At 34.2% G+C, this 1,085,361-nt stretch overlaps 32 protein-coding genes and 1 non-coding gene across 43 annotated transcripts; 18 read left to right on the forward strand and 15 right to left on the reverse strand.

Annotated features, from left to right (window-relative positions):
* Positions 1-20,013: 20,013 nt before the first annotated feature.
* Positions 20,014-20,086, reverse strand: TRNAV-UAC (transfer RNA valine (anticodon UAC)). Its single transcript has one exon. It is a non-coding gene; the product is annotated as a tRNA-Val (tRNA).
* A 4,712-nt stretch (positions 20,087-24,798) lies between these two features.
* LOC142973201 (uncharacterized) lies at positions 24,799-212,167 on the forward strand. 2 transcript variants are annotated; one of them, XM_076114822.1, is made up of 7 exons: positions 24,799-24,969; positions 140,273-140,509; positions 144,284-144,420; positions 205,335-205,410; positions 205,742-205,913; positions 208,771-209,115; positions 209,773-212,167. In XM_076114822.1, the coding sequence occupies exons 2-7, from the start codon at positions 140,437-140,439 to the stop codon at positions 210,101-210,103; spliced, it is 1,134 nt and encodes a 377-aa protein (XP_075970937.1). In that variant the 5' UTR covers positions 24,799-24,969; positions 140,273-140,436; the 3' UTR covers positions 210,104-212,167. The 2 variants fall into 2 exon arrangements, with proteins under 2 accessions (XP_075970937.1, XP_075970939.1); XM_076114824.1 differs by lacking the exon at positions 24,799-24,969 and adding an exon at positions 133,095-133,278.
* A 9,478-nt stretch (positions 212,168-221,645) lies between these two features.
* LOC142973393 (uncharacterized) lies at positions 221,646-233,786 on the forward strand. The gene is made up of 8 exons (XM_076115061.1): positions 221,646-221,707; positions 227,897-228,022; positions 228,449-228,604; positions 229,018-229,176; positions 230,069-230,221; positions 230,638-230,961; positions 231,690-232,805; positions 233,629-233,786. Exons 1-8 carry the CDS (start codon positions 221,689-221,691, stop codon positions 233,739-233,741), a joined length of 2,166 nt encoding a protein of 721 aa, XP_075971176.1. The 5' UTR covers positions 221,646-221,688; the 3' UTR covers positions 233,742-233,786.
* Positions 233,787-233,952: 166 nt separating this feature from the next.
* On the reverse strand, positions 233,953-239,743 carry LOC142973394 (eukaryotic translation initiation factor 4E1-like). Its single transcript, XM_076115063.1, has 5 exons — positions 239,714-239,743; positions 238,515-238,664; positions 237,543-237,717; positions 235,005-235,089; positions 233,953-234,912 (listed from the first exon to the last, which is right to left on the reverse strand). The coding sequence occupies exons 2-5, from the start codon at positions 238,649-238,651 to the stop codon at positions 234,779-234,781; spliced, it is 531 nt and encodes a 176-aa protein (XP_075971178.1). The 5' UTR covers positions 238,652-238,664; positions 239,714-239,743; the 3' UTR covers positions 233,953-234,778.
* Positions 239,744-240,258: 515 nt separating this feature from the next.
* On the reverse strand, positions 240,259-244,005 carry LOC142973202 (eukaryotic translation initiation factor 4E-like). The gene is made up of 5 exons (XM_076114825.1): positions 243,859-244,005; positions 243,386-243,564; positions 242,420-242,597; positions 241,762-241,849; positions 240,259-241,527 (listed from the first exon to the last, which is right to left on the reverse strand). The coding sequence occupies exons 1-5, from the start codon at positions 243,886-243,888 to the stop codon at positions 241,370-241,372; spliced, it is 633 nt and encodes a 210-aa protein (XP_075970940.1). The 5' UTR covers positions 243,889-244,005; the 3' UTR covers positions 240,259-241,369.
* Positions 244,006-244,477: 472 nt separating this feature from the next.
* Sms (spermine synthase) lies at positions 244,478-256,312 on the forward strand. The gene is made up of 7 exons (XM_076114826.1): positions 244,478-244,884; positions 246,250-246,358; positions 247,439-247,561; positions 248,434-248,520; positions 252,590-252,747; positions 254,214-254,405; positions 255,422-256,312. The coding sequence occupies exons 1-7, from the start codon at positions 244,603-244,605 to the stop codon at positions 255,587-255,589; spliced, it is 1,119 nt and encodes a 372-aa protein (XP_075970941.1). The 5' UTR covers positions 244,478-244,602; the 3' UTR covers positions 255,590-256,312.
* A 315-nt stretch (positions 256,313-256,627) lies between these two features.
* Chmp1 (charged multivesicular body protein 1) lies at positions 256,628-260,063 on the reverse strand. The gene is made up of 4 exons (XM_076114827.1): positions 259,835-260,063; positions 258,734-258,978; positions 258,045-258,265; positions 256,628-257,465 (listed from the first exon to the last, which is right to left on the reverse strand). The coding sequence occupies exons 1-4, from the start codon at positions 259,854-259,856 to the stop codon at positions 257,342-257,344; spliced, it is 612 nt and encodes a 203-aa protein (XP_075970942.1). The 5' UTR covers positions 259,857-260,063; the 3' UTR covers positions 256,628-257,341.
* A 256-nt stretch (positions 260,064-260,319) lies between these two features.
* Positions 260,320-266,228, forward strand: LOC142973205 (akirin-like). Its single transcript, XM_076114828.1, has 5 exons — positions 260,320-260,788; positions 262,667-262,851; positions 263,569-263,694; positions 264,611-264,695; positions 264,989-266,228. Exons 1-5 carry the CDS (start codon positions 260,608-260,610, stop codon positions 264,997-264,999), a joined length of 588 nt encoding a protein of 195 aa, XP_075970943.1. The 5' UTR covers positions 260,320-260,607; the 3' UTR covers positions 265,000-266,228.
* A 645-nt stretch (positions 266,229-266,873) lies between these two features.
* Positions 266,874-271,608, forward strand: Hou (GID complex subunit 8 homolog protein Houki). 2 transcript variants are annotated; one of them, XM_076114830.1, is made up of 5 exons: positions 266,875-267,117; positions 267,957-268,153; positions 268,620-268,817; positions 269,803-269,975; positions 271,135-271,608. In XM_076114830.1, exons 1-5 carry the CDS (start codon positions 266,985-266,987, stop codon positions 271,151-271,153), a joined length of 720 nt encoding a protein of 239 aa, XP_075970945.1. In that variant the 5' UTR covers positions 266,875-266,984; the 3' UTR covers positions 271,154-271,608. The 2 variants fall into 2 exon arrangements, with proteins under 2 accessions (XP_075970947.1, XP_075970945.1); XM_076114832.1 differs by lacking the exon at positions 271,135-271,608 and having other exon boundaries at positions 266,874-267,117; positions 269,803-269,979.
* Positions 271,544-274,440, reverse strand: Nup35 (nucleoporin 35). Its single transcript, XM_076114829.1, has 4 exons — positions 274,107-274,440; positions 273,417-273,869; positions 272,679-272,859; positions 271,544-272,264 (listed from the first exon to the last, which is right to left on the reverse strand). Exons 1-4 carry the CDS (start codon positions 274,258-274,260, stop codon positions 272,156-272,158), a joined length of 897 nt encoding a protein of 298 aa, XP_075970944.1. The 5' UTR covers positions 274,261-274,440; the 3' UTR covers positions 271,544-272,155.
* A 159-nt stretch (positions 274,441-274,599) lies between these two features.
* LOC142973208 (uncharacterized) lies at positions 274,600-287,902 on the forward strand. The gene is made up of 10 exons (XM_076114833.1): positions 274,600-274,734; positions 276,425-276,639; positions 277,565-277,714; positions 279,687-279,775; positions 279,853-280,959; positions 281,974-282,260; positions 282,489-282,602; positions 282,948-283,035; positions 283,170-283,265; positions 283,378-287,902. Exons 1-10 carry the CDS (start codon positions 274,600-274,602, stop codon positions 283,488-283,490), a joined length of 2,394 nt encoding a protein of 797 aa, XP_075970948.1. The 3' UTR covers positions 283,491-287,902.
* Positions 287,895-289,158, reverse strand: LOC142973209 (ubiquitin-like protein 4A). The gene is made up of 2 exons (XM_076114834.1): positions 288,857-289,158; positions 287,895-288,777 (listed from the first exon to the last, which is right to left on the reverse strand). Exons 1-2 carry the CDS (start codon positions 288,902-288,904, stop codon positions 288,373-288,375), a joined length of 453 nt encoding a protein of 150 aa, XP_075970949.1. The 5' UTR covers positions 288,905-289,158; the 3' UTR covers positions 287,895-288,372.
* Positions 289,159-291,374: 2,216 nt separating this feature from the next.
* Positions 291,375-319,230, forward strand: Rfx (regulatory transcription factor Rfx). 2 transcript variants are annotated; one of them, XM_076114835.1, is made up of 16 exons: positions 291,375-291,570; positions 293,502-293,590; positions 293,954-294,055; positions 294,588-294,690; positions 295,266-295,331; positions 302,963-303,047; positions 303,561-303,687; positions 305,014-305,134; positions 306,039-306,322; positions 308,806-308,969; positions 309,171-309,411; positions 309,635-309,826; positions 310,546-310,656; positions 310,924-311,096; positions 311,387-311,516; positions 313,146-319,230. In XM_076114835.1, exons 1-16 carry the CDS (start codon positions 291,564-291,566, stop codon positions 313,278-313,280), a joined length of 2,130 nt encoding a protein of 709 aa, XP_075970950.1. In that variant the 5' UTR covers positions 291,375-291,563; the 3' UTR covers positions 313,281-319,230. The 2 variants fall into 2 exon arrangements, with proteins under 2 accessions (XP_075970950.1, XP_075970951.1); XM_076114836.1 differs by lacking the exon at positions 295,266-295,331.
* An 88-nt stretch (positions 319,231-319,318) lies between these two features.
* On the reverse strand, positions 319,319-574,875 carry Ifrd1 (Interferon-related developmental regulator 1). 3 transcript variants are annotated; one of them, XM_076114838.1, is made up of 11 exons: positions 574,699-574,875; positions 444,591-444,652; positions 385,038-385,095; positions 329,738-329,857; positions 322,988-323,235; positions 322,570-322,668; positions 322,236-322,343; positions 321,749-321,931; positions 321,169-321,375; positions 320,787-321,005; positions 319,319-320,315 (listed from the first exon to the last, which is right to left on the reverse strand). In XM_076114838.1, the coding sequence occupies exons 2-11, from the start codon at positions 444,594-444,596 to the stop codon at positions 320,229-320,231; spliced, it is 1,335 nt and encodes a 444-aa protein (XP_075970953.1). In that variant the 5' UTR covers positions 444,597-444,652; positions 574,699-574,875; the 3' UTR covers positions 319,319-320,228. The 3 variants fall into 3 exon arrangements, with proteins under 3 accessions (XP_075970953.1, XP_075970952.1, XP_075970954.1); XM_076114837.1 differs by lacking the exon at positions 574,699-574,875 and adding an exon at positions 495,346-495,397; XM_076114839.1 differs by lacking the exons at positions 385,038-385,095; positions 444,591-444,652; positions 574,699-574,875 and adding an exon at positions 336,800-337,073.
* LOC142973395 (uncharacterized) lies at positions 340,572-341,786 on the reverse strand. The gene has a single exon (XM_076115064.1). The coding sequence runs from the start codon at positions 341,695-341,697 to the stop codon at positions 340,918-340,920; it is 780 nt and encodes a 259-aa protein (XP_075971179.1). The 5' UTR covers positions 341,698-341,786; the 3' UTR covers positions 340,572-340,917.
* On the reverse strand, positions 403,000-404,336 carry Amnionless (amnion associated transmembrane protein). Its single transcript, XM_076115065.1, has one exon. It carries the CDS (start codon positions 404,328-404,330, stop codon positions 403,047-403,049), a length of 1,284 nt encoding a protein of 427 aa, XP_075971180.1. The 5' UTR covers positions 404,331-404,336; the 3' UTR covers positions 403,000-403,046.
* Positions 473,542-474,673, forward strand: LOC142973397 (uncharacterized). The gene is made up of 2 exons (XM_076115066.1): positions 473,542-473,879; positions 474,307-474,673. Exons 1-2 carry the CDS (start codon positions 473,623-473,625, stop codon positions 474,560-474,562), a joined length of 513 nt encoding a protein of 170 aa, XP_075971181.1. The 5' UTR covers positions 473,542-473,622; the 3' UTR covers positions 474,563-474,673.
* A 6,063-nt stretch (positions 574,876-580,938) lies between the features above and the next one.
* LOC142973212 (netrin receptor UNC5C-like) lies at positions 580,939-727,336 on the reverse strand. Of its 5 annotated transcripts, XM_076114842.1 has the most exons (14): positions 727,188-727,336; positions 685,042-685,105; positions 652,547-652,629; positions 635,439-636,011; positions 625,689-625,888; positions 619,733-619,811; positions 608,729-608,902; positions 608,001-608,051; positions 601,029-601,184; positions 588,466-588,603; positions 586,988-587,138; positions 585,039-585,160; positions 584,174-584,407; positions 580,939-583,771 (listed from the first exon to the last, which is right to left on the reverse strand). In XM_076114842.1, exons 3-14 carry the CDS (start codon positions 652,605-652,607, stop codon positions 582,591-582,593), a joined length of 3,120 nt encoding a protein of 1,039 aa, XP_075970957.1. In that variant the 5' UTR covers positions 652,608-652,629; positions 685,042-685,105; positions 727,188-727,336; the 3' UTR covers positions 580,939-582,590. The 5 variants fall into 5 exon arrangements, with proteins under 5 accessions (XP_075970957.1, XP_075970958.1, XP_075970956.1 ...); XM_076114843.1 differs by lacking the exons at positions 685,042-685,105; positions 727,188-727,336 and adding an exon at positions 662,975-663,235 and having other exon boundaries at positions 586,988-587,135; XM_076114841.1 differs by lacking the exons at positions 685,042-685,105; positions 727,188-727,336 and adding an exon at positions 662,975-663,235.
* A 47,290-nt stretch (positions 727,337-774,626) lies between these two features.
* On the forward strand, positions 774,627-782,009 carry LOC142973213 (peroxidase-like). Its single transcript, XM_076114846.1, has 12 exons — positions 774,627-774,774; positions 775,014-775,156; positions 775,887-776,051; positions 776,412-776,596; positions 777,373-777,565; positions 777,903-778,091; positions 778,700-778,844; positions 779,259-779,415; positions 779,851-780,024; positions 780,629-780,827; positions 781,312-781,417; positions 781,818-782,009. Exons 1-12 carry the CDS (start codon positions 774,644-774,646, stop codon positions 781,894-781,896), a joined length of 1,866 nt encoding a protein of 621 aa, XP_075970961.1. The 5' UTR covers positions 774,627-774,643; the 3' UTR covers positions 781,897-782,009.
* Positions 782,010-788,838: 6,829 nt separating this feature from the next.
* Positions 788,839-795,922, forward strand: LOC142973398 (peroxidase-like). The gene is made up of 12 exons (XM_076115067.1): positions 788,839-788,982; positions 789,478-789,620; positions 789,900-790,064; positions 790,450-790,634; positions 791,060-791,252; positions 791,734-791,922; positions 792,187-792,331; positions 792,895-793,048; positions 793,744-793,917; positions 794,427-794,625; positions 795,288-795,393; positions 795,721-795,922. Exons 1-12 carry the CDS (start codon positions 788,840-788,842, stop codon positions 795,803-795,805), a joined length of 1,881 nt encoding a protein of 626 aa, XP_075971182.1. The 5' UTR covers position 788,839; the 3' UTR covers positions 795,806-795,922.
* Positions 795,923-798,130: 2,208 nt separating this feature from the next.
* Positions 798,131-804,529, forward strand: LOC142973399 (peroxidase-like). Its single transcript, XM_076115068.1, has 12 exons — positions 798,131-798,276; positions 798,713-798,855; positions 799,182-799,346; positions 799,669-799,853; positions 800,376-800,568; positions 800,932-801,120; positions 801,545-801,689; positions 801,980-802,136; positions 802,377-802,550; positions 802,949-803,147; positions 803,752-803,857; positions 804,134-804,529. The coding sequence occupies exons 1-12, from the start codon at positions 798,131-798,133 to the stop codon at positions 804,216-804,218; spliced, it is 1,887 nt and encodes a 628-aa protein (XP_075971183.1). The 3' UTR covers positions 804,219-804,529.
* Positions 804,530-867,799: 63,270 nt separating this feature from the next.
* On the forward strand, positions 867,800-878,883 carry LOC142973215 (peroxidase-like). Its single transcript, XM_076114848.1, has 12 exons — positions 867,800-867,968; positions 868,473-868,612; positions 869,686-869,850; positions 870,400-870,587; positions 871,760-871,964; positions 872,381-872,578; positions 872,989-873,133; positions 876,121-876,277; positions 876,651-876,818; positions 877,246-877,444; positions 878,061-878,166; positions 878,618-878,883. The coding sequence occupies exons 1-12, from the start codon at positions 867,844-867,846 to the stop codon at positions 878,721-878,723; spliced, it is 1,902 nt and encodes a 633-aa protein (XP_075970963.1). The 5' UTR covers positions 867,800-867,843; the 3' UTR covers positions 878,724-878,883.
* A 791-nt stretch (positions 878,884-879,674) lies between these two features.
* LOC142973214 (peroxidase-like) lies at positions 879,675-888,505 on the forward strand. Its single transcript, XM_076114847.1, has 12 exons — positions 879,675-879,874; positions 880,278-880,417; positions 880,769-880,933; positions 881,293-881,480; positions 882,046-882,253; positions 883,700-883,897; positions 884,926-885,070; positions 885,905-886,061; positions 886,633-886,800; positions 887,250-887,448; positions 887,754-887,859; positions 888,255-888,505. The coding sequence occupies exons 1-12, from the start codon at positions 879,747-879,749 to the stop codon at positions 888,361-888,363; spliced, it is 1,911 nt and encodes a 636-aa protein (XP_075970962.1). The 5' UTR covers positions 879,675-879,746; the 3' UTR covers positions 888,364-888,505.
* Positions 888,506-889,732: 1,227 nt separating this feature from the next.
* Positions 889,733-895,960, reverse strand: LOC142973400 (peroxidase-like). Its single transcript, XM_076115069.1, has 12 exons — positions 895,802-895,960; positions 895,184-895,323; positions 894,632-894,796; positions 894,116-894,300; positions 893,640-893,829; positions 893,215-893,403; positions 891,996-892,140; positions 891,505-891,661; positions 891,016-891,183; positions 890,558-890,756; positions 890,167-890,272; positions 889,733-889,907 (listed from the first exon to the last, which is right to left on the reverse strand). The coding sequence occupies exons 1-12, from the start codon at positions 895,936-895,938 to the stop codon at positions 889,814-889,816; spliced, it is 1,875 nt and encodes a 624-aa protein (XP_075971184.1). The 5' UTR covers positions 895,939-895,960; the 3' UTR covers positions 889,733-889,813.
* A 1,445-nt stretch (positions 895,961-897,405) lies between these two features.
* Positions 897,406-904,987, reverse strand: LOC142973217 (peroxidase-like). The gene is made up of 12 exons (XM_076114849.1): positions 904,702-904,987; positions 904,168-904,316; positions 903,629-903,793; positions 902,708-902,895; positions 901,498-901,690; positions 901,005-901,202; positions 900,650-900,800; positions 900,201-900,360; positions 899,677-899,844; positions 899,118-899,316; positions 898,580-898,685; positions 897,406-898,139 (listed from the first exon to the last, which is right to left on the reverse strand). The coding sequence occupies exons 1-12, from the start codon at positions 904,827-904,829 to the stop codon at positions 898,052-898,054; spliced, it is 1,893 nt and encodes a 630-aa protein (XP_075970964.1). The 5' UTR covers positions 904,830-904,987; the 3' UTR covers positions 897,406-898,051.
* A 9,927-nt stretch (positions 904,988-914,914) lies between these two features.
* LOC142973293 (uncharacterized) lies at positions 914,915-916,460 on the forward strand. The gene is made up of 2 exons (XM_076114933.1): positions 914,915-914,929; positions 915,819-916,460. Exons 1-2 carry the CDS (start codon positions 914,915-914,917, stop codon positions 916,458-916,460), a joined length of 657 nt encoding a protein of 218 aa, XP_075971048.1.
* A 27,121-nt stretch (positions 916,461-943,581) lies between these two features.
* Positions 943,582-950,399, reverse strand: LOC142973294 (peroxidase-like). The gene is made up of 12 exons (XM_076114934.1): positions 950,246-950,399; positions 949,430-949,569; positions 948,959-949,123; positions 948,217-948,407; positions 947,465-947,687; positions 946,818-947,006; positions 946,313-946,457; positions 945,560-945,719; positions 944,869-945,036; positions 944,407-944,605; positions 943,953-944,055; positions 943,582-943,678 (listed from the first exon to the last, which is right to left on the reverse strand). Exons 1-12 carry the CDS (start codon positions 950,368-950,370, stop codon positions 943,582-943,584), a joined length of 1,905 nt encoding a protein of 634 aa, XP_075971049.1. The 5' UTR covers positions 950,371-950,399.
* Positions 950,400-954,978: 4,579 nt separating this feature from the next.
* On the reverse strand, positions 954,979-964,175 carry LOC142973402 (salivary peroxidase/catechol oxidase-like). Its single transcript, XM_076115070.1, has 12 exons — positions 964,014-964,175; positions 963,430-963,569; positions 960,710-960,874; positions 959,947-960,137; positions 959,194-959,401; positions 958,690-958,878; positions 957,920-958,061; positions 957,456-957,612; positions 956,891-957,058; positions 956,191-956,389; positions 955,485-955,590; positions 954,979-955,194 (listed from the first exon to the last, which is right to left on the reverse strand). The coding sequence occupies exons 1-12, from the start codon at positions 964,136-964,138 to the stop codon at positions 955,098-955,100; spliced, it is 1,887 nt and encodes a 628-aa protein (XP_075971185.1). The 5' UTR covers positions 964,139-964,175; the 3' UTR covers positions 954,979-955,097.
* A 593-nt stretch (positions 964,176-964,768) lies between these two features.
* LOC142973403 (peroxidase-like) lies at positions 964,769-971,967 on the forward strand. The gene is made up of 12 exons (XM_076115071.1): positions 964,769-964,942; positions 965,283-965,422; positions 965,697-965,861; positions 966,475-966,665; positions 967,062-967,272; positions 967,943-968,131; positions 968,353-968,494; positions 969,884-970,040; positions 970,466-970,633; positions 971,031-971,229; positions 971,572-971,677; positions 971,790-971,967. The coding sequence occupies exons 1-12, from the start codon at positions 964,815-964,817 to the stop codon at positions 971,878-971,880; spliced, it is 1,887 nt and encodes a 628-aa protein (XP_075971186.1). The 5' UTR covers positions 964,769-964,814; the 3' UTR covers positions 971,881-971,967.
* An 894-nt stretch (positions 971,968-972,861) lies between these two features.
* LOC142973404 (salivary peroxidase/catechol oxidase-like) lies at positions 972,862-983,514 on the forward strand. The gene is made up of 12 exons (XM_076115072.1): positions 972,862-973,048; positions 973,835-973,974; positions 975,126-975,290; positions 975,904-976,094; positions 976,619-976,829; positions 977,342-977,530; positions 977,858-977,999; positions 978,558-978,714; positions 979,085-979,252; positions 981,828-982,026; positions 982,512-982,620; positions 983,172-983,514. The coding sequence occupies exons 1-12, from the start codon at positions 972,924-972,926 to the stop codon at positions 983,257-983,259; spliced, it is 1,884 nt and encodes a 627-aa protein (XP_075971187.1). The 5' UTR covers positions 972,862-972,923; the 3' UTR covers positions 983,260-983,514.
* Positions 983,515-984,910: 1,396 nt separating this feature from the next.
* On the forward strand, positions 984,911-991,563 carry LOC142973405 (peroxidase-like). Its single transcript, XM_076115074.1, has 12 exons — positions 984,911-985,048; positions 985,422-985,561; positions 985,988-986,152; positions 986,630-986,811; positions 987,257-987,443; positions 988,038-988,226; positions 988,527-988,671; positions 989,044-989,200; positions 989,430-989,597; positions 989,890-990,088; positions 990,564-990,669; positions 990,924-991,563. Exons 1-12 carry the CDS (start codon positions 984,918-984,920, stop codon positions 991,015-991,017), a joined length of 1,863 nt encoding a protein of 620 aa, XP_075971189.1. The 5' UTR covers positions 984,911-984,917; the 3' UTR covers positions 991,018-991,563.
* A 20,738-nt stretch (positions 991,564-1,012,301) lies between these two features.
* Positions 1,012,302-1,028,429, reverse strand: LOC142973406 (netrin receptor UNC5C-like). 2 transcript variants are annotated; one of them, XM_076115076.1, is made up of 10 exons: positions 1,028,263-1,028,429; positions 1,021,763-1,022,212; positions 1,017,087-1,017,265; positions 1,016,578-1,016,656; positions 1,015,954-1,016,121; positions 1,015,391-1,015,534; positions 1,014,940-1,015,071; positions 1,014,550-1,014,652; positions 1,014,079-1,014,194; positions 1,012,302-1,013,592 (listed from the first exon to the last, which is right to left on the reverse strand). In XM_076115076.1, the coding sequence occupies exons 1-10, from the start codon at positions 1,028,330-1,028,332 to the stop codon at positions 1,013,432-1,013,434; spliced, it is 1,602 nt and encodes a 533-aa protein (XP_075971191.1). In that variant the 5' UTR covers positions 1,028,333-1,028,429; the 3' UTR covers positions 1,012,302-1,013,431. The 2 variants fall into 2 exon arrangements, with proteins under 2 accessions (XP_075971191.1, XP_075971190.1); XM_076115075.1 differs by having other exon boundaries at positions 1,014,550-1,014,673.
* A 27,645-nt stretch (positions 1,028,430-1,056,074) lies between these two features.
* On the forward strand, positions 1,056,075-1,057,881 carry LOC142973407 (uncharacterized). The gene has a single exon (XM_076115077.1). It carries the CDS (start codon positions 1,056,149-1,056,151, stop codon positions 1,057,613-1,057,615), a length of 1,467 nt encoding a protein of 488 aa, XP_075971192.1. The 5' UTR covers positions 1,056,075-1,056,148; the 3' UTR covers positions 1,057,616-1,057,881.
* The last annotated feature ends 27,480 nt before the right edge of the window (positions 1,057,882-1,085,361 follow it).

Below are 1,085,361 nucleotides of genomic sequence, written 5' to 3' on the forward strand. Positions count from 1 at the left end.
TTTTTGTTAAATGTTTATTAACACTTTTTTCTTAATTACTGAATGCTGATTGATTGCTTGAGTGATTATGTGTGAGATCTTGATTGTTGGGACTCGAACCTGTTGCTCATTTGTATTGTCGATTAAACAATTAATATTGTTTCTTGATTAATGCAGGTATAGTGATATTTTTTTCTTTTTACTGCTACTATTTTCGTATCTTCGTTACGTGTTGCTTTTGGAAGAAGACGTATTACTCTAAATTTCCAAAACTTTGCAACAAAAAATCTGTCACATGACTACTTTACTACGACTAATTAAAATAAAAATTTAATAGGTACTTTGTACTTTGTCCACTATGATAAATAGCTAATAAGATTATTTTGTCCATTCTCTTAATAGCACAGCAAAATTTTTAACTCAATTATGCTCTATAATTGGTGATAAAATTAATATTTAAAAGAATAGCAGAAAGTTTAACGAACGCGTTTTATTGAAAGATAATACCAAAAACAAAAACAAAAGCTTATGGAACACCATAATAATAATGTAACACATTGAATAGTGTTGTGCCAGTCACATCATGTCAAAGAAGGATTTAATTTAATATTACAACAATTGGGTTAAATAATTTGCTATAACCATAACTAAATAGTGATGCCTGTAAATCCATATACATATATAAGTAGTCTAGTCTTAAAAATGCAGCCACTACACACAAAAAACGTCAACAAAAACCAAGTTAAGTACACAAATAAAGACGAATAGCGTGAAACTTTGCTCGGACGTCGCCACTCGCCGGAGCTCAAACTTACCCGGTTCTTTAAACTAAGTTATACACATAACATAGTGTAGTTTTCATAATGTACTTAACATTTTTACTATATCTTACAGGCAATGTGCACTGCGAAAACAAATTTTGAGAGCTAATATTTTTTACAGATATAACGCCACGAATACAATAATTAAATAAATAAATTCAATATGTCGTTAATACAGACAAAATGAAATAGCGCGTAGGAGGTCATAAGAGAAGTCATAAGCACTTGACGTTTTTATGAAAAGGAAAACGAACCAATAATATAGCAATCGTTAATGTATAGGTTATAGGCCTAGTCATATTAATCGTAGGTAAATCTGCAAACAATGCCTCAACACATGCATGCATGGAAAATATTCAAAAGCGTCTAACAATGCATAATTTTAGGATTTAGTAGGTTGGGGCTCTTTCTCTCACTTTTGGAGAATATTCAAAACCTTGTAATAATTTCAAGGCCTAAATTAACAGTATTTATAAATATTGATCATATATGTCTTAAACTAGAACATAATCTAATAAACAACTTGATATCTAGTTCACTAATCACCACAACATCGTAAAGATATCTATAATATACAAATAACGGTATTTCATAGATCACAGTGATTAAAACTTTACGATCAGTGTACCACTGACATTCATAATTCAACCTCGATCAATTTGATGATCAGTTGAAAAACGACTTATGACCCGAGCGATGCACAAAACGCTTTGAAAATTCACTCAAAACGCTTTAAAAAAAAGCTATTGCACATTTTAGTTTCAATGGACTATAAATAATCTCTTTTTCTTTTTTCTACAATATGTGCGAAATTTGTTTGGCATTTGTGACAAGAAGAGCATAAGATAATAATAAACTAAAGCCCCTTAAGCTCTTTTGAGGCTGATAGCCTCGTTCAGTAAAGTAAATTTTCATAAATACTAAGGGAAAAAAGTCTTTAGTTAAAAATGCAGTATGCTCTACTGGAATAAGGGTATTAAAGCTGAAATTTAAATAAACAGATAAGCCTCTTTGGACCTGATTTCAATACTACACAGATTAAACTAGTCACCTTATAAATATCTTGATTGGCATTTCTTAAATTACAGCTGAATGCTAATCTTAACACCAAATAAGGTTTGATATGCAAAAATAACATGTTTCAAATGTAGGTTGATGTTGCGATAATCATGATTAATTGGTTTCGCTGTTCAGTTATTATTTATGTTGCTTAGTCATAGAGCGCACCTAGCGACTGAATAAAGAACTATTTAAACGGCTGTCATTTAAATGTCAAATTCTACTTTTCTATCGAAGGTCTCTTAATTTCTGAACCATACTTTATACTATATCTCTCCCGACTCAGTTGGTGCGGGAAGGTTTCAAACTATGCGTGAATCTGAGTTATAAACAATCTGAGTTAATTTTTCAACATAATCCTTTCAGTCGCTTTGACTTGCATGACTTGACTTGACATGACATGCATCTATAGATACAAAATTCTCTAAGAATAGAAGTACCAAAGTATAAAGGAACTAGCAATTTTTTTGGATACTAAGCGCTTTTATATCGTCTATCAAAATTGACAAAAAATCATAATTGACTCATTTTGATCATAATTTCGTAAGTTAAGTTGATATTTAAACCAACCTTGCATCTTAAAAAGGCTAATGCTAAAGGCTGCTATTTACGATCTAAGAGAGGATGGCCTGTTGAGAACATTCAAATATAAATTATTATCCATTGTATCAATTACATCAATAGCACTGCTCGAGCCGGAATCAAACCTAAGACCTCGTGGTCGGAGAGTTAACTTATCAAACGTCTACGTAATTTTGACCATACACTTCGAGTGAAGGTTGACAAAGCATTTTTTGGTTCAACTTCGCGTGACATTACCGTACTCCTATATGCAGAACATCGCAACAACTCCAGACAATGTTGCCAGCAAAAACATCTACTTAGAATTAGCTAGCAAGTGGTCAGTGATTGAATACAACGTGTTATGCCGTTATGTTGACCGTCGTAGCGTCGGAGCGTAAACATCATAAACATGCTCTGGTTTTTGTACCCGTCTGCCGGACTATAGTCTAACAAATTAGTAGAGAGCCTTGTATAAAGAATTCGCGGCTGTCGGAAATATGCCATATACAAAATTTAGTACATCCGTGACCTGAACACTTATGCATCTGACTATAGCCCGTTTGACACAGGTACTTAATTTTATAAATTCATAGAATTATTATTTTTCTTCTTCTCAGCATATATGTGTCCACTGTTGGACGTATGCCTCTTGCATATCCTTCCAATGAGGTCTATTTGTGGTCTGGATGAGAGTCGCCGCATAGAATTGGTAATTAATCATTCAGATAAATCGTGCGTGCAGAGGCTCGCTACTAAGTTGTCGGACTAGAAGTGGTTTTTGTGAAGTAGCTTTACTGTTTCAACTGTTGTTTGTAAATTATATGTGTGGAGATTTATCTTTGATGCGAGGTACGCTTTTGACCACAGCCACAGTCAGTGTATCTTGGCCGAAAACTGAAGCAAACTAAACTAAGTAGGTTATGTGCTGCTGTATTTGTTGTATGGTATATTATTAAATGTCAAATGCAGGCGATTATAAGGTTCTTAAGGTCGAATTCTAGTTTCTAGTAAACGAAACGTTAGTTGGGAAGATTGACATGTGTCGTATTGTTTTGGTAGATATTTTAGATTCGCTAATTAATATGTAGGTATTGTAAGGGACTTTTATTTGAAGAAATCAAATTAAATACGCAGATTATGTGACAATCGTACTCATAATACTTAGAACCATGACACTACTGTGATAAGAATTTAAATCGTTAGAATAAAGTGCTCGTCACGTGTCCAATTATGCGCAAAATAAGGACAGATTTGAAAGAATTTAAAATAAGCACTAAAAACCTAACGAATATACTGCAATAGCTAAGAGACAGGAAGTAATGCAGACAGTGGAAAGTCTATATCCTGCTATTTTCACGGAGAATTGCATTGTTCCTAGGAGAGGAAATATGTAGAGCCAACTAACAACCTACTTTTAAATAGGTTGCTAAAATTAGCTTTTCTAAAAGGTTATATATTCTTAGCGTTTGGGCGCGACTACTTATATTTTTTTAGTAAGATATGTATAATTTTAAAGTAAGTAATGTATGATATAATAAGTAATAATTAAAATTTAAATTAAAATATTTATAGTTCTTATGTGTTTACACTATTATAATCACTATGTGATCGCGTAAAATAACTGGACAGTTTTGTAGGTGCAAGAATGTCCCCTTACTTCTGATACTGATCTCCATTATTTTCGATCTTTCTCTATATTTTACATAACATTGAATTATGAAGTACATTAAAATGAAATCATTTTTACGAAAATCGAAAGTACTTAGTTCATAAAAACGAACATACATTGGAAATCAATCACTCATTTTAATCCTACAATAAGTTATCAAGAACTACTTTTTCGAAGACATCCTGTCTAGAAACCATTCATTAACATCACATTAAAATACTCCAACACATACCAGTATCTTGTTAAACAAGATTACTTACTAGGGCTGCCAAATGACCGGCAAATATTGCATTATCCCGGAATTCTACGTCTTGTCCCGTCCTGGATAAAAAATCCTTTTTTATCCTTCTTTGTTTGTTTTCTTAGAACTAAATTCTCTATCTATGCACGAAATAGACTAGCATAATATGCCCTTGGGATTGAGTTCACTATTGTGCAACTTTGTATATTATTATAAAGTTTAAGTAAATAAATAGGCGTATGTTTTTAGTAAAAAAGAATATGAAACACGGCTTGCCCTTCGGGAAAGCGACACGTGAAACCAGAACAAGTTAGTGAGTCTGCCAATGTATTTTGTTGTTGTCTTGGAAATCAGAAGTATGTACGAAGCAACCCTGTTACCATAGAGGTCTAGGGACCCACACAACCCGGACACATAAAAACAACGCCCATCTTGAGTTTATAGTCGGGTAAAAAGCACGCCATTGCGCAAAACGGAACGACGCATGCTAAACTAGTATTTTACTGCGGTTCGTCTGGACAAGTAGATCTTTAAGAGGTATCCTTTTAATTATTTTATTATTTGAATGTACGTAGAATACTAAAAATAATTTGAAACAGCCACTCTCTGCGCATACATCTATACTATTACGAATTATATTTCTTGAAAATAGTTAAAACCCATTTGGACTAAAACTTAGTGTGATATAGAAAATAACTAGAAAGTAATCGCTTCTCCATGACATAAGTGAACCCAAACAAATAAACGAACAGACTGACAAGTACTAATTTATCAAGACGTATATTAATCAGAGTACTAAAATCTGTTTAATTTTATCTACAAAAGGAAACATTTACGAGTAATTATCATAAGTTTGGGAGCAGGTGTAAGGCTGCACGTTTTGAAATTGGTTGCCAAATAGCCTGTTTATATTATGTTTACAGCTGATTAGCCTTTTTAAGATGCAAGGTTGGTTTAAATATCAACTTAACTTACGAAATTATGATCAAAATGAGTCAATTATGATTTTTTGACAATTTTGATAGACGATATAAAAGTGCTTAGTATCCAAAAAAATTGCTAGTTCCTTTATACTTTGGTACTTCTATTCTTAGAGAATTTTGTATCTATAGATGCATGTCATGTCAAGTCAAGTCATGCAAGTCAAAGCGACTGAAAGGATTATGTTGAAAAATTAACTCAGATTGTTTATAACTCAGATTCACGCATAGTTTGAAACCTTCCCGCACCAACTGAGTCGGGAGAGATATAGTATAAAGTATGGTTTAGGAAATAAGAGACCTTCAATATAAAAGTAGACTTTGACATTTAAATGACAGCTGTTTGAATAGTTCTTAATTTAGTCGCTACAGGCGCTCTATGACTAAGCAACATAAATAATAACTGAACAGCGAAACCAATTAATCATGATTATCGCAACATCAACCTACATTTGAAACATGTTATTTTTGCATATCAAACCTTATTTGGTGTTAAGATTAGCATTCAGCTGTAATTTAAGAAATGCCAATCAAGATATTTATAAGGTGACTAGTTTAATCTGTGTAGTATTGAAATCAGGTCCAAAAAGGCTTATCTGTTTATGTATATATTTCAGCTTTTATATCCACTAAAATATATGTACATAATTTGGACTTAATTCTTATTTCCAGTATTAGGTAAATACGACGTTATTTCAGTGTTCAAGTGTATATTAAGTTAGAAAAGAGCGTTATAGTCGCTCTTAAGTTAAGTTAAGTAAAACAGAATTTGAACATAAAAATGATTATATAGTTATTTAACACTTCACCCTAAAATTATCGTTTCTTTAAAAATATTGCGCACCCATTGATTTTACCAACGATGCTCGTTGGTTGCTAAGTACTTAAAACGCTAATTATTGGTAACCCGCGGCCATCTAACTGTCGTGTCTCGAGGGGTTAAAATAAATAAAAAACGGAAGCTAGAATGAGCTTTTTAATTTTTTGTGGCGAGGCGAGGCGGGTGGACAAAAAATTCGGACCACGGGCGAATATTGAGGTACATTTTGCAGTTGTTTTTACCTGTAGTGAACAATCATGTTTTGATGTAAGTCCGTAGGATTTGATACGTCTTGTTAGTGCCTTTTTATAAAACTGAAATGGGTACTAAGTTTTTGCGTCAAGCCGGTTGAAAATAATTAACTTTCTGGATTCTTAAAAACTTCAACAATTTACAGAATTTTGTAAAAACAGAATTTTGAATATAAACGGACTTAAACAAATATGGGAATCCATTACCACCGTTGTAACGACAAACTTCGTTTATCGAATACTTTGAACGGTTATTAGCGGTTACAAAATGACTTGCCATTGCTTTTTGATGATGTTGCCATATTTTGAGGCCGTTTGGCCGCCACTGACCCAGGAACTTCGTTGTATTTACATTAAAATGAAATTACCTCGATTGCCCAAAAATGTTTTTTTTTATTATAACGACGAATAACATCGTGCCAGTTATATCCGAAGGTGTAGGCAAAGGCTTTTTAAACCGCCTCGCCTCGCCACAAAAAATTAAAAAGCTCATTCTAGCTTCCGTTTTTTATTTATTTTAACCCCTCGAGACACGACAGTTAGATGGCCGCGGGTTACCAATCGAATTAAACATTTTAACAAATTTATGCCCTTGTTTATCTGTGGTTTGGCAAATTAAAACCGGCCGCCATTTTTACGCGGCAAAATAATTAATTTTTGGCGCAGCGAGTCGACGGTCCGTGTCATGCAATGTGACACATTTATTTGCTGTGACATGGAGGCCTTTGAGCTACATGATGTTTTAAAATTGTTATTTATAATACGTATATTTTTCACCACAATTTGATGCGTTGATTAATACCGCATTGCGCTCAGTTAGTTGATTGGATTAAAGTGTTACTTTTGTAAATGGCATTTTATGTGGTTATTTTATTGCCTTTTAGCATACTTGTGTAATGAATTTGGAGTGCAGAAATACAAGCCTAAAGCTAATTAATTAGCGTTTTAAGTACTTAAAACTCTAAATGTTCTACTGTTATTTTTGGAATGATTTCAACAATTCTGAAATCAATATCAATTCTAGTAACATACGTAATGATTGGTACCAATTCTAAGTATTTAAATTTTTTTCCAATAAGTAACCAGTAAAATTTGTGTTATCCAACCAAGGTATACAAATAACCAACTAGCGTATATAAAGTAATATAGATAAATCGCGCTTTTCCATAGGTAGAGACCAAAGAACGCCACTTGGTACGATACTTACAAACTTCCCTAGCCTCATTCACATCCATACATCGTGTCGTACACTGAGTATTCACTACATATAAGACTACAGTTCATACAAACATCATATTCAAATAGGTCATCATTAGCATTGTCACTTGAAGTCAAATTCCGCGGCAAGGTCGATTCCCTTCTAACTGCGACTGCGGAGTCAATACACTTGTGGTATTTTAGTTTTAATGTAACATCTCGCTTGTTATTACTTATGACTCTAGCAGAGTTACAATAATTCTATTTTTACCAGTTGACCAGTGTACGCAACTGCTATTTTAAAAGACTTGGATTAGATGCCTATGTCAAATAAAACGTTAGTAAATAGGAGATATGAAAAAAGCGATCTACACGTCTCTAACTTTGCCTCTTGTTTATATCTAATTAACGGATCTAATGATTAAAAAATATCTGAATAATTGTTTCATAAATTACAAAATTGACTATGACTTTATCCGTATTGTAATGTCTATAATATTCCATAGGAAAGGAAGATGTAAGAGCAATGTTTCTCAACGTGCTGGATTCTAACCTGAGACTTGACAGTCCACTGCCATATTCTTACTCATTTCAGCAAACGTATGTGTTATGACTAAACGTACACATCGAAGTATGAACTCATCGCACAGTTTTTGTTTATAACTTCGGTCCCCGCAAATTGACGGCAAATTGGTTATTATTAGAGTAACCAGGGATTTTTCCTTGTTCAGGATTTAGTTTATAAGTTTCGATTGAGAAGAATTTGAATGTATGAAAACCTAGTTTATTAAGTTTCGATTGTTTTTACAAATTTGAATATAGACAATATATTATTGAGAAAATATTGTTTATTGAGTTTTTGACTATATTAGCTTTTGCCACGAGAGAACTAGTGTGGAACATTTTGTGACGGTTTTATATACTATGTGATTGTAATACTATTGTCCTGTATTGTGCGCACTTATTTTGTTTAATTTTTACTGTCTAGGGGCGGCCAAATTTATTGTTTGATTCACTAGTTTAACAGGCCAATGTTCTTTTGGCGTTTACAATATAACATTAATAAAATTATTTTAAAATACTTTCTGCCGTTTGCCGTAAAACAACGGGATAAAACACTCTCGTTCCATTTCTCATCCGACCGATTGCTATTTTAAGTAAAAAAATAATTAAAAACCGTTTTAAACATTGTATGGTCACAGTAGTTGTTACACCAAATTGTCGGGTGAGTTTGGGTGAATTGCTATATTTATAGCGCGTTTTTAGCGGTATATTAGAACAATTGCATGAATTTGTTTTCTAGTATCTTCGCATAAATTCATAAATGTAGGATGTTCTATTTTATTACTAAATTCTGACATCATTCTATGTTATTTTGAGCGGAATTCATATCTTTATTGGAATCCATTAATTGAATCATACCTTTAGTTAAAATAGGTACCATAGTCATGTATTAATAATTAATTGTTTTCAGAAATGTTACATATGTGTGCTGTTGTTAAACTAAATAAATGAATAAGAGAAATAGCTTTAAATTAGATTGATTCTCGAAAATTACAAATTTTAATGTTTGCAATTTTATAATCAACAAAGAGTTTTTTACCACGGTAATGAAATGGAATATTTATTTTTATTAACTACCTCGTTGATCGCCCAACATGTTGTCGGACTTGACCAAAAATTATAGCAATTTTCATAAGTAGAGCTACACTTGCAAATGGAGTTCAAACTTTTATATAATTATAACTATGGGTGAAAGTTGAATGTGTTTTTCATTAATTAGGTAATCCATTAAGCTAATAGTCTAGACTTTTTAATGACCCAAGTGCCATGCTGAACATATAAATGCTTGATAGTCTTTTACGAAAAATTGTACGAAATTAATATTGATGACAATTTATACAAGTGTGGTTTGTTACTTGACTTAACACAAGATGTTTTAACCCAGGAAATGTTTTAGCGGGAGCTAACAGAATACATTTCGTTTTGAATTGTTCAGCTTTCTTTCATGTGAAAACTGTTTAACCATTTTGGAAGACTTTCGGCTAAGCAGATAGAGTTTATCCTAGCTAAATACATGCGCTACTTTTGTCAAGAAATAATAAGATAAATAAACAATATATAAGTAACTTAGCCCCAATTTCACCACTTAAAATTAAGTTTCAATTAACTTATCACGTAAGCAGATGTTATAACGTTTAAACTGTCTGATACGCTATCAAGCACTTATCCGGAAATCGCAAAATAGTCCTTAATAATGCAATTTAAAGTCATACTTCATCAACAATGCACATGTAAATAACACAAGCCCTATGTCCTGCATACTTATGAAGTAAAGTCGCTGCTCGCGGCGGGAGGGGGGGGGGGGGGAGTAGGGAGGTCGTTCGTTCACCCGTGTAGGCGGCACAGCCTTCGATGTGATGTTCTATGCCTGCGTGAGTAAGCTTAGTGCAGTAGGAACTTGGTTCATAATGTCGTATTCTGATTTAAATTTAGCAGCTAGTTTTGAGCTATAGATGTTTTTTTAAGTGCTTGAATAGCTAATTAATATTAGCTTTTAAACTCTCGAATTGCATGTTTAATGTATAATAGAATACGGGAATTAACGCGAATTTTACCTTAAAATGCCTAACGTTTCGGCGCAGGTTGTACTCGCCGTGGTCGCAGGCTGACTGGAGCAGCGATGACATGACTTCGTGTATGTGAGGCGGAGGTAAAATGCGTGTTCGCGTTGATTCCCGTATTATATTATACATTAGATATTAATTTGAATATTATTTTTTTCTTCAACTACGGAATCTAAGCTTTATAATTTCGTTACAACAAACTAGCGGTAATGTATTGTATGCTATACATGCTGAGTAGTACTCGGCATTTAATGCGCGGTACGGGTTGTGCTATGTTTTGTTTGTACATTAAGTTGTGTACAATTATTAAATAAGAACTGATGACTGCCTCTGTGGCGCAGTGGTTTAGGTCGCCACGCCGATACCACTGCAACGGGAGGTCGTGGGTTCGATTCCCACACGGGACAATTATTTGTGCGATCCACAAATAATTGTTTCGGGTCTGGTTGTACTTTGTGTCCGTTGTTTGTATGTTTGTAAAAGTCCCCGCGACACAAGAGCAATTCTTAGTGCGGGAGTTGTCTTTAAAAAAAAAAAAAAAAGAAGAATAAAAAAAAATATCATAACAAAACCAATTAATGAACTACTCAAGTTAGCTTATAAAACATATCTATATACATGATGGTTCGCAAGTTAATTAGCTCAGACAGACTAATGACTACGTACACTAAGGCTTTATTCTGCTTAGAACCACAGGCGGCTACAGGATAATTAGCTATGTGGGCGATATTTCTAAGAATCTCTATACAAAAACTTTGACTGATTAACTGACAGATTACCGCCCAAACTCATAACCACAAGATGTTTTGAACTTTGAATAATTACACTAGTCTCTTAGACGAAGAAAGTCGTAAGATGATCGTAAGGTGATTCTACTTAAGACGTTTTGGATTGTTGAGATAATAGTGGGGGAATATTGTTAGTTCCACCTACGATAGGTACTTGTTACGTTTTGTAAAATATATGTATTATTAAGACTACACTTTCCTAGTTGCTAGTGTATTACACCCACAAGATTTAATTTGGACGGCAAAAGCTGACTTGAGTATGCAATTTTTTTTTATATTGCATGCTCAGGTTTATATTAACAATTCTTACCTGATTGGTTCCCCTCTTGTTACAATCTTTTGTAAAAGATGTGGATCTTCATTCATTGTAAGATCGTTACATAGGATAGTGAGGACGGTAAAGCATTTCTGTTACTTCTATTTTACGAAATGATGACCTCCTCTATTACGAAAATTTTTTGTAAATATTTTTCCATCACGAGGAAATCGAACTCGCTACCACCGTCTTAAAAAAATACTTGCAGACGTTTATTCTCACTTTGCATTACATGTATTATTGAAAACGCACAAAATTTTGCTTAGTTTGATACTATGCGAAATTTACTTTAACCACCATACAAATTCAAAAAATAGGTGCACGGTGTGAAATAGCGTGATTTCCAATGCGCTGTGCATAAACCTTTGAAACATAATTCCTATCAATCTGTGTTGTTAGAACGTCACAAGTAACGAGTTTGCATCGTTATGTACGAGCACATGTTTCATACTGTTTGAGCTATTTGAAACCAATGTGTTAGCATTTTTGTAATCATATTTATTAGATAACTGTGTAATTTATTTACGTTCCTAGATAAAGTTCTAATTTTGATTGATAAAATTACCAAAAAAACGAATCATGTAGAAATACTTATGATAATGTAAACCAATGTCGAATGTTTCAAACTTAGCGAATTTTTAAAGTTTATAATTCTTATAACAATTATACGTACGTTTGGTAAATAAAGTTGAAATGAATATCATAAGTATACAAAAAAAGTTAATATTGTCAAAGTTCCAGTTTACAGTTATGCAAAATATAATGCCATCTGTCGAGCAATAGTAGTATTATCCGAACAGCGCCATCTATAATCGAGTAGTAACAGCTTTGGTATATCAAGACTCTATTAGATGTCGCTACCAATGTTTATTAAAATATTAAATGTTTTAATAATATGTAACAATAATTTCTCTGAGTTTAATTTATGATAATGTATAATAGAAAAAAAAACAGACAAATTATGTAAATAACAAATTCCTATCCAGAAAATATGGCATATCACAGGGAATTAACAATATGGAAGTTCCCTTCAATAATTCTTCGAAATCAACAAATTTTACCAATCTGAATTTCCAGTAAATAAATTTTGCGGAAATTGCCACCAAATTTTCATAAAATATTTCACATTATCTTGTCTGAACACTCATCAATGCTATCCTGATAACGTTATCACTATGCACACAAAACGTAGTCTACTGACTGATATCATCTTAAAGCATAACCACACAAAAATGCACATAACCTTGAAAACTATCGACACTTATATCACCCTTATTGTCCTACAAATAAGGTTCATATTCGTAGTTTACTATTGAGTGACTTAAGACAAATGCACTATGGATTAAAATAAGTTATGAAGCAGTGTATTGGTATTTATGACCTAGGTTTAACTAAAATCTAGGTCTTATTTTGTATACTAGTCACGTGTGTTCTTAAATATTTAGGAATATCTAATTATATTTTGCCAGTAATGCTTGTATGTAGTTATTTTCTAATATAGTACCTTGTGTCATTTCAGGAATTAGAATTAATTGAATAGCGCTATGACTATAGCAAGCATAAAAAAAATTTTCAACTAGGCATGAAAAACTATTTGGTTAACGACAAAAATGTTTGAACCATTAGAAAATCGGACATATATGGCGCCTGGACTGACCATGTGATCCTAAACCATTGTACCATTGCACCGAACGAACTAGTAATTTTAACTATAGTATTCCTTATCAAAGATAAATTATTGAACATGGTTATTACCACCAACACTACAATAATCATTATTGTAGTGTTGCCTTGAACAGAACTTTAAACTTTAATAAACTCGACGATCAACACTTCCATTTAGGTCATATTTATTTACAATTCAAACAAAACGATTTATCAACACCATAACAGTGAAACTCCATACAAATAAGTATTATAAATATTATAAATATCAACAAAATACTTGGACGTCTACTTGAGCCCTTCGTACTTGAGAGATTGAAGATCAAATCTTATGATGACGTCACGATGCTGCGGATGTTTGAGTTGCATTTCATAATACCACGGCTTATTGTTGGTGATAAGATTAGCTATATTTATATTAAGGAAATACAAACATATTGCATACTAGCTGACCCGTGCGACGCCGCTCGCGTGAATTTCGTACTGTTGTGCTTATTCGTTTGATCACGCAAATTTCAAAGCGCTTGATACACCTACACATAAATTTGCTAACAACTCTATTGTCACCTAATAGTTACTTACGAAAGCGACCCGATGGGCACACGATATGACACAGGCTCACCCCCGGTTTCTGAGGTACATTTAGCGGCAGTTTATCTATTCAATAGCGTTAAAACTCATAGAAAAAAACGCTATTGAATAGATAACCTACCGCTAAATGTACTCAGAGACCGGGGGTCAGGCAGGCTTGATTTCCTGTGGATACCTCCTTTTGCGCTAGTGCTTGGTAACCGAATAACAACGCTTATATTCGTCTTCTTTAACTAAGAATTAAGTTTCATAGTTTATGTATAAGTGTAAGAAAACCCACTCGTTAAATAAAGTGGTACCGAATGTATAAAAACCATGCATGCCGAGGTTGTTCTGTGGATGGGTGACCATCTTATACATATCAAGTTCCTCCGTGTTTCGGAAGGCAAGTGATATTGTGGGTCCCGGCTATCACTTTCAAAGATCTTTGACAGTCGTTAACGGTAGTCTGAAGCTTGAAAGTCTGATAGGTTTTTTTTTTTTTTTTTTTTTTATTTTTTTTTTATTATTATTATTATTTTTTTTTTTTTTACTGAAGGGTATCGTGTTATAACCTAGGTAACTGGGTTGTGGAGGTCAGACAGGCACTCGCTCCGTGTAAAACACTGGTATTCAGCTGTATACGGTGAGACTGGGAGCCGACTCCAACATAGGTTGGAAAAAAAGCTATGCCGAGAGTGGGAAATCGTGTCTTCTTGTTATTATTGAAGAGATTTACAAACATACAAACAACGGAGATAATGCACGTAAAATAGTTCTACAGAACGAAATATATGTGTCCACCACTGCCTCAAAGGTGACTACACTAAAAACCCAATCATTCGATGAACATTCGTTTTCATTCGTCCACCTTTTTCCCGACTCAGCAGTTTCGGACCTAACGTCTCACAAACAAACAGACAAAGTGACGAGTAACAAGCTAGGCGGTTAACAATGTAACTTTCTCTCCGCTTTCAATCAGCACACGTCAGATAGGACGCGTGTGGTCACCGCGGCACATCAAAGTAACGAATAAATTTTATTTTAATACGGAACGTAACGAATTGTGTCGCGTGGATGATGACACTGTGTTTTGTGGAGATGATAGGACAAGTCTGCGAGTTAACTTTCGTAAAATAAAGGCACATTAGTAGATTTTATTATTACTTGCCAACAAATTTTGAGTGATTAAAATTTTCGTTCTCGTTATAGGAGAAGGACTAATGCTAGTAGAGAATAGTTACTCTTATAGCTGGTTAGTTATCTTTTAATTATTTTTGTGAATATTTTTAATCTTCTTGATCGTTAACTTAGTTGAAGCTATAAGAACTACATTTTTTTTTACTTCAGTTTTATTATGACAGAGGCCGAATATTGGGATATCTTTAGCTCCTATTTTATTTAGGGCATCTAAACTAAGCTTACTTTATTGTACTGTAGATTTTTAACTGAATATGAGTGAAGAATATACCCGAGACAATAACATTATTCCTTCAGTAAAGATTTTAAAAAATCGGAACCAAATCTATTATTTTCCATTTTAAATTTAATTCAAAGTCGGGACATTCCGAATAGTTCTCAACTCACAGCCACACTACAGAGTTACTCAATATCGTAAACGAAAACGCATTGTTACATCAACGTTATGATTGAACTGAAATAGTCTCACGTTATAAATATGCACCACACTCTGACTCACGCGACCTTGTGTGCACTTCTTTAAAATAACCTCATTCTGTGAATCATTTCTTTGAAAGACTTTACACCATATTGCTAGGTAAAACATATTACATATTAGGTATTTGTACACTCTTTCTTAACTCACTTTCCTTCCTCTTTTAAACACCTTCGTAATTATCTCTGCGTCACCCTAAGGTAGACTGGCAGAAAATTCCCCTGGCATTAAGTCCGCCTTTATACAAAGTTGTATAATAAGTTTAAAATAAATAAAACATATCTAGTATTTTAACTTGCTGTTGCCCGCAACTACGTCCGCCTGGTTATGAAGATATGCATTGTCATTCAAACAACCTTTTAGGGATTACATTTCGGAATTTCAGTAACTCGATTCTCTACCACTATCGACATCCGTTAACCGACTAGCTATCGAGAAGTTTTGCACGAAAATCGGATAAGCACCTCTAGCGGGCTCCGAAAAACTCTCGATACTTGAAAGTACCGACTGTTGAGAACTACGTTGCAGAACGGGACGTTGCTCGTGGTCATCACACAAATATTTGTCCCCCCTTGAGCCAATAAGCAACGCGTGTGGTGGGTTCGAATCCTACGTGGACAAGTGTTTGTGTGATGAGTACGACTATCTGTTCTGAGCCTGAGTGTAAAACATTAAAATCTTTATCAGTATTGATCTTTATCAGTGAACATATGGGAAAACATATGTACATTTAAACCATAGACTAGTCTTGTAATTCATGTTATGTCGGTATCTCATCACAAAGTTTCCATTCCTGTAATACCTATTTTAAGAGATGCATTCATCGGTTACTCCAGAAATAATTATACAACTAACAATACGTATGTACAGTGAAAAGCAAAAATATAAACATATTGACCTTCACACTTTAATAGCATTGATAAAAATGCTCAAAGAAAACGTTTCAGTGTCTCATTTTAAAAGGTTATTTTTTCTACGAAAATATCAATTGAATTATTGCTATTGGTCAACAACAAAACGTAGTGATTATAGTATTACTTTGTAGTTAATATACATTAGTATATTCAATAATATTGAATAAAATGCTTCCTAGTCTGACAACTTACAGAAAAAGAGCCTTGGCGTGCACAATTTATCTTAAACTATGTATTTTTAAAATAAAGTAGGAGTAATATGACAGTGTATATGTTACTGTAAAAGCCCGAACGGTGGTAAATCCTAAGATTTTCCGGTATAACCTAAGATTTACCAACTCGCAATGGTAAAAGTCCGAACAATTCTTTTATTTCGAACTTTTACCTATATTCACTTGATGATGTCGAGATGTCGCCGGAGCCCCGCTTCGCGGGGCTACTCCTTCTGGGTGGTTAAAAAAAAATAACCACGAAGGCTAAGGTGGGAGCTTCGCTTCGCTCGCTCCCACCTTAGCCTTCTAACCTAACCTACCCATGTCGCTATGCCCAAAACTCCTTCTTTATAACTATGTCACAGTATATAATTACACCGTGAAATAGTTTTAAACATAGTTATGAAGGAGGATTTTTTTATATATCGTAACATAGTTTTTAAACTCTGGCTTGTTCGGACTTTTACCAATGAGAGTTGGTAAATCTTAGGTTTTACCGGAAAATCTTAGGATTTACCACAGTTCGGGCTTTTACAGTAACATATACATATTTTTACTCGCGACTCTACTTATGCAGTTTCTACGTAATTTTCATTAAACATAGTTACTCACCGATGCAGTGTCACGCATACAAATAGATCATTATTATGAAGGACATATTTGTTTAGAAGTATTTATATAGCAATAGATTCATAGGTAATTTAGATTTCTAGGAATAATGATTCTTCTTAGTCATTAGCGTGAACATATTTATAAAGAACTAGATGACCCGGCAAACATTGTTTTGCCATGTAAATAAAAAAAAAATGTCACGTAGGGGTATGAAAAATAGATGTTGGCCGATTCTCATACCTACTCAATATACTCACAAAATTTCATGAGAATCGGTCAAGCCGTTTCGGAGGAGTATGGCAACGAAAACTATGACGCGAGAATTTTATATAATATATCACTACATAGTATAAAACAAAGTCGCCCATTTTGTCTGTAGTCCCTTCGTATGCATAAAACTTTAAAACTACGCAACGGATTTTGATGCGGTTTTCACTAATAGAAAGAGTATTTTCTCCGACAGGTTTTTATATATAATTGAAATACATTGAAACTATATTAGCTGAGTTATAGCGATTTATGTCCAAGAAGTCAGAAAAAAAATCTAATTGAAGATTGCATTTGTGCGTGCGCCGCTTATACCGTTGGATACAAGTAAGAACAATGTATAGCAAAAACATTGGTCTTTATTAGTTCTACAAAAAAGTCCGCGATGACATATATCCAGCTTTTTTATTTAAGTCACAAAAACTACTTTTCTGTATTAAAAAAACATTTAATTCGTTGGGTGATGTTTAACTGGTGATATAACCAATAATACATATATCCTTATCAAAATAAGTAAGTTCATCATCACGAGCATTTAATTTAGATTATTTTTGCAGTTTACAGTGTGTTATTTAGACATATAGTTTAGGAGATATCACGATATTAGTATTGCGGCACGGTACGGGCCGGCCGCGGCGGCGGGGGCAGCGTCCCTATAAATAGCGCGTCGGCGGCAGCGGCTCCCCATTAGCACTTTGAAATTGGAAGCGATCGGACACGTTTATTTATCGCAGCTCTTTGAGAAAAATAAGACGTGCTTTTCAGCGCGACAACAACTGCCGTCGTAAATGTAAACACAGTAACTTAAGTTACTGTGTTTATAGTTTGTTTAGTTCTTTGGAATCAGGAGACCGCGGGCTATTTGAGAAAGTTTTCGGTTTGTTTGTACGATAGATAGTTACCGAAATACATTAAATAAAAACACAGTATTTTTACAAAAAAAACATTTTTTTTAATAAAAAATACAGTATCTGTGTTATTTTAAATTAAATAACAGTATCTCACTACTAACTGTGTTTTTTTAACGTGAATAGATTTTAATTTTTCTTTTTTTGCTTGATTATAACACGGCTTCTTCAGTTACTGTGATTGCGTATAAAATATTGTTCAAAGATAAACAACAAATACTTGAATAAATCACAGTATCTCATTTACTGTATTACTGATTTTATACGTATTTCTAAGAAACATAGTTATAACACAGTATGTACATACTTACTGTGTCGTAATTCCCCTAATGTTAATATCTTTACAAAGTTACAACACAGTAATAGGTAAAACTTGGTTACAACACAGTAACCGTTGAGTTACCGTGTTGTAACTTAAAAAAGAAAAAAATATTATATTATTACCCTAGCTTAAAACACATTATCTAATTTTATTATTTATACAATAATAATATACTAGATATATATATACAGAATCAAAGATTTAACTATATACTAACATTAAAAGTTGCATGAAATAATATACAATAATTAGTATCTTCATGAGAGCAAAAATTAACCATTAAACTTCAACCGCGTTTTTCTCAAAACGCATATTTTGAAGTTACTGTGTTTAGATTTACGACGGCAGATTATAATTGTATGATAATAGTAGGTATTGTATTCTAAGGTTAGTATTAAATCGCACTTATTAGTAAGATTAGTTTTTTAAAATATAAAACCGTAATTTATGGATTGATATTTTCCATTAAGATTTTGGTTAAAATTTAAAGTTAGGTCAATTTAATATTAGGGGAAGATAAGTTCAGAAAAAAAATGATAAAGTTAAAATGAAAATGTATGTATACCTTATATTATATTTCAAAAAATGTAGACAAAGTTAATCTTCTAAAAATAAATGTACTTAAATAAAAAATAAGTAAAAGTAATAAAATGTAGAATGTAAATAATTTAAAAAGTAAACAAGAAAATAATAGTTAGATGTATATAACAAAAGTAGGTAAGTACATAAAAAAAAAACAAAAAATATAAAAAAACGGTACATAAAAAATAAATAATATTAAAAAGTAGGTACTACGACTTTGATCTATACATATAAGACAAAAAAAAATCTGTACATTACTTAAATATTTTTTCCAAAAACTGATAGGGGGGGGCGATCAAAGAAGAGTCACAGAAACCAAAAAACATTTTAATATTTTAAACGCGGTTAAGGGAAAGAGAAGTTATTGTGAATTGAAAATTAGTATCCAATATGTGTTGGTGCGTTGACTGTATTTGTCGAAGTAGCGGGATACACGCAAACGAAGTTGCGCGGGTCAGCTAGTTGGATATAACTTCTTAATAATCTTCATTTGCCTTGTTGAAAATGTAGCCAAATGTTCCCGGATATACTTATATTACATTCAAAATTTTTATTTAAATAGAAAAAGCTGTTTTTGCGTATAAGGTTATAGTAAAAGAAAATATTGGAAGGGAACATCACATGCCTAAAAAGTTCAAAAGATAAATAAGGAATTATAGATCCGCACTGAAATAGAATAATGGGACACAATTATTTTCGAGATATAGTAATTCTTCACGCCTTATAAGGTTAGTTTATTGCTATAAGCAGGCGGAAACGTGATAAGATTGTGCGAGAATCCGATGTGCTTGATAAAAGTAATGCGATTACTACTAAATATGAAATTTATCTCATTGTTATGGCTATTATGTTAAGAACTTTGACAAAACACAATGTATTTAAAAAACAAGAAGCAATATTCACTTAAGTTACACGTTAATTGGTTGTTTATAATTAATTCTTTCATCTCTACAATTTACTCGAACAAAAAGATATGATTCCGGCCAGGATCGAACTGGCGGCCTTCTGCGTGTAAAGCAGATGTGATAACCACTACACCACGGAACCAGATATCTAGCACGCAAAATGTTATCACCACATGAATTTTGCACAATCTCTCGCACTTGCAATTTTGATAGAGTATTTGTTATGCGTGCCGTATGAGAAATATACTTAATACCACTTATCAATCAACATTACAGTGTCTGTTTGATCCGTTTTCACGAATAAACTGCTAGATCAAAATGGTTGAAATTTAACTAGAGATTTAAGATCAGAAATGAACATTACATTCAGATGATACGATAAACTGAACATCTAAATATGTATAACTCAAAGGTGGTGACTGACATATGCCCGGTTTTTTAGCGGTAGTTTATCTATTCAATAGCGTTTTTTTATATGAGTTTAAACGTTATTGAATAGATAAACTACCGCCAAATGTACCTCAGAAACCGGGGGTTAGTGATCTATCAAGCTACGCACAGCCCAAACCACGTGACGGATCGAGCTGAAATTTGGCATGCAGGTAGACATTGGCGCAGTGGTTTAAGCGGTCACCTCGCCGCAACAACCGTAGCGCCACGTGTGGTGGGTTCGAATCCCACCCGGGACAAATCTTTGTGTGATGAGCACGAGTATTTGTTCTGAGCCTGGATGTTAATGTATCTATATAAGTATGTATTTAGAAGTATATAAGTATGTTTATCAGTTATTTGGTTACCATAGTACAAGCTCTGCTTAGTTTGGAATCAAAATGACCGTGTGTGTGTGTATTTCTACCAAGGGAATAAAAGGAGATGAAAGTTTGTTGAAAATTCTGTCCTTAGTCACACGCGGACGAAGTCACGGGCAAAAGCTAGTATTGAAAATCAAAGCTTATCTATAACCAGAAAAGAATGCAATCGTTTAGACATACGAAATGCGTGCACGTGCATGCGTACATACGAAAGATTTATCAAAACTACCGAAATTTTCCGATTGTTTCCAACACATTGCATCTGTTTATATTATTTACAGATAGTTTATGATATTGCTGCAAATAAAACATATGTTTGTAGAATAAGAATAGATTATTACTGGTTGCTAAGGAGTATTTTAAATTATCTTACAAGATAAGAATGAATATAAGTTTTGCCAAATAAAAAAGGAAAAAAACTGTTTCAAAGAACTTTTAAACATCTCAATTTAAGCGCTTATTGATGGTAAATTGTTTAAGAACTTTTGCGCCGAAATTGTAACTATAATGGGCCATTACAAAATTACGAACTACGTCATAATTAAAACAACTATAGTAATGTTAAGTACGAGTGGGAGATTACGATAAAATTACATGACGAAGTTCGCACGTTTGTAAAGTCCCGAGTCTAACTTTATGCAATTTTGTATACAATTCAGATGAGGCACCGAAAAAATCATAAGCCAGCCTTTAAAAAAACATGTTTTCCTTTATACTTTTTGTAATTTTGCAACATTATCTCATGTGTGGTCTTATACATCTCCGGACCATCGCATTAAGTCTGTAGGCGTGAATAATGGCTTCCACCACTAAGCTGTTTATTAAATAATTCCTGTGATCGGTAATAACCGTGCAATTTGTACGTTAAATATTGATAAATCTATATTAAGAGAGGATAATGAGGATGTAGGGAGTGAATGTATGAAAGTCGTTTCGTTTCTTTTTAGTTTTATAATGAGCGAGGTCTTAAGTACTGTAGTTATATGACTAAAGTCCGTTTGAAACTTAATCTTCGGAACTGTCAGTGGGTCTTGTGTATATTGTGGTGGTATGTTCGGTTCGATTTCCATTTACAATTAACACTTTGCAAGATTTAATTATGTATAAGGTTTCAAGTTCGTAATATGCTAATTACGAAAGGGTTTTGAAAATAAGACTATATTAGGTGATTTAGGGCTGTGAGAGACCATTTGTGAATGCAAGTTTAAAATAAAAGTGTGAGCATTATTGTAAAGTTATGATAAACCTGATATTTTATTTCACTCAAGCACACTGATTTCTAGGCTATATTTTGTATTTGATAGAATAGATATTTACGTAAAATAATTACTTAAAATTTTTCTCAAAATCATTTTTTAAGATCTCGTGTCAAATTCTTTGAAACATATTTTATACTAGCCGACCCGCGCAACTTCGTTTGCGTCACATAAGAGAGAATGGGTCAGAATTTTTCACGTTTTTATAACACTTTTAACTGTTACTCTGCTCCTATTGGTCGTAGCGTGATGATATAAATTATGCCTTTTTTCCGAAAAATATATCAAAATTATTTAAATATCTCCTAATATAACGAAGTCGCGCTAAGGCTTATCCGCCATTAAAACAGTTGCCATGACAACGGAATTTTGTTAATTTAATGTCATTAGAATATTGATTATTCCCGACTTAATTCGCCACCTGAATTTTCCCGGGAAATGCGTCATTTTCCCGGGGTAAAAAGTAGCCTATGTCCTTTCTCGGGTATCAAAGTATCTCCATACCAAATTTCACGCAAATTGGTTCAGTAGTTTAGGCGTGATTGAGTAGCAGACAGACAGACAGACAGACAGACAGACAGACAGAGTTACTTTCGCATTTATAATATTAGTATGGATTTAAACCACACCCTTATGAAATCATGCTTTAAAAATTGACTCATTCAACACTAACAGTGAGTGTAACCCAATTTTCACGCAAGTATGTGGGTCATATCCATCCATCGTTTCTTGAAATTGTCTTCAGATGACATAAGCGACATCACGGTGATGTATGCGACATCGTATTTTATTATGTTTGTATGTTTGTGAGTCAAAGAGAGATGTGTTTATCTTTTCTGAATCATAGGATCTAAAAATGAATAGAAAACCTCCGTAATTTTGAAGGCGGTTAAAATGGACTTTTACCATTGCGAGTTGGTAAATCTTAGGTTATACCGGAAAATCTTAGGATTTACCACCGTTCGGGCTTTTACAGTAACATATACATGCACAAAACTGCTTTTTTATTTTAATATGGATTGACTCATTCCCCTGTCTCGACCAGTTAAAAAAAGACCGATAAATTCATTCACCTGCCACTCAGTACCCTGTGATCATTGATCAGGCCCCTGCCGGCGCGTTTGGTCCTCAAAAATTTGCGTGTCGGAATAAAAATGCGAATTAATTAATATTTTAATCAATCTCAACAAGATAAGATACGGTGAGTTATTTCAGTCTTTTGAAGTTGAGTTGTTCGGCAATTAATTAAATGGGTAGGTAGCATTTAACTTAAAAGTAAGTACATTAGTACTTTTGAGTTAAATGTTTTTTCAGAGAACTTGATAATATGTTTATTTGTTGAAATTACCTGAAAATTCAAGGGAGAGGCGTTTACTCAGAAGTGGGACACACAATCAGGCTTGTTAAAAAAATATTACCGCTTTTCTAATGTCAGGATAATTGTACGACATTTTCGTATAATTTTATCCTAATACAAATACTATTAATGCGATTGAATTTGTTAAAAAAATTCCATTGATTTCTGGTTCTCTAATATGCAAATTGAAAAATCATCATCAGAATCGTTCAAAGGTTAAAAGGTTAAACTTTAAACGTATTAAGTTTTGCATTTCAAATTCTAAATATTGTCAGGTTCAGTTTCATCTCTTTTCATTAAAAACACCAGCTATCTCTTTATCAAAATGTTATCAAATAAGTGGTTTCTTATCGTGTTTTGTATAGTAATTTTCGAGTAGTCTTATAAGATAATCGTAATAACTATACTACACAGCTAGACTATTGATATTGAACAATTTAAAATATTTTTAGACATAACCAGACATGAATTTCCAGACCTTGACATTGGTCAAAATTTTTATTTATTTTAATTACTTAATTATGGCATAATATACTGGTAGGGTTCATTAAAATATATTTAAAACTACGCTCTTTACTCAAAGAAGAAAGACACTTAGCCTGACCTGTGGTATTAGACCCAGTGTACATACTAGCTTTCCACCCGCGGCTATGCCCGTGTAGCGTCATACTCTCTTCGTAATGAAATTTTCAGGAGTCCGCTCGTGTTGCCAAATTTCAGGTTCTTATGTTTATTAGTTTCAGCTGTGCATTATCTGTCATTCTGTCAGTCACATATTAGATTTGTTAAGCCCTTTAATAATATATTTAGTATAAATTTAAAAATAATATAATTGTTAATAAATAAAATATAAGATGAACTTGCCCTTTTTGTTTTATTAACTTCGTTGACCCAAGATAAGAAAAATAGATAATTAAATCAATTTATTTCATGAACTTTACGTTTACTTAATTAGATTATATCTAATTAAGTTTATTTCTAATTATTATTTATTTCTAATTATTATTATTGTTAAATACGTGAGTGAGGAATTTTATTTATAAATTATGGGCTCACTGGAGAAAGGTTTAATTTCTTTACAAATACTTTTTCTAACTTACATGTCAAAGTAAAAAAGTAATGATAAATTAATGCAAATAGATGAAAGTATAAAAAATAATAATTTCTCAATCTATTAATTAAACTATATCTAACACCAAAGAATAAATAAAATACGACTATAATATTCATCCACGCATTAAAAATCCAGTATATTGATACTTATCAAAATCTATGAACTATATATTATAATATATTATATGAACCATTGATGCACAACAGTCAAATAGATCATAATTATATTCATAGAATCGTCCCAACAGTTTTCATTCAGTACAAAATCAGCAAAGTACTGAAACGATGTGAAAAATGTCTGAGTAAGTTTGCAGGCAGAGCGGCACCTCAGTTGATCGTACACCGTCGAAGCGACCGCACGCACGGCTCAGCCGAATACTCGCGAACATACCCGAACGAATAACGAACACAGTTTAGAGTTTACCAACTGAAATTTTGTGTTGTAGTGTAACGTGCTTTGTGGTTTTTGACTACGACAATTTTTAAGGTAAATAAAATATATTTTTTACTATTTTTGTAATTTTTCGGGTTAGTAACTAGTTAGTCTTGTAACTGAAAACATTAGTCAAAAAGAATAAGTAATAAGGTATGTTGTCACCTGTCTCTTAGACTATTTTTTTGTTTTAACAAAATAGGTTTTCAGTTATAAATTCTATGAATAGGTAAAGATCACGACACCAACAAGTGTAAATTAATTTGAGATTTTATGAATGCGCTTGATGGCTGTTACGCCAAAGATCATAAATTTTAAATCACACTTCAAAGACATAAAATTGCGAACATATGATTTTCTTCTGTCAGGTCTGTAAGTATTTCAAAATTTTGCAAAGAAACTCATTGTTTGTATTTTGTTCTAGTAACGAAAAAGATTGGTACAATTGCAAAAAAACATTTTCGTTTCCCAGATTTGGCTGTTTAAATTAATGTTTTTCATAGGATATCATAATTTTGTAATATCCCGGTGGCTGTTCATACGATTTCTCTTACATACGAAACCTATAGCCTTAAAAAACCCATAACTAGAGGTATATATGGTATTCATCCCCGGTCTTTATGTCATTTCTAAGCAAGGTTTCATCAAAATCGATTCAGAGATTGAACCGTGAAAATGAAACTGACAGTCCAGCAGACTTACCTCATTATTAACCAATAAAAAGTAAGCCTAGTTTCTGATAAAAATAAATAGAAATTTATTCCTAAACTGGCACAGGTCGTTAAAACCTAATGCGATAACAATGTGTGTGAAATATATCGACACGCATTAGTGTGAACGCTAACACAACGCTTATGATACAGAACACCTGTAACTTATGAAACGATACATGAAAGAGAATTATGAATAAGCGATATTTGAAGTGAAACATACTTTTTGTAGCCACTATTTCTTTTGATGGCAAGTTTTTTCTTGAAATCTTATTTTTTTGGAACATTTTTAAAAACATACTTACTTTTTATGTATAACCGTTTTCTTTGATAGAACTTTGATAGAATTTCTTGACTTACAGTCACATTGCATTGAGAATTTTTGGTCATAGTTGTGATTTCCTAGATTACTCTTTTTGTCGTTGTTTAATGGAGGGTTTGGAGTCGCAGTTGAAAGGAAAAATGAATTTAATTCGTGTGAAAAACAATAGTTTTTTATGCAGATACTTTAAAATAACGTAATAATTGAAAAGAGTATGTAATAAATCTGACATATGAAGATCACGATTTGGTCCTGGCACTTGGGACCTACTTTAATGAAAAAAATAGGAATACCCTATGTCAGCTAGTCATCTAGTTTTCCTGTGAGAGATTCAGAAGGCTCAGACGCTTGGGGGTTCGAAGTCAGAATTTCTTTATCATGTATAAAGAGATCGAGATACAGTAAGTGTAACATATTGTTTTGACAACTTCATTTAAAGTGTGAAAAAATACGAGATAGGCAGTAATAAACTCGTAATTAAAAAATATCTTATCAGCAGTTATCACAGTTATCATGTAAGATGTAATACACAAATAAGAGAAATGAGTCCTTGCACAGATTACGATTACGTTTCAAAAGAATTTACTCTGACCTGAATTCTCACGAATGTAGCTCTGCAATTACTTTTTTACCAACTCTTTTTACAACTTTAACTTTGAAATATTTTTTAGAACTATAAATTTCGACGTTAAGTTTCTAAAGCATTCTCACAAGATTGCACAAAAATACGGTTATACAAAGACTTTAAAATAATGAAGTTCTCAATTAAACTGTTAATTTTCCAGAACATCCTTAAATTTTACAAAATCTGAAATACATAAATATTCTTGGTCCATGTTTAACTTAATCATCGTTAAAGTTTCTTACATATTGTTTTCAGTTTCAGTTTCATGTTTATTTGAATATATTCAAGGACACTAATAACATTTGCTTCTGAACTGGGTCTGGGTTGACTGAACGTGCTCTCAGAGGCACTTCGTAGACTTATTATAATGTAAATATCAGTTATATTTTTAGGTAACTGCTAAATGTATGTTTATACATTTTCAAAACTTGTAATAATGTTCACAACCAATGTGCTCACTTAATGAAAATGTTTCTTACAATAATTAAGTTTTCTAATTGATATTTCGAACGTATTAACGTATGAGTACCTAGTTTGATTTCCGGTCTAAAAAAAATCATGAGTGTAGTAGTTAAATAAGTATATGAATAATAATAATAACTCAACGAATCCTACTAATATTATGAACGAGAAAGTTTGTGAGTATGTATGGATGTTTGTTACTCTTTCACGCAAATATTTCTGAACCGATTACGATGAAATTTGGTATATAGATAGCTGAAGACCCAGAATAACACTTTATAATATCCCGGAGTTCCCGAGGAATCGGGATTTGCACGGGAAGGGTTTTCACGCGGACGAAGTCGCGGGCGGCCTCAAGAAATTTATAAACATGTAATTTATTATAAAAAACTTAAAAAAAAAAAATTGCGTGCTGAATTAAATGTGGTTAAACATAATAAGTCCAGTGTTTTGCTGTATTATACTTATTAAAATACCTATTTGTGTTTCTATTTCTATTCATAATTAAACTATAACGATAAGAGTTCACGATGTTATCTCGAAGTAGATTTTTTTCTAATACCTAGTTTGTTCATTGAGTACTTGTTGTTATTTTTGTTAGATGATTACGTCATAATAATATGTGTAATTAAAAAGTGATATTAGATAAATATTTTATAGCCTTAAAATTGTTGTCAACTGATTTTATGAAGATGTCAAATTAGGCTAGTAAACTGTAATACTTTTACTAAGCTAGGTACTTTTTATAAGATTTCAAATTAAATACAATTTAATCTTAGTATAAATTTAACCCATTTATGTTTCACTGCTGAGCAAGGTTCTCCTGGAATGAGGGAGGGGTTAGAACTTGAGTCCACCACGCTGCCCGTGCGGGTTGGGGACTTTTCGTACCTTCTAAAACTTTCAGGCATGCAGGGTCGCATCACGAAGGCTCTCTTCACCGTTAGAACAAGTGATAATACACATATTACTTCGGAAAGTCATTGGTGTATTGCCTCGGATACGAACCCTTTACTTGCGTGGGAGGCGTAACTTAAACCACTCGGCTGTCATTGCTCTTCTACTACACTTATACTAATATTGCAATTGTTAATTTCCTTCAGTCCTGCAATGGGTGGTATACGAACCCACGACCTCTCGCAAAGTGTAACCAGACAAGAATCAATTACTTAGTTTCTTGTACTAAATTAGTCTCGAACCCAGTGCCCATTATAAGTGCATAAAACACAAATGCCATTTTTCAGTTCTCATATTAATATGGTTTTGCCGCGTTAAACAGATGGGAAAGGCTTTATACATAAAGCAAATAAACAGTGCAAAAGAAAAAATGCATGAAATTTAAACGTCAGAATTATTACAAACTTTAAACATATTTTCCCGTTAAAATGACTATATTAAACGTTATAAGTCGACCAAAAATTGTGCTACTTTTTAAGCAGCACGCTTTTTTGCAAAACTGTATAACTGCTACTTTATTAAGATTCTTAGTATCAATTATTTTATTTTTAGCTTTGAATACTTTTCTGCGTATCTCAGTTCAGTTTCAGGAAATTGTTTTATTAAAAATATATTAAGTATATACTTATAATATACAAAAATGTTAGATTTTTTAGACCATGTTTGCACAATTGAAGCATTGAGTAAATCATGACTTTCTTTATTACGCTGTTGGATACAAATTTAATTTGAGGTTGTTAGCTATAGAAATTATATCAAATTATGCACTTCTTATAGCTATGATTAGAATAAATTGATGGCCTCGGAATTTAGCAAAAATTGAGAAGAGGGCTATGAAAATAGGGATTTTCATTAATTGAAAAGCGGGCCAGTATAGAAAAAGATATTCTTGAGTTTTACGAAAATAATTAGCAGGAGTCTTCCTCGCCGAACGAGAAGCGGCGGCGAAGTAGACCCTGTAAAAGATTGAGAGGCGAGCTCGACTCCTCCAACCCCATAATGGATACAGACCGCCGGGGATCGTTTGCTGTGGAAAGCCATGGGGAAGCCCAGCAGTGGAACGATTTAGGTTCATAATAATGAAGATATAGAATAAGATAAAGAATGAACTAAGACAAACATCATTAGACAGCCATTGCATGGTCCTTAAAACGCTGTCTCTCACTCTAAAATCAAGTTTGTTCTAAACAGATTGAGTTATAAACAGACTGAAACCGTCTGAAATACAGCCTTCTATACAGTTTCATACAATGTGCATGATGTCACCCGTTACGCGTTGTATGGAAATGTTAATACGTATCATTGTGTAAACATAGCTTATCTCCACCTGAACCACGACGCTTGTGTGAATAAGCCTTTAGTTTTAAACGTCTTAGACTCCATTTATAATAGATATAGTTTTGAGAGTCAAATATATCAGTCTAGCCTTTCTTCTAACTACATATGTTGGAGACGGCTTCCAGTCTCACCGGGTGTAGCTGAGTACCAGTATTTTACATGGAGCGACTGCCTATTGGATATCCACAACCCAATTATATGGAGAACACGATACCCCTCGGTAAGACTGGTTGTAAGAAAAGTCAAATTTGGGTATTTTAAATATTATTTTCATTGGTAAAGTTAAAGATGTTTCGGGAATTAACGCGAGCACGAGTTTTGACCTTAGTCTGCCTGATGTTACGGCGCAGTACATTTCAGGTACATTTATGAGGCAATTAGTACCCTAACTCAAAAAATCTGTGCCTTATTTACCCAGACAGAAATTAAAAACGTTCATTACATTTTAATTAACCCAGCTTTAAATTTTCACATGAACTAAACCTAAGTTCTTGTAATAACATTACCTTAAATTTATGAGTTATTTAATTCACGTTTTAAGGTCAAACAGGGCACATCCTTTCTAAGAAACGAACTAAGTATAATAATTTATGATATTTTAACTAAGTACAGTACAACCTATTGTTTGAATTCCAAGGAGCGTTCTTAGAATTTGATCGTTTGTTTGTAAAGGATCAAATAGGGCCGGTCGATGTATAGCTATTAGTTATCATGGGTTCACTATTGCTTGTATTAAGTATTCATGGAACAGATGGTCGCTGTATAATATAATTTGATACTTTGTCAGATTTGATGAAGCAGTTTTAACTTGAATTGTAAGATTGCTTATTTTCTAAGAGTATGGTCTTGTTAATTTATGTTAATCTTGGCTAATAAGACATTTATATGAATAACAAAGAATTATTTTAAATACTTTTTTAATTAGTTATAAGTTGGCCAAATACAAAAAATAATTGCGAATCAAATGCAGTGGTAGAACCATTGATAAGAAGTCACTCTACTGCATTAATATAATAGTCTAATTTATTATCAACATGACAGACAATAAAATTCTATCAACAGTTCAAATGAATCAAATCCTAAAAATATCAATGACGAAAAATTTTCGCGACACTGAATAAAGACAGTAGAATATTGTGACATTTGTTAAGATAAATCACGCGTTGGCAATCACACAAGAATTTAGTGCATTGCATCATAACACATAACTAATAGCAGAGTATATTGGCGTGACTGTGCCCGAGTGTATTGACTTGTCGAACGCGACTGCTTCAGTGAAATTAGTGATATTTGATCGCAGGTGTTAAACTGACACGAGATAGAACGACGTTGTTTTGCATGATACAAAGTGGCATAAAACTAAGGGAACGCATAGAAGACCAAAATGTAGCCCAAAGATCGAAACTTCAGTAACAATTGCAGTACCTAACTAGTTAATTTGATAAAAATTTTATAATCACTGAAAATGAAATTACGTAATGTTGTGATGTGGACTCAGGGCATAACCCATCCCCCCTACAGTGGGACAGTAATGGGTAAAAAAATATGTGTTAAGAACTTTGGTAGTATTTAAAGAACTTTTCGACTCAAATATTACTTAACCCCACTGCCTACAACTTTGGGTCTAACAGGCGTGATGTTATAACTAGAAGGTTAATGAATTGTGATCCATTTAACTCACTATAATTAAAAGTAGTCTGTGTATTACCGTGTTAAGTAACCCATGTGTCTTCGTGTTAACAACCGAATTATACTTTACACGCACAATTGAACATACAAGTGATTGATGTTGATCATCATTACGCATAACGAAACCGTTTACACTCATAAATAAATACACAGTTTCACAGAATTTGACATTTTAGCAAACTGTGTAATTCTCAGTATAGCTATTTTTGAAATTGAGCTATATTTCGTAGAACTTTAAATTTTCGCCAAAATTATTTCATCGACCTATTTTGTTCGAATAGCCTTCGTAGAACCCATTTTTGGGAGATTTAGAGAGATTTATTAGCAAGTTTACGATTGACTGAAAATTGCTTGATTGCTTATTCAATAAATAAACCGATGAGAAATCCATTAAACCACTAAGATATTAATATAACTTATTTGGATAAATAAGATAAAAAACCAGGAATCTTTTTGAGAATATTTTTAAGATCGTAACGGTTTCACAGAAATTTCGTAGAATCACAGAATATTCATTTATGAATATCTTCTCAGAACCTTTTATATCAACATAATTTTCGACGAATCCTATATTTTGTTACGATACAACCCTTTCGTATTAAGCACGAGTGGTTTCTGCGAACAATAAAGATAGAGAGAAGATATTCGCGTGGATCAAAGGCGTGTGAAATCGTTAATTTAGTTTATTTAGTCACGGTGTTCTGTACCGAACCGTGACAAAGTTACATTGAAATAATGGCGCACGCGCCGGTTGTAGGGGTCTAAGCGTTGATCCTTGGGGGAGCTCTCATTCAAAACTCAATGGGATGAGATGACAATTCACATTTTGTTGATTTAATGGTTTTTATTGTGAGAACCCTGGATCTATTTTCGTTTCGGGTACATAAGCATGGTAAATAAGAAATACGTTTCTTGTAGCTCAAAGACTTACTTGATAAAATGCTTTAAACAAATTTATCAGTCTACACATTGCACAAAATCATAAAGCAATGCATCAATAATTGCTCCAATATCATTAACCTATACATAATATCGTAGTATTCATATTAACTATATCATGCGACGATTGAAGCTTCAGAAACGATATTACATTGAAAGACTTTCTCGCACGAAACTCCTAGATCAAGATTAGCAAAAGAGTGTTCAATTTCACAAACTTTACAAAAACAAGTCAAAAACAGCTTTCTATTATACCTAATCAGCATTAACTAAAGACACCGTGTTAAAAGTAAACGTGATACACAGCGTGAACTTTGTGGAAGATGTAAATCGATTTCACGCGGTCTTGACGTGACTTTAACCACGAATAGAGAGTTTTGTGAGAGTCTGAAACAATGTAGGTAGTTCGAAGAAAAGTTTGTTTGTTTTGTTTGCGAAGCTTGTCGATCGACACGACTGCTAATCGTGAGGGCTCGATTTCTGATTCAGGGCTTTGTGAGCTTCAGAAGAAGTCCTCAATCTGTTAGAAATCTGATATTACTGCATTTGGTACAGCCTTTTATTGAAAAAAATAGAAATTACTTCAATTTATAAACTTTTTAAACTTGAATTTTAAGAAGAATTGCGAGTCAAGTACCTATCAAACTTAATAAAAAAAATTACCTTGGATTTCAATAATAAAACATTTCAGAAAAAAACGCAGTCGTGCTAACATGTCAGTGAAACAGAGAACTTGACTTTTATAAAGTCGTCAAATAATTCAGATAGCAAAATTTAATTACTTTAACTTTTATCTATCTTGTCTTATATTTCAGTAATCTGGGGTTAGTTGAACCATATGAAAGTGAATAAACTCATAAATATAATATCACTTAACAGTATTCATTCAATATCAATAGTGAATGAAGTACTGTTAACGATATTATGTCAGAAATGCTTATCTTGACAGCTGATCTCTCGTATCAGTTAAGGTTAAAACCAGTAAGCCGTACCTCGATTCTGTACCACTATCGACTACCGACAACCGGCTAGCTATCGAAATTTGACATTTAGAATGTACTGCCAAAATGTTTCCTACGACACCCGTCAGAGGCGCTGATCAGATTTTCATACAAAATTTCTCGATGACAGGTCGGTTGTCGGTAGTCGATAGTAGTAGAGAATTGAGCTACAGGTTATTGACAATTTGAAATACTAACCGATGCCGCTACTCCCACTGACAAGAATGACGATATCTTAGTTTTTATGCTATGAATATTTATGAAACATATAACGTCTTATAGCTAAGAATATAAAGTTTAAGACGAAAGTTTCATGCAAATCTGTTCAGTGGTTTCTGAGTTATGTTGAGACGATGTTATAGATAAACTGAACTTTACGCCTTGATGCTAATTCATTCTTTATGAAGTAGTAGATTTAATTATTTCTTAATGAATGAAGGTATAGTCTCTTCCCCTAAAATGATAAAATGGGATATCTTGTCATGGAAACTGCTAGAAGTTGGTTAGGTATAATTTTTCAATATTACGGGCAATTTATGAGTACAAAGTCCTGCTCTGAATGTGGTTGTTAAAGAAATTCTTTATGTTATCAATTGCATTGAATCATGAATGAACTGTCCATGAATGAGGTTTACTTAACACGAGGTTAAGGTCAAAGTTTTTATGAATGAAACGAAATCTTAATGGATTTTGATAATATTTTTGAAATTTCGTTATTATTTTTCTTTTTATGATTATGACAATTTAGTAACAGTAATTTATCAACAACTGTTTGATGTTTTCTTTTATTTTTTTTTTTTATTTTATTGCATTACGTTGTTTCTTCTGTTTTTTGATTATATCAATTTAGTAGCAGTAGTTTAATCATTTAACAGTTTGATATCTTGTTGTATTTTATTTGTATAAATTTCTGCCTTTCATTTGTATTGTATTTTTATTATTATTGTCGTTGACTAGAGTTGGCACTTCGTTCGTGCTACTGGAAGCATGACGAGGATTAGCACTATTACCATTTTGTTCTGAATAATATCTTATCTATACTAATATTATAAAGCTGAAGAGTTTGTTTGTTTGTTTGTTTGTTTGTTTGTTTGAACGCGCTAATCTCAGGAACTACTGGTCCGATTTGAAAAATTCTTTCAGTGTTTGATAGCCCATTTATCGAGGAAGGCTATAGGCTATATATCATCACGCTACGACCATTAGGAGCGGAGTAGTAACGAAAAATGTAACAAAAACGGGGAAAATTTTGACCCATCCTCTCTTAAGTGACGCAAGCGAAGTTGCGCGGGTCAGCTAGTATTGTATATTTATTGTTCTCTGTGGAACAATGTATGAGTTGAACAAGTAATAATGCAATCTAGGTGGCAGTTTAGAGGAGTTTTTCTAGTGAGTGCCTTTATATTTATGAATTGTATATCCAGGTGGATATTTCAATTGCAATATAAATATTCGATGCCTTATTCAAAGCTTTCAAGCAATTTAACAATTTTGATAACACGTACAAATGATCAAAATAATATTGACACTAGGTAGCTTATAGATGCACTTAACAATTTTGACATTAGGCAGATTTCAGGCGAGCTAAATAATTGAGACACGAGGTAGCTTGCAAGCGAACTAAACAATTTTGATACCAGATTGACTTCAGGCGAGCTAAATAATCTTGACACTAGGTAGACTACGCCAACTAAACAATTTTGACACAAAGCAGATTTCAGGCAAGCTAATTTATTTTGATACTATGTAGCTTGCTAGCGAACAAACAATGTTTACACTTGGTAAACTACGAACCATATAAAAGAACGGAAAGATCATCAATGTTACACGAAAGGAAAAGTTGTAGATTTGACTCACATCCAAATAATCTTTCTAAACCGTCAGTGAATCAAAGTAGCGTTGATATAATCACCAAATATTTGTCGTACAGTGATTGTAACACAAGTATTTATTCAGACAATAGTTTGTATCAAGTTTGTGCAACTCACCGGAGCGTAAAGGCGTAGGTGACCGGTCCGATCGACCGTGAACTTTTCGTTCCATTGACTATTATGTGCTGGTTTGAATGTAATGTTTCAAACTGTGGTTTTTGGACATACGTACATATTGGGACAGTCGGGACATGAATATGTGTATCAAATTTGAAAATGTGATATTATTAATATTTATTTCTGTCTGCTTGATCATTTCAATATTCAGATTTGGACTTTGATTTAATACTAAATCTAGATCTTCTAACATATCTTTGCGCTTTCGTTAAGACGAGACGAAGAGGTCTCTTAAAATGATATTAAATACGTTATGTCTCGGCTACTTGAACACGATTTACAAAACTTGATAAAGATGCTGGTTCTTCAAATGTAATTCATGTTGAACGTAGGTACAACAAAATTGCATAAAGTTCTAGATTTGACAACGTTTCTATAGCAGTCTTCTTTGTTAATACAAAGAAAACTCGTACTCGTCGTATGCTAGAATCCTGTAATAATCATCGAAAGGATGCCCAATATCCACACCAAAGACACCGCACTTGCATATGCACACTCACCAAAAAATAGAGGATATCGCATCATTCTAATCCGGTAATACAATATCTATGAATCATTCCTCCCATATAAGACTTACAGTTACATATTACTTCCCAAAATAGTCCTATTGTGCTCAATGACGTCACAGTTATGACGTCACAGGTCCAAAATCATGGCACCGTTAGCTGTGACAGGGCTTAATTGATTTATGTGTGCTTGCGCATTGAGGAGACGCAACTCATTGATGAGTGGAAGGTTTGTTATTTTGTTTATTATTCCTTATGATTGTGCTCTAGAATTTGACGTGGTGTAACATCCCGCTTTATAATGTAGGCGGAGAGAAATTTACCAAAAACCATACTCGTGTTAATTAATGTAAAAGTCTTTGAATATCTTAAGTTTTCATAGCCACTATATGCTACATGCAAACATATGCACCATATACTAAATGCTTAATCAACCCAAATTTGATCCAGTATGTTGTATAATGGAAGAATAGGTATAGCATAGATAACTTTCTTTTTCAAAATTAATCTTAAGCGACTTAAATAAAGCATGATTGATATTTCATTGATTTTTATAATATTAAAATAATAGTAGACAATATATGGGTGATGCATACCTTTCTAATTAACCAAATATTTTTTTTTTCTGAATATATGGACTCGAACTAGGAATTTGTTTTTCCTTACTGAACTAGTCCATATTAACACAATGTACTTAATGTAAAATATTCATACAACTAACATCCCAACTCTAAGTCTTAGATTAAACCGCAGTTTAAGCCTGTGTGAAATTGCGGTATTAAGTTTAAAACCGCGTCTAAAACTTGGTTCTAAGTTATGTAATTAAACTGTGCGTAAAACGGTTAACAGTTAAGTCAATTTAAACTTGTCTACGTAATTACGCTACATTCTGAACCGAATGACTTTACTTTATGTGAAGATAATATTAAAAGGTACAGTTAATGTGAATTTGAAGGAATATGTTAAAGAGTTTTGAATCAAATAATATAATACTTACGGTAAATTCAATGAATCTGTATTTTGACAAGGTAGTTTTTGGAGCCGCGTTTTCAACTATCTCTGTTTTATATTTTATCAAAATTCATCCATTAGTTTAGCCATAAAACTACTACGTTAATAAAATGTTATATCGGTTTTAAATGCGATTTGCGATGCGACAATATGATTACATACAATAGCAACTGGTAAAGGTGTGTAAACATTTGATACTTTTTCTCGCAAACCCTGCTAAATGTATTTTGATGAAATTTTGGCTGTTAGTTTATAACCTAGTGAAATGTACGATTCTTTTTAACCGTAAAAGCCTTCTACGTCAAAGTCACGGTTGTAAGCATTTGATGAAAAATAAATTTGTATTAATTTCAAGAAGCTACATAAAATAGATTACAGTGTTGATAAAATAACGATGATTAATTCGTATCACACAGTATTACAGCAAGGTCTACGTGCACTTGATTCAATTGAGTTTCTCACTAACAATTGTATAAGTTTAGTTCATTCGGTTCATTTAGTTTGAATCAATTGACGCGCTCTCAGGGCGACTACTTTGTAATTATGATTTATTGCTACGATTTCGAGATATTGGTGGGTCTTTTTGTTAAGTGTTGGTATATACAAATCCACTTTTATTTGACGACAAGGCAAATGAGAAAAGTGCTGAAATGTTAAGCAAATCAAGGTAACTACTCATAATATATTATCGCGGTAAATAGGTAGTTCCTATTAATATTAGATAATCAAGATGTAAGGTTAGCTTTTTTATGTTTTAAGACAGTTCGGTTTTAAATTTGCCATACGAGTGGAGGGGTCGTATTTTCTCTTAGGTTTACACTTATTGTACAACGAGTTTCTGCAATAGACCATTTAAAAGCTTACAAAATGTATTCTTTTATAAAACACGATATTAATAAAAACAAAACCATATTTATATGCATCTTCCTAAACAACATTTCGCTTAATTATATCAGTAATCTGCACAAATTAAGCAAAAAAGCAACATATTTATTTAGCCCGACACTCGTACACAATGAGCAATATATCATATTTTAAAACAAACAACAAACACTACCTTAGCGAACAAAACATAACAAACGGTGAACATTTTCAAAATGAATTATCACCCTGTAGAGCAATGCACGTAACACTACACCTTACCGTGAGCGTAACAAAGACTTTATACAAATCTATACTTATATTATATACAAATAATAATATTGTTAATATGAATGTCTGTCTGTACGCTTTTAAACTTGCAAGATTACTTCTGTGAACTAACTTTAATAATATTGTGTTTTTGTTTATTTTAATGTCAATGACGGTGAAACTTTGCCGAATGTCAGTATGGGTTTTTTTAACCCTGAATATTGTTCCCACTGCTGGACAAAGTGAGGGACGGAATAGACGATAATTAAAAACAAAGTTTAAAATATTAAGTGTCATGTTAACTTTGGCGCTGGTTACTCTAGTCCGTTGTTGCAAAATGACTTTATATAGAGACTATATAAAAAAATCGAACTTATTTCGTATTAGTCAAACTTTTATACCCTTTTTCTCCCAGTTAGAATTATAATTTAGGAATTGAATTTTGTACACGAGTGAAACTGCGTGCTTTAACTAGTGAACAAATAAATGTGCCCCACATTCAACCCCACTGGTTACTGTACAGTAATATAACACCCTTAGTGTAATATTTATACTCAATGCGTTTAATGTTAACATCCGGACCGACAGATGTCCCTTTCTAGAATAGTGGTACATTAGTGCGATGTGATTTGCGATATTTGAGCTTATGTGAGTGGAAGGTTCCCTGTATACGTGTTTTTTGTACGTCATTTTGGAAATTATTATGTTTTATAGACTATCTGTGGGCTAAATGTCATTCTATTTTTTCTGTTAACGTACAATTGAGTAAAAGAAATGCATACTTACAGTTTCTATATAGGTCCTTACTTCAGGATTTTGAAAACTAGGTTGACAGCTTATTCATAACCGTCAGATAAATCTACGGAAACAACTGCCAAAATTGTATTTGATAAGATAACTGATACTTATTTAGAAATGTCAAGAGATAAATCAGTCTGACAATAATTTCAAAGCTTTAAAAAAGTGGCAATGCAATAACAATCTTATAAGGTCGTAACAGTCTGCTGCAAAATACCTAAGTACCTACCTAATTTAAGGTACATTAAATTATACGCTTCACTGACAAACACCATTGTCCAGTCAAATTCCGTCTGATAGCGCAAATTATCGTGTCAAAATTAAAATGTGACGCGAAAATTATTACTTAGATCATAACGCATTAAGATAATACCTAGATATGATTTATACCTCTTTGTTAGTTATTTTATTTACAGCTAACACGTTGAAAATTGCAGAAATATTCTACTGCATTATTTTTTCTTTTCACCAGTCTCTATCTGTAGACGGCAAGAGCTTCCAGAATTAAAATGTCTGTGTTACTTGTCTCATAGGACATTGGCACGACGATTGATGCCATTGCGGAACGATCATAAAATCACATTTCGCCATGAAACAAAACAATTTCGACAATCGAACTAATTTTGGATTTATTCTACTCAATACGCGTCAGTCATTTGACAATACGCACTCGTATAACAAAGATCATCAATAAACCAATAAAGTTCTATAATAAATCCCTATTCTGTCAAATAAAGCCACCCTCCGTTAAATTAACCACGAATCGCATTTATGTCAATGAATTGCAAGACTTGCTATTTGTCGGTGTTTGTCGCCAAATGTCGCCAACTGTCGCCAATAACAGATGTTCCACTAACTTAACAGACATAAATTAAATTTAATTTATGTCTTACTATTAAGAGATTTGACACCTTTTTTGTAAATGTATTTGGGTGCAAAAAGTAGGAAGTGCAGTTTTTGTGTTGAAAGTTGATACTTAAATTGAGTGATTATGGTTTGACATGCGATAATTTATTTGCCGCATATACTAGTGTGAATTTATTGCTTTAGACAAAATTTGCTAAATATTGGGCCACTCGTCCTTCAAACACATAAAATACATTTTGTTGCGATTTAGGAACTGGTAATTTTAGGTTTTTTCATTTAAAAACTCTAGCTTGAGTGAAAAACCTAAAAGTTTTTTGTAAATAAGCTTAATCGCAGAACACTGCCAATTTTATTATAACAAATAAATTAATTAGTAGAACATTTAACATCTCAGACCATTCCAATAAAATCAAATCTTTTGACATTAGATCGATAGAAACTCGACACAACATAAACTCGATACGATACTATCGAGCATTAGTTACAGCGAGCAGGTGTTTCGCTTGCAGTTAATAGTGAATCACTCAAGCCGAGTGCAAATCCCTACGGATTATCCCTCGGTTATTTCACACAACACGCATCTGTTTCGGTTTACTGTTAGCCGACCAAAGCTGGCTTGAGTGGGAACTAAGCTTTATAATTTATGGACGTATAACTAGTCGATTTTTTATTTTTGTTAATATGTTCAATGAGCATTATTTTAGTAAGTATATGTGTAAGGTCAAGACTTGTTTATCTTTATTTTTGGTTCCTATAAGAATTAAAATTAATGATAAGTTAAATCTTACTTATGCAATATTCATGTATGATGCAGGACCATTTTGTTAGTGTATTATAATATAAAATATTAATAGAAAAGAGGGGAGACCTCTATCCAGATTATTGTATTAGATGTATGTAAACGAGTATTATGTGTATTAAGTATAAAACAATATGTGTCTTATTTACAAACATATGCCAATTAGTCGACATAATAACAAATTTCAGTGAATAAAGATATCTTCAAAATTTAAAGTAATTTTCCCTCAACGGCCCATATTTTTCCATCCGGTATACTACTACTACTAATGCAAGCAAAATCTTTTTCATAACTAAGTTATCAAGCGAAGTGCTCAGCATATGGACCGCGGTCCCGTTTATATGGTCTAAGTATATCAACGTTATAATATAATATATGCACAAGTTATGAATAATCACAAGCATTCATTGAAGCACATTGCGCACGAAACTGCACACTTGTAACTTGATCTCAAGTTGGTTTAAACCTGAGATTATGAAGCTATTAGTTTCTTCTGGTTGAATGAAATCAGTTATGTCTTTATTCTGACACTTGAAATACGATACAAACATTGTTATTGGTATTGTTTGATAGACAACACAAGTTCGACCATTGGAAGTTCTTTTGTGCTCAAATCATTTCAGATTTCTTTTTTTTTTATATTTTTAAAACATTCTTATCTCAGCAAGTATTGAGTATGAGTCCGTAGATAAGAAAGTGGTTGGATTCGCACCACTAAAAAGTATTTTTTGGAACCAATGAGTCCCGTTATGGACATTTCGGATGCGTAAAGTTTTCACACTAGACATACATAATAATATCATTATAAACCTGTATCGACCCACTGCTGGGCAAAGGCCTCCCTCATAATTTCCTACTATAGCCTATCTCTGGCGGTCTGTCTGCCTATACACTTTTTTAATAAAAAATACGATTTTAGCAAGTAACAGGAACAGAAAGAATAAACGATCGTAATTTTTAACGCCAGAAAAAATGCAGTAAATCAATTGAACTCATTTCAGAGTCAATTTGCTTCTTACGAACCGTTCGGCTTCTTTCGGCACACTTCGGCAAAATTCGGTCGTCGTGGCCTAAATGCGGCAGGTGCATCGTCAATATTTTTTTGCATTTCTTTTTAAAACCGGTTAGTAAGAAGTAACATGATATTTATGTATGTATGTTTGTAAAAAGACAACACGCTACGTATTATATTATTCAATATTAAGGGTCGAAAATGTAAAGTCAAATTAAAAGTCACACAAACCATTTTTTAATTTAGTTCATGATTACTATAAATTCGAAAGGCGAGTCAATGAGAATAGACGGTAACAAATCCTTGGCCGCTGTTTTTAATCGCCATTTCTTTTTTTCATTACTTAAATTACTATTGGAGGTGTAAAAGCTGAAACCAATTATGGCTTACAACCGAGTACGACTGTTATATCAAAACAATTACTGTCAAAATACTGTCGATAAATTAACCAACAGTTATCGGAAAGTGGTCAAACTTGTTGGAAATGTGAAACTTTTACTGAATTAAGACTAATTTATTATACGTGCAATGATTTTCAATATACTAAGGTACTTGAATTTAGCTGTGGTCACAATCTTTGGAATGGGGTAAAGTATTTTTGCAAGCAATTTTACTGGTTATGGACTAAAATTGCATAGGCAATTTAACCTGTCTTTCTTTACTTTAATGTTACGTTAGTTGAAGCATTTTACAGTTTATTTAACATATTTTTAATGTATAGTTAAAAGTCGATAAGTTAAATAAATAATTTGTTAAGATCCAATTTTTAAGTAGCACCTTCGAAATTTCGTGGGATGTATGGATGTTTGATATGCTCCCAAACATTAGTTTCTGATCTGCTAGTTTACGATTTCGATATTCTTTAAAACTTATTACTGCCCCGTGATGCTCAATGGTCTTCTCTCGAATTGAGGAAGGGGTCAGGCCTTAAGTCTACCACACTGCCCAAGAACGAATTGTGGACTTTTTATACCCTCAAGAAATGTTTAACAAAATTAACACAAAGAATACTTTAACCTCGAGAAAGCCTTTAACGCGGACAAAATCGCGTGCAGAACTTATGTGTATAACTAAACGAGTATTGAGGTAGGAAGATGGCACTTTCAGGGAAAGTGGAATGAAATGCCGGCGAGGCTTAAATGTCACTGTGTTAATTACTTAACCTTTACATAGTGTGATTGTTTAGTCAGGTAATATGGCTATGTATCTTAGTGTTTGATGACCATATATGAGTACATAAACCCCAATATGATCGTTTTTAGTCGAAAATTCCGCCCAACGAACTTACCATAGTTTATAAAAAACTACAAAACTACTAGAAAAAACTTGTTGTTAGTGTGTCATATAGGTTTTTATAGATAGAAAAGAAAAACCTCCGTGCCACGGAGAGAACGGAAAGCCGTCGGTCCTGCGCCTGACCTCTAACTAGTCAAGTCGGTAATCCGTCTCACTGGGTTATGAAAATAAAGGTGTACCAGTGCATTGTTTGGACACTTGGACACTATCACACTATCTATTTCAATGAAATTGGCTGTCTACCAAGTGGTCGGATTACAGTTCGAAAATAACTAAGTAAAGTTAATTATTAACTAACAAATTACATCCATATTAGTACGTCTAGTTTATGCTCGTGTTTAACTAAATGAAGACATTTATTGAAGAATTATAATTGCTTGCTTTATACGCACATAGTTATAGTTGATTGAATCTAATTACTGTGATTAGTGTACCTACTTATACTGTGTGCATTACGTAATTTATTGGTCTTGTATACGATTTACAATATGTTTAGGTATTTAGGTTAGTTTCTCGATATTTTAGTAAAATAATGCCTTTGTGGAGTGATCGGCAGAGTATTTCGGGGGTCCTGGGTTTAATTTCTGGGTCAGGCCAAGTGCTATTTTTTTTACCCATTACTGTCCCACTGCAGGCCAAGGGTCTCCTTCCAAACGAAGGGGAGGGGTTAGGCCTTGAGTCCTATTACGTATGTTAGTTTCTACATTACATATTTTTGCCAACAATGTAATTTTACTGTTCATATAAACTATTCATTTAATTGCACTGTTTAACACAAGTTATAATAAGGTAACTGACATTTACGACCTATGCATATAATTTCAATGCAAATTTTAAATACATTACATTTTCAATTGTTTAAAATAATATGTATTACTTAGTTAGGTATTTCTCTCTGAAAAAGTATTTACGTAAACATATCTGATTAAATTTAGTAAAACATCATCCGTTATAGACCCGAAATTTGAAATTGCCTGTTTATCACGCACATTATATTTATTTCTTGAGAAAACTAACTTCATTAAAGATAGACACCACACTTAGAATTAAATTAATCCTGTAATTCTATAAATTTACATTTACTTTTTCTGTTTGGAAATCGAACCCACGTCACGTCGCAACAGCAGCGATGCACCGGTGTAGTGACCACTTTAACCACTATACCGCGGACGCCGTCAAAATAAATTAACGATGTCGGTCTCTCAAAAAACACAAAACTTTCATAATCAAACAATAACAGATGTCGCTAGTGTCTACCACACAACTTCCTCCATTTTATATTGCGTACAACGACCAATAAGATTAATTAGTTCCGGCCGATATAAAGAATACCACAATACACCTTTTCACAAAGAATTTCACGCACAGAAATTACAAAGGAAACCTACACGACCACAACACCATTCGTATTTTTTTTCCACCACATTTTGACCACCATTCATTCGAACGTTGGAACTTGTAAGCATAAAACCTTTGTGGTAGTTTGGCGCGAAATCCTTTTAAAGTTTTTTACCTCTGTGGTCGAATACAAGTTTGGCGCCAAAAATAGCTATTTTTAGTCTGTGGGCAGGCAAAGGCCATAATGCCGTATGCCAGGTTCGGTCACGATCCCATTGTTTCCTTCACCAATAAAACATCAAAGGGATAGGGTTTCTGTTGTGCACCACTTTGGACTTTTTGATTGCTTCCTGTGTTCGATTTATGGATTATATTTTTTATTTGTTGTTATTTTTTGGTTGAGGTGTTTGTAAAATTGAGCATACATCATGTTTTAAAATGCTTGTGAATAAGGTTTAGATTCATACACTGTAAATGGTTTATTCAGGACTTGTGAATGTTTGATATTCTAATGATTGCAAATATTATTTTGATTTATTTCAATAAATGTAGGTCATATACATATTTACAAATCTTTAGTCTCTGTTTGGCTAAAAGTCAATGAAACAAAGTTAAAACTTTTATATTTGACTATACACTGGGTTACTTTATACACCAAAATGTATGACAATAGTTTTATTTGTATGTACATTATGTTTACGCCGAGATACTACTAATCTTACGCTGACGTACTTCCGTGACACTACATATTCAAACGCCTTGAGCAAACATTTATCTCATGACTTTGAACTGATTTGACAGGAAATAACCGTTTACTTCAACTGGCTATAATTTATTACGAGTAGCATGATTATTCGAAATTTTATTAAAATTAATAGATGTTGTTATCAGATTGGGTTAGGTAAGATTGTATGAGAGCCATTTTGATACATCTGTCATAATTTATGTTAGTAATAATATAAATGAAAAATGTGTCTCTTTGTCAAAATTTCAAATCAAAATATATATTTCGCGAATTGAGTAGTTTATAAATTAGAATATGAATGGCCAGCTGTACTTTATAAAGTTACAAAAGGAACACACTCAGTTGATGAGACTGTCACTCATTTATTTTCAGAAACGCGAATGTTCCAATTATAAAATTTAAATTAAATAGCGAACTGGCTGAATGGGAATGAATGACTCAGAGTCGTTCTTCATTCATACTCTCGAGTTATTTGTGCGAATGGAATTGTGTCAGTAGATCGTCTTTGATATTCGAATATTATAACAAAGATGTTTTTCAAGAACTGTCATTGACGACGAGAATTCTTATTTTGAAATCTTATATTTTATTCGTTGATTTGCGAGTTTGTTTTTTTTCTTTTGTTGCTGTTGTCATAATAGTCAAGCTTGTCTTCATAAATTCGTCTAAGAACCGTTTAGTATAATTTATTTTTCCTTTAACAATTAATTGTCATTTAATTTTCGTGTGTCGTGTATTTATGATAACGAAATTAAACTATTCCTTATTAATTTATTCATAATGAAATAATTTTACAGAATATATGTATATAGATAGATTATTAAGCATTTTTAGTTTTATATGGAGCGACTGCCTATCGGATGTCCACAACCCAGTTCCCTGGGTTATAAGTATATATCACGATACCCTTCGTTGAGACTGCTTGTCAAACTTCCAAGCTTCTGCTACTGCTAACGACTGTCAAAGATTTTCGAAAATGATAGCCGGGACCCACAATTTACCTGTGACTTCCGAATACTCGATATGTATAAGATGATCGCCCATCCACAGAACAACCTCGGCAAGCGAGGCTTAACCTCAGAGATCCATTCGCGCGGCTGTTGTTAACTAAGACACGAGCTCCTCCTCCACCATCGTTCTCATATAATGTTTTGTATTTAACTACAACTAGTGACACGTATCTATTGTGATCGGACATATTGTTGTAACGCACCATTCTAACCAATAACAATTATCACTGAGCATTGGTGCCGGATGAATGGTATTTAGTTCATCCTTTGAAATATTGCAACTGGACATCACTAGTTGACATGTAAAGCGTAAACAATTTATGAAGGAAAGTAAATATTACTTACACCTATATACATAGGTGCGGTTATTTAAAATATGGTACATCTTTATATATATATGTAATATGTAATTCTTCTATAAGTGTGTATGTCACTGAACTTCTCTTAAACGACTGGACCGATTTTATTGAAATTTTTTGTGTGTGTTCAAGGGGATCTGAGAATGGTTTAGATTCACAATTTTGTCCGCTGGACAATGCTTTTTAATTATTTTTTTTGGGAAAACAACGTTTGCCGGGTCAGCTAGTAACTTTATATATCCTCAAACTAAATAAATTAATAAATATTATTGGACAACTCACATACGATTATTTGATTCCAAAACTAAGCAGAGCTTGTACTATGGTAACCAAATAACTGATAAACATACTTCTATACTTCTAAATACATACTTATATAGATAAATTGACAAACAGGCTCAGAACAAATACAGCTGAAGTGGTTAACTAATCTAATTCAAAGAATACGCGGTGGGATTTTATACGTTTTCGTAACATATTTTTTGAAACAAACTATGGTCTAAGATTGTACTATGTTCATCCGATTCATCGTGCTCCGTTAATTGGTATAAACGTCAATTAAACTATTAGATCATTTTGTAGTGAAAAATATCATATGTTTCGGAAAATCGTTAATTTCATGAAGTATTCATTCTTCGGTTGTATATCTAGAAAAGGTTTCTTCTATGCGAAAAAAGACTAAAATAAATAAAGTATGTGTTTTCAAAATTACCAATTAAAAATAGAGGCGAGCGTATTTTCCAAGTATTTTCGTAGCGGCGAACATCAAAGAGGATTGTTGAAAAAACATGTCAAATGTCAGCCATATTTGATAAGAAAACAAAATGAGATTATGATCGATAGTCTTTTGCTTTCGTTTACGATGATGATATAAAATGTAGGTTACACTCACTAAAGCAGATTTCCCTTTACGTTTGAAAAATCTATTTTACAAATGCGTTGTTTTCTATCACGTGCGATCGAAGTGTCTCTGTATTACTAATTACTAAAACTATTAATGATAATATTCTTAACTATACGATATTAATGATAATATTCTTTTGTTTTCAGGTAAATTGGAATCCGGTACATTAGTTCATCCGTTACACTACAAATCAGGTTCATAAACACAATAATCTTGTATGACGGGAATGAGATATTATTTTACTTGAACTTCTCACTCAAAACTCCAATCCAATCTTCTGTACCTCGATTCTCTACCACTATCGACTACCGGCAACCGGCTAGTTATCGAAATTTTGAGATTTAGAATGTACTGCCAAAATGTTTCCTACGACACCCGTCACAGGCGCTGATCAGATTTTCATACAAAATTTCTCGATACTGGTCAGCTGTAATAATACTGGCCACTACGACTGGTCGTCTATTAAACTGTAAGTTTATAATAAAGCTAATTATAACTCATTTCTAGCCATATTTGTTCTCAATGTTGTACATTTTATTGCCCACTTGGAGTTTAATAGTGTCTGTTGTACGTTTGTTTACATATTAACTTTAGATTGAAACATTATCTTACTTTACTTGTGTTGCTTATTTAAATTATGTTTGGGTTTGAATATTTCTGATATAGATTTTCTTATGCCTGAAATCGTATTTCTGATACACCTCATTTGGGATATAATTCTAGGTCACAGAGATTTAAAATTAAATGCGATCTGGAAAATATAATTTAATTTCGTTAGTAGAAATATTATTTTTATTAAGTATAAAAAATGAATAGAATACGCTAAATAGCCTAGGTTATACGATGTCTTATTTTCGTTTCATTTTTTATAGACGTGGACATAACTAGATAGATTCTTCGGATCATATTTTATAATATGATATTACAGCTTAATGTCATTTCCTAATAGGTCTATAGAATTCGTCGCAGGCGGTCCCATAACAGTACAGTCGTGATGCACCCACGAAGGTCAGACTCATTGTTCACGACAAAATGGCGGCTTTTATTGCTGCAATAAAATAAAATGCAACCCCAAGGCTAGGTGAGATCATCTCGCGAAATTTAATTGTGAAAGTTTTGTACGGTTTAAATAGGAGCGATGGCGATTTCTAGAACAAATAATGTTCACTAGCTTAAAACTCCACCCGTGGTGATTATTTTGGGCTGCCTTGCCTTTGGTTCAGCAGGTTGGGCATAAAATTGTAATAGATTAATTTTCGCACTTTAATTATTAATCAGGATTTACCTTACTATTATTAAAGACAGGGTTCAAAAACAGCTATCGGAAAAAATTTGGAACTAATCAGAAATATAAAATTCTGTTAAGAAGTAGAAACCCGCGATGACAGAAATAAATTTTCCCTACTAACACGATATAGTATTTGTATAAAGAAAAATGCATACTTAATGTAGATTTTTCGTAAAAGTGTTCTGCGATTGAATAAGAAGATAAAAATCATGCAAAGATTTAAGTAGGAATTCTGTATCGCACTGAAAGTCAATTTACCAGTAATACAAAGAAATTGGTTCATAATTTTAATTTTAAATTACTTTGATAAAACGTTTCTAATTTTCCAATAAAGTCACGCAAACTTCTTTCCCAATTTGAAACATGGTAATCAGTTAACAATAAGTGAAATTTTCTTAGTTAGATGTCTTTTGACAAACTTTAATTGGACATGAGAAAAATAAAAATCAATTTATAAAAACAACATTTCATTATCCATGCGAATATAAGAAAGTAACAATTTTTCTATACATACATTCAATACGCCTGATATGCCCGGAGGTTTAATCAAAGGTATATAAAAACATCCGCGTTTCGCTATTAACAATTTAAGTCCCATATAATAGGGGGCACGCCCATTTCTTTTGCTTATTTTTTTCTATATAAGTACATAATACAATTGTACGTCTGAACTAATTAAAGGATGAATAAAGCCGGGGTAGTTCAAAATATGATATAAAAAAATACTTTTCTTTCAGACGAAGAAATCTAGTACAAATAAAATTTAATAATTATTATTTATTTATTTAAGAAAACTATTGAGGAACTTACAAAAATATATTTTAAATGTGCCTTAATTCTATCAAAATGGTACCAAATCGCTACAGTCGTATGACTTGCACCAATAACGGTCACGTATGTCCCAAATACTGTCACAGCCGGTAGATTTACGAGTGTAAACCATGCTCTCATTCTGTGTACTGTAGTGACATGTTCGCGCCGTCTGTTGTTCATACACCAAGGTTAAAACTGGAATATTACTGAAAATTGTTTGAAATAACTGTTTTTGCCTTTGACACATTTGTGAGACGAAATTTTCAGAAAATCTTGACCGTTTGGGAATATTATGCTTTTGAGTCTAAAGTAAAAGCCGGTTCTTTACATCTTCCGGTTTCTTACATCTTATACAGGTGTTGAAATAATACTTTGTCATAGAAATCAAAAAGCGGGATTGATTTCTGCTTAACCTCCCTCTCTTTATCGCAGCAACTGGGCATGCATCAAAACGAATTTAATAGTAATCCTAATTTATTTTCTTCCTCTAAGATCACATTGATAATGATTTCATCATCCTCAATCCTCACAGCACTGAATTCATTTGTCATGAAAATACATTTTCTAAATGTATGGCAGTATAAGTTATGTACACTAATTTGGCTTTATCATCTACAGAAGGTTAACAGATGCCAAAATCCAAACGCTGTTAAAATCTATTTCTCACTTGTAATGCTAAAATATATAAGAAATAGTTATTAAAATTTATTCAAATATAAAGAAGCTTATAGCTTATAATTTCGTCCTAGTAATTTATGAATATTAATCACTGTACATGAAAAGGGTGTGCGTTGTCCAGTTAACGATCCAATAGCGGTCTAGTGTCCATAATTGGTATCGTTGGATGTTCTTAATCAGTTTTATAGGAAGAAAGCTGGCCGCTTTAGGGTACATTTAACACGTTTAGCGATGGGATGAAAGTAATGTAGAAAATTATAGTTCAGGGCTATATTATCGGGTAAACTTATCAGAGTAATATTGTAAACTGGTCTAGGTGTTTTTGATACTCGCGTTTTCTGTGATTGAATTTGATTTATTATTTTTGACGAACAGAATCAATACATAAATTTTAAAGGAGTTCTTTAACATAGTTTAGGTTAATATGTTATATGTTAGGTTATCAACCAAGGATTTATATGTAAAATGGGAGTAAAAATACAGCATTATAAAAGATACGATACCCCACATTAAACTGGTAGATTTAGTGCACTATTGTTGAGGACATTCAAGCAATAATGATTTGTTGTAGACTTTGACAGGTATAAATCTAATGTGCGTAAGTAACATACTTAGGCACATTACATATCATTACAAAAGTAGCCGTGCAATGATAAAATCCCTTATTTCTTTTTAAATTACTCGCTAAGTCTTCTAACATAGACCACCCAAAAAAAACTTGACAAATACAACGAAATACCAAATTGTGAACGGTAAACCCTAATGAATATTAAAATAGTATGAGCGTGACATTTTTATTTAACTTTTACATTGACAATAGGAAACATTTGTGTCAACAATTCTGCGTTGTTCCTTTAAGACGACGCGTGAACATAAGGACAAAGGTGGGCTATGTAAATAACTAGGAGAAAAGAAATGCAAACTGACATCGGCATTGACAGGTTGAGTGTGCGACACTAGCGCCACAGTGGTGGAAAGTGGAACTATAAATGACAGTAAATGACTGAGACCCGGTTTCACCATTCAAATATCTATCAGATAACTTATTAGATGGAAGTTTACCAGTTATTTTTTGATACATTTGCTGTCACATCACTAAATTTATTTAGCAAATAGGTTATGCAACATTTATATAATATCAAACTACTCTAAAATAGTTCTTGAAAAGTTACTAAAAGTTTAGGTTTTACTGTAAAGTTTCTTGCTTTCTCTTCATTCACGTTGTAGACTGAACGACTTAGCTCATTCTCGATAAAATTTAAAAAAAAGACTTAATTTACTTCAAATTTCTTTGCAAAAATATTGCCAAATTTAATATCATTTTGTAAAATTCTTTATTGGACATAATAGTTGCCATCCGCGTATTCTAATCAGTTATCCAAAATGAATGCTAAAGAAACACACCTTACTCAATTAACTTTGTCAATAACATATCCAAGGTTTAATAAAATAGCTTACACGTATAATAAACACATATAGTTTCTAACCCACGGTTTACAATCAAAAAAATAATTGATGCCTAAATATAAAAGTCCTACGCATCTCCTTTTAAATGCAAACAAAATTACGCACATCGTACGAAATTACTACTTGACACCTTTCAAGGAACTTGATGAAATAAAATACCAACAAAACTGTTCATATGAAAAAAGACGTTTGGAACGAATTTCAACCTTATTACAATCGAAATAAAATCTACTGAAAAGGTAATTGGGCGCAAAATGTTCTATGTAAGGGTTAACCCGTTGGATGCGAATAGGCATGTCAAAGTCATTCCTTTCGTAACCGATGAGTCACATGTCAAATTCGTCATATTGACATTATGTCATATAAAGTATTATAATTCTTATAAAGTTTACGTCATTTGATTGTGATGATTTAATTTGCATATAGTTGCCATTTAACGTACAATAGTATTCAGTGAATATTTATAGAGTAGATCTCACGGTCTGATGGTGAAGTAACCTTTTAAAATAAACTTGAGACTCACTTTTATATAAATATAAATATATAGAGTGGTTTCATAAACTAAAATGTCACTAATAACATGTGTAGAAAATATAACTATTCTAAAAGTGATGCAGATTCATCAATCGTAATTTTTTCAGGTTTTTACGGCACAGTCCTTTTTGTCTTGTCGTAAATCCTTAAAAACGTAATAGAAAAAGAGTATGTAAAAAACTGTTACTCTGCAGGATCGGAATTTATGTACTTATATAAAAAATATTGTCAGCCTGCGACCACGGCCAGTGTAACCTGCGCCGAAACGTCAGGCATTCTTCGATAAAATGCGTGTTCGCTATAATTCCCGTATTCTATTATAATAAGTAAGAAGTTTCTATAATATATAATACAGTATAAGTATAGTAACTTGAAAGACGTTATTGTTATTGAGTAGGTATAAGTTAAGAAACGTTAGTATTAAACTAATAAAATAAACTGATTATTAATTATGAGACAATAAATTAATAATTGTTGTTTTAAACAATAACAATAAAATATAAATAATACCAATGACAATAGTGCTATAAAACAAATGTCAACATTTGCAACCAATAAAAATATCAACCAAATGACTCATTCGAAGAGAATCATATTATAAATTAATTACTGTACCTTATAATTAAAACTAAAAAACACAAATAAAAAACATCATTCACGAGGAAAAAACTTTATTTATGTAAATCGTAAGAATATCGCTTAATTAATTACACAGGACGATAGTAATTAAGTAATCTCTGTATAATTATGAGAAGATAATAAAGAATATTCAGTTTTACTTGTTCACACACACCGTATTATTACGATTTACGAAAAATACTGAGATTTTAGAAATAGTATGTCTATTTAAAACGAAATCTTAAAGCAAAAGTTACTTATAATCTTAAGTAGCACTTGTGCATTAAAATATTTCCATATTTTAAAAATAGATTTACTAGAACACGTGATATTTATGTATTCTCTCTCCATAAACGGCCAATATTTTCCCTTGTTTATTAACAAAAGATGTGTGTCAGGCCATTGTCCTTAAGTCAACATGCTTCCAGTATACTAATTAGTCCCGAGGTGATGAACTGACATCTGTCAAGTGAAAGTGACAGCTTGCGTCACTGTCAAAAAATATGCCTCTGATGTTTTACACCAACTATTAATATTTTTAGATCAACATTTTACGACGCCGCATTTTAGGGCTATCTGGTTTAATTTATTGATGCAATTTGCTATAAAATACTGCAATAAATTCGCCATCTTGTTTTTCTTTTTTAATTGGTGGCTGAACGCTAACTGTCCCGGATGACAGTTTCATGTTAAAATTGAATGATTTTACTGATAAACGTCAGAAAATTGCTTAACATACAATTTATGGTATTCTCGAGATATGAATCAAAGAAGTATTTGAAACTATTCGAAAGAGAACGTTCGTAGAAGTATCGTTACAATAAAACCGACATTATCTTTAAAGACACTGCAGCACTAAGAATTGCTCTTTTCTCCCGGGGACTTTTACAAACATACAAACAACGGACACAAATTACCGGACACAAAACACAATTGTTTCGGGTCTGGAAGACCCCAAAACAATTAACTGTGGATCACACAAATGTGGGAAAATGTTGGAATCGAAACCACAACATCCCGACGCAATGGTAGCGGCATAGTGACCTTAACCGCTGCGCCACGGAGACTTTGAAACATCACTATATGTGTATTTATTACACGATATTATATTATAATACATTTTATTCGCCAGTTTTGAACCCTGTGAAACATCTTAGACATCGTACAGTATCATAAATATCTCGGTGTTAACAAGGTTAAAAATAATTTGAGATTTCTGCTGATTTTAATAACGGCCATCTTAGTATGAATCAAAATATTTCCAAGCGAATTATTAAATGACCGTGAAATACCCACTAATCCTTTGCCGACATAATCCATATTATTATATAATAAATTTATCCATATTCAATAATGTGATTGATTTATTAATTGTGGTCGTATCCGACGCAGCTGCCTACATTGGTCCGTGACCCATATGATGACGTCATGAAGGCTCGTCCAACCACTGGGACACACAGATCTATAGATTGACGAACATTATGCACCTACTTTTTGCTTACACTAAAGGAAATTTTAGAAAACTAGGCGATACATTTTTTTTTTCAAACTCCAGGCCCAATCTCTCTTTTATTTAGGAAAGAGATTTTAGTTTGACAAAAATGAGGTATATTTGATGTTTCAGGCGTACCTAACACCCGGTAGTCGCGTAGGTATGCTTAATTTAATAAATGTATTTATACCATAGAGTTAAATTCCTTCAATGACAATATTTTTAACTTTAATTCAAGACGTAAATGGAGGCGGGATTCTGCTTATATCCAACAGTGGGTTGTAAAATACTGCGAAAGATGATAAGACACCGTCACAAATAAAACCGACTTCTAAGTACATTAAATGTTGACTTTGCAAGGCTTAACTCAATATTTATCGTGTGAAACACTTAGCCCGTGCAGAAATAGATTGCAATAAAAATTATTAGAGTAGACTCATTCCCAGGAACATTAAAAGACATTTATATTTGCACTTTACGTCTGTTCCAAATCATACGCGCGGCATTCTTTGCAACTGCTGTTCACGTGGCCAGTTCCATTCCCGAGTCAGACAAAATATTAAAGGATTTAGGGCCTTGGATACAGCACAACCTACATTACAATCGGCTAAAATGTTGTGAATTTTCTTTACTTTTTCGTACGTTTTAAGGGATAGCACGAATAAGAAAGCTTATATTCACTCCCGGGATATAACTAATCACTCGCGCAAAAGCCAATGCCAGCTGTTTTACCGTTTAATCGAAACTGACGTACTGCCTTACCGTCCCTACAATGTTTTCTTGAAAGAAACAAACATATCAAAATATTCAATATACGTTTTTCATTCACCTCCCAAGTTGTTTCACCAATCCCGGTCCCAAAAAACGGTACAAAATAAATAAAACATATTGTCGAACGATACATTTTTGCGCAGAATGAAGACACCTGTCCCATTCTCATTAATCTCCGCGATTTCGACGGGAACCGGTACTTCGAGTTTTTATTTTAGTTCGAGTCTCTTTTCTTTTAATTAAAATACCGATTTGTTTGCTTTTTTTTAACGAGATATTGAATTGAGATGTTATTTTTTGTGAAGATTATTCTTCTTGATCGCCTTCACCTAGATATCTAGGTATAGCACGTGCTGAATAAATTCTTGTACCTGAATCGAGTAATCAATAAAAAACCCGATGGAATTGAAAACACCCTCCTTTTTTTTAAAAGTCAGTTAAAAACGAGCCAGATTTGTACAACTACCGTCATTTTACATTACTCATCACTTGAACTTAGCTCAACGCTGCAAGGTACCAAGTGAATGGACATACCACACCTGTTCTCTCAAGTGCCAGAGAATGCACCTGTCAGAGCAATAAGCTTCATATCTTAGTGTCTTCTTCGACGTATATGGTGATGCCCTGTTGTGATAAATTATGCGTTATTTATTGAAATGTTCTTGTTTTTGTTCCTTATTTGGGTATGATGGGTTATTGCTTGCTTCATAGTAAGTGCAAATAATTGTAAAGTGTCATCAAAGTGGAGGACTGGAGTATTTATATGAAACTACGAGTAGCTCATACCCTTGGCTCGGCTCGCATCAATGTTTAATTTCCTTTCTCGACCAGGCAGCGAAAAGACTGAAAGACTGACTTTGGTATTGATAATATCATAGCTCTATTAGATTCTCAGCCTCTTTTGGGCTTTACTCTAACATTTTTCAGATTAAAAAACATCCATCTTATGGCTTTTATTAATGTGTCATGTATTCCATATAAACAAACTTTTTAAAATTTGTCTAAATATATTTCATTTTACGGATTTAACCACACCTAAATTATACCTTTCTTCATTGCCAGCACTTCATTAGGTTCATGATATTTCTAGACACTCTAGACAGGTTATAAGCTGTCTAGAAATCTCATCAATGGTATGGGTACCAAATACCAAATACATTTTACTTATTATAAAAAAAACACTGACAACAAAGCATTCTAATCTTTCTAACTTACGACCAGCAACCAGCTGGTGACATAAACCAGCCGTATGTGATAGATAATCCAGGCTAAACCACTAGATATATCTGAAACGTATTTATCGCACAATTTGTGTTACAAAATAGCGTATAACTCACAATAGGTCGCCTCAGGCCGGCTATGTCTGTCGTGACGAGAATAGATTATGTACTCTCACAGAATTGCAGTAGTACGAATTTGTTTGATACGTCTAGTTAAATGTTTTGAGGTCCTGTCTATTTGTTATTAAGTATGTTCTCAGTGGTTATTAACATATTATTATGGTCATGTGGTCTAATAAAAATTTGGAAAGATCGGATCCGCGGTTTGCTGTGAAATCGTAACAGACAGTTAGTAGTATTTATAATATCACTCACATTCGTAATATTGCTTTATCGTCGAATGTTTCGTTAATTATATCGGAACTTAATAATAACGAATAATAAAACTAATATAAAATACTAGCGGACCCGACAGACGTTGTCCTGTATACACGTCTTTAATTTGAAAATTTTAAACTTTTTTTAATAATCTAAACCATTCTCAGATCCCCTTGAACACACACAAAAAATTTCATCAAAATCGGTCCAGTCGTTTAAGAGAAGTTCAGTGACATACACACTTACAGAAGAATTATATACATATTTAAAATATAAAGATGTAGGTACTTTTTCTTTAAAGTAGTAATAATAATCATTTATTGCCCCTAATAACATCAAAACAATATTAACTCTTTCCCTTTTACTCAAACACAAAGCTTGATGAATTTATAGCTCGAGCCTGCGATCATATTTTAGCACTTGCTGAAAACGTCCAGAAACTAGTCCATCGTTCTAAATCATTGTTTAAATTATAATTTTATTCATCCTATTATTTCTGAACGACATGCTTTATACAGGCCAAGAGCATGTTCCGTTTTCGAATTAACATTATAATATGATGCAACTAGCGAGTAACTTTGCAGGAGTGGCCAGACATTATTGTAATGTCAGAAGAGATTCTTATAATATATTTTCTTGCAATTTAAATAGCCTATGCCTATATCAATCAGTAATAATTTAGCATAAAATTGGTGAAATAATTTTAAAAAGCGCTCTAGTACTTTTTGAGCCAAACAAACCTTTCTTTATATTAAGAAATCGAAAACGGAATAAGACATCCTAAGCCTCTGCAATTTGAAATGTTCGATTTTCAAAAACACGTATGCATTTTTTTTTCAAGTCGAAAATCAAAATATGTCATTGTAGTCACGTGCCAGCAATTGCTAAAAAAAATGGCGGATTTTTTTCTGTTATTATGTCAAAATTCTCATTTTGTAACCATATCGCGTAACAGATGCTTGTTAAGTGACAAAAGATTGTATTTATTGGCAATGGACGTGCTTCTTAGAATCTATTTACTGCACAAATTATTAGGCCATTAAAGTTAGTTCGAGAGAAAGTTACATTTTAATTTTGAATGGGAATGAATGTTTTTATTACATTTTTTATCTAAATGTTGAAGGAGAGATAGCTTTTTTTAAATAGCTTTAGTTATGTCGTTACGGTACTTAATAATATTATTCTGTATACAATTAATGTTTCTTAAACAAAGTGAATAATTTAATCCATTTATGCTCATTACTTTACTTTAGCAGTGATAGCCGAGTGGTATAAGTTGACACCTCCTACGCAAGTGGTCGCAGGTTCGAACCCAAGGCAACACACCAATGACTTTTCGAAGTTATGTGTGTATTAGAAATAATTGTCACGTGCTCCAACGGTGAAGGAAAACATCGTGAGGAAACCTTGCATGCCTAAAATTTGTTTAATACATTTATTGAGGGCATGCAAAGTCCCCAACCCGCACTTGGCCAGCGTGGTGGACTCAAGGCCTAACCCCTCCCTCATTACGGGAGGAGACCCTTGCCCAGCAGTGGGACAGTAATGGGTTAAATTTATTTTATTTTATTACTTTCTGTGTTACCGTTTAAAAGAACTTGACCGACTATAATTATGACGTCACTTTCTAAACAGCTTGATTATAAGCCTTACTAAGTCTAGAATTACTTAGAACACTTAATTTACAACTAAGTGTGATTAAGAGATTATTTTAAAACCTTTGGTAATACCGCCTTATAGTTATAAATTTTACTGTAAGATCGCATACAGATACCCAGCTAGCTAGCTATTAAAGTACCAACAAAAGGTTCATTAGATCAAAATCAATATCAAATTAAATTTTATTAGAATTACATCAACTCAAAGAGGTATGTTCTTATTATAACCTGTCGTTTGATATACTCGTAATAAAAGGTACAGGTATACGAAAATAAAATTACTTTAGCTTTTAATACTGGGATGTCCCTTGCCCAGTATACTGGTATTCAGCTGCAGGAAGACAGGCTAGACTGATAATGGTCCCTAGCGGAGTAAACGGTAGCTAGTAGAAGATTTGGAATCAAACACGGCATATTTTGTACAGAAATCAATCCAATAGTGGTCAAATTGGGGATGAAACTCTGTACGCCGCCGGTAAACCAAAGAAAATAATGCTTCTGTAAATACATTTCATAAAACAATATTGATTTATACAGTAATAGTTAATGTTTCGGAGAAATGCGTAAAAATGTAGTTTATTTTTCCCGATAGATAAAATTGGCTAATATTTGCAATGTATTATTGTATTATACCTTCGGCGATACACGAGGTTTCTCTTGTTAATGATGTAATGTCTTTTTATCTAAATATATTACGTTATAGACGTAATATCCTTTATATTTAATATGTGTATGTATATTCTTTTGTTTTTTACTTACTGCTATAGATAAAAAGTGAATGTAATATTTCATATTAATATATAATACTAACATTATAATATGAAAGTCACTCTGTGACGCAATTGTGGCTTAACCGCAGGACCGAATTTCATAAAGTTTTACATTAAGGCAGTTAAAGCCCCGGCACCAAGATATTTTCGTAGTAATCCCCTAAAAACGAGCACAGTATGGACTCGCGAGCTGAGCCGCGAAAGACAGACTTTGACTTTTAATGAATTTCCAATAATTACCGACTTTAAAACACCCACTTGGCCAGCGTGGTGGACTAAAAGCCTGAACTCTCTCGCATTATTATGGGAGAAGACCCTTTCCCAGCAGTGAGACATCAATGTCATCAATGGGTTAAATTTATTTATTTATATTACCGACTTATATTGAAGAAGGGAGAAGAACGAGGAGAACTATGTTCGAAATTATAGTTTCGATATTTTATTCGTCAACTGGACGCAGTTAATAAATATTCATAAACTGTAATTACTTCATTTTATGGCAACAAGATGTCCTGGATGATACAATAACGGTCACAAGGTCAGTACCCAGATTGTGAAACTATCTGAGTACATTCGATTTTTCAGGGCCTACTATTTTTGAAACCGATTTGCATATAAGAAAAACATTATGCAAAGCACAGCATTGAAAGAAAAGGAGGTCAGTTAAATGTATTTTAACTTTACGTAAAATACCCAATACTCATGAAATTTAAAAATACTATGATATTACTATACTTATGAAATCAAATCTACTCGAAAAAGGAATACTTTAAACGTTTTTTTTATTAAAAACAAAAATGTTTTTAATAAAAAAAACGATTTTAAATGTGAGGTTAAGGAATACACTTTAATGCCACAATTTGTCAGTGAGTGTAAACTTTGGATCGTACTTTAATAAGTTAGGCAAAAGAAATCTAACATTGAGTCAGGTAATATTTATTGTTTCGAATGTTCATGGGACACGTCCATTGTCATTACCTAGGTACCTACATTTATTAAGTTAAGGTTTTAGTTAAGTGCACAGTGCTATATTATGCCTAAATCTATAAATAAAAATATAAGTGGACATAAATATTTTGTGGTAAACGGGCTGAAATCTAGGTTACGACTGTATTTTTGGTAGAAAATTCTAGCAATATTATGACACACCAAAGAAAATAAATCCCAGGACCTTATAGCCAAGAAACAGTAGTAAACCCAGACAGTTACATAAAACCACGCCATCATTATAAAGATAAAATCAAGAATTAGCATATAAAATGTTTTTGCTCAACCCAGGAACGGAACCTTGACCGTGTGCTCAAAACGTGCTCGTATCTCCGTCTGCGCACGCGCATGCACTCGCATATCGTTTAAATGTCAAGTAGCGAGACCGAATGTCTGCGACAAGTTTGTACCATTCAGTGATATCTTGTTAAACAAAATGACTACATGCCCTTCACCATAATATATTCTGAATAAGTATAGATTAACGTAGCTGGTGGAATTTTGACGGTGGCTTTTTTCGTTTGCTGACAATTAAGCTAACGGGTAGTTTATCCGGCACTTATCTATTAGCCGTGAAATTCTATTATAATAACTATTGTTTTTCTGTTAGGCAAATGCCAACTGTTGAATGACGTACGTGTGAAATATAGAGTCCACGACGCTGGCAATGTGCAGGTTGGGGACTTTACATGTCTTCAACAACAGTTTCAAAGAACTCTGGTATGCTACAAGGGTTTTATCACAATGTTTACCACTAATCTACAACCAACAAAAGGTTTTTACCTATACACAGAGTTATTCTTGAAGAAATTTAAAATGCATATCGTTTAAATAGCAAGTGATTACAAATATAATGATCAAAAATCTATAGCGCTGTAATTGGGGAACGATTTAAGGCAGAACAACATTTACCGAGTCCACTAATGTTACAATATTTTCAAGTTCATATTTGAGGATATTTGCGTGAATAGTGCTAATCGCGCAGTCACCTTTGACACAGCTTATCGATATAGGAAACGGAAATAGTCCCGTAAATATTAATTATATAGCTTACAAATATAATTCTAACTTTCGCGTGAATGACGTAAGTTAAGACGTTTATACGTCATGGGTTCAACTCCCGCAGGAAACAATTCTTTCTGAGGTTTCGGAGAGAAACATGATAAGTAGGTACTAAAAATGTAGTGATATCAGAATTTAACAAATACAATTCTACCGCTATACAAATCAGAGTTAACTGGGTTAGACCAAAGTAAAATTTGGACAATTTTTATGTTATAGGTAGTACTTAACTTAAATTCGACCGAATTGTAGTTATGATGTTTGTCCCCGAAAACACAGATTTTATTATTCAGTTTTGAACATGTCTTGTGCCTTGTATCTATGTGTAGTTTGTATATTTGTAAAGTTCTTTGGGAACATAAAAACATAACAAGGACTTGGATTAATAATGGTCTTTTTTTTATTTTCGGTTCAGATATTCTTAACACTAGCCTGACGATTGGTGATGGACTTGATACATATGTATATATCGTACTTACGGTGCAACACTGTCACTTATGCAAAAATGTAGTTTTTCAGGAGAAGCATTTTAAACTTTGACACCTCCCAGAACAATAACTTTATGTGATATTGATAAGATGAATACATCAGCGAATACTTTTAACTTTACTTTTGCTTATATAATGATAATAGTAATACAGTAGTAGTGCTTTAAATCAATTACTACATAAGTAACTCATTTTTGCATTTTTTTACAAAAGTGACATTATTGCACCGGGGGTGCGATATATGCATTTAGTTGGCGCCATATTTTTTTTTTGTTTTATAAATTACATTAATATAACAAGCGATTCGCTTTAGCCGGAAAGAGTAATAAGCACTCAGTTGTTAATTAAGCTGTATATATTAGTATGCAGTACAGATTACTCAATAAAGTTTCCAAATCCAATTCTGAGTAAATCCTAGAATAAAGACAAGTCTTACATCTCACCGGCAAATAACAATGAATCGTTAAGTCGTCACTTAAACCACAATTACGTGATAGACATTTTGTGTAGCTTAGCCCCGGCACTCACTCTGGGGATGTCTGGTCTGACTGTCACGTAAGTCTAGAAGTCTAGACACACCTTAGTAGACCTCGGAAGTTTTTGGCAGCGAAATGCATTAAGAACACTCAAATATACTTCAAAAGTACCTCTCTTACAACATTGCCTCTTTTTCAGTTTAAGGCACCACAGCTGGTTTACTACAGACATAATATAAATAAATTCGAGTCAGATATAGCCTATTGTAAAATTGTTCTTCTAAATTCCGAAATAGCTCAAACAACGGACACAAAGCACAACCAGACCCGAAGCAATTATTTGTGGATCGCACAAATAATTGCTCCGTGTGGGAATCGAACCCACGACCTCCCGTTGCAGTGGTATCGGCGTGGCGACCTAAACCACTGCGCCATGGAGGCAGTCATAATCATAATCAGTTGTGCGCTAGTTTGAAATTTAACATCATGATTTGACATGAATTCGTTTCTGTCATCTAGAAAATTAATTTAGGTGCAGGCTGTAACGTTGGCATTTTTAAGCATATCCTGTAGGCTGACGGATACTTTGCCACGTCGATAGTGAGGCCCAGGCTTAACGTCTTTTCCTTTACACACGGCCTTGCCTTTTCCTAGAACTTATTCAGAAACAACGGCATTACGATCTCCTAATGGCTACGCTACAGAATCTTAAACACTAACTTAAATAACAATCACGTATATCATTTAAATTTATCGTTTATTTGGAATCGAAAGAAAACTAGAAAACCTAAGTTTGTTGTTATTCAGTACACGGTTGATGTCGTCAATATGGCTAATAGTAGGTAATGGTGTATATTGATCATTATGAGTAAGCAATGACATCAATAACTGTATAAATAAATCCTCTTACTGATGTGGTTGCAGTTTTTACATCATCAGTGATTATATTATTATTAGAAATTAACTTCAGCCCGCGACTTAGTCTGCGTGAAAAGATTTCCCTAAAAATATAAAATAAATATAAGATAAATCGTATTCTATATCCGGGTTATTAGCTGTCAGTGAACCAAATAACATCAAAATCCGTCCCGCAGTTTCTTCGTGAAAGAGTAACAAACATAGATTCATACATCCGTACTAAAATAATCGCATTTGTAATAAAAGTAGTGCAGGATATTGAAAATAATTACTAAGTGTTTTTTTTTACATGGCCAAGAAATTCCTGTCAAATCTTCGTTGTCACTAATTGCCGAAATGGCAGTGTATTTAGTAGTTTAATACCGCATACCTGCATAGTTGCTGTTCCCAGGAAATTTTCGGATTTCCGAATGTAGTAGAGAGATAGTATATACCTCGTACCTGTAGAAAATTGTGCAACTGGTAATTCCCTCTTGGTTAGTATGTGAGACTTACTCATAGTTCTGCTGACTCATCACGCAATATGTCGCAGATTACAACAGCTAATTATAATTCTGCACGCAAATCTGTATTAACAGTGTATGCGACTTGAATTAAAAAGAGATCATATTTCTGTGAGTCACGATCTTTGCGAAATTTCTCTTGTGAATCATTTGAGCATGTCCTTAATATGTACATGAAAGAAAGTACCTATGATTCTACCGAAAGACTACTACTATTTCTTTCGATTTAATTATTTTTGAAATGGTTTTTGTTGTTAAAGTAAGCTGGATGGTTCGTTAAGTTGCAAAAAAAAATAATGCCTATTTTAAAACCCGACGTTTTGGCCTACTCGTGCCCGGTAAATGTGGATTGCCGATAATTATGTGATTCAAAATAAACTAAATTTTGCATACAAAGTCATGATGAGCTGGTTCAGGCCCAATTAAAAGCAACCTCGGAACCTAATTTATTTGAAATATCTAACCTTTTCAGCCTATCGATCTGAATAAAGCTATTCCACCGATAATAATGTAAGTCAATACGATACCCTGCAGCTTCATCATAAAACAAATTAATATCTCATATTAAGCAACCACAGGTCCGAGGGTTTAAACCCGAATTCCTGGCCACAATACCCACAGATTTGTACCCACATTACCCTAAAAGGCTACCCTTATATATTACACATTCCTTTATCAACAGGAATTTCTGACTGATTACTTTGTTTATTCATCTAGTGAAGGGTTAAATAATCATCGTTTAAATTAATATCCTGAGGGTATAAGGACGTAAGAGAATATTTTAGTTTGATGTCGTGTATTTTTTTAGGATTCGTTTTTACTCTCGTAATATTATGAGTACCTAATTCAAGAACATCTAGGTTAAATACTGGAAAAATTCAATACGTCATAGATTGTGTTCGACACTCCGTTAAAAAAAGACTTTTAGACCAAAAGGTCACTCTGTGATCTCCCTATGTATGACCCAATTTGATTCCTAGTTCAGACAGAAAACCTCCTAAAGGAATATTGTGAGACATGAATTGAAAGAAACACATATTATTATTTGCTTTATGTTCCGACAACCATGTTAACGCAATATAGCATCGCGAAAAAGTAAACGTTGGGCACAAAAAAATACATATATATTACCAGAAATATTTGCCAACATCCACTTTTGACCCCAGTTAGTACATATACACAGTTTAACTCCAGCATTCACGTTAAACACTAGTCATACCCACGATTTGATCTTTACCCCTTAATTACTACCGTCTATGTATTGTCGGCTTTCTTTAACGATATCTCTTTTAGATCTACACGAGCGTGTGTGGAATATTCACGGACGCATTTGTGTTTGCAATTGTTGTGTAGATGCAGATAGAGTGCGGGTGGCATAGTAAACTGTTGAGTGGACTATTAGAGTAGTGTAGTGAATTAAATTGCAAATGGATTGCACTTTGAAATACAAAAACGAACGTTTATATTGATTGCCACCAAAGCACTACTCAACTCTAAAATATTCGATTTAAATTACTAACAGAACTCTTCTCTTGAAATTCTTTTTGAATACGAACATTGAATAGTATTAAATACCTAAAAGAACATTTTGAATACTTTTGAATGAAATTAAACATTAAATTACTGAAAGCTCCATACAGTTTATATACGTATTTTTAGACATTTTATTTCATTTACTTGTACAAAACGAATTATTCGAACTTTTCGTATAGCATAGTAAGAATACCACAAAATTTAAATCATGTCTTTAACTGTCAAAGAATGCAAAACATTGTAAAAACACACTTCTCATTACACTCATCTTAAAAAGGCAAGACGAAATCAAAACATCAAACCGATATAACATCAATCAAAATCGTCAGTCTGTATATATATAGTTTGCTTGGAGTGTTTTATAAATAATTACCGACCCATATGCGTTGTATGGCTGCATTATTGTATGATGCAACTGCATTCCTTCCTAGTTACATGATACCGCAAACACCTTGTGTATCTCTTTGATCTGGAATGTCGTTCCGTACAGCTGGACTGATAATTGCGGGGTTTAGTTTCGTGTTAATTAATGAAATTGTCACTGTGAGCTTTAGAAAGCTTTCAATGAAGAGAAAGGATTCAATGCATCTGAAAGTAGCAAAGAAATTTTACATAATGAACTTTTTTAAGACATGATTTTTCATTGTATTAGTATTCATTGTTGAAAATTAGCACTTTTGTTGTACTACTATCAATAGATTCAGTAGTGTTGAAATGATATGCAAATAATCTTTCATTTAAATACACGCCTTCTATTGGAACATCAAGTTTGTATTGGCGTGGTGTACAAGAGTGTGTTGCTGAATGATATAATAAAAAAGAAACTGGCAGTTCAGTTCAAATCTCATAACCTGCGTTTAATTATAAGTAGTGTCTAAATTATGATGGCGAAAATATTTTTTTAAGGAATAGAATACCAGAATAGTATACATTATACTTTTGCAGATAAGATACATAACAATACATCGTACTGCTTTCACAAACTAAGTTACAAACGACCCACACTCCAATCTAATCAACACCAAAACGGCCGATTACCCAATGCATCTAACTACAGTTAACACCTGCATCTAATTTCGGTAGTAATTCCGTCTAACCGTACCGAAAGACCCTCGTCAAGGGCGGGGTCACGTAAGCTAGGTGTCACGCAAACGTCTATCATAGTAACAGCTGTATCAGCTTGTTACTGTAGACACGCGATGTGGTTGATCGTGGTTATTATACGAAAATTAATTTTACATTATTTGTATTTTATTTAGGGTAAAATGAAGGGAAAATTAAAAAAAGGAAATTATTTCCAACTATTATAACCAATTGATTTGGTTAGCATTTGTTGCCTTAATTTTAATGGAATCTTCTCCGTATTTCATATCTGAAACCGTTTGTTAACTTTTGGAATTTCGAAAAAAAATATGTGATTTTTTTTCTTTATTACTTTACAATATTGATTCTATGTTATTAAAAACTGGACTATGTTACTGTTCAAACTAAAATATTCGTTTAATGTACAAAACGCCGTAACAAACTACATATTTAACCGTGCGAATTTGGAATAAAAGTACTAGAATATAAAATAGTTTCACGGTATAATGTTACAATGAACGTCATCAAACTACTTAAAGATTGTAACAACACATTAAACACTCATCAACTAATCCACACCATAATCTAAACCGACAGCTAACCGCAGTTTAACCCGCCATCAATCAAACGTCAGTTAACGTGACGTAATGGTGTCACTGTCAAATGAGCTCATTCACTCATTCTCCATTCATTAATTCATCACTTTGAAGTGCCGATGATTTAATTAATTTAAATATGATAAGGTCAATTTTTATGTGGTTAGGGTTAATTTGATATTTAGATTTAGTTGTAAAAGGGTTATTGTGATGGAATAATTTTATTATTATTAGTATACGGGTTCCCAAACAAATGTTATCTTAATATTTATATAAACTGATTATCTATGATTGTCTAAAATATGGGTTTTAGTATGTAATACTGAGCTTGATTTCAACAGAGGGAGTTTTTAACTATTACTTTCATAATAAAAATTACTTGGATTATTTAAACTCGTTATTGATATACATAAATGTTCATTATAATGTTTACTTTACATAAACCTTACGTATAAGAATTGCTTTTGTGTCGTATCTTTTACAAACATGCAAACAATGGACACAAAGTACAATAAAATAATGCTAAATAGAAACTTTAATAACACGGAAAGAAATTACATAACCCATATCGTTTTAAAAGAAGGACCCTTAACCCAGAATCAAAGAACCCTTTTTAGCAAATAGCAAAATTACTCTTTAAGATAAAATTCATATCGCATATTTTTTATATATTTACATGAGTCGGACCCTAAAACAACATAGTAAAATATAACATCCTTTATCATTTCCGAAAAGGTAATACAGGAATTTGGATCTTTCAAATATAATATTTCGATATTTTTCCTTTGATCAGAAAATATTTTTTCATCCCTTCACGTTCTCGAATATCAAGGGAGGGTTTAAAATGTTCTTTTTATATGCTTTTTATAAATGCCGGTATATTTTTTATATATGTTTCCTATTATATGTAACGAGTATCATCGCTAACGTTAAGATGATTGATGTATTAAAAAATATCAATACATCAAAGCTACTTTTGAATACATATCTAAGTGTTTTTTTCAATCAGAATCATTAGAAATGGCTGAAATCAACAGTCAGGAAAAGTATTGCAATCATAAACATCAGAATCTTAATATGCAATTTTTCTTTGTTCTTTCAACGTTTTTGTTTTTTTTTTATTCAGATTAATCATTTATGTTGGATTGAACAAAAAGATTGTCTGAAATGAAACCATGTGATAAATTTTCCGTCGTGAAATTATCAGTTGCGGGCCAGAAAGGCCTATACAGACTTGACACCTATTCTACAAGCTAACGTAAATTATTATAGTAACACACGTGTATTTTTAAAATACCTTTATCAAAAAAACAAGCTGACCCGCGCAACTTCGCTTGCGTCACAGAGAATCATAATTTTCCTCGTTTTTGTAACATTTTTCACTGGTACTCTGCTCCTATTGGCCGTAGCGTGATGATATATAGCCTATAGCCTTCCTCGATAAATGGACTATCTAACACTGAAAGAATTATTCAAATCGGACCAGTAGTTTCCGAGATTAGCGCGTTCAAACAAACAAACAAAATCTTCAGCTTTATAATATTAGTATAGATATATTCGCTCTGAAATCATGTAAAAATAAGTCCCAAGCCTTTTAAAAAAGAACCAATTGCAAAAATAGTCAAGTACAACTCGTTTTGGCATAATTACCATTGATACAGTTAACGATACCTTTCTCTCGCCTTCACATAACTTCACCACTACATGCTTTATTATTGGAAAACGCAATTAACTCTACCCTTTAGGCTTATCGGTTTAACCCGATTTATTTTGAAAGCTTGACATTGTTATACAGCATGGATCTTAATTTATGTCCTTTGGTATAAAGTACAAAATGAACAGGAAAAATCTGTTTACAATTTAAATATCTCGGAAATTGCCTCAATTTAAACATAGGCTTATTATACTATAACTTGAAATAACAATTTCACTGCTACATAAAATATAATGCACTAAAAAGACATTAAATAAACCAACAATATCAAGGTACTTTGGCGTTGTTTGTCAGTGATTATATTAACTTTTTGCTTTAGTTTTACATAAAACTTAACTCTAACGGGAGTTAGAATATTGCGACGACTCCGTATCTAGCCAGTGTTAAAAGCAATATTCCTTGTTATACATCCATTCTTTTTCACCCTTTTAAAACCACCCTGTAAACTGTATATCTCAGTTAAAACGTGTTGAATTCTTACGACATTTAAAGATCTGATTGTCGATTACTTTCACCAGGCCTGTACAGGGGAATTAAGCCTGTAATTCTATATGCGAATAAGTGAAGCGGTCGAATTGGCATAAAGCATATTTAAATTGGATTTAAACCGTGCAAGAAATACGATGATTAAAATCCTGTTTTATTCGTAACTTGATGGTGACTGTATCGTAAGGTAGAATAAAGATTTAACTTCAGGATCCATTTTGTCTGTATCCGTTTTGGAGATGAGCAACAGAAAGCTTAGTTTAAACGATTACATACCTACTTAAAGCCTCATCCAATGTAGAGCAAATTAATTAAAACACGATTTTCAGACTGTTACATGGATTGTCAATTTTTACCAATATCAAAAAATTTACAAACACAAATAATAGTATTAGATCTTTTTATTTTTTCTAATTTGAATCGCGATTATAACACCATGGCAGCAACGCGGCGTAAAACCTTGAACATAAACAACTATTAAACCATGCATTTTCTTACACAAATCCTTATTTTGCATATTTTTCATACAAACTCGAGTCTTTAATACCAAACACGTCTCCATCGAATACAAAAGGCGCATTATCAGGTAACCATTTAACTCAATCTGCATTGTTTACAGCATCGTGACGTCATCAGCTGGCACGATTCCACATTATACGAACATATTACGTCACAACACTTAGGATTCCTACATTATTGCTAAAGGGCTAAAATTAGGTATTATTCAGCTTTTGTGTAATGGATTAATGTCCTCCTGACCGATATTCGAGCCCGTAGCCAACTTGCAAGTGTTTATTTATTGTGACCATGTAATATAACCGTTCTCTCTTACACGACTGCCGTAGCCCGCTGGGTTAATAAATAATCGAACGACTTGTAAGAAATCAGGCGCAGTCTTTGGCCTATAACAGCATAGAGGTCTATATACTATGTGTAGAACTACTATATCAAATCAACAATCAAGTAGCTATCTTCTTTCTCTTAATTTTCATTCTAAAAATTTATCGGTAGCGCAATTCTCTATAGTGGGTACTGTCGAGTATCGAGAGTATGACCTTTAAAGTGTACTACCAAAATAGTTATTTTTGTGTAAATTTTCTCGATAGGTAGCCAGTTGTCGGTAGTAGTAGTCTTTAGTTGTAAAGAATTGAGCCACGGCACCTTAACATTATCAAGTAATTCTAAATGTCAAACGCGATTAACTAGCCGAGTGTTATCGCATTACAAAACTGCCGCGCCACGGAGTCTATCAAGAACCAACCGTCTCACTAAGAGTCTCGATAAAAATATACTTCTCAACACGCTCAATATATCACAATATAGCTTAGTTTTTTCAGTGAGTTTTTTTAAACACATAATTGTGATTGCCATTTCAAGGTTACAACAAGATGGTTTAGTAGTAAATTGCTAAACGATTACGAATCGTAAAAGGAAGTTAATTTTGATTGAATGGTTGTCAAGCTGTTTTTATATTGAAATATTTGTAGCGATCGATATAAAGTTTATTAATAGACTAAAATATATTATAATTGGAGATTTAGATATTATCAATTTTATGCGTTCGTCACTTTTTTTTAAAGTGCTAGCTTATTAACACCTGATTTTGCTTGCGTACCAAGTTTAATTCCCTATTACAGCCCATTTTCTTTTAAAGACCTATAGATTCTAATAATATATCCCAGTTTCCACCTATCCCCGTGTTAATTTTTATAAAACTCAGTTCATTGGATTAGCAGGTAGATATAGAAACTTTGGCATTTATAAAAATAGTATAGCTATATAATATTTTATATGATATAAAGAAGGTTGCCAGTCTTTACAAATATATATCGACGGTCCCTACGTACAATAACCTAATTGCAAAACGCAAATTTTACAGGAGAGCGGTTTGAAGTTTCAATTTACATTGGAAGTGTTGTAGTTCTGGGGTTTGTCGAGTGTTGATTTAGGGTAGAATTAAAGCATTTTTACTATTTTTTTTTTAATCAATCGAAAGTATATGACAACCGGAAGGTCACGGAAACAAAAAAGACAAATCCCCTAAGTACCACTTGAGGGAATGTACGTAGGGACCGTCGATATAATATGTACAATTACATACAATAATGTAGAAAGGACCTCTTATCACCAGAGAAGCCTCTCTTCCTTTACCACACAAATCCCAAACACTATCACAAGCCCAGCTCGATACACGCGATACAGTTATATTACGGCACAGACCGTACTCCTTAGACTATAATTACAATGATTAGCATACATGAATGTGGATGTAGCAGTGAAACAATCGATTTTGATACAGCTAGCTAGAAGATGTATCAATGAGGAAGAAGGAAACCTTGGAGGAATCGTAACTAGTGGCGTTCTTTAGTCTTTACCTATCCCTACGGAAATGTTATGTGATAGCCGAGTGGTTTAAGCTATAGTCTACCATAGTCTTGAACCCGAGGCAACGTGCCAATAACTTCGAAATAAGTGAGAGGAAATAATGATGACTTCTATAATTATGAAGAAAAATAAAATGAATTATTGCATAAGTTGCATGTAGAGGTATTTTAAACAGTGCTTAAAAGAATGCGAAGTCTCCAAATGAGACAAAGCCTGGTGGACTCGAAGGCCCGTTCCCGTAGCTCTAGCCTCGTTCCAAAACCATTACCCAATAGTAGGAAAATCTCTCTCTTTTTCCTGCCATCCATCCCATATAGTAATGGGAATCAGCCTTTCCCCTCTACTTCACTCTATTATGGACATCATCTTCGTAAACCTCAAAATATACTTAATGTGTACATCTGTCTACAGTATAGCAATTAAAGGCTATACACATTATAATTTATAAGACTCGTGTCCAACAGTGGGGCAGTAATGAGTTAATTATAAGTAATTATGTCGTGACAAGTTCTCGTTAATGTTAACATGTTAACTGTTCCATATCCAAAACGGTGTCTTGCATCTATACCGACTGTAGTGTCTATGTAAAATTAGACTGCTTCTCTTCTTAGAGCTACTGCATATCTGACTGCGGATCACAACGCTTCAGGTTTGAGTGCTAGCTAGGAAACAGTGTTTTAACAATCAATAGTAGCCTATAGTTTGCACTGTGAATAATGTTGTCTTTTTTAAATTAACGAACACAAAAAACATCAGGAAGGCAAATATTTGTACCGTTGCAGAATCTAACCTAGAACTTGTCGCATATTGATAAAAATTTAATAACGTCAATTATCAGTGCGCTAGTAAAATCATCGCAATTTTACTCTGCGAAACTGAACCACATAATCAGAAGAAAATTCTTTGAGTCCAAGATCTTCCCAAAAACTCACAATAAATGCTCATTTTACCTCCACGAAACAAAGATAATAAAACACAATTTGATTGATAACGCAGTACCTGTTTTATCGAGTACCGGTGCTCAGCTAAAGTTCATTGTACAGTTAAATGGGTGTATGGATGAATGGTATATTTACATGTCTGTGTTATTTATGCTAATAGGATTCATTTCAATAGCACTTCAGGATGTATGTATCAACTATTGTGAAGTCTCACAAACATTGGATGATGTAATAACTAAGATAACTGCAGTCAAGATAAGAATTTGTAATTGGATTATTCTAAAACTATCTGATCTGCGTTTTGCATGAGTTCGAATTTGCATGACCCCAATAGAGCTAAGCCTCCTCTTTCTATCCCATGTGGGTCGTTTTCGCGAACGGTCTTGGACTATCCGTGAGCCAAATTTCAATTAAATCAGTTCAGCAGCTTAGAGTGAAAGCCCAAGATATGCAGACAGAGACAAATATTCGCAGATATAACATTACATACCTATCTCAAATAGAATCTAAATCTCAAATAGAGTCTCGGGGACTTTTTACGGCTTAGGCCATTTTTCTTAGTGCGTATTATCAAAACCCTTGAAAAGAAATGATAGCAGTATAATTAGTTTAACCACAGCGCCACAGTCGTCCTAAAAGTCCTCTGACCACCGGAAAACAAAAAAAGCAAATCATTCAAAATGAATGAAGTTGACCTCCAGAATGTATTGAATGAATGCATTTTGAAATTCAACTGAAAGGTTTATGTTAATATCATATCCTGTGAAACAAATGTCCCTGAAATCAATATGCACTGACGTCAAGGGAAATCCATTTTCAGTTTTATTTACGATACATGATTTATGAATCGATTTGTTTGCGGGAAAGGTTATATTTAGATTAGTCTCAGTGCATTTCATTCATTTTAAGGTTATAGAAACCACTGTGAAACACAGTAATCATCGGACTTGCAGCTGAAAGGTAGTAAGTTTGAATGCCACAGACGATCATCGACTTTTTTGACCATTCGACCTGAGCTCTTAAAGGTTAGAAAGTTCGATATCCTGAGTGGTATAAAAAAATCGATAATACTGTGTTACCCACAATGCATGAATTTTTTTTGTAATATTACTCATCTATATTAGAATTTCTTCCTTTGCTGATGCAATTGACTAGTTAAAGATAAGACCTTATTGGTGTCTTTTTACGTCTATGTTTCATAATGTAGTTTACATTATGTATTCCCACAAACAAACACCCTTGATTGTGGTGTTTATACACCGCTTATCTTCCCAACAAAACAATAACAAACACACAACGATATAGAAAGTGTGTCAAACTATTTTGGCATCAGAAAGTTTTACAATTAACTTCACATATAAGGGCTCGATAAGTAAACTGCTGCTTATATGTTGGCACTCAGACCAAGATAGATAAACTCACTTCACTATATGTTTGGATTGGTTCTTATGACCAAAATTTTTAACTTATGAAATGAGGTGTTATATGTTTCATGTGATTGTGTGTTTGTGGCATTGTAGCTCCTGAACGAATTAACCTATATTATGATTGCGATGTAGTAGTGATAAAATATTAAAAGAAGAGACCGATAGCAAAGTATCTATATAATAGGTTTTCCGTTTTTACTTTTTGAGTACGGAACTCAGAAAACAACTGAAGAATGAGAATCAGTAAGTTTTGTTTTATATTTTTCATTTGTTATTTTTTAATTAGTAAAAATCCGAAACCTAGGTTTAATTTCAAAATTTCTTGTTCAGAAAAAGTAGCCTTTTCTCTCTTAAAATAACACTTGTTACATATACATTCACTAGTCATAAATAAGTCCCGCTAACTGGGAGGTCGCAATCGGAACATTTAATGCGAAAATTACGAATGCACATCACGCAGTGGGTTTTGTCATTGATAAAATGTGTATACATCCTGGTTCTCAATTATAGTGCGGCGCCAAAGAGGTCATTGAACATATTACTGTAACTGTAACTCAGGTTCGAAGATTAAGGTGCGTGTATAGTTGAACATGTTGCAAAACATAGTCGGCCTAAAGAGACGAGAAAGAAAACCAATTCGCTCCAAATTGACACAATGAGCATTTGGCCGAATCGGTTACCATTTTGTCAGAAGAACGCATTGCCGGAGAAGTGCAATGATAAAGTTAATCTTCACGGAATTAAGCGTCATTTGTTGGTCAAGCTTAATATTTATTTAATTTCTTATTATTTTAATAATTATGTATGTAGGGTTTTTATTCTAATTTGGAACATTTTGTTACAAATGTTGATTATGTGTATTCAAATGTGTAATGTATCCTTTGTTGGAGATTTATAACAATAAATAAATAAATAAATTATGCCTTACATCAATATTTCGTAGCACCAAGAACTGGGTGCAGAAATAACAAAAAATACACAGATCCACGAGCGTTTCGAAAAAATATACCATCGAGCGTTCGTAAGTAATTTGCCTACAACCAACGTTCAGATGTAGCTATACCTTAAAAGTAAAAAAACAAGTCGTCCTGTTGAATTTAAAGTCTGTTTTTTGGCCTAAGTCCCTCGAGGCTAGACAAGTTGGTATGAACAAAAAATAAGCTTATTAGCACGTGCGAGTGATCTTGATTGATAGCTTGTATCTAGTTTATGTCTTAATATAGAAGTTACAACTGTATTTTCAAATTGGTATTTTGGTTCTATTTTTGGTACACTTTAGGTATGCTGTAGATGACTTGCAAATTTTTGGAGATATTCATAATTGTTTTTTTTTCAATTCAATTCAATTCATTTATTAAGCAAAAAACAAAATTACAGTGGAATCACCAAATCGTTTGCATGCATACTTTTATACAAATTACTTATTCTCATAAAGTTTTTCACAAGATTAAATATTGAAATAAGATAGTGAACATAACAATAACAATAATTTTTTGTATTTTTGGCAATGCATTGCTTTGCTCGAGATTGTGTCCGATTATTTTATTGTGTGTAATATGCGGTATAGATGCGACATAAAGTGATCACGAAGTACTGATTACCAAGAAGGAAACTATAATTGGAGTATAATTCATTAGAGTATGTCTATTGCTTTCTTATTGAACTATAAGTTAATCCAATCAATCATATTAGTGTTAATTATTCCCATTCTAATATTTACTTTTAATTATAATGTCGGTCTACTTAATTTAGATTACCAAAATAATTCACGTGTACGACTCCTCTCCTATTAAAATTATCATCACATCACGTAAAATTACTATTATCAAAATTCTTGAACATTATTTTCGCCTGAAATTACTTTCGGTATCGAGATTCGCTAAATACCATGGCACAGTAATAGTTATTAACGTTGATATCTGAGATGGGAGGACTGAGGCGGGTTTGACCCCGGAACCGTTGGGATTGCACGCAGATTACACAGCTCTTGAGTGTATTGAGTAGTGTGTAAGAGGGATAATAATATGGTTGTATACATATTTCTTAACGGCTTAACTTGTATCAAAATTGACAAATTAATAATTATACCTTTTAGGGCTGAAAAATTCAAATGAGTCCGAAATTTTTATGTTCTTCAAATCCTCTGCTATAATACGTAGGTACTTAAATAATTCACGTTTTAAGCCCAAACGAAAATAATTGGTTACAAACATTCGTCTAAACTTGAATTATTTGCAATAGATGGACTTAGGTCAATGATGAATACACCATTTACATACATAAAACCACGCCTTTTAACTTCCCTTGCCGTATACATAAATCTTGACATACAGGATCGCTGGTTACGGGTACACCATTAGCATTAAATGCTAATCATATGACATTTAATTATTTTCAAATATTTCAGTTATAAAAATCTTAGTGCTAGTTTATTTCACTTTAATTACTCGTCTAAAGTTCAAATTCCAGATTCGATATAAAATACCTAGACGCTAATAATTTAATTTATTCATAGTTTACACTAAGAGATTCATTAACTATGATCATCAAAAGTAAAAAATATATCAATAGACCCAACGTGGGGGGCTTCATAACTTAAATAAAAATAAAACTAACCATTATTCTTAATTCTACAATGTTTCTGATTCCAATTAAGATAACATACATCTGCACTAATTTAAAACGATTTAAAGGTTAGATCTTAAAACAACAGATTACAATTCTTTAGCGATGCAAATATATGCACATCTATTTTGAGAATTTAAACCAAACCGACGGGCGGACAACGTGCAGCGTCTCAAAGATATCTACTTAAATACTTTTAGAACAAGAAAATAAAGAAGTAAGAAGGAAGTAAAATACTTATCCCAGATTTAACATCTAACATATATACATAATATCACGCCTGTTATACCTGAAGGTGTTGGCAGTATAACCCGCGATTCGCCATTTACAATGTTAGTCTCATATAATAGGGGATGAGCATATTGCCATATATCGTTCGAGTTACAAACCTTTACAATTTGGAAATATTCTAAATTAAATTAGAAAAGACCGATGGCACTTGTCCGTTCTACCAATGTGATATAGAAAAAACCTTTCCCTGGAATCAAATCCGGGACCTCTTTAGCAGTCTGTTATATTACCGACCGCGCCATTAAGGCGATTTAAATCTAAATACCTTTAGAACATGAAAATAAACGACTTAAATAGTTTCCACATCTAACGCATACATCAAACGGTCAGACCAAACAATTCCATTGTGTGTTGAGAATTCTGCATACACCAAAATGTCATCTAGATAACACAAAAATCTAGTTTTAAGTCTACTCCCAAAAACGTATGCAGCAAAAAACAGATTCGTGAATGCAAAATGCGAGTTCAAGATACCGGTTTTAGACAAAATTATTTGAACAAAAAATTGTATAATGTAATAATTTTAATTGTTCTTCTCTTGACCGTGTGAGGTTGAAGGCTAAATGTTTTACAAAAATCTTTATTTTGTAAGTTATAATGAAGATAGGCTACGGTCAAGGAAAATATGAATTGTTTGATTACATCACGCTGTAGGTAACAGCATGTTTCATAAATGCATGTTAATATTATAATGCAAAAGTCTTCCCGTCGGTTTGGTACGCTTTCCTATAAGATAGTTCAAGACTCGAGTCACTTTAAGCCACTTATGTTTTCAAAATTCATCCCTTAATAGACACAAGGGAAACATACAAGTCAACTAGTCCTACTAATATTCCTAAAATTATAAATGCGATAGTTTGTAAGTATGGATAGATGTACGTATCTATCGGTGTTTGTTACTTTCTCAGGGAAAAACTACACAACAGATTTAAATGAAACTTGTTACATTTATAGTTTATAACCTGAATTAACACATAGAGTTTTACCCCGGTATTTTTTTTCATGCGGTCAAAGTCACGGGCTGAACTTACCCTATAATTCGGAAAAAAATATACTATAACTAATTACTTTTAGGAGGTACTCATACATTATATACATAAATGATGTCACTTGTTTCATGTACTATCCCAAGAATCTTATTATGCACACCGGACGTTCCTTAAATAGAAAAGCAATTGACGAGATAGTCATTAGACATGGCTCATGTTGTTTGATTTGCAATTCTTGCACATTCATTTAGTTGTACGATTTACGATAACTGCCTAAGAGAGTGTTACATCTCCTATTACAATTTTCCTAAGTCCCTTTTAATCAGCATAGATTTATGACTTATGAATCGATTATCAATCGTTGTCACTTATTTTGAAAATGCCATGCTCTCTCTATATTTCTGTTACGTTTTGCGTCTAAATTGCCGAGCCGATTTTGATTTTCTTCAACATAAAGACAGTGAAACACCCAGGATTAATCTTGAGCGTCAGTTTTACTATATAAACGGCTGAAATAGGGAACGCGTGCGAAGCCTGTTTATTAAAAAAATCATAAATACACTAAACAAAGCAGTCAATCCTTTTCGAGCATAAAAAGTATCACCCACATCATTGTTTACAATCACACAATGACATCAAAAAACAACACTTAGATCTATTTGATAAGTCAATTTAAAACTCCGAAAACAAATAAGACTCCCCTTACAAAATCAGAATGACGAACCATAAAATTTCTCACTGCCCTCGTCTCATATATTGATACTAATGATATAAAAAATGTGTATGACTGTTACGCTTTCATAGCTAAATGCAAATTGTATGGAGATGGATAAAGATTGAGGGTCAAAAATATATCATAATTTTTCACAAAAATTTACCCCTTAATTGTTGCGACATACCTGTCGTACCTTTGACGCCAAGCATTTGATGACATAAGGTACAGCGGTACGCTGGACACGGCGCAACTTCGCCTTATGTGACTTAAATAACACAGTGAGCATATTGAACAACACGTTCGCCGCCGAAAGTAGCGCAGGTGTGGGACTATTGTAAATGTCTAGTATATAGGAAGTTTGTACACGAGTGGAGCCGCATATTCAACTAGTTAAGTTTAACCAGTAAGTTAAATTCGTCGCGTGACTACAATAATGAACGGACTAGAACATAGGGGACACCACAATTATCCCAACCGCTGCTTAACTGATGTTATCTTAGTTGTCCCTTAATTTTATGTGACGGCTACTTAATGGGATTTTTAACATCTCAAATTAGAGTTTAGTTGTGAGATAATTTATTTTATGTGAGAACAACTGTTGTTATGTGTCTTCCGCTTTGTTGAGCAGATTGTTATTAATCCGAAAATCCGTTGTTAACGACTAGGATTGAATCGAGATTTTACTGACAACAATATTTTGTATTGGAGTTAAATCCTTGATGAAGAAAGACTTGACATAAATATTTTTTTTAATTTCATCCGTCCCAGACAGACACGTTACACAGAGTTCAATTTTTGTTTCACGTAGCCGATTTACGTAAGGTGTATTGCCGTCTAATAGAGGAAAGATAGAGGCGAACTTAAACTTACCAAATTTCTCGACCGTCCCCAAATTTACAATTATGTTCAGTACTATTGTACAATTATAAACGTTAACTAGCAGTAATATTGTACTATGTTTCAATATTACACATCGTCTAGAAACGTAGAAGTAAAAATACAATTTTTAATCCGCCATGGTATAACACACACACCCAAACTACAGTAACTTGATATTATGATATCAAAAGTTGTTGATCGCTTCTGAAATGTGGAGTAGGTGTTCAAACAGTGTGGTCTGAGCCCGTAGGCGTCATATATGGCGGCCGGCGGCTGATAGAATGCATCGGAAGACCCGCCGGGGAACAGATAACATCGACCACCTACAATTATATCACATTTCTATTCTAATAACTTATTTTGGAAACCGGTTGCAGTGTTCGCGAGTAGTGATTATTAAGACAGAACAATATTTAAAAGGTTTTTTAAAACGATTAGGTCGGACTTTGTACACATCGAAACGAGTAAGAGTAAACCTTTGCTCACTCCCAGAAGGTGTGATTTATATTATGTGTTTTGCTGTATGTTAAAAGATCATTTCGTTATCTCTACCGGTCTGCCCGCTGTAAGATTAAGTATTTGTATTTTCTTTTGTATTATGCATACTTGGGTACTGATACTCTATAAATAATCTCCTGCGCTTGCTAGTTTTTCGAAACTAGCTAATGTAACTATATATTATATTCTTTTACAGTATTAGACGCCATTTTATTACAATTCTAGTTACATATATAGTACATTACTTTTGCCCTTATTTTTGCCTTTAAAGAGCGTAATTCCATAGCCTTTGCATTGCCCATTTCTGCAGCACATACGAAAATAGTGAGTGCATTTATCTGATGGCTTTTGAAAGCCAATGAATAAACGATGCTATCAATGTAAAAGCTTTTACACAGTTCCAGTAGAACGGAAGTTTTCAATCACTATGAATGCTGCACGTACGGATCCTAGTTATAGCAGGAGTTAGTCATTTATTAACTCGTTTGCCGGTATCTATTCATTTACAGGGTTTTCTCAGTAGCTGTTAAATTTAAAAATATCGTGATTTATGTTTATATTAATTGTTTTGGTTTGGTAAGTCATCTATGTGGATATTTATTAATGATTTTATAGTCCTGCAATAAGAAAAATCGCTTAGAAAATGTACATTTCTTGCTTTCATAGATGAAAAAATACCCAACATTGAAAATAGCCTGTTTTTACCAGTCTCGCTTCTTTCGAAAGGAGCCAAAATGGCACATATACATGATGGCATATCATGGACAGTATTGGAACTAATTTCGATGTTGAGCTACGAGGAATATAGTACTTAGACCTAACAATAATGCTGTTGATAAAAATTTCGATTTGAATACTTACTGTTTGGTAAAAGTCTCACCTTTCTTTTCCCAATCTATCTTACCTGTGCTATATCCTGCCACGATGGGCCAGCAAAGAAGCCGCTAAATCAAGATCTCAATAGATTATTAAATGACAGATTAACCACCAAGCACTTGTAATTAGACACTGTTAGATTATATTAATTAGTCATCGTTGTATCGCCGTCCACTTAGTACTGCGAATGATCGTAACTAATTCGTTTTGGCACGGAGCGTGTACACTACAGGTTAATATTGCGAGCAGGAAGTACATGTATGAAGGATTTCATCTTAAATTCGTTTGAACGTCTTGTTTTATACTAAGATAGATTTCTCAAGCCTTTTGAGCTGCTTTTGTACTCGCTGTTTTAGCTGTGCCCTTGTTACAGCCGGATAAGAGTTGATTGTTCAAAAAAGTAGTAATAAGATTGATCCCAGATCTTTCTCATGCAAAATTCATATGATTTTTAAATGTTTAAAAATGATATCTATGATGAGGATATACGGACACACAGATATTATGTTCTTTTATAATTAATTGTAAGTTAAGAATAAGGGATGACTTTTTGTTCTTTATAACCTCATATACATATTATATTTAAAGTACACCAGCGGTATATTAAAGAACCACATTATAAATGATTGGGAAAAACGATCTGAATCATAATTTTATTTTCGTAGTCGGTAAATCTGTTTTGTATAATTAGCATTGCATGCATATGATATGCCAGACAGTCTGTCTTCATTATGTACGGCTCATACTAATCAGATGTCTGTGTTTTAATTTAGTACTTATGTCAAAATAATGTGGAGAGTGACAGCTTTGCTTAGTAATTAAAAATGCTGTGATATTATCTTAATATTGTCATTGTTCTGTCCTCGAAAATATGAAATAGTTACGAAGTTTTTTTTTACTTTTTAGGAAGAAATTACTTAACAGATAATCCTATTTAGTGGGAAAATGTGATTTCGCTGAACGATTTTGATTTAATTGCAAGCAATTAAACGTATACCGAAGCACTAAGATCGATAGCAAACGCTAGACTATAATTCAGTGGTCATCTCAATTAAGAAAAATGTATTAACCTTGTTCTTTAGTCGTTAGTTTAGACATAGATCTTAAAGTTACCATTTATTAAAAAATCCGATCACAATCGTCAAATATAAAAGATAATCTAGTTATAAACCAAAAAGCGCACTGTCTTGCACAAAAACACATTATAGAAGCATGTTAACTCATAAGTAATGAGTTGAAAAACAATTCACATTCAACTCACGTACACAGACAGACATCTTGTTTAGTAATTCGTTCAAATTTAAATAAATAATGTCCTCTCCGCTGATATACGGCCACGGTCAGTTTTACAAAAACTATAAATTTAACCCATTACTGTCCCACTGCTGGGCAAGGGTCTCTCCTCTCGTAGTGATGGAGGTGTTCTTCCTTCAGTCCACCACGCTGGCCAAGTGCGGGTTGCGGGCTTTGCATCAATAAATGTATTAAACCAATTTTAGGCATGCAAGGTTTCCTCACGATGTTTTCCTTCACCGTTGGAACATGTGATAATTATTTCTAATGCACACATAACTTCGAAAAGTCATTGGTTTGTGTCTCGGGTTCGAGGTGTCAACTTATACCACTCGGCTATCACTGCTCTGAAACTAGTCAAGTTTTTTTAAAGACTACTCTCAGACTCACTGTCTCAGTGTGGCGTGGTACATAATATGTAGTGAGGTGGTCGCCACGCCACATGTGTCGAGTTAACTTAGTTGGTTCGGTTCCTACGCGAAAAAATATTTGTGCGATTGATCGAGTCATCGTTTCGGGTCTATTTGTGCTTTGTGTAGTTAGTTTGTATGTTTGCAAAAGTGTTTGGGACACAAGGGTAATTTTGATTGTTTTATTGCTTTTCCAAACAAGATAAACTTTAAAACTTTTTTAAGAGCGATTTTTTCTTGGAAGATGTTTGTATCCATATACCTCACAGTTCCTTTAAAGCAGTGTGACATTTGTTTTCTTTGGCAATATAAAGAAAAACGCCGCATTTGAACGTGTGGTGACACTCACGACACCTATGATGTGTTTCCGTGTTACTATGTTATTTTTGTACATGTGAAATATAGGCCATACCTGTCAAGAAGCTTAACACCTCATATTTGGGAACTCTATATTAGATTGTAACATGTATAGCACATATGTTTTGATTTACGTTATTAATGTGTAGATACTGTGTGAGAGGAGCTTGTGGCTTAGTTAACAACTGCCGCGCGGATCGATCTCTGAGGTTAAGCTACGCTTGCCGAGGTTGTTCTGTGGATGGGTGACCATCTTATAGATATCGAGTTCCTCCGTGTTTCGGAAGGCACGTTAAATGGGTCCCGGCTGTCAATTTCGAAGATCTTTGACAGTCGTTAACTGTAGTCAGAAGCTTGTTAGTCTGACAACCAGTCTTACCGAAGGGTATCGTGTTATAATCCAGGTAATTGGGTTGTGGAGGTCAGATAGGCAGTCGCTCCATGTAAAACACTGGTACTCAGCTGCGTCCGGTGAGACTGGAAGCCGACTCCAACATAGTTTGGAAAAAGGCTAAGCCATGATGAATGTGTAGATACTGTGTTATTGGCGAAATTCATCTTAAAGCCAGGATCGCCACCAAGCTAAACAAAAACCATCTATATTATTCTTTTACTTTTAATATGCATTTTACGTTTTAATAAAAAAACGATTTTAAAGAGTAGATAGTTATAATTTTCTATAATAGATTACAATCTATATCTTTTTTAAAAACACCGTGACACTAACTTTTGCATGGAACAAGTGGAATTTTCGATAAAATGTTATTCAATACTCGGTCGGATACTAAAAAACCCTATCTTATCGTATTTATGCAATATCTAAGATAAATAAATAGCATTGTAACGTGTGCATAACAAACAAATGCGCAGTATTAAAGGATTAGGAAGTGATATTTACACCCACACGTTTTAGGTAATACTGTTGCATTTACCCTTTACGAAAAAGGAGGTTTTCTCATTAGTTCTTATTAATCACTATTCTAGTTTTGTGATAAAAAATTCTGCTGTAGTAATGTTTATGGAAAGACTAGCTGACCCGCGCATTTTTGCTTGCGTCACAAAGTCAATATTTTCCCCGTTTTTGTAACATTTTTAACTGGTACTCTGCTCCTATTGTTCGTAGCGTGATGATTTATAGCCTATAGCCTACCTCGATAAATGGACTATGTAACACAGAATTTTTAAAATCGGAACAGTAGTTCCTGAGATCAGCGCGTTCAAACAAACAAACAAACTCTTCAACTTTATAATATTAGTAAGTATAGATTGTATATCTTTAAATTACTTCAAAAAATGAAGAGGATTTTTAGGAGTGTAATCCTAATGACATTTTCCTTCGCCATAAATTAAAAGACAATTATTATTGCTTACAAATGAAAATGTATGTCCAAGTAAATCTCGTGACTCAGTTAATTAACGTTCAGCTACATCGTATTGGTATTTTCACTCATCCTCATAACAATGTTCGCGTGTTCTCATTATTATCATGACATAACAGTAATGATGTGTTTTCTTTCATTTTCAGGTAAATATCAGCTCTTTGGGTGAATAAACGATGTTTTTACTGAGATCATTATTTGATGTAAGGTAAGACACGTAAAATTTTCAGACTGAGTCAGGAGTCAGGATTTGTGTGCGATGCTGGTCAAGTGCAGATTAAGAACTTTGCGTTTTCTAATAAAAAAGTGCAATTTAGGTAGTGTTAATTTTTGCATTTTCTGATAACCTTTTCTGAAGAACTATTCTAATACTTTTGTCAGACTCAGACCTCATACTATCTGCCGAAAATAATTCTTAAAATTAATTGACGAAAGAAAAATCTATCCTTAGTCGCAAAAAAAGCCATCGTCCTAATGTGTTACCCCTATAACTGGTCTACAGTAATTAAAACGCACAAAAGAGAGCGAAACACAACCTTCTATTTAACACAAACAAAAGAGAGACAGCTCCGGAAAACATAAAATTATACAAATCATCAACAATGTTTCTAATATGGAAATGGGCAGTGGTACCGGAAAAACAACGTCAAATAATTATAATGGCGATTAGTTTATTACTGCCTTTTACAAAGGTTTGTGGGCGTAGAGCGGTATAACTGTATTGTGCAAGCCCTATTCGGTACTTCATTATACCTTAGTGTTTAAGCCGAAAGCGCGAAGTCTCTTTTGAGTAGTCGAAAGTTCTGTGTTAGGAAGATAACGGACTTGCGATTTGTCGCTGTCTTAAGGCTCTCTATAAGATAGATTTGCGATTATAGCTGGTGAAGGTGTGATTCCCCAGGCAACTGCAGACTGTAGAATTCAGCAGCAGAAATCCGCTGCTCTGAAAGCCTTCTTGTCACTTTAATTTAATATTTTATAAATAGAATAAAATACACGATACAACGTACAAAAGTATCGCCAATCGCCATGTATTCATGTTCCAGGGATTTTTGTGAAATTTATTTCTGTGCTTTAGCGTTAAGCTTTTAGTTTCATACAGATTTTTACCACTACCCATCGCAGTACATATCAAATTTGGTTTGTTGTTGTCTACAGCAATCTTACTTTTAAAACGTTTGTTTCAATTGCTGGCTTCCGCAGTAGCATAATAATATCTATACTAATATTATAAAGCTGAAGAGTTTGTTTGTTTGATTGTTTGTTTGTTTGTTTGAACGCGCTAATCTCAGTAACTACTGGTCCGATTTGAAAAAATCTTTCAGTGTTAGATAGCCCATTTATCGAGGAAGGCTAGAGGCTATATATCATCACGCTACGACCGATAGGAGCAGAGCACCAGTGAAAAATGTTACAAAAACGAGAAAAGTCATGGCTCTCATAAGTGACGCAAGCGAAATTGCACGGGTCAGCTAGTAGTATATAATATTACAATAATTATGCAAACGTGTTATGTAATTGACTGATAACGATAATTATATTTTTGCTCGTTTAAAGGATAAGATCAATCGCTAAACTTGCATTTTTGTATCATCAAGTTACTACGTGCGGTTGTTCTATCAGAGATCGATAATATTATCTATTCAGTGTCCTCTGATTAGACGGCTAATATTTAATCTTCATATATCAATGGCGATAGGATTATTTGATAACTAGGAAACACCTGTGATTAATATGATTTAGTAAAAATATTGCCAAAAAAAATTGGCAAGTAACACTTTAGCAATAGCAGTATTGGCTCTATTATATTTGTCGTAGAGTCATCTATAGCCCGACAACTTAGTAGAGAGCCATGGCACGCACGATTATTTTATTAATAATTTTGAGTATTTTCGAAATAAAGTAGATAAACACTTTGGCGGCTAAATACGCCTATAAGTAATTGGGATCTAAATTATGAATTTAAAATGCACCCAAGTCTTTCTAATAAGTGTTTAGACCATTATATTAATCGGGAATTACCAGTACTAGTAACCCCTGCTGGAAATCAAGCATTATTAGACAATTTCATGAAACACAGATATTAATGCAGGCTAGATCCCTTAGAACGTCGCATTTAACGCTTACAAATCGGTAATATAATATCTCTAAAAGGATTCCGTAAGCCAATAAACTAACGTTAGTACAGTGTTGCAATATACCTTTTTTTTTTTTTTTTTTTTTTTTTTTTTTTTTTTTTTTTTTTTTTTTTTAACGTGGCTAATGTTTTATGCATACACCTGCACTCTGGGTCGAGTGCAGGGTTATGTGGGGCTCTCCCGCCAGAAGGGCGGGCATACCCACTAAACCGCCACGTGTATCCTCACGGCCGCTTGTGGCGGCGTGCGGCGGGATAACTGCCGAAGCATGTACCGCAAGCCGCACGCCACGCGGATACCCCAATTTAGGGGTCCCTCACAGAGGCTGCCCAAAGCACCCTTTTTCCACATGCCGATAGGCCGGACACAACAGCCCATCAGCAACCCTCGAGAGGACCTATTAACTGGACGGCGGTGTCCCCGTAACCGCCGCCCAAAGGTCCTCACTAAGGGGGAATGCGCCGATCGTGCGCCAGCCGCCGACGACCTACCCGGCGGCGACGCATCTGGGCGGCGAGGGGATCAACCTCGCGCGCCCTCTCGGCCTCCTCCTTCCGCGACATCACTTCCTGACTGAAGGTGATCATCGCCCTCCATGCCGAGGCGTCGCAAACCATGGCCCTGACGACGGCCGGCAGCGATAAATCGGCGCCCACCACCGCAACGAGGCGCGCCCTCGGTTCAGTCCACGCCGCACACTCCGAAAGCGTGTGCGCTGCCGTGTCTTCCACTGCGCCGCAATGATGGCACTCTGCCGTCGGCTCCCTCCGTGCCACCTTCCACAGGTATCGGCCGAAGCAGCCGTGACCGCTAAGGACCTGTGTAAGGCAATAGGTGATGACACCGTGCCCTCTACTCGTCCACTCGACAAGGACCGGCCGAATGGCGCCGATGGTTAACACCCCGGCGCTCGGTTCCTCCAGCCGCTCAGTCCAGGTCCGGAGGACATCACGGCTAGACTCTTGTCTCCACCGTGCAATGGCCTCCGGCTCCGGACCGGTCCCCCGGGATCTAGCCTCCACTGTCTGGCGATAAACATTCGCCAAGACTTTGGCTTCCAGATCCCACGGAGGAGTCCCCGCGAAGACGCATGCCGCTTCAAAAGACACAGTTGCGTAGCCCCTTACGGCCCTGATGGCGAGGACGCGCTGTGGCCTCCGCAAGATCGCAACATTTTCGCGGCGCAGCGCATCAGCCCAAATGGGAGCGCCGTAAAGGGCCATTGATTTTACTACACCTGTGTAGAGCCGACGACAGGCGCCACCTGGCCCCCCGATATTCGGGAGTAGACGCCCCAAGGCTCCTGCAGCGCCGATCAACCGAGGCGCTAAGCGCCGAAAGTGCTCTTTGAAGCTCCACCGGCTGTCCAGGACGATGCCGAGATACCGCATCGCCCCGCTAATGCCGATGATAACTCCACCAACAACTATGTGCGCCCCGGCTGGCGGCGCATTTCGAGGCCCATGGAAGGCTATGGCCTCGGATTTTTCTAAGGCGACTTTAAGGCCGAGGGCTCTGATTCTTCCGACTATTGTCGCAACGCCCGACGTGACCAGTAGGGACGCTTCACGATAAGTGGCGCCGTGGGCTGTAACTAGGGTATCGTCAGCATAACACGTCACACCGACCCCTGTCTCGAGCTGAGCCCGCAGCGCCCAGTCGTAGCCAATGTTCCACAGCGTCGGCCCCAAAACCGAACCCTGTGGAACACCGCACGTGACCGCCGTCCGACACCATCGATCGCGCGTAGGGTAAACTATATACCTGTCGGAGAGGTAAGACGACAGCACTCTCCGCAGGTTCCCCGGCACGCGGTGGAATTTCAAGGCCTCTTCAATGCAGCTCCAAGGTAGTGTGTTGAAGGCGTTGGCAATGTCCAAAGACACCGCCACCACCACACCTCGCCCCTCTACCGCCTCCTTGGTCAGAGCGCGCACTCGCGAGACTGCGTCAATGGTCGATCGACCCCGGCGAAACCCAAACTGGTGGTCGTTCAGGTCCGGTCCATGCTCCTCCAAATGTTCTGTGAGGCGGGCTGCCAAGAGGCGCTCAAAGAGCTTGCCCACCTCGTCGAGTAGAACGATGGGCCGGTATGCCGAGGGTGAATCTCGCGGGCGTCCCTCCTTTGAAATAAGGACCAATCTCCCCGTCTTCCACCGACGGGGGAAGCAGCCCCGTTCCAGGCACGCGGAAAACAGCCGCAGTACCCTTACTTCAAGCGCATCAGGCAAGGCCAATGCCCAGACCCGACCCGGAATGCCATCAGGCCCAGGGGCAGTGTTGCGTCCTTTGAATTTCTTCAGTGCCAAACGCAACTCGGCCTGGTTGAGTTCTGGCGCAGCTGCCTCCTCATCCAGAACTGCTTCCCCCGCCAACATGGTCGGGGGAGAATGTCTTCCACGATCCGGGAACAATGCAGACACCACTTGTTGGAGGAGTTCTGGCTGGAGACTCTCCGTCACAGGCGGAGCCCAGGGACGTAATTGTGACCGCACCAGCCTGTAAGGCCTCCCCCATGGATCGAGCTCCAGCGTTTGCACAAACTCCTCCCAAGCCATCCGCTTGGCGTCCCTTATAGCCGCTGTAAGGTTTCTGCGGCACTCTACGTACGCGGCGTATAGTTCCGCCTCACGGGCTTCATTGCGGCGGCGGCGTCTACTGCGGGCGTATCGACGACGTGCCGATACGCAGGCTGCGCGCAACTGTGCAAGCTCCGGTGACCACCAATACGCCCGACGTCTCGGTGGGCTTTGGCGAGAGCGCGGCATGGCCGCATCACAGACGTGCGTCATTGCGGAGATAATATCGTCGACCTCGGACTCTATATCAACAGGACCCTCCGACGGACTGCTCCACGCCTGCACTAATGCGGCCTCAACCAAACGCTCCCGGTCAAGCAGGCCCAACACCCATCTAGGACCAGCACCACGCAGGGCTCGACGCGGGACATTCGATGTTGTTGGAGAGGGAAGAACTTCAAACCGGATATACCGGTGATCCGATAAAGTCTCCTCCCCCTCCAGCACCTCCCATCCCTGGACACGCCGTGCGAGGGCAGCGCTGACAATCGTCAGATCAACGATCGAACCGCCATTATGTCGCACACAAGTGTTGACCGAGCCCCGATTCACGAAGACCAGCCCGGAAGCCGTAGCCCACTCTTCGAGGGCTTTGCCCCGCACAGATGTCGCCGGAGAACCCCAGACCGCCGATTTAGCGTTAAAGTCCCCGGCAAGTATCACCTGAGCTGGTTGGCCCCACCTCACCAGCCTGCTGACTTCTCCGAGGAACTCCTCGAAGTCGGACAGGCGGCAGTTTGGCGTGCAATAGCACGCGACGACAACCAGTGTCCCTACAGACGCTGCCACGCATCCCCTGCCTTTCGCTACCTTTTCGAAGGGAGGGGAGCCAGCGATGGACTGTCTATAGAGGGCCACCAAGCCGTCCCTATCCCCGACCCAGTCATCGCGGGGAGGAATGCGGTACGGCTCGGCGACTACTCCAACATGTAATTGCCACTGCACCATGCTTTGGACAAACAGGTCCTGAGCAGCGGCGCAGTGGTTCAAGTTCGCCTGAAGGAAGCGCAATGTGGTCATAGTTATGCTACAACCATTGCGACTTCCTCCAGGCAAGACGACTCATCACGGCCTTTTACATTTGTTTTAGAATGGGGCTTCTTCCCCCTCGATTTGAGTCTGGGGTTAGAACACGCCGGACCACCAAGCTTATGCCCCGCCGACTTCTTGGCAGCAGCGCAAATAACACAATTTGGCTCCGCGGAGCACGTGGCTGCCTTATGGCCGGACTGACCGCAGCGGAAACAAACTTCGCTGCGGTCAACCTCAGAGTCGCACTTGGCCCGTATGTGACCTATGCATAGGCATTTAAAACACCTGATGGGCTTGGGCTCGGCTATTTTAACTTGAGCCGACACCCAGCCTACCAACAATCTGCCGGCTTCGGCAACCTTATTGGCGACCGCGACCGGGCATCTGACCCAGGCCGTACCCTGGCCTCTCGGGTTCCGTCGAACCTCCCCACACGAGACTGCCTCCACGCTACAGCCTCCGACGCGTGCAATAGCCGCCGAAACCTCCTCGGGGGAAACTGAGTCATCCAGACCCAGTACTCGCATCTCTGCGGACTTAACTGGCCTGGATACCCTAGCGACGTCCCCAAGGAGTGCTCCCAAAGCCGAGGCCAAGGAGTCAGCCTTCACACCTTCCGGATCCTCCGCTATCTCCAAAATGCGTGCGCCGGTAGCGGTCTCGCGTATCTGGCAGCCTCTTTCAATGCCGTGTTCGGCTAGGACAATGACCGATTTGGCCCGGTCCAAGATGGCCCTATAAGTGACCCCGTTTGCCAGAGCCTCCGGGGTCAGGGTCAATACAATAGCCGAAGTCGACGGTGGTCTAAGTACAGCTACCGGCTTCGGTTTCCCCTTTGAGAGAAGCGCTTTATTGGAAGCCGCAGTAGGAGCAGTAGCTGCGACCGCCTTTTGCTTCTTATTGCCGCCTTTGCGGCGCACTACTGTGCTCCAACTGTCCTGTGAGGCAGCCGGGGCGTCGATAGAAATTGACGCAGTAGTACTGGGATCGGAAACCTGACCATCCCTCCTTTTCTTTCCCTTTCCTTTACCCTTCTTCGCGGGGTGGGACGAAGGGGCAGGGGTAGGTTCAGAAGTCGGAGTTACAACAGGCGCAACGGGCGCCGCCTCTTTCTTTTTGTCCGCCGCAAGCGGAGGTCGCATTCGGGGCTCCGAAGGCAGCCGCGCCTCAATTGCCCCAAACCTGGCGTCGACCATCAACCGAAAGTCGTTGATGGCACGCTCCATGGCTGAATCCACTGCTGCCGGTTGGGACACCCGTCCCTGGAGTGTGTTACGAGCCTCAATTTGCGGAGCTGAAATCGTTGCAACGTACTGTCGCAGTGCCTCCATCTCCTGGCGCAAACTGTCCATCTCCGCCTGAAGGCGTTGGTTCTCAAATTTTAATAAAAGTGTCTCCTCGTTCACTGACCTCCTCGAGAGTTTGGAGGTGAGGGTTTTGATGGCTTTCGAAGCGTCTTTCAATCGCTTTTTAGACGCTCCCTTCAAATTGAGAGAATGTTCTGTGACAATTAACATCTCATCTAAATTGTCATAAATCTTGACGGCTATGTCAGCAGCCGTCAGATCTTCTGTTGACAACATCGACCGTGCTACAGGCGCTCGATCTCCTCCTCCCGTTGAACAGGCTGAGTCACTCATAAGTGACTCAGCATCGCCTCTGGAGGCCTCTAAAGGTAGCTCGGTAGCCGCATTCATTGCGGGTTCATTCTTTTTTGACTTCCGCACCTTCCTAGTTTTGGAAGGAGCCTCTTGCTCCCTTCCGGGCTCCGACGGTACAAGGAAGTCATCGCGAACGACAATCGGCCTCTTCCGTAGGTATCGCTTCTTAGGGTCTTCCAGAGGGCCCGAAACCACCTCGCTCCTTTCCGAACCGGAGTCGGCAATGCTGAGGTCGCTAACCGACTCACTTCGCCAATTCTTGCCCGAAGGCCCCGACGATTGGCTACGTCCGCGACTTGTCGATACAAATCTACCGCGTCCACTCCGACCCGGTAGATTACTAGTCGCCTTTCCTCTCTCCTCCTCCACAACAACGTTTTCATTTAATAAATTTGGTTCCATTCAGTTCCCACGAGTATGAGAGCAACATTATGTCCACCGGGGCAGTGGCCTCATACCCCGGTAACCCTTATACCGCTGGGGGGCGGGAGGTACCCCAGGGTTGGCCGCTAGTGGCTGATATTACCCTCCAGCCACTCGCAGAGCGAGTGAACCCCGACCACGCAAGGCCCCAAACGGGGGCGCCACTGCCGGAGTTTCTAGGGGATTTTTTATAGAGGTTTACTCCTCGCGGCACGGCCGGTCAAGGCAAGGCCCTCGGTCCCGTTCGTAAACATGACACGAACGGGATTACGATTTTTGACGGTTGACAGGGGCGGCGACGGCCAGCCCCCTGTCCGCTCGGGGCAGTGTTAGTGCACACCGAGCCCGTCCTCCACAAGAACCCTGCGCAACAACTGCTACACAGGACCCGTCCCCCTGTATCCTCTGCCAGAGCAGAGAACCGTAATTTTTTATAGAGGTTTTCTTCCTCGCAACCGCTGTCTCCCCAATCTCCGAGAAGCAGTCCCCGATCCTAACCCAGCGAACTGAGCTAGGCTTGCGGTTTGAATCCACCGAGAACAGTTCCCAGTGGACACTCCCATCCCGGGCAGGACACAAAAGTCCTCCTCCGGAGTTTGTAGAGAGGTTTGTAACATCCCTACCTCCTCATCTATAACTCGAATTTTCCAACAAAGCACCCGCGACCCCAAAATCCTCAATGCAGCTAAAAGCTGAACGCATTGAAAACCTGGCAACTACAAATACTCAATTAGAAAATCCGAGCTACACCAGTGCCACGTTAGCCACGCCAGAAATTTCTCTATCGTGTGTCCGCCCCCCACGTGATCAGATGGTCGATCCGGACGTGTGGTTGGTTTTTAGGGGGCGTTGCAATATACCTAACTAAGATAGTACTATAGTTAGAGTAAGTTTATCTCAAGTTAAGTGGGCCATTGGGACTGCACCGCGGCTGTAGTTAATTGTGATCATTTGTGATTCATTCCGCTTTATAATGTTCTAAGATAAGGAGTTTATAGCTGTGATAATACTGCGCTATGTAAGGATATTTTGAATGCATGTTTTTCGTAAAATAACCTAGAGATTTTGTTCTTTTGTTGCTGTATAAACTTGCATAGCAAAAAATGATTTTACTACTTTCATAAAATATACAAACTTTATTTTGTGTGTCTGTCTGTTTTAAATTTTCACTAAAAACAACGGAACAATTATGCTGAAATTTGGGATAGTGATTTATATTTGTCTTATTAATTGCGCAATATACTAAACTAACATGTATTATGATTTAGGCACTACAAATTATTAGGTACCAAACAAGTAAACATATAAAAAAATGGAAATCCCAAAACGAAATTTCTAAAGAAATGTCAAAACGCATAAGATATTCAATATACTTAAATAATTCCATAACAAAACTGAATTCCAATTGTCGACACTTTGTCTGCATTCATACCTGCTATCACTGGCATAATTCAAAGTATTAACTGATAAAACATAATCACACTTTTACAACCTTATTACATAGCAATAAGGTTTAAAATCCCACAAAAATTAATCTCTTAGAATGCGGAAAGATAAAATTCAGTTCAGTATTGATTTACATGTCCGTTTGAAAGATGAATAAAATAGGTTATTTTTAATTCCGTACTATATTTTTGTAGGTTAGTGTACTGAATAAATAGTTGGAAGTCGGATTATATTTATTCGGTAGTTTCTGTGCGGATAGATATTGATTAGATGTGAACTATTTTTGTGTGAAGTTTCTATCGATTGCGGATATCGTAGGAATTTTAGTACTAGGTATTAAAATTGCGAAGTAACTGTTGTTTCTACCAACAAACTAAGTGTCTTGACTGGCGAGACTATTATATTAGGCGAGATATAAAATATTTGAAAATAAAGTAAGTCTGTATTGATGATTTTGATACTAATATTTCATAAAAATCGTTTCAGCAGTTTCGTCGTGAAGGTGTAAAAGATAAACAGACAGAATTTCGCAATTATAATATTTTTTGGATTAAATATCAGCTACGCAAATTTTACTTGATATTTCAAACAGAAATGCAGAGCCTTTATGTTGTATTGACATAAATATTCAACTTTCGAATGCAAAACCTTTAGCTCAACCCATGTCGTGTACTTTTAATCGATAAAAATGTCAAAAACAATATTTACGCGAATTTTTATATGTCATATCTGATTTCACTGTCATGAATGCAAAAGTCACGCACAAAGAAGTACATTATTTATTGATAAGTGTTACTTGTTTTATTACTATATACATTTATTTATTGATAAATATTACGTGTTTTACTAAAGCATTTTAACATGATCAACAGTGACAAGGCAAATAAAATTGTACGAGAATTCCGAATTTTTGATACAATTAGTATTGGTTGCACCATTTCGAATCCCATAGTAACCTATTTATATATGGGTAAGCTTAGAATGTGAGACTTGGTCAGCTGTTAAATAGAGTAAAATAATTGTATGGATGATTTAATGCTTTTCACCTTGTAATGATTTAGGTTTCGGCACAGGTTACGCTGACCGTGGTCACAAGTTAACTGTTAACTTAACTTAACTTTTAATAATTTGTCAGACAGGAAAGTCTGTCACATCGCCACAGTTTAGAATCTTCGAGCCATAGAAAAACTTATAAATCGTATACTTATCTTATAGAAAGATCAAACAACTTAATGCTTACAATACAAAACACTTTTTAACATGATTCATCGAAAACGTAGGCGAAAATACTGACGATAATCAGAAAAAATGTCTTCATCAGAATGTGTGTCAAAATTTAAATATTACGTGACGATTCCCACACAGTTTTCATAATGAGTGTGCGGTCAAAACACTCGAGATAACACTTATCAACGAGGCGATATCTATGTTAATCCTTTGTGCTTCGTGAATGTTGCTACATTGTATTAGATAGAGGGAGAATTGTATTGATTAGAGAAACTAATTATGCTTAGCAGTCCTATTTTTGTAAAGAGTATAAGTAGAAGCGCTGGCGTGACGATCTAGATGCCTCCAATATTAATTGGACACGCATAGCAGGAGATAGAGGGGACTGGAAGAAAATGGGGGAGGCCTTTGCCTAGCAGTGGGACAACATGGGCTAACAAAAAAAAATTGTGGAACTGATTTGCTAAGCAAGTGCTCACATCCAGATGCTCTCTTCCTATAGGTACAAGATTTGCGGGTTTACCAACCTTTACCACGTTTCATTAACTGGTGACCCTTCAAATGTGTTTGAGCTGAGGGCTCGTTAAAAGTCTTGTCGATAGACTTCATATTTACCATCATTCTCATACTTCATTTTCATTTTATTCTATGTAAAAATCAAAAAACACGACCTCTCAAAACAACGGTAGCGGCTTGGCCACCATTTTTACTACAACGCCAGAGGCCATAGATTGACAATAGATACAGTTGTCATATTTTTTAATTCCTTGCTGTCCCAGCAGGTTAAGATATGTTTCCGAACGAGGGAAGGATCAGGCCTTGAGTCCTTTGCCATACAAACATAAAAAATATGTTTCATAAAGCAAAAAATGACTTATTTTCCCTAGCACCTTGAGTTGGTACATTTGCAAGTGTAACTAGGTGACTAGGTGGACCAACAAGATAACATTATCAGCACTTAATAGATAACTGATTACGTCGTATCGTTACACAATCTCTAAGAATTTCGTGTGCCGGGGACTTAATGTGTAATTAGACGAGCTTCCGCGTATGACACATATTTTTATTTCATTTGTATAAATGATTATGCGTTTTAGTTACAGATATGTTTCAGTTTTTCTCCCAAAATCTATTGATGCACTAGTTAGTGTTGTAAGAGTATTAAATATCGAAAAAAATGATGCAGATGATTCAACTGCACATTTGGCGCAGTGGTTTAAGCGGTTACCTCGCCGCAACAACCATAGCGTCGCGTGTGGCGGGTTCGAATCCCACCGGGACATATCTTTGTGTGATGAGCACGAGTATAATATGTTCTGAGCGTGGTTGTTAATTTAACTATAAGTATGTATTTAGAAGTATATAAGTTACTTGGTTACCATAGTACAAGCTCTGCTTAGTTTGGAATCAAATAACCGTGTGTGAGTTGGCCCACGATATTTATTTATTTAGTTTTTATGTCGCCCGCGACGACATTACTATTCCGCTATGCTTTTAAGTAGACTTCAGAAAAGTTGCGAGGAACATTATAGTCGGTTTCTGGTGTAGAAAATTGCGCTACCGATGTTGTAAATTGTACAAGAAAAATCAGAATACGGGTTCTAAATTAAACTTATAAATGAGTGATTAATGAAATACAATAGCATGAAGTGTAAATAGTTATTGTTAAAAAACGTTTAAATCCGTATCGAGTTCACCTTATAGTTCAAATAGTTAAATTAATTTGTTTACATAACAACGTGTAAACATTGTAAACAAACAAACTTTCGTTTTCTATCGATATGATAATAGACATCGCCTTATCGGACTGCTTACAAATCGACTTGATTTCTTTTACATATTTATGGTCAATAAAATAACACTTTGAAATAATGAATTGCCTTTCTAGAGAAATGAAGATAAATGTATTTTATTTGTAGCGCCGCTAGTTTAATGGAGTTTGAATGTCATTAATCTTTCGAAAAAAGTAGTACTTGTTTTATTAACCGACTTCAAAAAAAGGAGGAGGTTGAGAACCTTCACCTTATTCGTCGCGATATTTTTTTTTGTTGATCAGTTTTACTTTTCTTAAAATTTGCCTTAAAAATGGGTTTATGCTTAAATACTCATATAGCCGACATTTAAATCGTGGTTGGTAGTGTATTCGACTGCGGACCACGAGGTCACGAGTTCGATTCCCAGGCTGGACAAAATCGTTTTCTATTTATACACCTGTGGGTATAACAGGTGTGATATTATGGATGTATGTATGAAACACAGTTTTCTTATGAATATTTTTGTAATTAAATGTTTAATTTAAAAAAAATCCCATAAAATTATTTTTACAAGATCTGGTAGTAATTTTAACATTATTTAGGGATCGCAAAAGTATTAATATTAATTATATTGCTGGTCAATGACCTTAGATACAACTATGAAATTTAATAAACGATAATATTTAGTTCTAATGATAAAATATGAATTCTACAATAATAACTATACCCATTATTTTCATACTTAAAATCTCTTACGGTACTTTTAAACCGTAATTCTTTAAAAAAATTCTATAACGAATAATTTTATAATACTATAAAATAAAATCAAATGTTATACGTTTTTCAGAAAATCATCAGTAATCCAAATACCCATGTATCTCCGACGTCACGGCTAATAAACCATAGAGAAACACCCATGTTACTCATAGACATATTACATAATTCCCAATAATTATGCAAATTGATCAAAACTACACTAAAATGCTCTTAGTCACACCACCTACGATATATTAAATAAAAGATAATCGATAGAACTATCAACCGATTTGGTCGATGTTCGGTTGTAATGTGATTTCGGTTGATATTTACATTTTAATCGTTTGTTTGTTGAACTGTGTTAAATAACCAATGATTTTATTTATTGGGTTAATCTGGGGGCACGGAAGTGCCCCCGCAAGTCGAGCAAAAAAAAGCGGCACGGCCGTAACATCCTTTTCTCGAAGCAATTCGGGCTATTTTTGACACCCCTATAATTTCGTTGTGGATAAAACAAGAAGCCTGGATTTTCAGCAACTAATCAGTCATTGTATAAATACGGTATATTTAAAATTTCAGTCAATTTGAACCAGTAGTTTAAGAATAACAACTTGTTAAAATTTTGAATTTTGTCACTCACTGATTCACTGACTCACTGACTCACTGACTCACCGATCATCAAAAGTCTAAGGTACTTCTAGCAGACTTAGAACCTTAAAATTTAGAATACAAATAGGGTTTAGTGTCTTAATCATGGGAAAAATCTAATATTTTCTAATTTCGGTCCAGTTTTCTAAATACACCAACTGCAACAATAACTTTGTAATCCCATATAAATGTATAAGATTACAAGGTTACATTTGCAGTTAATGAATTATTATTACCGTAGAAAATAAAATAAATAGGTGTAAATAGGTACATACTATATGAGGCATAACGGGAGGGGTATAGGGTGGGTAAGGGTGTTTAGCCCATGAAACTGAACAACATTCCCATAGGAAAATATGTTGAATTATGTAAAAATAACGTCTTTCCATACAAATTGGACTTATGTTCGCTCTACAAAAAGAAGTGAGATGCCATCAAAAACATTCTGTAAAAACCTCAAGTCTCGCCGTAAAAAGTTGTGAGATCTGTATAATACCAAGTCGATTAATCTATTTAGTCTCTACTTAAAGGACCTTCTGTTTTAAGTTATTACGTATGTTATTATCATGCCAATTTAAAAAAAAATACCTTTAAAACAAGTAGATCGACTTGGTCATCGCAAGAAAACACAAATTCGCCATTATCATTTCAGGAGCATTAACTTCTCGTCGTGCTGTGGTGTAGTGTGATACATACTAATAATCAAATCATGCGATGGCCAGGTCGGTCTATTTGTTTTAAAGGTATTTTTTTTTAATTGGCATGATAATAACATACGTAATAACTTAAGACAGAAGGTCCTTTAAGTAGAGACTAAATAGATTAATCGACTTGGTATTATACAGATCTCACAACTTTTTACGGCGAGACTTGAGGTTTTTACAGAATGTTTTTGATGGCATTTATTATATTATTTGTGTCTTGATAGGTATATGTGTGATATGTGTCAGTTTTAAATTGCATAATAACACAAACATTGATTTAGTAGTTAAACTTTGACAGCCATAAAGGTAAGGTTAAAAAAATAAATCAACCAATATTATTTTGATGCAAAAACTTATTGATATCAACATGTTTTTTTTTTGTAGTTGATAAAATTATTCTGCTTGCAAAATTGTATCAAAATGTATATTATTTTAAAGTATGAGTATAAATGAATAGTTTAACTAAAATCTATTTTAGCCTGTAAGTTGAAAACTTATCACATATAGCAATTTCTACTACGCGAACTCTGTTTGTTTTATCATTTATACTATTAAATACTTCCTTTTAAATTATTTCTATCATAACATATACGATGACAAACAAAATTTTGATAGTTTCAAAGTAAAACAAGATAAACCACTTCAATAAACAAGACTTAATCTAAAACGTTTCATCCATATTTGGACGTACAATGATATCTATTAAAACTTATGAGCTTATTTACTACACGGTGAATGAAGTTAGCGTGGGTGTGTAAGGCTGTTCTTCTATCAAAGATGAGCGAGAAATGAGGCAGTGCGGGAAGGAACCTCCCACTAATAGAAAACAAATCATACATTTGGGTATAATACTGACACGTATGATTATCAAATGTACAGTAATTGAATTTAGTACCAGTTGGAGAGTTCGAGCCAATGAGGAGAGCTGACAAGTAACTCTTACCCTCTTATCTGAAATAACCTACTTATTCGTTTGTTCCAATTTTTGTATTACACAAATTAATGATGGTGTAACAAGCTGTAACCAATAACTAATTAACACTAGGATATTCAGTTCATAAAATAAATAATAATAAATATAGTAAAGTGACATTAGTAGACAAATTAAGAGTATCTTCTTAGATATTATTAAACAGAAATAAATGTTTATATCTTTTTATAGTCATTCAAAAATCATAAGATAGGATAACTTTAGTGCATAGTGATTATTGCAAGAATACTAGTGGAGCTTTACCTCGCTCAAACTCGCACATCTTTGATGGAAATACAGCCTTAGAGTACCTTGTTTTGCTCATTACCGTTATCTTATCAATTCATCTGTCCGTCTATCATGGCTTTTGTGCCCTAGACCACAGGATCTTGATATGGTCTTAGATTTAGAAGATGAGGTACGCAATATATTGAAGCCTTTGTAGTTTGAATGAGTACAATTTTGTTCAAGATTGTAGGTAGTTGAGATGTTTTGTTAAATTAAATTTAATGTGAAACTAGCTTAGTAATTAGTACGTACTTAGCGGCAAGTAGAGCCTTTTTATTAAACGACTCGTTACTAGCAAATTATTACTAAATAACCGAGTCCATAAAAAATTATAAAATGACACACATGCAGAGCTACAGGCACTAATTAGATTCATCCAAATAGGTTCAGCCCTTTAGCTGTGATAGCGTGGCAGCTAAATCTACTACTTTATCAATATTTCTCTTCTCTATAATAAAAGTCGTGAGTCTCTTTGGTTGGACTCCATGTCAATCAATTGTATTTACATATATTTGAAGCATACCCTGTAGTACAAATAATTCAAAAGTACGAATTTCCCATTCTAACTTATATTCCAAAAACATCATGAAATGCAGCCACTAACAGAAATAAGTCAACTCACAATAGACGAAACAACGCCACGTAGACTTTACAGTATCATTCCTTGAATCAAATTCCACTCTGGACCTAGAAATCCGTAGACTACAAAACCCCAAGCAAAAGAAAAACACACCTTATTCTAAAGTCATAAAGTTTAGAATAGAACGAATAGTTCAAGTCTAGGTCATGTTAGATGTCCTGATTACAGTGGGCTATTAAAACAATACCTGACAGGAATTTTGCATACCAGTTTAACCTTTTATGGACAATTCACAGAATTGCACATAAAAGGCTACTACAAAACTAAACATTCTAACATATATTTTAAATTTTATGTCTTTATATACTAAAGACATAAAGACATATTATATACACGTCTTATTCATAAAAATATATGAAGTTATGAAAGGGTTATAAAGTGTTTTGTTTCTTTCACTCCTCAGCGAAATGAAAAAGAGAAAACATATTATAGTAGTTGTTTAACTAAAATAGGTTTATAGTGCGTTTATAAATAAGAGGGATAAAGTATAATAGTTTCAAGTCTAGGTCATGTTAGATGTCCTGATTACAGTGAGCTATTAAAACAATTCCTGATACGAATTTTGCATACCAGTTTAGCCTTTTAAATGCAATTCTGTGAATTCTAAACCAGAATTAAACGTGACTTATGTACTTGATAAATATACATATTATCTGAGACAGTTTAAAAATAAACTAGACTGTAAAGGTCATATAGACATCAGGCAAATTACATCAAAATTACGGAATCATAACTGTGTTTATTTTTTGATATTTTTGGATATGAGATATAAGCTAGTTTTTAGATTTGCTCGTGAAAAAAGGAATCATTTTCACGTGCTCAAAAATCGTCCAAAAATAAATAACCTTTTAAAGTGGTTCAATTTGTATTGACAAAACTTTGATTGACATTTAATTCCGCAAGAATATTGAGCTAGTCAAGTACATTCCAGTAATAAATATAAATAATAAAAGGCATGTTAAAAATCGTGGCGAGATTTAAATACATTACGTAATTACATTAAATGTAAAGAAAGGAATGTGCGTGCGAAAAATCGATTAGCTTATCAAAGTAACGCTACGGGCAGTCGCCCTATAAATAACTCTGTGTAATGTTTACTGCGTGTAGTGTGCGTATTTGATAACTTACCTACCTGGAATATGTTCATACGAAATGCATTGAAATTTCATACAACAGTAGATCTTGACTGTCGGTTAAGCCGTTGACCTGAGCCAATAAAATTGCTCAGGGGTGACTACGATAAATACCGATAAAAAATGTTTTTTTATATAAAATTGCAAATTGGCAATTACTTCTGCAAATTATAACTTTTTAATTTACAATAAGTTACGTTCTTTTTAGTATCAAACACGAAATGCTTGGATGTTAAAATTACTTCTAAACGGACACCAATCTAACGCTGCTTACTTCACACCAGTGCATCTTAAAAAGTAACAAAAACCCACAACAATACATCGTAACTCCACAATCTCATCGAAATCCGAACGTTTCATTCATTCCATCTATCATTCGTTCACGTCAACAGCTGTCATTGTTGACAGGAGAGCATAGAGCACACGGTTTATTTTTTCTCTGACGTTGACAAGTCTCGTTAGTTTGTTTGATGAGGCGCTACGAGTAAATATAAACTTCAAATGCTATTGGGAATTTGTTAATTAAGACTTACTGTCGGATGTTTGACCTTCTTTTGCCCTAAATATTTAAACTATCATTACATACTAAGACGAGCTCGTGGCTTAAGTAACAACAACTGCATCGCTCTCTCAGGTTAAGCTACGCTTTCCGAGGTTAGTCAATGGACGGGTGACCATACTATGCATACGAAGTTAATCCGTGTCTCGGAAAGTACCTACGTCAAATGTTGGCTACTATACATTAGACAGTTTTGCAGTTTAAGTTTTGTTGAGTCGGGCAACAATCATTTAAATATTAAAAGTCCCATGAACTAACACGTACTTTTTATGGCATACGAATAAATACATGCACAGTTAGAATTCCATAATTCCATAGGATATTAGATACATTGTCCTACATTTCAATCCCATTCATAAATATGTTACATACATTACAACACAATATAACAACATACAAACAAATTATTAAAAAAACGGATGTGTATTGAAGTTCAACTAAGCGTATGAACAAAACTATTTACTGCATAATTTATGTTTATCTTCAAAGCTTTGAACAATCTATAATTATGTGTAGTTTATTTGAAACTAGCTAATTCTAGCGGCTCCACACGCGATTTATTTCATGTCTGAGGTTCTGATTCAAAAATATTTTTTTTTTACTGTAACTGATCAATTCAATTTTCCTCAAGTTAAAAATACCATAGTTTTTTTATTAATTATTCACAGTTCTCATCTGTCAATTTAGCCATGTCTACATATAATCTCACATCTCTCAAATAAATAAAATATAACTGAAAGAACTCCAGTGCCTCGATTCTCTACTACTATCGACTACCGACAACCGAACTGTCATCGAGAAATTTTGTATGAAAATCTGATCAGCGCCTCTGACGGGTGTCGTAGGAAACATTTTGGCAACAACATGAACACAACACAAACAAAATTCGATAGCTAGCCGGTTGTCGGTAGTCGATAGTGGTAGAGAATCGAGGTACAGTTATTTTGTACTAACAGTGCCATAACTAGATCAATTTTATACGATACCAGCTAAATGTGGTTTTAACTGAAATGCACTGCAAGTCCATTTGAAATGTCATAAACTGTCACAAGTCGTTATACGCTATTGAGCATCGTTTGAAATACATAAAACTGTATGACTTTAAACTAACAATTAAGATGAAACGTGTACTAGATATGAACGAAATAAAATATTCACTAATTTGAAATCCTCGCTCTATATGTAGGTAATAAGCGCATAAAATTCCCTTCAGCAGATTTCGAGATTAATGCGAACAGACAGACGCAATGAGAAGACTTTGTGTTATAACATGTAACATTAAAAAAGTAACTTAAAGATACTAGAAAGGAAGAAGTTCTTTTTGTAGACTGACATATTATATTGCAGTGTACAGCAACAATCTGCTCTATCTTCAGACCTCCTTGCTTGTGACCACGGCAGATGTGTTCTATTCGTATATAAGATCAGTTCTAGATGTCTAAACACCTATGTTTCATATGAATCTAAAGCACTTACAAAACCAAGAAAAGAGGAAGGTCACTGCGAAATGAGACGACCTTCATAAAGTCTTCAAACGATGCAATAAAAAGTATACCAAGTACACAATTCTTTGAACTGATATGTGAAATAATAAAAATATTTAAATCTGTCAATTCCCAACAGAAACTTATCTTCTCAAGGATTACACTCTTTCCTAGAATTTGCAATTGTTTATTATTTTATCACGACCTTAGCAAATACGATAAATAGAAATTCTAAGAAAACTGACTTTGATAATATTTATCAATGTTCTTGCAATGCAACTACTTGAAACTGATAAGACAAGAGAAAATACTTTAAATGCGATATTATTTTTATTACTTAGTAACAGGTGCTCAAAATACTATGGTTTGTTACCGGGTGTCACCCGATAAGGGAGCTGGTCAGACTTTCATACAAAATTAATTCTTAGCTAGTCAGTTGTCGATACTTGATAATAATAGGAAATCACCCCTTTGAAGGAATTTTTGTGAATTACTGTGTCAGATTCTATTTTACGGCAGTTCTTTCGATTCTGCCGTCACAATGGTTTTGAAACTGTGAATTACGCTGTACAATCCGTTAAAATCTATGTATATTTTAACTCGCCCATGAGTAAAACTATCGCGCTATCCGTATGTGAGTATCCAGTGCAGTGAGAATAAAGTTCACTACATTGGCTTCATAAAAATATGTAGTACAATTTTGGAAGGGCTCCAGACTTAACCCCTCTCTCATTCTAAAATCTACCCATTTAAAGGATAATAATGGGTTGTTACCAGTTAAATTTGCGTGTGTTTACTTTCTGCACATTTTACCTTTAAAGAAGTGACTCAAGTGACTTATCATAAATAATATGATTGACCCCATATCTCAGAGATACGGTACTAAAGCTTGCACCTCATAACTCTCGATGGGAAACAAAGGCTTTCTTGCAGCGAAGCCTGGCTATCACCGCATCTGACATCGTCCTATATAACCAGCCTTTCACCAGTACTGGTTTACTTTATGACACTAGTTGATGTCTGTGGTTGCGCTTGCTTTAATATTGAATACGAAGCTTGGAAGTCTTTGCTAGATAATGAAATTTATTCCGTTCCGTATTCTGTCGTTATTTGATTTCTATCGGTATTTTGAAAGCTCACCGTTAAACGGACTGGAGATACTAGGTACAAAACAAAAATTTTAAGGCTCGTAATTTGCCTTAAAATCTCTTGATCATACACTTATGTCTACTGCCGAATTAAAGAGTTAATGAGAGATGTATATACTTTTGTTTCTGTGTTATATGATGCAAAGATTTTGTCATCTTTTTAAATCTGATAAAATGAATTGGGATCTGAACTAAGTTAAATATACAAAAGGAACTTTAAGAATCCAGGAATTGATTTTTTTATTAATTCTTGAAGATGAATATGCATGCATTGCTGCATTTGCTTATGGCCCAATTGACATTTAAAAACTGATAAGACGATGGTAATCAAATACATAATAATGTTTCGGTGAATTTCAAACGATTTTCGCAAATACTCATGTAGTCGTTCTAATAATATTAAAGTCTTATCAAATCATGTGATAAAATCTATAGATATTGTTTTGATACTGTTTTAAGTGCAAACATTTCTGTCTGATTTAAAAGTGATTGTTGCTATTTATATTTATAGATTTGGTATCTGATGTTTGGTTTTAGATATAAGTTTATCACTCGTTTCCTTGGCTACATCCTTATTTGTTATATGGTAAATGCCTTCAGAATATATAAGGCTGAATATTTGCAAAATTGATAAACAGGAATCATCATCAAAAATCGTAATCTATTTAAAAGTGGTTTGATTTGATTATTCTTTGACTGATTTTCAAATAATATTAGATTCCAAAAACCAATGTGGATGTCTCAAACACCAGTTTATTCATACTTTAACGCTTAACAGAGTACAGTGATCTTTTTCTATAACCCTTTTATGTAACATGTAATAACTAGAGTTTATTTACTTTTAACAAAGACTTAGCAATACATTTAGCATTTTTAACACAGGAAATGTGCAAGCGAGGGAAAACTAAGTGTCGTATATATAATTTTGTAACTAGGTAAGCGTGGGTGTACAGATCGTGCGGTGCTGAAGCGTTGCGTGGGCGCAGCGCTTTGTCAACGCCGATGATACAGTCACTAGCTAAAATATAAAATATATTCACAACAAGCTGACGGAGATAAAACTTTGAACGAATGCGCGTCGTTCTGAACTTCATTTCTCATTCCAATCACTTTAGGAGTTCGTTTCTGAGTTCTTCAAACATTTCCATGCTGATTTTAATCAAAATGTGGTAGGTGGTTTAGCTTTGTAAAGATAGGAGACAGATGGACAGGTTTTCGTATTTATAATCTTATACGTGGATAATATTTTGGTCTTAATACAACTTATAATAAACTTTGACAACACAGTAAGTTGTCATAAGATAATTAAATAGTAAGGCAATGGCAGCAAATAACAATTGCTATACAATTTCACTCCGTATAACAGTTTAAACTTATGTTTGCTCTTGACTGTACAACTATACGTATGTGTCATATAGCGACGCTATTTGTCTAAGATACGCATCTTGGGAATAAAGGGCACATTTAATAGGAAATTTGCTTCTTTGAGATCAGATTGAAGTAAGCCCACGTAGCAATAGTATAATGCCGCGTCCAGACTAAGCGAGCAGCCTCGCGAGGCAATATCTCGGTCTCGCTCGTTTCGATTTTAAAGAAAAGAGACCGAGATATTGCCTCGCGAGGCTGCTCGCTTAGTCTGTACGCGGCTTTACGTGATACTTCAACATTTCTCTAGTTTTTTGTAAAAGCGGTATTTTTTGTTTGTTATGTCTAACACCAACGCGACTATGAAATGCGTCTGCCAACGCAAGTGTGATTACGTAAAGGAACTGTTGTGATGGATAAGGTAAACTGCAGTTTGGATTGTAGATAGTGGATAAGGAAAAAGTCTTTTTTTGGAATTTGGTTCAAACATAGTTTACTAATGCTTCCTCTCTTTCTACAAAATTATATGCAGAATTTTAAAACAATTAAAGATTTGAAATTGGTAAACATTTCAATCGTTGTCGTCTATAGTTCAGTCGTTCAGGTGGTAACCATATCATTCATATGTCGCGGTGATATCGTCGGTTCGTGGATATTTTCATACGAAACATTGAATGTATAATTATGATATGAATCTCTATTGCTCAGCAAAGGTGTCTTCCCGAACGAGAGAGGGTTGAGGCCTTGAATCAATCACGCTCGTCAAACGCAGGATGGGGACTTTGTCTGCCATTATAATATTCTTACCCCCGGTTTCTGAGGTACATTTAGCGGTAGTTTATCTACTCAATAGCGTAAAAAGTCATATAAAAGAAACGCTTTCAAATAAATAAACTACCGCTAAGTGTGCTCAGAAACCGGGGGTAAAAATATTATAATGGCAGACAAAGTCCCCATCCTGTGTTTAGTGATTTAAGCTTTGAATAGTTTTTTCATGTTACGTCATAACACTGTACCTTCTTTCTGAAGGATACGTTTATCAGTCCAATGTCTCGAGCTGACCTGAATACATCATGCTGAAGTGCATTCAAGGAATGCATTTATCATTCGTTATCACTGTCCAAAATACATTACTGTTATCACTACATCACTTATCAGTGGGGTGTCGTGCATTTCCTAATGCAATGATAACGTAAGTAGGATGAATTGATAACGAGTGTTTTGATTTTTTTTTAATTAAATCTTAGCGCTGAATCTTATTAAATCGTTAACATTTTAGCAAATTAGGATTTGTAAAGTACGTATTATGTTTAAAAACAATTCCACAATTTTTTGGAACTATTTATTTATCTGCTAGATTAAATACCTAAAAAGCGAGCCTTTACTCTATATCGGTCATGCATCGGACTACCATTAAAGAAGTAATAGTTAGTAGTCATTAAATAATTCGTCAAAAAAAGAAAAGCCCAGTATCAATTTTTCCCGACCGGAAAATAAAACCGACACTTCGTCATTAGCAATCATAATCATTAGTATAATCTACCACAGACCAAAAAGCCAGGCAAAAATAGAACCTACTAGTCAAACTGAAATATGATACACAGATATTTTTTTACTTCCTACATAAATCAAACCAGTAGGAAACACCGGCTTTCTAACTATCAACGATTAAACAAAAACATTACCAACATAATAGAATGTGTAAAAAAAAGGCTGGCAACATTTTCTAGAGATGATCTTGTGAAAACGCGTTACGAATAGAAAAATAAACTCGTATGTTTTCACTTTCACTTGAAGATGTAATGTGACGATGACACATATATTTTATTAGTACTTATTTTTTGTTGCAGGTAAGAGCGAGACGAAAAACATTGCTGTTTCATTTCTTGTAAGTTAAGAGTTTTCTTTTCAAATTCAAATTCAAATTCAAAATATCCTTTATTTTGTAAACTTTTTACAAAGTATTTGAAATAGTCACGTATTTGTATTTCTTTTGTCCGTTTCGGAAAAGCTGGTTGCTCGTGAGAAGAAACGGCAAAAAAACTCACGGCTTGCTCTTTTAAAATGTCAATTTGCTTGATACAAGATGATTTGATGATTTACTGTGTACACTCAAAAAAAAGCTGTAAATAAATCTAATTTAAAATTTAAGCTAATAAAAATTGTAATAATCTTCAAAAGGAAACTTATTGGTAGGACACAGTAAAACATTGTACACTAAAACATTAGTACATTATTTGAAACAGACTTTGTAGAAGCAGCACAGTCCCAAGCTTTATTATCGTCCAAATAATCTTTAACAGTATAATAGCCTTTTAAACATAAGTTGCGTTTAATAACTAATTTAAATTTATTGAAGCTTAAATTTTTGATTTCACTAGGGATTTTATTGCAGAATCGCACACATTGACCTCTGAAGGATTTGTTTATTTTTTGGAGCCTACTGGCTGGAATAACAAGTTTATTTTTGTTTCGTGTATTAATGCTATGTATATCGCTCTTTTTCTTGAAATGTGTTATATTTTTGTGTACATAAATTAGGTTTTCATATATATATTGACCTGCCACCGTCAATATATTTATCTCCTTAAATTTTTCCCTTAGTGAATGTCTACTGCCTAAGTTATAAATTGCACGAATAGCCCTCTTCTGCAGCACAAAGATGGTTTGGATGTCGGCAGCATTACCCCAGAGCAAAATTCCATAAGACATGACACTATGGAAGTAACTGAAGTATACTAACCTAGCTGTTTCAATGTCAGTGAGTTGGCGAATTTTTCTGACCGCAAAGGCTGCAGAACTAAGTCTATTCGACAATTGTGATATATGTGGACCCCACTGTAACTTCGAATCTATTGTAATGCCTAGAAATTTGGCTGTGTCCACAAGGTCCAGCTCATCTTCCTTAATCTTTATCAAAGTTTTCACTGGTTTGACATTAGGTGTTACAAATTTTATGCATTTAGTTTTTTGCTCGTTTAATAGCAGATTGTTAACATCAAACCAATGTACCACTTTAGAGATAGCATTATTCACATCGTCAAGATTAGTTTGATGTCGTTTAAGTTTAAATAAAAGTGATGTATCATCAGCGAATAATACTATCTCGTGACTATTTTTAACAAGATGAGGTAGGTCATTAATGTAGATTAAAAATAAAAAAGGGCCAAGTATTGAACCTTGTGGCACACCCATTTTAACCACCGACCCAGCAGATCGTACACCGTTTACGTCGACTTTCTGAATCCTATTATTCAAATAGGAGATAAGAAGATTCAGAGCCGCATTTTGTACACCGTAGTGATGTAGCTTCCTGATTAATGTTTCATGCGGGACGCAGTCAAACGCCTTGGATAAATCACAGAAGATGCCAAGAGCATCGTGTGAGTCCTCCCAGGCATCAAAAATATGGTTTACAAGCTCAACACCAGCATCGATAGTGGAGCGACCCCTTGTAAAACCAAATTGTTTGCTATGTAGTAATTTATTTTTACTAAAAAAACTAAGTAACTGATCTAATATTAATTTTTCAAACATTTTACTGAATGTTGGCAGTACAGAAATAGGTCTAAAGTTAGTGGGGTCAGATGTACTGCCTGATTTGAAGAGTGGTATTACTTTACTATCTTTCATTCGATCAGGAAACACACCACCACTTACACATTCGTTAAATATTACAGCTAATTGGGGTGCAACTAAGTCAATAATAGTTTTTGTAATAACTACTGAATTACCCCAAATGTCTACAGTATTTTTCACATTTATAGTATTAAAAGCTTTTATAATGTCTACATGCGAGACATAGTCAAACCTAAAATTTGCATTACAGATATTAACATTTTCTTTCAGAATTGATTCAGCAACAGTAGGTGACGAGTTCAAAGATTCGGTGATTTTATATGAGTTTTCGATAAGTTTCGTATGAACGAGTAGTGTTGCATGACTTTATTTCTTTAAACAACTGATCTTTAGTTTATTAAGCACTTAGGTTTTTGTAAAACCTAAAAATAATCGTATCTTGCAGAAAAACTACACGACGTCCCCTGTCATTCATATCATGGAAATTATTTTATTAAATTATCAACCCATTTTAATTAGAAAATATAGATCTTGAATAAAAATATCGTTAATATAAACTATATATTTGGAATGCAGTATGCGTCTGCCTGATGTCATAATATAAAAGAGTTAACTGTTCAATTTAAATAAATATAACATTATCCATTCTCACAATCGAAATGTTTATTCAAATTCGTTAATAGATTTCCAAAATTAAATATCAATATCCGCTATGTTGCCAACGTCAATATTTTTCCCGCAATATCGATTACGTAATCCTCACGAACTATTTAAAACGATGTTTAATATTATTGCAACTTTGTAGGTGAAAATGTTTTAAGTGGGTAGCAACACTCACGGCCTTGACTCAATATTATATCAATGTTATGATTAGCTAACAACGAAATCTTTATTTGTGTAAAAAATAAATCAACAAAAAAGGTTTTGTGACTCATATCTTTATTGCTACCGTTTCTTTTTTTCACTGGCAATGATTCACAAAAAAAGTATAGTAAGTTCTTTATTCAAAATTAATTTAGACTGCTATTATGTTTAATTTGCTTTTTATGTAGTGTATGTACTATGGCGCCGCAGTTTTATAGTTAATCAAAAGTGTGTTAAATACAGTCACGTTTTGGTAGTACATTAATATCCTGTTTCACCACACATTAAACTATTGGACTACTTATCCGATTGATAGTTTCGTTGAAATCGCCTAATTGTGTTAACTGACACGTAGTTACTAATCTGAAATGGGTTGTTAGAGTTTTAAGTCATATTAAAGGAAGCTAGATTCAATATACACATAATTGTCTCGCCTAACCCAGGACTCCAACTATCTTCATGCTGAATTTCATCCAAATCAATCAAACGGTTTAGCTGTGAAAGTACCATAGGCATACAGACAGGCAGACAGACGGATTGATTTTCGGTTTTAGATCGGTTGGAATAAATCACGTCTTATATACGAGTATAATGAATATACGCCGAAAATATGTGGCAGAAAGCGAGAATTGACCCAAAACCATGTGATGTTACCGCAGACGAACATATAAACCGCAAAGGCAGTTTTCTACAATACCTAAACCAAAAAGATCACTCACCTAGTTTCAAATTAAGGCCTATTGTTAACAAAGTTGCCAAAGTTACCTTGAGTGCATTTAGCATACTACTGCAATGTATGCAGTCTAAGTGATGTTTTCAACTAAATATAGTACGGAAAAGCAACAGTGAATCACCTGCTCGAGTGTTTGACGAAAATGCAAGCGTTGCCAATCGCAACCACCCGATACTATTAATACACGAACAATCATGACTTTGTAAACATAAACTTCAACGTTTTCTAAAACAAGGCTTGCTGTTTATAGGTTTGGAAACATCGTAACTTCTATGCAATATGGAAATGGAAGTGAGACTGATTGATGGAGATAACATTGGTTATATCAGATTTCGATATGAAGTTGTTATAATTTGTTACCAACATGGAGTTCAGTAGCCCTTTCTACAGTTTAAGTACATAAACGTGAAACTCTTTTTGTAGTAGATGTGCGAGAGCAATTATCGCTGTAATATGTTTATGATAAACTCAGAATCTATTAAACAGATTTTTCTTGTGATTTACTAATTCATAGAGCTATTCCCGAGGAAGGTTTAAGTATCTACATTGTTAAATGTTAAGGGTTTTGTGTAAAAGTAACTTTTTAAGCCGCACGAATCCGCGGCAGGTCGCAGGTTACGCTATAATTCCTAAAATTACGTGTCTTAGAAAAGAAATACTCACCAATTTTTTCTCACGGAATCTGAAACATACAAAATCAAATTTAAATCTAAAATCACGCAATCAATTCTTTATTCAAATCATAAACGTCAAAATTATTGCCAAAGTAAAAATTAAAATTCGGCACCCGCCCTTCGCAGTTAGAACTTAACTATATTTAACCGACGTTAGGAATATCAATGTTAATTCTAAGAAAACTAACTACAACCGCTTTACGTGTGAACATGGACAGTTTACGCAAACAGTGAGATTTTCCACTACTATAATTATATAGCCTGACAACTTAGTAAAAAGCCGTGCACGCAAGGTATGCAGCTGACAGAAATTTAGAAAATCTAGGAGTTAGAACATCAGTGCCTTGAAGGCTTATGCAGCTGGTGGTAGCTTGTCTGATATATCTACTTAATTTTGGAAGTACACATCAGTATTATCTGTTCAAAAATCCAAGCTCAAGGTCTGCCAAACCATAGAGAGCAGGATTTTAGGTATTAAACTAGCAGGCCGAATTCTTAATAACGAATTTCTCAAAAACGGGAGTTGCTGATCTGGGCTCTAAGGCTGCAAGGCTAAAGTGGGCTTAGGCAGGACACATCATTAGGATGCATCCGGATAGGTGAGCAAAAGTCGTGACCGAATGGACGCGAAGATAAAACAGGTTAATAAAAAAACATAAATATTCATTATTATTACAATATTGATCAATCGTCAATGGCTCTGTACTAAGTTGTCGGACAATACTGTTTAAAATGCGTGGTGTTGCAAGAATGTTAATTTATTCAGCCAACATTACCTACTGGTTATAAAACTGCTCATGTAGGATAATCATATTATCGGTGATTGCGGAGCTGCTTTAAAGACTGTTTCAACACCTTTTTGTACGCAGTCAGTTAAGTAGTAAGATCACCTGTGTGGTGCGATCTTACTACTAAACTGACTGCTGACGACGCGGTCCCATGTTCAATTCCCGGGTCAAATAATGCGCTACTAGTTTCTTTTTCTAATTTATATTAATTTACTGTACATAGTAAGTGCGGAGATTGTGTCATAGTTAAATGAGACTAACATTGTAAATGCCTGTATAACAGGAGTGATATTATGCGTGTCGTAAATTTTGTAGTACTTTACTTGCAGAAATTGGAATGTTATTCAACATTCAGTGTTAAATACAGATAGACGACATTTGGAGCAAAGTGCCTAATACGGTCAGCACACCGTTAGCATTGCGTCTATGAATCGCGGGTTCTATTCCCTTTTCCAGGTCTTGTTGAAATTTGTGTCTGTTATTCCTTTAAATCGAACTGTTATCTATACTAATCTAAATAAATCTAATGTAAATCTATACTAATATTATAAAGCTGAAGAGTTTGTTTGTTTGTTTGAACGCGCTAATTTCGGTAACTACTGGTCCGATTGGAAAAATTCTTTCAGTGTTAGATAGCTCATTTATCAAGGAAGGCTGTAGGCTATATATATCATCACGCTACGACCAATAGGAGCAGAGTACCAGTGAAAAATGTTACAAAAACGGGGAAAATTATGATTCTCTTATGTGACGCAAGCGAAATTGCACGGGTCAAATAATATGAAAAACAATGCCAATTTCTTAAACTTTCTTCTGCATCAAGACTTCAAAACATAATCAAATCTAATTCCGTAATCTGAGCCATTTTATCGCATACCTGTTGAACAAACAGCGATTAGCCCACACAGAACTCATTCAACATTATTATAGGAATGCGTAAACTAACCTCACATACCTAGGTTAAATAAAAATTGTTTTACTGTTTGTGTTTTAACTACCACGCAATTGCTGCTAAGAAATGTTTATGAGAACACGTACTGTTTTTTGAGCTTTTAAACTTACAATAATTTATATGTAGTCTGATACGACTGTATTGTTAAATCTATACTAATATTACAAAACTGAAAAGTTTGTTTGTTTGTTTGAATGTTTGGTTGTTTGAACGCGCTAATCTTAGGAATGACAGGCCCAATTTGAAAAATTATTTCAGTGTTAGATAGCCCATTTATCGAGCAAGGCTATAGGCTATATATCATCACGCTACGACCAATAGGAGCAGAGTACCAGTAAAAAATGTTACAAAAACGGGGAAAATTATGACTCTCTTATGTGACGCAAGCCAAATTAAGCGGATCAGCTAGTATAAGATAGAAGGGGATCAGTTGCACTGATTTATTTTATTGGTATCCGAAGGTTTGGAATGAATTATGTTTACGATACATTATAGTAAGGATTTTTTCAAATACACTAACTACTAAAAGTCCAAAGTACAACCAGACTCGACATTGCTGCTACTGGCTCACTAAAATTATTTAATTAAATGAGATAGTTTTCTTAAAATCGAATCTACGATCCCCACGCACAGACATGGAACATATCAGTAAAATAACAACTTAAAATTCAGTTTGCTTATACTTTACCAAAAACACACACAACTGCTCCCGTAGTATGTATTTATGTGTAGTGCAGATATGATTTTGTGTGTGTACGAAAGCCAGTACAGAATGCACTTATGTAATTCGATAGTCAACAAGCCGACTCGTAATGCACTGTTAGATCAATTTACACTACCTCGGACTGTGCAATCCTTTAATCTAATTTTAGGCAACGGATCCTATTTCGTCTGCCAATGTTCAATGAAACTGTAAATAAATGTTACGAAATATTATGTAGACGACTTTGATATTTTTGCTGAATTATAGAAATTTTTTATTGCTTTTGGTGTTTAAAGTACAGGATTTTACTGAGGCGTTATTTTTCTAATATTTTTGTTGTGTTTTGCACTAAACATTATTTCGGCTTTATTTTTTGGTGAATCACCTAAATTTGATTTACGGTATTGCCGGACTGACAAGCTTTTACTATCAGTAATGCCATAAAAATATGGTTTTGTTTTGATTTTAACATTAATTTTTGGTTCATACCAAAGCATCTCGCATGTTCAATATTTGGGAAATAATATTGTCAAAGCAATGTCTTTAAAAATAAAAAAAGAACTTCCGCAAAATTTCTTTACTAATGAAAATACTATAATCCAATAAAATATTTACGACTAATAATGACTGTACAATAAAGATTATCTATAAAAAGATACCTATCCGTTACAGCAGATTAACGGCAAAACAAAAGATTTAATGTAACTATCAGATAATAATAAACAAACGTCTTCAAATCAAATCAAATCATCCATCTTGTCTGATAACATATGACTTATCAAACCATCACGAGATGTTGCATGATCTAGACCCAATTATTGTTTATTCATCGGAAAATCCGTGACACAGATTTCAGACAGAAATAAAAGAAGACGTAGATTTTTCAGCAAGTATAAAAATTGCAAATGAAAATAGAAGGTTTCATCCAGCATGAGTAGAAACACAAATAGTAATAGTAGTAATAGTAGTAATATATTATAAGTTGAACTTAGGAATTTATCCGGTAAAGGTAAAGGTTTAATTTAATTTATTCATAGGTTTGCTAAATTAGTCATAACAATAAAAAATATTATATTTTACGTCAAGCAATTGGAAAAAGTAAGAATTTTGTTACGTAACAGCAAAAATGAGAAACGAAACATACGTAACAGTATTAATCTTAGACATTCCAACATAACAATGATTCAAGGGAACCTAAAAATAAATCTTATTAAGAAAATATGGGCCAGAGCTCGACCTTCACGAGTCAAAACATTTTATTTTCGCACCGACTTTATTTATCGTACCAAAAAGATACCCGCAAACTATCAGTTTTTGTACACATCCATCAAGAACCGCTAATCCACTTTTTGTGAGAATTTTCTTTTAGTTTACTCTTTTTCGTAATTTATATTATGTTTTCGGCGAATTCTGTGCTTCTACTTTATGATAGTAGCGTATTATCGCGTGTTTTTTGCTTTAATATCGTATGAAATTGTGATGATATAATTTTATTTTTGTGTGCGTGTGGTCTCGTTAGATACAGACGTGACGTTTTTGCGTGGGTGTTCAGTAATTGATGAAATACTTTTCTGATAATGTTATCAGTCAACGCTTTTACATAGTGACAATGAGTCATGGGAAATTTTTAAAAGCCTCATAAGTCTGCTGTAAATTGAGAGAGGTTTTATCAAAGAATTCTGCTCAACTTTTAGCGAACATGCATAATTTTGGGTTGATTTTAAAATTGAATATTTACTAAAATAATAAATCAATCATAAAATACAAGCTATTTTTCTTCTAAAAGTCACGCCTGTTAATTTCAACTTAGCGACATAAATATTATGCGTATTTGTTTGTATAAATAATGGCAAACTTAATCTGATATCGTTTATGGTATGATTTGAATCGAACATAGTAATGCCGTATGGCGAGAGACCTTAATCCGGCGCCAACATCTGAAGAAAGTGGTCCTGCAACTGTTTGCTTATAATCTTCTTAGACTAAAAGTATCGACATATTAGCACTAGTAACTTTGAAGTCCTTTTTTGTTGTAACATATTTTAATACTAGCTTTTGCCTGCGACTTCGTCAGCCACCTTAATTTTCCCATTATGCGTCATTTTTCCGGGGTGAAAAGTAGCCTATGTCCTTTCTTGGGTATCAAAATATCTCCATACCAAATTTTATGCAAATTGGTTCAGTAGTTTAGGCGTGATTGAGTTACAGACACACAGACAGAGTTACTTTCGCATTTATAATATTAGTTTGGGTTTTGGCAATATGTCTATCGCAACAGTAGCCGTCCGGATTAAACTCTGAGGTAAAGCTACGCTGGCTGAAGTTTTTTGTGGATGGGTGATGTTATACATACCGAGTTCCTCCGTGTTTTGGAAGGCACGTTAAATTGTGGGGAGCAACTTGTGGCTGGAATTTTCTAAGATCTTTGACAGTCCTTACCAGTAGTCAGAAGCTTCGTCTGACAGTCCTACCAAGGGGTATCCTGCTATTACTCAGGTTGAATAGATCCGATGGGCAGTCGCTCCATGTAAAATACTGGTATTCAGCTGGAGACTGGAAGCCGACTTCAACAAAGTTGGAAGAAGGGCTAGACTGATGATGCATATGCAATCGTTGCCAAAAAATAGGCCCCGAGCCTATCTCAGATACAATTACATACGTGTTTTAAAACATAGTCTGCTATGTTTTAAACCTAACCCCTCCCTCATTACGGGAGAAGACCCTTGCCCAGCAGTGGGACATGAATGGGTTATTATTATTTTATTATTTACTACTATGTATGTTGTTTTTCGGTTACTAAATGTTAAAGCAATTACTTTTAGTTCATTCACATATTGTGTTAAGCATGCGAAGGTTAGAGATACTGTCCACATTTTTCATAGTTTATGATCCCTAGTTCCTTTGCTTCAATTAAAACATTTCCATTACGCCATAGTCACTGACCATGATAGAAATACAACATGAGGTCATTTCCTAAAAAAAAATTATTTAATAACTTTGTAATATACGAGTCGATTATCAATATTAATATGAATTAAAATAACATAAACTATATTTTATGATATTTTTTCATTATTATGTAATTTTACTATTTTGATGTTAATCAATATCGTGATTTCGATCGATAATAAATTATTGAAAATAGATACATTTATTTGTAAATTTTAAATAAACATCTATCTTGGTAGTAGTATGCATATTATGTGTTTATACCAACCAAAATATAAAAGAATGTGATGTTAGCAAGTTAACCTTTACATTGGCTGACTGACTTACCGTCTAAGTCGCCGACTGTTTGACTGACTCTTTTGCCCAAAATTTCAGCTGAAACCTAATTAGCAACAAGCAATTTTGGATTTTTTAACTATACATGCTCAAGCCCGAAAAGCCAGTTGGTGTACAAAAAACCCTTTTGTGTACCTACCACAAATCATAGGCCAAAATTGACAAAAATAGTCCTAACAATACTTTAAATATCTCTTAGACAGTAATATGCAGGCAACGTATAAATTATTCGCTAATAAATTATTATTCAGGAATGCAAAATATAAGGTATACGAATGGCAATAAAACGGCCAGTCTATCAGTAATCCTTGAACGCAGATTAGTGGTGATCGAGCATCATATTAGGATGACACGAGGCCCCATTCACAGGCAAAACCAGCTAATTAGTTTTACGATTCCTATCCGATTCTCGCGTGCATCGTAAAATTCACACAATATCGAGATCATCAAACAAATATACCAACTGTACGAATTAATTTACGACCACAAATGAAAACAATGATTTTTAAGACATTCTATTAAAAGTTTTAACAGGAAACCGATGACCTAGATTCGAGCAGAATGATCACATCGATTCATTGATGAAGTCGATTTTATATCGATTATCGATAAGGTAAATAAATCGTATCGTAACAATCGATTCGGTTGTCGAGAATCGGCTTTATTTCGGTGTATTACGTCATGTGGCCCAGAAATGCGACCTTTGCTGTGTAATTTATGCGTGCATAAATATAAATTGACATAATGATCAGTACTCACCTTATCGCTGTCCATTCATTTACGTGTGGCACCGCAGATAATAGCTTTCGGGCTAGCCTTTAATGACCGAAAATTAAACGTTTCAGCTTCATAATATACGTGAGAATGATTAAACTTTATGAAGTCTCTTCAGTAATCATTTGTAATCAATTTTAATTAGCCATTAATAAGATCGGGACGAAAGGCATATCGTATTATGTGATATCTGGCTGTCGTAAAGGTTGTCTATTTCAGTTTTTTGTAAAAAAAAAAACATTTTTGTTTATGTTTTAAATTGTAGCTATGTAACTGGCTATATACTAGACTAAGACAACACACATGGTCGCCGTCTAGTATGCCAATTATGTCAAAGGAAATCAAATTTTCCGATAAACCGCACGTGTACTCTAATTACTAATGTTCTGACCTGAGTACTTAACAAACATTGAATAATTCATCCACCTGACATTTATAACTTTCACAGTGTGATAAGAAAATGATAAACGACATATTTCATATTTAGAACAGACGCGTCATAACAAAATCAACACGATTTTACAACCTTATAAAATTAACCCAGAATATAATCTACTCGAATAAAAGCAAATCAGGTTATTCGATTAACTTATTCGTGATTAAGAATCGATGTTTAATCGTTAATAAGATCTCACGATTGATTGAATGCATCGCATAAATAAGGTACTAATTTCCCTTCGCCGTTAAAAAGATATGAGTTTTTTTCATTAGTCTAGTGAACCACTTTCTCGGATTACAATAGTGTTGACGAAACAACTTATCGATTCGGACTCGATATGTAATTAATTGCTTCAGATCGATTAGTGTTAATATCGATAACTGGTATAACCAGTAGCGGTTGTCCAAACGTGTGAATTAATTTATTGATGAGAACAAAATGTTTTTGCGTAAGAAAAACAATCTTGTTTTTAAAACTAGTATAATCGTTACCGAGATTAGGGGCTAGTCGTGGTCAGAGGTCAATCTACATCCCAACCAGACCACTTAATATCGTTCACAGCAAAATTTGTTTCAAAATCTACTAATCTAATTAAAATATAAAATACGGATAATATTTATTTTTATGCAGAACTAATTCAGAACCAGTTCATCCTGTTGTCAATCAGACAGACATTGATCCATCTAGCGCAGCATGCATCAGCGCTTCGCATAAATAAATAAATCGAAGCATCAGGAAGCGAAGCATAGAAGAAAAAAAACTAGATTGAATCGATACATTCCTTCAATGTTCTTCCCAGGTGGCCGCTATATAGCAATTTGTAGATGATTCTCTTCAAGGTCGCATACGCAACTATTTCCGTACTAATTGAAATAAATACACAAGTGCTTGTGTGGGGTGGCCATGTGTTTGAGCCGAGTCCCGGTAATTAGACGGATCGTGAGGTATGCCTATAAAATTTATTGATGTTGGTCTATTTGTGGCGTGTTCTTGATTAAATTGTTATTGGTGATTGTATTTATTGCAGTCTCGTTGCTATAGAAACTAATGTGCCGGTGGAGTTCTAAATACCACTAATTATTGTCGACAATTTAGCAAAATATAGCATAAATGTTTTTAATACAGATTTTACCTTTTAGTCGCTATCAAACTGAGCCTACTAATACCTCGCATTTCGCGTAGTTTCTGTTTTTCTCTTTTATTATGATCTATTATGATCTTTACACTCATCTTTAAATAACAAAACTTACTTCATCAAAGTCTTTCAACAGCCAACGAAGGTTCAGGTTTTTTTTGGGTCTGTAATCGTCACACTATATAAATGCTATAGACGTGACATAACTACCTATATCGGAAATAAACAGTAACATTAAATTCACGCACAATGACGACATCATTTGAGAAAATATCTGTCACACGTCAAAAATTACATCATCCAATCCGTCAAATATGACGTCATCACTAAAACCATGAAATACCTGTCACCCATAATGCTTACATCATCACATTAGTAGGTACACAATCAAATGATGTTTGTCTTAGTATAAAACAATCGTACATTAACATGAGGTGTATAAAATCACACGATTGTGACAAGAGTTGGTCAATTAAGTGCTAAGTTCAGTTGCGTGAGCAAACAGGAAACAAGGTTGTTTGTAATGTCAAAGTTGTTTAGGCTTTATCTTAAGTAACAGTGCTAAAAATACGGTCGAAAATAAACTATTTTTAAGGTTTGTTTTGTCGTTGTGAAGTAAAAACTTATTTAGTAAAATTTTTCGTCATTTTCTCATGTACGAAAATCTAAAGAACCTTTTTTTGTGAATATCAAGAGAAAATCTTTGAACACTGCTTTTATTTATAACGACAATAAACCCAATTAATGTATTTGCCTAGTAATTTTCTTTCAACATAAGAATCACGGGTTTCATAATATAAAAAAAAACATTGAAAACAAAAACGTCGTGTTTTCACAACACATGCAAATCGAAATCAAATAATCTTGCACTACACTATACTTGTATACATCGTACTAAGATTGACCGGACGTTAGTCGCTGACCTTAGGGATGTAATGTGCCGTGTGCGCATTAGTGCAATCATGTTCACCGCCCCGGGGACCTGCCACAATGCAGCTGTTGTCTAAACCTGTCTGTGAAGCTGTCTTGAGGTGTAGGATGTACGGAAAATATTTGCTTGTTGTTGTTATAATGTTTATTCATGGTACCTTTTGGTTTAGCACTACTGTAGAAAATAAATCGATACGTTAAACTGAAAAGCGTGAAATTAGTTTGCTTAAAGTTTTAGTGTCATGACTAGTGCACTAGTAAAATTCCGAATGAAGTCTGTTATCTAAGACTTTACAACGCAACGAAAATTAGTCTGTTCGAAGAATCAAGTAAAGTACATATGCAAATAATGCGAATAGTAGCTTTCAAACGGTAGCCCGATTCTCTAATACTATCGAGTATCGACAACCAGTTATCAAAAAATGTTGTATGAAAATCTTCAAAACTTTTTCTAGCGGGCGTCGCAGAAACGATTTTTGCAGTACATTTTAAATGTCAACTCTCGATACTCGATGGTTCCGATTGTAGAGAATGGCGCTACTGACATACGATTTACGCTATTGTAAAATGTCACATTCTAAGCATACATTTTACATGTTTAATGTCAAGGATATTGCTGTCCCGACACAAAGCAAGAGCTGGTTATCACACAAGTCTGCAGCAATGGAGCAGGCGCCGGCGATTTGGCGGTATTTATTAGAGGAATTAAAATTCACGTGACGGTCACTTATATCAAGTACATAGTACAAGCGATACGTTGTTACATACGGGTGGTCTGGCTATTAGCAATATATATGTCGTTTAACGGTTTCGTGGAGCAATTTACGTGGTTCGATCGTTTTTCGCATGTTTTGTAGTTGTAAATTGGACTTTGCACTTACACAATATTTAAAACATTTGCACAATATTTTGTAGTAAAACTAATAACATAAAGTTTCGCTGTAAAATATTGTATACTAGCTGACTCGCGCAACTTCGCTAGCGTCACAAGAGAGAATGTTTTTGTAACATTTTTTACTGGTACTTAGCGTGATGATATATAGCCTGTAACTTTCCACGATAAATGGACTATCTAACACTGAAATAAATGTTCAAATCGGACCAGTAGTTCCTGAGATTAGCGCGTTCAAACAAACAAACAAACAAACTCTTCAGCTTTATAATATAAGTATAGATAGAAACTTTTAAAACGGTAAAATTACCTTTTATTTGTGATTAGTTGATTTCTATATGGAATATCTATTAAACATAGCCTTTAATGTCAGTCAAAGGAACTGTTCACCGTAAATTCGATCTTCGAAATCCTCAACGACCGTGCACTGAACCACATTAATCTTTATACCTAACTTGGAAAAATAATTTCACTAATCCGTTGAACGTAGGCCAAGCTCTTAGCGGTAATAAAACGTGAGTATTAACCTCATCTTTCATAACAAATAACCATACAATTTGTACACTATAGGCGTACAATGATTTGTCTCCTTTCAACCTCATAGCCATCCTGACCAAATAAGGCGAGAACTCCGTGACCCCTCTACAGGTCACTGACACAACTTTGACAAGTAAAAATGTACATATTTTATGTTCGGCATAAACTATTTCTTGTACCATAAATCTACTGACATAGTTCTATTTATAAGTGTGATAAATACAGTGTATAAATAATGTTTTATATAGTAGAAACAGATTAATTTTGATGTCAAGTCGACCCGATTTCCGCTGTAACGCACAAGCCCTGCCAATGTCCACGTACCACTATTTACATTACAATTTTACTGCTCAAACATCGACCGAGCTTTTGGCCAAAACGTTACCAGTTTTATGATCCAGAAAAATAAACTTTTCCCACTAAAACAGCAACAAATCATAATTTAATATGTTTGTACAGGTTTTCTGTATTATTAGGACGGGATTGCTCGTTTCAAGGGTACGCTGATAGCCAATCAGACAGTTTAAGCAAACACATTACGCTAATATGTTTCATATTTCAACGGGAAAATAAATAGGATTTGAAAAATTTTACAGCCCTAATAAATCATCGTAATCGTTTGTTTTTTCGTGAATTTGTTAGGAATAATATGCTATTCTGTCATCGAGTACATATCGCCAATCGTATGAAAACAACAGCGCCTCTAGCGTGTATCAAAGGAACTATAGACATCAAAATGTCAAATACTTGTCAAGGTTTGACATTTGAGCGATGAATGTTCGATAGGCTTATATCAAAAGTTCGTAAATGCGCAACTGGTTGTAAATAGGGCTGTTTCATACTTATTTCATAGGCACTAAAAAGAGTGAAGGTAAGTAAAAACAATACGGCCTTGATATTCTGTGGGAACTAAATAGGAATTCGATGAGGAATAGTACATTCAAATTGAACCATTCATTAACAGCAGTCTAGACAAATTGGCATTAGGAACACAATAGAGAATGCTTTAACATGTCTGCCAATAGTCTCAAATAACATCGTTTACATAACTGTGCACTTAATGGAGATGCCTGTACCAAGGATTCGACAACCATGCACAACAAATTCTCACAAAACGGAATGTTACTAAATTTACCAATAGTAACCTTTTTCAGAGTGACTGTAACGTAGTAGCTAAGGTTGCTACTAATAAAAGGCTCTAGTTTTGATTCTCACGTAAAACAAATACTTATGTAATTAATTTACAGCCATTTTGCATATTTATAGTTTACGTTAGTTGACAACTAGTGTTGTCAATTTGATAGCCACTATGCAGTACATTGCGGCATTGACTTAACATTATTTACGCTCATTATAGAAAAGAAAAAATAAGTAGAACAATGGCTATCAAACGATTGTCAACTAAGATACAAGACAAACAACAAGAGCTTCCCTGATTTGTGAAAAACTTAGTTTTCTTTTGTCCGTTGACGTGTCTGTTTTGCTGTGTTATAGTAACATGTAATATAGGTGTCCCTAAACTTTCCAACCGATATAATTAAATTTCTTGAGCTTTATTGCCGAATTTTATTCGTTACAACTATAATAATATCATAAAAGAATAGAATAACCATTATACTTGGTAATCAGCTGTAGACATAAAAATATTGTCAATCTTACGCCATTTGGGTTTAGTGCCCACATAGACCATAAATATATTTTTAGTGTAGACCCACTTACAGAAAACAAACTTTACATTACCGTTGAAAAACTTCCTCTAACCACATCTGTAGTTCTTATTGCTAAAGTATTAGAGGTGATTTTCGCTTGTAGAAATTTTCCGCAACAGTAAAATAGTCTTTTAGTGCTACTCACACAATAGAACGAAAGCTAGACAAGTACTTTGAACTAAAAGCAATTCTCTTTAAAGTTTTAATGTCCTGACTTTTAAACAAGCTCATTTGTCTTTTCTTACGTTTTTTTGCGGTAATTTATAGTTAGAAGTTAAAACTTTGTTCAAGAAACACGTTCTGTATCTTTGGATTTTTCTTAGAAGTCTAGATTAGATGAAATTTCAAGACCTAAACGTTTATCATGAAGAAAATATTTTTCTGAAGTCTGACGGTTATTTAGGCTTCATGGGAATAATGTCTCGCTTCTACTTACTGTTTTGAATTACAAAAGTTTCGTGAACGTTAAGAATTTTTAAATCCCTTGTCGGTTTCAGTCGGAAGACTCGCATCAAAGTGTTCAAGATACCTTAAGTTTAAGTTCCATCTAAAAGAATAGGAAACGACTTCATGTACTTGAACAATAACGAGAGAGAGACGAAACTTAAGACATTTATTACTTCCTAAAGACTTTACATGTACTGTCCGTAACTGTACGGAAACCAGACTAATTGTAATGTTGACAAATATGTCAACATTACAATGGTCGCGTATAAGACCCGTTGCATTATAATAATAATGCAACGGGTCTTATATGCGATTGAAAATTAAAGGTAAGGATACCTTATTTGTAACCCGAAGTTTCAATCGAGTTGCATAGATCGAGAAATTATGTATACAAGTCGCGAGGGTTTCAAATCATCAATTGTTGACATCATAAAAATGAAAAGAAAAACAAAAGCAAACCAAAATTATCAAGAGCAATCACTCTCTTATAGTAATTTACTTAGCACTCAATCTTAACATTCGTAACGCAGAGAAAGTCACCATCATGTCCAGAGCAGCACCGTAATGACACCGTCATTACGAACCATGGAACTAATTCTATGATGGCGGAACCCGTGGAACTGTCACCGTGACATTTGCGACAGGTGTGCGACGGTTCGAAGAATGTTCTCACACTTACTAGGAAATTATTAGAGGACTTGACTGTGTTTTTTTTTAAGTAAACTTCGGACAGAACACTAAGCTAGATTTAACTCTACCACGTGCTTTTTTTGTACAAATCCCGTCAAAAGCTATATTCCGCTGTTTTTATACAACTAGAATGATATATTTATAGGCATTTTTAGGATTATCTTGCGTATGCTGTAGCTAGTAACATCGTTTTTGAGAAAAAAAGGAGTCTTTATTAAGTATTTTATTATGTTTTGAATATGACTGGATTGCCACTGCAAATTATAACAGTTATTTGGACTAATAAATTCTTTGCTTGTTTCAGGTAATTAAAAAGCACACATCACGACCATAGACACCAAGGTAAAACTAAAAAGTCCTACACGACCAACCACAAATAGACACCAACAATACGAAAAAAATTACAGCAAAAACACAATTTTTACATTATCTCGACACTTTCGCATGTTACCGTTAACGCTAAAAAACTCACGGTAATAAATAATATGAGTGTACAGGTCCTAATTCCGTCGCTAATGGCCGCTCTGAATTATGTGGTCAACCCTGTAATTATGTGTAAACATGTCAACAACATAAATTTATTATAATTATTAGGGCTGCCTGTTACGCATTTTTATTGGGATTTAAATATTTTGCGTTGGAGTATTTTTGAGTCGAAAAATATAGTGCGAAAAGATTGATTGAGTTGATTTTTCTAATGGGTTACGGCATGACACTAATTTTATAAAATCAGAATTTCAATTAATCTGAACGAGTGAATGGAACTCCTACATTTTAAACAAATTGTCGCTGAGCTTATATGACGTAAATGATTTTGACTAATATTGTATTCATCGAATTGTAAAACATTTGGTGATTGGTAAGACCGGCCGTAAGTTTGTTGTTAGCTCTTTTCTTAAGGGTTCTCTCCATTTCTAAACTAGAAGCAGATTTAGTAATCGTAACGACTATCTTATGTATCAAAATTTGTCCCAAATGAATCTAATTAGAACAATTTTCAAATAAATTTTGATATAGAGACATTTTTGACTGCCTCCGTGGTGCAATAGTTTAGGTCGCCACATCGATTTCGATCCGATGCCGATCCATCGGGTTCGATTCCCACCCGAAGCAATTATTTGTGCGTTCCACAAATAATTGTTTCGGGTCTGGTTGTGCTTTGTGACCGTTGTTTGTATGTTTTTTTAAAGTCCCCGCGACACGAGAAACATTCTTAGTGCGGAAGTTGTCTTATTAGATTTTTAACTAGTTAAGCTTGTAATACTATGAACAGCAGCCCTAACTTTAAGGATATTCCAAACAAATTATGCTTAACCTTTGTCTGAAGACCACAGTCCGTTGGAATGTAAAGGAACCGTTCGAATACTCAATACGAAAGCGTGATGGACTGTCATAACACTAGAAACATGAATATGAAAACACATGAAACCAAAACAAGTCAATTTCACCTTTATGATACTAAACATAAGACTCAATTTTGCTATAGAATATGATGAGATGGTCCCGTGCTCTGATTTAATTTTGCTGTGCTAATTTTAATCGTATATGCTGTCAAATAGAGTATTGTTTTGATTGTTGCAACTACATCCGTTTGAGGTAGCCCTGAATGTAAGGCAAGCTAAATGCTCATTGCTCGTAGGCATAATACTTTTAAGCATTGTTTTGGACACAAAAGTTTGGTCATAATTTATTTTATGAGGCACTTGTTGCGTTCATTGATCGGTAAACGATTAGTGGGTTAAGCAACCTCGGCGCGGACAGTTTTCAGATGGGTGTCATATGAACTGAGCGTTTTTTGTGATTCGGAGGACAAGTAAAAAGTCAGTTCCCGTTGTTGTCAATTAAGATAGCAAGCAGTCTTTAACAGACATGTCTTGTCAAAGGCTTTCGGTCGACTTGAACAACTTTGACACTAGTTTGACGATACGATGAATGTATGATTGAGTTTGTTTTAATTAGTCTTTGTAGTAATTAGCCTCAGTAGTCCAAGTAGTAAATACGATAAATGATCGTGAGGTCATGGGTTCTTCCCGGTTCAGTGGGTTTTTTTGTCGGGGAATTCTTAATTAAGGCATGGAATTTAGACACGTATAACCCAAATATTTATTTGTGCCAACTAGCTCGTTCTCTTTGTTTTTTTACGATCTACCGATTTTCCATAGATTATTACAGTCTTTATTATACAAAATAACGCAGAAATACAATAAAATATTCAGTTATTTGTGAGACTGGACTTCAGAAAAAAAAACATATTTTTACTAAAACATTTAAAGGTCTTTTTGATCTTCTTTTACTTATAATATTATTCTTTTACTTGAAAACGGCTGAAACGATTGATATTTAGATAAAACTTTGGAAAGAAAGAAATTATGTCATAAAAAATCTAAGATTTTTTACTAGTACTTGTATAATGGATATTATATTCAAGTGAGCAAAATTAACTGCTAGCAATTAATTTATCTACACATAGATAGTTGGTAGATTTCACAAGGAGTGCTCTATTTTATCTTTGGCAGATAACACTGCACATTAGTGCACATTGATGCAGATTAGCTAATTGCAATCAGCATTACAGAGCACAGACATTGTAAATAATGATACGATATATACACATACATATTATTCTCAACTGTAGCATTTGATACACGCACTCAGCATCTTCGCTCACAGACGGTTGCGCTCACCGGTGAGTAAACGAACAGAGGGTTAAGCAACTCTTCGGGTCATTCTAAAGATGGGTGACCACGTAATGGTATTTGCATTGAACATATCCGTGCTTCTGAAGGCACGTAAAAAATCGGTCCCGTTTGTTGTAAAATACAGTTTCAAACAGCACTCTTTATTAAACAGTAAGCCGTAAAGATCCGTTGTATTAAACCACGATGAACTGCTCTGTGGTTAAAAAATATTATGTTCGGCTGAGATAAAGTACCGCAAAATAAATTTTAACACTCCAAATTCTTACAACCTAAATAATATTAAGTATTTTTAGTGTTTAAAAACTTAATACTAATACACTACCATGAGTAAGTTTCTTCAGTGTTTTACTCAGATATTCACACTGATAAGTATGTTACTATTTTACTAAACTATCTTTTCATCACTTCTTTCAGACTTTTCAGTTACATATTCATATCCTTCAATCTTTCTATAACTGGAATTTAATAATAACGATATTTTACTTTCATTCAAACCCATCAAAAGATATTTCATTAACCAAACCGCGAATAAACAAATCTCCTTTCCACTAAAAGAAAACCAGTATCGCTTTCAGAAAGTATTCAATTCGCAACTTATTCAAACACCAATTACTTGGTTCTCATAAGTGGATGTAAATTATACTGTAACGAGGATCTGTTTGTTATTTATTTTAACTACACTAAAAAGCTCATTACTTCAAGAAAAAGTAAGTAAAAATCGTTTATTGTATATTGGTAATAATAACCTGCTGGAGGGGCTATCACGGATCTCAGTTGACAACTAAGTATTTGAAAGCCACTATTCTGTACATTGCTTTCTCCCTTAGATTACAGTGATTAACACGTTACATCAAAGCAGCAATGTACTGAATAGTGACTGTCAATTTGACGTACACTAATTGTCAACAGTCTGTGTCGGTCTGTGATTTTGTGTTTAAAGGGTCAAATGCGACCGTTGACAAAGAGGTCTCGGTATCGATTTCCTAAGCGGTTAAACTGACATGATCTCTTCTAATTTATATTAAACTAGCTGACCCACGCATCTTCGCTTGCACATAAGAGAAAATGAGTCAGAATTTTCCCCGTTTTTGAAACATTTTTACTGGTACTCTGCTCCTATTGGTCGTAGCGTAATAATACTATAGCCTTTCTGGCCACGCTAAATGGGCTAGCTAACACTGAAAGAATTTTTCAAATCGGACCAGTAGTTACTGAGATTAACGCTTTCAAATAAACAAACTCTTCCATACACTTCTGCCTTTACCTGCGCAAATAACAGTTATGTATGTATGATTTACAGTAGAAAGTTAATTACTTCAAGTAAAAGTAAAGTCTGTAAGTAGCAGTTATTTTGTAAAACGGTTATTGTGTAGAAGTTATTGGTAGTTAAACTATTCGAACGCTTAGACATTCATCATCTAAGAATACTTATGAGGTTTATTATTATGTACACTCCACGACAATTCCCCGCTTTCGATGTGCTTTCACTTAAACTACCCCTATTTCGTTAAACAAAACATTGCTAAATGACTGAGATATCCGAAATTATCCACGAATAATATGTCTCGACTAGGCGAAGGCCTTTACGTTCGATTTCTCTAAAAATGTACTACGCCTGTGAGCTTTCAACAACCATGTACCATTGACTGCCTCAGTGGCGCAGTGGTTTAGGTCACCACGTCGATTCCATTGCATCGGGTCGTGGGTTTGATTTCCACACGGAACAATTATTTGTGCGATCCACAAATAATTGTTTTGGGATTGATTGTGCTTTGTGTCCGTTGTTTGTATGTTTGTAAAAGTCCCCGCGACACAAGAGCAATTCTTAGTGCGGGAGTTGTACTTTTAAAAAAGAACCTCCCAAAGGATGAACTAGGCCTGAAAATTAGTCAGTATCTGACATTCCTTAGTATAAAAAGCTTTTGGTATCGACTGAAATAAAAAGCAGAAAGTAAGAAAGATATAAAAATATTTACCTGAAACCTTTCATTATTTTCTAGACCTATGTACCAAAGATATATTGCCAATATCCAGGCACAAAACATTTTCTAATATATTGGTAAACTGATAATAGAAAGTGAATTTTCTCATATAAATCGAGCAGGTGATCCATCAATCAGCGAGAGACGTTTCATTACTTTCAACATGTACTACAGCGCACAGCTGTGTTGCTCTGTTACAAAAGCGATTTCAAATAGGATTACTTATTATTTAGGACCTTTTCACTGGCTGTAAATTTGGATCCAAAGGGAAAAGTTACCCGTACTGAATAATGTATGCAAAAGTCTATTTGTCTATAAAACTTTTTTAACTAAATGTTAGCAGGGTTTTCCAGGAAGTTTAACAATGAACCAACCATAGGTTACTTTTATCATTAATTGGTCACTAAGCCCTTGAAATCCGAAATAGAGCTTTATATTCTAAAATATAATTATTAAAATCGGCTAAATGATAAACTTTGGCAAACAATAATTATTGTATCAAAGACTTTAAAAATACTACGTTTATTGCTATAAAAATATATTATCTAACAAGTTGCAATGCTGCCTAGAGCGCTAGTTCGATACTAAACAAACAAATTATAATTACAACCTTAGTTTTTATCATCAGAAAATAATAAATCACTATTAATTTTTAATTCTATAGCATTTCGTGGTCAACTGGTTAACAATTTGCAGTACAATCTTACCATATAAATCAAGTTTTATTTAAATTTTGGCATTAATTGAAGGTTGTACAACTTGACAACTTTATGGTCAAAAGATTTAAAATCTGATAAATATATTTTACTTGGGTTTTAAGAAGTTTACTGCCTTATTATGCCTTGTTTGAAAAATACTTAAAATGCCAATTTCGTGTCGAAACGGTACAATTAGCCTTATTAAGGCTTCCATTTCTCCTACGCTGAATTGACCGCGTCCGTTGGTCGAACGCACCGTCAGTTGTATGTCACCACAGATTTTTGCACCAAAACTTTATTTAACTATCTCAAATATACTTGTTTCTTTGACATTTTCACGTGTACTCAAAATTGATAGTTCATTTTAGACGAATAGAGACACTTATTATAGTCAAAAATACAGATAGTGAATTTACCGCCAATACGGAAGATAAAAAACTATTAAACTGACATATTTCTATATTTGGACGTTCTCATATCATTATAATTGATTGCAAATTTCATTAAGACAAGAGTTTATTCACAAGAAACTTTGAGTTAACCGACAAATAGATTAGTTATACTAGAGGGTGCAAAAAGCTGACTTTAGTTCCGAAAGAAAAGCTTCAATGAACAATGAATAGAAAACAGGGGGGACTAAGTAAAGGGAAAGTTTTTTCACGTTATTTATTAGTAAACTTAATCCATTTACTAACTTAAGCTGGGGGTGTCTTTTTGACCAAATACTTCTTTAGGCATTTCGCGAAATAAAATGAATATTAAATAAAGATAATACGAAATCTTTAGCAGTATTTATATTATGAGAAACTTAACGTAGAGTACATGTACAGCCTAAATCTGCTAAAAAGCCCGGTCTAAAAAAAAACTAAAAAAAATATATACTACAGTGGTTCCCGTATCTTCTACTTATCTTCCATTACATTCGGTAACACCTAAGTACTATGTGAAAGATTGTATGTTTGTAAAAAATAAGTTACAATTAATGCGGGAGATACGCTACGAAAGCTTATAATTTTAAAACAAACTAAATTACTATTATCCTCCCTGAGTAAATAACTTCTTATATTTTTTCGCTGTACTAAAAATACTGATGTAATATTTTAGTCAGCTTCCCTTAAAATAATACGTTAGAATAAAATAAAGTATGTTAATATAGAAGCGAGGTTTCCTGAATATTTCCATATTCTCTTTGACTAAAATATACGATGAATCAACTGAGTAAAGAGAAAAATGTAAGCTTGTAACTGATTCACTTATATTATTCGAGAGGAATAAAAATATTAGAATATTTTGCCTTGCGTTTTCTTAAATCTCATCACACTGTAAAGTAAAAAAAAAAACAAAAATACAGTACTTCCAAAACCTGACTTACACCTGGATAAAATACCGCTAAATTTACTCAGAAACCCTTAAATAATAAAATAATATAAAATTCCCCATTGCATCGCGCCGCGTTGTCTATCTGTCTTTTTGCGATAGGTATACTAGAAAACGGCTAAACGAATTTCAAGCATTTTTATCCATAGTGTAAAATAATTCATAATAAATGTATGACGATAGCCAACCAATTTTACGTGTGATTCAAAATCCGTGTCAACAAAATTTCAGCCAATACTCGTAATAACTACATCGTCATGCAAGTAACCTTACACCACGTACATATAAAGTTATTTACATAAACGTTGAACAGTGACGTCATACTTAGTACATGGCTAATGACGTCATAAGACAGTTTACGACAAGCCCTGTAATGCTGTAATTTTGTACATGACGCCCTTGTGCGGATGTGCCGTCGTCAATGTTGTGTTAATTAAATAATAGGTCTGGTTTATTTTGAGATATTAACGACTACTGGTTACTGATGTACTATGACGTCATAGTCTAAGTAATAGCTTCGCAAAAATTGGAAAAATCTGAAATCTGAAAGAAAGTCTCAGATATATTGAAAAATAGACATTTAATTTTGCATATTTTAAGCGGTACGAAGTTCGCCGGGTCAGCTAGTTTTAAATATAATTTTAAACTCAAATTAATATAAGCCCCAAAACAATAAATTGATGAATAACCAAACAAACACGGCAAATCCATCAAAAGAAAAATGCAAAAATACCCAATACATTTCGTAATTAAAAACATTCACGTACATTTTTACGGAGTAATTAGTGCGGAATGCTCTCGAACGGGTTTAATTCAGAAGTATCGGCTCAGAGGAATCAGGTCAAGTATTAAAAACTGAAGCAAATAAGACATCTCTTTATGAAATTATTAATAATATTAAAGGCCAAATTATAATGGTGATGTTGTGAGAGCTTGTTAGGCCGTAGTACCTTCCTTTTGAATTCAATGTCATAGGAACTGCCCTTGGGACTTTCCGAATGTATCGTCTTTCCGGCTTATGTTTGGTCACAGCCTGTTTCTAGAAAGTGCCCTATTGCGTTAGAGTGTGTATATACTCGTAAGTATAGAGTCAAGGATACAACATAAACACCTTACAAATGTACACCCCCTTTCTACTCTATGTTTACAGAAATTTTAGTAAAAATCTTCTGAATCATACTAAAATTTTAACCCAAATCCTCTGAGAACCGTATTAACTATCGATGTAATTATACCAGTGACAGTCTCGTCCATCTATGTTATAGCTATAGCGACGAATGTAATTCATCTTTCATTATCAATGTCATTAGATACGTTTCTCGATCAAATTAATATTTGTCCTAAAATACATTGATGACTCAAATGACCTATATTTGATTGAAGTGCTAAATTTAACATAAAAATCATCTTACAGTATACGATTTCAAATGAACGAACGAAAAATTATCAACACCCAAAAATTCAAAGATAAGCGTGGGAGAAATCTTGGAATGCCAGTCTAACAAAGCGCGCCATATTCTAAATAAAAAAAAGAACTATTATCGCGTTTTGTTTATCCAAAAAAATCTGACAGATGGGACCTAGATAATATCTTTGAAGTTGGTTTTATTTGGCTGCCTCCGTGGCGCAGTGGTTTAGGTCGCCACGCCGCTACGATTGCATCGGAAAACCTTGGGTTTGATACCCACACGGGACAATTATTTGTGCGATCAACAAATAAATGTTTTGGGTCTGGTTGTACTTTGTGTCCGTTGTTTATATGTTTGTAAAAGTCCCCGCAACACGAGAGTAATTCTTAGTGCGGGAGTTGTCTTTTTAAAAGAAAACAGAAACACTGTAGATATAACAAAACGCAGCTTGCTTTAAAGGATACGCAGTCGTTGGCACAAGTGTATAACGAACACACCTATCGACCGGAGTGCTCTCGTAATCTCAAGTGCGTTTGACTTGAAACAGAAATTCGAAATTCTAACTCTGAAGTGGTTGAAATATTCTGTGCGTGCGTGTTATTTTTTTTTATTGGTTGTGTTGTTTTAAATTTTTGTTTTGGTTTATGGTATGTATTTTTTTTATAACGCTATAACAGTTCGGAAAAATAGCAAGCATACAATTTATAATTTAAAATAAAACTATTTTTTTTTATTTAATAAACTAAAGCATTTAAGATAATTAATTGCCTTATTATTCTTGTCTTTTAAATATAATATTACGAAGTAATATCGTTTTTTTTTTGCTGAAACGATTACCTGCATTGGAATTTAGAGCATTGCACCCTAACTTTTGGAATTTATTCTTGTCGACTAAACAATTTGTGACATTTTTGACTACGACAATAATAGTTATTTTTTAGTGAATAGTAATCTAAATAATCCTTAACCATATTCAAGTTTAATCAATAAATTAATTATTAATAAGCCAAAACGAAACGGAAACGACAGCATTAGCACAATTAATGATTTTATCAATGCTATCATGAATCGGTGATAATAGAGTGGTCAAGGAAACCGCAAATTATAATTAATTATATCTTTTATAATGATCACATATTATAAAAAAAACAATGGAGATGCGCATAGATTATTGATACCGTTTAAAATAGGAACACAAAAAACTCATCATAAAAAGTAATATAAACTTTTTTTGCAGCCAGCCTTTTGGCCAATGTTACCGCCTCTTTAGTATTTAAAAAATTATACCTATTAGTTTTGACATAACAGCGTTATGGTGGTCTTTCCTTGCGTGGGTGTATTCAAATTATTGATAATACACATGTATAATTTAGAACCGTTTTACAATGTATTTTAATAAATAAATAATACATTGTGTTCGTGTCATTAGTTGTAATGGCGATGGTAAAAAATATGACAAATTGTATTTTAAACATGCCAATATTAATGACCACCCATGTTGTGAATTATTGATTCGAAGGCTTTTTGAGCTTTTGACATTGATGCGTGACATTGATGTGGTATAAAATAATTTTCACCTATGTATAAGTGTGTACGTATAGTATTATAGGTTCCCCATGGGTTACCATGTGAATTCCGTAAAATATTGGTTATTTTGCTAGATTTGCCCAAATACTTTTACAGGATTGTTTTCACATTTTTTTAAAGAAATGGTAGCTTTTATAATTTTGTATTTTAATGCCAGCTGAGTCAGAATGTTGTTATAATGAATTTTTAAATTACTCTCTCTTTATCGGAGTGAGTGCCTTGACGCCAGTTAAGCGAGTTTTCTATATATATTTATATTTTTTGTACATAAAACTCTTTCTTTGTTAATTGTTAAGTGTGTGTTCGAAAGTAAGATAAACAACAAAATAATCGCCCCGTTTAAAAAATATATTGTAAGCCTACAGACTTTAAGCCTAAAGAAAAGTTGCAACACCTCAAAAAAGACTGCGATAAATTCCGTTCAACCAGCTCAACATGACACGCCATAATCTAGATAATATGCAGAAATAGAAATTGCGCAAAATTGAAAGTCGTATCGTTGTTCCCTAATGATGCAAGTAAGCCCACTAAGCCGCCGACGCCGACGGCTTGAAACGTATTATAATCAAGTGAAACAGACACGTGGACTAAGGATTATGTATTGCATATTATGTTAGTCTGTCTGCATCTCTGTTACGCTTTAACTGGTAAACTGGTGAGTCGTTTTGGATGAAATTTTGCATTGAAGTAGCTGCAGTAAAAATTCTGCAAAATAATAGAAAATGCTTAAAGGATGCTTATAATACAAGATAACTATTATGTTATGAATAATGAGTTACATATTTTAAAACTTAAAAGACAGAAGTTAGATAGAATATTATTATTACTATTTGTACCAGCTTTGGCCTGTGACTCCGTCTGCATTTTGATTGCCTATATGTTACTGGTACATAATCTTCGAATTTCATCAAAATCCGTTGCAAATTTTTATAGAGCGTTATACGTCCATCCAAACTTTCGCATCTATAATATTGCAACGGTACAGTATAGAAGTACCAACTTTTTATAGAAATTTCATATTATTTACCAAAACACTTAAATAAATAAATTTAACCCATTACAGTCCCACTGCTGGGCAAGGGTCTCCTCCCGGAATGAGGGAGGGGTTACACTTCCTTATATAAAATACAACCACAAGTAAATCCATCTATTTTAAAAACTCTATTCTAATTTTATCCTTACACCTGCGGTTAGCAAGCAGTGTAGTGTTACTCGAAGGACGAGGTAGTGGGTTCGAGTCCCGTCAGCGAATTAACCACCTGTGACTTGTTGTAACTGATAGCCTTTCTTACGTGTTAGGTTTAGTTACATTTTGTTCTATTATTAGAATGAGATTATATAGTTTATTTATAGATTATAGCTCACGATGAAACATGAGAAATACTTTTTTCTAATGATTAAACACTAATCTGTTTATTAAATTTAAATTATTTATCCATTAGAAAAACAATATTTATACTTTTACTGAAATATTGTAAACATAGGAAGCCTATTATATCCTATTTACTTAAAGGTATATAGCCAATTATATAACAGGTACAGTATTTTTTTTATCGCAGCAATTCTATTAAATTTCATAAAAATAAGATATTTTTACTCATAAACAGACCCATTAATATCTATGAAAATCGTAATAATATAGTATTTTATCTTTGGACAGAATAGCAGCGTTTTCCATATTCAATCATGTTACTTTCCACCCTGTATCAGATATATCATATGAATACTGTGTCGACGCGTTATGTGCGCGTGCGCAGAGCTTTCACACAACGCTTCACGATTGGCAGTCACGAAATCATATACAACCTTAGGGCTGACAAAGATTAAATACTATATTTCCTAAGTTGTACTTTTAATAAGAATTTCAAGAATTTTTTTTTGTTATTTTTACGTTTGTCTATAAAAAGGCAACATTTTATTATACTTACATAAATACATATATAGATCTGAAGCATAGAAGTACAGTACAGTATATTGTACCATTAATATTATTGATATTAAGGAAAGCACACAAGTTGACTATTAAACCGATTCTAAAAAGGAAACGACCCAGTTATCTTACGTAGAAGCCCTATATTCGATTTATAGCGCACTTGACAGTAAAATACCTCAATACATCACACGATCTGATATTCGCGAGGTATTAGAGCATTTCTCTTAGAAAGTTCCTTGCACATGCATAAAGTGCGGACGGCGGAACAAAAGGCGACTTTTCCAAGCTTTGTCTGAGACAATTGAGATTTATATCTCATTTCTGTCGCGTTGAAGACAAGCTGTCTGGTTTATAATGTGACTATTAAGGCGTTATAATGGTGGAAACATACGCTTTAGGAATGAATGCGCTAGTTTAAATTTACAGTTTAGAAATAAATGGATTCGTTTTGAGAGAGCTTATATTTTGCACTGAATGCAACGTTACAAGACAGATCATTTAAAAGCTTCTATTAAATTTGATAATTTAACATAGTTGGGAACATTTGTATAAATTTTATGCCTACTTTTTAATTAAAACGAATTTCGTGTCATAAACCCATCGGTCCTTTGTCTGACTTCTCACAGCGTTGATCAACTATCCCATATTATAAGAGCATAAATATTGTGCACTCAAATTACCACCACAAACTCCTGACCGATTTCAATGAAACTGGCCATGGCCGAATTTAAGTCAAGAAGACATTGTAATCATTTCGCCAGTTTAGTCTAAGTTACAATTGTAGTTACTAAGACAACGCTCTAAGTAAACATCTTTGCACGAGTTAAACAACTTTAACACAAGGACAACCACTACATGAAATGTATATTTTCCAAGTTTTACTTAAAACAATTCGTGATCTCATTATCTGTTATCATTAACATAAAGTTAGATTGATAGCTTGTTATTTAAGTTGAAATTATAGTAACGAAAATAGAATTGAAAGCAGAATTTTACGATACGAGTTTACTAACGCAAATAATAAAAACTCGCAAATGCTAACAAGACTAAGTTAAAATATGCTAAGAATCTAAATAATATAATAATATATGCGACAGCCAACCGCAAGGTCTCAGGGTCGATTCTATTTTCTGTACTCAAAATGTTCTTTCAAAGACTAAACTCAAAGTAAAGGCATTGAAAGTCTAGCAGAATGTTCGAATTTTATAAATCCTAGTATAAAGCAATTATCTCACCCATAATATCAAAAATATGTAATTCAAGCACTGTTGTACTTGAACTCCTGCGCGGCAGGCCAGTTCCAATAAAACTGGCCACATTGACATATTATTGGCCAGGCGAACATTATGACGATACGAAGTAAATATTTCCATTTTCCATTTATATTATCAATTTCAGGTAAATATATTTATCATTTTATGTTCAATATTGGCGCCGTGTCGGGGACTTCAAAGCATTATTTCATGTCTAAATTATGATAATGTTCCTTCAGTACATTACACGTTAAATCTAATAACTGTTGAATAATGCATGAGATACAATTAATTTTAATGTTATCATTCACTTAGGTTATGCAAATTTTTGATCATGTTTATTAGATAAACATTTTGTTTAGTGTTAATATTTGAGTGAGGTTTGAGTATTATGCAGTCCATTATCTGTTACTTGCCATGCATTGCTTGATTCACGTTAGGTAATATACAGAAAAAATATTGCAAGGAAATTAACATATCACATTAACAACAATAATAATATGGAGCCCATCGCTGGGCCTTGGTCTCCTACAGGAGTGAGGGGACCAGAAGACCTCAAGTCCATCGCGCTGGACCGGTTAATGACCTTAATACTTTTTTTTTATTTTTACATAAATGGTCTCAGCAAGCAGACATGTCTAGACGCTTCCATCCAAAATAAAGTGACACCTACATAAAACAAAAAACCGTTGCATCAAAAATCGATTAGTGTTTAAGACTAGGATGGAAACTAACGGCTCGATAGCAGTACTTACAAACAGACAATTAGTCGGCGTCTACAAAGCACTGGCTAGGGCTCCGTTACATAGGAAATGCTTCACGTGCAAGGAAATTGAAGGAATTTAGGAGAATGCTGGGATTTGTTGGGTGAGACAGAGCTTGTAGAAGTTCTTAGAGGTTGTTTTACACGTTATAATACGTAAAATTGGCCTGACTATGAAATTTTATCCAAATACAAACAAAAGCTTCCGTTTTGCCTGAAATCAGCTACACACAATAACTTAATCGATTGCTAGTTAATATACTATTCATCAGACTTTTATAAAACATCTTATTCGACGAGGAGTTCATCAGATTATAGTACTAAAAGGATTATTATAAATCATCTCAAATAGATCCAATGACAGAGAATCTGTTTACGATCTTCGATAATTTACTTTCCATATTGGAAAAGCAATCATACTAGCAGATACCACATATTAAATCATGCTTAAGTCTATAATACAAAACCAGTTTACAAAACAAGATCGATCCAGCCAAATTCACCCAATTTAAACCCAAAAACTAGTCTTTAAATAAAATCTAGATTAACGTAATAAAACTTCAAATGCGGGCGTAAACGGGTCAATTAAGAACCGTTACACAGGAGTAATTGTTTAATAAAACTAGACTTTTTTATACGACCTAGATCTTACCTCTCTGAAGTTAAACTATATTTCCCAGAAGAAATCTAGACTGAAAAATCTTTTGTCTAGATCAGGCTAATTAAGGTAGGTACTAACATTTAGCGCATTAACAAGGCTTATAGGATTACCAAGTCTCTCGTGGTCAATTACCGCGTTTCGTTGAGTAAGCTCTTCAAACCGTTTTCAAATTAATGGTCGTGTCGTTTCATATTTTATATAAAATCTGGTGTTTACTGGACGCTGATCAACAAAGCTCATAATCCAATTACACAATTGTTACATCTGGATTGTGGATGGTTTTTGAAATACTAAGCGGGTTGAGTAAAATGGGCTCATTGGGACAAACCTCTTAATTTGTGCCGTGTTAATAATTTAAAGCGTGTTAAAAATATCGTCTATTTAATATGTTACACATAATTATACAATTTTAGGTTCGTACCATTTAGATCGGAAGCATAGTATAAATAACTTTGATGAATCCTGCTTGTCACAGACGAAGAATTGAGGTTGCATGTGGCGATAGTTACATATGATGTGCATATAAAATATTTTGCTAAATATAAAAACATGCCAACTACCTAGCACTCAGTGAATTAACACGCAAAGGAACCGAAATTTCTGAATGAAAATTCAATCAATCGTAATGTAATGGTATTGTGACCACAAATTTTTCAAACCGTAATAATTAATGGATTGTAAAGTCAAATTGCGCTCAATGAAAACAAAAATGCAGATCACAAAAATAGCTAATCACAAAAATATCTGATTACAAATATACCTACTTACCTGCGGAAATATCAATCAGCAGATTCGCGTAAACCATCTTGACCGTGAAATAAGCTGATCTAGAGATCGATTACACGAGGCGAAGGTCAATAACCTAATGACTGGCAAATATGTACGCACGTGCGAATACTACATAATATGTACAAGTTTTTTGCTAAGTATACCATTACGACATAGTGTAACTTGATCGATATGTGATATATGAAAGGTGAAATTGAATAACATTAAGTGGAGTACAGTTATACGATTACAGTGTTTATTAATCGAGTTAAACATACATATGTATATGTTTTTATTTTGTGGTATTACAAAAACTGTATTATTTTTTCGCTTCTACCACATATTGATCGCTAAATCTCGGATTCGATTCCGGAATCGTGTAGTGTCAATGAGTTTTCTTCCCGCTGTTTAAGGTGCTCTTGAAATATTCCCAATAATAAGTGTGTAGACTGTAGAGTACTATATAGGAACAAACGAATGCTAGTTAACTCGATTTATTCTGCCCGCGAATTTGTCTCCTTGGAAAGATTTCCTACCTATCTTGTGTGCCTAATATTAGCGAAAAACATTCAGTAGTTTTTTCCGTGAAATAGAAACAAAATACAGACATCCCTACAAACTTTCGCAATTATTTTCTTTAACCTATATACTAATACAGTATTTTTCTTTGTTACAGAATCTCTCCCACCGGAACACCGAGTAATATCAAAGATTTTACCAAAAAATATGTTCTAATAGTCTTTATAAATAGTGTCGTTGTTTAATAATGGATTCATTCAGAACAGTTGAGTGTTAGTGTTCGGTCGTGTGTGTGTGTTGAACTTGTGTGTGTGCAACAACATGGAGGCTTTGGAACGGAGAGGAAAGGTTCTGGCGGTGGCCGGAATCCTGTTCATCGTGTTTTGGTCGCAATGTAAGTAAATAACAATGTTTTATAGTAATTTTGTTAGTATTCATAGATATATTTTTATATAATTTTTAATTCAAATATTAACTTAGTAGTATGGTTTCTTCTTCTTCGCTACACTCTTTGTAGAGTGTTCGTGGTCATAGTATGACTGCTAGTTTAAATTAAATATAAATATCTAATTTAAACAAAATATTCAATTTAAATGAATACTGAATTTAAAGGTTAAATAATTCTCCGGTCGTTCTATAATTTGAAAGTATCATAAGTATAGGAGATTGGCTTCTGTCTATGACTTTTAGTTTATTATTAAATGACAAAATAATCTTTAGTATATCTAAAAGAACAGGCTCCCGTGCTTTCACGAAAATACCTTTATAATTAAAGGATAGTTTAGTTAATTTTAAAGATATCTACCGCACTCCAACTTACATACTTTAACCTAATTGCAATAAAAAGCTAATATCCCTATAATGTCTACCTAAGTAAAGAACATTAGTATAAATTACAGTAGTTAGTATTGGAAATATTAGTTTATACATAAAAGCAATCACTACAATACCGTTTCACTTCAATAAATTCTACATTACTTCTGTCAAACAAGCCATTTTAGATTCGCAATCTAGGTAACCTGTTTCCTATTTCCTACCCAGCGTTAATAGCCCACCGGCTTGACTTAATAGTCCATTTCTAACCCGTTTTAAGTCAGTTAAGCCGATCTATTTTGACCGAAACGGACTAAATTTTAGTTCGCTGTGCCACTTTTGGGTTAGTTTGGGCTAACCTCAATTTGATAAGTGACCTAAATTGGCAATGTTATAACTTAATTCTATTCTCAAAATATTCGCTTCGTTGACTGTTAAGTTTATATTCGGAATATGCATTTGGGATATTCCGAAGTTTCGTGTGTTTTGTATTAGAAAATAATTTTGTTGTATGTAGCTTGATATATACCTAATTACTTCAACTACTTCAAAATTGCTCTGCCTTGGTGGTCTAGGCTGTAGTGTAGACTGCTGATCAAAAAGATCGCGAGTTCGATTTCCAAGTTGGGCAGAGTGCTATAGACCTTTTAAAATTCATATGAAAATATTTCCCAGTTGAAGCAAATTTTTGAGATCCAATTATTTTATGTACGAAATAATACAAAACCGAATTTTAATTTCAGTTTTAAACTCAAAAGAAAATATACTACAATATTTTTAGCATTCTGTTATTTCCCTAATGGACTGTTGGAACACAGGAATTAATTACCTTACAAGAGCAGTCTAGCGAATCTAAAATGGCGGGTTTACGAGACAATTAAATATCCATTAGCCGTGTATTCCAGTTAAAACATCCAGACGTTCCTTGTACCCATAAAATTCTACAGAACAATACCTAAGATTACTTTTATAGTGTTTGTTAATTAAAATATAATGCAATAATATTTTATACGCATGAGACGCAAGTAAGGTCCCCAACCCGCATTTGGCCAGCATAGAGGATTACCCTTAATTCGGGAGAAGACCTTTGCCCACCAGAGTGGGACAGTTACATGTTAAAAAAATTCTAATAAAAATTAGTTATTTTAGAAATAACTATCACCTATTTTAACGATAAATGAAAACATCGCAATGATACCTTTGTATGCCTACACGCACATTAAAACAGTTCTTGAAGGCATGAAAAGTTCTTAACCAGCACTTAAGTCCTGGCTCCTCCCTCATTCTGGGAAGAGACGAAGAGCAAGAGCAGTGGAACAGTAATAGGTTCAATTTATTACTACAATATTTATAATTAAGACTCACTGTAAGAGTAGCTTGGAGCCTTTTAAGTGATTAATAGTAAAGTATGAGTAATCCCTAGAGCAGCTGAGAAAATGTTAAGTAAAATATGAAGAAATGTAGGTTAATCAATAAGTCTTCTAGCTAGTCAAGTTATAGAAATATCTGCCAAAATTTTTTTTTTCTTTTAGTAAAAATAAACTACATACATATTTCAATGTTTAAACATCAAGTCAATTAAAAAATCATGGAATTTAGGTTGCAGTCGTAAACGTTTAAATCTATACAGAACAGCGAAAATAGATGAAATATAATATGATGTTCATAGTAATAAACAGTTAATCAATAGTCCGACAACTGGGTAGAAAGTCTTAGCATGCACGATGTATGAAGACATTAAATAAGCATAAGCCTGCGGATTACAAAAGTCTAAATTCTAAGTGTTGTATACCTCCCATAGCCGCGAACCTTGCAAATAAAGCTCTGTACTAAGTGTACATCGCACATAGATCTGAAATCGATAAAAATGCTTGCATGCATTTTTATTTAAGGTCCCTTGATTCAAATTAAATGTTTATTAGATCTAGTGTCTTGCGTTATTTTGATGCTTTAGCTTGTACTAGATACAGCTGTCACATTAAATAATTATTCATAATTCTAACGAGATGTATATTATTACTAGTGATGAGATAAGCGTGATAAAATCGTTTATAACTAGTGATGTCCACCGAGTTATTAGCGATCATGTGAGCCGTAACGATTAAATGACACGATTCGCGACTTGCGTAATTGTACTAAAATAAATGTTTTTATAGCGCACTCGTTTATTTAGAATGCAAGAAATTGTGACTCACGACATTACAAAAAAAAGAATGAGGCATGCAACTCAATCCAAGTTATTCTGAACGTAGTACGCGTTTTAATATCCGATATATTGAAGCAGCCTTTGTGATAACAAGATTGCATAATTTTTGAATAAAAAGTTCCAAAAACTATTAAAAAAAAACTTCGAATGCGTCTAAAAAATAAACAAATGACAGTCGCGAAATCGATTCTATTCAACAAAACCTTTTTATTCCATTCCATATTCAAATATCGTCCATTCTCTGTTGTAAAATTTAAAAACTAAAATCTAAATCCATTGTTATATTTAGATTTTTATTTTAGCGAATTCTTGAAGTTTTTATCATAAAAAGCAGTCTGACCTTGAAAGAGAACTTGTTCGCGAATATGTTTGACACGCCCACGTTAAAAGCTACTAGTTTTTGATGGTTGATAACAATAACAATAGGACATATGATAAAAGCGACATTATTCTATTTAATGGTAGTTTTATGAAGCATGACCGAAGCTTTATGATTCCCATAATAGGTTGAGAAGTAATGTCGATGATGTAATACAATATTTGCGATTAGTATTATTGAATCATTTAATTTTAATATAAGGATATCGTTTATTACGCCTTCATACAAAAGTATTAATAAAAAAATTGAGATAAGACCACAATTTTCTACTAAAAGTGATGTTTTATTTCTATTTATAGTATAATTGCTAGTAATTGTTACTGAACCCCAAGGAACGCCTAGCAGTATCTAATGAAATATGATCGACGATTCGATTTGATAATATTATACGTGAATTTCCCTGTAGGCTGATATAACTAGGCTGTATGAATAAATTTCTAAATTCGTATTAGATTACAGGTATATCAAGTACCTTATTACATTCAGCAGAATTTCACCCACTTAGGACCCCCGGTATTTTACAATTATTTACTTAACATTGTTACCATAATATATGCTTTCGTCTTATAAACACCTATAGAGAGATATATAGACATACATAATATCATGCTTTTTTCCCAAAGGGGTAGGCAGAGGCCAAAGAAGAGAGATATTGTTTATTCAAAAATACTTGAAACTGTATAAATATATCATCAAACCGCGTATTATAAAAACCGCTTCTTGGAGCTAAATCTGATCATATTTAGTAATACTATCATTTAATTCATCAGGTCGAGGAGTGGAAGGTCAGAGGAACAGCACGAAGATGTCATACATCTGTCCGCCTGACTTCATGCGGCTGGGCCACAGTTGCTACTTCTTCAGCGAACAGAACGCCACGTGGCAGGCCGCTATCAACGCTTGTTCGGTAAGTTACTAAGTATCTCTAACCAAGATCTTTACTTAGTATAAGATAGTCTACGAGACTCGCGGAAAAAACACAGTTGATTTTTGAAAAATCTTCTTTATTGGATCCCGGCACCTCAACTATCTCTATAGTCAATCGCATTAAAATAAGTTGAATGTTTTAGCCATGAAATATTAAACACAGTAATTGTATTATTATAATTATAATAATTATCTTCTTCTTCAGTAGTTCCTATGCTTTTTTTAGTATGAAAACATAAATTAATTTATACCGACATGAATTAAAAATATGTATTACATACTCGTAAATTGCTCGGACTATATTTCGTAGTATTAACTTTTTTAAAGAGCAATCGTAAATTCTATTCTATAGGTAGCTTAAACGAATGGATATAAAAATTGTACCGTTTTAACACTATACATCTTTTATCTCTCAAGAGAATTTGAACCTAAGACCTCGCGCTAACAAATTGTAGATGTTATAATAGTTTTATGACATATAACAGTTTTAAATAGCTCCATATATTAAATAACCCAATATATATGTTTATTGCTTTACTAAACGGTAACTGGACTACATGCAAACGTGAAATTCGACACAGTTTTAAAAATTAGGACTTTGAAATACTGCTTTTGTGTAAACCAATCTTTATGGGCAGGCCAGAACCAAAATAATGTACATTCCCTCAACATATACGAGATATGCGTGTACTAGATATAAGTCTTTCACGTTAAAACGGCTAGATTGATTCGAGTAAAATTTGGCAGGGTTATGTAGTCCGGCCAATCAGCAGCTGGGAGCCCTACTATGTTGTAAACGCGTATAGACGGTTGTTTAAAGACGTTGTTTAAAGTTTTTATTGAAATTTACATATTTTTGCCCAAAAATATAACATTTGTTTCATACTATTTCAAGCCTATTTGTCTCCAAAGAAAAAATCTGAAGAAAGGCTTCGGCAAAAGTTAAGTATACCATTCTTTTCTAAGTCGTACGATTTTGAACAATCTTTACTTAAAAAACAAAAGATAATGTATTCATAGATTTTTATCTATGACAGGTGAGGCCTACTGGCAATTCTAAAAACATGTTTTGCTTTCCATAATACCTGCTACCCATTCATTAATGAAATTAAATGGACAAAAACGCTTTATTTATTATTGTTTTTACTAACTAGTGGCAATGTCCTGTCCTTCTAGTAAAGCCACACTAATTTTGCCACATTTTTTTGTAGTATCGGATATTTCAAGTTTAAGTATGTAGACATAACATTAGTATAAGTGATAGTTTTACTAGACATTGGATTTTAATAAACATTGGCACATTGGCAGTTTGCACCCAACATTAAAATATGGGATATTTTTTTTTCTCACACAGAATAAGAAGCTAAATTTAAATAATTTTATTTATTAAGCCAATGATAGTGTATATTGCAATATGGAACCTATTTAATTGAATGACATAATGACAATATAAATTATCGTCTATAAAGTGTCTACTTTTTATTGTCTGTACTGTCACACCATAATAATTGAAATTGTCTACATTACTTCCACGAAACGAAACAAATTAATAGTACAATAACCTCAATGCATTTAAAACACGAACCATCTGCGAATTACATAAGTACTCATTAATAGCAGTTCAAAGATCCCTATGACCATAAATTATAATTTTTTCACCACGGCCATTGTACGACTTCCATCTTGCGTAAATGAAAAAAAACACAACCCAGTTTTTCATCCAAGTATGTTGGAGTCGGCTTGCCGTATCTCTGCATGCAGCTGATACTAGTATTTTTCATGGAGCAACAGTCTATCGGACCTCCACCACACAGTTACCTGGGTTATAACACGATACCCCCCGGGAAGACTGGTTGTCAGATTTTCAAGCTTCGGACTGTCAAAGATCTTTGAAAATGACAGCCAGAACCCTCAATAAACGTGCCTTCCGAAACACGGAGAAACTCGCTATGTATGATATGGTGACCCATCCACAGAACAACCTTGGTAAGCGTAGCTTAACCTTACAAATCGATCCCGGCTGTTGTTACTTAGCCACGAGGTCCTTACGTAAGACATCCATAATTGTAATGTGCTAAAGCAATCAATTTATTCAACAATTACACTAATTCTGTACGAGTCAGTTGTCAACTGGTTAATATGAATTTACTGCGTGCACATCGAAACTAAAGTGGTATGGCCTTAAGGCAGATTCACACGGAACCAGTTGCTAACGACGGTGACCAGTCGACCGTGTTGTTTATTATTATATCATTGTAATTTGGTATTTTGAGGCATGATTTCAACACATCCGAATAAGTCTTAGATACCTTATCAGATTGAATATTGACAGTTTTTTTCGTATATTTGCCGTCACTATAGCAGATAGAGTATATCTGCTTTGAAACTGACCCATAGGATCGTCCTCTGTAGAAGATATGGCCATTTGAAAGTGTAAATGTCATTAGCGTATCGTATGGAAATGTTGCGAGAAATACTGCAATTTAAATTTTATTTTTTTGTGTACATTACTAACTTTGATCAAAAAATCTATCATGACTAAACCCTGGAAACATTTAGATGAAATTAGCATGGTAATAGTTAAAGACCCAAGGTCAAATATATTATAAACTATTCATACGAATTTAAATTTTCAGCTTTAGAATTTAAATCAACTAAAAAAAACTCTATAGTCTAACAACTTAGTAGAGAGGCTTGTATGTAAGGTTCGCAGCTGGATAAGGTGTGATTGGCCGGTTTGACACGGCTACTTTTTTCTGGAAACCTTCCAAAACATAGAAGATCTCGGTATTGGTAACATGGTCACCCATGCTCAGAGCCTCAGCAAGCGTAGCTTGACCTAGAGATACCCACTCCTGTTGTTACCACTGAACATACGAAAAATGCCATCTATACTATAATATGATAAAGCTGAAGAGTTTATTTGTTTGTTTGAACGCGATAATCTCAGGAACTATTGATCCGATTTGGAAAATTCTTTCAGTGTTAGATAGCCCATTTATCGAGGGAGGCTACAGGTTATATAACATCACGCTACGACCAAAAGGAGCAGAGTACCAGTAAAAAATGTTACAAAAACGGGGAAAACTGTGACAAATTCTCTCTTATGTGACGCAATCGAAGTTGTGCGGGTCAGCTAGTCTTCATATAAACTGTCTATAGCTGTATATCGTTGGCAAGTGTATCGTCTCGGGCGCATGCGTCCAAGACCTTGGCATTTCATAATATAGTGCTTTTTACTTCAAGGCCAAACGATCTTTATGCGTGAATTTAAAATAGTTACAACTTTTTTCGATTTTATTACCCGTTTTTAAGTATTCGTGTCAAGTTGATTTTAATTACAGATTTTTATGTAAGATGTTGTTGCTATTTTTATTGAGTGTTGGTCATCGATGTTCTGAATTTATATGATGACTGACTACAAGATTCCAAGTTCGATTATCGTGTCGAGTAAATTATCAGTGAATATGAAGGAGTAGCTCAGATTTTTATCAGTTCTTTGAGAATTTAGAAGACAACTAAATTTATAGCAATATACCCATATTCTGTAATTCTGTATCGTACTCGTAGTCTGGAGCCCTTAAAATACAGTTAAAAAACGAAGATTTTCCGAAATATATTCCAGTCAATATATACTCATCGTCAAGTACACAATTTCTAATACTTTTTTAGAAAATTTGATGTGGGTAGCAAGCTTCCCAATAGAATCCCATTTAATTCGTAAGAGAACTTGACCCACATTCACATTAAACTAGTTAGATCCCATAAGTTTACATCAAATACAATGTATTGACCGTATCTGTGGCAGTGTGGCACAAATGTCAGTGGGTTAACCGCAATAGTCCAGTTAAGTCAGTTCGAACCCGTTTGTATGCGGGTCTCACTTGTGATATTGTTTAGTCTATTATACTATAGGTTAAAGTGTCAAAAAAATTACTAAACTAATACTAATACTATACTATAGGTTAAAGTGTTGTAAAGTGTATAAACGTTTATTTGGATTAAAGAAGCTGGTTGGTGTGAAACTTTCCATAGAAGAAGTTGAGATTTCAAAACCTTGGCAAAGTAGGAAACCTAGACTGGCGTAGCTGTACCTTTCAAGTTATCTGCGTGCTGTAATAATTTTACTGCGAAATAATATAATAGCAACTGTTTAAAAATTCCGTATTATAAAATTATTACGAATAATATAAAATTATTATTCAAAAATGTTCAGTGTGGTGGACTCGAGGCCTCTTTCTCGTTATAAGAGGAGATTTTTACACTCATTATTTTTTTTTTTTGATCTTCATAACTGCTTACTTTTAAGAACATTTATCAGAATTAAAAACAAGTCAAGTGACATGCAACGAGTAAGAAAATTTTATGACAGTTAATAAGTAAAAGTGATTTCATGCTTAATTAAAGTAACACATTCGTAACCCATTGACATTAAATACTAATTATACACTTAACACTTTAGTTTTAAGCCGTTGAAACTGAACAAATATCCCACAATGCCTTCTAAGAATACCGGTGTTGTTTATTGACAGTCTGTCAATAAAATAATAGAGAACAAATATTGGCCAAGTATTTGAAGTACATTATGTGTTTGTTTTACTAAATCACCTGTGGCCGAAAAAATAATAGGCCGTTTGACTAGTTCTTGTTCTGGTTATTGTCGAATATTTAACGAGAAATTTATTTATAAATGGAGAATTTCATATTTTTATTCGATATAAGGTACTCAGTGTAATTCTGTACTCACAGAAAAACATTAACATTTTAGATCGAGACGTACGGCCAGTTCACCATTTCTAAATGAATATCCGTTATCTATTGGAGTTTCTATTTATTCATTTGCTGTCACTTTATCTAGCAGATAAGTTACCGGACATTACCCATAAGCTGTAAAATCTGCTGCCCCTTGATCAAATAACTAGAAACCTTACACACCAAATGGCTTTATTAATATAAAAAAACTAGCTGACCCGCGCAACTTCGCTTGCGTCCTATAAGGGAGAATGGGTGAAATTTTTCCCCGTTTTTGTAACATTAATTACTGGTACTCTGCTCCTTTTGGTCGTAGCGTGATGATATATAGCCTATGTCCTTTCTCGGGTATCAAAATATCTCCATACCAAATTTCATGCAAATTGGTTCGGTAGTTAAGGCGTGATTGAGTAGCAGACAGACAGACAGAGTTACTTTTGCATTTATAATATTAGTATGGAGTATGGAGGATTTATGTACTTCCAGTCAACACGGTTTTATAATAATTTTATATAAACAAAGCCATTCAACGTTTTGATTTTGTAATAACAAACCCTTGCTGATTAATAAGGGTTGTGAAATCCCATGGAAGGGTTGAAATACGGGGTTTTTTAGAAATGTTTTTTAATCAATTTATTTAGCGGGTTTTTTGTGGTTTTGCTTTTTTTTGAAAGTGATAAAACACAATGTTTGTACCTAGTAATATTATCAAAATTCAAATTCAAATTCAAATTCAAAATTATTTATTGCAACAAACATGGTTCAGAGTTCTTATTTATAATACAGTTTCACATATTTGGCCGTTATAGGGACGCTGCCCCCGACGCCGCGGCCGGCCCGTACCGTGCCGCAATACTAATATCGTGATATCTCCTAAACTATATGTCTAAATAACACACTGTAAACTGCAAAAATAATCTAAATTAAATGCTCGTGATGATGAACTTACTTATTTTGATAAGGATGTATGTATTATTGGTTATATCACCAGTTAAACATCACCCAACGAATTAAATGTTTTTTTAATACAGAAAAGTAGTTTTTGTGACTTAAATAAAAAAGCTGGATATATGTCATCGCGGACTTTTTTGTAGAACTAATAAAGACCAATGTTTTTGCTATACATTGTTCTTACTTGTATCCAACGGTAAAAGCGGCGCACGCACAAATGCAATCTTCAATTAGATTTTTTTTCTGACTTCTTGGACATAAATCGCTATAACTCAGCTAATATAGTTTCAATGTATTTCAATTATATATAAAAACCTGTCGGAGAAAATACTCTTTCTATTAGTGAAAACCGCATCAAAATCCGTTGCGTAGTTTTAAAGTTTTATGCATACGAAGGGACTACAGACAAAATGGGCGACTTTGTTTTATACTATGTAGTGATATCTTCGCAAAAAATGCACTATATCCTAGATCTCTCAATATCGTAGGCCAGTTGTACACGATTTTAACCCTCTTCTGCTCAGCCCACCCACCACCGGGACTGTTGCTAAAAATCCCCATTATATTAAGACGAATAACTACAGTTTTATTGCTCTACAAATAATCTTAAAGTCTGATGATAAATGAGCCATGAAATTTATGAACATTCACACGTGGCAAGTTCCCGGTCTGTTTTATTTATTTAATGATGAATATTATAATATATGGTTATTAGTATTATGGGCAACATTATTTGGAATAAATAGTAAACAATAAGAATTTTCTGCATATATCCCAACAAAAATCACGTCTTTTTCCTAAGCTAGCCTCTTGGCACTACAGGCATAGACCATAAAAACGCCATAAACCCTTAAAGCTACTATTTCTTACTTTTCTCGAGCCTTTAATGCAGGTCACAAATTATTAGTTAGCTTTATTCCATCAAAATCAGTTCGGCAGTTTTTATATGAAAGACTTACAAACATATGTAACAAACTTTCGCATTTATATTAACAGTATTTATGAAACAGAAGATTCTTACATTAATGTCAGTATATAAAACTAGAGGAGTTTTTATAGCATTTTCACACTTGGGAATAAGAAAATGAATGATGTTTTCGTTTATTGAAAGTCGCGTTTGTGTAATATTTGACTATTATAGCTCGTATCCGTAAAGTAATTGATAAAAAACCATAAGTTAAAACCCTCGGCCCTAAGTTACCACTAGGCAAGTGCAGGTTGGTTAATTGTAATTTGTCAGCCTTTAAGAACGTTTTAAAATGTAAACATTCAAGACGGTGTTTTTCTTCTTAGAATAAATGCATGGGTGTTTCAGCACGGGCTTGTGTTCTATCCTCGATCATTTGACTAAGAATTAAATGCCTTAAATATACCTGTTAACATTGTTCAATCTTTTAAGTCAATGACATACACGTGTTTTGTCAAATAGGCGCCACTATCTAATAAATATGCCTACAATTCATTAGAACATCAAAGCAAATAATTCAATAACATTACAATTAACGCCTCTCACTTTCAATTTACTTATTTACACCTAGTAAAGTATCTTAAAAAGGCCAAATAGGTGATAATAAACGCTCGTACACTGAAAACGGAACTAACTTTGACAATGCTAAGAAAATATGGTTTTTTCATACCTACATAGTACAGCTAATAGTTTAACGGCCAGTTTTAGTGTTTACAAGTGCCAGATAAGCTATCCGATGGTTTAATTACATACACATACGTTTAGTTTCTTAGTCCAGTCTGATTAGCAGTCGAAATAGTCGCAGTTGCATTGCCGAAATCGATCGGAAAAAATATTAGTATCAATATTTAAGTTTATCTATGGCAGTGAATATATAAAAACTATCAACATACCTGATAACTATCCGATTTTATTCAGAAGTGGTGAAAATAGTTGTAGTAGTTTTGTCAAGCGAACATTCTGATGGTTTTTAGACCTAAAAGCTACCTGTCACACAAATCCATATAAAAGATGCACTTAAGAATCTGTAAATCTATACCAAACTGAGCTCAAAACAGTCACGCTACCTTCACCCACAAAATTCCTCTATAGTCCTAAAATCCAGTTCACCCAGTACACAAGTACTGACACGTACAAGAACATTACATTACCATACGAATGACAAGAAATAGAGCGGTCACCGCTTGACACTCGCGCCAATATCATGCTAATATACAGTATTCGTGGAAGTGATCACCCGTTAACTGATACAATAATGTATTTGTGTTTCTATTGTAAGTTTTATAGTCTTGTGTGGTATACAAAGATATATTATAGCATCATAATAACATAATTATTAGTATGTTATAATATTACGTGTGTATCCTACCACAAGCTGTTAAGCTGGACAAATGACAATGGTTAAACAAATGAGTTGTACTTATTTGTAATTTCCTAGGTATTCTTAACCATGCCTGAAGGTTTTCACATTAACCGTTACTACATCATATTATCGTTATTCTTTTCGTTTAGTTTTCTTACCGTAAAGAAAGAATGTGCATTATAAATAGGAAAGTCACAATTCCGAATCTGAAGATTTTTGACGTCGTAGTGACATTTATCCTAACTCATATTTACTGAATAACTTTATGTTAACGTTCTTCAAAACCATACTACTCGAAAAGATTTGTCAAAATCTTGAAATCTCCAAAAGTTTTTTCCTATTATGACTTAAAACAAACTTTTCTGAGAATAAGAATTAGATAAGAATTCTTATCTAAATATTGCAAAACGAATTTCGAAAATGTCGAGACATTCTGTTGCAAATTAATTAGTGAGTAATAAAATAATAAATAGTTGGTAACATTTAATTAATGTTTTTGAAAGTAGTCTTCAAGTAAAGTGTCTAGTTCACCTTATGACTTAGATCACGATCACATTAATAATGTGACATTTTACTGATTTACTAAATCATACTGATTTATCTTCTGACTGTTTGATCCTTGATCTACAGTTTGTGTATAGTATTATTAGTTTATTATCACAAGTTTTACGGGAATTTAGCTAAGTATTCCTAGTTTATTATAAAAAAAAATACGGGAGTTTACCCGAACGTACTAAAACCTAGAAGTGCTAGACGTGCCAGCGAAAGCCACACTGGCTGTCGTCGCAGACTGTTTTAATTTCTAGTGGTTCGAATAACCATCTAAACAATATATGACAGACTTTGTTTTGACGAATCAATCCTTGTGTCTACTAGTAATTTTCTGAGGCTCGGAATTCATTTTAAGTAGTCTCTAAAAATCTGTATTAAAAGCCTTTCAAAGCTAAATATTCCACCTAAACTGACCTTTGCCGCACACAACATTATTTGTTACAAACCTAAAACAACTTCGATCTAAGTTAACTGGTGATAACAAAATCTGCATATTGCAAATTATAACAAATAATCCCAAGATTAGCTCAGCTGATTCACAGTTTACAAACAGGCTGTATCTCATCATACTAAAGACCTACATAACAGTACCTAAGGCGCGGCGGTTCTCTGAACAGTGACGTCATCAGTTGATACACTGTCACTGCACTGGAATTCACTTGTCACATACCTGTTCTCGGTAAGGTTACAATTATCACGTTCTTTTCCAACGAAGGGAAGGTATAACACCTATAAAATTACATCAACATCTTTGCAGTATTCCCGTCTTTTGCTTATAATCTTTTTTATGTAGGTACTTTACAATTGGATACCTGCGGTCAATCGTATTTGCGTACATAAAATGTATGAGTTCCTCCAAAAATCCTTTATTACGTGTCAAATAAATTAAACATTATTTATACAAAACTGAGGAAAGAAGGTCTATAGATTCGGTGCGAGCTATTTCATTAAGAAAACAACTTTAAGATACAGCTAACATTTGAAACGTCTTATAAATAACACTGCGTTAATTTGATCCGATTATGATAACGCAGGTTCTAAGCCTAACTTAAAGTTTTAAAATCTAGATATAACAGATTCATTCCAAAAAATCATCACCACGCGGAACTACGCCAAAAAGAATTATAGACATTAAAAGCAGAAAACAATTAATTACAATAAGTAATAAACAATTACATACCAGTTTATTTTCATTTCATTTATCAACATTCCGACCACGCTTCCGTAATGACAAGTCTTTAAAGATGTCTACTATGGAAAGTAACGAGGGGTAAAAACTGGTCACTAGCACGAGTTGATGCTGTTGATGTTTCCGGACATACGCTTTTGGAAATCATTGTCAAGTTTTTTGGCTAATTGTTTATTAAACAAAAATACAAGTGAAAAGTAAATTTAACTGTTCGTCTTTAAAATAATCTTCATTGATAAGATATTATTTCTATCTTTTCTTTTCAAGTAACTGGTAGCAAGATATTATTAATGTGTTTTCTTTTTGTTTCAGGTAAGTACACAAGAAGCCAAAACGTATTATGATTATTGTCAGCTCTTCATAACGAATATCGGTGAGTCCAAGAGTTCATCGAAACTATATTCTACCGTCGGTTTTACTATAGCTCTGATATAACATGTCAACCACTGCCGCTGTATAGTAACTTCGCTAAATTGAGAAGCGTATTTTATAGGAATTAGCACATATTATCTTCTTAGCAACAATAAACCAGTAGGTATGAACATTTTACCAATTGTATAGTTTTAGCTTTAAAAAATAAACAAACCTATGAACATAAAATCACACCTTGTTCCAATAGAAATAAGCAGTTATAAAGGAACACCACCTGTTACGTCCCATAAATCATAATCTCATACAAAATTCCTTGCAAAAACCCTTCGCAATCCCATCAATTTTCGCACCCACGTGTAACATATCATACAAAAATACATACAATCCGCATTCCTACATACACTTATGATATACAATGTACACAGTACAGTATGTATTGATAGTGGTGTTTTCAACAAGTGCCGACGTTTGACCGAGTTCCACAGCTGTCTGTTTGTTCGGACGTTATGCTATTAACGTGTTTCTATTAATATTGTAATATGTTGTACAGTTTAAGGTAAATAGAACTTCAGCCTTAACTGCCAGCCTTAGTAACAGTTAGCTGCCTGCTTTATGAGGCTATAGACTCAACTCCTAGCACCTAGCAATCTTAGACTAAGCAAAATTTTAAAGTTTCTATAATTATTTTTAGTAGTAACACCAAAAAGTCATTAAAACTGACGAGTCTCAACTTAAATATTACTATCGGCAAGGGCATTAAGCAGTTCACTTTCGTACCGGAACGCAACTAAGACTAGTTGGATCAATACATCGCACTATCCTGTATTCATTGAAAGACCAAAGTCTTGCAAAGGGAGAATGCGCGTTCATTTGTATAGATTTGAAAATTGAAATTAACAATATAATTCTTTATTCTACTCAAGGGATCCTCTCTCGTATGGGAGAAGACCCTTGCCCAAACGTAGGACAGTCACGGGGTTAGAGAAAAAAATAAAATTCTAAAAATTTTCAATCGTAACTAAAGTTAATTAAACAGGCTTTCAATCATAACTAAAGTCAAAGATGCAACATCAATATCAAACAGCAAACAACATCTTATGAAAACTGACGACATCAATAGATATATCCCGACTTATTTCCACTCTATTGCTCCTGATAGAAGTACAAACAATTCTATTAGTTTTATGAACGAACTAATCAACTGTCCCTACGGCTGACATCACGCACTATAATGGTTGATCGTAAAGCAACGTAATAACTCATCTGTAACCTTCTCGTAAATTATATTAAACTATATTTGATGATGTTCTATTTAGGGTGTCGGAGTAATAAGAAGATACGTCTTTGGTTTGGATGATGAACTAATAATCAAATTAAGTTTGTTTAGCAATACAATAGCATTGGTCGACACAATAAGCTTTTAAGCTTTGAAGATGTTACACCAATGTACGTATAATAATTCCAATTAAATGTTTTCATATTTATCTTCTAAGTTTAGACCCGCTGCCGTCCCCAACAAATAGTAGGTAGACTGGCAAAACTGCATTAAGCCGCCTTTATTCGGCTTTGTACAATAAGTTTTAAAAAATAAATAAATAGTACCAGCGTTAACTAACCATTTGACTTACATCTACCAGGCCTTATGTTGCATAAGTTAATTATCAAGCGATATTACTATCTTAAAGAAGAAGACAATGGTAATGTAGTCTTTGTTAAATATGGTCTATTTGTTTCAAATGTAACATCTTGTTTGATCATAAACTTGGACAGAACATGATAATAGTAAAAAACAAACCCACAATTCTTAATTAACGGACATTCAACAAATGCCTAAAGAAAAATATGATCACGGAATTTAAAACGAGAAAATTCCACACTCTTTATTTAAAAACATTAGTTTTTTTAAATAGACCACCCGTTGTGTGGCCAAGGTGCGCTGTTTACATTCTCCAACGAAATTATTTCAGGATGGGCTCATGTTTGTATCGATTTGTTTGTGATACATTGCTTTATGGTTAGGACTTGTAAACTATGGTAGCCTTGAACGCGTCAATGAACGAGTGAGATGTCAATAAAGCTATTTTGGACTTCTAAGGCGTCCTGTTTAGCTTAGTTTACCTTATTTTATACATATAAATTGGTTGATGGTATGATATTTTCAGTAATAATGAACATTGAACGCATCAAAGGTACTCATGTCACATTCAAGCGCAATAGTATTTTACCCGACCCGAGAACCAAACCCAAGACCCGCTCATCGAGAGTCAAATTACCGCAAGCAGACAGTAAGATAATTAATAACTCGAAATCAACTAAGTGATACCCACTGAATATTTAAAGCCTAAACTTGTGCTTCAAAACCAACATGGCCGGCGAAACTTCCCGGTTGTTTGTTATTTTGACATGAACTACAGACTTAGGTCTACAGAGTTACCAACAATAGACTCCAACTTTAAGTAAATATAACAGACACCGAGAGCTCTATGTTATTAGTTTTGATATAATAAAGGCGCGGTCAAAGGAAAATATATTTTATAGCTCGAGCAATGTAAAACTGCAATATTTTAACGTTTCTTAACTATTGCATTCTAAAACGAGTGTCCCTACTCACGGTACCTCAAAGGAAGCGATCGTTTAGCATTTAAATTTCAGTTGAAACGAGACTTTCGGAATTGATTCACTGATCACTGATTAATTTTTGCAAAACAAATTTCTCGATAGGTAAAGAACACGATTGTCGATAGTTGATAGTGGTTGGAAATAACTCTATTTTACAAAAGAAACGTCACAATCATAGGCCATATCGATACACTTAGAATCCCTAATCTTTCCGCAATCAAATCCGACATAGCTCAGTCGAAACATCGGGAAATAAAAAGGTGCGATCTTTATATTTTCTATGGCATTTAAGAACCATTTCCATTGTAAAGCATGCATAAATCGCGAAAGTTTAACAATATCTTCTAGTCTAAACCCGGCCTTTTTAAAAGAAGTTATTTTAAAAGTTCTTCTTGTATTGTTAACTACGGATGTTCTTTATTGACACGTAACAGACTCAAGTTAAAACGAGTTAAGTTTAACTTGAGTTTATTCCGTGCTGCAAGTTTTACTTACAAACTTGTTTACAATATTCTCTACACTTTACTTTTAGTTCTACTTCAGATAAATATATGTAGCTGGTTTAAACTAGTATAGAAAAAGATTTTCATGAACTTTAAAACGAAGGATGGATATTATGTACCAAGTTACTATACATGATTATTATGTTTTACTTTGAGTTATGGTTCCGTTGTGAAATAAATATGTGACTTAATAAAAATATATTGATACTAAATAAACACAATAACTGTTCCACTACTGTAGCGCGATTCTCGACAGCCTGTTTACTGCCGAAAATCGAGAAATTTACATTTAAAATGCTCTGGAACAATGGTTCATGCGGCGCAGCGGCGCCCGCTTCAGGCGCTGGCCGGAATTTCATACAAAAAAAATGACAAAAGATAGCCGGTTGTCATTTATCGATAATAGTAGGACATCGCTCCTCTGGATAGCAGTCTCAAAAATCTATCGAGCTTTAATCATTTATCAATTAATAACTACAGCTGCTTGTCAAAAAGTCTGTCAAATAACAAATAACAGTAGTAGGCCAGTAGCGTTATAATAAAATAATAAATGTACCGTGGGCGTGCGCGTACGTCTGATGATGGAGAGATCTTGTATGGCATGACGTCACCAAATTCCATCATTTATTTCTGTCTAGTTATATACACGGCTGATTTGAAACAGCCTGTTTGCTGAAATCGTTTTGTTACAAGGTCGTAATATTGATATGGAAATATTACACCCGTTGAGATATGAATAGATTGAATAGTTTAGGCTCGGTTTCATTGTAAAGAGATCTGTGATCGAATTTGATCCTAAACTCGTTCTAGAAATCTTGCAATTGATATGATACCTAACAGTATAATTTAAAGAAAATCGCAAAATTAATTTTGGAAGATACATGCTGATTCAAAGTATGTAATTGTATACTTATGTGTAAACTTAGGTCAACATCAAAATATCGCAGGAAACAGGAGGGCAAGATTTATATATTACGGGACGGTAAAACCATCCTCTAACGACCCATTTTCCATAGTCACGATCTGGTAAAGAAAATGTATAAAGGATCTCCATTTAATATTTTAATATTATTGATTTCCATTGAATGCTTGCATCATCGTTAGAAAATACCTAAGGATTAGCATTAGCATATAGTCATTAGCTATCTACATAAAAAGGTCTGAAGGTTACCAGATAACTATCAGTATTAATGTAAACCACTCATTGTACTAATCCCGGTTTCTTTATCAGCCACACAATGAAAACCATTATACTCGGTAATCTATTAATCTACCATTGTGCTGAAATATATTAGATCACCTTAGGATTTCAATCCTTTGTTGTTTTCTAAAGCTAAAATACTGTTTGACTTGGTTATTTAATTTAGGGTAAATAATTTGAATTAAAAACCACACGTATAGGCCACTATATATAACTAACTAAGCCAATGGTTCTATCTAGGTCCATGCAAAGTTACATCCTCTACTAAAATAAGACCAATGTTTGATCTCGGATCTTGAACTGTCTATGCGTAATTATATCAAAATTTGTTCATGAGTTTGGTCGAGTAAGAGTTAAATAGATCGATTTTCGCATTTATTGCATTAGTAGCAGAATTGCTTGAACATCTAAACATATTTGCGATAAATATCAAACTAGGCTTTAAACACAAAACGAATTCGTGCATAACAAATTTGTAACACAAAAATGCGGTAAGAATTGCTAAGATTCGATTTCGTACGTCAATACTTATCTTATTTTCGTAAAAGTAAACTATGCGTCTTCATTGATAAGCTTTCGCTGACGATGCGACGGTGCCTTGCAGATTTTGTGTGTATACCCTCAGAAAAAGTCAGGAGCTTAATTCTAGAAACCGGTGGCAGGCAATGGTTATGATATGTCATTGATCAAGAAACTAAAAAGGCACACACAACATACTAATGTTGTAGAGTACGCTATTGCAACGGCATTTAGCGTTATTTGATCTCTGTGTTACCTTGGGAACATGGCGTTTTTTTATGCACGCATTCAATTAGTTCTTCATAAAGACCGAACGTATAAAACCGAATACTAACACTTAGAAATCCATCAACTTCGTCCGCAAACACGTAAAAGTTTCTCGTCCTAATTACACTGATCTCGTTTCCCTAACAAACAACAGGAAGAATCGTTAAAGTTTTATCGATGTGCCGTGCCAACACTGGCCCTTGTTCCAGGTAATACGTATGACCGAGCCAATTGCGTCAGCTGCCTTAAATGACGGCGATATTCAGATTCTGCGATATCCAGTTACAGATATGAATTGTCAACTGCTGTATAAAATAACTTATTGAAGGAATAAGAGAAAAGCAGGATAACCGAGTATCTGCTGACCTTAGTATTAATTATTCAGTAAATAAATATTATTATGTCACAACCATCCAAATGAAAACTAGCCATTCTACTTCAATCAGCCAACTAATTAGAGATTCATACAAATCCAGACCAGTTCAGCCAGAGTCAAGTCTATCTTCTCGTCTGTCTTTTTGTCTGCCTGTTTTTTGTCTGCTTGTCTGTCTGCTTGTCTATCTGTTTGTCTGCTTGTCTGACAACAAAAAAGATGAGGAAGTAGTAAGTAAAGGAACACGTTAAACATAGGCTTTAAACTACAAAATTTTCACCTGAAAGTAGTTGAAAACCCAAGATTAATCGTATGCAACACACGATCGGAGTCGTCAGTATAAAATAAAAATCATAAAGGCATGTGTAGGGTCTTCATCCAATGATGACATGTACCTGGAGGTAAACAATTCTATGCAAAGTAAATGACAATATAAAAGCAATTATTCTTACATTTGACGAACAGATCAAGATAAACCTACGATTAGCTCCCGTGTTCAATGTTAATAACTAAATGGAATAAACTGATAATACGTTTTTTATAACAGCTACTGTGGCTGCTGTCAATGTTATGTACAGTCACCTGCATGAATGTAATGTCCAAATAAACGTCACTTAATGAAACTAATATTAAAAAGGTCTACAAATTTTAAAAAGTCTTTAATTTTTTTCATAGCTGATGTGCAAACGTTATTTAGGTTGATTTTCCTAGCAATTGACCGGCTTACACAGGCCATAGATGGTATGAAATTGATGCTATGAAGCTTTGAACATTAAAATCAAGTAGTTATATAGTATATTCAATATACTATATTGTTACTATAATGTAATACGTTTTGAGGCACAAATTCAGTTTAATTTTACAACCAACATTTTGTTCGATGGAATTTCTTACAAAATGGCGGGATTTACCCATACTTATGACACTGACAGTACAGCAACTTACAAAACTATTATACAACTATGAATAGCATGACGTAACCAAAGGTTTTAAATTAATGGACGATGGCAATCTGAAGAGAATTAGCATTAGAATCAATAGCTCACTCTGCAGATAAACTCCAAGGTATCTGAAAGGATTATCCTATAAGATTAACATCAAACAAACATATCGTTGACAATGCATTGACTATAAAAAGTCTATTGTATTTTACTGCTGATGGTATGACGGCGCATTAGTCACTGAGGTCGAATAGAATGAAAATATTTTGCGCTCCAAAGAATAACATAACTCGCTATATTTTTTCAATCGACTTAAAAGTTATAAAGAAGAATAGATTTATGTAACTTAACGTGTTACATTGAGAAATAATTGCACAATTAGTGCCAATCGTATTAAATTCTGTATTCTATTAGAAAATAAATAGTCCTGTTTTATCTTTGATACTTCTGTTTTGTATAAAAGTATCGATAAAAATCGATATTAATAAGTATAACAAGTATACTAGCCTAGTGCTGGATAAACTATATGTAAACAACTGACAACAAATCTTCACCTCATAAGCTAGCCGATACTAGCGGAGGAACAGAGTCTTACATGTTACGGAATAATCTATCCAAAACTGAAGATACTACCATACCATACTTAAGAGTAGAGCAATAACTTTCCCTCTTTTAGAAAATGAAAATTTTACGTTTCGACGTTTACTATTTCCAAACACGCTCTCAATTTTTGACAGAACTCTCACTAGCTCAAACACTCGACACGGCCGGAACTATCGAGTTACAACATTCGTCTTTCACACAGTCTCGTTTATGAGTCCGACATAAAACGATACATGATGCAAAACTCATGTTTGTTTGTAAAAGCGCCCACGGCTAGCGTCACTTGATACTATTTTCACGGACATTAGTCATAGACCTTCGAGAATCTAATTGAAATAGATAAAATTATGCCGTTTGATGCTGTGGTGTAAAGAATAAGACGTAGCGTTTATTGAAGAATTATTCTAATATAATTTGAATGAAGCGAAGGAAGTTTGTAAAAAGCGTCATTTTGGGCATGTATGTATTTTCAAATAATTATATTTTATCGCTACTGTTGCAACTCTCTCTAAAATTAATCTTAAAAATAGATCATTTGCACCTAAGGTCACTAAACTCCATAAAACGATGGCAAACTTCCCATCAGATAGAATTTTGTTCTCCTCTGCATTAAGTGTTACTGCGTTTGAAAACAATATATTTACTCATATACACATTAGAACTGCAATATATATAATAATTGATCGATTTAGGCTAAATTGAGCCCTAAAGAAGGGAATATAGTATATACCGCATAAAGCTTCAGTATTGCTCCCCATTATATATCATGCAAACTTGAAAACTGTTTTTTTGGTATGTGAACTGATCCAGAGGCGCCAACAAAAATGAATCAATTATCATGTCAATTGTCAGTGACTAACATGTTTCACAGTTTTCATTGATTGTCTTCATTGTAAGCGTTTTTTGGTCTACCAATCGAGTGCAGACGTCTGTATTATTTAAAGTGTCGTCTGGGTCTCAATCACAGTATTTCATCATTCAATATTGTAATATATCACAATCATGTCCCGGTAGCCTGATCATCGTATAATGAACCCAATTGCCGAGTACATTACAATTGCCGAAACTAATAGGCCAGACGTACAATGATGGCAATTCGCCCATCAAAACAGGTATGTTACAGTCTATTGCCATCTGTTATCTGGATAGGAATATTGCCAATTTATTTGCGATAATAACTGTCGTTCCAGTTAATGTTTAATGCTTAGGAATAATGTATGGGGCGTTTATAGAATCTGTCAGCTGTGTAATGATCCGCGAAATTGCAAGCGAGGTTCGCTTTCGGATGTTATGTATCAAATTCCGCTGTACTGAGAAATTATTCAGTCTGCGGACATGTTTTAGCTACTGCACATGTAGACTTTAAGTCAAGATGTAAGATGCCAAAGCATGAAAGTATCCTCCATCCTGACAAAAACAATTACGTTATGAAGCGCAATTATCTACCACTATCGACCATCGGGTAGTTAACATTTTTTATATGAAATCCCAATCACCGCCCCAAAGAAATTAAATTTTACGGCCATTCAAAAAGCCTAACTCTCGATATTACCGACAGTAGACAATGGCTGTAAAGTCGGTAACCTCGTCCCTAGCGTAATTCACAAGAACAATTTTTACAGCCCCTAGTGTAATTCAAAAGAACTATTTTCTTCGTGTAGTTTTAGATGTCAAGCTGTACTAAACCAATGAACCACGACACTGCGTGTGCAGTCTGACCCCAGTTTCCGACAGCTAAATTGTCTTCATAGGAAGCTATCAGCGTTTCTAACAAAACAATCAATGCTGCATCAATAAGTCATTTGTTAGCCATTAGTCTGTCACTTATAAATGTTCATACACTTCATGTGACGTGGCACCGTGGCACATTCTTGTCTCATTGAGATCAATTCGTGTTGACATCATTGCCTAACACCTCCGAGCAGATGGGTTTCCAATTGCTGAGGTCGAAATATAAATGTTAATTGCTTTTGATGGTAATTGGTGAGTCTGTTGCTAATTTGAAAGATGGCCTTCGTGTTGCAATGTGTGTTGATTTACCCTTAAGGCATGGTGGACTTTCCTCACTACTTACTGATTTGTTTGCTTATATGTTTTATAGCATGTACTGCTGTATGTTTTTTGTGATGCTTAACTCGCGAAGGCCAATTGAAAGACTGGTGACAAATGATCGAAAGATGTCATTTTTTAAAATTAATTCTTATTTTTTACGTCTGACATTATTACTATAAATTACTTGCTTGCTTTGCTTGCTTGATTACTAACCATACTACAAGCAAGCCAGCAACCATAAATTGCAATACAGAGGCGGTTTCCTGAGAAGAAATGTGTCTGACTATGATATAGAAAAAATCGTTTTGGATCTTTCGAAAATTCTCAAAGGACGCCCGGAGTTTGATAGGCAAATCGTGGGTGTATTTCATATACATCTGTCTACACCTTCGGGTAAGTCATCATGTTATGTATGTAGACATAGTAACGTACATTGGAACTTAAATACAAGATGCATCATACCATTATCAAACTATAAATAATTGTACAATGAACATCCACTATTTAAGTATTGAAGTCATTCAGGTTAACATGGTGTAAAGTTTTGACTCACACGTTACGCAAACGACAGCTGTACCAATAATAAACTAAATTATTATTAACATCTAAATAAACAACTACAACAGGTTTTAAATAATAAGTAGCGAGGATAATGTTACAGACCATAACTAATGTGTTTTGTTCAAAAGATGTTCGAAAATATATGTATGTATTTTGGTAGTACACAAATTGACTAACGAAGAGACTTTTTAGATGATACTCGTTTATCGATGCGAGTCCACTCGCGTATATTTGGAGAACGTAGGCTATGTTATAACTTCAAGTTTTTACTATATAAATGCAAAATTTGATGCAAATCGGTTCAACAGTTTAAGCCCAATATTTGCATTAATATAATTATTAAGTATGTGGTTCTGTATCAATTCTTTTCCCTGTACTTATGCTCAATATCTTAAGTTCTTCATGTTTACATTAATAACACGTAGAATTAGGTTCGTTCACATGTCGTCAATTCTGACCCCTAATATAAACACAAGTCTCATCTTTACTTAACAAAAAACCTACACAATATTCTAGTGGTTGGGAATCACAGCGAGAAATATCAACAGCCTTATGTATTTTCCTTCAATATACAATTTTAATATGCAAAGTATGGCATAGCGATGACGTCACGCGCGGTTCTGATTGCACAGATGCGTGTGCGCACATCGACCCACATTCTCGACATTGAACGATTGTGTGTGCTGCGCCGATTATGTTCCTGTTGACAGCCGCTAGAGGTCGCTGTGTGTCTTTTGTAATTAGGTTTATTTATAGATGAAAATGCTTCTGTGGTGTGTAATGTAATATTAATGCATGTTTTGTAAACCTTGCTTTAATTTGATTGTAACTTTGTGCCAATACGAAGGGACAAACTAAATTCTGAAATTATGAAGCCTTATTTTTTATATATGTACAAGAGTCTGTCTTTCTGACTGTCGTTTATATAAAATTATAAAATTTATCTTTAGGTTGTTGTATGTCATGTTTTTTTGCCTAATTCGCTGAAACGATTTTGATTATAGAATGGAGATAGTTTATGAACCACAATCTATACTTAAACCAAAGATGTACTAGTTACTGTAATTAAAAACTCAGTCTTGCCCGCTTTCTGGGAAAGATTTCAGAGAAACTTAACAACCCTTAAAAATACTTTACGTAGTCAGTATGTGACAGGTAATAACGCGTTGATTCTATTTTATTTCTATGTTTCTTAATGTCAAAGTTTACTAAACTCACTGCGTGGGTGGTTATTTTTCTGCATATCTTAATAAATATGATATCGAAATGTCAAATAGGTAAACATGTAATTATTGGAAATATCGAATTATAGCAGTCAAAATATGTTTTAAATAATTTATTGTATAAATTGATGATCAACAGATTCGCATGGTTACTCAGAAACTTCAAAGCTTCAATAAACAGATACAAAAAAGGCTTCCCGTTTGCTCAAAGTAGAAAAAACAGGGTTATTAGAATGTTCAATTAATTATATTATTACGGAAGTTCCATTTCCCATCTAATATAGCACTTTTCATAATATCTTTGTTTATTTAGTCATAAAAATAAGAATCAAATATTCGGTCGACGCCCTCAGCATTCCTTAAACACATAACTATTATCTCATAAACCTGTTACCATTCAAAATAGATATCAAAATCACGCATTTATTATCGTCTCTCTCGTTCTCTCTGGTTATTGTTTGTATGTCTGTCTCGCTCTGTGTGGTATAAATATGATAGTTTATTGATACAATATTGAGTCGTGACGGTTAAATCGTTAAGCGGCTATAAAATTGATTGGTGATTATTTTAGGATGTTCGACTCTATTATTGTTTTAAGTATGGACATTCTGTTTGGCTTTCTGCTTCATTTGTGTTATTTCTAGTAATTTCCATACAGTAAATAAGTATTTTAAAACATTTACGTGGTTATAAGTATGATTCGTGTATGTATTAATTTTGCATGCCAGTTGTCTTTCCGTATTTTCCCTAAATTGTTTAAAGAAACCTCAATGAACTATATTGTTCTAAATTAACTATTTCGCAACCAAAAAGAAGTAAATTTCATTATCTTTGCCACTGTTGAGCACGAATATCCTCTTTAGTAATGAAAATACTGGCTTGGCCTTATGTAATGTGCAATAAAATTGAAAAACTGTCATTCTAATTAACGTATCCAATAATAATCTATCTTACATTCAAGTAAACTTAAACCTTCATGCATCTATCAAAGTTAAATCTCATAACTTAAACATCATCGTATAGACGTATATCACACGCACTCTTTATCCCTGAAAACCGCCTAAGGCTAGTCAGTCGGTCACTTTGATACCGTATTTACAGACTTCTTTCACTACGCATTCGTAAGCTTAAAGTTTTAGCTTTGAAGTATTCACTGAGTGTTCCAAGGTACAGTTTTATAACATTTTTTCTTACTTTTAATGATGTGTAAACTTTGTTGTATAAAGCTTGGATTTACACGATAATGTAGATACTGAGATAGCAATTGATAATGATATTGAAATCACGTTGTATAGAACGTCTGGAAAACCGTTAAATAGCTATACAATTTCAACAGTCTTCTAATATAATTCGGCCAGGACTGCGGCATACGCCGACAGCCTTAGCTCGATTCTCTACTACTATCGACTACCGACTAACGGCTTGTCATCGAGAAATTTTGTATGAAAATCTGATCAGCGCCTCTGACGGGCGTCGTAGCAACTATTTCGGCAGTACATTCTACATGTCAAACTTTCGATACTCGACAGTACCGACTGTATAGAATCACGCTACCTGACGTTGAATATAACAATATTAACTGTTTCCACGTTGAATTATGTAAATACACCCTAATATGTCTGGCCCTTAGAGACTAAAATAAAAATAGCAACATACTTCAAGAATGTATGACAATAATTACTGATTAATAAAAACAACTTGACCCAATTTAAATGTCAACTAGAAGCGCCGTTACAATGATTAATTCGGAAAATCCAACACTCATGAAACTGGATGATCTTGATGCTTTAAATTGTTAGTGGGATACCCCCAATTATTGTTTAAGAAATTAACCAATTTGTATTAATAATGTAAGTAATTCAAGCATGAACTACGCGCAATTAAACGGTTTCGGGATGAGCATGATGTTGGGTTTTTCTAGTAGGAGATTCTTAACCCGTGAGAAGGCGCGCTATGAGCATTTTGCTCACACAAAATATCATTGCAATTATTTTCTACGTTAGAAACACTCCAACACTGCGAGTTTCTCAGTACCTTTCTAACATTTCACCCCCCTTCCCTTGATGCAATTTACGCGCCACTCAGGGCCGCTGCGACCGCGCAGTAAGGTGTTTGTGTGCATCGCGTCGTGCAGCGCGGCATTTTGCTCATCACGCGCCTATCTACGTAAGTATTTTTTGTAAGGAATAAAACTCATTTTAGCGTGTAATTTTATTATTTTATTTATTTATTATATTATATATATTTATTATTTTGTGTTTTTATATAATTTACCTCTGTGTAAGTATTGTTAATATATTCGGTCAATAATTTTTAGTACAAACGCCAAGATGGATGGCCAAAGGGACGCTCAAATTCGTAGTTGGCTAGAAGACCCGGAATCGGAGGAAGAAGAACCATTAGACTTTGAAGACATAGACGTGGATCGTGCTGATGATGTTGAAAGCGACGGTCCTGTTATAGAAAGCCTTCACAACGACGATACTGAACAGAGGAACAGAGGAACTAGAGAATGATGAGTTGCAAAACGCTCTAAAAAAGCATGTACTTTGTGCAAAAAATTACTCTGCGCTGAACATGTGATGTATATGTGCCATACGTGTTACGATAGTAATATTAATCAAAATAATACGGAAGAATAAAAAATCCTATCTTTTTTTTTACTTTGCTTTTTTTTAGTTTATTTTTGTTAATTAGCCCAAAGTTAAGGCCAAAGTTGATTCGTTATTTTTGTTTAAGCATAAGACTGCATTTTTTGTTAATTAGTGATAATTAAACTTAATATATAGTAAAATACATGTAATTTATTTCTTTTGATGCTATTAAATGTGTATCATTTACCAATAATTGATTGAAAAACCTTATTTGAAATTATGTGAGCATTTTGCTCGCGCGCGCCTCCTCGTGTATTTTTTTAAGGCGCGCCTTCTCACGGGTTAATAGCATATCGTAACTTAGACATGTGCGTGCTTTGGGACATTGTGACTTTTACATGAGTGCAAGGTTTTATCGCGTTAAAATTGTTCTTGCATTTTGCCGACTCTTTCAGTAGGTATTCTGTTGATGCATTTGGTAAACAAATGGTACGAAAACAGGTACACTTACAACTACACTGGTTAAAGAAAGATCTCTTTTTTCCTTTGGAGATTGAAGGTTGTAGAATACCATTTTGATAAACTTATCTTTATGTCCTCGCTGCACTAATTCATAAAACGAAGTTTTAATATTATTTACCTCGATTAATTCTAGACACGCTAGTCTAGGCTGACCGTGGCCTGTGGTCATAATGTGACCTGAATCACTTTACTTATATTTATGCATTCAATATTTTATTTGAGGTGTATATTTATCTGTTGCTATAGGATCAGTGGGTTAAGCAACTATCACAGCCAATATTTCATAGATGGATGGCCGCGAAGTGGATTTGAACTGATCATCTCCGAGCTTCGGGAGACACATGTTGGTCCCGGTTGTAGTTAATTAGAATAACAGTCGTTAAGCTATATCAAAGGCTTTCATCAGCTGAAACCACTTTGACACAAGATTGACCTCTAACCAATTTTCCAATATTAAATAATAAAATAAAACAAAGTGACATCACCTTAATCCGAGAGATTCCCAGACAGTGGTTTTATATTAAACTGTTTAAAGTATCAAAATAAATAAGCGAATTGGCTAAACGAATATTGACATTTTATTGCTTGTACAGACGTCTGAAATGAAAACGACCTCGATGTCCGAAGCTTAAACTAACTAAATAAAAGTATTATATGGGCCAACTTAAATTGACAATTGCAAGAAATCCAATTGTTTGACACCAAGGTCTAAGAACCATTACGCATTGTCGATTTGTCACCAATCAACAGTGAGTTTACGTTAGAAAAAAAATCTAATTTTTAGACGTATTTCTTCCTAAAGATATTACTGCTAAACCACACATGCGAAAGAATTCTTAACTCCTGCTCAAAAGAAAGCACAGTCTCTCACCCGCACTACACCAGCGTGGTTGACTTAATGCCTTATCTCTTCCTTTTTCTGGTAGAAACCCAGCAATGACACAATTGAGTTACATTTATAATACCTCATAATATATCCATTTACTATAATTATTATAGTATTATCCATATGGATAGTGGCAGTTGAGGCAGCGTATAGACGCGCGACGATTTAAGTCGTATCTTAGTGATTGTCTACAGTGCATAAATTCTCTTACCAATGAAGGTCGACAGTCCAGTCATGAGTCATATTTCATGAATGATGTACATAAATATTAATTGTTTCATTCATATTACTATCAAGGGATATACGACACTGTTGATAGTTAGTTTATAAGGGTAATGTGGTTCAAGGATGACTATCAACTGCTGTTAAGGGTATTTAAGCATTAACGAGATAAATATTGATGTGATGTCATTTTTTATAACGTCGTGAAGGCTGTAGTGAGAGAAATACAGCCACATTTTTTGTTCAGTTCGATGACGATCCTGGCTTTAAGTTGAATTCCGTTAATGACACAGTAATTACAAAATAATTTTAAAAGTAGTAAATCGAACCGGTTGCCAATTACAAGACTTTAGCAAACTCCATACTGTTATAGATAAAAATCTTACAAAGATTGGAAAAATGGAACCAAATTTGACTTGACCGAGGAATTGACCCTGAGGCTTCAATACATGGTGACGATTTTCCTGCAATCTCTTTTCATAGGGCTTACATGGTTGCATTATTTTCAGAACTTGTACTGACAATCATAAGTGCCAAAATGATTTACTTAAATGTTTTTTTTTGTCTGCCAAGACCACAGGAACAGTTTGGCACTAAACACACAAACAAAACCAAATCAAAAAGCGTTTCAGTTCAAACAAATAGTTCTTAGAACCGTCACTAGTGTCGCACTCCTCACATTCTTATTAGAATCTAATTAAAGAGTGCTAATTAAACAAGTGCGAACAAAACGAGTGAAAACTTCGTATGTAGAGCACTGAGATTAGTCATGAACTAAGTTGGTTAAAGAGAATAGTTAGCGAGTTAGACGTGTTGATCTAATGACGTGTGGTGATAATTATAGGCACACTGGAAAGGGTTAGAATTGTATGTCTTTAATGTACTTTATTAGCTTTTGTTTGCATAGAATGCTCCTGTACAGTATATGTGTTAATCCAGATTGTACTTGTTACAATCTGGATTAACAAAGTTGTAGGCAGAGTTGGATGAAATACAGCCACTTCGCTGTTTACGATGTTAGTCCCATGTATTCAGGGGCCATTACCACGGACCCATTTACTAGGCATGTTATCGCCGGATTACTATTGATAAATAAAAATTATTAGAAAAGACCAATAGTACCCGACCCTAAGATATGCAGTCGAATACAATACCGACCGCGTCAAAGGTAGTCATGAACTAAGTTGGTTAAAGAGAATAGTTAGCGAGTTAGACGTGTCGATTTAATGACGCGTGGTGATAATTATAGGATGACTGCAAAGGATTGAAATAGTTGCATGCCTTTTACTTTTACTGCACATGTGCATTTCCTTTCATTTTTGTGTCCTTAACTCCCGCTCTCATGCGATTTTGTTTCACATTATTCTAACAAAGGCAGTGATATACCTCAATCAGACTAGCCTTTCATCCAACTATGTTGGAATCGCCTTCAGTCTCGCCTAGTGTTTTACACGGAGCAACTGCCTATCGGACCTCCCCACTCCAGTTACATAGGTTATTACACGATACCCATCGAAAAGACTGGTTGTCCGTCTTTCCGATAGGTATGAAGGAGCCTCGGTAAAGGGAAAACGTGAGCATTTATTGTTCTTTTTTATTTTAAAATGTAGTTACATTGTTTGATAAAGTCCTATTGTTAATAAGTCATTATTATTTATACTATATGACTAGACCTGCACAAGCATTCATACACAGCGACATACATTTCAAACATATTAGTACATACAAGAAATGACTGTTAACTAATTTAATGTTTGAAAAGTAAGATTTGTGATACGAGTTCTAGTGAACGCGAACTAATAACGTTTATTATGTTTATTGTGGTGTAAATCAAATATATTGTGTTAGTTTCTCAATAACTAATGACTACTAGACATATAGGCTGAACTATCGACACTAGGCTGGTCTAAGTTACAAGATAAATACGATGAATATATAAATAAAATTATCTTTCCGAAAAAGGGTTTTTGTAATATTTTTTATGTCAATGTAAGTTTACAGATTTCTTTGGTGTTGTTGAGTGAAGTAATTTTTAAACTTCCAGCAGTCAAATGGATGGAAATAGATAAAAATGAGGTTTATGTACATATAACACACCAAAACATCGAAACTTAATAAAATAGGTATACAATAATTGAATAATGCGACGGAATAATAAATAATTTATCGAAGATTTTTGGCATCTAGCAAAATCATCAAAGCAAAAGAAAAGCCTAGTGCAGTATTGCAGTGCTTTAAATTAACTAACTATCTGTCTATGTTATCAACATCAAGTGATAAGTACTGATCTCAAAAGTTACTGTAGCTCGATTCTCTACAACTACCGACTACCGACAACCGTGTAGCGCCTCTACCGGGCTCCGTAGGAACTATTTTGACAGCACATTTTAAATGTCAAACTCTCGATACTCGACAGTGTTGAGTGTAGAGAATTGTGCTACAGATCAAAGGAAATTATCACAGTGGGCACAAGATCCACGCTGTCCGCTAGCCTTTTAGTATTGTAGCTACAGGTTCCTAGAAACATGCCGCGTTTGCCAGCACATGACCGATAGCGTTGGCACGGCATCTTAAACGGCCGAATGTTTTGATACCGACAGTAATAAGTGGCATAAGTGGCATTCACAACTGTACACACGGTTAATTCATTATTTATTGTCGAATTTATATATTACTAGCTGACCCGCGCAACTTCGCTTGCGTCACATAAGGAGAATGGGTTAAAATTTTCCCCGTTTTTGTAACATTTTTCACTGGTACTCTGCTCCTATGAGTAGTAGCGTGATGATATATAGCCTATAACCTTCCTCGATAAATGGACTATCTAACACTTAAAGAATTTTTCAAATCGGACCAGTAGTTCCTGAGATTAGCGCGTTCAAACAAACAAACAAACAAACAAACAAACAAAGTCTTCAGCTTTATAATATTAGTATAGATAGTATAGATGTATAAGTTGTAGGTGTGAACAATGAAACTGTTTCGAAGAAATTATTATTTTGAGATGATGTGTCTTAGTCATGTTGTTACTAGATTATGCCTGCTCTACCTGTAAAAGTATATATGTCTCTTTATGTTGGTTCAGCTGTTTACACCATTATGTGAGTACAAACTAACTAACAAACTCTTTTTCATGTTTGTGGCAATACCAATTACTTATTTGTGCAGCTATTTGGACAACTTTACACTATTGCATTAGAGTAAAACCTAAAAAGTCGCAATGTACAATTATTTACTATCCATAGTTAATAACTTCAACAAATTAATCATCTTATAATACCCCCAATACGTCATCACTATACTTAAACAGTAAACTTAAACTAAAATTAAATAAAAAAACTACCATATATTTAATAAACTACCGGGAAACAAAATCCTAAACATAGAGTAGAAAATAATTACAAAGTAGTATGTGTACATTAATCATCTGATACAGAAGCGTTATGAAGTTATTAATTGTGCCTAAATATAGCTTTAAAAATGATTTATTTGTATAGAGCGTTCACCTATGTCTTTATGTTTGTGGCTCTAAATAGATGTAATTTTTATGAGCGCGTCTATTTTTGTCGGTTAGTCCCGCTATGGTATGGTCCCGGTATGGCACCCTCTTAAAATACCTATCAAAAAGTCCCGCTATGGTACCCATCTTTTAGATCTACGTTAGACAATAGAAGGTACAACTGAAAAGAAAAGTGTATCTATAAATAAATACTTTTAGGAGTGCATCAATAAAACGTCTGTTTGCGATATTAAATCAGTCTTTTATTAATTCAAAATATTTATAAAAAAATATCAAACAGTAAAACGAAATAAGTATTAATTGTAATGTAATTTTTAAAATAATCAACAATATTAATTACCAATAATCAACAATAAAAAAAATATGAAAAATCCACATCTCAGAAAAGTATTACTGTAAATATTATAAACTACAAATAAAAACAACATCCAGACATAAATATTAGTTACAAATAATCAACATTGAGAAAAGGCAGTAATTGTAAATTTATATAAACTACAAAAATAATCAACAACCAACTAGACAAATATATTAATTACAAATAATCAAGATGGAGAAAAAGGCGCAAATTGTAAACATAAACTACAAAAAATAATCAACATCGAGAAAAAGTATTAAACATTTTAATAGGCTAAAAACAAAATTAAAATAAACTATTTTTTTAAATGTTCTGATCGAAATGTTGACTTTGATATGTTAATCAGAAAATCACCAATGGAGATAGCTCTATTTTCGTAACTTTTTGTTAGCTTTTGAATCTGGCGGTCGATTTCTATACTTGTTCTTTTTCTTGAATTTATAGGTGATCTTTTTAGTCGAAAGCTATAACAAAAATCATCAGTTATTTAAGTTAAGCTATATTTTTTTCAGTAACCGTCTGTAATAGAAGGCGACAACCAATAATATCTACCAAAATAAATAAAATCAAATCCATTTTCAAATTCTTCTATGTACTCGTATGGTTGGTCAGGTAACTACCTGAAGTGAAACGACAATTACCGAGCGTGATTTGTTTAAAAAATAGTATTAATAAATATTATCTTGCTTAACTATAATAGTTTAAGAAAAGATATTTTTTATTAATACTATTTTTTTCTTAACGCATTGTATAACTTTTCTTTACAACAGTACCAAAAACTGAAGGGTACCATAGCGGGACTTTTTGATAGGTATTTTAAGAGGGTGCCATACCGGGACCATACCATAGCGGGACTAACCCATTTTTGTGAAGGTGCATCGAACTGATTGATTATGGACTAGTTGGTGTTTTTAAACAATAAGCTTTGGTGAAATTAAGCATTACATTTTTGAGTATTAAGTACAGAAAGTATAATTGTTATTTATATTTTTAAGCCAGTGAGTAATTATAATAAAAAATTGTTAAGTCTTGCCAGAGGTCTTTGGTCTGCTTGGTCGAGTTTGAAACTAGGTTGTCTAGACTGTATTAATGGTCCATAAAGTGTGTTTTATTAATTGTTTTATACTTTATGCTTATTTTATACGCGCTTGAAACAAATATTAAAAAGCTCAAACCAAAAAATAAACTCCAAAAAACATAATCGTAACAAGCAAAACGTTTGATTTAGAAAACAAATATAATTAAACTACAAACACGTTTACTGTAAAACTTTCTTCATTAAAATCAGATTTATCATTGAAACAACTTACTTATCAAGCTAATATACTCTTCAATTCACTATTAATCATAGCACAATGATCAATCATAATATTCACACGATGTAATGTGAGTTAGTTGAGTTAACACATCAACTGAGATGACATTACACTCTCACTCTATTTAGCTTTTGTTACTGAGTGTTTGCTTGATATACGAATACTGCAGTTTAATCATTGTCTAATTTTAAATGGTAGATTGAATTAACTTATTTTATTCAAATTATTTGCTCAATGCTTTAATCATTTTACATATTATACATATTATTATGTATTCAATAATCACCAAACTCATTGACTCTGCAATTTGAATAGTAGGTATGGTATGCGAGGGTTTCAGCGACTAGGATCGCAATTAACTACGGTCCTAGTAGCCGGATTGTTGTTTTTTTTAATTTTGGCCTCGGTTACTGGTACCACTGAGACCAGTTAATTACGGTATAAGAAAATATGGTCTCAGTTTGACTCCCGGGAAGAGCAAAATTCTACTGAGGATTTCTTATTTTCGTGGAATGATGCAATACTGATATTTTCAATCAGTGGTATTGTTGTATCCTAGCAGTTTTGACGATATAAATCATCACTTATATCGTTTTGGAAAGTAAAAAATAGTACCTACTTATGGCGTAATATGTCGTCATCACAAACATGTCAAGAGCGAGAATCCGATGAGATTAACTCAAGATGGGAAGTAAGCATCACTTTTATCTCTAATCTTATGACGCGTAACAGTACTTTGTCGGTGAAGTAGAAAATATCTACGTAATATTACGTGTTTTATAACAACCAGCTGATGTGCCTAGAACAGACTGACGTTGCTGTTTTATTCTTTTTGATATATTTTTCATACGTGTTTACGCAAAGCAAAAAGACACGTAACTAAATCTACATGAGACGAAATTGACGACATAACAAGTATGACAAAGATGTATGAAACAATAGAAGTTCGTAGCGATCAACGTTCTTTGGTCTCTGCCTGTTGACAGACTATGTTATGCAAAAAGGACATTTTCTATGCACAACATGCAATAAATCTATAATTATATAGATTTCCGATGCCAAGGCGGGATTACGAGTTGGTTTTTAAAAGTAATTGAAGAATATCGCTAGTAATGTTTAATAAAATGAAAAGACATGTCTTATCAATAAGTAACACACTAATACAATAAAATTACGCCTCAACACAAGGGATTTACAGCATAACTTTAGTTTTTATATTAATACATCTCATGCGTCATCCTATGGGAAAATACAGGCATTACATATTTTATTCGACAGCCAATACGAATATAATTTATAAACGATTGGAATACTCATGCGAGCAAGAAAATATTCATCGTAAATACATCAATTGGTAAGAACGTAGAAATAAGAGCGAATGGAATGAGTTCCAGATATCGATTTTGTTTCCATGCGAACGATTATATCTACAAGTTATAGGAAAACAGCGATATATTGCCTCCTTACTATTGAATAATAACGTTTATTGGCCGTATGTGGAATGTTATACAATATGAGGATATCAAAAAGGAAGGTATGCGGCGATGCAGAGAAGGTGACATCGTGACAACAAAAATATCAATAACTACAAAAAAAGTCACATAAATATTATTTTAGGCAATCCTAAACAGGCAACTGTAGTTTTACTCATCCATCTATACTAATATTATAAAGCTGAAGAGTTTGTTTGTTTGATTGATTGATTGTTTGTTTGTTTGTTTATTTGAACGCGCTAATCTCAGAAACTACTGGTGCGATTTGAAAAATTATTTCAGTTTTAGATAGCCCATTTGTTGAGGAAGGCTATATATAGGCTATATATCATCACGCTTCGACCATATATAAACGCGTATTAATCCACCACTCTTTTTGCTGAAAAAAGTTATTTTATTAATTTTGTACATCATACAATAGTATAGTACACCAAAATTAGTGCATATAATGATTCCAAAACATGCAACGGAATGACACCTACATTAAACTAAAAAAAAAACATTCTTAAAAAGTTAACAGTTTCCCGCCATTATCTATAAACTCGCGCCAACAATCATTATGCAATTACACTCGATAGTTCCGACCGTGATCTTGATCTGTTTCGACTCGATTACATTGTCAATGGCGATCACATGTCCGATGCGATCAATCGACTCTTATTGCTTATTTATCGATACATTGTCTGCGTGCCATTGTTTAATGTTCGACGATGGTTTTATCGATGTTTTGAAATCGTGGCTCTCGATTCTTGGTTGTATGTAGAGTGTTTCTAATTCGAGTTTGGATTTAAATTTCAGCCAAAATAATTTAAAAATGTTATGACGTTTTCTATTTAGGCGAAAGTATTAAGATAGACAGTCATGAATGTGGTTTTTTTTTTAGAAATTTCTGCGCTCCCTGATTATTTTCTTTCGATCTAAAATGATGTAATTCTTAATAATTTTATTATATTTCGAAACTTGCTATAGTCCAATTTCAATAACATTATGCACGTTCTATCTATTCTCAATTAATTATTCTGTGAATTTTAAAAATAACGTAGCTGTATCAAACAGGCCACCGTCAGCTGCATTAGGCTGTGAGTCGCCGATGTTCTAAATTCTTAATATTGTATGCCTTCGTCAGGGTTCTGTAGGGCTTCGTCAGGGTTGCTGGAATATAGTAACTTCTTTTCTGTTTATCTCATACATAAACTTTTTCAATGATACAGTAAGGCTTGCTACACACATAAACGGTTCGGCACGTTCGGTTCGGCAATATTTATCGAACAACAAAACCGACTCGAGTCATTTGTTCGGCTTGTGCCGATCGGGTTCATTTACACATATTCGGTTTTACCGCCCGGCTAGACAGATTTATGCCGAACCGAACATGTGTATAGTAAACCTCATTTCCTATAGGCATATAACACTTCAGTTAAACTTAATTATAATACCAAATAAGAAGTAACACATCACTGTTTTGCAAGTCAATATTTATCAACCTTGGTACTAAGGTACTGACACTGAACCTTGAAAGACCTAAAAATACATAAAATATGATTTAAATTTACATTCATTATAATGACAAGATATTAAGTCCACAACCCGCACTTGCACGTGGTAGACTTAAAGTCTAATCCCTCCCTCATCACGAGAGGAGATCCGTGCCCAGCAGCAGTGGGACATTAATAGGTCAAAGTTTTAGTTTAATTTACTTCTATTATTTTTTTTTCACTGTTCATAGTAATTTTAAGGTCAAAATGGATATGAAATTCAGGTAGAAAGCCTGTAACCGCGTGTGTAATCTAAAACCCAATTATTAGGAATACCGGATCTAAGGTTCAACCAATATCCGATATACGCATGCTTTCAACATAAGCGAAATTACCATGAATATGGAATACATTATGTAAATACACTAAAAGGCAAATTAATTATAAAATAAATTTAACATTATTTCAGTCACATACATAGGAGTTGATATTAATGAATCACTAAATGGCGAAGCATGGGTGTATGTGAACTTCTTCTTACACCTTCGGGTATAAGAGGCGTAACATTAAGACAAGTATAGGTATTTAAAAATGCCTTCTTTCGATGACGGTTATTCAACTATCTCCTTGCAAAACTTCACCAAAATCGGTTCATCTGTTTAGTTGTTAACGCGTAATAGACTCACAGATATTCGCAGTTACTTGCATTCTTAGTATGGATATATCAAGTGATTTCAATATTTAATCCTTAATAATCCATCTTATCCCAAACGCAACAACCAAAGAACTTTCCAGAATCACAATCAAATAAGCCTAACACCGTCATTGCACGTACATCATAAATATTCATACATTAATACCGTACATTTCTTAAACTGACAACCACGGCTGTCTATCAACCACTATCACAATAGCTGCCATACTTGATAATACAGACCGATGTCATTCCCGAACACCATGTGTAATGTCAAATCTCCAACCAAATTTTTAATACCGTTGACAAGATCAAACACATTCAAAATTGAACCTTATTTTGATGACATTAAGGGTGTTGGGTGTGAATGTTAACGGCAAATGTTTTTGGTATTTTAGTATTAAGATTGTAATTTGATGAACGGAATATTTGATATTTTTATTGGTGATGTTCAGGGAGCTATTGTGGACTTGCATGTGGGATTTGTATTGAATGGCTATCTTGCTGGTGATATGGAAATAAATTGATCAGTTGTCGAGTGCCGTTGTAGAAGAAAATGGAAGGTTCTCACAATTATGAAGTAACGGTCGTTAATTTAGCATTATTATCAAATCTTTTTGAACTCTTGTTAATTAAAAGTAAATTGTTAACTAACTACTGTGTTAACTAACTTCATATTGTAATTGTAGAACTGCGAGAACGGTATATCCATAAAATAACAGATTTCGAATATGCCACTAATATGTAACTAAAATATTCGAAGTTTTCTTGTAAAAATGAATCTATTTTAGAAAACTATGTTAGCAATTAATATGGGACCCTTAATGGCATATCAATACATACCTAATCGAAAGAAATCTACCGAAATGTGGAGAATTATACCATTGATAAGTACGAAAATTAAATAAGTTACTTTTATTTAATGTCTAAGTTGACTGTAAAATAACCACCTTATAATTATGAAACCAAAAAATGTTGAGTTCTATTTATTGGTCGTATACTCATGGTCAACTCAATAAAAACTTCAAACACACTTGAAAAATAACTCTTATGCTAAATCTTTTCACGGAAATCAATCAGTAAGTAGCTCGTTGAAATTCACTCATTCTGTACCTCAGCCTCTTAACACTTAGCCCACACTAACCTACATAGCCCTACCAACCCAGAGGCGCCGGTTGACGCCATCGTTCCAACTAACAAATGGGTCACACACCATATACCAATTGAGGTGATCTTATGGAAAATACACAACCAATTGAATCTGCCTCAAGTGCGATCCCCTTAATTATCAACTACTTGATTTAAACGAAGGGTCGTGAGATTGATTGTACAGTCATGAACAGAAATACGAATCAATTGTACTTACTATTGAGTACTTTAAAATTAGGCGTTACCCCTGAGTCTGTGCTAATGTTATCTAGGTGTCTTTTACGCTACTTAAGAATACTAACACTTTTGTTACAAGTTATAATAACTTTTATGTAAGAAAATTGGACAATATAGGGGATTAAGGTCATTTTAAAAACGATAGAATGCAGTACCTAATATTTCAGTTTCATGGCGAAAGATCAATAAAAGTTTAACCGTTTCTCTATCCATTGTGCTTACAAAGCCAGTCCGATTTTGATCGAAAATAACATTGGATAATACCTATTACTTTAAAAATAAATGCCAAACTGGTAAAATTTATTTGATGAAGCTGTATAAGCGAGCGGAGCAGCAAGTCAGCCATATTTTATCTCTTGACGTTACCCAACGAACTAATTTATCGACCGATGAAGGCGTGAGACATCTGATCATGAGATCAATTGGTTCAGGGTTTAGTCAAAACAAAATGACGCATGTTTTAAATTGAACCAGAATCAACACAGTTCAATCCTTGTCATGGGCTCTGTCATAAATCATGGAGGTCTTCAAACAGTACATTGTTGCTAATTAGAATATGAGAAGTTTAACTGATTGGTTCTTTAAATAACTTGTATGGTGGGTGGTCTGCTCAAAAAATCAATAAATTATTTTGTAGGAAATATTTGAAATCGTCATAGTATCTAATTTACAGTGGCCGTGAGTTTCTTGCTAGCTCTTCTCATAAAGCTCTACCCCCTTTCTGAGCTAATGGTAGATTCAGACATTGTAACGACTATTACAAGTGTCCATAGTTGACCTAAATGAATAAATGATTTGATTTTCAATACTTTCAAGATGTTCATGAGATGAACCAACAAGAAATTAGTAACATAAACCCAAGTTTCCAAGGTATCTAGCTAGCGTTATGTATTTATTATCTTTGTTCTATTCTAGCGCACACTATATTTTAACATCAACAGTACGCTATAGCTTAAATTATATGGACACTACGAATCATATCTACTACATATACAGTCCAGACTACGTACAGTCTTGTTATGCAGCTACATTCGAGCTAGTGGCAGATTCAGAAACAGACCTGGCTTAAAAAATTACGTACTTATTTACTTAACTAGACCAAATAGATTTAATGCTGTTTTATTCATTTTCTACTCATAAATAAAACTGATACAAGATTAATATGACAAACATTCCCAAAGCATCTGTAATCTCTCTAATTAGAGGATAAAAAGTATGCACCATTAATGATTTGTTTAAAGCACAACACAATTAAGATAGCAATCTACCAATTAGTACAATACAAACGTCTACATCTCGATTAAACCGTGAAATAACCTCTAGATTTATTCGTAGACCACACGCGATAGACGTGCATGTCATGATTACACGCACTTTTCAGTGTTAATCGTTTTAATTCAAGTGTAAGACTGAGCGCAGATCTTAGTCAACAGTAATTTGGGACAGACTGTTGCTTGACATGGTAATAAACACTTCAAATAAAACATCTCATTGCCAAAACTGTCTAAAATTTGGCAATTTTTTTTTAAACAGTCAACAGTGCAGGACTTCACGTGCTCTACAAAATGGTCTACAACTTCATTTTCGTAGCTCGCGGCAGGCAATGAAAATTCCGTAACATAATCTCAAGAATAACATTTTGGCCCTTGGATTTAAACCCGAGACTTTTGCAAGACCTTAGAGATTTAAAAACCCATAAGAAGAGAAACTTGAATTTATGAGATAGTTCGGTTTTAAGTCAGTCTTGTTCTCAGCCTAAAGATTACATGTTTATCTTAGAGTTGATCTAGCATGCATGTTGCATGAAAGCAAATGCACATTTTACGCGTGAAAAAAATTATAATGAACTGAATCTTATTACCCATACTAAAAAACGAAATACAACCAATTGAAAAAATGTTCATCAATATTTACTTAGTACACCGTTTAGTCGGTTTGTGCATAATAATAGTACAATGCATTGTGTAAGTTTTTGTAGCCTATTTCTATCTAAACCAAGATATCGGATTTCCCCATTGATTATATCAAGAAATCTACGTATCTATTCATTCACATATCTACCAAACTCGATAACTTCAAACTCGATACAATAAACTAACGTAAATACAGACCAGTGTTGATATTTATAGTCCATATAAGTGAGATCAAAGCAAGAGTGTCGGCATCGCGGTACATCAAAGAGACAAATGTCTGTCTGTCTGTTACTATGTGTATTAGATGTATAGCAGACAGGTGGTGAAAGTAATTCAGGAATTACTTTAGCAGTAGAGAGTTCGATAACATCGAGTGTTATCGTTTAAATGTCATGTACAAAATATAATGCGATACAATTCATAAACTGTATACCTACAATGTATCGATTTATTTAAACCTTTTATACCACGCCGTAAAAGCGGACTTTGTGTCAGAGGCAGTTTAAAATGTTTTATTTCACAATTTTCTTATAATATATAAAATGCATATAACGGCACTTACATACTTTGAGAATTTTAACCAATTGCAAAAAAAAAAATGTTTCACTTTTCAATTTTTGCAAACAAATTCATAGAATTTGTACAATGATGATCAATAGATTTTTTATGTATTGGCATTTTACGAAGATTCCTAATGTATATAATTACATATTTTGCGAAGATATGAATACTACCTATATCTTCAGATTTACAGAGTAAAATACGACCACCTGTGCAATACTAGCCAAGAAATAGTAGTCCCTTAGTGATCACAAACCTATCACATCCTTTAAAGCAAACATCGTTTTGACAGCAAATATAATTTATACCTCGTACCTGTACACGAAGCTAGGTAGTACTTCAACACACTATGTACAATCAGCTACAAATATCGATGAACAAACAAATATTTACAAATTAATTTTACTGTATAATGATTATCTGCCACTATCTACTATTTACAGCCGGCTAGCTATCGAGAAATGTTATATGAAAATTTGATAAACACCTCTTACGGGCGCCGCTGGAATCATTTTGCAGTACATTTAAAATGTCAACCTCTCTATACTCGATGGTACCGATTGTAAAAAATTGTGCTACAATTTTAGTACTATTATAAAAGCAGTTAGAATTTGTTGCAATTGTCAAAGTTTAAAAAACTAAAGAAATATGCTTGCCTTAACAATAATCGTTTTAAAACGTTGAGATTATTCAGAGTTTTCGGAAGCTGCTAACTGCTTTTTGTTTTAATTTTTATAACATGACGCTTGTTAGAGCAAAGAAGCAGTTGCAGCAGACAGTACTAGACGCACTAGCAGACTTAAACATTAATAAGTAACACTCATTTCACTCGGCTCAACGAATAACAATCAAACATAAATAAAAGTTATCACAAACTCAAAGAACTTTAATCTCTAGCACGCTAACATAAAGTCGATATTAATTCAGCAAATCAGATGTAACCCTATAAAATTGAAAAGGAAGTAACCGTCTAAGTACGATCGTAAAGTGAGGAACGCATCGTAAAATGGCGGCTTAAATACTGAATTTTCTATAGGAGATAGGCTTTTAATTGCATTTCCTGTGCTTCAGGTTAGTAAGACTAATATACGAAGTTATTGACGATGGAGTGTACTTATGATATTCCCATGGTTAGTCCTTATACAGGGTGGTGTTTAAAATTTGAACACGTAAATGTTTATATTTAACAACTTTGCAAAACATTTTTGGTAAAAAAAGAACTGAATCTTGGCATTCCATACGTTTTAGGGATATAGGAATTCTTCCCAACAAAGCAATGGCTTTTTAGGTTTTCATCTTTGAAATATGTGCCTTTAAAAGTATTTGAAAACCTTAAAAGTAGCAATACTTTAGTCATACTTTACAAAATGGTGCGAAAGAAGAAAGATATATCATTAATTCTTTATTCATGGTTTCAATAGGTAAATTTTTAAAAAAGGACTTTATTTAGTATGGGTCTTGTGAATTCTGTTTTGCTGAGAAAACATAGCAGACAGAAAGACTTCCTCCAGTAACATTAAAGTACGTATCATATAAAAAATATTAAAAATAAAATCTTACGAAAAACCTTCAGCCTGTATAACCCAGTATCGCGAACGTCGATAACCACTTTACTACTTCCGATGAGGATCGTTAAATATGACTTAGCAATATATCGAACTGAATGAAACGACTAACACTAGTTCACACTGAACACGACTAACACAGGATAAATCTATCTTGTAATCTTGCAATATTATTTAGTAGTGTAAAAGTATAAATCTTACAACTGCAGGTGTTCAATAAAAAAACCACTTATTAATAAGTTTCCGATTTGATTTGATCTTGCGGTACGATACATTTTTTTCTTTAAAAAATACAACTCTCGCACTAAGAGTTATTCTAGTGTCCCGGGGGCTTTTAGAATCATACAAACAATGAAAACAAAATGCAACCAGACCCGATACAATTAATTGTAGGTCGTACAAATAATTGTTCCGTGTGGGAATCGAACCCACGACCTCCCGACGCAATGATAGCGGCGTGGGGACCGTAACCACTGCACCAATAAAGCAGTCATACTTTTATGAAATAAATAGAAAACTCATTTACTCATGGGTAAAACTAGCTACTACTTATAGCAAAAGTTTTATCAAATGAAATCGAGCTAATCAGTTACTATTAGTGATATAATATCCGTGCACTTAATTATATCTCTTCAAGCTAACTTTATTTCTTTAATTTCCGCTCTATTGCACTTAGATTTATATACACATGACGTCTGCCTGCAACTTCGCGCGAGTCTAACTATTTCCCAAGCTAAAAAATATGTACGGGTTTTAATCACGCCAGTTTTGATCGAAGATGTAGGCAGAGATGTACGACATACCTGCTCGTTTCACCGTTAAAACTATCGTGTACCAAATATCATCAAAAACTGTTCAGCATTTTAGCGTGAAAGAGTCACAAACATGCATACATCGCGGCATCGTTGGAAACTGTCGCATTAAAATATGTATAAGTAGGACTACAAGTACAGAATATAAAAATATTAGAACGCAATAAGTAATCATAATAAATTGAGTAAAACATTTTCTTGGCCATTTTTCACCTGAACTCATTACAATAATTCACTAAGATACTCAAGGTTGTACAGAAAATAACGACTGCCGCTAAATAGCCAAGATCATACGAAACCAAAACATCTTACTTAAAAATTACCCAAACAAAATATAAGGAAGCAGTCCTATTTAACAAACACTTTCTTCTTATAAATATTGGTGTACCTGTCAGGTGGTTTTTTGACAGTTGTTTTAACACATTTGATGTCATTTTAACCTTCGTATAGGTTATCTGACACATGAGCTTGTAAAACTTGCACTAAAATTAAATTCGCAATTTTCAATTCGACTAAAGGCGCAAAAATTGTGATTTTGCCTTTAGAAGCTCTTTGATGAAAACTAATTTGTTCTCTAAACGTGGTTCTAAACTACTTACCTTGGTTTTCTTTCCTGATTTATTCGGCTTGAAACTACAGCTGGTGTAGCCAGGCTGAAACGACAAGCAATAAATCATAAACTTGGTTTCTCAGCGTAAATCATTATTCAGATTTAGTGATAGACATCAATCACTCTACGAGAAAGTTTGAAAGTTAGATACAGACAAACATATATGTACGTACATAATATCACGCCTGTTATACCCGAAGTTTTAGGCAGAGATGTATGAAATACACTCATGTTTTGCCATTAATTATGTTAGTCTATATGCAATAGGGGCAATGCATAATCTATTGTCATTTACCGGGCACTTTGCCAAACTCCGGACTACTACGGCAAGATTAAAAGTTATAATCAATATACCAACTCTGGTTGAAGACAGCGAACAATAAGCCACAAACTATCAGCTCCATACATAGAATCTACACGAATATTTCTGTGCTATAATAATAAACAGTCGTTACAAAAATCAGCTAACATCACGCTGCAAGCGAGCGCAAGTAACCCAGTTGGCAAAGTTCGCAGTGTCACGGTATATAAAATAGACCGATATATTATCGTTTCCCACGCTAGTGCGATACTGTAAACATTGGAGCTGCGTCTGCGCAGGTATTATGCAATAATATAGTCATGAGCAAAAATAAGGTTCTTCCGGAAAAACGTTTGTATTTGAGTTTCTCGTAAAATTAGTCTGCACTGTCACATTTTTTTAAGTTGTGGTTGTAGATGAATGAAGTCTGCTATTCAAATTTATTAAAACAATAAATAATAAATTTAACCCATTTATGTCCCACTGCAAGGGTCTCTTCCCGTAATGTGGGAGGGGTTAGGCCTTGAGTCCACCACGCTGGCCTATTGCGGGTTGGGAACAATAGAAACAAAATAATAATTAGTAATATCTGAAGTCAACAAACTTCAGTAATCTGACTATTCCATAGATAATAAAATAAAAATGAATAAATTTAACTCAATAAAGTCCCACTGCTGAGCAAGGGTCTCCTCCCGAGATGGGGGAGAAGTGGACAATACGATATTGAAAATATAAGTGTCCATAATTTATTCTCAAAAAATCACGGCTTCTTCCCATAGGCGAAAAAAAAGACCAAAATATTTAAAAAAGGAAAATGTGACACTTCATAGTACTTCATACCTACTTATTTTTCTCAGCACTGTACACAAACTTTTCAAAAACATAACGTTTTTCCGGAAAAGCTCTGTGCATAATCACTTTAGTTTCGTCAAGGTGAGTAGTATTTATTGCACTTCTACTCAGTATAAAACGTTTAGTGCCAAGGTTTAGTCTGTCTAGTGTGTCCTATATTCTTTTTAGACTTTTTTTAAGAATATTCGCATCTGTTTTTTCTTATCTTTTGTGTTTTTTTCTGTTTTGTGTCCACCTGTCCGCTAGTTAGTTTGATACTAAACAATTCCGAAATGGGTTAAGCTATTATACATAAAAATCTATAAATTTCTAAGAATTACCAACAAATAATAATAGGTATGATAGCATTTTGTAAATAAATCTACTATAATTTCTTCCATGGCATTATAGTTGGGACAGTCAGTTCACACAGGATTTGATTCCTATTAACGACTTTTAAATCAGGTCATACTTTCACTGATTTTAGGTTGCCAAAACACGAGATTGGTCTTCCTTAGCAAAGGAATTAGTATTGAAAAACTATACTACTAAAGTAGAAAAAATCACATATTTTTATTTATTATCGATTGATAATAAATAAACCTCACCAATTACAGAAATGTCATCATCAAAATAGTATGAAAATCATCACGTTTTAACATTTCACACGATCTCTCAGTTGGAAGCCGCTGGCCTCCCGCCAACGAACTGAACTTGGCTTCGGCTTATTTATATTAATTAATAGTTGGTACGTGATGGAATCTGACCGTCACCTACGAGAATGTGCGAACTGACCAATTTGTTGTGGCCAATGTACTAGAGTTCACGTTTAAAAATAGATGATGATTTCAAATGTGGACTACGAAAATACAACGGTAAACAATATATAACATTTAAAATACGAACCCTTATAATTATTCAGAATTTAAAGGTGTAGATGTGTGTTCCGTATTTACGCCAAAAGGGCTGATTCAATTTCCATAAATTAATCAGTTAATATCCGGGGAAAGCTACTTCAAAAGCCATAAGCTGGTCATATACTACTCTGGTATTATTATTGAGCCAGTTGACTGTTCAGGTCCACACGCTACCCTACCAACATGTCTAGATTATACATACATAAGCAAAAACGTAAATGATTTTAGGATTTACAGAAATCAACACAATATAAATGTATTTCATCGTATTCTGACCAATAGCTTTCCATACTTTTCCACTATTTATCATTCGATTCTTTCTCGTATTAAAATATTCTTATAACCCACCTGTATAGCAACAAAAACATATTTTCAGAACTAAAACATTTTTATCAAATAAACAACGGCTACTTTTAATACAATCTGTTCAAACTCCAATCAGAATAAATAATATTAGCGCTTGCCATCTATTTCGATACGAATGAACAAAAAACTTAGAAAGAATCTTCGCTCGTTGCTTGAGTGATAGTGAATCATGATTACACGCTCAGACTAAATACAAAGCACTCAGACTAGGTCTAGATCTATTTAAACTATCTAAAGACGCTAATACACTTGGTCATCTGAATTTGAACTCGGGAAAACCACCGAGCGTAACCAACCAGCTCGATCCGGATAATTTTGTCCAGACTCTATTTTGATACCAATTAATTATATTATTTACTCAACTTAATAACATAAGTATATGAAATTTCAAACCGATTGACGTCAAGCAAAACTTTGATAGCGTACGTTCCCGAAGAATAAGACATAGGTAACATCAAAACGTTCTTATCATTCATGGTAAGGTTAGTGATCAACCTAATGTCAAAGGTGTTCAAGTCCTTTGACATAAAAATTAAAAAAAAAACTTTACACGGACCCGTAACCGTAAAACCGTATTCAGCTTGCACTAAATTGCGACAAACTATCGAAAAAACTACTACTACAATCAACTGCTCAACTCGCATATTATTGCCTATTGCAATAACATGCATCGGTAGCCTAATTTTAAATCTACCGTAACGACCCAGTGTAATCTCCCTATAATTCTATCTAGCTATCTAAACCACGTCATACTGTCTAGACATCTGCAGTTGTGAGCTGTCGGAATGAACGTGAGCCGTGGCGTTAGGCCGGCTATACGTGTGAGACTTTGTGTAAGCCGATTATAGCTTTTGTTTAAGTAGTAAGCCGGTGTGACAGCGCGTTTGTAAGTTGGGATAATGATTGAGGTATTTTGTATGTGGTGTTAAGAAGATCTGTAATTGATTAAAACTCTTATAAAATATTGGATGTAGTTATATTTTTAGAATCCTGTGACCCGATTATGAACTTTCCATACAATTTAATGACAAATGTCAATTAGGCTTTATACTTAAGTATAAAATAACTTAAATAAGTTGTTATTTTGAAATGTGCTTTTTACTCCATTTTTCATAATATATCAATAGCAAATCAACAACAGGATTTGGAGGGCTTAATGACGAAATAAATATTAGTCACTAATACCCAAATGTAATCCCAGAACATCTTAATTAACAATTTCAATGTAACGTGATTATAACCTTCATCCTATAAACCACAGATGTAACAACAAACACTACTAATTATCACGCAAACTCCACAATTTTAAATAAACAAGTAACGAAAAATACATCGTAAATGTGATATTATGACTCATTTACAAATACATGAAAATAAATTGATATGTTTGACTTTGCCCTACTGAAATTAATTTGTGAACTACTAAAAGGTTGGCATTCTAAATGTGTGGCAGTATTAATAACACGATAATTTTGACTTGCTTTTTTTGTCTATGAGCATTTTCTTACGCAAACAAATTAGTTTTTTCTTTAGATCTTAGTAACCTAAAACGTGCTCCGGTCAGTTTTGTAGGACAAACTTAAGGAAAATCTTAGCGTTATATGCTTAGTTAACCTCACGTTTTTCTATGTATCAGAAATAATAGGGTTAAAATCATAAAATTTGCTAAAAAATATCAAAATTATAAACAAAACTTGACCGAAAAATTACGCGAAGAAATCCAAAAACCTACTTTACATCTCCAAAACTACGATTATAATAAGTTAACCTACAAATCAAGTAAAATGTGTAGTAAGCCTACGTTCCTTAGAAATAATCTCACAAAACACAAGCTAGCAGGAATTGACCTGTCAAACAAGTAACGTAACCATGACGAGTAATTCGCCTGCACACACGACAAGTCAATAATTTTACTCGAAATAAATGTTAAGCGCCCATAGCTATTCGCACTCACCGGTCGCTTAACCTTCTGGGTTAAGCAAACCTCGGCGCGATCACTCCACAGATGGGTGACCGCATAGTGGTATTTGAATTTGACGTCTCCGTGCTTCGGAGGGCACGAAAAAGTCGGTCCCGGTTGTTGTCAATTAAGATAACAGTCATTAAGCCACGTCATAGGCATTTTGGCAGCTTGAACAACTTTGACACTAGGTTGAACACTAACTATACGATAAGAAAAAGACTCGAAATAAATCGTATAAACTTCCCTTAAACGCTGTTTCCGACGTTAATGCGCATTTTATCTTAGTAATCGTATTCGCACGTTGAAAATATAAATATTTCTTTTATTTTTATAGCCTCGTATTCCTGATGCGGGGAATAAAGATGTGGTAATGTCTTTGAATGTTTGGACGTTTTCACAGCTGTTGTAAACCAATTTTCTGTCAATCTGTGATCTTAATTTCTTTACGGAAAAGAAGAAGTAGGTATTTTTATATAACTAATTTAAGTTTACGAATTATCTTATATATATATAGAATGAAGAATTTTAAACATGATTAAGTACTTACATTATACTTATAATTACTAACGATTTTTTTTTTCGTTTCAGGTATGTATCAACATTTAGCAGAATTATTCAATCACCGCAAAACTCCAGTAAAGTGAAGTACCTAGCAATAAGTGGTCTTAAGATAACCAAAACATATTCTAGGGATCGCACAAATAATTGTCCCGTGTGGGAATCGAACCCACGACCTCCCGACACAGTGGTATCGGCGTGGTGACCTAAACCACCGCGCCACAGAGGCAGTCACTATCTATAACACGAAAAAAACAATACCTATCAAGAACTACAGGAACTGCACTTTCAAGCGATAGAATCTCATAAAAATGGTATAGCACATACAAATCAAATAGCGCTATCTCTGTCTTACAGTAGAACTTGAATCTTATTACCAGTAATTGGTACAAATACGATCGAAAGTGATCGTAAAGCATACATGTATTAGTTTGTATTGATGTTTTCGTTTAAGGGTTATTGCTAGCAATCGAGTTATAGTGAAGTTTCTTGAAAAGCAATAAAGATATATTAGAGTAGTAAGTAAGTAAGTGATCCATCTTATAGAAAAGAGTGAAAGTTAGGGCATTTCATTAAAAAAATATATCAATGATTTAATAGTTAAAAATTTCTTCGTTCTCGTCTAAGATTACAGATTTTTTTCATTAAACATTTTATTTGTATCAAAAATGTAACTAAAAACTCTTATGCTTTTGGGTATAGAAAAATAATCCTAAAGTATTCATATGCCACTGCTGGGTAAGGGTTTTCCATCAGAATGAAGAGTCACTGGGTCTAATCAGTCATAAATATATTAATGTTTTTCTCCCTCATATATACTAAAGAATCATTGAACATAGCAACGCCAAAAATATTCTAGTAAATTATTTTCCGAAGCTTCATTTATCCATATCACATTATTTCTATCAACCATACGAAACACATTCGTAAACTCAAAACTTTCCGATGCAATCATATCTTTCAAACAGACTTTTCTAGAATATTTTCAAACACATAATAAATACTAGCACAGTAATATTTCTCTTCAATATCCAAGAACAATTGTTACAATATTTAAAGCCTACATCTATCCATAGATTGAATTTTTTTTTCACCGATTAAGAACTCACAAAATTCATGCTTTCTATATTATAATATAGCCCAGATTTGACTACTGCAATAGAGTTTTAAAAACACTTTCGGGCACTTGCGTGCATAAATATTTTTAGAAAAATAATGTCTGCATTTTGTCTGACTGAAAGTCTACCTTGAGACTTTGTAATTTTTGGAAGCTCTCGACGGAAATCGTTAATGTTTTTGAGTGCATTTTTTGTTTATAATAAACGACCTTTAGATTTCTAGAGCACTGAATTTACTATTAGAATAATAGCAGTCTAGATAGTCTTGTTTGTCAACTATAATGTAAACATAGAATATACATATGAAAATGTAGTGATTTCAAATTGGATATTTAGCACATAATTGTATGAATTATTGCATACTGTCAGATTACACATTCAAAAAAGTTGGAAGTAATTTAAAATTGGCTATTCAGTACACATAAATTATTGCATAATGAATAAACTTTTGTTCATTATCAGAAAGCATGAAGACTTTATTAAAATACAAAGCACTTGTAACTTATAAGTACTTGGGTCATGAATACAAGTAATATGCGCTCTTTGGCGTTAAACACTACTTAGTAATAAAACGTTTTTCGTATAAATAACAATAAATATTTTAATAGCGATATATCAAAGTAAAACGTATAAAATAAAAGTTGTATAACAACCCAGAAACATAATATTATGTCACCAATAGCTGTTATATTTCTGTCAATTGCCTATAAAAACCTTTCGGCGATACTATAAGTATTAAATAAATAATATTACGATTGAAACAACAAAAACTGTCGATACGCCAGTTATCACTTGCAATAAATATTTTAGGAATAATAAATATAATAGGTCTATTAAAGGTATGGCCAGAGTCGTCCTCTACATTGTAACATTGTTACGAATGCTCGACTATTCTATAAGTTCCGCGATTTCTAGCGAGTCTACACGCACATAATGGTTAAGGTTGATGTCATAATAAAACGCGAAAAAATTATAAAATATTTTATGTTATCTGCACAAGAATATTTACAATTGATAAAATATATTTTGCTAAACTTTTATAAAATTTGAACTTACAGTAAGTATATAATATGGAACTAGAAATATACAAAGCGAATTAAACTAGTTTAAAAATTCAATATTTCATTTACTTATGCCATAACCTAGCTATCGTAATAAATGATGAATTTCATCAATAAATTGTGCTCGTTAGACTTGAACGGGCTACAAACGAATGCTCTACATTCGCCTACAAAGAGTCTTGTTTCCATACCTTTACACGATAGACCGACGGATTTAGATCTTTATAACGTGTTGGAAAAACTGAGTTTATGCGCGTGCGCGGATATAACATATTATTATATGTGGGCGCGCGTTGACATTATTACCGCTGCTTTTATTAGTTTTATTAGCTAATAAATCGCTGCAATTTTTCATTGTTTGAAAAATATTTGATTGCAAAATTATTTTTAACGCAAGTTGTTTATTTAAAATAGATTTACCGACTTACATAACAAGAAAAAAATATATAATGGTTAATCTATCCGATAGATAACGTGAGACAGTAGATGCGTGTAACTACTAGATATCCGATAGATATTTAAAAATAGTGAAACCAGAGCTAACTACAATATTTATATAACTTCACAAATATTCAGTTTTGAGCTTGGTTAAAGCTCGTTAAAACATCGTCGAGTGACAAGAATCTTTTTCAGCTTAAAAAAATCAGTAACGTTATTTCTTAATATAAGTATCTCTACCCAAATATTTGAAACAGAATATCTTTATACAACACAAAAGTACAATAGATCAAATATATCTTAAACTCCTAAAGTTCTCATATAATCATGTTTTATAGCCCAAGCCCGCGGGCGGCATAAAGTCTAGAATTCTAGATGATACGACTAAAACGTACCCTAGGGCTAGACCGATAGGCTGAATACTCAATACTTTTGCCTGGGAACCAATACTTTTGCTTTATCTACTTTGACCTACTTTTTGAAGTAACTCTGAGAAACCCTTTTAGGAATATATTAGATTTTGTAGAAAAAAAGAGTTTCTTTTTACTTGATAACAATTTGTCGGGTTTAGTTTGAAGTAAGAGGAATAAATATATTTTATTTATACAAAGAGAGAGGGATATAGAATTAATTTATTTTATAACACAGTCAGATTAGTATTAATAAAAAAAACGCTTTTTTTAAGTAAAATATTATTATTATTCAACCCACATACGAGTTCCAAGACAAGAGTTTTATAAGTCTTTTACCGGAATGATAGTAGAGTTCAGACCTCGATACAACTAAGCTAGTCGTTAACTTTTATCCTAGAGTAGCTGGATTTTATAATACGGAAATAAATCTCAGGAAATCTTTCCCTATTGCAAATACATCACTAAAATCAAGTTCAACCCGAACTTTACCTAGCATAACCTTCAAACATAATTCCTAATTAAAACTTTAGTAACACGAGACATCATTATCAAACACACACACATACACACATACATACATACATACACACACACATACATACATACAAACACAATTCTCTCTGTAATACAGGGTGCTCTTAATGTTATGTATCTACAAAGTTTCACTAGTGTATACTATTACTAAGTAATCAGAATGTATGTTCAATTTCGGCTGTATATTGTAGAGTGTAGTTGGTTTGTAATTAGTGTGTTCTATGTAAAGTAGCTACTCGTTGTAAGGTAGATGTGAATTAGTTGCTGTGTAATCTTAGTTTCTGATTGTTTATTATTTTGTACATACGTGTACAAGATGAATTTTAGCAGTATATCACTACATAGTATAAAACAAAGTCGCCCATTTTGTCTGTAGTCCCTTCGTATGCATAAAACTTTAAAACTACGCAACGGATTTTGATGCGGTTTTCACTAATAGAAAGAGTATTTTCTCCGACAGGTTTTTATATATAATTGAAATACATTGAAACTATATTAGCTGAGTTATAGCGATTTATGTCCAAGAAGTCAGAAAAAAAATCTAATTGAAGATTGCATTTGTGCGTGCGCCGCTTATACCGTTGGATACAAGTAAGAACAATGTATAGCAAAAACATTGGTCTTTATTAGTTCTACAAAAAAGTCCGCGATGACATATATCCAGCTTTTTTATTTAAGTCACAAAAACTACTTTTCTGTATTAAAAAAACATTTAATTCGTTGGGTGATGTTTAACTGGTGATATAACCAATAATACATATATCCTTATCAAAATAAGTAAGTTCATCATCACGAGCATTTAATTTAGATTATTTTTGCAGTTTACAGTGTGTTATTTAGACATATAGTTTAGGAGATATCACGATATTAGTATTGCGGCACGGTACGGGCCGGCCGCGGCGGCGGGGGCAGCGTCCCTATAAAAAAACGGTACATAAAAAATAAATAATATTAAAAAGTAGGTACTACGACTTTGATCTATACATATAAGACAAAAAAAAATCTGTACATTACTTAAATATTTTTTCCAAAAACTGATAGGGGGGGCGATCAAAGAAGAGTCACAGAAACCAAAAAACATTTTAATATTTTAAACGCGATTAAGGGAAAGAGAAGTTATTGTGAATTGAAAATTAGTATCCAATATGTGTTGGTGCGTTGACTGTATTTGTCGAAGTAGCGGGATACACGCAAACGAAGTTGCGCGGGTCAGCTAGTGATGAATAAATGAATCAGAAGATTGTAGGGTTCTATGGTGTCTGCCTAAGCTATTCAATTTTATTTTCGAAAATAAATGTTTATTTACCAAACAAATATTCTAAATAACATTATGCCAAACTAATTTCGTACATTTTCTATTCATCTCTATGTGACACGTGACGAAAGAGTAAGATTGAAATCTTAAGTAATTAAAATCAAACACTTTTCTTAATTAAAGCTTCCAAACATTAGTCCGTGTACAGAGTGTACAAAGCTTAATGTATCCATCTACACAGCAACTAAATTATACCTAAGAAAAAATCCCAGTCATATCTTGTCAGCCACAGTTATCGTTTGGCAGCAATAGCAAGTCTACACCACTTGTCATCGCACCTAATCCAAGCTTAAGAATAACCACCACAAAAATAATCCACCTCATCAATCAGTTCAAATAAAATCCCTGTACTAATACTAGCAGTAAGGATTTAATTCCAATAGGTAATAAATCACAGTTCTGGCAGTCTCTCTCGTAATGTGGAACAAGAACAATGATGGAATATGTCGCTTACATCCTTATCGAGTCGATGTGAGTGACGAACGCGCACATTTGTCTCTACAAGTGACGTATGGTACTTCCCACCCGCTTGTACGATAACCAAGGCTTTAAGAAAGGAGTTAAGGATAAAAATTAAAGGAAAATTATTTTTGAACTGTTGAAATGAATAACTTAAAATTTTCTTAAAGCTTCAAGTTAAAGCTGAAGTTCCAATAATATTAATGTAAACCTTTCACCCCCATAGAAAGCCGTAAGCTTTTAGCAAACTTTGTAGGATAAGTGTGGTGCTAAGAAATCATATGGAACAGAGACGTTCGGAAAAACGAGAGTAAGTCTTTTGCTTAGCAGTCGAACACTTTTTATTTTTTCTTTTTTAAAAAGACAACTCCCGCACTAAGAATTGCTCTTGTGTCGCGGGGACTTTTACAAACATACAAACAACGGACACAAAGCACAACCAGACCCGAAACAATTATTTGTGGATCGCACAAATAATTGCTCCGTGTGGGAATCGAACCCACGACCGATGCAGTGGTATCGGCGTGGTGACCTAAACCACTGCGCCACGGAGGCAGTCAAAACTAGACACATAAAGTGCTATAAATAAGATAAAATATACATTTTCGTCTTTTCATTTCAAATACTGCTTGTAATTGTTAAATTAAAACAAAACAGTTGTAATAACGCTTCAGAAAATCTTTGAGATCAAACGATTGACATTTCCTGAGAGCATCTCTCATCGCAATATCTTTTACACATTTTGTAAAGTTAAACAATCTAATTTTGCCTTTTTGATCGTTCTACTGAAAACAAATTAAATGTCTGCTTCGTATACTTTAACAAAACGGTACGAGCACATTTTTGATGCTCGAAATATATGTAAATTATTTTTTAGAAACGAAACATAAAAATTCTGTTGGAAATAGAGATAGACGCAAAAATATTTTTTCCCACTTTACCTCCATACAATAACTAGGCTAATTTATGCCAAAATATTGTAATTAATTCGAAATTCATCATTGAGATTATTGAAAAACTGAAGTTAAATACAGTTTATTCTAAAATTACACGCGAGATAACGAAAGTCAAAGATAAAGTCCTTTAAATAGAAACCTAACAGGAACATCTTCAATGATGTACAAAAAAACTTTTTTTGAGAAAACCGGGATAATCCCAATATTATTCGCAACACAGTAATCCTACTCCAACGCAATTCGTTCGGTATAAATCGTTAGGAACCGTGAAAATGGTTTATGCCGGTGTCGCCAGATGTGAATTTACGGCAATATTTTTTTCTGTTGGAACATGTGAGCTGTATACTGTATGCCTTTGCCTAAAACATATACGAGTATTCTTCGATAAATCTATCCGCCTTTGGTAATGTATTTTTTGTGAACAGAATATTTATGAGATTCGTCAACCATCTTGATATGTTTTATAGCTGTTTGCGGTATCAATGTTAGTAAATTATAATTTACTTGAAGCTTTAAAAGTGGGAAACGTAATTTGGTTAAATCTATTTAGTAGTCAAAACAAAGGAGTAATAAAACTTTATAAAACTAATGGTTCTTGCATGTTTATTATATCTTGAAGATTTTCGTTCTGCTAATAAGCGATTTTTCAATATATGTTTTATGGTCTACCCATCAACTAAACTAGTAGTTAAATCGTAATTGTTCAAACATTTCGTAGTCATAAATTAAAACAAAAAAAACAAACAGTATTTTCTATTGAGAAAGCCAAAAGAACAATAGCTAACAAAAACCATAACTTTTTCACGTACAAAAACAAGTATGTTCTCAACCGCGAAACTACATATCGGTAGTAAAAACTCTTTTCGAAACATAAAATTCCCGCCAGTGGCCGCACTAAACGGAGTGGAGAACAGACAATATATCTGCGGTCGTGTACTAAAAGCTAAGCAGTTAAATAAATGTGTTTTTAAGAACATCGTAAACAGAATGGAACTAAGATCTTAAGTATTTAGCTAAGTAAAACATTAGTAGTTTCGTAAAAGCTAGATACAAAGGATACTACTTTACTTTATGTGGTTGAAGCTCAGCTAATCAGAACACTGATAGCGATTTTCACATACAACTTTGTCATGCTATACTTAAACTCGAAATGCGAACTCGTGAATGTTCATACGATGACAGTTTTTCGATACCATAGTATCGAACTCCTGTCATCCGAATGACAGATACTCGATAGAGCCACATATTTAGAATCTTTTGGTTTTTCACTGGTTTTATTTCCTCTAACGAGAGAGTTGCTGGTCTCTTATAATTGTTATAATGTTGGTATTCATATTGTATGGCAACAGAAAAGCAATGTACCCGCTGACGTCACAATTAATGGCAATATGATTATATTAAAGATATGTGCGTAAATAGTTCATCAATTGACCTGGCTGACAATGTCGTCGAAGTCAATTGCTCTAATAGTTTAGCATATTTTGACGCCTTTTTTGCAACAAGTTTCTGATTGTCTGATTGATGGAGTTCGTTTACCCTGCTACACTTAATAATATTTCACAAAAGGAAAAGTTGAACATAGGAAAAAATATAATTTTTTTTTTCGCATAGTTCTTTGCCTAACGGTGTTTGGTATCTACCAAAGAACACCACTTGCTACGACTACTGCAAACTTCTTTTGCTTCATTCGTATCCATGTTAGCTTTTCATAAAACCGTCGATAACGGGTTACTCACTTGACCTTATTTAAAGGACATAACCGACATGATCCTCGCATGGCTTTCTAGAGGCTCACATTCAGAGATTTTTCTCTGATTGTGAGAAATTTGAAACCATCAAAAACTAGTCACTCATAAATAAAGTCATTAACCACAAAACACCCAAAAAAGGAATCCTTCATTAGACAATCTCATCTCCATAAAACTTTCAACGAAAAACTCCCTCATTCTAAACTAACACTAGACTTGGAACTCATCCAAAAAGGTCAAGGATTAACCACTCTTCCCTTTGTTGTGGCTAAAATAACATAACATATGGTTAGCTTTAAATTATTGGTGCTTAGTTTTCTTTTATTTCTGTTGCTATGCAGATAAATGGTCTTTGTTACCAAGCGCAGTGGGTTTCGAGGATAAAAGCTGTGTGAAAAAAGATTGATAGAACTTTGGTTGCTGCCTTAGTTTTGTATAATAGCTGAAGCTTTAAATGGAGTGTACTGTGAGTTTTGAAACTATGTATGTTGTGTCGTTACCATTAATCATCATTTGATTTTTAAGATTTCATAACATTAGTTAATTGATGGTTTTGTTAGTAAAAATTGTACATAATCGCTTGAAACTCCTAATTAAAAGCAGTCACTCAATGTAACTTCCCATTTAAGAAAAGAAAATAAAGAAAATTGTTAAAGTGTCAATTATTTGGATTAACAATATTGCGTGCGGTCAGAAAACAATGTGTTTAACTTTATAATACTACAGGAGACAGGCATCTCTATGTTCGTCTTTATTTTACTAAAATATGGTATCCCTAATCCCAACCTTGGCTTTGCAGATAGACTGGTAACAAACGACGTTCGCCGCCATGTTTTACGATGCTTCTCAGTAAAGCTCTGTGCATTCGCTTGTACGCTACAAACAGCTGGCCACTTGCACTAACTGTCAGATTATTTGTGCAATTACTTGTAGTTTATCTATGATGCGCGAGATGAAAAATTGTTGGAAAATATCATAAATATATTATGAGTTATTCTATTTATTGATGTTTTAGTACTTTAGAAAATATATGTTGCTATTAATTTCTATTGGTGTGCAGATAAATGGAAATATACGTAAAAAATAATCTTAAATTAATCGTAAAAATCTTAAATGATCTCGGCATAAAACGAAAACCAATTGTAAGTTACGGATCTAAAAATATACCATTCGTTGTTGAAATAATAATATATTCAACATTAATGTCAGTACCTAAATAATACCGAGATTTTACAATGTGTTATACAGTAAATGAATAAATAATACTGGCCTGTTTTACTCCAGTTATTGGTCGTTTGAAAAAAGAATCCATAGAAAAATAAATAAAACTTCAAACTGTTTGAATAACGAATCGTAAATCAACTATTGTATTTTTTGTTTGTACAAAATATTATTTGGCATAGCAACACGATGAATTTTATTTATAACAAAAGTAAATAATTCACCGCTAAGTGATATGAAACTTATAATTAATTATAATACACGCAACTTAGATATTATTATCTAAAGTAGTAGTTAGTTTTCAGATTTATGTACTAATTCACTTATATATTTTATGGTAAAAAATTCAGGTAAAATGAAGGTTTTAAAAAAGTCGTAAACGCGATAATAGAAGTCGGCAATCTTTGAACAACTGTCTAAAGAGCTTTTTTTTCTGTCTTCATAATGTTTGCAAACCGTAAATTACTAATTAATCTAATAGGTAATAAAAATATTTAACAATTTGAAACTCGTGCAAAATTTAAAAGCCCATAAAAATGATAAAGAACATTGAACCGGGTTTAGCATTTATATTCAAATTTCATAACGGCACCTCATTTAATTGGCTATAAAATGGCAGCCGTTACCCCTGGTCAAATTCATTCAAATTATCGTTTCATGATATTATGATTTATTGGCAATTCAGCGGAGTGTTATAATATGTGTATTTAGATTTTATATTCCATGAAATGAGATCTATCTGACCTCTGCCCGACAGTGAACTCAAGGGCTAAACACTCCCTCGTTCGGAAGGAAAACTTTGCCTGACAGTGAGACAACAACGGTTCAAAAATTAAACTTAACTTAGCTCATTTCTATATGTGCGCAAAATCTTGTCAATATTCAGTCAATCGTTTTTCAGTCAATATTTGTTTGTTTAATGCCAAGTCTCCAACTACCTTCATGTCAGATTTCATCAAAATCGGTTCTTTATACATGAAAGTGTAACAGACACATTCAAAAATACTTTCGCATTGTTATTAGTAGAGTTAAGCATGTAAAATTACTGGTATTCAGCTGCATCCGGTAAGACTGGAAGCCGACTACAACATAGTTGGATGAAAGGCTAGACTGACATAAGAGGTATGAATAGATTGTCAACTCTATCTACTATTTCATATGACTAATATGATAATATTAGTCATATGAATCAGTTCAATGTCCTCAATTCTGTTCAACCTACTGTTAGCGTACCTAATCAAAATTAATTAGACCTACGTCTTGACACTTTACCAAGTATCATCTATGAATCATCGTAACGTATATATATGAATTTTTTCGTATTCTATACTTCTAGGTCCGTGTTTTGATCTTTGCTCAGTAGTAATATCTAGTCAAAAGTCAATATCTCACTACTTAGAACTAGGGCTAAAATCGCCATTTCCTTGGCATTATCTCTCGCTAATAAGAAGGCACAGATAATGTTATTTCACTCTCCTTCCTCCAAATGGGATTTCATAGATTTTTAAACATTATACAAGCATTATGTTTGTGCGAATGTCATTTACCAAAGCTAGTCTAATCGAAGACTAATAGATATTTACGTTTGCAATTTCAATGTTAATTCTCAATATTATTATACTACTTGTAACTACGTACTAAGAAAACAAAATGAAAAAGAACAATATTATAAAAATACATGAATAAAACTAGCATCAAATAATATTAACTTTGATAACATTGCCCTACTTTTTCAAGCTTTTTATCTCCGAAAACTTTACGTAACAAAATCCCGAATCTTTTTCAACAGAGCTTATGTTAACCTTCAGTAAAACCTTGTACTACTTCGCTTATAAATGCGTGTATTTTCCAAGTAATCTAGCTTATAATAATAAATAGCACTGCATTATAACTAGGACTATTAAACGGCTATCAATACTGATTACATCATGAAATATGTTGTAAATATATCTCTATAGGTATTGCTTATGGGTTTATGATTTAAATAATATCATAAAACTATTATATGAAGGCGGTATAATTATGTTATAAAAAGGTGTATTTCTATAAGACATGCCAAGGATAGACTAAATTAGTTATGATACTAAACTTGAAACTCTAAATAGGAAATCGAATCAAGCAAAAAAAGTAGCTCAAATTTTCAATATTTTTTCACTTTATCTATTGAATAGGCAATTCGTAACTGAAGAAACGTAGTTTTTTTATTAAGACAATAATTACTGCCCTTAAACTGTCCTAGAGTACCTATTTAAAATCTTATCTTACTAATATTAAAAGTTATTTAGATACCGAAGTTTTGAGATTTAGATACATGTTTGTCACTCAATTACGCCCAAATCTAACTAAAAAAAAACTAAAACTCATCACATTTCTATAAAATTTGCTACACAAATAGTTTAAAGTCTCAATTAATACATAAAATACTTCTAAACTGGGAAAATCTTCTCAAACGGACAGAATCTCGTGTAAAAACTAACTATTATGTTCATATATTCTTAGTAATTCTAACGCACACTCAATCACTCAATCTGTCTTAAAAACTGTAATCATATGTACATAACACATAGTAACTAGAATATCAAGCTAGGTTGGCCGCGGCGCCTTAGATAAACAGTCTAGCTGTGATCTAGGCTAATTGTCAATAAACACTGGCCGGTGACTTCATGCCTACGACACGTGCCGCTAATGGAGTTTGGGGAATACGGTAATAATTAACTTCGGTTAGACAGTTTCTATAAATAATATAATGTTTTGGAGTCTACATCTTCCATGTAATATTGAATTTTATCTTGAAGTTTCTCATCTTATCGGTGGCTAGTGTAGAAGAAATAAACTTGGCCGATGATGTCCGAATGTTCTTGTAAGTAGAAGAGTGACTCAAATCAAATTAAGTGCTACTCTCGCTCTAACTCTGAAAGCTCCGAAATTTCATCTTCTATCGAAATGAGAGAGGGGCTATACCTTGAGTGCAAGCCCAAGCTGGCCAAGTCCAAATAGGAGGAACTCTCAGGTATGCAAGGTTGCATCACGATGTTTTCCTTCACCGTTGGAACAAGTGATTATTGTTTCTAATACACTAAAAACTTCGAAAAACACCAATATAGCTACATATTATAAATATACAAACAGCTATTGGTTAAACGTATCAAATATCAGTAACAAAGTAATAAAATCGATTTCACGCTATTTTGTATCGCGAATTATATTACTCATATCCCTTCAATAAAACCTTGCGGGTAGTCCAACATAAACAGAAACCGTTATTATAACAATAAATCAATTTTCAATACCGGACGGAGGACTGCTAAACAAATAAACAGTTCCTAAAATCGTAAAAGAAACATATTAAACTAACTATAAATATTTTAAAACAATACAGATACAAACTAGAACAGTGATAACCGAGTAAACTAAGCATGCGCGTTTCTCAAACGGTCTTCGGTTCGAACCCGAGGCAACACACCAATAATATATCGAAGACACATGTGTATTAAAAGGAATTAATACGTTTCAACGGTGAAGGAAAGCATGATGATGAAACCGTGTATGATTAAAAATTGTTTAACGTATTTCTAGAGAGCATGCTAAGTCAGGCCAGCGTGGTGGAATCAAGGCCTAAGTCCTCCCTCAATTCGGGACGAGATCCTTGCCGAGTATATGGACAGTAATGTTAAACAATAAAGAAAAGGAAACTCGTGTTATAACTAGTTAATTTTGTGTGTGTGAATGTTCAAAAAATCGCCAGAATTTGGGTTAAATGTTACGATCAGTCATCCATGATCAAACATGTTGACATCTCAAGGCACTCGAGATCGTTACCATCGTTCAACAAACACTTATTGTGAAATAAAAACGTCTACTTTGTACATATTTTGCAATGTGATTTATACAGATAATCTACTTATAGTGCTATTATTTCTAGATACGACTTTGTTATACAACGTGCCGCTGCAATGGTTTATTTTCTTCAACGTATGGGCAGGGTTAGGGGTTAATAATCATGTAAAAAACAATAAAATAACATTGTAAGCTTATTGAAAAAAAATTAATGTCACACATACTAAATATTAAAATAATGTAATCAAAACTGTAACACTCTGTATCTACAATCAAAGCACATCAAACGGTGCGGCAACGTCGCGTGCGCCGCCCGTCCAATAGCAGGACGCTAGGAAAGAGAGGCTTTATTGTAGTAGCAACCAACCTCAACCACTTCTGCTGTGTACCTAGTGCCAAAGTTGTCAAGCTTGCGGGCCGTTGTACATCAAATTGATAGCCACTATGCAATAGATTGCTGCTTTTGCATAACATGTTAATCAGTATAATTACGTAGAGAAAACAAGGTATAGCATAGTGACTTTCAAATTGTTATCAATTGAGATACGTGATAACCCCACAGAAGGTTATTGTCAGGGCTTAACAGCAGTTAACTTAATTGACAAGCACAGGGACTTTTTACGTGTCGAAAGCACGGAGACACCCAGTTCAAATACCACCGTGCCATCTATAGAATGATTAGACTCAAAATATTTATTTTTCAACACATTTTCCAAAGGCTGTTTTCTTAGAAAAGCGTAGTAACTTGTAAAGGCAATTTCGTGAGTCGTTTGGCACCGTGCCCAATCTAACGGGATCTACCTTGCCTCGTTGTCATTTCGCACAAGTGTCGCTAATATAATTAATTCTTACCCACAAGCTCCTAGTAATTTCGCAAGCCCTCATAATGAATACAAATTCAACAACATTTGGGAATCCCTACGACAGGGGTGGTAAACCTTTTGGTACACGTGTTTCATTAGATCTTTGGATAATGTTGTGAGTATAATAAGGTCCCAGTAGATCTTAGAAATATACCTTTTTAGTTATGAATATGTACCTTCATTACAAATTATCTTTCACGGACACATTTGACGCTGCTAATTGAATCATCTACTAAAGTGTATAGGAAAATATTTCTTAAAAGCAAAATATCCCTATTACCCTACTCTACAAATAAGCATTAATTGGAAGTGTAAGTATATCTCATAAGAACTAATAGCCAAACTTAAGCATTTGACTCATAATTCATAGCAATAATTGTTTGGCTTTACAATTTACTCTAGATATATGCATTTTAATTAATACTGATGAAAAAAATTTAACCCGTCCTGGAAATCGAATCCGAGGCCTCCGCATGGCAGACAAATAAATGGTAATTTACACATGTATGACAAACCTTGAAAAAGGTTTGTCCTCCCTGCTCTTCACAGCCCATCGCATAAATCAGATCATAAAAATTGTTCCTAGACAGCTCACTTAATATGTACACAGCAAGACTTGTAACACTACACCTTTACAGAATATCAAACACGTTAGCATATAAATGACTTTAAGTCATTACGAGGTGACGAATCAAGTACCTACTGACTAGCGAGTATGATGTCATGACCCTTCCTGCCGCGCCTTGGCCAAATTCTGAATAAATTTACGCAACACCACTTCTTACCTCAATCAGCCTAGCCTTTCTTCCAACTATGTTGGAGTCGACTTCTAGTCTCAACGGATGCGGCTGGATACTAGTATTTTACATGGAGCGACTACCTATCAGATTTCCACAGTTATAACACGATATCCCCAGGTTAGACATGTTATCAGACTTTCAAGCTTCTGTCTACTGGTAACGACTGCTTGAACAGACACCCGGGACCCAAAATAATGTGCCTTCTAAAAGCGGAGGAACTCGGTATGTACAATTGACTCATAAAACTGTTATTGTTTCAGGATCGAGGCAGTAACCTCACGGTACCAGCGCGATGGGAGGACAGGAATCTGCGAAACCACCTCACCAAAGCAGGAGGTACACATAATTTTACTAGTAGACACGCGTGACTCCGCTCGCGTATAAGTTAGGAAAAATAAAAGTTGTCTTTCGTTCCCTATTTTATTCACTTATTATGTTTATTTATTTCAAACGAAAATCGCAAATATGAAGTTTCATGCTTCTAGCTCCTAGCTAGAATTCTAGCTTCTAGATGAACGAAACATTGCCAACAATTTATCACGGAAGTGTAAAATAGTCGAGTGATTGTCAGAAAGCTTTTCATCAGGCCAATTACCGTAGGTTATTTTTTTTGTTAAATATGACCAAAGACAGAATAATAACTTTATTTTCTTTTTAACATGAACAGAGAAATCGCCTCGTTGGATCGGAGGCGTGTACGACTACCTGGCGCAGTCGTGGCGTTGGGGCGGTGACCTGATGAGGACCATGCACTACCAGTCCTTCTCCAAGATGCCCAAGAAATCTCCCGACGAGCTCAAGTGGCATTGCATCGCTATGAAGCCTGATCTGCTTTTTAGGTTAGTATACAATTAATCATTACAGCGTTACGTCGGTTTAATGCTGGAGTGTACCGACTATCTAAGTGTCTAATACACTGTGTCGTTCGTTAGTGCAGTGTAAGAATGTTTCTCTATGTGAAAAAATGATCAGTGCTCCTAATGTGTTCCGTGGGAATTAACTTTTGGATTAAGTTTTAACTTAATATTCTCGTCAAGCCACTCTAGTTGCGGTTTTTCCGGCGAGCTTAAACGGTACTACGATAAGATAATATTTGTTTTACAGATATCTATGAGCACAGTTACAATTTTACAATATAGATGTAATTAGAACCTATAGTCCTATTTTTTCAAAAATTCAAAACATTTAGAAGATCTGATACTACGACCTATTTATATTCCTCCTCCTATTTATACTAGACCTACTTATATTCCAAAGGCATTACTTTTAGAGAACAAAATACTCAATTACATCATAGAATCTACCGGGAAATACCAGCCTTAGGTATTTTAATACGTTCGACAAAGAAACGTAAGGAAACAATACGCTATTGAACTAATATATATTTATTAGGTATCGGGTGTTTCAAGAAACAATATTGGTTTCGTGACAAACATAAGAGTGCTTTGTTCAAGGGCGAGGATTTCGGCTTAGAGCCCGCAACCTCTGGAATTCAATTTAAATCACAAAAAGCCGTTTGTGAGCTGTACAAGTTATAAGCGACTGGCGATGTTATTGCTTAGCGACATAAATAATTATGCAGAAAATTGTACGATGAATAGAATTTTCAACATTTTATGTCCAAGCTTATCTGACTTGATTTGCGTTATTTGTTTCAATACGCGTGTAATGTAATAATAAGAAATTTAATACTAAATTTAGAATGAAAAGCAAAAACTTACTACTTTGGACTTTGTACTTTTTAATTCATTGTCTATCTCGAAATCGCTTACCTCTATTCTCATAGGGAATCATTGTCAAAGGATGATTATTGTAAAAATTTTAACAAACAACATTTAACATTTTAGCGAGCATTGAAAATAATCTTGTGTAACTAATAGTAACTATTACTATGATACTATATCCTGTTCGTAATTAGAGGAACAGGCTATCAATACCATAAAGTCGCTATTTTAAATCGAAATAAGCTTGTAACTTGTACCATGGTCCCAAAACCGATTATAGCTTAACGAAGTGCGATCCTGCGAAAAGCAATAAGTTTTACGATCCTCCGTCTGTTTGGCTATTGTCTCTTATTTCTGAAATATGACGTCAACGCAATATATACGATATTTAGGGCTCCGTTGTTTAAACGATTGTAAATAATAATTCGCGTATAGTAGATGTTTTTGTTTTATAAACTAGCTTCTTCGTCTACGTAAAAACATTTCCCGGGATGGACTGTCTGTGAGACAAGTTTCATTCAAATCCGTTCAGGATTGAGTTACTAATATCCATACAAGCATCCGATATCGCATTGTATTTTCGCATTTGTTTATAATATATTTGATATTGTTGATATACGTTGCTGATTTTCAAAACTGCCACATGTATAAACAAACACATTATTTTATTACACTGTATCCCTTCATATTTATATAAAGTTCGCACGCCGAGATACCATGGTTTAATTAATGGCGCCCATGTGCGAAATATAAATAATTAACTACTAAGTAACATGTAATGGGAGGTCTAATTATGTAATATATTATACATGTGATGTAATTATCTATGGTGTAGGTACTTCTTGGTGGTCTAACTAATAACGGTATTTACGATAGATATTTCACAAAAGATGTATATTTTAAGTAATCCAGACGTAGCACGTTCATTAAACGAGACTTAAATATCAGAATACTATGTCTGCTATTTAATTACTAACTGCTTTGGAAGAAATTTCATCAAAATCGGTGTAGCAGCTTAGCTTAGCGCAGCAAACGGACTTTCGTATTTAAAATTGAGTACATATATCCCTACTTTCACAATAATAATACGGTTTACAAACATACAAATACCACTTAACTACAGGAAACATTAAGTTTTCGGTATCTATTGGACTTAGTTTATCATGTTTGCTTTTGGAAATGCAATCTGTGACAATACCGCATATAATTCTATCTTAGCTATCAATTCGGGACAGAATCAGTCATTCTTTCTACATAATTCTAAAAGATATAAAACAAATCCGACATTTTATCCGTGCACAATAAAAGTAATTTGTCTTGCACTAAGGAATGAATGAATCAACCCCCTGCCGATTTGAAACAAAACGCAAAGGATCGTCTTACTAAAATACAACAGAACAAAACAAAGTAGCGAAGAATTCTCGCACAAAACAAACAAACATTCTCCACGAATACTGATCCCATGACACATATGTTTTAAAATACTCATCTCTTAATACTAGATTCTTTTTAGGCTTTTTTTATACTACTAACATCTCCTGTAGCTCAGATTTCTACGGCCGATGACTAGCGGATTATTATAGCCTGTAGGACACCAATTTAATAAGTGCGAAAGTTTGTGACAATGGATGAATGTATGTATGTGTGTATGTTTGTTACTCTCCCAAACAAATCTAGTGGTTGGATTTTCATAAAAAAATTACACGGATAGTTTATTACCTGAATTTACATGTAGGATGTATAACCAAGAGTAAGCCCTCTACAAATTCCTTTCGCTTTTACTAGAATTACACGTATCGTAATTTTGACATGTATTTGGTAACAACAAGTTCCATGAAAACGCAGGAAGGAAAGGAGTCACTATAGCAAAGTAGAACCATGGTAGCGAGCTGTGTAATCGTATCATATATTATTAGATTCGCAAAGCTACAACACTAGTAACAATTCAAAAATAGCAATCTTTTATTTCCAGATGGTCGCCCGAAAGCTGTTACAATGAATATCGCTACATCTGTCAAAGGAAACTGCAGAAGGTGCCAAAGACCAGATTGAAGGAGATCAAGCGCTGGCAAAGAAGGGGCGAGCTCAACGAGATCACTGTACCTAGCAATAGTCGGGAAGTGAATGACCCTATGATGGTGAATGACGTCACAGCTAGCCCTGTGCCCAACCCGAAGTCGTACGACCTCCGTCCCTACGCGAGGAAGACCCCAAAGATCTATGGTGGTAGGGCTACTTACGATCTGAGACCTAACTCGCTGAAGAAGAGATCGAGGCCCAATATTCGCAGCAGACGGCTTAAGAGACCATTCCCAGGGTGAGTTGTAATACTTCTTGTACCATTTTACATGCCGATAAATTAGCTATTTCTGGATCTATAAGTCGTGGTAATAAATGGAGATGCTACAAAAAAATTGGGTCCGAATTCTCCAAGCCAGTTCAAAAAGTAATTTGAGAAATTTACAGTGACTGTTCGATATACTAGATTACATTTTGAGACTACTGTGTGTAGTAGTCGTGTCGTATTTACCTTTTTTATTCTAAGTAAAGGTCCAACTAGAGCCTCTAACAGATAATATATAAATACGTGCCATTCCGATCACAACATTGGGGTAACTTTAGCCATTTAGCGATCAATTGTTAGCTGCGATACTTGTGAACAAATACACATTATAGCACATTTATACGGCCGTACGTCAAATTAACTGCGATGTTATCTGCTCGTAATGTTATTTATATCGTTTTATTATTATGAGCCTATATTTTTGTTATTATAACGACATCGCTTGAGGAATATTTTTGCCTTCAAAATTTAAAAGAAGATTTAAAAGAATTTCTTCAATTCCAAAACAGAAGGCTTATCTGAAAGCAAATCTATTGAAATAAAAAGGACACTCCTGCGACAAGGTATTTGCCCTCTAATAAGTCTTCAAATACAGCCAAACTTAACATAAATATCATTTCTAACTTCCAGTTACACATGGAACCGCCGCGACCCCGAAGGTTCCTACCTCCGCAACGCCGAACTGCTTCGCTCTGGACGCACCGGCCTCACTCCCCAGCAAGTGAACGCACACCTCGCAAGACTACAACACCTGCGCGACAAACAAATCGCAAGACGCAAGCGCATCCGTGACGACGACTGGCTCGTCAACGAACCGAGGAAAGTCCTCGCACAAGCTCACGCAAGAACATACACAGTAGACAACAACATCAGCGCTCTACACCCCAAAACAATCGTTGAAGAATTCGACATGTTCCCTAACCTCAAACCCGTCGCAGTAGCACGCGCAAGACGCGGGTAATCGATTCATATAATCGTTAACAATCGACTATTCCAGAATCGATTTATTCCTCGATATTGCATAAGTTCCTTGCGATTTTTCTCGAACTTTTACCCCCACGATTTCGCTTTTGATGACGCTGTTGCGATTCTGCTGACTGTTCTCGCTCGTTAATATCAATTGAATGAGAATTAGTTGGCCGTTAGGGAAATAACTCCAATGGATAAAGTTATTGACGTGCATTTAGACGGATAATGAAGAAATGTTGCCATATCGAAATATTTTAACTAATTGTTTCTATATCGCTAGTCCTGTAATTAATACGATGACGTCATAACTCTGTGTCCGTGCTCGCTTCAGCGTCATTCCCCTGTTCTTCTCCTCTTCCTTCTAGAGTAGTCAGAACTTCCGACTTCTTCGTCTACTCGATTTTACAATTGACAATTTTATTACTTTATTATAACTGCAAACCAGTGTGAGTCTTGTCAGTGTAGTTATAGTTACCACATCTTTGTAGATTTCCTTTTTCCATGTCGTAGAATCGCACTCGCGGTTAATCGTTGGTGTGTAGCTGACCTTATTCAATTAAACTTTTATATACTTGAATTAAATTTTTACTCTTTATGAACGAAGTATTAGAACATTATTATTATACAACGTAAATATGTAGTTTAAAATGTTGATAGATCTAACTATGTAAGTCACAGTGAGTTTCACCTTAATGTGTTGGTTGTCAATACATGTATTTTTTTATTTCTTTTAATTTGTTCATATTCCACGAGTTTTTAATATTATTATGTCTTAATGCTGTGCTTTAATGTTAAGTACGTTGACGTAATCTGTTTTTTTTTTATTTATAATGTACTAGTCAGTAAGTTTTATGAGAAAATATAATTCTAGAACTAAAATGTTTAATCTTACTTCTAACATATTTCGAAATGTTGATTAAAATAATAAAAAAAATAATGTACACACTGACACCATTAGTTGTTGGATGTAGATCACGATTTAGACAGGGGGCGCTATGGCACATTTCTAATATTCCTTTTCATAGCAAAATGATGTATGTTTACAAAATACAGAAGTAAAAAAATAAATTAAAAGTACTAGTGGCGCCACCTGGTGTATAAAATATGTATTACATTTTACATACAACAACTTTTTTTTTAATAAAAATATATTAACATTTTCTCATCGATACTAAGCGTATTTATTAAAAATAATGAAATTAACAAAGTGTCGTACGTCAATATTGGCATTTCATGTTTAATTAGTTAATCTTAAGTCTACGTTCCAATCTGTTTGTTATTTTTAGTTAAAACTTTCTAATAAATTAACATATTTTTTACTAAACTGCCAGTTATTATAGTCCTCGCATTTATGAAATTAAATCACATTTTATGTAAGTGTTTGTTAAATAAGCAGTCATTTCAAACCTATTTTGTATAAACGTGCGACCAAATGTATTTTAAATTTGTCTTTAGCTTAGTTGTTAAACACATTTTACAAGATTTCTTCAGATATAAGTAAAATAAGCAGACTTAATAATGCATACAAATTATTATATAAACATTAAGAAAACACGCTTCGAATAAAATTTTGAACTTAGAATACATTTTACATTTGACAAGTAAGATTAAAAAAAATGTCAACTTTGAAACTAAGCTAATAAAGAATTCCTACTTTGGTATTCCTTTGTTTGTTATAATTAAATTTAAATAATAAAGGTAGCACACAAAATATTCATGTTGTTTCATAGCTGTAGTAACTTATGTTCTTAGATCGAAACCTAGTCTTTATAGTACTGCTAATTCTAGTATTACTCTCATACCTCAAAACAACATTATTTCCTTCATATTATTAAAATTATTTAACATCTCTAATATTTTTGTAGCCTACTAAAACATACAATTTTATATTTTTATCTGTAAATACTACTTAATTATAAATTTAGTAGTAGCAACACCGAGGTACTGTGAATTCTTTTTAAGAAAAGCGAAGAACTTATTTATAGGAACAAATAACTTCTTATTGTATCTTAAGAATTAATATTTACTTACTTTAAGGAATAAAGAATCATCAGAATATTATGGTTTAATTTTCCACCCCAGACTAGTAAATGGTCAAAAATAACTAATTCAAATTGGACAACTATTTACTTAAATAGTTAGTTGGTTATGGCTGAGGATAGAGATCGGTAGAGGAGCTTGGGAGTGACATTTACCTAACGTCGGGACAGTATATCTTCATGTAAAAAAGCATAATAATATATTATTACATAGTACAGCAAATACTAACGTGCCACATACTTTGACGCTAGTGCTGCCATCTAGTAGCGAATAGCCGTACTACGTTCTACTCGGTGTAGCACATGATCCTAACTCCAAAAGTCCGACTATACTATTTAAAGGTTCTATGAATAGGTTAATAACAAGCTTCTATTTTAACCCTCTGTGTTAAGGGTTGAAGAAGGTTGTACCTCTTGTTCCAAATAGTTCCTATACGAGACTAAGGGTGGCGCTACTTGTTACACTATAGTAATATTTCATACATGCTTATCTGCGAGGCGTGTTTCATAGGTTCTTGGACCGCAATGGTTAAAAAGCAATGGATGTGGGATGATTCCTCCTCCTATTTCGAACAGATGAAGTCAATTTATTTCCTAACTAACATATTACGTCAGAGTTGTGCGTCTTTAAGGATTCATTTGTGAAAACCAATGCAATTGATATAATTGTAATTTATTTTTATCTCAAGTCTAATCCCAGCACCAATACAAAACAAAAGTAAAGTAAAAAGTATTAAAAGATCAAGTACCTAATAAGATATTTTCAAAAAATAATAGTATAGTGATAGGTAGTTTCAGTACACCCTTCAATTAACCCACAATCTTATTACCAAAAAGGGCCAAGAAACTCCGAACTTCCTTCATAGCACACCATACAATTATGCGGCTGTAACATTTATATAGTAAAGTACTAAAAACCTGTGTAAATCTATCCGGATCAACGACCCATTGACCGAATCCATGTTATTTCCAGAGATGTCGCGATACAGTTGCCATGGCAACCGATCACAAACAAACTATAAGCCATGATACATACATATACCACGACATAGTTAAGAAACAAAATTTTTTACAAATACGAAATGTACAGTATACATTACTGATTTTATTTAGAACTGTTGTTTTAACATCAGTGGAAAACCGGCAATGGATGTGTAAAAGAAAATTCGATTGATATATTTTCTATACGTGGTAGGTGTTGGAACATCATAACACGCAAAAATGTGTTCTGAACCTTTGTGTTAAGGGTTACGATATAATCAATATAAAATTGCAGACAGTTATGTTTGTTTTAAATGTACTCAATTGATATGGCGCCTGTTTCATAGGCATACGTTATCACTTAATTTATGATAGTTAGTTCCTTTTACAATAAATATTCGCATAGTTCAGATAACAGTCTATTATTTCGTGCATAAATTGAATGTATGTCGTAGCTTCTGTGCTACGATACCGTAGCTCGTAGCCCTAGCTACAAAGTTGATAAAAATCGTAGACAAATAAAAATTATGACTCAAACCTGTAATAGGTGCTACGGGCATACAAAGTATATCTCAACCTTAATGATTCGTACCTTTGTTTATTCAGACAAAAAATATATAAGCTCTAAGCTAGTGAGTACATAATAATATATGCTTATTTACCAGCGGAAAATCTCCGTCAAAACATTTGGTATGATCCTTACAAACTTCCCTTGATTCATTCACATCCATACATCCTGTCATACAGAACCGGTTACGAGTACTTCGCACCTGACCTTATTGCAATACATCACCGATATGATCTAAAAATAACGGTAAAATCAAACACATCGTGGTAACTGTTATTCATCATCATACATTACGATAATTCGCGAGGTAAACCCACAAGTGACACATATTCAGTTGGCAGTTTGATTCAAGTGCGTCCTTGACACGAAGCCTCAGTGTCCATGATAAGCGGTGACGACTCTATTTCTGTGCTACTCTACATAACACAATCTATAGTGTTTATTTCTCACAGTTACTAGACGCTGCACCACTTTGAAATTCGACGCCGTACGTTTCGATTTTTGAGTTTTATTAGAATGTTATTTAGGGAAAGTAACGTCTGAAAATTTCTAGAAATTGGTAAATAAATACAATTGCTACAAACATGACCACAGGGTGCAGAATTAACCAGAATGTCAGTCTTGAAACCCTTTTTACTCGAATCTTCAAGAAGGATAATACATCGCCATAGAAAAGGGACACGGTAAGTGTGACGTTAGTTGAAGAAATTAAAATATGAAGGTGTGAACATTCCTCCGCCTCAATAGACGGAGTCCTGTCATCACTGATTTGATTTGAATTTTCGACCACAGCCAGTGCAACCTGCGCCGAAACGTCAAGCACTTGGAGGTAAAATGTATGTTGGCTATAGTTCCCGTATTCTATTGCATATATGATAAAATTAAAGAAAGTTAATAATATTCCCAAAGTTCTACATTTTATAAAGTGTCACTCTAAAAGCTCTGCTCATATCACATGAAACTGGTCATACGTCAGTTGGCAATGACGATGCACATAATACCTTGTTAGTCATGCTTATAAAATTATTAGAGGAATATGCGGTAAATACAGTTATAATCAATTCATTGAACGTTTCTAACTAAATATAAATATTTCATAGACTTTTACGCTTGTTTGCTGTTTTTTCATAGAAAACAGGTCTAAATTGTATATTTGTTGAAAAGATTCTTGGGTTATAAAATGAGTGTCTGTCGAATAGAGACATTGTTTAAGATTGAATCTGGTTAAATGGGAAACTCTGATAGAAAATCGAACTTACCCGTTGCTGCTCTATTACTGATAGGACTTCCATCTGGAATGCGAAAAAAAATGTTTTGAGTTAATGATAAACATTATTTTTACCAAACATAAACAACACTAAAACGTATTTGGTATAAACTATCTGCGTCCTAAAATTCCTCAAAATCTGTTCAGTAGGATTAGCGTGACTAGCCTCTGGTTTCTGAGGTACATTTAGTGTTAGTTTATCTATTCAATAGCGTTTGAACTCATATAAAAAAAAAGATAAACTACCGCCAAACGTACCTCAGAAACACGGACAAGTAATAAACATCCAAGCTTTAATATTATTACTATTACTTTTCACTTTCTAAACATCCATCCAAAATCTCAATTTTATAATATTAGTACTCAAAAAATCTTATACAATCTTATAGACATAGAACATATTCTCACAAGCACTTTCTTCCCATACCCTCTGTAATTACGAGGTAAACATGACCTTATACCGACGCGTTAAAGTGGGTTAGTTCGCGCAATTACCTGCCGATTACCCTTAACACTAGCCGTGATGGTACACATGTGTGACCCGAATACTAGTAACTGCGTAGTACGACTTGATTGCTGTTTCAAAGTTATTTGCAATAAAGCTTAGGTAATAGCATAATCTGAAGAGCTTACTCATTTTATAGTAAAAAATGGACGCTTTTAGAATAAGTTTTGTATTTATTTGTAATAGTGACTATGGTACCACAAATCTCTGATAGTAATCTATGTTTGTAGATTTAATTGTCAATATAATTTAAGTTAGGTTTCTTTCAGAGATTATACGTTCTTTTGAAGAGATTTAGCCGAGTAGTGACAAAATGCTGATGTTGTGTTTATTTTAAACCTTAAGAAGGTTTTAAGAGACGTTTAAGTTTTCAAACTTTATACTATAAAAATCACATTTCTTAGTCTTCGAAGAGCTACAACATCCTTAATTTAAATTGTTATAAAGACAATCAGTTACGCAATTTCCTATACACGATATTATCGAGTATCTCCATAGACAGCTTGTAATATAAAATTTACATAAAACAGCTTCTACGGAACACGGCAGAGCACGCTAATTAGTTTTTCATGCAAAATTTCTCATACGTGATACTAGATAGTCGATAGTGAAATTAAATTACCCTCTCATCGTATCCGAGCTAATTTCCCTCTTATTTGAAGAAGCGGCAGTACCTCATATCTGTTGTATGGAGCCCCCTTAACGATTTACTTCCTTAGATTTTTTGGGATTTGTTGTTATAGCAGCAACAGAAATATGTAACTACATCATTTACGAAAATTTAACTATCTCCTATCACAGTTTTTGAGATTACACCCTGATGACAGATGAACTAACAGCGAAGTTTCAGAAATGCGGTCCTGTTGTACCCTTGGACGGAACCCTAAAAAGACCATATCTAACAATAGAAATTTGGTTAACTATAACACTAAACAGAAAGAAACCTTAACGCCATTAAACGCATGAAAACCACCATTCGTTTCCACCTTGAAAGGCCTGTGTCCGCGAACCTGAATGTCAGAAGTTAATGTAATGTAAATTACACATTACTGGACACACTAACAGTGTATTTTGCATATAACTGAAGCGTATTTTATTCAATTACTTGCGATAACATCTCGCGTGTTGAATTCTGTACTGACTTCTCTGATAAGTGATGATTCAGGGCTCCAGGAATAGGCTCTAGGTGAAATGTTAGCTGATTGGACACGCATTTTTTTCTTTGAAATAGTTAGCTTATTTTTGATTTAGCAGATAGATAACAAATGGACGCAAAGAAAAGCTATGCTTTGCTACTAAAGAAGACTTTCCTAAGTAGTTCAGACAAAGAAAACTTCTTAGCAGGTAAACTAAGGAAATTTTCAAAGTATAGGAAACCACCGTGCTTCGGAAAGCCCATAAACTCATTTGTCCTACGCTTAAATTTTTGCTGATCACGTCGGTCTAAGAGAGAGACGATAAACCCTCACACAATTGATTCGTTTAGAAAACCCACTTGTCACAACTAAAGGCCAAAAAATATCTTTCAAATTACATGAAACCTTAACTTTGCTCACTAAATGAGTAACACAACGATACTTATCAACGCAATCAACAATAGCCAATTCGTAGAACCTAACACTAACAATTAATACGTCACTCCACTGAGTCATTGGGGTCTAGGTACCAGGCGAGCAGGAAAGTGCGGGAGTATGATTGATAGGCAGGCAGTAACCACTAATCTGATGTTGGCTATAAGTTTGTGATGTCAGCGGCGACCGTGGGCGGTGATTGGCCCTGAACTTGAAGTAAACTAGCTATTTGCATAATACGTCTTAGATTATTTTTTTACTTAAAAGATTACTTACTAACAATTAACTGTGCGTCAAGTATTTTACTTACACGCAATGGACAAAAATTACACCGAGAGCTGATATATTTTTTTAACTTACGATGCCAATATTGTCAGTAGCATAGAAAACAGAAGATATATGTGTAGCAGTGTCATATATTAACAACCTTATTACTTTAACTACTACGCTGTGGACGTCTGAATGTAATTGACAAAGGGCAAAAATATATGGCTTGAATACTCGCAAACACAAATCTTAGAATACTTTAACAAGACTTCATAATCTTATCTTATAGTAAAATCATTACAGGAAACCATTTGTTTATAGCAAAAAGACCAAAAGCCTTTTTACGACTACTAAGATTATATTCAAATGTATCAATGATACAAATCTCTAGACTACAAGCTTCGCATGACCAGATTGACCGATACTAAGCTATTAGCTTTTCTCATGGCCAATAGCTATTTGTTACAATCTTCATACAATTTACCTATCGACGCAAATTCAGTTCAATGACATTTGAGTGTTTCACGCAACACTGTTTAAGTATGCATAGGGGTTTCTTAGCTATCGATGTTTCGAACAAACGATTGTTTAATGTTGAATTATGAAGGAGCGGAGCGTTTAGCGGGGCGGCAAGCGATAGAATTTTAGTCTCCAGCACAGTTTCTAGAATTATCAGGGTTTTTGTAAGCAAATTTTCATGAAATACACCGTTTTGGACGTTACACTCTCCCTCCGCCACTGGAAAAGTGTGACTGCTCGAATGATTCCCTATGTTTTATATATTATATTACAATTCTATTTATAAATCGAAAGCCTTTTTATACGCAAATTCATGGTTATCACCGTAAATTTTACTACAATAGTTAGGTCTTAAACCCAAGTACCTATAGCAAAAGTTAGGTTACAAAAACATTTAACAACAATTACAGGAATAGTTCTTAGATCAAAGTGACTTACTTATTTTGTTTTTACTTGTTAATGAGTATTTAAAATATAGCAATTTCTATAGACTAAATCGCTCCGCTAAACGCCTGAAATAAACTATTTCTTTCAAGTTAACGTGGAGTGGTAATGAACTTGCGAAGGTGCCTGAACTCAGATATAAGTGCTGATAGCGTATAAAGGCGATCGAAAATGTATAATTAGTCGGCCGGCTCACAACTACACGAAAATGCAAATTGAATAAATTATACCTAAGTTTTACTTGACAAGTTAATTTGTAGGCATTTGTTCTGAAAATAAAATGCTTGTAACTTGTAAATACTTGTAATTATGAAATGTACGTGAAATAAAACTGCCTTGTGCCGAAGTCGGCAGTGTATCTGACTGCTGATTGCAAGATCTCCTGGCCCTTTCCCGAATCGGGAAAAGTTCTATTGGTATTTTCTAATATATTAGAATATTTCTCAATAACAGCACGGAGTTTGGTAACGGCCCGCTATTACATGGGTGTTTAGAAACCTCGGCCTATATTTTCGGGTATAATATGTCTATAAATGTAATTAAATATTTTACCTGAAGGCTGCCTGCAGCCAAGATCCTTATTGTTGTATATAATTAGACACTGGTTTTCTGATTGACGAGACACTTAAGATTTTTCTTAATAACAGTCCAAAGTACAAAACTGCCTATTTCTTACATTTTTATATTATATTAACACAGATGGTATGGAATTAAACACAGTTTTCGTATTTTATCGTGTACACTTCAATTCAATTCACTGACTTGGATTTTTTAAATTTAGAATTAAGTTTTAAGTTTATATATTACATTACTAAAATAACTGTAATTTTTATCTATATTCAAATTAAAGTTTCGTTTTTACACCGGAAACCACGAAAGTTTATCACAAGAAAACAGATAATAAATACCTTTATATTGCACTATTATTTTAAACTATTCTTTAACCAGATTTATACCGACGCGACATCACGAACTTTTCACAAAGCCCGTAGTCGCAGGTAGGTTTTGACGGTTCGAATTTTGAAAAGTGACAGTTGTTAGGACAAATTAAAAAAACTTTTTTTCTTTTATTTTCAATAGAATAGCTAAAGCTTACGAAACAATTGGATTGAAATTTGCAAACTAGGGGACGGTAGAAAATAATATTATACAGTTTTAGTGGTACGTTTAACCTCAAACACTAAATGAGTAGTTGCATTGACAACGGGCCTTCATAATGCCCTTGGTTATATTCCAACAAAGCATACAAATATGATTATAATCACGATAATTAATTTTACCGGAATACTATTTATGTTACTTTTATTATATTAAATTATTTTTTATTCGTTTAAATAAATAACAACCGACAATTTCAGGACCTGCAAATCCCTCTATAGCACGCCTAAAATCGTCCCTATATCATAAAAATCGATAAAAATAATATAATTTTGGTAAAACATAACCTTAAATCAATCTATATTATTTTGTAGAACTAAACGAAATAATCATCATTACCAACACATAAATAATTTAAAAATAAAACATTCTATTTTTAAAAGTCATTTGACATGTAAACTTCATTAGTCTATGTTTACATGTAAAGTTTGCAAGCTTTGCAGCCAGGTGTAATCAAAGAAAGGTAATGACATAATCGATGTGAGGTCAAGGCGATGCGATTGTACAAAACGATTAACGATTATACTCTTTAATGGCTGTAATAAATAGACTTAGGTTATAATTAGTAGCGAACGAAAGATGAATTTAAAAAATATTAAATAGAAATTTTAGTAAACACATATATTACACATAACAACTTTTTTTTAATCCAAATTTGGCGAGATTGCAACAATGTGCCAGTGTTTTTTAATTTAAATTTTTCTATAGGTACATTTTGGAAATAGAAATATTTTGATTATTTTAAACCTCATTTATAGCATCGTTTATTTCCTTTGCTATCATACTTTTTAATCGTAAGTTAATACTGCTCTTAAATGCATGCACTCTAATATTTTTTAAATACGACCAACTAAGCACTATAAAATATACAGCGACTAACAGCAGACTTTATAGTGCATTAAAGTAATTGGCGTAAGTATACTTTCATAATAATATTGAAAAGTCGAGCGTTAATAAAGTACTCCAATCAAGACGACAATTTTACGAACCTAAAATAAAAAAGACGATCAGTTAAATTACCATCGCATACCCATCTAAAGGCAGACCGCAGCAATGTTTACTTACTTCACTAATTGCATGCATTTGACCAGTTAATGCAACTTGGAATAAGTGCAATGAACTTAACTGTATGGGCCACGTTTGCATGCAGTTCCATAAAAATAACTGCAATAATATTATGTATTTTAACTGCGTCTATGGTCTGCCCCTGTGAAAAAGATGTAGTGTGATGGTAGTGTGTGACTACTAATGAAGAGGTACCGGGTTCGATTTGCAGTTTGGGAAAATTTTTATTGGTCTTTTGTAATAAACAATGACCAGTATATGATTGGGTACGGTCGATAACGGCCCAAAATTTGGTAATATGGCTCTTATATGGCAATAGGCAGTAGGCTTGCCCCTGTACCTTGAGACCAACATTGTAAACGGTGACACACGTGTGTAATTCATACACCTCTGCCTGCACCTTCTGGTGTAACAAACGTGATACTACATACATTTTAACGACCCGGAAATATAGTTTTTCGCTCGATTAACAACGGAAACAAAAAGACACCATAAAGAAAACCCTTAAACGACTAAGAAGCGATTGCACGTAAACAATTACATTGTAAACAAACCCATAGCTGATATTTATTACGACGGACCAAAAAAACCTATTTCTATGTACTCCCGACCATTTTACTTTGACCCTTAGAAAGTGAGCATTGTCCTTCTACTAGGGGGCTATTCGAAGAGTTCCGCGGGGGGAGGAAGGTCTGGTTGCTTTGGTCTATAGAGTGGTCTGCACGACAATAACATTGGTTATGGATATAGTTTTTATCGAATTGGTCATTTGTGTGATTTTCTTCGTTTCTTACTTAGGTTTACTTCCTATGGCCTGTATATGAATTGCCTAGTCGGGCTTCAGAACGTACTCTTTTTTTTAAAACTCCTGAAAACTTTCTGATTTTAAACTAGTGTGTACTCTTTTCTATACATTTAGTTTCACTTTATTTAATATCAACCAGCCATTTACAACTAAACAAAAAAAATCGTCCTTTGAACAACGGCTAGTTGCTATATTCAGACTCGATTTTAAAGGCGCGTATTATATCGTAGGAAAATTACTTCATAACAAATCTATAACTAGTCGTATCCAGTGAGGGAGCATCGACGTCAAACAGTGGTGGTTTAGGGGTGGCACGTGCGACCAGCGGTCAGTATTCGCGCCGCGGCCGCCCACCGACACAGTGTACCATGGACTTGCGCTAACCACCATGACAGACGACATACCAGGTGAATTACATATCCAAATTTCAAAATTATCACTTTGACATCCACCTGTCACTTTGACAGCTCATCTTTTTAAACATTAAAATGCTATTCGGTTTATTAATGGCCAGTGTTAAGTGTGAGTGCTAGATAGTTATGTACGTTTAGTCTGTATTCAGAGTAGGTTGGTTTTAAAAGCATAATGTGGTTCGTTCCTAGTATTCTGTCGTTTCATATCATGTTCTATAGTAGGTACAGCCAACAGTTATCAAAAGAGTATGTATGTTTTAAACTTTTCATCGATTGGTCTGTAGTTTTATGTCCCCTTCCTTCATTATAATTTGTAAGGGAGACCTGTCCCTACGAATACCACTAAGCATATTTTGATATACCTATTTTACGAATAATGCTTTGAAGCGGTTTTTCTTACATATCGTAAATGGAGAACCAAACTTGTAAACTCATATGTGATCGTACATTTGTCTTAATTTGTGTAAGAATAACTTGAACAAAACAAAGTCAAGGTTTTTCCGGGGAAAACACTCTTAAACTTCACGTAAACATGCTTCAGGAAACCGCTTATTTATCTCTAACATTTCTCTATATTTTTGTAACTGTTTTTACGCCATTTTCTTTTGAATGTAAACAACAATGCAGAACATTGTTTTTGTACTTCTCTTATTGTCTATAAGGTCTTTTTAGTCCTCCAATGTGGACTTTTCCAATATAGTAAAGCTTTGACAACTTAATGCTTTTATTATTCATATTAGTTTATTTATTTGGAATTGTCATTTCTTTTTTTCATTTTTTGTGTCCCAGCGCTGAACAAGGGCCTTTTCTTTGGTCGATTTCCAGATATATCTGTCGCAGCCTCTGAATTACAGAGCAGTAAAAAAATAGTAATGTCAAATTTCCCTCCATTTTTCAAAATCGTCGCCATGTTTTTTACCAAACGGATTAAAACCTCATCTATGGTTTCGTTGATCGGGTAACAAAGTAAATTGGGGCAGTCATGAAAAGCACGCCGTACTGTATAATTACGGAATATTTTCTAATAGTTTGACACTTAGTTATTCGACTACATATGTATTTATATCGATTATAGTATTTAGTAGGTTATCAATTTGTAGTATTTGAATTCCTAGCCTTAGTTATTGGGTTGTTTGACCTCTTTGTAAACATTCCAAAGAGGGTGAAGTTCTAGATTTTGTATTTTTCGTTGGTTAATTTTAGTTGTGATTAGTTCGTGTATTAAAACCGTCGTGTGTGTGTTGATACAAGAGTTGAAAATCACTGGGAACCAAATATTAACTTGGAATATAAGAATGCGTACTATTGTTCGTCTTCCCCCGCTCGAGATACCGTCTTCTGTGAAAAGTGATTAACTTACTTAATATTTAAATGTATCAAATATTTATGTGCTGTATTACCCAGTACTTTATTATGTATGTTGAATAATAATATGTTATTACACTTTTTTTTTAAATAATTTATAGTCCCCAACCCGCACTTCGCCAACGTGGTGGACTCAAAGCCAACCCTTCCCTCATTCTGGGAGGAGGTCCTTGCCCAGTACCTACATTAATGGGTCAAATTGATTGTTTTTTTATTTAATTTCTAGTACATTTTTTTTAAATTAGATAGCATCTTTAGGTTAAAAATATAAAATAACGTGATTCAAGTCTGTTTTTCAAAACTGTTAAACGTCTGCCTGTTGTTTTGTATTACTATTTAAAATAAAAATAACAATATCATAGTAGCATAGACTACAAAAAGGAACGGTGTGATATGGCATGCATTCAGCCTAATTACCATAAAATAATAAAACCGGTGCATTCCGTTGCACGCTACCTTTGTTTAGCATACAGCGCGTAACTGGCACACTACACTGTGCTAATGCACTTATGCATAAAATATTCGTCATGCAAAACATAATAACTATAATGAAAACACTCATAAATTATTTAAATAGTAGAATTAAATGTATAGTAAAATGTTGGTAAATTGTTTTTAATTAATGGCTGTTAGTACACACGGTTTTCTAGCAAAATTTTCGGCTGTGCATGACGCAATTATTGTGCTGGACGTATCAACACAAACTTTTAAGCGAGTGCTGTAGATTTAAAAGCTTTAGACTCAAGTATGATTCACTAAGTCTCTCGATATCGATTCTTCAGTATCTCCTAATAAGGTGTTCCTAATAAGACAAGGCCCTCCTTTCTGTCATCAAATGTACCCAATGTTTTACAATTGCCATTTATGTTCGTCCTAAGAAGTTAAAATATTGGAATATTAAAAAAAAATGTATACAAGACACGATAATACCCTCATAAACAATCTCGACTAATGGTAAACCTATTGGGATCAATGTACCTATGTACATCTTATAGATCTTTGGCTTTTTATTACTGACTAGAATTATATGAGTACCGGTTTTTAAACCATCATTCCTGTTATATCTAAAGGTTTAAGCAGGAGGTGTAAGACATACACTCACAGTTCACCATTTACAGTGTAAGTTAGGACTTACACTGTAAATGGTGAACTGTGAGGGAACTAACACAATGAAGGGTACTTACAGGCAAAGAAACCACTCTAAAATAGGGTTAAAAGGCAACGTGTAATAAATAACATTAATGTACGTTTTTCGTGTACCCAATTTGCAAGTAAAGCTTCTGTAGGTTACAGTCAAATGCCTACTATTGCTTACTATCGCTTGCTGCGAATCTGATAAAGTTAATTACTTAGACCGAGCTGACAGGTAAATGTTTTAGGCCGAAATTTACATAGTTATTGGCTATTCTTGGACTTTGGAGATTGATTTAGTCACGATTCTGGTGGAATGTCTAGACCTTAGTAGAGGTCAACTATAGTGACACTATAGCACTATAGGTGTATGATTATCTTTCGTGGGTTTAAATTTATAAATCAAAGGAAACGCATTTGAAGAACTCAATTTTTTTTTAATCGGACAAGAAAGATCGTCCTACGTTAACCTACTTAATTACACCGCCCACTGTACCGTGTATCCAAAAGCAACTGGACGGGTATCAATAAGCTATCTTCAGTAAGAGATAACCTTATCTCAGATCAGTTAATTAGCAATCTCCACCTTGTTAATTTACCTTAATTTTTCGACGATTTTCTTTCGAAACTCGAACTATTTTTACAGCTACATAATAATATAGAATATACATAAATATGTACTTCCTAATAACGTTGTCAGGTCAATAACTACATCAGTGAACATGACGTCTGACATATTATTGTACTGAATTATTCATTTGTTGACATTTGAATAATTACCGCCACTTAACAGTTACTGCTGTTTTCCGACCACTAACTTACAACCCTTGAACTGACTGAAATTTTCCACTTTGAATATGTTATTAGATATAGTCATTTTTTATAAACCTAAGCAGATGTTGTATATACTGAGTGCAGAATCTATACTATTCTACCAGTTATGATAAAAAAAGTCTGTCCCACTGCTTAATATGCTTCTACTTCGGGACCAGTGAAGCAATCTTCATGACATTTATTTATTTAGAAAACAATAAACTGACGCTAGTAGTCGTAACTGAAATTTTTTAATTCGTTCATACTATAATACCTATAATACCTAATGATCGAGATAATACATATTATTATGGAGTAAATGGAAACTCCAGGAAAGGAAGTTACAATAAGATATTAATGAAAAGTAAAACTGTTAGTTCAAAAACAAATCTATAAGGAAATCCCTCAAGAAGCTCATTAACCTCCCTTAATATATGTATAAAAAAGACCCCAATAAAAGAACTAATAGCTCAAATAAAATCCTTCTAAATATAGCAACACTACACAGTCTGAACTTGTACCACGTCATTAGGGTACAATACTCCTAATCTGTGTAAATCAAATCTAAAGCCCTCGAAGGTGGCAAGGTCCACGGAAGTTACGTGCGACTACTAATGGTCCTTTTATATTTTTACTTTCTAACTAGTATAGGGTGTATAATTTGACCATACTGACGTCATAACGTGGTGAATATTAATATTGTTGAACGTTGTTCTTTTAATTAAAGGGTTTTTTTGGTAATGCGAATTTTACTGTATTGTGATTGAGACTGTATTGTATTATTTAATATAATTTAGATGTAGGTTCATCACACGCCGCGTCGGTTTGCCTTGAACGTTGGGCATCCACAGTCTGTCTCAATATTAACTCAAAAGTTGGTCTCACAATTTAATTAAGTCACACACATATTTGGACAACTTACCGCGATCTGTTCCTTTAACCACAGAACCTCCTAATTTGTCCGTTTCGACATAAAGAACAATTTATTAATTTAAATACTAGCAAGAACCTGTAATTGGCTGAATGTTACGTATACACGAGTACTAACATAATTTAGCGCTATTGGTCTTTCAAATAAATCAACTACATATTTCAACATGCGGATATTTTTTCTGATGAGATAGAATTTATAACTGCTACGTACTTACGTAGCTTTTCGTAGCTCCAGTGTAGCAACATAGAAACCAAGGATTTCTCTATATAATCATAGCATATAATCGTAGCAATGTAACAATGATTTATGTTAAGCAATGTGAAATAATAACACATTACTCCCTGCCACAGTTGAAACTTGTCGTGTAAGTATGTAATTAATGTACTTTTATTATGAAAGTGAAGTTAAGTATGTGGCAAAAATAAAGTGCTTGACTAACGACTATGATTTAGTAGTGAAGTAAAGTAACTTTTGTGTAACTTGGAACTACTTAGTTCCATACTTATGGATGTTATAAAATCTCGATTTAAGAACAAATGCAACCATTACATGCATAAATGAACTGATACTGGGAGTGCTAAAGTCTTTTACTCTTTCGTTGCTGTAATGCTGAGCCGATTTCCATGAAATTTAGCAAAAAAATACTTAGTTGTAAATGAGGATTCAAAGTACGACTACTTTATTCTCAAAAATCGCTTTTATGATAGCTGAACCATGCATCAACAATTAAATACAAATATATGTATTTATTTAATCTGGGATTTGAACCCACAAATCCTGACACAATCGTAAACCTAGGATAGCGTGCGATAGCAACCGGAGGAATGTGAAAATTAATAGCAAAGGGGAGGTGTCAAAATATTTTACGAGGTTGTTGACCTATTATTCGTTTTGATTTGATTTTACGCGTTTTAAGTTTGACTTGATGTGATTCAAAATTAAGGTGAATTCACACGTTGACCGTTAAATATTCATTTAGGTACTGTACTATATTCCATCTTAAAAATATCCCTAAGCCGGATAAAATGTAAAACATATTATAGTTTTTTAATGCCCAGTTCAATTTGTTTTATTTTTAATCTACCTAAACTAAAATGTCTACTATAGACCAAAACTTTGACTTTTTGTTTGTTTGCCTTTAATAAACACCGAAACTGTGACTAATTGGAAAAATAACTACAAGTATAACCAATATTTATTAAAATACACTTCACCATAAAGCAGTATTGATCGGAAATCTTTTCCTTTTAAATCTTTTATAAAGTTGCAATTCATCAAGCGAACTGCTAAGTGGTTTCTCCTTGAAGTCAACAAGTCAGCTGCATTATCACACAATTATCTATCGAAAACTACTCTAACAGTAGAGCTAGCTAATTTACAGTCAAGTAATAACAAGCGGTTAGACGGGGAAACGATGTGTTGGAAAAAACTTGTATTAACTACGTTATAATGTTATTTTCCTTTATTTTTTATGAAAAATTAGGCTGTCTTCGAAGTTACATATGTATGAAATTCATTGATTAAGTTTTAATCGTAGAAGAAAACATCCTAAACCGGCAGTAAACATGTTAAACGTCAGAAAACAGAACGTCAAACGTGCAGAAAAATAATGTAGCAATTAAACATAAATCAACTAATACCCAAGTTTGTTTGACCCATTTTGTCTATTTTGTGTGACAGTCCTTAAATTTAAAATCTTTATGACTAAGGTTCTAAAATAAATAATTATTTAGGCTACACACATATTCGGTCGGCAATATTTATCGAAAAACACAACCGACTCGTTTTGCTTGTTCGGCTTGTGCCGATCGAGTTCCACTGCACATATGTGGTTCAGTCGCCCGGCTACGGAGATTAATGCCGAACCGGATGTGTATAGCAATCCTTAAGCGGTACATATATTATAAAATATATCCTAAATGAAGTGTTTTGCTTTTCAGAAACAGGTGCGGTGTTCACATTCGGCAAGTCTCACTTCGCGGACAATGAGCCGAGCCACTTCTTCATCAAGAACGACCCCATCGTCGCCATCTCTTGCGGGGACGAGCACAGCGCTGTTATATGTCGTGAGTACATACATACATAATATCATGCCTGTTGACCTGGTAGACAAAAGTGTATACCATTATCGGGTTATTCCCCAGGGGGCCAATTTATTTTTAAAATAGTTTGTTAAGATTATAATAAATCGGGGTCCTCCGGGACGGGGGCCTCAGGAAATAATCCCCATTATCAATGTTAGTCCGTGCTATTATTGAGAAATACACTAAAATAAATTAGAAAAGACAATAGTACTTTGCAACTTGGGAATCGAACCTGAGATCTCATAATCAGCAATCCGTTACGCTACTGATTACGCCACAGAGACAGACAAAAACAATTTTAGTGTTAAAATACACATTTCTGCTACTGACCGCTAGGTGTCGCCAAAAGTACTCTATTAGCTTCCACTTTTTCCCATTGTACACTAAACCTATCTTACATTGTTACAGAAAATGGTCGTGTATTCGTTTTCGGCGGCAACGCGTGGGGCCAGCTCGGCCTGGGCCATAAGGATGAAGTGACCAGGCCCAGCTGCGTCAAGTGGCTTAAACCTCACAGGGCACTGTTCGTCGCATGTGGGAGAGCACACACTGTGTTTGTTACAGGTAAACATACACATAAAACTGTTGAGTAAAGTTATTGAATAAAGTACTACGAAAGAATTCCCATAGATCGAATACAGAATTTTGTGAATTTAATATAAGCATCATGATATAATCATAGTCGAAGGGCTCGCAACGCTCGTGTAAAACTGTGATTTTGCATCTTTATTAGTAGTCTCTTATCTAGGCTAGCTTGTGTACTTAAATTGCCTATCCGTATTTCATTAGAATGAATTGATAATCTCTAGCTCAAGTCAAGTAGTGTGACTAGGACCTCAGCATTATTTATAATGTTTTTGAAAGCATTTAAAACTACTATCTTTGTTTTCTAAGAAACTCTTTTCGTCAACTTCAAGATGACTTAATGGTTATCTAAATTGAAATTGATTCTTTACAATGTTTTGTTTTTGCGACAGATACGAACGCCATCTACACGGTAGGCTGCAACGATGAGGGTCAGCTCGGTACTGGTGACATGGAACACCACACGGTCCCACAGTTTGTGGAGCTAGATGGAGAGAGTGGACCCATCAGACAAGTGTCTGCTGGCAGTAATCATACAGCCATACTTACAGGTATTCAATTATATACCCGTTTTTAAAGTACGAGTATTTAAGAAAGCTCAATACTGAGAACTTATTAGGTCGGGGAAAAAGTCTTTTCGCATTATAGTATGTATGAACTTGTAATAAAATCTTTTCTCTACTCAAAAAAACTCGATATTTGGGTACCTCACGAGCTCACTGAAAGATATCTAATGAACCGTGTACTCATTTGTGGTTCTTGAAGCCAAAGAGATTTTATTACAAATTCATACATACTATAATGCGAAAAGACTTTTTCCCCGACCTAATAATTTTGGAGATACCACGTTCCACTAGCATACGTGGATATTTGATTAATTATTAAAGGAAACGTACTGCAGGAATATAGGTTAAAGCTACAGAAGATATTTATAAAACTGGTTTTAGTTTAAATAAAGAGCGGACTATTTTTAATAAGCATTTTAACGTACTTAATTCTGACAGATTGACTATTCGTCGTCTTTAAAGGGCTGAATACTCAGACGACACTTAAATATAATTTGGCGAGTAATATTGCGATAGCTATTATAACTTTGGATATCACTTAAACTTGAGTGTCGTTTGAGTACTTGTATGCTTCACTTTAAGGCCCTTCATACACAAGGTAATGCAAATCTTCGATACCCAACTATTTTAGTTTTCAAGCAAAGACCGCGAAAACTAAAAACGTTAAGTGTCGGAGATTTGCGTAGCCTTGTGTACGAATGGCTTACCCCCGGTTTCTGAGTACATTTAGCGGTAGTTTATCTATTCAATAGCGTAAAAACTCATACAAAAAAAAACGCTACTACCGTTAAATATACCTCAGAAACCGCGGGGTTAATCATTTTCTAAAACGTACAGTCCGTAACATAATATGCATCAAACTATCATCTTTGTCCAGACAACGGTCGTGTGTTCGTATGCGGCTCCAACACAGAAGGTCAGCTAGGCCTGGGAGAAGACACGCGCTCCTGTGTCAAGTTCACTGAGCTCAAGTTCATGGAGAAGATCAACTTTGTCGAGTGTGGATACTACCATACCGTATTTATCACTGGTTAGTATGCAACATGATAGAGAAAACTTTACTAGTCGCAAGTAAAAAGCGTTCATAGCAATATCGTATGGTCGTAAGCCCATCAACAGGACAGCGAATCAACGAAATACGAAATAGAGGTTACTGTATCATCATCACCATCAGTACCATAATAAAGAAATAAAACAAAATAATATGAAAGGATTGTTTAAAAACAAAATGAGGTATTATAGAACACACCTATCTGCATTTACTTCTTCTTTATTGATTTAATAACACTTAGAAAGAACTTATTGTACGAAACATCGACGATTTTTTAAAAAATAATATTGTATTCATCAGTATCTACTAATCTCTGTTTCATTTCCAAGGAAATTAACCAGTTTTTAATAACATTCCACTTTAGCATCGTCTTCAATTTTACTATTTTCTAACAGCAAAAGGCGCAGTCTTCGTAACAGGCGACAATGAAAACCAAAAACTAGGTATACAGGACAAACCCACGACTATCTACGTGCCTGAAGTCTTGCCCATCACAATACCGATCAAGAGTGCGTGTTGTGGAGCCGCACATACCTTCCTGCTCTCCATGGACGAGAGTAAGATCTTGGCTTTCGGCTCCAATGAGAAGGGACAGCTAGGCTTGCCTAAGACAGTGGAACATGTGACTGAACCTACGGAGATTGATATGGAGAAGATGTTTGATGGGTACCAGTTGAAGCTGGTTGCGTGCGGCGCGATGCATACTGCTTTTGTTACCGGTAGGTGTGGGTTTAACTATGTGTTACTGATAAATGTGTTTTAAGTAATTATTTATTTTAGTTTAAAGCAGGTAAGTGTTTTAAGTGGTGTGTGTAAATAATAGGTAATAAAATGTAATAAAAAAAGGTTTTTTAACCGTACATGGCGTATAAAAGTAAAAACTCAAACTCAAACGAATGGACCCTTTTTTTTATTTCGAGAATCACGTTCGTTGTTGCTAAAAACAGCGTTAATTTCAGTGTGTTCTTTGATTTTCTATTTTATAAATAGCTGGGGAGTTCGCAATTATTCAATTTTTCAAATAAAAATTACTTAACATAACACACACATTTACATAAGAATCGAATCTAGGACGTCGTCCGCAATACAACACTATTAAACAATTTAATTCTGTACACCTATATACCCAAGTACATAATTTACTCGTAACTCATAACATATAATACAATATAATACACACACCGCCATAACTAGAATTATAAGGAAATGACACACATTTATTAGAAAGCTCTATTTCAGTAGATATCGAAGGACGACGGGTGACAGTTATTGCCCACACAAACACGATACCTACCTAATGTAATTGACTAATTTCCAACGTCACGTCAACATAAATACTGACCAAATTAGCTGCGGGGTGCGGACCACTCAGTGCTCCCTTGTATGATCAGTATAGCATTAACGTTTGTCACCAGCGGACGCACGTTCACCTGTGTTTACATTTCAGACAACGGCCTACTGTACAGCTGCGGCGAGTCCCGCCACAATAAACTCTGTTTGGAAGAAATCGACGATGCCGACAACGCTAACGAAGCAGTGCCCAATCAATACACACCTAAGCGGGTCACAGCAATGAATGGGCACGTAGTCGACAATGTGGCGTGCGGTGGCTGCCACACGCTACTGACGGCCACTAAGGGCTCGAACGCGGACTTCACTAACAACGACTTCAACGTTATCGACGAGCAGACGAGGCACATCTCGCTCACGGAACTACCGCCGCTGCAGAAAGTACCCATCATGAACAAGACGGAGGAACACGCGCACGCCATCGACGACATCACCAACTCCAACGTCCAAGTGCACAACACAGATAATGTGAATGGAAATGTGAACTCAGAGTCCGGATCGATAGATTCATTAGAGGCGAACGTCAGCGGCTCCCATATAGTAAACATAAACGACCTTGAAAACGAAAATGGTATCACGCATGACGTGGCTGATATAAACAAAATGGATCCGTCTTCCTTGATTGAAACGAAAGTTGCGGAGGTGGTCGACAGCATGGACACTATGGCGGACAAGGCCGAGAGCAAAGTGGAGGAAGTGGTGACGACCGTGACGGACAAAGTGAATGAAAATGTGGAAGTTGTTGAAGAGTTTGTTAAAAAAGCCGCAGTGATATCGCCTTCGGTGCATGACGAGGCGAAAAAGGTTTTGGACATTCCGGATAAAATGGTTGAGATCGCAAATTCTCCTCCGCCGAAGACGCCTATATTGCCTGAGTTGTTGCATGTTCCTGATCTAACTCAGATAAGTCCTGGGCTCAGTAAACACAGTGATGAGAAGAGCGAGACTGGACAGTCGGAGAATGAGACGATTCCTTGTGGTTCAGACAAGTCTAGTCCTCAAGCTGGTAAAACGAAGACACAGGCGGTCATGCCTATTGTTAGGAGTGAAGACCACATCGACGGTCCTGAGGATGGAGAGCATAATGAAGAAGCTGATGTTGTTGTCCCGAAATCGCCGGAGAAAGGTCGTTTTGCGCGGATTTTCCAAACGATTAGAGACAAGGAGAACTCTTGCATGGGTAAAGGGAAGGTTATAGAAGAAAAAGTTGTTGGTGAGTAATTTAATTTATCATTGTATCTATAGGAGGGGATTACCCTGTTTGTGTATATTTAATCTATTCTTCGTTATCATACCTATAAATAGGGTTCTCATATACCTAAATAATGTTTTAGTAACAAAGGTAACTTGATCTTTACCCTTTTGTTTCTAATTCCGTGTTCTTAAAATAAATTTTGTTATAGGGGTAGTTTTTAGGGCAGCCATTGACCTTCTAGTAAAACTTGTAATTTGTGGAATTTTTCGTGTGATTAATGCCTAGGTTCGTAATAAGGCTAGGTGAAATACTTAGACTGATCGCATACCGACCGCATTATTTTGGCCACTGTTTAGAAATGGCGTTTAAGACCTTTTTATAAACTTACTTAGTCCCTTTTACAGAAAATGTTCATTTCTTTAGAGTGTTTGAATCCTTTGTTTTCTAGATTATTGGTACTCAACACGACGTACCTATAGTTTCTTGTATTATTGTGTTTATCTAATCAACTCCTTAAATGATAGTCTACCTCGTATTACTCTACTAATATTATTATTATTAAGTTTACTCTCTGTTACGTTTTGACGACTAAACCTCAGACCTAAGATAGTTGCAACTCCGGGGTCAATCATTATAGTTCTTTATGTTAGTTTTCTTTTTTACTTAAGTAATTGAGTTCCACATCGATGACTGTTGGCAGCTCCTCACATGATCAATCATTGTAAATCATTTCACAATTGAAAAGAATAGCCGTGAGTTTCTTGCTAGTTCTTCTCATTAGGCTCTACCCTATTTACACGAGCAGCGATTATAAGTTAATATAAATATATATTTGTTGTAGAAAATGTCCACAAAGGTATCGACGGCGCAGAGGAAGGCATCCACAAGGTGGAAGAGACAGTTGAAACAGAGATCAGAAACCAAACAAACTCTAGAACTTGCACGATATTATAAATGTTTTCGTCTTCAATGTTTAGCTTACCAATAAAGTTTTTATTATTGCTATTATTTATTTTATAAACTGGACCGTTATTAAGACATATTTATTTATTTATTAACTGACATTTACCCTTAGTCAATAAAAAATTCTAATTACTAAATTTGGCCCAAACAAACAAATAAACTGGCCAAGCTAAATAAAACCGTTTAATAAAAAAGACATTCATCTTGAAAAATATAAGTACTATATTAAAACCAACACACAATTATTTTAAATCACAGAAAAAAAATAATTAAAATAATTAGTAAACCACATTTTGTTTATGTTACTTCCGGTATAAATACCATATTATCATTAGGCCCTACAGTTAGATATGCCGAAACATCACGACCGGCTTTTAAAGCGTTACTATAAAATTCTCCATTCTCGCAAAACCTCCACACATTTTGCACTTAAAATACAATACAGATATAAAAATACATTTTGCATTAAATACTACGTTATACAATAAAGATAATATTTGTATTCTACTTTTTATCAAACTACTATACAATACCTACTTGTATAACTAGTCATGTCATGACAAAGTTGTACAGTCTAAAGTCTTAACAGAAATCGTTCACACATATAAACGTATACGCTTTTACTAACTAGAAGTGTTATTTGTACGGTAATGTTTTAACTTCGAATCCGAATATTATGAAGCTACTGTTTGTCAATTTGATGATCGCTTGATAGCCACTATTGTGTACATTGTTTCTTTTCTAAAATGATGGTGAGTATTATGTTACACCCAAGCCGCAATGTACTACGTAGTGTCTATCATATTGACGTACTAGTTGTCAACTGAGATACACAATAAGCATGCTGAACTATCAGTCTCCTCAAACTCAATTTAATCAAATTGAAAACCATCACCAATTCCTTCTATAACCCGAAATTATCCGAAGATAATCTACAGTCGTAACACGCCTAATACTAACCGTACATACATAATATCACGCCCTTTTTCACATAGGGGTAGTATCAGACTTCTATAGTTTAAATTATGTTACATTATGTACAATGAATTTGATGTGGTATGTAAATAGTAGCGAAGTTTGTTCGGCACGTTCAGATGCTTTCTCAGCTTCCTACCAATATCCATAACAGCTTTAGAATCGTTGCCTCTGTCCGTCCATATCGCTGAAACAATAAATACTTTAATAAGCTTTGTTCTTGTTGAAAATGGCTCATAAATATTGCCAATAAGTCAGGAAAAGTGTCTGATTACTTACATATTTTACTCTTTTGTCTGACATTTACGACGACGCCGCAAATCAGGTCCGAATTTAGGAAATTCTCACCAATTGCTAACAATACCTGTAATATAAATAGGAGATATTAGTTTTAGATAACGAAATCCAGAACTTTATGTGACTGAAGAGTTATCCCATCGCTATTAGTGGGCGTATAGAGTAGGTTCGAGACCCAAACGGAAGAAATATTATTAGAAGGAATTTTGTTACTCAATCACGCTAAAACTGCTGAACAGATTTTGATAAAACTTGGCAGTAAGCTTAAGTAGTTACCACAAAACACATAGTTTATAAAAATACTAATGCCATCAAAAACATTCTGTAAAAACCTCAAGTCTCGCCGTAAAAAGTTGTGAGATCTATATAATACCAAGTCGACTAATCTATTTAGTCTCTACTTAAAGGACCTTCTGTCTTAAGTTATTACGGATGTTATTATCATGCCAATTAAAAAACAAATGCCTTTAAAACAAATAGACCGACCTGGCCATCGCATGATTTGATTATTAGTATGTATCACACTACACAGCACGACGAGAAGTTAATGCTCCTGAAATGTTAATGGCGAATTTGTGTTTTCTTGCGATGACCAAGTCGATCTATTTGTTTTAAATGTATTTTTTTTTAAATCGGCATGATAATAACATACGTAATAACTTAAGACAGAAGGTCCTTTAAGTAGAGACTAAATAGATTAGTCGACTTGGTATTATATAGATCTCACAACTTTTTACGGCGAGACTTGAGGTTTTTACAGAATGTTTTTGATGGCATCTCACTTCTTTTTGTAGAGCGAACATAAGTCCAATTTGTATGGAAAGAAGTTTTTTTTTCATAATTCAACATATTTTCCTATGGGAATGTTGTTCAGTTTCATGGGCTAAACACCCTTACCCACCCTATACTCTCTCCCGTTATGCCTCATATAGTAGGTACCTATTTACACCTATTTATTTTATTTTCTACAGTAATAATAATTCATTAACTGCAAATGTAACCTTGTAATCTTATACATTTATATGGGATTACAAAGTTATTGTTGCAGTTGGTGTATTTAGAAAACTGGACCGAAATTAGAAAATATTAAATTTTTCCCATGATTAAGACACTAAACCCTATTTGTATTCTAAATTTGAAGCTTCTAAGTCTGCTAGAAGTACCTTAGACTTTTGATGATCGGTGAGTCAGTGAGTCAGTGAATCAGTGAGTGACAAAATTCAGAAACTTTAACAAGTTGTCATTCTTAAACTACTGGTTCAAATTGACTGAAATTTTAAATATACCGTGTTTATACAATGACTGATTAGTTGCTGAAAATCTAGGCTTCTTGTTTTATCCACAACGAAATTATAGGGGTGTCAAAAATAGCCCGAATTGCTTCGAGAAAAGGATGTTACGGCCGTGCCGCTTTTTTTTGCTCGACTTGCGGGGGCACTTCCGTGCCCCCAGATTTATGAAAGGTTTTGCACATAACTATTGCTCACGCATACGAAGTCGCTTTCAAGAGCTAGTCATGAAATATAAATATTATGAAATGATGTGTAAGAAATACTAGAAATATATGAGTAATAATAATAGTAAGTATTCGATACGTGACTCATCCTGAAACGTGACGTCACTTAACTGAAAAGATAAGCATTGATAACGAAATACATGTCCACTGTAATTAATCGCAATTATAGACACAATCGATGTTTAAATTGTACGTGTTTGTATCTAACGATTAAACTCATGGTTAAAACTTAACCTGTAATTTATTGCCAGTCATGTTTACGATGATACAGGATTATTTACAGAAGGTTTTTTTGAAGGAATTTTATTAGGATCAATACTTTGGTATGTTAGACACTGGGTAAAAATTATTTAAAAACGCGTTTATTTATTTTTTATTCTGAAATGATCATAATGAATCATCTCATGACCACTCTGTCCTATGTTTTTACTAAGAAAAATTCAAAGCTCGGATTTTGTTATAAGAAAGGACAATAGATGCTCGATTCGCAGTTCGCTACACTCCGCTCCGCCGTGATCGGCTTGCGTAAAAACGCGCTCAAATTGTTTGACTATAGTGGTCAAAATTGATCATTTGACGGCTGAAACTTGACATAATGAACGATTTTAAGGTCCGTTTGAAAATAAATGCAGGGCGCGTCGACGAGGGCGATCGCTCAATTGGTATAACAGTCAACAGAGTGTCCTCTCATCTCTGGCCTAGGTCTACGGTCTAATAACTGTCCCAATGCTGGGCAAGGGTCTCCTCTCGTAATGAGGGAGCGGTTAGGCCTTGAGTCCACCACGCTGGCTAAGTGCGGGTTGGGGACTTTGCATGCCTTCAATAAAGGTATTAAACAAATTTTAGGCGTGCAAGGTTTCCTCACGATGTTTTCCTTCACCGTTTGAGCGTGATATAATTCTTTCTAATACACACATAACTTCGTAAAGTTAGCTTTCTACACCTACTTATGCATGTTCCAGGCATTCGCGATATTTCTCATTTAAAAATAATGTGTAACTTACAGTGTCCAGCCACACATTATCCAGGGTTTTAAACTTCAATTCGTTGAACATGATCTGCCATCGGCCGCCTCTCTTGTTGCGCTCGTGTTCCCACATGGGTGTAATGCCTTTCTTGAATATCGCGTAGTCTTGTCCCATTGACAACTCTGATGGCAGCTTCATGTGGTGATACAAACTATAACAACCATACGAAAGGTTAATTTAAGGATATGTCATTTTTACTGAAATGATCAACGCAAAGGACGATTTTGTGTTTAACAGCCTGTGTTGTGTAAGTATATTACTTTGTGTACTCTAGAAATGCGTGAGGCGATTTTGGTTATTGTACTTATTTCTAAAATACTATTAAAATCAAAGTAAGTACTGACTACTAAGTAAATATTTCATTACTCAGGAGTTATAACAATATGTTTGTTTACCCCTAGTGTCCAATTACATCAGATCTATTTCACTAAAATTAAAATGTATTGTTTAAAATTGCCTACGATACGTAATACTACAAAAAAATATATTATTCCTACAAACATACCATGCATTTGTTCTAGTAGTATCGGTCACCTTTAAATTACAGTAATTCTGAGGTAGTTTTGCTACATAGGTCATCATTACCCCTGCGACGTTGATTAATGACATAATTGACATACACTTAAACCAGGGACACATTTTATTGTGTCTTGCGACACGTGTCTTCAGCGACATCGAGTGACACTACGCTCGAAAACATAATTTTTGTCGTAAGTCACGCTATGTAGCCAGGGATACCTACAGACTACCTAAAGTCAAGTCATGCGAAATTGTATGTGTTCCTGGCTTAAGTACAGTCACGGACAAAATGTGGATTAAATAAGAGAAGTAAGAATAAGTTTACTTTGTGCCTGTTTATAAAAGTCACTGGTAGTCACAACAATTCGACATTAAGCCCCGTCTATTGTAGGTATAGTGTGAGGGTTTTGCCTATAAAATAAAACTTACCACCAATAATCTTCGACTGTGTTAAAACTGGTCAATTCCACTAGATTTTCATCCCATACTTTCTTAGTATTTGTAAACAACCAGAAACTCCACTCATTTAGCAAAGGGTGCTTCAAATTCTCTGCTGGGATCAACATTTTAATTGTTTTCCTGGGAAAAATAAGAGAATAAGCGTAAGATTTTCTTTAAATACGTAATGGTCGTATTTAAGTATGTAGTACATACGTGTATTATCATCACACCTCTTAAGTATACCCTAAAGTGTATGTCGAGGTGTATAAAATACATCTGCGATTTGCCTATAGCAAATTTGGCCCCTGCCATGGCTTTGGTAATAAATAATCTACGGTCTTCTATTGAGGAATATTCTAATAAGTACTAGCTAAAAACCTGTAGCACTTAACCCGGCCCAGGAATCGAACCTTGTGATGAGCCGCTTACTTTACCACGTCTACCACTCAGACAACACAGGCAGTCTCAAGTATAGAATAATTTCTCATAAGTCCCTTGGTAGGTACTTACACTAGGACAATGACGAGAGCACTCACATTATCGCATAGTTATAAATAAATATAAACCGGTAATTTGTTGTTGAGATAAGCCCAATAAGTGGAACGATTGTTAACACTGCTATTAAACAAAAGATCGTAGTTACCTAACAAATGCTATATTGTGCTGAAATGCTGAATTAACTAATTGTATACCTAGTTACTTTGTAGTTTGTATACAAAATAATAGGTTCCTATGAATTTCTATTTAATTTTAATTTGAAGGAGTAGACAGATGTGTATAAAATACTCCAGCGATTCACTATTTACAATGTTACCTAGTCCTAAGTAAAAGACACCAATTACCAGATTTATTTTGAGAATATTGTCATATAAATCAGAAAACACTTGAAGCCCGGCCCGGAATTCGAACTCGAGTAAGCTTCGTGCAGTCGCCTACACTGCCGCTCAATCCATAGACAATAACTAAAGAATTAAAGATTCATAATGAAAAAATATCTATAACTTATTCTGCTAACATCAAATATACACAATTAAAGGATAACCCGGTAACTTAACTAATTGGTAAAGTTAAGCAAATATATGAAAACAGCTACACTCATTCAAAAGTGGTGAAACAAACCGTTAGATTCGCTGAAATCTGTCGTATTATGATGAAATAATTTATTAAATAGATAAGTTATTACATACCTCACACGTCCTCTCTGTAGCACCACACTGAATAAATGATATTTTGAAGTACCTAATACACTCATATAAATAGTATCACGTAGTTTTATATATGAATCACATTGCACTTTATATTTAGGAAGTCCCGTGCACTACGGCATAATGTTGCCAGTATTAAAATTGCTAAGGTATAAACAATATTTTTACTTATTCACTTGAATCATTTTTCATTTCATTAAGTTTAATTAAGAAGTTTACCATTTATACAAGGAGGAAATATAACTCTGTCTTGCTATTCTTGGTTTAATGGGAACAAAGTTGTCATTGTACTACTTAGGCTCAAAAATACTCAAAATAGACTAGATCACAAGTTCGGCTACATTTGCGCCAACATGGTGTCTTTGGACGCGAAACCGCGTACGGTCTGATATGAATATAATAGAATATCGTAAGGTATATAAGATTGTTTGCTGAGTAGTTGAAATATCTGCTTGTTGTTATTTACCTAGTTTTTAATGTCGCTGTATCTGAAAATATAATAAGGGATTTGCCAAAATAAAAACACATTTTAAGGTTTTTCTATAAAATGGTATTTAATGTTTATGGTATCATTGCATCGCTGAAATGATGTTACAAAATGACTGACAGACAGAAGTGTTAACGTAAATCAAGCCAAGTGTTTACATAATATGTTAAGTGCTAGTGTAAAAATATTGTTACTTCCATTATAATACTAATAATTTATATCCTGCAACCAACTAGCTAGACAGTACACATTTGAAAATAGCTTACGACACAGTGCTAGTTTTAGTCGCCACTTTACAGCGCGCTATGGAATATTCAACTGTCGGTGCGTAAACAATGTATAATTAGCACCTGATTGAAATATTTCATATAAATGTAGGAAAAATGATTTCACCTTAAGCCTAACTAGCGCCATCTACATTGAGTTTTAATAAATGCTCGCTATCATCAGCCACTACCGCCCGCGACAGTAACTTAAACACTCAATACAGAATAGCGACTTGATACAAAGCACGACTAAAAGTAACAATGTATAAAAGCTAACATTACAACTAATGCACACTTTAGTACAAAAGTCAGACTTAAAATTTAACAGTTACCACAGACTCGTAACATGCACGTTATAATAAGATAAATTATGTGAGACAACTCCTTAACATCAACCTAAAATCATACCTCTGGAGCTATTCAATGGTTACAAACACAACAGCGGGTATGAGATAGCCTATATATTGATAAATCAATCAATCTTTACTCACAAACATTGTTTTTCAAATTACTCACCTTTTCTCGAATTTAGAAAACCTAACTCTTACTGAATATATAATTATTTTATCTGTGTACTTAATTCTACAGCTTACTGAGTTTAGTAAACCAATAACCATGAAAATGTTTGTCTATTCACAAAAAAGTAAATAGACGAAACTTTCGAATTTGCTTGATAGTTAAAGAAATCACCAAATTTACTGAAAAGGAGAGTAATTTCGAGCGCCTATCTGAAAAACCTACTAAAATGTTGACACTTGAACATTTAGTAGAATTTTCTTTTGCGTACTTATGTACTATTGAACTCGGCTTACAAAACAACATTCATTGGACATTTCACATGGCTACCTCACACTCGCGTTACATTTAGTGAACGAGCAGTATCAACTACACAGTGTAAAGATTCTTAGTGGCTGAACTATGTTTCACCATGGTGTCCCGGTGAACTTGGAAGCCTATTTTCCCGTGGATACCGAGTTGCTCTTTGATTTTTCTGCCGATTTCGATGTTGGCATGCTGCTTTGAAGTGTCGGCTGTCCAGACTCCTGAAACACCAGTGATTGAAAATTAGTAGCTTGAAAAAATTGATAACGTAACAATGAAGTACCCTCGCCAATTCTATCTGCTCCTGATACATTCAAATAATATGAATAGAATGGATTTTCATATGGTTTTCACCAACAGATGGTGATCCTGCACAAAATGGTTCAGGTTACCATGTGCCCTTATAAAAATTAGTCTAAACCAAATATTTTTGTGTAATTGAAAAGAATACATACCAATTTTATCAAGTTTTGCTCTAACATTGACAACAGCGCCGCAAATTTCCTCAGAATGATCGAAATTTTCGCCAATGAGTAGGAGTACCTGAAACAAACAAAATCAATGCTTTAAGTCATGCATTCCATTCAAGGTGAGACAGTTATTAACTTTAATTAGCACAGTTTAACCCCCAAAATCATATTTTTAGAATACTAGCAATATTTGCAGTTTGGAATATCTTTTTATTGTTCTTTGGTCAATATGTAAGGTACAAAAGCCAAGAAGCTATTCACAATATCATCACATAGTTAGGTCACAAGTGAACACAATAACCATTTTGTGATCCACAAAAAGTAGGCTAGGTAATTTAAAGCCTGATGTTATTGTTTGCCAATATAGTCCATAGTGCATGAGTAATGAAATTGTTTACAAAAGTGCAGTGTTTCTTAACCTGTGGCTGTGGACTTAACAGGAGGGGCCATGGCCTTATTTTGGAAAATCTCCATTTTTATTATATTAATAATAAAAATTAACTATGCCAGCAAGTTAACAATAACTTCAGCTAGAAGATCTCTTTTTGGTTATTCAGTGGGTGTTTTGAAATTGTGCTTGATTTCCTTTGACTGCAAGGACTGGAAAAGTTTAAGAAATGCTGTTATCGTGTATTGCACTTACCACATCTAACCAGAAGCGATCGAGATCAGAGTTACGTTGCTTCTTCTCAAGACTGATGAGCCACCGGCCGCCCATCTTGTTGGCGTCGTCTTCCCACATGGGCCGGATGCCTTGCTTGAACACCGCATAGTCGTGACCTTGACGCAGCTCTGAAGGTAGCTTGATATGGTGGTACAGTCTGAAAGAAACATTTTAAAGTTATAGTCAATAAATATTAAAGGAAAAAAAATATGAATAAAATGGATAGCCCGCTACGTTATCTCTAATGTTTTTTTTTTTATATATGAAGGTACACTTTTATTAGGTACTTAAGAATGCTGTCAATTTTACTTAAAATATTTTCAACTTAATTTTATTCTGGTTGTGGGTACTGCACTTATTAAAATCACTTCATTTAAACCCTAAGGTACACTTTGAATATGATGAGCCTATTTTCATATACTAACTTAGAGAACACAGCAACAGTAGTTAGCTGCAAAGTATTTTTAAGAATGGTAGGTTCTTATAATTGTATGAGAATTAATGTATGTATAAAAACCAATAACTAGACTGAACACTATCACTGAATGACCTTCAAGAGATTGATTATATTAAAGTCACAAGTAAAAAACTTGTTCTTAGCAAGATGTTACACATTTGTAAAATAAAACTTCAGAAATATGAGATAATGTACAAATAAATGTGTTTTTGTTTACACAAACTACAGTTCTTGGTAATCACTGGCTTATGCCCAAATACTCCCCCATGCCTACTGAGAATTGTTGATGATTATTACTGACAAAAATGTTGAAATGTTGCAGTAATTATTAGAAATATACTGATCATACAATACTTTAGACAGCGTGTGCATCCAGCTGTTTCTAGTTTTGTAAATATAATCAATGTTTTAGAATATTTTTAGCCCAGGACAGCAAAAATATAGAAAAGACCCATAGACCATTCGTTAAAATAATTCTATGAACTTACCTCCAGAAATCTTCCACCGTGTCGAAGGTAGTTAATTCAATTAGGTTCTCCTCCCATGTCTTGTTCCTGTCGTTGTCATAGAACCACAGGCTCCAGGTGTTCTGCAGGGGGTGCTTGATGAGGAACTCCGGCGGGACCTCGGCATTAGTACTGCCCTTGGTCTCTGTAGTCGCGGACCCCTTGAATACACAAGTCATTTTTACTTTAATCCTAACCTAAAAAAACTTATCAGGATACCTACTGATTACTTAAAATATTATATTTTAAGTATTTCTTAACTACTACAATAACTTTCTAGTTATGTAAAACCGAAATTGAAGGAGGAAACACTTCATACGAGAAACAAATGCAACAGTGAAAGTTAGTGCAGCCACATCAGCATATCCCGCAAAAAGTAAAGGAAGTACGATATAATTATTAGTAAATACGGGTGGACCTATTAATTTGCACCACAAATAATTATAACTACCCACCTCTACTTCTTCAGTATTATTTCCAGCCATGTCACAACTCACAAGAATCTCACGATGCAATTTTTTTTACAAAAAAGAAAGACAGACGGATGTAATGTTGCAAGACTTGAAGTCGTGTTTCTTTTTATTTTCATTATAATTGACAGATTAACTTTCCTAACGGCCAGGTACAGCAGCATATTTTCAGTTTAAATTATTTTAGTGTAAGTATTAAAACTGAGTCCAGAAAAAATATTTCATATTAATTCTTGTTTTATTATTATAGCGATGTTTACCTAAAATATCAGTAGGTACTCTGTTTTTTCATAGTAGCAACCAATTTATTTTCTGTCAAGCTACCAAGTAAAAGTAGGGATGTCGAAAAATAATCCAGTAATAGTCGGTTTCAGTCAGTTTTCAAATAACGGGACAAATTAATTACGTGATGTTTTTTATTTGCAACGCTCGAAGTAATGATATTTATTTGATTTTACCATATTAAGAGAAAGGAAAGTTCAGTAAAATAAATAAACTTATGTAGGTACCTACCTAGGAAGTCATTAGATTGATGATCGATAGCAGCTATTTAATAAATTTACATTGGCAACACCCGATCTATCAAAATAGATCCTTCAATTTCAATTTTCAATTTCCTTCAATTACCAACCAAGAGAGCGGCATCGTTCATTTGCAGCGCTTGGATTTACCGGCCCCGTCCATCTAGATATTTCATAAAACAGTGCAATTACCGTTGAAATCTTGAAGATGTCTGTCCAAACATTACTATTAGACTTCTCCATCGACCCCGCCCGTCTAGGAGACGATAACGGGCAGAAAAGTGTATTTGGGCAATTGGAAACCGTACTGAAGGAGTATATTCCGAATCTTATTTTAGCCGCTGAGTTAAAACTAGAAGGAGGTTCGTTGAAGCTGTTGACCGGCAAGAAAGGCACTACGGTGTCTGTAAGACTGTTTGATCGTGGCCTTGTCACTGTAAACATTGAATATTATAAGGAAGAAAACGAGGAACCATTAATTAACCTCAAGGTAAGCGCGCTATTCGCTCTATTCAATTTGCCTGTGAATTATTTGATAGTACGCCACTTAAAATGATAGATTGTTGAGTTTACACTACTAAAGTCGATTTAAACGCTGAGCGACAATTGATTAGGTTAAATAAATACATTGTACATCTAGGTTATTCCTTTTAGAGAATAGAGAATGAATTATTTCCATACTTTTAATTTAGTAGAATTAAAAATACATGCCTAATGATGCTAATTTATAAACTGATTGATATTTTAGTTAGATTGAAATAATATTCATTCACATACACAACTAAATTAATATAGTTAGTTGATAACTGATATTCATAAATAATTTTTAGAAATTAGATTCCCATGGTTTTTGTAGCTCATAAAATATAATACTCATTAAATAAAATTTTAACTATTCTCTTGAAAATTATGCAGATATAGTTGTTCTACCAATTCAAATAACTGTACAATATTAATTGTACTTATTTTTTAATATTACAAATAATAGGCAATTTGTTGAAAGTCTAAAAATAATAATTGCTATACATGTAATAGAAGTTGTTGGAAGGTTGAGCGTATAATAAATTTATTTTCTAGTGCTCTAAACTACTGGAAAGTTCGGTAAGAATGTCATTGGACTGCGACCGAGTTAAATTGTTTCCAACAATCAAACGCGGTTACAAATTTGACGTTTATCTAACTAGTTCAGGTTAGAAATATATGTTCAATGCTTTTTAATTACCCTTTTACACCTTAGTTTGGTGACCTTTATTATATTTATTTCTAAATATTATTATTTACTATTATTCATTAGACTTCAATTTTATCGTAAATATACAATATTATTTTTTGAATTGGATATTTCTTATCACATTTGTTACTTGTTGAATTATTTACACTGTAATTGAAATCTATGTATTCACGAATGCACCATATTTCGCTCACTTATCATAAATTGATTTAATAATCCATCACTGATAAAACTAGTAAAATGTACAGACTCTGATTTATCTTTAAAGATTTCCAACACTTACATCAGTGCTTTAGCTAACTTATCATGCACTGCCAATTACGTAATTAAAGTACTAAAGCAACAAATCTTATTGGAATAAGTAAAGTATTGTAACAACCCACTTTAAAACTAACTCTCAGATCACTTACACATCACAAGATCACGCTTATTAATATGTATCTATATCTAAACTGCATGTTTGTCCTAATGTGTACATAGATTGAAGTTTCCATGTAGTAACCAACTAACGAATCTTCCAGTAGTCCGACGCTCAACCTTTTATTAGCCAACTAAGTCTGCATGTTAGTGTACCCATTCATTTTTTTGTTTGTTTTCCTTCTTTATGAGTTTTATTTTTAATAGTCGGCGAGAGTATTGGAAAGTCAACTGAAAAAATACATCAGTATTATAAAGTCACAAGCTTACGTGCCGCTAAAGCGATGCCTGTTCGGAAGGTATTATCCCAGCTCAGGTAAGTGGAATATTTTATTATTCTCATTATTTTTTATTGACTGTAACTAAGGTTTGTCAAGAATTGGGTTGGTCATACAAGGTAGAACCCAAACAAGGGCAATTCCAAGTCACCTAGTTCCAATCTTGTATTGCAACAAGTGCTTTGCTAACTATCTATATCAGTCAATAGGTTCATGTTAAAATTGTGCTTTATATTTGGAACAATATTATAATTTTAGTACATACTTAGAGTTAAGAGGAAGATTGATACACAATCTTTTACAGTTGCCCACCCAATTCTTAGACAGATAGTTCACTTTAGTTCACAATGCTTACCAGAGTCCTCCTTGAGAATGTACATATTTTAGAAAAGCCTGAACAATTAATGTACATGTTTATGTTGTACTGTGTTATTGTCCTATTATTTCTGTCTCCTGTCAACCAACCACATACTAAATACTTCAAATCACACAAACCGAGTGTATTACACGAGTATCTATTTTCAGCGAGACCGAAGCTCGCGTTTTATTGCGTGTACATGTGTGTACGTGCACGTACACGTACGTTAACGCATGTTTATGTAACTACCCTCTTATGCGTATACATTTTATTTACTAAAAATCTTAACATAAACTACGCAAATCATAAATACTAAAAGTTGTATATTACGTTTACAAAACTATGAACGAATGACCGGTTCATAGTTTACCCACGAACACGATGCGAGAAGCAAAAATACTTAGCTACTTACTCATGAAAATATGTGGTAATATTTAATTTGCCGAGGTAACGGGGGACAGAATGAAATCCGAAACACATTGAACTGCTGTAAAACACATCAATTTTATAATAATTATAACACGTATGGAGTATTCCCTGTTCCGACTTTAGTTTTCCAACCAAAAGACCCAAGAAAACCACACAATCTGCAAAACAGAGAACACAAAACCTACTGAGGGCTAATAGAGAAAAAACACAAAATAATATTCATTGAATTAAATCCTGTAAGATCACTGTCCATTGTGTTTCTGACTTCTATTAGGCGTGTCTGTGTATTCCCTTCATAATAGACCCGATACTTTAAAACAACCGTTTGCAGACGAACGTCTTCTGGAATACGACATCGATGCGGTGATATTCGACGAACAGTCTCCATTCCAGAGAGTACAAATCGTTCATTCGAAAACTCTTGGCAATATGTTGGTGCTAGATGATTTACAAAGTAAGTATGTTTGCAACTTTAAACAAATGTTGGCTCCAATTTAGGGAAATGTTGGTGACTATAAAAAACTAATTCCAACTGTAAGTTCCTGACATTTTTTACGGCCTTTTTGAAAACCTTATCTATTGACTGTGTTTTTAGTAAGAATATTAAAACATATATTATCTGTCATTGTACTCTTACTTAGCTTAGTTATGGATAGCAATACCCACGGGCAATACCTACCCGATGTTAACGTATTAATCTAAGATAGCAAACTATCTGTATTCTTTGATAGAATATTGAAAATGGCCCTTTGCTAAACGTTAAAACGCTTTTTAAAGATAATTGAAGACATTCCATTAGCTATGTATAAAGTTGTATAAGTGTTCGTTAATACCCGTCTCGTTTTACTTAAATATTTGCACTGCAGTTAGCTTGGCAAACATTATAACAGAGATAACATGTTACATCGACTGTAAAACAATTGTGACTGATGTTAGATTTGCGTAATTTAACGATCTTTTCAACTAGGATACTTCTCTAAATTCTAATAGCTTTTTTGACAAATTATATTTTTGAAACCATGTAGCTATAATATAATGGTCTCGATATTAGATTCAAAATTAAATAAATTTAACTCATTGTTATCCCACTGCTGGGCAAGGGGGGACCCCTGGAACCTCGGGCCTACCACCCTGATCAAGTGCTGGTTCGGGACATTACATTGATAGTAACATTTAATTAGACAGTACATATTGTGATTGTTTCCTAGGCTACAATAAATTGATACCCGTGAATGAACACTGACCGTAGAACAACAGCTTAACTGCCTTAGTCTTTTACCAGGTTTCAACCTGCAATTGTCTTAAACGTTATATTTCTCTTCGTAGATATATCGGAGGCTGATCTCGTATACACTGAGACTCTGATGCAGAGAGGCAAGGAGAATTATGAAGGCAAAGAAATTGTCATCTTGGGTAAGTTGTAATATTCTCTCTTTTTAAAACTGTATTCCGTGCAAGCATCCTAAAGACCAGTCCGATTAGTGGTCTTGGGATTATCATCTTGTAGGACCTAGGTATTTTTTCCGTATGAACTTATGTAGGTCCCCTGGTAACCTATAGTCCAATAACTTAGTCTTAAGTGCATGCTGGTGTAGTATACGAAATTCAGTTATTTAGAGCTAAAGGGACCCACAGGCTTATGCACAGGCTAAACTGACTCTAGGCGTACCTTTCAAAGCACTATTCACCATTCAATGGCCCAACGCAACCTACCGAAGGCACGGCGACGATACTCAGAATAAATAAATGTAAAATAAACTTTTAATAAGGTTTGTGGTGGGATTTTAAAGAAACCGCGCATACGTTTTCGAAAATCAGTGGTCATATTTTGTCAACTGCGATGTGTAGCTGGTTATCAGGGCCTCATTACATAATATATAGGTACATACAAGTAAAAAACGCTATCGATTTTTTGGCTACCGACTCATGGGATCATGGTCACGGCGATTATAAGCCAAGGTCATTTTACAACTGTAACAAGTTTACCATTGTTTTTACATGACTGAGTATATATTATGTACAAATATTAGGTGTTTATATTTAGTAATGGCTTCTCAGACCATAGCATAACCTTCTATTATGATTTTACTATTTCTTGGCATTCTATGCTACAGAAAAGGGGTGATGATGGTCTAATTTCTATAGCTGTAATAGTGGCGTGTCGTAACTAGCCAAAAATAGCATAGATCTTTCCAGTATTTCTTTCCCTTTAACAGGTTTTCTACTATTAACCCACGCCCACGTCATCCCGCTTCTGGGCTAAGGCCTCTTGCCATGATCTCCGTTCGTCTCGATCTATGCCCACCTAAGTCCAATCTGTTCTAACCCTGTCTAGTTCATACCGCCATCGCTTTCGCAGTATGACGCAAGGTGTCCTTTTCGAACGAGGGTTTAATTTTCTACTTTGATAATTTTTCATGTATTCGACTTGCGTGTTCACCAAACTTTTATATAGTGCGTGATAATGGACATTAAAGTGTTACTAGGAAAAGGTTTTTTATACAGAGTGTTATAAATCAGATAAACATTTTTTGTTATTATAATTAACCGAAATAATATTAATTAGTTTTAGTCCAAACTCTGTGCTGATGAAATACGCTATTTCGAAATAATCGTAATGAAATTGCATTGATCATATATTTCCTGGTCTGATTATAAACCCTAAATCGGACTTTGTTAGGTATTGTATTTTCCTGTTAGGAATTAGGCTTGACCTAGAATTAATGATAAAATGAACATAACATTGAAATACACTCAGCGGCAGAAAAAGTGGCCCAAAGCAAAACTACGATAAAACTTTTTAGAATATCAATATATGGTTACTATTTTGGCTATAACTATTAGTTAAACAGTTTATACACAAGTTTAGTTACAATTTACACTAAATAGTCGTAATTTTTAATCAAAAATGGGAAAAATTAAAAAATACAGCTTTTGTCGAAATCGCTTACTGAAAGTTTTTGCAAAAACCTAATTCTGCACCAAAGAAAAAATCTAGTTTATACCGCGTGTTAACTCCTCTAGCATTTATGGTGACCTGCATGCATTCTGGCATGCTTTGGAGGATGTTTTAATTACTTCTTGAAGAACTTTATCCCACACTCTGACTAGAGCGGTTCTTCGCTCACCAAGTGATTCTGGTGGGTTGGGCAGTGCGCATACACTGTTTTTTAGCATGTGCCAGACATGTTCTATGGGGTTGATGTCTGGACTGTGAGCAGGCTAAGCCAGTTTTTGAATCCCGATATCAGCAAGGTGCGATTCCACAACGCGGGCGCTATGAGCGCGCGCATTAAACTGCATTAGAGTTAATCCTCCCGACCAATGAAATCCATAAGTGGTACAACATGGTCTTGGAAGATTTCTTCAATGTACCCGGCTGCTGTTAGGCGCTGATCTACGATGACAAGCTCCGTACGTGCCTCCAAACATACACCTCTCCATACCATAACAGACCTACCTTTGTAACTGACCGTCTGACGTGTTGTGTTGGGAAAAAACCGTCCTTAATGGCGTCTTTACACTCTCTCACGACCATTTGGTGCTCTTAATGCTACTCAGCACTCATCGGTTAACAAGAACTTGCTCCATTGGTCGATAGCCAATTCACATGTTTACGAGCAAATCGTAATCGCGCAACTCGATGGTGTCTCTCGAGTTCTGGTACTCGGGTTGGTCTTCCTGCCTGTAAATTACGTTTTTTTATCCTTCGCCTCATGTTCCGTTCACTAAGAATGCTTCCGCGTGCCGCTTGAAGCCTCTAGTGAATCTCAAACGCTGTCAGAAAGCGGTTTCTCAGCACCTCGAGGTTAACAAATCGGTCATCTCTTGCGGATGTACATCGTGTTCGTCCACTTCCTGGTCGCCGCGTGTAGAGACCAGTCTCACGATACCTCCTAATCGCAGACCTTAAAGTGGTACGCGATACATTGAAAAATGCAGCCACCTCTCAATGGTAATGGCCCTGATCGGACAATAAGACCACCTAAGCCACTTGTTCAGCAGTAAGTGGCATCTTCAAATCTTTTCTAAAATCTAAATAGACCAATAATCAATAAAAATCATAAAGAAAATCGTTTCCGTGCAGCAATATTTCAAAATACAGAATTCAACTGACCTCTCGAATCAACACTGAATTCAGTTCTAACACACATTGTTAGAAAAAGTCATCCGTCACTTAAATTAATCTGAAATTCAACACTTCATAACACTAAACAGATCACTTCGCAACTACTTACAACAATATATCTTTCATATATTACTTAATTTGTTTACAAATTCACGATAAGCGCTTGGGCCACTTTTTCTGCCGCTGAGTGTATAATAATATGATAATGTTTATGTCGCATTTACTTTGAATACCCTGTATCCAGAAGTAACCAGAATAACAGGCTTTATATTAATACACTAGCTGACCCGCGCAACTTCGCTTGCGTCACATAAGAGACAATGGGTCAAATTTTTCCCCGTTTTTGTAACATTTTTTACTGCTACTCTGCTCCTTCTGGTCGTAGCGTGATGATATAATAATATAGCCTATAACCTTCCTTGGTAAATGGGCTATCTAACACTGAAATAATTTTTCAAATCGGACCAGTGGTTCCTGAGATTAGTGCGTTCAAACAAACAAACAAACTCTTCAGCTTTATAATATTAGTATAGATATAGAAAATATTAGCTTCTGCCGATTTTATGTATGAATGTTCATCAAGCTACGTTTAGTTAGTAGTACAATATACAGATACACGGTACACTCTCTATTCCGTCACTCTCATAGTCCGATGGGACGGATAACCGATACAACCGATGAGTGGTCATGCGCAGGACCGATGGCTTTACGTACTCTCCAAAACAAACCTGGTCTACAGACTTCAACAATTTCTAAAGCTTTCAATTCATAAATAATTACACGCCTGTTATATTCGAAGGTGCAGGCAAAAGCATATGAGATACACCTGTATTTGGCCATTAACAATGTTAGTCCCGTGAAATAGGGGAGAACCTATCAATATATGTATATAAAACTCTTCCGTTACTGAGTGACTGACGGACTGATGAACAACGCACAGCCAACAGAAACTACTGAGCATAGAAAGTTGATATTTGGTATGTTGAGTCTTTAGGAAGAGTAGAGGGAGGAGCATTATGAGCTATTCGACGCGGGCAAAGCCGCGAGCGGAAAGCTAGTTGTCTTCTTCTTCTTTCTTCTTCTTGTCGTATGGTTAGTGGTCAACCTAGTGTCAAAGTTGTTCAAGCCGCCCGAAGGCGTTAGACTTGGCTTAACGACTGTTATCTTAATTGACAACAGCCGAGACCGACTTTTTACGTGCCCTCCGAAGCATGGATACGCCCAGTTCAAATACCACTATGCGCTCACCCATCTATGGAATGACCGCGCCAAGGCTTAACCCACAGATCGTTTACCGACGGGTGAGCGCAACTGGCTATGGGCGCCTATCTAATACTTAAATTATATTTATAGGTGGAGGCGACGGTGCTCTCCTCTACGAGCTGTTGAAGGAGAAGCCCAAGTTTGTGTGGATGTTGGAGATAGACGAGGTGGTGATGTCAGCGTGCAACAAGTACCTGCGCTCCATCTGCGGAGATGTCCTCGAGAGGAGAAGTGGACCTAACTATGAAGTAAGTTAACATTTCAACTGCGTATGTTGGAAAATATGTCTCTCGTTAACATTAACCAATAACCACAGCCGTTTTTTTAAATATGTGATAGCCAAGAACCGTAATTTGTGTGGGTACGCCAATCTGAATAGCTATCGTAAATCGTTTGTACGTCCGTGGGGTTGTGGTTAAAGTGGTTAACACGCCGATACCACTGCGCGCGGGTGTCGCGTATACGTTTCCCGCACGAAATAAAAATGGAATCAATGATAGATTACAGTTTTTGGTCTGGTTTGTTTCTTTCTTTTTTATGTACTTAATTTCAGTCTGTCTACCTGCTTCTGTGGCATACCGGTAGTGTAGGCGACAGCCGCATAAAGGTCTGGGGTTCGAACACCCAGTTGGGCAAAAAGTTATCCTATTTCTGACAATAAATTCACGCGACAACAGCTTTCTAGTATTATCTGTTTGAAATGTTTAACGACCCACATATAAAGTCAACTGTTTTGTAACTAAATCGAATGTATGGTTATGTTCTCAAAAAAAATATTCAACATAACAATAATAAATAATGCAACTACATATTTCTTTATACAATAAAACTCACAACAAAATAAAAACTTATCGTAAAGAATGCGTTATTCCACCAAATTCGTAGTGAAATAAATCTAACATTTTCATTTGATATTAGTTTCTAAATAAAGATAATGAGTCAGTTTACTTGGAGTGTCGGCCAAAAACCTGTCGCGTATTGCGTAATTACCAACGTCTGTAGTTTGTACACACTCTGTATAATTTGTGTACGATGCGTTTTACACGCAATGTCAACTCTATCTATTTTAGTTTTACATACTATTCGGAACTTTTAATTTATTTATATGAATACCCCGGAACTAACAGATACTGAGTCAATGAAAGCGACGCAACCATGTTGAAGGTTTCTAAACAATGTTTTATACAAATAAATACATCTTAATTTGAATTCGAGATTCTGAATTAGGCCTGAGTTTTCTGTAAACAAATTCTCGGTAATTGCCCGGAGTACCTACAGAAGTTAAGGTCGTAGAAAACCGCAAGCAATGTTTAATTTACTAAACTTTTCAATCAGACAGAAAGATATTCTGAAAAGAAAAATCAATTAAATGGATCGCTTTTGTCATAGATCGAAAAAAAACATTTTACATACACGCCAATCCTCCCACCTCCCATTTCAAAACAAAGTTTAAGCATACGAATAAATATAGCTTTCAGTAATCCCAAATACATTTCTGATTTATTTTATACTTGCTTTACCCGCGACTTCGTCCGCCACCTTAATTTTCCGGGGTAAAAAGTAGCCTATGTCCTTTCTCTGGTATCAAAATATCTCCATACCAAATTTCATGCAAATTGGTTCAGTAGTTTAGGCGTGATGAGTAACAGACAGACAGTTACTTTCGCATTTATAATATTAGTTTGGACTCTTAGCACATTTTTTATTTCCTCAGGTGATAGTAGAAGACTGCATGTTAACTGTGAACAAGTTCATAGCGGAGGGCAAGAAGGTGGACTACATATTCGGCGACCTCACCGACATACCCATCTCGGAGTCGGCGTGCGGCGAGCTGTGGGAGTTCATGATCACCATACTCAACTCCTCCTTCAAAATATTGAAGCCTACTGGCAAGTTCATGACCCATGTAAGTATATTTTACCAATCTTAATATACTGCCTATGTGGCTCAGTTGGTAGTGTATGCGACTACTATGCAAGAGGTCTCGAGTTCGAATCCTGGGTCGGGTCAAAAAGTCTTTTTCGAGTTTTCTGTTAAGAATTTTTCCTTTCTGAAATTGCCTGGAGTTAGGAAGTTCAGGTCGCAGTTCAGGTGCCTATGACCTACGGCCTTTTTTAGTTAATGGAATTACCATGCCACTCCTAATTCGTGCTGTGGTTGTTGTCACTTCCTATTCATAACATGGAACAACAACAAGGAAATATAAACGCATCGTTTTGTTTAAATTCTTTGACTAATGAAATGAAATGTATCAATGCTTAATAAGACTGAAATCTTTAAATTTAGGCCTCAATAAACCTAACTTCACTGAAAATCACTAACATTGTAGTATCATTTGTTCAATCATTGTCTACAAATCAGTGTCAATTACATGAAATCACTTTAATAATGAGCTGAATTGAAGACAATGTATTATTCTCACTCAGTGTTGATTGATTGAGAATAACTTGTCAATGTGCAACATTGTCCATATACAATATTCTGTGGAATATCGAAACTTAACAAACAACTGCAATAGTAATTAAGCTTGCTTTTCTCCTAAAAAAGTTGGCTATCTTTATAAATTCTTAACTCCAGTTGTACAATAATGTATTGTATTTTTTTTCTCTTATTAAATTCGCGTATTCACTAATGACCAGTACTTAAGCTGCCAGTTACGAGTACCACTTAATTTTTTTTTTGTGTATACTAGATCGGGCTCACCCGCTCTCCCTCGGGCGGCCCAAGCATTCACATTTCATCACTTCCCAATAGAAATAAATCCTGGATTCGCCACCGTGGCCTCACCCATTCTTCCCACTAAAGAAGCAGACAGCTATAATATTAATACATACATAAAATCACGCTTTATTCCCACATGGGTACGCAGAGATCAAAGTATTATAGGATAAACTGTTAATCATTAACATTTTATTTTCCCAGGGCAACGGTGCTACCTCACCCGAATCTCTGGAACTGTACGAGCAAGAGCTGGCTAAGCTGAAGCCGCCAGTGAAATACACTAAGAGCAAAGCGTTCGTGCCGTCGTTCCTTGAAGACTGGTTCTTCTATCATATAGCATTCGACTCCACGGACAATGGGGATGCTTAACACACCAAAGATGTACCAAAACTAAGTCATAATGCCATATTCCTAGATTTAACCACACACACTATGCTATGTTGTCGAATACTGGAAGATTTGTTCAGGTGATTGTATGCACAGGGTCATTTTAGACTAAAAATCTTGATTATTGCCCTGTCTGTAGTGATTATTTACTACTTTGTACACAAATTCGGATTACCAAGGCTTAGGTTCGAATCCTGGCCTGACTATGAACAGTACTGATAGATGTTTATGTTAGGAAATGTTTTATTACTAAACAAATAGCAGCTTGAAGATTGATTAATGTGTTAATGTGTGTAAGAGTGGCATATTCTGCTAATTACACATTAGAAGTATAAGGTGTGATAAAAGAAAAGCTATTGAAAACCTTACTGCACTCTGAAATGTCCTAGATTTTAGTCTAAAATGATCCTGTACCTAAAAATATCCTCCAGTATTATTCAACTTTATATTAAGGTAACTATCAAAGATGTTATTTAGTTAAACACTTCCTAAGTTATAGATGTGATACAGCTTGTTTGTGATACTTACATCACGACGCACGGCGGTACAGTGCGGTGCGGTAGTCTCTGTAGCTCGTAGGACGCATAGAATAAGTTATATTGTAGTCTCACTACGTTTCGAAGTATTAGTTCAAGTTACTGTTATTTGTATTCATATGTGCTTGTTTCTTTTGTTTTACGGATAATAAAAGTATTTTAACAATTATTTTGTGTTTTATTTGTCAATTGATTAACTAATAAGTGCGATGTATACTCAAAAACTTACATATCTGAAGTCTTATAAATTTTATGGCTCAACTGGGGAACAAACCCGACTTCCGACATAAGTCACCATTTCTATAGCGACAGTGACAACTTTTTAATATGATCCTGAAATATTTATGCAAAAAGTCAGTCTTGATAGGTATAAAATAGTTGTGACCTACCAATTAATCATTTGACTGAGAAATTAACAAGTTCAGACTTATTACTTAATATTAATTATCTAGAACCTAACAAACACTAATAGAGACAACAAAAATGAAAAAAAAAATTCTTTTATTGATAACTTTATAAAGATAATTTACAAAAAATTACAAGACGTTCATATTTTATCTTACTTAAGTATATATTATAATGCTTGCTTTAGAAACATTTGTGATCACAGTAATATACCAGTGTGTTGAAATTAATGGAATTTGAGAGAAAACAATACATTTTTTAAATATTTCGGGGCTATTTTGACAAATACTTTTTATTGTGGACCTGGATAAGCTAACTTTGCTAACACTTTTACAACAGAAACCATAATATTATTGTCAAAGCTAACTTTGATGCAATTCAATGACAGACAAATCGCAAAGGGATTTAAACATTTTTACTATCATAAGTAGAAAAATAAAGTAAGAAAGGGAATCTTAAAGTTATAATAAAAAAAAATATTTGGACGTAATTAGTGATTTGTTTTTGCTAAACATAATCAGACCTAATGTAATATCGATATACACAATAAAACCTAGCAATACCTATTTTAACATAGTATTATAATTTCTAGACATAATTCATAAGACCGAAGTAACTATAAAGATATTATTTTCATTTAAACACGTAACCAAAATTCCCACACAATGACGTCATAATTGAGTAAACAACAAAATGACGTCACGAATTTGTCTGTCAAAGAAGCACATAGGTCTTGAAAGCTTTTATCGCATGTGAAGTAATTATAGGTATATATAATATATTTTGTACATTGTTATTCCGCTTGTCGTAATCTGGCGAGTCGTTGTGTTAGCTCGTCTTGTTCCTGAGAGACGACGGTCGCGGTGCCGATCGATGTGCTCGGTATACCTGAAGGCAGCTCCATATTGAGTTCCAGACTGTAAAGTAAGAAGAAAGTGTTAGTAAACAATAAAAAATTATATATTGTGAAGCTTTCAGCTTCCTTTAAACTTATATGGTGTAGTTTTGGTTTAATAACTGTATATATAGTAATACAGAGAAAGAATTCTAGTAGCATTTCTGCTGTACCTAGCTGCTCGTTTTTGCTGTCTCAATCTTTAATGTATAATCTAACTACTTAGTAGAGAGCCTTGGCATGCACAATTTATTTAGATTATAATAAATAATTTTATCTATTTCCAAAATAAAGTAGCTGTATCAAACAGGCCACAGTCAGTTGCATACGCCTGTGGGCACCGACGTTTATCTAAATGTTATATATTTCCGACAGTTGCGAAACTTACATACAAGGCTCTGTACTAAGTTGTTAGACTATATAAGAAGTGGCAGTCTTTATAACCCATCTCAAACAAAAGTGTGACAAGTACTTATCCCAAAAATATTGCTCCGAAACTCAGACACACTACATACGGCGTAACCCGCCTAGCATCAATAGTAGCTCAATATAAAAGGTCTCTTCAGGCTTTCTCACAAACTTTAACAAACTAAACACATACCCAGCTTCATCAGCGACTTGTTGCAGCAGATTGTCGACGTCTCCCTGCGGCACAGTAGTTGTGGTGGTCTGTGACATCGCGTTCTCCATGTACGAGGACTGCACGTCAAGGTCTTCGAACTGACTCTCGAACTTGTCCATCAGTGTGGATATCTTCTCCAAGTTCATTGACTTCATAGCCGCGTCCATCGCTTTTACTACGCCCGCCATGGAATTTGTGACCTGGAAAAAAGGTTAGACAAACAGTCAAAATCAGTTGATATCTCTTTACTTTCTAACTAATATGTAGCAGATTTTTAAAAAGGGAGACCTTTGCCTATCAAAGGGGCAATACACTATACAGATTAAAAAATATATAAAAAGCCTTTGGATGACCCTAAAATGTGTGGTTCAAATAGTTCACTATGAAAATATTTCATGAATTATTCATTGATAAAAACATTCTCATAGATTTTCAGCACTATATTTTGGCTGTCAAATTAAATCTTTATTACACTTTGTTTACTTTTATTCACCAGACTGATAAGGTTATCAGTACTTTAATCAATTAAGACAAAAGATTGTTTTATACACATATTACGGCAGTAAAAAGAGTACAGTTATAAATACCACCTTAGTTTAGGAAAACAAAAATATGATTTCAAGAACTATGTAATAATAAGAAATGTAAAAATTCAGGGTGACTCTCACCTTTCTAGTTGTGAGTGCTGTCTGTACTCTACTTGACACAGCATCAACTCGTGCTGACATTCTTAAATAATTGAGTGCTTGATTCTTCTGTCTTATAGCATTCTCTGCGTGAATCCGAGCTCCCTCCATATTACCCTTCTGTATTGCTTTCTTTGCTTTTTCTTTCTCTATTTTTTCTTCTTTTTCACATTTTTTAGAGTTTCTCTCTAACTCTTTTACAGCAAATTTTAAATTAAATAGGTGCTCTGGATTGGGGTTAAGGAAATGAGATAATTAATTATCTGAAATTGTAAGCTCATACAAAAAATTATAAAACCTGTTTTCAGTGAGTTATCCGAGATTATCAAACCAAATCAAGTTTTTTTTTGTTTTATTTTCTTCTAAAAGATGGGTACCTACATTATTCTTGAATTTTTCCTTAGATAACAGGAATCTATTCTGCCACAGATTTAAGTAAATCTTAAGAAATGCTACGAAAACTAAGTACAAGTAACTTTACACCCAAAAAAGTTTTATAGCAAATGATATTAAAATCAAGGCAACACACAATAACAAGGCTGATTCAATGTACTAGCTAAATAAACTACTTAAGTATGAGTCACAATTCTGTTATAGATCTAATGGGTGTGATTTAAAGACATTTCTGTATACTTTACTAATCAGCTGAAACTAAAAATTCAAGGTCATTAAAAGTAAACCAGGGTGATATTACTGGCTAACATAAGATGATGTTCATTTACAGCATTCTTAACTTTTAAAGTTCTAATGTCAAAACATATGATTGCAAAACTATTTCTATGAAATGTCTATAGAATACAATTCTTCATATTTCAAATATGATGATAATACAAATTGTGTGAATACTATGAATCAATCCCAAACATATAGATAGGGTTGGTGTAAGTTCATTAGTTGAACTAATAGTTGGATTATAATTATGATGAAATTACCAAAGGCTTCCATTGTTTTGTATAAAATTTAATTGACATATAATAGGATTTACATGCTGAAAATACACTTAAAACTTTTGTCACTGAAAACACATCCCGATCTATCAAAAAATGATTACCAAAACGTCTGTCGAACTTGTAAAAAGGATACTTTCCATAGCGGACGAAGACATTTCGTTCCCCAGTTTGACGGCTTTAAAAAAACTTTTTAACACAAAAACACTATAGGCTCGAGGACCTATAAATTTGCAGCTCAGCACAAGGCACAAGGTAGCACAACTTTAAAGATATTTGCCACAAAAAGTTGCAAATAATTTATTTGTTCAGTGCTGTTGAGTGAGATGACTCAGACGTCAAAACAATTTCCTTATCTCTTGCTGTCAAAGTGATTAGAGGTGTACCAAAAAGAACAACGATGTCGCTCACATTACAATTTTATGGCTGATATAGATATTTACATATTATCATATTTTGACTACCTTCAGCAAGTTTCTTTTAAATATGACAAGAGATATTCAATTATTTTTATAATATAATTCTTCAGTAATAATGATAAAACCGACGATATTCTCAACTAGCTCATAGAGAAAAACGCATGATCACTATAGTCTATGCCTCATTTTATGCTGTATGTTGGCGCCCCTGATTACAACAACAAAATGTCAAAATAAAATTGAATTGAGTGAAAAGTGTTCGCTGCCGGATTTTATTTGGAAGTGAGAGAATCGGAGAGCGTCAAATAATCTTAAATATTTATAGAAATCCTTTAAGAAAATAATTTAGAAATAATTGTATTTAAATTGTAGTGCTTGTTATATTTAGGTTTTAATATTATTTTCGGTTTTTGCTGTGTTTGTGACAAAAGCAGAAATCCTAAACATAGTATCGGATAGGTAGAGGACATTCGCTGGGCGTAAAAAGAAAATGGCGTGTGCTACTCTCAAAAGAAATTTGGACTGGGAGTCCATGGCGCAGATGCCTGCTAAAAGGCGAAGATGTTCACCATTTGCAGCCAGCTCAAGCACAAGTCCTGGAATCAAAGTGTCTGAAAGTAGACCTTCGTCATTCGGAGAGTCCGTTACCGCACCTGCAAAACTGACCCCAGGTTTGTTTATTTTTTATCATGGCTTCCGAAACGCAGTAAAGTGATACGATATATTTAGTTTCTATAAATAATTAGGTGTGGGTTGATTTGTATTATTAATCAGCTGTATTATCTAACGCCATTGTTTCCACTGCATCATGAATATTTTTATCGCGTTAGAGCGAGATGTCTTATCCAAAGAGCTGTTCCATGACCGTTGCGTGGATTTTTTTCATGTCCTTTTGTTGGTTTTTGTAATGAATTCCCAACTCGGGAGTCTTTGTAGTAGTATGCCATGGGTGGGTTTTTACAGTAACCTGATTTTTTGTTCGTGGCCGACAGTTTCGTGACTCAAATAATGCATACGATGCCGAAATATGGACAATACAGCAGCGTAGTACTTACGCGATTTGTCAGTTTCAGCGAATTATCAAATAATTATTGTACTAATTAATTGAATGACTAGACATATTTGAACAAAGTAGTTTTATGCTTATGTGAGCTGATTTATTTATTAGTTGACAGTATTTATGGATATGTATTAGATGAATGCATTATGTGGGCACTTTGCTGCACACTTGAATGATCACTTATCTTTCAACAATGTTATTGTGAAGGTTGGAATTAAGGTAAAAGGTGCTTTTAAAATACTGTATGCAAATTTGAAGCATAAAAAGTAAACAATTGGCTCAATGTTTTTCATTAATTAACTTGAGTAATTCATGGCTGCAAGTATAATTAAGTATTTGCTGTATTCTTAGATACTGAACAAAGCCCTTTATTCCTTCACAATTCTTCAGAAACAATTAAACTACAGTTGCAAGTATTCTACAATATTGTAAACAAAGGTTTAAAAAGTGCAACAAGGTCAAATATCAGGCATAATTTTCAATGATAAAATACTTAGCTTCATGCAATCTATGGCCATAGTTAAAATCATGATCTGAGGTCATTTATTTTTTATTATCTGATGATACAATCACTTTGGTTAAACTTAACACCTTGTTAATCATTCTTTGCATGTTTTATTTTATATTTGTATAATTTAACCTCCTTTTGTTATTGACTTTGCATGCTTGCAAGTGATTGCAACAAAAATGGTTGCTAAGTAATCATAAGTAAACAAAAAAGGTTTTTTTCTGGGGCTCTGATGTCTATGGGTAGTCAACCTTTTTTTTTTCAATGACAGTGTATTGAATGCCTCTACCTGGCCTTTTATACTTCACAGCTGGCTGGGTTATATTTGTTGAAGTAATAATAATAGCTTTCTTTTCCACTATTTCAAATGTTCTGTAATTATGGTATTGAAATGTCTGATGAGTAATATTTATGTACCTGTAAATTTTAGATTATCTATACACAGCTTGTAGTCTAGTTTGTACTTGAATATTTATATTGCCACATATTATTCAACTAATTGCATGTTCATTAAATTTCCTCCACATGAATTGTAGATTTCATATCTCTTAATTATTTTCCCTAAAATATGGAATTTGTAAGTGATAAGAATTACTCCCTATCAGGTTCATTATTTAAAATTACCACATTTGTCTTTATCCTTGTAAATTCTACATAATAACTTTATGTTTTTGTGAGTATTTCTAGAGGTCAATGAACTTGCAGTGCAAGCACCTTAACAAATATACAACCCTTACTTAAATTTTAAATTTTCATACAACATTGAATTGATTGCAACTCAGACCTAATTTAAATAAATTGGGAGTGTTCACAATCAATTTATAAGAATCATTTCTTTTTGTGCACACTTGTTGCACATTCACAGTATATTTTAAAACATTATGCAAAGAACTAATTAGTAATTAAGTTCTATATACTTTTTGACAAGTCCTTCTCCTTCGTTCAAATTGCTTATCAATCAATTTGCCAATGGTGTTCCAGAGCGTATGGCACAAGAGATCTGCGACGAGATCAAACGTCTGCAGCGTCGCCGACAGCTGCGGCTGACCAACGCCGCGGCGTCGTGCTCCTCGTCCAGTGGATCCGAAGGCGACTGCTCGCCCCCGCACCGCTCCACACACAACACACAGAAAGTGCACCACCGTGCTCTCTTCACCTTCAAACAGGTAAGGAAGCTACTCAACAGTACTTGATATAGTTTGTTCTTTTTGGTAACAGTGCCAGCTTGGTATATGACCATCTTCAGTAGCCTTTCTGTCTTAAAGATATAAAAACTGCAGTTGGTAACTTCTAGTAACTCATCACTTCATTTAGAGAAAGGATTTAATTAGTGAGCATCATGTTCTATAGACTTATTTATTTATTCAAGTTATGGATTGGTAACAACAACTGAAATATAGCTTGTGTATTTCTTGATAATTATTGTTTCACAATATTGTTTTGATGCTAGGTTTACTACTAATTACATGAAAGATGTAAGCTTGCAATAGGCATAAAATAATGTAAGTGCAGCACGTTTATAGACTATACTCAAACCTTTTACGCTTCATAAAGTATGTGTGAGGAAACATACGCAAAAAGTTCGTCAAGTTAGTAAAACGACGCTTAATATCGCACTTTGACGTTTGATATCGTACTATTGACGATAATAATTCTATCTAAATAAGACAGGAAGTTTGATAAACATGCAATCTCAACCTAGAATAACTTCTATCTTAGCTTCTTTTCTGCACTATGAATAAATTTAACCAGTCATAAAATACTTCCTAAAAATTGCATTTTAGCAAAGTCATAATTATATTGTCGTACAGATTGGCAAGAGGCCAAAAAGTTCCTTTATTACTAAACCTTTCTAATGTATTCTAAAACGTTTTGTGGTGTAGGTGCGCATGATCTGCGAGAGAATGCTCCGCGACCAGGAGGTGGCGCTGCGAGCGGAATACGAGTCTGCGCTCAGCAGTAAACTAGCTGAACAATATGAGGCGTTTGTGCGCTTCAACTTGGATCAGGTAAGCTATAAGCTTTGTATTTAACGACATAATTATTCGCTAAATAAATTATAGTATTTAATAATCGGTCGCAATAAAAAGTTTGGTATTTCGTTATCAGTAAAAGGTTTTTGTCACAAAAGTCGTCTTTAAATCGCAGGAAACTGAAAAATATTTTCCCATCTGCAAAATTACTAATGTTTTTAAAACAGTTAATGACAGTGCTCTTTAAAACTTTACACCACATTAATCACACATACTTGTGCATAAACAAATATTTGTCCACATACTATTGCACTGTTTTGTGTACTTTTAAAAATAGTTATATTTCTAACGTCGCGATAAAAACTTGTGTGCACACGCTCGACCGCGCGCACCGCGGGGCCCTAATCAATTAACTGATACCATTCGTGCCTTGCAGCAAGTGTTAGCGTGACTGTGGCTTTATGCGTTCATGCGTACACATTTATTACACCATTCGCATTTTATATAATTAGGGTTTGCTGCAGAATATTTCTTTCTTTGTTTTTAATAACAGATGGACAGCTACCCTTCTCATATCCGACGATTTTAATCAGCTTAGGTGTTGAATTGCGATTAGCTTTTTACGAAGATAGGTTGCATTATATGGTATTATACGTTTTTTCTTTAATAATCGACGTTCCGCTTCGTCACTATCATTAATACTCAATTTACATTATTTAAAAGCGACTATTTTAAGATCGTGTCTTTCCTGTTAGCCATTTTACATGAATAACATAAAAACTAGGGACACACTAAGGAACAAATGACGACGTCGCGCGCCTTATGTCTGTAGCGACGAGCGAAGCTCCACCCGACATTTGTCACCTAGAGTGTATCCCTTTCTAAAACCATCCTAGAAATAAATGCTACTATCTAATACAAAAAGTATGTAACATGAACATTTGTGTGACAGGTGCAACGCCGGCCCCCTCCGGCGACGTGCATGCCGCTCGGTATGGACGCCGAACACCACATGCATCAGGACCTTGTCCCCAGCTGTGAGTTGATCACTACACTTTTTTAATTACACATATTGACGAGAGTCTTTGACACTTTGACGTTATTGAAAAACTTATCTATTAATATATTCAGTACCCCAGCTGTGAGTTAATTAGTTTTGTTTCCTGAATGACTAGAATTCTAGATGCTAAATATTTAGTTATGCAGTCAACTATAAATATCCTATGAGCTGATACCCCAGCTGTGAGGTGATGAGATTTTAAAATAGAACCTCTGACTCATTAGGCAGTGTTGGTGTGATTATTCTTTAACTTATTATTTCTTATTTCAGATCTGTCCTAATAAGAAGGAGTCGGCCTTGCGGTATAATACTGCAAATATATCAAGACAAACATATTTTGGTATATGTGAATATTATATGCGGGAGTAAAGTATCCTACTGAATCAAGACATTGTGATTGCTAGTGGAATTTCACTCAGGCCAATATTGCAAATGCAATACTATACATGGTACAGTATTATTGGTACATATTCAAATGCAGTTATTCCCACCACAGTTTTTATGTTTCTTTTCAGTTAAAGTTTTGATTATATTATTATTATATGTTAGTAATATTGCCCGCGTGAGATTCCACGGTTTAGTTCATGCCACATACACATAATTAGCTTTTAATGCTTTAGGTAAGGTACGCTGGATAATTGTGTTCATAGACTGAGGATCGATGGAACAGATGCGAACGGCCTGGCCCCGGGACTCGCCGTTATGTGCCCGCCACTCCTGCTAGGCCCTCGTACTAATAAACGGGTTTGTTACACAAACATGTCTAAACACATACGAAACCAAGTGACTACTTGTATTTTGTATATTTTCTAAAATAACTTTACAGAACCTGTAGTAACGTGTAATCTAACACAAATAATAAAATCACGCAGAGTGCCTCATAATCATTGTCCTCGAAGTGCGAATTAGTTAGCCATAATTATTTTTGATTGATAATTATTTTTACTGTACTTTTCTTTATAGTGTTATCGAATTATAGTTGTAGTTCGTAAATTATATATTTAATTTGATTGTCGTAGGAGGCGGGGCGCGGCTCGCCCGCCCCGCTTCACATGGGAGACGGCCTCTTGTATCAGACAGTTCGGGATATCTTTAGTACTCTATAATGTATTCTTATCTATAACGGCTGCTCCTGGCCACATATTATATACTACTTACTTCCTCGAAATTAACTCACTGATACGTGGCTTACTAGAAAATGATTAATTAGCTTTATTTAAATTTTTAAGTTATTTTTTTTCTCAATAATGTACTGTAGGTATACTGCGTCAGTGTTGACGACTACTTTAACGCAGAAATGCATCGGACGCAACGTTATTGGGTCTTGTTTTATATAATAATTGTTTAGTTAGTAATTTTTTTATTGAATACAAAAAACGATATTTGTTACCAAGCATTATTCAATAAAAAAAAAAAACATAGGATAGGACTTTTTTTAAATTGTATTATCAGCTCTTTATTGTAGGTTATTGGCGATTAAGAACTGAAAATAAATTAGCTAAACACCCATTATTTGATTTTTATTGAACTTTAATCCTGAACCTCCATCCTCACAAAAACAATCAAAATAATAAAGGATATTATAAGTTTCCTCAATGACTCGAGCAAATTTTCTTAGTGTTTATAAATAAACAACAAAAACAGATGTTAAGTTGAAAGAACTTTGGTAAAAAAAATGTAATCTAGTGAAACTGGTTTGTCATGGTTAGCGTGGGCGGTGTCTTTTAACATGTTGCTACTTGCGCAATATTATTGACCTCAAAATGGGCCAAAGATTTCTATACTGCGAAGTTTAGTTTTTTGTAACAGATTAAAATTTTACACCAATAAAATTATAATACTATGAGGTAGAAATTCTGCGATGGGGTTCATTTTCTTGATTGTTCCGAGGGCCGTTGAGTTTTACTGGAATTAATCTTTTTACTAGCTTTGCTTCTCAGAGAACCTACGGACTTCAGTAATAAATTTATGTAAAGATAACAACTATAAGCTATGTAATCACGAAATTGTAAGATGTTTGGTGACTCAAAACTTATAGATATGTTAAAATACGATGTTATTTTGCCATTCGATAGTTTGATAGAAATGTTGCTACTTGAAAAACTATCGGTATGCTTTTCCATTCATTTTATTTTCATTCAATTTACCAATCACTCATTCATTCATCGACTTATTTTGTCATTGTCATTTGTAATCTAAAAGTGTTATTGAAAATATTCTAATTTTTATCCCTTTTTGTGCTGAATACTTGTGAAATCGGGGCAAAATGAGCTTCGATACGGCGACAAACAATGGCAATGAGAAGGAGGAACGAAAATATTACGATCGCAACAAATCTGACGACTTGCAAATCTCCAGGACTGATATGAATATGTTGATAATGAATTATTTGGTAACAGGTAAAGAAATCGACGTATCTAATTGATTTTTTATGTGTGTTTGTGTAACAAAGTAAAGGCACAATGTAAAATATCGTTTACATGTGTATAAAATTAAAATCAAGGTGGATTTCGCAACAAAGAAAAAAATACCACGACGCGTCGTAGGTACACGTTCGTTTTGTAAATAAACCTCAATACGTGATTAAATCTTGATTAGTTTTAATGACCATTGATATTTTATTGTTTCCACTACATAATATGACTTGAACAGTACACCTCATTATCAAGGGTAGCTTGCAGTTGCGATTTTTAGTGGTATTAAAAAACAAAACATGAACTCCATTGCAATCTGACAAGACGCATGTTGAATTTGCTTATTATTTATTATTGCGCCACTTTCCTCTTTGATTATGTTCAAAGAGGAAAGTAGTAGAAAAGTGGTGGAATAATTGTTTCTGAAATAATTAAATTGAAGTTAATATAAGAATATAATTTTAAACTGATGAATAATCCTATTATATTTCTTATTTACATAAATATTTATAAAATATTTTACATTTTGATAAAAACCTTAATTACTACAATTTATATGTATAGACAAAATGAAACAAAGAAACTAATTATACTTTCAAAGATACTCTCAGACCTAAATAAGCTGAATTAAGAACCTATATAGGTGTCTATTGCTGACAAATCAGTCTCTCTGTTCTTTATAAATTAAAACATCTAAAGATTACAAACTGAATTTGATTACACAGACAACTCGCTCCTGATTAAATCTAATTAGAAAATACAAAACTTCTGAAATATCAATACAACACTTTAAAAAATGCCTACTTCATCACTAAATATTCCAGAGGGCTTCAAAGAAGCTGCACTAAAGTTCCAACAAGAAGCTGGCCTGCAGGAGCCAGCACTTTGCAGCTCTTTAGATGAAAGGATTATGATCCGTGAGGCTGTACAGACTGGGAGGATCCCTGATGCCATCGCTATGGTCAATGCCCTGCACCCAGAACTACTTGACAATGATAGATACCTGTACTTTCATTTACAGGTATGAAAAGAAGCTACTGCTTAGTTACACATGTTTTTATTCAATACACAACAGATACAGACATTTATAGATTTATATTTACAGATTAGACTAAGTGATAATTACCATCACTTGGTGAATTCTAGAATCTAGATTTATGAAATATGAAGTTTGATGACTATGACTCAACCTAACAAACTACAACTTTATTATTTCCTAATAATTACAACTATTATTGCACCTACAATAATTTTCAACATTTGTAGAATTCCTTTCACTGGATAGGCATTTATTGATTGTAATTATTATGAGTTGTTAATATACAATCAAATAAAGATTCATTAACATATTGTCAGATAAAACTTGTTCAATTAGAAAGCAATAATAATTTCTTAGCCAAATAGGTGTCAGGTCACAACAAAGGGCATATAAATAAGTATTTGAAATACAATGCTTCAACTTGACCTGCTAATACACATTTCCTCAGCAACTGCAACTGCTAGAGCTGATCCGCGGCGGGCGGGCGGAGGAAGCGCTTGCGTTCGCCAGCGCCACACTCGCTGAGGCCGGGGCCAATGACCCCAACGCCCTGACAGAGTTGGAGCGCTCGCTGGCTCTACTCGCCTTCCCTGATCCACACACATCGCCCTTCGCAGATTTGCTGCTACCTTCACATAGTCAAAAGGTAACAAGTCTTTACTTTTGTTTACTTTTAGTTAGAACAGTGTTGTCACAAAATGTTCGCTTTCTATCTATTATATTTTATACTAGCTGACCCGCGCAACTTCGTTTGCGTCCAATAAGAGAGAATGGGTGAAATTTTTCCCCGTTTTTGTAACATTCATTACTGGTACTCTGCTCCTTTTGGTCGTAGCGTGATGATATTATATAGCCTATGTCCTTTCTCGGGTATCAAAATATCTCCATACCAAATTTCATGCAAATTGGTTCAGTAGTTTAGGCGTGATTGAGTAGCAGACAGACAGAGTTACTTTCGCATTTATAATATTAGTATGGATAAGTTTGATGTTCTTTTGATGATTGTAGTTAGATGAATTTTGTGTGTTAATTTTAAACATGGGTTTATATTTAGTGTTAATTTTAATTTCGTAATATTGAAACAATGATTGCAGATGATAAGTAAAAGGTCATCGAGGTTGACTTCTTGGGTTAAGATAACAAAATAACGGCTAATTGTATTATCGATTTTGTGACCTTGTGTTTCGGTCAAACATTTGAATATCGGAAAAAAAACGGTCACTGCTGCAAACTATACGCATGCAACATCATGGTTAAAGTTATCGTGGATGTTCCTAAACTGTCTGTGAAAATGCTCATAAACGAACACACTATTTCGATCACGCAGTTTTAAAAATAACAAATAGGTACCTCCATTACTCTATACAAATTTACTTTTTTGCACTAGGAGTAAAAACAAACAGGTGGCAGTCACAAGCGAGACAGAAGCAGGAGACCGAGACATGACACCACGACCGAGGACTGCACCATTATTTACCATTTGTTTGTCTCATGTCTCAGTCTCGCTTGCGAACTGTTTCATATATATAATCTAAAGCCAAGTACCAGTAGCAGAGTCCTGTCGCTGTCTCACGTCTCTGTCGTGGCGAGAATCGCCACCTTATAAGTAAGAAATGGTAAATTGTCCTCAGATCGCAAGCGAACTAAACGCAGCTATCCTAAAGATGGAGAACCAAGAGTACACAAACCCGAAGCTCTGCAGCCTCCTGCGCATGATCCTGTGGTCGCAGAGCGAGCTGGACAAGCACAACATCAAGTACCCCAAGATGACAGACCTCGCTAACGCCACTATAGAAAAGCCAAAGTAATGTGCTTTTGTAACTTTATTATATCGTTATTGCCCCTCGCTTGTGTGTCTTTCAATCCATTTCTTCATAGTATAAAACTAAGTCGCTTTCCGCTGTCTGTATGTACGCTTAGATCTTTAAAATTACGCAACGCATTTTGATGCGGTTCTTTTTAATAGATAGTGATTCAAGAGGAAGGTTGACGTGTACAAATTGTAAAGGTTAGGAATAAATCTTTTGTCTAGGTTTTATAAAGTACAAGAAGTAATTTTGTCTATAGATTATACTAATATATTGTAGGTAGGATTTGAGTTGGAACTATAACACCTTTGCATACTTAGGTTATATTTTGTTTTGACATAACACTTTTATGTTTATGAAAAGTTAGGTACTTATTTCATGTGCCATGATACTTATTAGGCAGTTCCAAATAGCAGATGCTATAGTTTGCTGAAAAATGATTTTGCTTGCTGATTGAATCAAGCAATATGTAAATAAACACATAAGATTATTGTTATGTTTATTATTAAGTTTATGTATTATTTTATGTACTGATACTTGTATTCATATTGATAGAAATGAATAAATCTAACCATTAATGTCCCACTGCTGGGCAAGGGTCTTAGTATTCATATTAATGTTAATGTTTAGATCTTATACCTTCTTTGATATTAGATAATCGTCTTTTTTTGACATGTTTTATAGGAATGTGTTGTTAATTGTAGGTACCTTGTATAATATATCTAGTCAGTTGCAACTATGCTAAAGAGGTCAGGAGAGCATTTGCTAATGTATCCTGCTAGTCAGAAACTCAGAATGTAGGCAAGGAATGGATTTTAAGACACAAAACAACTCTCTTTTTATAAACGTTTAAAATACTGTGATTTAACAAATTAAACACTTGGTTCTTTTTGAGACAAATGGTTAGAGACCTGTCTCATACCTTATAGTTAAGTATCAGGGCAGCTAACCAACAGATAAAGTGATAGATAATATATGAGTAAATCTGTCAAAAGCAAATTAATTAGCTAATTCTGTAGGGTGATAAATAAAGCATTATTTTTAAAGATTTATAAGTGAGAGGGTTGCTCTGTACAAAGTATGTAAGATGAACGACAATTAGATGTAAAGACTATCCGGAAAAATTAATGTATTGTAGACATTGGACAATTCTAGGCATGGGCGGAGACTGTGATGTGCGGCGTCGACCTCAGATGACGACCACGATGGAATAAAACAGGACGATCACAACCATACGGGAACCACTAGCGTTTTCTTTTACCAATCGTAATTCTATGGACTCCATGTTTAACGGGTCGGACGATAAATAAATACTAATATTTATAGAATAGACGTAAAATTGTATTACGCTCTTATAGTGAAGAGTTTAGATTAATATAGTGTTTTATGTTCTCTGTGTATATCCGAACTAATTGATAAACATCACGGCGCAAGGATTCTTCAAACTGTTGTCAATCTTAGAACATGTTTCTTCTATAGTTCTGGTTACCTCCACTTTCCAATTTTCTAGTGTTAAACTTTATAAATTCGGACAGTAAATTTTAATAAATAAAGTAAAAATCTCTGTAATTTAAGTATTTTATATGTAATATTTAGAAATAAAGATATCGATTATTTAAGACATTACAAGTTATTTTATTTTTTTGATAAAACAACTAGTTTTCTATGAATTGCTTCTTTCATTACATTATTACACTGTTCATACATTGTTAGAAATACATAATTTTGTCTACTTTGTACAGTCAAGAATGAGATAGATTAATAACATTTATATAAATTACAATTGAAGACTTGGTCATTTTTAAAAAGATACTACTAAAATTTTGTCCTACTTGTCATATTTATCTAAGATTAAGTTACGACCATTGATAACTCCCAGTCACAGACATGGTACGAGCTACGTCTAAAACACAACAACTGTGTCATTCTATAGCTTAAAATAGTGCTTTGAACAAACTATAGTCCTGTCCAGCAATAATTAAGAAATATTTCAGATGATAAAATTTGTTCCTTTCATTTCTAATTATATTACAACTATAGTACAGAGTAAATACATCTCCATGATTACTTTCCATTTCCAATCGTACCTTGACTATACAAAGAAACTCATCAGTCTACATTTCATTGCGTTCACGAGCTTCAGGCCTGTACATTATTCTAAATCGTTAAGGAACTGTCACCAGCCGAGTACATAGTCTAGCGCCTTTGAGATCAGACCTGTGGAGCGCTGTGGCACGGGCGCTGAGGGAATCGGCGTTGGGCAGAGTGAACGGGCGCCTGCTAACCTGCAATATGGCAAAAAGATATGGAATAAATGATTGAACATTTCTGCAGATTGAGGCTGAATGAAAATAATATTCTGATTGTATAATAGTGCTTAACTACTTATTAAATATGTATCAGTAGCATGATGAAATTGTAATAAAATATTGTAATTTGTTGTCAATCTTTGTAGTTGTACACATAATGTGTGTTTTGTTCAGATTCATACAAATTAAAGTAAAAATTAAGATGTTGTTTTTTTTTTATTACTATAGCAATATTCTAATCAAGGGCAAAAGTTGTATATTTTTTCATTTCTGTGTTTTTGGTGTTGAATGTCAAATCTGCTGCAAAAGGACACAAAGCAAGCCAACAAATACTTGGCTGCATCATACATAGATCTTGTATTGATGAACCCTGATCTTATATGTGTTTACCTCTCAGGGGAAGTGATCCCAGGACTAGTGACAGTGATCCTTGGTGGTTCCTTGCATTCCACCACTCCCACCATCACACCAGGCAGTACTTGTCTACCACTCAATGCTAAGGCTCTCTCTTTCTCAGCCCTTGTTGCGTATCTGATGTGTGCCCAGTTGCCCTGAGTTGGATACTGCTTGTCTGAAAAATAAGTATGATTTCTAGTCTCAACTTTTTATCTATACTAATATTATAAAGCTGAAGAGTTTGTTTGTTTGTTTGTTTGAACACGCTAATCTCAGGAACTACTGGTCCGATTTGAAAAATTCTTTCAGTGTTGGATAGTCCATTTATCGAGGAAGGCTATAGGTTATATATCATCACGCTACGACTATTAGGAGCAGAGTAGTAACGAAAAATGTTACAAAAACGGGGAAAATTATGACCCATTCTCTCTTACGTGACGCAAGCGAAGTTGCGCGGGCCAGCTAGTTATTGATAAAAATCATGCAGTGATGTTCTAGGAAATAAAAATTTAAATTGATGTTACCCATAAGATAGAGACATTTTTAACAACCCCAATTGGATGTGAACATGGTAAGTTAAAAGTACTTTTTTATAACCCATAGCTGTCCCACTGGGTAAGGGTCTGCTCCCAAATTAAGAGTGGGGTAGGTTATTAAAGTAGTCTTCTCTGTACATGGCTTATTTGGTAGCAATCAAAATATAATTAAGTTTGAATAACAGTTCCTTCTTACCTAAAATAGCACCACAATTGCTGAACCTAGCCAACACGGTATTTGCAGCATTAGGTGGAAAGCCAAACACAGTAACCCAGTACTCATCTTGCTCTTGACACCCATCCTGCCATGGTGTTGCCAAGGACTGATTATTCATTGACCCATTCATATTCCCATAGCCATTTTGAACCATAGAATTATTGTTGTAAAAGCTATCTTGGAATAAGGACTTGTTTATGGAAGGTTCATTGCTCTTTATAGTGTCAAATAAGTCTTCTATAGGAGGACCGTTGGGTTTGCTTGAGTATGACATGTTCGGTGAAGCCGGTATGTTGTTGAACATGTTCGGGGAGGCTGGAATGTTTGGGTACATGTTCTGCTGGTTGTATAGAGCCTGCTGGTGCATCGACATGTTCTGACGGTACATTTTCTGGTCCGGTGTTGATGTCTGAGTAGGACTTGTTGGAGAACCTATGAACAAATATGCCATTGTAAATTAAAAGTTAAATGTTTCTGACTCCGAGGACTGTCTAGAGCTTTCAGCAACTGTGGGAAAGTAAAGTATTATAGTAGAAATAGTATTAACCTGCTAAATAGAACTAGCATAGCGCTTTATGATTTTGAAAAGAGTATCTGTTTAATTTTTATAACCAATTCCAAATGGAATGGATAACGGATTATATGGTTCTTATTTTTGGGTACACTTACCAAAAGCAAGACTTCGTCCTTTTGTAGGAGATAAACTGTTGGTGCGAGGAGTCGTTGGAGGGTTTATTTCTCCCAACAGGAAAGGCGGCAAGTATCCCACATTAGGGCTGTTGGAAGGAGAGTGAGTCGGGCTACCCAAAGTCATTGGCTCCATTTTATTATTTTAGTATGCTGTTGTGATATCACACTACACTAAGTTTAAAGTAATTGTCGTTATTTAATTTTATTTATCACTTTTTTTAAACGGCTGACACGCTTTGCCGTTGACAGCAAAAAACAAAATTGACATTTGTTTAAATGTCAAAAAAAGAGATGTCCTCGATTCGATTGATCTCGCATTGATCAAATCTTGAATAGTCATGACATTCTCGCTTGAATACAATCATTTTCACAGCTGTCAAAAGATAAGATGAACGAATCATTCAATATCTTTTTGCGTAATTGGCAACATTGATTTGAGATTTGTCAAAATAATTCAGTCAAACAAACGAACATGGATTCTCTGGCTGCTAAGCCTGAGAAATTTAATGAGTTTACTAGAAATGAATACGAAACAACCAATTCAAATACTCCTAGAAACATGTCAGTCGACAGTAGTAATATTGTTCATAAGTTATTTAATAGAGAGGTAAGTTAAGACTTTAAAATAACACAAAGTTCAAAAGCTTGATCCTGGACCTGTGGTTTTATTTTTTTATCCTATGTTCTAGTTTATTTTATGAACATGGCTATAGAAGCGTGATATCTCTCAGGAGATGACTTGTGATCTTCATTACTAAGATTGAGATGTTTGATTTGTTGATTGTTTGGTAATTATAATATAAAAACAAATGTGTATGATTTCTCTAATTATTTAATGACTCTCGTGAAATGATTGGTCAGGATTAAGATAATTTGATTCGATTGTTTGATAACCATGTTACTAGTTGGTAAACAGTAGGTACACAAACTGAAAAATTGAGAAAAACTGATGATAATTGGTCAATTATCATTAAAAAGTTGACAAGAAAGGTGTTGATATTCTCAGAAAAACAATTTGTTTATACGAATCTCTAAATAATAAAAAGTAAAATAAATTCAACATTATAATATCCACTGTTGAAATAAATATCCACTATATATTTGCCTGTCTCAAGTCTTATGAAGGGACATTTTGATATTTAAATATAGAATGAGGCATGGACAATGAAGGCCATAGTAAAGGCTGTATTATTCATAGATAATTGAGTCCCATCCTTGACTAAGTTAACTAAAAATTCTATTGATTGCAGTACTTTTACATTTATGATTAGGATATCACTATTATCCTAATGTGTATCCTATTATAGACTATGGGGGAATGTTAAAATAAAGCACCTTTTTCTATTAACCATTCAAAAAGCCTGTATTTATGCAGATGCCTGCATGGTGATCATAGTGTTTAGGTCAAAATTATAGCTTATATTCAGACAAACAAAATTGGAAATACATGAAACAGTATTAAGGCTTTGATTATATGTATTGTAAAATACACAGATCCTCTGCCTTCTTCATACAGATGATTTCTATTTCCTTATAATAAAATTGGCTGCCTTGCACTATATAATCATAATAACCACTCTCGTAATGTTGTAAGCCAATGAGTAAAAATTTAAGTAACTGCATCAGGAGCAAAATATTGCTAAAAATAAACATATAGTAAGGTCTTCTTTTAATAAAGTTTGAAATTATAAGCCAAAGATTAAAATCTAGGCACACTCTTTATACATAATTCATTCATTTGATATTATCAATACAAATAAACTAACAAAATTTTGCATGCTGCATGGCTATGCTGATAGTTGCGCTTTGCCTATATTATAACATGAATTTAATTTTTACTTATCTCTTGTAATCATTTTAATCAAACCTTATTCAATACTGATGTAGATATAAATTATATCGTATTTGTTTGAAACAATATCTCTGCCTAACAGCAAAATAATCTATTCATTGCAAATCAATTCCATTTGTTTATTCTCTGAGACTCGGTTACACTCTACAAGCATAAAGCTTCTCTTATATAATTAATCTAAACCTTGATCATCTTAAAGTCCTAAAAAGATACTAATAAATAAATTATTAATTGGTTGCTGGGCAAGGTGCTCCTTGTTTAATGAGAGAAGAATTAGGTTTTAATTCCACCACATTGAGCAAGTGAAGGCCAATTCTAATACAAAATGAGAATTTAATTATGAAAGTCATTAAGAAATAAGTGCAGTAAGAGGAATACTTTCAAACTGGGGAGAAACAAACTACAGAAGCATGTACTTGTTAACAATTTTATTATTCTTTTTTAGACATTTGGGTGTACATCACGAAGATCAAATGACAGAAGTCGTAAAGTGTTCGAGCGCATCCCGCCGCGGTTGCGGTTCTGCCTCATGGACATCGTGCCCATGTCGTACCTGCGGGAACACGTGTTCATGGGGTTCTCACAGTGCGGACAGTTCCTCCTCAGTTTCACGTACAGCTGTAACACACAGGTGTACTTCAGAGAGAGCTCCAAGTTCACGTAAGTAAGCTTTATGTGCTTGTGATTTACCATAAAACGATGCTAGGAATAGATAGACTTAAGGTCAATTGTACATATACCACTGGTACCCCCCTTTATTCTGTTTGCAGTGTAAGATATAAGGTAAAAATGCAAATGACTTCTATTACTATGAGTAATAGTATTGTAATGTGTAACCTTCTGAATCTCATTTTAAATAAAAAGCTCTCTGAAATTGTTTCCAAAATTAATGCCTACCTATAATACCCCAGCGTTGTTGACTGTCAATCTGTCTCTCTGACTCAGCATTTGATCAGTAATCGGTCAAAGAAATACCCATAAAGCTTATTCACTGACACTACTGTATTAGGCATTGAATCATTGGCCAATGATCACCTTTGCCCTATCATTCAGCCTTATGCAGGCACATGCATTCATAACTTTTATAGCATTTACGTAGGAACTTATTTATGATTTAGAAATCGACATTCACATTAATGTTGTATGACCTGAATATTGTTTATACGACTGTCCGTTATTACTCTGCGATATTACAATATTGTTGCAATATTCTAAAGGATAGCTTCTATGCTTCTTGTTGTATGTGACTAAAGATCGTGGGTTCAGAACCCGGATAATGCCGGCGAAATATTAAAAGGTCTCGAGCAACTCATATTTAGCCGCAGACTAGTGCAGACCACCAAATCTTCTACACAAGGTTTATTAAATCCATCGACGTTTCGCCATTAATATTGTCGGTCTATGGCAATACGGAGGGATCTTTATGCTAAATATCGTATCTCTCAATAGTAATTTGGTCGACCCAGGGAATGAACCTGCGACTTCATGATTAGCGGTCGCATACACTACCAACCTGGCCACAGAGGCAATCGCCCATACTACTTAAATGCATACCCAGAATATTAACAGATATATTTTCTTTCAGTCTACACTTCTTGTCATGGGTGCCGGGTCGCATAGTGCGTCCAGTGCATAGCGTTCCACTGTTCGGCGACGACTGCGTCGACAGTAAAGTCACCATATCCATGGCGCAATGGAAACATAACCCCGGCGTGCTAGTCGTCTATGGTATTGCGTAAGTAGCTTTTTTTAGTAAAATACACTCATAAATAGCCTTTGGAATCAGCTGGTCAATGTGATCATCGCGCTTCTCTTACTGCGTGTGTATGTCGGTTTGAATCCCATAGGGAACGTTTTCTATGTCCATAAATATTTGGGCATTTTTAGTGCTGTATTTTTGTAAAGTCCACCGGGAGTGGTTACGCCCCATTGTGTTCGATGATGTGCTTGAAGATTCGACTGCAAGCAGTTTCGTCTCACTGAAAAAGTAAACTACATACGGCTAACGGATAAAGTACAATATCGTTATAACACTTTCAATAGTCAGCTAATTCTCGAAATAAACACTTCATATAATCTGCGGGAGGGGATACGTCATCTATGCATATAATAATAAAAAATAAAAGTACTAACAAACACACCTTAAATTATTCATGCCTTAACAGGAAGATCCTTCGCAAACAACATTGACAAGGCACACCCGCATTACAAATCAATATGAAAATATAACCCATAATCTCAATAATGCGAACACTATAAGACTGATAACTTAGTAAAGAGCCTTGTATGCAAGGTTCGCGGTATACAGAATTTTGTACTTAACTGGGAACGAAAAATGATTAAACTTACCTTTTACGAGAAAAGGCCCCAGGATCGCCAAGGATTTGAGATGAACTCAAATCCTTGGGCGATGTTTGGTTGGTTGCAATGAAACTGATCACCGAAATATCGGCCTAGGGCACATTATTATAGCAACTAATTTTGGAACAGTACGTAATTGTTTTTAGCTGACCCGGAGAACAACCTACCACCTTAAAGTCGATTCTTGATATTTTGCTTATAAATAATAAATTCAACCCATTATTATAATGTCCCACTGCTGGGCAAGGGTCTCCTCCCGTAATGAGGGAGGGGTTAGGCCTTGAGTCCACCACGCTGGCCAAGTGCGGGTTGGGGACTTTGCATGCCCTCAATAAATGTATTAAACTAATATTAGGCATACAAAGTTTCCTCACGATGTTTTCCTTCACCGATTCGATATTTTGCTTGCATTTTTTTAAATTTCTCTCTGTAAGAACCATCCTCGTACTTTATAGGGAAAAAAGAATTACCGAGATCGGTTTAGCTGCTCTCGAGACTTGCGCTTTGCAACACTTTTAGCGATTCATCTACTTATACTTATATATAATATTATTATTATAAAGCTGAATAGTTTATTTGTTTGAACGCGTAATCGCGCTACGACCAAAAGGAGCAGAGTACCAATAAAAAAATGTTACAAAAACAGGGAAAATTATGACCCATTCTCTCTTATGTGACGCAAGCGAAGTTGCGCAGGTCAGCTAGTTGTTTATATTATAGAAGATAATCTAAATAAATTGAGCATGCCAAAGCTCTCTACTAAGTTGTCAGACTTTATGTTGTCATAAATATTCCACGTCTATTGTTATTCATCGAATGAGATGAAAATATGATAGTCGCGATTTGCGTAACAGATGCATTAAGAATTACGGTGATAAGATACCGTTGCAATTTGAAAGAGGATGTGCGTCACGTGGGATGGACGAAATACTTACATAGATAAACTGATAAATAAAAATTGTCTTTTCGGCTTAATCTAGCGGCTTAAAAATGTGCCTAATGGAAAAACAAATTTTTAATAGATTTGCTTGCTTCTGAGTAATTTTTAAAACTTAGAATTTACCTCTTGTAAATTCGTTAGCTTACTGGGTGAATTTTGACCATTTATCCGTATGCTGTGAAACATTACTTTAGCCTAGCCGAGACCCACTCTTTTCCTTGGCTTGTGTCTAGTTTAAATATACTGAATTACCTTTACATAATAATTATGGCTGCGGAAAAAAAAATAGAGGTACTAGGTATATAATTATTAATTGTATTTCCTTTTGGTTTTAGCGGTAATCTTCTTACCCGACTAATGCAGGAGGGAAGGTAATGTTTTAATACGTTGTTATTTGTTTGAACAGAGATTCCTGCTCTGAACGATCCTACCTCAGTGTTATCGGAGTACCTCGATTAGGATGTAAGAAATGCGCAGCTTTCTCTAGAGAAGAAGGTATGTACCATACAGCATCACTAACATACAAAACTATTTTTATATACTAGAGTATTTCATGTAACTTTTCTTTTCAGACGAAATTGAATTAAATTGGGGCAAAAGGTGCCTTGAACACAACTTCGCAATCCACACAAAATTCTTCTGTACCTCAGATTCAAGCATGTATGAGCCCGTCGTACAACTAGCGTACTCAAATCAAATCATAATATACACGGACTTTATACACATACTGGAAATAGACTTCGTCAAACCAGACCCTGAACGTACAGACATCGCAGAAGAAAACAAATACTCTTTAGATAGGGAGGAAACTAATTCTATGGACACGAATCCTAGCACGCCCATGTCAGACGTGTCAGCACCTTTCCAATCCCCGAAATACCAAAACAACGTAGTACAGAACATTCTAGCAGATTTCTCTGACTTAGAAATGGAGCCGTATCAAATGTCCAAGCCGGTACGACTGCCTGACGTCATGGGACAGGAACTGTGCATCCAAGCGTCATCTATCTCACACAATCTAGTCGAAGAGTGGGAAGGCCCCTCCCCATCCATCAGAACGTTAATAAGCCCACCTCTAAGATCTCCACGACGGCGGCCTGCTGAAAGCATGTCGCGGTTCAACGAAACCCATCGAATAATAGCGGAAAAAGCGTACGAATTCGTAGAAGAAACAGAGACTAAATGCGAGAAACTTAGTATGTTCAGGAAACGGCGGCTCGCTGACAAAAAGTACGAGTTTTCAGAAGACAATAACGAGAATATTGTACCGTTTAGAGTGTTGAGGAGTAATAGGAAATACTTCATTGGATCGACGAGTAAAAGTCAGTTGCGGCGTCCGAAGTCTCCCCCGGTTGAGAGCGTGGTGTTGCGAGCACATAACCAGATCAGTAGACCGCCTTCGCCGACGACTAGTAGTGATTTGAAGAGTAATGGACTTTCAGCTTTAGAATCGGACCATAATAGTGAGTCGGAGTACCGAGTGATGGAGATGTTGGACGATGGTTCTCTGAAAACAGTGGCTGTGCACGACAACACGTCTAAGACGTTGTCAGACTGTCCTGTGAATGCTCAAGACCCTTATTTGGTGCATTCGGAAAATTCTAAGTGCAGTAAATTCTTCACGCGGTATTTTGTCGAAAGTGATGATGAGATTACGTCGATTATTACGGATTCGGAGGGTGAGTACTTGTAACTACTTGATTTCCTAGCATTCAAAAGTATAAAAACCGTTTGAAATTATCAAAGTTATACTTTTGGTCTTATTTACAGTAAATTTAACTTTTTGTAAATTTTGATGTCCATGGTAACTTACGTGTGTAACTTTAATTGTCCTTAAAAGTATAAACAAATCCAATGATTTAGATCAGGTTTAACCACCATGTCACCTCATAAAATAATAAATATAATAAATTTAACCCGTTACTGACCCACTGCTGGGCAAGGGTCTCCTCCCGTTATGAGGGAGAGGTTAGGCCTTAAGTCCACCACGCTGGCCCAGTGTGGGTTGGGGACTTTGCATGCCCTCAATAAATGTATCATAAAATAATCGTAAAAAATCTAGACTTTACTAAATAAATACACCTTAAAGAATGTTCTAGAAACACTTTTATAAAACAGCACAAACATAATTCTAGTAACGAATATTTAAATTGAACATTATCTGGTGGTATGTGCCGTTGATAACAATCGTTTATTTATATCTGTCGTGGCCCGTTTACATCGGCTTACGACTCTCGTATTATCGGCCCCTTGTTAGTAAACATTCATTGTACTACGAATCGTTTGCGATATCGGTGGGATTTGTTAGAGTATTTTAATAAATCTCGATGATTTAGTTATTGTAAGCATTTGGGTCAATATATAGTTTGTTTTTGATTGAGCTATTATAATATTATATATTAAAGTCTTAGTAGGTTTTACCCAGAAATCTTAGCCTTTATACATTTACTATTAACTGTGTAAATGCCAAAGTTTTGATACAATATATCTGATGACCAAAGAGAAAAATAAAAACTGCTCTATTGATTAAAGTTTCAGCAAAAGGGATTATTAAATTCAAGTTTTATAAATGTTAAGGAATTTGAATTTGCCAGCATTCCAATATAGTTTTCCTAATCACTACTTACTTATTCGATGCTATTACTCAAGAAAAAAAACATATAATGGCATTTCAACTTGAATTTTATCTCCAGACGACTGCATCTCTGGCTACCACGTGGCGCTGCCACTATCCGCACACGGCGCGGGCTACGCGGGGCTGCAGGGCGTGGGCGCGGGCGCGTGGGAGCGCCTGTGCGGCGCCGCGCCGCCCCTCCCCCCGCTCACGCTGCGCGCCCACCAGCGCTCGCTGGACACGGAGCTGCTGTGCAACGAGGTGTGCGGCCGACTGTGCAAGATCAACGGCAAGAAGTTCATCTACTGCTTCGACTGGGGCTGCCATGTCATCGACGTGTGCCAGTCCAGTGGCTGCCTGTCCGGGGTGAGTATTAGTATAGAGCTTTTGAGCAAAATTCTTTTGTTATCTCAATTTTATTGGCACTGGTTTTATCTCAAATCCGAGATAGAATAATATGTCTAACTTAACGCTGCGTTTTTTTATCTCAATATATGTTATAACAAATGTTATTTTCCAGCGTTTTCATCAGCAAATGTTATTTCAAAACTTAGCTTCACTTTTTCATAATAATGTTATATTTTATGTTCCCAGCTATGTGCAATGTGGATGTGGGCTAGCGAAGAGTCAGGTGCGACATCGGAATGCGAGGCGTGTAAGGGTGTCAGTGCCGGCTGTCTGCTACATCGACAACAATATGCCGCTGAGGTAACACACTATAACAACTAGTTAAATAATTATAATATTAAACTTATTTTAGCTTCTAAAGATCTAGTGCTAGCAAAATATGTCTGGATGTATTTTCTATAGAAAAATATTTTTTTACAAACGTGTAATATAAGTGTATACGTGCACGTGCACTTGGCTAAATATACGCTCAACACGTACTGTACTAACAGAATAGATTAACGATAGTATGAAAACGAGAACCGGTTCAGTGTAAAAACACCCTTGATAGTTGTTTCTGTGCCTTTCCTTAATAAAATTATGTGGATAAATAAGTCAAAGGACGTATGTCGTATATTCACCATACATTTGTATTTTTCATTTCAGTGTTTGTTCGTGTGGGATCTTGTGAGCGGCGTATATAGGACTGAAAGAGTATCCATGACAGAAGACTCCAGCCAGGAAGGCAGTCGAGGTAACGATTTACTTCGCCTAAAGCTTATGTATTTGATAAAATATTGGATATTGTTTCAAGTCGTATTGCATAATTAAACCAATAATATAGGTAGGTATATCTAAAGACTCCTTATCATATGATTTTTTTTGCAGTGTCAGGAGCAGACAGGGCGCGGGAGCTCGCCAAAAAATTGGGACCCATCAACATGCCACCCGGCAATGAGAACCGATTGCTCACTACACTCACAGGTGAGCCTTATCAACACTTCTCTTCATTCTTGCATTGATTCATTATAAAATGCTGCCTTTGGTGTGTATTAAAGGTTAATTAAATTTTAATAATATTGTTTTCTTTCTTCAGGGCGATCGCTAAAAAGACTGACAGATGTGGACAACTGCATCGAGATCACAAAGAACCACCCCGACAGCTCTGAATCCGAATCATCTTCAGAAGATGACAGTGATTATGACTGATTGTTCTCCTACTAGGTGCGCGCCGCGTACCGAACCTCCGCGGTTACAAACCTCTAAGGTAAAACAACCATAGACAAGGAGATGCTCTACATTGTCTGTTATAACAACGAAAGAGTTTCTAAACTTAAGTATGAATGACAGGTCTTAGATTTAAACGATTTATTTCCTCAATACTTTTGGCAATACTTACATAAATGTTTGAGTCTTCCAGTACTCTTTCTATGGAATTTCTGAAACTTTGGAATGATTTACACGTTTAAAATGTATATTAACGTTACAGTAAGTCTGAATTGATTATTCAATTTCAAAAAGGGCACATGTCCTATGATTTTCTGACGTAAGATGTGCCTTTTTCGAAACTGTTGTAGTAAGTTCAGTAGTTGGTTTCTATCGCCTTGTAAATACGCAATATTGACGTTAGTATTTCAATGAATCGAATAAACTAAACAGACATTTAAAATCGATCATTTCATAATAACATGTTAGATTCTATCAACATTGTTCAAATTCTAATAAGATGTAATGAAAATTTATTAGTACTTTACTCTATGATATTAACCTGTCGGTCTGCGTGTAAATTAAATGAAACATGTAATTGAACGCTTCAATTGATTTGTGAAATGTAGGAAGCATTAATGAATATGGACTACTTTTGAAGATAGATATGGATCTGGTAATAAATGCTCATGTTTATGTATTTATGGTCAAACTGCGGTTGTCAGATAAACCTTGGCTAAATATGCGGTTTATTTTGTACCTGGCTAATGCTTATGAAACAAACAGTACTTAGACGATGTACTTTTCGGGAATAAAATCTATCACCCGGCCAAATACCTAAACTATGTGTTAGGTACGTGTATATTATTGTTGAAGATGTATCCTTAATTTTATTTATCGTGCCTATCTTATAGAAGACGTAGCCAAAAAGAGGGGCAAATTTTTATTCTGAAATAAGGCCACTTTTCTTTTGTCCCTGCCTAACTCCATGGGGAAAAGGCTTGATTTTATGTACAGCATTTTTATATAAGCTACTGTATACATAAGTTTATACTGTACTTAAGTTTTTTTTGTCTGACAGCCCGGTTGTCCAACAGTAATATATGAGCGATTTAAATTAATCTATGATCCATAAATAAGTCTTAAACGATCAAATCGCAAAGTATTTCTCTGTATAGGTTACGAGTATGTTGTATGGACCATATGTAAGAGGTCTACTCTGAAAAATTAGTTATTAAAGTATTGTGAAGAGGCAACTATTAGCCCTCTTACACACTAGCGGTTAACCGCTTTTACGGTTTATTATGCAACCGCCATGAATTTTAAGATAGTTGAATATTAAACTGAAATCGCGGTTAATCGCTATTGCGTAAGGGGGCTTACAGGTCGCTATTTGTATTCACTTGTAGATAATTGATGGTTGTGTGAAATAATCTTTTGAAGTTCTATGTCGTAGAAGTGTATGAGCTACGGCGTAGCACATGAACAAGTATCGTAATATTTATGTATGCTACGTGCAGATTTTGAGATGTTTTGTGCCCAATAAATACCTCTTAGCGGGTTTCTGATATTCAAACAGAAACATTTTTTATTTTACTTAAGAATGAAAACACAAAACTGTGATGTGATTTCGTTTCTCAAGTCAATCTTTCCTCGATTGTCCGAGTTCTAAAAGGAAACTACATGATATTTGTAGGAATGCTCCTATACGCCTAACTCATTGGTTCTGGTGATGCGCCAAGCAAGTTATATTTCTTTGGTACCTACGAAACATTACAGTTTTGTGTGTTGACTGTATAATTACATCAACCTGAATATAAAACTTAATATTTATTCGCCTAACAATATTCTTATTTATATAACATTAATATAGAAACGTGGTCGACCATCTTACAATTTAGCGATTTTAAAGTATTAAAACGTCGCCGTATTTCTCATATACTCATAATAAGTGGCCAATATGACTGCCTCTGATATTTCAATATAATTGTACATATAGTTTATAATATTGAATGCATGATGTTATTTATCGCACGTGATTCCGTTTGTAGTTATTCTGAGCCGTATGTTCTTAAGAATGATGTGACCAAAATGGAGTAGGATCTTTTAATATATTTGTGTCGTCGATGGAATAAAAATAATAAATTTGTTAGGTTTTGAAACGAGAAAGATTTTTTAGTTTCATCTTTGTACATGCTTCTGTCATGTTATATTTATTTTTTATCTTTGCAATGTTCAGGTGCGAAGTTATTGTGTTCTTATAAATTAAATTTTATATGATTTTTTTGTAAATCTTTAACGGGAATTGAATGAAATTTAATAAGATCTCTTATTATTGTAAATATTTTGTGACTAACCTTCGATATTGTATAATTTGTGAACTCAAAAACGCACTTTGAAATTCTAATTATTTGATCAATCATTTTGTTTTCAATTTTGATAGGCAAAAGGAGGGGAGTTTTGTGTACCATTTCAATTACTTGTTTCAAAACCTAATGTTTGTATCACAAATATGTCTTAATGTCTATAAATAGTATTCTCTAATAATTCTTTCAACTGCATTTATAAATGTAAAAATAGACTCAAATTATCAATAATCAATGATATTAATGTGAATGTTTCAACGACTAAACACGATTTATTCTTAATTCTAGCACATTTGAACCATAGATGACTGTGAAAAAAAATGGAATATTTTTAATTTTGTTTTTTTACTGTCATATGTGCGAGAATTGAATCGTATGAGAATAGGCTCATAATAAGGTTGTGATCGTTTGAACGTAGGTTTGTTAAGAGAAGTGCCTCTGTGATTCGAAGTTTACCCTCCAAACATATTATTTCATACGCTTAAATTATTATTTATTTTTCAATATTTATATTATATGACTTTACAATGTGATAAAAATTTAAGGGGTTATTGGTTTTCGGTCACTGACCATTGTCTCGAAACATAGGATTGTGAAAAAGTTATCGTAACCTTTAAATTCATCGCATTTAAGGCCCGCAAATGTACGAGTTTTACATCGTTTATTTAGCTCTTTAATATGAAACTTGTTCTATTAAGAATTTAAGATATTTTTCTATGGGAAGAGCTCATTCTAATTTGGGTCAGTCTATCAGTAAAGTTTTGTATAAAATTCGTCTCTATTCAAATATATTTTTGTATGATTTCTTCGGAGGGTACATACGTAATTTGGAGCAGGATGTAGGCAGCATGCACTAGTGTATAACCGTTTGTCTATAGAAGACGTAACCAACATGTCTGACGGTTGGTTCGTATCTTTGCCACAATGTAACTCACGTGGTTTTGTGTACTGATATTATAAATGTCTAGTATGTTAAGAGTTGTTTTGTATAATAATATCCCAGTTTTTTTGCAAAGACGGTTAATATTCGATTCGGTATTTCGCTCTTGAATTTCCGAGAAAATGTATTGTGATTCAGAATTTGATACTACAGTAAAAATATAAATTGCATATTCTATGAGTATCTGAATTGAAATCTATGCATTTAAGCATTTTTGTTTATGGAATTTTCTACTTGAATGGGGGAGAGTTCAATGACCCCTCCCCAATGGAATGAATTTCAGTAATAAATACGAGAAAATCTCATATTCAAGTTAACCTGTTCCTGCCTTTATCTGATTATAAAAAAGGGATATTATTAAACAAAATATAAATGTAAATATTGTCATAACGACGTTAATCAGTTGTGAGATCTAGTCTTAAGTTGGCACTAGAACGGCTCCTGCAGAGGCATTTTCAACAGTTAGCAATACAATGGTTGTTCTGCAAAACATTTACATGCCTTATCTCAAATTATCTCAAGTAAGTTTGATTCATTGTTCTGCCAGTGCCTCTGTACAATATTTCCTTACTGATTTTTTGTATGTGGCAAGTAATATATAAAAAACATTCTTCAACTGCAATTTCTTGTAGTTCCTGATTGTGATAGTTCAACTTGATAGCCATAGTTAAAATAATGGTGAAAGGCTAAAAGATTAGAAAGTTGCTCCAATTTTCGAACACTAAAGATCTATCAACATTCTATGTTATAGCTGTGTTTTGGTATTTATTATGTATCTTATACAGTTTGTGGATTGTGTTTTCAGCCTTTACTCTCTTCATCTAGTTTGATTTGAAATACAGATGTAAGACTTTGAGCAGAACTATGTGAACTTTAATTTTAAACTTGTCCCATTCATACAAATGTATTATTAGTACTCAGTAAGGAAAGTATTGTATGTTTTATGGCACTGGCCATTAATTGGCTTACATTAGTTGGTAAGTTGATGCATTTAATTTTTTACCTGTCGACAAAGGCACTGTCCAAGTGTGTTACTTGCCATCATATTGTATTATACTATAGATTGGTATGAAACAATGCATGACGTAATAATAACATGAATAATGAAACACTTGTTTTATTCATGACCTCATTAGAATTTCAGTTTTGTCCAAAAAGAAAGAAATTAAATATACAAAAGAGTTCTCATTGATTTCTCATTCTCCTGCCACTAAAACAATATACAGTTCAATCCAACCATTTCAACAGTATTATTATAGATAGCAAAAATATTAAATAGAACATTAGTAATCTATATTACTAATAAATACATAATATTTACATCTAAGCCTTTTTCATATAAATATGATAAAAACTCGAACAATAATTGCAACTTGTATGAAATAAACTATACTAAAAATCCAATTGTTATATTTAAAATCAATAACTCTTACACAATATACATACAGCAACACTAACACTAGACCTCTTAAAAATACTTTTATCAATCTGCTAGCTGCTAAACAACTTATTGAATCTGAGTTTAAATTAGTAATTTTAAAATACAGAAAACATTATAAATATTTATTAATGTCTCAGGTCACAAACTGTACATATCGTCACAATCTCCGTCGGCGTCGATGGGCGCGCGCGGTTGGCCGGTCTCGTCTAACAAGCAGTCTAGTGATAGCCTATCAATATCGTCCCATGATAGTCTATTGAATTTATCTTGCACAATTTTTATAAGTCGATTAGCTGCACATAATGCCTCTCCATCTGTCATGCCCATCTTTTTGAAATGCTTTACAGAGGCCTCATGGAGACCCTCAGGTTTTTTAACCACTAAGTTTAATTTAGTTCCATCTTTTATGGTGGGGTATGCTTGAATTGTTTGTTCATCAACTAATGTTCGGCCAAGGAACAACAATTTCTGTTCTTCGACTGGTATATGTAACTTCTCTTCAACTTGTCGTTTAATTTCGAAAATATGTGTAGTTGGAAGCACCTAAAACAAAAGTAAAGATGAGTTACTTGATACCAAACCATAAAAATTTACATTCTAAATGTTCGGTCACCGATCGCACCTCCAAAATACATTCGCCACCTTGCAACTTCTTTACTATGACTTTCATTTTGAATAGTCTCAATATTGCTTGATTTTCACAAAACACTGCGTGTAAATTACAAAAATATTAATTTATCAGCATGATACCAATGACAGACAAAAACAACTGTTTGAGGTGACGTTTTGTACGAGAAACATTGTACTACTTTTGCTGCTTCTTTCAATCGTATGTAATTTGCCTTTAATCTTTCTCTTTCTTACGATAAAAATGTAAAAATTGTAACCACAAAAATCGGAACACAGCCAGCGTCACTCATGTCAGCGTTTGACATTACGTTTTCAGTGCTGCCATAAAAAACCGTAATATTATTTATTTTTATATAAAATCTCAATATTTATAGCTACATATTATTATATCATGTGTCGCCGAACAACTTAAACAATTTCGTTACAGCGTAATGAAGCAATTTTAAGTCCGCTTGGAAAGAATTGCCTGGCGCGACAGCGAGAGCTATTGAATATCGATCCCCGATGTGTCGCACAGTCGACCAACGGTATTCTGCTCTGGGCTGGTTCTACGTTCGATTTGCTTACTTTAAAATCTTCTTTAAAATAAGAGGTTTGGCGACACCTATACCTTGAAATTCTATAGGAATATCTATAGTTGCACCACTTTAGTATTTACGGATAGAATCAGATGCAGCAAATGTAGGAAAAAGTCGTTCGAGATTCCACTTCTCAATTTATTCCTATTAATACTTATGATCTTAATATATTTAATTCTTCTGTAAGTTTGTATGTCACTGAACATCTCTTAAACGACTGGACCGATTTTGATGATTTTTTTTGTGTGTGTTTAAGGGGATCTGAGAATGGTTTAGATTCCCAAAAAAAAAAAATATATGAAATATAAAATATTCGCGTCACAGTTTTCGTTGCCATACTCATCCAAAACGGCTTGACCGATTCTCATGAAATTTTGTGAGCATATTGAGTAGGTCTGAGAATCGGCCAACATCTATTTTGCATACCCCTAAGTGACAATATATTTTTTTTATTTACAATGCAAAACAACGTTTGCCGGGTCAGCTAGTAAAATATAAAATCACTCCGTTCTCATTTTAGTAAGTTAATTTAAAAAATGTTTTGTTTGTCCTTATTTCACGCCGAACCTGTGTAATAGATTTATATGATTGGTTTTTAGTCCAGACAGACCACTTTTTAATGCTACGAATTTTCTGATTTCCACGGAAAATCTATATTAATACAACGCCATATTGCTATTATGTACCTACTTCATTCCCCTTCCAGACAACAAGAGGCGCGGACGAAGTCGGGGGTTAAAGCGGTTCCTACATATTTATAAAGCAAAACTATTGATTGAAAAGCTATGAAAACAAATAGGTACCTACTTGATGTTTTTTGTTGTAGACACTCTCTTCGAGTTAAAGATGATTACCTATTTATAGTTTTGGAGAAAGAAAAGGCTACCTATTCTTTTTAAAAGTGTCTCTGAAAGAGTAAATTCGGTCCCTCTTGGAATAATGTTATGGCCGATACAATATGAAGCCTTAACATTTTTAAACCTCCTTGAACTATAGAAAAAAGGTTTAAAACTCAAAAAATGCCTTCTAGATTTTGCTGGCAGTTTGACCGACCATTAAGAGATAAAAATAAATTGATTGCAAATGTCATTTTCTCAATCTTCAAGTTTCGTAAGTAAATAAATAATTACCAAGGTGATAAAAATACTTTGGAGTATTTCTACCTCTCGAGGCAAAGTACTTGAAGTTTGTATAAATAAATCTTGATGAACAAAATGAGTAGTTCAAAGCCAATAGAATGTACTGAAGATGATTCGAATAACTCTGTATTAATTTTTGAGGTCAACTATTTCGAAGGTAATGAAATAATTTAATTAATTCCATTTTAATTAAATTAACAAGAATAGGTGTTAACGAATCTGTGTCCGTTACAGTCAATACAAAAAAGATTTCTGGAACATTTAAAAGTTTTTCTTTAGACAAAGGTTACTTGAAAAAAATAAATAAAACTAATTCAACGGATCTCGAATGCAGGCATGGTTACATTATGGGAGCTAAAACATAACCCTTCATTGTTATTATTTTATCGTCGGCCGACGTCCTGTCGGGTAGAAACTAATAGTTAATTCTTTATGTAAATTCTTTTACGTGACTGTGACTAGTTTAATTTAAAGGTGTGTGGTAAAAGATATTAATAAATATAAATGCTAAAAAAAAAAAAATTAATAAATCCTGGATGAACATACTTATTATTTACAAATTTATGACATAAGAACTTAATTTAACAGAAGCAGTAAGATGTTATACTATCGCAAGTTTTATTAATTAATTAAGCATTATAATACTTTGGATGTTAAGGACTTTATTGCAACAATTTGGCTAAAGTTCCTAAATAGTTTGTAGTTTATTAATACTAGTGATGTTTGACTAGTAGTTACTAAAAAAAAAACTAAACAGGAACTGCACACATCACTAGCTTGAAATTTGGCCGGGGTGTCCGTAGCCTAGGAAACGGGTGTAGCTACAAGACAACAACATTGATAAGTCATTTCTTATCGTGTTACATAAAAATTGCCAAAACTATTGCTAGTTACATGTAAAAACAGCATAGTAAAACATTTAATACTCGTGATCTAATTATTCACGAAGGAACAATAATGATTTTGACAGTTCGAGGTATGGATGGCAGGTAGGTTTAATAAATTCTTGCTGTAATAATTCACCAATAACCTGAAATATTGCACTGATAATGTTCAATAAAGTTAATAGAATGATTTGTTAATAATACGCGTCCTTCCCTGAGCGGGAAGCGTCCGAAATGAGCTCCCCCTACGATCCCGGGCGCGTATCAATTTTATCATAGTTATCGGAGCAGGAGGGATACGGCGGCGGCGCCTGGCACGGCACACGTCCCGCCGGCCTTACTCACCTGCGGAATTAACTTTCCAGATATTTATATACTTCCCCTTACATAAGGGGGCCGGTAAATGCGCAGGTAAAATCCAATAACAAGTACCTTTCACGAAGCTGCGAATATCAGGAGCAATATTTGTTAAAAACACTCTAAATTTAAGTATTTAGCGAATAAATATCATATTCTTCTATTTCTGAAACGAACTCAAAATAAACCTAAATAATAAACTTAAAAAAATATCAATAATCAAATTCTAAGAAAATTAATAATTTGGCAAGTTATCTTCATTTCACATATTATGACAATTACACATTATTGATTGCATAATTACCTATGGTATAAAAAAATAAAATGGCAGTTAAACATTATTACAACACAACAATTAAATATACAATACAAAATATCCAGTCATGCATCACCAATGGTGGCACATGGCAGGTGGTGTCACTCAACCGAAACAAAGCACCTGCAAGCACCCCACTCTGACCCTATGACAAAATTACACACACACTACCTCCGTGAGCCCACACCACAATACATTAAAAACAGAAGTCACAGATACACTAGGCAACATGTCTGCCAAGCTAGCTACCACATAGATACCATTGTTTGATCAATACTTGATGTCATACAAATCAGTGTATAGTCACAATAATGTGGAACTGTTGTGTTCAAGTGATATTTTCCAGTTAAAATCATTTTTGTATCCAAAATGTCTGAGATGGGGTTTGAGAATGTGTTTTATTTAGAAAGTGAGTGTTATTGTATAGATGTTTATTGAGAGTGAAGGTGCGGAGGGATGGATAAGGTGTTGCCAGGTTACGCTGTGCGGATACTCTCCGCCCCTGCTCCCGGCAGATCAATAACATCTCTATCACCTGGGACAGTGTTATGCAATAACTCAGATGAATCATTTTGTTTTTATATTGTGTTTTAATTATATATTTGATTTATTGCTTATTTGTGGTCTCTGCAACTTAATATTAATTTTCATATGAAATTTTCCTTATGTGACTAGTTTTTCTTCTAGAATAAAATTCACATACAAACTCATAAAACCTATTAATAAATGTAAAATAAATTTAAATACATAGTTACATCTTTAAATTAAAACATTATAATTCCAGTCAAGCTTTGACTAAAAATTTAACTTACATAATATTTCTTTGCAACTTATTTCATGCTGTTAAAATAAATGTGTTCAAATAATCCCTCTTATAGTTTATAATCCATCATGTAACAGTGATCTCTTAGTGCTATATTTAATTGCAAAACATGCACAAGGGGAGAGCCACCCCACATTGAAATGTCTCTAATTAGTTGGCAGGTATTGCTTTCAATATAATTGCAATATTGAGTTACTTTCACAAACAGGTAACAAGCATTTTTTGATGATTGTGTTTTATAAGAGAATATTTTTTTACCAGATTACCTATCTGGTAAAAAAATATCTGTAAGTTAGTTGTTTTATGAAATATTTCCTATGCTTCTTATTAAATTGTTGTAATTTTAAATTATCTAGTCATATAGTTAACTGATCTAGTCTTCCGATTTCAAATTATTTCGTTAGGCTCATTTCAATAGGTAAGATGATGAGATGTAGATTTCAGTAAAATGCTCCTGAACTTTACTGCTTTAAAAAAAAAAAATACATCTATATTTTATTAAGATATTTCTATTTACATATAAAACATGGTTGTCTTCAGATTTTGAGTGTGCTGGCGACGAAGTACTAGTGGAATCGTCGCCGCCTGCCTCGCCGGACATGGCCGCCAGGCTAGCGACTCCTACACAGGTAAAATTTTAATACATAACAGCCATCTTATATGCTCCAAGATGTAAATTAAACTATACTCGGCCAATTCCAAACGTTCGAACTAAGTCATGTCATATTATCGGAGTCTCTCGCTCACACTTATACATTGTCACATTCGTATGATTCTCTTGATTATGACGTTGTTAGCACGTTTGTAACGGCCTAAGTATAGTTTCTAGGTCCTATATGTACTGCGTAATATAACACAAGAAGACTACTTTCCCACAGAAGACAATACATAATTTTCAAGCCATCAAAACTAAAATTCACATTTGTAAAGAAATAGAATTGCTGATTTTATGTCTGTTTCACTTAAACATGTAAATGTAATTACGTGTATAGGGCGGAACCGCAGCCGGGGGTGGATCACCGACTGCAGTCCGCGAGCTGATCGTCATACCGGAATTACCTAACTCTATACATTTGCAACACGCTATGCAACAGGTAATATGCTTTACGTACACTTACAAATAATTACTTATAGTTTTTCTTATCAATGGTGTTAGGGAGGTATCTTTGAAATTTCGATTTGGGATTGAAGGAGCTGATCGACGCTTTTCTGTGCCGTTGGTAAATTATTAGACAGCAGATGGAACTACCTCACGATTTTAACCATCTGTCAGCGATTGCAAAACTAAGTCACTCCGAAAATGGTTATCCATGGTTTCTATGGTTATAATAATGGTTAACCTAAGTAACATTTCAGTTTCGTAACAACAGTTTTGTAAATTTTCTTTTCGACAACAACAGTTGCGTAAAACGGTTTATTCCCATCTGCTTTACTTGGATTGGCTACTGGGCCGCCTATTTTTTAAGGTGGTCGATGTCTTAGAAACTGGATCTCTTCGACACACCTTTTAAGTAGCACCATAAGTATCAGAAACTAAGACATTATTTGCGAATTAAGAGTCCAGCAAGGCTGATGATGGTCTGTCTGCTACTTCCCTGGCTCATGAACATCACAACGTGTCCTCAGGTGTCGAGCACCGTGGTAGAGGTGAACGGCGACAGCTCGGGTCACTCCAGCCCCACTACCGACGGACAACACACCTACATCACCGTTGCAAGCGATTCACTTGGTAAATATCCGAAATACTAGTATTTATTTCCATGTTATTTGCAGTACTTTTGCACCTAGATGTATTTTTGTATAGTTTCTTTTGTTATACACGTTTTATGTTCAACATTATAGTTACGAAGATCTTATCTAGCAGAAAACCACCTTAGTTCGTTTCATATTTATACTACATTTGGCTGCAACTACATTCTCAACAGTTAATGTTAAGCTGTAGGTTTTTTAAAATTCTGTATTAGAAATAGATTGAAAAACAGAAAAAGCCCCATTATTTTACATTTCAAGTACCGATTTTTTCACACATAAAAGAAACACATTACCAAATGACAAAGTTAATGGTCGAATAAAGATATCTAATAAAAGAAAAGTCAGGTCATTGTTCATCACAAGAAAACTACAGCCTAAGTAGCGACACCTAGCGTATTTTTACCCCAAAATGATTTTATGTTACTTGATTTTTTTTTGAATGTTGTAGCTAGTACCCACAGTAGAGCAAATAGTTGTCGTATGTGAGCATGTGATGCACCATTTTGTTGGCACATTTATTTATGTTATGTATGTATGTGGTGTGCCGTGAAGTGCAAGAGTCTTGGAGCGAAGCAGCCATTCCACTGGTCAAGGTTGAAGAGCTCAGTGATCAAGAAAGCAAGTCTTTTATTTTTTATTTTCGCTTCAAATGTGCATGGCTTTAACTGCATGGGTTTTTGCAACTGGTAAAGGGTTTTAGATAATACTAGCTGACCCGCGCAACTTCGCTTGCGTCACATAAGAGAGAATGGGTCAAAATTGTCCCCGTTTTTGTAACATTTTTCACCCGTACTCTGCTCTTATTGGTAGTAGCGTGATGATATATAGCCTATAACCTTCCTCGATAAATGGACTATCTAACACTGAAAGAATTTTTCAAATCGGACCAGTAGTTCCTGAGATTAGCGCGTTCAAACAAACAAACAAACAAACAAACTCTTCAGCTTTATAATATTAAGTATAGATATAGTATAGATTTCAGTTTTCGGCATATTCAGGGTTTAAAAGATAAATGTACAGTGATAAACCGAATGCACTACAATTGTACATTTCTGTTTTAAAAGCGAATTGTACACAATCACTACATATACGCTATTTATAGGGACGCTGCCCCCGCCGCCGCGGCCGGCCCGTACCGTGCCGCAATACTAATATCGTGATATCTCCTAAACTATATGTCTAAATAACACACTGTAAACCGCAAAAATAATCTAAATTAAATGCTCGTGATGATGAACTTACTTATTTTGATAAGGATATATGTATTATTGGTTATATCACCAGTTAAACATCACCCAACGAATTAAATGTTTTTTTAATACAGAAAAGTAGTTTTTGTGACTTAAATAAAAAAGCTGGATATATGTCATCGCGGACTTTTTTGTAGAACTAATAAAGACCAATGTTTTTGCTATACATTGTTCTTACTTGTATCCAACGGTATAAGCGGCGCACGCACAAATGCAATCTTCAATTAGATTATTTTTCTGACTTCTTGGACATAAATCGCTATAACTCAGCTAATATAGTTTCAATGTATTTCAATTATATATAAAAACCTGTCGGAGAAAATACTCTTTCTATTAGTGAAAACCGCATCAAAATCCGTTGCGTAGTTTTAAAGTTTTATGCATACGAAGGGACTACAGACAAAATGGGCGACTTTGTTTTATACTATGTAGTGAAGACTAATAATATTTTTCAACTATTTAGCCAACTAAGGAACTTTCATACTAAAGTTTGAAGCTTTACAATACTATCTGTGATTCAAAATTACTTCTCATTTCCATTAGTCTGTTCATTCAGTCTACGCGTGGGGAAGAGTTCTAGGATCTTCTCGTCCGATCGTGTGCCAGTCTCTTCCATTACTGTATAAGGATGACGTCATCTAACTACATACTAACCTGGGGTTTTCGTTGCGTTATTCGTTCATTCCATGCTCCACTTTCGTTCAACATATATTTTTTTCTCGATCTTCGGGCCTAACCAATTGTCCATTTCAATGCCATTTTAAATTCGTGATACACATTACCTTTAAGCTTCTTCAATTGTCTTTTTCGGGTCTTTGTTGAAGTCATCATGGTCCCCTTACCTTTTCGCATAATCATTTTCAATTCATAGTACATACATACATGTTTGTTTATATTTACTATCTAATATGGAATAATTAACGAGATGAGGAAAACTAATAAGATAACATCCGCAATCAAATCCAGATATAGGAAAAACAATCTTATTAGTGGATCATTTCCTCATTACACATACCTATAAGTTTAGAAGTGATGTAATTCATTAGTAGTTCACTTACTTTGGTATTCTTTTATTCAGCCTTATTCTTACTTTTTTAGCAGTTCATAATAACAAAGATAGCTTTGTTAGGTCTTTTGGGAAGCCTAGTCTTGTTGACAGAACCTACTTTCTGTTGAGCTTTAAGTAGGTATATTAAATTATTGGTCTCTTTTTCTGCAATTTAAATGCTTTACAATAACTATCGCAAACTTTCTGTATAAACATAGAATAGCTCTCTGCACTACAAAACCCTGCAATTTTTGAATAATGTCCACGATAATCGAATGAATTTTAGATTACGATAAACCTCTGCCTTTTCTACATGGTGTGTGCGTCATTATTGCAATAAAATTAGGTTTATAACTTAGAAATAAGTACGAAGGTCTTGTGAGTAGTGATTATAGACTAACATTGTGTTATTACTGACTCATTTGCTACTGCGATCAATAGTGAATAGTGATAGCATCAGTCCACCGAGTCGATTACTACATTGTTTCTATGAAATACATTTGTAAGAATAAAAGCCTATATTCTGGACATTTGAGAATGCCATTAGACTTGACCACTGTCCTTATATCGCTTATTATTGGATAAAGGCCTAACCCCTTTCTTGTTCGAAAGGAAACCTTTGCCCAGCAGTGGGTTAGTTTCGGGTTGACCAAACCCTAGTTATTAATTCACGTAGTAATACGTTTCTGAATTTTGAAAACTATTTGATTTATATTATGATGCCTTATAAAGGCTTTTCATTGTGTCGCTGGAAACTCGACATGAAGCACTAAAATTTCATCAGCAATTTTTGTTGTTTAACTTAAATCTTATCACATTGGGAACAGTACCACCTGAACATGAAAACTATTGTCCTTTTCATACATAACGTAATAATATCAAAAGAAAAAATCTCTGCCTTTGACCATGAGTCACCATTCATCTCTGAAATAAATCCGCAATGATCCCTTCGTTTCCACTCGACTTGATACACTATAGAAACCTTTGATGGACTGCAAACAAAGTGATTATCTATCACCCTTACATCTGATTATCTCTACCTGTCGGCATTGTGCTTTATTAAATGCACCCTATTTTTATGCCAAATTATTGTCCAAAATTCAACCTTATCACGTGTACATAAAAACGTCGATTTTAATAAAAGTATATGCAATTTCAAAAGGCCTTATCTCTTATTATAAATACTTAAAACATGTGCCCTTTTAGAAATTGCATACTCAAATAAAGGTAGTTTTATATTTTTAAATTGTTTATTTAAATGAAACCTTACTGCTTTGAGATAAGGTCGTGTTTATTATAAGGGTGGTCTATCAATTTGAAAAGCACAAAGGGGTGATGCGAGTGCGCAAGGTTTTAAAGTATTTTGTTTGGCTTCTTGTTTTACAAGTCAATAAATGATTGTGTAATGAGTTTGGTAGACAGTTGTAAGATACAGGGGCCGAAACAGGTCAGTAAAGTCAGTAAAAGTCAGTATTTTTGGACCTGGTCAGTAAAAGTCAGTATTTTCGAAAATCGGTCAGTATTGTCAGTATTTTTCCAAATTCAATATATTTTTTTGGTTTTCCTCTGCTGTTGGCCAATCTTACATTCTCGATTTGTCATGTGATGATATCTGAGGGCTGCTTTGGATACTCTGTGTATGTGGATGATCTACTACGTACACATATATTGAAGCATCACATGACCTCAAAAAATAGCATCTAAACTTGTCACGAAAATTAAGGGATATAAAAAAAAAACAAATTTTTGGGTGATTTTCAACAAGCTGTAACTCAGAGGAAAATGGTCGTACAGAAAAAATAAAAAAACAAATATTGTAGCTCCAAGTGTCTAGTTTTTAGATATGACGATGAAAAATTTTTGTCATGGCCAGGTCTGGAGAAATCCTACGAAAACTACCGAAAAAAAAAATTCCAAATTTTTTACCGCCTAAAAATAGGTCCACGGGCTTCAAAAAAATGTTTTTGATTCTTTCGTTCAAAAGTTCTTTTAGAAAATTTAATTCTCTTTAATTTGCCGTATTCAAAAAGCCTGTACGACGGTTTGCCGCGGAGTTATCGTCAATCAAAGCAAAAAAGTTATTTTTGACTTTGATATTCAATAACTCCGGAAATAATGATCGTACAGGAAATCAAAGGAGGGTTTTGAAAACTGCACAATATTCTCTATAAGAAAATGTAAACATGGTTAAGAAAAAAAAAAATTTGAAATGAAAACTCGGACTGAAAAAAAGACAAAAATTCGCAAAATTAAGGATATTTGGATAACTTGGTATAACTTTGGATAAAATGGATGAACGAAGGATATCGTCAGTAATTTTTCAACGTCAAAGTGTCCCCTAAAATTCCTCAAAAATTCAAAGCGCCGCGATTTTTTTTTCGTTGTGCCCCGAAGCTTCAAATTCTTTGTTTTTGCTAAAATCAATTTTGCAATTTAGTGATTTTTATTCATTTTTTTAATAAATTTTTCTTTTTTCTCTCTAAAATCTTTATTTTTTCGATTAAAAAGCAAATCGCGTGCCTATGCTCACTCCACGACATCGTCGAGCCCGATTGGCTTATGCGCATGACCACATCACGATTGGGGTCGTAGACAGTGGACCAGTGTCTTATGGCAGCGATAGACGATCTCTCGTTTTGCGATTTGCTTTTTTATCCAAATATCCTTAATTTTGCGAAATTTTGTCTTTTTTTCAGTCCGAGTTTTCAATTAAAAAAATTTTTTTTTTCTTAAAGATGTTTACATTTTCTTATAGAGAATATTGTGCAGTTTTCAAAACCCTCCTTTGATTTCCTGTACGATCATTATTTCCGGAGTTATTGAATATCAAAGTCAAAAAGAACTTTTTTGCTTTGATTGACGATAACTCCGCGGCAAATCGTCGGACAGGCTTTTTGAATACGGCAAATTAAAGAGGATTAAAATTTCTAAAAGAACTTTTGAACGAAAGAATCAAAAAATATTTTTTTAAGCCCGTGGACCATTTTTTGGACGGGAAAAAATTTTTTCGGTAGTTTTCGTAGTATTTCTCCAGACCTGGCCATGACAAAAAATTTTCATCGTCATATCTAAAAACAAGACACTTGGAGCTACAATTATTTTTTTTATTTTTTCTGTACGACCATTTTCCTCGGAGTTACAGCTTGTTGAAAATCACCCAAAAATGTTGATTTTTTTTATATCCCTTAATTTTTGTGACTAGTGTATTTGAAATCAATATTTTTGGAGTGAAAGCTTGTTTAGCGGCGTTGCGCACGTTTTTGGAATGGGTTAAAACTTCTCAACTCGTAAAAAATTCTTAAGACCTCATCGAAAATTCGTTAGACCTGATCGAAAATTCGTTAGACCTGATTGAAAATTCGTTAGACCTGATTGAAAATTCGTTAGACCTGATTGAAAATTCGTTAGACCTGATCGAAAATTCGTTAGACTTGATTGAAAATTCGTTAGACCTGATTGAAAATTCGTTAGACCTGATTGAAAATTCGTTAGACCTGATTGAAAATTCGTTAGACCTGATTGAAAATTCGTTAGACCTGATCGAAAATTCGTTAGACCTGATTGAAAATTCGTTAGACCTGATTGAAAATTCGTTAGACCTGATTGAAAATTCGTTAGACCTGATCGAAAATTCGTAAGACCTGATCGAATATTCGTAAGACGGGAAGTTTTTTAGAGTTTTTGGTGTTTATTGGAGTTTAATGGAGTTTATTAGAATTTTTGGAGTTTATTGGCGTTTTTAGGGTTTATTTGTGTTTTTTGGAGTCTATTGAACATTAAGACAATAAAAAGGCGGTGCTGGTTGTCTATGGGGATGGTGGAGGCCAATAACTGAAAATAAGCTTTATATTTCACACCATTCACCCAAAAAAAGGTTTGGAAATGGTCAGTATTTGGTCAGTATTTTTGAATTTTTGGTCAGTAAAATCAGTATTTTTGATCATGGAACTTGTTTCGGCCCCTGAAGATAGGTAAATTGTATTGATAACATACATTTGTTAGATAAGCATAGATTAAGGTTAGTCTTGGATAAGAGTATGAAGATAAATTATCTTGATTATTTTGAAAAGATAATACAAAGTATTACAAGAGTTTTTCATGTTGCAGGAGTATTTGATATAATTATAATAATATATTAGAAGCATTTGATTTTTTAATATCTTTACTACTTTATTAGATAGTTACCAGGCTCTTTAATGAATGAACAGTACAGAAATTATTGATAATTTAATATCAGTAAATTATATAGATATCACTAAAAATATTCCTTGCCTATCTTATTGGAAGAAATTATAGTTTTTAAGCATGCTCTTATTCGTGCCTCAGCCATCATATTGGAAACTTCAGTATATTTTTCACTTTAAAAAATATTTTTATTTAAGTGAAGAATAAAGCTACATCTCCCCATCGCACATCAACATTACCAAACAACCAGCACCGTAATTGCGTTCCCAATTAATACGCGCATCGCCCTAACAAGTAATAATGCATAATTGCGCCCACCCCATCGGATTATCTACCTGACTGACGACACACAATACATGCACATGCAGTATAAAAGATAATCACGGTGCTTGGTTACCTTTGATATGACGCGTGTCGTCGCGACGCCGTACAAACGTAGCTATATTAATACATAACATTTCTATATACATGTCTAGTCGGTTATATACAAGGGCTCATACGCATTATTGTATTTTATTGCTTCTTATTGCCATATATTTTGTAGGTCTTTTTTTCAAATTGTCCTCTCGTACGGAAGATTTGTATGGTACGAAAATTGCCTGCTTTTGTCAAGTTTCGCAATTTTATTTGCAGATATTAGATGTTGAGGGCTTTTGTATATGTCTTTCCTATGTGATATTGTATTTTTCATATCGTTTTCTACTTTTATTGAAATTGTTTACTTATATTCTGTTATCAGTCACAATTTTGGTAACAGCATTAAAAGTAAGGATGATTTGAATTTTGTCTTTGTTACACTACTACAAAAATGTATTTCGCTCTTCTTTTAATCCCAATTTCTTTGTCTATTTGTGTCGTGATTGATCAGGATTTGTTACATAGAGGCTATAATTAGACCTACTCATAAACAAAAGCTGTGTTGTTTGTGTGTATTTCATAATTAACTCTTATACATTCAGTGTTGTTAAAACCATATATGAGATAGTTGTAAAGCCTATTTTCTTGTTAACTTAAACGTTCTTAATACATCATAAGCTGAGCGTATTACATTTATTTAAAAAACACTTTCTATAATGATAATATCTTTGAACCAAACGAACAAAGGAAATCCTAAAATATCCGCTCAGACACCCCTCATATTCCAACTGGAATCTTACTAGACAGAACAATAACAAGTCAAGGCTCACCCTGACACCGTTGCTACGTACACCACCTTCCCGATTGTTTATTAACAACAAAATACTATGTACCCAATCAAACAAAGAACAAACTTCACAATTATATCGCTTACGTATATATTACATTGACTAAAACGGGGTGGGAGCGAGCGAGACAGATGTATATGTTAGAGGGAGATGGTGAGTGATGGTGATGTTGTTCTGAGAAGTGAAGGTCCAGAGGCGAGTTGCCTGGGAGATCTCTAGCGGCATGGAGGTGCCTCGATACCGGTCCTATTACCCTTGTGAGTGTTGTACCTTCTTTGTGTGACTGAGTTCGAACGAGGAGGTCCTTTCATTCGCTTGCAAACACAACTAACACTGTGATAATTCATTTATAATTACTCCATTGAAGGGATTGTATTGTGTTGAAATTTTCTAATTGGGACTTATATTTTATCTTGCCTTGTAAATACTTAACTTAACAATTTTAGTGATAACGACAAAAAATACTATTTCTTTTTTCATTAACTAAAGCTTAATTTTCTTGGGGTTTAGGTGTTATTTTTAATTGTTTGTGTGTGTAATGGTATCGTGTTTGTTCTTCAGGCGAGGGTGGTAACGCCGTCAACTATCATGTGCAGTATGTCACTGAACCACAGGAGATTTATACACAAGGACATCAAACTCATATGTAAGTATCTCGAAGATATTTTCCCTCTAAATGAACCTTTTTAAAGTTGAAAAAAAAAAAGAGTTTTATACCTGATTAAAACTAAGTTCTTTGTTTGGTAAAACACATATATAAATATCAATAATATTCTAAGTGTTATATTTATTTTAACTGTAATGCAATTTACTGTTAGAGAAGTCCTCTGATTACCAAAGCGTAGATTGCATCTCGTTTCTTAAATTATTGTTGGACTAACATCACGGTGTACTTACTTAAGACAAGATTTCTTTTTCCTACATTATTGATGGGTTGAGCTTAAAAGTTATATATTTTAAAAAAGTTGATATCTTAAGAAATTCGGAGCATTGTTTTCCTTAGAAATACATTACTACGAATTTCAGTTACATTTCCAAGAATTTTCCAAAAAAATCAAATTAAAATCATTTATTGCGTGCCCAGTAACATATACAAAAAGATCTTATACTATAAAAGATATTAATGTTGTATTGTTGTAACGTGTACGTGTCCGTCCAGGGAGACGTTGCGCTCGTACCCGGTGTACGGCGTGACGACGGTGGGCGCGGGCGGCGCGGAGGGCACGTCGGCCGACAGCGGCTGGGGCGGCGCCTCCTCCGCCGAGTACACCGCCTATGGCGTCGTTGTGAGTACTGGAGACTCCTTTGTGTTACTTTCTTATGTTTTAAGATGATTACAGGATTAACTGCAGGAAATATAAGTGGATCTAGAAGTCATTTTGGTTGGGATATAGGAAAGAGGGAAGGTTTTGTATTTCCCGAGGAGGAAAATCCATCAGCTAAATCTCTTTACAGTGTTTTTTAGAACGAACACAATGACATGCTGAGCTGACTCTTCTGAACGTGGGATAGGAACATGGACAAGAGGAACCTCTCTGCTTATTGTATGAGGGCCGCTTTGTGTTACTTTCTTCAGTTCTAGTTTGTTTTAGGTATAAATGCAGGAAATATTAGGGCGTATGTAGAATTAATTTAATTGGCCAAAGACCAAGTCACAGAGTAAATATTTTTACACAATACAAGTAGGTACTTTTAAACAAAGGAAAATAGTTTGAACCTACTCGAAATGTAATTACTGTTGTTATTTTTCAGTGTGCTATGCGAAGCAAATGTTTATACAGAATTTTATCTCATTTAGTCTCATACTAAAAAGATCTTGTCGTACAATTTCCAGTTTATTCGTTATCATCCGAGTAGCTTCTGTGATTTCTTTGTTTAGCGCCGGTCGATTGTCGAAGAAACTACTTAAAAGTAAATAATAACGTACTTATTTCAAAAGATCTTGGCATTTTACAATGGTTCTTCAGACAGTGCAAGAAAAAAATATTTTCTACGTATTTTCTACGTATTGGTAATTTTCTTTTTCAGTGTTGTTATATTTACGTTTTTCAATTAAAATTTCTGTAAAATTTTCTAATAAGTTCACTCAAAAGATAAAATTTATATCTCTATATAGTTTACCAATAGATTCAGCGTGCTAGCCAGGTAAAACAATGCTACGTTGCTATGCCGACGGCCGGCGGGCGTTACCGCGTCCCGGCCGACGGCGTCGTCTGCAACAACAATGCAATTACCTAACCTATGCCTTCTATCTTAATATATTCAGTTTTCTTTTAAGCGCTCTTTATATTTAAAGATAAGGGTTTTGGTATTCTTTAGAACCTACGGATACCTACGTATTGTGGGTAATTTTTATCAGCGGACTGCAGATGGAATTGGTATAATACGATTTCGTAATTTAAGGCTTCCTGATCATTGACGTAGAGCGAGACTGCGGTGCGGATGAACGGAAGAATATTAACTAATAGGAGTGCACAAAGCTCCTCTTCAGTGGTTTCCGCACCGCGCTTTTGTTCGGTGTCAAAGGATAGACAGCCATAGGGCTCTGTAACCTATCGTCGTGATTACTGTTGTAAGTTAGTGTCAGTGGTATAGTAAAGTCCATGGTGCAGGTGGCCGGCGACGAGGCGGAGGCGCCCGCGTCGCCCGCCACGCCGGCGGGCGGCCCCGCGGCGCCGCGCATGCCGCCCGCCACCGTGCAGTGGCTGCTCGACCACTACGAGACCGCCGAAGGTGACGTATCCTGTAACTATACACACTTTACTATCTCTTACTATTACTTACTAAATATTAACTTTATAAAAGTAGTAAGACTTTTAGTTTTGTGTTATTTTGTATTAAGTGCGGATTCAATGCGACGCGGTTGATACTCTCGAGGATAGTAAAATATTTGTATCGCGCGTTCAGTGTTAGACTAAGTACATCTGTATACCATAGCTAAGTCATTCCGCGCGTCACGCTACGACCAACGCGCTAGTTCTTGAACCGCGCGGTTTCTCGGTTCTGTTACCGCGCGGTGATGTAGCTGTTTACTTCGATCTTGTACCGCGCGGTCGAAAGTTCCGCGCGGCTCCGCGCGGTCATATGAACTTAGCCTTATACTTTCCACGCTTACCATCCGTTGCGGACATCTGTGCAACATTTCCGCATCGTACTGAATCGCGCCTGAGCGTCCCTATAGTTTAAAACGTCTAAAAGACTTTAATATCGCTATAATTCCCAACAATATATCTGGGCTTTTATTATATTACGCATTTTATTATAGTACGTTCAGTTTGCATGTTTGCAGCTATCAATATATAAAGTGCCACCGTTACTTATCCGACGGGTATATGACCATGGGCTCTATTTCTTACTGTATTATTTTATGCCGAGTTTCAGCGCTTTTACAAGAAAATATGACGATTAGATAACACATCACGTTTTAGTACTCTCAATTTCAGAAAAAGATATTACAATCATATTTAGTTTATCAACTTTATCAATCAATAATTGGGCTACGTCGTACAACTTTATATTGGTCTATGTACATCAATTACTTAGATTTTCTTGGTCCTTTAAGCCTAAGAAATATATAACAGTTAAATCGAGTTTAGATTCTGGGTAGTCTAAGTAACAACATCCCTTTCGACAACAGGCGTATCTCTTCCTCGTTCAACTCTATACGCCCATTACCTTCGTCACTGCGCCACTCATCGCTTGGAACCAGTCAACGCGGCCTCCTTCGGCAAGCTCATTCGTTCCGTCTTCGTGGGCCTTCGGACCCGACGGCTCGGCACCCGAGGAAACTCCAAGTACCATTACTATGGGATCCGAGCTAAGCCGGGAATAGACCAGGAAGACCACGGCGATGACATCAGGGAAGAGGGACAGGAACAGCATGATACTGTTGATGATAAGACCGATGTTCTAGACCAGCAGGTAAGTGGGAGGTGGAAGGAATTAAATTGATACTTTTACCACCGACTTTTGATGACTAACGGCCAGTTCTGGCTCCGTCAAAAGTAACAGCCAAGGTAAAAATGACATTTTTGTCGAACAAATTTGACTGTAATTTTTTCTTTACCTCTATACTTTGGCTGTTAATTTTGATGAAAAAATTGGCCGTTAGTCGCTGCGCGTACCAAATTTCCTGTGTCTTTTACATACTTTACAGGGAATCCAAGAACAGTTTCTTCTTTTCAGAAAATAGCTAGTCTGCAAAATATGGGTGTTAGGCAGACGGTTATATTCTAAACGATATGACCATTGAGCACATTGGCACATTGGTACCATTCAACTTAATTTAGAAAAACTTAAAAACCCGTTATAGAATATAGAGTTCTTCTACTTTCCAAGTGCTTAAATCCTTTGAACAACCGTGTGCCTACCACCCTGTATAAAAATAAGAACTTTTTCATTGAATTAACCACATAATTGTTTAACCATAAATGGTGCGTATAGCGAAACATAGCGGAAAACATGTATGTGATCGATTTCAAGGAACTGAAACGCTGAAGCGGCCAGCTTCTGAAAATCTACTTACTCATAGATCGTTTGAAAACTCATACGAAGTAACGGATTTGGCGTCGGGTTTCAAATTTTTCTTGTGTTATTATTTCCTTTCTAGGATGACTTTCTACAGTTACCAATATGGAATTATTCTATTTCATTACAAATTGAAAATACCGTGTAATTTGTCTTAATAAGTAAATGGATCCCGGATCATATTTAATGCTAATTAATTGCAGCGCTAAAATAACAACATTTATATTGTAATTTATTTCAATGCCATTAATATTTCACATACAAATACAAAACTACTTCTTTATTCCTAACTTCAAAAGTGCATTAATACTTTATACCTAAAAAGCTTTACAGAACTCGTATACACAAACACACAAAGATAATCTCATACGTGGATATAATACGTCTAGTACACAGATCAACCATCATACGCATTATAAACGTGCAAGTATACCTAGAACCATTCCGTCTGGAGCATGTACTACATAATGTACGCGACTGTCTGCAATAGCACACGGTACATTGAGGCTTTTGTACCTGTATCTATACACGTAGGCAGTCTAACACAGCCTTACTCAGTTCATTCGCAGACTCCGAACTGCACGGTCGGCATTCGTTCGGACGTCACGTTCTATCTCTTTCGCTCTTGTAGTGTTTTGTGTGTGCTATCTCGCTCGCACTTGTGTCTCCCGTTGCCCGGGTTTCAGCGTTGGGCGTTGCTAGGCGAATCGACGCCGCGTCCCCAGATTGAAAATTTGTACTCCCGTTGCCATGTTTTATTTGCGTATTATTTTTGTTTCTGTATTGATCTTGTAATGGACATTGGACAGTTGAATAATAAGGAAAAGAAACCTTTAACGTTTGTAATATAGCTTATAATGAAATGAGGAGTTATGGCGACATAGAGTCAATTAATTAGATCAGTCGAGGTTATCTCAAAGTTGTAAATATTTTTTGGAGCATATTGTTCCTGCTTTCATATTTTGAGAAATTTATAGCTGTTTGAGACTTCAAGATGATTAACATTTTCTCCGGGGTCTATCGACTTTTTCATTGGATGTCGAATATGTCTATCAAACATGAGGCACGTATCGAAGCAATTAGTCTATTATTTTAATATTAATACTTTAATATTAATAGGTCTCTAATAAACAATATCTGAAAAAAAAAATGTTGTAAGAGAGTTTTTTGTATGGATGGCCGCGTCTCCTACGCGCCTTGCGAAGCAAATTGGTCTTTTAATAATATAAAGGAAAGTAACATATTTTAAAAAATGTATCTAATTGAGATGCAGATTTGTCATGTATTATATTTTGTTGTGAGTTAAACGAATCAGGCTCATGACTAAATAGGGTAGTTGATTATTATCAGTCAAATCAGCTACTCTTTATTAAGTGTCATATCACATTTTAGTATAGAACGGTCTAGTGACATCACAGTTTCGTATTTTCGTTGGTAAAAAATAAGTGTCTGATAAAATGTTTTAGTCTGTAATAATTAAAATTTCACGATTATTTACGATAAAAATTACATAGAATTAGCATTTTAGATTAACCTTTTACTAGTACAAGTTTGATAATTTTCGTTAATCCAGTCAAGTTACTTGAGCATTTTTTCGTCACGGGAATTTCTACCCGCGTTTTACAATAAAAACAGTATTAGCGATAGAGGAACGCGTCTCTTTCGGTTTTACGCGCTCATGCTAATTGAACTTAGTTCGTCGAGCATATGAATTAGGTACAGGCTAACAGGCGAGAAATAGGCAAAATGTGTATAAAATCATAAGTTACTTATGTAGACTGCCTTCACCGTAGACCGGTTCGGTAAATGTAAAGAAATTTGCTTGAAAAAGACGGACTGTTACATTTCAAAAATCTCACAACGGCCATTTTTATTAGGAGGGTAGACCGCGCGAGCGTCAGCGCGCGACCTCCCCCACAGCGAACCAACACCGCCAGTACTTGGGCGCGGTGGCGCCGCCCGAGCCGCCGCCGCTGAGCATCATCGACCTGCCTGAAGATGTGCCGCACGATGCGCTCGATGCACTCCGGAGACATCATAGGTACGTACATAATGAAAATAGGATTTAATTATGATGACGTACTTTGTGTTCCCCAGCTTACTAGATTTATGGTTATATGGATTTACCAAAGTTTTCTGTACTATGTGTCCGGTCAGCCGCAAATTTGTAGCTCTCCTGTCTGTGATTTGAGATTAAAAGCGATTTGTGAATGGACTTTAATGTGTCCGTTTTGTTGCATAGAGAGCATGGCATAGAATTCCTGGAAGCAGTCGCAGCTCTAGACATAGGCGCAGTGGAGCGAGCTCGGCGCGCCTTCTGGCGGCGGCCGCCCACGTCGCTGTGCCGGCGCGTGCTGTGCAAGCTGACGTCCCGGCGCGACGTGGCCGCGTGGCTGCGCCTCGCCGAGCTGCAGCTGTACCAGCGCGCCGTGGAGCTGCTGCTGCCCGACGTGCTGCGGCCCATCCCGCCGCAGCTCACGCAGGTACATACTGTCGGCTTGTGACGTCATACTGCAGCTAGCACAACTCCCAGTGTCAAGAAAAAATAGATTTTACTTAAATTTGCCTCCCGCTTTGAATGATCCTGACTATCACTTACATTTTAAGTCTCAAATGCAAATACTAAGCAGCAACATCCTCTTCTATGATCCTCTCCTCACCTATGAGTCTCCTATGATCCACGCTTATACAAGTTTTCCATTGCAGTCTATCCGTAACTTCGCGAAGAGCCTGGAGGGTGCACTAGCGGCAGGTGCTGGGGGTGCTCCGGCCGTGGCGGCCAGGGCGCAGGCGGCGGCGGCGGCGGCGCTGGCGGCGGCGCTGCGGCGCTACACGTCGCTCAACCACCTGGCGCAGGCCGCGCGCGCCGTGCTCACCAACCACCACCAGATACATCAGGTAACTAAAGTAAACTATAACTAGAGTAACTCATGGACGCTATGGTCCATACGAGTGTGTGTCGCCTTGAAATTTACAGATGACAAATGAAACATTATTTTTTGTGTGTAAATGTACTGCCACCAAAGAATAGCGTTCAAGTCGCCTTGTTTGTTTAAATTAATAAAGGCGAACGGCAGGTTTATATGAAGAATTCGTACAGCTTATAAAATGTCATGTTTAGGTTTACTTTTTGTTTTAATTGGTAGCTAATATGATAGACAAGCTTATTTTAAAATTCTTATATTTTTAAAAGTTGGGAGGTAAAAGTTATGTCCATTTTTAGAAGCCCCGATAGTTTGCTAAATTGCTCAGATGCTGTCAAAACCACAATTCAAAACAACAGCAAATTGGCGGATGCGTAGACGTCAGACGAAAAGTGACGTCTCATGAGATTTTTTTTCTTTAGTTGTCAACAAATATAAGAAATGGACCAAAAATTATTATTTAAATAAACAAATACTTTCTAATTAATCCGGACTTCTAAAAATAATACTCCCAAATAAAAATAAGTGACTTAGTCCCCTTAATAAGTGGTACAAATTCTGTTACGAAACAACACAAACTTTAAGCTGTACGAAATCTGCCGATCTCCTTTTTGGAACGTTATGTATTGACTATCTGTTCTTAGTGCGGGAGTTGTCTTTTTTTATAACTTATAAAATAACTTGTATATTTAGATGTTAGCGGACTTGAACCGCGTGGACTTCCGCGTGGTCCGCGAGCAGGCAGCGTGGGCGTGCTCATGTGGTAGTGCCGCTACTGCACACAAACTTGAAGCTGATTTCAAGGTATGTATTGATCCTCATTTACACTAAAATACGTTTAACTTCGTGGTAAAGATTTTTGCTCATATTGACACTAATTTCGAAAATGTTGGTCTATTGCAGTTTCGATCCGATTGCTTTATTTTTACACATTTGATTATAACAACTGTTTAACATAAACTCAGAAAGAGTTAGTTGGAATTAAATTGGTTCATACAAGCATCGACAGCATCTTACTGTAGATTTCAGGAGATGTATTGATGGGTAAGTAATGTATTTTTTACACCACAGGCCACGCTGGGTCGCGGCGCGTCCCTGGAGCAGTGGGCGGGCTGGCTGGAGAGCTGCGTGCGCAGCGCGCTGGCGCCGCACGAGCGCCGCGCCGACTACACGGCGCGCGCGCGCCGCCTGCTGCTGGACTGGTCCTTCTACTCCTCGCTTGTCATACGGGAGCTCACGCTCCGGTAACGTATACATGAACGTACATGTTTATACGTATACGTACACGCGTCCGTACACGCAAGACAGACGTGTCCGAGGCGACTGTGCACGTGCTGCGTGCCATATATGTTGACACTCCACACACTATCCATTCGAACTTGAATTGTGAATTTTTGACCCAGTATGGCCTCCATGTGGGCTATTCAGATGTTTATATATGTGATACAGGTGCTGGAGAGGAGTCTTTGAACCAACAGGCAATAAGACATTAACATGTAATCATGGCAGTAATGTTTACTACGTGTCCGTGCAGGTCTGCAGCGTCGTTCGGCTCGTTCCACCTGATCCGGCTGCTGTACGACGAGTACGTGTCGTACCTCATCGAGCGCCGCGTGGCCGCGCACCACAGCGTGCCCTGCATCGCCGTCATGCAGCGGGTGCTGGTGAGACACATGCACTTAGTTCACATTATAAAGTACGTGTCGTACCTCATCGAGCGCCGCGTGGCCGCGCACCACAGCGTGCCCTGCATCGCCGTCATGCAGCGGGTGCTGGTGAGACACATGCACTTAGTTCACATTATAAAGTACGTGTCGTACCTCATCGAGCGCCGCGTGGCCGCGCACCACAGCGTGCCCTGCATCGCCGTCATGCAGCGGGTGCTGGTGAGACACATGCACTTAGTTCACATTATAAAGTACGTGTCGTACCTCATCGAGCGCCGCGTGGCCGCGCACCACAGCGTGCCCTGCATCGCCGTCATGCAGCGGGTGCTGGTGAGACACATGCACTTAGTTCACATTATAAAGTACGTGTCGTACCTCATCGAGCGCCGCGTGGCCGCGCACCACAGCGTGCCCTGCATCGCCGTCATGCAGCGGGTGCTGGTGAGACACATGCACTTAGTTCACATTATAAAGTACGTGTCGTACCTCATCGAGCGCCGCGTGGCCGCGCACCACAGCGTGCCCTGCATCGCCGTCATGCAGCGGGTGCTGGTGAGACACATGCACTTAGTTCACATTATAAAGTACGTGTCGTACCTCATCGAGCGCCGCGTGGCCGCGCACCACAGCGTGCCCTGCATCGCCGTCATGCAGCGGGTGCTGGTGAGACACATGCACTTAGTTCACATTATAAAGTACGTGTCGTACCTCATCGAGCGCCGCGTGGCCGCGCACCACAGCGTGCCCTGCATCGCCGTCATGCAGCGGGTGCTGGTGAGACACATGCACTTAGTTCACATTATAAAGTACGTGTCGTACCTCATCGAGCGCCGCGTGGCCGCGCACCACAGCGTGCCCTGCATCGCCGTCATGCAGCGGGTGCTGGTGAGACACATGCACTTAGTTCACATTATAAAGTACGTGTCGTACCTCATCGAGCGCCGCGTGGCCGCGCACCACAGCGTGCCCTGCATCGCCGTCATGCAGCGGGTGCTGGTGAGACACATGCACTTAGTTCACATTATAAAGTACGTGTCGTACCTCATCGAGCGCCGCGTGGCCGCGCACCACAGCGTGCCCTGCATCGCCGTCATGCAGCGGGTGCTGGTGAGACACATGCACTTAGTTCACATTATAAAGTATATTCTTCCGTGTACATTTCCCACACACTTTATCGCACATAAAACAACAATCTGCGTGAACGAGCGCACATGCAAGGGGAAAGGAAAGACCAAGCGCTGCGCTCGTCTGTCAAACCCGCGAAGAAAATCGCGAGCGCATAGCGCGCTGCTTTCCCGCGCGTAATCCTGTGTGTGTGAGTGTAAAGGTGGCTAATGTATTCATCATTTCCGACTGCTATCTTCTGTTCTAAGTATGCGGGCAACCCGAACCACACCACTCACGCATTGAAAACACATGCGTTGTCAGTGTGATTGTTAAGTTAATTTTTAATCGCGCCTTAATATTGTCTTTTACTTTGTAGATAGCACAGATGGCTGAAATAAAACAAATGATTTTCATATAAAATGAAACCATGTAACCGTATACGTTTTACATTAAATGATTACGTGCACCTGCACGTTACATGTAGAAACAACATCTTATTCCTAATCTTCTATTATCTAGGAACAAGAAGAAGAAGACATCCCAGAAGAGCCTCTCCGCCTTGAACCTGATGAGGACGACCAGGACTGGGAGTGGGATGACGACGAGGAGGAAGATGAAGAGCCCGAGTGCAAGAAACCTAGGATTGCAGAGTAATAACAACACGAAATTGAACAGTATATTGAGGTATTAGGTCGGAGAAAAAGTCTTTTCGCTTTATAGTATGTATGAACTGATAATAAAATCTCTTTGGCTTCAAGATTGTGATTCTTGACGTACACGGTTCATCAGGTTTCTTTCAGTGAGCTCGTGAGGTACACAAATATCGAGTTTTATTGTGAAGAGAAAAGATTTTATTACAAGTTACTATAATGTGAAGACTTTTTCCGCGACCTAATATTACTCTCTCTCATTAATGGAGTCTACACAATAAAGTCGCCCCTGGACAATTATGTCCAAGACTTGTAGTCGTGGACAGTTTCAGACTTAAGTGTGTAGACTCTATAATACCTTGGGTGTAAGATAATGTGTAGTTGAGAACGATAGAGTAGATGCAAAATTATTGGGATATAACGGTTATAATTAACCAAACTTTTCTAATGACAGTTGTTCTACGAAAGCTATGAACATAACAAGAATTGAACAAGAGACGTTATTATTTGCCTTCCCACAGTGTTGAGTCAGTCTTTACGACAACTATTCAATGCATTTGCGTTTGTCGAGTTGTATACCTATCTCTTCTATATTATTTCTTATTCCTCAAGGTATATAAAATTCATACTGTTATTTGAATTTGAACCTTATTCTTATGCGGCAAATGTTCGTATTTCCATAATTGTAGTGGATTTTTCGGTGTCGGTGTTGAATACATTGAGACGAATTATGATACTTTTGGCAGCATACATTTCGTAAAATAGGGCCGTCGCCTTCAGTGTAAGCAAAGCATAATGTAACTCAAGATCTTCTTATGACCTTTTTCTATCGAAGATACAACATTATCCATCATTAAAAGTGGATCGGGAGAAAAAAAGCTTATGTCGTATTGCATAATTTGATGCTATGACTTTCTTGCATTGAAGGTGTAACTTCAAGATTTTTCCTTTCTACATTTTCGGTATTATATTTCATCGATTCTGTAGGATAACATACTGTTAGTTTAGGTTAAAACCATTAGGGTTTACGATAATCCTGGGTCATGAGTTTATGGCGTATCTCAATGAAAGTCGACCAACATTTAACAAAATAAAGTAAAAGATTTGGATAATTAGTCATTACGGACATTTTGCATTAAAATCGAATTAACGTCCTCACTTATATTTATTCATCAATGTATAATAATCTCGTATTAAGGTGTATAACGTGTACGATAATTTTATCGTGACGGGCTATTATTTTGACGTTCACGTGAAGAAAACCTCTCAACCAATCAAGTTTAAGCCAATTTTCTTACTGCGACGTGATTGGTAGGTAGGCGTGGTTTGAACACTTTTCTTAACTTCAATAAACTATCACGACTATTTGTTTTGATATTGTCGTGACGTATCGTTATAAATAATTCTCGTGACGTATAAAAATCGTGACGTTATAATAATCATACTGTCTTACTAATAAACGGCGTGAAAGCTCTGGTTAGTTATAGTGTTTTATCTATTTCACTTTTATACAGTTTATCAGAGCTTAAACAACGTTTATTATACGGGTCGCTACAATCGTGCGAGCTACGTAGCAATCAAAAGAATCATAGGACTGTGTATGTGCGAGCGAGAGAGTGCGATGAAATGATATGACGTAGTCTGCACGTTTGTAATGCCCCGAGTATAGTGAGGCGGTTAGTATATAAGACGTATATATGTTTATATTATATTGATCTCCGAATGAAGGTTTTGTACAACAGTTATATACTGTTCGAGAATGTATATTTGGAATGGATATAGACAGGCTCTGAACTTAGCATTATTTTAGTGTATACAATTATGTATGTATCTTTATATATAAGAGTTCCAGGGCCTTGCCCGATAGATGTCTATACTTATTGGACTAAAACTTCTTATTTAAGATAACGTAGGGTATATTTTCACCGCATTCAATAGATATATACATATAGAAGTACGTTTACAGTAATTTTATATATTTCCACAGTGACTGGCCTTAAAGTCTTAATATAACGATAATATATAGATTTAAAGATACCAAACGATAGCAAAAGTAATAGTATAACATCACTTTAATCGAAACAAGGAAATCTTATTTTTCCGTATATAGGCTACCAACTTCAAGATAAGTTTACAACCATCATATCGTTTGACTTAAAAGTCACTTATTTACAGCACAAAAAACTTCTTAATTGCACATTTCAGATTGTATGTATGTATTTAGTAAATAATTATTTATTCCATGGTCTTCCTGTCAATGGAACCTACAAGTATTACTTTAAGCAGTAATACACATGATGATAAAAGAACTTATATGCATTATTATTTAAATGTATACTTTTTCATATATGTAAATTTTTTGGCAGGAGATCTCATATTATTTTAACATAATCACTAACTATATTTCATCAATTTAAGATTCTTCATTCATCTTAAATAAATAAGTTCACATCTACAATGGTTGTCTAATCATATAATAATAAATTATTATATACTGTAAATATTATATACAAGTCATAATAATATAAGCATTTTTAAATAAGATTTTTGGTAACACCACCAAAGTTAAAACATTGCCAGCTTGAAATATTCATATTTTTATTTCAGCAGTTAAATTATTTAAATGTATTTATTTAGACATATGCCAAAGAACGTTATTTTTCCTGTTTTCTTATAGTTTAGTAGATTATGTATATTTTATTTTGTATATTAGAAGTAGAGGTAATATTGTATTTATGCATGTATGTTTAGTAAGGGATAATGTTAGCATTATTTATTTTCTTCTGCTCTTAATATTGGTATTTACTTGAAGCGTCTTTATATTTTTATTTTACGTCCTTTTAGCAATGAGAACATTTCTGCAACCTAAAATATCTAGTCGATGATTTAACTTGCTATAGTCTTCTACGAAATAACTATAGCATTCAGATCGCAGATAAAAGTGTATGAAAATGCCACTTTTGATGACTTTAGTAATTAAATATCCTTTAAACATTTTATCCTACTTCCATCAAAACAATCGTTTCCACAAATGTATATTTTTCCATTTTATAATCCTAAGATATTATTCGTCTACATTTAATATATTCATGTAATCAAAATCTTATAGTTATAACTACCCTGTAATGGCCTAAGTCAGTAAGTCTATGTTAGGTGTTAAATAAGTGTAGTTAAGTAGTATATTGTCACTGTACTGTATTACCAAAGTGCGTTGCAATTTCTATAGACATGTGTTGTTTGAACAGTGATAGTTGGTGAGCTGGCTGGTTAATGATATCTTAAGCTTCCATTCCTTTTAGGCTCACGGCGGTCGAGCGTATTGTCAAGTTGCTTATACAATACGTATTGTCGTATCGTGTTGAGATTACGCAAAGCATTGCATTTTTTCTGAAATACGCGTTCGTCTTCAGCTTAAAAGGAAAGTAAGCTAAAACAGTTTGCGATTACGACTGTCGTTTATCGTTAGTTCTTTACAACGGTGTCGATAATGACGCGAGCAGCGATTTTCGTGGTACAAGTTCGTTCGAACAATTTTATAAAAGTTGTCCAACGACAATTTTGGTTTGTTTTGATGCTGACCAACTATCCCTGTATAAACTTTAGGTCACCTATATTTTATTTACAATTACAATAGATTTTTATTTTATGTAGACGTTTCCTAATAGTAATAGTTATCTGTTCGTGAACTCAAACGAGATGAGACTTTATATGGGTAGTTCTGGCGTTCTTTTAGAACGTAGTATGCTTGTTTTAACATACATTTTATGACAGCGTATAACAGTTCCCCCATTTGCAGTATAGATGGCAGTAGAGTAGTTTGAGTTCGCGAACACGACCCGTCTGGCCGAACAGTGCAATAAGGCCTGTCTAGTATATAATAGAGGACAATATAATCATTATTTCAAGCTTCATCAGCTTTATGTACATTTTACTTGTATTTTATAACAATTTTATAATTATATCAATAATGCAGATCTACTGCCTTCTGAAGTTGCCTTACGATTGCTACGTTATTTGGTATACGCTCTGATCGGTTGTGTTGCACAGCAAATAAAGTATAACATGATGTTGTGATTCGTTTCAATAACGTAAGTTATTTATGTCCAGTCGAGATCGTGTAGCGGAGAGGATTATATTTTAAACGATTGAGTGACAATAGTACTGTGCCGTCTGGGAGAATTGTGTACATGTAACACCCAGACACGGCTTGCCAGTGCCTCGAAAAAAAAAGAAATAGTTTATTTAAAGAATATAAAGATAGGTTCATACAACCATCATGCCTTCATCGTTTAGGAGACACACAAAGTCTAGTTATTTTAGTCGTTTACTATCTAAAAGTGTTAATTTATATTTTTGCAAGTATATCGTGGAATTGCACTATAGTTATTATGTGTCGCTGTGAATGTCACTCGAGACGACGGCCGTCACTCTCGAGTTTCGTTCACAAATAAATGTTTGTACTTATTGGAGACCATGAGTAAATGTAGCCGTTTAGATGTTAAGATATTTGTATTGAGTGTCTTGATGATATACAGGCGGACTGTAGCTAAAATACTCCACTCCACTTCATATCTATAACACTTACTATGTATGAAAGGTTCAGTCAAATAGCCCGCGTATTGGAATCTGAATAGATTTTAACTTGAGAGTAAAATGATACATGAATAGGAATGTGTAGACTGTCAGTATGGGATAAAAACTATTACTTGGCTAAGGTGATTTTTCATCTATTTTTCAATGCTGTCGAATACGAATTTGGCGAAGCAACAAGCAAAGTTTCGCGAACAAATCGTCTAAAGAATCCTTTGGACTAATGGTCCTGAGAAGCTCGTAGTTCGTATTCGAGAGCGAAAGTGCGTATACGTATACATACGTATCTGTAAAACACGTATAAACACGTGCTCGAGTAGTACATTTGCTTGATAAAACGTGAACGACAACAATGTTTAGCTACAGTAGTCCGACACATGAGCTTAAACATTTTGTACCAAGTTTAGATAAGGTCTATCCACTTGTTCTATTATCAAATGTTTAAAATTGAGCAACGAATACTTTGGGCTGCATTCCTGTATACATCTTGGATGGAGAATGTCGTAAAACTTTGTGTATTCGAATCTTCTAGAATACGTCTAAAGACAATTATTAAATCTTATAAGTGTCTAGTTATTATTACGTGTAATGATCGAATGTAACTGAAACTATACTAAGATCAATACCTATTTTTATATTTCCACCTTTTGTCATTGGTTTACTTGATCCTTTAATAGTAAAACTGTAATTTTGATGTCTATTTAATATTCGTGTAAATTTTTTACTTAGCCACAAGAAATAATTATACATCTTGAATTGATTGATAATATAATTCGAATGACACATTATATGCTATATTTATCCAGCGTGCTAAGATCTACAAAGTAATTGTCTGGGGATTATAATTATATTATTCCAATGGTAAACACCACTATATTGTTTCGGCAATTAATCAATGGCAACTTAATAAATTATTCAGTGAATTATTCTTGTGGTTAAGTCCTGGTTTATTTATCACTAGGGAATATTTGTAACACCACGATATTGACACTGTAATAATACTAAATCGTGTGTCCTTTTCTAAAGACTGTCTTACATCATGTAATGTCTATGAAAATAAGACAACTCTTGTGAAAATTGCTGGGTCAAAAAAAAACCGAGTCTGTATTTTGAAAGATAAATAGAATTTGACATTGATTAGTAAATATTCCCTAGCTATAAAATACCATGGTATATGTATATTATCAAAAGTAAATTGTCGTTTCAACATAATGTATGTCTAGTCATCATTGCGCAGGAGTGCAACCCACCGGGGGCCGACTGTGACTGTAGCGTACATGTATTTATTGTTGTATGACCAACGATGTAACCTTTGTATGAGACAGGACGATTATGTGTCTGAAATAAAACTAGTCATGTGTTTACATTCGAGTTTTATTTTTATTTCCCACTTGTTCAAGATTTTGTGAATTAAAATCAACAGGAATAGGATGGAGGTATTGAAACACAACATTGGTTCTCATAATAAATATTATTTCAACAATCCGTATAGCCTAATAATGTACAAGTCGTGTCGACAACAGCAACGAATACAAATCAAAATAATATTTACAGAGAAGCTTTATATATATATAGACGTATGATTTGCACTGTCATTATACGTGCTCCAACGTGCACGCACCTGCCTCGTACCTATCTACGAGATAATATGACCAGTACAAGTCATAGGAAACATTAAATTTATCAACCATTAAAAATAAAACGCCCTTACTCCACAACTTGATTTACAATACGTAATCTTTATGTAAAACTAATGTTGCAGCGACGTATTATATCTAATAATAATCTATCAACACACGAAAACTGTCAATTTAAATACAAAAAAAATATCAATAATATAACATAAGTATAATTATAGTAAAATATTTTCACTAAAAATCATAACAGTAAGTACCGGCTGTATATGAATACATTCGGAATGAGGCGCGAACCCAAATCACCAAGACATGGAGTAAGTGTAACTTGTATAATACAAAATGATATGATAACATCAATCGCAATCATATAAAACATACATCGCGAGGGAATGACGAATTCGACGTACAATTTACGTAACAGCGTCGAACGAGATGCTTAACTAGACGGTTCCAACGTTTTATCCAAAATAATACGAATTTCTTTGGTTTTAACAACTAGCCTATGTTAACCTAACACTAACTTCACACGAGACCAAAATATAAAACCGAAAAACATAACTAAGTAATTTAGGCAGTGATACTACGACAACATTAACTCGAGGTTTCGTCATCGATGTTATATTTTGGAGGGTCGGATAAGGCGTGGAGTGGCTACGCTAGCGTTAAACTATGCCGTACAATGAGCGTGTTTTAGTGTTGGACCGTGTGCTGCTGCTGTGAGGGGCTCAGATGGCCAGCGCCGCCGAGCGCTTGTCGCGGTTCTTGTTGCGGGCCACCGTGCGGGCCTTGCATGCTGCGTTGTTTTGGAGGTGCTGCAATATAACAAAACACTGCTATTAGTATTATGCTTAAAGTTGTATGTAATGATAAATGATTAAAACGTTTCTAATTTTATGGAAATACTAAATATTAATCAGATGTAATAAGTGTTACCTCAGTAATATTGCTTTTAGTCAAAGTTTGTAAGTACAATTTGTATTTCGTGGAATAGGATAGGAAGTGATGAGTTATCATTATTAGTAGTTTGTGTGGGTGTGTCTGCTTCGTCATGAACCCGCATCGTCGTAAGAGTTGGCGAGATGCCATTACAAGTATTTCAAATATCGTTAACCTTGCTTTTTATTGTTACTGGGTTGCTAGGTAATCAGGTTAGTTGTTTGACGAGAATAATATTTTAGTTAGGTTATTATGAAATCGTCGCAAAATAGCTAATTTTCAGCAATATGAGATAGGTATCGTTAGATAGTAGGTATGGCGTGTGAGTTGACAGTGTGTGCACGTACCCGCTGCAGCTTGTTGAGCTTGAGCGCGGGCTTGTTGCCGAGCGGCGGCAGGTCGGGCAGCTGCAGCGCGGCACGCAGGCGCGGGCTGCGCGTGGCCAGCGTCTGCAGCGCGCCGCCCAGCGCCGCCGCCAGCAGCGCGTATGAGGCGCAGCCGCTCCATGACGACCAGGACGCCGTCTCGATGCCCACGCGCACTGACATGCATGGTACTTCACCCTCCTGGGAAACAATATATTCGTATATTACAAAACTGATGACCACCTTTAAGACGCTTAGGTATTGAATGTCAAAGTTCAAAAATATGAATAAAAGAATACTATGCAGCTCTACTCTTTCAAGAAATGAAGACACCATTTGTTGCACAATTGTTCAGTGTACTAACCTCAAAATACTTGAGAATATCTCTGAAGGTCGCTCGTTGGATCTTGCGGTCTCTCTTGGCGCGATACTTGTGTGAGTCTTTCGCCAGCTCGCTCAGTCGCGGCAGGATTGCTTCCACTTGCGCTGTAAGTTCAGTCTCTGCACCTGTGTCGCCGTCTGTTACTGTCTCGTATGCTACGGCTAAAGCACCGCCGGCTGCCATACGAACCTGGTGATAAAAATAATTTGTTAGTATATAAGTTAAAAGTCTAACTATAAAAAACAAAATCAGAATCATTTTTGCAATCGATGAAATTTAACGATCTTTTGAAGTAGACAACGTAGTAAACCGAGAGGAAATTGATGTAATGATTTGTGATTGGTATGAAGTAAGAAGTGGCCTAAGATTGAGACTGACGAGTTTGTAAAAAAAGTGGACAACACAGCTAAAGACAAATAAATTTATAGATAGTGTAAGTATGTAATTTTAAGAAAAATATGATGCTCGACTTGCGGGGGCACTTCCGTGCTCCCAGATTTTTTATTAAGTCACTTAACCATATGAATTTTAGAAGTAAAGAACTATTTAATTGGACATCTACCTCGAGCGAGCACGCTTCAAGTAAGTCGGCGAGCTTGGCGAAGCTGGGCGGCGCGGAGCTGAGCAGCTGCAGCGCGTGCGCCGGCGCCAGCAGCGGCAGCAGCACGGCCCACGCGTCCAGCGCGGCCGCGTGCACGCCGCCCTCCTCCACCGCCGCGCCCGACACCTTCACGCTGCCGTCACCCTGGACACGATCATATACCATCATATATATACTGACTTCTAATTATTCAATCTATGAAAATCGTGGAACTATACTGCAATTTAAAGACAATCAAATAAAATATTTTAAAAATAGTTGATAGAAAAATAAAATCAAAACACAGACAATATTTAAGCATAAATGATGATTATTTAATAAAGGAAAGATATGCTATCTAAGTCCATTGAATAACCAAGTAAAATAGTTTTAATTTTTATAGAGACTAAGGATGATTATGACATTTTGTAGTATTTAATGTAGATAGAGTATTCGGTAAGTCTATTACCTTGAGGTAGCTGCCACTGAAGATGGTCTCATACACGCGCATAACCTCCAAGATTTCAGTGAGATCGTCCTCCATCAAGTAGCACAGCACAGCCAATGATGAGCAGCACTGTAAAAACAATACACTTTTAAATATGTGGAAAATATAACCTGTAACCAAGTTTTGTAAGGAAAATAAAACAGCATGTATCGGAACGATTGACGTTTGATCGATAGGAAATCGATAATGTCGTATCGAGAATCTGTCATTCTGCAAAAAATACGTATCGTGTATGATTAAGGAAATATGGTGGGATTTTATAGTAGTATGGTAGTATTAAATTAATTGTATTTACCTCAGATCGTGTTTCAAGCGAGGCAGTCTTGTCTGTAGCGGTAGCTGTGAGCGCGGGCCGGACTTCGGCCACGAATTCCTCTGTGCCTTCTTCGCCAATCTATTAACAAAACAATAACAAATGTAATAAATTTTATCAAGTCCGGTTGTAATTAATATAAACGGGTTTATTTTTGTTTTAGGTTAAATTCATATCGGAAGGGCCTACTAATGTTGAAGGAAGAGGCTCAAACGTATTTCTTGAGGGCCATAAAAAAATTACAAGCACGAATAGAATACTACGACATCTCTGTCAAATCGGAACGTAGATGTACGCGAGGCAATACGACTTCTACTCCCTGGTATCTGAACAACACACAACTAGTTAATACAACCAGTACAATCACATATATTAATGGTGGTGTAGAATAAAAGTGTACCTGTAACGCCAGTAGCGGTGCAACAGCAGCTGCTGCCTTCCTCTCGCCATCCTTCCCTCTCCTCAGCGCCCTGGACACGTGGTCGGCGAGCGTGGCTCTGTGCGCACTCAGCACGGTATCAAACGGCCGTCGTTGTAACGCCGCACGTAACTGAAGGAACGCAGTCGCACGGGCTGCGTTTGAACGTGCGTTTAGCGCTTCCACGATCTCTAGCACTTTCTCTTCTAGCTTTTCTTGAATCTCGTTCTCTGTGAATTGATAATATTTAATTAAATATGTGTGAATAATTTGTATCGCCTAATGATATACAAACATAAATGAATCTAAAGGTACAAAAACATGTAAGTTGAAGACTTCTGTCATCTGGGTTATGGATATAGGGGTATTTTTGAGTCTCTTGAAAAGATCTTTCTAATACTGGATCCGGTGAAACCAGACGAAGAAAAACAACGACGTAATGGCTAATTTGTAGTAATAATAGACTTGAAGCGATAAAGACAGATTGTTGTAGCTGTTTTTTCTTAGCTCTATTATATTCATATCGAATGTCGTCTTTTCGAGGGCAAGGTTGACACTCACTAATCGAGATCTTGACCGCAACAACGCATTATCTTGACTATATTATCTACCAACTTCGCATACACGTGGACCTATTCTTTACAATTATTTAATATCAATACTATTCCACAAAACACATGGAAACGACACTAGGAAAACGTAAAATGAATCAGCATACAACATTGATTTAAAAGTCATCCAACGATTTATTAAGTCAGGCATCCGTAACATGGCAATAAAGTTATAACGACCGGCCACTTATTATGGCACGCATAATAAAAACGATCTCGCTAAATATTCCACACGACATAAACGCTAACAGACGTGTACGTAATCGTTGAATGTCTATAAACCCGTCCAAGGTTAGACCAGACTTATCGTTAGTCGATAACCTTGAAAACGCCCAATCTTGCCGCTAAAGTTCACTATACATAGACTAGTATCAAACTAAAAATAAATTAAAATTATTGAATAAGACGTAATATACTTCGAAAGTCCAATTCCTGAAGCTATTGAAGGATAAAAAACGCTGAAAATATAGGATAAGACTGTAAGCAACGATATAAAATTTTAATTAGTTCTAGTTTTTTGCACAATAGCAGTTGCTAAGGCTACTTATAAATCTAGATTTTAACACGACCTTCAAGCTTAAACAAGGAGAACAGGCAGAAATATAGCTTCAGAAAGCAGAACAGTAGCTAAAACGATAAGCCAATCGCTTAAACGACATCAGCAAATGTCCGACTACCCTAAATTATCAAATTGGCAGCCACGTGATACAATGTTGATAAATAAATAAATGTTAATGGTTTACAGTGAGCGATACCGGGGATAAGCACGTGAATCGTCGCCACATCACGTGTGGATAACGAATTCTATTTATAATTGTAAATACTAGGTTTGGCAGCGGTCGAAAAGATGTTATCATTGAACGCATTTCCACGAAACGTGGTCTTTGTTTAAACTTTTATATACACGTGTTTGCATTATTTATTTTCGAAACGCTCATTGGCGTGGGATGGAATCGGTATTAGATTTGTATTTGCAATCGAGAAGACTGAAATCATGTTTAACTAAACTTTGTTTGTTTACAGACTGGTCATTTCCGAAACTATTGAACGTTGGCTAGTTAAGAACTTTATTTTACGAGGAAATCATCCGGGAAAATAGTCAGAAAAATAAATATAAACGTGCCACGCATAGTCGCAAGTAGAAATTATTCTCCACTACTCCGCCTCTGCATTTCAGTTCAATAGTTTTACTAACAAAATTGTACGTAATAATAAAAGCCAACGCAATCATTCCGGATGAGAAGGCTTTGCAAAAACAAAATATCAATCAAGATTACACCACGGCCCATTTCGCAAGGGACGTAGGCGACGAAAATAACTGTAGCACGCATCTCCCCTCTGACGTCACGGGCACTGACGTCACAGTACAGAGGACGTCACAATGGAAACATAACTGTGTAACATGGTGCAAGTATGACGTAAGCAACGTTACAATAGCATCATATTATGGTGGAGAGATAAAACAACTCCGTCACGAATTGGCACGTGTATGTTGCAGTTATGTTTTAGTTGTTTCGTAGTTTTACATAAAGTACTAACAATATAATAGTGCTGTAACTCTAAATACAATTTCTTTCAGAATCGACGACTAATTTGTTTATTATTCCCTATTATGGGAACAAATAAAAATGCTCTTTGTGTTTTAAAAATGAAATAGAAGATATTATTTTGTTACTAATACTTAAATAAATAAATACGGTATGGTTATAGTCTTAAGTCTAGTTGTAGTTGTGTCGATGTATTTCGAGTTAGTACTACTCTATCATATTGTTTGTGCGATTTTACATGAAGAAACAAACACGCCTTTCAATGTACGCTAAAATAGATTATAATAATTGGTAAACTTTTCCTGTTTCTGCAACAGATATAACGCTTATTACGTGGGAGAGAATATCAAAACAAGTAAAATGTGGTTTGATGCGGTAAAGGAGAGTATTTAGATCAAAATAGAATATAATTAATGGTAAAATTTTCCTCTTTCTGCTAAAGATATTTCTACGTGGAGACGGGAACAAAAGGATTTCCTTAGCTTGTCTGAGTGTCCCACTGCTGGGAAAAGGCTTCACTGATGACCAAAAGGATTTACTTTTTTTAAAGTTAAAACAGTATCATAGATAAGTAAAGAAAAACCTTCGTGGATAATATTAACGTTTTCTAACCGACATAAAGTGTGATGTAACAGCAAACACCAAGAACTGGTTTACTCAATTAAGCAAGATTGCTCCGGTATTTATTCAGAATGTAAATTATTGATTATAAACTATCATTAGCAGTTATTTGCAATTTAAACAGCACCTTTACATGAAAAACGCGGTCAGTAAATGTAGCATAATTTACTTCTATCAGTCGGCTTGCGATCACAACGATTGTAACCTGCGCCGAAACGTCCAGCAATCGGAGATAAAATGCCTGTTGTATTATTCCCGTATAATATTATAAGTAAAAATTATTACTGCTATATTTGTGGGAGCCATGTATGAAAATAGAATAAGGAATGAACGAGAGGCGCCAATGCGTAAGATAAGACCAAAATGACAATGGACAGTTCTAATTTTATCTAGCGACGACATTCCTGTAGCCATATTGTCTTGTTGATAAACAACTTGGAATATAATTTGATCAAGACGGTATTAAGAAATGAACGGATTCCAAAATGAATTATGAATATGAGGAAGACCATTTCAGGCTGTCATGAATATTTGACATTATTAATATTAATATTTGCGTCTAAAATGGAACATATTTACAAGTGCCTATTCATGAATCAACTGCTACAAGTATCTGAGGATTTAGTATAATTTATTTGCTTTAAAAAGAACAACGAAATGCAAAACTGGCTTAAAAGTTCTAAGCTCCAAACTAAGATAACAGCATAAAATATAAACCTGAATTTCAACAAGGAAACAAAAACTTGCTTTTTGTGGCCAATATTGGCTATAGCTGGCCAAACATATTCGCAAGTGTCACCCAAACATTTGGCTCCATGTATCCAACACAAACTTTTGTCCCATGCGGTCGTCGAGGCCTTGAACTTCTACAGATCAAGGTTTCGCCAATGCGCATTTTAAATCAAGTAGTCTCGAGCCTTGAAAACTTGAACCGAAGACTCCACTTAAAATATGGGCTTTGAACCCGCAATCGTTACCTCTCTTTCATTTTTATATGAATAGAAAAGAACAAAGAATGTTTGCAGCAATTTTTTCGTTATAAACGACCAATCAATATGTAATTCCAGATCAATTTGCTACCTACAGATTATAAAGCGATTGCAGAAATCGATAAATTCAATGTGTGATTTGTGCCGTGATTCAAACGTCCTTTGCGGCCGGTCAACGGCTTTGATTCAGCACTTGTGCAAATAAAAGGCGGAAAAACAATCTAATTGAATTATGTATTGATTCTTTTAGAAGGTAAAGTTATTTATAAATTGAATGCAGTCTCGACTGTTGAATAGAAATTGTTTTTTACTAACAAATTAGGCGAAAGAATAGCCACTTTCGAAACTTTGTCATGTTAAAGGTAATAAATAAAAACGATATGCAGTGACAATCTTATCAGAAAATTACGACATCAATACAGATAGTTCGAATAATATGGAATTTGTATTAAAGGATAATGAGATAAAGCAGTCATCAGTTCCAATGTATATGGGTTTCGATTAGATTACAGCTTCATAATACGTTTTGATTGGGTAAGTTTGTACATAAGCAAGTACCGACGCATCGGGTTAAATTTCTCTTTAGTCAGGTTACAAAAATGTACCCATTGGTGGTTTACTTGCCATAGTCTACCACCAGAATAAAATTGGTGTAAACCTTGAGGCTATGTCTATATCAATGAAGAATAGGTATAGTAGGTTTCTATACGCGAGTTTCGTAGAGACAAACAAAACAAAATGTCCTTATCGCTTCAGTACAGAATTACTCAAATTCGATCTATATCTTAAACAAGACGATGATTAATTCTTCTAAGAAAACGCATAAAGGTAAACAACCTATGTCCATACGGTGACATTGAATCAGTGAGAGTCAGGACTCGTGCCAATGTTTACTGCAATACATTATTACCTTCATTTTATTATGCCAATTGATTTTCTTCGTAATTTCATTGGAATATTCCGCTGTTTCAGATTCAATTAGCGTATTTTTGGTGTGAAGACTTTGTGATTAGTACTTTGGTGACGTAATACGAAACTTTGTCATTGATAGTCCTGTGGTTACAATGGAATATTTCTTACAAACTTAGTCATGGCCTTTCCAGGATATATTACATTGTACAATACGTCATTCATAACAGCTTCAGAATATTATTTACTTTATAATGTAACGATTTATCTACATTTCAACTCCTAACACTAGTAATAAGGAATTAGATAGATTTGTCTGTATAAATCGCGAAACAATTCACTTTTCAACTTAAAAACCTCGTCATTAATAAGATTTTAATACGTCTCTTTTCATAGTCTTCCACAATGGATATCAATTTCATTTTAATTAGAAATACGCAAACTCATTAGATGTGATGAATACCGCCATTAAGGTCGGCGCACAGGAAACACTCGCGCACCGCACAGGAATTTCTCTAGCGCATGTGTCGACTATATTTTATACTTTCGCAACTACACGTGGACGCAGTAAAGACTATTTACGACTCAGTTTTATTTACTTTATTTGGTTTAATTGACATATACGCTATTTCAACTGCAAATCCGAGTCTTTACTGAAATAGGTCTAGTCGGAACCGTTTTAATAATTAAAAGTCGTGATATAACATGATCAATTTAAGCGATATTCAAAGCGTACTTTTAAAAGATGCAAGAAAAATAGTAGAAAATACACTCAGTTTTATTTCAGAAGATTTTTTTGATATAAAACAAATGTTTTACTACTATTTAAGCTTGGGCATCCCATTTGCTGACACATTTAGTCAATCGCATCTTAATAATATAAGGGATTAACAGACTAAACCTTACAAGGGACTTCAGAAACTTGTTTCATTACTTATCTTGGCACCCCATCCCTATTTAAAATGTATTTTCAACTAACATGTTCCAACAAATGCATTAAAAATATTGAATGTATCGCGTTCTATACCGCAGTGAGTACTGTATGCGGCATGCGGTTATGAAACGTGGAGTTATCGAGACCACAAACAGAGAGGTACTAGAGTTCCGCTGCGGATGTAGTGTCCACTCACCACTGTGGCACTGTGGCCAGTGGGACAAACTCATTACATTCTTTATACGTTAATGGTAAAGAGATATCGACATGACCTTTATTAGAAGACAGTTTATTACTATTTTGAAAAAAGTACAGATTTTCCACACTGAGTCATTATTATGTGAGTTTCAAAACACAGTATTTTTTTTTATTTTCGGGACTATTTTTGGGGAAAAAAATTAGTCTATATTTATTTAGGATAGTATAGCTGTCTGTTAGTGAAATTATTACGAAAATCGGTTTATTAATTCTTGAGATTTTCTTACACAAACAAACGTTTATTTCCTAGTAAAATAATGTCAGGTGATTAATTATGACAAAGTATCTTTTGTTCAGTGTCAAACTGTCAACAACTTTATATTGATGTTAAAAGTAATACAATTAGTATAATTTATCACTTGCTTGTTAATTTCTGAAAATGTATTGTCACTACAGTTTAGGACAATAACGCTAATATGAACGGAGAATGACTAAATTACTTTATCTTTCATGTTACAGATTCTAGAATTCGCGTGCTGTAAGTCATGAAAACGCTATTAAATGCGCGTAAGATGTTCATCAACTACGTAATACTGTTCGATGATAGTAGCCTTATAAACTTGTTGAAATGTTTAACTCATTACAGGATGCATACAGTTATGTTTATAAAATCTATTCTCAATTTATTGAAGTAACCCGATTCTGATCCGTCGGCTAAGTAGGGATTGTAAACTTGACACCTGTTCAAAAAATTTTAATTACCAACAATAAGTTCTAGCACAATTGACGATTTTAAACTGTCGCGACTTTTACACATAATATTAAAAGATTTAGCAGTTTTGAAACGGAGTACTTAATGTTTTACGCCAAATAGTTGCTTTAGTATCTGGAACTTTGTGTATGACGTGATGTGCGACATTTACCTGCGTCATCATGGTTGCTCTTGAGGTCCGACTGCGCCGATGTCTCCGAGCAGTTGTCGATCGTCATGTCGATGCCGGCATCTTCGTCTGAAGAATAAGGCTGCTCTGTTCTTCTGTGCTCTGTAAAGAGAACGAAACTATTAATATTTTATGGAAAAAGAAACCACCAGGTTACGTAGGTTCTTACATATCATCGGTACCTATTAAGTTGGGAATGACAAGAAAATTGCACTACTTAATTTCAAAGATCGCATTGCACTGGCAAGAATAGGTACTAGTATTTAATTTAAAGACAAGAGATATGTGTTCCATAGCAGCGGTATTTGGTTACAGTGGCTTTAAAAATTTTGCTATTTACGTTCAAAGATCACATTGCACTTCTAAAAGGACTAGATGGCAGAAAAGTCTCAGCTATTCTGGAGTAAGGAAAGCACGTGCCTGAAGACAACAGATTCTGGAACATAATGTTAACCATAGAGGGAATACTGCTTGAGAATATACCTAGACATAGAGCTTCAGCAAGCTCGTGCGAAAAGATCTTTGAAAAGACGCAACTGCGAAAGCATACACAATACGTATTATTCTGGTAAAAGATAAATAAAAACAGAAATAGGGTCGGATGGTCAATGGTCAACAAAATAACAGCTTCTCTTTATGGAATTCATTGAAAAGACACCTGGTTATTTATAGCATTGCCAAGTAAATTCTTAAGATGATTTATGTTGAAGGCACGAGACACATTTAATACCAGTTTCTTGTTATTGAATTGCAAGCAGGATTAGTTCCGAGTTACCTGAGACCTTGAATAGGAATAAAGGACACCGGTTGCCCGCATTTCTGTTATATTTCTATTTCTTCGTACAACGAGGTAATCATTCTGTAATTTGTTCTACAATAGTTTTCTTTTTTTTTTTTTTTCTGCATCAATTTATTTTATTTATTTATTTATTGGAACTTTTACTGTCAGGCATTTCTAGCGAAGACAATATTTTATTCATATTTTATGCTGGTTGCAACAAATGGATCACTAAAATTTTAAACGGCAAATGAAACTAGCTTGTTAAAACACCAATAGACAGCGGCGCTTTCAGCAAAATGAGGATTGATTTCTGCTATAGAACAGTGTACCTACTAATTGATTTACTTTTCCGTTTCGTTCGTTTTGAAGCTAATAAATCTTGGTAGTTTTCATTTAATAACCCATTATAGATGTATTGAAGAGATTGTTAGGTAATTGTGTTATAAAACTATTGGAAAACTATTGTGGTGGCGCTTATTTTAACTAAACATTTATCCCCAGTTTCAGATGGAATTTTGATACATCGTTTTTGCACATTTGCTATAGTTTATCTATTACTTATCCATAAGTCATTAATTTTGGCCTTTAGAACTACAATTTACAGTTAGATACAGAAGTAACCGGTAACTTATCTGAATGTTTTCCACCATTAGATACGTGACGTAGGCGGTAGAAAATAAAGTCCGTGTTAGATAAATATCGCGATATCGCGTGCAGACGTATCAACTGCACTTTAGTGCAAGGTCTTAAGGCGTAGAGCCGTTGACATGTTGCAGTCTGACTACCGTTTACCGGTAGTGACATTATTATACAGCCTTGGCCAGAAGTATTAGGCACCCCCAATAAAGTTACTACACACTTGTGCTATTTGAATAATGAATAAATATTCTATTGAAAATTGATCTTGGTGTCCTAAATCACTATTAAAAACAATGAGTGGCAAATTTTTGTGGTCGATTAACAACTTGTGCAACAATGACCAAATATCATAATTTCTTACAACTTTGTTTTTGATGTTTTGTCAGTCTGCATTTGAAAGTCTAAGCTTAAAGCTAGAATATTTGTGGTTTTGTGATTAAAGCAAGAAGAAATCTATTTGAAAATGCCAAAAACAAACGAAATTAGTTTTAAAAATCGTGTTAATTTCGAACTTTTCCATGAGCAAGGTAAGAATAAGAAAGATATCGCGCAGTTCGTGAAATGTTCGTGGTGTTCAGTGCAATCAGCTATTAAACAATTCGCTGAGACTAGCATTCACACGAATAAACCTAGAACAGGCAGAAAACGAGTGCCTACTAGCCGTCAGAATAGGAAACTTATCTATGGGTGTGTAAAATACAGAAAAAAAACTTCTTTGAAGCTCGCTGCCGCTTTAACTGAAGAGATTGGAAACCCGATAAGCACTCGAACTGCAAGACAGAGGCTGGTAGAAGAAGGCTTAAAAGGTTGCAAAGCCAGGACGCAGCCGTGGCTTTCAGGGGGCGACAAAAGAAAACGACTTGAGTGGTCTCTGAGACACCAACATTTCAAGGAGGAGGATTGGTCTAATGTGCTGTGGTGTGATGAATTCCAACTTGAGGTTAGTTTTACTAATTCAGTCTATAACACAATAACAACGATCAATGTAATGCTAGTCTGCAATCTTAAATGTTATAAGGGTTTGTAATGTGTGATTTTTTTTCTAATTTACAGGTATTTTAAACACCAGGTGTGGCGTTCGTGAGGCGACGCAGAGGTGAAGATTATCACCTAGATTGCGTAATCCCACGCATAAAACACGGCGCAGACAGTGTAATGATTTGGGGTTGAATGGCTGTTGATGGAGTCGGCCAAATGTTCAATTGCAAAACTCGCATAAAAAGTGAAAAGTACATTAATGTGCTGGAAACTGCTCTCGTACCTTCGTTTTCGTGTTTTTTATGTGACACTAACCTAAATGGTGAAATTCCATCAAGGCAATGCTTTGTGTCACAAGTCAGCCACCACGTTGCGCTGGTTTACTGATAATTGTATTGATCCGTTGGATTGGCTTGTCCAGTCCCTAGATCTAAGCCCTATTAAGCATTTGTGATGTATTTTAAGAAGAAAAAATAACAGAACACTCGAAAACATCAAAAACTGCTTCAAAAAACGAGTTAGTGCAAAAATGAGATGCATTTTCAACAGAGGATTGTACGAAACTTGTACGTAGTATGACCACACAGATGCTGCTGTCATAAAATCAAAGGGTGACTCAACAAAGTATTGGTGTTTTTATAATGTTCTAATGGAAATAAAGTACTTTAATCATTACAATTAGTTTTATTTCTCTGTAATCTTGAAATATGCAGTAATTTATAGGGTGCCTAATACTTTTGGCCAAGGCTGTATACTTCGTCACATTGTATGACTTCATCAGCACGTTATTATGATACTTGAAGGTGCAGTGCAAAGCAGAGGTCTATTTAGAGAGCTTTATTTTTTATTACTTTTTCAATTAATAGCAGGCCAACCAACTTGCTTTTTGCTTGTGTTTAGTTCGACTAGCTTTTACTGTCAGGCATTTTCTCTCCCTCCCCTGGGAATCTCGACTGTAAGTGGCCCCATGTAGGAATTAAACCACATTAGATTATTTTGAAAATAGTGCGGTAATTTAATTGCGTAAACTTTGATTATTTCTTGATAATAACCTAATTAGTTGAGTATTTATAGCTATTATGAGATGTTTTGGGTAAACCCTCAATCAAATTACTCAGAAATAGTTTAGATTATGTAGTGTAGGGGTATGTAAGTAGCAAAACTTTTTCATAACTAACGTCAACACAGTCATAGTCGTAATTAAGACATCGATCGTTAAGCCAAGTCGAAGGTCTCGGCTTGAATACATTTGCTAATGGTTGTCCACTGGCCACATAAAAGATGGATGGATTAAATAGGTTTATACATACATAGAATTGTATGTAGATATGTATGAAGATGTAATGACTTAATGGAGGTATGTAGGAGGTGGGTAAAGGCTACAAGTGTAAATAACTAACTGATGTAGAGAAGCCAAACAAAGAGCTACATTTTTTTTGGTGTTAAAAATCTGTTGCTGAAGCACTTGATAGTTGAATTTATAGCACTATTTATAAACATAGATCAAGCTGGGACTACTAAATCCATGTTTTGTCACTTTTAATCGAGTTTAAAACTATCTGTCAGTTGTCAGACGGATTAACTACTCTAAGCTAACGCCACGTTTAATAATAAAACACTTAAATAAATGGTCGTAAAACTATAACATTGTACTATTATAGTAAACGCGGTTCCCGGAAATAGTAAGTAGAGTAACACATAACTATAGAAGTATCTGTATAGTTCGCGTCATATCAGGTCGCGAGTGAAAGGGGCTATGCATATCTCCGTAGTAAATTATACACATACACTTGCCTTCAATGCCAAATAGAGTTATTTCTGAATATATTGATTTTACACGTGTAGAACCGTATTTTTTGCGTTGACGATCTTTGACGTTGTATAATGACTTTGTCTAGACGTTTTTACGGTATGGTTTGAAGTCATTAGCCAATAGAGAGATCACTCATGTTCTATATTGAGATTATATGCAAACTAAGAGGTTTAAAACTTAAGTTTTGTGTACAATGAAAGGTGGGACCAGTGTCTTATTATAGGGGTATATCTGTAGCTTGATTTAATAACGTTAATATCTTCTTTTAGTCTTAAAGAAGATAATAATAGTAGTCTATTTAAGAGGTTACAACATGAAAGAGGAGGTGTAAAATCTATTAACAGAACTATAAGTACAATATACATTATATCTAGGAACTTTTCAATGCTAGACATAAGAAGAAGGCTAAAACTAACAGCAATTTTGTATAGCTCTATTACAAAATCGAACAAAACATAATTAAAGATGCTTGTACAGTATTCTCTTCATAGTAAACAGTGTTAGTAAGTCAGTGGGGCACCGTTGAATTTCATCAGCTATCATTTGTGATGTAACAGACCTCTAGTATCTTGATTAAATTCAATGTTGCTAAATATTCACTGCACATTCTAACTTTCTGTTCACAAGACATACACCTACTTATAGAATTGTTATTTACTAGGTAGGTACTATAAATAAGTTATTAATGTTATCTTATGTTAAAAATATGGCAAGCTAAGTGAAAGTTTGAGACCATGGCTGTTATAACCTGACAAAAGTTCAGATAATTGACTTGATTGAGGTAAAATGCACTTTTTTACATTGATTTCAGATATTAGATAAATAGGTACATGCCACTGAAAAGTTTTAAAAACAGCTAGTGTTTCTTTCAAGAGTTAAGTAGTAGTTTAGTTCACAGTAGTAGTGTAGTTTACATACATACATGACATGAGTTACTATGTCTATGAATGTCTTTACAAATATTATTAAAACTACATTATAATATTTATGTTATGTCTTCTTTCTATTTGATTATTATAAGGAACTCTTCACAGTCAGTACTCTATTAACTGGGAAACATACTATATGATGTTTTAAAAATAATACCAATACAAAAAAACCCAGTTTAAACAATATGTTAAGGAAAAAAGGATTTAACATATATACCTACTAATGTACAAAATAATGAACTCAGTGTGAAAGAGATATTTTTGGTTCATCTAAGTTTATACAAGTAGGGATAACTCCACTGGGAAACTCATTAAATTAACTAATTACTTATTAAATAATGGTAATTGGTAGTGCTTTAGTAATTATGTATCTATTTATGTTTTCTAGGTATGGATTTATAGAAGTATGAAACAAAGCAAATGTAGGTAACTATTGATCGGTTACAAAAAAAAATGAAAGACATTTTTTTTTTATGTGTGTTAACTAAGAATATTTGAAAAATTCTCCTGAATGGTCAGAATTCGTGCAAAACTATTTTAATTTATATCAATTCTAATGTTTCATACTAATAATATCAAACTTAATATAAAATTACACAATATTCTTGTTATCAGACAAGTTTCATGCGACATTGAGATTATTTAAACCTGTTTACATAATATTGGGCTGATAAAGAAAAGATATTGAGTATGTATATGTGGCCAACATTTTTTTAATGCAACTTTGTACCAAGAAGTTTTACAGCATTGCAACAGATTATTTTTAGAATTAACTATTGCATAATGCAGTGTGTAGCAAATATTTATCAGTAATTTTTATGCTGTTGCCAAGAGACTATTGTGTGCATTTTTTCTATACTATAATGTGAGTTTTCATTTGAAGATATTTGTCAGGAGAGTGACATGTGCAAGTTAATGATTTCTTTCCTTTGGAGGCAATCAAAGTTTTGAAGTTTTAAAATACACATAGAATGGTAAATACTGACTATTCAAGACATAAAGCATTGAAAAAAATTTGACCATAAAGATGTATATTATATTAATTAAATGTAGGTAAACAATGTTGTGTGAACAAATATTCCATCAAGTGCAATTTTTATTGCCAAAATAAACACAGTAAGTTTTCACATATGAGTAAATACTGTACATCAGTTTAAAGAGTTTCAGTTATCTAAACAGACATGTTACCAAGTAATTGCTTCGGTTCATGAGCAAAAACAAAAGAATTGGCCTCATTGCTCTGCCTGTATTCTAGAACATTCAAGTTCCTTGAACTTTACTTTTTAGTGAAATAAATGTTAGGTACTTATATAACAGTTTGTTGTAACAAAAAACAAGTGAGTTGTTGTTGTTTAGAAACTTGTTTTTTTTATATGATGAGTGAGCAAAACTATATTGTTTGTGTACAAGGAAGTAATGTTATGTAAAATTACATAATGTACTATCTAAATACTTGTCACAAGGCCAAACAATATCGCAAAGATAAACAGACCAAGTGTCAGGTCAAAGCACATTGTACTTGTCAGTGCCTAGAACACTTTGTTTAGAACTCGCAGATAAAGCGTGACCACATTGAAATGTCACATGTGGGAACCTCGCAACGTTATGAAACCGTGAAAGTAAAGGTTGCACCGAGACACGAGTCGGGAACTTACGAAACCTTACTTGCAATTCAAGGTTATCACTACTTTCAACCAAACATATGGTTTCCAATACCCTCCAGGGTATTGGCATCAAGAATAACGACCGTGAGCAAATATAAGTAAACGTCATACACACGTCCCGCGGAAAGTCCGCCACCACAAGGTCGCCGCGTGATCTCATTCTTGACGGACTCCGCGCTGTTTCACGCACCACATAACCAAACAAAATGCACTTTCCACACAAAATTTATCAAAACTTACCGTATTTTCCTTTTTTCTTTCCTTTCGGCATGGTGATTGTTTCTTTTTCTAACGAAGCTAACTTACAATAAACGATAAAATATGTATTCACTATTTATTTAAACTAAGTATGTCACTTAATCAAGACGGAGAAAAGTTCAATATATCAGTTCTTGTGGAACGATTTGGGCACCGAATGTAACATAAAACTAAAATTTCAGAAAAACTTTTTAACATGTTTAACCGTGTAACATGCACACTTGACTTCGCTTTGCGCAATGCGCTGTCACTTTTGTATTTAAAGAGCAGAGGAGGGGGCTTTCAATGACGCCATATTAATTTCCAATGTTGCCAGTGTTATAAGAATAAAATTCCTGCAATGGATACGTTTTGTTAACTCTTTTTGCCTGGAATTACACCATTAGACTTTATTCATCACGCTAAAGATAAGAAAACTGTTCAAAATATAATATGTCAATTTATACTTAGTTTAATCCTAAATTATAATGAATTCCTGATAAGGTAAATAATGTTTAAATTAGTAGCATCAACCCTCTTTACTAAACATATTTTGTTTGATGGCAACTTTTTTCGCGCGATATTCAACTCTTTTACACAGATGACTAATTTTGTAAGAGCAAAACAAAAAACATTGTGTAATAATTCGAAAAAGTATTTCTTATGTTGTGTAAATTATAAACAACATCAGAATTTACACAAGTATTTCTTTTCTTTGACTTTGAGTAAGTCTCTGCCATAAATGTACATTAAAAATTTGAGAGTTTGTGCCTTTAATAAGTTTATTACGCCTTATTTGTTATTATTGTGCTCACAGTACTATGGGCTTTTGCGGTGTTTTTAGGTGTGTAGATCTTCTTGATAATTTTTTTTCTAAGCTTTGTAGAATGAGCTGTGCAGCACCCAAGTAAGTGGAATTGTTAAGTTTCCAAACAGTTTTGTTCTAGGTAAGTATGTAAAAGTTATCCATCGATCATATTTATTAATAGGCTAGTTGTGCAATTTCTAGTATAATAATTTATTTATATTTAATAAATGTTTGATTGCTTGACTATGAGTGTTTTCATTTTCTTAGTTTTCCGTACACGGAAAACTTAGAAATAAGGACTCTAGAAGGGAATTCCAGTTCTATATTCCTTATTTGTTGCAAATTTTTGCATTATGACTAATCATAAAGCCTATGTTAGATGCAGTATTAAGTTATAGAAGCACCATTATTATTACCATTTTATGTACTAACTTTAAATACCTAACTTAGAAAATTGTTTTTGTTTTGTATTTCGCCTCTGATACGCTATCTATTAGTGAATTCCTGAACTTTTAGTGTGATAATATGTATGTTTTTCTCCTGTGTAACTTTAGAACATGTAATACGACTGTAAGATATAACTATTTTTGGTGTTTTCCGTAAAATAGATGAGATATTTGAAATAGGTACTGAAATATTGCAAACCGTTGACATTTAAATAAATTATAGTTCACGAATCTGCCAGTAGGGGGCTCTTTTGACACGTGCCATCGTGCATTGTTTAATTCTTGGATTGCTTGGGACTTTACCCCGGTTTATCAGAAAGTGATTTTATTGACTTATTAGGAATGAAGGGTAAAAATGTAGGCAATATGATATAAAAGAACTGAATTAATATTGCTCAATTGGTAAATGTCCTGGCTGTAAAACATTTTTGCACTGGGTAACGAAATTGTTGTGTAATTAAAAAGTAATACATTGCTATCAAATCATTTATTTTAGCACAGACACACCACCAGTAATAATATTGTGCAATGCTGTATCGATTCAGTTCATCGTACACTCGACTTTCGCGTAGGCTTAGCGCTTGTAGTCTGCGTCACCAGGTCACTACCATTACCTAGTAAAAATCTACGTCATACTTACCTCATTTTTTTCAGTGTTATCTTGTTTTATAATCTGTAAATATTATGTTGTAGTTAGCTTGTTGTCAGTTTCAATCAGTTTTTATTTCTTGACTGCACTAGACTAACAATTCAACAAAATATGGATGTGGATTTCTAATTCGAATTCAGAAAAAAATTGAGTTGTGCAAACACTCGTCACTATTGTGTAGTGCAAGCTAATGGTAATCCAAGCTGTTTTTACTGTGCGTCAGGGTTATAGGTTTGATTTTTATACGGATATTGATTAATATTTTTTGTAAAAGATCTACACATAGTTCTGTAAGTTTTTAATGAAAGACTCCGCAAAGTAAGAGTCGTCTTTTTAAAATCAAAAACATTAACGAACTCTGAAACGATTATAATAATAGATTAATGCCTTTTTATTTTCCGTTAAGGCCAAACTGCATTCTTCCTCAATATAGCCCAAACATTATTGTGCAATAATAGATATCTAATATTACTTTCAATTCCGAGACTCATAGGCGCCCCAGCTCGCTATAATATTGCGCAATTTGCTATTGACTTAGATCCAATGCAGTGTTTTATTTTCCTCAGTTCAATTGCAACTGGGTAATTTCTAGGATTATCAAAACAACAATTACGTCTAAATACATTAATTTTAATTACTTGGTTGCAGACAAACATTGTATGGTATATCCCTATTGCATTTTTACTTGACCTCATACAAATCATACATAATGTCACGCCCGTTTTACCTAAAGGTAGGCAGCAATGTTTGAAATATTAGGTCGGGGAAAAAGTCTTTTCGCATTATAGTATGTTGGTATGTACTTGTAATAAGATCTTTTCTCTACACAAAAAAGCTCGATATTTGGGTACCTCACGATTTTATTACAAGTTCGTACATACTCGTACTATAATGCGAAAAGACTTTTTCCTCGACTTAATATTATCACGTCCACTATACCTGAGGGTGAAGGAAGATGTGTGTGAAATACATCTACGTTTCGTCATTAACGATGTTAGTCCCGTGAATGGTCCCGTGCATGAGAGAGCGAGCTCAATATTGCCATATACCAATTTTTCAGATTAGTTAAATGTTGATTGTTGAATTATTTTCAGACTGCCTCTGGGGTGCATTAAAATTTGATGGGGTACCCGGCTGGTGGCTGCTGATCATGAGGTCTTGGGTTCGATTACTGGGTCGGGCAAGGAGCTACCTACTCTCAGGTCTTGTCAAGAATATTTCTTAATATCTAGTCACACGGAGTAAGGTATCGTGTCAAAAGACAATAGGCTCGCTCCCCATTACATAGGGCTTAGATTGGTAACAGTAAAACGTAGGAGTATTTAGGCCCTTCTGCCTATACCTTTGGGTGTAACAGGCGTGATATTATGGACGTTTTGCAATGTGCATGTCTAAGTACTAATTGAGCAGTTCTTGTATCTTGTACAGAACTAGGTATGTTAATCAGACATCGCTAAACTACCCTTAACTCGTTTCTCAAGGCAACTAATTTAAAAGACGTTGCCTTAGCTTTATGAAGACACGATTCGAATACTAAACTATTAAGTGATGCAAAGTTGCGATCGGTTAAAGGTAGATATTCTTGAGTATCGACTAGTAATTCTGCTATAATTTAATAATCTTAATTTTTGGACAGATTAATACGATGAAGATTTGTAATAATATAATTTTCTACATGTTTGTTTACATACTGTCATGATGTCGTGTCATCGTGTAATGTAATAAAGATATTATGTCAACGTTAGTTCAAAGGGCTTGACCTCCTACATATTAAAATTAGACAATTTAAGTGAAATTTATTTATATACTTAATCATTAGAGAAGTAGACCAACACCAATAAAACCGGGGAAGAAAAATAAAATATGTTTAATATCATCTTAATTTATTTAATAATAATCTTTAAATATCTACATTTAGTTTGGCATTTTACATTCTTTGGCATATTCAGATCAATTCGTTTTGATAGCTGCACTAAACTGGGGACGATTTGTACAATTCAAGTTACACATAAGAAGGAACATTAACATATTATTTATATTTCGTTATCTGTTGAATAGCTACCATTTGTAAACCTTTGAAAAATCACGTGAGAACAAAAATATGACTCGGAAATTCGCAGCGATGCGGCTGCGCCGTTTAAATGAAATCCTTCGGTACAAGATATATTTCAACACTTTTCCAATCAGGACACAGATTCACATCAATACACACTAAAGTTTAATAACTCAATAAATATAAAACTACGCTTATTACACTTAATCGTCCTAAAATAACACAAGCCCCGCTTTTCGCTACTTTCCTATCATCTTTACGAATATGGCCGACTTCATTCCACCGAGCCTTCACTTCTTTAGAACCGTATATTTTGCCGTATCGGAACTCCGCACACTGCACTGTCACCATCGGAGGTAAACCCAGGAATATAAACCGCGTGCTCTTCCTCTTCAATGTTGTTGAACCCCTCATATCCTCGATCTCCCGACCGTTGATGTACCAACGAAGTTCAGAATCCGGTGCTCCACGACAGTAAGCTTGTATCATGTCTCCTTCCTCGTATTCTTCAGCTAAGCCTTCCAGCAGTGGTCTCCTATGCTCATGTCCGTGTACTTCCATATGAGCTGTTCTTGTTGCGAATTTATACGGCGGCATATCTCTTTCTATGTCACATCTGTACAATCCTGTGGCTTCTTCAGTCAACGCTCCTAGACGTAATCTGCAGGCTGTTGGCCCGCATGCTAGCAGCTCTACAGTTCCAACTCCAAGTATAGGGAAAGAGCGGGTGCTAGGTGCTGACCCGGGCCGGTACCGGAAGAATTCGTTAGGGCCTTTAAACCAGCTGAGGAGTGTGAAGTTGGCGTCGTATCGGCACTCGATGTCGACGTCCTGTTGTCCAGGTGGAACGACTTCAGGGATGATGAGGTCTGTTATGTTGAAGGGTCGCGCGTGAGTCGTGGCCGCGCACGCGCACGCAGCGAGGAACAAGGCGAGCGTCAGCATGGTGCCGCGACGCGCGCGCAGCTCGCACTGTGCCGGCGCGCGCCCTAACCTCACTCACGCCGCTAACGCTCTCTTAATTAAACAGTTTAATAAACTCCAACACTTAACCGTCGGACAGATAAACGGATCCCTGACATTTTTTTCTCCAAATTCAATTGATAGACAAATTCGTTTCGCTAGGGGTGGCTGAATTATCGCCCGCACTAATTAGTGGAATGGCCGCCTACTTCCTATTAATTAAAATTGGGGAGGTACACACAATGAGGCTGATTGAATTTGAATGAAATATTGTTATTACCAAAATGTGTTACTCAGTCCTAAATAATAGCTATCTAATGAAAATTGTGACGTTCGATATACATGTGTAGGTCATTCTTATCATCCACTTACATTATACATAATGAATCATCCAAAGAAATTTTAATGTTATGCAATTTAGATACTGCATATTTGTCATTCTGTTTAAACACTAAAAGAAAGATTTATCAAGCAATAGCACTAGAGGGTTAAAGGCACTCCCTGACTGTCACGAATTACGCACGATATGTGTCATCCAATTTTACCAAACGAGACTTATGAGCAAATAAAATAGGAGATATCCGTTGTACAGAGATTTTCTTAGAAGCGTGAAGATACAGAATTAGACGATCATGACCTTGTATTAAGTAGGGGTACAGAAAAAGAAATGTATTTACTGTATTTACGGCCAGTTTCACTACTCCTGAATAACTATGGAAATTATGTGGTGGAATTTTGACAGTTGTTTTTATACATTTGCTGTCAAATTATCTATTGAATAGGTTAAATGACACTTATCCCTTAAGCCTTAAACTGGCGGTTAGAGTAAGTAATTAATGATTTGTACTTATTACTAGATATATGTATGTTTATAATGTGGTTCTACAATAATCTATGTTGAGAGAACGTGCAAAGAATAATAATTATGTGATATATGTTTTGTTATATCTCGATTTGCATATAAATATGCGTACGTAGATTGTAATTCTCATATTGTACTATCACTTTATTCCATCAATAATTGTTATGTTTACAGCTATCGATGGATGACTCTGCTTCTCGGAGTAAGTTCTAAGAATTTTCATGAGGAAATTAACAGTCTCCATAGTCCATAATAGAAGTTTTACTACTATATATAAGTAGGTATACAAACTGTGTCTTTTTGATTTAGAGACTTATCTGCATTATCAATGTAAGCCCGTAGTGTCAGTTCAAAACAATTAAAAAACATTATTGTTACTTGTAAGTTCACGTTCCTTCACTGGGACATGAAAATGTTGACAGGAGAATTTCAAAATAACGTAAGTATGTATTTTTGTTTAACATAAAAACAGAAGCTTTAATGACTAATTAAAAGTAGTTAAAGCAATGTCATATTATTAGTAACAGCTTTCAAGACATTAACCCACTGATGTAACAATTAGCGAAGTCAACTTGAGTTCAATTTGTCTTAAACACTGTTCCAGAAATTACACTTCGTTTTAGCAGCTAATTGATTCTTTATCAGTTTTACTTTGTGTGAGAGAGAGGAAGAGAGAGAGAGAGGGGGAGGAGATAAAAGGGGGTAAAGAAAATATCTGCTATAAAAAACACCGTATTTAGACTTTAGGTTCGTCAAATTTGCAGGTTCATAATGTTATGATTAGGCTAGTAATAATAAACATAACATATAACGTGGGATAAAGCAAACGGAAGCTTGATGTAAAAATATTAAATAAAACGCATTTATAAGAATGTCGGAAATGCATAGGAAAAGGCGTACTTTACGAAGAAAAAACATCATCATGAATCAACTTTTGGAGTTTGCCATTAATAACTCTGACGAATCTCAAATCATAAAAAGATTGATCTCTATCAATATGCATCTTGTCGACCCATAATTGTTTATAATACATACAGTTTTGTGTCTACAAAATTACAAAAGCCTAAATTATTACACGAACTAGTTAAAATCAACAAGCCAACCTTACTAAAGCAGCCTCAATAACATTGACTCAAAGCATAATTGAGAGATGACAATCGGTGGAAACATTTACCCATCTAATAAACTAAGTAATAAACTAGATAAGATTTAGCTAGCATATCCTCTTTATTTTCCATTGCCTGGATGACTTAGGACCATGAACCGTGTGCCAGTTTGGTAGGAAGCAGTACATCTTGACCTGCCATGTGATAAGTGATTGCAATGATTCAGTCAAATTCGTCTTCAAACGAATTCTTGGCATCAGTAACTACTGACTACTTATATGACGCAGTATTTAGGGTTGTTTTTATACTATTATCATCACCAATTTCAGGGCTCAAGATCCGATAAGAGAAGCACCTAAATTATGATTTTTTTTACCCAGTCGTAGACTGGTAGATAATGCCTTAACGTATTAAGGCCGCCTAAGTACCTACCGCTATTGTACATACAGCTTAAATAAAAAATTATATCTATTTTTAAATAATATTAGATAACACTAACACATTATTTACAACATAGTAAATTATATGAACTTCCGGTCATATGTGATGAGCAAGAGTATTTGTTCACAGTCTGGTTTTTAGTTTATCTCCTGTATTTTCTGTTTGTTTACCAATCAGCACCATTTTTCTGTATTTTTGTTGTTGTTTTGTTTAATTATTTACGTTCTTACTTCTCAGCTGTCCATTTTTATTACATTCCATTCTTTAGTCTGGATCTTTTACCTATTACGGGACTAAAACCATCAGATTTTGGTGGCATTTCCGTCGTTTTTAGAGTGTTCTAAGTAGTATCTTCACTGATTTAAAGCTATTCATAATAAATATGCACGTTTATCCACTTGGAAGTCAAAAACTTTCCCTGGTGGGGTCAGTCGTCGTGCCCACGCGCTCGTCTCGGAAGCAAGACATTACAATTTTATTACCAGTAATCATCTTAAGTGTTATCAGCCTAATTGAATAATGCATCGGCATAGTGCCCGCTGCTGGCTCTGTTTTGCTAAACAACGCTTATCTGGATTGTTTTGGCTGTAATTTTTGTGTTTAGTTGACACCGGTCCTGAGAAGTTACTTTGTAAACTACTGAAGAAACCAGTCTTAAAGAAGGTCGTTTTTTTTTTCAGAAAGCTTTCGAGCAATATCTGTTGCATTTGCAAAAAAAAATAACGCGATGAATTGAGAACCTTCTTTTTTAAATCGTACAAAAAGGCATAGGTGTGAATTCTAGACACAAAATTATGTCGAAAAGCGTAGGTCAAACGGTTTATGTATGTTGTAATGACAATAGAACTGAGGGAAGCTCTTTAGAAACTTTTAACAACGAAAGATTCTGCACTGAGAATTGGTTTCCATCGTGATGTGTCTGTATCGTGCACTTAAATATGAATGATGTTTCTAGGTGCGTCTACACCGGCTCACAATCACTTCCTGTTAGTTTCGTTACTAGCGATTTAGGCATGACTCAGCTGTTTGTGACTCATGCTAGACCATAGAGTATGGCAAATTAGGACAACCATTGTTATTTGTTACAAGAAAGATTTGATTTACAAAAATCTCATTTTGATTGCTAGCAGATCTCAAATAAAATTCAATTTTTATCAAGCTATAAAAACAAACGTCCGAATTGAGAGGTCCTCTCCTGTTGAAGTCGTTTAAAATACCTGCCTAGCATTCTTTTGATTTATTGTGCGAGTCGGTAAAGTGTAAAGAGTAGAGGACTGAAGGAGTGATGGTCGCCAATCTTAAGTGTAGCTTAGTCGCTTGTAAGAGCCCTAATGTAAATTAGACTAGCTAGTGCCTAATACTAGAGTTAGATGGAGATCTTTTTTTTAACACGGTCCTAGCAGCAGTTATAACTTCTTGAGATTTTAAGGTATTCTAGGCCTTGTGTTGGACAACGACCGTTTCTTCCTTCCCTAGGCTTTAAACCATCAACCACTTACATTGGAGTTAAAAGCTTATATCACTTGGATACCACTCACTTTCTCTCTACCAATATCTTTAAGAAACCTTTTCAAATATCAAATAAGTAGTCTAGGTAAGTACTAAAGTAAACACACGGACAATCCTCTCTAGAGTGATATTAGCTTCGTATCACCGGATGCGCTCAAGTAAGTGAGTTGAAGACGCCCCTCTGAACAAATTGTTTATAACGATACATTTTAATAACAATATCGCTTCGTATACACTCTCAAGAGGTTAACTAGAGGATAATCGATCGTATTGAATCGTACCTATAGAAGTGATTACGCAATCTATATTTTATTCCCTATTTTTTTGTTTTAAAATAATGTTGCCAGAACAAATTTGAAATTAGGATAAAGTTGTAAACATAAATAGAAAAAAAGGTTATTGTCAACTTAACTGACCCCCCGTTTCTGAGGTCCATTTAGCGGTAGTTTATCTACCTATTCAATAGCGGATAAAATAATATAAAAAAAGTTATTGAATGGACAAACTGCCGCTAAATGTACTCAGAAACCGGGCATAAGTCTATGCCGGTGACAAACTATCTATATCATCTGGCGCAACGCAATCTTTTGAGAAGAATAGCCTTACTGTATAGTAAGCTACGCGATTTTCATTATCAAAACTCGCGAAAACGCGAAATAAATCTTGCATTCCTTGCCCACCTTCAATTTGTAAGTTAAGAAAGATTTCAATTGACATTGGTCAGTACGTAATGAGATTATAAGGAATGTCATGCTAATTTTAGGATTTTAATCACGTCCAATAAGTCATCTCATGATCTCAAATGTCGTCTCCTGATGATTTCATTGTGTGATTCAGATTTTTACAGCCAGTGTTCTTACTCAGTTACAAAGTTGTTAAATCTGTCTATACTCACCGGGGCTTAAATATTTCCGTTATTCATGATAATACTGGTTATAAAAAAAGAATATCTGTACGTCGGCTGGTAAAAAGCTTTCACGGCTACCTACTATTATTTCGCTTTAAATTAAATTTGATTAAATTATTAAATTTTGTACGAAGATAGTTGGAGACTTTGGCAATTTCAATTTCAGCAATTTGGATATTTTTTGAAACAGAAAGATAACTTATTTGCGTTAGACACGCAAATAAGTAGTACCTAATGTGAGGTCAGTTTTATGAAAAATTTGGCAATTTCAATTTCAGCAATTTGGATATTTTAATCCCTAACCATAAACTCAATTTCTCATAACTCAAATCAAAGCTAAAGCTTACTCGGTGCCAATCTCAAAACTTTATAGAAGTTCTAAATAAGTGAACCAGCTTTGGGAGTCCGTGATCCCATCTACTTGGTAGACGTGCCTTAGATTGCTTACCACAACTTCTGTGAATTATTCCTGATCAGACTAATGAGGGCAACTGGTTTTGAGCGCTGTTTTTTCATTTCATCTCCGTTTCAAATACCTTGATGGGATCATCCTGTCAACGGCCATATATCACTCGAAATGTAAGGGGACAACTAATGCGTATATTTAATCAAGTAATTATCTCTTACACTATGCGGGAGTCGGTAATTATCGACCACTGTTCATTTTATATGATTTGTCACGCTTTCCAGACTATAATTTCGTAATATTAATTGATTAAGTACTTTATGCAATAAAGCATTTTGTAAGTAGGTTTATTGCACAATTATTATGAGGAGTGGGGCATACCATTTATTTGATTTATAATTATAATGATAATTAAAAAGTACATAACTGGATTGATTTAAAACAAAATAACAATGTCGTAAATCGTAAAATTATACTTCTAAGAAATAATTCGTATGAAAGCGCCATCTATTTATCACTGGCTTTAACGCTTGAACGCTATATCGCATTTATTTTACATCACGTTCACTCTCATTCAAGAGTTGTTACTAGTTTTGCTTACAAAATACAGATGGCGCATGACTTAAAACGAAGCTGTGTGTAGATTTTCAGGTACACTTATTATCCGACTTCACAACAAGGAAGGCGTTCTCAATTATATGGTAACTTTTTCAATAACCCAGTAAATAACATTTCCCTATGATTAGAGAAAGATTCCGTTATTCTTTTTTAATATGAAATTAAGTACAAGGCAGTTACCAGTTGTGTCGACTTCAATTAATATATTATTGAAGTGCAAAAAATGTTCACCTTAAATAAAAATCTCCAGGTAATAAAAACTATAGGGTGGCTTTTAGACATAAAATATTGATAACTAGCGATAATAACCTATCCAGGTGTATGTAGTAGCAGTCTTCTTTTTCTGTCTACTAAATCTGACAATTCCAGTCATAAATCACAAGTCTGTCAAGTTTTCAAACACCTAAAGATACAAAACGAAGAAAACACCAACAACAAAAGCGGACAATACATAAAATACTTGTTCTCTCCATCTATTATCCTAAAATAAATTTAAAGTAGTTTGAAAACTTGGCTGGGGTTCCGCGTTACACGGTCGTTAGTAAGGACTTGTCAATTTGTGGCGATTTATGCGGCTGCCGGTTGTACAACGCCATCTCTCGGGTAAACTTGGCACTATACTTGTTATTTTCGCGCCAATGCACTGGCTGTATTGCTATTGTTTCGATAATGTATTCTTTGGTTTATGTCTTAGTTTTACAGATAGGAGTTAAGTTTTAGTGGCTTGTTTTGAAGAGGAAACTTGTTTAGTAGTCATTGCTGTGTTGTCAAAAATACATTACTTAGATGTCATAATAATATAGGTGCTAGGTACCTTAGTAAAATAATGTAGACATCAGTTCATTTCCAAACATACTATACTTATATAAATATATGTATAACCTACTCTTTATTCTTTTTTTAACTAAGGCACACTACTGTGATATTTTTCATACATACATGGCAAAAAATTGCCCTGCCTCCTCCCGCACTGACAACCGCAGTTAGCCTTATTGAAACTTACACTAATCTCCTCAAGGGCTACCTTGTAATAGGTGTTTATTATTTCCCATCAAAATAAATAAACCCTTTTCAATCCTATCACAAAACACCCTTTCCTTAATACCCTATTATTAGCGAATAAAAATATTAAGGCGTTCTGCATCATATTACTTTCGATTCTTCCTTTTAACGGGAAGTAAGACACAGGAATCGCCGTGTCTTGCGTGGAGTCCTTTAGTAGTGAAAGATTGGACACAGTGTGACACTGTGATCGTTGTTGGAAAACGTGATTATGGATAAGACACGCTACATAGCGTGTTGCACGCAAAGAATCTTTGGAATAGAGACAGTGTTCACGTTTCATTGGTGGTGATAAACTGAGTAGTCGTAAGGAATGATCGCGTTTCGCACCGCCCATTGATACGGCGCTAAAACTGTATAAATTTGCTGTTGAAAGCAATTTGTAACCCTTTAATGATCGAGTAATACATCAACTTGAAGCCACTGAGCCACTCTGTCCACTTTTGTTCTGCATTCATTTGTTATGTGGGTCTGGTTTGTTTCTTTTAGTTGTTGAGGAAATTAGTTTTTACTTGTTTAATTGAGGAAGTATGTTTGTAGGGTGCTGATTTTGAATATACAGCAGGATTTTTTTACGATAGGATTGTATTCAAACTGCTCTTCAATGAGTATGATTGGATACTAAAAGAAATGATCATATCGAAAAACTTCGCAGTCTTGAAACTTTATATCCTGTCTCAAATTAAACGTCTTCCATAAAAATAGAAACAGTATAAATTTTAACTTTTAAAAAGTGAACCTCGTTTGTAAGTCTTTCATGTACCGTCAGGTACATAAAAGAAAGAATATAAGTGACTCTTTCGAAGCTGAATCTTTCAAAAGCTTGAGATTTAAATTGAAATCACAAAACTTTACAAGGCAACTAAAGAACAACGGTAAACTACATTCTTTGAGATTTTTATTAAAGCACAGTTTACGGAGCGGTCTACCGGTAAACAAGGTTTTACCGACATTATGTAAATACACTTCTCAATGCTTATAATCTATGTATTAACAAGTTTCCTTATAAGTTATCCAGCCAAGTTCTTCCATATAAATGGTAATGAGGGTGAAGGAATCCCGCTTTTTATGGCGTGTTTTTCAATTTACCCATACTTTTATACCGTTTTATAAAAGTTTTACTTAGTGAAATAATGTCTAACGATTTTGTTTGGTTACTTGAAAGTTTTGTTCAGTAGCTGCTTAGATTTTAGGAACTCGGAAGATTATCCGTATGAATTTTCTATTTCTATTGAAATGACGCGGACCAACATGCGTCTACCAAATATTAATGGTTACTTATTAAGATAGTTGCTTGCTTTTACATTGTCTTGAATGTACGCGTTTTCAATAAAATCTATAGTCTGTATAGCTCATACTAACTGCGCTTACAACTAAACTGATTCAGCAAAGGTAATTCTTTGAATGTGTTTAACCGACGTTTCGATCGAATTTATAAACTTATTATAAACCTTTAATTTTCAATCGCGTTTAAGATCTGTTACATTATAACATTATGTGTACAAGTCGCGAGAGTTTAAAATCCGTAATAGCAAACCGCTGCAAGCACCTTTACGATGTTTGTTTTATGATATTTTAACGAGTACTGTTCATAATTAACATGACATTTGTACATAGATTGCGTTCACTTGTTCTGAATGTCGATGTAGGTGCGGTAAATAGAAATCTATAATGATAAAGTAAAGATAACATAGGTGTGCGCGTTTTACATAATAATAATATTCTTGAAAGTAAATAATTTATGTTACGTTGCACAATAAAAATAACTAAGACATACTCGTAATACGTACTTTTTCCTTTAGATCTCTGACAGTCGTTACCAGCTATGTCTGGCGACCAGTATTACCAAAGGTATCGTGTTTTAACCCAGGTAACTGGGTTCTGGAGGTCCGATAGGCAGTCGCTTAATCCATACTAATATTATGAAGCTGAAGAGTTTGTTTCTTTGTTTGAAAGCGCTAATCTCAGGAACTATTGGTCCGATTTGAAAAATTATTTCAGTGTTAGATAGCCCATTTATCGAGGAAGGTTAAAGGCTATATATCATCACGCTACGACAAATAGGAGCAGAGTACCAGTAAAAAATGTTACAAAAACGGGGAAATTTTTTACCCATTCTCTCTTATGTGACGCAAGCGAAGTTGCGCGGGTCAGCTAGTGTAAAATACAGGTATCAAGCTGTATCTCTGGTAAGACTGGAAGCCGACTCCAGTGTAGTTAGAAGAAAGGCTAGTTAGATGATGATGTAAAAATAAAATAAATAAAAATAAAATAAAAATCTTTAATTACCAATCACAGAGTTTTTACAAGTTTGTTTATCTTAAGCCTAGTTAACATAAATTCAGATCCTTGAATACTAGTGAGGCCCAAACTAAGCGTATGCTTGTATCTTGGGCCTCGTGAGTACAGTTTATTTCTATGTATACGTATACTACACTTAACAAAATTTGAAGTTAAAGTTATTTATGAGTGAAATAAAATTTAAAGTTATTTTAATAGAGAATGATGCAGTACTTATGTGTGTTTGTGTGTGTGTGTGTGTGTGTGTGTTAGTATGTGTGTGTGTGTGTGTGTGTGTTGTATGTGTGTGTGTGTGTGTGTGTGTATGTGCGTTTGTGTGTGTGTATTTGTGTGTGTGTAGTGACTAGATCAGGTTTTCAGTGTCATCATAGGAAAGCTCAAGTAACCATGATTTTGTTGCTTTTATACATTGTAAGTGAGAATGGTTCTTTAGTGATTTTAACTTATTAACCTTGTTATAAGTGTTTAATAAAGAATAAGCGGGGCTTCGTCTGGCCAGTTGTGAATAGGTGGAAGGAAGGGGGATAATATACGTCCGTTTGGATAATAGATTAGAATAATCAGGGCGCAATTTTACTATTCTATGAGATTTAATCACTGCGTTAAGAACAAAAAGTTGTCGAACGCGGAGAACCTTAAACTCTTTATAAAGTTCATCAGTAGGGAACCGGCGTGGTTTCTTAAGTGCAACTTTTATTAAGGCTCGCTGTGCTCTTTCTATTTGAAGGAAGCATGTCTTACCCGCACTGCCCCATACCGATATACAATATTGTATTACAGATTGACAGAGAGAGATATAAATTGTTCTAAGAGTATCCTTAGGTGCGCAATCGCGTAGTCTTTTCATTACGTAAATCAATTTCCGTATTCTTGCAGATATAGTTAAAATCTGCTCTTTGTAATTAAGATTGTGGTCTAAAATAACACCTAAGTATTTAATTGTATCTGATTTTTTGATATCACTACAAGTACAATTTACAGCTCTGTGGAAATTATGAGAGGGTGAACAAGAATGGAGAGTGAGGCTAAAGGATGAGTCTGGGCCATTGGACTTTGTTTTTGTAAATGCTAAGAATTTAGTTTTACTAATATTAAGTGTAAGTAGATTTTTATTAAGCGCTTCACCTACTATTGATAGCCCTTCTTCTGCATGGGCTCTTGCCTGCACCCAGTCTTTTCCGTAAAACAATATTGCTGTATCATCCGCGTATGCTATTACGTTTGAGTTCCGGAGTTTAAGTTTCAAAACGTCATTAACGTAAAGTAAAAACAAGGTAGGTCCTAAAACACTACCCTGCGGGACACCAAATTCTATAGGAAGCTCTGTACTCAAGTGGGTATTGCCGATTTTAGTTCGTTGTCTCCGGTTAGTGAGATAGCTCCTGAACCATTCGAGTGTTATCCCTCTTACTCCGTTTGACTCCAATTTCTTCAAAAGCAATCCGGTCGAGACAGTATCAAACGCCTTAGCTAGGTCTAAAAACACTCCTAAACAACATTCACCGTTCTCTACATGAGCAGACACTAAATTGGTTAGAAGCGACACGGCGTCCTCTGTCGACTTGCCCCGTTGAAACCCAAATTGCGACTCGGATATGAGGTTATTCTGGTCTATAAATGATACTAAGCGCCTGTTCACAATTTTTTCTAGAGCTTTACTTAAAATATTTAAAAGGGAAATGGGTCTATAATTATCAGGAGTGGATTTTTGGCCACCTTTATAAATTGGGGATACTATTGCTACTTTCCAACAGCTCGGGAATACTCCCGTTTCTAAACTTCTATTAAATATATATGTTAGAGGTACAATTAAACTTGGTAGGGCTTCTTTTAATAAGGGGACTGTGAGAGAATCAACTCCAGGTGAGCTATCGTTTTTAAAACTATGTATAATGCTATGTATTTCTTGCGAGTCTGTAGGTGTTAGAAAAAATGAGTGCGGTAAGTAGTTAGAAGGTCTGTAGGATTGAATTAAGGCCTCATGGGTACAACCCAGATGATCGAAAATCTTGCTCGCTAAAGTTTTTCCTATTGTGGCAAAGTGTGAGTTACAATGATTAAGAGAGCTTTCTATATCATTTTTAGATTTCAATAAATCCACAGGGGTACTATTTTGTTTGGATGTTTGGGTTATATTTTTAATAGTTTTCCATAGATTCTTACAGTTATTTTTATTGTCATTAATTAAAGCAGTATTATATTCATTTTTACGTTTACGGAGAAGTGCGGCAAGAAAGTTTCTGTATCGAGTGAAAATTTTACGACGGGTTTCATCACTGGGGTATGACCTACAATCTAAATGAAGTTTATCACGGTGTCTCATGCATCTGATCAACCCAGGGGTGATCCAAGGTTTCAGATTTTGTATTTTGCGACCGATCTTCACTGAAACAGTGTGTTTTTGCAGTGTGTTAGTCAGAATATCGTTAAATTTTTGTGCTGCTTTGTTAACGTCAGTGTCATTAACTATGTGTGCCCAGTCACGCGAAGTAAGATCGGTTACAACAGCCTCAATATCTATTTTACAACGAGTACGAGATTGGTTATGGTTGGGTTTATTTACTGAAGGTATTCCAGCTAATACAATATTGTGGTCGGTGATAGAGGATTGGCAGACGGCTCCATAAGGTTTTATTATTGATTTAATAAAAATATGGTCTAAACATGCATTTTCTCGCGTAGGCTTGGTAATCGCCGGAAGGAACCCGTGTGAGGCCATAACACAAAGGTAATCAGACGATTGATTATATAACGGTTTGCAGAGGTCAATATTTAAGTCACCAGCAGTTATTACTATTGGTTTGTTCTTTAACGTGCTTAATAACGAGTCCAGGGTACCGAGAAATGAGTCGATGCAAGTAATAGAGGGAGTCCGATACAAAGCTAAAATTGCTGCGTCGCTATTGACAGAAACTAAAAAGCTGTCAGCGTCATTTATAGTACATTCTTGGCAAACCGCGACATGCGAATCTTTAATATACATAACAATTCCACCATTTTTATTGATTTGTTTTAGAGACCGAAACATATTATAGCCAGGTATAGAATCAATTATTATGTCATCTGTTAGCCAACATTCTGTTAAAATTATAATATCGATGCAATTTTTAATTGAACTTAATGTTAGTATAAAATCATCAAGATTGCGCTGTATGCTTCGTATGTTCAGTGATAATATTGTGTATCCGTATTTATTTAACCTGAAGAAACCTTTACAATCCTCAATATTTTTATACATGTGGCAGTCAATAACAACCGTTTCGTCTACTTCGCTCGCTACGTCAAATACAGACATTATTTAAGTAGAAAGAAAAACAAATCAATGAAATACGTCGGCCAAAACGCCACGTTTGTATTTGCATCATATGTATGAGTAGTGGACTGCATTTGTGCTTATTTAGATTTTGACACTTGTTTCTATGGTTTATTTGTGTGTACAGAAGTGATTTGCGTGTATAAGTGTATATAAGTGATGTGTGTATATGAGGGTATCTTGAATGATTATATGTGCGTGTGAAGTGAGTGTGTTTTTGAAAATGTATTGCATCATATCTTACAATTGAGATAGTAAAAAATAAGAAACAAAAAATAATTAAGAAAAAATATTCAAAAAGTAAAACCAAAGATATTGAAATCCCGTCAAAACCGAACATAGTATTACGGTATGGGTGGTGATTTAATTTTAGATTGCAAATCTTCCAGTGTTTTAATAGCAATTCCCGGGTGACCTTCTTGCTTCCGGACATAAATTGTGCCATTTTTAACCCAGCAATATTTGTAGGCACACTCTTTTGACCGCTGACGTGCCGAACGAAATAACTGTCTATTTTCCTGAGTTAAACGTTCATTAAAGTATATGGTGTAGTCTTTTTGTCCGGCAGTGTACAGTCCCATATCCGCGCAGCTGAGGTTGTGTTGTTTCATTTTGCCGGCTTTCAAAAATTCGTCACGTTTGTTGCGCCTTATAAATCGGATAATCAGCGGACGCGGTGGTGGCAAAGTTGTACTCCCTTGGCTGTTCTGGGTACTTCGGCGGCGCGGTCCAACACGTGAAGCAAAGTCAATGTCAGTCTCATTAATTGATATCCCAATTTTTTGTCCAATAAGGCAAGCTACATGTGACGAGTTTTCAGATGGCCCCTCAGTAATGCCCGCGATCTCAATCTCATTACGAAGATGGGCTTGGGCACGTGAGTTAAGCTGGTCCTTTAGTTGGCTAATAGTACATTCCATCTCCATGATATCCAAGGCTTTCTTTTCTAGGTCGCGTAGTCTCTCATCGTGCAATGATAGTTTGTTATTGTATTCATCCAGTCGTAAATTGCATTTAGTAACATGCTCAGTGAGGGATATCATCTGCGATTTTATTTCGCCAACATGCTCACGTATCAGTCTCATTTCGTGGGTGAGAGCGCTCATAGACTCAATAGCTCCAGCCGAGGCAGGACTCGCAGTTGCCGGCGTAGGTTTGCGCGTTGATTCACGAAAAGTAATATTTTCGCTGTCGCTAGAATACGCGGCGGGCGCGGCCGGGCGCATCGGTGTAATCGAGTTGCCCTTTCTCGAGGATTTTGACTGGCATTGAGGACAAACCCAGTTTAATTTATTCTCTTCACTTATCTTCTTGAGATCAGCAATATTTACGCATAGTGAATGATAAATGCACGCGCATTTCACGCATTTAATTTGTTGATTTAGTTTAGTAATCTTGTTACAAACGGTGCAGTTGTTTACCATTTTTGTTGCGAGCAGATTCCGATAATACAACACACAAGCACAAGTGTTACGCCGTGCCCTTGAGTCTCCGAGTAAGACAGAGATGAATTATTTTTATTAAGGTGACCTCTCTTTCCCGCGAGGTGGAGTGCGGGGCGGTACGTACCTCAGTGTCTAGCGGTCGCTGCTTCCGAGTGTCGATTATTTCCGTAAACTTTAAAACACTATTCAAACTATTTTAGGGCTTATTGTTATTATCACGTTGGGGTTATTGTTAAGTGTATACTTTTGCAAAAATCAGGAGCACAGTGAACGCGACCTTCCGCTAACAAGTCTATGATGTGTTTAAACTTTTATCGTAGTAATTGGTAGTGGATCGGTTTGGGGGATCAGACCGGAATAACTCGTTTACAACTATCAAACCTCATATAAACTTTCAAAACACAAACACAACACTCTTAACATATTGAACACCACTTCATTCCTACAAACTTTATAAAACATAAGCAAAAAAACTTGCAAAACAGTTCTAAATGCAGTTTCGTTTTGCTTCACATTTGTACAGAGCTTGAACTATGTGGGAAGAGTGCAATTATTATGAATATGAATAAAATTCACACACGAGCCATTATTTGCTCATCTTCCGTTCTTCTAGCACGACAAACTTTGCCAAATGCGAAGAGCTATGCTGTGCTTTGTACAGTGATGTGTTGCTGCTGGAAGTGGTGAGGAATTTTTAAACTAACGTTTGTGAATGGATTAGATGTCTAGCGTCTGACGAACTGTTTAATATGTTAAATAAAAAATCTGTGTTTAGGTTACTTTTGAAACTTCGACCTGGCGACGTGCGTGGCGAGCACCTTAACCACTAAGCCATAGAGATTATCCTTTGTTATTCAAACAACAATTTAAGTTTAATATTAACATTATGGCGGAGACAAAATTTCGCAATTTTATTGCCTTGTCTACATACTTTAAGTACCACTAAACAAACCACATTGTATTATTTGTTTTTGGATTAAAGGATTTTGTAATTGTGTAGACACCAAAAACTAACGTGGTATTAGATTAACATTTAATAAATCCCTGCCATCTATCTCATCTAGTGAAACCTAACTCCTATTTCAAACAGGGATGAGTTTTCTAAAACTTGCCCGACTGTTTGTAATTTCAAAGTAGAGAGTTACACGTACGGTTTTATGAGTTTTGTTGCTCTCTGTTGCTCTGTTGCTGTGTTGCTAGCTGTTGGCAGTTGTTGCTGAATGCAGGATCATTACCAAGCAGTCGTTAGCGACGATTGACGATGCCACTTCTAGTACTACTTTATATTTGTGGTATAATGTCTTTTTAGTTCGTGAAGGCTTTTTTATTGTGTTTTTTGAAATTATTGTTTCAGATATTAGTGGTAAGTGAAGAGTAAAACGGAAGTATTGTAAGATGCTGTGATTATTTATATTGGATTAAGAGATTTTTTTGGAGGATTTTCGATTAAGTAGTCGATTTAAAAATATAGCACAAAATTATTTATTAAGTCTTGTTATTTAAACGTAGTTTTAATGATTATTATATTCGCAAAGTAAGTTTTAATAGATTTGTATAGAACCGGATACTTGCGGAATCATGAACATAAGATAAAAAATATATATTTTTAAAATGACCATTAGAAACTAAACGTAGGAATATTAGTGTAAAAGCATACAGTACATAATAAATAAATAATTAAGTGCAGAAAATACAGAGTCACATATTTGTAATTCAATTTAAATAGTTGTCGCGAAACACCTACATTACCGCCAAGCTATTACCCAGATTTATGACGTAGCCAATTAGCTACGACGCTACGGTAACGCTACGGCGCTACGCAATCCGCTGCGCTTCGGAATGCGTAGTACGTAGCATAGTCGAGGAGTAAGTGCACTACGTAGCTTAAAATAAGTAATGTAAAATATGTATAATATTAACGGGGTTTTAATTAAAATAAAACTTAGGTCATGAGATTTAATACATTATTTACCAGCTAAAAAAAAGTGACTGTTTGTGAGGATGTGCATAATTGTCTCTTTCACAAACTATTGAACAGATTTTAACGAAATTTTGCACCATTCATAACCTAAATTAAATCAAAGGGTTTTTATCTCGGGACTTTGTTCAACGCTTACAAAGACACGACCGTAAGCTAAAACGTACTTTAATATTTAGTTTCATAAATACAAATTCTATAGCTAAATTCAGAACGAAATCCACCTGCATCATTTAACTTTCATCCTACATGGGGTTCAAACCCACGACACGCACATCACTTAACCACTACACCATACGTACAATCTTAACTCTCTAACATAGCATATTATAGTGCATATCCATTTATACGCGTATCATAGTCAAGGAGCCTACTGCGGTTAGTTTAAGATTTAAGTGAATGTGGCGTGTTAGTTATGTGTGCTATTATGTTAAATATGTCGTGTACAATATTTGCTTTATGTATATGGTGAAGGTGTTTTTGTTGGTGATATTATAAGGTGTTTTTCTAGGTTACGTATGTGTTTTTATGTCAGTACTTTTTATGGTGTGTTACTTTGATTGAGTTACTAGTTGTCTCCTATTAGTTAAAATAAATTATATGATATACGGGCAATAACGGACAAGTCAGACGCTCTGCTCAATACGTTTGATAATAGGAGTGAATAAAAATGTAACAAATATTGAAAATGTTTGATTCTACGATTATAGATTTACAGCGGACTATTAGGATAAACATTGCACTGCATTAGTAGTAATTACAGTTTTTCATTTTTCATATTTTGTTCTACAGAACAACTGCTCGTTTATTATTACCGTTAATTCAAAAACAACCTTAAAACCCTTCATTACTGTATAATTAACACGACGAAAATTCACAAAACAATCAAAAATTAATCAGACATCATACATTCATACATTCATACTCACATAACTTCACACAAAGAGATCATATCTACAATTTGAAAGCTGAACGCAGTACGCACACATTCTTGCTGTATCCTCGCAAACAGCCCGCCGCGTCAGCCGGACATCCGGTCTACGTCCCCCCCTCCTCAACTTCCGGCGTCCCAGCCCCCCCTCCACTTCCGCCGCTGACGTCACAATTAATCTTGGGACCATCTTCCGGTGTGGAGTGTTTTTCTGCTTTATGCGTGAGTTAGAGCGTTTATGTTAAGATTGGAGAATTAACTGTTAATAAAGAGTTTTTGATACCTTTTTAGGTAATTGAATAGTAACGAATGACTTGTGTACTGTATGCGCGTTACTGTGTGTACTGTTATATCGTCTGGTTAAACTGGCTAGTGGGTAAGTAATAAAGGGATATTGCCATTGGTAAAAATGCTTATGTCCAGCATTAGATGGGATTGGGTTGGTGATGACTTGGTGAAGATATCCTCCTGCGCCTGACCTCTCTCTGGTCGTGTAGGTTTAGCCGTCCCACCAGAAAATGAGAGTAAAGGAAGAGAGAGAGTGTACTTGTTTATTATGCACACACTTGGCTACCATAAACAAAGTCCTGCACAGTTGGCTGGTTTCAATTAAACTGGCCGCCGTGGCCGAAATTGGCCGGGAGGACATCGATTATTATATCAATATTACAAAAACTTAATAAATCTCAGTATCTTGATGCAAATATATGTATTTAAATGAACGTTTAACCCAACATTGACCGTACATTTAGCGCATCGTATTGCAGTACAGCGTACAGGTTGAATACTGCAGTAACCAGCAACAGATTCCATGAAACTGTTGGCTCACATCCAATTACAAATGTAGCTACATTCTGAAGAGTTTTTCTTAAAATAATAGTTCCGAGTATATAATCTTGGGTTAGGGTTGTTATAACACGTGTCATAGAAATTTGTATGCCTGAATATAGCCACAAGTGATGAAGAAGTAACAATTTAAACATGAGAGTCGTAGTGTGTAATGAAGAAGACGTTGGACTTGTTTGTACGTGATGGAGACGTGCCGAAGGCGTTCATTCGTTGAGTCACCGGTACAGCACTCATATTCTTAGAAAAAAAAAGAGATTTTACTCCTTGTTTTCCGTAGCTAGTTTTTAATGCTATTGTGACCTGGTATTTGGAATTCCGGATTCCAGACACCCTTTTTCAGTTTTCTTGGCTAACTTGGGGGCTCAAGTGGGTTGAGGACGAGCCGACGACCTGGGACGAGAAATAGGTAAGTCTTTGTTCAGCAACCCTACTTTAGATTTAAAACGACTGGTAAAAGGATTACTTGGAGTTTGTGAAGGACAGTTTCTATATTAATGTTATAAATAATGAATTCAATTCTGCATTTAGTTTCTTTGAAAGAGTGTATGTGATATGAACCTCCCTTAAGCGGGGTTCTTTACACTGAAATAAGTAGCTAGTTCGGAAAAATACAATATAAAAGTTCTAGGAAATTCTATTTTATATTAAAAGTTGTAATAATATTCTTTAATAGTTCTAGGTATTTAAAGTTTTCTTAGTAGTCGGAATAGTTCTGCTTACTACATTTGCATAAGAATATTTTTCCATATTACTAATTGCTATTACATACTTGTTAACTTACTGCGATTTTCTATTTTACATCTGTGAATATTTTTGTGTGTAAATTAATTTGGTTTCAACATCAATAGACAGCGCTGCGTTAGTCTATTTTGTTTTTATTTATTACTCATTGACGAAAATGAAAATAATTTCAACAGTTTTTCAACTAAATTACATTCAGTTAATACCCTTCGCCAACCATTCTTATCACTAAACTCCCACACAATCACCATCCATAAAGAAAAAAAAAAGCAATAATAACTATAAATTGTGTCTGAAATAAATGAATGTCATCCTGGCTGATTGGGCACAATCAATCGCGGGCAGAGCACGGTAGGGCAAAAAATTAATGATGGGAAATCGGGGAAGATACGGCAAAGTGATCAAGAGGGGAGAGTGGGGTAATATTGATACTAAATTCAACGGATAAGAGAGACTTTGAACGGAATGCCTTTAATGGAAAACTTCTTTCTTTTTTGGTTTAATGAGGTCTCTTTGTGGAGTGATTTTTTTGAATAGTTGTGTAGGTATTTATGCGACTTTTTGGTATACTTATCATAAAAATGTATATGTATGCTTGTGTTATTCTGAAAATTTTGTTCAGCGGGCCAATCACATATAGTACGTCAAATTGATGGTCACTATAATTAATTACATAGCTGCTTTGAAGTAACGTGTTAATCAATATATTTTAAGGGAGAAACAATGTACAGCGTAGTGACTTTCAAATAGTTATTGTAAACTGAGATAAGTGATAATCCTCCTGATGAGGTTGAAGACACACGAAAAGTTTTTAATCTTGTCAGCGACTAAGATGACTTTTTGTCAATAGCATATTGAAAATATTGACAAAGTCGTTCCTTGAAACTGTTTTGGAGAGATTTTTGTATTAAACTTTGTCAGGTCAGCCCGTTAAAGAAATACCTAAACTGCGTACATAGTGCTATGGTAATTAGGCTTGCAGTAACAATGTTCGCACGTTGGAGTAACTAGGTGATAATACAATGAACACATCAAAAGGCTTTGTAGAATTAATGGCGAAGGCTAACGCCAGATCCTTGACATATGTATGTCTTGTCATGCTGATCTATGTGTGCTAGGGTTACTAGCGCGTATTGGTGATATACTGTTATAATACACTAGTTTAAGACCACTAGTTTTGTGTGTATGTAGAATGACTTTATGTGTTTGTACAGTTTATAAACTACGTATATGTGGAATTTTATCAAAATAAGTATAATGGTTTTTATAGTGTGATTAGATTTTACAAACACCCTAATCGAACAACCACAGGTGGAGTGTAATTTAACTTTTGATGATGCCACGCTTTTATTGAGGGATTTACTATTGAGATTGCGTAAAAATAGTGCTCTTGAGAGAGAGCAGGGGTAACAACTAATTATCCTAAATATAATTTATCTATGAGATTCTTAGCGATGGAAACAAGTAAATATAATCCAATTGCTTCCTCTTACTATAAAAAATAACATATTATACTGGCTACCATAATCACCGTCATCATCATATCTAACATCATCAGTCTTTAATTAAAATTACAGAAAATTTACATAATTAATCCACATTTCACTAAAAAATACTTACAAACAAAGTAATACACGAACTAACAAAGTTGTTTCACATAGAATGCACAAACAAATGCAAATAGGAGTAGCTTTTAAGTTGCAAAGCCAGTGCAGTGCAGTTTGGAGACGATTTAAACGTTATTAAGTGTAAACAGACGGTCCCCGGTGTAAGGACGTTTATTATGACATTACTTGCTCACTGCTGAAGGATTTACTGCGATTTGTACAAGAAATATATTGTATTTAATAATATTTTGAATGCATATTGTACATATTTTAAAAGGGAAATTTCCTATCGGTAAGAATCCGTCGGTTGAGCAATCTTTTCCACAGACATTGACACAGACAGAGCTGAGCGTTTCCGTGCTTCGATGGGAACGTCCAAAGTTAATGCCAGACTGTAGTCAATTATAAAAAATCGTTAAGTTACGTCGACATCAAACATCATCGACGAACATATATAATCTCTTTTCAGGTAGCCCAATGTGATATAACCATTAAATAATTTGTTAAGCTTTGTAAAGGGCTTAAACAACTTAGAAACTCGGTTATCTGTTGACCGCTAAATACTATTACTTACTAATAACATTGGGTAAATAACTCTGTTACATTATATCAATAAAACTGCTGAACCGGTTAAAAGAGTGTAAAAGATATGCTGTTAAAAAATAATTATTCTTTTACTAAACTTTTTCGTAAAAGTTTAAATAAACTGTTCATTTCCCATAAACGGCGCCGCCATAACATAACAAAAGTGAACACCCTTTACTCAGTTGACAGTTTGCCAATATAACGGCTTTTATATATCCGGCACATATCAGCGGGATACCGCCTTCCAGACATATAAATATCGGGACTGTCCAGCCAAAAGCGTTTGTTAGGAATTAATAAATTCTCCACAGAATGTGCTGGAATTATCGCCAAGACTGAAAAGCCTTTTGGAGCGAAATAAGAAAATAAAAGCCGTTTCGTTTAAGTATACAAATGTACGTCTTGATGGAATTTTAAATGTTAGAGTTTGTAACGAAATGTGTAAAAAGAGTAGGTGTATCTAGTTGGTTTTATACATAATTAATTTCTCTTTAACACTACGTATGCTTTTTAGAGTTCTTTACTGAAAGGGCAAAACGTGACTCTACGGAATTTCGCTGTCTGTTTGTCTGTCTGTCTTTCTGGCCGTCACTAGACAATAAACTGTGACAGACAGTTGAAATTTACACAGATGATGCATTTAATGTATCATCTGTGAAAAAATATCAAAAACTTTTCTAAAATCGACATAACTTTTGCCTATTTATAAACAGTAGTATATCTTAATTAGCAATAATTTTGGCACCAAAAGAATACTGTGGTATTATTTTGTCGTCAAAATTCTAATTTCCATTTGTAACTACACTCGTATTATAAAAGCAGTAATTAAACCAAACACCTCCATTTAACTGTAACTTAACTCTATCTTATAAATTACAAGACCATTAATAAAACTAGTACCTAATGTCACGGACAAGAAGTGCTGAAGTGCTAAGGATTGCAATTTTCTCGCTGCATGCACAAAAACTCGAAAGTTCTGGTCTCACTGACAGACCACTTGGTACAGAAGACTTTTTATTTCGAGGAAACATTGATGAACTAGCTTATGACCGCAGTTTACCCGCGTCGTTTTTCTCTTGAAAATAACAAAGAATTCTCCAGGTCATTTTCATGTATGGAAAATTCATTGAAATTTGGTTTAGTGGTTTAGCCGTGAACAGAAAGAAACGTTTTTTTAACTTTCGATTATGAATTTTGAATTATTGAATTAATTATGAACGAATAAAATGATAACTTCAGGATAAGGCATATGAGAGTGACGTTTCAATGACGTTAATAATTAGTCAAAGTATTTTGTTATCTCTACAAGATTAACTTTTTACTAGGAATTTCGTCATACTATATTATGTAAGCGAGGAAAACCAATATCGGATTCCTCCGATATATTCCGATTTCTGTAGTAATATTACTGGGACGTCATTGTTCTCAATTGAAATCATTACTCCTCTATTTATCTGGTAATCGGATAAAACGGCAATACGTTCCAATCAACGGATTCATTTGATTTGCAACCGTTTAACGGTTTAAACCGGCAGCTGCGTTTAAAAAATACTAGCGGCTCTCGAATACTCTCGATCTATTTGAGGACGCATTTCCAATCATTTAGACACGATTGTGTTTGTAATTGCGTTTGCAAGTGTGTTGTCTACATCCACATGTTTGGCTGGACGTAAAAAGAAGGGTTCCGTAGACCACTGCTAGTTTTAGTAGGTAGAGTTTCGGCAGAGTTTGTTCAAAGAATTGATTATGGTCATTTAGAATCACGTATTTAAAATTTTTTCAAGAGTCTGCTTGCGATGATGACCTGTAGACCTAGTACACAAAATAAAATGTATGTTTGCATTATTTTTTATAATGTAAGACAATAATTGTGTCGACAGAATTACAAAGCTATGAATTGGAACGTTTTGTGACACGATGATTTCAGTTAGTTATTGCCTGATAGGTAAATTATTATTATTTATAGTTGCTGCAGTTTGCCGACGTCTACGGAATCCTACTTTAACGTAGGTACTTTATGTGAAGCAAAAAGTATAAAACTATGCTTGTCAACCGAACTGGGAGGACTCTACCTTCGTGGGATTTGGATCCGAATGGATCAGTGACGAGTAAATGTTTTGCAAGAATTGCTTGTTGTTTGGTTATTTAAGATTATAAAAATCTGTTCTTAACCTTTTATTAACACCACAATTCAATTATTAAATTATAGAACCGTTAACGGACTTTATGAATGCCTTGATGAATGAGTCATTTTTTTTTTTGTTAGAATAGACGTAATGAGTTAATAACTCTATTTCAAAAAGACTTTCTTTGGGTACTCTCGGATAACTTCGAGAAGTAACGCATAGAGTTTCATAGTTTAATATAACACGTATCACTAAAATATTAGGATATATTGAAACCTTAATATAAACATCGTAGAAATAGCTAAACACGTTAAAGCGGAAAAGAAGCTTGTCAAAGTTGACGTTGGAAACGCGCCGCAGTCTACCACACATACGAACAAACAGAGCAGCAAGCAAGAGTGTTTTAAATAAATAAAATGGAACTTAGCATGTTATTATTTTTTTATGAAACATTGTCATTTGTTATGTATTCTGTCTTTATTAAATAGGGCGATGATATTAATAGCATAGGATCGACTACTAAAGAATTGCCAAAGAAAATACATCTAGACTGCCTCCGTGACGCAGTGGATATGGTCTCGATTTCCACACGGAATAATTGTTTGTGCGATCGACAAATTGCTGTTTCGGATCTGGTTGTACTTTGTGTCCGTTATTTGTATCCTCCAAGTGCATAGTGCGAATTGGTTGTCCAAGTTTCTAATCCATAGTGCGGGAATAAAATAAAATAAGAAAGTCTGTTTTAACTACGTATTGCCCATATTTAACTGCATTCGATGTAAAATTCCTAAGAAATATACTCAAGGTATCCCAACAAGCTCTGCTTCCCGTATAACCCGCACCGAGCAGCATCACGTAGCATGCACGTGACAGCTTCCCGTGACGTCAGAGCCGATATTTTTCTAAAACTACCCGCCGTCCGCCGCCGGCTCCTACACCTGCCTAACTGACGGCGGCTGATATCTACCTCGTATGCTATACACTAAGTCTAGCCGAGACTGTTAACTTTAGCTTCGGAAATAAATAATAAATATACATTTTATTGTTGATCGAGATTGAGCCAAATGATTAGTCTTATAACAATTTATTACACATCCACAATTGGCCATAGTTAAACGGAAACGATCCAACCCACACAGACGTAGTTTCGAGATATTTAACTTTTAAGTTCACATCACTAACTTTGGGGACTAACTCAGGACTATAACTTCATGGTGGGTTTGAATTTTACTTGGATTGTTTTCGTGATATTAAAATTTTAACTTCAAGGAGTGTTTTGGTATACATAACTCATTTTACCCATAGTGTGGGTTGGATCCTTTCCGTTTAACTATGGCCAATTCTGTTTTTCAAATTAGTACATTATTTTTCGCGTAGTGTAGGCGCACCTGACATCTCTAACATAGTATAACTACCGTTTAGTATAACGTATCCTGGACAAACAAAAGATATACGACATTTTATTTTGTCCAGTACAGATACAGTTGTCTTATAGTTCCCACATAACATTCCTTTCATATGGTTAATAATCAAGCCAGTGTCAAGGTTACAACCAAAGACCTTTAACGTGACTAAACGCTAGTTATCATGCAAAAGAACGACTATCAATGTGTCACCTATACAGGAAAACTCAACAGTAAAACTATGTGACCATTTATTAACCTTTGGTATGACAGCGCTAAGGTCTTTATTTTTGTTCTGAATAAATTTGTTCGATTCTGTTGATGCCGATTGATGAACACAATTTCCAGAATATGGTATAGCAATTCCTTATTCCTAGAAAATCAGTTTACCTGCAAAGCGTCACATTAACGACAATATTTCCAATAAATCGAGGTGCATTGCTCCTGGCCGTCTGTTTCTGATTAATGAACGAAATACATCTGGCAATATTGCATCCGAAACCTCAATAAGGCTGTCGCCGTTAAAAATAAATAATAGTCTCCGTGAAAATATTGCGTGGAACGAAATTCTCTGCAGCAAAAAGTTATGTCGGAAAATTGAAGTGTCAAATTTTAATTGAGTCAGTTTTAACAAAGTTTTTTTGATGAAATAAAAATGTAGTAGATGTGGACGTATTTTCAGAAATATATTTTTGTGGTTAGAAAATTCGTTACATAAAATTCAAATTTTTATTTTTTTTGGTAGTGGTCAACATAGAAATGAAGTTACATGTTTGTACAGTAGTTGATGATTCTATTTTCAAAAACATTTGAGACTATAATAAATTAGGAAAATTATTAGAAGATTATTCGTGATTATGAAAAAAATGCTTATAAACTGCCTTATATTATACTTGGAACTAATAATTTAGAGCAATTTGAAGAGTTCAATGTAGCCTCTACATAGAGTCGTGTGACAAGAACAAGTATTAAACACGTAACTCTCGTGATACGTGGTCACGTCTCTACTAAGAATTTATTAACAGAACTCTACTTACTCTACATACTTGACAAATGAAGATCGAAGAATTGGTGCAAAGAGTTACTTTTGTGGAAGTAGAACAATATCTATTGCACAAAATCTTATCTGCTGAAGCGCGATTTCTTTTGATGTTGGTATATTGCATTCGTATCAAATGCATTCAAATTAGTTCATAGATAGATTTTTAAACATGCTCTAAATGAATATTCATACATAACGAAGAGTGATTAGCAAGATCCTAAAAATTGTAATCAATAATTTCCTTTTATTTACTAAAGAATACTAGTCTATTTACATAAAATCACCGATGTCGTAGATGCTACATATATCTACAATATCGGCTATTTTATGGGAATTACGAAAAAAACACAGGTATATCTTATTTATTCGGGGGAAATAAGACTCTAACTCCTACAAATACAAAATACCTAAGTTTCTTAACTCAATCATAGGCTAAAATAAACACGATCAAGCATAATAATCACAAGACTTTGTTAAACATATCATTGCAGTTTACACAAGTAGTTGCTATCTCACAACTCACAACGCAAAATTAAGTTAAACACAGTCATTATAAAAACCATTCTTCACACACCAAAACAAACTGAAATTGCAATCGTATGCATCTGTGAAGTAAACAAGTCAGAGGTTGCCCGCGGCTCGCGTGCCGGTTAGCTACCACTACCCGCACTACCAGAGGTAGCTGGTGACAGCCGGTCTCAATATTTATAGATAGTGGTTAATACGCGCCTCGGGCTGCAAGGAGACGCATTGTCCAGGTGCAACTAGAAAGTTTACGAGGCTATGGAAATTGCTTGTGAGTTTGTTGTAAATAACATTGGTTCTGTAAAGACATTTAAATAATATTTTCGAAATTAAATGTCGTAACTTTATTTTGGCCTTATGAGTTTTAGTTTGGCTTATTTATACTATCATGATTATTGCAATATTTCGAAATGCAATGTCATTGCCAGGAAACCAAATATTTGATGCTTTTCTTTTTTTAAGAGAAACTCCTGTACTAAGATTTTGTCTTAGTAAAAGTCACGGGGACTTTTACAAACATACAAACAACGGACACAAAGTACAACCAGACCCGAAACAATTATTTCTGGATGCGGCAGTCAGATGCTTGATACTACAGCAGTACCGCCGCGCCGTTGACCAAACAAATATTTATTTATCGTATATAAAAGAATCCACGTTTCATTCACTCTGGTCTACAAGGTCTATTCTTGTATTCTGTGTCGATCTACCTATGCCTACGACTTAAAACGAAATAAAGAAAAAATACCCTTAAGTATAATGATATCTTCGGCCGAAGGTTGAGTACCTCTGGCATAGAAAGTGTCCACTGTATATGATGTAAACAACATCTGTTCGCTACTCCTGCCAGTGTTTGTAGGTGGTGAATGATAGGACTACTGTTAAATTGTACTCGTTACTGGCAACTAACTGTACACATAATTGCTTACTCTTGTACTAATTAATTGCTTTTGGTTTCAACTGGTTTGGGAAGTGAAGAAATACGTTTACGTATAAATAAACCAGTGTTAAACATAAAATAATTTTTTGAATAAATTTTAAGAGTCTATTGTCATCGTCAAGACGGTTTAAGCACCCAGTCTTTATTTTACTAAATCGAAACGAAGTTCTTTTGAACCATGTTGGGAAACATTAAGCACGTTGCAATTTCGATCAATATAGAAATTAATAATTTAATATTAAAGAACTATTACAAATCATGTAACTGTTAAAAAAGCAAACCATAAACAAGAAATGATATATATTATCCAAACATCAATCAAATTTTAACACACACTCAACAAATCTTCAAAATATCGATCTACCCGTACCTCCGAACTGTCAAAAAAAATTCTTTCCCAACTCAAAGCAAACTTTCTTTAGAAAAAGTTGTGTAATACGGGCGCAATATAAATTGGTTGAGAGAGGGTAGTCTTGAGGCAGGGTTGTTTAAACAGAGGGAGAACTCTCTTGTATATCACACAGTTGACATGTGATGTGCAAACGTATTGGTACTGAGAGGTACTTGCGAGTTGGTATTCGAAAAGGTATACATACATACATATATACATCATTGGACAATTTACACACGGTCATTTGATTCCAAACTAAGCAGAGCTTGTACTATGGTAACCAAATAACTGATAAACATACTTATATACTTCTAAATACATACTTATATAGATAAATTGACATCCGGGCTCAGAACAAATACTCGTGCTCATCACACAAAGATTTGTCCCGGGTGGGATTCGAACCCACCACACGCGGCGCTACGGTTGTTGCGGCGAGGTGACCGCTTAAACCACTGCGCCAAACGTGGTTTATAGATACTGGCGTTATTTATCCACTAGTTCCTACCTGCAACTTTGCTTGCATGTCTTATTTACCGGGATAAAAAGTGGGATACAATTCCTATGTGTCACTGTAGGTTATAAACTAGCTGTGTACCGTATTCAACGAAATCGTTTTGAAACAACAGACATCCACAAAACACCCAACATCCAATCTTGCGTATTGATAATATGGACAAAAGAGGGGTTTGTAGTAAGAATGTAATAAAGTTAGTTTAAATAAATGTCAGTCATAAATGTATTTTTACAAATACAGGTAAAAAATCCTCTGACTTTTGATTTCCGGTGTTGAGTTCAATATGCAATCACGAAATTGAGTAACATATTCAGTTTCATTCACATTTTTACCCATTTTTATATCCACACAAGCTCCTAGAACAAGTAATTTCATCACTGAAATTACTCCTCAAAATTACAGGTGACAGAAACACACAATTTTTTCGAAAAATATATCATAACTATTAAAATTGAAACAAGTTTTACCAGTAAATGTTTACACAAAGGAATGTACAGAGTAATTATTGGAACAGAGAGAGCTGCAGTATTCCTAACACCTTTGTAAAGGTTAATAATGCAAGCCTTTGTCACTACAGTGGACAGACGGATAGGACTATTTTCTCGAAATACTGCCACTAGTGGGAATGTTTTTGCTTCGGTACAGTCCATTTTGGTAATAGGTTGTCGATACTTGGATGAACCGAGTGAAACAATGGAAGAGATTTTCATTTGATTAATGTGTTTGTTTACCAAAGTAACTACTAATAAATGTCGTGTTAGTTCTAATTTGTAGAACGTTGAAAAACACAAAATACTGTATATCTAATTAGAGCTCATACAAAGTTTATTAGTAAGACAGTTTAGTGAGTTAGTTAACATTTTATTATCATTTTTGTATAATTATTTTAACCATTTGTGTAAAATTTCATGAATATAGTTTTAACGGTTTAGCTATGAAAGTGGAACAGGCAGACAACAATATAGAATTTCAACATTACGACTATTTGACTTCATCTTCTTGCAAGAAAGTTGGTATTTTTTAAACTACTTAAATAATAAAATATATCCGTTTTAGATTATCCTTATTTCTTTATTTATAGCTAAAAAAACTTTTCCCTTACGTGTCTCTTGTAAAACAAATATAATATTTAATTTAAAACACACATGCCACCTTCAAACATCTAAAGCATAAAGTTTCAAAGTTGAAGGGCTCCTCTGCATATAATTTGTCTAAAGTATAAGAAATACCGAAATCCGTTTACATAAACAACTTGTGAAAAGTACTGAAAAGTTGTGAACTCAAACACGCCGCGGATTGGAGGCGTTCAACTTTGAAACAGAACACCTTGATATGAAACAGATAGGTGTATTGAAGCTGCAGGCTGTAGGCACGTGGAAAATTAATATTTGGGTATTTTTATTTGTAAATAGGCTCTTGCTAAAATGAATTAAATGTTTACGTGCAAATGACCACTATCCCGAATGAATAAAAGAAAAAAATACATGTAAATCGGATCAGAAATCTCAACAATTATTTGATCATAATGAATGGAGGAAGCCTCTAATATCAAATTTTTTAAATTGCGAGATCACTTTGTTAAGTCAATTCCTCCCATTGCGGGAAAAGACGTGATTTTATGCCAATCGTAATCGACCGAAGAGATCTTGATAACATTTTTTAAAGTTTTTGTATAATTTTAATTTGTCCTACGTGACGCTGAAACGCTAAGGATTCAGTCTCAAATGATGGCTACTATATGATGCCTTTATACACCCTTTACTTTGTCATAACATAACATACCTATATCTTACAAGTTTCTTACATTATCACAATTAATCGACGGATCCGGTGTGTGATTGATAACACAGAGTTTTCCTCGTATCAACTATCATGATTAATGATCGCACACAAATTGATACTTTCCCATCAGATGAAAGTAGTAATGTGTGGGTTAAAGGTTTCATCGATTGGGTCAATGACCTGGAGTAGAGATAATATTTCGTAGATAATCTATCCGTCTATTGAGTGTCTGGAAGCACCCTTTACCAGGTTTAAATATGTTAAGCAGCTTTTGCTAAGGATATTCTAAAACTTGGTCAAGTGTTAAAGCTGAAAATGAATACTCTGGAAAGTACGCTAAAAGTAGGTCCCATTTTTAACAACAAAGAGAGAACGACTTCATGAACAACAACAAAACTTATTAAAGACTTTCAGGTGCTCGAACTACGTTGACAATTAGTAGGTAGGCTACTAAGGCTACAAATGTATTAAAATATTGGATTCCTCTCTCTATTGGGTGATAAACAATAAATGCTAATATAACTAGACATAATAAAGAACGAATATACGGCTAACTGAATTAAAAACTCTACAAATCCCATATCAAGTTAGGTTTCGGCAAACTTCATCAAAATCCACGATTTTTATTTTTAAATTATTTTCATTCGCAAACTTCCTTTGGAGGGGTGTTCACAAAAGCCCTCGTGAAGCCTTAGAACCTTCTATAAAGTAGTCCCATGTACACAGGGCGCGTTTTTGTGGTGGCCAGACGCATTTTAATCTCCGCTACGTTCAAAAGGGTAGAATGTATTAGATAATAATACACTACGCGGCTAACGGTAAGGGAAAGTTAAAGTTACGTTGTACGTCAATTTCATGTTTTAGATAATATTTTGGAGACCTAGCCTTGAAACGCTTGTTTCCTTTTATTGTGTTATTATGATGATATCAAATGAAACTTTTCAGTACTTAATTTTTTTTAAAGTATACATACATTCATTTAACTAATTAATGTAACAGTCTTAATCTCACGATGAACAAAATCCTTTTATCTTAAATTACAAAAAAAATGAGCGTTTTTTCTTTTTTTTCAGAATACCGTGAGATGTGGCAGTGTTAACTATTCTAATATTGATTAAATTAACAAATCAAACCTTATTAATCTTACTTTTTCTTAAGGGCTTGCGGGTCTCATCACAAGAGTCCGTAACCCAAAGGCGTAATGTGGTGTCACAGCTGCTAGGTGACGCTAATGCGCGCGTATTATATCCAATCTATATCCACCCTAAACCGTGTTCAAACAAAATTTTGAGACATAAAGGGAATGGGACAAAAATCCCCCTGTTTACACAGCTAATTGAATTCATTGTAGATCAAATGATGTTTAAAACGACAAGCTTGCGCGCATTCATTACTAACAATTATCTTTTTAAGAGATTACGTGATTGGATTAGAATTTGTAATGGAGATTGTTTCTTTAAGGATTTCAAGGATGTTTTAATATTTATGACGTCATTGCCTTTTAAGATTGCCGTTTTCTGCTGCCTGTCGTTTTTTTTAAAGACTACGCATAGATAGTGATTTGTCTTCGGAGGGATCTTATGATCATTTATGTTGAAAATAACTTATCTGACGGACACGGGTCAATGATGTATGTAAAACATTAAGTAAAAGAAAATAGAAATCGCTTTTTGAATCACAGAAATACTTACCAATTTGCATGAGCATTGAATCTAAATCATTTGCACTGGCCTTGTGTTTAAAGATGAAAAATATCACCTTAGTAGGTGCCGCAAAAAAAAGTTCTACAAGTTATTTATTAAAAACTTTTCTAATTGAAGTACAAGAGAAAAAACAACGGAGTTGTATAGAGTTTTCTGATTCTATAAATAAAACAGGCATCTAAAGGACCGATAGTATAAATAAATAGACTCAAGTTAAGTAACAAACACAATAACAAGTGAAGTTCGTCCGATCGCCCGCATTTCACCTATATTTGTGTTACGGATTAAACAATAAAAATAAAAGTTTTTATGTTTTCTACTTCCGATACGGTTTGCCGTTTAGTTTTATTCGGACTTATTTGTATTTGGGGACAGTAAATATTCTTAGTCTTACTATTTTTACTATTCTTACAGTATACTTACAAAACAAGTTGTATTTTTACAAATGAAAAAACAAATGGTTTAAATGGCTTACCCCGGTTTCTCGGTACAATAATATTTTTTTTTCTTTCTTATATCGAAAACTAAAGAAGTGTGTGCGTTTCTTTTGATTGAGAAGTCAATAAGTTATGCAGGAAAAATAAAATTATCCTAACCTAACCTAACACAAAGAAATAGTTTTTGTCTTTAAATCATTTTCTGACGATTATCTTTTAAAATAAGTTCTTAAGACATTCGCAAGTGAATCACTCCGTCTATCCCCTGTCAACAAATAAATTCCACCACACGGAATACCACGTCTAACCATCCCTCATACATATTCAAGATGAAGACGTCCTCCGACCCCTAATACCCCAAAATGTATATTTGATGATGTCCTCAACACATCTAGAAACCAACTCGACTCATTTAAGACGGTTTGTATTCACTGCAAGCGTGGACCAACGCTATGTGTTTTTAAATCGGTCGGGTTATCTATATTTATAGGTTTGTTTAGATAAGATGCCTTCTTTTATTTGCTTTGAAGGGTTTATTTTTCGGTCGAATCGTTTGTTGGAGAAGTAATTTACAGATTATACCAGGATTGCACCATTAGTGATTAATGGGGAATGCATTTTTAAATACGAAGATATGAATATTCTTTTGATTTAAATATCTTCTTATTTTTGGTTCATGAATAAAGAAAGAAAGCGCTAAATGAAAAAAAAGATTTGCTTTTCTTAAATATAAAGTCGAAAATCCTACATGTGCCCATGGTGCAATGGTTAAGGTGGTCATCATATCGCTACTAGTACATGCGGGGGTTGTGAGTTCAATTAACAAACTATATTAGTAAACGTCTGTACTGTCAGTTCCTTAAAAATGGACATTTGTGTTAGACATCTAGTACTTCTCTACACTTTAAATTCAGCAAGACCACACAAAGCCTAACACCACCTTATTAAACTAAAAATCTCATACCTTATCCTGAGAAAGCAAGCCTTCAAGTGCATCGCATTGTGCCCTCGTCAACGCTAAGTGGGCATGACGCATGACGGCATGACGGCGTGACGTCATGACGCGTCAGGCTCGAACTGACGCGTGAATGTGCCATCACTTACCAAGTTACTGGGCAGCCATTGTGTGAAAGATCTTTGATAAAGCTATTAAGGATCTGCGAGTTCTTTGAAAAAGTTTACTTTTAAATAAAATTGGACGTTTGAAAGGCGCTGATGGTATAGAAACGTAAAGATGCAAAGGTGTTAAAGATTATTTTTGTTTAGTTGTTTTGTAACTACATAGTGACGTTGTTTTCTAGATTTTTACTTAGATATGTATGAATGTGAATGAAGCAAAGGAAGTGTGTAAGCATCGTACCAAGTGTTTCGTACGATCTCTGGACTGTGCTTACCCCTATGGGAAGAAGACGTCATTTTATGCATTTAACTTTAGTTGCTATTAGCCATTAGGTTTAGGTTTTCATTTTAGGCTCACATAAATATTAGGTTGACATGTTTATTCTCTCTTCGTCAAATAATTCCTACTTTAGGTTTTTGTTTAGAAACATAAACTAAGGCCTTAAAACGGTCCCTGATACTTCACTTGTCTAGGCACGAATTCTTTGTTCATTAATCAAACTTGCAGGTGACAGGTATAACTCTGTTCAAAAGGTAGGAGTTTTTTGTAACAATCAAATAAACTATATAATAACTGTCTTCAATCTTTAACCTTAACGCGATAAGAATCGCTAAACTCATCTAAATCGATTCGATCTCTTATCCGGCTGCACAATACCGAAATCAATACATAAAATGCTCAGTATCTCCTTGATTTAGTTGTTTAATCTCTCGTAACGGCACCCAGGGCAGTGATGTAGTGTGCCAGTACTGTGCCAAAAGCTGTCCATATAATTTTTCGTTCGTTAAAAGAGAGAAGTGACGTGACGACTTGGATGTTTTCCAATACTGTAAGTATATCTATTTGACGATAGATATTAAAGAAGTTTGGTAGGGTTTTGGGAATTAATAACAATTGATTTTGATACTGAAATGTTTTGTTTTTACACTTACATTAGTGTTACTAATGACAGCGTTTTGTATAATGTCGAAAACTTATTCTGAATGTGTTTTCTTCGAAAGTTCCTTACGGACCTAACGCGACTGTACTTTTTAATGTTATTTCTATTACTGTTTCCGCGCTAGCCGTGGTCACAAATTGCTTCAAGCTAAAACTAATGACAGTCAAGTTATTCATCATTTTAGTGATCATCATTCTGTTGCGTATTTGCCTACAATATACGATGTTGCATACATCGTAACGTAATAACAAACAAAAACTATAATTCTTGCACTGCCAAATTGAATTTGAATTTGAATATTTACGAATGAATGGCTAGCATTCATTTTTTAATATTTTTTGCCAAAGTATCACACATTTTACAGACTAATGCAAGACTTCTCGGTAGTTAGTGTTTGATCATTGAATCGCAATGAGCATTAATACTAATTAATAGTTAATACGCGTCTGAGAGAGGTCAAGCGGTCTGTAAACAGTGGATCATTACATAATTACTATATATGAGATGTCATTAATTAATGCAATACCGTTCATTGTTATTGATCATTGAGATTTCGGCTATATAATAAGTGGTGAGTATTGAATGGGATGTTAAAATAGCGATATATCTCTATGTAATCACTTTTAAAACAGTATAACAAAACAATTTTAGTTTTACTATATGGAACATAAGTTTTTCAACGGGTTTATGCTTCAAATTTTGAACGGTTTTCAAAAACCGAGAGAAATTATAGTGTGTTTTTAAGCGAATAATGGAAAATATAATAGTTCTCGCATTTATTAGCTGCCTACATAATAGGTGAACACATATAAGGGCCTAAGGTATACAAATTATGTATTTCCCCCAAAAAACTAGTTCTTTTATTCTATAGCAGTAGTTTTCATACAATTCTAATAGAACCGTAACGATTGAAAAAGCATTCCATATAAATTATGTACAAAAATATGAAAAATCAATATAATCGCAGACACACTTCAATTTCATTGGCTGTAGACTAAATGGTATGCAGTTATCGTAGAAATTTCGAGAAGCGTCCCCTAAGTCCTAAGTATTGACGTTCAGAAAGTTTACTCATTCGCCCCTATCTCCATTGAAACCGATTGCATCTAATTTATACTACTGGTGAACGTTTAAAATGTAGTTTCAGTTAAAAGTGCCGTTAAATTAACTGATTGCGATCGGTTTGTTAGTAAATCAGGTGATAAGGTAATGTGAATCTTTTAAGGTTTTTTTGAGCCTCTTTCTAATGAAATATTTATATTTTTATGTTATGCTTTATATTTTTTGTTAGATGTGCAATCACTTTAATTTATGTTTATTAAATGTTTTGATATTTCTAAGTAAATATATTGATAAGTTTGTTTTAAATTACGATTAGCGTTGTCAAAAATGTACTTTGATTTTTAATAAATATAAATCGCCTGAATTACGAAAACAAACAAAAAGCTTGAAAAACAAAAAAGAAGCGCTATTTTGAAATAAAAACGACGTTCCATTTATAAAAAATCACTGTCTCCAAAGGTCCCCTGTGAAAAATTATAACGCGACGCGTACATTTTGTTGCCAGAGGAAAAAAATATGTTTTCCCTTTGTGTTTGAGACGTAATATTTCAGGCAAGCCTGTCGGGCGTCATACCGCTGTGAAATATTCGTTGGTTTAACCTAAAATACATTATTATTAAAATGTTATAAAAATTGCATTGCATAATTTGACAGTGACGGTTGTGAACGAGAATGGCGGGAATTTTGTACAAGGCTGAATGATGTGTTTCCTTGGTTATGAAAAAGGAATAATGGTTTATGTTGAGTGAATGAGTTATTGTGGAAACGACACTGTGCGGTTTTTTGTGGCATTTATTTAGTAGTTTATCGTAGTTGTCATAAGTTGTATAGCTAAAATTGTTTAACTATTGTTGTGGGTTTCATAATTTTCTTAGTTTTTCGTGTGCTTGCCTGTATTGTTACTTATTTCGGGCAAATTACGTCGGCTTGTTTTTTTAAGACATAATTATTTTTAATTCGTTCTATTTATTTTCCTTTGCTCAATTTATGTGTGTTTTTACTCCTGATTAAAGACACCCATAGCATTTTATATTTAAAACAGTTCATCACTGAATAATTCCGAGTCTTCATTTCCCACTAATTACCTTAAACCGCCTCGAACGGTCAAAACATTATTTTCCCCAAAAACTGTCAAATACCCGCAAAAGCTGGTAAATCTTTAAAAATCACTGCCATTTTTCCATGACGTTGACTTTTAAAACAAATTATATTCGCTACAAATCAAATAAGCGTGACGTTGGAGTCACAATGGAGTCATTAATGAAATTAACCGGCCTAATTATTCTTTTGACGAGAATAAAAGGAAAAGTGCCGGAGACATTCGGACGACATTTTGCGACTCACTAAATATCTTAAGATGGCTTATTTCTTGGTTTTGTTATGAATGAAGCTGTCTTTTGTAATTGTTGAAGTATTGTATAGGGTTCTGAGTGCGTTTTGATTACGCATTTCTGAATACGGGAGACATATTATATTATGTATACTATACTTATTTTCAAATATGAATAATTGAACTCTTTTGAAATCTTCTCTACCAGTCTTGTGACATAGTCTCACATAGTACGAAGTATAATAATATAGACCATAATCTTACATCTACGTTACAGTCTAGTTATTGCTTTAGTATAACAAAGAATTATAAAGTAAAGTAAGTTGTAACCAGCTACAAGAAAATGTAAAATTAGTTACAGGACGGCTCTGATTGGGACCCGATTCGAAGGAAATCGAGGATTATGATCCAAATAATTTGATCCAAATGATGATCTTACTCTAAAGCTGACAGTAACAAAATCAATACAACTAAACGAGGCATATACTTCAAACACGCTTAGCACAAGCAACAATTACACCGAACACATACGTCCAATCCGCCATATAATGGTTTTGATTTATCGGGAATATCGCTCAGCGGTGCACAGTGGTCCACAGTGGCGTTCAGTGGCTCACAAAGGGCTCGGATTCATTGTCCTCGCCCGTCTGCCTGTGACAAACGCACCACTGTGCCCAATGCGCCCAATGTGCCCAATGTGCCCAGTGTGCCCACTAGCGACCGCATTTCACGGTATTTGGGAGGACTCGGTCTTATTTGACGAGAGGGAATACGATTGTTTTGGATTGATTAATTTGTTTGTTGAATGGCAAATTATAGATTTACTTTCGTTGGTAAAATTATGATTTGATGGTTTAAATTATTGCGATTTTCATTTCTTTCTCTAAAGTTAGTAAAAGTAAATCAGCCGAAAATAATCTTATTTGCGAAAAGAATGATCGATTTGATATACTGACATTCAATTTGTATTAACATGTGTTTTTTTTATGGTTATGCATAAATTAACGACTATAGCTTATCGGTCATGATTTAGTTTTGTTCTAAGCTTTTTTTTTTCATTAAAATTTTACAGTAAAATTATTAACGTATTTTATTTTCCTACGTCAGATTTTCGACGACACTCATTCAACTTCTTCAACGACATTATACAAACCAAAAAACATTGTAATAACCAATTTAATAAACATTTTATTACGGTCAATAATATTTTCATTTCAAATAAAATCCTTTATGAACATAACATAGGTCGAATATAAAACGTGATATTAAAACATAACACGTGGTGACCCTACAATAAACTGTGTCTACATATTATTAAACGGTCTAATCTGACAGTTTACTCCATTGACGGAGTTCGTGTATTACCGTACAGGGATGTACAGTTACGAGCACAATTATGTATATAATTTTACACTTTGGAACTTATTGACATGTGTGAATACAGATGTGTAATTTATATGATTCTAGCTGGTATTTTACTTATTTTATCTCTTTTTTTTGGCTATTTAGGGATTTATTTTTGACAACGAGCGAGCACAAGTTATGTTTATTATTTGGACTTATTGGCATGTGTGAATACAGATGCATAAATAATATGATTCTAGCTGGTATTTTACTTATTTTATCTCTTTTTTTAGCTATTCAGGGATTGATTTTTGACAAGTTAAATACTCTATTTTTACTCTGGGTTTTCCTCTATCTTAATGCTAAATATCATCAGAATTAGTTCAGAGGCCAGTCGTGAAAAAACATATTTTTAAAATATTAATTATATTAGAATAAAAACTTAAATGTGACGACTTAGTTTGTAACGTAATGTTTTAAAGTCAAAGTGATTTTTGAGTGTCAATGATAAAAATGTGAGATTGTAACATATTTCTGCTTATGATTGTACTCCGGGATTAGGGTTGTCTCACACGTTATTAATTTATTCACCTTGTCTTGTCCCTTTTGTCTTAGTAAATAATTTATACGCAGGGATCTCCTTAAGCTTGAGATTATTAGTTTATTAGGTGGGAACACCGCACTGAAATCCATTTTGGTTTACATGGTATAGAACTTACGGTCGATGTAAATACTTATAACTATAGTAAGTTATAAATCTATCTTTACTGCTCATATCTATAGTAAGTTATAAGCCACTTAATCGGCGTACAAAATCTCCCTAATGATATAGAGACTATCTCACTTCAATCTCGAAAAAGACACTAAAATGTTGTCAACTTTCACATTTAACATTTCTGTGATGAAAATTGGTAGGATTGACTTTCTTCTATACAAGATTTATATTTACATGTTACAACAAGTTTTTAAACTATTTATTGTGGGTCACACAATACTAACAATCCGATTTACCCCTCCAGTCCAGTAAAGCTTAAGGGTTCACTGAGAAGTCACTATATGGGCAATTTAACACCATTAGGCATCTCTGCGTTGTTTTTACGATATGGAAATTATATCGACATAAGTTTGTTTGCATGTATGCAATGAAACAAAAGTTTGTAGGATAGAAGTTAGTGGCATACTATGGTATCTGACGCCATAGAAAAGATTTTTCGTTCATATTTATGTGCATTAGTTAGTAATATTACTGCATTTCAATGACTATTTATAGGTTTATAATCGTATTCATTGGAAATTCCAATAGTATAGATCTTACGGTTATTGTAGCTTAGGTACGTTCAAAGCGGTCATAATTGTCGGTCGTCAGTGCAGCGGTATGCGACTGCGTTTCAATATGCAAATGAATTGAAGTCGTCTAAGGTGCATTCTATTCTAGATCGAGGTGTCATTTCGTCGTTTAAGTTTTAACGCCACGTAAGTAATTTTTTGGCAGTTTTGATGTCATTGGCTAGAGAATCGATACGAAATAGATTTTTTTTCTCTTCTGAAAAGTTGCTAAAAATGACTTACGCGGTGATAGAACTTTAACGACGATTTGTAAGCGTAAATTTGTCTATCTACATTAACTAGTATCTATTGGAGTACTTTAAGGAGGAAATATACATATACATATATAATATGCCCTTTTCTTGGATTTTTGTTTCTGGGTCTATATCTTTTTTTGATATAAGTTGTTAGGGTGCCATAGTTTGCTTAACTCATTTCAGTGGTTAAGAATTATGGTAACGTTTTAAAAGAGTTTCTTTCGATTTTTTTATTAGTATGTATTGTCATAGAAAGTTACGATCTTAATGTGGGAAAATACATAATGTATATTATTTTATCAAGCATATTTTTTGCAACATAATTACCAATATTTTAACAAAATCCAAAATACGAGCACATAAAATACAAATTAAACTGATAAATTACGACGAAATAATTGAAAATAAACAGTATTTAATGCTTGAAAATAATATTACTGAAACCATAACATAAATCAATTAAACAACAATTTTAACAGTAATGTAATGTAAAACAGAATCCACAAAAGAGTGTTGTTCCACCCGAACAATCCCGGAATGTGTCCCTCGACAATACCGGGATACACAAACGTCATATTATTTCAGTCTGGGACGTTGCGGTCCGTAAATGATTTGAGTAATGTCCCATCCCTAGAGGTCAGAGACAAATGAAATGAAATTTTAATAGTTTTTGCATTTGACGTGTTATTAATGGTGGGAGTTATTTATTTGAGGTTGAATTTGTAAGGTTAGTAATAATTTGTTATAATTTGATTGGCGATTAAGTTCTTCTGTCGATCCCATAGACAAATAATCTATACTAGTATTATAAAGCTGAAGAGTTTGTTTGTTTGTTTGTTTGTTTGAACGCGCTAATCTCAGGAACTACTGGTCCGATTTGAAAAATTCTTTCAGTGTTAGATAGCCCATTTATCGAGGAAGGTTATAGGCTATATATCATCACGCTACGACCCATAGGAGCAGAGTACCATTGAAAAATGTTACAAAAACGGGTAAAATATTGACCTATTCTCTCTTATGTGACGCAAGCGAAGTTGCGCGGGTCAGCTAGTAATATCTATTCCCACTAATAGCAAAACGTAGCAATAGTATTTGTACGCATTAATATTAAGTAGAATTGTAGCAAATATCAAGAGCTTGTAACTAGACATTACTAACATAATTACGAAGTAACCATAACATCTGAAAAAGCATGGTTTTTCTAGTCAGACATAAATTGGCAGTTTCATAAACAAAACAATTTACTGCTAGGCATTAAGCTGGCTAGAAATATATTAACGCTGGCTTAACTGTGAAAAATCTATAACATTAAAAAGTTATTTCGACTCCTTTGTCCAAAGGTAACCTCACTTCCAAGAAGTCATGTATTAACACTTGATATCAAAGAGAAACTCCTTGGTCCCTCAAAAGCGTACATAGCTCGTTACAAAGGACCGGAGAGATTCGTCCGGTGAGTGGACAATCGTTGAGGAAGCGTTCTCGAGTGGCGACCACCGACTGGAAAATTGATAGACAACCTCAAAGTAGAGGTACTGTGTCAATGTACTAGGTTTGAGAGTAAGGCAATTACGTTAGTTCCTTAGTGCTTTAGTTGAATGTATGTGGAGAATTAAATTGTATTTTTTTAAACCTATTATTGTTCCAATAAGAAATCGCAGCTAGGAGGAGTTAGGCCATAAGTTCACCATGCAGGGCAGGTTGGAGACCTTGTACGCCCTCAAGAAATGAGTTAAACAACTTTTAAAATAAACTACAAAAAATACCACCACAAAAAGGCATTATTGTAAAAAAAAAACAATAAAATGTATTACCTGTCGTTAAACGTTATCTCGATGAATAATATCGATGTTTTCACAGAACATGTAAAAATTTTCCCGGAATTAATACTTAACTATATTCGTTTAGTTTTTATCCAGTATCTGTAAAATAATTTTGAAAAGAAATAGCTCAATTTCTTTTGAAATACGTAAGTCGATTAATTTTAACGTAAAAGTTTAGAGCTACTCATTTGTACGGTTTCTTATAACGAGTTCAATCTTTTTATATTCCTCGAAAGTAAAAAAAAACCGCTTCAATATAAACTAAAGACAAACCAATTTCATGTAATGAAATGCAAACGCACAAACACATAAACTGTTTCTAGTTCCAAGTACCGAAACATAACAAATCTAACAATTATTTGTACTCGTGCCAAACAATCTACATGAGTTTGTGAAACAAACACACTCATAATAATGTTATTCAGATAGCGATGTTTTTCTGAAATTCTTAGTATCTATTTACTGACTCCTGGTTATATAGGTAGTAATGAAAGACCAATAAAGAAGACTGAATGACTTAAAGTGTATCACGCACTATTCAACTAAAGCCTGGTTTCCAAAGAGACATGATTGCGTCTATACAATCATTCCATATTAGCTTTAAGATTTTGTTGATAATATAGCCTAGCCTTCCTCGATAAATTGGCTATCTAACACTGAAAGATTTGTTAAATCGGACCAGTAGTTCCTAATTAGCGCGGTCAAACAAACAAACAAGCAAACTCTTTAGCTTTATAATATTAGTATAGATAAACTACTTTTGATTAAAGTGAGTTAATTGATTTTTGTTAAGTACATTTAAAGCTATATTCCTCATAAAAAAAGCCAGAGAAATCAATAATTACCACACAGTCTTTAGATTAGGCGAAAACTGATTAATATAACAGTGTTTGAATATCACTGGAAGGCTATTTTTGCCTATCACATCGTCGAATACTAAGCAACTTATTAAGAAAACAATTAAGAACAATTTTGATTAATTTCTCTTAAAGCCTGTATTTTAAAAAACGAATGAATCACATCGTCTATCTATAGAACAGTGCAAAACAACATCTATTCGACATTTTATTGTGTCTACGAAAAGATAGGGATCTTGAGTAAAAGTTGTGTGATCGTTGAAAGTTGTGAGCAATTCGTTAGCGTTATGATCAAGTTGTGATTAACTCCGGCGAATGAGCCCGGCTTATCGCTTTGTGAATAGTTCTCTGATAGTTCGCCTTCGAAGCGCTTGTGATGTATTGGAGTAAGGAGGGCCTTTGTTTTTGTATGGACATGTAATGCACATTAACATCATGGAACTTCTCTTTAACTTACATTTGATAGAATTGCCTATTAATAATTGACTGTTAAGTAACAAAAAATAACACTTTTTAAAACTTATTTTGAAGTTTATTTTTGTTTTGTAAGCAATTTTTAGTAGTTAAATCTGGTATGGCGGTAATATTTTGCTCAATTTTTACAACCTTGCAAACCACAAAACCTTAATGACTAGAGATCACAAAAATATCTCTTGAGAGAAAGATGTGTACGAGGGTACCTTTGTATCGTAATAGACTTAAGTATTTACAAGTATGCATCACATAACTACAATATTTATATTTCAACAAGTATTATTACAAAAGCCGGTACAAGTAAAAAGTGTATTCATGAATTGGCAGTACAAGAGTACAAGCCACGTTGGTTTGTTAACACGATCGACTCGTGTTCAAAATTCGGGGGAAGTTTGTAGCCGCCGCCGGCTATCGTTGGCTTCTTGCTTGTCTCACTGATAGCTGTGTAGTACTTTCATATTTACTTTGTTTTATAGCTATTTTATTGTATGACTAATTACAATATTTAAAAAAATATTGAGATTAAAAATACGGTTTGTTTTTTTTATGTGGATTAATCATTTTAGGCCAACTCTAGCTTGCTACTAAAATACACGTCTATGGTTGATGACTCGTCTTGACCATTTTGACTATGGTCTAAACTCAGTCCAAGGATGAAATCAGGCATATAATATTTCTTCAATGGGCCGACCCCACATTGCCAGAAGTTAGTAAACTAAATACATTACAATTTTAAGGAATATCAATATCATTCCTAAAAACCGAATAAGTTCGTTGCTTTCTTAATTTGTCGCAAATGAGCTTTGCAACTTAAAAATGCTTGCCAATCACGTTCATCTGAGACCAAACCGACATCTCCCCTATACATCTCGAAGACATCTTGCAATGCATACATACAATTGACTGAATTGCCGCGTATAGCCGCCGGCTACCGTCCACCCTTTATACACGCACCTCAAGGGCTACAACTTGAACAATTTGAACATCTTGTTACCACTGTGTACGTGTTTTATCATTCTTACTACTCTTTGCCTGTAGGCGGATTGAATTAAATTTGTATGTTTTTTTTGTTAAGTAAGTGCGGTTTCCTGTCGATTTGTCTGTTTTAAATATGTACCTACCATTTCAATATAGAATTATCTTACCTAAAGTTAAATTTATGTTGTAATATCTCGTAAGCATGCTAGTAAATATTTTCGATAAGACTAAGGATAAGAATAAGAGCTAAACTTAAAAAAAAATGTTATATTGAAATGTGCTCTTACCGGTTTTCGGGACAGGAGTGTTGAAGTATTCAATAGTTTCATGTGTAAGCTGCAAACCCTGTAAAGAAAAGGTAGTGTTACTTTTCAATAAACAGAACCTCAGTCGAAAACAATTTGAAAGCCTTGCCAGCTATTGTTTTCTCTCTCAGATCATAGTGTTACGTCAAAGCAGCAATGTACTGAACAGTGATCATCAATATGACGTACACTAGTTGTCAACTGAGATACGTGATAAGCCTACTGGAGAGTAGAGAGGATCATAAAGTGTGACCACCCTTATTCTAAAATGGAGAAATCAGACTATATGGTCACTTCATTAATTATTTATTAATCTAGTTGAATATTTTAATCTTGCTATAAGTAGATGAATCACTCACGCTCAAAATCTAAAATTCTAAAAAACTCTACACTCTAAAACCACACCAAACCCCATTTATACCGTACAACAATAAATCATCTCGCTCAATACGGTTGAAAACTAAAACAATTAAAGGCACAGACACCGCGGTAACGGGCTAACATTTCGAATCAAACTTACGTTATTATACTGCTATTGTTTTTATAACAAACCTCTCTCGCGGTACAGTTTAGATTGATTTTGTTGAATGAGATTTGATGGAATGTATTTTAGTGTTTTGTAATGCTGAGTATAATGGAAGATAATTTTTGTTCCTTTTTCTATTATTTATACACCATAATTTTGTAAAGACGAAAGATTTGGTAAGTTTGTTTTGTTACTGTTTTATGCAAAAACTATTACTTAAAAGGATTTTCATGAAATTTGGTACACATATAGCCTTAATTAACACATAGAATATTTATTGCCTAGGTTTCCAATAACCTAAAAGTCGACTTTCGCGCTGAATATTAGTCTTGTAATGCAGGGATTTTGAAACACAACCGATGCGAAATACAGGAAATGTACCACCGCTTTTGGCGTTAGATTTTTTTTTTTTAAAGGCTTTAACGCCGATGGCAGGGCTTTCTCGTTCCTAGAATGATGGCCAAAGTCATAAAGCGGCCTAGGTGTCTGGTAGTCTTTTAGAGAAGGCCTGGTTCAAAGTATCAAACACTAGACACTACTTGTCAGTAACAATTGTCGGAAATCGTGCTACAGGTAAAGTAACGATGATCGCTTATCTTACTACCTAAACGATTACGCAAGCCTCTATGACATAACGATCTCAAATACCGTCAATATCATAATATCTTTGATTCATTTAACCCCATAACTTGGCTATAAATACACCACGCCCACGAGACCACCGTGCCCGTCGCGTGATGATCATCAGCGCGATAAACTGTCGATCGTCTTACTTAATTGGACCCCGGTACGTTGTCAACTCATTGTTCCACGATTTTTATCTATCGTTAATTTATCGCTCGGTTCTTGCTTGTTAGTGTTAGAAGGGTTTGTTGTTGAAATTGTTGTGATATTGTATCTATTGTTTTTGAAAGTATACTACTATGGCTTGTTTGAAAATGCTGGTGTTATTTCCCTCTGAAGTGTTGAGAGTGAAACAATAGATACAGACGGTTATACTTACATCGTGCATAACTCAGATATTAAGTAGCCATAAAATCGTATAAAAAGGTCAACGTCGCATAAAAAGATACGCAGTCTAAGAATGCAATTCTCAATGTACAATTACCTAAAATATTGCTTAAATTGTTTAATACTTTTCAGTGTAAAACAAACGATAATCGTTTTTAATGCATCTAAACAAAAAACTTTTAATTAATCTTTAAAAAGTATACACAACGAGTGTAATAGAACTTACACATACAATACAATTTCCAAAGACAACACGATACGTCATTGGCGTACGATAAAGACGTCCGTCACGGCGCAGTGACGTGCCGTCATTAGTCACCGTGCTTCCTTCGCAAGTAATCATTCAACCGTGACCCCCAGAGGGATCTTATAAAGGTCATCCGTATCTCGTGTTGTTTTTTCAGTCTAATAGATTTTCGCGATAGGTATTAATGGAGCGGTTTTGATGAAGAAAAATGATGTAATAATGTATGTAAAATAAGAAAATGTGGTAAACTAGCTTAGGCCACAACTTGTTCTCCGAGAAAAGGTTTTCGACGGTGAAATATCATGTGTTAATCTAGCTTGTGTTATCAACTGCAATATGATAAACACTTGTTTAGTAAGGAAAATTATAACTCATCACCGAAATTACGAAAATACAAAAAAAGTAGTTTTAAGTTTTGTCTTACTTATTCTTGCACTAAGAATAACTATTGTATTGTAGGAACTTTACAAACACTCTTAATATGGATTGAAAGTACAAAAATACCTGATGCAAATAAATATATTTTTTTTGTTTCGTGCTAGAATCAAACCAGTAATCTTTTTGGTCAGCGGAATCTTAACCACTGCGCTACGGAGTTCTGCAAGTTATGTTTAAGTGTAATTTATTGTAATTGCAGAACGATTACTACAAAGTAAGCCCTAATAGACCGGAATATAAGCTAGAAAATGCTAGAAATATAGATGAAAGTTTGCAACAAGTGCAAGAAAGTGTTGTATTAAGTAGTGCCCAGTTCTAGTACTGAGTTGCATACGAAACTAACTAGCCAGTGACTGGCAAACTTTGTTCTGACTTGAAGGATATTTTTTTCAAAGTTATTATAATATATGTGTTGTATCTCTTGATGAAAGATAGTGTTTACGCGAGACTGCCGATATAGAAGAGGCAAATTCGATTTACAAGAAATAAATGTAGTATTTTTGGAATGTGTTCAGTGATAGACTAGGCTAATAAGACTCGATCATTTACTCGGTATAAGCGAAAAGATAATTAATTAAGAAATAAATTTTGTGGTGATATTTATAGTTCTGAACAATCTATCCACACTTTTAATGATATTGTGTTAAGAAGAAAACGATTATTAAATAACCAAACAACTGTGCAAATAATGATACAATTTCTTTCTTAAATGTTGGGTACACCTGCATACAAAATGGTAGCAACAATGTTTGGAGTTCGTAATTATATTTTGGGCGGTGTTCGCCAGTTTCCTTACAAATAGAGGTGTTTAATAAAGTCTTAAGAGAGTGCAGGTTTATTACCCCTCCCCCGGCTGTACCCGGCTGTGCACGAATGAACGAGCTCCACTAATGGAGAAACTGTTTAGTACCCATGCTTATTATTGTGTGCCTTTTGTTTATAAGGAAAAAAACTTTGGAGGGTCTTTTTAATCTCCCGGCTTTGTATTACATACTTTGTGATTAAAGTTCTGGTATAATTTTCAGTTTTTAACAGTAGACAATAAATTACTAACAGACTAGAATATAACTCCATCTTCACACTTACGACACACTGCAATTCAAATTATAATTTTATCAAAAATCTTTGCGCTAAAAACATCATTCAAATGCTTAAGTGTTTGCGCTAAACCAAATTACATGACACTCTCGTACGACCTAGTATTTGTATTTCTTTTCTTAAAAAATACGCTCTATACCCAAAATAAGGAAAATTAACAGCTCCACAGCTTCTAATCACCATATCCTAGACTACTTTTTCAGTCTAGTCAAGTATATACTATGGGGAGTGTTTGAGCATCAGTAGAGAGCGCAGTCGACAACAGACGTGGATGGAGCGCGGGTATTAGTCTAATGTTAGCACTCTCGCCCAAGTGCCGCGACACCGGCGAGTTCACGGGCTCTAGAGATGGGAACAATCGAAATAATTGTTCGGGAAACAAGTTTTACTTCCTATCTTAAGTTATACAGTTTTGTTTATTTACTAATACTTTTTTTTCCAGTCACCGATGAGTGTTCCAGATTGAGTGGATATTTTTAAATATGAGCAAGGATGTGTTGCACAGGAATCTAAGAATCATTTCCTAGAATCCTTTACTACACATCCTTGCTGATATCATACGTGATACATAACCATGAAAAAGTGCATAAAAGGTTATATATAACACAATGCCCACAAATCAATAGATTACATCAGAAACGACATTCGAATATCAAAACGTTTGACAATCGAATGTGAAAGTCACCACCCTGTAATGGTGTTTTATTTTTATTTTCTGTGTGCAATTAATTATTATAGGTATAACTTTACAAAGTACGAGAGGTATTGTTATTCGAACCTTATTCCTGTCCCCTCCCTAGAGCAGCAGTGTCCGAGACATCGACTGGCGATTATGAGCGCTTTACTCTACACACACGGCTCGACGATTTATAACGTTTAATGACGTCATCAGTTACGTCACAACGGTTTATAATTAGTGCCAGTTGCGGCTAGTTGAAGGTTGATAAATTGACTTTACGAGTTTAGGGGTTAGGTGTCTGCGGTGTGGGTTTGAAAGCTGTTATTTGTGGCTCTCAGTTTATTGAATGTTGGAACTATAGTTTATGTTTGAGGTTAGGTACAGAACATAATGTAATAACGATGTCGGTAAATATATTTAGTTGAAATATAAGAATTATAATTATCGAATTCATGAATTTGACAATATTATTTAAGCCTTAGAAGTAGATGTGATTGCAATTCACCATATTATCATCATTCATGTTTGTAAAAACCTTACGCATCTTAATTATAAACCTCCTAACGACTAATACCGGTGAAATAGAGTTCAAAAATAGTTCGCATGCCATAGGAAAGAAACCCGTCTTCAATAAAATATTGTGCCACTTCTTTTAAAAGAAAAGTAACTATTTAGATAAATATATCGTGCAACGACAAAGTAAAAAACTAGTGTGACTACTTTACAGCAAACAATTTACAAGACCTTAATCTATTATACCTGCTTAATGAGAGTATTACAACTACACTTAAGCGAGCTACATGCAAAAACTCATTCCATACAATATGTAACTAATGCCATCAATTTTCACGACCGACTTACTTCACAAGGAAAATATAACTTTATGTTTTAAGTATAAGGTGGAATTTCGCGTGTCAGGTAGTCTAAGAAAGAGGTATTGATAGGAAAATATGGGTGTTTCGCGTGTAGCGTGGGCAGGTGCGAAGTGAGATAGGGCCAGGAAATGAGCCGGAGGTGTGATGACGGTACCGAGCACTGAAGATACTGACAAACGTGGGTAGTCCCGCTGTATGTGTGCGTGGAAGATTTTCTTTATGCCCGTGTGGGCTGCGAATTGTGTCAGCGGTTGTATCCTAGTGTTATTGTGAGGTAAGGTTTATGTCATCGCTGTCTTATGTAATCTGATTTAGGTTTATGATTTTTTTACGGATTCAATTTGAGTCCTTTATAGCCTTACCTCTTTTCGGTAGTTGATGTGACGTTTGATTCTGTGGGTTAGATTTAATTTTCAGGTCTGGAAATTCTTAGTCAGTGTTTAGTTATAAGTCTAATTCACAACAGCTGTTCAAGAATACATAAAAGTGGAACACCAAGTGTATAGTTTGGTAAATATAAAGTGGTTAGTTTTATGATCTACATAATATTACTAGGCGGAATATGCCAGAACGCTCTATCAATATATATTTTATTTCCATAGAATATACACGACTTAAACTTCCGTATGGTACATAGTAACATAAGTACTTCGACTAAACCATATACCGCTGACAAGACAATGGGCCGCGATCCGCTTAAGTGATCAAATCAGCTTTAAATATCGCTGAGCAATCACGGGCTTAGCCGGATCTCGGCCGGTCGAAATAAAACGCACGCTGCCACCCCTAATATGAATTGCTTTTACGTTATTCTTTTAGGCCTGTTTTGTATGATACTTATGTTGGGATTTGATAAGTTCTTTTGTAAGAACAGAATTGTTTGTATAATTTCACGGCTGGTATTCTCGAAGATAGGTAGGTAAGTCTAATGTTATACATACGTACATGTCGGAGATTCCGTAGGTTCCATGGTGATACGAATGAAATATCTTCAGTCCAAATCAAGTCATTTATTAATTACTGAATCTACCACTAGCTCGGAAAGGGGTAGAGCCTTATGAGAAGAGCTAGCGAGAAACTCACGGCCACTCCTTTTAATAACTTAATTAAATCTATCTTTTACGTGACAGCACTCTCTCTCGTGTCGGGTCTAGGTGGAAGTGAACGACATATCGGTTCCCGTCGATGGACGCCACCGCCAAAACCAATTACAACTTCTTATATGACAAATAATTAAATAACAGTTATATAATTCAAAATAGATAGCTTAATATTCAACTATAATATTTCTATGAATTTAACATAGCTTAAAGTTATTTAAATCAGACAAATAACATTAATTCAATCAATATAAAATCAACTTTATTCTTACATCATCCGTCCAAGATGGCGCCACTGGCGGCGAATAAAGGAAATGAAGTATTGCTAAATACTTATAGTATTTAGCAATATGATTTAGAATGGTAACATAAATTAGTCATAATTCTAGTTGTAATTATTAAAGATTATTTAACTTCATATTAACAATGTAATATCAAGTGTCTCCAAAACATTACAATATTCAATACAATATCTATTAACTGTCGTAGTTTGATAATTAACTCTCATATTTATAATTAACAATTACATATCAGTCTTATGTATTTTACATACGATATTTATTATTATATTATCAATTGGAATACCAATATAAAATCAATTAAAATGAGTAGTTCACAATGACTGCCGACAGATGGCACTAACGCGCCCATATACACATATATACCCTTTTTTTTGATTGATCGATTTTGATTAGATTTGATTTTTTTTTATTTGATCGACAGCTTTAACATGCTTTCCAAAGGACTAAGGTCAGCAACCTCAACTTTTTACGTCCGGGCGATAACAAAATCATGCAAATTGCGAACAGTCTCCTTTCTTCAAAGTCAGTTAAAAACTCAAAAATAACATTTTGGCCCGAACCGGGATTGAATCGTAGACTTAAAAGTACACTACCTAAGTTCTACAGAGGCTTTTAAGACCATGTGATGAGCAAAAGCCGTAAATCATTCAACTGTCAGCAAGCTACGCTACAAACATGTATCATTATAAGCACTAACTTCGTAAGATTTCCTCACAAATACCAGTTCCTTGGCGACATTCACGAACAATGGGTAACGGTGAAGTAAAGTGAACATATGGTGTTAGAAGTAACGCCATAATACGGTATAGTACCGGTAAGTGACAAAGATTGTTGTTGTAAGAGCATTTTTTTATTTATTTTGAACAGAGAGAAGGTATATAATTCATCTCTGGAACACCCTAGACTTTAACAACGATTTAACGGAAGAAAATGAAATTTCCAAAAGGTACAATTTATTTTACGTGCGATTTCCTGTATTTCGTATTGAAATGCTCGGTTATCGACAGGTAATAATTATTATTATATTACTTTGTTCTGTGTCGTTATTAAATTTTCGACACCCACTGCAATTTGCAATAACAATTGCAGCGTTAGCATATTTTTTATTTTTCAAAATTATTTCAAGCCTATAGTGGTACCTTCAATAACCCGTGTAGTGGCCTATGTACATACTTTCTGCTGTAAACTGCCAAATTGTAGCGGATACAAAAATCTTTAATAAACATTTCACAACGTTTTAAAATAAATACCCTTAAAGCTTAAAACTCTGCCAAAATATTCGTATCGTATCACTAAAAGAAAAACAGGCAGCAGTTATTTTTAATTTTCACTTTATATCCGCTCGGAAAATCTCATAACCGGCTGGCTAAAGCTTAAATACAATATTTTCTCTTTGGAGTGAGGGAGTTGTCAAGCACCGAGCATCATGTTCCATTTAGCCTAGTAAGCGGGTATTTATGCTAATAATTCGCATAGCCTCCGCCGCAGGGAACAATTGTGTCAATTTATGACCTCCCGAATTCAGCGGGGTTACACTGATTTAACATAGACGTTGCGAACTCCTCGAGGGACGAACGCTGCAGGTAAATGGCTTAAAACGTTATTGTGACTATCGATCCAGTTTTCCTGCTTAGATTTTCTAAGTAGACGCTTTTTGGGGGATTTGGAAGGTAATGGAAACTCTGATTTCGTGATTCGGTTGATGAAATGACTTTTTCCTTTGTGGGGTTACGAATTTCACAAATATTAGATGGGAAAGGTTAAGAGAGGTATTTGTTTCGATACAAAATATAAAATCATTTTAGTTTATTCCTATAAAAAGGAAAGGAAAGTTGGAACATATTTTATTAGAAAATTATAAAATAGTATCTCGAATTTTAGAAATTTACTGCGTTTCGACGGTTCACGGAATGGAATGTCGACTTATAAGTCTGTAGTAAAACAAACAGTAACCAAGAAATTGTCCACAATCCTCAACAGAATCCCATTAAAAATCACAACAGTTCCACTTGAAATACGTGACGTTTTTACAGAGGATCCCATTCAGTAGACAGTCAACCATCTAACTTTTTGTACCGTCTACATGGAAATGGAAATTGGTGTGAATTGTTTCCCGTTTCGTACAGCGCCACACTCTATCGTTTATTGGCCATCAATTCTTCCCCTAATTGGTTCGCTTCGAAAGTAGCTTCGAGGATTTAGAGTGCACTGGATAAGGTGTTTTTAAATTTCGTATGGTTTAGTCGATCTAGTGTCGAAACTGTTCACGATGGTTGTAAAAAAAAATGACACCAGGTAATTTTTTCGTACAAGTGGTTCATATCCGACCCATTACACTACTGACATAAGATTGAGCCTATCTAGAAGGATTGATTTGAAATATAAATACTTAATGAGAAAAGACTCTGGACAAAATCATACATACAATCAAAGTATTGTTGAATGTTCACGAGATAGATTGCAACAAAGTAGAGAAATCCAAAACTCTAGGGACGTGTATGTATATAACATCTTTGGATGGGTTTATCAAATAATATCATTGTCATCAACACACCAAGCTTTACCTAACGCACCATAAAGTTACTGGCACGAATGTTGTCCTATCTGTGGTTAGCTTAACCTATCTTAGATTGTTTACCTCAGCGAAAATGTCTCTTGAAAAGTAGAAAAGTGTCTTATAATCTTTTATCCGAAACATTAACAAACCTTATTAACCAATTGGACTATTTTATAAATTAGAAACAACTGTCTATTCTATTCATTCCAACTACTACAAAAAATTTAAAATTTTCAAATTGAACTGTACTTTTCAAACATAAGGTTCAATTTTGCATGAAAGTCTAGTATAGTTTTATCGGTTACAGCGTAATTGGAAAATCGCCGTGATACGCCTAATTCAAGTTATACACTTAACGTAGATTGATAAAGCTTTTTTAATTATGATTTGACTTCTGTTCACTTAGCAAATGCGATTACACAATAGAGGACTTTGTTTGAAGTTGCGGTTTCTTTTGCGCCTTTTCCTAAGGCTGATTACCATCGATTAGCGTTTGACATTTAAAATTACTTGAAAAGTAGTTTTTGCGGGGTACGCTAGGGGCGCTGAAAAGATTTTCATACAAAATTTCTCGATAGCTAATCGATTTGTTATGGTCGATAATTTTTTTAGAAAAAAGTGATATGTGAGATTATTTTTGAAGAATTTTTAAGAGCGACTTCTATCAATGTAATAGTAATTAATCTGTCAAAACTTTATCAAAGACTTTGTTTTCAAGGTCATTCTATCGATTTTGCCACAAGTTAGGATACCTACTTCTAAAAGATAAGAGACACAACTTTGTTAATGGCCTCCAAAGTTTTGTTATTTCACATCTCTAGGGCTTTTGAATTGGTTTGTTAGATCTGGAGACACTTTGATGTTGGTTAGTTACCGCCACATTTTTTTATATTACTTAGTACTTTATATATGGGATGGATATCATGTATTCCAGTTGAGAACTTTCTGAATGACACTATGCTGTACATTGTTTTCTTTCTGAGATTATAGTAATTAACAAGTTACGTCAAAACAGCAATGTACTGAATAGTGGCTATCAACTTGACATACACTAGTTGTCAACTGAGATACGCGATAATTCCGCAGATTATTTTATCAAAGCGTATTGGTACACAAAAGGTTTCAAAGCTTGTCAATTTTTGCAAAAAACAAACAACGGAATTAAAACCTAACAATTTATGGTATTTTTATCGAATTTTCCCTTTGTCATTAAAAGCTTTGACGATAACAATAGATTCGCGATCCTGTATGAGGGGCGTTCGGCTATTGTCGGCCGTTGTCGGAAACTGTCGGCACCTGTCCGACAGGGCCTTTCAAAATAAATTACGTAAACAACGAACAAAGCCCACTTCAACGCATTTAACAGATTGCGAACATGAAAAATCTTAGCACTTTCGGCTCAAAACATAATGTTGTCAACCATCCATCATAACTTGATCTATGAAATTCTACAATTTGCTCGAGACTATGGATCTTCTTATGCCGGTTTTTCTACGTTCTTGAGGTTCATTATTCTAATTGCTTTTTCGTACGGAACTCGAAGTCTCTTCACTTTCTCGAGTGGCACTCGCCTTTGCGAGTGAAAACGTGGTAATTAAATTATTTTTCCCTCGTTAGGGATGTTTGGTGAGATTACTGCGGGTAATGGACGCGTTTATTCGTTTTGTTTTGATAATTGTGGCTCTAGGTTTTACGGTGTTATTGCTTTGTGCTGTCAGATGCAGGGATTTGGTGATATCTTACCGGCTTATGTTTGAAAAAGGTGTTTAATTTCCAAGCATTTTTGAGCGTAAATGAACTATTTGGCTTAGCCCCTGGCATTCTGAGATATATTTACCGGTAGTTTGTCTATTGAATAGTGCTTAAGCTCATATAAACATGACAGTTTGAATAGATAAACTACTGCTAAATGTACCCTAGAAACCGGACATAAGAAAACGTACTGAATTGACTAATTAATGCACGGAAAGCGTGAACTGTAAAAAATTTGAAGTGCAGAAATTCCTGTGTTACGACAGTAATCGTTGGGAAAATGCGGGTTAGTGAAGATTACTTCAGAGTTCTAATTTAAATTACAACTGCAAATGATGAAATCCCAAAGACGAATATCAAGAAACAAAAACTGTGATTGACTGAACTAACTTCTTCAATTTCTTATAACGCGACTTTGAGAGACAGGGTTTTGTATAATTTATGAAGATTCTTCTAATTCTTTCATAATATACCTAGTTTAAGGTCTTATTTAAGGAAAATAGTAAGTATATTTGGTGAAAAACTTAGACGTCATGATTTTTTATGTTTATCGAAAAAGTCATTTGATCATTGAAACATTGCTCTTTGCCAAATAGGGTCCTTATCTCCACCAAGTACATATTCTATCAAACCTTAATAAATAGTAATATAGCAAAACAAGTGATAAATAAGCGCACATATGTATGAGCATAAGGTACGTGAACTCATATCGTAAAGCATGGAGCAAACAGGTTGCAATCCTCTAATACTAACACCATTAACTTATGGGATCGGACACGGAATTTAGGAGTTTGGACCAGGTAGCCGTTTGAGTTAGGACTCTTTGCAGTTAGATAGCTATCTGATAGTATTTATTACTTTAGTTATGGTATTTTATACTTGTCGAAATTTAGAGTGGTTTTTTGAATTTGTACACTTTTTGAAAGAAATCTCCACATCACAAAACAATTACGGAGGTACTAAACTACCAATTTCTTTTCTTTATTTTATTAACCTGCACTGTCCTATTGTTGGGCAAAGGTCTCCCCCAAAATCTTCTACCAGTTTCTGTCATTGGCTATCTCACGCCAATCCTCCAGATAGGTGTCCAAGTCATCGCACCAACGTTTACGTGGCCTACACCGACGTCGTCGGCCTTCATGTGTCCATTAGACTACCAATATCTTCGTATTTTTGTTGATGACAAATAAATGTGTGATAAAATGTTTCAGTCTGTAATAATTTCAATTTTAACATAATTTATGAAAAAAATTACATAGCTTGAGCATTTTAGATGAACCTTTTTAGAGTACAAATTTAACCCGGTCAACTATGCAATGACAATGGCGGATTTTTCCTGATTCAAGTTTTCTTTGTGTGATATTGACGTATTTTATGTTATTGTGCTGTCTTACTGACAGCACAGTAACTTATTTAACATAAAGCTTTATTTGTAAGTAAAGTTTTTACTTCTTAGCAAGTGTAGAGGAGCACTAAGATATGAATTTTGGAAATTTCCCCCTCAATTGATTAAATTCCACGCGGGCGAAGCATATGGCGAGAAGCTAGTTTCCAAATAAAATTACACCATCAGCATTTACACGAATTGCTTGCTTCAACTTACGACTTGAGACACCCCGTCAACAAATCAGTGCACAATGACGTCACGTGGGGTTGTTTGTTCGTCTATTAAATTATAGTTGTCACCCCACGCGGCGCGCAATTTAAGCGCAGCGAGAACGATACATCAACGGTTGCGGTGCACTTCTACAGAATTGGTAAGGGTTTGTACAGAATACGAGAAGTTCTTTTGACGATGTTTGAGAACTAAGTTAAGGACTTAAAAACCAAAGAGTAGAGGGTAGCAAGAACGTTACTAACCCCCGGTTTCTGAAGTACATTTAGCGGTAGTTTATCTATTCAGTAGCGTTTAAGCTCATATAAACATGACAGTTTAAATAGGTAAACCGAAATAAATACCGCTAAATGTGCCCCAGAAACCTCAAATTATCTGTACCATGCTTAAATTCTGGATATCTGGTGAATAAAAAGTGGATTTCTTAAATAATGTTTGTTCATGAAAGTTCAACTTTGTTGTTAGAGATTTTTGGAGTAACTAGGAACGGTAAAAAAAACAACATCACTAGTTTAAAGAATGATGGTTTTAAAAGCTGTTCTTAATCTGCACTCCGACACAGTGTTCTCTTTTTGTTGCTAAAGCTTTACAATATATTAAAGTCAAACTCGTCATATCGGAACATTTTGTTTGTTTTTCATCGCCATTGTACTCGAGCCTTAAGTAACAACTTGATGATTTGTTATGATCGCCTCGGCTGCGCTCAGCGGGCGGCCAAAAACTGCATTAACATCCAACAAAACTCGTTCCAACTAAATTCAACTTTAATAACCAAACTTTACGATATAAATTCGTGTGACCACGCCCCCGCACCAAATCGCAAAACAAACGAAACTAAACGTTGTTGCTGTTACAATTAAGGAGACGATAATGAATACATTACGATATAATATTTTATACTTTATTGCTGACATCATAAAGTCTCATTTTGTTTGTATTGTTTTATGCTGAATTAAATGCAGCCAGTAACATCTCTGTTCGTGTAATAATTTTTCGATGGTAAGACAAGGGTTAATAATTTATTCTATTTTAATCTTCAGTTGTTTGTTTGTTGACGTCGTGTCGGTCCCGTGATGTTCCCGTCGCGGTGTCGTGGCGGCCCCGTGCCTCTGTAGATAATATGCGAGCTGATTTATTATGCCTTGTTACTTTGTGATGTTTTAATGGAAATAATGCGATTATGCTAGAGAGGGTTTTTGACATGATTGTAACCATTTGTTTGCGTTTTTCTTTATGTGAAAAGTATGTTTGAATTATTGAATATTACGTTTATGGTATAATTTTCCCGATATTTTCCGTTTTTAGTAAAAAATCGGGCTTTCCGTGACAGTTTTTTTTTTACAAAATATCTGACGTATTTGATTCTGTTATAAGGACTTATTCAAATGTATCTCTTAATCACTTGTCGCTCTCAAAGCACACGTTATTCTACTTACTTTTTCAAAGCACGCTTAAAGCATTTTCTATTAAGCATAAACTGGTGAATGACTCTTTCTTTAAAGTTTTTACTCGTTAGTAGAATAATAATTGAAGTATTTTAAAATATACCCTCAATCCTCTTACATATACGCAGATTCCCTCAAGAAAGTTTGCAAAACGTCACTATTCTATTTTTATATGATTTAGAAGTTACAGCGTAAAGTTGGGACAGTCCCGGCCAGGATTTGACCGGGTGTGTTAAACTTTATCCGGGAATGTTCGATTTTTGGCCAAACTTTTTAGTTTCGGACACTTTGCTATGTTTGTTGTGTCTCCAAGGCTTGTGACTGTTTAACTTGGGAAAGAGGTTTAAGTTACGAATATACTTAGTGAAGCTAAGTTTTGACTGAATGTTACCTATATTTTAAGAAAAATCATGCTGGAAGCTTTGATTAGTAATTATTATGGTTATGAATCTTTACCCAAGCTTTTGGCCTAGGAATTTTCATAGATAAGAGGTAGAATTGCTCAAAATCCTGTTTATCGATGCCTATGTCATAACATCTACCTGCATGCCAAATTTTAGTCCGATCCGTACAGTGGTTCGGGCTGTGCGTTGATAGACCACTATGTCAGTCAGTCACCTTTGAGTTACATATATTTAGATAGTATCTCAAAATACACATCGTGTTTCTGGCAAATCAACAAACAGTTAAACTACACGAACAAGCTACTTGACCTTTATTAATCCACTGCATCTACAGAGTGTTCTCTAAATATAATCCCAAGTGGAATTCGCTTAAACGTTGCACCAAAATACAGCATATGTACCGCTTGTACCAAGATGAATGTAGCCAGGATTGTCTAATATTTTGTACCGGAGGGTGAATTTATTGCGAGCTCGGTATTTGCTGAGCGGTTCGGGAGCCACAATTCAAAACCTATTTGTGGCTAATTGTTTTGGTTGTGTTGTTATAGAAGGATGAGATATGGGGTATGAGGTATAGCTATGTTTGCTTGTGTTGAACTGTTGTGTGACTTTTTGGTGTAATGATTTAGTTTTCTTGTCGTTATGACATGAAATTAGCCACGTGAAAAGCAGGTCTACTGTGTAGTCGGAGTCGTCATTATTAGAAATAAAATTAAGTTTATGGTATAAAAGGTGCATGAACTTAATCAGAATACATATGTGGTCGCGTCAGGAAAAAGTAATAACTATAATGACCATATAGTGGTCTACTTGGTAACGTAACCTTTTTTGGTTATAGCACTGGACTTCAATTCTTAGTTATGCTTAAAATAAGATTAAGCTTATTTACTTTAAATATTTAATTTTATATTTTTAATAACGAGAATTACTTTTCAGCTACGCACATTACCGATATTATGTAACCAAACAATAAGTATTGTACAATAAAGATGAACTTTTTAATTCCCCTTAAGGTGAAGGGTCTATCGATCGGCACCTGTCCCTCCGGGGGTCTGCTGACCTTACCGCGGCTTGTCGTGATAAATTGATTCCTTTGTCCAACAGTTCGTTGACTCTATGCGGTTCAGAATGTATGAGAGTGATTAATACGTATGGATTATTGGATGTTTTTGTTGCTATTTGTAATTTTAGTATTATAGTTTTAATTAGTTGTGCGATTCATAAATTGTTGTTTCGGGTATGATTGTACTCTGTGCCCGTAGTGCGGGAGTTGTAAAAAGAAACAGATATTGTTGCTGCAAAATTACTCTGACAATCTTGTCGGGTAATTCGTCTGTCGCCAATCACTATATTTTGTATCTACCGCGGCAGCCATTTTTTTAGTTTTGGTAGTAAATATCATAAAAAGTATAAAGTAGTAGAAGATGATTATTGATTATGCATATTATGTCTTAGTTATTCTAAATCGACACAGATAAAATACATGATTCGATCAGTCTCCAAGCATATTGATACACAATTAGTCGAAATAAATTATAATATTATATTATACTATCATATTATAATAAACTTTCTACAACTAAAACAAGAAATTTCTTTTATTCCACACTTTTATTGATACCTCAGCCTAGCAATAACATAGCAGCCACAATAGTCGAAATAACGGTCGGGCAATAAAATCAAAATACGTCATATGTCAATAGCGGCAATAATAATAAACTAAATACACAGTTAATAGCCAATTATGTCATAAACTTACCAACAAAACTATAGAGATTATTTTTATTACTTAAGTTCTGGGACACAGCAGGCGTAATTTAAGCTTTACATAATCATATCTTTTCAAATAGGTACCTATGACGTAATTTTACTATTGATTCTTTGTTTAAGCAGCAAGAAAGATATAGTAATGCATGTAATGTGTGTTTTATTTTCTATTAAACGAGACATTTAAGTACTTTTGAGTTGAAGTCATGTAGTTTTTTTTTATATAAGGCTTTTTCTCTGTTTTTCAGCATAGATAGAAGAAAAGGTACTTAAATTGACTCTACTGTTCAGTTTCGTAATGCGCGAAGACGTAATTAACAAAACTGTTTCATAAATACATTGGAGTAATTATACAGTTTACAAAATTCTGGCTTTAATCGGTATATTACAGTCTTACATTCAGCCAGCAAAAAATCTACCACAAATTACACGCTCGACACGACAGCAGCCTAACTATCAAAACAGACCTTTTAGCAGAGGAATAAATTTTATAGCGCCTATTGAACTGCGAGTGGAATACATCGAGATACGAAAGTTTTACAACCCGAGAGATGACTGACGGCTAATTGATGCTGGAGGCTACTTCAACGTTGTTTCTTAAGAATATCGTGCCCTTAGTTAACGGGTCTGTGTCTATAAAATATAGTGACTGAGAATATTATTGTGATTACACTAGGTTTACTAGGTTTTGCAAGTATTTGAAACGCAAGAAGGTTTTTCTTGTTAAAGTTTTTGTTGTCTTTTTTTGTTTCTAGCAGGTAAATAAAAGATATGGATATCTATTGGAGTAGAAATAGTATTAACTTCGCCTTTTGTTAGCTTAGAAGGGAATCGAGCTTTAACCCTTCACTCAGGATTAATAGATAAGTGATAAGCTAACCATTTATATAATTCACAATAATGTTCATTGTATTATATATTGTATATTAATCAAATCTTTAAGTATCAAATCTCTTTATCAAACAAATACTCATTTTGTCGGCACTCTGTGACTCACTTGTAGTTGTCATTTCAATTAATCATTATTATGATTAACTGTTGCAGGCCATTTGTTGTCGACTAAAAATAACTTCAAACATATTGTATTAGGCTATTCCTCTATTAAACTATCATTAGATCATTAACTAGCATGGTTAGGCCGTAAATAGAATATTTACGTATTTTACGTAATCCGTTACCTACTGTCCTGTTGCTAGGTTTTCTCACGAAATTAGACATATTTTTATACTGTCATTTGTAGTGTAATGCTTCAAAAGCTAAAAAAATCTTTCACGTATGCAAAGTTTTGTCATCTCGTTTAATTATGTAATAATTAAACCTGAATAAAACAAGCCTTGTTTTTATGATAATACAATAACAATGCCGTACTAATACGTTTATTAAACATTGTTATATTAAAAACTTAATTTGAGCTTCTTATTTTCCATTTTACAATAATGATACTTCCTCGTCAGAAGTGTGAATATGTGTTTTAACAATTCAAACCATTTTTATCCAGAACGCTATTCAAATAAGGGTGAATTTACCATCAAAGAGTTAAGTATATTTTGTAAAGGGCTGTTATAGTTCTCAGGGGTACTATTATTTCAATTTAAATCGTATTTTGTTGAAGGGGGACTTAGAAACAAATTACAAATGAGTAAAGTAATAATAAGAATGTTAGTTTAATTTGAATCGATAAATTTTGATGTACCTCTATGTAACGGAGGGGCTGGAGGCGTTTAAAATAATGTCATAAGAATGTATTTAATAAGGGGGTTAGGCTTATTCCACTTTTCCCCGTTGGATAGGGAATATTGAACGTTTTGTTCACTATTCCCCGTTGACCCAAATTTTTTATTTAACGGGGATAAATGGAGGTAGATGATATTTTCGTAATCAAATGTTTTAATATACTTCATTAAAAATAACAAGGAAAAATAAAAATATTATTTTATCGGATTTGAATTCTGTAATTTTGTTTACTTAAACAAATAGTTGTAGTCTAAAAGTCAATAACATCAGGCCTATTGGTGTGTATGAAATTCGTAAAAAATATTATTGCGTATGTACTCGATATTTGAAATCCAAACCAATATTTACTTTCCAATAGATATGCGAAATAAAACAACAACAATTTGGCCTAAAATATATAATTTCATTACTCATAATAAAAATCATCGATATCAAATATTATCAATCTTCAACAACAGTCTCTTCGACCTGTACCCGCCCCCTTTTAGAGTCATACAAGGGATTTCTAAACGCAGTCGGGCCTCTAGCCGTACTGACCACAGAATCCCTTCTGGTCAAACTGACTATACTGTCAGATCTGTTCTGGAACCTAGAGAACATACTTCCACCGACAACCCTGGACATACCTGGAATCCTTACTTCAGGGACCTTGTAATAATACACGTATAAAGCAATCAAAGATAATGCTACTGCGAAGAACATTGATACAAAGATTTTGACACCCAAACCAGCTCTGGAGATAGGACTGCCACTGATAGACGCAAGCTTCGGACCTTTGTACCAATGATCAAGCATATTATAGTTGATAGAATTAATGATCTCCGCGCTAGAACCGTCATATTCACTTTTATCGACAACCACTAGTTGGATTCTTCTAATTGGTATTTCTGCAGCAAACCCTATGTGAAACTGAGCACTGTCTTTAGTATACTTAGCAACAAATTCACTGAACGACAACATATCGAAGCCTTTATCAGCATCAAATAGTATAGAGCCTCCGCATATTTCACAGCAAAAACCCAAAGGTTTGATTGGATCGACGCAGGTGGGTTTAGGGCAAAACTTCGAAGAACAATCAATCTTCATCGGCACTACTTGACATGGGCATCCGAAATCCGTACAAGTCATATGTTTCCCGATTTCCAGTCCTGTTGTTGAAAACTCGTTGAGCACGAACTGTTGTCTTTGCTCTGATTGCTGTAATATACGTTGTCTGAACTGCTCTGTAGTAAAACTTTCATCTCCAATATAGAGAGATTTCACGTACTGAGTCTCCTTTGGTAAAGTCACAGTGATCCTCGCATCCGAAGGGAATTTCACGATATCGTTGAAACAAGGAACCCTGTCAGAATCAGGTGTAGCTTCACTAAAACTTGGAGAGTACCAGACACCTGCTTGATTCCAGGATGAGGACGTTTTGTCGATGTAGTAAGCGTTTCCATCTGTGCAATTCTTCTCAGCAGGGTCTGCGCCTAGGGTCAGTATATCATCCAGTATCAATTCACCTTCCTCCGGCAAGATCATCTCGGTAAGTTCCGTGTCAGCAATACTTATAGAACCGACCACTAGTTCTGGAAACACTAGAGTTTGTTTCGAACAAGGAAGTTTCCCGTCTTTGTAATTCTCCGGTAACTTGAAGCTTGAGTTCGGAAGCCAAGTGACTGTGGCCGCGGAGGTACACACTATTATAGTTGCAATACATTGTAGGAGTATAATAGACGACATGTTGAAACAAACGTGTGGTAATGAATGGCAATATTGTTCGGTAATACGATATTAAATGATGTCTGGCTGTTTGTTATCGGGCTCTGTTTGATGTCCATAACTGTCCATGACACACGCAATCACATGTCAATGATTTGAACAGATTTAACAATTTCAAATGAATATTGAATGTTGTTTGCTTTCCAATATATTTATTAGCATGACGATATTGCAGACTTGATTGTTGTTAAAATAAACCATTTGCTGTTTTGATACATTTATTGGATAATAATTTTAATTTCAATTTAATGGAGATCCATTAGTTTGACATAATCATTGATATTACAAAATTAATTAGTGTCGGTTTGTGTTATAAATATTACTAGTATTTTATCCTATTAGTCTTATCAACACGCACAAAAAAAAGGAAATTATGGACCACAATCCATATTCTCAAAAAAACAAACAAAAACAAACGAAAATTACAAAGAATACACGTCGACGAATTAGTGCCATTAATAACACAATATTTCCTGAGAAAAAGTATACGTATAAACAAAAGATTAGCCTTAATCCGGAGTTGCGCGGATCTTGAGATCGTGGGATTACGGGCTTCTTGAGAGAGCAATAAAAGTCATAGCCAGCCACGCACGGTATTACACGGTACCTTATGATTTATGACAAGATAACACGGTTAGGTGGTTAAATACAAACCATTAATGACTTTTCGAGGGGTTGGAAATTTAATAAGACGATGCTACGGTGCCAAGGAGCGTAGTTATGCAAATTTTATTGCAGGGAAAGCATCAGGTGGAATGTACGGAGCGGTGAACATGACGGCTCTGTTGCGGTTAGTTCGCAAGATTTTGCTGAGAAATATACAGAATGTTACGCGGTTTAATTGCATGTTTTGGTGCTAAATATCAGGATGGTAAATTATGCTATACCTTTTTGACATGTTAGGTTGTAAGGCAATTTATTCTTGGTAGATGATAAATGAATATCAAGCTGCGTGTACCAATAATTTCAACAATTGGAGCCATTTCTGATATCGGTGTAAAGCGAAGTTTTGTACTTAATGAAATATCGATTTTGTTTTAAACTATAATTACTATTTATTTAGGCAATTAGGATATCTGACAGTCATAAAATTATTTCGATTCTTAAATTCTAAACCACATCACCTCAGTAAGATAAAGGTGACTACATAAATTTCATTTTCGTGATCAAACAGTACCGTCCAAAATATAAGTCCGTGGATCCCTGCAGATCGTAACAAGCCGCCGAAACGCACAATATGGTAGATGGGTAGATAACAGCCGCCTCTAAGTGTTTGGGCTTTACGGTTTCACTCCTATAAAATTGCTACCGGCATCCAGAGCGTTTACCAAGGGTTTCGTATAACGATATAAAATCTTATTGTGGACGTGTTCCGTTTTCATATTTGGATCATAAAGTTTTTTGAGGTATACCTCTTGATGGAAGTTCAAGGTTGTAATCAGGTATGGATAATGTTTATGTAAAGGTTTGTGGGCTGAAATTGCGATGTAAATTAGATTTGTAAGGGTATGTATGGTTTGTATTAGGAAATGATTCGGGAAGGTATTTTGTTGCTTATGCGTGTGTTTTAGATAGGTTAAGGGCGGCTGTAAAAAGCATTTTCAGATATTATATACATATGTTTTGGAAAAATGGTTTTGTTTATCAGGAACCTTTTAGAAGCGAATTTTAGGAAATTGATCGCTCTGAAGAATATACATATTATGACATCTTCCTGATTTAGTTATGATGACTTTATTGACTAAACAATATTCAATAACGAGCTTGTCCGGTCTTGTCATATTACAATTTACAAATTATATAAAAAAGATAGCCAACTTCAGACCGAATTCTTGATAATTCTGATACTTATAAAAATGTGGTAATAATACTTCACCTACCTAAACCTCCTGGCAGCTACAGAAACTGCAAGGATCGGCGACTCGGGTGCGGAAGTCATCAATTCTATCGACTACCTCGCGCGATCAATGGGTCAAAGGACCGAAGGTTGAGCAGATAAGCCACCCTTTGTACCAGACTTCGGGTACTGTGTACCTATATATGCATAGATATTTTTTCTTTAGTGACTTTTTTAGTAGGCAAGGTTAACCCAGCACTGAAAAAAGGAATATTTTTTGTAAGAAAAGAAATAACGTATGACTTCTCTGATCTGAAGAACTTATGAGACCTGGAATCTATCTTTCTTCGGGGATGATTACACAAGGAAGCTCTCTAACTTTTAATTCTTAATAATGCCTACTTTCTTAAAATGACTTAATTCGCGGTTTACGTCATCAACTGCTCATTTGAAAATTGCAGCTGGAACCCACAATAGGGCGTGTCTTCCGATATACGGAGGGGCTTATGTGTCACCCATCTGTTGCCTATCCTTGGCAAGCACAACTTAACCTGAGAGATTGACCCGCGGGCTGTCGTTACTAAGCCACGGGCTTCTCCAACATCCTCATAATTATAACGGTAAAATATCAATTACAATTCACGGAATTTTCCCTCCATTAGTGATTCCTAGATTTAACGAGATCGTTTACAGTTTATGTGCATTATAAAATATTAACTACCATAATACGTAAAGTAATGGCTGCAAAGTTATCGCTGCTTACAACTGTTCGTTATGTTTCACATAAATGTTATAAAATAAGGAGTCTTATAAATCTGCTTGTTGCAAATAAGTATGAACCAATTTAACGAGCTAGTGTTCAACTACATAGGCATAGGTATTTCTATAATATTTTACATGTTTCTGTCCTGGGTGGCTATCACATATCTCAGTTGACAACTATTTGAAAGCCACTATGCTGTACATTCTTTTCACCCTTAGATTTTAGTGACTGACACGCTACGTCAAATCAGCGATGTACTGAATAGCGAACATCAATTTGACGTACACTAGTTGTCAACTGAGATGTGTAGTACGCATACTGGGCTAGCATCCGCCAGTATTTCCTTGAGTCAAGTTCGTCTTGCCATCTTCACCTTTGTTTTAACGCTTTGAAAACTGTTCTTAAAACGACTTTCTGTAAATGGGAGCTCAGAACTGTCCTTTAAAGATGATACTTTCCTTAACCTACTTTTTCATAATAATATAGTAAAAATGATGTAATAATAATAGGTATATAAAAGTAACGAGAACGTTCTAATTACATGGTAGTACAGCGTGGTAAATGACGAAGTAAAGACCGCCCAGGCAGCGCCGCGGGGCGTCGCACTGTCGAATAAATCACATATCGTCTAGCTTAATATGTTATAGAGATTTATAGATTATTGATATAGATGTGGCTTTTTTGCTTTGACGATTTAGTAACACTAGGTAATGCCCGCGATTGCTCTCTTTTTTGTGCTTATCCTATGTTCCGTCGGGTCAGTACAAAATGTTTTCTCTAAAAAGCATGCCGTAAAGGGGATTAGGCTGATGTTTTCACAACTAGCCGCCTGCCTGTCTTCAAACCTTCTTAGAAATCCTATGTTTAGCTGGAAATACGACGCAAGACCGACGGCATTACGTGCTCTCCGAGGCACGGAGGATTACAAACTTCCTGACTCCGGCCAATCTTGGAGAATTTTTTAACAAAAAACTCATAAAATACTTTGGCTCGTCCCAGGGTTCGAACCCGGCAGTCGCATACACTACCGACCGCCTCACAGAGGCAGTGTATCTCTCTTTTTCTGGCTATTCGTCACATGTGGTGGTGGTGGCGGCTCCACTCTCTCTCCACACACAGAAGGCAGTGTATATAGAATGTATAGACGTATACTATATAGCAAAGATAAAGCAAGACAAAAGAAACAATAGTGTTCTGTAGCAAAGGGTTATGATAGCGAGTGTCTTTGTGCTCAATCAATAGTATCAAGTTGTTTCTGAAGTATAGTCGAGAGGACCGCCGCCTCGTTAATCATTTCCTTTCCGGTGCTTCTGTTTGAGGTGAATATATTTATGTGGTTTTTGTTGAAGGGAGGTTTTTTGGTTTGAATGTAGATTTTCGAAGTGTGATCTTGTGTTTGGCAAAAACGGAATCAGCATGGATGACATTATAGAAATTAAATACAACGGTCTGCAATGTACTGATATAGAAATTTCTTTTTAAAGTGCATCAAATAAATACATGACCATGAGACAAGCAAAAATATTGAAGCTCCTAGGTTTATTTTGATGTATAGACAGACAACAGAATAATTATATTACAAAAACCAGTCTTCTAGAAATGTGAAAGCAACGCCAAATAAAATAAAATAGATACTTGTGAAACTCATAAATATCTTACTATTGCATATACATAGGTCTAACAACATCTCGTTCAGCTAACATATGAAAATTATAGTTTTTTGCTATCAGTAAGTTACTATCAAGACCCATTAACTACTATTTCTTTCAGAGAGTTACAACCAAGCTAACTGCCGGCTTGCCCTATGATTCCCTTTACTTCAAAAACTCACACATTCCCTCCCACAACCCATACCAATTGTCCTCACCACTATCTCGTGTGACATGTCATCGACATCACGTGACGAACGACAGACGACACCGACACTATCGTCGCTATGGTTTGTGTCCAAGTGTCGTGGTAGGGGATTGACGCGGTAGATTAAAGGGGGCTTTTTGTTTGTTCGTGTAGGGGGTGTTGGTGCGGTTTGTTTTAATATTGAGAAATTATGTTTATGTTGAGAGTGTACGCAAAAGAATAAGACTAAAGAAAATTAAATATGATATAGCAAGCGTATAAGAAAATATAGGCGAATTTTTCCTTTTCTTGAGCTAACTGATAGGTACTCATGCTTAGGTTATCAATTCGGTTGTAAGATACGTTATTGCTCGGGTGTTTAGCATTATCTGTAGTATTGTCTAAAGCATACTAATGTGTATGCAAAAATTGGTGGAAAGACTTTGGGATAGAAAGTATTCCAGTTTCAGTTATTATCCTATCAACTATGGTTAACGTACTTCAACTATGCCTTGTTTCTATAACTAATCCGCTGGAAGAATTTGTGCTGAAAGAGGAATACTTCAAGAAAACTGAAGATACCGTTGTGCATCTAGTTTTTTACAGGCATGAAAGTCGTAATTTCGTAAAACCGAGTCGCGGTTAAAGCTAGTTAATTTAAATACTAATTAATCGAATTGTGGTTACAGCATGTGGTGCGGTGGTTGAGGTGGTTGCCTCACCACTAACATTTTATGGAGAATCATTATGACATTTCAAATAAAACACATATTATGGTATTTATTTTGTAAAATCGGATTTATTTCTATTTGCAACACAAACATGTTATGTCAATCAAAGTTGTTTAAAATACACCGACGATTCTGTATTTACAATATTAGTCCCGTGTAAAAAGGGCCAAATCTATCACCGTAATATATACCGGGCACGTTCCCAAACTTCGAGTAAGTATATACATAAATACACAATATCACGCTTTTTTTTCATTGGGACATTCAGAGACCAAAGAACGCCTCATTCACATCTATACATCTTGTCATACAGGACCGCTGGTTATGAGTACTACGCACTTATTTTACAAGACATCGCCGTTCTTATCTGCGTATGTCTTAATACTTCGATTTAAGAACAAGAATATTCTAATAGTTATTAAAAAAACCCGACAACTTTACCCGACCCGGGAACTCGAGTCCTTGCACAGTTCATTACAGTTCGGATCGCAAAGGCACTTCGTTTTATGTAACTGGGGAAATACTCGTATATATTGCTCTTTCTACAATATAAAATCTTTTTGTTTGAATGACAGTGAAAGAAATATGAGTATAACTTCCCAGCTCATATTTCAAGTGAGTACGAGATGTCCAGAGCGATGCAATATATTACTGTTCTGAGTGAGATGTGAGTTGCGGGTTCGATTAAGACACACACATTTGAATAAACCTTCATTTTGCTGTAATGTACAGGTGTATGTAAAAACAGTTCGATAAAATATTAATGCCATCAAAAACATTCTGTAAAAACCCTCAAGTCTCGCCGTAAAAAGTTGTGAGATCAATATAATACCAAGTCGATTAATCTATTTAGTCTCTACTTAAAGGACCTTCTGTCTTAAGTTATTACGTATGTTATTATCATGCCAATTAAAAAAAAAATACCTCTAAAACAAATAGACCGACCTGGTCATCGCATGATTTGATTAGTTAATGCTTCTGAAATGTTAATGGCGAATTTGTGTTTTCTTGCGATGACCAAGTCGATCTATTTGTTTTAAAGGTATTTTTTTTTAATTGGCATGATAATAACATACGTAATAACTTAAGACAGAAGGTCCTTTAAGTAGAGACTAAATAGATTAATCGACTTGGTATTATATTGATCTCACAACTTTTTACGGCGAGACTTGAGGGTTTTTACAGAATGTTTTTGATGGCATCTCACTTCTTTTTGTAGAGCGAACATAAGTCCAATTTGTATGGAAAGACGTTTTTTTTTCATAATTCAACAAATTTTCCTTTGGGAATGTTGTTCAGTTTCATGGGCTGAACACCCTTACCCACCCTATACCCCCTCCCGTTATGCCTCATATAGTAGGTACCTATTTACACCTATTTATTTTATTTTCTACAGTAATAATAATTCATTCATTCATCAGCACTTGACTTAAATGAATAAATGATTTGATTTTGATTTTGATTTCATCAACTGCAAATGTAACCTTGTAAGTTTATACATTTATATGAGATTACAAAGTTATTGTTGCAGTTGGTGTATTTAGAAAACTAGACCGAAATTAGAAAATATTGAATTTTTCCCATGATTAAAACACTAAACTCTATTTGTATTCTAAATTTTAAGCTTCTAAGTCTGCTAGAAGTACCTTAGACTTTTGATGATCGGTGAGTCAGTGAGTCAGTGAATCAGTGAGTGACAAAATTCAAAATTTTAACAAGTTGTCATTCCTAAACTACAGGTTCAAATTGACTGAAATTTTAAATATACCGTGTTTATACAATGACTGATTATTTGCTGAAAATTCAGGCTTCTTGTTTTATCCACAACGAAATTATAGGGGTGTCAAAAATAGCCCGAATTGCTTCGAGAAAAGGATGTTACGGCCGTGCCGCTTTTTTTTTGCTCGACTTGCGGGGGCACTTCCGTGCCCCCAGATTTGTGGAAATGAAAGTTGCGTTTTCATAATGAAAAGGTACCAGGAAACGACGGTAAATTGATAAATTTTCAGCTGAAATACTGTAATCATATCAATTGTTAAATAATATAAGCCAACTGGTTACCGATAGGAGCAAATATAATTTTGGAACAGTTTAAGTAATATTCAAGTTGTTAAGATGTCACTAACATTGTACTTGAAAGAAACAGTAGTTCAAAATCTTCATCATAAGGAGTAAAATTAACACTGTTTCTAAGAACCCATGCTCTTACACCATGCATTGTCGTAAACGTCACTTAAAACCTATAAAATAAATAAAGCGTGCACTAAAACTATTTCTGAGTAGCAACCCTAGCACATATATCAAAACGGACCGAGCGCAGGGTTGTGCCTGAACGTTATAAATCAGGGCTGCGCGATAACTCACGCGAAATCAATTGGTATTTTCGTTTCGTCGCCGAAAAACTTTTTTGTTAGGTTCGGTATATAAGAGTAATCTGTTAATACTTAGGTGATTAAGGTGTTTGTGTTATGAGTTACTGTTATAGTATTGTTTGTCAGATATGGAGTAAGGTATGTTAGTACTGTTTCATTTGGATATTTTTTAATGAAAGTTTGCTGTAAAAAATAAAGCGGAGATTTTGAAACTACTTGTTAATATTGTCTTTGTAAAACTAAAGGACACTAAGCCAGTTTCAAATTAATTCGTTCATATGTATTATTGGTGTCTACAGATTGCCATAAAATTATTATTTTTTTCAACCAAAAATTCACCCACACCTCACGCAGAGTTTTACAAAAAACGTCAGTAAAATATGATCGCATTTTCACATGCACTTTTTCCCACATATTTCTACCTAATGAATGCCTTGAAAACAATAAAAGTTGGCATTTTAAATTTCCCGTGAATGCAAGCGACAGCCCTTTCATAAATCTAGTGGCATGCTGTCATGTGGACGCTGTAAAGCGCTGCCGTGCTTTTCAGGGGTGGCACATCGCACTTTTACGATACACTATAAAGCCCTGAAAGCGATGCGAGGGCATTTGCGATTTTTTCGTGCGCTTTTCAGTATGCAGATGAGGGCGGGAGATAAATGAAGTTAAAAAGAACAAATATTTTTCAAAAAGTTTCGTTAAATAAAATATGCTTTTAATTTTTTATGACGATTTTTTGAGTTGTAGATGTAATTTTAACCCTTTATTGTCCTATTGTATGTTATATTGTAGGGCGTGGGATTTTGTTATGAGAGAGGGGCTAAACTCAGGCCCTCTTTCATCATGGGTACTTTGTTCACGTAAGCGAAATGGTATCAAGCACTTTTTTTAATAAATCTCGGAGAGGCAAGGTTCGATCACGTTTTCCTTCAAACTTTAAATAATGTTAGTTTATTTACAACACTCTAATACATTTGGTTAGCTTTGCTAAATATGTATAAAAAGATTTCGAACATCCACATAGTATAACAGAGGCATTAATAGGAACTCAGCAATATCTACTGCTGGTGTCGCCAATTTGGCAAGGCGAAATGCATATAATTATAATATTCAATTCTGATGTGATTACCTTGTTGTATGATGTAAAAGTAATGTTTGCACAAACATTTATCAATAAGAGATTGATGTCTCATTTCAAAACTAGTTTATGCCCACGACTTTGACAGCCGCAGAAAGATTTGCCAGGGTACCGGGTACGTACCTATGTGTTAATCCAGGTTAGACACTGTGTGTCAGAACCCATAAATAAATTCAGTAGCTTCTTGCGCGAAACTTAACTAAGGACGTTTTATACATTGTTTTCTTTATATTAATAGTTAACTAAATAATTGAAAGCAAATTCATTTAAAAGCGCAATCCGTTGTCATGTATCTTTCAAAATCTGATTATATCTTGATAGGATTTTAAAAGAAAATAAAAATATCAGCACCACGAAAGCGCTACTGCAAACTTAACCTTAACTTCAAATACTAAGGTCTAAAATACTTTGAAAGGAAACTTTTCAAAGAAGACACATCAATTTTCAATCTAGCTTTTGTGCATTGTGGCAACACGAAACTATTCGGTAAGGGGAGCGTAATTCGATTAGAGTTCGTCTCATTTGCCGCTAGATGTCGTGATGCCGACATAATACGAGATGCACGCGATTCGCGAGGGATGAAAGTGGATTAAGATGTGTTTGTGCTTTTGTTTATTTGTTATTTGTTGTGGTTATTGAAATATTGAAGAGTGTCCTTAAAATCGCCGGGTTGGGAGAATCGTTTCTTCTAATAAAAGACATAATTAAGAGTGAAAAATAAGATTGGTCGGCTTATTAGTTGTCGTAGGTCCACATTTAAGTTTTAATCATTAATTTAAAGTTTGAGTTCTCTTTATATCTAAGCTTTTTTATTTCCTTTTGAGCAAAGTCGAAAAGTAATTATTCTATTAAATTTATATTTACTTGTAATTATAGATAATCTTAGTGCTTCAAGACTCCGTGCACATTTGTTGCAACCTTTATTTTGGCGTAACCACTTATGTCTCGCGTATCAAATTAGATGATTTCGAATGAACCGACCATCTTTTGTATATTTTTGTACATACATTAGACGTCCATTGTGCTCCGTTTAATAAGGCAAGTGCGCTTTCCACTCGCCTTATACGGAACCGTCGCACAAACGAGGTTAATTCACACGATCTCTGGAGAGGATCGTAGAAGTACTGGACACGGTATTTAAAGTAATTTTGTATGGATATTTAAAGGTAAGGTGTTATGTTAAGCTTTATAACACGTAAGTGGACATGAAAACTGATCAGTGTAGTAACTAAGCTGCTAATTTATCAGTTCTTGATAAATATACACAATTTAACATAAAACAAGAATACTGTGATAAAAATATATTATAGATGCTGCTGAAATCCCATAATTATTGCTAAAACTTATTCCAAAATCTTGTAATATAAACTCAATGATATAGTTTAAAACTTGTGTTCGCATTAAAATGTTTAAACCCAATATTTAATACGAGAACCTTTACATGACATGCACTTAAAGAAACCTTCGTTCATGTTTACGAGCGTTTGCAGGGCCTAAATAAAATGTTTGCAGTTGCAAACGAAAGTTATCAAAATGCACATTGAGCGTGCTTTTAATTGAACAAGCCACCTCCGCAGTTTACTAGATCTGTGTAAAACCAACGTGTGTATTTTGAACGTGTTTCGTTTTGTTTGTCCGTATGACTGTACTGTCTGTGACTTCCGCTCCAGTATGGCGAGTACTCGACACATAGGCGCCGGAGTGTGTAAACAGAGCATGAGTAATCACTTCATTTTAGGTATGATGTTGTTTTGAATATTCATTTTACTAGTCATTATTAAGGGATTCGTTGTTTTTTTATGTTTATATACGAGAGTTTCATAGTTTAGAGATTCTTAACACGGTTCTTGAAGCAAGAAAAGTTGCCAACCTGCACTCGGCTCGAGCATTGAACTCAAACTCTAGCCCTGGGAGACCTTCGTCCTGCAGTAGGACAGTAATGAGTTAGAATTATTTAATAATTATTATATTCTAGTTTGAGAAAAACTCGTTATTCTATAATTCAAGTCGCTACTAGGATACTATAGTGAAATACTTAAGTTTTACCTGACACAACAACCCTTTCCTATCGAACATTGTCAATATAGACTCGAGTCGGGAAATCTCATTTAATTTTTGAACCTCAATTATAAACAGTCGAGAACGATTGCAAATGGACAATGAAAATATATTCCTGTGTCAGTTTATTAAAATAGTAAAAAACTATTGTTACGAACTACACATTAAAGACACTACACACTACAAGCACCAGATTAAAACACTCAACACAAAAACAAAACACAAAAACAATCAACATTCTCAAGTACAACATTGCAACTTAAAACCGTTTCTTGAGAACAATACGAAGTATTTCATCCTACCGTTTAAACTAAGCCCGTACGACAGATGTTCAAGTGCTCTCGTGTGAAGCGCCCTTACGCGGTCGAGTCGACAATGCGTGCTGATTACACGTGCGTGTGAATGCGCCTTTACCATTCTGAAGAGGTTTTAACTTTTTTTCGCTACTGTTTGGTATTGACGGAGCTTTTCGGAAAATTGTGGTTATATGTATGCAATTTGTATGTAATTTTCTTTTTTATATACAAAATTTTTATCTCGACATTATTTTTGGGAGTGCTGTTTGGGAGAAAAAGAGGAATGTTTTTTTAATGTTATTATTAAGCTCCGAGATGCTTATTACAAAATGAGCATCTCGGACAGCTTATAAACCAGTATGTGTGTGTACATAATATTATTAAAATAGTATTTACTTGTTAATTTCATGAACACAATCAGTCCTTCATATACATTTACCCTCTCTTAATCGAAAGGTCTATGTCGTAAAAAGTCAAATACAGTCTACAACTCCTTTTAAATCTAAAATATCACCGAAATTCTCCACAAACACTTTCGAAATACTCCAAATAGCTTTAAAACACGAATAAGCTCGAAGCTCAATTAGAAATAATACGACAAGTATGTAATTACTTAAAGAGGTACATTAGCACATGATTATGTGACATAAATGTAACCATTAGAGTCCGGTTGTCAGCGTAATAATCCACAATGAGTTTAGGAAATGTTCGTATAAGACTGACTGGATACAGTATGCGGCAGATTTTTGCAAAGCTAATAATTGCGGATTTATAATTTTGTGTAAACCATTTTCAGACTTTGTATGATTAGACTATTAGGTACAATTATATGTGAAATAGCTGTATTGTTGGAGTTCGTAAGTTCAATTGCTATTAGTGTTAAATAAAAATATTTAAGACAATTTTCAGTGACAGCTCGGAGTTTGGAAAAGTGATAGGCTTACGTAAAAATATACATAGATGTGGCGTGATAATATAATAACTAATTAAATCATATTAATTAGTTCACATAAATATGTTGGCCCAGATTGCCACAAACTATACGCCTAGCGAGACTTTTACCTAAAGTCTCAGTGTGACAATTACAACCATACAATGAACATTTAATTTTTGGAAGAGTACGAGACTACACGCGTGTTCTATAAAGTGCGTACAAGATTCGTTTCAAAAGCACTTTACATTTTACATTAACTACCTTATTAAACATGACTTAAGCTTGGCTTAGTTAATCCGTGTCCTGTCTCTCTCATTCAAGTGTAATTTCACACATAATAGAAAGAGATAAAGCATGTTTTAACTAGTCCAAGCTTATTCCACGTTTCGTGATAAGGCGGCTAAAATTTTACATTAAGTATTACGTGCCTTTAGTAGAATAAGATCATAAGCGACCTTATGGTATTTGGATGTTACGTCATTCTTGTTCTGAAGGTGTAATGTTTGAATGTTCTGTGGTTATAATGTCGGTTACATTTACATTGTTAGTTCAAGTTTAATTGGTATCCCTTACTTCAGTTATTGTTACCTTATGATGTTAGGAATAATTATCTAGTTCTGTGGATACTGTATGTATAGTTAAGACAATGTTTGTAATAGTTTATTGACTTATACTATCATGTCTATAGTTTGATCTGAAGACCATTTCTTGTGGTGAAAAGTATCTTAGTTGAATTGGAATACTACTATTTACTAAAGCTAACTTTAGTTAAAATATAATAGGTTTGGTTATTTCAGAGATAAGCAAGAAAGTTGTATATCATTTTATAAAGGTATGCAGGTTTGGTAGGCCGTAGCCTTTACTAGGCGCACAAGAATAACTTATTATACGCTTAAGGAGAGACATCCAGAATAATATTTTTCTATTCATCATAGCAACCTTATAATCACTACATAGTATAAAACAAAGTCGCCCATTTTGTCTGTAGTCCCTTCGTATGCATAAAACTTTAAAACTACGCAACGGATTTTGATGCGGTTTTCACTAATAGAAAGAGTATTTTCTCCGACAGGTTTTTATATATAATTGAAATACATTGAAACTATATTAGCTGAGTTATAGCGATTTATGTCCAAGAAGTCAGAAAAAAAATCTAATTGAAGATTGCATTTGTGCGTGCGCCGCTTATACCGTTGGATACAAGTAAGAACGATGTATAGCAAAAACATTGGTCTTTATTAGTTCTACAAAAAAGTCCGCGATGACATATATCCAGCTTTTTTATTTAAGTCACAAAAACTACTTTTCTGTATTAAAAAAACATTTAATTCGTTGGGTGATGTTTAACTGGTGATATAACCAATAATACATATATCCTTATCAAAATAAGTAAGTTCATCATCACGAGCATTTAATTTAGATTATTTTTGCAGTTTACAGTGTGTTATTTAGACATATAGTTTAGGAGATATCACGATATTAGTATTGCGGCACGGTACGGGCCGGCCGCGGCGGCGGGGGCAGCGTCCCTATAAATAGCGCGTCGGCGGCAGCGGAATAAATAATATTAAAAAGTAGGTACTACGACTTTGATCTATACATATAAGACAAAAAAAAATCTGTACATTACTTAAATATTTTTTCCAAAAACTGATAGGGGGGGCGATCAAAGAAGAGTCACAGAAACCAAAAAACATTTTAATATTTTAAACGCGGTTAAGGGAAAGAGAAGTTATTGTGAATTGAAAATTAGTATCCAATATGTGTTGGTGCGTTGACTGTATTTGTCGAAGTAGCGGGATACACGCAAACGAAGTTGCGCGGGTCAGCTAGTTATACATAAATACAATTATAACATTTCCCCTTAGAGGTAACCAACCAAAACTAACATAATAATAACCTAAAGAAAATGATTGATAAAATTTTACGAACGATTGCGAATAAAACCAACTTTTATTTTTACAACTCCTATCCTACTAATTTCAAACAAACATAAACTATAAATACTTTTATCCAATCACAGCAAATATAAAACCGAAACAAAAGAAAACCAATCAATTACTTCCCGAAACTAACTCTACTCAAAACACATACAAGCTCGGTGGAAAAAGGGCATAAAACCTTAGAAAAATTCCAGTACTTACGTCTTTCTAACACTGTAGGAGTGTAGCCTCTATCCATTGCACTTGGTTATTTATACCTGAGGTTGCGGCCGTCAGAATAAATCTCACGGGTAGGTTTAGTGGTAATAAACACATGCTTCTAACAATAAAAATAAATTAGGCCGTGTAAGTGGCTGCGCTAATGAAATGCTCGTGAAAAACTGTAAGTTTTTGGCTAGGGTGAATGGAGTACTGTTTAGGGTGCCTTTGAATGGACCGAGTGATAGCCGAGCGATAGTAACGCGTCTGTAAGATTGGTGTATTTTTTTGGTTTTTAATAACAATATACTTGATAGTAAACGTGACTGTGTCTTCTTTACACAGGCTTTATTGTATGGCTGTAGGAGAACAGCGCTCTACCCAAATATTGTAGAAGTATTACCCTAGCTATGTAAGATCCTTTATTTTTTGTAAACTGTATGCAATAAATTTCCTGAAATAAATAAATTAATTAAATGTTTTTAAGTTTGGTCAGACAATCCCGCAAAAAATGCTTAATGAAAATAGATAGACTGATGTCTACCTTTTATTATAGGACAGCTTCCTATTCGGATGAATTCGAGTAACGAATGCCGTACTCGTATTTCCGACCTTACTTCTTGCTTACGTTTTTTATATTCACTTTTTGCATATGCAGTGTATTGTTGTTATATGCAAACTTAGCTAGCGCAAACTATACTCAGACTATTCTCTCAATTATCAATTTATCAAGTAAAAACCATCACATTTGGCTCGGTATCATTGCTTAACCAAACCCATTGTACAATTACGGTAGAGAGAGTAAAGACTCTTCATATTAGAATAGGCCCACTAGTATTACCAAAGGGCAGTCCATATTTTTTGTCCCGTAGAGAGTATTGATTGGATTGACCATCAGAAGTTAAGGTATTCGTTTGTATGTATTATGTGAGCATGAATCAATGGTGGGACACCAAATTAGGAGTACCTTATATCGATGTTTGGGTTGCCGGTAGACTTTGAATTTGGGATGGTGAAGATTTGCCTCTGTTACTTGCAGTTTTTTCGTTAAATGGTAGAGTTACGTATTTTTATATTTAGATACAGCATGCTACTGGATGTAGGGGAAAAAATAAGTTGGTATGTTGAAGATAGATGGGGTCCTGTAATTCTTTTTGCGTTTAATGCATATTTTTACTGTCTGAATGACTTTTAAACAGAGGACAAAAAAATATGACATAAATAGATAAATATTTGTAAAACACAATTTGCGTGGAAATCGAGCCTTTGATCTTTATACAAATTAAAATTAAGTAGCTCATCGTTGTTATGTAGTGAGAATCAAAGTCACAACGCTATATCATCAAATGATAAAAAAAATCATTACTACACCTATACGATCAGTCAAACACTCAATTATAAAACTTCAACTTCCTCTCAATAAACACTACATCAATAAATTAGAAATAATTACACACGTCCATATTCCATTAGTTCCCGTAACACGGAGAAAGTTCCCTCCTTATACGGTGTAAGGCTTTCACAAGTATAATTTTGCCCTATAATGGTAGAGGACATGATTATAGAGCTTGATTGTACCTATTGTAATTTACTACTGAACATGTTTTTATACCTGTTTTCGATGTGTTATGGTCTATTAGGGATGTAATTTGAAAACTAATAATGTGATTTGTTGGTTTTATAGGAAACTTTTTTCTTTTTAAAAAAGACAACTCCCGCACTAAGAATTGCTTTTGTGTCGCGGGGACTTTTACAAACATACAAACAACGGACACAAAGCACAACCAGACCGAATCGTGGGAATCGAAGCCACGACCTCCTGACATAGTGGTATCGGCGTGGCGACCTAAACCACTGCGCTACGGAGGTAAACGGATGGGATGGAATAGTGTATTAATATGCATACTCCAAGCCTAACTCAGACTGACGCCAAGCAGACACTGTAATTAACTTCCTACAATCCTTTTTACCTCGAGAATAATTGATGATTCTACATAATAATATATGTGTCAAAAAAGTAGTCGTAGCAAATATGCAAAATATGTCCGATTCATAAGTCAGCTACGTTTTGAATTCATGCGGGTATACCTTCGCCAATCCTTCTAAAAACCTTGTATTATAAGATCTTTACTATCTCGTTTGTTCGGTTATGTTTTGCACCAGGTCATCTAAAGCCGGTTGATTTTATTTCACGTATCTGGCGACAAAGCGCGGCTCATGACCGTAGCGGCAAGCGAAGCATTGTATTTAAAGCGAAGTCTGGCGACGCTCTAAATCAGATCAAAATTTTACACAATATATTATATCTTAAATTCCTTTTCCTGAGGGCATGCAAAGTTTTCACGTACACTTGGCTAGCGTGGTGGACTCAAAGCCCAATCCATCCGTCGTTCGGGTGGAGACCTTTGCCCCTGAATAAAAAAGCATAAATAAGATGGCTCCTAAAAGCGAGTTTATCGCTTACGAAATAAACCTTTTTATCGCACTCTTTTATTATAAACTGACAAAACAAGTGAGAATAAAATCTCGTTACCGGCTCACCTCGAAAAACAAAGTCTATTAACTGACACGCGAAACACGGGCTAACACCATAACGTAAGAATAAAGAGTAAAGCTACAGTAACGGTACAAAAAGCAATCAGGAACATTATTATCGTGCGGGACTTGTACAAGAATGTTCTCGAACCTCGAAGATCTAAATTCAACAAATGCCTCCCAAAGCACCTTATTACATCGGAAGAATTTTAACGAGATGCTAACTTGTTTATAAATTGAATTTTCTACGCAACAGCTTGTTGCCTTGTATAGATTAAGTTTAGCCAAAAGTTCCATGATTTTGTAGGAAAATTGTTGTCGAAATTACGTAATTTTGTTAAGAGAGGGACGTTTAAGTTGTTATACAATTTGCGGTATTTTGTTTTTGTTAATAGCTGTACAATCTGTACACGGCTCGATACCTCGTGGGTGAGTTTTTGAGTTAATTTGCCGCTAATGTCTGTGTATTGAGTTATAACTTTTAACTGTATAAGAAGAATTTACTTGAAGGAATGTGGTTTAAACATTATTCGATGTAGATGCGAATAAGATGACAAGACTCAATCGGTTTTGACTTTTTTGTTACTTTTCATGTTACTTGCTGTGAATTTGTTGCTGCGTTCTCATTAGCAACTTCATATCATATATGACTATTTATCAAAAATACGTTTACAGGAGAAATTACCTATCTTAAACTAATCGTAATTACAATAATATGTGAACTTTAACACTACGCATTAGTATTAAGTACAACAAATCATACTTATGTAGATTGAGCATAAGTAATAGATGATTTACATAATTTTGTGTCCGGCCAATTACATTGAGTAACGGCCGGTGCCGCGTCGCCTCCGTGATTTACACGAATTATATTATCATTTGTTTGACTAGCCTTGTACCGTGGGTTTCCTTGTATTTACAAACAATTTTGATGTAGGATTTGATAATTTAAGGTTTTGGTAAAAAAAAAAATAGGCTGTAGAATGTAAGGTGTAATTAATTTAACCAAGGGAATTTAATTATGAAGTTCATAAAAAAATGTGGCATATTTTTACGAGTGGTATTTAAAATTGTTTCAAATTAATAATAAGAATACTATTCTTACTGAGAACTTAGACTGCATAAAATAAATTTCGAAATATAATATTTATTTTATTATTTATACTTTTTTTAGCATTTACGTTTTTAATATTTCATACACCTCTGCCTACACCTTCAGTTAAAATATGCGTGATATTATGTATGACATGTATGTTATTTATAGTAGATATTTGTAGCTTGAATATTGACAATCATAGCCTTGCAGATCAGAGATGAAAATAGTTAATTTTTGAGCAATTATTTCCAAAAAAGGATAACAAAGTTCCCAAACAAACAAACATACAGACATGCAATCTTTTCTCATGATACTACAGATTTAATATTAGTATATGATTTACCGGTAATGCCGCAGTACATTTAAGTTAATTAGTTATTGAATTGATGACGACAATACGAGTTAGTGGAGTAATGATTAATGTGTGAACGTGAGAGGTGAGTAATTGAATGTGCCATTGAACTTTATATGGAAGCTTCGATTCTTGTATGACACACATATTTGTATGATATACATGCTGGGTTATTGTAGGTATAATTTTTTTTAGGTTTACAGGTTTATGTGAACTCAAGACCCAACTCCTCTTTCTTTTGAGGAAGTGCACTTAGTGCATTGAGAGAGTAATGGGTAAAAAATATGGTTTTATTTTATTCTTAAGCTGTTTTACATTCAAAATTTAATTATGTATTCAAGCTGTAGTCAGCACATATTAATAATGATTTTTTAACGATGTTATTTACTAGTATTAAGAAAAACCATAATGCTACTTGAATTAGGTTTTGAGTCTACCGTTCCAGGCCAGGGGCAGATTGGACACGTTTTACTTTTAATTTTACCAAAAGCTCTTGACAAAAAGGTACTGATTTGGTATACAAGATTTTTCACAGATAAAATAAATAAAATAAATAAATAAATATTTTGGAACAACTCACACACGGTCATTTGATTCCAAACTAAGCAGAGCTTGTACTATGGTAACCAAATAACTGATAAACATACTTATATACTTCTAAATACATACTTATATAGATAAATTAACATCCAGGCTCAGAACAAATACTCGTGCTCATCACACAAAGATTTGTCCCGGGTGGGATTCGAACCCACCACACGCGGCGCTACGGTTGTTGCGGCGAGGTGACCGCTTAAACCACTGCGCCAAACGTGCAGTTAATGTTTTTGGATGCATGTTTTCTTTCCTCTTTTGGTAACCAAAAAAAAAGAGAATTTAGAAATTGCTATGCCTAAAAAAGTACAAACTAAGCACATCGTATTCAAAGCTTCTTTTCTTAAAAAGTCATCACAATTTCCTTAACTCAGATTGACATCAGACTCAAAACACTTCGCTCAATAAAAAAAGACGGTTGAATTTGCATACGTCATCTAGGGGATGGTTTAGGGGGTGGTTTATAATCAAGGAAACGCAGTGAGTAAGCCGATTGATACACCACACCCCTAAGTGGGGGAGGTTTTTTCTAACCCTTAATCGGCAGGGCAGTTCACTTTATGTCTGTAAGAAATGTAGGGGAGATATCGTGAATCATTTTATGTAGAAGTTAATTATCCTTTGAAAGTAAGTTTTTGTATAGAATTTATAAAAAAGTTGTAAAAAAAAGTTATGCAGATACCATTAATTGCAAGATTGTATTATAATGGTAGTAAACTAATTATATTATGTAGGTATGTAAAAGTTATATGAAATCATCATAAAACTAAACTTAAACGTAAAATAATACTTCCAAAAGCCACTGTTAACCCTTAAGTTAATGTTCGGAGTTCAAGGCAAGATAAACCTATTAGTCCCGATTTTACTATTTATTTATTTATTTACTCACTTAATTACTCAAAAATAATCTAGTAAACATTATTAATAGAGAGCATTACAATTCCTAACTAACTTTCATGATACATTGAATAAATAACAAGAAACCTTTCTACTCAGCAGAATCACGGACCTGATTCCATTTCCACACTAGAACTATAAGTTGGTATTAAGTATAACCATAAGTTAGTTTCACCCGTTAAAGTTAAATTTACTAAGGTTCACAAGAAACATCATTTTAATGCGACGACATAAAAACCTAGCAGGTGAGGTCAAAGTGATTTCACCCTAACATTACCATTGAGTGCCATAGTTAAGACCACAGAGAAGATGAAGACTATAGAGTGGTCATCGCGCCTTGTCATTCAACATTATATAAGCAATCAATGTGCTTTGCTACAATTAACTTTTAAGACTCAGTGCCCATTTACCTGTACGGCATGTTAGGTAAAGACTGTTTTGGTCAAACAAAACAGTCTTTACCTAACCACCTTAGGGACTTTTGGACGTCTTAGGGCTCCTGCCCTATGACGTCCCAAAAGTCGCCTGTGCCCGTGTACCTTTGAAGTCTTTGGCAGCGTAAGGCATATCTTAGTATGCGTTGATATATCTCTCTTTATTACGTTACCATTGTTCATAATCTAGGGAAGAACCAGGCTGTTGCGATAGCTGAGCATGTATTTTTACATCTGAGGCTGTGGTTAGTGCTTGTAAGTAAGCCTAAAAACTAGCTGTCTTGCGCCGATAGTGGCCATTGGGCCTTGCGGTGGCCGAGAAAACTGGTATTTTAAAGGCTGACGAGAAAAGGTTAAATTATATCTTCAAAGCGACTCTAGTACTTTATATCTGCTCTGTGGTCTAGTACCAGACTAACACTAACACCTAGTAGTAAAAGTGTAAAGATAAATGATGTTCGCGATAAAACTCCGCCGTCTTAATCACACTGCACTTGTACGTAGATGGATGATGGTTTGATTTATTGTGCAAAGTACATGTAAAGATGAGGATACATTAGAGGAACTGCTCGTTAAAGAATAGCAAGTTGGTTCGAAACATAATTACTATACGCAAACTGAAATATGAGATTTGATTGCAAATCATTTTTTTTTCTTAAACTTGTTATATTATTTTGCAACTTTGAGAGTAGAGCTTTATCGCATCTTGTTTGTACTTTATAGATAAAATCAAATGAAAGAATATTGACGTCAACACTAAAGTACTAAATAATATTAGCAATATTTGGTACTGAGTATACTCAATATGTGTTACATGCTGAGTTACTATTTCTAGAGTCTCTAGAATATTCCTCACAAAATTGGCCATAGCGACTCAAAGCTAGGCCATTAATTTCTCTGCACTTATTGAAAGTAATATTTACATATTAATATTTTTTTAACAGTTAATGTTTTCTTATTAAATAAATACCGCAACACCGCGGTACTATTAAAACAGATCCGCGCATTCCTCTCAACCTTTCTCAACGTTTCTAGTGATTGCTCTAATGTATACGCCACCTTAACAGTACCGGGTTAATGGGGTGAATCCGTCAGATAAAGATGCAACCGCTGTGGTGGCGTAATGAACATGTTACACTTTGTTACATGTTATTTATTGTGCTTGCAACATGATGAGAATAACACGGAGTTATTAAACATGTGCATGGTAATAACAATGTGTATGGGACTTTACTAGCTGTGTTTGAAGTCATATCACATATTATTATTATAAAATCGCGATAGTTTTTGAGAGTGTATGTTTTAGGACTTAAAATGAATAAGTAAAATTTTAATTATAATAAGCGTATCTGAATATTTTTTTCTTAATACAATACACGTTAGAGAAGTTTCAAGGAGTTATTTCAAGAGTGAATTTTCAATATTCATTTGTATTGAGAACATACAAATGAATATCGAAAATTCACTCTTCAGTTCAATTACGTTCTTTTGTTCAATTATCCGGTCAATGTTTGTTCTAATCAAAACTCAGAAATAAATTTTTGGTCAGTCCCATTATTCGTACCCGATACCTCAGCGCGGCAGTCGCAAACACTTCCGACTCCGTTCGCGCTACAAAGGCAGTAAAACTTTCAATAGTCATTAGATACATGGAAAATATTCAAAAGTTGCAACAAAATATTACCTACCACTTACTCAATGAAATCAGCAAACAGAAAGTCAAAGTACCTAAGTAATAAAACCTTCCACGTAAAACATTGAAACGACATTTTCAGTTATTCAGCGCTAGTTTTATGTGTTTAGCGCATGGTACATTTTATTCCTTTGACGGTAGTTTCACGAGTTCACTCAATGCATTCGATTCTGAGTGCTGGACAAATAACTCTTTTCTACTATAAATGGACTTTATATGTCTTTACAATTCTTTGCAATTATTTCTCTCGGTAATGTTGATTTTAAAGCGTAGTTTTATGGTCTCTGTTCGGAAATATCTTTTTAAAGTTTTTTAGAATAATTGGTGTCGAACTTGCTGTGTCCAGGCTTAAGCGTTATATTAGCTTTAATGACAAAAGAGCAAGTATTATTTAAGATAAAGATATGCTTAGCTAGTTAAGTTACTAATAATCTGCATCATGGCTAATTGTACTGTTGTAATTAAGGTACCAAGCCTTATCAAATTCTAAAAAAGTAGTTAATTAATATCCCACTGCCGGGCAAGGGTCTTCTCCTGGAATGAGGAAGGGGCTAGGCCTTGAGTCCACTACGCTGGTCAAGTGCGCGTTCTTATGTAAAATTCTTATGTGAAGTCGTTTTGGTTACTACTGTGAAAAATCTAAAAATTTAGTTTCAAAGATTGGGAACTATATTTTTCTAGCCGCGGTGTGACAGACGAACGTATCGTAAAATTTCAAATGGTTTCTTGTTTAAACACGGAACCCTAAAAAAGATTTGAAGATATTCCAATATTCGTTCGATGGACACTTTTTCTAAAAATATTTAGGATTGCACGACCAAACTTTGCGTACGTATCCTGTATCGAAAACTGGATGTACGCAATCCCAAATCCAAATCCATCGCAGTTTTGTAGTAACGTTTTAAAAGTATGAGTTGAAAATGTACTGAAGTTTGATTTGGGCTATTGTATGTAACGAATATTTCAGGAGTTCGATTCGACTATCGTAACCGGCTAGCTTTCGAATATTTTCGAATAAAAATCTGATCAGTGCCTCTAGCGGGTACCGCAGGAACTACACTAAAGTAAGTAACACAAAATCATAGCATCAACTACTTACCAGTATATGTCCCACTAAAATAGTCCACAGATTTCAGAGATAAGACGGTACCAATAGGCAGATTGGCAAACATTTTAGTGACTGTTATTTGTTTCAGATATAAGCTTACTCTATAATTAGAGATATAAATGCAAAAAAATAAAGAGAGAAGCGCCTTCAAAAAAATAAAACATTTAGAGAAAATACATTGCATAAAATTATTAACGTACTTACATAAGGCACATATACATATTTTACATATACCTGTGTACGCTGTCGCGAGTGATATTTATATGAATTTTCCAAACACCGGCGCGTCATGCTCGCGGTCTTGAATGCCGGGGCGTAGTGACGCGACACGGTATGCGGGATATTCCGCACTTTAATACCAATATTTTGTATATATTCTTTAGTGGTGATATTATTTTTGAAGATTTTACTGTGTAAAAGGGTTGGGTTGTGATTATTAGTATGTAATTGTGATAACCTATCATTTATCAAATCATGTTTTAAAGTTCTTGAAATTTTTGGGAACTTTACATTTTTTGAGTTGCGCTACCCGTTTTTTTTACGTTTTATATTTTTAACTAAAGGAACAAGATTAGTACAAAAAAGGAATCCATTATACTGGACGCTGAATAAATTTTCATTTTATTTCAATATGAAGTTAGATAGGTGTAGATTGAGACACGTTAAGCAACCAATCAATTAAAATACAATTAATTGAAATCTTTTCAACCCTTTACTATAATCATATTGACGTTTTTATAATCCCGGTAATAATAAAACAGTACAACACTACGTACATTTATATCCAACCATGTAGGTTGATGTATATGAATATTTTCCTCGCGTCATGTTGTTTTTGTGTGAAAAAACTTAGAAATTTCGCGAATTACCGCGCGCCGAGCCATCAAGCCTTTGTTACGTTACTCGTTTGATAAAATATCACTCTCGCAAATTCTTTGGTGACAAAGTGTTTTTAAATAGGTCACATCCATACTAAATTGGTAAATTCTGACTGAATGCGACGATTTTACAGCTAAATTGCTGTGTAAGATTTTCGTGAAATTTATCTTGGAGATAGTTTAAGACTTGGGGTCAAACATAAGCTACAGCTTGAAGCATTGAACATAAAAGTTTTATCGAAATTGGATTTTCATTTTCCGTCAACATAAAAATAAAAATTACGAAAATGATATTCATGAAATCTTAGGTAATAGATAATTATTTTTTGAAATTGACGTTTAGCGTGCAAATATTACTTTTTCGTAATAAAATTATCATATAACACCTAGTTCCATTATATCTTACATCCTAACCCCTTTTAAGACCACAATCACAAAACCATTAGCCTATAACGACATTTTAAAATCTAAAATCGGCCCGATCTTTTTCTCCCTCAGTCCATCATTAAGCGTCTCTTAAAGACATCGCAGCACTCATAGCCCGTGTCATTAACTACAAACAAACAAAATTAAAAACCATAATTTATCTTTATTACCGTTTTCCCACAGACTTGCACCGAAAAAAAGGGAAAAAAAGAAAAATAAAACACGCTTCTCTGATCTCGTTTTAATTGCCGAAAAGGGAAGCGGTCTGACCAAAGTACGGGGTTTAATTTAATTCTGCAAATCGCTTATGTACAAGTACCCTTTTTTCGTGGAATTCTTAAGGGATAAAGCCACATAAGGGTGGGAGTGGGTTAGTGGTGTGGGACTTTGTGCTCTTGGAGTTTAATGTTAGGCTGAAGATGGAAATTTTGTTTTAGGTTTTTACACGTATTTTTTCAATAGGCTTTTTGAAATTGGTGTTTACTTGAATGTTTATCATTAATAAATGAACATACAACTGATTTTGAGTTGCTTCAGTTTAGACGTTTCAGTCAGATTGCAACCACGGCTGGATATGGTTATCCAGCCGCAGAACATTTGGTGACAATCTCCATTTCATCTGCGGATTACTAAGGTAGACAGATATAACTAACTCGACTTCATAATTCCAAAATCGATATCTCAACTAAAATTCAGTCATAATCCACCGCAAGTTCTTACAGTTAAACTCATCGAAATATCACTGAAAGTTCGTCCACTAACTACTTAGATACTGAATGTTCTCAACTACGGTAATACCGCAACTTTGCCAATACCTGTCAATGTCTTTGGTATTCCAAGCTGTTATTACGATGGACTTTGCAACTAAATGAGAAATAAATTGAGATGCTTACAGCCAGTTGCAATCGTGGGGCAGTGAACGATTAATGGGTTAAGCAACCTTTTGCGTGGACATTACATAGATGGGTGGCTGTAGTATTAATTATATTTGAGTTAAGCATCTTCGTGGTCTCACGTTAAAAGTTGGTACTGGTAGTTCATTATGATAAATTTGGCATTGATGACAATACAAGTGATGAAACGAAAATATAAATTGATGCTTCAACTTGGCTCTTTTTCGAATTAACCAGATTGTCCAGGTATTTGAGAATTATTCGATTTTGATCTTAATATTCTGCTGAAATTCGGATTCGAAATAGCAGTTGCCTGTTGCAATAAACTAAGGGGTACATAGCACCCAAATATGAATATTTATTATTGAAATCTCGCAAAATCGGTAGAATTTTGCGGTATTCAATGACGTAAATTTCATGTCTTAGTTGAAACGCATGTGCATTCCCGGAAATGCTTCTACTTCCGGAAATTCCACAAGCATGTTTGATTATTCGTTCTTGTAAACATTTCATAATGTGAATCTATTTTAACTGATCTAAGAATACTCAAATGAATGTTTGCTTTGAATTATGTTTATAAAGTTCATCTATTTTAAGACTTGTCTGAGAATCATTAAATAGCTTTTAGTTAAGTATATTGATTGGTCTATTTTGGTGACTTTGAAAAGTTAGTTTTAAAATACATAGATGTCGCTGAATATTGAAATGTTTGAAGCCTGATATCGTCCTAACGATATATTTATGCGTTGCTTATTGGAGCTTTCAGAAAATTACTTATGTAAAAATATTTAAATCTAAGTACATATACGAATATACTAAAAAATAGTCACTTAACAAAATATTGTAAAATAAATTAATAATACACTTTTTAGCATTTCAAAACAAGACTTAACTGCCAGCACATGCACAAGTATTATTTTTTACCTACTTAGTTATATTATCAATCAAAATGTAAGACTTTCTATAAATTTGCATCTATCGAGCATGTATTTAGATCAATCTAACTTCACACAATATTAACCAAAGTCTAAGTTTGTAAGACTAAAACGAATTATCTTGTACTTAGTCAAAACAAAGTCACGAACTTATAATCCTTGATATAAATCATATGACACACTTAAACATACATTGTCATGTTGTTTGATATCATTTGCGACAGTTTTACACCCATATGTTCATGAGACAGGCACTTGTGGTGTCTCTGTACAAACTTCATTCGTCATTCACTACTGTTGCCCGAAACAATATGTGTGGTGCAAGGAATAGTGGGTAGCGAGAGGTCAGGTACAGTTACGGCTTTATGCCTACTTATAGTGGTTCCTTTTGATAATAGCTTTCTAGGTTTTACAATTTTTTTTTGATAATGCCTAGCACATCGTACACCAGAGTTATAGTCTTTTGTTGCATATATGTATTATAAAATATTGTAATGATTAGTTACTAAGTTCTGTCTTTATGTATTGTGTCTTTTTAATGTGTAAAAATATATGTTTAAATGGTAATATTTGTTCAACTCACATCTTTGACGTGATATAACTTAAGTAGTCAGCTAAGACATCCAACTTTCAGCGTTTTAGTAATCGAATGCGATCACCAGTAATATCTGAAACTCTCCTCCTGTTAAGGAAATCTTGCGCTAACTATGGCTCAGTAGTAAGAATCGTCACTGTGCAGCTTTCGGAGGTTATGTGTTTTGTAGACCTTTGCAATCATAAAACTAATACTATTTATATTCCTTAACTTTATAGCACGTCCCGAAATTCTAATTCGAGGTCGGTTCTAAAGTTATCTACTCTATAGGATGTAGTCTCAATAAGTTATGTTATTTCCACTGGCCAAACGAAAAGCGTGGCTTTGTCTGTGTATACACAGTTAAGTTACTGAAAGTTACTTTAAAATCTGCCGAGAGACTACCATAAATTTACCCATTCTTTCTTTCATTATTTTGCATTGTAAGTAAGGATTATTGACATCTACAGTTTATAACTCACACCATCACAAGAGATGAAAACCTATAAACTCATGTCGCGTAAAAAGTCAGCGCGAATATCCTTACGGTTCGTAAATTTTATAGCATTTTATGTCCCATATATACCCCCATACATAAATATAATCTTACTAGCTTTTACCCTGGTCTTGGCCTGCCATGATTTCGGATGAAAATTACGATTTATTCCAGAAATTTTCTCTATATTGATTGAAGCTGTTTCTTAAGATTTTATTTTCGTATCATGTTTAAAGTTTGTTTTATTGTTTGATCAATTAATTTAACAAACTGCGCCTGAAAACTAACTTCTGATTAAAACTGATTCACTTGTAAGTACACCATAAAAGTCTAGTTGAAACTTGATACTGTAGGCTACTATCAATGCATTTGTAATGCTGTCTTTCGACTATAAAGACCCAAACTTCTTTCATGTAGAATTTAATAGAATGTACTTCCTCAGATAAGACAATTGTTACAAACAAACAAATCAACTTTCGCATACACTACTAATATAACCTCTATATAGTGTAAAATTGACATCAAGACGTTATCGGCACCCGGCCATGTTTTATTGTCATGTTGACATTTACACCATGAGATATGACTGTGGGGTGCAAATAGATATTAACGATTCATAAAACTCATGTGTCATTCGTACTTTGATAGTTACTAGATTTTCAAAGAGGCTTTATAATTTTGTGTTTTGTGATTCTGTAAATTTTAAATGCCATCCTCTTGATACTCGATGGTTCCCATTGTTGAGAATCGCGTTACAGTATTGCTGATGCCTGATTAAATCCCCGTAACATTGTTGCTGTTGCTCGCGACTCCGTCCACTTGGACTTTAGTTATTATAGCTAAGCTTATGTCACGGACAAATTCACAGACAAAACATAATAATTATTTATTTATTTATTCCTATGGATTAATTTAGTACATATGCTAAAAAGGTGCCGAGTTTCATCAAAATCTTTTCAGTAGTTTAGGCGTGATTGAGTTATAAACATTCATTCAAACTAACTGAAGATATTTCCTGCAGACTTTTGAGCTTTCAGATCCGGTTTGATTTTTTGAGGTTGTGGCAATACATTACCAGTCATTTTGGGAGGAGACTAGTGCTGAAGATAAACAGAAATTTAAAAACTTAACTCTTGTTTATTTCAAACAAATAAATTCAGAAAGAAGCTGGACTGATTGTTATAATTATATTCGTGTGTTTATAAAATGTATTGTGAAAAGATTGGATCTTAGCCCGAGCCAAAATTCACCACTCAACCGGCAATTAATTTTACAAACAGTGTAGCTTCATGCATCATTATACCGATATTACACTTCATGCGAATAAGAGGCACCCAGCAATTATCCTTTCAACAGCGAATTATTACAAGCTTTGTAATAACAAAGTTAATTACCCATCAGCTTGTTATTAACGAAATATTTTTACATAAAATTGCAATTTTGTAATTATAGTTTGTTGTTGTTTTTAATCAATATCGTTGGTAAACATGGCTGTTGCCATAATATGCCATAGTGTGTATGTATAGTGCTGCCATCTACAGACTAAGCAGTGTAAACTGGTTTACAAATTACTTTCCTTTTTTTTAATGAAAGTTTATTGATTTTTTTGTACGTTTGTTTCATCGACCATTCTCGGGAATCGTGACGTCATTGTGTTACATTACCGGTGACGATAAATATTATGTATACTTTAGCTGGTAACAATTACGAGTATAATCTGTTGAGGATATTGATTTAATTTACAAGGGTTTTCCTGCGGATTTGACGGGGTATTGCACATTAGTAACTTCCGACAGATTTATTAATTGTTATTTTACTTTAATATTCTAATTGTATCCTTGGTCGTGAGTGGAAGGCCAATATAAGATGGAGCCGAAACGTCAGGTAACTAATAAAGTATACCTTCAATGTTTTTGATTTACCCACTACTTTTCAAACTAGAATTTACGACGACAAGAGGAAAACATATATTTTGGCCGAAAAATAAGCGTCAATATCTTTTACAATGGGACGCATACATTCAAATCCCTTCAATATAACAAGCGTTAAGCGACAAACGAGTAAAATAAAAATGGCGGGCCGAATAAGCGTTACCATAAAAAAGGTTTTCAGTGAATCATAATTTATGAATTCCGGCGTCCGGAGTCCGGCCGGAGAGCTGCCGGGAGAGGCACGGGAGAGCGCCGGGAGAGGCACGAGACGGAACCGGAGGAGATTTACGCAGGGTCATTGTGTCGACGCCTACGATACACATCGCGAGGGAATACCTATAGACTAGAATACTGCTAGATGATAACAAGAAGAAAAAGTTTAATGTTATGATGACAGTTGTTGCGAAGTTTGAAGTTCTTAAGTCTTGTCCGATGTCTTTTCAGCGCTTTATAACAGTAAATTATATTATTCCAGACTTCTGGGCTAAAGGGGGAATGCAGAGTGCACAGAAATACGGATTTTTGGACATTGTAAACTGTCTGAAAAAGTTAAATGTCATTTGTTTTAATTGCAGATTTGACTAAAACATGCATAAAAATAGATTATTTGAAATTAGTTTTCTTGTGTACCTAACTTAAATTTAGTAAAAAAATATTTTACGCCAAAAGTCTAAGGCAGTGAATAACCTAGAGTTATGAAATAATAATAAAAATCACTGCAGCAACTTTTCTAAGCATTGCCAGTTCTATGTTTCCTAGTCGTTAATGAAACATAAGGGGTGTAACATCCCCCTTACATCCCTACACAGCTCATCCAGTGGGGGTTAGCGAGTGCAGATACACCTTACTAATCGTTACGCTAAGCCTACACCTAAACACACAACCAAAAACAACCTTTATCCCGTTTCAATAAGGGACACTTTGCTCTAAACAAAATTAATCTCTTAATTAATATTTTATGGAACAAAAATACTTAATAATGGGAATAAATTACTCATAATTGCGATTTTTATGGTCGTTTGTTTGTTCGACGTATAAACGCTTTGGATTAACGAAAGCTATGAAATTCTAGCGACCTAGTTTATTAATGGGGTATTCAAATCTGCAGTGTTTCACTTAAACGTTGATTGTACCTACTGTTGAAAAATAAGGACAATAATATATTAAAAACAGCTAAAAATGTAGATAAAATTGGTCACGCAAATCTGGCGATACGAATAGTGGAAAAAAATGGGCAGGACTTTGCCCAGCATTGGGACAGTATAGTCTAACAACATAGTAGATTTCAGAATGAAAAGAGATGTACCTTCGTTGTGAATGAAAAACTGTTTAAGGTTATGAAAAATAATCTCTGACAAAATATTTTTTACTTTACTGCTATAGCAAAGTATTTTTTGAGGATAACTGGACTTCCGATCGCTACGTATATCGCTCCTTGAATACAAAAGGGTCACAAATCGAAAACTATAAATTTTACAGGAGAGCCAAAACAAATTTTTGAAACTGTTTTTTTATAATATTTTATATATTTATTAATTAAATATAAGATATTAATATATCATTAGATGCGTATTTTTTAGCTTTATCTATCTACGATATAAACTTTGTAATAGCTGTTACCTATTAAGAAAAAAAAACATATAAGTCCGTTTTGCATTCAAAATTTGAACCAATATCATGAGAAATATGTCAAAAATTAAACACAGTTTTGCAAATAAAAATGGTTTATTGTACATTTTTTGGTAAAAAACCGTATCAAAAAGTAAAATCTTATTAGTAAATAAAACCATAAGTGAATAGACACCAGGAAAACATTGTATTAAACAATCTAAATTAAAAATCTTTACTTATTATTAAATAAGTAATATAATAGAGATCAACTTTGTGCGTAACTTTCATTATTCAGTAAAATTAAACATCAATCATCATCATCAATCAATGGGTAACGTGACGGGCAGACTGAGTGCAGCAGGAGTATTAAAGAAATAAGATAATAGAAAAGTTTTATGACTTTAATAAACCTTTATATTTAGCATTCGTGGATTATTCCAAAGCTTTTGGCAGCATCAGTCATTCCGCCACAGAATCATCACTCCATAACCAAGACCTTAAGAAGATACTATGTAGAATCGAAGCTACATACATCAAACTCATCAAAGCAATATACAACAATCTCTCTAAATCCAAAGAAGCGTGAAACAGGAAGACCTGCTATCTCCCAAATTACTTACCAGCACCCTCGAAAAATTTTTCAGGAGCCTGGCGGCAATCAAAAGGCATTGTTGTTAGTGGCAAACAGTTAACAAACCTTCGTTTTGCAGACGACATTGTTCTCTTCTCTTCCTTTGCATTGGAACTCGAATCAATGCTCAAAGATCTGAGCACGGCAAGCCTTCAGATTGGACTAAGTAAGAACCGGACAAAAACCCAGGTTATGACAAACAACACAAAACGTAGGGTCGAGGTAGGCGGGCACGTCATACACTATGTCGACGAGTACACTTACTTGAGCCAGATAACCTCTTTTAACAACCGACGGGACAAAGAGTTGGACAAACGTGTCACAAGTGCCTGGAAGAGCTCCTGGTCCATGAAAGAGCTAATGAAAGGTAACCTTCTACTGTCACTAAAGCGGAAGCTCGTCAAAATGTTTATACTACCCGTCCTAACCTACGGTGCCCAAGCATGGTCCCTTACGGAAAGTAGAAACCGAAGGTTAGCCAGAGAGCGATGGAGCGTAGTATATCAGATGTAAGAAGAACAGATCACGTCCAAAATTCTATACTGCGCTCCCAAACTCGCATAGCCGATTTAGGGAAGAAGACCGCCAGGTTGAAATGGAACTGGGCCGGCCACATTATCCGCATGTATCCGGAAACGTGGGCCCGCATATTTACCTACTAAATGCCAGAGGATGGTCATCGCAGACGCGGGAGACCTAAACGGAGATGGCGGGATGACCTAGACGCATTTGAAAAGGTCTAGTCGGATCTTGCCGCTAAAAGGGCGATTTGAAAGGGCAGGGTCGCTCCTTGCCTTTCCCTGCATCAAAATGTTAAATTTTGTTTTGAAAATTTTAACGAAAACTTAAATTATTATCATGCCAAACGGCCATATTTATGGCCTTCCCATTCTAGCATGCTAAAAATAATTATTTATTCCACAATAATTTAATGCAAAAGGGACGTATTTCAAAATATGCTACTGTTATATTACAAAATATAATAACAAATACTAGTGTTTGAATGCAAAACGGTAGTTTTCAGAAAAATGGCACTTTTGTATTACAAAATATGGTAACAAATACTATAGTTAGAATGCAAAAAGGACGTTTTCCAAAATATGGCAGTTTTGTATTGTAAAATATAATCACATTAATTTGAAATTTGGCACCCAACACAGACGTATTTTGGATTGTGGCTTTTTTTCACGCAACTGACGAGCATTTGCGTTGAATCTCCGGGCGCAACTCACAAAGTGGCTGTTTTGCACTGACATTACCTGTCAAAGTGAGCTAATGCAAAAAGGGCAGTAAGTCAGTGCAGCCATAATATAAGCTAAAATGATGGGTGTTTTTTTTTACTATAAAATATAGCCGGTTCAGGTGTCATTTTTGCAATAAAACGATTTTCATTTTTTTTTTAGTTGTGGCCCTTTTGCATTGAAGGAGCGATATGGCGAATAAGTTTAAATCTTAAATAACGAGTAGAATACTTTCTTACATGTTCACGCTAGACAAAACATGAAAACACAAACCACAACATAAAGAAAACGCTACAACTACTTACACAACATACTTTCCCATAAAATACATACATTATCAAACCACAACAGCAAAAAAGCAAATCCATTACACAATATAGAAAACAAGAGCACTTGAGCAGATATTTTTTAAATACAGAGTGATATTACACACTACGCGGTACAATGGGTTGTCTGAAATGACAGGCCATTTCGTCGTGTGACATGCCCTAGACGTTTCCTTTGCGTGATCGTACAGGTTACGTGTGTTTGTAATATTTGATGGAATTTTGAAGTGGTTTAGTTGGTTTAGTTTAAGGTTAGAAACGTAAAAAAAATGTATTCGGATTTAGTTTAGTTCTTTCAAAGTTATGCGCATACAGCACCCCTAGATGAAAACTCCACTAAATAAAAAAAAAATCATTTTTTCATATCCAAAATCCGTTTTTATAAGTTTCTGGAAAAAAAACTTTTATTTGATTAAGTGGAGTTTTCATCTAGGGGTGCGATATGTACATTTTGGTGATTCATTTTTTAATTAAATAGATTTTGTGCAATAATAAGCTTGAGAAATATATTTATCGAATGTCTTTAATACAAAATTAAACGAGACACTCATAATTTGTAGCTTAGATAATACAGACTTTAATTATGTACATTAAAGATTATGTTTGCAAAAGACAGAGTGTCGAATTCGGCTTATGACATGGCGTGAAAAATACGAATAAAACTACGTAAAGAATATCCATGGGCTAGCTGCGTCAACGTTCTTTATCGTACTGCAGCGTCAGCTTCTAATTAAATCAATGGTTATTTCACAATGTGGAGTACATCATGATTTTTATAAACCATCAAACTAATATCACTGGCATCTCAACAAACTAACTGTTAAATTCTACAAATATGTAATTCCTTCACATTAAACTTTTATATTAAAAATATTACTTCACACATTTGTAAAGAAAAGCTCTCTATATATGAACGGTGCTTTCCTTCATAGGTAAAAGCACTTGTCGCGCGTCGGCGACAATGGATGGGGCCACAAAAGAAGTGGCCTCCACACCGATACAACGACACCTACCTACATATATGTTGTACAGTTTTTTTCATTTTTTATACTATATGGTTTTTAAGGTATTTATTTCGAAGATCTTTGACAGTTGTTAACAGTAGTCAGAAGTTTGAAAGTCTGATTGATATTCAGTAATGCTTTGACGTAACATGTTAATCATAATAATCTAAGAGGGAAAGCAATGTACAGCATAGTGGCTTTCAAATAGTCGTCAACTGACATACATGACAGCTCTCTAGATTGTTGTATTTCTGTTCTTCTGTCATGTTAGCCTTTAATAGCCGTTTTCTAATACAAACGTTACCTAAGAGATGAGAACTTGCCAACAGAATAACAATTCCATCTGCCTGCAGTCTGACTTAGTTTTGACACCATTTGTATGCAGCCGAGTTCATTCGATCTCTAGGATCTAAATGAACTAGCTAAGCGGATGAAAATCAGACGTGATGCCGTATAACCACCTGACACCCGATGATTAGAATATTTTGCAAGATTGTAATATCTGCTATTTCTTTGAAAAACTGTGGTGACTTGAACTTTTTGGAAGAATTAACTGCTTCACTGATTTTGTGACAAAAATTCTATAAAATCACTTTTTTGGAAATAGAAACCTTTTCCGTGAGCTTGTCTTCTTTTTCGTGACAAAATTCTAGGTAAGTTAAGAATAATGTCTCTTTCTAGTGGCGATTTTTTCATATAATTTATTGGTCGTTAATAATGCCGTATAAATTATACCACATTTTTAATTATGGATGTAACACCATATGAAAAAGCAATCATTACTTTTAACTCATGTGCTTAAACTGTTGTTACTATATTTGCAATTTTACAAAAATAAAATAAAAAAATTAACCACAAAGCAAGAAATTTTTGCAAACTATTGTGGCTTGTTTACATATGCGCAGCATAAAACCCAGTTGTGCATAATGTACATATTAGTATTATAAAAATCAAGTATTTGTCATTAACATTGATTTATGTATCTACCGTCAACACTACACAAGTTTGCATCGCTTCATTATCATTAAACAAACTTCTCACAAGTTTTCCGAACTAAGAGTACTAGTTAGATACTAGAGCAATATTAGGAGCAGAGTACAATAGAGCTCGTAAGCCGTAAGCCAAGACTGTAGGGAGTTAAGTGAGGATCGTTATCTGAACACGTGGCTAATGAACGGTCACTTTAGCTGGAATTAAGACCGGCTTAGTTATACAGCTTAGGTTATTGGGAGTGTTGACATGACGGAGACAATGAACTAGTAATTCTCTTTTCTTCATATTTGATAGTGGGATTGGTTTTCTGTATAGTGATGCTGATCTACTAGGGACTCAAGGCCTAACCCCTCCCACATTACGGGAGGAGACCCTTGTCCCAGCAGTGGGACATAATGGGTTAAATTGTTGTTTGTGATGCTGATCTCAAAGTTGTATGCAATGTATTGCAACCATTTTTTGTTTAGCCTGCGTCGCTGTCCCATTGTTTGGCAAAAGCCACTGGCACAGCAGACATGGTAAGTTGGGCTTATGTTATTTTAAACGGGAAATGTGTTAAATTTTGAATTCCTTGATTGACATCGTTTAGTAATACTCATTAAATGGAAAACAGTACAGTAAATTAGTTTTACCACTGTAGTACTTAGTTTCCTTTCTTTTTCCAGAAATTTGCTTGCCAATTTGTGATAATTAGTACACAATTTTTAATTAAAATCACATAAAGTTAAAATGATTATTCATCCATCACGAATATCACCACACGCAAATACCGAAAACTCTAATTCTGCCAAATCAAATTTTGGTAATGGGCCTTCCACATAATACGTAAGCGTGTGTAGCAATAAACGTTTTGAAATGACTATGTGCCCCTACAGGGCCCCTTCAGTGGCCATACTGTGCCCCTACCGTGCCCCTTTCCTCGTAATGATATATATCAGTTTTTATCGCACATTGTAACTGTGAATCATACCGTAAAAAGTCCTTTTAATTACCCCACGAGCATTTCGAGGGGATCCACTTTGAATTATATGAATTTGAATATATTTTATGAAATTTTCGCCGCGCTGGCTTTTTTTCAGAATGGAGGATTTTATGTGGATTTTAATTGCTGGATTATAAATATAATAAAACGATTTTTATGTTTCCCACTCATTTAACGGCCTACGGTTAAAATGAATTTAAAACCAATGCTATAGATGCTAATAAAATTGTTAAATCCGTCATATTTTTCTTTGCTATTGAATCCACAATTTCTTTGTCCTATATACAGCATACTACTATACAGCAATATACAAAGTAGCCTTTGAAAACATACTCAATTTGTGTTTGAAATCACACAGATCAGAGTAGTATTTTTTCGATAAAGACTAAAATTATAATAAATAATAAAGAATTGTTATAACGTTTTGCGGCGTCAGTCAATAGCTAAGTAAACAAACAAAGAATTTAACGTTAACTAGAAATCTTGTACATAAACACATTGTTTACATTCACTTTGTAGTAAATCGAGTGGAATAAATCCTTGGTATAATTTTGTTGAAGGATCGCGGGCTCCATTTTGGTCGGAAACGAGCGGTAAACTTCGTTAGTGGCAATAATAGTGTTCAAAGAAAAGTGCCAGAATGCCATTCTTGACCGAAAGTGCCGTGAATATTTGAGGATTTCGAAAACAAATGTACTGAGTTGAAATTGAAGCGGTAACGCTACTTAATAAGAAAGTATAAGTAGTTACAGTTTCTTCCTTAAGTATTGTTAAAATGTTTTTATTTTATTAAAATGTACTTTTCACTTGCTTATGATTTTATCAGACCATTTCTGGTTTGGGCATAAAAAAAGCAATAATTTCAATATTTACGGTTCCAGTTTTAGTTTCTAAAAATCGTTTTTTTTACGAAATTGTTTTACCTGTTATTACGAAATAGTAAAAAGAGTATAACATGAAAGCAAGTAATAATCATATTCGAGCTTCACTCTTATCCAAAAAAAAAAATACAAAACGTCCCAAAATCCTAACTCTCCACACACAAAAACTCAAAGCAATCCTTTCAAAAGTCAACAGGTCGGCAACCACATGAAAAAAGCAAAACTTTTCCGCGCAACAGTTCCGCACACGGCACAAAAACCGCACCGTATGTTTCCGTTCCGCCACAACCGCGCCCCAGGCTGGAATCCGTTTGTCACCGTCCTTTGACGAAACGTATTTAGGACAAAAAACCCTTTGCCAAGGAACCCTCAGTCCTATCTTCATCTTGTTTTGTGTTTACTCCGGCTTCGCAAATAGACTGAACTGAATTTTTTATTGCGCCTTATCGAAATTATTTTTGAGATTGTCGGATATCTTTCTGACCTTATTGCGTATATCGTCTATGATAAGAATGAATATTGTAGCTAGTTTTATTTTCTTTTTTCTGCTTAGCTACCCTCTTTAACCTAGATAGATTTTCTAGTAAATGTCTTGTTCAACGGCGTGTATTTTGTTAAGAAAAGATCAGTATAATATTATTTTCCATAGCTTGATATAAGTACAATATGATTCAGAAATAAATACGGATTGTTCACTTTAATTCCCGTATCCTATTACATTTAAAACATGGAAACATGCCCGCGAGAGTTTAAAAGTTATGATTTTCATCACTTCTTTTTAAAAAAATAAATTAATATATACAAAAGTGAGATAACTCACGAATATCTTTTGGGGTCATACAGCTCGTTATTTAATATCGATATAAAAATCATTCATATGTAGTAGTTATATTCTGGTAAGTACATTCATTATAATTTACCCTAGTGGTAAATGTTTGGGAGGTACAGCCAAAACGGGGGGCAATAAACTCAAATTCCCATTAGTCCATTGAAATGTTACAATTTGAGGGCCGAATATTGCATTTCTTAGAGGACGCAATTTTATTTTTGGAACTTGTTGGGGGGTCAATAGAAGCTTGACTTGAAGTTTGTGGGGTCGCCACCCTTGTCCCCCGACCGCCATCTTGGAAAAGGGGGTAGAAACACTTTTTTCACTATATCTCGGAAACTATGCGTCTTACAATAAAATTGTAAAAGCATAATTTGTAACAAATTATTTTGCCTACAAATATGTCTAATAACTTTTTGTCCTAAATTAACAATTAAAGAAGTTATAAGCAAAATAGTGAAAAAAAATTTACAAACATTTTCTTTCCGTATCCGGTCTATTTCGGAGCGCTGTTACTGAGTTTCTAATAAATGATATTAAAAAAAAATATAGGGCAAAATTTTCCTCGAAAAATACTCTACAAGATTGGTCTAACTTATTTTTATTTAATTTATTCATATCAGCTTAGCCTTTTTTCCAAACTATGTTGGAGTCGGCTTCCAGTCTCACCAGATGCAGCTGAATACTAGTGTTTTACATGGAGCGACTGCCTATTTGACCTCCACAACCCATTACCCTGGGATTGAAAACGATACCGCTCGTTAAGACTGGTTGTCAGACTTTCAAGCTTCTGAGTACTGTTAACGACTGTCAAATATCTTCGAAAATGACAGCCGGTACCCACAATTTAACGTGCCTTCCGAAACAGGGAGGAACTCGATATGTGTAAGATGGTCACCCATCCACAAAACAACCTCGGCAAGCGTGACTTAACCTCAGAGATCCATCCGCGCGACTGTCGCTAAAAAAAGTTATAGAGCAATAAAGAAAATAATTATAAAAAAAATTGCACTTTTTTGCTTGTAAATTCTTTAATTGTTAATTTAGGGCAAAAAGTTATTAAACATATTTGTAGACAAAATAATTTGCTACAAATTATGCTTTTACAATTTTATTTTAAGGCGCATAGTTTCCGAGATAAAGCGAAAAAAGTGTTTCCACCCCCTTTTCCAAGATGGCGGCCGGGGGACAAGGGTGGCGACCCCACAAACTTCAAGTTAAGCTTCTATTGACCCCCCCTACATGATCCAAAAATAAAATTGCGTCCTCTAAGAAATGTAAATCTCATGTAACATTTCAATGGACTACATATGATGTCACCACAGTAGTAAAAAACATCACAGTAGGTACATGTTTCCATACGTTGTCACCGCATATACCATCATAGTTCATTTCCAACTGTCGAATGACACAGCAACTAACTGCAACAAGACGACAAGACTTTTATCTAAAGGTGAAACTATTCTCATTTAAAACTTAAGCTCTTAAACGTTTCGAGTTAGCTACTTCCACACGGTTTGATTCTAAGCGCCTTTTATCTGTTGTAAGGCAGTTGGCAAGTGCGGGTACTGTACTTGTTCGGACAAGTTCTCTTCAAGTCGCTAACGTGTTGTAAAGGTAACTTCAGTTCGATGTTGCGGAGTTCGGGAAATGGTTGGAGTAATGATTTGCGATTATCGTATCGACTTCAAAGTTAAATATTACTATTTTAGTAAGTACCACAAAAAAACATGATCATATATTATTATCGTCTAAATTTTGAATTTTTATGGATATTTCAAATCTAAATCAATTTAACTTGGACTACATGGAAAGCAGCACCATTAAAAAATCAATCATCAAGTTCCCAAAAATAAGACATGAGACACCAAACATAATACGGACAAATTGAGAACCTCCTCCTTTTTTAACTTGGTTAAATAAAATGATCAATACGGTTTGATACTAAGCATCTTTTATCAGTTGTAAGGCAGTTGGCAACTGCGCTAGTTCTGACAAGTTCTCCTCAAGTTGGTCGCTAACGTGTTGTATAGGTAACTTGGGGCCGATGCGCACGGTATTGTTATTGGGTTGGCGAAGTTCGTGGAACGGTTTTGGATGTTTGGTGGTATGATTTGCGATCGTGGTGTCAATAGGTTTCAGTGTATGATTATAAGTATTCTAAAATATGACATTATTCCAATTAAAGCTGAAGATAATTAAATCAGATTCCAAAATAATTTCTTTTGCTCCAACTACCTTTGGTAAACATTAGTATCAAGTGGATTCAAGGCATTCCAAAAAGGCTTTGATCTAATATTAGACTCTAGACACGTCACACGTAAACATGTCAAGACCAACATATTTTCATTGTTGTTGGTTGGGTTGGCTTGAACAACTCTAACTTTAGGTTGATCATTAACCATACTATAAATAAATACCCACCTATCAATGCACTGACCTCATCAACATTGCCTGCCCATACAGTTTCTTCAAAATAGTATAAGCAATGGCAACTAAGAGACATTTCCATATCACTTAAGTGAAACGTTCTCCCAGATTTATCCGTGTGGTAATAACATGTTCTAGAGTCTCACAACTTGTTAGATTACAACTAAGTTTAGCACTTGGTGTTGCTTACAGTTAGTTCTACGAGAGCGGGTAGCGGTGTTTATGTATAAGTACTTAAAGTTTGTTGAGTAATGCTTAAATGAATTAGTGTAGGTTCAAAGTAGACATAACTTTTAAACACTTGCATAATAAAAATAAACGAAAGAAACACTTGAAAGAACTTACCTTCATGTTGTATGACTTTATGCTCCAGTCGGACTGGCCAGCTTGAAATATCGGGATCGAACCTGCAACAAGATAGAATTAGATGGTCATCTCGCATTATTGCTGGTGTGCCATTTTAATCTTGGCCATAGCTAAGTGCGGACGAAGGATTTCATGTAGGTCAACCTAGTAGCCGCCGGAAACACCTTTGACATGGCTTAATTGACAACATCCGGGGCTTTACGTACGTAGACGCTCAGTATAAATACCACTAAGCGGTCACTCATCTATCGGATAACCGCGTCAAGCATTGCTTTGCTTAACCCACAGATCTTTTACTGAGCGCAACCGACTAGCGCTTTCTCCCGTTTATGAAGGAAGTGTTAAGTTGATAAAAACAGCGAAGCAATCTGCCATTGGTACCGTAAACGGTACATTACATGGTCGACTATTTCGACCATGTAATGTAATTAAATAAATAATCTGCGATCCGTAGAGTAAAGTCCGTAAATCTATCTATTATCAAATAATTCGTATACACAGCAATGTATCTCTAACCCACTAACGAACCTATATCTAAATCCGAACTCCTCACGGTGACAACAATGCAAGTAGTTCTGATTGCGTTGCTACTTGTAACTTGTACCCGTTAGTTACTGCTATACTGTGCACTGTTCAGTATCGGTAGCGTGCAGTTTAGAATAGTAGAGTAGGATTGGTATATGTGTTACTGTAAAAGCCCGAACGATGGTAAATCCTAAGATTTTCCGATATAACCTAAGATTTACCAACTCGCAATGGTAAAAGTCCGAACAATTCTTTTATTTTGAACTTTTACCTATATTCACTTGATGATGTCGAGATGTCGCCGGGCTCCTCCTTCTGGGTGGTTAAAAAAAGATAACCACGAAGGCTAAGGTGGGAGCTTCTCTTCGCTCGCTCCCACCTTAGCTTTCTAACCTAACCTACCCATGTCGCTTTGCCCAAAACTCCTTCTTTATAACTATGTCACAGTATATAATTATACCGTGAAATAGTTATAAACATAGTTATGAAGGAGGTTTTTTTTATATATCGTAACATAGTTTTTAAACTCTGGCTTGTTCGGACTTTTACCATTGAGAGTTGGTAAATCTTAGGTTTTACCGGAAAATCTTAGGATTTACCACAGTTCGGGCTTTTACAGTAACATATGTATACAATTGTTTGGTTAGCCAAAGGCTGTGGATCAATCTTGTAACTAAAGATTTATTGTCAAGGAGGCTGTTAAACGGGGCATTTGTGTGAGCAGTATCAAATCTTTTTGAAAAAACGAGGAGTTAAGTTAAAATTACTATTAACCTTGTCTTTTTTCCAACTATTTTAAAGTCGGCTTCCAGTCTCATTGGACGCAGCTAGATACCAGTATCTTACATGAAGCGACTGCCCATCGGACCTCCACAACCCAGTTATCTGTTAACAGGAGTCTGGGCCGATAATTCTCTTTATCATCAGAAAAATAGCTTAGAAACAAACCAGTTTCCCTTATATAGTTGTTGCTTATGAAGATGAATGAGTGTTTATACCTCTTTCAAACATAGACTAGTGACTGGAATATGTTAAAATTTTGCACGAAGATAGATAATAATATGACGACAGATCGAACATAAGAATTCTATAGTTTCCGAAATAGGGGACAAAAGTATCAACTCTAGTTGTACGGTTCAGCTAGTCTTACCTCTTGTAATATCATTTCGAGATATGATTGATAGCTAAAGAACCGATATATTCAAGAAACCAATCTCAGAGTCCTTGTTCAACAAATATTCGATTAACAATAAACTATACAATACTATGCTTTTGTTTACCTTTCAACTGTTATAATAAATAGTGTAGAAATAAAATATAGCTAGTTGGTTTATCAAGACATCGTATTTTACAATCAGAGGCATATAAAATGATTGGTGACAGTCCCACCTGTTTAGTACCGTGTCTATATTTATATAGAAAATGAGGATATATATGTTAGATCTATACTAATATTATAAAGCTGAAGAGTTTGTTTGTTTGTTTGTTTGTTTGTTTGAACGCGCTAATCTCAGGAACTACTGATCCGATTTGAAAAATTCTTTCAGTGTTAGATAGCCCATTTATCGAGGAAGGTTATAGGCTACATATCACCACGCTACGACCAAAAGGAGCAGAGTACGAGTAAAAAATGTTACAAAAACGGGGAAAATTTTCACCATTCTCTCTTATGTGACGCAAGCGAAGTTGCGCGGGTCAGCTAGTCTAATATAAAGTTGATAGTGTTGTTTGTTTGTGGTCATTTCATTTAAATGTCGTACAGATATGAACATCGCTCCGTTGTATATGACACGTGGTTCGCGTTTGATTACCACGTTGGTCAATATTATATTTATCCATTAAATTATGTGTAATTGATCACACGTTACACATGACAATCAAGACCCAACCCCAACGTCACTTGGGCAGAAAACCCTTGCCCAGTAGTAAGACAGATTTGGATTACAAAAAATACATCTGATATGCAGAAATTGTTTCTGTTATGCGAAAAGTTGACACATAAAATCTAATTTAGTTAGAACCATGACAAGTCAACTTACGTTTTCTTTAAAAACACAAGTGAATCCGCGGGATAAAGTTAAATAAATTGTTTCACATATTTCATAGTTCTAATGAAGCTGTGATTGGACTCATAAATACAAGTAAATTGTAAATGGCTGCAGGCTAAAACGCTACTGCGTTGATTGCTCGCTAAATCATTTTACGTAATACACCGCCATAGAACAAAAATATTACACAGAAAATCTAAGATGATGTAATGAATAAATAAAAGGTATAGGTTTGTAAGAAAACTTATAATTTATGTCTTTTACAAGAAATAGAGATAACTAGTCTAGCATATGACATCGACCGCGTGGATCAATTTACTGTAGAAGATGTTTGATATTTTTTTCGTGATAGAATAATAAATTTTGTTTATATTATAATTCTATATTCTTCCGATTCTTTACAGCTTTCTGTCTTTCTGTACTTACTATGTTTGTCATTTTTACCGACTTTAATTTTCATCTTGTTGAATATAAGGAATACATATATGTGTAATACGTTGTGCATTTAGTGGTACACAATAAATTTTGTATACTTGATACAAAATTGATTCAACCCGTAGCTTCGATATTATAATGATAAAACATAAAAAAAATAAAAGGAAACTATACTTAATATATAAAATATTAAAGGTTATATTTAAAAAGCACTCAATCCCATCTAAACATCCCAGAATAAACTCTAAAACCCAATCAAAAAGGCCAATACCATATAAAGTACCAATAAACTAAAAGCAGCCACTAAAATCATTGAACAAAACCACATTCCGAGACAATAGTAAGAACTTTCTAGAACAATTTTAAACTGAAAATCGATGTGTACTGAACCCGACGTCTTAACTTGTTACGACTTGGACAAAAGAGAATACTCTTTGTATCGGAAAAATAGCTTTTGCTTGCGGTACGAATTTTAAGTAAAAATATAGTTTCTGCTGAGTTTGTACGGTCGTTGACCTATATTATTTTGAAATGGAGTATTCTATTAAGGTAAACCTTGGAGTTTTTTGGTTTCATGATGGAACCTTGTATGGAATTTTATGTTATTTTTAAATAGTTTAATACGTCATAATTAACTACAAATCTTAATGAATTATGTATATGTAGGTTCCTATTTTCTAGGATCTATGAGTGAACAACGGATGAAGATCTGTACAATAGTTTTTAATTAGTTACGAACGTTAGGTGTGGATAATAAATAAATTTGCTTGGAGTTTTGATAACTGTAAGAAATAGACAAAGGCCTTAGTCGTGGTCTATTATTTTTAAATAGAAAATAACTCCTCATCAAAAGTTTCACAATGTAAACAATTTTAGCTATCTTTTCCATACAAGACAACAAACTTCCAATTTCTTAAAGTATTAGAACCACAAGCTTCCAGTGAATTTGTTCAAGTATTGGCACTTTTTATTCTAGTCTAAAAGCCACAGGTACTCTCCCAGATTAAGTTCTGGCATTTCGTGTTGCGTGACTTGTTCTTTGTTTCCAAATCGTTTTAGTTCTCTGATGTCTACTGGTTTTAAAGTTTGGAGTCGATACCCTTACGACTCCGCAAGTGCCTGTTATATGCGCAAAGTTTTGCAAATGGTGTAGAATTTGCTACTTTTGATTGTGCCATTTCGAGTCTACAATTCAGTACAACATATTGTTATAGCCTTTAGTGTATTTTAATATGTTTGGAAAGGTGTTAGTTAATAATATAGTTTGCTATCATTAATATTCAACCCAATAACATAAAATAAAAATGGTAAAATTGGGTGATGTGGGTATTTTTTAACCTTAATCTTTAATCTTCAAATCTTTGACCGTGCTCGCTGAAGCTAGCTTAAGCTACGCTCAGCTGTCATAAAATGTTAATCAAATGAATGAGTGCATCATGCTTAGAGCATTTCGGAAGTAACGAGTTCTATTACTTACTGTCGTTTTTAATCATTTCTAAGTTATGACTCTGCACAAGAATTTTGCGTCTGTCCACTTAACCTATCTTACTTAAATTAGAAGGCCCATAACATGTATAGAAAACAACTGTGTATGATGAAGCTGATAAGGAGTTCCATCGCCAACGTATATTTTATTATGATTCTGAAGCTGATTATGAACTTTACACTCAAACACAAACATCAACACAAGATTCAGCGTTTTGTTCGTGCCCTACTTCGTTTACTTTCCGTCCCAATTCCAGTACAAATAATCCTTCATACTCCACTAATTAGCAGAAAGGTGGCTTAATTAATGTTAACGAACTCATTTGACGAACTCTCTAATTGTTCGGTCCTAAATCACACGTCGAGTAATTGACGTGAATAAATATTGGTGCTCCATTATTGTGTTTGTATGTTTGTATGCTTGCTGTAGTGCTTTAAGTATGTGTGTGTTTAGGAATTTGATGCATTGTTATTTGATAGTGATGTGTGAACTACAACATGATTGAGAGCCTTTCTGTGAATTTCGAAATCAGATGTATAGAGTTTTGAATATGGGTAATTGAGAATTATCTCATATCATTATTATAGAGGAAAATTTATTCAACTTACATTTATTACAAACTTATGCTTAGAAAAGTTTTATGTACGAAATCTAGTTTCAATAATAAAATTTATCGTTCATTAATCCATATACTATTGTCGTTTTCAAGACCACGCTAGCTTATCCTTTAATCCAAAAAGAAAAAGACTTATTGAACACTGGTCAATGTGCAACTAAACAATAACACACAAAGGAAGGAAGAAAGTAATGTTTTTTGAATAAAAACTAACACACACATACAAAGATATAATTATGGGAATATAGTAAAACTAGAAAAACATGTAAATCAATAAAATAATCAAATTTTAAGAAAATCTGCCCGCGAATAAAACTGTCTTTAACAAGAAATCGTTAAATGCCAACTAGCGGATCAAATGCCAAAAGTTTTTACCCTAAGAAATGTTCTACAATAAAGAGTAAGGGAGGGTGCTGCGACGCACTAATAGTCCGTGACGTCATAAATTGCGCGGGATGAGCAGGGTATGCGCCACGATGTGATTTACTTGTTGTTCTGTTTTGTTATTCGTGAGATGGTTGGTTGATGTTGGTGATAAATTGTTGTAGAATAAGTTGAAGAAAAGTGCAGGGATTGGATAGAAGAGAAAAAGAAAATGGGAAATTAGGTACTAGGTAGATTTTCTTTTAAAAATCGTGAAAGTCCCGTGTTAGGCTACGAATTTCTATCACGGGGATTTTAGAAACAATTAAGTATGCAATTGTTTGTTGTCGGTGTGGTAGGTGGGTATCCAACCCAGGACATTCTAATGGAGAATCGTACCATAAATTTTTGGTACTTAAGTAAAATCAACCTGTAATTACGATTTCAAGATATATTTTTTTAAGAGTGTACAAACGTAAGCTGTATGTAACAACTGAAAAATCGTGTCATTGTTAAAGAAATACGTTCCTATTCTCAAAAACTAAACTCAAAATACTTCAAAATTTCATCTGCATGGGTGGTCCGCACGTCAGTCGCACTTTGCATCATGCAATTTATGACGTCACGGGCTATTAGTGCAGCCCCTGCACTGTGACCGAGCAACTAGTGACGTAATCGCATTTGTTACTGCGATTTCCTTTAGGGAGTGGAAACTTCAGTTTGTGGATGAAAAATGTATTGGGATTGTCGTTAGAATGTTATGCTGCCTTTTATTGTTATTTTTTTATAGCCTGTGATGTGAAATGTGCAGTTTTATTCGTGTTTATGGTGATTATCTTTTCTTTTTGAAAGTTGTAGCGTGATCCTTGATAGCCTGTCCACAAGTAAATGTTATTTCGAATTTCACTCGCTTTTTCCAGAGATTCGTATAGGACAGAGAAATTTCTTTTATGTATAATATTGATTGCTATTGCCTAATTTATATGCTACATTGCTAATAGACAATTTAGCTTTGCTGATTAAGATAGACAAAAGACGCGTAAAAATTGGGTTTAATTCCAGACATCAAAAAAACATTTATAAATCTTATAAATTACACGATCACAAGCGAACACTGAGCGGTGTGTATATTTTCACAAACTGATTAAATTTGTACGAGTGCTAAATTCTATCTGACACATGATAGAAACAAAAAGATACCCGCCCTCTATCACAAATCACCTTCAAATAACGAAAGCTGGACATATCTGCAGGTCATAAACATATTTGTGTCGTAGGGGAGACGGGACGCGCTGCGTGCAATAATGGATGGCCACGCAATTGTACCAATTAAGGTTTTCACCCATTCATTACATACAGAACTAATGGTTGTACCGTTGTGCGAAAATTTTAGGATGCAATTACTTGTACAAAATTTGGTGTGATCTATCCATACTACCATAGTAGACAAATATTCTAATAATGCAATATAGGAAAAAGCACTAAAATATTGAAGATATTCTATTTAACTCAATTACAAAATTTCTTTTAAAGAAACAATAAAGATTTTATTACGATTTCTAGTATTATACAATAGCATTCTCTACAGTTGGAACCATCGAGAATCGACTGTTTGACATTTAAAATGTACTGCCAAAATAGTCTCTACGACATCCGCTAGGGGCGCTGAACCGATCTTCATACATAATTTTTCGACAGCTAGCCGGTTGCCGGTAGTCGATAGTGGTAGAGAATCGAGCTACTGGTCACATTGTTAAACAAAGATCCCCAAAGCGTCTACTTAACTTCAAATATTTTTCGGCAATCTTTCAAATATTATGTCAATTAAATCTTGATTTTACTAACATAGGCAAGGATTCATAGTAGTAATTACGCCACGTCAGCGTAAAGCGTAATATTTGACACACGCTGACGCGACTGACACCGTGACGAGAGGAGCTCGACTTGCGTTGATTTGATGACGTGTCTGCACTGTCAGTTACATGTACTTGAGCTCAGCATAGAGCTGGGAGTCTGACTACTGCTAAATTGTATACATGTACCGTATCATTCGAAATACCGGTATAATATATGTATATAATAAGGCGGTATTGAAAGATTTGATAAGACTGAAAAAAGTACATTTGTCCTTTTGGACACATAAAAAATCTCCGATTCAAGACGATTTTTATCGTCGTCAGGCGACATCGGCAGCACAAGATCATATTTGTTCGCAACAAGGCACTTTACAACAAAAATTGGCGGATATTGTATATCATTTATTAAAACGAGTGGTCAGTTTCATGCCAGCTTTCCAAATTTTCCTACTTTCCGAACTGGTGATCAATTCACTTTCTGTATCATCGACTATCATAATTGCCAGCAATAGACCTAAATAAATAAATAATTTGATTTTAAAATCATTGTATACGGATCAGCAATCATATACACCACCACGTCCACCACCTAGATAGAGGCATCAGGCTCTACATAAGAAAAGAACCAAACAAAAACAATCTGATGCTGCTTAAATTTCGCGTACTTAAAATACGCTAAATCACATTCCCAAACGAGCGTTCAAGTGTAAATTACTTAGGAACATTACCTTCAGTCACGGCTGTCATCTATACTCGAATAGACAACGCTAAAGTTGCACCCCTGCGCGGGGTACTTCCCCTGCGAAAGAATGCACCACTCAACGAGGATATTAAACTCAAATCATTCGAGGGTGGGGAAGTGGTCGGCCCTGCAACTAGTCTAAGAGATGATGGCTATGTTTTGTGTTGTGAAATTTTGGCGGAGTAATGGCGGATTTTTCCATTGCCAGAGAATAAAAGAAAAATGATATTGATTATGTATGCAGTCTCATTATATTGCGACTATAAGAGTACACAGTGCTAGAAGAGTACATAGTAAATAATTGATAAAAATGTGGTCCAATAAAATAACCTCTAAAAAGATCATTGATCTCCAAAAATTAATTTCAAAAAGAAAAAGTCACGACAAAGACGTGGAACTTGCATAAAACAAAAAAGACTTGAAATTAGATGCTGGATTAAACTTTTTGTTGTTTTATACAAAAAAGTAAAGAAAGTTTGGTGTAGCAATTTTGGTTGTATCATTATCATTACTCTATTATCGGTCTCACTGTCACCTGCCAAAGGATTGAAACATAGAACCATAGAAAGCAGATATTATGTCAAAAATCAGCAACTGAAAATAAGGAGTCACAAAAACACTATACAGACACAATAAGATACGATCTCAAGAGATTGTTAGAAGTACATTGTAGACAAAAGCTCCTCACGTCTGCAATAATTTGTAAAGCGTCAGACATTTTATAAAAACATTCAGTCAACATCCGATCCATTTATCTTATTTTTGCAGCGAACAAAACCATTTTTCTCAAAACTGAAAAGATTTTTAAACTGTCTTAACACAGCTCTTGTACGTGACTTCTTTGAAATAAATTCTTTAGAATTATATACTACGTTGAACAGTTTCGTTAAAACAATTGTTATTTTTAATTTTCTTGAGACTTTTATCGGCCTCAGTTTAATTAAAGACTGCTAGACTTACGAGGCTTGGGTTTAAAGTGATTTTATTTATGTAGATCTTTATCTTAAATTAAAGTTCGCTAGTTGATTGGTGAATATTGTTTTCGTTGTATTGTATAAACATTATCAAAATACACATTTCTTGAGGGCAAAAAGTCGCTAACACGCACTTGGCCGGCATTGTAGACAGAAGGCCAAACCTCTTTCTCGTACGGAACGAGATCCTTGCTCAGCAGTAGGACAAAAAATAATATAATTTAACGGGTTTTAAAATATCAAAATAAGGCGAACATATTCTAATTTATCTTTCTTGCTACATATTAGTATTGATTGATTTTATTGGGAAGGTAATTTTCAAGGAGGTTGCTAAAACGAAAATTCATTTTTCAATTCGTGCATATGCGGCTTTTCTTTTTTCTTTCCCTTTGTTGAACTGAAAAACATTTAGTGTATGGTAAAAACATCCGAATAACAACAAGTAGCCTAGCTCTTAAACTAAATCTTGCAACAAACTTACCGTGTCCATCGATGAGTGAATGTAGCTAATGACCGTCAGGGGTCATCCCCCTGTCAGCGCGTTTAGGGGCTCATATTGAATACCGCTAATGCTAGCGACTGTACCTAGTACGAGCCTTTGACGTCATCAATGCTTTGTTTTTATTCGCGTTTTATGGCTTTCGTGAAGTTTACGGAAATTGTTGGGGGTTGCTTAAGTGTTGAGTCAGTTTTGTGTGTTTCTTTGATACAATTTACGGTGTTCATACAATGGCTAAAAGTTGCAGGGATAGAAATTGGGAAATTCTTGAAAATGAAAGTGTTTGCATCCAGACATAATTTTATTTTTTCACAGTGAATTGTTATAGTAAACACTAAGGAAATAGCAACACTTACTGAATTAATGTAATAGTCTTTCAAATTAGTTTATTAGTATAGTATTAGTATTAACGTTTATCAAAAAAGTATTTAGGGTAAATCTGTAGCTTTGTTTATTTTTCTATAACATTTAGATTTACTTTTACCTGCACCACTACTACACGATAGCAATAATCAAACACGACACTCAATCTTTTAATAAGGCAGTTGACTAACTAAATTACTCATTTGAGCTAGCACTGAAGAAAAATCGAACAAATATTTAGAAAAATTCTTGCTTATTTCAAAGAAAACATAATTCCGCTATAACATATTATTACGTATAACTTTTTCTATGAACATTTTATGTATATTTTGGGTACAGGTGACAAAAGATATATGAACAAAGAAATGTGATGGTTTATGTCGTTGTTACTCTACCAACCATGTTTTATGTGAAGGATGGGCATAAAAATGGGCTTATTACACCGGCTTTATGCCGCCATGATGCCATGATGCCTGCTTAGTATGTTATAGGGCTAATAACTGGTTTAGCGGGAGAAAATTTGAAAAAAGGGTTTTTAGAAATATGTTTTATAATGTGAAACTGCTTTTTATAAGGATTATTGTAATCAATATCCCTGTTAAGAACATTTTGGGATGAATATTTTGCTATAGCTCGGCATTTTTAGTACATAACCAAACTCAGGTGTAGATAGGAATTTAAGGTAAAAGGATTTGATTAACAATATTGAAAGTATCTTCCTTACTCTATTGATATTTAGACTGTAGCACACTTTTTCGAGACATTTACCACCTATTGAATTACATATTTCTAAGTTTTTTTTTTAATTTATGATAAAATCAATTTGTGGAGATCGTGTTTTTTAGTATCACTTTCTTGACCTATATTCTCGGGAAAGGTATGATTCAGGTATGGACGATAAAATCATAATATTGAATATGATTACCAGCATGCCTTGACCTAACGTTAACCTTTCGAAAAATCAAAACACTAAACGCAACTCATAACTCCAGTTTCATATTTCACGAGTATCCAAGTCGGCATAAATCTTATTGGAATTTAATATACAGGCCTGCGAGCCATAAATCGAGCCCTTAACTTATTTATAAGTCGAAACCCCGCGGTTCTATGGCGGTACATCATGGATGAAAAGCCTTTTGAAACCTTACAGGTATTATGGGATAGATGAAGGATTTAATTTGACGTAGGGTGTGAAGTTGTGGTCGGTTTCATTAGTAAGTCGCGAAGAAAGAGATCCAAGAAAAGTTTTTTTAGGTAATTTCATGTAAGTGTAGTCATCTTGAAGATTTGTTCAACTTTTCATGTGTTTCGCACTAATAGTTGATTTAATTTAATGTGTTTATGAAATAAAACCGTGGGTCTGAACTTTCGAGTACACATACTCCATACAATATTGGTCATTCGTTACCGAAAATAGCACAGACTAAATTTGTATGTGACTTGATGACAATTTTTTTTTCTAACTTGCTACCACAAGACCTAAATCAACAAAAAAGAAAAATACAGTTATCTTTTTTTGCATCAATCCCTGCCAAAAGTACCCAAAATCACACTACAAGAGGTGACTGACCTCTAATGCTACATTTTTAGCGTACATAGCTGCAATAAGATAGTTAGTAAGTGGGTCATAACAAGGTAGGTCGGCGCATCGTGACGTTGCATCAAATTGCACCGCACCTCAAATACCTGCACTGAATACGTAACGACTGTGATGTAGAACTGAAACACTGAAAGTGACCATGCTTAACTTGCTTGAAAGACATTTGCTTATATAAGATAGAGCAGACTGTTAATTATAGTAGAGATAATATCCAGGTACTGATAATTTGAGATACATACCATTCGATTTTTTAATGCATTATTCAATTTTCAAAACCTGACTGAGTACTTTTTTTCTTTCGTATGTGGTATATGGTATTCATAGATGAAGTTGTTGAGGTTTTTTTTATGTCTGCTTGAGTTTAAAATTCATTTAGTTATTAAAATGATATTTTGCTGTTGATATTGACCGCTTTTACTTCTACTGTTTGAACGCAACAGCCGCGAAGTACACTTTAAATATGAATAATTTTATTGAAACACGACATAGGCACAAACTTTGTGATGATCGTTTAACAAACTAATATCACTTCAGAGAAATCCCTACTATATATCAATCACCTACTTGATAATGCTATTAACCTTCTACATGAGTAAATATTGTGTCAGTAGAATTCCCATTTACCCCTCAACGAGTACCAGGGCACCATAGTTTGAATAGAGTTAACTCGGTGCAGCAGTGTTGGCGCATCAAACAGCATAGTCGACAGGTAGCCTACATTCACTACAGCGATGTACAGACGCTGAAACTGACGGAATTAGATGAAAGACTTCAAAAGGATTTGGAGTAAGTTATACGTTTTTTGATTTGGTTCTTATATTGACGTTTAGTAGCGCTGGCGTGAGAGCGCTTCTTGAGCGTTTTAGGTAATCTATTTTAAGTAAAGACTGTCGTTGTATTGACTGGTGTGAGTGTAAATTACAAGCAAATTATAGTTTTGTGTACATTCAGAAACCAGACAAAATATTAGGTAAAAATGGATCCTTGACTCAGTCGGTTTTAGAAAACAACTAAACTAACATTATAGCAGTCTTCTGTAGGCTCTACAAACCGTTAGAAAGATTTCGACCTCGTGTCTCAAAAACTACGCATTAAGAAAATCCTAAGTAAAAAAAAAATACGTTCAATGGTCAAAGTTTCGCTTCTAGCATTACTTTATATCTGGATACATACACTAACCTATACTAAATGTTGTGCAACCCTTCCTACCTGACCCAGATTTTTTATTTCACTACGGAGAGAATGAAATTGCACGTAGTAGGCTTTTTATTTATACTCGGAAACACTTTGTTTTTTCATATAACTGCGAATAGCGACATTGCGAGTAATAATGAAACGCTAGTGTTGTTCTCAATGGTACTCGCTTTTGCGATTTTATAGACGATGTTTTTTGTTTGAAGGGGTATTAAGTGTGATGAATTTTTCTGTTGGGTTGGATGAAATGGAAGTACTTAATTGATTAAGGGTTTATTGAAGAGTAAGTGGTAGGCCTAAGTAGCACGCACAAGATGTTTGTAAACTGAGAGTTAAGAAACGATTGAAGAAGGGATACATGTAGCCGGTAGTTAAATCCTATACATTGCGTAAGTTAACCACATTGTGTTACAGTCTATCAAAACTAGCAAAAATAATTTCTACAGTTGATCAACGCGTATATTATTTCGTATCTTAACAGAGCTACTTTTCAAACAATCCAGTAAGTTTCACGTTAAATACAAATAAAATAGCATGCGAAATTATATAACACAGGCAGCTTTTAGTGTCAGGACAAAGCAAAAAATTCATTATTAAAGCTCTCAATTACTGCCCAGTAAATCTTCTAACATCCTCTAACACTTTCGTAACCTCCTAATTCTTTTCCCATCAGGTCTTCAATCTAGCTCGAGAGACAGACTATTGTTAGATACCACAAGAATCGCGCTATCGATTGAAGCCAAAGAGCCAGCTAGCGATCTATCAATGTGTCACTTAGTGGCTCGAAATAGACTGCAGTTTTGATATTTTGCTGGAAAATTGGATTATCATTTTGTTTCAGGGTTATACTTGACTTTTGTGTTTGTTTGTAATAGATGAGTTAAAAAAGACAATAATGTGTGCGGATTTTGTTTTGTATGTGGCAAGGTCAAGTTGTATGTATTTTTAGTTACAAATGGGTACATATACGGGCTGAGTATATAGAAGGGGTGTTATGAATAATTTTGGAAGTCAATTCAAATTAAAAGTTTCTTTCGATTTCGTAAACTTTGTACATAGTATTTGAAATAGTCAAGTATTATGTGTATTTTCAACGTTTTGGGAAGGGTAAGAAACTCACGGCTTGCTTTTCTAAAGTGTCAATTTATTTCTTACAATTTTATATTGATAATAATTTGTGTCAAATTTAAAAAAATAGGTAGGAATATTAATCGTAGTATAGTAAGAAATAAATTATAAATAAATAATAATTTATTGTGCCAGACCACATAATTTTCTGTATGCGGCTGTAATAAACATTATGACATCTAGTATGCTACTATTTCTTACCCTTCTCGATTTCTAACTCAATAGCTTCTCCTACATAGAACCGTGTAGTCATGTAATCATAAAGCCTACAAATAGCGCACGACATCAAAATCATATTAGTCCTGAGATTACAGGGGATGGATTGAAGAGACAAAGCGCTCGATATTGCCTTAACTCCTGTTAGGGTTTAGATTGATTAGGCGTACTGTCTGTAGCAGACTGGAAAAATAAGCCGCTGAAAATAATAATTTTATAGTAAAGCAAGGATCATAACTTTTTAATTGGGTCTATTTCATTCAAAACCTATGATTTTGAGCATACATCTAAGAATTTGTTATTCTTATCACATAAAAAATGCTTTGACAAATCCGTTTCTGATTATTAAGACCGCAAAATTGGTTATGAATCGTGTTATAATATGTAATAATAATACTTCTGTCTTTGATTGTAAAATCCCAGTCATTATTCATACCTTTAAATACAGATTGTAAGCGACTTACTCTCAGCCTACTCCGTCTTCACCTTACAGAAGGCCAGTCGTCTTTGTGCAGCGTCCATCAATCGTAGTGTTTACGTACTGAGTGATACTTGCATTGTAGCCAGTAGCCACGTTGTACTGTCACGTCAACCGTGAACACGCTTCAGACTGCAGTTTGTGTACGTATTATGGGAATTTAGTCATTGGCCGGTTATCTTGTAACGATATGTTGTTGTTGTGACGTTGTCACATTAAAAATAACCTTTAAACCCAGGACGATTTGACGAAAGTAATAACTATACCGACTTTTGTTAGTGGTTGTATGTATACAAATATATTTGATTTATGTGTCCATCAAAACCATAACACTATCAAATTTAGTAGAGTAGCGATCAGCTATGTGTACCATATAAAGCTTTCTTATGTTCAAACGTTTCTTAAAAACTATCATCGCTATTAATCATTATATTGCCAGCATTTTTAGCATAAATAAAGACATGACTTATTGAATTATTGTATATTAATTTCTTCAACCCATTAATAAGAATTGAATTAATTAAAAAGTTCTAGTTCCACAATCAAACTCTTCTTAGGGGCTTCTTTAGGAATCCTTCTTTGGTTTGCCTATTAGATTTCACTATCAAATCTGTGATGTGCAGTCGAAAACTAATTTCACATTATCCAAACCACAGACGCAGTTATAATTTGCAACAAATACCAACCTAATCCTAACTACATAATCAATTCCCCACAATAACAGCCCCTATCGTATACCTATCGTATACCGACTGAGGAGCTCAGATAATATCGCCTGTCCACTGGGCCGTATCATCCGCTACCAATTTTGATGCACCATGCACACCGATGCGCCCTACGGAAGTTACACATGGACTTGTGTGTGTGTGTTCGAAAAGGGATTTGGGATTGCGATTATGTAATTTGGTTTATTATATAACTGTTTATGTAGTTGCAAATATCATGTGAAACCTGTTTGTCTGAGATATTATCATTAAATTACCTAATCGTTTGTGTTGAATTCTGGCTAGGAGATAGGTTACGTTTGTTATTACCCGAGAAAAGGATTATTGTTTTTATTTTTTATGTAAAAAGGAATAAGTAAAGTGAAATTACTTAAATACAGATTATTTTCAGTTTTGTAGAAATACTACGATACAGTAACCATATTCTTCAATCTTTCTCTTAACGGAATATACCGCCGCAAAGAAGCGGAAAACTAACTTGAAATACAGGAAAATCTTATTAAATGCACACACTGTAAAGAAATACGAGTAGACGCAACACAATATAATATTCCCCTCTATGAAATATCAAACAATTCCCACTAAAGTTACGTCACTTATATTCCAGCTTCGTATTTTCCCGGAATAAGTTGCGTCGTCCGCAGTCCCGGCGGGATTCCGGGAATTCCCGCGACGTCCCAACCCTTTAAATATATCGCGAAGCAAGGAAACCTCTTCAAATTTTCCTATTTACGGGAAATATACGAGTATTTACTGTGATGTGGGAACTAACGCGTCTTGTTGTAAAACAATATTTACTTTGACAAGTTTTCATGAATGTGTGTGGTTTGCTTCGCTGAAATTCAGGCTTGAAATACATTTACATTTTGTAAAGGTTTTTCTAAGGCTTTTTCTACGGATGACATCTGTGTTGTAGAAGAATAGAATCCACTTCTAGGAATACGTATGAAATGTTGCAAATAAATTAAATCTGTGGAGCATTTCTATTTATATGCATAATCATGAAAACAGACATTTGAAGTTACGTATATAGTATGCAGTCCAACCCATCCCATGCAACTTATTAATAATAGTAGCATAAACATAGTGTTTACTCCATATTTTGTCTCTATCATTGTCGGATAGTCTCGCACCTGATCAAAAGAGACAAAACATAGATAAATTAGTCCTAACTATCTTCTGTGTCGTATGCTTCATTACTGACGAGTGTCTTGAGAGTTTATATAAGGTGGTACAAATGAAAGACCTGGATTTCTAAAAGGGTCTAATATTTGCAGCCTATTTACTGCTAGACTTAAGTAAAGTGTGAGGTAGCCGGTATGGAAAGTTGCCAACGTAGATAAAAATTGTTTGCACGAGTAGCCACTTAGTTTGTTCCTTACATTTTTAAATCCGCTTAGAATTTATGGTTTAGATATAAAGGCTGTTTTGGGAAAGAAAAACGAATATCACTGGTACTCTAAATAATACACGGAGTTTTAATTTAAAATAAATATTTACAGCAGCAAATAACTGTAATGTGTGTATGAAATAAATAAGTATATGTTATGTATGAAATTATGCATGTCCGAACATATAAAATATCGTCACAGATCTTTACGGAGAATGAGAGGGAAAAGAGAGGGACTTGAGACTTGCACACCTGATATTTTTTAAAAACATCAGTGATATTAAATAAGCATTAAAGTAGTATCTTGACGTTAAATTGGCTAAAAAAAGAATGTACCTCTTTAAATTGAATGAAGCTTAAACCCACGATACACAAAACGCAAATCAATTTGCGTAACCTACTCCAAAATGTAAAAAACACCGCAGCACGTAATGTCAATTGAAAACGAGGTCTCCGAACAACTGACCCAAATTACGAAGATATCAGGAAAGAAAAAGAAATAAAAGAGAAAAAAATATTGAAGGAAAATCGATGCGATCATTAACCTATACAACTCAATCCTGAGGTAACCTACTTTTAAGGAATAAGTCAAAATTAAAAACGCGTTTCCCGTCAATTAATTAAACAAGGAAAGGGCTGGACTAAATAATATAAAGGTCGTTAGGGACGAGTGCAGCCGAAGCATCATTATCTACAGAATGGTGGATGGTCGCAGTGAAAGCGGGCATCGTAGTCACAAAATTGTAATTTTCTTTGAATTTTATGTTCAGATGGACGGTAATGATTATACTAATGAGTAATTAGTTGTGTGTACACTCAATCATAATTATGATTTTTAATGCAACGTACTAGCCTATATTTTTTTGATATTTGATATTTCACAAAACCAACAAATATATTTTTTTCACCTCTGGTTATTCGCAATATGAAGACCATCTTATCTGTCATCAGTTTACTCAAAATTGGAAAGTATTTTGAGTACTTTATTTAACACCCTTAATTTTACATCGATTTATAACCTAAGCTAAAAAATATCTCAAAACGCAAAATATGAGTATTTACTGACACAGTTAATAAGTTTTTTTGAAATGCTAACATGTATGTATTTTACGTCCGAAATAAATTATTTGAATAGAATTGAATAGTAACACAATCTACAAGTAGAACTTTGTCGCTTATAACACTCCGCTAATAATGAGGCTCTACTGTTTAGTAAGAACGGATATTCCTTTTATTTTTTAGACGAAGCAATTAAAACCGGGAGCTCTTCAAAGAGTTAAAGGGGTCCAAATAAAAATTAAAAGACTGATTATTGGTATAAGGAATTAATTAAAAGAACTTTTTAACTTTAATCTGTTATTTTTTTGCAAGTGCTAATTATTGTCTCGTTGTAGTATCTCTCCTTTGTAGAAAACTAAATATTTAAAAGGGTTTTTTGTGAAAGCAATTGAAATGAGAATAAAATAATTGTAATTGTTTTTTCCAATGAACCTGTCCCTACGATGACATTTGTAGTTCTTGAAAATTCGAAGAAAATTTGAGCATACCTTTCTAGTTGACTGCAACTTTATATCAAGTGCAGTTCTTCCTCAATAGCTGAATATGCAATGATGGAAAGAAGTAAGACAAAGATCTTTACTTGAACTGACACTGACTGACTTGAAGTGACACATCGTACAAAACTCATAAGTAGATAATAGAAACCTTTCGTTAGGCCTTAGAAAATTGATTAATTCGTAATAAATCAAAAGAAAACATAAACAAACCAGTCTAATATAAAAGCAACATATTACAAAGTGAAGCATCCTCAAGTGAAGTAGCTCATAATCCGGCAGTGTATTACAGTACGATGACGTCACGATCCGGCGACACTGGCAATTTGTCAGGCGGCCGCGCAACGAGCACTCAATAAGAAGCCAGCCAGGTGCGATATTAAACGCAACAAGTTCTCACGTCATAACTGCAATACAACACTTTTTGAATTTTCTGTGTGTGTGTGTGTGTAGAGTATTTGTTTATTCTCATGAAAGTTTGTATGTGTGTGTGTGTGTGTGTGTGTGTGTGTATGTGTGTGTTTGTTTTTTTGGTTGGGCTTAGAAGCGTTGAATTGGAAATTGGGGAGTGTTGGAAAATGTTTCTTTTTTTTTGGTGAAAAAAAACCTAGGGTAAAAACTTTGTTAAATAAACTAGTAAAGCTAGTTAAAATTTGTCAAAAAAAATACGGTTGACACTTATAACTAAGCATCTGTCGTGATGGTGGATACGGTAAATACTAATTATTATCTGCCTCGATAGTCACGGAAAAGTGTGGCAGAATCCTTGTACTGTTAGTACCTCTGTCAATTTTGGATGTACAAATAGAAGAATACATTGAGTTTCTCGAAATTTCTAAATAATTCCCGTTCTTCATCCAAATAATAAACCTTACGAATTTCATTTTCACTTCAAAACACCTTTCAGTAGTCTTATCAATCAGGTAATTCACCCTTAAAACGAAACTTTCTTCAAGCGATTCGTATCTTCGTGCAAAATTCTCAAACATTATATCAAAAGGCATCATCTATAGACGCTTTAAGTGTAAAGTTTCCCCTCAGTACTTAGGCGAAGTTTGAACAAAATCCGTTGATTCGGAAACGCTTAAGTAACTCCCAACACTTGCTTAAGTACGCTGTTTGTAAACCTATTAACATATTGAACACTTCCAATGAGATTCTTTGTATTTTTGTAACGTTTTTAATCCTGAAACTTTATTTTTGTAGTATATAAAGTACCTGAAAGCTGAATTTTGGCGAATTTTGCTGATTTTCAAATTAACTGTGCAAGAATTGAATAAGGTGCATTAACCATTTATATTTAAGAGAGGAACAACTTAAGTATATTCAATTAGTATAAGAAAGGCTTTTCGATATTTGAAAATGTAGACGTAGCAAAATTAAAATTGAGTAATTTACTCATTATGATCAAATTGTCACCTACGATGGTCAAACCCAGTGGTAGATTTGACTATCATAATAAGAACAGCTAACAAGAAACTTACAGCCTCTCTTTTCAATCAAAAGTACCAACAATGAGAACGACTACTCGTAGGAAATAATAGTAAATAAATAAACGAGTTGTCTATCATTTTAAAAACAAAACCTTCTAATAAAACAAAAAATACTACATTAACTTAATTAGAATAAAAAACACGTTTCTATAAACACAACATCAAAACATGACTGAAACAGGAAAATTATAAGACAAATATTAATATAAATACAATTTGTTAATTTTAGGGGTTCAGCACCCAAGGGGTAAAAGCGGAACCCTATTACTAATACTAAGCCTCCGATGTCTGTCCGTCTGTCACCAGGCTGTATCTCATAAACCGTAACCGTCAGGAAGCTGAAATTTTCACAAATTATGTATTTCCGTTGCCGGTATAACAACAAATACTATAAATAAAAATAAAAACATTTTAGGCGGGTCTTATACAGCCTCTATACAATAAACGTGTTTTTTTCGTATTTTTTTGGTACGGAACCCTTCATGAGCCAGTCCGACTCGAACTTGGCCGGTTTTTTATTCTTTCGTCCTGAGCAGAAGGAGGCATTGTTTTCCTTGACAACACGATGTTAATAAACATACCCCGGATATTTGGTTATGTGGATGATTTCAATATCGCTGTGTGTCTTGTGAATTGTCAACACTTTATATTAACGTTTATTTTTGTTTTTTGTTTGATGGGAGTCTAAGAAATATTGTTGTGCCTTAATTTATGTTTGTTTATACATCATAAACAAATGTAAATTTTGCTTGCTTTAATGTCTAATTTAAGGTGCCACTGAAAATGAATAAAAAAAATTAGAAAAAAATTAGAAAATTCAGTTGCAAGATTAAAGGCAAAATAATACGCATAACAGTTTTTTAAATAATTGCCAAGCGATTCACCAAGCGAAAATGACCGATAAAGAAATTAGCATAGATTTCACAGATCATCAAAATACATTTCTGTCTGAAATCATCGTTTTCTGAACTCCTTATAAATCCCGGGATTTAGTTTATTACAATAAGATACCATTTAATGACTTGCAATACTACTATGAAACTTCACGATAAATCCACGCTTAACAAAAAGCCACAGATGAAAAATCACATCCCACACGTAAGCATACATTTTTATTCTTGCAATTCACTTAGTGACTTCCAGAAAGTTCCACCACCCATAGGCTCCTGAGGAAGATCTCAATACAATCGATTATCCCTCTTTTCATATAAACTCACTTAACTACAATTACTTTAAACCTTACGCATACTACATAAGGCTCAAAGTCTACTTCACCAACTGCAAATGTAACTTTGTTCTACGCTCACATCATAAGTCGATCGTTCAAATAATTTGAATCTTATGTGGTTGTGTTAAGGTTGATTTCAAGTATAGCAATATGTACTGTTAAGTTAGTTCTTAGGTTGTGCATGTCAGTGACATGTGACGTCGTCCGCGATTCTCTTTTGTTCGTCGATAATGTACTGTGACAGCACTGTAGGGGACCAAAACATTCTTCTTAGGGTGTATTTCTAATTTCCTATAATGGAACCTTTAGTTTATGCGAAGATATTTTTTGAAGATGCGAAGTGTGATGGGGGATATATTGTAAACAGGATGTTTATGTAAATTACCTCCGAGTCTTGTATTTTTTACGTTTTTTTATATATTTTCATGTTGTTTGGACAAACATACAATTCAAGGTAAAAATATAAAATCTGAAAACGGTATCTGTAGAACCAACAAGCAGTTTTTTTTTGTGTCAGAACCAAAACCGTACTTCCAATTTTGTTTTGTAGGGTTTTCGTGGCGTGCATGTCAGACAAGGTCTTAGAACCTTCACTGTTTTTGAATTTAAGGATCACAGACAGATTTTCTACTACGTATCGTCATCGTCATCCTCATCTTAAAACTGGTCAATGTTCAATTGAAAATCAATCCTTTGTTTTCGTAACGGAGTCAGTTAGGTAATGGCGGGTATACCTCGCCAATTTTTTTGGCAATACATTTTAATTCCCAACAAAAATATTTGGTTAATTACAAGAACTTTGAAAGTTTCAATGAATGAGAAGGCAGTTGATCAGGGAGTTTTATATTCATCCATTAATAACTTAACGCGGTATACTGAGTGCTTTCTTGTGTCTTTAACGCGAGGAGGAGCATTTTTCTTCCGCATCAAGGAATGAGTGTGGTGTGAGGAGTGGAAGAGAAGCGGGTGAGATGGACAAAGGGGTTTAACAGTTGTTTACAGAGCTAGTACTCTTAAAAGTCTTAAAGGAACTGGCTGTATAATTAATGGAAAATGTTTTTTTTTTTAAAAGTCTTTGAACTATTTGTGATTTTTGGGATCCTAATTATAATGAAAATAATAATTCACTCTTATGTAGCTAGCCTAGTTTAGCATTAAATTTACAGCTAACTTTCACCTTTAGTGGGACGTATGGAGAAGAGTGTTGGATCATTTGTCAAATAAAGCACGATATATATCTAACCCATTTTAAGACCTCATAATCAACTGCTATGTAAATAAATTGTCTGTGACGTAACAAGAGGGTTATTTCTTAAATACATCCCTCAATTCCTACCAAGTAATCGCTAATTTCTTCCAACTTAACCCACCGTTCATAAGTAGGGGAGACGAATGGCGGGAATCAATTAGTTTTTGTGAAACTTTTTGTCCGTCGGTCCATTATCACCGCTGAATAGCCATGATGAAGATCTTATGAATATTTTATATCAATCATTTTCATTCCCTTAGTTTTCATGTCTTTAACATCCGATGGACATGAAGAGGGCAATTTGTGTTAGAAGCGCTTTAGATAAACTATTAGGTTAGGGAGATAGCATAGAGAAAAACGTAAAATACCTGAAACTAACTTTATTACCAGTAGAATGGTTACACATATGTAGCTTGTTCGCTTTCAAATCTAAAATTGCAATTCAAAAATAACCTTATAATTTCTAGTCTTCTTGAAGACACACACAGACCACAAGGCCCTTATTTATTAAGTACTACTCATATTGTATATACGTCAGCCATTTTTCATATTGTAGAGTTCAGTTGCATCATTCATTCAATCCGTTACGACTGAAAATGAGTCATGGAACACATAAAGTCAACTTACTCACTTCGTAACTTATCTACACTACATTAAAACCTCCTTTACCCCAAAACTGCGCACTAAAAAAGTAGTAAACACTCGAATTAAAAGGAGGCCAGATATTGTAATAAAAATAAATTTTTTAATTTCTTTTTTATTTCAATCGCCCTTCGCGGTATGCGTTAAATGTTCTATGAACGATGTAAAATTAAATTTGGAATTTAATTTTGTGATTCGTATGCTTCGTGACTTTTTTATCTGCGATATTAGATTTGTGAATTTTCGAGAACGTTTCTTTTTTATATTATTAAAATATTGTGGAAATGTTATTTCAAGTGTTTAAATTATTGTTTTCGATTTTTTACAGTTAATTATCAGTAATATTATGAGTTTATTGGTAAACATTGTTTTTATATGGAATTGAAATTCCATTTCTCAATAAAATATTTTACGATAGTTTCATCACTCGCATAAAAGTTTATTGCGCGGAAGTGCAATGTAAATATTGCACTATCGGAACGAACTTCATTCCATCCAATACAACCAGTCAACCTTTGTCAAAATCTAAAAGTAAAAAGAATCGTCCAAAAATTCCAAAGTACCAATTTTAATTCCGTTGCGCTATTCGAACGCGAAATCACTGGCCGCAGACAACGGCCGCTTAACAGTCGAAAAATGAAAAACAATTCCAATTTGGAACGTCAACCGTTTGAATTTGGAAGCGAGGCGACGAGGCGTGCGTCTGCATTGCGCGACGGAATGCACTCGGCATGCGGGAGTCATAGAGCTGAAAATATTATTGGATGTGGCACAGACGTGCTATGTGCAATAATTATTCCATGTCATAGATTTTGCTAAAGTTGGTCACTGGTAACGCAGGTCCCAGATACAGCAGTAAGGAGTTTGATTACTTTTGTTATGTGATACTTAATCATATTCTATATTCGTAAAATTAACGACAGCATAAATATAGTTAAGCATTTTCAATGCGTTATGGAAAAGAGAAAGATTTTTCACGGTTGATGTATTCTGACCTGAAATCGTGGTACAAAGCCGGAGTTCATCACTTATCGTGAAACTACATACCTATGCACTAATAAAGAAAAATGTTATATCCTTAAGATAGTCTGAATGATACTTAAATTAGTGTTGTGATTCCTGGCATACTTAGGTCTTCAAATGCCGTATCTGATATTTAGTGCCTGCACAACATCCCCGTCGTCACCGCTCCGAAGCGGCTGTCGACGTGTCGCGCGTCGCTCCGCCGATCGCAACTATGAAATTATACGTCGCTCAAGACATAGCACGTGTTACGTTCAGCCTTCAGCCTCATGGATTGTGTGCCTTTGCCTACAATGCTATATACAAATTCTTACTTAAAAAAGGTTGTTTTTTTATATACAAGTAAGAATAAATATTTATTTATTTATTTCAAACTTTATATAAAGGCGGACTTAATGCTAGGGGCATTTTCTGCCGATCTACCTTAGAGTGATGCAGAGATTGTTGTGAAGGTGTTTAAAAGAGAGGGAAATATTGTGTCGCGAAATGAATTTATAGAACATGCAGATATTGTTTTCGTATGAGACTCGAATTACCGACCGCGCAGTGGTAGTGCTTCCTAAATTATGTTTACTTTACACCACAGATGTAATCAGCCGACATTATAATGTCGTCTTGGCTGATATTCGGCTACGGCGGCCAGCTTCATTGAAACCAGCCAACTGTGCAGGACTATGTTTATAGTGTCCAAGTGTGTGCACAATACACAGGTACATTCTCTTTTCCTTTACTCTCATAGCCCGGTGAGACGGCTGAACCGGCACGACCAGTAAGAGGTCAGGCGCAATCTCTTTCAATATGTTTAAATTAGTAATTTTTCTAAAAACTTTCCTTAATTCATGTTTAACAGCTTTATTCATATCGCTTCTATAGCTCACCGTCATTTTGCATAATTTTTAATGTATTATTATTATCATAATCAATCAGTCAAACAAATACTACCACTAACTAGTTCAAGAAACAATCCCAAATTAAAATCATTCACCAAAATATTCCAATTAGATCTCATTATCAGTTACTAATTACATCAACATCTCACAGGACTTTCACCTCTAAAATGTAAGTAATAAGTGTCAAAATGGCTTGTAGTATATTATCAATTTGCGTTGTACGTCGGTGGGTGTAGACACATGTTGGGATGTCGCCGACAATCGGACTCACTCATTAACTTTTATTAGCACTAGTCGGCGACAAGCATTGACGGGCTGTGTGCGTGTCCGTTGTATGTACGTCTGTGGTTTAATAATTATATGTGTGGTCATTAATAAAGGCCATATTGTATTAAGTAACCAATTATGCTTGTAACCTAACGTTTGGTTTCCAGAGATTATAACACTTCACTTCTGGAACGTACTTTTGGGTAAGTCGATGATACATTCGACTTACGACGCGATGCTTCAAATATAATTGCTTCATTATTAATTCTTACGTCAAGCTATCGCTAAAAATACTTTTGATACTGAAAGGTCATCAAAGATAGTTACTGTGTACTAACGCCGAAACTCGCCAACACGCATAATACGGTGTGATTGCAATCGCAAATTTTCTAACATTATAGTACCGCAATTTCTTCAAGTAGTTATGCCATGGCTATATAAATAATAGTAAGTGTCGTAGAGAAACTTCAAAATGTCATGTTAAGAGAATCCATTATTTATAAAAACTGCATAAACAATACGTTTGTTTTTAAGATTTATTGTTAAAGTGTCAACCTCATCACCTCGTATAAGTATTACGGTTCATAAGATGCAACTTGATGACAGACAGCGAAGTAATAGGGTCCCATTTGTACCCTTAGGGTACAAAACCACCAAAAAAGGTATTTTAACAAACACCAACTAAAAAAACCACCAACGCGACTAGCGACTAACGTGATCAAAACTATCGTACCGTATGTAAACGGGCACAGTACATTAGCACACTATCAAATAACGCGGTGCATGTTACGTAGAACGCATAACGTTTTATTGCTATAGCTGAATCAAATTCCACGCGTCCTCCGCTCCTGATGTATTTACAACCAAATTAAGGCTTTTATTGTTGAATTAGAAAATTTAGGCGACCAGTTTTATGGTTGGAGTGAATTTGTGTTGTATAATGACGGATGTGCTTTGTATATTTATTATTAAGGGATGTTATAATTTAATAGGATTAGCCAGGTTTTTAAATCAATTTTAAAGTTATGTACAGGATTTAATTATAAAGTTTGGACGACTTTGGTTGTTTGTTGTCCCGCAATTCTTTGTGAGCCTTTTCAAATTATGTCAAAATCTGAAACTGACTATCATAATTATTTGAACAAATTTTTCGCAATGATTGCATTGCTATTAATTTATTTGGTGTGATTTATGCTTATCTGAATGAAACAAAAAAGTTTGTAAGGACTGTACCAACTTACACCTTTGCGAAGAAGTCGTGATTTTTTGTATGTATGTCTGTATTAATGCATAGATGTCCTCAAGAAGCATGTAAACTATTATTATTATGCAACAGTCTACCTTTCTACCAAAAATAAATCTCTACCAAAGGTCCTTGCTACTATCTAACTAATTTCAACATTTTACAAATACATTTTCCTACTGAAACCTCTTAAAGAATTCCTCACAGTATACTGTAACTATACAATGTATAAGGTATTTCGTATAACGAGTATTAGTTGTAATAAAAACTGCTGGATTGTTTATCCTTGAGGCAGTGAGGCTATATCCGGGTGATTACATACATTGTTACTGTTTGAAAAGCTGGACTTTACATTGTAGTTCTATGTGAATGTAGGTTATTTGTGTTTAAGGGAGATCATTGGTTCGTAATGGTAGAAATGGTAGTTTTAGAATAAATGACTGTTGTGATCTAGATTAATTCATCTTTGACGAAAAAAAAAAATTAATAAAATGAGGTTTAACTTGTTAGAAATCCTTTTTCTCTGAGATCTTTTATCAGAGATCCATTGTGGAGAGTAGACTAGATTTTGGATATTTTCACATATCACAAGGCTTTCGTAGTGTAACCTTTAGATAAACTTTTACATTTACTCGTTGTAGTGCATAAGTTCATAAAAGTTTGCGTTAGTTATTCAAGTTTCGTTGGGACATGTTTTAGGATGGTTGGCCTTTTATTCGCAATCAAACGCTTCTTTACAATATTTTAAAGCCACTATGTAAGTCAATAAAACGGTATTGAAAACGTAGAATTGGTACAGTTACCTTCTTCCAGGTTTTCTCACCATGATTTTACAATTTAATCAAAATACTTACTCACAACCACTGCCTACCTAAACTAAACAAGAAAACAATAGACCTATTAATAAAGACAAACAAACAGAAATCAGTTGGGTATAACGTTGTTATTAATAATGCAGGTCTCAGTGAGGCGGGCACTGTTAATAATTGAAGACACGCCATGGATTATGTGGACTATCGATCAGACTTGCTTCACCATGGAATCCTATACTAGGGTGAAATGTCACAAATGTCTTACTGACTACAAGAAATACGACACAGAGACATGTCACATGTTCCGTTGAGATATATTGAGTACAAATAAGTACATGAACTATTTTTGAGTAAGTACAAGTTTTTAACAATTTTTCGTAAAGCCATTTAACTACCCTATTGTAACATATATAAGGCAGTAAGACTTCTATGTTTTCGATCGCATTACAACGACCGTGGTCACGAGCTGACTGTCACAGTCAGCTCGTGACCACGGTCGTTGTAATGCGATCGAAACGTCGGGCAGCAAATAAGGTATCCTAACCTTTAAATTTTCAATCGCGTATAAGACCCGTTGCATTATAATATATTATGTGTACTAGTCGCGAGAGTTTAAAAACATTAAGTTCAGGTCCCTCCTGAACTGGAAACAAATTCATTAATCATTGAAAAAATCTATTATTATACTACTTAATTTCGAATAGCAAGTCACAGGAAGTATTTTATTAAGCATTAATTGTTCCAAATCGATATCTACAACAATATCTATTACTATTAGTGTGATTGCGTGTAATTGTGTACCGGTCTCACGGGATACGCTCCCGATATTAAAGGGTTTCATAATTGACCCGATACGGGACGACTTACATATTGCTGTGTGGGTGGAATTCTTTTAGGCCAGGGTTTCTATGTAATTGTATCTGAAAGTAATTAGTTCCTTATTAATAGATCATATTTTCATGTTATTTGCATTGAGTAGGTTATTGGTAGATGGTAGTTCTTATTTTTAGTATCAGTTTTAAACAAACATGTGCAAATTTGGTTCTAATACGATTTTTCTTGAACCTTTACTATATGTGCATTTGTGTATCTATTGCAATGTAAAAATAAATACCAATCATTACGACATTCATACTGATAGACTAATTTTCAATCGTCTTTAAGACCTGTTTCATTATAATATTATGTAAACATTATTTCACCTATCTTCTAATTTAAGCTGTACTTATGGTATTGTAGTATTATCATTAGTAATTTATGTCATTCATACAAATCTATTTACAGTTTCCTTTCTTCTAACTACTGGTATATTAAAATCTCCTATAACTGAAGTATCTATTTACGATAAGTGTATTACATAGCCATGACGGAGTCTCTCAGGCACTAAATTAATAGTATTATGCTCCGTCAACTGATCCATCCAATTACTGATCATCTTATACCGATATGTGGTATATAACTTACTGTTAATTGACCTAATAATTACAATTTAATAATTAGTCTTACAATTGGAGTAAACAGAATTGAAAACAACTGTACAATTTCTCAAAGAAAATATTTTTGAATTGCCTGATAGACAGACACCACGCCTGAACTACCTAAAGGTATAGGCAGAATAGTATTATATTATGAGGCAGAATTTAATTGAATTTATTCAGAGTGAAAAAATATAAACGAAGATGTTTAAAAAATGCGGGACTGGTAACAATCTTTAATACATCAAATGGTATGATAATACCATTTGACAAAACATTTTAGACAAAACGTTTTTGATAAAAAACGTTTTGTAATGTGAATTAAGAACTTCCATCTTACGGTTACCCAATACAACAATACTCATTTAAGAAAGTCAACACATTTCGCTTTAGCCATAACAACAGTTAAATTATAAATCAATCAACTGTGACCTTACACAGTAAAACTCATAATCTTAATACAAAAGAAACCAGACAAAGACCACTATGTAGGCAACAATGATAGGAAAAATAATACTAATATTAATATTCTCGAAATTATCAAACCAGGAAAAGAATAAACAATTTCTATTAAAACTAACGCCGGAACAAGTGATGCAAACATTTGACGGAGTGATGTCTGATGATTATATAAAGATTTTAGCTAAAGATTTCGCTGCGAAAGCGGCTGCACATTTCATGAATGAAATTAGGAATCAGAAGAAAGCTATGGTGGAGAAGTTGAATAGTGAACGGGCTAGTGAAAGATATAAAAGGTATGTATTTTATATGACAACTGATTATACCTACTTATATCACTATGCATAAACAAAAGTCGATCATGGTCATCAGTTATTGCAATAGTTAAACTATCTCGAATAACTTCAGTCATGAATATGATAATCTAATTCCATGTCTCTTTCGATGTACATTTATGTATGTAAATGTACATTTTAATTTGGTTCCAAAATTGACAATCTAAACTCCATTTCATTAACATCATTCATCTAACAAAAAATATATTTTTTAGTTTCATAAAATAAGTTTTTACATTTTATGTATACCTAATATCCAGACAAAAATTACATCTCTCAAAAATGCTTCCTTTATTAATTTATTAACTCAAATGTTATTTTTTTTATAGGTAGTCAAAGTTGCAATGAGAAAGACAATTTAATATATGTACATTACCTATGTTTTTAGTCTGCCAGAGGAGACTCAAGACAAAGTAGCTCAGCTAGTAGCAGCAGCTAACCAAGCAGCCAATGAAGCAGTGAACGAGGCAGCTAAATCTGAACTAGATGAGGGTGAAGCTCTCAGACTGTTACAAGCACCTTCCCCTGACGGAGACCATTTGGACTCCTCGGGAGAATTCTCTGATGAGAAGAAGAAGATACCAGTTATACAGCTTACGAAGATCAATGGAATTTATTATAGGAGATTGTTGGGAATGATTTAATTATAAAAAAATATATTTTTTACTTCTTGTTTATTATAACCAAAGGTAGAAAATATACCCACTATGGTTATGGAAACATTTACTGCTTTGTCAATAAAGAATATTATAGCATTTTAGAAGTTCCTGGTAAAGCGAATGCCTTAGATTTTTATGCCAAACTATCGACAAGAGATTAGGTTACAAATTGTTTATCTATCCAAGTATTAGTTAAGTAGTATGAAAATTATTTCCTACTAATTCCAACCCAATTTTCCTCTAGCACACTTTCCAAACACTTCCATGGCACACTGACCGGCTTCGTACATCAGCACCCCAACAAATTCAATGTATATTTAATTTCCTAATCAACAAAGGCCTACTTGATGTCGTTCAGTACAATGCCCTTCGAAAAAAGACACAAAAAGGCAAACGTATCAACGATCACTTATTCACTCCCGAATTTCTTTTCACCTTTATTATAAATGTATAGAAAGCCGTGTATCTATTAAATATTTACTGATACCTTGAAGGTGTTATCCCCAGTCCAAGAGGATTAAGCCGCGGGCCACTAATATAACGTGTGAAAAGGGTCTCACTATGAGTAACGGTTTGTATAAAAGGTTGTCTTGGCTTGTTTTGGATTTCAAAAACTTCCAAAATGACAATGGAAACGGAACTTATTCCTAAATTACAATTTAATTTCGTTAATGCAAAATTTTCTTTTCTTTAGTAATGAAGGACGACGTTTTAGCTGCTTTATTTTTCGCAGCAAGATTCGTTTTTTCATTTTGTACAAATTCCGCAATACCTATGCAGAATGTTTAAGCATTCTTATTGTATTCTCCATTCTCAAGTATGAAGAGTCATTTGAAAGCAACAGTATTTCGCACGCAATGGAGCCGAGACGAAGGATCTGGAACGAAAGCGAGAGGAAATCCTTCGAGATCGTCGCAACCATAATTCACATTGCACCATGAATTATTGATGGCAAGCTCAGCCTGGGCGCCATTGGGCGGACTCGGATTAGATTATAAATAAATACCGCACGGATGCTTTTAAAAATGTTTGGGTCAGATGAAATAAAGCTGATTTTGATAAATAAATGGACGATGCTAAATCATTGTAGAAACACAAAACGAAATTGTAATGTTTAGCAATTTAGTGAGTTGTACGGTGTTTTTTTCTTTCATTCTGTTTATCGTATAAGTACCGGTGCAGTGGTGGCGACTTTAGTAATTTGTGAGTAATATGTTAAGGAAAATTAAGTAGCTATGTGTTTTTATGGCCATGCTAGACGTTTTGGCATAGTTTCATTATCTTTGCATGTTAACAGAAAAAGTTGCTGAGAAATTAAAGTACATCAAGTTAAAATCATATGGCCCCCTTAATTTTATTATGACAACTTAAAATATAGATCCTTTACCTTCAATTTGAACAATATGACAGTTTGTGTTGCTGCTCCATCAACACAATACCAAATAGACTAGCGTCAGCAGAACCATATAGTAATCGTGATGGTTAGCTTTGATCAAATCTATGTGCATTAGTACTAATACCAGTTGAAGTAGCATTATGTTGCGAGCCCGTTACAATGGTTTGTGGTTAAACTATTTATATATCATTTAGTGTATACGTTATACGTGAGTATTCTGCGTATTCATGGATTCGAATTGTATTCAGTTCTTGGAAATAAAAATGTATTACTTACATTTTATAAATATAATATTATGTCTTTGAGTGTGTTCTCGGTGGTAAGGGGTGGATAGTTTGAGGCCATCGCAAAGCGCTGACAATATTTTTAAATGATGTGTATGATATTTTTGAATAAGTAAGTTCTTGTTGTCGCCGTCAAGAGTTCTTTATAGCAGTTCTTGATAATGCAATGTCCTGCAGTTAGTTAACGCGGTGTAATCTAGGCAAAGTTCGTTCTTCATTCCGTGAGAAGACCTTTTAGCAGCAGTATACTTACCTATATTGAATGCTGGGAAAGGATGTTGTTGCAATGGTTTTTAGTTGAAAATAAATAACACATCCTTTTATTAGGGGCAAGCGAAAATTATGTACTCAAAATATAATAATTATTTCGTAGAAATACTTCAATAAACGTTTTCCATAACGGTCATATCAAATAGCTTTACAAATATTCAGATTGATTGTCATGATTTGACGTGCCGCATGGGAGAACCGTATCCATTACATTCAATACTATCTATACTATCTCCATTTGCTAATTATCTGTCCGTCATTGTTCCCGTCATATATAGAGGCGGTCCATTCAATAATTCACCATGAGTGTACTCTGTAAACCGTGTGGTTTTACGGATTTCCGATACTGTAGCTATTGTGCGATGAATGTTTAAAAGATTTCGATCTGTTATTTTGGGTATTGGTTGTGATTGTACTGTTTGTTTTTTGTTTGGTAGGTTATTTATAATGAACTAGCTGACCCGCGCAACTTCGCTTGCGTCCAATAAGAGAGATTGGGTGAAATTTTTCCCCGCTTTTGTAACATTAATTACTAGTACTCTGCTCCTTTTGGTCGTAGCGTGATGATATATAGCCTATGTCTTTTCTCGGATATCAAAATATCGCCATACCAAATTTCATGCAAATTGGTTCAGTAGTTTAGGCGTGATTGAGTAGCAGACAGACAGACAGACAGAGTTACTTTCGCATTTATAATATTAATATTATTATGGGTATCGCCTGCCTTTGATTTGCTTTTGGAGTAGATAGGTATTAGTTATAAGTTATTAGGATTATTACCGCATATATCAAGCGTTCTGTCATATCCCGGGACATTACCGAAATGTGCATTTTGACAAAGTACCTAATTCTAGATCACAATTTTGTAGCTGCAATACAGTAGCGTAATTTTGTAGAGCCCGGTAGAGACGCTTAACAGATTTTACTGTATTTTTTTTCTATAGCTAGTCGGTTGTCGGTATGCAACAGTGGTAGAGTAAACTAGAGAATCGTGGTACTGAATTAATTGTTATAGGCGTTTGTCATAGAGGCAATTCAATAATATATCACAATTTTGTAACTGCGATACAAACGATACAGTAGCTTAATTTACTAACAAAAAACAAAATCACGGATTAACTAAATTAAGAAGACAAAATGTTAAGCAGTCATATTTAATTCACTGTCAACTCATCCTACATTTCAAATCTTCACTTCTAACGTAACTATTACACAACAGTGTACTGTGACGTCACAGTCTTATAATCCGCGTCACTCATGCTTACTGCCGAAGATGGTCTAAGTAGATTATGTAGCATTACCGTCGGATCAATAAGGTCCCCGGTTCGATTCCCGCTATACCAACAACCGGTTCTTTTGAAATTAGGATTTACTTATCTACTAGTTTCTTGTAAAATTGACATGTTTATTTTGAGATTAGGGAGAGGGTTATTTTTGTAGAAATCGTGCCCTATATTACAGTTTTAGGGATTTGGAGTTTCGGTTGTAGTATAATATGTAGGTTGTAACATAATATTTGTGATTATATTGATTTGTGTGAAATAAAAATAGGAGGTTATTATGTTTTTCAACAGATATTTTCTAAGGAACATTGTATCAGATTTCGACCACCCAGAGACTATTTGAAGTCAAAAACTACGCAACATTTTCACACTGATAAAGAAAACCTTCTTGTTTGTGTAAAGTGCCTCGTTTGACTGCTTTTAGGTTGAAATTTTACAGATTTTAGCAGGCAAAAACACTTACATACATACATTATATCACATACAATGCTTACAAACTTCCTTTGCCTAACTCACATCCATACATCTTATCATATAGCTAAATAATGTTACAGATAAAAGAAAAATACTCACAATAAATCGAATTTTCATCGAGATTACTGCTATTACTACTTATGTTAAAAATCAGAAAAACATAACAACCACATCAAACATTCTCGAGCAATTCAAAAACAATTCCCATACAAGTTCAATCGCAACACGTTCGACAAAGAATCCGCGATTATCTAAAGAAACAAGATGACTTAACGACAACTTCATTAAAATCACGACACAAGAAATAAAGCAATGTAAAAAAGCAAAATACTTGGCGATATCTGAGACAGATAAGCGGAATGGAAACGTGAGAGTGCGAATGGAAGGAGGCGGCAAACTTTGTGAAATAAGTGCTGTATTTTGTTGGTACGTTTTTTTTAGGTTTGCCGATTTGTCGTTTGGACGATTGTTTTTTTTTTGTTCGTTTATAAAAGCCTTATTATCTCTGGAGCGCCAGTTATTTGCTATCAGCTATAGATGTATGCCTGTATAACTTATTTACACGGACATAGTGTCAGCTAGTAACACATGACTGAATTATACAGGAAGAATAATGTGTGGATTGATGTCGAATCACACCAAATGTCATTGATTATTTCTAAATTTTACGCTTTCAAAGCTAAACTACGAGTACATACAGCTACACCGATTTAAATAAAATTCAAAGGAGGAATCAATTACTACATCGAAAACATAAGATTATCTTTAAAACCGAAAGTATATAGATAACTTTCTCTAACTATTGTTTAGTTCTATACAGAGCTTGGTATGCACGCAAATTGTTAATGCTCTAAACACTTCCTATTATGCAATCTAACCTTTTATCCAAAAATATTGGCACTGCAGGAGACCAAACTGAAATAGGAGACGAAGCAATTTCTCTTTCCTCCATACTTAACAGTGTTTATGCTCAGCTCTCGTATTTCCAATGCGATGTTTGCGTTACCGAGTTCTCTACTTTGAAGCTTCTAGAATGATCTGTGAAGCAATTTTAAATCTCGTGGATTTACTTTTCCGTTCGCTGTAAAGTTACAAAGTAATAGCTACTTTGTCGCTAGATTGTTTATCGTTGGGAGAATGTTTTATTTACCTGGTGTTTACTATGTTTTGAAAAATGGGTTGGAAGGTAAAAGGTGATTTGCTCCGCAAGGATGTATAAAAGCAAAGGTTTAGTGTGTTAAGAGCTGTGCCTGAAATGGCGTCTTCAAAATAGACATTAGGTGGATTGACAGATAATTGCTTTGAAATCAAATTCATATAAACATTTTGCTAGATATTTGAATTGAATCTGTTGTTCTGATTAGAGATCTCTATACAAAATTTACAAATGAAAATTAAAGTACGTTTCTTTAAATGAGAAACGATAATTCACACACCACTCTTAAAATTCGGAACGGAAAAGTTAACTTTCATAGGACAGTAACAAATAATACTATGTGATTGGTTTAAAAAGATTCATTTAGCAAAAGTGCTATTGAGATTATACCTACAATCGTCAACTTATTTGTAATACAATCTTAATCACAGTACTACATCGAAATAGTCCTGTATAATGTCTAAGAGCTCTCACAGATATTAAACAAGGACGGATAAAAGCGAAAACAAAACAACATCAAATAACAATAACCTTAAATCGCGACCCCAATTATCTTTTTATCAACTAGATTACGATCTTAAAGGCAAACGGTGCGAGGCAGAAACCAATTCTACTTTGTTCCATGAAATTCAGTGTAGCAATGGCCTAATTTCTATTCAAAGTCTGGACCGAAGGTAGTACGTGATACGAATGGTTCGAGCAATTGCCCTTTATTATGTTACAGCCGGTTTGGACCGGTTCGCCCCGGTTGGAACTGGATCAGGCCGGTAGCGAAATGCGGTTTACACCGGATTTGGTGTTTGTTAGTTTTTTCTATTGGTGCGTTATTGGTTGCGTTTCTTTTATGTGTTGGATGCGGATTTTGAATGTTCGGTATGTGGATTTTTTTACGAAAACGATAGCATTCAAAAAATCGTCACGATATTTATAGAAAAAAAATATTTATATTACTTAGTTATTCATACAACACAATACAGAACATAAAGAAAGAATATTATCAAACGAAATATAATGAAGATTACTTAGAACTTTTGCCAAAATATATTTTCAGTATTCAATCCAATATTCTGAGTTATTACATCGAGCACAAAGATTACATTAGAAACCCAACTAATTTGAGTGAACATCTCATTTATGAATCGCACAATAGATGTAGCTCAAATGTAGAGAAACCTAAAGACCTGTAGAACATCTTATAAAGCAGTCTTTATATCTCAAAGGAGCGCGTCTGCTACTTGCTACTCGGTAATTAATCTTTCAACTCTCACGTCTTTACTTTAAGGAAGAATGTTTGTTATAAGCGATAGCGAATAGAGATTTTTCGTATAATTATCAAGTATTATTTAAGGAATATCATAGTTCAGAATCATAGTTGATAATCCTTCGTAGGATCAGCGTGGAAGATTGCAGCAGATAGGATTATATATTTACAAAAAAAATGGTTTCTTCAGTTACAAAATACAGTTTAGGTATAATAACAAAGGTTTTCACGCGGCTTGAATTACTTTGTCTCAATTAATTTCTAACTTCACAGAAACACAAATTCACGCCTTTTTCCTATAAGGGTAGGCAGAGACCAAAAAACATCACGATCTTTACAAGCTTCCCTTTCTTCATTCACATCCATACATCTTGCCATACAGGACCGCCGGTTACGAGTACTACGCTCTAACACATTAATTACTAATACAATAAAATAAACAAAAATCACAATTACATATCGCGATTCTCCACAACATACCCACAGGCTTATTCTGTAACTACATATAATATTACAGTGAGACTCAAAGTTCGCGATACGAATATAACGAGTTTGATATCTGAACGAGGAGTTTCCAAGTACTGGCGTTTCTGGGTTAAGAATAGACCCGAGAGAAATGACTTATGACTTCAAATGGAATATGACTTCTACTGTAACTGTAGGAGTTTGACGTGACTTGAGTTTAAAAGAATTGTCAGTAGAAGGTTTTTGTGGCGTGGATAGTGTTCATGTCCCTTTGTTTTACTATAGGGAGTAAGTAAAGTTTTAGAGATTTATTCATTAAAGGTAACTAACTAAGATTTTAGTAGAAGTCTTTGAAATCCTGATTTTCAGTTTGTTGCCATGTTTTGTGGCGTAGGTTTTTTCTCATGGATGCGATATTTTAGGGTGAATATTGAATAGATAATCGTTTTGGATCTGCTTTCGTGATTCTCGTCTAGTCTGTGTCTCTAGATATTAAAAAATAATATTAGACCTGACTGCAAAATACCGGTTATTTTTCAGATCTATGCACAAATGTAAAAGTAAAGAAAATCCTTTATCTATCTAAATGTAAACGTAAATACAAAATTTTTCTCACCCAACCATAATCCAAGCCATTACTAATTACTCTATCTAATTAAGCATTTTACAGTCGGATAGCGCAATCAAGATTCGACCTCATTGCGGACGCAAGGCGGTCCTCTCCTTTGTCTTAAAACACATCTTTTTACAGGATTCCTTTTGTTTTTGTACGTTTAATTTAATCCCTTTGTTAGTTCAGTTGGTACAAAGAAATGTCACTATGCTACGTGGGAATATCGTTGTATAAAGAATCTTGGTACCGACGTAATGCCTTTAATTTTATTTCGCAAGAGATTTTTCTTTTTGAGGTTCTTTTCGGTCTTGTTTTAATGGATTAGGCGTTGTTATCGTCTGGAATAGAAAAGCATTTTTTAGTAGTACAGAAGCGTATTTTTAATAAAATAGTTTTATAAGTTTTTCGGATAAACTTTAAGTTTCTTATTAAAACAAAAATAAGTAGACTAGTTCATTACGTCAGTAGGTAGTTTTCGTACTAAAAATTATATTCCATCCTAGTGTCAACTCTCATTCAATCCCAAAAAAGAAATCCTTATCTCATTAGAACATTGACTTGTTTTGAGTACGCCTTAATCAAACTGCAAGTCAGTCAGCGTGAGCTATAATTTTCAGTAACAATAGGTAATTAGTATATTGGAATCTTAGTATTTATTTATTAATTTACCCGGTATACTGCATTACAGTTTGTTAATTTTCCACTGTTGCAACGTATTTTCCTACTAAATATCGCTTTAAACTAGTTTAGTTTACAAGACTTACGAGTTGAGCAACCACCATGGAATGAAGTTCGACAGAAGCATTCTCTGCGTTACAGAGCACAGGGGGTAATTGTTAGTAAACATTTAACTCATATACAGTTTAATAGGTATTATATACACCTTAAGATACACTATACCTACTAGATTCCGACCGCCACTCCGTATGAAAAGATTTCCATTGGTAAAAGTATCCTATGAATTCCTATGTTTTAATCTAGGTCATAAACAACCTGTTTATCAAATTTTATTAATATACGTTCGGAATGTTTTCGCGAAAACGCAATCTAATATGTAAAATTCTCGCGTCACAGTTTTCGTTACCGTACTCCTCCGAAACGGCTTGACCGATTCTCATGAAACTTTGTGAGCATATTGAATAGGTCTGAGAATCGGCCAACATCTATTTTTCATGCCCCTAAGTGACACTTTTTTTTTATGGCAAAACAACGTTTGCCGGGTCAGCTAGTAAACATATACTATTTACATATATCCATCTTCACTACATCACACAACGCTGCAATAAGTCAAAGATTTATAAGCAGTGCTTTATAAGACTTAATTCAGTTTTATTGAAATTATTCGTTTTGTGATTCTAATAAAGATAGTTCAGTGCCCTGAATTTAGACACTTTTTACACGAAGGAAGAAGTCCATATTTCGTCGTCCATGATTTATATTATATTTTAACTACAGAGTATTATAAGGTAAGCAATTGAAATGCAACAAAAATATTCTCTAGAACATTATTCTCATATCAAAAGTAGAAAACGCGTACATATATTGTGTTGGTACTGTGTACTTTAACTGTATGTCATACAAATATTTGTATCGCGAGGAAATTGAACCCCTTAACAGAAGAGGATACGTTACTTCCTTGTGTGTTCTGTGCAGCACTGTAAAAATGGATTGTTGAGTATTTTTAGGTAATGGAGTATATTTGTTGATAATAATTATCGTTGTTAAATGTGTTTTTGAGTATTTTCAATGCAAAAATCACGAAATTTGCAAAAAAATACTGCAAGTACGTCAGTAAAGATGAACTAAAAAAAAATCCACTAGTAGAAGTCAAAAATGTTCCACGGGTATCCGTCCCCGGGACGGAAATCAGTATATAGTATCCTGTGTTTTATTACAGAACATATGATTCCATATGTGTGCTAAATTTCTATGTGCGTATATTACAAACCATGTAATATTTCAATACTCTCTTTAATAAAGCAATAAATTTTATTCAATCAACCCTAAATTAAGAGCTCAACCTTTAAACAGAACAAAAGTCAATAAAATGTCTCAAGCGTTATGATAATTAGTATAATGATATGTTCACACTAGCGGTCCGCATTAACATAGTAATGTCTGCTCCACCCCTTGATATGAATCACGACTGTTCTATACGCACCTTAGTGTTGACTCGTGGGTTACGGGATTTCCCGGGAAAGTATACCGTCATAATTGTACCTGTATAGTCAGTACTGTCGAGTATCGAGAGTTTGACATTTAAAATGTATATGATGTAAATGATTTTTGTGTAAAATTTCTCGATAGTTCGCCGGTTGTCGGTAGCCGACAATAGTCGAAAGTCGAGCTACAGTACCGCGATTCTGTACAACTATCGAGTATCGACTACCGAGTAGCTATCGAAAAATTTTGTATGAAAAATTGATCAGCGCCCCTAGCGGATTTTCGCAACAACTATGTTCTTCAATGGCGCCATTTTCCACCAAACCTTAAAATAAAATAAAATTAAATAAATTATTTTTTTTAGCTGAGCGCACTTAAGGGCAATTCGAAATTCGAATTTCAAAATAAAATGTTCTTTCCATTTTTAATTTTAATAAATTATTTAAATATCCTTTATTAGATAATTTTAGGAAGACGAGGCCAACGAGGCTGAAAAGGTATTGTCTAATAAATGCCTGCTTCAACGTAGAAAAAAAAAAGACGCTGATTCTTTTTTTGTGTTGATAATGTTTCGTTGAACAACATTAATTATGATATTTATGTTATTGATTTATTTTTACTAATACCGTTTAAAGTAGACTAAAATTATTATTTATGAGAATAATACCTTTTATGATTATTTTTTATCCACTATATAATATATTTAAAATTAGTTTATACACAATTATTACCCATAAAATTTTATTTAAAGAACAAATTTTCAGAACGAATCTTTTTCTCACTTTAAATGTCAAGTTTTCGATACTCGATAGGTCCCGATTCTCTGCCGGATTGCTGCCGTTCCTAACGAGTAGCTCGATAGTAATGTATGGTTTTCGATAGCGTGACGTTAGTATCGAATGTACAGAATCGAGGTACAGATTATCATTATTATTTTTGTTTTTACGAGACTTGTGCACATTTGAAAACTATCTAAACAAGCAATATGTGACGGATGTAAATAGCAAAACGGGTTTGTTTCATAAACTTTTGCATACACCTTCGAATGTAACAGGCAGATTTTCCAGTTTTTAGACATTAGAGCAGCATTCCCTCCAAATTAAGTTCCCTTTCTTATCTATAATACAAATATCAAGTTTCATATTAACTAAACCTAGACATCTAATGTGATAAATCTCGCTACACTTATACAGTACGATCAGTTTCCATTATGCAAGCAAAACACGTGCTCTCAGAGAACACTGTCCGCTCTGAAGCACAACTTCGGACGTTCAAACTTACTCCTGCTTTGATTTGCGCTGCTTCGTTTTGCTTTTCTTACTGTATAAAGAATTTTCAACTAAAATGTATTTAAAGTTTAAAGCTGAAAATTATTTTTTTGCATACTTAAGTCGACTAGTAGTTTAAAATATGGAAGTGACGAATTTACGTTGTACCTGGCGCGGTCGGCCGATGGATGGGTGATCACATTGAACATTGCTTGTTGTGGCTGAAATCAATAAATCGTGCCTTTAGAAGAACTTCCTTTGATAAGTAAAGTTAGGAGTAAGCAACCATTATAGCCTCATATAAAAATAGTTAATAAAAAAACGAATTATAATTAGAACAGTTACATATTTGACCAATTATGCAATGTCCATGGAAATGTTCAAAAAGATACGCTATTTACAGGTATAATGGATTTTAAACCTTAATTACAGTCTAAAACTCTTCTCTCTCTGTTCATATTTCATCTAGTAACTTACGTCATTTATCTACTAAGTTCAAATCTTTTGTTTACAATATGTCGTTACGGCCCGCGGCATCGTCTGCGTCAAGTTTGGTCTGTCATACGGGAACCCGGTCCCTCCGGAAATTGAGAATTCTTCCGGTCTAAGGACTACCCTATGTATATTTTGAGCCCATAGAACACCTTCCGGAGATATTGTATACATTTTGACGTCGATATGTGACAAAGAAGATATAATAAGAATGTGGTTGGAAGGTATAATGTTAATGTTGTGCAGATTTTGCTTTGTTAGGTCATAAGAATGAGTGAAATTACTAGTTTTTAATTTCTTTGAAAACGAGTTAATTGGCAAGGCATTCCTATAGAATTTGAACCTTTATTTCCCCTGTAAATAGTTTAATAGACCACCAGTTATATTTAGATAGCTTGGAAAATGTCTCATAGGAATTTACCCATACACGACACACACCAGACCTCACGAAAATCACACGCAGAAATACCTTTAAAATATTTCATATTTCTTTTAAACCGGTGACAAGGTTTGACACTTGCATCATATAAGCAAGTTTAAGGGAAATAATTAAGTTCCATACTAGGATCCCGTAATGAAACAACACTAGCGCATAGTCGACAGTCAGTTAATACGTAGTGGGTGTTATTTACACTCCGGTGCGACCAGTCGGAGCTAGAGCCTCTAGCGGACTTCCTGGAAACTATTTTTACAGTACATTTTAAATGTCAAGAAAATCGTACTGATTACGAAAATTTAAAGTTTCATACTACAATCCCTTAGTGAAACAACACTAGCACATCGTCGACAGTCAGTTAATACGTAGTGGGTGTTATTTACACTCCGGTGCGACCAGTCGCAGGGAATGAAGTTGTTATACGCCTCTGATGTATTGCGTACTATTGTATAGGAGGTCCTGATTTGTTGATAGAATATCTGATCGAGATTTTATCGTCTTCATAAATTACTGAGATGTCATCAGTACCGCGATTCTTTACCACTATCGACTACCGACAACCACCTAGCTATCGAAAAACTTTGTATGACAATCTTATCAGCGCCTCTAGCGGGCGTCATGGAAACTATTTTTACAGTACATTTTAAATGTCAAGAGAATCGTGCCACTGATTATGAAAAATTAAGTTCCGTACTACAATCCCGTAGTGAAACTACACTAGCACATAGTCGACAGTCAGTTAATACGTAGTGGGTGTTATTTACACTCCGGTGCGACCAGTCGCAGGGAATGAAGTCGTTATACGCCTCTGATGTATTGCGTACTATTGTATAGGAGGTCCTGATTTGTTGATAGAATATCTGATCGAGATTTTATCGTCTTCATAAATTACTGAGATGTCATCAGTACCGCGATTCTTTACCACTATCGACTACCGACAACCACCTAGCTATCGAAAAACTTTGTATGACAATCTTATCAGCGCCTCTAGCGGGCGTCATGGAAACTATTTTTACAGTACATTTTAAATGTCAAGAGAATCGTGCCACTGATTATGAAAAATTAAGTTCCGTACTACAATCCCGTAGTGAAACTACACTAGCACATAGTCGACAGTCAGTTAATACGTAGTGGGTGTTATTTACACTCCGGTGCGACCAGACAGGGAATGAAGTCGTTATACGCCTCTGATGTATTGCGTACTATTGTATAGGAGGTCTTGATTTGTTGATAGAATATCTGAACGAGATTTAAGAGTTCGAAATGTGAGGTTTTTTATTGTCTTCAAACATTACCGAAATATAAACCGATTTTGTCAAGTCGTATAAAAAAAAAACAAGTGTGACAGCAATCACTATTTTCTTGCTTATGTGCTCTTAAAGAAATGCAAGTCATAGTTTGCAGTTAATTATAGTAGTAGACGTGAAGCTTAGCCCTTATCATCACTATCGGTGGAAATTATTCTGCACAATATTAGTTAAATTATTCATATGGTATCATGTGCCAAACATTTTCATAAAACTAGACCGCACAGTCTTTTATCCTCAAAACACAAAAGCGAAAAACCACAGCGCAATTTGAAAACGCATCCGGCTTATTCACCGTTACATCGAACAGTCAAAAAGTAATGCACACACGAATCCAACTAAACGAAAACGTTACGTGCAAACAAACATACACATAAAAAAACAAAAACACAAAATGTTCCAGCGTCATCGAACTGACGATTCGATCGCGACCGAAATGTATTTTTTTACTATTTTTTAGTTCCGATCACAACTTTAAATTACTATTGCAAACTAGTAACGTCCTATGCAAGTTTAATAGCTTCCAACAACATCGATACTTCCACTGATGCATCACTAGTCATTTTGAATGTAACGGTCATATTGTGATTGGATGTCATACATCGCGCGTTGAGTATCGGAAGTTAATTGAACGCCTGGGCAAAGTCGTCAATGTAAATGTTGCTGTGTGACGTGTTGAAGTTGATTGCGTTTCTTGGTAGGGTGTCGTGTATATTTGTTTTACGCGGTTCATTCAATCAACCGCCCCAGTGAATGCTGATTGGTAAATAAGGTGCCCGTTCCCATATATTTTTTGCAATCGGGCCCGTATCACGCAGCTTAACAATCTGTCAACAGCAATACAGAATTTTGTTTAAAAATATTGTTTTGTTCCCGATAATTGTTCGCGTTGACGAGAATTTGCGATGAAGAATGAAGTCATTGTGAATATTGTAATTGAATAGAATGTTAACAACATTTTTAAAGGATGATTGAATTTAGAATAATTCTGAAATATTTGGGGTTAAAACAAGAAACAAGCTTACACCAAACTTTACTAAACTTGTAGTCAAAACTTTAGTATACATTTAAGTCTAAATAAACATAAAACGATCGCTCTTAAATTCACATCCAAGACACCTAATTTAAAAACAATAAAAGCACCACAATATAACAAGCAGAATATCAAAGAAAACAAACCAATAACCGAGTCAAGAACCTTCAAACAAGCAACAAGAACATTTCAGCCGAATATAGGAACATCGCGACGAAATATACGCCGTTATGGAAAATCCACAAAGGACGGGGATCGTTTGAAGTTCAAATAGAGAGATTTTCAATTTACATCGTATTCGTTGAAAGGTCTCTACGACACTATTACGCCACGATGACGTCAAACGATATGGCGATATCTTCGAAATAAATTTTAAGATGGCGTTTGACCATTTTGAAGTGCTTGCTCGGATTTTTCGTTTGAGGATGTGTAGTTGAATTTTGAAGGTGGATGTGTTGAATAGGAATCTAGATTTGTAGTTAAGGAATAAATATACATAACAATTTCGGTTGCAGAGAAAAGTGGCTTATGACAAAAACATGTCATTTATTTTTTGCTAAATTTTGGATCTGCGAGGATCACGGGGATTTGATCAAGGAGTAGTAATATTATGTATGTTTGTATCCATAACCTAATTTTACTCCTACTAAAAGGAGATTTGTGTCCACCATTTACGCAAATGAACATTCTTTGTGGGTGGTCGATAGTTACACCAAAGCTGACATTTTTATTTTTCGTGCCGAAATTTTTTTATAGAGGCTGAAGTTTTCTTAAATAAATTGTATACCTTATATTCAATTTGTGTTGTCATCCCTCAAGTTGTTATGAAATTTTATTAATATGATTAGTTTTACGATGTGTTGAGGACACACGTTTTGTTGCATGCAATAAAATTTCTGTAATCAAAAGCAATGAAATGTTATCTTCTAGCATTTCATGCTAGAAGATAACATTTCATTTCAATAATAATTGTAGGTATTTTTAGTCAAACCTTTTCACATTGACCATATTAAAGTAGGTTTGCTGAAAAGCCTATCTCCTACGCCTTACTTCCTTCAGTTTCAACTTCTCAACTCATAATAATATGATCGGCAATTCCGAAAACGCTAAGTACTAGTATCTCTCTATTCAACTGATTTTGGCCATGGCGACCACTTCAACTCTTAGGTATAACGAGCTGTCAATCATACAGTCTTTGATCATCATTAATCACTGATCCAGTCTGCCTCCTACCTTCTTCTAGCAGTAGTCTTAGTCCATCTTCTATCCTTTTCTAGTACCTACTTTTAGCTACCTTTCTTCTCATCATATCTTCTTCATAGCAAAATACAATTCTCGAAATAATTTCAGTCTACAGTCGACATTAAACCGGCGTCTAGTGACTTCCTCTCGTTCAAGATCCACGTACCATTCATAAGTTGTGAATAGCGATCGTACGAGACTGCATTGTATTGAACAAGTAACAGTTATATTCGGGAGGGTAGTATATTGATAGCGGTTGGAAAGTTATTTCATTTTAAACTGTTTAAGAATATAGCAATAAAGACTTAGTTTGCCTATCGCTATGAGAAAAACTTATAGTAAGTTTTTTTAAGCTTGTAACCTTAGATGTTTTCTGTTTTTATTCAAATTATGTTGCCATTTTTGTTTAAAGACTGAGTTTTAATGAAAGCATGTTGTTGTTTTTACTAATTTGTTTAAAGGAGATCATCCATTTTGGGCCTTTTTTTAAGTGCCTGCGTACAAGACAGTTTGGAGTTAACTTCAATCTTAAAATGAGACAATTAAAACAGATAAAAAATAAAAATATCATTCGCGTGTAAAAATTATTAATAATAATTATTGTAGTTTTGGTTAATTGTGACTAAATTACTATGCGTTAACCGGAAAACTGGGAAAATTCTTGGAAAATTCTCAACTTGTACAAAGTGTAATATCACAATACCACTCAGTCTGTTAATCATCCAAAGTTGCGACGCATTTGCATGTCCTAACTTCACCCTCCATTGCCGCCTCAGTACAAGTTAGTTGAGCTTGCGTGATTTGTCACCCAGCAATGCACGATGTTTGCTCAACTAGCGTCCAACTTGCTATCGAGTTAATGTTGTGTTCGTAATATTGTGCTGTTTGGTTATCGCTTTAGAATTATGTCGGTTCTTAGTATAGTGTTTGTGCGGTTCAGATTGTATGCGATTATTTTAATGATTTGTTTTTATGCGAGGTCTAAAATTCTATAACAGTAAAGCGGACAACAATAGTTAATAATGGAATAATAAAATTAAGAATGTGTATTTCTATATGGAGATTTTTATGGAATGCATGTTTATGTGTTTGTCGCAATAGCCACCTGGCTGCAATCTGGTTATAAAAATATTTTGTAATATGCAAAAAACAAATATTGTACTTTTACTCGTCAGTTTTAAATTATAAGATTGTTTAAGACCATTTAAATACACAAAAATAACCTAAGTTACAGACAATGTAGTTCTAATCGTTGATAAATAAATCATTCACAAGTTCTATATCCCAACTTCTAATGACAATCTTTTCCTATAGAAACCTTTAAAAATCAACAACAAACCACCGTTGACTTTAAAAATATCCGCGTCAACTTTATACTCATTCAAATAGGTAATAAAAATTTCCTTAGCACGGTCACAAACTTGGCATTTCATGAAGCCATTACACGTTTATGAGAAAAATGATAAGTTGTTCTGAAACATCGTAAAGAAAGAATCTAGTAGTAAAAATGTTTTGTAGACGTGTTTTTATGGTCGTTTGATCACCTGTCATGGTCGCTTGTTTTATTATTAAGTAGCTCGCATAAATAACTCTGTGGTTAATGGTAACGAAGTTATGAAAACACGGCTTCATAAGTTTTGAGTGATGAAAAGTTGTTGGTTGATGTGAGAATAACTCTAAAGTGAATATTTTTGTCTCTTTTATTGACTGTAGCAGTGCATGATCTGCCATTGCAGGTGATTAAGTATGATCAATGATTATTGATCATGCACATTATTTAGTTCGATTTACATAAAGTTTCAGGTCTGGTCGTTGTGAGAAGGTGTGGACTTTAGTGTGATTGGAGTTGTGCCCAATTGGTGTTATTTAATTTCTATGAAACATTATGGTTTATATATTGTCAATGATAAAAAGCCGAAAAACCATATATTATCTATACTTACAAAATAACGCCGTCTTCCCATAGCGGTCGGCAGAGATGAGGACGCCACTTGGTACGATCCTTACAAACTTCCTTTGCTTCATTCGCATCCATACATCTTGTCATACAGGACCGCCGGTTACAAATACTACGCACCTGACCTTTTTGCAAAACATCACCGACAGTCTTCTAATATCAATAAAGAAATAAATCTTTCAGGCAAGCAGGTTATTCTTCAATCTTATGAATTCAATTAACTCTCCCTTGTCTTGCATAGTTCAGTACCGTTTGTCTCCCCCATTTCATACAAACTGCAGCCATTATCAAACTTCTAATACCTCATTCATTCCTAATGACAATAACAATACCAAATTCCATTCAGATTTACTACCACACAACATTCCTTATCTCTTTCCCTCATACACTAAACCTATATCCTTATCTCAAGTGCTCATTACATACTAACAAAGCGATTAGGATTAATCGCTTCCGAAGCAATACATCAGAAAATCAATAGCTATCGAGGCGTAGGAGATTTCAGTGGCTGTCATTAGCTTGGTAACAATAGTGGTATAGAAAGCGTGGAATGTCAATATCTGAGCCATTGTGTACAGCCCTACGGATGTGGGGAGACAATCAGCCTATGTATATAGTTGTGGAATGTCTCATACATTGTGTGATCAAAGGGTGTTCTTTTTTGGGGAACGTTTGATGAATATAATGAGAATAATGTACATGTATGTATTTAAGTATGACGGTTAAGATTTTCTTTTGCTGTGTTTTGAAGCTGAAGACTGTTTAATCGCTGCATGTTGCTCTATGCCTTTTTTGGTTTACCAAGAAATACTCATACTTATAGTACCCGGTACAATCATGTTTAGTTGTAAAATACCCAGTTAAACTCAATCGTTTATGTTACGCGTGGCCTCTCATAGACTGAACTAGGCAGAATTCGAAGCTCCAAAATGAACTCGTATGTTTTATCCAAATAAATATGCTTACATCTTTGTATAGGTACCTACTATACAATAGAATATGGAATTGACGCGAACACGCATTTTACCTTGGAATTCCTAACGTTTAGGGACAGATTATGTAAACGTTATTATTACTCTTTTGTACAGTGTACAGTTGTACACACATTATTTATTTTCAATTCAGCTGAATTTCTACCCAAATTAATATCACTTACTGTACACTATCAACCACTAAATGTTATTGAAACAAATTACACATTTTTTACGAAACCCTCCACAACAGCTTGATTCGATTAGCGATATTAATAAAAAACTCGTCTGTCCGTACGTCAAATGATGATCTAATAGAAATATCATTAATCTATGTCTTACTGACTGTTTCTATTGAATTGATAGAATTAGATATCATTAGTGTAGATAAGAAAAATATATTTATAAGAATTGATGATAATCACATTTAGTTTCGTGATACAAAATATTACTTCCGCATTATAGAATAGATTGGTAATATAAAGTAATTTTTGAGTACAAAAAGTATCTATAAGTACCTACAACATGTATTTATAACTTTTCAATAAATAATTGGTTCAAACACACATTAGATAATTATGAAAATCGCCAAGAATATTTTGACTTCCTTATTTTTTAATAATGGGCAGAATGTAAAACCACAATTTATAAATAGCTTTTTCTAACATAGCAATGCTTTTATTACTCGTAGTAAACATACCGGGAACGCATAACACCTTTGTAAAAACTTACTGAATAGAAAAGAAAATTCACAAGTTAACATGTCTCATAGAATCACTTAAGACTTCTTTGTTGGGCATTACAACAGCAAATATATACATATACCCTTCGATTCTTTGTAACTAGAAACATTATCATACCTAGAACTGCAAAAATCTTTACAAAGTGCTCTTTTATAACAAACTCTAAAGTTGGAAACTGAATCTATAGTGAATTCAGTACTAGGATACAAAGAGCTGCATCTCAAACGTGGCTGGAACGTGCACCCGTGCATAATGCGATACGCCACCAAACTATCCACATTTGTTCAAATCACTTCCAGTTGTAAAGTTACTGGTGGTTCTGTATGGAATATATTGAACGATTTATCGATAGTGGTGATGATTGAATCGATTAGATATGGAATTTTCTAATTTAGGATTTGATGTTAATGATAGCGTACTTTAAAAGTATAATAACGTGTTATCATGTAATTGGTAGAATAAATAGTTAACTAACTTTATCACTGCACAAGCTTGCCCAATAAATAAAGTCCAAGTTTTATTTGCACTGCACTTTTTTAGAAAATGTAAGTGCTCTATAATCCAGGTTAAGGCTAAATATTAGCGAACAACTTGCCTTGCCAACAGCCAATGAAACCTTAAAGACTCTCTTTAAGGTTTCATTGGCTGCAAATTAATAATGAAAAATACTGTGTTGATAAATTCTCATAAGAGAGCTGAACTAATTAAAGGTTGATAGGGTGATAACTAAATAACATTTTTTTTATAGATTTTTGTGGTCTTTTGTACCCTTTCATTTAACATGTAAATAAATTTACTGGTTTTATGGCAACTCGGCTGCTTCTTCACCGTTTAACTGTAACAGGGGTCGTCAATTCTCAAATATTTTTTTCATCAAAGAGGCTCTTTAAAAGAGAATTATTTTGAAGACATTCAAAGAAATTTCACCCTCTATCCGAATAATACCATTACCTTGATACATTATTAAAACGGAACAGTTCTATACTTCTTTCCTTGCAAGTAAAAACTGTAGGGGTGCATAAAATAACAATGTTGCAACTTAGTACGTAGTTAGATTGCCTTTAAGATGTTTGAAAGGAGACTGCGACAATATTTATTTAGAAAACTTTATGGTTTCATGAATGAAAAGCGACTTTGTAATGGCGGGTTATGGGAATATAAAGTTTAATTGAAATTATATTTTTGTAAGCAACGCTTGGCTGTGAGTAGTGGCTCGCTTCTGGCTATAGACGTTTTCGAATTTCTAAGTCTTTTTCTGTCGTTATTACGTAAACAATTATTAAACTAAGTAAAGTTGACGACGATCATGCTTTAAAGAGAAAAATTCGAATTTAATTTATTGTAAATTTATGTACATTTATAACAAAACTTTATAAGCTCAGCTGCGACATATTTCGCTAAATATAGGTTTCTCAAAACGTTTGAAAAACATTCACGGTTACATCTTCTTAAAACTGTTTTGGTTTACAAGACAGTTTTTAGATGATTTAACCGCTTTGGTAATAAAAATGATAAATATAATTAATCACAATGTAAACCTCTGTCCATTTCTAAAGCGAAATATAAGCGTGATATTACTGTTATCTGTAATGTTGGATATTTCCCAGTCTCATGAACTAACACCCCTCTCCTAAAAGACATACGCCACATGGCTTGTAATAATAAGTACAAAGTTTGGATATATTCCTTATTACCTCATGCTCCCCTGGTATTTTGGTATATGAAAGAACTATTACAGCGCGATTCTATAGTCGGTACTATCCAGCGACCGAGAGTTCTTCATTTAAAGTGTACTGCAAAAATAGTTTCTACGTTACCCGCTAGAGGCGCTGATCAGATTTTGAAAAAAAAATAGCTAACCAGTTGTTGATAATATCGATAGCATTGCGATACAGGATGTATTTAGAATAAAGTCAAAATAAAAATATATTTAATTGCCAAAAAAATCACTTACCAAAGATTTGCAGTTGTATCATAGAATATCCTGTCATAGCTCGCTGTATTAACATTTGTTAAAAATATTAAATTGTTAAGTACCTGAAACAAAACAAATCAAAGCTTATTATAGTTTACAATATCAAAAAGCCGTATTTATAATATTTGTTCCTCTAAAAGAAAATTGATGAAAATATTCAAAAACCGCAACTGTCAAAATGTTCAATGAGCTTACAAAAATAATTCACAAAAGGCTGTTGACTAAAATGTATTTCAATTTATTCCTTTACCTTTCTTATCTATATAAATAAAAATAAATCAACGAAATGTAGTTTCAAAAAGTTAAAGTTAAAGTTGTGCGTGTACACGCACATCTTTAGAACAACTTAGCTAAATGTTTGAAGCTGTAGTGGCTTAGTTATCACGCCGCGCGGATCGATCTTTAAGGTTAAGCTACGCTTGCCGACGTTGTTTTGTGGATGGGTGACCATCTTAAACATATTGAGTTCTTCCGTGATTCGGAAGGCACGTTAAATTGTGGGTCCCGGTTCTCATTTTCAAAGATCTTTGACCAACCAGTCTTATTGAAGAGTAACGTGAAAAAATTGTACCATACCCGGACGAAGTCGGGCCAGTCCGCTAGTATTTGAATATTTTCCATTACATCAGTAAATACGAAACAAAGGATGTGTTTGTACTATGATGTGGTTTTGTTCATTGAGTTTGTGGTTACCTTTACGTGGATAGTGATCGTACCCGCCATATTGGGCCATTCTTTGTTTGAAAGAGCAAAGGTTTGAGGTTTCGATGGAAATAGAATACGTTTGAGGGAATTTTCAGATTATTTTTAATGACTTGTTGATGTTCATAGAAAGAATATGGCAACGTGTTTTAAAAAGTTCTAGTATTATGTTGCGTAAAAGTATTTTTTTTAAAGTCTTATATTATTTCGGCTGCTTGGTCTAATTTGCGATAATAGTCGAATTGATCTTTCTCTGAGATATTATCTAACTATCAAACAAATTTTACCTGAACCAGATCTGCCATTTTCACCTAAAAAGTAGGACACAAAAACAAATAATGTATGTTACAACAAAATGACACTCAGAATACAAATTGACAACATACATTCCCAATACTAACAAGATGATATTCTTTACCGAGATATTTTCAAACCGAGATAGGAAACATGTTTCAATTTGTAAAGTACTGGTAATAAGTAGCCGTCAGTGCAGGTCAGCTTGTATGTAATATCCTAATGGATCGCTCTGTGAGAAAATTGCTAAATAAAATTGCAGTTTTCTATCCCGTGTTGAGTTTTATATGTATTTTTACTATTTTGGGAATGACCGAGTTATTATTATCAGTGTTTGTTGATAGAAAAGTATGTCAACAAATAAATATCTTAACATAATTTTGACATGGTCACCGGTAGCGCGGTTCTTTTTAGTCGGTGCTATTGAGTACCTATTAAGAGTTAGACATTAAAAATGTACTGCAAAAATAGTTCTCACGGCGCCCGCTAGCGGCGCTGATAAAAAATTTCATACGAAATTTCTCATATTTTGTTTTGGTTGACGATAGTCGATAATGGTAAAGGATCGCTACTGTTTTGACACACACACAAGCAATGTATATTGTGCTAGATTACTAATGTTTTATATTTTAAGGGTCAAATATTTATTGATAAATAAAATACATTAAACTGCGCGTCGTTTCTCTGGGGTAAGTAGAAGAGACCGTAATAATATACACCTTTTACTACAATCCTTACAATATTTCTCGTGTTCTGAATCTAATATACCTAGAATGATCTAAGTAGTTCTTAGATCTACTATAATATCCCACACAAATTCCTCGCTATGGGGGACCTATGCAGATAGCTCAACTGATAGTACTATCTCCCATATAAATAGCTAAGTGTGTATGTAGCAGACAAGGAGGGAAAATAGTATTATGAACTTTAACAGTAATACTAACATTACATAACAATGTTTGAAGCACTTTTATTGAAGGCTTTAAGAAAATATTGTATATTAATAAGTTCCATTGCTAGTCACGAGGTTTTTCTCAAAATTATTAAATTTATCGTAGGTTCTTCAATCTGCACTATGACATGCTTATGTGGCAGACTCAAAGCCTGCACTAAAAAAGTTTGAATTGATTATTTTCGCTTTAAAGAATTTGGATTTTTAAACATTACAAGTCTTCATTTAAAAAAAATCATACAGCAAGTTTAGTGGGATCATTATTAAATGTATTTCTAGTCATTTTCATGTTAGACAGTTTTCCATTACTGCCTGTAACATGGACAGATGCAGTTCGCATCAAAGGGGTATCGATTTGATATTAGGTCCATCGTCCAGATTTGATGCCCACTCCCGTCTTGTAGTATTGATACTGAGATGTACGTACAAGATGATTGATTGAGTTCCGAGAAATGGTATAATGTATTGTTAAAATATATTTGTTGGTCATCTGCTTAGGATTATAGAAAATAGAGGTCATATAATATTATGGTGATTGAAATAACGTGAAAATGTCAAAGGAAGTATCGTTATATTAATTGTTTTATTTATTTATTTATTTTATTTTAAACTTCATATACATGTGTATATAGGCGGACTTAATGCCAAAGGCATTATCTACCAGTCTACCTTAGGGTGATGCAGAGATTGAAAGAAGTAGGTGTTTAAAAAAATAAAAATAAAGGACGTTAAGAACCAGGTTTACCAATAAATAAAAATAAAGTCATGTATGTACGTGTACTTAAATATAGATAGGTTTATACATACATAATGATTAACAAATAAGAAATATTAAATACATATATATATACCCATATACATAAATAAATAATAAAATAAGCTATATACTGAATTATACAATATATATATTATGAATAATAAATATACATAAATAAAAACTAAGACGAGTGTGACGATTCTGCTACTTGTTTTAACAAGAGATTCCGCACTTTGCTCTTAAACGTATTTATGTGATTAGCTGTGTTTGTGGCTCTCTCAAGAGGAGTTCTTAAAATTGACGATTGACTCTATATTTACAATATATTATAATTGTTATGATAAAGTTTAGAAATTACCTATTAGTTCAGCTGTGCACTAGTTAATTTTGATTGTCTGTATTAATCCTATGATGCCACGCTATTGCTGGTACTGAACTCCTTTTCCATAGCTTAGTTTTAACACTTCATGGATACTAAAACATAGGCTTATTCTATCCTGTTTTGAAAACCAGTCTAAATAAAAATCGCCTAAATTATTCATACATTCGCGACACTCAGACTAAAATCACTCAATCCTGAAAACACATACCGTAGCATTTGAACAAGCTTTCGACCCTGAAACCTTCGTATTGGTGCTGTCCATTAACCAAATGGATGAACGGACAGATTTACATTGCAAATGTCTGCGTCAAAGGCTGCCAGGAATTTTTCATTTGACGGCAAAACTTTTGAAAGTGAAGGGTTAGATATGAAGGAGTTGCGTATTGTGCTTTTTTATATTGCGTACGTGAGTCTTATCCTATGTTGTCGGATTTTGTATAGGTTTTTGTGGTTTAATGCTTCTATGTGTGATGAAGTCTGTTCTTTTGTATGTCAGGAAGATGGGATAGTATGGGATTATTATAATGCGTAGGTATGTATTAGTTTGGTATAAAAAAGCAGAGAGTATGTATTTTATTTGTACATTTTAGGTTTATTTTGTGACTTTTTAATACGTTCAACTCACATTACAATACACGTAAAAAAAACTTCTCTCATCACTTTTCACCATATACAAAGTTAAAGCAAAAACATATTTTAACATTATTTCTCAGTGACTGTGCGATTGAACTAGCCTATCTCTACACATTGTTAAAAATGGCCATTTCATTAACTGTCTATTTCCATACAAAATCAAAGAACTTTACCAGACACAACACAGTAACATAATACCTACCTCGCAATAGACGTGATACCAATGAAAACTTCCACAACTTCGTGATTCCCAAATGAGGGGTTGAAGAAAGTTGTTCTGTAATAACGCAGACGAGCCCTGAAGCCAATAAAAAGATGACAAGCAATATAAAGATTAGGTTCCCAAGACATCTTAGATCAGATCCATCTCTGTCGATTTGCGTTCGTTTCCAGCCCTTCGGGAAATTCGATGCATTATCGATTTTTTTGCTAGTGTTGTAGTTGTGTCGATATCGATAGATTTTCTTTTAATATTGCTGTTATTTGGATTTAAAATAGATATGTTTTATTTAACACAAATTCGTTTATGAGTCTCAAGAGTTTGGTATTTCAGAATGACTATTAAGTTGGTCTTGGTTGTTGACGTTAATCAATTCAAAATCTTCTCTGCAGCTTTTGCAGCAGTGCATTTTCATTAGAAAGTGTCGACACGGAAATTTAAAAGGGTAAACATACATTGTATTATTAAAAGACTAAGGCGTACTTATTGAAGTCACATTTATTAAGTAAGAAAACGATCATCATTGTGGAAAAGTACTTAATAAATTCTAAATATTATCGGTCGGGGAAAAAGTCTTTTCGCACGCATACGCATCGTGGCAACATTAGGTAGACTATCGACAAATCAAATCGTCGACTGTTGCCCATCTCTTTCATCCAAGTATAGGATTACAGTACGTCGGTGTACCTGAGGATATTGGGGGGATTCCGCAGCACCACTCCATATGCCAACTACTCGGATTACTGACTATTTCAGATTATACTGCAAACGGAAAATACTCTGTAATGTGTGCTGGAAAACTGAATGGTTTTGTTCTGCTATTATTATATTGGTATCTACTTCTGAGTTGAAAAAAACAGACTCTATTATTGGAGTATTTACTTAAATGATAGCATTTTCATCTAATGATCTCAAAAGATGAAGATGAAGATTCATTCCTATGGCTGTCAAAAACTGGGCTGAAAGTTTTTCACAAATGGTATTGATAGACCTTTGATTATTTGGTAATTTGTATTCAGTAGTGGACTTGAGATGACTTTTACACCACTGCATAAGTAACCCCACTTATAACAAGTGCATTGTGCCTTTATGTATACATACACCCAGAAAAACAATACGAATAACTAGTTTATTAAGCTCGGGCTACTCACTAAACTAAACTACGCAAAACAACTGAGAAAACTGCGACCACTCACGCGAAAATGTTTTCCCATCATAATCATATATTTACGTTAACCTGTTTACCCACATCGGGAAATCTTTCCCCAACTCCTCGCATCTTCGTAATAAGCAGCCATTACCGAAATTAAAGCATCAATCTCAACACCACGTCGATGCCTTACGCGCTCCTCTTAAATATTCTATGTAGAGTAAGATGTAGAAGTGATTCTATTAGGTCGTCGTACCTACAAGCAAGCCACATAATATTTTGATAGTATTAGATAGGAACTGGTTGTATAATTTGCGTTAACATAATGATCCTGTTTCGATCAAATATGTATAATACTTGTCTCTGAAAACTGTTATCATCGTTAACCGTTAATTTATCATCGCTAAGCCAATTTATTTTCCAAAGCTTCATTGATTTTAATTGTACTTTGCAGGACGATTGTTATTTTTTTTTCTATTTTACAATTTCCGTGTTTTGTTTTTTATGAGGAATTTAAGAAATTGTGGTAAATTATTGTCTGGAAAATAGTGACCACGGTTTCTTTGTGAAAAAGTTACAATTACAACCAATAACGACTCATGATAAAGTATTTTCATAAAGTCGTAATGTGGAGAGTTTCACCCAAGTCATTGACCTCATAGGTACAATACAATTAAAGTATCCTATCTATACATTATTCTAGTCTACATCACAGGTGAAAGTTGGTTGTGGTCGCGACATAAATTACCGTTTAAGGCAATAAACGCTTATTGCGCGTTGCGGGACTCGGCTCAGGATTGTGCGCAAGCTATACACAATTAGGGGATATGATTAATTTTGTTTAGAAGTGCCGCGTCTGAATGGACGATTAGTCTTGGTAAAATCCGTAATAGGTATTTGTATCACATTAGTAGAAAGCTAAGTATGCGGTTTCCTATACCACTTAAACATCTATAATTATATTTGAGTAGTTTTGCGAATGTAACAGGTGAGGTTTTGTCGAGTATAAGTCAATAAAAAGCCATTTTTAATACTATATCTCTGAAGACTGTGAAAATATTAACTATGCTAGTCCTGTAGGTTAACTTAAAATAACTGTATTTTAAAAGTTCTTCAACCAAGGTCAATTGTGTTAGTTCTTACTTCTAACGATCCAAACCCATAATCGAAACTGAAAACTTCAGTTTCATTCAATACTCAATGGTTTAGGCAGCACAGTATGTCACACCACTTGAAGTGTTTTACTCTGCTATAAAACACCCGTCAATCGCGGTAACTATACTGTATATGAGTATTCCCCAATGAGAGGCCGTTGTAGTGCTTGCGGTAAAACAATACACGAATATTTTGGCGGGCATTTTTTTCATATTGGACGGAAAAAAAATTAATTGCAAAAGATTGACCAAACCATAAATGGCTAATAGAAAAATCATCAAAATCGGTTTAGTGTCATTGAGGCACAAACATTGTTACCTACTTCCGCATAAATATATAATGCTAGTAAGAAATAAGATGTATGTATGTAAAGTTATTGTAATTAGTAAATTAAATACACCAAAGTACCGTTAACTCTAAAAAATGACCCAGCTAATTGAAAAACCCATACAAAATATTAACAATATTAAATACAAAAGATTTTCAATCAAAGTGTCTGAGCCGCGGAAGCGCGGGTATTTGCCGTCGTCTACCATCCATTGTCTACGGCTGGCTACGATGATTGACATTATCTACGAGCCCGGCATTCATCGCCCGTCGGGAACTGACGCCCGAACAATTGCACAGTACAGATTACGAAATGTAAGCAAAATTAAATTTCGGTGAGCGAGTGTCGGAAATTAAGTGTTTAGAATTGGGTGATGATGTTTGACCTGAAATTATTTTAATTACAGCTTTGATAAAAAAATTAAAACAGTCCAAAAATAATATTTAGATCGAAATACTAGGTTATATTTGAATCCAAATATTCTAGAAAATTCTCTCTCATTCTTTATTCAAAATATTATACAAAAGAGTAATCTGTGGTGGTCGATACAGGAGACACTCGGTTTGACGAATACCGTTATTCATGTAACTAAAACCATATTTGTAGAAATGAGGTAATATTTTTAGAATTCGACGCTATCGGCAAACTTTAATAGGAACGAATGTATAAAATTACAAATCCTATGTTTACCCATATTAGTTACCCTACAAAATAACTATTACACATTCAACCAAAATTTTTACACGCCAACAATCACTAAACCCTATACCAAACAAAAAGCTTTTAATTTCCGAATATTAAACATTGGAAATTAATCGCACAGTGGGCACTTACCCAGAAATGTGGATGAGACAATCGTTCCGAACCTTTTGTCTGGATATGTATTGTTTATACACAAATAAATCAGTTCGTGCACAGTGGTCCGGCGACGGACCGCTGGTTTTCAAACAATAATACATAATAAATGCTGTTGATATCATTGTCATGTAAATACAGAAATGAGATATTTAATTTTAATACACAGAATACCGAATGAATGTGTGAATTATTGATTGTGAGTTCTAATTTTGGTTTTTGTTGTGTTCTAAAATGTGGGTAGTTGTTCTTAGGTTTGTGTATGATATAATTTATAATACCATTACTGTATTGTTGGCGGTAATTTTATACTTGTTAGCATGTCTTGTCATCACGCGATGCCTAAACAGTCAATAAGTATGTGTTGCTTCAAAAGCTTATTTTAAGTAAGTAAGTGTTTTACTAATTTTATGATGCATATACTCGTACATATCAATGCAATAATTTTATAATATTTCAATATTTAAAATACATAAAATATTTTTAGTGATCCATTTCTGCGTGAATGGCATTTTATAGTGCTTCAAAATATTTGTACAATGGTACATACGCATTGCAAAAATATTTAGAAAAAATCCACACAAAAAGTTGAAGTGGAATGTGGAACACTCCTAACAAAATGAACCTATTCACACCGGCGCACTGTGGATCGAAAATCGGCTGTAGAAGACATAGGATCTCGATGTCGCGAATGTTATTTTTTTTTATGGAAATGTATTCTGCTGATCATTACTGTTCTATAAAATGTCATATGACGTAATTGTGTGCACAAATGGAAGAGTTATAATTTTTTTAAGAAAATTTTGTATGGAGCTGACATGAAAAATGAGAATATCTCTGGAATCGCAAGGTTGGCCGTTATATCCTTGCACACTGATATAGTACTATTTATGTGTGAATTTTTGACATACTTTATATCGCGGCATCACTTGCGATTTTTTTTCTAAAAATCGTCAAATTTTTAAAAAAAAAATTTTGTTTATAATACATTTTAATGCTTAAGTATGACAATAACAAGTGTAATTTACAATATTTTTTATGCTTAGACCAAAACGTTCTAAGAAATCACAAAATCGTAATACTTCTCCTCGAATGGTGTTCTCTGAACCTCGTATAATCTTTTTTTCGGGCCTCTGAAGCTTCTTCCGAAAGACTTCCAATTAGTACAAAAGCATTTACTGCAATTATATCCCCTCCGTGAATAAACAATTTGTGGACAGTTGATGATGTGCAGTAGGTACCCATCATACAGTTCCACGTATTTTCAGCGGTTGTTCTAGCGTATTCTTTAAATTTCGGCACGTCTACAAACTCTCGATGTGATAGCTCTCAGAATCACAGCAAATCTGCATATTAGGTCTTCATCGAATCCAATGATCGCTGCAGTTTTACAAGGAAACTCTAAAAATCGCCTTGCTGTGTTCCCATCGTTAGTTGTGTCTAATCCTCGCTTAATGATGTCGATCAAATGGTTGAGATCATCTCTGAATCGTTCTTGGATGAGTTTTTTTCGTGAATGCAGTGTCTCTTGATGGCCTTCTCCTCTTGCAGACCACTTTTTGAAGTCTAGACGATACGCTATGTGTAAAAGACATTCCGTTTATGCGGGCATGAAGTGATGATAATCCGAACTCATACACGCCAGAAGAAACGGTTTTTGACGCAATGGCATCTAACTTATTCATTTATGTGGGCTTAGCCGAATACAGGTAGAGCAGGCCGCATTTCACTTCGCTACAGCCAGATATGTAAAAATTTTGCCATCAATCATCGTCACCATTAATTGGTCACTAATTTCAGTACTTGACATTTTGAGGGTACGAGAGATTTAATTTGGTTATCCATTGCAGTTTTTTCATTTATGACGTCTTCTTTGGATTCTTTCGCAAAAGTAAACTGGACTGGATGGCAATACATAGGTGAGCAGGGTTTTAGATTCACCCATACGGTATCACCGTCAGCTATCAACTTTAATGGAACCAAAGAGGTCATAAATGAGCTGGAATCATCTTCAAACCCCCTATCACCGTCAAATCCCCACCTTGGTGTTAATATCATTTGTTTATCCTGCCGTTACAAGTTCAGAATTTGGATAAGACGAAGACCTAATATGCAGATTTGCTGTGATTCTGCAAGTTATCACATCTGCAAAGTTTGTAGACGTGCCGAAATTTAAAGAATACGCTAGAACAACCGCTGAAAATACGTGGAACTGTATGATGGGTACCTACTGCACATCATCAACTGTCCACAAATTGTTTATTCACGGAGGGGACATAATTGCAGTAAATGCTTTTGTACTAATTGGAAGTCTTTCGGAAGAAGCTTCAGAGGCCCGAAACAAAGATTATACGAGGTTCAGAGAACACCATTCGAGGAGAAGTAGTACGATTTTGTGATTTCTTAGAACGTTTTGGTCTAAGCATAAAAAATATTGTAAATTACACTTGTTATTGTCATACTTAAGCATTAAAATGTATTATAAACAAAATATATTTTTTTTAAATTTTGACGATTTTTAGAAAAAAAATCGCAAGTGATGCCGCGATATAAAGTATGTCAAAAATTCACAAATAAATAGTACTATATCAGTGTGCAAGGATATAACGGCCAACCTTGCGATTCCAGAGATATTCTCATTTTTCATGTCAGCTCCATACAAAATTTTCTTAAAAAAATTATAACTCTTCCATTTGTGCACACAATTACGTCATATGACATTTTATAGAACAGTAATGATCAGCAGAATACATTTCCATCAAAAAAAATAACATTCGCGACATCGAGATCCTATGTCTTCTACAGCCGATTTTCGATCCACCGTGCGGCGGCCGTTTCTAAAAAAAAAAGCTTTAATTCCCCACCACGCAATACCATAATGAATTAACAAGTGTACACCCAATTATTCGGGCACGCAGTGTAATGTAAGCAAAAACAATTTGTTGTCCGTAACTAAAGTTTACCGAAAACAGGCGACGTTATGCAGTGTACACGTCAGTGCAAATAAAAGTGTACAGTGCGGGCGGCTAGTTAAAATTTCACGAGTCAGTCTAACGGTTGGACGCACTGTTATTCCGAGTTCGAATTTCGTTTCGTTTCGAACGCTATTTTTTAAATATTTCAGTTGGTTCTGTTCAATGTTCGTTTGTTTTTGATGGTTTTTGTTTAGTAGTTTCGGTTAATAAATATATTATGAATGTGATTTTGTACCTGTAGCAGTTCTACTGTCGGTACTAACAAGTATGTAGAGTTTGATGTTTTATTTGTGACTTGGTAAATAACTTCCTTCAGCTGAATTTGAACGTGGTTTTATGTTTCTCATTTCAAGCAGAGTCTACGGTGAAGTTAGATGCTTATGAGTTTAGGAGTTACAGTCTTGAAGCTAGCCGAGAATATGATCTACAGTTACACAATGTACAGATCATGGCAATGATACATTAGACCACGTAGCATCTTTGTAGCAATATCAAGCAAGCAGAGGTATATGAGATGCACGTACTATTGAGTATAGTATTCAACATTTTACTTTGAGGGTCTAAATCAGAGGTTCCCAAACTATTTTCATCTAACGCCCACTTTCAAAATCAGTTATTTTGTAGCTCCCCCATTTATTCTTCACCTTATAAACCTCAATAACGTATGTATTAGTTTCGCCTGGAGATTAATTAAACCTATCTTCTAAACGAGACTTTTTTTACCAGAGAGATAGATTAGGTACCTATGTACATTAATAATCGTGCGTTCGGTTTGTGTCTTCGGAGGTGGGGACCTCACTTGCGACACTTGAAGATACGAATATTCTTCAGTGTTTGATACATAACTAAATATCTTAATTAAGATATAAATAGCGTTGTGAACGTTTATATTCATACAACAAAATAGGATAAAAATTGATATTGTGTACTTGTGTAGTAGGAGAATTTTAATTTCAATTAATTTTAAAATAAGAAGTAACTGAAGTTTCATATCGCCCCGTAAATCACTTCAGCGCCACCCCTATTTTCTTTTTTGAGCCCCTCACCGCCCCCCTCTAGATCTCCATCGCCCACAAGGGGGCGTTATCGCCCACTTTGGGAAAGACTGGTCTAAATTATACCTCAGTATTAGCCAGTGATGCAATGACGTCTTTGGTTTTGCACCCGCATACTGCTCATACATATGTCTTTTGATTTTATTTTCATCTTTAATATAACGGCTTATTACTACATTAAGATACAGAAAGTTAATTAAGGCGTAAATATACACAATACATTAGAAATAACAATTGATTTTCGATTACTTTATTATGAGTACCACAATCAGATACTCTACGGCAGGTTCAAATGTCCACATCAAATAAATATAGGTTTATCTCCAATACCACTCTGTTTGTACAAAGTTTGTTTAGTTATTTGAGTACGTGATTAGTATGTTTAAGTGTACAGAGGATCCTTGTGTTACTTTGTGCGTTCAGTTTTATTTAGTTAGTGGTAAGTATCCTTGAGAGTGGTCTTGACATACTGTAGTTTTCTCGACTCTGGAGCTAAGTACATGATGGTAGTTCAGAGTCACAATCAGTCGCAATTCCGTACAATTGAAATAGGTTTCAATAATATAATAATTTATTACGGTTAAGTTATTACAAAACACAACTTGTACTTCGGATTTTAGATTAAGGATTTTTTTTTGTCGGATTTTAAACCCAACCTATCTGGTGATTTCTTTATTTTGAAGCACTTTTACCAAAATTACATATTATATCTGGTAAATCATTCCTATATTATAGTAATTTGCAACATGCTGGCAAATTTCTTACGCCTCTGCTGCTACTACTGTAAAAAAACTACAAGGGTAATCGCAATATAACATGATAAATTTTGAACTCAATATTTCCTTAAAACGTATATTTTACACAAGCTAAAGACTTAAGTGAAGAACTATCCAACTAAACATTCAATTTCAAAGTTAAATCATCATTCAATTTAAATTTCACAGATAGATTCATTACGTCGTATAAAAATAGTGTAATAAGCAGTAAGAACGTCGAGTTGATGCAGTTCAACGATATCGCAGCTCCATTCATCGACTAAGAAAATTTAATCCAACGACTCTCAGTGACTTCAGTCACAACTTGCATTTAAGAAGAGATGAAAACGTTATCGTTCACGTTTTTGTTCGTGTTTTGTTTGTTTGTAGAATAGGGACTGGTTTTTGAATAAAATAATGTTTATTTTAATAAGCTTTGTGTTCTTGTTTATTTTATAGGCAGTGTAATATTATGTATAATAGGGTAATTAGCGCGAACATTAATCTATAGTTTCAGGTTTTTTGACGTTTCGGCGTAGGTCACAATGCCCGTGATCGCAAGTTAAATAAAAAATCTAAAAATTAAAGACTATGCCTAGTATGTTTTTTACAAATTTTGATGAATTATACGTACAATGTGTAACACAATTTTTACCAAAATATAAAAAAAAATATCTGCATATTTATTTTAACTGTTGATAAATTCGGTGGCTGCAAACTACAAAAATCATTTGTCAATATTGAACATAAATATTTGACTTTTGTTTTTCCCGGATGTAAGCTTTTATTTATGTGGAAAAACTGACATGAAATCTATAACTTTATTTTGATTCGGTACAACGATTCAGTATAATGTTTTTCAGACATGACTTAAATGACTTAGGCCTTGTGTAATACACAGATAGGAACATTATTGCTTTACTTTCATAAACCGATTAGTCTGACACAACTAGTAAAGTCCTGCACACTTCTGGTTTCCTCCCGAAGCAAAGAACTCTTGTTGAATTTGACATAAAAATAGTCAAAAACATTTTTTGAAAATAAATCGTCAGAAGTCAATCGTACTTTAACCACATTATGGAAATGAAAAAAATAAGTACACCGTATTTCAAAAGCCCTTGAAAAACTCACAAAATAAGAATACCGCCTCCAAATCTTTTCTCTCCATCACATCTCGAAAGGCTAAATCTAGTAAATTAGTTTCATTATCACTCTGTCCCAGGTGCTTCACAAAGCGCTTGTTTTTGGCTCCCCTCCCTTCCCCCTCACCCTTCAGTCGCCCCCCTCGTTCTTAACCAGCTTTATTAAGTACTCTTTGCAATTGTTGGAGCTGTTCTGAATAGGGCATGGAATTCTTTAGGTCTTTGAATTGATAGTTTGAGTTCAATTATGATTGAGTTTCGAAGGGTTATCGTCGAAGAAAAATTTGATAGGCTTTTTAAATAGACACATCATTTTTGGCTTATCATATTTTAATAGACATACTTATTATCTTTAAGCAGCTCTAAGCATTCGATACAAGAATCCTACCAAATTAAGAACCAAACCCTTTTTTTTTTCATTCAATTTTCATTCATTAGAGAACAGCCTGAAACCTTGTAGTACTTTAATGTAACATGATCTAAAAACCTGCGCATTAATAATGTATTGAATATAAAAGTACCATCAATTTAAAAATCCTATTGCCAGGAAATAAGCCTTCGGCCTCAACACCACTATCTGTATGATGCATCTTACCACCAAAAATATTATTATCTTCTCACCTACAATTAAAAGTAATGACTGTAAATTCTATATTAAAAAGTAGCATTCCAGGATTTCTACTGTCATGGGAACAAAGCATAACATTAACTATTTAAATAATTATTTCCCGGTTATTCCCAATTAATACACGAACTCGTCTACAACAACAAATTATTGTTCCGCGCTGTTGAATGGCGGAAACGCTGCCGCGTAAATATCAGCTATTAACTAAATTAAATTATATTATCAATTAAATTATCGGCATTATCCGTGAATCCTGACAGAACATCGGAAATGAGAGGTATTAAATTATGACAAATTATACCGAAATGGTTTTAAAAGATTATAATTCGATTGTTATTTATGATACTGCATTATCACGTACTAAATGATTATGCATTTTAGGAAAATTTGACGTTATTGTTATTATAATTTGCAGCAAAACATTCCTAATTAAAGTATCTGATTTTCAGCTTTTCAATTAACTTCTTTTTAGGCTATCATGATTTAAAAAAGCTTCATAAAGTCCTATGATTGTGGTCAGCATAGTTGAGTCGATCAGGTCTAGTCATACAGTTTAACACATCCATGTCTGCTTATAATATCCATATGTTTCAAACATTCTTGGCATCTAAAGCATGATTCTCAAAAATAAAACCTAGCAATCAAACAAGACAACTTTAAATTACTATATCATATACCACATCTTCATACACGCTTCATATAAAATATACACCCAACTTAAACCTTTAATAAATCCGTCATGATTATTAATCTTGAGCGTTCATAAAAGGTCCTTGTCCATGTTTTAATTAAACGACAATAACAGGGTATATTTAAAATTAATTTGGTCGAAAAGCCGGCATTATCGCAAGCAAGGTGAGAGGAACGAATTTATCAGGCCACACTCCACTGCTCTCGTGTTAAATTAAATGACATTTCATGTTTGGGATAAGTTGGGAACTTTTTGTGCTGTGATTTGGTTGACGGGTGTTAATTGTGTGAAAGCAAGAAGTAATGTTATATTATAAAATATTGTTTGTAAAATGCGAAATTCAGATTGAATTTTATTAAGCTCAGGCTAAACGATTTTGATGACTATTAATCGCATTGTTTCATCCCAGTTGTTAAATTTGCTGGTTTGAGTCTTGGGCTTCATTAGATTTTTTTTTATTTTAGTTTTTAGACAGAGCTCACTTTATGTACACACATATCCACTTTAACATCTAAATGCCTTTTTAAAACAAAATCCGAAAGTAATAAAAAATCAAGGCTTTAACAAAAAAAATATAATGAATAAATTTTCCTTCAGAAAAGTCTACTTAAAATATCACTTTCTTCCCTTCCCTACTTCCCGCTATTTCTCAAAACTTACACCTACCCGCATTCCCAGTACAAACAAAATTTAATGCAGCGTTGAAATTCGACAATGCTTATATAATTAGATGTCATAATTTACTGGCTCTTATCATTTTTACCTGAGGAGAGAACTCAAAGGGCTTTTGTTGCAAACATTTATAAAGGTTTTACATTTAGTTTTGTAATGTGGGTGATGATATCGTTGTACGGGATTATGTGTTTTGTATTTGATAAAATGTTGCATGAGATGTTTTAATTAATTTAGACGTGGATATGGTTTTGCTGTTCATGGTTTGAGTTAGATAAAATTGGAGGGGTTTAAAGCTTGGCGATAGGTTTCACCGGCTTACAATGCGTTTTTAATCGATATATATACGTAAATAAAATCACGTGTTTTTCCCACAGTGGCTGGCAGAGAACACCACTTGGTACAATCCTTACAAACTCATTGCATTTAATCCATATCTGTTTACCAATATATTTTTAATTGTTCAATAAACGTAATTGGGAGGAGGAGAAAATCGAGATTTTATGTGGCTTTCATCATCATTCAAACTTTTACCTAATAAAACACGTCTTAATAATGCTTAGTCTTTTCTATTCGATCTCCCGATACATGTCTAATAAATAGCGCTACAAAGTCATCGTAACGCCAATTTTGGTATTGCTCATTATTTTCCATTTTACGTCATTAGCCATAGAAACTTTAAAACAAGAAGCTTAAGTTAAATTGTCCGTTTTCATTTTTTCACTTTTAAATCACCATTACTCATGCAACCATACATTTATACGTACAGACCTACATAAGTACATACATAAAATCACACCTTTTTCATAAAGTTGCGTCCACGCCTCTCGGGACATTTCTTACATACTTCCCTTGTCTCATTGACTATCTATATGACATCCTATCATACCGGAAACAAGTACTCTTCACCAGACCTTTTTTTCATATCACCACAATTGAACAGACATTTCCACCAATAATTCTCGACAATCCATCACAATTCATACATTCACAATAAACAGTGGCACTATGAATATTTGAAACACAAACTGTACGTGTTTTTTTCATCGCGCCGAAGCTTTGCACCGCAACCAACTAATACTCGATAAAAACAATGGACTCAGTAATACAATTTTTATTACAAACGAACTTTTAAATTTTATTTTAAACGACAGTGATTGGTTTTCTGTTTGTTTTACGAATGTTCTTTTTGCGGCTTACATTTGTAGCTTTTGTGGCGGTTTGGAAGTCAGACGCGGCTTTTATTTTTTGCTGTTACGACATGTCCTGAGGACATCAAAGGTAATCGAAAGATATTTTTTGAAATACACTAAAATCCGCACTTAGCCAGGGTGGTAGACTTAAAGCCTAAACCTTCCCTTATTCGGGAGGAGACCCTTGCACAACAAGAGGATAGGCAGGGTTGAAAAAAACAAGTAAATCTTTCGTTAATAATGTATCAAGAGGCTTGAATTAAGTAATTTTTACTACATGGCCTGAGATATCCATATTAAAAATGTCTCAAACTGAAAAGCATAACAACCCCTTAAGCAATATACAAATATATACAATGCTATGTATACGGCCACGAATAAGTAAATTGTCGTAACAATAGTAAACATCGTCTTTTAATTACTATATGCGATTTTGGTCTTAAATACATTCTTAAAGATAGTGAAGAGCTTTCATATAATAGCGTTTAACACTAATTAAAACACAACAGAACTGTACTTTACTTAAAGAACTCTATCACTATTTATACAAAAAATAGAGTAAGCAGTTCTTTGCATTCACTAGACGTATTCCCATCGTCTCTACAGTTCAGAGACTCTCAACCTTTTCGTATGATCCCATTTCATAGTATAAACTATGAAACCTCTACGCATCAATGTGCACTAAACTACTACTACTATCACATATCTCAGGATTTCTTAAAAAAAAAATCAGTTTCATCTGATTGAGACTTACAAAACAGTATATTATTAATTTGTATAATCTAGATCCAAAACAAATCAATAAAACCACAGGTAGCTTATGGAGTGGTAACCGTATGTCAATCACATAAACCACATTACGTCACACATAACCTTGACCACTGCACCACAAACTGCCATATTACCACCATAGCCACAAAGGTTGACAGCCACTGGCACAGTCTTCTCTGTCACCGTTTGTTCAACGTCTCATTTACACTGTCGCTACAATTATAGAGACAGGAGCTCTGTTTAATATGCAAATTAAAATTGTAGAGCTTATGACGACGGAAATTCTCTTACATAATATGCTTTGGGGCTTGTTTTAACTCTACTTACTGGGAATAAGATAGTTGGTGAATGAAACGTTCTTTGAAAATAAAAGATTCTGTTCAAGGCTTTGTTACGACTGCAAAGGCGTTTTCATTCTCTTTGCTTCTTATAAGGCGCTTATAGCTAGTTGCTACAGTCGGTAATTGATAAATGTGCTAAGCAAGCCTTGGCACGGACACAATATGGATGGGTGGCCACGTGCTGATAAGTAAAATTAAATATCTACAGCTAGTGGTGCTCACCGTTTAACAATTAGTGGGTTAAGCAATCTTTGGCGTAGATGGGTTGCCGTTTATCCGTAAAATAAGCATGGCATGGGCACTACGAGCAATGTAAAACTTGAACCCGCTTAGTATTATTGAAATTAAAGAAAATAAAGTGAGTGAGCTTGTTAAAGAAAAAGAAAGCCTGCAGACAAAAAATACAATATTGCAAACACCTTTTCGAAAATGAAGATATCAATATTTCATCCCAATACAGGAAATCTACACACGTGAATTCTTGAGCAAAAAATCTATGCAAGATTCAGTACAATTCAATATCATATTTCTAACAAAATTGGGACCTTTTGCACACCTGATCTCGCAGACACGACTGCAATAAGGAAATTCATATGGCGTTGTCACCCTAAATATCAGTGTCAGGCTGGCTCCACATGTTGGTCCCAACGTTCGTACCAACGTTGGACTGCAAACTCGGTGAGGCGTACACACGTTGGCTAATAAACTAGTTCTGTAGCTCGATTCACTACTACTATCGACTACCGACAACCGAACTGTCATCGAGAAATTTTGTATGAAAATCTGATCAGCGCCTCTGACGGGTGTCGTAGGAAACATTTTGGCAGTACATTCGAAATGTCAAATGTCGATAGCTAGCCGGTTTTCGGTAGTCGATAGTGGTAGAGAATCGAGGTACAGTATCGTCAGATAGCGAGCGGTGCGCAGATTCCTTTGATGAAACCTACACGAGCCATCAACTACCAACGCTCGACCAATGCCATTTTCTAGATCCACTCGTTGGACGAATAGCGTTGGGTATATTGGGGCCAACGTGTGGAGCCGGGGTAAATATCAGTGTCAAATGTAAGGAAACCGCTGACGTGTATGTACACACTGTCGTAAGGAAGATAGACAAGTCTTGTTTTAATTGTGGGATATTTGAAATGTTTGGGAGTATGTGTGTGTGTGTCAGGTAATGAAATAGGTTATTGTGTCGTGCGATTCTTGTTAGGTTTGCAATATTGGTGAAAGGTTTTGATGTACGTCACTCTTTGTATAATTGACTGTCATAAGTCATAAATGTCTAATAAATGATTTAATTTTGATTTTTGCCAATTTTGTGGATAACTGTTTTTTGGGCGGAGTATTGAGTGTGTTACGATTTTGGGCTGTCATTTGACTACTCAAAAGGAGATAACAATTTACTGGTTTTCTTATATTATTTTTATGCTACTTACTTGTTTTTTTTTTGGATTTCTCTAATGCCACAATGCCACAAAGTGGTCATCCACCTTAAGGCTAGCCGCAACAAAACTGCTTTCCTTATTACCTTAAATCAATACGTTACTCATTGAAAACTATGAGATCTTTTAAATCAAGTACACCTTTTTCTTATTATGCGTCTTTTCTTTTCGTTAACATATATTTTCCGTATCTTTTGCTTCATTCCTAAAACTATCAGTCAACATTACACCAGCAAGACGGACGTAGGAACAAAAACATAGTATCGTAACTCTTGTAAACTGTAACGTATGTATATTGCAGGCCAGAAGGTTAGTTTACTCATACATTATCCGAAGGCTTGCCTTAAGCCATGCTCATAAAGCCAAATTAGACGTGTCTTCCACTTATTGTTGGGTAGGATGGACAGCTTGCTGGAAAATGTGTTGGAGGTTCTTTTCGGATAGGGAGCAGTAAATTTTATTATTTTATCACACAAAAGTTCGATTTCAAATAAAATTGTCCAGGTCTTAAAAGTTGGCCAATAAGCATTGCTTACGTCATCATTATTTTAAATTCCAATTTTAGGACTAATTTTTAAGCATTACATGTTGAACACTCCGGAGATTGTTCAAGATTCGTGTTATTTAAAACTTACGCAAATCTTATCAAAATCTGTCCAGACAGCAAAGATAAGATAGACAATAAGTATTGGAGAGTATGTTTAGTGTTGGATTCTGAAAACACAATATATCGTGAGATCAAAGACAACATACATACATATAGATCTTATAGCTTCGTATATACAAAACAGCTCTCCCAAACTCCAATCCCGTATGTCACGACCACAAGTCTTGCCTGAAACGCATCACATACAAAATACGTTTCACCTCATCTTTAACCATTGCAAATTCACCCTTATCTGCTTCACATAAGGGCTATAGATACATTTTTTCAACTACCCGTCTTATGTTTGTCCAATGTACCTGAACACGTGTAATACTCAAGTTTTAATGTTGTTGGGGCTTATTTCTTTGTTACGTGATCGCCGTGCAAGGGTTCTCATTACATATTACCGGTAACTATGGTGTTTTGAGACAAGTAAATAAGAAACAAAGTTCTAAGGTGTTTGGATTACGGCAACTCGTAACAGCAACCTGGGAGAGTCGATGATTAAGAAGAACTCTGTTTTGGGGTTTTGTGTCTGTAGAATTTACTTGACTTATTAGTATTTTTCTGCTGCTATATAAAATGGATTCGAGTAGACTCTCACACAGCAGTTGTACGGTAGTGGGTAAAAAAAAGAAAAACATTTAAGTAAATATCTTCGAAAACATGTAATTTCAGTGTTACTAATGTGCGACTTTACAACGCGCTTCAGTAGGTGGTCAAAGGTTAAAATGCCGGCTGATGCCCGTGTTTTTTTACAAAAATATACCTACGTTTTTGTAAAAAAACGCGTGCGTCACTGGCTCACCGTTATGGTGATTGAAAGCGTCCTCGAACGCCTGACGGTAACACGTAGTTTTTGAAGAAATGTACAGGTCTTAACACATGGGGTGTGGTGCACCTGTAGTCAAAAACTGCACCTTTTCTGTTATTGCGTTTATCCAGTAGTAGTAAAATTAAAGCTTAAACTTGTTACAAATCAATGTGAAATATTTGTTACAAAATAATTTCTCTTTCAAGCGTCCAATCGAACAAAATAAAGTCCAACCCTCATAAAATTTCACATCCATTCTAACGTCAGTTATCCGTTTTTAAAATACGCTCCAAAATACAATGTACGAGAAACATTTACGCCGCAATTAATTCAGAATCCAGATTAAAACTCATATCTGTACATATAAAAGGGAAAAATCACCAAATACCACGTTTATCGAGTGAAATTTTATGTATTCGTATTGTTATGCGAAGGATTCTACCGTCATGCGAAAATCTACGGTCCTCATCAAACGTTTATTAAGCCGAATTAAAGGGTTAAGCTTTGTACACAACGGTACCCTTTATTTTGGAGTATTTTAAAAGGGTTTTGCTCATGAAATTGTAATATTTATAATGGTAAATTCATGGTTTTTGGTGCATTTATGTGCATGCAATACGGGCTTATGAAATTTGTGTACACAATGGACTGTGTAAAGATTAATAATTTCAAGAAAATTCATCAGGAAATGAGAATAAATTACGCTAGAATTTAACATAAAATTCACGAACGATCACAAACAAAAAGTGAGAAATCAAACGAGCAGAAATTATAACTCAACTTATAATCTTACCGCAAACCAATAAATCTAAGAGAAAAAAGCCAGCTGTTTCCGCACCCAAGACCGCATGGAAAAATACATGATTTATGTGTACAAAGCCTAATCCAAATTAAAGGCAAGGGCCGCCCTTTCCGATTCCGGAGTCGTAGGACGAAACTCATCTACCTAAAATTGCTCTCAATTTATTAGGATTCTCAGAATAATTTCATTTTATTCGTGGACAAATTCTAACAGGAGTGTTTGGACATGGTAAATGTGGCGGCATTTTTTATGTTTGTACGATTGGAGGTGTTAAATGTATTAAAATGTTCTTATGGAATAATTAATTTAGTCGATAGATTTGTTCTTATTTCTAATATGTTCGTTTACTGTAAAAAATATTTAAGTGTTCCGAAAATACACCGATATGCCTGTAGACACAGACCATTTAGGCAGTTGTGTCATCAAAAGTATTTAATATGTAGTGTTCATTACAATTGTCATGTATAAAGAAATAGTTTTCTGCCTTCCGGTAGAAAGCTTTTATATAAAAATATTGCTGGTAAGTAAACGAACACATTCTGTATACACAAACTTGGTCACTAACTACCCAAACATAAATCCCAATCCCAACAGACCTGAAACTTAACATCCATACTTCTAAAACTTTCGCATCTACATTATTAACTACACTTACATATTCTTGTAAACTGCAAGAATTTCTTAGCCATTTTACTAGTAAAAACAGTTTGAAACTACCATTAAAACAGGTTATATTTGACCCACTTTCAAACAAGACTAACTGAAAAATACACACGTAAAACTTAGACTTGGTTTCGCAAAGTTTTTTTCACGTCAAAGAAAAAGTTCAGAACATTTTCACATTTCATGAGCGCGGCGTGAAAATAGTGCCTTATGAAATTTGTGGGTAGTTCTTTTGGGTTTTAGTTTGTGGTGTACGTGTTAAAATGTTGTACTCGTTTGACAGGCAACGTGGTTTTGCCACGATTTCCTAAAGGGATTTTGTTTTATATTTTGGTCGAAAAACACATTTTACAAGGAAAGTTGCATCCTTTTAACTTTTTCAGTAATCGTTAAAGACAGGTCTCGTATCAAGCCAATCATTATTAGGAAAGCGTTTAGTTTTAGTCTAAATCTTTACATACTAAGAAGAGACTTGCGCTCAGAATAAAAGTACGTATAGGAATACGATTAATATGTATTATTTACGTCTATATTCTCTTAAGAGTATTTTCAAGAAATATATAAACTTAACTATTTCCCCGTTAGTTGATTTCTATTAACAAGCAAACTTTCTTATTGCCTCACACACAACCTACCGCTTACAGACTGCTTTTAAGAATTCTAGGAACCAAACTATACTAATAAACGGCAACATTTAGTTTTCAAATTTCTCGCTACTCATCAACATTGTGAACTTACATGAGACTACAACTCGTACAAGTTGAAACTTGTTGCTCTGTAGGACAATACTTTGTAATTACCCACTTGGTGATGTTTGCTAACTACTTACACTTCACACGAGTGGTACTTGTCTTGTGTGGTCTTTAGAAGACTACTGTTTAAGAGAACTGTAGCGAGTATTTGACATTTAAATTAGTTTACTTATAAAATGCTTATAAAATAGTTCTTGCAGAATATGACAGGGGCTGGTCGCTGATCAGTTATTCTCACAATTTCCCTTAAAAGAAAAGAAGATAATATTGATGTTGGAACAGTTTTGTGGAGTACACACACTACCATTATGATAGTCGGTTGGCGACGATTTGATGATTCTTTTAAAATAAAAAGTAACAATATACCAGAAACTTCGCATATGTTCTAAATTATAAATGTGGAAAACTTTTAAAATAACCAATTATAACCAGTATATTCCCACAAGCTCCTTATTCCTCTGTAATTAACTAAAACTGAAGCTGTCTATTGGAAACTTCAATCGGTAGTTGTGAACGTTTAAGCCGTGCTACGAGTTTCCGACATCAAATAAAAATATGTAATAAACCCTTTTTATTTCACCGTAAATGAGTTCCGGAGCTCGACCGCTCGCTGACGGGGGATTAAGAGTCGATTACTATTGACTCTCGCATGATACTCGATCAGAGATTTTAGGATCGAGTTTCGTCATTACCACTTAAAAGAGATGTTGCAGGGGCTGTATGGGACTTTCGGGTATAGACTTTCAGGAAAAGTGTGTGAGTAAAGTATCAAAAGAAATCAATGGTGAGAAAAAAATACTCATAAAAACGTGAATTACTTAACTACCCATTAACAAATGTCGCGTCTTTCCTTAAACACAACGGGTAATTTTGAAGAAAAAAATGTTCAACATTTTCATTTTAGTTTTCATTTCATGTCACCTGTTGGGTTCCTAGTAATACTATCTTTTCTGTATAATACGCAACACGTCATTTTAAATAGCACTTCAAAATCGTTAAACCGAAATCAAATCGAGAACCACTAGTAACTCACCATAAAAACTGCAACGTTGCTTGATGGGCCGAATCTTTTTGCTTCCATCGTAAAGGTGATTTAGCAGAGAAATTAATAAGAAACCGCCTTTGAGATTGATTAGGAGTGAAAATTACTTGTTCTTGTGTAAACTGTTTTTGTATGTATGTAATGTATACATGTTGTCATTATTTTGTATGTTTTGTTCAGTGTAAAATAGTTAACGATATTTTGGTAAAAACGATTGTAAGAAATGGTTGCTTTAGTATAATGCTTATGAGTTGGTGAGTGACACCAATCGTAACGTTTGACAATTTTGTGAGTTGAGCAGTGTTTTCTTTATCCTTCTTGTGAAGATGGATTGATTAGTGGTCTACACGTCACTGTACTAGCTGATAATGATAAGGTTTTGTTTCCCAAGTGAAATATATTTTCTTGCTTTTTAACCGTAGGAATATATAGATAATCAGTCAAAGACTAATTATTCTCCTAGTATAGTTTTCTGTCGATACAAAAGTTCAAAATTTACAAAAAAAATACTAAATTTAATCATAATTAACGTTTAAACAAAGACTTGAAACCAATTTCCAAGCAAAATACCCTTAAAATTGTTAAAAAAGTAAAAGAGCACCGATACGGGAAAGTGTGAAGTAATAAATAGTGTATAATTCAGTTTTATTGCTGGAAGTCGGAACGCCTTTGATACGGTTTCGGTCTGTGCTTTTATAATGTTCATTGTTTCACGCTTTCCTACTCTGTGGTTTTATACGATACATTTTTTTATTAATTGAATTATTTTGGTTGAATTTTGGAAATTTTCTGATACCCGTGAAAACTTGCAGTGAAGTTTTGACAACTTTCTAGTTAGTTTATATTTTAAGACGTAATGTATCCATTAAAATTTGTTAGTGATATGATGTTATAATCTTTCCCATTTTCTTTTAGTTGTATATTAGAACCATTATTCCTCAATCTTTTTATATCTTTTCTCTCTCTTTCTCTTTGACTGTTCGTCACATATAATGGTGAAGTCAGCCTTTCCTAAACCTCCTGTGTATCTCTATTTGTTTCCCAATACCAGTAATTGAAAGTGATTTTACATAATTTTAGAACTCTCATTTCAAAGCATGCAATAATCTTTTTTACTGAATATTAAGTAGTGAGTGAGAGCTTAAATACAAAACCTTAATTCTTTACGTCACTGAATCACATAAAGAGAAGAAAGCTTTAGGATATTTTTTTTTGTCTTACTTTCGCTTGTATCATTATTATTAAATGTTAAAAAACTTGCTTTATAATTGACTGCTATTCTTGATAAATCGTAAAGTTTCAGGTTTTTTTTTAATAAAATGACAGTATATAAAAATGTAGCCAATATTTTAAAAAATATGTCCCACAATAGTATTGTGAGCACGTAACATTTGAAACGCGAGTGTAGTTGCCAAATTATTGTGCTGAACTAAGCGATTTCTCGTGAACTTCCATCCCGGTTGTCGCTACATGAGGTGCACACACTAAAAGCAAAGATGTAATAAAAATTGTAAACATACTACTGTCTATTAAGAGCGTACCCGCCGATTTTGAGAAATATAAGAAATAAGAAAATAAAAATAAGAAAGAAGTAGGTTTCGTTAAATTGTGGTCTGCATAGCCTGCTTTCATTAAATTCTTATCTTAAAGTTATTTAGTTTGTCTTGTTAATTTCATGTATTGAGCTACGTTAAGTTAAACTTCGTAAAGCCAAGCCTGTCGTTAAAATAGATGCAGAAAGTAAGAGAGCAAACTTTTGTATCAACTCATTGAAGAATCAGAGCCAACCTAACTGATAAGATTTTTTTAGACAATATTTTTCTCACAAAATCATATTGTATTGCGATTTATCTAAAAAAAAATCAAAGCAATACTCAATTTATTAAAATTATATGTGTACAATTGTACATACATAAAATCATGCCATTTTCCCACATTACACTCTGTAATTCACATTACTATGTCTATGATTACTATAAACAGTTCCTTTCACAATATTCTCCCCTATAACCCTACCACAGTTGGCGCCCAACTTATTGGAGTGTTTTCCTTTAAATTTAGGGCACCGTACGTGACCTAAAGGGGACGCTCGTAGACGAAATACGAGCTAAGTTTACTTGAATATACTCGGTGGGGTCCCGTCTAATGTGACGTATACGCTCAAAACTTTGGACCCGTGATTTGGGAACAGATTTTGAATTGGTCGTTTGTATTAGTTTGATATTTTGATTATTTAGTGGTGTTTTAAGTTTCCTGATACTATTTGAAACTAATTTAGATATCGATATTAAAAAGCGTCTAGTAATAAGATCAAATTATAATATGGGTGTTGGATATATCTTGTATTTGTACAGTAGAATGGTATTTTCTACTCAAGGTAACTTTAGTATTTTTGTAACAGATTATCACTCCATGTTTGTTATAATATAGCAGTATACGGATTATTTATCATTGCGTTTATAATTCAATTATTTTTCGTATTCAAATGTTGAAGTTGACAGTTGTTAAAGTTGGTAGGTTTCTTCCTTGCCTTGTCTGTCTACTTGCAAAAAAACTCCTCTACAGACCTGCAAAATGCTGATTTCAAGAGACTCATCAATCACAAGAATTTACGTTCACTAGTTCTAGAACTGTCTTCAATTCTAGGATTTATATACATTTCCCGAACTTCAATGTTTATAGTTTTGCTGAGCTCGAAGTGTCAAACTTTAGGGACTTATGACGAATATGTAGTAATGTTATAAACTTAGTATTACTGTAGTTGTTTGTGATATATAGACATTGTGCGCTAGGGACTCAGTGTTGAGGTTTAGGGTTTCAAATATGTTTCTGGTTTGTAAGAGGTTTTTGATTATGGTGTTATAGTTGAAAGGACTTGAAGCCTAAACAACTTCTTGTTCTACGAGTAGATTTATACCCATATTGTATGGCGAAAGACAAAAGTTAGTTAGAATCCTTGACTGTGGTTAATAAGTAAAAGTACGTCGTATAAGGCTCTCTGTAAGAAGTCGATATAAGCTAGGTATATCTTATACGAATGCTTACTTTTTGCAATTTTGTTTTTGGTTAAGCGTGAGTAAAGTGATTTGATTGAAAAGCATCTACGACGATAGTACATAGTAATGCAAAGAATTCAAGGCGACAATATCGAGATAAAAAATCCACTACTATACATTTAACTCTACAGGGTAAATTATTTGCATCCAAAAAACAAAATTCCCATTTCCAAATAACTTCTTATTGAACGAACAATAAGAAAATCCTTCAAAGGAGTCTATCAATCATGTTCGAGTTGCAAACTTGGTCGAGTAACAAGTATCGATGGTTCTCCTACCCGTTTATGTTCAAGCCCCTTAACGCGATAATTGAGGACTTCAAACTTTAGGGTCTGATAAACGTATTGGAGTAATTAGTTACTTTATTGAATGGTTTCTTAGAAATGTCTCAAGGAATTTATCGTTCAGCATTCCTTTGTAAGGTGTTATAAATTAATTTTGATTATGGAGTTTGGAACGGTTCGATGGCTACAATTTTGTTATTGTCATTACCTGTGTGGCTTTGTTCCTATTTTATGGGTAAAATATACCTTTTTAAAAGCGTATGTTTCATGATCTATGTATTGCTAACTCCCGCACGCTTCACGAAAATCGATTCAGCTGTTAAGTTGATTTTCATATTTATATTGTAAATGGATTTTTGATTGTTTTCTGGAATTGTGAAAGAAGGAATCCTTTCTATAAGTGATTCAAACACAAAAGTAAGAAAGTTACAAGAAAAAAATTCTTAAACTGACACCAAACACACTGGTAGTTTTTAAGTTTACCTTTAAGACAGCCTTTTAAACAGCTAACACGTACAGGCAGTAAACAGACTATTTGAATGTTCAGCTTACCTACTCAACATGCGAAACACCCTGTAAATCCGTTCAAGATGCAAACACCATGTATCTCGGCAGACATTCGTATGAGTAACGGCATCCCGCAGCCACCTCGTGACGTATTTAATGTACCGTGAATAATATATTAACAGTTACGTTTATCTAAATGTGCCTATTTCCTTGCCAACTAGGGGTGTAGTTTTAAAGTCAACTCATTTAGGAATGTTTTAAGGTGAATTATGAAGTTTGGTAGCCAAGTTATGAATCTTAAATTGCAACCTTTATTCATTTCCGGTTATCGATATATTTTAGATCATGGATTCATATTCGTTAGTGTGATTTTGGTTTAACTTTTTCTTACATCATTTTTTGCATTAGAATAAATATAATTAGTTTTGATATAGTCCATTTTTGAAATATACCAGGTGTTTTTTTAAACCATGACTGTTAACTACTAAATGACACCTCTGTCCTGATGTGAAAGTATCCTTTATGAAATCCTTAATGTAGCCATTGTGGGAGATAAAATAAGTATAAGTATATAGTAAATATGCCTAAAAGAAAAGACTCTGGTACTCATTACCATAGCATAAATAATTTTAAGACCTGAGCTTACACATGTATACATTGAAACCTACATTTTCAAAACTAAGCCACTAAAAGCCCAACCAAAAGCGAACCACAAGAGCAAACACCAAAGCCTTAAATACCTAAAGCGATACAAAACATTTTGGTAAAGTTACATGTTGTTCTAATGTTCACGTAATCTCGGTGTATTGTGTAACTATGTGAATATGCAATGTTAGTCATCCCTGCATTCTTAGTAAACTGCCAGTATGCTAACAAGCGTGCAAAGATGCGTGCTGTCTGGGCGTATAATTTGCCGCGAATAGTTTGCTTATTTACAGACACTCACTCATTTTTAGTACAAGGCGAGAAGTGAGCAAGCGTTTTAGATATGCTTCGTATTGCTATAAAACTTGCTAAGAATGCTACCCTTATCATTTAGGATTGAGTAAAAAAATCTTGGTGATATCACAAGTGACAAAAAACTTGTAGATAAATATAGAAAATTAATATTTAATGTTATAGGTACTCAGAAAAGTGTTCCATCATTAAAAAAAATATTCGAGCAAGAGTTTTACAAAATCTCGATAAGTTCAATAAGTTGTGAGAATGTAAACGATATTTTACTTAGCAAACTATTAGCCACTAATTGTTTGCTAAATAGAAAGCAAACTTTAGATTATTAACTAAAAGCAAAACAGTGTTGCACCGCGGGTGCTTCGTGCATAAAGTGTGAAGAAATTTGACTCGATCGATGAAAGTTCGCGCTCGCGTTGTCTTATATTTTGGTTTAAAAGATTTAGAAGTTTACTTCCTTAGACTTGCAGAAAAGAAAAAGCTTGCTCCGTTATTAGAATGTAAGGATAAGGAAAAGTCTGTGTGCCCTAATAATATTAGGGCGCACGGGATTTAGTATAGTATAATTTCAGAATGAAATAAGTAATATATCACACATATCGTATAACTCAACCTTATTATAAATGGCGTAAATAAGAGTAAACGTTAGCTTAAATCAGTAAAAATTGCGGAAACCTATTGTCATCTTTAGTTACTTTGTTTAAGTAGTTTACTAAATACGTAATAGACAACTCAATTCTGTACGATAAAAATTTAACCCTGTGATCAGATACCAACCACAAGATATCGCTTAAAGACATCAACTTTTTTATTTTTCCTTACTAAAATAAGATTTATTTACACCAATACGTCAGTTACAAACCCCACTTCACTCTAAACACAAAAACACCATCATTAAACCACAATTTTCTCTACAATACCTTCCAAAAAATCCTTCCACCAGCGGTATATCATCCGAATGGCGTTTCCTTACACTTGGGGACAACAAAATGGTATACATGCACGTAATGGCGCCACTAGTCGCTATAACGGCACCCAAGTGTACCACTGCTTAGATTTTCTACACATAGTTTTATTGGCCTTTATGAAAGGATGTTAAATTATGTTTTGTTTTTCGTTGCCTGCTCTTGAATAAAGGTTATTGCGTTAGGATTTTGCTGTGAAACTTAACATGGAATATATTGGTATTAATGGTTTTAGTTTATTAGAATAAAAAGGGATTTTTGTTTCCGAAATCTGGAGTCTCTTGCAAAAAGATTTGGAATGAGAAATTATTTGCTTTTCGGCTGCTTTGAAAAGCAAAAGACAAAAGACTGAATTTTCTCCTATAGTAAAAATTGAAAAATCGTTAGCGCTTCTGCTGCTTTCAAAAACGTAAGACAGTTTAAGATTCTACAATTCTACTAAGCTCAAAATTAAATGGCCATTCATTCGCTTATGCCTACTCCTTCGGGTATAACATATGTCATATTGTATGTGTTTTAAATTTTACTTATAGTAAAACTAGCTGACCCGCTTGCGTCACGTTAGAGAGAATGGGTGAAAATTTTCCCCGTTATTGTAACTTTTTTTTACTGGTACTCTGCTCCTATTGGTCGTAGCGTGATGATATATAGCCTATAGCCTTCCTCGATAAATATGCTATCTAAAACCGATTTTTTTCAAATCGGACCAGTAGTTCCTGAGATTAGCGCTAAAACACAAACTCTTCAGCTTTATTATCCATACTAATATTATAAATGCGAAAGTAACTCTGTCTGTCTGTCTGTCCGTCTGTCTGTCTGTCTGTCTGTCTGTCTGCTACTCAATCACGCCTAAACTACTGAACCAATTTGCATGAAATTTGGTATGAAGATATTTTGATACCCCAGAAAGGACATAGGCTACTTTTTACCCCGGGAAAATGACGCATTTCCCGGGAAAATGGTGGCGAACGAAGTCTCGAATAATCAATATTATAATGACATTGAATTAACAAAATCCCGTTGTCATGGCAACTATTTTAATGGCGGATATGCCTTAGCGCGACTTCGTTATATTAAGAGATCTAAATAATTTTGAGAATATTTTTAGAAAAAAAAGCATATTTTGTATCATCACGCTAAGACCAGTAGGAGCAGAGTTAACAGTAAAAAGTGTTAATAAAACGTGGAAAATTCTGACCCATTCTCTCTTATGTGACGCAAGCGAAGTTGCGCATGTCAGCTTGTATTAGTATAAATATAGATAACTGTCAAATAATTAACAAAGGTTGCCATAGTGCAGAGTGTAAAAAGCTCACTACACTTTTTCCACAAAATATTTCTCCACCCACTAGTGGTAGGAAACTGCGGTTGTATATGTAATTGTCGTATATTTAATACGCCCGTGATATATTGTCGGTCCAACCGAGCAGACAAGCGGCTTACGTTCATACTCGTCCGATACGCTAATTTGATTGGGACCTGCATGATTTTCCGATGAAATAAACCACTCGTTCCGTATCGGATTTATTGCGTTTTATTGTTCGGTTAATGCTTTAATATTGTTAATGTGGATAGCGTATTATACTTAATACGAGTAATGTGACTGGATTTAAAATATCGGGTAATTAACACAGTACCTACAGTATTTGTTTAATTGTATAATCTATTCATAAACAAGAACCATTTTTGTTTCAAAAAATATTATGTTATTTTCAGCTAATATTTGAAAATAAGTTTTCTTTACTGTTAATGCAGATAAGTTAAATTATGTATTCTGTTTTTGTAAACTTGGTTTCATAATATCAAATGATTCGATTGAAGTGCAGTAAAGTGATTAATTCAATGAATAACCAAAAACTGAATAATTTGAAATACAGCCCAGTCGTTCTAACAAATAACATGCCGTTTTAACTTTATTTTATTACAGCCAACTTACATCGCAATTAAACCAAATCAAAGTTTACTCACACCGTAGTCTTTCACTAGAATGTCTTTAAAACTACTGACCTTCAAACGTCCTCCTTCTCTCAATACATAAAACAGCTCGTCTGTCAGGTGGTGCGCCATGAATACGAGATGAACGCCAAAACTGATAGTCCAGTCATTATAGTAAGTTCACCTCGGAATTCGAGATACCCAGCTGTAAGTCTGTAAATACTTGTATATTGACACCCTAAAAGTTGTCTCAAAACCTACATATGGTAGGGTGTACGCAACTATAAAATTTCAAGGTCCAAAGTCCCAAAAACCGGTTTTTTGAGCTTTTTTTGTAAATATCTCATTTCCTATGGAATTTTTGCATTCGTATTCATTACCAATATTGTACAGTATAAAATTCTCTACAAATTTTGTTTGAATTTTTTTTTTTACGGTGAACCGTTTTCAAGATAGAGGGCGGAGAGCGCGCGGTCACAGGATCATTTCAAGTCAACCGGTGCCTCCGGTCGAAAATGCGCCATATATAGTTGATGAACTATCGATAAATCAATGATTATAATAATAAATAAATTTAACCCATTACTGTCCCACTGCTGAGCAAGGGTCTTCTCCCGTAATGAGGGAAGGGTTAGGCCTTGAGTCCACCACGCTGGCCAAGTGCGGGTTGGGGACTTTGCATGCCCTCAATAAATGTATTTAACAAATTTTATTCATGCAAAGTTTCCTCACGATGTTTTCCTTCACCGTTGGAGCATGTGACAATTATTTCTAATACACACATAACTTCGAAAAGTCATTGGTGTCATCATTTTCTTCATAATTATATTAAATCTATATCTTTTCAATAATACTGATTTATTTGTTTTTTTTCATCATGTAAGAAGTTATTAATATTAATTAGGTTAAAATTCAAATATAGTGCCTATATTTTCCTGAAAAATTCTGCAATTACATGGGCAGGTAAGTGTTGATAAGTTAATGAATACTGAATAAAAAGTGGATAGGTTATGAAAAAAATGATAAAAAATAATGTAATAGTTAATAGAAATTGACAAATATTTATTAATCATTGATTTATCGATAGTTCATCAACTATAATATATATGGCGCATCTTCGACCGGAGGCACCGGTTGACTTGAAATGATCCTGTGACCGCGCGCTTTCCCCCTCTATCTCGAAAACGGTTCACCGAAAAAAAAAATCAAACAAAATTTGTAGAGAATTTTATACTGTACAATATTGGTAATGAATACGAATGCAAAAATTCCATAGGAAATGAGATATTTACAAAAAAAGCTCAAAAAACCGGTTTTTGGGACTTTGGACCTTGAAATTTTATAGTTGCGTACACCCTACCATATGTAGGTTTTGAGACAACTTTTAGGGTGTCAATATACAAGTATTTACAGACTTACAGCTGGGTATCTCGAATTCCGAGATTCTTACCTAATTTAAGCTTAATTGACTGCACTATGAGCCAACTAGGACTCTAACAAGAGCATTTAATTAATTTTTAATTGATTTGCAAAGTTCGTGTCGAAGCGTAATGCGCTGTGGGGTTATTGCGAGGATTGATATTGAAACGATCTATGTTATAATATGTTATATGTTTGATGTAGTCTGTGGCATAGTGGTTAATTTTTGTTAACGTGTCATGGCTAGCTCGTTGTTGTGGGTTCGATTCTCGTAAAACGTAAAACAAATATTTGTGTTATCCACCCGCGTTGTTTGTTTGATGTATAATTGTTTTAGTAATTAAGTTTTATTATAAATTGATCGATAAATACAATGTCTTAATATTATTGCTAGATTCAAACATGTGATCGTTCAGTCGCCTTTATATTTGGACTACAAAGGCACTTAAACTTATGTGATAATTTATAGCCAAAACATTTATTCACTCTTGAGAAATATGTAACAATAACTAAAAGAACTCAGGTAAGTTCTCAAGCTATATCTACAGGTGTCAATAACCATGTGACAAGCTATCTATAACTTATTGAGTTACATGATATTCATAAACATCGATTAATTCATGAGATGTAAATATCGTTGATATATTCATTGGTTTTATTAACGTTCTAAACCCTTCGTATAAATAAATAAAATCGTAAAATTGATTTTATTACAAATATTGATGTTTAAAAATATCGATTTTCAATGCATTTCGATTTTATTGGTAACAAAAATTATTTATAATTCTAAAATGTGATTTTTAAAACATTTTATGAATATGTTGACCAAGAAATTTCATAATTCAGTCACATAAATACGTATATTATTGCTATTGACGACAGTTTTGACAGATTACACGTTAGCATACATTTAAAATGAAACATTAAACTAAATATCAGCCTCTAGTGACGTGATACAAATATACAAATTTATGAAACAGATGACAAAGTACGATCATCCCCAAAACAACTACCAAGCAATGTGTTATTGGTTCTGTCTGACTTTTAAACGACGACCAGGTACTCATAATAATAGTCTAGCAACTACCTTAATCCATATTCCACACGTACTATCACTCGCTGTCCAATAAAAAGTCTCTCTATCTAAGCAACAAAGCAATGTTTTTGAAACAACAAAATACGAAGATCATGCACAACGTTTGTCACTTATATACGAAAATGGGACACTACTGCGAAATAACTAATATCTCTCACTTATTCTAATCTACCACTTATCATTAGTAATACCGAGTTCAAACCGTTTTACCAATAAAATAGCAGTACTGAGGATGTAACTTGAATTACAAGCCGTCCGGGAAACGTGAGTACTAACTACCGGACGACAACGTTTTAATGCCGTTCTCGTGATTACCGCCTCGCACGGTACTTTGGCAGTTTTCCAACTAGGCAACTGTGTGTATTGTAAGTACTAGTGTTAAGTGAAATATCGACACGGTGTGACACTGTGTTCAGAATGTGAATGCTTAGCGCGTCTTCGTTTCTAAGATGGTTTGATGTATGCCTATTAAGTGCAGTTTAGAAATTTGAAGATGTAGGTGATGGTGGTAATAGATGATATTAGAAGTTACTTGAATACTTTTCTCTGCTCTAGATTTATTAGGTTAAAATACATTTTCAATAATTATTTCTTGGTTACGATGGCAATTTCATATTTATCTCTAAAAATAACAAATACTTACAATATCTTTTTAAATCTTTTTTGTTGTTGTTTTGAGGGCAATTCTTAGATCCCGTTAAATTAGACAATTTATTTTACCAAATAAAATCATTTTTACTTCAGTATCTAAAAATATCTGCAATTTTTTTTCAGTGATTTCCTTCCATGACTACCATTTTTCCACTGTAGATTCAACACAAAAAATCTCAAGCCAAACCAACCAAACATCAAACTTGCGACTAACAAAGCACTATAGAACTAAAACTCACACCTCCGAGTATGTCGACGTCTAATAATTAAAACTTACCCCACAGTAGGTGTCTTAATTAAAAAGTTAACGGGATCCGAATAAAATCCCCCAGATTTTGTTTGATACAACTTTCACTGGAAGTGCTTTAATTAACGTGAGAAACTCATTATTTCTTATTATTTAACTTTTCTACACTCCGCGTTTTAAGATTTTTTAGATAGATACGTTTTTTTATTTTTAGAGCATCTTTTTAAGATGAGCTTCAATGGTTTATTGGAAAATGTAGGCAAAGATGAAGTTAAGTATAGACTGTAGGATATTTTTTGTGAAATGATAAAGATAATTCTGGTTAGTTTTCAATTATGGTAAGAAGTTTTAAAAAGATCTCTTAGCTGATAGATTATTTCAACCACATCTGCTTGATTGTATTTTAGTAGAAAATCCAAAATGATTATTTTATAGCTGCTAAAATTTCGATAAACTTTTGTAATTTTGTGGTAATTTACTGAAAGAAACTTGATGAGTTTCTTAAACTTAACGATATCTTTATAAATATTTACTACGTCTTAAGTGATATTTCAAGTGTTAAGCCTGAAAATTACGAAAGTTTCAGCAACTGCTATTTTCAGTTAAGTTTAATTAAATAACCATATTTAATTTGGTAGCGGTTCTCTAATCAGGGACTAGACTGTGGATAGTTTAAAATCACACGCACCATAACCCACTCAACAGATTTTCTTAGTCAAAAAAAGGAAAAATAGGAAATTTTCCACTCAAATTGTAACATTTGATTCTTAACCTTCCTTCGACGTTACAATCTACACATATCTCAAGTCCAACGTAAAAATTCTTGAGACGTAGTGAAGTAGTACAATTCGCATAGCTTGTAACATGTCCGTGTTGGCAGTAAATCATGACGGAGGTATCCGCTGGTATCCGCTGGTATCCGCCAGTATCCGCCGGTATCCGCGCCGGTGGCGGTCAAATTATATGTGTTCCGACTTTACACTGGACCTGATGCATTCCGTGCATTTTTCCTGACTGGTTTAAGTCATAAGCAGAGCGGAACCATTGTGTAGAATATTGTAGGAAAACACGAGATGAAACAAATATTTATATTAAAACACCATACAACAGTAAAAACACTGGGTGGTTTTTCTTGCCAGAATAAGAAAATCTCAATAATATGGATGAACATAATTAATTAAAACCGAAGTTTAATTCCGCAGTCTAGGGTCACTTAGAGTCCCACTATAGTAACATCTGCAGTAATAATTAGACTAGACTAATAAGCCTCTAACAGAATCTTACATTTTGGACGGGAAACGTGACTTTTGAACACCGTGCTTAAATAATATCCTAATAATGACTAATTAATAATTAAATCACGCTTATAACTTAGCCCATAATTTTAAAGTGGAACTTTTCCAATAAATGTTAGGCGTACGAGGGACGAATGTCGCTGCGGTCGCTCCGTGCATTGTTGCGCGCGTCATTGATTTAGACCCGGAGCTGACCGCTTTTACAACGACCGTGCACACTGAATACTGAACATCCGGTTGTAACTGGAAATTACTGGGAAAGAAGACATTATGAAAAACAACCGTAGTATGATACAAACCTAGTATATAGATGTACGGATGTGAATTAAGCGAAGAAAATTTTGTGAGGATCGTACCAAGTGGTCTTACCTAGTCTGTATTTACCCTTATAGAAAGAAATTGTGAATTTATGTAATGTTATGTAAGAAATGGTCTCACCTGACCTAGATTGCACAATTTTTTGACTATTCATTGTGATAGTTATTAATTTTGACTAAATTTGATTGACGTTTAAGCGCACATGGTTGGCAATTAAGAGCAGAATATAAAAAACCGAGTCGCTATATAAGAACTGGCGAAAAGTTCCTTTTTCATTGAAACTAAGTAAGTAGCAGATTTATGGTATTCTTAGTAACTGAGGATGTATTTTAAAATTATAGACTATTTACTATAAGCTTACAATTTGACAGCTACACTATTCACTGACGAACTATTTCCAAAACCGGATCAAAACCAGTGTGCAATCACCATAACCCTCTTAACCGCCTATAACCGGCCACAACCAGTTTTAAGCGGTTTTAACTGCTTTTAACCAGTTTTAATCTTTTAACCCATTGTTTGTAATTGGAATTGGTTCAGTTGGGTCAGGTGGGGTACTTTTATACCTCTTTGCGAAAACTTTTATTGTTTTATTGGACGTGTGGAGGGTTACGTGGGGTATGTTTGTTTGTTTGTGTGTCTTTTGTATAATGCATTTGGTTAGTAAAAGGGTTGATGGAAGAGGGGTGATAGATATACAGATGGTATAATAAATTTAAGTCTACACTGCCTTATTGCAGGACACTTGTCCGGGATTGAGAGAGAGCTTGAATTTACAGAAGTGTTAGAGTATTATTTTCTGAAGCAATAATAATTGAAGCCATATAGAAGTTTTACTACTGCTGTATTTTTTTTTAACTATTATTGTGTTGTGGTTATATTTTTCTCAATTGCATCCGTGCAAAATATTGTCGGAGTTCTTCGAGTCGCATAAACAGGCTTTAACTACGAATTTTGTACAACCTTACAAGTTACCTAGTAAACAAACACATAAGTCTCATAAGAAGTTTTTTGCTAATCCAAATTATTGATAATTAATCCTTCCGTATTTGTTTTCAACAAAAAATTGAGACGCCATTGTAATTCAGTGGAAGTCATCAAACACCTGACACCGTGGACCAACTGTTCATAGAACTTATTCTGTTGCGGTACAAGTGACAGGTTGATAGCGATAAGAACCGATACACTTCTTTATAAAGCAAAATAAAGTATAGGTAGTTTTAGAATTAGAGTCTAAGTTTTGTAATCAGAAGATAGACAAAATTTAGATTGCCTAATCAGGCGAATTGTCTTTAAGTTGTCTTTTCTTGTAAGGTAAGTTATTACATACGCCTCTTTTAAATCAAATACTATGGTGATTTGGTTATATCATATTTCCCAAACACTCGCGTCATCTAACCCCAAACAGCTTTCGCATAAATGCATCTTATAGATAACTTAAAACATGATGTACAAAACCTATAGCAAACCGCACACAACAGGAGTGTCAAACCAGTCACAAACTTTTTGCAACCCAAAACGCTTACAATATTATCAAAACTCGCTTATAACTTACACCACAAACCACAAAACAGTACGCAACCCATATACATTACAGATGATATTTTTTTCTAATTCCCGCCACACGACACCACTGGCCAGTGTCAAATATAATTTTCCTCGTTAACTGGTCGCAACTCGATACGTATAATCGAGTCGAGTATCGTTAACGGAAACCTTAGAAAGTTTGAAAGAAGACGTTAAATTTTTACGCGTTTCGTGACAGCTGTTTTATTCCGCTTATTAGGGTGTTTGTTTAGTAGGCGTAGTGTTTGTAGCAGAGTGAAGTAATGTGCTAAATTGCTGCTTGATATGAATTATAAAGATGTATTTTTATTTTACTTTGTAATCATTACATATGATTAAAATAACTTTGAGTAACTCGTATTTATCTGAACCGAATCCATTAGATACAGGAGTTACTGCCATCGCCGTAGCTATTTTGATTGTTATATTATTTCAATTTTGCTTCTTTATATTTTTATTGCCATTCCTTTCTTCTTATTTTGCTAATTCTCTTAATTACTGATAGGTAACCTTAGGCAATTACTAAATCAGCTATCAACCAGGCAGACTAAGGTGAATTATAAGTCAGTTTCGTGTATAACGTTGAATAATGTTTAGGTTACAATTTGCCACAAACACTACGCTCAAAAGCATCACGCCCTTACACTCCGTTTATTACAAGAGATTAGCTGGCATGTTTATTTTTTCTTAATAAACCATTTTGAATATTTAAACACCATAAAATATGCGATTATCTAAATTATTCCAAAATTGAGTGGTTATAAATTAGATATTTTGTTTGTATTACTTATTATGCGTATGGCATTTGGGATAAATATTTATATGGGACTATATTTTCTAGTTAATATGATGACAGCTTGTGTAAAGTATGATAAAAACTTATTTTCGTATACCAACTGAGATTATATTGCATTTTAAAGAGTTCAGTGTGTTCAGTTCAGATATGGATAAGTAAGATTTTAAGTAATTTTCCATAAACGACAACAAAAGATAGATTTTTGAAAGGTATGTAGCCTAGTTTCATTTTCCAATACTTTTGTTACTATCTAATAGTAGTTGACTACTAGTCAAATTAGCTACTCTTAATAAAACGTCAAAAACACATTTTAGTATAGAAATACGATATATGGACGCCACGATTTCGTTTTTCCTTTAGGGTCATACGTGTGCCTAATATAACATTTTAGTCTGTAATAATTTTAATTTCATCATTATTATCCGAAAACAATAACTTAGCATGAGCATTTCGAATGAACCTTGGACGAACATAAAGCGACTTCGACATCGGTTCACAAAAACGACTATTTTAAATACAATTCAACACGATTTTTATCTCTTACAAATAAGTAAGAGATAAAAAATCGTGTGAATACATTTTATGAAGTGTTCAGAATGAATGAACTGATTTTGTTTATCTTAACTGTCTTTCTATAGAACGGCTGTATCTATGTCGCTCCTCAATTTTAATTTTAATTTAATTATTAATAAGTGTTTATTTTTAAGAATTAGTACATAGTATAGTAAATTAGTGATACCAGATGTGGTGTACAAAGTTTTAGCTGCGAATAATAACTGTAACCGGCAAACGGAGAATATTCAAGTCGAGTGTGAAGTGACAACGAAGTTCAACGAACTAAATTCAAACAGCTGATCACCAAACTCAAGGGAGTATCGTTCCTTTTTGTATTTTTCTCTTATAAGATTAACAATAATATACTGCTTGATATCAAAATACGTCGTATATTAACAGCATATTATTATGTCTGATTAAAACTGTACATTGACATTGATAGGTATAAAACGCTCAAAAAATCTTCTTTTAAAGACTAGGAGCCATAATAAACTAAAGAAATACTCAAAAGTCTGTAGGTTGATTAGGAAAATTAAATTTAATCTCAGTAGGTACAACAATAAAATCAAATCATTGATCAATAACAACAATGAATTGACAAATGAACGTAGGGATTTAATATTAGAGTTAGACACCTGTAGCGAACAACTTATTTCAAGTAAAGTGTTGTATGATAAACACACTCAGGACTTGAAGACATCAATCACCACCTTACAGGATAGGTTATCTCAAATGACACGAGACTATGAACAGGAGACTAGAGACTATATACTCAAATATGATGAGATTGCAAAGGTTGGCAAGGAAAACTTAGAACGTGTCTTGTCATTGTATAATAGTTCTCGCTGTTCACAATGTTCTCAGGCCACTTCACTTACTAGTGATTTAGAGTCACAGCCCTGTACTAAGCAGTCCCAACATATGACTAGTGGTGCAACACTAAAAGATACGTTGAGTTTTAGGTCAAACCAGAATAGTTTTAAGTCTAGCAGAGCATTAATGTTCTCAGATAGGATAGGTATTGGTTTTGGATCACTTTTGAATAACAATATTAACTATAAAGTGACCAACCACTGCTACCAAAACCTTAAGTTAGGCAGAATAGTGGAAAAAATCCAAAGTATGAATTTAGATGAAGACACTCCAATCATTCTAATGATTGGCAATAGTTTAGGTTTAAGAAAAGCGGACATTATACATAGTATTAGTAGCTTATTAGAAATTAATTCAGGAAAAATAATAATATGTGCATTCCCCTACTCTGACTCACTATCTGAGAATGAGAACCGACAAATTCACAAGTTGAATGCTATCTTACATTTGATAACAAGTCATCATAGTGATAGACTATTATTTTTTGATACTAATAAATTTATTAGTAATTTTTATTTATCTAAAGAAAGAATGTTTCTTTCTAGTAAAAATCGACATATAATTGCTAGTTTGTTAGCATATAATATTAACTTAGTTATAGGCAATATAACACAACCTAGGTTTAAGGACGAAACAGTATTGTCTAGTCGCTTTACTAACAATACTGTGATTAGTATTATTGATAATTTAGTTTGTAAGGACACTGTTACGCATAATGTAACAAAGAACAACAATAATTTAAACGCTTAAACAAGACAACGGATAAACAGGCAGGTTTTCTGAACGTAGTACACCAAAATATACAAGGTTTATCCGGCAAAGAATTAGAGATAGAATTATTTTTGAAAAAACATGACACACACGTATTTTGTGTCACCGAACATTGGTTGTTGTCGCACCAATTAATATTTAATAATCAATATTATTCCATGATAAGTGCATTCAGTAGGAAGAAGGCAATACATGGAGGGTCAATGATCTTAGTTAGCAACGACATAAAATGCAAAGAACGTAAGGATATAGTTAGCTTGTCAGTGGAACGCACTGCCGAAGTATCTTGTGTAGAACTCGAGCAGCATGTTATAGTATGCATATACCGTCCACCAATGAGTGACTTCAGTTTGTTTGAAACTATAGTGGAAGATATATTAAAGCGTTTGAGTGTTAGTAACAAGTATGTGGTTGTCTGTGGTGATTTTAATGTTAACATATTGGAGCAGTCCATCACTACCACCAGACTGATTACACTTTTCAAATCATTTGATCTTAAACATCTTTTTAATAATCCAACTAGAATTACCGAACATTCGGCCACATGCTTGGATAATATGTTTAGCAACTGCGTTTGTCTAGACAGGGTCATAGTTAACGATTTAACGTCAGACCACTGTGGGCTGAACGCCGTCTTCTCTAGGAAGAACGTTATTAAATCTAACACGATAACTTTTAGACCTATTACACACAACCGCTTGACATTGTTTAATCATGAGGTAGCCGCCAAGATTTCCAACATTGATATTACTCAGAATGACCCAGATGATCTCTATAAATCTTTGTTTAGCGTTATTGAATCTCAGTTTAATACGATTTTTAAAGAAAAAACGATCGCTAAGGAAAATACAAAACTGAAATTTTGCGATTGGGCGACTGTAGGAATTTACAAAAGTAGAGCTAGGATGTATGAGCTGTATGCCATGAAACAATACAATTTCAATCCAGGTTTTCTTGAATATGTTAGGAATTATTCAAAAATCTTTAAAAAATCTTGTGCCGCTGCTAAGTCTTTGTATTTAAGCAACAAGATTAAAAATTCCAACAACACAATAAAAACAACTTGGAATATTATCAATAATGAAACAGGACGATCAACACCACCCGATCACGACTTCGAGTTAAATGTTAACAATCGGGTTATTACAGATAGCCTAGGCGTAGCTCAAACATTTAATAATTATTTTTCTGACATACCAGTCATTACGACTAGTTCCTTAAATTCCTCTACCGCTAAAGCAGGATCATTACTTAGGAGCAATGTGAGTCAGTGCAATGTCTCATTTTATTTTAAGTATATAAACCCCTCTGACGTAATCAGAGTATTCAAGTCGCTTAATTCCAAAAATACTGCGGACTTGTGGGGTATTTCTGTAAAGTTACTTGAGAGTATTATCGCTGAAATAGCACCTCATTTAGCTGCAACTTTTAATCGATGTGTAGATGTAGGTGTGTTTCCTAATTTAATGAAGCACAGTAAGATAATTCCTCTGTTTAAAAACGGATGTAAAACTGAGCCCAGTAACTTTAGGCCAATATCCATCTTGCCTGCTATTAGCAAAATATTTGAAAGGGCTATATTAGAGCAACTAGAAAGCCATTTCAGTTTGTATAATTTACTCCACAGCAAACAGTTTGTCTTATGATTTCATTACTCTATGTGGGTAGATGCTCCCATCATGCTTCCAATACTATTTATATCTTGTTTTTAGCACCTTAATATATTGATTTAATTTAATTTATGACCAAAGTGTGTTCGGTAGTGTTGGTAGGTAGCAGCTACTTACATCATCAATGTTTTATACCAGCATAAATATTGTTAAAATCATTTGGCGATTAAAAAGAGTGGCCAGGAGTTTCTTGCCAGCTCTTCTCATTGGCCCTACCTTCCGAACTGGCGGTAAATTCACTCTCTGTATCATTGACTATCATAAGTGTCAGCACTTGACCTAAATGAATAAATGATTTGATTTTGATTTTATGAGATGACAAATATTGTGTTGAAAGCACTCTCTAACAGATAACTTAATGTGAAACACTCTGTGACATATAGATTTTTGTATTTGAGTGTTGGAAAGTGTTCTTTATTGGATGTCACTATGAATGTCAACCAAAATGCTTCAAAACAATTTTGAGAATATTGGTCTTAAAATGTTATGTTTGATTATAAAAAAAATTACTTATTGTTTGATTTGCAAGCGAAGATTTAAGGAAAAATTTGGTTTCAGTTTGATATTTTTTTTAATTATACACTGATGTCACATTTCTTTCATACATAAATAATTAAATACTCTACTTAAAGAATTGTCCAAGTAAAGTATAAATAACTCTAGGCAAAAACTAAAAAATAAATTAAACCTGTAGTCATATTATTATGGTTAAGAAAGCTAAATTTAGTAATAAAATTCATTCTGAAATGATTTAATAAAGAGATGCAAACGAAACCTCGTCGAATCAGAGGTTCATTCGGATTACGAATAACCATTCCTCCCAAAATTTGCAAAAGAGATGAGGCGAAACTTTCCGCTAAATCTGCAAACGCCCTTATTTACATACCAACTAACATATTTAACGTAGATTATTCAAGAATTCGCATTAAAACCGAGGGTTTTCTTAACGACTATTAGTTTTAGGAATAATTTTACACCTATTGTTATTGTTAAGTTATTCATTATCGGTAACATTACATTACGGTTTGCGGTCACAAGTATTGGGTATCGTTTCGCAGAACAATCGCGGAAGTGGTTAAACTTATGCCTGGCTTATTAACTACTGTGTGTACGGAGTTGGTAAATGTTTTGGTTCTCTATTTTGTTCTATGGTATGGCCTGTATATTGTATTGACTTTATTGTGATGTCAAACTTAGTTGTTGTAAATTGCTGAAAATAGGACATTTTATTACTGTATTTTATTATTATTATTTCATTATTGTAATTTTCTGTATAAATATGCTTCCCGATGAAAACTATGAACAAGTCATGATTAATGTTAAATTCCTGCAATTTTTTTCTTTATACTTTTAAATGGCATAGGCATAGCATCACAATTCCGTGATAAAAACTCGCCTAAGGCATCAAGAAATTTTATAGAATAAGTCGCAAATGCAGTTAAGAATAAACTAATAAAAAAAGCTATACATTGTAGGAAATTCAGCTTAAAATTACGACCACTAACACAGTCCTAGATAGCTTAAGTTCAAAGTAACTGCACACAAACTTATATTACTAACTGTGACGAATCTCTCATTTGAATTTAACATCGCACTCGATCGTTACCTCAATGTTAGCACAAAGAGTTATTGTTCAAATCAACGCATTTGTTTAATGAGAAACCGTTTCTGTAAGCTGTTGAGGAAGCTATAAAGTTGACACGCTTTCTTTAGCTAAAGGACTTTGGTTATGCGTGTGGTCGGGACTGTATGCGAGTTTAAGAGGCCTTCTGATCTATGATTGTTGGTGGTCGGTATTATAAAACTACTAAATGACTAGTGTGGCTTATCTAACTTGTACCTTGGGAATAATAATTCTTCCTTAATTGACGTTTAGTCTACCGCTGATTGTTGGCAGCTCCTCGCATGATCAATGTATCAACCACATTGTAAATCTTTTGGCGATTGAAAAGAGTAACCGTCAGTTTCTAGCTAGCTCTTCTCATAAGGCTCTACCCCCTTTCCTAGTGGTAGATTCAGTAATTGTAACGACTGTCCAAGTTTCAATATTTTACCTAAATGAGTAAATGATTTGATTTTGAATAAATATTTTTAGGGACTGATTTGGGACTGTAATATAAAAAAAGATTATGTTAGATCCCAAGTTTTTGTCTAATTTCAGTAGTTTAGGTACAAACACATGAAGTATAATTTTCGCATAAATAATAAAAGTATGGATACCACTCAGTACCGATAGTATCGTAAATGTCCTAATAATATTTAAGTTTTGCTATTCCGCGATGACTAAGAATGCATGAAGCTATTTTACATTATTTTTTCTTCCAATATTCCATTCAATCAAATCAAAAAAATCAAGATACGTCATTTTACATGTTCATCTATTTTTACACGACTTGTAAACACACTTGTAGAAATAAAAACAACTAAATTAAAGTAACAATATTTTTTTATAAGTACAAATCGTAAAGAAATCTAAAAAGATAATTCAAATATATATTGTATCGGTACTGAGCGCTAACGTATCTACCAAGTAATGCCCAGTAAAGTCCGTATTATTGAGTTATAGCGGGAACCAGATTACTGGTAATACAACTGGATAGGAGAAGTTTTTTGTTCTCTCTAGTAAAAGAACTGTGTTTGAAGGTTTTTGTACCAGTAGTTTATTTTCCTAGCCTTTTACTGAAGTTATATTTTGCTATTTTTATATTAAACGCTACTTAATGAATAGTTAAGAACGACAAAGCATTAATTTATAAGCTTATTAATTTATAATTAATAAGCTTTTTTTTTCTTATTTTGTTAGATGTTTCTTTTTTGGTGCAGGTCATATACCTCTACTATACAATTCCTTGCATCTGTTTTAATCTTAATTAAAAGTGTTTAGTCGAAATTCGTGCTGTGCGTTGCCTGTTTATCGTATAGAATACGGGAAAAAACGCGAACACGCATTTTACTTTACAATGCCTGACTTTTAAATAAATAAGAGTAGTAAGTAATAGTATACAATAAGTTAAGTTAATATAGTGTTATGTTTATTTGAATTATTTGCCTATATGTATATTCGAAATAGGCTCACAAACTACTTGATATATTAGTTGTTACAATATGCACATAGTGTGTGTAAGTTATATGAAAAACTTTCTACATTGTTTTATGTTTGTGGATAGCAGAATTAAAGAACAACAGCGCACAGCAGCCTTTGAACCTCTCCAAAGCATAAGAGGTAGCGACCTACATATAATTTTAATAACTGTATTAAGCATTCGTATCCCACATAACACTTTGGAAAAAGTATACCAAAGTATGTAACACATTGCAAGGTTTATTTAAAAAGATAAAACCTCCTAAATGAGATATACGTAACTGCTTTACCAATGTTGCCATCGTTAGTGTATAGTTCAGACGTTCGCAAGATAAAAGCTTGAAGAACATTAGGATAGTCCCACAAACTTGCTATTTAAAGTGTGATTAGCTAGACCTGGTCTCTTACTAAGCTAAGAAATGACACTAAAAGCACGTATAAAGAATTGACTGCCTCCGTGGCGCAGTGGTTTAAGTCACCACGCCAACACCACTGCGTCGGGAGGTCGTGGGTTCGATTCCCACACGATACAATTATTTGTGCGATCCACAAATAATTGTTTCGGGTCTGGTTGTGCTTTGTGTCCGTTGTTTGTATGTTTGTAAAAGTCCCCGCGACACAAGAGCAAATCTTAGTGCGGGAGTTGTCAAAAATTTAAAAAAAAAACTCAAATATAATTAAATATGACTGGTCATTTTAAATTGCTATTCATTTCTTTTTATATCTCAGTGTGCGTTAATTGTCATCGGCTGAGATTGGAGACAGCGATCTCTAATTAGTATGACATGCCCTTTTCTCTCGTGTCAGTTGTTCCGTGTTGTCTCATGACTTGAACCACAGTCAAAATTTGATATGTGGAAGCAAACTATCTAGTAACGATAACAGTACGTAGCAATGCGTTATTTACTGACCGCTCAGCGTCGCTCGCTCGCGATCTATAGTGACAGTGCTGATACAGTAGCTGGCTGACTCATAAGATGTAGGGTAACGGTGTGGTGTAGCTTGTTTGTGTGTTTGTATGTTTGTAATTGTATTGATTAGTTTTGTAGATGTAAGCTGTGAGTTATGTTGGGAGATTTCATAATATATATAATATGTTTTGTTATGCTGTTATTGTATTATATTATGTAGCATGGATGCGCTGTCTTAAACTATTTCAGTTATAGACAAATTGCTCCGAATTGAGAACGTCATATATTTTTTGAAGTCGGCTTAAAAAATATGCAGTTGATATTGGTAGATGATAGAGATGATATAGGTTAGTGGTATAGAGGTTTCGTAAAAACAGTTTTAATCTGATATATGCAGAGAAGTAAAGAGGTACACTGTTGCTGAAATATTTTATAACGTTGAACTTGAAACTTACATGAAGCCCATTCGGCAGGTTTTGACTGAATTTGAATTTAGTAAATCTATATTAAATGCAACTTTGTCATTGCGTTCAAAGCTAGTCGATGACAAAGTTGCAATTGATTTATTGCCGCAACTAAATACTGAAATTTGCAAGTCAACTATTATATATCAGACTAATGACACACAAAACATATTTTGCAAATATAATAATATCTATTTACGTGAAAATCATATTCTACACAACAGTTTCACCGCAAATTCCGGATTCGTTCACAATGGCCGTCACTGCTTTTGCCGGACATTTTCGACAATGCCCGCTACATTGTAAGGCTGGGCCTATTGTGTGGATGGCAGGCAGACATTTTGGATATTTTCTTGGCAAGTATTATGAGTTATAAGTTATGTATTAAAGTGTTGGGGAGAGAATTTGTATGAATTGGAACTTGTGTGATGGTGATTTCAATGTAAAACTCTGGGTATTTAGATGATGTGCTGTTGTAGGCATTCGACGGTAACTGCTTAGGCCACTGTGCTTATTTGACACCACAGTGGTGCTTTATGGTTAGTACCTATCACTGCTATTTACATGTTTTTTTCACTTCATATTTTTTTTCATTTCCAAATAATGTGTAATTTTATATTGTAAAAGTTATAATTTAGTAGTTTATTATTGAATGATTTTTCTGTCATCGGATGGTTTTATGAAAAAAAGCAAAAAAAAAATACTAGGTATGTTACAAAAAATTGCAAATAAGTAAAATAACCGTGTTTTATAAAATTTGGTTAAATAGCACACATATATAAAGTAAAGGCTAGAACAAATGTTATTCATACATGCTTACGACCGGAAAACAAAAAATATATCTTCATTGATTTTGACTCTACATTACAACAAAGCTCTATCTACTCTACCACGTTAATACAAAAGCATATTGTCTAAACAACGTGCGGGCGTTAATCCAAAACTCTATTAGTTTTATCGCGGCTCTATCAGCGGTTAACGGATCAGTGGTCGCGTCATGTCAATACCTTTGCTCTACGTAAGCTAAAGTAGAGTCCTGGGGGAGATAGAGCTGTTAATTAATGAATTGACATTGTTTAGTTTGGAAAAACTGGTGATAAGGAACATAACAATACGACGGAAATACTGGAGGCCGATTCTTTTAACAAATGTAGACTAACATTCTGCTTTGTAAAAAAAAATATATCATGTCATGTACTTAAATAATTTTAGAAGATATTAACAACGAAACAGTTATGTCCATGTTTACATGATATGCTTCTGAAGGTCAGTTCTGTTTACCATAACATGATCCAATCTAAGATGACAAAGCCTACAAAACTTTGAAACTGAGTCAATTAACAAACACATCAAAGCATAATAGAGACATAGTTCGATAGAAAATTATTCTACAAAGGAAAAAAAATAATATAATGCTAATAATTATAATCAGTTATGGTATACTGAGTTACAGCTTTTAAATTAAGATGAGACGTTCTATAGAATTATTCTAGACTAAACCTTTGACTTCAAATATATTACTACTTTTATTTTTTGTCAGAAAATAGTAATGTCGTTTATTTAGTTTTGGACAGGGTCCATTAAGCGATGTCGTTTGTAATGGACGAAACGTGTTGCCGTTACCGGATTAATGAATCGGGTTATAGGCGAAATATCGACATGTTTATCTTAGACTTGCCTTTTTTAAGAACGCCAGGCTGTGTAGGATATTTTTGGACTTTTAAAGGCAGCAAAAATATTTTATATTATAGGGAAAATAATGTGAACGACATGTGAAAGTTTAAAATAATATGTTGAAATACACCAAAATTGGCTTGTGATCGTTGGGCCTCTTTGGTCACTGAAGTATATAAATTATAAAGTACCTCTCGATTTGCGAATTGTTACTGATACTTTGATACACAGTTTTTGAGTTCTGAAATAATTCTTAGAAATGTTTCTTGAATCAGCTAGGATATAAGACGAAAGTATTTTGCAATTCATATAAAACATTACTTTGCAATTAATGGACGTATTGTTTTTCCTAGAGCAATCGAAACCAATATATATATTCGAAATCAACACATCACTTCGAAATACCAAACACCAAGAAAGATTTATTTCGATTTCAAAGCCTAAATATTCATTGTAATTGTATCCAATAATCCTTTACCCAGAATTCTACCTCGTTTCCTATCGCCTTACTCACACTCACAAGTAAAAAAGAAATCCCTTTACTCAGTGTAATCTGTACAAAATCACATCTGACCGGTTGGAACACAAGCTCGGTAGTGCCGTAGCTACTAGTGCCCAGCTGCTCTACGAAGCGATATAATTTTCCGTATTATTGACTCGGACGGCTCGCAATGCTAGTGTTGACATGGTTGGATGTACGGAGGCTTAGTTGGACCAACTTGTTGGGTTGGAGAGAGAATATAGGTTTTTGTTTACACCAACATGGCTCACAGGTAAGCGAAAGAAATAAATATTAACATCATGAACGAAGAAAATTTCGATAATAATTATGCGATTTTTCAGTCATGTTACTAGTTAATGTGGATTATGTTGGTATATAGCGACATTTTAAAAGTAATATTTTATTGTTACTTCTACAACTTAAAACAAAAGCAAAAAGAAAACGAAAATAAAAAAAAAGCTAATTCTATTCGAATTACCTAAATATTGGCCAAAAAGTAATACCTCACTATACTACTAAGGTCTTTCGCAAGGCGTACTTCTCTATTCTACACCAGAAAACTATACACTAAACTATATCCTCCCACTAATAAGTATTAGAGCCAACTTATTCTGTTCGTCGAAATCCGTACGGTTTCCGTCTAAAGTGATGGCCGGATTTGTTCCGCTTATATCCGACAGGACTTCGGAAATGCCAGCTAGATGCCACCCAGAAATATCCTGTATAACCTACCTAGCAATTTGAGTGTAATGTCCAACTAACTATTGAATTAATAATGTCTATTCGATCCCATTGAATGCTGAAACGCTGACATTGCAGTGATTAAAATTGAATGAAGTTTGAGGGTAGTTTTACATTTTGATTTAATTGATTTGAAAAAGGACGAGAAGTGATTTCGCATGCCAGTTAAATAATCTGCTCCAAAAGGTCGCATTAATGCCTTTATAGTACTTAGAACAATGTGAAAATGTTAAATGAAAAGATTTTGTTTCAGGAATTTATACATTCAATAATGTAAGTTTGTATTTCGATAGAAAAACATATTTTTCGTGTAGCTTTTATATATTACTGATGCTGTCATTACAGGGTTTCTGTGTTTCAGTTCATTTCAGATACATTTTCTCTGTAGTTTCACTAGCTAGAAGGTTTTTCCTTTTTGATTACCTATTTCGTCTTTCAATCACTTTTATTTATTTTTGCTTACATTACAAGATTTATTTTTACTTCAACGCCTCGTGTTGAAATTTGTAAAAGTTTGGCTTTTGTATAAATGATTTCAATTTTAATTAACATTTTTATTTAATTCCTTATAATTGAACATTGTCATACTAATTATTTTTTCGATTATTACAATGACAAAAGAAAAGAAAATCTTAGTTTGATTTCGATCACCTTAACAACAATTTCGGGGCAAGTTCATTAATAAAACTTAATTAATTTCGCATTAAGTCAGTCAGATTGGATTAAGTGAACGTAGCTTAAACGAATTATTGGGGATTTGGCAAAATTATAGGGAACGATAGAGAGTGTATACGGGAGTTCATTGTGCGCGGCTCTGCAATGAGTTTCTTGAATAACAATAGAAACTTATATTACACTGTTTTAAAGTTTATCAAGTTTTACCTTTCTTGCAGTTTTATTGACTTGCTTTTATGTCAAACTAAAACTTATGTGATTTAAGTTCCAAGATTTAGAATTACTATCCCAATACTTTTATTAACAATCCCGATTGGTTTATTATCCCAAATTATGTTTAGAAAAAACCTGAATGATACTTAAGCTAAAAAGTAACCTTTGAATTTTCCGCTGGTATTTGACATGACACTAGTATTAACTATCTCCATTCTTGGAGAAAAAAGAGGGTAAGTATCTGTAAATATTATTATTTCTATGCAAAAATTTAGACAAAACCTTGTAAAGATAGTAGCAACTACTAAAACGAATGTACAAAACGCGCTTAAAATGTGTATCGGGGGGTTGCAGACTTTGGTGTGTCGATTCAATATATTTACGAAGAAGAATTATTTAAAATTATCTTTTAACTACGTAGCGTTTTTGTTCAGAATCTAATCCAGTATATTTGAACGACACTACGGATTATTATCGACATCCCCCGCCGCTGTGACCCGAATACTTTTATACACCAATGTCTTCATTGATTGGGATTTCTTACAAAATGTTGTGACGTCATCCAAGATTCTACCGAAATTGTTATGGGAACTTTTGAGTGGTGTTGTAAGTTGAATTTTAAATTGTTTTTGGGATTTATTCTTATCGTAGAGACGGGTGAGTCGAATAATAGCATTTTGTGTTGTACGTCATAATTTTCATGTTTTATTTTTATTGTTAGTATTTTTGCTGTACATACTTTATTATAGCATACATACAAACATGTCTACATACATCACGCCTGTTATGTCCGAGAGTTTAGACGGCGGTGTATGAAATACAACCACGTATCGAAGTTTACAATGATTATTCTAAGTACCAGGGATGAGCTTATTGCTATATACTGGGCGCATTAGAGAACTGCGGATTTTTCATTGAGATTGTTCTAATATAAATCAATTTTGACCCGACCCGGGATTCAAAGCGGAGACTTCTTACTCAACAGCAGTATGAACTACCGCCTGGACAACAAAGTCAGTCCATTATAGTTACTTAATTAAACAAGAACTATTATTCTAATGCTTAACTTTCTACAGGATGCCTATTAAAACAAATGCATGACGAATTGAAAGTATTCAAAATTACAGACTACCATCGTTTTAAAACCTTTCAAAACAAATAAACTAAAATTACATACCCGTCTAAATTACGAAGTTAAGAAATTTTAACATTGTACTCGTATGTATATCGAATGTCACGACGACAGAATTCGGCGATATTTTAAACGCATTTAAATACAAAATAAACAATGCCACGTGTCACATCAAAAGGGAAACTAAAATAGCATTTTGTTTAAACATAACAATTTAGTACTATATTTAGATGACCCGCGAAAACTTTAATACAGTTTGTACAAACCAAAACCAACGTTAACACTAAAGAAATAAAGACTACACCAATTGCAGAAAACAAAATTGCATAATACAATTTCTTAATACATTTATACAAGCAAAAATGAACTCTATTGCATTAGTGATAAGTGTGATAAAGACTGTATTTTAAATTGGTCCCTTTTTGTATTTAGAAGGGCTAGTTTCCCATATGCGTGTCGATTGTCAGCTGTTTCTGTTGACATGTTCAATCACAATGAGACGTCTCCAAATTAATAGTTTTAAACAATGGTATTCTATATTTGAATATTTGTAACGTGCTTGTTTATAAGTGGCCTGTGGAGGTAATTTATTTGGTAATTTTAAAACGCTTGAAACTTTTTGGAGACATGCAAAGATAGTCGCTAACCAGAGCTTTAAATTAGATTTGCGTTTTTTATAGCTACTGTGATTTCACAATGTCAATCGGCACGATTATCGGACTGCATATATATTATTATATTATCAGTACCGGTAAAACGGGGTTACTTTTGAATAAAGGGGTTACCATAAAATGGGAAGAAATGGACATGTTTAAGGTCAACCAAACTATTTGAAATGCTACATTTTTTTTCATAGCGATATTTAGTACCAAAAACTGGAAAACAAAACTCGTCGCTAGCTTTTTATGCGAGCTATTTAGTTATTTCTATAATCGAATTAACCTAAAATTGTCTTAAAGGATATTACGGCAGTCTAAAACCATTTGAACATCATCAAAATAAATGTTGTTACCTACTGGGTACAATATTTCTGAATGAACAATGAAACATTTATTAATTTCGTATGGACTTAAAAAGACGTTTGGAAAATCGCGGTCAAATTCGGTTTGACTGTGGACCTGGATACACCACCATTTCTTATTTTACGTACTTACTACAAAAGTCATATTTATTTCTCAATCCCAGAATATCATAACCAATCAACCAAACAGCATATTGCAACATACACGATAGCACAAATATTATAAATATGATTCACCTACATTCAGCACCGCTTCCGTTGTTCGTTTGTTTACTTGTGGTCGCTTGTACTCGGCACCGTCGGATACCGCGGAAAGAACCGGGATATGATTGCAATTAAATACTGTGTAATACGGTTGCACGTGGTTTGGTTAAAAGTGTGAACACGATATAATATGTTTTTAGGACAGTTTAAGAAGTTTGTTAGTTGAGCAAATGTATGCATACTAAGGTAGTCGGTGTTTTATATATTGCCAGGGTTAAGCCTTAGACACGATTTTTATGAAATTCAAGCGAAACACTTGAAAATCTCGACTAACATAGGTTATACTTGATAATTTTGTTGCTGAACTGCCGCCAAATCATCCGGGTAATATTGTTGTAAAAGCTTTTAGAGATCGAAATTGCTGAAAATTATCTACAGAAAGCATCGATAGATACAACCCTATTGTATTTGACCTCTAGGCTACGATTTCCTTTTCCAAAAATATATAAAAAAAATTGCCAATGAATTATTCAAAAACTGTTTGATGAGTTCTCATAGCCGGTATTTAATCCTTAAGCCCAAATAAACATACTTCTAAACTTTTATAACATCCAAAGTATCGTAATCTCTCCATGAATGAAAATAAAAGACCTCTTTTATCCCCCAGTTAATAATAAATTCAATCATATCTAGGCACTGGCCATGCCCACACAGCAAAGGAAAAACTATTAAAAAGAAATCCGCTTAAGGGCTCACATCTTCATACAATATAATCGATTCTTTAGTGCCCTTCAAAATCTCGATTACAACATCTGTTACTACGAATATTTTACAAAGATATTTCTATCACCAAAACAAGCAAAAATGACCTCTATCACAACGCAATAAGGTTTAATCCAACTGCAGTAATAACAATTTCATTTGCATTATCCGAAAACAATGCTAAACGATTTTGAACTTTGTGTTTCAGTTATAAGGTTGGTATTATGTGTTGTGGTGAAAAAAATATTAGAATATGTATGCCACATGGTTGTATTTTTTGGCAAATTATGAAGGAATAATTGGAAATCCCGCCTCCTTATAAACGGTTGTATAGAGATTTATTGAACCGGTAGTTTCAATTTGTTTCGCAAAATGTTCCTAATATTATGTGCGTAAAAATGTAAGTGTAATATTGGAGGCAAATAAGAAAATTTATATGGAAATTCTGAAAGGATTTTTATTAGTCATTTCTCGTTTGTTAGATACTACTTATTTTTTAACCTTGAAAAGAATTGGTTTTATTGTTCACATGTAACAAAGTAAATAAGTAATTTGACAGTCATTTGATGAAAATCCTATCAATTTTCCCGTACTAAAATGAATAAAGAAAGATACAATATACATGTGAAGAGAAAAACATGAATTTCATTACGCAATTCATAGATGTGTGAATCTTTTTCAGTAAAAAAAAAAACAGAATTTAATTTTATTTGGTTTCCATTTGCGTCTGTTAAATTTTAAAACTTTGATTTGCGTGAAAAATCCGTAGATCGCTTGCTTAATAAGACTCGTAAAAAGAATCTGTACTATAGAATAACACAATCAATCTGCCACTAAACTATAATAGAGGCAGTAACTAATAGATCGCTATACATTAAATACCAAAGGGAGTTCCCCTTTACAGAAAAATAGTACCATTGTGACTTATGCCCTGTGAGTGTACAGACTAGGGCACCGTGATGGACAAATATTTAGATCTTTTAAAGTTTTAGGGTGTCAAAAACAAATTGACTGCAGGGTAAAAAAATAGAGTTTTGCATTTAATTAGCATATTTATCTGCTAGATTCTTTTCGGGAAGAATATGATCGAATAATACCGTATAAAATAGTATGCCATTACCATTATACAAAAGTCAAATTCCAAAAGGGATTCCGATACAATTATCAGAGAGACCATGAAAGGTCATGAGAAAGAGAGAAAGAGATAGCAGAACAGTTTTTTGACACCATTTTGCTCGCATTCTGAATTCTGATATAATTGCTACTGGACTTTAGTTGTCTCTCAATTATCAAAAATAAAAGAAAATACATACATCTTTACTTTAAGACCTTTGAACGGATTTCCTAGATAGATAGAAAACGCGAGAATAACACAGGAAATCTGATTTATGAAGTTTTCATGTGAAAGTTTGTTGGCACATCTCCTTTTCAGTTGCGATGAACGGTTATGGGAACATTTCGACATAAATATCGTGTTTGGCAACCATTGCTGAAATATTATTAAATTGTTCACAAACGGATAAACTTTTATACATTGATTATTTGTTATAGCACGCAAACAATAACACTTTTTTTATTTTCAGTAATTTTTTCAATAAAAAGGTTTTAAAATATCTGTAAAAATAAACTCATTTGAAATATCGAAACAAACACTTCAAAAAATATAATGGCAAAACGAGTTTTCATCATCTTCTGACGTATACGAATAATTTTTAAAACAATATTTATTCGTCTTTAATTTTTTGAAGTCGGTAAAAATTATAAGGCTATAAAAAAGGGTACATGTATTATGGCGACAGATTGGGCTATGACTTATTCTAAAATCCTTCAGTTAATATCCACATATTTCATTTTATATATCCACAGTTACATATTCAGTCATTTACATACTAATACTAATTAAAATCGCAACCCTTGCACGCCATATTTTTCTTCCATCCCACATACTTAAAAATCAAATTAGAATTCCAATGAATTTGAAAATTGGCGTACCATTTCAAAAGGCGGTCTGTTTACAGAGTGCAGTAAAATATTCATTATCAGCTGTGAAACCAGACTGTCATAATATGACCGTAGACTTGCAGTGCAAGGGGAAAATGCAATTAATTTTATCACAAAGGACCCATTCGACGACTTATCGGGGAGGTAAAGAATAGTTCGGAATGTCATACACGAGTTATACGAATTAGAACTTTATTTACATGTTTCTAAGGTTGATTTTTCCTAGTGATGATGGTAAAGTTGGTATTAAGAAATAGTTTTATAGACGTATTTAAGTTGTCAACAAACTATTCTGTGATATAATTGGCGTGTGATTTAGATTGTTAATACACAAACTCATTCTGTTAGTGGGTGGGCTTGATAATGTTAAATCTATCTTAAACTTTACGATAAAGTTAGTAATTTGGCATTTTGCTTAATTATATGTCAAGTGTGTCACCTAATACAATTTCGTTATATATAACCAGGACCTGACTTTGATATTATGTCTTGGGCATCGGTATAATACTGCTAATCTTCCTTCTTAACACTCACTTTTACTTTACAATTAAACAAAAGGAAATCTTAAGCATCTGATCGATTCTCTTTAATTTGGCTATAATACATGTCTGCCCAAAGATGTCAACAGTGTCGACTACTAACAACCGGATAACTATTGAAAAAAATGTATGTTAGTTGATTCAGCGCCTGTAGGGGGCGTCGTAAAACTACTTTTGCATTACATTTTAAATATCAAGCTCTCGATACAGGATAGTACTGACTGAAAAAACCGTGCTACATTACTAAATACATAGCAGCTCTTTTATTTAAATAAAAGAAAACTCGTCGAATACAACCGTTCAATATCCAAAGCAATTCCAATAACTATATTTTCCTATTACGAAACCAAAACGTTATAACACATTAGAATATGCAAAACGGTATCACTATTGCCTTCATAAGCTGGGACTGTCGAAAATCGGTAGCACTAAAACCTTTTACAATTAAAACAGGCCATTATCGAGTGTCCCTAATCCGGTACATTTAAGTGAATGGCCCACCTGACCGGCCCGACCTTTGTGCCCGGTTTTAAATGCAAATTTTGTTCGGAGAGGTACAAGTGTGAGGAACGAGATGGAAACGTTATAAAATAAGTTTACGAACGATTTTTCTTTGGTGGATATAACCAAGCTTGCTTTATCTTAATAAATAAAATATCCCCTGAGTTAATTACTATATCTCTCATAATGCTTTTTTGCATTGTAATTTAAAGCTCTTATAAAAAAGCTTTTAATCATTGAAACGTAGTATAAATAACGTTTGTAAAACATTTATTGACATTATCTAAACGTAATTTTTTTTCCCCGAAATTTCTTACCATGTTTGGTCCTGTTTGTCTTTGCTATTTTTTTAAGGTTTTTCAATCTATAAATGTACTATTAATAAGCCATGTGTTGCGAATAACTTCATAATTATACATTTACTACTCGGAATCCAATAAGATCTAAAACAAACCATACAAACAAAAACGCATATTTACTAGGACAATTACACCCGATGTTTAATTACTAGGAGTAAAATTTCAATATTCTATCGCCTAAACCAGGCTCATCAAAAATTTAAAACGCCTATCTTGGTATATTCTCGTTTCTCAGAATAATCTCATTCAACATCTAAGTCACAGTTAACAGTAGTTCTTATCTCAATGAATTTAATTCAGGCTAAGTTCAGTTGAGACAGTTAGTTATTTAATTAAAACACGTACATTTATACTTAACTTTACTATTGATTTGTTAAGATTGTTTGATCCGTTTGAGATATCGTTTATTTATTCGTTTTACGGTGTGATTGTAGATTTATGTGATACTAGGAGTCTTGTGCGGCTTCACTCGACTGGTGTAGTATGTATACATTTAAGGGTTTAATTTTTCAAACATATTTAGTAATAGTCAATGCTAAAAACTGAATGATTGTCTGTCAGTTACCTGCTATGCATGTTCATATGCTTATTTGATATTCTTTTCAATAGACATTTTTTATTATTTCAAATTTACACGAGAGTAGTGCTACAGAAGTCATTGTTTCTAATGACGATAATAAACCGAATAATCAAACCAAATAAATCGCGATTACCAGTTGCTTACAACCTCTTGGCCCTTTGTGCTTTCAAGTAATACTCTACTACATTATACCAAGAACCTCATAACGTTGGAATATTGGAAGACATTACGATCATAAACCAAGGCAAGTTCAGACTCACCTTACTTCAAAATCTCCAGTGGTCATGAGTTTAATAAGAGAGGGCTAAGACTTTATGCAAATGTAAGCCACTTTAAGGTCCACGGGACGGGACCGGAACGAGGTTTAGACAATTTTGGAAGGTAGATTAGTTAAGATGCAAATTCCTGAAAGCTTCCTGTGGATTGTGTTATAACGGTTTTTGGTTTGAATTAATTTTGTGGTAGCTATTTTTTAAGTAACTGATATTTTAAGTAGGAGGTTCTCATTTAGTCGTCTATCTTTTTTTATGCTTCATCGTAAGGAATAAATGGGCAAGTATTTATTCGTAAAAGGCTTTAGGCAGATAGCAGTGTGATGTCATTGTGTACACCTACGTAATACGTTTCTATTCTTAGAATAGTATTCCATGTAATAGTGGATAAATCTTTTGGCAAATACGCTAAAGTTATTACGTACCTCAATCGACAAATAGTGTACGTTAATTTTATGGGCAGTATTCACTACATTGCTGCTTTAAGGTGAAGTGCTAATCACTATAATCTAAGAGAGAAAACAACGTACAGCATAGCGGCTTCCAAATAGTTGTCAACAGAGATAAAAGCTTAGCTACATATTGCCTAACTCGCAAATTGAAGCCTTACGACCTAATAAGGTCGTTATAAGGTCGACCTTATATGTTCATCAAAGTAGAATTATATATCTAAATGAAATTAATATAATCCTGCCATCGAAATCTCATAAAAATCTTCACCCAACCAAAATGAACAACGCGTTGAACTAAAAAGATCTCCCCACAATACATTCTCACAATATATCAACGTCCTTTACTCGATAGTGTCGGGAATATTGAAATTGTATGCGTCCAAAAGCCGTGAAGTATTAAAGTCGCATTCGAGTGAGCACCGGATTACAGCGGCGTAACCTTGCGTACTGTCTTTAATATTCGCCTATATTCACCTATTGCCGCCGAAGAAAATCTTTTCGGATTTTCTGCTACACGGAGAGCATTTTGTTATAAATTTATTGGTAAGATGTTTTGGATATGACATTTTTTTCTGTAGTAACTTTGAAACTATCTTGTTGCAGGGCTTTCGATCCAATTACTTGGTCATATTGTTATTTGTGTTTACTCGAGGATTAACAATTTAGTAATAACAGTTAAATAATAAGAAATCAGTAATCTCAGCGAAATATTAGGTAAAAAAGCTTTTTAAATATCTTGCTAGGAAACTAGGAAGGAAGACTTCTGCAATGAGGAAGTTCCACAATATATTTCTTTATGGAGCAAAACTACACTTCATGGGCGGCCACAATAGTCTAATAAGTAGCAATACTTAATGACTTATTATTGGTTTATTCATCGAAAGACAAAGTGTGTTTTATTTCGTAGCAAAATTTTAGATGAGTCTAAAGTTAATTGCAAACATGAAAAAATATCAACGTTTTTCCTACGACTCACTCTACAATTTCAAAATGTATGAAATAAATTTTCAGCCTCAACTTTAAGCCTGGTATTAGACACTACATCTCTATAGGCATAATTTACACAGCCAGCTGCTTTTCTAAGACACCTACGTGAAATAATAGCCTCCAGGCAGGGTTGCTGGGCTCTGAATAGTAAATTAACTTGAATTTGAAGTAGGAAATAGAAGGACAATTTATGTTCTAGATTCTGAATGGGTAATATTTAGGATTGTTATTTAGAGGAATTGTCTACTGGTCAGTAGACTTAGTAGTCATAGAATTGTGATAAGGTTATTATTCTAGATGTTTTTTTCATATTTAACTAAAAGAATATCTATACTAATATTATAAAGCTGAAGAGTTTGTTTGTTTGTTTGAACGCGCTAATCTCGGGAACTACTGGTCCGATTTGAAAAATTCTTTCAGTGTTAGATAGCCCATTTATCGAGGAAGGCTATAGGCTATATATCATAACGCTACGACCAATAGGACCAGAGTACCAGTGAAAAATGTTACAAAAACGGGGAAAATTATGATTCTCTTATGTGACGCAAGCGAAGTTGCGCGGGTCAGCTAGTCCCTAATATTTCGTCTATTTCCATGGAGACCCACTACACCTATTTATGTAGTTAAGAGATTATTAAACAAATACATTTTTGTACCCATCAGTGTCTCACTGACAAAAGCGTCATCTTTTTTCCTTCGCATTTTTTTCCTATTGTTATACTATTTCCTAGAATAGATCCTTAATAAATATTATTGACAGGAACATACTACTGTAGTTATCCATATTTTCGTTTTATTTTTTAACTAAGAGAACTAGATTTTCCACCAAACTTTGTTGGTTTTATATTACAGTACATTCTATAAAATTCTATTCTATTTGTAGGTAAACAAATCAATGCCCTCGTTTATCATAGTTTGACAAAGCCCGTATCGTATCGCATGAACACGATTGTCAATATTCCTCGTCAAACAGCAATAAAACTTGCAAATAAAATAGGATTTGTTTTGTACGGATTATAAAAATGCAGGATTTATAAAGTAACAAGTGGCTGTTGATACTGTAATAGATAGTTTTAAATACATACCATTAATTAAATATCGAAATCCATAGAAATACCTATCTATCATAAATGCGAATGTCTGTCTGTCTATCTGTTTATCTTATTGTCAACGTTAACCAGCTAAACGGCTGAGAAATTTGGTACAAAGAGAGTTAAACAAACATCCTTTTTCGTTGTCGGTGGAAATTCTTCAAGCACCATATTAGTAAAACATCCAGAAAACACGAACCTTGGAGTTTAATACAAACGACTATGGGCAAAAATGTATGGGCTCCGTCCCCACCTACCAACAAACATGGAACTGATACCAACGTGTTCATAAAGTGCCCCCTATTTAATTAAAATCCTTTGTTTTTGATAAATCAGTGGGAATATGTATTAAAAAAAAACAATTTGTAATTATTATTTAACGTATATTTTTATTTTACATTTGTAAGTTATTTTAACATTGTTGTTATATTACAGTACTAACTCATATGTATATACTTATATCATTTCCATTAATATGGTTAATACATGTTATTGATTTCATATTTCAATAATTATTTTTACTCGTCAATTATAATGCTGTCTAACAGATGCGCTGGCAGATTAAAATCTGTGTGACGACCTATTCCCATGTACCATATAATGGATATGATATGAGCACAACTTCCTACAGTGCGACTGCCCGTCAAGCATGTACAGTAATAGTGTGCAATATTATGTCTATCAGTTGTATTCCCATCTATTAGCACATACGAATAATATATGCGCGATCTAACATGTCTAGATTGTATTCGCGCTCTTATTAGCCACGCATTATTTATCATTATATTGCATCTTGACAAGTCGTCAATAATACGTTAACGAGATATTTTTTTAAACGTAATATACTATGAGAACCCCATGCATTTGGGCAATGTCGCCATAGTATAAAAATTTCGTCTTGCCAAGATATATCAATTGAGCTACATTTCATTTTGTTGATGGGTGGGGACGATTCCGCCCATAGTCCTTTATAGAAAACAATATCTATCTATACAATTTACTCTCATGACTTCTATTACTTTTCTAACAGCAGGAAACAAAACCTTCAACAAATATTGACACACGTGTCTTCTTCATTAATGTATCGAAACCATCACTAATGCAACATGTGTATAACAATACACAATTATGTATTATATTCACAATCAAACTAACAATAGTTGAATCTATTACTTAATAAGTTCATAAAAGATTGTAAGTGACGAGTCATGATACTTTGATGGTATTTAATTCCTGCTAGTTTTATCACGCGGTTTTACCAGTTGTTAGGCTGTATTTTTTTTCTTTCAGCTTTAGAACGTAGTGGAGTTGGGCTTCGAAATGTGTTTATGAATTTATGGCTCATTTTGACTGAGAACTTATTAAGTTTTCAGTGGTATTTTCAGCAGTGTGAGTTAAGATTCCGTCATTATTTTATATGAAAACATAATAATATGTATTGCGCTGGGATTTAACGATTTGATGATAAAGTTTGTTTTTTTTTTTGGATTTATTTTTTATTTAATACGCGTGTATCGGATTATTTCATGCACGTTTAAATTCTCAAAATGTGCCTTTTTACAAAAACATTATTTTCTTAAGCTCTCAAAATATGTCTTACATCAGTTTGTATCATATCTTACTCACAATATGTAACCATCATAACACAGCATTCAACGTCAAACATCGACTCACGAACATAACCTCAACATATTAGTTTCGCAAGAGCGTTCAATATATATTGTTAGATAAAATCTACAAGATGCGACCCTGTCCCATTGTTCATTGCGATGTAGACGTGTTCCCAACTTAAGAGCCGAATTAACATTTTAAATGCGAATCAATTCGATGTTGTTACTATAAGTTCTCGAACGAAATCAAACGTCCCTGCATAAGAAGAATCCTGTGACATATTAGGACAAATAATATTTTTACATTATTATAAGAACATATATTATGTTAAAATATATTTGAAAAATTAAATTTTAAATAAATATACAGCAGGAGCTTTAGTAGTTATTTGAATATAAAGTATGTAATTCTTGTTTTACGGAATATAGCATGGATTCGTTTTAATAATTTTTATAAATGGTTTTATGTTTTGATAATGGCTTTTGGGACAATATTGTGAGGACTAAAAACTTAACAAAAAAAATCTTCTAATATTATAAATACGAAAGTTTGTGAGGGTGGATGTATGTTTTTTACTCTTTTTCTTGTGTCTTTCTCAAGTGGGCGAAGTAGCAAGCGGAAGATAGTATTTCATAAATATTTGTTTCAGTCAATATTTATCAGTTATATTATACTAAAATAACCTCGCTCACATAAGGCTTCGGAAGAGTATCAAATAACTAGATATTATATCAGTAAATTGAATCTAGTTCCATTAGTAAGGCCGGTGTATTTATTCAGTCGATTATGCGTGCCGGGGCGTGTTTTAATTTACAAAATAACATGAGTGTACTCGATACTAAGGTTATAATATGTTGAGACAACGCTTGTAATTTTTGTTAGTTGCTTTTTGAAGAATTATTTGACTTTATTTAATTAATAGTTAAAGTTTAAACGCTTTCATCAATACGATAATTGCTCAGAATATCAGGAAACAATAAGGGATAAACGGAAAGGAAAAGGGAGAAAACAATACTATTTTTACTATTATGCAGACTCAAAAGGTTAATATTGTATTTTTGATGTATTATGCTTTAAATTTGTATCAGCAAATTATGTGCCACCTGAGTGTAAACACAATAATGCAAACGTTTGATGTATTAATAAGAAAAAAATATATAAGAAAATAAGAAAAGAAGCATATCCATTTACTTTAAAAGTTTTACATATGTACCTAGGTACATACTTAAAATCACTCCTTGTTCCCATAAGAGTAGGCAGAAACCAAAGAATGACACATGGTATGATACTTACAAACTTTCATCGCTTCATTCACATCCATACATATCCTAAATTAAATAAAGCTTTAAAATCATCAATAAAGAAGGTAATCTTGTCCCTAAAACCTTGATTTAAAGTTCCAACTTCCACACAGCGTCAAAACACAGCCTACACAAAATTAACATGAAACCTCTATAATTACGACGAACTAAAATACGCCAAGTGTGAACGCTTCAAATGTGAACAACGTTTGATCGAGTTATGCATTATTAATGAACGCACCGGTAATTATAGGGCGCTCGGATTTATTGCTTCACGGCTTATATTCTTATATTCAATACTTATGTTTATTTATATGAGGCTGATAATTTGTAACAATTTTTTTGTGGCAAATTCTTTGCTTTTTCGAGATTTTTTCAACTCTCTGCTTTTTCATTTGTATTAGAAATTCTAAAATATATGTATATCCGACATTTTGAAACTTTAGAAACAGGCATGTGACATACACACAAAATCAAACCTTTTTTCCCAGAGGGGTAGGCAGAGACTACAGAACGCCACTTGCTACGATGCTTCCTAACTTCGTTTGACTCTTTCACATCTTATCCTCGCACCTTACCGAGAAGCTATGATTAAACAGGTGTTGACCATGGCACATTACAAAAGAATTAGTATTTATTACGACTAACATCTCTTACTCAAACAATAACTTTTGCGACAAACTATAGTTAGTATATTTGAAATCAAAGTGAGCCACTAACAATCAGCCTTATCACAACACACCCTAATACTTCCAAGAAAAATTGCGGTGTAACGCGGCGTGTGGCCTTTAATTGAGATGTTCTATTTAATAGTTATTATTGAGACATCTCCCCATCAAGAGGTTTCTCTTAAGAAATTATATGAAATATAGATCTGATGATAAAAGCCCCGAGGGTATATACCGCGGGTACGGCTATTGATGAAGTAGTTTGTACACCGTCAAATTATATGCTCTCGATTTAGATTCGGATTGCGATAGAGATTTGATCCGAGTAATAAAAACACTGTGATTTCTTAATGAGTTTTTTTTAAACTCTCGACTACAAGTACTTATTTTTAGATTGCGTAAATATTTGTATCGTATGGGAATAGATCCCACGACATCCCTACCGGGCGACCACGTTGACAACAGCACGGAAACTGACATGGCTATCGACTATGGATTTACTATCTAAAAGTAGAGTTTTGCAGAATAAGTAGAGGCAGATTTTCCATTAGTAACTTAACTATTAATAAGTTTTATAACAGTCTAAGTATTTTTATTTCTATGACAAGAAAGACTTGGAACCACAATTAAAATTGTATGCTTCTATAGTCGTCTTATTTCGCAGGCACCATATACGTAGCACATATTTACTTTTCGGTATCATTTTGACATTATTATAATATTCACACTTAAAAGTTTCTTAGAATTCAAAAAATATCCTGTAATAAAATCGCATTAAAATCAACATAAAAACAAAATCCGGCTCATAACCACACGGGCTGGTATGAAAATAACGACGTTTATTCGTTTTAAATGTACGTCGTAAGTGCAAACAGTTCGTTGTGGCTGACCACTTCAAATTAAATGGTGTTTCGATAAACCGCAGTAAAAAGGGAAAAATAAATGTAGGGTTGGCGCTCGTAGCCTGGTAAAAAGCTGAGTTATTTTGAAAATCATAAGCCCGAGATAAATAGATAAAAAGTAACAATATTCTAACTTTTAAACTCTCGCGTTGCATGTTAAATGTATAATAGAATACGGGAATTAACACGAACACGCATTTTACCTTAAAATGCCTAACGTTTCGGCGCAGGTTGCACTGGCCTGTACTGACTCAGTCAGTCAGCCTGCGACCACGGCTTTCTATAATACAAGTAACAATATTATTTTACGGGTGAATAAAAATGTGTTGGCCAAAATTTGGTCAGTGTCATTAATAACTCGCGCAGGTAGGTTAGACCTGAAACAATGACTCGTATTTAAAACAGTGGCTCCATGTAAAACACTGGTATTCAGCTGCAACGGTGAGACTGGAAGCCGACTCCAACATAGTTTGGAAGAAAGGCTAAGCTGAAACTGGATACATATTGGTCAGAACAGAACTGAGATAATTGGCATAAACGCAAGATTTATACCCTGCGGTGGATTGAAAATAGCTGTGTACGATGATACTGATGAAAAATTAAAGAAGAAAAGTCCAAAATACTTTACAAGTGTTTATCTTCTCGGTTTTATTTTAAAACTATATGATACTTTAGCTAATTATTAGTGACTAAAGATGATTGTTCTCTACGATTCTACGAAAGTATCAATGATGAAATTGAACTGCTTTGATTGGTCAATTGAAATTCTTAGAACACAGGATTGGATGATAGATCGAAATTGATTAATGGCTTTCAGGGTATCTAGGGTCGTTGTTATTAATGAAGACCTTAGAATCCGGGTTCAAATTCCTAGTAAGACTTTATTTAAAACAAATAAGTAAAATTTCGAAACTACACATTTCAAAATTGCGCATTGTTTTTCTTTTACTTAAGAAAAAACTAAGTAACCAAAACGCCACGCTACTAATTTTCTCTGTGTTTATATTTTTACTTAAAAAAACGTTATTATTACTATAAAACCTACTCCCCGGCCCAGACCTTCCTTCATTATAAGAGCAAATTAGATTTAAGTTCATAAAGCTACGTAATGCAATTTGAGTAAATTTTACTGTTTTCTAAAAGAAAAATATGCAACGCTGTTAAGTCCGGCTTGTGCAATGTATTTGTAGGGAGAGTAAATAAAAATAAATATAATAATAACTATCTTTTTTGCGCATTTGGTATCCAACTGCTGACCACGAGGTCCTGAGTTCGGTTCTTGCGTCGGAAAAAGCTTTGTGGTGTTTTTCTTATTCATATTGGATCATACACCTTCGGTTGTCAGCTGTGATATTATGTATGTAGAAATTAACCGAATAATCACAGAGGCGAGAACTTTTTTTCACGAAAAAGTTACTTAAAAAGGCAAACAAATCTAGACGAAAAAAATATCTCAACAGAAATTAGCAATCAAAATATCATTCTCTCCCAACAGTACTGTATTGAAAAATTCGTTTAAAAGTACTAATTAAAATTCACCCGCCGGACGTTTCGCTCGGCGTACTTTTTAAACCAAATTATGGTTTATTAAATCTGTATCAGTATAAAATGTAATGCTATTATCTTCTACCGCTTGTGGAATTAATGTAGTTGTAGCTTGATGACGTATTTTGCAGTTGTAAAAGTGCTTTTTTAAGTCATTTTGTTTTTATAATAGGTGTGAATTGAGCGATGTCAATCAAGTTTTATTTTCAGTCTGTTGGTTTGTTGCGACAAGAACTTTGATTTTCTTTGGGTAAACTGTAGCTAATAATAAATAAATAAATTTAACCCATTAATGTCTCACTGCTGGGCAAGGGTCTCCTCCCGTAATGAGGAAGGAGTTAAGCCATGAGTCCACTACGCTGGCTAAATGCGGGTTGGGGACTCTGCATGCCCTCAATGAATGCTTTTTTTAAACAAATTTTAGGCATGCAAGGTTTCCTCACGATGTTTTCCTTCACCGTTGGAGGATGTGATAATTATTTCTAATACACACATAACTTCGAAAAGTCATTGGTGTGTTGCCTCGGGTTCGAACCTGCGAAGAAAAAAAACCTACCTCGGAATTTTACTTCTAATTCGTTCCTGATGAACGTTAAAATCAAAATTATTTAAACGACCGAAAATAAAAACTATTTCGATTTATTATATTAAAAAAAAAATAAAATAAAAAATAAACATATATTAATATGTTTTTCTTAATTTAACAATGCTTTTTTTACTTTTCAGGTGACGCATAAAATTAAAACAAAAATTAAAAATAGTCGCTAGTCTTCAAATCACAGAGGGACTCGATCATTGAACGAGCAAACCTCATTAACATCTATCACTTGTTCGCAATAAAACCTCACAACATGATCGCTAAACATTCCAATAAATACACACTGTTAACGCGTACTCACTTAATGTTGCCACCTACGCACAATTAAGTATTTAAATGGCGTTTTACCATTAATGTTGCCATTTTTTACTTTTATTTTTTGCCGGCCCACCTTATAGCGGTATAAGGGTTAGTTATTTAATTGTGATTTAAATTAAAGTACGGTATTGCTGTCATAATGTTTATTATGGAATTAAAAATCGTAGACCTAACATATCTGTAGACAGTGGTGTCTTTGTTTTCGAGTTAACATATTTTTTATTATTAGTATAATTAAATATTACACAAGAACATGTGTTTTACCTTGGGATGCTTGACCATTTCAAGGTTCAGGCTATAAAGAAAATAAATGCAGTCAACAATAATAAGAAAATTTAACCTATTACTGTCCCACTGCTGGACAAATGTGTGTGAAAATTAATAAAAGGCGGAAATCCAAAACTAAAATTTTAATGTTATGTTAACATTATATTCTTTATGGCATGTTATCACAGTCTATTATTTCCAAAATTGGGACGATGTCCAATAACACTATAGCATAAAATAATTAAACTAGTTACTGAAATTGAAATCGCAAATTGGTTGAAAAGTTAATGGCCAATTTAGTTTCATCTAGTTGTTGTAAAATTAAGTTAATTGTGTTTGTAAATTGATTGAGAACGACCACGTTAGTTAATAGTTTCTGTATATTCTGTATAGTCGTGAGCAAAAATATATATTATTATGTGTATGTAAATTTATATTATATGCTCAGGACTACTTGACTCATTTCTCTTTTTTCTTTATTTATTTTTCTTCTTAATCTTACATTTGTTAATAAAACAGGTTTTACTCATTTATCTAACAATCATTTTGTTACCACAGTTAAATTATAGTGTCTGTTATTTTGCTGTTTTTATGCATACACGTTTATAGTAATAAGTCAAAAATGTTATTATCTATACTAATATTATAAAGCTGAAGAGTTTGTTTGTTTGTTTGTTTGTTTGAACGCGCTAATCTCGGGAACTACTGGTCCGATTTGAAAAATTCTTTCTGTGTTAGATAGCCCATTTATCGAGGAAGGCTATAGGCTATATATCATCACGCTACGACCAAAAGGAGCAGAGTACCAGTGAAAAATGTTACAAAAACGGGGAAAGTTATGATTCTCTTATGTGACGCAAGCGAAGTTGCACGAGTCAGCTAGTGTATTACTAATACTGTAAATGTAAAAATGTGTTTATTCGATTGTGCTTATTTTAGATTATCTAAAAGACCGAACCGATTTGGACAAGCTTATAAGAGCGATGAAAGATCCTAAGCACAACTTTATAAAGTAGAAAAAACATAAGGCATTAGTTAGTTATATTTTTATAATTTTGGTTGTTAATATACCTTAGTATTAAACCACAGCACAGTGCATGTACAAAATTAAATAAATGCAATAAAAAAATAAAAATAAAGCAAGTTTCAAATGCGCACTAAAGTGGCTCGCTCTAACGCAATATTGTTTAAGCTTTTTGTAAAAAATAAAATAAAAACACTCTTTTAAAGCTAGGGACCGCTTAAAATGCCACTGATTTTATTAGTTAAAAGTATAGTAGAGTTAAATAGTGACTTTATTTAGACAAAATTAAAATAAGCGCGTTTGATAAATTTCGAAGGTAGTAAAAGATAGAGAATAATAATTATGGTGGAGAATGAGTTAAAATGGTCTGCCACCCTGGTCAATATCTGAGATTAATTCTTAAAAAACTGTTAATCGAACTATCAGGCATGCAAAGTTTCCTTACAAAACATTGAATCAAAAGCAACTAGCAACTAATTCTCATACATACATGACTTTAAAAATGCATGCAAAGTTTCTTTACGATATTATGCTTTGACTTTAAAACAAGTAGTAAATTGATTCTAATAGCAACACGGCTTTTAAAATTCATTGGTATGTTATAAAAGGCTAAGTAACACGACGCGCTGATCAATCTCTGAGTTTAAGATACGTTTGCCAAGGTTGGTCTATGGATGGGTGACTTTATTTAAGGTACCAAGTTCCTACAAATATTGATTACAACTGGAATACAGCTGTGACAGCGACTTTGAAAAACGGAAAAATCCTTATTTCAAAAGTTTAGCTACATTACCGTTTCCACTTGTTTCAAAGTGTTAATAACTTTAAATGTAAGATAAAACTGTATTTTAACATTCAATAAAACGACTTAAAAGGTGCGTGTTTGTTTTAAATGAGTGTCCTTATTTAATCTGAAGTTCTTTTATCTTTATACCGCTAATAATATTGTTAAAAATATTATGTTAGTCTGTTTGTTTGTCACTGTTTTCATACTGAAAAAGATTTATTTATTTAACCTTGAATCTGTTTAATAGTGTAAGAAATAAAGGACTAAATGAAAAATAAAGTGCCCGCGTTTCAGCTGTTTGTCTCATGTAATAATTTAGTTTGTAATTACGGTACCATATATACAAAAAAAGTAGATTAAATTAACGAAATGCCTATTAATAAAGCAGTTTCAGAGATAATCGCTGATGGACATTCAAAGATACATACATATTCTTTTAAGTCTAAGTCAAAGTCAAGTTAACCCTTTTTCAAATATAGGAAATTTATTCCCATCCGACTGTGCTATACATTATTCGTTTAAGTCGATTACAAAAATCTAATATACGATCAAAATTCTGCACAAGCAAAGTCGCAGATATAATCTAGCTACTTATAATGGCGTCTTCACAGCCAATGTTTGTTCTTCGAGTATTCGTTGAATTTAAAACGTATCAGTGCATTTATTACCTCTTTATTACAGCCGCGGTTCCTTGTTTTATTTTTATTCGAGTCCGAGTTATTGCCAAGGAAATATATAGCTTTACCAAGGATTCAAGTTTAATGTTTCATTGAATTAGCTTTAGAAATGTAATTATGTTGTTGATACGTTTTATGTGAGCCGCAGTTTATTTGTTTTATTTATTATTTGATAATGTTAAAGTATTGTGATAAAGCCCTGTGGTTTTCACACTATTATTTTATTTGCTGTTTGCTCTAAGGCTTTTTTATTAGGTTGTGATGTATTATATTGCTCGAAGGATAAAAATAACTTGTGTTATTTTTTAGCACAATTCTGTATAAGCTTAGCTATCATCAATTGTTGTATTGAAGTAAATCAAAGTTGCAATACAATATTTTGTTATATATATTTTTTACTTTATTACGTTTTTGGGTTTGGTTAAACTTTGTTTTTACTATTCGTACAAATTGTTTTAAGACCCTGACACCAGAACAACTCCTAGTGTGTGAGTTGTCATTAAAAAAATACTACTCATTATCATCAAAATTTTATTTCGAAAAGCATTATTCAAATAACAAATATTTCAAAAACACATTTCGCAAACAAGTTTTAATTACAGCGTACATTCAATAAATATCAAAAGAATAAATTCAATGAAGCTCATTAACAATTTAATTAATTCAAAAACACAATTCGAGATAAATGAAACGATCGTATAAAATAAGATTATTATGTGTATTTAAAGTTAAAATGAATGTTTGCGATTTATTTAATGTATGGTTTGTATTTCACAAGTAATTTGTATTTATTATAAAATTAAGATAATAAGAGATTGGTTTATCTTGTTTTTGTACAAATTGAGGTCATGAAGATATGGTGAGAGAATATTTATTGAAATCGCGCGATGGATAAATATTACGATTCTTAAACTCGGTTTGAACAGTTTGAAGAGAATTCAATTTTGAGTTCGAATAAACGAAAAATCCAAACTAAAAACAAAATTAAATTTAAACGGAAACGAAGGTTTTGGTCGAGCATTGTTTATCAAATTTCTCAAATACTAATGATAATAATATGCAACTGACTTACTCAAGGTTTAGACCAGGCAGAAAGTGTCATTGAAACTGCCTAGGATAAATTATGTAAAACGTATACAACAAATGACCTAGAGTTGAGTATTAATACTTTTGTGACCTACATTTTTCAAAGTAAAGGTAACTTTGTTAACTGTAATTGTGACTTTTTATTAGAAGTGGAAATAAAATAATATTTAAATTATAAAATCTTAAGTAGCATTTGCACCGAGATGCTTAACATTGATGCTGAACCTAAGACTACTGCGGAGCAGTTAATATAACTTACAACTATACCATAACTATCCCTTCAAGCAATAACATTCTAAACATTGCATACATACATAATTGTACTCTTTAATAATTAATACGTACAAAGTTCCATACATGAATATCATAATAACATTATACCTCTATGATCGACTTCACAACGAACGATTCCAAGTGCAATAAAACATAATTTATGGAGTATTTTTAAATGCATTTGCTCGTATTATTATAGCCATTTCACGACTGTATTATGGAGTGAGAGGAAATAATAAAATTAAATCGTTTTGTTGTCTGTATTTGTGATATAGGTTTCTAATAAAGTTTTTGGTTTTGGGCGTTAGAATAGATCAATTGGAATGCTTATATAAGTTTCGCTTTACAATTATTAAAAATTAAAATCTTTCTATTAAAATGGTCGTTTTTGCGTTTTGTTTACTACATTATTTGGAGACGATTGCAAAGTACCAGTCGATGGTAAGCAAATACCATAGTGAAAAATCTAGATCGTTATTTCTATATGTTTCTCTTCTCAATTATCAAGCAGTGGCATGACAAAAATCTTAGAATTATTTTTAGTTTTAAAAAGCTCTTGTTGTTACATAAACTGTGTTTAACTTAGAACTTGTATCACTACACTGCCTTACAAATTATTAAGAATCCCTTCGATAACTATCAGCAACATTGCAACAGTAATTAAAACATAACTACAAGATTATCAATTGATATTTTAATGAAAGGCGCATCCATTCTCAAACTAAGGCACTGTTCACACATTTTCGAGTATAGATTATCCGTATTCCGAGTTATGTCCTACTATTGGCGACAGACGTGCTATTCTTTCACCATAACTTACCATTATCTCAGGGAAATCGGTGCCAATATAGTATGATTTGGTGGTATAGTATTATATTATATTATGCCGTTAATTCTGGTCTTTTAGTTAGTCAACAAGCCGCTGAAGGTGTAAAAAGTAATAAATAAGTAATGCTATGGACAAAAAGGATTGACCTTGCATGCCTAAAATTTGTTGTACATTTCTTGAGGGCATGCAAAATCGTCAACTCGCCAACTGGCCAGTGTGGTGAAATTAAGGTCAAACCCCTTCCTCGTTCTCGCGAACACCCTTGCCTGGGACATTAATGTGTTAAAAACAGAAAAGAAAAAAAACATTAGCACGAACGGTTTGTTGCTATATTAAGACATACAGAGTTATGTCCACAAACTAGACTAGTCGGAAACCTAACAGCGACATTATCGCTCTCTCAGCCAAGTTCCTCTTTGGTAATTTTTCGCCTTCGACCCAGCGCAGCGGCTTGTTGCTACATTCACACACACAAAGAACTGTCGCGCGCACTAGTCCTGTCGAAAACGTAACAGCGACATCGTCACACACTTCTTGTCATTTATCGCCTTTTGTATAGTGCTTTATTGCTATATTCACATACACAAAATTAACTGACTCACGCAAGTTTCCTTTGTGTGAACAGTTCTTTATCCGTTAGTACTCTCTTTTATTCTCTATCGTATAATTTGATCGCTTCGCCTTTATTTATGACTGTCATAATGTCTTCGATTCACATAAATTCAAGTTTAATTACATGTTAGCTATCGGTTGTATCTGTTCGTTGTATAGATGATTTTTTATCGGCCATTTTTTAATTGTTTTCAGTAATTGAACTCGAGTAACTTTTGTGTTTGGTGTGTAGAATTCATATTTTATATGAAATCGAATATGTTTTATTCTATTTTCCTTTAGTCTAACGTTTGATGCATTAAGATAAGCCAAAAAAAACTGATCTGAACTGATTCGTTGATAATCTAACAGCTCGGGAACGGTCTCTAAACCTACTTAATTTATAAAACTAAACGTACATCAAATATGCGTACTTAACAACTGTGCACTACTTTGTATGTTGAAGTTTTGTAAAGGTATCGAAATTATTCACTTTCTTGATTAACCCGAGTAATATCGGCGATTGACATTATGGACAATTTAATCTGAAAATCGAGACTGCACTCAAAAAGCCATTTGCTATTTGTTTATTAATTCACATGCAACGTGGGCGTAGCAAAATGCCCACAAGATAAAATCAGATAATGAGATAACACTCATTTATTATGCAACCGACACCATACATCAAACTAGTGACATCTACCGGAACGAATCACCATCACATTGGCGATATAAGCCGAATGTAACCGAACTCACCCGAAGTTTCACGAACATGATTTATTAATACTGAATATTCATTAAGGTATTATTATTTTATTGAAGGCGTTCGACAGTTTAATTAGTTTTTTGTCTCTGATGTCTTAATGTCCGATGTGGAGATAAAATTTGTAATATCGGTAGTTATTATATTGCTTTTTTATTGATGTATGGAGTTTAAGAGATCGTTATCTGGATTTATTAAGGTTGTACTCACAAGTAGTTACAGCCTACTGCTAGCGTAAGTTCATGGGAATTTATAGAAGCTGTATCTGTGGGATACCAACTGCTGGACCAATATTAGAAGAAACCTCTTTATCTCAGCATTCTATAAGCCGGCTTAGTTCAAACCGAATTTAGCTGATAACCGTAAGGGAGCAGCACAGTAACGAATAGCCAGGTTATTTCTTTTGAGGAATGGGGTAGTGGGATTTTTGAGGGCACTGAAGTCCAAGAAATTACTACCGCATATTAGTTCCACAGGTCTACTTTCAACATAGCAAATAAACTCAATTAAGCCTGATACAAACTCTAGTAAAAAAAAATATATACAATACATGAAATGATAAAAATAGGAAATCAAAATCTTTTCATCGTCCACTTCCCAATCCTTTCCCACAAAAACTAATCATCCCATCGGCGCTAATTTATTTCTGTCCCATAAAACCCGACCGAAATAAAAAGTCAACATTTCTTAATAAATTGAACGTCACGAATCAACATCTGCACCCTTGTCATAATAAAACTCGGGAGAATTATTTGATAGGGAGGTTTTAAAAGGTTCACCTTATCTGCGAACCGTCTGCCGACAGATTTTGAGTGTCTCGAGTACTGAACGATAACGTCGGCAATCGATGAGAGTCGTGGAATGATGTTTGATTGTGTTTTGTTTTAAATGTAGACTTGTATTTCAATGTTTCTTTGAAGAAACTGTATGTAAATGCGACAATTTTCATAAGTATTAATTGTTTTGTTACAGAATGGCAAAATTGAAGCTGATGAAGTTACACAGCATCGTTTAGAATCGGAAAAAGGATTTGTTAGAATCTAAGATTAAGAAGAATTTTGTTTCGTATTATTAGAATCATGATGATAACTCGATAGATTAGTCTGGAGTTGACGTTTCTTTGACTGATTATATGTACGTATAAAGGCGAACAATAGATAAATAGTATAAATAGTGGCGCCTGACAGTCCCCACCCTGCAGATTAATCTATGAAACTGGACACGATAGGCAAGAATCAAATGATCGAAATATTGGACCGACTATGGATAGCGACATTGAAAAGTTTGAACACGACTTTTGTGGAATCAAACTTTTAGTTTATTTTTTTTATTTGATGCAACATAATATAATCGAAGTAGAATTGTAGTTAATTTATTAGTTACCACCTACATTTGTTGGCCTAATGTAAAGTAAAAATGAAAATACTACAAGGAAAATTATACATTCGCAGTTTCAGTATTGATTTTTAGACATAATAGGTGAGGCGGACATATGAAAAGTATTTTTTATGCTTTTTAAGTAAACTTATTCCTACAGTTAGGAATATACCCTATTTTCAAACCGTGATAATAAGTGGTCAAGAGGCTAAATCATATTAAAACTACACAAAATTATGACACATGTATTAAAATCAATAACGATGCAGGACATTCAGTCACAACAAATCTCCTACATCGAGACATGACACAAGCCATAGGTGGTCACAATCTGATCGTGTCCTGATTAATCACCCGATAGATAGAACATAGATACAGACGCAAGGGGTGATCGGACACGATCATTGTGGGTGGCCTGTGTTAAATCACACACCGTGTGTTTTATTTTCCAAAATAGTTCGATATTTGGTCAAAAAGACATTGCATTTGAATAGATAAAAAATGATGTCCAATTGAGAACCTCCTTTTTTAAAGTCTGTTAAAAAAAAAGGGATGTTGTTGCACTGTAGTGCTTGACGATCTCTAATAATAAAGAAAGGTTAAGTTAGTTGTGTTCACCACGCTTGCTGGACAACCTGGCTAGAGGTTCAATATTAAGCTACAAATGCTCAGTGCATACTTGATGTGTAATCAATAACTATTAAGATCGCAGTGCTATTAAGAAAAATGTACATGGCGCACGGTGAAAGCATTGTTAGAGCGGCTGTAAGATGCGGAGGCGACTAGCGGCGTCGGATTCACACTAGATAGATGCAAATCTTCTCTGCAGATCACCATCGTACTAATATGATTACTTTTTTAAAGACTTGTGTTACGAAAATGTTAAAAGACAGGCTTTAATCTTTAAACTACAATTTGTAGATTGCACAAATATTTGTTTCGGCTCGGAAGTAAACCACCGCGGGCAATACCTTAAGCATCGCACTAAGGACGCCTCGAGCCTTATATTATTGTTTATTCCCCTCGTAAAGACTTCACACCTTATAGTTTTCTTACTAGACTATCTAAAACTTTATGTAACGAAACACGAACCCACAACAAAACAGCTCAATCGTACAATAAAATCTTTGATTACTCCCATTAATCCTTTAAAGGTTTACTAGTCAATAAATGATTGCGCCGGCCATATCTCGGGACTCATTAAACTTAAAAGTGAAGTCCTTTCTTAAATTAAACAATCGTAAGTGCATTCGCATCATTCCCGCTTCGCCCACTTCTTTGTCCGAGCTATTTTTGTGTGTGGTGCGATACATAAGAATATACGACACTGATAGGTAAATGGTAGATACAATTCCAATTTTGTCCTTTGTTTTATTTATGTATTTAATTTATAATAATAGCGTAGTCACAATATTATTACGAGTATAACATAAATCTACAGTTTTCTTGGTTTGCCCAATTGTTTTGTTGTATTACTTGCAAACGGGAATCTATAGGTTGAATACTGATACAAGTTAACATTTATATAGAAAATTTAACATTATAAGACTGTATATTCTAGAACGTCGGTTTTGTAATATCTGGGGGCACGGAAGTGCCCCCGCAAGTCGAGCAAAAAAAAAGCGGCACGGCCGTAACATCCTTTTCTCGAAGCAATTCGGGCTATTTTTGACCCCCCCATAATTTCGTTGTGGATAAAACAAGAAGCCTGGATTTTCAACAACTAATCAGTCATTGTATAAACACGGTATATTTAAAATTTCAGTCAATTTGAACCAGTAGTTTAAGAATGACAAGTTGTTAAAATTTTGAATTTTGTCACTCACTGATTCACTGACTCACTGACTCACCGATCATCAAAAGTCTAAGGTACTTCTAGCAGACTTAGAAGCTTAAAATTAAGAATACAAATAGGGTTTAGTGTCTTGATCATGGGAAAAATCTAATATTTTCTAATTTCGGTCCAGTTTTCTAAATACACCAACTGCAACAATAACTTTGTAAAACCCATATAAATGTATAAGATTACAAGGTTACATTTGCAGTTAATGAATGTGAATGAATTATTATTACCGTAGAAAATAAAATAAAAATAAATAGGTGTAAATAGGTACCTACTATATGAGGCATAACGGGAGGGGGTATAGGGTGGGTAAGGGTGTTTAGCCCATGAAACTGAACAACATTCCCATAGGAAAATATGTTGAATTATGAAAAAAAAACGTCTTTCCATACAAATTGGACTTATGTTCGCTCTACAAAAAGAAGTGAGATGCCATCAAAAACATTCTGTAAAAAACCTCAAGTCTCGCCGTAAAAAGTTGTGAGATCTATATAATACCAAGTCGATTAATCTATTTAGTCTCTACTTAAAGGACCTTCTGTCTTAAGTTATTACGTATGTTATTATCATGCCAATTTAAAAAAAAATACCTTTAAAACAAATAGATCGACTTGGTCATCGCAAGAAAACACAAATTCGCCATTAACATTTCAGGAGCATTAACTTCTCGTTGTGCTGTGTAGTGTGATACACACTAATAATCAAATCATGCGATGGCCAGGTCGGTTTATTTGTTTTAAAGGTATTTTTTTAAAAATTGGCATGATAATAACATACGTAATAACTTAAGACAGAAGGTCCTTTAAGTAGAGACTAAATAGATTAATCGACTTGGTATTATATAGATCTCACAACTTTTTACGGCGAGACTTGAGGTTTTTTACAGAATGTTTTTGATGGCATTATATTATTTTTGGCTACAGTTCTGTAGAGATTGTATGTATATCAATTTATTAATGATATTATTTGGTTACTAATTATCTTCAGAAATAAGGAGAGACGGCTATTTAATGTTGTCTATAGTATAAATGACATAGCTATAAGTATTTGGTCTTCAATCTTTACTTTAGCCATCTCATGATTCAACAAACATTTTCAACAAATTTTCCCGCTATTACTTTACGCATTATACCACTCAGCGTCACATAAGGTAAGTCACGACCGGCCACCGAGCAGAAAGCGACATTTGATAAAATCGTTCCCTTTACAGCAAGACTGTGTGACCCGGTGAACTCAGCCAAGTTGCTGCGACTTGTAAATTACTGCTTCACTTACAGTAGTTTATGGATTATATGCTATTGAATTGTTTGTTTGATGAAAGTGAAAGTGCTTATGTTGTAGACTTCGTAGGGGCTATCGACTACCGACAACCGTTTAGATATCGGAATTTTTTGTATGAAGATCTGTGCCTCGATTCTCTATTACTATCGACTACCGACAACCGAACTGTCATCGAGAAATTTTGTATGAAAATCTGATCAGCGCCTCTGATGGGTGTCGTAGGAAACATTTTGGCAGTACATTCTAAATGTCAAAATTTCGATAGCTAGCCGGTTGTCGGTAGTCGATAGTGGTACAGAATCGGGGTACTGATCAGCGTCTTAAGCGGGCGTCGTAGAATAAATTATTCTTCAGTACATTTTACATGTAGAAAATCGCGCAACATATCCCTTGTAGGTACGTTTTCAGTCAGTCAATTCTTCGTTTTGACGTTGTTTATAACAAACTAGTACTATTATTGCATTGAAAAGTAACAGTTATTTGTAAATTTGTAGTATTATTTATTTATTAAACTAATACTTTGTTTGTTTGTAGTCTATCTGCAATTAAATTTATCTAACGGTCTCAATTTTGATTGACAGAAGAAAAAACGAAACCTACATTTTAAAGGCAACCAGCCACAAGGCGTAATTTCAATTTATATTAAAAAAAAACTTACCAGTAACGCCGCGTCGATCAGCTCCATCCCTTTCAACACGTACATCAATAATCCAAAGTTAAACAATCACAGCTTATACACAGAACACTAAATTACTAAACGGGTCTTCAAAACAATAAGAACTTTAAAGATTTTATAACTATTTGACACATGACGTTTTAACCAACACGCATCGGCCTATATCGCGGGTGGACTGACATGGCTGCTAAGCGTCCTCTCGTACGCGAGTTTCTACACCTACCCTCAATAAGTATCACTTTTTACTAATAGTTAAAAATTGTGGGTACTTTGAAATACATCACTAACGACATCTTCACACTGTCGTGTAAACGTTATGTCAGTGGTTTTTGCATTTGCTGATCACGGAATTCTATGTGGTTGATAAGCGGTATCCATCTTCCCGACCGAAACAGGTATGTTTTTTTATTTCAATTGTTTTTTGTAGTAACTTAGAATAATAGAAAATGATTGTTGAAGAAGACCAAATGCATTTTGTAGTTCTATTCAGTGATTGGTTTCTGCTTCCAACAAGTGCTCGCTCGTTGATTTGTCGGTCTATGAGAGCCGCTATATGTTTATTGATCCTCTCTGCTATTGTTCTTTTAATTTGTTTAAAATAGGAACTACTAAATCCAAATGCATGTTCTAAATGCAATCCACTAAACGAGTCGAGTAGCAAATAAGATTTCGTAGACTTTTAAAATATTTCGTGCAAAATTGTTCAATCAAATAGACCTTTATGCGTCATACTTAACGTAAATGATCATATAGGTACTATACGTACAGAAACCGATGGCATATGCAAAATACGCACGATCGGGGGCTCGAACCAACGACCTTTACGCAAGGGGTTGAAGGCAGTGAGTCACGTCTTTAGAATAATTATAGTGTATTTGATTGATTCATAACCGTTACGCCTGTTTTATACGAGGGGTAGGCAGCATTGATTACTGGGGTACATTAATGATGGTAGTGTCAGTTTAAAATTGAAGGGTGAAACACTGAATTTCAGTAGAAGGTTGTTATTGAAGGGTTAGTTACTCTTAAATTACTTATAAGCAAGAGACAAATCAATGCTTATTGAAAATTATGGTTATAGTTAAATTTTTCATAAGGTCGAAGCATTTTCATTATTTTGATGTATTTTATCATAATATTGACATAGATGTGTCATTAAAATAAATATAACCGGTTTACCGCTAAATGTACCTCAGAAACCGGGGGTTATATTTATTTGTGTCATATCTATTTTCGAAGTGTCGCTCTTTTTCCAAACTTACAATCAGTTTTTTTTTATTTGACTTTTACAATAATAAACTCAGGCTCGTATTTACAAACTCTAATATAAAAGATATTGTGTTCAATCAAGGAATTAAATAAAATTATTTATGAGCAGGCAATCAATAAGTTTAACAAAACAATCAATATTTTTAGTACCGAATACACCGCACTGATATAATTAATAACAAACCAGTATAAACCATAAGTCTTTCAACCCTAAGTAGACACCTTAGATTAATATCCTTCTATACGTGACATTTGCAAGGAGGGAACATGTCGAACAAAAGTCGACCTTACTATGAAGGAAATAGTTGGAGCCCTCAGACGACCTTACATGGACTGATGAATTAACGCGCGGGAATGTAGGGTGACTATGAACTTTATGTGTTTTTAGCAAATGCATTTTTGATGTAATTTTTAGTATATTACTTTATTAATGTTAAAATTATGTAAAAAGCTTTCAATGAAGAAATAAATCAATTTCCCTTTTGATGTAGAATAACTTAATAAAATATCGGGACTAGACCCTTGCCCAGTAGTGGGACAGGCTTAAGTAAAAAAAGTGGTTAAAAGAAATACGAATTGTAAATACTTACCTAGAAATCGTGTGTTGTTAATGTGTCCATCTATTGCAGATGATTAAATTGTACTAAATTAATATATTTTGAACTGATTCTGATTTTTATATCTATTCCTTAACTTAGAAAAAGATAGTACTTTTGTAATATTTTAGCTACATTTCGGCAATATTTACGTAATGCTGATAAAATTACCCATTGTTTAAAACGATGTATCGGCAAATTTTCTGAACAAGACCTAGGTCAAAGTAAGATCACAAACGTAATATAAAAATCTTTGTTATATTAACTCTACTTTAATAAAGTCTGTCTTCTATTTTAATAAAGTCAGTCCTCCCTCAAAGCTACTCACACTACTCAAGCCCTTTGTCGCCGTCTACAATGATGCCCTTTGCGATTGATTAGTCGACATTTCAGTCCCTTTCAGTCGTAGGGCGTCTAAGAAGCCACACAAAGTACTTGTAGCGCAGAATAAGGGCTGGCTCGATTAAAATTAGGTGAACTTAGTATGGGTTTAAGGATATAAAGGAATAGGGGAAGCTTTAAAAATGTACGTGGTTGATTAATTTTTGTTGTGGAATTTATAAATAAGTCTTTTGAGAGAGTTAGTTCTTTATGTAGTCTGCTACATTGCGTTGATTGATTTTTATCAACATTTTTTTAGCTCCCATTAAATCGTGTCAGTTGTTTTTTATAAAAAAAATTAGTTGGAACAAAAGTTGAGTGAATATTTGAAAATAGCTTTAGTGCCCAAAAGAGACGTTGATGAAATAAAACGTTATGCTATTCTACGTAGTATTTTAAGAAATAAGTCATAGATAGACCGAGACGGTCGCAAAAGCATTCCATTTGGCAATTTTTCTAAAAATATAATTATTAAGAATCAGTTTTTGTCTTTCGGCCTGTTGCCTATCTTCTATTTTAACAAAAACATCAAATAAAATTTAATTAGATACAGATTTAAACAATTACGTTAAAACGAAACAGCAGTATCGTTACGTAATCGAATTTTAAAAACTTATAGTTCCTTTTATTTGTTTTTAGTCTTAAACCAGCCAGTTATAACGAAACGCACCTTTGCCTATAAATTATAAATTGTAATGCGAGAATGTGTCGACAAAAAAACGCAGTTTTTTACGAACGTATAGGGTCCGATAAAAAACTACGGTAGCATGAGAGTAATTTTATTTCATAGACACCTGCCTTTAGTTCCCTTTTATTATAATGTATTTAAATGGATTCCCCAAATGTGTGAGATAATGTAGGGTGCCAGTAGTGGAAGCGTTTTTAAGTGACGGGTGCTTTTCTGACTGTTTTATACGAATATATTTGTGAACAACTAGCGAACTAGCCCGACTTCGTCCGGGTATAGTATAATTTTATCTCGTTAATTTCATTCTTGTGGAAATTTTGATCTCATCGATCTCATACGAACTTTGTCCTGACTGTTATAAATGTATTAAAAAACGTATTATCTAACTTAGTTTCATTATTCAAAAGTTACGCGCGTATGCACATTTCGGTGTTTCATTTTTATTTACAAAGATATAGTTTAATATAGTAGTAGTAATAGTAGGTGTAGAGTAAAGCCTTTTTTAGAAATTGTACTTAATTACTTACGAGTGAATGGAAACTTAGTTTGGTTTTTGGTTTCAAGATTGTACTAGAACCTAGAACCATATATGAAACTAGCTTTTACCCGCGAATTCGTCAGCCACCTGAATTTCCCCACAGACAGACAGATTTACTTTCGCATTTATAATATTAGTATGAATGAATAAATACAATATATTGTGTGCTCTGCAATCATCCCTAACATCATACAAATACATTAAAATTCACTCATTGCTGAACCTTAGTCAAACAAATAATATTTTACAAACCATGATTCATTTTTTGTTATACAAACTCAAGACATTGGATATGCCTGACTCACCCAACGGCATCTTTGCTAGTATATTTTTCTTACGCAAAAGTTTTTTGTCTTTCAGTCTCACATTTCAAGATTCATGAACTCAATCCATCAAAGTTATGTGACAGTTTGAAACGGTAGCTTGTAAGGAAACTTAATACAGAAATTAATATTATTTTTCGGAATACTGTAGTGGAATAACGGTGATAATATTTAACGAATGATTATTAATATTGCTCCTGGTTTTGTGATTTAATAAATTATTGGAGAACTTTCATAACCAATATGTACTTACCTATAAAAATCTTCCGTTAATAACTGCCGATGGGGGTCAAATTCCATGTGGACAAAGCCGTGGTCGGAATGCTAATAGTTTAATAAAAGAAACGCCATCAAAAGTGGGATGCCACTTACGATTTCAAAACAAAACATCTCGTCCTATAATTTCCTTCTTTAATTTACTAAAGTATTGTGCTAGCGTTTATATCCGCTTGATAAGAATTATCTGGATAAAAAGTATCCTGCGTGTTAATTTAGGTTACAAACTATTTAATATACGTTAATTCGTCGTAATTCGTTCTACAGTTTATGCTTGAAACTACTTGAAAGTGAAACAACCAACCATACACGCATACATCCATACTCACAAACTTTCGCATTAATAACCTTAGTAGTATAAGATTTACTCTATCTGAATTCCTTCACACAAACCCCTTTCCAATCGCCGTCACTGCGTCCTCACCTCACTGGTCATGCATGAGCGCATGACGTTTGACGTTAACCCGTCAGTGAACAAGCTTGCACCTGCGTCATGCAACAATAGCGGCCATATTTACATGTGTGTTGTCCTCATTGTCATTTCCTAATTTATTTACAATTCTACGGTTGTCGAGAGAGGCCAGTGGTTGCAAACCTTTTAATGATTTCGTATAATAAACGTCTACGATGTTTTAAAAGATGTCAAAGCCTTTCTTGTATCATTTAATTTAAATTTATTTAGTTATTTTGTGGTATGCTGTACATAATATCCATTGTTGTTCAATCTGTAATAGTTTGATACAAAATTCGATATTTCTAAGATTTTCTGAAACTCGTTACGACGATTCTAGTGTTGTCGAGGTCCGATGTAGCTTTGGCTTTTTGGCTCATTACTTTCTTATTCACTGTATCTTGCTTGAATTTTAAGTTCTAACAAATAGCGAGATGTACATGTTTATCCCACCACAGTTTGTGTTAAAATTGAGATATCGTATTCAGGTAACTTTTCCGAATGTAAAAGTCATGACATACATAAAAATTCTGGTCTACAAACGTCTCATTAAGAAAATGTTTGTAGCCACTGTCGTAAAGTCGTTCAAGTTTGCTTTTTGTAAATAGTTGAGATTCTTCAGTTTTGTTCGCGTTTGTTTTACGTTAGGCATTCGTGTTCGATTTACAAAGTTCTGTTTGATGTTCGAGTCGTGTGTTATTTTTCGGCGCTAGTGTAGTGAGCTATTAGTCGTGTGATTTTGTGGAACTGTCACAGTTTTGAAATAATTATTTTGAATATTATATGTATGTGTCGACGACTTTTGTTTAATAAGATTTATTATTACCTTAATTTCGTGTGAACCTCTTGTCAAAATATCTGATCAACTTTGAACTTAGCCCGGTATTCGAACCCGAGACCTTTAGACCTTTTATGCGTTTTTAGTCATCGATGATTTGATTTATTACTTCACAGTTTTAGTGTATTTCATAAAAGTAAGTGTATGTATGTACCTAATAGTATTATATTCTGTAAGTGTGATAGTTTTACTTCATCTTAAAAAAAACAATTTTAGCTTTAAATTTTTTTCTTCGTTACTTGACCAAAAAGGGCCCTATACTTGGCCATTTGTAGTTGAGCTTGAAATGAGTATTATTAGACCACTAGCCTACAGACCTATTTATGACTTTAATCTGTAACAGATACTCTACCTAATTTCCATAAAAAACAACACATTTAATCACATTTTATTCAACACAACTGCAGTAGATAATAATCAGTATTAATAATAAAGAGATGTGATAGATTACGTCAAGTGCTGTGACAGTTATTTCCTGTAGAACAAACATTGTCAACACGTAACGTACACCTGCTGTATAATAACGATTGTATAATAGTATTGTGTTGTAATAATACTGACAGTTTGTATGTGTTTAGTGTCAATTGCCTTTAGAAAGCACAAAAATATAATGTACTGGCTCTTGCCGGCGGCTTTTTGTTGCGAGATAATTTGATCGGTGTAGCTAGTATTTTTTTTTTACCCGTTACTGTCCCACTGCTTGGCAAGGGCTACCGTGTGGGTGCTGAAAGCGAGAGGGATAAGGTCTCGAGTCCACCACGCTGCTTGCGCTGAAGTTTTACCTATAGTAAGGTCGCAAAATGAATTGTTTCAGTTGCGTTTTCTAAAAATGTTTGATTAAATAAAACAAAAAAAGTTTGCACAGTTAAACATAATTTATTTCATATTATTTAAGTATCACAGATCCATTTATTTTAATAATCATCACTTTAACAAAAATATATATAGTCTACAAGTGGTGACGACACCTTATATATAGCAATATTATGCTCCAACTACGTTTTTAACTGCGATACATGATATTTACACTCTACCGATTGGTTACGGAACTTGGCATATCGGTAGATCCGAGTTTTCGATAGAACTTTCATCTCGGAACAACCGATCAACCGAGTTGCGTAATACGTATCACTTTATATACAAGACTGAAGATCTAAAGTTTGAATTAAGAAAATAGTGACGTGAAACAGCAGTATTGTTAAACCAATGAAATGTCTTCGTTTTATAATACCGTCACTTGATTGGTCAGTTTACTTGCTGTTGACGTTACTGTTTTCTTAATTCAAATAAACTTTTGAACCGTGCTTTTCCTGAAATGTGCTGTATGAAATTTTATGACATTGTTTAATAGTTTATTTTAAAAACCAATCAGTTTAAATTTTAATGTTAATGTTGATTATTGTAAAATGTTCATTATATTTGTTAATTTCTGTTCAAAGGTCAATATTTTCGCAATTTGGCGTCATTAGCGACAGAAATCTTTTCTAACTTTTGTAACAGCACATTTTAGTAGAGCCACGATTCGAAAACATTGAAGATTTAGCAAGATCCTTTCTAAAAGATAGATGAAATAGTAAGAACCTTTCTACATGTGACGACTTTGACAAAAAGGCAGTGTAACTGGCAGTGATTAATACCTATTAGTGAAGTATCGAGAAAAATAATTAAAAAATGGAAAGTGGGTGATAGTGATTTTGATATATTTTTTAAAGTCACACGTAGAAAGGTGTTACAGAAGAATGTCTTATTCGTAGTTTACAATGAAATAGTTTAAGACATAAATGCATTTGTAGTCTTTAGAGTAAAAGATAATATTAGATGAATTTGCAACTATTCTGTTTATATTCAACTTCGATGTGCGCTGGGGTTTAAACAATAGTTTATTTATTACTTACAAATAGTACTAATTCATCTGACATCATACGTTAAATAAAAATACTTATATCTTTAGAGAGTAGCTAGTTAAGCTCAGAGTTAGACACGTATAACATTTTCTTTTAGATTATTGCCAAAATTTTGCTGTGGCATTACACATTTGGCACAAAGTTCAAATCTATAATAAGCAGTTGGAAATTATTGCAAGCAAATAAGTATGAAAATAAGCGAATTTCTCAGTTAATAAAACACTCAAACACTATACAAAAAATAACAAAATAACCAACCGACGCCAGCCTCGAGCCAGCCATGTTTCTTTAAAAGACATTGTAGGCACTATTATTGCTAATATAATATAATTTATTCATCGATCGCTTATCTACAGCATAGAATATTCTATACAAAATATACTACCAAGATTTTACAAACTTAGGCCGTCGGCCTACGAAACTATACTTTTCTCTAACGTAACATTTAAACTACTCATTAGTTTACCAACAATCGTCCATATACGTCGTCGCGCATAGGCCTATACTTTCACGCCGCTCATAACTCACAATAGTCTCATTAGCGTACACACGGATACATACCGTAGAATTGAAATCATTAATTAGAATCGCGTAGGGGTCGATGATGAATTCATAACCAGGAGGGTCGGCCGTGGAGCAGATCGGCGGCGTCGTGGCGGTCCATCTGGCGCAGTGCGGCGGCCAGCGCGGCCGTGGCGCCCGCCCCGCGCTCGCGGCACTCCCATAACTCTAGAATAGCCTCTGTCGGCGAGCTCTTGGTGGCGAACCACGTCGTGTACCTGTCCACGCCGAGCCGCGACGCCAGCGCGCGCCAGTCGTTGCCGCGCGCATTCGGCGGGTCCAGTATCGCGCACAGCTGCCTCTTTATCCGAGCGCTTAATTTAAATGGCCCCTCGCCCGCGCACTCGTTCACTCCAGCCTCGCTCACCGTTACGTTTCTCTTTACGCTCCCGTCGCTCCCGTCTTCGCTGCGGCACATGCGAGCCTCTAAAAGGTTCTCTGTTATGTTAAAACTGCGCTGCGACTCGGCGCGGGGTGAACGTCCCCTCGGCGATCGGCTCCGCACGTCGTCAAGGGATATTCGGAATGTCTGCTTGTATGACGGATTGGTCCTTTGACAGGCGGATACGCTGAAATCGATATTGTCGCAATCGTGAGTCCGTTCCAGTACGAAGCTGCAGTGAAGAGCGTTGTAGTTGGATCCCCAGACGTGGTTGAACGGGATCTCTTGGTAACCGATACCGGGCTTAGCTTTCCAGCCGGGACTGACGTGTTCCAAATTCAAACAGAGATTCGAGCCTCCGTCCTGGAACAACAAAGTTTTGGGGCGCTCGAGTAACACGCCACCGAGTTTCTTTTCCTGCTCTTGACAATAGTACGCCGCACACGGAGTATCTTCAAACACATAGAGCCTTATGCTGTACTCGGGGCTAGTCTCACTCAACAAAGCGGGTGCATAAATTGCCAACTGAAGCGCTTTAACCGCCTTCCCATTAAAACTTTCGCCGACCAATACAAACGTAGACAGCATATCGGTCACTAGGAATATTTTATCATTGTCGAGTTGAGTGAACACAGGTGTATTGATCGTTTCTTGCCCGAGGCCGACTATTTTCTTCCACTGGGGCTGTGTGTTGTCGGTTTTAGCGCTATTATGGTCGATAGCGTACAGGGAGAGATTCCAGAAGCCGTGTTTGAGGCTGGCGCAATGTGGGATTTGTAGGATGACTGACTTGTTTAATTGGAGACGCGGTGGGCCGCACTTAACTACTGGACTGAGTTGCGTGATACCTGCGGGCGGGAATTTGTTGTGAGCACTTTGTACACTACATGTATGTTACCGGCTCGATCCGCCCAAGGCGGGCGTTTTTTCTCTCGAGCAAAAATTATACCTCACTGATACCAAAGCGTAATTATACAACGTTTAAAATTACTCTGGAAATTGTTCTCTATCATATCGCAAAATCAATTTATTTTTATTAGACTTGAGCTGAGTAAAGTTTAGACTCATAAATATTCATAGCAGTTTGATGATTTAGGACATAATAAATACAAGATTGGAACAGTGAAAATATTTATCGTAATCAATTTATTACTTTTGTAAATGGAGTATTTCTATTTGAGGGAAATATATTCATGTTTTAAATATTGAAGAGGAGTTAATTAAAGTCTAAGAACAAAGCTGAACAATACCTTTTCCGAGCCTGGGTCGATATCTGTCATCCTTGACAACAGCGACGTATATTTGTTCTCGGCGTCCCCTACTAAGGGAAGCTTCGGGGATCGACAAGGCTACTCCGGCGGCGGGCAAGGCCAATCTCGCGCCAGCACTGGAGACTGAGAGAGATTGTGATGTAGGCGAATTCGAAACGAGTTCCGCTAGTTGCAGAGTGACAGATTCGTTGGCAGCGTCGTACATTGAGCCGGCTGGAAGAGAAATGCTAGTTAGTTTTTGCCTGGGAGATAGTAGTTTGTATTGATTGGCTGATTTAAAAACGTTTGACTTTACTTTGCGTTTTATTCTTTAACGGTTGGTGAAATGTTTGCAGTATTTATTATTACATGTTATTATCAAATTACATGTTCTTTTTACCCAGTAAAAGATCAGCAATTTAAGAAACGTTTGAGACGGACAGTCATTAAAAAGTCGTTTAGTGTAATTCGAGCTAATCTCTGATAAAAAATTTGAACTACTGTTCGCATTCCAGAAGATATGTAGAAGGTGATTTGGTTGAACTGACATTAATTAATGAAACAAAAGAACTCATTCTTGTACTATTAACTGTGATGAAAAGATGGAGATGCAGTATCCATCTCTGTCCAGGAGCATCCTTCCCTTTCTTCTTTCCTAATGTAATATTTGTTTAATCCAACTGCCTGTGACACAGGATTATATCCTAGTACAGGCTCCCTAACTTTATACGTACTACGTAATTAAATTATAAGACGTGAGTTAAGTATTATACTCGTGCTAATTTTCAATAAATCGAATTTGAATAGGAACTCAAACAAGTCATAAGACGATCATATTATATAACAGAAATAACAGAGTACTTACAACTAGTAAAACAACTGGATGCAGAATGTTCAGACTCGCTGTAAGGTTTGCTGTCGTAGTCATCGCTTTGACCCTTGCTTGAAGCGCAAGGAGTCACCTGATGGTCTACCGGAGAAGCGTAGCTGGAAAAAAGAAGCTTGTTAGTACTGTGGACTTAGGAAAGATATTCGGTTGGTAGAAGAAAAAAGTGTTGGTGTAAATATCTTGGTGAATTTAAGGCAGGAAGGTGATAACGTCAAAATACAAGCCTGTGACGTCATTAACCATTCCAGATATAACATGATCAAGTATCCAATAAGTAATCCAAGTAACATGAGCTACATTTGCTTTTATTTCTATACACTTGGAAAAGATTTAAAAAACGTCTTAACTTGCATTGAAGTGTTAAGAATGTTTTTTTGGGTAAAACATTGCAAATCAGTATTGATTTATAACTAGCGATTCAGTTACGAAGCCAAGTTTAAGCTTTAAATCTACGTCCATAATTAATTTGACATGCGTGTTAATCACATTAAAATTCCCATTGATAGATCCGTATACAAAAACCTTCAATGAAGAACAAACTACACTACTCATAAAAACTCAATGTACCAAAGATTTATATAGAAGACTATCTATGTAGTTAAATCTAAGTAACAACGCAAAAACGACATCACTACAAAAAATAAAGATATTAGTTTCATTCATGCTTTTAAAACTACCATATACTTTGTACCGAAGGTCAACTTTAAAACAATAAGCTAAAACCCATAATTTAATACGCTACGCTTATCAAAAACGTTTATGAAAATAGCCGTTTTTTGCGACAACTAGTTATATCGTTATTCAGTCATAATTTATTCGTTTTGTAATTATAAGTTACTAGCTGACCCGCGCAACTTCGCTTGCGTCACCTAAGAGAATGGGTCAAAATTTTCCCCGTTTTTGTAACATTTTTCGTTACTACTCCGCTCCCAATGACCGTAGCGTGATGTTATATAGCCTATAGCCTTTCTCGATAAATGGGCTATCTAACACTGAAAGAATTTTTCAAATCGGTCCAGTAGTTCCTGAGATTAGCGCGTTCAAACAAACAAACAAACAAACAAACAATCAAACAAACAAACAAACTCTTCAGCTTTATAATATTAGTATAGATTCGTTTTGTAATTATAAGTTATCGATAATTAGACTTTTTAATTTAGATTAATAGAGCAAAAAACTTTTACGATTAATTTCGTTTTATTAGTTTGTTTAGTTAGATTGTAATTTATGAGAGCCTGGGGTCTTTTACATTATTTGTTTAACCTCATAAATTGGCTTTGAAAAATGTTATTGGCATATAAGTAATTATTTAAAAGCAGGATGTTTTCTTGATTATAGTTTAAGGCTGTTATTTTGAGGACATTATCATAAATTGTGTTTAGGATCAAATTCATTATATCGAGATGAGTTTCGCTTTAATTTTTCGTAACCTAATCGATATCAGGCTAATGATTTTCGTACTAAACACGTGTTTGGATTAGGTTCTGTTGATAATATTGTAGTAATAAGTTTTAAATTGATACGTAGGATGATCATCATTTTAGATTAATTATGATACAAACTTACAGAATCGAATGGTAGACTTATGAACAAAACAATTATTTTTTTTCAATAAGAATTTAATTCAATAAGAATAGAATATAGAGTGCAAATAAATAGACATGTATTTGTAGAATGTTATCTTTTAATCTTTCGAATAACAATTGAGAAAATGGCATTCTAGCTTAATTTACATTTTTATACTCAACCTAATTATTTCACTAAAATATGGCGTACATTCTACACTGATTATTACTTTATTAAACAAATGTTGTGAATAATTTATCGAACAGACTTTGCTAAGATATATCTAGGTCTGTATATATGTATACATAAAAATAACATAATATTACAGTCTCAACTAGTCATAAAATCTTTCAACTCACCTATTAGTAAGATGCGGTACGTCATAATGGTGTTCAGCTCGTGAGTCAGGCTGTGGGTGCTCGTACCGCGGCGGTCGATGCTGCATCAGGTCAGGAGCTAGAGACAGCGACTGCTTCTCTACCGTCGGGTACATCTCTGGCTGGTAGTCTGCTTGGGAGAGTACGGATTATTTCATACATTGAAAATATTAACTGCTTATGCCCGGTTTCATAGGCACATTTAGCGGTAGTTTATCTATTTAAACTGTGATTTTTGTATGAGTTTAAATGCCATTAAATAGATTAACTACTGCGAAATGTACCTTAGAAACCAAGGGTTAATTGTGTGAAAATAAGAACGACCTAAATATGTCAAGAAGTTACACTACTTGCGACTGCAAATGATGAGGTCTTAGATAATACAATAATATTTGGACCATTAATACAATTGAATTTAAAGGAAGTGTTCAAGTTGCTATAGTTTGAAATCACGGCTCTTGAGATTCGAGTTTCGGGAAAAGTCGATTAGCTTTGCATTCAGTAATAATCTTGTCGCTCCTCATATCTGCCAAATGTTCTTAAAAGCAGAAGCTAGCATGTTTGTCTGATATTTAACAGTAGCAACAACATGGAACGACCAACATAAAACGATGAAACTCCGACGTGATTATAATAATCTATCCTATTTAACAACTCAATTAAAAATATCCCAGTACCACCCAAGTTTCTAATAGAAAACCTCAACAACTATTTTCTTGAGCCGGAAATCAAACATCAAGATTATCAATCGTATAAACCAAGCTAAGACCACCGTGACACTTCTAAGAAAACACTTCGATTAAAAATTCAAAGCATAAAATCGATATCCGATTAAAAGTAAACTATCAATACGTTTTGCTAATACAAAATTCTCGATACTTTACTAATTAGAAAATAATTGGAATCATTATAATAATTTATGCATCAGTCTGGACTCAAACCCACTGTGTAGTAAGGATTTCCGTTATCCATTCTGGGTAAAGGGACACCTTATATGCAGATTCATTAATTTCGTTGCTATACATGGTGTTTCGTTAATTGAAATATTATAATGATGCGTTACACAAGACTTTTATAACACTTCATTAAATTGAAATATCTTATACTTTTTGTTACCGCAAGTTTTTTAAGGGGTGGACGGAAGTGACATCTTTGTATGCGTATACTGATAATACCTTTATTACCATATTTTTTTTACCACCTAAGAGATTTTTTCTATTTATTTACGTATATACTTCTAAATCGTATATTGCCAGTAATATTACACGACTTTATGAACAAAAAACTCAAACACCTTTGTGAAATTGAAACCAATCTAACATCGCAACCTGTGTGTCACAACACACTACTTGTTCGACCACACAAGCAGTTGTACATAGCAAGTAAAGTAGTATTAGGTAAAAAAAACTATGGATTTACTTGTAGTTTATAAAGTAAAACTAATATATATCTAAACTTACCAGTCCTAGTCATGGTATAAAGGGAATGATCTCTGGTCTTCCTCTGAAGTAGTTTGTAGACAACTGCAGCTCCAGCCAGGAACACCACCACGGCGACCGCGATCCCAATGTACAGTGGAATATCACTGTGGGCTGCCACTGTTGACAAGGAAAAAGATTTCATGAGTAAATAGCCAGTTTTGCTCACCGGTTGGTAAATGATCTGTGGGTTAAGCAACCTTTGGCGCGTTCATTCCATAGATGGGTGACCGAATAGTGGCTATTTCGAAGTAAAACCTTTGAAATAAGAAATTATAATGAGCGCTGAATCTCATTACGTTTAGTAACGTCAGAGTTCTGTCAAAATCTTTACAAACAGTTAACTAAACTTTAGTGTTTTCTGATTAAACAGTATTAAGCTCTTTTACAAAAAACACGATACTTTTATTCGTTTCCATGACAAAATATACGTTAGTCTCGGAATCGCTCTCTGAACTGGATTCCGACGAACGACGAAAAACCTGTGACCTATATTTCAGTAACCTAGATTGACACGATTCTACAAATATAGTTTTATAATACGGATTCTTTGAAAAATGAAACCTTAACTAAGGAATTTATACTTCCAGGGATCTTCTAGGTTTCCTAATGAACTATTTCTTTCCCAGTATCCTCAATAAAGAATCTCCGCGACAGAAGAGTAATTCTTAGCGCGGGAATAAACACACTATAAACCTATTTTAGTAAAAAAGCTACTATAATATATGTTTTTTCTTTTTCATTTCGCTAAGGAGTGAAAGAAACAAAACACTTTATAAGCCTTTCATAACTTCATACATTTTAATGAATAAGAGGGTAAGTCTCTATTCTTATTTTATATAAGCGCTACATAATTTCATCAACGTAGTTTATTTTTCTATCAAGCAAAAATACATTCTAACCACATACGTATTTCAAAACACACAACTACCAATATCTCTAAGCATGTTCTCTTCAACTAAAGTGACATAAAACAATACACAATCTCGTAAACGAGAGGTTTGTTTACACTTTACTACGACACTAAACACATGTATTAGCAATAAAATAAATTAAATGGCGTCAAACATAATTGTTTTGCTTTCAACATACTGTCATACAGAAATTTTACATAACATCACCACAAGTCATTCATCATTTTAAACAAAGAGGCATAAATTACAATGTAATTGTATTACTACCACTATCTTTTACAAAGAAAATATTTTGTTCCTAAATCTTTTTTTTACTATCTTATTGGCCTTTTAGTTAATATTTGTTGTAGTGTTATCAATACGATTAAGTGTCAAATAAAAATAATTGAATTTAATAAAATTGATGTCTTCTGTGTCTTTCTTATATTATGAATGTGAAAATCTTTCCTTTTCTGGGTTTAATCACTCTACCGATTTTGATGTAATTGAGCTTGGAGATAGTGGAAAACTCAGAATAACTATACTTTTCTTCAAAAACAATCCCATATTCGTTAAAATGGGCGATGAAACCATAGACGCGAATGGTACCGCGCGGATCAGTAGTTTTTACAAAACTATGATAAAATATGTTTAGATTTATTTCCATTTTTATGTTCATCCCATATTCCTCTTAATATTATTTATAAGTCAACGTGTCTAATATTATTTATAAGTCAACGTGTCTAAAGCTGTCCCACTGGGAATGGAAAAAATATCCTCTCATTTTAACTCTGAAACACGCATAGCTGTTCCGAGAAGAATAAAAATAATTTTAGATGTCAAAATATGGATTACTTTTTGAAGAATTGGAACGTTATTTGTTTTTTTATTATTTGTATGATATAACTGCCAGTCACATTCCGATATTAACATATTTTGTTATTTTTAAGCTGGCAACGATACTTTTATTACGATGCCTAGTCAGTTCATAAATTGTAAGAGTTACCATAGTTTTTGTATAGAAAGTAAAAAATAGATTTCGTAAAAGTTATCAATTCATTATCTTGAGTTAGAGGAATAATTCGTAGCAAAGCTTCAGATATCATGTTTCTAGATAAACTTCACACAAGTACTATCGACAATTAACTACGATGCTCTTTTAAAAATATACTATTCATAAAGAATATAAGCAACAATTGTATTGTATTTCTATATTTACAAGAAGCTTAGTGTTAATAAATCAATATCTCAGTACAATATTGAGCCTTTGGTCACGAATTCACGACTTTTACCAATGGCGTGTCAAAAACATGACAGTTGAAGGTTATCGGTAGCTTTGAATGAACATCTTTTGTAGTTCCAATTTAGATTTTATATGAATTGATTCTAATTCATTCTACGTTTGAGAATCTTATTGGCATTGTAAATATGATTAAAATATCTGGCAGCTAGCTGTGCTCGCGATTACTTTGTGTTTCGAAAAAGTTAGAGATTTTTTTTTAAAGAGCCTTTGTCTACCCTTCATCCTCAATTTTATCAAAATTGGTTAAGCGGTTTAGCTTTGCGAGATGTCGAAAACAGATGGACTCTCCCATTTTAATATTAACGTGGATTAGGTTGTTTTTTTCAAGCGTCAAATTTCACGGGGAGAGCTTAGCCATGACAGATTTTAAACTCAACCACATTTTAAATTGGAACTATCCGCGTGTATAGTACTAAAACTATATTAGACATGTTCTCAGAAATGCCATAATAAGGAAAGCTTATGTTTTCAATAAACTCGTCACTTCAATTAGAAATTCATATCCGCTGTCTAGAATTACGCGAAAAGATTTAAATATCCTACGTTTTATGGGAAACCAACTTTAAGATGCCGCGGGCATATTTTAACGAAGATTTTTTGTAGACATTTTTTAACGATCGTGTAAAGAGTCTCGTTATTGGGGATATTTTAACGATCTTTTTGATCGTTGTATAGTGGTTGTAAAAGTTTAAGAGAATTTTTGGGGACATATGGTTTCTTTTTATTTTTAAGGAGCGATGAAGTTAATGCGTTTCACGTGTCGATGTGAACGATGAAAGGTGTTTGATGGACTTTTTATAGGTAATCTTGAGTTTTTGCTTTTTTGACGTGATATATCATAATCTTGGTTATGGTTGCATTCTGTATATGTTTTATAATTGGGTTACAAAGCAGATATTTTATAATTTGTTATGTTATTGGTTTGACGGAATATTAGTTAGAGTCAACATTTTTAAACTACCAGGGATATAATGGGCCCCGATTTTTTTTTTTTAAGAATCGAACCTAACTACTTCGTAGTTACAATAGTTGCGTGGTAACTACCACATCATTTGCACATATGCTGTTTAGGTGTCATAAGAAAAAAGTTCATGGGTTCGATTCCCACACGAAAAAAATAATTTGTGCGATCCACAAATAATTGTTTCGGATCTGGTCGTACTTTGTGTCAGTTGTTCGTCTGTTCGTAAAAGTCCCCGCGACACAAGAGCAATAAAATTCTTAGTGCGGGAGTTGTATTTTCTTTTTTAAAACAAAATTCAAGTTGATTTTTTTCAAACTACTCATCAGCCAGTATCAAAACTAAAACATTGGATCATTATTTTGTATTTCGAACACCGTGGAACGAATACACCGCGGTACAGACTGAGGGTACACGGCGTGTTTTTAATTACGTTCACCGTCCGAGATCGTTATCGTGTTATCGGACGCGCGATGACTTCATTCACTCGCTTCCTCCGTGTCTTGTTCCGCGTTGTATATGGTATGGTTTGAAGAATTTTAATTTGAATTTAGATTTCTGTGAGTTATTAAGGATAGCTTTTGTGAAGAGTTTTGTAGTTCGTTGACTTTTTTTTAAAACAATACTAGTTACTAGGTGGTCTGTGTTATGTTTCATACTATTTTGCTAGTTTCTAAAGAAAGATAATCGATTTTTTTATGAATTTATTAAAAAAAAATATGTAACAATAGCACCCTAAGGATTATAACTTTACTCTATAAGTAAATCGAATTTAGCTGAATGTTCAGAAGTCCGTTTTGTGACAAACATAAGTTACGAATGCCTTTATTTGGACATAAAACGGCAACAACTTACTTCTGAAACTCTAGAATTAGCTAACTAAAGGAACGAGGAACTTAACGATCATCCATCTATAGGATTTCCGCTTAAAACGACGCTTAACTTATTAGGTACTCGTTTACCAATCAATAAGCGCATCAGGACTTCAATTATTAAAATAGACTTCCAAAATTCCCAAAAGCCACTACCACAATCCGAAATCTCACATAAAAACTCACTCGCAATTCTCGATCTAAACTCACGACTTAACAGGCGTATCGAATGTCCGGCATGCGGCTCGAATGTAATAAATTAATAAACATCGTGTCTGTTCTAACAGATCGATGTGATTGTTCGTCACGCGATACCGACCACTACTTGGAATCTTTATTATTAGATATTGTATTGATGTTTAATATTGTGATGGACTAGTTTTGTGGTCTTAAAAGACGATATTAATAAACTAAAGGCATTGTAGTTTGTTCCTAAGATGTAGTAGGCTTCTTGATGAAACATAAAAAATAATCGCTCTGGGAATAAATACTGGTCTTGCTTTTGTGCTTTGAAATAACTTCGTACGTGTATTTATAAGTTACTTATTTGACCCAATATTTGGTTCACGTAGAAATCAAACCTACACTCTCTTTATTGTAATCGTAAACTGATGTAACTTTTCTACAACAGGGTATAATTCTAATACTCAATTCAGACAAACCAAAAAATAAAACATTCGATCCTACCAAATCAATCACATTCAGGACATCAAGGGACTAAAGATAAAAGCATTAACCATTGCGCAATCTGTTCAACACAAAAACAAAACAAACAAACTTAACATTTGATCTCATCGCAAATCAGTTTTAAACACAAACTATTAATAGCTGATATTTTATAACGTCTACCAATACGGATTTCTTTTGAAAGCAATAAATAATTTACAATCACTCCCAACTTAACATATTGATGGTTCAATGCTTGTATCGAAGTACAAGGGAAAGCACAACGCATTGGAGAGTTTTAATAGTACGGTGGTGCAATGGTTAGTGGTCGCTGCTACCAGTGCATCGGGAGGTACGGATTGGTTGTAGGTTTGATTTCCACACGGAAATGTATGCAAATTTCCTCCTGTTGAATGGTTGTAAGTTTGTAAATCAGTGAGTGTACAGGATCTATTTTTATGCAGTCAGTTGTCTTTTCAGTGAAAGTGGCTGTTGTTGAAGGATTTAAATAAGAAAGCTACAGTTAAATTAGTAACTTAAAAATAGAATAACAAGTTGATAATATGCAAGTGACGCAATACAGAAAAGAATAACAAACTAGAGCACAACTGCAATTTTTATAACAGCGCTTCATTTATCCACTAACCTAGTAAAACTAGCTGCAACTAGGTCACAATTTATCGCAGAGAAAAAAACTATAGTAATAGTTTTAAAATCGTTAGCTGCATGTCCGATCTTCCGCATGCACTTGCGTCGGCGCGTGTACGTCCATACGCAATGGCGCAACGCTGCAGTAAAACGTACTTCATATCAATAAATCTCCTTCATAAACAAGTTCCCAGTCCCCACACGTTTATAGCCAACGATGTTTGAAACTCTATAAATCATTACATCCGCTACTTAGATTTGAACGGCGAATCAAAACCGCTGAGACGTTACTCGAATGAATTTACGTATGATTAGCGCACGCTTATCGGATTAATTTCGAAATTTGTACACTGTGTAAACATTTGTCAGTGCCAACGGTATGCCGTGTCCGTTGCAGAGATCCCAGATAGGGAATCCAATCGAAATTTACAAACCCTTGTCGCTTTGCCCATAACGTGGTAGGAGGGCTTGCGGAATTAAATTCTCTGTGGACACGTCTCACAGGATTCTGGTACTTAAAACTTTCACTTAAAGCCGATATCCGCTCGAGTGGGGAGGACGATATGTGAATGCATTTTGCGATCGCCCGCTGCGCTCACTCGACGAAATCACAACAAATCATTCACGAGAACCACCTCCAGTAATGATGGCCGCATCGCATATAAATTGGATTTTACTGTTGTTTGTTTATGCATTAATGTTTGATTAAAAAGTTTTGTACGATTTAATTTAATTTGAGCGAAACCGCTACGGTTGACGGCTGTTTCCCGATTTGGAGTCAACAAGTGAGATTAAATCAGCGAAACTTTAAACGTTGGCATTAACAGAATTGCATTACTCGACATTATGCAAATTGCTTATCGTATCATCAAGGAAAAGGGTAAAAAGAACGAAATGTTAAAATCAATATGGCACCAACAACGAGTCAGAAAACGAAAGTCACACAAGAAAATCTCATTGAATAGAACCCGATATTTACAATCTGAGAACCGCAATCGAAACCCACGGACGAAGAGTACCAAGAATTTCTAACTATCCAACAGACTATTCTAAAGACAATTTATGATTCGTCCTCAATAGTGGAGAACATCGAGACACTCAATTCACACGAAGATCCATTCACATTACCATAATAATACAAGTATAATTTGTACTATGAAGAGATTTTGACAAAATAAAACTTATATTCAATAAATCTGTCAGGTAGAAAGTTTAGGTGGCGATAATGTTTCACAATATTGTGTTGGGAACGGTTCTTTGCCAACGGACTGATGATAGTAATCCGCTTATACGCATACAGTAGCAGGTATTTGATATCTTTAGGTGTTTATTAGCTAAGATGTTCGCACGTGGCCCGTTTGTGGGTAGTCGTTAATATTTCATAAAAATATTTTGCTTTTTATTAACTTCTAGCGCGTGTTATAACTGTTGATGGCAATATTGAGGGAAAGTAAAAGTTTGATAATTTTGTATTTAAATTGCTTTACTTAATATTTCCAAAGCGTAGGCTTGCTAAGATACTAATTGTAACACATTGATTGTGAAAGAGTTAGAAAAGTATATTTCACTACAAAATAAAACACCCCAAAGTAAAACAGCAGAAATATTTTAGTTAAACTACATTTTACACTTTCATAGAATTATCTCTTACCATTTCAAAAGTAACAGAATGATACAATCTAAAAAAATCCAGCAGATAAACCCGAACAAAAACAAGCACTCACATTACATTTAATCTAGAAGCTAACACAAACTACAAAACGAAGAACAACCACTCCATTCCGATGTTTAGGCAACAAAAGATGAAAAGGCGCTATAAAATTTCACCATTTTCCCCCTTTGTATGTGGCAATTAGGCTAATGAAGCGCTCTGGCTGGCGCGAATGAATGGCCCTGCTCGCGTTCCTGGCATTCAAACCTCACCTTTCATGTGGCCAATTTACTGATGGTCTACATTATATGACTTTACCTGAATTACTTGAAAGTAATTGAATATGCGCTGATGATGAGCCGCTGTGCGTGGTTTGGGTTTAAACATTCTGATTACACTGATGCTTTTGATAAACTGTTATGCTGTTAACTGTGTTAGTGGTAATCATTCAATTTTGGGTGCTCGGTGTGGAGTACCCACATAAGTCGCGTTGGAGCCATATTAGACGTACCCGTTGAATTTCATTTACTTCTAACGATATGTCCGTTCTAGAATGAAATTAAACATAAGTGATATGTTATTGATTTGGTACCTACATCATACACATTTTTGTGTGAATAAGAATTACTCATATTGTCATATATAATATATAAGTTCTACAATATTTTTAATTGAAATATGGGTATATTAGAATCTTCCATTCAAGAAAGTCCGTAGAAAAAACCTAGTTTTGATCAACCACCGTCTTTGATATCACTGGAAGTACAATGCTTCTGAAAATTGCCTTTTAAGTCTAGAGGGTAGTAATTGAATTTTTCTGTTGGAAAAATTTTTCAATCTTCTGCTTCAATTGCTACTGTGTCTTATAAATTGCAATCTTGTTTTGCTTCAGTGGGATTGTAGTGACCGGAATCTGTCAGAAGCAAACTATGAACTTTCCAACTAGAATTTTCATTTTAAGTTCGTATCAACCAGTTTTAGAATTCATGTGCATTGTGTAAGGAACGAAAGAGCACTCAGAAAAGTTGAGTGTTCCATATTTTAGACACACAAGTTCTGAAAGCGTACAGTCGTACTCTTTAAAATAAAGAAACATGGATGCAATGTTCTACTTGAGTTGCTTACAAATATACGAGCAGTGGTGCTCTTTCAAATATTGAAAATTTATTGCAGTTTTGTCTTGCATAGACAGACAGGTAGACATATGAATCGTAATAAGTAACTTTTGTAATATTTTCAGTCATTCGTCAAACAAAAGCTTCATAGCTTGCATTGATATAAAATTAGTGTTATAAGTTTTACAAATAAATCTAATAAGTAACCACTATTCTTCTGTGAAATCCAAAATATACTTAAAAAATTATTGGTTATAAATCTCCAAAACTTATTATGAAAGTAATCCTCACTTCATATTCAAAGTTGATGAAGAAGAAAACTATTTCCCAACAAACTTTCAGTCAATCTATCAGCGAGCCAAATCAGCAAGCTCACCAGATTGATCATCTCAATAAATAACGATAAACAAAAACAATTTACAAAAGCAAGATGGTGGATTTATTTAGCGTGAAAGCAGAAGAAGCCGTACAAAACCGAAATGGTATTACCCCCAAGGCTATTTATCAAATCGTACGATAAACAGAAATGGGAAATTGAAACAGAGTCAACGGGGACCGACGAAATGATTTATTAGTAATATAAACAAAATATGGACTGATCATTTTCCATTCGGAGATTGAATTTGGACCGCCGAGGGAGGTGTGTTATTAAACGTGTTTAATGTCGTGGTTAATGGCTTGTGCCTCTGAGTGATTCGTTTTGTTGCACCTTGGCCCTCCTACATGATCATATTTTGAGGCCATTCGACCCTTTAATTTTAGGAAATGTGGATGTTACTTTTCCAGTTCGATAAACGTCAGAATTTGTTGATTTTATATAAAATTATTAACAAAAATATACTTTCTTTAATTTCCATTTAACCAAAACCTCAGATTTGTATAAATTATGAGAGTGAATTATCTATTTATTGTTTTATTTGCTTTTTAATAGATTGCAGTTAAGCTTTTAGAAAACATTGAAAAATTAAATAATTGTCACTTCAAAACCAATTTTGGTTTATCTTAGGTATTTCAATTTATTTCAAAGCTAGGTTCTTCAAAGCTTTTATGAACATACTTTCATCGCAATATCATTAGATTTTCGCAATACACAATACCTGCAAATACCAACACACTAAAAAGCAAGTAGAACGGCAATAAAATGCACATAGCAGTATTAAAACTAAATAATACCGTGGAATTGGGAGAGAGCAGCCGAAACTGAATATTCTAAATGCCGGGCATTCTCGGAGAATTTCACAGAATACCTGCGTTGAACCCGTGTTAAATATTGCTATGTGAATATTAAAGCTTTTTGTGCTATGTACCAACGTGAATGCGAAAATAATATTGGCTTTTGAGTTCGTAAATGTTGGAACGCTGATTGAACTGAAATGTTTTAACACACGGTAATGAAACTAATATTGTGAATGTGAAAGTTTGTGAGGATGGATGTACGTTTATACTCTTTCACGCAAAAACTACCAAACAGATTGTCATGTACACATATTTTTTACACCGGGAAATCTGTTTACTGAAGCTAGTTTTACATAATTATATGTTTTAGTAACTTTTACAAGATGTAAGTAATGAATGCAGTCGTAGGTTGTCTCTTGGTAAAAAGGCTAATTTCTTTTCACGTAATAACTACAAAAGAGAAGCCCAAGGCAACAACTACTTTTATTAAAATAAAAGATCGCTGACTGACACATTCATATCAACGTCTTTCTTAAACCTGAGGCTATATTGAAATTAACGACTTAAGAATGCAATACTTTTAATTTTTGGAATACTATGCAGAAAGGGAGTTGTGCATAATACAGCAATATTTGTCTTATATTGTACATTCAGGTTTAGTAATGATGATAGTATTTGATGTTTAAAACATTTTTGCCAACGGACTTCTAAACGAAACTTTACAAATCCACACAATGATAGCATTAAAAATATATATGAAAATGGGAGCTTACTTCTGTGTTACATATAGATACGAATAGACTATAAATCTTATAATCACCAAAAGACATAGGAAATGTATGCGTGGCACTTTTATACATAAACCTTAGCCCATATCACACTGACGGGTCATGATCAATGTGCGGTGCGGAGTAGTAAATCTTATGAACACACGCGGATATAATGCGTGTTCCTTGAACGACTTGAAGCAATTGTTTGGTTTGATCGGTTGCTGTTTGAGAAAGATTATTATTGGAAACAAATTTGAGTATGTAAGTAATTCTAATAATGTTATATTATCAATCTAGTCTTAGTTTTGCTATAGCCTTAAGGAAAACTAGATTAGTGCGTAATATAAAAATGTAGCAACTTAACTTCAACTCGTCATTTTAGTTAAAGGTTTTGAGAATTTTGCCTCTGATGACATGAGATTATCCTTCCCCCCGCCAACATTTATAGTTAAAGAGAAAATTGAATTTTTTGAAAACCTAACAGTGGCTAAATTTGATAGTAAAACGCACATTTTACATGGTCCAGTCATGGTTCTTTGGGCCCAAATAAGTTCAGTCTTCATTGACTTTGCATTAATTCAATACTGAAAACTGCTATCCAGTATTATTGTATAGCTATTGATACCGAATACCTTTGTGGTTTATATCATTAACTATTTGTATTAAACGATTCACTACACATTTCAAACCAGTGTTTAATATTTGCTAAATAATTTACATACTGATATTCCCATATCATAGAGAAATGTAAACTTTCAACGGTATTTGGACGTGAAAGTTATGAATAGGGTTTAACCAACGTTACATTAGCTGTCAGCTGGAACATATGCGATAGAAGTTTTGATCAAAAGTTTGATGTTAATTACACATGTTTTAGTCATATTGTTTTGCTAAAGCCTATATGTTCCTATATGTTTTCATAATGTTCTCCGTGCCGATATACGACTACGGCGGATACTACGGCTTTGTTTATAGTGTCACGGAGGTCTACAACCTCAATTTCCTAACACCGGGAATCGCTGTGGAATTCTTGGAAAGTTTTTGGCCGGTCCCAGGATTCAAACCTGAGACCTCTGCGCGGCAGTTGTATACACTACCGAATGTGCCAAAGAGGCAGTTTCAAACCTACATGTCCAACAAAACTGTTCCTTATCTTCATCGACCATAAAACCTTCCAAAACGAATAGAACAATTCTAGATTACCCAATTAAGTCTCGTATAAAATTTTACCTCAGCGTTTTGGTAAGAACACCATAAAAATTTACTCCCTCGTCTATATTTAGACGATATGATATGGCCCAGATGGTCACGGCACCCGATTTTAGTATCTTTTTTACGTGACCACCGAACATTGACCTATGCTTCACCTTACTCGTACCTTTATGCTCATTACATTTTTAAGTGATGAAGGGAATGAGGAAGATCTTTTTAATTTGGAAGGTCAGAGTCACAGCCGATAGCCTGTTATGAAGACCAGTAACATTTCATAGTTATGACCGAGAGCGGAAAGGAAGTGTATATTTAGTACGGCATCTGTTTCTCGAGCATTTCATAGAAATAGTATTAATTAACATGTCCCATGGTGGATGGTTTCATAATTTGTAATTCCCTTGACACCGGATCGTAAAGTTTTGGCTGAAAATGTTTGAATTTCTCGCTTGTCGTATCTATTCGTGGATATGGTGTTATGAGATGAGATATGACATCAATTAACGTTAAAAAATTATGTTTAGATGCCGTTCCCTTATGAGAAATGTTGAGATTATTAGCAGGAGAGTGTGGCGAGACGTAATAAAAATAAAACTATACACGGTTTCACAATTTCTATATCGTTGTATTTCTCGAATTAGGAAATATCAGTCAGTTTTATTTTCAAATGCTTTTTTTATATTTTGTTCGTAATATATTATTAGTGTTTTTAGTTTTAACGGTTTATTTAGAAAACTGAGTAAAGTGTCTATAAAATTAATTCGTATACAGCGTCGCTATGGGGGACCCATCACTTACGGATATCGAAGTAACACATTACACACGGTTACTTCAAGTTAAGTTAAGCTTTGGTTTTAAATAATATCGTGGATTATTTTAATACGATCGTTTATTGAACACACTTTAAGGTTTTAATGTGTTATGTTTCATCTGCCTGTGGTTTTATTTGAAAAGAAATGAATATTATATTAATGATGCCACTCAGGTGTTATGATGAACATAATTCGACTTAATTAGCATCCTGAATATAAAACGTACATAAACCCTTCTTACTGATAATATACACTATGACGACATCATAATAATAACAATCGATTATAATCTGGGTCTCTTCAAGTCAAGAGTAATTCGATTCTTTTTAGGAAAGCGTGTTTCGCCTTAAACCGATACATCAGTTTTCGTCTAACAAGTTATGGTTAAACACAAACCTATTCCAAAATATCTTAATAGTACTGTCAAAGTAAAAATTAAAAAAAATAATTTAAATATAAAATCACTTACCACCATGAACTCCACAATAATCTCCAACGCAGTCAGCATGCTGAGCGTGTGCTCCTGAACACGGAGTATCTCCGGTACAGGACCTTCGCCTCGTCTGCCTGCAGTCAGCCCCGCAGACCGACCACTCCGACCAGCTGCCCCAACGACCGGGGAGGGCTGTTGAAAATAAGTTTATGTTAATAAATTAAACCTATTACTGTCACGATTCTGTACAGTCGGTACTGTCGAGTATCGAAAGTTTGACGTTTATAATGTACTGCCAAAATAGTTACTACGACGCCCGTCAGAGGCGCTGACCAGATTTTCATACAAAATTTATCGATGACTGGTCGGTTGTCGGTAGTCGATAGTAGTAGAGAATCGAGCTACTGTCCCACTAGGCACAGGTTTACTTCCAAAATAAGAGAAAAGCCTTGAGTCCACAACTCTGGCCATATTAGTATGTTGGAGACCTTGAATCCCAAAATAAGATTTATCCTAAAAAAAATAATTAAGTTCTTTCATTACTGTCTAACTAAGCTTGGAGTTCCCCACTTTGGCCTGGACCGGAACTTTGATATCCAAAATCAAGATATATCGTAAGTGGAAAGCTGTCTTTTTAATTAGTACTTAATCTTGTTTTTCAGATTTTGAAATATAGCGAGATTTCTTAATGAGGCATGGTGAATAATGTGCGACATTTAAAGAAAGAATTTGGTCTGAAAAGTTTACTTTGTAATAAGTAATAATAAGCAGGTGAGAAATGTAAAACAACTAATAATAATAGCTGAAAGAATGCACTGCAGACCAGACACTACTCAAAAAGCCGCGAACGTGCTTTTTCTGTTCGATCAAACTGCACCGGCTATATTAAGACAGACGGATTTTTCCGAGAACGTTGTGAAGTATTTGCAAAAAACAACACCAATGTCAGACACACTTCAGCAAACAGTTTTTGCAAACAAGATGTCACCATTTATCATGTTCACTTTTTTGCTTTAAAACAGAAACACGTGTGAATATCGCACTGGATTTATTTCACTGAATTCATTCATAATTTAATTTGTATTTTTGAATTGGTTTTTCTGTACTCGTATTCTTTATCAAGTCGGTTCTGCATCATGGTCGGTAGTGTATTCAATTGCTTGTCATAATCATTAGGCTCAGGTTCATGTGCGGGTTTTTGTAATTAATATTGGATTATCAATTTAATCGTAGTGTACAGTTTGGTAACGAGGTGGATAGGAGCTCCTTTATACTAACAGCTCTTCCTACCACTTCAGGGATAAAAAGCCTTGATATGTTTGTATGATTTTTTGTATCAAAGTTTTATTGTTTATTTAAAATATTAATATCAAGTTTCATATAGTGTTTACAAGAAAATAATACAATTATTTTTATTGCGTTTACTCATAAAGTTTAAGTGTTGAGTCCCAAGTAAAGGTCAGTTAAGTTTCTGATAATGGTATCAAGTAAGTAGAAATTGATAATATAACGGAAATAATAAACTTTTATATTTGAAACGATATCTGAGAATTGTTGTACAGTTGCGAGCAGAAATAAGTATATCCCGACACTATAAAAATACTTTGCGATTTGGTAGCTCCAAAATTTTACAGTTACTTTTATCCCAATTACATTGTTTGTATACATTTTTTGCTCAAAACTGTACCAATAAAAGATTTTACCGGTCTTATTGTTAGTTCTTTAAATTACTAAAACATTTATTGTAAAAGGACGTCGTTATTGGAAATTTTAAAATTGGTTTTTGATAAAAATAAGGTGCGGTCCTGCTGAGATGATCTTGAGTCGACATTATGAAAATAACAGTCGGATATATTCTCAGTATAATTTAAAAACATGTCAGGATATGAACAGGATATTGGGCTCCTACTGAGAGAAAGTTTACTTTTATTTATAGTTTATTGAGTTGTTTAACAGTTTAGTAAAGTGGTTGTATAAATAAACTCGAGTTGAGTTAAACAAAATTATCTTTGGGTAGATGAATGATAATATTTTTAAACGAACTTAATAGCAATGCAAAATTAAGTTTATATTTAAAATTTTAGCTGACGTCGTTTCTCGTGTTTTAAAGACAATTTTACAGAAGCAAATAGTTGAATTGGTTGAGTATTTTTGAGTATTGCGCTTAGCAACACAATTCGTGATTCATTTTTATAGAAAAAGATTAAAAGATTGCGTTTTTATTTGGCTATTTTTTGGTGATAAACAATCAGATACTATACTTAAATACACACACAAATGTTTGCATAAATATATTCAAAATCATGACAAATGATTGATAAAATATTACACCGTAACCAAACGCATTTTAAGCGCTTTTATAACCACTAAAAAACGAGATTATAACTGCCGAAAATAGTTTGAAAAACGTTAACACTACTACTAAACTGGCATACCTATTTAGTTTGGCATGTGAAGAAGTTGATACATGCAACTTTTATTATAACAATCATTAATACTCTAATAAGCATTGATCAATACTAGCAATTATTCCAACATCTACGATTAATAACAACCTATAATAAGGCGTCAGATAGACGTATCGTCTTATAAATTGAAATTAAAATACATCGTGTAGTCAACTGTAGTCCTTACATGCGAGAGGGGCATAAATCACAATGTTTTTTACAAAAGAAATAATAGAGCGTCCATACTGTGTCGCTGTTTGGTGCAAAGTGTAAACTTTTGATTATAATTTATGGTGATTTAGTTTGTTTGAAATTGTGGTAAGAAAATGTTTTAGCACTTGTATTTACTACTTTTGTTTTGTTTATGACTTTAATACTGCAATTACACATTTCGATCTTTGTGAAGCCCGTGCTTCGTCAGATGAAAACTACAGAATAGACTTTAATAAAAGATTTTTTTAGTTCATCATTTTTTATTCTTCGATGGGTATTTTCACGGGAACGAAATTGCGAGCAAACGAATATTATCATTTATGAAGAATATCATTAGTTTTAAATAGTGATTGTTGACACGCACTTTTTGAACGATAGTTATTAGTCGAGTCATTTGACATTTTACGTTGTATGGACCTTAACACTTTTTGACACAAAAATATTAATTACTCATCTTTTTTCCTTAAATTCCATACTAACAAAACCAGACGCAAAGCATCATTATCACCTACTTAACCATTTTTTACAACACCACACACAAATCACGCTTTTTTTTCTCCCCGCCACATGTTGTACCTTGCACCAAACATTCTACCCATGTGTGGGTGTACACACATTACATTACACGAGTGTGCAACATTTCTTATTAATTAATACACACACACATAAATCAGTCGCGGTTCGTTAGAGTACCATGACATAAGGGACTTTCACGTTCACATTAAAAAAATATTTTTTTCTTTTAGTTTTAAGTTCCTTGATTAGGGGATTTGGGTTGTTTTTGGGAATTAATTATAAACTGTTGTTAATTTCTTTGGATATAATTGTTGGTATTGATTTGGACTTTAAATAGCTTTTGTTGTAATAAAGAGTTTGTTGCTAGTATTGACTGTTTTTTATAATCGTGTCTATAGTAAAGATGGTGGAAAAGTTTACCGTAAATGTTAAAAATAAATTCAATTAATGTATACAAAACACCTCTGTCAAAGACGACTAGCTCTTTTGCCCAACAGTAGGAGACCACGCAGGCTAATAATAAAAAACATTATATTCATTGGTTTAACTTTACAACAGAATCACTTAATCTGGTAACATATAGACATAGTCGTCAAATCAAATTACATAACACGAAAAGGCTAGTTTGCTCAACAACTTCAAGTTCAACAACGATTCTCCCTCAAAAGATATTTGCTTGAAAATTCTCCAGCTTTTTCAGAGGATTCCCATTATTTTTTAAAGTATTTTCCGCAGTGCAACCGCTCCTTAAAGCATGTAAATAAATTGTAAGTAATTGTGTCCCGGGTCGTGGTGAGACAAGCTAACTGAATTTTTAAGAAACTTTCTTGAGGTTCAATGCACATAAGCGTGTTTCCTTGTGACTGGATAGCAATACTGTCGTTCTAGTTGAGTTCGAGAAAAAAGTATTAATGTTGATGTATTAGCCGCTAGCCATAGGAATACCGACGAATAATTGTGTAATGCTGTTCGAGATAGCAATCTAACATTTCATAGGAGTGAGATAGGATCCCATGTACCAAAGCAAAGTTACAAATCGTTGTTTAAGTTCTATCACCACGTAAGTCATTTTTAGCAACTTCGCAGGAGAGACAAATTTAAATTTCGTCTTTTCTAGCCAATGACATCAAAATGTCAAAACTGTCCAAAAATGACTACATGGTGATAGAACTTAAACAACGAAATGGTGTGGCGTAGAGCGACGAGCAAAATGTAACATTTTAAATAAACTCTCAAATCTGTATACGACTTTATAAAATTCCCAAAGATATTTTTAAATAAAAGATACGTTTGCGTGAATTGCTTTACGATAATATTTGTTGGTTTTGCGAAGGAATGAAATAAAGAAATGTCTAAAGGAAGTGTTGGTTATTCGGTAATTGTGAGCAAGTTATGGTTTCCTGCGCTTTTTTAATTTTGCTTTCGTAAATAATGTGCTTTAATACAGAAGTTGGTGACTCTTTTTTATACATGTGTCATTGTGGACTTAAAATCTGTTGGAGATTCACATTCAGTATTGTTTTTTGCTAAAAATATATATATTTTTAGTTTTGTTTGTAATCCGAAGGCCGACTTCAATACTTATGGTTGGGTAGTAAATTTCAATAGGAATAAAAAAAACTTTCACGGTTCATGAGCTACAGCCTGGTAACAGAAAGACAGAGAAGTCTTAGTAATATTGTTCCGGTTTTACCCTTTTGGGTACGGTACCCTAAAAACAGGAATAAGTCAAAATTAATACAACAAAACGAGCTAGTTAAATGTTTTATGTAATAAAATAAAAATATAAAACAAAACACGATCGCAATTCTAAATTCAAAAATCTTCCACACACAGTTGTATAGTTGGTCCCACAAACATGTGTTACCAATTAGCTCGAAACGTTCCGTTTCACGGTACAAGACGGGCCCTTGATTGGATTTTATTGTCTACGCCGTTGGTCTATTTCCTTTGATAGTTTGACTCCAGAGCGTTGTAATTAATAAGTTTTTGTTACATATTCGGTTAATTAGTGAAGCCAGTGACATTTTGAAATTGAAATCATTTATATTGTTTCAGTTATTACGTACTATTGCGTTGATATTGATTTAGAAATGCCGTATTATTTATATTACTGCGTACAAAAAATTATATTCACAATTCATAATATGTAGTTAAGTTATCTCATAAAACTATCGATTAAATTAATTTTATACTTTTATGGTGTGTTTCTAAAATGCAATAACAAAACGACGGAAATACACCCAACTTGCATTCATTACATAATTTTACTTTCACTTACATCAAAAGCTGAAAGGACATTTTAAAATCACACGACAATGAAACGACAATTTTATTACGGACCTACATCCGCGATACCATGCACTTAGCTCGTAACATTAAATATAATAACATTACTGATGCGTCCGCTAAAATACCAAGCCTTTGATCTACCAGTGTCACCAGCCAACAATTCGCGAATGCTACACGAACTACATAACCGTATGTATTCTCTTTGAAGTTTATATTATGTCCTATGTAATCTGTGGTGCAGTACTTTATGCTTTTTATGAGCATAGAGAATTAAATGGCGGCGTTTTTACGATGTAGATGTAGTGATATGATGGTTGGTTTGTTCATTGTAATTTTGAACACGTGTCGGGTTTGGGTTCCGTTGTTTAAAAGCTTTAACGTGAATTATTCAGTTCGTTAATGATTTCCTAAATTACTTGCAAATGCATGATTAGTTATGAGAATATTTTCATTGTAGATGTCATGAAAGTGCTTATAAGGTGGAATATGCAAATTGCAAGAATAATTTTATGTCTTAGTGATATGGGATCAGCCATATTTGAAATAGTGCAATAAAGTTTATCAAAAATTGATACACCTTATAACAAAACTTATTTCTGTAAATAACTCTGACGGATAAAACATTTTCAGACTGACTTTGCTTTGCAACCCGACTAACAACACACTGACAAACTACAGTGTATTTAACTATTATATCATCTGAAACTTAACTCTCAAATATTATTACTACTATTTTTAAAAATCCCAACTACTATCTAGAGGTACTAAATTATCCCCTAGAATTTATTCAAAGTAATTTATTCATCGTACAGAACCACGCAGTCTGTGTGGGCCAGCGATGCACTTAGCACTACTTTTTCACTTTTTAATGCGTTCAATGGTAGCGTTTGTCCTTTGTATTTAAGTGCTTGTGTAAGGGTCAAAGGTTAACTAAATAATTAGTAGGTACAGCTGTTTTGGAGGTATTATTATGTAGTTTAGATTTAAAAGGGATTTGCTTTTGTTTTATTTGTTTTGGTTGTTTAAGCGATTGTGATTGTGGATTGTGGAGTGATTAAATTGTTATTAAAATATAGTTTGGTATAAGATTCGTCTTGATATAGTTTCATTAGAGATTTGGAAATACTCGTATGTAGAATGTAAACAATAAATCGTATTACGGCTCGTATATTTCACAATGACATTGTAAATTTTAAATTGTTCAATGCAGTAGATATTACTTAGTTTTATAAATATCTATATTTAGATACAGTTCATTAAAACTATAAGCAGTAAAGTCAATCAAATCATAGAAAATAATCAAACGTTTGTAATCAAACTCAATCATATAAAATGTAGAGTTTTTAAGTATCCAACATCAATAACAATAGAATATCTGCATCCATGCACCACTAACCATGCGACGAATTAATGAATCTATGCAAGTAGAAGTCACATGTCAAAGTGAGATAGTCCAAGTCCTCTCTACCGCAGTTAAAAACATTTTTCATTTAGATTTCCTTTTGTACTTTGACAAAACATTGCGGACAGTCGTACTTACCGATTAACAACTGTTGCGTGTTATCATATCCTTGCAGATCCATGTATCCTTCTTCATTGTAAGCGTTAACAAATAAAATATACTTCAATACAAAATACAACTTTAAAAACAACAACACAGAGTTTAAAATCAACTGCTTTATTGTACGCGAGTGCATGGACCCGAGTGTTTCCGATCTTACCCGATGTTAGCCGATGTGCTTAAAATATTTGAACCACAATTAAATGTTTGAGCATCTGTGCATTGTTAGATTGTTTTGTTTCGTTTTGGTGTTAATATTGGTAAGAGAATCTCCTTTGATAGAATACAGATGTTTAGTATTTGCAATTGCATTGATCTTAGTGTTTATTTATTTACGGTTTCATGTTGTTATGTTATTGGTGGAATTTAGACAATTTGCAGAATTTATTTATTTGCTTAAGATCTTCTTTACCTAATACAGATACATATTCTTCTTTTGATTCTTTGACAAACAGATCACAAAAAATGGTATTGAAAGCTTTGCATATTTGACGTAGTAATATGCAACCGCAGACTCGACTAAGTGTGACTTCACTGTCTGTTTACTCTACATAATTATTACACCAACTCTATAACAGCTTATAAACTTCTTATTTACTTTCCTAAAATTTCAAAAGTAAAGTGTTTTTTTTACTGGCTTTATTGTATTTAAGTAGTGAAAAAAACCCTCTATATATTCAAATAATATTTCTTCAAGTGCTACTCACCACTCTGACAAGGCACACAGTCCGAAGTCCTCTGAACAGCCTGTCCTTGACACGGAGCTCCTCCGTTCAGTGGATGAGGTTCAGTACAAGTGCGGGTTCTTCGCTGACCACCAGTCACTCGGCCGTTGCAGCGGCACTGAGTCCAAGGACCCCAGGAACTCCAACCTCCGTTAACTGAGGAAATAATAGGATTAATGTTGGTAAAGATGACGATAATAATATAATAATTAGTCAATGATAGATTTTATTCACAACTAGATAATTGCTTGGCTCTGCTCGCAAATTTGATCTTACTTTCTACTTTTTTATATAATTGTTTTACATTTTCTCTATTTCCTCTCCGTAAGCACTATTTATTTGCTCTGACAAAAAATATATTTAAAAAACGAAATTTAAACACCCCTTTCCATGATTTATTTTTATTTTTGTATCCAGTTTCTGAGCGTACATTTACAGATGACAAAAATATAATCAAAAAGAGAAAACTGTTGCGAAACTGCAAACGTTTGACGAAAATTACATCTGCAAGCTAAAGGTCAAATATAGAATACTGTTTTTCCAAAAGTAAACCCCGAAAGCGTCGGAATAGAGTAAATTAAGTCACACGGGTCAACTAGGTGGTTTAATAAACATAAATTGTGATGAAAACACCTCATGCAAATATTGTGCATATTCGATTTGAAATGACTTTGCATTTAAAATTGAAATCAATTAGTGGGTAATAACTAGTAGTTAGATACAGTGATAACATAAATTAGTAGATTAGCTTGATATTTCACAAGTGGGTTAAGGAGGTATGAGTGAGTTTGTTTTGACGTTCTTTTGCGCAAGTATATAAGTCTGATAATCAGATTTTTCTATATATTAAATTTGGATTTTAACTGTAGGTTTAAGAACTAACTAACTTTACTCTTTTCTTTTATATTCTAACTAAAATTACATTGTTTGTTTGTTTCAACCTAGTGTCAAAGTTGTTCAAGCCGCCCGGGAGGCCTTTGACGTGGCTTAACGACTGTTAATCTTAGTAGACAACAACCGGGACCGACTTTTAACATGCCCTCCGAAGCACGGAGACGCCCAGTTCAAATAACACTATGCGGGCACCCATCTATGGAGTGACCGCGCCAATGGTTGCTTAACCCACAGATCGTTTACCGACCGGTGAGCGCAACTGGCTATGGGCGCCTCAAAAAATTACATTTAAAAACATTTTAAAAGTTATAAAAAAATATTTATAGTTTATGTAAGTATAGTTATTTTAGATTTTCTATAATCAAATTAATTTATGTTCTACCTACCTTTATTTCATAACTTGAATAAAATTGGCAAAATTATACGCTATAATTAATTCCAAAATTAAATGTTAATGTATTGTATGCAATAACGATATTATTTACAACTCAAAGTGTAAAATTAAATGCAAATATTTTGTAAAATAATTGCTACATAAATTCCTGAAATATTTTTTTTTGTGTTTTGGATTAAACTGTTATTTATCCGTGACTGTCCCACTATTGGGCGAGGGTCTCCCCGGAGCCAGAGAGGGGTTAGGCTCTGAATCCACCATCGTGCGATTAGAGACTTTGATGCATGAAATGTGACTCAAGAAATGTGTTGAAAATGTTTAGTCTTGCAAGATTTCGTCACGATGTTTTCCTTTACTGTTAGAGCAAGTGATAATCATATCTAATGCACGCATAACTTCGAAAAGTCATTATAAACTTTATTTATAAGGTTATAAATATAAGCCTACTTAGTAAATGCTTCTAGTAATTGACTTTGTTTATTACGAAGTTGGAAAACTACATAAAATGAACGACTTCTACTTCATTTAAAATAGATGAAAAGTTTACGAGTGTTTGCATTGGGTTTAAAGGTACCGCGGTTTAATTGAGTAATAAAATTATGATCATTATTACTTTAAATAACTATTTTATATTAGTCGTAAGAGTTTAATTGACGTTTTATATAAAATATTTTTTGTTTTACTCAGAAATCAGCACCGAGAGAACTTAATTATGTAAAAATACTTTTAATACGGATTTTTAGGAAACAAAAGTGATGTATGGCTTAGTAACACACAATTTTTTCATCACAAATCTTATTGTATTTATATATATTTTCAAAGTAAATGATGCAAAAAATACTGTTTGTTTTCATAATGATACCTAAAATTATTAAAAATTTAAATAAATGTTATTATAATATGTAATACATTGTATATTTAACATTGTTAACATACACTAAAAACCTAGTCTGTATTAACCTCAAAAACCTAATCACGCGAACAAAACTCCGTTCGTAGAAACTTTTGAACCATTATAATTATAAAAAGCTAATTATTGTAATATGTAATTTGTATTTCCGTGCTTTCTACAACGTACACATAATACTGTATACCGCGGTTTCACTCGCACGAAATTTCAACGAAATAACTATTTTCACTGTAACTAATCATAGTTTTTGCTATGTAACTTGGTTTATGCAAATGGTATAAGCACATTGGTAAGTTATTCCGAGAATAATTCATACTGGTTAAATATAACTTCGATTCGAGGAAACATATCTTTATTAATAATACTAATTTGCAAAATAATAAAGAAAGCAATCAACCAAAAGTATGACAATTGTTTCTTGACAATTTATTGCCTGAACATATTGCGTATGCGTATAGAAAAGACAAATCCCAATACCGAATCTTTCGACTAGCAACAATTCTTTAAAAGGAAATTGCAAAAAAAAAGTAGGTTACTTTACTAATACTTTTATTGCCAATTTATTTTACCTATAGTTGCCAACTACTAAAACAATTAAAACCAATACTACTGAAATGTATACAAACAAGCAAAGTCTTAAGACCACGTCTGAACAAGTACGAGTATTATCAAGTAACGTATAAGCTTTTCCGTCATACCACACTTTCTCCACAGTTGCGACATCAATGTTCAAGCTGATTGTGCAACAATATTATAAACTAGACGACCACATTGTAAATAATTTAATATTTTATTCTAATGTTTGTATTTTAAATTTAAAGTAGATTTTGCTCGCAATATTGTTTGCGCGATTCAGACTGACACTTCATGAGATATTTAAAAGATTAGTTGCATTGTTTTTGTCTTGTAATGCAACAGACTGCTTCTGCGGCTTAGCCAGAAATGTATCCGATAGGTTTCTATTCCCTGGTCGAACAAAGTATGTACTATTGGACTTTTTTTAATTATAGGCAAATATGTACCTATCATTAACACATTTCCACTAGCTACACATGCTTAAAACTTGATTAATTTTTACATCACAATACACAAAATTTTCTTAATATTGTGTTAACAGCTATCGCGATGTCACAAGCTAAAAATAATCCTCTCCCACCAAAACAACTAAAAACAAACAAACACCCAAACGCATCGAAAAACGACCTCACAAACTTGCTAATCAAGATCTGAAAACTACAACGTAACAGGCAGAACCGGGGCGTATGGTATATCAGAAGATCAGCATGCGAACACGCGAGCTAGCGTGTGCCGGTAACCTAACGACCTAGCGAGAATTTACTTTTATTCTAGTATTAGTACTAGATATTATCGTTAGTGTTTTTGAAAAAGGACTAAAAGGTTCGGTTACAGAAATTTTACTCCCCATAAAAGGCGATCTTGGTTTAATTGGGTAAAGAATTAGCCGAGAACAGAAGGCTGCACAGTTTTGTCCACACAACATTAAACAATCATGAACTCGTGTTTCCGTGAGTAAATTATACGTTAGATTTAGCCACAAAAATTGAGAAGGTTTGCTAAAAAATGCAAAATGACAAAAAAAAATTCAATAAAAACCAAATACCTAACAAAGAACGCATTTAAACTATAGAGGTATTGGTGACAAGCTAATTAACGTTAAGTTCAGGCAATTGTAGAACATAGTCTCCCATGAACGAGCCTTTGACCTCTAAATCTATGTGAGACTCACAAAAATCCCTTTAACCACAGCATGTTCTAACAATCAATAAATAACAAGCTCAAAGCTTTCACACCCAGGACCTGATAACGAACAAGTGTGGAATATTATAAATACACTTGTAACATGTGGGCTTAAAGGGATGTGTTTGATTATTTACATGTGACGTCTCTGTCGACTTCCTTCATGATAAGGTCTCACGTAACCCCTTTTTTAAAAGCTTAATACGTTAGTTTATTTTAAATTAGTTAAGCTACGTGGATACCACTCGCGTTTGATTCGGGGAAAACAATATTTTATTACAGTTAGTTACATTTTTTAATATAAGGTTTTTAGCTATCGCTAATTGTAACCGATTTACCCCTGGTTAATGAGGTACATTTAGCGGTAGTTCATCTGTTCAATAGTGTTAAGCTCATATAAATATGACAATTTGAATAGATAAACTACCGCTAAATGTAAAGAAACCGCTCAGAAATCGGGCATTCGCTGTTTAGGAGTAAATGGCATATAGACTAATCGACTTTCACAATGGGAATAGGAGCTAGAGATTCTGCCACTAAATAGAATGATGTAATTCTTACGAGAATACTGATGAGAAGATTCTAAAATGAAATTATGTTCCTACTTTCTGTCAATGGGATTAAGGGTTAAGTATCAAAGCAATAACTTAAAACATAATAAAATTAAATACAAAATATAATTTTACGATGAGGACCTTATTTAAAAGTAGTTTCATTAGTAGTAAAGACTCTTAATAATAATTACTATCCGATTATAAGGAGGTTGCAAAACCTACTTACTTGAAATAAATTTATTGGGCATATAAAGTTAATTTTAATATACCAGTTTGAGTTCTATATTAATTTTATTACAGTATAATCGTTAAATGTATAAAATTAAGAATTCATTAAAAACTCGCCGATAGAAAGAAAAATCGCAACTTAAACTACTAGTTTGTAAACTTGAGTCACTTTTAAAATGTCAAAAGGACTTGCCAACACAACAAGCTTCGTTTTACAGATTATATCTTACTTATGGGTGCAAAAAACCCCTACCATTAAAATTGGTGTTTGTTTCAAATATGTTCAAGGGATCAGTATAAGAATTTAACTTTGTGTTTGTAAAAGCAAAAACAAACTTAACTAGAACAATCTTCGAACTTTTATTTTAATAAACCGTATAATATGAAAGGTATTTAACATAATTCTGTTGTACGGCCAGCTGAGGCATGTTAAAGAAATTTACGTTCGACCTAACTCACAGTAATAGTCTATTAACCATAATTTACGAAAATGCCGGGCGTCGTACAACGCATGTAATGTACCATTAAACGCATGTAAGACAACTTCGATTTACAACTTTTTTGTTCGATAGCTTATTTTAAAGTAAAATTGGTTATTTTGTATTGTACTTGATGCCACACAAGTTGTGAAGAATTTGGTATAAATTATAGTTAGATTTACAAATTTTGTTAGACACGATTTCGAAAACATTGTTGGTTTTAAAAATCATGTAGACATACATATGCCTGCTTAACCTGAAAGTGTAGGTAGAGGTGTATGAAATACATCCACGTTTTTTGATTTAACTGTGTTAATCTCGATAGAGGGCGAGCCTATTGCTTTAAACCGGCCACATTACCAAACTCCGGAATACTATTGAGAAATATTCTAATTAAAATAAAAATCAACAGTGTTATAGGCTCGGGAATCGAATCCGAGACCTATCGCATAGCAGCCGGTAACACTACCGAGGATTTCAAAAGTCAGTTTTAAAAATCAATGTTTCGAATTTTACATATTGGTTTCGATATATTACAAGATCGTAGATAAGATTGCAACAATAAACTTATGAATTTATATTAAAAACAACAAGAAAACAACCATTTTAAAACATAACCTAAAAATGTAATGTCCGAACGATTTTATAAATCGTAGTGGAATACAAAGCCGTGGGAACGAAAACGTTTTACAACGAAACATAAAATAAATTCGACAGCTTCGACATAAGCAGCTTTTTATTAAAACTTTCACCTTTGTTCTACCATCGATTGAGTGATACAACCATAAAACAAAATTTATGTTAATCTTCAAAAATAATAATGAATTTCTTCATATCAACTTAATATCTAGCCAATTTCCTGTCCCACAATATTTCTATCACAATGTAAAATTTATTCAAATTAAACATCATAATTTCACTCCAAAAGAAATAAATCCATCTTAAATCCAACATTTATTATTTAAAAGCTGAATAATGCAAATGATGACTAATGAACGCGATCTATCGTCATCAAAAGTAAAATCTAAAATTGAAACTTCAACTGCATAATATTCTAATTCAATTTAATTTTAATAAATATTCAATAATCATTAGTTGGAAAACTAAATAATTAATTTTGGTAATGAGTAGGTAAGGCCACCCGCGGTGATTCGTTTTAGTGTTTTTCTCTCAATAAAAATTGATTGCCTCGTCGCATCTCGGTTTGTTATTAAACTATTAAAATACTGTTAATATTAATAAAGTGCCTTACATTCGAACGATGGTTGTGGTAACCATAAAATTTGGAATTCGTCGTATAATATTATTTACGTCTAACTTTGGTGTTATGAGTTTTGAAACTATTGAATTCGTGTCTACCATTTGTAATAGTATTGTGAACATTTGTGTCGAAATAGCGAGTTCAAACTTCGGGAAGTTATGTTGTATCTTTCATTAGTTCTTTGTTGTTTTCGAATATAGGTCGACCGTTTTGTGTTGGAGGTGCGGATATGAATTTTGTGAAGAAATTCTTTGAGCTTGACAACCAAAGTAATGAAATAAATATGCGTTTTAACACATTAAAATTTAGTATTTCTATCATAATTAAAGGCCTAAAATCAAGAATCTAATCAACCCATAAATTAAAGGGCATTCACCCTCAAAAAATATGTTTTGTGTACAACGCCACCTATTGAAGACAAACCTACTTTTCAATTTAACAGTCTCAACACATTTCCGTCCCATCAATCAAATTGTCATAAAACAAGAATACCGTAAGCCTAAATAAAATCGCTATAAATTAAAACTTCTTTATTCAAATGCAGTAAAGTTTTATACGTTTTCAATCGGAATACGAAATGGTTGGAACTATAAAGGTACCTAATTAACAGACCACTTTAGTGTTACGTGTTTTACATATAAAATTGTATTATTTTATAGTTCATTGCTTGTAAGGTTAGTGGCCAATGTATTGACTAGCTAACGAGCAGCATGTGTTTGAAAATTAGAATGACTTAATAAAAATAGTTGCTTCGTAATGGACTGAGAGCCCTGATCAATTTTTTATATAAAGGTACTTGATAGTTCCTCATTTGTCGGTAAAACATTATTTACTCTGGAATTTGGACAACACAGAAACTATCTCTATAAACTAAGGAGTACAGCAGAGCTCAAGTTTAATTACCTGACAGGTCTGTTACTGATTGATTAGTGAATGCAAAAAAGAGTACTACAGTTATTTATTTCTGTTTATTAAAGCCTGATCTTTTAACATTTGAGCCAAGAGACGCACACTTCTCAAAAAACTTTATACACCACCAGAATTTCTAACTAAACACTTGCAATACGACCACAAAGAACACAATCAGTCTCGTTCATACAATTGCAGTACAAAAGTGACTCCAACGACACCCGCCCACGACCGCGGTAATGACGATATATGGCCCAATTTGCGTCTCACTGAACAATCTCAACAATTCTTACAAAAAAAACATGTAAGTGATTGTAATAAATGTAAATTATGTCGTTAAAAATAATGGTGGAGACAAGTGGGATGAGCATAGAGATATTTATCTAAACGAGTGTTAAAAGCTCTGGTTGATAAATTGAGTGACGTATCACATAAAATCTAAAGTTTATTTGCAAGTAAATAATGTTTTACAAAAGGTGAAAACGGAGGTGTGGTTATTTCCAAGGAAATCTCAATAATATGATAGATTCATAGAAAAAAGTTCGATAGAACTTAATAGAAAACATCGTGATAAAATCTTGCATGCCTAAAACTTATCAAACGCATTTACAAATAAATGCATAAAGGCTAGAGCCTTTATGCATTTATTTGTAAATGCGTTTAAAGTTCAAAGTCTACTTTGATTGGGGAACCAAAGCCTAGCCCCTATTTGGGAAGAGACCCTTACTCTGAAGTTGGACATTAATAGGTTAAAAAAAATAGAACTGAAGGAAAATTCATTTTGAAAAAACTGTTGTCACAAAGATTTACTATTTATAATGTACAGATTCATAATTTAAAAAAATATCTTCATAAAGTGTAGCATTTGTTTTAAAATGTACAAATTCAAAAATCATGTTGCTTGAAGCTAGTTACATAAAGTTCAAATAAAAGGTGCGAGATTCTCGGTACTGGTCTATAAAACAAATTCCCCAGATGTTATGAATATAATTTTATTTCTCAGGAGAACTTTGGAATGTCACCTTTTGCGATCCTTACATACCGGTTCTGGTTTAGCTATGTGCATAATATTACTACATTTATTATATAGCAAGGTGTGAAAAACTTACTTCGAGTAAATGACTTGCAGTTATAGCTGGATAAGGATGAACATCCTCATTTATTAATAGAGGCCAAAGTAATTATTTAGTTTTTTTTTCTATTAGGGCTTAATTGATTCTATTAAAATCTTGCAGTGTCATACGATACATAACAGAAAATAAAATCAACAATAAAAAAATAAAGTGTGCAGAGTCTCAAGCAAAAGCTTGTTTAAAAAACAGTTTTAATCTTCCTAGAAAATAAACCATTCAATCTAATTCACATCCAAAAGATATCACCACACAACTTGCATAAGCTTGCATATCCAAATGCAAAGGCACTAAAATTAAATATGAATCATGAACACGAAACAGATTTTAGGACGAACATGTCAGAGGTGATGATTGCTATCTCTAGATGGCGCCACGCGTGTAGGTGTAATGACGCTCCCATGCGTTCATACTCGTATAATTGCAAGCTATCGGCCCGTGGCCTTTGATCTCACAAGTAAAGATAGTTATTACGAACGGAGAGGGTGAAATAAGCGTTAAACAGCTTGTCCGATAAATTCTACGTGAAATAATGAAACGTGGAACTATAAAGTGAGCTACACATTGAAGGTGGGCGCGTGTTGCGTTTTTAAAGCGTGAGACGCGCTGTTCATTGGCTTGAAGAAAACACAAATTAGATGCGGAGTGCGGACGTACTAGCAGCAGTGGTTATCAAAAATATAAAAACCACACATTTTTAAATGGTGAGCAATAACCCGCGCCCGCTTTGTTTGTATTGTCGTTAAAGCTACTACTTAAAATTACTCCCGTACTCCCGTTCCGATCCGCGCCCGTCCCGCAATCGCGTGAATGTGTGTGTAGCTCTTAACTAGTTTGGTGAGGTGTACCTATTAAATTGTCTTACGCTCTTTAGTTCGTAATAGCTAAGCTTACTGCTTCGAGTTATGGATTTGATAAGGATACATAAATTCTGGCTGCGTTTAATATTTCCTGGTTTAGATTTCTTGGTAGTAAATTGATATTTTCGGATGTATTTTATGTGACGTAGAGAAAAGTTAACTCTTTGATTACGGTTTATGGTGATTCATCATTCATTTTATGTGCACATCTTGCTTCTAATGAATTAAAATTTTCGAATTAAGAAAAAGTGCAGCTTTAGTTAATAATTTTGAAAATTTTAACACAAAAAGCATCCATGCCAACTAGAATAAACAAAACTTGATTTGTTTCTAATTCAACATTCAGTAGAAACCAAACATTTATTTCACATTACCAACAACAATTGTCCACATTATTTCTAATGTCTTTATACTATAAACGACAAAATTCTCACGGCATACAACTTAATTCTAATCGTCGTTATTTACCTAGTAATAAAACGTAACTAGTCGATCCAGTACGGTAATAGTCCCTAATGATTGTTGTTAGACACGAAGTTCTGCACTTTCGTGATTACAAGACGTTAGTTAGGAGATATATAGCGTGTTACTGGATTGTGTAGTCATATTTATACTATAACTTTAAGCTTAGGTGAAGTTAAGTGGGTTTCATGCTTGTATTTTGTCGGTTAACATGCATAAAATGACACTTTTTTGCTATAGGGGTAGACAGAGACTAGAGCACGCCACTTATTATGCTGCTTCAACTGTTTTGTTTGTCTGTCATTGAAATAAATAGACCAGCAGCGCACTTCTGTATAATCTGTACATTGAGAATGTACTGCCGAAATAGTTCCTACGACGCCCGTCAGAGGCGCTGATCAGGTTTTCATACAAAATTTCTCGATGACAAGCCGGTTGTCGGTAGTCGATAGTAGCAGATTCTTTACAGTACCATCGAGTATCAAAAGTTTGTACAAATTTACTGTCGAAATAGTTCTTACGGAGCCCGGTAGAGGCGCTTAATAGATTTTAGTGTATAGTTCATTCTATTAAGTTTTTTCAGAATAAAGGTATTTAAAGCTTTTAAAATGTCTACACCTTTTATAAATCTGTCTTAGATAAAGTTGATCTTGTAGCTAACGATCCAGTTTGTAAGCAAAATAAATGTAAGAATATAGAGTAGAAAGTCCATAATTAAGAGAAATTGACGTTATTATTATTATTGATAACAGTAAAGGTTACAGTCATTGAGCATTTAAAGTTGAATGCGCCATACGTTCTAGTTTCTACTGTTTAGTAAAAGCTCAATACTCGGTATGATTTTGATGTGTTTGGTAATTGTAATAAAAATATGTTAGTGATTGACTGATTAATGCAAAAATGTTGTGTTTTTATGACAAAGCCGCAGACTTTTGATGACCCGAAAATAAGCTTAGATGAATTTTTCACAATAATAAACTCTTAAGACAAATAAGGTCTTAAACTTAAATTGTTAGCAGAATAATTGCATGAGGTTCTTAGCAATTCTTGTACGTATACAAGAGATTACACTAATAACGAAGAAAACGCACACTGTTACTCTTTTATTACTGGGTAGTGTTTCTGATAGAAAATTACTATGACTCACCATAGACTGTAAGGAGGGCAGGCTCCGACACTCTCTTCCCAGCGATGTTTTCAGCCACGCAGCTGTAGTTCGCCATATCCTGTCCAAACACAATCATCATTAATCATCATAACACATTTTTTTCATCGCTACATTAGATATACCACATGTACTTAAAGCGATTATACATTAAGGAGTAGGTAGGTACTTTATTCGACGAATATTTAGTTGTCAACCTAATGTCTAAATTGCTCAAACCGTCCGAAGGCCTTTAACATGGCTTAATGACTGTAAGTTTGATAGACAATAACCAGAACTGACTTTTTACGCGCTCTCCAAAGGACGAACTTGACTAAAATACTACGTAGGTACCTACCTAAGCAATGACCGCGCTAAAGGTTGCTTAACCTACTGATCCTTAACCAGTGAGCGCAACTCTACATAGCCAACAGTAAGAGAGCTATTGAAACGACTTACGTACTTTATAAATCTAGATAATCTTCCAGCTAAATATAATAGCTGTGTAGTAAATTTCAAAGATGGTAATGGTCAGGTTAAGCCTGCGTCGCACGTGGGTTATGAGCCACATTACGAGGTCTATAAACTTAACGGAGACCTATCAATTCAAGTACCTAGTTCAACCGAATACTTGCTATAATCTCACCAATTTATCCTCTCAAGTAACTCATGAGAATATCCCGTAGTAGTAAAACGAAAAAGGAAAATTAGCACCCGCATCGTTTTAAGCACCAAATATAAATTTAAACTGTTCATTACCGGAGTCATCTCCGTAATATATTTTTACAACTGAATGTGTTAAAATTACAAAGGACGGGAGTCATTAATTTAAAAGACGTACAACACATTACGATCATATTCATTAAGAAAGCGTTCTAGACACCTTTGTGAAGATTATGTTACACACGATGCCACAATGAGAGAGCGACTGACAGTGGCAGCAATTAATCCATGTCTACTCACAGTGCCTAATTAGTGGGAGCCGCGTAGCGGAAACCGGAGATGGAATGAGTTATTTGCGATTGTGCCATTATTTGGTGATGCGGCTGGTAATATGGTAGTGGGCTTTTCGGTTTCTCGTGTTTGTTTTGTACGTGGAAATGTGTTTAATTAAAATAACAATTAAAAGTGTTGTTACACTTACATGTTTCGAAACGGTATACGCGTTTTAAAGCTTGTTTGTTAACACGTGTAGGTATAATGTTTGTAAAATTAATTTCGTTTTAAAATTACGTTAATTATTTACTAAAAATTTTAACGTTTTGCACAAAGAGTCGGCCAGGGTGACAAAAAGCACAAAGTAAAAGACTGCACAGCTGCACGAGCTATTGTAAATAATGTCTCCAATTTATATTTTAAAAATTAACCCGTTTAACGCGAATCTCTTCCATAAACAGCACGAATTTTAACGAAGAAAAATACGAGGATGCTGTTAAATAAATCACTAAAGATAAACGTATCTTCTTCCATGAAATATATAATTGGATTAACACAAAGTTTAACACTTTTATCAGAGTACATCCAGCAGCTTTGAAAGACTACACTGGACTACGAAAAGACGAAAAAGTAGAGGAACGTGCGACAGCGACTTGTGTCGCAATTAATAAACGTCTGTCGCGCACGACTAATTAGTCGCAGTCGCAGAGATAAAATAAATAATTTGCAATCGTGCGACAAGATGATGCGATTGTGCGCGCTGACGCTTTGAACGGGCATTTTAATGAGATGCGTGTCTTTAAGCTAGAACTCGTTGTATATTTAGAATGTAATACGTACTTTACAAGTAATTGGCGATTTAATTAGAAATGGTCATGTAGGAATAATGTCAAGTGCCGAGGTGTTAGGTAATGATAACAGGATGGCAATCTATTACGTGTTGAGTTGCAAATGCGTTTGTAAATTTATCAGAAATATGTATTTAATATTAAACGAAGAGTCGGAAATTACGATCATTTTGTATTTCTTATAATTATCAATTGCAAATACTTAGGTATTTGAGGAGTGTGTGGTGATGTGGGTAGGATGTTAGATGCAACGGTGGCATATTATGTATAGTAATTTATGATATTTGCGTACGTAATGCTATTGCTTCTGCTATTGCGTTTATAGGAAGCCAAATTAATGAAGAGTAGTTTAATGATGAGAAGAAAATGAATACACGTTACGATTCAGGTGTGGAGACACAATTCTACTTATATGACAAATCCTGGAATTAAATTGATGTAAATATGGATGTCTGTTACGTTTCACGCAATAATGTTGACAGTTGAAATATTATGAAGAAGCTAGTTTCAACTATTAAACTCCACTTAGATCCGCGGTATCTTAATGTTTATTAATTTTAAGTTTATACTTTATTTATTTGGACAGATGTTTAAGATACATTTAATCTATAAACGTACCTATATTAAAATCTACTTCGAATTCGAAGTCACTCATTATTCAATAATACGTAATATTAAAATCTTCTTTATTTGCAATGATCTTTACTCCAACTTCGCCACGTGTTAGCATGACTCATTCCTACACCTCCTCACTTTCAATAACATACTTTATTTCATTCATTTTAGGTTTATTTTCAATTGTCACAGAGTCACACAGTTTTATTACTGTCCTAATATTGACATGTGTTTATAACGCTGTTCTTAGATCATCTCTGTACTTATTGTTTAGATTTGTGGTCATATTTTATAGCTTTTAGTGTTATAACATTAATTTATGGGCTATAAATGATGAGCATCTGGTATATTAATGGATGGACCTCTCGGTAGCATATATTTTAGTAAGTTTGGTTTAGTTTATGACTGTTCACATTTCCTACTTGAATTCAATCTGTATTGTTTTTAATCGTTCTTCTCATATACAGGGTGTGGCGTAAATAATGGATAATCCTTTACCAGCGGATGGGCGACAACCCAACTGATCTAAATATCAAAATTTACCTCTGGCACAAGTATCATAGTTTTTGAGATTTTGGCCATTTTGTATGTTTTTTAAAAAAGCGATTTACGCTCGTTCTTTTTGATGCTGTGATCACAATTTAAGGCTTTTTTTAAATCCGTTTTTTGCAAATAAATCCTGAATAGATGTGCTATTGAATCTACAATCTTGTTTTGTTATTACTACTTGTTTTTTATTTAAATTATGCATTCAAAGTTAAATTTTATAATCTTTCACAAAATTTGTGCAACTTTGAGCACTTGTGGTGAAAAAAAAATGTATGGTGGCTTTACTGCCCACGCCATAAATAATTTCTAAATTTTATTAGAATTCTAAAATGGTATAACATGCAGCATTAATACCGATTATTGTCAAAATATTACAACGAACTTAAATTATTAACACTTTTGCCGGTCGACTAATTTTATTTTATCAGCGCGTTTAAGCTAAGTTTGCTTTTATCAGCGCGTTTAAGCTAAGTCTATTTCAAAATAATGTATTACAATTTGATGAAAAATGATTTTTTTGTCAACAGAGTAGTTTTCTTTCGATTTCTAATTATGTTTATTATTTGAATAGTATTTATGTTTTGTATTTCTTTTTTTTTTCAACACTGCACACAAGTGCTCAAAGTTGAACAAAAGTGTTGAAAAATTATAAAATTTAACTTTGAATGCATGGTTTAAATAAAAGACAAGTAGTAATAACAAAACAAGATATTAGGTTCAATAGCACATTAATTTAGGATTCAAATGCAAAAAAAATTGCCCATTATGTGTGTTTAAGAAAGCGATTTACGCTCGTACTTTTTGGTGCTGTGATCACAAATTAAGACTTTTTTTAAATCCGTGTTTTGCAATTAAATCCTGAATAGATGTGCTATTGAATCTAGAACGCGCTTAGCGTGAAAAAATTAAATTAGTCGACCGGCAAAAGTGTTAATAATTTAAGTTCTTCGTAATATTTTGACAATAATCGGTATTAATGCTGCATGTTATACCAATTTAGAATTTTAATAAAATTTAGAAATTATTTATGGCGTGGGCAGTAAAGCCACCATACATTTTTTTTTCACCACAAGTGCTCAAAGTTGCACAAATTTTGTGAAAGATTATAAAATTCAACTTTGAATGCATAATTTAAATAAAAAACAAGTAGTAATAACAAAACAAGATTGTAGATTCAATATCACATCTATTCAGGATTTATTTGCAAAAAACGGATTAAAAAAAAGCCTTAAATTGTGATCACAGCATTAAAAAGAACGAGCTTAAATCGCTTTTTTAAAAAACATACAAAATGGCCAAAATCTCAAAAACTATGATACTTGTGCCAGGGGTAAATTTTGATATTTAGATCAGTTGGGTGGTCGCCCATCCGCTGGTAAAGGATTATCCATTATTTACGCCACACCCTGTATATATTTCTTAACATATAATTATGGTTTTGGATTTATAGAGGTCCTAGGCTGTCTGCAGACCTTCATTAAGTAGATCAGTCATAAACTAGCCTTAGGTTATAATGACACCAGTTAAGTAATTCTGAATTTGTGGCGACTATAATACTATTCTTTTTTCTTTCAAGGTTTCATTTCAGGTGCCTGAAAAGTTCATATTCTAATGTGTACTTTAATTGAGTCCATTCAACATAATTGTTTGAATTTGGTTTAAATTTTTTGTCACTTTTATTGGTGAGGCTATTTTGGACAATAATGTGATTACGGTGAAGATTGAATTGACATTGCTACTTAAAATAAATGCCGCGTCAAAATATTTTGTTACCGTTTGTCCGAAGCCGCCAAGTTACAAGAAGGGTCTGATAAAAAATAAAACAATGGGACGAAATAAATGGAAGAGTGTACAAAAGTCAGGCAATTTTATTCAATGTTTTTTTGGTTCTCGTCATTTTAAATTCACTTTCGTTTTGAAGACATCTCAAGGTTGTCTCCGTATTTTTAATGAGGTTGTTTATTTTATGCCTTTGGTTTTGATTTTGTTTCAATCCTTGTCTTGATTTTGATTTAGTTTTAGACTTTGACTTTTTTTTATTCATTCTCTTGTCTAGTTGCATTTCTGCTTTAAAAATAATTATCCTCATTTCGATACAATGTTCGATAATTGACAGTATACACATATTTTGTTTTTCATAGTATTATTTTTTATCAAAGAGTAAAATGGGACAAACTCTATTAATAAATGAAGATTTTAGAGTATATCTAGATCATAACATGCAAAAGCAGATCATAACATATAAATCCTTCGATTTCATGTGTTTTAGAGCAAAACTAATCGTTTGTTTTAGTTTCAATATATCCTATTTTACACTTCCTGATATTTGACCTGTTTTAGCAGAATTCGCAATTCTCGGTAGTCAACAGGGATGTAAATTTTACTACTATATGTGTCGTTATATGTGAAGCACTAAAATGTGTGACATTTATTGAAGCAGAGAATTATATTTCGTATTATGTTACGTAGTTATCTGTCTGAATAAATAATATAGTGTATTGTTTGTTGGTAATATAATTGACAGTTTTTTACGAAAGGTGTCATTGTTTGCAGTGTAAACCGGTTAAAGAGTTCACCTGGTCAATATTGCTATCAGGTGTATTACAGGTTAAGTAATATTTTGTTATTTATGATTCGTTCATGAAGCAGTCCTTATTGACCTACAAAATAATCTACTTAGTGCAGTAGTACGATTCTCTACAGTCGGTACTATCGAGTATCGAGAGTTTAACTCTAACTACACTAAAATATACTGCCGAAATAGTTTCTACGGAGCCCGGTAAAGGCGCTAAACAGATTTTCATGTATAATTTGTCGATAGAGAACCCAGCTACAGTGGTAGTATTATAAATTCGAAAGCTACGCTTTTGTGGCTAAATTGTATCACAAAAATGTCAAAGATCAAACGAGGTCTGAGTCTTTTTTATTTTATCCAAATAATTCACAAATATCAGTCAATGATTAGATCCATAAATCATTGAAAAAATATACTAGATTTTTTAGATACTTACTTGAAGAGTAGCCCTCGAAATCAAAAGGTTTCCTTCAGCCGATATCAATACATTATGATCTTGCTGCAACGGCTGACCGTGCTTCAGCCAGGAGACTCGTGGTGGTGGAGCCGCGGCTGGTGGTGAGCATCTCAATGAAGCCGCTGATCCAGTCTCCACTGATGTTGGTGATGGAGATATGGCGAAGGGTTTCTTGAGATCTGTTGAAGATGAGAAGATTTTTAGTATTGTTGTTTTCGCTATGTTGGTTAGGCTGAATAATGCTGTAATGGTGAAATATTAGTGTTCGTTCTTAAATGATGATTATGGTTCGTATTTCTTATGAGAATTGTGGTTGCATATAGGGTACAACAAGTTTTATTCAAAGGATGCTTCACAGTTTCTTTGCCGAATTCTTTTTATTTTATAGTACAACGTTATTTTGAAAACTTTTCTAATATAAACTACCCTTCGAATTTCATTAGCACCTATAGGTTGTTGGCTGAGAAATTATACTCTAAATAGTTTAAAAACAATACAACGAACTTTTAGAAGAAATATATGCCTAGTAATAGTACATACAACGAAACACTGGTCAAAGGAGTGGCAGACAGCAAAATACAAATGCATAAATAGACTTCGTTATCTTTCATTATAATTTACGATGTGGCTTTTAACGTGGCTAAGTACATTACATATATGTTCGTACATTTTGATATTACATGAAATTTATGCGTCCACGTCACCCAGACTTATGAGTTTAGCATGACATTTTATAGCCTAGATGTGTATAAATTTTAATAAACGTGAAGTATAATGGATGGGTTTGTGTTGTAAAACTGTTCTAAATACGTTGTTGTGATTAAAGACAATTGTTTTGGTTGTTAAATAAATTGGGTTGGTAATCTCCTGATTTAGAGATGAAGTGATCATCGAGTTTTCTTTGTATGGTCAAAGCTCATAAGTGTCAAAATTAAGGCGAGACTTATTGAGATTTTTGAATGACATGATAATCGACCAAAGCAAAAAAATATAACCATTCGATCAAACACGCCTGCCTGTTAAGTTTTCAGAGCAAAACTGCTGAGCTTAAACCATTTTCAACTAAATTGAGCTAATAAGTAGCTGAAACCCGAAAACAAAAAGGTTGCCTATTGTTGTGTTCCTAAGAGCGTTTGTTATAAAAATCGGTTTAATTGTAGGTATATCAAAGTATTAAAACTAACTCTAATGAGTTGAAAATAACACATAATTTAACTAATTAACTCACAACAAAGTACATTTCTGATCACCATGACGATTCAATTAATTAAATATCAAACCAAAAAACCACCATCCTTCGAATCCCGCATAAACCTATATTAATTAAATTGCACAATTGTTATATTGTGTATTATATAACAATAACAATCAAACGGTAATAACATAACAAGCGAACGTCAATAACAATTAAAGTACGACATGCCAAAAGCTTTTGAACTAATTCAATAATCGTTACGTTTGTGCAATGTTTGGAACAAGTTATAAGGGAACGGCGGATATTAGAAATATGATATTTTACTGTCTTAAAAGAAAAGTCTTTGTCTGAAAAGATTTCTTAAAGTAAACAGTATCTTATGTTAATCCAGATTGAAAAATATCTGTGTACCAAATTTCATTAAAATTTGTTTAGTAGTTTTGGCGTGATTGAGCAACAAACATCTAAGCATACAATCTATTGCATCATTATTGTCAACAAGATCATGAGTGTGTAACTATTTTAAAGTAAATTGAAAATTAATTAAAATTGCTTAAATGCTTTGAAATCAGTATATTCAAAGTTTGTCTCAATCAATTATCTCTTATGTGACGCAAGCGAAGTTGCGCGTGTCAGCTAGTTTAACTATAAACATTGCATTGATTACCTTTATAAATATGAAATAAATAAAAGAGAAATTAAGATTCTAAAACAAGAATTTCCGATTGAAACGTAACCTCAATTCAATATCACAAAGAAAACTAAATTAGCAAAACCGCTTCACTTAATAACAAGCCCCACAGTCTTCTCACGTCAATCTTCATATAAAAATTAAACGAGACAGTCGATTATGTAGTTTGTGCGACAGCTCTACCAACTCTACATGACTCTACCAGACTCTACCCACGCCGATAATTGTCATTCATTAAACAATTTAACGGTGTTTTGGTGCGTTTCCACCGTATAATTGCACGATCTTAATTGTAGCTGGTTCCATTATCTGACGAGCGTGTGCCGTTTTTATCGGGAAAAGGCTTTGTGGCTTTTCCAATATGTAGAGATTTTTATGTTGAAAAAATATTCATGATACATTTTAACATAAGGCTGTATTTAATAGCAAAAATGTTACAGATATTGTTGTTTCTAATACTATTGTTGTGTGAGATAGTAACTTAACTGACTAGTTTAACATTAAAATGAATAACAACAGTATGTATTTATTACCGTAGACAATTTATAATGAAGTGGTGGCGAAGTTTATTTGTTAGGAAAGCTCATATTTATATTGTAGTTGCACGTAATTATCACTCGAGACTAGTAAAATAATGAAGGTAAAGTTCGGCACCATAATTTTCATTTAACCAGTTTCAAAAGTCATAAACAGCAAACTAATCACATGTAAAGCACCTTTAAACTTAACCAATCCATCTCATCACAAAACCGTATAGAGCAATCACTCTCACAAAACCTAAACCACGAAACTCTACAAATAGCTCTACAAAAACTAATACCGGGTAGAGTCGGCACAAAATGTTCTGCCCTCGACTCCAAAGAGGTTTAACGTAGTGCGCACATAAATCTGTTGGGCGTACGCTCCATTACTCGCACTCACAGCTAAGATATTGTAGAGGTGAAAACTAGAGTATTTTCTGCAACTGAAACTTATAAACATGTTGAAGTGATACTATTTGTCACTATTTTTCAACGGACGCTGTTGCGAGGAAATTTTTATTTGTACATTTCCTTCTACTACGTGACTCTATATTTTTGTGTAGAGCTGCTAAATTATTTGCTTTGACGACAACTTAAATATGAACTAGCGTGGAGTAGTTTGTTTCTTTTATTATTACTGACTCGACACTGTTTCACTGCTAGATTTGGCTCTACTTTTATGATAAGATAGATTCTATCTTTAGCTTGATATTACGTGCGATATAGGTTATTTTTTTACTCTCCCTTTGGTACTTAATTACAAATTTAGCGTCAATATTACAAAAAAATCCGGAAGCTTTTAAATTGATAAGAATTGTTTATTTTTTATATTACTTTTAATCTCAGTACAATAAATAATTAATTTGTTAAAGAGCCTTTGTTTCTCTCAAATATTTTCTTCAATAAAAATCAAAAGTAAAATGTAGAGTTTTACTTTACAAATCTGAATAAAAGTAGAGTCTCTCTAAGTTTAAACTGTACAGTTGATGAGCGTAAATGATAAGTGTTAGGTAGATCCGGCGGAGAGTTCGTGTAGAGTCATAAATTACGGAGCGCGTTTCATTTCCTCTACGAAATTCGTACCTACGTTGTTGTAGATGTAGAGACATTGGATGTGGTGGTTCTACCCCTGGGTTTGTTGGTAGAGTTTTTAATAGATTTTACGGAATAATTTATTGCTTATTTTTTCAAATAGAATCTTTTTGGTCCTTGTTACGGGACAAACGGACGGGTACAAAAAATAGCAGTTATTTTAGTCAGTATTTAACTAGTACTTATTTGCCTCTACTTCACTACATTTCAGTCTTTTACGCTCTAAGACGTGTAAGCCGATCCCGTAATCACCTGTCATGTTAAAACACAGGAATGAGAGAATAAGGAGCGTATTTTACAAACTAATGGACAGTAAGTTTTAATAACACTCGCTTTGATAAATTCAAACAGTAATAAATAAACGCCTTTTTCCTATAAGAGTAGGCGGGAGCAAAGAACGCTATATGAATAAAAATCACTCATACATAGTTCCATACATTTTTTAATAAAATACTGCTACAACTACTACGATAATTATTTACCAGCACTAACATTCTATAATACTTAAGTTCCAGTGCATCATAATTCCTGAACACTTCATAATATAGGGCTTATACACCGACTCGCATGAAACCAGAATTAAAACCGCTGCAATATTCATTGCGAAACAAAATTATGAGCTTTATAATAAAGCTTTATATCTTTGGAGTCAAAAAACCAACAGCTATGCTTAGTACGGATGTGTCTGTAAGGGTGTTTACAGATTGAGCGTATTTTAAGTGAGTTAAAATGTTTTTTTATTAATTTGATTTGTTTTTTCTCGTTACTATTGAAGGTACACCTTTAGGTTATTGATTTTTCCTGGTTGTAAGCCAGTCTTGTTAATTTTGCATGTTTATAATTATTGTTATTGTTATTGATTCTGTAGTTATTTAGTTAACAATGCGTTTGATACATTTCGAATTTTCTATCAAAATAAATAGGTAGCTAAAGGATTTTAACTGTCGGCTGCTTCTGTAGTCCAAGCTACTGTAACTTTCCACCTCTGACAATACCTTTAGTTACAAGAAGTGGTGTTAAATATGTACAACAAAAAATGCGTAAAATTTTACAAATGCACACATGAATAGAATTCCTAAGTTAATAGTATAAAAAAATATGTTTAGATTGATTTTTTTTTCGTAGTAAAATATAATCAGTGGCAAAATTTTACCATGCTAACTTATATGTGCATATAATACGTCCAATCTGTAAAACCCCTACAATGAATTGTATTCGAACAATAGTGGATTTATACAACTCTCTCACTTTTTGTACCTTGCATTTTCTATTGTGCCGTAGTTGTTGGTTTGTTTTAGATTTGCGTTTTTGTGCGACATTGTTTCAAATGTTGAAATACTTTTATATGAACACTAGATAACTGTGAATTTTTAGTTTTTGTATATCTCTATTTCATTGTTTGAATAGTATTGTTTGAAGCTGATTAAGCACAGATCTAAAGTAATATAATTATATTACAAATGTGAATGATACTTTTGTTGTCCGGACTTGTATGAAAAGGCTGTACGGTGCACTGTATGGTGCATAATTTATATTGTAATGATTTTTGTCATAAGTTTGACTTAAGCAGAGTCGTCTGCAAAAGCAAGTTCAGTTCATATTTAAAAGTTACCAAAACAATTATAGTACACGGTAATTTAGGTATTTTATGATATTTGGCCGGTCACAAAAACATATTCTATTTGTAAAAAAAAACTATTTATTATTAAACATCGTATCCTAACAATGCTCATCATAATACTACGAGTACAACAAACCATTACCTCAATCAATGAAAATTTAAATACAGCACGATCCATTAAAAGCCCCTACTAAGGTTGTAAACATGAGAACATCACATTCCGACTTGCATCCAGTAAATCGTGGTAGGGGACTTAGACTTGACACTTTTACGCGCACTTACCATACATCTATTATTGTTAATAGCTTTACAGATACTGTTTCGAGTACTTTAGTTGTATACTCGAATGTATTTTAGGATGCAAGTAGACGTGGTAGTGACTTTTATGACCGTATTTTTGATGTTACAGGAGAAATTCTGACTTTAGTTATTAGTTTAAATTGAAATAATTTTAGACTGAGAAAAGCTTATTTAAACGTAACAAGTACCAAGATTATAGATGCAAAATCATCTGTTGCACGTTGTGAGGCTTTGATTTATTTATACCACAAAAATGCACAAGTGACGATGTCCTTTCATGGCTGATCCCATTAGATCCCACAACGGTAGGACAGACATCAAAAACTAAGTAGTAATTTAGTCCAATCCAAACCGACCAGTCACAGATTAACTTAAATTACAGACGGGAAACTTTAAAAGGCGGGATATAAAATATGCTCAAAAAAAATTTAGGGCATACCCCACGACCAAAATTTATTTCAATACTAGGTAAATGTACCTAACTTATAATGAGTATACTAATATATAAAGTTGAATAACACATCTAACAAGCAGAAACCTCAATTACAACTGCAATATCTTAGACATTTTCATTACGCGAGCCTAAAAGCATCAATCAAGAAGGATCAATTTGTTAGCCTCAAAGAGCAGCAGCGATCAATTGAGATAAATCAACAAATTGCACTTATGTGCGATTAACTGTAGCTGAAGTCTGGACGACGTATGAGTTGTTTGCTTAATGCATTATTGCAATCTGGGTTTTCAATTTAGTATTTTGAGACGGCTTAATTCGTAACTTTTGGTACTGAATTCAATTTTAAAATCTCAAGATTTTATAAACTTTTTGGCGTTCTTGGAATAGTATTTCTAATATTCCTACAACAGTGGTAGCAGGGATAAAATTATGATTCTGTACAGGAGCTGTTCTGCTACTAGCTATTTGAGTTCCAATGCTGTATGTACGTAAATCGTTGTATGTATGTCTAAGTGAAACCTGTCTAATGTTACAGCTATTTTCCTTTAAAAAACATTATTTACTTGGAAATCACCACAAGTGTAGTGAAACTTAGGTAGAACCCTCTCAAACTCAGAGTACATACGAAGCAGTCGGCTGGTAATCGCTAAAATATAAATATCCTTGCTTACGATTTGTAAATCACATCGATCAGTTAATATGTCGATGAACCAGAACACGATCAATCAAAATTGAATGATTTTATTGATGGCCCCGATATAATTGATTTCAATATGGAGTTCACCGTTATTAAAATGTGGATTGATTTGTAATATCGCAGATAAATAATAAAAAAAAATGAGTTAGGTATGTATTGAATGCTCGATCGAAAAAGTTGTATCGGAAACTGCACATTCAATGTTCTTTTTAAATCAAGATACTTCAGACTTCAATATGAAACTGCACGCATGTAGCCATACAATAGCCGACTAAATCCAAAACGAATGTCAACTATCCATTTTATTTTTGAAAAGCGAAACATCTGGTAGACCTTCCGTAAAAAAATCTAGCTTACACTTTTTGTGGAAATAATATATCTATCTAACCTTGTTAAATTTTATCTAAAAGTGTAGTTCATGGCTAAACGGTTGGTTTAGCCATGAACAGCGTAACAGTTAATAAAACTAAAGAAACCAGCAACAAGTAAAAGTACAGTCATCCACACCAAACTCATAAACATCTAAATATAATACAGAAATCTTAAGAGAAGTTGTTCTTAATTGTGCGAACACAACTGCACATTGAACACACACAACAACACGCACTAAATCTAAGTCTGACGGCTTTAATTGTTCGTGCACTTCGGAAATAGGACGCTGTCTGGAGGGTATAAAAACGGGATTTTGGTAAGCTGATGTTTGGTACGATGGCAATGAAGGTGGCATTTATGTCATTCGAAATTAGACTTTTGTGTATAATTTGTAGGCTTAAATTTATTTAGAATAGAAGTACAACGTCATCTAGATATCAATGTGAACTGTTGTCTTTTGGATAGTCATATAGCATGAATAAATTATATTATGCCTGTTGTATCCAAGGTTTAGGGAGAGCTGTAAGGTAGTACCCCTACGTTATAGAAGTCATTTGATATTTAGTTAAAAAATGAGGCAATGTTTTCTTTATTATTTAGAAAGCCTTTCACAAGCAGCTTCTGATGTCTAAAATCTATCCTTCCTTTGAAATAGAATATTTTAAAAATGAACTTCACATTTTAGCTCTTTGAAACTTCGAGTAAAATTGATACTTTAGCGAGTATTTAAGTCACTTCGTCAGAATAAAATACTGAATTTATGTTACGCTCTAAATTCTAAGAAACGTAAGCAATATCTTAAATCATAAATCATATTACTCAAAACCAGCATTCAACTTTAAACTGTAACTTACTCTGTTATTAACAGTAACTTTGCTATACAATGCTCTCTATATTTACAACCACAGCCGCGGTGCAGAATTGCAGCGATCATTGAATGCAGTGAATTACGTTCCGATCTAATCTTGGTTTACGTTGCTAAATACATAATTCTTACTTATGGTGTTAATGTTGCGTAACCAATAGAACGAGATAGGGTAGAATTAACGTGCCTTATCACGATTGATCTTTTAGACCATGTGGTCAAAGAGAACGATTTCCCAGTAAAATATCGTTAATAAAGAGAATGACAGGATACAACACCAACAATAGATAGAAGTTATTAAATTGCGTGTTATACAGCGTCTCTAGTGAATGTCAAAAGAACTAATGTATGGAATGCGAAACGTCAAACACTGCCAAAACTTTGACATTTGCATGCGACGTTATCGTCACTATTGCATAGCATCTTGATCGCATAGTATTGATTTCATTCACACTGCGAAGTTCAAAATCTTGTCAGTCTAAACATATTTATCTTCATGACTGAAGAATGTTTAACATTTGTAAGTCTGTACTTTAAAATAAAATAATGTATTGCCCAAGTCCTTGTACCAACTAACGTGGACATAATTACTTACTAAGACCGCGTTTCATTTGTCATGCGGCGTGTGGCTACTTTTTGTAAGCTTAACTCCAAATCATGCTACAATTGTTCGAGATTACAACACGATTAACGGTCTCAACGATGAATTAATTATTCTAATACTCCTACAAACCGGTACGAAGAAATGAAAAAGAGTTCGTGTAACAATATTAATAGTCCGATTAAATGTAACTAGTTCTGCCTACGATACAATTAAAAGAAAGTTCACTATACATTGTACTATGTACTTGACCATCTCAGTATTGCCCAACAGTCATAAATCTGTACAGCGGTCATTCCGACGTTTATTTAATATGCATAGAAGATTTACCACGAATGGGTATTGAATTTAATCGAGCAACTGTCCGTAATACAGTTTATGAACGATATTAATGGCGTCATACATCACGACGGTTTGATGGTGGCGGTACTTCGTCTTGTCAAAACATAGTCTTTTTCGGTTCAGTTTATTTCGGTCACGGCGAGAGTACTACTGAAATTGTTTGTGATATAAATAGTGAACGGTGATTTGATGTCGACTTTTATGTACGTGAAGAGGGTTATGGTTGAAATACTTGGAAAGTAAAACGGTGATTCAAATGATGTTCGAGAATAGTTTGAATTTTGTTACATTGAAGAAATATTTATCACAAATAATGCTGTGTTTTAGGTTTCCCAAAATTTATCTTCACATGAGAATAGAACGCTGATCCGTAGCTATTAACGTAATGTCTTCGACCGGAGATGGGCGTGCAACAATCCCAACTGGGTTAGTCTAAAATCGTCCACGGAAACTGGCCACGAATTATGAGTTTTGATGAAATGCACCGCGCCCAGTCGCCCATTCGACAGGAAATAATATATTTTTATAACTATCCTAATACCGTAGATGTTACAAAAATGTGGGTTATTGATAGAAATGTCGATTCGAAATTAAGTTTAGACGATATAAAATGGCGGATGTGCAAGATTAAAAATTAGATGAAACAGATAAAATTAATTAATATGTAAAAATCGCCTCATTAAAATTTATGATGGGCATCACGACAGGTAGGTTTATTACAAAATAATGAAGAATGTGGGATCAATAAAATTAATCGATCATAAAAGGGCATGTGAGATGTTAAAATCGAAATACATACGTAACCCGGTAACTTAATAGGAAAACTGTATTGCTAAACCTTTAATCATCATCATAATCTCTAAACGAATTTTGCTACTGAGTTGATAATTTTAAGGATCACTTGTTATGTCAAACCGATTCACCAACAATCTTACTATGTCAATAAACTTAATAATACCTAAACAATAAGCTACTTACATGCCAATTCCACAACAGCAGGCTGGCTCTTAATATCCCCTCTGCTGCTCCAAGCATTACAAGTGCAAGTGAATCTGTCATCACCGAAATATTCATCCAACTGGTCCCTCGTTACATTACACTCCGCTTCAACGATTCTCACACCACTTTGTGGATCGACGAATTCGAATTGCGTACTAGCTACCGATCGCACATCGTTACATTGAAAATAGACTTGCAGAGCATTCGCTGCCCTACATCTTAGCACTGCAGGTTTGTTCCTCACTACAAATGCGTGCTGAGGTTCCAGTAAGAACATTGGCAAGTCATCTGTTGAACTTTGCAGAAGGTGGTCTCCAGAAAGAGAAGGAAGCTCGTCGGCATCATCTCTGTTCTCATGTTCGTCTTCTTTATTAGATTCTTGGTCGTAATCTTCTTCTAAGTAATCTCTATGGTGTGGTGTTTGGTGTGCTTTCTCGGAGTTGTAAGGGTCTAATGCTTCTACGCCGGCAGGGTGAGCGTATTCTGGTCGCAAAGGAATAGGTGGTGTAGGAACCGCAGTAGTGTGTTCTGTCTCCGTTGTGTTTGAAGTTTCTGAAACAAAGAAATAATAGGTTATTATTTACTTGCTATGAGTCTCAAATCTTATTGATAAACATAAAGTAATAGATATACTGTAAATGGTTTTTCAAACAATTATAGATATTGCTGTTGTTGATAACAAGTCATCAAAAAACCCATTTACAAATTGAGTGGGACGTCTCAATCCCCATTGTGACATTTCCAATTAAATAATTGACATTCCCCGATTCCATGAATAAAATATGTTAATAAAATATAATCTTGATATTGTAAGTAATACGTAGCAATTTAGAAACGAAACCTAAATGTATACCATTAAAAGTTTTTAATCATATCGTGGGAACAAATTAAAGTAGGCACACGACGTCGCCTCGTTCTCTCAAAAACGTCACAAACAATTTAAAGACCAATTAAAACTTTACGAAACACGAACGCTAATAAGACTAATAGCTTTCGCTTACGTACAGACTTATTCTAATTGCGATGTTAAAATATATCCCGTGTCGTTTGGGATAAATAGCAACTGTCATAATAACATGTACCCTCCAAGTTGGGCCATCGATTTCACTCCAGTCCGCACCTGGTCTGAAGCTTCACTCGCGCCTATTTACACGCAAAACATAGATATTTGGATACCGTACACCCCACTTAATAACTCCAGTTTTCTCCATTCCAAAACCGACTCTGAATCCACCGCGTAGATATCAAACTCCTTTATCACCAATATTAATTCTTCCCTCTTCAGTATTTTGCCTAAAATCGCTATCAGCACATCAGTGTATGTTACTCGTACAGTGTTGACAGTATTACTATTATTTGAACTAGGGAATTGTACGAAAATAAACCGCAACTCGAGCGAACCGTGGATAACTTAATTAGTTTCACTTCCGTTCAGCTTATTTCTATTTCCGTTTTCGTGGGGCCGAACGATATTTCCTTTCTTGAAATCTATTTTTCCTTAATAGGATTTGTTTCGTGAAACATTTTCCGCTTCGTGGTTCGAGATTGTGTTAAAATGATTAAAATACCAATTTAATTTGGGAATTCTCAGGTGTTACTTGACCTACATGAGCGAAACAGATATTTCTCATTATTTCAGTAAGATCTGATTTAAGATACCTTTAAACAGGACACCTACACTAAAGAAATAACATTCAAATGATAACAAACACGACATACTCTCATGTATACTTAGAATAAAATTCAATAAATCTTCTATTCCAAATGTATTAATTATAAGACAACAAATTCAAATAACAAAACCATTTGACGCGGAACACTTAATTACTATCTCCATCCACGTATAAAAACAATCTTCATGTCACATTGACGGAGGTGAGCTCAATTATATATTCTATTTGGTCTCGAGCCCGTCAAGCCCGATTGTGTAAGTCGCCTGTCAATTTTAATTGGTTTTTAGCACTTGAAAATTTATTAACGACATCTTCTTTTCTTTCGTGAGATAAGTGATTAACTTTTGTTCAGAGTTTCTGAACGTATGATGCAATGATTTTAAGTAGTAATGTGTATAACATGGTCGCCCATCCACAGAACAACCTAGGCAAGTGTGGCTTAACCTCAGAGATCAATCCGTACGGCTGTTGTTAACCTGTTGTAAGCCTCCTTCAAAGTGGTAATGACTACTAAAGAATATTATACAGTAAGTCTGATTTTAAGATAAAGCAAGATATTCTTGACTTTTCGAAACTGGTTGTACTTTTGCGTTTATTTGAATAAATATTCTATATTATTATAGTCCTGTATTGTCCCACTGCTGAGCAAAGGCCTTCCCCATTTTCTTCCATATTAAAGGCATCTAGATAATCCAGTTCGTATACAGTATAGGATTCAGGATACTGTAACTAAAAACCCAAGTATCTTTGCAGCGGCTAACTGTGAACAACTAACTTCCTTCTTGCCTTTTAAAACAAAGATTCTATATCACAAAGCGCGCTCTTCTAGTTTCTTTTAACTTTATTTCCAGCTATATCGAATTCAACTAGATGATATCAAATTATTTACGAAGCTACAACGATAACTATCAATAACGGATATATAAACTGTTGTAACAGTTGTCAGAATGTTATTTTTAATTTACATTCATCTTACATCTTACGTTGCCTAATCAAGTTGCTCATTAACGTTACTACAAGTTGCATTGAACGCCTCATTACCACTATTACTGCCAAACATTTCAAAATCATCTTCAATATTGAATACTTTATCACAATTTTAATTAATACTAGCTGACTCACGCAACTTCGCTTGCGTCACATAAGAGGGAATGGGTAAAAAATTCCCCGTTTTTGTAACATTTTTTACTGGTATTCCGCTCCTATTGGTCGTAGCGTGATGATATATAGCCTTTAGCCTTTGTCGATAAATGGGCTACCTAACACTGAAATATTCTTTCAAATCGGACCAGTAGTTCTTGAGATTAGCGCGTTCAAACAAAGAAACAAATTCTTCAGCTTTAGAATATTAGTATTGACTAGCTGACCCGCGCAACTTCGCTTGCGTCACATAAAAAAGAATGAAAAAAAAAAATCCCCGTTTTTGTAACATTTTTCGTTACTACTCCGCTCCTAATGGCCGTAGCGTGATGTTATATAGCCTAAAGCTTTCCTCGATAAATGGTCTATCTAACACTGAAAGAATTTTTCAAATCGGACCCGCAGTTCTTGAGATTAGCGCGTTCGAACAAACAAACGAACGAACAAACTCTTCAGCTTTATAATATTAGTATAGATTAAACTTAACAGTTATCATATTCTTATTGATATGTTCTGCTGACTGGTTTAAATCAATGCCTTTGTTATCTAGGTCGGCTGTTAGGGCTACGTTCACTTTGGTGTTTGTACTTTATTACGTACAAATTGTTTTATTACGTGTTTTATTATTATTAATGGCGTAGGTCATGCTGATTAACTGCCTAGGTGGCCTAGGTGTGTCGATAGTGATTGAACTTTTGAATTCTATTATTACCATTACAATATACTTAAAGTTTCGTTCTATTATGTTATTTCAACAAATATAATTATAACTGGCTGTATAATATGATTCTATACTAAAAAGTCATGCGTTCGAAATAACCACGTCTCATGATCAGGAACAGCGAAGTAAAAAGCCGTTTTTACATAATGTTAAAAATAAGTTACCGTAAATGGATTAATATAATGTACTTACGAAACTAAGCAACACTAGTCGAGGCAATAGTCTATAGATAGAATATCTAATATGTATGTCAAAAGAAAATATTAAGTAACTAAAAACCATTATATTACTATTAAAATATGCCAGACAACAAATCAATAAATATAAGGCAACGAAACATTATTCAACACATCAAAAGTAATTGGTACTATGATGATCGTTATGCAAAATCCATACTAAATTGATGAATCGCCAGCCCTAACACATTGTACCGGAGAATCATTCACGATTCCGGTACAAGTGTTATCTGTTGTGATGAAGCTCTATTTAAACGTGTTCACAAGAAGCGTAACTAAAACGATAGCCGTCACGACGTCTTTTATAAATACATGGTTAAAGTTTATTTGATGTTAGTTTTTGGTTTAAGATTTGTTTGGTATTTGTATGTTTGTTCTTTAGATCAATAATTGTAATCTGCGGGTAAAAAAATTGATTTAAAAAACGTGTTTGTTTCTTTACTTTTTAGGGGACAAGTGTTACTACGCAAAATGACTTTGATTTTTGGTCGACCATTTAACACACTTTCTTTTTGGAACATTTGAGCATACTTACTCAAGCTTTTGTTGTTGTTTTTAGGACCTGAATAATTTATTACTATCCGTAGAAAGCTCACAATCACATTTTACAAGAATTTTATGTAATAAACATCTCCTAGACATTTGATGACTAGAAAAAACTATCTATAGTTTGCATTGGCAATACTAAGTTATTATACCTGATTGGAAACCTATTGGTTTCAGAATTTTTCTATATTAAATTTCGTAACTAAACTAACTTGTTATGTACATTTTACGCAGAGTTTTGCAACAGCTGTCGGCTTTATTGGTTTAAGTCATAATTATAACTTTTGACACAAAACTATTGCGAGACTTTCCAAGCTTTTGACCGCCCGTGGCGACGTCATAAATGTTAAATTAACTGCAAAGTTCGACATAACAACATGTCAGGAATTTCATACTAATATTATCAAATGCGAAAGTCTGTCTGTAACGCTATCATGACTAAACTGCTGAACAGATTTCGATGAAATTTGAAATAGAAATTGATAAAGATACGAAGGCAGTATAAGACATAACTGTCTAATTGCTGCACTGCTGCTGACAAAGGTTCTATGGCTCCCAGTGTTAGAAACGGGTAACGCCTTGATTCTACTAGGTTGGCTAAAGTGTTGGTTGTGGACTAAGCATGACAAATATTATTAGATACATAGAATATCGATTACACATAGAGTACTCAATAATATATAAAAACTCACGCGAAAATAAGCCAGTTCATACATGCATAAAATCATGCTTTTCTCAAAGTGGTAGGCAGACACCAGAGAACGCTACTTGGTACGATCCTGACAAACTTCCTTTCCTTCAGACACATTCATGAATCTTGTCAGTTAGTGCAGCCAGTTTAATATAATAAATACCCAGTTTTAGCATAACTATGTAATTTACTCGTCCCCGTCACAATAAACAAATCACTTATGGGATTCTTTTCTAATTATATATGGTATGTTTTCTTTGTTTTAAAATACCTCACATGTTTAGAATGAAGAAATTTTAAATGGGCCGGGATGAGAGGACAGTGATGCGTGTGGTTAACGAATGTTCGGATTCTTGCCAACGAATGATGAGATCTAAAAATGTCGTTTAGTTAAATTTAAACAATTATTGTGCTTAGTTTTATGTGCTATCGGAATCTAATCTTATTTATTCGTTTCTTTAGGGATTACTCTGCGTTAAGATTTATTTGCAGGTTTTACTACAATATTCTTCGGTATAAAAAAGAGGATAGGTGTCTTCAATTTCAAATTTTAATCATTAAATTTTATTCTTAGTTTGTAATGATGATTAAAACCATAGCTTTTTTGTTGTAGATGGATAGTTTTCAGAGCCGCAGAACAGAGAGCAGAGCTTTCCTTTATAAACATCTTTATACTATAAATGACTATATTTATTAAATCACGGAAATATATCCCAAAGTAGAGCATCATCTGATGATTAATAAACTAGTCAAAAGCTTTTACATATTAAAACGTATCAAATTAAAAGAACTATATCCAAAATAGCATCACATTTGGCCACTGCTATACATCATGTGTAATGCCTTAATCGCCTCTTCGAACATCAAGGAGCTGAGTGGTCTATTTACGTCTCGACCACACACCATTGCACTTGAATAACAACCATATCTGGTGGCCAGATAGCTGTGGAGACCATAATTTGAAGCTAGGTTAGATATAGTCATAAGTGGTGAGTGTATTGTGCTGAGTGGAGTTGGATTGAGAGTTTACATTTAGGCGATGGGTCTAAACAATGAGTAAGTTCGAACGATAAGTAAGTCTGAAGGACGGGTTTTTAAAATTAATAATTACTTCCAAATAATGCTTTAATTCGGTGTGGAAATATACATTTCGTTTCTAGACTAAAATAGTTACCCTATAGTTTTATCTACACCGCATATTCGAATGGTCCCGGAATAACCATTGTTGTGTTATTGGAAGTTATTAGTCATTTACGTACTTACCTGTAGCTCGATTCTCTACTACTATCGGCTACCGACAATCGACCTGTTATCGAGAAATTTTGTATGAAAATCTGATCAGCGCCTCTGACGGGTGTCGTAGGAAACATTTTGGCAGTACATTCTAAATGTCAAATGTCGATAGCTAGCCGGTTGTCGGTAGTCGATAGTGGTAGAGAATTGAGGTACTGTTCATGATAAATTATGACTGCAAGTATTTTTACTGATGGCAATATCGTAATTTAATTAAGAATGCGTAGTGATTGTCATATTAATTGAAATTAAAATACGACGTAACAGATGAAAGTGAAATAATTTAACAATTTCATTAGTAAAATTCTACCATCGACGTTTCTCGTAGCTATACGTGTTTTTAGATCCGGGTTCGTAACTCAATTAAATAAACATAATGTATTATTGTAGTAGTAAATTGATTTAATTAAAGCTATTCTTAAGAGGGGACTTCACAAACTTTACAATGAATGAACTACAATTCGACTTGAAACATTTTTTCTGTATTACTATTACCTAAGTGCCGTGATAGCTGGTTGAATGAAGCATTTGCCTTCCACGCAAAAGATCTATCGTTAAAAGGCAACATTAATGACTTTTCAAAGTTGTATATCACTACAGAGGACACACTATGTATGTATGTATATATGCTAAGATCTTGAAAACTACTCACCGGCTATAAATAAAAGTTTTTAAGTTAATATTTAAAAGTTTTTTGTAAAATAATAGCTTAAAACGAGTGAAGCCAGGGCGAGCCGCTAGTTTGTTTTAATAACTATCACTTTAAAAGAAAACATTGTTACGAATCCTTGAATGTCTGAGAGTATTTAAACTAGTCTTCAGAAGCAACTTCAACTCGTTCGACAAAACTAATTGTATTGTGCAACTAACTTAGCTCGTGTTAAACTTTACCCAAAACCTTTACAAAATAATGTATACCGTCGATGTTATTCCAGATAGCTGTAGTATTGATGGGCCGTTTAATCAACGTCGCTCGAAGAATCCCCGGCTCGTTTCATTGGACTGAAGATGCGCTAACAATTGCTCTTATTGATAGTACAGCTTGATGGAGTATTTCAATGTCTTGTACGAAAGTAATGATGGTATTTGTAACACTTGTTTAAAACTGGTTTGATGATTTGCATCGGTTTGTTTGTATTGTTTGGTTAATGTGGACACGCGAGCGGTATACTTCCATATATTATACTAGCTGACCCGCGCAACTTCGCTTGCGTCACCTAAGAGAATGAGTCAATTTTTTTCCCGTTTTCGTAACATTTTTCGTTGCTGCTCCGCTCCTAATGACCGTAGCGTGATGATATATAGCCTATAACCTTCCTCGATAAATGGGCTATCTAACACTGAAATATTTTTTTAAATCGGACCAGTAGTTCCTGAGATTAGCGCGTTAAAACAAACAAACAAACAAACAAACAAACAAACAAACAAACAAACAAACAAACAAATAAACAAACTCTTCAGCTTTATAATATTAGTATAGTATGATGGTATTTGTAACACTTGTTTAAAACTGGTTTGATGATTTGCATCGTTTTGTTTTTATTGTTTGGTTAATGTGGACACGCGAGCGGTATACTTACATATATTATATAAGCTAGAGACACATTAGAAACGAATGTCTCATGACACGTGTCTGCGAAATGTAAAGCGAAGACGCTCGATTTCGAATAGAGCACATTGTATACTAATATAAGAATATGAAACAATAACCCTTTTTTGTTGCGCGTTTATGTTGTAAAATTGACAGTAATATTGTGCCGTGTAATTAGGGGCTAGCCTATTACCATTTACGTGGTACGGTACCATACTCTGGACTGCTATTGAGAAATATCTCATATAAATTACTTAAACATTACGATCCGACTAAGGAATCGAATCTGGGACCTCATGGACAACATTTACAGTACCAATCGCGCTAGAGGCAGTAAATTTTCGGTATTAATCTTAGACAATTTAAGACATTATAATCTCTTTCCTCATTAATAAAATAAAATCCACAATCGATCGTTGACTTCAGAGCAGCCGCAGGACTGAGTCGACATGGCAACGCGCTCAATTTACATACTTAGCCTCATAAAGGTCTGTTATCGTTCAACGGCACCGGCCAATAAGCTATTACGATACACTTTTATAAGAGGTTAGAGCTTGTTCACATTGAGTGGAGAGTGTGCGACTGAAGATTGAAAGTAAGAGAGGGTGACACTATTAAGTAAGGTCTTCAATGACATTTTTTTTAAGTTGTCGGAAATAAAAATATCTAGAAATAAATCGTAATTCCATTGTTGGTGTATAATGTGTTCTGTGAGCATAAATAAGAGTCTTGCTTTTCCTAAGAAGTAGTGTTATCATTACACAAACTTAATCATTTTAGAATTTTCCTTATTTTTCGAATCTCTATTTTTATAACACACTTTTATAAGGTGCTCTACTTTTATTTCTCTATGTCAATCACCTTACAATTTAATAAATAAATTAAATCTCTAGTGTCATAAAAATAAGAAATATAATGATAATCATAGACTCAATAAATAAATCAAGAGACTACAGAAATCAGTATGTAAATAAAAAATATACATAGAAAAAAAAAATGAGCACACGTTTTAATCAAGAGTTCAAAAGTGACTTCAACGTAGTCGTCAAACGCCGCGATTGTCTGTGAACGCAACGCCAGTGTACACGAGCTCTTACAGACATCTGTTAAATTTCAATGTTACACTCTCTCAATAAAACTAATGGACGTATTTATTTATACATAGAGTGCTTTTGATGCAATAAGATAGGTTTAGTGAATGGATCCATTTTATGACGTCATCGGTAATAAAGTTTTGTAACTTGTTCTGTATATTTGGTAGTTTCGATAAAGATTTGAGTGCTATTCAGTTTTGTAGATAAAGACATAATCTCCAAGCTATCTATTTTAATACAATCTGGATTTAAAAAAAAGTTTGATAAAAGTTTTAGTAGTGAATAAACTGATTTTCATAAACCGCCGTTTAAGTTCTATCACCACATAAGTAATTTTATGGCTGTTTTGTCATTGCCCAGAGAATTGAAAAACGAAATTGAAATTGGTCTCTCCTGAAAAGTTGATAAAAATAACTAACATGGTGAAAGAACTTAAACGACAAAATGTCTTTTCCCCAACTCGCACATGGCCAGCGTGGTGTACTCAAGGCCTAACCCCTCCCTCATTTCGGGAGGAGACACTTGCCTAGCAGTCGGACATTAATGGGTTGAGTTTATTTTTTATTTAAGTATTTATTAGCTTAGGTGTAACAAACAACTAAATAATAAGTGATTGTAAATTAAGTGCAATTAAATAGTCAAGTAATCAAAAATTATGACGACTATTGTGTTGTGTGGGAATCGAACCTAAGTAATAATAATAAATAAATTTATTTATTGGCTCCAAACTTATTATAATGTTACATAGTATAATGCTACATTTGAGTTTTATACAGTATATAAGAGAGTTAGTAAGAAAGACTATTTTAATTGTTAGTGAACGGAATAATTATACTTATAACATGCGCTAGAGATACAATATTATTAATTCTAAATATAATTAATTGTGACTGACCTGAGCTAGGTTTTAAAAAAACCTGTGTTACAGGACTTCACTTGACGCGACTTTGAAAGAAATTTTATTCGACATTATTTTGGTTATTTGCCTAGATTACAATACAAAAAGTTAGTTATATACAGTGGTAAACTATAAACTAGGTGTAGATTTTAAAACTAACAGTATTCAATGGTTTTACTGTACAATGTCTAGTAATTTTTCTGTATCTGAGTAGTCGTATTGTCCTAAGTATTCAGACAAAATTTTTCTAACTTTTTTAGATGTAAAGTTATAAATGTGTAGGTCCTTATTTAACTTATTATATAGATATGGCCCCAAAAAAATGTAAAATCTGGATACGAAAGCATGCTTTGTTTGGGGACGAGTGCAAACAATGTCTGACCTCCTTTTGTCTGCAAGACCAGGGTCAAAAGGAAGTAGAGAATGCTGATGAAGAATAGTGTTTACTATAAATAATTGTCGTACAGTTAATACATTACATGCTGAGTAAAGCTGGTGTGTAGGGAACCTAAAAGGGCGGAAAGTAGCTACCTTTAGAACTGCTCTTTGTGAGCGTTCTAGTGGGAGTAGGATAGATTTAGCAGCACCACCCCAGGACGTAATACAGTACGTAAGTATGGACTGACACAAAGCCAAATATACTTGTCTAATTAATTTATAATCAGCAATGTTACGTAAACTCTTGAAAATATATATCAATTTACGCACTCTCGTGCACAGTAAATCAATCTGTTTACGGAAGTTTAAATTTGTGTCAATCGTGACACCTAGATATTTTATATTGTTAGTTACAGCTAATGTAAGACAGGTGCATGCAGCGTCGGCGTTTGTTAGCGAGCAAGTATGTGCGTAAATGTTATGATTAGTAAGCGGCATGTTAGTACGTTTGCACTCGTCAACATTACAAACTTTAGTTTCAGACACAGAAAAATTATCTAGGTCACTAAGTAGTTGATGAGTCATGGAATTTAGTAACAAATGAAAAAATTTAATAAAAATAAACTTAACGGTTTAAGTATGTGCGAATTAAAATTATCTTAAAGGTAGCGCTCTTAGGCGCCTTCATAATCTATTGAATTAATATATTTGTACTCTGAGTATTTACGTGCTGGGCAATTTACGTCACCTGTTGAATGGTCACATTTCCTTTTAAAACGATTACACGTCGCACACTTGGGGGAAGAAGATTTCTTGCTGCAATCCTTAGAAGTATGCCCAGAGTCTCCACAGTGGCTGCAAGTAGGGCAAGTTTCACGGCAATACTTAGCTGCATGGCCGTACTGCTGACAATTGAAGCACCTAGTTACTATGGTGAAATCTCTCACGGGGCAAGATGTCCAGTTAATGAAAATGCGTTCTTGAGTTATTAGTATTTTTCTTATATTTGCGGGCACTTCCAAAACATAATTACAGCTGGCTAGGTTTTTCTTACCCGATTTATGACTCAATTTTATTGTAGATAAAAATTAATCACGGGTAATATTCGGCAGCTTCTCATACAGGTTCTGCTCATATATGCACTCAAATACCTCCTTCTCTGTAAGTGCTACAGGTACACCAATAACGACAATCCTTGGTCGACGCTTTGTAGCTTCCTCGACCTTTAGTCCCGAAGATACAAGTTTGTCCGAATGTCGCAACTTTTCTATATCGCCTTTATTTTCAGTGCTTATAAGGACTCCACCGTTCTTTACTTTTCGCACCTCCCGGACTTGCAGCTTAAGTTCCTCTGGAGAAATTATTTTCTGGACAAGGGTCTTAGTGTCATTACTTGTTTTAGTCGTATCATTAGGATAAATGACTACAGAGCTTAAATTTGCAGGGCGGATGAAGTTATTGGTACCTTTTTTGACCATATTTGCGTACGAGCTCATTTCAACAGGCTTCAACTTGTCTTCAACAGCCGCCTGGATTTGTTCCAAAGTGCTGGAGACCTTCTGCTGCTCCCGTAAACGTTCAATGGTAGAGTACGCTTGGATGGTCTTCTGTTTAAGGGCTTGGTAAAGGACAGCCATCTGGCCCGTCCCCTGGGTAACATTACGGCAAAGATTAGTGACACGTAACTTTTGGTCTGAGTTCATTTTGCCGTCGGATACTATAGAACACACTTCTCTTATACATGAATCTATAGATCCGAGCCATTTTTGAACTTCTTGTGTGGGTATGACTTCCACAGGTAGCTCCTCTGAGTTCGATGGTCTTGGGTCAATTGGGTGAGTCCTGCACGGGCTAGATCCTGCGTTAGACATGTCTACCACAGGAACACTTTTTCATTTGTATATATAAAGTAATAGCATTGCAATCACAGTTGACACTATGACCCGGAAACTGTCGATATAATATAATCATAGGTACAGTCTTATTATTTAAATACAAGTAGTATGGGTGCCTCGTGGGAATTGAACCTACGACCTACGCGGTTGTACACGATCACATAAAGCACTACGACACCTATTATACGCACACGTAAAAAATCGCGCATCTAAAATATCCGTTTTCAATAAATAAACCATCGGTATTACTTCCAACCGAAGGTTACTAACCCCTAATCCCATATTAGTCAACGGTTGTATTACGGTATCGGCTTCCGATACAAGCCTGTATTATGAATATTATAATGGCAAGCATAGCGGCCAGATTAGTGTTGCCAGCATTATGTTATCAGTGCAGAAGTGCTGGTGGCCATTGCGATGTCTATGACAGGTGTTGCCAACATTTTTATACTTTACACGAAGTAAGTTTGTTACGGGGCTTTAATTTTTATGAATAAGAATAATATCTTTCAACAATAAATTAATTAAATATTGTCATATTTTACGTGAAATTAACATTATGGCGATAAGTAGCTAATAAGACAATAAATTAATTTGAAGTTATTGTGAAAACTAAGTGATATTTGGTCTTTGTAAAAGTTATTAGGTAATTCGTAAATAGAATTCTCCTGATTTTATTTTTGGAAAATATAGTTATAGTACGTAGTTATAGCGTTAATAAGACTAATATACTGAACATATCACCATAAGCTTTTTAGTTTGGATACTAACACACTTATGGCCACAGGTTGACCACCCCTGGTCAGTACTACTACAGATTACAGGCGTCGAACTCACTATCTCCGTGTAATGCAGTGGTCTAGTCCTCGCCAATGACATGTCGTCGTACTATTAGTTTATGTTTACGTCTTCCTTTGCAACTCATGTAAATAAATATACAATTATTTTAGTGATGATTTTTGAAAAAATATTACTTTACTAATCGAATTCGTTTTTAAATAAAAAAATCTGCTTGCTTGTACAATCAGTTTGAAATATTTAGAAATGGACCTCCAAAATCTATTTTTGGTTTATTTATTTCATTGTAACAATATTATATATATAAAATTTAATACATTGGTTTGTTAGTTGTCTTAGGCAGCGTGGTGGATTCAAGGCCTAATCTGTACCTCGTTTGGGCGACCCTTGCCTTTTAGTAGGACAAGCAGGGGTAAAGAAGGTATCTTTATTATATAACTACTAAGGTTTAGCATACAACCGAATACACGGCAGAAATTAACTCGAGCATTTTATGAGACAGCCACCTACTTGGCCAAAACCTCAATCTAATATAACTAATTAAAGAACTAGTTAATCTCAGTATAAAATTACCAACTAATCAACCCGGAATACTTACGATTCATAACATAATGAGTCTAGAGTAGTCTAGACTAATCACTCTTCGTACATACATACATATATACATACATACAGACATACATACATTAGTTCAATGGCGGTCGTTACACCAAACGCATTGCTCTACCGAGTTATGAATCGGACCACTTTATTGACACTTAGTGCATTCACTCTTATCCTGGAGTGAGAGGTACGAGTCGGAAATCTCTACTATTATACTCAATAAAATATTGTTGACAACTGTTTAAAAGATATTATGCTGTACATTGTTTTTTCTCTTATATTACATTGACTACCACGTTGCGTCAATGCGGCAATGTACTGAATAGTGGCCATCATTTGATGAGAGGAATGGGGATAAGACTCTCCATTGATTAGTTGAATAAGTAAAAAAAAAATATTATAAAAAAACATCACCGGGTATTTCTTGCGCCAAAAATTAAAATAGTTTTTTAATAGTGCCGTAGTTGTTCTATTTTGATTTAACATTCTTTGATGATGTAAGAATCGGTAAAACTGGATAGTAAGGATTTCCTTTAGGTATAGGATATAATTATTGCTGTCGGTATTTTTTTGAGTATTCTATTGACACATTCTTGGCAAATAAATATAGTATTACCAGAAGCCCTTTGAAGCAGCCATCAATAAAAAAAGGTTAAAATTAACTAGCCCTAATTTTATGTTCACTAGTAATTACAATGTTCTAGGTTAGCCACAGATATATTTATTCATTGATCTTCTATTTTTTGATACTACTAATATAACAGTCACAATTTATTTCAAAACTGTTTTTAAAAGCATTTTTACTTTACAAATTATCATCAAAGACACAGAAAAACACTTCTCTAAAACCGTTTAAACTAGCACAAAGACATAATTTCACACTTACTACAGCGAACAAGCTGTAATAGAGGAAATAGGGAAGCAATTTCCAGCAATTAATACATTACAATAAGCGGATGCATCACGTACAAACACGTCGACGATGCTTGATGCCGTATACCAGTAAATGCACTTAGCGCTGAGAGTAAAAAGATGCGCTCGATCTATTTAATGGCATTGCGGGATGCGAGACTAAAATAGACTGTATGATGTATGATGAATGCAGATTCGTTGACGAGTTGTTGAAAAATGAAGCAAGCTGTAAGTGACTGTCGAGATTATCTGAGTGGTGTGATTTGTTGGTTTAGAAGACTTGTATCGCTTATGTTTGTATGTAAAAGACTAAACTATATCGTGTGCGAGTTTAAATAATAAGATATCACTTTCGATTTAGTAGTTTAAATGTGAACTATACACGTGTTTAAAGTTATTTGCGTTGGTTTAAAGTCTCTGAAGTGAAGTTTGCTATTCGGATTCGAATGTAAAATAAACGGTACAAAAAGTATTGATCTATACATACAATGGAAGTAAAAAATCCAGTCACGACTTACCTGACCAAAAGACCTAACACAGAAACTAAACGCTAGAAAGTGTTGCTAATATCCGTGCAAAAAGTTTGCAAACAAAAAAATAAGGCCAAATTTTGTTTACCTCTCGCATTAACAACCGATAAGATACTTCGAAACTCACGAAATCTCAACATGACAAAGAGGCTAATATAAAAAATGTACCTATCCATACATCGATTAAAGTTGAAATCGGAAACGACCACTCGACTCCGCAGCTGCCCGCTTCAATGAAATACAAAATAATAGCAAAAGACTCCGGAGAAGCCGTGGAGTATTATAACCCGACTAACAAAGGGATTATCTTGTTTGGGAACCTCTTGACTGCTATTCTATGTATCGTGTTACCATTCAAGTTTTTGTGGGTGTGGCTAGCTGGGGTGAGAATTTGGCGGCTCACAAAGATATTTCTGAAGCACTTTTTGCACCTTCTTCGAGTATTGTGAGTTAACGGTTGAATTGTTTCTGTAATTTGAAATGTATTGTATCTGTTTCGTCCAGTCTCGTATCAAAGTACTGCCTCATTTATTTTTATATTTTTCTTTCAATACACGTGTAAGTCCCACATGAATTACTTCATAATCCAAATATAATTGGGTGATTTCACAAAGAACATTAACGAAGTTCTTTCAACACATGCTGATGCGAACTTTAAACTTCTTTACTTGACCGTTGAAGCAAACACGCATTGTGTTCCAAACAACAAACCTAATAACAGTCGTGACCGATGCCCACTATTGCCCGCTTCGAATACGATCTTGCGTGAGTATCGATTCTCTTTTCATTAACAAATCATAGTTTTCACACGAAGTACATGCTTTGACCTGAATTCTTTTGAACTTTTGAACAAGACAATGTTATGTAAGTTCTTTATGTGTGCGCTGTCACGAATTTTGTAGCAGTAACGTCTTTAAATAATGGTTATTGTGTTCGTATCGGATATCGTATAATTAAATACAAGTTGCGTGAAAGTCTGATAATATAATAGTTGATATTTGAGGAAATAAATACAGGGTACTACTGTTGACAGATTGAGGAAGACGGTATTTGATTATAGAGAACAAAAGTACACACCAAAAAAAATATTGGTAGAATAGAATCAATATTACGATAAATAAAAAACCGCGAAGAGGAAGTATCGATCTCGGTGTGTTTGTTAAAGATAGATAGAAAGTTTGTACAGTCGTTGTCAATATCGTCGAAGTGTCAACCGTAGTTCCGGATCTAAATAATACAGTGTGATTAACTGTACTCGCATGTCGATCTCAGAAAAAGGCAACGACAAACATGTCTAATGTCATTTGTAACATTTTACAACGCACCATCAAAATTGACGCCCCGAATAGATAATTCGTGTTTGTAAGTTGAATTATCGTGACAAGAAACTGTTTTTTCTCGCTCCATTGTATCATTTTTTTTCGATCAAAGATCCGTTGGTGACAGTTATATTTTTTGCCGTTCTTATCAGCTCCAAGATTAGGTGCAAACTCAGCTTTTTACTCGTCTTTTTTTACCCCACTCAGATATTTGAGGGTCACAGATAAAATGGAATTCACCGGGAGAAATTTAGTCGGTTCATAAATCATGGACCGTAATTAACCGTAAAGATATGGAGTTGAAACTTTTTAAATTAAGTGTTCGGTTGTGACCTAAATTCTTGAAAGTTGGGGGATTAGGATTTTATGAATATTTCGTTTGAAGTTTATGAAGGAACATGTTTGACAGAACGAAAGTTATTTGGGTCTCTTCACAAATTTCTGTTGAAATAAGGTTGAATACTTAACATCTCCGAGAAAATGTATAAAGCGAAGTTTCTGTATAAGGTATGTTTTCATTTTATTCAAATACTTTTTTCTTTTGAGCTCATCGTAACATGAAAATAATTTTATACGTTATTTATGAGTATAAATAGAAATCTTAGAGCAAATTCTGTTCTTGAATGTACATATTCATATACAGTAAACGTCGAAAACGGAAACTTAGTACGAGATCCTTATTAATTTTCCTTCGACAGAAAAAAAATCTTACTCGCTCACAAGCCCTCACACTTAAACAATAGGTTAAGAACAAAAAGTGGGCACTCACCATGTTTGTCAGCGGCGACGGCCACCCATAGCACGAGGAGCACTACACCCCCCCGCGCCATGTTACGTGCGTACGCGCATCACCTAAAACAATAAAGACTTGATCAATATTTGCTGAGACGTTAACGATCAGCGTGATTTTATGTTCAAGAAAAAGCTTGTAGACTTTTTTTAAAGGTCAATATTTTATGTCTAAGGAATATTCTGGAGTTCTCCATTGTTCTTTAGTTTTGTAAATAGTTTGAAATACAAATTGATGAAGCAAATGCTAATGAAGAATGTAGATAAAATACATTAACTTGAATTTGTCCAAATTCGGTATTTTTAAATAACTTAAAAAAATAAAAATATTTGTAATAAAAGTGTGTTAAAGAAGCTGGCAATACAACAAAATACTCTCATTGGACGCTGGACGAAAAATTGTGAGCAAATAAAATCAAAAGAAATAACTTTCCATCCCAAGCCAACGCCTCCCGAAAATTTACAACCGTCACTAACACCTATCACAAAATTCTGGAAGAAAACAAAAAAACTCGATATTTCAACCGTCAAAAAACTTTGAAACGCCGATGGCCCATATTTCTGATCATACACTTTGGTACAAGCCCATCGCGTCATTAGCCAGAACACTTTTGTATGGCACCGCACCGTGACTAATAGGTCCCTTTAGGGCCATTTTTGGGGAAAAAATAAATGGCCCTATTATAAGCCGGTAAGTAGAGGCTTGTGGTAAAAAGCCGATTTGGTGTGACGAAACATATTTTATAGAAATTGGACATGTTGTGTGAATAATTTGTGAACTGTTTTGAAAAAGTTTCGAGTATGATGAAAGGAACCGCAAAGACAATGCTTTTGTAAGTTGAGCTTTTAACCGCAGAGCAAATAATAGATAAGTAAGAATAAACCGCTATGGTGTTCTGGTAGCTGTCGTGCGGTCCCGGGTTTGATTACAAGATCGAGATAAATGTCTATGGGTTTTTTGTCTCCTACTTTTAGAACAGACCTAGCAATTAACTACAATTGGTTTGCCGTTAATCACAAAAGCTCTGGACAATATTTAAAATGCATCTGGTTGCCTAAAATGTATAAAAAATAAAATCTAACATTACTTATTTCAATTACTTTCAATACACTGAATATTTCAATGTTGAGGAAGTTACCGTTTCTATACAATCAATCTCATCTTCAAGAGAAAAATATCAGCTGCCAGTTCTCCCACGCAGGTTACGAGGCTTAAGTAAAATTAGTTATTGTGTAGCTCTCATTCAATATGGATGCCGTACACACCTGTCAGTAGCTGTACTTGAATGTGTTAGAATATTTTCATATAGAATTCCGTTAGATTTAGGTTATAGCAATAGTTGCTGGTGATTTAAGATTGGTGTTGCTTTGTGGCACTTTTTGGCTGTAATAGTTAATATTCAAATTTAATTTTATGCACTGATTTAGGGTGATTTGCTTGGTCTTGATGTAGATAAAAGCGAAAAAGAGATACATATTACTTTGAAGTAAAAAAAGGTGTAGAAACAGAAAAGTACCTTTTAATTTATAAAAAACCAATGAATGTTACGCTAATCCTAAAATCTAGAAAAATAGCAGACCTTCTGATATCGAATAACGTAATTCTAGACAGTTATAATAATTCTGAAACCAGAATAGATTAGAAAATTCAAGCCAAAGCTTTAAAGTTTCAACTTCGTATTGAGGTGACATAAATAGTCGTCAAACAGCGATCCCTATCAAAATTGTTATGACACTAAATGAATACTTAAACGTTGTAAACTAAAGTGATTAAGCACTTGATAATTATGAAGATAATCACGCAGCTACTGGCGTTAATAAACTTCGAGATGAAAACACAGATAAAGAGAGAGATGAAACTGATTGTGTTTGTGGAACTTGTATGAAATATGCGTAGAATGATTATCTGTAGGCATTCTTTTATTTTATAGGTGTTTAATTTCATCACGTTCTATTTTGTTTTACAGAACATGTTAAATAACACAGTATTTTTAAAACTTATGCTAGCTTCCAATTGCCATATAATCAATGTCAATAGACCACAACCAGGACCGAGTATTAACATGCCCTCCGAAGCACGGCGATGCTCAATTCAAATACCATGCAGTCAAATATGGAATGACCGAGCCAAGGGTTGCTTAGCCTGCAGATCGTTTACGTGTGAGTGGAACTAGCTATGAGCCCCTCAATTATTAAAAGTGAAGACAGCTTAAGATGTACAATAATAACAATATACTTAAAAATAACGGTTATCCAATTTAAACTTAAGACCTAAATATGCATTCCAATAAGCAGAAAATAGATATTATACTGTGGGCGCAAACTGGAAACCAGTCAATTTCTATGCACAATTGTGATAATAAACTCCACACTTTACTGACTTAAGAACCTTAGACTGCAATCTAATACCAAATAAAGGCAAGAACAAAAATTTTACGCTTATAAATAATAATAGCGAAGTAGTACATGCTGGGAGAGAGAAACTTGTCAATGACAGCAAAGAAATAGCGCAAGCTAAAACAAATACCACTATTACAACGTACAATGTTGAGAACAACATTCCCTAGACATAAAACCTTGTATTGGATTATAAAGACGTGCAGTGTTATTGCTTCGCTACAATGTTGTACCAATAGCTTTGACTGCCGTACAGAGTATTTCAAACGACCTGTCAAATATCTTATTGTTATGTATTTGATTAATGGTAATAAGATTTGTATGAACAAGTTTCATTATAAACGGAATGTTTACAAGTTACTAAATATTATATTGTGTTATGTTAATGTTATGGGTTATCGAGATTACAGTCGCGTGTAAATGAGTAATCAGATATTTAAACCGAAACAATATTTGGAGAAGGCAAACGTTGACGAATTTCTGCTTTAAATATTCGTGCTTTCGAATAAATTGCCAGTTATAATAGTGGTAATTCAACTGACTAACTTTGACCAGCAATTTATACAACGCAGTCAACATGAAATGAAAACTTTTTGTTGAAGTTTGTCTCAGTTTTAATTAAAATTATACAAGAATGCATTCACAAGCAAAGAGCGGGTTCGCTTTAAATCTTAATGACAAACTGCTTCATAGAAATGAAGCAAAAGCGGTGAGTGCAGAATAAAATATTATTTTTGTAACAAAAGGTAACTTTATTCATAAACTCATTATTGTTACAGTTCTAACTATGTACGGGTTAACAAATCTTAAGAAACTTATTTAAAGGAAAGGAGAAAATTTTATAAATTCTACATCTTTATTTTTCTGTTAAAAGTTGAAATGTCTCATATTATTATATCTATATTGGTATGTATCCATCTATTGCAGATGATTCAGATGGCGTCAGATAAATAGAAATGTTGGGTAAAGTAACATCTTGGTTCGAGGCTAAAAAGCTATACGGGAGTGCCAACCTAAATATTGAAAAGTCAATCTGCGTATATCTGCTTGAAAATTCGGCCTGTATAGCTATGTACCCAAACCTTTTCCAAGCCCAGCTGCCAGAAAACTCCCAGAAATAGTAACCGCATTATTGTTTTAGTAATAAATTATATCGCCCGAGCTATTATTGTAAGTCGGTGTACGTTTTCCACACGACTTACAATAATTAAATCACTGAGCCCGTGTTGTTCGTTATAGAAAATTATTCTGCGTAAATATTTATAGCACGCAAGCGGAAATTCTGTTTAGACCTACGCAAGCACCGAAACTACTTATAAGGTAAATTTAGTTTTGCTGTTTAAGTAAATAAATACCTTTGGACAACTTACATACGGTCATTTGTTTTGAAACTTAGCGTAGTTTGTATCACAGTAACCAGACAACTTATAAACATATTATATTTGAAAGTAAATAATTAAAATATAAGATAAAAATATTCACGTATCGTTTGACTAGCTATCGTAGCGAGCTGAGCTTCCCATCGCCATATTATTATATACCCCAGCTTTAAAAACTAGTTTCTTAACTAACGGATTTCATTCATCAGCTAACCTTACTAGAAGCGAATAGTTATTGTTTGCCTGACAGATTTTTTACATCTTCGTCGGTTGAAATAACACAATGGTTCCTTATTTAAAGTGATCATGGATCTTTCACGTATCTCACTTGACAACGATTTGAAAGCCACTATGCTTTCCATTGTTTTCTCAGTTAAATTATAATAATTAACACGTAACCTCAAAGCAGCAATGTACGGCACAGTGACCATCAAATGTACGTAATAGCAATCGAAACAACAGCCCTATAACTATTTCACAAAACGAACCATTACATCAATAACGTCCCTTTAATTACTAAACGAGATCGTAAAGACAAATACGAGTTAAGATCAATCAAATGAAGTACAATCAAGGTGAAGCTGGCCCACATTCTTAAGGGCATTTTGTTTAGTTTGTTGACTCATAATGATGCAGCAATTGGTGAACTATCTAATAATGAGAATGGTGTGGTTTAGGTAGAAGCTTTAAGCGGTGATGTAGGTTTTGTAAGAATAATAGACATTGAGAAAGTAACAGATTTTATTAGGTTGATACAGATGAAATTGACGATATACTTTGTGTATCGTAATCTAGCAATAATTACAAGAATGAAAATGATACTGAAATAAATGTAAAAAATGATGTTAATACTCGTCTTGAAAATGGACGTAGTAAAAATTTAAAAAATACATCGATATTACGTGCTATTAGCTATAGATTTAAGAATTGTGAATGTATTGATTTGTTAATTGGTATTATGAGATACTTTTATGAAGCACTGATAAAAATAAACAGTACTTGTCCCAGTTTCAAAATAAAATATAATTGTAATACTCTCAACAAAATACTTCATGTTTATACAAAACATGCAAATAGATCGATCTGATATCATATTCCTTAATATAATTGGACGTAAAACAAGCTAAATATTTAAATTTATACTCGTTGCTTATTATTTCCTTCTCATTTAGCATTGTTTCGAATAATAGCAAATTCAGATTTATGGTATTTTGATTCGAATCTGATTCGTTGAATGAAATATCGTTTCGTTCATAGGTTTATTTATGCGATAATGATCTACTAGGTGATACAGTTCACTTGATCTAAAATGTTTATTAGTGTCAATAGTCTTACGTTTCATTATTTCGTTCTGATTGGCAGTTTATGTGACGGTCACGAGGTTTAAATTCGATTTCCAACTGTTAACGGACTTTAGGAATATGTATGACATCATCAATAACGTCTTCTCGAACTTTAATGAATTTTGATGCACAGATTATTTATTACCTAGATTAATACATAGGAAACATTTAACCATGGGAAATTTTTTCTCGCAGTTGTGGACGGAAGCTAGTGTATATTATTTTTCAATACAGTAGTCTTAGACCAAACACAAGGACAATACTATTATGAAAACATAAACTGTGTTAGTATTGTTAGTTCAACTGATAGTCAAAACTATCTTCAATGTGTCATATGTATGAGCTATCAATCGATTATTATCCTATTTCATGTTCACAAAAGGTTTTCATTTGCATGTTTGTAAAAGTCACGGGACACAAAACTAGTCAAAGTATGGTGCGAAAGTTATCATAAAACAGGACACAACTAAAAAACTTCAATGACATTAATAGAAATAAACATTTAACCGTCTTAATTTAAAAAAGTAACTCAAAAATGTTTTTTTTAAAGACAACTCCCGCACTATGAATTGCTCTTGTGTCGCGGGGATTTTTACAAACATAACGACCAATTATTTGTGGATCGCACAAATAATTTCTCCGTGTGGGAATCGAACCCACGAACTCCCGACGCAATGGTTACGGCGTGGCGACTTAAACCACTGCGCCACGGAGGCAGTCAAAATAATAACACACTCTTTCCCAAAACCGCTACCGCTTACAACAAACACGAAGAACAAGTTCACCAAAATCGAACTAACTAAATGAATTGTTCAAACATCCTTCCAAACTTCCGATCATTAGCCGAATAAGACGAGCATACAAATGTTGAGGTTACAGGGCGAATGTTCTTGTAACGATAATAAGGTAGGCTCTACGTGCCACAGATTTTGAGTTCCGATTACTTCGTCCTATTTCTATTGCGACATTTTTGTCTTGGGACTTTCTCTGTTCTGTAGATAAGTTGGCTGATTAGGAACTAGTTGGGCTGAGTTTGAATTTACTTTTATTTGGTGATTCTAACCACAAGTTACCATTATTAAATTTAACGTTTTTCAAACGATTTCATCAGTATCATCATCAGTCTGTACGTTCGTTTAAAAGACATAAATATGTACATTATGTAAATATGTCAGGCAGAGGTCTATGAAAAACAACGCGATTTCGTCATTAATATTGTAATAGGTGGCGAGCCTATTGTCATTTTTCGAGCATGTTACCAAACTTCAGCATACTTTTGAGAAATATTTTCATTTAAATTAGATAAAACCGATAGCTCTTTAGTCGATCGAACCCAAAAGTCTAAAATGTTGTTTTGAAGACCATTTTAAGGTTACAGTCTAATAACTCCGATGCGAATCCGAGCCTTTAACAAAACACAATACTACTTTAATACCAACATCATCCACAGCCATTAAAATAAACCACTCATTATCACCAAAATACTTTAAGCTCCTTGTTTCCACAGCCCATCGTATAAACTTATCGATACCATCATCAAATAATTCACATCAGCCGCTCCCGTGACAATTGAAAGTTTATCAACTTTATAACCGGTAACCACATAGCCAGCTTACAACTTTGAGATAAGGACATCCGTAATCCTATCGGTTTCGTAAATAAAGTCTCATTTTGCATGGTTAATGAATGATTGTGTTATTTTACTATCGTTTGTAAATCGACTACTGAATGAAAACGTTATGTATTTCGGTTGATGGTTATGGTCGGTAGTTTTTTTCGAAATCTCTATAACATTGACCCCCGGTTTCTGAGTACATTTAGCGGTAGTTTATCTATTCAATATCGTTTAAACTCATACAAAAAAAAAACGAAATTGAAAAAATAAACTACCGCTAGGGGGATAGCCGAATATTGCGTAGATAGATTGTAAGACTAATTCACTTTTCAAAATTTAAACCTACATACTAAATACTTGACATGATGACGAATTTCTAAAACATGTTTATAAAACTTGTATGTCTTATCTATCTCACTCTTGATAAAAACATATTATTCAATAACGTTGTAGGTGGTATTAATTGTTATCATAGAATGACATAGAGGTTAACTTTTTGATAATATAACAAAACAAAATCAATATCGACATTTTCTTCATCCGATACCAGCGTTTTTGTTTCGAGTTGACAATAATGTTAGTAATTATTGGACAACAATCAGTACTGCAGTAGCTCGATTCTCTACTACTATCGACTACCGACAACCGAACTGTCATCGAGAAATTTTGTATGAAAATCTGATCAGTGCCTCTGACGGGTATCGTAGGAAACATTTTAACAGTACATTCTAAATGTCAAATGTCGATAGCTAGCCGATTTTCGGCAGTCGATGGTAGAGAATCGAGGTACAGGAATTATTCTTATTTAAAACTGCTTTATACTGACTTAACAGCTGGCTCAAAAAAAAGATTTTTAGTTCAAGTTCTTCGGCCGAAGTAATAAAATTTAAAGGTGTTCAATAAATACCAAACTACATGATATGTTATAATTTAGCAATAAAATAACACATAAATCACTGTACTAACATATAACCATTAAAGTTAATACGAATTTCAATTAATAACCACCTTGGCCAAGTTTAGAAGGGCTTGCAATTATCTGTGATACATTCTTGAAACAAAATGATTGTAACTATATAGAGGTCGATTTTGATAGTGTTGAACAGTTTTGACTGCTTCTGTGGCGCAGTGGTTTAGGTTACCACGCCGCTACCATTGCGCCGGGTTCGATTCCCATGTGGGAAAATTACTTGTGCGATTCCCAAATAATTTGGGTCTGGTTGTACTTTGTGTCCGTTGTTTGTATGTTTGTAAAAGTCCCCGCAACACAAGAGCAATACTTAGTGCGTGACTTGAAAAATAATAAAAAATGATTTTGTTTTAAACACATTAGGTTTGTCTTCATGGCTGTTTTTCGCATATGCAACGATGAACTATGAATGGACAAAAGTCTATTTCGAACAGGAATCCGAATGCAGTTAAACTGTTAATACAGTTTATGTAACTGTACCTTGTTAAGTAACGAAGGTCCAAAGACTGTTGGTGAACCACTGATGATGAGGTATATTTAACATAAAGACTAACTTTATGGTAATATGTTGTATCTAGTTCCGAACGTTACAATAACTAATTTCTCTATACCTAGCTAATTTATTTTATCGTCATCAGTCACATATTTCATTAGAACACTTCAGAACACAAAATCTTAATACAAAATTCAATTCCAACTCGTTCAAATATTTAACACTAAAGATTGTCTAAGTTTACGTTCAAAAGCTTATTTTAGAAACAATATTATTTAGCGTTAGTAAGTGAAATATTATATTTGTACGTTAAAAGCTTATTAAAACGTGCTTCGTTCACAAAGCTCGGAAAGTTTTACGGGTTTCTTCTAGGGATTTCATTAAAAGCTCACATTTCTGAGGCCGTATTTTTTATTTATGTCACTAGGTTGTACTCGCGGCTCCTCTCACGGAATATAATTACAAAGTTACTTTTATATATTTCTCTTACATAAATCCATACAAGTGTAAATTTTTATCACAATCGATTGTGGAGAGATGACATTCGGAAAGTGTCTCAGACAAACAGAGTTAGGTTACAACCTAGTATTATAATGTACGTATTACATTATATACCTATAAATAATTCTAACATTATTATAATAATAAGATAATGTAGATTTAAATGGAGATATGGGTTCCGCAATAATACTACTAATGCTTGCTACTAACGATGTGAAGAAATTTATGGAACAGGCTAGGCACATTCATTTTATAAAGTATCGAGTCCAGAAAATGGTAATTTAAAGCTAGTTGAACATTAATATTCCGCTATCCCTATGAGTGTGAAGTGTAAGAATATGTACAATGTACATACTAGCGGCCGCCCGCGACTTCGTCTGTGTGAACTTTAGTTTTTCTGTTTTTACAATTTTTTTATTGCTGATCTTTCACAGTCCTTTCTACCCCCTTTTGGAAAGGTTTCCAAAAATCCTTTCTTAGTGCTTCCCTACACTTCCTTAGGAATCTTAAACGTTAACCATATTTCAACTATCTACACTCAGTACTTTCGGCTCAGCTTTGACCATCAGTCACTTAGTAACGGAAGAGTTTTACATAAAATCTCATACCATTTAAAATTAATGCTAAAATAATCAATGATATCCGTTTTAATCAACTCGGTACTGAATAATTCGCACCTTATAATCATGTGTAATCAAGTTATAATAAATGATGAGTACGAACGGTCATAACGATCAATGGTTATTAATATTTAATCGATATGGAACCTTGTATAATATCAACCACTGTTATTATGGCATAAGTAATAAATACCATTGGAGAAGATACTTATTTATAATGTATAAATAAGACGTAGGTGCACTTTAACTAACACTCATCTCAATTATTCTTGTAAAAAGAAACGTGTACTTTTCATTTCTAACCAGATTTTAAAATAATCTAACCGTAACTGAGATTTACCCAATATTTTCAGGGTACTAAAAGAGGGTGCTAAAAAGCCTTTATGAATATGAAACCCAAGTCATATACCTAATTCAAATAGGTAGGTACTAGGAAAGGTACTAATTATACAAGTTAAGTTTACTACTACAGATTACCTGCCAGTCTCAAAGGTAGAGCTTAAAATAGCAGACAAGAAACTCTAAAGTAATTTTTCTCATTGCTCAAGTGATAAAACCTTTAAAATAAGAAGAGACTAATGTTCCAACAATCACTTGACAATTACTCTTATCACAAGTAAAATCACAACAAATCGTTAGAGCTTTTCCTTTTATATCTACAGTATCTTCTACACGTGACAAAGCAACTTAATGGGAATCGACATTAGCCTATTTATGCCGTTCCATGTTATCTGATGATGACTCTCCTACCGTCACAATTGCTGCCGCTTTTACCGTTGTACTCGTAAAAAAGCTACATAATAGTTTGGTGCCGTCGTTGAGTAAGATTCTGATAAATCCGTGACCGACTTCTCATATCTCCTTAGACATAGTTCAAGTCATAAATCTTACTTTATCACAACTATCTGTCATATAATTGGACGGAAAGTATATAGGAATAGTTAAGTGAGAGATAAGAATTGTTTTTATCGATGTGAACGAAGAAAGTATACGATGTTACTAAGTTGTGTCGCAAGTACGCAATGCCGATAAAGCTCCGAGCTTCTCTCAGTAATATGATAGCGATACACAATTAAAATAAAATAGTTACCCGTATAAAACAGACGAAATAGAAGGCATCAGCGACGAATAACAAAATAAAAACAAATCCACAAGAGGTTCACTTTAACTTAAAATTCTTTCACATCCGTCAAAGTTGCAAGCCAACAATAAATCTCATCACAGTTGCCAAAACGAAATCAGTTTCACTTCACGTATGCAAATGACACTTAGGAAAACAGTTTTCACAAACGAGTAATCGTACTAAGCGCGGCCGGAACGCTCGCGAGCCGGCGTCCGTCCCTCACGACAGCCCGACTTTAACTGTCGCTGCAACAAGGGACCCGCGGGGGGAAAGGGACGCAGAAGTGCGGGGGGAACCTCTCCAACTGAGGAGATAACTTTTGATCTTTTTGGTGCCATAGAAGATTTTAATGATGCACTCACATCTGGAGATTTGACAGAAAAAGTGCGCGTCGATGTTAGGCGTTAATGCATGTCAAGGGCTTAGTGGAAACGACGTGTCAGAAAAAGCATAGCCGCGGTTGCGGGTGACATTTTTATAAATAGCAACTATAGACAAACGGTCGATCGGACCCGCGATGAAACTTTTAAGCCGTAACTTTGCAAGATTTTTAGATTAGATTCGTCGAGTGAGGGAAGGAACGCGATGTTCGGTGGGGATATTACGCTTTATATCCAGAGTATTATTTTCACATCATCCGATGTCTTGGGGCAGACAATATTGCGTAAGGTTTTTGTCCCTGCCCCGCACATGTCAGGGTACAAAGGGGCGAGGAACGGAGCAGGTACAAAAGATCCCAACCCCGCTTCAAGTTACAACGGCCATAGATTAATGACGGGAACATTGTGGAGTTAAGAACCCAAAAATTTACAACTGCATTGTGCCCGTCGGATAACAAAAGGGCACAAAAGATAGGATCGGCTTCTGTTATTACCTTATCGTTTATCTGAGCGCTGATTTCTCTCACTTTTCAAGTAATACGAGTAACATTACCGATGCGGATCTCTTTTTTCTCAACCACTACAGATGTTTGGAGGGCGTTCCGTTATTGCATACAAATAAATCTTTGTGAATTTGGAGTATTCTTATAGATTTTAACAGTTCAATGGGATTGGACACAATGGGAGCTTAAGTTACATTTGTCAGTAAATCTGTTGCGAGCTAATCATTCTTCAATTTATAACTTCCCACAATTATCATGTCTGTGAGTGGTACTTAGGTACTTCCTTCCTAAAAGTTACGTTGAATTTTTATTTTTATCTTTATCGACTATACTACGTATGATGGTGTCATTTAATTTCACTTCGGAATGCTAATGAAAAGATCAACTTTCAAAGAATTCTACTGTCTTTGAGAGTCATTTGACTTTATTAATGGAATTTTCAGTTCGAGCTTATGTTTAAGTAGGTAAAATGTCCCGGTATGTTCCTTAATTTGGTTTGCTGATTAATTTTCTCTCTAGGAATAGTAAGAATAGTAAGTACTAAGGCAATCAACAGTTAGTAGTTATAGTTCAACATTGTCACTACATTTAATGTGTCCTAAACATGAGTATGATCAAAGATAGTACGATTTCTCCCTTGTGTTATGATAATATACTTCGCGCGTAAGCATGCCCGTAAACTTTGATGGCCAATAATGTTATGATTTCTAAAACTTAATTAGCAACTAGCTTCTACCTGTTACCTCTTCTGTGTGGAAAGATTCCTTGGATATATAAAAGCATTCTATATTATTATGTTAATATACAAAGGTTATAAAGTATCAGTGCTTTAAATAGTTTTTGCGTGAAAGAGTTACAGACATACACGTATCTTTAAAACCTTTCGGATTTACAATATTAGTAGGATAGCAACAACTTGTAATTTCATATTTTCAGATTGACAACTCAATATGAAAATAAGACACATAAATCATTTGAAACGGTAGTGTGGCGTTGAAATAAAGGCCCCGTCACACGGGCAAGTCACGGCCGGTAATGAGTAATGGCTGAGCGTTCATTACTCAACGACGCCCCGCAGTTTACGCGTCATCTGTCGTCGTGTATCGTGTGTTAGGGCACTTACTTCAGATCTGTGAAGTGTGTGTGAAATGGAAACGCATGTCTTTCGACTGAAGATTGATTTTTGGGTTTCAGATAAATGTAGTGGATAAGTGGGTTTAAGTTTTGAAAGTGGTTTCTTTGTGATAAGTTTTTGTTAGGATAGAGAGTGTCAGGAAACATTGAAGAAGATTATCTACATCATTATTTATAAAGATTTTTATCGCTGTTTTAACGCTACAAATGAGCAGCTGTTATTATAAAATTATGTAATTAGGTCCTCAATATTATAATAAACTCAATAAAAACATGCTCATTACCCAAATACGATCATATCATACGTATTTTACATATTTTAAACCCTACCTCATTAAATAAAAGCATAAAGTTAACAAGCAAAGTGACAACACTGACAACGCAAGTAAAGGGTTGACAATATATTCCCCTTAAAAATATGTCCATCAATTTTTACAACGTCGTAGCTTCTGGGCACCATAATATTACAACCGCTGCGCCCAACTGCACACCATATGCGTTGATCGCAATCTTATGATGTTCTCAAAGTTATTGCCAGTACTGGGCCCTAATTTTCCGATGTTTTATGTATTGGGTAATTTTGTTTTAAATATTTATACCAAGGCCGTGTGGTTAGACCACCGCAATGCTTCCTGTGGGTGTTGTAAGAAGCTGAGGGACTCGCATTAGACACCTAACGCGTGTGGTAATTTGCTATCGTAAATTTTGAAAGCTTGGGCCCCAACGTATCTCCTTGCGGAATCCTTTCGGCGGCGTGATTTTCTGCCACTATCTGGCTATCTGCCACTAATATTGACAACTGGCTGGCTTTAGACAAATTTTGTTTGAAAACTTGACCTGATATCTAGTGGGTGCTATAGGAATTAGAATCGTGAGTATTGACATAATATTAGGTCGGGGAAAAAGTCTTTTCGCATTGTAGTATGTAACTTGTAATAAAATATTTTCTCTACACAAAAAAGCTCGATATTTGAGTACCTCACGAGCTCACTGAAAGAAACCTAATGAACCGTGTACTTACTTGTGATTCTTGAAGCCAAAGAGATTTTATTACAAGTTCATACATACTATAATGCGAAAAGACTTTTTCCCTGACCTAATATTTTAAGTTTGAAATTCTCGATAAGTACTCCATTACCGTTAGTACTGACTAGAAAATCGTGCTTTCGTATTATGAACAACTCAGTATTCCTTGGTCATTCATTCGGTAACTGCCTATTTTGAATTTTATAATTAAAACGGAGACCTCAGTTCACTTCGTTTGCTAATTAATCTTAACAAATCGTTTCGGGGTGCAACCGCAGTTCTGATTGCCTAAAGTGGAGGAATTTTGTAAGGAAATGAAGCTAGAGAAGCTTTTGATTACGTGATTTTATTTATTTTCCAAAGGTACTGGTTTTAATTAAGACTTGGGGCCAATTTATAAAGATTTTTGCCGTTTTAATACCACTTTTAATTTTAATGCTTGGTATCTACTTTGGCTCCATAGTGGTAATAATATTATGGAATCAAATTCTCAGCTGCTGCAACAAGTACGACACTTATTACTTACTTATACCTTAAAATGAGATGAATTATATTAATCATTATTTTTTTCTCACACTTTATTGTCTGTAATTTTAGCTTTCTCCACAAAAATAGCTGTACAAGATTGTTAAATTTATTTTCGTCTTTTTACATTTATTTCTTTCTCAAAATTCGTTGTATAATTAAAACGGTCGCCGTTCTGCTAATTAATCTTCACAAATCTGCGTTGAACCACAATTCTGATTGCTTCCCTTCCCGCAACTTGTACCATCTATTTATTATTCTAGGAACGTGCGCTACCGTCCATCCGTTGCGATGCACTTCTTAGATGCGACCCGCGCTTACGACTTTTAGTCGTATTGTTGCGATTGTGCGCATGAATTATTTATTTAATTGCATGAGAATTGATTATGATTGTTTAGATTTTTATGGCTGTTCTTGCGATTGTTTATGTGTGTTCGATGCGCGGCTTTCTTGAAACGATATCTTGATACTAAATACTTTAGTGTTTATTTTAGTAAGAGTAGCTTCAGATCAGGTTTCAATTTCGTGATGGTTATCTTGAGTACCATAATAATTGATTTTTGTATTAACAAGATTGAGATTTTTTAGATATCTGCAAGCAATAAAAGGATTAGTATCTATAACTTTCTATTTTCGACTAATCGCAACTGTCACATCTTTGCGTTCGGTCTTATTTTCTAGACAGTCACGTTCGAAGCTGACATAAAAGTTCGTTCACAGCCAATTGACGCTTGTTTTTGAAAGATAGTCAGATTCTTTACGACTTTCGTATGCTGAATCAGATGAATGCAGGAGATAAAGGTGGGTGAAATGAAAGAGTTTTATTATAATTTTTTGTTGACTTAAGGTTAATCAGTTTATAAAGAATAATCCTCATAAGCGGACGAACATTTGAGTACAAAGGTGCAGTATTTCTTTTTATAGTCGTTTCTAACTAATTATACTTTTGATTTTTTATGTACTCAGTTAAATAAATCTTTTGGCACATTTTTGTGATATTTCTGCTGCAATTTTTTGCTTGAAAAAGATTTTTTACTTAATTAAGAAATGTGACAGACAACCCAATTACTCAGAATCAAAAGAAATTTATCTCGAAAAACGAAAATGTATTCATTTATATTTTAACCAATACATTCAGGTATGAGATTCAGACATTTTATCAGAAATTATTTCCGAGAATATCCCAAAATATTCCCAAACCGCAACAGAATACCAACTCGAATTAATTGATAAAGTAAACCAATTAGGTTCAATATGTGCCCTGGGTCATCCATTACTAGGTTGTACGACACCCAAGGGAATAGATGATAAACGGCTAAAACTTTTATTAATATACCAAAATTCGAGTAGCCCCTGAGAGACCATTGAGCTTTAAGAAAATCTAAACTTTTAAATTAGATAAGTTAAGTCCCTGTACAGTTATACGTATTTAGTGGTATTTACTTTCATTCTGTTAAGTAGAACAGAGGAGAACAAAGTTTAGTTTGGAACAGTTGATCTACATACGGAATTGCGGACAGTATTCTCATTGAGTGTCTACTGTCTTATATTTTTTTTCTTTCATACATTGTATTATGAATTCTATTTGTTGTTCAAGTTCCTAATGTATCGTTTTATCTTTAACATATAGTAAAGTAACTATTAAATCAAGACCAAATTTTAAAGTCTTATCACCACGCCAAAGCAAATAAAGCTATCATGCTCAATCACACCTAATTTCCATTACCAAGAATCAGATAGTGAGCGCAAAAATTAAAAATCGTGATCTCAAAGACAAAAAAGACGAAGAAGCCCTTGATTATAGCGATAAGGCAAAGGAAGGAACAATGGTCCGCGGTGTGGAAGCATCTAGGCGTGGTCAGGATGCAAATTGCGAGCCACGGCCTGAGGGGCTAGACAAATGGCGTCGTGAGCCGACCGCACCGGTAGCACACGAGTCCTGCCTACGGCGCGTGTTTATTTCTACCTCGATGATGTACGGAAAGGTTGGTAAAGTTGATTTTTGTGGGAAAATAGATTTTGATTGGAGATCTATTGAAGGTTTTGTGGAGCAATATTTTGGAAATAGTTTGGAGAAATTTTGAAAGCGAATTTTGCAACATTCTGAACTTGATTAAATTGATAAATTGCTACGTTAGGTTTAAAAAAAAACTGTGAAAATACGAGTATTGCAATTTCATACTCTTATATCAATTAGTTGTAAGTCCATATAATAGGTTAAGGTTGACATCGTACATAAAGTTACTGAAAATATAGTCGCTTTTTTTTAACCATATTTTTCAATAGAATTAAAAATGCAACAAAAATAGTTTTTACGACGCCCGCTAGAAGCGCTGAACTGATTGTCATACATTTTTTTCGATAGCTAGCTGTTTCTCGGTATTCGATAGTAGTAGAGAATCGTGGTACTAAAACAGGTTAAAACAATAATCAATAAGATTTGAAACCCAATTTTCAACGTAAATTGTAAAGAAGTCCCATTAATCTACAACAAAATTAAGCCAGACCATGTGTATTAGATGTAAATTCCACGCGACAAATTACTTCATGTAGTTCCTACGTTTTATAATTCAAAGGAACCTGGCGTATCGAGCTTGGAAGATTTTATTAGGTACTGTAAAAGATCTAGTAGATATTTTAGGTGCTATCTTTAGATATTTCTTATTCCGAAAACTGGGATATGTGGATGGGCTACGAATTTTATCGAGCTAAGGAAAATTACTACTTGAAAAATTGAAGTAAGTAGAAAACTAAGGGACTGTCTGAAAGGGGAATTATCTGATTGTTTTGTTTGGAAGCTAGATAGGGCAGCGTTTAAAGGGACAGTAAAACAATTAAATCAGTCATGTAAAAGATAGTTTTCTAGTTTATTTGCCTGTTGTGTTATTCTTGTATTTAGTGCCGAAGTGAATATAATACTTACCATCACCATTATTCCTAATAATCTACATAAAATAAAATTCTGAGATTCAGAAATCGTGGAATTTAAAATATTGTATCTGATTCCTTTTAGTTAATTTTGTTACATTTCTTCAACATTATGTTTAACATCAATCCTTCATAATTACAAATATTTATGAGTCCATCTAGATAATATATCAGTTTTACTGCTCAAAGGCCCAAAATTGAAGGCAAACAAAGGTTAACATGTAAACACTCGTATACATTTAATATTTAGACGTAAATTGGTGGAGGGTCGCGACTGTAGATAACGTTGCGATAAACGGTTAAGTAACAACACCGAAATAGAAACTAAATAGTGTAATAGATGAAATTGTTTGTACAAATAGTTGATATTGGTAATATTAGTAATAATGTTATTTCTTTTAGAATAGATGAAGCTTTTTAAGTGTTTGCGGAAGAGTATGTTTTTGATGAGTATATTAATGACATCGATATTGTATGGATTGCAATCAAGGTAGCAAATTGGTTTTCTGAACATGATTGTAATAATAGTCAAAATAGCTATTGTCACTTCAATTTCGCAATCGGCAAATATTTGTATGTAAAGTTGTATTGAATGCTTTAGTAGTTTAAATTCGTATTTATACGAGTGATACACACATTTTAAATTAAGGAAAAAATAATGCTTTAATTTTTAGAACTGTATGATAGGTACTCATCGACTAGTGAAATAGAGCACCTCTTTCAAAAAAATATTTCCCAATTTGCAGTGTACCATACCTATATTTGTAGAGCTTGCATTGAAAATATTTCATCTGTATTTTATTTGGTTCCACAAACACGAATAAAGTATCCGTTCAAATAACAGTGAACATACATTTGATAGCGCGCAGTAAAGCGGCTACAATTCAACGCTCACATATCAAAATGCTGAAAATCATGGAGTCCAATGTAATATCATTTCCAACGTTATTATTACTGTACCGACAGCAAATTCTAAAATATACGCGAGCCGAGGTATCCAGTGTAATGGCATTGCAACTTAGAAATTATATCTCAGGCGACTGTTGACTCGCGCCGCCGGCTCGACCATCGCTCATTGCTCACTATTCAAACACAGAGGAAATTAATCCAAAGTTAACATCTACTAACCGTTCGCTTTTCAATTCACTTCTTAGCGGATCGTGTTTCGGAATCGAGTATCAACGACGTCTAATATTCTACGTGACTTCTTCGAACGATAATAGATCGACTTGTAAAGATTCCATTAAGGTTCGTTCGAGTCTTTTTTCTTCATCGAGTGTCGTGTACCTTGTCCTATTGTTAGAAAGAAATCGTTCGTAACGGTTATGCTTTTCCGTATTTTCTGAGTTCTTATTGCGTGTTGGATTCGTTTTTGCGAGTTTCTGTTGGAAATTCAAAACATTGTTTTTTTTTTGTTTGCGGCAATCTCGGAGCTTATCACCGGTTTTGTTATGGAACATAGCAGCGGAGATTGGAATGTTTATAGAATAACTCTTTGATATTGCTTGCGTAATGGCGGGTGCTTTTTACTTGAAATGAAAGTCACCGATGGAATACTTTACGTGTAAAGTTTATATAAACAGGCAAGTCACGTATTTAAACAAAAACTCACTTTTCATTCGGGTCCTAAGGCAATATGTCTATAATATTATATTTCAACATTTCATAATCGCCACTGAACATTATTTTGGTACCAATTTCTAATTAAAACCAACATAACTATGTATAGTCTTCAAAACTACAGCAAGCCTTTCACTTAAACTTAAAGTAAACGAACAACGGTAACGGTAACGTTATCTCTAGTGAAAAGCGAAGTCAACGATGTCAACAAATACCTTATTTGTCCTAATCACCTGTCCTCTCAACTAAAACAGGCAATTTTCTTCAATGGCTTATAACAAGTTACACGGTATGATAATGACCGATACTATAGACTTTTTCCTTCTACTATTCAGTACGTATTCATTTAATTGCTTTAAAGGAAGGGCTATTAAAGTGATTGGTTTTTTTCCCTAATTAGGATCATTGCAATTTCCTAGAGTTAAATGTTATAAGACACCTTGGTATTGCGGTATCGTGGTAAATGCCTTATAGAAAAACATATTAGAAGTAAAGCAGTAATTGTTGCAGACATGGGGATATTTCTATTTTTCCTTAGTAAGATGTTTTTGTGTTATTTCGCAAATTTTTAACAAAATTTTAAAAAATATATCAAACTATTGATTTAATGAATAAGTAAACAATATTCCATATCAACGATTTCCAATCAAATAAGAATTGTAACAGCAGAAACTGAAGAGGTAAAATGTTGCTGAAAATCATAGTCCATAAAAATTGTTCCACTATGTACAAAATAGGCAGCAAAACTTGCGTATTATTATAAAACTGTAAAGTTCTCAATTACTACATACAGTAAAAAATAACTACTAATGCATTCGTAAACCGTCTCCATTACAATATCGCAAGCAATAAATAGGTGCAAACAAAGCCATAGCTGTCTATTTTAAATTAGAAACATTATTTAGTATTCACGATTCCCGGAGACGTTCCACTCACGAAGTGACTGTTAATAGTTTTTAATTTGTAATTTACACACACAGTCTCTGTCTCATGTCTTTCCGGCTTTATGGTAAATTATACTGATGGGGGGAAATTACAATGTATTATGGTTGTTTTTACACTAGACTAAGGTTTTGTTGCTAGGTGGATGGTATCACCTGTGTGATTAATATTATAGGCAAAGTCGATTGGCTTCAATATTCTTGCACTTGGTTAAAAAAATCTTTTTTTTTGTAGCCTGTTTCTATGTCCCACTGCTGGGCAAAGGCCTCTCCCCTGAAAAAAATCTTAGCATGTTTAAAAGCTGACTTATATTTCCACTAACAAGGTGCTAGGAGCCGGTCATCGCAGTTGTGGAAGACCTAAACAAAGTTAGAGATATGACATAGACGCGCTAAGAAGGCTGGTCGGAGGTTGCCGCCGATGCGGTAGAGTGGTTTAGAAAAGGGGTCCTTTGCTTAGCAGTAGAACAGGCAAAAACAGGCTAAAGAAGCTTTTTATTTAATAACAATAAATCATGTTTTTCTTAATTACGACAATACTTAGAATTATAGAGGTAGTAAAATACAGTAAAATGAAAAACAACAGTTTTGGTTCAAAGTTTATAAACCACCCAAGTGACTTGAATAAAGCTAAGGAATTTTACCACAGTATCAATATTTTATCGATAAAAAGGTATCTGGTATCACGTAGACGAATAATAAAAAGACAAAAAGCTTTTAAAACGTTTCACGTTGGCCGTTAATTTTGATATAATTAATACGTTCCGTATCGGATTTTATGCTATTAAAAATATATGGAATATCATACCGCATGCTCATTAAAATAATACGAAGTGAATATAAAATTAAATGATGCTCGGAAAATTTCATTTTAACGGAATTCATGGAACAATTTTCGATATTAAAAACGTATTTCCCGTGTGCTATGAAATTAGTTGAATGCAGGTATGAAAATATGAAATGAATGAGTGGTCAGAAGTAGAACGGATTCATTCAATATTTTCAATTACTGAACAACACTTGTGATGAATGAACGTGCAGGAATGAGAATATTGAATGAATCTGTCATTCGATATTCCGTACTTACACGTTAACTTCAAGAACTAATTGATGCTGGTGATAGCCATTTTTTGTACCGACCGCGGATAAATTCTAAGCTACGATTTTTCTTTATTTTTTGTTTATTATTTTCAATATGAGCTTTTATTTTTATTTAAGTTAGGCAATTACGAGAGACTAAAATCCATGGATACTTGTGAAAGAATGAATAAGTAGGTACATTTTGTGTCCTTAATGTACGTGAATCATAATTAAACGATAGTGTGGTAAAGCGTTGAAATTTGGACATAAGCATATAATTTTATGTAAGTTTGTGTGTATGTATGAAACAGTCATACTTCAAAATTGCACAAAACAAAGCTCACCAAACAGCTAATTTGAGACGTTGCTCATCTTAAGCTAGCACGGACGCGTCAAGGCGTAAATCATAATACGAGTCGGGACCGTAATACTTTTATTTGACAGCAAACATTCATTTTTCACACAATGAGGCCAAAGATAAAAACGCTTGAGCGTTACATGATGTGAATTTGTGAGGAGAAATTCTGTTCGCTATTTATAATGATTACAGTTTGTTTGAAGCTGAAGGATTGGTGTTTGGGTTCTCAATATTAGAAGATTGATGATACCACAGTTAGTTTAGACTTGCTTGTACAAGTCGCAGGTATAATCAGCTTGGCTATTTATTTGCTATCTGGTGATTGGGATAACTTCAAAAATGTAGGTGACGTGAAAGTATTGATACTTAATCCTTCCTTTGTAAATACGCTATATGAATATTATCCTTACTGAACTCAGATTATTTGTTTTAAATTAGGGTTGAAGGGTACTTAAAGTGACAGCGTTAATGTACTTTTAACACTTGATCTCTTAATTCAATAATTAATTAATCTTTGTTCCTTTTATTCTTTTTATTCTTCTACTCGTAACAAACTACCACCACACCTCAAACAAATAAATACAATATCCGTACCCCATTCAAAATTAGGTCTTCTAGAAAAAGCCTCAATTTTGAACAAGCGAGGCGGATCATGACTGAATGTCCTATTCGGAGGGCGGAGGGTCTCTGACATGCCCGCAGGGAGGAGGTCCGAAACTCGTCACGTAGGACCTTTTATGTCCCAATTTTTCGTCCTTGACAATCGGTATATATCTTTGGAACAATTTGAATGTTATTATTCTTGGCCTTGGGTGTGTTTGTCGCGTTTCAGTGGATTTATGACGGCGTCGTTATATTTGGGGAGAAATGTATTAGTATTTTTGTTTATGTTACTGTTATGGGTAAAAAATTATGGGCGAATATTAATATTCGCAGACTATACATGAACATTTTAGTGATGTGAAATGTGATCTGTGGGACTATGAATAAATGCCGCATTTGCAATGCATACTCAGTTTTATTTTTCACAAATTTGTTTTAAGAAGAATTTACAAAAAAATAAATCGAGCAACTTTATTTTTATAGCATCGTGACTTGATGAAAGTGCAAGGAAAACTTACTGCCCGATATCTGTAGTTATTTCTTTTCTTACATTTAAATGATTCAGATCAAATACACCATTTTATTATCAATTCTTTACAAGAACAAAATTTCCCAAGCTCTTTCATTAAATTTCGTGAAATGGAGTGAAAAGGCTGTATAAATTAAATTTAAACTGTTTTTAATGACTATAAAACACACGCCTGCCCATGAGAATCGCGTCAATTAAGTTTATTTAAAATGGAGGTATAACTGTGTATGTAGTGGAAATTATAACGTAATTAATATGTCTTTATAGATATGATTGTGATCGTATTTTGAATTGTGAGAGAATATGTAATTATTTCTGATTTTAAAGTAAGAAAAATTACGCAATCGTACAATTATTTTGCGTTGTAGTAAGATGACATTGGATATTGTTGTACTCTGAAGTAATAGTAATGTTACGAAGGTAATTTTTTTTCCCATTGTCACATTTTTATCTATGGAGACCTTTTTAAATACTATATCTAGGTCGCGTGTCTACATCGATCAACAACTATAGTACATAGTTGTCTATCGATGTTATTCAGAAGCATAATTATAATCATTGTAATAATCTAGCTAAGAACAAAAAAGAGGATGTCTAAAATAATTTCAGTAAACAATAATTCTATTATACTCAAGCATATTTTTAATATTTGAAACTTGCATGATATCTTCACCTTCATAACCCTGCAGTAGCTTATAAGTAAGCTGGCAAAACAAAAATATTTATTCCCAAAGCAGCCAAGTACAGGAGTTCGTGAGATAGTTTTTATTGCATATTTGTATGGGACAAAGGGTCGATTTATTTACTTGTAGCCGGGGGCTATGGATGCCTTTTTTGTTTTGTTCATCTGTTTGGGAGTTCTTTAGGTTCATGCAAAATTATTGGAGTATTTTTTATTCTATGTACGTTTATGCTACTTTTTAAGTATGTGCAATAAAAGTATGGGAGCTATTATTTTCAATCTTTTTTTAGTATATTCAAAGAAAATATTCATTTATTTGTTGTTCAACTAACTTTTCAACTATATTATCATACAGTGTGTTTTGCGTAAAGTTTTCGTGATTTAAATAAAGTTTGGGTTGCTAAGAGATAAATACATAAAGCGTTTAATTTCGTAGAAATATAGAATAAAATAAAGATTAGTTAAATTTCCAAAAGTTTAATTTACCCCTGAAAATAACTTAGTAACAATTTGTGATGATACAACACATTTAACAGTTTATAAATAAAAATACCATGTGTATAGTATATGTACAAATATAGTTCAGGGTCTTGAAGAACAAAATCATCTATTTATTCCTAACAAATCAGAAACATATCCCAAGAACATCAGATAACTTCAGTTAACATTAGCCAACATTGAAAACCTTCGCGTTGGCGATACATCTTGCGTCTAAATAAAGATGTCTGCCTCTGACCCGCGGTTCAAACACGCTGATTGAAATCATGACGGATAAACCAATACTATGTTGAATCTATAAGTTATGTTAGGCTTGAGATTTATGGCAATGTTTCTGCCCCATCTTTGAAAGTAAAGATTAGTCGAATATGAAAATTCGTTTGCTGTTACATTAAAATTTTACTATCATGAAGCCGGTAAAAAATTTAGATCCCTGTTTCATGTTTACGATATCATATCCATGTTTACGAAAATACTACTCATAATGTATATATAGAGTGTTTTTAGATATGTCGCGTTATATTTTGTAAATATACTCAAAGACTTTTTTTGTTTTTTTTTTTCCTTAGCCTGTTTAAGTGCCCCACTGCTGGGCAAAGGCCTCCCTCCTTCCCTTCCAAATTTCCCTATCGGCGACAAGATACGACCACTCAGAGACTTAGGTAACTTAAATCTACTTTTATGCTACGTCCACCTTAAGAACCCACTATTGTTGACATTGTTGTGTTTTGAAACAAAAATTGTATAAATTAATTATTAAGAAAATGTTTTGTTTTCATTAAAATGTCTGTCAGTTGCAACAAATACGATCACAGTTCAGATTACTTTTCGATTTCGTATTTGATGATTTATAACTTATATCACTGTAATTTCTTATGCAGAATGAATATGTTGTTTTACTGATAAATATAGACTGCTAAAGAAAGTTTTTATAAACACCAGATTTGGCAATTAAATTGATGAGTGAAGTCCTCAGACAGACCTCGACGACCATATTGAGAGTGAAAAAATGAGACAACATTACTTTGCTGATAAAATTCAGTAACGAAGCTGTTCATCTCCAGCAGTAGATAAGCAAGGCTTGGCAGTGATGGGTTTGGGTTCGATTCTCAGTTGAGTAATATTTTAAGTGTGACGCAATCGTAGAAACGACAGCCAGATCATTGCGATTGGATCAGATGAAGTTGGTTTTATTTTAATATCAAAAATAATACGACTAATCAAAAGTCTTGAATGATGTAAGATTATATTTTTTATCTGAATATGAATGAAGCAAAGGAAATTTGTAAGAATTGTAGCAAGTTGCGTTCTCTAGTCTCTGCCCATCCATGGTACGCATAGAGCGAAGAGCTAGAGAGTTTATTTGATAGTTAGGATAAAAGGGTGTTTATTGATATTCAATGAATATGATAAGACTGAGCCAAGTCAAAATATTCCAAGCAGTTCTTATAAATTGTCTTCCTTATAAACGTCCCGTAAGCCCTGGTAAGTTATACAATATTCTGTTACTTTCAATGAATTTTGAAACAGTATACTAGTGAAAGACACAAAACACTCTATACCTAATCGGAGCTTACACGACGTTTATTAGTAACACAGTTGATATACTCCTTTAATACTTCCTCCTATTGACTAACAAATGACAGCATTTAAGTAGCAAATTACAAAACAGTATTTAAACAGTTTATATAACCTTTTGACTCTGTCTAGGAACACGGCACGAAGCGAACTGCAGTAAATTACTTACTTACTCCTGATATTATGAAATCTAAGCCATTGTAGTCAATACCTACATTTGTTTAGTCACGGTTCTGGCTTATTTTTGTTGGTATTAATTGCAGGCGTTTTGAAATATTTAGTAAGGCTATTAATATACAAAAAAAAAACAGAGTATCGACTTTTGAAGACTTAAAGAAATTGGTACGGATCTTTCGTTCTTCTAAAAAAGTAGGTACTGATTATTTAGCGAAACTGATCAGATAAGACGCGTAACAATACTCAAGAAATTAAAATACTCGTTCTTAAAGCTCGTATTTCTTTAAACCTTTAAAATTCATGCAACACGTTTTCAAAATAATCATAATTTGAATTTAAAATAAAATAGCAAAAGAGCAGACGGTCTTAAGATTATAATCACAGAATCAAGGGATCATACTAATTAATACGACGATATAAAACACAATAACAAACCACCAATTATAACGTCAAAAACAGAAATTAAATTTAAAAAATTATCAAACCATAAAATCTAAAAAAGACGAAACCCCACAGATTATCTAAATGAAGATACAATAAACTTTGAAAAAGATTTTAAAACCGTAAATCTATAAAAAGTATTTGTGGTAGAAAAAAACAATGCCCCAGCTATGTTTCTCATAGATGTGGCATAAGGTTCAATCAATCAATGTCCTTAGGTATAAAAAAGGTGAGCTTGTACGACCCACGTAAAGTTGGGACTCCAAAAAACTTTGACTTGTATATTTTTTGTGCCACAACATCGGGAATTGTTTCTGATGGTCTAATAGGGACGTGGGTTTGATTCTATTTCTGTTTGCTTGTTTATTTTGGTTACGTTTTGGATGAATCTTCTTTTGATTTAGTCAGTTTTTCAGAAATATGAATTGCTTGATACTTTTTCGAGTTTTTCAAAATCTGGACGTATGCCATTTGAAACGTATTTTTTTATTTAAATAACATAATATCACGCCTCTTTCATAGGGGAAGGCAGAGACCAGACAACCCCTCTACATACAATCTTTAAGAAATTCCCTTATTTCATTCACGTCCATTCATTTTGCCAAACGGAACCATCGTAACATAAAATCTTGCTAAAATAACAATAGGAAGGTTCGTGTATTTCAAAATTTATTATAAAGTTGTGCCGACATTTTGTCCAAACAATTTGATCGTTATGAAAAGCTGTATCTGTTCAAATTGATTACTTGATGTTGTTTAAACAACTGCTGATCATACAAACTTTTGTTAGATAAATTACGATGCTCCGATCGTTTATGAAAAACAAGATATTGGGTTATTAGAACGGAAACGAATAAAATAACAGACTAACAGCGCAAGAATACACGAAAATAGTCATGTGTAAACATTAAATTTTAATGACAATATGTTTAGGATATCAATTAGCTTTAAAGTTTACAAAAAATGAGGTTTTAATGTGAGACCAAAATGTAAAACTGCAAAACATTAATTATGAAGAATGATTTATGCTACCGTATATCACAAGATCTTAGCGTAGCGCCTCCATTAAATATAAAATATGCCGCCGATTTAAACACCGAAACATAAGCGTATGATAAAAAAATTCCTCACATTATTTATCTTTGTGTAATCTCATACATTCTGTGCACATTCATCAAGAGCGTCTCATGTAAATGGCGCCCTACACATGCTCCCAAGATTCTCCATAAAAATTATGATTACCTTCCTCTTTGACAAACCCCATATTTTCAGCACTTAGCATCTCCTCTGATGCACCTTGATCCTCAGAAGGAATGAATATTTATGATGGGCCGGGAACATTTTTATCGTTTTCAAACTCGGTATTTTGTACCTGCAAGAATGAAGCGAGATGTCCAAAAAAGTGGTCGGTTTCATTAGAGGTATAAATTAGAATGCGTTGTGTGGACTTCATACTACCAAATTTGGTAGCTTGGAGTCGAACGTATTTTTGTGTATTATACTTTCAAATTGTCAAATTCTTGCAAACGACTGGGATTCGATGCGGCATCATTATACTGACGGCTTCTTGTTTGTATTGTCATTTTGGCAATCGAAAGGTTTTATCAAAATAGCCGATTTGGCTGAGCTTTTTCCAGTTTATATGAACGCATTTTAGTTTAAATAAAAACTGGATTGGCCTGTTTGGCCTTTTATATCTACTCTTACTTGTTGTTATAAGGTCCCTTGATATTCAAAGTGTGGCTGGTACCAAAAAAAACCTATATCTCAAAATAACTTGCACAAATTTTAAAAGTTTTGCTATTTTTTCAAAAGTTTTCAATAATATCATTTTTGTCACTCTATGTTTTGTTTCAGTTCTAAAATTAAAATCTCCAAGTTCTGTTCAAAACATGTTGTGAGTTCTTAGCGATGTCGCGAGTGCTAATGTTTTAAAACACATGTAAACTATTTAAGTTAGAATTTATTGCCTTCAAGCGGTGAAGGGACACTAACAAGTTTATACATTAATGATAATGGATTCTAAGCGTGAGGTTCGAACAATGACAGATACTTCATGTCACGATGGATCAAAGTACCTTGTTTAATGGTCACCGGTGTCATTGGATTTTAACTAAGTACTCTAGTGAAGGGCACTGGTAAAGTGATGTCTTAGCTTTTTTTGTACTATTAGGCTATAAGTACCAAAGAAATAGGTTGAGTTTCATCACGATATATGTATCATAACAATACATAACAAACCAATCATGCTATATGAATATATTATGACTACTGATAATTTTCTTTTGTTTATATTAATTAGAGCCAATATAATATTTGCGAATTTATTTATGATGCTGTTATATTCTAAGTATATCGTTCTCAATGACATCAAACGTCGCCGTGTATTAAATAAAAAACAGACATACTTAGTTACATCTCAATATTCAAATAATCACTATAATTTCATCATAATTTCTATATAATTTAAATAATAACGCAACACCAAAAATAAAGCTACCGTGACTAAAAACAAAAAGTCAAAAATTGAAGTCCCGCTATGACAGAAATATCCTGCGATCAACTATTCCCATATTATAGTGATGACATTTAAACGCAAGGCTCGGCTCCGACACGTTGCCCTATAATTTCTTTATCAGATCATCTCGGATGTTGAGTTTTTGTGCTCGCTTCACTATCTCATGAACGTCATTGTTTCCATTTAAGCATCGATGGGGTTCCTTTGGCTTTATTGTTAATGGGATTTGTTTGGGATTTTGAATTCGTTTTATTTTGGTTGCTTTTGTTACGTGTCGTTTGCATTTTTGAGACTAGTATTGAAGGTTAATAGATACTAAATAGCTATTTACGTCTGTTTGATTTAAGAAAACGAAACAGCTTTGCACACAACAGTAGTAACAGTTTCCTATAAGGATCTTACTTGACTATTTCGAAATAAACGTTAAGTAATTTTTTCTTACCCGTCACTCTCTCACTGCTCTCACTTTCAATTTACTATGTAAAATGACACAACACACCTTTCATTATTTTTTTATATTCTACGCCTAATTGAGTTGGATGCATCTTTACGTTAATAACGATTTGACTGAAGCTATTTCACTCACAAAATTACACCCCGTAACAACTCTATACCCATAATAACATATTTCCAAATAATAATACACGAAAAAAATCTCTCGGGAACATTTTTATCACTCTCGAAACCCTAATCAAACATCGTCTGTGTTTATAGACGATCTTCGTTGACACTTTATGGTGTTATTACTTCCTGGCAACATACTCGTACATTAATTGTTGGTGTCGCCTATCTAGATGATGTATTGGCTGTATCAGTCAACGTCAAAGGTCAAAGGGCTGAGCTTGGTGTAATTAAATTTAGAGTTAATTGGAGGCTCGAAACTGATGAGTAGGAAGATTAATTATAATTATGGCCTGCATTTATTGATGTGAATGAAAGGATTTTAATTACATGTAAGTTAGTATGCAGTGGTGCTGTTGTTTCGTATTGGTTATTTTAGAATCGAAAATTGAATGAGGACAATGTGACGGCTGAAATAGAATATTAATTACGTAACAAGCGATCACTGTAGTCCATACAAAATGTACGTAATGGGCTTTCAATAAATTTTGTTTATATTTTCTATTGAAAAACATAGGAATATTTGAAAAATATGTAACTTTGACACATTATAACTTAATTTTCTAAAAGTGTTTTCCTTCCGTTTGTAACGTTGTAAAATATTACCGTACTCTCAAAATTAACAAACATTTACTAAAAATATGCTAGCAGAAAATACGCGCACTAAAAGCCTTATACAACAAAGTAAACCTAAAACGAACATAATTTTCGAAACAACGATAATACAATTTTTCACCACGGACCGCGCAGAATATAATCTGGAACTAAAAGAGAAACGTTCACACCGCTCTGGTTAGCTCTTTATGATGCATACGCCTTAATTGGACGCATTTACGCCGATGGCTTTTAGCCGATAGCGTCACTTTCGACATTTCCTTTGATAAGGCACGTTCAGTTAAAAGGGTGCTAAAACAACACACCAGTTTACAGATTTAATTAAACGCGCGGGAAAAATTGTGGTGAAATTTTGCAGCTATTGTAGACCAAATGGAATTTCGATGAGAGTGAACAATTAGATAGGATGAGATTTTTTATAGGTTTTATTAGCGTTTTGGGTTAATTGTCTTGTAAATTACAGAACATGTAATGGGATTTTGCTTGCATGGTGTATGAACCATTCGAACCCAATATGAATATATTATGTCGTAGGTATTTAATTCTTCTACTTTTATTATATAGTACTTCACCGCATTTTAAAACTGACCATTCGAGAACGTAATCCAAACTTTATAGGACTACAGTCGTATCAATAATACTAGTAAATCTATCGTAGAAATTACACCTCTTCCTTCTTTAAAAATGCCTCTAATTTTGTGGCTAGCGAACTCTAAATTGCCCGCAAAGCTTTCGTACAGTCAAAAAATAAATCGCCGTATCCAAGATGACTCTTTTATCAATATTATTTATTACATCATCAGATTTTTATATAGTTCCAATTAGGAATCCAGAACAACAACATTTTCTTCAGCAGAGACAACGAATGCCTTCTTCCTTTTTCATTGGTCGCTTGCCAAATGTTATGTCGTACTCGTGTTTTTAACATTCGCGAGAAATTCAATTTCTTAAATTTTCGCTAGCTCAAGTAGAATCTCGTTTAGTTGTCCTAGTTTTTGAGGTAACTATATTTTTATATTTATTTTTACTGCGGTTGTTATTAAAATTAGTGTTGTGTTATTTTATATTATGTCGCATGGTTGTATTACGTTTAGACAGAAAGAGATAATTAAGTAAGATGATAGAATATTTTCCGATGACTGTTTTTCTTAGACTATTTAAAAAGAGGACGTAAAGGTGCAATAAAAACCAAGCAATCAACACTATTTCTAGTCTGTCAAAACATTAGAACGTGTGCACATTTAATATTTACAGTTACATCATATAAAATTTTCTCTCGTCTCCACGTGTCAGATTGTCAACAAATCTAAAGTTACCAATATCTATACCAATCAAATAGCTTCAGAATGGCCAAATTTATGACGAAATTAACACTGCGATATCAAATTCAATTTTATGTAACGCACTCTGTAATAATTTTGTTGTATCCCCTTCGTAACTATACACTTGTACCGAGGGACTCATTTGATCAAATTCAATATTTTCAACGTCCATAACTTTAACATCATTATTTAATTCTACGTTTTATTATTGTTATTGCCTCTGTGGCGCGGTCGGTAGTGTATGCGACTACCGCGTATCCTGAATTCGAATCCCTGGCCAGGTCAAAAAGCTTTTATTAGTTTTCTGTTTAAATTTTTTCAGAGATTGCCCGGAATTAGGAAGTTGAGATCGTAGACCTCCGTGCCCCGGAAAGCACGTATAGCCTTTGGTCCTGCGCCCGACCGCTCTCTGGTCGTGTCGGTTAAGCCATCCACCAGACTGTGAGAGTAAAGGAATAGAGAGTGTACCTGTGTATTGTGCACACACTTGGCCACTATAAACAAAGTCCTGCACATTCGGTTGGTTTCAATGAAACTAGCCGCCGAAATCGGCCAGGACGACATTCATTCATTCATTAACTGCACGTTTGGCGCAGTGGTTTAAGCGGTCACCTCGCCGCAACAACCGTGGCGCCGCGTGTGGTGGGTTCGAATCCCACCCGGGACAAATCTTTGTGTGATGAGCACGAGTATTTTTTCTGAGCCTGGTTGTCAATTTATCTATATAAGTATATATTTAGAAGTATATAAGTATGTTTATCAGTTATTTGGTAACCATAGTACAAGCTCTGCTTAGTTTGGAATCAAATGACCGTGTGTGAGTTGTCCAATAATATTTATTTATTTATTATTTATTTATTTGTTCCATGAATAATAATATAATTTACGTTGCAGTTCTCAAGTGTAATAAAATTAAAGCTTACTCTGACTTTTGCCCTGTCCTGAATGTAGGTCGTCCTAGAAACTGATTTAATTAAAGTGCTCAAAGGTATGGGTCAGAGAATTCAAGCACTATTCGACATCAGATGTAAAGAGAAATGGTTGAAGTGAAAAAGCGAAATAAAAGGTACATTTGATTCTTTGCGTGTAAAAATGGTAAAAGTCGCAGAATTAACGCTACTGAGAAGTAATTATTTTTGTTTAACCATCAATATTTTTTTATATAAGAATAAATTGTTTTTACGCAACCTAATTTGCTTATGTATACAATTAAGCCTTTCGTAAGTAGGTTGTTAAAAACTACATGATGATACTAAATTATTTTTCGAATGATTAGCAATTAGACTAATGTCAAAATTTTCGAGGCTTTTCGGTAAAATGCTCTTCGGTGCTTTGATGAACAACTCAGCATTTAAGACGCTTAAAATCTTCAAAAAATATTCCACAGGGAAAGCATCGTCAAAATCGAAGGAGGAAAACAATACAGACCATCGAACCCCTGACTCATGACGAAACAAAATAAAAATGTGCTTAGACCAGTTTTTGAGTGTCTCAAATGGGATTTACATTTATTCATCTTCGTTCCTCCCTTTTTTGTTGTCTGTCACATTGTTGGATAAAACAATGGTTTGGTATCCGGAATTTATCATTCTAACACCATCAACGGAAACGCTAGCCGATATGTGTTTATAATATACAATCATGATGAGTATCATAGGTTATTTTACTCTATAAATGTTTGTATAGGCAATAACAATGATGTAAGCGATTGTTGGTTACGTGGTGTGAATGATTATGGACTAAATGCTAGTGGTAGAAGATGAGTTTGCTATAAGATTGGATTGTGATAGATCAAGAATGATTGTATTTGTTAAACATTTGGTTGCTGGTTTTGGATTATCATATTACTTGTGGTCAGTTTTTATCGACATATTTCTTAGCCCTCTCACGAATTTTGTTTCAAGTATTAAATAGATTTTAGTAGTTTTGAGTTATACTGTGTTATGATTACATACTTAAGTAAATATAAGTGGAAATCCTTTTCCTCCGGCACTCTTGATTCACTATTGTCACTTAAATCTGAAACAAAATGAAAGAGAATATTAGCATTACAATAAATAAATAATGTCAGAGACAGAAAAACAATTATTTTAAAGAAGCTAAATTGGACAATTCTATATTTATATGTTTAGCCGCTATTCAGGATAAGCTACCGAATTGGTATAAGTAATTTCAAATAGATTTTAAAAACATATTTTGTAATAACAGAAAATAAGTTGACATTCATAATAATCTTTATCGATTCCAAAATATATGCCCCTGATCTCTGACATGTGTCGTATTATGATTCCAATTTCATTGTTAGGAGTCAATTCTTATGGGAATTTGACCGAGAATATTGACATTAATGATATTGTGGTGGTAAATTGTATTAAATAGGAATACGTAGATGGTCAACTTGAAATAGAAAAGTTCTATTTACGCCTACGTACCACCTACATAGAAATGTATCCTTATGGTCATGAACTTTGATAATGTTAAAACTTGGGCATATTGGAGATATCTTACAATCTTTACAAAGAACGGTAATAATAGCAGCAAAATTCAAGAGGTAAAAGTCAAAAACATTGACGATACTATTAGAGTAGTAGTCAAAGTTCATAACTAAAAATTTTAGTCACGCGATCTTATGCCTTCAACCAACGATTTCGTCTTTGAAAGCCGCGATCGCACCTGATTTTATGTTTCTTCTTCAAAGCGGTTCAACATTAAAGAGTCAATGAAAATAATATAACACATATGAGATACACACGCCGGAGATAAAACGAGTCAATATTTTCAAACTACCGACGTTAATCTTAACAAAACTGTACATGTTTATTTAAAAAACAATACAGGGGAGGGTGGCGAAGTTTGTGTTTGTGCGGGACACAGTTTTACGAGCGGGGACGTCCGCCCACGGCCCGGAATCCAGGCGCCACTCACATTAGACAATCCGATATTGGAATCGTATTCAACATTAACTAAACATAAAAATGTTTAGCGTCACATAAATTATTCTCTAAAGGAGCCGATCGTTTTCACAGATCCACGCCACTAATGTTTTATTGCTAATGGATGTCTATTGACTTGGTAATTCTAAATAAATTTATTAGCCTATTTGTAATTTGATTTTTATTGTGGGTAAGGTAATCGTAAAGTTGCTGTGGTGACGTTATGAATGGTAAATATATTTTAAATTGTTGTAAATGTACCCTTTTAGGGGTATATGTTAGCCCACGCGGTGCTTTCGATGTCTCGAACAATACTTTTACGCGGGGCATGATTTGGAGGACTCTGTATAACATAGGTCTCAAAGGACGAACACAATGCACCGTGTATAATAATAGTTGTAGATTTGAAAGTAATTTGAATATGAATGGGCACCCTCCCGCGCGGGCTCGTAATAACAAATATGAAGTGTTGCCTTTATACTTACCCCTCACGATTTGGAGTTATAAAGAATTGATTTAGAACTGTTATAGTTACAAGTAATTATAGATATGGTTGTAACGTTATATTTTATGTTTTGTTTTGATCTGCGTGACCGTTATTTTGGTATCGTAATAATATATTGTGATGGGTGGAGTATTTTTTCTTTTGATGTTGCTGGAACAATGACGATATAATTTTCGTGCATGTCTATTAAACGGTATACAACGATGAAATGTCAAAGCAGGACAGAGCGTCTAATTTATAGATAGTGGGAAAGAGACAAATATATTTTACTAATGACTTAGATAATGTCTCACTTATACCTTGTCACGCGCTGCTATTTTGACTTGAAGATATCATAGGACTTTACTTCACAGTAGATTTGAATAAAATATGTTTGAAAGCAAAAAGTTAGAAAGGATTGAATAAACATGAAACGTTTGCCTTCTTAAGGAGTAAAACCGTTTGTTTCTTTTGTCGCTATGTGTATTTTTGAGATTTGGTAAAACCAATATTCGAATGCTTGTTTAGTTAAGGATTATAATAGTTAGTTTTTAAGTTAAAACCCTTAAGAAGTTTGTAAGTGACATGTAATCAAATATATAAACGTATTTAGTTAAGGATTATAATAGTTTTGACTTAAAAACTTTGTAAGAGACATGTCGTCATATAGATGAACGCGAAAAAAGGTTATTAAAGTCGTCTTTTTTTGAAAATGTAAATACAGAAGACAAAAACCATGGTTCCTTTAATTCTACACCCCTTTTAAAATGGTATAGTTATCTATTAAAATAATAAATAAAATAAAAAACCGTTTATTTCCTTTTAAACCTTTCATTTTAGTTATCTATTAACAGCGCGATAATTTTTATCTTCCTGGTACGTCAGTTTTCATGAAACGTTGTGGATTTGATTTCCATTCTAAACATATTCATAGTTATAATAATTTGCATGTCACACAAATACTCCCTGAACAGCTGAGTCACTCTCATTCCGTTAAATAAACAAAACTAAATGAAAACCAAACACTACTGACACGCACTAATCTCTAATATAACTCTTTTACACCCTCAATATCGTCATAAATAACTACAATTAGAAACCCTATATGCATATCATTATAAATCCTGTTTTAGGGTGTCACCGGATTATTCTCGACATTCGAATCCGATTTCAATCGAGTGTCGAATTCTTGTTCATGTCAAATCGACTGAAATTCCAAATTGACACAAGATTAACTGATATTTTTTGTATGAAACTAAAGTTATTTTTTTAGCATATGGTTAGGGGTCAAGATATTCTAGAAGTGTTTTAACATTGCTTAACGACAATTAACTATCTTAATAACAAAGTTCGCCCTCCGAAGCACGGAGATATTCAGTTCAAATACATCTATGCGGTTGCCCATCTATGGTATGAATGCGCAAAGGGTTGCTTAACCTACAGATCGTTTACCTACGTGCAACTGGCTATGAGTACCTCACAAAGTGATAAAATTTTAAATAATAGTCATATGGTGCTAATTTTAAGTTTAAAAATAAGATTTTGATGTAAGGTAAGGTTGCGATTATTGGACCACCGCTTTCACCTTTGGAACCTTTTAAAAAACTCACGAACGATTTGATTTAAAAAGTGTTAGTTACATAAAATGAGTTCAAATTCGAGTGTCGAGAATAAGCCTGTAACTCACCACCCCTGGACATTGGCCACTGTGGGCAGTTATCGATCGCGAAGTGAATTTTTGCAACATGTCTCCGTCACATGTGGCTGTTTTCCATATGCAAATGAATGTTTCCCCTTGGTTTTAAGTGTGCTTTTTTATGTCTCCTACATTTATTTGTAGGCGGTGTTAGAATAATGTGTACGTGAATTGTGATTGTGGAAAGTGAGAATTGTTTATTCTGCTACAGTGTTTGGTTAATATTGGTTCGGTTAATAGAAATTGAAATAACATTGAAATATAATGCGACGCAACATTGCGTAGAAGTATAAATATGTTAGCTGTGATTGTTTTGCTTTGACGTGTACTTTGAAGTACTGTGTTAAGCTTGAATATAACTATGTAGATTCAAAAGCTTTGTAAAAAGATTTAAAAAGTGATTATCCGTGATAGTAATATATTCTTTTTCAAGTAATTGTACATGTCAACTCTTGATAGGGAGGCAAGAGTAATTAAAAGATTGAAATTGGGAAGATATAAAAATATTAAATCGATCAATATTTAAATTGAAAACCGACACCCGTTAAAAAACAAAGGACATTTTTCTCTAGGAAACCGCTACTCTATTTAGTTGAAAAATACTTGTAGCTTTTGTGGACACTTCGCTTTGTGGTAGTTGATTAACCACACATTCTGATGTACTGCACAAAGCGAAGTACTTTTGTATCTGTTATGTGAAATAACAGCTGATACTTATTACTTTTTGCTCTTGTACTGCAAGTACAAGTCAGCTAAAAGCTACAGCTAAAATTCGTACGACCTTGATTTATCATAATTAGTTGTATTTGCTAATGACGAAGGTTTTTTAAAATTAGACTCATGGCTAAACCAGAAGTTATCTTTTTTATATTAAAACTAGCTGACCCGGCAAACATTGTCTTGCCATATAAATAAAAAAAAGTGTCACTTAGGGGTATGAAAAATAGATGTTGGCCGATTCTCAGACCTACTCAATATGCTCACAAAATTTCATGAGAATCGGTCAAGCCGTTTCGGAGGAGTATGGCAACGAAAACTGTGACGCGAGAATTTTATATATTAGATTTGTCATATTTTTGGACATACTCAAAACTTTTGTATAAATTATTCCCTGCATTATTTTAACATTCAATAAACGAAATAGCAATAGTCAACATACAAACAATACAAACAACCACAAAAATAATTACCCCACTTCTATTTTCGGTCAGAACTGTAACAGCGTTAGAACTGAAAATAAACAGAAATAAGCCGTCACCCGTCATATCAAATCGAGTGTCACGGTGAGAGACACGGTAATTTAGCGTGTTCGAGTCTCGTGGATGAAACAACACTTTTAGCTCTCTGTACAGTGGTTTTGTAGCGCGATTTTTCATAGTCGGTACTATGGGGTACCGAGAGATTTACTTTTAGAAAAAGCTTTTGGCACTCAAAAATTAGTTTCTACGATACCTGCTAGAGGTGCTGATCTTTGATCTGAGGCTTTTGCAATCAATTTGTTGGTTGGAATTATGTGCTTTGGATAAAACATGTTTACTATTTCAGGTACTGTGTGAGTGGTTATAAATTAGATCTTTGCTAAAACTACTTCGTAACCGATCAATGATATAAACATGTTGCCATCTACGTAGGTGGTTGTTTCAAGTCAATGATTTTTCGAAGCTATGAGTAAATTAGAAACAATTATAGTGATTTAGACGCCTTAATTGTAAAGAAATACTGCTGGATATCTCCGTCTATCTCCTCATAGGCCCGCCTGAGATATCCAGCAAAAAAAATCCACACTTGACCTCGTGTAAAACTCAACCCAACCCTGCCTTCATAGTCGGAGTAATACAAAGTCCAGCACAGTATTGATACTTTTTATCTTACACACTTTTCCAATAAATAACCAGAAGTATATTATACTGTAGTAGTTTATTATTTTAGAACTACAATCAAATAGAAAAAAGTACTAAAACAAAACCGATTCACAACAGTTTGAACAAATGAACAAACAGTGAGTAAGCCAGTGCGTCTGACGGGAGTCAATCACCGATCAGTTCCATTCCACAACACTGGAACTTGCGAATGCGTTAACCGAAATGCTCTTTTAAATCCTGATATTTTTGTCCAAGTCTATTGTTTTGATTTTATTTAGTTTTATTGTCGAAGCTGGCTGCAGTATTGGTTGTATTGTCAGCTCTAATTTTCATAGGTTTTTTAAATACTTCTAGCGTTTTCTGTGCCTACCTACATTAAAACAGGCCTTCCTCGTAGGTAGGCAGAGGTCCAGAGAACGCCATTTGTTACAATCCTAACAAACTTCCTTTACTACACATTCACATCCACATACTTTGTCACATTCAATGCTAGTAAGTGTCATATTGTCCGATAAGATTCTTGTCCATTTTCATTTAACAGTCCTTCATTATGACCATTTAATTCAATATTGTTCCATGTATTCAACAAACCTAGTCAAAACTTCTTAATTCCAAGTAAAAATTACACCAAAATTACGATTTTATATAGCAGAACAGTGAAATGGAGCCTGAAGAATCATTAGAAGGCTTTATAATCATAACTTAACCGCTTCAATAACCGGTGCGGTATCATGTAATGTTCGCACCGCGTTGATACGCGCCGTGACACATGACACGTCGGCAATCACAACGTGACAGTGCCACCGTGATGACGTGACGACTAACTTGTATCCGTCGTTTGTTTGTTTATGAAAGTCCCCGCGACACAAGAGCAATTCTTAAAGCAGGAGTTGCCTTTGGAAAAAAAAACGTTTTCCCAAAAGTCCTTAGCAGTGAACAAAATAATTCTTCTAAATTAAACTGAGTAACAAAATCATTATTCAACTCTTCATAATCATAACGTAACCGCTTCAATAACCGGTGCGGTATCATGTAATGTTCGCACCGCGTTGATACGCGCCGTGACACATGACACGTCGGCAATCACAACGTGACAGAGCCACCGTGATGACGTGACGACTAACTGGGTGCGTGTAATTTTTGTTTAGATGTATACCGGTGTAAGATTGTTTTTTGTACGTGTCACCTGTGGTTTGGGAGACCCTTTGGTGTTATCTTTTGTTTAAGAATTAAATCACGGTCTTTGTAGTGGTAAGTTTTTCTTTTGTTTATTTGTTATACCCGAAAGTATAGGCAGAGCTTATGCCTTGGTAATTCAACAGGTTTGTTGAATTATTGTGACATGACACATGAATACGGGCTTCAATTTAGAATACAAATTGGAAATAGTAAAACTAAATGATTATAATTTTTCCGAATCTAGAATATGTAGAATTCCTGAATCGGCAGTTAATACATCAGCTAGGCTAGGATCACAATGGCAGTTTTATGTCTATGCTGCTTTTCTGGTCTCTGCCTACCCCTTCGGGAAAGTGTGATTTAATATCGTTATGTCTGTAATATGCTTACTATCTTGTATCTTAACTTTCATCAAAACGTTTTGGTGGTCTACCACTTGTACAAAACACACTCAGAACACGAACGAACTTCCTAAAGTCGCGGCAAGTATGGCCCGAGTACGTTTGCAGCATTGTTGACTCGAACGTGAGAGTCGTCTGAGTAGCTGTCCGTGAGTCCGAGTGTGCACTCTTATCGCAAGAGCGATTAAGACTTCTGCTTTCAATGTGGGGAAGAATTGATAGTAGTGGCTTTAGTAATACCTATAGTAGAGTTGATAGTCTTATTAATTGCTTTCACATTTCCAAAAATGTATTTTTAAATGCTTTTAAGTAAGAGCACTTTAAATTATAGTTGTATCCGTTTGTCAAGATGTCTGTTGTAAGGGTTTTTATTTTATAGAAAGATATTATAACAAGGTGGTGGGTCTTGATTTAGATTGAATGGTACTTTTTCAAAATCTTCAGGGCAGTAAAGTACAGTATTCGAAGACGAATTGACGAATTATAAGCGAAGAATAATTTTAATGATCTATTGTGTCAACAATGCTATATAGCAACCTATAAACACAAAAGCAGTAAAAAGGCTAAACTAAAACGTGCTAAAGTCACTTAAACAGACATAAAGTCACGAGACTAACACTAATATACTCATCATCTGACTGACCAATAACTTACAAAAGGATACAATAAATGGACATTAAAAAGCACCAACAATATTGTTTTGTAACTACAATTTGTTCAAGAGACAATAATAGCGGCTGCATAGTTTGATTCCTCGTAAGGATATCGTTTGACAGACAGGTTCCGATACTAAATAACGTTCGATACAATGTTGACGTCTGTTTATCGGAACAATGTGAATCATTGCGTGAATTGTATGAGAAAATTAGTATGTTGGTGTAATGTGATCATAAATAGTAGTGAAAGGAAGTTCATTATTACTTATAATTATTGTGTACTTGCTTCTGTTGTATTTATAATGATTACTTCACTATTATAATCGTGTCGTCTATACTAAAGATATTTTTTCTGTAAAATGTTTATTCCTATCGTCTGGTACAGCAAAATATTTTTATAGAATCAATTAACGCATTTATGAAGAATGAGAGGAGGCCTTTGCCCAGCAGTAGCACTCATGGACAACTGGGCTAGAAAAAATACTTTCAGGAAAAAAATACGAATTAGATTCTTATTTATGCAAGCTTTTATCTAGTGTCACCTGTCCCGATGTCTGTGTATTAATCTTAGGCGTCGATGAAATTTGATCTACTTCCTGGTTACCGATCGAGATCATTTTTGTTCTCTATGACTTGAATTATTTATTGTAATTATATAACAAACACCTAGTAAGCCACATTTAAAAAATAAAAGACAAAACTTCCTTAAAAAGCTACCACTCATTTCGTTCTGTCAAATATTCGTACCAAACACGAACTACGACCACTCCACCTCAATCTGAACATCTAGGTTAATTACATAGATAAAAGCTGGCATGAAATCACCGTGTAATCAATTGTAACACTACAGAGCTGATAGTACATCATAGTAATATTGGCTTCTAGGAAAATTGAGGTAATTTCGACTCTGATACGTTATCAGTAAGTGAGGTGTAACAGTTGCTAATATTGGGCTACTGGTCTGTGATATGAATTTGTGATGAGAATGTTTGTTACATGTACTTGAAATTGGGTACGAAAATTAATAAGATTTGAATCAAAGGCAATTTTTCACTCAAACATTTTATATTTTTGTAACATACAGCAAGTTCTTATGGTATAAGGTACAAAATTTGTTGGATTTTTACTGTATCTACGTCTGAAAAAAAAAATTAAGACAAATAAGCTCAAGCAACTATATTCTTCAAAAGTTTTTTTTTTTTTTGGATTTATAGATGTTACAATTTAAGCGTTTCAATTTATTGTTTTAACTGCAGTGTAAACACAGACATTAACACAACAAATTATCATAATAATTTTAAGTACGTGATTAAAATACTAAATCTAGATACATTTAAAATTAAAACTTACAACAAAAAAACCTTGCAAAAGGCTAGATAATATAAATCCATTCTGACAGATGTTAGCAAAGGTGTTATGATAACGTTTTTTTGACAGCAATTTTTTAATAAAAGATCAATGCGAAAACATGACAGCTGGTTATTAAAACGCCAGCGTTTGATAAGTTTTTTGTGTCCTTTTTATTTAGGTATAGTTATTTTTGATATGTAACTGACATAAAAAAGGAATTTTGACTTCTATTGAAGCTGTGTTGTGGAATAAAGTTTCGTTTGTTAGTCTCATTTAGGTGTTTAGAAAAATTATGAAATAATATTATGGACTTTGATTATTATGGATCCTAAGTAAAATGATATCAGGTGTTGTGTTTGAAAAAGCCCAGAGTTCTCTAGTTTGAGTATCGTAGTATTTGAATCAGACATTCTTGACTTTCGGGTCCTGCACATTGTGTCTTATCTTTGTTAAAATCGCCCTGGTACTATTTTGTCAGTGTGAGAGTGTGTGTGCCATGTAATTTTTTTTTAAATGCACCTCTATTTGTGTTTGACACTTATTAAACAGTTTACTTTCTAAAATCTGCGTTTCCACTTCATCCAGACCTAACCAAGCAAAACCAAACAACGTACTTGAACGCACACATTTTTAACAAATACAAAGTACTAACAAGCTGAATGCAAATAATTGACATCACCCTTTAAAAAAAAGAAAAAATATATACAAAATGAAAATCGTCACGTCTGGCGCGTGGCGTGAACACGGACACGTGACGTAATACACGGACACTTTGTAAACACCCCCTAAATGCAGCGCGAAATGAGAACACTCTGTATAATGTGGGAGCTTTTTGACAAGATCGAGTCTGACACGCATTTATTTAAATTTAGGGTTAAATTTAGGTTAAAGGAGACATACTGGTATGAGCCATCTAACGCAGTCTTTGGTTAAGTCGTAAACTAGTATATTGATTTGCTGCTATTATTGCCTAATGCCTGTTTTAATCTAGTTTAATATTCGTAATTCAGCAACATAATAACCCCGCATTTAAGTTAAGATTTTTTTTTAATTTACTAATTTGGAACAAATTAAATAAGCATTCTGTGTTTTTAGAGATTATAAACAATCTTTGACAGTAGTTTTAACAGGGTAATTTTCTATCACTATCTCTACCATTTTCTACTATATCGTCACCAGGCTAGGGATCAACATCTTTATATCAAAACGCGCCGTTAGCTGTGATGAAACGGCAAACGTACGTATTTTAAGTACATTTTAAACGTTTAACTCTTGATACTCAAAAGTATTGACTCGATATGCTGTAAAAAGTCACACTACTGATAAAATCTCAAAGGTAGCTGAATTATCCAATAAAGTTTGCTATCAGCTGTTCCACTCCATCGCACAAATATAACTTTTTCGCCCAAAATAATATCATATCTGTTTATTCAAACGTTATCATGTTATCAGCAAACATTTGCACATTTGCTATCTGTTCGTGAATTAATTTTGTCAAATTGAATTTTCTATGTTTGTTGATCGTTGACTTTATTTGTATAGTGTCAGTGTGCTTTGAAATTGTGATGTAATTGGATTTCGGTATTCATTTAGTTTGGAGGTGTGTCTGATTTATAATTAAACTTAGGTAAATATGGTTTTGAAAATCGGTATAACGATATCAATTTTATTTGAGGTAAACAAAAATTTTTAGACCTTTATATGAAAATAAACTCATATATTGCCAAAAAGAGAAAATATATTTTAACTATAAATAAGTTTTGAGCCGATTTTATATTTATTCAGAAATTGGACAGCGATGAAACCTATGACTATAAACTTGTAGTTGGTTAGATGCTGTAATGTTTCTTTCACTAACCATATCGAGCTAAATACCGGTTTTTATAATATTTTCTTGATGATAAAATGTTATTTAACAGCACAGCTATTGAAGAAATCAAAAACTCAGTTTCATCCACAAATAAAGGTATTGCAAGTTCTCAGTAGAAATCTCAGATATTAATTAAAGCCAGCAGATTGTAAAAGTCACGATGTCGAAGGAGTTTCAGCGCAAAAAACCCAACAGTCAATACCGATAACATTGAACTCGAGTTAATGAAGTCATTATAAAGTTAGTTGTGCCAATTGGTGGGACAATTTTAAAGCGTTTTGATGAACTATTAATTAATAAATTATAGTAGTATGGAGATTTTTACCATGGGCTGAAACATTATTTGGGTAGTAGTTAAGTTACGCTCCAGAAGAAAATTAAGGAACATTTTTTTGTCCGTTAACCTGTAGCTCAATTCTCTATTACTATCGACTTTTGTATGAAAATCTGATCAGCGCCTCTGACGGGTGTCGTAGGAAATATTTTGGCAGTACATTCTAAATGTCAAAATTTCGATAGCTAGCCGGTTGTCGGTAGTCGATAGTGGTAGAGAATCGAGGTACTGATAAAAATATATTTTACGACATAGAAAAAAAACGATATTTACCTAAATTAAATTAAAAAAAATATGTGCCCGGTGGGACTACACGTACAATTGTTCTTCATCTCCTCATTATGGTACATTTTATTTCCATCAAGCATAGTTTTACAAAAAAACACTTGCTGCTTCAATATCTGTACGCCCTAATTTCAATTTACCCCAAGATTAAACTTCTTAATCATCAAATATCTGCAATTATCAGAGCCCCGAAGTTTTTCACTTGAACCAGAAAAAAGTTCTCACACTCGACCGCAAGGGTTCCGCCGCTAATTAATTGAAGGAGACTTTTCATTTGTCGATTGAACCCACCGCTGTTTTCACCTTGGGGTGTAAAAATCGTACACGTGACGCAGACGGGGTGCAATTTTACCCCTCAAGGGATATTTTGGGGTGCTTTATTGTTTCGAATAAAAATGGGCCTTGAAAGGTGTGAGTCGGTTTTTTGAGTTTCACTTTTTTATTGTTTGACCGATGTGTTTGTAATTTTGGTATCATATTACTCTTTTAACTTTCCAAAGGGGTATGGAGGTACCCATGTTTTACCAATAATAAGTATAGAGTAAGAGAATATCAAGTTATTATATAAAACTATATTATTCTGCTATATTTTTAATGAAATCTGGTTGAACTATAAATATACTTCAAATAACGTATTGTAACAACCACATTAATCACAATCAAACTACCGAGACAGTTCCATGACAAATAACATTCAAAATCTAAATTTGAACTAAGTCCTTCAGGTAAATTTCACGTTACACGAAAACCATTTCATAACAATTGTTCTAAAATTCCAACTCGTCTACATTAATAATTTTCGAATACACCCAACGAGACAAGCACTTTCACTAAATTCCCAACTACAGGCTCTACAGTCAAAACTTTGTCGTGCTCGTACATTTGAATGTACTCGTCGCTAAATTTAACATTTCAAAAGACTTTACCGTTGTTTATAGTTGATATAGACCTGTAATTATGTGGTGTGTTTTGACTAAATATATTTTTGACTGATACTTACGTATTTGTGAAATTAAGAATTCACGAAATGTGTATGTTCACGTAAATTACTTTGTTTCAGTAGTAGGTAGTACATCCTTCCATAGTGATTAAATAGTAATAATAGACTACCAGTGGCAAAATTGTGACTTCGATTTTAACAGCCGGAAAAATGTCTAGTATTGAAACCAAGTTTGTTTGTGAGGCGACTAAAAATTTCACACCACAATGTCATTGAATTTGTTTATCACGTATACTGTTCGTGTTAATGCAAGGCTGAAACTTTATACGCAAGATCAGGTGTTTTATGTACGAGGGTATCACATTTTTTACCAAGCTTAATATGAATTAAGCTGGTTAAATTCCGCAGTAGAGAACCCGCAGCCTCTCTGCATAAAGTAAACATAAATATCACAGGTCTATCGATACGGTTGTGAACTTTGTGCGAGAGAAACGCGGTCATTTTCACGCTGGTAATGTAAAGTATAATGTGAAGCTTCAAGTAAAATATTTGTGGGTAACAATATTTATTAAGATGAATGCTATTAAAACATATTTTAGTTTAATTTGGATTGATGATTTTCTTTTTGATGTTGTAATAATTTGTGATACTAAAATAAATAAATTCAGAATGTAAAGTTGAGCTACGGGAAGAACAAAAATAAATGACGATGCGAAAACTATTTGATAGATAGATAAACAACAAAAAAGACTAGTTATTGAAATATAACGGTCATAACAATACAAAAATAACAACCTGAAATCGCGGTATTTCAAGTCACAAGACTGATTTTTTTAAGGTACACTGTACATCTAAATTACTCGTAATTTTCTATATCTCAGTCAACATATTTTTAAACCAGCAATCCCAAAGCTGGCGATGAAAATTATAAAAGCATCCTTTAGAGGTCCCATATAAGGGAGCCAAAGAATCATTTCAGAAATGAGCAGCTGCGTCGTATACATCTAATCCGAGCAAGTCATCTGCCGTAGTAGTAATTATAGCATACTTTCTAATGGGAGCCTCCCATATACAGACGATTGATTTATACTAGCATTGATGCAGGAAATGCTATTGAGTATCACTGATTTTAATAACGTCATCAGGACGTTTGTTTCTTTCTTGTGTGTTTGAGTAGAAAAAATTAATTATTTTTAGGATCAATAAAAAAACATTTAATTTTAGCTAAAATCAGTTGCATGGATCTTAATTGTTATATAAAGCAAAGGAAGACACGAAGAAACCTTGCACGCGTAAAATTTGTTTAAAACATGTTTGACTGCATGCAATCCCCAACCAGCACTTTTCCAGCGTTGTGGACTCAAGGCCTAATCCTTTGTCATTCGGGAGGAGACTCTTGCCCAGTATAACGGGTTCAAAAGAATATAAATCGTTAATCTATCAAAAATGTCAGTATAATTTTCACCCAAAAGTAAAAAATCATGTAATTTGCCACAACCTACAAGGAATAAATCGTACCAACTTCAATACCATTACTAACACAAACCAAAGTACTTAATTCATTAGCCCCATGAGAAGTCATTGATAAAGCTGAGAGCAGCCTGCTTCTCACGCCATTTGAGGTATAATCTCACCCATTGTACTCTAAACAGAACAATACCATCAATCAATTATTTATCACCTATTAACTGTATCTGTGCTATCTTAAGCTTTTTGTCTCATTGTTTCTGATTTAAGATTGCTTTACCTTCATCTATCATTTCGTTCGTTTTGGTAGTAGTATTTCTCATATCTGTGTGAGACTTAACTAAAAAAAAATCTATTCCAATTACGGCCCATAACCAAAACTGATCTTGGTGAAAGGTGAAAAGATTTTGACTCTTTTGAATTACGTATCTTCTATGGCGATCACTATGGATATTCTTATTATAATATTATTTATCTAAACGATATTCCTGACTTAAGGAAACCCCTCTCACTTTAAGACTCTTTTCAAACAATAAGTTCGGTTTATTTATTACTACCAAATGTTCTGACATTATATTTTGTATAATATTTTGATATTCAATATTAGCTTCTTCTCTAACTACCTTTTCCTCTATTAATAACTCCCAATAAACATCAACACTATTATTACTGAAATATATTTTATCATTATTATCCTCATCTTCACCATATTTCTTTTCGCTCCTCCCGTGTTCTGTGCCACCAGTTCTCTCGCTCCAGGCTTATATATCACGAGCGGTCTGCGTTTAATAGCCCAGTGGTTCCCCGATAATTTTATTATTGGTGGATTTTTTCTCCCTGCCAGTGACGTGGCGGGACTCTCATTGAAATAAAAATAATAGCGTTTAGTTTAGTAAAATATCTTGACGACGGGGGATCGTTTTAATGGCCGTATCTGGGTTTTTGCGATCTTTTTTAGTATTAATTTTTTCGATGCAATTAGTCTGTCGGTTATGGGGTCTGTGTTTGAGTTATTATACCCTCTGAAAATGTTTTGTATGTTTTGTATAAGGCAAAAAAAAACATAACACACCACAATACTTTCTTTTTTTATTTCATGGTCAGAGTTGGAAATATTGGCCAGAGTCCAGTTATGTTATTAAATAGAAAAACCATCCAGCTACTACATCAGTATAAACAAAATTTTTGAATAGAGTAAGTAAATTGTAGTGACTACGAAATGCTACATAACTTCCTTTCAATACCTGCAATTTCTTGTTGAGTAACTTCCCACAATCTACACCGAGACGTAAGCTTGTACAACGTCAATATCAATTATAAAATCCCTTTAGGGTTTCATCTCTCAATATGTCGTGTGTATGATTTGTATTTTTTATTCCCCTCATAATATTATACTATTTAATTTTCACACTATTCCATGGGAACCTAATACTATTTTTTCAAGCGTAATTCAAAACGATGACTCCATTTTCCAAATTAACAAACATGACATAACCATACCCCTTTTCTTTATATTTTTTGGTTTATTTTGATCCTTATGACCTTTGTAATAAGGGCTATTATATTTTAATGGTGTAGTTAAGGGGTCGATATGACGAATGTGGGTTTGAACAATAAAATAAAACGGTTGAATGGCGCGATACGGTACTGCGGGGTTCAAATTGATTAGTGCCGTGATAATAGACTTATGAAAGGGCTACCATTACGTGGTAGCTGTTTGGGATAGTCCTAATAGAGTAAAAGAGAGATGATTGATTATAATTTATTACGTTTTTGAAAACCATTGTACTATATGAATATTAATTAAAATTTTAATATCTTCACTACAAAATTTTTAAAATATACGTTACTAATAGAAACTAAACCGCCACTTTCTGTTATAAAACTTCTAAAACTGTTTTATTCCAATATGTACGGCTATGATAAAAAACACATTTTATATAAAAACAATGAGTAACCTAAAATACAACAAAACATAATAACTACTAGACTAAACTTAACTACTATATGTAGTAGGTAGGTAGGCTGGCGGAGAATACTTTAGTTAGTCCACCTTTCAACAAAGTTTAGCATATAAAAATGATATGTACGGAAACTATATATTTTAAACTATATACACTAGGGTGTTTCACTTACTAAGGCAAAAAAATTTATGTATTATTTTTCTAGACTTTGCTCGCCTTTCAGATCTCAGTCATGCAAAAGGTATGTATACCAAATTTCAAGCCGTTTGGATAATATTTAGGGGTTGCACACTTTGGTCACTTTTGAAAATGTATGAAAAAATACTAAAATATCAATATTCATCACATTTATTCAAAAAACTAGGAATCAAAACTTTAAATAATAATATTCTTTGAATACTAACATTAATATACAATATGACTGACGATAAGCAATACGCATCAAACAATTTTATAAGATGGTAGTTCAGCTTTAGTTCACGGTTGGTGACGGCTTTTCCGTGATTTTTGACTACTATCAACAAGAATTGTTTTTGTTGCTCGTCTTTCACCGTTTCAATAAACTTTTCTTATATTAGAGCTATTCCTCGTTCTGCAGTATTAATAACCACCTTCAGAGTATTTACTTGGATCCTTAGATCCTTAAATCGCTGCAGTACTCTGTCAAATCGTGGATTCCAAACAACAACTCAACAACAAACTCTTTGTTTTTTTTTGAACACAAAATCGATTACGATGGTTTCTTTAAAGTGCAATCTTTTACCTTCCAACCACTTCAATTCGTTTTGTTCTGCGAGTAACATAAATTTCCTAATTTTGAATTACCTTTTTCTTCACTTCTTCACGTAAACGTTCATCAAAAGAAGCCAATCACACGTTTGTTTCCGATAGATGTAAGACAACTTTTGGCCGCTGAAATAGCACTTTTGTCTACCTTTGGGTAATAACTTAATAACTGTAGTACAAAAATCAAGGCTTTGGAGCCCATCGGCTTACAAGTGCCTAGTGCCTAACACGGACGTATATGAGACTGACGAAATCATCTACTCTCTTCAATCCTTTCGAATCGCGTTGAAGTATGTTCAATTGTAAAGAGAAAATAACAATTTTAAGTGCATTATAATATATAATGCTTTTGTCATCTATCTTGCATGATGGAATTCTGAAACTGAAGTAGATTTCAGCTCAACCTTCTAAATAAAGGGAGTGAGAGTTGTAACAACTCTTTGTAGTCCTCTCTTGGATGGTTTCCGTCCCTTAGAATACCTTGAATGAAGTAACCATTATCACACGTTGTTTGATAATGGTTATACTTACATTCTTGAATGGGAGAGTCTTTGTCTAAAATTGTTGTATATGAATTCTTTACAAAGGTACTACTGGCTTTCGTCCACACATCTTGGAATTTAGCGGCATTTGAGAGTGTTTGTTTCATTTCCTTACGGTGATAATTAAACACTAAAGTACTTGGTCTTTTGAAAGAATTCTTGATCTTAAAAAATCATTCATAGGCACATTTTCTAGTAACCAAAGACCTCTTTTAGTCCCTATGCTTAAAATAGATAACAAAGCTGCGAAAAATATAATCCTACGTAAGAATTATAGAATAAAAACCCACACTAACACAAATGGTGCAAAAATCGAAATTATACTATATCAAGATGAAAGTCACCTATGTGTGCAACCTTTAAATATTGTCCAATCACAATAAAAATTGACTGAAATGTTGTTTGTACCATTAAAACTCAGGGGCCGTGCAAAGTCACTTTAAAATCACAACTTCAGAAAAATGAAACACCCTAATATACACGTGAATTTTTAAAAACGATATACTTAATACCGAAATACTTAATACGGAACGGAACATGACTCTCTCCACTTTCGTTTATCCACTAACGTGTAAGCTCAGCTAAATAATAACGAAGCCCTACTCTGTCCTTGTATTGCACAAATCGTTGGTCGCCCCTAATCCCCGCTTGATCACTTGATCAATTTGCACTAAGCCGCGTCTATCTTACAAATGCTATATCTTAATCGCATTAGGATTTTTGTGAACGACTGTACCTATTATTACTTGTGTAGTATACTCAAAAGTATTGAGATGCTTTTATAATATATTTTTGGAATTATTTTTTCATTTTGATGATAGAAATTTTCTTTTTTAATTTTACTGTTACGCCGTATATTGTTTTTTATTTTAACGAGAGGTACATCGTTTTTCAGGATGCAAAAGTGTTCTGTTTGCTAGTAGAAGAGTTAAATTTTCACTACATTAACGTTTTGTCTTTTAATGCGCTTGACTTAAGTAAGTTATTAGAATTTGTTTGTCATAAGATAAGCCTATTTATCCATTATACAGGTGGTTATTGTTAAATAAAAATTGCTACATCGAATTGGTTTATCGTCAACGTAATTTTCTTTAAGTGGCTTTCCTTAAGCTAGACATTAAACGCCTTCAAATTCAACGTATTCTATTTAATCCAATTACCCAAACCCAATTATATCCTTATAACTATCAAATCTAAAACACATTAGATTCAAAAACATTTTGACACTACAAAAGGTATTTAACAAAATAGTGTTGTACGAGAATAAAAATAAATCATTCATAACACTCAACACTTCGAATCGATTCAAAAAACTACGTTCATTGAATCGATCACAATGAAAATCGCTATAACAAAAGCATCCGATGCGATTGTTCCGAGACATAAGAGGGATGCGATTGTTGTATCGTTAATGGAACATGTTTTTGAGTGACATTGTGAAGTGGGGTTGACAATGACAAAAAATTGGTTAGTATCGATTACGAGAAAGTTTTAGCTGTATCAGATTAGCTTATTGCGAAATATCAAATACATTTTCCGAGTAATTAACATTGATATAACAATTGTTTATTTTTCCATCCAAAAGAATATGTGCTAAGCACTCTTTTCTATTCACAACTAAGTAGGTAGTGTATCGCATAAAATTGTTTTAAATATGTCTAAATATGTATATTGCCTTAATAATATGTCCCCAATATTAATGTGTTATCATTAAATCATACGGAGTCAAAATATACAAAACCTAACGAAAGTCTGCCTATAAGTTTGAGAGCACTAAAAAAACATGTCAAAAGATATGTAGTTTATGAACAAATTAAACTTTATTAAAACATTAAAACTAGGCTCGTGTCAGCCCATGACTTGAACCAAACATTTAAAATGAAAATCGCCATAACAAAGCCGGCGCTTTGTGCAATAAAAATATAAATAAAGTGTAGAACAATCAGTCTTAAATGCATTGTTTTATAATCAAGTTGAATAGCGTTTTTATAGAGCGTTTAATGAATCGCAGTTGGATCGTTATTGAGATGTCTGATTCGAAAGAGTAATGTCTTGACAAGGGTTTATAATTTGTAATCATTATGTTAGCTGAGATAAAGCTTTAGACTAATTGGACGTTTGGGTGCTTTTTTCTTATTATTGGTTGATTTTACTTGTGTACTGTTTAGTTTGAATATTTTTTTTTTCATGACATGTTTTTGTTTTCTTGCGATTTACACTATGAAGATTATTTTACTACATGTATCATAACTAAAGCAGAACCCTTTGTTTTTTTTCACTATAACATAATTAATTTATTCACTACCACATTGCTCGCTTTAGCTAATAGTAAAAGGTACAAATAAAGAGTAACAAAAACATATCATAATTCTTAACTACCCAACGATATAGCAATTGCAAGTCAAATATGAAAAAAAAAATATAACGACTAACATTGCCAACGACAAACCACTTCACAACACGTAAGTATGAAAGTTTCTCGAACAAATAAAAGAAATTAGCGACATTTTATTATGTCCAAACATACTCTTAAGAGTTAAGAAACTATTGAAAATAAGTATTTACTATGAAAACATCATGTTTAATGAATAAACATTGAACTTAAGAAAGTTGCCGTTATGCAAGTGGTGAGAGTGAATAGTTGCGCGATAGTTGCGCGAGAGTTGTCAGATAGTTGCCCGATAGTAGCCAACTTCGTTCACTATTGACGCATAACGTGATTGATAATTTTTTTATTGATATATTATTTATGAATGGAGTGTAATTGACAGACACGAAAAATGCGTAATTATATATAATATTTTTTAGGCCTTTGTATTATGTTCTTCAAAATTAATAGACGTTTACGATTCTACGCTTTTCCATGTTTATGGAAACGTGGAAATACAGACCAACTCAAAAAAAAAACCTTTCACAGAAACTAATCAATTCTGCCCATAACTCAGTTGATACGATTATTTTTCCAATCCATTGAACGTGCATTTCAGCCATTCAGAGAAATAATATTATAAACAATCAACATAAAGAGTGAACACTTAAAACAGAAATATATTTTTATTAAACAATCTCCAATCATTAAATTCATCAAAACAAATTAATTCATCAAAACCAAACTAACTTTAGTTAAACTAGTATAGTTATAGTAACAGTTTTTTAGAAATAATTATTCACAGCACTAACATTTGCATAGTGCATTCCACACGCGATACGACCATCCCGCAACTTTACTAAAGCGGAAATCCATTAATGTTTTTAGAGGCTCACATCGCTCCTTGAATACAAAAGGGCCACAAATCGAAATCTATAAATTTTACAGGAGAGCCAAAACAAATTTTTGAAACTGATTTTTTATAACATTTCATATATTTATTTATTAAATATAAGATGTTAATATATCATTAAATGCGTATTTTTTAGCTCTATCTTTCTACAAAATAAACTTTGTAATAGCTGTTACCTATTAAGAGAAAAAAGCATACAAGTCCCTTTTGCATTCAAAATTTGAACCAATATTATGAGAAATATGTCAAAAATTAAACACAGTTTTACAAATAAAAATGGTTAATTGTACTTTTTTGGTAAAAAAACCGTATCAAAAAGTTTAATAATAATTACTAAGTAAAACCATAACTGAATAGACCAGGAAAACATTGTATTAAACAATCTAAATTAAAAAATCCTAACTTTTTATTAAGTAAGTAAAATTATTGAGATCAACTTTGTGCGTAACTTTCATTATTTACTAAAATTAAACATCAATCATTATCATTATTCAATGGGTAACGTGACGAGTAGACTGAGTGCAGCAGGAGTATTAAAGAAATAAGATATTAGAAAAAGATTTTCGAGTTTTATAAGCCTTTATATTTAGCATTCGTGGATTATTCCAAAGCTTTTGACAGCATTACTCATTCCGCCATAGAATCATCACTCCATCCAAGTCCTACTTAAAGATACTATGTAGAATCGAACCTTCATACATCAAACTCATCAAAGCAATAGACAACAATATCATTACAAATCCAAAGAAGCGTGAAACAGGGAGACCCGCTATCTCCCAAGTAATTTACCAGCACCCTCGGAGAAATTTTCGGGAGCCTGGCGGTGTTATGGCAATCAAAAGCATAGTTGTAAGTGGTAAACAGTTAACAAATCTTTGTTTTGCAGACGACATAGTCCTCTTCTGTTTTTCGGCATCGGAACTCGAATCAATGCTCAAAGATCTGAGCACGGCAAGCCTTCAGATTGGACTAAGTAAGAACCGTACAAAAACCCAGGTTATGACCAACAACACAAAACGTAGGGTCGAGGTAGACGGGCATGTCATAGACTATGTCGACGAGTACACTTGCTAGGGCCAGATAACCTCTTTTAACAACCGACGGGACAAAGAGTTGGACAAACGTGTCACAAGTGCCTGAAAGAGATCCTGGTCCAGGAAAGAGCTAATGAAGGGTAACCTTCCACTGTCACTGAAGCGAAAGCTCGTCGACATGTTTATACCTACTACCCGTCCTTACCTACGCTGCCTAAACATGGTCCATTACGGAAAACCAGAAAGAGCCAGAGAGCGATTGAGCGTAGTATATTATGCGTCAAAAGAAAAGATCACGTCCGAAATTCTATACTGCGCTCGCATAGCCGATGTAGAGGAGAAGACCGCCTGGCTGAAATGGAACTGAGCCGGCTACATTATCCACATGCATTCGGAAAGGTGGGCCCGCATATCTGCCAACTGGATGCCAGAGGATGGTCATAGCAGACGCGGGAGACTTAAATGGAGATGGCGGGAAGACCTAGACGCATTTAAAAGGACTGGTCGGATCTTGCCCCTGAAAGAGGAATTTGAAAGGAAAGGGTGCCTCTTGCCTTTGCCTGCATCAAAATGTATGATTTAATTTTAAAATTGTTACGAAAACTAAAACTATTATCATGCCATACGGTCATATTTCTGGCCTTCCCATTCTAGCACGCTAAAAATGTTTATTTATTCCACAATAATTAAATGCAAAAGGGACGTATTTCAAAATATGCTACTGTTATATTATAAAATATAACTATACTTAACTAATATTGGATTGCAAAAAGGACGTATTTCAAATATGGCAATTTTGTAGTACAAAATAAAAAATAACAAATACTAATGTTTGAATGCAAAAAGGACGTTTTCCAAAATATGGCAGTTTTGTATTGTAAAATATAATCACATTAACTCAAAATTTTGCACCCAACACAGACATATTTTGGATTGTGGCACTTTTTCATGCAACTGACGAGCATTTGCGTTGAATCTCCGGGCGCAACTCACAAAGTGGCTGTTTTGCACTGACATTACCTGTCAAAGTGAGCTAATGCAAAAAAGGCAGTAAGTCAGTGCAGCCATAATATAAGCAAAAATGATGGGGGTTTTTTTTTACTATAAAATATAGTCGGTTCAGGTGTCATTTTTGCAATAAAACGATTTTCATTTTTTTTTGAGTTGTGGCCCTATTGCATTGAAGGAGCGACATGTCTTCCTTATCAGGTATAAGGAAGCAATGTATGTTGTACATGTCAGTTTGGCTGTAAATGAGGTTCCGACGGTATACCATAGTGATGGGATTGGGAGCATCTGCATTAATTTGGAAACATACTGAAAGGCCTGTATTTTATAGGGAATCAATGAGGTATGTTCCAGGGAGCCGTTAGGTTTGAATATTCATGAAGGCCACTACAAATTTGGGAGCGAAAGAAAGTTAGTTAATCAAGTGATCTTCATTAAGTCGACAGTGGGTGGTATAACTGGGTTTCGTACTGTGCATAAGTAATTTTTATTTATAAATTGTGAAAGAAATCTTAAATATTTATGCTTACCTCACAAAAAAAAGTTTTGTTGTTGTTGATAACCAATCAGAGACACAGGGTCTAAAACTTTAAACTAAATTGTCTAATAATGTTTAAAAAGTAAAATAATGCCAATAAATATTACATATGCATTTTTAAGTGATAAAACATCCGCAACAAAAAAAACACAATCGGATTCCCTAAAATTTTTAATTTATTCGTCCACCAACTGTCCTCGTATGTTTCCATACGAAACGTTATCGGGCCTTATCTGGCTTACATACGCACCATGGAGCTTTGTTAATCGCCTCATCGCTTTGCTCCCCATAGATGCCAACGCTGATAATAACCTGAGGGTTTTATATCCGGATCCCGTACAAACAGATTAGGAGCAATTTGCCATGACCTAAAATAAGATAGCTCCTATAAAGGGTTTAGCGATGAATGGAATCGGTTTAGAATTTGATGGGGTTTGGAAGCCATGGCGTTTTGTTTATTTGGGATGCAATTTTATTGCTTTAATTCTGTTTGATAAGGAGTTTAATTACAAAATGTAATTTTCTATAAAAATAAATTACACCCTCTTGTACCACTGCTGGAAAAGTGCCTTACTAACAAGAAAAATATGTTGCGGCCTGAAATTTACCATTTTGGAAGATAACAAATTTCATTGCTTTAATAACTGGTTAAAAAATACAGATATTTTGAATATCTCTAAACTAACAGACTTAACACATCCTCTGGTTTTCGTCCAAGTGATCAATAAATACCAGAGTTCTTTTTTTATTTAGCAGAGACACACCTGTGAAGCTATTCCAAAAGACAACTAGCAACATCTTAACCTGCATAAATTAGATTCTCCAGTGACTGATTAATGACACGATCAATCAATAACAGTTACATTTTTACCCGACACTACAAAGTACCAATACAACAATACGCAAAATGAGCAGTGACATTCCAAATGTGTCACCAACAACGTCTTGTACTGAACCCAAAACTATTTTCAATCATACCAGAACCGAATGCCGGGCGTAACCGAAAATCTACCCTCATTACACAAACGTATTTCGTTCCGGGCATTATGCCAAACATTCCTGGATTGATTCAGATACAGGGCAGGTCGAGTTGAATGCATAATACATGTGACCTTATGATCATGGTCCCTGAATATGTGAACGGCTGGCGTGGCCTGAAGGGTTTTGACAGACTCCGCTGTATTATCCTCGCTACAATTCACATGGAAATTCTACCAGTATTTCTGTGCTCGGGTTGGAATAAAATATTCGTGTGTCGGTACTGCTGGAGTGACGCATTACCATATTCTTATTATTTGATGAGAAATTGTAATGCAACGGCTGCTACAGTAGAATATGCAGGAAGAAATTAAAGGTTTCGTTTCTCGTTCATGCTGTTTTATTAAACGAGTATTAATCTAGCTGGAAGCAATTTTAAATTTATGGAAGCATACTTGATGTAGCATCAAAAATGTAAGGGTGTTTCAAGCCAAGATCTGCAACGTTACGACTATGAATGTTGAAGGTACTGCAATTTCCTGTAAATGTTTTTAAAGAAAACTGGAAGATGGCGGAATTCTTAAACAGTTTTATATAATTAAGCCGGTATTTGAGATGCTTTATGGAGTTGAATAATTAAAATAATTAAGTTTCTTCCTTACTTTACTACCGTAATTACTTAATGTGGCTTATTTAAACACGTCAAATCTAAAATCGTAAAAAAATAAAATAGTATATTTGATACTACCAAAAAATCCTTTACCGTTACTCCCGTAAACAAAATATCCCGCATAGTTCAAAAAATAATAAATCGTTCTCCACACAGGTTGAAACTATTTAATCGTATTCCAGCTTTGATATTTTGCAGAACAAAAATCCAACTAGTGGAAAGCTTAGCGCTTGTTTGAAAATAGTTTCTGAACAAAAATTGTATAACAAGTTTCTGTTGCGAGAATAGTTGCATATGATAATGCATTTCTTTGCAGCGGCTCCGGATTGTTTTAGTTCGAGCATACTTGCTACAAAGGTTTAGATTCAAAGCAGAAATATTCTCGTGTGAATACATTTTTGCGATGTAATTTTTTATCCTGGGAAATATTTTCGTCGAGGTAATGTTGAAGTTTTTGTTTCATGTGTAAGAATTTTGGTATTTACGTGACGATAAGTTGAGCCATAATGAAACACGGGTAAAATATACAGGAATGAATTTGCAAAATTGCTGGCAAATTTAAGTTAGCTTCTATGCGTTTAAATATTTCTTTTATCAACCAAAAGTAAGTGCAACATGTTATCTGATGCAAATATGGCATATATTTCATTTTATAAAAACATGTTAAATATTTAAATGGCAAAAATTACTTCAAATCTCTAACGAGAGATCTAGAGATCCATCCTATAACATTATACAGAATCCCAACCCAGTATTATGATAGTTCTATTTCCAAAAGGTGCAATAAACGGCGCGTGCAATGGAATTTCTGAACCGAACGCAACTGGTTTCCGAACTGTTAATTTCTAATGCGGATAATGAGAACGGTTAAAGGTTAGATAGTGATTCTACGTGCACTTGGAACAAATGTTGGAGCCAATGTTCAGGCATAAAAGCTTTAACTAGTCGAGGGCGCGAATGCTAGTTTACTTTGGAGCAAACTTGGGGCCAATGTTTTGGTTTAAGGATTATGATTGGACTTCAGATCCGATGCTGGTTTACTTTGAGTTAATATAAGATTTTTTTTTAAGCTTAGCCATAATACCCACTTGAACAATACAATGAATGATGATAAAATGCTATGCAGAATGCTTCGTATCAATTAATACCTATCCTCAACAACTTATTTGACTACCCTTTCTGTAAAATTAATTTCACTAAACGCACTAATTTAATTAAACTAAACTAAACTCCCTGTAGAATTATTATCTAGATTTACTCCCTTAAAAGAAAACGTAAATGTCTCTTAATATTTTTTGCCAGTCCTTTATCAGGAAACTTGTTACCATTAAATATTTTATCAAACTAAGTAACATTATTATCACGTTAACAAGAAAATATAAATTTACATAAATAAAATTACTTCAAGGAAAGATTTCCGGGAAAAAATATTGTTAAACATGAGACGATATTCCTAGGTTTGATAAAAGTCAACGTCGCGTTGCCATCGAAAGTTAATGGCGTCATAAATGAATAGATTTCTGAGAATACTAAAACTTTTATTATATTAAAGAAAGTAAAAATCTTTATGGAGACATTGTATTTTTTTTTCTTCGATAAATATTGATCACCATTTGTTTTTGCTATAAAATAAGTTCATTCAAATTAAGTACTATTTTAAACATTTACTAAAGTTCCAGTATACAAGATGCCCCTAATTCTTTTAAAATGATCCAACAACATTGTAACAAAACAAAACGTGACTCGAAAATACATCCACTAAACCCAAGATCCAGAGATAACCATGTTTAGAAGCAAAAAAGAATCCACGTAGTTACTTTCACCGCAGCATCCAATCAACCAATTATAAAACTTCACAAAGAGGATTTAGCCCATTAGCTCATTGAAGGAAATTAACAATTGTGTCCAAATAAAGTTGTTGAGTAATTCCGTCATGTCAGTTATCGTTGGTCTGTGTAAGGAGGACGGGTTGATTGACTTATTTATTGGACGACGGCTAAATGATCGGGAATTAGCTTATATGATGGGCATGTAAGTATTATTATAGGATGTTTTATGTATATTATTTAAGTCTAACCATGTACTGTCAATAATAGGTCGTATTGTATACGTATTGTCTATGCCACAGTGTAAGATAGTATTCAGTTTTATCTATCAAAGCTAAGGAAATCCTTAGTTAATGAATGCTTTAGTTGTGACAGTAGATTAGTCATCATTTTAAAACAAAGCAATTGAATTTACTTGTGTTTTAAGAATCATTCTAGTGCAAAGCCGCTGGCAAAACCTAGACTAGAATATCGTAGAAGTAAATACAAACCTTTTAGCTATAAAAGACGCGGCATATCTATTCAGAATTGCAAAAACTTGTATTGCGCAAAATACATGATTCAATTTAGCCATTAAGATAAAAAAAGAAAACGACATTGCCACAAAAAACGAAATCCCACAAGCCTTACGTAAGTCGTATCACGCACAATCTATACAAAAATTAATTTCGCCCGAATACTAAAGGAAAAGGGAAAACATTTCGGAATAACAGATATAAAAATAATTTATCCCTTTGTAAGGAAGGAGCAATGAAAGTTGATACATATAAGGTAGCTGTTCGGGCCACCTGGCCTTTGATCGTGATCTGAAACCAAACAGCTACGGATTCTGTTTACAATAAAAAAGCTAAAGCAAATAAACGGCTTACTTATATTAATCGATGGCATTCGGATACAAAAGTTTGTTATTCAGAAGATGAAATACATAAAATGGTAGAAAAATAGCCCTGGACTGTCGGCAGTGAATGAAATGTGGTTTTATGATACGACTGAAGTTTTTAATACTCTTTTATGGCCCGATCGAATGGTTTATGCTGAAACGAAAATATAACGCTTTATGATGAAACTTAAAGGAAAAATATGAATCTTTAGTTATTATAGATCACCAATCGAAATTGCCAAGAATTATAAAAAAATGTTATTTAGGCTAGGTTAGAGTGTTATTTGGACAAATACAACTCATAATTTTTGCGTACTTTACTGCTCCATGTCTTTTCTAAGAATTATTTCGTTGTCTTACAGTAAAGTATTTGTCTAGTTCTCCGACATCGGAATAATTTATATCTTACGTCATATCAACTGGCTAATTATTCCCCGACCAAGTTTTTAGCAACAACAATAACTCACAATTGTCGTTCAAATTCCCCAAACTACCGAATCGTTCAAAACAAATGCCAAGTTCTAAGTTTTGTCCCGACTTGTTCAAGTCATTAAACTGTTAAATTGTCAACTCGCCCTCATTGTGGAAACTTGGGAGACTAACTACACCGGAATACTGTCAGCTGTAAGTTAACGAAGGAAAGTTTGCCAAGATAAGTGGGTCGTTACTTGTTATGAAACGACTGACATATCGATCCGCGGGAGTTATTCGTCAACAATAAATTTTGAGAGACGTATTTTCGATTTAATAGCCCCAGTTCGATGGATGATTAGAATGAAATTTTCCTAATGGTCTTTATGAGGTGGTTCGTACATTTGTTGCTAAGTTCGTATGTAAAGTACTGTGAGTCGAACGACAACAATTGCGTTATAAAACTTTAAAGGAAAATTACCTTACAGGAAACAGGAGTTTGTCTGATTCAACCATCTTGAGGATCTCTTTAATTTGCGAGTGGAATAGTTGCAGGAATTGTAGAGGATAATAAAGTCACGTGCCGAACTTGTCACCATTTAGCTAGCTAAAATGACGAAAGGCAAACTTACCTCAATAGAATGTCTACTCATAAATAAAGACACGGAAAGCTTATATATCAGGATTTATGTAAATGCATTAAAGCCGCATAAACATAGTGCAAAACCCATAAATAGCAAAACTGATTACAAAAGCACGTAAGCAGCTACTAGCCGGATTGAAAGATCACGATTCTGAAATACGTAATGAGGGTTCGCCGGCCCATTTCCTTAAGAAACAACTAAAGCTACATTTCTCACTGACTCATACATATTGAACTACATGATTTGCAGTTTTATTGTCCCCTGAATACGTTGTCAACGATAAAACCAAACAATTTATTTTGCATTAAGCACCCACGTCAGTTTCTTTGTTGTCGTATTAGTCATCGAGGAGTAAATAATCACTAGAGATACAACAAACAAAATCTCTGATAGCGAAGCTCGTTACTCGAGAAATCCTGCACTTTAGACAATGCTAGTTTGTTACACAGTTAAACGCAAAGGCGCCAAGGGAGGCACGTTAATCTGACAAGTAACAACACAACGCTCCGGCCACTGGCTGACTTAACGGCCCCTGTCACTCCGCCAAGTAACTTTCAATTAGGCCCTACCCCCGTATCGGAACCGCAACGATTCCATCACAGACGTGAGCCTCGTAATTCAACCTTTACATCGCTGCTTCACAAGTAGACTTACACAGAATTTGATAATGAACTTGGCAATGTATGTGATACAGTTGAGTAGTGGGAATTAGTAGGTTTGTTCTAGTGTAATCGTGGCTATTCTTAGCAATTAGACAAAGCAGAAATTAGCAAATGGCAACAGTACTGTGTGGGTGTTCAGTGGAATCTTGTTAAGGGTCGAGTGACTCAGTTTGTCGAGATTACAATGCCTAAGCGACTCGTCCTGGTTTTGTTGGGAAGAAGGTAATTTGATTACGAAATGCCGGTTCCAGTATTTGGACAATTTAGGTGGGTAATATTGTTATACCAATTTGCCTAATTGAGGGAACTTAGGCGATAAAAATATAACTTTTGGGTGAAAATAATTTTATCTGTTGAGTTGATGAAAGCTACTTTGATAAATGAAAAATAATACTCTGAATGCCTTCTACGAACTAAAACGAAACCAACGCGTTGCGTATTGAGAATTTTTTGAAATCAGTATTGTACAGTAAAATATAATTAAATAATATTGACACAGGTTAATACTGTCGAATGGAAGATGTGACAAAAAAAATATATAAATACACATAAAAATAAAGTTTTATGGTGTACTATCAAAATTATTAAAATTTAAATATTATTCGAAACTGAATTTTGCAAGCTACTTGGTTGAATTCCACCCAATAATGAACACAAAAAAATTGACACTGATACACACAAAAAAAAAAATCATCTCCAATATTTGAGTAACATCAAACACTTTTCTAAGAAAGTAATCACTTTGAACAGAATCGAGTGGAGATCAAATAATCGTCTTTGACCAGAATCAATATTTAACTTTGAAATGGTACGTTTGAGGACGATGTGCCATCGATGTGATTTGAATAAACATAGGTCCTGTTACCGGGAATGTTTGATTCCTATCAATAAAATTTAAATCTACATGATTTGATTGTTGATATCTACGAGTATCTACGTTTTGTCTATTTTGAATTGCTAAGATCGTGCAAATAGCGGTACCGTTTACTTAGTTCCTGGGTACTAATGTGCGAAATAGACTATAGAATAAATGAGTAAGTTATTCGCAGCTTTTAACTGTTATTGAATGTTTACTACGTAATCTAATACTGAGCAAAATTAATCTTTAATTCTTGACGTTTTGGTGACTATGTTACTGTAAAAGCCCGAACTGTGGTAAATCCTAAGATTGGTAAAAGTCCGAACAAGCCGGAGTTTATAACTATGTCACGGTATAATATTTTGGGCAAAGCGACATGGGTAGGTTAGGTTAGAAGGCTGAGGCCCACCTTAGCCTTCGTTGTTATTTTTTTTTAAATCACCCAGCAGGAGGAGCCCGGAGGGGCTCCGGCGACATCTCGACATCATCAATTGAATAGAGGTTAAAGTTCGAAATGAAAGAATTGTTCGGACTTTTACCATTGAGAGTTGGTAAATCTTAGGTTATACCGGAAAATCTTAGGATTTACCACAATTCGGGCTTTTACAGTAACAACTATAACACTGACCGTTATTGCTCTCTTTAGAAAAGATCAAGCTTTTAAAATTAAAACATCACTCGACATCGAACTGTAGACTAAAAAACATAAAAAATTAAATAAATAAAAAAAAATGTAGCTATACCAACAATGTTGAATAGTAAAACTATTTATAATAAAACCTTTCCTTCTTCAATCATTGTCGACATAAATCACAGCAATAACCGTAATAATGCAAATTTATCTGCAGACCGATCACATAATTAGCGAAGACGTAAACCAACTAGAATTAATTGTAAGTTATTGACTCAAACATTAACACCTCTGTACGATTGTAAGTCTGTATAAATTATGAGATGTAGCGCGCAATGTTGACTTTTGTGCAACTCTTTTCAAATCTATGGATATGTATGGAGATTCGCTATACGACGCGACAATTGGGTGATCCTAATGACATATCCATGGGCATGATACGAATGACAAAACGGTCAGAGTGGCCAAAGTCAGGTACGCACAAACTCTAAGGCTGGAAACATGTTTTTGATATCAAATAATAGAAAATGGTAAACAAAACAATAAGAGTCAATTTGCGACTACGGCTAGTATAATAATTATGCAACGTAAAAGCAGCTATTAATGTAACAGTAATCAAATTTCAACAAGCGAAAAAAGAAATTTTAGTAATAGGTATTGTTATGACTCAGCGTACTTAATAATTTTCATTGGGTGGTTGCAAAAGCCATTAAGTATTTTATGCACAATACGTATATAAATTGCAAATACTGAATTTTAGTGCACATTAAATGTCATGAAAACCGTATAACAGACAAATAATAGACGCTTATCAGATTACTATCAAATTATTTTTGTATTAACTTTTAAACTTTCGCGATGCATGTTTGTGCTCGCGTTAATTTCCGTATCCTATTTTATATTATTTCTGAAATAAATAATATGAAATATATAATTTTTCCATAGGAAATGCTACGATCATAATATCATCTGTCTTTAATGAGTATTAAAAGAAATGAATACAAAAGTAGGCCACATTGAATCATAATGAACAAACACGCAATAAAGTGATTGAACTCTGAAACAAACAAGATAAAAAAGATCCTTTTGACCACAACAGTACTTACACATTACTAACGCAAATAAGAACACCATTCACTCAATGACCGACCATTTATTGCGAATATGAATAATAAGAATGAACGATCGATTGTATGACACTTTCTTCACGAGTTACACCACTGTCCAAAATACACAGTTATTATACATAATTATAATCATCGCTTTTTTCAGGTAGACAAATATAAAAGAAAATACAAGATACTTACGAAAATTAAAAAATCTTCTGTCGGAAAAAGTGAAAAACAAAGATTTTTACTGACTTAAAAAAAAGGTTCTATGATCAATGTACATATTTACTACATATTATTATGTACTTAGGTAACCGATAAATAAAATTTGGAACCAAGTTGTCACAGATGAACTTACACCTTAAATGAGATGAGATGATGAGACCTTAAATTTTATACGAATGGGCATAAAAAAACCCTGAAAAAGAAACATCAAACTCTTTTCTAGAATCTATCTATAATCTATATATAACGTTAAAATGGTACGTTAGTAAAAAACTATTAGATCAAATAATCGTCTTTTACTCAATATTTAACATAAATGGTACGTTACTAAAGAACACCATTCACATAACGACCGACCATTAATTGCGAATACCAAGATAAGAATGAACAAGTGCTTGTATGACACTTTCTTCCCGATAGTGAAGTCAAATGTCAAAATGTTTATAGATAAAGGTGCAATATGTTTGTCCGGTGTTTCAACGTAAGTAAAAGATAAATGAGGGAAAATTGATAGTAATTTGTTTTGTTATTTGAATTGTGGGATTTGTTAAGTGATTGTCGAGAGGTTGACTAAGTATATATGTTATATTGTGCCTAGGTTTAATTTGCTTGACTGAGAAAGTCTGGTATGCATTAATAGCCTCTATGAATAAGCTTTAGCTCTTATTTGTATTATAATAGTTTTATATGTCTAAACGTGAGAAAAATACAATAGATTTATGAAAATAAGGAATGGAGATGTGTGGTTTTTGAAGAATAGATAATTGTTTATAAATCAACAATTTTACATCGTTAACGTAAAATACTTGTAATGTTATTAGGTCTCTACTACAATGGCAGTAAATCAAGAAGCTATAGAAATCTATGCTTAGCTTGACAGACTGTGATAAAGATAGACAAAATACTTAAAATATTTTTTTTATATAAAAAACACAAACAATACCGTTTAACCAGAAAATATCTTATATGTTGTGGTTTCTAGTATTATGCAATCATAATAATAATATATTATGTAAAATAACTAAAGTCAAAAAACGTAGTGAAAATATTCTTCCTTTAGAATTATCGAACTTAGCAAACATCCACTAACAAAGAGACAGAATATTCGTATTCAAAAATTAAAAGGTTCAGTTACAATTTTGTCCGTAGATGAATAGCTCTCCCCATCCCAGAGGGACCTAATATCGTCATTAGCGAACTGTGGGTGTACGATAGTGCTCCTCTCCTCAGGGACCAGGGGAATACAGGCGTAACAGCTTTTATAACTGTGTATAAATAGGGCCCTTCTATATGAAGGAATAATCCGTTTTGTTATATTGATCTGGTGTACAAAAATATAGAGATAATGCTGTTGTATTATGTATGGAACGTTTGTACGGAGGTTAAGGTCAACTCATCACTCGTGTTTTTAGTATTATATTTATGATGGAACGATAATAAGTAAAGTAGTATATGAACTTGTTTAGATTATTAGTTGAATTATGCAAGATTTAAATTATGCTTTTGTAAAAAAAATGGAAACAAAACGATAATTAGCACCTTGTTTAGATACATCTTACAAACTAGTAATTATAACTTTAGCTGTACAAAACACAAAGTGCTAATATTTCACTATCCCGAATCCACCGTAATAGCGATTTATATTTTGAGATTATTATTGAATATCATTGTTAAAATTCTATTGTTTCACAGCACGTTTTAATTTATACCTTTGACCTCACAAACTTTGACCTTCTACCATCTATCACGAAACATACACCATGTCCGTTACAACGCAACGGAAACAATATTTTCTAAACCAAATTACAAAGTTAAATCAATGTGGAACATAATAATTTACTTACAAGGAATAATTCCATGAAATTAAACCTTAAATCTATGAATATGGAAACTGCAATAAATCTAAAGTAATACATATTCAACATGTTTAACCAAAACACTAAATTTTGGAATAAAATAAAATGTTTGTTTTACTCCATTTGACTATTCGAAACGTTAATTTTAGTACGAGAATTCATTAAGTCATGCTTCGACACATTTCAAAGTTATTTTGTTTCTAAGAACGTTCTGCTTACAATAGTTATAAATCCACTATGTTTATTTCTATTACCAGTATAATTTGAGCTTCCTCTTTCTACATTTGTTCTGCTTTACGGTGTTTCGTTGGTTCGTTGTAAGGTCTTACTTCATTGGTCATGGTGATCGCTTCAATGGTTTTATATATTGTTGGTTTGTTATGCATAGTTATTTCCCTCACGTAGGTATATCGGAAAGGGCGTCGAACTTATATTGTTATTAGTACTGATATGGCAGTCTTTATAATAGTTGAGCTATTTACATGATCTCATTTGCAAGTATGTTACTTGAGTCATGAATGAATCATGTCGTTGACAGTGTTTTATGTTCTAATCGTTTCAAAGAAGCTGTTCTTTTTCGGGCTTTGATTTGTTTATTTTTAATTCTGTGCGCTGTCCAAATTTTTCAGGGTAATAAAATTCGTATTACTGTTTCTCGGAATTCTTATTTTTGGTAGAGTTGAAGAGTTTTGTACGTGACCTTTGTTAGTTGAGAAACATTCGAGTTCAAGGTCAAACGGCTGAATAGTCAATGATTGAATTCCGATTTTGTGTGACAAAATTGTTTCTTTTGTGCTAAATAAATAGATCGATAACTAACAATAAAACCATAGTTTAAATTTAATAGTCTACTCTAAACCTAGTTTCCATGTAAATTGTATTTATTTCTTTCAATATTTTATTGTAAAAAAATAATTTAAAGTTCGCTGAAAGCAGACATTCCAATATTCAGCAATTATTCAGTGCTAGAATATTCAAAATCAAATACCTCCAAATCTATAGGAATCGTGTACAAAATACCCAGATGCTTCGGAATATTCATCAATAAACCATTGCCGATACGTCTAAATCTCTTCAAATCGAAACTTGTCAGGCCGAACTAAATTGAGCAAAGCTTTAGGGAATATTCTGTTGGTGAGAAATTAGGTTTCAATGTCTGGAAGAATTCTAATAAGAATATCGTTCACATCTGTATTTGTCAATTGGCTCGCCTCTTTTACCGAAAAATGTAGGCGAGCCATGTATGGCGTATATACACATTTATCATTTATCAGACTAACACTTAGTCTCAAGTAATTGAGGGCGAGCCTATAGTATACCCGGGACATTACCAAACTCCGGGCTGCTTTTGGTAAATTAAAAAAGGTCAATAGCACTTGTTTTGATCCGAGACTTCGAAATCAGTAGGTCTATAAATTAAATTACCAACCATGCTTTCGAGGCAGACTACATTTATACACAAATATAAGCAAATAGTATTCACATTACGGAAGTACAGATGAAAATAGCACAACTTAGTTGCAGTTGAGTTCATTAAATTTCTATCGTCCATTGACCATAAATTGTAAGTTACTTATGAATGCTCTCGTCTCGACAAGCAGACACATATTGGCAATACAAGCAACAAGTTCAATTATAAATTAGATTCAGTAGAACACAATTTACTAATAAACATCATAGAAAGCGGCATCTCTGAATGGTCTATTCATTGAATGAATGCAGTCATTAATAATCTTTTCTGTTTCAATATATTCTGTTCCCGTATATCCATTTGTTAATTTGACGTGTCTGAAATTAGAATCATGATTGCTTCGATTAGTTTTATATGTTTTGCCAACATTTTGGTGGGTTTGATTGAATGCATTTTGCCTGGGTTTGATTAAATGCTTTTTCGACAGATTCGGCAAAATTTTTACAGTTTGTAAAACTTTGCAACTAACATTAATCATTTTAAACTAACGGCGTTCTGTTTTTGTCTAGTTTATAGTTTATTTAATAAAAACATTTTACAATTTTTACACGCAAACACTCTTCTTGAATCACTATTTATTAGGAAGACTAATTAGAATGAATTCCTAGTTATAAAAATCTAAGCATAAGGACAGATAGCGAAAAGCGACTTTGTTTTATAGTATTTGTAGTAATTTTGGAATTCATATACTCGTATTCAATAGTAATCGAACTGTTACATCAAGTCAAAAATCAAATAATCTAAATTATAATTCCACAATTAAATGACAGAAGAAAATATTTACGAACTGTAATACTCAACAACTAGAGCAGGATCTTTCCCACACAAAAAACACAATAAATCTTTCCCATTCTATAATTAGTAGCGTTAATGTTAATTACCACCATGGGAAGCTTCTAACATACTATATTGATCGGAGTTCGACGGCTCACTGCTATGTGGCATGCATATGAAGTGCCTTTTTCTAAAGCTTTTGTTTCAAGCATTTTGTGATCGCTGATAGATATTGTATTGACTTTTAGATGTTTTTTTCTTGGTGTTAAAGTGATTTGCATTGTGTGGAGGCTTGAAGAATATCAAGTAAGTTTTTGCTGAATAAAGAATTTTATAGATGGCGTTCCATTTTATTGGTTTTTGTTGAAGTCGTATTGGTTACATGTTTATGCTATGAGCAGTTTACAAAGCGTGTCATTCTGTTTAAAATTTATAAAAATATTAGTATGGGTAGCTTGTCTCAAGCAATAAAAAATGTATAAACCTCAAAGTAGTATTTTATACAAAATGCAATAAAACATGCAACTTATATGTACTCTCACACTATTATTTTCTGGAGTTACTCATATTTTCCTTGATTTTACAACAAAGGTTTGTCACTAATGTATAAATTTATCCCTATACGAAGTTATTTATTGCGTCATCCAATAGGAAACTTTACTGTTTAAAAATGTTATATCGAATCTTCAATATTCATGTACTGAAAGTCTTACCACGAACTTGGACCCAAACATCTATCTCTGGGCTATGTGTCAAAGACTGCTGAAGCACTCAAGTTTTAATAGACATAATCAGAGATTAACATCAACATGGATCTTAAATAACTAAAAAAATACACAAAGTATATTCAATGTATCATTAAAATAACATAATATTATCGATCGTATAACACAGCAACACTGTTTTGTTACTGCTCCAAAATCTATTACAAAAAAAATTAAAGCACGTTATAATCAAGAGTATCTTCACGCTGTACACATATAGGTCTGTAACAAATTAACACATACGCCATCGCCCTTCAAACACAATGCTTCATTGTTCTAACTATGGTAATTTGTTTGCTCAGACCTCCGACTTTCGGGGTCGTAAAATGGAGATCACGAATTGGAGCGGCCTTTTTTGCTGGCTAGTTTTTGTTGAAGGTAGTGGCTAAATGTTTAGGGATAGTTAGTATCTGTTGGTTAGTTTTTCTAGGTTTATTGTGGGTATTCTTCTTTCTTGTGGTATTTTTCGTTAGTGGTAACTAATCTTCGTTCTTTGTAGCATCTTTAGAATCCTTAAGTCATTCAATTAATTTGGACTCTTCCTTTTAAAATTATAAATTTTTTATCAAATACAAAACTCAACGACATCGGTATGCGATAGCATTTTTTCAAAAGTTTTTAATATCAAGCTGTTTCATATCTACATTTAAAATGTATTGAAATAGTGTTTAATTCTATTCGTTCATATCAGAGTTTTAATGTCAAATCACAGATTTTTAAAATCTTTTGGATAGATCTCTTGTAACACAGAAAGCAGAATTATGGCAGGAATATTTTAAGGGTACAGTTAACTTACGAACAATAAATTACGAAAATAGATATTCCATCCCAAATAGCCAGACGACTCAACATTAGCAATACCGAACCAGAAATACAACGACAGTAAAATCAGATCGATAGCTCGTTAGCGACGTTTAACAACTAATTCTTCTAAAACTTTCTCTAGCGAAGTATTGAGCCATTCGTTAGAACTTCTCTACAACGCAATGGTTAATTGTCAGAATTCTAAACTCCCCACTAATGAACGGAGGAAATTAATTTTAACTCGTTCCGAGTTGTCGAAGTGGTTGGGACGCTTCGTAACAGATTTGAAAATAATCGATGGTGGAAATGTTGAATTAATTATATTATTGGTGTATAAGATCTTTTAATAAATTCTGAATGAATTATTGATATAAATTATTTGGTAAGTGAAATTGGATATGACAACTTTGTTTTACTACTGTAGTGTTATTGCACTTGGTTTAATCTTATCGTCTTCGTGTCGAGTATTTGTCTTTATAAAACTAATTGCTTTATAGTAACGTTAAAAGAGCTAATCAATTTGATTGTAGTTTTCTGGTACTCTCTTTAGTCTAGAATGCACCATGTCTGACTCATCATGAAACTGTTCTAAATTAACGGTCAAAAACTATTAATATTGTTTTGATTAATTTTGTATGCTTGGAAAATTACCACAAGTTAGTATATGTATATAGTTAAGCAATACAACAAAATAAAGAAACTCAATAAGCGTACTTATGCTCTAAAAGATATACCATTCATATACTAGCGATGACATAAACCTCTCCACCGCGCATTAATATAGACACATTACACAATCTTGCGATGAGTCTATAAGTCATACAAATGCAGTACAGTAGCCTCTTTGTACTTCGTCATTCTGTTACCACGTTAAAGATATATTACTTAGTAAGCACGTGGTTCACCTCAATATTTCAACTAGATAGGATTTGAACTGGCGACCTTTTGATCGTCAGTCTGCGCCTTCCCGTGGGGCTATTGTCGCTTTCGAATGTGATAGCCGTCTCGGTACATGTTTATGGTTTTAAGCTTTTTTTCTTTTCAGTAATCTTATTAAAAAAGATTGCGCCCATATTTGATGTTAAAGAGTTTTACAACAAAATTATTCTAGGATCTTCGAGTTTGTTTCTCGTTAAGATTCAATAATGAAATATGAAATTATTGTATAAATAATGAAGATTCCTCTCATTACATAAAATATACGAGTAGAAATTTTAATCACTGTATACAAAGTTTTAAGTTTCAACCAAACATATTGGTATTAATCTCAACCTACATTTAAAACGTAATTTCAAAACAATCCACTCATAAAAATCATCTTAAATCATGATTTTACGTTAATTCTAATAACATCGTATCAGTAGAGCGGTAGTGCCGTAGGCTTGTAATCCATTTGTGTGTAACACCCACGGTTCAGGAAGTCTCAGTGTAGGAGCTAAGCTCTAAATATACGATTTGTAAGCTCTTTGGTGAACATAAAATTATGAACAATAATAGTTATTTGGATTTGTGTTGATGTTGTTTATTTTGTGGAAAGTATGTCAATTGTTATTACTCATTCTAATGATTTACATAAAGATAACTGCAGCTCAAAGAGCGGTTTGAGGACTTAAAGTACTACAAAATTTAGCGTAGAACTGTTTCCTTGCTATTAATAGGTGAACTTCATTCAAGCCAAATTCAACTTAGTGCCAAATTCAAGCCACCCAAAAGGTAAATGATATGGGTCTAAATGTCTGTTGTCCTGTTAACAAAAACTTGGACGGACTTACAACGTGCTCCATAAACCATGAAGATGCTCAGTTCGAATACAAGTAAGTGTCTATCCATCTATTGAATGTTCGCGAGGAAAGCTATATATTGAGTACTACCCATGATTAATTAGCAAAGCTTACCTTTTCTTATTGGTAACTCTAATAAATTAAAAAGAAAATCGAATCTACAGCACCTATAGCCATGTTGTTGTAATCGTAGCAATCAAGGTGACTATTGCGCCATACATGTTGTCGACATAAAGATTTATTTCCAACTTTTACACGAATACTTACAACAAATTGAAATAAATTACTTTAACTGATTTTATCGCATTTTATTTATAGTGCTACTGAAAGTTAAGTGTGTGGAGTGGAGTAAATCAGAGTATATTTATAAGAAAACCGTTTTGTAAAAATATACACCATTTATCAATTAGATTTGGCCAGTTTGATGGACTAAGTACTAGTCATTTTCTATAAGTAACCGATCTTCGAAACGAAAACTACCGGATATGTCTTACAATAGTTTATTGGAAAAGACCTCTTCTAGAATATTAAATTGTTGTTAAATTGTTGAAACTAAGTCGTCGAACGTGCAATCTATAATCAAGAAATCATTCATTATTTATTTCAAAATTGAACATACTTGTATGTTTTTAACTATATGACACCGTACACAAACAATTTCAATTCATCCCGCGTTTTCTGGAATAAAACTATATTATAGACAAATTATCAAGTTTCAAACTAGATACAGAATACTTCCATCACTACGGGTACCTATTCAAAGCTAAGTACAAAATATAAACATACATTAGTACAACTAAGTACATGCAAAAAGCCATTAACAAGTGTGAATAACCACGTACATCTGCGTCCTAATAATTTTATAATTCATCTTGTTTATCAGAATATAACCGTTGATTTATGTTCGCTGTAAATTTTATTACTTCTAGATATTTACCTACTTACTCTGACCCACTAGTGTCGCAACTTTGTATAGATAAACACATCATTTTGATTCATTAGTTGACTTTTATTGTTATTTCGAATCGATTTCCGGGTAATTTTATGTTCATTTAAAAAGGGAAATACAGAAAACCTCAGCATCATTAATATCATCAATATCTCTATATTTAAATGTGTATTGCGCGAACTTTACAACGAACACGGCAAGTAGACTAAATTACACAAACGAATTTTTGAGAACTTAATCGACGATATCTTTGTATAAGTCAATCATCTCCTAAAAAAGTTGGAGTCGGCTTCTAGTCTCATTGGATGAAGTTAAGTACCAGTATTTTACGGCTAGAGCAGTATAAGCCTCGTATCATATTAAAATGCTTTATAATTTAAAGAACGATTATCACTCAAAAAAGTATTTTGAGGCTATTAACAAAAGCTTTGAAAATTCCTTACAAAATAAAACAACTTGCAAACTTATTCTAAAAGTCATTGAACAATTTCATACACGTATTCATACATCATGTATGTACCCATACATGTACGAACCATACAAAATGAGCAATTAATCTTTGAGCATACATCGAAACACAATGGCGTATGACTTGCAAATTTATGAAAGAATTTATACTATAGATAGTAATTAGTGGTGCTTGTAAAAAATGTTTAGGAACGGAGTATTATAAAAAGCTTTCATGCAAACTTTTGTGCTTTATTTATTTAGTTTTTATCATAGATCATGAGTTCTTGGGTTGGTTCCCGGGTCGCTCAAACTACTATGGTCATCTTTATATTTGTATTTAAATATTTCTAAATAGTAGCCCGGAGTTTAGACAAGAGTCCGTTGTAAGGCAATAGGCTCACCCTCTATGACATGTGACTAATACTGTTAAAAGCAAAACGTGGGTGTATTTTAAACCTCTCTGCCTATACCTTCGGGTATAACAGGCATGATATTATTTAAATATGTAAATTTTGGCACTTACTAAAAAAATATGCTTTGTTAAAATTTTGTTTGTCTATTTTATTGTTTGAAGTTCAAAAACAATTATGCTATTAATTACCAAAGGCGGTTAAGTATAAAAAATATTGATTATTATCTATATTCAGATTAGTTTTGATCTGTTCCGACAACTGAAGGGCTTTGTATTACTGGGAGATTCTTTAATTGCTATCAAACACAGTATAAAGAACAAAAAGCCTTTTGGCATGAAATAAAAACTCTATACGCGATTTAGTAACATTTACAAATTTACATATTGTTAGTCATAATAAACATAACCTCCTAGTCCCTAACATGTATCTAGCCAGCATGGTGGACTCAAGGCCTAACCCTTTCCTTTATCTGCAATGAGACCCTTACTGAGATTAATAATTAACGTAAAATATTTAACAAAATTGCTCCTCTTTATGCAGAGCTCATTATTTTTACAAACTATTCATCAATTGAACTTGAATTTAATACTTAACTACGCTTATTATAATCTTGTAAAACATAATGTATATGCCTTAATATATGAAATGCAAATCTGCGTGCAAATGAAAGATTAAAGTTTAAGCACTTCCTGCACGTGCCACTCCATATCTATTAAATCTCATCACGTTTTAAGCTCTGTTATAGAGCAGGTTCGATTCCCGCTTAGATTATTATAATGAGTACCGCTTTGGTAGTGACAGTTGAAAAATGTTTTTCAAATTATGCAGAAATAATTATGCAATAGGATATGGGAATTAATTAACGCACTTTAATTCCCGTATTCTATCAGGAATATGATAAATGTGCAACGCCAATGTTTAAAAGTTATGATACTCAGTTAGAATATTTTTTCTAGAAACTACCAAACTAACTATTCGCATGAAATCCAGCCGAAAGATTGTCTTAAAAGTTACATAAATGTTTCCACAATAGCATTCTAATATGACACGTAGTTTTGCGCAAAACGACCTCACTAATACACAAATTTACTATCAACGAAAACATCGACCGTTCTCATTTTTCTAACCTTAATACATCCTATTTTAAAAACGAAGAACAACCTTTTTCTAACTTCCTAACCTAAAATATCCATGTCAAATCCTCAAAAGGATACTGGCCTGTCATAAACTCCCATACATTAAAGCCTAAGATAAAAATGTTCAAAACAAACTTATCCTTTAAAAACAATACAACAACAGGCGCCATTAACTAAAAAAGAACAAAAACAACTCACCACCGTTCACTAATCCTCAATTTCAAAAAAGAACACAACACTACACTGTATTAAACTTTTTTTGACACTGACACTAAGGAATAAAAAATGTTTATCGTGAGTTCGGAGTTTAGAGCAAAAAGTTGGATCGTGCGGGCTCGACCGACTGAAGCCTGGCTACAACTGGCGAGTCGACTAGTTGAAGAAGGATTTCATTGTGGACACAGGGACTCTGTGTTTGACACTGTGTTTCGAGCTTGAGTGTATTAATTGTTGATGGGCTGGAACGTAGATGAGAAATGTCATATGTTTCTTTTTGTTTGATTTGTATGCAAGTTAACTTTTGCGTATAAGTTTATTTTTATTCGCAACAATCAACTCTTGTATTATTTTTCTGATTCAATTATGAAAACTCTCTTTGATTTTTACTGTCAGACAATAACAGCGAAAAGGATTCTTCTTTTTCGAATTGAAATAAAAACATGGTCAAAAATAATATTTTTAATGACCAACTAAACTTTAAATCGAAATATTATTAAGTATAAGCATTTATAGCCCAGTCATTAAATTAACTTAAAACAAAAATCATTCTATCTAACACACATAAATAGCTCACATTAAAATTACAACTCTTTTTTTCTACACAGTGTCACAATACCTGGAACAAATACTAAGAATTTAAACTTAAATTTCCAACACAGTGTCGCTAGTTGGAATACAGAGTGTTCAATGTTTTTACCGGCGTTTGGCGCGTGCGCGGTACATGCTTTGATTTGAACCAAACTTCAGTACTGTTATTTCAAAGAAAGGTTGTAATGTTTATGTTTTAAGGCCCCCATTCAACTAATTTGGGTTCTTTAGGTGTTTGAAGTAAAGGTTTGTGTAGAGTGAACTTTAACTAGTATGGTAGGATAAAGTAAATTATAAAGACAGCGTTCGTTTGTAAAAAAAAATTGTCAACTTTCAGATTTTACTAGACTGTAATATAATGTTTTCATTTAGCTTAATTTTGTGACAAGGGTTTAATAACTTTATCTCTCACAAACTTTCGTTAATATTGAGATACAATTGTGTGTAAAGTTTAATTTAAGACCAAATTTTCTTAAATTAAATTAAAAAAATACTCTAAAATTATAATAATAGATATTCTAACACGAAACAAATCACCTGACGAACAACCGGACATAACGACGACTCACTTCAAACAAACACCCAGACGGCTCCTAAACAAATCGCAGTCAAATGAAGTACTCCAAAACTAGGTACATTTTCAAGTGTCTTGTACACTTTAGCGTACAACTAAATCTGGACAGTATTTCACGGAACCCAGACGTTTGTACCGCGACTATAAATACGGCTAGCAAAATGTAAGAACTGAATAAAACTAATAGTTGGCGGTTGAAAATTGTTCGGCTTCGTATTCAGCGCGGGAAATGGCGAATTTTTTTTTTTTTGTCGTGTTTTCTGAAACATATGTGAGAGTTTTTTTTATAAAAGAGAAATGTTTAAAATAGGGAAGCTCGCTAACAGACTTCTAGTTTAGACTGTTATCGTGTTATAAATCATGCAGTTGAAGAATCCCATGAATTTGATAAAATAATATTTTTAAGTCAAAGTGCAGTAATGGCAAACCGGCTTGATCATTCACCTCGTCACCTCCCATAAGTTCTCTCTAAAAGGTGTTGCATAAATTGCTAGTCTGTATAAAACAAATGTGGTGAAGCCGTTCCCTCTAAATCCTCCCATTCTAAGAGGAGACTCATACGTGTGAAACAGCAAGGCCTACACTACTACTACTCTAACTAGTTTCTTTTTACAGACAAGGACCTACATTCAGCAGTGGCACAATACTGGGTACTTCATATTTTGTTCCAAAGTTCTGCTGCTCCCTACAATAATACCTCTTTTAAGGAAAGCAGTAGATATAGATGATACAGTGTGGCGAATTGGCTGTGAAGGTGACCAGCTTTTACCACGTACCACCTACGTGCAGTTAAAAAATAAAACTAATAGTTGTCGTTTGGAAATTGTTCGGCTTCCTATTCACGGTGCGGAAAATGTTGAATGAATGCGATTTTTTTGTCGTGTTTTCTGAAACATATACCTTTTGTAAAATAAAATAGTTCTGTTCTAAGTATTTTGAAGCATTTGTAAGGTTACAAGTTTTCATTGTTATTGTCGATATTTATATGGTAGTTCAAATCTGATGTTTTGCTTGCTGATATTCTAAGAATTACCTTCAAACTTATAACAGTAAGCTTTAAAATTAAATGTCTTTATGATTTACATAATATCTTGCTTATATTACGGCTAGTGGCTTAGAAGTAATCAAATTGGGAAGTAACATTCGCACACGCTTATTTGTTAACGCAAGCAGAATATAGTGAAATTCGAATTGAACCAGGTTTAAAAAACCACGTAATTCAACACCACCAATCACATACTGTATCGAACAATTCCATTTAAATTGCTAAAAGACCGTGTGCAACTCAAAACAGCATGCAAAGGGCTTCAGTCCCCTCACACTTCAAACGCAACATCCCATACGTGAAGAGTCGCGACTCTACAGACTCTATGTACCAGTGGTTCTCAACATGTGGTTACCGGCAGGGGCTCGCAACGACAGTGTAAGAGAGTTTCTTATTCCATGATTAAGACCTTGATTTAAAAACTTATAAAATTGTCAAAACTAAATATTTCTCTAACGATATCTGCTATTGAAAAGTTCCTTGCAACTTCCAACAAAATGAAATAAGGCTTAAAGTTTTTTTTTATAATTTATTTAAATAGCTTAATTTCGTACAAATTGAATTACGTTACGTCCAAAAACTACTTGATGACAATGATTGTAGGAGCCTGAACTAGATAATCCTATATCTCAGGCGGGAGAAAAGAAAGATAGAATCAGTCAAGTACCGTTATAAAATAGATCATTTTTTAAGTTTACTATTTAATATTTTGTAATTCTATTCAATGTAAACACTGTATCTACTAATATAATTTTAATTTGCAATTAATTATTTTGAATGCTGTGATCTCCTGTAATTGAGGAAGCACTTAACTTTTATCTCACATTGTATGTGATTCTGTTTTTGTAAAGTGTATTTCTTGTTGGAGATCCATAATAAATAAATAAATAAATAAACAAAATTTACTTTAACAAAATTATGTTTGCCACAAATACATAAAAATTTGCAAAAGTTGACGACTCCTGGTTATAGACTGTAGTCTGTACAAAAGTCGCGGCGTGAATGTGCGGCATTATACCAGTTATTTAATGCTCCGTCGCTCTCAAAAGAGTCTCGTAGAGCCATTTATGTTGCTAGAAGGGTCGCTGCTGATGAGTTAGCTCTATCACAGAAAAAGGGGAATTGGGTGCAGGTGTTTTTGTAAATCGATAGAGCAGTTGAAAAACTGGCGAATATAGAGTAGTCACTAAAGTATGAAGTCAGTTTGGTTACCACCTTTTTTGATACGTTACCTATTTTCAACTAACCTGGAAAAGGTAGGAGATTCTTAAGGCGTAAGTCCCTATTTTTTATGTTTGTTACTTCTTGCTGAGTGAATAAAAAATAATGATACCTTATTTACTTGAAAGGTGATACTTTCCCTGTGGTCCCAGCCATATAATCCAGATTTGATAAGTAGTTTTTGAGATGTCTTTAAGGAGGTGTAACTATCTACACATAGATGAAATAGTATCGTTTCTTTCTTGGTAAAGTCGTTCCGAAACTTTGCTGATAGTTTTAAACTTTGACGAACCGTACTGTAGGTACTTACATATGTATGATGATCGACCGAAGACGTCGATATGTTCAGCCCATGAACACAGTCGATGCAATTCGATCGAAACGTAAGGTAAACACATAAGATATCACTTTTGATTATTATCAATCGCGTTTCAGGCACGTTGGATTAAGTATGATATTTTGCTAAGAGCTAATGAAAAAAATAACGACCTCATTACCAAATAAATACTCCTAAAACAGTTTTAAAGAGCTTTAATATCTTATCCAAAGCTAACAACTTTCAGGCTTTTACTTCCTTTAGATGTAAAACGAAATATAATTAATTTCAGACAAATATTATTATTCTCATAAAAACTGACGGATGGGAGTTATTTAAGTAAATATACTGAGCTAAATGGGCCGAAAGGTCGGAAAGGTAAAATGAAAATAATGAAGTTAAAATTACTTAAAGTTAAAATGTTACGATGAATCTGGTAATGTTTTATGATTTTTGAAATATTATGAAGATTTTTAAAGTAATATTTATATACAGAGCTCATGAATTTATTTATAAGTTTACTTTTGTATTTGCAGGCCAAACAGTATAATTCAATATGTGGTCCTAGTATCGATATGTACTCAGATTATACATATCTTCATAAATTTGCGCCTAGTTTTCATGCGAATAGCCAGAGACCAAAGAAAACCACTTGGTACAGTCAGCTCCAGAAATAGCTGACTGTACGATCCGATACGTAAGGATCGTACCAAGTGGCGATCTTTGATCTCTGCCAATTTCTATAGGAAAAATGGCGTGATGATAAGTATGCATGTAAATATATGAGAAAGTTTCATACAAACAAAACCACATATTAAACCTAGTTAACACGTTAAACACAGAAGTATAAGTTTGTACAATAACTAGATAAGTTGCACGTTCACTTAATGCAATGTTCGTGTTTCCAGATTGTGTTAGATCTCAGACCAACTTCTGATGTTATCTGTGGCTATAATATTATAGTTGTAATTAGTTTAACTTAAAAGGGTTAAGAGTGGTCGTGAGAAAGGTGATATGATTGGAAAAATATAGTTTTGGATATGTGTGCTCTAGTTCTTTGTCTTACCTCATATGATTTGAGTATCAAACTATTGGCGAATTTAGGCAAGATAATATATTTTTTATATATTTGTTCTTCTTCATTATTTAAAAGAGCTTTACATCTGTAAAATTTAAGTGACAGTTTATTATCTAGATAAAACTTTCTAGCTTTAAATAGCTCGTGCTTATTGAGTAATTATGCCGTTAGTACGATGGATAAACATTACATTAATGAAACAATGAGCAAAAAAATAGAAATTTTAGTAACAAGACCACACACTGCCTCCGTGGCGCAGTGGTTTAGGTCACCACGCCGATACCACTGCATCGGGAGGTCGTGGGTTCGATTCCCACACGGAGCAATTATTTGTGCGATCCACAAATAATTGTTTCGGGTCTGGTTGTGCTTTGTGTCCGTTGTTTGTATGTTTGTAAAAGTCCCCGCGACACAAGAGCAATTCTTAGTGCGGGAGTTGTCTTTTTTAAACACACGAATTAACTTTCTTCGAAACAATTTAATTTCTTTCGTCAAACCTTTCTATTAAGAAACCAATAAAACACATTCACGATTTTCCTTTCAAATAAACGTTTTAACTTTTTTACTAAATCATTGGTTGGCCAATTCAAATGCACGGTGGTGCAATAGCCAAGTCCTCATATTTTTATGAAATGTGTTGACACAGGTTCACTTTGACTTCGCTAGTTATTAGTTGATGGTATAAATTGGTGTTTGTGCAGCTCTTCAATAAAAATGTAGCTGACTATGAAAGCGAAGTGGTACTCGATATTTTAGTGATAGGTTTTTGATAAATTACTAAATGCTGGCAGTTTAAACCTGCAGGTAAAATTTAGATAGACAGTTTTTTTATTAAACTGTTAAACCTACTTAAATTGTTATGCTTGATGAGTATTAGATGAGGTATATTTGGGAAAGGAAGACAAATTACTTGAAGTCTAGGTTAATACTGGAGTGTTGTTTTATTATATCTCGAGGAAAGAAGTGCATTTGCCAATTAATTTAAAAAAAATCTCGCAACCAAATGTTTGCTAGTGTTTTTAATAGTATAATAATATGTTAATCAATATTTTTACATTACGTGTGATTTACCGCTGAGCGCCAAATTATCATAAGAAATATATTGTACCAAAAATAAGATAAACCCATATGAAACATCGTAACCATTTGTTAAACATAATAGCCACCCTTTTATTAAGACCTTTATCGATTACACAATCAATTTAAATCGATTTATTATCCTTACATTGTCACAGTTCGTTTGACATCGATCAATCATTCGATACATGAGACCATTGATAATATTATAAAAAAGATCTGATACTGTGACAGTAATTGAGTGATGCAATTGTGTTTGTCGTGGTTTGTGAAATAATTTTATAGAGAGATGCGTAGCATGTTTATTGTGATAGGTCAGTAACAGGTCGAGTTGGTTTGACGTTTTGCTTACATGGAACTTTAAGCAATAAAAACTTTTGACTAAATTTTACATAATCAGATTTAATAATTAAACGAAATGATGTAAACAACCAACAATCATAGATTTTATGTACAAATGTTAGTTGTTGTGTTTTTTTTTCTTACGCTTTGGCCAGGGGAATGAACTTCGTAATTGTTCTGTTACGTAAAGTATCTTTTTTGAGCCTGGGGCATAAAATTAGTAGTTCTCACTTATAACGCAAAGTGATGAACGGTGAAGCAGTGACAGATTTTCAAAAATCCTGGTTGCAGTAATTATTCGGGATCTATAAAATTGGTTACAAAGCCGTAGGCATATATTCTGAAAAGATACCAAAGTTCTAAACATTGTTTTGTTTGACTATTAAGTACATATTTTTGACCTACACCAAACTTCTAAATATTATTTTCTGAGATAAAATTATGCATGATACGACATCAATAGATTATGCCTTGAGATAACCAACAAAACTAAAATGAAACCTACCTTCCCGATCGTATCACGAGTCCATTCAATCATAATTACTCAGTATTGTTACAAGCTAGTAACCGGTATGAACCGGTATTATATATAGTGAACAACAAAAACAAATCACTGCGACAGATACAAGATAACACATTTTGTATGCGTCGTAAATCCTACGTGTTACATGTAAATGATTGTACTGTTAAGGATTGTATGGATTTCAATGTAGGAAATTTTACTATTATTTTGTCAATTTGATGGCTTGGTCAAATTTTCTACTGAATACTGAAGGAAAGTCAATTATGCTTTTTTGTCACAGGAACTTTTGTATGATCGCAGTGGAGGCGCGAATCACGCCAGAACATCCTTCGGATCTGGTCCGAGCGGCTGGAGCACCCCAGCGCTAGTGCTCTACTCATTAGCGCCATCCAACCGGTCCTCGAGGAGTGGTTGCACAGACGTCATGGAACGGTGACCTACCGACTGACGCAAATCCTGACAGGGCACGGCTGCTTCGGCCGATACCTATTTGTAGTCGCAAGGAGAGAGCCTTCCCCAGCATGCCACCACTGTGGGCATATCGAAGATACGGCCGCCCACACATTGGCCGAGTGCCCGGCTTGGGCGACAGAGCGCGGAGCGCTGATCACCGCAATAGGGCTCGATTTGTCGCTACCGGCCGTAATTCGCTCCATGCTCGGTAGCGACGAGGCCTGGAGCGCGATGCGATACTTCAGCGAAATCGTAATGGCGCAAAAGGAGGATGCGGAGAGGGTCCGGGAGCTAGACCCGAATGCACACCCGATGCGTCAACGCCGCGTCGGACGGAGGAGAGCGGCGCATGACCGCCGCCCACCCTAAATTGGGTCTCTGACAGTGGACTGGGCGTCTGCTGTCAACTTGGAGGAGAGACTCCAAAGAAGGTCGATGGCCGTAGTGTCCGGCCATCGAGCCAGTCGGTCTAGAAAGGGCCCCCGTGGAAGGGGCAACCGCATGGCGTGCGACTTGCGGTTCTAAGCGAAAGCAGTTATCCCGTCGCACGTCACATACGCGGATCAGGCAGGCACTCGTGGGGTTTTAGTGGTGTATGCCCGCCCTTCTGGCGGGAGAGTCCCACATAACCCTGCGCTCCACCCAGTGCGCAGGGTATGCGTAACGCATTTCCCCACGAAAAAAAAAAAAAAAAAAAAAGGAACTTTTGTATGATAAAAACATTATGATCATTTTAAAAAATTCGAAATTATGCTTCAGTTAATCAAAATTAGTCAAAGTTAAAATAGCAATAATTGCTTTATTAAGCTACGTGGACAAAAGAAAATAAGACATCAGAATAAGGTTACTAGTAGCCGAAAACTAAATCAAACCGAAGAGATTATATGAATTTTTGCTCCCAAAAACTAAGCTCTTTTCGGTAAAATATGAATTAAGCAGCTTGTAGGCAGTGTGTGTATTTTACACACTACCTACTTAACATAATTAATATCTTTCTCACAAAATTTTCATTTCAACAAACAAAAACAACAATTTGTAGTCAGTCCTTAACAGTCGTTGTGAGTGAAGCAAAGCGTAGTACAGTCAGACTCGCAGTGACTTTACAACTGGAACCTGTATCGTAATTGGAACGTCATTGGATATTGATCGAGATTTATCTAGATTGAAACGACTGTTTCTGTAAGTACCACACTAGTGCACTTTCGAGTACAACTTGCGAATGCGGGCGTTGTTCTTTTTAAAAATATTTTTGCTTGCAAAATCAATCTTGTCTCGCAGGAAATTTTAAAACCGTTTAAATATCGTACCCCCGGTGCAATAATGTCACTTTTGTAAAAAAATGCAAAAATGAGTTACTTATGTAGTAATTGATTTAAAGCACTACTACTGTATTACTATTATCATTATATAAGCAAAAGTAAAGTTAAAAGTATTCGCTGATGTATTCATCTTATCAATATCACATAAAGTTATTGTTGTGGGAGGTGTCAAAGTTTAAAATGCTTCTCCTGAAAAACTACATTTTTGCATAAGTGACAGTGTTGCACCGAGGGTGCGATATAGATACAATGTAAATTTCAGATTACAGAATTAAAAAAACAAGTAGTACAAGCGTTTGCATTAAACATGAATCCCGATGTCGCGGGAACTTTAACAACCATTTAGTAAAAGTTACTATGTACAGTAAGAAGTGAAATAAATATTGTACAAAATCGTAAAGTATTTGTAACTTATCTCTACCTCACAATATTTGGAGGCCCGGATGGTAACTGGCGTTATAATGATAGTTTCAACAACTACGTTATAGTATTTCTTGCACTTTAATCAGCCCAACATAAAGTTTATATTTTCACCCGTCACATGTTTAAATACTTTACGCCTTAAACGATGAGAGCGTTCTGATGTCAATACAGTTTTAAAGTATGCAATAGTACGCACTCTGATTGCTCAGACACGCTTCAAAATGAACACGAAAGCGCACTGGTGTGGACATCGCTCACGATATCGAATGTGAAACGTGAATTTATTCCTTGTTACAAATTCTCCAGATATGTCAGCTTTCAATTTAATATCTGACGGCTCAATGTTTCCGTGTTATGTTTTTGTAGTTTAATAGCTCTACGTTACTTAAGATATGGACTTAATTTTGTTATAAGTTGTTGCTTAATATTATAAAATGATAATAATAATTCTTTAGTGCATTGGTTAAAATACACTGTTAGGATGTCACAGGTTTAATTCATATATTTAACAAAGATTTGTGCGATCCACACCTAGAAATTTCGTCTGTTGTTAAAGTCCCCGCAACACAATAGTACCTCGAAGTGCGAGAGTTGTACATGTATAGGCTGTACATATACCTGTAAGAAATCCACAAAAGCAACATTGCTTAATTAATAACATTATTAGCCCAAGTTGCTTCTCATCAAAATCTCCTGTAAAGTTTAAATTATAGTTAAATTCATTATAATAACTGTAAAAGTAGACATATTCTAACCCTTACTAGAATAAAACCGTGATACGTTATCTAACAACCAAAAAGGGGACGCCCTTAATTCATAAAGCAATTGTAAAACACGACAAAAAGCAATATCTTTCTATTTCATCGTAATTTCTCATAAACACAAAAGACTAGTGAAATCATTAGGCTTCGCCCGCATGGGGGCGGGAGTCCTATTACAATTGTCATCGACTATTAACACCGTGTGTAACAATTAAATGGATTAAGTTGCCCAATTTTGGGGCGTTCTGTTTTGTATATCGGTGGGAATAGACGAATATAATCTTTTTGCGAGTTAAACAGTATAATTTGATTGTAAATATGTTAAAACTTTTGTTTTTCGAGATTTCGGTCTAATTCCTACATAATCTGAAAACACCAGGTTTGATCAAAAACATTTAAGTGGTGTGTTTTGTTACAAATAATAATAACATGCAAGTCCGAGGATAAATAGGTGGAATAGTCTAAAATTGCATTTCTCTGAACACATTTTGTAAGTAATTAAATACGACTGACTCTAATATTACTTTAGGTCCATTTATTAACTGAATTTATAGACTTTTTATTACTATCAACCGTCTAAAAATTTAACACCTACTCATTAGGTACATCACACAAAACCGCCGAACTAAAAGGAAAGAAGGAAAAACTCCTTTTCTATTCTTTAAAACCCGTAAATAAGGACAAAAAGCACTTAAATAGCCAAAAATAATCAGCCGTAATGAATTAACGAGCTCATTGTATTCGAATTTGAACGAACATTAGAATTTTTGGTATAATCGTAAACATTCGTAGGTTTCCGTGCGCACGCGCCGCCAGATCAAAAGGACCGCTGTTCTGCGTGCCGACTGTGAAGCGAGAAGGACAAAGAGTAAGTAAAAAAATATGTAGATGGGACAGTTTTGGTCTTATTTTGGATAGAAATGTTTTTGCCTATTGAATACCTGTAGAGGGCTGGAAAACAAAGAAAAACAACTTTTTTAATCCAAATGTTCGTACAATAGTCAAGTGCTTAAATTATGTCTTTGATTACTATTTGCTCTTGGGCCAACTACGGCTCAATGGTTACCAAATAGTAGACAAAATTTATGGCATTTTTTGATGGTCGAGTCCCGCCATGACTCGACTATCAAAAAATGCCATCGATTTTACTACGATGACTTTTAAACACTATTAATAAAACCTATTTGATTTTTGCACACCATTCATAAATATAAGAACTGTTGCATTGTAAAGCCATTTTATTAATAATTTTTGCATTGCACACTTTTATAATGAAAACATAGTGATATGTAGCCACAAAAATCTCTAATATTATGTCCTATCTACATCATAACTCATCAACATTTGACCACCGTGCAGTCGTGATAAACGTGACGGAAGTCCGCCTGTCATTTTATTGAAATGTCGACGCTTTGTGGAAACTGTTAATAATGTGTACATTCTGTATATCATTAAAACATCTTTGGTTCGTGTCAACCACACGCGGTGCTTCATGTGGATTTTTGTTCAAAGACGGGTTTCTTTATTGCTTGTGTTTTTGGTGGCTCTGTGTAATTTTTTGATGTTTTCTTTGATTAAAAAGTTTTACTAATTAATGATTTCTTGGAATTACTATTTGTGTACTTAATCTGCTTACATGTGGTGTGTAGAGTTAATAATAAAATGACGTAAAGAGATTAATTATGAATAATAAGGATAGAGTATTTTTGAGCAATTGTGTTGCCTTTATTTTATTTTTTGAATTTTAAATAAGTAATTTGTCTCCTATCTAAAATACAAGAGAATAAATAAACTCTCAAAACAGTTAATTCTTTTTTGGATTTTCATCTTTCTAAGGTAAATTTAAAGTATAATAACCATTTGTATTAAATAAAACACTCAAAACAATAATTTTAGATTATTTAGACGGTTTTATTCGATATTTACGATTTATTTAGACGATTTAAAAAAATACTCAAATACGATGCAAGCCTCAACCAAAACCAACCCTTTATCTACACACATACAAAACACAGAAACCAAATCTATAACACAAATACGAAATGGGTAACGACCGAAACCGTTCAAATCTTAAAGGATAAGGGGTAAGTAAATTTAAATGTACCAGCAGTTTGCAGAGGACGGCTCGCAAATAGCACATTGTCCCAAGATCTCGTCTTAATGTGTGTTTAATGTATTAATGAGTTGACAACTAGAGCGGTGTTGCTAGGGTTGAATATTTTGGACTATTTTGGGGATTACGAAGTGTTTTGGTAAATGGAAAATAAAAAATATTATGGAGCGTTCTTTTTTTTGGAATAGCTTTGCTTCTTTAATGAGTAGATGATTACTTTATATCAAATTTAAAGTCAAGGTAAACCCGAATTTAACAGGGTCAGATTTAAGAAAACCTGGGAAATAGGAAACTGCTCGAGATTGTATAATAATAATAAGTAAACGTAAAAACTTAAAACAGACTTTAAGACATAGACTAATTTATTTACCACCAGTCATAACTTAGTCAAGGAAAATTTAAAGTCTAGATAAATATGGCATTATTTTGACATTTGAGGTTCCCGATATCTACCCAATATAATCATTCTAAAATAAATATTTGTCACAAATTCAAAATCAATTTTTAAAATGCTGAAATAACAATAAAAATATGCGTATCCTGAACTAACACAAATCTTGTCAGAATCCAGAAATAAAGACAAAACCAACAAAAACTCTACAACACCAAAATAACAATATATTTAAATCCTAGCAACACTATGGTTTAGTTAACTGTTTGTTCAATGTTTAATCGTTTCGTCTCAATATTGACACGATCCGTTGTTAACGCGGACTAAGATTATGTGTCCTTTTGTCTCGTGTTAGTATAACGTGGCGGGTTTTAAGTGTCGTATTTGGGTCCGTCTATTTTAGGGGCTGTGTTTGGTAGGATTGGTGTGTTTGCTTGTTTGGATTAAATAAATTTAGTGAAAATGTTTCTTGTTCCGAAATGGATAACAATATTTTTTAAGCATGAATTATTATTATGCTGTTTCAATTTCCTAAAGACTTCCTTGATGTGTGAGTGAATTTGAAACCTTTTTGTTAAGCAAATCATATTCGGTTTTTAGCACAATGTTACCTTGATGCATATGCATCAAGGTAACATATCGATACGTACATATTTCGAAAGCCGATGCTCCAATTAGAAGTTTAAATAAAATCTGATTTATAAAACGCGTTTTAAATTATTATTAGTTGCCTACGCGATCGTTTACGATTCCTGTCAATAATACTTAATATCACATTCAAAAACATCGTTAGTAGTGTAACGTTCGCGGCACTAGAGCACGAAGCTCTAGTGCCGCGAACGTTACACTACAAACAAAATGCTCCATCAAAATTACATCACTGCCCCAAATTCCCTATCAAAATCTTATCACTAAAGAAACAAAGAGGCTTATCACGTGGGACTTTTAAGCCGTTTTCACATAAAGCTGGTGTGGTCCTTCCGGTGGTCTCTATTACGATATGTGTGGTGGATAATGAAGCGGACCACAGAGTGGGCGAAGAATGTGGGAACCATCGATTCTTAGTAGTGATTAATTAGTGGGACGTTTGGAAATTAAATTGTCGATTCTGTGGCTATTCAAATTGTTAATGTTTGTAGAAAATCAATTTATAAGAAAATTTGAAATCAAATGGTTGATTTGGTTTAATGATTTTTACATTAAAGTTAATGGAGTAGGTACTAAATTAAGGTTTTCATTATTTTTAATTAGTACGTCTATCTTTAAAATGTTAAATATATAATAAACGTCACTAATACCTCGGACCACCTAAAAAAGATCTGTTACGATGGATCAAAATATATTTGTTTAAGTATTTGGAATTTTTAACCCTAAAAAGTCAAAAGTACGTGTGGTCTTAGTTGACCACCCGAACATTCCTGGAAGCCGAAAAAATATCCTAATTAACACTAAAAATAATATCTCCATACCTCCTGGCCAGTCCTGGCTGATGTTTAACTATGGTGACCATACATGTTATTGACAACACATTTAAATAAGAACTGCAATTTAAAAATAGGCTTATTAGTTTTTGTCTACGGGTTCATCTGTCTATTTGCGTGAATAAAGTTTGATAATATAGTTGTAGTTTGATAGTTATAAACTATCTGTTTGATATTTTCATCCAAAGTCCATACAGCAGTTGCCGCCCTAAAACGTTACAAACATCGATACAAACGTTCTCGCTAAATATTAAATCAATTCGTAGATATTTAAAAGAATATAAATCACAAAGACTTTAACAGGATATAATGATAGGCCGAAAATTCCGCCTCTATTAAAAAAAACTCAAATAGGAAGCCGAACTGCGTGTCAGAAACTATTATACTTTTTTTTTCATTCGCCACGCGCAATAATTTACGTCTATCGTCTTGCAGAGCGGAACAAAAGTGCCGCTTAAGGCACAACGCTCACTGACTTGATAAGTTTGTTATACTTCATACTTTGATAATGTTAGTCGGATTTGCGTAGTTTTGACATGAATCATATTGTTTTTTAAGTCTAACATTTATTAAGACGCTGGGTCTTAATAAATGTAAGAAAACCTAGATAGATGTATGAAAACAGCTGTCAAAATTCCATCTGACTAGTTATGTGACACTTATCCACGAGTGGTGAAACTGGGCCTTAAAATACAATTTATAGTACCTAATAAGAATGTTTGTTTCATCGCTTTAAACTACAACAAAAAAAATATAGTTCATATTTTTACAGTTTGATCAATTAAAATAGTAGTTACAAAAGATATATTTTTCTTCATAAACCATTGTTTCTGTACTGCACTTACAGCTATTACTTTATAAAAACTTTTGGCAGTGCTTCACACTCAGTAACTGTGCGTTCAGCTTTAAAACGGTCAGATCAAAGGCAGTCGTGGTGTTAGAAAAAAAAGTTGCGAATACGATTTAAATTTTAATTTGAGTTCTTTTTTCGAATCTTTAGCTGGTGGCCAGTGTGGGTGGGTATTTTTTATAATTTAAATAATTTGAATTTAAGATGGTGTTCTAATTTTAATTAAAGAGAATATTATAATTATTGTGTGGTGTAATTTGATAGCTTCTAATTTTGAATTTAATAGCCGAGGTAGCTAACGGTTTTTTGAAAGTCGATTTTTTTATGATATAGTTTCGTGTGAGATTGTACATTAATACGGCTAGGTTTGATTATGTTTTAGTATTTAAATGTACTATAGAATAATCAGAGCTATAGCTGGCACAGATTCCCATTTCTTAAAGCTTAAGAACTGTTCGTTTCTATATTACTATTAATTTACAGTATACATTTTACAGCCTCGAGTTCTTAAACAATAAAGTTCCAATTGTACAATACAATTTTCAATTAACAAGTTACAATTTCCATAAAAACTCGAACGATAGAGACACAAAATTTTACAACGTACTAAAATAATACAAACAAGAATTTCTTTACTAAAACATATAGAAACTTAGTAAATGTCGTATAAGTAACAAAAAATGACTGGCTATTAAACTCTGGATTACTTACTTAAGTCCAACTTAAAAGCTTAGTAAGTAACATTTAAACTGTAGTTAGTGAAGTAAATTATAGTATACATTTTTCACGTATGAAACCTTGTTTAATGGATACGACACGACTGCGTTACGATTTTTTATACTCTACGATGAATAGCGCGGAAATTTACTCGTAAAAGTTGTTTTGTTTCGCTAACATAAAAAACTATAACATTTTCTATTATATTAAGAACTTAAAAATATTCTGCAGTCTTCTTCTGAGGAAATAAGCAATTTAAGAAAGCTTACCCATATTTAGCAATTGGTTTAATTTTAATTTTTTAGTACATTTTTGACGCTTAAATTGTTTATTTGAAAAACCTTTTTTACATATTTGTTTGTCACAATGTGTCCGTTGTCATTTGCATGACCAAAACCCCTACATCTAAGAACTTGAAGATGTATATGAGAAAATACTGACCTTCAAACAGACTTTAAACATGTCCAAGAGAGTACAAGTCAATAAATTGTCAAAGAACAAACCGAATGACAGAGAAAGTTTAATATATATCGATATCATTCTATAAGCCGTTGGACGGCTTAAGACGCCTATTAATCCAAGTAAACTCAACAATGTATAACCAGAATGACTTAAATAAAAATAATCGTACGTATAATTTAAAACGTCAAGAAATTCGTGACCGACGCGTTACAAACCACTAAATATGTATGAGAGAATTAAAATATCACCGAAAGGGAAATTTTGGGATATGTGACGTTACTAAGCATCTAAGACAACCATCAAAAACATTAACTTAAAATACATTGCTGGGATTATTCACCGATCTAGTTAACTCAATCGAACAAAATACGCAATGGAATGAAACTTTAGATTTTCGAAGTTTGGTTGGTAGGTTATGGTGGTAAATGTGATGGGTTGGCCGGCCTATTTAAATAAAACAAGACAGGCACCTTCCGGACATGGTCGCATTACCATAGAACATGGGAACTGTTCATTTGTGGTCCATTTTTTTCGTGTAAAGATTTGTCTTGTAGTGTAAGTACTTGGTGTCGAAATGTATGAGATATAAAATGGGAAAATGACGCTATTATTGTGAACGTTTAAGTAAATCTCTTTGAGAATTGTTGGTCGTTTTGTCTTTGGATAAATGCTTTTTCTTACAATACAGGCGATATAAAAGACTTTGAAGTATTGAAAGATCTGTTGATGTAAATCTGATGTGGTCTATAAAAATAAAATATTCACGCTTAACTGGCACTGACATCACAGTAATGTTATTTAAAGCAATAAAATTATATACTTAAGAAATGGAAGTCAAACCTTAATTGCACTGAAATAAACCCATTCATTCAAATTAACAATACTAAAAATTTACATAAAAATAAAAACAATTTAACTTCAGATCCGAAACTGTTCAGTCTCAAGAATCAGCGCCAAATCTGGTCTGACACGATCGATCATTCGGCGGCCATTAAAAGAAATAATGTTGGTACCTTGGCACGGCCTCTACAGATCTTGTTAATTAAAACTGTCAATCAAGTGCGCGAACGATTTAGTACCTTTTTGGACAAAGATTAAGATAAAAAAAGATTTGCCTAAGTTTGAGGATATTGAATACTAAGAAACGATTTGTGTTTTAGGAATGGAAGTTATTTTAATTAAGAAACAGAGTGTGTTGGTTTTATTGTATGACGAATTCAGAATTTATTTTTATGGTGTTCTTTCGAAAGATTTTAAGATGGAAGTACGTAGCAGAAAACATCTCGTAATATTAGATGTGTATAGTCAAATTCATCTAAATTACAATGAATGAGACTGGTATAACCATGTGGCAAAGTAACTAATATTCCATTTCGTTCTCTTACGCAACTAACGTTTTACCCATCATTGTGATATTTGTGTACCTATATCAAGTTTATTTCTGTTCATCAGACAAACGTTATTGTCCGTTTGGCTTAGTATTTTTTTAATTTTGTCCTATTTTATCACGCATTTTCACCCTGACGATTTTGAGTAGTCTCAACATTTCCTAACTGCTTTATCTAATCTTAACTTTTTCCAAAAAACCGAAATAATTTTACTCATTTTTAATCTTTGTCCCAAAATTCAAGTAGAGAAATAGATAAACAATCCAACAAACATTTAAATCTTAAAGTTATCGCTTCAACGGCACCGAAGCCGTTAATGAGGGAACGCTATAAGACTTATTGTTATTTGAACACCTCTGAACGAATATAAGATTTTATTGCATATCTCTTGAAGATACAGCGCTAATTAATTGACTGAAGATGGAGAAGAGACGTAAGGCACGATTTGTGATGCCTTTAATGTTGGTAACTTGAGATCTGTATGCGATAGACGAGCGGGTTTTGCTGCTGTGGCTGTGTAACTTTAAGTTGCTGTAGTATTCTTGAAGAAGCATTTTTTAATATAATAAATGCAGCACGAGATAAAGATTATTGTGAAAAGTTCTCCACTTGGTAGCGTATTGTTATAGTAAAAAAAAGTGACTGTAGCTGTCTTAGTACTACTGCTGCTACTATTGGGCACTCTGCTTCCAAACTAGATGTAGGGCTTGGTATCTACCACGATGGTGAAGTGTGTTTGTGGACCTAACAACAGGTCACATATAAATGAATTTTTTGCATGAAGCAAAGCAGGTTTGTAGGGATCAACTATGGCGTTGTTTAGTATCAACCTACCCTATTGAAAAACGCATAATTTTATTACCCTGAAATGTTGTTATGTAATCTCATAACAAAATACGGACAGTGAAACAAATAAAATAATTGTAGGTATGTGGAAAACGGAATCCAGAAATGGTTCCCATAACATTTCTAGAAGCCTAAACTTTTACTTTCATTTGCATGCTTATCGTTTTAAAACATACGTTACGTATTATCTTATCAGACTATGCATGTTGAAAGTGAAACTTTAACCACGACTTAGTAATATTTACCTTATTTGGATATCTATTAGTTGTTATGTATAGATTAAAAAAAATGTGAATGCACGTTTAATACAATATTTAGGTTTCAACTCCAAGTTGCAAGTACCAAGTTGCTTTCTCACAGTCACGCCGTATGTATGTCGATTTGATCTACTCAGAAAAAAGTATTGTCTGATTTTGTACTAAGTTTGGATGCAATTTTATCTTCATCTATAGTAATATTATAAAGCTGAAGAGTTTGTTTGTTTGTTTGAACGCGCTAATCTCAGGAACTACTGGTCCGATTTTAAAAATTCTTTCAGTGTTAGATAGTCCATTTCTCGAGGAAGGTTATAGGCTCATATATATATATCATCACGCTACTACCAATAGGAACAGAGTACCAGTGAAAAAAGTTACAAAAACGGGGAAAATTTTGACCTATTCTCTCTTATGCGACGCAAGCGAAGTTGCGCGGGTCAGCTAGTATTTTATATTTACTATTCTTAATTAATAATTTTGGATGTGTTTTACTAACAGCTCATCTACTCCAAAATCACTAATACTATTAACCCTAAGCATTAACTAAACACGTAATTGTAAACTGAAACAGTCCTAAACGTTTATTACTAGACATCTAATAGACCAACTCTCGACCATTAGATTCTATCGAGTCGTTTACACTCTTACAGCTGTTTGTGTGGTCTTGGCCGAGGTGTTAGTTTTCTGTAAGTACCCTTTTAGTGAGCTAAATTACGGTTATTGTTTTATTGGAAAGTAAATTTTATTAAACATGTAGATTTAGAAAAGAAAAGAACTAGTTCTAATGATGATATTTACTAGTTTTTGCCATCAATAAATACTATATAAAAAAAATACTATTACATAAATACTGACCTTGGGTTTACAAACGTACAAACGAAAATCAGGTACGTCATGATTTGTTGATAGATATTTTCATCCATTTCGTTAGAAGTAAACATTAGTCTTGGAAATGAGGATACTAAGACATAATATTCTTTAAAAGGGCTCGGTATAGGAATGGATATACGATCACAAAGCAGTAGAAACTAGTTTCCTTACATACAAAAGCTTACGAACTACAAAATGAAACATTTCTATATGACATACCGTTTTTAGTTCACTATAACTACTATGAGTTCAAAATTTCGTAACATCCTAATAATTTGTGAAGGTCTACAAAGTGTTCCATTGTTACGTAATTTATGTAGTTATAAACTGTCTGGATAATCTACGGTGGCCTCCGCGTAAATTGATACGAGAATGTTTAACTTTTTAATTTATAGGCTGTAAAAGATTTCGGGAGGTTTTATTTACTGTCTTTGGTGGTGTTAGTTACATATTGGAAAAAGTGAATTTGATACATATATTTTGGGTCAGTTGCATTAAACGGTACAAAATACATGACAGTATTGTTAGGATGATATTGCACTGGTTGCTACTAGTTTAATTCTCATGCAAATACATTTTCTATATAAATAAAATTAATCATCGAAATGTATGTACGCATATGACTTTTGAACAACTAAACTAAATTGGATAGTTATTTTTTAATATGTTTGTAACCGTCGGGACAAGGTTTGTTTGCGAACAATGGGATCGAAATTCCCATGGGAATGTAATCAACAGGATCAAATTGTAAAATTAACGACTAAGTCGGGCCCCTGTGCTTGATTTAAAATAAGGGCCAATATATCTCAAGAGTCCGAGAACTAAAGTTACTATGTCGGTGCTAACTGAAACTAATAAAGAAAGAAAACAATGTGGCTTCAAATACATAACAATAAAGTAAAGGCCTTAAATGTATTAATTCCAAGAGCCTACATAATTACTACTAACACATCACTACAGATTGCAAAACACCATCAGCACCACCTTAAAATATAATCTTTCAAGCCGTATTCATAAACGATATCCATTAAACCACCTCCAAAAAAGTTTAATACCGAAATAACCTAAAAAGCAACACGCCAAGTAAAAAAGCCTTTAGTACTGCGGATAAAGATTGATGAAGAATCAATCGAGGCATGTCCCACAGATAAAGGCAATGTCCGCGCAATCAATTTTAATCTTACTACTTTTGTTGCACTCACACTTACTGCTTTCGCTAAAGAAAAAAAGAGACGGGTGTATTTTTGTGAGGGTAGATGCACCTTTTGCTATTACACCGATGACGGCAGCCTACTTACAGAATTAAAGTCTGCTAAGGAAGATTGAGGAGGTCGTCTTATCGGCAAAGACAATGACGTAACGAAAACACTGATGGATATTGTAAAAAATGTTGCTTGTAATGCCGATGTAGTGTATGAAATATGTGCTCCAGGATATTTTCCCTAATTATGTGTGAGGCAAGGAGTCGTTTATCATACTTTTTTGTGATAGGATCAGGTGTCTAGATGGAAGGGTTCAAAGATTGTGGTTAAAAGCACGTGGAAATATTAGTTGAGTTTGAACTTGAGGTTGAACTTGAGGCCCTGTCTAGACAGGACAAATTCACCTGTTTTTAATTTCTCAGCTATTACACATATTAGCAATCCGCGAATTATAAGGGATTTTTTTTTTTTGGACAAAGCCTATCAAGTCTGGTGGTCCAGTCATAACAAAGATAGACTTCCTAACGTGAACTTTCATTTATTTTGCTTTCGCTTAAAGCGATTTTTGCAGTAATATTTTGAAATAGCCCGTTAAAAGAAATGATCAATCTAAATCCCGATAAAATTTATCAATAACAATTCAAAGACAAAGTTGCAAGTAGCTTTCAATAACTCAAAACAAAACACAATTTAAAAGAAGTGTACCGCTAAAAACATGCGTTCGACAAACATCATCCTATTTGGAATCAAAAAGGATCAAAAGACCACACAGCTGCGTCGCTTATCACCTTCTAAAGCTGTGTGTCAACTCAGGAATGTAGGCTAATACAACGCCGATAAGCATAACGCTACCGGAATTAACACGCATGCGATACGTCATGATTTTGTCAAAGATATGGTTTATAGGTTATGATATGTTGTTATGTTTGTTACATCATTTTAATCTAATACTATTGTTTGTTTTGATCCCTAATGGTACATGACCTGCGGGTACAGAAAAGTGTCACCAGCATTAATTTGGTCAATTTTGACTATGTGGAACAGTACCTAATATTAGTATACGCCCGTCTAGCAAAATTCGGGTACATCACACGTTTATCTGAATGAGCTGAATGTGCAATTGTATCTATTAACATTGGTAACCCCAAAGAAGTGATAATCATAAAACCTAAATCAACTGAAGGAACATCTTATCTTAGATATCTTTAGTTTTAAATAAAGAAATAAATAACAAAGATTTCTTGAAAAAAAATGTTGATTGTTGCTCTTATATTTTTGGTCCAAACTTTAATCACACCAAACACCACAGTAAAAAAGTTAATACAAATATTAGTCCACACAAGTGACAACTTAATTCTGCGCCGCTTGTCACAGCGTTACAAATTAGACCAAATAGTTTCACCGCAACTTTTTCAACTAGTTCTATCTCATTTCAGAATTTGAGAGGTCGATGACAAGCATATCCGAACACGTATGACCACGACAACCGTATCGAACTAGTAGAAGCGTGAAAAATTACAACATTTCGTTGCAAAAGCGGTTTTATAGCCAGTTGCACTCACCGGTGAACGATCAGCGAGGTCAGGCGATCTCTCGCGAAGATTATCCGGGGATAACTGACTGGTTTTGGTATTGAAACTAAGTGGTGAAGATGACATGATGTGTTTGGTTATACTTATTAATATGGCAGAAACATTTGTCATTGCTTCTGTGGTGTAGTCGATTGTATCCGATTGCTGATCATAAAGCCTGGATTGGGCAGTAAGTTAGTAAGTATGGAATGTTGCTATTTCCTAATTTGTAAAAACATATTTTTCAAATAAATACATAATTATATAAATGTAAAAGAAATAGAATACGCAATAAAATTGCCCCCTATTACATGCGACTAAGATTATTAAAAGCAAAAAGTAAGTGTATTTCATACACCTATGATGTGTAGTTTGGGTATAACAGACATGATATTGTGTATGTTTGTGAAAACTGTCATCATTACTAAGTAAGCACAGCAAGCAGGCAGCCTATAGAAAACTTACCTTATAGATTTCGAGGAACTTATTGTTACTTAAATGAACTGTGACAAAAATAAACACTTCAAAGAAATATTTCCAACAATATAAGCCGGCTTTACACAAAGGAGTATAGCAAAAAACTAGAACGAGGAAATGAACAAACAAATTCTTGATCTCAAAATATATCTAGCACTACCAAAGATCATACTATAAATTACAAGCTTACAAATCTTAGGATTAAATGTGTTTCTTATTGGTAAGCAGTTACATCGAGTATTTGCCCACTGTATTGATGTGTCAAACTGAATGATTGATGATGCCTTACACAGAGAGATGAAACTGATGGTGAAACCAGACCTTTTACCACAACCTTACTTCATTGTTATAAAGTTGATATTCCAAAAGCAAGAGTCCAAGATAAATTTGCTGGTATTTTTTGCATCTTTAGAATATGATTTGTAGATATTGAGGTGATGGTAACAATTTCAAGTATCAACGATTATGGCGCGCGAAGAATAGGTCGGATTAGTAAAAAATATTGAATTCGTGCAATTCAAACTTGCCCTGACCTTATTTAAAGTATTGTTACTTCATTGTTAATCAGATATTGCAAAGTCATCTTGCCTTAAGTTTTTTTTATACTCTTAATTACAGCCTAGAGTATAGGTTCTAGTATTTTTTGACATCTGACCATTCATGATTGTAATAATATAAATGTAGTCTTACATAATAATCTGCAAGATTATCAAGATACTTATATCTTTGACGCTTAGTAAGACTAAACACAACTTTAATATTAATCAACACTTAAGAAATACAAAATTATGAATTTAATGCATACCAGCTAATAGACTCATATAAAATTATGGTATTCGTACAAATCGTGATAAAAGCATTTTCATACATTCTACAAAAACTATTTGCATTGCAACACTAAAAATTGCAACTACTTACGAAGTAAGAAGAAGATTAACCATTATAATCTTGAAGAAGCCAAAAGGACATTAAATAAAACAAAAACAATTCCTCTAAATAACTTTATCAACAACAAAACTCATATCATTCTAAAACACACAAGGCACAAAACGTACATCAATATTTCAATAAATAATGTATTGTATGGAGTTCCGTACAAATTAAAGGCTGGAGGCTATTCCTGGCTTACTGTTGCTGTACAGTTTTAACATTTCGTTTGCACGGACCCCTGAGAACGAACAGATGGTTCTTGTGTTCTGTTCCGGAGGTAGAAGAAAGTGGAGAAGGTAGAATACAAGATTTAACAAAGGATTCTGGGCTGTCTTGAATTACTAGTACATATTGAAGCACAACAGATACGAAAAAAAAATCAGAAACCACATGGAGTCTAAATTACTTTAGTAAATGTTATTGGTCAGGACTTCCTGTAGCGCGATTCTATACAACTATCGAGTATCGAAAACCAGCTAGCTATCGAAAAATTTTGTGTAAAAATCTGATCAGCGCCTTCAGTGTGAGCTTTAGGAATTAATTTGACAGTACATTTCAAATGTCAAACTCTCCGTACTAGGTTATACCGACTGTAGAGAATCGCGCTACTGTTAGGAGTATTTAAAATTTATAAACTGTCAGCTGTCAAAAGTGATTTTAAAGAATCGGTGACGAGCTGACCTTTGTTTGATTTTGATACTTTAAAATAATTTGAGATTTCCAGCTTTCATTTCAACGGATGTGGTAGTACACAAATTATTAACTATTACACACATTATAGTGTCTCATTGCTGATCCTTAACTGTTTCCACCTAAACCATTTCTAACTAAAACAAAACTACAATATTTTACCACCTCACCATTTCCTAGTTCATAGTCTCGCGATAGCAACGGACGTTTATTAGTCTTTTCCCTAGCAAGGCGGTGTTTTTCTAAGGGGTATAGCGCCCCACACCATAAAAAATTCACGCCTTCCAGTAGCCTCTGGTTAACCGTGGTTTTTCTTTACTAACCGCCATTGTTCGATGCCCAGTTGTGAATTTTTAAGTACTTGTATTTCGTTTTTTTTTAATGTTATGTCGAAATGGCGTTTGTAATTAAGGATTGTTATGTAACTTGTCCTTGTTTTAACTTGATTGTTAAAATAACAGAATTAATTTATTAAATGTAGGCGACATTTTGGGAGGAATCATCCATATTGATGTTTCCTAAGTTATGGTTATTAAAGTTAATCTTTTTCCGCTCCTAAACTTTACGTTTTTAGTATCGTGTTTCTTTTGCACAGCTTTCCGGATCCGTAAACTCAATTCGCCTGCCTGTTCTATAAGGTTTTGCTTACAAACATCTTTAAATTCTTTTCATTTAACTTTTACAGAACAGGAGTTCTGAAACAACTATCTAGAAATTTGGCAAATAATGAAAATTCTATTTGTAATAAATTCTCCACATAAACAAACATCCATCTCAGCATTACCTAATAGAATTGTGAAAACACGGCAATGTTTGCTTGTAGTTATAGCATAATATCACTGTTTTGCTTGTCCATCCGTCTGTCGGCGGCGTGCGATGTGAATATGTGTAGGTTTGCTCTGTTTTGAGCCGTTTCCCATTCCGCAGAATTACTTTTGATTTGCTTGTATTTATTTGGTATTAGATTAGTGTAATATTCTATTGTTGATATCGACTAACTAGAAATTTATATAAAAGATTCCTTCCCGGGGCAGTTTTTAAACAGAATTTCTCAACAGCTAAACCGTTATCTATTGCTGATAGTGGTGTAAAACTTCCTTTGTTAAAGTTGTACAGTCCTGTGACGTGTTACTGACAATACTGTAACTAATTTGATTTAAAATTTTACCACAAGACCTCGAAAATAATAGAACAGAGATAATCATTTGCGGTTCCATTAGTAAGAACTACTTTGACTTAACTAAATTATATATCAGCTTAGCCTTTCTTCCAAGCTATGTTGGAGTCGGCTTCCAGTCTCACCGGATGCAGCTGAATATCAGTGTTTTACGTGGAGCGACTGCCTATCTGACCTCCGCAACCCAGTTACCTGGTATAACACGATACCCTTCGGTAAGACTGGTTGTCAGACTTTCAAGCTTCTGACTACTGTTAACGACTGCCAAAGATCTTCGAAAATGAGAACCGTGACCCACAATTTAACGTGCCTTCCGAAATACGGAGGAATTCGATATGTATAAGATGGTCACCCATCCACAAATCAACCTCGGCAAGCATGGCTTAACCTCAGAGATCGATCCGCGCGGCTGATGTTAACTAAGCCACGAGCTCCTCGTTTGACTTAACTTAATTAAATCGATTTAATTATCATGTGTTTAGCACTTCCCTGTATGATATTTTTGCGTTAGTGGTTCAGAAGTTAAGGATTCCTAATAAAAATATGATAAACGCTTATTTATAAAAGTTTAGAATAATTCTACATTCTCCCTAAATAATATACTCTTCAATAGAAATTCAATAATCCAAAGTTCTAAACGGATCGGAACCAACTGACGCGGCTAAATTGAATACACCGGACCCGCCTCTTACCTGTACCTCATTATATGAACGCATATTGAATGCCACGTAGAAAGTAAACCCAGCGTTGTACAATTTAGTTTATAGTTTGAGCTAAAATACCACGCTGGCGGTAATAAAGTGGGGAAATACTTTGAGGTATTATTTTTGATGAAGCAACGTAAATAAAGGCTGTATTGAGGTGATTCTTGGAAATCTATACTAATACTAATATTATAAAGCTGAAGAGTTTGTTTTGTTTGTTTGAACGCGCTAATCTCAAAAACTACTGGTCCGATTTGAAAAATTCTTTCAGTGTTAGGTAGCCCATTTATCGAGAAAGGCTATAGGCTACAATATCATCACGCTACGACCAATAGGAGCAGAGTACGAGTAAAAAATGTTACAAAAACGGAGAAAATTTTGACTTTTTGAATTTTTTTTTTTTGAATTTTTTCTCTTATGTGACGCAAGCGAAGTTGCGCGTGTCAGCTAGTTGAATTCTAAAGGAAATCTGGTTTTGAAGAAAATTATCATGAAATGAACAAATATACACTTACCTATAATGTGATTGAGAGTTTTTAAAGAAAGCAACAAATTGTGTATTTATCTACAAGGTAATTCAGTTAAGGTTTCAGTAATGGTTAGTTCGGTAACCCCTCCCTCAACTCAGGGAGAGACCAGCAGTTGAACAGTGACGGGTAAAAAGTATTTACGTTTTTTTCCAATCACAGTCACTTCACTATCAGAGTATTACGTAAGATACTTCAAACTGCAAGAGTTGGTTCAACAAGTTTACTTCACTATAATCACTAATATAAGATTGCATTTTGCACATTCACTGCATCTTTTTTCTTCAGTAAGCAAGGTTAATGCTATATTCTAAGTAACTAATATGAAGATACTTGCAAACAAGTGCAATAATACCTAAAACGGAATCAACCCATTTGAAAGATCTTTCGCACTAAAACCATCTTGTAGAATAGCAACATCGTATTTTTTAAAACTACCCTCCAATTACTTCATGTTCGCAGCCAATTAATCCTCGTTCTATGTTGTAACCGAGATCGGTTTCGCCATATAAGTGAGGTAAATCACCATAAAATATTGTTCAAGTTATAACTGGTAATAATTTGCAAGTTCTCATCAACGGTACAAATCTTTATGTCGTTAAATGGCTTTAATCAATCTCAACGCCTAAGGGATAGTGCAGACTTGTAAATGTAACCTGTTTGGATATAGATAAGTTATCTGATAGATAAAGTAGCAGATAATTTATCGAAATGTTGATTGACTGGCTGTGCCTGTGGTCTGAATAAGAAACCTATTTTTGAATCAGTCAAAGTGTTTTTTCAATATGACTGTTTGCAATAACTATAGTAGCTCAAAGAAACAAGCGTAAAATGGCGTACTGAGGGTAAGGCTCAAAGGTGGGTAGAAGTGGGTCGAATAGCTATTTATTAAACATCTACCCACTGTTGAGTACCCAACTCTAGGCTTATATTTTCATACCTCTAGTAGCCTAGAGTTTCAATTACCAAGATATGTATGTACATATGCCATGTAGTATACGCAGTAGATTCGCTGTGCATTGCATGAGGCTTACACTATACGGGTGATTGTATTTCGTATTGTCTACGACACCTTCGGTTATATTGTCTATTTAACAAGATCCATCAACATCTGTTCTCTATAGTAAAGTAGTTAAAACCCGAATGAAATTCGTATAAAGGGCGAGGAGATAGACTGTTTATTTAATTTCCTTCATCACGATAATATCTCATCACAATCGTTACTTAAGTAAGATACTCCATGCAAACGCGACTTGATGGTATTGTAATCGATCTATTTTTAGCGTAAACAAGTAAAGCACAAATTAGTCTACTTCTGTATTGTAACATGTAATTTAAAAGTCACTAGTTACCGGAACTGTATATACAATAACTGAGACGGCGCCAGGACAAATGCATACTAATGCTACAATCGCGTCTGTCTGTCTATTGAACTTTTAATGCTAAACTGCTGAACTGATTTTGATTAAACGCATAGAGATAGTTAAAGATCTACTAACTTTTTTAAGGAATTGACTCCGAAGTTAGTGGAATTTGAAAGGAAACTTTGAATGCAAGCAAAGCCGCGCTTAATAACTACATATTATAAAAAAGGCCCTTCAACATGTCTGTCTGACTACGATAAACTAAAAATCTACTGAACGGATATTCATACAATTTAGACCAATGGATAGAACAATCCCAAGGAAAATGAAAATTTAAGATTAGTTAAAGTTTTGTGAACAAGTAACTTCTTAAGCCGGGTGAAGCCGGGGAGAGTCGCTAGTTATCAATAATTGTAACTTGACTCCAAACATGATTTAAACGGTTTAATTACGTCCATTACCATTATATTACGAACGTTCTTAATGCATGAAGGCGTAAACGACTTTGTATTAGATTGTAAGTAATTGTTGTGTATGGAATAATAAATTAATATTATGTTGTTCTGTTGGTTGGTGTTGTTTTGTTCTGGTTCAATGCGGTAGGTTTTGAATCAGAAGTACTTAAATTATTTTTTATGAAATATGTAGAAGTATATTTTTGTGTCTTTCGCATGAAAACGAGTAAACTGGCCCAGAAATTTGGCAGTTGTAGGGTAGGCAACTATTAAAATATTAAACTTATACTCGTCATCCAAAATGCTCATCTATGTCATATTTTTTGTTTGTAATGGTGAAATTAAAGGTATTACAGACTACAACAAAACGGGCACTTATGCCATAGAATTAATCATAATAACGAAAATATACTCATAACGACACTATGCCGTATTTCTATACTAGAATGAGTTGTCACATTTCATAAAGAGTAGCCGATATGACCCTATGGTATCCCTTTACTACCCTATTGATAATTTAATGTGCCAGGGAAGAGCACAAGCTACATTTTTAACGGTTTTATAAGATAGTATGGTATTTACATTTTGAGGTATATTATTAACTCGTTTTGTATTAAATTATTCCTTTTTATCAAAAATATATAATTAGCCAAGAGTCTTCGCCGTATCTATATGTCAGTTATTTTAAACTGTAAGACAGTCTTAATCCTTTGTCCTACAGTAAAATCTTTGTTTAATATAAAAACATCTGCGAGAAAGGAAAGTATTATTCTCTTAAGAATCCTTTACTTAGCAGCTAGCAGATAAAAAGCGTACAAAGAGACGTTTAAAACTTAATCCATTTTGCATTATCACTGTAACTGCACTCACGGTTGTATTCGAGCAAACGACGTGTTAACGATATGAATTTACATCGAAATTTATAAAATTATCACCTACTATCCAACATATGTAGCCCGCTTGTATGAAATACGTATGTCAATATATTTTCGACAGTAAATTTTGACAAAACATTATCTTCAATAGTACCTACTGTTTTGTAGAATTACGAGGACGACGTGGTCGCTTCTCTTGTGAACCAAGTCCTCTATAAATTAAATAAAGATTTTAAATAAATATATATATTCGCTTAGCCTTTGTTCCAAACTATGTTGGAGTCGGCTTCCAGTCTCACCGGATGCAGCTGGATACCAGTGTTTTACATGGAGCGACTGCCTATCTGACCTCCACAACCCAGTTACTTGGGTATTAACACGATACCCTTCGGTAAGACTGGTTGTCAGACTTTCAAGCTTCTGACTACTGTTAACGACTGTCAAAGATCTTCGAAAATGACAGCCGGGACCCACAATTTAACGTGCCTTCCGAAACACGGAGGAACTCGATATGTACAAGATGGTCACCCATCCACGGAACAACCTCGGCAAGCGTAGCTTAACCTCAGAGATCGATCCGTGCGGCTGTTGTAAACTAAGCCACGAGCTCCTTTCCTTTTAAAGATTTTAAATATAATACCTAAATAAATTATCTTCAACCTTGGATCTTAAACTTCCTCTCCTCTCTCTGTTCAGGGAGGTTTGAGCGTGAGTAGAACAGAGAGACATAGAGACTCACACTTTTAGAGTGAGTGGAAGAAATACATAATATTTAACAAAGCCGTAGTTGTTCAAGCCGCTAGAATAGTCTGTATCACGTAACTACTGCTATCATTAACAGCGATCAAAAAAGACACGCGAAGCACCCAAAATAAATAAGCGGTCACCCATCCCTAAAATGTCCTTTCCAAGCGTTGCTTAACCCAGATGGTAACGACCGTTGAAGGCAACTGACCGCTATTAATTAAATTAGTGTTTACTACCTATTAAACAGCTTTACAGTAATCAAAATATCAGTTTATTCTCAATACTAGCTGACCCGCGCAACTTCGCTTGCGTCACCTAAGAGAATGGGTCAAAATTTTCCCCGTTTTTGTAACATTTTTCGTTGCCACTCCGCTCCTTATGACCGTAGCGTCATGTTATAGCCTTCCTCGATAAATGGGCTATCTAACACTGAAAGAATTTTTCAAATCGAACCAGTAGTTCCTGAGATTAGCGCGTTCAAACAAACAAACAAACTCTTCAGCTTTATAATATTAGTATAGACTAGCTGACCCGCGCAACTTCGCTTGCGTCACCTGAGAATGGGTCAAAATTTTCCCCGTTTTTGTAACATTTTTCGTTGCTACTCCGCTCCTAATGACCGTAGCGTGATGTTATATAGCCTATAGCCTTCCTCGATAAATGGGCTATCTAACACTGAAAGAATTTTTCAAATCGGACCAGTAGTTCCTGAGATTAGCGCGTTCAAACAAACAAACAAACAAACAAACAAACAAACTCTTCAGCTTTATTATATTAGTACAGATATAGTCAATCTTAGATCTTAAACTTTCTGAAAGCCAATTTTATTCCCAATCTGTTCTGCAAGGGTTAAGCGTGAGATAGAACTGACCGTCATAATATTATAGACTCACACTTTTGAAGTGAATGGAAATATGACTTTTTTTATCACATACCTACAAAATATTTAACAAACCCATAGTTGTTCTGGCTGCAAAAATAATCCTTGGCACGGCGTTGTTATCATTAACAACGACCAAAACATGCTATGAAGATACCCTTTAAAGCATGAAAGCACCCGAAATAAATAAGTGGTCACCCATCCATGAATTGTCCTTGCCAAGTCTTGCTTAACCCAGATGGTAACGACCGTAGAACGCAACTGACCGCTTTTAATTAAATTTGTGTTTACTACCTATTAAACGGCTTTCCAGTAATCAAATCAGTTTATTCTCAATATTATAATTGGAACTGAACATTTTACCAACTAAGTATAACTATCTGATGCATATGTAATTGATTTAACGGTATTTCAATGAAAAGATTTATGGAATTTAATTAGCCATGTTTTATACGTATTTTGCGGGTGAATACAAATTAATGGTTATGCAGAATTTACTGTTACTTGTTCCGAGTTGTATTTAATTGGATTTGCGTTAATTGTACCAATTATTTATATTTTACGATATCGGTATTCATAAATAACTATATCCTACTAATATCATAAATTCGAAAATTTGTACGAATATTTGCTGCTCTTTTCAACCGGCAAAACGGATTTTAATGTTTTGCTCAAATTTAAATTTCGATCCGAAGGAACACATAACATATACTTACTTTTATTTTTGTCTAAAATGGAAATACATAAAGTGTCTGTGTGATCTAAATACCATATACAAAAGTTTTCATACTATCTAATGTGTATTTGAATAATTACATTACCTCCCAACTCTAAGAGCTCTTTCAACAGTATAGTACAGTGTTGTTATTTCACGTCGGGCCCTTTAACTTAAATTTTTATCGCCTAAAATAGAATATTTATTTGTTGACGGCTTTACCTATTATAATGTATTTCTGAAAGAAAACCGAGAATAAACGAAAAAGAAATATACAAAAATATTCTTTGTTTTACTGCGTTATAGTCTACGTTTTTTCATCGTATCACAACCGTCGCTCATAATAACACCTGTCGTATTACATCAACGATAAGTCGGCATCCTGTTTTGTCGCCGCGATTAATCGCCTCACCGGTAATCTAAGCTAACTGGCTCACTTACCTTATCTGATTCCTAGTTGGTGGCGCGTTATGTAATGCTGCATCCATATGGGTACGATGAAAGGAAAATAAAATTCTGACATTGATCGTCAACGCAGCCAGCAGCTTAGAAAGACAGTTCAAATGGATCCTGTAAATCAATAATATACGTCTAATAAGTATTGCATCCGATTTTTTATACATTTTTGATTTTAGTCTGTGGCAAAAAAATGATTTACGAAGTAAATCTCCTCTTTTTATTGAATTCAGCAAACAAGTTGGCTCCTGTTTTCCTTTTTTATGCCATATTCTAATTTTATTTTATTAAGCTTCTATTGAGCCTAAAAAAATGCTTTATGCATTTTTTTAAAGCTTGAGTACTATACATTGGTTTCATTTGTAATAAATTATAAATCCTAATTGTCAAACACTCCAAAATCTATTAGGAAGATAGTTTAGTGATAGGGTTATTTAATCCCCGGCAAACCTTCCGAGCAAGATCAACGAATCTCTACTCTCTCGTTGTGCCTGTATGAACGTAGCATAACAGCCAAAGGAAAGGTGCTACAACTCAATTGAATTCGACGAGTGGGCTAATGGGAACCGGTGGTGCTTTCATGAATTATATTGACGATTTCAAAAGTATAATACACTGGTTCTTGGGAAAGATTTCTGTTAAATAGACTTAAGATACTGGTGGAAATCGTGCGAGTGTGTTTTACCAAACAAACTTTTTGTAAAGGATTGTGTTAGTTAATAACTTTTCTTTTTGAATCGGGCATTCGGGAATTGTATATTTAAGTCAAGTTTTATCAATAAGTTTAGTTTTATCAATAAATTGCACATGAATACAAAATTTAGTCTTGGCGATCAAATAGATTTTCGTAAGATGCAAAGCTGGGCATAAATATTGTTGTATAGCCGTAAATATGAAGTATTTGATGATCATTATTAATTAGTTATTCAAAATATTGCTGCAAATACTGTCAAAATCGGATAGCCGGAAACAAGATAACAGACTTCAGAATTAAGTGGGAAATCTAGATATGTTATTTATATTCAAAAATTATAATTACTGAAGGCCCTATGTTGTATGGAATAACTGTTCATTTTTTAATTTGAACGCATAATAATAAATTACAAGTCTCATGATTTCAATTGCCTACCAACAATACAGGCTACCAATAAAAGGATAATATCTAATTGAAACCAAGTCTATTGCTATTTATTGGTTACAATACAAGCTGGGGCTATAATTGAAAATTATTGTAACACTCGCAGATTCCAGACAATGGTGTTCTTTGCTCTGATCGTTGAACCCGGAACTTTGGTACTGAAACTGATCTGGTAATGTTTAGGACTGTTTTAATAGCGTATTTACTTTACTTTTGAATTTACAAAACACTGTACCTTAATGTAAATGAAGAATATTTGTTACAAATAATGACAATGGAATGATTGCCCTTTTAAAGAACCACATAATAGTGTATTAATAATTGTAATGCTAGCTTATGTCCTTGTTTTAATACAATAACAATCCAATCATACAGATTCTAGGTTAATAGTTTTGTGATTAGTTTGTCTCATAACTCGCAGTTCACAGCCTTGGATATAGACTATACTTTACCAGTTTGTAAATTAATACGTGTTTATCGACGCAATTATGAGACGCCGGCGCCGTATTATTTGAGAATTGGACCGAATCTAGCTTAAATAGCGTTATAAACAGTAACTGCTAATATAATATCAAGTATTCGTAAAGTATTTTTAAGTATTTGATAGCTACTTCAACACTTGAATGTGATTACTAAATTAGTTAATTGTTAGAATTTTCATACAGCATTGTAACAATGCTTTAATTTGTGCAGTAACTTCAATGATAGATTTTTTTCTATACTTTGTCATTATTTATTCTAAATCATATTTCAGAATGATTGTTTACTATTTTATATTAAGAAAAGTGTGTAACTGTTTGTTTTCCCTAAATTAATAAATAATTATTTACTACAATGATATTGTATGAATCTGGCTACACTATTCTAATCTTCCCTGTTTTCCAAATATGGATGTGAATGAGGTAAGGGAAGTTTGAAAAGATCGTACGTGTCATCGTGTCTTTTTTTTTCCTAGGATAATGCGGACATTTTCCTATGAAAAAAAGACGTGATTATAATATGGATTCTAGACCTAAATTATTTCGCAGCTACTCAGTACTCTTGGTCTACTTTAATAAAAGTAAGCTATCTCAATAACAGCCATAAGTAATCTTTCTACATAAATATCAGTAACAAATTCCATAGTAATGTAATAGTCAAATTGATTAGCCATTTATATTTTATCACAGTTGGTAGCAATAAGGTCTTAGTGTTACATTTTCTTTGATAACGCTTTGGCAATTTCGTATTGATAGATTTTGTAAAGGCGTGTTTAGTTGAGTTGGCAAAATATTTATTATAGGCGTTGTTGCTTTTTTCAAAACTAAGATGATTATTATATTAACATTATCTTGAATGAATTACTTCGATTCATTGTTAAAAAGTGTGTGGAAATCCTTATAGTAGTTTCTGAGTTTAGCGTTAGGAGACAAACAAATAGGGCCCTTTAGGTTATAGGATATTTTAATATTTATGTTACAAAAAATTATATTTGTTTAAAAATATATTTTACACATAAGATGAGAGAGAGAGCTTGGAAAACGCCACGTTGCCGCATTGGCTAAAATTTGATTAGAGATTTTTCAATTCAATAGTCAATTTATAAAGTTCTCTAATCTCCGCAATAGAATACCAAGATCATCATCAATTATCCAATTATAAGACAAAAATGACAAATAAAGTAATTATTTAGAATTTCTCAGTGTAAATTCATCTTAAATCCAAAGTATAAAGCAACAGGTCCAGGAATTCGGCCTTCATAATGTTGCACTGCCTAAAGACAAAGCGTTTGACTGATACCACTAATGGTTCGTGATTGATTGTTCAATGATAAGTTGTTGTAGAAATTGCTACCGTTGATTTGAATTGTAATTATTGTGGTGCAACGGCTTTTAGCGGATTAGAGTATGATGTAGTGTAGCTATTTCTAGTTGATTTCTGAGTATGAAATTGTAATGAGATGTTAGTTTTGTTAGGTCGTATTTTGCTATTAAGCCAGCCTTTTTGGCGGGAGATTTCCATATAACTCTGCACTCTACCCAGGGCGCAAGTGTATGCTTAAAGCGCTAGCCACGTAAAAAAAAAGTTTGTAGGTTTTTTGCTAAAACGTGTGTACTTGACGACTTTTGTAGAATGATGTGATTTATTGCAAAAAAAAGTGTATAGTACGTAGCCATCATTTATAAACTTTAAAACACATAACACGATTTTGCTAAATGGGTCTTAAACATGATAGGAGTTTTAAAAGTTGCGATACCTTACTTGTTACCCGACGTTTCGACCGACAACAGCTTGGATCACGGAGGGACCCTGCAAAAATTTACTTGCGGATCATTTGTAGATACGCCGAACTTCATTGTCGAGCTAATAAAAAAAAAATTAAATGATTGCGTCAAACTAAAAATAATTTCTTCTACATTGCACTTGTTTTTGATGAAATTTACAGTTATCATATCAAATTATATTAAACATCACCTTGTAAGCTCTCCGATCACCAACCAAAATCAATTTTCAAAGGTAACCAAATAACTACCTCATTCGATCCCGAATCTAAATTACTCACCACTAAAACAATTATCGAAACAATTGTTCAAACCAACACGATTTAGAAGTCGAGATAGTTTTCAAACTATCGCCCGTTACATAATACTATTATTTCGTAAGTCGGTTACGACGTTATCGAATTAAGTCAATTGTTAAGTTATGGTGTTTCGTAATGTACTGTTCAGACAATGGTTGTAAATATTGAAATTTTGTTTTGATTGAATTACTAAGGTAGTGATGGCCAGTGCTTTGGGCGTAGAATAGTTTTTTTAATGTTATTTAATTATGTTAGTAACTAAGTGGACTCAAGGCCCAAATCCACCTATATTACGAGACCATTTCACACAGGGGACAATAATGGGTTAAAATTATCGTCTTCTTTACTTTTTTCTTTGTTCATCTTCATACTGGTCACAAGACTTTATCATTGCATCACATGAAACAATCGGACAAAAGAGAATAGTTAGTAAGTTCCTTATACGTAGAATCTTTAGTCGATTTGTGTCAGTCGTAGTAAATAATAATTAAACATACTTCAATGAATTTAGATGCGCAGAAGAAGAAACGACGGATTAAGAATATTGTAGCTCGACTCTTTAGGAGTCATTTTATTAAAAGTTTGGAACCTATTTTGCTTAGTTCAACTCGACTCGGAACTAATAAAAACAGACAACAACATTTAAAACATCATGTTTATTCCCTACATCACTATCACAACATATTTACGACTCAAACATTTAATTTCCGTCATTACAATAAAGATACCGCGAAATTTGTAACAGTAGTAAAAGCCGTTTCTAAAATCACTGATATCTTTGTTCAAGATAATTTCTGTTGGGTAATAAGCTACGATTAGTTACAAAATTAAACCTAGTTTTAACTGAAGTTATTGTGTTTACAACTAATGGTAGATAGCTTGTTAGATTTAGTAAGATTAGTGTTATTAGAAAGTTTGTTTGTAGCTAAAACTTAACTTAGTTCGTGAGTTTGATTTTATTTATCTAGGAACTTTATATTGCTAGGTCTGTAAGTAATTGGTAGCGGAATTGCCGTTTTACAGACGTGATAATAATTAATGATTAGTTCACAATCGGTATTGCTCTATTAAGTCTCACAATTGTTATAATAAACTACTATTTATCTTTGTTACTGCAAGCAATATTTGTTTTCTTAGTAACTACACTAAAGTTGGGTCTTTACTTATAATTTCCATTCTTTTCAATTCCAACCTCATCTTCCATTAAAAACCTGTTAAATTATAAGTGATGAAAACTTTTACGAGTTTTTGACTAAATATTTTTGATGAAACGCAAAGTCCAAAAACCGCCCTTGACCAGTACGATGTACTCAGCTCTAGACTTTCCATCATTTTGGAAAGAGAGCCGTGTCATCGATGTGACAGAATTAAACATAAATTAACTCATAATTGATCAGAAACTAAGCTAGCTAGCTAGTTAAACGTACTAGCGGCTAGTATAAAGCTTGGAAAATAAGCTAACTATTTACATAAACAAATTCTAAAAATATCAAACAGCTCACGACATGTAAACTAGATAGTGTAGATAAATTAGTTCTTGACAAATCCATTACTGTACAGATAGGATCTCAATAAGAGCAGAAAGAAGCAGTGTCGCTGCGACCTGTGTACTGCCATGTCGATTAGCGATTGCGTGTGTGCTGTGTTTGGACTGGCTAGTGGTTTAGGAAAGTAAATTAATATTTAAATTATTCTTTAAGGAAAGTTAAAGTGAAGAAAAGCTGAGGATATGGTATTATATTGATTTGAACCCTTTTGCTACAAAATATGTTTGATGCTAAACATCAAACATATTTTGTAGCAAAAGGGTTCAAATTCGCTTAAATGTGTACTGAAAGTTTGGCAACAAGATTTCGGAAAAAAGTTAGCTTTTAAGTAACTATCTAAATTCGTTATAAATGATTATTGTTTAAAGATAGTGTTAGAGAAAAAATAATTTGTTTTGCTGATATACATTAATATTATTCTTTGCTAAGGACTACGTTTTAATTTCATGATTTTAGGCAGAAATATCACCAAACAAAACCAAAAATTTAACAAAAAGAGATTTTTCTTTGTTGCTCTATAGCAAGCAGTCAAATTAAGTAAGTTTATTTGCTAAAGCTAGTATACTAGAACATGTGAACGAGGCACAGTGCTACGTACACTTTGTAGCAGGTTTTAAAGTCAAAGCAATAAACGTCACTGTTGCATTGCGATTGTAAAGTGGCGCTTTTAAAACTGAACAAATCGCATTAACGCGGTTTAAGTCTGAGGAAATAGCGAGTTTGATGGCGAATTTGAAAAACACACGCGACAAAATTTTGGTCTATTGCTGATTAACGTCTTATTAACATTATGATGGCCGATTTTACTTTGTCTGAACGAAGAATTTTGTCATTACAGTGATTTTTTTTCATATATTTTCTGTCAATTAAACTATTAATAGGTATATTCAACACTTATCCATAAGCCCGTAATCTAAAAAAATATACTTAAGTCTTCGAAAACGCGTGCATTTGACTTAGGTCAAAGTATTCGCGAATGGGCTCTTAAAATATAGATCCAAACCTTTGAGCTGGATTTTTATTCTTAGCAGGTCATTTTATAGTGAGACCTTTAATACTGACTTGAAGTATACTGTTACAACTCTGAATGTCAGAAAGCTGACATTTTGTAAGCATTCATGTAAAAATTTAATCTAAACAATAAATTAACATACCAATTCGCTTATCACTTCTAACTTACGCTTTCTTGTTTTCCCTTTATCTGTCGACTTAATAAGGCAAGTATTTGCATCGCAATTGTTTTTACTGCTTGTTTTTAATTGGCCCATGCAAATTGATTAAATAAAACTATAATTTACATACCGACTTTTTGTATTTACGTTAACGGAACAAGATAAAAGTCAAGCTTGTTAGTTCTTACAACTAAGTTGACGCGAGACGTTTTTGCCATTCCTAGTATACAAGTACGATGTTACTGCTGTACAGTATGGATTTTCTATGGTGTGCTGATTCTGGTTTAATTTGAATTTATTTTTTAACAGCCTGTTTAAGTGTTTTTTGAAATTCCAAACTTTTTGTTTTATTATTTAGCCTGTCAAAAGATGCATATCGCAGCGATTATTTTACTGCTGCGTTGCACACTTTCCAAATTTAAAGTGGAAATCTAACTACGTGATGACAAGCTTTACAAAACTCGAAACTCATTCGTTTCGAAGGATTTTATATGTCAAATAGACTCGTCAATCTTCAAAAACTTTAAACTTAAAAGGAGACACCTAAACTTGCTTTATTTACAGAAATTTATGTTGAAATTAACAAAGGATTTCTTCAAGACGTAAGCCAACATTTTATCAAGCTTCATCAAAATTTACACAGTTTAAGACCACTAACTTTTGCTTTTAAAATATAAGTATTCAAAGGCCAATAAAACCGCACACAATATCTACAATAAAGGGTAAGAAATAAAAGGAATGCATCGATAAAGAGGCGAGGTGTCCTGTATCGTTAAGTGAGACATTACGCCTGGACGCGTGGGCGCACGTAATGTGGTCCTGTGGCTCAAGTTCAAAGAAATGTTGCAAATCTTTGAGATCCTTGTACATTTTATTGGTTATTGAGCTTTATGAAATGGTGTTATTATTTATTTATCTTATGGTTAGTGGTCAAGCTAAGTTCAAAGTTTTTCAAACCATCCAAAGGCCTTGAACATAGAATAACGTTAGACATACGTTAACGTAAGTGATCTTAGTTGACAGCCCGGATCCACTTCATAAGTGCCCTTCGAAAAACGCAGGCGCTCAGCTAAAATATAAGTAAGCGGTCCTCTATCTGTGGAATGTCCGGGCTAAGGTTGCTTTGCTTTACCCACTGATCGCTTTCCGGCGCACATTATGGATGCGATTAATGCGTGTGGTTACCCGGCAGAGTTTAAGTTTCCATGCATTAATTTATATGAATACAGACCGATATTAACTAAATCAAACAACTGTGTCAATAAAGCATTTACTAATAAAAACTGACTGAAATAAAATATTATCAAAAAACATAATATTATTGTTTTTAAGGAATAATTTTAACATTTCGACCGCATTTCCACATCAGTACTTTTAAAATAAAACAATGACAAAATATGCCCTAAATTCTTGATCCTGTAACTTTTGACATGTTACAACCACAATTTACTATAGGTATTGGACCCCCAGTAATAGGGGGTGAGTTTATTGCCATTCATCGGGTAAAGTCCCAATTTCCGGGTTGTAAAAGCGAATTTCCTAACACACGGACGAACCAATAAAGCTAATATAATTCACTAAGGCCGGATATCAAACTTAGGAATCGTGATCAGTAACATTTTGTTACTATTGGATCTTACGTTGTTCGGAACGCGGAGTACGTCTTATTAGCGTCAATAAAATTGATAAGAAATGTTTTTTTTCTTTGTTAGAAGGAAAAAATATTGACCTTTAAATAATAAGAAAACTAAAGTAGTTACTAAAAAAAAATTAGTTAAAGTGTGAGTTGGACTCGCGCACGAAAAGTTCCGTACCAATAACAAAAAACGGCAAGAATTCATTTTGTTTAATGGACGCCTCTAAATTACCTATTTTATTCTGTACTTAGTACTTATTGTTAAAGTGGCAACATAAGTACACTGTATCCCTGAAATTTGAACTGTCTTACAGTCACGGTTCTGGAAACACAGCACACTTTAGACACACCTTTTGGATACGTAACCTTAAAAATACTGGGTTCTACTGCCGTAAGGAATATTTCTCAACCATTTTAAATCCTCCATATGACCTGTAGTTAAAAGCTCAACTCAATATCCTTACTCCTATAATGTAAAAACGAACAAGTTAAAACAAGAAATAGATATAAACGCGTGGTGTCCTGTTACGTTAAGTGAAACATCTCGAGTACACTGTGGGTGTGTAATGATACTTGTGACTTGGTACAAGATTAACTGCAACAGCCATTTTGTTTTATTTTTGATGTTTGATTAGGTTTCTAAGATAGATAAAATAGAAACATCCTACTAACATTATACAGTTTTGATCTTGTTTGTCTGTTTGTGATTTTTATGTATACTATACCTGTTAAATTACCGGGAAATAAATAAATAAATTATAAATGCGAAAGTTTGTGGGAATGTTCCTATGTATGGATGTTTGTTACTCTTTCACGCAAATACTATTAATCCTATTACGATGAAATTTGGTATGTGGATAGCTGAAGACTCAAAATAACACATAGGCTACTTTTTATCTCGGAGTTTCAAAAGGATCAGGATTTACATGGGAAGGGTTTCCACGCGGACGTAGTCACGGGTGGTCTCTAGTATAATGTTCGTATCTCATTAATAGTCAATGAAATCAATAGTTTTAAGAAGCTGTTGGACACTATCATTTAAATGGAAAAAATGGTCAGATTTACTTTTCAGCTAATTTGAAAAGTTATTATTAAATATTTTCGACATTCCGTATTTTTTTTACTTTGAATATATGGTATAATAACGGACACAAGGAAAAAATAATGTAGAACTACTTTTTTTGCGTGTATATTACTTCTGTATTGGAATTCAACCCAAGCGACATTAACTGCTACTCCATTGAGCCAAATAGTACGCCAGTAAATACCTAAACATCAAGTAAATAGAAACTTTCTATATTAGTAAGTCGCTATCAACTCATCCCTTGCACTCTATTTTCGCCCTCAGATTAAGTTGTAAGCCCAATCGTAACACTGATATAGCATTTTTACGTTCCTGACCCGAAGCGTATAACTTGATTGTTCATATCACTAATAAACTGGGGAACTAGTGTATTCTTCGTAATATATGCGAAGAAAACATGCACATAAATGTCTATTCGAAGGAGGATACGTATAACCTTGTTTACGTAATTATTTTGTTACGCTCCTATGGAGTTGTAAGATCCTTGGCACAGATATAGGACTGTTTATTGAACTTGACTTAGATTATTTTGGGTGATGTCGAAGATTCAGCGAAAAACCCAAGACAAGACGGGAAACTGTAGTGCTAAATTATATGAGCGAGTGCGAGGTTTTCAATGATATTAGAGCGAAATAGCGCAGAAAAATTAGGAAGGTTGATGAGACTACTGTGACAATGGGTCAGGCAGGACCTGCGTGCCATGGAAACGATGGATGCACGTAAAGCCATCGGCCTTTACATGCTTTACAAGTCATAAAGGTCGAATACAACGTCAACTTTCTAGCTCCGGGAATTCGCAGAGAATTTTGTCAGAAAATCGTGAAAACCACTTTATTGCCGGACTCCAGATCAAACCTCTGCGCAACAGCAGGAAAGATAGTGAGTACAGATGTAAAAAATGTGGTTTGTATTCAAGACCTTGTGTATATTTGTCTTCATGTTTCATTTATTTGTTATTTAGTCAGTTGAGCATGAAATGCAGTTTTGTTCGAAAAAAGTTAAATATTATGTATTCAATAAATACAGCAATTTTAAATTGTCATTGTTTGAGTATACTTTCACTATTTAAATGAATGTTTACATAGTTTCAAGTAATTCTTTAAGAAAAATAAATATAATATATAACTCTTTCGTTACTAAGCGACAGACAGACAACGCACAGCCGAAGCTATTAAACGCGAAAAGGCGAAATTTGGCATAAAGTGTGTTCCTTGGAGAGTGTAAAATAGAAGAGCACAGAGGATTTTTAGAAATTCCAATCCGAAGGGGGTAAAATGACATGCGGGCACAGCCGCAGGTGGAATGCTAGTATCCTACTGACATAGTATTATAAATGTGAAAGTTTATAAAGATGGATTTAATTTATAATAATTGTGTGTAAATAATTAGACGGATTTTATTGTTTTTTTTTTACACTTTTACCACAGCATTTTTTTCCACACAAGCGAAGTCGCAAGCTAAAACTAGTATATTATATAATTATTATCGTCAATGTCATTATTTTGCAAATAAAAAAATAATATAATGTGATCATACAAATGTAAATTTCGTAATTTATACAATTTTCGACTATATTTCTTTTAAAATGTAGGTATTGGTTACATAATGACTGTGCACTATTCAACGTAGACCTTCGTTTCAGACTGTAACGATTTCGCGATTCAGCTTTAATGAATTTAGAATGAAAATAGCTCTCTATAATATCAATATGTATGGATGTGATTGAGGCAAAGGAAGTTTGTAAGAATCGTACCAAGTGGCGTTCTTTGGTCTATGCCTACCGCTTTGGGAAGAGGGCGTTATATTGTTGAAAACCACCAAAAAAACTTTTTTTTAATCCATCGTTTAAACACTTGGTAACCACTTCCACATGCAGATGCATATCCTATACAACCTATGTATCGGCATCCGCGTGCGGAGACGAATCAGCAGTCAATCAAAGTTATTGATACTTCAAATTGACAGTAAAATTCTAACAATATCGTATTTCCCTCAACAAATGCATATAAAATCTATTATATATTTCACGTCATTACACCACAATATACGGCCTTAATCCGTTACCATTTAAAGGCAAGTTCGTGTGATAATAAACCTCAAATATTCATTTGTATGCCAAATCTAGGCTTTAGCACTGGTTTGCGGTTTTGTACGCGTTCAGTACATTGTTATACGGGATTACTATTCATTAAAGATAATATGAATTATATGCATGTAAACTAAATTTTGTATAGACTTATTTATTTATAGCTTAAGAAGACAGATGCCTGCTGTAGGCTGCTAAAACAAAAAACACTAATTATTTATTTTTTTTTTTTTGTAATAAATACAATTTTGTTGTTTAAAACAAGATTTCTACATAAATAATACAATATCTGCCACATGGCTTATATCTTGATGAAATTTAGCAAGGATGTAGGTGAAGACTTCAGTAAAAAAATGATTCCTAACCGGCTGTAAAAGGTGGAGGTGGAGGGTGGAGGCTGGCGGAAAAAGTACACAGACAGATACGCGCCTCATTTAAAAAAATGTAGTAAAAATATGACAGAGAAATGTTATTTAATGTAATCACTACTTTCGAAATATTACACGAACTAACAGACTCAGAATCATATTTACCGACACAGTTCAATTTTCCTATTGACTTAATATAATATGTGGCTGTCCAAAGCCTCACTTGTTCGATGTAATCTTAGCGCCTTATATGCTATCTATTGGCCTCGTTTCCTACAGAAATCTATTTAAAGCCAAAGTGCTCATATTTTAACGTATTTGTGGATACTTATTGTCCAGTGAGAATATTATTTCCTGTGTTTAAAGTTGCCTAACATTGATTTGGTTGAAATGTTCATTATTTGTTCTGTAACAAGATAATAATGCTACGATATTATGAGTATGGTGGTTTTGCGAATTTCTAATGCAATATAGATTTATTAATAAAATTTATTATATAAATGGTAAGTTACAGCCGAGCAGTGATAGCCGAGTGGTTTAAGGTGCGTCTTCCACGCCAGTGGTCGAGTACCTGAGGCAACACACAATTTATCTAAGTTAAAGTTTTCGAAGTTTTGTGTGTATCAGAACTTTTAATAACAATCACTTGCTTCAATGGAGAAGGAAAACACGGTTAAGTCCCCGGACAGTAGCCCAATTCTCTATTACAATCGAAAATCATCATACAAATCACATTCTATCAAAAAAATGGCAAGAAAGCCTGATCAGCGCCTCTAGCAGACTTCTTAGAAACTATTTTTGCAGTTGATTTTAAATGTCAAACTCTCAATACTCGATGGTTTCAATTTTAGAGAATCGCGCTACAGTTGGCTGGTTTTTATAAAAATTTACTGCCGTAGCCAAGTGTGGGCAAGGAGCATATATTATAAGAGAAACATATGCTCAATAAAACATTATATTCTCCAAAAAGTATTTTTGTAAAAGTGTAGTATAGTTTTAGGCGTTAGAGTAAATACTAAGTAAGTACAGCTTTATTTGTGAACGTGTTTTAACTTAAAACAATGAACAAAGTTCCGTGTTGACACTTACTAGGGTTCTCATATTACGACTTCCTAGCCTTTTGCCGCATGTGTGTAGTTTAGGTAAAATAAAAAAAAATACTAGATGAATTCGAAAAAAAATATATTTTGTTTCTGATCTTCAAATATCCCTATTTTCTGTGATCAAAACGATATTATACCGAAGTCGCGGGTTAGCTGTGAAAACTTAATACAGACAAATTCGCATTGATTTTATTAAAAAAGATGTTACGTTGGCAAGTTTAACGTTAGCTATTAGTTTCTAACTGCTAGACAATAATGAAAAAAAATATCTATCAAACTACTTAGTCTGTAGAGTTTGTGGTTAAGGACGAAAAACATACAGCTACACAAAACTACCAACCCTACACTAAACATACTCCACAAATTAGTGTATGGAACCTGTTCACAGTAATGAGCCAAGTGACATGCCACTACCGGTCACACTCAACAATAGCTGATTGTGCTAAATAGGAAACACTATTGACATCCTGTATTATTTTGGTGGTACAAAAGGCGTTTTTTATACTTTTGTGCTACCACAACGGTAAAGAGAACCCTTAATAAAAAACCAGCTAAGTGCGAGTCCAAAAAAATACGAAAAAACGCGTTTATTCTATGGGGATCCCCATAAGTTTTTAGTATTTGTTGTTTCACAGCAACGGAAATACATAATTTGTGAACATTTTAGTTTCAAGCTTTTACGGTTTATGAGATACAGCCTGGTGATAGACGGACAGACGGGCGGACGGACAGACAGACAGTGGAAGCTTAGCATAAATCTTACAAACTCTTGTATTTTTACTTATTACCATACGCTCTGCGCCTAAGTTCTATCATGTCGTGTCAGTTCAACCGTCCCACCTATGAGAGAAAGGGAATAGAGAGTGTACCTTTGTATTGTGCACTCGCTTGAACACTATAAACAAAGTCCCACACAGTTAGCTGGTTTCAATGACACTGGTCGCCGTAGCCGAATATCGGCCAGGAGGACATTTTAGGATGTTGTATAATTCGCTGTTATTTTTACACAAATTTTGCAGTCAGGTCGTGTAGTGACTGTAAAGTGATTGATATACGAAGGTTTCAAGATCCAATACCGGGTAATACATAAATGACACTTTCACCTTAGTGTTGTATCCAATTTTTTGTTGACTTGTCTTTATCAAAATAATAGTTATTATTTAATTATTACGACAAATATTGAAAATAATTATGCTCATCGTTACAATTACCAATTCTACCAAAAGCTCGGAAATGGGGAAGAGCCTTATAACTCACGAGCAGTCTTTTCAATCGCTATGAGATTTACAATGTGATTGATATAATAATTTATCATGCGAGGAGCTGCAAAATATAACTGCGGATTAAACGTCAATTATCATTATGTGTAAAGAAAACTAATATAGATTACCTATTTATTAGTCATTGATCGTATGTTGGGAGCACCTACTAACATGTGACAATAAGAATATGGGCAGCAAGTGAGCACATTAGTTGTGAGCAAGAAAAGAAAAGAAAGTGATAAAAAATATTACTTTAGACTAGCTTTTTTATTAATCAAAGTTTGCACAAGTGCGCCATTGCGCTGTCGCGATTAAATTTTAATTAACAGCATAATAATGTCTGTGACATTTTAGTTGTTGAATTAATTATCATCTGTGTAGCACAGCTAAGTAAATTGACAGGAGTTTTTTTTAATAAAGAATCGCTAATAAAAATTACACAAATGGCAAAGGTCTCCAGGCTTTTCAAGAGCGGGTTAAAGGTATTGCATGCTCCTGAAATGTGTTAAACAAGTTCTAAGCATAAAATTCTTCATAACGATGTTTTCCTTCACCGTTTCGGCATGTGATAAATTATTTGTAAGACACACCTAAATTGTAAAATAGGTATTTATTTTAGTGCATAAAATAATCGGGGTGATAAATCACTTTTAAGTTATCGTAGTCTTCTTCTCCTTGATATAGATATATTACATTTAGTAATGCATTGTAATGCATAACCAGCATAATAATATAAAGTAGCACCTACGTCTGAACCACCACGCGACTGAGACGGGACTATTCTTTTAACCAACAAATATATCTGAATAAAATTAACAAAAAATACGTTATCATTATGTTTATTTAGGTGATATTCTACAGTTAATTCATTTAAATAAGAAAACATCTTGGAACAATACCAATACTTATATTATTTACATTTTAAGTCACATGAATTTAGAACCGAATAAAAAAGTTTTTAACACTAGTTAATACACGCGGCTCTATTTCAGTATTGGAAATTGGGACCCTGACCCTATGATATATATATATAAATAAATTTAACTCATTAATGTCCCACATACTGAATTAACCTTAAAATTCTTATCTATACTAATATTATAATGCTGAAGAGTTTGTTTGTTTGTTTGTTTGAACGTGCTAATCTCAGGAACTACTGGCCCGATTTGAAAAATTCTTTCAGTGTTTGATAGTCCATTTATCGAGGAAGGCTATAGGCTATATATCATCACGCTACGACCAATAGGAGCAGAGTAGCAATAAAAAATGTTACAAAAACGGGGATATTTTTGACCCATTCTCTCTTATGTAACGCAAGCGAAGTTACGCGGGTCAGCTAGTCGTGTATATGACCCGTTAGCATTATTGGGAAGTTTGTAATGATGTGATGATTTTTCGTCTCTGTCTACATCTATGGGAAAAAGGCGTGATCTTATGTTTGTATGTTTGTATGAAGGAAACGTGCAAAACCTGACAAAACGAAAATCCTGACATATAATAAAGTTTATTAATTTCATCAACTTATGACAATAGCTATTATTGTTACAGCTGTGGTAAGACAAATTCAATTTCTCTTATAAATGAATACCCTGTTTTTTCGACAACATTATTAAAATGTTTCGAATCGTGGTGTTAGTTGCTTGTGCCTGGCTCTGCCAGGGCGAGGAAGTGGTCTTTGACCATTATACCGCCACTCAAGCATCACAAGCAATTTTAGACTTCTATGATTCGGTCAAACAAAGAGAGTAAGTATTTTTTATGTAAAATGTCTTTTTCTGCAATTTATAAAATATTAGTGGCCGTGAATTAGTGGCGGATGCTTTATAGATCAAATAATGTATTTTAATAACCCATTTCTCTTTGAAAATATGTGGCTCATTGGTCACTAACTACAACATAATTTTCATAGTACAAACTCTGCTTAGTTTTAAATCAGATGACCATGTGTGAGTTGTCCAAAAATATTTATTTATTATTATTCCAGGAACTGCACCGTATCTGTTAAGCTGCCATGTGACGCAAATGACTGGAGACGTACTGATGGGTCTTGCAACAACCTCAAATACCCCTCAAGAGGCACCCACCTGAACCCACAGTACCGAATGCTGCCACCACATTTCTATAACGGTATTGACCTATTTAATACTAAAGACCAACCACGTAGTCTGACCATCAACGCATCAATATATACATTTATATATAAAAATATTCCGTTACTGAGTGACTGACTGATGGGCAACACATAACCAAAACTAATGAGTGTGAGAGTTGAAATTTGGTACGATGGATTCTTAGGAGCGTAAAGGAACACTAAGATATGGTTTCCCTTAATCGATACAGGAATTCCCCCCCGAAGGAGGTAAAAGGGAAAAAACCTTTATCTTAAAGATCAGCAATAAAAATGTTATAACATCGACCACGCAGGTCAGACGGCCGCTAGTAATATCATAAACTAGCTTACCCGCGCAACTCGCTTGCGTCACATAAGAGAGAATGGTTAATTTTTTCCCCGTTTTTGTAACATTTTTTACTGGAGCTCTGCTCCTATTAGTCGTAGCGTGATGATATATAGCCTATAGCCTTCCTCGATAAATGGGCTATCTAACATTGAAATAATTTTTCGAATCGGACCAGTAGTTCCTGAGATTAGCGCGTTCAAACAAACAAACAAACAAACTCTTCAGCTTTATAATATTAGTATAGATTATATATTATATATAGGCACGGTGAATGCTGATTCTTAACTACAAGACTGATGAATCGGTTTGAATCCGATTGCGGTCAAAAAGTTACACTTGGTCTCGCTTGCGAAACGCGGCCCTAACTATTCCACATTACAATTTTATGTCTTTTCCAGGTTATCATGCAAGAAGATCAAAATCTGGCAAGGAATTGAAGACAGTACGTCAAGTGCGTTTACAACTGTTGAAGACTGGAAAGTCAGTACATCCTGATTTTAACCTGAACATACCTGGATATGGAATATTTATGTACGGCGATATTGGAAACGTTCAGGATTTAGGTAACTCATCAAAGTTATTTTACTGTTTAAGATCAAATAAGTTATTCACGAAAAACAAATGACGATGTTTTTGGTAATCTGTGCAATAGTTACTTACCACTTTTTACTATAGGTTAGTTGAGTTAAAAATTTTCTGACATTTTAAATGGCAAATTCTCGATTCTTCTATAACAACGGAATAATCTTGGATAACAACGGGACAATCAAAAATCTGTGGTTTTGACATCGTTTTTCATTCTAAAAAAGATACACTTCTGGACCACAAAGTTTTGGTTGATAATAATAATATGAAAAAAAGTAGTATAAATATAAAATATTTTTTTTCTCTGTATATGTATGATGAAAACATGATACTTTCAGAAAATTACCTTCTCTACAACACCAAGTGCTGTGAAAAGGAGCATTACGATGATTACGCGTGCGTACCAACTATTCTGCAAGATGATGATCCATGGCACAGGTTTGATGGCATCAAATGCATGAATAATACCCGACCTATCTATTACCAAGACTTCCAGTGTACCAAGGACCCTGTACCTTCACCGGTAAGGCTTTTCATTCTTTATTTAATTGTTACATTTCTTTTAAGATAACTCCCGCTCTAAGAATTGCTCTTGTGTCGCGGGGACTTTTACAAACAACGGACACAAAGCACAACCAGACCCGAAACAATTATTTGTGGAATGCACAAACAATTGTCCCGACTGGGAATCGAATCCACGACCTCCCGACGCATTGGCGCGGCGTGGCGACCTAAACCACAGCGCCACGGAGGCATTCGCATTCACCACATTCATAGGATCTCGTGGCTTAGCTAACAACAGCCGCGCGGATCGATCTTTGAGGTTAAAGTACACTTAATCTGTGGATGACATATCGAGTGACTCCGTGTTTCGGTACTTAAAGTTCTGGGTTCCGATCGTCTTTGTCGGAGATCTTTGACAGTCGTTACCAGTAGTCAGAAACTTCAAAGTTTGACAACCAGTCTTATCGAGGGGTATCGTGATATAACTCAGGTAACTGGGTGAGGTATGCCGTCGTTAGCTGCATCCGGTGAGACTGGAAGCCAACTCCAACATAATATATGTAGTTGGAAAAAGGGTTGGAAAAAAAAACATACGTACATAACATACAACTTTACATGCAACCACATAGGCCAACTTTCACCGCGCCACATAGGCAGTCGTAAGTCAGTCCTCCTATATGGTCCGAGAAAACTGAATTTCCAACATCAGATATTCTAGAAATAATTTTGTCGCTTACACTTTTCTTTCTATATTTTCTAACTACAATTTCAAATCATTCATTCATTTCCTTGCAGATTACTAAAGCAACTTCTGGTTTCGACTTATCTCAAGTCTACAACAATTTCAATCAGGGAGATTTGCCCATGAGGAGTTTTGTCAACGGACAACTTATAGTTGAAGAAGAAAATGACAGAATATGGCCACCAAATGGAAATTTCGACAAATGTATATTAAACCAAGGGAAAGAAACTAGATGTTTCAAATTTCGTGAGTTACTTATGTATATTTGGTTGCATTTCATTTATACACGGAAATAAATACATGCAGAAGTGTTTTAAGCTTGTTATAAATTGATATAATAGATTCTTTACCAATTTCTTTACACAATTCAATTTTCTTTAAATGATCAACTCCCGCATTAAGAATAGCTTGTGTGTCGCAGGGATTTTTACAAACATACAAATGGACACAGAGTACAGTCAGACCCGATACAACTAAAGATTACACAAATTCTTATGCCTTGTTTCGAGCCCACAACCTCCCCGCGCCCTGATAGCGGCAATCGCCTTAACCACTGCATTCTGACGCCTTTTTTATTTTTTAGACCGTAACGCGTTGGTGGCTATAAATTTGTTCTCGATTTGGTTCGTCCGTGTCCACAACTGGGTTGCTAGCAAATTGGCTGAAGTAAACCCTTGTTGGGATGATGACACCTTGTTCAACTCAGCGAGGGAAATATGCATTTCTTGGTCTCAACAAATGATGTTGCATGAATGGATGGATGCCTTAGTGGGTAAGATACTTGTAACTTTAATATAACAATAATACACAGCTTTTTTTATGTACGATGATATAAGCACAAGAAAACTCATGGATCACGTCCTAACAAAATGGGCACGTAGCTATAGAGAAATGTACTTTTGAGTTTTCACTTTTTACTTCTGATTCGGTCGTAGCGTGATGATATAGTCTATAGTCTTCCTCGATAAATGGGCTATCTAACACTGAAAGAATTTTTCAAATCGAACCCGAAGTTCCTGAGGTTAGCGCGTTCAAACAAACAAACAAACAAACAATCAATCAAACAAACTCTTCAGCATTATAATATTAGTATAGATTTGTTGATAGCTAACCGGTAGTTGGGTTCTGTATCAAATAGCAGAATTGTTTATTCGCGTCTGATCGCAATAAACTCCCTCACGGGGCGGTTTTACCCTCGTGGGGACAACAAAAAAAACCGGTAGTTGGGAAGTCGATACTTGTAGCTATTGTAGCTTATAGATAGGTCCCTCTAAACAAAGCATGATCTCTTTAAATCGGATCTAATAAACAAAAAACATTAATTAATTCAGACAACGCGGTTTTAATAATTTCAAGTATTTAAGTTTCCATTGATTTCAGGTCACGACAACTTGGTAAAACATGGTCTTATAAGCGATAATCCTGGATGCAGAGAAACATACTCAGACAAGTGCTACCCGCAAGTTTCTGTTGAATACAGTTTGTGTCTTCGCTGGTTCCACATCATTCAAGAAACGAAAGGAAAGTGAGTAATTCTCCTTTTGTCTTCTTCGAATTAAAATGCCAAATAATTGGCTAAGAATTTTAATTGCAGTGATAGCCAAATGGTTGTTCCTAGTGATAGCCGATAGTTTGGTATAAGTTGGTAACCTCCATCGCAAGTGGTTGACGGTTCAAACCCACGGCAACACACCAATGACTTTTCGAATTTATATGTGTATTAGAAATAATTACCACTTGTTCGAACGGTGAAGTTCTTTCAAATAGTAAAGAACTTTTAAGCTTGCAAGATTCTTGAAGAAATGCGAAATCGCAAACCCGCATTTGTCTGCCGTGACGGACACCTTACATTTCCCTCATCACGGGAAGAGACCCTTGCCCAGCAGTGGGATATTAATGGGTTAAGTTTATTTTATTTATTTGTTGGTTAACCTTGCAGATTGTACGATGCCAAAGGCAAGCACGTCAAGGACTTCCCAATCAACAATGGTACATTCAGAACTGGTTTATTGGCAATCGATGACATCATTGATCAATTTACTCAAGGCTGTTTCAGGCAACCGACTTCAGATTACGACTCTTTGGTTGATTTTGATGTAAGTTATTTAGCTATTTGCAGTCTTCAAATTATCAATTTTTGTAATGGCAGCTTCTGCTAGCTATTTTGTCTTCTAGTCAATAGTTTTTTGAATGAAATAGTAACCCATATCTAGTTGTTTTTTATTTTTCAGTAGACTATTAACAACTAAATTGTTGTCCTTGTCTTTATTGACAGCTTTTATTACGAAGAAAGGGTAACACTGTACAAATTGATATTACAACTGAACAGTCGTTACCGAGACTGGATTAATAAGAGTCAAATTTTAACATTACACCCTCTTAAGAGCTGCTTTTAATAATCTGGCATTCAGGAGGTCATCTCGATGTTTTCTTTCATCGCTAAACAAGTGATCTTTATTTCTGACATACATCATTTTGATTTAGTTGGTGTGGACGCAGAATTTAACGTAACGTCCATTTCCGTTTTTCAGATGGCAGAACAAGGTCTGGGTGGAACACAGCGAGCATTAGATACTGTAGCAAGTGATTTACACAAAAGTCGTTTGTTTGGCACGGCTCCCTACATCGACTATGTTAAGAAATGCACTGGCTTCCAAATTAACAGTTTTGATGATCTTGTCAAATATGGAATTGTCAGCTCAGAGGTAATATTTTACTACTTTTTTAACGTAATTTTGATACTTTTTGCAAAGCATGTTATATTTTCCAATGTTATAAAGGGATTTTATTGTCAGACCTTAGGTTGTTGCTAAGTTTTTGTTAAACATGTTTTGAAAAGCTAGCTTGCTAGGTTTTCGACCGTTTCAAATTATCAGAGTGAGGCACATTAACATTTATGCATACAAACATACATAATATCACGCATTTTCCCCACAGGCCACCAAAAAAAACCACTAGGATCGATCTTATCTTACAAACTTCCTTTGCCTCACTCACATCCATACATCACACAAAATCGCCAGTTACCTATTTCTTCGTCTATGAATATATTGAACCTTCTTTAAACTGCACGTTTGGAGCAGTGGTTAAAGTGTCGCGATAACCAAAGCGCTGCGTGTGGTGGGGTCGAATCCCACCCGGGACAAATCTTTGTGTGATGAGCACGAGTATTTGTTCTGAGCCTGGACGTTAATGTATGGCGATCAGTTTTTGGTTACATAGTACAAGCTCTGCTTAGTTTGGAATCAAATGACCGTGTGTGAATTGTCCAATGATATTTAATTATATTTATTCATTTATAATTTACAGAAAGTGGAACTACTAAAAGAAGTATACGAATATGTAGAAGACATAGATTTGTTGGCGGGTCTATGGGTCGAGAACGTGCTGAAGGGTGGTAAAATACCACAGACCCTTGCCTGCATCCTTATAGACAATTTGCGCAATGCTCAAAGATGCGACAGGCATTGGTATGAGAGGTGTAACAGACCTCATGCGTTTAATAAAGGTAAGTTTAGATAAGTATTAAAGTCAACCTGCAACCACGGTGCCGCTACGTTCGTCAAAACTTTAGGCATTTCAAGATATAATGTGTGTACGCGTTAATTCCAATATTTTATTATGTACTTAGTATTAAAGGCCACTACGTTGCGATGCCGTAACTACAAGCAATAGGTTTTTTCGTAGAGAAATCAAAATTCTTCGTAGCCTATTGAAATTCTGCCGAATTTGGCGGTGCACTTCTGCGTAGTGGACTCGTTTTTCTGTATCGGGTCTTGGAAGAGGAGAGTTGAATTGACCTGTTACAATTGATTATTTCAGATAATGTTCCACCTGATAGGATTAATGAATACTTCCTTACTGATTTCAACTCAAATAAATTAAGGAAATATAAGAAATAACTAATTTAAATAAAGTAAAATAATGTCATAAATGATACATCACAAAGGTTCTTCTCATTCCAGATACTAATTAAACTATTTCTGTTACAGCACAAATGAAAGAAATAAGAAAGCTGAACTTAGCAATGTTGCTATGTACTGTGGGTGACAGCGTGACGGAGGTGCAGCCTAAAGCTTTCCTGAACATCAGTCCTAAGTAAGACATAAGTATAATACTGTTGTAACAAGTAATCATTTGTGGGAAAACAATTGTAAAATTGTATGGTGAATTTTGACTAGACGACAAGATGTAAGGCCCTTTACTGGTTCGCCGAAAGCAACGCGTTGTTCTGTAGCGCGATTCTCTAAAAAGACCAGCGGGCTTAGCGCCTATCTCATTTGACAACTAGTGAACGTCAAATTGATGTTCACTATTAGTACCTTGCTGGTTTGACGTAACGCGTTAATCACTAGTATCTAAGAGAGAAAGCAATGTACAGCATAGTGGCTTTCAAATAGATGTCAACTGAAGTACGTGATAGCCCCCCTGAAAAGAAGAAAAACAAGGAATTCTTTTCCATGAAAAGAGATTTTAAATTGTATTTTTTTTATTACAGAAATCCTCTGACACCCTGCAGTGAACTACCCAAAATTGATTTCAACGCGTTTGCTGACCCAAAATGCAACTGTGATTGAACCCACGTACCAGCGGCTGTACAACTTATTCACCAAAGTGATTTTATTGTTTTATAAGTACATACCAACAAAATTTCGGCAAAACATTTTCGAAAAAATAAATATATTATGGTGAAATTTCCTTGAGTTCTTTTATTTTGTATCAGTATAATATTACGGAGCTAACTTAGTGGAGAGCCTTATATAAAAGGTTCGCGGCTGGCGGAGATATACAACATTTTGATTTGTCTAGAAGTCTATGTAGCTGTTGGTGGCCTGATACAGCAACTTTATCTTGAATGTAGATACAGAATTAAATACATGTCATAAAAATCAAATGAAAAATGTCAAATTCTTAAATTCACGCTTCTTCAATCACAAGTACCACTTTACAAACTTCCTTTGCTTCAATCACATCCATACATCTTGTCATACAAGAAGTTCCAGAATCCTTTACTATTGTCTCGAAAAATCGTGCATGCTGACTATGCTGAGATTGCTGAGGCTCTATTTAGTTTTTGGATGATAATCTTCGACATTTGTCACCAAACTGACATATTTTATAACTTACTAATCTACAAATGGAATTTAGCAGGAAGCTTTAATTCGGTATATAAGAACTTTTTCATACATCCTTCCTTTCCATAGGATCCAGCCATCATCCTTATTTCAGTGCATTTTCAATTATACACTTAAGCCTGTCTGACGAATCACCTTGAATCCTAGCAAAATTTAAAGGTTGGGATATGGGTGGGACATATAGTATAGGAATCACTAAGGCAGCACAAGCAGTCGCAGCCAGAGATGTCAGAGACCTTAAAATAAAAATTGTCTCGGACAATGCATCCATGCTACAAGCCTTAGAAAACAACGTTATAACATCTGCCCTTGTTCTGGAATGCCACAATGCGCTTCAAGCAATTGCACGTACAAACACGGTTACCCTGCAATGGATCAAAAGGCACAGTAACTCAATGGGAAACGATGCAGCTGATGAACTAGCTAAAAGGGGATCAAAGGGAACAGTATTTGGACCGGAACCTCTTCTGCCAATCCCCCAAGCATAAATTAAATCTTGGCTGAACAGAAACACCGAAGTGAAACATCTAATAGAATGGAACAACAGTAAAGGTTGCAGGCAAACTAAGGCTGCAATCCCGGTGGCACCTAAAAATCTTGCCCGCAACCTTATCAGTCTAAAAAGGGACAAAATACGCAAGGTAATAGGAATCCTAACCGGCCATTGTCCCCTAAACAAACATCTATGTACAATAGGTGTGACGGACAGCCCTCTGTGCAGAGGATGCATGGAGGCAGAGGAAACACCACAACATGTACTTGTGGAATGCAACAGCGTGGCGGATCAACGAGCGCGAACTAAAATATTGCCAACAACACTCCAGGAAGCCTGCAGCAACTTGAAAAAGCTTTTGACGTTCTGGGAGGAACTAGGATGGCTGGAGTGAGGGTGAATCTATGTAAGAGGGTAGCTACACGCACAAAGGCCCAATTAGGAGGCTAAGTGCGGAAAAAGCCCAGACAACCTAACCTAACCTATGGGTGGGACAAGTACATGTGTATGTGCACGCGAACGGTTTCCATGGGACCGCAACGGTGCCATCGTGGGGATTACTGAATTATTTACCCTGTCAAAAACTTTTAACGGCTCGAACCACTTTGACACTAGATGGATCACTAACCTAGTGAATAAATGATTACAAACATGACAATGAAAACTCGTAAAAGTCTTGCCTTTCAGCCTCCTGTATTAGATGAAGGCAACTAATGGTTAAAAAAAATAAGGTTTTCGAGAAAAGTATTGTATACTACCGGCCCGATTTTGTCCGGCTAAATAGTACAAATTTGTCTCGTTGACAGTGCTCAGTCAGTTCAGTGAAAGTTAAGCTCGGTTCCCACTTGCCGACTATTTGTTGGTGGAAACACAAGTGTTCAGTTTGCGCTTGCGAGTTTAATGGAGTCATTCATGGATCCGCTCCACTTGCAGTGGTAACCGGGCTTTAAGATCATGTCGATCCCGGATAAAATCCTGTCCTAACAATTATAGTCACAATAAATAAAGAATTATCAAATTGAATGTTGTTCTAAATTAATGCGCGTACCTAGATCTCAATCGATCATTTTTATTTATATGGAAATGAAGAAAATTAACCCATTAATGTCCCACTGCTGGAAAAGGTTTGCCTCCCGGAACGAAGGAGAGGTTAGGCCTTGGGTCCACCACGCTGGCCAAATGCGGGTTAAGTACATAGCGTACCTTCAAAAAGACATACACGATTGCGTCACGATGTTTTCCATGCCATTGGCAGGACTCCTGCCTCGGGTACCAACCTTCGACCATTAGTGTAGGAGGCGCAACTTAAACCATTATCGGTATATATCAACTTAGCCTCTCTTCCATATGTTGGAGTCGACTTCCAGCCTCACCGGATGCAGCTGGATACCAGTGTTTTACATTGAGCGATTACCTATCTGACCTCCACATACCAGTACCTGGGTTATAACACAATACCCTAAGGTACGACTGGTTGTCAGACTTTCAAGCTTCTGAATACTGTTTACGACTGTCAAAGATCTTCGAAAATGACAGCCGGGACCCACAATTTTACGTGCCTTCCGAAACACGGAGGAACTCGATATGTATAAGATAGTCACCCATCCACACAACAACCTTGGAGAGATCGATCCGCGCGGTTGTCGTTAACTAAGCCACGAGCTCAGAGATCGATCCGCGCGGTTGTCGTTAACTAAGCCACGAGCTCCTCTTACTCCTCCACAACTTAAATCATTATCAGTGCTCTTGATTTCTATTTACATAGATTTTGGGAAAAAATTATAACAATGGTCTCTAGCTGACGTTTGGCTAGTAGATTTTTTTATTAAAACCGGCCAACTGTGGAGAACTTTGTTTATTATATCCATGCTTTTTGCATTACGCTCTTTTTCATCACTCCTATATAATAGCCAAGTGTGACAGATCTTTCTCGATTCGAAATCGCTAGAACAACTTTTTGGCCCCACCAGATATTCAAACCCGAGACATTTGGCTGGCAGTCGCACTCACTACCAACTACAGAAGCTGCGACTTTTAAATGAGGAAAAAAATCGGTTGTTTAACTATTAAACTTAAAACAGATGCCACCAAAATCATTCTGTAAAAACCTCAAGTCTCGCCGTAAAAAGTGGTGAGATCTATATAATACCAAGTCGATTAATCTATTTAGTCTCTACTTGAAGGACCTTCTGTCTTAAGTTATTACGTATGTTTTTATCATGCCAATTAAAAAAAATACCTTTAAAACAAATAGACCGACCTGGCCATCGCATGATTTAATTATTAGTATGTATCACACTACAAAGCACGACGAGAAGTTAATGCTCCTGAAATGTTAATGGCGAATTTGTGTTTTCTTGCGATGACCAAGTCGATCTATTTGTTTTAAAGGTATTTTTTTAATTGGCATGATAAAAACATACGTAATAACTTAAGACAGAAGGTCCTTCAAGTAGAGACTAAATAGATTAATCGACTTGGTATTATATAGATCTCACCACTTTTTACGGCGAGACTTGAGGTTTTTACAGAATGATTTTGGTGGCATCTCACTTCTTTTTGTAGAGCGAACATAAGTCCAATTTGTGTGGAAAGACGTTTTTTTTTCATAATTCAACATATTTTCCTATGGGAATGTTGTTCAGTTTCATGGGCAAAACACCCTTACCCACCCTATACCCCCTCCCGTTATGCCTCATATAGTAGGTTTTTACACCTATTTATTTTATTTTCTACAGTAATAATAATTCATTAACTGCAAATGTAACCTTGTAATCTTAACATTTATATGGGATTACAAAGTTATTGTTGCAGTTGGTGTATTTAGAAAACTGGACCGAAATTAGAAAATATTAAATTTTTCCCATGATTAAGACACTAAACCCTATTTGTATTCTAAATTTTAAGCTTCTAAGTCTGCTAGAAGTACCTTAGACTTTTGATGATCGGTGAGTCAGTGAGTCAGTGAATCAGTGAGTGACAAAATTCAAAATTTTAACAAGTTGTCATTCTTAAACTACTGGTTCAAATTGACTGAAATTTTAAATATACCGTGTTTAGACAATGACTAATTAGTTGCTGAAAATCCAGGCTTCTTGTTTTATCCACAACGAAATTATAGGGGTGTCAAAAATAGCCCGAATCGCTTCGAGAAAAGGATGTTACGGCCGTGCCGCTTTTTTTTTGCTCGACTTGCGGGGGCACTTCCGTGCCCCCAGATGAATAAATAAGGATATGCATTAAATTATCTTGATATTTAAGTACTCTTAGAAAACAGTGAATTTATTAACATTTCACAATACGAACACACTTTTGCATAATGTTTGTTCTTTTCTACTCATATTAAAGCTTACGATACAATTGTTTTGTACGTATGTTTGTCACCTAACTGCTCTGAAATAGCTGGAATCGATTGGATAAAAACTATGTTATAATGAGTTCCTGAGTGATTAGACTATACAGTTGGTCGGTACACGGCATGAATGTAGAACTGGCAAAGAAAAAGCAAGAATAAAGTACAGAAGCACATTAATTGAAGAAACAAATGAACATACCTTCAAATGGAATTTTCAAAAAACCCTTTCTTAGAGCTTCTCTACTCTTCCTTCCAAATCTTCATACCAAATTACGACTTCCTACGATTAGTAGTTTCGGCTGTGCGTTGTCCATCAATCAGTCACTCGGTAAACAAAAGTTTTATACTTTTTGGTCACCTTGCCGCTACCGTTGCGTCGGGAGGTCGTGGGTTCGATTCCCACGCGGGACAATAATTTTGTGCGATCCACAAATAATTGTTTCGGGTTTGGTTGAGTTGAGTACAGTTGTAAAAGTCCCCGCGACACAAAAGCAATAACTACTGTGGGAGTTGTTTTTTTTTTAAAGAAAAAGGATATACATATATTGATAGTTTTTAGCCTGGGTTGTACATAAAATACTTATTACACAAGGAATATTTAGAAGCCCACAAAGTCGCAGACAGACAGTAGTAATATTTTAAAATAAATATATATTTAAGTGTCTTTGTTCTTTTGTCAAAATGCTCAAACCATTTGGTTAAAATTTGTCATGGTGATTAAATCCTTGGAATAATATTCCATATTATAACGCATTTACAATACGATAGTGCTGTAACTCAAATTACAATTTCTTTTACAATCGATGGGTAACTTATTTATTTCTCCCTATTATAAGTACAAAAAATGAAATTCTTTATATAATGCGAAATATTTTGAGTTTAAACTATTGTATTATTAGTGCGATATACATCCTGTCCCATAATATCACGCCAATTATATCCGAAAGTGTATGAGGCAGATGTGGAGGAGATGTGTAAAATACAACCACGTTTTGTCATTAACATTGTTAGTCTTATGTCATAGGGAGCGAGCCCATTGCCATTGACGGGCCACGATATCAAACTCCAGGCTATATACTCAGATATAAATTTGAATAGACCAACAGTAATTTTGTTTGAGCTGGAATCGAGCTCATAACCTCATGACCAGGAGTAGGGTACACTACCGACCGAAGAGGCAGTTAATAATATTTTTATATAAAACTGCTGGTGGAACTGGGTGCACAGCTCGTAAAGTACAAGGCACAGTCCTAATAAACTTATTGTTTAATTTGTTCCAAAGAACTGTCTGAATGCAATTCATTTGAACAAATAAACAACTATTCAGGTGCAGATAAAAGTAAAATTAATGATTAGTGTAATATTTTACATTCCTATAGGGTGTATTATTTTGCTATTTGTATGCTTTTATTTTCGAAGCCGGGCAAAGACTATTTTTAACCCGTTACTGTCCCACTGCAGGGCAAGGGTCCACTCGAACGAGGGAGGGGTCACCACGCTGGTCAAGTGCGAATGAATGTATTAAATATATTTTAGGCATGCAAAGTTTCATTACGATGTTTTTTTTACCGATAGAGCAAGTTATATTAATTTCTGATCCACAAATAATTACCAAAAGTCGTTGCAAATGCTTTTGGTAAATAACGGCAAATGGCAATAGGCCCCCATTTACATGGGACTGAAATTGTTAATGGCGGAAAGTGTCGGCAGGTTATGCGGTTTGACGACGTCATTTGTTTCTAGCATTCGAGCTGTAATGCTGTAGATCGATTCTCTACTACTATCGACTGAAGACATTCGACCTGTCATCGAGAAATTTTGCATGAACTCTGACGGGTGTCGTAGGAAACATTTTGGCAGTACATTCTAAATGTCAAACTCACGATAATCGACAGTACCGACTGTACAGAATGCGATACTGGGGACGGGAATTTTACGCTGTTTACTGAATTTAAAGTTTGTGAAAACGAAATTATTTCGAAAAAAGAAAAATTAGGTATCATGCATCTGTAAGGTCTAATTTTTCTCACGACGCAAATACTTTCTACTGATAGCCGAGTGGTATACGTTGACACCTCCCACGCAAGTGGTCGCAGGTTCGAACCCGAGGCAACACACCAATGACTTTTCGAAATTATGTGTGTATTATAAATAATTATCACATGCTCCTTGAGGAAACCTTGCATGCCTAAAATTTGTTTAATAAAGTTATTAAGGGCATGCTAAGTCCCCAACCCGCACTTGGCCAGCGTGGTGGACTGAAGGCCTAAGCCCTCCCTCATTACGGAAGGAGACCTTTGCCCAGCAGTGGGACATTAATGGGTTAAATTTATTTATTATTATTTATTAAGAGAAATTTCGCCATAGCAACTCTACCACAGCCTTGGTATGCACAACCGAGAACTGAGACAAGTGTTATTTAGCATTATGAAATTTATTTTCCTTATTTATTTAAGTGGTGAAACAGCTATCATTAGTCAAATAAAACGATATATAAAAGGAAGATTAAGATTTGCTCCTGAGTTGAAGAAGGTAGTATGTTGCGGGGTATACTTTTATTTTGCTTAAGCGCTTGGCTATGCCATGGTGAGGAGAGTGGTAAGAAGGTCTTTGACGCCTTTACTGCCACTGAGGCGACGAAAGCACAGATCGAGTACTATGAATCTATCAACCAGTTGAAGTGAGTAGATTATTTTATCTATACTAATATTATAAAGCTGAAGAGTTTATTTGTTTGCTTGTTAGATAATAATTTGTACATCGACTGCCTCCGTGGCGCTGTGGTTGCACGCAACCATTGCGACGGGATATCGTGGGCTCCATTCCCACACGGAAATATATTTTTTGCGGTCCACAAATTGTTGTTTCGGGTCTGGTTGTACTTTGTGTCCGTTGTTAGCAATTCTCAATAAAGGAGTTGTCTTTAAAGAAAAATATGCAACTTCTACACGCAATTTGGCTATTTATTTTTAAATGGGTTTTGTAATGGGTTCAACGGGTGTATTCTAAAAATAGCCATTTTTTTGTTGTGTGTCAGTTATATTCTTTTATATTTATTTTATTTCTAGATTTTTTAATACATTTGTTTAGTTCACCGACTAATAACGATGACTGTGTGTTTCACCTCATGCCGTGAATCTTTACACATCGTTACATTTAATCTATTCTCTCATAGGAACTGTGCAGTCTCTGTTGACCTACCATGTGATCCAAATGACTGGAGACGTTCAGATGGATCCTGTAATAACCTCAAATATCCTTCAAGAGGAACCTACTTCAATCCTATGTACAGAATGCTTCCAGCACAATTCCATGATGGTAAGTATATTATAAAATCTATAGGTACCAATATTATAAAGTTTGTTTGTTTGGTTTAACGCGCTAATCTCAAGAACTACTGGGGCAATTCGAAAAATATTTAATAGTTGGATAGCCTATTTATTAAGGTAGCATCACGCTACGACCAATAAGAGCAGAGTACCAGTAAAAAGTATTACAAAACGGGGAAAATTATGACCCATTCTCTCTAATGCATGGACAAAGCAAGAAGAAATATCTGCAATTGTGAGATTCTTCACAGATATGTTTTTGTTACAGGGTATCATTCAAGAAAATCAGTATCTGGCAAAGAGCTGACCAGGCCACGTCAAGTGCGTCTGTATTTGTTACAGACTGGAAAGTCTATGCACCCAAGCTTTACCATGAATGTACCATCCTTAGGAATATTCATGTTTGGAGATATAGGATCTGTTCACGACACAGGTACGTTTTCCAACCACTTACCCCCGGTTTCTGAGTACATTTAGTGGTAGTTTATCTATACAGTAGCGGTTTTTTATGTGAGTTTAAATGCTATTGAATAAATAAATTACCGCTGAATTTACTCAGAAACCGGGGGTCATGCTTTCAATTTTCGCGTGCAATTTTCATTCTTTAAGTACTTCCAAATTGCATTTGCAATTGAAAAATTTAAAAAAAATCGATACCTGAATTGCCAAAAACTTCGTTGCACTTATTATTGTATAAAATATTTTCCATAGTGTATTTTTTTGCACAAAGTAGAGAAGCCGCAATATAAAGTTTTTTTTTTTAATTTTTTACACTACAATAATTTTGATGTTGTAATTACATATATCGTGTTTTCTAGAAAATATGCTGGTCGCTCACAATAACTGCTGTCAAAAGGAGCATATGAACGATTACTCGTGTACTCCGAACATCCTCGCTGAAGATGACCCGTGGCACAGGTTCGATGGTCTCACATGCATGAATCTGACCCGGCCATTGTTTTACCAGGACTTTGGATGTACAGCTGACCCTGTGCCATCCCCGGTAATTATGTTTTTTCGATATAAATTTCTTTATTCAGACGGCCTCCGAGTTGAGAAATGACAGATTTCAACATTAGGCCCCTCGCCCACGGCGACTTTTTGAAGCGATGCAGACGCGATTCAGTCTCGATGCAAACGCGATTAAGTCGCGGCTCCCACTCACGCGCCGCCCCCTTCCCCTCCGTTCTCTCCCCGATGTCGCCCGACGCGGTCGCGCTTGTATCAATACAGTCGCGATGCAGTAGCGCGTTAGCATCGTTACCGTAGCGCGTTGCAAAGGCGACTAACACGATGCAAATGCGCGTTTGCATCGCTACAAATACCGAGACGTCTTAGCTTCTTCTACTGAGTGAAGGAAATTATGCTTCAGAATACAGATTTTTTTTTTGTTATTTATCTAACTAAATTTTTATATCGATATTGCAGGTTGCCCAAGCAACGCCTGTTTACGATATGTCACAGCTCTATAACACGTTTAACCAAGGCGATCTACCTTTAAGAACTTTTGAAAAGGGACAACTTATATTTGAGGAAGAAAATGGTCTTATTTTCCCTCCAAACGGGCCTGTTATGCCATGCTTATTGAATCAAAAAGACGAGACTAGGTGCATGAAATATCGTAAGTACATACATATTAGTTGTAAAGTCTGTTAAAAAAGTTTACCTGTTTGTAACTATCGCATTTTAGATATTAATTGATTTAACTTTTACATGTATTGGATAGCTTTTCTTACAAATTCGCTTTAAAATATTTAAGTTCTACGTACGTAGTATGTATATGCAGATCTTAGATTTTTTTAACATTATCACCTGTTTCACCCGAAGCTGTGGACGGAGTGAAAGTCACATGTAATAGGAGGTGCGCCTATGGTCATATACCACGTTGCCATTAGCAGTTTGCCCAGGACTGGCATTGAACAAAAAAACCTCGAGATCAAAAGCCGTCTTCACGACCGCTTGGACCACAGAGATAGTAAATTTATTATTATAAAATTAATAGTTTTTTAAATTATTATTATTATTTTATTTTATAGGGGGATTTTGAAGGGGGGGAGGCCTTTGCCCAGCAGTTTTGCAGTATGTATTTTTTATATTTCCAGATAAGAACGTGCTAGTTCCTGTAAATATGTATATGATTTGGTACTTCCGTCTTCATAACTACGTTGCTGGTAAACTGGCTGCAGTAAACCAATGCTGGGATGATGACACTATATTCAGAACTACCCGGGAAATTGTCATCTCTTGGTCGCAACAAGTCTTGATGCATGAATGGCTGGGAGTTTTAATAGGTAAGGAAGACTTTGAAATACTTCTTTAAAGGTTTATCAAGAATATGTTACCAAAGTGTTATTGAAGAATCGTTGTAATGTTACTTTTAAAATTAACAATGAAACTGTGTGTTAAATATTTGAGTTGTAAAGGGTTAGATAATTGCACTGAAATTCAGTAAAGATACTACTCAGAAAAATATTTTAGAGAAACACAACAGACCGTATACTAATGAAAATGACTATAAATAGTGGAACTAACTTGCAACTTAACATTGATTTCAGGACGTGAAAATCTGTTAAAATCTGGTCTGGTGGGTGAAACACACAAGTGCAGAGAAATTTATGACGACAAATGTTATCCGAAGGTGTCAGCAGAATTTACCTTTGCCCTACGTTGGTTCCATCTCTTACAAGAAACTAAAGGAAAGTGAGTACCACAAGGGAGCACGATAGTACCTTTACTGAAATGAACTAACAAATGTGCCCTATTTATCTTTATTTGAAGTATATCTTGACTTGGCCAATTTTAAAGTTCACAAAGACACAATTGCAATGCTTGTGATTGAATTATAACAATTGATTTACCGGAACCGAGATTATCTATTGCTAAATGGCAAATAATCTTGCAATCAGAAATCTTTATTATACAGAAATACAGAGTTGATAACGTCATAATTGAATTTGTTGAGATCAAACGAGCGATTATTACATTTCTTCTTTCAATACTATGAGAAAAACAGTTTCGTATAACAGAAGCATTTAGAATGTATGTATATTTTATCCCCACTCTCAGTTCTATTTTTTCTTTAATATTTCCATGTTGTCAAGTATCTATTAATGTGTGGAAAATCAGATAATAGTACATTTAAAGTATATAAGTATGTTTATCAGTTATTTGATTACCATATATAGGACAAGCGCTGCTTAGTTTGGAATCAAATGACCGTATGTGAGTTGTCCAATAATATTTATTTATTTATCGTTTTTCAGAATGTACGACGGCAAGGGTAACCTTGTCGGTGATTACCCGCTGGTCAATGCAACACTCAGAACAGGTCTATTAGCTAAGGACAAGTACTTGGAGCGCTTCACCCAAGGAATCTTCAGACAATCATGCTCTAATGCTGATTCTATTGATTTTGATGTAAGTATTTCAGTCCTTACTTTATATTATATACTATAATTACTTTATTTACTATTATATCTGCACGTTTGGCGCAGTGGTTTAAGCGGTCACCTCGCCGCAATAACCGTAGCGTCGCGTGTGGTGGGTTCCAATCCCACCCGGGACAAATCTTTGTGTGATGAGCATGAGCATTTGTTCTGGATGTTAATGTATCTATATAAATATGTGTTTAGAAGTATATAAGTATGTTTATCACTTACTTGGTTACCATAGTACAAGCTCTGCTTAGTTTGGAATCAAATGACCGTGTGAGATGTCCAATAATATTTAATATTTAATACTAACTAGTGGTCGCCTAGCAGGCGAAATTCAGCAGTGGGGCATTAATCGGTTAATTTATTGTTTGTTTGTTCTTTCCGACTTCACATTCGACTTAAACTTTGGTTTAAACTAGACATTTAAAATAAAATATTAAATCAAATAGTTTGTTTGTAATGGACCTATTAATTTTTTTCTCGATTAACGAGCCTCTTTCGGGTCTATTTCGCTGATGCTGGTTCCAGGGTTAGAAAGTTTGTATTTATTCAAGAACGACTTTATAGATTCTTTAGGCATACCAGGGTTTTTGTTGCTTCCCCCCGTGCATTAACCAAGTAAAAAAAAAGGATTTTGCTTCCCATCATAATTTTTATGACTAATTATTTATTTTTCAGATGGCAGAACGAGGTTTGGGACCGGCTCAAAGAGCACTGGACATTGTTACCAGTGATCTTCATAAAAACCGTCTTTTGGGTCTTCCTCCTTATGTCGACTACATTTTCAAATGCAGTGGCATCAAAATCGAAACTTTCGAAGACTTCGTCAAGAATGACATTATACCCGCAAAGGTACAAACATTATTGGTATTTTTTTACAAAGTAGTTATGTTAGGATTTGTGGCACAAACCACAGCCTTCGGGAGCAAACTTTTGACCAGCAGTGGGACAGACATGAGTTAAAAAAGGTGGTTATTTGGACAATTTGAAAAAAGGCCTTTGCCTGATTGAGGGTCAACCAAACAGGCTAAGAAAGAGAATTTTTTCACTTAGTAAGCAGAAGACAGCGACGACAGCGACAGAATTAACAATAGCGCTACTTGGTTTATCTAAAAAGAAAAATCTGAGTGGTGGTTAATACAATTACTGATTACCGGGTATCAGGTTCGATTTCCGGATAAAGAAAGATGCTATTAGTCTTTGTTTTGGAATTTGGAAGTAATTTCCGATAATTGAAAATAAGCTCACCCCCTATAACATGGAACTATGATTGTAAATGGTAAAATAGGGATGTTTCATACAGCTCCAGGTGTAATAGGTATGATATGTTTTGTAATTATGTATGTATGTAAACTTTTCAGAAAGTCGATTTGCTGAAAGAAATGTACGAACATCCTAAAGATGTGGATCTTATTGCTGGTTTGTGGCTTGAGAATGCGATGAAGGGAGGTAATATACCACAGACCCTCGCCTGTATCATCACTGATCACTTCAGTCAGGCTCAGAAATGTGACAGACATTACTACGACAGGTGTAACAAACCCCATGCATTTACTGATGGTGAGTATATTAAACTGTCAAATCCAGTTAATAATTTTTTTGGTATTTTAAGTCAGAATATCAGGACTAAGAGTTTTTGAGTCAATGTTTCGAAAAGTAAAAACCGCCGATCAGAATTTTTCAAGTGCCATCTATACTTAATATTATAAAGCTGAAGAGTTTGTTTGTTTGATTGTTTGTTTGTTTGTTTGAACGCGCTAATCTCGGGAATTACTGGTCCGATTTGCAAAATTCTTTCAGTGTTAGATAGCCCATTTATCGAGGAAGGCTATAGGCTATATATCATCACGCTACGACCAATAGGAGCAGAGTACCAGTGGAAAATGTTACAAAAACGGGGAAAATTATGATTCTCTTGTGTGACGCAAGCGAAGTTGCGCGGGTCAGCTAGTTTTCTATTTATTGTCAATTGGCTAGCTATCATACCTTGTTTGAAAACTTATCAGCGCCTCTAGCGTATTTCATTGGAACTAATGTATTCAAGTATTTTCAAATTTAATAGCTTGCTGGTCTTTCGACTGTCATAAATGACGCTTTTTATTTCATTTCTAATGAAACTTCTATTAGTTACTTTTGTGTGATTATTTCATTATTTAGATCATTAGATTTGGAGATATAACTATTTTAGAGTAGGTACTAAAATTATTTTTTTCTGGTTACAGATCAACTGTTTGAAATTAGAAAGATGGACTTAGCACATCTCATTTGTGCTGTCGGTGATGGAGTAACGGAGATTCAACCCAATGCGTTCCTGAAAATCAGTCCTGAGTAAGCTTTCGAATTGCATTCTTTGTGACATTAAAATTTGATTTGAGCTTAGGCTTGGACCCAAAATATATTATTAACGATATATAAAAATCATGACAATTAACCGCAGAAAGGACTGCCTTATCTGATCCCCTAACGGACGTCGTAGGTACTATTTTAGCAGTAAATTTCAGATGTCAAACTTTCGACACTTTACAGTACCAACTGTAGAGAATAACGCTAATGTTTTTGTTTCTCAGGCACTGATCTGAAAAGTGAACTTTTATAACACACAGCTGTCATAACTTATTTTCTTAAACATTTAGGTATACCTTTTTTGTGTTACAGGAACCCACTGACAGCTTGCAGTGACCTTCTCAAAATCGACTACAACGTGTTTGCTGACCCAAAGTGCAATAGTGAATCTCCTTAAGTAAATAATTAAAAAACATCATTTTTGGCAAATTAATTTTGTATATTACTGGAAAAAAAATGTTTAATTTGAATTGTTTTATTGCAATATTGTTTCAATGGTCAGTTAATAAAGAAAGTTCACTATCATTTTACACGAAGAGTATTAATTTTATTATAAGGCAAGACTGGTTCATGCGTCATACATTTCATCCGAGGCTTTTTTCAGCGATAAATCAAATGCTTAATATTACTGTATCTCTGCTTATGAATACGATAGTCACTAAACGATATTTTTTTGACGACAAACAATCGTTATAATGGGAACATCTAGAGAGGACAGTCGTCCAACGATAAATTAATCGTTACGACATAATGGGAACGCGAGTAAAATAGAGGTTCAAGGCTTCTATGAAAGACATTTCTCTAAGTTGTTAAATAGTAGCTGGGTAGAGTGTAAGGAAGGCTGACCCCACTACCATATGGGACGAATAGCCAGAAAGAAAGAGAGCTAGAGAGTTGGTTACAATATTGCATACGAAGGTTAAGGTAATACGTCAAAAGTACATCCCTGTATTGCCATTTATAAAGTTAGTCGCGTGTAAAAATGATCTAACCTATTGTCGTATACTATGTCAATTTGAGAATTGAAGCGAAGACCGACGTTGAGAAGTTATTTATTTCTTGAAAATATATCCTACGTAACTGATTGGCTTTGAATCCCATCTAAGTCAAATATGTGTATAATGAGGGCGAGTTTCGATTTTGAACATGCGTGTCAATTTCAACTTTTTATCTCTTGGAAATCACTGAGAAATTCGTTTCAGAAAATTTCAAACAACTCTTTTTATCCCGACCTTTGAACCTGGGTATGATACTACCGCAAACCCTGTGCGGCAGTCGCATACTCTACCTACCGATATTAAAAGATCGATATAAGTAAAAGTAACTACTACCTTTGTATTGGTTTTTCTTTTACACTCAAAAATAATTGTCATGATTGGCAAAAGTTTTGCCAACGCCAGGCAAAAAATTAGGTAAAGAACTTTCCTGCGAAAACCATTTTGTGAAGATAAATAAAAAAAATGTTTTTTTGGGAAAATATTCAGTAAAAATAGTCAATATCTTATTTAATTTGTTCCAAGTCACTGCAATTCACGTGAGTAAATAAATGAATATTCGCATCAATAAATAATTATAATAATATTCAGAAGATAGGTTGAAAAATCTGTAAGGTTGCATAAGTACGGAGTTATCTCTTTTACTACTAACACAATGTCATATCAAAATAAATCTTATCTATTTTTGCAAAGACTAAGACGACAATATCAAAAAGTCTAAAGCATGCTATTATTTTTTTTATATTATGCTATACAAATAACCTAACCTCTTCCTCATTACGGGAGGAGACCTTGCTCAGCAGTGGGGCATTAACGGGTCAAATTTAATTTTATACCAATAAAGTATAATATTAGGTTAGCAACTTACTTTAATGATGTACAATGGTATTTTACATTTGTAAAACGTATTTTGATTAAGATTATTTTGTTACAAAAATAATCGTAGTTCGTTTTTTATTGTAGAAATTAAGTATCATCATTTTCTTATCATTTTTAAAAGACAACTCCCGCACTAAGAATTGCTCTTTTGTCGCGGGGACTTTTACAAACATACAAACAACGGACGCAAAGCACGACCGAAACAATAAGTTGTGGATCGCACAAATAATTGTCCCGTGTGGGAATCGAACCCACGACCTCCCGACGCAATGGTTTTCGGCGTGGCGGCCTAAACCATTGCGCCACGGAGGCAGTCAAAGTACCGTTATGTGTATTTTTGTAAAGTCATTACAATGGCTCATTTTTTATGTTGAGGAATTGGTATTTTACTAATTAATGATATTAAACCGAATAAAAGTCGATATATGTTTAAAAAGTATATGAAAATATTTTAAACAGAGAGACCTTTGTAAAGTATAACTATTCCTAGTATATGTACAGATAATAATCAAAGGGCGCCATTGGTCAATTTTTGAAGCCAATTTTTTATGTCAAACTTAACACAAAACAGTTGCCAAGCTTTAAAGGATTGCAGCAATATTTAAATTTAAAAGACATAAAAAGCAATCACTACTTATACAAAAAAATAAGAAATAAGTTTCCAAAAAAAGGAATGCACCATCCCTAGATCTCTGTATCAAAACGTGACACACGTGCATCTTTGCATGTGCTAATATACTTCTTTTTTTTCCTTGTTGATTTTGTATTGTTGTAACAGCTTCTACTGATTAAACAGTAAAATATATAAAAGAACGGTTAAAAATTACTAACTAACATACGAAGGCAAAATGTTGAGGAGTGTGATATTATTTTGCTTGAGCACTTCGCTCTGCTATGCAGAAGAAAGTTCGAAGAAAGTAGCGTTTGACTGCTATACTGCCACTCCAGCAACAGAAGAACAAATAAGCCACTATGAATCTATTAACCAGCTAAAGTGAGTACTTCAATTTTATTTAATATATCATTTTATTTAGTACTTTTATCGTACTGGTCGAATTTCGAAACATTGTCAAATAGACGTAGCTTATTCGTTTTTATTCCCCTTAGTGCCTTCTTTTTTCATTAAATTCTTAGAAAAATGGGTTTACTTTTTTAATATGTCATTTTTATACTGCTTGTAAGATTTTCTACAGTGAAAGTCTTACGTGTTAATTACGATGAAGTAAAACATAGAAAATTCCGTAAACTGCAAAAAAAAATCGAAGAGTAGTTAAAGATTCTTTAAATTGAATACTGCCTATTCATTTTAGAAAAAATGTTTTCCCATAATACTCTATTTGTAATTTTTATTCCAGATAAGTTTTTACCATTATCTAATAGTAATATTTTGTAAATTTATTTTACTTTTATAAAATATGCTTCTGCTCTAGGAACTGTGTCGCCTCAATTGAGCTGCCCTGTGATCCAAATGACTGGAGACGTTCCGATGCATCATGTAATAACCTCAAATATCCTTCAAGAGGCACCTACTTCAATCCGTTATACAGGATGCTTCCAGCACAGTTCCACGATGGTAAGAACCTTACTTTGACATTTTTATGGATCGCTACCTAGTGATATTCCATGATGATCATTTTAATATACATACTTTGTCAGCGTGACTGAATATCTACTATAGTACGCCAAATTATAGCTTTCAAGCACAAAAACTCTTTAAGAAATGCGAAACTATATCTAAAGGTTTCTTGTTTCAAACGATGCCCTAAGGATGACGTTTCTGTGATGATTTTTAATTTTTAATTATTAGAACGAGGAAGGGTGAAGGCCTTGGGTTCACCATTCTGGCCAAGTTGGTTGGGGACTTTGCATGCCCTCAAAATAATGAATTTTTGTCTACAGGTTATCATGCAAGGAAATCCGTTTCTGGTAAAGACCTGAGAAGGCCACGTCAAGTGCGTCTTAATTTGTTGACGACTGGGAAGTCTGTGCATCCAGAATTCACCATGAACGTACCAGCCTGGGGAGTGTTTATGAATGGAGACATTGGATCTGTTCATGACATCGGTAACTTTCAACATCACATATTTTCCTTTATGATATTAATTTTTCTTTTATTTTAACAGCTTTCCAAATAGATCTCAATTTATTCAAAATAATCTATAACTGCTGTTCATTACAATATTTTGATGCAATATTGCTTGAACATTTTTAACTATTTAAATCTTCAAGTTTGGTGGCAACAAAATTATTTGAACAGCTCAAGATCTTTTAACCACGTCTTTCTATCTTAATGTTCATATTTTTTTCCACGCTTTGCCAACCGATTTGAATAAAAATTCTGCGGCTAGAACATAATAAAATTAATCTTGATACATTTTTTTCTTAGAAAACCTCCTTGTCCATCACCCGAACTGCTGTCAAAAGGAGCATATCAATGATTACTCGTGTGCACCGAACATCATCGATGAAGATGACCCGTGGCACAGGTTCGATGGACTGACGTGCATGAACATGACCAGACCTCTGTACTACCAGGATTATGGATGTACTGCTGATGCTGTACCTTCTCCGGTAATTTGTTTTAATCCTACTCATATTATAAATGCGAAAGTTTATGAGTATGTATGGATGTTTGTTACTCTTTCACGCAAATACTACTGAATAGAATACAATGAAATTTGGTATTTAGGTAGCTGAAAACCCATAATAACACATAGGCACATAGTTTTATCCCGGCATTCTTGAGGGATCGAAATTTACACGGAAAGGGTTTACACGCAGACGAAGTCTTAGGCGGCCTCTAGTATGACATTAGTAACAGGTCTTCGGGTATCATAATAGACTATTGTCGTCATAACTTTTAAACTTTCGCATTGCATGTTTGTAATATCCCGTATAATTAATACAAACAAACATTGCATCTTGAATTACCTGACGTTTCGGCACAGGTTAAACTGATCGTAGTCGCTGGCTGTCTGACAAACATGTGTATGAATACGAGGCTTTATAATTTGATGGAATAAGATGAATAAAAGAATAGAACAGTTCTTCGGTAAAACGCTGCCATAGCTATCATGTTGTATTTGATTTTAGATTGCTCAAGCAACGGCTGTCTACGACTTGTCTCTAATCTATAACATGTACAACCAAGGCGATCAACCTATGAGATCTTTTGTCAAGGGACAGTTTACATTTGAGGTAGAAAATGGCAGAATTTGGCCTCCAAATGGACCTACAGCTTCATGTTTATTGAACCAAAAGGACGAAACTAGATGCATGAAGTGGCGTAAGTACCTACTCTTTTACTTTAGAAAATTTAGTTGAATTTGAGATATTTTTTTAATTTGTAATAAAATAGGTTTCAATTCAGTGAATGAGTTTTCTTTACGATTTTTTCAAAATATAGTCTTACTATGTTTGACTATTTAATATATTTATCTATCATCTGTAAAATGGTTACAGTATTGTGAAATTGGAAGTAAGCGTCTCAAAAAAGTATCGTCTTTTTGTAAAATAAAATAAAGTCTGTGATGGTCTTAAAACTTTAGCACTAGGTTGACTACTTAATATTATACGCCGAACAAATTATGTTATTGATGGAAACGCTTTTGGTTTAATATTAAAAAATATATGTTTTGTTTGTCTCCAGAAAAGAACGTGGTACTACCAGCTAACTTGTTTATGATTTGGTTCTTCCGTCTTCATAACTACGTTGCTGGTAAACTGGCTGACGTAAATCCATGTTGGGATGATGACACTATATTTAAAGCGGCACGAGAAATTTGCATCGCTTGGTCGCAACAGATGTTGATGCACGAATGGTTGGGAGTGTTGATAGGTGAGCAACTTAAGCGGAACTTTGGCGTGACTAATCAGTTTCATATGTGTCAGATAAATGTCCTGTTTCATAGTAATAGGGTTGACGATTATTTTTATTTTTTTCCTCATCAATAATTATGGTTATACATTGTAAAAAATATACTACAACGTGATGTCGTTAGCTTCAATGTTGTAGGACTTTAATATTTTTTAACTTTTTAACTAAGCCACTTCATATCGTTTTTTGATGATAAAAAATATGTGCATGGTTTTTAATACAATCTACCAGACGGAAATAAATTAAAAAAGTCCTCACCCTATTATTTGACGTTTCTTAGCACGTGGGTCTAAGCATTGATTTTATCGAAAAACCTGCACAAAACATTATTATCGTGTCAGTTGACAAAGTGAATTCTTTATATTGACTTGCAACATTATTTCAGGACGTGATAACCTATTAGACTCTGGCCTGGTCGGTAGGACTCACAGATGCAGAGAAATATATGACGACAAATGTTATCCGAAAGTGTCAGTAGAATTCACGTTTGCTATGCGTTGGTTCCATATTATCCAAGAAGCTAAAGGAAAGTGAGTATTAAAACAAAATATTAAAAAAAAATTGTCAAATTACAATAACCAAAAAAACTAGGATCTGATATATAATACCCAACCTTTGTCTTAGTAGAAGTCTACTTGTAATATGTCACCTTACTAGCACTACCGAGTAAACATCCCCATATTGGCATCTCTTAAAAACCAGTCAGTTATAATCCAAAATATATTGAGATTATTATAGTAAGCACCAAATAAAGAAAAAAGTAAGAAAAGTCAGGTCACCAAAAAAATATATGGAATATACAAATATCATTGTTTTCCAGAATGTTCGACACCAACGGTAACGTAGTGGGACAGTTCCCATTGGTGAATGCGACACTTCGAACTGGTCTGCTCGCTAAAGACAACAACTTGGAGTACTTCACTCAGGGCAGTTTCAGACAACCATCTTCCGATTTTGACTCTGGCGTCGATTATGATGTGAGTTTTTAGTTAATTCAAATGTAAAAATTTTGGATTTTTGTCTTCCTGATTTCAACGAAACATGTTATGTATTGCAATGTTTAAAACTGGATGTTAGGTCTGTTTACTATGATTTGGACGCATTTTAATGAAATGTGGAATATATTTTTTTTATTCTATGATCACAAATTTGGAGAACTGTTTTTAATTCTTTTGCTTTAACCTGGCCTAATATTGGTAATGTTTTGATTATTTTAGATATCCGAGCAAGGCTTGGGACCTTTGCAAAGAGCAATGGATCTTACCACCAGTGATCTTCACAAAAACCGTCTCTTTGGTCTCGCTCCTTACGTTGATTACATCTATAAATGCAGAAGCATCAGAATCAAGTCTTTCGATGACTTCGTCAAGTATAAAATTATACCTGCAAAGGTAAGTTTCTGAGAAAAGATTTCCTGCTGTCGACTATCGATTACGGCTAGTAGTTAATTTTGTATGAGATCTGATCAGCGCATATTCTATTCTCTACAACTATAGACTACCTACAACCGGCTAGCTATCGAAAAATGTTGTATAACAATCGGTTCAGCGCTTCTAGCGAGCGTCGTAGAAATCATTTTGGCAGCACATTTTACATTCTCGATACTCGATGGTTCCTATTGTAGAGAATCGTGCTACCAATTTTGCACCACTATACCTACTAAGTGTCAAATACTGGATTCTCGATTCTGCCGACTATAGAAGACTGTGCTATATAAATAATGGTTCTTGTAAATCTGTTTGTGTCTCTCCTCTGTCATGATTATTATAATATCTAATAACATTTTTAGAAAGTTGCATTGCTGAAAGAAATGTATGAAGATCCTAAAGACGTGGATATTATTGCTGGTTTATGGATTGAGAATGTGATAAAGGGTGGTAATATACCTCAGACCCTCGCTTGCATTATCATTGATCACTTCAGTCAGGCTCAGAAATGTGATAGACATTACTACGACAGGTGCAAAAGACCACACGCATTTACTAATGGTGAGTATATTATCAAGTATTTTCTGCCAAATTAATTATCTTTTTGGTATTTCACCCTTGAGATTCGCGCATTATTTTTATAAATTATGCGACTAACGTGTTTAAAGATATAGCAACTTATCCACATTATGCAAGGATGCACAATAAGTCTCAAGCGACTTAAATTTTGCGTCATCAATTTATTCCTCTAAAATATAAATATGGTAACACACTTTCAACAAAATCCAAGATAACATTCGACCCTTCAAAATACCCTTAGCAAATCCCGGACTGGCGACACTCAGAGAGTAATTTGAAGAAATCAATTAAATTAAATAAAAATAAAATAAATAAATATTATTGGACAACTCACACACGGTCATTTGATTCCAAACTAAGCAGAGCTTGTACTATGGTAACCAAATAACTGATAAACATACTTATATACTTCTAAATACATACTTATATAGATACATTAACATCCAGGCTCAGAACAAATACTCTGTTAATGCTACTATGTATGTACTATTGTATGCATTTAAAATGTTATTGTTTGCTGTTGGTCTTCCAAAGATTAAATAAATGAAATAAATTGGAACACTAATGAAAATTTTACTTTTTACAGATCAACTATATGAAATAAGCAAGCTGAACTTAGCACAACTGCTATGTGCTGTAGGTGATGGCGTTACGGAGGTTCAACCAAATGCTTTCCTACAAATCAGTCCAAAGTAAGAATCCATTTACTTTTCGCATGGTCATCTATCACTGTTAAATTAAAACAATGAAAAAATTTACATGTTAACGGTAATAATTATGTAATCCATCATTGTATAAAATTCCTAGGAAATGTATGCATATCCTAAACCCGGACATGTGTGAAATAAATTATATTTAACACCTTTCCTAGGAATTTTATACAATTTCTAGAATTCACACATTTTCGGTAACAATATGCGGCCTTTTCTAAATCTATGAGTGTGACAATATTTTTTTTTATGTTTCAGGAATCCTTTGACACCTTGCAGCAAGCTTCCGAAAATCGACTATGACGTGTTTGCTGATCGGGCGTGCAAAAAAAATAAGTGGTGAATTATCTAAAACAACATCGGAATAGTCCTGGCTGGTCCAGGGGGCTGAGGGCCAATTTTCATAATGTCTAGTATTGCAGGTCTTATATCAAATAATCGAATTGGCATAAATATTAACTTGATAACTACATATTTCATAGAACTTAGTATTTCAAATCTACTAAGTTGACTATATTTCTACTGTTTTTATCTTTTATAAATATACCTGAATGTAATTATTATTTTTTATGTTTTCCTTTGATAATATCTGTTATGTTTTGTTAACTGAGATATATTTTCAGCTTGTTACGAAATATATTCTAATTGTATTTATTTATGTCTTCTTATTTTAATATGCCCTTTATCCTTACCTCTTGTATACATATATAGATTAAATAGAAATTTTGAAAGCAGAAATTGTTCTTCAAGTTCTAGTATTGATGATGGTTTACCTTAGAAGGCAAAGTCTGTGGTGCAATTTCTGTACCCAGTGCTATCGTATTGCTTTCCAGAAGCAAAGTCTTGAATGTGTTGGAGAGTTAGAGACTGCCAGAAAAAAAAATATACTGATCAAATATTTTGTAGAAAATAGAGGTATAAAATCAAAGAGTTTATTCCCTATAATTTAACAAAACCTACAAAGCAAAATTTCTTCGACCAAACCCTTTATCAAAGGTTCTATTTACGTCCATAATAGTTCCAAAGGCATATAACTTGCAAATTGCAGCTCCACGTGTGTTTTCTCATACTTCTTTATTCACAATCATAGCGCACTGTCTTTTAATATTATCCTTAGTATTTCAAGCAATTATGGTTCTTCGATAGTCTATTATTTTCTTTGTTTTGTGTGAGGAAAGTGAATTGTTAGTTTAATAGCTGCATGAGTCGGCAATCCGGGATTTACCAAAGGGTGTTTTGAAGGGTTGATTGTTTCGTGGATTTTGTTGAAAGTGTTACTTTATTTATATTTTAGAATTATTTTGTTAGTATTATTTATACAAGTTGCGATGGTCTAAAACGTTAGTGTTTAAAACAATTTTAGTAGTAGGTACTACCTTCTGCAATTATGCTTTTTGTTTTCGTTTCACATTATTTCTGTTTTTTACTTTAAATAGTTAAAATAACTTTCTAACTCCTGACATGTAGGTATGGGAAATAATCCAAAGAAAAGTATTTTTTTTATTTAAGTAGTGTTTATTGTTTTACAACCTTACACAATTATCTGTTGGTAGAAATCACAAGTCTATTTGTTATTGAATAACACTAAAGCCATTACAGAACTCGTACAAGACTAATACTTGAAAGCTTGCAGACAATTTGCAAATATCTTACTAACGCAGACATGCGTGTCGTGGTGAATACAAAGTGGAGGTCATTAGAAATTATGAAGGAAATATATTGACAGAGGTACTTCTGAAATCAATGACAGGGTTTAAGTGGGAAATGACGAGATAAATACAGTAAAACATCTAGCAACTGATGGTCAGTTACGCTTTAAGAGTGGTAAAGTAAATAAAAGTTAATTAAGAGTTTAGGTTTCGCTCTTTGATATTTTTTGTGTTGTAAAATTAAATACTTGCAAAAAATTTTACTTGGCAAGAACATGTGTGGAAAATAAAATAACTTATAGTGCCATTTTTGCGGAGTCTGAATTATGTCTGTTTCTAAAATTTCACTTTTATTGGGGAACGGTGATTTCTAAATAATTAAAAAACATGAAATTGAAGTAAGTTTACTTCAGAAAAACAAGTCGTATGCGCGTGACGGATACGAAAATCGTCTTTCCTTTATGAAACTCCTTTACGTATCTTGTAGTTACTGTTCAACCTTGTGATCAGCAGACTTACTATGTACACTGTACAGTCACATAAATTTATTATACTGGCACCATATTTTATTTATTTTCTTTATTATTATTCATGTCGTTAATGTCAAAAGAGCTTAACATACTCTCAACACTCTTAGCACACAACATGAACAAAGAAAATTTAAATTCAGCTTCAACTTTATAGCAACAAACAGCGATTACCGATGACGTCACAGGCCCTCGTACGCCTGCAAATATTGAACAGTCTCAAGCACTGCGCAAACTTACGCTAGACGGAAAACTATTATCTGATTTGTATACACGAATATTGGAATTTCATTGGATGATAAATGGCTTGGAACATATTGTATAATGTAGGTAATGCGGTGATTCAGATATGGGTTTCGATAGAGTGAATGTGTCCAATTTGAAATATTGTTTTGGTTTTGGTATTTGGCTATTATCGAAGGGTTTGTTTTAGAAACTATTAGGTATTAAGTACTTGAGTTTGAAGTTTAAAACTCGTGCGAATTCTAGGGAAATATTTTATGTTTCTCGTTTAGTGAAACAATTAATCTGTAGAGATTAATTTAAATAACCAACATTTAGTCATGAATTTCAGCGATTTGTTACAGTTAAGAAGTATATAAATGAAACATCTAAAACGAGAATACAATCTAAATCTAAAATATTTTAACAAAGAACGATTTCAGAAATCTTAACAAAATAATTCGAGAAATTCGCTCAAAACGCTATTAAATATAATAAAATAAATATTGAAATTAATTCGCAACTTGGGGAATGCTATCATTTCGATCCTCCTACATTTCAATGTACAACAATGTCGAAGAGAATCAACATTTTAAAAGTTTTCAAACTGAAAACGAAAGTAATTTCTCGAATCGCTGATCCCAAAACATTGCTGGGAGCCAAACTCAAAAACAATAAACAGATTCCCGAACCTTTCCAACAAAAATTCCAAGATAATTTTGTGCCGGTAAAGCATTAAGTCGGGAGGCTTCCAGTTTTCATAAGGGCTCTAACCAATTATGCCGCTCGGTGGTAGGGTTGCGAATCGATTGCGAGCATTCCTATTGCTAACCTCGTCGTAATATTGTTCTAAATATTCTGTATACAATTTGTAAGAAATCCATTTATTTGAATTTTTATTGCTACAATACATTTTTATGATATCATTTATTTACCATTGATTTTGGTAACACATTTCATATCCACAAACAATCCAAAAATTTACTGATCGAAGAATTTTATTAAGTTCTGTGAAATAACTGTACCGCGATTCTCTACTACTATCGACTACCGACAACCAGCTAGCTATCGAAAAGCTTTTTATGACAATCGGTTCAACGCCTCTAGCGGGCGTCGCCGCGTCGTAGAAATTATTTTAGCAGTACATTTAAAATGTCAATCTACTACTATCAACAATTCAACAATCTACTATTTCTGAACATGTAGTTGTCCCACTGCTGGTCTTTTTCCAAAATAGGGGGAGTTGTTTAAGACTATAAATATATATTATAACGAAAGAAATAAAGAAAAATAATGCATCAAGTAATTACTACTCTTGCAACAACGTGCCACCTAAGAAGTGTCTTGTTAATTAAACAAAGGCCCGCACGCGTGTCATTTAAATTATTTAGATGAAGATGTATCACCGTGACGACAAACTTTAAACGAACTTCTAAATACAAGTTCTAAAGTAGGCCACTTATTAGTATCAGATTTCAAACGATAATAAAATTGTTAGACATTATGTGTAAAATTATTGTCTCATTTATTGTTTTAAATATAGTCGAATAAAAAACTAGCTTTATTCTATCTTAAACATGCAACCAATTCGTAGTTTTTTAGTAACTAAGCGATTATGAGTTTTGAATTTTAAAACATATCAAAAACATCAATCATGAAAGGGGATGGAATTTTCTAAATGTTGAATTTTAAAAACCTAGTTCACTACTTTAAGAAATCGCATAGTATTATGTTATTTCATAAAAATAACGTGCTTGTGAAAAAAGCAAAAAGAAAACTATCCTATAAGGATCTATTTCTAATTAATTACAAACGATTTATGTGACCGACAAAACAAGAAATCCAAAAACTAAATTCGATACAGTCCAGTCGACATTCACCTCAAATATTTCTTATAAATATTCCTGCTGTGTTCCTATACAGATTTAATCTTCAAAAGGATTGTTTACAATAAACATTTTGATTCCAAGCTAACTGGAAGGATCGGTGGGACGGTGGGACTGACTCGGGTCATTTACAATTATAATTAATCCTTAGGACCCAAGATGAACGTCTTAACGTTTTGTTATAACTAAATTGGATGGACAGAGTTGTCCAAGCTTTGCATTTTGATGTACTTGAACGAATTACGAAGTTGGAATACTAATTTTGATTTAAGGCCATCTGTTTTTATTAGGTTGGTTACTGTGATAAATTAGGACTTTTAGTCGCGTGGGTGTTTGAAAGTGATGAATTATGGGAATAAATTAGGTATTTTATGACCTTGATATGACTGCAGTGAGTGGATTATGGTTGTTTAGGTTGACAATCAAAGGGTTGATTTAAGATTTACGTAAGTTACAGTGGCTACTGCTTATTATACATATTGAATCTTATGTGCAAAAAAGAACTCTAAAACACATATCTGTAACGTTTTTAGCTATTCTCACTTATGCATGGAGTCTTGTGGAAATTATATGAACCTATTTAATGTCTGAAAATATTGTTAGACAAATATACAACCCATATACTATTGTGAGAGTAAATGTGCTATCAAAACCAAAGTTTAAAAGTACGTAAGCAAGTCAATCTCAGCTCCAATTAACAATAACAAAAAGTAACCAGTCCTTAAAACAAAGCCCTTTCAATTGCCAGTCGTAGATATCAAAAATATGGAAGAGACAGCAACACGTAGGACGCGGCACGCTTCGCTAATTGGCGTCCATTGTCCCGGCGGTTGCATAGTAAAGTGTTCGTGACCGACATACCGCCACTGGCCGACTGTCTGTACTGCTACATGGATTGTGTACGACATTTTGGGATTCGAGAGCTTTTCATAGCTAATTAATTTTAATTTGTAAATGATATTAACTATTTCAGGTTTAAAGAATCAAGTGGCGACTTGAAGTTTGGTTATAGCGAACTTGCGACAGCTTTATGACAGTTTTTGAAGAAATTTTATTTGTGAAACCCACTCCGGGCCAAAAGCGACTATCGAGGTTTCTATTGTCTTCAACTAAAGTAAAACCTACCCAGCAGTACAGCTATATTAAAAATATAAAAATAAACTAATTTATAAATAGACACTACTCATATTCCTCTCACGAATTCCAGCCTCCAATAATTCGAAACCTTATTTCATTACTCGATCAGCTTCCATCACTCAAATCTTCCTTGCATTTATTATTGACCCGTATTCCAAGTAATCATTTAACCCCATACAGGCACGTACCATCAACACAGCCAATATTAATCTGGGAAAGTATTCAGCCCTGGATTTCAATTACCTAAAAACGTAAGGCCATTCAATTTGGGCCCCTAGGCGTACGCTCGTAGGCATAAACTCGGTATGAAGTATGTATGGAAGGTTGAAGATAGGTGGGTTCGTATTAACGTCGTTATGTTGCACGCTGGGGAAATTTGTTTGGAAAAAAGCTTGTGACTGTAGTGTCAGTTTGATTAGGTTACAATTATTTATTGGCCGACTATGTGTTCAACAGCTGTGTTTGAAGAAATGTAGTTCTTTATATTTTAACATTTATTTTATAACTATAAATATGACTAAATACTTTTTAAGTTCTTTACATGTTGAAACAAATTATGTGTTGTTATTACACATCAATACAAAACTGTATACACAAAATTCGGTGGGAGTCGAACCCACGTTCCCTAATCACGGCTTTTACTGTTACTACTTGGTCATGACGCTAATTCTAATAATGTATGCTAATGCTTTGGTGTGTCATATTACTATTGCTGTAATAATGTAAACAAAACAGCATCATTTAAGGTCGAAACTGCAAATAAATTCACAATTGTAGTCAAGAATAACTTGATTGTATGCTGATTAAACTATTACATGTCTGATTATGGTACATTAAATAGTTCATTGTTCGAATTAAAGTGCATCTGTTTATACTACATTATACATATTTTAAGTAAGCATGTATTTTATTTTGAACTAGTTAACAGCTTTTATTGAAATCTAGATAAAAAAAACACAAACATTATAATAGAAACAATTCCTTGGAAAATCGATTCCCGAATAAAATTTTTTTTGTGAAATAGTTTTCAAACTCATAGTATAATATGCTTTATAGAACTTAAGTGTATGATTACCTACACGTCATAAAAAATATGACTCTTTAATTTAATGCTTAATACTATAAAATGTTATAGATAGGTTTGCATATAATTACAAAATTGTACAGTAGCTCGATTCTCTACTACTATCGACTACCGACAACCGGCTAGTCATCTAGAAATTTTGTATGAAAATCTGATCAGCGCCTCTGACGCGCGTTGTAGGAACTATTTTAGCAGTACATTCTAAATGTTAAACTTTCAATACTCGACAGTATCGACTGTACCGAATCGCGCTACAGTACCGAGAGTGTACAGCGCATTCTGAACGTCTACGTTTCATATCGAAAAGTGACTTATCACGGTCCGAGCTCTATCAACTGTGTCGAGTTTCACATTTTTCATTCTGCTATTTATTGTGTATGCTATTTTTTTATTAGAAACATAACGTTAACTTATTGAACTCGTATTCGATTACTAAGTGTTATGTTTATCGTAAATTGAGTGAAATTTCTTGATAAATCTTATTTATTGCTGACTATTAAAAACAATTGATTGATTTAATAAAAACAAATGTTATTCCTTTTGTTTTAAAATAATATACTTAATTTATTGTTTTTTAAACAAAAAACAGTTTTTGTCTGAGCGTACGTTGCATAATACTAACAAACTCTGATAGAATTTTATTTTTATCAAAAAACATTTCTACGACTTCGTTATAAAATATCACCAAAAATAATTCCCAAAAAAATCATTCAGACGCGAACCCATTCATACACTTCCTAATTTCATTAAAGTTCACAAAGGACTCAATACTCAAAAATCGAACATCCCATTATCTCCTGAAGCCCTTCAAGGAGTTTCAAAATGGCGTTAATTTCAATAAATTTTAATAACGCAGAACCCTTACGAATGAAAAAAAGGTAATATCACTGATAGCTTTGAAGGGAGTCAAAGGGCCGCAGCTGTCGCGTTCCGTACATTGCAATTACCTTGCTCTGAATAAAAGTGTTTTTCTTGAAAGCTTTGTGGAACCCCGATAAACGTGTTGTTGACGCGACGGTTTTGAAACGTTATTTAAATAACGCTTTTTGTATCATAAAGGAAAAGAGCAGTTGATAAATTTTGAAATTGTTGAATGTATATTTATTTTAGAATTTACTTTCACTACAAGCATCCTATTTTGAGACTGAAATAAGCCGTAGAAAGCTACTTCACGTGTTATGTATTGGAAAACTATTTATTTGTGAATGGTGAAAGCGGTAAGTACCCATATACCTTTATATTTAAAATTGATTTGAATCTTTTCCTAACCTTGATCTAATAGATTTTTAATCGTTCAATGAAATTCTTTTCACCCTAGCACCAATTTGGTTAAGTCCTGTTATTTTCCCAACAAAAAATAACAATTGAAAAAAAAAACAAGTCAAATGAAAAAAAAACTACTCAAGAACATTTTAAATCAAGAAATTATTTGACCCATTTCATTTGTTATTTTTCTATAAAAACATAACAAATAGAACCATTTACATGATAATAACTACAAACGTAAATTAAAAACACTTTAAAACAAGTAATAAGCTAATCCCAAAATTATTTTATTACGAAATAAATCACAACCAATAACATATTTAAACATTCAATATCTCGTTTCACTTCATTTGGTTTAACGAACACCATTTATAACTACTAATTCATCACTGAGTTAATTTTTTAAAACGACATTACTAAGATTTATTAAAACCTCCATTTAGCGAAGTAATTAAGAGAATCGCCGTTACTTTTAGAATGATAGATGTCTATGGTTCAAAACGTTACGTATTGCTAGTACAAAAAATGCTTGGAATTATTTTAAGCTGGCAATAGATTACGGTTAAATGATTTAGTACGGCTGGGTGAAATTTAGAGATGCATAAAATTGAAGAATCGCATTTTTGGTTTGTTGTTAGAATTCTTTGGTTTTTTAAATTTCTTTAGATTTGTTATTTAGGGTAGAGAACTGGAAGATGTAGAGCTACATTATATTTAACTGTTTGTAATTATTTAGCCTTGATTTTCTATTAGAATCACGTTGTTTAATTTAATAGTATAACACTAAGACTTTTTTTTATTCTAGTTACATTACATTTAGGGAATTTTATCTGTACATAGATATGCCAGTTCCATTGTGACCATCACGAAAACACTAAGACTTATTAAAACGTAAACATACTTTTATTTAAAAAAAACATTTAGATGTCATCTAGTGACACTGCGAGGAAACTAGCCTATAACTTGATTCCTAGTATTCTTTTGTTTTCATGTCTTATGCAAAATCGTTGCGGTGGCTTTTGTGACTTAGCTAATAAAGCGTATCAAATAGAAAAACAAGCTTTCACATTTAGATTTTAATCAAGTTAAATAATCCAAATAAATGTACTGACGAAATAAATGTATAGTCTTCAAATATATTTCGTTCTATTGTTACATCAATTTACTCTATTTTTATCAGCCTTAGGTATCCAATACGTGATTTTCCCCGGTAACTGTACTGAATGGAGGCGAAAGTACCAAAAACACTTAAACTTGAGCGAGACCAAATATAAAATCCAATTAAACGGGCACAATATTTACTTTAGCCGACACACACATAACTATGAACGTGTAAGGGTCGATACACATTGTCGACGACGCCGTAGAAGCTCGAATTGTACAGAATTACACACGTAAAAAAATCACGCCTTTTTACCACAGTCACGGCTTTATCCCATGTAGAGATAAAATGTAAGTAAAAAGTGTAAATTAATATTTTTTGTTACAGAAACACATCTGTTAATAAGTTACAGTTGTTCAAAGAACACAAAATTACATCGTACTGTAACGCATAAACCGCCATTTATAACAGTCGTCTTAGTTTATGTAAAACGCATTGGTGTTTGCTGTACTTTCTCGTGCACACACTTAAATACCTACAAATATTCAAAATCTTGTATTACTATAGCACATTAAAAAGAAAACAAAACATTTGACAATAACATTTTTTTTCAATTCGAATCGAACATATTCGCTCCTAACAATCACTGATCATGGTTCGCATTCGCTCCGAACTCACTTGTTGTTGTACATCAGTTCTTCCCCTTACGTTTTCATACCGTTGTCATTAGGCATTCAATTAAGTAAAACGCATTGGTGTTTGCCGTACACTCTCGTGTCGATATTTGCACACATTTGAATACTGATGACGTATGGATTAGAGCACTGTTGTTGTAAGAGCAAGAAACTTAATGAAATGTATTGTATTACGATTAGAGGGGAAATGGTGTGAAGGTAAAGATTGAACACATCCAGATCAGTCTAAAATTACTCAAGAGGAATGAATATTGCTGTGTAATCTTGATTACGAATATTATATTTATAAAATATAAAGGAATTGTTTTGTTACTAAGATTATAGGCACGTATTGTTAACGCTTCGTAATAGATCGATGAGTTGGTAAAGCGACTTTAATCGCCATAACTTCGACGATGTGCAATTTTATTGTCATTGTTTGACGTTAATATCGATTACAAGTATATTCAATCCAATTAAAAATAATATAATTATCAAGCCATTATGTCAGACAGTTCTGACTACTATAATAATAACTTACTACTAGCTGTACGAAATAGTCCAGTCATTTGGTGAAAGAAAAAGGGGTTACCTGGAAAGTTTTCCAGGAGTTTTGAAAATTGGTGAATTTATAGATTTTGGTATGCTCTTTTCGAATTTCAACTTTGCCACCTCGTAACCCCGCCGCTCGCGCCGCCATTTTGGAAAAATTGCGCCTAAAAACGGTTTTTGGGGAATATCTCCTTTCCGACGCATTTTACGAACAAAATATTTATGTACAAAATTTTAAAACATTCCCTACAATTTATGTATTAATATTTTTTGTCATAAAATCAGTAGTTTTTGGCGTACGAGCGCCACCCCCCGCTCCAGAATCGTTATTGAAACTTATTTCCTGCAAGTGTAAAAAAGGCTGTCAGAAAGCCTGTGGATGCAGAAAAGCTGGATTAAAATGCTCCGTTATAATATTCGCAAATTGTAGTGGTAATTGTAATAATACGCCAGTTCCATCATATAACTATGATGAAGAGGAAGAAACGGCGACTATTTTTGAAAAAGCTTTCGATCAAATCGAAAATGAAGAGATGTGTGATGAATCTGATAGTCACAGCGCAGATGATACGGATGCAATTTCGGTCCTAGATGCTTCGATCGATACTCAAGACGAAATCATAACACCTGGTCCATCAGGAATAGCAAAGCGGAGGAGATTGCGCTAAATTTCGAAATAAAATTTATCACAAGTGGATTAGGCCTACAGGGGAAACCACAATAAAAAACGCGCCGCTTACTTTACCTCCAGGTGGTGTGGTATATTGAAATGTACTTTGTGGCGCTCGTACGCCAAAAACTATTGATTTTATGAAAAAACTATTAATACATAAATTGTAGGGAATTTTTTCTAGTTTAATTTTGTTATAAATATTTTGTTCGTAAAATGCGTCGGAAAGGAGATATTCCCCAAAAACCGGTTTTAGGCGCCATTTTTTCAAAATGGCGGCGCGAGCGGCGGGCGTACGAGGTGGCAATGTTGAAATTCGAAAAGAGCATACCGAAATCTGTAAATTCACCAATTTTCAAAACTCCCGGAAAACTTTCCAGGTAAAATTACCAAATGACTGTACTAAAAGATATTTTTCTAATGTTTTTAGTGCCACTATAGCTTCCTCCAAAATATCACTGAAATGCAAACAAAACCGTTATGTCTACACCAATTTACTCATCTTTAATCAGTACATTCACAAAAGCATTCACGATCCCACCATTTCTATTACTTAATACATTAGTGTTTGCAGTTTCAAGTCACGCATACGCCGTAGTATCTATAAAGCCGAATGTTGGATATTATTGAACACTGAACAGTTACTGTTGTTGCGTTTCCTACATGGAATTGCATACATGTGTTTAACTCGGTGCAGCGTTGCAGGAATGTTAGGGAGTGTGTAGGTTTTGTTGTTTTGATGTTAAATCGTTTTAGTATCGGAGAACATATAAAAGAGATCATTCAGAGTCCATACATACATGGGCCTTTCTTTAAAGTAACAAAGGTAACAAAAAATATGGCATATTGATAGAGCCTAGCCCATTGGTTTTTTTTTTTGGCTGATGCTTTAAAAACGGCCCAATATGGATGATCTCCTTTCTAAGAAAATATAAGTCTATGTTAGTTTTAGGTTAGCAGAAATCGAGAAACTTTTGCTGATTAGTCTTCAACAAGTAAATATCTAATCTTACTGTCTTATATTTGGAGCTGTACCTTATTCTAGATTGCTATTGATATTTTCTTAATTTCTCACAGAGACTACTTTTATTTTTCAAACCCAAACACTGTGTTTTAAATTCACAAAATGCTAGGTTTAAATTATTTAACAATTAATCAAACTATACAACGTCTGAAATGGACCAAAAGCTGCATAGAATACACTTCCCATCACCATACATGAAATTAATTTTGAGAGTTGACTTGTGGCACTTATTGCTTTAAAACCGTTACTGTGTCTATTATTATATTCTCCTTTTATTGACCTTCAAAGAGTTTGTCTCTTTTCTTGTCCTTTTAGAATTTGTATCAAAATAACATTACCATTTCTACACATTCTGAACATTTTAAGCAACACACTAAACGTGCAATCTCCTTAACAGCAAGTGTCATTATTCTGAATCGATACACACAGTGGAACATGCGAACGTCTGAATCAGGCGACGCAAGGATACATTATAATATATTAAAACGTACAACTTGCTTCTTTTTTGTTCAGGAATAGCGTGGAGCTTAAAATGGTCTGGTTATTACATCTTACCATGTTATGAAAGGATTATTCGGACATAAAACTGACAATACACAAAATTTCTTCAATGATTTATTAAGAAAAGGCTAGCAGTTTTTCAGTGTTTTTGTGATAAAATCTTTATATTTATCATACGAATACTAGTGTTGATATTATAAAATAATACTGATTTGAAGATAACTTATTTTAGAGTCACAATTGAAGCAATGCAAGAATGTATGGATATCAATTTGGATCAACGTTTGGACTAGTATAATTAAAAAAAAACATTTAAAAATATCAAATCACGAGATCCAACACAAATTATACGTACAGTCTCAATAACTGTTCAATGAAATTTAACTACAAACGGCGCGACAAAACCGACCCACAATAAAAGTAAAATATGTAAAACTAATTACAAAATTCAAATCGTGGAAAGCATCCTTAAATTCTCGTTAATGTGACATGACAAACAGCTGATCATATCTGTGGCATCGCGGCAGATCGTTTAGAGATAGTCGTACTGAATAAATTCGACCTGCACATGTGATATGTGGAGTATTTTTACCGCAATGCTGACTTTGGCTTCTTAGTATTTAGTTTTGAGGTAAAAAGACAAAAAAATTTAAGAAGGTGGGTGGTATTTTTTTAAAACGTTGATTAAGAATTTTCAAGTTCGTGGTGGTAACAGTTTAATAATGCTAATGAGAATAACACGAATTAAATTTTAACGTGTAGGTACCACTTTTTACTGAAGATTTCTAGTTTAATAATCAATATACTTCAGTAACGTTTCATTGTTTGTTACCTATATATTCATCATATAGTACGTACTCAAGTATAGAGACGCAACGCATTCGATCACGCGCTAGTTTGATTTAGTACGAGATGAGACATTAGCTCAAATCAAACACACTATCGATTTCAAATTTCCATTGGGAGTGAGCAAGCGGGTATAACTAACAAAAATAAATAATAATGTCATCTTGCTGCTATCCCAAGAATCCCATACAAAACTTAATTCGCAATTAACGTCTTAATTCCTCTCACAGCAATAAACATTACAACAAAATCTATCTCAAATGCTTATTAAGTTAGCTCTAAATTTTCACAGGCAGCATAACTCTGCGCTCGAGTGGCTCTAAAAATAAAATGTGTACAAACGGGGACAATTGTCGCGAATTCTGGACGTGTTCCAACTTGACTGTGGAGCGGACATGACAGCTGTCAGGGGCCAGGATTTCCTCTGTTTTAGACATCTTTTTGTCAACAAGTTGCTTGTGAAATTTTTGTGGCGCTAAAATTGTGTGAAGTTCAATGTTTTGGTATAGTATTTTTAGATTTATGTTTGAAATTGTTTGTTGGATGTATTTTACAATTTGTTTCTTTTGTATGGTTTACTTACCTCTAAAAAATAAACAGAAATACGTGCATAATATCATGTCACCTCTTTTGTAATTTTTAAAATCTTTTATAGTTTTATAATTTGGGTTTATCAGAGGTAAGAAAACGAAAAAATATAAATATATTTACAATTGCATTCTTAGAGATAGTGTGCAGATAAAGTTACTTTAGTTTTTTAAAAATCGTATTTCAACAACACTTAAGCAACACACAACAAAATACAGCCATCTCTTTCTCACCTAACCGAGATGAAACAGATAGCGATTTAATTAACTATGCACAGATAAGCGACGTTATTGATGAGCGACAATTTGCGGCTGTCGCAAGCTTAATTACAAATCGTACTGAGTGTTGTGACTTTAATACTACCTGCAGGCTTGAGTTCAATTTGTTAAAAGGTGTCTTGAAGGGAGAATTTGTAAATGAATCAACAGCATCGGAATTTGCCGTTGCTTTGTGGAATCTGAGACAAAAATCTGAATGTCAAACAAGTGAGACTAGTTATATTTAATGTTAAAAATTTTAGTTAAATCGGTGGTAGATTTGGAATTGATTCGTGATTGCAATTTATTTAATAGGTAAGATTTTTTAGAAATTACAGGTTGAAACGCATTAGGGTATGACACAATTATTGATTTAGATATTATTGGAAAAATATTGGACCATTAAATTTCATGCAAACAATATTACGTCACATCCTATTCTAAACGAGTGTTAATAGCATATTATCTTGAGCAAAGTAGTAAAAGCGTAAATTATAACCCTTTAAGTTTATCTTCTCACTATCTCGTTTACGTTGACAAATTTAAAGCCATCAAGAAAATTTCTCAACGTATAGACAATGGCACTATTGTCGACAATTTAGGTTAGGCAAGTTCACTCAACTCGCGCCCGTGCTCCCGCAGGATATACAATCCCTTCACTATCTACCAATTTATCAGTATCGAGCCCAACTTCATCTATTAAAACATTATGCTCAATATCCACTGCGTGTTTCCCTACAGCGTTCATTTTATCCTCTGCTTCACAACAAGCGTTGGATGTGTTATCATTTAATTCATCGGTATTTATGTTGATTCACTGGTGCATCAGTAACGCTATACCACGGAACCTCATGCGGTTTACACAGTAAACACAATATGAAGTGACTATTGACTATTCCTGTTCTCAAGCGTTCGTCTTTTTAATTTTGCATTTTCTATATACAGGATAGGTTTCGGATTTCAAAAGCTTCTTAGAACTGTCTGGTTTCAACCTTTCATTATGAAATAATGAGAGCCCACGGGATCGTATTACTGCTCTTTATAATTTTGATTGACGTCTCATCGATATTCGGTTGCTTTAGGATTTCCTTGTTATTGAAAAATTTATGCGGGTTTCAATTTTAGCGATTAGGATTTTAAAGATGAGTGGTATTAATGTTTTTTGTATTGATTTTATTATTTGCTGAGGATAAATTGGGTTGACTTCTTATGCTAATTGTATCTTGACCTACTTTTGCATCGAATAGCATGAACATAGAATATATACCAACCACTTTAAATTGTCTCTCTGTCTGTGTGTATATTCATTCGAAGTTATATCGCTAATAATATTGATGGAACAAACAATGTTACACAAATTTTTCATTATTTCCGGCTTAAATTTTCTACAATTAATAAAATTTCTACAATTTAATACTAAATTTTGACTAAAATTAGTTTGAGCTTTGAAAATATGACACTTTTTAGCTATGCATGACCCCGCGGCAACAGCTATTTAAAAGTAAAACTTAAACCAAACAAACACAAACTGACAAGCAAAGATAACTAACAACTTAGACAACACAAACAGTACATGACTCTTCACACTTTCAAGAACCACTTAACACAAGATTCTACACCGAAATTATCAATGTTTACCATAATATTGAAATCGGACGTTTATCTATCTTTATCTAGCAGATAAGCAAATGCGGTGCGATGCCAGTTTTGGTTTTAGATACGGTATCTGATCAGGAAGTAGCTGCGTTATCGCGAGTTACGTGAAGAAATTATTGACTGAGTATCACTTTGATTTGAGTACACAAGGCGGTGATATATTAAGTGGCTTGAGTTCTTACTGGGTGTCCTTATTGCGTGGGTTGAATTTATTTTATTTTGGTTTATGTTGTTGATTTAATGAGTATGACCATTAATGATATTATGATCTGGAAAGAAATGGGAGAGGATTGCCCACCAGTGGGACAGCAGGAACAGACTAACAAAAAAAATACCAATTTAACAGACAGTATAAACAAAATTTAATTTATTAAATAGGCCTCCTCTTCTGGACACGGGTGTTTTCAAAATAAGTCAGAGGTTAGGAGTGAGTCCAGCTTTAATGTACATTAAATTGTATGTGCTGTAAGCATAGTCATTTCAAAAACTATTTGAAGAGTTCTTTTTCTTGCTACGTTTTGTCTACCTGACTGATTTCGTTGTTAAAACGCTAAATATCTACCTCTTAAGAAAACTAACAAACAAACATCAAAAAAATGTATGTCTTGGTCTTCAGTCTGAACCCCTAATCTCCTGCGTAGGAGGTCAAATAGTTACAGCACACAGTTACTGGGTGTTAAAAACACATATTTTTATTTATTGATATAACGGAACGTTTGTCTGTAAATAATTTAGATAAAGATCTAAATGAGATTGTAAATATGGTGACATAAAAAGTTATATGGCTATTAACGCCTTGGTTTTATAGTAAATAGCTTGCTGAGTTGGTCATAAAACATTATTACAAGAATGCCTTCACCGTTGAGGTATATTTATTTTCTGTAATCAATTTTTAGAGGCGTCCGAGAAGCTTGTGGCTTAGTCTCAACAGCCACGCAGATCGATTTATGAGGTTAAGTTACACCTGCCGATATTATTCTTTGGATGGGTGACCATATTATACATTCCGAGTTCTTTCATATTGGCTGAAAATCTAGGCTGATTGATAGGACTCTAAGAGGTGTCCTACACTGTCAACTGCGGCATTCTGGGCCAATTAGTTACTCTCTGAGCAAATGAGAGACTGATTTAAGTAAGTAAAATGCTTTTAGTTTCCGCAACTTTAACCATAGAAGTATAATGGCTATTTTAATCAGTAACAATACCCCGTCGCTATTATTCCAACTTTGATGTGAATATTCCAACTTTTAAACGCGAGTCCGCCAAAACCCGTATAACTTTTCTCCATTAATTATCATCATCACGTAAATCAACATTAAAACAATTAACATAGTTCCCCATATATCCACGGTAGAGTACGTTCACAAAGATAACATTGGTATCCCTTCCATCGCAATAGAAATTGGACATTTCCAAAAATCAACCCTAACAGAGTATTCGGGTCCGCAACGAGTAGATTTTATTTATTCATGTGCACGGGTATGTTAGACCGGATTGTGCATGTATTTTAAATGGATTAATTTGTGTCGCGCCCGTGACCCGCATCACGGAAGGGTTACGGCAAAATTAGGGCCAAAATTGTTGACGTGGGTCATTTTGGACCCATTATATTATTTTTTTGGTCAGTTCGTCACCCCGTTTGAAAAAAAAATGACTTTGGGGTACGATGATGGGGTATTTTTGGTAGATTGGTGTCAGCCAAAATGTCATTTGATCACGTAATATATTTTTGGGGAAGTGACGTGTTTGTAAAATGTCAGACCTCACTGTAGGTGATTCATTAATTATATCCGTTATATTGAATCTGGCCTTTTTGTAGCTATTTTTGTTTGTGTTTGTATTTTCGTTTGTGCAGCTTTTTTAGTACGAACGATAACAAAATCATTCGTGTTTTTATTTTTTATTTATATATTGTATCATAGCTCTGTGCCTCCACGTAATATTTTTCTCAGACTTAATTTTCTTTTTAAAAAGTCAACAACACAATTTTCCTAGAAAATATTTTCCATAAAAAACAAGACAAGCGTAATTTCCAGCAGAACACAATAAACTCGTAACAATATCTCACAAAAAGTGTTCCAGAACATTCTCTTAGGTCGTAAATCATAATTAAACCATAGTTTTACACGTGCATTCTATATATTAATTAAGAATCCCCGGGGCATATTTCTAGTGTAATTAGGAGCCCTCCGTTAGGCATATGTCTTCAATTACTCGTCATATTTCAGTCGTGAGAATTTGACACGTATTTCATGGTTTGAGGATGTGAGTTTTTTGGAAATATGTGGAATAAATTATAACATTGTTTGTCATTTTTATTTGTTCAAAGTTTTTATATTTTTGTAAAAGTAATGATGTGTGTGTTGTAGCTTTTGTTATAAAGGTTATTTATCTGTTTAGATTGTTTATAAATTCGAAAACATACGGGTAATTTGAGGTCGAATTTTGAGGAGTCAACAATACATCGATTTATTGTTATTATTAGACTTAGTAGCCTTAAGAAGGTAAAGTAAACAGATTCATACAAAAATCTGTCTTAATATTAACTACTGGCAATAATTACAACCGTTTTGATCCCATCTTCGAATTTAAATTCCAAATACTTCGAATACAAAAACCCTTTGCAATATTAAACCTTAACAGCACCAAGTACTATTCGCATTTACTCGCCTATCTAAATCTGTTTATCTTGGTAAAGTTTTCCTCTTCGTTGTGAAAAAATCGGGCAATCCAATTTTCGAATATCTGATAGCTGTTTATTTTCCAACACCTTTCTTTTTCGCGTCTGCCCGATACGTTTTTCGTTACGTGAGGTGCATTTGATTTACTTTTGTTTCAACGTAGTGTGGAAATGAGTTTATAGACAGAAGCTGCGTCTGATTTGGTGTGAAACTGAGTTCTCTAATTGGAAAATCTTGTTTTAAATAAACTGTGTTTTTGAAGTTAGATTAATAAGCATTTAAATTGCATCGTAAGTGTTGAATAAATTGATTTTCATGTATACATTTATAAGTAGGAAATAATCAGGTACATAATATTATAATAATAATGCATTTGCACACGAAATCAAGTATATGAAAATTAGGTTTAATTGTCGAAAGAATTAAAAAATGAAATTGGTGATAATTTGGCGTGAAGGTTGTTAATTTATTTAACAATTTCACAGTTTTTTATTACACACATGATTTAAGTCACAATTAAATTTATTGAAAAACTGTTTGCACCATTCATTTGCGAACATCTGTACAAATAATTGAGAACTATTTGTCTTCAATTCATTGAAAACAACTGAACAACAGTCAATATTGTAACAGTTGTCATTTATTCCACGCATATCAATCCGAAGAGGCATTCACAAAGCCACTCAATTTCTCGCCTGTCCATTCGTCAATATTCCACGACACTTATAAAATGTACACCGGCCATTCCATTCCAGTTATTTCATAAGCATCGCGACGCAAACCTGCCAATATGAAGTGCCGACTGGAAATTCAGAAATTCGATACTGATACGTTTGTTTTTCATTTTGCAGGGTTCGATTGACTTTTGCTTTGAAATTCTGTTCGATATTTTGGCCAAATGAAATGGTTCGGTGTTGACTAGTTGATGGAAGTCGATAAGTGGCAGCTGTTTATTTGATACTGAAATGCGGGTTTGCTTTACGTTTTCGGAATATTAACTGAGTGTTTTTTTCGTAAAAGAGTTTTTAGTAATATGTTTTTGGCCTTCTGTTTACATGGTATTTACCTAGATGCAACATTTTTGTTAAGCTGCGTCAACACTAGGAGAGTCGAGCACGAACAGAGCAGAAATTTCTTCCAAAAATTTTCTCGTTCGAGGCTCTTAAGTCATTCCACACTCTACTATACGGCTCCTCTAGCGTAGACGCTAAATCTTTTTTTCAGCTTTCAAATCCTTGGATTATTTGTAACGAAACGAAAAAAGACAAGCTTGTTTATTATTTTTAGTTTTAAAGAAACTGAATGAAATTATTGTGATTGTAATTAAGAGTAAAAATAATATTATTATCTCGTAAAATATGGTCTCTTCGAAGTTTAACTAAACATATTTTATATATTAAAAGGATAAAGTTGAGTAAACTTATTATTTTACTTCACATTTTTAAACCTAATAACTTTAACCACAACTAGCGGTTTCAACATGAACTTTATTTCAACGAAAAATAACGAAACGTTCAGTAATCGACACTGTCGGTTGTAAATCTTGGGACCAATAAATGGTCGGCACCGGCGGCGAATCGAAAGGTGCTGCAATTAAATCCCACGAGATTAAATGGACTCCATCCATTTGTGGTCTTGAAGTTACCGGGAATTAAGTCATGAGTGAATAGAGACTTTAATTTATACTCGGTTTGAAATGACTTCCTCTGAAACGCGATCTGTTTTGTATACGACTGCTTATCATGAGGTCCCGTGTTCTATTGCCGGGTACTATTGATTTTTTATGAATTTAGATCACATTATTTGTCCATAGTAGCCATGAATTGGGTAATTTTCCCGCCGTACTCTGCCAGCTCTTAAATCTTAAAAAACAAGTATTTCACCTGTGCCTACAACTTCGGGTATAACTGACATGTATTTGATATTTCACACAAAAAAAATCCATACCGTACTTTAAATACTAGCAATTTTAAACTTTCATCATCAACATCAATCTCACATCAAATATTTTTATACGTTTAAATAATCTAAGTGATGCACCTCAGTGCCCGCTCTCCCTTCTAGCTTGTGCCGCCAAACCTACCAATGTCCAATGGCTAAGTAATTAATGCTTTCATGTAACTTTCTTATGTGTAACGCTACCGGAGGACACAGGACGATTGCAAACTGATAAAGGATGCCTTCGGACTGACTCCTTACCTTTTTCAATTAAATTAACGTATAAAAATAAGGAAACGCGATTCAATTTGATTGGAGTTAATGGTGTTGGGATTTTTCATTGATTTATTTTTTAAAACGAGTGGTCCCATTCTAAAGGCTAAAGCTACTATTATTAGTGATGACTTAATTACCTGCAATTAAATTAATACCTATTGTTTATGAGGACATGAAAAAACCTAAACTGCGCTTGGCCAGCGTTGTGGACTCAAGGCCTAACCCCTTCCTCGTTAGGGAGAAGAACCTTGCCCAGCAGTTGGACAGTAATAGGTTAAAAAAAGAAACCAAGATTATTATTTCAATCTTATTGCACTTTGATATCTAGAGCACTGACATCATTTAAAGGGTTGATTCCACATGAATTATTTCATTCTGAGCTTCATATTTAATTAATCTTACCTTAATAAATATTTACTGTCACTTCTTATTTAATCCTTAACACGTTTCCAGGACAAAATACGATTTCGTGTGCAAATATAATAGACATTGATAATGCACATGCATTTCAAAATAACATTTAAATTAATCAGCACTACAATCGTAAAGTACAATCAGGCACACACATTTATAATTATACCATTTTGAATTTACATATACCTATAACTTCATCACCCCTTTCACATACATCATAATAATAAAACAACCGTGCAATTAAAAAACAAACAAAACACTGAAATTATAAAAAAGCAACGTTTACAGTAAACGGTCAGCCCGCATTTAGATTACAGTAATACCAATTTTTTACCTTCAAATCCAACCTTATATTAACCACACAAGTATCAAAATCATTTAATCCAAGTACAATATAAATTGGGTAAGACGTGAACAAAAATCTGCTACATTTTGCTAACATTGTCGACTCTATTGCTTGTTCAATAGAGTTGAAATTTTAATATTTTATGTTTAAAATAAGTTGGTTGTAAGTTTTGCATAAATTAGCATGTAGCGTAGTTATAGTATCAATCACGATAAGTACTATTTTGTAGTGACAATAGCCTGAAGGGTGCGTGTTCTTTACTTAGTATAATGACATTGTATGCGTGAACGACAAATACGAAGTGCGAATGTGCTTGTTAATTATTTTAATAAGAAAATTGTAACGCTTGAGGTGGTGTTTGTTCAGCAGAAAAAATTGTGTTACTGAGGAGTAGTCACGAACTTGCGAACGATATTATTGTTGACAATTCTGTACAAATAATGTACCACAATTTCAATTAATTTGACTGTACCTACACAAACACAAAATAAATTACAACAATATCGATATTTTTCAGGTCCACATATTATTATTTTTCTTGTAGCGTAATCAAAGTAGTAATTTGGCCGTAATTTTAATATAAAAAGGTAATAATCGCGATTCAAAATTAATTGATTAATTAGCTATGATTGCTGTTTGTTTAGCTATACTAAAAGACAATCAATAGCTAGTAGAAAACCATGCCTAAGTGCTATTGAGTTACTTCATCAAAAACCTAGTGTTCTCTTCTAGAACTCATCACTACAAAAATATTTAACCCCCTAAAAATCTTAAAACAGTTACCAATTATCGACATAAATCTCGGCTCTGAACACAATATATTACATCCCTTCCTACAGTTGCGTAGCCTTCTTACTAATAGCACTCAGAACAAAGAAATTTTCAACCACTTCTATCGCAGTAGGAAGCATTCCATCTAAGTTGTGAAAGCCTAATCTCACACAAATAACCTAATTAGGCTGTTATCTCACTAGAATGTGCTTTGCTATCAATTTTATTATCTCCAAACCGTGGGACAGCATTCTTTGTAACCAGCCTAATCTTATTTATGGTGCGTTTTATCTAGAACTAGATTTAACCGTGGTTGCGCTTGTATTCAAAGATTTTCTGATATCTTTTCATGATATAGTATCGTGGGCATCTTTGAAATGATGATGATCACAAAAGGTATTCTCTCTTTTGAATGACAAAAATTTTTAAAGTTATATTTTGTTGAATAACTTTGTAAGGATGTTTTTCATATTTTATCATTTTCATATGAATTAAGCAAGGGAAAATCTCCCCTGTTTTATTCACATGAAAATATATAGGATTTTAACGTTTATAAAGATATAATCTAGTAGTTGTCTTTGCTCTCTGTTTACCTCTATGTGAACAAAGCGTAATTTTATGTGTGTATGATTAACTTTTTAGTTACATATAAACTCCTGAAAGTCACTAGTGTATTGAAGCCAAACCCTAGCATTTACTTAAATTGCTCGGCTATCACTTATTTCGGTGAATTAGCTACAATAATAAATGTATGTAAATCACAAATATAAATTAGTACGTTTATTTATACGCCCAAAATTACGCAAACAAACAAACAGCACAACAGCTTTATAGATAGATTGATGATTACAGATCGTATCTCTAAACTTGAATAGATGGGTTGCTTCATAAAAATATTTTGATCTGTCTCTCTAATGGATGAAAGTTGAATATCTTTGAAACGATTAGTGAAAGAATGGGAGCAATTTGACTATTATTTTAGTTTTATCTGTCAACATCTGTTGTGAGATGCTTGAGTTTATTTCATGTTTATATACGTTATTGGTATTGAAAAATGTTGTAACAGTTGGTTGAGTGTTTTTATAGTTGTGAATGAAAATATTTACATTAATTGGTATTAAAGCAAATATTATGAAAGCTTAAGTAAATATCTATCTGTATGTCACGTTTTAATTTAAAATTACATGTCGCATTAAGCTGTTTCAAGTGGTATCTTTATCCGTAAAAAAGACATGTGCCAGGAGGTAGGTTTTCTTTTTATTGCGACCAGAACAACGGGAAGAATGTAGTAGATACGTTTTCAAAATTCATTCACATTAAAATTCGGTTGGATTAATACTTATAATTCGACGTTTCTAGCATTGTTTTAAAATCACGGTGCCTTGGGATCAGTTAAAAATGTCATGAAAGTATTAAAATATACATTTTATTTCTATTTTTGAGACTACCGATAAGATACATAACGCTTATAACAATAATCACATAACTCCTATCTTCAACTATCACATACACGAACGTCTGACAAAATTCCAATCAAAGACGTCATGCATTTTCCATATCTCGTAGCACCGTCAAATAAGTGGTTCGGATTCGATTCCATCGTTCTACGAATGTCGGTAGTACTGAACACTTGAGCGTTAAATCGCAGCTGTTTGAGAACCAGAAGTCTTGTACCGACGTCCATGTCCAACACCTAATAGTGATGGGTAAGATTTAGTATCGATGCAAGAATAATTATAGAGTGCAACGCAGAGAAATACTAGCACTGAGAATTTGTATAGGTGTGTTCATTATTCTGTAAGATCGTTTTGGAATGATTACAATCATTAAGAAACGTGAACGTTGTTTAGTTTCAAATATGTAAAGGTATATTTAGTGCAATAAATATCCAGATTTATTAAGAATGAAAACGATTCTGGCATGGCAGTTAATTTGTTATTAAATTGTGGTTATTGGTGATCATCTTTTGTTACTACTCTAACTACTCATAGTTAATTCGTGGGACAGAATTAGATATCCGAAAATGATAAATGAACTCAACCTACTCCTTCCGTTCTCTGTTTAAGCTTAGCTAAAAATATAGCATTTATTTTGCTTTCCTATCAGATATTGTGAACATTATTATGTGAATAATTTATGTTATCGATAATCTTGATTAAACGGCCATGTATCATGCCTAGTGTTTGAGAGTGGGTTAGATGTGTGACACGGCTCTTGAGGTAATTGCCGTATTTCACACTGCACCACTGCTTTAGCTTTATTTTGTACCGGAGAAGCGATGCCAACGCGAGGTAGACTGCAGTTTTAAGAGAGTTTTAACATATTTTGTGAACGAGATGCAGTCCAGCTGATGGACTAGTTTGCTGACTAACTTTGAAAATCTCTAAAGTTTGTTGTGACAACAATTAGGTTACTCAGGCAAGCAGTTTTCCTAATTATACTTTTATTTACCCAAACACAGGTGCGCATAAATTTAGTTGGTTTACATAGACATCGCACTTGTTTATATAAATAAAAAATCGATCGTTAAAAACTACCTTATGTTTGTATCACTTTAATTCTTTTATAATCAAGCTCTTGTTCTAATTCTATAAAAGGTGACATACATCACAGCCCAATTTTTAACTCAAATCGAATGACATCAAAAATGGTTTTCGATCTCAATCCGTTTACAAATACATATACAAGCTAATCATCCATATATTTGATATGTGAAATTATATTTCAAACCAGCAGTATCGCTGCAGAATAAACCCTCAGCATTGAAGGTTCTCGAATTTCTCGCGTGGTCGAATCTAATGAATTAAGAGTCGACGGTAACGGTCCGTGGCAAATTGTGGTTGCAATTACACGTGTTCATTAAACATGTTTGCGAGTTCATTTCCTGTGTTTGACGGGACATTGTATATTTAGAATTGCGTTGTTTTGCTAAATGGATTGGGGATAAAGTGGACAGAAATGGAAGAAAACAATCGGGGGTAAAAATACAAGATCGCGTTATTAGATTTGACTAAGAAAGTGACTTTACATTCAAATTATGCGGGAGATATTAGAATAAGATTTTGTGCTACTTACTAATTATTAGTAAGGTAGATAGGTACTTTTATAAGAAAATTTGGCCAGCGCATTGAATTTAAGGAATATTGTAAGGCAGCTTTAGAAGTATGGTATTGAGCACTGTTATGTGCTGCTAATTTATATTGATTTCGAAATATACAGCAATAGATTGTAAGTAATTAGATTCAATAGAAAACCGATAAATACATATCTGATACATATTTAAAAAAATTGAAATTACATTTCATAACATATTTACTATTAGGTACGAGTATACCTATTAAGCGTTTCAAATTGAAACAAACAATCCTTTAACAAAACATTTCATTACGTAATCGACTGTAAATCATGTTTTTTATCTTAATCCAATATTTCTTATTGGCTTACGAAAACTCGCAGGTTTTCCTCAAAGCTGCGGGAAAAAATACATCTCGGGGACTTTGTATCGAATTTCTTAAGAGATTACAAATATATTAGCGTTTTTGTTTCAAGGGAGAATATCCTTTATGGTTGTGTTATTAGGGTTGTATTTGATTGTATTTTTAATTTGGTTTTACAGTAGGGTGCCAGAAATATGGCGTTCGATGAATAGGAAATTAGATCGTGCAATGGGAATGAGATATTATAATAGATGGGATTTTCCAACAACGTTGGAAGATTCTTTTTTCTGTTTTTATCAATTCCGCTTTGTTTTTACGAAGGAACAACGATTGGTACTTATGTACAAATGCGGTGAATTCGATAGGAAGAGATTTAGCACTTGTTGCCGTTTAAGTTAGTGTTATAGTAAGTGTTATAGAGTAATGTGTAGTGATAACGTGCCTTTGAATAATACAGTCCGTTATCATGGAAGAGCCGATTACGCATATTTTAATTAAGTAATGAAGTCGTCTTTTATTTTATCAATTGAATTATATCATTTACACAACAAGAACCATTTAAGGTAATTATGTGCTTTAAATTATAAAAGTTCTTAATGTAACTTTCACCCAGAACCATTTCATTGTTATCACATTTTATGCTAATAGAATAAAACTTGCGACGCAGAATAACATTAAGGACAAAACTAAACCTTAACAATTTATTTGACACCGCCAACATATTTTTCACAAAAATAATTTATTTCCACAAAAACACATTATATTCATAAAAAGGTACAGTTTAATCCTTAAATTCGCGAAACGTGTATCCAGTACAATAAAAAACAATTTCGCCGAATAAAAAAGAGAAAAAAAATACAATATCTAAGCGTTGTTTTTCAATTCGTCCCAGCTTTTCAATGCGGGTATTCTAATATTCTTTCTTGCCCAGTGAACCGCACCTCCCCGAGCGAACGACTAAGGAATATATTTTTATGTATACCCCCAGCTTTAGCAATAAAGGAAGATTAATATTTCGTATTAAGATTACGAAGGTTGCTTATTTTGTTTGTATTTTATGTATTTCCTATTAGATGTGTGTTTGGAGACTTACGTAAAAGCTTTTCTAGAAACAAAGAGTTTCTTGAGATACAATATGGTTAGGGATTTTGAATATATTGAAAGGATTGGACTGAAAATAAAGTTAGAGTTAGAATTAAAGTTTTATAAGTGTCTGACATTGTAGTAAAATTAGTACTTAATCATACTAACGAAACTTAAAATAATACATTACACTCCTTTTGAAGCTGAAGTAATTTTTTCTAAGTTAATGATTCTGTCCGAAATCCTATAATTGGAAACGCTTAAATCTTGCTTTGCTAGCTTTTCAGACTACTATTTAGAGAATTGTTGGTCATAAGGCAGTCACGTGGTCGTGTACGTGAATTCTTACATCACGATGCAAAACCACAACTCCAAACTCCAACCAAAATAATCTAAACTATTACTACAGAAACGAAAACTCAACGACACCGAAGACACAACAGGGAATAAACAAAATCACTTTTAATTAAACAGTCAAGTTTACAAACACGACAGTTCTAAAAAAAGGTAGAGTCAGAAAACAAAAGCGGCTCTAAGCCGGCCAGAGGCGGGTAATCATTTAATTAGGTGGCAGCCGGAGTTAAGGAGTTTGCGAGGATCAGACAAGCTTACAGTTTGTCGCGGCATCAGGCAACTTTATTTATTAAGCTACAATTTCCTTCAGATTTCGGGGAAGGCTTTTGCATTTTGCAGTTGGATGTGGGACGAATTTTTCTAAACCTAGTATTAATTTTCGTATTTTTAAAATTAATACCAGGTAAATCTGGTAACAATTTTGGTATTTCCGTGCCCTATCAGACTTTTCAGTGAAAAATTATGTTCCTATCTTTGAGATATGCCTAGATGTCGTCTTACAAAATTTTGTATAAATCTATTTAACGCGATATCTAAGAAAAAAGGATAGCATTCATTTTTTTTTATTTTTGTAAATCGGCACCTAGGAACCAGGAACTCAAAACTAGAAGTGGTGTTTGTAAATAACCTTTGTTTACTTTAAACGAACTGTATAACAGCCCAAAACATGAACTAATGAAGTAAAGACATTTAAATGTCACATCTTTGACATTTACTCGACAGGAGTTCGATACGATACTATCGAAAGTTCACTCGTGCTACAACATTCCTATTTGGAAACTAATAAGGTTCTCCGAGACGTCTATCAAACAGTAATTGAATACGTCCGTTGTGCCACAATACGTTCTTGAGGGAAATAGTAGGCCATCCCTCTGTCAAGGGTGATGTTACAAAGAAACTGCACGTATCATTAATTGGGCTCGCTCTTGTGTAAAAATGGGTATTCGTGCTTATTTGTGGTATGGAGAAAATTAGTTTTTTTTTGGAAGGAACGAAATTTCTATTGAAATTCTTTCTTTACGACTTCAATCAATACTTGGTGGTGTGGTGGTGGTTAGTATGGTGGACTGGGATCTAACCCTCAGTCGGCAGTCAATTTACACTTGGCCACTTGCCTGGATAAGGGCCTAAACTATCTGAATTTAAGTGAAGATTTGTTTCCAGTAGTGGTAGTCTTTTTTTAAAATAACGGGCTTTCAGGAACGCAATAAAGATATATAGTACACACATGCTGCTCACTTTATTATGCAAAATAATTATTTAATATGCAAGGCAATTTATTCTTATTATGTTAAAATACATGCAAAATGATAATAAGAAAAAATAAAATCACGTTAAGGGTTAAAAGTCAACCGTGGTACGTTGCTACTACGCTTTATTTTACTTACTAGTATGTAAGCGTTGAAAATGTTTACAATGTAATGCGATCAGCGCCCCCTAGCGATCTCAGCACGAACTAATTGTTTCTAGGAAAGTTCAAACGTCTCGCTTTCGGTACGCGACAGTATCGAGTATAGAATATAGCACAGTATAGTTCCACTAACTAAGTAAAATCAGAAAACAACCCAATTAGGCCACAATCCCCTAAAGCAATTTGTATCAATCGCACATAAACTAAGAAAGTATAAAGAAATAAAGCGGCTTACAAACTTTCTATCCTCAGGGATACCTCGCACTAGCGTGATTGAATTAGTTCAAACAAGTTCGGGTATCGCTTGTAACCCGCATCACGGTGATTTTGCGGAGAATTTTATATATCATTGTTTTTGATGTTTTTCGACGTATTGATGCCCCGAGAGACGTTATAGGGAATAATATACAACCTTTTGAATATCAGTTTTGTTTTCTTTTTTGGTTTTTATTGTTCTTTTGACGCCTATTTTCCCTAAAGAGTTGGTCTGATTGCGTAAACAGTTTTCGTTACAAAACGGCGTTACCACGTCGCTTTGGTGTATAGGTCAGTATACATTCATATTTTAGTGCAGTGTCTTAGAAACGGAATCAATCATGCCGCGTCAAGCGATCGTTAATAAAGTAGTAAGCAACTAACGTCTAGTATTGTCTGCCCAAATATATCAATTGCACCCGAAAATCTTCAAAAAACTTTGTTATTTTAAGCAAAAAAAATGTTTGTACCTCATAAGAGAACAGAATAAGACCCGCATTGTTTCATCAAACCATATCCAATTTTTTACAAAAAATGTTTAAGAGAACAAAGAAGATTTATCTCACGGATGCGGTCGAAGAAAAAAGCTAGTATTTTGTATTCATTGAAGTAATGACGAAAAAATATCAGGTGCTAATATTATGAGTTTCGGATAATCTCGTTATCAAGTTTATACCGGTTGCCGAAAACAAGGAGGACGTAAAATTGGTGAGACTAAACCGTGGTAACTTGTGAAATATTCTTTAGGGTACGTTCACAGTTCAAAGACAACGATACCTTCAGATGCTCCATTAAGTGTTATACATTATATAAAAAAGGTTGTGGAAATACTTTTCTGATAGGTTACTTTTGCAGATAAAAAAACATAAATGTTCTAAAATCATCATGATGCACGTCTAAAAGTTCCATCTCAGGTTCTGATGAGAGGAAATGCAATGTCCCTAACCCGCACTTGGCCAGTGCAGTGTAATCAAGGCTTAGACTCTCACTCTTTTTTTTTCTAGATAGTAGACATAATTATGAATAGATTATTTGTAGATCACGCAAATATTATTTCCTTATTCTTGATGCATGTTTCTATATGCTACTGTTAAAAGCCAACTTTTCTTTTTGTTCGTTTTCAGAAGGTTTCAAATAGTCGCTGTTGGCCTTATTTATTTGTGTGCACGAAGCCTATACTCCGGTGGTTCCGTGACCAGAATGTGATAATCGCTTCATTTCGCTTTCAGTGATCGTTCTCCTGTTTTTCAGGAATCATGAAAGTTTTTGTTCTTATATCGATACCAATATACTCGATGGCTTCATGTTTTTTTATTAAAGTATTACTCATTCTTTATACATAGAGTGTAAAATCCAAGACATTATATATGATTTGCATCGTTAATAATATTTTCTTTGTATTTATTAGCACTTTTAGTAGCTTTAATTTCAGTCCAATAGGTCCTTTATGGCACAAATAGCATTGAACTTGTGTTCTTTTGAGCATTATGTGGTCTAGAAACAGTCAGTCTAAAAAAAATAGCTCCAGAATTATAATTTTATAAACAGAATTTGGTCAAATGTTCAAGTCCAGACAACTTACCCATGTAAAACCATCAATATCAAAAACATAAAAATTCAGATTATAAAATACAAAAAGAAATATTCTTCCACAACAGCATAAAACTAATATTTCCACTTTTATATCACAGTAAAAGTTTAATAATAAGGGGGCTTGGGTTTGTCCAGTAGAAGACTTATTGCAAATTAATTATTTACATGAGAGAACAGTTGTTGGAAACATGTGGTTTCTTTGACCACGCCTCCTCAAATGACAGTGTTGGTGACACGGTGTGGAAAACCTTTGTATTTGTTCTGTCTTCAGTTTGTTAGTCGGAAATATTGGTTTGTCAGGTTTTGAACGAAGGAAATACCGTTGATGACTACATAATGTTTTTGCTAAGACGGCCATGTTGCATTTTCTGTCATAAATGAACTATTAAATGGAAGAAATATTTCAATACACAATTTGTATGAACTAACAGTATCAAGACAATGTAACCAAGTCGAAACAGTACGACCGTACTCTATTCATCCTTTTCGACCCCATATAACCACGCAGGCATTGCATAAACATTTATACATTGTCTCCTCGATTACTGAAGCACGGTCAACCTACTGTTAAAGTTGTTCAAGCCCTAAAGGACATATCTTATTTCACAACAACCACGAGCGACTATTTGCGTGTCCTCCAAAGCATGGAAACGCTAAATTCAAATACACTACACGTTGCTTAAGCCACAGCTTGTTTACTGACCGATGAAAACAATAAAAATGCTGTACAAAATCTTTTCTTTATTTTCTACATCTGGTATCAGGTCATTCGCATCCGAAAAATCACCAAAAATGTACAAAAATATCTCTTTGAAGTCGTCACAATGAGATCCAAATATAGGACCGCCTGTCTCATCCACGGTCCATCGCATCTCATTTAAGTGGCGTCTGTCTGTTAATTTGACGACAAACTTACAGTTTTCAGAAGCGTACGCGTGAAGTTTCAAGTTATGTACTGTTGATAGCGCTTTATTGTACCGTTAAGACAATTTACGCGAGTATTTTTGTGAGGATAACAGATTAACGATGTGTGTATTGTGTGTTAGGTGTTGAATTAAAATAAATCTCTTTTGTTTTTATTTGTGGCCAATTCAGTCTACTTTTATATTTTTACGATGCATAATCATTACCAGATACTCTATGGGTATCAATACAATTAAACATCGCCAGCTGATTGTGAAACTTGTGAGAAAATGTTTAACAACCAAATATTATTCTTATTAGATAATAAGTCAGTGTTTCTCAAGTGCCGCGATATGTTTTTTTATTAAGTTCATACACATTTTTACCTACGAACCTATTGCTATATTTTAAGTATGTTATCGAATTTAGAAATCCAAAAAAATCAAAACAAATATGAAATCTACAAACATATTTCTCGATAACAGAAACTCGAACAGTAGAGAAAATTCTATTGATCGACAAAATAATTATAAATTCGTCCCCTCAGACAAGCTTAAACAAGTTATGTAATATCCATGTAACAACTAACACCATGCTTATCTTAGTTTATGTGGCTTAACGACACCCTGCCTTATGGGATCATCAAATATGCATTTGGTTGTATTAAAGTCACCCTTAAAGGCTTATGTGGGTCATGAGGAACTGACCTCGGGAGTGAAAAATCTGGCGGTTTGCAAAATTTTTCGTGTTTTGGTTGAGATATTGTACGTCCTGTAGACAAACAACTGGTTATAAATGCTTAAGTATACACATCGTTTACAGATTTATCATAAAAATATATTATTTCGGAAATATGAACTAATTTACTTTCCTACTATAAAAACGACAACTCGACAAGTTTACTTTGAGTTTAGTTTAGAGGTATTTTCTTGTTTGTTAAGGTTAAGTAGATCTAGGTATTGAGACTAGTCCCACCATCACACCGTAAAAATAAGAAAGCCACAAAACCAATTTAAAGGAATAAAATATAATATATGAACGCAATAGAAAAAAACCCTCGGAAAAAAAATACTTACTACTCTATAGATACTCTACGCTACTCTAAGCAAGGCTAGTGGTATTTCAATCTTCTATTAAGAATATTTAACTTCTTCACCGAACATAAAATTTCATACGACGTCATTGTCTCGAGTTTGCAAGAAAAACTTTTCCATTATGAATCCTGGACAAGCGGATAGATTTCTTTCAGTTATTATTAATGATAAAATTTAAATTTTAACGCTTCAAGCGGGCGGGGCAAACCGAGCCAAAGAGTTCCTTCGAACTTTTCAAAGTACAGCGATAACTTAGGGCTTAGTGCAAGTTATGGAAGAGCGGTGTACGTGAGGAATAACAATGACAATAAATCAAATTAAATAAAATCTGTTGATTTGATTTATTGTACTCATATTGAACGTTTTACAATGTAGTTATGCATCATTGGCCTATTTATATTTGTTACAGGAGATTATAGTGGCGTCAATTATAAATGGTTAGATATACAACGTATTAGGCACCTAGGTAAAGGAAACAATTTCAAACCGGAAGCTCAGTATGGGGTTAATTTGTTAAAAAGATTTATTATAAAAAGGTGGCTCTTATGTTTTCACAAAACGTCGGAACTATTCACTGTAGATTATTGTTACTATAAATGCCTTAATTTCTTAATTTAGCTTAATTTAGTTCGTCGCAGGTTGCTAATGTGTAATAAAATTAACTTGTCATAACGGACTAAAGAACTTCTTAAAGCTTAATCTCACAATGCCGAAGAGCCCACGAATAAATCAAAACCCATCCCCGCTCTCACCTTGCACCATAAGTTTAAAGACAATACAAAATTTAATTAAACTTTAGTCTGGATAGTTTATTGGTTCCTTGCTGGTTTTGTTCTACGAGGCTAGTGTTTTGTCTTTTCACTACAATTTTTAGTTGCTCACTTGACTTTAGACGTAATGGAGTCGGGCGTTTTTGTTGAGAAATCAACTGCGAAATTTAATTAAATTTATTGTTTGTGCAGTGAATGAAGAGTTTTTTTTACTCTCAATTACACGGCAATGCATTCTTCTGCATTATTAGAATACTGCACAATAAGTTGTCAATGAAAGTAATAAATGACACATGAATTCTCCTTAATGGACCATCATGTATTTCAGTTGACAACTATTTGAAAGCCACGATGCTGTACATTATTTAGATTATAGAGATTAACACGTTACGTCAAAGTAGCTGAGTATTGAATAGTGATCAGCAATTGACGCACAGTAGTTGTCAACTGAGATACGTGAAAAGTCGTAATATTGTTATTATTTTCCGAAAACTCCAGACTGTAACGTTAGTTACTTTAAACCTTGCGGGCTAAAATTGTCTTGCAATTACATATTGGCAGAAGCTATTTTAAATCAGAAAATCATAATAAATAATAACACAATTTACTTCTAAAGCAAAGAAGAAAGTAAACAGTACTCTTACAGAAACAACACATTAACTACAGTGTCCATGTCATTCTGTGCGCCGGTAACAAGTTATATTTTTCATTTGGACTCGTCTGGGGAACACAATAGTTCCTTTGTGGGGAGTCTAACGAGAGCCTTCCATCGGATGCCTTCACTCGCTTACACTTTGTGAAACTTTAGCCTGACTCTTGAGGAAACGGCTATCAAAGATGCGTTTAATGTACTCAGAGTTTGTATGAGATTGGAGTGACCTTTTTAATGCTATAGTTGTATTTTCACGCTGTTAAGGGGAAAAATGGTTAATTATGAAATAGTTGTTTTCAAATTTGTGAATAGTAATTTCCGAAAAGTGTGTTTGAATGTGAGGTTTGTTCAATTGATTTTGAAACAAGAATCAAGGCGGGGACTTGTAGTATCCATCCATCATTAACACGAATTTTAAGCATTTTTGCGACCTTAATAACATTCTTATAAAAAAACGTCACCTCAGAAAAATAAAAAGTAAGTTAGTAAATAAAAACAGCCGCTTGTGAAAGCAAAATTACGAAAAACAATTATGTAGATTTCTAAATGAACTCAAGAAAATATTCCCAGAAGCCTAAACGTTTAGAATACGAGGAATTCGAGATTAAAATATTGCGACACAATTTATAACTTTGCCAAACAAAACTTGGGATACACAAAACCAGAAGTACTTTGAAAATAATAAGTACGAAACGAATATAAAATTGAAGAAAAAAATTCGAAACAGCTGTCGCAGACATAACACGGGGACGCAAAATTTTCCCGAGTACAAATTTATTCTGTCCCTAAAAGAGTAAATTACATGAAATATTGTCGGAGCCAAATGTTCGCGGAAACTTTCTGGAAACAAATTGGCATTTTCTTGGGAAAGCATGGGTTCGAACCACTTTTGTTCAGTTCTCTAACTAGGAGTCATGGGTTTCGATTGCTGTTGGTTGATTGATTACCCTTTCTGTGATTCGAAAGTTTTGTACTTTTGTCTTTTTGTTTACATTCAATTAAATGTATTGTCTAGAGAAGAAGGCGTGATTTTATGTATGTGTGCAAATGTATTGTATTGCACTGTACATGCCGTTTACAATGTGTACAATTACATACATGTTCTTTGAAAACGAGAAAAATCTGTATGGTCTGAAATTAATCTACTTTAAGCAAAACAGAGACTGGTATCCACAACAACAATCAAATCCAAATTTTGCGAGGGATATGTGACAGCTGACAATCGAATAAGTTAACAATTACAAACCTAAAATCAAATAAAACACACTCACACGAATTCCAAATATCACTAACAAACACATAACATAGGTACGTGACCTCATGCAACCGCAATCAAAATCTAGTTGTCCATATAAAATTAAATTTCACTTCCCACTGACTGGCGCGTAAATATTTGAAGAGGACAGTGTTATTTCAAAGCTCCGTATTACGGTAATTACCGGGAATCCCGCAGACTTGGTGCCTCCCCAAGCCTCGAAATAATGAGGGTGTATTACTTAAACACACCTGAAATATAGATATAGGGGTTTGGTAATGGGATGAGAATAGAAGGTGCATGACGGTTAAGGGTCTCAGCACACATATGGGATCGGAAAGGGATCGTCACCGTATCGCCTCGAGCCGTTCAGAATGGTTTGTATTAAACTCCCTACTGCAACGCACACTAATCGGAATAACAACGTAATCGCCTCGCCTCGGAACAGGCTCCGAACTTGAATTCCCGCGCTTACGGCTCATCGTCCCCGCGCTTACGTTTCTCCGTCCCCGCGCTTACGTCTCTCCGTACCCGAGCTCACATCTCTTCGTCCACCCTTTCCCCTTTCCCCTTTCCCCTCCCGCGACTTGCCTGCTAAAGACGCCGCCATTCGCAAGGAGTATTTCAATGCAGGGAACGTTTGGATTCAAACTGATCTGGTGCCAACCAGACCAGTTTGAATCCAAACGACGTAACGAGGCGTAAGCGCGGTGTCGCCTAGCCGTAGCCGAGTTGACGTACAGGCGCTGCTGATACGCTTTCGTTACGTGCATACGGTAGGTTGACGCCTGGTTGACAGCGAGGCGAAAGGCGTTACGGTTACGATCCCTTTCCGATCCCATATGTGTGCTGAGACCTTAATCGGAGATGTACGTTCGGATAATTATTGTAAGACCGATGTGGATTTATTTCGGCAGGGTTATAGATTACATCCCAAGGATTGTGTTGCATTCAAAAATGTATATCCACGTTGATGGGGCAATGGGAAAAGCTAGGTAAGTAGTAAATAAAACTTTTGAACTTTCGGAAGTGCTGACATACAAAACTTACGATTTTATGGCAATCTACTGAATTTCGTAACTTCTAAAACATAATAATATATAATTATTATGCATTTGAATATTTTTCAAGATAAACTTAACGATCCTTAAAATATAATTCTCCTCTCTACATAATAATACACCTAGTAAGAACGTAGTTTTTAAAATATGTAGTTCTGAAGTTACATCATTATAAACTTGTCTTTGATATCAAAACTATATAAATTTCAATTTGTTTCTATCAAAAGCTACAAACAAAACATTTTGAATTTCCCTCAACATTTCAACAAAGCTAAATTGACGATATTCAAAGAAATATCGTATCAAACATTTTCGAAGTAAAACTAACAATTCCGTTTAAATGAGAGACTGAAAAGGATCGTCTATTCGAACAGTAAGGCACATCACTTTGTTTCAAAAGTAACTACCTAACAAAGACTGTCTTGACAAAGCCGAAATGTCAACCTGCAAGTGAAAAATCAACTCTATTTCAAGAGAAATAAGGGTCATAATTGCAGTCTTCCCAGTTCTGTCTGCAAGCAACTCCGTCATCTCAAAGGAGACTAAACAAGCTATTAAAGCTTTCCTTATATTGTAGGAAGAGTTTCGTTAAAATGGAGACAGTAAATGTGTATCAATATCCATTAGTGTGCAATTTTAAGGCTGTGTATGATATTGTCTGAGGAAAATTAAGAACACATTATAATTATCTATCACACGCAAGAAGCCAAACCAACCCGTAGCTATCAAGCATTTTAAGGTGTTAATTAGAGAAACAGTGAAGGTATCTAGAAAACTATTTCAAACAGTGAAACAAATCAAATATTATGACTTTTTTGTTAAATACAAACATGATTATCGAAAGATGTAAAGGTTTCAAACCGTGAGCGTTGGCTTCAGTTTTCGACGTTATCCTTATGTAATTTTTATTGTGCCCTATTCAGTAATCGTATCCAAAACCTCGTGATCTGCAATAATATGAACTACTGCATAGACTACAGAGGTAGTTTATTTCTAAATCGGTAGTCAGTTTTTATTCATCCCAATATCACTTCTGTTATACCCAAAAGTGCAGAAAATACAAACAGTCAATTCTTTTCATAACTGTTTCTTGAAACACAATAAAGACAAGCTATTTCGTTCATCATTTATTCACTTTTCCATCAATAAAGCTAGAACGAAAAGGCAGTGTAGCGAGCACTTTTAACAGTTCTTGTTCCTAGAACAAAGTTTACAGAGCACTTGATATCATCAAAGACTCTTTGTCTTTGAACACAGTTTGATATAGAGACTAGAATGATAGCGTGTTGAAGTAAATTGGCATTGTTTTGTAGAATACTGGTATTGAGATTGTTAAAAATAGACATTTAAAAATAAATTGTTATGTATACGGAGATGGCGGGACGACATAGACGCGTTCCTGGAAGATTGGCCGAAAGCAGCAAGCGACCGAGGGGACTGGAAGTCTAGGGGAGAGGCCTTTGCTCAGCAGTGGGACAAAGAAATAGGCTAGATAAAAAAAAAATGTATACGTACGTACGTATGACGTCTATTATACCCAAAGGAGAAGGCATAGGTGTATGAAACACCGACGTTTCAATATTTACAATGTTAGTGCGATGTAATATGCAGTCTGTTGTTTATTATTATGATATTGGTATAAAAGTCATAATGAATTAAAAAGACATAGATGTGTATAGAAGGCTACGTTTTATTCACATTCTAGCTATACTGTTAGTGTTCGGAGATAGTGAATGTTATTCGAAAGTTAATTGTGTTTGTTCTAAGAATATTTCGAAAAAATTTCGGATGTGAAATAAACAACATGATTTTATACCCTACTTACAGTCAGAGAAAAATATTTCTTTATAGGTGACTTTTCATGTATACTGTTACAAAACTTTATCACCTACTGAGCTTTTTATTTTAACGACTGAAATACTGTGTCGTATTACTTTATTCGTGCTCAAAAATATCAACAAAAACTTTTCACAATTCAACCTCGAAATTTGACAGCGCGAAAATTAAAACGCCTTACGCATTACAAAAGGCTATACTTGTTCAAAGGTAATATGTTTCATTGTAAAGGGTACATTTTAATCATAGGAGGATTCTTTACCCACTGTCAAGAGTGAAATATTAAAGTAAAACAAAACACTTTTGTTCGCCCCCTCCCCCTCTTTACTCCCCCTTTTTGCGTCGCATGTGTAATTACTCGTTATTTTTTCGTATACGCCATTTTTTCGAAGGCGCCTTCATAGTCCTTTTGTGGGGCGTATTATTGCGCTTGCTTTTTCGTTGTTTGGTGTTGAAATTTTAATGGATGAGTTTTTAATTGTTGGTTGAACTTTTGTTTAATCTTTTCTCGTCAGCGATTGTAGTATGTGACAATTGTGTCTACGACTTTTATACTAGGCCAAATAATGGGTGCTGAATGAGATAACTTATTGTATAGGTTTATGAAACAGTTATTGAAGATTATTAACTCAAATCAGGCCAGCGTGTTGTACTTGAGGGCTAACCCTTCCCATATTACAAGATGAAGTCCTTTGGCAGTAGTAGGATAAAAATGTATAAAAACTAAAAAAATATACAAAATTTAATTTATATTTTCAGGTTATTTAAAATTTCGGCCCAAAACTAGATGGGAAAGACATGAGTGAGTGTGAGGTTACCGAAGAGGATGTCCAGGATAGAGCGAAGAGGAGGATAAAGACCAGGAAGGCTGACCCCACTACCATATGGGCCTCATAGCATGGAAGAGAGAGAGGTTATTTAAAATGTCTAACGCTTGCTACTGGATAATACCGTATGTACTAATTTATCCAACTTTTGAGTAGTCAGTAGCCGAAATTACTTTTCCATGTACTACAGAAGCAGTCATAATGACCTCAGGTTCAAAAATCGCCACAAAAACTCGAAAGTCCCGCTAATTCTGCTAATAGCAAACCTTCCTAAGCCGACGTTTTAGCAAACAGAGGGAAGATATAGATACCGGGTGAGCTAGGCAAGTGATCAGCTAATCTTTCGTGGCGTAATGGTGCGGAACGAAGGCTACGTTAGCCACGGTTAGAGGCCTTATACACTTGTATGGTTAAAGAGTGTTCAGAAAAATTACGAATTTTTTTATACATTTGTCAAAATAGTTTATTTTTGCATATTTAAGCCTCAGTCTGTCCATTAATGCATAGATATATATATTCATCTACTTTACTTTTATCTATCTAAATGCAATCACTTCCTGTCATGTGTTTACTTGTTTCATGAAAAATAGGAAATCCATTGGCATTATTCTTATAAAAATTGTTTACCTTATACAGTTCTTGTAATGTATGTTGTTAAACTTTCTTAACTTGACAAACTACTTTAATTAACTACTTATCAGAAAAATAGTGTCAACCTCAGTCCTGATATTCTACTTCATTTCTTCATAATTAGATAACACCCATGTCTCACTAACGGGCAAAGGCCTCTTCCTTTTATTTCCATTTCAGTCAGTCGTTTATAAATCTCTCATTACATAATATTACATCCAATCATTGGTCTGTATTTATCTATTGCAGATGATTAAAGTGGCCTCAGAACTGATGCACTTTCGTTTGTGGCTCAAAAAGTTTCAGTTAGAGTATTCACCTCTTTAAAAGGGTCTGTACCTTTAACTAACGATCGGCCCGGGAAATGAAACGTAATAATTTTATCGCACTAAATTAAACTTTATATAATTGCGAAGTTGTTATAAAAGGGATATCAATTAATCATCCATTAGTGGTACAATTTGATTAGTATGAGTTTTTTAACAGCTATTATTATTATAAGGTTTTGCTTGATTGCTGTAATAACAATTTATTGTACTTGTAATTTATTATGTGCATAATAATATTGTACTTCTGTAGTATTGAACATAATACTTGTATTTTACAAACGATTAATAAGCTGTCCCACTCCTGAGCATGCATTTTATCGTTTTCCTGGCTAGGCCTTAACGAGAATGAAAAAAGACCACTTCCATAAAACATAAAAGCAAGCTGTAATTACAATATATTTTTCTAAGCCACAGAGGTTATAAGTAGAGTCTAAAAAAATATGCGTACTATAAATTAAGCCTTTTTTCAACAAGAAGATTAAATATTTTTTAAGCAGAAAAAATCAATACACATCTAACTTGCCTATACCTTAGGATATAACAGTCCTGATATCATATATTACTATGTCAGAAAAAGCCAAACTATTTAATCACTTATAATAAACAGTACAAAAATGAACGAAACATACTCAGTACTTTAATCACCAAGTAGCCGTGAACGACAAACACAGACATTGCAAATAGTCCATTTATGAAATTGTCCAATGTTAATCAGCAATATTTGATCCCTCTGTTTGTAAGAGAGCATGCTAATTATTGATTCGATTAAGTGATATCGGGTTCAGGTTCACAATGAAGCGCCAATTGATCTATATGTGTGAATAAAATTGAAATGTCTGTCTGTGATTTCATAAATTTTTATCTTCAGTGTATGATTTATTATCACAACTTACACACACTCGTTACTTAAATATCATATCTGTTCACCATATCAGCTTACGGCCGCACATATCTTTAATTTGTATATACAATTAGGTAATAGCTATGTATTGTTTAACTTTTTTTAATCTTTATCTGTCCTTAGATTTCCCAGGTTACCCTTTTAATAACGGCTTTTCTGATTTTAGCAAACTTTTACGAACTATAGAATAATCTACAGAATTAAACATAGGATTTATTTTATCACAGAAAAAAATACTTTGACGACGCAGAAACCAAAATCCACGAAAAACACACACGGTACTGCGTGGAACAGCTAGTTTACAAAAAAGAAAATTAATTTATTACTGTATTTCAGTATCAATGGTACAGATTGTACAAACATTATAATGTATGACTTATGTACAGTCACGTATTACGTGACGGTACGTGAATAACATTTCTTTCCATATATTCAATTTCGATAGCTTTCGATATTTCCGTGTGCTGTGAGCGGAATCGTAACTTTGGTAAATGTTATTTTTATACGTGTAAAGTCATTTTCCAGATGATAATATTTCGTTTCTAAAATATTCATAGCTTTTTATAGTAAACTAGCTTTCCGCCCGCGGCTTTGCCCGAAATTTCCTTTGAATTTCCGAAAATCCTCTCTTAGCGCATCGGCTGTGTAAGAAAGTCGCTCAGTAATAGAAGAGTTTTATAAATATAGAAGATATTTAGTACCTATTACTATTCTGCTATTTATTTAGGTTATTATTTTTTCTGACTTTTTAAATATACTATTTTACTGACGCTATTTACTGACGTGAAAATCAATTTAGCGGTTTAACAAGTAAACGTAAAATGCAGACAGACTTTTAGGATAACAATAATTTCATCTTTCAGCTAATTCAGATTTCAGCAAAATGTATTTTGTTTGCATCAAGCAATATCCTAACGAGAGTACTAAAAGAAATAATTCCATTAGCATTTTGTAACTAAGTCTTTGCTTCAACATCTACTAAACAAATAAAACCTTTATAAATAAACCTTAATTGTACATTAGTAGTCTACTCCTTTAACGTTAGCTCTTTATTTTTATGCACTTTTCCTTTACGGTCTTTTTACGTGACGCAAACACATTCTACGCAGCCAGTGTTAGGTATAAATTAACTTAAAAATAAATTCTCAACGCAGTTTAAAATGCATTTACTTTTAATAAATTAATTTGCAAATTTTAAAAGGCCGTGTGTCACGTAACTGTGATGTGATATGTGCCCTTTCGGAATTGGTGTGTTCAAATAAAGTTTTTCAGTTGCAGATAACATTGTGAGTCAAGGTAATGTGAATGATGATTATGAATATTCTGATAATTAAATACAAGAAAAACTGGTTTTTGAAGAAATATTTTTTTAGCTGTAATTGAGCTGAAATCTTATCAATAGTGTCACGTTTTAATGGGCAATTTGTAGCGAGATGTTTAATGCCTATTAAGTTTAAGTTATGGCGAAGATCTAATTGTTTTGAGATATCAAATAGAATAGCCTGACTTATGTTGATGTTTAAGACCTGCTGGTTTCTAAATGCCTATTTTAGAAATAAAGTGCCAAATAGTAATAATATGTTTCATATCAAAGCTCGTCTATAAAACATTTTTGGCTTAGGGTTTCGAATCCGCTTATGTGCGTGGTTTTGTATACTTAGTGGTTGTTTTTTTAAAGAGAGCTATTTGCGCTGTCTCTTCTAAAGCTATCTATGAAAATTTTTCAGCAAAATTTGTTTTAGCCACTTAGCTTCGAATGCGTAACATAAAGACTTTTGTATTCATTAGTATGGATCCAGCTAATTCTATTATCCTCTTTTCTTACAATCATCTAATAAAAATATACTAATCTAATCTCTCACATTATCATCACCTACGAATAATATGACATTTTCCTCAAAAAATACGACGCGAGGCATATCGTTCTGAAGTATTTTTGGTACATTTTCTCGACGAACATACGAGATGTTTGCCAAATATATTAAGCGGTTGGCTAACTCAATTTTATGGGTGAAACGAGTTTCAGGGGGAGACCCCTTGCGAAATTGGCTTTTCAAATTATCAGGATATAAGGATTGTAAGAAAAATTGTCATTGTTAGACTTTGGTATTGCTCTGGGTAAATTGCTTTCATGCTTTATTGAAACATATTTTACATGTTTTTTTCTGTAGATATAAAAAAAAGTTGAAAAGTCAGTAATTTCAGCGGGTAACCTAACACACCAGGGTACGACAATTGGTATAGTAATTATTGAGGTAGTAACAACTTCGCTACCCCAAAGAGGTAGTGGTTTCTGTTCTCAAATAGGACAAACATTAATTTAAAGTCACCTGTAGTGTTGGAGTCGGTTTCCAGCCGTACCAGATGCATATTTATACGTGTGATATCCAGCCTTACCTGAGATGTGGGATATCACATACATACGTAATATCCCACATGTGTATGTCTTATTTCTTATTTTTTAAAGACAACTCCCGCACTAAGAATTGCTCTTATGTCGCGGGGGCTTTTACACCCATACAAACAACGGACATATAATTGCTCTATGTGGGAATCGAACCCACGACCTCCCGACGCAATGGTATCGGCGTGGCGACCTAAACCACAGCGCCACGCAGGCAGTCAGTCAGATATACGTGACATCACACATAATAATATGTGTGTCATTGTATATACGTAAGATAACAATATATGTACTTCGATGTAAAATCACGCATTAAATTGACATGTCCCAATATCGGTCAGGTTTGACATATCCACATAGTTCGCAGCAAGTTAATTAACGAGCAGAGACAAATATTTGCCAGGATGTCAACGTTTCACACTGCTATATTGAAACTGGGTCGGGGTCAAATGAACGAACAAAAGGTTTATAAGTGAAACCCTGAATTCAACCAAAAATTGTATTTGGGGTTGAACTTGTTTTCTATGAAGTATATTGTAAAATTTGGAAAAGGATTAGGAAAATAATTATTTATTAATTATTAATTAGTACGTGAAATGAGTTTACTTTAAATATTGACAAGCGCCCAAAATACGATTTGTTTTCATATTAATAAAAAATATTACAAAAATAGGTATTAGTTTGTTTTCATAATCGATAATTAACTTAAACATTACAATTAGCAGCAATCATATTTTTATTAAGCATGAAATAAATACCACTGCATAAATTAATACTCACATTAAAATCATAAATCTTAGTAGAACATAAAAAAGTAATAACGTTTATAAATCACTGAATTCTTACAAGTTAATTTAACATCATGTTTTAGTTTAAGATTCTGTAAATCTTTTGTTATTAATGCAAATGTTAAAGTCATTGACCACAATGCAAATTATTCGCTGTTTACGCAAACGAATCGATTGCACAAAGACGTAGATTCTCAATACAATGAATCATGTAAATTATGTATTTTTCAGTAAAATTTAAAAAATATTTTTTTATGTAACAAAAACTTGCTAACTATTATAATTTATTAGTGTTTAAAAAACTATTGCAGTGATATCGATAACTTTGATGGATAAGACGACTATTGGAATACACATAAAACTTAAATGATTTAAATGAAAATCACGAAAGCAGTATTAGTTTAAGTAACAGAAGAAAATGGAAACGAAATATTTTTTTTTTCAAAAATTAGGAAAACTTCGAGACTTTACAATACAATTTTTAGCTAACTTTTTAGCTAATTAACGTTTGGATTGCAAGAATTTAGAAAAAACTAGGTATTTGTGTTTTTTTTTTTTAAACTAGGTGTTGGTAATAAGAATAATAAGAGAGAAAATAAGGTCAAGCTTATAAAAAACGAAAAATAGAAAAGTTATATAACACACCAGCAGAATTAGAAAATACCAAACCAAACCACGTGCGCGGCTCAAATAAAAACCCAAAATCACATTAGGAGCCTGTATCTGACGCACTTGAAGTAGTCTAACATCAAAAGGGGTTACTTGAATCGAGGATCCTTTTAGCCGAGCAAAACAGTGCGTGAGAAGTGGCGACCTAAATCAATTGAGGCCGGAAAAATATATTGAGAACATCTTACATGATTACTACGGAGAAAATGTGGTATGTGGTGAAGAATTCATTCTTTTTGTAAAGCCTCTTCTATGTTTGACGACCAGAATAATTTTGGGTGAAATTGGGTTTATATTGTTGGTGTAAGTGTTTGGTTAGATGTACCTGTGTTATGAGAAGTCGAATAAATGCTTTTTTTTTTCGTTTTAGACTTTTTTGAGTATATAATTATACTTTGTAATAGTTTCTGGTATAAAAAAAAATTGAGGTCATTTGTTTTTGATCCAAAAGGGATCTGAGGATAATAATTTCCTTTCTTTTCCTACATGAATGTTTGCCTAGGTTAGTGATAGTCTTGCACTATATGCATAGAAACTATTCGCATTTCCGTAAACTAACGTGCAAAGATATCCTTCGACGCATCAGTTTAGCATATTTTCATCGCTTCACCGACAGTTCAAACTATCAACAACTTACATCAGCACTTACTGTCACAATAACACAAAATTAATACCTATGGATAATTTCACGTCATGGTAATTGGCCAACTGAGAACTTTAGCTATAAATACAACATGACCCTTCGAGCTTTAGTACCAGGACAACATAAATAAAGCAGACGTTACTATTCGCATGACTCAAGGGAACATCAGAACAGTCACAGCACATTGCGACACGCGCTAACTGCAACGCTAATGAACTGAAAAATTATTTGAAACGGCGACATTTAGCGCTCCTTTGTAAAATGTTTGCGTTGAGAGATGTTCTTTGAAATTGATATTTTCTTAGGAAGTTGTGTTTTTAGGGATACATGGATGAATGGGAGAGTATTCAACTGCTTTTCTGTACATCTGTAAAAATAAACTGGTAAGAAACTGCTCATCGTTTTCTTTTCCTGTTATTTTGATGTTCAAATAGGTTTACATAATATACATACTTAAAATCACGTCTTCTTCCCATAAGATGAGGAGAGACCAGAGAACGCCTAATAAATACGCCTATAGGTTTATAAATACATATATAGCTTAGATATACAAATAAAAATCACAAGAAAATTCACTCTCTATATTTCACATATGATGCAAAAACTGTCAATTTACCTAAAACACGGCTTTGCTACGAACATTCAAAGGATATTAAACTACATCAATAAATATACTAAAACTAGTTCTATTAGAGCCGACCGAAAATCAATACACGGTTATCTATTGCCCCCAATAATGATAAATGGTTGGCCAATATGATGACTTGCTAACGTAACATACGCAACGTAGCGTCATGTCATTTTTCATGGATTATTACATTTTATTGAACAACTTTTTCCTTCTAAGTTAAATGCTTAATCACTGGAAGGTAGTTGACAGGAGTTTGGTGTTTAGAAGTTATGGCTTCTGGATGAGGGATGGGGAAAAGTTGAGTGAAGTGAAAGATTAAGGACTCGAATACCTATGTAAGTTTATCAACTAGTTAGAAAATAAACTATATTTTGATATTTCTTAAAGTCTACAAAAACGCGGTGCAGTTTCTAATCGTTGTAAATCAATATGCAATTCTGTAGGTTTATTTTTATAGTTTCTGGCTATAACAAGAATATAGCTAAAGAATTTGAAGAATTGACTGCCTCCGTGGCGCAGTGGTTTAGGTCGCCACGCCGATACCACTGCAACGGGAGGTCGTGGGTTCGATTCCCACACGGGACAATTATTTGTGCGATCCACAAATAATTGTTTCGGGTCTGGTTGTGCTTTGTGTCCGTTGTTTGTATGTTTGTAAAAGTCCCCGCGACACAAGAGCAATTCTTAGTGCGGGAGTTGTCTTTTTAAAAAAAAAAAAAATTTAGACCTCATTCAACGTTTAACTTAGCAGGGTTTGCAAACGCATAGGTAATGTAACTCAATTTAGCAAAATTTATTGTAGGTACGTAGACTAAGGCTTGAAGAAATAAAAAAGTAACAAAGGTGAAGCACATTTCTCGAAACAGTAAACCAAAAGGCCCTCCAGAAAATCACATTCAATGACGACAATCAAAAAAACAGTATCGTCAACTTTCCGGCCGGTCACCAACGATTACAGACCTCCCATATAACCCCGACCTTAAAGATTTTCCGCACAAATAAGCAATATCGTAGTTTGTCCAAACACTTGTGTGCCAATAACTTGCACGTGTGATCTCGTATCTCAATTTGATCGGGCACTTATTGCCCTCGAAAATTCCCCCATTAACAACTCACTTTGAACCCTAAGTCTTACACTACAGGGTTGAATTTGATATGGCTCTAAAGTAGAAGTTTATCAGATTTTTCCCAGCTCAGTAGATGAATTAATATCGGATGAAAATGACAAGTAAGATTTTGCTGATAAACACTTATGAATATTTATTTGTTCGTAAACAGTGCTGTTTATCGCGAATATGATTTATGCATTCGATATTGCTTTTCGCTATTTGTTTTATATTGAGGGTGATTTTTTAGAATGTTACGAAAGCGTTACAATTCTGTATGTGTGTGTTATTAGTTTTAATTAAATCCTTTTTTTTGCGTATCTTGTACTTTTTGTTTTTATATCACATGCTAAGCGTTATTTGATATTTTGATAAAATAATCATTAATAAATCAGTAATATAAAGTTTTTTTTTTAATTTTTATTTGTATTTGGCAGTGTTTGCACCTATACTTTTATTTTTATAACTCTATATAGCTTTTTCCCCTCTCATCTCCTTCCATCACACTTTTTCACTGTGGACAGCATGACAAAAACGACAATTTGTCACAATGGTTCGACCCCTGCGCTTATATGTGGCGTTACATATGACAACACTCAGCGTTTTGGTCGTAGCCGCTACTCAACATATTATGGGCAAAGCAAAATGAATACATGGAATTTGCTTTATATGACGAAAACATTTTCAGCCACATAAAAGAGAAAAAGTTAACCATGCAAAATACGAACTCCCACTTTGCATAAAACCATGACAACTTTTTGTCTTATGTAAACAAACACTTATAAATACTTAAGTAGCGATTAATATAGTTTTTGCTTCGATATTTATCGTGCTGTAGTGAAATTTGGAAAACAGGTCATAATTATTCCAATTACCCTTTAAATACATGACTGCCTTAAAGCGATCAGAAATTTCCCAACTAAGTTAACCATCTCACTAATATTAGAGCACATCTAATACACTACCTCATACTTAAGCTCACTATATAATTCCATATAGTGGAAATCACGCATTCATGGTACAATCAACTCCATTCCGTTCCGCGTCGGATCACTAATTGTCATCAATTACAGCTAGCATATTAATTTGTCGGCTTCTATGTATATGTGACAGAACGCCTCGCTAAGATGCAGCTTCCATGGGCTTTTGTTGGTGAATTGTTTGTGTATTATTTATTAGTGTTCTACACCGTACACATAAAAGATTTTTTTGATGAAACGGTTTTCTATTGAAAGTGTTAAAGAAAGGTATGGTTTGGTTTATAGATGCAAAGCAAATTTTTAATAACTGGAAGTCGGAATGACCTTTAAAAATGTGTTTACTACTATAGATACATTGACGACTCTTGTTTTTAAAATCGTCTGATAAGTACATTTGAACAATCATTTTAGTATTTAGTAGAAAATGCATGGAAAATGCAATCACCAAACAATAAAAGTCAAATAAATAAATAAAAGAATTAAATTATTGAATCTTCTACTAATTGTCATCAATTACAGCTAGCATATTAATTTGTCGGCTTCTATGTATATGTGACAGAAAGCCTCGCTTAGATGCAACTTCCATGGTGTTCCAGCTTTTGTTGGTGAATTGTTTGTGTATTATTTATTAGTGGTTTATACCGTAGTAGTTATAAAAGATTTTTTTGATGAACAGGTTTTCTATTGAAAGTGTTAAAGAAAGGTATGGTTTGGTTTATAGATACAAAACGTAGGTCTTTCTTCAAAGCTGGAAGTCGGTACGACCTCTGAAAGTTTGTATACATCAATACATTGACGACTCTTGTTTTTAAAATCGTCTGTAATTTCAGTATTTAACAGATAGTGCATGGAAAATGAAGACAACACCATCACCAAACAATAAAAGTAATAGAATATGTGAATTTTCTACTAATTGTCATCAATTACAGCTAGCATATTAATTTGTCGGCTTCTATGTACTCGTATATGTGACAGAAAGCCTCGCTTAGATGCAGCTTCTAAAGGCTTTTGTTGAAGGATTATTGTTTGTTAGCACTTGAGTGTTATTTACTGCTTTATTAGTGTTCTATACCGTAGTAGTTATAAAAGTTTTTTTTAGGTGTGTTGGTTTTCTATTAAAAGTGTTAAAGAAAGGTATGGTTTGGTTTATAGATACAAAATAAAGGTCTTTTTGCCAAGTTGGTGGTCATCTCAACTGATCTTATAACTTTCTAAAAACTTTTGTTTACTAAGGCGGTGTGTTTTTGAGATCGCCTGATATATTTTTTTGAACAATCTTAACAGTATTTAACAGATAACGTATAGAAAATAAAATAAATTATGAAAAGTGTAATGAAAAATAAACAGGCTTCCTGAAATCCTCCACTGTCAGTTTTGATAGGTTGTTTCAAATTAGCTGTGATTGAAATAAGTGATTTATAAAGTAGGTGTACAGAATTTGACACATTTCCTTATTTAACAGAATACAAACTCTCTCTATCATCAAATAAATCATTAATAATAACATCAGAAACATCAAAAACATCACGAAATACGAATTGAAATACTTATAAAAGCGAAATCCTCAATTTTCCAATTAATATAACTCATAAATCCTTTGTGTCGTCAGAGGCTCAGAGCTCAGCAGTATTGTAAGGTGTTCTCAGTAATAAATTACGAGACGACAAAATTAAAATACCTTCGCAGCATTTAATAACCACTGATATTAAAACTGTCTGAATTGTGCGTGGTTATAATAAGATTTATATTTTGATTTTGTAAAGTACTGTTTGGGAAAATATATTCTTTACTTAAAGCTTAGATTTAGCTTTATATCACTATTATTACCCTGTTACTTAATGTAAAGTACTGTAATTAACACTTTTAGTGCAATTAGTTGTCATAATGTTATTTTCTCCTAACTAGGACTTTCAAAGTCTACGAAACATCTCTTACTACCGCTTCAACTGCAATAAGATCCTGATTCAGGATAGCGTATTTTAAATTTAGGTTTGGTTTTGCAATTTCCAGAAGTAAGTGAAATAGATAAAAAAAATAGTTGAATATCATTGAAAATGACTAAACATACGCCATAATAAAACTTTTCAAATGATTTGATATTTTATTCAAATTATTATTAAACAACACTTTACCTCTCTAGTTTCTGACAGAGACAAAATAGCCTCAAAATATTCAAATAAATCTAACTCAGGAAATGGAATACAATTTAGTTCGAACAGAATTGAGACGTTAGTCGCGTCGGACGCGAGCAATGGTCTGTAACTACAAATGTACCGGCTAGATTTCCAAACTATTCTCCCTTTGCATTTATTTATGTCATGAGTATTGTTTTTGGATCGTAATTTGTCCACGTGAGTCAGACTTCGGAGGGGAAAGTTGAAATGAACTTACTTGACTGGAACTTTCAATCAAACTAATCGTGCATTTAGTTACATTGTTTGGCTCGTAAATAGTTGTTGGTAGTCTGAGTAGAAGTCGTTGCAACACGAATATTATATTTGGATAACTTTTTTACTGTTGTACAATGGACTTATAATAAAATATATAGGTTTAACTATGTTTCTGGCTATTGCGTTATCATGCGGTAAAAATTTGCTGATGTCACAATTTTATATAGTGTATAAAGAAAATTAATTGTGCGACAAATGGCATATAGTAGTAGCGAATCATAACAAATAAACAGCATGTTCTTATGCAATCAAAGAGTGTCATTAAATGTATCCTATTCACTCATTACTTAAAACAAATTTACAACCTGATTACTTCATAAACAGTTACCAAGAATTTACCGTCACCAATAAACTACTAGTTGCACTAAATAAAGTTCATTAATTTTCCTACAATCAAATCTCAATGTAACATAGTAAAACAGTCTATTACAAGATTTATATAACTCCTTAACTGTACCACAAAATTGGCATTAATCTACATAACTCGCCTATACAACTGTCATTAAACAGTGCGCGAAGGTAGGCGCCTGAAGACAACTTATTGCCTATTCATAAGCTTTTAACAACATTGTAGATACATCTGCTATTATCAAAACACTATTTTACAACCCTTATCACTATAATATTAAAGTTCAAATTACCATCACCAAGAATTTCGAGCAGCAAATTAATTTGTAAGCAGGTGCCAAATGTTTTGCCGTTGCATTTGCTATTGATATACAAATTTCAACCTTATTGTGTTCCCAATAGGGTGGATTGAGATATGTGTTTTGCCTGTAGTTAGAAAAGAATGCACTTACAGTAAAGTCGGCTCTTCGCCTTGTCATTAGGAGATATTTGCAATGGCACTTGATATTTATGTTTTCATGAATATTTTATAGTAAATACTGCTCAGTTCGGGTACTCATCACAGGTCGTTAGGCGATGAGCTTGATATTTTATTACTCTAGTTTATTCTAAAGTAGTGGACCTACATTTTTACAATTTATACCATAAATTGATGTCAGACCAACTGTAATTTGCCGTCAATTTTACGGCGATGAGTGTTACAAATTAAATGGCGCTTCTGGGTAGATTGTTTACATACTAAGTGAAAAAATATATTTCTTTTTTAAAACTATAGTTCTACGGTAGAGGTACAAAGTTAGCACTTCAAACTCGTAAATCGCCTTAAAAATACCCAAGAAAAATAAAAACAATGATATATTTAGAATTACTTACCTAATTGCTTAACTTATCTTTTAAAAATACAAAGTTATAAGTGATAAAATACCATATCACTTTCAATTTAATTATTACCCAAACTTTCACCTTCCTGTTTACCCAAAAACGATTATATTTTCACATAAACCAGGTGTGATTTGCATAATTCACCATGGGTTCCGTACTACGAATTAATTCACACAGTACGGATACTTGTACAGAAATATTAATTAAAACCCTCGACAGGGCGCGTAGAGTACACAATGCCATTAAATACAAACAGATGAGACAATTCGCCCTTAAATTTTATGCCTACACGGTTTTGAATATTTCTCATACTTGTACTATTGAGATTGATTCCCTTGTTCTATTGATTATCGACAACGCCCCTAGTGAGTGCCGTAGGGACTAATAGTTCACTACATTATAAATGTCAAATTCACGAATCTCGATAGTACTAACTGTAGAAAATCGCACTACAGAAGTGCGACTCGCTACAAGGTGTGACAATTAAAATATAATGCAAAATTTGTTCCTATGGCACCCGCTAAAGGCGTTAGCCGGTTCTCCATGGTCAATATTAGTAGGGAACTTATTAAAAAAATCACATTGCTGCAAACGTACATTATTAAGTAAAAATATAAACATTTTCATAAGACTGTAGAAAATCATGTTTGAGAACAATAAGACAATATTAAAAAAACAAGGTTGAGTTAATATTTAACTGACTCACGCGTGAATATAATTATGTGATTATAACATGAGAATGTATGAATTTTTATAACTGACTAAAATCATTAAATTTTTTGTTTACTTAATATTACGAAATTCGTTTTGTTTCTAGAATATTGTAACTACGCGCAGGCACATTTTAACTGCGTATTTCCGTCTAATACTGAAAACGTAATATATAAGAGTTATTATTTGTAACACTACATGCAAAATATAACGGCTACATATAATTTTCATACACCTATGCCTTTGCCTTTTGTATGAAAATCTAGATCAGCGCCTCTAGCGGGCGCCGTATGAAGTTATGAACTATTAGGTCGGGGAAAAAGTCTTTTCGCATTATAGTATGCATGAACTTGTAATAAAATCTCTTTGGCTTCAAGAATCAAAAATGAGTACACGGTTCATTAGATTTCTTTCAGTGAGCTCGTGAAGTACCCAAATATCGAGCTTTTTTGTGTAGAGAAAAGATTTTATTACAAGTTCATACAAGTTCATTTTTGCAGTACGCTTTAAATTTTTTTTTTATAATTGTACCGACTGTTTAGAATTGCGCTACAGGTTGTTTCAACTGCAGTTAAGAAATTGCCCCACTGGTTCACTTGTCTGTATAACTTACTCTATGTTCTTAGGGATTTGCAGGCGATTTGCATATTTCTAAATTGTGAGCTAACTGTACAGAAGTGTTTGTGTTATCGCGACTGATCATTTATCTCTGCTTTGACATTGCGTTTTGATGCCAAATTGAAATGTTTGATAGCGTGCAATTTGAGGAGGAGGAAATGATTGTTGGTAGTACTATTGTGTGGAACGATTTCATAGAAATTCTCCCCTTAATTTCCTTCCACATATTTGACTTTACCTTGTAGATACCTCGGTAGTTATTTACTAAATTAGCTACTGTTTATGTCACCATACTGTAACAGAGCAAAGATGATAATGATTTAATTGTAAGACTTCAAAGCACTTCAGTGGGTTTCCTTTCCGCGCTTTTAATCTATTTCATCATAACAAGAGTTTAATATTACATTTACTAGTCACAATAGATCTTAGTTCTTACATGTTAACCAGATACTCATCACCAATGTAGTAATTTAGCCACATGTGGCTTGGATTTTGCTTTGTCTTGTTAGTAACAAATGTTGAACAGACATTTAACCCAACGAATATGAGAAAAAAGTTTTTAGAGGTGATTGATAATTTAAAAGGAACATGACTCTCATACATTTAACGATAATTTCTTCAAGACCACAATCCTTACTCCAGACAACTGATATATAGCAACAATAAGTATTGGTCGTAGTCGAAGTCCCGCTGGCTCTCCCCTGGACGTCCACGACGCTGTATGTCCGTGTCACTAGCTCGGACGATGATAATATTGAGTTATGAGTGCACGTGTTTCTTAGATTAGTCTGTAGACTGTAAAGCTGAATTAAACTGTCTCTTATGTTTATTTTACTCCTTGCTCAGGTTCAGTTTCCCAGTCAGGCAAAGTGAAAGAAAGAAAAATATTTTTATTTTTGCACACCATGTTTATGCAACTACAACAAAAAAAGAATTAAAATTAGGTAAGAAAAACAAGAATTGTGTGTAGATGGACTTCGCAGCTGCACAAAAACAATGTTGATCGCTCAGCGTAATGCTGTGACACTTGCATTGCTGCAAGCGCTTGACAGCGCTGATTTTCAGCGATCACCAGAGTCAACTTTTGCTATTTGTATTTTCATATTTGTTTAGAACAAGTTGGAATCAGTCGTCTGGGTAGTCATTTCTGGGTAATGTAAACCACGTGTAAAGTACGTATTCGGGGTTCCCGTAATTTTCCGGAGTTTATTAATGAGGCCAGTATATATGATGAAAGACTCGCCCCATTTCCCTGTGACTAATTTTGTAAATAAAGAAACGTGGGTATATTTAATTCTACTCTGCCTTCACCTTTAGGTGTTACCATGCAAAGCTGATAAACAAACAAGTATTTAGAACAATCAATCGAATAGCGATAATACGTGATTATGGTGTTTGAACTCAATGCTCTGGTTATCTGAACGGAAAAAATAATTATGTATTGAAAATTATTAATGTTGCATTTACTATTGTTCGCCTTATCTTTGCTGAAAACAAATATTTAATCTTATAAAATTACGTACTATTATAAATCTCGAGATTCTGAGTTTCGTTTCTTGATCAGCAATGTTTTTTAAGTTTTCTGTATCTGCTAAAGTAGCCTAGAGGGGCTATTGTGTATCTCAGTTGACATTCACTATGCCTTGTTTTTCTCGTAAAAATAAGATGATTAATGGATTCCATCAAAGCAGCAATGTAATACACAGTGGCTATCAAATTAATTGCTAGTTCTCAACTGAGATACGCAATACGCATGCAGGGTAGATCACAAAGAATACTTCTGTCTGGTACATTGTACGAAGCTGCCACAAGCTAGTTGATAACTTAATACAGACGAGGATTAAAATCTGCTTCAAAAAATAATAACCACTGAACTCAGAACAGTAGCTCGATTCTCTACGGACTATTAGACGTCTAGCTACAAAACCTATTCAGGTGAAAATAGAAATTAAAAAAAAATGTAAGCTTAAAAATTTCTCCACAGAACTACGACCGGCATTATCCACGGTACACAAAGTCTATACGAAATTAAAACCCCAAAAATACCATCCCTCAATAGCTGCATAATGTAAACATCGCTATACATACAGAGGTCAGTCTGTCCTATCGTGTAACGTTGTCACGTACGGACAAGCAATGTTCCCAAATGTGTATCGATTTCCATACGTCGCGCTGTGAATTTTAAAGGGCTCCAAACAATGTCTCTTGGGCTTTTTGCTGCTAATGTATTATGTGGTATTAACGCTTTTTTGAGATCGATTTTTTGTAATAATATGTTATGTTTTTAATGGAATAGAATATGAAGATAGGGCAGAATAGAGAAAGAATCGCAGAAAGGCAGAACCCATTTCAAAATGGGACTTGTAAGACGAAAAGTTATGAAATACAGAAAGATCTGTTGTAAACTGAAGTTGAGTATGTCGAGTCAGACTATTTTATATCGGTGAAGAAGTTACGACCGTAAAATTTGGTCTTGAAATTCAGGCCAGTACAAACCTACACAACATTTTTCAAAAAAAATACAATATTGGTCACTATTTCAAAAAATTCATCCAATACGTAACCGGTTAGCTTTCGAAACATTACCGGAACTGCCTGTAACGAAACCAGGTTTTTTACTAATTAGAAATATTACACCGATGTGTATATAAAAATTAAAACAATATTTTGGATTTTGTTTTAATTGCTTCAACACAAAAAACCCCAATGTCTCTGAATCACGTTTAAAATTTCAAAACTATTGCACAATGATTTTTTTGTAGCCATCTTTCGTTATTATTACTGTGTAATAAGAACAAAGTATATCTTTCCACTACTGAATAAAAGGATCTCATTGAATAAGTTTATTGTTTCAGTCCAAAAATTTCAGTATACTTATATAAAGGTTTCTTTTTCAAAACTGATGGTAAAACTAGGTTACGTACATGTAACTTAACACAAAAATGTTTACAGAATTCTCATATACTCAGCAAGCAAGGATCAAAATGTAACGCAGCATTTCGAAAACCCAAAAACAGTTCCCATACAAAAATTCTTCCGTACTCGCTCCGTTGCCAATAAAATAGCGATTTGCAAAAATAATCCTTGTTCAAACGCACAGTTATTAAATTGGGAGTTTGCGCTGAGGGATCAGAAGCCAAATATTAAAGTTGGTGCAAAGAAATATATTGCGCGGTAACCGCGGGATTAACTCTGTGTCAACACTGTGTCGCTTACTGAGGTGCAGTGTAGTGCACAATTAGATGAGCAGTTGTGCAGTATTTTTAAATCCATTTTTGAGAACGAAGTTTTTGTTTTGAGCGAAGGCGTTTATACTAATAAAATAAAGTCTATGAGGAGGAGCTTTGCCTAGCGATGGGGCAGTACAAGCTTATAAAAGCAATGGATTGCTATGGTTAATAATAATTATGTATTGATAATTTTATGGAAACTAAGGTGAAATATACATAAAGTTATATAATTATAATATTTTCTTTCCATAATTTTACCTTATAAAACTCGATAGTCTGTTTATTAGATACATTATAATGTTAATTTTAACCGTCCAAAATATATGCTAATATAATAACTAGCTCGCTTATGACAAAAAAATACATGTTTAAACAACACATTTGAGGAAAATTCCATCATAATATATAACTCTTAAGAAATAAAATTAATTTTCACACGAAAGTAATTATGAATTATTATCTATTCATAATAAACGACGTAAAGTAGTCATACGTCATATTATTATTATTATCTGACGTAAATGCTACCTTAATAATATATGTATTGTTTATATTTCAAACTGGTAATAGAATAATTTGGATTAATTTACATGATTTACGTTTTTTTTTATGCTGCGCCAAAACTTAAGCAGCTTATAGAACAGAGTACTAAATAAACTTGCTCTAGGATATCATTTTGTGCTTAGGTAGGGTTTAATGATTGGTACTTTTACGTCAAATATTGAGATTAATGGTTTTTGATAAAAATAATCTATTATTAATCATTTATCCCTAATAAGTCTCACGAAGAGCCATGAATATTGGCACAAAGGTTGGAGTTCCAATAGAAGTATTTTGAAAAAATCTGAACGAAAAATATTTCCAAACGCGGTCAATAAATTGCACTCAAGTGTAAGAGGTTTACACGAAGGTTTAACTGTCAGTGGTGTGGGTGATTTATTTGTCTCTAGTGATAATTTATAGCCTCGACCTATTTAAGTTGAAGTTTCTCATAGCTGCACTATATATCTGTGAACGTAAGTGAAGTTAACCGAACGTATAGAAAACACACGGTTAGTAAGGACGGGATTTGGATGGGTGGGCATTTTGTAGCTAAAGAAAAGTTTTTAGACTGATCAACTACATGCTTATTTACCTAGAAAATTAAACAATTGTCGAAAATTAATATGAACACAACGACATGTGCTTTTATTTTGGTTTGAATTGTATTGACTTTTATTTAAAACTTTACAAAGTGCAACATCTTTCAGGATAGGCTACCCTAATTATGCTTATGAAGCATTAAATTACCTATAATGTCTTTTCGAACATAGTAAAATAGAAAAGAAATATGGAAATTCTCTAAAATATTACTATTATTACAAAAATAATAATGTAATAGCAAAATCCTGTTAGTCTTTGAAGTAAAAACATGAATCTATTTGATTAACTCTGTAATTTTTTTTTCTGAATAAATGTAATGTTATCTATAAACGTCAATCCTTCCAATAATATAGACAAAAAAAAATTATGACTTAGTTTCAAATGTTCTATTCTGATTAAGACGAACAAAAAATCTAATGATAACTTCATTAAGTGCGAATCAGATGATTATCTGTATTTTTGTATGTAATTAAAAATTAGAATTGTTTAATATACTTATTTGGTTATATGTATTTGGTATTTTCCTTGACTAAAGGTTGGTCTAATATTCATAAAAAATTTACAGACTGGCCCAACTTCGTTCGGGTATAGTACAATTTTATCCCGTTGATTCGATCTCATGTGATGTTTGATCTCGTCGATTGGGATCGAGGGAAAAAAGCCCACAAGATTCAAATATAGCCCGATAATAACAAACGTATTAAAAAAAACAATTACCCAATTAACTTTAGTTGTTCAAAAGTTATGCGCGTACAAGGTAATTAATATTTATTCATAAATATAGTTTTCTCACTGATGATCCTGTTTTAGTTTTTTCATTAGGAGTAGAGTAGTTTCAGGAGGAGTAGTCTGAAGCCATTTTTAGAAAATCTTTATATCTACACCAATCCTGTCGACACTGAATACGTCTAGAACAATATAAAATTAGCATATCCGTACCATATTAGTCTCCGGATATAATTTGCCTATAACACAATATAAATGAGCTTACAACCAGCGTTGAAGCCTTTATATATAATCACTCGACTTCAAATCGTGATCGTGACTGATTAAATCAGCTGTTTTCACTAAATATAGAACTATATTTATTGCTTTGCCTTTGTCAATATTTTATTCCACATTATGTTGTGACACCTGAGTGATCTAAACATTCACCATTGGCTTCACGAAGCTATGGGTGTTACCACTTGTCTTTATGCTAAAATAAGACATTGTAATGAAATTTGTGTTAGAGTTCGAATTGCAGGGTTAAAAAAAATGCTTAAACTGACACACTTATAAAAAAAAAAACATGCGAAGATAAAACCATTTATTCTATTTAACATTATTTTCAAATATTTTTGCCGGTCATATTAACAATTATGATAATTCTTTAAGCCTCAATAAACACATTAAATGTCGTTCAATGACCGCTAGACTCATTACTCGCTACTGATTAAACCTGACCTAGAAACTGAATCCGGAACCTATTAAAGAACTGTCATGATTGTGGCCATGATACCTCAGTAAATGATACAAATAAATATAATGCCGTACAGACGGTTTAAAGTATCTCACTAATATTATAAATGCGAAAAATTGTGAGTATGTATGTCCATACATATGTCTGTTACTCTTCCACGCAAATACTACTGAATCGATTACAATGAAATTTGGCATTAAGACCCAGAAAAACACATAGGCTACTTTTTATCCAGGAGTTCCCGAGGGTTTGGGATTTACACGGGAAGAGTTTCCACACGGGCGAAGTCGTGGGCGACGTCTAGTTCGGTATAAAGACATTACACCGAATGCTATATCTACTCTTAAGATATGTCCCTTGCCCAGCAGTGAGGCAGCCATGGTCAACCCATTGCTCACTGCTGGGTAAGGGTCTCAACTTGAAATGAGGGAAAGGTAAAGTATTGAGTCCACTAGGCTGAAAGGGGGTGGGTTGGAATTTTGCATCTCATCAATAACTGTTTGAAAGAACCTTCTGGTAATGTTCTGTTCTACCTCGATGTTTTGATTCACCGTAAAATAAGTGAGTAATATTTTTTTTAGATTTCTTCGAAATGTCATTACTGTGTTGGTTCAAATCCTTAACTACTTCCAAAGGAAGCGAATGTCTAAACTAAAGTAATGAAGCAATTACTTGCTTAATAACTGTTAATGAGTTAGTAATAAATAATAAATGAAATTACAAAGATTTATACTCATATATCACAGTTGAACAAATTACGTGCAAACCTTGATATCGTTGGTCCGGATCTCAAGACCTTAATACATGAATAACGCTAATTCTCGAAGATCATGGAAAGGCTATATCCTTAATCGTATTCAATTTCGCGTGTTGTTGTAGCTGTAATGCGCCACTTGATAGCCGAGTTTAAAAAAATATCAGTAAAATATCCTTGGTGATAGCGTTGGAGCGTAAAAGATCGCGCTTTAAGTTAAACAGTTATTTCCTTGAAAATTCGTTGTTATTTGTTTATTGCTGACCCTACCTAGCGTGATACAATGATCATAAACATTTATACAGTTATATTATGTTTATAATTTCTTCGGAATACGCTAGGTGCGTTGATGAACCTTTCATGCAATTTTTTCAAGGGCTACTTGGCCGCAGTCGTACTCAGTAGAAAATCACAACTGGTATTCTTTTCACTATACTACGAAAGAAATAAATTAAAAAAGGATGCACATAATACGTGTATTGTTTGTACAAGCAATCGTTTAATAAACCTAATACGCCAAGTATAATTAGTAATCAGTCAGTTACATTGAACAGGGCCAACGGAGTTACGCTCCGCTGAGCAGACAAACTAAAGTGCAAGGTGATCAGGAACTAAATAATAAGATTTAGATATTTTTACAGATATTTAAGATAATACTGATATTAATTAATTAAAATAACAATCTTAATAAGGTACTTAAAAACGTACTTGATATTTTTTTTCAATTCATGAAGGCCAAGCCTACGTGAAGTACCCAACTATGTACACTTAGCCTGCGTGTTGTACTCAAGGTCTAACCCCTCCCTCATTCAGGAGGAGACCCCTGCCTAGCAATGGGACAGTAAAAGGTAAAACAAATCAACTTATTTAAGTAACCAAAATACCAAAAAAAAATCTGGGATATATTCCACCCACAATCAAAGGCCTCGCCTTCATTTCAAACGTTTTCGTTGTCTAACATAATCTATTATGTCTTTGTAAATTTCTTTCTGTTATATACGTACACATTTTTCGTAATAAACTGAATCACTCAATTTCGCATATACCTCTACAGAAGACATACCTCGCATATAGCTTGACCTTCAAAGTTCATTCACCCCGTCACTAATACGTATTATATCCCAAACTTTGTAAGATTATATCCTGGAGGTTCTTCCCAATTCGTAACCTTATTCATACCAATTCCTAGAATAAGAGTGCGTGTACATATGTTTATTGTACAAGTAGAACGGACTAAGGTCACGTCAATCAATTTAAGCATAATTAGGGATATCTAGAAACAAACAATGACTTATTGAATGGAGTAATAAGTAGGGTAAATAGTGAGTATTCATGAGTAATCGATGCTGTGTTAAATTTTTTCAAAATTATATATATATATATTTTTTTTTATATAACTCATTACTGTCCTACTTCGGGGCAAGGGTCTCCTCCCAAACGATGGGGAGGGGTTAGGCCTTGAGTCCACCACGCTGACCAAGTGGGGGATGGAGACATTGCATGCCCTCAATAAATGTAATAAGTGTATGATAATAATCATTTATTTTTCTCCAACTTAGTGAGATATGTATACGTAGATGTGTATTGTTTAATTAAACTTTTGTGGGTCACTCACCAAATGTGTGAGCATCGGAATAGTCCTATTTTCTATTAAAATTAAATTATGATTTTTGATCTCATGATAAAGTACTGACATCACACAATTATCTTAGGCCTAAAAATTATATTTACGCAACTGCTTTAGTATTAAAAGTAAGGCCTACGAATAAATTAAAATAAAAATTACATAAATATCCGAAAAATGGTAATTTAACAAAATAGTAGATTCATTATCTATTGTAATCTTAATCCTGTGCCTCAAAAAAAATAAAAAATACATTTTTTTTGGCATTCCTAATGTTTCAAAATGTAGAACGTTTCCGCTCATTAACTTAAATTAAATAAATAAAAATAAATAGTTTTTCACCAACTGTTGTGATCTCTCTTCGTTTATTCCCGGAATGAGAAACGGTTGGAGTCCCCCGTATGGTAAAATTAAATAATTATGGTGTTGACCATATAAATCTTGAACGAATGCAAAAAACGTTTGGAGGTATGTAAAGTATCTTAAAGCAGTTTTCCTTAATAAGTTAAGCACCTACTAATATTATGAATTCGAAAATTTGTGAGTATGTTCGCATGTTTGTTACTCTTTCAGGCTAATAATACTGAACTGATAGCGATGAAATTTGGTGCGTAAATAGCTGAAGACCCAGAATAACACATAGGCTACTTTTTATCTCGAAGTTCCCGAGGGATCAAGATTTACACGGGAAGGATTTCCACGCGGACGAAGTCGCGGGCGGCCTCTAATAATTTATAATACAAACATAAATTTAAAAAGTCATTGGTCATTTTGCGGTATTCCCCAGTTGTTAAAACCTCAATCATTTATGAACAGGCAAAAACTAGTACCAATTTCGAAGCCTTACAGCCTTTTTTGTATCTTTAAACAAGATTATAAAACAACATTTTAGTGCTAAGATTGACTGTAATAGCTTACTTCCGAGTTACTGTTGACGCTCAAAACAATCTCCTCACAAGGTTGACCTCTTTCAATAAAAACAATTGCATGTATTACGAACAAACCATTTATTAAAATTACTTAAATTCTCGTGATATGCAAGATTATTATGCTGGTGCGACTTCCTAAAATTCTGGAGAGAAAGGAATTCAAGGATCACGTAAATTACTAAGAGTTGACAAGTTACATAAATTTATTCTTGTTGTTCTTGAGTTTAGTGTGTCAAACAAACGATTGGTCGGGCCTTCTTCATGGCTATGCCTTAAAACGTTTAAGAATTTGGAATACGACCTGTTTTTGCAATTATATTGCACAATAAGGCATATTGCACAAAATTGTAGACCATTTAGGGTGTAAGTTGTTCAATATTTTTTAAATAATTTCACATATCCGATTCAATGAATTTCATTAAGTAAATTTCTTGTGCATATTATTACAGGTCTAGAAGCGGTTTCATAAATATGGTATTTTGAATTTTATTCAATTTTCATTATACCGATGAACTCCTGTCATTACTAACTAGTAATATCGGATTAAACTATGCATAAAAGAGATAAAGATGATTTATTTAAGTAGGTATAATTTATTTGGAATGTTCTAACGTTTTTCCTTAAACACGTATTTTCCACAACAAAAATCTTTGAGAATGTAACATACCTAAACGTGGTCATAAAATTTTTCATCCTGACAGTTTTAAAACATGATGTGATGATGACTTTGTCAAAATAACTTAGGTTTTTGATGTATAGTAAGGAATGTATAGGAGTTTTCCTTATTTGCTATTTTAGCATTCCAAATGAAAAAGCAATAGGAAAACCAATCGTAAGAATTTTGGGTACAGCCAAATTAAACATTAGGCATTTAAAAAATCTACCGAAGGTACCCACATATTTTTGAAAACTAAGCAATGTAAAAATAGGAATATAATAATATATTGTGCGTTTTCAGTCCATGAAAATCACAAATTAAAATAATAAAAGACCCGGTGCAAACATAGATGATTTTTATAAAAAATAAGACCTAAATGGATGGACACTTACAATTAATAATAAATAAATGACAAATCTCACAGTCAGTATAGGTCAGGGTGACATTGTTTTGCAAAAAGGTCTGTAGGTATGTTAAAGTGACATTATCAAAAAAGTACACATTTTAACAATACGTTCATATTGCTTAACAAAAGATTAAAAACAAGTTTCACAGGATCTTGTGGTCATAAAGCCTTTCCGGCAATTTTTTTTACCATAATTTAATGTACTTATTATATTTTCCTGTTTCAATTGTATGTGCCTTGTAGTCTCAACTGAAGGGTATAAAATGTAACCTTAAGTATTCGGTGTTTGATTATTGGGAAGGATAACTGAGTTTTAAGTGAGAAAAATCTACTTAGATAATAATTATTTATTTAAAATAAAAATGAATTGCTAAATGTGTTCCTAAGCGCAAATCTCGATAATAGCTAAACCGACTCCGCAATTTTTTAATAAAATTCCTTGAAATACGAGGGTAGTTCTTACGCAAAGAAAAAAAATAAAAATAAATCTTTAGTTAGACGGTACAAAGTTCGCAGGGACAGCTAGTTGAGAAATATAATAAAAATGGCAGAAGTAATTATCCGACTTCTTCAGAATAATGTGAGAAAAGCGGTTCAACGACGACGATTAGGAGCCAATGTCAAGAGCATAGTTCATAAATAGTAATTACTTATTCATACTGCTTATTACTTTTTACTATTTACATTTTATTGTCTATTTATTTGCCTGTCTGTTTGTTTATATGACCGGTAAGATTCCTTTAACCACCAAACCAAATAAACAGTTTTTAGAGTGAGATATTATAAAGAATGTTACTACAAAGTTTTTCTCGAAAATACTTTACTTTTTGAGTTTCATATCTTGGACTTTGGTCAACAACTAATTAACATAAATAAGCATACAATTCACTAGTGCAAACTCTATTGTGTGAATATTTTTGAAAGACTTATACCAGTTATTCCGAGTGCTTCTGAAACACCTAGTTAATGAGTCATCGCTGCCCCCTCCTTCGTCCTTGTTCATATTACTTTCATGTAATCAGACTAGTTACTTCATATGTTTTTATTTCACATTTAGAAGTGGTCGCGTGAAACATGCTGGTGTTTACGTGTTTACTGAGTGTGGTTTGTTGTGTGAACGCGATCTTTTATGATTCGTATACCGGCAAGACTATTACGAAGGAGGAAGTTCAAAAGCATGATAAAGCTAATACTACTTTGTGAGTATTGTTTGCTTTTGGGATTTTTTGAAGGGATTTTAAAGTTTAAATTGTATTTTTGTTTTTTTTTTAAGACGTTTTGTGAATTATTTTGTTACTTGATTTAAAAACGTACGATATGCCTGTAATGAGTCGTTAATTATAAAAAAAATATTATCATTTTTTTTAATTTAGATTTTCGCCATAAAGTTACTGTGAAATTGATCCATAGCTATAAATTTGATTCTAAAAAACGGGTCCATAGAAGTTTGGACATTGGGTTTGAGTTTGTGTGTCCTTAATGCTGGTTTCACAACTTCTGTATCATATCATATATTGGTTAATTTAAATGGGTGGAACTCTGTCACAACTTTATACTGTCACTGTATATTTCAGAGAGGTTCTAACATTACTATACGCAATGAAAAAGACCTTAAATATTATTTTTTTATGCGTGACCCCAAAACAAGATAGCCTCTAGTAATATAAAATCATCTAGTAATTAATAATATTTCTCTTATTCAGTTGGTGTGTGAACGACATTCAACCATGTGACCCTCACGAAGGAAGGCGGGTCGATGGATCCTGCAACAATCTGCATCACCCAGTGAGAGGAGCCACCCATACTCCTTTTGTGAGGGTATTACCACCAGTGTTTGATAAAAGTGAGTATTATTTACTTTATTTACTTTCAGTCATGAAAGAGGTCAGATGCGTAATATTCGTAATTTAGCGGTCCTGTATCACAAGATTTATAAATGTGAAGTGTGATTTGTGAAGTGTCGTTTTTTGGTCTCTGCTTATCTCTTTGTATTTACACACACTATTCTTATAATAAAATCATGCCGGTTATACCCAAAGGCGTAAAGCAAAAGTGTATTAAATGCACATTATGCGTTTAAAATGTTAAACCAATGTAATAAGGGCGTAATAACCGGCATTTTTTTATACCGATCTAGTTAACAAACCGGGGTTCTGTTGAGAATATCATAATATAAATAAGAATCGGACCATAAACCTTGTGATCCGCCACTTTGAAAAGCAAAAAGTGAAGCATTGTAAAAGCCCTATAATAATTCTATGTACATATATATTTGTCAATCACTACTACAGCGTGATACTATTTTTTTTAAATCCAAAAATAGATCAACTGATTCTTATCAGCTACTACAAAAACTTATTGACGTCACTACTATGACAGCAGGTGGCAATCCGAAGAAATAAGAACTGGTTTCAATGGTCAGTAATCGCGTTGTCAAGGCAAGATTCATTGTTATACAATACAGTTCCTGTATTCCTAAATACTTCGAACTAAAACGTGAATGAACTAAAACGTGATTTAAACAAAAAAGGCCTTCGGAGACCTCACACTCATTTATGTTTTTCTGCTCTACAGTTTACCATCTTTTCTTGAGATTTCTTCCGGATCTTCAACCGGGAAATGAAAGAAGTATATTTTTAAAGTAAAGATTTCTGTCGAAGGTATATACTATTTTCCAGGTTTTAAGCCCCTAAGAGCTACGTGCACTTCGATCATGATCGCCTATCATGAATCTAAGTTGCTAAATAGTATGCGCCAAATTGATAGAATAACATGTTAATCACTAAAATCTAAGAGGGAAAACAATGTACAGCATAGTGGCTTTCAAATAGTTTTCAACTGAGATACGTGATAGCTTTCAGAACCGAACGCCCGTGGAGTCCATTCATTATTTCTCATTTAAACCTTTTGTTGCAGATTTTGAGCCGAAAAAAGCAGCATCAGGCAATGATCTACCCCTCGCTCGATATCTAAGGACTCGTTTGATATCAGCCGGCAGTATACCAGATCAGATCCTAACAACACTTGCCGTACATTTCTTCGTGTTCACGTCAGCTGATCTTGTGTCTTTACACGATACTGGTATGATATGAACAATGACACCTTATAATAATTGGGTAGTTGAGGAGTTAACGAAAAATTATTCAAGTTTTATTCGTAAAAGGTTCATATAAAATACCCAGGCTATATAATTTTTTAAATATTGTTCAAATTGTAATTATTACAGACTGAAACATTTCATTTCATACTAACGAAAATACGAAACTGGGACGTCACTATTTCGTATTCCTAAACTAAAATGTATTTTTGACATTTCACAAAGAGAAGTTAATTTCACTGGTAGTCATCTACCCTATTCAGTCCCGTCAATGTTTTCCTATTAAAATGTAAAATTTTCTTTATTTGGTTAAATTACCAAATGATAAATTGCTGTCACATCCACTTACAATCAAGATGGTCAGACCTAAGACTATAAATATAATCTATTAACAATAGTAATCGATTTTTGAAGTAGTATTTTTCTGCACATGATATAAACCATAGTATTAGACGACATTATATGTGAGTTCGTCTTCGTAGCAAATTTTCCACAGGAGCCTATAATTAATAAATACCTGCTATTTTTCGTAGTAAACTACATCCAATGGCGACCCTACTGCTGTCTAGAAAAAGGCAAGACTGACTACATGTGTACTCCAAACAAGATTCCTATAGATGACCCGGTCCACCGTTTCTCTGGTGTCCGTTGTACTAACATGACGAGGCCTGAAACCTTCCAGACTATTGGATGTGTGAAGAACGATACTAGTCCTGACAGGGTAAGAAGTTTCTTATTTTTACCCATTATCTACTGTCCACGGTTGGGCAAGAATCTCCTGCCAATTTGAGGAATGGTTTAGGCTAGAAGTCCAGCACACTGTCCAAGTGCGGATTGGGACATGTCCTCAAGCAATATAATTTTAATTTAAGGTTTTATTACGATGATTTCCTTCACCGTGTGAGCAAGTAATCTGTATTTGTTATTCGCACATGGCTTCGAAAAATTGCTCCGGGTTTGAATGTGATACGACACATTCTTTGAACACAATTTGACAAAAATATATATTATTACTTGCGAGAATTTTAAATGGCTGGGTTAATAAATGGGTAATTTTTCTCTGCAAATATATTTTGTATTATATTTTCAATGTTTTTAACTGCGTCATTGCTACATCCTGAACTTTTTATTTCAGGATTTAAACGAAACTGTTCTTCATAAATTATTTATTAATTCATATTTTTAGCGTTGAAATAAACAATAGCAAAATGGAATAATTGCATAGTTATTTTCAGATTTTTGATTTTTACACTAAAATAAAAAGACTAATTAATTAAATTCATATTCAACGTTTTAAAATTAAATACTTTCTCACATTTTAAAAATCGTTTTAAAGTAACCATAAAAATAATATAATGGAACAAAATGCATTTAATTTATTCTTCTCAGGTTTTGTCAAAATATTTACTGTGTAATTGTGTAATGTATTCAAGATGAATAAATAAAATACTGTCCTACTGTTGGACAAGGGCTTCCTCCCAAAGTTAATAAGGTGTTTTGGCCTTGAATCTACCTAGTTTAACACTAGACTGTCTCCGTGGCCCGGTGGTTTAAGTTGCCACGCCGTTACTATTGACTCGGGAGGTCGCGGGTTCGATTCCCACACGGAACAATTATAAGTGCGATCCACAAATAATTGTTTCGGGTCTGGCTATAGTTTGTGTCCATTGTTTGTATGTTTGTTAAAGTGCCCGCGACACAAGAGTAATTCTTAGTGCGGGAGTTGTATTAAAAAAAAACAACTACCGGTGGATGCACCGTTTTGAGCGACACGATTATCAATTTTAATGTTCATATAGCTTCAAAAAGTCATTGAACCTTTGCCCAGCTGTGTTTGATACGCCTGCTTAATGCATCAGGTATTGCGACTTACATTTTTTTTTATTTCTCCAGATCGTATCATCAACTCCCCTGTTCGATCTTTCAATGCTTTACGGGAACCTTATACCCTCTTTGGTTCAACGAGGTCGTCTCTTCAAAGGAGGTCTTCTGAAGTTTGAGATTGAAGACGGCAGAGTCTGGCCACCGAGCTACAAGACCCAAGCTAACGTGTGCTACTTGAACCAACGGCCAAAAGAGCTGAGATGTCATAATACACGTGAGTCGAATTATGTAAAACAATAATAATTTGAATAAGGAATAGAGTGAATCGTACATTCAATGCAACTGAAATAAATTAAACTATAAAAATAAAATAACTATTAGATTGAAAAAACGGCAAGTTATGGCGCTGTGGTTATCGTGGTCACCTTGCTGCAGTAACCGTAGCGCCGCACTTGGTAGATTCAAATCTGATACAAAAAATATATTTGTATGATGACATTGATTATTGACTTTCATCCTGGATAGAAACTTATCTGCATATTATTTTTTTTTACAAGTATTTAAGTATGTTTATCAGTTGTCTGGTTACCAAAGTACAAGTTTTGATGAGTTGGGATGACTGTGTGTTCTTGTACAAATATTTATATTCATGTTATTGTTTATATTACTTAAAAATACTCTGTTTTATAGCCGAAGACGGAATCAATACTCTAGCAGGAATAGGCCTAGTGACTATATGGTTTTGGAGGTACCACAATCATATAGCGAATGAGCTGGCCAAAGTGAACCCTTGCTGGGATGATGACAAACTGTTTGAAGTTGCGAGGGACATTAACATCGCTGTGTACTTACAAATTTATTATTACGAGCTATCTCCTATTTTGTTTGGTAAGTTACATTAATGAACCTATTTTATATTTTACTACTTTCAATGTTAGCTATAGCATATGGCAATAGGCTCACCCAATCAAGCATTTGCTTCACGATAGTAGATTGTGAAAAAACTAGCTGCAGCATTCCTCATAGGACTTTTTAATGGAAAAACTCAGAAACTCAATCTTAAGTCAGACTTTGAGCTTTCCTGGAAAGTAGCACTGTTTTTAAAGAAAATGGCCTGGTTGTGCACCAACAAAAAGTAACTATTTGCATGAAAATGTGATCAGCGCCCATTGCGAGTGCCGAAGCAACAGATTTTTAGTACTATTTAAATGTTAAACTCTCGATATTCGATACTACTGACTGTAGAACTACGCTGACTGTAGACTCATCTATAATATTCATTTCTATTTCGTGTCCAGGTTTCGAAAATCTGGTGAAAGATGGAGTGATAACTCCTAACGGGGGATTCAGAGACGAGTACAATGAACACATCTTGCCGCAACTATCACTGGAGTATCCCTTCGTGTTGAGATGGGCGCATAATTTACAAGATGGACCTTTGAAGTGAGTACTCACCCCCAGATTCCTCAGCCAAGTATTTCTGCTAACTCCATAATGTCGGCTCCCAGTTTCATCGGATGCCGTATTTTACATGGAGCGACTGCCTATCTGACCTCCACAACCCAATTACAGACATAGATTGTAATATGATATCCTTCGGTAAAACTGGTTGTCAAACTTTCAAGCTTCCGACTACTGTTAATTTCCTAGAAATTAATATTCTTAATTTGTAACTTAATAATTAGTAATAATTGTCAAAATTAATAAAAATGTTAAATTAATTTTGACAATTTGAAATTTATAAAGACAATAGTAACTAACCCATCAAGAACCTAATTATCTTTAAGGAATGGAAAAAAGTCTTTACGTTTACTACCATTCATATCAGAGATGGCGATAAAATTTTAAATCAGTGCCAAGATCAATATTGTTGAATGAAATAATTCACAGCGTAGTCTATTTACATTTAAATATCTTGGTTAAGTTATTTATTGATAGCTTTGAAAGTCAAGACCTAAGGTCAAGACTATTAACTGTAAAGAATTTATTATTAACTGTTGTCGTAAATAATGCCATTCATATAATTGTAATACTATCTTCTACACCTGACTTTGTCCGCTCAAAAATGTTTTGTATTGATATTACTTCCATAGTCACTTCATATTCAAACATAAAGTTACCAGTTGCGTTTGTCTGTCTATCTATTCGCGATAAACTCAAGATCTGCTTGATGGATCTTGGAAAATCAGAAATCTGAATTTGTTTTAAGGTAAAATGTTATAGTTATTTGGTGTTTTTAACCTTTCGAAAGTGACCATTGGAGATAGTATATTTTTCTCTTGCTTTGATCAGTAGTTAGGCAGTTTACAGGTTAAGAAAAAAACCCTAAAAATTAGTTCGCATTTTGCATGAAAAAAACTGTTCTATCTTGAGTACATACTAAGAATAGGTATTTCATAAATGTTTTTACCGATGTTGTTTTACAAACACATACTTAATAAATTTTAACGGATTATTAATTTGCTTTACGCATAACATTTTCAAGGTAATGAGAATAAAACGATATCTCGCGATTGTTCTAGTAATTATTGTGTTTAAATGAACTACGTATAAAGTTTATTGTCTACAATATTCATTGTTAACTTTAAAACCTTTATTTGGATGCTTTTTTCAAACTTTACTATTGATTTCAATAATGTAGCAGGGATTTTTTTAAATACGAGACGCAACAACATCTTTAATTCATTCACGCATGGGCAGAAGGCAATAGTCATATAACAAACCAAAAACTATATAGAAAAAGTTAAATGTTACACTTAATAAATAATAAAATAATGTTATCAAAACAGTATCAATCTGTAAAAACATTCATTCATGCGTATCATCCTGTCATAACTACAAATTACTACTTACGTGTACTCTGGAGAAACAGCGGCGACGTGGCAAGGCAACCTTGCGTTCGGCGCCGGCGCGTCTCGATCCTGTGACGACACTGACACTTTTTGCGGGTAGTCCAATATTATTAACACCGTTAATTCACATTTTATTATCTATTTACAAGAAAAATAGCCAAGCGTTCTTTTTCAGGTTCTGAAAAAGATTCATTCAGATTAACCTAAATTCAATAATGATAAACAATCAACAACACTATGGCCTCCTTATCACAGTAGGTAAAAACTTAAAACACATATAACTGAAATGTCTTTATTACACAGCAACAGTAAATATTATATTTACTTTCACTTAATTATAATTATTATTACACCAATTACACCAACTAAATCAAGATCAAAAAATAGCGATCAGCATTTTTGCCAAAGAATTATCCAATATCGCCAACATGACATTTAGTCAAAAAAAAGAAAAACAAAAAGATTCGTTCTGAATCCTTAACATCTTAGTATTGATCTTGATTGGTGGTTAAAAAAAAACACATTTGTTCTTCTTACTAAAATTAATAATTTCAGTCTACTATTACTAACATATTAGGATTAAAAAAATATAATAATTTAAAAAATCATAATTAATGTTGTTCAACGAAACAATAAAAACAAAGAATGCGTTTATTTATTTCCTCTGCTTTTGTTGAAGCAGGCAAAGACAACAACAAATCAACAACCTGTACAGCCTCTTCTCCATCGTAATCGTAAAATTTTTAAAATAATTAGTAATAATATATCTATACTAATATTATAAAGCTGAAGAGTTTGTTTGTTTGATTGATTGTTTGTTTGTTTGTTTGAACGCGCTAATCTCAGAAACTACCGGTCCGATTTTAAAAATTATTTCAGTGTTAGATAGCCCATTTATCGAGGAAGGTTATAGGCTATATCTATACTAATATTATAAAGCTGAAGAGTTTGTTTGTTTGATTGATTGTTTGTTTGTTTGTTTGAACGCGCTAATCTCAGAAACTACCGGTCCGATTTTAAAAATTATTTCAGTGTTAGATAGCCCATTTATCGAGGAAGGTTATAGGCTATATATCATCACGCTACAACCAGTAAGAGCAGACTACCAGTAAAAAATGTTAGAAAAACGGGGAAATATTTGACCCATTCTCTCTTATGTGACGCAAGCGAAGTTGCGCGGGTCAGCTAGTTGACAATATATTTTATTACGAACAGCGAATTAAAAGTTGCGAAAAGGGTGCTTTATAAAATATTAATATGATTTAAACCATTTTACTGTTTGTAAAATATTTCTTGCAAAAATATGCTAGGGGCGCTGATCAATTAATTTTACAAGATTTATAATATATATTTCTACTTTTATGTTTAGACCTCGCTATTCCTTAGTTAGTATTTTCTATGATTGTAAAAAAAATGTTTAATACATTTATTGATTGCATGCAAAGTCTCCAACCCACACTTGGTCAGCGCGGTGGACTCAATGCCTACCTCCTCCCCCTCGTTTGGAAGGAGACCCTTGCCCTGCAGTGGGACAGTAATGGGTAAAAAATCTTGTTGAATAATATTATTTTATTTCAGATTGTACGACAAAGACGGCTACTATTTGAAACAGGTGCCGATTGTAAACCTGACTCTGAGGTCTGGTTTCTTCGCAGTGGATGATAATATAGACTATGCTACTCAAGGCAGCTTCAGACAGGGCGGTGCTAAGGCTGATTATGTGGTTGATTATGATGTAAGTTTGCATTACTTAGTTATTGTTTATAAGGATATTTTTTTCGACTGATTTATCCTTCATACAAATGCATTATAGAAAAGTCTGTTAGAATTTTTGTAGATTTGGGAGGAACTGGATAATATGTTGAGATGAATACTTGTACATGTCATTATCTTTTCTTATTTATATTAGAATGAGGGTAGCCCAGGGTGTCTTAATGTGCCATATAGAAATAGGCTTACTTCCTATTACATGGAACAAAAATTTTAAATGGCAAAACGTGGGCTTTTTCGTACACCTTTGCCGAAACCTTCGGGTACAACAGACGTTATATTAGGCATGCCTTAAGAAAATGATGAACTGAAACTACAAACCTGTTTTATTTTCACAGATCTCTGAACAAGGCATGGGACCTCATCAACACGTCTTAGATTTGGTGACCAACGACATAGCAAAGAACCGTTACTTCGGATTCCCACCTTATGTCAACTACAGAGAGTTCTGTTTCGGTCAGAAGATAAAAAGCTTCGAAGATCTTCATGGCATTGTTGATGAAGAGGTAAATATTTTCGGAATTTTGTTATTAAGGTTAGATTCGAATAAGAGAATGTATAAAATAATCTATTCAAGTTTTTGAGTGCGATTCAAAAACACTAATATATTAATTCCGAACTCGGTATCATCGAAAGATTTGTAAACCACCATGATTGTAGTAATGAAAAGCATTGTAAGTTTTCACATTAAAATTATAAGAAAAGCATTTAATTTGGAACTCAAAAATATTGATTTGGGGCTTAAGTCAGTGTTGTATGTCCTTCTGTTGTCAATTCTACACCTTAAACAATTTGACAAGAAATAAAATTCATTACTCCTATCAAAATCTTCTCATATTATTATAATGATATAATGACTTATGTACATATACTTTCACCATATTTCTTGGTTCTACTAATCTCATATTATTATTATGTAATTTTGTATTACAGAGAATCGAAGTCCTAAGTGAAGTCTACGAGTCAGTTGAGGACTTAGATCTTCTTGCAGCCATCTGGATGGAGAAGCCAATGCGTGGTGGTATCGTACCTCCAACATTCTACTGCCTCGTGATAGACCAGTTGAAACGTAACATGTATGCCGATCGTCACTGGTATGAAAGACCTAATAGACCGAAGGCGTTCACTTACCGTAAGTTTTGAAAGATTATTTTTTGTACTCTTAGTAGGAAATGGTTTAATTTTTTTATATTTCTGCTCCTTAGAGAAACCGCTAATGTGCAGTCATTGTTAATTTGTTCTACACATATAATGACCAGAAATGTATGTATAGGCAATGACTAAAACATGCATTCACTCTTTCTAAAGTATTTTATCGATGGATGGAGTCAAAATTACTACTGTATTTTAACTTCAAACGAATTTCACAATCACCAAATATTAATTGTTGACTAATAGCAATATTTAAATTCATATTTTCATTCAAGAAAGTGCGATCTTAAGTTGAATACATACTAATAGCAACATTCAAATTTGATATTTTTGTACAAAAGAGCTGAAAATGTGAATAGTAAATCTGTCTTTTTGTCTCTGATGCGCGTGATACGCATTATTTAACCGATATTTAATTAAGTTAATTGCTTTGCAAGTAATGTATTCCAAGTTGACAATTATGCCGTTTAAATGATTATCCATTATCAACATTACTTCGCTAATTGAAATTATTGAAATAAGCCCAAAAATAAACGTTTTTACGGTTACAATATAATATCATGTTGTGGCTTTTATAACATATTTGAAATTTACAGCGCAACTTGCTGAAATAAGGAAGATAACAATGGCAAGAATTTTATGTGACGTCGGAGATACCGTCACAAGAATTCAACCTCGAGCATTCTTGAGACCTGGATACAAGTGAGTTTGATATTTATTATCTCCTTCTATAAAAAATTAAGTATACAAACAAAAATATTTTGATTACGGCCTGTGCCCAGTAGTGGGACACCGAAAAAATAAAAATTTATTTCATTTTTATAATAAATCATTCCAAAAGCAACTAAAACGCGCGACGATGGTAAAATAGAAATAGAAGTAAACTTCTTAAAACTATAATTCGACTGTTATTTTGGTGCCTACGCTATAACTTATTTTATATTAGTGGAATAGTATACTTCGGCAGTCATTTATGACACAACTAATATTTCAGTTTTTGTTGCAGTTTTTTCGATTTTCTGATTGCCAAAGTCGCTTTATTGATGATTTCCGAAATATACCTAATATTAAATTTTCTCTTCGTTCTAATTTCATTTACTTTATTACCGTAAGGAACATAAGATTATAATTTCTTAATTGTATTTATTTTCAGTAATCAAATGTGTACCTGCGACTACATCACAAATATGGACTTCAACGCTTGGAAAGACGAAACCTGCAGCGGACACGATCATCCCATCTGGTCTAAATACCTCTGAAAATTTGCAATATTTTCTCCAAAGAAAGAACATACGATCTAAAATCTAACTTTTAGATGGCCTGGTCAAATGTTTCTTAAATATAATATATTCTAACCATTTCTCTTTAAGATTTTGTGCTATAAATAAATATTATTCATTAAAATAGCTGTTTATTTTAGATTCTCCTCGTTTTCATTTAAATACGTCGCTCCATGTATGTAGCCAAAGCGTAGTTAGTCCATACGATTGGTTATCACAAGGTCTTCGGTTTAAGCCCCGAGTAAAGAAAATAGGAAAATCCTAGGTTCGTAGACTTTTCCCATTAATACTAGAGTATTCCTTATAGAAGCGGAGGTAGATAATCCAGTACATGGAAATAGGCTTACTTCCCATTTCTTTAGACTACCTATGCTAGTGACGGGTTGTATTTTCATAATTACTGCATACACATTCGAGTACTTTGTATCATTGCATAAGTTACGGTGCAAAGCAATTACGATACATCTTACCAACTTTTTCTAAAAAACAACGTCACACAATACTATTTTTTTTTTAATAACCCATATCTGTCCCACTGCAGTGCAAGGGTCTCCTCCCACCGAGGGGGAGGGGTTAGGCCTTGAGTCCACCACGCTGGCCAAGTGCGGGTTGGGGACTTACAATACTAATAGGAATTTATGACACAACAATTTTTAAATCAGAAAAAACCAAAAGCCTTTTGCTCGTCCCGGGAATAGAACCCGAGATTTCATAATCAACAATCGCATACAATACCGTCCGCGCCACAGAGACAGTGCTAATCAGCAATTATGATTTAAGACAAAAAATCCTTGACATTACAAATTTTTATCTCGCATAATATTATACTACAAAATGTCAAACGCTTATTCAAAAAAACATTTATTACGATATAGCAATCAAAGGACCAATAACCCCAATTAGTATTCGATTTAAAAAGAACCGGTCTTACAACAGTTCCTTGAATGACACCGAACATTTCTGTAAAGGTCTCCGTTTAGTGTATACGTTTTAGCCGTTAAAATGCTACCTATATTTTTATTAGTGTTTGTACTTTGTGATGTAAAAGCTGTTTTGTATTACGACTCGTATCATGGAGTGCCCATCAGTGTTGATGCTGTTAAAAGGCATGATAAAGCCAATACTACTTTGTAAGTTAGAAACTTTTTTCTATTTTTTTTTGTTTTTTTTTATTAGTAATGTAAGATTTGATTTTTACGCTCGAAAATATGCTGATTTTATTAATATGTAAAGTATATATTTATTTTATATTAGTAAATTATGTAAGATTTGATTTTTATGCTCGGAAAAAGATAATTTTATTCATATGTAAAACATTTTAAATAATGGTTTACCTTAATAAATAATAGTTAATTCATTTAATTTATTTTTATTTTCCAATGATACATTATATTATTATTTGATAACAGATGTAAATAGGTAATTAAAATAAAGTTTTAACTCTTATTTTTTTTAAAGTGCAATATTTTTGAAATTAAAAATCTGTGTTGTATGAAAAGTAAATTTATTGTAATTTTCGTTTATCTTCTTTAGTTGGTGTGTAAATGAAATACGACCATGCGATCCATTTGAAGGAAGGCGGGTAGATGGGACCTGCAATAACCTACAAAACCCCCAGAGAGGGGCAAGTCATACCCCGTTTATCAGGGTTTTACCCCCGGTATATGACAAAGGTAAGATACAGTCGCAGAATTTTGGTTATTCAAAATTTAGTGAATGTATGGGTCATATCTATAAAATAAATTAGAAAAAATTTGGGGCTCTGCATGAAATAATAATAATTGTTTTTTAAGGGTAGAATATCTATTGATTACGGTTATGATTATAAGGTGTTGGAGTAAGTTCTGATTTAATTTATATTATTTTGCTTATTACGTAAATCATTTGGCCTATGAATATTAAAATATTAAGGAACTTTTTTACATTGATATTCTATGAAAGTAAAAAAGGTAGATATCAAAAACTTATGAAATATTTATTGCTAAAGTTTATTGCTAAAGTTATTAAAATTTTATCATTTTCAGACTTTGAACCGAGAAAATCAGCATCGGGTAATGAGTTGCCTCTCGCCCGTTACCTCAGAACCCGGTTGATTTCAGTGGGCAAGGTACCCAGTCAGTTGTTCACTCAACTCGCTATACATTACTTTGTGTTCATGTCTGGCGATGTAGTGTCCTTGCACGATACAGGTAAAATTTGTGTTTTATTTTAAAGCTTATTTTCCTGCTTCCTTATTCTGTGGTTAGTGAGAGAATGTGTAAAAAAGTGATATCATTCGTGTTGAATTAAATTTTTGTTATTTTGAGTCATGTAAACTTTGATTTGCGGTCAAGCCGAATTCACATCTCAGTACAAATTTTAAATACATACATTCCATTGTAAACGTCTCATCTTTGTATTCTTCTTATTTTTTTATTGCTTCGAAACCGACAAAAACTAAATTCTAATATAATATAACTTCATACAATATTCAATCATATCTTTTCTCATGAAGTTAGACATTTTTCAACTAAAAATACAGTTCACATAAATTGACTTCTTCTTTTAGTAAACTACATAGTATGGAAGCCATACTGCTGTACTCCAAAAGGCAGGACAGACCCAGTATGTGTTCCCAACCCGATACCTATCGATGACCCTGTCCACCGCTTCTCTGGTCATCGTTGTCTGAACATGACCCGACCTGAGTCTTTTCAAAGTATTGGTTGTATACCGAAAGGAACTACTCCTGAAAGAGTGAGTATAAAAAAAAAGATTAGTTACTAAAGTTGGAGGTTTTTAATATTTCCATTGGTAATTTTTTAGGGCCTTATTATAATTTTTAATGTGTAGGTAAGGTCAGTAGAAACGTAAGTTTAAGTTTATGGGGTCGCTAGGCTCGTTTCGCGGTTCTGACCGACTGCTTCTTCCAAAATGTAGGCCAAGGGACAGGGGTGGTGAAACTAAAACTTAAGTTTCTGCTGCCAAAATTGTTTCTCAGAAAAAACGCAATGCTAATATAACTTTTCAATTGATTACATATATTTGAGTAATAATTTGAAGGTGTTTCCACGCTGTCATGGTCTTGACAAGGAAACAATAATGTACTCCTGTCCCTTGTTTCTATATTTGTAAAAATCCCACGACACTAAATTAGTACTCAGTATCAGATTTTAATAAGCATTAAAAATACTTTTAATCTCCACTCCGCAATTTTTCTACAATGCTTTGCCTTTCGGGCACGATATCTGAAGAAGGCAATGCAAAGTAATAAAAATATTTATTAAAAATCTTTTTCCAATAATTTAAAACTTTTGTCCAGATCGTCTCCTCCACACCCCTTTTGGACTTGTCAGTCATCTACGGAAACTATGAAAAGCCATTACTAGAAAGAGGAAGGCTGTTCAGTGGTGGTCTCCTCAAGTGTGAAGTAGACGATGCAGGAAGGCTCTGGCCTCCAAGCACAAAGGGTCCGGCAAACGTCTGTTTTTTAAACCAAAGACCGTATGAAACTCGGTGTCATGCTATGCGTAAGTATTTTGTAAATTTTTTCAACTATTCAATGCAATTGCTGTAGTCTTGATTTCCAATCTATGCATGTGTATCTAAATTGATAGCTAGAGTATGTCAGTTTGTAAACAACTTTGCAGCACATTGCTGCTTTGACGTAACGGATAAACCATTACTGTTCTAGCAAAAAGACGATGTACATACTAGTGTCTTTTATTATAACTGGTCTGACCAAATAAAATGTTTTTAGTTTTTGTGTCAAGATATTGTTAGATTTAAGTGTTTGAAATTTGAAACGGATTTTGCACACGTTTATTAAATTTATGGCAATAATATGTATGAACAAGGAGGTATGAAAAAATACGATGCTTGTTGTGTCAAAATTATCGTCTTCGAACCACTTCAGGTTTACATTTTACGACTGCTTAGATCAATAAAATAGTAATTTCATTCAAAGATATTTCGTCCTTTGCTATTAAAACTGAATCTTAATAATTAACGGGGCTTCTGAATTAACGGTTGCTTATTTATACCTTTTGAATAAATTGGTAGAATTAGAATAATTTGCTTAGATTTTAGGTGAATATTTTCAACGATTTATTTAGAAGGGTAATAGAACATATGTATAACTATATCTATCAAAAACAAATAAATTAAAAAAACATACTTAAGTATAGTAATAACAAAATTTACAACGAATCAAAAATTTGGTCGGGATGAATCGGTACAATAAATCGAGTTCGATTGTTTTTTCTTCATTTAAAAAGCTGCTTAATGCAACTAAATGGAAAGTGCTTTCCATTTAGTTGCATTAAGTTTGACTCAGGTTCGATAAGTAGTTTTAAAATATTCTTAAATATCATCATTTTTGTTTCGTTATGCAATCATATTATATTTTGTTTTAAAATGGGTTTTTCGTGAGAATATTGCAATAATTTAAGCAACAGGTTTTTTATTTTAAGGTTTTGATCACCTTGTATGGCGTGTTTTAGAACTGTTCACAAAATTTAATTACTATTTTAAAATCTAGAAAAACTGTTACCTATTTGTAGCCAGTAAACCAGTTTTTATGATGACTTTTAAAACAAAAATATTTAAGAACGAGACATGCTAGACATATTTTTGTTTTGTTGTTTAATTCGTTTCTTGTTGTAATACTTGTTTTGATAGTATTATAATAAGTCGAAAATTATAAATACTACGCTGTTTAAAATGCTAACTTACTCGATATTTTTTTTTAAATTAAAAATAAGAGAACTTCCGCATAATTGATGAAACAAAATGCTGGCATATTATGATGGGGGCCAAATAATAGTTTACTATGTGGACATAGAATTGGCCCGACCCAGGATACGAACCCAAAACCTCTCGCGCAGCAGTCGCATACACTACCGACTGCGCAACTGAGGATATCAAACAATATTTTACAAAGAATTTGTTTGTTAATGTTTTATGTTTTCTTCTAGCGGAAGACGGTGGTAACACCCTGGGCAGTATCAACCTCATAGCCATCTGGTTTTGGAGGCATCACAACCATATTGCAACACAGCTATCTAAAATAAATCCTTGCTGGGATGATGAGGTTCTGTTTACGGTTGCCAGAGACATCAATATTGCTGTAGCTTTGCAAATTTATTATTATGAGTTGATGCCGGTGTTCATGGGTAAGTAGGATATATACTGTCTTTTTCTTAGAGCTAATTTCACCGTATACATTCAAGTTTGAAAAGTTTTGACTGCCTCCGTGGCGTAGTGGTTTAGGTCGCCACGCCGAAACCACTGCAACGGGAGGTCGTGGGTTCGATTCCCACACGATTTCGGGTCTGGTTGTGCTTTGTGTCCGTTGTTTGTATGTTTGTGAAAGTCCCCGCGACACAAGAGCAATTCTTAGTGCGGGAGTTGTCTTTAAAAAAAAAAAAAAAAAAAAAAAAAAAAATGTTACATAAGCTATTTGATGTATATAAGTGGTAAAACCCGGCCTAAATATTGTTACTATAAATGTAGCGACCCAGATGCCGTACGTTTGGCGACGGAAGGTTCAGAACTACAACTTGAAAGATGACTTGAACCTATACTCAAATCACTCTACATCTATATGTAGAGGCGGTCCTAATAAAAAAATAATTAGTAAAATCAGAACAAGTTAATGACATCGATTGATGAGGTCAAAGACTTGTTAATGTTTATAAATATTTACTAAATTAGGCCTCACGCCTATTACAATCATCGTTTAATTTACATTAACTATAATGTATCAGAAACTTGTTTTTATATACTTTTATGCCTAATTTAATCTCCTTTGAACAACGTATTGGACAGTATAATTGTAGCGCGATTCTTTACCACTATCGAATACCGGCAGCCGGCTAGCTAGCGAGAAATTTTGTTTGAAAATCTGGGCAGCGCCTCTAGCGGGAGTCGTTGAAACTATTTTTGCAGTACATTTTAAATGTGAAACTCTCGATACTCAATAGAACGGACAGTAGACTATCGCTCTACTGTATTGCTATTTTAAATTGATCTTATTATATTATGTATCAACTAATGTGTCTGCTTTTGTCATTTCATTGACGTCACGTAGGCGTAGGAATTAAAGCACACTCACGAGACTGTCAGATAGAAAATGGAGCTACTGGATAATTTTGTGTGCTGTTTTTGTATCGATTTTAATATTGATGATTTTTTTTTATAGGTCGTGACAATCTAATCAAGGATAAGGTGATCAGTCCATCCGGAGGCTTCAGAGAGGTGTACAATGAGAATGTTCTTCCACAACTTTCTTTGGAATATCCTTTCGTTTTGAGATGGTTGCACACTGTACAAGAGGGATCTTTGAAGTAAGTAATATGAAATAAAACTAATAGATGAATAATATTTTTGACGATTTTGTGTCCTAAAACGTTTTTATCTCAATTTATTATTCAATCAAAAATTACTAAAAGTGCTATAAAGACTGGGAAAGAAGTTTATATTTCCGATGATAAAACAGTGTATCTTAAATGCGAAGTTACGGAGATGCCATTGGTTTGAAAGAGTTTGAAGGTTACCTGCAAAATCATTGCTTTTGTAGAGGTTAAAAATATAACAACTCATTCTGTCACTGACAGAGGTTTTAAATATGTGTAAACCTTAAATTTCCCAAGCTTAGGAACAAAGCATTTTTTACCTGAGCTTGGGAATTTTTAAGATCTCCAAGATAAGAGAAACAATTTTATTCAATTTGAAATTTTAACTTCATATCAATTCGAGAATCAGACTTTGGTAAAAAGCATTTTCAAAAATCATATTATATTAAATTCTTCTTATTTCGTTTATATTTTTATGTTGGTTACTTCAGAACTTTGGTCTGCGTGGACCAATTTTCGTATTTTTTTTCTTATTCGAATTTCGGTGCTTCTCGTGTGGTGCCATTTAATATAAAAAAATAATAAAAGAAATATTTTAATCAACCAGTTAGTTTTGAGATATACCTACTTAAAAAATTGTAACTTTGTACACATTAAAAATATGGTCATATTTTATCATGGTACTAATTTTCTTCTGAAATTTTATATTGGTTAAGGCATTTACCTCCTTGATGGATAAATAAATACAGAGATATTTTACCTTAAAGCCGGTTTTAGTAAAAAACATATTATTTCGTGTGTACTAAAAATAAATAATTATTTTAGGATGTACGATAAAGATGGGTTTTACTTGAGACAGTTTCCGATCGTGAACTTAACATTGAGGACCGGTTTCTTTGCAGTGGATAATAATATTGATTACATAACACAAGGCAGTTTTAGACAAGGAAGTGCTCACATCGACTACGTTGCTGATCCTGATGTAAGTATTATGCAACATATTTTTAGTAAACAATAGCTCGATTTTCTACCATTATCGAGAACTAAAGACCGGCTAGCTGTCGAGAAATTTTTAACGAAATTCTGATCAGCGCCACTAGCGGTCTCCGTTGGAACTAATTTGGCAGTACATTTTAAATGTCAAACTCTCGATACTCTACAGTTCCGACTGTAATAGAAGAGAATTGCGCTACAAATATATTTGTATAGGAATGAAGATGACAAAGTCGCGTGTTTGATTCCTGAGTTGAGATTATATGGTTTGTCAAATATCAGTTGAAATGTTCTTAATACGAGTATAGTGGTTAATGTACTGGTATAACCGTAGAGCTGGGTTCGATTACCACTCGAGACGAATATTTATGTGATGAGCATCTGTTCGGAGCCTAAACCACCAGTATTTAGCAATAACCTTTAAGTATGTTTATCAATTATCTGGTTTCCATAGTACAGGCTCTACATAGTTTGGAATCAGACGACCGTGTGTGGGTCCAACGATATTATTATTTATTATAATTTTTGCATAGTTATTATTTTTGCTTAATTTCCTACAGATAACTGAACAAGGCTTGGGACCTCACCAGCGCGTCTCAGACTTGATGACCAATGACGTAGCCAAGAACCGTTACTTTGGCTTCCAACCTTACGTGAAGTACAGAGAATCATGTTTTGGCAAACCTATCCGCAGTTTTGATGATCTTCGCGGAATTATTGATCCTGAGGTAAGACAATGTTCTCTTTGAAACAAGTCAAAGTTACAAAAGTTACTGGACAAGTTGAATATTTGTAACTTTAAAGACCTAGTGATGTGTATGCAGTCGGTAGTATGTACGACTGCCTTGCAGAAGTCACAAGTTAGAGTCCTAGTTGGGAACTAAAAGTTTTTTCTAAGTTTCTTAGAAATTACCTGGAGTTAGGAAGTTGCGGTACGCAGACCTCCGTCCCTCGGAGAGCAAATAAATTCTAAAGGACTCATAATATCCAATGAGATATTTTTAAAATTACTGAATAATATATGTTTTTATTGTTATAATATGTATATTATGTGTTAATTAGCCTTACGGTTTTACGGATAGAAATTTGAAAATATTGTATGTAGGTTGTTATTAGTCACATTTCTTTAACAAAAAAGTACTCCATGACTACCATTATCAAAGCATTTCTTTTACAGAGAATAGAAATCTTAAAAGACTTATACGAAACAGTAGAAGACATGGACCTTTTAGCTGGTATCTGGGTTGAAAAGCCAATGCTCGGTGGATTCGTCCCGCCCACGTTCTACTGCTTGGTGATCGAACAGCTCCGAAGAAACATGGTCTCAGACAGACATTGGTATGAAAGACCAAACAGGCCGAATGCTTTTACTCCACGTAAGTTAAACAATCTAAATGTACCTATTTAACTCAAAGGTGCCTGAATGACATAGTGATATATCAACGCAACCACCCAACCGCATAAGCCAAACCACTATACGAATCGGGCTGAAATTTGGCATGCAGGTACTTGCTATGACGTAGGGATACGCTAAGTAAGAATTTTGATGAATTCGATTCCCAGGGGATTAAATAGGGGCAAAAAGTTTGTATGAAATTTTTGTACTAAGTCACAAACCACACGGACGAAGTCGCGGGTAAAAGCTAGTATATTATAATATATCTTTACTACTGTCTTTCAGATCAACTAGCAGAAATAAGGAAAGCAACTATAGCCAGGTTTGTTTGTGATGTGGGAGACACGGTGACTGAAATACAACCAGACGCCTTCTTAAGATTTGGCTACAAGTAAGTAACAAAAAGGCTAAATTACTCTTAAATTTGTATAGTTCATATTATATAGAGCCTATCGGACTGGTCCCACGAACGTTTTTCCTAGAACAATGATGATATTTTTTATTACAACACTCGCTTGAAGAATTGCTCCTATGACGCTGGGAATTTTACAAACATACAAGCAACGGACACAAAGTACAACAAGTGGGTTTATCACGTATCTCAGTTGACAGCTAGTGTACGTCAAATTGATGGTCACTATTCAATACATTGCTGCTTTGATGTAACTTGTTAATCACTACAATATGAGGGAGAAAACAATGTATAATGGCTTTCAAATAGCTGTTAACTGAGGTACGTAATAGGCCCCCTGCTCTAAAATAATAATGTTTTTCAATTTTTTCCAGGAATCAAATGACGAGCTGTGAAAACATACCCCAAATCGATTACAGAGCGTGGAAGGACGAATCGTGTGAAGTTCCATTTATTTATCTATTTGATAAGCGAATGAATTAATAGAAAACTAATATAGTATGGTTTTATACCTTATGGTCAAATATTCTATGAGGTCTTTGACTCTTCAAACCGGTTCAGACCCTGATTTAAATTTAAATACGTTGTTGTTCCATTCAAAGATTATAAATAAATAAAATAATAATACGTTTTTTATTATGACTACTTTTGGTGATATGCATAATAGTGTCGAAAATTTCCGCTATTTTTTAATACCTACAGCATCAACTGGTATTACGACATTTCATTCTCCTACACCTATCATGTGGAACGCGATTCTCTACCACTATCGACTACTGACAACCGGCTAGCTATCGAGAAATTTTGTGTCAAAATCTGATCAGCGCCTCTTGCAGGAGCCTATTTTCGCGGTTCATTTTAAATGTCAAACTCTCGATACTCGATGGTTTCCAGAGAATCGGTTTAGTGATTTCTCTTTAATATAGTTAGAACAAACAATTAATACAATAATATGAAACATCACTAATCGGTTGACCACACATAAAAAAATATTACACTAATAGTGTCCTAAGTGACGAATTAACGAACTAGTCTATTAAACTCTCGTCATAATAACGTTCAATTAAATATTACTTATGTGTTGCCAAGCCCATGTATCATTCTGATAATAGAAACCCTATATACCTAGGAAAACAATTTCATTTCTAGGTAACAATAACCGTAAAAAAGAATAAAAACCACTAACTTTTTTACTACTGTTCGCCTCATAATCTTTCACCTGATCGCTCATGAAAAGGATGCTATAAAAGAAATCGTAAAAACCTTAGCACTTACAATGAACGGAAATAAAAACATGAGCAATAACAATGAGTTTTTCTTTTATGTATTTTGAACAGACTTGAAAATTTTGACAAAAATTTGACAAATTTAATGCTGGTTTGTACTCGAGTCAAACGGATTGCTAATATACTTGATGCTGCCAGCCACCAGAAAAATGCTAGGATTCGTAAAGCCCATATTATACGTGGGCATATAATATATTGGGACTATTTTATATAAGAGTTTAGAACGTATGTATAAATACGTTGTAGAAGTTATCTTAATAAAATGAAATTTGGATAATGAACGTACCTACAATTATATAAAAACAGGAGAAACTCGAACATTGCATACCACGGGCGGACACACAGTACAGATTGTTTGCAACTACATTCACAAATTGACGAATATCAAACAAACTAAAGAAAATGAATTCACTAATCACTTTATAGTCATCATAACAAATTCTTATGTAATGGGTTTTAGATATGGGAAAATTTGTTTGGAAATATTTGTTTCTGATGAGGATTGGGGAAAATTAGAAGAGGAAAAATGTTTCAAAAATACAAATTATTGCCTTTTTTTATATTTTAATAGTAAAAGAGTATTTTACAAACATTGAGCTATAGTTATTAGGGAAAACAGACGATATTTTTCAAACGGATATACAAATTTAAGGTAAATTCTTGGCTCTGCTGCGACACTGGGGATCTTCCCACACTGAGAAATCGATTTGTGGGATCTCGCTACACTTCAGCAAAGGATTTCTGAAACAAAGAATCATTTAATATTTTGGCCTTTAAATAATTGGCTACTATATACTCGTAATTACAACAGGTATCTGACACATGTAACAGTTATAATCGATTTGATATCAGTATCATTATTCTATCAGATTTATAAAGAGTCCTATCAGTCCAACCATCTTTAACGGGTAAGTACCATCGATAACAAGTATGGTGGTTCATTATACGATTTCATGCTCATGGTTTTGTCAAAATTGCTTAAATAAATAATGCATCTTACTCGTCACTGATAGTGAGAAAAGCATGCCGTTGAATTTTGGTGACATGATCACCAACGTTACACAACAACATCGCCAAAGATGCTTTTCTGATCTCCAGTAATTGTTCTGTAAAACAAAACAATTTAATATGCTAGTTGGTAATAAAGACATACCTATGACAAATAAACATAAACAATATGATGAAAATGAATTTATTGAATTGGTTGCACTTCTCGTTTTGTGCATAACAACACATTCACAATTCATTCTAATTTATTGACTGACGACTGTCAACGGCACCACGATTTTGACCATTTAGTTTAAAGCTTAGAATACACGGGTTTGACCAATATCAAGATATGAAACTAGGTTTCGACAAAAAAATAATATAGTAATTATCTAGCCACTTACCGAAAGTAAACGCATGGGGCCTATTAGGTCTTTCATACCAATGTCTATCGCCCTTGATCGCATTGAGAATGTTATCGTTGAGCAGGCAGGCTACAATAGGAGGTATTTTACCACCTCTCATAGGCTTCTCATTCCAAGCTCCAGCTAACAAGTCAATGTCTCTAACATTCTTGTATACGTGTCTCAATTGTTCAATTCGCTGTGAAAAACAAAATATTTTATTTTAGGATACAAGAAATCGCAAAATAATATATTTCAAAGTGAAGTAAGTGGTAATTTGTTAAACGCTAGTACACCAATGACTGCGAAGAAGCAAAATGTAACGTTAAGAACGTTACATTCTGCTTCTTGTAGGTACCTAAATATAAGTATTTTGGGTTGAATACAATTTTTCAGTAGACAATTTTTTGAGCCAATAACAAAATAAAAATATTCGAACAAGAGAAAAAGTGATTTACCTCTTCAAGCATAAATTCTTTCAAATCTTCAAACGTATTGATTTCAATGCCAGTACAAAAGAACACGTAATCAACGTAAGGAGAAATGCCGAGCAGCCTGCCTTTGTGTAAATCACTTGTTGCAACATCTACTGCCTTTTGAAGACCGGGCAGACCATTTTCAGCCATCTGAAAATAAAACCATTGTAACTTTTCAATATTAGACTAGCATTTTCTAAACGACTACTACTTACTTCACATAGTCTAATATAAAAAACGTGTTGAAATTGTATTTAGAAGATTCAGCACAGAAGTCGCAGTCCTCCAAGGAGCTACACTGGGTCCTGACAATCTATTAGTAAGTATAAAGCTATTTTTGATAGGAATAATTCACAACCTGCATCTTTTATTACCAAACCCTTATTGCCTTGTTCTTCCTTGTACTATTCTCATATTTTCCCTGAACCGCTAACTAATAAAATACAAGTACTGAAGACTAGTTCTACTTACATCATAATCAACTAAGTAATCAATAGCAGCAGCCGGCTGTCTGAATTGACCTTGAGTCAAATACGTCATGTGGTTCTGCTTCGCCAGGAATCCAGTTCGTAATGTCAGGTCTAACATGGAGATGTCTCTAATGAACTCACCACCTTCGTCGTACATTCTGAAAAAATATTCCAGAAAGTTCCATTAAATAAGTTTAGTTTTTATGTTCTACAGTTTTCATCAAAGTTACGGAATTGAGTTATAAGTTCTTGATTAAAGACTTTTGTGGCGTATACAGCTATATACTTCTTCAATATGCTATGTAAGAAAACACACTCTTGCGAACTTATCCTAAATATGAATTTTTAACTTGTTTTTGCAGAACGTCACAGCTAATAGTTTGAAAATCTTTCAATTTATGTCCAACTTTTTTTACTATTTACTTTTTGCTCTTTTTTTCACTATATAATTACACGTAATATTGTAGAGTACTAAATATAATCAAAACTTACTTGGCATTAGATTCCTGTACAGTATGGAACCAACGTAGAATGTAGGTATACTCGATAGTAACGTAAGGATATCTTTTCTTCTCGTACACGTCCCTGAACCCTGTATGTCTTGTTATTATACCGGACCTGATCAAGTTCTCTCGCCCTGAAATCAAGTATAATAATGTAATGTCTATATGGTACAATTCCAGTATTTAAATTAAATAGGTATTTTCCAAATGTCTTCTTTATAGGTAGCAGGTTTAAAAGGAATCTGGGAAAAATATGTACCAGAGGATTTTGAGGTACATATTTTAAATCTAAATATCCTTGTAACAGGTATCTAATCCAGGCAACATTTTGGAAATTTTGTCTGTAAGCGTGTGCTGGAAAATAAACAATGCAATACATAATTATATTTTTTATCATACTTATAGGTTCTCATTTAAAAATTTAATAAGACTCCATATTTTCTGATCACAACATAACTCAAGAGTACTCAACATAAAAAAACTTGGTACTTTATAGGTGAAAGAGCAAAGAAATCTTAAAATTTATTATGTTCATAACCCCGAGAGTATTACATTCATCAAGACACAAAAGGCTGTGATGAAATTTTGTAATGGATGCTTTTATACTTAGAGGCGCGCGAGGAAGCAAATCGCGTTTTCTTTGCTTCGTTAGAGAAAGTATAATAGGAGTTTTTGTAGCCTGAAGCATGTTGTAGTAACATCTTACTGTTTGTTGAAATATATTAATACATTTGGCTGGCTTGAAGCTCTTTTACTGGGAAACTTAACCTTCGTATTCTTACATTTTAGAACAAAGCTTCAGTTTTGTAAAACAAATTATGATAAAAGCAATCCTTTGTGGGTGTTGGCATTTTTTACTAAATTGTTAATGTTGTTTGATATGGTTACATTTTCATATAATTATAGACCAAATATTTTTTTTCGTTTTCATAGTTTTATAAACTAGTATTCTACGCATCATTTTGGCTGATAGAACTTGGGCAATATTTAATCTTCATGATTCAATATAGCAAAAATCCATACTAACATAAATTATGTCGTATAACACTACATCAAGACATTTTATTTTACTCTCCCGCTCGTACTTACACGTTGTCATACTCCAATAATTGACGTACTTAGCACCTTTATAATGGCGCGAGGCTTAAATATTCGAGCCGTTACAAACAGACTGCTGTAAGTAAAATATCTAAGAAGCATTTCCTTACCTTGTAGTTGACTCATCCATTCGTACAGATAAATCTGCATAGCGATAGCAATATTGATGTCTCTTGTTACTTGGAACAGCACTTCATCGTTCCAGCAAGGGTTCTCTTCTCCCAACAATGATGCAATGAAGTTATGGTTCCTTACAAACCAGACGGCGAACAGATTGATGGGTAGAATGCTGTTAGGATCTGAAAATGCAATAAAATAATTACCGTCGTTGAACAAGATAACTAGAGGGGCGTTTTATTCACCTATCAACAATCGACGAATTTTATACGAAATTGAAATCAGCGCATCTAGCAGATGCCCCAGTAACAACTTTCGTTCATCAGTTCAGGTAACTGCGCTTGAGTACCTTAAGTGCATTTTTGACTTTGTGTTTTAATTTGATAAATTAATATTCTAAAGTAAAATGATTACTTACAGTTTCCAAAGCACATAGTCTCGCCAGGTTGGTTCATGGGACAGTAACCAGGTCCAGTAGGAGGCCACACCTTGCTGTCTTCTACCTCAATCTTCAGCTTGCCACGAGAATGACTCCTGAGTACCTTGTCACCTTTGTTCTCCAAGTTATAGATTTGAGAGAGGTCAAATATTTTGGTTGCGAATTGTACCTGTGAATTATTCAAAGCCAAAGGTGATCTAAATTCGCGTTAGTTTGAGGTTTGAGACATTTCGTTCGAATTTTTAATATTCCGAATCGCTCACCCAGAAATATCCTCGTTTGTAGAGATATTTGCAAACACAAAACAATAGATACGAGTATATTTTTTGAGAAAGAATCGAACTCTCGACCCGCCAAAGCAGAAGCAATGCCTTGGCATCCACCTTACCCATGCTATACGGACACAAACAGTCATCAAAAAATTTTTTTTTTCATAATAATCATGATGTTCTTACGGGAGAAGGATCCCTATCAGAAGTACATCCAATATTCTGATGTGTCAATGGCCTCGTTAAATTCATACAACGGATTCCGGAGAAGCGGTGTACAGGGTCATCTTCAGGAATGATGTTCGGAGCACACATGACGTCATCTTTGCCTTCTTTTTCACAACAATGCCTTATATTGCGAAGAAAAACGACTGAAAGAAAAATAATTTATATGTCAGTGGTATGTATGAGTGTATTGTCCTTTCATAAAAAAATACTAATTAATTCTGATGTTGAAATTAACCATAGTATATAGTCAAAATTGGTTCAATAATGTCGTGATAGAGAAAGGCGTTTATCTTTTCTAAATATTTGAAAGTAACTATATTACTAGCTTTGCTACTAGATCATAGGGAACTTTTGTATTGATCAGCGTTCTCGTTTTTTGAGGGATAAAAACAATAACTGCTCTATGTGCTATTTCGTCCTCCGCCTTAGATGACATTCGAGGATTAAACTCAATATAATATAGAGGATACATACGCGTGTCATGTCCAGACCCAACATCTCCGTACATAAATATGCCATAGCTCGGCATGGCTTGAGTGAAGTCCATGTTCGCAGCTTTGCCTTCGTTCAACAGCTGTACTCTCGCTACTCTTGGCAAAGCTAACTCGTTACCGTCTATTCCACGCCTTGAATTTGTACCTAGACACCAATGTTATTACAGAGTCACTGAGATACGGAACTATAGCTGGTCCCCCACAATAGGTAAGGATAAAATTATAAAGGTACATTTTACTCCAAATGTTTCCATGTATTCGTTCATTTTTGATAACTTATTTTGTGATTGAACTTCAAATATGAATAAATACAATAGTTTTTCTGCTTTGCTGCCCTACAGCGGTATGGCTCTCCTCCCATAATGAGAGGGGAATTAAGCCTCACAAAGACTCAATATAGGAATTTTCAGTAACAAAATTGGGATAGACGAAAGTCAAAGCTTTCCGATCCAAAATACTCAATTTGCTTATATGGCGACCGATGGTGAATACCCCATCAATACTGATTTATTACTTTTTGACTAATATTTACCATTATAAAACACAGCAGGCAATACTCTAGCCAAAGGAGCTAGGTAACAGCTCCTTGCTGGCATCTCCATGTTGTTGCAAGATCCGTCTATACGACGGTACTGGTTTGAGAAGCATTGAGTGATATCGATGGTGCACACACTGGAAATAAATACACGAACCACTTTTTAACAATTCTTTTTATTAAATTATATCTCTTTTTTACGTAACAATGACTACAAAAAGGATTTTCTATGATTTACTATAAACTAAAATCTGTCGTAAATATTTTAAATCTTATTTTGCTAATAAGACTTAAGAAGTTGATAGAACACTGACAATCACCGTTTATGTGACAATGGATGTTTTTTTTATAAATTAAAGAAAAATATATTTCTTTATTTTATTATGAAAAGACATTTTAGTAGGCAGCTGTCCAGAGTCACGTTTTGCAAAATCTATGTAAAGACTTAAACTATTCTTGAGTAAGCATTTATTCTTATTCACATACTACTGGAAACCTCAAGTTCATTTTCAAAGAATAGTAAATAAACTCTAAGTCCACTCGAATTTCAACGAAACAATGCTAAAATAATTTATTAAAAGACGTTAATGTGAATCCAACAAAAGTAATACTTACTCTACAATACCCTTCTGCTTGTAATAATGTATCTTCTCCTTCGAAGCCGCTGCACCCGAGTAATACTCATACACAACACAAAACACACTTGGTGTAAAGCAAACAGCTAAGAAAACTCTTAAATGTATAGATAACATGTTTGAACCTCTCTTGGTTGCAACTGATACTTGATTGTGAAGATAGCAGTAAAAACTTGCTATTTATACTAGAAAAATATTTGTATGGAAATTATAGACAATGGTATCCTATAGAAGTTATTTTTCTATATTTATGTAAATAATAACTCTTGTAGAGAAAATTTCTTTAATGACTCATTTGTTAGTTCCTTGTTTTCTGTAATTATTTCCGTAAAATCGCAGAGTTACACAGGCGCTATAGCTAATATTCCAACAATGCACATTAATACGACAGAAGCTACCGATATTAAATGTCTTTCATGTAGAAATTACTACTCCAGTAGTCAAATTAATAGATCAATTACCATCAAAAGTAGTAATTTTCGTATTCAGTCACATATTTGTTGCAGAATTTAGTTAACAATAATATTGCTGTATCAAAACAGCATCGACTCAAACAATAAATTTTGTTTGCACGCAAATATTTAATCTTTGTGCGAAACTAAATATATAGAAATGAACCTACGACCCTTGGTTGCGTAGCATTGCGGTGACCATCTTAACCACAGCGTTATCAGCGCTATAATCGTCATTAAACTACGACATTATTAAAATATACTTTAATGATTTGCTACTTTCCATTTCAGATTTGAACCAAATGTTTTCCATCATAATCCATGGAGACTTATTGTTATTGTACAAAATTCATTCGGAAAGAGTAACGACAATATTAAAATAAAATGTTATGAAAATAAAACGAAACATTGTTTGAGCAGTTGAATAAATATTAATGTATCAAACACAACTTTATTAAGTCCACTATTTGAATAGTTACGCTGTTCATTTTTATGAACATAATTTGTTTTATTTTAACTGTTTTTGTAGAATGAACCTTACTTTACTTACTTCTACTTTATCATCAAGTCATCCGTAAAATAGAGACCGAATTCTTCAAAAACATTTGTTGCTCTATTAAATAAATAATAAAATATTAATATTACAATGAAATTGTTGACTCCTGTATTTACTTTCGACGGTTCTGAGCTCTTTGTTTGAAAAATAACGGTTTCGGTGATCACTAAGGCAGATAAAGGAACTATTCTAAAACATCGATTTATCTAAACTAATTTTTAATTCGGTAACACTCTTCATTATATCTCAAATCTCCAACTGACTACTAGTGTCAAGGGCGAATGCGTACGATTTGAGTGATATTGACAAAAATATTGAAAATGCCTATTGTGATGACGAAAAGAATTGGTGCGTAGCTATGTGTCAATAAACATTTATTCGAAGTTCTTGAAGTACATACGTGATATCGAGAGTCTACGCAAAGGATGGGCTATAAAAGCTGTTGGGCATTGTGTGTATTTTTATTTACTTTCAAATTCTCAATTATTGCAAGTAAATTAATTCGAGCAAATGAATTCTTCCAGGCGTATATAGTCGTATAAAGGAAAAGTAGAAAATAAACAGTACAGCAATTTATTTTATCATAATTTATTAATCAATAAATATTACATTCTAATGTATACAATAATTAGTGTTAAACCTATCCTATCAAATATAAATATTTTTCACCCCTTCGCTTGCAAGGGGTGCTTTGATCAGTTTTCCATATAGAAATGTCGTTAGGGCTTCATAGTGGTTCGTAATAGCTTTCCTGAACGGTTCCGTCGTTCTTTTTTAATTTTTATCATCGAGGGTGATGGGATACAAGCAATCTCGTTAGCCCTCATCGGATACATGGGTTAGTTTGGTTGGTAAAACAATGGGATTCGAACCCAAAACTTCTCGATTTTAATGCTCTTTTCATCGTCTTATTTAACTTGGTAGTGTGTACTAACCTAGCATAAACGAATAGACAAATGTTAATCTCTAATAAAATACAAATTGAATGTTACAGTGGCTTTTGATTTAGGTTTTCGTCGTTGAGTGGCGTTGTTCCATGAGCTTCGTACTGAAATGGTTGAAATGATCAACTTGACTGTGACATTGCACCCATCCAAACGTTGCACTACATGTGTGCACTGAAACTTTACATACGATAACTTTTAAGGTTTACCTACACACTTATGATAGCCTGATCGGCATTTTCTTTTATTCTTCTATAACGATGATTTTGTTAGCGTCGCTAATGTGACTTGGAACCATTGCAGGAGCTATCTCGCCATGCTTCAATGTCAATCTGCGGTATGTTTTTACAGCTTGTCATTTCGTTTCTGTAAAATATTGTGTGATTAATGGCCTTTGTCATAAAAAAATTGGCATCAAAATTATTTATTCAGTGGTGTAAAACTAGACACAATGTAATTTGGGAATATAATTTATGATTAAGATATTAAAATTTAGATTGGTTTTTGTGATAAGTTTTGCTAAGTAAAACATAGCAAAACGATTTCTGTACCGGTTTTATAATTTCTACACCATATTCAAGTAATGTATGTCGTGAAGACATAGAAGTATAATGAGACTCCCATAAAATTTTATGCAAAAGTATAATTTGTCCGGATTCGAACCTGGTATACGCCATACATTGTTCCATGATGATATCATAGTCCGTAATCATTTCATATTTGTTATTGTTATACAAAACCTATATTATGGTATATTATAGTCAATAATACGGAAATAAACAATGACAATACAAAACATTACAGACCTGGGACCTATTCTTCTGAATGCGTGAGGTTGTATCTGCGACACTCCGTCGCCGACAGCGCAAAGAACACTAGCGATCGACGATTTACGCACTTCGTATAGTTGTTCTGTGAATAGGAAAAAGTGTATTTATTATGTACAGAAGTCAACGCAGGTAGAAAACAACGGCTGGTTACTGGTTGCCAGGATTTAACAAAGTAAGATTCGGAAATTTTATTAGAACTAGTATAATGTAGACATATTTTACCTATTTTCCATTAGACTTATATTTTTATAAATCGCTTTGCTTTTGTAAGGAAAGTTTGAAAAATCTAGTGTGAGTGAAAAGGTCTGAACGCAAAACCAAGCTTTCTTATTATCTTTGTGCATCTTTTTTCTACGAATAGCTACTGTTAATATTAAAAGTTTCAAAAATCATCAGGTAGGTAATGATAAATATTGCAAATTATACATGAGTTGATTGATCAGCTATGTTTGTGATTAGTGGTGTCTTGAGAAAATAAATCCTCTATAGCACAAGAAAAATGGTGTCTACTTACCTATACTAAAAGCATGTGGTCTATTCCGTCTTTCATACCAATGTCTATCCGATTTCATATACCGCAGCAACTGATCAGTCACAATACAATAGAAGGTATGTGGAACTCTTCCTCCTTTCACTGAAGTCTCAGACCATATAGCTGCTAGAAGATCTATGTCCTCAACATCATCGTATAGTTCCGATAATTTTTCAAGCATCTGCAAAACAAATTTGAACTTTATCCCATCACTAGCTGACCCGCGAAACTTCGCTTGCGTCCCATAGAGAATGGGTCAAATTTTTCCCCGTTTTTTGAACATTTTCTACTGGTACTCTGCTCCTACTGGTCGAAGCGTGATGATATATAGCCTATAACCTTCCTCGATAAATGGGCTATCTAACTCTGAAAAATTTTTTCAAATCGGATCAGTAGTTTCTGAGATTAGCGCGTTCAAACAAACAAACAAACAAACAAACTCTTCAGCTTTATAATATTAGTATAGATAGATAGGGCTCAAAATCTAATTTTGGATTAAGACATTACTTATTACGTTTTTCAATCAGTGAAAGTTACTTACCTCAGGTTCAAAGAAGTCTTTTAAGTCTTCAAATGTTTTGATATCTTTTCCAAAACAATGTTTTAAGTATTTGGTATATGGTTGCAAGAAAAGTAGCCTGTCCTTAGCAAGGTCGCTTGATGCTACGTCTTGGGCTCTTTGTACTGGACCGATTGTTCTTTCTGCTAGCTGTAACATTTTAAAGTTTAACTCTTAAAGTTCTCGTGGATAAGTAATGTAAGATAGATGAAAATTCGGTCTATGTTGTACATTATATATGATCTATTCTAGTAAAGATTTGGTAGCATGTGCATCGCTCTATTCACATCAAGATTTATTTACTAAGGAATTTCTCATATCCCATAATCCCAGTCTTCCTTTGCATTTTTAACATAAATTATTATAACTCCACAAGATCTAAAATTATTTGAGTTACAACTCTTAATCTTCTGCGTTGAAAGCCAATTATTATTATTGTATCACCTGGTCTGTGTTAGTGTCTTGTAAAAGTGATTATTTTATTGTAGTTGTAAATGTTTACTTACGTCAGGATCTATATTGTGGTCATCAATCTTAGCACTTGGTTGTCTGAAGCTGCCTTGGGTGATGTACTCTAAATTATTGTCCACAGCTAAGTAACCAGTCCTTAACATGATATCTACTCCCCGAACTTGTTTGATAAAGGTGCCGTTAGGATGGTACATTCTGGAAGTATTTTTTTACAATTACAGTTTTTTTTAATTATGCGTTGTCTTGACCAGTATTTAAACCAAGTCGTTTTTGTACGTACGTAAGATACATACGCTTAAAAATCTTTGCTATTTGACATCTGATAATTTTATAAACTTGCGTGATTTTAATAACAGGGAAATACATTGAAAGAATGTAATTAATTATAATTATGTACCATAATTTTTGGTCCAGCAGTCAAACTGCGTCGGTAGTTTTGTGGGACTATTAAATAACTGTGATACAAAATTGTTATAACACATACTTGGTAATGGTTTCTGCTGCAGTGTGTAGCCATCGGAGAGCAATAGGAAATTCAATAGATATCTCCGGTTTGAAAGATGGGTCGTAAATATCTCTGAAGCCGAAATCATACGATTGGGATATTACTCCAGCATTTACTAGATTGTCGTAACCTGCAATAAAAAAAAGATTAAAGACCTTTTAACTATTGTTTGATTATGATGTGTGACGTCATCACAAAAAATGACGTAGCGAAAGAAAGAAATGGACACCTAAGAAATAAATTACTGAAAAATAATTATTGATCTATAATTTTGAATCACAAGTACATAAGCTGCGTCTTTTCAAACGATGAAAAAAAATAACTGGTTTCTTACCCATCATCAAAGGCAACAATTCATAATACAGTATTTGGTTCACAACAGCTATATTGATGTCTCTTGCTGTATAAAACAGTTTTTCATCATTCCAGCAAGGATTCACTTCGGCTAGTCTGTCTGCTATGTAATTATGATACCTCCAAAACCAGATAGACATTAGATTTATTGACATTAATGTGTTCATTTCGTCAGCAGCTAAAAAAGAATAAAGTTGACGTTATGTACACCGTATAAAATCTGCTCCGGTTCGTTGAGATATATAAGTTAAAGTTTTTCATTGACCAAACATGACGTCATGGCCCGCTATGTCATGCAATGCCATTATGCCTGCGCGGCTAAGAAGCTGTGTCTAATATACAGAACTTAAGCAAAATCATCATCATAATCACAGCTTTTCTAACCACCACCAAGGCGTAAGCTTTTTTTCATTTACGCCAGGCATTTCATTCCGAAAAATGAGAAATATAAAAGCAATCATTATAAAACTTACGTGTTTTATGACACCTAGTCTCACGAGGTCTTTGATTCAGTAGACAAATGCCACGATTGGTCTTCTCACTTGGAGGCCATGTTATACCGTCTTCTACTTCAACGTTTAGAAGACCACCCTTGAGAGAGCGACTTGGGTTACCAAGGTTACCGTATATTGTTGATAAATCTACTAGAGGTGTAGCAGTAAGTATCTGAAACGAAATCATTGGTCTTTAGTTCAGAACACAATAAAACGCGATATTAAAAGTATCTACCGAATAAAAAAACGCTCTTCCTTACGTAAAGCCGTATTTTTTGACAAAAAATTAAAAAATAAGCGATTGTCTTCCGTTTCGTTTATCGACAACCGGCTAGCTATTGAGAATATTTTATGGAAATTTAACTCAAATGGGCCCCGTAGCAACTATTTTGCAGTAACTTACATTTTTAATGTCAAACTCTTGATACTTGATATTAACTGTAGAGAAATGCGCTACCGTGCACGTAAAACATAAGAATGCACATATGAATTTATCGTTGTGGCTTTGTAACGGATTCACGTACATTTATTATAAACACAAAACAAATTAGTCATTCAATCTTAATTCAGTAATTATCTAGATGCGAGCCGACAGTAGAAAAGCGAACGACTTTAAAACCTCTACAAACTGTAATAAATAGTACAATTTTATCAAAATTAACAGATATTAATCTTTATAATGATGTTGATGTTATCTATACATTGTTTCCCACTAATTCACGTTATTTAATTTTTTACTCGCCTTGTTTATTAGCAAAACATATGTAATTTATTCGTATCGCTATTTTTATTATAATTTGTCTGACTTATAAAACAACCGTTTAGCAGGAAGTTTCGTGTTTTAATTCAAATTGTTCCTGTTTTTAGCAATAGCCAAGGCTCTAATGATTTTTTTTTTTGCTTTAAGCAACATTTTAGTACTATAGATCATTAATTAACGCTGTTATCCGTGTCTTTGCCTCAGCGCCTCTATCACTAAACCTGAGGATTGGGGAAATTACTCCACGGAAACCTAACAGATATTTTCCTGGCCCAATATTCAAGGCAAGCAAACGCCCCTACACCGGGAGAAAACCCTTAATCATCGGCGAAAAGGTAAAGGACTATTAAATTTAAAAACCAATTTTTTCACCAAATAAAAACATATGTGAGTAAAATGAACATGCACAAATATTTAATCTGTACTAACCCTTTCAGGTTTAGTCCCTTTCTTCCGGCATCCATTAGACTGGAAGGTCATTGGCTTCGTCAGATTAAAGCACCTGATACCACTGAACTGGTGAACTGGATCATCTGCTGGCACTTCTATGGGAGCGCACATGTCTTTGTTTCGATTTCCAGGATTGCAGCATCCTGGGGTCCACATTACGTAGTTTACTGGAAGGAGAAGATCAAATTAAAAGATATTAAGAAGTTATGTTATATACACATAACGTAGCAGTGATGACCGAGTGTTATAAGTTAGTACCTCCCACGCAAGTGGTTGCAGGTTCGAACCCGAGGCACACACCATGACTTTTCAAAGTTATGTGTGTATTAAAAATAATTATCACTTACTTTTACGGTGAAGGAAAACATCGTGATGGAACCTTGCATGCCTGAGAAATCTTGAGAATAGTTCTTGAAGATATGCAAAGTCTCTTTCCTCATTACGGGAGGAGACCCTTGCCCAGCAGTGGGACATTCACGGGTTAAATTTATCACGTTACCTGATTTACCGAAAGACCAATAAACCATGATGTGTTACTAATAAAAAAATATACTCGTTTTGGAGAACTGCAGTGTATACGTTGTTAAGATTTTTCCTTAAGCATTAAAGCGAAATGCAAACTTGCTGTTTACGCAAAAAACAATTCTTCGAAAATGACGAGTCAGTATCTTATTATTAATATTAAGAATAATAACTATCAAAACAATATCCTAAAAAACTGCTTATAAAAAATGTTGTAGTTTTTAATTTCCTTGCCAACCAGTTTCTGAGAAATCGGGGAAACACATAATACATACAAGCTAAAAAAATCGCATTGTAAAAAAATCCTTCTCCATTTAGAAAGTTGGATATTAAAGTTCGTTTCCAGCGTCATTAATACATGAACTGATTTTAACTTACCAGTATCATGAAGGTTAGAAACATCAGATGCTATGAACACCAAGAAATGAGAACTCAACATAGTCAACGTTTGATCAGGTACTCGAGCGTTTGCCAAAAGACTTGTTCTTAGTTTTCTGATGAGAGGCAAAGGTTTACCCGATTTAGAGCTTCTAGGAACGAAATCTGAAAATATTTTTACGGCATTCTAAGAAAATATCAAGAAAATATTTTTATGTTCTGCAGAATGAGGCTATGATAATGGTAAAGTGAGGAGAATGTATACGAAAGGTTCACCTAATCACCAAATAAAGCTAGTAACCACACAAGGAACCGAACTCCAGGTAAACGAATTGAGCATCTTTTTATTCACTACAGTACTTAAGTACAGAATTTTTTACCAAAATAACATTTTTTTTATAAATTACATAGTCTATTATTTCAACTGGGTCAACATTTTTGAGAACAATATTTGTCTTAAGCCCAGAGTCATCAGTCCAGATTGTAAGTAAAAATATACGGGATTCTTATTCTGTGCAAGAGAATTAAAGAGTTTTCACCTTTTCCGTCATGTTCAAAAGCAGGTGGCAGTATTCTGTATGTAGGTGTATGGGGAGCTCCGCTTGTTGGTTGATACAGGTTATTACAAGAACCGTCCAGTCGTCTCCATTCTTGAGGATCACAGGGCAGTATTTCAGATACACACCAGCTGAAAAATAAGAGGCATGACAGGTAAAATCTATCGTGCCATTTCTGACCAGCGTCACACAACTGATGCGGAATACTTATTTGATTTGCATTCTAGAAGTCACATTCGTTAGGTATTAACTTTTTTATTCAATTCAAAACCTATGGAAAAGGGTGAGATGACTTTTTCAGAATTATCAACTCAAAGTTTATCAGATACGCTTCCACTGGCAAAGCATGGAACCGAATTACATGAAGATAGATTACCCAGCATAAACATAAGCTACTATTTTTAATTTAAAAACCCTTCCACTAGTGGCGACTCAGGCATAAACTTGTTACTTTAAACTGTATGAAATGTCTTAACATCTATGCAAACAGAAATATGAATTATGTAATCTACTTACAAAGTAGTATTAGCCTTCACATGTTGATAATATTCTTCACTGCCAATAGGAGTTCCTTTATACGAATCATAAAATTCCCCATATACTACACACACATGAAAAAACACCAATAAATAAATCATATTCATATTCACAACAACACTGAATGAATAATATTCTCAAACGTATTTATTTATATCCAGAAATTGTAGCTTTTTTAGTAAAATTCAAGGTTTTATACGCGTTATTCGTATGACGTATTATGAACAAATGTGGAGCGAAATATTCCGTGGTTTCTTAAAACGGCTACTCTTGACCCAAACTGACCTAATAGTTAGTTCACACTGAGCGGTTTTGAAGTGCGAACTTTTAAGTAGGTAGTATATTCGTAGGAGTTTTGAAGAGCGTTAAAACATGCAGTTGTGATGCATAAAAGGATTATATTTCTGAGTTTGAGATTAAAGTACCGTAAATAAGTTCCTTTAAATCCGTTATTGTACCACAGCTGGGCAAGGGTCTCCTCCCAAATTGTTCTAGAGGTTGCTCTTTAAGTCCAGTTCTGTGGCCAGCTGTGGGTTACGTTAATTAGTTACGGTTTGATCCATTGAGAATTCTACCAATATTATGAACAAAAGAGACCGAGACAAATCATCATCCTAATTTTGACACTTGTGGTTTTAACGATATCTCGTAATTGATCGTAAAGTTATACCTCGAGTAGAGTTTGAATAAAGAAAAATCAGCTCTTTGTACAAAAGTTTGAAGTAATTCAGAGACAGCCAAATAGACGATCAAGACGTCTTGTATGTATTTAAGGGCCTTCAGTGTCATACTTTAAATAAACAATATTGTGGAACTTTAAAGCGAGTTTTTGCGCAAAGCTTAAAATCAGAGATCGCAATTAATGTGACCATATTTTTTATTACTTACAAATCAAATTCCAAGGTACAGATTTTTTTATCATAACCATATTCAAATACGTAAAAATGCGTAATGGATAGTTTAAATACTGGTTAATAAGATTCGAATAAAAAAATTACATAATTATCTCCTTAATTAAGGATTTTAAATTTATATTTTTAAATACTCAAATGTATTTATTTGTTTTAAATTAATTTTATTTGCAGTGTCAATTCTTATATAAATAAAGATATTAATAAGAATCTTAAGTAATGAGTGCATAATATTTTCATTGAAATAATCATAATTTTCCCTGTACATAATATATGAGATTAAATATAAAACTTTATTTATAATATTAAGTAAATTTTAAATCCTAAGCTCAATACGTTATTTCCATATTTTGTTAGTATTATAAGTGTCTATTGTTCTCGATATTCATATACCATGACCCTGATTACATTAACTCGCTGTTCAATGTGCGTTCTAAGCAGTACACAATCTGTACTAATATTATAAAGCTGAAGTTTGTTTGTTTGAACGCGCTAATCTCAGAAATTACTAGACCGATTTGAAAAATTATTTCAGTGTTAGATAGCCCATTTCTCGAGAAAGGCTATAGGCTATATGTCATCACGCTTCGACCAATAGGAGCAGAGTATCAGTAAAAATGTTACAAAGACGGGGAAAATTACGACTCTCTTGTGATGCAAGCAAAGTTGCGCGGGTCAGCTAGTAAAGAATAAAGCAGTTTGTTTACGCTATTTTTGGAACTTCTTAGTAGTATAAATGGTAGTAAAAAAATATTTAAAAATATTTTTCCTGTTTGATTCGCAGATATTACAATTTTAAAAACTAAGTAATGTGTAGAAAATAATTATTTTCGATTGCAAATTGCGGTAAGCGTTAAAGTTAATTTCCATCCAAATCCCATTTGCGGCGTTGATTTGGGGGGGGGGGGGCATATAGCGGGAGATGTGAAGAATTGAATTATGATTTTAGAATTAATATTTACACCAGTAGAGCGATTTTGTACAATTGGTACCATCCTGTATCAAGTGTTTGACATTTCAAATGTACTGCTAAAATAGTTTTCGTGACGTCCGCTAGAGGCGCTGATCAGATTTTCATACAACATTTTTGATAGCTAGCCGGTTTTCGGAACTCGATAGAAATAGAGAATCGGGCTACTGACATAGTTCCCAATACCTCTCACTATTTCCTACAACAATGTTCACCATTTCTAACAATTATTCTAGTTTTTTTATGATAATCATGACAATAAAAAAATATTTACGAGTCTTAAGGGAAATAGGTACAACTATAATTGTATGGTAATTTAAAAATAAGACACACAAGTATTTAGAGCCTACTTTATTTAAAATTTAAAGACAGTAACACATCGTGAGAAATCTTTATCAAGAACGAGAATAAGGATTTTAAAGTGATATTATTAACATCGGATGTCGAAGTAAGAAACATTTTGATACAATCAAAGTTAAACCATATTATTATGGAAGTTTTTATATTATAATATATAATTTAATACTAACTAATTTTCACCACTCCACTCGTGTGCAATTTGTACAAAAAATGTATATGTCCTGAATGAAAAAAAAAATGTATGCTATAATGTTTGACTCTCGTTCGATTCACATACAAAATTATACATATGTGTATTGGTTCAATGATTACTATCGAAGCGAAGTAATAGACGAACAAACTTCTGAATTTATTTTACTAATATTATTAAGGAATAAGAATTATTCGAGAAACCGACACGATCAGCTTGCAACCATAGCCAGAGCAACTTGGCCTAAAATAGTATCAATATTTTCTTCCAAATTGCAATGGCCAATAACATTCAAAAGTTACGTAAAATAATGCTTAAACATGTCTCCTTCAATATTTTCCTTCACCGTTAAAGAAAATCATAAGTCAGATATAAAGAAAGTTATGAAAGTCAGACGCTCCACACTTTTCTACGTCACAAGTTCTTTGTAGTTTAATATTTGCATGATATTGCGTTTCAGAGAGGCTCGCAATATTCCTTCCTTTTACCCACTCTTGTGTGATTCGTTCGAGTGTCTCTAAGAAAACAATATTTACTTGTTTGTTCAATAGTCTTTTGTTCCGAACAGCGATTTGCTTCAAGGGTTGTGTTTCAAACAATCCGTGTTTCTATATTTATAGTATCTATTTTTATAAGACCGTGTTTATTTTTGTTAAGCAGCGATAGCTGGAGCGAGAGTTCAAAGTCTAGACAGCAGATCGATATATTTTTCGAAGCTATATTAGAAAAATGACAATAGTTTTAACGCTGAACACAATGGTCGTGTCGTAAGAGAAGTTTGACCTTATACTGTCTTCCTGATGGACATAGTCGTGAAATAGTAGTTATTGCTTTACTACTACGGCCTGACCAGTAATGTATGTATGTTTATAAAACAATTAAATGTGGCTACTTACCGGTCTTGGGATCAAATCACTGGTCGTACCACTTTTGTTGGTATTTTCTCAAATTGTAGTCCTAAACTTAGTTACGTGTCTAATATACATATAGGATATTACTGCCAAAACATGGATATATTTTACATACTCGTAAAACTACTAACTTATCCTTTGTTAATCACAGGCATGTTGTTTTTAACAATATAGTTACTGTAAATCGTATCGTATTCACAATCGTACAATCTAAAAGCTCCCAATACACCCAGTTTGCGGTCCAGTTGTTCGTGGTCGGTTGCAACTGACGTGTTTGCAGTTAATTTTGACCAGTCGGGGGTAGGCACTGACAGGTTGATAGTCCATCAATTATCACGTTATAACTACGCGTCGTATTCTAATTATAGCAGTAATTGGTTAATGGTTTATTTTGATAGGTTCCTGAAATTTTGACTAGATGTTAATCGTCTATCTCTCAGGCGTTTTGGCATGAGTTTGGCGGTCAGTCTTCTTGGTACCTATAATTCCATTTTGTTCAATTTGTCCGCGATGCCAAGATACTGAATGATAATTAATACAACCTAACTTTACATTTTTTTGTCCAATCTTCAAAAAACTAGATTTTTTTGTGTAGACGAAGTTTCATAGCACTGAATAATAGTATTTTTTTCAAAATAAATAATTTCGTAGAAGTTTCTTAAAAAATGAAAATAATTCAATTTATTCTAGTCATTCTTAAACTTTTGTTTCTTTTTCGTGCGTCACTGCGGTTCAAAATAATTCCAAACTTTAAGTTTTTACGTCAACTAAATTACTTGGAAACAAGTTTGTGATTTAAAAGAAGCAAAAAGGAAAATATCTACAGAATTCTCAGGCATTATGTAACAGTTCAAAATTTAGACAAACTAAACAATTTTAACCAAACTACCATTTAAAAAGATTTCAAGTTTGGAATCAGTTCTACTGACCAGTAGCTGATTTTGTATAATAAAGACTGATATTTTCTTTCTCTGAGACTCTCCCCTGCTTATTTCAATAAGACAAATTACTTTCTAGCATTCCTTAAAGCAACACACCAGATCTAAATATACAATCAACTAGATTCAGTCAAATGAAAGTTGGATTAAATTATGATTCAAGTAAATTCATATTATTATATTCATTTATCATCGTGTTCATATTGCAAAGATAACATCAGTAAAGCTTAAAACCAAACCTTAAACACCACCCTGTACGCAAAAATGTTTGATGTAAAGTGACGTGGATAGCCAGTGTAGCCACTAAAGGTGAGTAAGCAACCCTTTCACCGGCCCTTGAACAATGCAAGTGACGCCTACAGTTAATTACAGTAACAAACTGCTGGACACGTGCTACTCGTTATGTTCGCATGAGTGCTGGTGTGAGACAAGAGGGACGGCGATTTGGGGAAAAAACCACCTTTTTATTTTTTGTTTTATAGTAGATTTTATTAAATAAATAAAATAAAATAAATCAAGCTTGCCAAATTAGTGTTCTATTAAAAATATTTTTATAGACTTTTGTCATCACAATTTTTTCTTAATACTTACGCCCACTACTATAGCTCGATTCTCTACAGTCGGTATAATCGAGTATTGAAAGTTTGAAATTATAAATGTACTGCCAAATTAGTTTTTTCGGAGCCTGGTAGAGGCGCTAAACAGATTTTCGTGTAAAATTTTTCGATAGCCGGTTGTCAGTAGTCGATAGTAGTAGAGAATCGAGCTACTGTTTCATACGCACGTACACAGACATGCTTTCTGACTGTGCCAGGCAACAAAACAATCTTTGTATTAAAAACTACGAAACTATGCCTAAAATATAGATTCATAACTGTCAAGCAGCGTCACGTGCCAAGCACGGGGCGTAGATCTTCTTTTGTACTAACACTTTAGGGCTTTTTACTTTAAAATGTGACAAAACAAACAAAAAAATAGCAAAACTGGTTTTGGATCCGAAATAAGTAAACAATATTTAAAATTTTCGGGAGAAAATAAAATGTCGATATCGTTGCAGTACATTACCAAAATATTAAATAAAAAAATATGTACGATATGCTAAATATTACCCCGCCAGTTCTCACAACTTGCGCTTCATTAAAATATCTAATCGATCGTATGAAGTTGGTCCTAATTGGCGCAAACTTTGTACCGGCTGCTGCACACTCATTGACGAAACACTCATAATTATGTAATGTAGCTCAATATGAACACGATTTGCTACACAAATATTGGAGCATTTAAATAAGTTAGTATTGAAATACGATTGGTTTCATGTTCGTGAGGGTTTAACAATGTTGGTTTACTGTTGGTTTTAACTACTTAAGATTAAAATCATAGATATGTATATTTTGAGGCACCACTTTATTGGTGACACTAACGCGCATATTCATATTCATGCCAAATTCGCAACTATAACTGTTCCTTATAGAATTTCGGAACCCTGCAAATTATAAGTTGAAGTTAATATAGCCAAGACAATTTTACATAGACCGTAAAACAATTCAAAGAAAACACATAATAGTGATAAAAAAGTGAGTTCTAAACCCCCTACCACGAGACATCTATCATTAACATACGTCATATAAAAAGCAGTAACCACGGGTTCTCGTTACCGCTGTCATGTCCGTCCGTCCGTCAATTAGTCACCCCAGTGATTATTATTCACGAACTACCCTCAGCATCTGTTTCTAATGATGGCGACACGTGGCTGGAAGGGATGCGTGTGATTTTTTTATTTATTGGACCGGTTTGAAATGTGTGGCTTTGATAGGTTACTGGTTTGAGGATAGATATTGGTTTTGCTGGTAATAAATGCTGAGTTAATTTATTGAAAAGGATAAGTAAATCGAGTGGTATAAGTTGATACCTCCCACGCAAGTGGTCGCAGGTTCGAACCCGAGGCAACACACCAATGAATTTTAGAAGTTATGTGTGTATTAATACAATTATTACTTGTTCCAACGGTGAAGCCTTGCATGTCTGAGAGTTCTTTCGAACAGTTCTTGAAGGTGTGCAAAGTCTCCAAAATGATTTTATAGACTTTGGTCTTACCAAAACTTCTTTACTTAGTATACGGGTAATTGATGAGAATATTATGTTAATAATCGCAAAATAAGTAATGAGAACCACCAGCCGCTCGGTTAAATCGTAAGCATAGTTTTTATTCCAACAGTACCACCAAGTAATATAAGAATGAGCATAATAAAATCAAATTCTATAAAGTCTTTAGATCTGTCGCAAACAAAATAGAAAAAAATTGTTCATGCATCAAACACAATGAAACGAATACACAAAACATTTCATATAAAATAATCTAAAAACAAATGTATCTAAACAAAGCATTCATTTCAGATTTGATACAAAATAAAATACAAACACGTCATTGACAGAAAAATGATAATTTTTCCGCTCAATGTTCCGGAACGCGACCAGTTTACAAAGAGCTCTACGACTCGAATAGATATGGAAATAGCAAAGGAATAATAGATACTACGCGGGTCAAGATATGATGGACAAATGTATCTCTTGAAGCTACAGGATGTTTATGAAAATGTTTAACCGTATATCAAATGAAATCATCTTTGCGAACGTAAATGTGAAAACTTTAATGTGAAATATAACGTAGATTTATCAAAAATACTGTTCAAAGATTACAGTTAAGATATGGCACAATGGTTAAGGTTACACATGTAGGAGGTTTGAATTCCAGATTCAGTCCTTAATGCTTACAATTAGCAACATGTCGTTAAACGTTTTAACTCTACAACTTATTTATATCTTAGGCGTATTATTAACATTCACTAAATTTGCGAAACATTTCGGTAAGTCTTCATCCAAAAATAAATACATTTTTACAATAACTGTAATTAAAACACAATCATAAAGGCAGAAAATTAAGACAATGTTACCAACGAACCATTTAGAAAATAAAATTAAATATTCACTTACCTACCGAAAAACAAACTACTTACAACATTTGAATGAACAGCGTATCACAATAGAAAAAAAGTAAGTTCAGAACAAAACGCAAGAAAGACAGCAGCCTGTATCTTCATGCAACTCGGTTACTGCACGGGACGCCTGTCAAAGGCACGCAACAATTTTTACATTGCTCTAGTTTGTATGTCTACGAATTATTTTCTATTCCAACTGTATTGTAAAACGTTGCATTTGCGTTTTGTTGTAACGATAATTGTAATATTATGATATATGTAATATTGCATGTATAATTGGTTAATTAATTGTTATTTGGCCTTTGCGTACCTCGTTGGGAAAAAGGCGTGATATTATGTATGTATAATTGGTCTGTCTAGAAATGAACAAATGTTGTTGCGTTGTTAATAACAGTCTTTATTATGCCCGAATTTATTTCGACTGGTATTTCTCAATCATCAGTAACTCAACATCACCAATTGTTGTATTCTTACTCACAGAAGTACGGAGACGGCCAACTTTTAACTAGATCAAAATATGGTTGCTCTGGTTTGCTGCTAATTGTTCACCTGTAATCTTCATTAGTGAATGATCAGCGCATTTTTATAATAATATATAATAAGGAAAATATATTATGTCGGGGAAAAAGTCTTTTCGCATTATAGTATGTATGAACTTGAAATAAAATCTTTTCTCTACACAAAAAAGCTCGATATTTGGGTATCTCACGAGCTCACTGAAAGTAATGAACCGTGTACTCATTTGTGATTCTTGAAGCCAAAGAGATACAAGTTCATACATACTATGATGCGAAAAGACTTTTTCCCCGACCTAATATATTTTTCTTATGCCGAACACAACTGACGCCAAAGTCATTAAAATGGTATATTATGTTCAAGCTTTGACTACTATTCAAAACTAACTCAATAGAATACTTATGTAATAAACTAATCACCGATCACTATCTCGATGAATACATCAATGAGTAAGAGTCACTGTCTATAAATACCTTCTAAATATTTGGTGGAACACGAACTTTATCCATTTACGGCTATCACGAACTATTGCGGAAGGATATAGCCATAATCCTCGCGGCCGTCAGAATCGCAATAAAATTGCTAATGGCTTCCTTTCGCGTGATTGTCATACGGCTTGTCCTGTCTTCTTGGTAATATGGCTATTCTGAACGCTTAGATTTTTGATGACTTTGACGTCTGTGAAAGCTTTCTAAAGAAGGACGTATGCTTGATTTGAAGTAGATTTGACGAGCTGCAATGATAAGTAGCTATTTTGTAGGCGCTATTGTTAATTAGGTGACATCGTTTGCTGAGTTGCTGAGTATGCGAATTTGTGTCTTTGATCCAAAACCATCATTGACCTATGTCAAATAGTTCTGTTTTATATTGATACAATGGTATACGATATTCAGTACAGTATTGCTAACAGTGGCGAAGGGTCATTTTTTACAAAAGGTAAGCCGGAGCTATAAGTCATTGTCTAGGTATAGTACCTACATATATTATTATGTACATCGTAAGAATGCCGACGTAAAAGTAGCGTATTACTGCATAATAACAATATGAGAGTATTATCTATATTCGACTACAGTATCTTATTTCTCTCTACAGACTAATAATACATAGGTACTTACCATGCTTGTTTTGTATTAAGTTACTATATTATTATATTCAGTAGTAACACGTAGGTAACACAACAGCACATATTTAAGATAACGTATATCGAACGATTGATGATTGTCTCGCACTGGTTGTTTAATTACTTATTATACAAGCAATTTAGAATGTATTCATCAACAATAAAATATCAAACACATTATGGATAAACGCAGAACACTTTTATTGTAATGAGTTTAACCTATAAATCTGACAAAATGAAAATTTACTCGAATAGAAACATGCAAAACAATTACTGTTTAATATACTGATACATTCACAATTATGCACAAACACAATTATCAAGGAATAATGTAGTAATAAACACAAATATTCTAATTTGTTATAGAGCGCGCGAAAGATGTAAACAGTAAACAAACATGACCTAATGTCAAACTTCATGTTCCACTAATACTTATGCAGGATGCTTAGCTTATATTTTCCATCTCGCTCTTGCACGCGGCTCGCACCGCGACAGAAACATGCGTAAGATCATGTGTCCGCCGCAGCGCGAGCGCTGTAGCGCGAGGCAACCCGCTCTTCCTCCGGCTTGCTCGCCACTATGCAGCGCGGTGCGAAACGCGATCCAAAAGGTCGTAAGCGACATCGCCGCCATAGTTTTTATTGTACGAGATTCTCGATCAGCGCCTCCGGCTTATTTCATTATTATTACTTCACGTTGCGTTTTTAAAGGGAGCGTAATTTTTGAAGGGTAGGCGTTTACGTACTGTTTCGATTAGATTAATGATTCTAGTTAAAGATTTCGGTTTAAATATTGATGATAATTAATTAATTGTGTTTTATTTGGCATAAGTAAACAATTAATTTAACACTAATATTAAGTCTGTCCAGAAAGGGAAGCCGATAGGAATCGAGTTGTATGGAGCCTTCGCCACTGATTGCTAATAAATTATTTACAAATAATTGTTAATTACAATGATAAAGAATGTGCTTTAATTTTATAACAATTAAAGTTAAATTATGATTCTAATATCAAAATAACATTAACATTTTCACTATAAAAACTATGAATTAAAACATAATCTGCAAGGACCTTCACACCCGTAAATCACATAGAGATTTCAACTATCTAATTATTTATTTCTCCTTAAATACCATCCGAGACTAATTAATTCCACGCTCTACTTCCAAATCAACACCTACCGAACTTAAATCCGTCTGTCAATATTGTGTATCTGCTAGCAATTTGTGGTGAAACACTCGATAATTGGACACCACAAATTGGTTGTCAACTGTAGGGGAATGGCCGAGTACCTCGTTTGTTAGCCTGTATTATAAGGCTTAGGGTAGGTCCAATTTTGGCAGGGTTTAGGTAATTATTGTCTTGAATTACAAGTTATACGGTCGTTCGGTTTTAGGCTTGAAGATACATAATTAAGTAGTAAAATATAGAGACGTGATTTTCTTTTATGTTTTGCGTATTGCGCTTGCGTTATGTCGTACTTTTGTTATGTTTTAGTTCGGGGCAGATTCTATAATTCAACGAAAACGAAACATCGCACAAAATTTTGCTGATTCTTACCATGATTTGATTCATTTCCAAGCTTTGTTTGATCTTTTAAACCTACTTTAATTCGCGAAAGTACTAAATCAAAAATCGATGAGACACGCGATTCACGAACAATTTACATCGAAATAGTATAGAAAGTAAAGTAAGAATATTAGGCCTAGAGTATTGTAGTTTGTTACTGTCGTTATAATCTGAAAAAAATATCATTTTTCTGCATTTCAATTAACTAAAACGTAAACTACAGCCTTGGAACTACAAAGACCAGAAAAGATAAAATTGTTTTGAGGACGATTGTTGAAACAATAGTAGGTACGGCAAGTATGACCTAAATAAAACCTACATTAAATGGTAAAACAAAAGTATGTCAAACCAATATTTCGTTAAGTTAACTCACAGAGGAGCTTATTGCTATCTTTTGGGCACAGTTCCAGAAAACGTGGTCGAAGAAAAACTTTTTTCACTACGTATTAAATGAATGTGTAGTGCTACTATTATTTATACTACAGTGGTTATTATTACTTATGTAATAATGCTTAACTGTAAATAAAATGGCCTTGAACTTTTCATAGAGAGTTGTGAGCTAATTTCTTAACATCACAATTCTTCATATCAAATTTTAAGTTACATAAATATTAGGTCGGGGAAAAAGTTCCCCCGTGGGATCTGGAAGCCAAAGTCTTGGCGAACGTTTACCGCCGGACAGCGGAGGCCAGGGCCCGGGGGACCGGTCTGGAGCTGGAGATCATTGCACGGTGGAGACAAGAGTCTCGCCGAGATATTCTCCGGACCTGGACCGAGCGGCTGGAAGATCCGAGCGCCGGGGTGTTAACCATCGGCGCCATCCGGCCGGTCCTTTCTGAGTGGACAAGTAGGGGGCACGGTACGATCACTTACTGCCTTACACAGGTCCTTAGCGGTCACGGCTGCTTCGGCCGATACCTGTGGAAGGTGGCACGGAGGAAGCCGACGGCAGAGTGCACTCATTGCGGCGCAGTGGAAGACACGGCAGCGCACACGCTTTCGGAGTGTGCGGCGTGGACTGAACAGAGGGCGCGCCTTGTTGCGGTGGTGGGCGCCGATTTGTCGCTGCCGGCCGCCGTCAGGGCCATGGCGTGCGACGCCTCGGCATGGAGGGCGATGTCGACCTTTAGCCAGGAGGTGATATCGCGGAAGGAGGAGGCCGAAAGGGCGCGCGAGGTTGATCCTCTTGCCGCCCAGATGCGTCGCCGCCGGGCAGGTCGCCGGCGGCTGGCGCACGATCGGCGCATCCCCCCTTAGTGAGGACCTTGGGCGGCGGCTATGGGGACGCCGCCGTCCAGTTAATAGGTCCTCTCGAGGGTTGCCGATACGCTGTTGTGTCCGGCCTATCGGCATGTGGAGTTAAAGGCTGGGCAGCCTCTGTGAGGAACCCCTAAATTGGGGTGACCGCGAGGCGTGCGGCTTGTGGTACATGCTTCGGCAGTTATCCCGCCGCACGCCGCCACAAGCGGCCGTGAGGACACACGTGGCGGTTTAGTGGGTATGCCTGCCCTTCTGGCGGGAGAGCCCCACATAACCCTGCACTCCACCCAGGGTGTAGGTGTATGCTTAATGCATTAGCCACGTTAAAAAAAAAAAAAAAAAGGTCGGGGAAAAAGTCTTTTCGCATTACAGTTTATCCCCAACCTAATAGATAAAATCACGCCTTCTTCCCATAGGAGTAAGCAGAGACCAGAGAACGCCACTTGGTATGACAAACTTCTTTTGCTTCATTCGCATTTTTTAAGTTATCTGGCCAAATTGTTATATTTTCGTGGTTAGTGTTAATAATGGTTTTACTTAATACATCATCTTTTATAACAACCAGGAAAAAGTCGATGATCAAATTATGTAGGTACTTAAAATTTCGCAAACATTTTCCTGACAGACATACAACATTGTTTGGTGATGAATAATAAGCCTAGTAAAAACCAGTCATTAATAATGACAAAAACCCACTGACGAGAGAACACACAACGTACAAATAGCTTCAAATGACTTATTTAAATTCAAATCACGATTCTAAACCTTCTAAACACGTTATCAAAAAATCATTGACATCGAATAAGACACAAGTGGACGGATGTGTTGCATTATATGTCAATATAAAAGTCAATAAAGACGATTGTCAGAATCGTTCAGAATTCCGCCAGCGATCGCTGACTCAATCGCTGACCGTTTTACATGCGAGGCTCGTGCGAGATCGGGAGCTGTAGACGGGCGAGTTTGTAAGTATTTTACAAGTTTGTAAGTAATACATAAGACACATCATTATTTTTGTTTTTTTTTTTTATTTAACTAATTACTAGCTGGCACCGACTCACTTACAAAGTTAGCTCTTGTAGTAACTTCAGGTTTTCGAACTAAAAAGTGTCCTAGCTTTGTTCCCGGATCTTAAACTATCTCCTGGCTTTTCATCAAAATTGCCTAAGTGAGTTAATTAGTCGTGAAAGCGTAATAGATTTTCATATTTATGACATCGGTAGGTATCATACCAACGTTATATCATTTTATACAAGACTTGTGATAATTAATCTCCTTGATTGAGGAGGATCTAATGGATCACATAAATAAGATTTTGACACATTTTACCTAATTGTGATCCATGAAATATAGGTAGCACGGTGGCTCACTACCAGCGGTATGGTACTAGCGTACTAACTCAAATTTAAACGAATGTATTCGACGTAATTCATCTAAATATTAAAAGGTTGATATTTAAATATGCTTCGTATGCTCTATTTCATTTCATAATTTCGACTGAGACTGCTATATTATGTTAAATAAATATCACTTACAACAATATCATGATGGCAAAAAGAAAGTGTTTTGTTCAGCCCGAGTAATATCTAAATTTGTAAAATAGTTCAAGCGTCTCAACCGTAGCGTCTCACCCGTTCGTCTACTCGTTACCTCCGAGCCCGTTTGACACTGGCATCGTTTTATCTGATTTACACTACATCTGTGCATTCTTGAGTCTGGCGAATTTCCTATCGGTATTAACATAGATCGTTGCACTTCAAATTGCTTTGTGTCCTGTAATAATTCCTCGGCGTCCGGCGTTGCTCTGATATTTATTGGTTTTGTGTTTTATTGATGGTAGATGTCGGTTTGTTTGATTGGTTATTGATGTGTAGTAGACATATTGTTAGTTTTAAATGTATTTTATTTTTTATTTTTGACAAATTTGAGTTGCGAATACATTGTTTGTGGTGTTTTATGGTATATCATTCCGCTTCGAAGGTTGGTTGTTTCTTGGCTGGGCCTCTATGGTAACTATAGGCAACTAACTAAATCTGTCAAATAACAGATTAGGCAAGGCAAACGGCCCTACAGTCGTTATAGTAAAATAATAGTCAACATCAACTCCTAAAAAATAAGAGTAAATATTTCAGGAACCTTAACCTTAACCTACCTACACGTTACTATTAGTAGGTACAGTAAACTAAAATTATATCTACAGTGCCAGTATCTTTATAAGAGTCATTTAAGCGTAGAGATTAAGGTTTTCCATCCCATTTTTATCACACACTCCCTCTAGCCATAATTCAGCCAGACTTCCGTCCACTTATAGCACCAGCTACACAAGCATCAGTTTAATACCACCTCATACCTATCATATAGTTCCAGCACATATTTACGATGCGGAAGTCTGCCGACAGTCGCGACGGGTAAGTGCCTGCCATTAGTCTGGCGATCCAGACTGAATGTCTGCTGCACTGAGCTCTTGAAGAAAGGAATAGCTTAGCGTTTGCTTTTATAAAAATTGTGATAGAGTTACCGGTGATTGACGGGTTGGAGATTAACTGCTGTTATTTTGGACTAAAATATCCGTTGGAAAAGAAACAAATTTAAAAATAAATCTACTTTAATTAGTACCACTGAAAGATGACCGTTCTCATTTTTGTCTATCCTGAAAATCAAACCTTGGACTCTACATTTACCACCGTAAGTGGCTGTTTAGACGACACCGAGTACAACGAAAATAAATCTTACCTAGTGTAGATTGTAATTCATCATTGAAAATCTACGTCAAACAAACCTGCCATTTGTAGTGACAAAAACTGAACGTAGACTTAAGACGGCTTCAAACCGGAAAGGACTCAAGCACTCTTCAATGGTCAAAAGAATCTACAGTCAAAGCAAATTCAAGTTTAAGTTACAATATTTCTTCAGTAGCGGAATGCCTTGAAACTGGACAAAAGAAACCTCAAGTGGTAAAGCACCCTAAAGTGGTTGAAAGACTGCTACTTCAAAACAACACCAACAATTTACATACAACCCTCAACTATTCACAAACTTTAGTAAAATACATCAAACGAAATAAAACTGTCATCAAACATTTCCCTTTTGAAATACGAAAAGTATTGTATTACTAAATAAGCGAGGGAACGACTGTTTATACGTTTAGTATTAACCATTATTTGCTCATTATTGCAAAGGCAAATCATCCTTATAGCGTTCGAAATAAGATCCATAGTAACTGTTTCAAATATATTTGTATTCAGATGTATTTTTATTAGGTTTTCTAGTGTAGGGTAGGTCGGAGCCGTTGCCATGGTAACGGCACGGCTGTCGTTGATGGAGAACAGTCATACAGTTTGTTTTATGGTAAACGATGGGACACGAGAAAGAAATGAAATGAAAAATTATGACAATGTTTTCAGGGTTTTTGTGACGCGCGGGCGGATTTTTAGCAATATTTTTGTTGAAAAATATGCTGATGTATTTTTAGGAAAATTTTAACATTATTTTTGAGTGGATGTCAGCATACTATTCTAAATATTTGCTCATACACGGTAACCTTCTATTTATTTTGCTTGTGGTTAGTGGTTAACCTTGTGTCACAATTATTCAAGCCACCCAAAAGCCTTTGAACTACAGTACATAAACATAACCAAGGCATTTTCTAACTTAAAAAAGAGATTTAGAACATCCTCCTTTTTTTAAAGTCGGTTAATAAAAAACATAAATATATCTTTTGCACCTTTACTAAACCAAACTGCAACAAATTTTCATACAAATCCGTAAATATCCTTTGTGCATGTGATATGACAATTTATTACACATCAGTACAGTACGAAGTGGTTCTCAGAAACAGTTGTAACTCATTTATATGGTGGACGGGAATAGTATGAGAGTCGCGAACGATTGTAGCTATCTAATTAAAATTTGTGACAATTTAATACGAAATTCTAATTGCTGTGTGTCTGTGAGTTGAATTTTCAATTTAGGCGGGAAGGATGACTAGAATATGGCTTGGAATATGAATCACACAAAATATTATCCGATTGATACAATATATTGTGGGATTCATAATAATAATATACGTTTTAAATAAAAAATTACAACGAACAATCCTCTGTAAATATTTATTTCATATTGTTAACTTATGACTATATAAATTACCAAAATATAATTTATCGCCGTGCTTAATTCACCGTAAGTGATTCAGCTATTCAGCATTAAATGCTTATAAAGATAAATTTAACTTTTGTTTTACAAATAAGTAAGAATATGTTGTAGTTTTGGATCCATATGTGCTTTGTAAGTTTGCAAGGTTTTTACTGTCAGCATCCTTACATTTCTAATACAAATTTTAATTTACAAAAAGGTGGACAGCAAACCATATTATATTAATAAATTTGAAGTCCCAAAATAAACAACCAAAATAAAAAATGTAATCTACCCAAATCTTTCGAGACAGCTTGTAAACTCTTAATCAAGGGAACGTATAAGGTAGCCTTTTAATGATTCATGCGCTCTTAAAACAAACTTTTAAAACAAAATAACATTAATCAAATAAATTAAATCTTAAAAATTGCAAGCCACACCGCGGGGCGTCAGACTACTGCGGGATGAAATACCTTTTCAATAACAAAAATTGACAAACTAATTTCAACCATACGTCGCAAGACATTTATTTTTCTTTGATGTAAAAGTCCAATTACCTCAACGGTCAGTTTCATCAGTTTTCCAAGTAATATAGCAATCATTCATTCCTTTTGGTGTATGAGATGTATGATATATGTATGAAAGATTAATGTGTCGCATTCCCGTAACAAGATGAGATATTAATTTTAGTATTTGTCTTACATTTTCACTTGTAGTTGGAAAATGAAATATTTAGGACACCTACTGTCATTTGGTTTCTATTTGAAGTTGTTAAACTTCATTTAATGTAACTTTTGCAGCTATAAAACAAGTCTGAAGGGATACGACATATTGTGATATTAAAGTCGCTGTTTTAAATATAGCACACCAACTTTTCGTAGTTGTTGCCTTGTCAAAGTTAAAATAGATTGAAACTGTTGCATCTTTGACGACACTCATATATGATACATGTACATACATATTTAAATGGGTTGTGTCTATTTTATATCGAAGTCAAGCGACACAAACAGTATCTTCTCTGTATCAAATTCAAGAAAAATCGAATCTTATCTAAAAATAACCGAATCCGAAATTACCGATTACATTTTCATATAAATACAAGAATGACGTCTTAAAACACAAAGTCTTTGTTTTGAAGGGCACATTTTTTGCACACTATTGTAATAATAGTCATCAAGTATTTTTTTAGCATCGTCATTGAAATTCATAGCCGAAGATTATCTTAAAAATGTAGTTCTCATTAAATTCAGTACAAGCGTATATCGCAAAATACATAATGTATTAATTACTTCATGTAAATGAATACATTTTGCATACACGTGAAGACAGTATAAAGATATATCTCGAGACATTTATGAATATCTTGACATTCAGATAGCGATCGGATATGTAGAATGTAACCAAAATACGTTCGACGCCGCCCATCCCATGTCGTGGTGTCCCATAAAAATATGATATTAATATTGCGTATGAATGATATTCTTGTATTAAGGAGAAGTTAGTGTTTGTAGCCATTTTCAAAATTAGTCAATGATTTTAGGACAGTTTCTTCGTTTTAGGTTTATTGTTTGATAATCCGTCTAATACATAAATTAAGCGTAGTCACGATAGAGGTCTAAAAACTCTTATAAAGCAGCTTTCGAAGTTATTGTTAATTATTTGTACATCTTTTTGTCGATTATAAAGAAAATCCATTGGTGAATCAGTCAGCTGATCATGACGTCTCGGGTTCGTTTCCTGGGTTGGACACAGAACTATCATTTGCTAATTATATTAGATTATTTCTCAGTAGTGGTCTGTAGACTAATGTCTGGTAAATAGCTTTAGTCCTTCATTACATGGGACTCACAGTTTTAATGGCGTAACGTGGACGCATTTCATACACCTTTACCTAAACCTTCGAATATAATAGGTCTAATATTATGTATGTATGCATTGTGTTATTATTAAGGTATGTATAAATTCGGAAGTACAAAATATTTAAACTGCAACTACAATTGTGAAACTAACTCTACCTTAACTCGTAGCTAATAACACGCGATCATACTAAAATGAATTGAGCACTTGTTGATCGTAATAAATTTCCTAGAGTATAAGTAATCATAATTATGTGTCGTTGATAAATTGCCTCTGATTGCTTCCCGGATATTTCCATTTGGTCACACTTACCGTGGCTATGGATATTTTATCAGTTTTGTTACAGGTTTTTAGAAAAACAATATCTTAAATTGTATAATATAGAACAATATTTAAAAAATATTACTATGTGACAAATGAATTTTTAGTTTAAGTAAGTATTTAAAAAGGCAGTACCAACTTTAAAAATTACATCAAGTACATCGAGAATCGAATAGTCTATTTGTGAATCAAGAAAATAAATCGACGTGAGAATCAATCCCACTAACTCTATATTTCGAGCGAGGGGCGGTTTCCTACTACTATCGACTACCACAACCGGTGGCTGTCGACAGAAGTTATATGAAAATCTGGATCAGCGCCTCTGGCGGGCATCGTAGTAACTATTTTCGTGGTATATTTAAATATCAAATTTTCGATATTCAGTAGAACCGTTTGCATAAAATTGTGTTTGATAGGTGGCTAATGAATTTATCAAAATGACAGTTAAATAAAAAAATAGATTTAAAAAATTACCAGAAACAAAAATTACGAAACCTACTTTCATTCTGATCTACATTTTAATGTATCAAATGTTAAATGACAACGTTTATTCAAATCCCGTGTTTTGATATCAAACTATCAGTTATAATGAGCACAAAGCCGCGGTCAGAAGCCTTAATTAATCCTTTTATAATCTGTCTGATACTGCATAGAACCAACGTTTTAATAGTTTCATATTGTAATGCTTTAGTTTTGTGTTTTGTTAGTAATTAAAACAAATGTGAATTGTATTCAATAGAAAATAATTGTAGAACGTAATATATAAAATTAACTTTGAAGTTATTATATCACTGAAGTTTACGATATTTTTGGGTCTCTTTTCCTGGATGCCTAGGATGCCAAAAAGCTTGCCTTCCGTTATACTGAAAAACATTAAATTAGTGTCACTATCTTCCTGCTTACACCGTTTTTTATTAAACACGTACACGTGTTCTTAATATCTCGTAAAATACATTTAGAATTATAGGACTAGGAACTATTTTTGAAACCAATCAATGTTTTCTTTGTGTTCTAAACTTTAGAACCTAACTACAATTGATTTAAGACTGGAGCATACCTAACATACTATATTTCAAAAACAAAATTTGAATATCACGACAGAAAATGACAATAACAATTTTTACCTCTAACAAAAACTACTCGATACTTTTGTATAACAGTCGCCTTTGTTACCACTGCGCTACAAAGATGTATTTTCACCACGGTAGCTCGATTCTCTACTAGTATCGACTACTTACAACGGGTTTGCCATCGAGAAATTTTGCATGAAAATCTGATCAGCGCCTCTGACGAGCGTAGTAGGTACTATTTTGACAGTACATTCTAAATGTCAAACTTTCGATACTCGACAGTACCGACTGTACAGAATCGCGCCACGGCTGCACGGGTGCGAAATCCGACGAAAACATTATAATTTCATCCAGTTGACAAGTAACAGTAATCAAAATAATTTGATATTATCTCAACATATCTTATTTCAAATGAAAGTGGCATACATCAAAATTAATTAACAAGATACAGCTACCGATCACACCTGGCCGTTACGGTATGTGGTTAGTAAAAATATGGATTATGTTACAAAGAAGAACTTGATGAGATATGATCATAATTACTGGCCTTAGGCCATATGGCCTAGTATTATAGAAAGTAATAAGTTTTGATGAAGATGTGATTTATTTTTTATCTCTAAGTATTCTCAAGTCTTAGGTGACGTTAATATAAAATTAATAGTGATTTAATTATTCTAGCATTTATCTTTCGACAAACAAACATACATTATAATATATTTTGAGCACTAACAAGAACTATAAACTTTATTATAATAATATGTAATTTTATACACCTAGCTAAATAATATATAATAATAACGACCCCAATTTTTCGAAGTCGCCAATTTGGAGATACACATAATAGACTAAGCGCCAAACTTCTCTTTGACGGCGGGAGCGGAGAAACATAACTTTTTTTTTGCCATTTTTTTTAAACCTAGCGTGATATTCTGCAATAATGCAAGTTAATTTAGTTTTACCCTATCTACATGTACATTATACATACTTAGGGTAAATTCGTAAAAAGAGCATCTACCTACAGCAACCCAAACACCACCCGGTATCTCAATCATTAATGACATGCACACACAGTACGAAATTGTAGGCAAGTCGTAACTCATTTACAATTAATCATTACGGCTTTAGCGTAATGTATTCAGGGGTTAAAACTATTTGCATACTGCTACATATCTCTGCGTTAAGCTTTGTATGTAGTTGGGTTACGGATTTTACTGGATTGACTTTGGGTTAAGATATTTAGTTTAAAGTGTGTTTTAGTTTCTGATCATTTTGATGAACTTATTCAGGCTACTGTAAAACTGAAAAGTGAAAAGGCAAAACTGAAAAGGTACTTTATGTGTTTATTTGGCATGTAAACTTATCTCACAAATGTTGAGAGAATATGATATTGATGTGGTGAAAATCTTTACTAAAAACTAGCTATCAACTATACTGTATTTTATTCAGTATTGATTGTACTAAGTTAGTCACCGCCTTCTTTACAAATTGCATAGATTTGATAATAAAATATCTTCAACAAGATATTTAAAAGGACGACCTAGTCATAAATATATTAGTCAGATAAACAGTGCAAACTATTCAATAACAACATACATATTCTGATCCATTCAGAGTTATTCTCAAAAAAATGCAATTCACAAACTTTCCATCAAATTCTCTATATCCAAAAACGATAAATTATTTTGATTTACAACCGACAGTTCTATATAATATCTTCACACGTGTCATGTGTGCCAGTGCTCAGCTCATGCGTATAAGATTACTGATTACGCTGATTGCCGGACGACTAATCACTTGCCGCTGCTTGAGTGACAATTGACTGACTGATTTTGTTAATTGGTGCGAATTATTTAGAACTTAATTAGCACTTACTTACACAGTACTTTAGCTTAACAATTTTAGATGACAAAGAAAAGTAAGAACTGCTGTTTTTTTCTTAAAGACATGACAATCTTCTTACCCTTGCCCTAAATACTGAATAAAAAATATTTCTAGTGTTAAACAATCCAAACGTCATCGGTAGTCAAGCAGTAGAAGCTTTAAACAAACGTCATAATCCTTGCTACCATCAGAATTTGAGAGCAACAAAGCTCTGTATCGTTAATGATCCCTCCTTTCCTTTTCCATCGAAAAGGATGCCTTGAGTTCGTTTTTCAGAGGAACCTTCAAAATTGTTGTACTGATATATAGTCCATGGATTTGCTGACAACTTACAAGTGCATTTAACAGTCTCACTCACAAACAAATTTTAGACCCCTCTAAAATGTTTTAAAACGAAAAAAAGTCTTAAAAGTATATCGATTTCATTAAAAATTAAACTACATTCGTTTGCAACCCTTGTTTTCTCAAGGAAATTGGTATCATCCCCTCAAACGCATTAAGTAAACTTTCTTATAACAACTTAATATTGAATGAAGTTGATGCAAGGGAAATTATTTAGTAACGGAGGGAGAACTAAATACCGTTATAATTGAATAAGTACAAACCAATTAGATCAAGAATAACTTTTTAGAAGAATTAAATATTTTTTTCCATTTAGGTATAATAGTAACTTCATATTTAAGCAATAAGTTGTACGATCTAGGTTTAAAGTTCCAGCTTGTGACGATAGATGGCAGTAGGTTTACTTTATTAGGCAGAAAATGTGTTTTTTTTATTGGCGTTAGAAATTTAGGCACAGAATAATGAAAATGGTGGAACCAATACGCATTATATTTTGATTTGAGAATGAAAGGAAATTAATGCATCATTTTAGTTTAAATCACTAGAAAGCTGGCAGTAATTATTATTGTTTATAGACTTTTTCACATCGAACTGTTATTTCATAATTATTAAAATAGACACCAATAGAACTCAGACAGTGCTATGAAATGCGACTGTTAACGTCGCAATATCTCGAAGAAAACATTTTCCTTCATTAAAAATTTCACTCACCAAGACAAAAAAGTCCTATGTGGTCTTGCATTCACGTCGTTAAAGCCTTTCTTCCACCAACTACATTTACCTTCGTACATTCTCTTTTCTGAAACGAAAAAGCCACCCCTATACCATGGGAACACGTTCCCATAACAAAATGATGCATTATTAAATTCTACACGTTTGATGTTCCGGAATAAATACGATATTGTATGACAAAATTCCGTTTTTATATATGTCTGTTTAGACTGTTCTTCTTAGATTATTTTCGGGAAGAATGTTTGGGAATTCCTTTTAGCCAAAGAATTATTGAACGAGCGAAGCATAAAGTTTTGTGAATGAAAGGGTTATTTTGTTGTTGTGTCTAGGATGCTGATTGCAAACACAGCTGAATTTCAGATTGTCAAAATTTAGTCTGTGTTATACATAAATTTAAAATTTTTACAAACCTACGAAAATATTTTAGGGATTACTAAAATAAAAATGAAAAGTTTGTGCCTCGTTGAGAATGTATCCATACGATTATATTTAAGTACTGAAATTTAGATAATCAGTTTATCAGTCTATTGCGGTTTAATTGCTTAACTGCTGATCCGTTTTTGATAGAATTCAGCGTGGAGAAACTTAAATAAATCCTTCTCATTGTAGGTTAAATCATTTACGCGAGCGGACACGTGTCCATCAATTAGTTGAGTCTAGAGATATTACAGCAACACGATTAAAATGAAAAAGAAAGTATTTTTAAGTATTATTTTGCTTTACAAATCATAATTATTTCCAATTCTACAACTTTTAACGTTATAGAATTGTATTTATCTCTTTCTAAATTAAATGTTGACCCATATACAGTAACAAAACACGAGACACTTGTCTCTATAAATACTGGAACACCATTAGGGAAACATTAAGAATTTAGAAGAGCGGCCCAAACAAGGAATGGAGAATCTTATTTATACCACACTCGTATGTTAAATTGTTTGGGGAAATAAATATTTTAAGTATACAACCCGTTTTTGGTATAATTTTGGGCAATAAGAGGTGTATTATTTTAAATGTTAGACTAATTCTAATATTGTTAGCGTAAATATTATGAAAATAAATATTTACATAATTTTGTTACACAGAAAATTAAAAAAAAATGTGTGACGTAATTGACTACTAAAATTGCGTGAAAAAATAATTCTTATAAAGTACGCTTGAGGCGCTGCTGAATTTTTCATACATAATTTATTAATAGATCTTGGATCGTGGTACAAGCTTCGAGATTCTTGAGTCGAATGTTCGATTCGAAATAGTATTTAGTATAATGTAAATGTTTGTTATGGTAGCCGTATCTCACAAATAATCAACTCTGTTCATAGTCTACGTAAACTTATCTGCATAATATTGTGTGTGTACGAACATAAAATAAATAAATCACACGCCCAAGAAAACCCACATGATACAACATTACTAAAAATAAGTACTTAACAGTGTTGCCAACAAAACAACTCAAAACATTAATAAAAAAGAAAACAAACAAAATCGTTCACTCTACACTTCTGTCACTTCACTGACCGTTACTAACAAACAGAACCCTTTAAATAAAATCAACCTTAGTTTTCAAGTCATAGAGTTCAATATTGAATGGTAGGAACAAGTAATCTTAGCGAAATAAACAGACAACTTAATGTCAGACTGTCATCCACAGATTATGCAAAGTAGATTTTTTTTTTCTATTACCATAATACGCGAAGCAGAATGTTTGATGTCATAAAGCAACGTGGGAAAGACTAACACTCAACCCAGTCTATCAAATCATCTGTCAAAGGAACATCAACTTTATGACTAACAACATTAGGTTGTTTTTGATATTGTGGTCTAGTAATATGCGGGCGTGTTTGTCCGTTTGTTCCAAACCAAATTATCAAATTACAGCGATATCAAATTACTGCTACCGGATCCTTTTTGTTCTTCAAATTGATTTCTAGTTCACTTTATAATGTTAGCATAAGTGAATGAACAAATATTCAACTTTGGTTATGTTCGGTAATTGTCGGCCACTTTCGTGTTTTAAATTATCATTTATTTTGATACAGGATGTTGAGTGTGTTTGTGCCCTTTGTTAGGACGTAAAATGATAAATTGTTCGTGTAAAGTTTTGTAATGAGTCATGTCTTTCATGTACGTGTACCAAAATTGTAACTCACACGCTCAGAATTATGTCTGAGTTCCTTAAGTATTGGCTTTCAAATCTGGGGGCACGGAAGTGCCCCCGCAAGTCGAGCAAAAAAAAGCGGCACGGCCGTGACATCCTTTTCTCGAAGCAATTCGGGCTATTTTTGACACCCCTATAATTTCGTTGTGCATAAAACAAGAAGCCTGGATTTTCAGCAACTAATCAGTCATTGTATAAACACGATATATTTAAAATTTCAGTCAATTTGAACCAGTCGTTTAAGAATGACAACTTGTTGAAATTTTGAATTTTGTCACTCACTGATTCACTGACTCACTGACTCACTGACTCACCGATCATCAAAAGTCTAAGGTACTTCTAGCAGACTTAGAAGCTTAAAATTTAGAATACAAATAGGGTTTAGTGTCTTAATCATAGGAAAAATTTAATATTTTCTAATTTCGGTCTAGTTTTCTAAATACACCAACTGTAACAATAACTTTGTAATCTCATATAAATGTATAAGATTACAAGGTTACATTTGCAGTTAATGAATTATTATTACTGTAGAAAATAAAATAAATAGGTGTAAATAGGTACCTACTATATAAGGCATAACGGGAGGGGGTAAAGGGTGGGTGAGGGTGTTTAGCCCATGAAACTTAACAACATTCCCATAGGAAAATATGTTGAATTATGAAAAAAAAACGTCTTTCCATACAAATTGGACTTATGTTCGCTCTACAAAAAGAAGTGAGATGCCATCAAAAACATTCTGTAAAAACCTCAAGTCTCGCCGTAAAAAGTTGTGAGATCTATATAATACCAAGTCGATTAATCTATTTAGTCTCTACTTAACCCGGGGTCATTGAGGTTGGGTCAAAATAACCCGTCTTGTTTACAATTTATAATAACTTCGTAAGTACGTGCACGACGTTGCCGTTCTTTGCAGTAGCTGGAGCCAATACGGCACTCTAAACCTTTTTAATGCGAAATCAGTTCGGCGGCGACCGCGCTGGGAGCTACACGCGTGCAATTTGAAAAAAGGTAAATATGACCCGTCCTCACAATTGACGTAACAATTATGCGCCTTTGTTTACTGATTGATTTTTACTATTGTTTATTGATTCTTTGTGTATTATTGACATATTTTTTTTGCTTTTTGCCTAGAATTTTGCTAAAAATAAAAATTTTGTCAATAGGTACTTATTATAAAATACAATGAACCGAGAGGAGAGAGAAAATCAACGTATTATCGCAGTTTTAGAGGAGTCTGATATGGAGGACGACTTACCTGATAATGACGATGAAGCGGAGGAAGAGGATCATGTTAGTGTTCGCAGTGAACCAAGTGATACAGAGCAAGAATGTTCGGACCATAGTTCGGATAGTAGTGATGACAATATCCCGCTCTCCGAAAGAAGAACAGAAATACAAGCTAGACCAAACCGTGAGCCGTCGACGCAACAAGACCACCCAGTATCGCAGTCACGATATCTTGGCAAAGATGGCACTGTATGGCTCAAGACACCTTTTCGACAAAATGTGCGAACGAGGGCAGAAAACATAATTACTCAATTGCCAGGTGTAGCACAAGGAGCAAAGTTTGCTACTTCCGAGTTGGAATGCTGGGGCCTGTTTTTCAGCAATGAGATGTTACAGAACATTTTGAGATACACTAATGTACGTATCAAACGTAAAATTGAAGCCTGTGAAGATTTGTCAAAACATACTTATATGAAAGAATGCAGTATGGAGGAATTTAGAGCATTTCTTGGTCTTTTATATATTGCTGGCCTTAACCGCTCGGGAAGACAGAATCTCAGTGACTTGTGGGCTTCAGATGGCACAGGTGTTGAAGTATTTCGGCTAGTGATGTCTCAACAACGTTTTCACTTCATACAGAGCTGTCTGTGCTTTGATGATGACACTACCCGCGAGCAAAGGAAGCAGTTAGATAACCTAGCACCCATCAGAGAACTTTTTGAAGCTTTCGTTGAAAATTGTAAGACAACTTATTTGCCGGGTGAGTGCCTAACTATTGATGAAATGCTTGTAGCCTTTCGAGGCCGATGCAAATTTCGACAGTATATTCCATCGAAGCCTGCCAAATATGGCATCAAAATTATTGCATTAGTAGATTCTACGAACTTTTATATTTTGAATCTCGAAATATATCCCGGAAAACAGCCTGTGGGTCCGTTTGCTGCTAGTAATAAACCATTTGATGTTGTGAATCGTATTGTGGGTCCAATTTCTAAATCAAACCGTAATCTTACGTTTGATAATTGGTTCACCAGTTATGATCTGGTCCAGCATTTGCTGAAAGAACATAAGTTGACAGCGGTGGGTACTCTGCGTAAAAACAAAAAACAAATCCCTCCTGCATTTACAAAAACTCGTGGCATTGACGTGTTTTCATCTCGATTTGGTTTCCAAAAAGATATAACTCTCGTATCTCATGTACCGAAAAAAAATAAGGTGGTATTGCTAATGTCAAGTCTTCACCATGACAATAAAATTGACGAAGCAAGTGGTGAAAAGCGAAAGCCCGAAATCAACACCTATTACAATAAAACAAAATGTGGGGTTGATGTCGCTGACGAACTAAGCGCCACATATGATGTGTGTCGTAACTCCAAAAGGTGGCCACTTACAATTTTTTATGCCATGTTAAATATGTCTGGAATTAATGGGCTTATAATACATCGCATAAATAATAACACACAAAACGAGAAGCGACGCTTTTTTTTGAAAAACTTAGGCCTTGCTCTAGTCAGTGAGCATTTGAAAATCCGCCAGAATGTGAATCGCTTGCCTCGGGAAATGCGCAAAAGAATCAGGGAATTTGTTGGTGAATCATCAGAGGAGCCACCTGCAAAGATACCCAATTCCCGTAAAAGATGTCAAGTGTGTCCTGCAAAAAAAGATCGCAAAACAAAGCACACATGTCAAGCTTGTCATAAATTTATTTGTCCTGAACATATAGTATCTTTCTGTAGTGATTGCATTTACAATGAAGATTCTAATTAGTTTTGTTAACTTTTGTTCAAAAGATATTAAAGTTAAGTTTATAAAAATGCCATTTGTAACCGAAAAGACTGGATATTAGTGTAGTAATGTCATTGACATTCAAGAGATCTCTGTTTTGTTCCTATCTTTAAGAGTTTATGTAAGAGTTGATTAAACCTAATAAAACATTACCTAATTATTATTATTATGTTTTATTAACGTAACTTAAATACCTTAGGACTAAAGTAATAACAGAAATAATAATAACAATTAATAATTTTAAAAATACCATGAGTTAAATATATGGGTAATATTGACCCACCTCAACGTTCGCGTATCTGTTTTCTACCACAATGACGCCGGGTTAAAGGACCTTCTGTCTTAAGTTATTACGTATGTTATTATCATGCCAATTAAAAAAAAAATACCTTTAAAACAAATAGATCGACTTGGTCATCGCAAGAAAACACAAATTCGCCATTAACATTTCAGGAGCATTAACTTCTCGTCGTGCTGTGTAGTGTGATACATACTAATAATCAAATCATGCGATGGCCAGGTCGGTCTATTTGTTTAAGAGGTATTTTTTTTTAAATTGGCATGATAATAACATACGTAATAACTTAAGACAGAAGGTCCTTTAAGTAGAGACTAAATAGATTAATCGACTTGGTATTATATAGATCTCACAACTTTTTACGGCGAGACTTGAGGTTTTTACAGAATGTTTTTGATGGCATTAATGTTTTCCTTGCAAATAAATCAGCAATTACGATAGGAATTAAATTTGGCAACAAAAGAAATATATTGCTTCCATCCATTTTATAGACTCTGATATTGCTTATCTAAAAATGAAAACGACAAAACAAACAAAATAAATTCTCTATTAAATAATAGAAATTACAATTACACTAAATGTAAATTATTCCGATAGTAGGTACTAAACCGAATAATAAAATATTAGTGAATCAGACATAAAATGATTTTAAACCCATGCAACACGATGTATACACAAAGCATTTAGTAGGTAACAAGGCAAAGTAAATCGCCTTCTAAATCAGGATCTAAACTCCAATTTTTCTAAAGGAAGACCTGACTACCCTGGACTAAGAAATTAGGATACACTTAAAAGCATCTTATCATGTTGATGACATAATCTAGTGTGTCCTTATTGCGTGTAATGACACCTCTCATATAGGATACATAAAGGATGCACATACGTGACCAACGTCATGTCCTCACAGGACGTTATTTGTAAGCTTCCTGCAGGATACTGGTTTCATATATCAGAAGAATTTGTTGTCATATTAAAGAAATAATTGGAGGATATTGTGGTTACAAGATATACTTTTAATTAGAGCTTTACAGATAAGTTTATTTTTGTTTTTTTCGGTAGTATTTCTTTACCTACACAGTTCAAATCGGACATCTTCTTTGAATAGGTTTCGTGGTTATAAAGTGGGTAATACTCTGTAACCTATAGGTAGGTACATATCTATACTTATAATAAATCTGTAGAGAGGTCAATTCTGTACATTGAATATATTTAAAAAAAAACCAATGGGGGATGTTTAGTAACGGATACTGATACCAAATCTGCAATTTATAATTTTCTTTTCTGTCTGTCTGTCTGTCTGTCCTCCGTCTGTATGTGTCGCTATCACGTAAAAACTACCGGATAGAACGCACTGAAATTTGCTATATGCATAGAATAAGTAGTGGAGCAGTTTCTAGGATACTTTTTATCGCATAATTTTTCATAGATTTTTAGAAAATTGAAAAAAATACGTAGAAATCTTTCGAACCTGCGTTTCCCTAAAGATACCATAGATGGCGTTGCGAATCCATTTCACAACATTCGCATAGTTAACGCGGCGCCTGCCGTATCGATACCTGTTGTTCGCACCAACCAATAGATGGCGTATAGTCCGCAACAAAGCATGTTTTTCCTAATTAATTTATTTTGATTGCTTTATTGTAAAAAAAATACCTTTGAAACAGGCTATACATTTATAAGATTTTCAAACATAAATGTTGTATGATTTATTACACAAAAATGTTGGTTTACGAGGGTCCGGTGCGGTCGGGATATCCTAGGTGGCAAACCGAATAATTTCGTTTGTGGTCGTTGTTCGCCGCTACTAACAGATGGCGTTGTAGTTCGTAACACATAACCAAATTAATTGGTTGCGTTAAGGAAATAAATTGGATAGCTATGAAACAGACTATGTGGTAAGTTTTAAAAAATAAACAACGGATGATATAAGTATAAAAAATAATTACGGGTTACGCGGTTTCGGACGTATCATCGTAAGTATACATTATTACGCGTCTGAAGAGCTCCGGCGCAGATAGGACCTATAATAATATTCTGAATCTAGACGGGTAAGCAATGGTCAGTCTATAATAAGGTATTATATTTTACACTGTAAACTGCTACGGATACAGACGAGAGCGGAAAAGAAGGTAACCACAGGAAATCAGGCCTGCCTGAGCCTGTGTCACATTGTGTGCCCTTCGGGTCCCTTTCGTAAATAACCATTAGATGACAAAAGAGTTGTTAACATTTTTATGTGTAGGTGTATCGAGTGCTTCGCAATTCGCGTGCTCAAACGAATAAGCAACAGTACGAAATTCACGCGAGCGGAGCCGCACGGGTCAGCTAGTACCAAGTAATCCGAATGATACTGAAGAGTTTTGCAGAATTTGAAGTATCGTTGCTAAATACCAACCTATACTTATTCTAAAGCATGACGTTATTTATGACAAAGACCTGACAAATTTTATTTGTAAATGCAATCAAATAAACAATAAAAAAAGCACACTGAAAAACAAATGAAATGATTTCAACACACACGATATAAAACCGTACACATTCTTATTGCATATGGCATTATGAATATCAAAATGAATACGGAATGCATGAAATCATATTTCTAAATATAAACAAAACTTGCCAGCCTTAATTCATAATTCGGAAATATCAATTGGTACGTTATGTTCAAACGGCTTGAATGTGCAGGAGTGGCGCATGTCTGTTGCCAATTAGAAGGGACGACTGACAAATGCGCACGACACGATGTACTGTCGTATACGAAATCTGTTCATTGTGACTGATTTAATTTAATTAGGTTAATGTGGGTGATGAAACTGTAGAAACGAATTAAGTTTATATTCACTGGAGTGTTATTATTCTGGATGAAAATGCCAAATTCGTTTATACTGAAAAATTATCGCAATACTTTTGAAAATTTTGCGACTATAGTTGGCTCAGGGGCAGAAAAATGTATAATTATTCTATATTATTTTTGGAATTCAGTCACATAAGCTACTCCTGCATTACAGGTTCTTTTGCATCATTATCATCATCTGGGTTCAAGGAAGATTTCATTTTCCTCGTCAATGTTATTTTGCTCTATCAAGCAAACGTACTCCAAAAGTAATAAAGGAAATTAAAATTCTGACATTTAAATCTTTGATTTTATTACTTAATATTTAATTCAATGCCCCCGGGAGGGAATCCGACTCTATCGTGACTGTATAGTAAAAAATATTTTGTATGTCATATTCATCCAAATTCATCAATCAAATAATTTCGCCACAAAACATCAAATGTTTCAATTTTCCAAAGAACTCCAGAAACGACCACTATAAATTAATTTACGTTGACATCAAAGTTGCTTGCTTGTACTCTTACCCGTGGTACGTTTGCTTTGACAAACGACCTGCGCTGTCGCACGACGGAACATTTAAGTTTAATTTAACATACTTCATGTATGTGACTAATACTGGATTGTTTTCTTAGGTTAAATCTTGAGTCTTAATTTTACATCTCTGGTAAGTATTTAGGTTTAAAATTGCTTTAATGGTTATTCTTTTGTCACCTATACTTATTCATTGTTAGGCTGGGTACTGCTTACTATCTGACTAACTTATGTCGTATCAGTGTCAGGCAAAATTCTCCCTATAACTTTCTATCTTAACCTTCAGTTTAAAGTCAATCTTTTAGATAATTGTCGAGGTCATCGTAATACCATTTCCATGCTCTACCTCGATGACTATTTTAGTATAAAAAATGATTTTCTGTTACACAAAAATCATACACCATTAAAAATAAACAGGAACTGTTAGAAACAAATTTCAAATTGTCACCCTCAGCAAAACGAGCCGACCGAACAATTCAAAATTTAAAAAACTCCATTTTAATTAGCTAAAAGAAATCAGAAGAGAAAGTTTTGGACGAATTCCCCCGACGTCACTGAATAATACGATTTTAATTAAAATTAATTAGTAAAAATATTACAAAAAATGTTTGGATGGAGTTTTATAAAATAATTGGGTGCGATTGTCATGAAATTATAAAGATGGATACACAATAGGTTCTAGAAAATGTCAAAAGTGTTTGGCGAAACGTTAAAATTGTCTTTGTAAAGGTATGTCTCAAAAATTTTACAAAATAAAAGAAGTCGTGAATATTATGACCTGTTGTAATGATTGTCGAAGTTTTGATTTCATGATAAAAGTCGATATTGTTACAAGTTTTAAAATTATAAGCGACTTTATGGCCCGCTATTTTAAGACCCGTCCAATGTGGTAATTATTTACGGGATATTATGGGCTGGAAGTTTAGTCAATATAAAATTTTGGATGTCGCATCGATTATATCGATTCCTTTTAAGATAATTATTTCGACATACTCTCAAAACTGAACATATTATAGTGATGATAATATCTATAAATGTACCTTATCTTACCAATATTGTGCGCGATTTTTTGTAGTAAAAAAATACCTTTTGCTATTAGTACTAGTCATGTACCTTATCATTGAACCTCATAAAACAACCCTGTGCATTGTGCGACTTACCGTAGCTAACACATTGCAACTATAACTTTTGTAGAATCAAACCTGATCAAGGGGTCATGTTTCTAAATCTAAGTTCAACACATTCCCTTGTTTAAAAGATTTATTTTCTACGTGCCCTTTCAAATATTAGCACCACAGCCCACATTCAAGCACCTGACAGTCTCAATGAGAACAAAACCTAAGATAAGCCGAAACTTTCGACCAACAATCGCGGAGCATTGCGCAAACATCTCGCTACCGTTGGACAATAGCCGGCAGCGAACAAAATCGTGTAGCCCCTTACGGAACTCGTAGACATTTCTAATAGCCCTTAAGAGTGAGGCAAACAGTTTTACTCCATTGTCCACTTCACTCGACATTGTTACTTGATAACAAACTTATCTACTACCAATCAGACAAACGATTTTCAATCTTATGTCTTTGTTTTAAAGTTTCTATATCTGCAAATTATGTTTGGTTTGGCGTTCGTGCCGTTACCATAGCAACCGGTATTGTCCAAGATATTTTTTCCCGATATCAGCAAGGTAATTTCAACTTTATCGTATTTGTGTAAGGTTGGTTTGTATTCAGCAGTGTTTGTTCACAGGATATTTTTATTATAGGATGAATATTTTTCTGCAATTGAATTTTTGTTTAGTTGGAATCGGTGACATTATTACTGTTAGGTATTGTAGGTAGTCTTTTTGATATAGAATGACCATAAAACTGTTACGTGCGATTTTGTCTTTCCATTTTATATTTAAAGCTTTTTGGCTTTATTTTATTGCCAGTGGATAATATTGTCCGGATGCAATTTTTATAGTGGGTATCAACTTTTGTTTTATCGTTACTGAGATAGATATCGACTAATATTTATCGTCCACGACTAGTACATCTTTTACAGACCAGAATATGGTTCGTAAGCATATTTTTGCAACTATTCATTTTTTATTATCTTAAGCAGAACAATTGGAGCAAAGTTGATGAGAAAGATTAGGAAGGCTGACCCAACTACCATTTATGATTCATACCATGAAAGAGAGAGACTGCATCACATCATAAAAACCTAAAAATATTATAAAGCCAGAAAAATAAACTATATAAACGAAGTGCATGTCGAATTTGGAGAAATAATATTCTTAAAAAACTATATCTAAGATTAAACTTGCGTTCCAAGATGTATCAAATTCATATAGCAAGATATAACCTCAAGAATATGTACTTGGTATATGTATTTGCGTGAGGGTAAACAGCTTCACAATGTTAAAGTTGACTATTTTTGCGTGCGTCGTGTTATGAGAATAAATCTACGAGGAGACAACACATTGAATTGTGCTCGTCTGTTAGCGCACAGACGTAAGAGAGATGATACACTACGTTGCGTTGATCTGATTATAATAATGTGTTACAATAAACTGAAAGAATGAAATTTTAAAATGGATTTTTCTATTATAACATGGCTGGAAGAAAGTGAAGTTAAATGGCGGTGGGAATAACCCTTAATTAAACACAGTAATCATTCAAATTTATAGCAGGAGCCAAATTACAGCATATACCTACATATTTTCAAGTCTAGGTATAGTTAATGTGCAAAAAACAAACTTATATGCAAAACCATTTGTCAACTTTATGCAACTATATACATATATTATCATTCTGGTTTGTCACTTTCACGTGTATCGTAGACAGTAAACACATTTTATTAATATTATTGTTTTTTTTTTAGAACACTACCCGCACTAAGAATTGCTCTTGTGTCGCGGGGACTTTTACAAACAACGGACTCAAAGTACAACCAGACCCGAAACAATTATTTGTGGATCGCACAAACGACTGCGCCACGGAGGCAGTCAATTACTTTTATATTACAGAAAATTTTATGATATATCTGTATTCGACCTAGCCTGGATTAACCTTTAAACTATAACCAGTGTACAAACACCACTACTATGAAATATTCTCACTTGATATTTGTCTGGGTATTCCGTTATCTTATATTGTGCAATAAATACTTCAACTCGACCTGTCACAGCTCCGGTGATTGTGGGGTTCACAAATAAAAACAAATATACTTTCTGCGAATATTATTTTAGTAGGCTGAATATTTTGGAGCAATTATAAGATGCAAACAGATTTAAATTTAATACTTTTGAAAGCTTACAGCGTTTAAATCAAAACCAGTGTCTGTTTAATATAATTATTATAAAAAATGTAGCTTAATAAAGGAGTGAAGAAAACATCGTCAGGAAATTAATAATTCCCGCATATAAGCGCAACTCGATGACGATAGTGAAAGGTTTTGATTTCCACTCATATAAACACTTACTTTCTGCCGATAGCTGTTTTTGCATTTAGTAAAATAATTTTAAAGCTTAAGTTTCTTATATTTTTTTCGTAATTAGAAAAGCCGTAAAACAGTTCAAGTACTTTTCAACACAATCTTTGGCTTATCTCCAAAATATACATTAAGAAAGTACATTTCAATCACGATAATTATAGAGATATACAAGAATTTCCTATCAACCGTTATTTCTTTATCTTCAATTCAATGGGGAAGAAAATTTTAACAAAATTAGTTGCGCAGCGTACACGTAGAAACTGTTTCACAGATTTCCCTGCGGGTAGTTGCATAAACATATGCGGACACTAACCACTTCTCCGTATGTTTTTCAAAAGTAGGTTAATACTACTTATGAATGAACAAGACTGTTTTAAAACATTGTGCTAAAACATAGTTAAACGCACTATTTCTATAGGTATTTGGTTCTATGTTATTATAGAATCTTTGTCTTTGTAATGCGAAAACATTAGAGACCGAAAAAAGTTCTTAAATAAGTAGGTAAATTGTTGTTGGATTGATGACAATACTCTTATAGTCATAGTCCTGGCCTTTTTAAGAGTTGAATTCCAGCATTTGCGAGATAACGCGTGCGAGATAACCAGGTGGTGCGCGCGCGAGAATAACACTAATAATAGGATTGACAACTTTTGGAAACGATATCAAAAATATTGAATTTCTTGCGTACCTATATTTCGAACAACACCCCTACGCACTATAAAAACAAAAGTTCAATGCTTTTTAAAAACTCCACAATGTCCAATCAGTCTCCCCAATCATCCAACCAACACACATACATGCATACAGACATACAAACAGACACACACAGCGGACGCCGGTCCTGTAATCCTTTAATTGATGTGACACCCACCCTCGTTAGTATGCTGATCTGTGAAACGTAAATGAAAAAGTTTGTACCTTTTAGTGGTCACTGTCAATTCGATGACTACTATTATTTTCTGTAGAAATATTTTCTGAAATAAATACTACAGTTTAAAAATTCATCTTGTCTTACTTGAATCATCATCTAAATATACTACATCTTGTATACTTTAGTTTTAGAACTAGGTACATAAAAACCTTCTCAATTTGTTCTAATTAGGAGTCGCAGGAATTCCTATAATACATTAGTTTCGTGGTAAATAATAATTAAGCTTTATCACACTGCAGGATGTTTAGAATGTTTTTAGACAAAAATAATGTTATGACTTGAATCCTATCCGCGATGAATGGGCAAAGAGAATTCGCAGCCTAGTGTCTGAAAACCTGGGAAGAGGTTTTTTGGATCATTGCAGATTTTTGACTTAATACTCCTACAAATGTTATTGACCGCCAACATTTTGTGTAGGTACCATCTATAAGTAGTCTAAAAAGCCTTTCTACCGTTAAGATTTTCCTTACTCATCCGACTGCTATAATTCAAAAGTCCACAGTAATCTCATGAAATAAACAAACAATTTGGCTCAACAGCTCTACAATGCGCTACAATGCAGCCGTTAATCCCTTAATTGATGCAACAGCCTCTTGTTGTCGGCACAATCCGATGAGTGCGATTTAAATTCCTGTTTGTTTCCTATTTACGTTGGTATATTTCAGGATTTGGTTTAGAGTGTGAGTTACGACGGTTACCTTTACTGATGTTACTAAAGGCAAGATGAAAATCTTGTAATGCGCGTATGATAGTGCAAGGGTCTGATTTACAATATGTATCAAAGTACATTAATTTGTTCCAAAGAAAATAGAGAAGGGTTTCGTTCCGAGTAACGAGTGTAAAACTCCAGTCAGTATTTTTCTGGGTTAACATCTTAGGTATATAATTGATCAATATAAATTTAAACCTAAAAAATCCGTATGAGGCTTGAAAAACGGTATACAAAATTGGCACTACTTAATTGTAAAACCAATTTCAATCAAATTAATACACAACTAGCCATTTATAACGAACAATTTAACTGTCCCAAAAAAATCCAAAAAGACAAACAAAAATGAACAACCCACCCAATTTAAGGAATAACCAATATTTTATTGAAATATTGAAACCAGAAACGGTATAATTGACAACAGCACGAACGATCTGGCTCCTCACTCAAACACTGACTCAGTCAATTTGAAGACCGCAAATTGCCGCCTCTTACTAATTAACGTTTGCTGTGCACCAGTTCCTGAGGGGCCATGAGATCTGATGGCTGATGTTAATAATAGAACGACTGTTTAGGATGTTGATCGTGCTAATGGACAGTACTTTGAGAATAAATTATGAAGTGGTATTTAAGTCAATAAGTTGGACCTCACAACGAAACTTAGTACAAGACAACATTAGACTCAGAATATGGAAATAAAATGTTTTCATGTTTATAAAAAAAGGTTACGCTAAAATTATTTAAAAACATAAAAACGAAAATGTCATCAGCTTGGATTGACACCACTTTACTTAAGATGCAGAAAATATTTTAAACTACAGGTATACCTAAAATAGCTGTAGTTGTAAATATTAAATATAATATTATCCCTTAACCTGTTAACTGAATATCGATACACAAAAACAAGCCCCAAAATCAAAACCTCGTAAAATAAACACAGACGTCCTTTACCGCTTTTTTCCTAGCCTCAGTCACCGCAGTGCAACAATAATTGATAGTTTCCAGCCTCACCGGGACATTGGCACACAAGCTGTTATTTCGCACAGGCATGTTGACGACGTAATCACATGCCTTGCCTGTCTCTATTTACATAAAATTGACACCACCGTGAAGAATTACTGGGAAGATTTTCTCGAACCACTAAAAGTATGTTATTACCTGGTGGTCTGTACGAATGAGGCTTGTTAGACGTCTTGTCAAAGGTTGACACGTTTCTATTACATGTAATTGTACTTATAGTATATTATTATGGTTATAAGTAGGGCTACGAGGTGTAGTGTAAACAGGCGTCCATATATTTTTACTATACGAGCTATAGAGCAATTAATTAATGAGGTTCAGTTATTGAGGTGGTCACCACTGAACGTGGGTGTCATGAGTTCGGTTCCTATACATGACAAATATTTGTATGATGGTGGTGACTCACAGATAGTTGTTTTGGGTGATCGATATAATATAGTATGTTTCAGACTGGTAATACTCTGTATACATCATTATGATGTATGCTCCCGTAATACATAACGAGTTAATAAAGTGGAGGTTTTCGTAAAAAAAGGTCGTTTATCGCCAGATTTTTTAAAACCTACATTTCAATTTCCCAAAACATTTTCTTCAAACTATTCCACAGCATACAGACATTTTGCAGACCACCCGAAGCAAAGACCTATCCAGTCGTGAATGCAAATAGAAATTCAAAATTCATAGCAGTTTGTTGGTAAAAAGTTCCCGTGCCATCCATCAAGGGTAGACAGTAAACACGATATTTGTATGCATTTCGTTGCATTCAATGCGAGCGGATCGTAGAATTTGCTCCCCTATTTGCCAGTAAGTGCGCGATCTAGTTCTACAGTTATTCTGTGCGAATAGCGATAGAAATGGTTTGTTTTAGATTCGTTAAGTTATAAATTTTAAGCGTATTTTTTGTATTTTTGGAGCCAAGGAGACTGCGTCTTTAATTAAAGGGTTTTTGGGGTTAAATTATTGTTATTTAGTATTATATTGAAGTTTTAGAGGAGTGGAAATATACCCCTACCGTAATAATGTATTTTAACCAAATTTTTGTGGACCTAGGGGTATTCGAATGTCGCTGGTTTCAGTAGTTCTCAATGAAAGTTTCAGTCATAACTTGGCAGATTTAAAAGTATTGATTTAGAACACATGAAAAGTTGATCATTATTATTTTTACTTAAATCAATGAGACTACACTTTTAACTAACAATATTTAGAAGCCAGCCTTAAGTTAACATCTAACCACCTTCACAAAGGATGTACGTGATATTTCCTAAAACGCATCAATAAATGTTTCCGTTAGTTTTTTCAAGTATATACATAACTGGTTCCAAGTGTTAAAGTGCTAAGTGGTCTGCTACAGTTAAAAGGTCTGGTACTAACAACTGAGCAATCAAAAACATCATTGATATAGTTGGTTCTAATTAAATTGTGTTAACTTGTGTAGGTCAATGGGAAACAGGTGTGTATGGAATATAAAATGTATGGAACTATAATAGTAGAGGAAGGTTTTTGTATTCAGTTTATGATAAGGACTGCTCCTAGTCATACAAAAATCATCCTTTCTGTAAATAATACTTTTCAGCGTAGATTATACTGCTACATTCTATGCTGAAAAGTCGTGCTGACGACGGAAAATATCATGTTAACATTCTCAAAATCCATAAAATTATTTGTTTGTGTGAGAATCGAATTCAGTTCTCTAGTATAGTAATGGCAACCATTTTAACTTTTGACCGTACTAACGTACCCAATGCTTTAAAAACCGATCTGAACCAACCGATATGAATTTGATAAGAAATAAAAATCAATACTGAAATTTTTTTATTGGTTTTGCTTAGTGTTCTTGCATTTTGGATCCTTCCAAGACGATAAGTCTAGTTTGGCAATTTTAGGAGAATTACAGTCCACCAAGGGGTTTCTGGAAAGAAAATATATTGCATAATACTCATTCAAATCATTGTCTCTCTACAAGATAAGTAAATGCGTTGCTCTGTGGTTTCAAGTGCGATTGGACTTCAAGAAACCTAGGTTACAATTTGAAGTAGCTGTAGTATTCACACTTTTTGTATGAGCCGAGAGTGCATCTTAGATCTGTATTCAAACATGTACGTTGTGTTTTATAAATTGTAGAAAATACAGTCTTCAAAAAATATACGTAAATGTTGTGTTATTTTGAACAAATTCGAACTTACTTGTCACTAATAGCATAAAAAGCTCTCGGTTGAATCTTATAGACGTTGGCATGCCTGCATAGGACACCGGCAATGCTGACCTTTCTTATTGCTTGCAGTTGTTCTGAAATCAAAGAATAATTTGTAATTTATCTATATAGGTATGTATTTAGAAGTATATAAGTATGTTTAATAGTTATTTGGTTACCATAGAACAAGCTCTGCTTAGTTTGGAATCAAGTAATCGTGTGTGAGTTGTCCAATATTGAGAAAAAAACCCGCTATTCCAACGGTCTATTCTTCTACTAGTAGCTTATATCGTCAACCAAAGTGTATTGATCTATCATATAGTCTAATTTAATGCAAATGCCTCGGTTTGAGCGTGAAAAATCAACGGACAAACAAATATAATATTATGGAGTAAGAGAAAACTATTGACTTTAATTGGACTTAGTAATAAAAAGTCTCTACTTACTTGCAGTAAAAGCATGTGGTCTATTAGGTCTTTCGTACCAGTGTCTGTCCGAAGTTAAACTGTACCTCAGCTGTTTCACAAAGATACAGTACAATGTGTGTGCTACTCTTCCACCGGGTATGGGCTTCTCGAGCCAAGTTCCTGCCATCAGCTCCAAGTCTATCAGGTCTGTGTATACTTGTTTTAAACGATGAATGCGCTATGGATAAAGTATAGGCCGTTGTTTTATGCTAGTACGAAAACAAAAAAAATAAGTATGGATGAAGAAAGAAGTTATTCATTGACTAACATGAGTGTCAGCATTGATGAATGATTTGATTTTCTTACTGAAATACTCATCTTTTAGGAGGAGCAATATGTCTAATACCCGTTCCTTTAATTATTGTTTACAGATAATAAGCATTCTTCAAGTTCTTGCCCTTGTTATCTACATTTGTTACCCATGATTAAAAAAAAAAAAACCTCTTTAGTCATAACATCTTCCAAATCAGAGAACTTCGTGTATTTCTTTCCACTGCAAAATTCTCTATACTTGATGTATGGAGCCATTCCGAAATATCTGCCTTTAGCTAAATCATTCATTGTAACATCTGACGCAAATTGATAACCACTGAGAGCATTATCTGCCATCTAAAATCAGACAAAAATAGAAGCAAGTAGGTTGTGGTAAACATCAATGCAAGCAAAAGTATGAAGGAATGATACAGGGTGAAATTTTGTTTGCTTTTGAGCAGCCTATATTTTTTGCAGCTCAGATTTCATCAATATTTAGACTGGATCTCGATTCACCGCGATAAATTATAATCATACTACATTCATACATACATACATTTTATTTTGGAGGAAAGTTTTGAAGGATTAAGTTATGAATTTAACTACGGAAGTTAAGAAGGCTAGTTGGAAGATTACAAGATCAAAGCAATTCTATTCTATTCTCCCCAGCTCAGAGACGTTCGTTCAAATACCAGTATGCGGTCACCCATCTATGGATTGACCGCGCCAACGGTTGCTTAACCCACAGATCGTTAACCGACCTGTGAGCACAACTGGCTATGAGCGTCTCGTATCGAAGCAATGATGTAAAGGAGTGAGTTCTTTTGTTTTTAATCGAAAGCAACTTCATAACATAAATTAATGGATAGAGTTAACTTACATCATAATCCACAGTATAATCACAGAATCTTCCAGACACTTGTCTGTAACTGCCTCGTAATACCTTATCTAAGTTGTCGTCTCTGGCAAGATAGCCGGACCTGCCCGTCATATTCACCATGGGATATGTCTTTAAGAAGTACCCGTCTTTGTCGAACAATCTGAAAGTTTGAATATTTATTCAGTTTTATTTTAAAACTATATTTTGCGAGAAGGGATGACACCTAGGGAGAAGAAGATATTGAATTATGATAATTACATAATACCCTACGATGAAAAGCAAGCAAAGGTAAAGCTTCGCGCCGCGACAGAGACATGAGGACGCTATTAGAGACCGCGATCGCTACTTGACTTAGCGCTTGTTCACGTTGGAACGCGCGGGCGCGGTGGCGGTCGCGAGCACGAGGACGTGGCGATTTTTTGTTCACGCTGGCCGCCAGGCGTTTGTTTCTAGCGACAAGCTCAAAATGGCTGAAACTGGTTGAACTTACTTGACGTCGCGAGTAAATCGCGCCCGCCACCGCTAGTTCGACGTGAACACACACGAACTCTCAACAACCGCTGCCTTTAAGCAGACAGTTATTTTTTTGTGTCGTCGTGTTTGCAGGACTGCGTTGCGTCACGTTGGTGACAAAGCGGCTGGTCTAGGTTCACATATAATTGATAATGTAAGAAGTAATAAAACCTACTTTTATTTCAAAAACCTCGATTTGAGCGACTAATACGGTCTGCGAAAATGCATAAAAATACCTACTTAACTGTAGTATCCTGAATAGTATGAAACCATCTGTTGATATAAACAAATTCATCCGACATCTTCGGGGGTACTGTATCATCGTACAAATCTCTGAATCCTCCCGAACAGGTTATTAGACCATCTCTGATCATTCTCTTTCTACCTGTAAGTAAAAGTGCTTGTTTTATAGTTTAAAAAAATGGACTCTCGGAATCTAGATTGCATTGTTTTTTTTGAGATTAGTTTTCTGCAATGGTTTTTTCTGCATCTGACTCGTGATCTTACAGAGAAAAAGGCCAGCTTTAGGTAATTGGAAGCGGTCTCCCGACTTCAATTCTGCCTAGTCTGTCACAATGGTTCTTTATGGCTCTTAGGCCTGCTTTGTCAACAACGTCAATTTTTCAAATACCCGCTGAAATCCGTAGCCATCTTTCAGGGATATACCACTCAGCTTTTATGTCTAACTCTCACTATAGCTAAAGTGATGCCTGCATTAGTGTTACCAAATACTGTACGTACTTACCGAATAATACAGGTAGAAGTTCATACAAGTATATCTGTGAACTGACAGCAATGTTAATGTCTTTGGCAGTATAAAAGAGCTGGTCGTCATCCCAACAGGGATTCATTTTAAGAAGCTCATCAGCTATGTAGTTGTGTTGTCTGTAGAACAACACCAGTATTAAGATCGTTCCTAAGATACTGTTGGGATCTGTAAATATATAAATAATTTTAACGAAGATCCTATTACTAAAGAAACAAAAAAATACTTCTAAGGGATTTTTGATAACTGAACAACCGGCTATTAAGGTATTTTGATTCGTTAATGACATGATGTGAATGCAAAAGCTACTCACACAGCAATATAGTTACTGCAAGCATCGCAATAGTTAAGGACTATCTAGAATTTTAGTAATTGTATCACAAGGATTGAATTTAAGTGGTACAATAGTAGCAACCTTACCCTAAGTTTGCTACTATTACTTTACACTTAAATAGAGAGTAATAGAGACAGTCATAAAAACAAAAATATGGCAGCAGGCAATATAAAAATTGCTGGTCCAATGTTCGCAACCTTACCTAACTGAAAAGTGTATATGAGGCTTGCTCTTCATTATTGTATTTCTTAACCAAATAAATCTTTTAAAAATTACAATATAATGTACTTACTGCTATGATAACATAATGTTTCCTTAGGAAGCTCGTTTAAAACGCAGATCCATTTATTATATGCTTCCGTATGGTTTCCTGGAGGAAATGTCATTCCAGTCTCCTCAAATGTCTTGGTATCAATTTTAAGTAGCCCGTTCTTAAAAGCTCTTATTTTATTGATAGAATTATCCTGATGATAGTAAATAGTTGCTAAATCGAAGAATGCTGTGGTCAGTACAATCTGTAAAAGTAAGTTAGAACTCGAAAAAATACTCATATTTTGATCCTGATATTGAGTCATTGATATGAATTTTTTTGGAAATAAATTAATTATCTTGACACTGTATTTCATACGTTTCTATCGTACGTAGGTACTAGAATCGAATCGCAATCGAAACGTATATATACATAGGTATTATGCTTATACAGTAGTCCGATTCTCTACCGCTATCGACTACCGACAATCGGCTAATCATCCAGAAATTTTGGATGAAAATCTGATCAGCGCTCTAGAAACTATTTTTGCAGTACATTTTAAATGTCAAACCTTCGATACTTAACATTACCGACTGTAGAGAATCGCGCTACAGTATGTAGTGCATATTGATTTGTAGAAGATTAATAAGTCGTGGTTGTTGTACTAGAAGTAACCATACTTTGTGGGCCAAAAAGTCAAATAGCAGCTCATAAGTGGAGTAGAATATTAGTCATGTTAAATACGTTCTCACATACGTGTTGGTAAAAAGAAGAAACATCAAGTGTATACATACTCTCGACCAAGTAGTATTGCCAAAGTCAGCACAGCCAAAGTACTGGAAACTCAAAGGTTTGGTGAGGTTCTGACATCTGACTCCAGAGTACCGATGTACTGGATCATCTACTGGGATCTTGTTGGGAGCGCAAATGTAGTTCGATCTGCCTTGAGGCTGACAACATGTTGTTGTGTTGCCACCATAATTTACTGGAAATAAGATTATTGTACTTATGATTTGATTTGCTTCAGAAGACGTGGCAGTGGATATAAACACTCGCCGTCCACGAAAGTGGTATAGGACTCAAAATCTAGGCAGTACATAAATTCCTTAGCTATTTATGTGTAGGTAATTTAGAAATATACTTTTATAATAATTTGCAGTCCCCAATCTGCAATTGGACTAAGATCTAACCCAGTTTAAAAATGAAAGACCCGGTGTCTTTAATTTTTTTTTCCTTTTGTTTTATTGATGATTCCGAAACAATCCATAACGGTTCTAATATTCGGTAAAAAGGAAATTAATTCCTAACAGTGTCTGAAAATAAGGGGTCGGTCAGACCTTGAGTCCACCACGCTTGCCATGTGCAGTAGTTCTCAAGAATTACTACAATGAACTATCAGTCATGCAAGATTTCATCACTATGTATTTCAGTAATTGTAACCACTATCATAAGTGTCAATATTTGAACTAAATGAATAACTGATTTGATTTTAATCAGTTTCAAAACTAACTTAATAAAATAGTTATTTATACTCACGAGAATCCTGTAGACTATTAACATTACTTAGAATAAACAGTGTATAGTATGATACAAGTTGTGTGATCTTTATATCGTGTGCTTTGCCGGTCTGCAGTAGTTCTGTACGTATGTACCGTGGTAGAGGTAGTGGTTCACCAGACTTTGCATTTCGTGGGTCGTATTCTGTGGAAAATCGAGAGTAAAGTAGATATTTTACATTATTTTTGTCTCTCAGTAACATTTTTGGAAGATTATTATGTAATAAAAAACTGCGTGCTTATTGCTTTAAATAAACGGTTATACCGATAGATCCATTCACCGTGTTTCGCAGTGTGATTGTCGTATAATTATGTCCATATATTGCAATTGATTCAAGTGACGTCAGAGACATGCATATTTGTATCGAAGGGACATCTTCGTTCGTCGATAAAAAATAACGTATCTATCAAAATACTAAGGTTACTACAAAACATTTTCATCTAGACTCACCGAAGCTAAAATTTCTAGGCAACCATCTAAGAGGAGGTGTACGGAAAGCTCCAGTACTTGGGGACTTAAGATTATTACACGAACCATCTACACGTCTCCATTCTTCTGGATCACATGGCTTTATATCAATCGCACAGTAACTGCAAAAAGTAGAGGTTGATTTAGTTTTTTTTTTATACCCACGACCCATCGGTGTAAGCAGAGACAGGAATACAATTACATAGCTTTATGTAGATTTAAACGCCGTGTTACAAATTGCGAGAATTCACCCAAGGTTATTTCGAATCCCACCCGGGACAAATCTTTGTGTGATGAGCACGAGTATTTGTTCTGAGCCTGGTTTTCAAGTTATCTATATAAGTATGTATTTAGAAGTATATAAGTATGTTTATCAGTTATTTGGTTACAATATTACAAGCTCTGCTTAGTTTGGAATCAATTTTCGATTGGAATCAATCATCCGTGTGTGGATTGTCCAATGATATTTATTCATTATTATTATTTATTGTTTAGAAAATTCAAATATACGTAAAACTATCCCAGTCAGGAAACTGAACTCCTGATATTTGAATCGCAATTGCTCCCCTTACCATTGCGGCAGATAAATAGTTTTATCTGTCTGTCTGTCTGTCTGTTACTCAATCAGGCCTAAATTACTGAACCAATTTGCATGAAATTTGGTACGGAGATAAATATTTTGATACCCGAGAAAGGACATAGGCTACTTTTTAATCCGGGTAAATGACGCATAATGGGAAAAAGATGGCGGACGAAGTCGCGAGTAAAAGCTAGTAAGTTATAAATTTAACTACTTACTATGTATTGTTCCGTTCAGCATACAATCGTTTTTGCCACTTCGTCGCCGGCAGTTCGGTATACGTATCATAAACAACAGCGTTCAAACACCCAAGAATACTTATAAAAATAACAAACTGAATCATTGTACTCCAGTATCTTTGAAGAAACAAATAATACCAATGAAGGATTAACAATACCTATTGAAAATATATATATATGCACGTCTCTGCAATAAAATTGGAAAAAGTCGAAGCAATAAAGATAGTAGTAGTCAAAAAACTATTTATCCAAAACAGGTGGCGTTGACGAAATTTGTATTTTTTTAAATAAATTAATTGGTCATTTGGCGCAGTGTTGACGTGGTCGTCTTACTGCAATACCCATTATGCCGCGCGTGCAAACCGCTCCCGGGACAAATATTTGTGTGATGCGCACGAGTATTTGTTCTGAGCGTGTTTATAAATGTATTTACACATATAAATATATTTATGCCATCAAAAACATTCTGTAAAAACCTCAAGTCTCGCCGTAAAAAGTTGTGAGATCTATATAATACCAAGTCGATTAATCTATTTAGTCTTTACTTAAAGGACCTTCTGTCTTAAGTTATAACATAAGTTATTATCATGCCAATATTAAAAACAAAATTACGTTTCAAACAAATAGATCGACCTGGTCATCGCATGATTTAATTATTAGTATATGTATAACACTACACCACACGACGAGAAGTTAATGCTCCTGAAATTTTAATGGCCAATTTGTGTTTTCATGCGATGACCAAGTCGATCTATTTGTTTTAAACGTAATTTTGTTTTTAATATTGGCATGATAATAACTTATGTTATAACTTAAGCCAGAAGGTCCTTTAAGTAAAGACTAAATAGATTAATCGACTTGGTATTATATAGATCTCACAACTTTTTACGGCGAGACTTGAGGTTTTTACAGAATGTTTTTGATGGCATCTCACTTCTTTTTGTAGAGCGAACATAAGTCCAATTTGTATGGAAATACATTTTTTTTTCATAATTCAACATATTTTCCTATGGGAATGTTGTTCAGTTTTATAGGCTTAACACCCTATACCCCCTCCCATTATGCCTCATATAGTAGATACCTATCTACACCTATTATTTTCTATTATATTACAGTAATAAGGATTCATTAACTGCATTAACTGCAAATGTAACCTTGTAATCCTCTACAATTATATGGGTTTTCAACGTTATTCTTGCAGTTGATGTATTTGGAATACTGGATTGAAATTAGAAAATATTGAATTTTTCCCATGATTAAGACACTAAACCCTATTTGTATTCTAAATTTTAAGCTTCTAAGTCTTCTAGAAGTACCTTAGACTTTTGATGATCGGTGAGTCAGTGAGTCAGTGAATCAGTGAGTGACAAAATTCACAAACTTTAACAAGTTGTCATTCTTAAACTACTGGTTCAAATTGACTGAAATTTTAAATATACCGTGTTTATACAATGACTGATTAGTTGCTGAAAATCCAGGCTCTTTGTTTTATCCACAACGAAATTATAGGGGTGTCGAAAATAGCCCGAATTGCTTCGAGAAAAGGATGTTACGGCCGTGCCACTTTTTTTTGCTCGACTTGCGGGGGCACTCCCGTGCCCCCAGATCAGTTATTCGGTTGATATAGTACAAGCTCTGCTTAGTTTGGAACCAAATAACTGTGTGAGTTGCTTAAAAAAAAAAAAAAATCGTAAGTGCTCCTAGCCAGTTGCACTCAACGGTAGACGATCAGTGGGTTAATCAACTTGCGAAGACATTCCATAGATTGTTATTTGTTAGCCGCTTAATAGTATTTCAACTGAATGATTGAACTGTTTGTTTGTTGGAGGCGCCCATAGCCAGTTGCGCTCATCGGTCGGTAAACGATCTGTGGGTTAAGCAAACCTTGACGCGGTCAAACCATAGATGGGTGACCGCATAGTGGTATTTGAACTGGGCGTCTCCGTGCTTCGGAGGGCACGTTAAAAGTCGGTCCCGGTTGTTGTCTACTAAAATACCAGTCGTTAAGCCACGTCAAAGGCCTCTCGGGTCGCTTGAACAACTTTGACACTAGGTTGACCACTAACCATACGACAAACAAAAACAAACAAATGATTGAACTAAAAATACGTTACTTACGAGGTTCTGTCTTCAAACGTCAGGCGACCTAAATACTGATTATGATAGCAGCATAATAAAATTTGCATATATAATTATATTATCTTAGTGACTTAATTGAAAAAAGTAAATTTAATTTTTTTACAAGAAATTACCTTGCTTATTTAAAAGTAATTTTAGATCTTTTACTTTGTTTGAATATATTTGTATAAGTGCCTAAGATATCCTAGTCTAGTTTGAGACCTACGGGCATTTTAATGAATTTTGTATTTTTTCTTAAATACACGTTTTTATCTCTTTAACGTGTTTCAAAATTGTCTCCTATTTTTCACTGGCGTCAATAATGGTATAATATAATGGCAGCTACTTGTCTGCTTGTTACAAATATTGTGGTCAAAATTAGTAGTAAAAAAAATCACCTGACTTACAGTATGTAATTATGACTTATCACCTTAAAACTATTCGGTGTGTATAAATAAAATTATTACATCATGTCAGATTTAGAAGTGATAGGGTTACTGATTTTGAAAAAAAATGTTTGAGGAGAGACTAAAATTTTTATTATACATAAAAAAATCATGTTTTTTTTAACGATTGGCTTTTCTCTTGTAACCAGTAGACACAGTATCCCTCTGGAGGCTCCAACAGTAGTCTGCAAGCATGGCTGGTTCCCATCTACCCTGATAACGCTTCTCATACTCTCCAATTTCTGGATGAAATCTTTCTCCATGTTCATCACTCACTGAACCCATGTCATTAATGAGTAATCTGAACGTTTGATGACTTGTGTACCCAGAAAAGATATATTTTTATGACTATCCACAAAAAAGTGAAGCAGACAGTAAACAAATCAAGATTCTTCTTATCTCTCTTATGTGACGTGGTATATAAATATAAATGTGTTTTCTGTATTACACTAAGTATGCTTAATACGAATTACCATTCGGGATCCCAGTGAATTTTTTGGTGTTGCATAGTGTTATTAATAGTCGTTAACGGGCGAAATACAAACAAGCAATAATTAAAACATAAACAATAAAATGCACCTTCAAGAAAATGAGATATTATTATAAAGATTCCGTGAAATCATTCCAAGTAGGACGAAGTTTATCGACCTGAGGTTTTTAAACAGCTAAAATTTATCTCCCCTAACAAGGGGTCTCACAACAAACATTTAAAATCGAATCCATCACCTCATTGCAAATCTAAAACTTTCTCAAATACTCTACGTCACACCCCTGACTTCAACTATTTCGAGGAAAAATTGCCAAACAAATATCACCTTTATTGCTATCGAAACAAAATCTAGTACACCAGTAAATATAACTGACGATTTACAAATAATCCTTAACAGTTTTATCAGACGAGTGTGAACCTTATGGTGATTTGAATAGGGCGGTATTAAAGTTTGAAATAAGTTGGTATGTCAGTGGACCCTCGTTGCATTGTTTGGGAAGACGTTTAGGAAGAATGTCGCAGCGATTTCGGATATGTCAGTCGCGGGCTGTCACATCATGTGGTGGAGTGTTGGGGAGCAGTGGGCTTTGAAGTCAGCGGACTAAATACTCGGTATATTTATAGGTAAGAAATAAGTAGGTAAAGGAAAATATTTTCATTCCGCTTTTCGATGTAAGTAACTGTCAAATACGAAATACCAGGAACTTTTTTTCATGAAAGTTGATAAATGTAAAGTTGTAGATCTCCTTTAGTTCATAAAGAAAGCATCGCTGTGAGGCATTTATAGTTATTTGGGTAAAAACAATTTTAGTGATGACGGGCTGGGTATTAATAAAAAATATTTTGCTAATTCCTTAATATTGTTAATGTTGCCATGGTCGAATTTTAGTCCAAATGAGTTAAACAGTAATAATTAAAATCTTTAGAGTTTTAAAACACAACATCACGAAGATATAACTACTAAAACTAACGATAGTACCTTATCCAGTTTAGAAGCAACTACAAAAAGAAAAAAGTTGTCAATTAAACTGTTTCTATTTACGCTAACGCTCTCGCTATCACACTCGCTTATCTCATAGCTTCAAAACACCGTCTTCTCCACCATCAAGTGATTGCTTACAGCAGGACAGAGCAGGGTAGATTGAATAACGTTTTGTTTATTTTTGCTTCGTCGTGCGCGTAAACAATAGTCCTCTCAGATTATAAGCCGAAAGATCCGTTGATTATATTTTCGTGTTCCAAGTAAGTGGTATTAAGATGTCTTTAGAAAACGCCTAGTGGTGGATAGAGAGGATTTTGTATAGGGATGCTATGGCTCAAATTTCAGGGGTGTTGGATTATTATTATCTAGTAGGCTCTACCCGTATGTATCCCTTCGTTTGTCTTTATTTGTGTCTTTTCCACACTCACACAATAACTTTGTATCGGGTATTAATGTCCAGACTGGTTAAATACTTTGTGTGCTGAAATTATAGTTCCAAACCGTGAATCTAGTTAAGAATTATTTCAGATGTATTGAAGTTCCATTTGTTTACCTTTGATTCACTTTTGTAAATTTCTAGTACATTGCAATCAAAATTCGTATGGAAAGGCGAGTATGACTCTTATAATCCAGAAGTGGGACGATATAGGCTCATAATAATAAATAATAATCAATATACAAAACCACAAAATATTTATTTATTTCATAAAAGACCCACATCCATAATATATGTACATATTATATCTTAAAATTTAGACAGAAAATTATTAAACGAAATCTATTATCATTTCATTATTACCAACCACACGGCTGTACGTCACAGGTGTAGTCTTTCCATGGAGACAAGTCTATCTTTCCTATTTCAGGAGAATGGCAGTCAGTTAGGGGATTACTGAAACAGAAAAAAAATATGTACCTTATACTTGTAACTTCAGTTTGTAGTAAAATACAAAAGTAAATTGTATCTAGGTTAATAATATAAAATATTGGTGATATAAAAGCTCCAATGCGGTCCTGTATGACAAAATGTGTGGTTGCGAATGAAGCAAGGGAAGTTAGGGATCGTACCGACGACCGAGTAGCGTTCTATAGTGTCTTCCTAACCCTATTGGAAATGGCGTGATAGTGTGTATGTATTTAAAAGCTACAAGTGATTCAAAGAGCGGTAGTAGAATTACTTACTAAGGTGAAATCGCGTAAAAGGCATTCGGTTGTATCTTGGTCACAGATTCAGCGAGATTGCACAACGAACCAGCAATCTTAACTTTTCTGATAGCTTGTAGTTGCCCTGGAACAAGTCAATTATAATATATTTAAATAAATTTTTGTGAATGCAATTACGACTTACATTCCATTTTCTTTTTTATTGTAACTGTTAAACTCTTCGGAACACTGAAATAATGTAAAAAAATTACGAGTTTCAGACTCGACGAAGTATAGCTTTGAACAAGTTTTCGGTGTTGCATCTTCATTAGACATTGTGCTTATAAGATAGATAATTAAAGAAAACTGCAAGAACTTGCAATTTTTTCTCGATGATTGGTAATTACAAATATGAACTTAATCTATACTATCTATACTAATATAATAAAGCTGAAGAGTTTGTTTGTTTGATTGTTTGTTTGTTTGTTTGTTTGAACGCGCTAATCTCAGGAACTACGGGTCCAATTTGAAAAATTCTTTCAGCGTCAGATAGCCCATTTATCGAGGAAGGCTATAGGCTATATAACATCATGCTACGGTCATTAGGAGCGGAGTAGCAACGAAAAATGTTACAAAAACGGGGAAAATTTTGACCCATTCTCTTAGGTGACGCAAGCGAAGTTGCGCGGTTCAGCTAGTATTGCATAATACTGAAACAATATAAACTAACAGAAAATGTACTTACTCATAGTAAAAGCATTAGGTCTATTCGGTCTTTCATACCAGTGGCGATCAGAAGCCAGCACTCGCTTCAACTGTGTCACCATCAAGCAGTACACAGTGTAAGGTACACGACCTCCAGGTACAAGGTTCTCAGCCCACATCGCAGCCATCAGATCGATATCTTCAACACTTTTGTATTCTTCACTCATTCGAAATATTCTCTGGAAAAATCAAGGTCTTTTCAAGTCAAGATACGACTACAGCAAAAAGACCGGTGCCTGTTGATGATTTGCTTGAGTAACAGTTGTAATATATAACTAATAGTATAAAAACAGAATTAACTCTGCTTGTCTGTTTGTATGATTGTTTGTTTTATAGCCTATCATAGCTGAAGAACATGTCATGGTACATCGAATCTGTCCGGGGATAGAATAAAGACGACGACAAGCCGAGTTATGAATGAAATTAATAGAGTCCGCAGAGTCTCTAACTAGCACTTAGCCCAAGCACAGTGGATTCGCTCACGTTCGGTTCTGAAATATATTTCAAACAACAAATCCGGCTCGACCCTATTTTCGGCTTGTGCCGATCGGGTTCATCTACTCATATTCTGTTTCTCCACTCGGGTAGGCCGATTAATCCCGAACTATATAATAATATGTGTGTAGCAAGTCTAGCGGGTTCAATCTATTCATTTATTATATTTTAGTATCAAAGAATACCTCCTCAGACATAACATCTCGTAAACTCTCAAAAGTTCTGTATGGTTTTCTTGCGCAGAACTCTCGGTACTTCACATAAGGTTGCATCCCCATCAGTCTTCCTTTAGCTAAATCAGCCATGGGGCCATCAAAAGCGTATTGAAGACCACCTAGAATTCTTTCTGCCATCTGCAAAACAATTTTAATGATTGTTTTCTAATTTCCATCTATAATTTTTATACCATATTAAGAAACTGGCGCGCGAGTTTGTGTAGTGGGTATTACCAAATATCCAGAGTTGAACATTTATACTGTAATGTACTGCAAAAATTGCTACCGCTAAAGGCGCTGTTAAGATTTTTATACATAATTTCTTGATAGTTTTCCGGTTGCCAATAATGAAAGAGTGTTGCGTTGCTGATTTCTAGTTTATATTAGTTTTTTAGTGTAAACTGTATTTTTTTTTGTGAATGAAAATTATTAATTCAAATGATTGTAGAAGTAGTAACCGTTTTAACACTTCGCCAGTTAGTCGAAAGTAAACGTAATATATGGTAAAAATTTAAAGTCTCTTATTGAAACTTACGTCGTAATCAACAGTCTGGTCAAATCTACCTCCAAGTTGTCTGAAACTTCCTTGAAATATCTCGTCTATATTATTATCAAGCGGTAAATATCCAGTTCTGGTGGTAAAATTCACTATGGGCTCTGATCTGAGGTAATATCCATGTTTGTCATATAGTCTGAAATGTATTAAAAAAATAATACTGCTGTTAAAAATAAAAAATAAGAATCCAAGTATATTTTATGTGCCGGTTAACCCAGTTTTAATTTAGAATTAGTTAGTTTATCAGGTGAAATTTTAAAGTAGTTTTCATACGTTTACTGACATTTTGTCCAGCTGTGCGCTTCTATCTCTGAGGCTAAGCTATGCTTGCCAAGGTTAGGTTAGCCTTTATAGGTCGGTGACCATCTTATACATATAGAGTTCCTCAGTGTTTGTTCGTGTCGTTTTGCAGAAAATATAGGACGGTAGCACAATATACGTACTTAAGTTCGTCGTCCTGAATTGTATGGAACCATCTATTAGCGTAGGTGAATTCGTCAAACACTTGAGGCTTCAATCCTTTGTATAAGTCTCTGAATCCTCCAGACCAAGATATTACGTTTTCTCTGATCAAATTTCTTCTACCTGTAATGTTCATACAAGGTGCTAGCTTAAATATAAACAAATAATGGGTATTTGTTAAGTTTTCTGGTTAAGAATAACATTTTCCAGAGCAGTTGGTACTATTTTAATATGGTACACCTATTGGGGTAAGTACGAGATTCATTATGGAACAGCGTGCAAATAAAAAAACCACCACTCGACCATTCGACAGCCTCCGCAAGGTATGGCTTCAATGCTCCTCAAGCCTTTGCCTGGGAAGGTCATAGGTTTGATTCTTTGATAATACAATAATACCCTCAACATAATAAATAATTGTGTGGTTTTTAAAATTATGACATACTAGCTGACCCGCGCAACTTCGCTTGCGTCACAAAGAGAATGGGTCAAAAATTTCCCCGTTTTTGTATCATTTTTTACTGGTATTCTTCTCCTATTAGTCTTAGCGTGATGATATATAGCCTATAGCCTTTCTCGATAAATGGGCTATCTAACAGTGAAAGAATTTTCCAAATCGGACCAGTAGTTCCTGAGATTAGCGCGTTCAAACCAATAAACAAACAAATTCTTCAGCTTTATAATATTAGTATAGATCATTACGTATCTACCTACTTGGTACGGTACGGTACTTAGTACAAAAAATATGCCTTACCCAACAGTACGGGCAAAAGTTCATAAAAGTATATCTGCATCGCCATAGCCACGTTGATGTCTGCAGCAGTCCTGAAAATCTTCTCATCGTTCCAACAAGGGTTCATTTCTGCTAGTATCTTTGCTATGTAGTTGTGTTGTCTGTAGTATATGATTGTTATGAGGTTTGAACCGAGGACGCCGTTTGGTTCTGTCAAGGAAAAGAATGGCCTTCAAGATACGTTAAATTGTGTGATGAAACAAGTTTGACACGAGTAAAAACTGAAGAATGTTTTTGGGTTAACTAGCGAAAAACTCTACTGTTCTCAAAAAAAGTATATTTTACAAATATCAATTAAAATTACGTAAACTTTAATCTAAAATAACAACTCAGTCTAAAATAAGGTTGAAAAACTTAGTAACATTCCTGTAATTTATTGTTTACAATTTTAAAGTGGTTATGAATTCATTTTAATGACAGATGTCTGCAACGGTTGTCTCCTATGACGGCATATTTTATACTCACGATATAAATGACAACGCTTTTCTCTTGGCGGCTCGTTCATACATAAGGTAGACAAAACATCCTGCGAAGGGTTTCCAGGAGGGAAAATCTTTCCATTATCTATTTCAACCTTTAATAGTCCTTTCCTATAAGTTCTGAGTTTATCTATCACTCCGAGTGCATTGCCGTAAACCGCTGACAAGTCAAATACTGATGTAGCAAATGTTATCTGGAAAATAAAATGCAAACGTTTGTATTTGCATATAAAAAAATTATTAAATTATTTTATTATATTAGTTTCATGTAACTGTAACACTAAACACCAAGGAAATTGGTTAGTAAGTTAAGTGAAAATATTTTTTCACTATTATTGGGCACATATATTATGACGACTGTTACTATCATTAACAAATGCATACATACAAAATATTACGCCTGTTTAACTTCAAGGTGTAGGCACAGGTGTAATAAGACCACGTTTTGACATTAAAATGTTAGCGACATAATATAATAGTGGCTTATTGCCATTTACCGGGCATGTTACCAAACTCCAGGCTACTATTGAGAACTATTCAAATGTAATAAAAGGTTATTAGTACTTTTCCCGACCTGGAAATCGAACCTAAACTCAGGATCAATAGTTGGATAAACTAACACCCGCGCTACGGAGGCAGTAAAGTAATCAAATAGAATGTGTGAAAATATTAGGTACTGAACACAAATAAATTTAAACTGCTATATAATAATTCGTGTTAAAATAAGTATATGTCATACTCGTGTCCAAGGAGTAGTGCCAAAGTCTGCACAGCCGAAGTACTGGAAGGTCTGCGGTTTAGTCAAGTTCTGACAGCTCACTCCGGAGTACCGATGTACTGGATCATCTACGGGGATCTTGTTGGGAGCGCAAATGTAGTTCGTTTTACCTCTTGGCGTGCAGCAGTAGGTAGTATTTACTACGTAGTTCACTGAAATGGAAACAGACAATTTGTTAAACTATTATGAAGGTATATCCATATCCATACTAATATTATTATAAATGTGAAAGTAGCTCTGTCTGTCTGTCTGTTACTCAATCACGCCTAAACTACTGAACCAATTTGCATGAAATTTGGTATGGAGATATTTTAATACCCGAGAAAGGACATAGGCTACTTTTTACCCCGGGAAAATGACGCATAGGAAAATTAAGGTGGCGGACGAAGTCGCGGGTAAAAGCTAGTAATAAATATAAAAATAAATTTAACCCATTACTGCCCCAGTGCTGGGCAAGGGTATCCACCCGTAATGAGGTGGAGTTAGGTCTTGAATTCACTATGCCAAATGCGGGTTAGGGGCTGTTCTACAGAACTCTTATACATGAAGGTTGCATCCTGATGTGTCCTTCATCGTTGGAACAAATGATAATTATTTCTAATACACACATAACCTTGAAAAGTCATTGATGTGTTGTCTCGGGTACGAACCCTCGACCACTTGCGAACTTAAACCACTGCATTTGAAGCCCAAGAATAATACATACGTTTTCTTTTATACTTACCAATGTCATGTATAGTGTTCACATCATTTTGAGCAAACAGAGTGTAATACGACAGCAGCTGTGTAGTGTGCAGGTCGTTTGCTCTCCCTTCACTCAAGATCTGTGTTCGCAAATATCTTACTGGAGGCAATGGACTACCATCTTTAGCTGGCTTTGGCTCATAGTCTGAAGACATAAGAATAAGTATTATTGGACAACTTATTGGCCAACTTATTGGCCAACTCACACATAGTCATTTAATTTTAAACTGAATAGACCTTGTAGTGTGGTAACCAGATTACTGATAAGTATACTTATATACTTTTCAATAAAAAGCATACTAATATAGGTAATTTAACAACCAGGCTCAGATCAGATATTCGTGCTCATCATACAAATATGTATTTGTCCTGAGTGGGATTTGAAACTCGACGCAATGTTGTGGCGTGGCAACCTTAACCACTGCGCTTCCGTGGCGCAGTGGTTCATGTAAATTGTTTCAAGTGTGGTTTTATATGTATCTTCCGCTATAATTCATGTTCCGATCAAATACTAAATAAACAAAAAAATATAATGATAGCGTAAAGGATGTTATTAGCTTTAGTTGAAGGCTAAATAAATTTGTTGCAGTTTGGAAAGTATAAATAATTTATTGGCCTTATTTGTTAGTTGTTAAAGTGTAGCGTGTTGGAAAGACATTATTAATTCTGTAATTGGACTCTAAATATACAACGTGTCCCAAAACTCAACGTCAAAACGAAAACCTGAGCAAGGCCGAGTGGTGTTGGCTCTCAAAAAATATAAAAAAAAAATCTATCTCATGTAGTTTCAAAATGACAACCATTTTTGTAAATTGCCACCCTCTGATGAGTTTACGTCTACTGTGGCTACAAATGACTTCTTTTCTAGTTCTTTTTTTGTGTAGAGTATTCCTAAGTAACGCTACTACAAATTTCAATTCATTATTTGCACACAACTTCATTGGAATTTCTGAAAATATCCCTTTTTATGGCGAACTATGCCTAGAAAATATTTCATCACTCAACTTTGACAGTCTGCCCTGAAAAATAATTGTACTACGCTTTTTCGGCATGTACGCTTAAAAGTTGGCGCATTTAATGGGCTTTCGAAAATGGTATAACACTTACTAAATTATTTCATAGACGACGAGAAAATAATAAAAATCTTAAGATAGTCGGTATTTAACTTATTATTAGTTCGTCATAAAACTTTCTCAAAATTATTCTAATGTCATCTAAGCGTTCTGTGATGATGTCGTCTTGGTCGATTTCGGATACGGCGGCCAGTTTTATTGAAACCAGCCAACTGTGCAGGATTTTGTTTATAGTGGCCAAGTGTGTGCACAATACACAGGTACACTCTCATAGTCTGTTGGGACGACTAAACCGACACGACCAGAGACAGGTCAGGCGCAGGATCGACGGCTATACGTACTCTCCGAGGCACGGAGGTCCATAACCTCAACTTTCTACCTCCGGGCAATCTCTGAGAATTTTTTTACAACAGAAAGTCTCTGAAATTTCTTTTTGACTCGACCCAGGATTCGATCTCGAGACTTCTTGTGCGGCAGTCGCATAAGGCGACGAAGAAATTAAGAGTGGGACGGATAGTGACGCTACTGTCTTGGTGTCAGTGACTATTATTATTTTTGGGATTGTTTATGTAAATGAACCCTTTTCTTAATCATCAATTATTAAACATTACTTCTCTTTAATTACCTCCACCTTACAGAACCCCTAGATGACTTCAGAATAATTTTGAAAAAGTTTAATGACGAACTAATAATAAGTTAGATATCGACTATCGTCAGATTTTTTTTTATTTTCTCGTCGTCTATGAAATAATTTAGTAAGTGTTATACCATTTTCGAAAGCCCATTAAATGCGCCAACTTTTAAGCGTACATGCCGAAAAAGCGTAGTACAATTATTTTTCAGGGCAGACTGTCAAAGTTGAGTGATGAAATATTTTCTAGGCATAGTTCGCCATAAAAAGGATATTTTCAGAAATTCCAATGAAGTTGTGTGCAAATAATGAATTGAAATTTGTAGTAGCGTTACTTAGGAATACTCCACACAAAAAAAGAACTAGAAAAGAAGTCATTTGTAGCCACAGTAGACGTAAACTCATCAGAGGGTGGCAATTTACAAAAATGGTTGTCATTTTGAAACTATATGAGATAGATTTTTTTTTTATATTTTTTGAGAGCCAACACCACTCGGCCTTACTCAGGTTTTCGTTTTGACGTTGAGTTTTGGGACACGTTGTATATAAATGTAGTAGTAATATTATTTAACAAATAATTGTAATTAATAATATTGCTGTCGAATGTATAAATATGTACTGTAATTGATCAAATATCAGCGTAATAATTATCTTCATGGCCGACTTTTGTCTACGCTGGCCAATTTCCTTGAAACAAGCCAACTGTGCAGGACTTTGTTTATAGTTTTAAAGTGTACACAATTATACATAAGTACACCTTCTATACCTTCACTCTCATAGCCCCGTGTTACGTCTCAACTGACAAGACCAATGAAAGGCCAGGGAAAAAAAGATGAATAAATGGTATAAACTTTTGTGCTATTGATTTGATTGATTGATACGATGAAGTACAGTCACTCCCGAAACAACCGTTAGTGGCTCTGCATCAAAGTCAGATGAAGCTGGTGACTGACTCGTAGTTTAACCAATTCGTACTGTAAATATGAATAAACTTACTGGCACTGAAGTAAGGAGACAGTATTCTTATGGTGGGCGTTCTGATCATCCCAATACTGGGGTAGTGGAGATTATTACACGAACCGTCAATCCGTCTACCTTCGTAAGGATCACATGGTTTAACGGCAATAAGGCAATATCTAAAAAAATACAAAAAGGAAAATTAAACCAGTTTGAGCTTGCCATCATTTATCATAAATTAATATTTTCACGCCAGACAAAATGTTCCTGGTCAGTAAATTTTCACAAGGAGTGAATTAATAAGAAGTGATTAGCCTACCAGGAACATAGAAACAAGAACTTCCCATCAGAATTATTACGACACCTTAAGTGTAAGGCTTGCTACACGCATATTCGGGTAAACACGTTGGGTTCGGCAGTATTTATCGAACAACAAAACCGACGCTTCTTCGGTTTGTGCAGATTGGATAGTTTCTTCACTTGCGATCGTCACAATTCGGTTTAAACATACAAATGTAGCGGCATTTTTCCCAAATATTGATACTTATATTCAATTTTACCACCCGCACAGATTGATGCTAAATCGAATAAGTGAGTAGGAAATCTTTATATCATCAACTTACTGCGTATTATTTCTCTCGATGTACAACTTTATTTGACTTTTAGTCGCAGGTTTGCCCGAAAAACAGTCGTAAATAACTGCATTCAAACTCCCAACATATAAACAAAATATCAATAATAGTAACATTTTTATTCCCTATGTGTTTCCAACCCTACGACTCCTGATCAAGTAAGCTATAACAATGATCAAACATTAATCGATTTATTTGCGAATTACTCACCTATTATTTTAAATGCAATGTAAAAAACATGGCCATTAATAAATTGCAAGGCTCTGTACATATTTACGCAAGTTGGATGTTAAGAATACTCAATGCAAAATTAATTAACAGATGTTTGATTATGATCGATAGAATAGAATGCATTACTTAATTCCAAACAAATAGATTACTTTCTTTTATCTTTGTTTCTTTCTTAAAGATTTAAAATCTATATCTTAACTAATTATATAATTAGGCTGTATGTTAAGGGCGTTTTCTTTTAACTTCTGGGTTTTTACAAAAGCTGTAAATATGCAGAAGAAATTAGACGTTTTTCACGATTCAGTAAAGGACCCAAAATTGTCCCTTGCAGTACACCTGTGTAAACTTTTTGATTAAACATAATCAATTATCACTGTTCAATTTATAATTATTATGATTCTTCATAATACTTTACTTTTTATTACAACTAAGTAAACTATTTTATAGCTCCACTGTTTATTACTTCTACTTCATACAAAAAAATATTTTTCATTCAATAGCAATATATTTCTCCATTGCTTTCATTTCAATAACATCTTCAAGACTGGTTAGTCATTGAAAATGTTATTATTTGTAATATTTCTTTTCATGTGTATGAGAAGTTACGATGCTGTTCTTTACGACTGCTATACCGGGAGACCCGTGACCAGGAGTCGGTTGCAATTGTATAAAGAGAGAAATACTACTGAGTGAGTAAAGATTTTTTAGAGTTTTATATTATTAACTAATGATAACGTTACATAAAGCCTAAAAAAAAACATTCTACAGTTGCTGTATGACTGTATTGGATAAAACAGCCATTTCGTTGGATGTCATTAAAGGGCAGTGGTCTGATAGTCGCACCTATGCAAGTGGTTTAAGATTCGAACCCATAAACCAAGGCAATACATCAATCCTAATCTGATGGACTGAAATCCTTATCACTTGTTCATTACGAAAGGAGACCTTTGCTGATACGGACAGTACCTAATAGGTTAAAATGTTTTATTTTTGCTAACAGTTTTTTTCATTTTCATTTCAATCTCTCAGTTACTGCGTCATCGACGTCAAACCATGTGATCCAAATGAAGGAAGACGCATAGATGGGTCTTGCAATAACTTGAAGTACCCCAGCAGAGGCATGGTCCGAACACCTACTGTTAGAGTTTTACGTCCTATATTTGGGCCAAGTAAGTGATTGAATCAGTGTTTTGAAAAACCATGTAGCTCTAGTAAAGCAAAAACTCATTTTTTTTTAAAGACAGAGAATATTGTTCGCTAATAAAGCAAACCATAATAGTAGAATGTAATTTATACCGTATTAGAAGAGTAAAACAGAAATCACCAAAAAGCTGGATATTTTATTCTGGAATATTATAAAATCTGGATCCCATCTACGCAAACTAGTCGTAAGAGTTTAAAATAAAAAAAAAAATCATACTACTATTTTCTATTTTTTTACAGATTATGAGCCTATTAAAGCCAAGAGTGGTAGACCCTTGCCGTTACCAAGATACCTGCGCACTCAAATCCTGAGGGAAGGAAAAACTACTGACATGCAAATAACTCAACTCGTATCTTACTATATTTTGTTTGGTTTGAATGATGTCAATTCTATTCATGATATTTGTAAGTATCGGTTATATCGGTCATCTTATTAAGCAAAAATTATTGTAGAGGTATAATGCATTAATTCAAATATCTTTGTGTGGTGTATAAAATGGGAAAGATTTACGCTTGCGTTATTTCTTCTGATGAAATAATTTGTCTCGAAGCCGCTTTCTGTCCTGCTCACTTATACATACCATATATACTAATAGTATAAAGCTGAAGAGTTTGTTTGTTTAATTGCATGTTTGTTTGTTTGTTTGTTTGTTTGAACACGCTAATCTGGGGAACTACTGGTCCGATTTGAAAAATTCTTTCAGTTTTAGATAGTCCATTTATCGAGGAAGGCTATAGGCTATATATCATCACGCTACGACCAATAGGAGCAAAGTACCAGTGAAAAATGTTACAAAAACGGGGAAAATTATGATTATCTTATGTGACGCAAGCGAAGTTGCGCGGGTCAGCTAGTTATTAATAATATTATTACACCAAAGATGATACCAAACAAAGAAATTAACAAACAAAAATGTATTTAAAAACAAAACCATTTCTCCTCCCGTAATGAGGGAGGGGATTAGGCCTTAAGTCAACCACGCTGGCCAAAAAAATATTTATTCATCTAACATTTCAGTAAACTACGCGCTAAACACAACGTACTGCTGTCAGCCCGAAGGTAAAAAGAACTACATTTGCGCTCCCAACAAGATCCCAGTAGATGACCCCGTACATCGGTACTCTGGAATAAGATGCCAGAATCTGACTCGACCACAGAGCTTCCAATACTTTGGTTGTGCTGACTTTGGTACCACAACTTGGGCAAGGGTAAACTCTTTTAAAGGATTTTTACGTTGTTTAGACCTTCAAGTCGACCCATATTTTTCATTTTTCTCAACCTCAGAATTGTATTTCTGCTTGAATTAGATTTTTTGAATGCTTACCACCGTTGAATATAGGTTGACAACAGCTGATAGATCTATACAACGTGTCCCAAAACTCAACGTCAAAACGAAAACCTGAGCTAGGCCGAGTTGTGTTGGCTCTCAAAAAATAATAAAAAACATCTATCTCATGTATTTAAAAAATGACAACCATTTTTGTAAAATTGCCACCCGTTTTGACGTTGAGTTTTGGGACACGTTGTATACAAAAGTTTTGTTTAAATTATGCCATTCTCTGATAAATCGTGCGATAGGAAAAATATTGCTTTACTAATTTCAGATTGTGTTCGCGACTCCAGTATTTGACTTATCTGGAGTATACAGCAATGATGTTGGTGGCATAAAAGATCTTCGAACGTATAAAAATGGAGAACTTAAAATCGAGATAGAGAATGGGAAAATATTTCCTCCAACAAATCCTTCACTAGACCCTAGAATTAACAAATGCGCCTTGAACCTACCACCTAGAGAAACACGCTGTCACAAACATCGTAAGTAATATAATATTATTCAAAGAATAAGTGCTGAAAAATTATCTTAATAGGTCCTTTACACACCCACACTCACACTCACACAACACGTGAAAGAGCGCGCGTGTAAGGGAAAAGCAAAGACCACGCACCGCGCTCTTCTGTCAAGCCCGCGAAGGAAATCGCGAGCGAAGACCGCGCGCTGTTTTCCCGCGCGTAAACCTGTACGCTCTTAAGAACGTGCGATAGAGTGTGTGTGTAAAGGCGGCTCTTGTTTTTTTTGTACCCTTTTAGGTGAACTTAGTTTTTGAACAATAATAATGGTAAGATTGGTGTAAATTATATAGAACAATAATATTATGTTTTAATTATTGCAAATGGATATAACACTTATAAAAAACTTGTAATTACTTGCACTAAACATGCGATACATTAATTTATTTTATAACATGTAATGTTTCATAATCAAAGTTTGTAATTTATTCTATCGTAAGGGCTCTATCACACCGAGATGCTACGGTAAAAATGGTGGGTGCGTAGGTACTTGATTAGCGATGTTTTTTAAATGAAAAAATACAAATTGTTTGACAATTGTTTGGATACGCGATGACGTCCTTGCGTCTCGGTGCCGTAGGGCCTTTCTTGTCATAATATTGCATTTCGGTACTTAAGTAATTATTTCTTTCAACAGAAATAAACGAAGTTCTGGGTCCAAATCTCTTCATTATACTGTTCTACAGACAACACAATTCCATAGCTAAGACGCTTGCAAAAATGAATCCCTGCTGGAATGATGAAAAGATATTCAGAACTGCTGCTGATATCAACGTTGCTATTGCTATGGAAATATATTATTATCAGTTACTGCCTGTTATATTTGGTAAGGCTTTCATGTATTACGGTCCATTTTTTTTCTTTTTCCTTTTATTCTTCAGTTTTTCCAAAACGAGAGATGCATGTTGGTCCCCATTTTTCTTTGCATTACTGCCTTATACGGGTTTCTCCTCAGGAAGCGAGAAAGATTAAACGTTGTGGCTTCCACTCTTTTCTTTATTAAAAAAAGGGCACAAAATATTTAGTTCTCATCATCATTTTGTTTAGGTAGAAAAAATATGATCAGAGACGGTCTCATATCATGTTGTGGAGGATTTAGAGACTTATACGAAGGTATACCACCAGCGCTTTCCGATGAATTTGTCTACATGAAGAGATGGTTTCACACTATTCAAGAGTCTACCTTGAAGTAAGTATTGTTTGGTTTATTATTGAATTTTATAGTAGGGCCGCTGAGTTATTACCGATTTGACACATGACAAATTGACAATACTAGTGAAGAGACTGAACCAGTAACCCTAATATCATTTTGGAACAGTTTGTTTTTAAATATTCTAGTATGGTGTTTAATTAAATAAAATCAAAACCAATAATAGTTTAAGACAGAACTTCTTCATTAGATGGAGTATCCTTGATGAAAGAAAATAAATATCCATATTCCTTATTCCTATATTTCATCAATATTCCTTGAAATAAAAATCATACCTATTCCAATGAATTCGGACCGAATACTATTAAGCACATCACTATGAAAACTAGACGCACGAATCCGCACGATGTAACTTTATACAAGCGCGCCAAAGAACAAAAAATAAATGTTTTCATATTATTTACAAACTATTTTAAGTTTTGAAACAGTGTTTATTGGAAAATTACTGAATTCTGATATTTTGACATAAAGTTTTATATTAAAGAGGTATTCTAAATCATTCGGCAAATGTGTCGCTCGTGCAAGGTTATATTGATTAATTTAAAGAATAATCTGTCAAATCGGTAATTACTCAGCGGCCGTACTTTAGTTGAATTTAAACCTACATTCAAAAGGGAGTAACTGCACAACATTTTGGTGACATATAAGTCCTTTTTGTAGGTTGTGAAGTTAGTGGCCGATTAGAAAACTTTTGAAGACATAATTATTTTTTTTGTTTTTTTCCCAGTTGTTCTCTCCGGGGTGAGGAATGGGAATTTTCTTCCTACTTGTATTCCCAGTTGTCACCCTAGGGTGACAGTGCCAGAGGGGACAACTGGGAATTAACAAAAAAAAAATATGTCATCAAAAGTTTACCTCTTTTTGCTTATCTTCACACTGCTTTTTAGCTCATTCATTTACTAGGGAACCTAGTATACAAGGTATGCGAAGAAGGTTATAAACCTTGGAATACATGTAGAACTTTAGCAAACTTATGCAACAGCTAGATTTATTTGCACACGGAATAGGGTTGTTTCAAGGGTAACAGGACATAAATCATAATGAATTAGAATTAGTCCGGGAGTCAGATAATTAATTCATTAAAATCCAATGAAGTGACTTACTTAAGAAGCTTTAAATTTATGGAGTGGGGGTTAGTGACGTACATTTTGTACTCTAACGTCTTGCGACTTTTCAACTGAATGTATCGCGGTAATCATTTGATTATGCACAAAAATGACAAATACATAATTATTTTGTACAATCTACTACTACTAGATGGACTAAAAAAACAAAATCAGTCATCATCGTCAGTACTCTAGATTTATCGCATATTTCAAGGCTTACGGCTTAAGGCTAATAAAAATGCTTAATTTGACTTCATTACAGGCTCTACGACAAAGATGGCAATTTTTGTAAGACGTTCCCAATAGCAAACCTTACTACTAGAACTGGATTCCTACCGCTTGACGACAACATAGACCAATTGTTTCAAGGCAGTTTCAGACAGCTCAGTGGAGGGTTCGACTATACTACTGATAGTGAAGTAAGTGTACAAAAACAGATTTATATAGTGATTGGTTTTTGTTTTTAACCCCCACGCAAAAAGGAGGTGTTATAAGTTGGATGTGTCTGTCTGTCTGTAGCATCTAAACTTCTGAACGGATGCAGTGATCTAAATTTTGTTTTATTACAATATAATGAAATAACGTGGATAAAATTAAATTCTTTACTCAAGGTAACGGACGAAAGTATGAAATTTTCATGGATTAAATGTTATATTTAGATAATATGCTCTACATATTTACACGGTTTACTGATATGGTACATATACAATCTTCAAAACAAATCTTACTTTTTATCCACAAGTTACTTCATCTACCCAAGACCGTCTCTTTTAAGGATCATAAAAATTACATCATTATGTAATGTGTTAATGGAATTTATGGTATAATTCATCGTTGATTTCAGATGGCAGAAAGAATTCTAGGAGGCATTCAACACGCTTCTGATGGTCATATGAATGATTTGGCCAAAGGGAGGCTCTTTGGGCTCCCACCTTACGTCAAATATAGAGAATTCTGTGATAACCGACCTTATAAAAGTTTTGATGATTTACGTCACCTTATGAGCCCAGAGGTAATCTATCTATCTAATCAGCGTATTCACAGCCACTGTTGATTGTAGGCCTCCCCTCAGTACGCCACTTGATACGTCCTGCGTTTGTTTCATCCATTGCAGTCCTACAAATGAATACTCACCTAAATTCTTATGAATGTTTTCAAAAAGTTACAAGCTCTCACCAAACATAGATAGTTTCACCAATTAATTGTGCCTGGATGTACTTAAAATCTTTTTTATATATTTGATGGTTGGCTTATTTTTTCAAATTATGATTTAGTTTACAAACAAATAAAACACACGAACATAAAACCACCATTTGTGTATTAGTCAAAAATTTGTTTCTTTCATTTAACCAACGACTTTTACAGCCATCAACGGCATTGAAAAAATCTTGTGTATTGTATTATTATAGAGCATATACCGCCTAAGACAGCTGTACGATGATGTAGAAGACTTAGACCTGATGGGTGCCACGTGGGCTGAGAACCCCATACCTGGTGGTCTAGTTCCTCATACTGTGTACTGCTTGATGAAAGACCAGTTGAAACGAACACTGGCGTCTGATCGCCACTGGTACGAAAGACCTAATAGACCGAAGGCTTTTAATGCACGTAAGTAAATTTCCGCCATTTTTACATGATTTCTACATTCGTTTTTGCTGAAAAATTGATTGTTTAACTAGTCTTATAAATTAAATAGTCTTAAGGTAAAGAAATTATGTCATAATGACCATGAGATTCCAACGTTGGAAATAAATCTAGGAATATTAATTTTATTTATAGTGAAATAAAAAAAGTGTTTTAAGTATATATTATGTATTTAGGTTTGTTTTGATCTGACTATAATTCCGTGATTAGCGATAAGAGTTTATGTAATTGCAAATAGGCGACAGTCAGTATTACCACTACTTAGACTGAATAAAAACGTATTAAATGGTGTTTCTGTTGTTTCAGAACAACTGCAAGCCATTAGAAGAACAACAATAGCTGGTTTGATGTGTGACCACGCTGAATCTGTGACCAAGATTCAACCAAACCCTTTTTACAAGATTTCACCAAAGTAAGAACTTGATATTCACTTCACTACACAGTTTTATTTGGGGCCTGTGCAAGTTCATACCGTATTTTTTAGCACATCGCTTCAAAATATAAAGGTTTTTATTTGTTTTCAGAAATCCTTTGACCGATTGCAGATCACCGAGAATTGGGAAAATTAATTTATCTTTTTGGAGAGATCCAAAATGCAGGCAAAGAAGACAATGAATCTGAATCTACTGATGTTACAGTTTTGTATAAATATTCTAATGTGTGACACATAAATGGAGCTTATTAATATACGCTTAGCATATACCTCCAGCATTTTATTTTCAACTAAACTAATTGTTTTATTTAAGCCTTTTTTATCTTTAGCCATAATATTAAGTTGAAATGCAAACAAGAATACCGGTGTCAGTTATTAGTAGTTATCTTTTTAATTAAGAGTGATTGTTCTATCCACAAAATAAACAAAACGCTATGCGTGTTGTTTTTTTACTTGCATTTTCAACGATATCTATACTTAAGATGTTCAAAATTTTTCACAATAATTAAAAGTCACCTAATTATAGTAATAGACGTAAAATATTTAATTGCAGCTGGGGTCCATGATATGATATTAAGCTTTGATATTTTACTATAAGTTTTACCTAGAAATCTACTACACGAGTAACCATAAGGATTCAAATAAAATACTGACAATAGGAATGGGCCCAATATGCAACCTTGCGGTACACATCTTGGATTATTGACGAATAGTCAATAATAGTAGTAATAAATTATAGCTTCTCATTGTAAAAAAGGTTAATAAATTTAAAGAAATTTATAAGGCCCTAGTTTAAGTAGGTAAACTAGTAAATTGAAAGGAAAACTACACAGTCAAACGCTTACTCAGAAAATGTGATTTCTTGTACAGTATTTTATATTTCCTTTAATAATAAACTACATATAATAAATTAGAACACGTTATGAAAAAAAATGAATAAAAAAACAAAATTAAACATGATATGTAACAGAACGCTACTTGATAACTAACTACTATCTGGGTATAAACTAAAACTGGTTAAAACACATAAAAACAAAACACTGCTATCTATTCAAAGACGTCAATGGAAGTCACGTTTATTAATTTACAATATAATAATAACGTCCTATATTTTATTGATCCTCGTAAAAATATAACCATAAAAAATGTATCTATAACGGTTAAACATTATAACGTTTTGGTGGCTCATATAATTAGGAACTGAAGGGGATGGTAATCGTTGAAAATGTTAATTTTGTTAGTAATATGCTTATGTATAGGAAGCCTAAATGCTGTCCTATATGATTGTGTTACTGGAAAACCTGTGAGTAGTAGCAGGTTGCAAGTGTACTATGAAAGAAATAACACAAGGTAAGATTTAATTTTACTATTTAATATATAAAATTCTCACGTCACAGTTTTCGTTGCCATACTCCTCCGAAACGGCTTGACCGATTTTCATAAAATTTCGTGAGCATATTGAGTAGGTCTGAGAATCGGCCAACATCTATTTTTCATACCCCTAAGTGACACTTTTTTTTTTAATTATATGGCAAAACAACACTTGCTGGGTCAGCTAGTTTGTTTCTAAAATGGTACGTTCGATAATTAAGGCTTGTCTACTTATGAGCTCACTCACGTTTGTGACGTACATAACAATTGTCAGAAACATTTAGACTAACTGCAGATAAGAACCAAGAAAACAGAATGTGTGGTGACAATAAATTAGGTTTATCGTTTCAGTTCATTTATAGTCCATTGAAATGTTACAATTTGAGGGCCGAATATTGCATTTCTTAGAGGACGCAATTTTATTTTTGGAACATGTAGGGGGGGTCAATAGAAGCTTAACTTGAAGTTTGTGGGGTCGCCACTCTTGTCCCCCGGCCGCCATCTTGGAAAAGGGGTAGAAACACTTTTTTCGCTATATCTCGGAAACTATGCGTCTTACAATAAAATTGTAAAAGCATAATTTGTAGCAAATTATTTTGCCTACAAATATGTCTAATAACTTTTTGTCCTAAATTAACAATTAGCTTAATATTCCTTGTGGATTATTATCTATTATTATAACTAAATTGTTATACATTACAAATTGTTGATTTTTTTTTTAATAACTGATCGTAATAATATAATACAGTTATCTTTTTTCTTAAGGTACTGTGTGATTGACGTCAAACCATGTGATCCGAATGAAGGACGGCGAGTGGATGGGTCGTGCAATAATTTCGAGTACCCGAGCTGGGGTATGATCCGGACACCATCACGAAGAGTTCTTCCACCTGATTTCAGTGAAGGTAAGTTGATAAAAAATATAACGAATCAATCTTTTAAGCGTTATTTCAGAAGCGTACGGAATAGAAATATCTCTGGCATTCTGCTTGACCTTTGCAATAATTTCTACGTCCAAGTCCCATGGTCCAAATAAGATAAATTAAAAATACTGATCTCTTGTAAATCTTATAAAATTTCCATGTCACATTAGTTACCGTACTCCTCCGAAACGGCTTGACCGATTCTCATGAAATTTTGTGAGCATATTGAGTAGGTCTGAGAATTGGCCAACATCTATTTTTCATACCCCTAAGTGACACTAGTTTTTTTATTTATGTGACAAAACAACGTTTCCCGGTTCAGCTAACATTACATGACTTAGAAATGTGAAAGAATTGCCGTTTGAACTCGATTTACAATATTTTAGCTCGTAATCTACTGCTTTGTACTTCCATCTTAATACAAAATAACTAAAGACGACGATAAAAAGGGTTAACCACGATTGACGTTGACAGAAACTCGTGACAATTAACCAATTAAAACATGTAACTGTCCTACCATCAAACGAATTAACTGTCACGAACTGTAAACAACATAAAAACAATTTCATTACTTTTTGATTGTTGTACATTTTATTTGTATCGTGTTTTGTCATGCAATCAATTAAATGTTCCTATGTCAGTAAATGATTGTTTCATGTATATTCCAAATGTATAACTTAGTAAAGAGTCTTTTATGCAAGGTTCGCGGAGGCATACAAAATCCAGGATTGAGAACATCGGTGACTCACACGCTTATACTGTTGATGGTGGCCTGTTTGTTTTAGAAATACACCAAATTACTAAGTTGTCAGACTACAATATTATGCACAGCCGATTGATGTGGTGCTCTTGTTATTTAAAAAGAAGTAGGCAGTGGTGTTATAATGTACTTATCTGTTGCTGAACAGGTTTTCAGATAATTTAATAGTGTATTGCCATTTACTAAGGTAGCTACATAAAAAAACATTTTCTTCTTAATCGACTTAAAAAGGAGATTCTTAATATGCCCGTATTTTTAGTTAAATAGGAAATGTGCTTATGAATTACCATTGGTGACGCAATAAATTTAATATTCCGTAGTGTCTTATGTACCAGAAAAGGGTGAAATAAACATGACATGGCTTTTTTTACAGATTACCAGCCAAGGAAAGCTAAAGACGGGGGATCATTACCTTTAGAAAGGTACTTGCGAACTCAAATATTGACGGAAGGAGTGATTTCTGATCTGTATATAACTCAGCTTGTTTCGTACTATGTTTTGTTTGTTCTCAATGATGTCAACACTATACATGATATTCGTAAGTATTAAAAGTATATTTTCAATAATGTGAATCTTGAAATGATTGAATTCAATGATACAGACACACATAGATACACAGAAAGTGATACAGAACTCCCTTTGGTATATTTTTTAATCAAATATTTATGTACATGTTTTATTGATTTATTTGATAGCATTCTCATACTTAAGGAATCAAGTAGGTATAAATTATTGTTAAATGTCGCTCGCGCCGTGCTTTATTCGTGTATAAATTGTCATAATATTGACAATGTAATACTCTGATAGAATAAACAAACCTAAAAACATGAATCGAAGATATATCGTACATATCTAGAACAACAAACAAAATATTTAAGATATACCCTAGTTGTAGGTTGATTACACACAAAATAAATATTCAAATAATCTTCTATTAGCCTAGATCACATGACTAACACAAAAAACTAGTTTTCAAACATAGGCTTTGTAATCTATGGCAATTTTATTCCAATTCAACTTCAAAATTTCCTTTTTTTTCGAAAACTTCTTACATATTGTTTAAAAAAGGCGTATAATTTTTTGTCAGTTTCAAATAAACTGGCTGCTCGTGATTAGAAACGGCAAGAAACTCACGATCTCTCTCATTTCAGTAAATTATGCCATCAATACGACGTACTGTTGCCAGCCTGAAGGTAAAACGAACTACATTTGCGCTCCCAACAAGATCCCGGTAGATGATCCAGTACATCGGTACTCTGGAGTCAGCTGTCAGAACTTGACTCGACCTCAGAGCTTCCAATACTTTGGTTGTGTTGACTTCGGTAATACTACTTGGCTGAGGGTACAATATCTACATACTTACAAATTGATTAGGAGCTGAAGTGGTCGCCATGGCTGAATTGTTTGGATAGATCATCAGCATCTTCACCATCATCTTCACTTGCTTTATCTATGCACATAAATTCAATTATACCTGCTCAGTAGTCAGTACAAGACAATTTGTCTATTTTAAGCCTTGCGTAATGTTTATTTCGTATACCTGGATTCTGCGAAGGTTGGGATTGAAGTATTTCATTACAAAACAGGTCAAAAATCCAGTAATCAGAATTTTAACCTCATTATCCGTAATGAAATCTATATTAGTCTTACAGGTATTATTAAAATAAAGTGATAAATGACACCAAAACTCATGAATGTAATTTGATTAAACTCTGCAGTATCGTCGCTTATGTACCAAAATACCAACAAGACCAAAGAAAAACTAGTCATATAACAAAAGTCGAGTCGAGGTGAAGCGAGAGCTAGAAGATTATTATTATCATATAGCAGTATCAGGATATTCAATACATGTATTATATCTTTCAGATCGGATTTGCTACACCAGTATTTGACTTATCCGGTGTCTACGGCAATGCCTTAGACGCAATATATAATCTTAGAACTTATACAAATGGTTTGGTCAAAATGGAAGTAGAAAATGGACAGTTGTTCCCTCCTAAGAACCCGACTATAGATCCATTGGTAAATTATTGTGTATTGAATCAACTGCCGAGAGAAACACGTTGTCATAAATATCGTGAGTATGAAGAATCTTAATGAGAGACACAGTAGCTATGCTGTTATTCAGGCATTTACCTCCTTTAAAGAACAATTAATAATCCATTAAACAAAATTTGGACTAGTATTTGAAACATAAATATATGCTAGTTGATTTACACCATTAACTTCAACTGACCACACTCCATTTTAACAACGCGTAAAAAGAAAACTGTTATTTCCATTCATTTCTAACACCGAGTCAGGTTTTATTTTCAGTCGTAACCTCGACTACCTATAGAGACTTTGACGATTAAAATTATACTAGGGGCGTCATACAAATTACCTTCATACAAAATTGCTCGAAATCTAGGTAGTTGTCGATAGTCGATGATAGTAAGCAATCACCCCATAGCTGCACAGGTTTCATCTTCCCAACGATATGTACACGTAAATGTAAACAAATTAATAATTATTAATTTTAAGGCTTATTAACGTGTTGATTGTAAAAAAAATTCATAGCAAATTAACAATGACAATATTCCTTTACAGAACCAAACGGCGCGATCGGTGCAAACCTCTTCATTATTCTATTCTACAGACAACACAACTACTTAGCACAAAAGCTGGCTGACATGAACCCTTGCTGGGACGACGATAAGATATTCAACACAGCTAGAGACATCAACATCGCTATTGAAATGCAGATTTATCTTTATGAAATGCTGCCTGTTATATTTGGTAGGTTGTTTGTTAGAATATGAAGTATGACTGGTTTTGTTAGTGTTGTGATTTGATGACTATGCGATTCTTTTTATTGCTAATACTTTACCACTGTTGTCGATTTGGCTATTAACAGTGGTCAATTTAAACTCTATTTCACTAACACTTTTTAACCTGTGTGTATTTGGAAAATACACATTTGGCTTCTATCTCTTCCTCCCTCTTATTTCTTAAGACAATACAATGGTGGCTTGAGTTACTAGTAAGTAGGAGTAATATTGCGATATCAATAATCACTTCATCACCTTTCACGAACCATTTTAATCTTAATTTGATACTTTACAGGTAGAAGAAACATGATCAAAGATGGTCTGATCTCTCGTAAAGGCAAGTTCAGGGACTTGTACAAAGGGTTACCGCCGCGGATGTCTGATGAATACGTTTATATGAAGAGGTGGTTCCATACCGCTCAGGAACCTACACTCAAGTTTGTATATCTATATCTTTACTCAGATGTATTAAGCAGTATTAAAAACATGAAAATAATTGCATCCCACGAATCACAAATATTGATTTATAATTGAAAATATTATATTCTTAGAAAACACTAAACACGCTGCCTCAGAAGTCGTTTTACAATAATAAATACACCTATTAACAAATATAAAACCATAATTGAATAGTTTAGCACCCATAGCCAGTTGTGCTCACCGGTCGGTAAACGATCTGTGAGTTAAGCAACCATTGGCGCGGTCATTCCATAGATGGGTGACCGCATAGTGGTATTTGAACTGGGCGTCTCCGTGCTTCGAAGGGCACGTTAAAAGTCGGTCCCGGTTGCTGTCTACTAAGATAACAGTCGTGAAGCCACGTCAAAGGCCTCTCGGGCGGCTTGAACAACTTTGACACTAGGTTGATCACTAACCATACCACAACAACAATAGTTTTATTTAACAAATAGCTTTTTAATAAGAGGAGAAGATATAGTGATCTGCAAAGACCTATGTATATAAAGATATCTTTTAAAAGTTTATGCTTATTCCAGGTTGTACGACAAAGATGGATATTTTGTAAGAACATTTCCAGCTGTAAATATGAGTGCCAGGACAGGGTTCTTGGCTGTTGATAACAATTTTGGAAAATTACTACAAGGCAGTTTCAGACAACTTGGTGCTAAGTTCGATAACACTATTGATAGTGAGGTAAGTATCATAAGGTCAAGGTTTCTCTCAAAAGCAGTGGTTCCCAACCAGTGGTTCGTGGAAGTCAAAATATGGTCCGCGAAATACTTTAAAACTTAACATTTTCAGGATTATTATTACATTTTATTTTTAATATACTTACATAGTGGTCCCTGCTAACAAGAATAATATAAAAGTGGTCCCGGACTAAGAAAAAGTTGGGAGCCCCTGTTCTAAAGTAACTGCTCTGAGTCTCTGTTTAAAATCGCTGTTATGGCTGTACTAATAGCAGAGGTAAATATACACAGAAATGCTAATATCTCATCGTATCTACTAAAAAGTAAAGAGACTACATTGATACTACACACACTAAAAGAAAATTTTATTTCAGATGTCAGAAAGAATCCTTGGAGGTATACAGTTTGCTTCTGATGGATCAATGAACGACTTAGCTAAAGGAAGGCTTATGGGATACCCACCTTACGTCAAATACAGAGAATTCTGCGACAATCAACCTTACACAAGTTTTGATGATTTAGAAAGAGTTATGACTAAAGAGGTAAAATTGTGCATTCTTAATTTTTAATTTGAATTGAAAGTAAGTAACATTACTCATTTCGTAAATATTTTTTTAACATATTTATTTTTTAACAAGCAATAGCGTGATAAAAATATTTTAAATCTTTACTAAGTGGAAAAAAAATCTTATTTTCGCCTTTAGTATTACTTAACACCTTTCTAGAAAATTTACTCAGAAACATACGATTAAATCGCTCCTTGAATACAAAAGGGACACAAATCGAAAACTATAAATTTTACAGGAGAGCCAAAACAAATTTTTGAAACTGTTTTTTTTAAATATTTAATATATTTATGAATTAAATATAAGATGTTAATATATCATTAGATGCGTATTTTTTAGCTCTATCTATCTACAATATAAACTTTTTAATAGCTGTTACCTGTTAGGAGAAAAAAGCATATAAGTCCCTTTTGCATTCAAAATTTGAACCAATATCATGAAAAATATGTCAAAAATTAAACACAGTTTTGCAAATAAAAATGGTTTATTGTACATTTTTTGGTAAAAAACCGTATCAAAAAGTTAAATCTTATTAGTAAATAAAACCATAAGTGAATAGACACCAGGAAAACATTGTATTAAACAATCTAAATGAAAAAATCTTTACTTATTATTAAGTAAGTAATACAATAGAGATCAACTTTGTGCGTAACTCATAATGTAATCATCATCAATCAATGGGTAACATGACGGGTAGACTGAGTGCAGCAGGAGTATTAAAGAAATAAGATAATAGAAAAGTTTAATGAGTTTAACAAACCTTTATATTTAGCATTCGTGGATTATTCTAAAGCTTTTGGCAGCATCAGTCATTCCGCCATAGAATCATCACTCCATAACCAAGACCTTCTTAAAGATACTACTATGTAGAATCGAAGCTACATACATCAAACTCATCAAAGCAATATATAACAATCTCTCTAAATCCAAAGAAGCGTGAAACAGGAAGACCCGCTATCTCCCAAATAACTAACCAGCACCCTCGAAAAAAATTTTAGGAGCCTGGCGGCAATCAAAAGGCATTGTTGTTAGTGGCAAACAGTTAACAAACCTTCGTTTTGCAGACGACATTGTCCTCTTCTCTTCCCTTGCATTGGAACTCGAATCAATGCTCAAAGATCTGAGCACGGCAAGCCTTCAGATTGGACTAAGTAAGATCCGTACAAAAATCCAGGTCATGACCAACAACACAAAACGTAGGGTCGAGGTAGGCGGGCACGTCATACACTATGTCGACGAGTACACTTACTTGAGCCAGATAACCTCTTTTAACAACCGACGGGACAAAGAGTTGAACAAACGTGTCACAAGTGCCTGGAAGAGCTCCTGGTCCATGAAAGAGCTAATGAACGGTAACCTTCCACTGTCACTAAAGTGGAAGCTCGTCGAAATGTTTATACTACCCGTCCTAACCTACGGTGCCCAAACATGGTCCCTTACGGAAAACCAAAAGTAGAAACCGAAGGTTTGCCAGAGAGAAATGGAGCGTAGTATATCAGATGTAAGAAGAACAGATCACGTCCAAAATTCTATACTGCGCTCCCAAACTCGCATAGCCGATTTAGGGAAGAAAGAACGCCAGGTTGAAATGGAACTGGGCTGGCCACATTATCCGCATGCATCCGGAAAGGTGGGCCCGCATATCTACCAACTGGATGCCAGAGGATGGTCATCGCAGACGCGGGAGATCAAAACGGAGATGGCGGGATGACCTAGACGCATTTGAAAAGGACTAGTCGGATCTTGCCGCTAAAAGGGCGATTTGAAACGGAAGGGTCCCCCCTTGCCTTTCCCTGCATCAAAATGTTAAATTTTATTTCGAAAATTTTAACGAAAACTAAAATTATTATCATGCCAAACGGCCATATTTATGGCCTTCCCATTCTAGCATGCTAAAAAAAATTATTTATTCCACAATAATTTAATGCAAAAGGGACGTATTTCAAAATATGCTACCGTTATATTACAAAATATAATAACAAATACTAGTGATTGAATGCAAAACGGTCGTTTTCAGAAATATGGCACTTTTGTATTACAAAATATGGTAACTAATACTAATGTTAGAATGCAAAAAGGACGTTTTCCAAAATATGGCTGTCTTGTATTGTAAAATATAATCACACTTACCTAAAATTTTGCATCCAACACAGATATATTTTGGATTGTGGCAGTTTTTCATGCAACCGACGTGCGTTTGCGTAAAATTTTTGGGCGCAACTCACAAAGTTGCTGTTTTGCACTGACATTACCTGTCAAAGTGAGCTAATGCAAAAAGGGCAGTAAGTCAGTGCAGCCATAATATAAGCAAAAATGATGGGGGTTTTTTTTTTACTATAAAATATAGTCGGTTCAGGTGTCATTTTTGCAATAAAACGATTTTCATTTTTTTTTGAGTTGTGGCCCTTTTGCATTGAAGGAGCGAAATAGGTATTATTATTTTAAACATCAATCTTCGTAATAAATTGTATATCAATGGACAGACAGGATATATGTATTAAAAATGATTACAGGATAAGTATGCTATAAGATATATATTTTATTATTTCAGAAAATATTCCGTTTAAAAGAATTATACGATGACATAATAGATTTGGATCTCATGGGTGGTACCTGGGCTGAGAAGCCAATACGACGTGGTCGAGTACCTTACACTGTGTACTGTCTGTTGAAAGAACAGCTAAAATATACCATGGCTTCAGACAGACATTGGTATGAAAGACCTAATAGACCGAATGCTTTTACTGAAGGTAAGTAGACTAAAAATGAGACAGAAACAGTATTTTAAAGAAAATGTTGAGGTTTGTAATAAACCAATGATAGTACAAATATAATCATATGAGACACTATTCCTAGGTCTACATTTTTTTACTTTATAATAGAGATCACGGATTACTGTAACTATTAAGATCTGTACCTCGATCCTCTACGTCTATCGACTACCGACAACCGGCTAGCTAGCGAAAAATTTGTATGACAGTTGATTCAGCGCCTGTAGTGGGCGTCGTAGAAACTATTTTTGCAGTACATTTTAAATGTTAAACTTTCAAAATTCTTTGGTTCCGATTGTGTAGAATCGTGCTACTGTAAATATCTATTTTTATTCATTCGTGTCGAGTCTAATGAATTAGTATCTTAATTCAACAAATCTATATTAAAAATCAAATAAAATAATAAAGGCAATTAAAAGAAATATTTTTAATACTTATAAATAAATATATTGAATTCTTTTCAGACCAACTTAAAGCGATCAGAAAAGTGAAATTAGCTGGTGTGATGTGTACTACAGCACCTGACTCTATAACGAAGATACAACCGAATGCTTTCTACAGTATATCCTGGTTGTAAGTAGATAGTTACATTATTTTATCATATCGGTACAAATACATATATATGTTACTGTAAAAGCCCGAACTGTGGTAAATCTTAAGATTTTCCGGTAAAACCTAAGATTTACCAACTCAATGGTAAAAGTCCGAACAAGCCAGAGTTTAAAAACTATGTTACGGTATATAAAAAACTCCTTCTTTTTAAACTCCGGCTTATTCGGACAGTTCGGGCTTTAACAGTAACATATACATAACATATATTATGTGGTCTGTCCCTATGGTGAAGGCAGAGGTGAAAGAAATACCCGCGTTTCACCGTACAATGTTAGTCTTAATGAGGAATATCGCATGTTTCCTTAATTTTGCTTGTCTGAGCATCGCTTAAATAAATCAATGAAAAAGTCCGAAGTTGACTATTTCATTAATTTATTTAAGTTTAGTACTTATTTAATAGTTTTAGTAATTAGTTAACTAGGTATTTAGTAATCGTTTTTGGCACTAATTTCTACTTGTCTAGTCATTTTAGCAATTCGATAATCATAATAATATATCTTTTTCTGTTTCAGTAATCCACTGGTAGATTGCAATTCCCGCCTTATTAGGAAATTAGACCTATCTCCTTGGGAAGATCCAGCCTGTCTTTCATGTCAATGATAAGATGATGAGTCAATAAACCTACTGATATACTACAGTTAAATTATGAATTCTTTGGTTTACAAAAATATAGGTGTGCTGTCGTTTTTGCCTTGATTTGCAAGGAAATAAATTCATTTTATTTCAGTTTTATTATAACAAAGTTGTACGAATTTTCGGTCTAACAATTTAGTGTTATTTTTTGTAATATGCATCTCTAGTTAAAATCTAATTATACGTTTATTGTTCCTATCCTGCAAATAAATAATTTATGTTTTAAAATTACTGTTTTTTTATTTTTTTACAGAATATAGTTCGTATGTAAGAATCAGATGGCATTTAAATATTTAGGTAAATGCTTTCTGACTTAACAATAAAAATAAGTTCTTAACATATTACCATTATACTGCCTCCGTGGCACAGTGAATGTCACCGCTAACATTGCGTCGGGAGGCCGTAGGTTCGAGTTCGGTTCCCACACGGAAAAATATTTGTGCGATCCACAAATATTTATTTCGGGTCTGGTTGCGCTTTGTGCCCATTGTTTGTATGTCTCTAAAAGTCCCCGCGACACAAGAGCAATTCTTACATATATAACATCTTATATAATAACAAGGTTTTTTTTTTGAACAAAAGACCTTGTTATTATATAGACCTAATAGACCAAATGCTTTTACTAAGTATAAGTATGTGTTGTTTACTAAGTATAAGTATGTGTTGTAGTATAAGTTTGTGTGTATTACTAAGTATAATATATTAAGTTACATTTAATTGAAAATCAGCTGTGAAGTAAATAAAATAAAAACTGTAAATAATTACAATAATAGCCGCTCAAATGGATCCCCCCGGTAAAGCGACGTCTGCTGAGGTTGGTCATTGGTTGATAAGACTATAAATACCGAGTTCCTCCTTATTTCGGAAGGCTGTCATTTTCAAAGATTTTGACAGTCTTTTCCAGCACTCAGAAGCTTGAAGGCCTAACAACAAGTCTTACCGAAGGGTATTGTGTTAACCCGGGTAACATGCTTGTGGAGGTCCGATAGGCAGTGGCTCCATGTAAAATACTGGTATTCAGCTGCATCTGGTGAGACTGGAAGCCAACTCTGAACATAGAAGAGTAGGTGCCTCAACTGTTTTATGTTCAGAGTCGGTGCACGTTTTTAGTTTTTCTAAACATTGTTTTTTTTATTGTGGCAGTCTTAGTAAAAAAAATGTAAAAGTAGATTGTTAGTCTCATTTCCATTTTAAATACTTGTTTTAATTCAAACATGATAAATGTAAAACATTACAACAGAACTTAAATTGCCACTAAGGTTATTTAAGTGTATACGATAATACGGGTTCCAGATACTTTTGCTCTTAACCATCATAGCCATTACTTTAAATGCACCTAATGCCCTACGAAATAAGTTCTATTTCCCAATAACTAGTTCCACAGACATCGGCAATGCGTTTTGAAATGAAAAATAAAGATAATTGGAAGTTTTTTTTATGCATTACCGTTTTTGGAAACACCTAGAAATATCTAGATAAGGTACTTTTAAATTATGTATAAAAAGCATAAGTACTTCGTTAAAAATAATTTATTCTTATATTGATATCTATGTAAATGAATAAAGTACTTTTATGAAAATGTTGTGTTTAATGGCATTCGAACAGAGTCTGCCGAGCGATGTGAAATGTTTTTCCAAAGGGTTTTTGTTTTGTTTTTTTTAATTGTTCTATGTAATGCTATTTACTATGACTATTTTACTAGTAAACGTCTTAATCAAACGATGGTGAATTATTACAATTCGACAAAGAGGTTAAGGTGAGTGATATTTTATCAATTTTTTCTATATTACTTTTATTTTAGAAGTGCGATCTTTTATAGTTACATATATTTTATAGTATAGTTTTCATACTTCGATGTATGTTATAGCTATAGTTGTAGGCAGAGTTGTATAAAATGACAATGTTAGTCCCATGTAATAGTGGACATTTATTTTGGAGTTTGATAACAAACCCGATAAATGGGCTTGTTGACTCCGGACTACTTTAAAGATCAATAGAACTTTGCCTGACTCGGGAATCGAACCCGAGATCTCATCAGTAACTCTATACCCTATCGATGGCACCACCAAATTTTAGGCAAAATAATTATTCTATCCTATTCTATATTAGTTAACATTTTGTTGTAACAGCATTTGCGCTAAGGACATAAAAAAATGTGACACATCTGAACGAAGACGCGTGGATGGCACCTGTAATAATCCTGATTATCCCATGAGAGGTGCCTTCACCCAACCACTGCATAGACTTCTTCCTGCTGCTTACTTTAACGGTAAGATTTATAGCTCCAAGTAACTTTGTGTGCCTGAATATAGACATAGGCTGCTTTGAAAGAGTATAATTTAAAGAGAGATTATTTGGGAGTGGAGTGTAGTTGAATGAAGGAATGAATGCTCTATCATACGCCCTGTTTTATGAAACCTGTTTTTATTACTTCTTTGAATACTAATAAATTTAACCCATTACTATCCACCATGTTGACACCGCACGAGTTAAGGACTTGGTAATTACTTCTTATTGTTGTTATTTTAATAACTATCCCATTTTTTTATTCTTAGCCACACTGGCCTATTTTTGCTAAATCCTTGAAAGCTACTGGTGCTCCATTATAGTCATAATTAATGACTAGAAAAAAAAACACTACTGAATGCTGTTTGGAGATTCACTGCTAAAACCTTATTTTTGGTCTTCTTACCAGGTTCCTATGCAAGGAAAGCAGTATCAGGCAAAGATCTGCCTATACCAAGAACAGTTCGAGTGGAACTATTATGTCAAGGAAAGTCTGTCCACGTGGAACTGACACATGCAGTGCCAGGATTCGCTGTGTTTATCTTTGGTGATATTGGATCGACACATGATATAAGTATGAAATCATTAATTACTTTATTATGGTTTTAAATTATTTACGCTTTTAACTATACATAATAAATAAATTAAACACATTTAATCCATTTATGTCCCACTGCTGGGCAAGGTTCTCCTTCCGTAATGAGGGAGGGGTGAGTCCTTGAGTCCACCACGCAAGCCAAGTGATGGTTGGGGACTTATTATTTAATAACTATACTATAAAACTTTTTTTATTATCTATTGTAGTATGTAACTCTTAAATTAAATAATGTTAATAGTAGTTATGTTCATATAATATATTTTTCTAAGACCAAAATGTAAATTATACTTAGAAATGGAGTACCTCAGAGCCAAAGCAAAGACTTGTTCTTTAGTTTTGAATTAATATTATTTTTAAACCTATTTACATATTAAACGTCAAATGAATATCTGTATACATCCCCCGCAACGTAAATTACCTCAATACCATAGTTTAATCTATTTCTTCTTCCAGGGTTCTTCTTATTGAACGTGACAGACTGTTGTGGAAAGAACAAAGGCAACTACATGTGCACTCCTAATATAATACCGGAGACTGATCCAGTGCACAGGTTCAGTAATATTCGCTGTATGAACATGACGAGACCTCTTACGTACCAGTACTTTGGATGTACCAACGAGTCTATACCATATCCTGTAAGTTTTAAATATCCATATTCTTTTCACTTTCGTCCCCCATAACACCCTCGTGTTTGTTAGATGTCAAAATGCTGCGTATTCAGCACCTGTTGTGTGCGAGGTGTAGCATCGGTCGCTGCATTTAGCTTTGATATGGCAACTTAGTCGCCAATTGCTAGTTCCATACAGAAAACGCGTATTTTGCTTTTTTTTTCCTTTTAATAACTATTCCTCCATCGTTCGGGAAGCGATTTTTTCCCAGTGGGACGGTAAAGGGTTAAAAGAAAAGAATTACACAGTTATAAACTTGAAATATTAGCAAAACCTTAAAAATAAAATTTACAAAAAGAAGTAAAACTATACATTGAAATGGAGTTTCTTTTTTTAGATAATGGTACAGAACTGTTCGTGTGCCACTCCAACTCGCACTTGACCGTTTTTTTAACAAAACGTTTTCCTACAGGTTGAACAATCCACTGCTTCTTACGATCTGTCGCAAGTGTACAACGCTCTGAATAATGACGGTATACCACCTAGAGCGTTTGTCGATGGTCGTCTGACGGTGGAAGTGGACAACGGAGTCGCATGGCCGGTCAATGGATCTGGGTACTGTCCCGCTAACGATCCTAGAGGGAAGTGTTTTAAATATTGTAAGTTCAAAGTGTCGAATATTTACATCAACGTATCAATGATTTAATAAAAATTACTTCTTCGTAAATCTCTCTGACGTGTTGTTCTTCGTGAAATTTAGCAAAACCATAGATGGGCTCTATTTTTATGTACATAAAACTAAAACTTTTGTATGTTATCCAAATTGGCAACCACTATGATCATTTTTAAAATATGTACCACAGCCTTGCAGTACTGTATTTTTTTATACATATTATACATAATAATATACTAAATATGCAGGATTGAAGCATACTATCTTCTAATTTTTGCAACATGATCCAAAAACATAAACAATTTTTTTTATTTTTTTCGTATTCAAAAGGATTTATTAAACAGGTGCACTTAATCATAACTTTTAAACTCTCGCGTTGCATGTTTAATGTATAATAAAATACGGGAATTAACGCGAACACGCATTTTACCTTAAAATGCCTAACGTTTCGGCGCAGGTTGAGGCGAGTGCAACACGCATTTTAAGGTAAAATGCGTGTTCGTGTTAATTCCCGTATTCTATTATACAGGTGCACTTAACTTTTTCAGTTTGCTTGTTTAAGATTTTTGAAACATTTCAGTATCGAACTCTCTACTATCCATCCAGCTGTACTCAACTTGGTTCTTGAGACACCACAACCATATCGCGTCGGGATTAAAGAAGATAAACCCTTGTTGGGACGATGATACTCTATACATGGTCGCCAGAGACATTAACATCGCGTTTTACCAACAAATCTATATTTACGAGTTTCTTGTTGTTATGATGGGTAAGTACAAATATTTTGGTTCAATTTGTGGTGTTAATTTAATGCTTATTTACGTTTATGGAATTAAGCATAAATTAAATAGCTATAAAGTGTTAGGTTTGGTTCCAAGACGGGCATACATTTAAAAGTTATTCCAATTTCAGTTGGAATGTCTGAAGTGTAAACTACAAAGTCACTTCTTATTATACGGTATCAAAATTATGAACGGTGATAACTTTGACACAAATAAAACTCGTAATTTTTTTTTTATTCTGCAATTTATTTATCCTATTTGTAAAATGTATGACATAATATTTTCAGGAAGAAAAGAGCTAATGAAGTACGGTATCATAGACGGTACCTGTGGATTCAGGGATTTGTATGTCAGTAAACTGTTTCCATCGACTACGCTAGAATTCTCCTACATCATGCGATGGTTTCATATCATGCAACATGGAACTGCTAAGTAAGATATATTTTAATTACTTTTCGAAACGTACACTCCAAATAGTTAATAGGAATGGTATATATTTAACCCACTGCTGTCTCACAGCTCTCCTCCCAGAATAAGGAGGGTTTAGTTCTTGTGTCCACTACGCTGGACAAGTGCAGGTAGGAGACTTTGCATTCCTTCAAGAACTGTGTAAATAAAAAACTCTTTCACAAGCAAGGTTTCATCACAAGGTTTTCCTATACCGTTAGAGCAAGAGATAAATATTTCTAATACACACATAACTTCTCAAAGTCATTGACCTGTTGCTTCGGTTTCGAACCGTCCACCACTTGGTACGTAGCAGGTGCCAGTAATACTATAATGAAAATGTTATATACTTTCCAGAATGTACGACGTAGACGGCACTTTCCTCAAAGACTATCCAATGATGAACACCACCTTCAGAACTCAGGTAGTGACTGAAGGGAAGAACATCTTCTACTTAACTCAAGGTCATTTCAGACAACCAACTGCTAAAGGACTTCATAGTGTTGATTACAATGTAAGATTTTCTTCTAACACATTTCTTTAATTTGTTCGTTGCAATGGTAAACGTGGTCACCTTGTCGCATTAACCGTAGCACCGCGTGTGGTGGGTTCGAATACAACTCGGGAAAAATATTTGTGGGATAAGCACGAGTATTTGTTCCGGGCCTGGTTTTTAATGTATCTATATAAATATGTATTCAGAAGTTTAATACTTTTCATATATCACTAAATTTTCTTTATAGGTGGCTGAAATGGGTCTACCCTACGTTCAAGCTGCAACAGATATTCCAACCAGTGACTTGCATAAATCTCGCCTTCTCGGCCTTGCTCCATATATTGATTATTTACATATGTGCTTCGGATACAACATCACCAAGTTTGAAGACCTCATCGTCGTCATGGGAAAAGAGGTGGGAATCTTTACAATTTTACTCTTAAAATTTTTGTTTACTAGACAGTTGTAGCCAATTTAACTAAACTAAATATCCCTACATGGATAACTACTAAGAGTGATTGGTAGCAATAAGCACATCAGAACCGCTCGGCATGTAATTATTAAAATCGTAACCTCAAAATCCTTGGACATCATGTCAATTGGTCAAAAATCAGTATCTTCAATGAATAAATTTACATATTCTAGGAGTAAATCTTTTCCAGCAATTGGTTATTTCTTTTTTTAATATGAAGTACGATTTCTTTCAGAGAATAATCCTCCTCAGCGAAATATACGAACACGTAAAAGACATAGATTTAATGGCTGGGTTATGGTCTGAAGCTATCATGAAAGGTGGCAGAATACCACCCACGTTGTCTTGCTTGATCGGAGTCAGTCTTATCAAGTATATCAAAGGAGACAGACATTGGTTTGAGAGGAAGGATAGACCTCATGGTTTTACACACGGTAAGTTTGTAATAGCGATCAGTAACACAGGCTTTGATTACTTTTTATTATAAGTAATGCTTGTCGACTGAATTATACTTTAAGACTACTTTTTTAATCGTATTTTATTATTTACACAAAAATATTTACAATTAAATTAACAGCTTTTGCCCGAGACTTTTTCTATGATATTTTTATTGCAAAAATCTCTGTAAAAATATTTTATCATTTGACTGCCTCCGTGGCGCAGTGGTTTAGGTCGCCACGCCGATACCACTGCAACGGGAGGTCGTAGGTTCGATTCCCACACAAATAATTGCTTCGGGTCTGGTTGTGCTTTGTGTCCGTTGTTTGTATGTTTGTAAAAGTCCCCGCGACACAAGAGCAATTATTAGTGCGGGAGTTGTTTTAAAAAAAAAAAATAAATAAATAAAAAAAAAAAAAAAAAAAAAAAAAACAAAAAAAAAACAATATTGAGAAATGCTTGATTTTACAGATCAACTTCAAGAAATAAGGAAAGCACGATTATCGACATTACTTTGCATCGTAGGCGATGGTGTAACACAAATACAGAAGAATGTTTTCTTAAATATCAGCCCGAAGTAAGTACCTACTTTATACATAATACATACAATATACATGAAATTACGCCTATTATATTTGAAGATGAAGATAGAGGTATATGCAATACACTCACTTTCCACAACGAACAGTGCTAGTCCCATGAAATAGGGTGCGGGTATTCCCATATACCGGGCTCATTACTAAATGTCAAACTGCATTTTCGGGTTGGTATAACAGATGTTATCTTATTTAAATCATGTCATGTTTTCTTTACGAAATACCTTTTTTTCAGAAATCCTCTAATCAATTGTAAGAGTCTTCCGAAACCAGATCTCTGCAAGTGGGCTGATCCCAAATGCAATTCTGATGTCTGCTCGAAATCTTAGGAAAATATAATAAGGAGATAAGATTACCCAAAAGCTTTAGCTTATATTTGGGAATCATTTAGGGAGCTCCATTACAAATGAAATGTCAGAAGGATCCATTGATACTTCATATACGAAACAAAATTTATTGTTGCTAAACAGTATGTTTGATAATACCAACATGTTACAGAAAGTTGCAGATATGGGAATTATATACAAACATGGTCTAAACACTACTTTCAAAAAGCTTTTGCAGTTGTACCGATCATCAAATTGTATTTTATTACCTAGATAGATGATATATATATATAATACTAGCGGACCCGACAGACGTTGTCCTGTCTACACGTCTTTAATTTGTAAAAAATAATTAAAAAAACATTGTCCAGCGGACAAAATTGTGAATCTAAACCATTCTCAGATCCCCTCGAACACACCCAAAAAATTTCATCAACATCGGTCCAGTCGTTAAAGAGGAGTTCAGTGACATACACACTTACAGAAGAATTATGTATATAAAGATTTAAGATATTTTTACTTATACAACAGAAACCATGTTTACAATAAAATCTATAACCAATAAATGAATTTGAAATTCAACCAAGTGTTTAATTTCACTGGAGTGTTTCAAGTATATGGCACGTCACTCCAACTCTCAGTAAGCAACCTTCAGTTTTGCATCGACAATATTCTATTGTTTGCATATCCTTCAGACTATGGTGTTATTACGAAGACTATGGACCTGGGAGAGTTTTTGTCGTGATTTTTTTCTGTTTGTTATAAACCCGCGGTTATAGCAAGTGCAACCTGGTGAACACATCAAGGATAGCGAAACAAATAATAGTGGTTTAAAACCGTAGTAATCAAAGAAAACAGGCTATAAGATACGCATTGGTGAAAGGGTTTCTGCATTATTTCACAAGTGTTTTGTAATCCATTTGTCTGTATTCAGAATTTTAAGAATTTCTTGAACTGGCGTTCACTCCTTCCAACATTTTGTAACTAACACTTTAACTGAGGATAAATTATAGCAATTTCGGATCCAGAAACTATGTATATTATTCGTTATCACCCCACACTCTTTATTGAGGGACTGACATATTTTATAGTATGACTTCTATTTAAGTTTCATCATAGTAACTCCTCAATTATTTTCTCAAGTAAGTATTATAAGTAGTTGTACCACCAGCTTAGTCCAGTTGGGGTAAATTGGTAAATTACCCGCAGTCGGCCTCCCCGCTGTTTGCGCTGTTCCCCTTGCCCTTTTTGAGCGAGCTTGCATTATAGTTCAAACATATTGATTGATGCCATTCAACTTTGATGCTTACCTATTGTAATCGATATTTTGAATATCTTGAGGGGTACGGTAGGCTGTTTGAATTGAATTATTGAAAGTGTAATGTTTGGCTCATGCCACGTTTTTCGTAGTAGTACCGAGTTTAAATCTCAATTTTTCTTATTTCTTAAATACAACGTGTTTCTTAGCGATCTAAGTAGGTAATAAAAGTCAGGGAAGTAAAAAAATTACGAAATTTCGAAACATGCAATTTTCTTATAAATAAATAAATAATAAATATTATTGGACAACTCACACACGGTCATTTGATTCCAAACTAAGCAGAGCTTGTGCTATGGTTACCAAATAACTGATAAACATACTTATATACTTCTAAATACATACTTATATAGATAAATTGACAACCAGGCTCAGAACAAATACTCGTGCTCATCACACAAAGATTTGTCCCGGGTAGGATTCGAACCCACCACACGCGGCGCTACGGTTGTTGCGGCGAGGTGACCGCTTAAACCACTGCGCCAAACGTGCAGTTAAACTTATTAAATGAATGAAAAATAATCATTCAATCTGTTTATATCGACTTGCTTTTTACCACGATCTATTTATATGAAAACCTCATTTATAAATGTTAGCATCAAGTTTTTCATAGTTGCTCCAATATTTTCCACCATACTTTTATTTACCAAACAAAAAACCGTAAGTCGTGTCGTGACGTATACCGGCAATATAACAAAGTCGCTCTAATGCCTGAATTAATATCGGCGCGAACCGTAATAAGAATAGATGACAATGCTTTGTTCCGTCACGGGACCAGATGGAAAAATCTCGGCGAAATGTGACGCAAGTTTTTCAAAGATTTTTGTCGTATAAACTTGTAACTGTGTTTATTTATGGTAAGATTTTGGAATTACTGATGAAATCGTTTGCTATGGTGAGTTTGAAAACTGATCTTAGGGTCATTTGAATTGCTTCCATGACTCTGCTTCTTTCCAGGGCAAGTGTTATTTTTGAATAACACTTTGGCTTTCATTTTAAATTAACTAGTTATGTTAATTATAATATTTAGATTAATTATAGTGAAATATACAACTATTTTTTTTGAGAAATTACTCAAAATATAGCTTTTAAATCATGATGATTGTGATAGGTATTTATTTTAGAAGAAAGGTTTCTTCAAGAAAATCATCAGAAATTTTGGTTAAAATCGCCTAGAACCTTCAAAATAATAAAAAAAGCATTTGTCTTTGCGCAAATACCTTTGTCACAACAATAAAAATAAAACAGCTTACAAATGACAAACGGCTTGTAACAAATTGTATACTAAGTATTTCGCTTTATCCTCAACACATCTGCTCATACTACGGTAACAAAGTAACAACAGTCATACCAACACAAAACCTATACTTTAGACCGTAAAACTTCTGTAAGCAACATTGTACAATGTAATGTGCAATTTCGACAAACTCCTGAATATCGCCAAAGCTTTCTATTCAAAACGTATTACGTGGTGATTATTAGATAGAAGTTGTAGTAGGTAGAAAAGGTTTTCAGATTTTCAGAGTTAATAATAAGTAGTGTTTTGCGGTTCAAGAGGTATGGCTAGAACCGTTTGCTGGTATAAAACCAAACAACTGCTTGATATTATAGTAAGAAATATATTATATGACATCAAACCAAGATTTGATCTTATTACGGCTTTCGGCAATATCTACATTCCCAAAGACTAGGTTGCAGCAATTGGGTAGTTTTTTTCCAGCCAGTCTACCGCGCTGGCTAAGGGTGAGTTTGCATACGATCAAGAAATGTATAGACAAGACCTAAAGACTTTTACGTGACGACTTGAACTTTGCAGTGCGTAGTCTAAACATAGGTTGAAACACCTCGCACATCGCTTCTGCATATTAATCATTGTCGTCGGCAGTCAGTCTGTAGGCAGAATTGTGAGAATTGGCCCGCTTCCGCGTCGTAAATCAGTTTAACGTCTCCTTCGAAGACCTACAGGGAAAGGCCAGGTCACCGAACGACTATGTACTGGACTTATTTGTATACATACATTGTACAACTAATATGTTATGTGACTTATATGGTACTAGCTCCCATATGGTAAACGTTGGGATGATGAACTTGATTTCTTGTTTGATGTTATCATGATTATTTTTTGTTGCTCCAAATCTAAACATAGGCGGCAAAATATTTTTTTACAGTCAAAATACAGACTATTTCTAAATTGAGTCACAGGCTTCACGTGATTTTATAATAAGAATCCGCAAAAAAATGTCACAATTTGTTTAAAAAAAATCTGAATAAATTAAACTAAATTGACGTAAAATATTTTCGATATTTTTCACAAAACAGCCTTTCAGTTTTATATTCCCAGTTAAAAACAAAAAAAAATACACCAGTAAACATATCAAGCGAAAATTTACAACCCAACCCTTACCTGCTCGATCAAATATACCTACCATTCAAAAGAAAATTTAGTTAATTAAAAAATGCAAGTACTCGCCAAACCGGCGTCTCAATGTTTAATGAAACAAGAAAAAAATAAAAAAGAATAAACAGAGAAATTGTTCTTAATAAACTTGTCACGCGAGAGGGCAAAAGTTAATTTCCTGTTTCGTCCAATCTACGAGATTGAGGATTCGGCCAGTGGTAGCGATAGGTGGCTTTGTATCGCTGCTAATAGTTTAGCTGAATCGGAGTAAATATTTACGGTGAGAGTGTCTTATTTCTTCATAAAACAGTATTCTGGAGTTTTAAGGAAACAATGTGTGAAATCTTGCTCTTTTAGGCTTAGTTTTACTTTATTTCATCTTACTTTTTTTCTTCAAACATATCAACTCTAATGATGTAGTTAAGGCTTTTAGGTCGCTCAACTCCAAAAAAACACCTGACCTCTGGGGCATCTCTGTTAAATTAGTAGAAAGTATCATCCTGGAAATAGCCCCCCATTTGGCTTTAATATTTAATAGGTGCGTAGATGCTGGTGTGTTTCCGGACTTAATGAAACACAGTAAAGTAGTACCACTCTTTAAGAAGGGATCTAAGAGTGAGCCCAGCAATTTCAGGCCCATTTCCATCTTGCCTGCGGTTAGCAAAATCTTCGAAAAGGTCATATTAGAGCAGCTCGAAAGTCACTTTAACTCGAATCAGCTATTTCATGGTAAACAGTATGGTTTCACAAAGGGTAGGTCAACAATCGATGCAGGTATTTCGCTCGTCAAGCATATCTATGATGCTTGGGAGACATCCCAGGACGCCATTGGGGTGTTCTGCGATCTCTCCAAAGCATTTGACTGTGTCCAACATAATACGCTCCTTAGGAAACTAAACCACTACGGAATTAGGGATACAGCGCTCGATTTACTTGCGTCATATTTGAGTAATAGGATTCAACGAGTAGATATCAATGGTGTAAGGTCTTCAGGTTCAGCTGTTTCTCTCGGCGTGCCTCAGGGTTCGATACTCGGTCCGTTTCTTTTTCTCGTATATATAAACGATCTCCCCTTTCAGGTGCAGGACTTATGTGATATTATATTATTTGCAGATGACACTTCACTCATTTTTAAAGTAGATCGTTCGAAGTCTTGTTTTATTGATATCAATAGTATTCTTGAACAGGTCCACAACTGGTTCACTTGTAATAATCTGTTATTAAATTCTAACAAAACTAAGTGCATTAGGTTCACTATGCCCAACGCGAGGAATTTAGGTACTAACATAGTCGTAAATGGGCAAACTATCGATTTGGTAGATTCGGCAACTTTTTTAGGTATCAGTCTGGATAGCAAGCTCCAATGGGGCACTCAAATAGCGCATCTCTCGGGGAGACTCAGCTCCGCCGCGTACGCAATCAGAAAAGTAAGACAGTTTGCTGGTGTGGATGCGGCAAGACTGGTTTACTTTAGTTATTTTCACAGCGTCATGTCTTACGGTATATTACTGTGGGGTAAGGCTGCTGATATAGATGTTATTTTTGTCCTTCAAAAAAGAGCTATCCGTGCAATTTATAGTTTAGGAGCGCGAGACTCCTTGAGAGAGCTTTTTGGGCAGATAGGGATACTGACGGTGTCATCACAGTATGTGCTTGCAAACTTGTTGTATATAAAACAAAATTTAGGGACTTTCGCAACAAATAGCGATAGACACAATTACAACACTAGAAACAGACACAAATTAGTAGGTCCCCATCATCGTTTACACAAGGTGCACAATTCGTTTGTAGGTCTCGGCATTCGTTTCTTCAACAAGCTTCCAAAGCACATCATGGATTTACCCCTGCCAAAATTCAAAGTTGCTGTTAAGGAACATCTCGTTAGGAAAGCTTATTACAGAATTGATGAGTATCTAAACGACAATAGCTCTTGGGATTAGTCGCTCGCTTGATTAGGATTCTTTGAAATTAGGGAACTTTGCTATAAATTGTATAAACTCAGTAGCAGTAGGTCTAAATATTGTAAAATATGGGCAATTAATGATGCAAATAGGTGATGTTACGTACAATTTGATGTTATTCATAAAACTGTCACTTTTTTCTTTTATAATGTTCACAACCAGTGTGCTCACTTGCTGCCCATATTCTTATTATCACATGCTAGTAGGTGCTCCCAACATACGGTATGATCAGAGACTAATAAATAACCTAGCTATGTTCATTTAACTTAATTGACGTTTAGTCTATATCGCTGATTGTTGGCAGCTCCTCGCATGATCAATTATTGTATCAACCACATTGTAAAACTTTTTGGCGATTGAAAAGAGTGGCCGTGAGTTTCTCGCTAGCTCTTCTCATAAGGCTCTACCCCCTTTCCGAACTAGTGGTAGATTCAGTAATTGTAACGACTATCATAAGTGTCAATATTTGACCTAAATGAATAAATGATTTGATTTTGATTTTGATTTTTGATTTTGATTTACTTCAATACACCGAGGCCTGTTAACAAATCCTAACTTCACTTGATAATCACCATTTCAATTATTTAACAAGCATATTATGTTGTTACGTCACTCTCTTTAAAAGGCTGCTGTCTAGAGAATAATACTTCATACAGTTAACGACAAAGTTAGTAACAGTCTAGATATTAATCTGAACAACATATACTTTTAAATAGCACAGGAAGCAGGATTTTTACTACAGCATCCCATGCAATATTATAAAAAGGCAGGAACAGAGCTTCAATATATCATAGCTTTGACTACACAACGAACCCAAGAGGGAAAAATTAGTGTTTTATTGGCGACCACGGCTCCGTAGCTGTCGCGGTGCTATTTACCCCAGCAGGACGAGGGAAGGTTAAAAAGCCTTGTCGACTTAATGTGATTTAAGTTGAACACCCAGATTTCTGCGACTAAACATTTGGATTTGTTTTTTTTTTATTTCGAATCTGATTGAATTTTCGTTGTTGGTTTATTTTGCGATTAGGGAGATTAACTTCCTGAAGTATTGGAGCTTGGTCGGGCGATTGGTTTTTAGTACTGAATTGGATACTGGCCAATCAAATCTGCTCTCTATACTTTGAAAGTAAAATAAAATTCGATAAAGGGTTAACTTTTTCAGCAAGTACTGCATTCATTAGAAAAAACCGCGTTATTATATAGAAGACGACCCGAAAAGGGTCTAACTGACACAATACCTGTGCGAAGCAATAAATGAGATTCATGAGATTAGTAAAGGAGATTGCAGCTGTAATCAATCTCAAAAAACTTTCAAAACATTGATCTCATTTTATATTCTTCCTTCTTCCTTACATCAAAAATCCACAGTCCCAACTTTATCCCCAAACATCAAAACAGAACAATCATTTCCACCAAAAGATTATACGCAGACAAACAAGCAATCAAGAATCCCTTCAATTTTGAAAACCACAAAATTAACGTTTTCAATGTTCACCCGTTGCACCGTAATTGCAGTTCTCGAGTTTGTAGGGCCTCCCCTTTTGCTTAAGCCATTGATTAAGGGTTACCATTGAATTTGAGAAGGGAACTTCTAATGAAGATGTTATGATTGCTACATTTGGATAATTATGAGGGGATGTGCAAGATAAATAGAAAGAGCTTCGTGTGAAATTAGGAGATTTGACTGAATTAGAAGGTATTGTTTGTCTTGAGGTTTCTGCTGACTTGAATCAACTTCTGCCCAATTTGCTAGTAAGCCAAAAGTGCTTGATAGTTTTACCAGTATAGAAAGGGCGCTCTCCACGTACTATCGAGTAATTATGGCTCCTTTATTAATGGTTTATTTTTAGTTATTTGAAATCTTTTGTAGGTAATCAGTAGCTAAGTCTAAGCTAATCATAAGAAATTATTAGTCACGTTATTTATTTGATGCTTATCAGTGCGTTGCATTTTTTCTTGCCAGTACGTAACCAAATACATATATATTTTTATTGCTTACGAGATTAAGTTCAAGTATTAATAAAGATATTTATACGCAATTAGATAGAGTTACCTATACCAATTCTAATAAGATCAAGCAAACTATCTTGATAAGGAAGAAAAACAAAAATCTTCACGTAGTATCTTCCTGTTGTAATTCTGTTCAGGAAAACGGTAGTTACCACTGTATTTGATTAAACCAACCTCAATATGCCTGGGTATAATGAGACGAAGGATAAAGGAATTAAGAGATTCTCTTACAGTTTTAGTTCTTCTGTTTGCAGACATTTTTCGAAAACCGCATTTTTGCTGCGGTACCAATATGGTTGACTTTAAAATGATATTCATATGCTTTAAGGTGATGATACATCAAGACTCAGTTTTAATTGGTTTTACGCTCAGTTGTAAGGTAACCTTTTCAATAAACAAAGTAACAGCAAATATGTCGAAACAGCTGTAAAAATTGAACCTTTGATAAACTATCCGATATTTATTCAAAACCGATGAAACCGAGGCTACGAAGTACTAAGCTGTTGGAATGGACCAAATAACTGGCGCCTAACATTTTCTACCATTAAAACTGTTCTCCATATATTTAAAGGAAAGGCAATTCTAGGTTAGGTTCATTATAATTTCCTTTTGACGCAGGTGTTGCAATTTCTCTCATTTGTGAACAACTTATGAACTTATATTATTTGTGTTTAAACCTAAATTGCTAGCATTTTACTACCTACTTCGTACTTACCTTTCTAATATGAATACTCTAAAGCCAATAAAAGTACTGCAGAATCAAGTTTCGCCTGCTTTTACGCTATGCCTATGCATGCAAGAATAGTTGGTCATCTCATTCCTCAGATAAAAAAATATATCTTTACATTGTCATTGAAACCATCTAGTGTCCACGTATATACACAATACACAGGTACACTTTTTTTTCCCTCACTCTCATTGTCAGGTGTGAAGGATAACATGCACGACCGGTGAGAAGCAAGGCGCAGGATCGACGTGGCGCTGAGGTAACAACTTCCTCAACCTCCTGACTTCGGCTACCACGGAGGATTTCTTGACGGTAAAACCCAAGAGTATTGGTCAAGCCCGAGATTCTAAACCCATGACGAAAGACTACAACTCCATTTGCCTAATTCCTGGCAATTTACTAAGAATTTCTTGACTAGGAAACTCAGTAACATTGGTCTGGCTCGGGAATCGAACCCGCCACAATCGCAAACATTATAGACGCGCTACAGAAGTACTATAACACAATACACACACACAGACGTTGATCATAAACGTTTTATATGCACATAAACGTCATTCAGCGCGGCCGTGCGGCGCGTTTCAACCGCGCGGTTAAATGCTCCACATAAATTAACCGTTTTACTGCCATTTTATGAACTCATTTCGCGAATGTCTTCATCTTTTGGTGGTCGTATATGGGTTTAAAGTTGTGGTGCTCTTTTGAATTGTGTGATCTATTGCTTTAAATGTATTTGTGGAATAGAAATCGGGTTATCTTCTTGCAATTGTATCGCTTTGAAGTAATTAGCTTTAGAACTTCCGTAAAATATGGCGGTCATGCTAATCTAGGCTAACAGTCTAATTCAAGTGGTTTCTACGATTAACTTGCGTTAGAGTTAGGCGCTCAACGGTCGAAAACTGATCAACGTTCTTATGAGTCCTATGCCACTATTATTGAAGTATTTTTAAAATATCAAGTTCTCGAAAGTCGAATCTGTTCAAAATATATATAAAAAGACTTTTCTAATCTTTTCAGCAAGTATCTCGTTCCAATAACTATGCCTGTGTATCTGTGTATAACACTATTAGCAAACTGAACCAGTCAGTCGCCATTAGCGTCCGATTCTTAATTACAAGCCGGGGCTTAGTTAACATCGGAAAATGATGTCACTATCGAATAAACACTGTCTATCAATTGGACGCTTTGTGCTGTGCGTACAGACTGTGTTATTTGAGGGAAAACAATGTTTTCCTGAAACTTTATTCGATTAGAACATAAGTTAATAGGGTAAGGTTTTTTAATTTATAATGTCTTGTACAACACTAAAGTTGAAAAGGAATAGATCAAAACATTGAAAGGCGGTCCTTTAACCATATTCGTAATCATCATAAATTATTCTGTTATGACGTAATGTGCTGATGTGTGTGCAGGTGATTTAGGAGGAACCTGTAGAAAAAACTAGTTACGGTTAACTGATAAAAACACCTACTAATATACTGAAAGAATTATGTGTAGTTAAGGCAATGATGACATCAGACATACCTTTTGTTGTTGTTCCATGCGCGATAGAGTGTGTGTAAAGGTGGCTTTTTGCATCGTGCCGTAAAAAGAAAAACGTTACCAATAACAACGTTCACTGTACAATCACAACATTTGTCCACATTTGACGTCCAATGACGTCTAATTAACGTTGCACGGGTCATTACCCGCCATTGATATGACGTATTAACGTACGAATTCAAATGATGGAGTGTTATCGCGCGCTCCATTGCTCCTGATACATCACTCGTTTGTTTATTTTGTTACGCTGTTTGAATTTTAATAGTGAGGTGGAATTTAAATCGTGTTTTTTTTTATAGGTGTTTATTGGTATTACAAAAATCTGGATAAAATAAGGATTCCATGATTAAATTCGTAACTAGGCAGTGCAATTGACTCAACGTCCTGAGCCATGAAATGAATCATCATGCAATCTTGGATATATCTCACGTCCAGATAAATAATTATCGAGTAGTATAAGCATTTTTTATGAAATATATGCTTTTTTAACTGTCTCATTGCTGGAAACACAGTTCTCCCGGAATAAGAGAGAGTCCCCCCCCCCCTGGAGTCGTTTTGATCATTAATAATTTGATAAGACTTTTGGTCGCTAATCCTAATCAAATACTAAACATATTATATCCACCATCTTACTCTATGTACTCTTTGCACAGAAAACTTATAATGTATTTTAATCCACAACCAAAATTCCTTCAAACTTCCAAAAACATAACGTCTAAACGACATCCCCTCCCATCTGACCAACTTCAGAATTGAATCCGTAATCGTAGCGTTTCAATCGAATACCGCGGTCGGCATCGATTCTCAAAGGAATATCGCATCGATTATCAAATTGTTTCGGACTTCCGAACTGAGATCGTTCGAATATTGGACTCTGAATAGATAAAATGGTTTGATTGTAGATAGTTTACTTTAAAGAATTTAATCTAAGAATGTAATGGCGAATTACGTTTTAATAATTGCTATTATTTCGGTAGCGTTACCATCAGAATTGACCCTATGGCACAGAGTGCGGTACAATCTATCTCCTCGAAGACCCGGGCTGAGACAAAAAGTGATACCTGACTTTTCTGACTTGCCCAAATTCAGTGCCTCAGATGTAGGAAAGAAAACAGTCAAAGCGCTCCATCTAGCAACTATCCGCTGTCAAAGATCTTTGAAAATAACGGCCGGACCCACAATTTGACATGCCTTCCGAAACACGGAGGGACTCGATATGTATAAGATGGTCACTCATCCACAGATCAACCTCGGCAAGCGTAGCTTAACCTCAAATCGATCCACGCGGCTGTTTTCAACTAAGCCACGAGCTCCTCCTTTTTATACTGCTTACCTCAGATTGATTGTAGAGATAGCACTTCTACGATACCACCACCCACAATTGGATAACCGATTACCAAAAAACACTTCCATATTTTCCTACACCATAAATTTATAAATGGTACATCAAATGACTCATGAATACATAAGAAACAAACAAAGCGATACAGATACATCTGTACCATGATTCATCAAATAATAGCTCCCTATTAACCGCTCGTAATAACCTATTTTCCTTCGTTTCACCAAATAGGGTGGAAAGATAAGCTAATACGAAAAGTTTTCTTTTATTGTGGTATGGAAATGGTTTTCTTGTTTTGGTTATTCTTAGTAGTCTATAGCGCAGCGGTTAAGGTGGTCGACATGCGCAAGAAGTTCACGTGTTCTATTAATCAATTATACATCAAAAATATTTTTGTAACCCAAATAGCACACGATGGATATTTATTTTGGATGTACTGGTTCCAGGAATCGACAAGGTTACTTTTATTGTTTTAGGCTAAATCAACACCGAAATTATGATCTAACCGACTTCTTAAACTCCATAGTTTAAGTCCCTTGATAAAAATAGGTAAAGTAAGTCATCGCTCATAATAGACAATCATCTCAATCGGATGCATACCCTATCGATTTTGTGAACTTGCTCTTGCTACGGAAGTCTTCAAATCGTCTCAACATTCAAACCACGACTTGTCAAAGCCATACACAAGAAAGGCCTTCCAGAAATTGGAAACACAAGAATCTTTAAACCGAATATCCAGAAATGATGCGCCATCCAAGTATGTACCAGCGCATTTCTCAAGCAGGCTGCCTGATAAATGCCTTCGTGAAACACTACTGCAATTTAAACCTTCTCACCTCGGTTTTAAAGTTGATTGTGGAATAAAGGTAGTTATCTGCTATTCGGTTGTATAACGTACAGAATGTTCCGGGGATGTTCGATTGCAGCGGACTCGACGTGCCGACTGCGAGCCTCATGCTGAAGAGCCGTAAAATGTTGCTGCAATATGTTGCAGAATCGTAAAAGAAGGAATAGTCTCTCCGTGACATGAAGATTTGGTAGTAGAATGTAAGTTACAGCTTTAATAAGAAATTAGGTGCGGTTTCGAAAATGGTATTCGCGCTTTCATGAGTTCCTTTTTGCGTCAATTTTATTTCGTATATATTGACTGCTCTGACATACAATAACTAATTACAAAAACACAAGACGGCTTATATACAACTTCTGTACAACCCAGATAACCTATAGAGCAATATTATTAAAAAAGCAGTCGTTCTTTAATTAGTCTAAAGTTGGATGTCTCGCCTTTTAAGGGGTCCTATCGTTTTTGATTACTTATTTTACTATCAACCCCTCTACATAAATAAGCTTAACTTATTAGTATATTATCAGTATGAATTACCTTAATGTTACCTCTATAATGCTGGGATATGAGTCAACAATCTTTCGACCGTAGGTTTGTACCTACGGTCGAAAGATAGACATTGTTGTCTCAGCTACTGCTGTAGTATAACTACTCCCAATTCTTGATCAAGCGTCATTTTAGACAGCCAGTAGTAGAGCGTCCAATCCTCAGACATCCGTCGGATATGTCTGCGGACGTCGCGCGACACCGCGACGCGCGGCATGCGCGACATGTCTCCGACGAGTAGCTGTATCATGCTTGAATCATTTTGCTATTAGCTGTTATGAAGTAGCTGGTCTAAGGGGTAGAAGAAGGGAATGTCGAGTGCAACAGGCGTTTTGAAAAATAATATCTCTATATGCTGTTGCTAACTCTTTCTGTGGCCAGGGAAGCTATCACGTATTCCGGTTGACAAGTATTTGAAATCCACTTCGCTTTACATTGTTTTCTTGTCCCTTAGATTATAATCGTTAACATGCTACGTCAAAGCAGCAATGTACTGAATAGTGAATGTCAATTTGACGTACACTAGTTGTCAATTGAGATACGTGATAGAGCTCCCCTGGCCACAGAGAGAGTTAGCAACAGCATTAAGAAACATCATTTTTGGTACTGATGACGCTGGTAATGAATATGACTGCTCATCATATAGCCTCGTGTTTCATTCATTATATTAATCTTTTTTTTGTATTATTTCAGAAAATTAAAACGAGTCTTCTATGGTTCATTCTCATTTGCAATTAGACGTTAATGTCATATATTGCACCACATTAAAGCTTAGCTTGCAATATTGACACTCTGCATCTTATAGTGCATTAACAATCTCAAACAACGCAACTAATTCCATAACTCTCAAATCACAAGCACACATCTCGAATTCGTCCATTACCACTGATGCATAGAAAGTGGTATTAAGGTAATAGTTTCCGGAACCTGACGGAACAATTAACTTAATGAATATGCGGGCTGTGAGCAAACAGGCGGCGTGTCCGTCTCGACAGTCATATATGTAGAAGCTAGAGGTTTATGTGATCGCTGGTTATGGACCTGGGAAATTGAGATTTGGAATGCTTGGGGTAATTGTAGGATTCCGTGAACCAATAATTATAAAATCTTTCTTTGAGATTTGCATGCAGTGTCATGCAAGTTAGATTTGCATGGACCACTTATAATAAAAAATAAATAAAAATAAAAATAAAAATAAAAATAAAAAAATAAAAATAAAAAAATAAAAATAAAAATAAAAAAGCCTTTTATTTCCAGCAATTTTACAGAACTTAAGTTAGAAAAAAACAGAAAAACAATTCTTATTATCTGTTTACTTATGAATCTTTAAGATATTTTAAAAAACGTAAAATTAGTATTTCGTGTTAGTACCTATGTAGGATGTATCAATTTAATTTATTTAAATACTAACATAGAAATTAGGACCACTTATACAAATACCTTATTACTACAGTAGATTACGAAGAGCTGGTTTGTTTTAGTTTTCTTGACGCTTTGACCCGTTGAGTGACTGTGGTCGCAAGTAGGCTGAAAGAGAACTATGTAAATAGGATTAAGATTGAGAATATAAGCATTTAGCTTAATACTGTGGAACACATAACAATTGAATCAGCAATGAAATCATTAATAATAATGCCTTAATAATTTCATAACTGATAGGTATTGAAAATGTTCATCAAATTCATTGAAAAACAAACAATATGAATTGTATCAGAAGTACATAAATTCGTAACACCAACCAAACAAATTTTATTCATACAGCACATTCCAAATAATTCATTGTACTAAAATATGACCAAAACATAGGTAAATCTATTCAGAATTTAGCCACAAAACCAATACATGTAATAGTATGTAATTGCGGCGGTCGTATCTAATGGAAACCACTAATCAATCAATTAAACAATTATGTGTAGTCCGACATTGCGTGATTGCAGTCTGTCACAGACATACCATCGATCTGTATCGTGTATGGATGGATGAATTATTTAGTGAAGAGTCTATTTATGTTCATATATTACGTATTTCAGTAGCAGCCATTTTTAAGCACGGAAAGTTCTCTTTAAGTGATCTTTAACTGCACGTTTGGCACAATGGTTAAAGTCTTCACCTCGCCGCAACTGTCGAGCCGCGTGTGGCAGGTTCAAATCCTCCACCTGGGAGAAATCTTTGTGATGAGCACGAGTATTTGTTCTGAGCCTGGTTGTTAATTTATCCTTATGTGTTAAGAAGTATATAAGTGTGTTTATCAGATATTTCGTCACCATATTACAAGCTCTACTTAGTTTGAAATCAAATGACCGTGTGTGAGTTGTCCACTTTTATAATTTATAGAATATGTCTGAAAATCACTTTCGCCTTGATTTCGAAAAGGACCTCATTAATTTAATCATTTGTGGGAACGAAATCCATTCTTGCATAGGCAGATGTTAGTTTTGTCTATGAGATGAAGCAATAACACATCATAATGTAAATATGAATACAATTGATTTCAGCATGGATGTTCCAACAGTAAAAATATACAAAGAAATACTAACATTATTGCAATAATATAAGACCTCTTCTTAGAACCTACAGTAACATAATACAGTACTACCAATATTTATAGCTGAATGCCTATAAAGATCTTTAGAAATAATAATATTGTACCAATGTGCCTTTTATGAGACTAATATTACGCGATAACAAGACTAATATTGAAGGAACGAAGATTATTTCTACGAAAATTATGAATCACGCTCTTTATTTACTGTTATATAGTGCTACAACTTAGAAGATAGCCTTGGCGTCAATGATTTATCTAGATTATAAATCTTTGTATTCCTTCCAAAATTAAATAACTGTGTAAGATAGGCTACGTCAACTGCATAAACCCGCAGGTCACTGATATTCTAAAATCTAACCTTCTTATTCATAAACACACTGTAAACCTATTTTAGTTAAAACACTACTAAAATATGTTTTCTCTTTTTCATTTCACTAAGGAGTTCACTCCTTAGTGAAATGAAAAAGAGAACACAGACACTTTATAAGCCTTTCATAACTTCATATATTTTTATGAATAAGAGGGTAAGTTTCGTACGACTCCGCTACTCGGGAACCCTGGATACAAAGCTCTATGTAGTCCAAGAACTCAGTAGAGACTCTTTGGTTTAAGGTACAAAAAAAAATCTGAATTTAGAAGACCGTATGTTTATGTAGCTAACACTGGACTCTTTGAAACGACTACTTTATTTTGGAAATACACAGAACTCTTCCTGTAATCTAGACCTAGATAAAAGGTGCGTGCCAAGGTTTTCTACTAAGTGGTCAGACTATACTCACTATTAAGACTATAGTATCTCGAGTTATTTTTTGTCCTTATTACTCATAGTTCTAAGAATCCTAGTGTTCATAGTTAGTCATGGTAATAACAAGCTCGTCTTGTGATTCAGATGTCCCGAATTTGCTTACACTAGGCATATGAGATGACAGAAATAATGTGCTAGCTGATTTATTATCTACTGCTAGCGAAATCGTCTGTTTTCAAAGATTTCTCGGGATATAGTCTCTTATGTGTTATTTCAGGTTATAAATTATCTACATGCATGTGTTAATTAAACTAAAGATCCTTTTGTTTTCTGTTAAAGAGGAAACTCACATAGGAAGATATGTAAAACTAAACGTATTCTGTTTTACAGGATAACTTACTCTTGCTAGATATATATTTTTACAAACAACGGACACAAATTACATTTACCCGATACCCGAAACCACTATGTGAAATACGGAAGCCCTCTGTTCAACTAAAAGGCGGCCACCCATCTATAAAATGACCTCGCAAGGGGTTGCTTAACCCACAAATCGTTTACAGAATAGTGGACGTAACTGGTTATAACAGCCTTAAAATGTCTCAGTGAAGTTTTCTCACGACACTTTACCGTTGAATCGCAAACATTAATCATTTATAAGTGCTTCCTTTTAACTCGGGATGAGTATAAAACTATGTGGTAGTTCTAGTTATGTATATTGTGTAATCTAACACTGTTAGGAGGTAGCGGTACTCCCGGTTGAAGGATTATGCTGATACGTGTGTAATTTGTTCTTGATGTTGCAATTTGTTTGAGTAGAATAATAAAAAATACAGTCGAACCTCCTCCTTTTTTTGAAGCCGGTTAAAAGGTGTACATGAAGGCCTATGGATTGACACCTGTCAAATATTGATACAATTGTGGTCAGATTGTAGTCTGTAGCAGTTTTAAAAAGGTATAAAAAATGTTTTTTCAGTTAAAAAGTTCGAAGTCGAAACACAATCTGGGGGCACGGAAGTGCCCCCGCAAGTCGAGCAAAAAAAAGCGGCACGGCCGTAACATCCTTTTCTCGAAGCAATTCGGGCTATTTTTGACCCCCCCATAATTTCGTTGTGGATAATTTGTTTTAGAGGTATTTTTTTTTAAATTGGCATGATAATAACATACGTAATAACTTAAGACAGAAGGTCCTTTAAGTAGAGACTAAATAGATTAATCGACTTGGTATTATATAGATCTCACAACTTTTTACGGCGAGACTTGAGGTTTTTTACAGAATGTTTTTGATGGCATACCACTTTACCCAACCGGGGAATTGAATTACCCAATACCTCGACATGGCAAATGCTACCATTATAACTACTTAAGCAGTTAAAGCTACATCAATGTAACTGCTACTCTACATAATAAAATTGTAGACTAAAAACTAGTTTCACGCCTTCTATATAGGCCTCCCTCAGATAACCCACCTAACAGATGTTATAACAGCAAAAATACGAAAACAACTTACAGAATTCCATCTTATAAACTATTTGATACTTATATCGAAGATAATCCGAATGTTGTTTTTGTGATTGTGATTAAACAATCACAAAAACAACAAAACATTTGTAACAGACAATCAATTAAAATACTTTGGATGCTCAATAAATTTAAGTTCGCTCAAAAAATGAATGCTCAAACACGTTTACAGTGCTTAAACTGTCCCAATTAGTGGTTCACGAGACAAATGTTAGCCGTTAAAGGTACTTTGAACTTGTTTTACTCATACGATTTGACTAATGGGATGGACTGAAATATCTTTGATTTAGTTTGGATGACGTTTGTGGAGAGCGCGATTGGTTGAGTGTTGGGTGGTTGTTGATTGTACTGGTTTTTGGTGTTCGTGTAAAGTTTGTGACAGTTATCTTGATAGTATTATTTCAGAAATATCTTGTACTAATTCGGATTCGTATAATTTTAAAGCTTTTCTTTTAGTTGAGCTCAAATGTCAAGTTGTATAAGACTTTATAAGTTTTTAAACAGTTTTCTCGGTTGTAGGCTGCTTTTGTAATATTATGTATTTATTTGATTTGATGAAATGACTTGACCTTTTGAAACATAATGGTTAAGTAAAGCCTAGTAACCTACAGTTCTAATAATTATAGTTCAACTTGAATCAATTTTTTCAATGAAGACAATTAAACAATATTTGTAGGAAGTCACGGAATCTTTCGTTGCAGGGATAAAATACAATACACAAAAATAAGATGTATGTGAAAATCGAACCTATTACACCCATTTTAGAGTCACAACAACCATGACCCCAGCACCATACCATTAAAAACCATTTATATAAAGCACTTTAATAAAACTCTATCGTTATCTACAACGTCTGTTCCATCTCAAACTATTCGACTATTATTAATACCTCTTATCTAGTACTTAAAACGTTTTAAAAATATACTGAAGTGGTCAGTTTTATTGAGTGATCGAACATGGTTGGAAGGTTATTGACGCGGGGCTCATTCACATTCATACAAGTTTATGAGTGAATAACGAGTAAAGGATTTTTATATAACTTTAATTCGATATGAATGATTTTGACATGGTCGTAAAAGTATGTACTTCTACCGATATGTAGATAACATCTTCGTAACATCGCTTTGACGAAAAAATGACAGAAACTGTCAAAACACTGAAGTGAATCGATGTTTAAATAAATTACAGAAAAACAAAACTATTTTAGTCTAATACGGTTACTAGCCTCAGATCTCTTGGTTTTTGTAATTTCCAGATTTAACTTTCAACGTAATTAAACCTGACGTAGCATTTTTTATTTATATATCAGTCATAAATATATTTTTTCGCTCAGATCCGGGCTCGTCAGCTCGATATCAAAAAACTGATATCGAATTGATGAGAAAAGTCCATAAAAAATATTTAATTACCTAAAGATTCGCATCATACAAAATAAGTCATAATAGTCTCACGTAATTATCCTACAACCATTATTAAAACATGTACGGAGCAGACTCTCCCGCTGTGAATACCGTAAAATTCGATACGGAGCAATTAAGTACATGTTATAAGTGCATCTACTGGCTTTTAATTTTGTCGTGCTATAAATAGACTAGGCGATTGATTTTGTTGCGTTTTAAGACTTTGGCTGCATCTGTAGCATACTTAACTATGTGACTCTTGGGAATAGGTTTTGTGTCCAAAATTTTCCAAAGTTTTTGGTAAAGAAATTGTTATAATATATCTCCTTGTTTAATTGAACATGTGATGTCATCAGTTATACGCCTGAACTTTTGCCGGTCGTGTCAGAATATTGGCCCGTCTGGATGTGGGAATCAGAGATGAGAGAAGTTATTAGTAGTCATGATCACTATAAACTAGATTTTGCACAATTTTAACCGTCAACATAATATATAACTTTAAGTGTTTTTCATTCTTGACTAGTTTAAAACTTGCATGGTTAATCTAATATTTTTCAGAAATGCCTCATTTAATCTGAATAGTAATATACTAATTGCCTATCCTTATAAGAGAACCACATGCAAATTCAAAAACCAATATAAATGCCAGATCAAGTTCTGCTTTCATCAACTAGTTAATTTCCTCAGCGACAATTTCTCTAACACCAATTTAGTATTCAAGTGAAGTGTGAAACGGCAATTATGCATAATAACCAGTTGATCTACAGTATGTACCGCTGCTCGGCATTGCAATTAGTCTTAAGATATTATATGATCAATAAGAGACGTAATTGGTGTTATTTCTTGACGTTCTATACGTGATCAATTAGTATGATTATTTTTGAGTACGTGGTAGAGAAAGTGACTACTGGTCACGAAGTCTCAAGTACCAGAAGGCGCTTATGTCCCGCTGTGTTCACTTTAAACGTTCTGTGGGTTTAACAGCCATTGTTGTTTGCACTCCATTTCACATACCTATTAAGAAAAACGCAGCATTTTCAATGTTAAAAAAGTTCAAAGTTTAAGTGCAAATTAGTATAGCTCCAACACTGCTACAAGTATTAAGGTTTGTCAATTACAACTGTATTTGACTGAAGTCAGAATTTGACAGCAACCTTAAATTTCCTGGCAGAAATGCAAGGTTTATTGATGGTAATAAATGGTTTCGTTGTTGAAAAAGTAGCGTGCCTTGTTTAAAGCCTAATCTTGATGAAAGCAAGGTGGAAAAACCCCTAAATATTGAACGCCCTGCTGCGCCCTTTAGTGCAATTTTCAGCTTTGAAAATAGTCTTATAAATATAAGCTTTATTTTGGCTTTGCTTACATGAATGTGCTCAATAAAAGTAGCAATCACTAAGTAAATTGCTTATACTTTTTTTAATATACCTAATCCATACTTTTTTAATATTATAAATACGAAAGTAACTCTATCAATCACGCCTAAACTACTGAACCAATTTGCATGAAATTTTGTTTGAAGCTATTTTGATACCCGAGAAAGGACACAGGCTACTTTTTACCCCGGGAGAAACGCATTCCCATGGGAAATGACAGGTGGCGGATGAAGTCGTGGGTAAAAGCAAGATGATTATATATTGTTGGAACAGAGTCAGTCAATGGACTTGTGACCAAGGCAAAGAACAAAAAACGCGAAACGTCGGTCGACTTTAAAATACTTACCCTAGGCTTGTAGGTATTGCAAGGAACTATGCTATACATTTCTGATTAGATGTAACGTGTTAAAGTTAATTATTATAGTATATGGGAGAAAACAATGGAAAGCATAGTGGCTTTCATATAGTTGTCAACTGAGATACGTTGACAACTATATTTAAACTAAGTTTAAAAGCACAAAATAATAAAAGGTATATTTTTCAATATCCTGTCTTGAACATAATCTTCGCTTGATAGATTAAAGATCAAGCTACATTATTATTAGTGGACAGTACTCGGTAATTGTAGACAATTTATTCATTGCCCTTACATATTAATGGATCCTGTGGACGTCCAATTACATTGATCAATTATAGAACAGTGACAATTATGATATCGTGCACGGTTGTGCGGTGGGCCAAGTTCTTTACGACTTTACTTTGTATGTCTTTGTACTTTTACAGCAATATATTTACTGTTTGTATTGATAATTATGTGTTACAATATACGAGCGTGTTTTATTATATGCACACTGTATGTCATGTTGTTATACCTACTACATTAGAAAAAAAAAGTTTAGGTAATCAGTGATTCGAAACTGAGACCATGTGTGAGCCATCGCGTACTTTACCTCGACTTCTAGAACATTTTTGGATAAGTTCGAAAAAATAAAATCAAGAGTCAATGTTACAAATTAATTTATTTAATATCACAGATTTAAATACAAAATTTACATTTAGTTAGTACATTAATAACTAAAGATCTTAACGTTATAATGAAAATAACTTTTATTTTATTGACTTCACTTGTTATTTTCATTTAAAACATTAAGATCATAATATACAAAGCGTACAGTATAAAACAATTTACAAATAAATGTATAAAATTGGCAGTTATCTGATGAATATTATATTTCAGTCTTTTTTAAGTTAAACAAGTTGAAAATTCATTTTTTAGAATGACCTGTTCTTTTAAATTTGTGCGACAAATGCATAACGGCATTTTTTATTAACCATGCCAAAAAAATACTAATTTATAAAAATAATACATAAATAAACATAATTATCAATTACCAAATCCAAATTTCTAATACAAAAATATAATAAATAAAATAATACGTTACTCCAACAATAATTTAACGCTTCAATATTTATAGCCTTGTCAAAGAGAGTTGATATATTTTATTTTTTACATTTGCAAATAATAATACCGCTAATTTCTATTTCCAATCATTTGCTCAGATGCAGAGGTCTGAAACATTTGAACTTGTATATAGATCAATCTCACTTAAAGACTATTAGCTAGGCACAATAATCATTTAGAACTAATGGGACTTCCTGGATACTTTACAATATAAAAACTTCTAATTCAAAGTAATTTTTATATAAAATGAGTGTCTAAATTATATATAAACGAAACACAAAAAAATCATAAACTATTACTTGGCTTACGCACTCTCATGCGCCTGCATTTAATTTACAAAAAACTTGTTTAAAACGGGCATTCATTTAATTATAATCAAACGAAGAGTATAAAAACAAAAAAAACATATTAATGTTTCAATTTTTAAACATTACTTCGAGTCTAAATAAATGCATGAGGTTTCTGTACGGCTTTATTTTTTATCAGTACAAAGGCTCAAATTTCACATCTTATAATACCTATGAACATACATACATAATATCACGCCTGTAATACCCGAAGGTTAGGCAGAGGTAAATAAAATTACGTCATTATTGCCATTTAGCAAACTTAGTTAGAATATTTCAACACCTAAGAAATCAAATGAAAATCAGACAAGTCCCATTAGTACCTTCTTCAAACCACTACTTGACAATAGTCAAACATATTTTATCTCTATAACTAGTGTCTATGTGGCCTGAGGGTAGCGTGACTGCTACATCGACTTTAGATACTGAGGTAGGTGATGACGTCAGCTCGGCTAGTTGCGACGAGCATTCACTGGATCTCGATGTCATTGTGCGTGCTGAAAGAGAATATTGTTTTAGGAAGGAGTAATGATGATTGTATATGTGTTTCTAGGAGAAATATGTTGAAACCATTTTTTTTGGTAGCTTGTTTTGTCATTGATCTTGGCCCTAATTTGTTACAATGACATAATGTAATGGATAAATTGTAAGTGGAAAAATGTTGAAAGTGAATTGTATTAATTCTTAAATAATTTTAATAATTTTTATCCATAAGATGTCAAACACTATAAAAACTGATACTCGTATTTTGTTTCACAACAGTAAGCTGTATGAAAATTCAGCAACATGCAAACAGTGAAGAAAATACAAAAATATTTTATTTTCCTGTTATTTCTTCAAAAGTTAAAAACAAATTTAGTCACAGCAATATACAAAAGAATCGACGCAACTAAAACACAAATAAAAAACAACCTTTATTACTACCCCTTTTTCAACCCTCCGTAATTTAGACCCCAAATATTTTGATATTTTTTTACACTTACAATTGGTGTAACAACTGGACGCCGAGTCACCGGAAGGGCTGTAAGGCTTCATCTCGTAATGGTTACTTCCGGTTGACGACTGCTGTCTACTGCGGTTCCCAAATGGGGATGAATAGCTAGGGGTGGAAAAATAATGGCGCATAAAGGAAATTGATGTTAAAAGTTATTATTATAAACAACGATGTATTCTTAGTCTTGCTTTTTTGTTTAGCAAATTTTTTGCAGTACATTATCGGGTATTAAGATTCTTAATTCACACTTTCGTAAATACAAAAAAAAACAAGAGGAAATATTTTACGTTTAGATAGTAATGTCTTAAAATATTTGATTACTCATACTGTAAATCATTAACATTGGATTGGAATACGATTTATAACAGAAAAGATTATTTCTGTCGTCGATTTTATAACTGTGTTAATTCAAGCAGTTAAGACCTAATATTGCAGAAATAGTGTACAGTAAGAAACTCACCTGTCTCTAACATGAGGCATATCATAATGATTGTCGGGACCCTGCATCCAGTATTCGTTACAGGTCCTTGTCAAATCCGGACCTGCGTTGTTCTTGTCGCGACCTGAATGTGTTTTTGGTATACCTGAATTTGGGATAAATAATTTCAAATACTGGTAACCAAAAAAATATGGAGATAACGAAAAAGGGCTTGGTACAACATAATAAATAACATCTATTCTATGTACCGTTATAAAGGACATCTAAATAATAATCCAGAGATCAAAACTCTTATTCAGATAAAGGTTCATCAAATTCATGCCCCGAGTCACTAAGAACGTTGAGTTGCTTTAAAACTATTCTTTATCATAAGACAACAAATTACAGATTAACAAAGCCTTTTACACTCACCTATTCTCCCAGCAGCATATCCCGGTCGGTTCTTATACTTGCACCAAACGTATAAGATTGCCGCTCCAGCGATCAGCATCGCGACTGTGATACCAACACCCACGTACAAAGTGGTGTTGTTTGTGTAAAACCCTGGACACAAATACTAAGTTGAAGAAAGAAGACACACTACGAAGGAGAAATTATTTGTTTTGTTGTAGAAATTCTTCAGCTACCTACCATTCTGGATAACGTCAAGGAATGTAACGACAACTTATATTTACGTACATACTATTACGTAATATTACCAACGGTCTACTCGAAAGTTAAGGGTCTGAAAGTTGACGGTCACTACTTCTAAATTATGAATTTTGTATTCCTCCGCTAACCGTGAACCTTGCCTACAAGGTTCTCTACTAAGTTATCAGACTACAGAACAAAATCTTATAAGCGATTTCTAATAATATCTTACTCATTCCCGTAGTACAGAGGCCATCGACACAGGCTGCGTGTTGTAGCGTAGACCCAGCACAGTTACCAGTGCACTGTCGTCTTCGTATCCTCACGCAATCACCGCTGCAGGTAGACCATGAACTCCAGGGTGACCAAGAACCACCTAGGAGTAAAAAAATCTATTTGAGAATAAATCATTAACACGTTTGGTAAATTCTACAGATGCTTGTAACAATTTATTGCTTATTGGAATTATGAACTAGGTAAGTACAAACAAATCTCCAAATAAACAGATTCAAGTTAAATAGGTTGCAGTTAGTCTTGAACTACTTAAGGGTCAAACCTGAATTACAATGACTAATTACATTGAATTAAAAATGATACCATGCTTTTCAAATGTTACTTAAGTAAGGTGCCTTTATCAAAGTTTTCGGAATAAGCCATATAAATATACAGGTTTAATTTTTAATACTTATTTGTGTGTAAACTTGGCTCTGTGTACTTAGTGGGGACAACAAACAACCTTACCAAAACAAACAAACTCCCTCCTACCACTTAATTTCTATTGACAATCTCACTCACTGTTGCACGTGACGCAATCCTCGTCGCTTTGTGAGGCGTGTCCTCGGCAGGGCGCGCCGCCATTGGCCGGCGTCGGCTCTGTGCAGCTGCGCGTGCGCCGACGCCCGCTTGTTTGTGTACCGCAGCGGCAAGGTGACCATGGTGACCATTCTGACCAGCCACCGTTTACTGTACCAAAAATGGTGGCTTATAGAAATTAAGTGCCTCGTCTGTGTAGAAGTGTTTCACATTTGATAAGCATTCAAATGTGTGACAATTTCGACAGTTTAAATATAACCGTCGATGCTACCCTTACATTTTTCGATTATTTTAATGTTGTAGTTTGTTGTAACGCACATTAGAGGTGATTTGGCTTTTTACTTATTGGATATTTAATCGTTTTAAATGAATTGTCAATAAATTACATGCTATGAACTAATACGTTATAAAATCTAGGGTTCACAGCCACAAAAAATCATATTCACCACAATTAACAGCCTGATTATTTCATTAACTATCATTACATCACGCTCCTTTTACAACTAGTAACTAGTTGTCTATTCTTGTAACTGTTACAAGAACAGACATTGTTTTATGAAAACACTAGATCACAATGGATTGTATTCACATGAAGTAATAACTCACCGTAGACAGACAAAACAGCGACGTCTGATTCTCTTCTACCGGCGATGTTCTCAGCTACACACGTGTAGTTAGCCATATCCTACACAACAAAAAGGGAAATTTTATTAAAAAATAAAGTGATTAGTTTGAAATTATAGGGTAAAAGAAAACTGTCGAATAATGTCACTTCAAAATTCCTTGTCAGCACTGTGTTGCAAGAGTCCGATATGTTGTAAAGTCTATGATTGAAACCCATTTTAGTCGCCACGAGGGCAAAGGTAACTAACTTTACTCAATATCTTTGACTAGTGAAAAAAAATTAAAAACACTAACTTCCAATATGATCGTTTCAATGCTAATCGACAATTTGATCGTAACATCAACAGCTGCATCTTATATGTACTAGCCACTGGTTTTGCTACAGTATATTGTACGTAGGTAAATTTCTAATATGCTATTCTTATCGGACTCAAGAGTGAAGAGAAAAGTAGTAGTTTCAATAAATTTAAGAAGTGAAGTTTCTCACTAACCTGTAAAGTAACTTTAGGTAGTACTAAAGTTTCAACAGTAGGTTCTATGGTGATGCCATTCCTCGTCCATTTGATGGTAGGAGGCGGTGCTGCAGGTGGCGGCACACATCTAAACGTGACCGATCTACCAGCTTCTACTGTTGATGACATCGGCTGTTGGACGAATTGCTTCTTTATGTCTGGAGACAGAAGGTTTGTTTTAGAATAGCTGTTTTAAGATTAACAGAATTTTTTTTCTCAGAAAATATAATTTCTTGGAAAATTGGTAGTCTTTTTTATAATACTTAATTGTAGAGCGGGAGGCGCTTTACAACTATATGTATTTTCAAAGAATTAAAAAATAGTGGAACACTATCACGCAATTTTAAAATTTCATTTCGCATAGCCATATAGCTACAAAAGTAAAACAGTCAGACATAGTAAAGTCAAAGTCAAATAAGTCAGAGTAGAAATAAAATCAGATTTTCTGTAAGAAAATTAGACTAAATTTTATTTAGAATTTTTCTTATTTTTCATTTGAAAGTAAGCGCAACATCGTACGGTGTAAAAATTAATTTCTTAGATTGCATCACCATCAATAAGCAATACTTATCAACATTTATCATAATCATCTTCTTCCTCAATAAAACAGCTTCATTTAAAGTGTAAATTGATACCATAATTAACAATCTGCATTACATCACAAAAAACTGGTCTACCACACAAACAATTTTCCGAATCGGTTTCGTAATATTGAAAAGGCTTATTACCTAATCACGTAGAAGGCACTTACGACGTTTCATAATTGTCAAGTAGTTTCATCATGAGATGAGCAAATAGTCTGTGGTACGGCTTTCAAGCAACTTTCGCTTGAGCATGTAGGGGATCCTCCCTCATATCACAAATAGAAAGCTAGTGAGCATTCATCAAAGTGCAAAGTGCTCGACTTAACGAGCGGAAATAATGTTTCCTCTATATAATGGTTCCGTTACCCACCCTCTTAAAAAAGGGATGAAAATAAAAACAGTCGTAGAATTTTTTGGACGATTGTATCGTTAAAAGTTCTGGAGATATGGAGGATTATGATAATAAAATAAACGAGCTTTTTATTTTATAAAGAAGGGATAAATAGTTTTCTATCCATAACCTTACCCACAAATCGCCAGATATTAATTTATTTCATGCAGAAGAAGCCGTTACCCTATTGCAACAAACCCCGTTTGTTGATAAACAGCTAAAGCAACATCTAGAAATATTGTGCCACTGCCTATACCAGGCATAAAGCCCAAAACCTTGTAATCTGTACCTCGATTCTATACCACTATCAACTACCGGCAACCAACTAGCTATCGAGAAATGTTGTATGAAAAACTCATCAGCGCTTCTAACGGGTATCGTAGGTACTAGTTGAGCGGTACATTTTAAATGTAAAACTTTCGATAATCGACAGTGCTGACTGTGAAGAATTTCGCTACTGTAGTTTAGTACTACAGCACTACCGGTCAGAACACCGTTACAGAAAATATACTATTTCGTGGAATATGTAATTTTGGTCGCAGAATGTAAGGGATTCATAACACTCTGGGGAAACCATTATTTCATATTATTGCAAAAGGTAGAATCATACTCCTGGGATTAATCAGGGAAGACTAAATAAAAGGCTTCACAATTTATGTACTGTAGTGTCTGTAGTTAGGTGTGTTTTGGTTATATCGTCTGTAGGAGCATTGGGCATCCGTTTCAAAAACAGCTTAAGCGCCTTCAAAATCACGAAAGTATTTGGTGTAGTTTCAAATATGACTTACGACCTTGTTTTAGACTAAGCGACAACGTTTTCATAGGTTTGAAATCTTAAGTGACGAAAAGTTATTTTGAATTTGATATGGGTATTTTTGAACAATGCTGATCATTGTCCATAACGACATGAAGACAGCACAAAACATACAACAAAAGCCGTAGGCAAAGCCGTTAGACTAATCTGGTTAAATGAGAATGGAACACAGTCCGTCTGTCTCCTGAGTTATTAGAACCGCTTGTAGAATTAAGATGAAATTCGCTAAATTATATCACATTACCTATTAAAGCCACATCAAATACAATAACAAGTATCAGTCTAATCTAATAATATTACTCACACCATAAATACCATTTGAACCTCAACAGTATTCCCTGAATTTACGAACAATCATTTTTCTAAGAACAAACAATCACAGCGAACAATGTATGTTATATCTATTAAACTTGACTAGGATTCCCAGAGCCTCATACAACATTGATGACTTAGCAGAATACAGTGCTTACTTTCCAAGAATGTATAGACGGTGTCGTTATTATGATAATAGACCTCCGACGATTTCAAAGAGAACGTTAAACTGTCTAGTAATTCTTAATAAAATTCTACAAAACATATATTTTCAAGCAAAGTTATATTTGAAATTTACCAGAGAAGACGACAATCAAAAATTAAATGATGACTATACAATGCCTCAACTCTAAATGTAGCTGTTATAAAATTATTCTTTACACTTCTTCTAATCTTAGCCAAAAATAGCCAACTCTACAATTTTTCAAGAATTCAAAAGATCTAAATCTGTTAATCAGCGACCTCGTTATTATTCCTAAAAAAAATTACAACCCCTATAACTCATTCAACCATCAAAAACTGTCCACAATTTAACATCATACTCTTAATTACTCCGACACTTTACTTCTAAGTCGGCTACAAAACATTGTGAAATATAAAATATTTAAATTTTTCAAAAACTTGTCATTTGGATGATTATTTGTTTGTACATGGCGTGTCTTCGCTCCGTGGGGTGTTTATTTCTAGACAATGGCAGCCGTTAATTGTCTGCACTCCCATTTTATTTTCATCCTCTTATTGTGACAATATATTCGTTACTTTCACGAGTTTTGTTACGTTTGTCAGTTGTCGTTTATTTTTCGAATGGAGAAAGGAAGTGCGGGTTCGAGGGGAGTCGTATTCAGAAGTCATTTTGTTTCTTTTTTGCTTTTAATTTATTGCATATTTTATGTTGAATGGACACTAAGTTTAATGGGGTTGATTAAAGTGCTTGAAACAAATTAAATACCTACTAACTTCAGGAACTATTCCTCCGTTCTTTAAGGTTTCGGTTAAATTGTTTATTTGTGGAAACAAACCTTTTAAAATAAAGCTATGTCAGCAATGCAATTAATATTGTATCTTGATCGTAGTTTATTTAAAAACCTTTTTATATTATGACAGTCCAAAGCCTACACAAGCCGAACTTCAAAATGTCTCAAATACCGAAGACTAATGTGCTGGGATATAAAAAAAACATCAATAAAAATAGGTATAGGGATATAAAAAAACTGATATTTAAAATATGGTATTTTCAATATCTTCAAAACAGTTAATCAAATCCATAATCAAGATCATTCACAAACGAGACCACCTCTAAACCAATGTAAATAAACTATCAAACAATCCCAAATATATTGACCACACGGTTCATTAGTAAATGAAAAGAATGAAATCAACTCTCGAAGCGTAGCGATCGCTAAATAATAGAAACATTAAAATGTTAATCAGTTTCAAACGAGAACACTATTAAGAAGCGGAAACTATTAAGTTGTTCAACAAAATATATTAATGGAAACAAAACTACGAGAGAGGCTTTTAATCCTACTTATGATGGTCGTAAAATTTTTAATTGTACTGGTTATTATGGCGATGATATTTATGAGGAAATGCTCCGGTAGTTCTTAAACGACGGGGAGAGAGAACGACTATATGCAGTTTGAGATCGTATTGTGTTTTGTAGTACTTTGGCTTCCAATGACAGAAAAACTATAACTGAAGCAAATTTTGATGGTATTACTTTAATGAGTTTTACGTGAAAATATTAGTTAGTAATTGTTTTACAAAGATTTTCTGTCCGGCGGTACATTTTCGATATAGAGGAAGCCTTTTCCAGCAGTAGAACGATAAAGGCTTATAATAAATCATTTATGACGGTGGCACAGGCTAAATAGATTTTGTATTTTCTGATAAAAGAGTTGTTAGGAAAGAAACAATATAAGTACACACAAATCTACTTTAAAATTCGAGCACCCAACCTAAATAAATTAGAAAAAAATATTTTCGAGTCGTAAAACTAAGTCAAAGGCATTCCAATATGGACAAAAAAATCTTCAAATATATCCTCACCAACCTAGTTTCAAACGGCGCGTAAAGTTGGAACATACTAGACCCAGTTGGCTAGCAAAAACACTTGGCAAGAGCCGCGGCCAAACGACATGAATGGCGTACCAACGAGCCGGTTATGGCCACTGCGAGCATTGCATCGATTTTACTTACCTATACGCTTTTTATTGTAACGGCAAGACATTTTTGTGAAAAATAGTACAGTTATATTTTAGTAGATGTTCATGAAGTGTTGAAATTCGTTTTTAGTTGGCTAGTTGGGAATGCGTTATTGAATTTTAATTTGTGAAAATGTGATTCAGAAGAAGAAGAGGGGCCAGGACTTTCTTCTCATTGGCCCCAACTTCCGAACTGGCGGTAAATTCACTTATAGTATTTGACCATCATTAGTTCTATTACAATAAAAACACTTGCCGTAACAGATGTAAAATAAGCTCCATTTTACATCTGTCTTCATTAACGAGCGACATATCATAAAAAATCACATAATTATTTCAAAGCTACTTACATGCAAACTCGATAAAAACACCCTGACTCCGTATCCTCCCCTTACTATTCCATGCGTAACAATCGCAGCTATACTTCTTGCTGCTCCCATCCAATTCATTCCTAGTTACATTCAGTTCTGCTTCAACGACCCTCACTCCATTATGAGGATCAACATGTTCCAACTGAACAGTCTTCTCTGTTCTAACATCATTACATTTGAAGTACACTTGTAAAGCATTAGCGGCTCTACAGAGTAAATTAGCTGGTCTATTTCTTAGGACGTAGGAATTCTTAGGTTCTAGTAAAAACATTGGTAGACCGTCTATTGTTTCATCGTTTTCGGGGAGTGGTATGTAGTCATCGTCTTCGTCGGCTTCTGCTTTGAAGTCTGAGAGATAAGGATCGAAGTTCACGAGACCGTCTGGGTGGATGTACTCTGGTCTCGTTTCTTTTGTTGTGTGTTCTGGATCTGGAACAAAGAGAAAAGGTTTTTAGTAATTCGAATATACGAATGTTTTTGTAACTTAAAATTGGTCAATGTAAAGAGTCTATTTCGACAAAAAATTGCTAAAGTTGGCAAGAATGGATTGCTTAAATTATTTTGCAACCACGATTACACACCAATAATATTTAAAAACGATACTTTTTGCCTCTAAAATATCCTTAGTAAATATCTTATCTTAAGCAAAGAAAAAAGTGCTAACTAAAAATATTAGTCCGTTTCGTCGGTACTTCAAAGGGAACATTTAGCCTACATCAGTAGCTGTCTCAGTTGATAGATAATTAAGATGAATGCAGGTGCTCACCGTGCTTACAGGATCATAAATATTTAAGTGAATTTATCTAAAGTACAGATAACGTGTGTAGTCGTGTTTGTGATTTAACTTAGGAGTGTTATAACTGTTGAACATGTGTGAGCTAGTTCGTGTATTAATGTAAAACTAGTTTAGATTTTTGTGAATGTGACTGTATTTTTTAAAAGAAATCTTGTTTTCAAATAACTACGATTCAAACATAACTATACCAAGACACTACGAACAAACTAATCACTTAAATATCAAAACCGAAGTAATTACTTTTTTTTTTCTAAACCATGCAAATATTTTACCCAGCGGGAAGTCCAACTCAGACAATGCTATGCGGCAACTGCCTTAACCACAAACACAAAAATACTTAATTAATTTCTAAAGCCCATATTTTACCAAAGCGCCGATATTTATTGTTTCTCTATCATTTTTTGTGGGTCCATTAATATTTTAGTTTTTGTTTCTCAAAACGATCCCACACCATGTAGACCTACCTGATCCCTTTAGCCACCTGTCATGTCAATCATAAAAACTGCTACAAAACTCAACGGTGCGTGACTAACAAGCTAGTTCTGCAGATACATTTGATGCAAAACCGTTTTGTTTTATCAATACTTTTGCTATTTAGAACGTATTTATGTATAAGATAGTAGGCAAGTTTTTATTAGGTATGTTATGCTTGTACTGGGGTTTGTATTGTTGATTATTGAAGACAGAAGATTTTTTAACGTTGCACGTTACATGTTTATAAGAATCTTAGGTGATTAGCCTACTTGGAAGATACAACAATAATGCAACCGTAGAAGTTAAAAAAAAAAAAGACTTTGGTATAAAGATTTGATAAAGTACTTAAATCTGTCTGCTTTTGTTTTAAAATAAAATAGTACTAAACTTTATACGTAAACAATACAAAAATTCATAAACTTACTCGTAAGCACAATGAAACAGTCTACGAAATTATGTTATCTTTAACCGAAGTGTAGAGACAGCGACTCTACGAAACGTTGATATCGTTTATGCTTTAAAATATCGTTTATTATAAAAATAAAAATTCTCAGCAAATTATTACTCAAAATTATTACAAGGGTCCTGGGAAGTTTCAAAACGGGTTTCTTTAAGAGTCAGCTGTATTGAATTAAACATATTGCGAGTATTGTTATTATACTTGGGCTTACTTCAGCTAATAATACAGTAATCGGATACCGGATTCTACCACCTTTTAGTCAAAACCGTTGGGCTCTTTCATCGAAATTTGATATGCCTTTTAGTTCGAGAGAGATTCTCATATTATTTGATATTATCGAAGATTGTTGCAGAGATGTTTATTATTGTTTGTACCTGCTATATGAAAGGGCCATTTAGGGTCAGCTTTTAGTAAAAGGTTTTTAGTGCCTTCTTTTTCTTTGTTATTATTATCTTAATCCTATTTAAGGTTTTATTTAACTGTGTACTTATAGCATAACTATACATTTTTGGATCGAGTTTTACGCTTTCATTGCCTCGTCATTCATGATGTTTTCCAAAATTGTTTGCTGTTATTAGGTCGTTTTAAAATAACGTCTTCTCAAACAGTAGTACTAATTACGGTACTAAAGGTCAAATAATATTTTTTTGCGTTATCTCCTAGGCTTGAAGGACATAAGACACTAGACACATGCCATAGTATTTGTCAAAACAACTGAAACAACAAGCTACAAAATAATATTTTTAACCCCACATTAAACTCAAATACTTTTGTTCTAACTAGATCCAATTTAGTTTACTTCAATAGTGCAATGACCTCTAGTGCAGATTAATATCCGATAGAGCCCGATCGTAACTCGAAGATATCATAACTCACAAACCGTTGCAATTAATTTCGAAAGTCTGTATCAAAAACCGGTGCAATTTTGTGATTATTGAATTAAATTTTAGTACTTCTAATAAGCAAAGTGACTGAATTCAATTTTGTTTCATTTGCATAGATAATATCAATGTAATGATGTCAGAGACGCTTGAAGTTAGTTCCCGAGGCACTTGGGAGCACGTTTTGCATAAATAAATATGGTAGGTTGAAAAGGTGACAAAGTTGCACTAACTTGCGATCGGAAATCACTTACCAAAGTGTTTGCAAGTACAAAAAAGTAACGTTAAATCGTCAGGAACATTATTGAAATATACTCAATACTCATGCTCTATGCAAGAAATATAACGAAAATAATCATAAAACTGCTAAGGTACCTACATACAATCTCAAAATGTATTCTTATTTCTTAAACTGTACTTACAAACAGCCATTAGAAATAATGTAAACTAATAAAAATTAACGACAAAAATAAACATATAAGACTAGGACTGTAATATAATTGAAATTCAGAAGCTACCCAATAATATATCAAACAAATATATGAATATAAAGCGAGAGAAAACTTGCAAGAAATCATAACCTGTTGTTATGAGGCGTGCTTTCATCAAACTAGTCATAAAAATGAAATTGAAAATTCAAATCATAACGACAACTAAAAATACGACCGTCTACAATTACCAATTGCGATTTAAAGTCGCCGCAAATAATCGCTATTGCGTGTCTCTGACCTGCAATTTGTACGCGACTGGTCGCAGGAATAGGGATGCAAACTTCTGAATTAAAATATTGGTGTATCGATATATCGCACAAAAGATACTATACAAAAGATAGGTACTAGGTAAGATATTTAGACTGCCTACGTGGCGCAGTCGTTTAGGTCGCCATGCCGCTACCATTGCGTCGTGAGATCGTGGTTTCAATTCCCACCGGGAACAATTATTTGTACGATCCACAAATAATTGTTTCGGGTCTGGTTGTACTTTTTGTCCGTTGTTTGTATGTTTGTAAACACAAGAGCAATTCTCAGTCCGGTAGAAGTCTTTGAAGTTAGAGTTAAATAGTCGATTTCGATTGATGTTAAACAAAAGCAGTTAAGTCCTTTTGGCACATGGGTAGTTGATTTTCAAAAATGTAGGCATATCACCTAACATTTTTTGCAAAACATACATGGAAGTTTCGCTACAATAAACATAGATTTTACTCTGAATTAAAGCATCGATGTATCGTGTACATCTCTATTTGTACGCAACTGGTCACAGGACGTCTTAAACTTATATTTAGATAATTGAGCGTACAATGTAATTTTATGATTATCGAATAAGCAAAGACTATTAAAAAGTTTATTTCAATTGGTGATGTCAACCTGCTAGATGGTCTATGGAATAAATGATGGGCTATTAGGCTATATATTTAATAGACTTCTTGGCTATTTAGTTCATTTAGCAGGCAAATGGTTGAAGAGTTTATTGTTGATGTGACTGTCGGAAGGAATTTGGCATGAGGCATAGCTATTAAAATATAAAAAAATATATTATTTCTTGAATATGGCTGCACATTATAGTAATATATCGTTGTTCTAGTTAATAATTATAATCCTTAAGAATGTTACTGCCTGAATCTAGATTGCTTTATTACGATGTCGAATTAGTAAAGGCTTGAAGAAATTTAGTTTTTTATAAGGCGTTCTGAATTGGCAAAATTTTTGTAAGGAAACTGAAATTTCTTCTGTCATAAAGTGTTTATAGCATAATAATATATTATATCAATTTTATTTTCGAAGCCCATCCTCAATCTCAACACATACCTATTTTGTATTACTCTTGAAATCTTTGTTATAGTTCTAATATATTTTTTTAAAATTTTTGAAATTGTCACCACTCTTGCATAAGTATCAAATAGATTATCACTATTATCAGGTTGAATTTTGACGGGTGCTCTCATACATTTGTTGTCATTTTATTTGCTACATAGGATATTCGATACTTAATTATTAGATTTGAAACTTGCTATATTATATCTTTCGTAACGTTTTCATAATCTTTAATCCGATTCTCAACATTATGAATTCAAAGAAAATCAATATCACCATAATTGTCATACACATCGGCATTCGTTACTCTTCTACAATTTCATTATGAATGACAGAACTGTTTCTAAGTCGTGTAATTGTTAATGTATAAACGTGAGTGGCTTCATCAATCAGACCACCCATTACTTCCTGTGGAGGTAATACCTATGTTGAATATTCATGAATAAATGCATATTATTGCATGGTGACTGCCTCTGTGACACGGCCGGTAGTGTATCCGACTGCTGATCATAAGGTTTCGGTTCGATTCCTGGGTGGGCAAAGTACTGCCGATATTTAGTAATTTATACTAGAATACAACTCAATAGTAGACCGAAGTTTAATACCGGTATATGGTTATAAGCTCGGTCTCTATAACAAGGGACTGACACTGTAAATGACGAAACGTGGGGTACGAGATGTATTTCATACACCTCTGTCCTCACCTCCGGTTATAACACCCTTGATATTATGTGTCCGTATGTATTAAACTTGGCATTAACATTAGTTCTACCAACATCTTCAATAAAACTTTCTCCAATAATCGTTTACTATACGAATCAAGCTGACGGATGTATGCGTAATAAGCGATGCACCATTACTCGTTTATACTACATTGACTAGACGATAATTAAACTTTATAAAACATATTACTATTCGTATAGCAAAACGCATTAATGTCTGCTCTGAATAAACTGCAATGGCTTTAATAAAATACTGCAAAGTTTAAACAGACAATGCAGCTTTTAGCTTCAAACATTACTGTCCAATATTCTAGCGCAAGAATCTCAATCAAAGAGACGATAAGATTTAAAAAATAACTTATATCTATCAGACTTCCACAACCCAGATACCTTGGTTGTAAGGTAAGACTGGCTGTCAGACTTTCAAGGTTTTGACTATTGTCCACGACTGTCAAAGATCTTTAAGAGTCGTGAACAGTAGTCAAAAGCTCAGTTGTGCGCCAGCTGTCAAAACTGGGACCCACAATTTAACGTGCCTTCCGAAAAACGGAGGAACTCGGAACGTATAATATGGTCAACCATCCACAGAACAACCTATGTATGTAAGCGTTAACATCAGAGATCAATCTGCTCGGCTGTTAACTACGTGCAGTCGAATAGGTATAAATGTAACACAAGACCATGTCACACATTATCAAACAAAAACTCTAAGATTAAAATCTATGTATTCTTAATGACATATTCAGTTAACGTCTTTTGTAACTCATCTCGAATATAACAAAACAATCACATTATGACTTGTAATACTGACTTAAGTCAATACTCCACCCTGTAAGATCGATATCCATTTAAAAACAATAGAACTAGAACTATCAAACAACTCAATGAATAATGCAATAAGATCCAAGGGATAGATGACAAGTAATAAAGATAAACAGAAACATGGTGCTACATCTAAATTCATACAACTATAAAGACAAGATGATGATGCATCAGGAATTTAACCACATAACCGGTAACACAGGCATGCGAATGAAATGACAGGATATTCGTAGCTTCAACAAACTAAAAATACAAAACAGGATGTCATAATAGAAGCTAACATCAATAATATTAATAGAAAAGGTGATATAAAAGTATGTAAACAAAAGCATGAAAATAAAACCAAAAATTCAGACCACACCGAATTATTTATGAACCCAAATAAACAAGTAACACGCAAAATATCAACGTGTAATTGAAAATTAACCAAAACCGCAACAAAGACGACCACAACAAAATTATAATTAAAAGGGAAATAATTATAAGCGTAGAACCAAATTAATAAATACTTACTTCCATTCATGACGTTTTTCACACACATAAGAGTGACAAACAAAATCCTTAATGTCCTTTTCAACAGCATCACTGTGAATCACTTTAACTTCATTTATTTAAATAATCGCGATGTTTTTCAACGTTCAATGTACGGAGCGATCGTTACGTGCGCTCGTCGCGGCCTCCCACGGCTAACTGATGTTTCATCTTGATATAATGCACCCCATAAGTCCCCATACTTCGATACATTGTATGGTGTTCACATGGGCTCTCCAATTAATATTAATTGCGTTTCCTCTTTTTAATTTTGACTAAATGGTGTCTAGAAATTGGAACAATTGGAGGGTAAACAGACTAATTAATGACTGAAATTTGACTGAGGAAGTAGTAATTGGAGGTCAATTATGTTTGTTTTTGTTTCGAAACTTTTCAGACCACTTAAAGTTAAGAATATTTTTACTTTCTTATGTAGTTCTTACTTCTGTGTCAAGACAAAACTATTATATTTATTTCGAAAAATAAATAATATTTTAAATAACAAAATTAAACGAGACTTCCATATAATAACTGAAAACTGTAATATATTTTAAATTAAGCATTGTTCCGCACATCTTTGTAACGTTCAATTAATTACTCAGAAAATCAAGGCAAAGTCGATTTCCATCTGAAACAGAACGCCTAACGCCATCTATACTTGAACAATCGCAAACATCGTGAAACTTGATCAAAGCTCTCGCGTTGTGGTAACATTGTAAAAGCTCTCACAGAAAGCTCACCGTTGAACCTTACTTAGTTCGAGATTTGTACAAGAGATGGCGCTGTACTTAATCGCTAGTTTTAGTATGTTGACTGTAGATGTCGCTTTAGATTCTTCATAGTACTGACTTCTATCGGGTATTTGTGTGTACTTTTTACAGTGAGGGTAGATGATATCAAGCACTTAGTTTGCTTCGAGGAGTAGCGTTGGGAATGGAATAGGGATGAGTGCGTTTAGTAGAGCTCGGTAGATGCCCCTAGTTGTTATTTTGGGTTTAAGCGTGATTCATATGAAGGAAGCAATGTAGCAAGTAGTCTAGTAACTGAGCAGCCATGCCGTCGTTTTCAAATATAGGGTGATATCTAGTCGTACTTTAAAATAACTGGTTATGTAATATTATTTCAGGTTGTTGATTTATTTATTTAGGTAAGCTAATTAGTCATTTGGTTACAATAATTATAAGGTTTGCTTAGTTTGGATATAATGACCAATGATGGAAGTGTGCGAGTTGTCCGATTTGTCCGATATTTATATATTTATTTTATGTAGATACAGTAGCAGTAATTGGAATGTAGAGATAAATAATTGACCTTATAATTTTTAACTTTTTGCGAGAACTTACTGCAAAGTTACCAAAAATTGTCCCAATAAATGTAATTTAACTTAACTAGGTACGTATATAGTTGACACTTTCAGCTTCAGCTTGTTGCAGAAAGAAAATCATTCCTCGGGTCATTAACTACATACCTGAATTTACAATATCAACGTAGAATTGTGGGGTAACAAAATAATTACCAATAACTCTACTTATGGTAATTATTATATAAAACACCCATCTTCCTCCCGCATACATTATCTACCGATTTTCACACGAAACGTCTTCGTTTGAAATTCCAAATGATTGATTTCAAATTCAAACGTGGAAGCAGTGTTGCCAACATTGAATATTGATTGCACAAAAGGCGTTTGGCGCCAAAGCGTATTCTCAATTCAAAATTATTCGCGAACCATCGACTCCTTTTGATGGCGCAAAAATATGTAAGTAGCTGAATTCGTCAGTCACATTTCTATTCCGAATAACATTTTTTGTCCCTTGCACTCTAGTGTAAAGTTTATCTACCCTCTCTTTCCTAATTTGCGGTACGGAAATTCAAATTTGACGGGTTGGCTCGCCTTTCCGCTGAATTTTCAAGTATAATGAACCTTTAAAGGTGGAGCAATCAATAAAAATATCAAAGGTTTACTTATTTTATCGAAAGCTTTGAGTTCGTTCGAATATTTCAGCATTTCCATGAGAAAATGTTTGTTCAAGTCATTCTCAGGTATTTTTCTTTTGAGAATCAACATTGCTTTTCAAATGTCAACCTAGTTACCTCTGAAAAGGAGGCCTTGATTGTGATTGACTCCATAAGCAGAACATTATTTGGCCAAACAGATTTAAAACGAGTCAATACATTAATTACTGCTGTTGTATTCCAGTCAAATACAAAATAATATCAATATTTACTGCCTAGCGTGATTGATGATTTCTCATACCTACTAATTATATCTCTATGGTTGAAGTTAAATACAAGTATAGTTCTCGCGCATCTCCCTTTAAGTCCCAATAAAGTACCTTTAAGTACAAGATTTCGAAAAACCGAAATAATAACAAAAATACTCAATAGACACTAGAAGCGATTATCATAATAGTTTGGCTCGCAAACTGGATGAAATGGACAAACTTAAGTAAATCCGTATTTGTGGGCGACCGGTTGTTAGAGCCACTTGAACCAAGTTTGGACTCAACTGAACGAGTGCAGGGGACTTTTATACCGAACGATTGTCATGGAACATTGATACGATAACGCGTGTAGAAATAGTTCATATCGTTTATAAAAAAGTTAATCTTAAAAAACACTGAGCTCTTGAGTACGTTTGTTAACGCAGTACATAATAATACGTGCATATTCCGTTTAGATTAAGAAACTTACTTCAATTAAGGGAAATGCAGGGGTACTAAATGCTAAGCTTATTCAAATAGTCTTAAATCTTTATATTCGTAAAAGTACGAGTATGTCTGATGGATGAGAGAGGTTGATTTCATAAGAGTTTAAGAAAAATTATGTTATGCATATTGTTACACATTGTAAAAACCGAATTCATTAACATTGTATGAGACAGAAAAAAACAACTATCATTAATTACCAATTAACACCACATTGACAATCATCACCACAACCCATATTTGCAAAAGAGATAGGGGCCCAGCGTACACCCCTGTCGGACGCGTGCCTTGTAAAGGTCCCCTCACAACTGTCAACACGCCACTTCCATACATTTTGTACCCAACTCACGCGCCACAAACGAACTGGACTGAGTCTCCAATTGTTCGAATCTTGGAAGCTTAACTCGATCAACGGCTTAGTTGCTTAGTGATAAAACCGCTTTGCTACTGATTTCAGATCGATAGGAGATTATGTGCTAATAATGTTATTACTATTCTATTTATTTGTTTCAGAGGTATTGCTTTCTATACACAGTCTAATATTTCGTAAAAAATACACGACAAAATGTAAAATTAATTATTGCAATCCTTAAAGAAGTCCAAATTCTTTGAAGCCTTAAAACTCTAGTTTTCAGAGATAACGTAACTAAGTACTTATTATGAAGAAACCATTCTGAAAAATAATCCAACTTAGCTACAAACAAACCATTCAAGCCGATTTTACTTCAAGCAAATACAAGTATCTGATCAAATATCAATTATAACAAAGGCCCGAATGTTAAACACCCTACAAACCCTCATGTCCATCCCAAAAAACTTATTCTATACCAAAATATCCTCTTGTTTCATTAAAAAATCACTGTCATAATCTCTTTTAATCCTGACCACTTGTGTCATCCCACCGAACTTATTTTATTCTCTGTCTCGCTTGTTTATATACCCGTCTCTCTCCCACACAACTGTCAACATTCCCACAGACTATACGCGAACTTTATTAATTTATTTTTTTACTACCGTCGAATTAAAACCTTTATCTGATTATCTTTTATCGGTTTTTCGTTGCAATAAATAAAATAATTTTATTTTATTATTTCGATTGTGCTGTAAGCTGATGTGTTTTCACGGTGCAATGATTTTGTATGAAGATTCGCTTTTTTGTTTCGATATTTTGTTCTGATAAAATATTATTGTGGTTTTTTGTTGTCGCAGGTGTGTGGAATTATTGGCGCAGTTTCATTATTTCTGAATGCTTAAGATCTACTATCTAAATGACATATTACTTAAGCCACGGATGTCGAACATATATAAAATAAAAACAAACAAATAACTAATATACTTACCAAAATTTTGCTTTTAAGTAGCAACAAAAAATCAGATCACAAATATAAATCGAACAATTAAAGTTAACCTTTGCTTGTTTAAAAATTAATTTCTGAAACATCAACTTAACAAATCTTCAAAACAACTGACCTATGATATTTGAAATAGATTTGAAAATCTAAGCTCCGTAAGGCGGTAATCCAGTGAGTGCGTTACCGATACAGCATCGCGTTTGAGCTGTGAGCTACGAATATAATCCGCGAACAAGCCCGCCCTACCCTTTAACCAATACGTGACCACAAGCATTATGTGCTGAGATGTACGAATGGATAGATGCGGTAGTGCTAATTCGTTTTCAGTATTCGCCTCTAGCCAGTTACGCTCACCGGTCAGTAAACGATCTGTGGGTTAAACAAACATTGGCGCGGTCATTCCATAGATGGATGACCGCATAGTGGTATTTGAACTGGGCGTCTCCGTGCTTTGGAGTGCACGTAAAAAGTCGGTCCCGATTGTTGTCAAATAAGATAACAGTCATTACGCCCTGTCAAAAGCCTTCGGGCCTTGGACAATTTTGACACTAGGTTGACCACTAACCATACAAAAAAGAAAAGAAGTTTTGCAACTGCATGTATGCTGTATTTTAATGTGCGAGAAAGGTCATGCTGTTGTAGCAGCTAAAAGTTAAGTGTCAAACTATAAATTAGAAAATTATGGTCTTTGATTCAATTTAGCATCTTGTTGAAACCAGATTCTAATTGGAATGTAATTATTTGTAAGGGTCTCCCCACATTAATATATTTATTGAGTCCTAATATATCCTTTCATAATATAAGGCTTTCAAACCAATAAGTTTATTAATCGAAAAAAAATTTTACGTAGCATTCTAATCGTTAGAAATGACATCATCGCAATGACTAACATTAAGTTGATGTCATTACTAACGATAAAATGATTTTAACTTTATTAAATATTCCACAACCAAACAGAAGTACCGCATCAAACAATTCACATATCCAGTGTCAGTGCAGGCTTGTCTCTTGTCTCTCACAATCGGCTCAGTGTCCGTCCTACCGTAAAATTGTATTTGACGTTCGCTCGGACGCGGGGAGCAAATTAACGCGGCTTAGGAGAAAATCTCCGTGTTATGATATTGTGGCGCTTCGCTTATCGCTTTAAGTATGTCGCAAGGTTTAAGTGGATTTTCTAAAGGGGTTTTTTAAGTAGCTTCTGCCTACGATTTGGTTTGAGTGGAAGATTTCTTGGGAATAGGTGTACTGAACCGGTTTTAAAGTTCTGATCATGCGGCCTAAAGTGGAAGAGTTACAAATAACCATCAATGCGAAGTTGGAAATAAAGTAAACGCAACGACTTTGTCATGTTTGTTGGATTCATTTGAGTCGTGGAACAGACATGAGGATGTTTCTCCAAATGAGATGTAGAACACTAGTAAGATTATGAAGCCTTGCCTAGCTAGTATTTCCTCCTTTGCTAAAACATCTAGTCTTTGCACCACCCGCTGATAATCTGAACTTATGACAACAGAGTAAAATTATTCATATCCATAATACAGTATTCTCATTAAAATCCCAAGAACAATCTCCAAAAATAATTTCCGTCGCAACATTTCATCTCCACAATTGATACAGGCTGCATATTCGCGGCAGTCTGCGTGACTCTCCAGGGAATATAAAAAGTGAAGCTAAAACGTCTCTCATTCGCGCCGAGTGGGAAAATCATATTCTGTTAAACTCGTTATGTGTCCACGACTCGCCTTGTCGCGCTGACCTAGCAGATAAACGGATTGTGTGGATACGACTAAACGAAAAACTTGGAAAGACATTTTAGTTATATTTTTGGTTGAACGGTTTTATAGCGCCTAAACACATAAAAGAATATCAGGTAGAAGGTACAGTGTGTAGCCCTGAAATGGGTTTTACCTAATCTAATGAAAGTTGAAATATTTAGCGTAATAGTTAATTTGTGCCAGTCATTTCGAATTACAAATTCATGCGAACTCTATCATATTATTATGAGCACATCTCGCGAAAAAAAATGAAGGCCTTTTAAAACTATGTTTATACTTTCAAGTCATTAGAGACTTATAACCGAGTCTGGATGCAATCCGAGGATGACTGACTAAAATAATAAGCTATAGGTCTTAGCCAAGTAGTTGGGTAACATACTACTATGATATAAAATAACATGACCAGCGCTAAAAATATTAAGCGAAGGAAATAAGCCAAAGACAATTGCGAGCACAATAACATAAGACACCGCTAAAACATTTTTTCAGCAAGGCATCTAAAAGATTTTTGTTCAAATCATTTTCGTATCCACATTAGATCCAACACAGCTACTTCGCTGTGAAAGCAATACTGTATTGAGTTTTTAGTGCTCGCAGGGCTCAACTGTCGCCCGATAACAGAAAATATTGGGTACGGAACCTTTTTACCGGCGAATGTGTGCGATGATTGATTTTCTGATTGGACTACTATCGTGCCCTATTTAGGTAGGGGTTGTTTTTGTACTAGTTGCCACCAGTGGTTCTGCTTGTTGGGAATATTGATTACAGTGTGCAAGACTGGGTGTTGCGAATTTAAAATATATTAGACATAAATAAGTAATTAAGTAGAGAGCCATGACTTAAATGATTTATCTCGATTATATTTAACAATTCTCTGTAGTTGTAAGATAAGTGTATAAAGGCAGGCTACCATAAGCTACCTAGGCTTGCGGGTCATTAAATTTATGCCTCCACCAGCTGCAAACCCTGCTTACAAGGTTCTCTACCAAATTATAATAGAATTTAAATGAATTCATAGCACTTGCAACATTACAATTTAAAAATTAGAGTGAAAAGCAAACTGTCTTCTTAATGATTTTAGTACAGCCTTGACAACTTTTTATGTCTTAACGGCTTTTTCAAGTATGCACCAATAAGATCCTTTTCATTTCCATTTCTTTAACGCATATTGAGTGCAACAGCTTGAATGTGCATAACTAGCACATAAGTCAAAGCTGTTCTCAAAATCCTTATGTAATTTGAACCTTGTCCCACAATCTGCCGCTAACTAACATCAAACAAAACCCACTCCAACCTACATTCTCACAGGAAAACTCCACACGGTCCACTCCTAGGACAAAAATGTTGGTGAAATTAATAAAAAAACAATAAAAATCTCTTCTGAAACCAGCGAAGCATTATCTCTCACAATTACAGAACATTTTTATTCATTTATTTTGATCAATTCAAGTCAAGCACCTATCGCATTGCACGGGTTGAAAACCCTACAAACTTATTCTACCTTCACCACTTTTACTATCGACCTTAATGCTATGACGATAAGGTTCAATTTGATATCAGTAGGGTGTAAATATAAGTTGGTATAGGGTGTGTAAGTGGTTATCGGAAAAATGGCTTTTGAAGAGCACTTAAAATATTGGTGAAGAGCTTCTATGTGCAAGACGACACGATTTTAGTATTAATATAGCACAAAGAGGTATTGTTTTCTGTTGTGGGAAATAGTCGGAATTATTTGTTTGAGTGGAATATTGGAGAATTATAAGTTTTAAGAGTACCTAATAGTATTTAATATCAGAAATGAAAGTTTTTTGAACGATATTTGGTTGTCTTGTTTTGTTGTTAGGTGGTGTAGGTATCTCGACACATTAGTAACCGCCCGCGGCAGTACGTACCGTGAGGCGATACATATCGCGACGGCTGGCGTCGCCGACGTGGTCCACCGCATCCGACGTCTAGGATTGGTTGTGGCTCTCGAGAAATGCGAAGCTCTCTTTTTCCACGGGCCTCGTAATGCACCGCCGGCAGAAGCGCACGAAATCGTCGTAGGCGGGGTGGCGATAGGTATCGGTCGAACGATGAAATACTTAGGAATCGTCCTTGACAGTCGTTGGAGCTTCCGGGAGCACTTCCGTCGCCTCGCGCCCCGTCTTGTAGGGGCCGCTGGGGCTCTAGGTCGCTTGCTCCCGAACCTGGGAGGTCCGTCAGACGTTTGTCGTCACCTTTTCACCGGCGTCGTTTGTTCCATGGCGCTCTATGGCGCCCCGATATGGGTGGATGCCCTCAAGCGCGAAAACACCGCAGTTCTGCGCAGGCCGCAACGCGTTTTAGCCATTAGAGCTATAAGAGGATATTCCACCGTATCCTTCGAGGCGGCATGTGTGTTGGCAGGGACTCCCCCGTGGGACCTTGAAGCCCGTGTCTTGGCGGATGTATACCGCCAGACTTCAGAGGCTCGGACACGGGGGACCGGTCCGGACCCGGAGGCTGTCGCGCAGTGGAGGCGCGAATCACGCCAAGATATCCTCCGGACTTGGGCCGAGCGGTTGGAGCACCCCAGCGCTAGTGCTCTTCTAATTAGCGCCATCCAACCGGTCCTCGAGGAGTGGTTGCACCGACGTCACGGAACGGTAACCTACCGACTGACGCAAACTCTGACGGGCCACGGCTGCTTCGGCCGATACCTATTTGTAGTCGCAAGGAGAGAGCCTTCCCCAGCATGCCACCATTGCGGGCATACCGAAGATACGGCCGCCCACACATTGGCTGAGTGCCCGGCTTGGGCGACAGAGCGCGGAGCACTGATCGCCGCGATAGGGCTCAATTTGTCGTTGCCGGCCGTAATTCGTTCTATGCTCGGCAGCGACGAAGCCTGGAGCGCGATGCTCGCCTTCAGCGAAACTGTAATCGCGCAAAAAGAGGATGCGGAGAGGGTCCGGGAGCAAGACCCGAATGCACACCCGATGCGTCAACGCCGCGTCGGACGGAGGAGAGCGGCGCATGACCGCCGCCCACCCTAAATTGGGTCTCTGACAGTGGACTGGGCGTCCGCTGTCAACTTGGGGCGAGACTCCAAGAAAGGTCGATGGCCGTAGTGTCCGGTCTATCGAACCAGCTGGTCTAGAAAGAGCCCCCGTGGAAGGGGCAACCGCGTGGCGTGCGACTTGCGGTTCTAAGCGCAAGCAGTTATCCCGTCGCACGCCACATACGCGGATCAGGCAGGCACTCGTGGGGTTTTAGTGGGTATGACCGCCCTTCTGGCGGGTGAGTCCCACATAACCCTGGGCTCCACCCAGGGACCAGGGTATGCGCAACGCATTTCCCCACGAAAAAAAAAAAAAAAAAAAAAAAGGTGGTGTAGGTATCTATTATCTATAGAAAATTAAGCCTGTAGGCAGTTATCATAACCAGTCTGTTGGCAATTAATGCCTTAACCACTTCATTTCAAAGAGTAGCGTTGTTCTGATTGTTGGACAAATTGATTAACTTTGACCACTACCTAATTCTTTAAAACTAATTACGAATATTAAGGATTTTTTGCGGTATTTGAGAGAAGTCTAACCGCCTCATTGGTCTTTAAGGAAAAGGCTTGCTCGACATCCCTACATGCACGCGCACACTACCGCAAACTCTGTTTAGGCACGCTTCAGGTCTCGCCAACATCCCTTATAGGCACTGCAGCACCAAAGAATAGGTTCCAACAGTGTCCGATTGCATGTAGGAATGCTAAAGGATACTTCTCTTTGCCGATGCCAGTAATGAGCGCCGGGCCCAAGTCTACACCAGTCTTCTGTCGAAGACCTTCGTGATCTAAACATTAGTATATGATCATACTAGTATGTTTTAGACATGCTTTCATGCAATTAATTACCCATAACTCTGTAATTTCAGCATAGGCATCACGCAACTGTTCGCGGTTTTTATGAAGGAAATTATGACACTGTTGGCTGTGTGATAAAAATAAGTAAGTAGCTTAAGCGGTTGGTAATAAAATTGAATTAAGTTTATTAGGAGGCGTAGCAAAGGTCACATTAAACACGTGAAAACAACTTTGACTGATTTGTCTCTTTATTCTTTTCTTTCTCAGAAGAAAACGCAAAAAAATCTAAGGCGATTGCACTAAAATTGGTGAGAATCCGTTATCTTACGGTTGGATCCGTACAGTAACTGATAGATTATGAAGAATACTGTATCAAAATCTGTTAAATTCTCCACGATTAACGAATCAAATTATCTTGAGTCTGAGGATTGGATACAAACGTAATCAAACTCTCCTCTACTCTATTCTCTGTACTCTCTGAACTTTAGCGGACTCAACAGAAACCAACATTCTGCAAAAATATTTGACTCTTCAGTCAACATAACGACAAACTCTCCCTATATGGGTACAGTAGGTAGGTACAACGAAAAACCCTCCGCTTTTGTCGACAAAAACCTCAGTGGTGAGATATTAATAAGGTATATATTTTATAGCCCGTCCATTCGGGAGCGTCGGCTTTGCTCGCTATCTACACCGGCCGTGGTTTGACCGACATATTCTTAGCGCTCGCCTTACGAACTCTAGAATAGGGGGATGGAGTCGAATAGTATTGTTTAACATTTTTAGAAACTTAATTTGCACTGCTACTGACTCATTGCCTGTATACGGCTCGAAGGGTTCAAGTGCTATCAATAGGTATCTTCTATTTTTTTACATGAAATCTAAATCAATCAGCAGTACGAATGGTGTTCTACGAATCACTGGTCATGTTAATTGTTTTTAAACTACTATTCCTTATGTTACAAGAACAGAGACTGAGCTAAGTCTAAGAATAGAACAAACTTCAAATATCATAAAATCTACAAGTGGGCTTAGTAGATATCCACCTATTGATGATCCACCCGATCTTCATCAACATTACTTGTCACTAAGATATTTATTATAAATTCAATCGTAGAGTATGTGCTAGCATTTTATACCAACCATTTGTAAATATCTGATATTTATTACGCAGTAATTTTCATCAAAATCAGTCTTCAAATTGTTGAATTTTCTTCTATCCTTTCCATTCCTTCCATATTCTCAAAGTAAGAATATATTTTTACGATTGCCGCACCATCTCACTGAATCCGATGAGTTAGTGTCGAGGAGCGCGCGCGACATACGCTGTTCTATATTCAAATTGAACGGCGAGCGAACGAGACCGCGGCCATTTTGTCGTCGTCACTGAAATAAGATGGCGGACGGTAAGAGGCTTAGAGAAAATGTGCTCGGAATGTTTATTGCTGGGTTTTTTTGTTTGACGTTTTAAAATATCTGCTTTATGTTGATTTTGAAACGTCTGTGGTGAGTTCTTTAAGGGTGGTAAATGGGAAAATACTTTGACATTGCAATTTTGTGTTTGCGTTTTGATAGATGTTATTTTTGGATATTGAAATTTATCTGATTTAGAAATAGTAAGTACAAAGAATTGATAGAGGTAAATCGCTTGAATAAATCGAGCTTCATGATTGCGATTGATTATGATAATTGCGATTATACTTATTAACGATTTTAAGTTTTCATAAGTAAACCATTTTTAAATAGCTGTAGCTAGTTATAATATTAAGCATGAAAACCTTTAAAATAAGTGTACTCAACAGTAAGTTTCTTACAAACAGAATGAACGTCTCCAGCCAAGTTTAAAAGAAGCAGTAAAATATTTATTTACAACTTTAGACACTATCGTTTTACCATTTCGAAAATTGGCACGATTTCGTAACATGAATATTGCAATCTGTTGTAACCCCAACCTTAAAAACCTTTATTGAAGATTTTCTACTTAGCCTTCCGTTAACAAGATTAAAAAAGAAGTAGGTAAATAAATATAAAACTGTACCTCGATTCTCTACCACTATCGACTACCGAAAACTGGCTAGCTATCGAAATTTTGACACTTAGCATGTACTACCAAAAAAGTTTCTGCGACGCCCGTCAGAGGTGCTGATTAGATTTTCATATAAAATTTCTCGATGACAGGTCGGTTGCCGGTAGTCGATAGTAATAGAGAATTGAGCTACTATAATAGGTACATATTAAAAATTTAACGATACCAATATTATTTTTCCTGTAGTAGAGCACTACACATAGAGTACTTCAAAGTAGAGCACTACGAGGCAAAATCAACTTATTTTTAAGGCACTTGTGCCTCATAAATGACCACATGACCTTTATAAACAAAACCAATCTAAAAATCATAATAATAAACTTTCTCAGACAAGATATAGTCTCTATGAGTCAGTCTCTAACTTCATCCAAGACTAAATTCAACACGACCAACACTTACTACAAACTAAGAAACCGTTGTATTGTACTGAAAACCCCCAATTAATCGTAGCGAAGACCCAGTTTTTCACTCAGCCTGTCCGCCGCGCGCGTGACAATGGGCCGACTGAATAGTTATCTGTTTAAACCTGGATTAGCACTCGATAAACCGTGATTAATAGTCGTGCCGACGGACTGTACGGTCTGCAACGCGAGCATGGCGGTTTAAGGGGCGAATTTAAACTTCACCTTTGGCTATTGGTAAAAATATAGTCTGCTTTTGGCAATATAAATAAATTGTTAACTTTTACATAACGATGCACAATTAATACATTTTAAGTCAGCACCCGTAGCTAATTTTAATAAATTTAATTGATGATGGTATAGTTTTTTCGTAGTATGAGTTCCCCGTACTACTGTGATAGGAGATTTAGATAAAATAAACATCTTCATTAGGTACTTCAGTCAATCTGTAACGGACTAGTTACTGATGTATTTATAACAGACTGATTTCAGTCCTACAGACTTTATTCTCTTTCTTTCGTCCGGTAAAATTAAAATTGAGTAGATACGGAAATTTTAACACTAAGTAGATATCAGCCATTTAGTTAAAAGTGAGATAAATATACAATGATACTGATAATTACTTGAGATAGAGAAATTACAGTTTGCTATAAAATAAAATGTTTGCTACAAAGAAAGGTGACTTCAGCTGTTTTAAAACAATATCTATCATACCTCTATTTTTCACAATCATTATAAACTTCATAAAGAATAGTGTATTTACTTGCGGTCAGTACATAGAGCGGAGAGCGGTGCGTATTCGGCGCGATGCGAGGAAGGTGGCGGCGTGCGGCCAACAGATAGTGTTGCCCGCTCACAAAACTTCGGATTACTGAGCACGGGATAATTTATTGCGTTTCAGACATGTGCGCCTTTTTCGGGTTATTAACTTTTTTTGGGAGAGTAATTAAGTAATTGGTGTGGGAAGTTTTGGTTTGGTTAAAAAGAGTTTCTTTTTTATTTCAGTACCAACATTGATTCTGTTGTTATAGTTTCGGTATATCAGTAGCACTCACTTAATTAATAAGAAAGCAGTACTTTATACGGTAAGAAATAAATGGGTGACTTTGTGGAGTACATTGAGTTCACAAATTTTCCACGCTTTGCGTATCAAGAGCCATTGAATTCCGTTCCAACCGTTGTCAAATTATTAAAACAGAAAATTAAATGGTAATTTTGTAAAAAATATATTAAAATACTCGTCTCTATCCACCACTGCACGAAATTAAAAGACTTTTCAAAAATACATTTTAGATATAGTACTAATCCATGTCGTATTCTAGAATAACACTAAATTATGGTAGCAGCATACACACGGCGTTGTATATCAAAATCATAACAGTTCAATATTCAACAGTTAATCTGAGATTGAATTACAATATCGTGTAGCGAGACAGAGAGGCTACACTGCTCCTTCGCATATGCATGGACATATACAGCATGTCTCGAAAACTGGTACATGAGCATAAACAAAATAACCATACAATTTTGGTTATTAGACATAGCCAAAAAAAATATGGGGTTTTTGACACGTGATTGACTGACCAATGGTTTTCTATCAATAAGAGGGGTAATATATTTAAGTCCTTGCACCGCCATTTTTTAGTTGGTTTTTGAAGAGTGCTTAATGTATCATGCATTAGATAGTGTCTTTGACTTTAAAATATAATTTATCTTTGAATTTGAGCCCTCCAGCAAAAGGCTTATGATCAGCAACTCCTTTATTACTTACCGACGCAAAGTGCAATTATAGTGTAAGTATTTATAAGTAAATAATGACTACAATAAATGTATCAACACCCTGTACAACAAGACAGAGTCCTACACAGGTTTATGTAAACTCAGACGGTGGGAGCCACATGTCGGGCCACACCTGACGGTCGGACACACCTGTATAATCTCAGCTTTAATTAAACATAGTGTTAATCTGTTTCTGCGTAGGATTAGATGAATTGTTATTAATTTTCTCATTATAGCTTACGGGTGTGGGTCATCTAAGTTATCACAAAATAAACATTTAATAATAATAAGATCTGGAGCCCTTGAGTATGTTCTCTAGACCCTGTTCCCGATACCAGTGGCCATAATTTTTTTATAGTTTTAAATATTTATTTTGTAGTCAATACCTACGTTTAAAAGTAAAACTATTAAGATTGATGTTAAATAAAGAATGAAAGAAAGAATTTATTTGCACTTACATGTTTGACAATTATGTAGTACAAATAGTATGTTATTTTACAGTTTAATATCCTAATAATATCTTCAAGTAATAAAACATTGTGTTTGTTTGAGTAAGGACTTGAGTTCATCACACTTTACTGGTGAGATTTCGGAACATTGTATAAGATGTATTTAAATAGCTTATGGTTATACCTTTACAGTTAAGTGTGTGATATTTAACTACATATTTTGATAATGATCGTTTTACCGTACCGTACCTACAGTACAGTACCTACACCCATAGTTTCATCTTTGTTATACCAATTTGTAGACTTACGTAGCTGTAAAAATAGATAAATTTACAGTTTCCAGTACTAGTTACTCCTAAGTTTTACTGTTATTAAGAATTGTATCATTCTTATACAACGTCAGATGCCAAAAGTATTCGAAAAAATCAAATTACAGTGCAACAAAATAAAAATTGAAACCCCAACACATAACAGTTTAAAATCACAACCGATTGAAACAACCATTCATTACTGGAGAATCGTGACTCGCAAATGTTCTCATATCGATATGAAATCGAATTAAAATCGATATTGAATCGAAATATCGTTCAGCGGAGCGCGGTTAATGGTCATATTATACGAATGTGTTCAACAACTGTTTGGAAGTGAAAATGTTGAGGAATTGAACACTTGGCTTTCCTGATTGGATTATTATAGCATTTATTTAAATATTTTAAAGCCATCTACGGCTACTATTTCATTTATTCTATCATTGAGGTAGTAAAAGGATTGGGTTTGGTCACTTCACCACCTTGAGATTTGAAGAGATATTGCTTATTTCCGTTATTTGCAAATTTATTTAGTTTTGTATTAGTTTTATATATAAGATGTCCAAATATGTGACTACATAGAGGACGCAAGAAGCACAGTAATTCAGCTGCACCTAGAGTGAAAAAAAACCTACCTGCAACCAAAATTGTGTAATTCGTGGTTTACAGAAAAAGATCCTGTTATTTTTCCCAATCTGCAAATTCTCTCAATGTCAAACCTACCATAATCTATTAAACAAAAGCCGACAGCAGTCATTAGTTAAACACTCAAACAAAACCTATTTGTTCCGAAACAAATCAGCATTCGCACAAAAAACCCTTTGGTCGAATAAATCATATTTAAAAAAAATGCCTATCGCTTCATTTGGAACAGCGCATGCCGCTAAATGCGATCAAATCTAACAAAACATAAATTTAAATTTAGAAACGTAGGGTGTAAACCCTTTGTGTTTCAAAAATCAAGCGGTGGAAGCGACAACAGAACTCCGTAACCTGGAAACACGACACGACACAATGCGAGCTAAATACAATGTGATGAATTCCATCGATGGTTTTGTGCAAACGAATTACTATCAAGCTTCTCCAGACCGGCCAATGGAAATGTGATAGGGTGTTTCAAACGTTAAACGGTGTCCGATTAATCTGAACTCGTGAAGCAGACTCCCAACAATGTTTGAAATTTTGAAGCGTCCTCAAGCGGCGAATTCGCTAGAAGCGCTGTTTTTACCAAAAAGAGTTTAATAGAATTCGTCGTATCTTACTAATGGAACGGTTGGCGTAATGAAATAAGGTATTTCTGCTCGTAATGGAGAATGTTCTAGACGATTTATTAAAAAATCGCTCGTTTTTCAATATGCGAGTCGGATGAAGCTGTTGTTTTATTCGTTCGAGTTTGGCTTGATATTCGGAATGCGCTGGTTTATGATTTGTAATTGCGAGAATTTTTAAATTTACGTCATTTGGGAGGAGTTGGACATTCATTTCAAATTGAGAGCTGGCAGCGAGTGTTTCTAGATTGTGAACGTAACTCAATATGATTTTCAGTATGTCCATAGATATGTTGGCAAATAACTAATTAATTTGATGAAAATAAATGAATGAAACCAAATAGATATAAGTATAAGAAAAATATTGTAGCGTATTCTGAGAAACGTATGCTATTTTGTTTAACTACGTTTACTGCATATAAAATAAACTACGATTCCTAATATATAATAGAAAAATTAAATTCACAAAAACATAAAACAAACTATAAACTTTTACACATCCTTGAAAACTCAAACAAAAAGGCTCTACAAATAAAAACCGCCAACAGTCTTGTAAAAATCTTCACAGAAAACAACAAAAAGAAAAATCCGACCGAATCAGTGAAACAATAAAATTAAGCATTATAAAAACACCTCGACCGAATTATCTTAATCTGCTTCCATATACCAAGTGTCAAGAGAAAAAAAGAAAAAAAAAGTCCGTCCTTTATCGCCAATCTTCAAACGAACAAAAGGGGGAGATACTTAGCATAATGAGTGACATCCAGTCGCCGTTTAGAGGGAAAGAGACAACGATATAGATGGTAGTACAAGTGTGAGTGAGATGGATGAAGATTTACAGAGAACAATATCGCAATCTTGTTTCTGGGCCATTTCCTTTAATTAGTAGTAGGACAGCAGGCGAGTTGACTTTAGCTGAGTTATGCCGGATGCGATGGTTTCACGTGTGAAGGGTTGCTATATGCTAGCCTTGCATTTATGTAAAAGTATGTTTGTTTGTAGAATTTTGGTTCTCTTAGAGTCATCTCAATAGAAAATAAACCCTGAGAAGATTTTAATTTTGGTGTATTTTTGCTTACCAAATCGGTTTTTCTTTTAGTTTTCGTTGCAGTTTATGATTCTGCGGAAGTAGTTGCACGTATGTATTCAATTCAAATAACGCTTTTTCGGTCAAAAAACATTCTTCTACATCTAATATCTCATCATTTTATCGCAATTATTATATCTATTTCGTTTCTGAAAGCTAATAGTAAAGCTATCGAAATTACAAATAATTCAGATTTCATACTGCATCAATCTTTGACAAAACTTAATTTCTTTTCTCAGAAAAAAAATCTCTTTCACCGCAGACAACAATCGCAAGCAAAAGCTGGTTTTCCAATAAAAGAACAGATATTGACAGCAGTTCAATATTTACTTCCACTTTATGTTGCTCTGGGTCTGTTTCAAGTACCTACATCCAGTTCATTGGAGTCAGAACGTTGATGTGTTAACTGACTGCGAATATGTGAAGCTGTTATGACTTTATTTACGACTTTGCACATGTGTGTGTGAGTTTTGTAGTAACCTGGATATATGTAGTCTTTGGCTGTATGCTTTTTTACTGCAGTTGTCTTCGTTGGTGGTTTTAACTGAAATGTCAACATACAGTTTGCAAATAACTTTTGATGCTTTACGAAAACTATCTCCTAAACCTAACTCCTGAACTAACCAAAGAGCCAAAGTTTTTTTTTGTCTATTAATAGTTATAGCTTGATTATGACACAAATGAATGATTCCGAATAATATGCTATAACAAGAAAGTTTAAGAAAAATCAATTCAAGAAAATTAAAAAAGACGATGGCCAGAGCAGCCTTGGCCTTGTTCAATAGAAACCGTTTTAACATCACAACCAAAAAAAACAGTTGAGTTCTACAATACAAACATTGTTTTTTAAGTGTGTTGTATTATTGTATGACATCCAGATTTCGGAAATTACTCTAACAAACAAAAGTAAATCTATATACCGCCACTAATAACCATACTAATCCTAATCAACCACAACCCATCAGTTAACCATGGTTCATTTTATCAACCACAGTGTCATCCGTGTCAACCATTAACACAAAGAGCTCTCAATGTTAAATGTCTCAATTTAATGTAACAGCCGCGTCGCCCTTCCCTTTACGAGCCGCAGTTGGAAGGGGTAATTCGATGGAAAGATTCTGATGCGGTACTACTTGTAAACGGGTTGTCTTTGTTTAGTTGTGTTAATGGTTTGTGCGGCATATCGTTTGTGATGTATGTAGTGGCAATGTTTTGAACTATTTTGGCAAAAAAGTCAAATAATTTATTCAAACTATTTCATTATTAAGAATGGAGATCAACGCAAAATATATGTTTTAAAGGGACACTTCCCGTGTAAATATTTTACTCGAATATTAGTTTTATTATTACCTTTTCAATGAACGTATTGGAAATGAAACCTTATTACCTATTTTAACAAAATCTTATTAATGACAGAATTCAGAGATGAAGAAAGTTGTAATGCCATGTTTCGAGCCTTGTCATTTGTTCCATAAGCTCTCAATAAATTGTGAGCAAAACGCAAGGTTTTTTAACAAAATTCAAAATTTTATTTTTAAGCCAACAAACATCACTAAAACTTGGCATACAAAAACCCTCGTCGCCAAAATTGCTGAATTAATTAAGTCGGTTCTATCAATATGCTCTCACATTACTTGGCACAAGATCTTGGTTGTGGGGGGAAATCAACAAAAAATAGTCCATAAATCATCCGAGGCAGACGGGTGGACTATAGGATGCTGAATACGTAATGAGACCACCATTCATTTGAGGGTTACCGGCTACATTTTTATCGTTTCATACGAATTCTTTTTCGCTTTATTTGTGAAGAATATTACTCGTGTTGGCAGGTTCGGTAGGTAGTAACATGTATTTGAGATCTTTGTGTTGGCAAGGATTTTTGGTTGGTTGACGATTTTTTATTTTTAGTTATGTTAAAAATGTCATACCAAGTTTTAGCCTGTCAGTCCAAGTGTATGAAGTGAATCTTTAGCACTATCTTTCTTTACCGACAAAGTAACCGAATTAGTGGGTGAAAACAGACAGACAAAAGATTCAAAATTTATCTTGTCGTTCTTTAAATACACAAATATAAAGACAAGTCACTTTTGAGAATTCTATTAAAGCACTACGACTACGACGACACACTAACTTGAAGTAGATTCTAAGTCAAATCCAAAGACAGTTATCGAATGCCCCATCTAAATACAACTCGATAACCGAACAAATCTCTCCTCTACCTTCAAACGCCAGTAAGTAAGCAGGTAAACATTATAATAATAACATTATTAACAAAAGGAAAGCCAAAGGACCTCCTTTTCCTGTACAATGAGGGTACTTATTCACGCGACGTTTCCTGCCCTGTGTTCGCTCGCATTGTATTTTTTTCTCCGGGAACTTTTTCTCTTCATTTGTTTTCCTTTATTTTTTTCAAGTTCAGGATTTCTTGAACCCATATTTCACTTTCATATTGTCCCCAATTTGCATTAGGCTAGAGTTTGTTTGCGTTAGTTTTAAAGGTAGCTGTGGTTTCTTTGTTGTGTTTCTTTTTTTAATCTTTTGTATTTTTTTTTGTTGTTGTGCAATGAGAAAATATTTTGATGGTAATTTAAAACAGACTTTGTTTTGAGACAAAGTGATTTAACAACTAATTCAATGTAATAATGTTTTATCGTATCTTTAACTTTATTGGTCTCTAGCCACTTTTCTAGAGCTTTCTAGAGCTATCATTATATTCACTTCCATTTTTGTCAATCCAGTATAGCAAACTGTCTACATATCATCTTAAATTACGTTGTTTTTCGGCCTATCATATGCAACACATTGATTTTTTTCTGTGTCTCCTTGGATAAAGCGCAAGATAAATATCCTATGCAACGCAACAGAACTACAAAGGCATCAATACCAAGCACCACATATGCCTAAGTGGGTGATCGTAATTAAAAGCCGTGCTCTCAACTTGGGGTGACTTAATGCAATTACAGTAGAATTTTTCGCGACATATGGCTATATTCACGACCGGGGTCGCCCTGTGGCTTTTTAGAAGAATATGGATTGAGTGCCTGTATTTTTTATGGGTTTTTGATATCGATTTTATTGTATTTTTAGTTACTATTCGTTGGTATTTTAGGTAAATGGTTGGATCATTTGCTATAATATGTTTGGCAGTACCAAAGAAATACCTTATCTTACCTTACGCTGTATTCATATTCAAGGATCATAGTAATATAGTAGTAGCTAGCGAACTAAACTGTATAATATAATGTGATTAATGTTTATCCACCTGATCGTAGTCTACAGTTATCCATAACCAAATTTGAATCGACTTTTGGGATAAGTAATACGAATCTTTCATTCTCGTGATATCTTTTTATAATGTTGTGTTGATCTCATTAACGGCACTAAATTGAACCCAATTATAAAGTATTCTGTCTCACATTGTTATTATTTCTCCAAATTTTTAGATTAATTGCTAAAAGAACTGCAGTTTCAAGTACTTTTTTTTCCATTTTAACCGTATCCACAGTATTATTCGACAATATTAAAAGCTCTCGGTTTTCATTAGCGTAGGGCGTTGGTCCCTGGAGAGTGACTTAAGCCCAAAGGTACATATGGCGTGTAAATGCTGATCGTATTGCGCACCAGCCCTTCTGAACTAGCCCTAAAATGATGCGGTTGCAAATTGTTGACGAATGTTATTGTGGGTTGTTTGAGTGTCTTGTGTTTGACTGCTTTTTGTGGCTTTTAGATGTTATTTTTGTAGTATCTTTCAATCCCAGCAAGATGAATGCAGTGACAAGGTTAAGCGTTGTATGATGAGCTATAACTAAGCTGTCTTGTGATTAAATTTAGCAAAGATTAGTGCCATTTAGGCAGGGTTGAAGCGTTCTATGATGAACTGTTAGTAAGGCAATACTGTATTAAATTATTTTTTTCAAATTTCAAATGTTTACTTTTCGAACATCCTTTTGCCCTGTTGTGTATGTTATAAGGTTTGTATATTGATGTGTTTGACAATTCTTCTCGTGACAATATGGTAAATTATTGTTCTCTATCTTAGCTCTTAGATAATCTTAACTCCTTGCTTTTCTTTTGGTTTGTCCAACACATTCTCATATGAATATCGTTAAAGATTGTGACCCATCCTAATTATACATTTCATTTCATTCAGTTAGCCCAAAAATGACATAGAATATACCTCGTTTAAAAAACACAGAAACTACGTAAAGTACCGTCTAATTAAGAGTAATACATTACCACAATAGTCAGCACCATCATTTATACCATATTCCGAATACATTTAACGTATTCTACCAGTACTGAGTGCTCTGATTACAATGATAACTGTCTAGGGGATGGTCGGTGACCATTATACTTATTGATCACATGCTCTCTAACGCATATGTTGACTGAATGTTATACTGGTTTATAGGGCAAACGGTTTTGATACTTTAGAAAATTGATTTTAGCATTTTGCAAAGACTAAATTCCTGTAAGTGAAGTTTTATATGTACGGTCAAAATCAGCGGTTTGCAAAGACTTTGGGGCTCATAACTGGAAGTTTGAGACCAGGTATTATTTGTGAATTTATTATTTCCGAGGCTTCAAAAAGATTCGATAGCTGTCTAATCATGAAGATGAGATTTTTAGCAGTAAAATTCTATATTATGATAGAAAATAACAATATAGGCTACTAAAAATCATAAACTGTTATAAAAGGTTTAAAGATATATGATAGCTTTGGTAAAAGAATCGGGAAAAGATTCATAAGTAAGTATACTGGTAAACAAGAATATTACTATTCCAGTCAAGCATCTGTCCCATAAAAAAATGTTAGAATATTCAACTAAAGTATCAAAACCTTCAACCCCTGTCTATGTCACAGCATACAATAAGCATTATGGCGTATTGTGCAAACCGATGTTTATTTGCGCGTGCGCACAATAACATTACAACAAGTGGGTGCATTTACATCTGAATATTAATATTGATGATTTTACTTAATGGAACTGTCATTCACTATTAAAAAGAGTTGTTGTTTGTTTATTAGGAAATATAGAATTCAAATAACGTAAATATGCTATTTTTTGATTTTTTGTTAGGCTAGCGTGGTGGACTCAAGGCCTAATCTCTCCCCTTGTTTGGGAGGAGATCCTTGCCCTACAGCGGGATAGTAATGGGTTAAAAAAAAACACTAAATGAAAAATCAACGTCATCAGCCTGGCCTTTCTTCTATGATGGAGTCGGTTTCCATTCTTACAAGATAAAGACGAATACCAGTATTTACATGGAGCGATTGCTTATGTGACCTCTACAGCCCAGTTACCTGGGTATAGCACGATACCCCTCGTCAATAATGAATGTGAAAATGAAAATCAAAAGTACTGCAGCTATATATTGTGCAAGGAATACAAATTCACTATGATTCTAAACTTAAGAAAAAAATGCTAACGGTACAACTGACGTTTGTGATATGGAGTCATAGTCTATAGAAAATTATAACCTAAAGATTTTTACAGTCAAATTGTGCCAATGGCCTTACATTATCGATCGAGCTAATGCGTCAAAGCAATACGAATCTCTTGAAATACTTATTTAACGCGTCGCATATGGTAATGGGGTAGAGCCATGGGGGCGTATTGTCCAAGTCGGCTTTTACACCATATGGTCCAAAAATTCATAAACAAGTGTTCACTAAATCCCACTTTAATGTTCGCGATCACTCATTTGAGTTCTAACAGTACAACGCAAATTCTACCCTAAAAGAAGAGCGATAAAGTTGGAAATATTTTTAATGTAAATTGCATTTTGATTGATCTTATAGTAAGATCTAATATGAACCTTAACGACAAAGCAATAGAATATAAAATTGCAGATCAAAATTCAGATGCTAATACAAAAGTATTGAAAGTAAAATTTGAACGCGACAAAACTACTATAAACGGGCTTGTTAGACCAAAACTGACAGACAAAAATATACTTTATGTTCATATGAATAAAGTAAAGTTTTTATTGTGTTGATAATGAAAAGAATTTAGACAATTAATAGGGTGAGTGATCCACAGGCTATTGAGAACACAAAAGGGATGATTACGAACTGCAGAGTTATATTGTTGGTGATCAGAACACCATATGGTATGTTGGTATTAGACGTATTTCGTATTATGGGGATTAAACTGAGCATATTTTAATATGAAGTACAGGTGCTGTTTTGATTCGTGACGTCATATGTTGGCTTGTGGCTGACACGCAACGTAATGCTTTTGTTGTTTTGCATGGTACATTTGGTGCTCATAATTTATAAAGAGATTTTGGTTGATGATAGGTTACTTAAATAATATATTGATGATGTGATTATGAACTATGCATAAATTCTTTGAACTTGTTCCAGGAGTAGAGTTAAAATTTTATTTCTATAGATTTAAGAGACAGTCTAGCGAAGGTAATTTGAAGTAAAACGAAGTCTCATGACTGGAAATAATTCATGTACCTCTTATTATTTTTGGCTTAAACACAGTTTTTAGATTAAAATCTCTCGTCCTATTAGTCTCTACTTACGCTTGACGAAGATAAAATAGTGATTTGATGCTTGCAGAATTCTCATAAATGACCCAAACATGTTTCTTACATTTGTCAAGACGACTTGAACACAAATATAGTCTCAAGTTCCAACTCGAATCTCTCAATCTTAACACAATTAGTTGTAGCAAAAACAAAAGCAGTAACACGTCACTCGATCATTGTCTCAATCGAGTCTGTTCTCCTGGGAGGAGCAGAACCGTTCAGTAGAAACAACATTAGGAATACAACTAATCTGTCGGGACGAGACCAATCAAACTTGCACATGTGAACTTTGAAACATCATCCGTCACTTGCCGATTGATTGTGTTTTGTTTTCAATCGGTTCTTTCTGCTATATTACTTTGGATACAATACTAGCTATTTCTAGTGGGTTTGTGTAACTCGAAATGTCTTCTAAAGTATTTACTGTTTCGTTCATTATAATAATCCGGGAATACTCAGTGATTGTGTTCTTTTCTATGGGTCAAAGAAGTTTCAATCAACCGTAAAGTTTGCAAGAGCCTGAAGGTTAATTGTGGACTAGCAGTTTTTAGACCAGCTATTATTTTCATTGGTTGCAATATTTTCAACAATTACCCAAAAGCTGGTCATGGGTATATTTAGCCTACCAATTAAAAACTCTTTAGGACATTTTTTGAGAGATTTGAACCGTAGTATAATATACTGGAATTAATAAAACAATTCTATATTTTAGTTACATTTACCTACACTATACATATACCTATTGTATTGGGTTAGACCTGTAAAAAAAGTCGTAAGGATGAATAAAAAAATAAATGAATAAACATTATTAGGTACCTACGTCTACTGAAATATAAAATCACATCTTACTGACCATAAACTTTAGCATTGACTTTCATAACAATATTTTATTCGTTTATCTCTCTTAGTCCCAATAAAAACTTTATCCGCAACCCAAAATCAAAATACGACCCTTTCAACCCTACAATATTTCAAATAAATAATCTGCTAATCTTTTATTTATCGCTAAATAGGATTACTTACGCGCAAACTACATTCACAAATGTATTGCAAGTGCCGTGCACGTGTGATGTGGGCGAAGTCACGTGTCTTCAATTACTTATTGTAGGTATCGATTGATAAACGATTTAAGCTCTATTTGGTGTTTGACGTTTTGCTGATTAAGTATTTACGTTTTAGGGAACTATTGGTAAAGCATGGAGAGGATGCAAGAGATGTGATGAAGTTGTTGGTAATTAAAGAATCAAAAAAGTTGCATACTTTAGTTTAAGTTGACACCTCCCACGCAAGTGGTCGCAGGTTCGAACCCGAGGCAACACACCAATGACTTTTCGAAGTTATGTGTGTATTAGAAATAATTATCACATGCTCCAACGGTGAAGGAAAACATCGTGAGGAAACCTTGCACGCCTAAAAATATGTTTATAACATTATTGAGGGCATGCAAAGTCCCCAACCCGCACTAGGCCAGCGTGGTGGACTCAAGGCCTAACCCCTCCCTCATTACGGGAGGAGACCCTTGCCCAGCAGTGGGACATTAATGGGTTAAATTTATTATATTACTTAAAGAAAAACATGACGAGGCCGTTGCTTTAGATAATAGTTAGGTTTAAAGTAAGATTAAATTTCTAATTGGAAATACGACAACTATTCTTATTACTGTTGGTAGATACAAAGAAGAAAATTACTCCAGTCATTTTACATTGATGAATATTAATACAGTCTCTTCCAAATTAGTCATTTCCAAGTAGCTTATTGAGGACCCAAATCAGCAAACCAACATATGTATTAAGTCAAACTGTACTTTAACCAACAATACTAACATAATCTGATAATAACCTTCTTAAACACTGCTATAGGTGACAAACAAAGGCTACCGTACATTTTTCTCATCACTCGACGTTGCAAACACATCGTGCTCAGTTCCACTACACGGACGGTGCGTTAGAAACAAATCGTCTCGCCCGAAGCATCGCTCCATCAATCTCTGTAACAGCCAGACCCGTCATTGACATCTTATTAAGTGTAAACACCGACAAATGACCCTGGGAACTAGTGAAAGAACATTAGTTTAGGGAAGAAGAAGTCGTGATAAGTTACAAAGATGTTAAGAACTTTTTAAATAAATAACCTCGTGTTTCTGAGTTACATTTAGCGGAAGTTTATCTATTCAATAGCGTTTAAAATCATATTAAAATGACAATATGAATAGATAAACTACCTCTAAATGTACCTCAGAAAACCGACATAAGTAGTTCAAGATTGTAGACATTTAGAAATATTATGTACCTATACGTAATCCACCTACAGTTAATTTAAGTTGCAAGTGTTACATTCTTCTTCGTTGTCTTGTGCGATGGTTTCGCCAGCTATTCCAAGAAAATTATTTTTTACCAGTAGAACCAGATATTTACTAGGTATTATTTAGGTCTGAAATATCTCAAAAATAGTAACTGCATTCAACTTCCAACTAATTCTTCTCATTCAAAATGAACAAGGGCATATTAACAAGATAAAACTACACAAAGTTAAAAATAAGATATAAAATGTATCGTCAATTTCTATCTTAATATACTAGCACCAAAAAAGTATTCAGTTTAAACTGAAAACATGTTATTTCTCATAAAAAATCCTCATTTTCAGCTTACGAATCACTTTTATTGTGTCAGAGAAGACAAATGGATCGCCCCGAGCTTTGCCCGCTCAAAACACATTTTTTACTTATTCCTTATCATCTTAACACAATCTGTGATAGATGAATATTTTTTTTATAGTAGCTTATGCAATAAAAAGTAACAATAGACTGTATTGTTACAGTAATGATGTACTCATTTAAATAGGTTTATTTTTCTAAAGCGAATTAAAGCTTAGATAAGGTCCAGGTAAATGAATCACCACGGTCTTAAAGGAACGTACGTACGTACATACCTACTAACATACTAAAAAGATATTTTTTCATATTTGAACAATAAAACAAAAACTTAATCGGATAAACCTAATCCTGTTGATATGGAAACAATAAATCAGATTATTTTATAGTACTTTACAATGAAACTGCAAACGAAAAACAACGATCCAAAAACAATATTCAACGCCAATTCTGAACTAATACAGATATTTCTTTAAATTTTCTCATTAACACGCCGAGAAAAATAAATGGAACAGATTTTCATTGAGCGCGAACGAATGGCCAAAAAAATGGCTAAAATCTGACAAATGGTTTTCCTTTAACGTCTGCGCCCATCTTATTATCGTTACCCACTACCGAACAGAACTCATTTGGGTCTTCTTTTAACTTGTCTATATATTCCCCATCAAACAAATTTATACCCTGTGCACTTATTTTTATGTTCAATTTTACGCTGGCACTTTCTACTGTATTAGCTACACTTACAGCTTCACGATTTACGATTTTATTGCCCTCATGTCTAAGCTCAATTTCGTCTGCAACATCTTCGAGTATGATATCAATTTGAGGAGAAGCGTCTGTGTTAATAGCATTATTCGCAATCTCATCTATACAGTCGGGGGTTAGGCCGACTATATGAAGTATCATTTTTTATGCGACATATAAAACATATTTATTGCAATCATAATCGTTTCAGTTTCTCTAGTGCCATGTTTGGGTGAGATAAATAGAAGATAATGGTTGGAAAAACTTTTTTATTGATTAACTTAGTTTTTACAACTTACGTTATTGAATCTTTTATATTTTATGAACATTAAAAATAATGCCCGATAAATATCTTCTCATAAGTTATTCATAGATATTATGTTTATTTCAATATCTAGAATTATTCAAATGTTATTCATTCATGTGTAACCTTTATAAAACAAAAGATAAACTTTACAAAATCTATCATAAGATGATAAAGGTAATAATTTTGCGGACCGTACACAGTGAATAGCGAAATAAACCACAGTTTTCAATATCGCGCCGCTATTGTCAAGCTGACCCTACCACAACTCAATGCGCTCTCAATTCACAGCAGTTATTATTATCTTGACCTGGTGATTGAGCTCTCCTGCTCTCTATCGTCGCGAACGGCGCTCATTGGCCAACGCTTTCCTTTCACGCCTCCCGCCTCATGCCTATTGGTCGATCTCGCCACGCCTTCGCAACTTCAAACGCTCTGTTAAGGGTAGTTCGGAACCCCACTTATATATTTTTCACCCTTATGTTACTCGCATTCGTATTGTAGCCGTCGGGTAGTACGCACGCGTCTTCTCCATATCGCCGCGATATAAGTGTGAAAAGTTTTGAGTTCGTGTGCCGTTAATTAAATGATTAAACGATGACAATGGACGTTCAAAATAGCTATCAAAATTATAAAGAGACGTCTCCTGATACTAAGGAAACTAATTTGAATATTGAAAGTGCTAGAACTTCGCAAATAAAACCTGAGATGCAGCCGACAGTTCTGAACCAAGCTAAAAGTTCGAAGCGGTCGTTTGATGTGGCGTTCCTGATGATGCCGGACGAGAAGGTGCGGCCAAAACCTCCAGAACGTCAACTGAGGGTGTCCAAGCAACTTTTTCATAACGAAGAATGGGAACAAGTGCCGCCGAAGAGAATACCAGAAATATACAAGCATAATGATTACTCCAACGAGAACACCATGGACCTGAAAGACCAGGACGACGATCGAATCTGCGTGAATAACAACATATCTCCGAGTTTTGGCTCCGATATCAACATTGACGTCGGCACAGATGAGTATCCGAGCAAAACTATGTATTGCAGTGACTCCGAAAATTCTGACCGATCGAGAAGTCGTCCAAACTCCAACGAAAGTGCGGCGCGCCAGCCGAAGTTTTTACCTGAGTACAAGAATAAAATTTTCGACGATCCGACTTTGATCAGCATGCAGTCGCGGGCAAGGTATGAAAGATATTCGGAAAAGTCTGACATGTCGCCCAAGAGCGCTTTTACTAAAGTGTCGAATTTTACTATGAGATCTCCGAATCCATCCGTCAGTCCAGATAATCTTCTTTATCAGAACTCTGTGAGCCCACCGCTTTCCGCAGCCAGCCCTCCGTCAAGCTCGTTCAACAAATCACCTGGTTTCAACAATTTACTATCGCCCGCTCATCTTTTAAACGGAAGCAATTTCTTCAAAGGCCAAAACGTGCCATCATCATCGCCAAATTACCCTGATTCAGCCGTCCAACAACGTTCAAGCGGATTCAATAAAGGTATGGAATACCAGGACAAAAACGAATCAAAGACATCACAAATGTCTCCGAATAAATTAAACTTCTTGCCGTTCAGACCCGAAATACCATATCTTCAAGCGGGATCGTCATATCCATTCGGAGTTCAGAATTTCCAGCCACCAAATTCTGATTTTATGAAGTTTCCCGTACCTCCGAGAGAGCCAGTGAGTCCTCTGATAGCGAATCCAGCCGCGGCTATCTTGAGTACTTTATTACCGCCGACCTTGGCCGCGTTTTCTTTGCCGTCGCAAAATGTATGTGCGAAGTGCAGTATCAGCTTTCGCATGACTTCAGACCTGGTGTATCACATGCGGACGCATCATAAAAGCGAGTCTGCGATCGACCCGAACCGGAGAAAAAGGGAAGAGAAATTGAAATGTCCAGTGTGCAACGAGAGCTTCCGAGAAAGGCATCATCTGACCAGACATATGACTGCTCATCAGGACAAAGAAGGTGATTTAGATGAAGTCCCTGCTGCATCGAATTATAGCAAGAAAAATAAACAATTTTATCCGCACAATAGTAGTTCCCTCATACACAAATAAATTAACGATATCGGACACAGAATTTGTAAAGGATTCAGAATATTAAAATTGAACTAAGCAAAACTTGACCGAGAGCATTTTAAAATTTGTGTCCGTTTTAAAAATGCTCTTTGAGACTTCTAAAGCTGTTCTCGGTCGATTGTTTGGCATGATTCTTTGAACAAATGTATCGTAATAGTATGATTATTAATAGGAAAATGTGTCAAGCTCGAAATCTAGTTTCATTGTTTCGATAATGTTCGTTATTGTTATCACTTAATCTATGTGCAATATTAGTTGTTAAGTATTTATTTTGTAAATATTAGTATTGGTAGCGGATCATTAATTACAGAGATTTAAAATTCAAGCATAATTTTATTTTAACTTCCCACAACATCTATAAATAAGCATTCTCAACTAACACATTTGTTTTAAAATTTCAGACAACTTTTTACTATACCTGCCTCACTAACTAAACAGTTTTTTATTCTTCCAGTAAGTGATCTTTTCATATAGGGTTTTTTGCTACAAACTACAATTATTTGAAATACATAAAATCATAGCGATGGAAATTATTGCAGGAGAGTTATAATAATAACTAGTCTATCGACTAACACACAGACTTTCAAAACATACAGACTATATAAATTCTAAGCTAATTTAGACCATATTTAATCCACCAATAACATCTTGACAAAAATCCAATCAGTTTAATAGCCACAATTAAAATAATCACTTCTCTCCCACACTGCGATATGAGGAACATCTAATACATAAATATTCTGTTACGAATCGGTAACAAGGCGAAGCGTAGCGGATTTATTCACGAGGGTGACAGATAGAGACGTCAGGGGTGCTTTCAATGATTTCATTTAAAATAATGTTTAGACTTAAGCTATCTGCAGTTTTTGTAGGGTTAGATAGGAGAAGATTTATCCATACTAATATTGTGAGTAAAAAAGTCTGTATATCAAGCATGCTTATATGGCTAAATTAATAAACCATAAGCAGCATAAAATAGATTTATGCTTTTAAGTGGTTTAAAAGTACCTATCATGGGCATAGTCTGAGAACGTTAATATTGTAAAAGTGATTAACTACTACTGAAATTTAGGTATGAGACACAATATGATGAAGTTCCTTGATTAGAAAAAATAATATTGTTGCAGAAGGTAGACCAGCTGCCTCTTTAAAATATAAGAAAAAATAATTCTAAATCTGATTAATTTACATGTTGATATGTAAAATATCCAACAGTAAGAAAAAAACTAAGTCTTGTTCCTACGGAGGTATGCAAATCAATGAACACCACGTACCAGTCGAAAATTTATTTTTATCTCAGTGCTTACTAAACCAAATTCTTTAACAAAATCTACACGATTTACTGATTTTATTTGTATCATCATTATACCTGATTTTGATCAGTTATTTGTTAAAGTTACGTAACACAGAGGTTTTGAAAATATGAAGTTGTTGAGCTGACTGTACACTATCTTAACGTTTTGACACTTCTTTCTTCAAAAATCAGAACTAGAAATATATTTCAGTCAATTATAACGTTCAATATTCCCAAATGACTTCAACATGACCAACATGAACTGATCAATAACGTACATCGAGCGGAACTAAAGCCCCGTGACTAAATCCTTGCGAACAGTTTCATTCCCATGTTACATTAACACCGTAGTAGTACCGCATGGCTTGTGAGACTGCCTTGACTAATTGTATCATGGGAAATGGACATCAGATTTTAGCAGGAATTTTATAGAAGGGTGAGTTTAGTGAGTATTATGGAGATAATTTGATTAGTGATTGATAGGTTTCGTGAAAATAAAATGGAAATAAAATAAATAAATAACTTTGGACAAATCACACACGGTCATTTTGACTCCAAACTAAGCAGAGCTTGTTGTATGATAACCAAATAACTGATGTACATACTTACCTATACACTTCTAAATACATACTTATATAGATACATTAACAACCAGGTCCAGAACAAATAGGTACTCGTGCTCATGACACAAAGATTTGAGTGGCCAGTGGTATTCATTAGTTGACGAATAAAATCAAAGCACAGGACTATTAGTATTATTGGTGTATATTCTACGTTGCTAAGTAAGAATACTTTGCATTTAATTTTGTAATTAAAAGAGAATGTGCGCTGAAACTGAAAGCCGACTCCAACTAAGTTGTAAGAAAGGCTGATATGTCTATTATATGATTTGGTACCTAAAGTATCAACTTACAACACATATCATGCAACTGGCACTTTACAGAACCATTACAAAGCAAAAAAACAAAACTATACAACAACTCCCCGACCAATGTTCCCATAACGGGGCAAAATTCTTAAAACTAGAACTTGCAAAACACCATACAGTGTAAGCAGGAACTCGTAAATGTGGAAACTTCAGTGTCCGCGTAAGTGCGAAGAGAACAATATTTTTGTCCGACCGACGAACCGTGAGTAATTCAATAGAAAATATTCATATCGGGGACGCAAGGCGCCCTCAGTAAGGTGCCCTTATAGCGTGTTCCTTTAGTAATATGTTTTTTTTTTGGTCGTTTTTTTTGTATCTAAATGACATGCTTTTGTTTTGTTTGTTCTAAGATGAATGTAAAAAGGCATATTGTGGTGGCTGTAATTATTTTGGTATAAAAGGATGGTGTTTGTTTTAAAGTAATCTCTTTATACTGTTGACTTTCATGGAGCATTAAAATATGATTTTACTTTTATAGAATCAGTTCACAGCATATTGTAATGATAATGGTAAACGGTTAAATCGTCATGAAGAAATTTTGCATGCCTGAAATGCTTTTAAACACTAAAAGGCAAAGTCCAAATCACAATTTATCAAGTTCAAATTGCAGTATCATTTAGAGAGGAGATATATGCTGCTGGTATCCAGCAGATGGAGAATAATGGGTTTTATTATTGTTTATATGTATTGACCATTCATAAGTAGCCGCACCACACAATCAAAATAAAACCCTGTAACAATATTCTTTTGTAGATGACATAAAACTTCAAGTGTAGTTTTTCCAACACCCTGTACATAACAGTGTTAGCAGACGTCAATGACGGATGTGTCGCTACATGGTGGTTGTCCTTCGAGCAAATACGAGAGTTAGACGCTCGCCGTATGATCAACATACTGAACTTGAACAACATGAAGAATTCACCATGTATTTTATGGGAAGAAATATTCTTTGTTATAAGTGTTAGTTCTTTACAGTAGGTCATAGTTATTTTAGTGTAGCTTAGTTCAGGTTAAAGGTTGACTATAACTTGATTAGACTAAACTTTACTATGCTATTCTTGCAGATTGTTTCAATGCTAGGTGGTCCGGGCCGTTTCAGGCTCACGTAACAGGGTAAATTTCTTAATTGTTAAGTCAGTAGATAAATAATAGAAATAATAATACTTTTCATGACCTCTTAAATTGCTCTATGACTAAGCTAAGCATAATATGTAGACCATATTACTTAGGCGCTGAATTAATTTAAAAGAATTGTGGCAGAACATCAAAAATAAATCATAATTTGACAAAACATAAATCTAGGCATTTTAATTTAATCAAATAATACCCCTCACATAACAAATGACTAGACTACACGAATCGTTCAAAACATTAGACGGTCATGCATAATCAATGCAAAAGCAATATTTTCCACTCAAATAGCTACACAGAATACGAAAAATAATAAATATGTATTTTGCTGAACGCATTTTGAAGATTACAATATTAGCGGAGCACGTCCTCACTCCGTGCCGCCGTCATTACAAATGATAAATAGTCGACACACTTCGATAATCAAATTCTAATTTGGAATCTGTTCTACCCTCGCGTATTTTTTTTTTTCGAGGAAAGGGAATCCACACAGCCTGTTTTGTATTGTGAGAAGATTGTGACTTTATTAACCGTGAACGAATGGTCTCTTTAACCGATTCACCACGGCAGGCACGTGACCCGGAACCGATTATGGTTCCGTACCCGATTTGTATGTATTTGTATGTAAATTGGTGCGTGGGGTGACGAGATAACCGGGCGTGCTTGATACGGATCTCTGTTATTGAATTAAGTGTTGGCGTTTAGTGATTGTTCGGGATAAATGCTCGTCTTCATTTGCGATTTTGTTTTGATTTTTTCCGTTTTTTTGTTTGGAAGGAAGAGTTTCATCAATGTTTCCTGTATATTCCATTTTATTATATTGACAATAGTTTTAAGGACAAGTTGTAGAAAATACAATAAGTACTGTATTTTTTTTAGATTTTACTACAGGAAGTCCATTTTTAGTGCTGAACGTTTGACATCTGTTGAAAAACTTAGTAGAGACGTCTGGACGTCGTAAAAAGTGTCCGATTTAACTTAACTTCATAGATAACATTAAATATTGTAAGTTATTCGTAGTTCCAGTCTGCTTGAACTGTCCGAGATCGACCCGTTTGTAAATTAAAGACGACATTCAATTCGTTATTAAATTAGGGATCTCTGTGAGAAATATAAATGTTCGTTCCGTAGTATTCAACAAAAGTAAAAATATGTACCCACTACTGTCACATTTTCAATCGTCCTTTTTTGTATGAAAATATAAAATTTATTATTGCTGTTTGTCAACAAATAATACATACTGATTTTAAAATTACTTTGATGAATTACAGTAAATATTTTATTATGTTTATTGATAAAAATGCAATCAAAAAAGTGACATTGCGTACATTATTGTTGCTTCTAACTGTACTGCGTTTGTTTCCAAAATATTGCATCAAGAAAGTAAAAACTATTCTTCGAATACATGTTTGAAACTGAGAAATAACTTCAGTAATCTGAAGTTATTTTTACCTTCGAATAGAAAATGCATGTCACAAAGATTCGAATAAAAGAGTACACATTGAATACAAGACTACACTTTTTGATCTCCATTTTTATACATACAAAACAATGCATTTGTACAAACACATATTTTCATTCTATAAATAAAAAACTCCATATAACACATAGCAGAGAACAATAATAATTAAACGTCGTCAGTATCTTGAGCTCGTTGAGCATGACCAATGTTTTCCGTCTGTTCGGCTACCCTATGTCTGTGGAGGAAGCGGTTTAGCTCAGCTATTGTTCCTTGCAGTCATGCTAGCCTGGTACCACTGGTTGACATTGTGGAGATAAATATTATTTATGGTTTGTGTGTTTAAAATTAAACTAACTTGCAAACAAATTGAAATTATGTTTGTATGTATTGTTTCGCCATAAGCAGCGCGGTTCAATCACTGAGGTTAAGTTTAGTTTACCAAAGTTGTTCTTTAGATGGGTGACCATATAAAACTTACCGAGTTCCTCCGTGTTTCTAAAGGCACGTTAAAGGTCAATTTAGGACAAAGCAATCCTTCATATGCTGTTTAAAAAACCTTCAGGCGTACAAGACTTCATAACGATGTGTATTTTCACGTCATTGACGGGATACTTCCTACTTACTTATAGTTCCTAGATACGAAGCTTTCTGTAAGTTAAATCATTCCTTAGTTGTACTAAGCGAGCAATCTTATTTTATTTACATTTCATTATTTCTTTCACTACAGTCACGATATACCTACATACGAGTATACTCTTAGATGTATATAATATAATACAAACAAAACAAACAGGTAACCCTTAACCCGTACCCACAAAACTATCAACCACAAAACAACACAAAAGGTATCGTAAATAAGACGCAACTAACTTCCGTATCCGCTGTGACAAACTGACAGACAATAGGGCATAAAATATTTTGGGACCTTCCTTACATGGGCCCTTTATATTAGATGTGTTACGTGTGTAGATGTACTTATAGGTTTATGTAATATAGTCATTATATTTGGGTTGACTATTTACTATGGTGCAATATATCTCGAAAATAATTTGGTTTATTTACAACTGCAGTCGAACAGGATCGCTCGTTTTAGTATCTACATCGATGCTGTTCTAAGGTCTACCTGCTTTGACTGTCCTTTGACAAATCCTTATCAACTCGTTAGCTACCTACTTTTATTAAATGAAAAATTCCATGGCATGTCTCACGCTAAGCCAACATTTTTAATTTACCTTTTTTCAGGCATGTGCTTAACATCAATGAGAAATGTCTCTTAACATAATAATATTTGGCATCATGGAAAGTTGAAAAAATAATAACAAACAAGGCAAAAAAAATAATCACTGGAAGATCTGCATATTTGGCATCCGGTGTCATCTAATAAAATAAATTCAAAATTAAAATAATATAAAGCAGCGACTGTTTTCACTGAATTAGCAGATGGTTGGCTCTGAGCGGATACTATTCAAAGTAAGCCTGATTTATACGACCTTATTTACATTTTGTTGGAACAATATCTTGGAATGAACGTAGTATATCGTAAAATAGTTGCTGCTGGTCTATTGTTTTATTAAAATATTATGTACATATGCAGAATTAACATTACAATGTTGGAATGGAGATCTTATATATTTTTATTTTTGCAAGCGAATGTAATTAACAATGACCACGTTGCCACGGTCTTGAGATAAGAATCCAAATCATTCTATACAGCTTGGAAAGCCTATTGTTTTATGGCAACCTTTTTATTATCTATACTAATATTATAAAGCTAAAGAATTTGTTTGTTTGTTTGTTTGAACGCGCTAATCTCAGGAACTACTGGTCCGATTTGAAAAATTCTTTCAGTGTTAGATAGCCCATAAATCGAGGAAGGTTCTAGGCTATATATCATCACGCTATAACCAATTGGAGTAGAGAACCATTGAAAAATATTACAAAAACGGGTAGAATTATGAACTATTCAATCTTATGTGACGCAAGCGAAATTGCGCGGGTCAGCTAGTTTTAAATACATTCTCAGAGTGCTGTAGTGTATTTGCTCTCCCTGTATATATTTGTTCTGGTAGAGAGACAATCAACTTTCCGGCTGCGCTAGGCTAAAATTCTACGTAGACGAAGCATTACACACTATTCCTATGTAAAATTATGTAACGATTTACGTAAGGCATTAGAAAAGAAGAAGAGAAATTAAAAATTAAGATAATAAAACTCATGACCTAATTCTCAAATTTAAAAAAACACTAAATTAGGACCACATCAAACACCAAAATTAATACTGAAATTTTTCAGAACACAGCTCTACGAGAAAGTCCCTAGTAAGTAGTTGCAAAGTAAAGCGATATCGCAACAAGACGAAATATAATGTATTCAGTGAATATTGTCGCTGGAGGCCGCTTATTATTTTCGACTTACTTTCTGATGTGTTCCTTTTGGGCCTCCATATTTTATTATATTGTTCAAGTTTCGGGTGTATACATTCGAAGTAGATGAGTGCGTTAGAACGTGTGTCATAGTAAAGTCTTGGTGATTCGTGGACTTTTGTGATATCAGCTGAATCAAATGAATATTTCTATAGTGTTTTTTTTCTTCTACCCAGAATTTCCTTATCATATATCTTCACCAACGCTAGAATTTCAGTTACTAGCATTTATGCGTGTATATGAAGGGATATGTATCTAAATGGTAAGGAATAACATGCTTGAACTTAAAATACATATGTACCTAGACTACCTAGTTGAAATAATTTGTAACATGCATAGATTGTTTAACACCCAATTGTCATTTAAACTAGTTGGCCTTTTTGTTTTCAGTTTCAATACAATTCTAATAGAATAAGAATGAAAATTCAATACTTACAATTATAATATTAAAGAGTTAAGCTAAGCCTTGAAATCGAAGTTGACCCGCACTAGAAGTGCGTAAATCATTGTGTATATGACGACCTTAAGCATTAAGCAATAATTCTACATGAAATTTCTTCAAAAGTCCCAAACGGTACGAAACAGTCGGTGCTTTGCGCGACGGCATATATCCATATTAATTTAAACCATATTTCACCGTATTTAATTCATATGCTAAATAGATGCGGTGTTTTGTCAACCGTTCCGTACTGTACAATGTTTATTGTTCGGTTTCGCTAACGATCGTTTATAAATTACCGGTATTTCTGCGTTAATTGTGCAATGGATTTTGCAATGTGAATTTGGGTCCTATTTTCAATTATAATTCGAGAAAAAATTACCTATATTCCTAAAACGGATGAGGGGAAATAAATAAAATAATTGCATGGGTATAATGTAATTGATTGTGTATTAATTATGATTAATCGTAAATGTCTAGATTAATAAACAGGAATTTATAATGTGTTGTAATCACGTGGGCTATGAAATTACTCAATGCGAACATACAGGATTAGGAAGACAAGTCGAAAAGATGTGTAATTTCTTTTAGACTAATGAAAGTAAAAATAATGCGTTCTGCATTTAGTCGAATGCAGCAAGTAGCTATGGATAACAACTTTATTGCTTTTATTTTTCTAACAAAGGGTCACGAGCAAAGCATATCATAATTTAAACTACTCCAATTGTTATAAAAACGATACTACTATATCCAAGTTTCCACAGAACGTTTATAGATCGTATCTTTTTCTTCCAGAAGGCAATCAAGATAAATCGCTAAAAAACATGTCAATGCTATGATTGGTTGTAATATACGAGTGTCGTCGCCTCCTCAATCACGCACACAATCAACTTGAGCACATTCTCTCTTATCTATAAATCAACTATCATGTTTTTGTTAAGGTGATTCGCTTTTAAATTGTTCTTTGACTTTTTTTGAGGGGGTATTTCCTACTACTGTCGATCGAGCTAAATACTGTATGTAAATCTGATCATAGGAACTATTTTTGCAGCACATTTTATATGTTTAACTTTTGATATTCGCAAAATCAATGTGTAATTTAAAAAAATACAAAATTAATATAATATTAAAGTATAATATCGGTTGATGAAAACCGCAGAATCAAAGGTGTGTTTGAAAACCTTTGAAATGAGATTTCTATGTGAACTACTTTCAGTTTAACAGTGTCTCTTAAATTGGTGATTTAAAGTTATTTTGTTGTAAATCAGACTTCGTCTGAATTCAAACTGGGAGAAGGCTCTCCTTTTCATACATTTCCGATAGTATAATATAATTATCTATTCTATTAATCTATACTAATATTATAAAGCTGAAGAGTTTGTTTGTTTGATTGTTTGTTTGTTTGTTTGTTTGAACGCGCTAATCTCAGGAACTACTGGTCCGATTTGAAAAATTCTTTCAGTTTTAGATAGTCCATTTATCGAGGAAGGCTATAGGCTATATACCATCACGCTATAAGACCAATAGGAGCAGAGTAGAAATGAAATATGTTACAAAAACGGGGAAAATTTTGACCCATTCGCTCTTATGTGACGCAAGCGAAGTTGCGCGGGTCAGCTAGTTAATAAATATGTTTTCTAACAAAATTTTGCAATTACCTAATCGGGTGACAGATATATCTTTTTGATATAACAGTTTTCATTTAACAAAAATAACATTGTTATAGGCATATTAGGTCGGGAAAAAAGTCTTTTCGCAATATAGTACGTATGAACTTGTAATAAAAATAAATCTCTTTGGCTTCAAGAATCACAAATGAGTACACGGTTCATTAGGTTTCTTTCAGTGAGCTCGTGAGGTATCCAAATATCGAGCTTTTTTGTGTAGAGAAACGATTTTATTACAAGTTCCATACATACTATAATGCGAAAAGACTTTTTCCCAGACCTAATAATATTTAAAACGTTTTCCGATCATCGCCTTAACATCATAATAAGTACACCGCGTCACATACATCAAGCTAATGTGATATCGGATTTACGATCCCAAATCGAATCTTAATGGATGACACCAAATTGAATTTTATACGCGCACTGCCGATCACTGCCTGCACCATTAGAAGATTGTGTGCTTTAAAGTGATTCTTTGTTTTCAAGTAAAAGATAGGTGTTACGATAGTTTGAATGAAAATAATATAAGTCAGAATTGGCCAAGGAGTTTTTCCTTTTCTTAAGAAAATGGTACACTTTTGACGTAACTGGTAAAAACCCAATTATACGTACGTTTTAGTAAAGCATATTTTTTGTGTTTTGTGAAGACCGTCAGTCAGACTGCAGTCATATTGAAGTCTAGTCTGATTTCAATCAAGCTTCATGCAATTAGACAGTTAAAACGTTTTTTAAAAAAGCAATAAAAAGAAAGAAAGACTATTGTTATATGCAGGAGGTTTTGTGAAGAGAAGTAGGCAAGGTAAAAATATTGTCCCGATATATTCTATTCCCGCATATCAGCAACGCATTCTATTTTATATATTACCCATATTTGCATGCCGGTTGTCAATATTTTGTGCAGCTATCGCTATTGTGACACATTGTGTTTGTTTCCTTATTCCTGTGTTTTCTTATGATAGTTTACATTACTTATTGTTTGTAGATTTGATTGTTAAGTCCAAAACACATAATTAAATCTTCTCTGAACTCCATCACTGTCGTAGCCCAGAGGTACACTTTAGACTGATAAACAGGCGAATATAGCTCAGAATTTTAACCAACTGTTTAGGCTCTTTCTATCCAAGCGCAAGAAAGAGTTAACATAATTTGCATAATTTTTGCTATACCTATAATATGTTTAAGTGTTCTAAAAACTCCGCGAAATATTCTAAACATTATTTGATCCCGAGTGATATAGCGGGAGGAACCTTTAACCCAACAAACCATCATATTTGAATAACAAGCTAACCATTTCTAATGTGACAAAATCTATCGCTGTACAAACAAAAGGTGGGTACTGAACAATTATCCGGCGCGCCGCCGGTCCGGAACACTTAATGATCGGAACGATGCTCCATTCTAATACCGATCGCCGGACGCGAGGACTACACTAATGACGGAACGAATAGAAGTAGCTTCACTCTAACACGAATGTAAAACGTCATTCAATTTAAGGTGTGTTTGAAAATATTCCTGACGTCATGATACTCGTTTGAGTGACAACGACAACAATATACTGTGCCGAGATTCTTTAATACTATCGACTATCGCCAGCTAGCTATTGAGAAATTTGGAATGAAAATGTTATCAACACCTCGAGCGGACGTCGCGTCGTTGTAATTATTTTTGCAGTACATTTTAAATGGCAAATACTAAATACTCGAAAGTTCAGGCACGTTTTTTTCTTTTCGTGGCAAATCTAGACATGTTAACAATATCGAAAGTTCTGTCAAAACCGGATCATAATATCGTATAAGTTAACTTAAACAGTGAGACATAATAACTACATTTAAAGATCTTCGAGGTGAGATGAAGTAAATGATGATGCCATATTATGCGAAGCCGAGTTACAAGCAAAATCACTACAATTAAAATGTATATTTAATTTTGTAAAAAAAATATTCAGTAAAATAATTGGTCAGTAATCAAACCACCTACGACGTCCACTTTCATCCACAGTACTGCTCGCTTTGAACTAATATCCGCAGGTGGGATCCGAACGAGTCGCACACGACCATTGTTCCTCTGAAATATTGCGACGCAGGGGTACCGCACTCGATGATGATGATTTTATTTACTTTCAGTTACTCTACATTAATGTAGGACGAAAAAATTACGACTAAGTTTAAGGAACAGTAGTTCAGGTGATCACCACAGTTTGTCGCGGTGCAAGGTAGTTTGATTCCCCACAAATGTTTATGTGAAACTTCTTTTGAAAAATATTGATGTATTAAATTAACATGTGTATTGTTGTGTATGTAAATTTATAGCGACACGAAATTCTTAGTTTAGAATATTTTTCTTTATTATTTTTGACCGTTTTAAGTAAAACTGTACTAGATAAATATATTATGTCGTGCAGTGTAATTTTGATATCAGCTATAATTCTATTTATTGCGGAAAACATTCAGAATGACTAAGCACCTGATAAATCTCTATGAAACGATAAACTAGTAAAATCCTAAGTTGTAGTCAAATATCACACCTACCACTTAATTAGTATAAAATTATTTTTTCCGCTACAATTTGTCATTATTTCCAAAAAAACATACAATCTCCAAATTGTATCACATCTACGCACCTCTGCAGTCATTAATTCACAGAATCGAGTATTGTTTCCTGTGCCCACTGTCAACGATGGCTTCAATTTGCGCTTTAAAACTGCCTCCATCTCTCTCTTTCATCATACATTAGACAGAGACAGAACTACACATCAATTGAGCAACCTGGGACGTGGTTTCCGGGAAGCAGTCCGTTCGAAACTGAAAAAAGCTTTTGGCTTATTTCAACCTTTTTGTACGTGATTCATGAACGTTTGTTGTTGCACAGGCGTTATTGGTTCCGTTTGTTTTAGTATTTATGTACTATAGAAAGGTTATATACTTCTTTACTTTTAATATAGAAACGCAAATAAAAGATTTTTCAACGACTGTGCTCCGTTTCGTGGTTCCTTATTCCAGAATTTGATGAGCTGATAAAAAAAATTGTTTGTCTAGTTATTTGTGACAAGGCTATATTAAAAAATATATTCAGCTGTGTTTTTAACTGTTAAAAAAACAAACATGTTTGTAAAGGGAATGTACTTTTTGTCACTCAAAAAATATTGCCAAGTGGATATGAACCAATTTGACTTTGCAGACTGAAACCAAATATTATTTTATGCGTGTGATAATATAATATTAAAGCGCCCAAAGCTAATTATCACCCTTTAACAAAAACCAGAGCCCCAGAAAATAATCGCCAACTCGCATTTCCATTTGACTTCCCGAAAATCCGCACCAAATTCTCTGAAACGAAGTTAATCACTCGAACTCAATGCAGAACTTTGCAAACAGAGTCTCTTGGCCACAAATCAAAACTAGATAAAAACATCATTGGTTAAAACTGGCAACTTTTGATCACAAACTGCTGAGTTAATGACTTATGCTGTGAAATGAATCCACCCTTTTGGATTCCCCTTAAATCGTTTGTTTGATTGCAGTGGAAATTAAAGGGTTATGTTTTTAGTTGCTTGTTTGGTATGTGTCTTTGAAACAGATCTCTACGGAAGTGGCAAAATAGATAAAGTTATATCATCTACTTTTTCAATAAACTAGCTAAGCTAAATACCAAAATTTTTTGCTTCTTTAGGTTTCCTAACTAAGGGAAAATCCTTGTTAGGTTGTCTATATTGGTTAGCTGTCTTGTTTCTCTTTTCACCAGAATAACTTCTGTTAGATGGAAAAATTGATAAGGATTTTACTTTTTTACCATCGCTAAAAATATGGGAATATTTTTAAACGCAATCAATGTTGTTTATAACCTTTGAGCGAGACAGAAGGACGTCAGTGGAGATTATCTACATCATAACTTCTCCAACAAGTAACAAAACCTAAAGCAATTAATTGGATTCTGCACCTTTTTATCAATTAGGTACCTGATAACTGAAAGACTATACAAATTCAACATCATCCAATACCCGTCATATTAAATCCCAATAAAAACAAATCACTACAAAGCGACCAAGGAACAGCTAACATTATGTACTTAACGGATGAACTATCGGTAGGCGTCGCGCTTCGTTCGGCCATTATCTTATCGAACGCGCGACGAATCAGTGAGCACGCGAGTTACGAGCGCCGCCGAACGCGCCCGAACTTTGGCGACGAAACGTTTTGAAATTCGAATCCTAAAAACTGTTGTTAAAGGGTATGTTGCTTGAAAACTTTTTATGAATTAAAATATCCAGAAGTATACGAATTTAAATTGCCCTAAAAAATTCTGGAAACTCTCTTGATTGTCTGTAATATTTAAAACAGAAAACAATTATGATTTTGGATCATTCAATAGTGGCCAAAGTATATTAGAAGATTTCAGTTTACGATGTAAAACTTTTTTTTCAAACCCACCTTTCAATACCACAATATACATAAGGTCTGTATAAAATCACACCTTTTCTCATAGATGTAGGCTGAAACCAAAAATAAATATTTGGTTTGTTCTTGGTTTCAGCACAAACTAAATTCAGACTTCCAGTCCCCTCGGTTGCTTGCTGCTTCTGGCCAATCTTCCAGGAACGCGTCTATGTCTACGTCTATAACCTTAGTTTGTATAAAATTTTAGAAAACATCATGGCAAAAAAGTCCCATTTCTATTGTCAAAACATTCTTATTTCATCTCCTTAACATGAGCAGGTAAATGCAACATTCGTACAAGCCGAGTGTGACGGTGCGTTAATGTCAGATATCCTAATGACGTTCAAACAAATGGTACGGAATGATATTACTCTTATTTTAACGCGCCTGTAGCCGATCATGTGTGATTGTTATGTAAGTTTTGTTTACTCGTATATGGGTGAAGGAGAACGTTTGTATTTTTGGAGGGTCTTTAACATTTGCTGAGATAAGCAGAACCAGTGTACTCACTGGCCAGCTAGCTAGTTTGTACATAATTCCTAAAAGAAATATTTAAAAAATCGTGATGATCGTCCTGGTTTTTTTTACAGCCATCAATAATGTTGATTATAATTGATTTTCTGGCAGCCCTACAGAGCTGTTTTGCTAAGCTGAATAACTGAGAAATTACGATATTTTTGCAGTTGCGAATTCAAATTATAATAATAACTTTATATATGAAGTTATTATTATAATTTGATTTTATTTACTATCTTATTTGAATAATTATTGTAAAGGTATAAATGACACCTTCATATTAGGCACGTAACTATTTATTATTCAAAACAACGAGGTATGACGCTTTAAACCAAGCAAAAAATGCCAGACAATGTCTAAAAAAAGTGTCAAATTAGCGTCAAAAATCTCTTGTAAAGCAGTGTCGTTCACTCTTTAATATTTATGAGTTTCGCAAAACGCATCAGCGTGCGGTTTGTTTAATAACTTTGTTTTTAAACGACTATTTGACGGGGAGAGAAACCCTTTAGGCTATAACTGGGGAGCGGTAGGGCTGGCTACACTTGGAAAGATTTATATGGTCAGTTGATTTTGCTTTGTTTTGTATGTACGAGTATGTACTGCTAGTTTAAAATAATTAGACTGTATACAAGAAAACAATGCTCATGGATTATGAAAAAAATCATAAATTTCATGTGGAAAGGCAAGACTGATTTTGCATTGGGTTATAGAGTCTGCAAGTCGTGATAATTCGGATATGTCAATAAATATTACCAGAAATAATTTCAATAAATTTTAAATAATGTTTTGTGGTGGCTCAAATTCAAAAATAATCTCCTTACCGAAATTAGTATCGGAAAGACCAAAAGCTAGTTCTTTCTCATTTACATGTACACAATTATAAAAGTTCTACACATCTTTTATCATTTACTTTAAAGACCGCTGAAAGAATTGTAACTTTTATTCAAATTTTCTATTTTTTATGTAAACATATAGCAGCAGAAAACATTTTAGAAGAGCAACAGAGTTAAAAAAAAATCTACTATATTCTTTTAAAGTGTCAGCCCTGCGTGTGTTGTCTGCGGGCGCTAAACGGTAGCGTACCCGCGCAAACCGCGTTACAACGTCATCTTCCACACAATCTTCGCTAACTGATTTACTGAACATCGATACCCATCATTACACTTTACATTTTTCAATTTATATTGCTTTATTTTACACTATTTATTACTAGACCTCAGCCAGTTGTATTCACTAGTTAGCAATCACTAAGGTAAGTTATCATTATTACCTATTATAGATGTGTGGTCTTTTACCAAGAGGAAAGAGGTTCGTGCATTGCCGTATCTCACAATGTACATGGTTGCTTAATTTTGAAACTTCTAAAGGAATAATGTTTAAAAACTAAATACAAAAGAAAACAACACTCATATAATTTACACTCCTTTGTGTCGCGCAATCGGGCAAAAATGTCAGCTGCTTATGTAGTGTATACCATTAACCAAATATAAATTCGATTTACAGGTGAAAAAATCTGATGTCACAACAATTTCAATGATCAAAATCCCTGATATCATTATCCATCTACGTTTCAACTTCTATTACTTCTTTAGATATTAGACTACCTATTTACACAATACTTTAAAAGTATCAAGATATTTCTAAACTCACAAATCACTTGTAGAGCTCTTCCATTTCGTAGTATAACAGGTTAAATAACATCACAACAGTTGTCTAAGTTAAAACGGATCTGCTATTTGCATATTCCAATCTCGTAGAGCCCGCGGCTACGAAACAGCTACGAACGCTACGGACGTAGCAAAGGTCGACAAAATGGTTTGACAGAAGTTCAGTATCAATATCTTGTTAGATTTTACTTCACATTTTAACCAACTTAAGGATTATGCTAATGATAATAAACTAAACCGATCTAAAAATCTGATACCCAAAAAAGTAGGCGTTTTTTGACGTTTAATCTTATCATTATTTACATCAACAATTTGTTCTTAAGTACATAAATATAATAAAAATTGTATCAGCATTTTACTCACTAATTAATATTTGCGGAAAAAACAATCACACACTTATATTTATCGTACCAATGTTTTACATGATGTTACTTCACCTATGTAAATTGTATTTACATTAAAGTGTTTCAAAAAAGAAATTCAGTGCAACTATTTTGGAACGTATTTCAGACGTTCCAAAAATAATGGCACAGCTCAAAAAGCCTCCTGTTTTACATAGAGAGTCCGCCCATCAGCCGCCGCCCATAACTCCGACCATTAACGGAAGGGTTTGCCAATTAAACAGTTTTACATGGCTTTAGCTCGGTTTTATTGTACAACGATTTGCATGAGAATCAACTCAAATTGGAGTAATCGCTCTGAATCGCACGATTAGACTGGATTGGTGGATTTTATTTTTGTTTTAGTAAGTTTATTTTTGTAGATTTTATTGTGTCACTCTAAGGTTTATAGTCTTAGTTTATGTTGACTCTTAGAGACCAGAATTTGTACAATTGTCTGTATTAAACAGAGCAATATGTTTAAATAAATAGTTAATCCATATTTTCTTATTAAAAATGTATTAATTAAATCAAGAGTATTTTGTTAGTCACAAATTCAAAATACTCTCATTTGTAGTATCTCTCTTCATTCTATTTATAACTAGCTGACCCGCGCAACTTCGCTTGCGTCACATAAGAGAATCATAATTTTCCTAGTTTTTGTAACATTTTTCACTGGTACTCTGCTCCTTTTAGTCGTAGCGTGATGATATATAGCCTATAGCCTTCCTTGATAAATGGGCTATCTAGCACTGAAAGAATTTTTCAAATCGGACCAGTAGTTCCCGAGATTAGCGCGTTCAAACAAACAAACAAACTCTTCAGCTTTATAATATTAGTATAGATAAACATAACATTTTAGATAAAACCTGACGTTTAACCATTCTTAGTAATGCTCGGACCTAGCCATATTCAATCAGACACCAATACAATCGTTTTAACTATAAAATCGACACAATCAATTGAACATCAACCGACAAAAGTGAAAACTAAACCATTAGTTAATGCTCGCGTGAAAGTCTAAACGTCTTTTCTGTATCAGTGGGCAGTAGTGAATCATATTTCGTTATGTAATGAAATGCGTCCGATACCCCTCGGACATACGCACTAGGCTGAATAAACGCTAGCACGTGAACAGCATCAACAGAAATCATGCGGCTCATGGAGAAGATTAAATAACTGTTGTTGTACACTATGCTGATGGATTAAAGTAAATATATTTTTTAGAAAAATATTTAGCACTTCTTTTCATTTATGGCTGTCAATCTTGGCTGTTTCCTATCGAAAAATAAACTTTGGTTATAAAAACAACATACAATTAGATCCATATATCAAATAAATATTTGATCCATGCAGAAAATTCAAATCAAATACAATTAACACAAAGAAATATTAACAGTATATTCATCCTGACTACTTGAATGATGTCATAATACCAGTCTACAGAATAAACACTAGCCTAAAACCATCTCAAATTGTAATTACAAGTATGCTGTGCCAAAAATAAAACGAAAAGCTCGTAATTGGGGTACCTCACGTGCTCATTGAAAGAAACCTAATGAACCGTGTACTCATTTGTGATTCTTGAAGCCATTACAAGTTCATGCATGCAGTGATGAACATTTATATTTTGTAATGTACTTGCTACGAAACGCTGGCTTAAAACCGCCGCGTCTACCCACACCAGTGCGTACGCCGCCCATTAGCGAATGACACGAGCTCACATCAATCATAGCACAACCAATTCATTACTACACTAGCGCAGATTGCCCGTAAGCATTATCATTCTGTACACTCACTGGACAGTTACAGGACTCTTCTAATTGCAGACATATGAGACTAATTCTATAGTTTTAATTTCTGCTTGATTTTAAATTTACTGGCTTTTTGCGACTGACACAGAAGTTGAAAATGTTGTGACATAATAATATAGTGACTATAATTAGCAATCAAATACATGACTACTAATTTGCGCAATTACCCCACTATTATCGTTGCCAAAACCTGCTGCTGCTAAATTCAAGGTATACTTACTTTTAAAGAATTAGCAACGGTGTATTGTAAGCTATTTGCAGATATAGCTTATCTTGTCATCGTATACCAGTGCAGATGTTGCAGCATCCTAAACATTAATATTAGAATAGTATTTAGAACATATTTACATGTTAGTTAACGTTGCTACAAAATTTACAAAGGACCGTTAACGTAGATGACAATTTTCGACCAGCATGCTACAGCAAAAGGCATCAAATGAACACTCAAAGCATAATATGACAAAATTAGCAGCAACTAACCAAAACAGATCCAAAACCTTCTGAAATCAGTGACATCAACACAAAATCTATCCAAACTGTATCTGTTTTGAACAATGTGCCAATATTTCTAGCAGACATGATCCGTCATGTTTCCGTGACACTATTAGCGACGTTCATATTGTGACGACAACTTTGTGTCGCCGCCGCATATGTGATGTCGCTGCAATCTACTAAATGGTTACATGGAGGGATGAAACTGTATTGAAAAGAAGGTCTAGAAAGACTTTTTGTATTTTTACGTTCTACACTTCAAGAGAAACAGTTAACGGCCGCGTAGGTTAGGAGAGTACTCACGCTCTGCCCTCAGATACATATTCTGGCTTCTAGCCCCAACTAGTCCAACAGTTAATATACTCATAGTCTTTTGGTATTAAGTTAAGACAAAAAGCACAGTAGAGAGAAGGCAGATAAAAATAGCCAGGTTCTTTAAAAAGAAAGTCTCATATGGCTGCAAAATTCTTCAACAGATCAGTGTTAACATCCTTTTATGAAAATAGTTGGTGGTGCGTTACTTATAATTAAATGATAATTTTCTGATCTTGCACTATTTTATAATATTTTGTTAATGTCTTTCCTTCGTTTATTTTGCCTTATCCACAACTTCGCAATTCTTCTTCGTTGTTATAACAGACAGGTCCACTGCGTACCGTTGTCCAATTTAATTATATCTGCCGGGTCGCCCGCACTTTTTAATATTTCCTCACTTGACGTATACACTCGACGTATTGTGGGTCTCGTGCCAAAACTTTTATTTTAACAGGATTTTTCAGGATGGTTTCTGCTTTGGATGAAAATAATTTAGTTTGTATCTACTTATTATATTACGTTTAGCAAGCTGAAATAACTATTTTATTGTTGAGAACTCACAATGTATCCATCACCATATTCTTTAACTTTAGGATTTATGATCTCAATTAACTATCAAATAGGGCCTATTAAACATTTTTTTTGTTTCAGCATGTCATCAAGTATTAGTAAAAGATATTAAAATATTTAGCCGGTCTAGAAAAAGATCAAAACTACTAAAAAATTTAAACCTGAATCAAAGATATTTTTCATATCACTTTAAAAGCAAACGTAAATTTCTTGAAGACACATGCGTCTCTGAAGAAAAATCTGTTCTCACTAGGCTACTACTGTAAAACAATTAATGTTATTAAAAATTATATTTATAATAAATGTAAAACAATTCCACCTGGAAACTGAATAAAAACATATACAATATTTCATACAGAAATTCACATTAGCTAAACACAAAACAATACGTTGAAGTACAGGCCATTTAATCATCAAAGTAGCTTATTGCAGTAACGTTATTACAACGCCCTCTGTTTCACAATGATGCAGTAAATTTCAATCAAAATTATGGTAACTGCCGGACGGACGGGTGGGTGTATTCTGGGGTAGTTTGCGATTTAGATGCGATAATATTGCGATGTAAAAACACTTCTTGTTTTACAAGAAGAGACTTTGGTAATCGTACAATCGTTGGGTATGAAGTCCTGGGATTTTTGGATTGCAAGATTGTTAGATATAATTTATTTCTGAGCTAGATTTGTCAGCGAGTATACGCCTTACATCTTAAGATTTGTTAGATGCTAAAACGTCAAACTTAGTTACCTAAATGTCTTTTAGCTACAACTATGATGAAAAGAATTAGATAGAACATCCACACTATTAGCAAATTTTACCAAATTTCAGTCAAATGTGCCAATATTAGAGAAATAAACTATTGTATACGTTCTGCACCTAATTTTGGTAATTAATGCTAAGTGTAGGTATGTAAATCTGTTACTTTTATATAGAACTACGCTACTACATGTGGAATTTAGTCTGCCACATTACATTACTTAGACATTTTATTGTAGTAACAACCATACCTCCTCAGCTGCTTATAAACGTTCTTCCAGAATAAGTCCGGCCACGGGCGGCGACGCGTCGGCTAGATGAAATATGCGACCCGTGTCGACCAGAGACAACACGACACGACACTTTAAAATATTAACATCCTATATAATAAGAATAATAACAGTGAAGCGGATTATCTGTTTAGTGAACGATGTAGAGTTTTTTGAAGATGATGTGATTTTAGAGGAGAAGACGTGTTCAGAGAAAATTCTGTTGAGAGTTTCAAGAAAAAATACATTTTGGGTTTACCTGATACTCTAAGATTGTGATAGAATAAAGTTATGGAAAGATCAGTTACATATTTAGGAACGGTGTTAATATTAATTAAAACTCCATCTTTGCCTATTTGAAAATAAGCAAAGATGGAGTATTTTCCATTCTAAAACGTGGATAAGACAGAATTTCTTTTCTCTAGTATATTTTTCTTAGACCAACTTTTTAACAGAGATTATGCTAGTTCTGGATGACAATAATTTTAAGCGCGATTTTTTGTAAAAGAGCTTGACAGCTATAATCCAGAGTGGAGACTGACCGTCTTGAATGTTATGTGGAGAGCTAACGGAAGAGCTGTTTTCCAACAATAGGTATAACGATATTTGCTTGATATACCTACCTAATTTGTAACGGATTATAGACTAAAGCAAGTTGTGCATTAGTTCATCACGAAATAACCACTGGTTAAAAATACACTTCCTAAAATGTTCAAACTAAACTTAAATAAAACTGTTCACAGAACAATGTTGTCTGCACACATATAAATCAGATAATAAACATGTAAATAACGCGCTAGTCGGCAGCACATAATGCGTAACAGTTTGCCGCCGGCCCGCTGAAACATGACCAATAACTTTAAGAGTTCTTGCTGTAAAGTAGGCGACGATTCGTGGCACGGATGTAGGTGGGAATAGACTTGACATTCAACACAGTTTTATCTAAAATTGCGTATTCTGGCATCTAGTATTGTAAACGCTTGCTGACCTAGTAATAGTTTAATTCGACTTGGATTTTTTTTTAACTATAATTTTCGTTCGTAGATGAGGTGCGCTGAAAAGCTTTCCCAAATGAAATATGAGGAGTAAATAAGTGGTATGCTTGCATTTATTTCAATCAATGATTTTGAACCTGTCTTTGAAACAATGTTGAAGCAATTAAAATGTTTGTTCGCTTAAACATTAGCTGCTGAAATAAATAACACAATTTACATTGTTAAACCTTTTTGCACTTGTATCTGATTGCTCTCTCAATATTTGAAGACGTCCCGTAGTGGTTAACGTAGAATGCACGCCCAAATTATGTGTAATATCCACACGCAACATATACCTATTTGTGTGATCCACAAATACTTTATTTGGCTCGCTGTATTTTGTCCACCTGTAACAGTTACCCCGACCCACGACATTTCTTTGATGCAGGAGCTGTCTTTATAAAAAAATTTGTAGAATACTTTCGAACATCTCCCTGCAGTTTTATTCGTACATCTACGTCCACTTTGGCAACAATATGCGAGAACAATCGTATATGAAAGCCTTCCCGTATGCTAACAGATATGAATACATAAGAACGGCCTGTCCGATACGTAACGACGCATTCCAAACACCTAAGTAATTGAATCGCGGGAGAGGAACAAAAAAATACTCTCTGTTTTGTATTATGGAGAAATAATGGGACTTTAGTTTGTGCGGCTATAGCTGGTTTTTTAGAAGTTCTACTGAATAGACAAATTATGCAGGTTTATAAAAAGCTTCTAGCTTCTTAGAAAGACAGGCGCAGAAATATAAGCATTAATAGCTTATTAGTGAATAGGATGATCAGATTCATTATCTATTACTCCCTTATTCTGTAAATACAAGATTGACGATTCAATATTTAGTTTTGAAGAAACCTTTGTATACTAATGGTATATCTCACGAGGCTTTTATAGACACAGGCTGTAGCTGTTCTATAATAAGATACACTTTTACGTCATTAGGTAATGATCAAAAAAAGAATACAACGACTTACTTTATAAATTTAGCTTAATCAAGCTTTAGGATCTTATGCAGCCATTCCTAACTTTGTCCATAACCAACAAACTTAAATTCAAATATCAAACTCAAAAATTGCCATAAAAATTAAAACACGGATCTATAAAAGTGTCGTATTCGCATTCATCACATAAACAAGTTGGTGTATTTACATACGGAGCGGTGAACGGAAGGGGTGGTCCGGAGTTCGGCACGTGCTTTATGTATACAGGTATTGGAAGTACTTGATGAGTTATTGAAGGTTTGTGGATACTTTTGAAGTGAATTTATTGTAGGTACAAAGTTGCGAATGAATCTTTTGTAAACTAAGCTTGTCGTATTAAAATCGGCTGCTGCTTCCTATACCTAATGAAATAGATACGCTACCTACCATGTGTCAAATAGAGTTGCCATAATCTACTGTTTACTCGTGCTTTTACAAACTGGTGACATAATGATAAATTGTAAAGTTTTATAGGTAGCATTCACAAAACATTGCCTGCCTGCCTGCCTATATTATGAGTACAGAAGTACATATAGACTTTATATTTTTAATGAAATCAAATTGGATTCAAAACCCGCAACAGTTTTTAGTTTCAGCAAAGACATAAGTTCTTGGTGTAAATGGTGCCTGTGAATGAAATAGTAATAGAGATCTTTTTTCAGGGACTATCTACAAACTATTGAAAGTATATAGAAAGTCATTATCATTATTTTGACACAGTTTACGAGCAACTATCTCCATACCTCGGGTTCGGCCTAAAATATGTTATTATCATATCCGCAGCCAGAATGAGATGTCGGTATACAGTTTTACGCCCCGACTCCGCCTCCCTATTACCTCGCCGCCCCGGGCTGAACGGTAACTATGAAGCGTTCCATGGACCATGTTGAGCCTGGATGGGCCAAGTAACTCAAAGAACTCCTTGTTTAGTAGGATGTTACTAAAGCTATGTTGATTTTGGAGTAATTATTTGCAAATGCAAAGCATTCTCTTGTTTCATGTCAATGAAAAAGTGTCTCAGTGCTGTATTTTAATAGGCTAAAGACTGAAAAGAAGAAAATAGATTAGACGAACTCACAAACGGTAATGTAGAGCTACTTCTACGAGATAATATTACAAAATCACAGGAAGAATGCAGCAATTTCTTTGATAATGGTACTTTATTTAGATTCCTGTCCTCGTGACGCCAAAACTCTCTTATAAATATTAAAACAATTTCAAAAGTACACCATATCCAAACGCTATAATTCCAAGTGTGAACGGTGTGCAAGATAAAAAATAGGTTGAGGTCTTGGGTAAAATATGTAACTTACATATTGGCGGGCCGAGTCCTCCATATTGAATAGGCCGCTAGCTGATGACCCTGCCAAGTGTAAAATATTGGAGCTTTTGTTTTGATAGTAGATGGAAAATGTTCATTTATTTTCATATTATTTATTCGCCTTTATCGTGAATAAAAAATATTATTACTATCTCTTTGATAATTATGGTCACTCTCCTGGTTACTAGTTTCTTTGTGATATGGGAGGATTGACTGGAGGATAACCGTTGTATTACGCTTACGCATGCAATGAGGTCGAAGGCCATTTTTATATGAGCGTAAGCGCTATTGAATAGACTAACTACCGCTAAATGTACGAGTACCTCAGAAAAAGGGGGTAAATGTCTCTTTTCTAAGATCAAATAAATCAGATCCACAAGACATCTCCACCTTAATACTGGATAAATAGAATAAAATTAATTTGTTTCAATAGATATTGACTAACAGTAAACGTAAGCTAAAGTGATCAAACGTATTCCTCAAGCTTTTACTTGACGTTTCGGCACTAGTGACACTGCTTCTGAATGCAAGCCTGCTGTCCTTCGGATTTCGAATACTCATTAAATCCTTTTATTTAATAATATAACTAGTACGACGTAAGAATTTACTTACAAAAAAGTATTCAAAAATATTACAATGCAAAAAACAGAATGAAAGCGTTTTAATATTGGGTACAAAGTGCCCCGGCGGTCAACAGTTAGGGGTCGATTGCGGATCCAATTTATGCACAATCTCACCTTATCAGAATAATATTGAGTTTTTTCAAACACAATTGTGCCTATTGTAGTGAGGATTGGTTTTTGTAATGTCTTCCAGTAAGAATGTGTTATAATATTTTTTTTTATTTTATATGAAAAATACCTTTGGAAAAGTCTTAAATCATAGTCTATTAAAATGTCTGTGAATGAAGTCAAAATTAAAATAATTTCCTAACTCCAGACAACTTCGATGGGTAAATAACAAAATTTAATAAAGCATTTAGATTGTTATATATCCCTACCGAGGGATCGCCGGATTAACTATGCCTATTTAACACGATTAGAAGCTTGATACGATGGAATCGCAGAACGCATCCTTTTACATTAAAATTTAATCATCAAACAAGCACATCGAAGATTCTTCCAATACACATCTGGTAAACCCGACCTATAGTTAAATATTATCAGTTACTGGCCTTTCATGAGTACATAATACCTACGCTATTCTACAGAACCAAATATACTCTACAGTAAAAGACATACCCGTAGGTACACAACTCGGCCATAAATTCCAGCACCAGTATATCGTGGCGAATATGCATAATAATATATGTTATATGAGTTCCGTACGCACAGACAAACAAACAGTTGTTCTAGCGAGAATAACGCAGGAAGTGTGCTACCGTACACAATGTCTTATGTTCAACCGAGTGGATTCGACTGGAGGGACGAAATTTTGGAGAAGGTAAACTGGAGGTTCTGCTTTTGGCTTTGTTTAGTAGTGCTAATTGAATTTAACTATTTTGCATGTCCTCAAAACGGAGATATTGCAAAAGCCCATTTCCAAGCTTAAATCACGGTATTTGTAGTAATTTTCTAAAAGGGATGTCTTTCCTCCTAACGGCCAATACACTCAATTTCTGGATAATAATATAATGTTTTTAAGGATGCCTATAGTTTCCGTTGAAATAAATTGAAAATTTCTTGGTTACGGTGTTTTAGCGTCACTTTTATATGATTTTTGTTCGTAGCAATAACTACTACAGTAATAACATAGCAATAACTGTTTTGGAAACTTGCAAAAGTTTCGTACAGATCCGTTTTGTTTCATTTGACGAAAGAAAATGGTAATTATTTTCAGGGAAATTTGTTTTTCGGTACTATTTATATAATATTATAAATACCGCATACACCAACTTTTCCCCACGGCACATCTACAGTATTCTTCTAACATCCGTGCCAGCGCCCCACCGCCGCCACTCACAACGGGGTTATGCAGATTCGCCGTGTATTTATCACAAAAGTTCACAAGATAACGGCGACATCGCGAATCTGATTCCGTTTGTACTATCAACCAGATTTATTGACTGAAATAATGTTACTACCGATAGAATATAAACAATAGGTATTTGCCATGTATCAGATTTTGAAAGGGAGCAGAAAATGGTGGTAGGAATGCGGAGAAAAGAAAATGTTTTGCGAAAATTCTTGACAAATAAAATTTGGATTGTTCTGTTTTTGTGATGTATTAGGTAATGGCTTGTTTTATTATTAGTGTTAGGCTTTGTTTTCTGCCATTTTGGGTATGAGTGTTTTTCTTGTACATACATTTACTTTTGGGTTCACCAGCCAAGGCTGATTACCTACTGAATTTCGGTTTTAAATTCTGGTTCTGTTCAAAGGTCAACATTACTTATAACAAGAGCAATAGTATCTAAGTTTTGAACTAAAAAAAAATGCATGCATTGTTCGTTCTGGAAGGAATCACATAAAATTCAATCCTTGGATCATAAATGTGTTTTAATTCATAATTACGATTAATTTTGTGTGACAACAATCACATACATAAAATCTCACAGGCGTATGTGTTAATAGGATTCTGGATGCTGTTCATAGGAGTGATCCTTGGCTACTCTTCTGATTGGCCCTACCTTCAGAACTGGCGGCAAATTTACTAGCTGTATCTTTGACTATCATAAGTGTCAGTATTTGACCTAAGTGTACAAAATATTTGATTTTGATTTCACAACAACGTCTAAAAACCCAGCAGATCCTTTACCAAAAAAGGCAGTTCAATAACTAAACCTCTTGTTATCTCAATGAATTCCGTGGCAGTACAGTGTGCGTTTTGTATTCAGAAGGTGTTGCCAGTCATTACTCGCGACAATATAGATGTTTAAGTGAACATTTAATATTTTATTAGCGCAAGATTCGCGGCAACGCGTTGTTTTGTAGGGCTGCTGCTTTTAGGAGAATTTAGAAATATTGTTTGTGGGAATAAAGTGGGTATAGAGATAGAATTTTCCCTGGAGGTGAGGATCTCATAAGTTGGTAGTCGTAATAAGTGCATAACATTGAGCGAGATTATCGGATTTATTACACATTGATCCATGTATTGCTTCCTTGTGAACCCCGTATAAGCGTTTTTAAGATGTGTTCATTGTACTTTTGTTTTCAATCGATTTCCTGAGAAAATTTAAGTTTTAAAGTCTCGACACTCCTAACCTACAACAAAAAAGGCTTACCGACATATTAGCCTCAACCCCGACGCATTGATACCGAATATCATTTCTAGTTCTCTTTTCACAATACTTTATATAGTTTACTCTACTTCTAAGCAGCTCTGGCAGCCCTGTGTTCAAAGACACCGCCACACAGTTATCTAGATCACGTAACGCGGATCGCGCTCGCGCCTTGCATATTCCTCGGTTTTAAACCTTATCGTTTTATATAAATTAATTGCGAGGAACAGAGATTTTGGCTGTAACTGCGCGCTGTGTACTCATTGAGGGGCTTTGAAGACAGCGACACTATAAATAGACCAGAAATATTTTTAAAATAAAGAGTTCTTATAAGATGTTCTGTGGTTGTTTAGACGATTCTCGTATTAAGATCGCAGCAGGATATTATGTTAACTGTATGTTTGACAATCTCATATAGCACATGAAAACATCTGTTGGGCTCTCGGACCATACAAATTAAAAATCTGTTTCATGTGCAAAGCTTCCCAACGAGAGGACCTTTGCTCAGCAACGGAACTCTCAGACAGACCAAAAAAAGCCACTGCTTTTACTACGTCAATACTACTTAATAACGTAGTGCATCTGATTTTCGTTATTTTTCAATATATACT

Source organism: Anticarsia gemmatalis, chromosome 5 (genome assembly GCF_050436995.1).
Source record: "Anticarsia gemmatalis isolate Benzon Research Colony breed Stoneville strain chromosome 5, ilAntGemm2 primary, whole genome shotgun sequence".
Taxonomy (NCBI): Eukaryota; Metazoa; Arthropoda; class Insecta; order Lepidoptera; family Erebidae; genus Anticarsia; species Anticarsia gemmatalis.

Bases quoted from the DNA above. Each gene is read 5' to 3' on its own strand.
- LOC142973209 (XM_076114834.1), bottom strand. From the start codon at position 288,904: ATGAAAGTCATAGTAAAGAAGTTGCAAGGTGGCGAATGTATTTTGGAG. The intron at 288,778-288,856 runs GTGCGATCGGTG...CTTTTGTTTTAG, and splicing joins GTGGCGAATGTATTTTGGAG to GTGCTTCCAACTACACATAT.
- LOC142973404 (XM_076115072.1), top strand. From the start codon at position 972,924: ATGTTAATTTTGTTAGTAATATGCTTATGTATAGGAAGCCTAAATGCT. The intron at 975,291-975,903 runs GTAAGTATTAAA...CTCTCATTTCAG, and splicing joins CAACACTATACATGATATTC to TAAATTATGCCATCAATACG. The intron at 977,531-977,857 runs GTAGGTTGTTTG...GATACTTTACAG, and splicing joins AATGCTGCCTGTTATATTTG to GTAGAAGAAACATGATCAAA.
- Hou (XM_076114830.1), top strand. From the start codon at position 266,985: ATGAGCTTCGATACGGCGACAAACAATGGCAATGAGAAGGAGGAACGA. The intron at 268,154-268,619 runs GTATGAAAAGAA...ACATTTCCTCAG, and splicing joins ACCTGTACTTTCATTTACAG to CAACTGCAACTGCTAGAGCT. The intron at 268,818-269,802 runs GTAACAAGTCTT...AATTGTCCTCAG, and splicing joins TACCTTCACATAGTCAAAAG to ATCGCAAGCGAACTAAACGC.
- LOC142973201 (XM_076114822.1), top strand. From the start codon at position 140,437: ATGGAGGCTTTGGAACGGAGAGGAAAGGTTCTGGCGGTGGCCGGAATC. The intron at 205,411-205,741 runs GTACACATAATT...TAACATGAACAG, and splicing joins CCACCTCACCAAAGCAGGAG to AGAAATCGCCTCGTTGGATC. The intron at 205,914-208,770 runs GTTAGTATACAA...TTTTATTTCCAG, and splicing joins AAGCCTGATCTGCTTTTTAG to ATGGTCGCCCGAAAGCTGTT.
- LOC142973217 (XM_076114849.1), bottom strand. From the start codon at position 904,829: ATGAATATGATTTATTTATTGGTGTTTTTTCATGTGTGTGTAGTATAT. The intron at 904,317-904,701 runs GTAAGTAGATTA...CTTATTTTTCAG, and splicing joins GTGAAGGCTAATACTACTTT to CTGGTGTGTATCTGAAATAC. The intron at 901,691-902,707 runs GTTAGTACAGAT...ATTTCGTTTCAG, and splicing joins AAGGGACTAAACCTGAAAGG to ATACTTACTGCTACACCTCT.
- LOC142973403 (XM_076115071.1), top strand. From the start codon at position 964,815: ATGTTATTATTTGTAATATTTCTTTTCATGTGTATGAGAAGTTACGAT. The intron at 964,943-965,282 runs GTGAGTAAAGAT...TCAATCTCTCAG, and splicing joins AAAGAGAGAAATACTACTGA to TTACTGCGTCATCGACGTCA. The intron at 971,230-971,571 runs GTAAGTAAATTT...CTGTTGTTTCAG, and splicing joins ACCGAAGGCTTTTAATGCAC to AACAACTGCAAGCCATTAGA.
- LOC142973213 (XM_076114846.1), top strand. From the start codon at position 774,644: ATGTTTCGAATCGTGGTGTTAGTTGCTTGTGCCTGGCTCTGCCAGGGC. The intron at 775,157-775,886 runs GTATTGACCTAT...TGTCTTTTCCAG, and splicing joins GCCACCACATTTCTATAACG to GTTATCATGCAAGAAGATCA. The intron at 780,025-780,628 runs GTAATATTTTAC...TATAATTTACAG, and splicing joins ATGGAATTGTCAGCTCAGAG to AAAGTGGAACTACTAAAAGA.
- LOC142973407 (XM_076115077.1), top strand. From the start codon at position 1,056,149: ATGACAATGGACGTTCAAAATAGCTATCAAAATTATAAAGAGACGTCT.
- LOC142973405 (XM_076115074.1), top strand. From the start codon at position 984,918: ATGTTTTTCCAAAGGGTTTTTGTTTTGTTTTTTTTAATTGTTCTATGT. The intron at 989,201-989,429 runs GTAAGATTTTCT...TTTTCTTTATAG, and splicing joins TTCATAGTGTTGATTACAAT to GTGGCTGAAATGGGTCTACC. The intron at 990,670-990,923 runs GTAAGTACCTAC...CCTTTTTTTCAG, and splicing joins TTCTTAAATATCAGCCCGAA to AAATCCTCTAATCAATTGTA.
- LOC142973397 (XM_076115066.1), top strand. From the start codon at position 473,623: ATGATAGGAAAAATAATACTAATATTAATATTCTCGAAATTATCAAAC. The intron at 473,880-474,306 runs GTATGTATTTTA...CTATGTTTTTAG, and splicing joins GCTAGTGAAAGATATAAAAG to TCTGCCAGAGGAGACTCAAG.
- LOC142973393 (XM_076115061.1), top strand. The intron at 228,023-228,448 runs GTGAGTACATAC...ACATTGTTACAG, and splicing joins GCACAGCGCTGTTATATGTC to AAAATGGTCGTGTATTCGTT. The intron at 230,222-230,637 runs GTTAGTATGCAA...ATTTTCTAACAG, and splicing joins CCATACCGTATTTATCACTG to CAAAAGGCGCAGTCTTCGTA.
- LOC142973294 (XM_076114934.1), bottom strand. From the start codon at position 950,370: ATGATTCAGTTTGTTATTTTTATAAGTATTCTTGGGTGTTTGAACGCT. The intron at 947,007-947,464 runs GTAAGTACATTA...ATATATTTACAG, and splicing joins AACATTATGTTATCATAGCA to ATCCCAACAGTATCTTAGGA. The intron at 944,056-944,406 runs GTAAGTAGAGAC...CTTTGATTTCAG, and splicing joins ACCACATGCTTTTACTGCAA to AACAACTGCAAGCAATAAGA.
- LOC142973208 (XM_076114833.1), top strand. From the start codon at position 274,600: ATGGATTCTCTGGCTGCTAAGCCTGAGAAATTTAATGAGTTTACTAGA. The intron at 274,735-276,424 runs GTAAGTTAAGAC...ATTCTTTTTTAG, and splicing joins ATAAGTTATTTAATAGAGAG to ACATTTGGGTGTACATCACG. The intron at 277,715-279,686 runs GTAAGTAGCTTT...TTGTTTGAACAG, and splicing joins CTAGTCGTCTATGGTATTGC to AGATTCCTGCTCTGAACGAT.
- LOC142973202 (XM_076114825.1), bottom strand. From the start codon at position 243,888: ATGGCTGGAAATAATACTGAAGAAGTAGAG. The intron at 242,598-243,385 runs GTAAGTTCATAG...TGTTTCTTTCAG, and splicing joins ACGGTGGAAGATTTCTGGAG to ACTGTACCACCATATCAAGC. The intron at 241,528-241,761 runs GTATGTATTCTT...CTGGTGTTTCAG, and splicing joins AGCAAAACTTGATAAAATTG to GAGTCTGGACAGCCGACACT.
- Sms (XM_076114826.1), top strand. From the start codon at position 244,603: ATGTCTGTCCAAACATTACTATTAGACTTCTCCATCGACCCCGCCCGT. The intron at 247,562-248,433 runs GTAAGTATGTTT...TTCTCTTCGTAG, and splicing joins GGTGCTAGATGATTTACAAA to ATATATCGGAGGCTGATCTC. The intron at 252,748-254,213 runs GTAAGTTAACAT...TTATTTCCTCAG, and splicing joins GAAGTGGACCTAACTATGAA to GTGATAGTAGAAGACTGCAT.
- LOC142973399 (XM_076115068.1), top strand. From the start codon at position 798,131: ATGTTGAGGAGTGTGATATTATTTTGCTTGAGCACTTCGCTCTGCTAT. The intron at 802,551-802,948 runs GTAAGTTTCTGA...TAACATTTTTAG, and splicing joins ATAAAATTATACCTGCAAAG to AAAGTTGCATTGCTGAAAGA. The intron at 803,858-804,133 runs GTAAGAATCCAT...TTTATGTTTCAG, and splicing joins TTCCTACAAATCAGTCCAAA to GAATCCTTTGACACCTTGCA.
- LOC142973398 (XM_076115067.1), top strand. From the start codon at position 788,840: ATGTTGCGGGGTATACTTTTATTTTGCTTAAGCGCTTGGCTATGCCAT. The intron at 789,621-789,899 runs GTAAGTATATTA...TTTTTGTTACAG, and splicing joins TCCAGCACAATTCCATGATG to GGTATCATTCAAGAAAATCA. The intron at 791,923-792,186 runs GTAAGGAAGACT...CATTGATTTCAG, and splicing joins ATGGCTGGGAGTTTTAATAG to GACGTGAAAATCTGTTAAAA.
- Rfx (XM_076114835.1), top strand. The intron at 303,048-303,560 runs GTAAGTATCTCG...GTGTCCGTCCAG, and splicing joins CAAGGACATCAAACTCATAT to GGAGACGTTGCGCTCGTACC. The intron at 306,323-308,805 runs GTAAGTGGGAGG...CATTTTTATTAG, and splicing joins CCGATGTTCTAGACCAGCAG to GAGGGTAGACCGCGCGAGCG.
- LOC142973215 (XM_076114848.1), top strand. From the start codon at position 867,844: ATGCTGGTGTTTACGTGTTTACTGAGTGTGGTTTGTTGTGTGAACGCG. The intron at 867,969-868,472 runs GTGAGTATTGTT...TCTCTTATTCAG, and splicing joins GATAAAGCTAATACTACTTT to TTGGTGTGTGAACGACATTC. The intron at 876,819-877,245 runs GTAAATATTTTC...TTTGTATTACAG, and splicing joins ATGGCATTGTTGATGAAGAG to AGAATCGAAGTCCTAAGTGA.
- LOC142973212 (XM_076114842.1), bottom strand. From the start codon at position 652,607: ATGGCGCGGGGGGGTGTAGTGCTCCTCGTGCTATGGGTGGCCGTCGCC. The intron at 625,889-635,438 runs GTAAGTAGCTTA...CATCTTCAACAG, and splicing joins TGCTGTTGTGGAATTGGCAT to ATCTCAAGAAACCCTTCGCC. The intron at 583,772-584,173 runs GTATTGTTCAGC...TCCCGCCCGCAG, and splicing joins TCGACCCAGGCTCGGAAAAG to GTATCACGCAACTCAGTCCA.
- LOC142973402 (XM_076115070.1), bottom strand. From the start codon at position 964,138: ATGTTACTATTATTGATATTTTGTTTATATGTTGGGAGTTTGAATGCA. The intron at 957,613-957,919 runs GTACGTATATTG...AATACATTTCAG, and splicing joins ATTCAGGACGACGAACTTAA to ACTATATGACAAACATGGAT. The intron at 956,390-956,890 runs GTATTCTTTGAT...TGATTTTTCCAG, and splicing joins GAGATGTTATGTCTGAGGAG to AGAATATTTCGAATGAGTGA.
- Amnionless (XM_076115065.1), bottom strand. From the start codon at position 404,330: ATGTCGTCTATTATACTCCTACAATGTATTGCAACTATAATAGTGTGT.
- Chmp1 (XM_076114827.1), bottom strand. From the start codon at position 259,856: ATGTCTTCGTCCGCTATGGAAA. The intron at 258,979-259,834 runs GTATCCTTTTTA...ACCCCAATCCAG, and splicing joins GTCTTCGTCCGCTATGGAAA to AGCACCTATTTAATTTAAAA. The intron at 257,466-258,044 runs GTATGTGTTTAG...CTTACTTTACAG, and splicing joins CAAGTCGCTGATGAAGCTGG to TCTGGAACTCAATATGGAGC.
- LOC142973214 (XM_076114847.1), top strand. From the start codon at position 879,747: ATGCTACCTATATTTTTATTAGTGTTTGTACTTTGTGATGTAAAAGCT. The intron at 880,418-880,768 runs GTAAGATACAGT...TATCATTTTCAG, and splicing joins ACCCCCGGTATATGACAAAG to ACTTTGAACCGAGAAAATCA. The intron at 880,934-881,292 runs GTAAAATTTGTG...TTCTTCTTTTAG, and splicing joins AGTGTCCTTGCACGATACAG to TAAACTACATAGTATGGAAG.
- LOC142973406 (XM_076115075.1), bottom strand. From the start codon at position 1,028,332: ATGCTGTTGAAAAGGACATTAAGGATTTTGTTTGTCACTCTTATGTGT. The intron at 1,022,213-1,028,262 runs GTAAGTATTTAT...TCTTTGTTCCAG, and splicing joins GAAAAACGTCATGAATGGAA to ATCCAGAACACACAACAAAA. The intron at 1,015,072-1,015,390 runs GTAAGATATTAT...ATTTGTGTCCAG, and splicing joins CCTCTGTACTACGGGAATGA to GGTTTTACACAAACAACACC.
- Ifrd1 (XM_076114837.1), bottom strand. From the start codon at position 495,382: ATGACAGGATATTCTATGATACAACTGCAAATCTTTG. The intron at 322,344-322,569 runs GTAAATACAATT...TTGTTTTTACAG, and splicing joins CGCTTGAAACACGATCTGAG to TGCTGCTCATCATTGGCTGT. The intron at 321,932-322,235 runs GTAATAGACTTA...GATCGTGTCCAG, and splicing joins TCAGTGGCAGCTACCTCAAG to GGTGACGGCAGCGTGAAGGT.
- LOC142973400 (XM_076115069.1), bottom strand. From the start codon at position 895,938: ATGTTATCTATACATTTAAGAGTTTTCTTAGCTGTTTGCTTTACACCA. The intron at 891,662-891,995 runs GTAAGTTTTGAT...ATATTTTTTCAG, and splicing joins GTACAGGAATCTAATGCCAA to AATGTACGACGAAGGTGGTG. The intron at 891,184-891,504 runs GTAAGTAGAACT...TTTTATTTTCAG, and splicing joins ATTACTTAGTTGATTATGAT to ATGGCTGAAAATGGTCTGCC.
- LOC142973394 (XM_076115063.1), bottom strand. From the start codon at position 238,651: ATGTTGATCCCAGCAGAGAATTTGAAGCACCCTTTGCTAAATGAGTGG. The intron at 237,718-238,514 runs GTAAGTTTTATT...TGGTTGTTATAG, and splicing joins ACAGTCGAAGATTATTGGTG to TTTGTATCACCACATGAAGC. The intron at 234,913-235,004 runs GTAAGTAATCAG...TTATTGTTTCAG, and splicing joins CAGACAAAAGAGTAAAATAT to CGATATGGACGGACAGAGGC.
- Nup35 (XM_076114829.1), bottom strand. From the start codon at position 274,260: ATGGAGCCAATGACTTTGGGTAGCCCGACTCACTCTCCTTCCAACAGC. The intron at 273,870-274,106 runs GTAAGTGTACCC...ATTTGTTCATAG, and splicing joins AGGACGAAGTCTTGCTTTTG to GTTCTCCAACAAGTCCTACT. The intron at 272,860-273,416 runs GTAAGAAGGAAC...CTTATTTTTCAG, and splicing joins CAATTGTGGTGCTATTTTAG to ACAAGCAGTATCCAACTCAG.
- LOC142973205 (XM_076114828.1), top strand. From the start codon at position 260,608: ATGGCGTGTGCTACTCTCAAAAGAAATTTGGACTGGGAGTCCATGGCG. The intron at 260,789-262,666 runs GTTTGTTTATTT...ATGGTGTTCCAG, and splicing joins ACCTGCAAAACTGACCCCAG to AGCGTATGGCACAAGAGATC. The intron at 262,852-263,568 runs GTAAGGAAGCTA...TTTGTGGTGTAG, and splicing joins CTCTCTTCACCTTCAAACAG to GTGCGCATGATCTGCGAGAG.
- LOC142973395 (XM_076115064.1), bottom strand. From the start codon at position 341,697: ATGCTGACGCTCGCCTTGTTCCTCGCTGCGTGCGCGTGCGCGGCCACG.